The 1153433-nt window shown below is 46.0% G+C and overlaps 2 protein-coding genes across 6 annotated transcripts; one reads left to right on the top strand and one right to left on the bottom strand.

The window, feature by feature from the left end:
* The first annotated feature begins 85838 nt into the window (after positions 1 to 85838).
* Positions 85839 to 395856, top strand: PRELID3A (PRELI domain containing 3A). The gene is made up of 6 exons (XM_086965588.1): positions 85839 to 86022; positions 175927 to 176095; positions 247496 to 247585; positions 260617 to 260687; positions 260781 to 260883; positions 386589 to 395856. Exons 1-6 carry the CDS (start codon positions 85991 to 85993, stop codon positions 386703 to 386705), a joined length of 582 nt encoding a protein of 193 aa, XP_086821714.1. The 5' UTR covers positions 85839 to 85990; the 3' UTR covers positions 386706 to 395856.
* Positions 395857 to 436759: 40903 nt separating this feature from the next.
* SPIRE1 (spire type actin nucleation factor 1) lies at positions 436760 to 980332 on the bottom strand. Of its 5 annotated transcripts, none has more exons than XM_086965582.1 (18): positions 979751 to 980332; positions 946811 to 946845; positions 781269 to 781499; positions 632245 to 632370; positions 597654 to 597737; positions 573990 to 574154; positions 547998 to 548084; positions 546366 to 546495; positions 541832 to 541873; positions 532110 to 532282; positions 488188 to 488278; positions 487029 to 487171; positions 483819 to 483992; positions 474300 to 474437; positions 469433 to 469503; positions 459963 to 459990; positions 451927 to 452063; positions 436760 to 440192 (listed from the first exon to the last, which is right to left on the bottom strand). In XM_086965582.1, exons 1-18 carry the CDS (start codon positions 980043 to 980045, stop codon positions 439934 to 439936), a joined length of 2409 nt encoding a protein of 802 aa, XP_086821708.1. In that variant the 5' UTR covers positions 980046 to 980332; the 3' UTR covers positions 436760 to 439933. The 5 variants fall into 5 exon arrangements, with proteins under 5 accessions (XP_086821708.1, XP_086821711.1, XP_086821712.1 ...); XM_086965585.1 differs by lacking the exon at positions 483819 to 483992 and adding an exon at positions 475793 to 475825; XM_086965586.1 differs by lacking the exon at positions 483819 to 483992.
* Positions 980333 to 1153433: the final 173101 nt, after the last annotated feature.

The raw sequence follows: 1153433 nt of genomic DNA, 5'->3' as shown, positions 1-1153433 counted from the left end.
TTGGTGTGCCTGACAGCCTGCCTCCAAAACATGTCAGGGGTAGGTGACAGCTAAACTTTGTGAATTCCCTCTCAATAGCCACTACATAGGAAGGATGGGTAAGTCCGAGTACCCATCTACATACATCTGAATTCTGATGGCCTTGCTTGGGCAGGATGAACGGGGGAGGTATAACACTTGACTTGATTAGGCAGTGTCCTGTCCCCACAAAAAAACTGATTAGCCCCCACAGATAGCCTGGCAGACAGGACTCAATGTGTTGACATGATACTTGTGCACTTTTGGTTATAAGTACTGGGTCTTTGACTCCCTAAAAGCAGACACTACTGGGCTTGTAACTGAAGCTCTGCCAGAAACACAGTGGTGCTGCTTAAAGGAATCACTGGACTGCTGATCTGGAAGGCCTGCATTTCTGTTTGCTTCCCTGCTGCCTGCTGCTCTCTGACTCTGCGGAAGGGGAACTGGACTCTGCCTTCACTCCAGGTGATCTCCAAGGGCTTGTTGACTTTCCTCCTGTTGCTTGAGACTCAGGGGTATCAAAGTCCCCCCCCCCCTTCGCCTGTGCCTGGCTCACCAGAAGTGGTCAAGATACTTGCAACATGGATTTCAACACATCTCCTGTTTGCGTGTAGCAGAACCGGCACATCAACCTAGTTGCAGGAGTAAAATCGGCACATCACCTCGGAACAAGCAGTTTGCCTTCAGAGATCGACGCATCGGACAGCGTATCAATGTATCGCAGAAGCTTGATGAGATCAACGCCTCCCCTCCACTGCGTGGCAGAATCGGGTGCATCACTCAACGCCTTTGGGCTCCGGTACCCGTCTTCAGAACTGAGGCATCGCTGTCACCGCCTTGAGGCACATCCTGCATCTGTGAGCCTCGACATCAATGCATCTCGCCGTTTGTGATCAAGAAAGGTACTTATTTCACCGGGGCCTTCGTGGGACCTGTAGCCAGCAGGCGCTCCATTGCAGTCAGCCTGAACTTTGACTTGGCCCCTGTCCAGTGTGGCCTAAAGTAATCTTTTTAGAGATACTTTTTTCTACACGCTTTACTACAATTATTACTTTAAACTTCAATTTTTCAACTTCTATACATTCGATTTTTGTTGTTTTGGTCTTGTTGTATTCAGAATATAATATTCTATTTTTTAAACCTGTGTGGGGACTTTTTGTGGTGCATTCATTGTATTACTATGTGAGTGTGTTTCACAAATACTTTACACATGATACTCTTTAGGTAAGCCTGACTGCTCTGTGCCAACCTACCAGAGAGTGAGCACAGGGTATCTTTTAGTGTGTATCCAGCTTACCATGACTAGATTGGTGGTTCATGCCTCACCTGGGTGCATACCTCAGCCAACTAGGAATCCCATTTCTGACAGGGTTGTTATAGTGTCTGATGAGCGCCACATCACATGACCTCACATTCTTACCAAGTGAGTTACATGAAAATTGACACTAGCACAAATCGAGGAACTCCCTACACCCCCACACCCACAGGGATTCCTCATACTTTTTAATGGGGTGAATTCAGGGCCTGATACATAAACTGTACTTTTGAGTAAGTTTACAATTTTGAGTATATTAATAGAGAGGGAAATGGTATGAAAAGTCGCAATTGCATATGGATGGTTAATAGTGAACACACTGAGGGCCTGATTCCCAAAGGTAACTTAAACGTTTGAGGAAGTTTACTACTTTTCGGTGTTCACAAACTGCACCTTTGTAGTAATATACACCGTTTTAGTAACTTACACTTTTATAGTAAGTCCAGCAAAGCACATGGCCAGCTACTGGTACTGCAACACCATCCCACTGAAAATAATGGAGGTAGGGACTTAAACAGCATAGGATTTTTTTTTTACTACATTAAATGATTTAAAATAGTTTAAAATATAAATAAATATACATTTAAAACATTCATTTACATTAATAAAATATACATTAGTATGCATTTATTATTGTATTGTAAAATATTCATTAAGCTATTTTGAATTTAAAAACTAATGCAACACTGACATACAGCCACCTGATGGGCACAATGACTGCGATTAGTATTTTGTGTTTGTAGGGCATAAATGTGCAGGTGCATCAAAGAAAAGAAAGTCTGTGCCTGGACCGCACCCAGCACCGTGGACCCTGGCCCACCCGAACACCGCCACTACACAGCCTCCCACCTGCAAGCACTCAGCTCAAGACGCCACCACAATAGCTTCTTCCATGCCTCAACGCACTCCATGCCACAGTAGGTCTTACTCATGCACTCACAGCCACTTCACCTGCACCAGCACTCCTTCTTCACGCACCACACATGCTTAACCCCACCTGGCATGCTCCTCTACACCAGATCTCTCAGCAAACAAGCCATCAAGATCTAGGACACTATCAACTTGCACTCCCTGGACATCTTCTTCTTCTAAACCGAGACCTGACTCAACCCCTCATCGGCACCCACCATCTCCATGGCCACACCTCCGGGTTACAAGATCTCCTGGCAGGATAGACCAAACAAGCCAGGAAGAGTCACAGTCAGCCACAAGGGCTCCATCACCTGAACAATCTTCACCAACAAGAATATGACTTTCATAGAACATATGCATTTCCGACTACAAACCCGCAACCACACTACCATCAAAGGCACCCTAGCTTAACCAACCCCCCTTGTACCATGCACCACCTTAATCAGTCTCCTCAACAACTTCATCGCTCTCATCACCATTAGCTCAAACAAACGTATCTTACTCGCCGATCTCAACTTCCATCTCGATGACTGAAAAGATCCCAACTCCACAGGATGCATGCTCCACCCCATCTTCAAGGGCAGCAACAAGATTAAATTCAGCCACTTCACTCTGCTCACTTGGACAGACCACTCCATCATCTGCTTCTTCATCGATGCACCCCAATTCCCCACAGCAAAAACTACTAGTAACCTCAGACACACCTGGAACAAGATAACAGAAACTGACTGGACCAACACCCTCAGTGCCAACCAACCACACCTCATCGGTGATCTGCACTCCAACATTAAAACCTTCAACAACTGGATCACAAATTGTGCAGAGACTCCTTGAAGGTCATTAGACAATCAAGAAAGAACACATGAACCAGTTGGTACACCGAAGACCTTAGAAACTCCAAACACCACTTCAAACAGCTGGAGAGAAGATGGAAAACAGTAGGGACACCATTGCAAGAAACACATATAAATTCATACTCAGACAATATCACACCCAAATCAACAAGGCCTGAATAACAGTCCTTGCTACCAGACTAGAAACCAGCTCCAACAGCTGCAAAGAGCTCTTCAACATCATCATAGAATTCTCCAACCACCAAGCCATCACCAACTCCATCACTCCATCGCAAGACCTCTGCGTCACCTCTCCAAATTCTTTTACAAACAATTCTCAAGATCTACAGCCACTTTGACCCACAACATTAGACACAAGACTTCATCAACAAGCTGCCCACCGCCACCAAATCTGACCAACATATCACTGGAAACCCCTAACCCCAGAAGACACCACCAAAATCATGAGAACAATCCACTCAAGGGCCCCCACCGACTTCCACCCCCATCATATATACAACATAGAAGGAGCTCTGATCAGCTTCCCTCTCACACCATCATAAAGGCCTCCACCCAAAGTGGAACCTTCCAGGACAACTGGAAACAAGTGGATATCACAGCTCTCCTGAAAAAGCCTACGAAAGACCTTAGAGGGCTCAGCAACTACAGGCCAATCTCACTTGTGCCCTTCCCATCAACCGTCGTGAAGAAAGCTATCAACAAATAACTCTCCAATCATCTTGAACAACATAGCTTCCTAGACATCTTGCAGTCTGAATTCCACTGCAACTGTGCACTGAAAAAGCCCTTGTCGCAGCAACTGACGACATTTGGACAAGCAAGGACAAAGGGGAAACAGCAGGGCTCATGCTACTCGACCTATTCGCGGCCTTCAATATGGCAGCCCACAACACCTTCATCACAAGACTCCACAACTCTGCAGTACAAGGCCCTGCCCAGAGATGGCTGGCCTTTTTTCTCTCCAACAGGACCAGACGAGTCAGCCTTCTATCCTGCACTTCCAAACCCAAGAACCACATTTGCAGAGTCCCTCAACGTTCATCACTGAGCCCCACTCTCTTCAACATTTACAAGGCACCATACGCTCATGTCATAAGATCCCATGGAATCAACATTGTCTCCTATGCAGACGACAATCAGCTCATCCTCTCCCTCACAGACAACAGCCACACCACCAGGACCAGCTTCACTACCTGCATGTCAAATATAGCAAACTAGATAAAACAGAACTGCCTTAAACTCAATACTAATAAAAGAGATATATTTATCTTTGGGAGCAAGAGCTCTCCATCGGACTCTTCCTGGTGCCCAACTGACCTGGGTCCCACGCCCATCCCCACCACCACGCTTAAAAACCTCAGCCTCATCCTGGACAACAGACTCCCGATGGTGAAACAGGAGAACGTCATTACCACAAGGTATTCAAATGGCTTCACACTGGCACCAGATGCACAGTCACCCAGGCCCTCAGCAACAGCATACTAGTCTACTTAGCACACTCTACACGGGCATCACAAATCATCTCATACAAAGAGTCCAAATCAACCAGACCACCGACACCAAACTCATCCTCAACATCCCCAGCAGTGCACACATCACACCCTACCTCGGAGAGCTACACTGGCTACCAAATCAGATGTGCTGAAAACTCAAACTGCTCACCCATGCATGCAACACCCTCCACAACGCCGAACCTGCAACCTTTACCATTGCCATGACTTCCACCAACCCACCAGGCAACTGTTCTCAGCCACACTCTACCTTGCACAGATACCCACCATCCGCAGAAGCAAATCAGGAGGATGCTCTTTCTCCTACATTGCTGTCAAGTCCTGGAACGTCCTTCCACATCACATCTGGACCTCCGTATCCCTACTCAGGTACTGCAAGAAACTAAAGACTCGGCTGTTCAACTGGGAGCATGATTGGACCAACTCGTCAATTTCAGTGGCTGGATACCCCTCGGGTGATAAGTAAGGGTGGGCGGAGTTCATGGAGTTGCACTGCACTGAATTCCACTGAGTTGCATAAACACTCTGTGGAATTCTGCGGAGTTCCGCTCCACCCTAGCAGGAATGAGCATCAAACAAACCCCTGCATGCTACTTCTAGTTCGTGTTTGGTTGCGTCCCGACCGGCAATCCATGAGGCCGCCCTGTTCCCTTCCTTGGGTCTATCACTAACATCCGGCGTGACTGTCCAGATGAGAAGAACCTTGCGTTTTAACAGTCCAGAGACAGGTGCTTTAGAAGAGCCTGCACCTCATGCTGTCCTGTCGGTCTGTGAAGCCACTGCTGGGTTATCAAAGACCTCATAATTATGGGTTGCTAAGGAGCTGTTTATAACAAGAGGTCGAGGAACCGGGAGATTGCAAAAACGCCACCAGAGCTATGATTACCTTTGCTACACTTCCTACAGTATTGTACAATCATACATATGGTAATGCACTGAAATATATTCAGATATATCTGTTGGTATACAGGGGGCGACCACAGTGCAATTGAAACGCAGACAGTAATACATATTTCTTTTAATCAAAAAGAAATTCCTTGAGTCCCACCCCTCACATGCATGCTGTGCTCCAAACCCATCTCTACTAGTAGTCACTTCTGCCCCTCTTACCTCCAGTCTATTGGTCCTGCACCTTTCTCTGCTGCTCCTGGTGTCCCCAAGACCGTGTCTCGCTGTTCCTGCTGAATGGTGTCTAAGGCCTCACCTCCCTTCCTCTCGCTGTTGACGGCCTTGAGCAGCTCCAAACTTTATTTAACTCCCACTCAGTGATGTCACAGCGTGTGAAGGGAGTGACGGGATGGGAGTAAGGGGTAGTGGGCGTTAATGAGGAAGTGCCCCAAGGGAGCCTAGGCTGGGACTCGGAGCCTCATGGTATGTGGGCCAGCGCCGGCAACCTCCACTACGTGGGAGGCAAAGTATTGTGACCTGGAGCAGAGGGCACTAGGACTCTGCACACCAGCCATGGGAGGGGTAAGCCTCTGGACACCACTTCCGATCAGGGACTTGGGGAGGGGGCATTGTGGGATGAGAAGATGAAGCAAGAGGACGTGACTGTGAGCACGGAGAAATCGCATGAATAAAGAATACGAATCACCTACCGGTCTCTGCCTGTTCCTAGGGTATAGGGGACATCTAGGACACGGCAACTGGTGACAACAAGGTGGGATATACAATCGCCACCATATGCGCGTGCCTGTGGCATCTGTGACACTCTAACAGAGCCAGGAGCCCACCCTGGTCTGCCGGCCACAAGGAGGGGAAACACAACATCGGGAGCCCACCCCGGTCACAAGAAAGAATGGAGCCAGGAGCCCACCCCGGTCTGCATAAAGAAGACTGCAGCGACATCGGGAGCCCACCCCGGCTGCATCGATTACAAAAGGTGAGACGGAAAGTGCCTGCGACCGTCCAGCAACGAGTGGTGCACCCGACCATGACTGCAGCCGCCAGCTGAGTGAAGAAATAGCCCCAAGCCTCCCGCATGGATTTCAAGCTGAAATATAATGAGACCTTGGTGGCAATCTTCAAGTCAGGCAAGGGAGCCAATCAAGGGCTGAAGAAGGCCCAGCGACCATTTTGAAGTCAGGTAGCACAAAGAATAGGAAATCTCATCCCTGAAGAGATCTCGGCGGTCATCTTTAAGTCAGGCGATTGAGTTAATCAGTATTGAAGAAGGCATGGTGGCCATTTTGAAGTCAGGCAAACCCATAGAAAGACTAGGAAAAGGGAAAAGAGGTCGAAATAAAAAAGGAAATAAAAGCGAACAAAGTCGAAATAAAAGAAAATAAGGTACATACAAAGAGGAAACCTCACACAAATTAGGGGAAAGACATACAGAGTCAGGAGAAGCAAGCCTGCACCACAACAACAATGACAGAGGAAGGAAATGACAACAACAGCGCCTTTGCAATCTTTTACAGACCACTACCATTCAGTTTGTCAGACCCACAGACGAAAGGAGAGATGGATACGGCAATTCGAATGCTACATGCGTGTCACATGCAAGGACTACACAGACCAGCAAAGCATTGACTTGTTCCTAAACTTTGTCGGTGATGATGTTGAGGGCCTGTTGTTTCCCTCAGGTCACACCTCAACGTACAAAGGACTAATGAAGTGCCTCACTGACAAATTCGAAATGTGAACTTTGAGAGGTACATATTCAACACCACCTGCCAACTGGCAGAGGAGTCCCTTTGTGACTTCACAACCAATTACGCAAGCTGGTTACATACTGCAAATTCAACAAATTTAACAATGAGCAGGTTATTCGACTGCGCATCATCGAAGGCTGTCAGTCAGTGGAGTTCCGTACCCGAATACTAAAAGAACCGTACACATTAGAAAAAATACTATCAATGACCTGGGTGGAGGCCAGAGCAACAGCACATGCCAGGCAAATGGAAAATGGGAAGACAAGAACAGTGGAACAAGCCAACCGCGTAGATGGGAATGTCAGAAAGCGAGACAAAACAGTGCCACCCCGAAGCAGATCCAAGAAAGAACGTGCTATCACTGTGGACTTGAATTCCCACATGCTGGCGCCTGCCTAGCGATGGGTCACAAATGCCAGAAATGCAACAGGGAAAACCACTTTGCGAGTGCCTACATGAGTGGTCAATTCAAAAATGAGCGAGGAAGACCAGCAAGACCACGGATAGCGACAAGTAGATATGCATGGCACATGGACACACAGAACCGCAGTCCCTCAGCTGAATCTGATGGAGTAAACACGGTAGAGGTAGCAGAACGGTTGTATCTGATGTCAGATGTACCAACGGAAGGTCACATACCAGAATACATCCATCTAGTAGGCAAACAAGAGATAAAGAAAACAGCGACGGAGACCATTGAGGTAGGGAATCACTGCACAAGCTTTGTACTGGACAGTGGAGCCACATGCAACATCATGTGCATGTCAAAATATAAAAAGATGAGACAGAACCCGCTGCTATCACAGTCCACTGTTGATGTGTTCACCTGGGGCTCAAGAAAACCAGTGGTGAACATGGGGAAGTTCATAGAGACACTGGCATACAAAGAAAGGTCAGTAAAGGAGGAAGTACATGTGCTACGAGGAGACATTCCAGCACTGTGTCTACTAAGCAATGTCACCGCACAGGTGATGGGTCTCTTAGCAATGACGTATCACATGTCAGAACGACAGAACATTCTGAGGGAACACCTGGCCATACTACAAGGACTGGACAAACTAAGGGAAAAGCAAATAACACTGCACATCAACGAAGCAGTCAAGCCTGTGGCTCAGCATCACCGAAGAGTGCCCATAGATCTACAACCACAGGTGGAAGAAGAAATACAAAGCTTACTGGTGCAAGACATCATAGAGCCAGCTGATGGACCGACACCATGCGAATCTCCAATAGTCACTGTACCAAAGAAAAACACATCAAAGAATCGTTGACATGAGAATACCAAACACAACAATTGAGAGGGAAAAACACCCAGGGCCTCACTTAAATGACATGATAAGCTGTTTTACTGGCGCATGCAGATTTTCAAAGTTAGACCTGTGCAAAGGGTACCATCAACTGGAGCTTGAGCCACAATCACGGTACATCACAACATTCTCCACTCACATGGGTCTCTTTCGTTACAACCGACTAAGCTTTGGAATATCATCAGCAGCAGAAATATTTCAAGAGATCGTAAGACAAGTGAACAGGCCTGTAAAGAACTGTTTGAATTACAGTGATGACATCTTGGTATTCAGACGCTCAGATGAGGAGCACAACAAGGCCCTACGTGAAGTCTGCAGCCAATTGGAACAAGCTGGCCTGACCTTAAATGAAGACAAGTGTGAGCTGGGGAAGGGAGAACTAGTATTCTTTGGACACACATTTTCAAAAAAAGAAATGAGGCCAGATCCCAGCAAAGTGGAAACACTGGAAAAAGCAAGGCCTCCAACAGAAGTGTCAGAAGTGAGGTCATTTCTAGGGTTAGCAAGCTACTGTGCTCGAAACATAAAGAACTTTGTCACAGTGAGCACACCCCATCGGGACCTAACGAAGCAGGGCTAAATATTTATCTGGACACATAAACGCGACAGGCCGTTTAAGGCCATCAGACACGCAGTAACAGCAGTAGATCACCTTGCGTACTTCAACGCATCACTATGCACTGAGCTCACCGTTAACGCCAGCCCGGTGGGGTTAGGAACAATTCTAGCGCAACACAAGCCTGGAAGAGACTCACCCAGGCGAATTGTCGCATATGCGAGCAAGAGCCTATCAGACATAGAAAGGGCATACTCACAACCAGCAAGGGAAAGTCTAGCAGGAGTTTGGGCATGAATAAAGAATATGAATCACCTACCGGTCTTTGCATGTTCCTGGGCCGTAGGAGACATCTAGGACACGATATAGAGTTTTACTTTTTTCTCAAACTCTGTGTTCCAAACAAAGCGCGGAGTCTAAAAAACTTTGCAAGCTCCGCCAGCCTAGCGGAGTTCACCGCCCATACTTAGCGATAAGAGCGCTTTACAAACCCACCCCACCTCACATAACATAAATGTTGATATTTGCCATCAGCTTGTATTGTGAGGATGTTACTGTTAAGTTAGGATTATGGTTAAAATATTTAACATTTGAGTTTTTTTTATTTCTATTGTTTGCGATCGTGTTTGTTGCTGCAGGCCTTGCCTGCAGTGCTGGCCCTCCAAATGTGGGCACTGTTAGGCAGCAGAAACCCGGGCAAAGCTATTACAGAAAGCTTCTATTTGATAGCGTTAAAATAAACTCGAAGAACAGAATGGAGTGTCCCATATGGTTTAATGCACGGACCCTTCAGTGGACAAAATAAACAGTGAAAAGGACAAATAAACAACAATTTCTTGCTACCAAATCATTAGTCGGCACGAATACTAAAGTAAAATTCTTCTCACTCGCATGATTATGAAACAGGGAAAGCGGAACATGTGCCATTCAGTCTCTAGAGGGCAGTCTTGCCACAGTCAATTAAGCTGAAGGCGATTGCCAGGGTGACAGATGGCATCAGTAAGAGAGACATCGAGAGGTAAGAGGAAAGGCCAAGAAATGTCTGTTCGACGATCAAAATGTTGGGAGCAGACGGTGTCTGGGGAGGCAGATGACTTTTTCATATAATTACAGCTTCATTAGAAGATTTACAGATGCTGTACAAATAGAAATATCAGCTTTCTTTTTTAAAAAAAATGAAACATCTCAAAGAAAAAGAAATCTCGGAGGAGTTGGCTGGAGAAAAAATACTAAACAAAAAAACAGGATAGAAAGAGGCGGGGGATGGGCAGGTTATGTAAGAATCACAGAGCTAGCTATTTGCTCGATTTTTCCATCCAAATGTCACAAATAAGTTCTCTTCGTTCTGACCTTCAATCAGTCAAAGAATGCGTGCGCAGCTGTAGATTTAGACAATGAGATCAGGTTTGTGCATATATATATATTGAATACGCCTTTAACTCTGAAAAGAAGTCCTCTGGTGCTGTCTTTTCACACAAACACCCTCTCCCAGGCCTTCCTTTTAGCCTGGTAAGGGCTTTCCAGCTTCTAAGGATTCTTTAAGAGAGACCACAATGCCGCTTGGGATGAAAGGGTTCTCATGACGAGCCGCCTGTACTAATGTTCCCACAGCACCAGCAATTGGCAGGTCACATGATCCACTAAGAGGCCTTTGTTATGCGAATTCAGTCCTAATGAAAACAGCTCTAAGGAAGGGTTTGAATGCACCCTGGGCCAGGCGGTGTGTTGTAGGCCTCCTGTTTCCTTCTATACTGCTAGCATGAACTGCCACGGTTGACCGAGACTATTGCGCGTTTAACAGTGAACTAAGGGCCAGATGTAGGTGAAATAGATTTACCGATTTTTTTATTTTACCGAATCGGTAAAATAATGCCCCCTACATACCTATCACCTATTTACCGATCGGTAACGGCCGAAAATACCGATTTTCGGCCGTTACCGACCGACCTACATCTGGCCCTGTGTGACTTTACAATTCTTTTTATTTATTTACTTATTTTTAAACTTGTCTTTTATTCAAAATTGCACAACCATCACATTACATGTTGTCCCACAGGTCCAAGAAGCAATGAAGAAAAAATCAAGCGTTTCCTTACATTTCAGGCTGTAAGTGCAGGATATCACAACAGGCAGTGTTAGCCTATGTAAAAGTAAGACATGCCTTGCTCTGCTCTCCAGAGTGGCCAATGATGGCCGATAACTCTGAAATGTACTTTTACAAATTACTTATGAAAACTGAGGTGCTATTTTTAGGTCTGGCTCCAGATAGCTTTGGTTGTTTGTCAAGCCCTCATGCCTGCACAACACAACACCAGACATGCCAACCCACCCGATTCAGGCGTGAGACTACCGATTTCAAGGTTAGTCTCCCGCCTCCCGATTCCTGCAAGCAAAAACCCGATTCCTCGGGGGTTTTAGCTGACAGGGTTTGGTATTGTGTGAAGTGCTAATTCTTCCAGCAATATTCAGAGTGGCGATGCAGGGGCTCTCGAAGGGGTGAAAAAACCAACAAAGCGTCATTAACAAGGCAATGGTCTTTTAAAGACCTGTGAAGTACTGGGGCGACTGTGTGTGTGCCAGGAAGCTGTTAGAGCCCGGGCTGCCACACCGGAGGGGGAGGAGGAGTGCATGCACTGCCCGCAACCTGCCAGGCCAGTGCACAACACTTGCATCACCCTCTCTGCCATTGCGCCACATGCTTCTGAAAGGTAAAAAAACGTGCATTTGCGTTTCAAATGTCCGATCCTGCAGCAGCCACTTCCAAAGCCCATACATGCAAGTAACCCGATTCAATGCCCTATTCTCCCGATTTTATTTTTCAATTCTCCCACTTTGCTCTTCTGAAATGTTGGCATGTATGCACAACACATAGAACATAACATATTAGAAAGGGAGGTTATATTCAAATCTGTTCAGCATTGGCTTGTTTGGGAGAGCTCCCTACACACCTTCGCTCCATGGGCTGTCTGTCATGTTTTGGATCAGCACACAGCATTTAGCGGATGTGTCTATTGTTTTGCAGTTACATCTTGAAGTGGTGACTGGTTAAAAGGTAGTTTTGTTTTTGCTTTATTTTTGCTGCTGTTTGTGTAGGGTGCATGAATGTTATTAAATGCTTGTAGGTGTGATATCACACCTGTTGGAAGCTGTCTCTATATGGTATACCAAAAAGAGGTATACTGTGCAAAGAGTCCAGGTATCCCTCATAAGTGGACAGGGACTTGCAACCCCAAGCTGCTCCCTTAGGGGGTTGTGTGGTCGAGCAGCCTTAGGCTTATCAGAGATGAGTGTTAGATATCTGCAATATACACACAGTCAATAAATAATACACACAACCAAATAGGAGATCCACACCAATTTATAAAAATAACTCTTACCTTTATATACATTTTGGCACCAAGATCATCAAAATCAAAATTAAATTTGTACGTTTCAAAATAGAAATGATTTTAGGGTTCAAAAGTGGACACAAGGTAATTTTCAGAGATGGCAATGTTATCCTATGGAGGGAAAACATGCACAGCATACAGGTACTTCACAGCAAATTAGAGGACCAATCTCCTGGGCTTAAGGTAAGTGTATGGTAAGGTCCAAGGCAGCACCAACAGGTCACCTCGGGCAACACTGGGATGACCGGGAGCAGAGGTGCTTTTCAGCATTGGGTGCCCAATTTTATCCTATGGGAAGAAAACATGTACTGCATTCAAACACTTCATCGCAAATTATGGGACCAGTCTCCTGGACTCAAGGGAGTATGGGGTAAGGTCCAAGGCCACACTAACAGGTCACCTAGGGGGGCTCTGGGGCATCTTGGTGCAAAGGTGTGTTATGTTGTTGGGTGCCCAGTGTTAGTCAATTGGGATGGTCAGGTCAGAAAGAGGCTGCAGATTTGGACTGGGTAGCCAGTCAGTCTAAGCCAACAAGGGGGCTCAGGTGTCACGATGCCCGGGGATGTGGGGACACCTTTGGTCCACTTCCACTCAGGCTAAGGGTGACGGGTGCAGAGGTGTCTTGAGACTTGGGTTTTTTCATAGCCCAGTCGCTCGCGGTCAGGATAGGCTGCACAACGAGGCTGCAGGCAGCATCAAGGAGTCCCCTCCTGGCAAACCCAAGGTGGATTTCTTCTCTGGAGGGTTGGGGGAACATGATGGTACCATTGGCCCACTTCAACTCGGACTTGGAGCGAGGGGTGTAGTGGCGTCGGGCTTACATATCCAGACTGCTAACAGTTCTTTTTTTGGTACCTGCAGGGTGCAGGGAAGCAGCTCCGCTGCTCCACTGGTGTTACAGAGTCTTGTCAGAAGCTCTGGTAGTCCTTCGAGGGTGTTGGAGGCAAAGCAGCTACCATGATGAGTTGACTTTGGCGCAATCATAGGGAAAAGCCAACAGGCAGGTACGGTTGGCGCCAAATCAGTTGCTTTTTTCACAGTTCTTGTTTTTCCCGGCTCTTCAGTCCTCCTTCTTCTTTTAGATTGGCAGGATGAGATTTCCTGGTGCCAGGGGCTCCCCTAAATACTAGATGTAGGGGTGTTAGAGGAGTGTTGGGGAGTAGCCAAAGGGCTACTTACCCCTGGGGTCACTACGCCCCCTATATAACCACTTCCTGTGGGAAGTAAGCATAAACCTGTCCCAGATTTCCTACGTTTGCCGCCTCAAAGATGGCAGACTTCTGATTTTCATATTCACTTCAGGTAGCCCACCTTAGGGGTGGAACTAGCCTGAAGTTGAACATGCCTCGCTGGCTACTAATTTTCCCGCCTGTCCAGGCACCAAATGGGTACTGGACAGGGGGCAGCATCCTCTACTATATAGAAAGCCATATTTGCATACTAAAGGCGGTGGGCTCTTTGAACTTCCCTGCCTTGGAATACTAATTTGCAGGTTGTCCTGTGGGATCGGGTGTAAACACCCTCTTCCTGAGCAGGCTTTGTTCCTGACCTCCTGAGAGCAAAGGTCCTCACCCCTGGGGGTAAGAAACTCAACTGTGGTGGCAGGCTGGATAGGACCAGTTAGCCAGCACACTACTAATTGGTAGGTTTTTCAGAGAGCACCTCTAAGGCGCCCTCTGGGAACATTAATTAATACATCCATCACTGGGATCAATGTAGGTTTATGAATACAAGATGTTTGATTCCAAAGATCTCTAGTTTCAGTGAAACCATCATGTAGCGGGGGAACACTATTTTGAGCAGTGTCCAGCACATGTATTTACGATGACTTCCCTGATCACTTCCACTGGCAGTAATTGAACAGACTAGCACAGGGACATATCTGCTCGTGCAGATGTGTCCACACATGTAATATAGTGCACCTTGCCTTGGGGCTGTAAGGCCTGCTGTGGGGGTGACTTACAAATATTATATACAGTGTTATGGGACATAGCACACAAGTAGGTGTCATGTTATTTGTTAACTTTTTAGAGCACCTTGTCACGCAACCAGCGTTGGCAGTCTGTATGAGTTTGGTGCTGGATCCCTTGGAGTGGGGCAAGAAATGCTGCAGCTCTTATGGAATCTCTTTAGTACCTATGCTATAGGTACCAGTGGTACCACTTACTAGGGACTTCCAGAGGTGCTAAAGGCTTGATAACTTGGGGATCAAGTGACCCATTGTCTCATTTTGGGTAAAGAACACTGGCACTGGGGACCTGTTGAACAGGAATCAGTCAAAGTTGCATCAAATACCAGGCAAAAGTGGGGAATTACTGCAACAAAACCCTAGTCTTCTACAACACCTTGTTACTGCTGCTCTTGCCACCATCTGCCTCACTAAAGCAATAAGGCTACAAATGCAGTTTTCAGAAAGAGCAAAATTGGGCATGAATACAGTTTATATTGGTTTGCCTTTGTCATGTATTTGACGCCTCCCCTTCTGCTTCTGTGGGTTCATTGAAAATCAGATCATCTGGTAGACAATCTCTTAATAACACCACTATCTTTTGAAAATTGGAGAAAGGGTTGGGGACCCTGTTGCTACCTTGCTTTTTGTGCCTATTGCCCTTATTCCACACACAAGACACTCATTGGCACATGCCGAAAGCACACAAGGCTTTCTGTGACTGCCAAAAGCATACGAGGCTGATCGGGAAGAACACCCTTACTGTTCTGTCCTGCTTTCTCCTGGTAACCCATAGCATATCTCCACCCGCTGTCTATTCACAGGGACAAGTTGATCAGTAGCTATGACAAGAGCACATAGACAGGACACTAAGGATAACATAAGAGCCTCTGACAGTGCTGAGCAAAAAACAATGAGATTTAAAAACTGCTACTGTTTTAGATGACAGACAATCCCCAGTTGTTATTACTCATAGAAAGCAGATGCTGTCAGCCATCTTGAAACAGTTGCAGTTTTATTCTTCTTTTTTTGCCGTCTTGCTAGACAATGGTATTTGGAAGTGGTGGATACTTATTTTAGAACTGAGAGAGGGCTGACACTTATATGGATGGTGACAATAGGGATGAAGATGGTATGTCTTATGGGGGAAGTTGAGCGGTTTGTATTACTCATGCTGGGAGAATGTGGTGATACCTATATGAGAGAGCAGAGCCACAGAAAGGAGATAATTCCTTTTAGACGCATTAGTGAAGCTTGTCACATCACTGCTGGAGGGGTTGGATTGGCACTGAGAGGATCTTTCATATCGTTGACTTTTGGTGGAAACCATAGCTGTACTTCTACTCTACAAGAGGCACATCATTATGACCTTGGCCTGATCATACCTCAAAGTGGGCAATCCCTGGCACATAGTCAAATTCAGCAAAATACAGAGCTCAAAGAAGAAGAGAGAGAAGCAAATATGCAACCTGGTCGGTGTTAGGGCTGACAAACCAGACAGTTTACCAAAGACTTCTACAAGTTCATTCACCTGTCTCCTACGTGCATCAAGTATGAATGTAACAGAAATAAAAATGTTGTCCAACTTGTGAAAAAATACTGATCACATTGCATTTTTTGTTGCATGCAGGAACTAGAATCATTCTATGTGATACACACACCTCAAACATAGCAGTAGCGGTGGTCCTGCCCATTACCACTAGAACTCTGGTCTGTTTCACCCCATTACATATTCCTCGCAAAATGTTAACACAACCCCCAAAGTATCTAATTTCCCTAGTATGGAAAAGGACCACCTAGAGCTAAAGGCTGTCTTCCAGGAATAGCAGCAGTACTACGAGGCAATATGGCCTTTTCAGAAGGTATGATTTACAATGGTAAACATACACTTTTGTGTAAGTTTATGATTGTTTGCTATTCACAAAGGTATTTTACTAGCAGCATCTTTATGACTGCGGAGTTCCCGCACATAAAAAGAATATGCTACCATGGTGGATTACTCTATGCTACTACTCTATATCCTCACTAAAGACTTACATCAAAAATCTGGGGAACAGGGGCATGATTCCTGATTGATGGATCATTAGCAATCAATGTCTCGGAGATAAAACGCAGCAGTCACCTTGTGCTTTCTCTAGCCTACACTTACACTACCATTTCCCTAGAATACAATCATGATGGCGATCAAAAGGTAAAGGACACAAACCTCTTGTCATTATGGTGGACATCTAAACCAAAATGGGACACCTAGTGGTGCTCCACCACTTCCATTAGGCTATTCACTGAATAGACTTGTTATTGAACCGCATACTTCAGTGATATGGAATCTGTGAGGCCTCTTGTTACTGATAGAGGTACATAAGCAATCAGATTTTCCCCCATGTTGTCTTCCCTGTTCTACACGGACTTAGGGAATGATTTGGAGTTGAACAGATGGAATACTCCATCACAAATGAAAAGGCTATCCCATCCACCGATTTACATGTGCAGTATGTCCTATGACACTTGTAATAAAGCAAGTGGGGAATCTGTCACATTTATGATGAAGTATGCTGTCCACGGAAATCTAAATTAGGCCCTACATGATGGCCGTGGAGAAGATCCCATTGGGCCTGCAATGCAGCTTGAACTTCTTGGAAGGTTATTTCAAGATAAATATTTTTGAAGTCAACCTGAAAAACGGAGATTACCTGCTCTTTGTATAGATCTCCTCAACAAATTGGTTTCTGGATGGTGGGGACCTATGTTTACTAGGTTTAATTTCTAATATTAATCAGCGGAGGATCTTGCCATGGGTCCGATCATATTTGTGAGTGGCCATAGATGGGATGTAATCATTTCTTTCAGAAAGGCCTGTATCACCAAGGGCTTTCCAGCCATTACCTACAAGGCTGAGATTTGGTCTTCTGGTTCAAGTTCACCTTGAATATACCTAAAATACCAGTTTGTAGGCTGGTTTAAACAAAGAGTAACTAAATCCTACATACGAACTACATCCACATGGATTGGTATCTGGGTTCACTTTTCAAATTGCCACGAATAGGAAGCATCTGATACCCAGTTGCATCTTATTAGCATAGAACAACCATAACCAAACGTAGTCCATATCGAAATAAAATAAAATTGGAAGCCACAAATTTAGTGTGGAAATTATGGGTTCAGGGGAATATTTGACAGACAATACCTCTGAACAATTACTTTCGATCCTTGGTACTATCTTACATAGGGAGATGTTTTGTATATGCTGACATACCATTTGCAGCATCTGTGTACCAATGCCAATACAACCATATTTAAACATGGCTCTGCGCCCATCAAACAAGCGCACCTATATGATGGCCTGCTTGAGAATATGACCATTCCTGCAGATCTCTGGCTTGTGCTTGGATATTAGTAGGTGGCAAAGAAATTGTCACTGGTGTAGTGCAATAGAGGAGGGAGCGCATGATATTGTTAGGACATTTCTTTCTCTGATAAACCTTTGGCCTATATGAATTTTATCAATCCTGGGTGCTCACGGATTAGTAATGATTTGAATGTGGCAAAGTGCACATTTGTTTTTTATTTGTTTTATTAACTGCTTTGTGCCAATGTGATTCTTCTATTGCAGGGCATCATTTTGGGTCAAGTGCATTTTATTAAGGGTGTTAAAATGTCATCTTAGAGTGAAGATGTGATTTTTATGGTATATTTTATTATACTGGTTTTGTGACAGATGACACATTTTTTTATGTATTTTATTATTAGTGTGGTTTTACAAACCGTCAAAAAACAAAGGGATCCACCCTTATGAGAAAGTACAAAAGTGTTCCTCCAGCCTACTTGTGTCTCCTACAATGGTGGAAAGCACACAGCTTTGTTTAAATACCCCTCACCCACCAAAAGTACCCTTGGTGGCATGCTTCATCATCGGGGTCTTCCCGCCCCGCTGCGGGACTGGGTGTGCTACGACCTATGACTATGCGGGAGCACTAATTTTGAAAAAATTATACTTTGTGGTATAGGAGTGTGAGTAGAAGGGTTAAAAGTGAGTTTAAAGAGTAAAAAGTTAACAAATACAGGGCTTGGCAGAAAATATACATTTTAATGTTCAATTAAGCTAGTATTGTTAAAAGTGGGGAATAAAATGGAGATACTATGCTTCAATGAGCAGTTTGTCCTGTTTCGACAATTTTCGAAGCCCTCCCCTGGCTTCTCATCAGGACCTAAAAAAGATCCCTTCTGCACTCGAAATTACATAAATAATATAGATTCAAAATATGTATTTATATATAATAATAACTAAATGTTGCACCTGACTATTCACATGCACAGTATACTACACCCAATAGGTATATGCTGGATAGGGTTTAGATTCTGCCCTGATAAGGCCTCATGAGCCTTCAAAAATGGGAGGGAAGGGGTACCTATAGTCAAACAATTATCAAGGTTACCTTCTCACCAGGATACTACCTCGCCGCGGCTCCGTAGACAGACAAATGTTTAATAAAAACAAATAATGGTACACAAGTCATAGCACACTTCTGGTGGGAATTTTGAAAAACAATAGGGATTGGCTCCTGACTTTCATAAGGATGGCACCCTCAATCAGATGGATCGACAGAAAGAGTGAAGTCCTACATCAATGCCTATGGCTATTTGTTTTTGAAGAGCTGCTATGACTGCTCAGAGCTTCTAAGGCATGCTCTATGGAGTTTTATGTACTAATTGTTATTTTTCCAGGTGCAAGATCTATGACTTTCTTATCTTTAAAACCCCAAAGACCAATTAACAATCACAATAAAAGAGCAAAACATACCATGAAATAAAATACAACTGTGTTGTAAATATCAAAGTGAATATGGGCGACACTTTAAGCATCTCTTAGATAAAGACAATATTTTCTCGTGAAAGTGGAGTGGGCTCGATGGAAGGCCAGAAACTGATTCCATAAAATTGATGCGGAGTCTGCCATATGCCTTCTTAAGGCCCTTTTCAGCACCATTTAGAGACGCATAATTTAGGATTTGCTTCAGACTCAAACATCTCTTAAGATGACCGAACATAAAGCACCTAGCAAGTATATGTTAACCCATGCAGTGCTTTCCTTGATACAAGGCACTTGTATTTGGACACGCATACCCACAAGTGGCCAGCACAAGGCGTTCTCAAATGTGATGCATGGTCATATTTTTGTATGGAGAAACACAATCTTTCATTGACCTATTTTGATCAGCATGTAGCTTTGACTTCAGGAGATGAAATATGTTAAAAGCATGGATACCTTTTTTTTTACCTTGTGCCCAATAGAGGTAATATTTTTGCCACATTGTATAACTAAATGTTTGCCACCTTAACAACAGCCAGAACCTGAGGGGAAAATTGTAACTTTGAAAAAGAAAACATAATTTCCATGCTAGCACAACAAGCTGTGCACTAAACACCAATTCCATTGATCAATGAAATAAAGGCACTGAAGAGGGGTGAATATCCACTTTTAGAATTGCTGTTTTGCCTGTGTTCCGGCATAGATCATTTTTTGTCATCAATATTTGGGATGAGGACATGCAGGCCCAGATGTTACTAACATCTCAGAACTTTATCACTAAGGTATAAACTGAATCTAGCATAACACAGCAGACCCTGGAACGCTACAATCCTACCAGTTGTATCACCTATACGTTAAAGTAGTAATAAGGTCAACTTATAGGGTACACCTAAGGTTTCCGGGTTTCAGTTTCAACTGGAAATACTTGATAGAAACAAGCTGCTCAAAAAAATCGAGGATGATTTAACATACTGCTACAGATTTTCAAACGCTTGTATGCCTGGAGTTTTTTTTTTTTCAAAACAAATTTCATTATATTTTGCACATAAATGGACCTGGGCTGATAGGATACAGAGCACACTTTGCGGTAACAAACTCAAAACATTACAAGGACAACTATCCACTCACCCTCTCCCCAACCACAAACCGGCCTCCACATCATCCTAACTATATATTATACAGCTGATTGTCCTGGTCATATCACGGAATAGAGTAGGTTCTGACCTCGTCATTCAGGCAAGAGTGAAGGGAACGAGCAGATGTCAGCACTATACCCTCTGATTTGATTTGATTTTAAATGTATAAAGCGCAGCAGTTACCTGAGGGTGTCAAGGCACTATAGATCAACCGTCCAAGAGAAAAGTCCACTAGAGTTCTAAGGGAGGCGGCTGGCTACAAACAAAATAGCCAGGTCTTAAGTGTCTTCCTAAAGGGCAGGAGCTGAAATATGGCCTTTATGTTTTTCCTTTTTTTTTAATCTTTTTATTAACAAAATCAAAAGAAAGAGCAACAGGTGACATATAGTGCTTCCACATTTGTTGAATATACACTTCCGTATTGCAGAATAATACATACAGGATAACATTTAGGGATCACAGGGCCTCCAACGCTACTGTTACATCTTGAACGACAGGAGGGGCACCGATATCTCCTCGGTAACTATTCCACACTCCCCAGATCTTCCCCCATTTCGCAGGGCAGCCCCTAGCAACATAGACCGACCTCTCTGTGTAGCACCAATCCAGGTCCTCCATCCACTTCTCGATCCGGGGCGTTTGACTAGCGCCCCACAACTGAGCGATATTACGCTTAGCAATCATACACGCCAGGGTCATCCACTGCTTCCCACATGCACTCAGGTCCGTGGGTTCCCAAACATTCAGGACACACTTTCTGGCCTCCAGCGCCATCTCTACCCCAACACTTCTCGTAATCTTTCGTGGATTCTAGCCGAGTAAGCCTGTATTTCTGCAAAATGCCACAGAATATGCATGAAAGTTCCAGTCTCACCACACCCCCTCCTGCAATCCCCATTCTCCGTCAAGCCCATGTGCACCAGCCGAGGTCCCGTAACATATGACCGGTGTAGAATCTTCAGTTGCACCAGCCTGAGTCTCATTTGGATGGCCACCACTTTCGGGGATGAAACTGCCTCCCTCCAGTCCTCATCATCTAATTCCAAGCCATCAGTGCCCCACTGTTCCCTTATGGTGAACAGTGGATCCCCCATATGATTTATGAGTTTTTTATATATTAAGGAAATGGTCTTTTCGGGGAGATGACCATCCAAGATTTGGTCCTCCAGAGGGGAGGGCTCCGGGAGTGTAGTGCCTCTAGGGATGTGTGCAAGAAGGGCGTGCCTAACCTGGATGTATCGATAACGCTCACTCTCCTTTAGATGATACTTTTTTTGGATAGTGTCAAACTCAAGGACTGTGTCCTTACCCCAAATGTCCTTAATCTGCGAGATCCCGATAATATCCCATTTATCGAAGCCTTTAGTTTTCCGCAGGCTGGCCAACTTCTCCGAGTTCCACAGCGGGTTTGCAAGGGTGAGTTTTCCATTCCACTTAATATGCCGAGTAGCCGCATGCCACACCTGTACTGCGTGAGCCGATGGACCGGCCAGGGGAAACTGGCCTGCCCTAGCATATAGAGCCCTCGTAAAGTCCCCTCCCGGCACCTGACCACAGTCATGGCCTTTATGTTTATTGGAAGATTGTTCCAAAGTTTACTGGCAGCATTAGAGAATGCTCTATCGCCTCATCTCTTTCTAATGGTTTTCGGTACATTGAGCTGTAGTTTAGATGTAGAGAAAGGAGAGATTTGCCTGGTGAGTACCAGCCAAACATAGTTTTTAGTCTTGAAGGGAGGGGTGGGGGGAGAGCCTTGTGTACTGTACAGAGAGATTTGAAGCTGATTTGCTTGTTAATCGAGAGCCAATGAAGGGGTTCTATTCCCTTGGCAGCAGACTGTCCTCTGGGAATGTCCAGAACCAATCTTGCCAGTGTGTTCTATACCACCTGTAGTTTGTGCTGTGTACTTTTGATCGAGTCTGCGATATTTTGAAATGTTTGTGTGGGCATCCCCTCGCCTGGAACATAGGAAGTTCAAGACCCATACAGTGATCCAGATCCCACTTCCAACCCTTTATAGAGGGTGTGCTCTCTGAATTCCATGCCCGAGCTATGTCCCTCTTTGCAGTGGTGAGGCGCAGGAAAAAGAGTGCCCATTTGTATCTGTTGCTCCCTAGTCCGTCAGTGATGTGAAGGATGGATCAGTCTGGGGTCCTTTGCAATGGTCCATGAGAGTACCTCGCCAAGGCAGCCAGTAACACCCCGCCAGAAATTATCCAATGCTTGGCATCTCCACACAGTGTGTATGAATGTACCATCTGTTGTCTGACACTTAAGACATACTATGGAATTCACCCACGCCCATGCGCCATAGGCGATGTGCATGCTTGCAGTTTTAGCGCTAGAACACCTGAGGGTGCCAAAGTATGGAAGCTCTTGACAACAGCAGACAGGTGTGAACGACATGATGGATGAACAGAGAAGATTCACCCTGGAGCAGCGTTTCCCAAACTGTAGGTCACAACCCACTGGTGAGCCCTGAGTTTATTGTTGGTGGGTCACGAAAGTCCAAGCAATAAATAAAGATGCCTTTAAATTCTATATTTCTCTTATCACATTTGCTGCACTTCAAAGACAGAGGTCTAATGTCAGGTTACATCTTCCGACAAATAGCTACTTATGTTATTTAACATGGGGTTAGGTGTTTACAAACTCCTCTCACTTTGCATCAAGCGAAAGAAAAGTAAAGTGAATTATATGCAATCCTGCTGGGATACAGGGAGTGTGAAAGGAGTGTGAAAGGAAAGGCTGTAGGATGTCATTTTTTGTAATACACAGCAAAATGTAAATTAAGTGTACACATTCAGCACCTAGGTAAGTGAAAACAGAACACATTTTTTTGTAATTCTGAAGTGTGATGAAATGAATAGGATCAAAACAAATCACAACACTTTATTTGATGAAGCACAAATCATAAATATCCATTGAGATTCAATTTTCACACATTATCATTTGTGTGCAATATAATTTTATCAGTATAACTGTATATCAGTGCAAATTGTATTCCCATTTCAATGAAAATATGCTGTCTGTAAAAGACAGGGGGCTACCACATGATGCTTTAGTTACATAAAAAAATACCTGCCACATGTCCATAAAAGCTAAATGGATAGCAAACTTTTTTGTTCTAAAAATTGTGTTGTGGAGTGAAGATGTGAGACTTTGTACAAGGAGAAAGTCACACTAGCAGCGACAGCGGCAGAATCAGTGGAAGTTAGTCACAATGCGGACCACTTTATCAGCCGTATGTTTTTCTTTTTCACATTCTTTTTTGTAGCTTTCAGTTACAATATTGGACACAGTGGCGTCACTAGGGGGGTGCGGGGGGTGCGGACCGCACCGGGTGACACCCATCATGGGGTGACACCAATTTGGTTTAGGTTACGGAGCTCCTGTAGGGGCTTGTGCCTCGCGCGATGGACGTAAAGACGCATAAAGAGAAGACATTGCTTTGTTACTGTCCTATTTCCTAAGCTTCAGTCTCTTTAAGAGGGTACAAGTTATGTACGCATGCATCCGTGAAGTCAGATTGTGAGCCACTGGAACATTAAAGAGAAGAAAAGATGGTGTGGTTTTACTCTTACAAATGTCTGTTAAAGCATCTGCACCCTGTTAAAAGAGGCAGGTTTGCCATTTTTTATTTACATCGATTTCTTGCTTGGCATTATGATACAGGTAGTTTTGCGTTTTGCATTTTTTCAACAAAATTTCCTGGCGCTCCTCAAAGGAGCTTGGCAATCACAGACATTTTTAAAGCTGAGCGCCACCTGCTGGCATACAGATCTGGTAATTTCAGAAGTCGAGAACAATCGTTGTTCTGCAAGAGAGAAAGAAACCCACGGGTCGACGTCACCGAACCACGGAAACCCACATGAATTCTAAGCTGATTTAACTAGGAAAGCCATGGCCACATTCCACCTATGGCTGATCCTCGAACTGTCAGGTAGAGATGTCAGTACGGGAACCACAGAGACCCAAAACATGCCACCGGCATTGCGCTACTTTTTGTGGAGCAACTCGGCTGTGAAATACAGCCCTATCATAGACCCCCTGGCTAATTGTGCCCTGTCCACTTACTGGGGCCAGCGTCGAACTGGACCAGAAAGTAGAAGCTGGCACAAAAATGAAAGTGATCCTCATTAGCGAAAGAGATACATTTAAAAACATTGGATCCGTTCTGCAAATCGGGGTAGTTTTGTATTTATAAAGAACATGCTGTATAGGTGGAGTGCATGCATTTGTGCTTGTTTCAGGCAATCTGTGTCTTATTGTCAGAGAAATGTAAAGAAAAACTATCCCAGTAACAGTCAAAAAACGGTTCACCCACTGACCTGTCAGATCAGCACTTCTGGCTGGTCTGACCCGTACAGTTAATGCCCCCCCTTACCATAAGTAGGTGTTTCAGGAAGTCACGGGTTCTGCCACGGAAATATGATGCACTTTTGGTTCCCTTCGCAGGGAAGAGTAGAGTGACATCATACACATTACATATGCCACCTCTGTGCCATCTCCATGCGAACGGAGGGCGAAGATGGGTCACGAGTGAGAATCAATGGGCCTCGGTACCTTCCATTCGTGCCAGTTGCGCAACGGAATCTCCCAGTAGGTGTTACTGAGTTTAGGTTTGTTAAATATCACTACGCTCCATCCGTTTTCCTATGAGGACCCTAAAGTACTGATAGGCACGGAGCGATTGCCAGAAATAGTCCACTCATTGGGTTTTCCAACAAGAAGACATTTACCACTTCAAAGCCCCTATACCAATCTGGTATTGCAAAGGTATTTATTTAAAATCATGTCCCCCTGAGAGCCTCAGCCCTGTAATCTCCCAACAAAAAAAGTCACAGGCGAGCTCCAAATTCTGCGAAGGCATTCGAGTTTGAGTAAGACTTTGCCAGCTTCCAGCCACCGCCCTCCCCTCAGGTGTGTTAGCCCTTCTGGCCAGCTTTGTTCTTTCTAAACTCCCAAACTGTGGTGTGGAAGGGATGCAGCGAGGCGCTGCTGAGATCACAAGACCCCTCAATACTAATGTAGCCAGGAGCAGAGGCCCATGCGCCCTTGTCAGGGGAGACAAGAAAAGGTCATGGTCTTGCAGTTTTTCTGCGTATTAGCATTAGTTAATTGCCTATGCTTGCTGCTTTTGGGGAACAAGAAAAGAGAATAAACAGATTTTCAACACAGATAAGCAGGCTTGGGCCTGGTTCAATGCCTTTGTGTTTTAAGATTGTATTGCCAAGCTGCTTAATGCCTTGGGTGTTTATGGGGTGCAGTGTGACCCGGCGAGCATGGCATTAAGCTTCCACCTTGTCGGGTGTAATGGCCCCTGCTATGATCTGGTAGCCATCTGTGGTGGGTGAGTCTTTTGCAGTAAAACCCAGTGCCTCCATTGTCCGGGCGTTTAGACATATAGGTAGAGCTGCCACGTGGGCCTCTCTGTGCACTTGGTGAACACCAGTTGTGCACCAGCATATTTTTGTCTCCTAATAGATTGATTGGTCGTACTGGCTTTAGGTCAGAGGAAGTCAGGAGGGTGCGGAGAGTGAGTCACTGCCTCTCACTGACGGTCAGTGCGAGTCACAGGCACTGCACGACAGGCCACAGGGCACTGGGTTTGGTGGTCGTAAACAGCGACCCCTTGTGGACACTGATTCAGCCGGGAGGGGGGGGGGGTGTATACCCAGAGACCGCAAATTCGGCACTACATCTGATCTGAGCCACCGTCCACCTCCGTCACTTCTTTCCATTGACGTAAAAAAGCACTTCGGGTTAATGCTCCAACTGCAGAGATCCGATGGTCTCAGATTCAAGCTTGGGTGGGCTACCTGCGGCCTAGCGGCAGGAGCTGCTCACTTTGGAGCTGCAAACTAGGTTTGAATCCTGGCCACAGCTCATCAGCCTGTGATTCTGGGCAAATCACTTCACTTTTCCTGCGGAGGAGGTCCATGCGGTAAGTCGTGAGGGGGGTGACACCACATGAGTTCCCCGCACCGGGTGACACCAACCCTAGTGACGCCACTGATTGGACAAGAAACAAACTAGGGAAAAATAGCATTTTATGCTGTATGTTTAAAAAGTTCAGTATCTATGACAGTATATTGCCTCACAAATCCTACATATCATGAAGACAGACACGTGGTGCATACAGAAGAGCAAACACCCCTAAAAGATTGTCAGTTATTTTTGGTGCAATGTTTTTCCTTTGCAGATAGATCAGCTGGCACGGTCCTCTATAGTCAACACTGAGAACAAACTTATTTCAGCACACCAAAGAAGTTTGCTTGTTTTGCCCCCTACCAAATCAAGGCATCTACCTTTAAGGCTGTAAATGTTATCTTTTGTGCAATATAATGTTTTAGGATTAGTCAACAAGCAACCATCATGCAAAATGATATTGGCTAAAATGCCAGCACAGACCCATGGATCAGTCCCCCAAGACATGGGACCATTTGTCAGCTATCATGGGATTTCCACTTGCACATCACCCCACTGCACAATTGTGTGCACACACTGGCACACACCCCAAAGTCCATATGCACCCACAGACTTTAAAATACTGAATATTTTTTATAAGTTTAGCATTTTTTTGCTGAAAGTAGTAGCTGCAAATAATGTTATTTTCAGCAAAACCACTATAGTTTGTACCAGCACCAATCAAGTGAGGCAAAGTTACAATTTGCATAATGTATCATGTTGTTAAAATGATGGCTTCAGACCTGTCTATGCATTTTACAGTGATACCTTTAGGGAATTATTTTTTCTCTTCAACGTAAATGAAAAGAACACATATTTAACTTTTACAGGTCTGGCTTGAGGGTAGCGGTTGTCGCCAGACAATTATGTGATAATCACAAGAGCACTTTGGTTCCGCCACATGATGGGAGTCCGGAGTACAGGTATTGATTGGCCAGAAGTTGTGTATTTCCACATTAAAAGTGCTTGCCCTCCATGCAGCTGCGATAATTGTTTTTATTTGTCCAGCTGCTTGAGCTTGAACTCTGTACAGCACACACACGGGGAACAACGTTTACAACGCAACTTTTACAATGCACTACCTTTACAACAAAACTTTTACAATGCAACATCCATTACAACACATGCCATTACAACGCATGTCACTACAACGCATACCAATACAATGCATGTCATTAAAACGCAGTCATTACAACGCATACCATTACAACGTATACACATAGTACCCTTACACTATCCAACACTTACCCTACTGTTGCACCCCCTGGAGTTAGAATAGTAATTTTTACCCCTACAATATCCAACACTTACCCTACTGTTGCACCCCCTGGAGTTAGAATAGTAAATGTTACCCCTACACTATCCAATACTTACCATACATGCAATGTAATGGTATGTGTTGTAATGGTATGCGTTGTAAAGGTTGTATGCGTTGTAGTGGAATGCGTTGTAAAAGTAGTTTTAAGAGATGTGTTGTAATGGCATGCGTTGTAATGGAATGCGTTGTAATGGATGTTGCGTTGTAAAAAATGAGTTGTAAAGGTATGCGTTGTAAAAGTATGCGTTGTAACGACATACATCCACACACACACAATGTAATATTATTAAAGTGTCTTAGATTGCTAGATAATCTATTGTGTTTTCTCTGGCAGCAGCGCAGCCGGAAGGAGGGCAATCATTACCTACACAGATTTTTACATCTGGCTTGACAGTGGAACTGTCACCTGACCTTATGTGATCAACAAAAAGAGCGTTCAGAGTCCTACTGAGAGAGAGGTTTAGGCACAACTCACATGTTGGTCCCCCTGAATACAGGATGTGATTGGACCGGATTTGTGTACTTCCAGTCAAAAGCTAAAATTAAAAAAATCAAAAACGCCACATTTCATAGGTTTGGTCTGTTTATTATGAAATGTTATGACCAGGCCAGCAGACCTGATATACTTATTGTGAAAATCATGCAGTAGAGACAATAGACTTTGAAGGACGCATTGTTACTGCACTGTGCTAAAGCCTGTAAGCAGGTACTTTGTTACTCGCATTTTCACAGATCACTATAGTAGGTAAGGGTTTTGGTGTTGTTCATCTACCCGAAAAACTGTGGGGATAGAAGATATGCACTGCAATAGTCCTGGTTAGATTCCCTATTAGGAGACATAGTATTTTGTCAACTGTAATTTTAAATTCATTTGAACTTTTAGGACTATATGCCTCGTGGAAGGTTAACACTCAATCTAGTGGGTTTAAATTGGTTATGATGACAATCCAATGATAAAGGCTATATGCTTGACTGGTTTGTTACGAGGCATAATGATAAAGACCTTATGTATTGATTGTAAAAACCATAGGATGAAGTCAATAGGCATTTATGGGTACATTGTTGAATTAAAGCCCACATATAGGTTTGTTGCTACATGTAGTTTTATAGATGACCTTAATAGACACAGGTGTTGGTGTTAGCTACCCCATCTGACAAACCATGAGTATAGACAGTTTGCACTGTGAGAATCATTGTTAATCCTCTTTACTAACTTACTTACTTATGCCTACTACCCCTCCGGGGTATGGGCCATAAATCAGGACTCTCCAGCCATCTCTGTCCTAGGCTTTTCTTTCAATCTGACTCCAGGTGTAACCCACCTCCTTGGAGTCAGCCTCAAGGCCTCAACGCTAGGTGTTTCTTGGCCCTCCGCTTTTCCTTTTGCCTTGAGGATTCCAGGTGAGGGCTTGCCTGGTGGTGTTTTAAGCGGGCTTGCGGAGGGTGTGAGCTATTCAGCCACACCCTCTTTTTATGAGTTCTTAATGAGCAATGAGTTGGAAAGTCTGCTGCCGTAGGTCATGGTTGCTGATGGTGTCTGGCCAGCTGATTTGGAGGGTTTTCCTCAGACAGGTGTTGAAGAAGGCATGGTCTTTGTTGGTGGTGGTCATTGTGGTGATGGTCATTGTTATCCTCCAAGTTTTTGCTCCAGACACAAGGACAAAGTTTATGATGGTGCTAAAAAGCCTGATCTTGGTTTGCAATGGTCGGTCCTTGGAGTTCCAGATCTTCTTTAGCTGAATGAAGGCAGCCCTTGCTTTTTTGATTTCTGCCTTGATGTTGGCGTCTGTGCTGCCCTGCTTGTCTAAGACACTGTCTAGGTAGGTAAATGCCTCAACCACTTCCAGTATATTGCCTGCAAGAGTGACTGCAGTTGTGTTGGCCACGTTGGCCTTCGCACTCTTAGTTTTTCCCACTGTGGATATTGAGGCCAAGTTGTGCTGATTTGGCTGCCATTTTGTCGGCTTTCTCTTGCGTTTGCAGATGGGTATGGAAGAGTAGGGCCAGGTCGTCTGCAAAGTTCAGGTCATTTAGTTGCATCCAAGGTGTCTACTTGATCCCATTTTTTCTCCTTGCTGTGGATGTCTTCATGATCCAGTCTATAGCCAGCAAGAAGAGAAAAGGTGAGAGCAAACAACCCTTTAGAAGTCCGGGCCTCCCTTCAAAGGCTTCTTTGAGTTGTCCTCCATGGACTATCTTGCAGGTCATTCCCTTGTAAGAGATTCTAATGATTCTTATGAGTTTATCTGGCACACCGTAGTGGCAGAGGAGTTTCCAAAGGGTCTCTCTGTCCTCGCTGTTGAATGCCTCCTCATAGTCAATGAAGTTGATATAGAGGGGGAAGTTATTTTTTTCCAACTGTAATTTTGGATATATTTGCAATTTTATGACTCTATGTCTGATGGTTGTCTTGTGGCAAACACAGTAGGCTTGAGCTGGTTATGGTGAAAAGCAAATGATATCATATATACGCTTAATTGGATTACAGGGAACTGTTACGCCATAGGTCGGACTTGTTTACTATGAAAATGTATTGCAAAGGCCATAGAACTGGCTTATTTATTGCAAAAGCATATAGTACAGCCAGTAGGCAACTAGCAGTGAATTGTTTTCATATTATGTTACAAGCCATGAAAAAGTATTTGATTACATGTAATCTCACAGATTACTATTGAAGGCAAGGAATATGGTGTTGGTCCCTCACTCTGACGACCTTGGGTCTAGCATTTCACTGTGATGATTCTTGTTAGGCTTGATTCAGCGGGCTATATATTGTTTTGTCAACTGTAATTGTGCACATTTATCAGTTTACTGGTTAAAGTTATGTCAGATTTCTTTTATTTGTTCTGTGTATAATGAAAAGTTATGACACAGCAAGTAGTGGTTACTAATTGTGAAAAGTATGTGTTAAAGGCAAACAGCTTTTGTGGGTGGATTGTTATTGCACTGTGCTTAAGCCTGTAGGTAGGCACTTGTTACATGGAATCTCGCAGGTTACTATAGTAGGCAAGGGTTTTGTTGCTGGTGACTCAGTTTGAAAAACCATGGGCATAGACAGTTTGCAGTATAGTAATCCTCTGGAGGCTCTATTAGTGGAGATGTTGATATGGATTTCTTTTATATCCTCTTACCTCCTTAAAACTACTTACTGCAGGCCCTAGTCAGCCCAGGTATTCCATTATTACCTGAAACATTAGGGATGAATAATCCATCTAAGCCTAAAAAATATACTTGCTTCTAAAACATCGAGAGTACACATAGCCCTCTTATAAGAATCACATACTCTCAAGGTTGATGCATCAGATTGCAAAGGCATTGGCAACGGCAGGTCTACACTACACCTTGGCAAAATGTTAAATACGCCGGCGAAAATATGTCATTTTGGTAATCTCACTAAACAAAATTTACATGAAATTCTTGAGATTACGCTATCATGCAACAGAACTTTTAGGGCAAGATCAACCATTCGGGTAAGTTTTAAATGGGAGCAGCATTTTAGGTAGATTTTTAACCCGGACGGATCTTTCGGGGAAATTACGAGGGCAAAGCTATAAACCTGAATGTGAGTGGCAGTTTTATTAAATGTGAACTATCAACAAATATTTCTGATATTTTTTTACCCAAGTGGACTATTCGGACAATTTTTCGAGGCAAAAATCTAAAACCAAATACAACGGCAGTGTTTTGAACGTGAGCCATAGAAAATCAACTCGAAATTACATCTTTGAGTTACATTTTTACCCTAACAGACCGTTTGGGTAATGTTTTGACTGAAAGATGTATTTCAAGTAATTTCCCATAATTTTGCAGTAATTACTCTACAGCAAAGAACATATGTTTTGCACAACCCTAGTCTACACCTACCAATGACTCCTTCAATGCCAGAGATTTCCTTATATAGATTAAAGTGGGTACTATTTTCTTGTAACCACTTCTGTCACTTCTGTTTTTTCTGTTGGCGGACAAAGTGGACAGTGCCACCCTGGTAGAGTGCAGTATTTATGCTCACCACTTGCACCAAGAGGCTTTCCTTGATCGTCTCTCCCCCTTCTGGTCTCTTGTGCGCACATTCCATGGGCCCTAGAAGGAGATTTCAGTGTCTTTCAGTGTCCTTTATATCGCTCTAGATTGCACCCCCCCCCCCACTTCCAATGGCCCAATCGGTACAAAATGCTGAGGCTCTGGCAAAATGGCTACGGAGCTGGCCATTATCAGATGCCTGGTGCCTACGCAACCCTACAACGGCCTCCATTCTTTTTACTTCTCCACCCACGATCTATATGTCCATCTCGCAGGTTGGTTTGCATCACCAAACTATACCATATGGTCTCCACCTCAGATTACTTATTATTATTATTATTATTATTAAGGTTCTTCTATAGCGCATGGCCACTCGGGAGCATCCCAGCGCTTAAGACTGACCAGACAGAGATGAATTAAAAATGCGGATCTGTATTATCTAGTTTTTGGAAACAGAAGAGTTTTTAACTTTTTCCGGAAGACAAGAAGGTTAGGCTCTTGGCGAAGAGGTGGAGGGAGAGCATTCCACAACCCAGCCGCATTGTGCGAGAACAGACGACCTCCTGTGCGGGCTCTGCTGATCCTAGGAGCTATCAGCAGGTTTTGTTGGTTCGAGCGAAGATTCCTGGTGGGTTTATATGGTCTGATCATGTCGTCTAGAATGGGGGGGCCACTCCCATAGAGTGTTTTATGGACCGTGCAGAGTGTCTTAAAATGGATTCGCTCCTTTATGGGGAGCCAGTGCAAGGTGCAGAGTGCGGGCCTGGCTGATGTACGATGGCTAGTGCCCGTGAGTAGCCGTGCTGCGGAATTCTGGACAACCTGAAGTTGCCGGATAACCGACACGGGGGCTCCAAGATAGAGCGCATTTCCATAATCCAGCCTAGATAGAATAAGGGACTGGACTATGGTTTTCTTTGCTGTTTCGGGTAGCTGAGGAAGGATTTTCCGAATTGTTTTCAGCAGTCCGAAGCAGGTGGCCACTGTCTTCCTTGCCTTAGGAAGAAATATTTCAAGTCATAACCCAATACTACTCCATCTTAACTGGGGTAGGACCCCCTCTCTTATTCTCATCTTGTGTATCTCAATCACTATGTCCGATGATTGGGCTCTTTAGGAAATAGTGTTAACCCAACTTACTAAATACTTTGACCACAAAAACTGGAATGTTCTCTTCCAGGGAAGCAGAGTGAGAGACATTCAAAGTGGTAGTTCGAAAGTACTATATTCAATAAGTGGTTGGTGCCCGCAAGTCCTTAGAGCTAGACTTGGCTTGAGTTGAGCAAGCCTACATAGATACAAAACATTAGATGGCCTCCAAACCACCATTGAGAAGTATCTTAGGGAAAATGCAAAAGCAAGAGGCAGTTCTGACTGAAACATTGATACATCGACTGGATGGCATACACCACCCACTCCCATTCTGAGACGGACAAATCAGGCCGCATCCTTGTCTGGATCTTTAAAGCAGAAATTAAACACCCATCCATCATGGCACTCCCGGATGCCCGGGGGAACCATGTTCATACAGCATGCTATTGTACAAGTACTCTTTCCGTTTTATACCCACCTCTATAAGGCAGACATCTCTCAGGCTTCAGAACATGGGGAAAATGTTCTAGACTTTATAGAGCTCCCCAAGAATCCCACGGACCTTCAGAAAACGCTTTACGCTCCCATTATGGTCTAGGAGGTTAAAGTACCTTCAACAGACCTGAACATGGTAAAGGCCACAGGCCTAGAGTTACTGCTTCCTAGGTTTACTGCTTCTCTTACCGTAACATTCTCTCTTCCACACCAAGTAACCTTTGGCACATTGGAGAGTCTGGTGACCCCTGATAGACTTGTATACAGCATGAGTAATTTTAGCGACCTTTTTGTTTAGCCCAATTACTTTGCATTCGACCCAATTATACCTGTTCCTTCACTTGGTGCCGTTCACAATGTTCGATCATCAGAAATTCCAATACTTCCTTTCTTGCTTCTATATTCTAAACCAGGCGTCTCCAACGAGTAGCTTGTGAGCTCCTTGGAGCTCTCCAGCTACCTGTATATAGTTCTCCTGAGTGCAGACCAGCCTACTAAATTAAAAGTGTTTGCTTTGTTAAAGTAATATGCATAAACCAAAACTGTGAAAGTGTATTCAATGGGAAAATTGTTTATTTTCAGAACTCATAAACTGATATTTGGTAAACATTTCTTTATTTCCACAATATATAAGCTGATATTTGAGTGATAAATTATCTGGAGTTGGGGAGACGTTTCACAAATGGTTTTAGCTTGGTGCCAGAGGTATTTCAGCTATGGCTGATATGTATTACCCATGCAGAGCACTTGTATGGGAAACAGCCTTTACAACGAAGGCTAATTCAAGCAAGCGATTATACCAAAAGCTTTATCAAGCAGGCGTCTTTCAGACGCAAGATTTTACAACACAGGATTTTACAACGAAAATGCCTTTATTACGCATGCCTTTACTACGAATTTCATAGTAAGGGTATGAATGGTAAAGGCAGCCTTTACTACGAATTTCATAGTAAGGGCATGAATGGTAAAGGCAGCCTTTACTACGAATTTCATAGTAAGGGCATGAATGGTAAAGGCATATTTGTGGTAAAAGCACTCCAAATTCGAGGGCATCTTTCACAGTAAATAACGTGGTGTAACAAATAAAACCATAAATAAAAAGAAAAATGTGGCCCTGTGTATATTTATTCTTGTAAAAAGCCTGGTCGTAATAAAAAAAAAAAATACCTGTTGCATAGTATAGAAAGGGAAGTGTGCGCCCTCTACTCTATAATGGTTCTCCACAAAAAGATGATTTGAAGTCACCCATGAATTCGAAACTTCGCCAATAAAACAAAATTTGATTGCAACTCTTTTGTAAAATAAACAGATAAATTCAAAAGGCGCCATGGAATCCTAAATATTGGAATGTGAAGAAAAAGTGAACTGTACATAATACATAAAAACAAAGTCTGATTGCAGAGGACATGAGCCACTTAAAGTGGCAGTACTGAAAAAAAGACACAGTGAAACCAAACATGACGAACGGAGGAGAAAGGAGCCCCCACATTTAGAAAACCATGCATATACCTTTACCAAGCAAGCCTTTACAAAGAAATTATCGTTGTAAAGGCATGCGTGCAAGAGGTATATGCGTGGAAAATGTTTTCGGGTTAAAGTCATGCGTACTAAAGACACATGCGTTATAATGACGGAGGCATAACTGAATGCGATTTAATGGCATGCATTTTAATGGCATGCGTTATTCTGCCATACATTTATCTGTTTATTAACAGAGACTTTTTTTAGTTTACTGCTGGCAACCATGCCTGATGCTGGCAGTAATCTTGCACATGGTGGCCACTGGTCTGATCCTTTCTGATATGGTCACTATTACAACACTATTATTAGTAGCTCTGGGTGAGGTTCATTGAACATAAGTAGCTCTTATTACAGAAAAGGTTGGAGACCCCGGTTCTAAACATTCTTTCTCAAGGCCCCAACTGTTCAAAGAAAAAACGAAAATAAAAGATATATTCACTCATTCAAAATGTAGTTTGCATCCACTATTGTTTCACATATTACTCCACTTGCTCAGAGGTTCGTTATCTTACCCAAGACTCTCTAGTCTTTCTTTCAGGTTCGACCTCATCGACAATGAAGGGCCCTCTCTGGCTTATTGGAGCAAGGGAGTAAGGGCCCGATGTAGGTAAATTCATTTTACCTCTTCTTAAATACCGAATCATACCGATTCGGTATTTAAGAAGTGGTAAAATGGAGGGGGTGGGGATGTAGGTATTTCAGATTCGGTGAATACCGGATCGCTGAGATTCGGTATTTACCGATTCTGGAAATACCGATTCGGTAATGCCCATTGATTCCTATGGGCATTGAAGCCCATAGGAATCAATGGGCATTACCGAATCGGTATTTACCGATTTGGTAAATACCGAATGTTGCAAGGGTGCAGGGGGTGTCACTTTGACACCCTCTAGCACCCCGAATTCAGGCACGTGTGCCATGTGACAGACAGACATTCCCTAAGGGCATGTCTGTCTGTCACATGGCACAGGTGTGCATGCACACATGTGCATGCACACCTGGATTAGGTATTTTACCACCAAATTGGATTGGGTGGTAAAATACCGATTCTGTAAGGCCTGTAGGACTCAGAAGAGTCCCACCTACATCTGCAAGTTACCGAATCAGTAAAAATACCGATTCGGTATTTTACTGATTTGGTAAATTTACCGATTCGGTAAAATAGGGCCCCTACATCACAAATGACCATTTACCGGTCGGTAACAGCCGAAATCGGCCGTTACCGGTCGGTAAATGGCCACCTACATCGGGCCCTAAGTGTTTTCCCTTACCTCGATGCACATGTGTGCCTTACTATAGTCCAAAATAATGGTTTTCTGTTTGTTGATTTGTTGTTCCATTTCCTGTCTTGCCAGGTTGTCCTCATCAAGTTGCTGCCTCCAGGAACCCTGGATGTTGCTAAAGATGAAGTGGACTTCCGGGATGCAAGAAGACATCAAGAGATCCCAAAGAGCTGCTTCCTTCAGGTGAGTTGAACAAATGACAAGCAATGTGTCATAGGGCAGGCATGGCTCTTATGACCAGGTTTCACGAGCCGGTCTACCCTGAGGCGCTCTATCTGCGGATTTAGGGGGGACGAATGTAGACGGGCAGACAAAGACATTCACACTATTTGGGGTTATATATGTCCCGTGTCTGACATTTGTTTGAGCCAAATGGTTGCCGCCTTGATCTATATCTCATCCCCAATTGGACAGAGGGGTATCTAAATCCTCTGGCACTGTGTTTTTGAATGTATAGATCGTCAATTTTATATGGTCGAAATCTGCACTGAGTCTGGGGACATCGGGTTGCCCTACACATGCTTCCTGTATTCCTCTGATGCTTATGATCTAAGAACACGATCCAGACATACAGTGGACGCTTTTCATATCCATCATTTGATTTCCGCATGATACTGAGAAAAAGAGATTATTAAGCCCTGATGAAGTTCCAACAGGAACGAAACGCGTTGGCTGAGGCCTTTTAAAGTTTGAATAAATAAAGGATTGATTTGTCATAATATCACGAAGCTTTGGACTTTTATCTCTGGTGCACTTTCCTTGTCTTCAAAAGGTGCACCCAAAATAGCCACAATGTTTGCCAGATTTTGAAGTCTCATGGGAAGCAGTCATGAATAATGGCAATCCGACAAGCTGTGCACGCGTGTGCTGCTCACCTGCTTCCTCTCCAAATGTTCTTTGGGCTGCCACACCACGTACCATCCTACACCATGTATACTTCTGGGCGGGGTGTATAACACTACATGTTGCTCTGAGCATCCCCCGCAGTGCGAGGGCCCCCGAGCTGCAGGGGGCCCCGCCAGCACTTGTACTCACGCCAGAGAGCTCTGGATTAAATCTGGAGCTGGCCCCTCTTTGTACCTTGCAGGGGGGCCCATTCAACTTTCGTTACGTCACTGCACCCAACCCTCAGAGGGTACCCAGCCAACACTGCGAACAGCCTTCTGCAAAGTCTTTGAGTATAGTTCCCAAGTGTTAAGAAGTGGAGAGTGGCTCTTTCTATGGTGCACTCTACAACACGACCGACACTCTAAAACTGCTCTCTTTAAGTCTCTGTTTTTCTAGAAATGTTTTTAATCATATGATTAGCATAGTGCCATCCATGGCATGGTAGAAAAGTGACAAAGGGGATGTTTTATAATTTGGCGACCGGAGGTTTGGCAGTCAGGGCATCAGAGTAATTAACTCTGTTCACTTGAATGCACATCCGCCTGCCAAATTATGAAATGGCTGCCAAGCTGGCAGTCATATCTTAAAGCATTGCCAGGAACCGCCATCACAGCAGTTCTTTTCAATGCTTTTTGCAGTTGGACTCACAACTTCCTCAAGCATGACAGAGTCGTATGGTAAAATGTTTTCGCTTCTATTTTCAAGAAGAAAATCCTTAAGACAATGCTCCCCTTGCCAGGGTTTTCCTGAGGTGACCGGCAGCAACAATTGTCCTCTCATTCCGCCCATCTAAATTAGGTGGGTGGAATTAGAGGTCAAGCTCCAACGGACCTTACTCTTTTGGGCTGTCAGAGGGGTTAAATCACAGCGAAGATGGAGTAGACTCCACCATGATTAACCCAAAGGTCTGCCTACAATTGCGCGAGCGGGCCACTTTCTTGGCTGTATGGATACTCCAACAACAACATTGCAATGAAGTATCGATACAGCCAATAGGTCCAAAGTCTTTTTCCACTTTTGCAGCAAAGTCTGTACCCAGAGGATTAGATAGTGTCATCCATAGCGAGTTTAAAAATGACAAAGTGCTTTTACCATTACAGGCACAGTATTACCACTTTGGATTGGTAAAATACTATCCAAGACAACCTGGTGCATATAAGTAGCTCTCATTGGAGCTTGTTAGAGAGACATGGCTCTGTCCAGACACAAGGGAGCATCCGGTATAAGTGAAACCAATACCGTTTTATGCTTAGAGTACTGCGTAAAGTATGCAACAACTGAAGTAGGAAACCCTGGGTAGTTCCCATGTGTTAATTTGAGAGCAGCTCATTTCCATGGAGCACTCTACAAAACCACTGTTGGACTTGGCCCTCTCTGTAAGGTCACCCCCAAACTTTTGGCCTTCAACCCTTCTGTTTTCTGTACCCTTTTTTGTTGGCTATTAGGACGCTGCGCACTTTACCAAAGCTAAAGTGCTTGTACCCTCCCACTAAAACATGGTATAATCTGCTTACACCTGATTGGTACATTTAATGTACTTGTAAATCCCTCATATATGGTACCACAGGTAGCCAAGGCTTTCTGAATTAAAAGGTATTACTGGGCTGCAGCACTCATTATGCCACCCACTAAAACTAGATACAAACAACAAAGATATCCACGGGTCTAATACTAACGCTGGCTAACTAGAACACAACAGTGTGAAAAAAGGCAAACCTATTAATAGGACGGATTCCCATCACTCACCGAGGTGACATGCTTCATCATCTGGGTTTCCTCCAAGCGTCACTCTAGTGACGCCAAGGGCTACAACCCTTCCACTATTAAGGGGAGCTCATGGATGTTTTCTGAGTTAATTAGAAACTGTGCGATAGCGCACTACTAGGGGGGACCGCCTGATGTGAATAAGATGTTATTGAAGATTGATGAGCTCAGTGCATGTGGTTAAGTAGGTGATGTAAAATGCACACCAGTAGAAAACAATCTTTATTAAATATCTCCTGATGTCCAGGTTAAAAACAGTGCAACAACAGTTTTGACATAATAACTGTCAGTGTCAAAAAGCAAAAACAATGGTCTACATGTTTCAGCCTATTGGATTTGACCAAATTCACGGCTTTCTTCAGGACCAAAAACACTCAATCATTTGCTACTGCGAAAAAAATTTGCTCAACAAAATAACATAAATCATAAATGAATTCTGAGTAGTGTCATGGTTGGATCAATCACAACCATGTAACCTCTATCAGTAGGTTTTCTGACTCCTCGTGTGTACCAGGAACACTGTAAATACCTGTGAGAGACAAACACAGAGGAGAAAAAACCTGTAATGTATCTACTTACGATTCAGAAAAGGGGGTGGTGATGAACAGAGTGTCCGAATTAAGCAGACCACTCTTACCCAGTCCAAAGATCATCACCACCCCCTTTTCTGAATCATTTTGTCCACCATAAGCGTGGAAGGGTATACTCAGATGTGAGTCCCTTGCTCATTGCACCATCAGGATTCAAGCAAGCAGGGCCGACGACAGCTGAAATGCCAGAAACCGGTCCCCGGAAGCTTGTTTCCTTCCCAGTATAAGAATTGGCTTGGTAGTTTGGTTTGCCCTGTTCCCATCATGCACTGGGACAGGAACAGACTAATTTGCATGTAGCCAGGTTCTGAGCTGGGATGGTGCAGTGAGCTAAAAAACGGTGATGGATCAAGCCCTAATCTTTGGACTGGGTAAGAGTGGTCTGCTTAATTCAGACACTCTGTTCATCACCACCCCCTTTTCTGAATCATTTTGTCCACCATAAACGTGGAAGGGTATACTCAGATGTGAGTCCCTTGCTCATTGCACCATCAGGATTCAAGCAAGCAGGGCCGACGACGGCTGAAATGCCAGAAACCGGTCCCCGGAAGCTTGTTTCCTTCCCAGTATAAGAATTGGCTTGGTAGTTTGGTTTGCCCTGTTCCCATCATGCACTGGGACAGGAACAGACTAATTTGCATGTAGCCAGGTTCTGAGCTGGGATGGTGCAGTGAGCTAAAAAACGGTGATGGATCAAGCCCTGATCTTTGGACTGGGTAAGAGTGGTCTGCTAAATTCAGACACTCTGTTCATCACCACCCCCTTTTCTGAATCATTTTGTCCACCATAAGCATGGAAGGGTATACTCAGATGTGAGTCCCTTGCTCATTGCACCATCAGGATTCAAGCAAGCCGGGCCGACGATGGCTGAAATGCCAGAAACCGGTCCCCGGAAGCTTGTTTCCTTCCCAGTATAAGAATTGGCTTGGTAGTTTGGTTTGCCCTGTTCCCATCATGCACTGGGACAGGAACAGACTAATTTACATGTAGCCAGGTTCTGAGCTGGGATGGTGCAGTGAGCTAAAAAACGGTGATGGATCAATCCCTGATCTTTGGACTGGGTAAGAGTGGTCTGCCTAATTCAGACACTCTGTTCATCACCACCCCCCTTTTCTGAATCATGTATCTACTTAGCCATACAGTCAAGAATAAAACATTTACTTAAATACTAGTGAAAACACTAAAGTCATCTAGAGGCTAGATGTAGGAGCCCTAATACCGGTTGGTAACGGCCGAATTGGGCCGTTACCGACCGGTATTAGGGTTTTCTAATGTAGGGGGCCTAATTTTTACTGAATCGGTAAATTTACTGATTCGTTAAAATACCGAATCGGTATATTTACCAATTCGGTAAATCCAGATGTAGCTGGCACTTCAAAGAGTGCCACAGGCCCTTTAGGAGTCAGTATTTACCACCCAATCCTATTGGGTGGTAAAATACCGAATTCCAGTGTAAATGCACATCTGTGCATGTACACCTATGCCATGTGACACACAGACTTGCCCTTAGGGCATGTATGTGTGCCACATGGCACACAAGCCTGCAATTGGGGTGCTACAGGGTGTCAAAGTGACACCCCGTTCCCCGATTCGGTAAATACTGATTCGGTATTTCCCATTGATTCCTATGGGCTTCAAGGCCCATAGGAATCAATGGGAAATACCGATTCGGTATTTACCGAATCGGTAAATACCGAATCTTACAGAATTGGTAATTGTAAGAGAAAAATTACCTACATTTGCCTACTTCCAATTTACCTACTCTTAAATACCGAATCGGTATGATTCGGTATTTAAGAGTAGGTAAATCGGAATTACCTACATCAGGCCCCTAGTTGCTAGGATAGCAAGCATGCCTTACACGTATACCATGCTTACTCTAAACACAAATGATTGACTCAGTGCCTTATATAAAAGGTAGAGTGCTCTGTTGTACGTTCACATAATCAATAGAAATCATTTACAATGCGAAGAAGGGTACACCCATACGCCATATTTTCTAGATTCAAAACAACCCTGGTCTCCATGGTTTTACTTCGGTCTTTTTTGTAATTTAAGACCGCACACCATTGCGGTTTGTCTGCTCTTACATGCCGCGTATAGATTTAACTGCTACTTATATTTGTGACCAATCTTCACGCCTCTGCATGTAAAAACATATCTCTGCATGTGCAAAAATATATATATATCAGACACAGGCGATGTGCCGCTTATTGATAACAGACCGCGGAAAAAGCAAGGAGATGATGCACCCGCCATATTGTCTGAACCGGGTGTAAGAGCAAGAGCAAAAGGCAAGTCCTATCACCCCCCGCTTACCTCTCCGTCGGTACCTCTTGGCGGAAACACGAGCCGAAGGGAAGGTACCTACTCCAGTGTCTCGCGTTTTTTAATGATACTGATGGTGTACTTCCGCATTGACGTACATCACGTGATGTTATCGCGTCCCCACGCGGTATTGTGTTGGATGTGGGCCAACTCTTAACTAATTACATATAGTCTTACGGTATCCCACGGAGTCAATGTATAATGGGAGACTACTACCGAAACAAGCGATCTATACCCAACTTAATACAACTCTGAATATACGCAAGCCTGTCGGGTAATTTCAATAACCCAACTAGTGCTAGCTGGGAGATGTAGTCTAACCCAAGTCAGCACAATGGCACAAAATGAGCGTAATGAAAATCTTGCCTATAGAGATCTTATTTAATCCATCATGCCTATTCCCATTCTAAAATTAGAGAAATGAAAAATAAGAAAGGAGTCTCAATAGACCGGCATTTCAACACAAGAAGACCCAGGATTAATGGATACCTATTCCCAAAGACAGTTCCATGGGAATACATGAAGCCCACATGCCACAATACATAGAGACCGAATGCTGGAAAATCTGGTCTAAAAGAATCTAGAATGTCACAGTATACGGTCACTACAGGCTCAAGCTCATAAGAATGGGCAGCACTGTGTTTAAATATACCATGTTATAAATAATAAATAATACTCATTCTCACTGTACATATCATCTGTTATTAATTCCACACGGGTCAAATGTAGATAGATTGAGTCTATATGAGGTGGAAATTCTAATGTACAGTGCAGACTAGAGTGTTAACTGAGGGTCAGAAACACGACTACAGCAAGAAAAAGTAACCGTATTATAAAGAAACCCAAGGTATGTCATCATTCAGACCTTTCTTGTCACTCTGTAGCCTGTAAACCCATTGTTGCTCCCTACGAACCCGAAATTTGGAGGTGTCAGTAATGTGGGGTGGTATAATGGTATACGGGTAAGGAATGCTTGCTATCCTAGCAACTAGATGACTATAGTGTTTTCACTAGTATTTAGGTTAATGCTTTATTCTTGACTGTATGGCTAAGTAGATACATGCTGTAAAACAGTGAAGGTATTGGATCCAACGTCTGCCCAGCCTGGATCTCAACAATAGGAAAAAACAGAACACGGTGGCTGGACAGGAAGATTTGACAACACAACTAGATGCCACGTAGTCAATATATACCACGTGAACAAAGGGCAAGAATCCCAAAACAAATTTATTTTTCTTTTTTGAACTCAAGTTTTTTAAAGATTTGGGGACAGTAGCACAAACAACACAACTGTTACGACAGTGGTTTCATGTAAACAGTATCTACAAATGTACAATTTTTTACAAATTTACAGCATTAACAAACATGAATCAAGCAACACAGTTAAGCAAGACACACAAAAAAAACAATACAAAATTCAGTGACCAATGTGAATTGTGATACTATACAGTGCAAAAACTTCAAGGTTTAAAGAAAATATGTAACCAGTCCATCGGACTATGGGACCATGGGACAGGCGGAGGTGGTAGAATAGAGAGCCTGCCTGTCAACCAATCCTGTGGTTCTATATTTATAACCGGGTTGCTCAACTAGGATCCAAAATATTTGGCAAAGGTCTATCCTAGGGGCACCCCTGGTGTTTGCCACAGGGTGGAAATGTCGACGCGTTTCGAACCGGCTTGATTCCAGGTTCTCTTCAGGACGGGGACTGGGGGTCGTGATTCTGCACGTTGGCCAGCGATAGGCCGTGTAGTCGGTAACTCTCAACAGGACACAGATTCTGTGCTTCACCCGTATGTCTTTAAGGCTGCAGAAACGTCCACGCCAGAGAGCTGTTAACAGCTGTTGTTAACGCTGGAGTGATTCATTCTCCAAGTCCCAGTAGAAGCAATTAACAGCTCTCTGGCGTGGACGTTTCTGCAGCCTTAAAGACATACGCCGCATTATGTGAGCTGTCGCCCACCCTGTCCGTGCGCCGCACCGCGGGCACCACACCCCCAGCCTCATTCCTGGGTGAAGCACAGAATCTGTGTCCTGTTGAGAGTTACCGACTACACGGCCTATCGCTGGCCAACGTGCAGAATCACGACCCCCAGTCCCCGTCCTGAAGAGAACCTGGAATCAAGCCGGTTCGAAACGCGTCGACATTTCCACCCTGTGGCAAACACCAGGGGTGCCCCTAGGATAGAACTTTGCCAAATATTTTGGATCCTAGTTGAGCAACCCGGTTATAAATATAGAACCACAGGATTGGTTGACAGGCAGGCTCTCTATTCTACCACCTCCGCCTGTCCCATGGTCCCATAGTCCGATGGACTGGTTACATATTTTCTTTAAACCTTGAAGTTTTTGCACTGTATAGTATCACAATTCACATTGGTCACTGAATTTTGTATTGTTTTTTTGTGTGTCTTGCTTAACTGTGTTGCTTGATTCATGTTTGTTAATGCTGTAAATTTGTAAAAAATTGTACATTTGTAGATACTGTTTACATGAAACCACTGTCGTAACAGTTGTGTTGTTTGTGCTACTGTCCCCAAATCTTTAAAAAACTTGAGTTCAAAAAAGAAAAATAAATTTGTTTTGGGATTCTTGCCCTTTGTTCACGTGGTATATATTGACTACGTGGCATCTAGTTGTGTTGTCAAATCTTCCTGTCCAGCCACCGTGTTCTGTTTTTTCCTAAGTAGATACATGACAGGTTTTTTCTCCTTTGTGTTTGTCTCTCGCAGGTATTTACAGTATTCCTAGTACACATGAGGAGTCGGAAAACCTACTAATGCAGGTTACATGGTTGTGATTGATCCAACAATGACACTACTCAGAATTCATTTATGATTTATGTTATTTTGTTGAGCATATTATTTTCGCAGTAGCAAATGATTGAGTGTTTTTGGTCACATTGGAAACATGTAGACCATTGTTTTTCCTTTTTGACACTGACAGTTCTTATGTCAAAACTGTTGTTGCACTGTTTTTAACCTGGACATCAGGAGATATTTAATAAAGATTGTTTTCTCCTGGTGTGCATTTTACATCACCTATTTACCCACATGCGCTGCTCCTATCACTCTTCAATAACATCTTATTCACATCTAGAGGTCCCCCCTAGTAGTGCGCTATTGCACAGTTTCTAATTAACTCGGAAAACATCAGTGAGCTCCCCTATATAGTGGAAGGGTTGTAGCCCTTGGCGTCAGTAGAGTGACGCTTGGAGGAAACCCAGATGATGAAGCATGTCACCTCGGTGATGGGAATCCGTCCTATTAATAGGTATGTCTTTTTTCACACTGTTGTATTCTACTTAGCCAGCGTTAGTATTAGACCTGTGGATATCCTTTTTGTTTGTATCTATTTGAATTGGGGACTGTATCCACGCTTGGTCTCAAAATAGTTCCCTAGGACCCCCTTTTTCTCTGTGTGTATATTAACCCACTAAAACTAGTCTTTTAAAACATGCCTCAGTTCTGCCATTGAAGCCTGTAGTGCAGTTTTGAACTGTCATTTCAACCTGGGAAAAGAAACCTTCCTATTTAATACATACAAGCCACGCCTAAAGTAGGCTCTAAACAGCCCGTAGGGCACGGGTCATTATATTTAAAAAGTATAAGATGTGTTTTTAAGTTTTACATGTCCTGATAGTCAAAAACCCCTAAATTAATTTTTCACTAGTGTAAGGCCTACCTCTCTCATAGGACAACATTAGGTTACTTTATTACATTTATTACACCTAATATTTGATTGGGAGCAGGTAGGAATGTCATGCTTAGACTCAAATTCATTGTAATTTAAAATCCTCTTTAATGGTAAAGTTGGATTTTAGAGTCCCTTTTTGAAAAAATTCCAGTTTTAGAAAGCTGGTATTTTCTTGCATTGTAATTTCTGAGGCCTTCTAGGAGTTTCCAGCGCTCTAGGCCGGTTAATTGCTCCTCCATCAGGAAGGCGTATTCGGCCCAGACAGTGAATAATAGGACCTATGTGTAGCTGGAAGAGGGCCATCCAGGATGGAAGGGGGGGGTAGAGCTGTTCCCTGCCGCACTTACAATGAACTGTTCCCTGCCTCCAGCTCACTCACATGGAAACTTGACACCAGACTTTTGTCACCTTAGACCTATTGGAGCCTGGGCAGGGGAGGAAAGGGGAAGGAAGGAACTTTACAGAATCAGATATGGGAGTGGACCTAAAGTTTCACCCACTTCACAGGAGGGCAACTGTTATCAAAATTGAATCTCCTGAGCCAGTCATCAGTACACTCAGTGCTTAAATTGAGTCAGTGGTTTCCGGTGCTCAGCACTAGCACTTAATCATCAACACCTGTGCTTTTCATGAGCATCAGTAAAGGACTCATTCATTTATGGTAGGTACAGGGGGCCTCATTTGTGAAGGCCTTGCGCCACTGGTATGTCACGTTTTCACATTTTAAAAGTGACGCACCGGTGGCGCAAGACCTTCATAAAAAAGGCCCCCGGAAGACTAAGTGATTTACCCAGAATCACAGGATGTTGAGCTGACGCAAAGACTTGAACCTGGTTCTCCGGCTACGAAGTTGGCAGCTCTGGCCATTACACCACATTCTCTCCCCACTTTCATGGTTAATAGTTCTATTTTAGGCGGCGCTAACAGGAAATATGGGCTGGTGCAAGCTGCCTCCTGGCGGGAGCCCTGGCACTCTTTATTTTACAAATTAACCACTGAGTACACTCCTGCCTTGATCTGCCTGGATCTACAACTGGACCTGCCTGAGCCCTGTTAGCTTCTTGTGGAGTCAGTTCCTGATCCCCAAGATGTGACTTCCTGGGTCCTGAACCCTTGGCTGGCATCAGTTGAGCTCCACCTCTGAAATCCTGAAGTTTTGATCTCTGTGTGCCAGACTTTTAAAAAGTAACTTTTTCAGCTGGACCAACCTGCCCCTGCATCCGTCCCACACAGCATCACTGTCGGCCTGAACTTGTGACTTTGTCCCGATCTAGTAAGACCTGATACCCACAGTTAAGGCTTTCTGCTTCATGGCACTATTTTTAGCTACATCTTTAAAATTGCATATCTCTTGTTCTACTGATTGGATTTTTGTTTTTTTGGTCTTAATTTATTTATTACATTTTACTCTCTCTAAATGGGTGTAGGATATCTCTTCCATTGTGTTTTCTTAAATACTCAAAACAGTGCCTATAAATTAAGCCTCTAAGTTAGGCCTAACTGCTTTTGTGCCAAGCTATCAGAGATTAAGCACAGGTTAATTTAGTGACTTTTGTGGTTCACCCTGACAAGGATTGTGGTTGTTGCTTAACGATTCCTATGACGGCTGCTGGTAAGAGCAGGGGACTCATGCTGCCCGGGTTGAACTCCCCCACCCCTTCCTTCCTATGCCACTGCTTCAAGCATAAGATTAGCTAATGCAACCCACACCAAGCTGAAAAATGACAAAAGCCTTTTACCGCTCCAGGCACAGTATTTCCGCTTTGGCTTGGTAAAATAAAATCCAAGCTAACTTAGACTGAATAAAAGCACCCACTGACACGTGTTTTACTCTCATTAGATCTCATCAGAGAGACAGAGCTTTGTTCACACACATAGGAGCCTCCAGTGTAAGTCAAAGCAATATTTTTGAGGCTTAGAGTGCTGTATGAATTTAGCAAAAAAGGAAGCAGGGCAACCTGGGTAATTTCTGTGTTTTATGTGGAAAGTAGCTCCTTCCCATGGAGCACTCTACAACACTACCGGCACTCTAAAACTGCTCATCTCAAATGTCTATTTTTCTAGCATACTTTTTAAGCATAGGATTAGCACAGTGCCATCTCCACCGAGCTAGAAAAGTGAAAAAGTCCAAAAAGTGGGCTTCACATCAGTGTCTTCTAGATTACATTTTATTTCGCATTGTTTTATACAAAACTTATCTATCCATCCTCATTCCCTGCCTTCCCTACCCATATGCTTCTACTTCCCCAGTCACTTTGAGAGGATTAAAGGTGTTAGTGACACAGAGAAGGAAGTAGGTGCCAGCTGTCACACAAACATTCACCAATGTATCTGTAATGTTCCTGAGGGATTACAAATTCAGGCTCTTCTTGTCTTCCTTTCCTGGGCAGTTCTTCCTCAATTTTCTATTTCTCTTTCCAGTTTACCATGGAAAAGTGCCCTGTTTTGAAAGGAAATTATGGCTGGACTGGCCATCCTGCCACTCTGGCCTTTTCCTGGTGGGCTACCAAGTGGGGGACTGCTTTCGAACCCAACTAAGAATGCCCCAATTTCTCCATTATTGGAATGGCCTCCCGCACTGTGTGGCTGCTTTGAACACTTTTTCCAAGGCCAATTATCATTTACAGCAGGGGCGGATGGAAAGTCCACCAATTAGAGGGGCGAGAAAAAGGTTTAATACATTTTACAGTCGTCTTCTTCTCCTGACGTCAAGTTCAGCTGTCCATAACCAATCCCGGAGCTGCTTGAGAGCAGTGAAAGGATTGGAGGGAGTGGCCTCTCTCGCCACTCCAGAGGACGCGAGAGGCTTGTGTAGATTCTCAACCCGGCTGTCTCAGACAGCTTGGTTGAGAGTTTTACAGTGCGCATGCCAGGCTGGCCGTCGTAAGACGGCCAGCCAAAGGGACTTGCGCACTATAAACTACAGCACAGTAAGGCAGTTCACCACTGCTGACACTCAAAAGGCTCTGCCTCGCCCTGAAACTCTGTTCAGGGCGGGTTAGGTAAAATAAAATGGTAATGAATTAACTTCATTACTATTTTATTTTTTGTCTCTGGGACAATGAAGAGGGGCGACGCTCCACCGCTCAAACAGAGGAGCCGCCCCAGGGCCACCACCTGCTGAAGGAAATTGACAAGGTTGCTAAGTGCAAAGCATGAAGTATGAGGCCTTTTTTACACCTGGGAGTTCCTGTTACGAGTCACAAAGTTTCCAACTAGTTCCATTGAGATGGTGCCTGGCATGACCCATGATTCAGCGGAGTCTTACTTCAGAGAGAACACACGGGCTCATGGGCCAGTGAATATATTAAAAGGTATGGAGTCCAGGAAACATGAGAGTTGTTCGCAGTCTCCCTTAATAACAAATATATATATATATATAGAATTGTAACTATTATTGAGAAGTCATAAAAAGTTCTATTCTGTTTTGAAATCTGTATAGACAAAAGCAAAACAACCGTTTACGTGGAAAACGGGTTCCCCTGTGGGAAAAGAGCTTGCTAGGGAAATCCCTTGGCATCGCTCGGATCAGATTTGGCAGCAAAACTAAGCACGCGAGTTGATTAAATGTGAGGAGGCCAGACTTTTCTTATTTAATTGTTTTTTCATTACACACATTACATCAAAAATGCCTTGGAGACGCAGACACTCGCACCGTAAAGTACTATCTTTTAGTATAATAATTTGACAGACACTCCAAATGTGTCGTCCATTGTGCCAAGTCAACGCACTGAATCATGTCCAAACTAATATTATTAAGACATGCTTGTAAAAAGGTTTAGATCTAAAAATTAAAGCCGCCAGAATGATATCTTACCAATTTCACCGTTGAGTGATGATGGACCATCATAATGTGTATTACGATTGGCGTTACAAACTAAGTTTGATTTTTTGTATACATTAAGAATTTATTTTTATTTATTTACTTGCATGTTTTTATAGAGCAATGTTGTACACGATATAAAAATATAGAAATTGATCAATAAAGAAATGCATTTATTATAAGAACGGAAGTGGTTTAGCTATCATCTGCAAAGCGATTTGAGAAACACTGAAAAAGGACAAATACTGCATTAGCACATGAATGAAAGTAATAACAGTTAGGTGCAGGCTTTAATGTAATTATGCCACGGCAGAAACGAGTATGTAAGAATGGTGGTCTGGCTTTTCGGGAAGTCTGGCATTGCCAAATATACCAGCTTGGAAGGGCTATTCTTTGCTTTGTTTCTATTTTGCCCCATAATGGCTCCTGGAGCCCAAAAAAACAAGCAGTGGTAAAGCCAATAAGTCGTGCCTATGGGAGAGCTATTGGCTTTGGCAATCGGGTAGGAGTGGGTTATGAGGGGGGGGGGGCGCGATAATGTGATGTTTATTTTCCTCCTGTGACCTGGGAGGGTGGAGAATAAACAAATAAAAGTGTATCAAGCTAATTTGCAATCGCAAACAGTGAAATTCCCAGAATTCCACCGTGTGCGATCGCAAAATCACAGTGTGCAATGTTTGAAAGCAAAATCCAATCGCGCAAATTAAGAAATCTCAATAATAGCATAACCAACCATTGCGATTTCTAGTTTTGCAAATCTGAACTTTACGAAATCAAAAGTGTTACTCGCTATTTGTGAAATCGCAATTAAGAAATTGCAAAGAAATGTATGAAAATCGTAAATGGCGATTTCATCAAAAATCGGTATTTGCGACTCGCAATTTGGATTTTTGATACATCTGGCCCAGAGACTCTTGCAGGCAAGAGAAAAAACGAAGGGGGAGGACAGGTGGGAGGGGGAAAAGAAACAGGGGGGGGGGGTGGTAGGGGGGCGCTAAAAATAAGGATGGGAGGGCAGAAGAAACTGGTGCAGGTGGGGGAAGAAGAAACAGGGAACGGAGGGGTAGAAGTTGAAAGAAAGTGCTATGACGCAGCTAGTGTAGGCCATGTCATAGTGCTTTTATTTTCTTTTGGAAAGAATTGTACCTGACTCACAGCGCAGGCAGCGGATGGCCAGCAAAGGAGCACTAATCAAATGTAATTAATCTGTGCTTGGTCCATGCACTACAAAAAGAAAAGGAAGTGACGCATGGCAAGCACTGTCCTAATAGAAGTCCACTCCTGGAGTCTCTTGATCCAAAGATCTGCAAGCCCATGAATGAATGCCCAAGCCTGGCGTGTGCCAAATGGATGTCCGTTGTTGGCCTGAGTATGTCATCAAGGAGCTTGTCCTCAGAGGAACTGAGGACGGGAGGGAAGAAAGAAAACTAAAGTTAGAACTTGCTGGATAGGACAAGGAGCAGGACTTAGCCCATGCCAAATTAGACAAAGAGCAAGCTCTGGCTGAAAAGAGGCTAGCCATGGAAGAGAAAAATATGGTCCATGAGCTTAGCCTCAGAGAGTTGGAATTTAGAGCCCTACAACTAGGGTCCACCTGAATCAACAGTGGCAGCGCCCCTGTTGTGCCTAACAATGAGAATAGAGGTACAATCTCAAAGGATATGGTCCATGATTACCAGGTTGGCGATGGCATCGATAAGTGGTTGGCAGCTTATGAGGTGGCTGTGACAATGCATCTTGTGGTCCCGTGGAAAGCTGGGGAGGTAGCTAATGGAGGTACATGCCCCCAGTGGGAGAGACACCCTCCTAACACTGAACGTCAGATACCAAACTAGCTACCCTGCCATGAAGACGGTGTTGGTCAACAACTTTGGACTGACCTCAGAGAAATACCGCCAAAACTTTAGGGCCAGCCGCAAACTATCCACACAGAATTGGGTTGACTTCTTAGGTTGCGCAAGTAAGCCACTGAAGGGTTGGGTGTTGGGCAGCAAGGTCAAGGACTATGAAGAATTGTACAAGTTAGCCAGAGGTTCACTTTCGGCTCCAACAACCACCATGTTATTTTTTGCATTCTCAATCAGGAAAATTTATTTTTATATAGATGTTTGTGCTATCTAAAGGAACCAGTGTAGCTTTAATAAAACCTTTCTGTTGTGGGAAGGCATCCAGGGGAGCATGCAATGAGTCCCTCGGGTAGCCAAAACAAGTTCCAAAAAGGAAGGCTATCCCTTAGGGGAATTTCCTTTTGCAAATCTCTTCCCCCTGCTTTGAGGAGTCTCTAACTTTTCAATGGTTTATGCCTGCAATGGTAGTCACAAACCATTGACACATCACATTGCGAATTCAAATCAGAATGAGTTGCAAAACCACTTTTGTGATTGAGAGAGGCATTTCTAAATGTTCAAAATTAGTTTGGTAGCATAAAATAACATTTCGTAATTTCATATCCGGTGATTTTGCAAATCTCATGGTTTACAATTGCAAAGTCATTTAGTACATTTGGTTCACGGTTCCCTCCAGGACTTGCTGATCCCAGTTTTGTACACAGACCCAAAACCAAAGAAACAAAACCCCTACACATAATCTTCCACAATTTCTCCTCACAATTAGTACTGGATGCAAATTTGTGACATGGTTATATAGGTGTTAAGCCTGAAAGCCTTAAGGTGATCTTTACCCAAACCTTTTGCCTTCCTCCTCCTGTTTTTGCTGAAATTGTTTTTGTTGCCTTTATGACTCTGTTGGAGAGTAGGGTCTGCTTCCTATGGTCACCCCCACTTTTTGCTGTGATACTCTGGTTTTTCGACTTTAGTGTAGCTGTGGGCCTGCTAATCAGACCCACAGCCCAGCTGTTCTCTCTCTAAATTCATACCATGTACTTTAGGTACATACCTAATTGGGTATTGGGTCACCTTTGTGGGCCCCTGTATAGTGTACCATAGGTACCCAGGGCATAGGTGCATCCAAGGCCTACCAGGGGCTGCAGCATGTATTATGCCATCCCTGGCTGGCCATCCAAGCTGACACCACAGGCTGAACACACAGCTTGGGCAAGGTGGTGTAATCACCCCTTGCTTAGATATAGTATTCCTATATCTACCCTTATATATAGGCACATATATACCTATAAGTCACTCCTATGGCAGGCCTTGACAATCCTGAAGGCAGAGTGCTTGTTTTTATGTGAGATGGTGCTCTAGCATGAGCTGAGCCTGTCTGCAGCTTTCAGAACCATGTCCTTATTGCTGTTCTATGATATAGCCATACCATATACTCTTAAGTGCATTATAATCCTTGCAGTTAATGCTAACTTTGGTTTGGCTTTATCAAAACATGTTGTGTAAGGTGTCATATGCTTTGGAATACTACCCCCCCCCCCACCAGTCCTGGTGGCGGGGGTAGCATTCCGCCCTTCTAGAGAAAGAAGACATGTAGTTGTAGCTTTACCCAGTTTAAGTTAAACAGAGCCTCAGCATCACAAAATGGATGCAGCTGCCACAGACACGAGTCTGACCTCCTGCCGCTGGATGAAACTCCGGCAGGGGAGGCCTGGACAATAGGTTTCCTGCCTTGGGAGGTGCGAGCACCTCCCCAGTCAGGCTATAGTTTATTGGGGCAGGGTGGAATGAAAGAAATGAGACACTGCCTGGGGCACACAAGGTGCTCCATGCATAGCCCGGTTCAAACCAGTTGCTGGGGCACTCCAGCCCCAGCTCTGGCACGAAACTGGACAAAGAGAAAGGGGTGTAACCACCCCCTTCTCAGGTTGCACCCATAGGAGAGACCTAGCAGGTAATCCAGCCCCTTAGTTTGGGATAAAGTTAGGAGCTGTGTCTAGAGACATTAGATTATCCTGGAAAGAAACTCTGAAATGAACTCTTGGACCTTCGATGTTCCATGAGTTCATTTGGACCCTGTGATCACCCTGTGCAAACAGGCACCACCAGTAACTTGCCGGTTTGCTTTGTTGACGCTCCCGCCGGAACCCGAAGACTTAGCGACGCAGCCTCTGGACTTCCAGACTTCTCTGATTCCGACCCACATCCACAGCAAAGCTCAGACCCTTGGCGGACACGAGAGATGTGGGACTGGACAAACCTGCAGTACCTGCCTTTTGCTAACTGTGCAGCTTCTGAGGCATCCTCGAAGTTGTGCATTAGGGTTTGAGAAGCCCCAACCCCGAGCAGTAAGTGCACCGAAGCCCAGCCCTTCACACTCCTTGAGTGCCGCGTGGGGCCTGCGCCTGCATTTCTCCTTGATGCGTCTTTGCGGTTGCTAGCCCATTGGCTAGTGGCCCTCCTGAAGACATCGTATTGAAAAAACGCTGCTTGCCTGGTTGCTCTGGGCTTTCGCCTGCTTTCCTGTAAAGGGGAAGCTCCTCAGACTTTGCTGGTTTGATCAAGAAGCCGATCTTTCTTTCCTGTGTGGATTGCCTTTGCCAAGGCTTGTTGACTCCAATCCGGAAGCCGACACCGTCAACAGCTAGATCCTTTGTGGGACAGTCCGTATCCAGCTCCTGGTCATCATCGACGCCTCCTGGTCCACCTGGCTGCAGAGACAAGCTTCACATCTTTACCTGATTGCATCTCAACATCGCCTGGTTCCTTCCTGGTCACTGGCTAGTTACCCAGACTCTGTCCCCTCTACTTTCAGGTTCTTCACTGCTCCAATCCACCCTTGGATCCACCTGGACATCTTCCTCCTGGTCCCCTGCAGCATCTTTTTGCAGCTCTCCATAGGATTCGACGACGAAACCTGACACGAAAGAACACCTATGCACCCGGCTTCCCTGGGTGACGTAACTCGAGTACTCCGGTGCTCCCGTGGGTACCAACTATCCCAGTGTCCTAGTTTAACTGGGTTTTCCTGTAGTCCATCCGGAAGTATCCGAAATCAACTACTTTGTAACTTTTACGTTCCCATTGACAGTCTATGGTAACTCTCGTGTGTGTTTAGACACTGCACACGCATCCTGTGGGACTCCTACTTCCTAACCTTTGGTTGTTCAGTGTTGCCCCAGCGATTTCCTAGGCCCTAGGCCTACTCACCTGTTCTGAAGTGGTTCTTATACCACTTACTTAGTATATGGTTTGTGAGGCCCCTAGGGCAGAATTGTATTTGTGCAACTTATAGTATGCTTATTGAGTCACTTATGTTGTATCTCTAACTCTGACCTCATAAAGAGTGCAGAGGGGTTGTGTTAGTAATAAATACATATATATTTGATATATACCTTGTGTGGTGTCCTTTCATTTGGTATTCAAGGGATTATAATTGGTAAAACAATTGGCTTCACATGCTCTCTGAAGTATTGGACTAATTGGTCTATAAGGTTGACTTTACAACCATCACCATAAGGGTTGTTTGGACTGATACAGGGTGCCCACTAGAATAGTGGACATCACATTATCAGGCCAACTTCTCACAGACTCTGCACACTTTACCACTGCTACCCAGTGCTAACGTTTTGTGTTTTCTTCTGTAAACATGATGAAATTGGCTTACATCCTATTGGCATATTTAATTTACTTTGAAATTCCTAATTCTAGTCCTGCGTGTACCCAGGGCCTGTAAATTTAATTGACTGAAACCAGTGTGTTCTCATTTTTTGTTACATTGATATGCCTGAGTTTTAAAGTTTTATGTGATATTTCTTTTGTTTGTTTTCCGACTGCAATGCTTTTTTGATATCACTTTAATAAATCTAAATGAGTATTCCATTTAGATGTTATACGTAGATTTTATCACATCTCCATGTATGGTAGTTTTATGACAGTCCTCTTTTAAGGGGCTCCTGTTCCTGTTTTTTTAGAAATACTTAGACCTATCCATGGCATACCACCAGGTAGAATTCACTACACCTATGGCCATATTCATGTTTCGCAGGATGCCATTTGGTCTTGCGTCTGCTGCGGCTGGTTTTCCAAAGATCATGCAGCATATTCTGGAATGGGTACTTATAACTCGTTTCTTTCAAGATGATGTTCTTATATATGGTGCTGCGATTCAAGACCATAACAAGATCTTACGTACAGCTTTAAGCAAACTCACAATTGCAAGACTGACATTGAAAAAAGACAAATGCCAAATCAGGGTTAGTGCATTGAATTATGTTGGACACACAATTTCCAAAGAAGGATTTAAACCTAAAATATGCTTGCTGGAAGCAACTGAAAAGCCTCAGCCTCAGAGAATAAAGATGAACTCAAAGTCTTTTTTAGAGCTTGCAGACTACATGTTAAAATATGTCAGAAACTTTGCATCCATAATGAGTAACCTCCAGAACCTTGTAATAAAATACACTCCATATAAATGACAGGAAAAACACCAATAATCTTTTGAAAAATTCAAGGAAGACATACTCACAGCTCTATACTTATGCAATTTTTAAACAAATAGGAAAACCTTAACGACTACTAATGCTAGCAACAAGGGTCTAGGGGCCACGTTATCTCAAATCATTGCAGGTAAAGAAAGAAATTTTGCCTTCACATCACAAGCTCTCACTAAAGCAAAAATTAACTTTTCAGTTGCGGGAAAAAAACCCTTATATGCTTCTGTGGGGTGAAGCATTTCACATTTTACTTGTGGGGTTTACATTTCAGTTAACGCATTGACCATAAACGCCTCATATATTTGTTCACCCTAAGCGCTCATCCAACAGCTCTCCCCACATAGCCAGATGGGTGTTAGGTTTAGAAATGTTTTTTTCAAAGTAGAATATGTTCCAGAACACCAAAACACAGCTGACTTCCTAAATGTAGCCCATCTTGACAAAGAAGAGGAATATGAAACACATGAGTACCCCATCGTGGAAATTATCTCCCCAGTCAATACTTAACAAGAATGGGAGGAAAGCATTATGAAAGATGAAATCATAAACAAACTAAAACTTATGCTTTACAGGGATGGCCTAAGACTTGCCCAGAGGTAGACGATGAGGTAAAAGAATTTTGGGAAAGTCCGACATGAAATTAACATCAATAATAATCTAATACTAAGGAATGAAAATATCATACCCCCATAGACATGAGGAGTAAAACTATAGACCTTGCACAAAAAGGCCACTTAGGGAGAAGCTTAACTAAATATGGAATCAAAGAATGTTATTGGTTCCCTAATATGGATTCCATAGGTCAATTAAAAGTGAAAGACTGTACAATTTGTGCCAGTAGTGACAAATCTAAAATAACTTGAAACACTCCAAAATCTCCTGTGTCTATCCCTGGCAAACCATGGGAAAAGCTCATTGGCCCCATTAACTGTAAGGGTGTGATGAAATGGTTTGCATTTGTCTTAATAGATTATTAATTGTACAGGGTAGTCATCAAAATGGTTAATCAAGCCACTATACATGCACTTATTAGTTTCCTAAGAAGCTCTTTTACCGCAGAGGGTATTCTATCCACTATTATTACAGACAACGGAGTACAATTTACGTAATCGGCTATGAAGGAATTCCTGCCACAGTTAGCCATCACACATCATAAAACAGCTTTAGATTGTCAGAATGAGCTAATGGGCTAGTTGAAAGAATAAACAAAATTATAAGAATGTATTCAGCTAGCAAGTGCAAACCACCTACATGTAGAGAAATCCATTCAAGACATGTTATGGGCTTATCATACCACCCCGGCCAGCTCAACCCTAAAAGGAACGAAACCTTGCACAACACTGTTTCCTAACTGGTTATGGACGGTGGGAGAGTAGAATATGGTATGTCAGGCGTGAGAAAAAAATTACTTTACATCAAGCTAAGTACAAATAATATTATGACAATAAACATGGAACAAAGCAACAATCGAAGGTGGGATAATGGACATATTTTGAAAGACCAGTGAAGGGATATGGCCAAAGCTCCAACTTTTTTAAGCCTAATAGTATTGTTAAAACCAAACGTAATGTTGCCATAAAGGACAGTGGAAAAAAATAGAGTATGAGCAGACTAGTCAAATATGACCCATCAACCATAAACACAAGCAGTAATGATAACAACTTGAATCCTACCAAAGACAACTTGAACAAAACAACTGAAGTAACCAAAAGAAAAGAATACCATCAAGGTGGCATGAGGATTATCTCATGGAGAATTAGCACCTGTGTGAACTCTCACTCCATAAAAGTGCCAGATATGTTGGGAAAATTCTCACTTTATTTATATTTTGCTGGGAAGATGTATTGAAATGTTATAAATATAAACAATGAGTACATTTATCTTCTACTCCTGTTTGTATATTTAACCCCTTTACCTTGGCCGATAATGGTTTATTCCTATAGTTGGGGAGTCTACCGTAGAATGTTGTAAAGGGAAGGTTCTAACCGATATGGAGTGGCAATCTGATGAGAGACGAGATGTGAATAAAGGATAATGGAACTCTCCTACCGTATTCTGTCATCTTTATAACAATAAACCTGTTGCCAAGCCTAAACTTTCCTTTTAAATACATAAATGTCACTCCTAGGGTAGGCCCTAAACAGCCCATAGGGTCGGTGCATTGTAATTAAAAAGTTGGACATGTATTCTTAAGTTTTACATGTCCTGGTAGTGAAAACCTCTGAAATTAGTTTTTCACTATTGCAAGGCCTACCTCTCCAATAGGGTAACATTGGATTGCCTTATTACATTTAATAAGTGATAACTTTCAATTGGTAGCAGATAGGAAGGTCGAGTTCGGCCTCTAAATAATTGTAATATAGCCCCTCTTTAATTGTAAAGTTGGATTTTAAGTCACAATTTTGAAAATGCCACTTTTAGAAACTTGGAATTTTTTGTCCCACGCATTTGGTGCCTGCAGTCTGTATCCTGGGTCACGTGACAAGGTGTAGTTGGCAGTTGGTATTTGTGTATTAATCTCAGACTTTGAGACAAGGGGCTCTTGTGCCAATCTACCAGATAGTTTAGCAAAGGTTAATTTGGGGGTTTCTTGTGTTTCACCCTGACAAGAATTGAGGTTGCTGCTTGAGTAGAGTTTCACCCATTCAACAAGTAACTCAATTTCCTACAACGGGACTCTGGTTTCTATAACCAAGGTCAGCACAGTTAAATCTAGGACACATTGGGAGCCTAATCAGGGCAGTGAACTGGAAGACAGAGAAAGGGACAAGATCCTAGTATACACACATAAAGTATGTAGGATCACTAGATTTACATATACCCAGTTTCATTTTCTGCTCCAAACATACCTGACACTGCAGAAGCTAAATATAAATTGGGAATAGAAACTTTGGCATGCCTTCAATGTGATTTACTGCAAGCAGATTTTTTCCCATATGTCTTGAGATTGCAGATTATTGAAGAAGAATAAATGTGCACCTTGGGAGAACACTGTTGGAATTAAATATCACTGAGGTGTGTCTCCTGGATTCGTTTCAGCTGTCTGAAGCAAGGAAGGCAGGCAATAGTTCCCTTGTTCTTGCATATGTGCTAGCCAAAAGAGCAATTGCAAGGGCAGGGAGTCCGGGGGGGACATCATATATTAGGTGGACTGACATCGACAACAATTAGGCTAGGTTGGAAGATATCATGGTCTGGGAGAAGAGAGACGGGGTAGACAGTCACGCCATTGGTTGAACATTGGGATAAAGTACTAAGCTTGTTTCAGACCTTCACAGGGCACTGAAGGGTAAGCCTGCAGGCGGAAGTGGACAAGGCCAAACTTGATTTTTCATGTCAAATGTTAAGCACTAAGCAGTGGCGTAGCAAGGGGACGGGCTAAGGGTGGTCCTCCCCCGCTCTTACATGAAGCTGCGTGAGGCGGCAAACACAGGATTCTTTTGCAAGCCCCCCCTACCCCGCTCTTCTGGCTGCCGCGGGGCAGCAAAGGCTGGGACCACCAGGGGCAGCAAAAGGCCTAGCTACTCCATCTGAGAGGGCACTGCAATTGTATACCTAAAAAGATGGGGGTTTATGGTAACGTAAAAGACAGAACACCTAACCTACAAGAATTATTTTGAGCGCTGTCAAGCCGAGCCAAGATTATGAACAACAGGTTATTTTTAATATGTTGCTTATGTTTGCATTTTTTTTAAGATATCTATCACGGTATGGGGAAGTTGTTAAAACGAATCGTTTGAGACATACGTATCCATATGAGCCAAAATGTACAAGGTCATGTAATTTAAGAACATATTCATGGTTAAATTGAAAGCTGATAAAAATATATATTAAAAATCCAACCTTGAAATACTATTGGAACACGCACTGAACAGTGTTCTGCTGTCTGCAGATGACGAAATCCACTTGTCCACATCAGAACTTAGCTTGACAAATAAGTTCAGTTTCATTGATCTTTATTCAGATATGCTCTATCCATAAAAGTACAGACAGACATTTCTCATAGTTAATCATAAAACATTTACATTAGTCCATCATCTTGAAGTTTTAAAAAACAGAGCTCAACTATAAAAACAATTCAATGAAAACATGCAGAAATATCACGCATCCTCAATAGCAGCTTCAACATTAAAGTGCCAAAGTGCAAAGTGCAAATATTTTAAGAGATAGCAGCAAGGATGAGCAAATTATTGAATAACATTAAAAGCCCTCAGCTTCTATTAAAAACAGACCGCATAAAACAATTTAAATCACACGAGATTATAGCAACTTCATGTGTGAAAGTGCCAATGTGCAAAGTGCAAATGAGACTAAGAAAAATAGCAGCAAAAAAGACAGACTGATTAAATTACATACATGGTGCTCTATACGTCCAGATGTTTCTCATATCACGTATTACCCCGTTTGAGTATAAAATCAAAAAGTGCATTTAATGTGTCCTAATCCGTCATTCAAGAATTCATGAAGGATTGTGAACAGATAGCCATTTTAAAAAAGTGCAAACTTGATATGTTAAACACTCACCATTAATCTAGAGAATAATTCTATATGCAACCTTAAAATCCGTTATTTCAGTAAACCTAAAAAATGGGATCAATAACTGCATACTATACTTTTGATAAAAAGTGCAGAAAAACAAGAAATGCAACATAGACTGCTTTCCTAGGTTGCCTTGCCAAATAAAAGAAACAACCACATTTATAACATAACGTGTATTTGTGAAGCGCATGTGTAAAGGTATCTTGGCGCTGAATAACAGATGTTTATTGCTACCTAATTCAATTGCACTCATTTTACCGACTCAGAAGGCTGAGTGGACTCGCCAGTATTTGAACTGTGGCTGTGAGGTCGAACACAGGCTCATGCGATGGACGCTTTAGTCCACTAAGCTATGAGATCCAGAAATTATGGCTTTCAGAAAGAATTAAAAAGTAACGGCAGCTCCAAAAACATGCAAAAACACTGACTACAAAGCCAGATAGTGACATGCCAGAAAAAGAGAAGGGCCAAAGAGTAAGGAAAAAAAGGAAGAAATAAAGATAGAGCAAGGAAAATGATTTTTTGTATATAATTCTTTATTGATTTGAAGTAAATTGTCGTTTATCAACACCATGTACAGTCTTAAGGAGAGGAAGTCAGAAAGTGAGTGAGAGACTGCAGAAAAACAATGGGAGAGATTAAGGACAGGAGATAGAAAGAGAAGGTAAGAGAGGTGCAAGGGGCTCAAAGGGAGATCGAGAAAAAGAGCAAGTGAGGAACATGGGACAGGATCAGAGAATGAGCAAGAAGGAAAGAGAAAGCTAGAGCGTGTAGCGTTCTAGTGGTCCGAGGGTCTCGGCTGAGCCCCGGAACCACTTGCACACATTGTATCACCTTCAGGTCAGGCATGGCCTGAAGGCTATAAATAAACGGAAGGAAGTCGCTCGGGACTTCCTGTCCAACCGTCCCAGTATTTGTGTCAGTGTCTCTCATTTCCATTGCCCCTCAGTGATAACAGGCCCCTACATTTTGGACGACGAGGGCGGGATCGCACATATCCCTACCTGCAGGCGACGTCTATCGGTGGCGAGTCCGGATCCGGAGTGACGCGTGGCCCGTGAAGTTGTCCCTGAGGGCGTTGAAGCGGTTCCCCAACCGAGGCTGTGTGGCGCTCCTCAGCCCACGAAAAGAAGAAGACACCCGGAAAAGACACCCCGGTAAGCAGCGTGAGCGAGGGCTGCATCAGGCACCGGGTGGAGGAAGAAGGCGAGATCGAGGCCCAGAAACGCCTCAGGAGCCGCGCAGAGCCGGCGCATGCGCAGAAGCAGGGGTCCGACGCCCGACTAGGCCTCACACGCACTGAAACTGACAGGAACACGAGCGCAGAGCAGCGCTCTCACTAGCAAGCGAGAGAAAGCATTGGTGAAGCCGATTTTAAGTGTGACGAAGGCCCAGCTGCCCCAGGCACATAACAAGAGAAAAAAATATATATATAAAACGAACATTACCAAAACAACAAAGCATTGGCAAAAGCAAGAGAAAAAACAGAGAAGACAGTTAGTTTTGGCAGCCCCTTTTGACAGGAAAATACAACAGAGAGACATCACAGGGACACATTAATGCTAACAAGCACTGGCAAAACCAACAAACAAACCAACAAGCATTGGCAAAGCATTACAAATCACTTGAAAGACACATTAACTAAAGCTGAAAAGACCGTCAGCACCCACAATGTCTAACCAACCAGGGGAAGACGCAGGAAGAGGCAATCCAATTAATGTAAATGATGCTGCGCCTCCACCAAATGCAGCAGTGCAGCCTCCACCCCAACAACACGTGCAAGCACAGATATCAACCCAACAATCATCACACGCGCAGGTGCAAGCGTTACCACCATTCAGTGGACTGGCAGACCCGTCGACTGCAGCACCTAGGTGGGCTATTTGGCTAGGGAGACTAAATAACTATTTTATAGCCACCAGGGAAAAAGACAATGAAGTGAAGCGTTCACTACTACTTCATTTTGGGGGCGAAGAAATATATAAAGTATTTGCACACCTCCTGAACACAGGAGAATCGAACAACTACGATGCCGCAGTGCAAGCACTTAATGCACATTTTGATCCTCAACTTAACCCACATTATGAGAGATTCAAATTTAGGCAATCCAGGCAAAGGGAAGGTGAAAGCATGGATGCATTCCACGCTCGCCTACGTGAACTCGTCAGCACGTGCACAGAGGATGACTCGAACAAAGAAGTCACCGCTCAGCTCATACAAGGGTGCAAGAACAAACACCTAAGGACGCTGATCCTACGCCAACCAAACATCACCTTAGAGGAAATCCTCCTACTGGCTAGATCGTATGAGTTGTCAGATGTACGCTCATCAGCAATGGAAGCAGCCTTAAACACCAATACAAACCCCGGAGCAACAATCAAGGAAGAGAGAGTTGATGCGATTAGCAAGTCCAGCCGAGGTGGAAGAGGCAGATGGCCAACCAGAACACAGAGACAACCACAATGTGGATACTGTGGGCGAGAAGCACATGAAGCAGGGAGTTGCCCAGCACGCGGAAAAACCTGCTCAAACTGCGGGATCCCGAATCATTTCTCCAGCGTATGTCGAGGAAGAGGCCGAGGAAGGGGATCGTTCAGGAAGAAATCATTATCTGGAGCGATCCGCCAGCTAGAAATTGAAGAACAATGACCACGAAGCGTGAAGTCAACATATCAAAGACATGACAGGCTTGACGACTCCTCGGACGAAGAAGATGAAGAGTGCTATTTCGTATCGTTCACAAGTGAGCTGAAACAAAGACGGCGGCCGCAACCCAAGTGCAACATACTCATAGATGGGTCCCCGGCAACCGGGGTGATTGACACCGGCGCAACAGTGAATGTCATGGGCATCCAGCACTATAAGGCTTTAGATCCTAAACCGAAACTAGTTCCATCCAAGGTCCGAATATTCACATACAGCGGGAAAGAGCCACTCCCGTTGCGAGGCAAGATGGTAGTACAAATAAAAGCGGAAGAACACGAAGTCACTGCAACGTTCCACGTGGTGGACAGAGAAGCCGACCTTCTGGTTGGAAGCCACACGGCCGAAGACTTGCACCTAATTGCATTCGCCAATCCTGTCAGAAGCATCTAAGTTGATGAGTTACTACAGCAATTTCCATCACTGTTCAAAGGATTAGGCATGATCAAAAGACCGCCGATAAAGCTACATATTGACAAAACAATACAACCCATCACTCTCAGGCACAGACGAATACCCTTCCATCTCAGAACGGCAGTGGAAAAAGAGCTAGAAAACCTGGAAAAACAAGATGTAATAGAAAAAGTCACTGGCCCAACTCCTTGGGTTTCACCAATGGTGATCGCCGAAAAACCCCGTCAGCCCGGGAAAATACGCATCTGCATAGACATGCGCATGCCAAATAAGGCAATCAAACGTGAGAGGCATATCACACCGACGGTCGATGACATTCTAGCAGATCTAAACGGAGCACAATGGTTCTCTAAGCTCGATCTCAATGCTGGATATCATCAACTCCGGTTAGCGGAGGAAAGCCGCTATATCACAACATTTTCCACGCACCTGGGCCTGCGGCGCTACAAACGCCTGAATTTTGGCATCTCGTCAGCTGCCGAGATTTTCCAGAACACTGTCAAAGAGATTTTATCAGGATTGCAAGGCGTACTGAACGTTAGCGATGATATCCTCATCCACTCAAAGACAAGTGAGGAACACCATCAGCGGTTACGTGCCACACTCAAACGGCTGTCGGAGCATGGAGTCACACTTCATCAGGAAAAATGCAAATTCTTCCAGAAATCAGTGGAGTTCTTTGGATACATATTCAACAACAACGGCGTAAAAGTAGATCCCCGCATGTCATATGCAATAAAACATGCGCCAGCCCCGTCCACAGCGTCAGAGGTGAGGAGTTTTCTAGGTATGGCACAGTATTGTGCGCGATTCATCCCCAGACTGGCCACCATAGCAGAGCCGCTTCGCAACTTGACGAAGAAGGATGCACCGTGGAAGTGGGGTTCAGAAGAAGAGAAAGCATTCACAATGACCAAGACAGCTCTGTTAGACTCAACAACACTTGCGTATTTTGACACCACCAGAAAAACGGAGATCCTAGTCGACGCTAGCCCGGTGGGGCTCGGAGCATTACTGACGCAGGAAGCAGAGCCAGGTGTATGGACCCCACTGGCGTTTGCCAGCAAAGCACTAACAGCCACAGAGTCCCGGTACTCGCAAATTGAAAGAGAAGCACTGGCAGTAAAATGGGCCTGCAACCATTTTCATTTATATGTGGCGGGATGCCCGTTTCGATTGGTCACCGACCATCAGCCACTGATACCACTGTTCAGAGGAACCGCTCCACATCCACCCCCTAGGATAGAGAGGTGGGCAATTCAAATACAACAGTATCAAATGGACCTGATTTACAGACCTGGTGAAAAGAACCCAGCCGATTTTCTCTCCCGCCATCCGGCCGCAGATGGAATGGTACCCGAAGAACAAGAAATCCTGTTTGAAGAAGAAATCAATCTCCTGGCTCAGAGCGCATGCCCACAAGCCATGTCCATTCCAGTGATAATCGAACATTACCTTCAAGACAAAGTGTTACAAAAGGTGACAAACACCATCCGAACAGGAACATGGGGTGGATTCTTAAAGGACAATAATGACTGGTCAGAGGATGATCATTCAAGGATAGGCCAAATATGGAAAGTTCACAACGAACTAAGCATGGCAGAGAATGGACTGATCTTCAGGGGACGTCGCATAGTACTGCCCCTCAGCTTGCAAGAACAAGCCACCATGTTGGCGCATGCAGGACACCAAGGAACGCGGCGGATGAAGAGCCGAATGAGAGAGAAGGTGTGGTTCCCAGAGATGGAGAGCAGCATCGACACCCTAGTAAAGAATTGCAGACTGTGCCAACTCACCAGCACTCCTGAAAACCCAGCGCCTGTCATCACAGAAGAACATGCCCCTACACCCTGGTCTTGGGTAAGCATGGACTTTGGGAGTTTCCCAGATGGGAGAACAACGGTTGTTCTAATAGACTCATTTTCCAAATATCCCATTGTGGAGTTAGCTGAATCCACCAGTTTTAGAAATGTTCAGCCGATATTGAGCAAAATATTCGCCATGTTTGGTCGCCCTCAGATCCTCAAGACGGACAATGGTCCTCCTTTCCAGGGGAGTGATTTCCGCGATTTTATGAGTACACTAGGGATCAAACATCACCGCATCACACCACAGTGGCCGCAAGCCAACGGTGAGGCCGAAAGATTTATGCGAACCATCAACAAGGCACTAAGGATAGCAAGTATTGAGGAAGTCGATCCTGAGTCAGCATTGCAACAGTTCCTGGGAGAATATCGGAGCACGCCACACAGCACAACACAGAGAACACCGTGGTCGTTAATGTTCGCAGGAATTCGGCAAGACAGTCTCCCGATGACCGAAGGTTGGACACCAGAACCTTACATGCCCAGCGAGACCCAGCAGAGGAGAAGAATGAACAATGAACGGATCAACATAAAGAGGAGAGTACAGAGTAGAGAACTGGCGCCGGGAGATACGGTGCTACTGCGGACACGAAGACCAGGAGGCAAGTTCAAAACACCATATGAGCCTGAACCATGGATCATCAAAGACACCAAAGGCACGGCAGTCACTGCGCACAGGAATGGAGAAGAAGTGACCCGCAATATATCCTGGTTTAAACGCATCCCAGCGGGAATAACAGAAGCTGATGAAAGCCTTGAAAACCATAATATCGAACAACCAGCAGGTCACATGAAGAACAACCCAGGGAAACACCACATGAAAGGGAACCGACTCCACCGGCACCAATATCACCAGTGCAATCACCTGTGCGAACAGCAATACCAGCGAGGGGAAGGCAGATGTACCATCTCCGGCCTAACCCTAAGCCCAGTCAGAGACTAGCAGAATATATGTGCTACTCATGAACAATATATGAGCACAACAAGAAAATAAACAAAGAACTAACTTGGGAAGGGATGTAGCGTTCTAGTGGTCCGAGGGTCTCGGCTGAGCCCCGGAACCACTTGCACACATTGTATCACCTTCAGGTCAGGCATGGCCTGAAGGCTATAAATAAACGGAAGGAAGTCGCTCGGGACTTCCTGTCCAACCGTCCCAGTATTTGTGTCAGTGTCTCTCATTTCCATTGCCCCTCAGTGATAACAGGCCCCTACAGAGCGTAGAAGAAAAAGAGGGACAACAGTGCGAGAAAACTGGACAAAGAAAGAGAGTGCTGAGCAGATTAAGATAAAGGATTCGAAGGGGGCAGGGAGAAAAAGAGTGGTAAGATTGATGGAAGTTCAAGAAATTGAAGATATAGAATGATATTATGTAAGAGGCAGACTATAATAGAGAGTAAAATAGCGGATGTAAAGATACAGAGAGTGAACGAAAGAGAAAAAGAAATCAAGGAACAGACAGGGACAGTCCAAGAGATGAGAATTGTGAGATAAATAGAGAGGAAGTCCAAGAGAGAGTGAGCGAGACAAACAGCGATGGAGTGATGAGGTATATCTGTGCTGAATCAGGAGGGATTGATAATGCCTGTAGCGATGTAATTGGTATGCTTCTGCAGAATGTGAGTATGGCTGTTCTGGAACCTTCCATGGCAATATGCAAGTCTCAGTCGGAATCCGAGCAAAGACCTTGCAAGCGTTTTAGTCCTCGGGAGTTGGTATGGCGTAACGGAGAGAAGAGGTCCCTTTGGGATGCCCCTGATAGTAGTGGGTGGTCCTCTAGAGTGCGGCCCTAGAGGCTTATTTACAAGCTTGTAAATAAGCCCTTTAGTTACCCCAGGGCTGAATGTTCTGGAACTCGGCCGGGTTCTAGCCACATGCAGGCACGTTTCTATTGGACATCAAGGGCCCCCTTGGTGAGTGAAGACATGCATAGGAACCCCTCCACTGTCCAGGCGTAGGCTTACTGATATTTGACCCTCATTCAGGTCAGAAAGTGTCATGTTTTTCAGGCAGTCAGCCTAGGTGTGCTCTTTTTAGGCGGGTTGCGGCCTTGCTGTTTTGTTTCCACAGCTGATCTTCCAGTCGCTCGTGAACCTGTTCTACACCCCAGTGACCTTTGTCCCTGAGGGAAAGCAGGGCAGGGTGAGTTGATACTAGTCTACCCTCGTAAAATGCCCGGCTGACCTGACTACAGGTTTCACCGCTATATAAAAACCTGCTTTTTTGTGGGTCACACAGAGTGTCTTCCGTTTTATGGGTACTGATTGGGAAATCTTAATTGGCATATTTGGCATTTAATATAGTCCACAGTACCAATTGTGCAAAGTCGGTGCAAGTGCCATAGAACGTAGGATTGCAACCATGACAAAAGGAATGACAGGCAGCACTGCAAACTGCAGGGAAAACTAATACGTAAAACGTACCCATTCTTACATTTTTGTGACAGACGGTGCATGGCATCAGTTAATGATGGAGCCGTGCATCTTACCTGCCCCCGTTATTAATTTCGTGCACGTGGCTTTTATGTCTTCCAACTTCCAAATAGCCCCTTAAGTCCATTTAGCTACATCCGGTAAGAAAAAAATGGCAGTACTGGTTAGCTTGACCTCCTATCTAGTATCAATGTCTGTTTACCTATACATCTCTGAACATCACATAAGCACAAAAAACAGCGCATGAAACTACACTGAGTCTGTGAGGTTGCAGCAGGCAAATAAGGAGTTGTGGTGATTAAAAGCCCTTGTATAGACATTATAAAACATTCAAAGCACGTAAAATGAGGTTGTCTTCAAAGAAATGAGAGAGTAGAATTAAAAGAACGAAACAAAAACTATTGGTGGGTTAGACAAGCAAAACTCATACCTGGCTCGAGCTGAATGCCTGACTCTGGCCCGACTCTTGTCCCATGGGTACTGGCTCGCCAAAACAGGGCCGGGATGGCATGGATTCCATGCTAGAAGTGCATTTTTCCCTCTCTAGTGCAGTTTTTTGAAATACAAAAAGGGCAAGGTGCAATGCAGATAAATAGGAACATAAAATATAAAAGTGTGAGTTTTGGCAGTCAAAACTTAGAACATGTATCTAAACTTCTGACGCCAAGGTCTGCACTTCCATGCAGGTCCTGCGTTAGTGCTGGTGGCGCCCGGAGCGGCAAACTTTGTTGGCCCACCCAAATGATCTCCTTCTCCTCTGATTCCCTCACTAGCACCCTCCAACAGTGTCCTTCATCTCTCCATAGCCCCCTCTCACATGCATTTTTTTGTTTTATAGCGCTACTCATATCAGTGCAGGTGGGTCAGCGCACTTTACATCAAATACACATACAGAGGCAGTAAATATACGTGTCAGTCTGTCAAAGATCTTTATTCGGCACATTTAGCCATAAAAGAGCAATAAAAAACATTTGAATTACATAAATATACATATTAAATTTCACCTTTGACAAAATCAAAACACAGGAATCATTTTTTTACAATGTTACAAAGCCAAACAGCAGAGAAAATAAACCTACAAATCATTAAACAAATGAATTAATCGTTTAAGAGAAGTAGATGGCGTAGCGCAGGTTGGCACTTTCTTTTTTTTTTTTTTTTTTTTTTTTTATTTCTGTAATTTTTTATTGTATATAAAAAAAATATATATTTACAAGGAGCATACATGAGAAGAAAGGAAGGAAAAAAAAGAAAATATTTAAAAATATTAACGGTTTTAAAAAGGTGCTCTCGGGCCAGAATAGAGTTTACAAACAACATGAAATATAAAGTGCTCTGTGCAGAAAGTGAATCACATGGACACATTTCTAGTTTAGTAATACAGTATACATCACATGGATACGACACCAGGAGATGAGCAATACCCATCCTGAATCTAATCAAGTAAAACATTTTGGCCTGATTAAAATAGAAGGAAAGATACGGTTCAATTTTTGGGGACCTAACTTATAATGAGTGCTCTACAACCCTTTTTTTGCCTTCTCTTTACTATCTCTTACTTGCTTCCAGCAATCATACGTGTATAAATCAGTGCATTGGAAATGCTACATAAGACAATGAGGACTACAATAAATATAGAAGTCACATGCAGTGGCATAATGAAACTTGAAAGGGCCACCCTACAAGGTACTTGGAGGGGACCCCCACGGTCCGGACCCAGTCAGGAGCTCTCAAGCCAGGGGTCCACCGCCCATGCTGTACTGGAGGGGGCCCCCTGGAGCTCAGGGGACACCTCGCACTGCAAGGGCTAATGTTAAGCCGCTGGTCACGTCATCCAAGGTAGGAAGCAGTATATTTTAAGAGTGCTTGGACTGGAGAAGCATAAACACAGAATTTAAAACGAAACACAGTGGTTGGGGTTGGCTTTACTAATAAGGATGTATTTTACCCTGTACAAACCCTTTCTAGCAACCTTAGAATAATGAAAGACTGGGGAAAAACATAAGGCTAAAAACTACACCTTGCAGGTTGCATGTAGCTCTTTCACTATAGTTCATTCCTCACTGTGCTATTTTAGGATTGTAATTTAGGAACTGCAAGTAACAAAATGATGTATTTGTCAAAAGCAGTAACCCACTGAGCTATCTACATATAATACATTTATGAGATCTGCATGGTACACGTGCTTTGCAGTGCGCACATTAACCCTGTGCACTACTTTATGGTGAGTCAAAGCTGCAACTAGACAAACCTGTGATCTCTTTATAGCAGGAACATTAATCACCAGAGTTATCTTACTTATTTTAGCATTGCCTGAAATATGTAGAACACACAAGGAACTATGTAGCAGGTGTTTTTAACCCAATAAGTATGAGAAAAAACAGGGTGCCTTTTCCTGATTGTTATACCTTATTCGGTGTGCCTCTCCCCCTGGGGGTGGCCACCTCTGTGTGTACAAGAATTGTGCAGTCTTATTTAGGTTACCAAATTTACAACATGAACTAACAACCCTTCAGTGTCATAGGGGACCATATATGAAGCAAAGACTTGTTTAAAAATTGTCATACATTTATTCAAAAAAAATTTTGTTTAAAAAGTCATAGTACTACAAAACTGTTGCATTAAAAACCGTTACACGATATATGTTCAATTTATACAAACAATATTAATAACACATTTCTTAAAACCAATTTCAGTTATTTTAAAAAGATTTTTCCTTATGCAGCATTATTTCCAAAAAACATATTTGTACAAAGGTAATAAAACACAAATAATAGGAACAAACTGTCGACGCGGCGTTTCGGTGCCTCTTAAGTTCTTGCACCTTCTTCAGGACTCGTTCCCTGATTGGTCACATCTACAAAGACATATATCATAATACATTTCATTAGGTCCCATCTACTAGTATCAGTTACATATACTCAATACATCATTTGGTAAACCTAATATTTGGTAACCTATATAGTATCTTCTGCACATCACAACTCGAGATTTGTTCCAACTCTGTTGCTATCTTTTTTCATTATCTATAAATTGGTAGCCTTCTGGGCTAAGCGGTAGTATGGCAGTGTTTCCTTACACCAATATTAGACGACTGACTCAGTTCTTATTTACTCTACTGGACAATCCTTTTCCACACTCCTATCACAGATCTTTTGATTGTATCTACGTGGTTCTCACTGACGGGTCCCTTAATTACGACCCTGGGGCCTGGAATAAGATTCTTTTCCCTTTGACTGTGTGGGTCCCAACAAGTTTATTACTCAACTTACCCAGGTAGTATTCCCTGGATCTTTTTTGATCATATGAGTCTGTTTAACATCTGCTCATATTTTCCGTTCCCTTCATTTATATGGGATTTCTTCACAATCAGTATTCTTGGTCTTTCCTCAGAGACTATGGAAATTAACCACTTCAGTACTATAAAGTAAAGGGAAAACATATATGTATATTTACTTTTTACTTTTATAAGTAATTTATTTTATGACTAACTCCTATTTGGTCCAATAGTTAAGAAGTAGGTCTATCTAATCCTCACCGGTTTTTGTTTCCAATTCTACTTTGGTTGTCAGGAGGATGTCTTTAAGTTGAAGCCTTTTGACTTGGCTTGTATTTCTGAGAAAGGATAAATATTAAGGCTGAGTCAGAACAGTCTGTTTCTTTTAAAAAAACATTCTTCTCCTAGCAGCACGATCATCACCCTATCTTTACTTACCAACATCCCCAAGAGTGAAGTAAATTAAGAGTAACTCTAAATATCCAATGAGGTAAGAAATGTAAGAGGAAGGGGATAATTTTGATTAAGTAAAGGAGTAGTAGAGAAACACTAACAAAGATTATCCCATCACTAGACGGAGCAGGGGTGTGAAGTATCTAACCCAAAAGAAAGGGAGCTCCCAGAGGCATCCTCCTGACAACCAAAGTAGAATTGGAAACAAAAACCGGTGAGGATTAGATAGACCTACTTCTTAACTATTGGACCAAATAGGAGTTAGTCATAAAATAAATTACTTATAAAAGTAAAAAGTAAATATACATATATGTTTTCCCTTTACTTTATAGTACTGAAGTGGTTAATTTCCATAGTCTCTGAGGAAAGACCAAGAATACTGATTGTGAAGAAATCCCATATAAATGAAGGGAACGGAAAATATGAGCAGATGTTAAACAGACTCATATGATCAAAAAAGATCCAGGGAATACTACCTGGGTAAGTTGAGTAATAAACTTGTTGGGACCCACACAGTCAAAGGGAAAAGAATCTTATTCCAGGCCCCAGGGTCGTAATTAAGGGACCCGTCAGTGAGAACCACGTAGATACAATCAAAAGATCTGTGATAGGAGTGTGGAAAAGGATTGTCCAGTAGAGTAAATAAGAACTGAGTCAGTCGTCTAATATTGGTGTAAGGAAACACTGCCATACTACCGCTTAGCCCAGAAGGCTACCAATTTATAGATAATGAAAAAAGATAGCAACAGAGTTGGAACAAATCTCGAGTTGTGATGTGCAGAAGATACTATATAGGTTACCAAATATTAGGTTTACCAAATGATGTATTGAGTATATGTAACTGATACTAGTAGATGGGACCTAATGAAATGTATTATGATATATGTCTTTGTAGATGTGACCAATCAGGGAACGAGTCCTGAAGAAGGTGCAAGAACTTAAGAGGCACCGAAACGCCGCGTCGACAGTTTGTTCCTATTATTTGTGTTTTATTACCTTTGTACAAATATGTTTTTTGGAAATAATGCTGCATAAGGAAAAATCTTTTTAAAATAACTGAAATTGGTTTTAAGAAATGTGTTATTAATATTGTTTGTATAAATTGAACATATATCGTGTAACGGTTTTTAATGCAACAGTTTCGTAGTACTATGACTTTTTAAACAAAAATTTTTTTGAATAAATGTATGACAATTTTTAAACAAGTCTTTGCTTCATATATGGTCCCCTATGACACTGAAGGGTTGTTAGTTCATGTTGTAAATTTGGTAACCTAAATAAGACTGCACAATTCTTGTACACACAGAGGTGGCCACCCCCAGGGGGAGAGGCACACCGAATAAGGTATAACAATCAGGAAAAGGCACCCTGTTTTTTCTCATAATTGTTGACCCAGTCCTTTTCCTGACAGAAAGGGTAGCTCCCTACTCATAACTTTTTTAACCCAATAAGATCTTTCAAACACAGCTCCCTCCCCCCTGAGTCCGGTGACGACAGGTGCGGTAGCACCAGTCGCACCGCACTAGAACCGGCCCTGCTTCCGTATAACTGGAGAGACAGCTATATGAAGTTTCTGAGACTTGTTTGGCTAAGATGTATATTTGCCTTCCCTATGGTGTTCAACCCCTCCTGAAATCGTTCTGTTTATTAAGTGAAAGACAGTGATATTAATATATAAATGGTGTTCTATTTTCCTATAACTTTATCCTTTTTTAAAAAAAATTAACTACTTGCGTCAGACTGATTTGGCATACGATTGATGTATGTATGTGTCAGAATATACCTCTTGGCTCCTGTTAGACCTAACCAAAAACACCATTCTCCAGGAAGGTATCAACTCAGTTGTTAAATTGCACCATGTGCAGCGAGGATCAAGTGCTCAAACTCCATTGTTGCGCTTGATGAAACTGTGTGATCTTAGTCAAGTCTCCTTAATTCACTGTGTCTCATTATATTTGATTGACACATTTGAAAGCAACTTGATGTAGTTCAGTTCAGGCTGTGCCTTATCCAAAAAATGCCTCTTGTACATGGTTAGTAGACTATATTGATGCAAACCTATAATAACATTGTTAAAGTGACAAATGAGTCGTGTCTCTTGGTGCACTCCTGGAGAATGTAGCATGCTACAATGCATGCTTTTACTACGCGGTATGTAACACCGCGGTCGTTACAACGACTGCATTGTTGCAACGCGATGCCATTACTACGCAAGTCATTACATTGACTTGAAGTAGGTGGTGCCGTAACATTAGGAATGTATAATTTACTATTCCAACTCCAGCCTAGGTAACAGTAGGGAAGGTGTTGGAATAGTAAATCATACTATTCCTTGTGTTAGGGCGCCATCTACTGCAAGTCGATGTAATGACTTGCATAGTAATGGCATCGCGTTGTAACAACGCGGTGGTTGTAACGACCGCGTTGTAAAGGCATCAAGGTCTAATGACTGCGATGTAAAGGTTTTTCCCCCTCCTGGCATCCTCCTAAGTGAGGGGTGGTGTTAATTAGCTTTCATTTCATTACTTTATTCGACAATTAAGTCATAAAGCATCACAAAACATACATTTATCACAATATAAATCCTTTAAAAGTACATTTGCATAAATATTTAAAATATTAAGAAAAGATTAAACTCCACAAGACTAATGTCGAATATTCCTTAAAAATAGGAGATGGAAAGAAAGTTTACAATAAGTATAAACATCAGGTTAATCCTCTCAACTCAGTTAATCATTACATTGGCTTCCCACTCAATAAATGTTTTACATCTACCCTTACCACTGTCAATTTGTTTCTGATCGAATGACCCAAGCCCATTTCAAAAACTTTGCCATTGCTATGGCAATTGGGAGGCTGGGATCAGTACATAATATTCTTATCGCCTCATCATGTTTTCTGGAACCAATTAATCGACATATTGGTTTTATCCATTTGTCCAGCTGGGCTATATATAAGGGACAAAAAAACAGAAAGTGACTAATGGATTCTTTTTTGTCCCTACACTTAGGGCATTTATCATCATTCATCCCAGCCCACCTTACGGTAAACGACCTTATGGGGAGGGTACCTGCCCTGAATTGAAAACAAAGCTTGCGATCTAGGGGTTTCTCGATAGCGTCCCAATATGGTTCCAACGCTGGATACGATTTAAATTCAAGAAATCGCTCTGTGAGATGAGATGAGATCCCCTTAGTACATTTCTCTGAGATGACCATCTCCCAGTATATCATCTTCATATCTTTTTTAGATGGGAATATAGCATTTGCTAGGTCATCCCACAGTTTACTCAAACCCATTTTGACTAGCAAAGATCTAATTGATTTCAGCCAGCTAATTTTATGAAAGCGATCCTTTTCAATAATTTCCTTAAGTCCCCGGGCATAATGATATAGTTCCTCTGTTGTCCATATTCTGCGCCTATATAATACAGGTCGCAGGGTGGCCAGATCTTGCACTGTTCTTTTACCAAGATCCCAAAGCAGAGGAATTAAGGGAGTACTTTGAGGGACATAAGTAGCTTTTCTCAATAATTCGTTTTCTACTGATGTTAAGTTCTTTAAATTTGCGAACCCCCATAGTTCGGAGCCATATAGGACAGAACTTAAGACTTTCATCCCATAGATCTTAAGGAGTGGTCTTACAGGTTTAGTAAAATATGTTTTAAATCTTTTAAGGAGGATGCCTGCCTGTTGCTGGTGCCATAATACAGTCATATCTAACTGGCATTTCCAGCACATATCAGTCTGTAGGTTGACCCCTAAATACGTAAAGGCGTCAACCTGCTCTAGTGGGCAGTTATTCATATATATACTTCCCTTGAACCGTTTAGCTGCCTTGGGGCATTTAGGTTCCGTAAGGACCATAAATTTTGTTTTAGCGGTGTTTATTTCGAGCCCGCGCTGCCGGCAGAAATCTGTAAAGCGCTGGAGTGCCCATTGGAGACCATTCGGAGTTTTTGAAATTATCAGAGTGTCGTCCGCGAACATAAGGATCGGGACGCACTCTCCAGCCATCACAGGGGTGTCAGTAGGGACCAGGGAGAGGTAGTCTGCAGCCCCGTTCACGAAGAGTGAGAACAGGGTAGGCGCCATAACGCAACCCTGCCTCACTCCCGCTCAACAGTGAAGGCATCCGTAACCTCGCCCTGCTTACCCCACCTGACCCTAGCATAGGTATCCTCGTGTAAGCGGACAACCAAGGTCAGCAATTCCGGGGCCATTCCTAGTTCCTCCAAGACCTGCCAAAGCTTTCCGCGCGGGACAAGGTCAAACGCCGCCCTCCGGTCGACAAACACTGCATATCATACACCTTTTTCCAGGACAACTGTCCGCCAATATAAAATAATAAATCGAAAGACCTGGTCTATCATGCTGGTCCTGGGGCGGAATCCGGCCTGCAATGGACTCAGGATGTCCCCTTCGTCCATCCAATCCTGAATTTTTCCCAGAACCAGGCGACCCATTCTTTTTTGTATGGAATCAATCAGGCTAATAGGCCTGTAGTTACCTGCTAGGGACTTATCCCCTTTTTTGTAAACAGGCACAATTTCCGCTCCCTTCCATGAATAGGGAACAGCTATCCCCTGAGCAATGGCATTAGCTAGATGGGCGACATATATTCGCCATCTCTCCTTATCATTTAACTATAGGTCCGTGAGTATACAGTCCATCCCTGGGGCCCGGCCCTCGGTTACTAAGTTCAGGGCTCTATTCACATCCCCTAAACTAAAAACAACACCTTCAAAATATGTAAAAACAAAAGCCGCCTCGCTTTGCTTATCTTCTGTGTTCTCATAAAGGGGCTTAAAATACTCAATCCAGGTTTTTTGGGGGACGTTAATTTGCGGGCTATTTGCCCGCCCACCTCCATCCCATTTATAAGTGTCCCAGAATAACTTCGGATTTTTAGACAGACATGCGCCTTTAAGGTCCTGCCACATTTGATCTTCCCATACTCTTTTTGCCCCGCTAGTCATTTTTCTATATTTACATCGGGCCGCTTTTATCATTATTGGATTTCTGGTTTTAAATGCTAGGCCCAACCCAACACGAGCTTCCCTACATAGTTTATTGTACCACCTCTCCGGTTTTTTCCTTGCTTTTACCTTGGCAGTACAAGGTTTACAGAAATGAGCTTTAAGATTGGAAAAAAGATAATCATGGTCTTCCCCAAATGGGTTATACTTCGTCCCATCAATTACACCTAGCCCTATTTTACCAAGCACCTTGTCTACGCTGTCTTTGATAGCGTTTAGTGTTTCTGGTTGATTAATCACTTTACACCACTTAAGGTGACGCTCATCATTTGCTAGGATGGTTTCAGGGGCTAATAGGTCTTCCGACATATCTACCATTCCCTCAAGACCTAATCTAAATAGTGCTGTCAAGGGATTATGGTCACTCTCAATACGGGTCTTCACTTCCATATCCACAAGAGCGTGTCAAAGCTTCAAATGGACAAGCAAATAATCTATTTTACTTGACCTTATACCATTGTCATATGTTTTTCTCCCCAACCTATCAGACGGTGTTCGACCATTTACGGCCCTTAGCTGATTGCCTAGGCAAAACCCATTCATATGCAATGCAGCCTCAGTACATTTGGCTATAGGGCTAGTCTCCAATTGGGGTACCCCCGATCTAGAATTTTCTTCTTCTGACATGTTTAAATCTTCCAATCCCAGGGGTTCAAAAGTTGTGTTAAAATCGCCTGCAATTAATGGCATTATCCCTTCTGGCAAAGATTCTATCAATAATTCTAGTACCATTAACACCTCAGATTTTTCCCCACCGGGTATACCTCTGGCATAAACGTTAACCCCTTCGACGCTGATGACGAGCTGGGCTCGTCATGGTGTAGCCCGCTCGCACGCTGATGACGAGCCCAGCTCGTCACGTAACATGCGCTTTTGAAAATCTCAGCGTAGGAGCAAAATTCCGCTAGCGCGCATGTGGTTAATAATGTCAATTTTTATACTACCCGGGAGACTGAGCCTAACTGCAATAATATCACAATGCCTAACTGGGAGAAGTTGGATGCTACAGCTTAAGTGTTGTTTAACCCAGATCACCATTCCTCCCATTGGACGTCCCTTTAGCCCTCTTACAACAGGAACATAGAAGTTTAAGTAGCCTGGTCTAAATACTGGTTCAACAGACCAGGTCTCTTGAAAAAGACAAATATCGAATTTGTCAATAAAACTTAACCAACATGGTGACGCTAACTTGGGCCCCATACCCGCCAGGTTCCACGATATTAACGAAGTCAAGGAAGCTGTACACCAAGGCCCTCTGTCTACATCATTCCTTACTGCAGTGGAGCTAGATTGCGGCATCATGTTAGAATCAGTAGGGGTGCGGGACTTACCCTGCATGCAGTTAACTGAGAAGGAGAATTGCCACCATTCTGTAGGGTAGCAATTAAATTATTTATCTTAGGTCTTATCCCAACTACATCTGGTCTTACATTTACATTCACCTGTCCCTTACATCTAACTACATATTCATTGGGCAGTCTTATTACGCTCTTACTGTGACACCCTTCCTGTATTTGTTGTCAGTCGCAATCCTCCAGTCCCGATAAGACCGAAAACCTATTATATAATCTTAAGCTCCGTGCAATAGGGTGACCTACTGCCTCGTTCCATGAGAGGGTTTCTCTATGTGGATCCTGTACCGATACATAAAAATAAATCAGTGGAAGTGACTGCATCTGGGACCTAAGATCTACTTGAGGCCAGTTACAAATGTGCTCCACACATCTCCTGTCCCTAAAGTTAATAATAACACAATCACCCCCAATTGTCTTTGTGCTTCTGCCCACCCAATTAACTCTTCTGGCAAATAGTCTCTCTGCACGTATATGGCTTGGGAAAGGCCGATTAGCATTAGGCCAAAAAATGCACTTATTTTTTAATTCCATATACTTCTCCCTCTTTCCCTGTCCTAATGATGGAACCCCCGCTAGTACTACTACGTAAGGGGCTGACCCAGGGGGGAGTTCTATAGTTGGCAAGTTAGATTCTTCATGATCTGAGGGGCTACTGGATGATGGGCGTGATTGCACTACTGGTATACTAGTCTCCACTTTTTTATCCTTGGCTATCTGAGCAAATTGAGTAGCCCCTTCAGTGTTGGTTAGAGGAATAGCGATACAAGTGGCTTCAGGTATATTTGCTGTGGTACTAATACTACCTTTTGGCAAAACATTAGAAACTGCACCCACAGTAATTTGCCCTGCCGGTTTTGGCTGTGTACAGTGTAGGCCACTGCCTCCGTTCCCCAACCGCTTCTGGGCCGAAGCCAACGAGATTTCCCGGCATACCAGTCTATTCTCAATACAGTCCAGTCTCTCATGTATCGGGTGGATTGTTTTCTCGAAAATAAGTTCCACCTTTTTCCAAAACAAAACACCTGCCTCACCCGATAAATCACTCTCCACACTTGGCGATGGATTGGCCTCTTTATTAGCTGAAGTCAATAAATTGAGACAGTCTGCAGTGCTAGATGTGGCATTCTCCTTGGCCTCCTTTTCTTTTCCTTTTCTCCCTTTTTTTGTTAAAGCTTGTGCTTGAGTTTGAACCCTTGGGCGTTTACTCTTTGGTGCCGTACACTTTGGTTGTAGTACTAGGCCCGTTTTGGCACCACTTGCTGACCTGGGGCCATATGTATCAACAAACCCTTTTGCGATTCCTAAATAGCGATTTTGAAGGAATCGCTATTTAGGAATCGCAAAATGGTATGTATGAAGAAATTCGCTTTTTTTAGCGATTCTTTAATCTTCCTTATTTGTGAATTCGCATTTTGCGAATTCGCAATTAAGGAATAATTTCCAATGCACTCCTATGGGCCAGGAGGCCCATAGGAATGATTGCGAAATAATTCTCAAATTGTGAATTTGCAATTTGCTAATCGGAATTTGAGAATTATTTCAAGGGTGCAGGGGTGTCTCAAGGACACCCTGCTGCACCCCTGTAAATTACATGTGTGTGCATATGGCGCACATACATGCCCAATGGGCATGTATGTGCGTCATATGCCACCCTCACAAATGCACAATTGTGCCTATTTACAAGAAATCGCAAATTACCACCAACTACAAGTTGGTGGTAATTTGCGATTTCTAAACCTGAAATCGCAATTTGGAAAAGCTTCATACATAGCATTTAAGGAATCGCAAATTTGCGATTCCTTAAATGCTTAAGCAAAATAAGGAATCACAATTTTTTGCGATTCCTTACTTTGCTATTTTTTCATACATTAGAAAATCTATTATTTAATCTTAAGCTCCGTGCAATAGGGTGACCTACTGCCTCGTTCCATGAGAGGGTTTCTCTATGTGGATCCTGTACCGGTACATAAAAATAAATCAGTGGAAGTGACTGAATCTGGGACCTAAGATCTACTTGAGGCCAGTTACAAATGTGCTCCACACATCTCCTGTCCCTAAAGTTAATAATAACACAATCACCCCCAATTGTCTTTGTGCTTCTGCCTACCCAATTAACTCTTCTGGCAAATAGTATCTCTGCACGTATATGGCTTGGGAAAGGCCGATTAGCATTAGGCCAAAAAATGCACTTATTTTTTTATTCCATATACTTCTCCCTTTTTCCCTGTCCTAATGATGGAACCCCCGCTAGTACTACTACGTAAGGGGCTGACCCAGGGGGGAGTTCTATAGTTGGCAAGTTAGATACTACATGATCTGAGGGGCTACTGGATGATGGGCGTGATTGCACTACTGGTATACTAGTCTCCACTTTTTTATCCTTGGCTATCTGAGCAAATTGAGTAGCCCCTTCAGTGTTGGTTAGAGGAATAGCGATACAAGTGGCTTCAGGAATATTTGCTGTGGTACTAATACTACCTTTTGGCAAAACATTAGAAACTGCACCCACAGTAATTTGCCCTGCCGGTTTTGGCTGTGTACAGTGTAGGCCACTGCCCCCGTTCCCCAACCGCTTCTGGGCCGAAGCCAACGAGATTTCCCGGCATACCAGTCTATTCTCAATACAGTCCAGTCTCTCATGTATCGGGTGGATTGTTTTCTCGAAAATAAGTTCCACCTTTTTCCAAAACAAAACACCTGCCTCACCCGATAAATCACTCTCCACACTTGGCGATGGATTGGCCTCTTTATTAGCTGAAGTCAATAAATTGAGACAGTCTGCAGTGCTAGATGTGGCATTCTCCTTGGCCTCCTTTTCTTTTCCTTTTCTCCCTTTTTTTGTTAAAGCTTGTGCTTGAGTTTGAACCCTTGGGCGTTTACTCTTTGGTGCCGTACACTTTGGTACTAGGCCCGTTTTGGCACCACTTGCTGACCTGGGGCCATATGTATCAACAAACCCTTTTGCGATTCCTAAATAGCGATTTTGAAGGAATCGCTATTTAGGAATCGCAAAATGGTATGTATGAAGAAATTCGCTTTTTTTAGCGATTCTTTAATCTTCCTTATTTGTGAATTCGCATTTTGCGAATTCGCAATTAAGGAATAATTTCCAATGCACTCCTATTGGCCAGGAGGCCCATAGGAATGATTGCGAAATATTTCTCAAATTGTGAATTTGCAATTTGCTAATCGGAATTAGAGAATTATTTCAAGAGTGCAGAGGTGTCTCAAGGACACCCTGCTGCACCCCTGTAAATTACATGTGTGTGCATATGGCGCACATACATGCCCAATGGGCATGTATGTGCGTCATATGCCACCCTCACAAATGCACAATTGTGCCTATTTACAAGAAATCGCAAATTACCACCAACTACAAGTTGGTGGTAATTTGCGATTTCTAAACCTGAAATCGCAATTTGGAAAAGCTTCATACATAGCATTTAAGGAATCGCAAATTTGCGATTCCTTAAATGCTTAAGCAAAATAAGGAATCACAATTTTTTGCGATTCCTTACTTTGCTATTTTTTCATACATTAGAAAATCGGTAAAAGGGCCGTTTGCGATTCGCTAAAGGCTTGATACATATGGCCCCTGGTCTTGATACTAGGTGAGGTCAGCCTTTTTGAAGGGATACCTTGATTGGTCTTCGCTAATGAATCTATAGGCAGTTATTCCGGAAATGCAGTATTTCCATCTGGCAGAGAATTACAACTACTGACATCATCCTCCAAAGAGCATAGTGTGTCCTCAGGATCAACCTCACTGGGAACAGGCGACCTAACCCTAGCCAAACTTCCCATTGATGACCGCTTATCAAAGAGTGGGTCTAAAGATAATCTTTTTTCGGTCAGTTCGATATCTTTTGCCAGAGCTGACGACACTCGTATAAGAAAGTTATCTAAAGTGCCCATTAATGCCCCACCAGCATTTTCCCCACTATATTCTCCTACAGTAGAAGAGGTGACCATTGTAAATCAAGCGGAGTTGACAAACTTTGCTTTTCTTTCCAATCGCTTTAAAAGTTCCGGCCCTACAAAACAGTCTATGTCTACTCAAAAAGTCACTGACCTGATTTCAACGTGGGAGTTAGAAGGGTTGCCCGTCCCGTCCTTGTTCGTGCTTGAACTGGCTTAAACGGGCCCGCCCTTGGCCCAGGCTTGTCCCACGCACGTCCCGCGATGCGGGATGGCCAGGTTGATTTTATGCACCTGGGCAGGGCGTGGAGGGAAGATGTCTCTCTGCCCCGATGTCTGCTGGATGTTGTAGTGCCTCCTCCGCTGTTAACACAGCACTTCCCAAACTGTGAGCGTTTCCGGCCGAGCGGGAAACGCGAGAGGTGAGGCAGTAACTAGGTGAGGGGGATCGTGGTTCTCCTCCAAGTCGTGCCCCCCTTCTGCTGCACCGGAAAAAGTCTGTACCGATTACGGGTAAGTCCCGCGTTGCGGGATTGCCAGGTTGATTAGCTTTCATAAATCCCTGTTTAGAACTTTCACTTTGATTAAATGCCACGGAATGCAGTGATGATAACCTAATGTATAAAACTGAAACATTTCCATATGGTAATAAAACAAACAGTTTTGAATTTTAAAGTATCTTTATTATAGCTTTACCTTTGTTGCACAATTTACATTCCAAATGTTTTGAGGACTCAGCTCATTCTTTGGTTCTCAGGACAAAGCCAGCCTCTGACATGCCTCTAATATTTTACTGGCTTAGCCGCATCTAACAAAAACAAGAACATATTTTGTACTACCATATCCCAAACGGTGCATCATAACTTCCCCTTCCCTCTGTACAGCACCTGTCCACCTTTATTTTTTGGTCTGGTATTAGCCAAAGCCTTTTGATTTTACTAATATTATATGTATAAAACACTTACTCATAGGGACTTTTGGCTAACCTTTCTCTTCCATTAGTCTTTTACTAAGCCATTCACATTTTAAATGCATCCACTACAGCATGGGGCGGTTGATCAGCCCACTTCAGCCATTCGCTAACTTCACTGTGAGAGACAGTATTCTGCTGTTTCACAAGGAACACCTCCACACACAAAGTAGATTTCTTCAGTGTCGATGACTATTCTGGCAATGTGTGCTTTTATAAACAAAAAGAAATATTTTTGCTTTTAGCCAATATTTTTCTTATTGTCAATGACCAAGCAGCTTTTCCAACATTAGAGTTTTACATAAACCATGACAAAACAAATCAAGCATCAACAAAGCCAACACCAGACTAATTGGCTTTGAAATTGCTTGTTAGTCCATGTAACAGTTTGTAGTGAAGGACGGCCCTAAAAATATTGTGATTATGGGCTAGTGCTCTCAAGTTCTTACTCAGATCATAGATATGATGAGTCTTTGGCCGATAGGCCCCTTGATGGCATGATCTTCATTTCGGGGTCGAAAGAGCTGCAACACCCTGGCCTTCAGCTTGCTACCCCTAAGAGGTTCTTTGTGACTCAGGTGTTCATGACAGCAACCAAACTGGGGCCAGATTTATCAAAACGTCCTGCAACGCAGCAAGACAACTTGCTGTACTGCATGACAGGTAAATAAAAGGATGGCACCATATCAACTAAGATGACACATTTCTGCTTACTTCCTGCACTAGCACAATGAGTTCCGTCTAGCCAACGCAGGCACCCTTGTGCCATGGTGCAAGGGTGTCTGCATTATAGGCAGGATTGTTTTTGTGCAGGGAGGGACAACTTCTTGAACAAAAACAACCCTTAGAGGCATGTTCCTCTTTCTATGTGTGCTGCAGAATGCAACACAGGCAGAAAGAGTAAACAGCGAAGATAAATGAAGATATTTTTCCTCAATATGCCTGTTGGGAAGGTGTACTATTTTGACTCAATCCGAGGTTTACTACTGTTAGTAAATCTAGGATTGAAACAAAATCTGTGGGTACATGCATGGGAACAGACATATTCCAACCATGGAATGCCTTCCCAATGCAAAGTAACGCAAGGCAGTGGTTTATGCTACTTTGTGTTACTCTGAAATTACTAAGACACACACGGGAGTAGCCGGAAAATAAAAATACCCCCACTTTTAAACAAAGCTGTTCTGGCATGAAACAAGTATTTGAAACCCTCCCCAAAAGAGCTTCTTTGTCTCTTCTATCCAAGTATCAATCAATCCAACCTTTCATCCATCCATCCACCCGCTGATATCCATCATTTCCCCTTCACATTTTGTCATCCATTCAATCTTTCATCATCAGATAGTCTAATACCATTCCGTCTGTCTGTCCATCCATCCGCCAATCCATATCCAAACCTTTCCATCCATCTTCAAACCTATCCATTAAACTTCTACAGCCATCCATCCATCCACCATTTAACATAGGCATCTATCCTTTCACTTACCCATCAGCCTTTCATATATCCCTCCTTTCAATCATCCACTCACCCTTTCTCTTATTCATCCACCCTTTCACTCCATCCATACTCTCACTCCATCCATCCTCCCTTTCACTCATCCTCATATCCTTACACTGAGCCATCCATCCTTCCACTTTTCCACCCGCCCTTTGACTCATCCACCCATCCATTCATTCATTTACCCATCAATCCTTTCACTCATCCAACGATTTGCCCCTTTATCCAGCCGTCCGTATACTCTCCCTTTCACTCACATACTATCCAAGTATCAATCCATTCAACCTTTCATCCACCCACTGATATCCACTGTTTCAGCTTTACATTCTTTGATCCATTCAATCTTTCATCCATCAGTCTGTCACCATTCCATCTGTGAGTCCATCCAAAAATCCAATCCAATCCATATCCAAACCTATCTATTCATCTTCAAGCCTATCCATTAAACCTATCCATCCATTCACCATTTCACTCAGTCATCAGCCTTTCAGTTATCCACCTCTTCATCCATCCAGCCATTCTTCCAATCATCCATCCATTCATCCCTTATCTTATCCATACACCCTTTTATTCCATCCATCCTTTCACTCCATCCATTCAACCTTTCACTCATCCATCCATCCAATCGAATTACCCTTTCTCTCACCCATTCATCTTTTCACCCACTCATTTGTACATCCTTTCACTAATTTTTCCATCAATTCACCCTTTCCTAAGCTATCTGGCCATCTCTTCATCCATCCATCTTTTCTTCCTTTCACTCATCCATCCATCCTTTCTCTCATCCATCATTGTGCTCATGCAACCATCCCCCTTTCACTCCGTCCATCCATCAGCCTTTCACTCCATCCATTAACGCTTTCACCCTACCCTTTCACTCATCCATCCATCCTTTCATTCACTTCTCCATTCATCTTTTCTCTCATCATCCATCCATCCTTTCAATCATCCATGGATTCACCCTTTTTCCTCATCCATCCGTTCATTCATCCTCCCTCCCTTTCACTCATCCATACTTGCACCCTTCATTTCGTGTATTCATTTATGCATCGATCTCTCCATCCATTCACTCACTCACCCTCCCACCCTTTAACGCTAATCTGCCGAGCTGCGGACAGAAGAAGCCCATAAAAAAAAACGCTCCTGTTGTAGCTGCTAAAGGGAGGGGTTGACTTCGCCCCTGAAGCCACGCAAAAAGACTTTTCGTGGCTTACTAAATTTTCACTACAGTCCTTGGGTGCCGTGCAACGCCTTGCTCAACGCAACGGTGACATCAAAACTTAGTAAATATGGCCTCAGTTCCCTGCCCTCCTGCCAAGGCTGAACACTGCATTTGAACTCAGATTTCCATTTTCCTTCTTCAAAAAACACTCCAAAACATGTTTGCTGGTTTGCCAGAGACATGACAAAAGAGATCCTTTTGTATATGTATAGACAAGAGCACAGGTAGCCAAGGAGAGAGACGGCAGAACAGGAGTGGAGCAGGCAACCTGCAGCAACGATATGGAGCAAAGAAGAGCATGTGTTTCCCTCATAAACAGTCTCTTTATGGGAGCATGTCACTTCTACCACCGATTCGACGACCATGCATGCGGGTCAGGGGTATTAAAATCTGTATTGTCGCAGTGCTCCCCCTGCAAGCACGAGCGTTTCATTTCTAAGAACTCACAGCTAGTCAATGAGGCCGGGCGCCAGCCAGTGCATAGAGGCGCGCGACCGCGTGTACGTCATCCCCGCATCCTATCTCTCTTCTCTGACGTGCGCAGGGTAGCGCGCGACCTTCTTCAACCGCCTCCGTGGGATTCCAGGGGGAGGCTCGTGGCCGCGCGTGCGCTTCTGCCGGCAGAGGGATGATGCGCGCGCGGGAGAGAGACGCTTTTAACGCAGACTGGACAGCAGCCGCGGGAGCTGCAGTGCCGGCCCGGCTCAGCTGAGGCGGGCGGACATGCTGGCGCGTGCTTAAGCCCTCTTCCCCCACTGACCAGACCCTGCAGACATGAAGATCTGGAGCTCCGAGCATGTGTTCAGGTGAGTGGCAGAGACGGGTGCATCGCAGGGAATTCGCCGGTCCCCCGCCCCTTGCCACCTTTCCGCCTCAATGTTTGCCTGGTCAGAAGACTGCAAGGAGAGAGAGGTCACGGGATTATAGTGCCCGTCAGAGGTCGGACATAATGTCAGAATGTAAGGGAAGCCGTCCTCCGTTGGGGAGCCGACGTAACGCCCAGGCCGTCAGCAGCAGGTGCATGGAGGACGGCATGCCCTAGTTACTGCCAGAAGGTAACCCTTCAAGTCGTTCTGAGGCATCCGCCCCCAGCCCCACTCGCAACATCCCATTTAGGAAGCTGTCCAAACAGTTAGCGTCTGTATTAACTGTACTGTAACTATCACAGCTGTGATCCCCTTTCTGGCTACTCATCCAGATAGACAGAGGTGGCCGTGGTTCTTTTAATGTGACTTACTTTATCAATAAACTCTATTCAACTCTCTATTTTCAAGATTAATGAGGGTTCTCGGCCCTCGACGACCCTCCGCTGCCAAGGGTACTTCATCTCCCAACCAGTAGTGTGCCAAGAGACTCCTTCGCAGAGTGGTTGAGAAAGGGAGTAGGGCCTCTGACAACATCTCAGCAATCCGGCTGTGGAGGACTTACTAGTGGCAAAAATAGTGGGTTTTGGCCCCCAACGACCGTTAGCAGCCAATGGGACTTCATCTCGCAACCGGTAGCGCCCCAGGAGGTCCCTTTGCAGAATGGTTGCAAAAGTAGGTGGAGCCTCTGACGACCTTGCAGCAGTCCCGCTGTGGGGGACTTGTCGCAACAATAGGGGTTCTTGGCCCCCAACGACCCTTAGTAGCCAAGGGAATTTCAACCCTGAGCCAATATTGCACCCGGAGGCCCCTTTGCAGAATGGTTGAGAAAGGGGGTAGGGCCTCGGATGATGTGCCAGCAATCCGGCTGTGAGGGACTTGTGGCAACAATAGGGGTTCTTGGCCCCCCCATGACACTCAGCAGCCAAGAAGAGTTCATACCCCAACGAGTAGTGCACCATGAGCCCCTTTTGCAGAGTGGTTGAGAAAGGGGGTGCGCCACAGACAACGTCTCAGAAGTCTGGCTGTGGGGGACTTAACAACCTTCAGCAGCCAAGGGGACTGAGCAGTCCAGCAGATTTCGGCCCCAGGGACCGTCCATGTCTCCTGGGTTCCCTGAGGGCACCCAGTGTGCTATGGGACCGCAGTGGGACCCTGAAGGACCCCACAGCCCCAGCCAGCCCCAACTCCTGCAGGAGCCGGTATTGCTCCCTCAAGCAGGGAGCTACTTGAAATAGCATATTTGCATACAATGAAACACACGAAAATCCACTTTCTGCAAGCCAGAGCTGTTTGACAGTTCCGGCTTGCAGAACGCGGAGTTATGTTTGCTTTTGCTTGGCACAAGATGCCCAAAACCACTTAATGGATGCCAATTTACAAAAAGGTCACTTTCTGGACCAATAGCTACCTTTCTGCCAAATTTGGTGTTATTCCATTCAGCTGTTGGGGCTGTAGTCATGTCTAAGATCTCTATGGGAATTAACATGGGGAAAATGCGTTTTGCGACCCCATCTTTTTCTCGGTTCCCGTTTGATGGATCACAGTGACACTTTTAAGACAGCAGCTGGTGTGAGCATTGCATTAGTTTTGAGAATTTGACAAGGATTTGTCAAACAACACCTAAGTTATTATCAAAAAAAGAAAATGTTCTTCCTATGGAAAATAGGTCCTAACTATAACTACCTACTGGCGAGATATATATATATATATATATACTCCATCCCACTCCAACAAAGAAGAAGGCACGTACTCGAAGATGTAAGGCATGGCTTTCTTTATTGTATCAGGTCTCACACGACCCCATGGCTAGAAAGACACGTTTCGGCTTCACAGAAGCCTTTTTAAATCTAGTTGGCACCCTGCACCTGTGAGTATATATATCCCTTCCCCCCTTGAGGCACTAGTAGACACCAAGGAAATACTATTGCGGTTTAAGCGTATATAAATGCAAAACATTCTGCAAATGTACAAACATATTCCTGACATCAAATCGGAGAATGCAGCTGGTGAAATTACGAGATAACATGATATTCATAAAACTCATGGTGCAGTAAATGATTGAATACATTGCACCATAATATGTCACCAGACTTCGTTACACTTGAATATGCATAATACATGTATAAACATATTTCCTGGATAATCACATCACCAGCCTCTCGGGGAAAAAATATTGATGTCTAGAACATGTCATCAGTGATGTCATATGTAAGGTCGTAAGCAGTGAATGGCGGGGTGCAAGCTATGTGAATTTCTGTTTTTTTTTAGTTCAAAATGTTAGCTTTGTCACTGAGATATTCAACTAACTATAACGTAACTTTAACCTTTGTTTTCTTTCAGTAAATTTCTAAACTTCGTTTTAATCGAAAACACATATTTTTATTACACCTAACTATAACGTTACTTTAACCTTTGTTTTTTCAGTGAATTAGAAGGCTTAAAAAAATATATATATATTTAAAAATACTTTTAGAAACTATCTACTCCAACCATGTTTACACTGAGAATGTTCATCTTCTTAGCTTTTGTAAGTCACATATACAGAAATATTCCCAGCATAGTTTTCATAGTCTTTTTATGTATCTTTACATAAACTTCATATTTATATTCAAAAAGACACTGATCGGTTTTTCATTTACTGTTAACTATGTGAATTCACTATGTACATCCATTTTAAAGGTGTGTGATAGCTCTCGCGGGAGGTTTGAGAGATCGTAAAGTTATAAATTGCGTTCTAATCTATTGTACTCAGATCATTTTCATGGGGTCAGTTATTAAATGCTAATCTTTAATAATGAAGTCAGTACACTATGTACATTGTATTTACTATTTCATTTACAAAGTTACGGCCCTCACAAGACGATCGTGGGAGTTAAACACACAATCTCATGCATGGACTACGATGGGGCTTGACTTCTTGTCCGGCTCTCGCAATTCTCTCATGATATCTTACATTAGGAATTAAGTTCATAACAGTGTATAGTTGTTGTTTTGAAGAAAGTAAGACATGAGAAGTGTTGTTTAAAGTAGAAAAACGTTGATGTATTGTTGCATTTGAGATATTAAAAAGTTTCTGCTTTTACGATTTTGTGGGATTTTCGCATACCAAAGAAGGATTGTGGTTGGTTCATATGGATGGCTTTATTCAGCAAAGAAAGATTCTTTTCTCGTTGCTTCATTTGGCTATTGAGTTTTGCTGTGGTTAGACCTTTCTGGCTAGAGATATTCAAATTAAAAATATAGATATCTGTGAGACCAAAATCCTACTGAAACCCTACTGAAATTTGATTGGCTGCCAACACTTCAAATCAGGAAGTGCTGGCATCCATTTTGTGACTCAGTTGAACCGAGTCACAGAAAAAACGTAATTAAAAGGGGGCAGGGTAGAAACACCCTGACCCCCTAGACCTCTTGGGGGGGGGGGGGGGGAGTCCCACAAGAACCCTCCAGGGCCAAAAAGCATTTTAGTCTTCTTTTACATTTTTGGCTGGAGTCATGCTGGTTCGTCGAATCTCGCCTACATTTTTTTTAAAACGAAGGACAGGTTACTGCACTTTGTTAATTATCTTCCCCCGGGTTTGCCAGATCCCGGGGCATTATGCAAAAACATGAGGGAAGGTGCACGGGTCCCCCCTTCTGGGGCTTATTATGCCTCAGGTCACACCACCTCCCCGGGGCTTCTTTAAACATAAATGCACGGGAGGCCCGTATGGCCTCCTCCACTAGCCCGGGAGCCACCACCTACCCGGAGCTTATTTCTTGTTAAATGGGGGAGCCTCTTCATGCTAAAACAATGTGGGGGCCTGCCACCACTTCCCTGGGGCTTTTTGTTAACATTTAGGGTGGGGGCGTGCAGCCCCCAGTGGGCACAACATCCCTGGAGTAAAACCAAGAACAGTGCCATTGAAGCCACTTGGGACCACTACCTCCCAGGCCCCGATCCTGCTACCTCCCGAGGTACCCACTTTTGGGAGGTAGCTGTTTGATATGGCTTGGCGGGAGCTTTACCACTTCTGCAAAGCCATCGCAAACTCTGCTCCGCTTCTAGCAAGCAAGAGCTTTAAAAATGCTCTTGCTTACTAGAAGTGGAGAAGAATTGCTTTTTGACAGAGGGAGCTGCATGTTTAGCAGCTCCCGCTGTCCAAAAGCAATGCCTGCTCCCGCAGGACGAAGGGAGCCGGCAAGTACGGCAGGAGCCTTTGGGCTCCCCTTTGGTCCCCAACATGAGAAACTGGGTGGCCTGGGTAGGACCAGGGCACCAAGCATTGTAGCCAGGCCCCGGGGGATAGGGTCCCCCGGGCCAAAATTGGCCTGGAAGGGGGACTGTACAGCCCCCTCTCATGTTTTAACAAAATAAATAGAGGGCAGGCACTGGGGTATGGGGTGCCCGGGGCCAAAATCGGCCAAGGAAAGGGGGTCCACACAGTGAAAAACCTTAGAAATTTACTTCAAAAACCAAAGATTACAGGGTCGTTACAGTTAGCAAATAGAATTTAAAAAAGCCTTAGCAATTCACTTACAAAAAAAAAAGTTACAGTGATCCTATTGTTAGGCTCAGATTTTACCCGTACAAAACCAGTAAACTTCTGCAGTAATAGTTACCTGAGCTAACTATAACTTACACCTCCGTAATGCACTGCTTATGACCTTACATATTACATCACTCATGACATGGTCAGTGACATCACTGATGTCATCATCCACTGAACCACTCACACACCTACTCACACCCCATACAACCTCTTGTACGCCTACTCACACACCCAGACAACTACTGAAATACCCATTTACAGACCTATACTAGAATGCACACACCCACCTACTCCTCATAGAGCCTCTAATATACCCACTTGTACAGCCACTCACACAACCATTCACTCACCCAATCAACCTCTCAACACAGCCACTCACTCACCCATACAAGCCCTACACACTCACTCACACAACCACTTACATACCCATTCACACATCCGTTCAAGCACTCACACATCCCAGTACTCACCCATACAGCCATTCACACATCAACTCACTTAAAGAGACACACACTTAAATAGCCGCTTACACAGACACTTATACACCCAGTCATTCACTGATACAGCCATTCAGACACCCATACAGTCACTACACACCCACATACCCACCCATAGAGCCACTTTCACTACCATTCACCCTCCCATACTGCCACTGACATACCCACTCACTCACCAACACAGCCACTCACACAGCATCTCCCTCACCCACACAGCCAGACAGCCACTCAAACACCCATACGCACAAGGATACAAAGAGTCATACAGCCACACATGATATATATTAAAAGTATTATCACTCATTAGTTGTACACCTAGTATACTACTTTTACCTTAGTATGTATGTTTAACAATCATAAACTCTTACAAAATACTTACACTCACTGCATGGTGTCATCAGTGATGTCATCCGTGATGCCATTTGAGATGTCATCAGTGATGCCACTGACCATGCCATAAGTGATGCAATATGTGAGGTTATAAGCAGTGCATTGCCGGGGTGTAAGCTATACTTAGCTCAGATAACTATAACTGCCGAATTTCACTTGTTTTGTTTGAGTGAAATCTGAGCCTAACTATAACATCCCTGTAAGCTTTGTGTTTTTTCAATGAATTTCTAAGTTTTTTAAATAATTCTGATTGCTAACTATAAAAAGCCTGTGAGCTTTAGTTTTTTAAGTGAATATATATATATATATACATACATACGTTTGTGTGTGTGTGTATGTATATATATATATATATATATATATGTATATATATATATATATGTATATATATGTATATATACAAAAAAGGAGAGAACTCTGGGTAGTTCCCAAGTTTAGGTGGAAGGCAGCTCCTGTATACAGCACCCTCAACACCAGCGACACTCTAAATTTGCTCGCCTCAAATGTCTGCTTTTCTATCAAAGTTTTTAAGCATAGGATTAGCACAGTGCTATCCACGCAGAGATAGAAATGGACAAAGTCTTTTGCCATTTGTATAGCAAAGTCTGTAAGCATAGGATTATCACAGTGCTATCCACGCAGAGCTGTAAAATGACAAAAGCCATTTACCACTCCAGGCACAATATTACAGCTTTGGATTGGTAAAATACCATCCAAGCCAACCTGAAATGAATAAAAGCAACCCCTGACACGTGTTTTACTGTCATTACAGCTCTTCAGAGAGGTTTAGCTTTGTCCAGACACAAGGGAGCACCCAGTATAAGTCAAAACAATTTCCTTGCAGGCATAGAGTGACGCATAAATTATGCAAAAAAGAAGGAGAGAACTCTGGGTAGTGTCTGGACAAAGCTAAACCTCTCTGATCGGGTGACTGAAGAGTTTAAGAAATTAGAACATAAAATTCAATCCCAGCACAACCCACCGAAGAACAAAATGAAACAATACTTTGCCCTTATGAAGAAATTGAAGAACAACAACACTATTGTGATAAATCAATCAGACAAAGGGGGCAACGTGGTTTTATGGGACGAAAAAGCTTACATCAAAGAGGCGTATCGGCACCTTCATGATACTGAATGTTATTCCAAAACTAATATGGCATCAGTGAAAACTATTCAGGAAAATTATAAAGATGATCTTCACCAATGGAAGAGAGACAGCCTCATTTCGAAGGACAAATTACATTTTTTTAAACAAAGATTTCCCCATGATACCTAACATCTATTTTGTACCAAAAGTACACAAGAACGAAACACCAGTTACCAGGAGAGCCATTGTGGCCTCCATAAACAGTACTTTTGAAAACACCGCAAAATATATTGACTTTTTTCTTCAAGAGTTCGTCATTAATTTGCCGGCCTACATTAAAGATACTACTGATTTTTTGCACCAACTCAGTAACTGTGACTGGTCTAGTGAATACCTATTGCTTACAATGGATATATCCACTCTCTATACTAGCATTTCCCACTTAGATTGGATAAGAGCAGTTAAATACTATTTGAATAAGAGACCTATAGAGATGTACCGCCATAATGAAATGCTTACCAAGATGATTGAATGGTACCTGCACAATAATATTTTCATGTTTGAGAACACTGTGTTCAAACAAGTGAGGGGTGTGGCCATGGGGGCATGCTTCTCCCCCAGCTACGCGGGGCTCCACGTTGGCTGGTGGGAGGAGCATGTCCTCATGGTACAACATGCTAAAGCTTGGTATGAACATGTCATTAAATACTGGCGTTTCATTGATGACGTGCTCATTACATTGCAAGGCACTAAGGTCCAGGCAGAGAATTTCGTTAAGAACATCAACACGAATCAATTAAATCTGAAATCCACTGCCCACATAGACTGCCAGACTACCAACTTTTTAGATATTCAAGTGCAGATAAATGATGACAAAATTGAAACCTTCTGGTTTAGTAAGCCCACGTCTGGGAATACCATTCTAAACGCAGACAGCTTCCACCCTAGCCACACTATCGCTAGTATTCCCTATGGTGAATTTTTAAGAATCCATAGAGCATGCAGCACTGTAGAATCCAGACAACAACATCAGATAGAGGTTTTTAAAAGATTGGAAAGCAGAGGCTATGCACCTAACAAATTGGAGGCAGCCATGAGAAAAGCTAATACCCATGACCGTAACAACCTTCTAGACCCCAATAGGAAAATTAGGCAAGGAGATGACAGGGATGAATTCAAAGACACAGAGGACAAAGAAACAATCCGAATAATCACAGGGTATAGCAAACAGGCCAGCCTGATTAAAAACATCATTAAAAGACAATGGACGATCATTCTCACTGATCCTATTCTTAAAGAAGTCATTCCTGTCACCCCTACCATCACCTTCAGACGCACATATTCTATGCGCAATGCGTTGGTCAAAAACAGCCCGGAAACTACCAAAACCGCAAACTGGCTAGCACCACGCAATGGTTTTTTAAAATCCAGTTCGTGCCAGGAGTGCAAGTTCGGATTTAACACCACCGTATACACTACCCCTTTTTCGGACAAAACAATCGCCTTGAAAGTACATTATACATGCCGTACTGAAATCGCAGTTTATGTCTAAAAATGTAGCTGCAATCTTTACTATGTGGGCAGCACCAAATTACAAGCCCATGTCCGGGTGCTACAACATCTCAGAGCAATTGTAAATTCTGATCCAGCCTACCCCGTGGCCCTCCACTTTAAAGATTTCCATGACAATAATCTTAATTGTCTACAATACTTTGTCATTGATGCTGTGGCGCCCAAAAGTAGAAGGGAACATGGAAAAGACTCTACTGCAATTAGAGTCTAAGTATATAATAGAGCTGGATAGTAAGTCCCTAATTGGGCTTAATATTGGGGAAGACATGTACAATTTCCTATAAAGACATCAGGTACTCTTCAGTACCCTGACGTCCCCTGTTCTGCTCAGATTGAAATTAGACTTTATAACCATTTTTGCATGTTTTTCTATTACATTTTATGATCTTGCTTACATAAGACATATCAGGGAATTGTAATGATTATTTTTCCAGTAGCCGCACGTCTCAAGGCTATCTTATGGCTGATGCACGACTTATAAGCAGCATCGGATGATGCTTAGTTGACCCTATGCCTCTCGTTTTTGTTTTCAGTTATTGAGTTCCTTCACATGGATTGATCCAAGTATCTACATTTACCCCCCTTTTTTCCATTTATAAGTAATAATTACCCAAATGACAGCGATCTCATTATTCTGTATTACGAATATACCCTGCTGCTATATGAATATGACATATCATATTCTATATTCCTGTGTTTATGATAGTTTTTAACTTTTTTCATTTTCCTTTTATACTTATTAGTTTTACACTTGTTAAGCACTTTTTCACACAGTAGAGGAACACATTAGGGACGTACGTGCCTATATAGACATAGATACTTTAGGATGCCTGCCTACAATCCAATAGTTTGCATATAGTTTATATATAGGAACTATTTAGTCCTTATTTAAGTGTTGTTTTGTATTTGAACTATAGAAAGATTCCATGATGCTGTAACTATTCTGTGTATCTCTACTTCTCAATAGGGGTAACATCTTAAATTTAATATTCTCACTGGTACAATATTAAACATGTGTACATTGACGTAATATAGCTAGCAGTATTGAGTTCCATCACGTGACAGCAATGTCTGTAGGCCATAGTATTTTTACAATAACTAATGTAATTGAAATGTAACACTTAAGATGAATTATCGCAAAGATTTAAATATGAATGGTTCTGCATTTGAGCATTTTAAATTTAGCTTACTGAGACATGAGCATTAAGAAAGAGGGAATTTTGAAATGTTATGCATTTGCGCAAGATTATACATTTTTTTGTACACACATTTATGATCTTTGCTTTAGGTATAACATACTAATGCCAGAAAAACCAACAATGTGATTACCTTCTATGTATAGCGATACCTAATTTATAGGCTTTTCACAGGCAAAGAACTACAAAACGTTTTCACAAGTATTTATCTATATCTGCAATTTGCACAGTGACATCACTGTTTGGCACCCTTTGTGATTTTTAAATGTCTGCCTTATCGCTCGTTTGTTTGTAGTGAACAAGGACACATGACACAGCCTGGTGTCTGAAACGCGTCTGAGGCATGCACGTTTCCCTGCACAGTAAATAAAAATCTGGCAAAGCAACTATTACCGTGTCCGTGGTCCTGTTTGGTGTGGCGAAGCACCTGGGAAGTGGAATATATATATATATATATATATATATATATATATATATGTCAATCCACAAACATAAGTCACTTAGTCCCGAGACTCTTTTGTGTGGTGAGCCCACGGTGGGGTAGCGAACCCCTAAATTATCCAACAACGTGTTCAGCAAAATAAACAGCAACACTCCGTGGCTCGATTGCTTAACAGCATGATTTATTGTGGCAACAACACTCTACGCATTTCGGAGCCCCCGGCTCCTTGGTCACAAGTATCTAATCGACAGCACTACATGGAGTGCTGTTCTGTTTTTACAAGATACAGAAAGGATTTTGATGTGAAAACGTTCGGTATTTCCACGTGCCCCCCCAGTGATTTTTGGTTAACGTAATGGGGTAACCCAGTGTCCCTCAGAACCTGGGTATACGTATTTTAAAGAAAAAAATGGTTCTGTCGAGGTATCAATTACTTACGACAAGTAGAAACAGCTTACTTATAACCAATATGAATGATTTGCAAGGAAAAACAAATAGAGATATAACACACACCAACATTTTTGAATCAATAATGTTTTAAGAGAAAATCAAATAATAAAGACTGTTGCAATTTACAATTTCAATTGCAATGTGAAGTACGTGACTGTGGTGAAACAGTGACATGTGGTGAATGGTGATAAATATAGTCATTATATACAGATTTTTTTTTACAAAAAATGGGGAAGGGGAGGGAGAAAGGTTTCATAAATGTCCTTATTATTAGCACATCTGCTTAATGATCCAATGACGAATGGGACTGTGATCATAATTGTTGTGTAGACATATACAATGCACCGACGTTTCGACCCTGTGTATCGCGCAAAAGTGAAAATGCATCAAGGCGGGTCTTCCTCAGGGCAGGAGGGGGGAGAGATGGCAGCCCAAAAGCAGATTCCTAGGTAGCCCTTCGAATAATAATTCCTTGATCAGGTATGGGTTGGAGAATAAATCATAAGGATCTCCACCAGCCCTATTGGAGCCTCAAAGATATACTGTATTTGACTTCCACCCATCGGTTGGAGTTGTGTTTGTGCCAGTCCGATGTGTTTCGTGATCTGGAATTCAAGCCTCCTTCCGTCGTGGTTTATTTCAGAAAAGTGATTTGTCCACAAGCCACCGTACACGGACATTGAAGGACATATATATGTATATATACATATATATATATATGTCAAACAAAGGCCCGGAAGCATGAGGACGCACTCCCAGTCGATGAAATCTTAACGATTTATTAAAAGGACACCAGCAGCTTCAGTCCGGTATTTTGGATCCATTTCTTTTTTGCTTTTCCTCTTTCGGATCCATTTCTTTGCTCTCTTCCTGATGCGTTTCAAGGCTTCAGCCTCTTAATCATAGGAAACTTGGGAACTGTACGGCAGGGCTCCTAATGCTTTAATTATTTGCATGCTTTTAAACCCTCAGTGGGCGGTGTCATTAGTTCCTGTGTTGCATGTCGGGACTTGTAGTCCATTCCAGCCAATTTTCATCTTTTAGTAAGTTCTGTGTTCCCAAGAATTGCAGCATGTACTTTACCCTTCGGGGGCCCCCAGAGTGACTTGCTAGTAATTAAAGTCCCATCTCCTGCGCTGAAGACAGGCTTGGATGTAGTTCCAGCCACAGCTTCGCTATTCTTCTCAGCGATGGTGCCGCCCTCCACGGCACCATCGCTGCTTCTGGGCCTTTGTTTGACATACATATATATATATATATATATATATATATATATATATATATATATATATATATATATATATATATATATATATATATATATAAAATTGACCATCTTAATATAGTTTGTGGCTCTGACAAAGGGGGAAATGTAGTCATCTGGCCCCAAGAACAATATATAGCAGAGGCTATCAAGCAACTGTCGGATTCCACCTGCTACATGAAAACAAACTTGAAAGAATATGATCTAGCCAGGGAGAAACTACGAAAAATGCTCTTCAAGTATAGAAGGGAGGGCTTAATCTCCATGCAAGTGTTCAAGTTTTTGCACGTTGAGCTGCCGATAATGCCCAGATTCTATCTAATCCCCAAAGTACACAAGGGGATTATTCCAGTCCCGGGACGGCCGATTATTTCGGCAATAGATAGCATTGGTGAACATCTCGCACAATATACGGATTACTTCCTGCAACCTTTGGTCTGTAGTCTGCCCACATACATTAAGGACACAGGAAACTTTCTACAGAAAATCAAGAATACCACATGGATAGACAACTCTTTGCTAATAACATTGGACATCGAAGCTTTGTATACAAGCATAGAGCATTCCACTGGTCTCAAAGCTTTAGAATATTTTTTAAGCACAAGACCAGCCAACTGCTATAACCACAACAAGATGTTAGTAGAATTGGTTAAGTGGAGCCTACATCATAATTTCTTTATGTTTGGTAGGGATGTCTTTTTACAAAAGAGGGGGGTGGCTATGGGGGCCTGCTTCTCCCCTAGCTATGCGTGTTGCACGTAGGCTATTGGGAGAAGCAGGCCCTCATGGGGGACCACTTGAATACTTTTTCTGAACATGTGGAACAATGGGTCAGATTTATTGATGACGTGTTTTTAATCTGGAGGGGTGATGAAGCCAGTGCGGTAGATTTTATTAAGAAACTTAATACTAATGATTATAATTTGAAATTTACGCACCATATCAGCAAGAAATCAGTCAATTTTTTGGATGTCAAGGTATATCCCAAAAATGGCTTGTTGGCAACCACCCTCTACAGGAAAGAAACTGCGGGCAACTCCACATTGCACGCAAGCAGTGCCCACCCGCGACATACTATCGATAACATCCCCTATGGCAGAGGTCTTCAAACTTTTTGATGCCGAGACCCCCTTGTAAAACCTTTTTAGGCGTAAGGACCCCCTTCCGACAAAAGTTTCTAGAAACTGGTACTCCTCATCATCAACTTTTGTCAACCATAAATGCGCCTGTTAGACCTCATCACACCCATCCATCATTCATCCACCCACACCTTCAATCAATCAATCAATCAGTGACACTTATAAAGCGCGCTACATACCCGTAGGGTCTCAAGGCGCTGGGGGGGGGGGGGGGGGGGGGGGGGGGAGGGTAGCCGCTACTGCTCGAACAGCCAGGTCTTCAGCTTCTTCCTGAAGGAGAGGTGGTCTTGGGTCAGGCGCAGGTCGGTCGGGAGGGAGTTCCAGGTCTTGGCGGCCAGGTAGGAGAAGGACCTTCCTCCTGTAGTCGCTCTTCGGATGCGGGGGACGGCGGCGAGGGCGTGGTTGGCTGATCGGAGGTGGCGTTTGGGAGCGTAGAAGTTGACTCGGCTGTTGAGGTAGCTCGGGCCTTGGTCGTGTAGGGCTTTGTGTGCGTGGGTGAGGAGGCGGAAGGTGATTCTTTTGTTGACGGGGAGCCAGTGAAGGTCTCTCAGATGTCCGGAGATGTGGCTGGTTCGTGGGATGTCGAGGATGAGTCTGGCTGAGGCGTTCTGGATCCGCTGGAGTCTCTTCTGGAGCTTGGCGGTGGTACCGGCGTAGAGGGCGTTGCCGTAGTCCAGTCGGCTGGTGACGAGGGCCTGGGTGACGGTCTTCCTGGTCTCGGTGGGGATCCACCAGAAGATCTTCCGTAGCATGCGTAGGATGTTGAAGCATGCCGAGGAGACGTTGTTGACTTGCCTGGTCATGGAGAGGGAGGAGTCCAGGATGAAGCCCAGGTTGCGTGCATGGTCTGTCGGTTTGGGTGCGGTGCCCAGGGCGGGAGGCCACCAGGAGTCGTCCCAGGCGGAAGGAGAGGAGCCCAGGATGAGGACCTCCGTCTTGTCCGAGTTCAGTTTCAGGCGGCTGGTCGTCATCCACTCGGCTAACTCTTTCATCCCTTCGTGCAGGTTGGCTCTGGCGGCGGCGGGGTCGTTGGTCAGGGAGAGGATCAGCTGGGTGTCGTCGGCGTAGGAGATTATGCTGAGGTTGTGTTTGCGTACGATGGCCGCGAGGGGGCTCATGTAGACGTTGAAGAGGGTGGGGCTCAGAGATGATCCTTGGGGGACGCCGCAGATGACTTCGGTGGCCTCTGACTTGTACGGTGGTAGGCGGACTCTCTGTGTTCTTCCGTCGAGGAAGGAGATGATCCATTCCAGCGCCTTGTCGCTCACACATCCATCCATCCTTTCATCCTTCCTTTCATCCTTCCATCCATCCTTCCATCCATCCTTCCATCCCTACATCCATCCTTCAACCATCCACCCTTTCATCCTTCTATCCATACATCCATCCTTTACCCATCCACCCTTCCATCCATCCACCCATCATTCATCCACCCACCTTTTCACACATCCATCCATCATTCATCCGTGCAACCTTTTATCTTTCCATACATCCATCTACATTTCATCCATCCATCCATCCTTCATCCGTCCACCCTTTCATCCTTCCATCCATCCGCCCTTTCATCCATTCATCCATCCTTTCATCCTTACATCCATACATCTATCCTTCATCGATCCACCCTTTCATCCTTCCATCCATACATCTATCCTTTACCCATCCACCCTTCCATCAATCCACCCATCATTCTCCACCCACCTTTTCACACATCCATCCATCATTCATCCATGCAACCTGTTATCCAAACATGCATCCATCCACCCTTTCATCTTTCCATCCATACATCCATCCTTCCTCCATCCACCCTTTCATCCATCCATCCATCCACCAACCCTTTCATCCAGCCATCCACCCATCATTCACCCCCCACCTTTTCACACACCCATCCATGCATCATTCATCCATGCAACCTTTTATCCATCCATACATCCATCCACTCTTTCTGCCATCCATCCATCCTTCATCCGTCCACCTTTTGATTCTTCCATCCATCCACCTTTTCATCATTCATCCACCCTTTCATCTCTCCATCCACCCTTTCATCCATCCATCCATCTTTCATCCATCCACCCTTTCATCCTTACATCCATACATCTATCCTTCATCCATCTATCCTTCACCCATCCACCCTTTCATCCTTCCATCCATACATCCATCCTTCATCCATCCACCCTTGCATCCTTCCATCCATACATCCATCCTTTACCCATCCACCCTTCCATCTATCCACCCATCATTCATCCACCCACCATTTCACACATCCATCCATCATTCACCCATGCAACTTTTTATCCATCCATCCATCCACCCTTTCATCCATCCATCCACCCACCCTTTCATCCATCCATCATTCATCCCCCCACCTTTTCACACATCCATCCATGCATCATTCATCCATGCAACCTTTTATCCATCCATACATCCATCCATCCTTCATCCACCCTTTCATCCTTCCATCCATCCATCCTTTAGCCGTCCACCCTTTCATCCATCCACCCATCATTCATCCCCCCACCTTTCACATATCCATCTATGCATCATTCATCCATACAACCTTTTATCCATCCATACATCCATCCACCCTTTCATCCATCCATCCAACCTTCATCCGTCCACCCTTTCATCCTTCCATCCATCTACCCTTTCATCCATTCATCCATCCTTCACCCATCTACCCTTTCATTCTTACATCCATACATCTATCCTTCATCCCTCTATCCTTCATCCATTCACCCTTTCATCCTTCCATCCATACATCCATCCTTCATCCATATACCCTTTCATCCATCCATTCACCCATCATTCATCCACCCATCTTTTTACACATCCATCCATCCATCATTCATCCATGCAACCTTTTATCCATCCATACATCCTTCATTCATCTACCCTTCCATCCATCCACCCTTTCATCCATCCATCCACCCTTTCATCCTTCCATCCATCCACCCTTTCACCCATCCATCCACTCTTTCATCTATCCATCCACCCATCATTCATCCACCCACTGTTTCACATATCCATCCATCCTTCATCCTTACATCCATCCATCCACCCATCATTCATCCACCCACCTTTTCTGTGCCTCTCTCATGGGGGGGTCAGTATCTCAGCTTTGTCTTCCTTCTTTCCCTGGAAGGGCATCTCTGTGCCTCCCTGCTGAGGGCGGGAGGGGGGACGTGTCATGGGACCCACAACTCCAGGCGCGCAACTCAAAGGGCTACACTACAGCCTGCTCCCCCAGACCCCACCCCCACCCACTTTCCCCTGTCCCCCAGCTCGTGTGTGTGAGCCTGGCTGAAACCGTTTCAGGGACACACACACACAGCCACACCCGAGTACTTGACATGTCTTTAAAAGACCTTCTACTTGTTAATGACCCTTTGATGTTTTTCACACCTCGGTGTGAATTAGGCCTCCGCCATGAGCACCCTCGATCAGCCCAACGCCAGGAATTGCATGCCCCTGACAGAATCTGCGACCCCCCTCCAAGGACTCCACGACCCCCCTGGGGGTCGCGCCCCACAGATTGAAAACCTCTGCCCTATGGGGAGTTACTTCGATTAAAGAGAATTTGCAGCGATTCAGAGGAAAGGGACAAGTGCATTAAAGAATCTATCGACAGATTTAAGGCCAGGGGATATAATGACCAAACCCTCAAAAGAGCGGTCACTAAAATCCAGCAAAGAACCAGGGAGTCCCTACTGTCACAAGAGAAAGACAACATGAACAATAAGGAAAGTGGTGGAAATTCAGAAATAAGGTTCCTCACAGCCTTCAGTTGTCAGGACAGAAAAATAAGGTCCATTTTGACTAAGAGCTGGCCCATTCTACAAACAGATGGGGTTTTGGCAGGGGACCTTCCGGCCAATCCAATAATTACGTTTAGGAGGGGACCCTCCTTACGTAGCCATGTCTCCAATCCTTTTCCAGAACTCCTCACACAGAAAACCCGATTACCATCAAGAGATGGGTTTTTTAAGTGTAACAGTTGTCAGGCGTGCACATTTGGTGTGAACACTTGTTCCTATACGACCCCATTCAGCCCAATCCCATTGCAGATAAAAGGACACTACAACTGCAGGACTGAATATGCAGTATACGTCCTGACGTGTACTTGCGGCCTGAGGTATGTCGGGAGCACTCGGCCAGCAGTACACGCCAGGATACTACAGCATTTACGTGCCATTGTCAACAACGACAACACATACCCTGTCGCCAGGCACTTCAGAAGAGTCCATAATAACAATTTGGAGTGCCTGAACTACTTTGTGTTGACAGCGGTTACCCAACCACGCAGAGGGGGTGATAGGGACAAGCTATTGCGCCAAATGGAGTCGAAAATGATATTAGAGCTAGACACCAAGGCTCCGAATGGGCTTAACACCACGGAAGATCTATATCATTTTCTTTAAACTGGTTTGGGTAATTAGAAGCAGATGGGTTTATACTTTAATATTTCTGTCCGCCTGTTTGCTCGTTTGTTCAGTGAGGTTTTCTGTTCAGTTTCTCGCCTTCCCTCATTGTTGATTCCAGTCATTTTTTTCCCTTCCCTTTATTATATAATTTTTGCACTAGGGGCTATTTCAATTAAGAATGGATTATATTTCTTTCCATTTTGAGTTTAACACAATGTATTATGGTGTTATTAGCACATTTAAGTTAAAACATAGAGATCTACCAGACGGGTTGTGAATCAATGAGAATCACTGGGTTGCCATCATTAGTAGATGCCCCTCATCATTTGGTTTGGATTCACAGGGTTGCCATCATCTATAGATGTCCCTGCAGGATTGTAAATAGTATTTATTTGGTCTTAACAGTGTATGTATTTATATTGCGTAATTTGCACAGAGTGTAGAAGTTTACAATTTTGCATATTTTAACATTTGTATAGGGCAATTTTTTACAAATAACAATTAATTTTGTATTGAAAGTTTTTAAGTATTTATACTTTTATAACTGAATTGCCTATTTTGCACTAAGTGAAATGTTTACATCTTGCGTTATTTTGCACATTAACTTTGCACTAGTGATATTACACTGTTTTGAACCTATCCATGCATTCATGCAGATACAATCTTGCGACAAACCAATGAATTTATTCAGAAATTTTTATGTTTACATTTACATGTAAATGAGAAATGAGGAGTATGAAAATGTAATCCTTGTACTCAGAGACGCACATAAATATCGTAGTAGTATTTTCTCTATGCCTATTGAAGTCACATGGTGTGTACTAGCAATTTAAAAAAACAGGCATTATGGGTAATGTGTGACTGTGAACAAGGGCAACTGCCTGAAACGCGTCAGTCTCGTTTGCTGCTATTGCCAAAATAAAATAACAACTTGCCTTGACTTTGGGATTCATGTTGCCTTCTGTTTCTGGGAGACTGGAACTGCAGTTGTGCTTTTTGTGCATATATATATATTTATCATTCACTCCTCCTTATTCAGGAAATGAACACGCACTCGTCAGGATCTCAATTCCCAATTTCTTTTATTTATCCAAAGTTCTCAAGATCGATTTAATTACCAGCGCGTTTCGCCGCCAACTGACGGCTTGATCACGGTGAATGTTAGATCAATCCACTAACTTCCTTTAAGGAGTGGTTAAACAAAGCCACATGGTTGTTACGTGACTTCCTGTCATTACAACTTGGAATTATGGGCTTCGTAGTTCCGTACATATGTGCACGCATTATATTTACAAACACCTTGGTTGCTACTCATATATACATTTTTAAACACCGTTTAACACAATGCTATTAGGGTATTTTTGCAAATCCTGGATCTTTAACCTTGATACATGTCCTCAATGTTTATACATTTATTCAAACATTGCCCGAATTATGGGTTCATCATAGTAGTATATGTCGGGTGACACCCTCTAGTGGGCCTATTCTCCGCTGATCTTAAATTAACGCCCTCCAGTGGGCATGAATTACTGCCATTCTGATCACAAATGTCAACTGTGTTTACCCAATTTTGAGTAGTTCTAATTTTTACTGTTGTGTTTGTCTGTTGCCCATATATTTGTGTGTCATATTACGGAAGAAAAAAGTTTTTATATATATCCAATTTCTGAGTCCTTTTTCCCAATCTAATTGTTCCACAGTTCGGTATTTAGTCTGTTCCTCTTTGTTATTTACAGTTATTTACAGGTGTACATAGAGTTCTTCGCTCTGGTTCAGACCGTCTGGATGTAAAGTTCTGAAGTTCAATATTTGGCGTGACTCTCTGCATCTTAATTTTCGCTCTCTGTCCCCCCCTCTCTCATGAGGGACAATGGTTTCCAACGCATAGAATTTCAAAAGTTTCCAGTCCCCATTGTGTGCAGCCTCCATATGTTTTGCTATGGCGTTTCCTCTGTCTTTATTCGCCGTTGCTCTTAAGTGTTCTAAAATTCGCAATTTTAGTTTGTGCTGCCGATATATTTTAATGCACAGGGACATTCTATTACGTAAACTACATATTCTGTTTTGCAGTTTATCAGCTGTTTGATTGTCCACGATTTCTTGTTGGGCAGTGCTACTTCTGTTTTATTCACGGCTATTTGACATGCTTTACACTGTTGGCATTTTATGAAGCCTTTGCTTTTCAACCATTGAATTCCTTTTTTCTTCTTGTCCTGATCTTGATGGAAACTGTGAATCAGCTTATCTTTCAGGCTTGTTGCCCGTCTGAATGTTATTTCAGGATGTTTGCCCATGATTTTTCCGGCAACAGTATCCAGATGCAGAATTTTCCAATTCTTTCGTAAGATGTTTGAAATTTGTTTGGATTCTCTTGAATGATCCATAATCAGTCTCACCTTTTGATTTTCCGGATCTTCTTTCTTTTTTGGAGAGATTTGTAGGATTTCTTCCCTCTTTTTCTCATTTGCTCTTGTCCAGCCTTTTGTAATGACTCCTTGTTTGTACCCTCGTCGTTTGAATCTTTTGGCCATGTCGCAACTGTTGGTTAGCCATTCTTTGTCTTGAGAGGATATGCGACGTAACCTTAAGAATTCACCGTATGGTATATTGTTTTTCACTGAGGCTTGATGGAAACTATTTGCATGAAGTGTGGCATTCGTTGATGTTTCTTAACTATGGAGTGTGGTCTCCACTTTGTTGTTATGAATGTATATTTTGGAGTCCAGAAAAGTTGCTTGATCACGACTGATATTGTATGTAAATCTGAGATTTGTGTCAGTTGAGTTCAATACTTTGAAGTATGTTTCGAATTCCTCAGCTGTTTCATACCACACTATGAGGAGATCATCTATATATCTCAGCCACTTCGCTATTTTGTTTACGTGGTGATCATTATCCGGATGCCAGGCCACTTGTTGTTCCCACCACCCCATGGTGAGACATGCAAAGGCTGGACTGAAGGAGAAGCCCATTGCGCAGCCTTTGATTTGCTGGTAAATTTCTTCCCCAAAGAGGAAGATGTTCTGGGTGAGACACAGTTCAATCATATCCAGAAGCATCTGGTTATGTTTGTTGAATTTGATATTTCTTTCTTTTAAGAAGAACGCACAGGCATTTGTGCCGATGCTGTGGTCAATGTTAGTATATAAGGCAATTACATCCATCGTAATTAGCATGTAGTTAGGTTGCCATGGAAGTTCTTGTAGATTTTTTAGCAGATCGGTAGTGTCACGCAGATAAGAACTCAGATTCAACACAAAAGGCATAAGAAAATAGTCGATGCAATTGGCCACTGGTTCCATAAGTGAACCCTTTGCGGAAACAATTGGTCTCCCTGGTGGTTTTAGTGGGTTCTTATGTATTTTCGGTAAGAAATAAATGGTGGCGGTTGTTGGATGTTCCGTTGTTAGAAACTTACATTCATCATTGTCGATCAGATTTTCCTTATGCCATTCCATGATTTTTTTATCTAGGTTTGTTTTGAAAATGTTTGTTGGGGTTTGATCCAATTTCCGATAGTATTGTTTATTCTTCAGTTGTGAATGGGCTTCCGTTATATAGTCTTTTTTATCCAAAATAACAATATTTCCGCCCTTATCAGCCATTTTAATTGTTATTGTTTGATCTTCCATGAGATTTTTTAAAGCTGATCTTTCCTCTGTCTTCAAGTTATCACGATATTTGATACCTTTGATTTTGTAGATATCCTGAATTACTGCTTCTTGAAATAAATCGATTTTATTCCCTTGTGGTAGTTGAGGGTAGAACTTGGATAGAGGTTTTTTGCCACTTAAGCCGGCTCCCTTTTGAGGGCAGGCCACTTCTTCCGTGATTGAGTCGCAATCTTCCATCACGTCTAGATTTACAAGGGTCATTAGTGCTGGTAGATTGGTTGTTGTTAATCCATGTACTTCCGCATTCAATTCTATAATTTTTTTCTTTTTGTTCTTTGTATAATTTGTCATTTCTTGATTCTCCTGAAATATTTTTGCCAATTTGATCTTCCGGATATATTTATATATATCTATGCGTATTTGTGCCATGTCCATTGATTCTGTTGGACAGAAGTTGATTCCGTGTTTCAATAGTGAATTCTCATGAGGATTCAAGGGACGTGATGATAGGTTCATAATTACCAATTCATCTGTTATTTCATCTTCTTGCCAGTTTATTTTGAGTTTTTCCGACGCATGCTCCTGGTTTTTGTTCCAATTTGTTCTACGGAGCCACTTCCTCCTGCCACCTCTTCTGATTTTTTTGATGCTCCCGGGGCACCTGTTCTGGGTACCCATTTGCGACCTCTTCCTCTCGCTCTTCCTCCCTGGTTTTGATTTTGTTGCCAATTTCTTTGGCTGAGAACTAACCTCATGTCCCCTAAAAAATCCCGAGTAGTTTGATCCATGATCTCTTCTGACCCATCCTCGCTGGTTCCTGTTGATGTTAATGATGTGCCACTTAGGGAACTTTGAGAGTCGTTTTTGGTTGATTTATAATTTTGAAAAATGTCAAATTTCTTAGCATACGTGAATATACGGCCTTGCGCATAATCGTCTTTGTCTCTTTGGTATTTCATTTGTTTACGATTCCTCACAATGTCCTCATGTTTTTCTACATATTTTTCCAAGTCCGTTTTTAATTTTGTCATTTCCTGATTCATTTCAGTTGCTGCCAAATCTTTTTCCAAATACAGTAATTCCTCTTTGATTTTTGTCAATGATATCTCCAGATGTTTTACCAAGATGATCATTAATCCGAGTGAGGAGTCTAGTATATGTTGGCCCCATTCCTTTAGCAGGTCATTTGACGCATCCTGCTGGCTCGGCATGAGTGAAATTCGCAGGCCTCTTGGTACTCTTTTCACTTCCAGGTATTTTTTCAAGGTGATCAGCTCCCACCACTTATTTATTTCTTTTTTACTTAATTTTCCCCATAATTTGAGTTTACTCCTAATGTCTGATTTCTGTGTACTCTGTTTATTTGTTTCTTTATCTTGTACCACTGTGTTTTCATCAAAAAGGGAATTTAGGTGCTCACTCCGCTTTGCTTCTCTTTGTTCCATTTTATAAAGTTCAGGTTCTTAAATCATAAGGAACTTGTTTCGTTTTATGACTGGATAAATTATTATAGTCCCTCCTTATTCTTTTCCAGGACTTGTTTTGAGATCCTCCCCGAGAGGCTGGGTAACTATGTTGCTACTGTTTGCAATTGCCGCCACATTCAATCGTCTCGGATTGTTTGTCGATTATGGCCACGATCCAGTGCAACTGATCCACCCCTTTCAACTCAGAATAAACCAAATGTCAGCGTTATAGCTTGTCTCGTGGGCGCTAGTGTTCGGTAGGATAACCCGAACTGCGGCCGTGCTTACCTTCACCCTTCGATGCCGTTCCGCCGGTCCGTTCGTTTCTCCGCCCCGTTCACCTCCGCGTCTCTTCTGGCTTCGATTTGGCGTGCACCGGGTTCGCCTCGTATTTCACAACAACTTGGCTCGTATCTGGTTGACCCCTGGCGCTTCTCCTATCGGTGCGAGTTCCTCGGCGTTAATTTACGATCAGCGGTGAATAGGCCCACTAGAGGGCGTCACACGACATATACTACTATGATGAACCCGGTATCGACAAACAATCCGAGACGATTGAATGTGGCGGCAATTGCAAACAGTAGCAACATAGTTACCCAGCCTCTCGGGGAGGATCTCAAAACAAGTCTCGGAAAAGAATAAGGAGGGACTATAATAATTTATCCAGTCATAAAACTAAACAAGTCCTTATGATTTAAGAACCTGAACTTTATGAAATGGAACAAAGAAAAGCAAAGCCGAGTGAGCACCTAAATTCCCTTTTTGATGAAAACACAGTGGTACAAGATAAAGAAACTAATAAACAGAGTGCACAGAAATCAGACATTAGGAGTAAACTCAAATTATGGGAAAAATTAAGTAAAAAATAAATAAATAAGTGGTGGGAGCTGATCACCTTGAAATAATACCTGGAAGTGAAAAGAGTACCAAGAGGCCTGCGAATTTCACTCATGCCGAGCCAGCAGGATGCGTCAAATGACCTGCTAAAGGAATGGGGCCAACATATACTAGACTCCTCACTCGGATTAATGATCATCTTGGTAAAACATCTGGAGATATCATTGACAAAAATCAAAGAGGAATTACTGGAATTGGAAAAAGAATTGGCAGCAACTGAAATGAATCAGGAAATGACAAAATTAAAAACAGACTTGGAAAAATATGTAGAAAAACATGAGGACATTGTGAGGAATCGTAAACAAATGAAATACCAAAGAGACAAAGATGATTATGCGCAAGGCCGTATATTCACGTATGCTAAGAAATTTGACATTTTTCAAAATTATAAATCAACCAAAAACGACTCTCAAAGTTCCCTGAGTGGCACATCATTAACATCAACAGGAACCAGCGAGGATGGGTCAGAAGAGATCATGGATCAAACTACTCGGGATTTTTTAGGGGACATGAGGTTAGTTCTTAGCCAAAGAAATTGGGAACAAAATCAAAACCAGGGAGGAAGAGCGAGAGGAAGAGGTCGCAAATGGGTACCCAGAACAGGTGCCCAGGGAGCATCACAAAAATCAGAAGAGGTGGCAGGAGGAAGTGGCTCCGTAGAACAAATTGAAACAAAAACAGGAGCATGCGTCGGAAAAACTCAAAATAAACTGGCAAGAAGATGAAATAACAGATGAATTGGTAATTATGAACCTATCATCACGTCCCTTGAATCCTCATGAGAATTCACTATTTAAACACGGAATCAACTTCTGTCCAACAGAATTAATGGACATGGCACAAATACGCATAGATATATATAAATATATCCGGAAGATCAAATTGGCAAAAATATTTCAGGAGAATCAAGAAATGACAAATTATACAAAGAACAAAAAGAAAAAATTAATAGAATTGAATACGGAAGTACATGGATTAACAACAACCAATCTACCAGCACTAATGACCCTTGTAAATCTAGACGTGATGGAAGATTGCGACTCAATCACGGAAGAAGTGGCCTGCCCTCAAAAGGGAGCTGGCTTAAGTGGCAAAAAACCTCTATCCAAGTTCTACCCTCAACTACCACAAGGGAATAAAATCGATTTATTTCAAGAAGCAGTAATTCAGGATATCTACAAAATCAAAGGTATCAAATATCGTGATAACTTGAAGACAGAGGAAAGATCAGCTTTAAAAAATCTCATGGAAGATCAAACAATAACAATTAAAATGGCTGATAAGGGCGGAAATATTGTTATTTTGGATAAAAAAGACTATATAACGGAAGCCCATTCACAACTGAGGAATAAACAATACTATCGGAAATTGGATCAAACCCCAACAAAAATTTTCAAAACAAACCTAGATAAAAAAATCATGGAATGGCATAAGGAAAATCTGATCGACAATGATGAATGTAAGTTTCTAACAACGGAACATCCAACAACCGCCACCATTTATTTCTTACCGAAAATACATAAGAACCCACTAAAACCACCAGGGAGACCAATTGTTTCCGCAAAGGGTTCACTTATGGAACCAGTGGCCAATTACATCGACTATTTTCTTATGCCTTTTGTGTTGAATCTGGGTTCTTATCTGCGTGACACTACCGATCTGCTAAAAAATCTACAAGAACTTCCATGGCAACCTAACTACATGCTAATTACGATGGATGTAATTGCCTTATATACTAACATTGACCACAGCATCGGCACAAATGCCTGTGCGTTCTTCTTAAAAGAAAGAAATATCAAATTCAACAAACATAACCAGATGCTTCTGGATATGATTGAACTGTGTCTCACCCAGAACATCTTCCTCTTTGGGGAAGAAATTTACCAGCAAATCAAAGGCTGCGCAATGGGCTTCTCCTTCAGTCCAGCCTTTGCATGTCTCACCATGGGGTGGTGGGAACAACAAGTGGCCTGCCATCCGGATAATGATCACCACGTAAACAAAATAGCGAAGTGGCTGAGATATATAGATGATCTCCTCATAGTGTGGTATGGAACAGCTGAAGAATTCGAAACATACTTCAAAGTACTGAACTCAACTGACACAAATCTCAGATTTACATACAATATCAGTCGTGATCAAGCAACTTTTCTGGACTCCAAAATATACATTCATAACAACAAAGTGGAGACCACACTCCATAGGAAAGAAACATCAACGAATGCCACACTTCATGCAAATAGTTTCCATCAAGCCTCAGTGAAAAACAATATACCGTACGGTGAATTCTTAAGGTTACGTCGCATATGCTCTCAAGACAAAGAATGGCTAACCAACAGTTGCGACATGGCCAAAAGATTCAAACGACGAGGGTACAAACAAGGAGTCATTACAAAAGGCTGGACAAGAGCAAATGAGAAAAAGAGGGAAGAAATCCTACAAATCTCTCCAAAAAAGAAAGAAGATCCGGAAAATCAAAATGTGAGACTGATTATGGATCATTCAAGAGAATCCAAACAAATTGCAAACATCTTACGAAAGAATTGGAAAATTCTGCATCTGGATACTGTTGCCGGAAAAATCATGGGCAAACATCCTGAAATAACATTCAGACGGGCAACAAGCCTGAAAGATAAGCTGATTCACAGTTTCCATCAAGATCAGGACAAGAAGAAAAAAGGAATTCAATGGTTGAAAAGCAAAGGCTTCATAAAATGCCAACAGTGTAAAGCATGTCAAATAGCCGTGAATAAAACAGAAGTAGCACTGCCCAACAAGAAATCGTGGACAATCAAACAGCTGATAAACTGCAAAACAGAATATGTAGTTTACGTAATAGAATGTCCCTGTGCATTAAAATATATCGGCAGCACAAAAAAAGAACTAAAATTGCGAATTTTAGAACACATAAGAGCAACGGCGAATAAAGACAGAGGAAACGCCATAGCAAAACATATGGAGGCTGCACACAATGGGGACTGGAAACTTTTGAAATTCTATGCGTTGGAAACCATTGTCCCTCATGAGAGAGGGGGGGACAGAGAGCGAAAATTAAGATCCAGAGAGTCACGCCAAATATTGAACTTCAGAACTTCACATCCAGATGGTCTGAACCAGAGCGAAGAACTCTATGTACACCTGTAAATAACTGTAAATAACAAAGAGGAACAGACTAAATACCGAACTGTGGAACAATTAGATTGGGAAAAAGGACTCAGCAATTGTATATATATAAAAACTTTTTTCTTCCGTAATATGACACACAAATATATGGGCAACAGACAAACACAACAGTAAAAATTAGAACTACTCAAAATTGGGTAAACACAGTTGACATTTGTGATCAGAATGGCAGTAATTCATGCCCACTGGAGGGCGTTAATTTAAGATCAGCGGTGAATAGGCCCACTAGAGGGCGTCACCCGACATATACTACTATGATGAACCCGGTATTCGGGCAATGTTTGAATAAATGTATAAACATTGAGGACATGTATCAAGGTTAAAGAGCCAGGATTTGCAAAAATACCCTAATAGCATTGTGTTAAATGATGTTTAAAAATGTATATATGAGTAGCAACCAAGGTGTTTGTAAATATAATGCGTGCACATATGTAAGGAACTACGAAGCCCATAATTCCAAGTTGTAATGACAGGAAGTCACGTAACAACCATGTGGCTTTGTTTAACCACTCCTTAAAGGAAGTTAGTGGATTGATCTAACATTGACCGTGATCAAGCTGTCAGTTGGCGGCGAAACACGTTGGTAATTAAATCGATATATATATATATATATATGTGTTTATATACATTTGTGGGTCTGTTTGTTGGGAAAATCCATTTTTTAAGTCCTGTTAACACACTTTACCTCTACCTGCCCCAGAACCCCCACTCGAGCATCTTAAGTGGGGGCTGCCTCTAGGCTTAATGGGTTGGTGAACTGCGTCCCACTAGAATATTAATGTGTTATTTGTGGATAGCAATGTTCGGGAGACTTAATTCTCATAAATATCCCTGTTAGGGAAACCATGACGGCAGGACAGGGCCTTTTGGCTGTAGCGCTGTGAAGGAAAAAAAAAAAAAGAGAAGGGTGATAATAGAGGAAAAAATCAAGCTGGATACAAATTCAGAAAGTAAGCATGATAAAATATGCTTTAAAAAGATTGGTATATAGAAGTAAAAAACAATAGGAAGCATAAGTATGGGTGAAAGGAAGGGATGGGATGGGAACGTGAAAGAAAAGAAATAAGAAAAAGATAAAATTAAAATTGAAGGGTAAAAAGATGGAAGGTTGAAATGAAGAATAGATGGAAGGATGAAAGGATTAATGCAAGAATTAAAGGATCACTAGGTGAAAGGGTGAATGAATGGAAGGATTGTCAGAGGAGTGAAATGATGGATGAAGGGATAGCGAAAGTATGGATGAGTGAAAAGATGGATGGATTAACAAGTATTTTGATAACTGGATGGTTGAAACATAGGATATACATAGATAGATAGATAGATAGATAGATAGATAGATAGATAGATAGATAGATAGATAGATAGATAGATAGATAGATAGATGACAGAATGGGTGGATGGAAGAAAGTATGGTTGGATGGGTGGATGTAAAGGTGAAGGGAAGAACAGGTAGATGAATAAATTGATGGAAATTAGTAGATGGGGTGAAACGATGCGTGGGTGGAAGTATGAAGGGAACTGTTCTAAGGACGTTCAAGTTTGCCCACCACATGGTGAGTGAGTAGAGGTATAGTTTGTGGTTCAGGCAGGGAGTATTTTAATTTTCTGGTTACTCCCTTACCCTGAGCCCTAGTCCACCCCTTAAACGTAAAATTACCCTTACCTTCCTTCACTACTCTATACCAACCCTAAACCCTAAGTTCATCCATACCCCTTTACTTCTACCCTCCCCTTAACCCTAAAATTATGCTTACTCCCCTTTACCTGTACCAGCACCGTAACACTTTTTTTTACCTAACATTAACATAATTTTTTTTAAATACCTGCAGTGTAAAGTACCACATCGGAAAGGACGCAGGGTAAAAGTTAAAAACCATTAAAGTCACTTACCGCATAGCACTTAACTGCTTGGTAAAGACTGTGGGGTAACGGCGATGCTTGCTAGAGACAAGGAGATAAACGTTACATACTGTAAATAGGACTTGAGAGTTTAGCCAAGCGAGGTGCACCCCTTATTTATGGCGGTGCTCCCACTCTGCTAAATCCTTAAATGCCTTCCCCCGTATTTATTTTCTTTATGTGACTTCTGAAACTAGAATTTGCCTGTAGTAAGAAAACATCATAGCCTTTAATAGTTACAGTTGACTTCTCATATTACAACAGACCCTGCAGGTGGCACTGCTCTTTCCTGCCTTCTGTCACGTTTTGAAAGTTAGACGACTGAAAGGCGGTTGTTTACATTAATTTCCCAGTCAATGAAAAAGCAATTTAAGGTACACTAACTGCTCAAAACAAGCCACTAAATGCTGGCAACTTGAGCACGTTGCTCTGAAACGGCAGTGTCAATTGAGTCAACAGGCTATGCGCAGCATAAGCCATCTGTCCTGACTGTTTTTATTTGGCTCCTAAACGCATATTGTACTAACACTGCATATTAGAGTAGCTTGTGAAAAGGTGACAACAATGCCGGGCTGTCTCCTTCCAAAGCTATCAACGCAGGGTCGGGGAGCCGGTGCTCTTATAGTAATGAATAATCATGGAAAAGGAAAAGCAACACTGTAACAGAAACAGTTGCTTTTTCAACTTCCAACACAGCTCGGCGGTAGCTATTGGTTGCGACCTTAAGTAGCTTCAGTTGGATTTGTGAGCGCCGTCAGGAAATTCTTTAGATTCTTGTTTTTAAATTGTTCAGATTTAGTTGATAAGAATCTCTGATCAATATGCTGAATCAAGAGTTGGCATTTTTCAGCAATATTTGTTTGGGTTGACAATGCCTTTCTTCATGATCAATTGCTGTACGCACAGCAGCTACAAACATTCAGAAAATTATGTTTGACTTTAATAAATCTTAAAAAGTTTACATGCTTCATTTTTTTCTGTTTATCTGTGCACTGTGTATGAAAATGGATGCTGTGATATTTTTAAATGGCAAGTGCTGAGTGCACAGGCCCTTCCCTGGAGTGTAGTAGCATGTATTTATTTGGAGTGTCCCATGGGTTTTTGTAATAATAATGTTTCTACAGTTTGTAGATCATGCTATCACCAAATAGTGCTGTCCTGGTGCTAAATAGGTGACGTTAGCAAGATGTTATGACATGAAATTTGCAGAAAGGATAATATTGAGAAGCCTGCGTAGAGATGGGACTTTAAAGGTTTCAATGAAACCATGTGGTTGTCAATTAAGCGAAGATCGTTCCAGTCCTTAGCCACACGAAAGGTGAAGGTGCAACCACCTAAAAGTGCTGATGCATTTTGGGAATTGCTCAGAGCCGGTGAGAAGATTGTAGAGTACAACCCTCAGTGTGATGGCAAAACTGTCACTGGAGATATAGGACCTGTACGATTAAAGAGATGGTGAACTAAATAGAGAACTTTGACTTTCATATGAAGAGGAATGAGGCGCGAATACAGGAAAGTGATCTAGGAAGAAAGATGAGCCAGGCAAAGTATTTGGAAAATAACCCAGAGCACAGAATGTTGGATGGCGGCAAGTTGAGCCAGTAGAGTCGCAAGTAACCTGGGTGGAAAAAATTACCGTAGGCAAGGTGAGTCAAAATGCCCACCTGGACATTTGTTTGTCGAGCTGAGAGAAACAAAAACAGGGTGATTGTGCATAACAATGATTATGATAAAAATCAAGATGAGGAAGTTGATTTATCTGTAGAGTACAGGAGAGACAGAGCTATCAAAAAGGATACCTACATTTCTTACAGTGGACACTGGAGAGGGAGACGTAGCTCGATCTGAAGGCCACCATTTTGATGTCCAACTGAGTAGGAGTTACCTATGATTAGAACCTGTCTTGTCATTGTTTATTTTAGAAAACATATATTGCATCCAGTGACCTACTGCAGTGAGGCAGAGGAACAATATTGCTCACCATGTGATTACAGCCAAATTACGTGAAACCACGATTAATCTGTCATCGATATTACATAAACATGAGGTTAAATGGCTGAATATGGCTTGCCAATGGAGCCGCATAGGTGTTAAACAAAGTCAGACTTAGGACATCCTTGTGGCACTCCATAAGATGTAGGCACTGGAGTGCATTTGAGTGGAGACTATCTGTGTCCTGTCTGTTAAACTGGAAGAAATCAGGGCCTGTACCTGATCGTAGATGCCCACAGACACGAGGTGGTAAAAAATAATTGATGTGTCACTGTATCAAAATAAGCGTGATATGGATTCACCAGGAGACAGCTGGAGGGTTCAATATCATATGGGCTGAACTGGGAAGAAAAGTAGGTCATGGTGTGTACTTATTAGTATAGTTGTGACTGTCAATAGTTAATAATCCGGAGTTACTTTTTCATTGCAAAGAAAGGACAGTCAGCATTAAATGGAGACAAAGACAGTTAAAAAAGGATCTTTTGGAGGCATGACCAAGGTGGCAACCAAGTAGGATGTAACTTCTCGTCGCTCAGTCTTGCCCTCAAGGCCTTACCGCTCGTTCATTGCGAAGCCGAACCGGGGAGGCCAGCTATGAGCCGGGCTGGTCACCCAAAGAGACTGTAGAGAAACTTGGCCCGACCCCAGACCCAAAAGGGGAGAATGAAGAGCATTCTGGTGTAGCCGGCACATACCGGGGGCAGGGGCTGGGCGCCTTCCCTGAATCATGAGGCTAGGGCCGCTGCAGAGTCAGAGCTAAGTTGGACCCTCGCAGAGATACAGGGAAACCGGGAGACGGCCCCTGGACATAGCAAGAGTGGTGAACTGAGCAGGGACATTGTAAGCGATCCTGTCCCGGAGGCAAGAGGTTGGCGGCCTGCGCCATCTCAGGTGGGGCAGAGCCTGGGGCCTGCGATCAAGGCTGGGCCCGTGTGCCCGTACATTGGAGGAAGAGGAAGAACTGTGGACCAGACCCCGCGAGGGCGCTTTGCCATACGTGTTCCCCTGCGGTGTTGAAGGAAGCCCCCGGAGAGCCAAAGAAAGTGTGTCACTGAGGCGGGGAGGGAGCTTGACCGGAAGGAGACTGCAGCCCTAGAAGACCAGGTATAATCAAGGCAGACAGAGGAGCTCGGACGGACCCTGTGAATTGACACACAAGAAGCTGTGGACTGGCGGTGCTGGAGGTAGGCTGGGGAACCCTCTTCTGCAAGCCTCACAAGCAGCAGTGATCCCCTGGGACCGAGGGGGGCCCGAGTGTACCAAACCTCCACCTAACTGAGCCTGCACCGCTCGACCTATCTGGCAGGGTGAAGCTGGGCAATGGAGACACAGGGCTCTGAAGCAGGTTGATTTCACAAGGCCTTGGATTGGCTCTCTTGCGAGGCGTCTAAACGGGGATCCCTGGGCCCCGGGGTTTGTCTGGGAGGTCTCTCGACCCTCCACACCCTCTCTTTCCCTCTATACCAGACTCTGGGGCACGCAGGACAAGAGACTACATGGGAGTTTGACCTGGAAGAGAGGTTGTCCCTCTCCCAATGACTGGTGCCTCAGCCGCCTGGTCCCCACGAGGCTAGGCCGGACGGGGCCCCCCACTCGCTTTTGAAGGGGCCTCTTGGGCTGGGGACTTCCTGGAGTGGTAACAGGCTGGCGGGATACCCAGGAACCGATCCCGCCGTTTTGGAGAAAGATATATAAGGCCTGCTTAAATAGCCGCTTCCTTTGGGTGCTGTGCGGGCTCCCATTGCAACTGCGTATGAGCTTGGCCTACGGGAAGCCGAGACAACCCCTGCCTTTCCGAATTGTTTGTAGCAGACGACTGGAAGCCCAACTTCCTCCTGCCACAGAGCACTAGCATTCAACTCCACATGGCGGCCAGCAAAGTGAAGAAAGACCGCTCGGTCAAGGACCTACTTCTCAAATCTTACAGTTCTATCTCCGAGGACCAGGTGACTCCATTGGAGTCACACATATTCACGGCCCCGTTGACATGGAAGCCCTGCTCACTCACTCCTTTATAGAAACGTTGTTAGTCTCGTTAAAGTAGGACTTACAATCCACATCTAAAGAGCTGGCCTAGGAGCTCAGAGACGTGAGACAGGATATAGACTCGCTGGGAGAGAGGGTAGACACCCTGGAGGCGCGTGACACAAGCAGAGATGAGGACATTGAACAATTTCAGCAGGAGGAGATCTGGCTCAGGGACCAACACCAGGCCTGCAGGTGAACGCTGAGGACCTCGAAAATCGCTGGAGGTGCAATAACATATGCATTAGGGGGATTCCAAGCAGTGTGAGGGGCAAAATATCTCTTCCTTTGTTGAGGATCTCTTCAGGGCAATTCTGGAGGCCCCTTCAGACCTGGAGATCAAGTTGGATCGCACTCACAGCATCTGCCCCAAGAGACCTGCCCTGGCAGCACTCCCTGCTGACATCCTCACTTCTGTACATGACTTCCTGCTAAAAGAGCGTGTTCTTAAAAAGGCGAGAGAGTCTCAAGCGCTTCAGTTCCAGGGTGATCATCCTCTTCTATTTCGGGACCTTGCTGCTTCTATCCTTCAAAAAAGGAGAGCATTCAGGCCAATTACAACTTATCTACGTTCCCTCGAAATCCCCTACTCATGGGGCTATCCCTTTTGATTAGTCTTCTGCCTAGAGGGGAATCAGATCCATTCCTTAAAGGAGGCCCACCAATTGCTGAATATCTCAACCAACGCCATGAAGGACTCCTCACCAGCCCACCAAGACAGACAGAAACAAAAGATTTTAAAAAAATATATCTTTATTGGTATTTTATAACCAAGCATGACATCGTACAATAGATGTTAAATGACATATACTACAAATTAAACACGGCTTTCCACATACTATGCATTCGGTCATTTCCTATGTATTACAAATTGTTATTGCATCTTATTTATTAAGTAAATGGCACTTAACCTGTGTGGTTAAGGAATTTCCTGATAATCAATTGCACACCCCTAACTATCACATAGGAGCTCTGGTTTATTATAGCCCACCTGTTTCTTGTGACAGAGATGTGCCTGCTCGTGTCATGTTTCCTTGTTATTTCCTGGGGCCTACTGATTGGTGGGGAGTGCTTGTGGGAACATCATCATCTCCATACATCAAGTATGCAGAATAAATCACTTATTAATAAAATATTAAAAAGAAAAAAGAGAACAGCCTCAAATCGTGCATGCAGGAGGTTATAACTCTGCAAAAACAACAGTTGATGGACAGAATGCAGAACAATGTCATACATTCACCCCAGTACAGAGATCAGGGCCTAAATCCATCGTTTTTTTACACTCCACACCACCCCAGTTCAGACATGGCCATAAGCATATCAGCCTTGACCCTGTGCCTCATGGGAACAGTCCAGCCCGAACTGCCAAACCATGTCTTTCCTGGACTGGAATCAAGCATTCTAGGACCGGTTTCTGGCTATCAGCCATCTTCAGCCAGGATAGCTTGATTCCAGTGGTGTGGAGAGCATGGGACTCACGTCTGAGCATACCCATCCCACTCGGGGTGACAAGTGCAAAAACAAGAGTTGATGGACAGAATGCAGAACAATGTCATACATTCACCCCAGTACAGAGATCTGGACCTAAATCCATAGTTTTTTTGCACTCCACACCACCCCAGTTCAGACATGGCCATATGCAAATCAGCCTTGACCCTGTGCCTCATGGGAACAGTCCAGCCCGAACTGCCAAGCCATGTCTTTCCTGGAGCGGAATCAAGCATCCTAAGACCAGTTTCTGGCTATCAGCCGTCTTCTGCCAGGATAGCTTTACTCCAGTGGTGTGGAGAGCATGGGACTCACGTCTGAGCATACCCATCCCACTCGGGGTGACAAATGCAAAAACAACAGTTGATGGGCAGAATGCAGAACAATGTCATACATTCACCCCAGTACAGAGATCTGGGCCTAAAGCCATCGTTTTTTTGCACTCCACACCACCCCAGTTCAGACATGGCCATATGCAAATCAGCCTTGACCCTGTGCCTCATGGGAACAGTCCAGCCCGAACTGCCAAGCCATGTCTTTCCTGGACCGGAATCAAGCATCCTAGGACCGGTTTCGGGCTATCAGCCATCTTTAACCAGGATAGCTTGACTCCAGTGGTGTGGAGAGCATGGGACTCACGTCTGAGCATACCCATCCTACTCGGGGTGACAAATGCAAAAACAACAGTTGATGGACAGAATGCAGAACAATGTCATACATTCACCCCAGTACAGAGATCTGGGCCGAAATCCATCGTTTTTTACACTCCACACCACACCACACAGGTTATAACTCTAGCAGGGTTTTCAGCAAGGGTGGTTAAGTTATAGTCCACTCTTCGCAGTTGGACAAACCAATCCTTAATTCCTGTCGGCAGGACCACTATATCCGTATACTACTATATTTATATGGTTGTTGTTGGGGGGTAGGGTAACCGGGGCCAGCCCAGATTCAGTGCCTGTCGTGTCGTTTGCCATTCCTTGTCTGACAGAGAACAAAGATCTCGCAGATGGCAGACAGCAGGCTGCGCAAAGGCTCATCTTTGCCCTGACCCAGAGACAATTACTAAGGAACGTCAAGCGGTGCTGGCTTCCCTGGGTGATGGAAACAGCAACCCAGCGTAATGAGAACAGGGCCACTTGAGCTAACAGTCGCCTACTGGCTAAACTCAACGCCCCCTGGTTCATCCCATCCAATACTCTAAAGGGGTGGTGTGCTGGGGCGGGGCAAGACGGGGAATGCTGTCATCTTCCGCCCACTACCATGGGTTCTAACACCCAGGACACTTTGGATGTTCAATGTTGTTATGTTTTTAGTTGGTTGTTTAAAATGGGATATATCGGGCCCTCCCTCACCCCGGGTTCCTCCAGGATTAACCTTCTGCCTACCCGGCCACTGTGCCTCCACCTGTGGACATCCCGCTCTTGGATTCCTTGATCTATTCCTCCAAACAGCATATCTCCATAGCTCTTCTTTAAAACCCCCTAATGACACTGACTGTTAAACTAATCACTTTAAATGTGAAAGGGCTTAATAACCCAGTTAAGAGATGAGCTATCATTTCCTACTTAGAATATTCTGGCGCCCGGGGGCGCTAGAGGGCGCCGGGCAAGATGGCCGCACATATGTGAGGCTCTGCCGAGACCGCTTAAAATCCTGTTAATATCCTGTACATCCTGCCGCTGACGCTGACCAACTTGATGGCAATCCACTGCTGAGGCGTTCAGGCGAAAAGTGAGGCACTTTTCTTTCGCCGAGCGGAACGTCGAGACTGTTTTCCTGGCGGTGACGAGCTGCGCCGGAGCCGGCCCTGGTGGCGTGCGGCCCTGCGATTTGCGCCCGGCGGCTGCTTCGGGGTTCTGCAGCTCCTTCCCCTGGACGAGGAAGCTGTGAGGGAGTCCGGGACATGCGCTGGTGAAAGCGAGGGCACATCTCGTCAGAACGGGAGAGAACGGAGATCCTGTGGCCTGGCGCTCGGCCCTGCTGGAAGCGGTGAGTGGGGTGGGGTTCTAGGCGAGTCCGGGGCTGCGGAGGTGGCGTTGGGCCGCACTAGGTGGCACCGTGCGAGCTGTGACCGGCGGGGACGCGGGCGGGGCGCATAACCCGGCGGCGGGGCTGTGCTGGAGGAGAGCTACCGGCTGTGCGCTCACAGGGGGCCGCTGCTCTCGTTAGGGTGTGGCGGCTGGGCTCAAAAACGGGCCGTGTGTGGATCCCTGGCCTACTGCATTGGAGTTAACTGTCCCTGCACTGACGTTGTTGCTGAGCCAGCGGGGGAGCCCGGGCGCTTGCTGAGCCTGCTGGCTAGTGTTTGTTAGCTGGGGCCACATTGCGAGTAAATACCGCTGTTGGGACAGGCTGTAGTGCTTGAAAGTCGACACGGGCAGGCCTGAGAGAAATCAGCCCAAGATAAACTTCGAGGCCAAGAAGACAGCGATGCCGTCCTCACAGGTGCCCCCAGACATTGAACCCGCCGGGGCGGTTGGCGGTACCCCTAATTTGGAGGCCACACTGGTAGCAATGCAAAAAACGCTCCAATCCATAGAGGGCACCATGGAAGCGGTCAATCACAGACTAGACCACATGGCGACACAGTTCGACCGACAAAATGAACGGATGGGTGAAGTTGAGCAGTGAGTGTCTGCCACGGAGGATGGGCTGGCTACTGTAACAACTTAAGTGTTTAATATGGAGCGTGTGTTGGCGGTAATCCAGGCAAAGAACGAGGAGTTGGAAGGGAGATCCAGACGCAATAACATCCGCGTTACGGGGCTGCCGGAATCTACGAATGTGGGTAGGATGGAGGACTTCATGGAGCGCATGCTAGTAGACATTTTTGGATCTGACCAACTGTCACGAGTGTTTATTGTGGAGCGTGCACATCGTTCTTTGGCGAAACGACCAGTACCTGGGGCGCAGCCTCGACCTATCATTGCCCGCATTCTTAACTATAGGGATCATGATGTCATCTTGCGCCTTGCACGGGAGAAGGGTACTGTGGAGTATCAGGGAAATAAACTTGAATTCTATCCTGACTTCACCGTGGCGGTGCAAACGGCGCGGAAGGAATTCGCCTTGGTGAAACAGCTTCTTCGCGCCGAAAATATCCCGTACGCCGGCTTCGGATTGGGCCTCCATCGGACAACAAAATCTTTGCCTCCCCTAAGGCGGCCATGGACTATGCAAAAAAACAGAAAAAGCGTAAAAGAGACTCAAATGTGGCGCAGGATGGGGAGGAGGACCTACAAGACGAGGCGGCTTAAGTCGTTGCTCTGGTACTGGTAACTAATTGCTGCTCCCCATATACTATAAGAAAGGCTGCCGCTCAGTTTCAGGTTGTTAGACTTCCAACTGCCTTTGGATCAAGTACTGTGTATTGCGGGAACGCTGTCTCCGCCTACAAGGTTTGCGCGGCAGCCACTCTTGACTACTGCATATGGTTCATTCATTGGGGTCCACATGGTTGCAAAGTTAATGCATTGGTATATCACACATCCAAGTGTCATTGAGGGTCTGCACGGGTGGTGGCTATGTTCGGGGGGGGGGCTTGCTATACTGGCACGGCCTTATGTGAAACGGTCAAAGGGTACTGAGTACTGCACTGAGGCGATGTTTGTTCAGAACGTACTAAGAATTGCACTGAGGCGATGTTACAGATATTACTATGCCAATTGCCAAACGCTGTGAGAATCTGAATCTTTGGTCTCCTTGTAGCTGTGGAGTTGGGGTGGGAGGGGTGGGATGTTTACATGGCTTAAGCGGTCTGCTCTTTGTTAGTTTACTAGCGGGAGCCGTTCGTCACTACGCCCCCACCTATGGGAGTTCCCCACACACTTGTGGTTGCACTGTTCGGGTTTTGGGGTCTGGGAGGTAGGGGACAGCTTTGGCAGGTTTGGGGTGCTGAAGTGGGTGGAGGGGGGATTGGGGAATTTTGGAGTTTTCCGGTCAGGGTGATATGTTTCATGTTTTATGGCGGGTGGTTGGGATGGACTGGACAAAGGTTGAGTCGATATTGGTCGATCGGTTGCCTTGCATATGAGGCATTTCCTGCAGATACTCGATTGTTTGCTTGCTGTTTGCTCTGCGTTTCCTGCTGGGCATTGGGAGTGTTCTACTGTTTACAGGATATACTTAAGGTCTGGTCGTATGGATAGGGGGGGTAAACTTACTTGTATTACTTGGAATGTGAGAGGATTGAATCGTCCACAGAAAACTAGACAAATGTTAAGATTTATGAACAGGCACGGGGCACAAGTTGCTTTCATTCAGGAGACAGACCTTAGGGGAAAGGCGGCGGAAACTGTGGGTAAGCAGTGGGCTGGCACCAGGCTGGCTTCGAATTACTCGTCATATGCACGTGGAGTTATGATTCTGATAAAAAAAAAAGTACCGTTTGTAACTCTACATGAGGAGATTGACGAGGATGGTCGATACATCATATTACATGGCAAGCTATGTGGTACTCTGGTTACGCTAATTAATGTATATGACCCAAATGTTGATGACCCTGACTTTTATGTCACTCTATGGAATAAGATCTACCTGCTGCCTCCATCGGCCATAATTTGTGGTGGGGATTTGAATGTCACTCTTGATGGAGTGATGGACAGGAAAAATGATAGGCCTTGTGTGCATAGGAGAGCGGCTGATGCAGTGCGAGATGGTATGAACGGGCTTGGAATGGTGGATGCGTGGCGATTACGACATCCTGGGAGGAGAGAGGGCACCTGTTACACGTCAGCACACGACACGTGGTCGAGGCTGGACTATTGGTTAGTGACCCGGGATGTCAGCGGATGGGTGATGGATGTGGGGCACATGCCTCGAACGATCTCTGATCATGCGCCCGTTTGCATGGAGGTGTGGATGCCGTCGCATGCTCCGGCCCCCTTCTCCTGGAGACTGCCGCCAGGAACCTTGACTGACTTGGTATTGCGTGAGCGACTGAGAGCGATTATTGAGGAGTTCTTTGATAAGAATGGTTGGTCTGTTGACAGTATGTGTACGGTGTGGGAAGCCTTCAAAGTGACCATACGGGGAGCACGTATAGGCCTACAATCGGGTGTGCTTACATCGCTAAGGGATGCTATGACTAAGTTGGAAGGGGAATTGTTGTCGCTTGAACGACAAATGGAAGAACTTCCTGAGGAGGCCAGTATTCGATTGAAAGTCACTGAATATAACGATCTAGCAGATCAGGAGGTCAAATTCCTATCCAAACGGACTAGGGCACGTTATTATGGTGAGGGGGGGCGCCCGGGGCGAGGATTGGCGGATCAGATAAAAGACCCTTGGGCTAGACATTGTGCAGTGCAGGAGATAGAGAACGGGGATACCACTGTCACTAGCGCGACTGGCATCCTAGACTGTTTTGCGAGATATTATGAACAGATGTATGAGTATCAGGAAACGGCGGGGGAGGAGGAAATAGCACAATACTTTGAAGATATAGCGCTGGTCTGGCTCTCAAGGGGTCAACAGGAATTTCTTATGCATCATATAACGGAGGGGGAGTTTAGGGATGCGATAGCGGCCCTGCCAAATGGCAAGGCAGCTGGCACTGATGGTTTACCATCCGAATTTTACAAAGAATACGTGGATCTTTTACTTCCACACCTGGCGATGGTTCTGGAGGAGGCGGTGGAACAGGGTCAGTTCCCGAATACAATGAGAGAAGCACTTCTGGTTGCACTGCCGAAGCCGGGTAAACCGCAAAATAAATGCGAGTCGTATCGACCCTTGTCCCTCATGAATACCGATGTTAAAATCATAGCTAAAGTACTGGTGACCCGGCTGTGCCTGCTCCTCCCGGTTATGGTATTACCGGATCAGTCTGGATTTATTCCCCTCCGGTCTACCACTCATAATTTAAGAGCTCTATTTGCGGTGCTGCATCTCCTCAAACCAGACTTGGCTGCGGTGGCTGTCATGCTCGACGCTGCGGAAGCCTTCGACTCAGTTGCATGGCGGTATATGATAGCGATACTGCATCGTATGGGAGTGCCTTTTTTCTTTACATCACTGGTAACTCTGCTTTACACGAATCCCATAGCACGCGTACGGGTAAACGGTCATGTATCGGCTCCGTTCCCTGTGCAGCGGGGGACAAGGCAGGGCTATCCTCTTTCGCCTTTACTATTTGCTCTTGTGATGGAACCTCTGGCGTGTGTTCTAAGGCAGAGATATGCGGACACTGCCCTGCGGTTCCCTCTTCGGTCACTGGCGGTGTCCATGTATGCCGATGATATGGTCTTATATGTGCGAGAGCCTGCTCGACATCTTGAATCCATACTTCGGGAATTCATTCGGTTTGGGCATCACTCCGGTCTGTCCATCAACTGGGAGAAATCTATTATGCTGCCGCTCACTGACGTTACACTCCCCTTTCCCTTGGAATTTCCGCTGGGATGGGCGACGGAGCCGGTGCGTTACCTAGGGATTTGGATGCATAAGAGACAGCCAGGAAGTTATTCGGGCTAACTATGGAGTGGCTATTTCAAAACTGGAGGACCGGTGGCACGTTGGATTCGGCTCCCTCTCACCTTTGCTGATCGTGTATCTCTGATAAAAATGGTGGTTCTTCCGAAATTTTTATATCTTTTTGTTAATATTCGTCTCCCGCTTAAGTCGCATTTCTTTGCCAGACTGCAGTCTTTGCTGATAGCCTTGACCTGGGCCGGTAAAAAACTACGAGTGAAATGGGATGTCCTGACTAAGCCGTATGACTTGGGGGGCTTCGCCATCGCAGACATGAAACTGTATTATCTGTGCGCCCAGGCGCACTTTGCCGCCTACTGGCTGTCGGCCCCACCGTATACACCACACGTGGCGCTCGAGGCCAGTGCAGTCATACCCATTCCACTGAAGGCAATGATAGTCAACACTCACTCTGTGTTTGATAAGGGGGAGGTGGACACGGTGCGCTTAACTGCTAACGCTTGGCGAGAATTGGGTAGACGAGCAAACAGGCTGCCGTTATACGCCCCTAGCATGCCACTGCTGTATCACACAGAGATATCGGTCTCCAGTGAAATTGGGGCTTTACAGATCCTACAGGGTGCGGGGCTTAACACAGTTGGGAATCTCTTCGCGGGTGCCTCGTTCCTCTCATTACAGGCTGTGATGGAACGTTCTCCTAACGCAGTTATGTCTACGTTTATATACGTCAGGCTCCGGGCCGCCATACACACCTTATATCCTACGTATCCGAAGGAACCATTGATGCTGGGATCTTTACAATTGCTATACACAACAACAGATAGAGTAAAATTACTCTCCAGGCTATATCGAGCCTCGCAAGAGGATGAGGGTGGAGACGCGGCGACAGCCAGGGCTAGATGGGACGGGTGCCTACCAGACCCGCTAACTGATGAGTGGTCTGAGTGCTGCTCCATGACCGGGGGTTTTGTGGCCAACGGCAACTTTCGCCTCATTCATTATAAATTTCTGCACCAATGGTACTATACGCCAGTGCAGTTAGTTAGGTATGGTCTCCGAGAGACGTCTCAATGCGTCCGATGTGGGATGGAACATGCAGATTTTGTACACCTGGCCTGGGGTTGTTCACGTGTGTATGCCTTCTGGGTTGCTGTGACTGAGGCACTTGCTAAAATGACGTTGGCTGAGGTTGTGCTGGACATACGCCTGTGCCTGTTGGGATTGGCCTCTGGTGTGCCGGCAGGTGTGAGGCGCTTGATAGTACTGGCATTACAGATTGCTAAACGCAGGGTTGCTATGGCCTGGGGAGGGAGATGAGCACCAGATGTACAACTGTGGTTGAAAGACATGGCATATTGCAGGGATCAACTGGTTTGCTATTATGAGGGGCTTCCTGTAAGGTCGCGACCGTGTGATATCTGGGGCCCATATACGGCATATATGCTTTCCCTGGCTGAGGACGATAGCGCTGGAAGTGTGAGTGGGGTTTCATCGACAGGTGAGGGGGGCTCAGTGTAGCTGGGCGTGTGTGGTGACGGATCCATGGTGGTGCTGGACGCGTGCTGCGTCTTCCTCTCTTCACAGGTTGTCTCTTGAGAAATGACTGCATGGACATGTGGCTGTATCATGCGTGCACAAATGCCTTGTGCTATATGCCGGGTTGGACGATCTTGGGCTACAAGATCTAATCGCCTGTTTTACTGAACAAATGAGTACTGTATGTTGCTTGTCCTACGACCTTTTGTACTGCAGGTCACTGCTATGACCTGAATCCTGGGGTGTTTGGGTGGGGGGTTGTTGGGGTTTTCTATGGTTAGTTGCATAAAATTACAAAATGAGACCGCATTTACTGTGTATGACGCTACTACATGATACAAGTGGAGCTTGGAGCATTGATTAGCGTCTGCTTCTGCATATATCGCAAAGTAATGCCGAATACCATTGATTGCATGCTTCATTTTATTTGCTACCAAATTGATTGCAGACGGCCCTCTCTAGGGGTTGTAGGCATGCTGATGTGTAGTTGTATCAATTGCAATAAAGGTCTTCCAACAAAAAAAAAAATATAGAATATTCTGGCGCCCACATATGCCTCCTTCAAGAGACTCATCTCCTCCCCAGAGACACACACAGACACCACTCTAGGGCATTCCCTCACCAGCTATTTTCCTTCCAATGCTCCAAATCCACTGGGTGGCCATTCTAGTATCTGCCACCTTTCCCGGAAAAGTCGGCCCCAAGCAGGCAGAGATCAGACAGAGATCAGAGGTCGGCTATTAGCCCATTTGTTTACTTTAGTCTCCCACACCTTCATGGTAGGTATGATCAACGACCCTAACGAAGGACAAGAACGCTTCCTGGAGAAGACGGTGTCTGAATATACCCAATTGACTGACCAGAGGTTACTGTTGGAGGGCGACTTAAACCTAGCTTTCGACAACAGTATTGACAGGTCAGCCGAACGACAGGGCTAAACAGGTGTACTCTTGAGAGAGGGGGCACATCTGTTGGAGGAGGCAGGGTTGATTGAAATATGGAGAACCCTACATCCCTCAGGCAGGGAATATATGTTCTACTCTCATTTCACAAACCATACGCTAGAATCAATTACTTCTTAGACACCCAAACCATGATTACCCATATCCAACAAGCTGACATACTCAACCGTATGCTGTCGGATCATTCGGCGGTGACATTAGATATTACTTTTCCCTCTTTCTTTCCCCCATCAGAGCTTGGCGACTTAGAGATACCTTGCTACATCGCCCACATGGTTCAGCAGATCTCACAAGCACTGAAAGACTTTCTGGATAAGAACAGCACTCCTGAGACCCCTATAGCCACCCTTTGGGACACATTGAAAGCAGTAATAAGGGGAGAATTCATTGCAATAGCCTCGTCCGACAATAAGATACATAGGGATAGGAGAGAATCCCTCACTAGATAAGTACAAGAGCTGGAACGTATACACCAACAGACTGGTGCTCCATGGATATGGCGACAGCTAGAGGCAGCTAGAACCCAATTGTCTGCCCTGGACCTTGACAGGAAGGAGTTTGCAGTGTTCCGATCACGACATACTTTCTATACTTGGGCAATAGAAGTGGGAAACTGCTAGCTAATAGGCTAAGAATTTAGAGACTTGGCGGCAGGGGTATCATCTGTGATTAGCACGAAAGGGGTAGAACTTACAGATGACCAACAGATTACCTAACCTTTCCGCCAATATTACTCAAGATCTTCTCATAGACGCTCCGGCAGGTTACCTCCAAGAAGCCGTTATATCCATACTAACGCTAGAACAGGCAGAATCACTTGCAGACCCGATCCGAATAGAGGAAGTGATTTCAGCAATCTCCAAGCAGAAGTTACTTAAGTACCCGGGCCCTGATGGGTTCCCTTTGCTCTACTACAAGACATTCTGCAATATTCTGGCCCCCGTTCTTACTAGAGTTTACAACACAGTCAGAATCTCTGCAGCCCTCCCAGCTGCATTGGTGGTTGTACCTAAGCCAGGTAAAGATAGACGGCAATGTGCCTCATATGGGACAATCTCCCTCTTGAACGCCAACCTGAAATTGTTTACTGGGATATTGACAACAAGATTGTCTTCACTCCTTCCGGACCAGGCAGGCTTTATCCCCAACAGACAATGCGCAGACAACACTAAGCGCCTACTTTATATTATAGACAAGGCACAGCGCTTCGACACAGAGCACATGCTCCTCTCCATTGACTCAGAAAAAGCGCTCGATAGGGTCCACTGGCCATATTTGAGAGTTACCCTACGACATTTTGGCCTCCCCAACAAATAAATACAGTGGGTTTTGAGCAGCTGCACTACACCGACAGCGACTGTGCGAGTGAACAGTGTTGCTTCTACCCCCTTCCCCATTTGGAGGGGGACAAGACAGGGATGCCCAATCTCCCCCCTTCTATTTGCCCTGTACATGGAGCCTATGGCCACAAAGGGTATGAGACAATCCCTACATTTTGGGGGTACCCTTTGGAGGATACAAGCACACACTTAGTCTATACGCTGATGACGTCATAGCGTCACTAGGGGACCCTCTAACTTCTCTACCTGCCTTCATGAAAGAGTTAGAACAATTTGGTCAAGCGGCAGGTTTCAAGATCCAAATTCACAATTCCCAAGCCCTCAATCTATTTCTCAAAACCCCCGTCCGCACGGCACTACAACACACATATCCTAACCAATGGACTCCATCTGCAATATCATATCTGGGGGTACAGCTTACGGCGAGCACACAAAACACAATGACACTTAACTATAATAATTTGCTTCACCAGAAACAAGAGGACTTACGTCGTTGGAGACCGCATGCCCGGTCGTGGTTAGGCCGGGTAGCCACAGTGAAAATGACTATTCTACTTAAACTACTATATCTTTCCAAACCCTGCCATTAGAACACACTCCAGGCTCCCAGCAAACCATACAAAGAGAGATAGACCAGTTTATATGGGTGGGCAAGAGGCCCCGCTTACATAGAGATCTTGGTCACAGACCCCCGAGAGAGGGGGAAATAGAGACGCTTAACTTAAAAAAAAATACCTACGGGTGGCACAATTGAACGCAATTGTTGAGTGGTTCCCCCCTGAGTCTGGAAAGCATTGGCTGTTCATGGATGGGGTGGTGGCGGGGCAATCATTATGGAGGATTCCCTTCCTCTACAAAGCGGCAAGTCCTAAAAGCCTTTTTTATATCCCCTCTAGCGGCATGGGATAGAGTGGCTGTGAAAATAGCTCTGATCACATTCCCATCATACAACAGATACCGGGAAGGGGGAGGAGGAGGGCCCAAGGGGACGGGGGAGTTTTAGGGATATTACGTTATAATGTTTATATCTACGACGACAAGGGTGGAATTAGCTCTGTCATTAACTCTGTTACGAGCTTGTCCACATTTCATTGTTTTTCTTCTATGCAAAATAATTAAGAAATTTAAACATGAAAAATTCGCTTTTTATCACATTAGCACACAATTTGCCCAAAACTGCAACAGGCATAACTTAAGACTAAGAAACATATCTCAAGTGCCGTTGGACCGCAAGGCAGCACAGGAAGAAATAACGATGATGACATCCGAGAGATAAGAGATTGGCAGCAATGAGTAGAGCTGCTGCTCTACGAGATCATGCAGTTGCGCTGAATAAAATAAATTGTTTTGGCACTGCTGGGTGGCAAAGAGAGAGAGAGAGGCCCTAAGTTCAGTGGTGGAGTGAAGGAGAACATCCCCGTGTAAGCAGCTATTCCTATGACCATAAATGCCAGGTATCAGCATCCAGCTACTTTAAGTAAGGAGGGGTGCATGAGGCATGTAGATCTGTACACGTTCAGGGAAAAGTGTGCAGTCACCTGAGGTCAGGAACAGATGGAATTGCCGATGCTTCTGTGAGGCCTGGTGCTCGGAGTGGACTGTTTAAGTCAAATGTATACCTTTCTTGTACAGGCTATATGGGACTTTGTCACTAAGGCTGTGTTTCAGCCCAGTTTTAGTCTGAGCATCTCTGGCCTTGATGTGATTTGCACGTATTGTGGCTTTACCGTTTATTCATGTGGCACAGCAGTGTCAGTGTGCACGGTAAGTGAGCATGTATGCAGCAAATGAACCAGCTGCTCCTATCCTTGGAGTGAGGCTCTCCTATATCTGCTGTGAACTAATCTGTCAAGCTTGCTTGAGAGAGGAAAGCAGGCGTAGGTGAAGGCAATATTGTGGCGTGAGCACAATCACCTGGCACAATGCCTTCTTAGTGTGAGGTAACTCGCTGCCAATTCCTTCATAATCCAAACCATAGGCTGTTAGACATCATGATTCCATGTGTTCCTCAGGTGTCAAGTTAGGAGTGTCCTGTTAAGAAAGACTAATTTCCATAGACTGAGATGCTAATGTGCACGTGTCTGCTTGCTTCAAGCTTTAGCTTGATTCACGTGTTTGTATTAGTGTGTATCTTTGTCCGACCTAAGCTGTAAGGACCACTGTTTAGTTTTTTCAAAGAAAAGGGAAAGTGTGACTAAAAGGTTGGCTAGGGCTTATTTGGAACTATACATTCCATGCTCCAGGAGGTGTTATGCTGAAGCATGGGTGATTAAATGTTCTATAATTGCATTAATTAAGAGTGTTGTTTTGGCGACTGGTCAAATATTGTATACAGTTAAAGTGGTACTATATGTGCATGACGTGCATTCATGTTAAGATTGTAATTCACGATTCAACAAGGCAGGGAGCTATTCTTAGAATGCAGGGGACACGTGCTGCAATTTTAGAATTTGGGCGGCTGCAGGCTGCTAGAGATGGATAGAGAATATTATATCCAACTGTCCTAGGCTATACATATTATTCTGCCCCTCACATGCTCTATTCCAGAATAGATATGGCATGGGTGTCGGAAAACATAATGTTGTCATCAGATATGGAAGTATGCCCACGGGTTACTTCCAACCATAATCCTATCCTATTATCTTTCCGGGCCACAGCCGAATGCAAGACACTTAGATCTTTTTCTTTTCCTAGATATCTATTTACAGATAGTGTGTACCTGGCTAATATTAGTAAACAGGTTGACCTATTTTTCAAGAGAATATGGGGTCAGGCTCCCCACTCACAGTTTGGGATACAATGAAGGCATTTTTAAGAGGCGTAACCCAACAATATATGTGGTTGCAGTATAAAGAGCGGAAAGCTGCAAGTAAGGCTGTCATTCAAGCATTACGTAATATTGAAGAGCTACACACTGTGGCAGTTTTGCTGGGTACTAGTGATCAGGATCAGCTGCTTCTTTCTTTAATAGACGTAAGATTAGCCACGAAGACATCATTCAGGGAGAGAATTGCAGTTAGATACAACAAACATCGGCTTTCGCAATATGAATACGGGGAACAAATAGGAAGGGTTTTGTCCTATAATGTGGCAGATGATATCAAAAGCTATATACACAAACTATAATATTAGAAGAAGGAGCCATACAACAGTATCTTCAGGGAATCCATCTCCTAGCATTGAACGAAGAATAACCGGCTGTATTAGAGATTAACATCTCCAATGAGGAAATAAGCTTGGCAATATCTACTTTGCCTTTTGGGAAGGCAGCCGGGGAAGACTATATACCTGTCGAATTCTATAAGGTCTTTAAAAATATTTTGATTTTACCATTCTTCTTTGTTAAATGAATTAGTGTGTCAAAAATGTTACCCACTTGTTGACAATTAAAAAAAAAAAAAAAAAGATTGTAATACGCATTTCATGGGGTTTGAACTTCTTGCGAGTACTTTTGTTAAAATAGGTTGCTTACCAATTGGGTTAGCAATTTTATGACTTCTTTCTAAATATTGCATCTTAAATTGATGTTTGTGTTCTAGCTGTTGCTTTTTTGGACAAACATGCCTCTGTGTGCTGGCGTGATGTACATTGTAATGTACAAGTGATTGGCATATTCATTATTGTTATTGTAAACATGGCGTCACAGGAAAGTGAGTATGTTAGAGTCTGAATAGTTGTGTGGGATTTTGATTTTCTGTCAGGTGGTATGAAAGTGTCAGTCATTGAGGAAGTTCAAACAGTGTAGATCAGTCGGTGATGTTTTGTTTGGAGGCATGGGTTTGGAATCTTCGTGCGCGTGAATATGCAGTAAGGTGAGCAAGTCTTGGCAGGTCGCAGGATCTGAGAACCCGCAGCCATACAGTTTTCCTTACGTTGTTTTTATACAGCTCTGTGACAGACAGTAAGTAGTCTGAGTCTTCCTTGACGGTGGTAGAGCTGCATGGTGATCAATCCATTAGCAGCTTTCTGGAGTAGGGAGTGAGCAAAATGTGCGTTTTCAAATTCAGCTGTCATGTTGTGTTTCTATGTTCAGGTGGGTGTTAGGGATAGTGTGCATGTTGTTGTGCATAAAGGGCCTGATCACAAAGGTAAACTTACATTTTTGTGTAAGTTTACTACTTTTCGGTATTCATAGAGGTAAACTTAAACCAAAAGTCTAACTTTACTAGTAGTAACTTACCTACGTGAATACCGAAAAGTAGTAAAGTTAGACTTTTGGTCTAAGTTTACCTTTGTGAATACCGAAAAGTAGTAAACTTACAAAAAAGTGTAAGTTTACCTTTCTGAATCGAGCCCAAAGTGTTTCCCGACCCTTCTGCATTGTAGGATATGATGTGTGAGGCAACCTTAGCATGTAAGTGGTAGGTAGTGTGTGCTCTTTTGATGTACGTCGAGGTGTTGTAGCTGTATGTGATGTGCATGCAGAAAATGTAAGCGCTTTCCTTCTGAGTCGAGAATATATGATTTTAGTTTTCTTGTGGTGCAGGTTTCACCAGGTGACAGGTGTAGGGCCCAGTAAGAGAGGACTAATATAAGAGCTGTAGGTGAAGGGTTTGTATGCGTTTGTTTGGATGTCTTTGTGATTGTGTGTATGAAAACTACTAAAGAATATGCTTAAACATGTAAATAGTTATTGAATATTGAATTGCATGCATCTTGTGCAAAATGTTCTTAATTGCAAAGATTAAGGTGCCAGGTGTGTGTACAAATAGTTGTAACTTGTGTAGTGACTTTCTATGACATGTCCGTAATTTTGTGATGCACTCTATATACTAATTGTTCACACTACAAAATATCTAGCCTCCGGGGTCACAGCACCAGCTTCCTATAGATAAATAATTAGCAGGTTGCTATTGCAACTTCCTCTGATTGGCTAGAAACTCTGGGATGGTGGTTTTCAAGGAACAGCAGACCCCCATCCCTAAGTTTGCCTTCCCAAAAAGGAAAGATTTTTTAAAGAAGCACATATTCCTTAAAGGAACAAATGCTGTTTCAATTATGGAGGACATTGGGTTAAGCAGGCAGTGGTTCCCTTGATTACTGCCTTCTTCCCAAGAGACGCCCAAGACAATACCCAAAAGGGAAGCTGCGCAGCAGGGACAGTATCGTCTTAACGAATGGGTTGCCATATCCTTTGAGGCTAGATGTAGAGAGCCTTTACACTAGGCTCCCCCAACAGAAAACTTTGGAAACTTTGGAAACACTCATTTTCAACATTGATTGGAATTACAAAACTCCTAGACACTTTGTACTCGAGTGTTGTAGGCTGGCCGTTACTGAAAACTATTTCCAATATAATAACACCATGTACCAACAGTGCCATGGAACATCGATGGGGAGCACATTTGCTCCAAGCGTAGCAGGGCTCTACGTAAGCAATTTTGAGGCAGAATATATTAACAACCCCAGTAACCCCTACCAACAAGAGGTTTTATTCTGGCGGCGTTATATAGATGATATCATCCTGATATGGGAAGGTGACATGGAGAGCCTAAAAGACTTCCACGCATGGATCAACGCAAGAGATAAATGGCTCAGGTTCACATATACAGCTGACAAGCAGCAGCTTGATTTTTTGGATATAACCATCTACGCGGAGAACCAAACTTTGCAGACAAAAACCTTTTACAAACCGACAGCAAAGAACAGCTTACTCTCATTTCAGAGTTTCCATCCTCGTCCCCTTGGAGAAAATCTCCCTTGTAGTCAGTTTTTAAGACTACGCAGAAATTGCAGCAAGACAAAAGAATATAAGAAACAAGAAAATGAGCTATGTGAGAAACTTAAAGACCGTGACTACCCCCAAAGATTCATCGATAAATGCAAGAGAAGGGCAAGGAATCAAAACAGGGATAGACTTCTGGAACCAGCGAAAAGGGCGCCTGAACCAGATCTTATGACATGTGTAACTACATACAGCACTGCAACCAATAACGTAAAAAAGATCATTAATAAGAATTGGAGAATTCTTACCTCTGCCAAAATTAATTGGCCAAAACCAAGGTCCGCCAATAAAAGAACTCGTAACTTGAAGGACATATTAGTCCATACCAGACCACCCCCAAAGAAACCCATAGCAGAAGCTTGCCATCTATGGGACCTTCGTCCAGTAACAGGACATTTTCCTTGCGGATCTTGTTCAGTGTGCTCACTAACTAAGACAGTAAAAGAAATACAACTGCTACCTGACCTAAAATGGGCAATAAGGAACCATACCAACTGCAACACCAGTCATGTGATGTATATGATCACATGCCCCTGCGAGAAGCACTATATAGGTATGACATGCAGAAAAGTAAAACAGCGCATCTGCGAGCATCGCAGTAATGTCAAATGCAGAAAGAGCACTACCAAAATGTCAACTCACTACCTAGAAGTAGGACATACCATTGAAGACCTTAACTGGATAGTTCTAGAAACCTTAAACTACAAAGATCACAATGCCGAAAAAATCCTCTTTGAAAAAGAGCAAAGGTGGGTGTACAGACTCAAAACTGACTCACAAGGATTGAACGATAACATCTCCTGGTTGAGTCTCAACAAATAGAAAGTCAAAGACTTGGCTACATCACATTCTCAATGCTAATTAATTATTTCATCACTCTGCACAATTAGTCCCAATTCACATCTTTGAACATAGACTACTGTTGAAAAACAGAAAGACTACCTTCTTTTTTTGACGAACTCATGTTGAATAATAGAGGCATCTTTTACAATTGTTGGCGAAATTAATAAATCGTATGAAAACATTTATTTTTGCTTTTGATAAAGACATAGAAACGGAGAACAGACTTCCGTATTTATTCGCTAGTCTTTCTACTGTGGCTAACTCCCTTTCAAAGATATTACGGCACCCGGAACAGCTTCGCGCAATTTGTACCGTTTTCTATCTTTAGAACACAGATCACTGTTGAAAAACAGAAAGACTACCTTTATTGAATTACAGAGGCGAAATTAATAAATCTTATGTAAACAATTATCTTTGCTTCCAAAAAAGACACAGAAACGGAGAACAGACTTCCTTTCTTATCCGCTAGTCTTTCTACTGTGGCTGACTCCCTACCAAAGATATCATGGCACCCGGAACAGCCTTCGTCACCCGGGCCCTGAGTGCAGGAGTCAGCACAAGTTGTGACGAGAGGGAGACCGCAGTTAGCAGATGGACAGAACAACGCAGCCTAAAATCGTAACATATTACCCTAACCTTTGTATCTCTAAAGTTGTACTATTATTTTAGTAGGTCTCCTTGACTCACTGGGACCCCGATGAGGCACAAAATTTAAACTATCGAAGGTATGTGTCCACATATCTTAAGCTAATTTATAGGTATAACCTAATGAGTGAACGCAAAGTCTCCGCCATTCCATTGAATATCAGACCATTTACCAGCACTTAGAACCTGGGGCTGAGTGAGTGAACGCAAAGTCGCCGCCATTTCACTGAATATCAGACCATTTGCCGGCACTGAGAACCTGGGGCTTTAATTACGAAACCATATCTCCTCCGTGTTTTGTAAATATTCTGAGTATGAAAGTATATATCTGAGAGTGATTGATAACATTGAAACTTAAACGCAATGATGCATAGATTAAATCACGTTACCTATACCGCCCGAATGCAAAAATGCAAGATAACATTGATATCCATAGAATGAGTAGAGAAATTTTGCCAGTTTTCGACTCATATTGAAGGCAATATAAAATCTTTAATGTAACAGGTGAGGGAGTGGATCCTTACCATGATTGTGTGTGGTCCAATTGAAGTATTGCCATTTTCCAGTTGCTTCGCTATAAAAGCAATTTTAATAGATAATAGAACCTTCTGTACACGAGTCCATTATAAACTTCCCTCTCCCCTTGTTTGTTTATGTGTTTTTTATTGCAGGTACCTTGCGACCTAATCAGGAGAAGGATTAATAGATCCCTTCCCTCACTTCTCCATATAAGTAGACAATACCATTTATAGGAGACCACATTCACAGAGACGCCCTCGGTCTCTACACACCCTGCACCTTGGTCCTGATGAAAGCCCACTTGACCTAACCAGGCAACTAAGGGCTGAAACATGTCGACCTCTTTTAATCACTAATTAAAGTGTGTGAGAGTCCTAATTAACTCTCCTTACACACTACACACATTTTTTATTCCTATCTCGAATCCAGACCTAATGAAGAGCATTTTTCTGGCTGTACGAGATTTTAACTCCCAGTTAAAACACCTAACACATCACTGATCGCTACTGTTTTTAACCAAGAGTAAACCTCCGACTGGAGGATGCATAACCACTAACCCTATGATTGTGCAGACACGTGATAATAGCGGAGAGTCAAGATATACCGCTTTCCCACCAACTTTGCACGTGAATGAGGGTTTTGTATTTGGGACATATCGGTACATAACCTGCATACCCTGGTTATGCAGGACAAGTGATCCTTCCCTACTTGATTTTTTGAATATCCTTTGAGGAGTCGGGAACTTATTATATGTTTTTCATCTGTAGTTGCTCACGGAACTCCTTGGTGACTTGCAATATCCTGATTACAAACAATTTGTGGTAATTTATCCCATGCATATCATGGTACACATACTGCTTTCTAGTTGTTTTAGGGCTCTTTGCGGTACTGGAAAGCTATAGTGGCAGCATAACTAATTAACACATACCTATTTCCTTATAGTTTGTTAAGTGGTTCTTGTTTAGCATTTATCTCTCACATATATGGTGTTGCACCACTTTCTGTAGATTCTTATGTGTCTTCCTACTTTAACCAACCCAGAATAACATATTCATATTGTTGGGTGTATTTTGTAGCACTGGAGGGTATGGTATGTCAGTTTAATTTCAAAGTGGACTGCCTACACTTGCTTGTTGCCTGGTATTTTGGCAGTTTGTGTGTTGAAGAGTAAAACAACACCAGCTGTGTGGCATGGAACCTGTGGTTGTTACAGAACATTTTATTTTTACTGTGATAAAAATGTTTGTTGAGTTCTGAACCCATTTGATGCCATCTGTTTATTAGTAATTGTTTCAGGTAGGTGGTAAGGTTCTTCCACCTTTTAATTTTCTGTTTCTCAGGGAAAAGCTCATTATTCAGTTTTAAGACTAGCTAGAAAGTGTTAGCACCTACAGGCCCTTTATCGACAGTATGAGAAGATACTTGCTTGAAATTTACAATGCTACATGGCATTAATTCCCTAAATTCATCATTTGCCTTCCTTTTTATATGGCAGAATTGACATCATGATACTAGTCATGCTTATAAAAGTCTGGTAAAGACAAATTGACATCTGTTAGCCTGTTTAACACTTGTTCCACTGAAAACTGTATATGAAAAAACAAGGGGCACCTTACTCACACGGAACCAGGGTACATTACAGTTTAACAGATATCAACGGTTCCTGTGAACAATCAACAAATGATACTTAATATATAATAGCACAATCACAATAATCGAAGGCAAAGAGATGTATGAAAGAGAAAAGGCATATAACACGAATTTTGTATGAAAATAGGTTGTTTGATATAATGCAATCACATTATTTTAAATCCAGTACATGGTGTCCCAAGTGATTGTCCACAGGAACCGTTGTTGTCTGTTAAACTGAAAACTGTATGACATCAACATGCTGTTAGATTTTCGTTACTTAAGAATGATCAGCACACACACTTTATCATTTATAACTTTATTATGTATATCAATTAAGCCTTTGATCCCTGGCTCCCATCCTAGTCAAACGCCGTCAGACGCCGGAAACGGCTGGACCGTACTGCGTGGCATTGGAGACCATCAGCTCCCATATCTCCTGCAGGCATACCGATCAACAATATCCATTCTGACGAAAGCCTTAGCAGTACATATAGGACTATCACGTCACGCATATTGCCGTCGGCATAGAAATCAAGTGACTGATTGCAACCAGATTAAGCAATAAACTCAAAATAAGAGGTATCTACAACCCCGACCAGATTAAGAAAATTCCATATCAGGATCAAAACAATAACCTTATTCATCAAGCAGATAGGTGTTATTCTTCGAACTCTTAAGGTGTGGTAATTTCCAGATGAAGGCGTGTTATACGCCGAAACGCGCGTCGATAATTTCAATTACTGCATGAAGATTTTAAGTTATAATAAGTGTATTATTGTTTTTGATTTTTTATGATTGTTTGTATGATTTATGTATTGGATAAAGCAGACATTCTTCTTTGTCCATTTTTTATTTTTTATCTTTCTGTGATGTATTGCTCACTTGGCCACTGGATTCAAGATAGCCTGGCTGATGAGGATTATGAATCCGAAGCCGGTCCCAGGATGCTTGTATCCGGTCCAGGGAAGACATGGCTTGGCAGTTCGGGCTGGACTGTTCCCATGAGGCACAGGGTCAGACTGATTTGCATATGGCCATGTCTGAACTGGGGTGGCTGTGTGAGCTAAAGTAAGGATGATGGATTAAACCCAGATCAGTTGACTGGGGGTGAGTGTTTGATTTGCTCAAATGCTCCGTCCATCATCCCCTTTTGTAACCCTTGGAGTGGGCTGCCAAATAATATGCCTCGAAATCCGGGGCCCCTAAATGCCCGTCTGTAAGCGGGAGGTGCAGGGTCTGCAGTGACACTCTATTATGGCCACCATCCCATATGAGCTCTCTAAGAAGCCCATCCAACATCCTAAACCACGATTTCGGTATTAATACTGGAAGATTAACAAAATAATACAAGAGGCGGGGGGGAACAATTATTTTCAATAACGCCAGCCGAGCCATGAGTGGTAATTTGAGATTACGCCAGAAGGCCACCTATGGTTGCAAAGCCCTCAGGGTGCTTCCAAGGTTTCCCTCGAACAAGTCTGCCTGAGTATGGTAGATCTGTATCCTCAGGTATTTGACAGATACAGGTGCCCATGTCAGGGTAGCTGGGAGACTCATTGGCCGAGGCATGGTGTGATGCAGTGGGAACACGAATGTTTTTTTCCCGTTTACCCGGAGGCCGGATAGAATGGCAAATTCATCCAGGATGTCTAGTACTTGACATACTCCCAAAGTCCCATCCCGACAATAGATCAGCACATCATCCCCGTATAGCGAAATGATATGGGGAATTCCATCAAGCGTCACTCCAACCCCCTACATTCCCTCCACATTCTCACCGCCAGAGGCTCCATGGTAAGAGCGAAAATCAGCAGCGACAAAGGGCACCCCTGCCGGGTCCCCCTATAAATGGGATAGGATGCCGAGATTGTGGTCCCCGTTCGCGCACGTGCCATGGGGTTTCCATAGAGCAGTCAAATCCACTGCAACCATCCATCTCCCAGCTGCAAAATGCCCATAACTGAAAATAAAAAGGCCCACGGTAGGGTGTCAAAGGCCTCTTCCAGATCAATCGCCACTACCACTGCATCAGGATAATCTCGCAAGTCAGGATGAAACATAACATGATACAATCTTCTCGGATTACTGGAATTGGAACGTGAGGTGATAAAACCACTCTTGTCCGCATGCCCCAGACGGCACATGTGGGGTAGGAGTCTCAGGGCCAATGCTTTACTTAAAATTTTTAGATCAGTATTTAACATGGAGAACGACCTAAATTCAGTTAGCCTAAGATGAACCAAGTTAGATTTGGGCAGTGGGATCACTAACGCCTCCCGTAGTGAAGGCGATAGGTTCACCTCGCGTAGTGCAGCAGCATACATATGTTCCAACTGCGGGGCGAGATGTCCACGTAGGTACTATAAAATTCGGCTAGGAGGCCATCCGGCGCAGGTGTTTTCCCCCTGCTCATTTCTCTAATAGCTGCCCTCATCTCGCCCGCCTTGATAGGTGAGGCCAACGGATCCCGGGCATCTCGGTCCAATTGTACCAGTCGTTGCTTGTCTAGATAGGCTTGTAACTCTTCCCAATGGGACGGCCCTGGAGGACCATTCAGGGTCTCATATTATTCCTTAAATGCGTCATTGATTAACCTCGGGGAGGAGAGAATTTGACCCCAGAAATTCGTGACACTCACTATGGGTGAACCCCTACTCTCGGGTCTGACTAACCAAGCCAGTAGTCTCCCAGCCCTGCCCCCCTCTGTGTGCTGTGTGGCCTGATATTGTTTAAAATTGAGGGCTCTCAATCTGGCCCAGGTAGCACTGTAAAGGCTCTTTACTTCTGCTAATTTCTCCAGGTTCTGGACTGTCTCCGTGGTTCCCCTATCCAGTATCAGGATTTGGGCCTCTGAGTCTGTCAGTTCCTGGGTGACCTGTCGTCGAGTGCCAACAGTCTTGCCCAGACAGTGCCCCCGTGTAACCACTTTAAATGCCTTCCATTCCACCAGCAGAGAGCTGGTGGTGCCCTGATCGATGGAGAAATAGTCAGTTAAGGCCTCTGAAAGACCCTGCCGGAAACCCATCGTCGTCTAGCAGCGACGGGTCCAGCCGCCAACGTGGGATCGGGGCTCTCTCCAGAACCGGGACAAGCCCTACAAGCAAAGGGCTATGGTCAGAAAGGGATCTGCCAAGATACTCAGCGCCGGTCATCATGGGGGACAGAGTTGCAGAACAAAAGAACATGTCCGGGCGTGTGTGCAGGTCATAAAGGTGTGAATAATAGGAATATTTCCTGCGCCTATCAATATGTAATCGCCATACCTCATGAAGGTCCCAACCTGTGGCCCAGGCTCTTAAACCCTTAGCGGTGGCAGCCGCCGTGGTTCCCCGCAGAGGAGGGGTGGATCTATCCCGCTGAATATCAAAAACACTATTAAAGTCCCCTCCCAGCAGTAAGGTCCCATGGGAAAATCCCGCCAACACCCCAGACAGCTGATCTAAAAATGGAAGCTGCTCTCGGTTAGGGCCATACACACTGCCCAATGTGATCTTCCTGCCCTTTAGCGTGCCTGTGATCACTACATACCTCCCCTCTGGGTCCACTACTTTCCAGGTAAGCTGGAAGGGCACCCCCGGGCCTAAACCATATCAACACTCACCGGGAGAAGGCCGAATATTTTGTAGCAAAGAATTGACCCCCCCATTAACGCCTCAGGCGAGAGCCCTCCCCTTCAATGAGATGAGTCTCCTGAGGCAAAATCTCTTGCGCCCCCGCCTCTTGATAAAGTTGAGAACATTATAACGCTTAGCTGGCGACCCCATGCCTTTAATCTTCCAGGTCATAACCTTAATCCCGTCAGGGCTACCCTCAAATGCAGCCATAATTCCTGTTTGCATACCTCCCCATCCCCTCCCACACAGAAACCACCCCCCTTGTATTAAACAACAAATCCCTTCAAAACAACTCCCTATCCCATGAGCGGACTGACAACGGTCAGCTGCCCAAACACATAAGCAAACCGCATAGTGAAAACTCACACCAGATTAGAAAGATCCATGGCTAACTGCACTGGGACCTGCGAGGGGCGCAGCGTGTCAGGGAACCAACAAATCATCCAAAAAACTTCCTTCACATAGCAGCAGCCTTGATAGGCCGTACAAACCCGCACCCGGGAGCGCCCGCCCAGAGATCCCCCCTCTCCCTATGGCACCCTCAACCTCTAGCAATAACCTGAGTGTTCTCAAAATGTACTCCCGCCCAGGTAAATCATAAAGGATATAAAACGACAATACAAACAGGCAGGAAAAAGGAAGCAAGGAGAAAACTGTCCATCATTCTCCAGAACTTCCAGTCTTACATGTCATTTGAAAGCTGCCGAGTCACTATGGGCAAGGTGCCGCCGGTGGTCCGGGAGACATCTGAATCTGTGTCGTCCTAGCCATATTTGGTTTCTGAGTCTGTCCCTGCAGAGGAGGCCCCAGACCTCACCATGAGGGAGATAGCCTCCAGTGCCGTAGCCCTCTCCGTCGCTGTCTGGGATGGACTTGACTTCTTGAGTTCCGTTTTCTTTTGGCATTTCCGCAATCGTCTCACCGGACGTTCTGTCCCAGACGGATGCCGCTCCGGTCGAGGCTGTAAAGGGCCCACCGCATGTTAATCCTCAACCCAGTCCCAGGCTGCCTTCAGGTCCTCACAGAAGTGGGTTGCCCCATCGAGCATGATCTTGAGCCGGGCCGGGACATCAGCGAGTATTGCACCCCTCTTCCCGCAGGGCTTTTTTTAACTTCTAGGAAGGAGGAGCGGCGACGCCCGACCTCCAATGTGTAATCTGGGAACAGCGTGACTCTACTGTTCTCGGCGAGAAAAGGACCAGCCTCCTGAGCCCTCCTGAGCAGCAAATCTCTGTCCCGGAAATGGAGCAGCCGGGCCACCACAGCACGGGGCGGTCGGCCAGGCGCCGGTGGTCGGGCATGCACACTGTGGGCCCTCTCCAGGGTGTAGAATGGGGAAAGGCCCTGAGGTGCTACAACGTCCCTCAGCCATGTTTCCAGGTAACAGACCATGTCTTGCCAATCCACTCCTTCCGGAAGGCCCACCACTCATACGTTGTTAGGGCGATTGCGCCCTTATGCCTCCTCTGCCCGTTTCTCCAGATGACCAACCCTGTTGTTCAGCTCGGCCACCTGGGCTGACAGGGCCTGCTGGGCTGGTGCTAGCACCTCTAGGGATGATTCCATCTGTTTTACCCTACCAGAAAGTTTAGCATGTTCGGCACGCAATAAACGAAGGCCATCCGCCACTGTGCTAATTTCTTGATGTAGGGTTGCCTTGGTATCCGCTATAGCCTTGAGAATTTTGGACAGTTGTTGGTGAACTGGAGCCTCCACCTGCTCATCACCAGTGTCCTTTGCAGCAGATCCATCTTGCTGACCTCCAGATCCAGGGGGGGGGACCGATCTGCTTTCCCCGCGGCTTCCCCATTGCTCGGACACCTCTTCCCACCGTCCGAGTTTGGCGGGTCTTGGGTGAGCAGGAAACTGTTGTTTGCCCGGGTGGCACCCACCACTCCAGGGTCACACCATGTCCGGCAGGTCCCCCTGGTGCCTCTCTGTAGTTTGCGGTGTAGGCCAGAGCCCAGTATATGCCGCTCCACTCCCGGTTCAGGGTCCACAATTATGGTGGGACAGGCCACTTAGGGGATTACTCAGTTTCCACACAGTAGCAAAGCGGGGAACCGGCCTGCACCAGCCCTCAATCACCTGAGCCAGCGCCACCTTTTCATGCAGTGTGGGTGGTGCACAGGGGTCTCAGGATCGCTCCCAGGGCCTTCCGCCGACTCAATCTGTCCGCAGGGGGGCGCAGTCCGCAAGGTGCCCCACCCCAAGACCAGACCAACGCAGTGGTCGCCGCGCCCAGCCAGGGAACCAGTGCTGAACTACGAGTGCTCGCTGCCGACCCCCAATAATTTCAAAGCAACGTCCACTCTTCAACGCCTGCCTGCGTCCCTTTCTCAGGGTCTCGCCAGTGGCACCCCCCTTCGTGGAGCAGCAGTGCCTGGACCCCTGCGTCGGCCAGCGCACAGGGAGCTCCCGCACCAGTCCGGAGATCTGCCCACGGAGCCTGTTCACCCACCGCAGGTGTCTCACAGCGGGGTGTCCTCATTCGCGGGTCTGTCTTCCGCCGTCAGGGACGACCCGCCTTCGCCTGGGGCAGCGACCCCTAGCTGAGGGCTTTATCCGTGTACTCTCCTCCGAGCTACGCAGCGCCGACAAGAGTCGCCATCTTAGGGCTGACCCGGCCCGGCCGCTCCTTCGCCACAGCGGGCTTTCAGCGATGTTCCAGAGGCGTCCCGGAGAGAAATTCAGGAGCCTCACGTTTGCGCAAGGGCAAGTCTTCCTCGTGCGCCCCGGGTCCGATCGGGATCACCGTTCTAAGTCGGAGAAATGGCCTGGCTAGCGCAGAGCTTAATGCTCACGCGTCCGCCATCTTCGGCTACCAAGCCACGACCCCACAATTGGATACTTATAAAATAAATACGACCCCTCAACCCATACTCTAACTTGCAGGTGATTACATTTTAATAGCATTGACTGAAATAACAATACACACCTTGCACCTTATTGTTATTAAAAAAAAGGCCTGTGATTATAAATGAAAACAAAATATTGGGTGGAACATGACTGTTAAATAACAATTTTCAAATGAACTGAATTAAAATGAAAAACGTTAGTTACAATTGATAATTTGAATCTAAGAAATAGTTGCTGGCTAAATTGGAAAGCTCCTGTTGAAAATGCTAATATATCTTATGGTCGCATATTTACTTTAACCAGGTTTAATCAAAAATAGTTCCCATATGATTAAACTGATGCTGAAAGTCCACTAGGACAAAGCTGTTGGTATACAGCTGTTCATGATGTGGAATTATTAGCTCCCTTTAGGACTGGGGGACTTTTCTATTTATTTGTGATGAAAGTACAATTTTGAGGAATTGGTTAATATTTTGACCGTTAATTACGCTAAATGTTTCATATCTAGAACTGGGTTTAAACAGTATTTCATATATTATTTACATTTTAACCCAGTATTGATGTATGTTCAGTTAGGAATAAATGGTGCTGCAGCATTGTGGAGAAATAAATTCAATGATGGATATCCTGTTTTGCAATTTTTATCTCAAGATTGATTGATTGATTGATTATAGTGCTTCTATAGCGCATACTGTCACCCTACGGGTATCCTGGCGCTTCAAACTAGGAAGAATTGACCAGAATGGAATACATCAGAGCAGAAAGACAGGAAGACAAGATTGTAAACCCTAAGAAAGAGCCAGGTTTTTAGACTCTTACGAAACTCTGTCAAAGAATCAATTTGTCTGAGATTCAGGGGTAGCTCGTTCCATAGGCGGGCACCAGCCACATTAAATGCCCTCCCTCCCAACCTAGAGCGTTTGAACCTGGGAACCGTCAATAGGTTGGCGCTAGAGGAGCAAAGCTGCTTCATGGGCTGGTACCATGGAAATTTTTCCTGCAGCGGCACTGGACCCAGCTTGTGCACCGCTCTGAATACCAGGCCGAGAGACTTAAAGTGAACCCTTTCCCTAACAGGCAGCCAATGAAGATCTCTCAGGGCCAAGGTGGTAGATGAGCACCGCTGCCTATTAAGCACCAGTTTTGCTGCTGCCGACTGGACTCTCTGCAATCCCTGGATGATGTATTGTGGAGCCCCCAAATACAGGGAATTGCAGTAGTCCAGCCTGTTAATCACTGTGCTTCTTACCACCAATAAGCGCTACTCTTTTGGTAGTTTTTTTTTTTTGTGACAAAAATAAGTGCTGGCCATACGGAAAAATGTCTTGGTCTCCTACTTTTAGAGTGACAAAATAAAGTTTTATTTCAGAATTTTGTCTGGTATTATTTATTTTATACCTTTCTGCTTTTTTGTTTTCAAAGTTCAAAAAATTCGTTGTACAAAAAAGACACACCCAATTACATATATCATACAATCTGTTCAAACATGTGTAAAACCATTTCACATAACAAACAATACATATATCCGAAGTTCATATGTACAATAACACAAACAAAATTCTTATGCATCAACGTCATTAATTATATTTGCACTGACTTTTTCTATAAAGAGACAATTCTCTATTTTCAAAAATAAGGAGAAATCAAGAAGAGAAAAAACAATCTATGTACACAACAATACAGTGAAACTGAGAGAATAAATCTGAAGCTCAGTATAACACAAAGATAGTTGTTTAGGGCAGTTTATCAAGTGCTTCTCTCCAACTGGCCAGTTGGAGAGAAGCACTTGATAAACTGCCCTAAACTACTATCTTTGTGTTATACTGAGCTTCAGATTTATTCTCTCAGTTTCACTGTATTGTTGTGTACATAGATTGTTTTTTCTCTTCTTGATTTCTCCTTATTTTTGAAAATAGAGAATTGTCTCTTTATAGAAAAAGTCAGTGCAAATATAATTAATGACGTTGATGCATAAGAATTTTGTTTGTGTTAATGTACATATGAACTTCGGATATATGTATTGTTTGTTATGTGAAATGGTTTTACACATGTTTGAACAGATTGTATGATATATGTAATTGGGTGTGTCTTTTTTGTACAACGAATTTTTTGAACTTTGAAAACAAAAAAGCAGAAAGGTATAAAATAAATAATACCAGACAAAATTCTGAAATAAAACTTTATTTTGTCACTCTAAAAGTAGGAGACCAAGAAATTTTTCCGTATGGCCAGCACTTATTTTTGTCACAAATATTACAGAGGGTCCAGCTGCCCATACGTCCAAGGACCTACCTCCTTGTATTTCACTCTTTTGGTAGTAGCAGGAGTATTTTACGTAACAATGGCATTAAGGAGAAGAACACGCTGGCGGTCTTGTTTGCCTGTGACTCCATCTGAAGGTTATCATCAATCAGAACCCCCAGATTGCGTACCTTGCTAACCGGAATTAATGGTTCCGCCTCAGTCAAGTTTAAACTCAAATGGTAGATGTTTGGACATCCTGGCAGAGGAACAGTACACCACCTCAGTCTTCCCGCTATTACATTGTATGGAGTTTCTTCTGAGCCAGTCAGCCGTCCGACGCATACATTGCTTGAACATGTCCAGAGATACTGCATGTTCACCTTCTAGGGAAAAGGCCAATTGTGTATCGTCTGCATAATTGACTAGGCAGACTCCAAAGGACTTGATAATGGGGAGCAGGGGCTGCAGATATACATTAAAAAGAATAGGACTGATCGCAGATCTCTGTGGCACCTCATAGGCTACCAGGGATTTGCTAGAGGAAAATGGTGCTAAGGTTACTACCTGCTATCTTCCTGCTAGATATGACTGAAGCCATAGCAGTGCCCGTCCTTTCACTCCTATCTTCTTAAGTCTCTCCACTAGATGGGATGGCTCACCATGTCGAATGCGGCCGACATATCGAGAAGCACTAAAACAGTGGCAATCCCGTTGTCGGCTTGCATGCAAATTGTCCAGCATGATGGCCAGAGCAGTCTCAGTCCCATGGTCTGGGCGGAACGCGAATTGGTCTCTATCAAGCAAGTGATTATCCTCCAGAAAGCACGATAGTGTCCTACTAACTGCTTTTTCTAAGATTTTAACCGGATATGGCAGGAGAGAGATGGGTCTAAAACTTGCAGGAGTTGACGGGTCCAGGGAGGGCTTTTTAACCAGTGGAGTCACCACTGCTTGCTTCCAGCATTCCGGGACAATTCCTCCTTCTAAAGACTGATTGCAAATCTGCCTCAGCCAAGGAAAGGTTTCTCGGCCAAATGACTTCCAGATTTTGTGGGGAGGAGGTCAAGGGGAGAGCCCGAGGATACACTGTGAGCCAAACTATTAAAAGCAGAATCAGTGAGGGTCTGAACATTATCCAAGGTCGTTAGCTGTTGTGGTTCTTCATCCATCATTTGTTCCGAATTATCTTGACCATCATTATTATTAACATGGAGAGTACCGACAATTTTGGAAATCTTATCTTGGTAGTAAAAGGCAATCTCATCACATAGTTTTTGTGATACTGCCACTTTATTATTCAGACAAGTAGGGGAGGAAAGGTCCTTAATGGTTTTAAAGAGAGCTTTTGTCCCATTCGGCGCTTGTATAATCGAGGTAGCGTAGAAGTCCGCCTTAGACTTAAGAATGAGCTCTTTGTATTTCAGATGCACTAATCTCAAGTCTTTTTTATCTTCCTCAAGGTTGCTCTTTCTCCACTTCCTTTCCGCCTTCTTGCGGAACATACGTAGCTGTTTCAGATCTTCATTATACCAGGGAGCCATGGTTTTGTTCCTATCTTTTAGCTTATTTATTGGAATTGCCTGATCCAAAATATCAGTTATTTAGCTAGTGTAGATTTTATAATTTTCCTCTACTGTCACCGTGGGAATGAAATGATTGGCCTCTGGGGCAGACACATGGGTTCTGATCTTACCTAATTTTGCCCTTTCCCTGCCTCTCCTATAAATTCTTGGCTGACTAGTACTGTCCTTTGGGCATGGCAGCCTAATATTAAAATGAATTAGATGATGGTCAGTCCAATTCTGAGGAATTATATTTAGTACCTTAGTTATAGATTGGTTGGTGAACAGTAAGTCAAGAGTGTGCCTCCCTTGAAGGGTGGAGTGTTCCACCAACTGTGAAAGATTAAGATCTGCGCATGTGTGCCTCAAATCTCTCAAAAGGCTGCTAAAATTCCCATCCTCCTTAAGATTAAAGTCTCCTAGTATAATCATTCTGGAGTGTACCAGAGTTAAATTAGTGATAGTGTCCAGGAGATTTTAGTATTGCGTAGTACACCCTGGGGGCTTGTAGCATAGCAATCCTGTAAGTAGGCCACCTCTGGGTGCCTGCAGCGAAAATTCCATAAGTTCTTTTTCATTCATGTAAACACGTTTGTGTGTGCTATAGATTGTGCAAATTTGTTGGAGACTGGAACATCTAAAGTAAAACATAATTAATGCTAGTAAAAGACACAAGCTGATCATGGAAAAAGAGAAAGAAAACAATATCAGAGAAAATAAATACAAAAATATCTTTTTACCTGGTTCAAATAAATCTTAGAAGGATAATTAACGATGCTAGAACCACAGTGTTCGGATATTTATATTTACGATTTTAGACTGTGTATTTAATTGCTCAACACCTAGAAAGTACAATGTCTAAAAATTGCTACTTGCATTACATTGTGAACATGTTTTGCTCTTTTTCATATTTTGTCCTGCATGTAAAGTGACTTATTATTTCCAACGTTTATAAATTGAAATCTGCACTGGCACTGTGCTTACCATCAAAGCAGGTTGTAATTCAACAGACATTTGCATTCAGTGTATTCAGATAAGAAAATAAAAGTACTTAGAAATTGTTGTACATTAATATCTTTTAAATGTTATAGGTAAATGTATAATGCTCTCAGTACAGTCAAGAGCAGTTATATTAAAGTAAGATATAGCAGGAATTTGTGAAGTTTTGTATTAAAAACAGATGTGGTTTGGATATTTTAGGAGTGTTGTAAGGTTTTTTTTTCTTCATCATTTGATTAAATTTATTACATTATAGTGCACTTTATAATTTTATAATTTAACATTTGATTAAGTGTTTTATATTGTTATATACTTTGTTAGCAGAAAGTTACTCTATTGATAGGTAACTAAGCCAGGCTTCGAAAAATCTACTCGCCCACTCACAATTGCTAGTGACATTTTATCAGGTGGAGATATTTTTAGCACCTACTATTCCCATCTGGCTTGAGTGAACTTAAGCTGGGAAGGAAGGGGAGTTCTGTTCATTCAGAAAGTGATTGAGAGGTAAAGATGCCATTAAATCTTGTTTTTATTTTGACACATTTGCTGTTTGTTCAAGGAAAGAAGTAAAATGTCAGTTTGTCTTTTTACTTATGGCTGCTTGGAAAATTGAGTTAATTTTTCTTTCTCTTACTACAGTTAGAGGTTTTTGTCAAGTGAGCTGTCTGAAGATGGCAGTTTTTTCTCTAACACATAAGATTTAAATAAATATTACAAACATTTCAAAATATATCAGGAATACCGCACGCACATTTGCTTTGTAATTAAGAAGTAATAAAGACCACTACAAAGTGCGATGCAAAGAGTTAAATAGGAGCAAAGCAAATCAGAAAACGTTACTTGGTGATGCGTAAATGGCACATATTTGCAGAAACTCTATTCACAAACATTATTGTTTGTACACTATATCATTTTATCAGTAAAACCACATGTCAGTGGGAAATTGACAGGCCATTTCAATGTAAAATCTGCTGATTGCAAATGACAGTGTGCTACCACTTCATGCTTTAGTTATGTATTTATTAAAAGTGATATTTTTTAAACATAATTTGAGAAACATCCCTTCCCCCGCCCTGATGACAATGCTGTTAATGGTCTAAGAGGTAAGTCAGGGGTCTTGTGTTTCCTATACGCGGCTAGATTTCTATTGTATATGGAAAAACAGTTTAGTCTTATTTAATTAAACAAAAGAGGTTTTTTTGTACAGCAGACATGCTGAACTCACATATTTGAAAGTACTCTCATATGTGATTATGAAGAAAATGGCAGCTCAATGAATTAAACTATTTGCCCACAATCACATCATTTGAAATCAGTTTATGGGTCAATAGCATTACAATTAGGTTGAGTAGATTATTTAAGTCACTAGACCTGCAGGTCTAGTAACATTTTTATGATTTTTCGAGGCCTCTAAGCAATTTCTATTTAAATGTGTGGTATCGGGCTGATTACTTATTTGACACATAAAAATGAAATTGCTCCCTGAACCCACAAGATCATTTGTATAAGCAGGCCTTGCTTGATCTAGTTGCAAAGAGTGTGATTATGCAGAGGAAGAGTTTTCCAATCTTAGCACATACTGAGTAGTAGGATTTGGAGAATGAGTGACTCAACGGAAACCAAGGCTCTTCTGAAGATGATGTGATACCGTCTCTTCTGTCTGTTTAAAATTCTGCAAAATGTCTGTAGGAATTTGAGCATTTAGAGGCCCTGAAAATTAGAGGAGCTGCTATATTTTGGGCCATCTGTAGCCTTTAAAATCGCTAAGAACAATGTTTGTTTAAAAGATCTTTTAATAGTGTCCTTTTGAAATGATTAGTGAACGTCCGAAAGAGAGGTTAATTGAGAAAAAGAAAAACAGTAGGATGATAAATATTAAATAATGGCCTCTGTGCCATTGCAGTCACTTGAGAATTCGTACTCCAGTCTCAATCCAAGTACCCTAGATTTTTAGCAATGTAAGTAAAGATGAATGACAGAGCAAACAAAGATGGGTGAGTTGTTTTTGTAGGTCAGTTTGCAGGGTGACGTGGGAAGGGGAGGGTAAGAACATACCCCTAGATTCATCAAAGTCCCGTTTTGCGAGTCCTTACTAGCGATTATTAAGGAATCGCTATTAAGGACTTGCAAAACGGGATTCATGTAGGAATCGCTAAATAAATTGCGATTCCTACACATTCCTTATTTGCGATTAGCAATTTGCTAATCGCAAATAAGGATGCAATTTCAAGGGTTCTAGGGGTGTCCAAAGGACACCCTGTAGCACCCCATAAATGTAAATTGAGACTTATGTTGCGCACACACATGTCCAAAGGACATCTGTGTGTGTAACATACAACTGAGAAAAATGCACATTTTTCTCAGTTTTCGCTATTTACCACGAATTCAGACTTCGCGGTAAATAGCGGCAAAAAATAGCGAAATCGCAATTTATTAATGGTTCATGAATAGCATTTAAGGAATCTCAAATTGAGATTCCTTAAATGCGATCGCAATTTGAAAAAATCGCAATTTTTTGCAATTTTCCAAATCGCGAATTCATGACCCATTGATGAATTCCAAATGCCATTTTTGCGGGCGCAAACGGCCGAATTCTGCGATTCGCACCGTTTGCGCCCCCAAAAATGCTTCATGAATCTAGCTGATAATCTTCTCTTGAGGTCCTCAGACTTGATGTCACCCTAAATTCTTCAGCCTAGCCCAGGTTCTTCATAAACGCGCCTCTTATCCCCCCTCCCCATTCTTGATCGATAACATGCAGAACAAGCATTGGCAAAGCCACTAGGTCTCGCCTATGGGAGAGCCATTGGCTTTATGACCGTCTTTTGGCCATGTTGTACTGCAGTGTGGCTGTTGTGCAGCATGGCTGAAAATAAAAAAAAGAGGTTCTGTTATTCAGCCAGTATTGGCGGTAACATATCGCTTTTTTGTTGCTGGTGGAGCAACGGGGAGGGAGGGAGGGCAGCCGTGTGAGGGAGCAACATGGATAGTGGAAGGTGTACGGAAACAGCGCTATGATCCGGCTAGCGCTGGCTGCATCATCACACTTTGTTTATTGCGGGGAGGGGGGGAGGTAACATGGAAGGAGGGACAAGGGCAACAAAGACAACGGCAGGTGGGAGGGATGGGAGCTAACAGAAAGACAGTGGTAGACGGGTGGGGGCAACGCTGATGAACAACAGATGGTGTATGGGCCTCTACCAAGCAACAGCATGAGAGTGGGAGGGCAAGTAGGGCCAATAAATAACAGAAGGAGGGTGGGTGGGTGGCTAGGGGCATTCAAAAACACAGACAAACAGCAGAGGGAGGGAGAGCAGATTGGGCAAGCAATACCGATGACATGGGGGAGTGGGAGCAAGCAATATGTATGAGGGAAAGCAACATGGAAGACAGAGGGAAGGAAGAGAGGGAAGGTGGATGTAAGTTAAACAGATATGGGGGAGGAAGGAACACGGAGGAGAAGTACACGAGTGAGGCAGCTAAAACATCTGATTAAACACAAAGAAAAAGTAGTGCCTAAAAATGAGCAGTGGAAGGACACAAATAATGTGTCCATGTCCAAGGGGAGAGAGAGAAAATCACAAAGAGGAAGGAAGCCTATGGCAGCTGACTAATTAGAAGTAAGCAAGTGAGAGTAACAATGAAGCCAAGAACTGGTAAGAAAGGCTAGGTTTTCTCAGGATGCCCATGAGTTAACTCAACATGGGTAGGAAGATAGGTGATTATGAGGGAATGCGGAAAAGTACATGTGTGTTTATTTTGACATAGAGGGAGATGTTGATTTGTACAGCAAAGTTTGTTTTCTCAGTAATCAGATGTCTTGTCTGCTTTTATTAATTTTCTGCCCTGCTTATGCCTATATTTCAACACGATAAGACCGCTTCACTGTAATACCCCATAGTGATAAGAGTAGGGGTGCTGCAGTGACTTGAAGAGCGTAGTGCTCGACCAAGGCGAAAGTCTAGAATTAATTTCCTTCCAGGGCTCTGAAAGGCATGGATTTTGTTTTTCTCGGAGTGTCAGGGAAATATTATTTAGTTTATTCTACATGTCCATGAACATGTTTGGTCCGTTCTCGCCTCTTTCAACCTTTAGCCATTCCCAAATAGCCTTCATGTCTCTAATGCCCGTTTAAATTAAAAAAAATCTTCAGTTCCTGGAAAATCCTTCATGGCTTTGCTTACCCTTTACTGTACCTCGGAAATAACAACTCACGATGGTTCTCTTGGGGACCGTAGGATGCCGCCTCTGATTTTACTTAGTGTTCTACGATGAAAAGTTCACGCTTTACAAATTTGCAGATTTATTTTGTTGAACTGAGTCAGGCTAAAAGAATTTTAGGAAAGTGTCTCTTTCTGATGCAAAGACATCTATAAAAGACGAGAACAGTGAAGTGAAAAGCATTGATCTCAGTTGTAGATCGGAAATGCACATCTGCGTTGTAGAGAGAGAGATGCATTATATATACACATCGATTAAGGTCAAATATCACAGTAAAACGGCCTTTTGTTTAAAACGTATTTTAAAAGAACAGAAAATCGCTAGCCAGATTAATTTCTATTGAAACATTGGTTTTGTTTTGAAATGGTTACCTATTCACGCAGTATTCGTGGGAGTGGAAAACGTGTTGCGAATAACAATTGTGGTAATTTGGATTATTGTTTTGTGTGCAAGTCTTTTTTGTGCAGGATACCCATTTTGTGAATTTCATTGTGATTATTTAGTTAGCTCTGTCTACATAATACAGTGCTTTGCATGTACTATTACTGCAGGTTAGTTAGATATTGTCAAAGCACTTGAACGAAATTCGTAATTTTAATAATGACACTGAATAAGGTACAGTACTTTTAATTCATACAACTAAGAAGTAATCATTAGGAAAAAAATAGTAACTTAGATTCTTTTTACAGAAGACTATACACTTATCTGTCTTTCCTTTACACAGTGCCTCCTACCTTTGCTACCCTGCTTAAGCATTCCTAGACACTTGAAATGGGAAAAAAAAGTAACTGGACTATGGTTGTTACGACTAACATTAACATCGTCCCCTATTTCATCTTCCATGTCCTTCCTATAGCTTTTCTTTTATTTGTGTTTTTATGTATTTATGTATTTATTTATTTATCTGCCTTCTTACTATCTACTGAACTGGGTCACAACTTTGGTTGCACAGTTCACCAACTGTACCATCTACAACTCAACTTCAGTCTTTGGAAAGTGATGTACTGCAACAAGTCATCGAAAAACTAAAGAATATATATACACATGAGGGAGAAGCAAGACTGGCACAATAATTTTACCCTTTCCTATGTAAGATCTACTTAGTCTTTGGAACGCTTTGCATACTAGGAAAAATTGCCTTGTTCTGAAGCTTTACGGTTATTTTCTCCAGTACAAAGTAATTCCCTAGTTACTGCCTCATCCCTTCATATGACTACCTTAGCTTTTGGGAGAAAGCTTCCTTCAGTGGAGACAGAACAGAATTAGTCGTTGCTTTTGTTACTAATATTATAAATTTCCTTCTAGAGACTCTTGGGAAATGTTTTTCTTGTCACTTAGAGTAGACTTCAGTACTATGAATGCTTGCAGCATTAGCCTTGGCATCACCTGCCCAAACTTTTTCTGGCACTGTTGGAATCAGTCGCTAGAAGTTCCATTCCAAAAATATACTGGGAAAAATGTTGGTGTCACTCTGACTGTAAGCCTGTAGTTCCATGAGTACTAATATCCCATTGGTTCCCTGAAAGTGGAGAATCTTGACTATGACAGTCAAAAAATAAAATCTTAGGCCTGTTAAGTTCACTGGCACGCATGGTTGCAAAGGAAGAGGTACCAGTTTCACAAGGTACCAGCAGGACACGTTGAGTCCCTAATTCTGACCTGTTGGTACCGAGTAACAGATCCTTGTTTCACCCACTGGTGACCACTTTACTAATGGGGCTGATATTGGCCTATCTTCTGTGGGTCATGACAGTACAAATTCAGTACCATCATTTGCTTTAAATATATATGTTCCGGGGGCGTGGCGAGCAGCCGAAGAACATGGCTGCAGCCTAGGGAGTCTCCATGGTCCACACACCTTCCCCATCAATCCGCACACTTATCCGGCGGCTTTCTCACCTCATAAATACATCACGTAGTATCGGAGGATCCCGTGCACCCAGTGTTCTTGGTCCGGAGTCAATCGATCCATCCCTGAGGCGAAAGCGGCAAAAAGAAAAGACGTGGCCTGCCCTGGCAAGGTGAGCTTGGGACTACAGTAAGAACAGAGCTGGCCGCGGCACACACAGCGGTTCGACGACCAAGGCAAGGCGGATCGCGGTCTGAAGCCGGATGAGGGCAGACAGGAAAGGCTCCACAACAGTTACTACTTGGGACTGTGCAACTCTCATCAGACAGCAGAACGCTTACAATGGGGGCACCCACTCCTGCACGAGGACTACTAAGATGGTATAAGCAGCGCTCAGAGCCCCTACGAAGCCCGCACCAGTTCTGGACAATCATCGTGGATTCAATAGCAGCAATTGGGGCAGGCATGTGGGTGAGGAATGTACCCCCAGAGAACGTACACAGTCTAGTTGCTATGGGGTAAGCGTACGGGCACTGCACATCGGCAGGGTGCGGCGCATTAAGGTTAACGGCACCATATTGGCAGGAAGGAAGGGCATCACTGACACTGGCACTTTCTCTCTAATCAGAAGAATAAAGAATCCCCCCAGAAAGGATGCACAGCCAGTGACCCTTGCTGACATTCCTAAAGTAAGTGAGGAAACGCATAACCGGCGGGGAAGAGGTGCAAAACTCGACAGGTTGCGTGGGTCACAATAGCCCACTGGCAGGCGGCGGAGAGTACCACCCCTGACCCTAACCATCACGCGCAACCGCCCTCACTGCCAAGATGGAACAGTGATGGATTAAACCCAGATCTTTTGACTGCATGTGAGTGTTTGATTGATTCAGATGCTCCGTCCATCACCACCCCCTTTTGTACCGCTTTTGGCCGCCAAAAGTGTGGCAGGGTATGTTCAGACGTGAGTCCCTTGCTCACTTTGCCACTGGATTCAAGCAAGCCGGGCTGAAGACTGCTGGAATGCCAGAAACCGGTCCTCGGAAGCTTGTTTCCGGTCCAGGGAAGACATGGCTTGGCAGTTCGGGCTGGACAGTTCTCATGAGGCACAGGGTCAGACTGATTTACATATAGCCATGTCTGAACTGGGGTGGCAGAGTGAGCTAAAGAACGGTGATGGATTAAACCCAGATCTTTTGACTGGGTGTGAGTGTTTGATTGATTCAGATGCTCCGTCCATAACCACCCCCTTTTGTACCGCTTTTGGCCGCGATCAGTGTGGCAGGGTATGCTCAGACGTGAGTCCCTTGCTCACTTTGCCACTGGATTCAAGCAAGCCGGGCTGAAGACGGCTGGAATGCCAGAAACCAGTCCTCGGAAGCTTGTTTCCGGTCCAGGGAAGACATGGCTTGGCAGTTCGGGCTGGACTGTTCCCATGAGGCACAGGGTCAGACTGATTTGCATATAGCCATGTCTGAACTGGGGTGGCAGAGTGGGCTAAAGAACGGTGATGGATTAAACCCAGATCTTTTGACTGGGTGTGAGTGTTTCATTGATTCAGATGCTCTGTCCATCACCACCCCCTTTTGTACCACTTTTGGCCGCCATAAGTGTGGCAGGGTATGCTCAGACATGAGTCCCTTGCTCACTTTGACACTGGATTCAAGCAAGCCGGGCTGAAGATGGCTGGAATGCCAGAAACCGGTCCTCGGAAGCTTGTTTCCGGTCCAGGGAAGACATGGCTTGGCAGTTCCGGCTGGATTGTTCCCACGAGGCACAGGGTCAGACTGATTTGCATATAGCCATGTCTGAACTGGGGTGGCAGAGTGGGCTAAAGAACGGTGATGGATTAAACCCAGACCTTTTGACTGGGTGTGAGTGTTTGATTGATTCAGATGTTCCGTCCATCACCACCCCCTTTTGTACCGCTTTTGGCCGCCATATGTGCGGCAGGGTATGCTCAGACGTGAGTCCCTTGCTCACTTTGCCACTGGATTCAAGCAATCCGGGCTGAAGACGGCTGGAATGCCAGAAACCGGTCCTCGGAAGCTTGTTTCCGGTCCAGGGAAGACACGGCTTGCCAGTTCGGGCCGGACTGTTCCCATGAGGCACAGGGTCAGACTGATTTGCATATAGCCATGTCTGAACTGGGGTGGCAGAGTGGGCTAAAGAACGGTGATGGATTAAACCCAGATCTTTTGACTGGGTGTGAGTGCTTGATTGATTCAGATGCTCTGTCCATCACCACCCCCTTTTGTACCGCTTTTGGCCGCCATAAGTGTGGCAGGGTATGCTCAGACGTGTGTCCCTTGCTCACTTTGCCACTGGATTCAAGCAATCCGGGCTGAAGACGGCTGGAATGCCAGAAACCAGTCCTCGGAAGCTTGTTTTCGGTCCAGGGAAGACATGGCTTGGCAGTTCGGGCTGGACTGTTCCCATGAGGCACTGGGCCAGACTGATTTGCATATAGACATGTCTGAACTGGGGTGGCAAAGTGGGCTAAAGAACGGTGATGGATTAAACCCAGATCTTTTGACTTGGTGTGAGTGTTTGATTGATTTAGATGCTCCGTCCATCACCACCCCCTTTTGTACCACTCACTGCCAAGATGAGCACTAGAAATCTGAAGGGCCCGAACCAGCCGAAGCTCGTAAAATATGCCTACACTAAATCACAGTCCGACCCCATGGGCCAGGACACTGCGTTTGCACCAAGCGCGAAGGCCACAGAATCACATGAAATCACGTTACAGGACATTATGACCACATTAAATAACGTGCACACGTCCCTGGACTGTCGTATTGGGACCCTTTCAGTGTAACTTTCATTGATCCGAGCAGACTTCAACAAAATGTCCACCAGAGTATCGGAGGTGGAAACCACATCCACAACCCTGATGAGTGGCACCGCCACCCTCAAGAAACAAGTACACCAGCTCATGATGGATAACAAGATGTTGGCTGCTAAACTTGAAGACCAAGAAGGTCGATCGACGCAAAACAACATGCGCCTCATAGGCGTGCCGGACCAGACAGGGGGCCCAGCCCTTGACCTCTTTGTCGAAGATCTCATTACAAATCATCTCCATCCACGGGGCCTCTCCAATTAAGAGGCACATCGAGTACCCGGAGATAAACCGAGACTGGGGGACCCTCCACGACCCATTCTGGCCTGTATTTTTAACTACAGAGACGTGAAATTACAAGCTGCACGCGCCGCTCCTCCATTGCGTCTCGCCAACAGTACGATTACCATTTTCCCGGACTTCCCTGCAGCAGTCACAAAGCAACACTGTGGTTTCCTCAACTTCAAAAAAACACTATGAGAATGTGGAATCAAGTCTTGAGGCTGTTTCCCGCAAAGCTAAGGGTGGAGGCCGAAAGGTAAAGCATGTTTTTGTCTGGCACCTGAGGACACCCAGGAATGGCTAGAGGGCTGGCGCCGGGTCTCAGGATCGAACCGCTCTGCAGGAGGCAATGGACAACGTGGTGGGACTGAACTGAGAGAAGGACCGGAGTAGACGAATGTGACGGGATACATCATTGAACACAAAGGGAAGAGAGTGAACGCGATGTAGATGTAGAGGCGGCCCGACTCTGAGGGACAGATGAAATTTAATGACTTATCAAATGGATCGGTTGAAATTAGAACAATAATATCAAGCCACCAGCGCGGTGAGGAAGAGTTCATGTAAACAGCTAAAAGTATACAACCAACCCCATGAGGTGACTCAATACCCACCAAGACCACAACTTGCTTGTTAAATCATGGAGGAGGACGCAGCTGCAACTTAAGAAAATGTAGGGGAGGTCTTTAGAGACGATCACTCTCCCCCCACGTTATGGTATCAGGGAAGGGCACTAAGCACTCTGCACAGTTGGGGTGGTGGGTAGTTTTAAGTCCGTCAAGCAGGGAGGCAGGGAGGAGGGAGGGCAGGGGGGGTGCTGTTCGTTATTTTTTGTAATTTAATGGTTGTAGCTTTTACAAGGGCAGTAGCTAAACATTTTTACTTATGCATTGGTCATCTGAGATACTGTTGATGCATATCGATTATTGCACGTGTATACTATGAAAGGAACGATGGTACGGGCTCAGCAGAAACCTGAGTCACCAGCCCCCCACCTGTCCCTACTTACTCCTCTGACGCTGGTTACGTGGAATGTCCATGGGCTGGGTGATAAGATTAAAAGAGAGTTGGTTCTACAATATTTGAAACGCTGTGCACCTTCGGTGGCCCTACTCCAAGAAACACATTTGACGGGCTCATCATGTAAAGCTATGTTTCGGTGGAGTTTCAAAATGGTAGTGCACTCTGAGTTATCCTCTGGGTCACGGGGAGTAGGTATTTTAGTGAGGAAGCAATTTCCGCTGATAGTCAACCGGACATGGACAGATGACCAGGGCTGCTTTGCGGCTATCATGTGTCAATGGGAGGGACGGCCCCTTATTATAGTGTCAGTATATATCCCTCCGGCACACCACGCAGTGGCCCTTGGATCGACATCCCCCTAAAGCTTAGAGTAATGGACTCTCCCGCCTTGCGGGATTTATAGAAGCACTTGGTCTCATGGATGCTTGGAGATACTGTCACCCCTCGACACAGCAATTTACCTTTCACTCTGGGGTACACAATAGCCTCTCAAGGATAGACTACTTTCTAACGTCAGCGGATAGTTTACATAATATAGTAGACATTGAGACCCTACCCAGGGGAATTTCGGATCACTCCCCAATATTGCTAACGTACACATATCAGCACAAGGTTAGGCGTCACATTTACCCCATACACCCCAGGTATTTACATAATCCTAAAATTCTCAAAGGCATCACTAATGCAACACAACACTATTTCCAAGAAAATGTCTCATCAGTCCCGTCCCGACCACCCTCTGGGAGACCTACAAAACTGTTGTACGTGGCAAGCCATTGCCTCCATTGCCGATCATAAACGCGAAAAGCAGAAAGAGTTGGAGACCTTTGAGTCAGAATTACAAAAAGCTGAAGACCACCATCCTCAAGACCTGACAATGGGAGTGGCCCAATCCCTGCATCTCAAGCAGCAGGAGTATTGAGAATATCTGAAAGAGATGACAAGGTCCAGGTTGCGGGCCATGCAGCGTAAGGTATATGAAATTTGAGATAAGGCGGGAAAACTTCTGCCCTGGCTCGATTAAAAAAGAGCGGGCAAATAGCTGGATTACGCAAATACGAGCAGAGTATTGCAAGCCCGTAACTGATCCGCAAGGAATAGTAAATAAACTACCCGGATACTTTCAGCAGGTCTATACGTCATCATCAACCACAACGGTTGAAGAAGCACAGGCTTTTATTAAAGATATTAGTATGCCCAAACTAACGCCCGAGAGCTTGAGGCTGACCTCACGACGGACGAATTACAATTAGCTATCGGGACTATACAATCAGGGAAGGAGGTGGGGCCTAATGGCACCTTAATCGAACTCTATAAAAAGACAGCTGGTACAATCACCCCATATCTCTTAAATATGTATCTTGAGAGTCTGGAAGCGGGGGAGCTCCCACGGGATCAACGTATGGCCACCATAGTGACCATTCCTAAACCGGGAAAGCCTCCAGAGGAATGTACCTCATACCGCTCAATATCATTGATTAACGCAGAAGCCAAAATCCTTGCTCAACTCCTCACGCTAAGATTAACCCCTCACCTTACTGCCCTAATACACCCGGATCAATCCGGCGTTATGCCTGGAAGAAACAGGGCCCTTAATCTGAGACGCTTGCATGGAGTGATGACCCGTATACTATACATCCGAGAACCGGCTGTTATTCTCTCACTAGACACCCGTATGGCATTTGATATGGTGGAGTGGCCCTTCCTCTTTGCGGTTTTGAAACATTTGGGCTTCGGCCCCAAATTTTGTGCATGGGTGCACTTGCTGTACTCAAAACATTTGGCTCACGTCACAGCAAATGGTTACATATCAGAGGACTTTCTGCTAGGATGTGGAACACGTCAAAGGTGTCCCCTCTACCCATTACTGTTCGCCCTTGTTCTGGAGCCACTGGCCACATGGATTAGATGGAACCGACTATCCGAGGGCTCAAGTGGGCGGCAGGTTGGGAAGACTGCATCTCTCTGCATGCCAATGACTTATTATTGTAGTCTCTGGTTATACCATTGACTGGTCCAAATCAATCATATTTGTGCTTTACGGCCCACCACCGCAACACCCTAAAGGTTGTAATCTGCAGATCACAGAGGGAAGTTTTAAATATTTAGGTATCCACATCACACCAAAATCTCATGCCCCCCCTGGAACATCTTAGAAGTGGCACCACACATTGGCACTCCCTGCCATTGACATTGCTTGGGAAAGCGGCACTTTTTAAAATGATGGCACTTCCACGGTTCCTCTGTGCTTTAGAAAATACTCGGTTTCCCGTGCCATCCAGTTATTTTAAAGCAATAGGGGCAGAAGTCTCTAGTTTACTATGGCAGAACAAACCGGCACGCATTGCCATGGACATACTGGTCAGAGGGTGGTATGATGGAGGTATAGCTCTCTCAAACATACAATTATACTACTGGGTATTGCAGTTAAAAATAATTAATCAATGGATACATGCCCCACAAACAGTCCCCGCGTTCACAGCGAACAGATATGGGTTGGGGGATGGAGGCATTATGAAAGCATCATACACCAAAAAGCGGTAAATCCCGCTAATCGGACCAACAGCACATACAGTCAAAATTTGGTACACTGCACTTACAAAATTAGGCTGGCATGAAGTAATTACACAGCTCACTCCACTTTGGGACACACGACGACTTGGACGACTTAGAAATAGTAAAGGTTTCCATAAGTGTGATGCTATAGGCATCTCTACGGTGGGCGACTTATGGATTAAGGGTGAGATGACCACTTTTGAGCACCTACAGGAACACTACGAACTGGCACCCTCTGAAATATTCAGATACATGCAGAGCAGGCACGCACTCAGGGCAGTTATACCAACCGACACCGCACTACCGGAGGCCTCTCCCCTGGAGGATAGGTTACTGACCGACTACATGGACGAAAAGGCTACCTCTCTCACCTACCGTAAACTCGTTAACAATTTGCCTGACCCATTGCAAACGCCAAGGCAAAAGTGGTCCTCCGACTTAGGAGACCTTGGTGATACAGATTGGCAAGCAGCACTTTCGTCCCCGCGCGAAGTAGTAATACCCTCACAATTGAGACTGGTACAACTTAAGATACTACATTGCACGTACTACACCAGGGTGACCCTCCATAAAATAGGGAGTGCTATGCATCCGTGCTTGCGGGACTGCGGGCAGGAGGGTGCATTCTTCCACACCATGTGGCAATGTCCGCAGATTGTGCCATACTGGACAGCGGTAATGAGAAGTATATCTCCAGTAGGGTAAGTCTCAATGGTACCAGAACCCAAAAGATGTCTATTAAACATATGGGAGCCCACTGATCTCAACCATGCAGCACAGGATTGGCAACCCTCGGGATGATGTTTGCCAAACGCAATATAGCCAGATTGTGGGGTTCATGGTGTTCACCGGTGCTCCATGATTGGTACAAAGATATGGATGGGGCCATGGTGGCAGAGAAGGCGACGTATGTTAACCGGGGATGCCCCAAAAAATGGGGGAGAATTTGGAGAGCATGGAATAAGGATAGAGGATATATTTGTGATCCACCTATGTCAGCGACCGATGGGGGTTCAGACTGAGGGGAGTGGTGGGGGTCTCAGGGGGGTTTATATTATCATATGTCTATCATCTCCTCCGAGGACTTCTCTTCTTTTGTCGCAAACAAAATTAAAGCCCTAGATATCGAACTCAAAGCTGCTTCACTCCCCCCTCCAAACCTTGACCTTCCAACGTCTCTCCCCTTGCCGCCATGGTCCGCACCGAAGAATCAAGCATACTGGTCCAAATTCACACCCTATGATGAACACGCTGTCGCTAAAATCCTCTCAACCCTGAACCCTAACAACCATTTCAACGACCCGCTCCCCTCGAACTGTCTCACGACCATTGCCAAATCTATTATTCCCAGCTGGACTGCGATTATCAACGCCTCCCTCCGGCAGGGATCAATACCAGCCTCACTGAAAGCTGGCCAAGTCCTCCCCATTCTAAAAAAGCCGTCATTGGACCCAGTCTCCCCAGACAACTTTAGACCAATTTCCAACATTCCTCTCTTGGCCAAAGTGTTGGAAAAGTGTGTCCAGACACAGCTAAGTCTCCACATCAACAACTTCCATTTACTTGACGACTGCCAATCCGGATTCAGACCTGGTCACAGTACTGAAACCACCATGCTCCACATTGTCGATGATGCTCTTCTAGCCCATGACCAAGATAAAACCTTTCTCTTGATCCTCCTTTATCTTTCCTCCGCCTTCGACACGGTGAACCACGAGATGCTACTCGAACGCCTTAAACTGAGAATGGGATTAGATGGTACAGTCCTCGACTGGTTTAGCTCCTACCTTCAAAACCGATATCAGCGGTTCTTAATCAACGGCGAACTGTCAGCCCCCTCCATGGTCATGGTGGGAGTCCCGCAAGGTTCAACGTTGTCCCCCACCCTCTTTAACATCTACCTCGAACCCCTTGCCGAAGTCCTTCGCGCTGCAAATATCTCCTTCCATATGTACGCTGATGACACTCAGATTTACATAAAAATCTCTTCCCTTGCGGAGATCCTCACCTTGAATGAGGCCCTGAAGCTGACCGTCAGATGGCTCTCCTCAAACCAACTTAAACTAAATGCTAAGAAAACTGAGTTCCTTTTAATCTCGCCGCCCAAGAACAACCCTGAGATCCAGACATGGATTAAAGCCATCACTGCCTTAAACTGTTCTCCAACCATTGTGGATTCGGCCTAATCCCTGGGAATTACCTTGGACCACAATTTGAACATGTGAGACCATGTCAACGCAATGGCCAAATCTGCCAGATTCCACCTGAGCTACCTATGGAAATTGAAACCTTTTCTTGACGCTCCTGACCTAAAACTAGCAGTCCAATCATTAGTTATTTCCCGACTGGAATATGGTTGCTCCACCCTCTCCAACTTACCTAAGATCTCGCTGGCTCTCTTAAAAACATGCCTCAATGCAGCCGCCAGACTACTTACAGGCTCTAGAAAATTCGATCACATCACTCCTCACTTGAAAGCTTTGAACTGGCTTCCCGTCGAGGCTAGGATCCACCTCAAACTGGCATGCATCACGCACAAGGCCTTACACTCTAACTCCCCTGCGTATATTGCTCAGAAGCTTGTGTTATCTGGAGGAAGCAGAAACTCACGATCGGCTAACACCCTCCTCCTCCGGCCTGCTCGCTTTAGGAAAACAAAAACTTACAATCGAGCCTTCGCCGGATCTGCACCAAGAATATGGAACTCCCTCCCTCCTGACAGCAGAACAACCCCCTCCCTTGCACGCTTCAAAAAAGAGGCCAAATCCTTCCTCATGGGTAAATTCCTTGACTAAACCTGCTCCTCAGCAACCTAAGAGACTATTGCCTCATCCTGCGACCTTGTACAGAACTCTTGTGATTTCCTGCCTATTGTATGTCTCTTGCTCTCTGTAAAATGCCCCGTTGTACAGCCTCTCCTTCCCCAAATGTATAGTATTGTTGGAATCTCCCGCCTACCTTATGACCCCTCAATTTCTGTAACTTCTATGATGTACAGGTCCTGTGATATACTACACTCTATACTACCGTTTGACTATGTAAAGCTCTCTGACCCTCACGGGTCAAGTTTGCGCTCTATAACACCTTAAAATAAATAAATAAATAAATATGGTTTATTCATTGTATTAACTGTATTGATGACGTGCATAAGCCAATGGAATCTGTATCGATCTAACAGCAGCAAACTCTCTAATTGTATGACTTTGTTAATATGGCCTGAACTTAAAAAGAATATAAAAAATATATATAAATGTTCCATGAGATCAGGGCAGGAATTATACAGATTATCTTCTACATTATTTGGTTATAAAGATTTTAATTCCACACACCCTTTTTTGGTCCCCAAAAAAAGAAATCACTGGGAGCACCCAGAATGAACAGGCCATCTTTCTGTGGTAAATTGCCAGGAGTAATGTGAATAAAAGGCTACGCCGTGGACAACAGACCCTGTTTCTGAGATTTATTGGGCGTAGCGGGCGGTAAGGTGAAGGAATTTGGGGAGGAGGGAAAGTCACGTTGTGCGCATACTATGAACAATCGCTAACATTCTTTACAATTAGTAGCTCTAAATATATTTAACAATTCAAGCATTATGGTTATATTGCTACGAAAACAGGCGGTAACAGTTAGAAAGAGCACACAGCAAGTTAAGGTAAATGTAAGGTTGCAACTTGTAATGAGGTGCTCAGGATGAAGCGTGCCGGTTACCACAACCCCAGAAGTAAACCACATGAGTGGTTTAATGAACAATATAATTATCATCCGAGCACTCTGATTCATAAAACACAGCCTTTGTAAAGTAGTTCTGCTCAATTTAATGTCCAATTTCAAATGTTTTCCAATCCAAGATCCACCATATAATTAGACGCAGCCAAAACGTGTTTCGTCAAGTCAGTTTAGACATATGACTTGCTCAGGGCTGCAACCCAAATAGCAAAGTAAATAACAAGTTTTACAAAATACAAAAACACATATATTAATGCTCTTACTGTATTTCTAGAAGAGTTCCTCAAGAGGGATACACCCTCAAGCCATCAAAGGTTGAAAGAAAAAAGTAGAAAAGTGGGAAGGGACCCCACCAAAGTCGTGCTTAAGTCACCAAAAAAAAAAACGCGTGAATTAACTTCGATGAAATATAGGTTACCAGACATTCACATTATTCAATTACCATATTGTGTTAAGATTAGTCTAGAACAGTAGTTCCGGACTGATTAGAGTATTGGGTTGTGGTTCTTAGGCGACAACATCATGCCCAATTGAAAATAAATTCTAAATTGCAACTGTCATCTATCCATTATATAGCAGTGATGTACTGCATACATTGTAAACAAATATTGTCATAGTAACTCACCAATACAGTATCATTAAAGCGTCCACAGTATTCCACTGGCCCGCTTTAGTTCTAATCTAAGGGATAAATACCGTCCCTCAATTATTTCTCAAGTTAATAAGCAATTATTGAGTTCATTCCTGCAAGTAATTTGAAAGAAACCCTCACCTTCTAGATAGTCCCACAGTCCCACCAGGCTGTATTTCAAGAATTATCGGTCCAATACAGTAATGGGTGCAACACGGGTATACGCCCTAAAATTCAAAATTAATTATATTAGGTACCCATGTCCGGTCACTAACTCTATATCATATCACAAATAATGTCAGTTACTCAAACCAATACATAACCTAATTATTAATCATCAGTCCGATTCAATTCGATCAACTAAAATACGCGGTCCCTGTGTGAGGTTTAAAACTCACAGATTCAATAATTAGTTTGGGTCTCCAAAGTACAATGTAACAGTTGTCCCTCACCTTAATATACAAGCCGTAGCGGTAATCGGGCTATGTTCTCCGAGTCTGCATAAATCTTCAAAGTGGCTACTTCACGAGTACGTGTTCTGTAACCCAGAAGTAAAATGATAAGAAACAATGCACATAATGATCTACGATCACAAAGTAAAAGTACAAGTCAATTCCCAGTCTCAGGCTTACCGTTCGAATCAATGAAACCGCGAGCACATGAGTGGCGTTCACCACCAGCGCCATCTTAGAGTGGCTATTTATAGGAGAAAAGCGTGTGCGCCATATTGTAGTGGCTAGTCAAAATTTGTCGACCCTATTCACGATAGTTAAATCAATTTTATTAAGAGAGTTCATGGTAATAGAGGTCTTCAATCGTGACATAGAGATTATTTCTAACTATGTTTCAAATACGAATCACGATAATCATAATTCAGTCGTGGGCGCCATCCTAGATAAGTATAAACATTATCTAATTCCAGCGCCATCTTGGTTTAGTCATGGCGCTATCCAGTTCTATACGTAAGTAATGAGCCTGAATACCACTTGCTCATGGTAATGTCTATCAAATTATCCAAGTAATTTATTTGAGATAAGCCCATATCGTTTGTAAATATAAATAAGAGTCCTGCCTCTCGCATGATAATCTACAGGGCAAGTACCGCGTCAATTTGTCGATCAAATTATTTTTGTATCTATCATCAATATCCTCCTTATCTCAAATCAGTTACTTGGATAATTTGGTAGACATTACCATGAGCAAGTGGTTTTCAGGCCCATGACTTACGTATAGAATTTGACAGCGCCATGACTAAACCAAGATGGCGCTGGAATTAGACAGCGTTTATACTTATCGAAGATGGCGCCCACGACTGAATTTTGATTTTCGTGGTCCGTATTTGAAACATGGTTAGAAATAATTTCAATGTCACGATTGATGACCACTATCACTATGAACTCTTTTAATAAACTTGATTTACTACCGTGAACCGGGTCGATAATTTGATAGACATAACCATGAACAAGTGGTATTCAGGCCCATTACTTACGTATAGAACTGGATAGCACCATGACTAAACCAAGATGGCGCTGGAATTAGATAATGTTTATACTTATCTAAGATGGCGCCCACGACTGAATTATGATTATCGTGGTTCGTATTTGAAACATAGTTAGAAATAATCTCTATGTCACGATTGAAGACCTCTATTACCATGAACTCTCTTAATAAAATTAATTGATTGAGGGACAACTGTTACATTGTACTTTGGAGACCCGAACTAATTATTGAATCTGTGAGTTTTAAACCTTACACAGGGACTGCATATTTTAGTTGATCGGATTGAATCGGACTGATGATTAATAATTAGGTTATGTATTGGTTTGAGTAACTGACTTTATTTGTGATATGATATAGAGTTAGTGACCGGACATGGGTACCTAATATAATTAATTTTGAATTTTAGGACGTATACCCGTGTTGCACCCATTACTGTATTGGACCGATAATTCTTGAAATACAGTCCGGTGGGACTGTGGGACTATCTAGAAGGTGAGGGTTTCTTTCAAATTACTTGCAGGAATGAACTCAATAATTGCTTATTAACTTGAGAAATAATTGAGGGACGGTATTTATCCCTTAGATTAGAACTAAACCGGGCCAGTGGAATACTGTGGACGTTTTAATGATACTATATTGGTGAGTTACTATGACAATATTTGTTTACAATGTATGCAGTACATCACTGCTATATAATGGATAGATGACAGTTGCACTTTAGAATTTATTTTCAAATGGGTATGATGTTGTTGCCTAAGAACCACAACCCAATACTCTAATCAGTCCGGAACTACTGTTCTAGACTAATCTTAACACAATATGGTAATTGAATAATGGGAATGTCTGGTAACCTATATTTCATCGAAGTTAATTCACGCAGTTTTTTTTGGTGACTTGAGCACGACTTTGGTGGGGTCCCTTCCCACTTTTCTACTTTTTTCTTTCAACCTTTGATGGCTTGAGGGTGTATCCCTCTTGAGGAACTCTTCTAGAAATACAGTAAGAGCATTAATATATGTGTTTTTGTATTTTGTAAAACTGTTTATTTACTTTGCTATTTGGGTTGCAGCACTGAAGAAGTCATATGTCTAAAATGACTTGACGAAACACGTGTTGGCTGCGTCTACTTATATGGTGGATCCTGGATTGGAAAACATTTGAAATTGGACATTAAATTGAGCAGAGCGACTTTACAAATACTGTGTTTTATGAATCAGAGTGCTCTGAAGATAATTATATGGTTATATTGCTATCCCTGATATATGATTGCCAACATGCTATGGGCAGGCTAGTCTCCCTAAAGTGTAAAGGTATTCACTTTGTGATCCTCTATCAGAAATGTGGGGGTTATATGGACATTCCTCCCACATCTTCTCCCAGCCAGAACATAAGTGGCACAAGATGATACTGATGGCCTATTACAGTGTGTGTCGCTGCCACTCTGGTTATTCAGTAAAAACACAGCACTGTTTTCAGCACAATGCCCCCTCTATTTTTGCCTGGCACTCCCCTCCACCACCCACAAGATAAATTCAGCCACCCAGAGGGCCCGCCCCCAGTTTAAAGATCTATGCTTGACATAGATGAGTGCAGGATTATTTAGATTTTATGCAGAACACTAGCATATTGGAATTCTTTTTGTTTTCTTTTGTTATTATTATTTGTTACTTTTTAATTTGCATACTCAGTTTATTCTTAACGATTTCATGTTTTTAAGCAGTTTATTCTTTTTGGTAGTATTTTTCTATTCTCAGTTAAAAGATGAATATCCTGAGTTGAATTAACGATGGAACGTGTCTGTTCTTTCTCGGGACTGTCAGATTCGTTCTTGGGAATAACCCCTTTCCCTAGCTGTGCACTGGAGGTGTATATATTTTACTTGTTCAGATCCAGTTCTACACGAGATCTCAATTAGCATGAAGCGGTTTTGTTCTTTTGTCTTGGGAGCACAATAGAGGAGTCTGCAAACATGTGGCAACAATTATTAGTAGGAATAACTTGGGAGCTCAACGTAATTTGTGTTCCCATGGCTACCCCAGCTCTCGGGAAATAAGAAGAAACCATTTTATCTACTTCTACTTATTAGCTTCTTTTAGAGCAGCTTATTTATTTATTTATTTATTTATTTAGTTGCTTGTATAGCGCAGGACTCGACCCCCGAAGGGGTATCTCCGCGCTTGATTCGCCATATGTGCATCAAAAACAGAGCTCTAGGAAGGCATTTGAAACTATGCTGTCAGGAACAAATGTGTCTTAAGTGTTCTCCTAAATTTAAGATAGTCGGTAGTTTGTCTCAGGCCGGGGGGAAGTTTATTCCAAAGGGTAGGGCCCATATAGGATAGGGCTCGCCCACCCTGCCGTGCCTTTCTGACCGTCGGGATCTGTAGCAATAGTTGGCCGCTGGAACGAAGCAGACGTTCCGGGTTATAGATGTTAAATTTTTCAGTCAAATATTGAGGGCCTGAGCCAAACAGACTTTTGTGTATGACACAGCAGATCTTAAACTTGACCCGTTTACGAATGGGCATCCAGTGGAGTTTTTCAAGGAGGGGGCGAGAAGGCGTTCTAGGGGGGACATTTAAGACCAGTCTTGCCACGGTGTTCTGGGCCACTTGCAGTCTGCTGAGTACCTCTTCATTAGCAGACAAGAAGAGGCCATTACAATAATCTAGCCGGCTGACTACAAGGGCCTGGACAAGGGTCGTTCTAAAAACGTCCGACAAGAATGGAAATACACGCCTCAGAAGTCCTATCATCCGAAAAAAGGACCCTGTCACCTGGTTTGCGTGCTCTTTTAACAGCAATCCCTGGTCCAACCGAACACCTAGGTTCTTCACTGTCTGTTTAGGGTCGGGTACAGGTCCCAGATCGAGTAGCCACCAATCCGGAGACCAAAGGAGAGGAGCTTTCCCGAAAAGCATGACCTCTGTCTTGCCCACATTACATTGTAGGCAGTTAGAGACCATCCAGTCAGACACTGCTCTCATTCCCTCCGCAAAAGAATGTTTGATTGCGGGAGTGAGGGTCTGGAATGGAAACAGAAGCTGAGTGGCGTCAGCATATGACACTGGCGTGAATCCATATATTCTCACAATGTCAGCTAAAAAGGCCACATATAGATTGACTAATGTGGGACTTAGACATGAGCCCTGTGGAACCCCTTGGTGAGCTCCCTAGAAGTGGAACGGTAGGGCCCAAGCTGACACTTTGTGAGCGGCCTCAGAGAAAACTCTCAAACCAGGACAGGGCCAATCCTCCAATCCCCACCTTCTGCAAGCGGCCGAGAAGAATATCATGCGAGACCGTGTCGAAGGCTGCTGACAGATACAACAGCACCAGCTTGATGCTCATTTGTGTGTGCAACAGGAGACTAAAGGAGTGACATATGAGAACATATATGATCTTCCTGAGTCTCATTGAGACTTACCAGTGACTTCGAAACCAGAGAAGAGGAATGTACTGATAGTTGATAAGAACCATTGTCCAAGACACGTGAAAAGGCTGCCTCTTTAGTTGTGACATATATGACTAGCAAAACTGGAGACCCATAGAATGATACTTCTAAATCATCTTGTGTTAATAAAGGGACTTGAATATTAATAGGGTGGCCTAGAAACTGAACTCCCCTTGATAGAGCATCTTCACTTGAAAATATCAGCTGCCATAGAATTAGCCACTATATTCCTATAGCACTAAAAGAGACTCCTGGCATCTTCTGTCTACTGTCTGCAGAGAGGGCCTGTTACTATCTTCTAGGAGTTAAGAAAAGAGCGTGCTGCGGGGATTGCCGGAAAGCGTTTCTTCAGGTTTTATTTTTTCAACTGGTTAGATTGCAGCCCCAAACGTGTCTGTCACTTTAGTCTGTTTCAAAATATAGTCAATTTATTTTTATATTTATTGATCATTTTGTTGGTACGTCTGTCATTTTCTTTCTTCTGTCATCATTGGTTTAAACCTCTGCCTGCTGACTCATTCTTGATCCACATTTTTAATCAACCAGCATATCATGCAGTCACTGAAATTGTCATAAGTATTGTTACAAACCCCCTCCTCAACCTTCCTAACAGCACTTGCGCCTGGTTGGAACAGACTGTTATGCAGCTTGCTCAAAGCCCTTGGCATGCTTTTTTTTAATATGGTTCTATTCAACCATCGCCTCATCCTACTTAGTGTGTGCTGCCCATCTCACTGCCGCAGTGCATTCACAGAATTCAGTATTTGCTTAGCTCCCCTGCCTTTCACTCTGGAGAACTCAAGATTAAGATTGTTTTTCTGCTGGTGTCACATTTCTGGAACACCCTGCCACTCTTTCTAACCTGTGATCTGCCCCTTACTGGAGCACCTTGTAAGTAGCCCTCAAACCAACTCCCTGCAACCTGAGCATTTTCTTCCTAAACCCTTCCTCCTAGAATTGATGTCTCTTGCATCGAGTTCTTCCAGGCGCCTGCTGCTGTGGTCTTCTAATTCCTCGCTCACTCCCTCCTGGGCACAGTGTTCTGGTCCCCTCCTTTGCTATTTTCCGATGTAATGTGATACATACAACCTCTGAACCGCATTACTGTTTGAACGCTCTGATTGCAAATAAAATGCAAAATAAATACAAACTGTATAGTGCTAATGCTGGACTTCTAATTATGGGAACCTTTTTGTTTTGACTCCTGGTTTCTGATGCCGATGGCGCTTCTAAACACGTAGATCCTCAATTGTGCCTAAATACTGCCAGTTTGTAGTTGTTTTGCTTGTCCTATGAGCTTGGCTGTGTAATGGTGTATCTTGTGTGTGTTGTCTTTGCTGGTAGGCTTGACTTCAGGCCTTGTGGATGATTGTAGACTATTGTTCCGGTACAATGCTTATTTGTGTCTTGCTGCTGTTGCTTACTTACTTCAGTGCATTCCTTTTGAAAGCATCTGATTGTGATCTAGAAACAGTTATTCTTCGGAATGTAAAATATGTAAGCTGTTTCTTGCTGTGGTTTACTTTCGCTCTTATAAAAAAAGAGATCTGCTGGTGTGATTTACATTCCTCCCACCTTCTCGGCCCTGCTGGTTGTAAGAGGGGTGGTGGTGCAAGCTGGTGGGGCAGTGCCACTAAGTGCTGTCTCATCGCAATGCAGACTGCTGACCGTCGTGTCACTGGACACTGGCCAGGGTTATGTTGCTGAGTTGTCTAGCAGTTGTTGAAATGATATGTGGAACCCACGTCCTCTACTTTAAATGCTATTTCTACAACCGACCTTGAACTGTGTCCTTCCCAGAGATAAACTGGCGATTTGAATCTGGGCAAATGCGATTGGAAACTGTGCTTTCTCCTACCCAGGTTTCACATATATACATTATGTGTAAAACACTGGTGAATTCTCTCCCTCCTCTTTCACTACTGAAAAAATCCCCGTAAACTCCCTCTTTCGTTACTAACTCTCTTTGAAATACATTTATCACAGACACAGAATGTAGAGACCAGGGCAAAACGTAATTTGATGTTCAACTAAGTAAATTATGCAAATTTTCCTAACTAGCAGTAAGGAAAGTTTTAAAAGTAAATTAAAGACAACTAGGTGAATAATTCTGTAGAGTCAGTCAAAGATTTATGTTGGAGGTGCCCCTTCTTGCACAAAAGCAATCCTGCCTATAAGACAGGCACTCATTCACCATCGTACAAGGGTGCCTGTGTTGGCTATAGGCTGCCAAAACGGCTCAAGAAGAAAGGATAGGAATGTGCTGGGTTCTATAAATACAGCACATTCCTGCCCTTTTCCTGTGACACAGGCCAGCGCATCAAGGTGACTTGCAGAGCTGGTCAACGCCACAAATTTCATAAATATGCCCCCTTGTGTTTTACAGGTGACACTCTATTGACCAATTCTGCAAACAGACTCTGCGTCTTCCAAGGCGAAGACGCTCTTGACTCTTGTCAGTCACACTCCACCTGCCTGACATCAGGCAATCCAGTTACCACAACGCTTCCACCTGTTTGCAAACAACGGCTTGGCAGAGGGCAAAAGTGGATGGTGTAAGCTTTCTGCTCCAATATTCCAATATTTCTTATTCTGTACCTCTCCCTTTTTATTGAGAAAAGTCTGCCCTCATTGGGTGAAATGCTCACTAGTATTATACACTTTCTGCAGAGGGCTGTACTCGTATTTGAATGCCCTCTTCTTCAATTATAGTCTATGGTCGCAGGAGAGTGGTTTATAATTACGGAGTGGGCATTTAATGGTCAGTAAAGCATCATTGCACATGTACCCCCCTGCCTAGCTATGAAACCCATCAAAGAAGTGAAAACAAGATTTTAAAGGACATAACGTATGTAAATAGACATCTCTAAAACTATCCAACTATTTCTCAACCCATCTTATTCAAGAAAATGTTTGGCAAACATCCAGCTTTCAAAGCAGTACTGTAAGATGTTTCATTTAGCAAGCCACTGTTAAGCGACTCGTGTTTATACCCAAATGAGAGCAAGCCAATGAAGTACAGAGCAGACTGACGCCTAGGAAGCCAACATTTGATTATCATTGGCACAGTGCTGAGCACAGTTCTGATCCCAAAATAATTCTGTCTTCTGTCCAGTCTCTTCTTGTTAGTTTATTTGAGGACTAAATACCTCTAAGTCTGGGATTTATTCTTTCTTATGGCCTTGGTGTACATTTCCGTTTATTTCCTTGCACTGATGTTATAACTTCTATATCAAAACAAGAAAGTGCAGAAAGCTAAATATGCTTCATACCTCTTTTCTTTTTCTTTCAGCCATCCCTGGGAGACGGTAATCAAGGCTGCAATGAGGAAGTATCCCAATCCCATCAACCCCTGTGTTGTGGGCGTGGACGTTCTGGACAGATCCCTGGATAACCGTGGCAGGTTGCACAGCCACCGGCTCCTCAGCACAGAGTGGGGACTCCCAAGCCTTGTCAGAGCGGTATGTGCTGTTGTGATGGTTTACATCCTTTCCAGATTCAACTAATAGGAAGACGTCTCTCGTGCCCCGCTATATGTGGCAAAGCTTATTTGGGGTATACAAGCCGTAACAATACCTAATTTATTTTAGCATCTGTGGGAGCTAGTTACAAAGGTAAGTTGGTCATACACTTAAGCTTGTGGCTAAATGCACCCTTTCTACATCTGCCAAGAATTCACTGAGGGATTTCTGGCAGATACAAGCCCGTTTACAGGAGCACATATCGCCATCAAGAGTGTGAAGATCTCCACAGTCGTAAATTCACCAAAGGTGTGGGAAAATGGGTCTTTCAATATGTGGTTGGTCTTGAAAGTTTGAGTATGCCCACAATAATTGAAGAAGGCTAGTTTGTCAATGTCCACAAATGTGGAAGTTTCCCCAAGCACGATCAAACCACTTGTGAAGTTGCCAGGGATTTACTACAGCACAGGGCTGGGGTGCAACTCTCCATCCAGGGTGGGAAGGGGAACGGATCACCCTGACATTTGGCAGGGGTGTAGGGGAAGGGCGTTCTCTACATTGAAATCTATTTTTATCAATGAGAATTTAAAAGGGAAAATGCACATTTTTACTAGGGAATACATTTCTTATGTACGGTGTTCTCTGCTACAGAAAGAATGGAAACAAAGCGTAGCTAGAGCTTGTGGCGCCCGGGGCTATACCTCAGATTGCCGCCCCTTTGGGGGGGGTGCTGGGGAAAAAGGACGGTGAGCACTTGAAATAAATCCCACCGCACAGCCCAATAGCCCGTTGACTGTCAAAAGCAAAACCTTTTATTCACAGCTTTTTTGTAGAATCAATCAAGTGATTTGCATCAGCTTTTAGCTTGTTTACTGCAACAAGTTCGCAAATAAATCTCATAATCACCCCCCACCTGACTCAGCTGCTTAATAGCCCTTCTTCAGCCTCTGTGGTGGTATTTCAACCTCAGAATGTATTCAATTTTGCAGTTTTCCCAACGTTGCCTTTAGACAGTGGCATCATTTCTAACTGACAATCGATTAATTAGATAATTATGATGAATGGGAAAACTTAATATATGCGTGTAAGTTTATTGATATACATACACTGGCGAGTCCTAGCTTCCTTGGATCACTTGTCTAGGATTATGGAGCAGGTCAGGCCTTAAGCACTAGTATGCCACAGTTGTTGTCAGTCAATAAAACACAGTTATGAAAAAGTCAGTGAACAAGATTGTACAGCCAGAGACATTCTTTGTAAAGGGAATAGCTTTTTAAACGAGCGTCGTCTAAAATGCGCGGGCAATAAATGGATTGAAGAGCATTTCAAGCTCTGAATGTATCACCTGAAACAGGTGGAATAAAGCTGGTGACCCTGCAATACAGGAAATAATGAGAACGGTGTCATTCTCTGCTCTCCAGTGGCAGTTTCGCAGAGGGAACAGTGAATGGGGTGTTCTGATTGTTACAGTGCTGGGCAGGACAGGACCAAGGTGTGCACTGCAATATGCATTCTTAGAGGAAGCAACTTTGGTAATTGAGACTGCAACCGAGAGCTCCCTAAACCGCGCAGAGAAGACATTTAAGCATTTTAAGGTGACCCCACACAGCTGTGGGCTGCACATGGACAGCGTCGAGAACCCCCGCACACTGGTTCCAGCACCCTGCATTAACAGCATAACAACATCACCTGGGGCGAACATACAGGGGCCTCACAACCTTTGAGTGGGGTCCCTATTCAACCCCAGGCCAATGAACGAATATCTGTGAGCTACTGGAGAATATGGGCCCCTCCTGACATCCTGCATGGGGTGGTCAGCTGCGTCACACCGCCGCTCCTATTTTTATTTATATATACGTTTTTATATAGCGCTGACTTTACCCGAAGGCGTTAGAGCGCTTCACAATAGGAACAGTAATGATACATGAGGAGAAAATTACAAGTGAACAAATTACAAAAGCAGACGTTAAGTTACATGAGGTAAAAGTGACAATTGTGAGCAAACAAAAAACACGAGGTAGCAAACAGTGCATTACAGGAGGAAAAAGTGACAAGTGTGCAGGTTACAAGAGAAAACAAAGTACAATTAGAGGTATAATACTGCAATTTATGCTAGACACTCAGGCACAAGAACAAACGTTACGTAGGCAATGGTGGCACTTGTGCAAGTATCAAAAGCCAACAAAATGTGAGGGGTAGCAAAGTGTGTTACAAGAGAAAAGTGGCGTATGCATGTTACAAAAGAGTACCAAACACAGGTACAAGGATAATACTGCAATAAATGGCAAACACTCCAACCACAAGAACACAATGGGAAGGCGCTTCCATAGTCATGGAGTCCGACGAACGTTGCCACATACTTGGGCGTCGTCAAGCGGCCCCTGGCAGCGCCCACTAGGGGCTCTGGACGTACAACTCAGCCTCACCTTGTTGTACTGTATGTCCGGCGGCCGCTGCAGCCGAGAAGCTGCGGACCGGATGGGGCAGCCGGGAGGCCCTGGAACACAGTCCCACGAGCCGCGCACGCTACAACTGATAAATGATTGACCGCCCCCTGGAGGACTTTGAGCGAGGCTGGGTGTGGCCAACAACCACAACGGTCGGAGCCGAAGAACTGACGAGGACGTCACTAACACGGCGGCGGGACTTAGGCCGCACCCGCGCTGCAGCCTGCACACTCCTGACCTGCTTTTAAGTTTTAACTTCAGCAGGCAGGCACAGTGCAAACGCGGGCCGCGGCACTGGAGGCCCGTTGCGGCCGTCTTAATAATTTATTTGGGACACTGTGCCTTGTCATTCCCAAGAATCCCAAATAAATTATAAAGGCCGCCGCGGTCGCAAGGGGCCTCCAGTGCCGCGCGACCACAGCCGCCTCAAAAATGGTGCCGCCTGGGGTGGACCGCCACCCCCCCTAGCTACGCCAGTGTGTAGGATTTATGTACTTCCCAATGGAATCTCGATGGAAACCTGGTGAATGCCAAAAAGTCATACTTATCCAGTATTAGGGGTGTCTTTCATAGATTCACATGCCTGAATCATTCCCCGTCGTCGAGACGGGAGCCTCCGGTACATAAAAAAGTAATGTCCTATAGACATACATAGAGAAAAGTAGGCCTAAGGGCCTCACCTTAGTAGCCTATCTCTGTCCTTTTGTAAAAAGGACCAAGAAAAGTAGGCCTAAGGGCCTCACCTTAGTAGCCTATCTTTGTCCTTTTGTAAAAAGGACCAGACTCTTAGAGCCAGCCAATCAGCTAACACCTCCTTCTAGAACCTTCCTGTCAGGAGCCTCAGTCTCTCAGATTTTCTACCGCACGTTGTGCTAAGGGAGTCTCCTCTGAGCTCTGCTCAGTTTTTGTATTTTTCACTTCCCTAAATGACTTTGTTGTCAAGGATTCTTCTCTACTATGGATTATCTTCAAATACATTCTTTAAAGAAAGGTCTGTTAAGGAGAAAGGGTTTGATTTTAGAGCCTGTGCATCTTGACCCAGGAGGCTGCTCTGCTCTGTTCCTCACACTGACCGCATTTGCTGCCTATACCGCAGGCCAAAGACTGCAGGGTATGTCGCACTTTGTCATGTACGTTTTTTGAGAGATTGTGAAGGGCGCTTTTTAATGTGGTTAAGACCAGAAAGGAGGTTTTTATTTTCTCCAGTTACTGTGATGAGGCCTTGTCCTCAACGTCTAGGAGACCTCAAAAGAGAAGAGAATCTCCTCAGACTCATTCCTCAGGGGAACGTCCTGAGAAGGCCCTCAAAAAGACCACTCATGGGTTTTTTGGGCGCAGTCCTTCTAAATCTCTTCACTCTGTGGAAAAGGAGAGTAAAGGATTTGCTTTTGCGGAAAAATCAGGTAAAAAAGACGACTTCCGAGCCGTCAAACTCACCTCCTCTGGTCAAGGGACCCTTCAAAAATATGTTTTCATTACCTCCTGAGGTAAAGACTTAGAAGCCAATATCGTTTACGATGGCCTCATCTACGATGGCCTCGTCTACGATGGCTCGTCTACGACGGCTCGTCTACGACGGCGTCTACGATGGCCTCGTCTACGATGGCCTCGTCTACGATGGCCTCGTCTACGATGGTTCGTCTACGACAGCGTCAACGACGACAGCGTCGACGACGACGAGAGCGTCGACGACGAGAGCGTCGACGATGGCCTTGTCTATGACTGCTCATCTACGACGGCCTGTCTGCGGCGTAGACGATGGCCTCGTCTACGATGGCCTCGTCTACGATGGCCTCGTCTACGAAGGCTCGTCTATGACAGCATCGTCTACGGCGTCGACGATGGTCTCGTCTACGATGGTCTCGTCTACGATGGTCTCGTCTACGATGGCCTCGTCTACAATGGCCTCATCTATGACAGCATCGTCATTGTCTATGACTGCCTCGCCTATATCTGCTCGTCTACGACGGCCTGTCTGCGGCGTCGACAAGGGCCTAGTCTAGAATGGCCTCGTCTACGATGATCTCGCCTGTGACTGCTAGCCTACGACAGCCTTGCCTACGATGGCCTCATCTATGATGGCCTCGTCTATGACGGCCTCGTCTATGACGGCCTCGTCTATGACGCCCTCGTCTATGACGTCCTCGTCTATGACGTCCTCGTCTGTGACGGCCTCGTCTATGACGGCCTTGTCTATGACGGCCTCGTCTATGATGGCCTCGTCTACGACGGCCTCGTCTACGACGGCCTCATCTCAGACGGCCTTGTCTACGACGGCGTCAATGGCCTTGTCTACGACGGCGTCAACGGCCTTGTCTACGACGGATCGTCTATGGCTTCGTCTAGGACGGCCTGTCTGACTGCTAGTCTACGATAGCATAGCCTATGACGGTGGTCTCTTCGACGGGCTCGTCGATGAGGGAAATTCCGCCAATTCTGGAATCTCTTATAATGTGGTAGAGAGGGCTGCTCCACGTTTTAAGATCTCAATGGCCTCTCAAGAACTGGACTGCTTCTTGTTTGACTTCAAAGAACCTCTCATGAAGGCAGTAAGGTCAATACTGATTATCGATTACCTATAGTCAGAAGGGGTAAGGGTCATGCAGAACCCCTCCTCTGTATCACCGGTGAGCCCTCAGTTGGATAAGAAGTATAGGGCGCCACATACAGCACCGGCATGTTTAACAGGACATCCTAAGCCGGTCTCCGTAGTAACACAGGCGGCCCAGAAGATCTCAAGGAATCCTTCGGGCCCTTGGTCGCTTCCTCCTAATAAGGAAGGAAAAAGAGTGGGCAACATTGGGAACAGGTTTTCCTCAATGTCGACAAGGACGGTAGAGGCCGAGAACACCCTAAGGCTCTTGTGACGCAATCATAGACAAATGTGGGCACACACAGCCCCATACATGTCGGAATTGTCAAATTCAACCAAAGAGGATGTAAAAAGGATTCTGCTAGATAGTTAAGCATCGGCGTCAGAAACTATAGACTGCACGATTGATATCGCTATGACAGGGTTCCGTCAGTTGGCTGGAGTAGCAGTCTGGCGTCCTCAAGGACTGCTCTGTCCGTCCTGAGGTGCAAACAAAGATTTTGGACATGCCATATGCTAGCCAGTTACTATTTGGCACAAAAAATTAACGAAGCAGACAGTGCGAGAGCTTTACGCACTCTTCAGTATAAGAACCAATCCTTTAGTAGAAAGGGAGGAAGAGCAAAGTCTTCCTACAGAAGAAATTAGCAATGCAAGTCTTCCTGCTCTTCAGGCCAGATTAGACCGCAAGACCAACAGCGCTATTAACAGCAAAACAAGCAATCCTCCTTTGGTAAGTCGTCCTTTCAATATAAAGGACAGCGGTAATAACAAAAATATATGGCTGCTTCTTCAAGAGAACTCTATTTTGCTGTAGAAATAAGCAATGGAGAGAGAACCTCCACCTCAGAAGGGAAAAGGGTTTGAATCCCGCTTCTCTTTGATCCAGAAAAAAGACAGGTAGTGGAGACCAATCTTGGTCTTTAGTGCCCTCAACACATTTCTAAAGAAACAGTGGTTCCATATGGTAATCCAGGAAGTCTTGCAACTGCTGGAATAGCAGAATTTTTATGGCGTCCCTAGACCTACAGGACGCTTACTTCCATATCCCAATTCACAGGAATCGTAAAAGGGACTTGCAATTTGCAGTAGTGGGCAGGCACTTGCAGTTTCGTGTTCTGCCTTTAGGGCTCAAGTCTGCACCGCGCATATTCACGATATGTCGTTCCCCGGTGGCGGCATATCTCAGGCATTGCCATCACCAAGTCTTTCAGTATCCGACGACGCATCCAGGTCTTCCAACTCCTGTTTAAAGCTTTTCGATTGCTTGGGTCTCACCCTCAATCAGGAAAATTCAGACCTACAACCTTGTCAATGCATCAGTTTCCAAGGTGCAACCCTGGACACACGGTCAGCAAAAGCTTTCCCATCCAAAGAGAGGATGAACGAGCTCCTTGCACAAGCTGCTATAGTAGCCTCGAGGAAAGTCTTGACAGTCCGCCTCTTCAAATCCCTCCTGGGGATGATGTCATTGTGTATCCTCCCGTTTCCTCACTGTTAATTACGAATGTGGCCTCTACAGGAGGCGCTCTCAAAGCAGTGGGTCCGATGCACAGGGTCATCAAACGACCACATAAAAGTGAATCCTCAGATGGTCGGAGCCCTGCAATGGTGGTTGTCATCTCAATACCTGTCTCAAGGCTTGTCATTCCTGCTTGTCATTCCTCCACCTTCCTGTTGAACTCAACAGGACCGACAACACTATGACGATGCACTACTTGAACAAGCAGGGAGGAACGCGTTCGCTCATGCGATCTCGCGAATCGCAGAACATTTGGAACTGGCTTGTACTCCACAGTATAACATTAAAAGCATAGTATGTCCCAGGCAAGGACAACGTCATGGCAGATGCTCTAAGCAAACAGAGGTCTCTGTTCCACGAATGGGAACTTGACGCGGAGATGGTAGATCACATCTTTTCGAAATGGGGAACACCGCAGATCGACCTATTTGCCACCAGGGAGACCGCCAAATGCCTAAACTTCGCAAGCTGGCATCCCCAACCAAGGTCACTCGGAAATGCTTTTTCCATCGATTGGTACAACGTATTTGCGTACGCTTTTCCACCATTTCCGATGATACCCAGGGTTCTCAGGAAGATGAAGGCGGAGCCTTGCACACTGATTCTAATTGCCCCGTTCTGGCCGAGGCAACACTGGTTCTCGAACTTTCATCGCCTCTCCATCCAGACATCAATCCGTCTGACACAGCATCCGAACCTGCTCACAATGTCCAACAGGCAAGTACAACATCGGAACCTGCGATCGCTCAGGTTGTCGGCCTGGCTCCTGAGCACAGAGAGTTCTGTCACTTAGACATTCCGCAAGACTGCCGAGATGTGCTGGCAAAAGCGAGAGCGGACAGTACTAACAAGACTTACTCGTTAAAATGGAGTGGCAATAGCGAGAGCGGACAGTACTAACAAGACTTACTCGTTAAAATGGAAGTGTTTCTGCATGTGGTGCTTAGACAAAGGCTTGCGACCACTCCACGTTTCTCCTGAACAGCTATTGCCATATCTCCTATACTTGGCACAAACGGGCCTGGCACACGCCTCCATAAAAGTACACTTGGCGGCTATCTTACGGTTCACCAGGACTTTCAAATCACCGTCCCTTTGGTCCGGCAGGCTCATCAAACAGTTCCTCAAGGGACTCTATAGATCCTTCCCAAGACCAAGAAGGGTCCCACCCACGTGGCACCTCAACTTAGTCCTCAACCAACTCATGAAACACCCATTCGAGCCCATCCATCGGACGGACATCAAATACATTTCATGGAAAACTGCTCTACTACTTGCTTTGACTTCAGCAAGGAGAGTCAGCGGGCTACAGGCTCTTCCCATCCTGGAGCCGTTCATGTAATTTCAACAGGACAGAGTGGTCCGGATGACTAATCCCCAGTTTATCCCGTAAGTGCCTTCAGACTTTCACCTTAATGAACCGGTTTTGCTACATTCTTTCTTCCCAAATCCTTCCACCGCAGCAGAAAGAACACTACATTCATTAGACCTCAAAAGATGTCTAACATTCTACATCGACAAAACAAAGAGCTTCAGAAAATCTTCTCAACTATTTGTTGCCTATAGTAGACCGAGGATGGGTATGCCACTATCTAAACAAAGCATCTCAAGGTGGATATCCTCGGCAATTTCGGTCTGCCATGACAGGGCCGGACGGCTGTTGGACTCCAAGGTCAAGGCTCATTCCACCAGAGCCATGTCCACATAAGCGGCACTATTTGCTGGAGTGCCGATTCTGGGCATATGCAGGGCGGCGACATGGAAGTCACCGCACACCTTCTCCAGGCACTACTGCCTGGATGCTGAACTTATGAAGGATGCAGCAGTGGGCCAGGAGGTGCTTCGCCATCTATTCCAGTGAGGTGAGCCTTCCAACATCCCGCCATCCGTTGCTGGTATGCACATCTCTTTTCTTTGTTATATACTAATGTATACTGATGTTTCATAGTCACATGGTAATAAGTGTATTATCTAAATGACTGTTATAACATGGTTACATCAGAAATGTGCATAATGTATTGCTGACTACTCTGATTCAGGCATGTGAATCTATGAAAGACACCCCTAATACTGGATAAGAAATGCGTTACTTACCTGTAACAGCAGTTATCCAGTATTGGTGTCTTTCATAGATTCACATGCAACCCTCCCGCCTCCCCTGGAAGGACTCACTTATCTCTCTAACTGTATTACGCCTACCTAGCTTGGTGCGTACGAAAATCTGAGAGACTGAGGCTCCTGACAGGAAGGTTCGAGAAGGAGGTGTTAGCTGATTGGCTGGCTCTAAGAGTTTGGTCCTTTTTACAAAAGGACAAAGATAGGCTACTAAGGTGAGGCCCTTAGGCCTACTTTTCTTGGTCCTTTTTACAAAAGGACAGAGATAGGCTACTAAGGTGAGGCCCTTAGGCCTACTTTTCTCTATGTATGTCTATAGGACATTACTTTTTTATGTACCGGATGCTCCCGTCTCGACGACGGGGAATGATTCAGGCATGTGAATCTATGAAAGACACCAATACTGGATAACTGCTGTTACAGGTAAGTAACGCATTTCATCTGCACCTTCACATGCAAGCCTGTGGATGCAGATGTACTACTTTTGCATGGCTAGGGTCGCCAAAATTGCTTCTTGTAATGATGTAGTTGGCCACATTCTGATCAACAATATCATTTTAAAACAATACGTGGCTTGTGCCATTAAGCTCTGTTTTGAGTTATCCAATAACATGTAGATTTGCAAAATACGTATTTACTTTATTTCTTTATTGAAGGAAGGTGAGTTTGGCTGGGCCTGGGCATTTACTCAGTTGTGACATTTGAAGTTGTTTGCCACAGGTGGCCTGGGCCCACCACACCTTGGACCCTAAAATTGATTCTGAAATACTCTCCTTTAGCTCTTGACTCTCTAGAGCAGTTAAATGGCAAGAATGTTACGTGCCCCAAATCAAATATGGAAAATGGACCAACTAGTTGCAGTTATGTTTTATAATACAGTCGACCCATCACACCTCAACGCCCCAGTGCTTACTACAGTAGTGATAGTTGCACCCCTGAGTTATAATGGGTAAGGAGGTGCCGTGTTACAGAAGGAATTGACCAGCAGTTTATTGAGCATGCTGCAGGAAGAGTGGGTTTTCAGATCATGTGTGTTGCAGGCTTAATGAATCGACAGTTACTGTGTCTCATATCATGTGTTGTGTTACTAACAGTGCATGTGGGTCACCAGTGGTTTAGATTGGCTGTGCCTGTGAATTTCGGGCAGTTAAACTCTGGTGCCTACATGTCAGTAGTCCAACGGAATAGCAGTGTTTGTGTCACAGGCATGTTGATTCTGCAGTGCCTCGCAGGAGCAGTAGGTTTGTAGTGCAGGTATGCCACTGCAAATTAACAATATCCACGTGTTGGTACAGGAATGCCCCTGCTTGCTAAATAATCGTGTACCCCTTCTCTGAGTGTCCAATTCTATGTGAAAGTGGTATTTTGGCCATGGCATCGCACTAATCGGTTGTGTGCCCAGAGGCCTAGGATTGTTTCTGGTAATGCGAGGTAGGGAAACTGTTCTGTGACTTTGATGGGTACACAGCACATGCCTTCATAATCGGTGTAGAAATACTGCCTATGCTGTGGGTGAATAAAGTCAAACAGATTTGGTAGTGTATTAACTTTTTGTGACTCAGTAGTGTGACCTGGCCTTTTTCTCCGTGTACGGTAGAGCACTCTCCTGTACAGTTCTGTGATTATACAAACCCCCGAACCCTGTGCTGTCATTCTGTGTATGTTGAGTGTGTGCATGCGCAGTGAGTGTAACACCTCTAAGGTAGTTTAATGTGAGACACATTTTTTATGGCCCCTGGTGCAGTGCAGCATGTGTTGGAGCTTCCCCTAGACAGCATAAGTGTATTATTTGCATTCCTGTGGCAGAGGAGTAGAGATCCAGGCACTGAGGTGAGGGAGGGTGGAAATATGGCTATCTTAACCCGCTGGTGCTACTGACAGCGAATAAACTCCCACATGCTTCCAGCCCTATCTTCAAGAATACGAAAAGTGCCCTGCTTTAAATAGACAACAAAATGGAGAATAGGGTAAAGAACTCAAAATGGGAATTCCTCTGGGCCAACAGTAAGTTCAAATATAACGGTCAGTGTCTTAACCTCGAAGCATGGATGGAGAAAGGCATCTCGCACCCAGCTCAGCTAAAGGAGGAAGGTCAACCCTATACTTTCAAAACACTGAGAGAAAAACACAATCTTCCGACAATCGAGTTCTACAACATTCTTAAAATCAAGACAGCCCTATCAAAAGCCAAACTCTCACCAGCCACGCCCTCAATCATGCAATACATCAGGAATTTCATAAATAGGTCATCAAGTATCACACCTCTATAAGCTACTCCACCCAAACACCACCAAACTCAACGAAAAAACAGCTAACTACTGGGTAAAACAAACCGAGACCCCACTCAATGAGCAGGAGCTAGCTCTCCTTTGGGCTTCCCCTTCATGTAACAAAATTATGCCAGCACTATCACAAACAAAATTCTGGCTCCTCCACAAGACCTTCTGGACCCCGCCCGGTTAGCCTCCCTAGGACTCAGAGAGGATAACCTATGCTGGAACTGCGCCAATGAAAAAAGGGGATCTAGCGCACCTTGTCTACTACTGCCCCAAACTCAAAAAGTTCTGGGAGGAAATCTTTGACTTCATAAAAAATGCGCTGGGGTGCACACTAAGCCTGGCATTTCCTCCCTCACCACCGCTTTCATAACCGCACATCTCCCAACACAACAAGACAGATACCTCCTAGACCTCCTTCTGACCGCAGCCGTTAAACTGGTCCTGGCCAACTGGAAGGATACTGCTAAGAAATCATACAAATGCTGGTTTAACTGGGTGACATACCTCAGAGGGGCATAGAGCACTGCCGTGCGAAATTCACCCTGGAGGCCACCCACCAGGGGGATGTGGAAGTCACTAGACATTTTCCTCGAATGCTATAATCCCCTGAACTCACCGGGGTCTCCCCGGGATGACAGCACACCCACACACTGACACAAACCCAGACTAGGCTCTGAGCGAAGTATCACATCTTGTACCTTATCACTCTCTTCTTCCATCTTCTTCCTATCCTATCTCTAATTTTCCCCTGATAGACAATACAGAGAGTTCCAGCTGGACGAGTTCAAAACAGCACCATGCAATGTTAGTAGTGCCAACTACGCTTTCATGTAATTCTTGCAACATGTATGTTCACCTGGAACTCTTAATGACAAGGTGAATGTACCTGTTTTGTGAAATAATAATAAAAAGTACCTTGAAATTAAAAAGAAATTCAATGAGAACAGTGTTAGCAAAAGCCTGCTGATTAGCTCTTCATGAGCACTACCATTTGTTAGGTGGTAGGGCTTGGACTACAGTTTCTTTTGTTGAAGGTGAGGAGGTTTCTACGCAGAACCTGCTTTTTTCTCTGTTTTTGATGACTGCTTCAGGAATGCTGATCAGACTCCACTGTGCCCTTGTTGCGGACACTCTTGTTTGGATCCAACCTCATTCCTACCTGTTTTAAGAGTATTCATCACCTTGCACAAGTGCTTATCCTGAGGAAATGCCATCTAAAAGAGAACCCACCTAAACTGGTTCTAAAAACTTGACTATTGACCTGCATTCACTATATGGAAAATGTATATAAATGTGGGATCCAAACTATGCCACATTTTTCCATTTTCAAGTTCTTCTTGCCAGAGGAAGGCAGTGCTCCACAGAGTACCTGAAGACCTGCTGTGCAACCAGTAATGGTGTTTGCATGACAGCTAATTTCACAGAAGTGTGGCGGACATCACCCGAAGTCTGCACAATTTGCTAGAGAAGCTGAAGATCTGCTTAGTGCCTAGAAGCCTGCCTGTCTGCTAGGAAGAGAAGGAAAGTTGCCTTGCAGGATACAGACTATCCAGGAGAAGATCAGTTGTGTTCCCAGCATTCCGAGTACCCAGAGGTTGCTGATGCTGTTAGGAGAGAAGCCGACCAACACATGTAGTGAGGGAATCCCCTGCGGTCCCAACACAGACCCCATAGTGGACCGCATACAGAAATTAAGCCTAAGAGGTTACCCTGTGCTGTCCAGCGTCCCTGTAACACCCATATGCCTGGTACTGCTTCTGCTGCGCAACTCCAAGTGAATTGCATCTAAGAGCTGCTGAAGCAGGAATCTGATCCCGGACAGATGAGCACTTTGTTTAATCCTGGCCTAAAAGCTGCAATTGCCCGCAACGAGCTCCATTCATATCCCAGCCAGGAGGCTGCATCAGCCAGGCAGGCACCCACTGAACAGGACTGCAGTGCTGCTCACCCACTGTATCCTGAGTGAAGCTGCCACCACTGTATCACGTTACTGGATTTGCCACTGAAAGCATCAGCCAAAATAATGTTCTCCAGGGCATGACCACAGCAACATGAGCAGGTAACAGGGCGTCACATACAGACAATGTTCTGTAGCAGAACATTTAGCTGTGACTTATATATTCCAATTTTGTGTACAAACTGTTGAACTGAACTACAAAATACTTTGCATGACTAAAGATCCAGTTAACTGCACCTGTGCCTAATCTATTCCTATGCACATGCTTGGGGTGGAGTTCCATACACACTACAGTGGCTAGTAGAACAGGGAGAGGGTGCCATAAATGGCGTAAATGCTTATCTAGGAATCTTAGGTGGAATAACAACACCGTAACTGAGTCCCATTGAAGTCTGTGGTATTATTATGTTTTGCAGTATTATTAAAGTACTTTCCTTTTTCTAAAGTAACTCACTGTAGCTGTTCTTTGACTGTTGTGTTCTGATATACTTCCCCCACACTTTTTCCCTTAAAAGCCTCTGATTTCACAGAACTTGGATCGTCAAAAGTGGAAAAGGTGTGCTTGGCCTAGTTTGTAGATCCATAGTAGGACAGAGCCCAGGACACCAGTGGCAAAGTACCTCAAACACCACAGCAGGGCCAGTAGACCCTGGCTTCCTTGTGCCCCCCACCCCCACAAACCGACTGAAAACCCATGTCTTAGATGCAGTGGAAGTTTGCTCCCCAGTTTTGCTATACGTCAGCATTGCATGATCTAAAAGGTATAGTGGCAGAGAAGAACCTGTGTGTCCTGCAAGGCGTGGATCATTAGCAGGGAGAATAGGCAAGTAGTGCCTTTTGGGCTCACTTTCATGGTGAATCAACCTTGATTTTGGGTCACAGGCATGTTTGATTCACGTGTTGCAGTTACAGTGAGATGGCAGTGCCTGTGCATGTTACATACGGAGTGGGTAGCAATGCTTGTGTTTGTCAGCAGTGCTTTTATAAGTCTCATAACAGTGGCTTAGCAGTACATGATATGGGCAGGCACAGTGTGTGTAGTGCTTGTGTATTTTATAGGCACTGTAGTTTATTGGTGCCTGAGTATGTAGTAAGCACACGGAGTCAGCACTGCCTGTGTATAGTAGGCCCAGTTAGTCTGCAATACCTCTTTGTTGCCTGGTTGGCTGGTACAGAGAGCCTGAGTATGGTGCAGGTCAGTGGGTCAGTAATATCTGGATGTTGCAAAACTTTAGTTGCAATAGAGCCAGTGGCTTCCTGGATTTTCAGAGACACATTGCTTCGGTGGCTCCAATGGGCCCATGACTGGGTGGACGTCATGCCTGGTGCTAGACCTAGAGACGGCCTTTGACTCTCTGGGGTGGACGTTCATGTTTGAAACGTTACCGTGTTATGGCATTGGAAGCCATCTTTGGCAGCTGGTTTAGCTACTTTACACTGAACCATTGGCCAGAATCAGGACGGGCCTCCTGATGTAAGAGCCAATAAAGTTATGCAGGGGCACCCGCCAGGGTGCCTGCTCTCCCCACTACTCTTCTCCCTAGCGATAGAGCCACTGGCACTCACGCTTCGAGAGTGGAGTGGTGACTGGGGTATCGCCCTGCCGAATGGAATCCATTCCATTTCTCTTAAAATGGATGATCTGCTTCTCTGTCTCATGGATGTGCATTCAATTCCTGATGCAATCACCTTGATGCTTAACCACTTTGCTGATCTTCCTGGCCTGAGTGTCAACTGGGTTTAGTCCTGCCTGTTCCCCTTCGCTTCTGCACTACTAGACCCACACTTCATGCTCAACGGGACGCACATAACTTGGCAACCCACCAGATTGTGGTATCTAGGAATTCTGGTGTATGATTCGCCTATGGACCTATTTGACAGTAACCTTACACAAGCCACTTACATCTCTGAGGGGCACAGATAACTTTTTGGCGGATGCCGCTGTTATCTGTAGCAAGTTGCATAGCCCTCATTAAAATGGTTGTCCTCCCCCACCTCCTATATTACTTTGCCAACCTCACCCTTTATATTCCAGCACCCTTCATTTACTCTCTTGAGAACCGAATGAGGGAATTCATATCGACCAATTCTCGCTGCAGGGTGTCGCTCTCGAAATTATACTTACCCAGAGATCAGGGTGGGCTTACGGTACCAAATCTCGAATATCACTACCTCGCATTCCAACTCAATGTGTAGCTAAATGGTTGGCAGGCCTACAGCTTGCTGGCACAGCAACAACAATGCCTGCCTGGTGCCTGCCAAACACCTGTCATCTGTTCCACCCTTGCACATAAGCGCCAATACCGGATCTGTGACCCCCTATGCTCTGGCAATGGTCCTGCTTGGTACACCCAGGGGCCAGATCACCACTTCTTCAGCGGAACTAACTGCCTGGTACGCAGTAGGCCTAAACACTCTGGGGGACCTCTACAGAGACAGAAGTCTCCTACCATACGATTCCTTGATTGAGGAGCATAGTCTAGCACCTGGCCTTTTCCTCCTATACAACTACCTGATCGCAGCATTGGGGAACAGGTGGGTGTAAAGAAGTTCAAAGGTGGATTTTAAGTAGAATAAGTATTTATTGTAGAATAGGATCCCATCCACAGGATAAACAGTCACCAGTAGCAAGGTCCAAGCTCAACTGCCTGGATACTCTAAACATCACAACCACAGAATCTGTACAGAGCATTCTAATGCATGTGGCAACCTGGCAACAGGCTGCATAACCAAGATGCCCAAGATGCCACACATCTCCCTCCTTATAACAAATAACAATAAACAGAAAAAATTATTTTACAAAGTCATTAAAACGAGTAGGTATACGTGTAATCCTTGAAGATTTCCTCGCGATGACAGGACCAACCACAGCCCAATGAGATGAGGAAGCTGTTGAAGGTTTCTTTGAGATGAAAGAACCAATCACGGGGCGATGAGATGAGATACCTGTAGGTGAAGAACTTGACACAGGAGATTTGGAATTGTCAACAAAGTCTTTCTTGATCACCACAACCCTGTTCAAGTTCCAAATGCGATGATCAGTTGTTTTGATAGCATTACCTAAAACCTTGATGACCTGAATAGGCTTAAAAAATGAAGCAGATAACATCTTGTTCTTCTTACATGGCTTTCTTATGAGAACCCAATCACCCACATGCACCACCGTGTGCTTTACAGAATTTCTCAAATCATGAATCCTTTTCCTAGCTTGTAACAATTTCTCCTGACCTACCTTACACTCCTCACTTCCAGTTGAAACCTTCAGATGTAAATCATTTACCCAAGGCGGGGTAACCAAAGTATTGGAAAACCTACATCTGAAGAGCTCAAATGGTGTTTTGCCCGTGGTGGCATGTGGTGATAACCTGTAAAGCTTAACCTTTTCAAAAACATCTGATCTCCAATCTGAACCTGCAGATTTAGACATTCTAATTGTCTCCTTGAGCACACGGTTAAATCTCTCCACGGTGCCATTCGTCTCTGGGTGGTACAGAGAAGATTTTTTATGTTTAACACCATGTTTAGACAAGAATAATTCCATCTCCCTAGAGACAAGTTGACTTCCATTGTCCGTCAAAATGATGCTGGGAATGCCATCCCTAGCAAAAAGTTTCTCCAAGAAGAGTATTAAATGCTTGGATTCTATGCCACGAGTGATAGCAATCTCTGGCCATCTCGAAAAGAAGTCTATTAAAACTAGAACATACCATTCAGACCCCGCTGAGTGTATAGGCCCAAGGATATCCAGGCCAACTTCTTCCCAAGGGCTATTTGGAAGTGTTCTGATAATCATGGGCTGGATTTTGGGCTTCGCTACCTTCTCACTCAAAGCACACTCCATGCAGTCCCTAACTTTCCTCTCAATTTCCAAATCCATGCTGGGCCACCAGTACGATATCCTCAAATTCTCCTTTGTCTTTGAAATGCCATGTGCCCACTATGGGCTAGTGAAATGAGCTCACTCCTAATAGATATCGGAGGAACCAACCTAGTACCTCTGACAAGTAAACCGTCATGTTCAGATAATTGGCCTTTAACATGCCAAAATTTCTCCAATATGTCTCCATCTTTTGGCTTGACCTTCCATCCAACCTTGATCAATTTCAAAATCTCCATAAGAGCCAAATCTTCCTGTGAAGCCTCCAACCATTTACACTTATCAATGACACCCTCACCAACTGAACAAACCATTTCATCCTCACCTTCCAAATCCTCCTCCAGATCTAAATCTTCCTGAGAGACAAGACGAGATAAGGCATCAGCTACCTTATTTTCAACACCTGGTAGATACTTAACCTCAAAATTATAATCCTGATTTTCCTACAACCCATCTTGTAATTCTACTGGAAACAGCATCAATCCCTTTGGTTTTTAAGATCTCACATAACGGTTTGTGATCAGTTCTCACTTCAAAAGTACTTCCCCACAAGAAGTTTTTCTATTTTTTTACGGCCCAATAGACCGCTAACGCTTCACGTTCTACCACAGAATATCTTAGCTCTGGACCCCTCAAACTTCTTGACAAAAACAAAATGACTACCTCACTCCCTTCAACCTTCTGTGTTAAAACTGCCCCTAATCCTTTTAAACTTGCATCTGTTATTAGAATAGATTTCTTCTCTGAGTCAAAACTATTCAATTTGGGGGCATTGTTCAATTTTCCCTTCAGGACAATTAATTCTTTTTCACATTCGTCACTCCACACAAACTCAGATCCTTTTTTCAACAACGATCTCATGCAAACACACAAAGAAGCAAAACCACAAATAAACTTGTTATAGTACTCCGCCATACCTAGAAAGCTAATCAATTCCTCTTTGTTCTTAGGAGAGGACATCTTCATCATGGTGTTAATCAGACCAGCTTTCGGTGAAATACCATCTTCCGAGATTGTGTGACCAAGATAATCTATGGAGTTTTTCTTAAATTTGCATTTTTCTAATTTCACTGTTAGACCAGATTCACACAAACGTTGCAACACACCAACCAGTCTTAGGTCATGCTCCTCATCACAGCTCCCAAAAATCAGGATATCATCTTGGTACACTCTCCCACCTTCCAAACCTTTTAAGACACCTTCCAAGGCTCTTTGAAAAACTGAGGCAGCTGACACCAGCCCAAATGGAAGCCTCACAAAGCGAAAAGTGCCAAATGGTGTTACAAAAGCGGTCAGATCTTTGGAGTCTTCATCAAGTCTTATTTGATGATAGGTGGATCTTAAATCCACTGTGCTAAAGACCTTCGCCCCTTTTAACAACATTAACATGTCTGTAATTTTAGGTAAAGGGTAGTGATCTAGCACCACACTCTTATTCAATTCTCTAAGGTCTATGCATAGACGAAGAGAGCCATCCGATTTCTTGGCAGCTACAATCGGAGCGACCCATTGGGTTGCTTCAACCTCTTCTATGATACCCTCCTTGACCAATTTTTCTAATTCCGCTTTAACTTGATCTCTAACAGTAATGGGGACATTACTTACTTTACAGCAAACCGGTACAGCATCTTTCTTCAACTTAATGTGATGATCATAGTTCTTCAAACAACCCAATTTTTCAGTAAAGACAGTAGGAAAATTCTTTTTTAAGTTATCTGAGAAGGACTCATCACAATCCTGGTTTATATTGACAGAATTCGTGTTAACAAAGGGTAAGTCCTTTAAGATGATGGGGGGAGAGGAATTTGGATCTAACATCACTCCCAAATCTTTTTGAACAAACCAACTCAAAATATTGTCCCCTTTTTGTGAGATATAGATTTTTGAGTCATTGAGTCTCTCTTTGTAATTAATGTTTCCCCGGAAGTATCCTAAAATTTCCATAGGTTTCCTACCATATGCAAGTGGTTTTATATCTGGACGAAACATCTTAATTTTAACTTGTAAATACTTCAGATAAAATTCCTTTGCCACAATGGTGATTTTTGCACCTGAATCAAATAATACTTTGACAGGATGACCATTGACTAAAATTTCATCAATAGGACAATTCTTTGGTTGAGGACCGAAAACTACTTGAACCAAAACTTGGCCACACTCAACACTCTCATCATAATCACTTGTGTCATCAAAATCATAATAGATCTCATTAACCTTGCCTTTGTACTCCCTTCCCTTGCAAACACTAGTAAAATGTCCCTTTCTTTTGCACTTGCCACAGGTAGCTTTCCATCCAGGGCATTGTCTATCGTTTGCAAAATGTCCCATTTTGCCACATCTAAAGCATTTCACTTGTGTAAAATCGAATTTTTTATCTGATTTAGCATTGAGAGGTTTGTTATTAGCTACATCTCTCATACTACCTCTCTGGTTAGCATTTTCTTTAGTAGCATTCGGGGTCTTTACAAGATTAACAGTACTATTGTTTTTACTTTCACCATTCTTTTTATGACATCTACACATTTAATAGAATGTTCAATCCTTTTTGCTATGGTAATCACATCATCTAAATCAGGTTCATCTTTTTGCCATAATTCCTCTCTAACACGCTCAATGCTACAACCTAGCATGAACTGATCCCTTATTCTTTCATCAGTAGAGGCAGCAAACTTGCAAGATGATGCCAATTTTCTTAGCGCAGTTATATCATTCTCTATGCTTTCTTCTTCATGTTGTAATCTGCGGCCAAAATGATACCTTTCTAAAATAGTAGATACTTTCGGAAGGTAATGTTTATCTAACATAGCAATACAAATTTCATATTCATTAAGATTCCTATCTTGTATTTCTGGCAGGTGATCAAATACTTCCTGGCCCTCTGACCCTAAACAGTGAAATAATAAAGCTGTTTTCCTTTCCGCACTTAAATTGGTGCCATAAACTTTTGCATATCTTTCAAAGACTTTACACCACTTTTTCCACCTAATGGTAGGATCCCCAGGAGATTGTAAGAAGAACGGAGGAGCTGTGACATTCTGCATTGTGTGAACTGAGACAACTGAGACAACTTTACATAAAATATATACTGGTTTTCAATAAAAATGAATGGCAACAGTAATTTGTATAACATATAATATTATGAAAGCACTTTAGAAAGTAGACATTGAGTAAGGATTAAAAATATTGTGTTTTTTTTTTTAAAAAAGAGTCTCAGTATCTCTTGCCTTTCTTAAAATATTTTGAGAGAAAAAACAAACACAGTCTCAGTCCTTTCTTTTGAACATAAAATGAATTACCCAGTTTGATATCTGTATCACCTGTTGTCCTGTTGTTGCGCGATATTTCTGTGGAGAAAAGCACTTTGGATTGAAGTTCTAACTAAAATCCGAATCGTGACGAATGTGCTGCTGTAGAAAGGAAATTAAAAGGAAATTACTTGAATCGTGACGAATATGCTGCTTTAAAACGAAAATGGCTGCCACGTAATTATGTCATGACGCTCAGGCGTGATGACATTAAAGAGAAGGCTGTCCGTGAAGAAGCTGGAGCCGTGGCATCGGTGAGGAAGAACGCCGCGCTCGAGCAGCTGTGGCGTCCGTGAAGAAGAACGTGGTGCTCGAGTGGTGGGAACGGTAAGCTGTTTTTAAAAGATGCCAATGTGGAGCCACGGACAGGGAGCGCTCAAGATGCCAATGTGGAGCCACGGACAGGTAGCGCTCAAAGTGAAAGTCAAATAAACGAGCGCTGCCACTGCACCTCAGCTGGTATAATTATGTTGTTGACATGCCGTGAGTCCCAAATGGTGTTGCGCAGAGAAACACCGGATAAGCTGTCAAAAGACGCTCCTGACAAACGGTGTTGCGCAGGGAAACTATCACCAAATGTAAAATAAAGCGCATGTAAAATAAAGCGCCCCTTCCTCAAAACTCCACCGAGTAGCAATCAGCCCAAAACTTTTCTCCTTGGATGAAAAGAGCACAGTGTGGAAAAGGTCTCTTTAAATATGGTTCATGGGGAATAAAAGTTCCTTAATTTATAAAGGGCTGAATGTTTTCAAAGTAAAAGTTTGAAAGTACAGTACCTTTCATGGAGTTTCAAAATGAGATAATAGGAGAAAACCTTATCCTTGTTGAGATCCTTTCTTCTTTTGTTGAGAAATCCCGTCCCGTCGCCAATGTAAAGAAGTTCAAAGGTGGATTTTAAGTAGAATAAGTATTTATTGTAGAATAGGATCCCATCCACAGGATAAACAGTCACCAGTAGCAAGGTCCAAGCTCAACTGCCTGGATACTCTAAACATCACAACCACAGAATCTGTACAGAGCATTCTAATGCATGTGGCAACCTGGCAACAGGCTGCATAACCAAGATGCCCAAGATGCCACAGTGGGGTGTCTTGGCAAAGGAACACCAACGCACCTCACTATGCACTACCTTCATGTGATGGAACTGGGCCGGTACCTGATCCATTAGTTTGCTAACTAGAAAGACAAGAAACTAAGGATCTCATCCCGTTTCCTTGACCCAGGGTTCCAGAGAGCCAAACAGCTCATTACCCGAGGATGGAAATGATATGAATCCCTAGCTGTTGCGGCCTGGAAGCAATTTCTCATTGCATGGGCTCAGGCAGAGAGTGTTGCCTTAGATAGGGAGGGCAGGCTAGGGTTACGCAAATATCCAATAGCAACCAACTGGGACACCATTCTGATTGATCTGCAAATCGCCACTTAGCATGCCACTGATGCTCAAGCCGACTTGCTAACAGACAGGGCACAGGCAACGGATAACCAAGTGGCTGCTTAATCACAAGGTACAAACGGGAGGCTTGCCTCTCTGCACAATATGTTCTAGGATCCCAACTTGCTCTTTTGTTTAGATACATGATTTCTTCTACTGCCTAAGCGCACTTTTTGTGGCTGTTCTGTGGAAGGGGAGGGCTAGGGTTTCTTTGATAGTTGTTTTATTATATGTTTAAACGGCCTGTTTATTTCTCGATGCACATGTTACCCTCTTAGTGGGCTTCTATGTCTGCACCACATCTTCTCCCCAGGGCAGGTAAATTCATTCTGACAAACCCTGGCAGACTGTTGTATGGGCAATTTCTCTCGACATGGTACATATCTGTTGAGAATAACTTGTTGTACCTCAGAACACCGTGCTCCCAGAGAGCTGTAATGACAATTTAACTGTATTATGTTATTTTGTCTGTAAACCTTGCCAATAACCTGAAAGAACAGTAACCAGATTCAAACAAAAATAATTATTGGGTGAACGTTAACTCGTTATACGAAGATGTCATCCTGTTGTATTTGGCAGGCCCAGAGAGCTCAGTTGATAGGATTCTTGAAATTCTTGGGATCTTCATAGGCTATTCTGGGATCTGCATTAATTAGAATAAGTCCTGCTTGTACTCCCTAGCAGGATAGGGACACAGTATGGAGTGGTATTGACCTATATCCAGGGAAGCAAATAGCTTCACATAACTGGAGATATATATAACTGTAGACCGGAAATCATTTTATGATTGAAACCTAGGAAAGCTGCTGGAGGGTTACAGACAGGACCAAATCATTGGGGTTGGCTGCTGCTGTCCTTGCTAGGTAGGGGGCCCTCTACAAAATTAACTACTTGTCCAACTTCCTCTACGCACTCCAGAACTCCCTCTTTGAGGTCCCCTGTTGTTTATTGGGATGGTAGAGGCCAAAACCAGTCTATTGCTGAGGGATAGGTGATGTGAGAGTAGCACTGTCTTCATTGATGAGGAAGCCTTTCGACTGAGGTATAACAATGCTGGACTTTCACTTCTACCAATGGGCAACCCAATTAGTGGCAGTTAATAATTGGTCCTTTGTGAAGCAGACAGAGCCATCGCTAATGTCAGACTGTATAGCAGTGGACCCAGAGGTTTTTTTTAGACAATTGTACGAGAGAGGAACATTGAATACCATGCAGACTCCAATGCCAATACATGTATGGAGAAAGGTGACCCAGAGAACAGGTTGGAAGGGCAAACAGACATTAGAAACACCATTGTAGGGATGCAGAGGCTCTGCCCCCATTTATTATTTGATTTTTTTATTTTTGTGTTTTATAGAGCGCAAACTTGACCCGTTAGGGTATCAGAGCACTTTACAGAGTCACAGAGTTGTACAAAAGGCATGAAATCATAAGAGTATTCCATCAATTGGGAGGGGGCGGGTGCTGGGTACATAAGGGATGGAGGGATACAATGTACAGTTTACATTACAGTTACTCAAGATTAGGCCCCAGGTTTCTTGGTGGGGTGACTAGGTCATTAGAGGGAGGCAATAGCCGTGAATTGATCAGGGTCTCTGTGGCGGTTGAAGGTAAAAGTTTAAACAAGGAATTTACCCATAAGAGAGGATTTGGCCTCCTTTTTGAAGCGTGCAAGAGAGGGGATTCTTCTGATGGTGAGTGGAGAGAGTTCCATATTCTTGGCGCAGTCCCAGGAAAAGCCCGATTATGAGTTTTTTTTTTCCGAAAGCGTGCAGGCTGGAGTAGGAGGTCTCTGGCAGACCGTGAGTTTCTGATTCCTCCGGATACCGTACGTTTCTGTGCAAGATATGCAGGGGAGTTTGAGTAGAAAGCCTTGTGTGTGATGCATGCCAGCTTAAGCTTTATTCTGGCCTCGAGAGGAAGCCAGTTGAGCGCTTTCAGGTGTTGAGAAATTTGATCAAATTTCCTAGTGCCGGTAAGTAGTCTGGGGCCGCATTGAAGCAGGCTTTTAAAGGTGCCAGGGAGATCTTGGGTAAACCCGAGAGGGTAGAACAGCCATATTCCAGTCTAGAGATGACTAGTGCTTGGACTGCCATTTTTAGGTCAGGAGCATCAAGAAAGGGTTTCAGTCTCCATAGGTAGCTCAGGTGGAATCTGGCTGATTTGGACATCGAGTTGATGTCAGCTGACTCTCAGGGTCGGTTTTAGGAGGGGAAATTAGAAGAAATTCTGTTTTCTTTGCGTTGAGTTTCAGTTGATTGGAGGCGAGCCATTGGACAGTCAGTTTCAGGGCCTAATTCAGGGAGAGAATCTCCTTGAGAGATGAGATTTTGATGTAGATCTGAGTGTCGTCAGCGTACATATGGAAGGAGATTTTTTTAGTGCGTCGGTCTTCGTCAAGCGGTTCTAAGTAAAGGTTGAAGAGGGTGGGGGACAGCGTTGATCCTTGAGGGACTCCAACCGTGACCGGAGAGGGAGCGGACAGGTTGCCATTAATTAGGATTCTCTGAGATCGGTTTTGGAGGAAGGATCTAAACCATTCTAGGACAGCCATCTAATCCCATCCTGAGTTTGAGGAGTTCGAGTAACTTTCTATGGTTGACCGTGTTGAAGGCCGATGATGATCTAGGAGGATTAGGAGACAAGTTTTGCGTTGGTCAAGGGCTTGGAGGGCATCATCAACGATGTGGAGCATGGTGGTTTCAGTGCTGTGTCCCGGTCTGAATCCGGATTGGAAGTCATTGAGTAGGTGGAAGTTGTTGATGTGTTGACTTAGCTGCAGTTGAACACACTTCAGCAATACTTTAGCTAAGAGAGGGATGTTGGAAATAGGTCTGAAGTTGTCCGGGGAGGCTGGACCCAGCAACGGCTTTTTCAGAATGGGGAGGACTCGGCTGGCTTTCAGAAAGTCAGGACCGATCTCTGCCAGAGAGAGGCGTTAATTATTGCAGTCCAGCTAGGAATAATGGATTGGGCGGCAGCAGCTAGGTAGTTGGAGGGGAGCGGGTCATTGAAATTGAAGGACTGGGTTCTTTAAGACCCAGCGGTGCCAGGGGACAACACCTGAAACCTTCGTGGGTAACCTGCTCCGGCGTACGAATGACAGAGACACGGGACATTTCCTTCGGCGTCAAAGATTCAAGGTTTATTTACTGCAGGGAAACACAGAAGTCACAGGAAGTACAACGAGTGTAGTTCGGGGAGACTGCTTCAAATTGGTTCTGTGGATCGCTCCTTTTATACACGATTTTCCCATAGGTTTACATGGTACACAAAGGTTTACGACCCAGTTCCCACAATTATCCCCGAGAGGGGTCGCTTTGGTCACTTTGATACATACAAGGTCCGGAATATAAGTGCGGAAACATTTGGTGGTTCCCAACTGTAAAAACCCATCTTCCCACCATTAGTACATTCCAATCAGCAGTAAAACAGATCGAAGAAGGAACAAGAACAGGTGTGGAGGAAGATGGAAACAGTGGGGAGATTGGAAAGGGTGTAAAAAGGGGGGGTATCGGGAAACACGAGCTACAGGCATCAAAGGGACGTGCCTAATGAGATGCACGGCTGAGACAATACACCGGCACGGCGAGATGAGCCTCGAGCGGGGCCATCTGCCTTACAGTATCATCCCCCTCGTCATAAAGACACTTTCAAAGGACATGTGTCTTCCGCAGATATCTTGGGAGCCCCAGGGTCGCGAAGCGGACAACGTCCGTTCGCTGGCTACTTGAGGGCAAGAGACAAAATGGATGCCGTATCTAAGATGGAACCCGTGGGTACAGATGAAAAACCCACGTAACAAACGAACGGTTTAAGTTAGCACAACGAAACTGCGCACACTTACTAAACTCGTCATTTGCGGTTCGTAGATACCAGACTCGACCATATTCGTGCGAGTCGAAAACACCACTTACAATTGTCACGGAACCTCAGACGCTCCTTTTGCCCTCATGTAGGCAAGCACTAGTCGGAATCATACTCGATATTCATCAGACCATCTAGATGTTGCTGTAGCATAGCTCTGTCCAACCGAGTTCCATTGGTAACAGGCGGCTGTCTCATACACGCTGTAGCACAGAGGCCACATAAGGCAGGACCACACTGCACACAAAGGCAACACGTGAACAGGAACGCTACAACAACTCCGATAATCATCAGAATCTTCCAACCCCAAGTCGACATCAGGCCCCAAAACCACCCAAGTAGCGTCCAATCCCCTACATCCACGTGTATGGATTCAGAGATCTTATGCAACTTTGAGATGGCTTGATAGACAGTCGGAGCGTTATCAGGAATGAAAATACAGCAGCTCGAATGGATCACCTTACATACCCCACCTCGATCTGCTAAGATCACGTCTAAAACCATACGGTTTTGTAACGTCATAAGTCTATCCGCCTGAAGTTCTGTGGTGATATTACCAAGGGCACTGGCAGTAATATTAGCTGTCGATTCTACCACCCGAGTCAACTGTCTCAGGTTCCTACTATTAACCATAGGTCCCCAAAACGGGAGGAAACCCTTGAAAAAGTCTCCTGCCTCTTGACCGGCAGTATCCTCTACGCTAATTACGCCTCTCACAACTCTAGTCTTGTGATAATCTGCATCGACAGTGAACGTCGGAGGCAACAAGTTTGCGATAAAGCATGAGCCCATGAAGTCAGAGGGCAACCATGCATACGCACGATCATGACAGACAAAGTAGGTACCCTTGGCAGCCAGAAACACAGGGGACGAGATCATCGGCAGCATGTAATTTTCAGTGCAAGCACTCTCTCCAAGTCGGGCTTTCGATCTTCGGCCACGACCCATTAAACAAAAATTACCAATGTGGGGTACGACCCATATCGGAGGCGAGCTTTTAAGCTGTTTATCACTCGTGAGCGCACTGTACTCGACCTTACTCAGGACCCTATAGGCTTGTACCTCTTCCACTGGAATGAGCGATGGCTCATAGATATCTCTATCTAAGTCTTCTATCGCTATAGACAAAGGCTTATAGTACGAGCCACGGCCAAGGTAGGGAGAACGTGGCTCTCGACTGGGGTGGGAATCTAGTGCGCTTCGAAACATTGTTTGAAATGCTCGAGCGGACCCTTGGGAACTATACGGTAGCACCAAATATGGAATTCCCTTATCCGTGGTATGTGGCATCAACCCACACACCCAACAATTAGTAGTGTTAACCACTAACTGGTGCTGGTGAAGAAGCTGAATAAAGGAATTGTTGCGGAATTCTGCACGTCTAGCCTGCTCGTGTTCGGGTAAGATATGAAAAGAATGGGGAGATGCAACAGTGGTAAGTTTAGGGTCAGGGGTAGGAGTAGGTATGGCAGGAGATAAGAAACAAGACATCATGTAGTACACCCCACCCGCCACTAATGCAGAGACAGTCAAAAGCAATACGAAAATTTGAAACATAAAACATTTGGTACGACTAAGTTGTTGCAACTTGAACCTTTGCGCCTGAGCTTCTTCCAAGTCCATCAGCTTCGAAAATGCCATCCCCTACGACCGTCCGCAACGTTTCTTGACGCACTTCGTTCTGTGTAGCAGTAGTCAATCCCTAGGAGTTCCCAGGAACCGACGGTCTTTAACCTAGTGTCAAGACCTACTAACCAGAAGGAAGTACACGCGCGGCCCTACGGCCTTTATTTATGCAAAGTGTCTCTCAGCTGTGGAAGCAAAAATATGGGGAACGAAACTCAATGTATATATACAAAAATAATTACAAAAGTATGAGTGTTCAAACTGATCGTGGAAAACGGGATAATGCAATGGTCAAGGGACAGAACAGGATCTTTTATTAGTCTTAAGTGCTGGATCGCAAAAAATATCGAGTTTTCCCAGGACGTGTCTGTTCGTCAAACAAAGGATCCGTTGAAGAGACAGCGTCCTGTTGATCAGTTGAATGTTCTGGTCTTGAGTCTTTAGATGACAAATGTTCAACAGTGTCTTTCTGCTGCACTGAGGATTCTCCGACAGGTTGTGCGTCGCTGAAAGGTACAAACGCCGGCAATCCTTCGGTTTCAGTTGATGCAATGCCTCTCCTCACCCACGAGTCTGCCGGCAACGGAATAGGGACTTTTTTCGTATGGGTGGCATGCACCCAGTTTTTCCGACCCTCTAGACGAACAGCAGTTCTCGTGGCAAGGAGGACCTGGTAGGGTCCAGTGAATCTGGGCTCCAAATTCTTCTTGCGCATAAAATTGCGCGTCACCACCCAGTCTCCGGGCTGGAGCTGGTGGCCTGGACCCTCCGTCTGCGTCGGCAATGCTTCGTAAACCTGTTGGTGAATTAACCTCAGTTTAGCAGTCAAGTCATGAAGATAATCAATCAACATTGGGTACTCAAGATCACAGAACACACCCGGCCTAGGGACCCCCCAAACATTTGCAGGACGACCGAACACTATTTCATAGGGACTGAGCCCTACTCGGGAGTGTACGGTTGCCCTTGTTGACAGTAATGCTAAGGGTAAAGCGTCAGGCCACGAGAGACCAGTCGTAGCCTGAATCTTTGCTAGTTTCAGTTTAAGGGTGCCATTGTACCCTTCAACCAAACCAGCTGACTGGGGATGATTGGCGCTGTGGAATTTTTGATTAATTCCAAGGCCCTTACACACACTCTTCATCACACTCCCCACAAACTCACTTCCGTTATCCGACCATACAATCCGAGGCATTCCATACCGAGGAAAATATTCCTTCAGTAGGATTTTCGCAGTGGACAAAGCAGTGTTGTCCTTGAGGGGATAGGCTTCAATCCATCGGGAGAATGCGCAAACCACAACTAAAACGTACTTCAAGTTATTGCATCTCTCCATATGGATGAAGTCTAGTTGGATCACCTCAAAGGGACATGAAGGGGGAGCAAAACTACCAGGAGGAGTTGGGGTTCCCTTACCAGGATTGTACAACATACATACCATACAGTTCCTAACCAAGCGTTCAGCACATTTCGTGATACCATCATTCTTCCACACAGGAGACAACAACTTACAAATACCTTTCACGCTAATATGTGCTAACCCATGTGCCATTGTCACAACAGCCAGCACATACGCATCCGGTAACATCCATCTCTTATGTTCCGACAAATCAACCCAACAACCATTCGCATCCAACTTTCCCGTACTTTCTTTCCACTTCGTCTTTTCAGTCTCAGTGGCCTCATTCTGAATTGCTTTCACACTCTCTATAGTGTCCTCACACATACTCGATTCGGTAGGCCACCTAACCGAACTCGTCACATACATTCGAGTACTAAGGTTCCGGGCAGTCTCCTTAGCAGTCTCATCCGCAAACGCATTACCACGACCAACATCATCCGTCACCTTGCTTAGGCAACGTAAGTGCCTCTAAAAGATCATTCACAAGCTGACCATGCTGAATCTTCGTACCATGCGATGTCATAAAACCTCTCTCTCTCCACAACCGTCCAAAGCTATGGGCGACGCCAAAAGCATATTGGCTGTTGGTAAACACATTCACACGTTTCCCTTTTGCTAACACACACGCTCTAGTTAGAGCGATCAGCTCTGCAGCTTGGGCAGAATTCTGATTTAATCTTGCAGCCTCAACAACAGTATTCAACGTTACAACAGCATACGCAGTAGTCACATCGCCATTTGGCAGTTTAAAACATGAACCATCCACATACAGCGTTCCATCTGGATCTTCCAAAGGAGTGTTTTTAAGGTCCACTCGACCTTTTGTTTCCTCCTCTGTTCTCAAGTAACAGTCATGGGCTGCTATTTCATCTGACTCTGAGCTAATTGGTAACAAAGTCGCCGGGTTCAGGACATTACAACGTTTTATCTGAATGTGACTTGCCAACAGCGTCAATTCGTACCCAGACAATCTCGCACTCGTCAAGTGCTGCGTTTTTGTACGATTCAAAAGAGTGTCGACTGCATGCGGAACCATCACCGTAAGCATATTATCCATGACCAATCCTGCTGATTGTCGGATGGACACCGCAGCTGCCGCTGTTGCTCTCAAACAACTCGGCAATGCTCTAGCTACCGGGTCCAAGGTCGAGGAAAAATATGCACATGGACGTTGCTTACCACCAAAAGGTTGCGTTAAGACACTTAAAGCACAACCTTCCCTCTCGTGAACATATAATGTAAACGGCTTACTGTAATCAGGAGTACCTAACACCGGAGCCGAACACAATGAATCACGTAATTCAGAAAAACTTTTCTGGCATTCTTCCGTCCATGGTAAAGGAGTTGAAACATCCTTGCACGTGAGAGCTACCAATGGTTTCGCTAGCAATGAAAAATTTGGAATCCATTGCCTGCAGTACGACGTGATACCTAGGAAGGCACGCACATCTCTTTGGGTTGTTGGCACAGCCATTCGCGCAATTGCTGCAATTCTCTCTGGGGTCAACCGCCTTCCCTCCTTTGATAATAAGTGACCTAGATAGGTTACTTCTTGACAACAATATTGGAGTTTAGAAGGTGACACCTTGTGATGTAAATCGCAGAGATGTTGCAGCAACGACACCGTAGCAATTTTGCAAATGTCCTGAGTATCTGCGGCCACCAACAAGTCGTCAACGTATTGGATTAAGGCCGCACCAGCCGGCAACATGAACGCATCCAGTTGACCCTTCAAGGCTTGACTGTAAATCGATGGACTTTCACAGTAGCCCTGAGGAGCGCGTTTGAACCGGAAGCTGCGTCCACCAAGAGAGAAACCGAAAAGGTCTCTGCTCTCTTCTGCAATGGGAATGCTGAAGAACGCATTCTTCAAATCAATCACCGAAAACCAAGATGCAGAAGCTGGAATCAGAGTCAGTAGTGCCGTGATGTCAGGCACAACGGGGAACTGAGGAATCACAATTTTATTCACCTCCCGTAAATCGATAACAAAACGATAAACAGGTGGTTTCGAAGGATCAGTACGTTTTAGAATGGGCAGTACAGGGCTGTTGCACACGTTTCCCCGTGTTTCTTCAATTACGTCTTTCTCGATCAAATCGTAGATGATCGCTAACAGCGCTCGCTCACCATCAAGGGAGATACGATACTGGGGAATACGTGGCAACCGCACATTAGATTTCAACTGAACAACATAAGGGGAGATGTCAAGCAGGCCCACGTCATTGGGACCTGTTGCCCACAAAGATGCAGGAAGAGAACTCAATTCCGGTGGAAGCTTATCGAGAGACAAGTACATAGGAGAGACAACCCTCTCTCCTAAAGTAAGCTTTACACCCGCAGGAGAACAATACAGAGTTGCATACAAACGTTTTAGCAAATCCAGGCCCAAAAGATTTTCACCACAACCCGTAGTCAAAATCAACGGAGCTTCTAGCTCACAAGGCCCAATTGTAAGGGGCAAAGGGCGCGAAACTGGATTGCTAACAGGGGCGCCAGAGAATCCAACAGAAACATTTGTTAAGCCAGACAAAGGTGCGCCAGGGAGTTTCGAATGCATAATGGAACTTTTCGCTGCACCAGTGTCCAACAGAAAAGGCTCATCGACGCCCGATGTAGCAACTGCGACGTAAGGCCCTATCTGATCAACCGGAACTGATACCACTCCCTCTCCTTGTCTATGGCTGTCCTAGTAATTACTGCCGTCGGTTCCCTGATCGACGTAATAATCGTCTACATTGTACTGAGCAGATCGTCCTTGCGATGATCCACGTTGATCAAAACAATTATCGGAATTTAATGAGTTATCTGAACGGTCATTCTGAGCACCACGACCCCTACCGCGTGATGTCTGCTGTGAACCACCATGACCTCCTCTAGATGAATTACCGCTATTACGATCGTTTAGAGCAGGACAATTGAATTTTAAATGACCCTCCTGTCTACAATAGGCACATTCATTGTACCCCAACGAAGATCTTTGGGAAGAGGAGTCATTTCGGGATTGTGATCTATTCGATTGCGACTGTGATCTATTTTGTTGCGACCCATTCTGATTCGAACGTGGAGGATATGCTTGCTGCAACAACACTTTAGTTTTAAGTTCTTTCGTCTTTTTATCGGCGCGGTCGTTCTCCTCTTTTTCTCTGTTCTCATAATACTGTGCCCTAGCCAATATTTGAGCCGAGGTAGAAACGGCCCACGCACTCTCAGAATTTTTCAATTTATTGCTCAAATCGGGCAATAAGTTAGAGACAAATTTGTCCACAAACAACCGTTGACCACCCTCAGTGCTCATATCCTGACCACTATGATCAATGAATGCCTCCTCGAATCTCGTAAAGAAGTCGGAGACACTCTCGTCCTTCTTCTGTCTACAAGCTGACAATTTGTCCCAATTCACCCTCATAGCTGGCATAAGAGTTTTCATTAACGTAATTATTCTCTGAGGGAGAGCAGTAATGAGCTGTTCAGGCTTAGCCTCACCAACTTGTCGCGTATCGGCCGCAGTAAGAGCAGCCCAATCGCCACCTAATTTGTTCGCGTGATCTTCGTGCCGAATCTTAGCCCATACCGGTTGCGGTACAACATTACCAAACAGCATGTCAATATCGGCTAGATTCATTACCGTAGCGTCTACGAGCTGCGATAATTCTTTATAATACCCTGCAGGATTTTTGCGAGGGTCCGGCAAGGATTGTTTCACCTGCAACACTTCTGATCGTTTCCATGGGAGATGTATCCATACTCTCTGGAAATGCGGCAAGATCGGTGGAGCAGCAGTAGCGTCGCCTGGCATCCACACTGGTGGAACTTCACGCATGGGAAATTGACCAAACTCATCTGGCTGTCTTTCAACATCTTCAACAAACAGGGCTTGAGGTATAGGAGTGGGACGGAAAGATAGCAACCGCTCAACAGCACGTCGAACGTTGGTATCCACTATCAGTCCATTCGAGAATTGAAGCTGTAAATCAGACAAAGCGGTCAGCACCTCGTCAGGTGCATCAGCCGATATCTGATCACGAAGGACCTTACACATTTCTTCGAACACGAATCTTTGGGTTGGTATATTGAATTGACAAAACGTATCAAGTACAACGCGTGGTGGATTTCTAAGAGGATGTGTCATCCAACCCATCGCCATATTATATAGCGAAGCACGTTCCCTGTTACCAGGAAGCTGACTACGTCTCTGAGGACCATCTGAACCAGCGGACCCAAGAACAGGTCCGAGAGAATGAAAGAAGCTAGCCGCAAGAGGAGAAGTACGACTACGAGTAGAGGGAGAAGTATAACACACAGGACTAACAAGCGAAGGGGTAGAGACAGAAGCAACAGCGGGAGTTAACAGAGCAGGAGCAGTAGCGGGAGCAGGAGTATGTGGAAGCGGAGGAGCAGTAGGGATAGCAACAGGCAAAGGAGCAGGAACAGTCGGAAGAACGGGTGCAGGTTGAGGAATAGGCGGAGGAATAATAGGTGGAAGAATAGGTACAGGGGGAACCACAGGAGCTGCGGCACCCTGTACATACGGAGGTGGCGACTTCATAAGATAAGACATTAAGGGATCCTCAACTATTTCTTCCTTCTTTTCCGACTCCGTAGGCAAAGCAGGATAGCATTTATCTAAAGTCATACGCTGTAGCCTATCAAACACTTCCTTTTCCTTAACCTCCTTGTCACGCTGAAATTGCTCTGCTTTCTTCACAATGGCAGCAACGCCATCTCTCTGATTTCGTTTAGTCTGTCTGATTTCTTTCTGTCGGGCTTCTTTACGCCACAACCGAAAGGCATCAAACATGGCCGGCCTTGACTTTTTCTCGAACAATTTAGCATCTAGGTTATCTAAGATCGGGGTCTCAAAGCTACCATGAGGTGGCCAACTAAGGACACCGTCCTTCTTAGTATAGCGAATCTGTAGGAAGGGGGAGGCTCTAGTTGGCGCAGTGCAACACTAGCGACAAGCAGGGACTCTCTCTTCCTCGTCAGGGCTGAGGGTTACCTTCCAGACAACCTCTGCTTACCCTCTAGGTAGTGTGGCTTAAGCAGTCGTAGGCTAATCTTTGGGGCACATAGGGTTAAACACTTGCAATATTACACCTTGACAACCAACCCACCACACAACGAGACCAGACTGTATTCTGTAAAAATATATATCTTTATATAGATTTTAAGCAGGCTTGTGAATACAGTCAACGTACTTTATGATAACGGTTGCAAGTTTACTTAGTTCAGGTTACCACAGTTCTTATGCAGTTCTCTTGAGGCCCGTAGGCCGGTGTTAACCAAAGTTCTTGTGGAGCCAGCGGCTTCCAGGGGATCTGTCCCACGTCGCGTTGCCTTCCCGGGGTCGCTGATCGTTGCGGCTCTTCAGCCGAGCAGGTCACTGGTCATCCGGGGCAGCGGTGTTCTGTGGCGGCAGGGTCCTCTCCTCGTCGTCTGCTCCGACCCTGGAGGCGGCGGCTGTGCGGTGGCGGCAAGTGGCAGTACGGTCCCCAAGTGCAGGACGTACCCAGCCAAGTGTCGGGGCAGCTGTGGGCTCACAGCTGGGCTGTCGGGCAGGCTACCGACCTTGCGGATTCTCCCAGGGCAACTGTCCGTCTTTGCAGGTGAGTGGCTGCTCGTTATGCAGTCACCTCGAGAGCTCGGACCGGACGGGTCCTCCTTCGCTGTGCTCTCGGGCTCCCGGTGCAGCTGCGGTCACGGTGTTCGGGCCAGCGGCGGCTGGTCCTTACTTTGCTCTCGCTTGTGCTTTGGGCCCCGGTCACGGTGGTCAGGTGGATGTCGTTGCCTTGGAGGAGACTCCTCCGTCGGTGCTGCGGCGTTGGTCAGCCCCCGCAGTCGCTTTCTTCCAAGGGGGTAGCGTCCACTGGTCCTGGGACGCTGGTCAGGGGGCAAGTTCAGTTGCAAGCCCTTGGAGATCTCTTTAGCAGAGTTTGGCACAAAGTGAAGCAAAAGTCTTTTCGTAGTCTTTTCTCCTTCCTCTCCTTCAGCAGCAAGGCACCAGACACAGGCAAGAGTCAGCACCCTTCCTTGTCTCTCACGGTCCTTCTCGTAGGGCAGAGTCCTTCTGTGGCCCAAACAGGATCTAATTTTCAAGGAGCAGGGCTCCTTCTTTTATAGGCCAATTCTTTTGTTCTCGCAGGCCAGGGGGGCCTTTGCATAGCCACTCTCAGTCTTTGAGTACCCCGGTGGGTGTACTCTGGCTTCTGCTTTCAGTGTGAGGGGCAGGCGCATCAGACGCCCCACAGGAGGTGGAGCCAGCATTGTCCGGACAGGGGTGGCCAGAGTACCTTGTTGATGGGGGCTTCGCCCTTCCTGGGCCAGGCGTCGGCAGAGTCATCCGCCGCTCCCCAGGAGGGTGGAGCCAGCATTGTGGTGGTCGAGCACAGCTACAGTTCGAGTCAAGAGGCACTCCTACCTCCCACTAAGGTGTAATCTGCGCATTCACCACCTGTCGTCCCTCCAGCCCTGTCACTCACACATCCCAGACAGTCAGATACCCATACCAGCAGAGGTGGGCTGAAATGGTTAAGCAAGCAAGTGCTAACTTTCTAAAAGTAGCATTTGCAAACCCAGGATACTAAAATAAACTTGACTACAAGAAATATTTTATCATCCTGAGTTCAGGCATACTAAACATGACTCGCTACCATGCTCCTTGAGCCTGCGGGGATTATAGGGTGTAATAATCCTCGCAGCTCAGTCTGGCCTAATGGAGCAGGTAGCCTTCAGTAGTGAACTACGGTCTTGGTTGTAAGTCACTACTAGGACATGCCACGCACATCAGGGCTTGTCCTACCTTACACCTACAACGCACCCTGCCCGCAGGCCTACCATAGGGGTGACTAACATGTAGTCAAGGGAAGGGTCGGTGCTGGCAAGTGGGGACACTTGCCCAGCTAGCGTGACAGTACGAGACCGCACGCGGGTTCTGCGGTCGCAGTTCCCAGACACATCTTTACGGCTGCTTCGGTGGGTGGCGCAACCGGCGCTGCAGGCCCACCAGCAGTATTGGCATCTACAAGCCCCGGCACTCTCTCGTGCACTTTACTAGGGACTAACAGTAAATCCAAAGAACCAATCATGGATACTAATCGCATGTACAATTTACAGTAGGGAGCACTTGCACTGCGCACGGATCAGCCGTGGCGCAGTGCCCTGAGTATCGGAAAACCAGCAAAACATCGGAGGCACATCAGCAAAAAGTGGAAGGGAGACTCACGCCAAGGTGCCAGGTCTAACATGTGTCCCCTCCAGCTGAAATGTGGGGGGAACTACCCTTCCCCAGGGAGTTCCACATCACTAAGGCGGAAAAATCTGGACAGACCGTCAGCGTTGGCGTGATCGGTGCCAGGGCGGTGTTCCACCGTAAAGTCCATACTCTGTAGAGAAATGGACCACCTCAACAGTTTCGGGTTCTCACCCCTCATTTGCATCAACCATCTGAGGGGCCTGTGGTCCATCTGAACTCGGAAGTGAGACCCAAACAAGTAGGGTCTTAGCTTCTTCAGGGCCCAGACCACAGCAAATGCTTCACGCTCTATTGCACTCCACCTACTTTCCCGTGGAAGTAACCTCCGACTTATGAAGGCTACGGGTTGGTCAAAGCCCTCCTCAGTCATCTGTGAAAGAACAGCCCCTACACCATGCTCTGAAGCGTCTGTTTGCACTATGAATTCCTTGGAGAAATCAGGAGCCAGGAGCACGGGCGCCGTGCACATGGCAGTCTTCAGGGTGTCAAAAGCCTTCTGACAGGTGTCAGTCCAAATCACATTCCTGGGCTGCTTCTTCGAAGTCAGCTCTGTCAAGGGGGTCACGATCGTGGAATAGCCCTTGACAAACCTCCTGTAATACCCAGTGAGCCCCAGGAAGGCTCTCACTGCAGTCTGGGTCTTGGGGGGTTCCCAAGCCAGGATGGTTTCGATCTTGGGCTGCAAGGGGGCTACCTTGCCACTCCCAACTTGGTGTCCCAAGTACACCACTGAACCCTGCCCAATCTGGCACTTGCTTGCCTTGATTGTGAGGCCTGCTCTGCGCAGGGCCATCAACACTTCCCAGAGGTGTCGCAGGTGTTCGGGCCAGGTGCCGCTGAACACCGCGATGTCATCCAGGTAGGCGGCACTGAACTCGTCCAGTCCAGCCAACACCTGGTTGACCAATCTCTGAAAGGTGGCAGGGGCATTCTTTATTCCAAATGGCATAACCCGGAACTGGAAATGCCCATCTGGTGTAGAGAATGCCGACCTCTCCTTTGCCCCATCGGTCAAGGCGATCTGCCAGTACCCAGACGTTAAATCAAACGTGCTGAGGAACCGGGCAGCCCCTAGCCGATCAATGAGCTCGTCAGCTCTGGGGATGGGGTGCGCGTCAGTCTTCGTGACTGAATTGAGTCCTCTGTAGTCCACACAGAACCGGAGTTCGGGTGTGGCTCCCGGCGCAGCAGCCTTCGGAACCAAGACCACGGGGCTGGACCAAGGACTGCTGGAAGACTCAACCACCCCGAGGGCAAGCATCTTGGAGACCTCCTCCTTGATGCAGGCCCGGACCCTGTCAGTCACCCTGTAAGCCTTGTGCTTCACAGGTAAGCTGTCTCCAGTGTCCACATCATGGACGCACCAATCTGTGACACTCGGAACCAGGGAAAACAGGTCTGGAAACTGCCCCAGCAACTGGCGGCAGTCCTCCTGTTGTTCGGCGGTCAGGGTGGGTGAGAGGTTAACTCCATCCACTGACCCATCCTTCTCACAGGCCACCAAGAGGTCAGGGAGAGGCTCCGACTCCTCCTCCATTCCGTCATCGGTTGCCAACAACATGCCCACTTCGGACCTTCGCAAGTGGGGCTTGAGGCGGTTGACATGTAGGACCCGCAAAGGGTTCCTGGGCGTCTTCATGTCCACCAAGTATGTCACGGGGCTCTTGCACTCCAAAACCTCGAATGGGCCTGTCCACTTATCTTGAAGGGCACAGGGCTCCACTGGGGCCAGGACATACACCTCTTGTCCAGGCTGAAGCTCGACCAGAGTGGCATTCTGATCGTACCACCGCTTCATTTCCTCCTGGCTCGCTTCCAGATTTGCCTCTGCAAGTTGTCTGAAGCGTCTGGTCTGGTTTCTGAAGGCCAGCATGTAGCTATATACATTCTGGGGAGGTTTCCTGGGAGATTGCTCCCAGCCTTCCTTTACCAAACTCAGTGGTCCTCTCACGGGGTGACCGTACAGTAGTTCAAAGGGGCTGAACCCTAGGGACTTCTGTGGCACCTCGCGATATGCAAAGAGCAGGCATGGTAAGAGGACGTCCCACTTACGCCTCATCGGACCTTCCAGGCCCATGATCATGCCTTTTAGGGTTCGGTTGAATCTTTCAACCAACCCGTTACCTTGGGGATGGTAGGGCGTGGTGAACTTATACGTTACGCCACACTCCTGCCAAAGGGACTTCATATACTTCGATATGAAATTGGTCCCCCTGTCGCTCACCACCTCTAGAGGGAATCCTACTCGTGAGAAAATTCCCATCAGTGCACGCCCCACCACGGGAGCCGTCACTGTCCTCAGAGGGATGGCTTCAGGGTACCGGGTGGCATGGTCCACCAAGACCAGGATGAACCTGTTGCCCATGGCTGTCTTGGGGTCCAGAGGCCCAACGATGTCAATACCCACCCGCTGGAATGGCGTACCGACCACAGGGAAGGGTTGTAGGGGAGCCTTGTTCTTCCCTCCCGTCTTCCCACTTGCCTGGCAAGTCGGACAGGTTCTGCAATAAGCATCTGAACTCTTATGCATTTGGGGCCAGTAAAAGTGGGTGACAAGCCTGTCATAGGTCTTGTCCATCCCCAAATGTCCTGCTAAAGGCACATCATGAGCCAGAACCAGTAGGAAGGCTCTGAACTTCTGGGGTACCACCAGCACACGGGCTGACCCAGGTTCAGCAGCCTTAGGCTCCGAATACAGGAGGTCGTTCTCCCAGTACACGTAATGTGTTTTGGCCTGAACACCATTGGCCTGGTCTGCAGCCTGCTGCCGCATACCCACGAGAGAAGGGCATTCTTTCTGCTCCTTGCAGAATTCCTCACTGGAGGGTCCTCCTTCTTGCTGCCAATGGGTCAGCTCAGGCAGGTCCCCCAGTTCGGCGATCTGTTCCCCTGTAGGCTCCAGGGCATCCCCCTCAAGGTCTGCTTCCTCCTGGACCGTGGGAACTTCAGGAGCCGGTTTCCCGCGCCCCCTGCGCCTTCTCCCTAAGGCCGGTTCCTGGGCCTCTCCTTCAGGCCCCAGGACCTCTCGATCACCCCTACTGGCTGCCATCGACCGGGTGGTCACTCACGCCCAGTCAGGCAGACCCACCATCCGCAGGTGAGTCGTCTTCTCCACCTTTTCCCAAGGGGAGTGCTCCAAGTCATTTCCTAGCAAACAGTCAACAGGCATGGTTTTTCTTACACAGACCTGCAGAGTACCAGAGACCCCCCCCCACTCGAAGGGAACTTGAGCCATCGGACACTGACTCTCTGAATTATCAGCGTTGATAACCCTACAGTAGGCATGGGGTACAACCTGCTCTTGAGACACCAGGTGCTGCCTCACTGCAGTCACACTGGCTCCTGTGTCTCTAAGAGCCTCAGCTTCCTTACCATTGATGATCACCACCTGCCCATATTTCTTAGTGTTAGAGGGCAGGTAGTTCGTAGGGATCATCTCACTGTCTCCTAGCGAGACTAGGGTCATGTGAACGGGATCTCCACCCCCGGGACCATCATTTCTTCTCCCAGGTGAACGCTAGTCACTTGTCTGGGCGGAGCACCAGTGGGTGCGGGTTTTCCAAACAGGCGACACTTGGGGTCACTGGATATGTGCCCAGGCTCGCCACATTTGAAACAATTGAAGGGCCCCTTTGGAACAGGTTTACCTGTCGGGGCCCCATTCTGCTTCGGAGGTGGGGGAGGCTGAGAACCCTGCTGCGGGCTCCCTTGGGAACTACTTTGGGGGCCTTTTTGGAACCCTTTCTGTTTTCCCCCTTTGTCCCCCCCACTCTTCTGCTGGGGACCCTGCCCACTCTTGGCGGAGTCTCCCACGGGACCCTTGTGGACCCTGGTGCTGAGCCAGCGGTCCGCCTCCTCAGCAAGCTTCCTCGGGTTGGACAGCTTGCTATCGATCAGGTGTTGGCGTAACTCAGGAAAACAGTGATCAGACAAGTGCTCCCATGCAATTAAATCAAAGAGACCTTGAAAATCATTCACTTTGCTACCCTTCACCCAACCATCCAGTGCTCTGCAAAAGTAAGTCACATACTCCACATACGTATTCCCAGGCCGCTTAGTACATCCCCTAAACTTCTGTCTATACATTTCAGGGGTAAGCCCGTACCTGTTCAATAAAGCTTCTTTCATGTGGGCGTAGGATCTCTGATTTTCTACGGGCAAATCTAGCAAGGTATCTCTCCCTTCGCTAAGGAACCTTCCCCACAACCCCGCTCCCCAATCCTTGTCAGGGACCCGGTGGGAGGACATGGCTACCTCGTATGCCCTAAACCACTGCCCTATGTCATCCCCCTTAAAGAACTCCTTAACTACGTCCTTCGGGATGTGCACTCTTGACTCTACCTGCACTGGCGATGCGCTGCCACCAGAGGGAGGACGATCCAAGTCTCTCTCCTTGAGACTTATCTCCCTCATTTTTACTTCATAATCCATCTGGTGCTTTCGCTCTTCCAGCGCCATTCTTTTCGTTTCAAGCTCCAGCTGGATTTTCAATTCTGCCAGCTTTCTTTCGTGATTCCTCGTTTCCTTCCTGTCCGCCAGCTCCTCTGGCGACAGGCCTTTACCAAAGCTGTGCTCGCTGTCTTGCCTCTCGAGATCGATCAGATCCCCAAGTGCATTCTGCTCCGTCGTTGCATTCTGCTCGGCGAGGGCGTCTTGATCCTCCGGGGTCTTTCTGGACTCCACCCAGGCTTTCAGGGCCTTTTAGAGCTCCGGCTTGTTTTTGCAGCCAGCGTGCGGAACCTTGAGTTTCCTACAGAAAAACTTCAGCTCCGTCTTTGAGTATTTGTCCAGCTTTGCGGCGTCCCACTCTACCTCCAACACCTCGGAGGTCGTGGACTCCGCTCCATCCAGGCTCTTTGTGCCCGGCATGGTTTTCGCACTCGGAATCTTCTTTCGGCAAAATTCAAAAAGCAAAGTCTGTGGCTAAGTAACTGGACCGTAATCCTTGTGTAGTGGTCAGAAGCTCAGGTATAGATATCGCAAGTGTAAATTCGAAATCCTCTCGCTGCCGCCAATGTAGGAAGGGGGAGGCTCTAGTTGGCGCAGTGCAACACTAGCGACAAGCAGGGACTCTCTCTTCCTCGTCAGGGCTGAGGGTTACCTTCCAGACAACCTCTGCTTACCCTCTAGGTAGTGTGGCTTAAGCAGTCGTAGGCTAATCTTTGGGGCACATAGGGTTAAACACTTGCAATATTACACCTTGACAACCAACCCACCACACAACGAGACCAGACTGTATTCTGTAAAAATATATATCTTTATATAGATTTTAAGCAGGCTTGTGAATACAGTCAACGTACTTTATGATAACGGTTGCAAGTTTACTTAGTTCAGGTTACCACAGTTCTTATGCAGTTCTCTTGAGGCCCGTAGGCCGGTGTTAACCAAAGTTCTTGTGGAGCCAGCGGCTTCCAGGGGATCTGTCCCACGTCGCGTTGCCTTCCCGGGGGCTGATCGTTGCGGCTCTTCAGCCGAGCAGGTCACTGGTCATCCGGGGCAGCGGTGTTCTGTTCGACCCTGGAGGCGGCGGCTGTGCGGTGGCGGCAAGTGGCAGTACGGTCCCCAAGTGCAGGACGTACCCAGCCAAGTGCCGGGGCAGCTGTGGGCTCACAGCTGGGCTGTCGGGCAGGCTACCGACCTTGCGGATTCTCCCAGGGCAACTGTCCGTCTTTGCAGGTGAGTGGCTGCTCGTTATGCAGTCACCTCGAGAGCTCGGACCGGACGGGTCCTCCTTCGCTGTGCTCTCGGGCTCCCGGTGCAGCTGCGGTCACGGTGTTCGGGCCAGCGGCGGCTGGTCCTTACTTTGCTCTCGCTTGTGCTTTGGGCCCCGGTCACGGTGGTCAGGTGGATGTCGTTGCCTTGGAGGAGACTCCTCCGTCGGTGCTGCGGCGTTGGTCAGCACCCGCAGTCGCTTTCTTCCAAGGGGGTAGCGTCCACTGGTCCTGGGACGCTGGTCAGGGGGCAAGTTCAGTTGCAAGCCCTTGGAGATCTCTTTAGCAGAATTTGGCACAAAGTGAAGCAAAAGTCTTTTCGTAGTCTTTTCTCCTTCCTCTCCTTCAGCAGCAAGGCACCAGACACAGGCAAGAGTCAGCACCCTTCCTTGTCTCTCACGGTCCTTCTCGTAGGGCAGAGTCCTTCTGTGGCCCAAACAGGATCTAATTTTCAAGGAGCAGGGCTCCTTCTTTTATAGGCCAATTCTTTTGTTCTCGCAGGCCAGGGGGGCCTTTGCATAGCCACTCTCAGTCTTTGAGTACCCCGGTGGGTGTACTCCGGCTTCTGCTTTCAGTGTGAGGGGCAGGCGCATCAGACGCCCCACAGGAGGTGGAGCCAGCATTGTCCGGACAGGGGTGGCCAGAGTACCTTGTTGATGGGGGCTTCGCCCTTCCTGGGCCAGGCGTCGGCAGAGTCATCCGCCGCTCACCAGGAGGGTGGAGCCAGCATTGTGGTGGTCGAGCACAGCTACAGTTCGAGTCAAGAGGCACTCCTACCTCCCACTAAGGTGTAATCTGCGCATTCACCACCTGTCGTCCCTCCAGCCCTGTCACTCACACATCCCAGACAGTCAGATACCCATACCAGCAGAGGCGGGCTGAAATGGTTAAGCAAGCAAGTGCTAACTTTCTAAAAGTAGCATTTGCAAACCCAGGATGCTAAAATAAACTTGACTACAAGAAATATTTTATCATCCTGAGTTCAGGCATACTAAACATGACTCGCTACCATGCTCCTTGAGCCTGCGGGGATTATAGGGTGTAATAATCCTCGCAGCTCAGTCTGGCCTAATGGAGCAGGTAGCCTTCAGTAGTGAACTACGGTCTTGGTTGTAAGTCACTACTAGGACATGCCACGCACATCAGGGCTTGTCCTACCTTACACCTACAACGCACCCTGCCCGCAGGCCTACCATAGGGGTGACTAACATGTAGTCAAGGGAAGGGTCGGTGCTGGCAAGTGGGGACACTTGCCCAGCTAGTGTGACAGTACGAGACCGCACGCGGGTTCTGCGGTCGCAGTTCCCAGACACATCTTTACGGCTGCTTCGGTGGGTGGCGCAACCGGCGCTGCAGGCCCACCAGCAGTATTGGCATCTACAAGCCCCGGCACTCTCTCGTGCACTTTACTAGGGACTAACAGTAAATCCAAAGAACCAATCATGGATACCAATCGCATGTACAATTTACAGTAGGGAGCACTTGCACTGCGGCACGGATCAGCCGTGGCGCAGTGCCCTGAGTATCGGAAAACCAGCAAAACATCGGAGGCACATCAGCAAAAAGTGGAAGGGAGACTCACGCCAAGGTGCCAGGTCTAACAGAATCCAATAATCATTAAAGGTAATCGGGCCTAGCCCGTGTTTGCTGTACAGTTCATAAGTCGGAGTTCCAACCGGAGGTATCGGACACGAGTCCTCCAGTCGGGAATCCGCACCACAACGTCTGAAACAACTAAACAAAGTACTGCGACCAGGCATCTTGCACACTAGCCGAGTTTCACAAACGTCAAGGGTTACGGGATTTACCAAGTCCCTGCAAAAAGCAAAAACCCTCGGTTTTGGCGGCTGCAGTCGTCAAACAACACAACAAAGTACCAAGAACCACAAATGCAATGGAACCATGCAACCACTAAGCAACCACAACCAAGAACTCTGGGAGCAACCCACAAAAACTTAACTCAAAGATCGATGGTGTCACCAGGAAGGCCCGTCAATCGTCTCGCTCTACCAAGGTCTACGCCAGGCGCCAAAACAGGTCTACAGTCAGGGCAGCAGTCCGTCGCAGCCGCCAGGAGGCGGGAATCTTCGCGGGAAAAGTCTTCGGGCCACTTGTTTCGACAACAGGATCGATGAAGCGGAGTGCACCTTCCCTCGGAGATTTCACACGAAGTTCCTCACGATCGTCGGGCTTGGACCGGTACCACTGATGCAGCCCTACGTTGGGCGCCAACTGAAGGACTGGGTTCTTTAAGACCCAGCGGTGCCAGGGGACAACACCTGAAACCTTCGTGGGTAACCTGCTCCGGCGTACGAATGACAGAGACACGGGACACTTCCTTCGGCGTCAAAGATTCAAGGTTTATTTACTGCAGGGAAACACAGAAGTCACAGGAAGTACAACGAGTGTAGTTCGGGGAGACTGCTTCAAATTGGTCCTGTGGATCGCTCCTTTTATACACGATTTTCCCATAGGTTTACATGGTACACAAAGGTTTACGACCCAGTTCCCACAATTATCCCCGAGAGGGGTCGCTTTGGTCACTTTGATACATACAAGGTCCGGAATATAAGTGCGGAAACATTTGGTGGTTCCCAACTGTAAAAACCCATCTTCCCACCATTAATACATTCCAATCAGCAGTAAAACAGATCGAAGAAGGAACAAGAACAGGTGTGGAGGAAGATGGAAACAGTGGGGAGATTGGAAAGGGTGTAAAAAGGGGGGGTATCGGGAAACACGAGCTACAGGCATCAAAGGGACGTGCCTAATGAGATGCACGGCTGAGACAATACACCGGCACGGCGAGATGAGCCTCGAGCGGGGCCATCTGCCTTACAGTATCATCCCCCTCGTCATAAAGACACTTTCAAAGGACATGTGTCTTCCGCAGATATCTTGGGAGCCCCAGGGTCGCGAAGCGGACAACGTCCGTTCGCTGGCTACTTGAGGGCAAGAAATAAAATGGATGCCGTATCTAAGATGGAACCCGTGAGTACAGATGAAAAACCCACGTAACAAACAAACGGTTTAAGTTAGCACAACGAAACTGCGCACACTTACTAAACTCGTCATTTGCGGTTCGTAGATACCAGACTCGACCATATTCGTGCGAGTCGAAAACACCACTTACAATTGTCACGGAACCTCAGAATGGTTGTTCGGGTTTAAGGTAGATAGGATTTTGGAGACGGAGACTTCGTCGTAGGGTGTGAAGTCGGTCCAGTGTGCTTGATTCTTAGGTGAAGCCTGTTGGGGCGGCGTGGAAGCAGGAGGTAGTTCGGGGTAGAGAAGTATGAGGCGGAACGAAGTTTGTTACCTAAGGCTTTGATTATGTTCGCAAAAACGAGGAGAATTCCTCGGATGATATCAGAGGCTTGGGGTTTTCTTTCGATGTTTTGGCCAGTTTGTTGGATTGGTGTTTGACCAGTTCGAAGAGATTGCGGGGGGTCTGTTCTGGGTGTTCCCCACTTCCGATCTGAAGAATTCTTTTTTTGAGTTGAGGATGTTCCTGTTGTATGCATTTCTGGCCTGGCGGAGAAGTTTTAGGTTAGCGGCAGAGGGGTGCTGTCTCCAGATTCTATCGGATTGCCAGAAGGATCTCCTCTCATTGTTGAGGGATCCAGTGAACAAGGGGTTTCTATCTTTGATGTGGGTTCTTTTTAGTTTTGTGGGGCTAGGTCATCCAGAATGTTCGATATAGTCGCAGAGTAGTGATTGTTGAGGTCATTGACCGTTGTGATATGCGAGTGGGGGGGAGGTCATATTTGCACCGAGCCTCCAGTTCTCTGTGGTCCAGGTTCTTGGTGTCTCTAACCCAGCGTTTATGATTCACCGGCTGCGGTGCCCTTGTCTTGTGGGTGCCAGGTAGTTGAAAGGCAATGGCATGGTGGTCAGACCAGTTACAGGGGATCTATAGAGATAAGCTAGACGGTTGCTTCCTTAGAGATGATCCAGTCAACAGTGGCCCTTTAGAGGGGGTTGGGAGTGAGCAAGACTGGGTCAGGGCTTGATCGGCCAGGAGGTCTTTAATAGCATTGACATGAGGATCCTTGGGATCGTTCCAGTGTAGGTTGAAATCGCCAAGGAAAATGTCTTTAGCGTTGGAGGAACTCTTTACTGTGAGAATTTCCATGAGGTGGCCAGTGAAGTAGTCATTCATGCCTGGGGGGGCTGGTAAAAGATGTGCAGGTTGCACAGTTGGGTGGAGTTACTACAAATAGAGAGGGCGAGGTATTCGCAGGAGTCTGAAGTATCCGCCAGAAGTTCCTTGACAAGAAGTTTAGAGCGATAGATGCAGGCAATGCCACCTCCTTTCTTGCTATGTTACCTTCCCAGCCTTGCAATGTTATAGTTGGGAGGGACTAGGAGGTCTAGGCAGGAGGATGAGGAATTGTTTAGCCATGATTCTATTAGAATTGCTAAGTCGAAATTTTTGTTCAGGAAGAGAGCAGCAACATCGGCGGCGTGCTTTACTGCCGAACGGCAGTTAACTAAGAGACCAGTCAGAGAGAGGTCGGAGGGACTGTCGGGAGTCGGGCGGACTGGTGTCCAGGCGCTAGATTGCTTTTAATCCCATTTCTGTTACGGAGGGTAGCTGATCTGCAGGGGTTGATAGCGACCGTCTGTTAGGCAAGGGGTAACTGGGGCTGCGTTGTAGACCTGGAGGATGGCAAGGATTTGCTTTTCAGTGAGGTCTAGCAGATTTGGTGTGGCTAGGGTAGAGTTGTAGGAGAGGCGCTAGATTGCTTTTAATGACACTTCTGTTACGGAGTGTAGCTGATCTGCAGGGGTTGATAGCGACCGTCTGTTAGGCAAGGGGTAACTGGGGCTGCGTTGTAGACCTGGAGGATGGCAAGGATTTCCTTTTCAGTGAGGTCTAGCAGATTTGGTGTGGCGAGGGTAGAGTTGTAGGAGAGGACGAGAGCTAGGGTTTCCTCCTCCAATAGGTGGCAAGGATGCTTACGAGGGCGAAGGTGCCTCAAGGATAGCGGTGGTGGGTGTTTGGGGAGCTCTGTGATAAGACGGGGGGTGGAGTTCAGCAGGGGCTTGAGGCTAGCGAAGGAGAGTTCGGCGAGGTGGTGGAGGTTTGTTATATCCAGAATGGAGAAATGGATGCTCTGAATTATTTTGGCAGCTCTGGAGTGCAGAGTATTGATATCCATACAAGTGGGAGGCACTAAGGGACAGGAGTGCAGTGGTTTAGCGGCAGTTCTATGGTTATGCATACGGGATGGGAATGAAGGGCTAGCTCGGCCTGTGTCGAAGGACTTTGTGGGCGTCTCAGTGTCACGGTCGGAGTGGAGAGCTAGTGGGGAGGGGACCAGAGGTCTAGGGCCGATTTTGGATGGCAAGGCCGGGAGACGAGCTAGGAGGTTTAGGATGGACTGTGTTAGGAGCAATAGGAGGGGTGGTTTGTGGGCTAGCAGGGCTAGCTTGACCTGTATCATGGGTCATTGGAGGCATACCAGTCTTAGAGTCAGAGTGGAGAGCTAGTAGGGAGGAGACCAAGGGTCTCGGGCCGATTGCGTTAGCAAGGCCGGGAGTAGAGCTAGAGAAGTTAGGATGAACTGTGTTGGAAACCTCAGAGACAGTATGGGGAGATAGTGGGGAGGAGACTAAAGATCTCGGGCGGTTGTGTTAGCAGGGCCGGGAGACGAACTAGAGGGGTTAGGAGGAACCGAGTTGGAAACCCTTAGGGAGGTGGTTAGTGGGAGGTTAGTCACGCTAGGCAGGCTGGTCGGAGGATCGTCGAGGCTAGTGTTGGTCGCCCTGCTACTGTCGTGCACATGGTTTCTGGGGAGGGTATAAAGGTCTTAAAATTTATTGAGATTTTTGGTTGAGGCTTGGATCAAAACGATGCCGCTTTTGTAGAGGGTGGTGGTGAGGTCAGCTCGCAGGGTTGCGGAGGGCGCTATTGTGAACAATTTGAGGCAATAAAAAAGAGGGGGCTTATGACAGCAGTAGCACTAAGAAACCTGAAGAACATAACCGCGGGCCCGAGCTTCCTCCCTCTGACCAAGGTGATACAGGCCAAACTCATACCATCTATCACCTATGGAAGCGAAGCCATGAGAGGGAGGGATGCGGAAACATTAAATGGTACCATCGCCAGAGCGCTAAGAATTATATACGGGCTGCCTGGATATACATCTCCAGCGCAAATGAGGCTGGAATTTGGTATACAAAAACAGGAGCTGGACAGGAAAGGAGCCTTTGTTAAAACCTGGTTTAAGATCAAAAAAGGGCAACCAGAAACTTTAAATTTCTATTTGTGGAGAGAAGTAGAAACGAAAGTAACTTGCCCAGCCAGACTGTTCTTGGACACTGCACTGGACCAGTTGGGCTTACGGCAACTCTGGGCAACGCCTGGGACCATGGCAAGCTTCAAGAAAATCGTAAATAACACTGTTAAAAAAGAGTCAATCTTACAGGACAAAGCGGCCTTGACTGAACGTTCGCATGGCTGGCTAACTATACAATCTTATAGTAAAGCGACTCCTCAAGCTTACCTCCTCTCTAACTTCTCCAGAACCATCAAAGAGAAGTTTCTGAAATTTCGGTTAGGTCTGCTGCCGACAGCATACCACCTGCCCCCTTGGCTGCGCCCTCCAAAGCCAGCAGTGTGCCGCCTTTGTGGGGAAGGAGAGGAGGACATAGTCCACATTATAGCCATTTGCCGCGAGCTGATGCAGGAGCGCCGGCAACTACTCAGACCAATTTTCAACAAAAACCAAATATGGTCATGCAGACAAGCGGTGCTTGCAAGCTTCTCTGGCCAAGATACTCAACTAAGCTGCTGTCTGGTAAAGTTTTTAATTGCAGCTGACCTACATTTTAAAAAAAAGTGCACACAACCATAACAGTGTGTTAAGCATACAATGTCAAGTTTCTTTCTCCACACCCAAACCTCAAAGGAAACCATTGGAAGGCTAACTATACGACATACTTTGCACAAACCAACGGAAGCCGAGGCAGCACTATGCACTTTAAATCGGCGCATCCCGGTCTGTCATCGTTCTGAAGTCAAGATTTTAATAAGGGGGGTACTTTTATCTCACGGACTGCCACTGATATTCGCCGGCCGAAGTGAAGAAACAAGATTATGGACTACCGAGGCCGGGGGTGTGGATTTTCTTCCCAATCTTAACGCATGTTTTTGTTTAACTATGGCTATCAGCTTTTTTATAAAGAAAATTGAGGTTTTATTGTTTATAATAGTGGGTCAATCATTGTAATGGTTTTAATTAACTGCACAATAAATTTATTACTTACTTATTATTATTACTTACTATTGTGAGCTTAGTGTCGTAAGGAATGTTCCTGGTTGTGCGTCCCATGCTGAGGTGGAAGGTTTAGAAAATGGGACATGCTAGGCGTCTTCAAGTTTGGAGGCAATTTGAACAACACTGTGATGGCAACCTTTGCAGAGCTGCAGACACAACATACGATAACAAGAAGCCAATACCTGCAGTATGTATGGATTAGACACATACTGAACAATTGTATCGATACACAAAGCGACATCTTAGATGAGAGCCCAATGAAATATAGAGTGTTGGGTGCCCCCCTTCAGAGGCACGCACTCATTTCTGCAATATACGGCTCACTACTGGTAAATAGGCTGCCACCAGTTAGGGTATTAAGGGAGAAATGGAAAGCGACCTGGGTAAACAGGAGGACGAGGACAAGGGAGTGGCCTGCAGGTACCCCGGGAAGGTGAAAATCTGAGCTGTGTTCTGGCTGATTCAATTAAAGCTGTTTCATAGAGTTTACTACACCAGAACTAGGCTGAATGCAAAAGGCAGGGCTGATGTGGATGGATGCCTGAGGGGATGTGAACTGAGAGGTACACTGCTGCACACGCTGCGGAATACCCCAAATGGAGGTCCATTCTGGACAGGTATTCAATGCAGAGTCATGTCCCAGACCCTAGAAGAGTCACTGAAACGGACCCCATGACTGATCATGCTAGGACTATGGGGAGATCTTTCGCCAGACTGGTAATAGCTTCTCTTTTGTAATGCAGCACTAATCATGGTTAGACGTGACATTAGCCAAAGGTGGGGCAGCGCAGATACTCCACCGGGTGGGCAGAGATAAGCCATCATGAAATGGTGCATGCGAGCTGAGGAACAAATAAATAAAGTAAGGACATGCCCCCAGGAATTTACAAATTTTGGGGTCTATGGAGAAACATGATGGGTGAAGTGGCCTAAAAGGCTAATTTGGGGTCCGCCACCAGGTGAGCAAACAAAGAATTGGCAAATAAATAAAGAGACAATGAGGGTACAATGGGTACAACATTGGGGATGGGGTAAGGGCTCATACTCCTGGAAGATGCGATCTGCTGAGTAGTGGAAATGTACGGCAGTTCCGAGAGTTGCACATAATTGCCGTCAAAGGCAACTATGATATGATATTATGATAGCTGATTAATAGCTCGATTTTTAAAATTTGATTGTAAAATCTTGTGTGTAATGTTTTTAACTGTGACAGTTTGCACATTCCTGTGAGCGCTTCTCACCTGCTTACTTATCGCTTCAGGCCCCGTTCCGCCCCGGCATAGTGCAGTTTGTGCGGAGGGCCACCTTCTCGAGCGCCATTTCCGCTCTCACACTACCACTTCCGCCCTGCCCCTACACAGCGCAGGTTAGCGGTCTAGTGGTTGCTGACTGAGAATTCTATATCTAGCGCGCAAATGCCTCTATTCATTTGACAGACGCGGCGATTGAGGCTGCTGATTTGTGATGCTCTTGCCATTTTTACCTGATAGCTGATTAATAGCTCGATTTTTAAAATTTGATCGTAAAATCTTGTGTTTAATGTTTTTAACTGTGACAGTTTGCACATTCCTGTGAGCGCTTCTCACCTGCTTACTTATCGCTCCAGGCCCCGTTCCGCCCCGGCATAGTGCCGTTTGTGCGGAGGGCCGCCTTCTCGAGCGCCATTTCCGCTCTCACACTACCACTTCCGCCCTGCCCCTACACAGCGCAGGTTAGCGGTCTAGTGGTTCACTTAGGTTCTATATAATATGGCGACATGGCGGAAGCGTAGCGGACGAGCGCAGCGGGAGCGCCGACTTCGCGCCGAAGTCGCGCCTAAGTCCAGCCCGTCTGCGCCCGTTCGCGCCCAGCGGCCACTCACTCTGCCCAAACCCTTACCTACTCGTCTGCCGATTTACATGCTCTTAGACATGCAGTGCCCCTATCGCCTTGTGCCACCAGTGCGGCCCAGGATTGTGGCATTCTGAATACCCCGGCTTCACTGATCTCTGATCCTTCCCCTCCCTCCCCTAAACTCGTACCCCTGCTGTATACCTCCCCATTACCGGGGACGCGTCCTTTGACCGTTTTGTATCTCAACACCCGGTCTATGGTGAAACATCAGCTGGAAATTCTCCGTCTGCTAGATGACAGTGCCGTGGACATTCTACTTCTGTCAGAAACTTGGCTAACAGACGACTCCGTTCCCGACATCCTCGCTGCCATCCCCACTGGTTATTACATCATTCAATCCAATCGCCCAGGGGGACAGGCTGGTGGTGGGGTCGCAGCTATTATTCGCATAGAGCATATTTTATCCACCTTGGCCTGCACTACGATCCCCAATACTCAATCTCTTGTTATTAAACTCAGTTCCACCAGGTCCTCCCTCAACTGTGTCCTTATGTATAGACCTCCCGTCTATATGCCCTCCTTCCCACAACAGGCCGGGGCTCTCATCTCCCAATTAATCATTAACAACGCCAAAGTCATCATTATTGGCCCTCCGACCCTCGGGAAAGCCGACTTTCCGAAGAATTCTCGGATCTTCTTACAAGCATGAATTGCCGGCAATTTATCTAAACACCTACTAATTGCAAGGGTCACATACTGGACCAGGTTTGGACGGCAAACCTCGACATCTCGCCCCCCTTGGTGACTCCCTGCTCCTGGTCAGACCACTACCTTATTTCCTTTTCCGTTGACCTATCTATTCCCCGCCGTCCCCCCCCTACAACAAACATTTCAGCTCGTAATTGGAAGAAAGCTAATCTACCTGAACTACACTCTTTATTGGCAGCTTCAGTCCCCTTGCTTCCGGCTAAGCCACTCATCAAGCCTCCATCCTCGAGCAATGGCTGGTGTCGGCTTGCAACTCTGTAGCTCCACTAAAAACCAATAAAAGCTATGCGCCCTCATGACGCTCAGCGATGGTTCACTGATCAGTTGAAACTTGACAAACTGGCTCTTCGCCAGGCCGAGCGCCGATGGCGCCATAATTATGATCCCCTCCTCAAGCTTGAATTCGTGAACCATCTAAAAACTTATAAATCCTATATTCTCGAGGCCAAAACAACCTATTTCTCCCGTAAAATAATGGAGTCTGCTTCTAAGACAAAAGATATATTTTCTATCGTCAATGAGCTCTCCCTTCCGGACCGGGTCACTCTCCCCCCTGTGCCCACCCAGGCTCTATGTGATGCATTAAACACTTATTTCCCGGACAAAATCATCACCATTAAAAATAATATTCCTCCGCCCTCCTCGCCCCTCTCATTCTCGTTACCCCCCAACAATCCGCAGCATTTGGATGCTTTCCCCCCTATCTCCATCACCGAGTTCCAGAGACTCCTGCACAAAGTTAGCTCCGGGTCTCCTAATGACTGCTGCCCTCCCCATATCCTTAAAGAAATTTTGTTGGCCTGCCCTGACCCTGCTTTGGCACTTCTTAACACCTCGTTGGCCACTGGAGTAGTCCCTGACTCCTTTAAACAGGCAGTGGTGCTACCAATTCTAAAGAAAGCTAATGCAGACCCTTCGGTCCTGAGTAATTACAGGCCTATTTCCCTGCTCCCTTACCTAGGAAAGATCTTGGAGACCCATGTGACACGCTGCTTGAGCGCCTTCATTGAGAGTTCATTCTTTTTGGACCCTCAACAGGCCGGCTTCCGCCCTCTTCACTCCATTGAGGCGGTTATAGCTGCCGTCATGGACACTTTAAGAGCTGGGGCTGATAATAACATCTCTCAAGCCCTCGTCCTGCTAGACCTGTCGGCGGCTTTCGACACGGTCGATCACTATATTGATCGACGTGTCACTAACGCCGGCATTCAGGGCGTGGCCCTTGATTGGGTCCGATCTTTCCTTGACAAGCGCTCCCAAGCGGTCCATCTCTCCACCTTCTCGGCTCCGCTTTCTTCTCTTTCCTGTGGAGTCCCCCAGGGCTCAGCATTATCCCCTCTTCTTTTTAATTTGTATATGCAACCCCTTATGGTTTCCCTCCGCAAATCCTCTGCAACAATTTTCAACTATGCAGATGATTTGCAGTTGATTTTTCCTATTGATACCTCTCCCTCCTCCCACACCGACTTTCAAACCACCATGTTAGACATCTCTGACTGGATGGCTCACAGCCAGCTCAAGCTGAATCCTACTAAGACGGAACTTGTACTGGTGGGTGGGCCGGCCAATCCATGGAACGACAGCTTTTGGCCCCACTCATTTGGGGCCCCCCCCGCCCTGTCAACTCTGTGAAAAGCCTTGGAGTAGTCATCTCTGGTGATTTATCCATGAAGTCTCAGATCTCTGCGGTTACATCATCCTGCTTTTTCCATCTGCGCAGGATACGCAAGATCTGTAGATTTCTCACCAGAGATGCACTCATTTTAGTCATCCTGGCTCTTGTCATCTCCAGGGTTGACTTCGCTAACATCTTATACGTCGGGATCCCCGCTTACCAGCTTCAGAGGCTTCAACTGATACAAAATCAGGCCGCCCGCTTAGTTTTCCACCAGCCTAAGCACCAGCACGTTTCGCCACTATTACGGAGCCTTCACTGGTTTCCTGTGGCCAAACGTTGCACCTTCAAACTTGGATGCCCTATTTTCAAAGCCCTCCACAATCTTGCACCTGCTTTCATTTCTTCCAATTTAAAGCGGTACATACCAACACAAAATTTACGCTCTTCCGCTGATAATCTCCTGTGCATCCCACAAGTCCATCGCAAGAAACATGGTGGTCTCCGTTTTTCTTTTTTAGCCCCCACATTTTGGAACTCCCTCCCTTCCCCCTTCCGTCACTGCCCTTCCTATGAATGTTTTCGCAAGACATTGAAAACGTTCCTCTTCAAAGCTGCATTTGAGTAAACCTCGACCCTTGCCCGTAGCATCTGTTATGAGCGCCAAGAAACCGTTTCGGTGAACGTGCGCGGTATAAGAATTTTTAACATAACAAAAGATAACATAACAAAGGGGGATTGTTGCTTACTGATAAAGCTACCTATTTGCTGTGAACAATGCAAAATAAAACTAATTTAAAAAAAAGATGTTGCAAAACAGTGGGTGTGCAGTGCATGTATGTGTATGTTGTAGGCACAATTGATAAGAGGTGCTTGTGTGTCTCAGGCACAGGGTGAACTTTGCCTGTTTGCTAAATAGGTCTGCTCTGCCTGTATGTGTCATAGGCACTGTTATGTCCCCAGATTAGTATCGAAGCTGCTTATTTCTTACATTGTCCTCATTTCACAATACCATTTCGGCTGTGATCTTTTGCACATATCCAAGTGTGTGACAATGTTGGATTAGTTTCTTTGAAACTACTTCTGTTTACACATCTGGCTTCGCATAAAATTAGCGCAATGCCTCGAACACCAAGTACAAGGATCCTAAGCAGACCATTGGCTGTTCAGCTACCAGGCAAGTCTGAGCCCTCCTCTCACACCTGCTCAGGCCCCTTAAGGCCTTGCTGGGTGCACCCCAAATCATTCTCCTCCATCTTGTGAGTTGCAGCCTACCTGTGCCCCAGATTGCAGTGAGCAGAGTCCAGGAAGTGGAAAGGAGACAGACTAGTGCTGTCTCTTCCCAGGACAAAAAGTTGTTTTAAAAGCGATTTTCACTTTCTGGTTTTACTGTCTATGCCTGCTGTTTTTTACAGTTAAAAATTGTAGTTTTAGCCTGCCTGTAATTGCATATTTTATCACCTGTGTTGTGTTTTAAATGTGTGGTTTTCCCTGCCCATGATTGCCTCCATTTAGAGTGTTGAATTTTGGGATTTGCAGTCCAACCTCTGTTGTTTGTCCCTCTCATTCCTTGGTGACAATTCTGTTTTCCCTCCAGATTTCTCATTTGCTCTGTGCTAAGACCTGTATGTTAAAACAGTGCACTCCCAGACACCATTTTGTGTTCACTAGCCAGTGAAACCAGCCCCCCTGCCCCCGCCCCCCCACCCCCAGCGACAGGGATTTTTTTCAACATCAGAGGGTGCTTCTGTGAGCTGTTTAAACTGTGTTTTACTAGGGCCTGTGCACTTCATTTTTTGGCCAGCAGGGAGAGTAAAGTTTTATTCAAACAGTATTGTTAGATTTCAAGTTAGTGAGGCCCTTACCTACTGAAGTCCAAAGTGTGGATTGAGCCTGTCTGTCTCCTAGGAGATTCTGAACAGGAGAAGCAGCTGCCCAGCCCCCACCCCCAGGCCAGCAGACCATTGGCTGTTCAGCTACCAGGAAAGTCTGAGCCCTCCTCTCACACCTGCCCAGGCCCCTTAAGGCCTTGCTGGGTGCACTCCAAATTATTCTCCTCCATCTTGTGAGTTGCAGCCTACCTGTGCCCCAGATTGCAGTGAGCAGAGTCCATAAAGTGGTAAGGAGACAGACTAGTGCTGTCTCTTCCCAAGACAAAAAGTTGTTTAAAAAATGATGTTCACTTTCTGTGTTTACTGTCTATGCCTGTGGTTGTTACAGTTAAAAATTGTAGTTTTAGCCTGCCTGTAATTGCATATTTTATCACCTATGTTGTGTTTTAAATTTGTGGTTATCCCTGCCCATGATTGCCTCCATTTTGTGTGTTGAATTGTGGGATTTGCAGACCAACCTCTGTTGTTTGCCCCTCTCATTCCTTGGTGACATTTCTGTTTTCCCTTCAAATTTCTCCTTTGCTCTGTGCTAAGACCTGTATGTTAAAACAGTGCACTCCCAGCCACCAATTTGTGTTCACAAGCCAGTGGAACTAGTCCCCCCCCCCCAGCAACAGGGATTTTTTCTACTTCAGTGGGTGCTTCTGTGTGCTGTTTAAACTGTGTTTTACTAGGGCCTGTGCACTTCGTTTTTTGGCTAGCAGGGGGAGTGAAGTTTTATTCAAACAGTATTGTTAGATTTCAAGTTAGTGAGGCCCTTACCTGCTGAAGTCCAAAGTGTGGATTGAGCCTGTCTGTCTCCTAGGAGATTCTGAACAGGAGAAGCAGCTTCCAACTCCCTGGCCAGCAAACCTTGTCTGAGGCCACTGGGACCTTATATGGTCTACTAGTGGTTGATACATGTCTACACTGATTGGTGGTTGTATCTGGTGTTTCTATTGGATTAGGGTTAATGTCCTCATTGGTTGGATATTTGAGGGTTCTGATTGGTTTCTGGGTCTGTGATTCAATCATTGTAGGGTTGGGACTAGTGCTAGGGTTAGGATTTCTATTGGAAGTAGGGACTAGGGCTTCCTATGTTATTGGTTGTTGGGAGTAGGGTGGGACTAGGGCTAGGGTTAGACCTTTAATTGGAAGTAACGATTAGGGCTTCTGGTGTGATTGGTTGCTGGACTAGGTGTGGGACTTAGAGTAGGGTTAGGTTTTCTATTGGAAGTAGGGATTAGGGCTACCTGTGCCATTGGTTGCATGGACTTGTTTTGGGACTACTGGTAGGGCTAGGGCCTTTATTGGACGTAGAGATCAGGGTTTTTGAACTGATTGGGTGCTTGGACTAGGGCTAAGATTGGCTGTAAGATCCTGGTCTCCTATTGGTTCCTAGATTTTAGGGCTTGTGTTGTGATTGGATAGTGTTAGGGCTAGGGTTTCCATTGGCTGAAGGGGTCACCTGATTACTGAGGCTATAAAAAAGGCCATGCTTAGGGCTTCTCCGCCCGGGCGTCGAGGCTAAGGGCAGAGAGGACAAGGTCAGTTTCCTGTTTGAGCCTGTTAAGGGCGGAGAGGACAAGGACAGTTTCCTGTTTGAGCCTGTTAAGGTCAGAGAGGACAAGGCAGTTTCCTGTTTGAGCCTGTTCGAGACTGGTGGGAACTAGGGCCAGAAATGCTGCCCTTTTTCCCATTTAGCAATACCCAGCCCACGCCATCCACATCCACAAATAAAGCAACACACTCACACCAAATGTACACCACGCACAACACTATGCACAGATTAATATACCAGCATGCACTACAAACCTAACCAAACCACATCTACACACCCTACTATCCCAACTACCACACATATCCACCATCACCTACAAACAGTACACAACTCTATCCTAAACCACTAACCAATACACTCATCACTAACACAACACCAATCAACACCATACATAACTACATCCCATTCAGACACACTCTGCCTGCTGTAATTACACCTAACAGACCTTCCATCAGTTGTCCAACAAACACCCTCCTCTCCCTTCTACCATAATAACACTAACGCACAACACACACACTGCACACCACCACACTTTGTAACTCTTGCAACACATATACTTTCAATGTAATTTTGGATCTACATATTTATCACTTTCTTCGAATTTAGCATTTCCAATGCACTACCCTATTTCTCAGCCTATACTTCGCTCAATATATCTTCTAGCCCAACCTTCTGACTCATCTCAAACTTCTTATACTACTCCTTCCAATGCACTACCCTATCTCTCATCCTATACATCTATCAATATATCCTCTACATCTCACTCTCTCATTTATCCCAAACCCCATACCACTACTATGATTGCCAAAATAACCCTTTCTAGACTCTCTCCTACTCTACCCCTCCTTCTATCATCTGACACCTCTTTTACTATACCGATCCCCTAAAACAAACCTTTCTAAACTGTTTCCTCTGAGTCCTCCCCTCCAAAACTCCTTTTTACTCATCCAAAAGCCTCCTCCTATTTCTAAGACCTAAAATGTTTTTTTTTAAATCTTTCACTTTTTTATCCCTCCACTATCCTTTTCAATCGAAATTAACAGACTAACATGTTCACTTCTCAAATTCTATATTAAACTATACTAATATACTACCCAAATAACTGTATAACATAACCACTACTCAAATTACTTCATAATTTTTTACTAAACTAATTATCAACAGTAATCCTTTATGGTTTCCGGAGTAGCGTCCTACTCGCCAGAAAAGCGCTTCAACACCCATCAGGGGTAACAAGTGCTATATGAATGCAAATCTCTCTTCCCCTTTTATCCCGCCTCTATCCTTCTCACTCCAAGTAACTGACTAATATCCACCACTGAAATTACTTCATATTTCACCATATTAATTCACCACTAATCCTTTGTAGGCTTCCTGAATAGCGTGCGCTATATAAATACAAACCTTTGCCCTTCTCTATCCTTCTGCTATCATTCAAAATCTAATTAACTGACTAACCTATCCACCACTTAAAATGTACTTGCATGTTTCACTATACTAATTCAACACTAATCCTCTATGAGTCCCGGAGTAGCGTGCTACTTGCCGAAAAAGCGCTTTGACGCCTTGTTAGTAGTAAGCGCTATATAAATGCAATTACAACTACAATACAATATCCATAATATTGCTGATCGATACATACATCGAAAGGATGCTTTTTATTATAAATAAAGCAAACACAAGGAGATGATGGACGGAGAGCTGAAACTTTTCAAACACTCACCCCAGTCACAGATCTGGGTTGAATCCATCATCGTTCTTTAACTCACTTCGCCACCCCAGTTCAGATACCGCTATATGCAAATCAGCCATGACCCTGTACCTCATGGGAACACTCCAGACCAAACTGCGAAGCCATGTCTTCACTGGACTAAAAACAAGCATCCTGGGACCAGTTTCGGGCTAACAGCCCTCATGAGCCAGGCTAGCTTGAATCCAGTGGCAAAGTGAGCAAGGGACCCACGTCTGGGCATTCCCTGACAACTTAGGGCAAACAAAGCAAACACAAGGAGATGATAGATGGAACACTGAAACTTTTCAAACACTCTCCCCCAGTCACAGATCTGGGTTGCATCTATCATCGTTCTTTGGCTCACTTCGCCACCCCAGTTCAGACACAGCTATATGCAAATCAGTCTTGACCCTCTGTGGTGCAATTGTCTTATAATCTGCGATCATTCCTGTTTTTACTCCTACCTGATGTTGATTTTGCATTATTGTCCTTCCTTCCTAATGTAAAGCGCACTGATATCCTTCGGGATCTTGTTCGCGATATATAAACTTTATAAATAAAATAAATAAGTGAGTAACTGAGTGGGAGGTTCTGATCTGTTACCATGAGGTAAGCACAGTTTGTCAGGAGAGCATGGCTGTTTCATAGGCATGACAATTCAGCTGTTCCTGAGTAGGGATCAGTGTAATATAAGTGACTTTGCCCGTGTGGTTCAGATTCCGTGGATTACATATACCTCTTTGTATCCAAAGCAGTGTTGGTTGTTTGTGCAGGTGTGTCACAAGCGTAATAAGTTGGTAGTGCCTTTATAATACAGTTCCAATATGTAGCAGAAATGGTCCTTTCTCTGTGTGTTTTGTTCGCTCTGAAAGTTGGCAGATGTGGTAGGTCTTCAAGACCTGTCTTACTATTGTAGCGTGAAGGTAGTATTTGTGAGTCACAGGAACAATTACTTTGTTTGGCCCATGCACAGCAGTGCCTATATTAAAGTTGCAGGTGCATTAATTCGGCACTTTCTGTGTGGTAGATGGAGTGGTTAAAGTTGGCAGTGCCTGTGCATCGCAGCTGCAGTAGGTACGCTGTGCATGTATACTGCTGGCATGTTAGTGATTGGGGCCAATATTTGCCAAGACCTTGTGCTGTCCTTGAGTGATGCAAGTCATCCCAAGTCCTTATCTGGGATTTACTAAGCCACTCATAGCCCCTTTTTGTGCTTTGCATGGTTTTTGTAAATTCAAACTAACGCAAGGCAGCGCATGCCTCACGTTACCTAGCGTTAGGAAGGCATTTCATATGTGGAGCATGGACGTTCCCATGTATCCACCAATGGATTTAGGCGCATTCCTAGATTTACAAAGATTTGTAAACCTGGGAATGTGTCAAAACGCGACACCTTCCCCAGTGAGGTGTAACAAGGAGGAATATCTTTATTTCTCCTTGGTAGTTCCTCTTTTCTATGTATACTGAATCCTGAAAGAGGAAAACTATTAAGGATTGTTTTTGTGGGGGAAGGTCTTTTCCTGCACAAAAACAATCCTAGCTGTAACACAGGTACCCTTGCACCATGGCACAAGAGTGTCTGCATTGGCGCTAGGCAGACCACAGTGCACCAGAACTAGGAGTCAGCAGGAATGTGCCAATCTTTGTAAATGTTTAGCATTTCTGCATCTCCCCTTCACGCAACACAGCACAGCAAGTTTCCTTCCTGCGTTGCATGAAAAATTAGAACAAATGCCCCTGGATTGGTGTCGAAATGCTTTCTCCTCACAATGTGTTGGGTTGCCATGGCTTCTTTTTACTAAGGTTTGGACACCAAAGCCTTTGTTGCCTCCTAGGCATGTCTGAGACATGTTTTTCCTGAGACATAAGTTTTGAGATCTCACCAAGGAGAAAGGTTACCATGTACATGTGATTGGGTTGTTAAGTACCCAGATTGTCTTTTCACTGAGGAGTTGGGACTAAATACTATTCCTACAGCATTTCAGGAAGCCATTTCATCAATGAGAAGTGACATTATTTGGGTGTCTCCTCACTAAATGGACATGTCCAAAGCCTGTCAATGATGTGAAAAGGTTCAATGTCGTCTCCTCACTATATCCCGGTGTCCCAAGTCTGTTCACCTGATTGAAGCCCGGCATGGTGAGGGGCATGTATATGCTATAGAGCATTTCCTCAGTAAGGTGAACATCTCCACACATAAAGGGGACTTATGGCTAGCTCATCGTTGTGGTGTGAGACCTAAAAGACATTCCCTCAATGAGGTTTGGTCAAAGAGCTCATCTTGCTACAGAGTGAAAATCTGAGCCATCGCCTCACTGACATACTAGTTCACATAACGCCTCAATAAGGCAAGGGTTCCATTATCATCTCACTGAGATATGGGGTCTCAAGGGCATCCCTTCCCAGAGTGAAGTAGTCAGATGGAGGTCATTTTACTGAGACTTTGGGTCCTAAAGGTGAGTAGTCCGTGAGGTACGAGACCCTAGTGGCATTGAGGTATGGGGTCCTACTGCCTTCGCTTCAGTAATGCAGGGGTCTGTTAAAAATATCTTTTCATATACTTATCGAAGTCTGAAAAGGTTTATTACCAAAAGAAAAAATAATGGTCGACCAGAGGGTACCTTGAAAAATTGTGGTGGAGCAAGTTTGACAAGTAAAGTCAATGCACAAATTTATAGGCACAGGTTTGCAAAAGATACAGGAGGTGCATTCAAACGAGGGGAGCAAACAGGTGTCGGAATTAGAACATAAGAAAGGAAGAAAACCCTTAGAATGCAACAAGTATGTAAACATTCAGCTGACTAAACAAATGAACTTTCATGTCTCTGGAGCAACGATGTAGAAACGAGACTTAAAGCATCAGAGAGAGGCGCTTCTTTTAGGTATTTGTGAGCACGAGCAGAAAAACATGGCTGAAGCAATTTACAGTTACGCTAATGAAAATTACATTCCACAAGCCTTTCAGTTGTCTCCTCATCGAGGTTTGGTGCAAAGCACTCTCCTCACAGAAATTTTGTCTATAAATATAATGCTATATCCTGACTGCGGCACAAGTCTTCATTTCTTCTTCTCTGTAATGTGTAGGGTCCTAAGGTATAGGGGTAAGGTGTAAGGTCACTAAGGTAAAGTGTCCAGAAGCAGTTTCCTCACTAAGGCATCTGAAGAGCACTTGGCTGAGGCATGTGGACAGAGGGCCAACCCGTTGCTATAGCCCAGAGGTCCAAAGCATGTCCTTTGCTCAAATGCGGTAACCAATAGTTGTGAGTAAACTCACTCTGTCCTGGCATACTTAGGGCATCTTAATGAGGTACCAGGTTTAAGGGCTATCTCCCTGCTGATGCGAGGGCAGGAGATCGTAGCCCGCACCCTGGACCACAAACGCCCGTAAACATAAAGAGCCGGGCCCTGGCAAATTATGGCACCAGGAAAAAAATCCCGCAGAGTCTTCTGCTGCAGTGCGCCATGCATCGATGAGCAACAGGGAGACCCAGTAACCACAGAGAATATTCCAGTTATATGGCAGGGTCTGCCAACCCTAGACTCACGTGTGCGGGTGAGAGATTGCGGCCCACGCTCTGGGGCATAGAAGTCTGTCTACATACACTGGTTGCAGACCAGAAAACTAGGGAGGACCCTTCGGAGGGCGAGTGTTCAGTTAGCTCACTGATCAGTGCTGGCTAACGTAGTACAAGAAAAGACGGTCATATCAGGGCATGACAAGGCTGAAATTAATAACACCGGGAATCAAGACCTGAACACTGTGAGGCACCAAAACAAAAAGGCAGACCATAGGGATCAGGCCCAGTAACAGGAATTTATATCTGGGTGGGCCAGGGGTACTTTCGGGTGGCCTAATGTGTGTCCAATTTTTGACAATTCTGGAGGTAGTCTACAAGTGCTAGATTTTCATTATATTTTCTTCCAAACAGTCATAGAGAGCACGTGGAGAGAGTAAAAGCTGATGTCTACACCCATCACGCCCATCCATCATAATTTGCAGCAGGCCAGGTTTCAATAAAAGCATTCGGATACCAAGCAGATTATATTGGTAGTTCAAGTTTAAAGAGCCCCCTGTAATCACACCCAAGCATTTGCTTCTTTGCACTAGGAAGACTAGCTATTTACTCCTCTCAATTTGCCCAACACCTATTTCTTTGCACACTGTGATCTTAGAAACAGTTTTTTAATTCATGCCATTCTTTTGGTTTCATGGATAAAAAAAAGTTTTAAAAAATAGCAACATATTTGGAACAAAAGACATCAGTATTCTTGATACCTGTGAGCAGTTTTTATGCCTGGAAAGTGTAAAACTGATCATTGCAGTCAGAGTTAACTGCTGGGTCGTATCACACAGTGAGCCCCAGGATTGCAAAGGGCTGCTTTGTGTGCCCTGGGGCACTGTGGTATTGCAGAAGGGGGACGTTTGTGCAGCCCCTTCTATAATACTGATAGCTCTGGTGCACTTATAAAGCCAGCACAATTTTTAGAGTGCATTCCCTTAGTTTCATGGAAATATGGTCCAATGTAAAGGAGGGAATGCTTTTGCCACTGTGCCCGCCCCATCTCATGGATTTGGGCACAGGGACACCCTCAGGATGCGCACTTAAAATATGCTACAAAAAGGTGGTGCACAGTCTGTGTGCCTACTTAAGCCAGCCTTCTGGAGGGTGCCAAACGGCCCGCTAGACATTGCCCTGCAGGCAGATGCAGTCACTAACTGCACCTGCCTGCAAGGGGATCTCTCTTCCCTCTTTAAGTCGTAGACTGCATGCCACCTGCATTGTGAAACACATGATTTCTGTACCTATAAACTGCTGCTCCATATTACACTAAAAGCGCTGCCCCAGGGCTGGCGTGGGTTCCTGGCTTAACTGATGGCAGTACATTAATTCTAAAAGGGTGCACTGTCCCTGTTGAAGTGATGCAAACAGTATTGGCTCTCCCTGTCTGTAATACAGGCCTTGATGTTCTTAGAAAACTCTATTACAAATGAATCGATACATCATTTTTTGTGAGTTCCATCTCATGTGCTAAAATGGTCAAATTCTGTATCCACTCATTGTGAAACAGAAAGGTGTGAGGACAGGAGATAGTGTTTAAAAGATGCTCTCAAAGGCTGCAGTTTCAATTCCTATAACAACTGTAGATACATACATTTTATTTTGAAGTTCTGCAAAAAGCTTCAGCATAATCATGCAAATGGTGGCAACATCTGCACCAGTGTAGCTCCTTGATGGAAGGTTAAATATGTGTGTTCAGGGTGTGAAAGCCTGCGGTGGTGACACCCCTGACTTGGGCTGTCATGTCGATTTGTCAGTCGGTGACGATCCCAAGGTTCTTGGCCTTGATGATTGACGTGCAAGTAGGTCCTAGCTCTGTTGGCCACCAGTGTAGTCGCACGACGAAGAGCTCTACCCAAAGAAAACAACTTCAGTCTTTTTAGTGGTTAATTTCAGGCAGTTGGACTTCATTCAGCATTCATTGGCCATTGTGATATTTATATATTCTAGGCAGATTCAGCTAGGGGAAAGAAGCACTGAAAGCTCGTGGGGTTTGCAGAAACCCTGTTTATGAATAGTGAAAGTGTGTGCTTGTGTAGCTCTAGTATATGGGAACTACAAATGTACATGTGCAGCTTGAGTGAATATTGTATGAGTGTGCATGTCTGTAGTGTTTTTGCGCATGTGTGTGGCATAGCCATTCTGATGTAGGTGTTTCTGTGTGCAGCATTCCTTTGAACCTGGTGTGAGTGTGCTTTTGTTTTGGTTTTATGGATATAAACATGGTGTTTATCCATGTGGTTGTTACTTGTATTTCATGGGTTTTGCGTTCATTAAACACTGGATGGGTGTGCAAAATGATAATTGATACATTGATAGAATAACTTATTTGAGGCAAGCAACGAGCATGTATTTTCTGAATGTGTATATGATGCAGCCCTGGGTCCCCAAGGTTGAAGGACCACACACTCTGCAGAAACTGTGCATGAATCATCAGCTGTGCGACCTTTCACTGTAACAGCAAACTTTATCAAAACCTAGTGCTATGCAGTTAAATGTAAAAAGCAACCAAATACTATTTAGTAAATGTGACCAAACAGAACAGATTACATTTTGTCTTAAAATTGTACACATTTGGTTTTAACATAGCTGTATAAACTATATGATATGATGTATACAAAGACTGAAAATCATACTTTGTTTGTGGCATAAGTTTAGCCACAGCAATTTTAAAATATACCTGTGAAATTAATTACTCCAGTATTGGAACTTTCATAGATTCCCATTGCTTGTATCATTCCCCGTCATCGGAATGGGAGCCTCGGTAATAATATATATATATATATATATATATACCTAGGTAAATGCACCCTAATAGGTGTAAAAAAGTAAAAACTTAGGCCTAGGCCTCATTATATCATGTAGCCTATTGGCGTCATTATGTAAAAAGACCCAAAAACCACCTTAGCAACCAATCAGATTAGCCTCACCCTGTGGAACCTTCCTGAGAAAGCTCAGAGCCTCAGATTTTCTACCGCATCGTTGGTGACAGGGAGTCTCCTTAGAGCTCTGCTCTAACTTCTACTTGAGGTACTATTTAAACAGTTTTTGACAGGATTTCTTTCAGCTTTAGCATGGCTGATAGGGAAAAGAAGAGCCTTTTCAGGTCTTGTGCCACTTGTGGCAAAAAACGACTTTATAATGAAGATCAACATAATGACTGTATATACTGTTTATACCCTGACCACAAGGTAGAGGGGTGTAGTATATGCAGGAGGATGTCAGTGAAAACCCTCCGTGATAGTGAAGGAAGGCTACTTCTGTGGCTCAGGAAGTTGGAAAGGAAGGAAGGAGTGGTTTCTAGTGATGAGGAAGATGCCAGATCTTCGTCTTCTAAGACATCGTTGAAGAGGGGTGGATCATCTGTGGAGATTTCAAAAGAACCCCCCTCAAAGGCTATGCGTGGGACCTCTGATAGGTCTGGCAAGCCAGGGCCTAACGAATCTCCTCACGTGAGTGTAAAGGAGAGGGAAAGGCAAGCACCACAGGTGCAAAAGGCTAAACTGGATGAGAGCTCGGCTGGGCCTTCACATCAAGATAAAGTAGCCAAATCCTTCAAAAAACCGACTGTAGAGGCCTCTACAGTGGTCAAGAAAGGCTCTAAAGCCTCTGTGGTGAATTTGTCTCCTCAGTCGTCGACGAGCCATCCAGCGACGACGAGGACGACGACGACGAGAGCGTCGACGAAGACTTCGACGTCGATGCCGTCGACGAAGACTGGATCGACGACAGCGTCGACGACGATAACCACGTCGACGGTTACCACCTCGTCGACGAGGACCATTCTGTCGACGATGACTATTCTGTCGACGGTGGCAATCTCGACGGCGACGATCGCGTCGACGACGACGAGCCCGTCGACGATGACAGTTCCGTCGATGACGGTGCAGGGACTCTCGTCGACGGTCCCGTCGACGACGATTCAAGATAAGGAGATGGTGGATTCGTTTTCAACGCCGTCGACGGCAGGTGCTACAGACAGCATGAGGAAGAGGAGGATAACTCCAGATATGACTTCACCTAGAAAGGTGCCTTCATTACCTCCAGCCCTTTTGTTGGACGAAGAGGATTACTCGGAGGAAGAGAATGAGATGTATGGGGATGCATACAGTCCATCTCAGTTGAATCTGAAATACCATGATTCGGACCTAGATGAGGAGTATTATTATCGGCAGGAACAGCGACCACAAAAACAGGTCGCATACCAGGAAACCCAACCACAGCAGGGTATGGTAGCGATGCCTATGAGTCTGTTGACAGACTTAAGAGCAATGCTGGAGGAGTATAGGAGCAGACAAGGGTCGCGACCAGTGGAAGGTCAAGCGCAGGTTCAACCGCAGGTTGTGGCAGCTCAGTCAATACCGCCTGCACAAGAGGAACATGAGAGGGAATATCCTCGGCAGACGCAAGTCCAAGTAGATACCTCGGATGAGGATGAAACAGGGGAGAACCAGGATCAAGGCCCTGATAACGAATGGAACCAATATATAGCTCCGGATCCGGCTTCACCAGTGCCAGACCCGGTCGATTCGCCTCCGGCTGATGTGGGAGGTTTCTTCAGTTTGATGGAAAGAGCCACAGCACGCTTTAAGCTGACAATGCCTACAACATCTACGGATTGCTTCTTGTACGATTTTAAAGAGGCATACCGTAAGGCGGTGTGTTCGATTCCCATTGTAGAACACATATGGGAGGAAGGAAAGAAGGTGATGCAGTCCCCAGCGACGGTCATTCCAACTCTTCCGCGCTTGGAGAAAAAATATAAAGCTCCTGATGACAGTCCCGCCTGCCTGATTGGACAACCTAGACCAGACTCGGTCATATCGCAGGCGGCGCAGAAGAAATCACGGAATCCTTCGGCCACCCTCACAACTCCACCAGACAAGGAGGGTAGAAGGTTGGACAACGCGGGGAAGCGTTTTTCATCGATGGCTAGCTTATTGGTCAGAGCGGCGAATGCCTTGGCGATCCTAGCAAGGTACGACCGCCAGATGTGGAGTGATGTGGCACACTATGTGGACCTTCTAGCGGATGACCCTAAAGCGGAAGCACAGAAACTTCTAGAAGAAGGGCAACGTTCTTCTTCGGAAATGATTGACTGCGTGATGGACATCGCCACCATCTCTTTCCGTGCTCTGGGCAGTGCGGCGGTTCTTCGGCGACAAGGGTGGCTGCGAGCGACTTACTTCAGGCCAGAGGTCCAGAATAGGATTTTGGACTTGCCCTTTGATGGGGACATGTTATTTGGGAAACATGTTGATGAGACCCTACAGGGTATAAAGAAAGACACAGAGACAGCAAGGGCTCTGGGAAACCTGCAATATAGAAAAACACCGTTCCGTGGAGCAAGAGGAAGAGGCTTCACTTCACCAAGAGGAGGCTATCAGCAGCAACGATACTCGCAGCAGTCGCAGTCGTACAGACCTCAGTACGGCAATCAATATTATCAGCGACAGTCACAATCCCAGTCTTTCTCTCGTCAGAACGCTCGTGGACGACAGGGGCGTCAGGGCAAGGACGCTGGCAAGCGTCAATAGCGGCCTCCTGACTCTGCCAACTGTTCCTCCGCTTCTGGGATCTCCAGTGGGCGGCAGGATATCACAACATCTGAGCAGCTGGGAAGATATAACATCGGATCAGTGGGTATTGAACATCATCCGAAATGGACATACACTAGAATTCCAGGAATTTCCACCTACAAGAGCTCCCCACGCCACTACTTCAAAACATCTAAACCTTCTACAAAAGGAAGTTCAACAAATGCTTCAGAAAGGGGCGATCCAACGCGTTCCCCTATCACAAAGAGGAGAAGGTTTCTATTCGAGATTCTTTCTGATCCACAAAACGAAACAAAAGTGGCGTCCGATCCTGGACTTAAGGGAGCTTAACACCTATCTCATGAAGCTGTCGTTTCGGATGATTTCACTCCAGGACATATTGCGCCTCTTGAACCCAGGCGACTTCATGGCGACATTAGACTTAGAAGATGCCTATTTTCATATCCCGATCCATCCAGCTCACAGACGTTTCCTTCGCTTTACAGTAGGCAAGAGTCACTTCCAGTTCATGGTGCTCCCATTTGGATTAAAATCCGCTCCTCGGATATTCACAAAAGTGCTGGCCCCGGTAGCAGCATTTCTGAGAAGACAGTCGCTGGAAGTATTCCCGTACTTAGACGACTGGCTGCTGAAGGCTTCAGGCTTACAAGAGGCATCAAAAGCAGTGAACAGGTGCTTAAACCTCTTTATGCATCTGGGTTTACAACTCAACAAGGAAAAATCGGTCCTTCAGCCGGCAGGTACGGTGAAGTTCTTGGGAGCGATACTCGATACTCAGGTGTGCAAAGCCTTCCCATCGGAAGAGAGACAGATGAAACTCATGTCTTCAGCCGCTCGTTTGCAGAAGAAAAGTTGGATAACAGTCAGGATGTACAAATCTCTTCTAGGGTCGATTTCATCCTGTATTCAATTGATTCCGCACTGCAAGCTGTGAATGCGCCCCCTGCAGGAGGAACTGGACCTTCAGTGGAGACAAGTGGAAGGGTCGTTCGACGACAGGGTGACGGTTACCCAGCAGATGAAACGGTCGGTTTCATGGTGGATGAAAAGATCTCACCTCACAGTGGGACTCAGTTTCAGGGCTGCACCGGCTCCTCACGTCATTACCACGAACGCTTCACTTCAAGGTTGGGGAGCGGTCATGCAAGACCTCCAAGTCAGTGGTCACTGGACTCCGGGAGAACGTCGCTTACATATCAACGTTCTGGAGCTAAGGGCTATTCGATTGGCGATGTTGGCTTTCCTCCCAAGGATTACAAATTCGGCAATCCTGGTGCGGACGGACAACACCACCGCAATGCATTACGTCAACAAGCAGGGAGGCACAAGATCGCCACTGCTTTCACAGGAAGCCCAGATGCTCTGGGAATGGGCGATATCGCAGAACATCACGCTTGTGGCAGAACACCTTCCAGGAGTATGCAACACGAAGGCGGATACACTAAGCCGCCTGAGAGCAGTCTTGCACGAGTGGGAATTGGAGAGCACAGTGGTCAAGGACATCTTTTTCCGTTGGGGGACCCCAGCGATCGACCTGTTATCGACACCAGGGAACAAGAAATGCCGGTGTTATGCAAGCAGGGAACACCATCGAGGGTCACTGGGGAATGCCCTTTCGATGTCTTGGTCAGGCGCGTTTGTTTACGCCTTTCCGCCATTTCCCCTGATTCCTAGAGTCCTCAAGAAGCTCAAGATGGACAGGTGCATTATGATACTGATAGCGCCTGCCTGGGCTCACCAGTTTTGGTACACGGAGTTGCTTCTTCTATCGGAGAAACAGCCCACTCATCTGCAACCCAGCCAAACACTTCTGTCAATGTACAACGGCCAGGTTCTCCACCCGAACACGAGCTCTCTTCAATTAACAGCTTGGCTCCTGAATACAGAGAGTTTAAGGATTTAGACATCTCAGAAGAATGCAGGAACATCTTAGCGCAGGCACGAGCTCCTAGCACTAATAAGACATATAGAGCGAAATGGAAGAGGTTCTATTTGTGGTGCCAGAGAGAAAAAGTACATCCATTCTCTTCAGCTCCGCATCAACTCTTGCCATACATTCTATCCTTGGCTCAGGCAGGCCTGGCTCATGCTTCCATCAAGGTCCACTTGGCAGCTATTTCCAGGTATAGAAGAACGAGATCGGACCCTTCTCTATTATCAGCAAGAGTAATAAAACAATTCCTGAAAGGACTGTTTAGAGTCTTTCCACCAGTTAGGCCCCCACCTCCGGTGTGGCACTTGAATGTGGTCCTGGCTCAACTGATGAGATCGCCATTTGAGCCAATACATAAGGCGGACCTAAAGTTCCTATCATGGAAAGTGGCGCTGCTTTCGGCACTCACCTCTGCAAGGAGAGTAGGAGAGCTTCAGGCTTTAACTATCAAAGAACCTTTCTTGCAGTTCAAGAATGATACATTGATCCTACGAATGAACCCCAAGTTCATTCCGAAGGTACCGACAGACTTTCATCTTAATGAACCAGTGGTTTTGAAGTCTTTTTTTCCTCGACCTTCAACCCAGGCTGAGAGGACACTTCATTCTCTGGACGTGCAGAGATGTTTGAAATTCTATCTGCAACGCACAGCGGGATTTCGAAAAACACCCCAGCTGTTTGTGGCTTTCGGAGCCCCAAGGAAAGGATTTCCTTTGTCAAAGCAGGGGATTTCTAGATGGATAACAAGTGCGATCCGTTTCTGCCACCAGGCGGCAGGCAAGCCTTTGCAAGGACAGGTGAAGGCACATTCCACAAGATCAATCTCAGCATCAACAGCGCTGTTTGCTGGAGTATCCATAAAGGATATTTGCAGAGCGGCCACCTGGAGCAGTACTCACTCATTCACGAGGCACTACTGCCTGGAGGCGACTGCAAAGGAGGATTCGGCTGTTGGACAGGCAGTCCTGAGAAATCTCTTCCAATAAGAGGTGAGCTTTCCTCTTTTCCCTCCTCCTGTTTTTTTTCAAACATTTCGTTTATTATGCTTTGGTTACTGCTTTATGGTGGTTATAATCTGTGATATCATTGGTTTGTAATGATTCTGTAACTGTGCACGAAATGTTTGAGGTATGCTAACTGCTATCTACTCTGATACAAGCAATGGGAATCTATGAAAGTTCCAATACTGGAGTAAGAAACAAGTTACTTACCTGTAACTTTAGTTCTCCAGTATTGGTAACTTTCATAGATTCCCATGCGCCCACCCGCCTCCCCTGGGAAAGCTCATTTTAGGGCCAGGTGATTATGTGGCAAAGCAACGGCTACGAAAATCTGAGTCTCTGAGCTTTCTCAGGAAGGTTCCACAGGGTGAGGCTAATCTGATTGGTTGCTAAGGTGGTTTTTGGGTCTTTTTACATAATGACGCCAATAGGCTACATGATATAATGAGGCCTAGGCCTAAGTTTTTACTTTTTTACACCTATTAGGGTGTATTTACCTAGGTATATATATATATATATATATTATTACCGAGGCTCCCATTCCGACGACGGGGAATGATACAAGCAATGGGAATCTATGAAAGTTACCAATACTGGAGAACTAAAGTTACAGGTAAGTAACTTGTTTCTTATTTAGTACGGAAGTAAGTTGAGTTGATTATCCTTAATGCCATCTTGTGCATATCATGCCACATTGCATAACTGAATTTATGCGGCAGGGGAGGACCAAATTATGTGCAGGGTTGACTAAATCAATGTAGCAAGGAAGACAAATAATGTGGCACATTGAGGCACATTTTGTGATAGTATTACTATATTACATTACTTTGCCATTTTCTTTACACTTGTTATTACTCTTTGGGCATAGGTTGCACCTCAGTAGTACGAGTGTGTCACCCAAATCTAGCAATAAGCAACAGAAAAGTGACCAGTCAGCCTTTGTGAAGGGCCTTCAATAGTGCAGCAACATATGTTGCAGTATTTTTAGCAACTTTTGTTCCATTTGAGCTAGAAAGATTTTTTTTAATCTGCAAATTATGCATCAGATAATGGATAAAGTGGCAAAGTGGCAAATTCGGCAGATCTATAATTTGGTTTGTATTGTTGTAAAGTTTAAACTGTAACTGATCAGTATTTACTTTAATTTAAGTTTAGATCTCTATGTTCATAATAACAAATTGTGTGCGTATATTGCTTTGATAAAGTATCTGTAAGCTGTATTAAATTAGGTAAATGTTTTTGCAATTGGTCTGTTTTGCTGAATAATATTACTGCACCTTGTTTTGTCTCTTAGATTCTTGGAACACATAGAACTTTGACGTACGTAAAGGAACACTCTGTTGTGGATCCAGTTGAAAAGAAAATGGAACTCTGTTCTAGTAATGTGAGTACTACAAGCATATAGGTTAGGATGGTACTGGTAACTTGAGCAACAAACTGGAAAGTACGCCACATTTATCATCATCCATCTGTACTCCCTACATGGCAAAAAAAAATTACACTGATCATGTGGAAGGCCTAGACAGACTGAACTTCCTATTCAGAATTTAGGTAAATCGAGATATGTTCTAACTTGAATAATAAACCACACAGCAAATGGCTACATTCAAAACAAAATGAACCCCTCCCTTAACATCACAATCAAATCAGGTTCTCCGCATAAATTTCACCATCCAGTCATGTTTGTTTGTCAAGAAACTAAGGGACATATTTACCATAAAGTGGCAAAGCGTGTTGTTAAGCCAAGAAGGTTAACAACACGCTTCGTCACTTTAGAAACGCCGAGCTGCACCATATCAACTAGAATATGGTGGATCCCTGCGTTTTCCCCTGCGCTGGTGCTAATTTTAGATGCCTAGCGCCAATGCAGGCCCCCTTGCACCATATTGCAAGGGTGCCTGTGTTGAGAGGAAGGTTCACATAAACAGTCTTGAAATGCCGTTTTGTAACTTCTATGTGTGCTGCGTAATGCAGCACACAAAGAAGTTGCAAAACAGCATTTGTTTAAAAATGATGGTGCACATTAACAATTATAGGCAATTTGCACATGGCAGCACACTTGGAAACAGCAAACACAAGGAGAAATGGTTAGTGGTTGATTGCTTTATTTCGATATGCATATATCATAAAAGCGATACACAAGATTAAAACAGCATGTCGAAAAAAGTATGACTGTACAATAAGTAGAAAACATTAAAACACATTAAAACATCATAAATTAGTTAAAAGAGGATTAAATTGATGTGGACAGTCTTCTGAGTCTAATCAACCAAGCCCATTTTAAAAACTTGGCAACGGCACAAACAATCGGGGGGGCTGTATTAGTTAATAGAATCCGAAGGGCGACAGAGTGCTGACGAGTACCCAGTTCTCTGCAGATAGGACCAAGCCAACGTGATTTTGGTTGGCCGTAATCTGGGCATTCAAAAAGAAAGTGTGGCACAGTCTCTGGTTTATCGGGACAGAGAGCACAGTATCGTGAAGAGGGCTGGGATTTATTCCACCTGGAACAAAGGTCGGCCAAGGGTAACAGCCCCAGCCGGAATTTGATGTACAGGGACCGGTCCATGGCAATTGTAATTAGATCCATGTATGGCTCGTAGGCAACGACATCTTTTATCAGCAGAAAAGCTGCGGTGGTTTTGCAGTGCTGCTGATTGCTGATGCGCTTCACGCGGACCCACTCCCAGAACAGTTTTTTTAGGGTCTCCTTCGGGGGGGCGGAGTGACTATGCCAACAAGAGTCCAGGCCTAGGTCCCCTAAAAGGTGTTTGATGTTCTTCAGCCATTTGATTCTGTGCCAACCGTCGGCGTGCATCACCTCAGCAAGGCCGTCAGCATAGGGTTTTAGCTCCGGTACCCTCCACAGACGGGCCCAAAGCAAGAGGGGTCGTAGGCGAGCCTGTTCCCCTATTGCTTTGCAGCCAGCATCCATGAGCACTGGGATAGTCGGACTACTCGATGGTATGGCAAGGAGGTCTTTGATGAATTTATTTTCCGCCTTGCACAGTAGATCCACTTTGTCCAAACCCCACAATTCTGCTCCATATAGTGACCCAGGGACCGCACGAGCTTTATATATATCAAGTAGGGGGGCAACACAGTGTTTAGTTGAGTTGTTAAACTCTTTGAGGATAGCCCCCCCCACCCTTTTATGGGTCAGTACCATTTTGTTGATGTGGGCGGTCCAGTTCATCGCGTCGTTGAGACGGATTCCCAGGTAATCGAATTCTGCCACTCTTTCTAGGGGTATAGAATTTAAAATAGGGGGGCGGCCAAGTTTGCGGGGCGGGTGCAGAACTAGGTACTTGGTCTTTTCCACATTGATAACAAGGCCCCTGGAAGTGCAGAAGTCCTGGAAGCGATTTAGTAATGTCTGGAGACCTTGGGGGGTTTTAGAGATGAGGAGGGTGTCGTCGGCGAACAGCAAGGTTGGAATTTTTACGCCTCCCAAGGTGGGAGCGTCTGCTGCTTCGCCGAGTAGATGGTCTACCACCCCATTGATATAGAGGGAAAATAAGGTAGGGGCCAGAACACAGCCCTGCCTTACTCCCCTCTCGACCCTGATCTTGTCGGTCTTTTCCCCGTTCAACCCCCATCTAACCTGTGCATAGGTGTTTTTGTGCAGTTTGATGAGGAGGTTTAATAAATACGGGGGCATCCCTAGATCATGTAGCACCCTCCAGAGTTCCTCCCTGGGAACCAGGTCAAAGGCAGTCTTTAGGTCAATAAAGGCCAAGTAGAGACTGCCTTTGCCTAGCTCCACCACCTTCCAGTGTATTAGCAGGAGCCTAAATACCTGTTCAATGGTACCGGTGCCTGAACGGAACCCGGCTTGCATGTCGGACAGGATGTGGTTTTCGTCCACCCATTGCGAGATCCTCCCCAATATCACTTTCCCCACCAATTTCTGGGACGAATCTATTAGGCTTATAGGCCTATAGTTCCCAGGTAGGTCCCTACTGCCCTTCTTGTAGATGGGGACCACCTCAGCACCTCTCCAGGAGTCTGGCACTGTGCCACCCGCGGCAATTGCATTGAGGAGTGCAGAAATTATTGCCCCCCACTCTTCCGGGTATGCTCGGAGGATATCGCCTGGGAGGCCATCCGGGCCGGCTGCTTTAAGAGGGACCAGGGTTTTGATCTGATTTGTAACTTCCAAAACAGAAAAGGATTCCAGGTCTGGGGCCAGACTAGAGGGCGGGAGGTCAAAGGGATCATTAAGTGAACCTTCGATGGCAGAGTAGAGTTTTTGGAAGTGGGAGAACCAAGTTTGGGCGTTGATGGTACAGGGCCTCGAGGTATCGTCAGGACGGTTCCTGATACCCACCAAATCCCAAAAACGTTTTGCATCTTTCCCTCGACTAGCAGTCAGAAGGTCCTGCCAGTAGTTATCCTCCCACTCCATCTTGGCGTTTTTTTGGCAGAATGCGTAGTGCCTCCTGGCCACCCTAGTCCTAGATGGTACTTTGGACTTTACTGCTTCAATGAGAAGTGACTTCGCCTCCCTACACTTCTGATTGAACCAGCCCAGTCTGCCACATGGGCTGGGTTTCTTTCTATTCGAGTTGGCTGGGACTACGAAGAGATCGCTAATAGCCTGGGTTAAGATACAGAACCTCGAGGCCACCTCCGCCAGCCCTTCCACCTGGTGGTCAGGGTTGTTTAGGGCTGTAGCAAGAAGCTGCCTAATGGCAGAGGTTTTCTCCTCTGAGAGTGCTAGCTTTGCCCACTTAAGCCGCCGGCCACAGTTGGCGACTACTGACAGGTCCGGGGGGGGGTTACAGGAAGTTCTAGTCACAGGGCTGAATAACCACCTGTGGGACATGGTGAGAGAGAGGAGATTGTGATCACTCTCGACAGATGGTATAATCACCATGTCCTCCACCATGCTCCACAGGTGTATGTCAAGGAGAAAATAGTCAATCCGTGACGTGTGCCCTGGCCGATTGTAAGTGTGGGCCCCAACTTTGTCCGACCTGGTTCTGCCGTTGGCAGCCCTCAGGCCAAACTCCATGGATATCGAGTTAATCTGGAGGACCACTTCTGTCCACTTCTTAATGGGATTCAGTTCGAGGGACGGGATCCCCCACCTGGCATCGAGTACCTCTTGATCAGATAAAATTTCAAGGTCCAAGGGCTCGAAAGTGCAGTTAAGATCGCCCCCCACCAGGGTGCAGGACCTATGGGGTGTTAAGCGGAGCTGGGCTTCTAAACAAGATATTACTGTGGATTCTCTGCCCCCCTTTGTGCCTCGGGCGTAAATGTTAAAAATGTTTAAAATAACTCGGCCTTGGGAGTTTTTCAACACTATGTTCAGGAGATCCGGGCATTTAGTGTCCCGCTCCACCACCCTGCAGTTGAGTTCTGAGGCCACCCAAATTAGGAGGCCACCCGAAGGGCGGCCCCTGCCGGTTGCACTAGGGGCTGCTGGCAGAAAGTGGGTGGAGTAGCCTGCCTTGTGCAAGGGCACCCCGCTCCAGGTTTCCTGGAACAGGCATATGGAGTATTGCTCCACCAGCGAGTTCCAGTCTGGGAGTGCTAGCTTCCTCTCGAGGCCCGCCACATTCCAGCTGAAAACCCTAAACGAGGGGTCCGTCACAGCTGCAATGCTACGGTTCTCGACGGGGGGCAACGTCGCCACAGCCCCCACAACAGGAAGACCGGCTGGTATCCCGGGAGGTTCCCTGATTTCCCCTTGGTCAGAAACATACTTGGCGGTAACCTGGCTTTGGGTTGCAGTCGAGAGGCAACAGGTTTTAAGGGAGGGGATAGGCTCAACAGCAGGACTTGGGGTCTCAAGAACATCCCCGGGAACTTCAAGGAGTCAGCAGCCCCAAAAGCCCCAGTTCTGCATCGCTGGCGCTGAGTAGAGCTGCTGAGCGAAGACTCCCGGGGAGGGAAGGCCGTTAGCGATGTGTAAAGGAGGGGGCCCGACAGGGCATAGTGGAGTGGTCGGGATCGTTCTTGGATAAAAGAAGGATAGGTCGACAGCATCGACCCCCATTCCAGCCGTGCGACCTTGGGAGCATATCGCGTGGGCAGCTCTTATATCTTGAAAATTAACCACCACGCAATCGCCCTCAAAAAGTTTTTTCCCGTGGCCAATCCAACTCACCCTACGCACCCCAAGGATCAGGCCGTCTACACCCACTGGAAGAGGTCTATTAGTTTTCATCCAGTGGATGACTTTGTTTTTCAGCGCCTGGTGTGTTTCCTGTTGTGATTCTTTTAAAAGGGGGACTTTGGTGAGGACAACAACATAAGGGTGACATTCTGGTGGGAGATTTACCGGAGGGCATTTGCGTGGCGGGATGTGCTCGGGGACCACCAGGGGAGGATTTTTCGGCAAGGAGGGGGTTTTAGACTGAGGCCGATGTTTGGGAGGAGAGGTTGGTTTAGTAGCCCTAACGGTAGTTGCTGCTCCGTTGGTTTTAACGGGCGCAGCCGTTACCAAATGGGCACTTGGGTCAGTCCCTTTCTTCTGTGGGATCTTTTGGGCAGGGTTCGGCACAAGTGCCGTTACTGCTGGGGACGGAGTGCCATGTACCTGGGCTACGTGGGTGAGTTCACTGGTCGTCGGCCGCTTCGCACCAGCCACCGGGACAGGGGTAGGGGCTTTCCCTGAGGCCGGTGTTTTGGCCGGCAGAGACGTCTGGACTCTAGTTGTTTGACCTGCTGGGACCTCCTTAACCACATTCCTATCTGGGAAAAATTCTGAAGGTCTAGATTGGACTTTTAACAGGGTTTTCAAAGAAAAAAAGTTATCCCTAGTGGCCTGTTCAAAGTTGTCGAGTCTAACCCCCATGCTCCTGACTTGGTCGAGTAGCGGGTTAAACAAGGATTTCAACAAATTCTCGAGAGACTCTAGGGAAATAACCTCCTTTACTAGAGCCGGTGTACCTGGTGGCAGAGGGGAAAGTGTTGGGGGCTCTGCTACATGCTGGGAGGGGCCTGCAGTCCTAAGGGGTTCCAGCTCCCCAGTGCCATGGTGTATAGTGCCCCTATTCAGCTTTGTCCTAGAACGCTTGTGGAGCATAGAATAGTTCCCCCTCCGAGTATTAATTCCCCTTTTCCTTTTCCTATGGACCCGCAAAGATGGAGTCTGGGGAAGAGGTGATGAGTGAGGTGGGGGAACAGTGGGATCCGCAGTAGACCTGATATCGGGAGGGCTGGCTGTGTATAAGGTTGGGCCAGAAGCAATAGCCTCGATGCAGCGACTACCAGGAGAGGGGAGTGATATGAGGCTTTCTATCCTGTCTATTCCAGCCTCTAGTACTGCAATCTGGTGCTCGTCAGGATGGGGCAAGATGGCAGAGGGCATAGGCGGCGATAGAGCATGAGCCACAGTTCCCAAGGAGGAGCGCTTGGATGGAAGGAGGTCAAGTGAGAGGCGGCGTTCCGTCATTGCGATCTCCTTTTCAATGACGTTAGCCACCCGGGTGATGAATTTGTCCATTGTCCCAATCATCATGGTACCCCCTAAAGCACTTGCTCCACCACCCCTCAAGGCTTTGCCAGATCTGGTGGACATGGTAGATCCGAAGCCTGCAGATAGACTCGGGGGGGTAGAAGACGTGGAGGTCGATGGAAAGAGGGGGGGTGGCCCAGCCCAGCCTCTGACAGCCTCTGACTGCCACAGACTGCCCGCCCTTTGCTCGGGCTTCGCTCGGCGTCCCGCTCGGCGTCCCGCTGAGCGTCGAGCAGTTCTTAAAATAGGGGGCGTTGCAGGCGGGGGGCGTGTCTGATTGTGGGCGCGTCCGCCTGTGCAGCTGGGGAAGCAGGGACTCCTGGTCTTCCGAGTCCCTGCTTAGCGCCGACAAGATGGTCAGTCCAGGCGCCTCCCAGTTGCAGCACTTGGATTACGCCTCTCTCTCCTCCAAGCCGCGAAGCGGCACCCGCGGAGCGGGTGCGGCGAGAGGCAGCGGCAGCAAGGGGCAGCCCAGCAGAGTTGGACCCAAGAGCACAGGGTCGGATGGCAGCCTCCACAACTATCAGGTGAGTCCCGCTGGTAACAGAGCAGCCCGCGCCTTTTCCCTGGTCAGGCGGGGGCGTGTCTGATTGTGGGCGCGTCCGCCTGTGCAGCTGGGGAAGCAGGGACTCCTGGTCTTCCGAGTCCCTGCTTAGCGCCGACAAGATGGTCAGTCCAGGCGCCTCCCAGTTGCAGCACTTGGATTACGCCTCTCTCTCCTCCAAGCCGCGAAGCGGCACCCGCGGAGCGGGTGCGGCGAGAGGCAGCGGCAGCAGTAAGGGGCAGCCCAGCAGAGTTGGACCCAAGAGCACAGGGTCGGAAGGCAGCCTCCACAACTATCAGGTGAGTCGTGCATAAAGGGTTGCGTTGCTTTCCACCAAAATACAAAGGAGAAATATACCTCAGGCCAGCCAAGCCACTCTGGCTTCAAAGTGACACCCATGAAGAAAAAAAGGTTGACCAATCTAGCTATTGACCATACTGGAGGTCCAGCCCAGCTGATCTGGCTTCAGAGTGGCATCCGTGCAAAAAAACAAGGTTGAACAATCTGGCTATCCATCATGGCACTGATGATTCTCTTACTTGTGAGCATTTGATACAACATCTGGGAGGTCCCCAGATCCACAGAGGTCATATTTCTATCCCTCTGATGCAATGACTAAGTTCAGTGCACCAACATTGAATTAGAAAGCCGAAACACAAAACCACTGTGTAATCTTGTATAGGCTGTGTTTTCAGGGTACTGTCCATCCCTGAAGATTATTTCAGGGACACAGTGGCAGTTCAAATATTTGTTCATTTGTGAATAACACTCAAAATAGCACTGACAAATGGGGACCTGTAGTTGTTTTTCTTTACACAAAACAATCTTCAGTCTAGTACATAAATTACGTATGGGAACCATTCAGAATGCAAAAACAAAAGCAGAAGTTAGGCTTGTAGCAGTCAACAAAATAAGATAAAAGTATCTAACATTATTAGCAAGTTTCTGACATCCTAACAGTCTAAAGTTATTTCTAAGTGCTATTCCAAAAATTTGCTAAATCATTAAATCGCGAAACCTGCCTTTTGAGTTTCTTAGGATGGATGGCACAGCATACCCTTTAATGGCTGTATGCTACTATTCCTTATCAGAGTTCTGCTCCAGGAACGGAATATGTGCTTTTGGTGAAGGAAACCTTCTGCACAGTATCAGGAATCAACTCTCTGACTGAGAGTAAAGGGCTCAGTATTCAGGCATGACCTCTAGCGATAGTTCCGGAGGAAAAGACCGCTCCTATTTTATGGGCAAATAATGGGGTTTATACACCATTTGACCACCGATTTTATCTCATGTTTTCGAAACAAAACAGGGTTTGGAGACAGTAAAGCTTCTCTAAGACTACACCAACATGGCACAACCTGCATCAGCTACAACTACACGTTTGCATTAAGCCTTCATCCTTGTATACAATAAACGTACGCTGAAAGGTGGGATTGTGTGATGGCTGCGCTCATTAATAAACAGAAAACATGCCAACCTGCAGGGTTGTAAGCCATGATGATATCAGCATTTTTTGTATGTGTTCAAGGAGCTGCACGCTTTTTTATTATAGGTAAAGGAAAGACTAACCAGAGTTAAGGAATGAAAGCAGACTGCCTAAATTGGAGTTGTCGCAGTAATCATGACACATGAGGACTTGCATCCAACTAGGTGTGTCTCTGCCCTGCCAACACCCTCTAATCACTCTTTATTGCCCCTATGTCCTCTACAAAAGAACTGAGGAATATCAGATCTTTGAAGCACCAATGGACAAAACACTAGGGGCCTCATTTATGGGGATTTGGTATAGGGCAGCGCAGGAAGTCCGCTTGCTGCGCTACCCTACGTCAAAGTGAAAGGGCATTACTGTCCTTTCCCACTGCACTGCTGCCATTTCTGCAGCCTAGCACCAAAGCAGGCACCCTTGCACCATGGCATCGGCAGGATTGTTTCTGTGCAAGAAGGGGCACCTTCCTGCACAAAAACAATCCTGGGAGGCTTTTCCTCTTTCTACGTGTGCTGCAGAATGCAAGGAGGAAATAGGAAAACTATGAGAAATAAAGTTATTTCTTCTCTATGCGCCTTCCCTAGGGAGGTGTATCATTTTGGCGTATCTCCAGGTTTACATCATTTTGTAAATCTGGGGAAGCATCAAAATAATCCATGGGTGTTGCATTGGGACACCCGCTGCAATGCCCATGGAATGCTGCCATAGCGCAGAGTAAGGCAACACAGAGATTTGCACTGCCTTGCCTTACTCCATATCCATGAGGGCATTCAAAGCCATGCAAAGTTGCTTTGCGTGACCTCATAACTACCATTTTGCAGTTTGCACCACAGGAGTGTCACAAAAAGTGATGCTCTGGCAGCCCAGGAAGCTCATAAATATGCCCTTTAGTGCCAAGGCACCACTGCATGGTAAACGTGTGTGCTTTACATGTACTAAACTCCGAAATCAAATCAATAAACTGTTCACTGAGCTCCAGAACAACTCTTGCATGAAGAGTGCCTTTCGCATATCTGGTTGCATGATCACAGGCTAATGGAAACCAAATCACATTGCCGCAGTCCTAACATCTTCACTGAATGCCTCCTTCCTCGCACATCCAGTTCAAGACTCCACATGATTTTCAAGGCCATCAGCACCGAAATTAGATATCTAACAGAGAAGCCAATGTTGGCTGACTCCATATCACATGAAGCTACACCCTGGTCTTACTGGACACCAAAAATCCTGTAGTCAAAGGAAAAAGAGGCAAGATTTCTCTAGCTGCTCTTGAACCTTCCCCATTTCTCCTCCACTCCGCCTTTGGAATGACGTTCCCTTGAACCTGAGATTCACCACATTTCCTCCAGCAATTCAGCTAAAGAGCTCTTCAATTAAAAACTGCCTCAGCCCAGCCAGCATCCTTTTCTTTTAGCCTTAGCCCCCAACTTATAACACTGTAGCCCAATGTTAAACGTCATGGAACTATCTTTAGGCAGTCATCTATGCAAAGTGCTTCACTCCTCTTCTCTGCTGAAAGTCTTTACTACGTAAAAACACCTAGTAAAATAAATGTAACAAGATATAGCAGTAGCCTTAGTTATTGGTTTATAACTTTTTGTGAGACATTTGAAAATATAAAATGTAGTAATGTATTATTTTTAATGTTGAAGACCGTTACTACAAACAATAAGTATCTGTTCGGTTGTTACTCACAATGCTCAGTAATTCTGTCATATCGATAAGATTTGTTGCTTGTGTCATATATATTTGTTCGAGGCATATGAGCTGCAGATCTTACACTGTGCATTAGATCGCTACCTGGTGTTGGGCTCGGATGATTGCATGTTGTCGTCGTCTTGGAAGAAGTCTTTGTAGTCACGAGATAGGTGACTCCTCCCTTGGACGATAGTGAGCATGGGCATCGTCTCCATCCTTAGATTGTTTTTTTCCGCCACTGGGTTTGGATGCAACTAAAGCTTGCTATGCTGCAAAATGGAAGAGATTTGCCATTTACTGCACTAACAATCAAATTGATCCTCTGGATGCTTTCATCCAAAATATGATCTGTTATCTTCTCCATTTACAAAGATGTAATCTAGCATATTCATCTATACGTTTACATCTTGCAGCCATTGCAGCATATCTACAAAACAGACAACATATGTCGTTATTTAGAGTACCTGCAATCAAAGCTTTTATGGAAGGATTAAAAAGAATCATTCCTCCTAGGTTACCACCATTTCCAGTGTGGAACCTAAACATTGTGCTTACAAGGCTCATGGGCCCCCCTTTTGAACATTTACATAAGTGTGAAGTGCAATTTCTCACATGGAAAACAGCTTTCCTTATTGCTATTACCTCTCTTAGAAGAGTTAGTGAGATTCAAGCTTTCACTATACAAGAACCATTTTTACAATTACACCGTAACAAGGTGGTTCTATGGACTAATCCTAAATTCCTTCCTAAAGTAATTACTCCTTTTCATCTAAATCAATCAGTAGAGTTACCAGTGTTTTCTCAAAACCCATACTCTGTAGCAGAAAGAGCTCTACATACATTAGATGTAAAAAGAGCTCTTCTCTATTACATTGATAGGACCAAATCCTTTCATAAAACAAAGCAACTGTTTGTAGCTTTCTCTCCACCACATAAAAGCAACACCATTTCTAAATCAGGAATTGCAAGGTGGATTGTTAAATGTATACAAATATGCTATCACAAGGCAAAACACACATTAACAGTTCCTCCTAGAGCGCGCTCCACACGCAAACTAGGAGCCTCCATGGCTTTCTTAGGGAACATTCCCCTAGAAGACATCTGCAAGGCAGCAACATGGTCTACAACACACATTCACTAAACACTATTGTATTGATGTGCAAGCTAAGCAGCAAGCTGCAGTAGGCCAAGCTGTCCTCAAAACCCTCTTTGAAACTACTGCAACAGATACAGGTGACGACCGCTAGGGGAGACACTGCTGTACAATCGATTCACAGTGTAAGATCTGCAGCTCATATGCCTCAAACAGAAAATGCTACTTGCCAGTATGCATCTGTTCTTGGCATGTAGAGCTGCAGATTCTTACACGCCCTCCCGCCTCCCCGGGACCTGTATATGTTCCAGTTCTATCTTAATTAGATATACACGCATGGATATCCCTTCTTTATTTCTACAAACTCCATCATTTCCCATCATGGCGAAAAACAATCTAAGATGTAGCCTATGCCCATGCGCACTATCGTCCAAGGGAGGTGTCACCTATCTTGTGACTACAAAAACTTCTTCCAAGACGACAAAAACATGCAATCATCTGAGCACAAAATCAGGTGGCAATCTAATGCACAGTGTAAGAATCTGCAGCTCTACATGCCAAGAACAGGTGAATACTGGTAAGTAGTATTTTCCTTACCATTATTTTACTGCAAGTTTATTATTTGTTGTGACTAAACTATTTTGATCTTTATTTACAGTTTGGCGGACAGTCTCTGTACTGTCGCCATGGCAGAGAACTTTACTTCCTCCATGGTGAAAGTATTCCAGATGACAAATTTTGAGATGTCAGCTAAATCGTTGCATTTACAGGAACTGCTGTCACTGCGGGTCTTGTGAATGCATTGAAAATGTGCCTTGCAGCTCCGTCAAGATGACAACACTGCACAGCTCACTTTCATTTTCTTTTTTTATTTTCAATAACAAAATCCCAAAGCAGGATTTTGTTTTTGAAAATAAAACATGTAGTGACCACCTCACCATGGGAGTTTGCTCCCATGGCGAGGTCGTTTTTTGAAAAGTTTTTACTTTTACATACCGCTACGTTTTGGTTGATGGTTTGTAAAAGTAAAAACCGAACATGTTTCCAATCACTTTAAATCAGTCGGTGGGCACATGGTCAAATCTCCAACGGCACTTACCTGGAGCGGTATATATGTGGTGAAGATAGAATAGTCTCCACCATCTACATCCTGAATTTCTGCCTGTCTGTAAATCAGGCAGGCAATCCTTCAGTTTGGCAGAGAGGGTACGGTACGCCAGTGCCTTTAAGAGTACCCTCTCCACCAAACTCGAAATCAGGCCCTTGGTCTCTAAGAGCCTGATGTTTAAAGGTATTTTGTGGTTGCAGAGCCCTTGAATTACAAAATCACTGAGTTTGCAACTACAAAATACCTTTATGCGAGTTGGAAAAGTCTTTCTGACTCTAAAAGGGTGTTATGCAACCCTATTCAAATTGCAAATAGGAGAGGTTATAAAAGGGGGGTACTACTCCTATTTGCGTTAGAGAAGAAAGACCGGTGTCCCTGATGTCTTTTTTCTTTTGCAATCTGTTTTTTTTAAGTTTTAAATTTTCAAATGTTTAGTAAACGTACACATATACATGATAAACAGGCCATTTGTCAATAGACATATAGGGGAGATTGTAATAGTAAGTATTCCATGTCAACAGACTCTTACAGGTGTGATCTGGTCTATGTGTTATAAGCAATGGAAAATACTGATATAGAAGTCTTTGTCCCTGATGTCTTCTTAAATGAAAAACCTTTTTTATTTCAAACCAGCACTGTTCCCTTTAATGGACATTGGTGCTATAAAAAAAATTAAAGGGTTTCAATTTAAGAATACAAATTCATGGATGGCGGTCTGCTGTCCCTGCATTCATAGCCAAGCATAGGGGCTCACAAACTGTTCCCTGCCTAATTATTATTCATTAGGAAGGTCGTTTTACAGCCCTATGCAAATTTACAATTTGCTATGTGAGCCATTACTATATAGGTCACATCGCAAATTGCATTTCTAGTCACAAACCAGTCGGTTTTCAAATTGCACATCCCTAGATTGTGAATTGAAATAGTACAACATGGCCGAAAGGAGACTGGTTCAACCTGTAGTTTCCTTAACAAGTAATCTAACCAGTTTGACTCTTCCTGTTTTACCTAACAGATCACGCTCACAAACCTGGTGTCTGTTGATGAAAGACTGGTGTACACACCTCACCCTGAAAACCCTGGCGAGTAAGTTGACCGTATTTGGCTACTCATGGAATCAAGAGGGCATGGTTACTGTTTTCAGTCTCTGCTAAAATGATCATCTTTTTTATTCTATAGAACCGTGCTAACACAAGAAGCAATTATTACCGTTAAAGGAGTAAGCCTTAGCAGTTATTTGGAAGGCTTAATGGCAAACACCATCTCATCCAATGCCAGGAAGGTACGTATGCATTTTACGCTGAATGATAAGTCAATACAAGCAACCTGGGTTCAGAGGGAGCATGAAAGGACAGGTTTAGACATCCTTTTGGAAGTTCTTGATAATTCCTGGTAAAGAGTCATTTATACTTCTTAAACATTTTAAGCATAAATACAATAACCAACAATTAAAAATGGTTTTATTTTTGGTAGTTGAAAGGATAGTGAAAAAAGTATTACATGTATCTATGCTACATATGCTATATGCATAGTTATTTTGTGTTCTCTCGAACCATAGATTGTGTGGTATACATTAATACAGTATTTAGCTAGTCAAGCTGGTTAACTTGCTGGATTGTAAGCTAAAATGGCCAGCTAATTTTTCTGGTGCAATACCCCATGCAAACTACAATAATTCCTAGAATGTATGATAACAGCTTAGATTCTGCAACTTTTAATACAATTTGGTACATTGTTTTGCACTTTAAGACTGTTCCAATCTATCTGACTTGCCTCCCCTTAACATGTTTTGTAAGTTGTTGAGAAAAGTTCTAAAATGACAGAGCATTGCTGATCCCTGCCATGGTGGTTCTCCTTTAATCCCATTCATTTTAGAAGTTGTAAGAGAATGTACCCCGAACACAACTGCACCATTCTACTACATGCTTCAATTCAAGGGTATGTGGTAGGGTTACAGACATGTCATTGACTTATGTGCTGCCTCCATCCCCTCTTTTAGATTTATTTTATTGTGGCTGGAAACTGAATAGAGCAGCAATAGAGATCTCACTACATTCCCCACGAAAAAGACGATGTACAGCAGTGCTTAATTTAAAAAAATGATTTGCTAGGGCCCTTGTCTGGAGGCAACTGCATCTTGCAGTCCCTGTTGCCCCTGCCTGAGCTGCCAATGACCGCACCAACACAACTACTAACCATCAGATTCCCACAAGTGTGACAATTAAGACAAAACTTCTGCCCCAGCGATTCTTATAGCTTTGAGGCCTGAAATCAAGTAATTGTTAATGTATATTAAATTCATAAATAACTATTCTTGTGCTTATCTCTAAATTAGACAAACAGTGCCACCATTTAGCAGACTGTCATAAGTGCTGATGCTGGCAATTAAGTGTCAGTGCCGAGCATCAGACACCACTGGCTCAAATTAAGCACTGATGTACAAGGACCAGGATGGTGTTGTTCTAGAGTGGATCGCCACTAGATGTAAAGTTCTTATCCTTCTCCCCATGGTATAAGAAAATGATGTGACAATTGGCATGATACAAAATGAAAAGGGAACTATAAAATGAACCCCCCATTATAAACTCAATCTATGTTAAATTATGTTAATCATTTATGTATCAGAATCATTGATTTTTAGTTTAAAATGTTCAGTGGCAGTGTTCACAATGCCCATGCTAAATGGCCAGTCTCTGTCCAGATTTTAATATATTTGTCAGCTTAGATGTTTATTATACAAAGCTCCTTAGGTGACCTATGCAATGCCTCTTTCAGAAATAAACATAGCTTATGGTCCTATGGAGGGAGGTACTGGCCTACTTACCCCAAATTCACTTGTTGCAAAATATTTGATGGAGGGACAGATTTTGAGTATCCGCCCCAAAGCCTTAATCCTCTGCTAGCAGACCTTTTCCTCTTGTTTTCTAGCCAATCCACTGCAGGGATCTGGGTTCTAACCCATGGTTATGGTATACACCTGCTTCTATCTAACAATCCCTTAGAACTCCATCGAAAAGTAATCATGTTTCGATATTCATTCAATGTCCACCAAATTTTGTATTCAGCAAATTCAGATATCCATCCCATACAGTGGGTTTTCCTGCCATGCCTAACTATGGCCACAATTTATTACAGCTCTTTTGCAGTAGGTGTTATTATGTTTCCTACCATTCGTAACCATTAATAGCTCTGTTGCTACTGTTATCCTAGTTTCCATATAGATGCACTCTTTTCCATGGTTTGTTTTATAAAAACAATCTCGGTGTAGTGTCTTGTAAAAAAGGAATGCTGCAACTCTTTTAGTTCCCACTTTATACCTTACGCCTGTGCTTTAAGCCTTGGAGGGATGAGTTGAAGGAAGGCTTAGAATGTTGTGTTCTGACTTACACGCAGTGGAATAAAGACATGTAAAACTACTCTCCGTGTGTGGTGTACTTATTGGCAAGTGCCTAGACTGATTGGTTGCTACAACTGGCGAGGAGATAAGGTATCTGAAGCCGTACACAGAAAGTACTCTTCCAGAGAGTTTGCCATGGTCCAGCAAACTGCTCATGCATGCTACGTGTGCTGCAGTTGAAGTGTACAATCAACGCTGGCAGAGGTGGAGTCTCAGCAGAACGCCAGCCTGTGTAAAATGCTTGAAGATAAAGAAAGCAATATTGTAAGTCTGCATGTCCGTGGCCAGGAACAACCGCACATTAATGGTACTGTGCCATTACGCAAATTAATGCCATATGCTATGCAGAGTAAAGAACGATAAAGGCGGATGCAACCAGGATACAAAAGCAGCGCACAATGATACTTCATTGTACAAATCAAATTGAAATTCATGTGCTACGAAGCAGAGATTAACCAGGTGGTTCTGAGGAAACATTTAAGCATGAAGCCGATCAAAATTCATAACATTATCTGTTTTTATGAACTAGTAGAATACAAGGTTTATCTACTTACCAAAACCATTAACAAATTGTTGTGCCACAACATGCTGCAGAGTGATCCAGAAAGGGTCCGGGGTTGTTCGTGCGGCGTTGTTCCCAGAAGAAACATTCCACCACCAAAGCTACCGCACAGGGGCCCAGAACAACTCCCTAGACAGCCATCAAGTAAAGAGCTCCAATGAAGAGCAAGTGCAAGATACTAACAGCAAAAGTTGGTAAGGCTGACCCTGCAGTCAGCACGTTTCAAGGTGCTATAGAAGCTATGCCTGATTAAATTCCACACAAAGAACCAGAGAGACCACTGCTATCCACAAATGTATATACTGCTGCTGCATTCGTAAAACTGCCAACTGCATTTGATACTGCTAACAAAACACAATATTGGCACTAGATGGACTGCATGGATAGAAGATTTCATAGATGCAGTAGATGAAAAAGATGATAAGAATATTATAAAGTTTCTGAGGAACATGGCTGGTGAAGGAGTGAAAGAAGCCATCAAAAAGATACCACAAGAAGGTGAAGTGGCTTACAAACAAATCAAAACAGCCTTGAATGTCAAGTTTAATACAGTGCCAAATACAGATTATGAAAGATACATATTCAGTCAAGAACACCAGAGACCGGGTGAAACCATTGATGAATTTGTTGAAAGACTGGATGTTCTAGTGAAGCACTGTAGATTCAATGAGTTTAACAATGAGGAAGCTACTCGCCTCAGAGTAGTAGATGGATGTCTGTCAGATTCCTTTCGACAACGAATGCTGAAGGAAACTGAACTTAGAACAAGTCCTTAAGGCTGCTCTCGCTGAAGAGCGTGCTGATCGTCAAGCGACTGACATAGAGGCCAGAGGCCAAAGTGAGTCAGTCATGAGCATGAAAATTAAGCCAATGTACAAGGCTGAGGGACACAAAGTGATGTCTCCCCAGAAAAAGAGAACTTTTTACAGATATGGTTTGTCATTTCCACACAGAGGTAGATGTACTACCATTGGACAAACATGCCCCGGCTGTGGCAAAGCGAACCCTTTCATGACGACTTGCAAGGCGAAGAGAAAAGTAAGGGCATCATAACGTGAAGACAAAATGACTGACCAAACGCTACCTCAGCTGCGATAGACATGCTCCTAAAAGGCCAAGCGGTCCCACCAACTGAGGTAAATCGACACCAAACAAAAGTCGATCTTCATCTAAATCATCGACAAAGAGTTCCTCAATCTCAGTTTCCAGTGAAAGTGACAATGATAATTGTACAATGTGGATGTTTGCCTCAGAAAGGCATGTTCATGTGGATCTGGTGAAATGTGACAAAAAACTCAAAGTAAAGAAAAATCGACATGAAGAAGCTCCAAACGCATTCAAATATTTTCCAAAGCTCACTCTAAAAATAATGGGTGTTTGATACCATTCATGATTGATAGTGGTGCATCAATAAATATTATGCCTGAGGAGAAGTATAAAGAACTGACTCAGTTACCACAATTTACAAAGTCAAAGGCAAAAGTATGCCCTGGGTAGATTTGACGCCCTTAAAGAGTCAAGGATCTTTTGTAGCCATGATGAAATACAAGAAGAACAAGAACCTATTTATGAACTTCAAGGAACGACTTCAAGTTCTTGTTTGCTGAGTATTATTACTGGGGCTGATATGGGACGGATATTAATGAACTACAATAGTAATGCTCATCGTGGAATTGTAAGTCTGTTTCTTTTGTTATTTCATGGGCTAGGAAAACGCAAAACAATGAAAGTAAAGTTACACATTAATGAGGATGTTCGTCCTGTTGCTCAAAGACACAGATGAATTATATTTCACTTGCAAGACGCTATTGAAAATAAGCTTACTTTATTACTCAAACATGCCATCATTAAATGCACCCCTGGTCCGACACAATCGTTTTCTCCCATTGTAGTAGTGCCAAAAAGAGACAATGAAGGAGCTGTACGCATATACATTGACATGCTTCAGGCCAACTGGGCCACTGAGAGAGAGACATCCTGATCCGCACATTGCTGTTATGATAGCTCAACTGAATGATGCAAAGTTCTTCTCTTGACTCAACTTAAATAAAGGATGTCACCAATTGGAGCTCAAAGAAAAATCTAGATAAATTCCAACCTTTTCTACTCATATTGTTTTGTATCGCTACAAGCGATTGAGTTTGGTATATCCACTGCAGCAGAACATTTCAAAGACATCAGTTGACGTATCATACAGCTTGTAGTAAATGCATTTAGCTATAGTGATGTAGTGATGTATTAGTTAGGCTCTAATTTGTTGATCAATGCAGGCTTCACTCTGAATGCCACCAAATGTGAATTCAACAAGAAAATCTTGAAATTCTTTGGCCAGGTCTTTTCTTATGGGGTATGAAACCTGATCCAGCAAAAGTGCAAGCATTGTCTACAGCAAATTCCGCACAAGACCCTTCTATGTTGTGATCCTTTTTTGGACTGGCCAGTTACTGTTCGAGTTACATACAAGACCTTGCTACGGTCAGTGCAAGGTTACAAGAACTAACGAAAAAGAATGTATCTTTTCATAGGTCACAAAAGTGTGAGAAGAGTTTCCAACACATCAAGCAAGCCATTGAGAGCGCCACTGAAAGTACCTACTTTTGTACCAAACTACATACAGAGGTTGTAGTTGATGCTAGCCCTGTCGGGTTGGGTGCAATCTTTGCACAGCACATCGTACAGTCAAATGCCCTGAGACATATTGTGGCATAAGCAAGTAAGACCCTGTCACAAACAGAACATGCTACTCGTAAACTGAGAAAGAAAGTTTGGCAGTGGTCTGTTTTTATGAATATTTCCATATTTTCTTGTACAGAAAGCCTTTCATTGTAGTGATCATCTAGCACTGTTGATAATGTTTGGGAATCCAAAAGCTAAAATGCCTCCTCAAATTGAAAGCTGGGGTTTGAGGTCACAGAAATACAACTATACAATTATTCATCATCCAGGAAAAGATCAGAATCCGGCTTAATATTTTTCAAGAGTGCCATGTCAACTCCCCATCTAAAACAGCGGATGCCTTCACCAATTTTATTGTGAAATCGAGCACACCAGCTGCCGTGTCTTTCGAAAAAAAATTCTCTGTCACAAGCCAAGATAGTGTCATGTTAAGATAAAAAGACATTATTGCTCATCAATCGTGGAACCAGCAATCGGACCTTTCACTAGTGACAATGAGTATTTGTAAGAAATTAACTTTCAGTGACCCAAGAAGGCCTCATTCTGCGAGGTACACAAATTGTTATGGATCTACGACAACAAGTAAACAATGTAGCCCATGAGGGACATCAAGGAATAGTTTCCACCAAGAGAGTTCTTTGTGACAGAGTCTGGTTTACGTATCGCGACGAAAGGGTAAAAAAAAATTAAAGACTTGTCACATATGAAACTGTCTTTCATCTCAAGTCATTCAGCACTCTTTGAACATATCCGACTTGCCACATGGTGCTTGGGAGAGAATTGCTATTGATTTCTTTGGTCCTCTTCAGAATGGGATCATCTTATAGTCATTGTCGATGAATGTTCCTGTTTCCCATTGGTGGAAGACCTTTAAACCACTGTCCATGAAAAGGTAATCCAAAACTTGGATGGTATCTTTGAGACACGTGTGTGCCTGCAGTATCGTCTTTGGTCCCAAGCCAGTGGCCTGGCAGAACAGTTTATGAGTACTCTAAAGAAAGATATTCAGCATGCTGCATTGGAGAAGTTCGACCTCAGAGCTGTTTTAAACGCTACTCTTTAAGCTTACCATTCGACTCCTCACTCAACGACAGGGGAAGCCCCACTACTCTCGTGTTTGGAATACCCATGATGACAAAGCTGCCCCAATGGACCAACCTCAGATCTAAGAATGAGGAAGAGATTCACACTATGGACTTTGGTCACAAACAGAAGATAAAAATATATTATGACCGATAATGTCATACAAAGTACATTTCTTTTACAAGGGGAGATCGAGTGCTGGTTAGAAAGTACAGAAGAAGGAAATCTGATGCTCCTTTTAAGGTTAAACCTTTTACTATCACCAAAACCAAATGACTCATGATGGCTGCACAGCATCCTGGGAAGTCCCTAATGAAAGATTCCTCTCATTTTCGACAGGTGGCCCATCACTCACCAAACATCGATGTCAATGTAGAAATTGGGCCTAGACAGACTGTTGGTAACTCTATATCTGCTAATAATTCCACCTCACCTGTGCAGATCACTGACACTTCAACCACCAGTTCCCAGTTTCCAGTGAACCGATCAGAAAGTATGATTCAGGCACCACAGCGCTTAATTGAAGAATTGTAATTGCCTGTGTATCTATGTATTTACTCATGTATTTAAACCTATTGTTATTTGTGTATTTATTTATCTATTTGTAAAAGTTGTGACTATTTATTTAACAAAGTGGGAGATGTAGTGTCTTATAATAAAAGAACACTGGAACTCTTTTGGTTCCCACTAAGGTAGGGAGATCACACACTCCCCTGTTAGATGACGAGGTCAAGCCAATTTAGCAATTAATATCTCCCCCAGCACTCTCTAGTATCCAAATATTATTTGCACAGCATCAAGTGATCCAATTGAGTACGCTCTGAAGTTTCGAACGTACTCGCTTGGACCACTTGATGCCGTGCAACAAATATTTGGAATCCGGAAAACAAATGTAATAATGATTTGAGACAACAGTATTGGGGTTTTCTGAGCCTGGGAAATTTTATCGGACTTAAGAAATGATTGGAGCACCAGGATGGAAGTAAAAGTGGTTCAAATATAGCCACAACTTACTAAAGCAACAGCCCTGAGGAAGTCACGGTTACTTACCCTTGGCGTCGAAACATATGTTGGCTAAAAAAGAACTACAAGAATAAATCAAACAATACAAGAAAAACAAGAATTGATTACATCTGTAATTTATGTATTGTACAATAATATGATTATATGTTGATACTAGCGAGTGCTGGGGGAGAGATTAGTTCTTCACTCATGACTTCAAAAGATTGGTTTTAGCGATTCAGCTGGTAGCATCTGTAAAGGTTAGAAAAAAGTTAATTGGTATTCTGCTTTCTTTGGTTGGCATGTACAAAATGATGGTCATTTTTTGGTCCAGGTCCCTTCTATGTTATGAATACAACATGGTCTAAATTAAGTCTAACACTTAAGCCCAACTTTTATTTCTGTGTTCTTGGACACAGATCCGGAGCTCTGCTCTCTAGTTTTAGTGGATGTTTACTGATGACAACATTTCATTTCATATTTAAAACTTGTTTATTGCTTTAGTTAGTTAAGACCATAACTAAACATCAATTCATTCACAGTGCATTGGTTACACAGCTCATTTAAGCGTAACAAAAGATGACAAAATAAAATAAAAATCAGGCCAATATAGTCTGTTTTGTGAAGACAGTCTCAATTCATTGGACTTTTTAGCATAATGTAAAAAAATAAAAACTAATCAGGACTGGAAGAGACAATTGTAAAGTATGGGCCCTCCAAATTGCTATTCTGTAACTCCCCTTGGACTGTGCTTAACTAGTTTTTCATACAGGGTTAAAAATTTCACCAAGTTACAATTTAGTTGGGGATCATTTGGATCAAGGCATTTTAATATTGCTGCTCTACAGGTGCGAATGCCACTTATATTAAAATGTTTTTTCAATAACAAAAGGCAATATGGTTTTAGGTTAGGGCAGACGCAAATTAAATTAATTAGATCCTGCTTCGGTGCTCTGCAAAGACTGCATGCTTTCTGGCCTGTATATTGCCAGCTCAGTTGATCAGCATTTGATTGTATTGAGCCAAGATGTAGTGCTAAGATCTTTGTTTTTAAATGTGGGGTGTGCGTCTGACCTAAATACATTGCCGTTTGCAATTTGGTATATGATTGTAGGACCATCCATGCGTGGGATTGCTTACTCAAACTTGTTTTGTCTTCCATTAGTGAATGCTTTATGGCTGCTTTCTTTAGCGTTGGCTGAAAGGAAGAGAATGGAAGATTCAATTGCCAACGACTTGTAGTATTTGTGAGTTTTAAGGATGATTGTAAGTACTAAATGTAGGCAGACTGAGTATCATCATCTAGAGCCCTCCACAGCACATTATTGATTGAATTTTGCTGGTTGGGCCAAATTCTGTACCATGTTTTTATAGTTATGTATTGTCTTTGCACGTGCTGCTGCTGCAACCCGAACTCTAACCTCACCTGGGCCGGGGAGGAATTACGGGGTAGAGAGAATACTGTTGTTGTAAATAAGGTAGCGTAGTCCTTGTAGTTCCTTGTAAGTAGTTTATTCAGGTAAGATGGTAAAGTAAGAAGAAGATAAAAGCCCCACCAGGAGCTGCCTCCTGCCGCTCAGCCCTCCATCCAACTGACAGTCTTACACACACAACATTCTAACAAGCTCTCACACCAAACTTTCTAGGCTGAGCAGCAGGAATAAGTACAACACATCTCCCTTCTTTAATAGAAGAACAATAAATCGGAATGAAATTGCGGAGAACAAGTCAAATTACGCAACTTCAGAAATTAACATGAAATCAGGTAACATCAGCAATTTAACATTCACCCACGCAAACCAGCAAATTTCATTCACCACCATCTTCTCCCTTTCTCAAACAAAAAACAAACCTCCCACGCACATTACACCCAAGTCAAAACAACCAACACACCACCACGCCAACACACAGCATACAAAACCCAAGAAACCAAACGAACCGACTGGCCAGGTCAGCAAGAGGCAAAAGGGTCCCAACTCACGGCGTGACAGGGAAAGATGCAAAAATTAAAGACACATTATGCAAAACTTACGAATGTGACAGCAGTCACGTCACTTAGGTCACGCGCTGGCGCGCTCAGGTCACGGGCTCGCAATCTCATATTGGCAAAAATAAGAAAAACAAGACATCAGGTGACCTGTTCACACACTGCCATACCAAAGCATTCATTCAAAAAACGCAAAACAATATAGTAATGAGTGGCTTAAGCTTGACAGCCATCTCATGCGCAACATAAAATTTCCATAAACTATGCATGCAATGAGTGAAAAACAATATAGTAATGAGTGGCTTAAATTTGACAGCCGTCTCATGCGCAACACAAACTCCCATACACCATACAAGCAATGAGTGCTTTAAACAACTTCTCAGTCATCTCATGAACAGTAGAAACCATGAGTGACTTAACACTTAACAGGCATCTCATGCAAAACCAATAAAACAATGAGTGACTTAGAACCTAGCAGTCATCTCATGTACTACAATACAGGAAAGAAAAATGAATTTGTAACGAGTGACTTGAAACTTGACCACCGTTTCATATACAACAACCCCCAGACCTGGTTGTTGTAGTTCCAACATCTCAAAGTCCTAGTTGAATCTTCTCTGTCAAGGCACCGACAAGTTTCTTGAGATCGCTGTTCTGGTTGATCAGTCCAATGGGAACTCTGACAAACTGTCCATCTCAATGAAGCTAAGTATTCAGCAACTTTATTGGCAAAAGAAAACTGCGATGTTCAATAAGCTAAACCTGTGATATAAAGTGTTCACCGGGCTATTTCCAACGTTGGCTCCCGTCCACTCAGATGCAGGATCCACTCAGATCTATTCACGTCTCCGGACGCGTTGAAGAGACAAAACTTTTTTTTTTTAAACGACTTGGTTGGTAAAAGGCAAAGTGAAATGCAAGGCAGAACACCAAAAAGGAATTCTAGCTACATATGATTCAGCCATCCGCAAAATGGCGCCATGTTAATGACCCTAAGCCGGGTGGCTGTCGGCACGTCCATGAACTACAGCATGAAAGCTACAGGACAACACATGTAAAAGAATACTGGGCTTGCGCTAATTCAAAGGTCAGAACTCGCAAGCTGAATTCGAGTCGGTGAGTTTCCAACTGTCGTCAATTTAAACAGATGAAAAATAACAATGTGTGAATTGCCACAATGGTTAATTAAATCGTCCAAAACAGCTATAGTCTGATGTTTTAATTATGAGAGAAAAGGAAAGACATCGGAGCCATGATTTTTGCGCCCGAACAACACTCCTCATGGTCACCTCACATTCGGACTGATCTTTGCCTCAGGATCATCATATTTGACAGTAATTGTACTCTCGATGCCAAACACCATGCTTCGTCAGCATTTCCCACCAGAGCTCTATCTTTGCCTGGAATCACCATACTGTGAATACCGACAGTGCACAACACCCTTACGTGATCAGCACTGCACAGCGGGGTCTGTTTCTTTTGTCCACAAAAAGCAGGTAACAACAGTTCACATTTCAAGCAGCAGAGCGCTTTTAATTATTTAATTACGTTTTGCTTGTGCTGTGTGTTGCTTGCTGCTGCTCGCTCTCTGTGGGGCCAAACAAGACAGCAGGTACCGATCTCTCCACAGGTAAAACCCCCCCCAAAAAATTGCTCACTTTCCAAACAGCAGAACGCGACTTTGGTTAACGCATGTAACTGCTCACTGAGGGGTCTTTCCCTAGAAACAAAACACTCGTTCATGTAAACTCCTCTGGGGTGTCTCAGGGTGCTCAATTTCTTTGGCATTCGTAATGGGAGAATGTTTATTTAAAGTCTCTCAATACTTCAAGGGATCGCAACAGCGTAAATACTCATCTGAAGTATGGGTTTTCCTAGCACTTAAAAATAGCTCACCATTACACACTGGCCTCCTGCCGCTCAGCCCTCCATCCAACTGACAGTCTTACACACTCAACATTCTAACAAGCTCTCACACCAAACATTCTAGGCTGAGCAGCAGGAATAAGTAGAACAACTATCTTGTAAGCTTTTGTTTGTATGACATCCAGAGTAGCCGCATCTTTCCCATGCTGGATTTCACTTGCGTATTCCACTGTGGGCAGGAGCTTACCTCTAATAACTGCTAACAGCGGGGTGAACAATGGCCCTTTCAGGTTCCTTGCCATTGAGCAGAAGGCAAATAGTAGCCTGTTTCCTTTTTTCGTTTGGGTCTCATTATGATTTTGAAAAGTGATGAGCACTCCCAGATACTTGTAGGTTCTAACCACTTCCAAGTCTATATTGCTGATTTGGAATGGCAGATGTTTCCGAGCACAACGACTTATAATCATGGCTTTTGTTTTTGAAGTATTTATTTCCATCAGATTTTCTTTGGCAAATTGCGCCAGTTCATTGATTGCCCTTTGTAGGACTATTTGTTTCTGGCTTAGTAGCACTATATTGTCTGCATAAGATAGATGGTAGATGGGCAGTATGCCTAGACGTGGTGGATGTGAGTTCACCTCATCTAGATTTGGGGAGAGATTGGGCATAAAAAGATTGAATAGGTTTGGGGCCAAAACACACCCTTGTTTTAAACTGGCGTTTGTACAGATCTTCCTAGTGAGCTAGTTACCGTTGGCAAATTTGACTTTGATCCAGGTATTTGTGTATAGTAGCTGTATGTTTTTTCGTGTTTCCGGGAGTCCCCATTGCCCTAGTTTATGCCATAGTAAACCTCTGTTTACTTGGTCAAATGCCACTTTAAAGTCTATAAAGCATAGGTATAAGCTATTTTGTTGCTGCAGACTCTTATCTGCCATTAAGCCTAGGAAAGGAAGGTTTGTAGTGGTGCCCACGCAAAAACAACGGTTGATGGACAGAATGCAGAACAATGTCATACATTCACCCCAGTACAGAGATCTGGGCCTAAATCCATCGTTTTTTTGCACTCCACACCACCCCAGTTCAGACATGGCCATTTGCAAATCAGCTTTGGCCCTGTGCCTCATGGGAACAATCCAGCCCGAACTGCCAAGCCATGTCTTTCCTGGACCGGAATCAAGCATCCTAGGAACGGTTTCTGGCTATCAGCCGTCTTCAGCCAGGATAGCTTGACTCCAGTGGTGTGGAGAGCATGGGACTCACGTCTGAGCATAACCATCCCACTCGGGGTGACAGATGCAAAAACAACAGTTGATGGACAGAATGCAGAACAATGTCATACATTCACCCCAGTACAGAGATCTGGGCCTAAATCCATAGTTTGTAGTGGTGCCCACGCCTTTGTGGAATCCCGACAGGTTAAGAGGGATTTTGTTGTTGGTCTCTGACCAGTCTAGCAGATCTGATAGAATCAAAGATGCGTAGTATTTATCTTCTGTGTCAAGTAAGGCGATCATTTGGTAATTGGCTGGTTTGGTTTGTTCCCCTCCTTTATATACCGGGTTAATTATTGATCCTCTCCAACTCTCTAGCAGGCTACTTGAGTACCCACCTCTTGAAAGAGACAAGATAATGGGAAAGTCGAAAAGTTAGGGTCCTGTTTGTGGATTGCTGGTTGGATCCCATTTGGGCCTGGTGCCCCATCTCATCTGCCTGCCTGAATCACCTTAGCTGTTTGATCTACTGTGTATTGAGGTAATTGCAGGCCCATTGCCATCATGGCATTTGGAGCACTTCCAGGAACTTTAGGTTTCCTGATTGTTGTTTGTGGTGGATCTAAATGGAGTTTTTGTCTTGCTGCTTCGACTAGTGTAGCCGGTATAGTCAGGTTTATTGATAATGGGTGAATCAATGAATTACAGACTTTAGCGAAGGAGTGGTTAGATTTTTCCACGTCTTCAACCCTTTTAACTGGTGTGATGAAGAATGTTAAAGTTATGTATGTTAACCAGACTAGTTCAGTTACACAGTTGTTATTTATTGATGGTTTTGATCTATTGAGTCCATTCACTAGTTTCCAAAAGCTCTTGTGTTTGATCTTTTAACAATGAATAAGGTTTTTGACCATAAGTTATCTGTTTTGCTTTTTTTTATCTTCGCAGATTCGTTTTTTAAATTGCTTCTTCAGCTTTTTTATTTGATCCCAAGTAGCTTCAGATACTGTGGTTCTCCTTGTCTGTTTGATTCTTCTGCTTAGTTCAGTTCTTACATTTATTGCAGTTTTACTCAGATGCTTATCCTGGTCGTATCCCGGGGGGCTGAGATGGCAGATTTGCAAAAATTCCTTCAGTAGTGTTGTTAGGAATATGGTCCAAACTTCTATCAATAAACCTGCCTGTGCTCTAGGGGTTATGATCAGTTCCTTTGACCTTAAGGAGATTTTTGGAAGGGAATTGCTTGTCCATCTTAGACTTTTTAAGTTAAGCGATGTTACTGATCCTAGTTCAGGTTACATTATTGTGTGTCTAGAGAAAGAGGTTGCCAGCACGAGGCATTGGGCTGAATGATCACTTTCAGTAGTATATTTGATTGAAAATTCATTTGTTTGTCTAAGTAGTGGCAAAGTGAGGATTGTGTAATCTAGGATAGATCGGGCCTTAGAGCAGTGGTAGGTGCACGTCGGGGTTTGTCTTGCTCAGAGCTTCCATTCAGTACCCACAGCCCTAGATGTTCTAGGTCTACTACCAATTTCTGGCCATTTACATCATGGAGTCTGTCCACGGGATGATCTTGGGCTTGCACTGCCCATATTGTATTTGCCGTTATTATATCATCATCCTTGTCCGGTGTGTGCATTAGATTCAAATAAAAATCACCAGCTTCTATTATGTCCCAAGCTAGATGCTCAAACCTTATTTCTTCTATTGCCCTTATCAAATCATTGAATACGATTTTTTTAGTTTCACACATCGGATGAGCATACACATTATAGAGGATAATAATACTTGCCATATTATTGGATCCCAAGTCCATTTTTATTACTTGCATGTCTGTCGTGGTAGCAGGTATTTGGATGGAAGCAGTGTTTAATGCCGCGGAGATGTAGACGGCCAGACCACCTTTTGGTCTGCCATATCACTGCGGTCTTATGGCTTTTACAAAGTGAAGAATGTATCCTGCAACCTGTATTGGGGCCATGTTTCAGCAGTCTGGAAATGAATTATCCCACAGTTCTTGTTTTGCTCCTGCTATATTCCATGATAAAAGGCTTAGTGACGAGCACTATGCTGTTTTTTTAAATTTTATGTCTTGCACCCTTTCTGGCTCCATCAGTTTCTTGGTGTGTTTTCTCTTGTGGCATTGGCTTTAACCCAATCATGCCCTGCTTACCTTTAGCACTTTGTAAAACATAGTGAACTAGGATTGCGCCGGAATCATCTGGCTTCATCTTTTGCCGGTGACGCAATGGTGAGGAGTAACATTGTTTTTTAGGCAATGAAAGTGTTATACCCCATGCTTCGAACTGGAGTGTGGCAGTTAATATCAATTAGGCGATCTCTGCTGTCCACCAGGTTGAGAGAGTGGTTTCATTGTGGTTATGTATTCCTTGATTGATAAACTCGATGGCTAGCAGGTCCACTGAGGACAGGTGATTTAGTGCTGGTATGGTTCCCAATAGATTTAAAACGTTTCCTCTGTTCAGGTAGTCTTGCAGCTACTGTGACATGTATTGGGGTGTTAGCAGGATCTGGTTAAACTGGATACTTGGATACCCATTGACATTTATCAGTATCGTCTCGAAGTGTTCATTGTTTGGTTGGTGACACCTCTGTAACACGACCTCCTGTTCACCTCTGGATGAGTTAATATTTTTATCTGATATTGAGGGAACCATTGTCATTTGTTTGAATTTCACTTGGTCTTCCTTTCCTTGCTCACTTGTTTGACTCCATGTTTTTTTCTGTGCGAGATGTGTCTTCTGTAAGGTTTTTTGTTCTTTTTGCATTATCTCCATCTGAGATCATCCGGTAAGGCACTTCTCTTTGGTTTTGATTAGGTCGTGTGTTCCCTTTGAATCTCCTACTGAAGTATCTGATAGCTCCGGAGTCATGACAAAGTCATTGAAGTTTGTAGAGTCTTTGTTTAATTCTTAGTTTGTGACTGATATAACTGAATTTTGTTTTTTGTTTTCGAAGTCAAAAATAGAATAAAGTCTGGTCACCTTTTTCGCTGTCCTGTTGATGGACTATTGGCTCTTTCTAGCCTTCCTGGATCGCTTCCTCTGCCTTTTCAATTGAGAAAGGAGAGGTATGTTAACTTGATCATTTTGGGCATTCAATTGCTGCTGGACAAAAGGTTGATTTATTGCCACTATTGAATCAGCTAAGGAGGCTGGTAGTACTCTGTTAGCAGCTGTAATTGTCTGATCTATTTCACCACTTGTTGAATACTTGGCTTTGGCTCGATTTATATCGACTGAGGGATTAGATGGTGGAACTGAAGATTCCCCAGTACCATTCTTTGCTAAAACTTGCAATGGTTGCACTGTACAGGGGTTTGTGAGGCGACTGGGGGAGTTATATTGTTACCCTTAGGTGATGTGACTCACGCCACCATGTTATGTTGCGTTGGGATTCTGTTAGGACACTTAGGGCATGGACTTTAGGATTGTTGGAACTTCACTGAGTTTATCAATTATTGGTCCACACAAGCAGTTGGTTGCTAGAATCGTAATTGATATGTTATTATTCTTTATTAATAATTCAGTCAATGTATCAAGTTTTGAATTTATATCTGAAATATATACAACTATGATATTCATCAGGTCAATCTGGATATCAAGTTTGTCTGACTGCATGTTTAAAACTCTGATTGCAGTTTGCAAAGTATTTGTTAGAGTGAGATATAGGTTTGCCAGTTCATCCGTTCTTATGTTAGGTTTATCCTCCTAGCCCTTCAGCTGGTATATATGAGTTGGTTCCCTGGGGTTGCAGCTATTTGTTAGACTCACTACTATGCACTGAGATTAATTTGCTTAGATGTTCATCATGTACTTGAATTGTATTTACTGGCTTATTGTCGTCGCTGCTTAGGCACTCTGAGGTGCTAGATATTTCGATTACTGTTTGCTGTCGTGTTTCAATTTGGCTTGTCAGCTCTTCCTTTCTTAAATTAGGGGCATCCTCCTGACCCTTCGGCTGGAATATAAGGGCTGGTTCCCTGAGATTGTGACTATTTGTTACATTTTCACTGCTATGTGCTGAGATTAATTTAATTTGATATTCATCCTGGGTCTGAATTTTATTTGCTAGCTTGATGTCGTTGCTGCTTAGGCATTCTGAGGAGCTCGCTATTTCAATAACTGTTTGCTGCTGAGTTTCCAATTGGCTTGTCACCTGAGTAATAGCTTGAGTACAGTCAGGGAGCTTTGTGATGGTTCCCATTGCCTGGACTACATCTGTATTGTTTGTAATTGAGAGTGAATCGAGCCAGGATCCCTGTGGGTTTTCTGTGTTGTTAGTTGCCTTCTGAATGCTGTCATTCTCTTTTTGCTGTCTTGGGGTGGAGTGGACTACATTGCTGATGTGCACTAGGGCATAAGCTGTTATTTTGTTCTTTTCTGAGCAATTTGTTTTTACATCCACCTGCTCTGTGTTTGTTACAGTCAACTTTGGATTAGTAATGTACTTTGGATCCTTTACTGGTGCCATTGGGCACTGATCTGTACTGTGAATGACAACTTCTTCCATAGAGGTGATATACTTTTCTAGCGTTAATGGTTTAGGGAGACCTACTAGTTTGTCCGTCGTGGCATAGATGGCTTCCGCTTGATCGTTTAAAGTTTTTTATTTTCTGCTCTGGTTATTTGATTCAAAAACTGAAGGTATGGGTGATATCAATATTGCGCCAGGAGTTTGCGGTGGATTTGATGTACTTGCGCTATGGTTTGCTTTGCCTTTTGGCATTTTCTTAGACCTAGGATCTTTTTGCATCAATTACTTCCTAATCCTCCCCAATCTCATCCTGTAGTGTTCGCACTGTCTTGTTGGGCTGGTCAGGTCGCGGACCTTAATTGCGACACTCAGTCTGATTTCCTTTCCATTATTTGTTGGTATGGTTGCAACTTAGTGCGTACTACTTGGTATTTTGATAGATTGATCTTATTTAGACCTCAGTTGGTAAAGGTAGTCTCAGCCAGGCAGGAGTCAAAGAAATGCTTGTCAGCCCTCTCCCGGACGGTAGTGAGAAGGTTGTGAGAAGGTGGACCGGCTTTAAGAAATGCGGTGAATAGGCCAGGTACGGGTTGTAGTGAATTTGCACCACTTTTCACAGCTTGTCTGACCCTCTGCGTTCATTGTATCCAGCTAATGCCTGAGGCTGAGCTAGGTAGGCAATAGCTATGCTTCGTTTCGGTAGACAACACTGCCGCTCATCCACAACTCACCCACAGATAGACACCTCTCAATCTGGAGCCCACAGGGGTTGCTAGTGGAGTTGCTTGTTGAATGGAATTGTTTGTTGAATTGAAGATCAGAGGAGATTAGTGGTTGAGTATCTCTACTTCTGGCCCGTCAATACTTTATGTGATGTTGCCTCACGGGTATGAGCTTGTGGGCCACTCTTAACTAGGGCTAATCCATCCCCACCGTATTGACCCAGAAAATATCTGACCACGACTGGACTCACCCTTGGCATCGAGCCTCCACCCACTCACTCAAGTCACTCCTGTCGCTGTGGTCCAGTCCTATTTCTTGCACCCTCGGTGCCTGAAAACGTTTGCCTGTAGTCATTATGGGGAGGTCTCCTTTCCAGAAGAGAGCAAGAGAAGAAGGAAAACAACCGGGGACCATACGGCGCTGCTGCAGGCCACACCCGAACCTGGTCAGGCAGCCTCTGCAGGGCACTGCGTCACGCTTTCAGCAATGGTGGCTGTGCTTGTTTTATTTTTTTGTTTCTTTTATAACACCTTTATTAACATGGTTCAAGTCATACACAGCATTACGCCTACAACCTCTTGGGCCGGCGATGCGGTAAAGGTGTAATGATGCAAGTAGACAAAAAACAGTCCATTTGAAGTACACAGCCTGATGCCGTCAACCCGGGGGTACGGCGGCGCTACATCACCTGACAGTGGGCAGTCCAATCGCAAACTTCCGCCAATATTATGACGGTGCACATGATAATGTCTACACACTCACAGAAGGTAGGTTATGTAGGTCGTTAGCTGTGAAGCTGTAAATGCAGGTGCATTTTGTATTTTAAATCCCCTTCCCCCTCCCCCTACAGTGGACTTCCCTCCCTCCCCAAGTTCAAACAAGAAAGAAAACCCCCACAGAACTCCCTACCCCCCCTCCCCCTCGCTGTCCTACCCGTTCACTGACCTGTCTGTTGTTTGCAGTGCCATGTGTAGTCTCGTGTTGGTGTCCGCCTCTCTCGCCCCAGGCGTACCTCCTTCTGAGTAGGCCGAGTAAGTGTCTACCTTGCCCTGTGGAACCTCCCTTGTGTAGTATCGTCTGTCTCTCGCCACAGGACAGCTAGGTTTCAATACTCCACCCAGCCGTCGCCATGTCTCCCTACTCAAAGTAGTCCCCTCCCCGACTTAGGTCTCATGAGTGTATTGTGTGTGTGTCAGCTATGGTGTATCCTCCCCCTCTGCCCGCTGTGTGTCCACCGTGTCCTCGCTGGTGTTTCTGAAGATGGTATATAAACCCCAGAAGTTCTTCGGCCTGCTGGTGGGAGGGAGGAGCTCGCTGTAGTGTTCTGATTGTGTGCAGCAGTATACCATGTCCCTGGCCCATTGCTTTTTGGTCGGGGTCGGCCCTCTCATCCAACACTGCGCCACTGTGCGTCTCGCCAACAGCAGTCCCATGTCCGCCAACCTCCTACACGCCACCGGCAGAGGCTTTGAATAGCCCAATAGTGCCAAAGCAGGATCCATCGGTAGTTCATGGTCTAGTATCTCACTTAATTCTGAAATAACCGCCTCCCAGAACTCATATATCTTGCGGCAGCCCCATGCCATGTGCAGGAAGACCGCCACCGGAGCGTGGCAGCGCTCACATTCAGGGGATTGTCTGAGGCCATAACGATGCAAGCGTTCAGGAGTATAATATACTCTCTGTAGGAATTTAAAGTGTATCAACCTGTGTCGCCCATTCAGAGACACTTTTCTAGTGTTGGCACAGCAATACGCCCACATCGAGTCATCTATTTCTGTCTCAAGGTCAGTCTGCCAAGCCAGTCGGGCCTTGGAAGACTCCTGCGCTCTGTGGGAGACAATACTCTTGTACAAATGCGTTGTCAAATGCCGTGGGGACGCTGTTGTTATAACGTACGAGAGCTCTGGAATATCTGGCGGCTCTGCCAGGTCTGGGCCTAGGACGTCTCTCAAAGCACTTCTAAGTCTGTGGAATTGGAACCTCTGTAGCAGTGTCGAGCCCTCAACTCCCTGTGTAACCTGGTCCCACGTTTTGACCGTACCATCCTCAAATAGATCACCTGCAGTCTTAACCCCCAGCTCATTCAGTGCTCGGAGTACGTTCCTGTCCCCAATGGGGGCCAGCCACTGCAGCCACTCCACCGCCATCGCAGGGGAGTATAGCAGCGCTTCTTCCCTAGCTTGCAGTAAGGCATTCCAAGCATGCTTTGTAGCCATTATCGAGTCCAATACACCCACCCTACGATCAACCGGAGTACAAACCATGGCCGGGAGCGGAAGAGGTTCCGCAAAAAGCCGTTCGAACAGTACGTGTGGGATGTTCTTGTCACCATGGATCCACGTGTGTAGGTGCGCAGCCTGGGCCACTCTATAATATCTCTCTAGGTCAGGCGCACCCAGTCCACCCAACTCACACGGGAGGCTGTGCTTGTTTTTATTGTGTCGCAGGGAGCGATGGTTATAGCCTTCCTCCTCATAGGGTTCAACCAGGATCTGGTGACTGTTCACCTGGTCGCGGAGGAACAAACAAGACCGATGAAAATTGGAAGCTCCGCCGGACTCCGCAGGACGCTGCTTGCTTCCTCGCTCGCTCGGGCTGGCTCGGGCTCCGCCTCCTGCATCTCGCCTCTTGCAAAGAGTGTTTTACTAACTCAAAAAACATCTCATTTAATGCCGCCAGTTTACTAAGGAATTTAATGCCGCCAGTTTACTAAGGAAAATGTTTCCTAATAAAAACAACACATGCCGCTATTGTAAGAAGCAGATATCGTCATAGATCCCCACAATATCTGCTTTGGTCTAGACATGAATTATTGTTGTGCAACAAATGCTCCCTGATCCACCCAGAGGGAGCAGGAGGTGAAACTATATGTTGTACAGAAAGCGAGGGTGAGTTACAATGTACTCTAATCATCAGACCCACTCCCAGTTGTAAGTCGCTGACCCATTCCAGCCCTAGATCTTGGTCCTGTTCCACGTCACTGTCATCCGACAAGTTGAAGATAAAGTCTTAGTCCAAGCGGTTCTTAATTCTACATAGCCCCTCTGATGCTAAGGAGTTGTCACGCAGGATCTGACTCCAGCTCCATAATCTGACTACAAGGGTCTTCTAAGACTGGTTTCAGCGCGCCTTGAGTTCCCTGGACAGTTGTCAACCCTGTAACATATAGAGGATTTGCTGCAATTCTTCAGAATATTTTTGACTCACTCAGCACCAGATCCAGGTCATATTTATTAGGTTTGCCCTGATTGCATTCCAAACTGGGTTTGGTGTAAAGGATATGGCCAGTGACCATGCTCTGGTCATCCTGCATACTTGTACTTTCCATAGTATATGCAGACATGGCTTGGGTACACGCCCTGCATGTACTGTGTGCAGAGCGTGCCATGTGCACTGTAAGTAATGAGCAAGGAACACAGTGGGCATGCCCACACGTTAGACATGGCCTATATGTGAACTTCATTATTACCCACATGCTTGGGTCTTTGGACTAAAACTGTTGTTTTGCAAATCACTGTAAATCTGACACACTTTTATCCCCATGGGCATGGATATTGGTCTGCAACCGGTGTCATCAGTCTTTGATTCTTTGGAAACAATTCACAAAGCCCTGCTTTACAAAAAAAAACTATCTACTCTGACGTTTTATCACCCTTTAGGTTAAAATCTTTTTTATTGATTGATGCATGAAACAAACAGGCTAGAAACGAGCCATGCAGGTCCCACCAGGTCGGCTAGCCGGTGCATTGAAAATATGAAAACCACACAAAATGAGTACATTCCCAACCGCCACCTAGAAGAAGAAGCAAAGGAAGAAAAAGGAATGAAGGAAAACAGAGACAGAACCACCCCCTCCCTCCCCAGGTCCATCAGTTCACAGCAACACCACCCGGAACATGCTAACATATATTAAGCTATTGTTGGCTAGTTGTCGGAATCCAGGGTGGTGAGGTGTAGGAGTCATAAATATTTCGGGCAATATAACTCCCTGAATTCTGGAGCTAACAGGGCGAGAAATGGCAGCCAAAGGTCCCCAAAGGAGGAGCCCTTCCCCGCCAGAGTGACGGAAATTTTTTCTATGCCTAGTACGTGCCATAGTCGCTGATACCATACCATCCTGTGTGTGTGGGGATGCAGGAGGTCTTCCAATGTATCAATATGTTTTGGACGGCTGTGCCTAGGGCTATGGATATCTGTTTCCCACATCTGGACCTGAGCGGATTTGGTACCCCCAGTAAAACGTACTCAGGAAGCCTGGGGAGTTCTGTATCAAGATATTTATCAACCTCATCAAGAATGTGCAACCACTAAGTCCGGAGGTGTTTGCAGTCCCATAGGAGGTGAGCTAGTGTGCCCCTTCTTCCCACACCCTCTCCAGCAGTCAGGACTGTGTGTAGCATCAGCTTGGTGAAGTCGCTCCAGGGTGTAGTACCAATAGTATACTAGCTTGGTGAATGTTTCTGTTAGGCCTACGTGAGTCGATGTGTGTAGCGCTCGGACATGCACCTTCGCATTCTTTAGAGCTAAGGGTCCGTCCCAGGTCTCTCTCCCAACACCCACGTCCAGCGTGTTAGGTATGAGTGCATCGGGACAAGAGCATTTTGTATAAATCCGAGATTAACTTCTTGTCCGAGGACCTTGTAATGAGCCACCGTTCATATCGGGTGAGAAGTCTGGATGATTGCTTCCGGTTATCAGGATGCCTAGCCCAATGTCGTACTTGTAAGTGGCGCATTCATTCAGAGTCAAGGAGGCCGTAGGCGGTCCTAAGTTGCGAAAAGGGGATAATGTTGCCTTTGTCGAATAGTAGGCCTGATGCTCGGCTGCCAGCTTCTCTCCACAACGGGAAGGTCTGCAGACCCATCCATGGACTAAAGTCCGGGTTATCAAAGAGGGGGGTGAGCTGGGAAGGTCGTGAGAGCGTGTTATATGTTTGTCCGGTCCCAGACATTAAGAGTTGTGCGTGTCACATGTGAGGCTTATAAATTAGGTGGGCGATGGGATTTCGGGAGAAAGGGAATTTTCATGAGAGACGTACCCGCCACCGCCCTGTCTTGGAAGAGACAATGTTTTTCAGATTCTGCTCGGCTCCGTTCGACCAAATGTCGAAGCTGCGCGGCATAGTAATGGAGCGTGAAGTCTGGAATTCCGAGGCCCCCCTCATGAGATGGGAGAAAACTCACCAATCATTTCATTCTCGGTCTGTGCCCCTGCCAAATAAAAAGAGAAAGGTCCGACTGTACCCCCTGGAGCCACACCGTGAGAGGTGGCAGAGGAAGCGTCTGAAAAAGATACAAAATTTTGGCCAGAATCATCATTTTAGTGGTCGCTATACTGCCTAGCCACGAAATTGGATAATGTTTCCATCGCTGCAATGTCGAGCAAATGTGTGTATGGAGAAGGGAGTAATTAACCTACCTGTTGACTGGCAAGGTTGGGCCAGTTGTATGCCCTGGTAGGGGACTGCCTCATCGGACCATTGTAAGGGGTGTGGAGCCTGGAGGTCCGCCTGTACCTGCAATGGTAAAAACAGGTTCAGCGCCGTGAACTTCGTAAGGTTAACCTTAAAGCCGGAGGCTCCTGCAAAGGAGGCTTACTCCTCCAAAAAGGCTCCCAATGCCATCAAGGGGTCAGTGAAAGTGACCAGTACGTCATCCGCATACAAACTTATAGTGTGCGTGTCCCGGCCCATACGGATACCTGTGATCTTGGGGTGGTCCCTGACCCGTTGTGCCATAGGTTTCATGTAGAGGGCAAAAAGCAAGGGCGACAAAGGGCACCCCTGCCTCATACCCCTAGGGATAGGAAACAGCGTAGATGTGGGCCCGTTAACTTGTACTGTAGTGGTAGGGAAGCTGTAGCAGTTAAGAATGTGTGTTAGCATTTTGTCTCCTATGCCGACATGTATCAGTGCTTGCTCAAGATAGGGCCAGTGGACCCGATCAAAGGCCTTCTCTGTGTCTATAGTTAGGAGCACCAGAAATGTGGGAGGCCTTTTCTATAAGGTGTGTGACCTGTTTGGTGTTGTCGCTTGTTTGCCTCTGTGGAATGAAGCCCGCCTGGTCGGTGTCCACAAGTCCCTGCATATAGGGCCAAGCCGCGCGGCTAGTATTTCTGTATACAGCTTCAAGTCAATATTTAAGAGCGATGCTGCTCGGTCCTTCCCCGGTTAAGGAATAAGGACGATTGCCGCCTCTAACATGGAACGGGGAATCGTCACTATGGTCGCGAAGGAGTTAAAAAGCCGGGTGAGTAAAAGGGTAAGCGCGGAGCAGAACTACTTATAAAAGGCAGCGGAGTATCCGTCAGGGCCAGGGGACTTGCCTAATTTTAAACGGGAGATGGCAGATATGACTTCCTCTGGTCTGATCTCCCTCTCTCTGTGAGCCGCCTGTACCGGCGTGAGGACGGGCAGGCGAGCCTGAGAGAGATAGGCATCAATGTCCGCCTGCTCCAGTGGTTGTTCGTCATAAAACCGTGCATAAAACTCGCGGAACGTCTCGGCAATAACCGCATTATCAGAGCGCAGCACCTCTCTGTGATCCCTGATTACTTGGACCCCGTCCTGCTGCTGCATTTCCCGAAGCTTGTGAGCGAGTAGTCGCCCGCACTTATTCCCGCCAACATAAAAAAGTGTATCGCAGGCGCATCACGGCGTATTCCGCCTTGTCACGATCCAGGGCAGCCAATTGCGCTTGAGTGGAGGACAACTATCTCCAAATGCGTGGAACCCTGGTGTGCTGATGTACCTGTTTTAATTCTCACACGTTTTGTGTCAGTTCGTCCCTCTTCTTCTTGCGATCTACATTCTCAGCAGCAGAGATAGCTATCATTTCTCCCCTAATGACAGCCTTTAGGGCCTCCCATCGGGTGGCAAGGGATGTATCAGAGTTATCATTATGTGCTAGATAATTATCTAGAGCTCGCTGTATCTGTGCTACTGTGTCTGACCGGTGTAATAGAGTGTCCCAGAGCCGCCAGTGTCTGGTTGGGCGCTGTATTTGTGGAAGAGCCAATGTGACCACCACTGGGGCGTGATCAGACAGGGTCGCGACTAGTATGTCAGTGGAGAGTGTGACATCCTGAACGGTCTTAGAGCCTAAGAAATAATCAAGCCTGGCATATGTTTTATGGGCAGCAGAGTAGAACCAGAACTCCCGTGATTGAGGGTGTTGGTGTGGCCACAAATCAGTGAGGCCGAGTTCCTGCAGCCTTGTGAGCCCTGGGCGCGAGAGGGCGCCGACCTGGTTAGTTCACTGTGCCGATCTGTCCATGTCATTATCAAACACCAGGTTAATGTCCCCCCTATCAAAATATGCCGGTCGTGGGTGGTCGTCGCCTCTATGAGTTCCTCGTGTATGAATTGCTCTTGACTCTCGTTGGATGCCTAAATGGACCCCACCGTTAGAGTGTTTCCCCCTATGGTAAATTGGTATGTAAGCAGTCTGTCTTTAATTTTGACACCCTTCTGTACCACCCTCCCCTGGAAGCCCCTAGATACCAGGATAGCCACCCACGTCTTAGTGGTCCTAGAGGAAAAGAAATTGTGTCAGGAAGGAGCAGTACCGAAGCCTATGACAGACCTTGGGGAATAAATGTGTCTCCAGGAGAAGACAAATGTCTGCTCCAATACTATCCAGGTATGAGATGAGTGCCTTCCGTTTGACCGGATTGTTGAGACCTCTCACTTTGAGGGTGAGAATTTTGACCGGAGGCAACGGCATCTAAACCTCTGGAGGGAAGTAGCACCAGGTAATAGCCCCTGCAAAGGAAGGACCCGGATGTGGCCTATAAGGAACTCCATGTCTCACCAATGGGGGGCATAAGGATGATGGTGCTCTTTGGACCAGGGAGTCCCTGAGAGTAAGAAAGAAAGGGAAAAATAGAAGAAAGAAATGAGAAAGAGACCCCAGAAATCTGAAACCAAAGAGAGGAAGAAACAACAAGGCGCAACCAGCGCCGGAATAAGTTCGTCATACAGTCATAGTCCGTCATCAAGAGATTATCAGAGGAAAAGTCTGTTGGGTATGTGTGTGGGGCATCTCAGCCCAAACCCCCCTCCCTCCATCCCCCCAGAGCCATGAGTGAAGGATACATCATAATAGCCAGATGCAGTCACTCAGTTGATGTGTTGGCCAGGGCTTTCGGCAAGGCTGCCAGGATGGCCATCTGTTCCTGCTTAACCATTGTAGGGTCTGGGCGATGGACGTGGCACCGGTATCTCCGCTGCTGTCATTTCGGCTTGCCATCAGTGGACCCGGGGTCTGAACACCCCCCTTGTCCGTGCCTTCTGGGAGGGCACTCCCCAGTATTTTACATGCTTCAGACAGGGAGCGGAGCTGATACAATTTGCCATTGTGGCGAAAAATCAGGCGAAACAGGTGTCCCCAAGAGTAGGCGATGTTGCATTGGCGGAGGGCCTCATGATGGGTCGAAACTTCTTGCATTTCTGGAGCATAATGGCGGCAAGGTACTGATAAAGGGTGGGCTTCTGGTTGTGAAAGGAGATCTGCGGGAGCGAGTGGCCTTTACGCAATATTGCTTCCTTATTTTGAAAGTCTTGGACACAGACCAAGATGTCTGCTGGCGATGCCATTGGTGCCCTGGGCGGACCCACTCTACGTGCACAATCTAGCTTCAGGTCAGCATCCAGAGGGTTGCCCAGTGTTAGTTCTGGGGGTCTCTAGTTGGCAGAGAGAGGTACCAATGTCCAAATAGCGACCCTTGCTTCTAGTCAGGGTAAGTGGGATACACTCTTTGGATAACCCCTGCTCACCCCCTTGGTAGCTTGGCACGAGCAGACAGGCTTATCAAAGGCAATGTGTAAAGTATTTGTACCAACACTCACATTAACACAGTGAAAACACCACAAATGGACTCCACACCAGTTTAGAAAAATAAAGTATCTTAATCTAAACTACACGAGACCAAAACGACAAAAGTCCAACATACACAGTTCAAGAATATGATTTTAAAAGAGTTCTAGGGTTTGCGTCAACATAATCCACAGTTGCGTCACTTTTAGCCCAAAGTACCTGTAGATGCGACAAAAGTTCCTAGCGGCAACTGCAGCATCGAAAAACAAGCAATGCGTCACTCCTGAGACCCTGGGGAGGCGATGCGACAACCCTGCTGCACGCAGTGGGCATGTTGCAATGAATCCGATCTGTATTGGGAGCGATGCGATACCTTGTGTCGATTCCAGAGTGCAGGTTCTCCGGTAGAAGTGTCTTGCACAGGCACGATGCGACGATCTTCGCAACAGTGACGATCTTCGGTGCAGCGGCGATGTGTGGCGCTGCATTGATCCTCTTCTGCTGTGGCCCCTCCATGCATTCGCGCTGCACTCTGCAACAATGTTCGCAGCGGCGGGATGCAGTTCGCAAGCAAGCGATGCGACGGTCTCATAGCGACGACAGGCTCTGCGACGATATTCGCAGCGACAGGATTCTTCCCGCACCGGGGCGATGCACTCCGCAAGTGAACGATGCGTCAGTTCTTGCAGCGGCAACACGCGCTGCTACGATGTTCGCGACAACGGGAATTCTCTCGCACTGTCGACAATGCGCTCCGCAAGCGAGCGATGCGTGCAAATTGTAGATCTTCTTTTCTTCTTTTCCAGCTCCCCAGACAGCAGGAAACAACCTCCAGAGGCCCCACGAATGGATCAAGCACTCTAGGCAGGTCATAACGCACACAGCAGAGTTCAGGGGGAAGCTGGGGATGAAGTCCTTTTGTTCCTGGGACTTCTTAATAGGAGGCCAGCTCTTCTCAGGCCCTTGGAGATCTCTTCAAGCAGGGGGCACAGCAACAGCAAAGTCCTTCCGCTCTCCTTGGCTTAATAGCAACTGCAGGTCAGTCTACAACACACAGCAGGACAGTCCTTCCTATTCAGTCTTCCAGCTTTTCTCCTTGGTAGAGGTTCCTTCTTGATTCCAGGATGATCTAAAGTCTTGGGGTCTGGCTACCCCTTTGCCTAGTCCAAACCAGTTCTGGTCAGTCCTAGAGCACTCTGTTTACATGACTCCTTCTTTCCTTTGAGAGAGAGGGGCATGGTCATCAGCCGCCCAGCTGGGGGTGGAGCCAGCATTGTGGAAGGCAGGCACAGCCCTATTCAGGCCAAGGTGCTATCCCCTCCCACCACTCAAGATGCAGATGAAGCTATTCAGCCTAGTGCCGACTCACCCAGCATCCTGGAGCCACCCCAGCCCCTGTCACTCACAAACCAGACAGTCAATTCACAAACTGGCAAAGGTACACAGAAAGGTCAGACAAGAAAATCGCCACTTTCTAAAAGTGCTGTTTTCAAACACAGGATTTAAAAAGCATCCTTCCTAAAAGATGGGTTATTAAATTCTGAGTTCAGAGATACCAGACTTGAATTTTCTATCTTGCTCCTATGGGAAGATATGCACCTAAACATTATACACAGCATTCCCCATTCTAGCCTATGGGCAAGATAGCCTTTCAATAGTGAAAAACGAAATTGGCAGTATTTCACTATCAGAGCATGTCACCCACACTAGTACATGCTCTACCTTTCACATACACTGCACCCTGCCCAGGGGAGTACCTTGGGCCTTCCATAGGGGTGTCCAAAGTGTACAGAAAGGGAAGGGTTAGGCATGGCCAGTGGGGACACTGCTCAGATCAGTATGGCAGTTAGCAACTGCACACAGGCACTGCGGTGGCAGGCCTGAGACACCATTTTAGGGCTACTCGTATGGGTGGCACAATCAGTGCTGCAGGCACACTAGTAGCATTTCAATCACCAGCCCTGGCACACTCAGTGCACTTTACTAGGGACCTACTGATTAAACAAATCTGCCAATCATGGATAACCAATTATAATTGCAATTTATACAGAGAGCATATGCACTTTAGCACTGATCAGCAGTGGTAAAGCGCCCAGAGTCCTATTGCCAACAACCACAGGTCAGGAAAAATAAAGGAGGAAGAAGCAAAAGGTTTGGGGATAACCCTGCAAAAAGGGCCATTTCCAACACCCAGGTAATGATTGAAGAGCTCGCGCACATATGAAACTATGTCCCCCGCTTCCTCGTTGGTACCCACCCCACGGATTCTGATGTTGTGGTGACGGGAACGATTCTCAAGGTCTTCCAAATGTGACTGCAAATCGACCTGTTGCTCGTGGATTCGGATTACCTCCTGCTGCGGAGCTGTCAATTCCGTGTTGCGGGCCTCGCATCTGTCCTCTAAGGTCACCACTCTCTCTCCGAGATCATCCACGTCTTTACGGATGTCTTTGATCTCTGCTGTAACATCGCTCTTCACGGTTTGGAGATCATCTTGTAGGGCAGCGAAGATGGATTCCAGAAAGGCCCGCGTCACTGGCGCTTCTGCAGAGGCCGCCATCTGTGCCGCTGAGCTTGGCCGTTCCATGCCTCCGGACCCTCCTCCTTGTGTTTTGACGAATAAGACCTTAAGCGATTTTTCTCTAGTGGCTGACTTGTTTTCCTGACCCCTGGTAGATGTCATACTCAGCAGGCTAGTAGTTCTGGTCCCAGCAACCAGAGGTGAGGTTAGGGCAGATGTCACCAAAGCTCAGCGTCCGTCACAACCATGGGAGCCCACTGTACCCAGGGATCTAAGCCGTGAGCTCCTGCCGGAAGTCGCGTTCGGTGCAAAGGGGCATACCCTACAATGGTCGTTCGTGCACCTTGCCGATATTAGGGTGCCTGTGCTATCAGGACCAGGGGGGGGGGGTCACGTCACTCTGCAGTGAAATCCAGAGGGGGCCCGAAGACTGAGGCCCGGAGTCTCTCGCCAGGATATAAGCACCACTGGTGGAGCAGCGGAGTGGGGTGGGAGGGGAGAACCAGACTTTGGGCAGTGCCCACCTCCATCTGCACCCTACCCAGAGGCGCAAAGTGGCATCACAAGCGTCAAGGGACCAGCGTGACTTGGACCCGGTAGCAAAGAGCCTCGTCCATAATGTCTCTGATCCTCAAAGATCGCGATTAGGTGCCCACACCAGAAAATGTCCTTGTGTGGTGCAGCGGGCCCAAGCAGTCCAGGTCTCAGCGGGGGCGGCGCAGCAACAGCAAAAGCAGTCCGGAACACTCCACAGGGCCTAAGGGCAATATGCCTCCCGTAGACCTGTCTCGTGTCACACCAAGGCTAGGGTCCCCACTTGGAGTCGCAGGTGCAGAACCGCCAGCCCCCACTGCCTCCCCGCAATCAACAGTCACAGGAAGCTGGCGGGTCTGGAGCAGCAAGCGGGAGAACTGAGGGTAGCAGTCGCGAGGCAGGGTCCGCAACCAGGGGCCTAGCATCCGGAGAGGCCCATCCGCAGTGGGTAGTTGCGCAGTATTACGGGAGCCAGGCGCTTCCAGTCAGCTCCGGAGGGAAAGGGCTTGGCGTCCAACACCAGACTCACCGCTACATCTCCGCTGGGAAGTCCACTGCTGTGAAGGTCGATACGCCTCCCAAGAGCTTGTTTGTCAGTCTCGGCGCACCCATGCAGGGTCGCGGCTGGTCTTAGGCCCCACCCAGAAGGCCGCTGTGCATCCCCTCCCGGTGCTCCAGGTCTCCGCATGGTCACTGCAATCTCTGTCCGGCGGACTTGTGCAAAATGATAGCCCCCTGGTTGGTGCCAAAGTGAGGCAGACGGCACTCTTCACGACCGAGAACCCAGGGCAGCGACGTCGCCACTACAGCCGCGCCCTCCGACTCCACTCGCCTCCCTCCGGCGTCTGGATCAAGCTCATGCCATCAGCCCTGGATGCGGTTGCTGGGACTGTAGGGGCTCTTCGGTGAGTGTAAAGGAAGCCCATAATATTGTAGCAAGAAGCGCAGGCAATTTCGGTGCGTTTTAAGGCCGGAGGCTGGTGCAGGAAGTTGGAGGGTGGAGGAGAAAAGACAAAGCACGTCTTAGCTCTCCGCCATTTTGGCCACGCCCCTTTATCACCCTTTAAAGTACAGATTTTCCAACTCTTTGCATGGTGGGAATGACAAATGCTTATAATTCATTTGTTTGGTGAAACAAACAACCATGTATTGATACATTTTTGTCACTCACTTTTGGAAATGTAAAAAAAAATGCTGATGGATTTGCACTGAACCAAAAGGTGCAGGTTTTGGGACCTGCCAATTCCTTCTCACCTTTAGCTCAATAAGCGATAGATATTCTAGGATCAAATATACGTCCATATTTATTTGCAAGTCATGTTTACATTTGTAAAATGCACCCCAAAATGTTAAGACATGAAAAAACACTGTCCGTGAATCAGCATCTCTGCTACATGGCTGCATGTCATGGAACATTGTCAACTGGTATTGGTTTTTTAACCTGCAAGAGTTTTCATTCTTCGTCTTGTGGTTTCATTTCTCATTTATATTAAAAGTTTATACAGAGAAGTTCCTGAAAATATTGATGTATGAGTTCATTTAGCTGTGTAGCAATAATGTTAACTTTTGGGGTTAGTCGTCTGCTCTCAAGGAAACCATTCCATGCATTTACTCGAGTTTATTTGTGGTAAATTAAATTAATCAGGGTTAGGGTTGATCCTTAGTGTGTGTATGTGAGTCCATGCAGATGGTTGGTGGGATTAATAGGCTAGAAAATATTCAGGGGCATATGTACAAGTCCCTATCGCCATCACAACGTCACTTTCAGTGACATTGTGGTGGCGATAGGGGTATCGCCTTATTTACAAGGCAGCGTTAGGCCACTTAATGTGGCTTAACGCTGCCTTGTAAATAAGGCCCCCTTTCGAGCTATGCTTAGCTTGAAAGGGGTGGGCGTGGGTGTTGTGGTGGGCATTCCACAGCAACACCCATTGTTTTTTACGCTGCCCCCTATTTACAAGGGCAGCGTAAATAGGAGGCAGAGCAAAAATTAAGACCAGAAAAAACCTGGTCTTAAGTTGGCAAAAAGAGGAGAAATGCTTTATTTCACCTCGTTTTTTACTTTTTCCATGCAGGACACATGGAAAACGCAAAACACCCTAGATTGTTTATGTGCAGGAAGGTGACCCTTCCTGCTCATAAAGAATCCTTTTTAAAAAAATAACATTTGTAACTTCCATGTGTGCTGCATTAAGAAGCACTCATAGAAGTGACAAAATGGCATTTCAGAATTGTTTATGTGCAGGAAGGGACACCTTCCTACACATAAACAATCCTTCCCTACACACAGTCACCCATGCACTTTGGTGCAAGGGTGCCTGCATTGTCGCTACACTGCGAAGTGTAGCGCCAGCGCTGGGGGAAATGCAAGGCTGCACCATATCTTTGTAAATATTGTGCAGCCTTGCGCTTCTGAAGTGGCGGAGTGAGGTGTTAAGCCATGACGGCTAACGCCTCAATCCGCCACTTCCTTGTACATATGCCCCTAAGTATTGTTAGCTTGCAATGAGATGGTTTTACAGGGGAGGCTGTGATCTGTGAAAAGAGGTGTGGGAAACACGCAAAGATGACACTTATAGAAAATAAGGCAGACAGTCATGCAACTGTGAGTAGGCTGCAGTCAGACAAGGGAGGTATGCAGAGGAAAACGTTTGATACTTTTAAGTGAAGGTCATATTTCATTTAATCTACTGCTTGTGAGGGTAACACTATATTTGCTGCTAGTACATTTTGTTGCTTGACTGCACTACTGGCGTTTCATACCTCCAAATAATGTCTGTGATGATATAGGTTACTTGTGAGTGGAACTGTAGCATCCTTTCTTCTCTATATAGTTTCTGCATGTACATCTAGTTGCTCATAAGGGTACTGCTGTATATAATTGCTGTATATATTTTCTGAGTTGACGCCCAACTGCTAACCTTGGCGGATGTCATATAATGTCTCTGACCCTTTCTAGCAAAGTAGGGTTTCCTTGATAATTGTGTATTGGGGTTTCAAATCTGGCTTAGCATTAGCCCTTCCAGTATGTGACTCCTAGGGTTCCCACTGGTGCCAAGCCATCTAATTGCCACGTTTAGGGCTCCATTTGATCTAAGTCCTCTTTGATACACCAAACAGTAGTAGACAGCCATGAAGCGGATATGTGCATCTCCTGCACTTGTAGCCTATATTTAGGAGTAGTTCAAACTGAATTGCTTGCACCTTACTCCTTTTCCAGTTACAAGCTGCCACGCGATCTTCCATTGCCTCAGATGAGCACTTCAAATAGCCAACTAGAGTAGCTTCTGTATCAGCAAAAATGCTTTTTCCATTCTAGCTCCTTCCTTCCCCAATCTGTCAGTCATTCGGCAGCCACTGGCAGCCATCTTGCTTTAGACTCATAGGCGCCGTAGCTGCCGTTGCCTTCACTTGCTGGCATCCTGCAGATTACGCATCATGCTCCAGTGACTGCTGTGAACTTGCCTTCTATGCCACAATGCTCCAATTCAGTTTGTAATCTCTTATTGCAAGTCAATAGCATGGCTTACCACTATCCATACTGCACATGCCTGACCATCAGTCAAAGCTTTGGGGCACACCAGTAGGTGAGGGGGGGGAAGCACTGACACAGACACCAAAATAGTGTGATAAAGGCCGCTTTATTGGAATCAGGTGCACCTACAACAATGTCCCACCTGGCCTGTGCCGAACAAAACTACTGCTCACTAAATAACAACTGCCTGACAGCCCCCCACCCCCACCCCTAAAGTTAACCCCAACATTGCAACTGTAAATACAACACATCCGCTCAGCAACCTACCCCCCGACTGAATGCCACAGTGACCTCCATGACCTCACCCCCGTCTACCATACACTCCCAGGCCTCCAGCAAATCCACCCTATCTCCTTAGGAAAGCGCCACTCGAAAATCGCTTACGACTTTCGACCCCCCCCCCCTAGGACTCCTGCCTTCTGGGATACCTGAGCACCCCCAACGCCCCATCCAAAGCCTGTGGTACTGAAAATTCTGGACCCGTGTCATAAACATCGTCGCACCATGACAATTTTGGTATCAGCGAACCGGTAATGATTTAAGCATCATACACAAGCATTTCCGTCACGATCGAGTGACGGAATCACCCTGAAATTAGCATTCCCGTTCCGAACCTTCGGGTTCCATTTTGTGAACGGCATCCATTTTGTGATTGCCCTCACATAGCCAAATGACTGAAAGCCAAAACCTGGTCCGAAGGACACGTACACCCTAACTGACTCCTCTGTGACCTGGGCAAGCTGACTCCACTTCCCGAAGCCAAACCTGTTTGGCCAGGTCCTTTCCCAGTGGCCGAGCGAGATTAGTATCAAGGCACAACATATCATAAACCTTTCATCACACACAAACCATGCCTAATCTTACACACACCTGTCCCTGTTTCTTGCTTTATGACTCGCTTTACGAGGAGGAGGTGCCCGATTTTATTAGGGGTCCGTCGATATCTGATGAAAATACTGGGTCTTGCCGGGTAATCTTTTATGGGCTGGACGAACTAAAATATGTGCTTGTCATCATGACTCTGCTTTTTCTTTATAGTGAAAATATGTGTATGGTCAACTGTAAAATAAGGAATGTTTGCCTGAAGCTTATTATTTTGTATAAAAGACGAAGGCTGGCTTTGTAATTTTGGGCAGTCTCCTGAGAACATACATGCCGTTGTACTTCTAGGATGCCTGTTACTGGTTGCAGCCAATAAATACGATCTTTGACTTCACCTAGAAGACTCTGTGTTTCTGTAGTCTGAAACAGGAAGGACTCTGAGTTTTCAGGTGTATTCCCTGGCACCGCCGGGTCCATAAAAACCCGGACGATGGACGATGGACAATTCCATGCCATACCTGGACAGGTGAACCCCATCCTCCCTGAAAAAATAGACCGCGCCATAGCGCAACTCCGGGTGCTCCATCCTCCCCACCCCCTCCTGGCACAAAATTCCCTCATCTCCCGATTAATCTTCCTCTGTGCCCTGTCTATGGCTCCTGGGCGCTCCGCGCCCCTCCAAACCCGCCTGGGAATAAACTCAGACCAGATAACATGACAGCCAGCCCATTGCTTCTTAATTTCCCTCAGGTCCCTCTTCATTTGCTTGAGCAACGCCAGCCCCTTGCACTGCACCAAATCGTTTTTGCCCAGATGAATCACCACCACATCTGGGCACACCCCCCCTCTCACCACCGTGTTCAACAGGGAAACAACTTATGCCAACGCCTACCCCCTTTTCCCCTCCAATGACAACGATACAGCCCTGCATCCAATCCCAAATTGAGCGTCCGATGCCTGTCCCACTTCGCCTGTTCTGCCCTCTTGACGAATGAGTGTCCCACAATATATACATTCAAAACAGCCACCTCCGGCCCCGCCACAGCACCTGTAAAGACACACATATCAAAATCCGGAATCACTGTTACAAAACTCCATTTGCCTCCCTCAACCGCACATACGTCCGGTAACAATCCGACTTCCACCGTCCCAGCCTCTGTATCTTCTCCTTACCCCAACCCCTCCGTGCAGCCTCCGTTGCCGCCCCGATCCGGAAGGAATGCGTCCCGAAAGCCAGCAGGTCCTTACCCATGTACCGCAGGGCGCGCCGCAGAACCCACTAAGCCTGACCCGCTGTCACTCCGTCACCCCCACCTCGACCAAAAACCTCCCCCTCCTTCTCGCCGCGGCCTGCCATCAACCTCCTCCCCCACGCCGCCGGGCACACCCCCTCCCTGCCGCCTGGGCCCAGTACCACCCAAGTCCCACCCCCCGCTGATCCGTCTTCGAGCGACGCAAACGCACCGCCACCTCCTGTGCTCGCAACTCCACATCCTCCCACAACACCCCCGCCTCCCCTTTGCGCCCAGCAACTACGACACCCGAAACGCTCCAAAGAACAGCCAGGACATCGTGGTAGAAAAACACACCGCCTCGCCCTCATCCCTGCACACCGCCGGGAGCGCGCCAAGGACTCCTTCCAGCAACTCCACCGTGATGAGACGTCGCAGCCGCACCTTCGCACCCCTCTCTCTCGCCCACCCCTCCAGCAGCCGGGTCCCCAATTCGCCCGCCGACGGAGGGTAACCCCACCACAACTTTCCCATGAACGCCACCGCCGACAGCTTGCCCGCAATCGACACCCGCGACAGCCCTCTATCCATGAGTGCCAGCATGAACCTTACCACCGTTCCTCGCGCCGCTACCGGTCCCCTCGCCTCACCGCACCTGACTGCAGGAATTCCTCCCACGCTTGCTCATATGCCTTCCACGTTGACACCGCTACCGACGCCTTCACCAACTGAAAGACCCGGTCTTGCCCACCGACCACAGATCCTCCGGCACCGGCGTCCTGACTTCCTCCACTGCCATGGCTAGCCCATGGAACCTCTCCCACTGTGAACGAGACAAAGCATCCGCAATGTCGTTGTCCACTCCTGGGACGTGGTGCGCCTGAAACAGGATGTCATTCTCTAAGCAACGCAAAACAAACACCCTCATCAACTTCAGCACCTGCGGGTCCCAGGTCGACTGCCTGTTCACCACCTGCACGACGGCCATGTTGTCCACTCGAAACAGCACGCGCTTGTGCGCCAGCGCCCCCGACCACACCGTGACCGCCACCACCAACGGGAACAACTCCAAAAACGCAATGCTCCTCCCGCCTGCCTGCCAGTGCTCCGGCCACTGCTCAGCACACCATTTCCCCTCCCAATACAGACCGAAACGCTGCCGCCCGCCGCATCCGAGTACATGGTGACGTCCTACTCCCAGTCCTCCGCCGGCACCATGGGTACTCCATTGAACCGTTCCAAGAACGCCCGCCACATGCGCAGATCCTCCATCATTCCCGCCGAGGGGCGCACATGGTGATGAGGCAAGGTCAAACCGAACAACGACAAACCCAAACGCCGGCAAAACGTTCGGCCCACCTGCACCACGTGACAAGCAAAATTCAAATGTCCCAACAGCACCTGCACCTCTCTCACCATCACCTTCCTCTTTGCCAACATCCCATCCACCAGAACCAGCATCGCTGACCTCTTGTCTTCCGGTAGGCGCGCTTCCATGGCGACCGAGTCGAGCTCGATACTGAGAAAGGACAACACTGTACTGGGACCGCACGTCTTCTCTGGCTCCAGGGGAGCCCCAAATTCCCCCATCAACCCGGCCAAACCATCCAGCTGCCGCTGACAGTCCGCCGCACCGGGCCGCCCCACCAGGAAAAAATCATCCAGATAGTGCGTCACTGACTCCGAGCCTGTGCGCCTGGAAAAAACCCACTGCAGGAATGAACTGAAACGCTCAAACAGCGCGCACGAAATGGAGCACCCCGTCGGCAGCACCTTATCCACAAATATGAGTCCCTGGAACTGGATCCCCAACAACTGGTGATCCGCTGGGTGCACCGGAAGGAGTCGGAAAGCCGACTTGACATCGCATTTTGCCATCAGCGCGCCCCTTCCCGCCGCCGAGACGAGCCTCTGCGCCACGTCCACCGACGAGTAAGTCCCCAACGCCAATTCTGCCGAAATGTAGGCATTGACCGACTCCCCTTCCAGCCAAGACAAGTGCTGTATCAGTCGGAACTGCCCCTCCTTCTTCTTGGGCACCACCCCGATGGGGGAGATGATCAAGCCCGGCAACGGCGGTTCCGTGAAAGGGCCCGCCATCCGACCTTCTCTGACCTCTTTGAACAGTTTCTCTCTCACAATGCCCTTGTGGGCGTTCACTAACTTCAGATTGTCCGCCCAGCGAGCAATCCGAGGGCCCTCCTAGCCCAGCCGAAACCCCTTCCGGGACCCATGACGCAGCACCGCAGCATCCTCCGCCCGCGGATATGCCGCCAGCCAGGGCTCCATCCGCTCGATCCTAACCGGCGTACAAGCCTTTGCCCAAAGCTCCGGCTCCCCCCCCTCTCCCTCCCCCCCTCCCACTACCCTGTCCCCCTCTGGCTGGAGCACCTCCCTGCGCGGGCTGCTGCCCCGGTGGGCCCCCGAGCCCCCAACAACGCAGCACTGGGTGCCGTCGTCCGCATGTTGAACACTCGTGCCGGAAACGGCATGCCGCCCGCCCGCAGGCTCCTCTATTGAAGTCCCAGCAGGCTCCGACCGTGGCCTGGCCGCCAGAGTCTCCCTGCCCCACCCCCCCCCCACGGGTGGGGCGGACTGCAAAGGGGGGCGGCACCAGCGGCAAACCGCTTGCCGTGTAAATGGTGCGGCCAAACTTGGCCCCGCCCATCGTCTGCTGGTACAGATCCGAATCCAGCTCTCCCCATTCCGCTTCCGGGTCCGCCGCCATGCGCGCCCGGAATTCCTCGTCGTAGTGTGACCACGCGAACCCGCCGTAAGTCACCTGTGCCCTCCGCACCACATCCATGTATTTGAAAAGCGCAACGGACCGGTCCGGAACCTTATCGCAATACACGCTCACGTGTATGAGGAAACCCGCTGCCCAGTTGTCTAGCGTCAGGGGCACCTTTGGGCGCCTAGCTAACTCCTGCTCTTCCTCCTTCGACCCCTCCTTGGACGTCAACTCCCTGTGGAGAAGCTTCAAAATGTCAATGTACTCCCCTTTCCAGATCTTTTCCTTCATCTCCGCCGAAAGGTGCGCCCCCAGCGGCTTAGTCAGCCCCATGTACGGTAACTTACGCCCCGGCACCACACAACTCTCCTTCCCCCTGCCCGCCGGCTCCTTCTCTCCAACCGCCGCCAACCCGCCGCCCGCGCTTGACCCGTCTCCACCCGTCGCCGCGCCGTCCGTGCCCACTCCAGCGTCCTGCACGTACCGTCCTCGCACCAGCCGCCATCCCTCTTCCCCTTCGCCCCCAGTCCCCACCGAAACATGCACACAGCGCCGCTTGCCACTCCCCGCTCCGTCTCCCGCCTTACCTGGCGTCAAGGTCAGCGTCCTTGCCGGATCCCGCCGCCTAACCAGTGGAGCTGAGGGGGCCGTCACTCTGGGCACTTCGCGTCTTGCCGGCACCTGTAATACACTGCTAACAACATTACAAGACCCCCCGTCCTCCCGAATCTCTCCTTCCTCCTCCGACTCTCCATCAGCCGGCTCCACACCACCCCGGCCCCCCACTTGGGGTTCCAGCCGGCTCAAACCCGCTCTCTCACGACACACCCGCATCAAATCCACCAAGTCCACACTCCCAATCCCGCCTCCATTCGCTGCGGTCATGAGCCAGGTCCCTCGCTGGAGCTCGGCCTCCCGCACCAGACAGAGCCGGCCCATCCTCTCGGTGGGTTGGAGCTGCTCACCCGAGCGCCCCGCAAACAGCTCCTGCCAAGGAAAAAAGGTGGACTCCAGCATGCCAGGGTGAAAACACCCCCCTTCCCCCACCCCACGCGCAGCCCCCTCCCCCGCTCCCCCATCCCAGTGCCGCCCTCCGCCCCCATCCTGCCGAGTGACCTCAGCGCCGTGACGGGATCCCCCCGCCACCCAGGCCCCAACCCCCCTCCCGATCCCAGCCCCCCGGCCCTCCCCACCCCCCGAAACCCCAACTCGGCCCGCACCCCCCCCACGCCCCACTCCCCAGGCTCCCCCTGCCATACCCCCGCTCCCCACCCCATCGCCGTAACTCCCCCCTGGCCCGCCACTTCCCCCGACCCCCACTCCCCCTTGCCTCCCCTCCACTACCCCAACCGACCCCCCCCAGCCCCGGCCCACCCCTCCCGCCCGCCCGCCGCTCCTCCGCGCACCCTCCCCAGGCACCCCTGGCCTGCCACACCCCTCTGCCTAGCCTCCCCCCCACCCCTCCCCCGCCACCCCGGCGACGCCTGCCTGCTCGGACCTACCATGCCCCCACCCTCCTCCGATGAAGATGAACTCCAATCCAGCTCTGTGTCCGGCCCCCCTCCATATCAGTATCCTCAATCAATAGCGGGGAGACCGCCCCCCCCCCCCCAGCAACCCACCCTGCTCCTCGCGCCTCGGCCCCGCTCCCGCGCCGTGCCCCCACTCCACAAAGGCCCCCACACCACCCTCAGCCCCCCGGTCCCCCCCTCTCCCCCCACCGGCGCCACCACCTGAGCCCCCGCATCCGCCCACCCCCCCCCTGCTCTCCCAGCTCTGCCACTGCCTCGCGGGCTGCCCCTCCCCCCCCCCTCCACGAATTCGAGGCCCGCTTCTTTCCCCTCCGCCCGGCCCTCTGGCACCTCCCTTTGCCTTCGCCCGCGGCGCTGCCTCCTTGCGCTGTCCCCCGGCCCTTGCCCCTCCGCCCCGCCTCGCTGAGCCGGCCGCGGCCGTGACCGCGGCGGATCACACGCCGCCACAGCTGCAGCGGCGCCGTTGGCAGCGCGCCGCTGCGGCCTTACCTGGAGGTCGGGCCGCACGATGTCCATGCGGCCCGCCTCGCCCAACAGCCGCAAAGCCTCGGCCACCCGTGTATCCGAACACGCCGCCATCCCGCAAAAGCGACCCTACGGCTGCTTTGTCACTGCACCACAAACAGTGTGCAGTGACACAAAATGGCCGTATAAATAGGGGACAAGCCCAAAACAAACCCAAAGGAGCCCAACCAGCCCAAGCAGCCCCAGCTACGGAGAGCCCCGGGTGTCAGGCTTCCTCCCCCCCTCCCCTGGTGCCCCAAACTTCCCCGGGGGGGTGGGGGGGGACCGCTGCTCGGCCACCCCCCAAATCCCCATTGTCTCTCTCTCGCCCATTAAGAGGAAGTCCGAAAGTGACAGGCTTTACAACCATTTGGCTCACATCCTCGTTAGTTGCCTTCCCTTTCCGGTTCATGTACTCAGCAGCCATATGTAGATATACTTGACCGTTATCTCAGACTATACGATGGATTTACGCCAAACAACACAAACAGTTACGGTTGAATGAAGCTTTTTGCATGCTGGTTTAGGTTAAATAATGTCCAGCAGATTTTTGTCATTACACGGAGAGCTCAGATTGCTTTGAGACTTTGGGAAATGCTATATTTGGTCGCTCACCTTTAAATTCCCCCTTGATCAATCTGCGGTAAATGTTAAATTGTCAGTCTGTGATCCATACATACTTGTTTTGGAAAGTTTCTTTCAGGATAGTCTATTGGTGCAAAAGCTAATATTTTATCCAGAATGTGCTAATTCGTTGTAAAGTGCAAATTAACATAAAAGAGTTCCTAATGAAGCCTCTGTAATGTTCATGTGTGTGTGATTTTCCTTTTGATCCTAGGTGAGCAGGAAATGCGTTTTTGTTTCTGATGCTTTGCTTAAATATTTTTTTCTCTGGCATTTGGTTTTGTGATTCATAGATTGCCATAATTTCAGAATTGCATATGTGGGTAGACAGACGCTTTTGGAAGACTATACAGTACAATACACATCAGCATTTTCAAAAAAAATTAAAAACCACCTGCCTTAGGTAATTTATATTAGTCCCCATATCTGAGTCCATCTTTTAGTTACCTTCTCAGTCACCTCGTGTATGTGGTTATTTGTCTGCATCTTCTATTTGGAATCTTAACTTTGTATTGGACTGAGTCCAAGATACTTTGTAAACTCCAGTCCATGGTTCTCTAGCGTGAAGTTACCTAAATATACCCATTGGGACATGTAGAGTGCTTCGAAACCCCTTAAAGCAAGGTTGGCGGTACGCAAATACCCCCAACTACAATAAATAAATAGGATATTTCAAGTTAATGCTATCATTTTGGCAACTATTCTAGAGTTGTAATAATATTCTAAGCACTTTAAAGGATTTCTTCCCAGGTTCATTTATTGTTCCAATGACCTCAGATGTTCGCTAAATAAATGTACTATTTACAATTCAGTGGTACTGCTGTTGGGACTCTGCATATGATTGTAGATGTCAAAGAGGTCAGCAGTGCTGCTTTTAAGCATGAATATATATTTTCATTTTTGGCAGGCTACTGCACCAGGTAGCAGGAAGAACAGTCCTTTTACCTCTATATAACAGCACCATACCTTGTGAGAGACATGTTTACATGCAGGATCACTCAGTAGCAGTGAACCAACTGATCATCATGTATCGACTTCACTCTTCACTATAGTTCAGCTGCACCTTTTAGTGCTTGTTCCTATGAATGATATAACATACTTCCTGCTATAGTCTCCCTATAGAGAGTGCAAACATTTTTAAACCCCAATTTTCCATCTATGGATGTTTTGCCACTTTACACATGTGAATTTTATCATGCTACCTACTCTAATTAGCGCCAAGTCTCTGCTCCTTGATGTTGCATGTGTAATTTCTACTTTTAATGGGCAACAGGTGCTGTGTGGCCTTCATGAATAAGATGCATTGACAGTATGTGACATTGTTTAGTCCATTGCAGTGCTTGTCGAGAAAGCAATAGCATAACCAGAAGTGCAGCTATGAATGTTGCAGCAGATGTATTGGCACTGGGACCCAGGTGTTTGTGGGCCCACTGCCCCCTTATTTTCCCTATTGAGTTTACAACACAAAATAGGGGAATGGTCTCCAGTTTACTTGTTTGTATTAGGGCTTATAGCATCGTACACTTTGTGAATTCCCTCTATACAGCCACAAACACAGGAAGGTTAGGTGTGTCTGAGCACTGATATGCATTCTGATGGCTCTTCCTAGGAAGAAAGGGAGGGAGGAGCTGACACCTACAATTGAATAGGTCGTGTCCTCTCCCTACCCAAAGGAATGATTACCATCCACAGATAGTCTGGAGCCAGGGCTAGGAAGAAAGGATACATGTGCACTTCAAAGACCGATCTTTGAAGTCACCCCCACTTCAAATGCATAACTGGTATAGGTACTGGGTCTCTGGCTTCACCAAATCTGACACTGCTGTACCCACAACTGGACTCTGTCAGAAGAACAGCTGTGCTGCATCAAGGAGTCACACTCTGCGGGACGATTGACCTTGAATGGCTGCTTTTGTCTTGTACTGCCCTGCTGCCTGCTGCTCTCTGGGGAGACCTGGACTCTGCTGCTTTGCACTAAAATGATCTCCAAGGGCTTGCCTCTTGTTGCTTGAGGGTCACGGATATCCAAGTCTCTACCCCTGCTCCTGTGCCTGTTTCACTGGAAGGGGACCCAGATACTTGCATCACGGATATTGACGCATCTCCAGTCTGCCTATAGCAGAACCACTGCATCGACCCAGTTGTGGGAGTAGAATCGGTGCATCGCTTTCTGAACCGGTGCATTGCCTTGAGAGCCCGACGCATCATAACTGCGGTACAAAAGGGGGTGGTGATGGACGGAGCATCTGAACCAATCAAACACTCACACCCAGTCAAGAGATCTGGGTTTAATCCATCACCGTTCTTTAGCCCACTCTGCCACCCCAGTTCAGACATGGCCATATGCAAATCAGTCTGACCCTGTGCGTCATGGGAACAGTCCAGCCCGAACTGCCAAGCCAGGCCTTCCCTGGACCGGAAACAAGCTTCCGAGGACCTGTTTCTGGCATTTCAGCCGTCTTCAGCCTGGCTTGCTTGAGCAAGGGACTCACGTCTGAGCATACCCTGCCAACTTATGGCGAACAAAGCGGTACAAAAGGGGGTGGTGATGGACGGAGCATCTGAACCAATCAAACACTCACACCCAGTCAACAGATCTGGGTTTAATTCATCACCGTTCTTTAGCCCACGCTGCCACCCCAGTTCAGACATGGCCATATGCAAATCAGTCTGACCCAACTGGTGGTCGGCTTAAACCATCCTGAAGGCTCTTCAAGCACTTTGTGTGAGTGCTTAGAAGCAGTAGCCAACTGGATGGCACGTTCCCATTCGAAATTGAACTGGGAGAAAACTGAACTAATGTTCCTGGGGAAGTCCCCTTCTCCCGGATCAAGCATTGACTGGCCGACTTGTATGGGCACTATGCCAGAACCTAAAGACCATATCAAAAGCCTTGGAGTATGGCTTGATAACACCCTAGGGTTCAACCATCAAGCCACCAAACTCTCAGCAACATGCTTCGGGCTGATGAGGATGCTGAGGAAAATCTTGCCGCTCCTCCCCTTTCATGCCCGGAGGATCATAGTGCAGGCTATCATCTTGTTTACCCAAATGGGCACAATTGCGTAAAATTTTGAGCAAAGTCTTTTATTTAAGGAAGATTGTTATTAAATGATACAATCAGTTCCTCAAAATGTTTCCATTTGTGATCACTGTTAATTCTGTAGATTAAATGTTGCTTTTAATTAGACCACAGATATACATTTCATGTGCCTTCCATTACTAGTATGCATCTATATTAAGTGTTTAAATGTTGAATACTGGTGGGAAAATCTGTATGTGTATCTCAAATCTGTATGTCTCTAGGGGTGGGAAGCTATTGACTGGATAATTCAAAATTCAGACAGCGCTCTAAGCTAACACAAACTTTAACTTAACGATATTCCTTAAATCAGTAACTCATTACTTCTTGTTTAGTGAACGTATGCATGTATATGTTCTGTGTTTTAACTGTGTAACATAAAGCTATTTTAATCCAAACACGTGTTTTTCTCTTGCATAAAACATTACAATCGGATATAGAAATGAGATGGTCCCATCAAATTTAATTATTTGACACCTGTAGAATTTAATATAATTAATTGGATTTCAAAACACTTTCGGGGAATAGGGGAATGGGGGGTGGGGACAAGGGAACACAGCTTGCCATACCACCGCAAATTTGCCTAAATGCATTGTGGTTAATGGAGTGTTTAGTAACGCCTAAGTTGAAAGTATTTTGTTTTCACCTTTGTTGGTGTAGCAGATGCAGTGTATCTCTAGACATGTGTTTCAAGAAGTTTGTACTTCTTCTGTAGAGAGTAGCACTTTATGTGTGGGTGCGCGCAATGTGGCTGACAGTCTTCTCAGGTTTCTGTACCACTTCAAGAGCACAAGTGGATCCCAATGAGCTTGTCAGCCCAGTTACTCGGCAAGGAGTCAATCAAAACAAAGGTGCACACTGCCTGGCATACCAGCACACAATTTGCCTAAATCTATTGAGGGATACAAAAGGGGGTGGTGATGGACGGAGCATCTGAATCAATCAAACACTCATACCCAGTCAAAAGATCTGGGTTTAATCCATCACCGTTCTTTAGCCCACTCTGCCACCCCAGTTCAGACATGGCTATATGCAAGTCAGTCTGACTCTGTGCCTCATGGGAAATGTATTGAGGGACATGCTTGATTGGCAACGAAATTGCTCTACAGTGACAGGATGTCATAATATTCTTCTGTTGCAGACACGAGCATTGGATAGTCCATTTTTGGATAATTTATCAGACTTCTTTTATATTAGCAACTCATTCAGCATCAGGCAAAGCTAATGTGGGTCTAAACACATGCCTTTTTAATATGCTGAATGCTAAAGCTCCTGATTACAGAGCGAGTTCCCATGATGTTCAGCCTATTGAAGTTAAGTTACCTAATACAGTTTCCTTTTTTATGGTTCTAAATCATTACAATCGGTTAGGGTCTTCTAAATTGCTCTGTATTAGACCGTCTGTCTTAGGAAATGTGGCTAGCTATCATGTTCTCTTAGTGAGAGGTGATTTGATGCAAAAATTGAGAGGAGGAATTTAAAGAGTTGGATTTACTTGAGGAGGTTGCTAAGGTTTCACAAAACGGTTACTAGGGATCATACCATGGATAAATAAGGAAGCTATTTGATAGATTTAATTGCTAGTTGAGTAATCTGAAAGGGAGTTTCCCATTGATTCATACTTGTCCAACATTCTTAGCAAGAGCTGTGGACATTTTTGATTATTTTCTGGATAAGGTAAATAGTGTTACTGTTTTCTCCAATGTTGAGGTTTTAGAAAAAATAAAAGAGTGACCATACTTCAGTCATTGTTATTTTTACTGGAGAAGTATGTCTCCATTGAAAAATCCATTCTATTTTCTTTCCTCTATGGGTGCTATTTCCTGTGATTTTTGGAAATAAATATGTTATGTTATGTTATTTTGGCTCTTTTATAGCGCACGACTACTCCATGGAGTGTCCCGGTGCTTTGACAAAGACCCGAAGGAGAGACAATCCAGGGCAAATGCAGAGCAGCAGAAAAAATTACTGGGTAAAAAGCCATGTCTTCAGTTCCTTCCTGAAAACCAGTAGATTGCTGATTTTCCTAAGGGAGACGGGCAAGGAGTTCCAGCATCGTGGTGCCAAGTATCGAAAAGCGCGGCCTCCAATTCTAGCCCGTCTGATGGGAGGAACAGAAGCCATGGCCAAAGAAGCCGATCTCATAGTTCTGGAGGGCCGATAAAAGGCAAGTTGCCTTCTGATGTATCTAGACCCTGCAAGATGAAGTGCCTTAAAGGCGAGAGTCAGCGCCTTAAAAGTAATCCGTCTCGCGACAGGGAGCCAGTGAAGCCTTTTAAGCAGCTCTGATGCACTCGCTCTTCGATGAAGGCCGAAAATGGCCCTTGCAGCGGAGTTCTGCACTAGCTGAAGGCGCGCAAGAAGAAATTTTGACAATCCCTGATATAGCACATTCTCATAATCTAGGCTGGAGCCTATCAGAGCCTGTACTGTGGCATTTCTGTGCTCCAGGGACAAGATCGGAAGGAATTTCCTTAGCATTTTTAAAATGCCAAAGCATTTCCCTGTGAGCTCGCGAATCTGAGGCCCAAAGGAAAGGCCATCATCAATCTGGAAGCCAAGATTCTTCGCCTTGGAAGAGGCATCTGCCGGAGGGTACATGTCAGGAGGCCACCAGGCCTTCCATCTCGGATCAGGAGAGCAGCCAAAGAAAAGCAATTCCGATTTATCGGAATTACACTTCAGACTGTGCTGTTTAAACCAGTCAAAGACCGCTCCCAGACAGTCCCTGATCCGCATACCATCAAAGTCAGAGCCCTTAGTGCAGGTGAAAAGGAGCTGGGTGTCATCAGCGTAGGATACGATCTGGGCACCGAACGACTCCGCCACTGCCACCAGAGGGGCCATGTAGATATTAAAAAGGGTGGGGCTCAAGATAGAGCCCTGAGGCACCCCCACCTCCAATGGCGGCATGTCCGCGGAGAAAGGTGGCGCCCAGACCGTTTGCCGGCGGCCGGCCAAGAATGACTCGAACCACTTCAACACCACTCCACGCAATCCGATCTCCCAGAGTCTTAAAAGGAGACTGTCATGGGGAACGGTGTCGAAGGCCGCCGACAAATCCGGCATAACTAATATGGCCTTTCCACCTAAATCCAGAACTTCCCGGATGGCATCAGTAACTTTAAGGAGAGCGGTCTCCGTACTCATGTTGGTACGAAAACCGACTGAGTATCGTGAAGGATGTCGTTACTCTCAATGTAGTCAGAGAGGGAGATGTTAGCATGGATTAGATGGTCCAAATTGGGCTTCTTGACAAGCGGCAGGATCAAGGCATGCTTCCAGGCCTGGGGAGCCACCCCTGTGCTTAAAGACATGTTGAGCACCGGGTTAAACAAGGAGTTTAAGGCTGGTGCTACTTTTCCAAGGCATTTAGCGGGACAGGGATCCTGCGCGGAGCCAGACATGAGCTGGGTGAGAAGGTCAAGAGAGGCAGGTAGGGACAGAGGGGGAAACTCAGAAAGAGAGGGGCCTTCCACTACCAAGGATGGAAACCGAGAGAGCCTGTGCTAGGATACAGATACTGAACTCAGAGGGTAAAAAGTATCTTGAATAGCTTTAATTTTAGAGGTGAAAAAGATTGCAAGTTGATGGACCCATGCTTACGTGTGGGAGTGGGATGGCAATATCGAGGTAGGGGAGATAAAATCTTTTACAATGCGGAAAATATTTTTTACTCTTATTCGCCGCGTCCTCAATTCTTTTGTCACAATAAGCTTTTTTCCCAGCCATAATATGGGGGTGATAGAGCTTCCTGAGTTCCCTATATTTATTTTTGCCCTTTCAGCTTTTTTACACTCTCGGGGCAGCTCACCAAGAAAAGGAGTGAACCACGGTGCCGAGGCGCGGAATAGACATGGGAGCTAACTCCTCAAATCTATCCACTAGCCACCTATGTAGCAGATCCAGATCTTCCTCTAAACTACCAGACAGTTGACAAGGGTGCGTGGAGAGTGCAGATGCCAGAATTTCAGGGGAGACCCGGTGAAAAGCCCTAGCAGTCCCTCTAGGGCCTTCCAACGGTCTGGGGGAGGTAGTGATGACAGGAGAAATAGTAAAATGTATTAAAAAGTGGTCAGACCATAGGACAGGGATCGGGGGTGTAGAAAACATTTGGTCTAAAGTGTGGCCTTTGTTGTGTGTGGGGACAGAAACATACGGTAACAGCCCTAGAGGAGCAGTAATGTCCCACAACTTAACAACATCCAAATCACTACCATCATCCATGTGTAAATTAAAATCACCCAATAAAATGCAATGTTTGGATTTTAAACAAAGTACAGAGAGGACAGCCTGCAGTTCCTCGAAAAAAAGGCCTATGGGACCCGAAGGTCTATAAATTAAAAGCCCAGCACAGGCTTGGCGTGGGGATAGAGAGAGGGTAAAGCCAAGAGACTCACACCCCGAAATATTATCAGTGGGGAGAGTGGCGCAGGGGAAGCGCTTGTCAACTACCAAAGCGATCCCGCCGCCTCTTCCTAAGGCCCTGTCCTTTCTGATAATAACATAGTCAGTAGGAATGGCATTCGCTAGGTCAGGGCCAGAACTTTCTCCCAACCAGGTCTCGGTTAAAAAAAGACAGGGCGGCTTAGACTCCGTCAACAGATTGTGGCTGTCCAAAGAATGCCTGCTGAGAGATCTGGTATTAAGAAGAGAGCAAGGATTGTAAGTTGGCAGGGTCTCAGGGGATGCGACATGAGAGCCGACCAAACACCATCCGCAACCAGGGCAGCCTTTTCTCAAAGCCCGCGAACCAGGAAAAATGCAGCTGCACGTAGCCACCTCCCCCCGAAGGGAAAGGAGCTCCACAGAAGTATAGGAGCGCATAGTGGTAAGGAAAGAGGAGAGACCGCCAATAGGAAGACCCACGTCCGCACCTGTCCGCATCCGGGACCTGACGGGCTTACCTTAGGCGCTCCTTTGGCGCGGGATAGGCGCGTCCGCAAAGCGCGTCCGCTGCTCGAGCGAAGAGCCCCTGAACTTATAGTCGCTCAGGGGGAGTGAAAGGAGAGCCGCACCGCTGGTCCGCCGACCGGCGTGTAAGATCTCCTCCTAAGATGGCCGCTGCTCCAATCCCACAGTACCCAGCGGCACCTCGTATGCCGGACAGGGGTGGGGAAGAAAGAAAAAGACAGGTCCCCTCCCACAGTGCTGTAGCCACCCAACACAGGAGGGGGAAGACCGGAAACAAAGTGCACAGAGACAGCGAGGAGAAAGCACCCGGCTTTCCGCCTCAGGTGCCGAAAAAGAAAAGGTACAAGTAGGAATAAGGGTCAGAAAGGCGCAAGACACAGCCTGTCCAAATATAAAAGCACTCAGCAATAAGCAGTGCTGGCGCTTACAATCAGCGCAATGGTTCCAGGAGCAGTACTGGGGAAAGCGGTGACACGCGCTAGCACTCAGCGCGAGAAAATAATTAAAATAAAAACAGCGCGTTAGCGGTCAGCCCGCAATGCATATAATTAAAAAAACAAAGTTAGTTATTTTAAAAGTGCCACAGCACATCAAGCCCCAGAGACTCCGCCTCAAGTTCTTCGCGGAGCGAGTTAGGCAACAACTCAGCTTGAACTAACAGCTCGAACTTATAGTCGCTCAGGGGGAGTGAAAGGAGAGCCGCACCGCTGGTCCGCCGACCGGCGTGTAAGATCTCCTCCCAAGATGGCCGCTGCTCCCATCCCACAGTACCCAGTGGCACCTCGTATGCCGGACAGGGGTGGTGAAGAAATAAAAAGACAGGTCCCCTCCCACAGTGCTGTTGCCACCCAGCACAGGCGGGGGAAGACCGGAAACAAAGTGCACAGAGACAGCGAGGAGAAAGCACCCGGCTTTCCGCCTCAGGTGCCGAAAAAGAAAAGGTACAAGTGGGAATAAGGGTCAGAAAGGCGGAAGACACAGCCTGTCCCAATATAAAAGCACTCAGAAATAAGCAGTGCTGGCGCTTGCAATCAGCGCGATGGTTCCAGGAGCAGTACTGGGGAAAGCAGTGACACGCGCTAGCACTCAGCGCAAGAAAATAATTAAAATAAACATCGCGCGTTAGCGGTCAGTGCGCAATGCATATAATGTAAAAAAAACTACGTTAGTTATTTTAAAAGTGCCACAGCACATCAAGCCCCAGAGACTCCTCCTCTGGGGCTGAGTATTGAGATTGAAACACTTTATTTGCAGGTTGTACATCATGCTCTAAGTGCCACTCAGATTTGTTTAGCTAGGTTTTCACAAATCACTAAAATCCTTGTGCTTTACCATAATATTAATAGAATTATTGCTCACCGTCTAAGACCCATGAGGAAGGGTCATGTTAGGGTTAAGAGTAGCCAGTTCAATGGACAGTGCCACAAGTTCTTTGAGAATTTTAAAAAGGCACAGCCAAGGAGTCCTAGATCCCCTAATGCATGAGTATTCACAAACCTTGGCCCAGGGGCCACAAAGTACGGTCTGTAGTGTGACCAAGGGCCGCACTGATGCCAGCAGGTTGGCGGTAGGGGGTCTGTGTGGGTCAAGGATTGTGTAAGGAAGTCTAAAAACATGTTAAATAAACGGCTAAGCCATGTATTTGCAGGTTTATAAATGCATGCACATTTAGTTAACATTTTTTCTAAATGTTGGTGCTCAACAACTTAACAGCAGCTCGTGCTGCTGTTTACCATGGATTGCATGTAAATGTCAAGAGGGCCGCAAGCGGCCCTCGGGCAGCACTTTGAGTATCACTGCCCTAGGGTAATAATGCTGAGAAGGCAGTGACACAATTGATAAAATCAGAATTGATGCCAAAAATAACAGGAAGTGCTCAATGCTGTTTTCACTTTTGTGACACATTCCAGCAATGCGTCACTTTTGCGCCATACGGATACGTCAGAAATACTGACGTATCTGTAACTCCTTGCGACATGATGTGTCATACAGTAAATATGACCCATCAATCATGTCACAAGGAGGGCGCACTGAGAAGTGACGCATCGCTGCTTTAACGCAGCGATGCGTCACTTCTCATAAATGAGGCCCAGAGTGTCTGGCGTTCTGCGGAGACCTATTGTTGCAGCTGCAGAGCAACCTGTCACCAGAGTGCACCAGCCCACAGGAGAGGCAGTAAATGATTACCTTTCCAGTCAACGGACTTCGGAGGATTGAAGGAGGCGGCTCTTTCCCTTTGCCTTCACCGCCAGTAACAGGCTTGGGACTTAAAGCCAACGACTTGCCGGACCCGCTGCGCGGGTCCCGCTGCGGAGAAGGACACTCTGCGGGGAGCCCCAATCCATCAGGCATCTTGGTCACCGGCAGGGCTGCGAGCAGGCGAGCAGGGACTCCATTGCCCAGGAGTCCCTGCGTGCAACACCTGTGGCCGCTCTCCCTGCCGGCAACGCCCCCTGACAGCGGCTCAAAACCACCGCGTTTCACGTGCTGAAGTGGGAAACCTTTCCAGTCAACGGACTTCGGAGGATTGAAGGAGGCGACTCTTTCCCTTTGCCTTCACCGCCAGTAACAGGCTTGGGACTTAAAGCCAACGACTTGCCGGACCCGCTGCGCGGGTCCCGCTGCGGAGAAGGACACTCTGCGGGGAGCTTAAGGGGAGCCCCAATCCATCAGGCATCTTGGTCACCGGCAGGGCTGCGAGCAGGCGAGCAGGGACTCCATTGCCCAGGAGTCCCTGCGTGCAACACCTGTGGCCGCTCTCCCTGCCGGCAACGCCCCCTGACAGCGGCTCAAAACCACAGCGTTTCACGTGCTGAAGTGGGAAACCTTTCCAGTCAACGGACTTCGGAGGATTGAAGGAGGCGACTCTTTCCCTTTGCCTTTACCGCCAGTAACAGGCTTGGGACTTAAAGCCAACGACTTGCCGGACCCGCTGCGCGGGTCCCGCTGCGGAGAAGGACACTCTGCGGGGAGCTTAAGGGGAGCCCCAATCCATCAGGCATCTGGGTCACCGGCAGGGCTGCGAGCAGGCGAGCAGGGACTCCATTGCCCAGGAGTCCCTGCGTGCAACACCTGTGGCCGCTCTCCCTGCCGGCAACGCCCCCTGACAGCGGCTCAAAACCACAGCGTTTCACGTGCTGAAGTGGGAAACCTTTCCAGTCAACGGACTTCGGAGGATTGAAGGAGGCGACTCTTTCCCTTTGCCTTCACCGCCAGTAACAGGCTTGGGACTTAAAGCCAACGACTTGCCGGACCCGCTGCGCGGGTCCCGCTGCGGAGAAGGACACTCTGCGGGGAGCTTAAGGGGAGCCCCAATCCATCAGGCATCTTGGTCACCGGCAGGGCTGCGAGCAGGCGAGCAGGGACTCCATTGCCCAGGAGTCCCTGCGTGCAACACCTGTGGCCGCTCTCCCTGCCGGCAACGCCCACTGCCCTATCCTATTTCTTAGGGCAGTGCACCCGCTGCGCGGGAGCGCGCGGGAGCGACCGGGGCGAAGACCGGGCAAAGAGCGGGCCGTTTGAGGCCGTTCGAGTACGGCAGAGTCCGGCCTAGGCCCACCCCCCCTGGTCGATCAGAAGGCCATAAGGTAGGCGGCGGACTCGGGGCTAACATCTCCCGCTCTTTGGTGTAATTATTACTGCCTGCCATTCCACCACCATCTGTACCCCCTATAAAATGCCGTTACGGTCAGGGAAGGAACGTACTGTCCAAATCCACACCACCAAGGGTGTCGTGTCTGGCTCCCTTGATGCTTTCATAACACGGGCCACTGGAATCCTGGAAAAGGAAATTGCCATGGTAGAGAAAAGACTCTCAATAGACCTTATTAGTGGAAAGCGATCATCACTGGGGGCTCTAGCTACTTCCACCTCCCCTGCGCCCTCTGCCCCACATGCTGCCTTTAACTGCGTCCACACTACCTCTACGGACGCAATTGTCCACTTAGAAAACATAGGGGGAAGCCCAACAGTGGATACTTTGAGGGAAGAAAGGCATAGTATAGATGCTTCCCAATGTAGCCAGGGGGATGATGATAATGATTCCTTGATTAGTGGGGGGCCAGATTTTAGTCAGCTTTCTGGATGTCTCCCCCTTAATCACTCTAACATCTCTAATCCTGCCGAAATCACTAACCATCCTAGACCCAATCCTGGCCCCAACATTAAGAAAAGAAAGCTGGGGGAGGAGCCAAGATGGCGGCGGGGACGGACGTGTAGTCGCCCGGCTCCCCGATCCTTTGTTCCCTGCAGCACCATCCTGCTCCAGATCCTGACACAGAATGTACGCGGGAGGTAGCTGACGTCGCGCTGGTACCGGAGGTGTTCCCCTGGTGTCTCTAGCCGTCTGCAATCCGGAGAAGGGGCATGCTTCTCTGCGAACCGTGACTGCGCCCTGGACCTAGGACCCCGTGTCCCTGAGCAACGCCGGAGGGGGATGCGACTCGGAGGGCTGATGGAGCGGTGCACTACGGAACGCTCCCAGGCGGACTGTGGGCTGTGAGAGTGCTGGTCTCTGCCCTCGCTGGGGAGTGCGTGTCGCCTGACTGTGGATCTACTCTGCCTCACAGCTCCCATGCGACACAGAGGTGAGACGCGCTGCTCCTTTCTGCCGTCCATGCAGCGGGCGGCCATGATTAGCCGCTTCACTCGCTCCTGCCAGTATTTACGTGAAGGGGTTTCTTGTTAACTCTTGCACAGGCGGAGACGGACCCGGCTGTCCGGTGCTACCGTCCAGTCTGCTCATTGCTGGCTTGCCTCCTTGATCGGCGAAACCCCTAGCAGCACAATATGGCGGACTTTTCCTCTGTGATCGTTATGGGCTCCACCTCGGCTTTGGCATCTGCTGCATTGCAGGCATTTTGGCGGAGTGGTGAACGTGGTGCTACACTCCATACTGTGGACGCGGATGGCTCCCCGCCTGAATATACCTGCGCCTCTATTATGAGCGCTCTCACTGCCCTGACGGTGGATATGTCTGAGTGCTCCCGAGTACTGGGACAGAAACTGGATGAAGCTGCACTCGTACTTCAGGATATAATGTGTGGCTGCTTGCATCTTCCCTCCGGCCGACCCCCGCACGATGGTGTGCGGGCTACATTGTTACAGCGCGCCTGTGAACTTGTGCACACCTCTTACTCTGCTGCCTCAGAAATCATGCCGCCTGCCGGTCCCGGCGTCGCTACAAGGTTTCCTATCCTGCCTAAGAACTCTATTCGGGCTACTGTATCACCATCCTCCCGTGTGACCCGGCAGGCACGGCTCCTGGCTTTATTTAATACCTGCACGCCTCGCTACGCTACTTTAACCCCCAGTGCTCCACCACTACAGATGGACATTGGACTGTTGCCCTTCTGGTCTGTTAAAACTTTGTATGCCTGGAAGTGGCCATTTTGTCCTGGGGGATCGTCTCTTCGCCGAATGCGGCCATCTTCTCTCTTTGTTCCACCTGAGGTGGGGCTTTCATCGGAGCTCAGTTTGCGACAGCGTCTGCGATCTGGCCAGGGTTAGACGTGCCCTTGTCAAACGAACTGTGTTTATGGCTGGTTGAGACTCGTCCTGGAGTGCTTCCTCACCGTGACGATGTGTTATTTGATATTCTTCCCTTTTCAATTGTTGTTTGATTCTCCTTGCTTGCTTATGTTGATTAAAGGGAAGTGAGGGCTGCGATCGGGGTTCTCCGGGTGACTTGTGAATTGACCCTCCTCTTATAATTTTGTGGGAGTTCAAGGATAGACTCTGTTCTTACTCCCTATATCACTGGATTATACTTCTTTAACCTTCCTTTCTTCTCCTTCCTTAATTTTTCTTTCCTTCCTCTTTCTCTTCCTTTTCTTACTTCTCCTTCTTTCTAAATTTCGGGTTTATTGGGGCGACAGACACTCTGCTAGGGGGGGGGCAGGCCGTAGCCTCTGCATGTGTGTAGGGTGGGGGGTTATATTTAGTTTTAGTTAGTTTCTATGGTGCCTATGTATGATCTTCTCTTATGATTTTTTCTTTTTTCTGTTTTGGGTCTGTGTTAAGGATTAGTGGGGAGTGGGTAGCGATGTGGGTGGTATGTAAATGCGAACTGACTCTCCTGCTGCTCTACACTGTACCGCCGATTTGATGGGGAGTCCTCGTTATTGATGCTACTTCTTGATGCTGCCTGCCCATGTGGTGTAGTTAATATAAGGACTCGATTCTCCTTGGTTTATTCTTCATTGTTTTATCTTTAGACTAAAAATTTTAAAAATCTAAACCTCCAATGCTCCTCCTCCCTAGCGCCACTATTCCGTTCAGTGTAACTGCTGTTAATTATTGCTATATTGCCTGATGTCGCTGGGGGAACGTATTGCTTACTCATGTGCTAAACAGTATTGTGGCCGGCCCGATGGTTGTAGGCCCGTATTTGTACCACTCTTCATGCACAATAAAGGTTTTCAAAAAATTTAAAAAAAAAAAAAAAGAAAAGAAAGCTGGATTCTAGATTGTCAGGGGAAAGAGACTTAAAAATCCCTAAAGTAAATGAAGCCCAAGATGGTAGGAGACAGGGGTCTGAGCTTCCCCCAAACCCCTTAATTCCCTCTGTATTTAACAATATGCTATGTCCTTCCCTTTCGGCTTTGGGCTCTTCAAGTACCTGCCCCATGTGCCTTAATAGTGACGAAGTTTTGCTAGCAAAAATGGAGGCCATGTTTAAAACATTACTCTTACCAGTCCTGGAGCGGACTAGGCTCATGACCTCAAAAATTGATAGTATGGAGGCTTTGATTAACTCAAACCATACGATGCTACAAACGTTACTTGGTTCTAATAACATGGGTGCCAGTAAAACATCAACATCTACTAAGGTCACTTGTAATAACAATATGGAAAGGGGTAAAACACTTCCTAATAAAACCACAGGGTCGAATATTGCCACGCTTAAAGGGGGTGAAAAATCTAATATTACATCTTCCAAATCAGGTGCTAGCACTCATGCCCAGGCACCAAAGCCCCACTCAAAACCAGTGGCTAAACAAAATACTGGTGGGCGCCAAACCATGGGTCCTCCCCCACAATCTACTTTAAATCTTGCCCCCCCAAGCACCCAAAAAGACCAACGTACTGCCTCCACCAATCACAGGGAGGGGGGACGCAAAAGACCAACTATCCCTTGTGTTGATTTACCACCTGAAGCAGCTCAACACACCATCGTCTTGACAGGTGTAGCACCATTAAAACCGGGTGCCAGGGAGTCCTATGGCGACCTTCGCAATAAAGTCATTTTTTGGTTGAATAAAAACCGCCCGTTACCCCCCTCCACTCCTACGGAGATACTATTCGTGAGGAGAGTAGATTGGGTGGGACATGGGTCAAAAGACTTGGAGGGAGATTGTATCTTAATCTCGTTTAAAGATTCGTGGGTGGTAGATGCCATTCGACGAGAACCGAGGTTTGCAAGGCAGGGGGATGTACAAACATAAGCCTTATCATATTTTTATCCACACAGGCAAATACCCCCCCAATCCTACCCTTTATTCCGTAAGGGCCCAGCTATAAGACACCCCCTGGCATTAACTCCACTTGACTGTCAGCGTCCCTTTCTCTTTAATCACTTTGGCCCCCTCTCTGGCCTTGAGGCTATCGATTGACTCAACGATCCATCTAGTGAGCCTTTGCTTGCTAGCGCAGTAGCCCAAGAGTCCACTGAGCATAGTATGGTGCGCCCATATCAATCTAGCAATCCAGTAGATGAGGATGGAGGTCAAGCTTCTCTGCTACCTAGCCCTCTACCACACGCAGCTGTCCAGGGGATCTCGACCAAGGACAATCTCATAGCTCCAGTAGATTGTGTTAAGCACCTAGAGGTTAAGGATGATAAAGGGATGCCTCAGGGAGTTGCACAGCCCTTACAACCTTCGTCTCTGGTCTATCTGAAAGATCACTTGAAAATCTTGTCCTGGAACATAGCGGGTATTAAGGCCCGCCTTGCTTCTACTGATTGGTCGAACTTTGTGGACAATTACGACATCATCCTGCTGCAGGAAACGTGGGCAACTGAGCCTGTTCACAAGTTGGGTTATATTAACTTTTTTAAACCTGCAACTAAAGGGGGTAAAGGGCGGGCCTCAGGCGGTCTGTTGATTTGGGTGAAACAATCCTTGGGCTTCTATCCAACTGAACTTCCTGTGGAGAACCCGGATCTCCTCCACATCATACTAAACAAAGGGAACCAGCAAATCATGAACATTGTTAATATCTATGCTAGAGGTCTGCCTGGTGGTCGAAGTCCACCCTTGTTGAACTTCATTGACCATATAACCACGGAAATGGACAGAGGCAATATCACTATTCTTGCTGGTGATCTAAATTGCACTATAGAACCTTTGTTTGATATGGGAGACACTTGGAGCATGGCAGAGGACTCTGTTTGGGGTATCCCGGTCTTACAAGTGGTAAAGAGGGCAAAGGCAACAGAGGCGGCAGTATCTTGGATGGCATTTTGCCTACAAAAGGGGTTTCGTGCATGTAACGGCCGTTCTACTTCGGACATTAAAGGAAATTGTACTTTTGACAATGGGCAGAGGCAGAGCCGCATTGATTACATTTTGCTGAACATGGAACATTGGCAGTTATTAATTGACATGGCAGTATTACAGCGCCTGGAAAGTGACCACAACCCGCTGTCATTGTCATTGAAGATACCGGGTCTAAATAGACAGGAGGAGCCAACTGCCACCTATACAGGGGACGCCCAACTTACCAATGACAGGAGGAGACTGAAATGGTCCCGGGTCATGGAAGACAAGTGTTTATGGGACAACATTAATATTGTGGTAAAAAATGCGCTTAATGAAATGTCGCAAATAGATTTGTTGGGGGCGGACCCTGGACTGGCTAGCAATGTGATGGGAGTACATACTAAATGCTTTGACCATTTAAAAACCCTTCTTTCCCTACCGTGCGGAAATGCTCCTACTAAAACAAATCCTTTGCCCCAAAAATGGTACAATAGGAAATGTAGGGAGGCACATGCAGCTCTCATTTCAGCCATCAAATCTCGGGATATGGTTGGAGTGAAAGCTGCAAGGCTCAATTATAGGAAAACCCTTAGAGAAGCTAAACGGGAGTGGGAGGATAAGTTCTGGTCAGATCTTTTGGAGGCATCTTCCACTAACAACCAAAAAAGGTTTTGGGATCTAGTTAAATGGGGAAAAAACGCGGACTCTTCTACCCCGGGAAAAATGTGCCCCTTGAGGATTGGGTATCATTCTACTCGGCCCAATTTAGAGCCGATGACCACGAAACTATGAATCCCTCAGGCAATATACTCTTGCTGACCCCCCAAAGAGAAAAACTTACCTTCACAGTTGCTGAGGCCGAGCTGGCCCTTGCATTGACTCTCCGAGGGAAAGCCCCTGGTATGGATTTGATCCCGGCAGATTTATTCAAATCTAATCCCGCCTTGTGGCTCCCTTATATAACAATGATAGCCAACACCTTAGCCCTTGGAGCCACAGTCCCGAAATCATGGAGGGGAGCCGAAATTGTTCCGATTTATAAAAAGGGCAATAAGTCCATCCCAGGCAATTACCGCCCTATCAGTTTGATCGATTCGATCCAAAAGATAATAGCACGTATGGTCCTGGGACGGGTCCAGGGATGGATTGAAACAGAGAGTATTCTGTCACCCATGCAGGCGGGCTTCAGATCGGGAATGAGCACCATAGATCAGGTGTTTAGATTCTGCCTGATCTATTGGAAGGTGGTATGGCTCGGCGGCGGCACCATCTATGCTGCATTCATTGATCTGAAGTCCGCCTTCGACTTGGTGCCAAGGGATAAACTGTGGGGTGTGCTGAAAAATCTGGGGTGCCCATCAGAACTATTAGACCTCATTGTTAGACTCCATGAGGACAACTATGCGAGGGTGAGGTGGGGGTCCAGGGACAAGTGACGGAGACATTTCCCGTAACTCGAGGTGTCCGCCAGGGGTGTGTCCTGGCCCCAACTCTCTTCCTCCTCTTTATCGATCAAGTTGTCAAGTTTTTCACGGATACCCCCACTGATGCCCCAATGCTGGCTGGGATGAGATTTCCTCTACTCATCTTCGCAGATGACACTTTAATCCTCTCAAAAACACGTAGCGGACTTCAGCGGGCTCTCGACCGCTTTGAGGAGTACTGTGCCATCAATAACATGGTGGTTAATGTGGGGAAAACGAAGTTCATGGTTTTTACAAAAAACCATCCAGTCCGGAGTTCCGTGAGGTTGAATGGAGTAAACCTCGAGCAGGTTGATACCATGACCTACTTAGGGGTTACCCTCGATAGCCGTTTAAGATGGAAGGACCAGATTAACATACAACATCTTAAACTTGCTAGGCTGACTGGTTGCCTCATCAAAGAGCAAAATGAATCAATTACAAAGCGGGTCCTCCCGGCCCTCAAGATGTATGATGTTAAAATCTCTACCGCCATTTTATATGGCGCGGATCTGTGGGGCCACATGGACTTGCTTAACTTGTTTAAAACCCAATGTAGATTCCTTCGTAACTTAGTAGGCCTCCCGCAGTCGACACCCTCGATCCCCCTCTGCTTGGACCTTGGTTCCCCACCGATCAATGAGATGGCTAGATTTAGGCTAGTGGCCCTGTGGAGACGGATATGGACATCTCCAGATCTATCCCTATTTGCAAAGGAACTGGCCGAAGTTAGGTCTATTACGGGTTCAGGGAAAATTCCATGGCTTTCTGCTGTTAAATCTATCCTTAATGACATGGGTTTGGAACACCTTTGGACATCCCCTCAATCCAATGTTTTCCCTTCCAAAGACGAGTTCAAATCCTTGTATTGGGCCACGACCCGCTTAAAAAAAGTTCTGCTTTCTAACAAAAATAGCCTCACAGGCAGGTTTCTAACATTCAAACTTGATTTTTCGCGAGAGCCCTATTGGGACGTAATAACTCGACCATTAGATAAGAAGCTGTATCATCAGTTTAGAGTGGGTTCTTTGCCTTTGAACCCTTTTCTAAACAAACGGTCTACAGGGTTATCGCCCTACTGTACATGTTGCCCAGGGCATATTGAATCTGAAGGACATTTTCTTTTTGCTTGCCCTAGGTACGCTGCACCCCGAAAGAAATGGTTAAAACCCTTGTTTCAAAAATTACCATTTAAAACATCGATGGAAGCAATATGGGTGCTTAGGACCAACACCTCCGAACTCTTTGTAGTAAGTTTGGCAAAATATCTGGGATGGGCTTGGCTCCTAAGGCTAAAAAACAACATGCCTTAGCCCCAAGGACCAAGATGCTCCACAATCGGTCATAATCTGATTGACTATGTATTAGTTAACTGATTTATGACTTAGTTGTTTCATCTGTATCCCTTGTATTTTTGCCATATAAAGGGCCCATTGACAATGAACTTGAACTGCAATGTCTTTTTTAACTTAAATTTACCTTTTTATAAAATAGTCAGGTTTTTCATTAATTGAAATGTAATCCTGTTTTATCTATTTGTCTTAAATGTTCCTTATTTGCATACTTTTGTTAGTGCTTAATCTTTTTTTAGTTTTGTTCTTTCCTGTTTTTGCTTAAATTGAATTAGTTAAATTCTTTTGTATTTTAATGTGTCTTTTATGATTTGTTAAAAATCGAAATAAAGACTTTAAACCTGAAACCTGATTAATTTGATTGAAACGTGACCTGGCCAAAAGAAATCGGACATGCCTGTTGGTAACCTGCACTAAATACTGCTCCGTTGCCTGAACGGACTTTAAAAGCATATTGCCCCCTCACTAGCGGTTTCAACATTTCTATTTCTTCTCTGTTAAAAATGCCCACTCTAAGAATAATGCCTTTATACTCTGTAAATCATGTGATCTCGGAGAGTAAGGGGTGAGATATGCATCTGCTCTCCCTATGAAGATAAGCACCGCCTGAATGTAGGCAGTCCATGGGATTCTAGGCGTACCATCCAAAGCCAAACAATCAGAGAGGATAAATCAGTTTAGCTTGATGTCCTGTCTCGTCCAAAGTTTTACTCAACAAAGTAGAAGACTAAGAGCAATTAGGTCAGCAAGAAATCTTACTTCAAGCTCTGCATGTACAGACCAAGCCAGTGTGCATTGCGGTACTGTCTGAGAAATGTGTTTTCTACTATTTGGATTGAGTCGGTCTCACATAGCCCCAGACTTCCCTACCATAGCGGACTTGTGAAACACATTTCACCACATACATTTTTAGCAAAACCTGCAGGGACCATGGGGAAGATGTATCATTGTAGCAGCTTGCGAGTCCTTAATAGCGATTTTTAGCGAATCGCTATTAAGGACTTGCAAACTGCTATGTAGGTAGAAATCGCAATAATAATTGCGATTCCTACATATTCCTCAATTGCGAATCGCAACTTGCGTTTCGCAAATAAGAAATCTCTTCCCATGTATTTCTATGGGCCAAAAGGCCCGTAGTAAAGAATAGGAATTGCATGCGCAATTTGGGAGTACCCAATAGGTACTCGCAAATTGCACATGCAATTTCAAGGGTGCAAGGTTCCAAAAGGACACCCTGTTGCTCGCCTGAAATGTGCATGTGTGCCCCATGGCACTTTTAAAAAAGCAAAAAAGTGCATTTTTTTGTGGAAATCACGAATTACCACCAACTTGAAGTTAGTGGTAATTTGCGATTCCTTACGGCAATATCACAATTTGTGATGTCTACTAGAATAGCATTTAGGGAATCGCAAATTGCGATTCTCTAAATGCATGCGCAAAATATGGAATCGCAAATTGTGCGATTCCTTATTTTGCGAGTCTACATTGCACACAGCTAAATTGCGTAAGCAAACACGAATTTCAGCAATTGCGAGCGCAATTTAGCTGGATACATCTGGGCCCATGAACCCAGGCTATGAGTGAACTAAGCCAGGGCCTCTATAGATTCAAACAGCTCCGCTCTTTTCCTCCCCAGTAGGGTGTTCCAGTTGTTATTAACATCAAAAAGTTCCCCTAGGTTAGGAAAGGCTGAAACTTTACCCACGGTATGCTGGCCCACCTTGAAAGTCTTGGAACTAGTGGACCATGGTCCTACAACCATGAAGTAGTATTTCAAGACTTTACCTGCTAGATCGAGGCTATCCTTAAAGGCTGCAAATGTATCAAGGAGGATCTGCAACCCCCTAGCCATGTGGGCCATCAGGATCGCATTGACGGCGTACAACAACAGCGGGAGAAACCTTTGGCCCACCTTGGGGCAGTCGGCATGAGTCGCAAGGAGGGCCTCCTCAAGCCTCTTAACATATAGGGTGAACAAAAATGGTGCAAGTATGCATCCTTGCCGCTCCCCCACCTAGTGGAGAAAGACATGTGGTTATCGCACAGGGTGAGCGAAAAACATACTGAGGCTGAGTTGTTCATATGTAAGTCTTCCAGGAGAGTCACTATATTATGCTCCACCCCTAGCTCGATCAACAGGGCTCATAGTTTAGCTCGATTGACCCTGTCGAATGCAGACGCAAGGTCCATGAATGCTAGGTGTAAATTCTCAGGCCCGCAACAATTAAGAAATTGCACCCACTTGAACATTTCCAAACAATTTCCAAGTGTCACCCTTCCTCCCTAAAATGAATAAAAAGTGTAGATGTCAATGGCCAACTTTTTCCAAAGACCATCTGATCATCATGAGCTCATAGACTACTCCATCTGTAACTCACATTCCAGGGCAAACTGCAGCCTCGTTGACTCCGCCCTCATCAGTGATTTCATCAAAAGCCTCAAGGGGTTTATTGTTGTGGAGTAGTTTTTCTAACAAAGGTACCTCCAGTAAGTTGATTGGCTGCTTCAATTAAAAAAAATTTAACGAGGCATTATAAGTGATTCAAATTATAATCCTAGCATGATAAACATTGATTAGTGGCTGGACAAATGTCCACCTTAATTACAATTAAAGTATAGTAGGGCATTGGTTATAGCTTGCAGGGATCGACAGTTGGTGAAAATTATGGGGTCGATTATGATGGCGGACGGATTGCCCCCGCCGGGCTGGCGGTGGCAATCCGTCCACCATCCTCCCTGAAAAGACCCCCTGCCACATTAGGATGGCCTGGGGGGTCAGCGGCGGACGGGAAGACCGTCCGCCGCTTTTCCGCCGCGGTCGCCTTCCGACCGTGGCGGAAAAGGTCTAATATGGTGGCGGTGTCTATCAGACACCGCCAGCCATATTAGGATGGGCTTTGGGAAATGCATTTCCGTGGCGGTAAGGCATACGGTCTTTGCTTTGGGGGCCCATTGCGGGCCCCCAGGGTGAAGGGGGGTGCACATGAGGGGGTACCTATGGTACCACCCTGTGTTTCAAAGTACAACATAGCAGGCACCGGGCGTTGCCTGTCATGTTGTGCTTTGAAACGCACAACATGCATTTTCAGCATTGCGGCGGGCGGTGCTTACAGCACCGCCCCCCGCAATGTTAAAAATGCGGGATGTACCCGCCACTGTGGCGGGTGCATCCTAATTCGGTGCACGGGACCTCCGCCATTAGGGCGAACTGTCCCATGCTACGAGAGGATGGCGGACGTACTTTGTTCGTCCGCCATCCTAATCGACCCCATAGTTTTTAAAACAGAGGTCCCCATCAAAAGGAACCTCTAGCTATATATAACTGATGACCACCACCAGGGGGCTACCACTGAGAAAGCAGAGACCACAAAAGTTGAATGTTCAAATACCTTGACTGACTCCTACTCCTGTCAATTCTCAGAAAACATACATAGGCATACCTCTAACATACACTGGAGTCCAATGGCTAAATGCTTGTGTAATGGTAAATCATCAGTATAATATAAAGCTTTGATCTTGAGATTACAAAAGAGTGGTGGGAAAGTTTGAATAGCGGACATGGCTGTGTTAAGATCAGAAAAGTAGATGTTAAATCATGTTGATGCCAAAATGCACTTCTTTCTTTTACCGGAGGGCAAGAAATCCTTAAGGGGTAGCTATCTGGCATTGTATTAGGCAGATATGCCAAAGTGTATTTGGATTTCAGTATGCTAAAATACAATTTAGTTAAATAAGCATAAATTATTCCCAAAAAGAGATCAATCGATTTAGTCGAAGATTGTTAAAAGTTAATGAAAGCACAGTGGAGTGGTCCAGCTGCCTAGCACCTTCAATAAGAGCTTGATTAGCAAAAAGACAAAGTAACAATACACCATGCATAGTGGTACCCTGCCCATTTGAGTGGTGGGCAGGATATTAGTAGCTTCAATCTGGTGTTGGATGTCGTCTGAGATCATTTTGAAGAAAAGCTCAAAAAGAGGACAAAGCAGAGTTTACAAGTGATAATCACCAGGATTAACGGGGATCATATTTGTTGTTAAATAAAGGGGCCAAAGTCTGTATCAACATACTGGATGTTTTTTTTCAGGATATGAATGTATCACAATGCTAGGAAGAAAGGATAGTTGCTCAGCGAATTTATATAACACCAGCAACAACAAAGTCTGTTGCGTGACATGGAATGACTTTGAGGAGCAAATGTATTCTCTATTACCTTTCATCATTTTCTCTTTTTGAGATACGTGTTCAGAATCTGAATATCGCTTGAGCAGTTAAGAGTGTATCTTAACTTGAATCTACTTTCAAACTGCTTTACAAACAGATTTCAAAGAAGCTATACAATAATGTTCACATCAGTAATAGCGTCACTAGACTGGAGAGCAACCCTGGCATCAATTGTTATGCCAGACCCCAGGAACACCATCTAAAACTTTGTAAAAAGTGACCCTGATTTGTTCTACGTGGATTGGTTGGATGAGGGGAGGGTTCTCTCCCCAAGAGCCTTTGGGGAACAACGCGGCAATGATGCATTTTAGAATTGCTTCCAAATATATTGACTAAAAGTTATAGGATTTGCTTGTTGTTCTGGGAGGTGCATAAAGGAGTTTCCTGGAGCAATGTTTCTCCGTAGCAACAAAATAATTTCTACACCTATTGCAAGAAATGGTCTTGCACACAAAAATTGAATGCATAGTGGGTAAGTAATTGTACCACTGGAGCAGCAGTGTCTGCCCGATATGATATGCCCATTTGTTTGTCTGGATGCACTCTTCCCGAGGATCTGTAGCTACAACGCTGGCGTGGCTGCCACCATGGCTGCTCGAGGCCTCTAGCCTTTGATGCCGCAGATGAAGTCCCTAACACATCAAGCTCACTGGAAAATACTCGCCTGCTAAAATAGTCCGTCAAGCCATGATCAGTGGCCAAATCTAACCTTACACCTGGCTGCAACACTGAGCCAAAACTTAAAGATTAGCCTTCCTAAAATCTAATACAAATACTAACCCCCACACTCTAACCCTAATACTGAACCTAAGGGCATCCACTCACCCTGACCCCAAATCGAATATAAATCCTAACTTTTTCCCTTACCCCGATACTAAATCGACGATAATTCCTTGCTGTGTAACCCTTACGCTTTCTCTTGTGGTTGTCTCCTTTGAGTTAGTGGTGTTCTCAGCAGTAGTATTATCAGCAGGGATAATCACAATGTAATGGTGCATGATTGAGGTGTAATCTACCTAATTTGGACTGCACGCATCTGGTCTCCCTCTCGTGCGCTGTTTCACTCGTGTTTACCCCCGTTGGCTCCTCTTTTCATCCACATACAACAGTTCTTTTCTGTCATCACCTATCACATTTTTTTCAGCTACCCATTCAGAATAAAAATATTTCAAAAACGCAGGTGCAAGTATCAGGGAGTCCATTTACAAAGACAAATGCAGTTTCCTTGTGTAATGCTGGCGCTCGCTTGGCCTAAGGATATAACCGTGAAAGAGGACGAAACGTGAGCTTAGTTCACTAATTCTTCAAAAAAGTTTCATGAGTACGATCCGGATGCACCAACAGCTTCAAAACCTACTCCATAATCAGAATGAGGCTTGACCCCAGTGTTTGCAAACGTGGTATACATTAAATCAGCCGCTGAGGATATGCCCATTAATGAGTGTGTACCTTGTTACTTTACTATACGGACTGTACTGTAATGTTAATAGTTCAGTTATTTATGTAAAAGGAATATTTTAAGACGCACTTGTGGAAATGTTGTAAATGATTTGCACATATATCGCGCTTTAGGGAAATATGGAGCGGAACAGTGAATTCATCAAAGCGTAGCCACTTGTAATTGCTGTTAAAACTATAAATTATATAAATTGCATTCATTTTTACTCCAGATTAGTGCAATGTTTTTTAGACCTGTACTTAAAGTTCATAACAAATGAATGCTGGTGAGAATATCTGTTTTTTTTCCCATGTGTATCTTAAACCTGTTCTGTATGTCTCTAGGGGTGGGAAGCTATTGACTGGATAATTCAAAATTCAGACAGCGCAGTAAACTAACACAATCTACCTCTGTGATCCAAACTTGCACTTGGTAAATACGATGTTCCTTAACTCAATACCACTCCAAGGCCTGCCTAGTAAACATGTGCATGTGTATGTTCTGTGTTTTATCTGTGCAGCACGATGTCATTACAATTCATAAGAAATTCGCAGATTTCCATGCATTTGAAACATCATAGTTTGCTGTTCCTTTAATTGTAATATGTGATTACCTGCTGCATTTCTTTCAAATGAGCCGCACCTATAGTTTAAACTACTTATGTATAATGCAGGTGACCATTAGCTACTTTTGTGTAATCTGTTTTAGAATATCCATTCTACGGGAAAATAACTTTTTTAGTGCTTACATTGTCCAAAACAACAAGCAACAATTTTCATGAAATTTCACACATTTTGAGATGATAAAAACTGGTGAAGTCACTTTGGCGTCTTATTTTAGATGGAGAGATGGTATACGCATTAATCACAGAGTTCCATAAGCCGAGCAGGTCCGTGCAGTAATGGACGCCCTGCAGATAGTAAGCACGCTGCACGTGTGCATGACGGGCTGCGTGGCTAGTCTTCCGAGTATGTGCATCAGAGCTCCCCCGCTGGCTTTTGCTGTGAACAGAGTATGGCGCCCCTTGTAAAGGCTGTGAGGTGTTGTACTGTAAGACACCCTCATTGCGTTCCACTTGGGTTTTCTTTTAACTTTGCTAGAGACTGAGACTACTAGATGATCATATATTTTAGCCAGGCACTGACAAGCAGTCACACTATTGTAACTACAATTCTTTTTAAAATGTTCCATAAGTACAAGGATATGGAATTTAGCACACAGTTTCCCAGGTAAAGGGTGTTCTGATCAGATGAAATACATTTCATGGAATCAGAGCTGTTTTCTATTACTTTGTTAAGTTTTCAGTCAATCCGTTATGGGCGGCAAAGTTACGGGGGGGGGGGGGGAGATAACATGTTCATCTGCTTATAGCTAGGCCTGGGCAAAGCACTCCGCTCGCGGAGTTTGCGAAGTTTACACAACTTCGCACTACGCGAGCTGCACGTAGCACAGTGCGAACACGCGTAGTGCAGCGTAGCATAGTGCACCGCTCATTTTTTGCTTGTTCGCGGTCCTGAACGTCATGTTCGCGACCGCGAGCAAGCAAAATGACATCCCGGCGAGATTCTCAACGCGGGGAGGTAAGGTTTCTCATTGTGAGTGGTTGCGCATGCTCACGACCGCTCTCAATGAGAAACTACCAGTTTGCGTTGAGAAAGCTGCTGCTCGAGTAGTAATCTACTCGAGCAGCAGAAAACTACAGCTCACACTGTGCAAGATGCCGTTTTCAATTATTGCACAGTGCCGGATGCTTGTCCGCACTGTGCAATCATTGAAAACGCATCTTGCACAGTGCGAACATGCTACTACGCAGCTCGCGTAGTGCTACGTGAAGTTTGCGTAGTGCGAAGTGCACTCCGCGTAGCTTTGCGTAGCGCTACTTTGCGAACTACGCCCACCCTTACTTATAGCGTCGGCACTGTCTGATGAATCTGCATCAAATTTGCCAGGCAAATAACAATTACTATTAAGTGCAGATATTTCAGGTTTTCAGGCAGATCCAGTGGGGGGACCAACGTTTAAGTTGCAGTAAAACAATTTTGATTTACTATTAGCTTTGGCGCCGTTAGATGGATCTGCGCACATTTGTCAGAGATTAGCACACTTAGCCTCCTCTTCATTTTCTCTATTCATGCAGGTCCATCAAGGAGATATGTTAAAAGGGGAAGTCAGGCAGTGCTCATGTGCTAATAAAATCGGCACAGTTTGATGAACCTGTTTTCAATTTTGTAGACATTTAGCAGGTTTAGCTTTCTGTTGGTTTCTTCCAGTTGTGAGCAGATTCGTCAAGCTGAGACAAAGATAAGTGGGGCAATAAAAACATTTTTTACCTATAACTTTGGCATTGTTTGATGAATTTGCATGACATTTGGTAAACCGCAAATTACCATCAGAACTGGTGAATTGCAGTAGGTCTTTTTCAGTTTTGTGTTTGTGAACCATAACTAACGTTTTTTGAACTGGGTTTTCACAACACACACACTCAAATATATAATGACAAGTGTAGTAAACCTACATTTACCTTTAGAAACTTAACTTCAAATTATTTTCGTAGTTGATATTCTTGCAGCAATATTTTTGCAGAATGACATTTGAGACTATATGCTGGTAGTATTCTATTAGTCAAGTGGCTCTACCCAGCACTGCCACTCAAATATATAATGACAAGTGTAGTAAACCTACATTTACCTTTAGAAACTTAACTTCAAATTATTTTCGTAGTTGATATTCTTGCAGCAATATTTTTGCAGAATGACATTTGAGACTATATGCTGGTAGTATTCTATTAGTCAAGTGGCTCTACCCAGCACTGCCATCCTCAGTAGAGCTTGCCTGATTGCAAATCTCTATTTTACACTGAGAGACCTCTACTTTGGACAAGCCGTGATCCCCTCTATACTTTAACTGGAGTGCTTCTTTACCATCAAACTAAAAAATAAAGATGCCATATCCTTACCAGGTGTCAATACAGAAACAAACCTTAGGTTTGTAGCTAGAGGGACTCTCTAGCTGTTAAGATTGCTTCTCCTTAACTTCACTTTTGTAGCCCTAGATCTTTACCTAGACGGAGGCAGTGATCGCGGCACATCTGTTTCCCTCTTTCTTCCTCTCAGTTTCCGGGATTCCACAAACGCTCTTTTTTGGGTGAGATTCCTTGTTTTGAAGCAAAGTTGTCATAAATATGGGCAGTCTTGATTACAAGTCTACCTCCATCACTCTTAGGTTGCGCCCCTTCAGCGGAGATCGTGGTTCTGCAGGCTGCTCATCACTCTGTTTGTTTTCAATTTGTCTAGTCGAATGTCTCAGAGGACCTTGCTATTTTTGTCTTCCCGTGTTCATGTATTACACCCATGATTGAACGAGAATGCAGCTATTGCAGATTTAGAATCAGGACATGTGTACCCAATGGATGTTGGCTCCCATATCTCAGTCACTGAAGGAGCCCACAGAGTGTTCACCACTTTTGTTCTACTGTAGAGGAAGCCAATCATGTCCGAGCCCCTGGGTTCGAAACTTCCTGTTGGGAGACAGCACCTGAGAAAGAGATGTTGTAAAAACACAATAGAGATAATGTAGCATAACTGAAGGTAACAGTATGAAATGAAATGGGAATCAGACCCAAAAGCAATTGTTATAAAGTAACAGTGTATTTTTTTCTATAAGTGTTCATCTCCGCGATCTAACTTTTCACGTTCCTGGCCAATAGGGGTAAGTCCTGACGGTGGTGACCTGCAGTCTGTTGCTCACCTACAGCCTACTAAAGAATCCGCAGGCCTGTGTCCTATTGAGTTATCTTTAACCTCTGTGCCTCACATCTGCTAAAGAGGGGCTCTGACAGGGGTTGCTCTGTGGAAATCTGCTCCCTGGTGGTTCTGACCTGGCGCCACATTTTTTGACCATGTTTGCACAGGGCCAGCCATCTTTCAAGCACCCCTTCTGACTGTGGTTCTCTTAAAGGGAGATCTTTAGTTCTTCGGCCCTCTTCGCTGGGTAAGCATGCCAGTTGGCATTTACTAATGCCATTTCCGCTTTATTAAAATGAGAATTTGCACAACACATTCTAAAAGGGAAACTTTACCTATGCTTTTCCTTGTAAATAACAAAAATACTTACATGTGAAGCCATCAACAGGGCTGTTCATCGTTTTTATTCTAACCCATTCAGGGGTGTAGCTACCATTGGTGCAGTAGGTGCAGTGACATAGGGGCCCAGAGCCCGGAGGAGCCCATTGAGCTCTGATATTTTCTGTATTTTACTGCCCAACAGCAGTCAAAGGGGTCATTTCCCATTCATGCACCAGGGCCCGTGGTATCCTTGTTACGCTACTGGACATATTGGCCTTTAAGATTAATCTTTAAGCAGGATATGCAGGCAGACATGAGTCTCGGTAGTGGCTCATGCAGGTGCCCCTGGGGGACTTAAAAAATAATTTTGGAGACTAGCAAAGTGAGGCGAGTAGGAATTGTGTCTATGTGAGACATACATTTCAGGCTAAAGCATTTCTCGGACAATGATTTTTTTTTGCAGCCCCTTATGTGCATGATGTTCTCCAGATGAGGCATGTCCAAAGTGTCTACCATTCACAGCAGTCATCCTACTTGCTCGTTTGAGCACCACACTTTTGTGCATTAGTCGACAAGTAAATGTCCGCTGGTAGGAGCAGACACCCTGCCCACAGCACAGAGAGGCAACAGCTGAGACGATACCTCAGTGCATTTCTCAGCCACAGAGGCACACGAACAAGACCCGGGAGAGCAGGCAGGTGCTGACATCTGTGCCTGCCCGGATCGCCTGCCTGCAAAGCACTTAGCAGTGCGTGACTTTTGGCCACAACCTACTGCGCTAGAGTCTGGGAGGAAGACAGCCTACTGGGCATAGCGGGGCCTTGATTCTTGGTTGCGGCCCACTCACCCTTTGTAGCCTATGCAGAATGGGTTAATACCCACAGGACGAATGCAAAGGTGCGACTCCCACCTAAGGAGGCATTCAAAGAGGACCCGGAGAACGTGAACAAGTGTCTACGCGGGCCGAATTGCCTGCTGTGGAGGCACTTGGCAGTACAGGATTACCGGCCTTGGCAACCAGCCCTAAGGCCCAATAGCAATGACGGTGCTCTGGACCTTCTGGGACCTCATTTCCGGACAGTGGCCTTCTCCCCTCTACAGCCTGCAGAACCCACCTGTACGTCTCGCTAAATGAGGGTCCCCCGCCGACTTGTGGAGAGCGGCAGTATTGACCTTGTGGGCTACTCCCTATGTTCCCAGTCGCTAAAGTAGAGGGGAGTGCCAGTACCTTCACAATGTCGAAACCCACTTAGAGGTAAGCTATAATTAAATAGAACCGCGGATCTCGTGTTGCACTGAGGATTAGGGCCCAGTGGAGGCCGGCCTCTGTGAGAGGGCTGGAGCCCATGCCCGGAGAACACTGAAGAGCAGTGACTGACCCCGGGACACTTCGTTGGGATGTGGGGCGAGGACAGGTGAGGCCGTATCCCCTTGAGGCATTGGGGATGGCTTGCTGGAATTCTGGGGCCTATGACACTAGGAATGCGGCTGACCAGTGATGAGTGGGCGCTGAGCATGGCTTTTGACTTGGCAGACAGTGGAGGGCCTAGCGCCTGATTGACATGACCAGAGTGGATCCGCCGTGGCCCAGTGCAACATGTGCGATTTGGGGCAATGTGGTGAGCTCGCACCTCTTGGGGGCCTCGGGTGTGCTTGGTAGGTACCCGCTGTACATCTTTGAGTGACAAAGACCTGGGGTTGCCTGGACCCCGCAGAGTTTTGGAACAATGGTGAAACCACAGCAGCCCAAAAATCTCTCACCAACTGAAGGGGCTCCTGCGCCCTAGGATGGGGAAGAGGCCTGGAGGGATGGCGCACTGCGCAATCTCGAGGCCATCCTGGACAAACATTCGAGTGGAACCTGCAGGCTATCCTGGAAACCAAACCAATCCTGCAATCCAAAATAGATGCTGTCTATCATGATGTTTGATTGATCTGCACAGATCATCGACACTGAGCCTGCTCTGACCATGATGCATCCTACACTGCAGCAACTACGATTGCGGATGCAGGAAATGAGGGCCGATATCACCACCTTGCAACAGAGGACAGAGAATCCCGAAGGGTGCTAAAGGCGCAATAATGTTCGCTCCATGGGTTTCGCAGAGCGCTCTGAAGGCTCGACTATGGAACTTTTCCTCAAAAAGTCGTTGATGGGTAGAGCACTGGCTGGTAGGGTGCCGAAATTATTTTCGATTAAAAGTGCTCACCGCTTGCTGGGAGCACGGCCATGCCCAGTGATTGTACGGGTGCTCTGCTATAGGAACAGAGATTTGCTTCTTCAGCTGTTCCAGGCAAAGGGCCCCTGGCAGTTTGAGGACAGCGTCATCACTGCATACTCAGAGTATACAGCAGAGGTGCAAAGGTGCTGTAATTCATATACAGCTGTGAAGGCTCATCTGTGGAGGCTAGGGATGAAGTACGCTCTTCTGTTCCCATCCAAACTTAGGGTGATTGATAGACTCCGCTCACTTTTTCCAACCCGCAAGGATGCCTGGAACTGGTTGCATGTCAAGGGACTGGCAGAGCGGCCGGGGCTGTCTCAGGACTCCAATGGGTGGCTGACCCTGCAGCGGCATCAGCGGCGGTCCAAGAGATCATGTAAAATGCCCACATCCAAACAGGCAGCCAGGGAACATGCACAAGTGGTGGAGAAAGTGTTACAGCAAGCCTGCAACCCCTTTGAGGTCCTGCACTCTGATTGTGTCTCCGACACCAGCTCGGACACTGGTGGCACTGTTGTATCTGCCAGTGATCATCCCAATGGACCGGCGCTGGCACCACGGCTTGAGGATGACCTGCTATGATGGACCTTTACCCTTCTGGAGTGGTAAGCCCTGTGACTGTCTCTGTGGGTCAGTCAGTCTTTGATGCCATTTGCGGGGAGTGGGTTGGGATTGGGTCAGGAACTACACACACAGGGCCTGTATGCACAAAGGTATCCCCCAGTTAGTTTAAGGCCTAAGAGGAGGGGGAAAAGGTAAATAAAATAGGAGCAACCTCTTATCTGGCCTATCTAGTTTCAAAAATGGTAATTACTCAAAACATTTCCCTATGAAACAAAGTCTTAGCACAGAAGCTACTTTCTCTCTAGTTATTTTTATTTATCAAAAACATTTATATTTCTATATTTTTATGTACTTTTATATATATATATATTAAACTCATATGCTCATAACAACATTTACAAAAAAAGACAAATTCATATCAGCGTTTCAATTGAAAGGAAAACAAAAATTTGGTTCTGTCAGTTTTGATACCCGTTTTAGTAATCCCCAAATGACACCATCATCCTTCCATTCTCACCTTTCATTCTCATCACACATACCAACAATCATAGGACACAAAAATGACAATAAAAACACATCTGTGATGGTGTCCTTCTCACCCATCAGTCACAGTTATCAAAAAACAGGTTTAGGCATTAATAAGTCCATCAAACTTATTTCTGGTTGATTCTTCTTTAGTTTGGTTCTTATGTAGGACTCCCAGATGTGTGATCACACACAGGGGCAGAGGTACATTGCCTACGGTGAAGGCGGGAAGGGGCATGTATCGGGAGCCGTGATGCCAATGGGGCGTGGCCTGTACCTTCCTCTTGACCTCATTACATGTGTACACCTGATAAGAATTTTAATGCACAGTACAACCTACTGACTTGAAACATGCGGGGCTTGGGCACTCTGATGAGGCGCTACCGAATCCACACCTACCTTAAGCGACGCCACACTCACATGGCATTCTTCAGGAGATGCAACCGATGATGTACGAATTGCAGCAGTTGCCTGCAAAATGGAGGGACCAGGTGTATGGTACTGCAGTCTCAGTCTATGCCATGGGGGTTCTAGTCTGGATAGCTCCACAGTCTCGTTTTTACAGGAATCTCAAATGTTGATCCAGAGGGCAGGTATGTCATGGTGGAGGGGCATCTGGATGGTAGGCCCCTTGTGCTGTTGGCTATTTATGCCCCTAACACAAGTCATTCCGCCTTCAGGGACTGACTTACACCGGCTCTGTCTGTTGCGTGACCCTCATACCCCCAACATATCCGGCAAGGATTTCAACTGCTTGCTAAACATTAACAGGGACCGATTTATCAAGGCGCTGGAGGAGGCAACCTGTCGCAGAAGCACATAGCATTTTCAGGAATGGCTGATTAGCCATAGGGTGTTTGATGCTTGGCGCCTTTAACACCCGGAAGATAGAGAATTCTCCTTTTACTCCCCAATACACAATTCATACGTGACTAGATCTTTTCCTGTGTAGTGCAACACTAGGCACCCTAATACTCCCTACGGATTACATGGTGCGCAGTCTCTCTGACCACTGATCACTTCTGCTGTTATTGCAATGGAGGAGAGCTAACCCCTGTATCCTAACCTGGAAGCTACAGGCTGGTTCACTTCTCGATTCCCCCCCCTTTGCAAGGGCTTGGCCGCGCTCACCTGACTCAGTACTTCGAGCACAATGCTAGCTCTTTGTCCTGTAGGGCATCTGAATGAGATGCTCATGAAGCAGTGGTAAGGGGTTACTGCATTGCAACTACGTGGGGAGGCCGGTCAGACGCCATGTAGGGACATACTAGCTAAAGAGCAGGCACTGCTCCGCCTAGAGACTGACCAGCTACGACTTGTTTGCAGAGCTAGTCTCTGCTCCAGGTAAGGAAGGGACCTGGAATCGCGATTTTGGTAACTTGACTATAAGCAACACCTAACTAGACTGCATGGGAATGGCGATTGCGCCAGTGAGATGCTCACATAGCTGGTATGCAATGACCAATTGCACCCACCCATGGCGGAGGTTTGAATGGATGGGGAAACAATCCTTAATACCCAGGTGACTATTAATACTGCCTTTACCAGTGTTCGAGGCATATGGGCTGCAGATGGTACATTATGAATAGATCGCCATCTGGTGTTGGGCTCGGATGATTGCACTTGTTTTTCTCTTGGAGAAGTCTTTGTCGTCACGAGACTGGTGACTCCTCCTTTGGGTGCTATTGCGCATGGGCATCGGCTCCATCCTTAGATTGTTTTTTTCCGCCATCGGGTTCGGATGAAGATCGAAGCGCTCCAGATCGACTTCGAGAAAAAGTGGTATTTCGGCACGTATTCCCTTTCCAATTTGACGGTATTGTTATCGAACGCGATTTCATTTCCATTCCGACGCGTTTCGACTCCAACAATAAAACATTTTCTTCTACGCTGACGAGAGGCCTTTCTCGACGTAGTCCAGTCCGGAGTCCATGGAAAGGACTCCATTTAAGAAATGTCCAACGTGTGGTGCTTAGTTCCCACACAAGGACCTACACGAGGTGTGCAATCTCTGCCTATCGCCTGAACACAAATCCAGGGACTGCGAAGCCTGCGCAGCATTCTCCTCCAAGTCAACGAGTAGAAACCGTCGAGCCAGAAGACACGAGGTTTCAAGAATGCAGTCGGAGGCTATCCCGGAGCTGTTCGAAGACCAACACCTCGAAGAAGAAGAGGAACATGAAGACGAGTCGGGTCGGAAGGGGACGAGTCTGATGTCGAGGAAATCGACGTCCAACAAACTGTGAGTGACGACGTCCCCTTACCAAAAAACCGACCCCGTGTGGTACCGACCCCGCCTTCGAGCCCGGTCAGACCACTGAAGAAAGTTTCCGACGCCCCGCCTTCGGGCCCGGCAACAAAACCGAAACAGAAACCGAAACTCTCGGCCTCCCACCATGTCGGATCCGAGAAACAATCGACATCGACACCGAAGCTCCATACAAAGGAAAGCTCGGCATCAAAACATTCCATGTCGAAACCGAAACATGCTTTGACGTCGAAGACTTACTCGACACCGAAAAAATCGGAATCGAGCAAATTCTCGGTGCCAAAAACACAGAACATTGACGGTCAGAAGCAAAGGCACCTTTCGGAACCAAAAACTTCGGTACCGACACAGGAGCAGCAGACAAATCCAAAACAAAAGACTTTGTTTATCGATCCGCAAACTGGCAAAGTTGTGACAAAATCACTGAAAAAGAGGAAGAATGAACTAGATGACAAAGCTCCTCCTCCTAAAAAGAGAACAATGGGGACAAATACAACTCCCCCTCTTTCTCCTCAGCCTAGAGACTCACCCTCTTCTCCTATTCCTTCCACTAGGCCAACTATTCCGCCACCTTCTACACCAAGACCATCTACACCTCAAACAGATGTAGACAGTGATGCAGGGGAGGGAGAACCTCATGGAGATGACAACACTATCCCAGATGAGGAAGACCCATGGGAAAATTATGATGCAGGGTCAGATGATGATGATAACGACCCACAATTATACCCCTCAAAACCTTCACCACCTGATGATAATACAGGTGTTGGGCAGTTGATTAATAGGGCAGCTAGTACAGGGAAAATGGAGTGTACAGCAAAAAAGACTGCACATCAATTATCTGGAACTACTAGCAGTGTTTCTAGCATTAAAAGCTTTCCAGATGCAAATCCTCAACAAAGCAGTCCTGATCAGAACAGACAACATGACTGCGATGTATTATATTCAAAAACAGGGGGGGGGACACTCTCTCCAACTATCCAGACTAGCACAGGACATTTGGAGATGGGCCATTCCTCAAAAGATCTATCTGTTAGCCGAACACCTACCAGGAGTTCAAAATCAGATAGCAGACATCCTAAGCAGAGAGTCAGAACGAATACACGAATGGGAACTGCACAACCAAATTCTGCAGCCATTCTTCCAAAGATGGGGACAACCAGAGATAGATCTCTTTGCCACTCATCAGAACGCAAAATGCCAAAACTTCGCATCCAGGTACCCACACCACCTGTCCCAGGGAAATGCGCTATGGATAAATTGGTCCAACAAATTTGCTTACGCTTTTCCCCCTCTCCCACTAATTCCATTAGTGGTTCGAAAACTGCAACAACATTCAATGACAATGATACTAATAGCACCCACGTGGGCAAGACAGCCGTGGTTCACCACGCTACTGCAACTCTCACAGGTGCCACTTCAAAAGCTGAGATTATTACCCATGCACCTTACACAGAACCATGGAGAAATAATGCACCCAGATCCCAAACAATTGAACCTAGCGATCTGGCTCCTGAGGTCATAGAATTTGGATGCTTAGATTTACCTCCAGACTGTATGGAAATCATTAAGCAAGCAAGACGTCCTACCACCAGAGCATGCTATGCAGCAAAGTGGAAAAGGTTTGCTGTACACTGTAACAGTAACAACATCAACCCTCTGGACGCATCCACTAAACAGATTATTTGCTATTTACTACACTTGCAGCAATGTAACCTTGCATACACCTCTATTAGAGTACATCTTGCAGCTATATCGGCGTACCTACAAAACAGGCAACATCTTTCCCTGTTTAAAGTACCAGCAATAAAAGCTTTCATGGAAGGCCTCAAAAGAGTCATTCCACCAAGACTACCGCCTGCCCCAGTCTGGAATTTCAACATAGTACTTACCAGACTAATGATACACCACCTTTCGAACCTATGCATAGGTGTGAAATACAATTCCTCACATGGAAGGTGGCCTTTCTTATAGCTATTACTTCACTCAGAAGAGTAAGTGAGTTGCAAGCATTTACAATACAAGAACCATTTATGCAACTACACCAAAATAAAGTGGTTCTTAGAACAAACCCAAAATTCTTGCCTAAAGTAATTTCAGCATTCCACATCAACCAGCCAGTGGAACTACCAGTATTCTTTCCAAAACCACAGACGGTAGCAGAAAGAGTCCTACATACATTAGATGTCAGAAGGGCAATATTGTACTACATAGAAAGAACACAAACTTTCAGAAAGACAAAACAACTATTTGTAGCGTTTTCTCCTACACATAAGGGCAATCCTATCTCTAAAGCAGGCATTGCCAGGTGGATTGTAAAATGTATACAAATATGCTACTTAAAAGCAAAGAGGACATTAACTGTTCCTCCTAGAGCTCACTCTACACGTAAACTAGGAGCATCTATGGCATTCTTAGGAAACATCCCCCTAGATGACATATGCAAGGCAGCTACCTGGGTTACACCGCATACCTTCACAAAACACTACTGTGTAGATGTGCAGGCAACACAACAGGCTAAAGTGGGACAAGCTGTACTAAAGACTTTATTTCAGACTGTTGCAACAGACGCTGGTGGCCACCGCTAGGGAGATAACTGCTGTATAGTCTATTCATAATGTACCATCTGCAGCCCATATGCCTCGAACGGAATATGCTACTTACCAGTATGCATCTGTTCTTGGCATAGAGGGCTGCAGAGTGGTACATGCCCTCCCAGCCTCCCCGGAAACCTGTGTCTGTTCCAACACTATCTTAATTAGATACACTTACATGGGCATTTCTATCTGTATTCTATCATACTACTCCATCTAACCCTACTATGGCAAAACAATCTAAGGATGGAGCCGATGCCCATGCGCAATAGCACCCAAAGGAGGAGTCACCAGTCTCGTGACGACAAAGACTTCTCCAAGAGAAAAACAAGTGCAATCATCCGAGCCCAACACCAGATGGCGATCTATTCATAATGTACCACTCTGCAGTCCTCTATGCCAAGAACAGATGCATACTGGTAAGTAGCATATTCCTTATATAGATCCATCTATGCAGCGGTGACAAGCCTCTCTGGGACCGAATTGCACGGCTACCGGTGGGGATTTCCACTCCCCCATCTGAGTAAACTACAGAGGGCTGAAGTGAATGCACCTCTGCAGCTGGAGGAAATTCACATGAATATTTCCAAAGTTGCTTGTAATAAGACTCCAGGCACCGAAGATTACTATGCTGCCTAAAGCGGTACCCTAACACTAAACCTCCTGGAGATTTAAAACAAGGTGCAGGAACGTGGACACTTACAGGACATGCTGTGTGAAAGCTTGATAGTGGTACTTCTCAACCAGGGCCAGGACCTGCTGGATGCCTGCTCCTACCGGCCGCTTTCGCTGTTGAATCTCGATTTTAAGATTCTTAGGAATTGACTCATGAATTGACTTCTCCCCGTGGTTGGTACTCTGGTCCATGTAGATCAGAACAGGTTAATTCCGGCCATAGCACTTTCCTTAATATCCACCGACATCTGTGGCTGATGAGGGCTGACCAGGGGTGCGGAGGGGTGCCATTAACAGTGTTGCTTGACATCAAAAAAGCCTTTGATACCCTGGGCTGGAACTACTTGTACGTGGCACTAGAAGAAATGCACGTAGGTCCGGGTTACCGGAGTTGAATCCAAGCCCTTTATGGGTGTCCGGATGCCAGAGTCAAGAAGGGCAGCTGATATGTGAGAGATTTGATACTCATCAGGGACTAAACAGGTCTGCCCCTATGGCCATGGAGCCGCTGGCCTGTCTGCTGTACCTGCGTTCGAGAGAGTGGGGGTAGAAGTGCAAGGGGCCTGCCACATGATCTCCCTATATGCAGATGACGCTCTGATATATTTATGTGACGTCAGTGGCTCACTACTGTTGGTGGTTACACTGTTAGATATTTTTAGGCGATGTCGGGCCTGAAGGTGAACTGGGCCAAGTCCTGTCTGTTCACCTTTGTCCAACCAATGGGCCTTACAAGAGTGGACTGCCCCAGCTTTGGCTCCGGTAACAATTTGACACATTCAAATATTTGGGTATACAGCTATACCACACTGATGACAACCTCCTGGAGGGGAAGGTGTATTGAGGGCTAAGATAAGTGTGTCGCTTTGTATCGTTCTGGGTGTCTCTCCCTATGTCTCTGTTGGACCCAGTGGCAATATAAAAAATGCTGGTATTGCCACAGCTGTTATATCATTTCCAGAGTGTTTCTCCTTTGAGCTCAACTCGCTTTTAGTGGAAGGCAGAGGGTTGCTCTTGACAAATTGTATAGCTCGCTTCAGGAGGGTGGCCTTGGTGCACCCAATTATGAATTATAATATGCAGCTGCTCAGTTGCAGTGATTGCTGCGATGGTTTGGAACTGCTTTTTGCACTGATAGGGAGGATGTCCGGCACTTACTGGACGTGTTACTCATCTACACCTGGTTGATGACCCACCCAGGCTCCGCTTCCTGGGTGAATCGCACAAGATGTTCAACGCCAGATGTAGCTAGCAAAAGTATATTCATAGCAAGAATTCTTACCCCGTACTCACCCTTGATCTCGATTTAGCGTATGACGGCTCTGCTAGATGTTATCAGACATCATGATGTAGCTTGCTGGACGGAGGCAGGAGTAACACATGTCGGTGATTTTTATATAGAGGGTACACTCGGTTTTTCCAGATCAGTGACACAGCTGACATATCAGTGGGACAGTTCTTGACATATTACGCTGTACAACACGCACTCACCTTGCATGGAGCACCCCTGCTCCATACATTGCTGCCCTGTGGCAGCACACGGAAAGCTATAACAGCTCTTTATATAGCCCAACTGACCTTTAAACAGAAGCTTGCCACCAGGTACCGTAAATGCTTGACGTTGGTCCTTCAAACACAACTGTTGGACAAATAGTAGGGCCAGGTTCTGCAACAGGTTGAGGAGGTCTCCTAGAATCCCCACTTTCAATTTACCAAGTTTATCTGCCTGCACCAAACGTATCTCATGCCACAACGTATAGCATGTACGTACTCCACCTCTAATTCAGGGTGTCCTAGATGTGGGCTGCTTGGTGTGGGCTTTTTCCATATTGTGTGGGACTGTCCGGTGATTAAGCGGGTGTGGGAAGAAATTGCAAGGGCTACCTCTGCCCTGGTCAACAATGTGGTCTTGGCCTCCCCTAAATCTTGTTTGCTGAGCATCAGACCCAGGTTAACAGTGATTAATATCTCCATAGGTTCCTTGGCCTGGAATTTATCTTATATAAACACCACATCGTAATGGCATGGACATTTCTGGTAGCCCAGAGGTGAAGAACTGGCTCCACACACTATTAAAATGGGCAAAGGCATAGGCGGATGTTTTGGCGGAGGCCTGCAGGAGGGCGGCATCAGCCAGGGAATGACTACCTGGGATATATACATACGTAACCTAGAGGCAAAAGACGATACGAAACCTCTGTAGATACCTGTATCTGTACTCTTCCATGGCTTCCTACTTTGTATTCAATTGCGGGAGGTCCATATACAGGAGTGAAGACAATTAAGCTGGGTTCAAATGGGAATGACAGGGTGGGAAACTATTCTGTTACTCACTTATAAGTTATAACGTAGGTTGACTGTTGGTTTTAGGGTCTGTGTAGCGACAACAACAAAGATGCTTCTAAGCGGAGCGCTGCAGAACTCTGAAAGGGTGGCTGTCTGGAAGAGTGTGTGGCAATGTAATATGCTTAGATCGAAATGTTTATCAATCTGGGGGCATGTGAGGGGGCTGTTACTGGGTCTCAGGTGCTCAGTTCTTGCGTTGTGGTACACTTGCTGAGGTCATATCACTCCGAGGTCATCATATGGAGGTACAATGAGAAGACAAGGGAGTCCTTCCCTTTCGAGGCTACCTGAACAACGACTGGTATGCGAACAGTCTGCAACAGTTTTAGACCTCAACAACAGGTAATCACTAGCAATGCAGCAGTCAGAGAAGACTTGAATCTGCACTTGAAGAAACTGGGGTAAACAGGGGTGCCTCAAGTCCCAGAAGCTTCTAACACATAAAAATGTCACTGAAACTGTTAATAAGACAAGATTGAATTAGCTAATAGTTGAAAACGGAGATGAGGGGGCATTTTGGAGTTTGAGGCAGGCTGAAGGTTGTGCTGTTCCCACTTTTTTACAGATGAGATACAGTACAACACCGAAATCCTTGGTCTGTCCTTTGCCCAACTGTCCTTTGCACCCACCAGAAGGGAAAATACATGTTCGAGGCATATGAGCTGCAGAATACATACTTGTGCATAGATCGCCATCTGGTGTTGGGCTCGGATGTTTGCACTTTGTTGTTGTCTTGGAAGAAGTCTTTGTAGTCACGAGACAGGTGACTCCTCCTTTGGATGATAGTGCGCATGAGCATAGACTCCATCCTTAGATTGTTTTTTTCCGCCATTGGGTTCGGATGTGACTTGCTGCGCTCCAGTTCGGTACCGTGTTTCCAACTCTTTTCGATGCGCAACTCATTACCATTCAACAGTAATGTTTAGTTTGCATGCCCTTTGACGCGCTAACCTTAAAATCCTTGATTCCGGTCGTAGACGCGGGCCGCTGGGCCTATCGGCGCCATCCAGCCCTAAGGCTAATGGAAATTACTCCATTTAAAAAATGCCTTAGTGTGGAACTAAATTTCCACACAGTGATCACCACAAGGTCTGCAACCTTTGCCTCTCACCAGGACACGAGGAAAGCGATTGCCAGGCCTGTGCTCCTTTTCGCTCAAAAAAGAATATCCGTGATCGCCGAGCTCGACAACACGTTATGGCTCAACAATCTGCACCGGTGCGGGACGACATTTTCGATGAAGGCCCCGATGTTTCAGAGGCAGAGGATTCGGAAGAGCTCAAGATCGTCTCTGAAGCTGACGACACCGACTCCGATGACCACATTACTCCAGGTCAACGAGTGAGTACAAACCTCCATGCCCCTGCCCCATCGTAAAAACAAAAGGCTCCGGTCAAAAGTTTGCCTGAAGGCCTAGGTCGAGACTAAAAGAAAATTTCAGAATCCTCACCTCCGGGGCTGGCTCTGAATACAAAAGAAAAGCCTTCCGGCAGCTTGGGACCGAGCAAGCCGCATCTTGGTACCCATAAAACACTGTCTGTGCCGAAATCAGGAACACACCCTATTCCTGTGACACCCAAAAAGGCCTCTGTATCGAAATCTTCAGCACCGAAAGACCATAAGGCATCGGAACCGAAAAAAACCTTTGGATCTGAAAAAGATTTCAGACTTGACACCGACATCGAAGCCGAAGGAGCACAAGGGCCCTTCTACGGCTCCAGAGCCCAAATCAAAACCATGATCGGAACCTAAAAAATCGGCACTGAAAGCAGACAACAACCAGGAAGAACTGTTTCGGCCAGATCCTATCGATCCAAAACAAGACATTACATGTTGACCCTAAAACAGGCAGTATTGTCAATGTTCCAGCAAAGAAGAGGATATCAGATACCACACACTCTCCTGAGGTACCTGTGAAGAAAAGAGACTTTGCAACTTCACCCTTAAGACCATCTTCTCCTGCTCTTCCTACCAAACCTTTGTCTCCAGAAACTCTCCTATACACTCTTCTAGACTCTCTCCAATACTTCCATACTCACCCTTACCACCACAGGATGAGGATGATCTAGGGGACGGGGGTGGACACAATAAGGATCCTTTAGATGACCCTGATGATAACACTATTCCACCACAGGATACATGAGATGACTCCAACAATCCCACAGATCCTCCAGAAATTCCTGATCCGGATGTATACCCATCTAGGCCATCCCCTCCAGACGGCAGTATAGGTTTTATTCAGCTCTTTAATAGGGCTGCACAATATCATGGGGTTGAACTACATTCAGACCCCATGGACAAGGATTTCCTACTAGATACATTTGATCAGTCACAGAAATCAATACAGACATTACCCATGCTTAAAGGTGTCATACAAAATGCACCAGACATATTTAAAGACCCTTTCAGGACCAGGAGTCTCAATCTTCGGATTGATAAATATAAACCTGCCCCTAACGATCCTATTTACATTAAAGGACAACTCCCTTTAGATTCTTTAGTAGTCTCAAATGCAAGAAAACTTGCTAATTCCTAAGCCCCTGGTGATGCTTCACCTCCAGACAAAGAGTCTAAACTGCTAGATGCATCAGACAAAGAAGTTGCCTCCCAAGCAGCCAATCACTGGAGAATAGCTAATGCACAAGCACTTCTTGCCAGGTATGACAGGGCTCACTATGATGAGCTTGAAGATCTTATTCAACATTTACTTGACCAATACAAAGCCAAGGCCAATGATCTGGTCCAAGAGGGCAAGTTAATTACAAATGCATCCATCAAATGTGCCCTCCATGCAGCAGACACTGCATCTAGATCTGTCAACACCAGTGTCTTACTTCGCAGACATGCATGGTTGTGCTTTTCTGGTTCTAAACAAGAAGTGCAAATAACTATCTTAAATCAGCCGTATGATCAAGAACACTTCTTTGGCGCATCCAAAAACATTAGCACAGACACTAATTCCTCCTACAAGAGTCCCACACAAACATCCCCTAACAAGGGATATTTTAGAGGTGGATACAGAGGAAATATTAACAAGGGTAGAGACCGAGGTAATAACAACCAAACCTCCCCTACTACCAAAGAATGACTTCCCTCCTCTCCCTCCAGACCATTCCACTCCGGTCGGAGGAAGACTCTTACAGTTCCTACCTGTCTGGAACTCCATCACTACAGACAGGTGGGTAAGACACATTATCGAGTATGGTTACTGCCTGGAACTTACCGTAACTCCCCAAACCATACCAACCAAACATCGTCCAATGTCCACTGAACATCTAACGCTCCTGAAACAGGAAGTTCTCTCACTTCTTCAAAAGCATGCAATAGAACCAGTTCCCCTTCAGCATCTAGTAACAGGGGTTTACTCCCTCTATTTTCTCATTCCCAAAAAAGACGGAACTCTCAGACCAATACTGAACCTCAGACCTTTGAATATCTACATACAATAAGACCATTTTCACATGGTCACTCTTCAACAGTCCTCCCATTGCTCCAACAAGGCGATTTCCTTGCCACTCTAGATCTCAAGGACGCCTACTTCCATATCCTATACACCCTGCTCACAGGAAATATCTAAGGTTTGTAGTGGACGGTCAGCACTATCAATTCAAGGTCCTCCCATTCGGAGTGACCACAGTACCCAGAGTCTTCACAAAATGTCTAGCAGTAGTAGCTGCCCACTTGGAAGACAACAAATTCATGTGTTTCCATGCCTGGATGACTGGCTCATAAAAGCCAAGTCATACATCCAGTGTGTTCACCACACTCACCAAGCAATTCGGCTGCTCCACAACTTGGGGTTCACAATAAACCTCACCAAGTCAAATAATTTTCAACCATCCCACATACATCAGTATCTAGGGGCCACAATAGATACTTCCAAAGCACTTGCATACCTCAATCCAGTCACAATAGCCAGTATGCAAACCTTCATAACAAAATTTCAGCCCCAACACTCACTACCAGCTCGAGTGTTTATGCAGCTGATAGGAATGATGGCCTCTTGCATTCTCATAGTACCTCATGCAAGCCTCCCTGATGCGCCCTTTACAAGAATGTTTAGCACGTCAGTGGAACCAGGCTCAATGTCAACTTTCAAATCTGGTGTCGGTGGACAGCCGCACACATCGCTCTCTGCAGTGGTGGAACACACAAAACCTTTCCAAAAAGCGGCTGTTCCAAGATCCAATTCCACAGATAGTACTTACAGCGGATGCATCGCTCACTGGCTGGGGAGCCCATCTATTAAACCATACAATTCAGAGCAGGTGGACCCCTCAACAAAAAGTGCTCCACATCAATCACCTGGAGTTACTGGCAATCTTTCTAGCATTAAAATCATTCCAGACTCATCTCATCAACAAAACTGTCCTTGTCCACACCGACAATATGACAGCAATGTATTAAATACAAAAACAAGGAGGAACCCATTCTTTGCATCTGTCTCAACTAGTGCAAAGCATATGGAAATGGGCCATCCCACAAAAGATATACCTTCTATCAGAACATCTTCCAGGGGTACACAATCAGATTGCGGAACTGCTCAGTCATCAGACACAGCACATCCACGAATGGGAACTTCATCAACAAGGTCTTCATCCATTTTTTCAGATGTGGGACCACCCAGACATAGATCTGTTCGCCACACACGGAAACGCAAAATACCTAACCTTTGCCGCCTGTTATCCACACCCATTGTCCAAGGGCAATGCGATATGGATGAACTGGTCAGGCAGATTTGCGTACGCTTTTCCACCACTCCCACTCATTCCATTAGTAGTGCGTAAGCTCAAACAACAGTCTCTCAAGATGATCCTAGTTGCTCCAACATGGGCCAGGCAACGATGGTTCACACCACTCTGGAACTCTCAGTAGTTCTACACCAAAAACTACAACTCCCCAAATCTTCTTACACAGAACCATGGAGAGATAACGCATCCAGATCCAGCTCAACTAAACCTAGCAATCTGGCTCCTGAAGTCCTAGAGTTCTGTTATCTCAACCTCCCACTGGACTGTGTGAACATTATTAAAGAAGCTAGACGCCCTACTTCTAGAGCTTGCTATGCAGCCAAATGGCAAAGGTTCGTAATTTACTGCAATAACAACAACATTGACCCACTAGATGCTTCAAGTCAAAACATTATTTGCTATTTACTACATCTACAAAGATGTAATCTGGCATACACATCCATAAGACTACATCTTGCTGCCCTTGCCGCTTACCTACAAAACAGACAACATTTGCCATTGTTTAGGGTACCTGCCATCAAAGCGTTTATAGAAAGGCCTAAAAAGGATAATACCTCCCAGAATCCCACCCTCTCCAGTGTGGAATTTAAACACTGTCCTTACCAGGCTCATAGGTCCTCCATTTGAACCTCTGCACATATGCGAACTGCAGTTCCTTACATGGAAAGTAGCTTTCCTGGTGCAATCACCTCTCTCAGAAGAGTAAGTGAGATCCAGGCTTTAACCATACAAGAACCATTCTTACAGATACATCATAACAAAGTGATTCTTAGAAACAATCCCAAATTCCGTCCCAAAGTAATCTCTGCTTTCCATCTTAATCAGTCTGTGGAATTACCCGTTTTTGTCCCCAAACCAGATTTTGTAGCAGAGAGAACCCTTCACACACTTGATGTCAAAAGAGCTATACTTTATTACATTGACAGAACTAAACCTTTCAGAAACACAAACCAACTGTTTGTAACTTTTTCTCTACCTCATAATCTTCAAAGCTGGAATTGCCAGGTAGATAGTCAAATGTATTTAAATATGCTACCACAAAGCAAAACGCACATTAACAGTTCCCCCTAGAACGCACTCAACACGCAAATTAGGGGCTTCTATGGCATTCTTAGGGAAAAATCCCTTAGATGACATTTGTAAAGCAGCAACATGGTCTACAACACACACCTTCACCAAACCTTATTGTGTAGATGTGCAACACACACCTTCACCAAACACTATTGTGTAGATGTGCAAGCAAAACAACAAGCTTCTGTGGGCCAGGTTGTTCTTAAAACACTTTTTCAGACCTCTGCAACAGATAGAGGTGACCACCACTAGGGAGAGCACTGCTATACACAAGTATGCACAATTATGTATTCTGCAGCTCATATGCCTTGAGCGAAAAACGCTACTTACCAGTAGGCATCTGTTCTTGGCATGTAGAGCTGCAGAATCACATACGCCCACCCGCCTCCCCGGTACCTCTATCTGTTCCACAGTTATCTTACTTGGATATATTACACATGGACATCTTTTCTGTTTCTTACAAACTCCATAATTTCCCTTCATGGCGAAAAACAAGCTAAGATTGGAGTTGATGCCCTTGCGCACTGTCGTCCTAAGGAGGAGTCACCTATCTTGTGACTGCAAAGACTTCTTCCAAGACAACAACAAAGTTCAACCATCCGAGCCAAACACCAGATGGTGATCTATGCACAAGTATGTGATTCTGCAGCTCTACCAGCTAAGAACAGATGCATACTGGTAAGTAGCATTTTCCTTCAATGTCAATACTATGATTGACCGGTCTATTTATGGTAAGGACTATCATTTAGGCCCTGCTGTCCATTTACTGACTTTTGTTACTTTACTGGGTAAGATTGGGCTAGGTGATGGAGGGAGGAAGCTCACTTGAGCATGAGGTGAAGAATGGGGAAATGAAGTGTATGGCTGAAAGCAGATTCAAGAAACGCCCATAAACATCTTCAAACTACTATCCCTAATGTGAAGGTGCTAAATCACTAATCTTGATCTAGAGGTGGCCTTTTAGCCAAGAAGCCCACCTCTTCCAGCAAAACCATTTTCCGATAGGGGAAAAATTCTACTATAATCAATTTTGGGTCTCGGCTTTAACAGAAAATGCAGGTGTGCCAGTTCTCTGTAAGGCACACATGGGGAGAGTTTAAGACCAAAAGAAATAAAGCTGGCCATTGCATCAAATAATTACTCTTACACAGCACTCCCCTAGTTCTGTTTAACATATAAACTCCTAACACAGCCCAGGAACCATTCCTCAAACAAATAATTAGAGACCAGTTGAGAAATATAAAGGGGGATTCAATTGTTGGGGGCAGAGGGGGTGCTTTAACGTAGCCTGGGAACCTAGGCCTGGATAGTATTAAGAGCACCTAATCTGAAAGAAACAGGTTAGTATTAGATTCCTTACCTTAGAATATCCCCAGGTGTCAGACTGGATCCAGAAAATTTGGCGTAGCAGTACCCCTACACGTCAGTAGGCGTCGTCAGCGGCTCCGATCCGTCTTCGGCGCCGGGCTGACGTTGTCGGAACACTTAGACGCCGCCCTTGCGCGCTGACGTCAGTTCTTCTCTTCTCCGCGCCAGCAAGCGAAGGTCCGGAGAAAGTGGTACCCTTTAGTCATTTTTTGACTAAACTTAATCGATCCTTTTGATCTGTTTTTCGAGTCGAATGACTCCGACGGTGCCAGTAGGGATGCCCGGGTTCAAACCCTGCATCGACTGCAATCGACTGATGTCGGTTAAGCCGGTGTCTGCATTGCCTGGGGCCCGAACACGATGGAAAGTCGTGCCCCGACTGCCAGGCCTTGACGTCGAACGCTAGGCGCCTCGAGCTCCTGCAGTCAGCCCCGCGCCGTTCGAGGTCCCTGTCCGGAAGGAGGTCGAGGGACCGGTCGCGGGGCCAGAGTCATCATAGCTCTGGGAGTCGACACCACTCCTTGGGCTTCAAGTCCTCAGGTAAGAGGCAAAAGAAGTCGAAGAGGCGTCATCGCTCTTCTGACTCCCTGCAACGCGGCCGGGGGTTCGGGCGATGCCGGAGCCGCAGGCGTCGCGGCCTGCTCCATACCCGCCAGTCCCTGGGCAGAACGCACGGCCATGAGGTCGCTCACTCCTCCGTCGGGTTCCGCGGCGCCTTCGGGCCAAGCGGCCCCGACTGGGAGCCCAAGCGGGCCGGGTGCTTCGGCCCCCGCGCCGTCAGCGACTTCGGTCCCGACGCCGCAGGGCCCTGCTGGATCCGGGTCGTCGCCGGTCGACCTTACGACCTCGCCTGCGCCGCCCCCCAGGGTGTCGCCACCGGCGCCGTCCCAGGACGACGTCGTCCCCGGTCCTACCCTCGATCCCGGTCTGGCACCGGAGCGGCGCCGCTTTCGACGCCGATGGGAGATTTTTACTTCTATGACCCGGCCCCACCCTTTGACCCTGAGTATCAGGAGATGGGTGGCGAGGAGGATTGGGAGGGGTCTGAGGACCCTCTGGCACGTGAGTGCCAGCCTTATCAGGACTGGGCAGGTGAGCTAGGGGATGTCAGTGGTCTGGACACTTCATCAGACACTGGCTTTGTCTCCCCTCCTACCGTGGCTACGGAGGAAGAGGCTGCCTATAGTGTGGTGTTGACGCGGGCGGCCAAGGCCTTGGCTCTTGAGCTCCCCGTTGCGGCCGTGAGGACTAACCTCCTCATTGAGGCCTTGTCGGATGTTTTTCTGGGCACCTGGTCCAGGCCCGCTACAGGTCCCCCAGTAGATAGGAACGTGGCCAGACGCCACCGCCCGGCACCGGGCGACCCTTGCTTCCTGTCCACCCACCCCACCCCCGAAAGCCTGGTCATCCAGGCCTCCAACTCCCAGACTGCATTCCTGACAGCTCCCTCTGATCGGGAATCCAAAAGGTACAAACAGTATGGCAAGAAGATGTTCTCCGCACTGAGTTTGGGGCTGCAGTCAGTTAACACCACGTGCCTTTTGGGCCGTTATACCCACTCTCTGTGGGACACGGTCGCGGACGTGCTGCCACAATGTCCAGAGGAGGCCCGAACTAAACTCGCCCGAGCTCTTGCGGAGGGTCGAGATGCGGCACGGTATTCCATCCAATGTGAGCTGGATACTACGGACTCGTTAGGTAGAGCGATGGCAACGACGGTGGCGATTCGTCGCCACGCCTGGCTGAGGTCCGCCAACTTTTTGGCTAATGTCCAAAACACCCTTATGGACATGCCGTTTGATGGCCGTCGCCTTTTTGGCGACACGCAGACAGCTTGAGCGCTTTAAGGACTCCAGGGCTACAGCCAAGTCCTTGGGCCTACTGGCCCCGCGCCAGCAAACTGCTGCCTTTTGCTCCTTTCGTGGCCAAGGAAGGGACGCCCCCACACGTCCTGCCAGCCACGGGCCACAGACTAACATCCAGCGTGGTGGTGGAGGACGTGGTAACCGCTGTTGCGGTGCCCGGGGACAACCGTAGGCCAGTCCACATCCACCCCCGCAGCATCCGCCTCAAAGCCCTCCTAGTCCGTGCTTTCAGGCTCACCAAACGCTAGTGGGGGCAGGGTTCGCCATCACCTCCTTAACTGGTGCAACATCACTTCGGACTGGTGGGTGCTGCAAATCGTCCGAAGGGGCTACTCCCTCCCTTTCGTGGCAACCCCTCCAGCCATGCCACCGCAGTACCACTGCGTGTCGGGGGATCACTTGAATCTTCTGCGAGAGGAAGTTACGGCCCTCTTGACCAAGGGGGCCATCGAGCACGTTCCCGGGCCAGAAGTAGGGTGTGGTTGTTACTCCCACTACTTTCTGGTTCCCAAGAAGGGCAATGGGGGCCTACGTCCTATCTTGGACCTGCAGAACTCAACAGCTTTCTCCGGAGGGAGAAGTTCATGATGCTGGCTTTGGCTCAGGTCTTAGCTGCCCTGGACCTGGGAGACTGGATGGTAGCATTGGACATGCAGGACGCTTATTTTCACATCCCCGTCCTGCCGGCCCACCGGCGTTACCTGCGGTTCACGGTAGGCCACGAGCACTTTCAGTTTACCGTGCTCCCCTTTGGCCTTACCAGCGCCCCACAGGTGTTCACAAAAGTGATGGCGGTGGTCGCAGCTCATCTGTGCAGGTTAGGGGTTTCAGTCTTCCCCTATCTCGAAGACTGGTTGTTGAAGGCGGGCTCGCCCCAGACAATCGTCAGCCTCCTCCAGACTACGGCCGACCTCCTGCACCTGCTGGGGTTCTTCTTCAATGTGCCAAAGTCACACCTGTGTCCCTCTCAGAAGCTCCTCTTCATCAGAGCGGTTCTAGACTCGGCGCAGTTTCAGGTTTATCCTCCCGAACAGCGGGTTCGGGATATTCAGGCTCTGATTCCGATCTTTCAGACGTTCTCCCGAGTCTCGGTCAGGTTGACGCTGCGGCTTCTGGGCTCCTGCATCCTTCTGGTGCATCACGCCAGGTGGGGTATGCGGGCTCTGCAGTGGCACCTGAAGTTTCAGTGGGCCCAGCATCAGGGTAACTTGTCCGACAATGTCTTGATCTCGGAGGGCACTGCAAGACAGTTGCAGTGGTGGCTCACGGACCGCGATTGGGTCAGCGACAGATCCCTCTCCCTACCCCAACTGGAGCACGTAGTTGGACGTACGCGTCCCACCAGGGCTGGGGGGGCCACATGGGAGAGGAGGAGATCAGAGGCCTCTGGTCTCTGGCGGAGTCCTGGCTCCACATCAACCTTCTGGAGCTGCGGGCGATCCAGCTTGCACTGAAAGCATTCCTCCCCTCTGTCCGGGGGAGTGTAGTGCAGGTGTTCACGTACAACACCACCGCCATGTGGTACTGCAACAAACAGGGCAGGGTGGGGTGGGGTTGTGGACCCTAAGCCAGGGGGCTCTGCGCCTCTGGCAGTGGCTGGAACATCAGGGCGTGACCCTGGTGGTTCAACACCTGGCAGGTTCCCTGCTGAACGCCAGGGCGGACAAACTCAGCCGTCGGTGCATGATGGATCACGAATGGCATCTGAACTCGGACAAGGCCTCTTTCAGCAGTGGGGAGAGCCTTGGTTAGATCGATTTGCCACAGAAGAGAACGCGCAATGTCATCAGTTCTGCGCGTTGGAATTTTCAAGTCAGCACTCGCTCGGAAACGCTTTTCGACGCGAGTGGAGCTGCGGTCTGTTGTACGCCTTTCCGCCTATACCACTTCTGCCCAGAGTGCTGAAGAAGATCAGGCGCGACCGGGCCCAAGTCATCCTTGTGGCTCCGGACTGGGCACAAAGATACTGGTATCCCAAGCTACTCATCATGTCTGTCGGTCCCCCAATTCGTCTGCCTCTTCAGGAGGACCTTCTGTCGCAGCAGCAGGGGACGGTCCTCCACCCGAATCTTTCCAGTCTCCACTTACATGCGTGGAGATTAAGCGGCGGCAGTTGAGGCCATTTGACTTGCCTCCTGAAGTCTGTAATGTGATTCTGGCAGCCAGGATCTCCTTTCTGCCCCTCTTTCAGAGGTTCTCCTCTTTCTTCTTTCTCTTGCCCAGCATGGCTCTGCTCTGGGCACTATCAAGGGCTACCTCTCTGCTATTTCCGCCTTCTTAAGGCTCCCTGATCAGCCCTCTTTATTCAAGTCCCAAGTTGTAAATAGATTTTTGAAGGGCATCACTCATATGTTTCCTCCTGTTCCTTTCGTGATGCCTCAGTGGGACTTGAACCTTGTTCTGACATATCTTATGTACGCTCCCTTCGAGCAACTTCATAACTGTCCTCTTCGTCTCCTTACTCTTAAGACTGCATTCCTGGTTGCCAACACATCTGCCAGGCGAGTGAGTGAGCTCCAGGCTCTTTCTTCTAAACCTCCTTTCCTTTCTGTCCATCCGGACAAAGTTGTGTTGCGGACGTGACCCTCTTTCCTGCCCAAGGTAGTCACAGCCTTCCACATCGGGCAGTTCGTCATCTTGCCCACCTTCTTTCCGCCTCCGCATCCCTCGAAAGAGGAAGAGAGGCTCCACCGTCTGGACCCAAAACGTGCGCTCTCATTCTATTTAGATCGCACACGCCAGTTCCGGGTGGATGACCAACTCTTTGTTGGTTACGTGGGCGCTAAGAAGGGTCGGGCGGTGCACAAACAGACCATCTCTCGGTGGGTCGTGTTGTGCATCAAGGTATGCTACTCTTTGGCTAAAAAGGAGGCTCCTGTTGGGCCTCCTGTTGGGCTGAGGGCCCATTCCACGGCTACTACTGCCCTGGGTCAGGGAGTCCCCTTGCAGGACATCTGTCAGGCAGCTACGTGGGCAACCAAGTCTGGAGAGATGACTTCTTAGGCCGTTCCGTTCTCGAGGACTTTCTGCTGTGATCACTGGTTCGCAGACCCACAACCGGGGTTGGCATTGCTGGGGTATCTATTCTAAGGTAAGAAATCTAATACTAACCTGTTTCTTTCAGATGCACAAGTTACTTACCTTTGATAACAATATATCTGTAAGAAACAGTAGTTAGTATTAGATTTCTTACCGATCCACCCATCCTCCCCATTCTGCGAACCGATATCTAGGGTTAAGGTCATTCCCTTTCAGGGCCCTAGTTTCATGGCACCAGTGTTGGTTTTTATCATGGCTCTGCATTTCTGGTGCGGAAAAGCTATGTATAAGAACTGACATCAGCGCGCGAGGGCGGCGTCTAAGTGCTCCGACAATTTCATCCCGGCGCCAACGACGGACGCGGAGCCACAGACGACGCCTACCGATGCGCACGGGTACTGCTAAACAAAATTTTCCGGATCCAGTCTGACGCCTGGGGATATTCTAAGGTAAGGAATCTAATACTATCTACTGTTTTTTACAGATATATCGTTACCGAAGGTAAGTAACTTGTGCCCCTGGAACGGGGGTGATACTTGCAGCCCTCCAAAAGGAAATACATGGTTTAGGATTAATAGAGACCTGGAGGTTTTCCATCATGACCAGAAAGATTTATCATTCTACTCCCACATACACACCACATACTTGCTGATTAGTTGTATCTTAATTACCCAATCAGTACTGTAGGGATTGGAGGACGTAACTATGTTAGATAACTTAATATCAGACCACAATGACGTGGAGATTGTTCTGGGGAGGGAGACTCAGGCACCCGGGACATCATGATGGCAACCGAAGCAAGGTACACTGAGGGACCTTGTACATAGGTAGCAACTTGCAAAAGCAATCTGAGTTTTTTTTTTACCTTAAAACCATCCCCAAGGTACCACTCTGAATAGTTTGAAATGCCTGATGTATCACCATTAGCATAGAGGTGGAACAAGCCCAAGAAAGGAGGGTCTTAGAGAAGAGCCTAATGGGAAAAATAAAGGTACTAGAAGAGTTGCCTAAATCAAACTCAACGAGGAAATCCCAACACCAGTTAACAATGCTTAGACCATAGCTGAAGATTTATAGGCTAATTATATGAGAAGTGGCCATGTTGAAGATGGGCCAACGCTGCTTCTGTGACAATGGCAACAAAGTAGAAACTCTGTTCGGCAGGAAAATACACCTTCTAAGGCAATTGGAGGGTGAGCCACCAGGGCAACCAAGGAGAGGGACAAGCAGGATAGCTTTCAACGTGATTACTTTCAAAAACTGTACAAGAGAGAGGAGGACAATGAAGACAAACTAGAGAGCTACTTCAAGCCAGGCAACTGGGTGTTACACCTGAGCAGAGATTCTTTTGACAGCCCAAAAAAAACAGCTCGGATTTGATGAGTGCTAAAGACCATATAAACTGCTTAGAGCCCGGGACCTGATTGTTTGCCAGTAACATTATATAAAACATTTCTGTCCCAACTCAGTGAACAATTGATTGCCCTATTTAACACATTCAGTAGAACAATTGGCCTCTCCCTTGACAAAATTGAGGCAGATATCACATTCATAGGTACACCAGGTAAAGATCCAGACGTGTAGTTCCTATAGGCTGATTCTATGGTTAAATATGGAGACAAAAATATTCACCAAAATACTGGCAAGTCGTCTCAAGGCCCTTGTTCCCCAACTCAAATACCTTGAGCAAGGGGAATTTATCAGATACTAGCAGCTCGTCCCGACGTTGTCCTGCGATGAAATGTAATGTGTGCAATGTTTGTAATAGTAAATCCTAATTTATGTGGCGCCGAGTGAATTCTGCGGTTCTGAAAGCTGCGCCCCTTTTTTTAGGCCTACCCCCTCTGACAACGCTGAGGCTCACAAATGAGTAAAGGTTTGTTTTTGTTATCGCCGCAAGTACTGTTTGTGTTATCAGTAATGGAGCGTGAATGGGCGCGCACATTGAAATCCAAGACCATTCATTTTGTGTTTTTTGTTTTGGCCCAGGCCCCTCTGACAACGGTGATGGCCACAAAGGCGTGAATGTTGCGCCGAGTCAATTCCGTGGTTCTGAAAGCCGCGCCCTTTTTTTAGGCCTGCCCCCTCTGAGAACGCCGAGGCTCACAAATGAGTAAAGGTTTGTTTTTCTTAGCGCCACAAGTACTGTGAGTGTTATCAGTAATGAAGTGTGAATGTGCGCGCACAGTGAAATCCGTGCAGATTTTTTTTTTGTTTTTGTTTTTGTGCCAGGCCCTTCTGACAATGATGACGCCCACAAAGGCGTGAATGTGGTGCCGAGTGAATTCCGCGCTTGTGAAAGCCATGGCCCTTTTTTTTTTAGGCCAGCCCCCTCTGACAACGCTGAGGCTCACAAATGAGTAAAGCTTTGTTTTTGTTAGCACGGCAAGTCGGCAGTTAGCGCGGCAAGTCGGCAAGTACTGTGAGTGTTATCAGTAATGGAGCGTGGATGGGCGCGCGCAGTGAAATGGGCGCGCGCAGTGAAATCTGCGCCTATTTTTTATTTTTTTTTGTTTTGGGCCATGCCCCTCTGACAACGGTGACGCCGACAAAGGAGTAATGTGAAGTGTAGTTTGAGACGCCCATTGCTACTTTAACACCCCCATTTCTGACAGCATAACGCCAACGCCCACAAGGGATTACTTTACCCCTAAGGTTCTTTGACATTTCTAATGTATATGGTGGCCAGCTGTATAGCCTATGTCCATCTGCTGCAACTCCCCTTTACAATGCCGTATTGGGTGTTGTGATTGGTGCTGTACTTCTTGAGATTACCCGCCTCAAAAGTTTCAGCTCTCTCTTTATAATAGTAGTATAGATAGACAGGGCAGCGACAACATCAGATTCTTCTACCTCGGGATTACCCACACTGGGGAATCCAATAATTATGTGTTAGTGTGTAAAGAGATTGTTATTAAAAATAGATAAGCTAAACCCTCACACACCAACCTAGGTGGTATATTCATCATCGGGTTGTCCCAGCCGCCTGACAGTTGTCTAGGGGGGTGGATGGACTCACTGGTGCTGCAGGAAGTACTTTGTTGTGGGTGGGCGAATCCCACTTTAAGAGGAAAGGCAGGAAAATGAATATACAACCTTTAACTTGACACACTTTATGATATAAGCACAATTATTGTTTAGTGTATAGAATCATAAAAAAACAAAATGGAAACCCACCTTCGAAAAATTAATAAACCAATCCTTTAAGTAGAAAAGCAGTTTACTAGAAATAAAGTTCATCAAAGATAATGGAAAAAACAAGTATAATAAAGAAATGTATATCAATTTAATAAAAAGACTCGTCCTTAAAATTAGTGTGGATATTAGTGTTAAAACAGAACATGAGGAAAGAAGGCTTAGGTAAAAGGAGAGAGAATACGGAATGTTTAAGCGACCGTTCCACAGAATGTTGCAAACAAGAACATAGGGTTATTTGGGACTTTACGGTGTTCCCCTCAGAAAATTGGAAAGGAAAAAAATTAGTGTGAAAGAGGCCAACAGGGGGGAAAGGGGGGGTTAACCCTTCAGAACAGGTTTGTAAACAACTGTCAAACTTTTGCGCAATATGTTGCAAACAAGAAGAACATAGGGTAAGGTGGGGCTTCGCAGTGTCCCCTCAGTAAATTGGGAGGAAAAATCAGTGCGAAACAGGCCAGCAAGGGGGGGATGTAACCCTACAGAACAGGAATTTAAAAACAGTGAAACGTCACCCAGTGACAGAACACTGGAAGGACTTGAAGGGTACAGCGGGCTATGGAAACCTTGTTGAAATACTCCTTTGTGTGATTAAACAGTTTAGGTGAAATGCTGTCTAAAATTTGGTATTCAATGATTTTTTTTATGTGAATCATGCACAAACAGACTGCTGATAACTGCTCTTAACATATTATCAGGTAGATTTTTCTAATTGATTTGGAAAAAAAATCACTTTATTGTAGCAAAATAGAATAGTAATTTCTACAGTCAGTTTTTCGTTTTTTTGGGAATCTTCATTTTATATTTTCCTGGAATACGTTAAATTGCAAGTATCAGCTCTGAAAACCATCTATCTGTTTTCAATTATGGAATTTGGAAAGTCTATTCCAAAATAAAATGGCGACAAAAACTGGCTTGTTTTCTTGTACAATCAGCAAATTAGTTGGCCACGCAAAATAATTTGAAATGTAGAAATAATGATGGTTTAACATCTTAAAGAAGGTTTGTACAAAAATGCAAACGATGGTCTTCACTGGACTATACTGAAACTGAATCTTTGGGGGGAATTAATACTCTAAAAATGGTTATATCATGTCAAATCCAGAATACATTCTTCAGAATATCCTATACACAAGAAATTCCAAGGCACGTTAAATAGTTCGTAAGGCCTATTTCTTCAGTATGCCTCTGCTTTAGTAGCAACTAGGGCAGATTGTACAGCATCCAACCAGTAGTAAACTCAGTCCTGCTACTATTTGTCCTTCTAGTCATAGAATTATCGGACCATAAATAGTCCTTCCAGCTCTACCATTTATTTGTTGTGGAAAACTCAAAATGAGACTCTTAGTACTTTGCCACTCACACACAGCAATGCCTTGAGTCATGAAATCAGATGATTTTAGGAATTACGTGTGTAATCTGTTTGAGAACACACTGTACATTAAAAACACTGCCAGTGGGCAGAGGAGGAACAACAGGAGTGAGTCAGAGCGAGGAAGGGAAGGCAGGAGTGGGTCATCTGACACGACTGATGCAATTAAGGGCTTATAAGCACTGTTAAGCTTGAGGACAGCTAAAATGCTTGACCCTGTCAGTTAGGTGAAGGCAAGTTACTAGAATTATTGGCCAGCTTAGTAGTAAATAATGATGAAGTAGTGTGTAGAGTAGTGTGCTCTGGTGTTATTACTTCATATTTTGTGGCCATGACTAAATATATGTGCATAACAGAATGTCAATGCATACTTAAAACATACATTGTGTATATTTGGTTGGTTATATGCATTACCCTACATTCAATATGAATGCGGTGTGCAAATAACTGAATGTAGGCAACTGTATTGCCTATGGTAAATGTTAGACCCAGCAGTTTCCGGCTGGCTGGAAAACACCCAAGCCAGAGAGAACCCACTGTTCTAGATAGAATGAGTACGATACACTTGTCAGTTAACCTTTGCTCACCCTTTGGTAGTTTGGCATAGAGCAGTCAGGTGTATCCTCAGGCTCAAAGTGTAAAGTATTGGCACAGCACCACAGTTGCAACACACTGATTACACTACAAAAAGACTCCACATCGTATGTATAAAATACTGGTCTTTGTATTACAAACACATTGAAATCAAAACGACATACACATCTTATATATGCTTCCTTGTTATATGAAATTGTGGAAGCTTCCCATTAGCACCAGAATGGCATGACCATAAATGTTCTCATCAACAAAACCTGTCCCATCTGTCATAGGCTCTTTAAAACATCACCTGCCTTCTAATATGTGAAGGTATATCTAGTCCGCAACAAATTTGCGTTACTAAACAGGGTGTGCCTATTTCTTTGCTGAAATCCTCTTAGTGTCTGTCCCAGGCTGAGGGGGTGGGTCCGAGGATGAGTACCTCAGTCTTGTCCGAGTTCAGCTTCAGACAGCTGTTCCTCATCCAGTCGGCGACAGCCTTCATTCCCTCGTGGAAGTTGATTTTGGCGGTGTGCGGGTCCTTGGTGAGGGAGAGGATGAGCTGGGTGTTGTCGGCGTAGGAGATTATGTTGAGGTTGTGTTGGCAGGCCACTTGTGCGAGGGGGGCCATGTAGACGTTGAATAGTGTCGGCTGAGGGAGGAGCCCTGGGGGACGCAGCAGATGATGTCGGTGGCCTCCGATTGGAAGGGCGAGAGGCGGACGCTCTGGGTTCTGCCGGAGAGGAAGGACGTGGTCCAGTCAAGGGCCATCTCTTGGATTCCGGTTTCTAGGAGGCGTGTCTTTAGAGTGCGATGGCAGACCGTGTGGAAGGCGGCTGACAGGTCGAGGAGGATGAGGGCTGATGTTTCGCTGTTGTCTAGTTGGCGCCTGATGTCGTCTGTGGCGGTGATGAGGGCTGTCTCTGTGCTGTGGTTTCGTCTGAACCCGGACTGGGACGGGTCCAAGACGTTGTTGTCTTCCAGGTGGCCAGTCAGTTGTATGTTGACGATTTTCTCAATGACCTTCGCCGGGAACGGGCGCAGGGAGATGGGCCGGAAGTTCTTGAGGTCTTTGGGGTCCGCCTTTGGCTCTTGAGGAGGGCATTGATTTTGGCGTGTTTCCAGCTTTCCGGGAATGTCGGTGTTTCGAAGGAGATGTTGATGACCTTCCGTAGTTGGGGTGCGATGGCAGCGTCTGCTTTGTTGAATACATGGTGCCTGACGGAGAGCCTGAGTGGATGAAGTTCATGACCTTGCGTGTCTCGTCGTTGTTGACGTTGGACCAGGAGGTCAGGCGGTTGGCGCTGGTGGTGTTCACAGGGGAGGTGGGGTCTGGCGTAGTCGTGGCGGTTATGGTGTTGAAGCTGTCATGGATTTCTGCGATCTTGCGGTGGAAGAAGTTGGCTAGTGAGTTGCACAGTTCTTGTGAGGGCCTTATGTCGTTGGTGTTGGCACTGGGGTTGGAGAGTTCCTTTACGAAGCTGAGGAGCTCTTTGCTGTTGTGTGCTTTGTTATCCAAGCGGTCTTTGAAGGAGGATCTCTTGGCTTATCTGATGAGGTGGTAATGCCTGCGGGTGGCGTCCTTGTGGGCTGCGTGGTTGTCCGGTGTGCGTTCGTGGAGCCATATCTTCTCCAGTTTCCGGCATGCGCGTTTGGAGGTCTGCAGCTCATCGGTGAACCAGGTGGCTCTCTTGCTGGCGTGGTTGTTGGAGGCTTTCTTGAGTGGGGCGAGGGTGTTGGCGCAGTCGTCGATCCACTGTCTGAGGTTGCGAGCTGCGGTGTCTGGGTTGGTGGGGTCAGTGGGTGGGTTTTGAGTGAGGGTGGTTATCAGCTGGTCTTCGGTGACTTTGCTTCAGCAGCGGCAAGGTAGCTGTTGAGTGCCTTGGTGCATGGTTGGTTTATTGAAGGTGAAATGGATGCAGCGATGGTCGGTCCAGTGGAGTTCGGTGGTGTGGTCGAAGGCTACGTGGGTGCCTGTGGAGAAGACGGGGTCCAGCGTGTGGCCAGCGGTGTGGGTGGGTGCGGTGACGAGTTGTCTGAGGCCGAGGTTGGCGATCAGGGTGGCGGAGTTGGTGTTGTTGTTGTTCTCGAGGCGGAAATTCAGGTCCCCAAGGAGGATGTAGTCCATGGAGGCGAGTGCGTGGGTGCTGGCAAAGTCGGCGATGGAGTCGCTGAATTGAGCTCGGGGTCCGGGGGGTCTGTAGATGAGTGTTCCTCTGAGGTTGGTGTTGGGGTCGGTGTGGATCCGGAAGTGCAGGTGTTCGGCGGTGTTGAGGGTGTCGTTTTCGTGGGTGGTGGCCTTGAGGGTGGACTTGTGGAGGATGGCTAGTCCTCCTACGGTTCCGTTGGCGCGATCCCTGCGGGTGATCTTGTAGCTGTCCGGGATGGCTATGGCGATGTTGGGCGCCGAGGAGTCGTTCCTCCAGGTCTCGGTCAGGAAGGCCACGTCTAGGGCGGAGGTGTCGAGTAGATCCCAGTGCTTGACGGCGTGTTAGCGTGCGGACCGGGTGTTGAGGAGTATGCAGCGGAGGTGGTTGGGTCCAGTTCTAGGAGGTTTGGTGGTTTTGTCGCAGGTGAAGCTGCAGGTGTGGCAGGAGAAAGGTCCGTGAGTCAGTTTCGGTGCGTCTTGGAAGCAGGTGTGGTTTCGGCCGGTGTTGAGTGCGTGGAGAGTGCTGGCATCGTAGCGGAGTCTGGTGTTGTGGCGTTCGCGGGGTTCAGGGGTTCTGGCGGCCGTGTGGTGGCGAGGGGATCGACCTCAATTATACACAAGGTACTTAGGGGTCTAGAAGCTGAAACCAGAAAAGTGTTTGCTGCTATAAAACCTATGTCGAGTTAGTACTATAGGAATATAGACAGTAACAGACCGAATCGCCAATAAATGAAACACCTGGGATCGACCTGCCTGCGAGCAGGGTAAGAGGTCGCTCCTACGCCACTGCGCGGCCTGCTTAAGAGGGGGATAGGGAGGGAGGAGTAGCCGGGAGGCAGGAGCGGGGTGGCCAATGGGGAGCAGGGGGGCGGGGCAGCAAGGGCGCTGCGGCAGGAAGGAGCTGGAAAAGGCGACAAAACAGGTGGGCGGCAGGGAGCAGGCCAGAGGCAGCTGGCGGCCGTGTAGTGGCGTGGGGAGCGACCAAGCCAAAATGTACAAAGAGTTTGCGTCAGATGTGCGTAATATTTTTTGACCATTGTGATATTTAGAAAACAATGCAAATATTGATTTGCGTTGCTTTGGAGAGAAAAAAGAAAAGAGTAACACAAAGAAGTGCATTGCACTGCCTTTCGTTACTTTGCATGGGGGTGGTGTTCCATATGTGATGCATGGGCCTTCCAGTGCGTCCACCATGGATTTTGGCTCAAACCCATATTTCCAGAGAGTTGTAGATGTGGGTTTGCGCCAAAATGGTGTGCTTGCCTGAGGCTGGTGTGACATGGAAAAATATGTTTCCTTCTCCTCAGTATTTCCTCTTTGCATGTGTGCTGCACAAAAAAGATCCTGACCATAACACAGGTACCCTTGCTCTATGGGGCAAGGGTGTCTGCATTGGCGCTAGGCAGCCTAAAAGGCACCGGCTCAGGCAGAGCTCGGAACTGCGCCATTTCTTTAAAAAATATTGTACAGGTCAGACCCTTTCACACAACACAGAGCATCTTTACTTGCTGTACTGTATTGCATGAATGTATGTTAATGTGATTTGTCTGAGATGTGTCTAAAGCGCTGGGATGCCCCCGGGTAGCCAGCGCTATACAAATCTGTACTCATTCATTCATTCAATGTAATTTCATGTTTCCTTAATTATTTATTATTCAGGTAGTGACTATTATCGCTGTCATTTGTAGATGCTATCGTGTGTCACTGAAACAAGACCATATGGCTTACTATTTTCACATTCAAATCCTGAAGTTTTCGTCCAATATATTTACCTGATGTTTTTGTTATAATTAACTTATTAGAAAGGTTATAGACTTTCTTTTTACATTTTAATTTAATAAGGAACACGCATTTGTCTGTGAATGCACTTCAGATTCCTAATGTATTATGGTATATGTTTTTTTAGTTCTGCCTGCAGGCAATATCCGCACTGGTCTACCTCATGTCACCAAAACGTACAGGGAGAGAGTGGGCTTTAAGTTAGCCCACTTCATATTTTGCCATTGCATGGCTGCTTGGATGGGCTGTCCATTATAACCATAGCCTTTTCTGGCCAGTTACATTGCCCCATTTGTGTTCCCATTAGGTTTTGGTGAAGGGCTCGTATAGTTCTAGAGTGAGTTTTTGCTCTTTGGTGTATTTACTTTGCAGACAAAACAAAAAAGTTTAATTGTTGGTTTATATTTCTTGTTTAATAAGTGCTTGGTAGATGGGTGCTTTGACCTATTATAAAAACACAGTGTTGTTCATTAATCCCCATTGCACATACACCTGTTTTATTATATCATAAACAGGCCCTTTAAAAAAGTATCTACTGTGCAATATTTTGAAGTAGATGCATTTTATGTTCTCTACCTTCATCACAAAATGTATATTCGAATTCCTATTCAGAACTCACCTAACGCAACAGCTGGAGGCAGAAAACAAAACATCATCTAGAGGTTATGGAACACGTCCCCTTACAAACATTCAAGTCTATTAGCTTTACCAATTGTAGTTTGTAAACCAGTCATGGCAATTAAACGATATTTTATGTAAAAATAATGTTGCATGAAAGTACGGGTGTTGAGTTGCATGCTGCTTCCAAAGCAATGCTCTCTGGGTAATGAAGGAGGTTGCTTAGTAATATATTTTTCATATTGCTTTTCACACCTCACTTTTTACTATTTTCATAGATTGCAAATAACAGGTGTTCCTATTTCTTAATTTAATGGTACTCAATTTACAAATCTCGGTAGAATGGAAGTCAGAGTTGACCTTGTGATTTAAACGTGACCTAGTTATCTCAGCCACCGTGCCAGCTATGGAAATGCTTCTTATCTTAGAGTGCCTAACATTAACCTGAGCATATTTCTTCAGGAATCTTTTACCAATGAAGTGGTATTCATACAGGAATTCACAATACTGATAAGAAGGAAGGCTGTGTACACCTATAATGAAACATTTTTCTTGTTCAATATCAACCTGGTAAGAAAGAAAAAATGCTATATTGTGGCAAAAAGTAAGCTGTATCTTGCCTATTCCTGCAGGGACTACTTGGAGAAAAAAATCAATAGCACTAGGTAAATCATTTTTAGAAAATACGCCTTTCCCTTGTAATACTTAGAAATATTTTCTAATAAAAGTTGGAAAATCAACTTTATGAACGAAAGTTGTTTTCAAACAAACATTTAAATGTCATGAATTGTATTTTTTTAACTTACATGTCTGCGTTTTGTTTAGAAAACCTAGGGCATGTGCAAGCTACAAACATATACTTGTTAAACAATTTGTGTTGTGAAGATCCTATACATCTTAGTATTGGATTACAGCTGTGCAGATTATTTAATGGGCAAGATTCATTAGAAAAATTCGAGTTTGATACCTAAATGGAATGTGGCTAATTTGAAGATACAGGATTGACCAATTACATAGTCCCAGCAAATGTTTTATTCACCAATGGCTCGATTACAGTACCAAACAACCTCTCTTTTTTGCTAGTGCCAGATTAACTCAGGCCCTGCATTACTGCCTAAAGAAGGACCTGAAAAAGTTGAAACAATGCAAATTCTAGCCTCTCATCGGGCTTTAAAGGGAAACCAAGGCAGTATGAAGCCATACGAACTAGCATACGTAGCAAAATTGTTTTTCCCGAAAACGGCTTGGCACCTCTGTAGAAGAAAGCAAGAATGTTTTCATTGGCTAATTTTGCGTGGATAATGAAATCTAAAATGTAGGGGACAAGAACACATCAGGCCCAATATAGTCCGTAAAAATCACATCATGTAACGCTTAACATTGATTTTCAAATGTACCATACATTAGTTAGACTATATGAAGCACATGATGGTCCACCTCTCACTAGCTGAGGTGCTCAGGCATACGCAACAGTGAACATACTTTTAAGTTACTTTTTGCTATTAATGTACATATACAAAAAGATATGTATCTATGTTAGTATATTTAGGGCATAGGTGAAGACAATGTGATTGATTGTTATTGAACAGGACCGATGCACACTAGAAACATGCCAAAGACACTGCATATTGTTTCAGTAATCATGCAGAGTCAGCACAAGACATGACTGGATTTTCATTTATTCCTCTGTCATGGTGCCTGAGCCCTCCACATTTGAGAGAAAAAGTGAATAATACAAAGACTAGAAAGGGGAATTTACCAGGTAATGGAACATAATGTAAGAGCTTGACTAATGCCGAAGAAATGGGTTTTTAGCTGCTGATACCGGAGAACTCACACATGAACCAGCACAACCCGTTAGGGAGCAGTGAAAAAACAAGTTTTTAGTACTTCAGAAAAGAAGTTGACTTGGGGATAGTTCTCAGTTTCTGTGGTAGTTGGTTGCACAGTTTCACTCCTAATAATGCAAAAGAACAGCCTCCTCTCTGATTTGAATGACATTCAAGAGTTAGAAGATCTCAAAGTTCCTGGGGAAGTAAGTACTAATTAGGTCTTGAAGCCTGTATGGAGCGGTTTTGTACAATTGACAAGAGATAACATTTTACATGTTATTCTTTTACCTATTGGTAACCAGTGAAGGTCCTTGAGGTTGGACGAAACGAAGCATGATTGAAGCCGCATTTTGCACCGTCATTTCCGGATGAGACAGGAGTGAAAACCTAGGGAAAGAGAGTTGGGTTAAGTAATAAGGGTGCACAACGTGGTTTTCCTAGCAGTCTGTGGAATTAACATAGTTACTTTGCTTTGTGTTTTTATTATGCCGAAGGAAGATACCGCAGCTGAAATAACTTGCTGTTTGAAAGATAATTGATTATATATTTTAGAACCATTGTTTTTGGCTGATTAGATGGAGTAGGATGTAGGCCTAGCTCAGTTGGCCACCAGGTTTTGGTCCATACTTTCTTAACCAGAATAAGAATCTCAGTCCTATCCGAGTTAACCTTAAAGTAATTCCTGTTTATCCAGGAGGAGACTGAGATACGTCATTGTTTGAACTGACCTTGGCATGAGATCATCATGTTGGAGAGGGAAACAATAAGTTGAGTGTTGTCTGCTTGACTACCAAACTTCAAAGCCAAAACTACGAATCATGGCGGCCAAAGGGATCATATTTATGTTAAAGAGTGTAGGGCTCATGGTAGATCCCTGTGGTACTCCAAGTTTTTGATCAGGGTTGTTTTGATGAAAAAGGGGAAAACCGGATGCATTGAGTTCTATTATAAAGAAAATTGACTATCCAGGAAATAGCAGTGCCCTTTTGATCTATTTCCTCAAATCTTTGAATCAGGATGGAATGTGATACGGTGTTGAACACTGTTGACAGGTTAAATAGGACCAGGGAATCAATTCTGCGCTATCAGCAGTACAGATGCCAGATTGGAAGGCATCAAGAATATTGTTTGCTTCAAGGTAAAGGGATAGTTGACAATTATATGTTTTTCTACCATTCCAGTAAGCAACTATATAGAATAATAGTTAGTAAGGAGTTGTGCAATTTGAGCTGGTTTCCAATATTTAGGAATTGTGGTGGTGTTAATGAATGTTTTGAAGAGCGATAGGTGTGATCGTAGGGGCTCCTAGCTTGAGAATGAAAGGAAGACGGGTAACACAGGGTTCCAGATTTTGACTAATTAATGAGATCCAACATAGCATCAGGAGAGATAGGAGCGAACTTGCTAAGACTACAATTAATAGTGTGGAAAAAATGTATAAAAAAAGCTAGATTGTATAGTATTCCTACTAAATGGAGAAGTGAAGTCTTCATGTAAGAGACTGATGTCGTCCTGAAAGAAAGTGGATAAGTTATCAAAAAGTAATTGGGTATCACTCATTACTTGGCTGACTGCTGATGGGCAATTTGAAGATTTGACAATACCGAAGATCTCCTTAAGTGAATTATTTTCCAGTTCCATCTTCTTTACATAAAAATGGGATTTTCCAGGTATTTTTTTTCTGGTAATCTTTCATTGCAGCTGGTTTGTGCTTTTTTACTGATGCTCTTCAAGAGGACCTTCATTTCCTTTCCAGTTGACAGCACTGCCGTCTAGCTCCTGGGTAAACCTGGGTGCACTGTGGGAGGAGTTTTTTTTCGCTTTTAATAGAGGTAATTCATCAAGGGCTGAGGTAAATAGTCCTAGTATTAAGCAAACCCTTCCTCTATAATACTGGAGAGTGCAGGCATGTTTCCAGCTAATGAGGAATTGAAGTGGCCAATGTAGCGTTGGTAAATGTTGTTGCCCCCTTCTCTTTCTCTCGTGATGTTTGGCATGATAGCATACATTTAAACAGATATCAACACTCATCAAGGTTAGTGGAGCTGTAGTCTATCTTTGAGATAACCCGAGACTGGGTCGCAAGCTTCTGGGTGAGTGTTGGGTGCAGTGAAGCAGGTATTACGTGGGCACTGGTAGAGCTGCTACAGAATTCGTCTCCTTTATATTTTAGAGAGTTTTACGGACATTTTTTACACCCTGATTTAATAATCTCGAGGCTATGTAAGAATTTCTGGTTCAGGTCTACTTAATCATATTAGAATGATCCTGTTTGCTCTCATTGTGTGAAATATGAGAGGAAGCTATTCTTGTAATAGGAAGGGCTCACTCTTCAAAATTATTTTAAACAGAAAGAGTAACAAACACCATAGCTCAACATGGACAGCACGGAAACAAAACATACATCATTTTTTTAAACATTTTGCTGACTATTTCCATGTTCACATTGTGGACAAGGGAAAGAATGGTATGATGCATTCAGGTCACCTAGTTTGTAGGACAATGAAGAAAGTACAAACTTATCAAAACTTTTTTAGCATTATTTAAAGTTTTTCTAGTTGGATTTGAACCATTCCTGAATGTCTGCAAAGAGTTGATGGAGAAGGACAACATCTGTTGCAAATGAGCCGGCATATAATTCTGTCGTTTCTGCACAAGTTTGAATGCCAATGCCAAGATGGAGTGCAGTGCCTACAGGTCACGGTGCTAGCAGCGGCTCTGTGACGTTGGTCCGCGTTGTCTGGGAGACCAGGGTTGTGGTGCGCGATGCGGAAGGTGCCTTCTGTGGTGCTTTCTGGACACGGAGTCTATGACAGAGTTGGTTGCTTTTCCCTTCTCTGTGGCAACTGAAGCAACAGTTCCAGAAGCAGTACCCAGAGGTTTGTGAAGTCTTTGCGGTCCCTGAGACTTCAAAACAGGATGCAAGCTCTACTTCAAGCACTTGGAGAGACTGAACAAAAGTAAAGAAAGTTCAGTCCAGTCGTTTCACTGCCCAAGGCAGAATACAGTAACTTCAGGCCAACCCAACAAAGCAACAACACAGCAAAGGGGCAGTACTCCTCCAGCTTTTCTTCTTGGCAGGTTCCGCGATACCAGTGAGTTCTCTGAAGTATTTTATCTCCCTGAGACTTCCAACAGGAGGCAAGTTCTACTTCAAGCCCTTGGAGAAAGCTCTTAACAGCAGGATGATGAAAGTACAATCCAGTCCTTTCCCTGCCTAGGACAGAAGTAGCAAGCAGCAGGCCAACACGGCAGGGCACGCAGCGAAGTGGCAGTTCCTCCTGACAGCTTTTCTAGCCCTTCTTCCTGGCAAGTTCCTTAGTTCAGAAGTAATCTAAAGTTTTGGGGTCTGGCCCCAATATTTATACTCAGTTTTTCTTTGTTCTTTTAGGCAGAGAATGTGTGTGCTCAGCGCAAACCAGTTCTGTCCTCTCTGGTCCAGCTTCCCGGCAGGAGGTGGATACAGCATTGTCCAAGGCAGACAAGGCCTATTCAGGTGCAAGGGAAATCTCCTCCCACCCCTCCAAATGCAGACCAGGCCTATTCAGGTGTTAGTGAAAACTCCTCCAACTACTCTGAATGAAGTCCAGGTCTATTCAGCTCAGCCCGACCTATTAAAAAAAGGTAGGACACACATTAACACCCCCCCCCGCCCCCAGTGGCTATCTGAGAGAATGCACATCCCCAGCCCCTGTCACTCCAAAGCCAGACAGTAAACTCACAAACCACCAGAGGCACAGAGGATGGCTAAGCAAGAAAATACCCACTTTCTAAAAGTGATACTTTCAAGCACAAAACATAAAAATCTTTTTTATTATGCATTATTACATTCTGAGTCCAGGCATACTAAACTCCATTTCCCCATCTTGTCCCAATGGGAAGTTATGCTTATAAGATGTTATAATTAAACTCCCATTCTATCCTACGCGACAGATAGCCTTTCCATAGTGAAAAACGAAATACACTGTAATTCACTACCAGGACATGTAACACACACCAGTTCACGTCCTACCTTTAACATATATAGCACCCTGCCCACAGGGGTACCTTGGGCCTACCTTAGGGGTGACTTATATGTAAGAAAAGGGAAGATTAGGGCCTGGCAAATGGGTGCACTTGCCAGGTCGACATGGCAGCTACTAACTGCGTGCACACACTGCAGTGGAAGGTCGTTGACCCCTTTTCAGGGCTAATTGTGCGGGTGTAACAACCAGTGCTGAAGGCCCACCAGCAGCATTTGATTTACAGGCCCTGGGCACACATAGTGCACTATACCAGGGACTTAGAGGTAAATCAAATAAGACATTCATGGAAACAGCAATTCATAATAACAATTTACACAGAGAACATATGCACTATAGCACTGATCAGCAGTGGTAATGTGCCCAGAGTCCTAAAACCAACAAAAATAGGATCATAAACAGGAGGCCAAAAAGCAAAAAGTCTGGGGGTAAACCTGCTAAAAAAGCCAAGTGTAACACAGCAATACAAAAGTATGTCTTGAGGATTCCTCTCCTCCTCGTGTCTTTATCAGGCAAGCTTGGGCCTCCCAAAATGTAACACAGTGTCCTCCATGTAATGTGCCATTGTAGGCACACTTGAACTCAGTTTACTTTCCCAGCACACTTACTCTCCAGTTCTGTTACCTCCATGCACAGTGCCACAACAATCACACATGCATTCAGTACACACATTCAGTCACTGTGCACTGCTCAGTACTGGTGACTTTCTATATTGTACCAGGGTATGCTATTTACACACACTCACACTCTACCAGCATACATGCACTCACCACATGCCAGCTGCACAATACTTTACCCTTAATGCATTGTACTTTACGCAAGCACACATACACCCAGGATAAGCTTCCACAGCACAGCACTAAATCTTTCATGTCATATATTCACTGCAAGCATACATACATTCAGAACATGCTCTAACCCCAAATGTAGTACTCAGTACTGCCCTATCCCGTACTGTACCCTTCCCAGGCACACATACATCCAGCGCAGTCACTACTCCTGCACTGCACAGCGCTCCACATCCATCTGATGTAGGCAAGATTGAGTTAAGCACACATCATCTGAATTTTTAAAAGGGTGTATGAGCATTTAGGCCTCACTCCAGTGAATCAGGGTAAAAGGTACCTGTTAACTACTGCTGATCACTACACGGTATGATGCCACCACTGTGGTTGTGCTGCTTAGCTCTTAGTGAAGGGTGTAGCCCTTCACCAACATGAAGGTATCATGGCGCACTCATATGACCCATGTTTGTCTGTGACAACAATAATCATCACTAGGGATCCAGACAACAGGACAGTTGGGCACTCAGGACAGGGGTATATGTCTTTAGCCATGCAAAGGACTTTTCCTTCCCAACACTCCTGAAACTCAAAAGTCACTGACTAGACTCATGTTCCTACAGAGAACCTGAGACATTGCTCATCTACTTGGATTGATCATCAAGATCTCATTTGGTACCTTCCAACATGTTAGGGAAATGCTTCCATTTTCCCCTCCATTGCTCTCACCTTAGTCTTAATGTTATGGGAGGTATCTGAAGTACTTTCAGAGTAGCACTCAGGAGGCACTCACCCCATGATAATTCTAGCTCCTGCTCTTCATTAGGTTCACAGCTCCTGCCAGAAACTGGGTTAGTAATTTGGGAGGAAAGCCTCCTTACCAACTCAATAATAAAGCCTGGTTAGGTCACAACACATTTCTAAGTGAATCTCTGCTTTATCACTGGGAGCTATGACACCGGTAGCAAACAGTCTCCTGGAGAAAAGCGTGCTCTGTTCAGGCAATACTAAACAAATATTAAAGTTAAGAACACACAACAACTTAATTCCCAATCCAATTTGGAAAAAAATAAGAAACATTAATAAGCAAAAACATTGAAAAAATGTTAAAGTTGGTTAAGGGGATCAGGAGACATAGAATTTTACTTTTTAAGACAAAAATCACAACTAACACACAAAGCACTACTGAATGTTAATGTTTGCAGTAGACTTGGACCCAAGTTTCATTTCAGTCTGACTGTGGTGGAACTGGGGTTGAGTAAACCTAATGGGTTGATGGGCTTTGCCACTGGGGGATAACCTGGATGTCTTGTATTGATCCCAAGTTTTACCACTGATTCAGCGGATTCAGTCTCGCAATACTGAGCCCAACTGTTTTGTTGAGAATGTACTCCGGTGCCTGGATAATTTCCTCTGCTTTACTTACTTGCTAGCTTGGTCCTCCGATTGACCTTTCTGGGTCACACTGAGGCGAAAGAGAGTTAACATTTCGTGTCAAATCAATTTAATTAGTAGTGCAAACAGTTGTCCAAACAAGGAAGACCAGGAATCAGTGGCCAAATTTGAGGTTTAAGTGGACCACTCTTCAAATCAAACTGTATAGATGTAGTATAGCAACATGGAAACATAGCATCCTAAAGAAATGTAAGCAAACAAGAATCAAACAAAGGAGCAGCTTTGTGGCCACCATTCAAAACAACAGCATTAAGATTTGATCCTTGAAATACTATATCTAGCCTGATCTTTCCAGGCATTAGCAATTCAATTTCTCTTTAATACAAGCTAAGGCATGTTACTACTCATGACACAAATCTACAAAAGGCAATAGGGAGTATTAGCAACAGCATTGTAGAAGCTCTGTCAGGAGTCTTCAAGTTGTTGGGAAGTGTCAGTCTAAACCACGCTTGGGAAATTACCGTGACATAGGGGAACATCTCTAAGAGTCCATTTAAGGGGCCATTGGATTTGGGGGATTTTGTGGAATAGAGAAATTGGTTTTGCTTGGAGTCCAAATGAAAGCTCTGCAAGGAACTTGCAGAAAGAGTTCGGCAAAAGATTCCAGCATGCGGTTTGGAAAGAAATCCAAAGTCATCTGCCACTCCATCCAGGGCAATTGATAAATTATAATCCTTGAAGTATGTCGTCAACTCCCCTTTAAGTACGTCATCAGTAGTAATCCATTGTATTTGTTTCAAAAGTCTGTATAGTTGCACATGGTATTTAGAATGAAACATCGTAGGAAAGTTACATACCAAACATGGGAACCTTGTCTCAGTCCTACACTCATGGGAAAAGACAACAGTCTATTGTTTGTCTACAGAGTTCTCATGTGCTCCTCGTTGGAATCCATTTCCATATGTGTATCTATTACGTGTTACAAGAAATGTATAAAGTCAGACTAACAATTCGTGAGAACTCCTGCAAAGAAAGCAAGTCAGTATAATGCAGAAACGCAATGAATTCTCACGGGACCAAGAATTAGGCCATTTAGTGTAAAACGGTTAAGTTAACACATTGAATCTATAATGCACATTTAATATGCATGTAAACATTTAAACATATACGTGTATACTATTTCTTTGGTACTTTAGGCCACTAAATCATATAGCAAGCAATGAAACTGCATAATAGTAAGTATACATGAGAACTACATTCATGAGTATATATGTGTAATATTAATGCATACATTAATGATATTTTATTGTTCAACCAACATTAGCAATCTACATATATATGGATCATTTGTAGCCATGAATGACATTTCTAGCAGTTACACAGACTAAATTGCGCACAGTTATAAATCAAGTGAAAAAACGTAAGCAATGAAATGGAGGATGGTTTAAAACGATCTACACTTCTATCTTGCTTTATAGAACACTGGGAGCACTTTCCCTGCATTATCGGACGCCGTACCTGATTCAGCCCTGCAGCTGGGACATTCCTGCCTGTTTCTTTTTGCCGGTCTCCTCCCGCCGCTGCGTGCCTTCTGTCACCTGGCACTACAACCACCATCAGTCTCAGCGGCAGGAAGCCGCCCCCACCCATTGCGCGCCCGGAGGCGCTTTAAATTCGAAGGTGAACATCAGAGGAGCGGGTTGCTTTATAGAACACTGGGAGCACTTTCCCTGCATTATCGGACGCCGTACCTGATTCAGCCCTGCAGCAGAGACATTCCTGCCTGTTTCTTTTTGCCGGTCTCCTCCCGCCGCTGCGTACCTTCTGTCACCTGGCACTACAACCACCATCAGTCTCAGCGGCAGGAAGCCGCCCCCACCCATTGCGCGCCCGGAGGCGCTTTAAAATCGAAGGTGAACTTCGCGTCGCGGGACGCGAGCGGGACGCCCGGGGCTAAGCCCGAGCAAAGGGCGGGCCCTCTGTGGCCCTCAGGGGACCTAAGGTGACGGGACGGGCCACCCCTCTTACGTGTTCCAAATAAAATTAATTATTCATTCCTGATATTACCGTCAGGATCCGTGTTTACTTGCTGCCCTCATCGCAGTCGGCTCTGATCCGGGACTGTTTGGGAATTCAAGCAGGAAGGTAACAAGACTTCTTTGGTAACCTTGATTGACTATATTGACTCTAGAGGGGTAAAGATTGTAAGCTATTACCACTAGCATTAAAATGTCGAAGGCAAAAAAACCTAACGTTCCGGGGAATACCATGGATAATTATTTAGTACAAGTGGTGGAAAAAATTAATCTTGAAAGGAGGGCTTCGTTGGGTCTGAGCTCCCCACTATCGTTGCCCCAAAATGAGATCTCTGATACGGATTTAATTGCTCTGGGCACCCCGATTATTTCATCCCCAGCCTCCCATGACCTGGACATGGGGCTACCACAAAATGTATCAGCCATAGAGCACTTAGCTACCACTATTGAAGCACCAGCTGGAGATTTTGAGCTAGACATAGAACCCCCCCCTGCATGAACAAGATCTAGATTTGGAGATAGTAGATCCCCCCCCACCCCCCACCGGATGTTCCTGTTCCGGCTCCAAGAGTAACAAAAGCTATTGCCAAGATCCTGACAAAAAGAGAAGGGCTAAGGTCTAGCAGGAGAAAGCCAGCTACTCCGCCTAACAGGAAAAATGTAGATGGGAATGCGAATAGAGGAGATATGAATCAAGGATGGGATGAAGAGGGTATATTAAAAAAACTCATGGGTATGCTGGATATTAAGTTAAACCAGCTAGTAAAACCCTTAATCTCAAAAATAGATCAGCTAACTGCTAAAATAAATAAATTGGAAGACCATGTAACAGCAACTAACAATAAAATGGGGGAATTGCCAACCATGTTGGTAGAAAAGCTGGCTGAAAAAACTCAATTAGAAGTTCTACCCCAAGGTGAAATAGAGCTACTTCAGAATGAGCAAGCTCGACCCGAGCGTGGCCCACAACAAGCTAACCTTGCTACCATTCCATCAATCGAGCCTGAAGGCAATTGCTTACTGCAGGGCCCCTACATAGAAAACAGCCCTATGGAGCTAATTGTTGAAGCTTCACCCCTTATCCTGGTTCTTGCCAATGTTCCCCCCTTAAATATAGGTCAACAAGAACATCCAGAATCTCTATTAAACAAGGCATTTAACTGGTTAAGTAATAACATGCATATGTGTCCCGGGGGCGACCATAAACTGGCAGAAGATTTATTAACCGCAAGACGGGTAAAATGGATAGGGAGTAGCACTAAGAAATTTTCTGGGGACTGTGTGATCCTGAGTCTTAAAGGCCCCGAAGTCTTACCTGAAATCTTGAATAACCCTTTTCCACCTCAACGCAGAACAGCGGAGTTAATCCCACTAACCCTGGACTTTTTTTATAATAGGAAAGGCCTAGCATCAAACCCGAGCATCCTGAGAACTAAATGGTCAACAGTGACCAGTAGATGTGCGAAGGGGGGCCTAGCCAATGTCTGGGGATTAAACTTAGATAACAGATATACAGCATTGTCTAATCTAAATGAGTGTGACTGACTCGTAATGGATAAAGGACTACTAGTGAAAAATGAGGTACGACATCCTACAAGCCAACTAGACAATCCTATGGTCCAAAATAATAAAAACATGGATCCCGGCCACATGGTCCCCAAAAGTCCAAATAGCAACATATTTATATTAGGGCCAGAGGATCTTATCAACACTAGTCCAGTAGCTGGGGTTAATACAGGACCTGAGCAGGGGGGCCCATCAAGAAGGGATGTCAGTATAAATACGGAGCTGGCATGTACACTAACTTTTATATCCTGGAACATAGCAGGTATAGCTAGCAAAATAGATAACCCTGATTGGCTTGATTATATAGACATGCATGACATAGTTATGTTACAAGAAACCTGGTCAGTCGACCCAGTTTTTCGAGTGGGGTATTTAAATTTTTTTAAACCTGCACTTAAAGGTGGAAAGGGACGTCCCTCTGGAGGATTGTCGATATGGGTTCGTCAAGCATTGTCCTGTACCCTATCACAAAGGCAAATAACATCAAATGATATTCTAGCACTAAATATCAAATGGCCTAATGGACAAGAAACAGCCTTGTATAATATCTATGCCAGGGGGGTTAGTGCAGGTGTTCCTTCTGATGTCTTTTCCACTCTAGAACAAGACATTGAAACCCTCTGTTCTAATCCACACATTATAGTGGGTGGTGATTTTAACTCAACCTTTGAGCCCCTAGGTGAAGAGGATGGGAGCCTAACGGAGGAGGAGGATAGTAGATGGGGAATACCACAATTGGAGCTCCCTCCTATAAAAAGATGGAGTGCCACGGCCATTAGAATTAAGAGCCTCTGCCTTTCTAGAGGCTTGAGAGCTGTGAATGGGAGAACACAATCCGACCAAAAAGGGAACTCCACTTTTGACAATGGTCGTGCCACAAGTAGGATTGATTATCTCTTAATTGATGTAAGAGCATGGCCCCAACTACTAGACATGGAAGTTGTCCTACGATTAGAGAGTGATCACCACCCCCTCTATATGACATTCCATCCTTATCAAGAGTCTAGAGTACCCACTAATAAAAAGCTGATGGTAACACGAGATCTTGTCTGCTCAAATAATCAAAGACACCTGAAATGGGGAATGTTGTTAAGAGATGAAAGGAACCTAGAAAATATGAAAAGTCAGGTAAGAGAGGAAGTGAGTAACATCATAGTGCAATCTGGGACTCGTAATTTCCAGAAATACATGATGGAGGCTCATAAAAACCTATTCTATAAATTGCAAAGCTTTTTTATTAAAACAGTAGATCATACCCAAGCCAAAAAATCCATAGCCGTTAAAGGCTGGTACGATAAAAGCTGTAGAATGGCAAGGCAAAACTTAAGTCAAAAACTAAAAATAGGAAACCCAACAGCTGTTAAAAGGGCAAGGGGTATCTATAGGCAGACACAAAAACAAGCAAAGAGGAGATGGGATGAAGAGGGATGGAGCGAATTAAAACAGGCATGTACCAACAAAGATTCCAAGCGGTTTTGGGCCCTAATTAAATGGAATAGGGGTGGGACAGCAGATCAACCACAAAATCATGTGCCAATAGATGGCTGGAATGATTTTTTTAAACCTCAGTACGCAAGAGCCTCGACATATGCATCCATATCTCCCCCCCAAGCTATATTTTTCAGCGATCATATATTCACTGAAAAGGATGTTAACTTGGCACTAGATTGTGTATCGGGTGGAAAGGCGCCAGGCATGGATGGCATCCCAGCTGACGTCTTTCTATCTGACCGTGCCTCTTGGTGCACATATTTCACAATGCTGTCAAATGCTATCGCTATGGGTGGAGAAGTCCCAGCCTCATGGAAAGGGGCAGAAATCATCCCTATCTATAAAAAGGGGGACAAAACCCAGGCAAAAAATTATAGACCCATTAGTCTGATTGATACAGCGCAGAAAATAATGGGTCGACTAGTCCAGAATAAACTGCAACAATGGATTGAAGACCAAAATATACTGTCACCTTATCAAGCGGGTTTTCGCCCCTTGACTAGTAGTGTTGACCAAGTCTTTTATTTTCTAGCCGTGTATTGGAGAAATGTCACGTTGCGAAAGGGAACATTGTATGCAGTTTTTGTGGACCTAAAAGCGACGTTTGACCTGGTGCCGAGAGAGAAATTGTGGGAAACCCTGGATGAGGTGGGAATAAGTCCTGAGCTCCTCACTTTGCTGGTGCGCCTTCACGAAAATAATTATGCGAAAATAAGGTGGGGCAAACAGGGGGAAGTGACATCCCCCTTCCCAGTAGAACGAGGGGTGAGGCAAGGGTGCGTTCTGGCCCCAACGCTTTTTTCAATCTACATAAATGGAATTGCGGAGCATTTAAATAAATCTCCAACTGATGCTCCAACCATGGCAGGTGTACACGTCCCCGTACTTATGTTCGCGGACGATACGCTTTTATTATCACGTATGCCTAGTGGATTGCAGAAAGCGGTTGATGCCTTTGGGGTTTTTTGCGATAGTCGAGGCCTGGAATTAAATACCAGCAAAACTAAATTTATGTGCCTGAACTCCCAAACAGGTTTTAAGGGGACGATAAAATACAAGGGTGAACCACTGGAAAAAGTAGATGCCTTTGCTTATTTAGGAATCACCCTCCAAAATGACATGAAATGGAATTCACACATCATCATGGCATCTTTAAAATTTAGCCAGCTAGCAGGTGCAGTTACAGTCAAACATAATACTTCTTTGACAAGACCTATAAATTGTGCACTTGAAGTTTATAGTATGAAAGTAGTAAGTGCATGCCTGTATGGGTCTGAGCTCTGGGGTTTTTCAAATCTAGGTGACCTAGGGCGGGCGGAAAATAGATTCTTACGAGGGCTTGTTAGGGCCCCACAAAGTACACCTATTATCCCACTTAAGATGGATCTAGGTAGGAAAAATATTGAAGACATTGCCCGCCTACGTCCCTTGCTATACTGGAGGCGGTTAATGGTAACCCCAGAGTTAAGTCACTATGCATCTGCTTTTTTTGATGTTGTGAAGTTTGATTGCTTTCATTCCATTGTATGGCTAAATGAACTGCGGAGCACACTGGTGAAATTGGGTCTGGACCATTTGTGGGGTAATAAGGATGTTGCCCTATTTCCTTCAAAAAAACAACTCAAGGATATTTACTGGGAGTCAGTATATGCAACACTGTACTGCAAAGGTTTGCAATCTTCCCTGACCTTACGCTTTTTGGATACAAAACAAATTCCATCATACGAAAAATACTGGGATGTAGTTGAACGTCCATTGGATAGGAAACTATATTTCCAATTTCGGGTGGGAACTCTCCCAGTGAACGCTTTTACACAAAATTGGTCTCCACTAAAGGACGCTTATTGCAATCATTGTAAAAATGAAATAGAGGACATTACACACTTGTTTTTCATCTGCCCCCTCTATGTGACCCCGCGCCAAAAGTGGTTAAAACCAACCTGTAGGAATTTGGGTACTCGTTGTTGCTTACAGGCCCTAAGAATTTTAATGTCTGACACCTCAATACCACTGGTAATAGGCGTAGCAAAATTCCTTGCATGGGCGTGGGTAATAAGATCTCGTGCTTCACGGCCTATTGAATAATATGATTTATTAACTGCTGGTATAACCTTCCTTGTCCATTTTTAACATTTCTATATGGAATTTTATAAAACTGTATGTATACATTTTATAGTATTACTAGCTTTTCGATTTTTGCTGTTTAATATGTTTTTTAATGTAGTATTTTAAGTATTTATTGTATGATGTTTAGGAGGTGGCTTTTATGACAAAGTCGAATAAAGCTTTGAAACGAAAAACGATCTACACATTACAAATGTCTCATTATTTAGTATAATACATGTTATTTCTTATAAATCCTTTTAGTGGTAACAATCATATAAATGTATTAATATGTCAGTCACTTTATTAGCAAATTATTTTTATTTCGAGACATCTTTTATGAATGCATTTCTCTCGACATTAGTAACACATTCGATGTGAAATCCAAACTTTTACATAAAGACTGTCTGCACCAGCAGTATCAAGTGTAACATATGTTATAAACACAAAGACACACAAGATTCATGTGCAAAGTGCACGTTCATTTTATGTGTCAAGAATGGTCTTTATTCTTTTTGTGTGACCTGTATAGAGTGGGCAACTTTACTCTGCACCACCACCATTGTCACTTTTTTGACTCAGAATTTTTCAGTGGGGCAAGGCTCAACTTTGTAGCTAGGCAGATCGCCATGATGCTGCATACCTGATGGTGCAACCATGGAGCTTTTGTCCTGAGATCCAACTGAACCCCTTTTACTTTGCGGAAAACTACCACTTCAGACTTCCTGGGGCAGATTTACAAGCCACTTTTGCCACTTTTGCATCATTTTTAACATGGAAAAAGTGACGTAAGGGTGGCGCAAGGGGCTTGTAAATAAGCCCCCCTGTTCTTAAAAGCATCAGCATTGTTCTTCAGGATGGCATTCATTCATAACTAATGTGGAATGAAAATTGCAGCCACAGACGTGGAGACTCCAAGCAAACTTGTTTGAATCCAGTTTGCTATTATGCAGCACAAAATATGTTGTGTATAAGTTGCTTACCGCCTACATATATCAACATAGAGTTAAAGTTTTAAATACAAGTGAAGGGTAACTTTGAATTATTTTTCTACTGCCGTCAAAGGCAGTCACGGCCCGTGGAGGGAGTTTCGATAAAACGAATTTCGTAGAATGTCCTGCATCGCAAAATGCGGTGCAGGGTGCGCTACAAAATTCGTTTTATTTATTAAATTGTTTACTTACCTTCAATTATCCATACTCCAGTTTTTAGCACCCCCCACACTGCCCCTCCCCCGCCCCGACCCGCCCCTCCGAAACTCCCTCCACGGGCCGTGGCTGGACAAAGGAAGAGTTATGAGACTATTTCTGGTCACTGTCATGTGTATTCATGGAAAATGTAGTTTGGTCCATTCAGTGACAAACAGATTTTTACAACTGTTCACTGTGGCAAAATACATTTCTTGAATATTTCGTATATCCCACTTTTATACATTATGCACCCAGCCCTGCAGACTTTCAAGGCACATGTAGGGATGACCTAACTAAAAAAAAAAGTAGATTTCCTTAAGGGAAAATCACTTTTATCACTTCAGTGGTTTTAAACTGTATCTCAGCCGAAGCATAATGATATTTCGTGTACCAACTTACCATGGCCTTACTGGATTTGCAGGGGCATAGCACAGAGTTCGATTGCTAGCTAATCCAAACACGATAAAATGTGGGGATCATCATAGAGTGATGTCTGATTTTACCACTCCTTCTTAAAACTATCCCTCTGATTACCTGGGCTAGGGTTCAAAAAATGTTTCTTCCTCCCTGTTCCTTTGTTCTTCTTGGACGGCTTGGTAGAGGGTTGTTGAAGACCTTGTGAACTGAAAAGTCGGGGTAATCACCTGAACTACATGGTGTTCTGGTGCTCTACTACCTCAAAGTCCTCATCCTGTTTCATCCACCTGGTGAAGGCACATTATTCCTTCAATCAGCACAGAAGGGGATGACACCCTTTATAGGACAGCCAGCCTTGCTATGGGCTTATTCGGGGGCTTACTCCATTTCTTCACCAGGCATCAGGGAGTACAGTTCGGCGGCAGTCCAAATCTGCTTTCCTATTGCAGCTTAAGAACGTATCCCAAACCCTATTAACAATGCATGTGCTGCCACCACTGCTGCACTGCTGGACCTTAACTTAGCTGTGCGCTTGACAACATCTTTGGTCATTAGCACAATGAGGGGAGGCACCGTTATAACTGCTCTCTGAGGGCCAGGCAGTGGAAAGAAGAGAACTGTGAATGAAGCATAAGAGGCACTGCACTTCCTCCGTGCAGATCCTGCCTGCAACCCCCACAGCTCTTTCCCCAGTCCTACAAACTTTCAGAAAATGGAAACAAGTAGCTGCTCTTCACCTTGGCAGGATGTGCCTGTGACATACACATTTGTTTTAAGAATCAGACTGCTCAAGGTTACAGGCTTACTAATGGGGCACCGCAAACATAATGAATTACGTTCAAGGTAATTCTTCAGTTTGGTCAGTTTTTGAACTTTGGAGTAGATTTTGTACTTGAGCGGCAGCTTTCTCAGTGCGAATGGCTGCAAACTGCCACGAGCGCTGGCATTGAAAAATGTCACCAGGAAGTATTCTAGCGCCCGAATATTGCATTGAGGATGCAAATTCTTGCTTGTGCTCGCCAACTTAACATTGGTGAGCCGTGTCAGCGAAAAAACTCTACCACGCAGTGGTTGGTGGAGTTTTTTCAGAACTCTGCGTTCCAAGCAGAACGGGGAGTGGGCAAAACTCTGTGAAATCTGCCAGCATAGCGGAATTTTCACCAACCCCTAATTAAGAGATTGTATTGCTTGGTTTTTAGGTCTCGCCTACCCAGCGCGCATGCGCTGCATAGGCAAAAGACCTTTAGCAATCGCTTCGGCTTTTCAGCCAAAAACATGCACAAGTTCCATTACCTTCGATGGCAACGCGTGCACGTTTGGCGATTCACTTGCGGGAGCGAGCTGCGCCATATGGTAGCAATTATCGCTCCTGGAGCTGCTCACTCCTGCAAGTGAAACGCTTTCACTTTTGCAGACACTTTTTCTTTACTTTTAGCGCGCGCGCTTGTTTCAGATGCTACCAGTCCCTCTCTTATTTATAGTGGTACTGCGATTGTTTTTTTACTGACTAGAAAGAGCCCAAATAAATGTCACAGTATTCATCTTAATTGACATGAGAACACTGCAATCACTCCAAGGAGCATGGCCGTCATTAGCGGTATACAACTGTTACAACGAAGTTTTTACCACGCACTACCATTACAACGCAGGCATTACCACACATACCATTACAACGCATTGCGCTGGGGGGCGCTCTAGGATAGGGAATAAGTATAATTTTATATCCAACACCTTCCCTAGTGTCCACGGGGACTGGAGTTGGAATATAAAATTATACTTACCACTATCCAGCACCTCTAAGCGCTATGCGTTGTAACGGTATGCGTTGTAAATACCGCGTTGTAATGCTATGCGTGGTAAAAGTATGCGTTGTAACGTCATACATCCGTCATTAGCGCGGCAGGAGAGGTGGCGGCGAGGCACAGCTGGTGTGTGGGCCCCATTGTGCACCAATTATGGCTGTTTTTCACTACCTAGCCGAGCAAGGGGGTCATTTTCCTTCCTTACATGAGAGCTCACTGCACCCGTACAGTTCTCTGCAGATGCTTTCACATGCTCCTCCCGCCCCTGCACTCTCTGCGGCTGCAGGAAGCGTCCCAGGCTCTTCCATTCAGTGACAGTATGAAGGCCGTTCATGCCTCCCGGCGATGCCGCGCTAACCCAGCTTATCAGCCTCAGACCGGAGGGCACTGCCTTATTTCCAACATACGAGTCACTTTCCGGCCAGTTATCGCAAGGTAAATATTAAAGCTGGCCCTGGAAAAACACGGAGTCTCCTGGCATTGTTACCTCCCCGGGACAATGGGTGGCGGCTTCTGTCATCGGCAGTGCCCGTGCCACCCTGATCCCTGGGCAGCGGCTGCCGCTCTGGGCCAGCTACCTCCTCCGAGGAAAGCAAACAGACAGGGTGGGATGAAGGCTTCGGCTCACGCCCCAGAGGGCCTGTCTGTCTTCTCGTCAGTTTGGCCCTGTATTCTATATGTTTGCTTGCATAGAGGAGCATGTTTTTTCGTGTGTACCCCACTGCACGTTACTTGAACTTGTGCACGAGTCATTGCGTATGTAAACGCCTGTGCGTGTTTGCTTGTGCAATAAATGTGTACAATGATGTGTATATCACATTTTATGGTGTGTGTGTGCTGAGCAAATGTTGTGCTTGTGCCTTTGTGCATGCCTATATGTTTCTGTAGAATGTGTATGCCTTTGTACTTGGTATATAGCTCCGTAGTAGTACTACTATGTGTAAAGTATGACTGTGACTTTGAGCTGTGCGTTTGTGCATGTATACAAAAGCTTCTCGAACGCCTTTGCATGGTGTGAATTATTATTTTTATATAGGAATGACTGTTTGTATATAATGCTTGTTCAACCCCTTGGGCGCGGCCGCGATTCTGCGCCTGTGCGGTGTTTTTACATAGTGGGCGGGTTCATGACAGCCCCCAGCCGTCATCAGCACTCGCCCACCGTGATGCATGACGGCTGGGGGCCGTCATCAGCATCGAAGGGGTTAATGTATCCAGCAAAAACACATCAAAAGAGTATGTTCAGTTTATACTTTTCTAAGAAGTGTATGGAATCTCTGCTTGTTTTCCTGCACACACCAGATGTGTGTTCACACCGGCAGTATTTCAGAGTTAGCTATGCAGGTTTTGCAGAGGAGCGCGCACATTTAATTGGGCCCCTCTTCCCCCGTATCCAATTGTCTTGAGAAGTGTTTGTATTAGCTTTAGGACAAGCAATTAAAATCATGTTTCTTTTCGGATTCTCTGCACTTTCTCTGAATCATGTGTCGAAAAATCAATATTTCCGCTATAATCGTCTCCTTCTACGCTGTGCGTCCACCCTGTCGAGCTTGAGATTTTAATATATCGAATTGCAAAGTCATGTTTTATAAGGAATGTTTTTATTCGTATTTTACATATGCGTTTCTCCCCATTGGCTGTTTTAAAATATGGAACAGTAGACGGATAGATTTGAATTGTTATTGCACGGATCCACCAGTGTTGCATCTGGCTTAGTTAAAGTGGGGTGCTGGGAAGGAAATGCGTGAGAGAAGGGTTACGTAGAGGAAGGATTCGTCGAGTCCACGTGCGCAGCACTCTCCAGAGCTCCACAGGGTGCTGCTATAATTGGAATGCATGGATCTGTCATCGCCAGAGGTTTCATTCACCTGAGATAATCCTTCCACTGCATATTGTATTGTAGCTGTTAGCGCTGCTGCTGTTTGTGCGGCTCTCTAGCCTTATCCCACTTCCTGGCAATCTTCGTGAAGCTGGTGAAAAGCAGGCACTTAGGTGGCCTTATGCATTGCTAGGCGAGTAAAGGCAAGCAGTCCCCATTAATAGGACGTGTAGAGAAAACACATGCTACCATTTGGTTTGTTTTTCAAAATCGCCAGAACAGTTGATTATCACATATAAGAACACTTGCTTCCTCAGCTTTTACCTGTATTTTATTGCCTACCCGCCTCCATCCCTGTTGCTATGTGTCACCAGCGCTACACAGTTGGGGACACGGACAGTCCACCCCCAGTGACAGCGTGCACTCATGGAAGGTTCAGAGGATGCTAACTAAGGCATTGCTCACAGATACCATCCTATCTCAAGAGCATATCCGAAACAAGCATTTGCATAGTCAAGAGGGCTCGCCTTTGGGACCTTAAAAGTGTTTACTTATCCAGCACAATATCCTTGGTGCAACAACATCAACTGTTTCATGACTAAACACTTATAAGGTCCCACAGGCAAGACCTATTGGCTATGCCAATGCTTGTTATTCACTTGAATCAATGACTATGTATATTAGTGCCATCCGAGCACACCGTGATGCGATTATGTTAGAGGGCATGTGAGGAAGTAAATGCATAAGGAACACTTATGATTTCTCTTCACTTACGGACTTAAGATTACACAGACTCAGTGTGACACAGCAATGGATGATCATTAAGGAAGACAATACGATAATAGCATAATCACTTAGACCAGTTGATTATGGCTCCACTCTAGACTATGAAAAAAGTTTACAAATTTTGTGAAACGCAAAAGAGGAAACATTTTGGGTTGGTTATTTAGAACTTCCCCTGATGCTGTGGTTGGTAGAAAGATGAAACCATGCGTGCGCCAGTTACATCAAGTTTTTCCAATTCCTAAAATGGTTTCTGCAACCCATACAGACAGTACCCATACCATAGTATGTTTGTATATGTATGTATGTATATATATATATATATATATATATATATATATATATATATATATACATATATATATTTCCAAAACAAGGTTGCCCCCAAGAAGATGCCTCACAAGAAGGGTTGCAGCACAAATCATCCCAGGCAGCAAACACTCCACCAGAAAGCCAGCCTCCCAATAGCCATACGCGTTTCGAGCAGTCTCCGTGCTCTTGTTCACTGCCAAACTGACACACAGGCAGGCTGAGTTAGAACAGTTGATTTATTTCGTAATAAGTCCCGCCCACATGGCAGCAGGCATTGTGGTACTGATAGTCCAAAATACAAGCCTATGACTCCAATGTTCTTTTATCCAAGTGGATATATCAACAAAACAAGGTTACCCTCTAGGAAGAGCCTCAGGCATGTAATAAAGCACTTCTCTTTTAATGAAAGACACAGCGCAGCAACAAAAGTCAGCTTTCAAAATAAAAAGGCATCCTCTGCCAAACGCGTTTCTGGTTTCCCCTTCGTCAGTGGCTGATGGTGCTCGAATCTTGGGGCAACAGGTGCTGCTAATTTTATCAAGGTGAACCTCCCCATGTGGGCGTTGCTATCACTGCAGCATGCTGGTTCACGTAGTCTGCACAGTTTGTATTTTGTATTTTGTATTTTGTATTTCTCGAGTGAGATGTAACCAAAAGTTCGTGTTGTAATTATAGTTCATTCCCATGTGGGTAAATCATAATTCCTGCTATTGCGCTGTTTTATAATGCTTTCATTAAGGCACTTGCCACCCGCTTCATTGGTGACCTCTCACCCGAAGTCACCTCGGGTCCGTCCTGGCAGAGGGGCTTTTTCCGCGACTGGGCCAGCCGCTAAATACCAACAATATTATATATATCGGTTTGCAAAATCCGATTCCATTCGCAAAAGGTTTTTGCAAATGGAATAATATTTCCCTCGTGGAGTAATGGGTGGCCTGTTGAAATAGTTAGTGCTCATTAAACAAGAATCTGGTTTGTGGGCTTCACTGTTTACCTCTCCATGTTATTCTAGTGTGGTATCTTGGATTTGCCAGTAGTAGAGACTCGCCAGGCAATTAACTGCAAATTTCAACTATCATAATATGGGGTGTATTGGCTAGTATAAATCTTGCCGCTCGCCCTTAAGTGGTTAAGCATTTTACAAATAGAAGGAAAGTAGAGTTCATTTTATTTATTTTTTATTCGAGGAGATAATCTATTGTTTTCCATTTCCATATATTGCCAAATCATTTTACCATCACTGTTTTTATAAGCCTAATTATTAATTTTGGATTTCTGAAATAATTTGTCTATGGTATAAAATCAGAAAATAAGAAATGTCTATTCAACTTGGTTTGCAGTATATAAATTATCCAAAAATGGGGGGCTGGGCAACTACAGAATGGCCAATAATGTTTGTAGGTGACAACCTCTTATGGGGATAGTGATTCGTAATTTGAAGAGAGAAGCAATATTGATAAATTGGATGTCTGATTGATAGGGGTGGGGGGCACATTTCCACCTATCATCTCTACATTATTACATTTAGGCTTGGTTTTATTTGTTTTAATTCTGTTGTTGTTTTGCTTTTAGGGACAAGATGCCATGGAGTGGGTGATTGACAAACTGAATAATGAATACGAGGAACTATCGTCCTTAAAGCAGGAAGATGTGAAAGCCTCAGTGGCAGCTGCCTCCGCAGAAACTTAACCCAAGATTTTAACAGTGTGACTACTGGCTCTCAGTATCTTCAGCACACAGATCCGGTCTTTTGTTTCTGCTTCAGTTTTTTTGTATGCAGAGATATTCTGATCTGGAACAGCTATTTGTATTTTTGTACAACAGATATTTTTATGAGAAGAATATCAAGTATGGTGAAACTTCTAAGCTCCAGCAAACCTTTCATTTAGGCTTCCAAGTGGATGAGCTGTTGACCACAACCTATCAATGGTGGCCCTCAGAGGACTTCCCAAAGAGATCTCCAGCCTCAAACACGCTTGTTTGCTCTGAAGCATGCCTGCATGCGGCCATAGAAACTCACAAAGGTGACATCATCCTTAGACAAAAGGAGTCCTGCATAACTTAGACCTCCATCTTTGGTTCCTTTGTTTAATTGAGTTTGGAAATAACACCACTGTGAGGCTTTGCTTAGGTCGTATGGATTTTCCAAACAGTAGTTTAGATTTGCTTGGAGATGAAAAAAATGCATGTCAAGTGGGGGTGACGTCGCATGTTGGAACTTGTCTTTCTCAGTGTGTTTTGCGATTCTTGCAATGCAGTAGCAAACGGTGCTTTGACTGGGCTTTTCCAATGCAGGTACCTTTGATAAACAGATGTTAGAGGTCAGTGAAAAGGTCATGCTAAATAGAGCTTTGTTTGCTTGAGTGTGCTCAAGTAAACCCAATCTGTCGAAGTATGTTAGGCTCTTGAAATGATAGCGCTCCTCTTTCCTCAATAACTTTAAAAACAGAAATGCACTGAGTGTCTTACGGGGCTACATCCAGCCTCACACTTCTACAGAGTTGGGTCTTGAAATGTCGTGAATTTTTTTTATAATTATTTAATAACACAACTACTAGCTCCCAGGTGAGTTTTTGTACGGGTATAATATTTGTCATATTATTTAACTGGCCTAACATCATTAGGCAAAAGTAGAAACAGATTTTATTTATATGGTAAAGATTGTATGTTAGAACTGACATTTATGTTATAAATTATTAAGTTATTGTTAAACTGTGTTGGGTCCCTCAAGTTGGATTAGATTTAATACAAGTCAAACCCCCTTTATAAGCAGCCGAGAAGTTTGTGTGGGCGACCCAGGTACTCATCATGGGTCTAGCCCAACGACAACACATAGAATTGGACGACAGATGAGAGCTGCCATTTCCCTCCAGTCCTTCACATCCGTTGTACCACTAATCCATGCTTCTAAAAGCATGTACTAGGGCCGTCTTAAACATTTCTGCTGGACAGCTGGTATATTCATTAGTTAGTATTTTCCCGAATAAAATAGTCAGGGCTCTGGAGCACCCTGTTTTACCCCTACAATAAGAACAGTACTCCCAACGGAAAAACAAAACTACCGAGTAAGGACACAGCATGCTTATAATTTCAGATCCGTGTCATAGCTGCATAGGGCAGTAAGGAAGAGAGCTCCTTCCTGTCTGGTATGAAGAAACCACCTAAGGCAAAAAAAGGTCTTATTTCATTTACTTAACGTAGCCGCAATACAACAGTATGAACGCAATAAAAAAAATATCCACGTTATCAAATGAAGATAGATATTTGCTCTCCTGGTCATAATCCCAGCAGAAATTGAAATTGAAATTAGTCTTAAATAAAACATTTTACTTGATATTTTCAAAAGTAAGACGCACATTGATCTTACTTCCGAATGCTACTCCTGGGTCTTTGTCAAAACAGCTGACTAGGTGCACTATTAGTGCTTTACCTCTGGTGCTGATGAAACAGAGCCCTGCCCTTTCACCGTTTCATATTGATGCGGTAGTGTGATCACAGGAGGAGTCCCACTCTCTCAGCAATAAGGTTTGAGGCTAGATCGAAATTAATTATTTGGACATTGTAAAAAAAAAAAAAAAAAAAAAAAACAAGTCACCCGGAAGCGGCAACTTGAGTCTCTAATCAAATAAGTAAGGAATGTGCCTCCACGTCCCTAGTTCTTCTCAGTTATGTAAAATGTCATGCTCTTACTTTGCAAGGCAGGCAAAGACGCCATTGCTGGAAGTAACTTGCACAATATTATGCAATGAACACATTTTCCTTGGGATCAATTTGTTTATTGGCTTTTAAGTGAACATACAAGGGAACATATCTTTGCAATGCACTTATTCACAAACTCTTTTTCTCTTTCTATATATTTTCTAAAAAGTTTGCACTGTTTTGCTTAGGGTCTGAGATCTTGTTTTTTGTTTGTCTCTAAAAGCAGGTGCTTCTTTAGCCACACTTTGCCCACTAGGTGAAGGTGCCCAGTCAAAAGTTATTTTGAATAAGTGATTCTTCCCTGTGAGTGTGGTGGTTTTAACAGGTGAATCAGCTTCAATGCGCCTCTGCTGATTCCCACTCCCTTGTACTGCCTCCTCCATTAGTCTTAATTAGTTAAAGCAGAGCAGTCCTCTGATCTACCACAGCCAAACATGCAATGTCTGTTTTACTGCAATGTTACGCAACGGGGGAATCCTCGCAGTTTACCTGAAGTACTGTTCACCCGAGGGTCTCCCTCTCATCCACAGCGATGCTACTCAAGGAAAGCAGGTACACGGAAACACATCTATAGTCGGAGAAGCCTGGACCTCTCTCATTGGATAAGCCTGGTAGAGGCCCGGGGTCACTATAAAATGATCATTTACGGCAGGTGCAAACTACATGAAAGCTTCTCCCAGCCTTACTAGTGAAAAACATTTGCTCCTGTCCTTTGCCCTTTCTCTTCTTAACGTCTGTTGTCCACATCTATTGTCCTTTCTCTATCTCTTCAGCCGCCATTTCCAAATGACTAACCTCCTTTTTTCCGCGCCATCTTCCACTGATGTTATACCATACTTCTCAGGTCCAGCTGATACTAGAATGTTCTGCACAACAGCATTCACACAGACAACTGTTATACAGGCCCATAAAATTAATTAGGCCTATAAAATAAAACTAATTACAAGCACCCAGAAATATGCAACTTTCAGTGCGAATGCTGCTGTATGGGCTACCCAGGCTTAGTATTTTTGAGACAGTAGCACATCAGTATTAATAGCAGTTACTTTTATGTAGGCCCTAGAGTTGCTGTCCTTATAGGTAGGGCATTGTGACTGCTACTTCTAGCCATGGACTTCCTTTCTCAAAAAATTTCCAAATTGCAGGGTTTTTTTTACTACTGGTCAGGGTTCATATCATAGCACATACACATCGTTTTACCCAAAGTAAATATGCATGTGCACCTAAAATCTGTTTTCATAGAGACTGTAGTTTAAATAGTGCACCAGTTCAGAAGTCTTGCTCTTACTGCTCTTTAGCTCCAGTCATTGGCTCTTTCAGCATTTACTGTTCTGCTATCATTCATGTGGCAACAAGACAACAGAAGTGTGCCATGTGAAATGTAGGACGCCTTGTACAAGAAAGCTATATCTCTCATGCGATGATTGGGGTAGGGTGCCTCTATTCTAAAATCCATGGTATGGTGTCTTGCCCAGTGAAAGACCTTTTGGCACTTACACTGTGCACCTGCATCTCACAGGATGTGGCTATTGACTTATCAAAAAAGTGTCCATTAACAAAATAATGTTGTAGTTAAAGATTATATCGGTCTATAAGGAAGGCCTTACAATAATCTTTCACCTGTTTTTTCGTGTTGGTCTGTTTTTAGTTAATTAATCATTCGAAACAGCACGCATATGGGACACTGAAATCCATTTCTTTTTCCTGTAGTTTTTCTTTTTATTAATTTATGTAAAAGTTTGCTGGCATATATATATCAGCAGAAGTGTATAAAAACGGGAAGCTACAACATAAATTACTAGAATCTTCTACCACAAATGTTTACAGTACACAAACACAAGTTGATAAGTAAACAAGGGCAAATAAATGAGTACAGAAATGAGGAAATGAGTTGCACAATAAACATTAGAAACAGTTATTTAAAATGTTTTAACATATAGATGTCCAAGTAGGGTGATTACATGTTTTGGTACTGTGGTAACACTTTCTTTAAAGTCAAATATTTTTCTTCACTACCAATAAAACAGATCTTGGATTTATCAGTATATTTATTTTTTTAGGTTTTAGCAATGTGTTTGTTGGAAGTCCAAAGGACTATTAGTAAATAATCGGTCTCCTAAGGGACCTTGTTCTGTAAAATCACATAATGATATCAAACTTATCGCTGTAAAATTTGTGTTCCTGAACCAATATTGGTTCTGTCTGAAACTTGTCTCCGAAATATCCTTTCACAGAGGCATTCCCATTGGAGTTCTCATATTCCCTGTGAGGAGGTTGCAGCCCCACCAAGATAGAGCATTATATCTTCATGTCACATAGCCCCAGTCCAAAATAATCTAGGCATCAATATTAGGTGCATGTTTTTTAGGCACATGTCAGTTGAATATTTGGAAGTCTATGAACAGGAAAAAGTGCATTGGTTATTTAGAAGGTCAATTTCTGATTCATAATTTAGGTCCAGATAATACTTATAAATAACCTACATGCAGGTGTGCATTGAATTCATAAACAACTTACAAGAATTCAATTGCTTCAGGTAAGTCTCATTTCAAGTAAGTAATAGTATAGCACCACGAGGGACATGTAAATCCATAGGTTTTGGTGTAAACGTAAATTGCCCCACTTAAGTTCATATGTATACTTAAAAAAGTAAAGTATCAGCACTTCCTAACGTAAAACACTAGCTACAAAACCACGGTCTCCAGATTTTTACCTTGGTTGTTATTGTCTAGCAAGCACAAGATATAAATCCTCTGCCCCTCATATGTTGGTTGTTGTGTTTCACAATACTCCTAGCAAAGAAATACAGATTTACCTGATGAGAGGAGTATATGTCTGATAATTTTGTAGAGTATCTGCTTTGCAAAATGGCAACAATGCATTTAAGTAGACATGGAAAGCATCACTTGCAATGTGACTTTTCCATGACATATCGAAACATTTTCCACCTGAAAATGGTATTGTGTGACTCATTTATTTACTAATTTGTATTTGTTAGGTGGATGGCATTTGGCAAATATTTTGGCAGATCACTTTTGTTTAATCTTTGTAGCCCATATCCCTAATGACGGCAATTATGCATTTCTTCTTGTAGTGAGTAATATATTGTTGTGGATCAACATTTAAAATGTTGAGAAACCATTGTTATACCTGTCTGTTATGATTAATATGAACAGTAAATGCACACAAGCTAGATGAGCTTCATATTTTGGGGATTCACTCGCCAAATCACACTTGAATTGGATCGCCCTTGTCTGTCTTCTTCACAGCTCTTATATGCTTGACTAGATTTCATCTTTGAGCACAAAGTAACAACCGTGCCTCCATTATATTCCTTCAGATGTTTGCCTTATTAACTCCTCACTTGGTAACCTACTCACAGAGTACCACAAGCTCTACTGATTCCACTCTTCAGTTTGTGTCTGGCTACTTATAATTGCTCAGTTACCCCTACTCCATCAGCATTATGGAAGAAATTGGGGCCACCCTCACTCTTGTTCTGTGCAGGGTTGTGATGCTTGTTGTCCCTCAGGTTGCTGCACTCATACGCTCAACTTTGATCCGATCATATCGAGCAACATATCATTAATCTTAGTAACCCTCAACAACTTCAGATACATCTCCACTTTTAGCTTCACTGCTACCTTCCAAGAACATTAACTAAGCAACTTTGTTGTCACATTGTATCCAACTTCCTCCTTAATAGCTTCTAGGTTGGCTTCTGAAATTTTTTCTCATATCCTTCTTGATGGACATTTGAGCGCAAGACATGGTGATTCATCTGGATTATCCTGTTGCTGTCAACAAAGTTGCTAAGACGCTCTAATTATAGACATCTGCCACTTTCTACTTTCTGTACTTCAAGGTTCCAAACCTAAAATGTTTGCACTCTTTCTTGATGGCTGTATCAAACCACCCCCTTCTTTTCTGTAGTCCCTGTGGTACATGGAGACCTACAGGTCTTAGCATTCTGTTTAACCTATACTTCTGACTGTTGCAATCTAGTGCAACATTCTGAATGTGCATATGTCTTATAGAATTATGATTGTTGGTCTGGGCTGTTGATTCTATTGAGAGTAGATACAGTGTCAGCACAGAACAAAATACATCTTCTCTGAAGAAAACTGGTTTCTTTTTACTGCTGACGAGGATGGGATTGATGTTTGGAATTTACCACTAACGTGAGCCATTTTTACTTCATTTATTGTGCATCAACACTCTCACAAACACTGCTGTGAGCTGTTAAAACTCAATTCTCGTGCACTAATTGAAAAACACAATGCTTTTGTTCCAAAGCATGGTATGCCGAGCTGCGGAAATTTCTAAACAGGTTGCAAGAGCCTAAGACTTATGGAACGTCAACAGTGTAATTCTTCCCAGTAGAATCAGTGAACAGGGCCAACAATCATCATCCTCAATGACATCATTGTGTTCTAACCTTGTGCATCTCAGATAGTTCTACTGAATGATAACACTAATAACATCAGATTATTCTGTCTCGCATATCAGAAGTACCCCAGAGATAATCAAACCATACTAATACTAGACATAAATGTGTGCCCCATCACTCTGAGTCCTGCTAATGCCAAACAAAAGAGATCACCACATGAATCACTTTGAATCCTTTTTCGCTTGTAATCTAGGATTGATTAAAAACTTCCTCAAAATAAATTCCCCAAGGCAATTCTTTTTATCTACTGAATCACTCCTGGACCAATACCTTCTTGCCCTCTGTCAAGGGCTTTTCTTGCTTTACTGCAACCTTGGTTCAATAATACATTCTTTTCATGTTTGAACATGATCTTTCTTCTGTACCCCACAACTCAGGTAAACTCAGTTCTTCTTAGCCTTTTCCTCAACAGCAGACTGTTGTAGCCAGCTTTCTATACAGCCACCAGCTGTAACAACCTCTAAGTGGACTTTTTTGCATTCCACCTGTCTGCTAATATGGGTTTAGACTGATCTGCACAGCAGGTATCAAGACTCCACCCCCCCTGCATTTGCAGCTCTGCACCGGCTCGCTGTACAGTTTTCTGCTCATCTACCTCCTCTTATTCTATAATGAACCAAAGCTGACACGTCCTTTTCCATGCAAGGTGCATCCTATTGGAATGTCTTCATGCTTTCTCTCACATTAAACAGCATTAGAAGATCGTGGTATCCCTCACGGCTCATCTTCAAACCACTGTGTTTTCAACATTCATGTCCATGGTGTCCTGGGCCCACTGGCTGGAATTTTTCCGACATTTATAAATTTTGATTGCTTGTATTTTTACAAATCACCAGTGCTTAAAATGGAAAAATAGAAGTGCAGGTACCCTGAGTACATGCTTATTTCTGAGAAGTGCCGGTACTCTCCAATTCAAAGTATCACCTCACTCTTGAGAAGTACAGATACCCTCCCTCTCAAAATAAACAAGCATTGGCATAGCCAGTAGGTCTCGCCTTTGGGACCTTATTAGTGTTTAGTTATCCAGCACAATATCCTTGGTGCAACAACATCAAGTGTTGCATGGCTAAACACTTATAAGGTCCGAAAGGCGAGACCTATTGGCTATGCCAATGCTTGTTTCTAATGTAATAGCGTTTTGGGAATCCCAAGCACTATAAAAACGACAATATAAAGGTCTTGCTCAAAGGTATGCATGTTATTTCCCCTTTTTTTAATATAAATTATGCTGTTACGAATAACTGTTGCAGTGTGTTTGTCAAGGGGGAAAGTGGGGCGATATGCTCATGAGGCCTTTCCTCTTTAAAAAAATAAATAAATGTACAGTTTTATATAGCGAAAACTCGACCGGAATATGTCAGAGCACTTTACATGAAAACCAGTTGCATTACAGAGGGACACATTCATTTTTAGACACGGGGAGATTACGTGATTTGCCCAGAATCGCAGGATGTTCGAGTCTCCTGCCAGACTCGAACATGCTTCTTTCTCTTTCTCATACTTCATAGTCTGGGCCGCCCTAGCCGTTAAGCCACACCCTCTCTGTCCAGAGGTTGATGCAGCCCGGACTATAGGTCAAGTAGCCACTAATGACCACGTGAATGCTTGTAAATACCTGCCCTGCCTCCCCTCTTGGTAGCGTCAAATTGTCACATGTACGGAATCGGCCTAATAAGGATCGGGGTATGTGTGCCTTTAGTCAGACTTGATTGAAGGATGCTGGTGCAAGGCTACGGTCAGTGTGCGTCCAAGAATGGAGGCTCCGAAGTGGTAGGAACTCAGTGAGAGCGAGCAAACAAAAAAGTCTCATCTGGTGTCTGGCCCAAAAAAGTCTCATCTGGTGTCTGGCTGGTCGTGCTTGAGGGACAGACATGAAAGGCAATTGAGGAAGGGCTGCACTCAGGCACTGGAGGATGAAGTGGAAAAACACTAGTAAAATAGTATCTGCAGCTGTGGGCGAAGGCTGACTGCACTAGTGCACGACAGCATCCGTGAAGTTTCTTGTTCATTGCTGCTTGCACGTTTCCCAAAATGCAGTGCACCTGCAGGCAGAGGGGATAGACAGGGCTTTAGTGGCCTGGGTCATGAGTTCTAAAAACCAGGTGCTGAGATGGGTCCCGATCGGGCTCTCCATTTTGCTCTCGGTGTGGAAAAAAATCTTACCTGGCAGGCAGTAACATCACCGGCCTTCCAGAGACTTCCTTGTTGGTTGATAGTTTCTGAAGTCTGCAGGGGGCAGGAGGGGAAGAGGACAGAGTTTACGTGCAAATGTAACACCTAATCATTCATTTCCTGGTTGGGGCCACAGTCTCTGGTGAGTGGGAGAGATAGGGAGGCAGAGGGAGATTCTGATTGTGATTACACCGTACACAGACTGCTGAGTAAGTTAAAGTTAATTTAGCTTGGCTCACATTGGTGGAAATGCAGAGTTAGAGGCCGGAGAAGAAAAGTAGGCAGTTTGGCTTTGAAGACCACATGAGCCTTTCCCTTGACTTCAGGCAGTGCTGGAAACCTGTATCTGCAGCAGGTGACCACAAACACACCAGCAGTCCACCCCTGAACCTCTTGCGCCTCTTGTTACTGTCTAACAGGACATTTTAAAGGTGTTGCGTGGTTTAAAAATCAAACAAGCTAGCTCTCCACATGTATCCCTTTTCATCTACTGTTAATGTCCTGAGCAATTAGTGTATTTTTTCTGACAGATGAACAATTGTTACTTACCTGTAAACAGGTGGTTCTCCAGTATTGGTGTCTTTCATAGATTCACATGCTTGAATATTCCCCGTCGTCGAAGTGGGAGTCCCACGGTAAATAAAATAGCAATAATGCTAATAATATATATATATATATATATATAAATATATAAAGTATCATATAAGTAGCATAAACTGAAAAAATATGTACTGAAAACCTTTACAAAGGTTATTACATAGGAATGCATTAGAGAGAAAAAAACTCATTTGTAACATATCAGTGTCATTATGTTAGTCCAAACTGCAGCCAATCAGGCTCAAGCACCCTCTAGAACCTTCTCCTCAGAAGCTCAAGCCCTCAGATTTTCGTAGCACTAGTAATAATAGCGCATGAGGAGAAAAGAGCCTCTGAGGGGAGGATGGGTGGTCGCATGTGAATCTATGAAAGACACCAATACTGGAGAACCACCTGTTTACAGGTAAGTAACAATTGTTCTTCTCCAGTATTAGGGGTGTCTTTCATAGATTCACATGCTTGAATAGAATAGATAGCAGTAACCTCCTGGAGATGAGATTGCAATATTTCCAAACAATAGAAGAACAATATATATAGCATAAAAGCAAGGCAATCTCAAGAATGGAGGAGGGAAAGAGGCTCACCTTATTTGAAAAGATGACGAAGCACTGCTTGCCCCACTGCGGTGTCCGCCTCGTTGACAGCATCCAAACAATAATGTCTGGTAAAGGTGTGCCTGCTGGACCATGTCGCTGCACGACAAATCTGGTGTAGAGGCACTCCGGCAAACAATGCGATGGACGACGCCATCGCTCTCGTAGAATGTGCTCTCACTGGAGTAGGTAAAGGTCTGCCAGCCTGCTGATGGCAAAACGATATGGCTGAAGAGAGCCATCGTGTTATAGTCTGTTTAGTCACTGAGTGTCCTTTGCGCAGTAGTCCATATGCTAAGAATAGCTGATTGGATTTACGAAAAGGGGCTGTCCTAGAAATGTAGAATTTCAGACACCGTTTGATGTCTAAGGAATGCAGTCGCTGTTCCGCAGGGGATTTAGGATCCGGGAAAAAAGTCTTTAAGAAAACTGGCTCGTTCAAATGGAAGTCAGAAGGCACCTTTGGAAGAAAAGAAGGATTGGTACGAAGTGACACTCCATCAGGTTTGAACTGCAAATATGGAGGTTTGATGGTGAAAGCGTGTAAGTCACTTACACGACGAGACGAAGTTAAAGCTAAAAGCAAAGCCACTTTCCAGGTCAGAAACTTGAGGTTTGAACGATGAATTGGCTCAAATGGAGGTTTCATAAGTTGTGATAACACCACGTTGAGGTGCCAAGCTGGAGGAGGGCGCCTTAACGGAGGGAACTTCCTGAAAAGTCCTTTAAAGAACTGTCTGATGATTCTGGATGAACAGAGAGACGTAGAGCCGTCATGACGGTAGCGTGAGATGGCCGCCAAAAAGACTCTCAATGTGGCATGTGAAAGACCAGACTGAGCAAGACTTAAGAAGAACGGTAACAGTTGTTCTGGAGTGGAACTGATAGGATGTACGTTGGATGCTGCGCACCAATGACAGAAGCGCTTCCACTTTAGCCTATATGTTTTGATTGTTGATGGAGCTCTAGCTGACGCTAGAATGTCTCTACAGTCCTGAGGTATACTTAAAGAGGCAAACTCCATGAATTCAGGTTCCAAGCCCATAATTGAAGCGTTGACGGATCTGGGTGACACACTTGTCCGCCGTCCATAGTCAGAAAATCCGGACGTGGATGGAGGCGAATTGGTTTGCATTGGGACATCAGAAGGAGTTCTGAAAACCACGCCTGTCTGGGCCAACGTGGGGCGATTAAGATCAAGCGGCAGGGTTGCCTGCGCATCTTCCATAACGTCCTTGGTACCAGTGGGAGTGGTGGAAACGCATATGCAAATAGGCCGGTCCAATCCATGAGTAGGGCATTGCCGCTGGATTCCGGATGTGGATGCCAACTGGCAAAAGCCTGGCATTTTCGATTCACTGGCGTTGCAAATAGGTCGATCTTGGGATGACCCCATTGGTGGAACACGAGGTCCAGAGTCGACTGGTGTAACTCCCATTCGTGAGTGGATGACGCAGACCTGCTTAGGGAATCTGCTAGTATGTTTGACGCTCCCGGCAAATGGACTGCTGTCAAAGAAATGTGGTGACGAAGTGCCCATTCCCAAATCCTCTGGGCAAGACAAGACAGGGGCTGAGATTTCGTGCCTCCCTGCTTGTTCATGTAGTGCATGCTGGTGGTGTTGTCCGTTTGAACCAGCACCGATTCTCCGTGCACCACCGGTAAGAAGGCCTTCAGCGCTAGGAAGATCGCCAGCAATTCCAGCCTGTTGATATGCCAGGTTTTCTGAGTCGCCGTCCACTTTCCTTTGATGGAAAGATCCAGGATATGGGCTCCCCATCCGTCCATGGACGCATCCGTGGTCAATGTCAGATCTGGAGTCTGGATAAGGAAAGAGACCCCTTGGTTCAGATTGGTCCGTCGCTCCCACCAGAGTAGACTGTTCTTCATGCCAGCTGTGACTGTCACCTGGTCGTTGAACGACCCCGACACCTGTCGCCATTGTAGGTCCAATTCCTCCTGAATAGGACGGGTACGTAACCTGCAATTCAGGATCAGTGCGATACAAGATGATGCCATCCCCAGAAATGACTTTAACATTCGCACTGAAACTGACTTTCTTGATCTGATGGTGGAGACCAGATGAACTATCTTCAGTCTCCGCTCGGGGGAGATGAACGCTTTTGACACGTCCGTGTCTATAACAGCTCCGAGGAATGTCCTGCTTCGTAGAGGAGTGAAATGTGACTTCTTTACATTGATGGTCAACCCTAGGGAATTGAAGAGGGTGAGACACAAGCGTGTGTCGTGATGTAGCTGACTTGCGGATTGGGATTTCAACAGACAATCGTCCAAGTAAGGAAATATCTGGACCCCTTGAAGACGCAGGTAAGCCATGACCGGAGCCAGAACCTTCGTGAACACACGGGGAGCTGATCTGAGGCCAAACGGTAGGACCTTGAATTGATAGTGGTTGCGTCCTACTTTGAATCTCAAGTACTTTCGATGTTGAGGAATGATTGGTACATGAAAATAGGCGTCTTGCAGGTCTATTGTAGTCAAAAAATCGCCGCTGCAGAGAAACCGCAAGACTTCTGACAATGTTAGCATGCGGAAGGACTGTTGTTTCAGGAAGAGGTTGAGATACCTCAAATCCATAATGGGACGCCACTCCCCCGTCTTCTTTAGAATGAGGAAGAACCTCGAATAGAAGCCTTTCTCCCGCTGTGATAGAGGAACCACTTCGACTGCACCCTTTGTTAGTAATAGTTGAACTTGATGTTGTAGTTCTTCGAGATGGGGAGGTGGCGGACCCGAAGGCGGAGATGGAGGAGGAAACTCTGTGAATTCCAAGGCGTGACCCTTGCGCACAATGTCCAACACCCATTGGTCCGATGTTATTTGAGACCACTGGGAGTAGAACTGCGAGATTCGACCTCCAACATCCTGCTGAACTGGCAAGTCATTGTCGTTTGTTGGTGTTGTTGGCACCTCTATAATTGGACTTCCCTCTATAGGGTCTGGATTGTTGTTGGCGAGCAGATTGAGGATTCGAGTACCGTTGGTTTCCTTGATTGTACTGGCGGTACTGAGACTGTCCTCCTCTGTTAAAATTGGACGAGGTGCCCCGCCCTCGTGCAGCACGAAAGGGCTGTTTCTTAAATTGTAATGACCCAAGCGACTTCGCTGTGTCGGTATCCTTCTTTATGGTTTCCAAAGAAGCATCGATTTGGGAACCGAACAAAGATTCGCCATCATACGGCATGTCAATTATCATTGACTGGACCTCTTGCCTGAAAGAAGTAGACTTTAACCATCCCTGGCGTCGGAGCGCCGCCGCACTGGCAAGGATACGGAATGCAGTATTCGCCACATCTACAGCACAGTCTATAATCTCCTCCGAAGCCCTTTGACCATCTTGAAGGACCTGGAGCGCTTCCACTTTCGATGACTCAGGAAGTTGCGCAAGAAAGATGGACATGTCTGACCACATTTGTCGGTCGAAACGACCCAAAATTGCAAGAGCATTCGCAGCACGGGCTGAAGTTGAAGCCATGGATGAAAATTTCTTTCCGATTGCATCCAATCGGCGTCCCTCTCTATCGGGAGGGGAAGTGACAGGCGCTGTAGGATTACGTGCACGACGTTGTGCTGCTTGAGTCACAACTGAATCTGGCTTTGGGTGAGAGAGCAGACAAGCAGGTGAGCCAGTTGGAGCCTTGTACTTCTTCTCCAATCTAGGTATCTGGGCCGGCAAGGAGTTAGGAGCCTTCATAATCTTCTGCCCTTCCTTCCAAATAAATTCAATAATTGGAATTGTATGCACCTGTTAATACGGCTGATTTTTGAAATCATACAGAAAACAGTCTTCATCACGTTGGACCCTTGTCAACTTGAAGCGGTCCGCCGCCTTGTCCATAAGTTTATGAAAACTAGCAATGTCCACAGGAGGTGAATCACTTGAAGGGCCCTGTTGCGGCGAAGGTGTTTGCACTCGATAATCATCAAACTCCGCCAAATAAGGATCCTGCTCACCCTCTGAGTCCTGACACACCTCTCCTTCCTCTCTCTCTGGCTCTGAGTCAGTGTCAGTAAGTGGATTAGTAGACAGGGGAGCACTCAAATGTACTGACGGTGCCGACTGTCTTGGAGGAGTATGTAGTGGTTGATGCGAAAGTGATACATCAGTAGACTCATGAACCGGAGTACCCTGAGGGGTAGGTGGAAAACGTCTGTTATAATCGTCCAACATATGTTGGAGGTTAGAGAAAAGTAGGGGGGGCCCTGGGCTGCAGACTTCTGAGTGGAGAACCAAGTTCTAGTGTAGGCGTTGACTCGACATCCTGTGATTCTGGGTAAATCCGAACCGAGCCTACAAAAAATGTGTCATTGTGTAATATAACTAGTGCCATGTTATAGCTTCAAGTTGAATTTGTGCTATGTTAAAACTGCAAAAAGCGTTTAGGGAGGCTTATGGGAGGACAGGTAGTTGTCTAGCGACATCCACATCTCACATTTTTTTCCGGAGTTCGGGGGAAGTCTAAAGGAAACGATAAGAGGATGTAGCCAACGTGGAAATATGGACTATGAACTTACAAGCACAGGCCAACAAGAGACAGTGTTGAGACAGTGTCCGCACGACATCCCCCCCCTCCTCCGGGGGCGTTTTCTTTTTCCTATCCTCATTTTCCCATTCCCCATGTGTTTTACTCTGTACCTTGTATATATGTCTTTTTCAATAAAAACTACTGAACTAAAAAAAAAAAACTGCAAAAAGCAAAACCAACTGCAAAAAAACAAGAGGAATTAAAGGAAAGGAAAGCAGGATAGTGGACAAAAACAAAACAAGCACGCCTCGCTCTAAAAGTAAAAAACAGAAAAAAAGACATGTCTGGCGAGTGGCGAGCGATGCGCTTAATGAGCCATGACAAGAGAGGAAAGCCAGATGGCGCCTCTGCATTTAACTGTGCACGTAACTGCAAGCCTTAGGCCACAAGCAGAAGCGTGTGGTGAGCTTTCTAAAGGCCAATTACTAAAAGTCTTGCCAGACAGCGCATGCGCTGGCTCAGGCGAGACCTGAAAAGTGCTGGTACTCAGTGCCAGACACTGCCGGCTCATTTAAAGCCATGCAATTCACTATGCATGCTGGTGTGCAAAGTGGAACTGCAGGAGAGGCAGCCACCATGGGACCGATAGGGAAGGGCGAACTATCAAAATATTGTTTAAAATTTGTCGCAAGAATTAAACAGTGTATTCAGCACAACTGTGAACAATGTGCCCCCCTGGCAAAAGGTAACCTTACAAAATGTGACTATTCAATAATAGTAAGAATAAGGACTTGTTGCACTTTAATATTCCAGTGTTTTTCTTGAATAAATAAAATGACTTTCCGATCTCTTTCTTTCCGGACTTGGGTTTAGAGTGAAGGCTATTTATAGAGATTGATCGCGTGAATGTACTTGTATTTCTCACAGGATAATACACTCCAGGCACTGAAATTTCATGTTTTCTGGATTCTGATGCTTTATAAAAAAAACTGATCATTTAGAAAATATTCTAGATTTTTTTTAAAGAGTAACACAATATGTGTGTTTTGGAGATAGCTCACTAGTTATTTATCACAATGCACTGACGGAAGTCTGGGTTTGTTTATTTTGCGTATACACTGTAGGCGTCTTTCTAGAGTTAACACCCTGCAGCAAAAGACATCATTTTAATGTCTGTATTTGAGCGCATTATTAAGAGCCATTTCAAAGTTAAAGAGAGCAGGTTATAAAGGTATTATGAAATGGATTAAATACTGACTGCCCTCTTGTAAAATGATGTTCTGACAAAATTGTGACAAACGTTAATTGCCCTCAACTTTCATTAAAAACAGAACACATATGCATTTTTGCACAAATAATAAATATGAATAGTTTCTGTAAACAAAAAAGATTACATTAAAGTACTATTAAATTGGGTAATATTAAGACCTAATACTTGCGGAATTTAGGAAAACAGCATTATGGTATGACATACTATATAAAGAACAGGTTGTATCAGTTCCAGTTATGCTAATATGCTGTCAGGTTTCTGTAAAGGAGATGTTAAGAAACATAGGGGGGTCAGAACTTTCCTTGACTCCGAGGCACAGAGTTACAAAGGCTTTGCACCATTCCTATTGTGGCGCAGAGCATCAACAGTGATTTACTTTCCAGGGCAGAAGGTGTTTTTCACTGGAAAGATGCCCTTTTCAGAGTGTAAAATCCACTTAGCTCCACTTTATAACAGGAGGGCGGATCAGCCCTAGCACAAAGCTTGATCAACTAAGATACCCTGGCCAGACTTTTGGATCAAAAAATATGGCTATAAAACCGATGCATCATCACAGGTGCTGCAGCCCACAGCACACATCGCATGCTTCTGCGGTTGTCCGCTTATAGGAATTTGCACTGGAATTGCATGCTTCGAGCACAAATCCTACACAACATATTGCACTCCTTCCACTATGCAGAGGCCCAAGGATGTGCATTTCGCAAGGCGACCTGTTTGTGCCCCAGTGCTAGAGATGACACCAGCAGCAGGCCATTGTTTGTAGATCTGCCACAGCACTGCGTTTTTGCCCTCACACTGCACAGAGCAGCACTTTTGGATGCTGCAATGCTTTTTGTGAAATCTTAATAAATCTAGGCCTAAGAGCTGTCCTTCTTATGATCTATCACAACGCACCACTTTTCTAAAAAGTAAGAGAGCCTCTCTCTCGCCTGCAACAATAATTGTATTAGAAGATACAATACATGATTAGAAAAAATGATTTGTTCCTCCTAAAATTTACATTTTGTTAGTTTTTCAACACTACACAAGCTAACAGGGCATCTGAAATCACAACATGCACCAATAATTCTCATTACCGAAAATGCACTTTGTTAAAGCGCCAGTTGCAAAAGAGTACATTTGTGGGAATGATGAAAATGTTGTTTACCACGTAATAGCATGTTAATTGACCATGTCATTGCTAACATTTTGTTTTATAATATTGTGAAACAAATGCATTTTGATAACTGCTTGATTTTTAAGATGTATGGTGAAGAACTAAGAAACTGACATAATAAACCATTTTTGCAAAAAACATTTTTCCTTTATCAGATTTTTGCTTTCTTTTGAATGTCAGACTCTTCAAATTTAAAGAAAGTATACAAAGATGTAGTTCTAGTTAGTAACAGATTTTATTGACTAGCAAGTGTGTGGTTCAGTTACTTCTTGGAGTGGTGTTCCAACGAAAGAAGGGATTTGAGCACTCTCTAAAGTAAAATGGAATGTTTTTCAGGCTGTTTGTATTTTAAAGGCCCTTGTCAATAGTCCATTGTGAATAATTTTTATTCAGTTGGTTACAATTTAAAATGTATATCTCCCTATGTCGGGGTCCGGTTCGAGGGTGTCGCAGGTTTCCAGAGGGTGCCTGGCATTGAGGGCGGTGTGCCAATTACGATACCACCCCCCTCCCGTATCCCAATGTACAGATCAATTTAACCTTACAAGTGCAGTAACCTAAAGTCGGGAAGCCTCCTAAACCAGGAGTAACCAGGAAGGAGCAAGCTCCTCCCCGATACACTTTTTTTCACCTTTATATTTTAACTTTCACGTCACTAGGTCAGGGTGAGCCTTAGGGTGCTCATACCGCCAGGGTTTATTTCACTATTTTGGTCCTGACGAATGCCTGGTAAACTCACACCTTTTGTAGGCAGAAACATGTTGACTGATATTTAAATCATTTGGAAATAACCAATCAATTAATTTTGGACCAGTTTCCAACACTCAATTTTTATTCATGTCCTAGTGATCAAATAATAAAATTTAAAAAAAAAATTGATACACTTAAGACATTTTCACTATAATTCCTTCACCACCACTAAAATAGTTTCACTGCACGCCTGAACTCACAAATAACCCGCTCCGCAGTAGACCTGGCGTCGTAGCACACTGGAGAGGCACTCGGCCTCTTCAGTGGGGCCCGATGATGAAGCATGTCACCAACCAGGTTGGTGAGTGAGGGCTTTCCTAACTGACCTAAGTGAGGCCAGTTTCTATCTTCCATTTTTGCTCCTATTGTGGTTCTTTGTGTACTACGGGGCACTCTTCTTTTGTTTGAAAAAACCTAACCGGGGACTAAGAGTGGCTCTTGACTCTCCCTACCTCTCTCCTTGTTGTCTTTTATCTCCCTATGTCGTCAGCTAAGTGACACTGGAGGTGTCTCGGCCATCAAGAGAGCAAAAGAGGGATTGAAATACATTGGGGGTGCCATGTGTTCCTGGAACTAAAAGTACAATTAGTAAATGTTCCCAAAAATGCTACAATATCACACAAAACTGTTGAGTAATCATGTTCACACAAAATAATGTACCCTTTTTCCAAATTACTTACAGGTAAAAGTGATCTTTATATAAGTAGAAGCATTCTGCAGGAATACTTGAAACTACATGAGCAAATTATTAATTATTTTGAAAATAAGTTCATGGAATGGTCAAGAATTAAGCTTTTTGTGTGCATTCAGCATTTTTTTATTCAAGCTTGTATTTCAAGCAGCATCAGGTTAGCTATATATTGAGGCCTAATACGAGTAAATGAAAAAGCTTACAGTTTTATTCATTCCAAATATATTATTTTTATTCAAAGCCAGACAATTCATTCTGTACATTTATTAAAACCAGTTAAATCTGCTGTCCCAATCCCCATCTAATGATTATATTAGGCATCACATTTTCGTCTCAATGAATCCTCCGAGTTCATTCTAACTCTCAGTTGAGTCCCTCCTCTTTCTTTTCAAACACTCATATTTTTTGCCTTACTGTATTCATCACAAAGGCAATCAAATAAAACCAGTATGTAAATTCCTACAACTAATACTGGCGAACATATTGCTCTAGTAATCCCTTTTCAGCTGTTGTAAACTAATTTCAAATAACAGAAACTTCTTTACCTAAAGTTTCTAAAACAGGAGTGGGCATATTTACGAGAGAAGTGTGGAGCATGGCGTTAGCCTCCTTGGCTTAACATTACGCTCCGCCACTTCTGAAACGCAAGGCTGTGCCATATTTACAAGAATACGGTGCAGCCCTGCGTTACACCCTGCACTGGTGCTAATTTAGCTGCCTAGCGCCAAGGCAGGCACCCTTGCACCATAGTGCAGGAGTGTCTGCATTGCAGGGGAATGATTATTTATGTGCAAGAAGGTGTTCCTTCCTGCACATATACAATCAGTAATGGTGCTTTGTAACTCCTGTGTGTGCTGCTTAATGCAGCACACATAGAAGCTGTAAAACATATTTTTTTTCAAAGATTGATCACGTGCAGGAAGGAACACCTTCCTGCACCTATTCAATGGTGTTTTGCTTATTCTATGTGGGTTCGCCCAACACAGCACACATGGAAACAGCAAAAACGAGGAGAAATAAAGCATTTCTCCTCTTATTTATGTTGTTGTTTTTTTGTGGGTTAGGGGCTTCTTTGTTTCAAGTATTTCCCCCTGTCCCGTATTGGATTGAAAGGGGACCTCCCTCTTTTTTTTCACTAAGACCAGGTTTTCTCTGGTCTTAATTTTGGTTCTGCATCCTATTTACGTCACCCTTGCAAATAGGGAGCAGCTTCAAAGTCAATGGGTGTTGCGGGGGAACGCCCGCCGCAACAACCATCGACCAACTTGGCTCATACCAGTCGAGAGGACGGAACCCTCGTGGGTTTTTGAATGACTCCGGATGTGAGTCACTTTTCCTTCCCTTCGATAATTTTCACGATATGGAAAATGACACTCGGCACACGGGCTGAGGAAACGCCAAGTGTCATTTTCCCTATTGCGAAAATTATCGAAGGGAAGGAAAAGTGTCTCACATCTGGAGTCATTCAAAAACCCACGAGGGTTCCGTCCTCTCGACTGGTATGAGCCAAGTTGGTCGATTGAGGTTGTGAAGACTACGTATGTCCAAAGCAGTGGCTTAAAAATGTGTGATGCCCTGAAGAAATTGCATAAATTTGAATGGCAATGAAACATGTCGGCAAGTAGAGTATGGTTGGATAAGTAGTAGCCATACTCACTCTTTTAGAGCCCACAACCAACACGAAAGAGACAGAATAAAAGCAAAGATCCGTGTTGTTTGTGGTTTATATGTTGTTTTGACACTATTTGTGTTGTTTGTGGTTCATTTACACTGCACATTTTCACAAACATCCTTTTTGTTTGTTATTGGACACATTTCTTCTTTCGAGCTTGATGGTGCCAATGATGAGATCAGGGCAATCCTGGTGAGTACCTGCCAGGTTCCCGTCGGTGGTGCCCCATCTTGCTCACACACACTTTTTTCTGTTTGTCTGAATTTGGCACATAGGTGTGTGTTATTCGTTGTCTCACAACTGTTTTACATAAAGGGATTGGGCAATTTTTAAATATGGCACAATATGGATGTACCTCCTACCTCATTAATTAAAATAGAGGAGTTAGTTGCAAAAGTTCTGCAACGTATGGTACAACATTAAAATTAGTAATTTATAGGTGCCACTGTGGTCTAGGTCATTTGTGTGAAAGTAAGTGTCCTGCTTGCAACAATGCTGGCCCCACTTCCCGCGGAGCGTCTGACACCCCGGCCTCCCTCCTTCAAAGTACGGGGGTGCCATCTGGCCGAAAAGACCCACAACAGAAACCTGGGTGGAGGGGAACACCCTACCTGATCAAAGACTTCAAAGACCTTCTGGGATATAACTAGGGAACCCTTGCACTGCAGGCCAGATCGCTTTTTGGACACAAGGGAGCCCTGCTGACTTTGTCGCGGCTCACGGATTGTACCTCATGTACGCAAAGCATCTCGCCATCCCGGGCCCTGCTGACTTTGTCGCGGCTCGTAGCTTGAGAATCGTACCTCCTGTATGCAACGCATTTCACCATCCTGAGCCCTGCTGACTTGGTCGCGGCTCGCACCTTGAGAATCGTACCTCCTGTACGCAAAGCATTTCACCATTCCGAGCCCTGCTGACTTTGTCGCGGCTCGTACCTTGAGAAACGTACCCCCTGTACGCAAAGCATTTCACCACCACGAGCCCAGCTGACTTTGTCGCGGCTCGTACCTTGAGAAAAGTACTTCCTGTACGCAAAGCATTTCACCATCACGAGCCCTGCTGACTTGTCGCGGCTCGTACCTCGAGAATCGCACCTCTACTCTTGGACTGTGAGTACCGGAGTCGCCCTAAGTACTAGAACCTGACCCGAACTGACTTATTGTGGAATTGTACTGTCATTGGGCCTTGTGATAAATCAATATATAAAGGATAGTATATTTTCATAGAAAACCGGTGAGGTGTCCGTTTGTAGTGTGGCAAGATATTACTGTATATGATCATAAATGCTTTATACTGGCCCTTGAGGTTCAGTCTGACTGCTTGGTGATACTACTAAGGGGATATATCCCTAGCCTAACTAGAGGAGGCAGGTCCCGGCTGGGACAGAGGTACTCACCCCTGCCCACCCGAGACCGCCCAATCTAACACAGGCTCAATCAAAGGTTCATCTTATATGTCTGGTCTTGGCTTAGTGTAAAAGGTGTGACATATAGACAATCATGCTCAGTTTCTCCATTGCAGTCTTCATTCAAAGGCAGTATTGCGAGGGATTTAAAAACTGGCAGAGTTTAAAAGTTATATTGTATGCTGCTTAAATCTCCTGCTCATATTTTAGTGTGTCTACTAATGGCCATGTACTGGGTTTTTGTTCTGGTGAACAAAATGTCCAGAGTGAGGGTCCATAACAGGTCAAGAGTTTCCCATCACTATGTTCTCACTCCTCTGTATGCTAACTAACAGCTGTCACTGACTTAAGACAGGCAGGCAGCCAGCCCTGTGGTTACGGGGCCAATGCGTATCAAAAAATAACAAACAGATCTTCTTGCATCTCCATGCATCTGAGTAAACACAGAGAGCACAGCCCTCCCTCTCATTGCAAACCAATTTAAACATCTTACTGTAATCAGGCATACTGGGTGTCTGGACACAAAAGAGACTTTCTTTCTGCTCCATGAAAGGTTTTAAGCACTTGGTGTTCCATTGCAGCAGATCAGGCACATCTTTGTGCATCAGCCTCAGTAAAGACTTAGCCACTAGGGAAATGCTCAGTATCCACTATCTACAGTAGCCAACCATTCCCAAAAACATATTGACTTCTGTCTGTGTTCAGAGCAGGTTCATCTGTAACACCTTCCTTGCTCCTTTCTCAATGATATGTCCCAAATATTGGATTTATTTTTGACAATATTGTAGTTGACCTGGAGACACTTTTTGTATCTGTTCTCAGCCAAGCGATTTAAAAGTGCAATTGTATCCTGTTTAAAAGCTTCTCATGTATCTGAAGCCAGAATCAGGTCATCAATGTATTGCACAAGAACTGAACCGTGGGGCAACTGAAGGGACTCCAGATTCTTTTTCAAGATCCGTTTGAATATGGATGGGCTCTTTGTATACCCCTGTGGGACCCAGCACCATGCCAAAGCTCGCTCTCTGAACAAGAATCAGAGCAAGAACTGGCTGGCCTCATGCAATGGAACAGAGAAGAAAGTCTGAAACAAGTCTACAACAGTGAACCATTCTGCGATGCACAGAATTTGGAAAAGTAAGGTGGCTGGATTCAGTACCACAGAACAACACTGCTGTTTATCTTTCCGAGATCCTGCACAAGCAGATATTTACCATTGGGCTTCTGTAAACCCATGATCAGAGAGTTGCAAGTGCTTCCAACAATTTCTCTTACAATTCCTGTCCTCAACATGTCCTCGATTACTGGTGTTATTCCTGGGCTCAAATTTTAGAAACATTCTGCGTGAATACTTTAAAGTACATGAGCAACTTATCAATTATTATGAAAACAAGTTCATAGAGTGGTCAAGAATCCAACTTTGTATGTGCATTCAGCATTTTCTATTGAAGCATCATTGATTAAGCCATTATTGAGGCCTACTACAAGTTAATAAAACAGATTACAGTTTCATCCATTCAAAATACATCATTTTTATCGAAGAGTGCAAATTAATTCTGCACATGAATTAAAATCAACGTTATTTTCTTGTTCATTTTTTATTCTGCTTTCCCAAGTTTCTTTGGTGCCACAGTGCAAATATCAGCAAGATCCCTGAGGGCACAAAGGCCCAGTTCTAGTCTTACACGCTCCAGTGATATGGCAGTTTTCAGAGGTGCAGCAAGCGCCCTCTTCTTGGGCACTCGCAGTGTATGTGGCAGCACCTGCATTCTCTCTCTGTTGAGCAGCACTGTAGGTTCGTTCCAGTGTTTGGAGCTGCTCCGCTCATCAGACAGAAAGGTAAGTAGCTCTTTTCCCTAACGACAGAGGGAAAGTGCTGGTGTGATCCTCTGGCTCCCAACTGGAGCTCCAACAAGGGTATGATATTTTAAGCAGCGTCATGGAGATCCTGCTCATCACAGCAGTATTCCTTTAGTCCAGGCAATGACCCAAACCTTTGGAAAAAGTGGTACCGGCAGCCCCTCCTGGCATATGGGGTTGTCGCGGTACTCACAATCGGCGTGCAGACTCTTTATGTGATCGCCCTCACTGCAGCTGCCCATCCTGGCATACAGGGTAGCTTATTTCAGCAGTCACAAGTCCTGCGCTACTGACCCAAAATCAATTCCCTGTGACCCCCTCTGGCATGAGGTCACTGGGGTATGGCAATGCAGCCTAGTGCTTCCCGCACAGCACTTCTGATACAGTTCAGAACAAGTCAGCTCTCTCCTGGCATAAGTGGGCGTCGCAAAACTGATACTGCACACGGGCAAGAATCTGATCAGTGCACAGTCTCACAGCTCGCTCAGGAAATCCTCGTTGAGGGGTTCCCACTGGACCTTACTCACTCAAACGCTCTCCTCTACCTCATAGGTGAGAACGCATTGAACATTAACTCCTTCTTCCTGGCCCCTGCAATGAAAGGTTATAGGTGCCTGAAAAATAACAGGAATCCGGATCAACCACAATTTACCAATTACAGTTGAACCCATTTGGCCACACAGTACTGTTCAGAGTCGATTAATTGGATTAAGTATGGATTTATTACAAATTAAAAAACAGTATAAAAATGCAGAATCACTAAAAGAAATCCTTAACGATGTACAAAATGTATCCTCCATATTAGAACGCAAATGAAAAATTCTGTAACTGCTACACAAAGGATGAAAAACAAAGTCTGCTGAGAAGATTGAAAGTCTCCACCCTCTGCGCCAATGCTGCTCTTCCCACTGTCGCTCGGCAGTCCCCAGGCGCTGCGACAATGTCCCCGGGGCAATCCCTGTCCCTCACAAACAGGAAGGGACCCAATTCCATCGGCAATCCGCCCTTCCAATCTCAGCCATGCTCACCGTCTCACTTCAGGCCTCACTGACAGAAGCATGCTGTAGGCTCCAGTGGTGGCCGCACTCGGTCCAAATTGCCACTTGGATTAATGCAGTGGTTAGTGCATCCAAAAGGGACAGTCTTACAGGATTATGGGGATTTTCATTTCCAGAGCGGGAGCTAGTGCAGGGAAAGTCTAGTTGGCATCTTGTGAGGCCAGGACACTCTGTTTGGGTTCTACTTGTTGTAACTGGTGCTGCCTTTTGGCCTTGTGGGCATGGCAAGAATGCTTCTGGAACCTTTTTTGGGTGTCCATTTTCTCGTATCCCTTTTCAGACCATTATGAAGTGGTTTTCTTTTCCACAGCCTTTGCATGTCTGTCAAATGGCTCAACATTTACCTTCAGGGGAAAATAAAAACCCAATCGGAAGCATAACCTTTTCTTATTCGGAGACGTTGACTAGTGTGCATCTATTTTGTGCTTATGCTTGCTTTTCATAATCAGCGCTGATTCATTATGCTCTGTTCCTGCTTCCATATCAGCAGGTTGTCAATCTGCTCATTCCTCTGCCCTTGCAGCCATTAACATTTCCTCTACACTGAGTGTCTCTCTCAACATGTTTCTTCTGAAGGAATCTGAAAGACAACCATCAATGACTCGAGGCTTCTTCATCATTAAAGTCACAGAATTTAGTGTCTGATATGTGGATCAAGTCTCTCAACAAAGTCATCCATCGTTTCACCAACCTGTTGTCATGCTTGCTGGAACATGTACCTTTCATAGTCGACATTTGGCATCGGACTGTTCTTTTAGCGCATCCATGAAATCATTGAACAAGTTGATCCATGCAGTCCACCTGGCAGCGATGCTCTGTTTCTTCGCTGTGTCAAACGGTGGTGGTGGCTTCACAAATTAAGCTACTATAAATTGTGTGCTTCTTTCTACTACAACTAAGAGTATATGCTGTTCAGGCAGCATTCGTTGCACAGGATGCCATCTGCAACTGTTGCAGGCATCAGCCGCGCACCTTAGTCTGGGTCATCACATTCAATTCAAGGTAGGGTGGCGGTTTAATTGCCTGCATCGGTCAGTAAGTTTCTGTTTTCGTCTCCTGGTTGTCACTGCCTTTAGCATTTGCTTCATATGCATGATGGCTCTGTGTTACAGTGCAGCGCAGTATCTCTTCTTTCAGCCTTCCTAGAGGGTTCTGGTAGGCCGTTCAAATGTGCTACTCTGCAGGGCCTTCAACTTCTTCGAGGGCTGTGTATGGGCTTGGGCAGGGCTTCGACTCCACATAAGCCAACCACAGACGGCTTTGCATCGATTTGGGGCATGCGTGGCATGCACGAGCAGTTTGCTGTACATTTGCAAACTCTCAGGGAGAGCGCCCTTGTTTCTTCAGGGCACATACCCCACCCTTGTTGCCAGTTGTAGCTTCTTCCCCAGCCCGGGAGCATGCAAATGAAAACGTCACACACAGAGCTCACTAACAGACGTCTTTGTTCTTCAACATACGATCACGCTCTGCATGCATTGCATTATAACTTTTATAACCACGCCTTAACACCCGCCTGCGCCTTATCCAGTTTAAGTATCTCCGTAGAGCCTATTACACAAGGCACAGGCTGTGGCAGGCTGGGCTAATTGCATCCCCACATTGGCTGTGATGTGGGTCGATGAAGGGTACTCTTGTACATACTGTGAGGTCCTGCCCTACCCTGTTGAGGTTCTGGAGGGGAGTGCTTACATGCTTGTCCGAAGTATTGGGGTGTGAGCGGTCAATTCTCATATAGAATTGCGGGGCCACATACATCAACAGAAAAACCGGTCGCAAATGGGCAGATTCACAGAATCTGCCCCTTTGCAACAGGTATTTTAGCATTTGGGATGCAAAAATCGCAATTTAAGGAATCGCAAAATTTGTGATTACTTAAATTGCGATTGCATTTAAGGAAATCACAAATTGCGATTCCTTAAATGCAACGCAATAAACAAAAATAATTCACGATTTCACAAATATCGCAAATCACCGTCATTCTAAAGTTTTTTTTTTTTTTTGGGGAGTTCAACTCTGCTTTATTGTGTTATTGGAGACATGTCACACAGCTTGTCATGCCCACAACCCGGAGGCCGGCAGCAACAAAAAAACAGAAATGTACACAGCCTTGTTGCAGGCATCCCGGAGGCCCGGCGGCATTACGTAAGAGGAATGAAGTGGGGGTACTTCTCCGATGTGGCATGATAAAAGAGGATGAGCAGCAGCAGAACAGAGTTTTCTATTGGAGAAGAAAGAGAACTCTCCCCTCTCCGTTTTTAGACGTGTAATAAAACAACATAACAACAGTACCCAACAGTGTAGTAACTATGAGGCGAGTCATGTATCATGGTCAGTTAAGTAGCAGTGCATCGGTGTGGCGTGTCATGTGAGCGGAGGCGTGTTTACGAGTGTGTGCAGGTCACAATCAGTCCAGCAAGAGGGCCTCCAGTAGCCGGAGGTTAGGTCGGGTGCGGGGCCCTAGAGAGTCAACCATCAGTGGGTGTCTCAACATAGTGCCAGCAGGGCTTAGGTGAGTCTGTGTGAAAGTAAGGGAGAGTGGTGTTAAGCCAAGGGAGCATAGCCACGGTGCCGGCGGAGCATGGAGTCAGGGGGGAGGGGGCGAGGCCGACAAGTGAGCAGTGGTCAAGTCTAGGGGGGGGCCCTATTTGGATAATGCAGGGAGGAGGCATGTGCGTGGAAGCAGGGTCCTCAGCTAGGTCCAGTAATGGAACAGTGTGCTATCCTATAGTGGGTTGATCGTCCGCCTGGCTCGCATCGTCTGAGCGTGCGAGGAGATATCGCATCAGTGGGCCCCAGATGTCGCCGGGACGACTCGAAATGGGCAGCAGTTCGGCAAATGTCGTATGCTGATCTTGGCAGTATGTTAAATCGCCCAGCCAGTCCTTAAATTTGGGCGCCCTGCCCCGTCCCCATCGGCACGCCACGCGTCTCTTGGCCAGCAGGAGCGCAGTGTCAACAAATTTCCGGCAAGATCTAGGAAAACGTACAGTGTCCCCGAGTAGGGCCACCATTGGGTCGGAAGGCATTGGTTCTTCCACCATCTCCGCAAGAGCATCCAGCACCTGGTGCCAGAAGTCCGCCACCTGGGGGCATGCCCACGCCAAGTGGAGATAGTCGGCTCCAGCGACATGGCAGCGTTCACAGCGGTCATCATCTGTCAGGCCGAAGCGCCGCTTCCTCGCCGGCGTGTAGTATACTCGCTGCAAGTATTTATAATGAATGATCTTTAATCTGCTGCTTGCAGAAATGCGGGAGGTGAGTGCGCAGCAGCGATCCCACTGCTCATCTGATATGTCGAGACCGAGTTCGGCAGACCAGCGCAGCCGCGCATTGGACTCGGGCACCGGAACAACTCCCCTGAGTTGACGATAAAGGCCGGAGACCAGGTGGGCCCCATCCTGTGAGCTTAATAAAAAGTGTAGCGGTGGTAGGGTATCGGGCTCGCTGGGAAAGTCTGGCAGGATGTCTCTCATCCCCGCCCGTAGTCGCACATAGAAGAAGAGGTCAAGAGGGGTGCGGTCTTGTGCAGCAAAGAACAGGTCAGCTGACTTGAAGGTGCCATTGGAGAATAGGTCCCCCCAGCAAGAAACTCGCAGCTTTGCACAGAGTTTGCGAAAGCCCAGTTCCCCCAAAAGGGTAAGATCGGGGTGATGCGTGAGCGGTAGCTTGGGCGAGTAGAGAAATTTACAATCCAATTTCTTGGCAATGCGGCGCCACGCATCTATTGTGCATGAGACCGACGTATTCGGTGTAGTAATGACAGATTCAGGACAGTGAAGTAAACCATTAAGCGGGAGGGGATGTACTATCCAGTCCTCCACCGCTACATGCGGCATAAAGGGAGTAGGGGCCATCCAGTGGTAAGCGAAATGCGCCTGCGCACACTGATAGTAGGCCTCGAAGTCAGGGACATCGAATCCTCCCTTCTCATAGGGGAGGGTAATGGTTGACCACTTGAGTCGGGGGTTCTTGCCTCCCCAGAAGAGCCGTCGCAGCTCCGACCGCAGGGTTCGGAAGAAATGAGCGCCAGGGAAGTACGGTATATTGATAAAGAGATAAAGGAAGCGAGGGAGTATCACCATTTTTATGAGCGACGCCCTCCCGGCCATGGAGAGTGGCAGGGTGATCCAGCGGTCCACTGAAGCAACAAGTTTGGTTATCGCTACACCGTAGTTGGATCGCAGCGTCTCGTCTCTGTCTCTTGAAATGCAGACCCCAAGGTAGTCAGTCACCGCGTCAGTCAGGGGGAAAAGTTGCGACTTGGACCAGTTGATATGGACTCCGGACATTCCTCCATACAGAACAAACTCCCTAAGCAACGGATTGAGATACGTTTCAGGATGTTTGACATATAACGTGATGTCATCCGCATAGAGCGACACATCAATCTGGCGCTGTAGGCATTGCACTGCGCCGCCACGATGTAGCTGACGCAGCCTACAGGCGAGAGGTTCGACAGCGATGGCGAACAATAGGGGAGAGAGAGGGCACCCCTGTCTCGTACCCCTGGTTAGTGTGATGGGCTGTGACAGATGACCGTTGATCAGTACCCTTGCCATAGGGCGAGTGTATAGCAGGTGGACCCAGGATATAAATAGTTTAGGAAATCCCATAGCAGCCAGCACAGAAAACAGGTACGGCCATTCGACAGAATCGAACGCCTTGGTTGCGTCCAGGAAAATGGCCGCCACGGGTGTGTTAGGGTGTACCGTGCGGAGTAGGGAAAAGAGCGTGCGGAGGTTGTGGGAGGTAGACCTACCCGCCACAAATCCCGATTGGTCGGGCAGCACGAGTCTGGTCATTAACAGCGACAGCCGGGTGGCCAAGACCTTAGCAAGTACTTTGACGTCGCAATTTAGGAGGGAGAGCGGACGATAGGAATGACAGGATTTGGGGTCCTTATTGGGCTTAAGGAGGGAGGTAATCACCACCTCGCGCATGGAGCAAGGGAGTACTCCGTCTCCCAAGGATTCCGAGAAGACCTCGCTGAGTACCGGGGACATGATGTCAATATAAGCCTTGTAGAATTCGGCCGGTATGCCGTCGAGCCCAGGGGCTTTGCCATTCTTGAGGGACATAATGGCCTCGCGTATTTCGTCTTGCTCGAACGGAGCTGCAAGGAACTCTCTATCGCCGTCGCTAAGCCAACACAGCGCAACATCGCTGAGGTAGTCGGCATAGGATACGTCGGGCCCTACGGTGGAGGTGTAGAGTGAGTGATAGATGCGATCCTTGACACCTTTGTGGCACACTGAGTCCCTAACAGCAGTGCCAGTGGTGTCGGTGAGTTCTAGTATGGTGTTATGAGCTCGTGGTGGTTGTGTAATCGTAGCTAGTGCCTTCCCGGGCCTGTCCCCCTCGCAATATTTACGGGCCTGCCAGTGTTTTCCCCTAAACTTCGCTTCCCCGCAGCCTCCTCCTCATATCGTGTCAGTGTCTCCCTAAATTTGGCCTGTAAGTCGGGGCTGGGGTCGGATACCATTCGCAGTTCCAGATCCCGCAGCTCTTTCTCCAGTGTGCTGAGTGATGCAAGGATGGTGCGTAGCACGCCATGGCCTTTGGAGATGCAATATCCCCTGATCGTGACCTTGAATGCCTCCCATATGTGCTCAACTGAGTCTACTGATCCCTTATTCCTGGCGAAGAAATCTGCGATCTCTTCCCCTAGTTCAGTACGAAACAGGTTATCAAGGAGGATATCAGGGCGAAGTCTCCATTGCGGCCGGGGGCTGTCCAAGCCGGGTGTACGAAAGTGGAGCAAGACAGGGCTGTGATCAGAGTACGTCCTCGGCAGATGGCGAACCCCCACCAATTCGACAGCGACATCTCTTGTGATGAGGAAATAGTCTAGCCGTGCCCAAGTCCCGGTATATGATGTAAAGTGCGTTCCCTCCCGCCCCAGGGGGTGCAGGTGTCGCCAGGCGTCCAGCAGTCCGCCCTCCTCAACGATGCCCTCTAGTGCCTCCCGTGCTCTGGCCTTGTAGGTGCAGACCCCATCCGCTCTATCCAACAGTGGTTGCATCGCTAGATTGAAGTCCCCTCCCCAGACTATGTGTCGTGATGCAATGGAGAGGATTTTGCCCCAGAGAGCAGTGAAAAAGGCTGGTGTGTCAACATTAGGCGCGTACATGGTTACAAATGTGAAAGTGTCTCGGCCTATCCTGCCCCATAGTAGCGCATATCTGCCCTCCCTGTCGAGTAAGTCTCCATACTTTTGAAAGGGTACCCTGCGGGCAATGAGGATAGCGACTCCCCTCGAATAGGTGGAGTAGGAGGAGAAAGCTCGTTCTCCGGCCCACCTACTCGCGAAGGACGTCCCGCCCTGTGGTGATAGATGCGTTTCCTGTAACATAGCGACTTGTACGTGACTTCTATCAAGATAGGCTATGACATCACGGCACTTTCTGGCATTGTTCAACCCTCTTACATTCCAGGATAAACAAGTTAATTGCGTGTTAGCTGCTGGAGTGGCCATGGATAGCACAACAAGAACTATAACAGCACCGGCCTAAGCAGCACGGATATACCACCTCCGCACCATAGCATCGGTGCCCACACCGAGGTTTAAGCCAAGCGTACAGTCTAAGAAATGAGTGCCTCAAAGAGAAAAAAAAGAAAAGAACACCCCTCCCCACCTCCCACCCCAGCATCCCAATCATGCCAGCAGCCAAATACTCCCACCCAGCCCCCCGCCCCCCTCCCCCCTTCCCCAACTCAAACAACGTGAACAGCTGGAACTCCAGCAAGTCAAAGGGGATCTCCCAGTAGGGGTAAGACATAGAGTACGTACAGCCACCTCCTAGGCCCCAGCTCCGTATCTGTGCCACCCTCGGTGGAGACTAGGGCCAGGAATGTGGTCCTTGGGTTACGTTACCATAGGGATGAAGAGTCCATGCGGCGTCCTTGTCCATACAGTATCTATTTGTCCGTGCATCAATGTTCGGGGTGAGAACAAGTCGACATAGGCAGGGTGTGCAGCATAGCAAAGATCAACAGTCAGTTTCCGCGTGGCGCCGGGGGTAAGTCTGCGTTGCCGCGTTCCTCCTCCGCATCCCGGTCTTCTCTACGTGCTCTCTGGAGCGATTTGAGAAAGTCTTCTACCTTCTGTGGGTTGGTGAAGAACCGTTGCTTGCCCTGGTGGGTGATTCGCAGCTTTGCAGGGTATAAAAGTGCATAGTCGATCTGAGCCTCACGTAGTTTTTTCTTCACCGGAAGGAACTTGCGCCGCTCCTCCTGCACCATTGGCGTAAAATCTGGGTAGATGGAGAAGGTGACTCCATTATACTGTAGCGATCTTTGGGATCGGGCTGCCCGGAGGGCAGTGTCCCGATCACGGTAGTTTAGCAGCCGAGCAATGATGGGGCGCGGAGGAAGGCCAGGTTTGGGCACAGGCGCCAAGGAGCGGTGTGCCCTCTCGACGATAAACTGGGGCGAGAAAGCGTCCTCACCGATGGCCCCCTTGAGGAGCTTCTCTACGTACAGCTCCATTCTGCCCGTATCTGTGGATTCCGGAACATTGGTAACCCGTATGTTGTTTCGACGGCTACGGGCTTCCAAATCCTCATTTTTGGCTGCTATGATCCGGAGGAGGTTGTCCATCCTGGACAGTTGAGTGGTGTGAGTTGTGGCAACGTCTGAGGTATCAGAGATACGTTGCTCTGCAGCCGCAAGGCGTTCCTCATGACGGTCCACCTTGTGCACCAGTGCGTCCAGCCGCGCGGTGACCCCGTCGACCTTCTCTACAACAGTGGCGAATCCCTGGCGCATCTCTTGTATCAGGCCGGACAGGTCAGTGTCTTTAGCTGCGGGGATGGTGGCCCTCGGGGACGATGTGCCAGGGTCCGGGTCCAGCTGCGTCGATTTCGCGCCTTTTTTTGCAGTGTCAAAGCTGAGCTTAGTCTGGCGGTTCTCCGGTCGCACCATCATGGCGCCGGGGCGCGGAATTCCAAAAGCGCGAGGGGCAGTAGCGCCACAGGTAATCTGGCTAGGATATTATCTCCAGGATGTAGGGCCACAGCGCGGGCGAGGCAGGGCAACGCCCCAAAAGTGCAATAAGGGTCCAGGCGGTGGAAGTTCAGGGACCTGGTGAGATCGTAAAGGCCACCGAACGGCCTGGTGGCTGGGAGGGGAGGTAGCGCAGTCTCAATGGCAATGGTGGTAGGGTCCAGCACACTAGCGTCGCTGTGTAGGGTGGCAGCACGACAGTTCTAGGCGTGTGTGGGATGCAGGGCAGTCGGACCCCAGCGGGGGTGTGCCACGCAGGTGTGATGTTCTACCTGGTTTATCCACAACGAGGCCACCTCGCAATGTACAGTTGGAGGCACGTAGGAGGGACGCCAGGCAGGTGAATGGGGAGCGAGGTGGGTCCCAGCTTCCCCAACGTGGAAGGTGCAGTCTCCCGGCAGCGAGGGGACAGCGTCCCGATGGTGAGCGCTATGCTGGTGGCCAGGGCCGGCCGAGGCACAGTACAGGGGTGGCAGCAAGCTCGAGAGCCCAGGTCCAAGGGTCAGCCCCCGCGTCGGGCAGTGCACTGCTCCGCGCCCTTTCCCACCGGGCGGGTCCAGCACTCTCCGGGGGTCGAGCAGGCAGTGAGATGTCTGTGCCCCGACAGCCAAGGGGCAGTGGCAGCTCCTCCAGCGGGAGAGGCGAGCGCAGCGAGGGAGGGGAGGGGGGCGGGGGGGTCCCCGCACCACCGAGCGGTCCGCCACTCACCCCGATCGCGGGTCCGCCGGCGAAGGTCCGTCCAGGAGGTCCGCCAGTCGTCTCGGGGAGAGGCCTAGCTCCTCGTGGCAATCCCCAGCCTGTAGTAGTCCTGCGAGGCCGGACTCGCGCACCCCACCGCACCGCAGCAACGATCGGCAAGTTTTCAACTCGGCACCGCTCCGGCCCCGAGTCTCCCAGGGTCACCAGACTTGGACCGAGTGCAGGGATGGACGTCTTGCTGCAACTCGTCCGGAATTCAAGCCGTTTTAGATCCCTTAGGCAGAGGATAACAGGAGGATAGTGTCCCAAGGAGCGGGAGCTGCGAGACTAAGCAGCCATTCCGCTTGTGCGCCCTCTAGCGCCCCCACCGTCATTCTAAAGTTGATGGTAATTTGCGATTTCGTTGAAATATGCACTAATGTGCAATTTTCAAAGTCTTATGTTACACACACACGCATGCCCTTGGGGCATATGTGTGCGCAATATGTGGATAAATTGTCATTTCAGGGGTGCAACAGTGTATTCTTTTGACATCCTTGTAATTGCATGCGCAATTTCACAAATTTGCGCATGCAATTCCCATTCATTCCTATGGGCCTCTAGGCCCATAGGAATGAATGGGAATCAATTCCTTAATTGTGACTCGCAATTAAGGAATGTGTAGGAATCACATTTTTTTTGCAATTCCTACATGTATAGGCAATAGCGATTCTTTCATTGTGATTCTTTAAAAATTGCAATTAAAGAATCGCTATTGTCTTTTGATGCATGTGCACTGGTGTACTGTACATCTTAGTAGACAAACTAGACCTTGTATTTAAAGACATTTTAGAAGAGATAGGTCTTTTGGAGAGGAGTGTTTCAGTTGGGGCATTAGAGTATGTTATCTGCGTTAGTCCCCATGAGGGCGGGGAGGGAAAGAGTACTGTGGTAATCCTAGTGTCCTCTCTCATCTAACACTAAAATCCAGTTTGAGTCAGTCACTGCTGTACCCAGAACGAACCCAGAAAGAGAAGTCTGATAGGAAAAAGCAGAGTCCTTCAGCATCCAGACTGTGGATCAACAAGAATTGCCTTGGGGTCTGTTCTCTCCCCTTTCAAGTGTGCTGCAAGAGTTATATGTGAACCCAGCAGATTTATCAAGCTGACATTACAGAAGTGCCAAAAAGGATACCCACAGCTTCCCTCCTCCCAATACATAGAGCATATTAGTTTAGAGGAGTCATCTCTTCCCATTCAGGTCAGCCAGCTTACTGTTTGCTTCTGGGAGTCATTTCACACCTATTCAAGGTTTGAGCAAAGGCTGATAGCTGGCAGAGGATTAAGCTAATTACCCTTCTGACAGTCTAGACAGTTAAAAGATAGCTTTCTAAAAGTCACTTTCTCTTAATAATTATTACAAATCCAACTTCACTATTGTTTTGAATTTTTAATAACTATTAGAAATAGCGTAGTATTAGGATTTTAATCTGTTGTCTGGTCTTCAACATAGAACAGCTAGGCCTGCCACAGTGAAAAATAGCTAATAGCTTTTGGGTGCTACTCACTGTAAGGACATGTTACCATGCATTTTCTACATGACCTACTTTTAAATACCATGCGTCCAGCCTTGTGGACTACATAGGGGTGACTTAATATGTAAAAGGGAGTTTTTTTTACCTCAAACATTACTTATTTTGACAAGTTGCAGTGCATTGTTTACATGTTACGGCCAGGCTGCAGTGGTAGAGCTGAAGCTATGACTGTCCTGCCACTGCAATGAGTGGTACAATAGGAGCTGCAGTCCACGTAGTGTCATTTAACTTCCAGGTCCCGGGTACACTTTTTACCATATACTAGAGACGGAAGTTTTGATTTTTGGCAACCTACAACCGGCTTGGAGCAAACTCTGGTGGCCCGCAGATATGGGATCGACTCCTATTCCATCGGATAAGACCAGAAATCTGGGCATCCTGTTTGACAAAAGATTAACATTTTTTCAACAAACAAATGCTATTGTCTCGGCCTCTTACTTCCTGATAAAAAAAATTAAGAAGGTTCTTCCTTACATCCCTGAAGAAACCAAGAAAGTGGTAATCACCTCCCTTATACAATCGAAATTGGATTACTGCAATGGAATATCTGAATGTCCAAAAGCAGTGTCTGAGGAAACTTCAGGCAGTTCAAAACTTGGCGGCACGCCTTTTGCTGAGGCTACCACGGCATAAATCCATCTCGGGAGAAATTCGAAAGCTGCATTGGCTGCCAGTGGCTCAGCGAATTAAATTTAAGGCGCTGTGTTTGGCCTTTAAAGCCTTAACACATAAGGGTCCATTGTTTCTGCAAGAACTCTTTAAGTGGTACGAGCCAGGCAGATCACTCTGGTCCACCGGTGCTAACCTTTTAACTGTTCCGAAGATCCGGACTTCGCACTGGGGAGGTCGGAGTTTCCACTATGGTACCTCTAAGCTGTGGAACTTGTTGCCACCTGATATTAGGAAGGCTAGCTCCCTTATGAGCTTTAGGAAATCTTTGAAAACTTGGTTGTTTCAGTGAGATGAGTCGTTTGAGGTTCTACTCTTGGTTTCGCTCTAGCGCCGAGACACCATTTTTGGTATTTGTGCGCTTTATAAGGAATATGCTACTTACCAGTATGCATCTGTTCTTGGCATAGAGGGCTGCAGAGTGGTACATTATGAATAGATCGCCATCTGGTGTTGGGCTCGGATGATTGCACTTTGTTTTTCTCTTGGAGAGTCTTTTGTATCTTGGTGACTCCTCCCTTAGTTGGTAGTGCGCATGGGCATCGGCTCCATCCTTAGATTGTTTTGCCATAGTAGGGTTAGATGGAGTAGTGTAGTAGAATACAGACAAGAATGCCCATGTAAGTGTATCTAAATAAGAATAATGTTGGAACAGACACAGGTTTCCGGGGAGGCTGGGAGGGCATGTACCACTCTGCAGCCCTCTATGCCAAGAACAGATGCATACTGGTAAGTAGCATATTCCGTTCGAGGCATATGGGCTGCAGATGGTACATTATGAATAGACTATACAGCAGTTCTCTCCCTAGCGGTGGTCGCCAGTGTCTGTTGCAACTGTTTGAAATAAAGTTTTTAATACTGCTTGTCCCACTCTAGCTTGTTGTGTTGTGTGCACATCTACACAATAGTGTTTTGTGAAGGTGTGTGGTGTAACCCAGGTAGCTGCTTTGCATATGTCATCTAGTGGGATGTTTCCCAAAAATGCCATAGATGCTCCTAGTTTACGTGTAGAGTGAGCTCTAGGAAGAACAGTTAATGTTCTCTTTGCTTTTAAGTAGCATATTTGAATGCATTTTACAATCCATCTTGCAATGCCCGCCTTAGAGATGGGATTGCCTTTGTGTGTTGGAGAAAACGCAACAAATAGCTGTTTTGTCTTTCTGAAAGTTTGTGTTCTTTCTATATAGTACAGTATGGCCCTTCTAACATCTAATGTATGTAAGGCTCTTTCTGCTACGGTTTGTGGTTTTGGAAAGAAAACCGGTAATTCCACTGACTGATTGATGTGGAATGCTGAAATTACTTTTGGTTAGAATTTTGGGTTTGTTCTAAGAACCACTTTATTTTGGTGTAACTGCATAAATGGTTCTTGAATTGTAAAAGCCTGCAGCTCACTTACTCTTCTAAGTGACGTGATAGCTATGAGGAAGGCCACCTTCCATGTGAGGAATTGTATTTCACACCTATGCATAGGTTCAAAGGGTGGCCCCATTAGTCTGGTAAGTACTATGTTGAGATTCCAGACTGGGGAAGGTGGTCTTCTTGGTGGAATGACTTTTGAGTCCTTCCATGAAAGCTTTAATTGCTGGTACTTTAAACAGGGAAAGATGTTGCCTGTTTTGTAGGTACGCTGCTATAGCTGCGAGGTGAACTCTTATAGAGGTATATGCTAAGTTACATTGCTGTAAGTGTAGTAAATAGCAAATGATTTGTTTAGTGGATGCGTCCAGAGGGTTGATTTGCTTACTGTTACAGTGTATAGCAAACCTTTTCCATTTTGCTGCGTAGCATGCTCTGGTGGTAGGAAGTCTTGCTTGTTTAATGATTTCCATACATTCTGGTGGTAGATCTAAATATCCAAACTCTATGACCTCAGGAGCCAGATCGCTAGGTTCAGTTGTTTGGGATCTGGGTACATTATTTCTCCATGGTTCTGTGTAAGATGCATGGGTAATAATCTTAGCTTTTGATGTGGTACTTGTGAGAGTTGTAGCAGTGTGGTGAACCACGGCTGTCTTGCCCACGTGGGTGCCACTAGTATCATTGTCATTGAGTGTTGCTGCAGCTTCCGAACCAGTAACGGAATTAGTGGTAGAGGAGGGAACGCGTAAGCAAATTTGTTGGACCAATTTATCCATAGTGCATTGCCCTGGGACCGTTGGTGTGGGTACCTGGATGCGAAGTTTTTGCATTTTGCGTTTTGATGATTGGCAAACAGATCTATCTCTGGTTGCCCCCATTTTTGGAAGAATGGCTGCAGTATTTGGTCGTGCAGCTCCCATTCGTGTACTTGCTCTGACTGTCTGCTTAGGATGTCTGCTATCTGATTTTGAACTCCTGGCAGGTGTTCTGCTAACAGATAGATCTTTTGAGGAATGGCCCATCTCCAAATGTCCTGTGCTAGTTTGGATAGTTGGAGAGAGTGTGTCCCCCCCTGTTTTTGAATATAATACATTGCAGTCATGTTGTCTGTTCTGATCAGGACTGCCTTGCCTGTTATTTGCATTTGGAAAGCTTTTAGTGCTAGAAACACTGCTAATAGTTCCAGGTAGTTGATGTGCAGTTTCTTTTGCTGCACACTCCACTTCCCCTGCACTGTGTATTTGTCCATATGCGCTCCCCATCCTGAGAGCGATGCGTCCGCTGTTATTATTACTTGTGGAATTGGCTCTAGGAACGACCGTCCCTTGGAAATGTTTTCTGTGTTCCACCACTTCAGAGAGCGGTACGTCCGGTCGTTTACCAACACCAGATCTGTAATCTGACCTTGAGCCTGATTCCACTGTGTCGCTAGACATTCCTGTAGTGGACGCATTTGAAGTCTGGCATGTGGTATTAGCAGTATGCATGAGGACATCATGCCTAATAGTTGCATAAACACTCGTGCTGGTAGTGAGTGTTGTGGTTGAAATCTTTGTATTAACCCGACCATTGTTTGTATCCTGACTGGGTTGGGGTATGCTATTGCCTTTTCTGTGTCCACTGTAGCCCCCAGGTATTGCTGAATCTGGTTTGGTTGCAGGTGCGATTTTTTGTAGTTCACTGTGAACCCTAGGTGGTGCAGCAATTGAATTGTCTTCTGTGTGTTGTGAAGACATTCTTCTTTTGACTTGGCCTTTATTAGCCAATCGTCCAAGTATGGGAAGACATGTATTTGTTGTCTTCTTAGGTGTGCTGCCACTACAGCTAGACATTTTGTGAAAACTCTTGGTGCTGTTGTGACACCGAACGGAAGGACTTTGAACTGATAGTGTTGTCCTTCCAACACAAACCTTAGGTATTTTCTGTGGGCTTTGTGAATTGGGATATGAAAGTAAGCGTCTTTTAGATCCAGTGTAGAAAGAAAGTCCCCTTTCTTCAGTAAAGGGAGTACTTGTTGGAGCGTGACCATGTGGAAATGCTCCGAATTTATGTAAGCATTGAGAGGTCTGAGGTCTAGTATGGGTCTTAGGGACCCGTCCTTTTTGGGGATCAGGAAGTATAGAGAGTATACTCCTGTTCCTTGTTGATCTTTTGGGACCTTCTCTATTGCATGCTTTTGTAGAAGTGCTAGAACTTCTTCTCTTAACAATGTCAGATGATCTTGACTCATTGGACGCTGTTTGGGGGGGATGTTTGGTGGGGTAGCTGTGAGTTCTAGGCAATAACCATGTTGGATAATTTGTCTCACCCACTTGTCTGATGTGATGTTTTCCCAGACAGGTAGGAACTGTGATAGACGTCCCCCGACCGGTGTTATGTGGTCTGGGGGGAGTTCTATGAAGTCACTGTTTTGGTGTTGAGGCGTTGCGGTTGTTATTATTTCCGCGGCCTCTACCCTTGTTGTTGTTACCTCTGTAACTGCCTCTTGAATTACCTCTGGGTGATGTTGGTGTGAAAGAGGTGGATTGCTGATTTGTTCCTGTATTCTTTGAGCCCCCTCTATAGGTGGATCTACGAAAGGAACCTCTGTGTGTTGGCTGTTGCAATGCTCCCATTGACTTAGCCGTTTCTGTATCTTTCTTCATTTTTTCTAAGGTCTCGTCTGTGCTTGAACCAAACAGTGTCTTCTGATCAAAAGGTTTGTTCAGTAGGGCTGTTTGTACTTCTTGTTTGAATCCTGAGATTCTAAGCCATGCGTGCCTTCTTAGCATGACACTGGTGTTAATAGATCTTGCTGCAGTGTCTGCTGCGTCTAATGCGCACTTAATGGAAGTATTGGTTATTATTTTACCTTCCTGTATTAATTGATCTGCCTTTTTCTGATGTTCTTTTGGGAGATGTGTGATAAGTTTCTCTAACTCATCATAATGTGCCCTGTCATAACGTGCGAGTAGTGCTTGTGTATTGGCTATACGCCAGCTATTCGCTGCCTGTGATGCTACTCTTTTGCCTGATGCATCTATTAACTTTGACTCTTTATCTGGTGGAGGAGCCTCTCCTGTAGATAATGAGTTTGCTCTTTTACGAGCGTTTGAGACCACCAGCGAGTCTAGAGGTACATGCCCTTTAATAAATATTGGGTCCTTTGGAGCCGCTTTATATTTTTTTATCAATTCTTGGGTTTAACACCCTGGCTCTCACTGGGTTTTCGAATATTTCCTCTGTGTGACTAAGAAGACCCTTCAACATAGGAAGAGTACCTGATGTTCTCTGTGCATTAGGTAGAGTCTCTAACAAGAAATCCTCTATTTGAGGTTCTGTATGCATATCTAGTTTGTGATATTTTGCTGCCCTATTAATGAGCTGCACAAAACCTGTGTTATCATCAGGTGGTGAAGGCTTTGAGGGATATAGCTCTGGGTCGTTGTCCTCATCCGACCCTACATCATAATTTTCCCATGGGTCCTCCTCATCTGGGATAGTTTTGTCATCCCCTTGAGGTTCTCCCTCCCCTAGATCACTGTCTACATCTGACTGAAGTGTAGCTGGTCTTGGTGTGGAAGGTGTAGGAATATTTGGCCTATTGTGAGGAATAGGAGAAGAGGGTGTGACTTTATGTCGAGGAGAAGCAGGAGGAGTTATATTTGTCTCCATTGTTCTCTTTTTTGAAGGAAGAGGTTTATCTTCTGACTGTTCACTCTTTCTCTTCTTTGTGACCACTTTCCCAGTTTGTGGATCAATAAACAAGATCTTTTGTTTGGGATCTGTCTGTTGCTCCTGAATCGGTACCGAAGATCCTGGTTCCGAGAGGTGCTTTTGTTTTCGATCGTCAGATCTTGTTGTTTTCGACACCGAATGTCTGCTCGATTCCGACTTTCTGGGTATCGAGTGTATCTTGGACGATAAATCGTATTTATGTTTCGGCATGGAATGTTTCGATACCGAGCTTTCCTTTGTATGTAGCCTCGGTGCCGAAGTCGATGTCGCCCTTTTCTCGGATCCGACATGGTGGGGGTCCGAGTGTTTCGGTTTCACTTTCAGTTTCGTTGCCGGGCCCGAGGGCGGGGCGTCGGAAACTTTTTTCTGCGGTTTGACCGGGCCCGAGGGCGGGGTCGTTACCGCACGGGGTCGGTTTTTCGGTAAGGGGACGTCGTCACTCACGGTTTGTTGCTCGATGAGTTCTTCAACCTCCGACTGGTCCCCTTCCGACCCCGACTGGTCCTCTTCTTCCTCGATTTGCTCGTCTCCGAACAGCTCCGGGATCTCTTCCGCCTGCATTCTGGAAACCTCGTGTCTTCGAGCTCGACGATTTCTAATCGTTAGCTTGGAGGAGAATGCTGCACAGGCTTCGCAGTCCCTGGATTCGTGTTCAGGCGATAGACAGAGGTTGCACACCTCGTGTAGGTCCTTGTGTGGGAACTTAGCACCACACGTTGGACATTTTTTGAATGGAGTCCTTTCCATGGACTCCGGGCTTGACTGCGTCGAGAAAGGCCTCCTGTTCTTCGACGTAGATCCAAGTTTTTCTCTTCGATTTTGAATCTTCAACGCTTCGGAATGGAAATGAAACGCGTTCGATAACAATACCGTCGAATTGGAAAGGGAATACGCGCCGATAAATCACTTTTTTCTGAAGTTGATCTGGAGCATCTCGATCCTCATCCGAACCCGATGGCGGAAAAAAAACAATCTAAGGATGGAGCCGATGCCCATGCGCACTACCAACTAAGGGAGGAGTCACCAAGATACAAAAGACTCTCCAAGAGAAAAACAAAGTGCAATCATCCGAGCCCAACACCAGATGGCGATCTATTCATAATGTACCATCTGCAGTTCATATGCCTCGAACATGTCATTATCATTATCATTATCACTTAAAGGCAAGTTAAATATGGCAATTAGGTTTATGCCACTTCTACCATGTTTAAAGGGTGAGAACAAGCGTACTTTACTACTGGTTAGCATGGGTAGCCTGCACAGTGTTATAAAGCTAGCAAAAATATATAGGGTCCAGCAAAAGGAGAAAAATCTGTGATTAAGCAGTAAAACAGCAGATTTCTTACACTGTCCTTCTACCACAACTCAACAAATTGCAGGTGCTAGGTGAGCAGCAGCAGACTAGAAACATTAGCTCCATCGTGTACTGGATAGTGGGGTAGAAATGCCAAGCCACAACTCAGAAGGGGCTCAGGAAATAATTTGACTAGTGCAAGGAATAATCTATTGAAATATTTATGTAAACTAATTGACTACTAAAGTGGAGACATGGTTAAACGGATAGGAGATTGCCCTTTGTAGAAGCTGAAAATAGAGCTTACTTGGGGGGGAAAGAGTGTGTAGAACATTGCGTAATTGCAATGGTGTTCCAGATACCTGAAAAGTGGCCACATTAGGGCAATTGCAAAGTGTGCATAGTAGGGAACTGCGGAACACTGCAACATGTGCTACTTGGGGCAATGATGGGGCATTGTGAAGTATAGCAATGTACATCATGGATGTGGCACCAGTTCAACTATTAAATTATCTCAAAGTGGTCCACTAACAAACCATTTCCATTGAAATTGCTGCTAAATCCGATAAGCTCCGATGACATTCAGGTGTTTGCTTAATTATTCTTTTTAAATAATCAAATGTTGTTGATCTTTGCCCATAAAGACTGTCAAGCACTAACTGTGCACAAAACTTAAAATCAAGATAATGCTTTACATGTGAAGTAACTTTCACTTTTCTACTGCCCGCTATGGCCGATGGCTTTTGCTGATTGTTTGAGGACTAGAGAACTAATGTCATAACATAACGCTTAACCCATTCCTCATACATAGCTGCATATTCATAAAAGGTCTTTTAGAAAGCACCTTTCGTGTATTGGCTAGTGGTTTTACTGGCATTTGGCATTGGTTTATAGGGCCATCTATGAGCGTTGTAATAACCCCACAATATTTCACAGATATGCATGCATCGCAACTGATGCGCATGAATGATCTGTGACACAGGAGATCCAATGTACACACTCATTGACGAAGCCAATTTACCTACATTCACCTTTTAAAGGCAAGACCTACTGTCTTTGCGCCTATGCTTGTTTTGTAATATTGTGACTGAAGAACATCAGACAGGGTTTTACCTCACTGATCCGACCCTCAGAAGAGACCAATGCAGACTTTCCAACTTCTAGACTAGTGGTTCCTAGCCTGTGCTCTGGGGACCCCAGGCCTACACAGGGGGTCAGAAATTGCTTAGTAAAATAAATATTAACAGATTAATAAAGTGTATGTAAATAAAGAAGCACAATTGAAAATGCTAAGTAAATGTGAAGTAATTTGAAATTGGAGGCTTCAAATTAAGTGGGCGCCCTCAGATTGATTTGTGGGAACAGTGCAAATGCCTCAAACAGAATACAGTATGGATGTGTGACCTCAGTTGAATTCAAATGAAACCTTTGATGTTTTACATGTATTTGTGAATTAAATAAAATGTGTCATCATCTGTTTATTTGTTTGATAAAGGATTTTTTCTTTATTTTTGTGTTTTGTTTTGAGGTACAAATCATCATAATTACTTAAGTCAGTATCCTCAGTTGGGATCCCCGGATTCCAATAATAATTCAGTGGGGGCCCCATATTCTAGTAATGATTAGGAGGGGTTCCCAGGAGTCAAAAGGTTAACAACCATTGTTCTAGACTGCATAGCACTATGAGGTAAGCTAAGGGATACATTACAGCACTTGACATAACTCTCGAATAAACAAGAAATTAATGTGAGTGGTTTTAACTCTAGTGATTGAAACACCCTACTGTTCTTTGACAGTAAAAAAACACCTGCACCCCTTTATTACCTGGAGCAGGTTATTCTTGTTTGTTAGTTAGGGTACAGACTGCAAAACAGTTAACTTGTGTGTCTCAAGTACCTTTGTGAGGGTGGGGCGTTGAGGAGTATACAGTGAAATGGCCAAACACCCACGCAAAACATATGCCTTTCCATCACACAGCTGAAGATTTGCTACTACCAACTATATATGATAGCTCTGTGAACTAAAACATTAATTGCAGAGGCCTGTGCGTAACTTGAAGGTCACTGGTTCGACTCATTGAGGTTCCACTTAGCCTTTCATCGTTTCAATAATGAAAATGATACCATTGAGTTAGAAGAAAAATTAACGGACAAGTTACTTTTGATCCATAATGCCTTATCTGGCAGAGACATAATCTAGCCGCAGATTCCTTACCGTAGTATATCCCAGGCATCAGGCTGGATTCAGAAGACTTTTCCTCGAGCAATACTCTTGTGCACCAGTAGGTGGAATCGGTTGGCTCCGTGTTGCGTCATCCGCGCCAGAAGCGACGTACGCGACACCTATATAGTCATGTCAGTTACTATTCACAACTTTCAACACCAGGTACGCAGAGCCATGAAGTGCAATAATAGTGGGGTGTTTAGAACTAGGGCCCTGAAAGGGATCAGTCTGATCCAAAAAACCTGTCCGCAGTGTGGGGAGGATGGGTGGGTTGGTAAGGAATCTGTGGCTAGATTATGTCTCTACCTGATAAGACGTTACCGAAGATAAGTAACTTGTCCATTTGATAGAGGCATCTAGCCGCAGATTCCTTGCCTTGGAATAGATACTCAAGCAATACCTTCCCTAGAGGAGGAAGTGAGGACAAGTTTGACCAGGAAGTTTTGCAGGACTTGACTGTCAAGGTAGTAGTGCTTAGCGAACGTGTGCAGAGACGCCCAAGTTGCTGCCTGACAAAAGTCAAGGACTGGTACACCAAGTTGCAACATTGTGTTCGCAACCTTAGCTCCAATGGAATGAGCTCTTAAGCCTTCAGGAGGGTGTATCTTGGCCAGAGAAGAGCAAATTGTGATGCAGAGGACGACTAGTTGTAAGATAGACCTCTTCTGCACCGCACGACCCTTCTTTGAATCAACATACCCAACAAAGAGTTGGTCATCCACCTGGAACTTTTTAGTGCGATCACAGTAGAATGAGAATGCTCTGTTTGGGTCGAGATGGTGAAGTCGCTCCTCCTCTTTAGAGGGATGCGGATGAGCATTGAAAGCGAGCAAAGTGACTGATTGCCCCAAACGGAATGGTGTTACTACTTTTGGTAAGAAAGAGGCCCTAATGCGAAGCACCAACTTAGCAGGGAAGATGGTCAAGTAAGGACGCTTGGATGACAGTGCCTGCATTTCACTCAACCTCCTGGCGGACGTTATTGCCACTAAAAAGGCTGTTTTGATGGAAAGCAGCCAGAGGGAACAGGTGTACAGAGGTTCAGATGGAGCCGACATCTGGAAGGTGAGAACCAAATGAAGGTCCCACTGAGACATGATGAGTAGGGCAGGTGGCAACATATGTAAAAGCCCCTCACAATAGGGGATTTAAATAAAGAGGGTTGGTCTGGCAGCCTCAAGAAGGCAGACAAGGCTGAAAGCTACATTTTAGGAGTTCCCATAGCAGAGCCCTGCTGGGCAAGGGTCACAATAAAGTGAAGGACTTGAGAGAGGGAAGCAGAAAGAGGGTCAATAGACCATTCTGTGCAATATTTTACAAATTTCTGCCAACAACAGGCGTACACAGTCTCGGTAGATTGATGCCTGGCTGTCAAAATCACATCACAGACTTCGGGAGGAATGTCAAATGCTGTCAACTGTTGCTGCTCAATCTTCATGCAAGAAGACAGGGTTGACAAGTTCGGTTGGAGGACCCTCCCCTGCAGCTGCAACAAAAGATCCTTCTGCATGGGCAGCCTGATCGGAGTATCAAAGCTCAGTTGGAGAAGCTCAAACTCTCCATGCCCAGTCCGGAGCCACAAGAATGACTTGGGCCTGGTCGCTCCTGATCTTCTTGAGCACTTTGGACAGGAGTGGTATTGGCAGAAAGTCGTACAGGAGGCCTGAGCCCCACTCAAGACACAAAGCATCGCTGAGTGAGTTCCGCTTTGGAAACTCCAGCGTGCAAAATTGCTTATATTGTGCATTCTCTGCACATGCGAACAGCTCTAACCAAGGCTCCCCCCACTTCTGAAAGTGACCTTGCGCCACCTCCGAACGGAGACGCAATTCATTATCTGCTAGGCATCGATAGCTGAGTTTGTCTACCCTGGTGTTTTGAGAACCTGCCATGTGTTGAGCCACCAGGGATATGCCCTGTTCCAGCCATGGCCAGAGACGCAGGGCCTCCTGACAAAGGGTCCAAGACCCCACCCGACCTGTTTGTTGCAGTACCACATTACGGTGTTGTCTTTGAACACCTGAACAAGCTTTCCCTTGATGGAAGGGAGAAAAGCTTTCAATACCAAGTGAATCGCTCAGCGTTCCAGCACGTTGATGTGGAGTCCGGATTCCACTGAAGACCAGAGTCCTCTGATCTCCGTCTCTCCCAAATGGCTACCCCATCCCAGGAGTGAGCATCTGTCACTACTATGTGATCTGGTTTGGGAAGCGAGAGGGACCTGCCTCTGACCCAATTGCGCTTGGTCAGCGACCCACTGAGACCCAGATTACGTCAGACAGATTCAACCTGATGCTGCGCCCACTGGAACTTCAGGTCCCACTGCAGAACCTGCATATGCCATCTGACGTGTCACCAGCAGGATGCAGGAGGCCATGAGGCCCAGCAGCCTTAGAGTCATACTCATTGAAATGCAGGATAGAGGCTGACACATCGGTATCATACCCTGAATATCCAGGACTCGCCGCTCGGGAGGATAGGCCCAGAAGCACTCTGTGTCCAGACAGCTCCGATAAAAGGCAGCGCCTGAGAGGGAGTCAAGTGTGACTTTGGCATGTTGATAGGGAACACCAGCGAAAGTAGGAGATCCATCCAAGTCTGGAGGTGGAAGAGGCCAGTCTGGGGAGAGCTTGCCTCCAGCAGACAGTCGCCGAGAAGACTGGCATCCCTGATCTGCGCAGATGAGCTGCAAGCTCTGCCATCACCTTGGTGAACACCCGAGGGGCACTGGTAAGGCCACAGGGGAGCACTGTGAACTGAAAGTTCTTGTGGCCTACCGTGAAAAGCAGGTAGCACTGATGCACAGACAGGAAGGGAATGTGAAAATAGGTGTCCTGCACATCCAATGCCACCATCTAGTCTCCAAGGTCTAGGGTAGACCAGACCTGAGCCAGAGTGAGTATCTTGAACTTCTCCTTTTTGAGGAAGTAGTTGAGGGCTCGCAGATCTTGAATAGGATAATGGTCCTTGTCCTTTTACGGGACCAGAAAGTAGTGGGAATAGCAACTATTGCTGCCTTCTGGTGCCGGAGCCCTCTCTATGGCTCCCTTGGCCAAGAGAGCCCTGACTTCCTCCTGAAGCAAGTTCAGGTTGTCCTTTATCAGCCGATCATAATTCAGAGGCATAGAAGGTATAGGGAGTCTCAAAGGGGAGGGAGTAGCCCTTTTGGACTATCTGAAGAACCCACTTTTGTGTTGCCAGTGGTAGAGGGGATGGCTGATCTTGCCACCAACCAGCCACCCATGATCCTGAAGGGCCAGACTAGGAAGGTTTAGAGGCTAGAGGGTGAGGAGTTAACTTAACGGACGTCTGGCATCCTGACCCATGGGGTCAAAAGGAGCCGAGGCTGTGCAGAGGTTTCTAAACTTGCACGGTCTTGTGGGTAGGATAACCTAGGAGTGTGGCTCGATCCTAAACTCTCCTTTGAGTCTCAAACTAGAAAGGTGGCAGGGAGATGCTTTAGCACTCTGAAGACACTAAAAAAAACTAGACATTCTTCCTGTATCAGCAAGGAAAACCATAGTCCACACTCTGGTGACCTCGTAACTTGATTACGGGAATGTACTATATCTGGGTGCACCAAAAGACTGCATGAAACGCCTCCCCCGTACCCGAAATGCAGCGGCATGCCTTGTTCTTAATCTACTGAGTTGTGCTTCAATGACAAAAGTTCTCGATGCCCTCCATTGGCTGCCTAATGAGAAAAGAATTCTCTTTAATGCCATGTGTTTCTGTCATAGGAGCCTACAGGGAAAAGGCCCCAGTTATCTGCCTGACTATCACCCCGTACAAACCCAGACGCCAGCTAAGATCGACAGGAGCGCACTTACTCAAGATCCCCAGGATATGGAAAGCCAGGATGGGCGCTCGATCCTTTGGCTACATAGCGGCCAACAATTGAAATACACTTCCTTTCTGGTTACGCGCTGAGCAATCTGAACCAGTCTTTCGCAGAGGACTGAAAATCTGGCTTAAAAAACTTTAGTCCAGTTGTCTCCACCACTCTTGCTGACGTGTTTCTAGCGTGGGGACACACCTTTTGGGGTAGCTAGGCGTTCTACAAATTAACTATTATCATTATTATTATTATGACCGGTGTGGCTAAAAGCCCCTTCCAAGGCTCCAAAAGGGGTGAAAAACATATGGGGATGGGTGGACCCGGAGAGGCCCATGGATATGGCGGTAGCCCACAAGTCCTTAAAGTGCCATAGAGCCATGTCTGGCTGGTCTCTGAAGAGATGGGTGCCATCAAAGGACATGTCCATAAGGGAAGCCTGGACAGCCCCAGAGAAGCCAGAAGCTCTGAGCTAGGTGCGGCGTTGAACGGCCACCATTGATGACATTATTCTGCCCAGTGAGTCAGTGGTGTCAAGCCCACTATGAATAGGGAAGTTCTCCGCATCTCTCCCATCTGATACCGCTTGGGAGAGAATGGCCCAGGCCTCCTCCGGGACCTGTGGCAGCACCTGTGAAACCGTTTTCCACAAGGAATGAGTGTAATGCCCCAATAGGCATGCAGTGTTCATCGACCATAATGCAAGACTAGTGGTATTAAAAATATTCTTGCTCCAACTAGCCTGCCTCTTGAGTTCCCTGTCCTGGGGAGCGCAGGGAAACGCTCCCTGTGAGGTAGAGGCCTGGGCCACCAAACTCTTAAGGGTAGGGTGGTTGGTAAGGAATTTCGGGTTGCCTGGAGCAGTGTGATGACGGTGGGCAACTGTCCTTTTCACAGGGGCCCCAGTGCTGAGTTTGGACCAGGTTCCTAGAAGGACATCAGTCAAGGCTTCGTTGAAAGGCAGGAGGGGTTCAGACGCGGAGGCACCCGGCTGCAAAACTTCTGTCAAGATGTTACTCTTGACTTCCACTGAATGGAGCTGAAGGTCCAAGACTTCAACTGCCCTTCTCACCACCACAGCATATGAAGCTGCCACGGTAGGGGGGAAAGCAGGCCAGAATCTGTGGAGGTAACCAGGCCACTGGCCTCACCCAATTCCTTATACCAGTCAATTTTGTGCTCAGCCTGGTCTTGTAAAGGGTCCAGCAACCCCTCCCAATCATCCTTAATTTCTAGCCTCTCAAAAGTAGGCTGAAGAATCACCCTAGATCCCAAGGGTGCCGTTGGCACCAGAATAGGCACTTACAGGCGCCTATCCGATTCTGAGTCGTCAGGGATGAGAAAGGGGATGGTGCCGGCGGCGCTGGGAGTCTAGGCACAGGGACCAGCACCAGGCAAAGTCATAGGGGAACGACCTGTGCCGGTCCGGATCTACCACCGGATCCATTGGGGGGCATTGGTGCAGAACTCGATGGAGCCCCTCCTGAGCCTCCGGGGCCCAAAAGTGCACCAGGAGGGTCAAGTCGCTGAAATATGAAGCACATGGCATCACAGAAGTCTTAACTAGGCCGGGGTCGCTCCGGGCCCTGGAAAGGCAGGGAAGCTCAGAGCTGACCCAGGCGCAGGTTCCAAAGTAAGAGGCCTAGGGCGTCAAAGCTCCTTTGTCAAGTCAGCCGATGGATGGGGAGACGTTGAAGCATGCTTCGACTTCTTGTGCTTCTTATGCCTCTTACCTGACCGACTCGACGACTTCGAGTGGGAGGACGAGGACTTAGGACTTCCAGAGCACCGCCGGGACCTGCCCCTCAACTGGGAATGAGACCACCAGGGTGAACAGGATGAGTCGAATGCAGGGCCGCAAGCAGCTTTAGGGGCAGCTTCCTCAAAGACTTCGGAGCCATGGCCTGGCAGTTAGAGCATGACTTCGAGTCGAGGTTACTCTCCAGGCACCAGAGATAAACTAAGTGTGGTTCTGTCACCCTCATGGCGTGATGGCAGGCGCCGCACAGTTTGAATACAGAAGTCTTCTTTGACATCGAGGAAAAACCTGCACACCAAAACTTAGAAAAATGTCCAAAAAGCGTGTCAAAAAGTGACAGAGAATAGTTCTCTCCACAGAGCTGCGCTAGCTGGTGTGGAAAGAATAGATCTGATGTCAGTGCGCCTATATACATGATGTGGATGTCATGGCATAGACTACGATGCCACGCAGCGCCTACCAACGCCACCTACCAGCACGCAAGGGTATTACTTGAGAAAAAGACTCCCAGATCCAGCCTGCCACCTGGGATATTCTAAGGTAAGAAATCTGTGGCTAGATGTCTCTATCAGACAGATACTGTTATCAAGGCTACAGACGAGACGTAGGGTAGAGAGCGCTGCAGAACGGCAGTACATTTTGTTCATTTTTCTCAACATGCTCTTTGTACACCTGAGATGCAGAATTAAAAACGCAAAACCACACTTTCACATTGTTTTATGAATAAGTAAACTGAGACAAAGGATAAGACGAAAATGTAATTTATTACACCTCACCCCTCCCCCCACCCACCCCCCAGTAATGTACTTTAGTTAAAAGGAAGTACCTAAGAGTGAAAACATTTCATCACTGTTGATGCTCTCGATAATCAGAGAGGAGATGCATTGGTACGGACACAAAATGCATTGCAGATGTAGTCGATGAGAAGGCCTGCATGCATCGAGAACAGTGCAAGAACCTTCAACCAAGCTGGCCTGGAAACTACTAGCCACTGTGTGAATTAAAAATAAAAATAAATGGCACAGATGACACCGTTGACAAATGATGGCAGCAATGAGAACCAAATAGGTTTTTACATTAAAACCCAAGACATCCTACATCGAAATAAAAGTTTAGAAAAATAAACATTTTGTCTTTAAAAAAAATATGGAATTGACCTCACTGTGCTAGTCAGACAGACTCCTCCGTGTGTTTTAAAGGGTCTACATCTCAAAAATGCTCTAAGTTATATCTTAAAAGATGCTGTTATAGTTTCTACACATATAAATATAACTCGCTTTCATCGTTTCATCTAGGTGGGGAACTCAGTTCCCAGAACCAACTGCGTGACAGAGTCCAACTGTTAATAAATATAGAATTAGTATATACAAGCCACATACCCATGTTTTCGATATCCCAACCACAAGAGAACGCTAAGAACTGGTCGACATCATGGGCGTAAAAAAAGGACCCTTCATGAGGTACAGAGTTACAGAACAGCGACAGTATAGTCCTGCAGAGAGGGGTACCAGGCGCCATCAAGGCCGAATTACATAAAAACAAATCCCTTGCTTTCACGGTTTTCCTATCAAATCCAATTAGGTTATTTTCTTGGACCCCAAGCATACAGGTAAGGTTGCAGCTCTAGCCACTACCATCCAGTGAAGACTCGAGCAGCATCGGTTTGTAGGGCCAGCATGAGGATAGGGAAGAAATGCATTGGCTTGGCACAAGAAGGTAAAGCAATAAAAAAATAAAAGTGCATAATAATTGGGAATGGAAAACAGAGGTCTGGAGTTGACTTACAACAAAGGTTGTTGTCGCTCGTTTTCTATTTGCATCACTGCATTTACACATATTTACATATTCTATACATCATTTACGTTGATCTACGATTGTTCAAAAAAGATATTTCTGGATGGTCACTGCCACCTCCATCCTAGCCCCAACGCTGCACATCTGTATTAATAACAACATAAAATACCTTCAACTGGTTCAAACGCTCCAAATAACAGAGGCAGGGTGCATAAACACAGTCTCTGACACATACTACATCTTAAGGTTTTCCATAAGATTTGTTGAGGGCAAGAGTAACCTGGAGTGCAAATAACACTAAGTACTTTTGCTTGGAGAGCTGTGTGGGTTAAATGATAAATAAAAAAACAGTAAACAATGTGATCCTTATACTAAGGCAACATGGCCTTTCCCATCTGGCACTCTACCATAGAATATTTAGTGTCTTAATACACTTTTAAAAAATCACTTTGAATTTTAAAATAACTGTATATTTCTTAAGCCAGAATTACCGACAGAAAGACAAGCGTGCACTTAGAAGTATTAGATCGAACAGGAACCAGCCTTCAACCAAAACAAAACATGCCTTATTTTTTACAAAAACAGCCTTCATCATGGTGCAAAAACGTCTGATTCATTGAGACATGCAGATGGCAGCCATTGTCTTTGTGCTACTGGTTTGATAAGTACAAAACTATATTCATCAGAACACCTAGCAAATAAATTATCAGAAGTAACTCATTCATTTGCGGAGTGTTGGCAGATTTCACATAAAGCTCAGCAGTTCTCAATCTCTGTGTACTGTACTGCATGTACTGTAGTGTAATCTACTATTTTTGTTGTGCAAATGTTAGGCTTAAAAATGATAGCTGAACGCAGTTAATATGGCTTTGTTAGCGATTGGAATTCCCCGTTAGGATACTGGATGGTAAAAAAAAATGACAAAATGAAGCCAAACATGCCTCATTTTTTGCCACTGGCCTGCCCCCAATTGGAATATCTGATTGTGCAAAAGGTGCACATGCAGAATTCAGAGTGCTTATCAAAATTCTCCCCTTTCCACACCAAAACAATACTTGTCTGATATGTCTTTCTTTATTGTGACTGGCTGATGACTGATATTCGTATCAGAGAGTTTAGCTCTAGCCTGTTAGAGGACATTTTAGTGCTGAAACCAAGATCAGCAAGAGGACACTAACAAAACAAGGAATGTTGTAAACTGTAGTTGGCGTACAAGTTGGTCAAAAATAAAGAATTTGAATCTAGAAAAAGGCTGAAATGGTCATTTTAGAAAGAATGTGCAGTATTTCTCTGCATGCTATTCCCAGTTTCTTCTCTTCGCCAACGGAACTGGACGAGTAATGAGGAGATGGGAGGGGCGATCTTGGCAGCAAATCAAATTGTTGGTATATTTATCATCCAATTGAGTGAAAACAGTTGTGATGGGTCAGACCACGAGCTGCTGTAACAAATTCTTCATATTTTAATCTCTTCCTTGATCCCAACTTACTCAACCATCTCTGCAGACCCACTAGCGCCGTAGATGCACTATCATCTCCGCAGCTTTGTGAATATCTTAGGAGCTATTTGTACAAGCAACCAGATTTTTACAAGCCACGGTCTGTTGATTCCAAACTGTCCATTAGAGGAATAATGTACGAACCATATGTATTCTTTAAGGGTTAAACAGCTTCATAGCAACAGCATATTTTGTTAGATCCTCTGGAGAAAATTAAGGCAGAAACTGAACAGAGGCATGAGCTGACACTCAAGGGCTTCAAACCGCAACAGAACTTCCTCGGCCAAGGAAACAAAGACTCCTGCAACATACCTGATTCTGTCTGTTAGATATAATAACAAAAAAGGTGAGGAACATTCAACTGGACTCCTGTTGAAGATGTCCAGCCTCGTTACCCCGAAGTATGATGAATAATAACAGAAGAAAGGCAATGGTTTGAGAACCTGCATTTCCTTCCAGTGCAAACAAGCTATTGGATGACAAGTGGAGATCCGCAGGCTGATACAACGTTGGCTTACAGTCTCTGTAGGCTACGACCCTGTGCCATTAGGAGTCTGAGAAGGTGATTGGAAGAAACAAGCTCAGCCCTGCAGCGCCAAGGTGACAGACTTTAAAAGGCACTAGGGCTCAAATTTCATTGATCGTTCTTTCAGAGGGACAATACTCGGAGGTCCCTGTCGAGGACATGTAGAAGGACTGTGTTTTCCGTTTCAACCGTGCACGCTTGTTGGCCAGCAGCATGCTGCGACGGCTTGAGTTGATGATTTCCGAGATAAACTTTTTACAGTCCACACACACTTCCATGGTGCTCCAGTCCTCCATCAACTCTTTGGGAAACTGCAACTCCTCATCTGATTTATCCACTGACTTAGTCTTGGAGGAAAATCTGTAAGAATTGGGGGAAAAATAAACAGTTATTTGCACTGGCAACCCCGAGCTGTGCAACTTTGCTGATTAACAATCTTAATTCCATTACTCGTACAATTTTTGCTAACTCCTTCTCCTCGCCTGTTTCTGAGGGTGAGTTGATAGCAAGGGAAGAGGCAAATCATCTTACCGCTTCAAAGTTCGAAAAGTACTACCTCCCCCTTACCTGTGCCCAACAATGCCTTCCCCGCCGCAGCCTTCTTGTTTAGTAAATTCACAAATTACACTGAAGGGTAGGCGTGAGAGGAAAAAAAAGGACTGTCATGGGACTCGGTATAGTGAAGCTTATAGGTCAGTAAAACACCCTCGACAAATATCTTATTTCATGACTAAATAGAAAATAACCAGGTCCAACGCTACCTGAAATAACCCCTGCCCAATAAACAAGATCATCAAATTCTCCAATGGAACCCAACAGATGCACATCAAAGGGAGCCATCTGCAGACTTTAGATCCCTAGCCTATGGATGAAGAGTCCTAACGAGCAAACAAACAGTGTCCATGAAGCAAAGGGGAAGCCAGAACAAGTGTTACAAAAAAGGCCTCTTCCAAGATCACCAACTCACTGCAGGTACATCCTTATACATAAAAGCCACATTAGCAGTAAGACAAGTAATACAAACAGACAACCACACCAGAGGTTTAAAGCTGTCGAAAAGGAAACGTACTGCATTTAGAAGCACTGAAAGCTAAAAAGTGTGTCAAGTCAAGTCAAACCACTTTATTTGATTAATTAAAATCATAAAAGTATGCTATACATATACAAAACATTAAAAGTATTTTTAAAAATATGTTATACGATGTAAAACACAGTACAAAGGACATTGAAAATCGTTAACAATCAATTAAATTTTTTAAAGCCAATAATCAATATACATAGACTTATATTAAGAGGATTAACTTTCTTGTGCAGCATCCTGTCTAACCCTCCTGCTTGTAACAGTCGCAGCAAGGAAGCTGGCAACACTAAACATGGTTTCGGGGGATTCCAACAGTTGTAAAAACAGTAAAGCAGGTTTACACTGAATAAAATTCATCTTTTTCAATAATGGAAAAATAAACCTTTTCCTAGCCTCGTAGTACAAAGGACAAAAAAACATAAAATGCAAGGTGTCTTGGGGAGAAAAATCATCACATTTACACAGAGCAGCGTCCTCGAGCCTACTCCAGCCCTGCAAATCCCATAATACCATATGTATTTAGTTGAACCGAAATTTTGTCAATAGCCATCTATGAAAAGAGTTAGTCACAATAGACAAATAAGAAGGCATCGCTAATGACAAAATAACCAAGAGGTCGCCCCTGACCGATGGTTTACATAATTCTACTGCTTCCCGCTCTGCCTCACTTAGCTTAGTAAAATTAGTTTTTACTCACGCTAAATTAGCCTCACATAAAGATTCTGGATTGGAAAAAATCTCAGGGCGCCCCATATTCACAGCTGACGTTTTTATATAGGACAACCACTGGATTTCCTTCATGTTATCTAAATTAATACAGTCCTTTAGAATCTTGTGGTTTAGGGAAAGGTTCGAATTCAACCAAATTTTGATCCATAACAGGATAGGGGCTATTTTAATGATATCTGATATATATCATATACCCAACTCAAGATGGACAGAGTGGGTAGCTGTGGATTGTGGAAGGCCTAGAAGGGACCGTAAAAATGTGTTTTCTTCTGTTTGAATGGGGTCGGGTTTGGTAAACCCCCATATTGCTGCCCCATACCTTGCGATTGATATGGTCTTGGCTTTATAAATTGCCAGGATCGCCTTATAGGGTTCCCCCCCAATCTTTTAGCGAATCCTAACACTGCAGCAGAAGAACTTCTCACTGCGTTTACCTTTATTGAAAGCTGCGGGGACCATGTTCCCCTATCATCAAAAACTACTCCCAAATAGGTAAATACTTTCACTCTGGTGATTTCTTCACTGCCACAGTAAAAGGTCTTAACTTTGTTTTTTGAGGCACCTAACGACATGACATGCGATTTGCCATTATTTACCACCAGATCCAGGCTTTTCATAAAATCCCCAAAAGAGTCCAACAATCTTTGTAGGCCCAGTGGGGTCCTTGCTAATAAGACAGCATCGTCGGCATAGAGGAGCACAGGGATCGGTGTTCCTCCCATGCGGGGGATGTCAAGGGTGGCTGTTAACAAATTTGCCTCCAACGAGTTCACATACAGCGTAAACAACATGGGGGCCAGGATACATCCCTGAAGCACCTCTCTACCAGACTTAAAACTTGACGTGCATTTCCCCTCATTCATCATCCTAATTGAGGCATTTAAGTCTTTATGCAACTCAGCCAAAAAATACACAAGGGACCGATCAAGGCCCATCTCCATGAGCATTGTCCACAGCCTTGATCTATTAACTAGATCAAAGGCCGTGGACAGGTCCATAAAGCCCAGGAAAATAGAGCCCCTTGCCGCCTTCGTGTATTTAGCTATAATTAGGTGTAAGTTCAGACATTGGTCCTCCGTGCTCCTCCCAGCTCTAAAGCCATACTGGGCGTCGGACAGTATGTTGTTCTCCAAAGCCCAACCTGTTATCTTTGCTAGAATGACCTTCCCTAAGATTTTAATGGAGGAGTCTAGCAAAGATATAGGCCTATAGCATCTGGGGTCTCCCCTTTGACCCTTCTTAAACACAGGAATTATTATCGAACGAGACCATGGCTTAGGGAATCCTACACTGGCTGAGGTATTGAAGACATTGGTCAAAATATTTGCCCAGTACGTAGGGTTTGCCTTGTACATATCTGAGGGTATCCCATCCGGGCCTGGTGCCTTTCGCCCTGCTGTGCCCTCAATTGCTTTGACAACTTTAGCTATGTTAAACCTTACTGGTATAACAGGAGGTTCAGAGGCTGGGGCCACAAACGTTTCCAGCTCTAGATGACTTCCATAGATTTTTTCAAAGTGGCTCTACCAGTCCTCCTCTGCAATATTTAGTTCTAAGACAATATTTTGATTACAGGAAAACAAGGGGGTATTAATAATAGACCAAAACTTGGCACTATCTTTTAGGGTTGCTTTATCCATAAGATCAGCCCATGCATCGTGTTTAATTTCGTTTTTCCGTGCCTGAACTACTCTTGAGTACACTTTCCTAAGCTGGGCAACCAGAACTTTATTCTTATGTTGATCGTGAAGAGCCTTTTTAAGAAGGTTATGGGCTTTAGTACATTTATAGTCAAACCAGCCCATTACCGGTTTATTTTTAGCTGCTCGACAATTGGACGCAAGTTCTTTTGCCACTTGGGAGCAAATAACATCATATGAGGTTATTACATCCTCCCCTTTAGAGAGAGGATCTCCACAGATGTTTAGTTCCTGGGCAGCCTTAGCTGTAATGGTATGGAAAAAACCTCTGGCACAACCTTACTCCAGTTTACCCTCCTCCCCTGATCTTTGGCTTTAACCTCAACTATAGCCTGTGGCGGAACAGTTTTATTTAATAGAAAAAAACCATTTACTAACTCAATCACCACAGGATTGTGGTCACTAAAAGAAGAAGGTATAGCATTATAAGAAATTACGTATTTTAAAAGTCCTGACGAGAGAAATATGTAGTCAAGTATTGTTTCACAATCACTACCTATCTACGTGGCAACACGGGTACTTTTATCAAAAAACCCTGCTTCAAACAAATCATTATTAGACAAGAGTTTCTCTAGTGCTTCCCCCTTGTGATTATGCTCGAAATGCTGCGGGGATGTGAAATCTGGTCCATCTTTATCATTTAATTGACAGTTCTGACTACATAAATGCACATTAAAATCGCCCAACAAGATATATTGGCAAAAAGGGGTTTGCTTTACCTTATAGGTATTTAAAAAGTCTGTCAACCAAACTAAATGCTCATTTGGGAAATCCCCTTGCTGCGAATTATAGCAGTTCACTAGAATTAATTTGGTATTATTAGCCAGGCTTAATTCCAGAATAAGAAAATTATGGGAGGCACAATCTACCCTTTTAACTCTCCCCCTTACATTCACAGAGACCAATAGCACGAGGCCCCCTCTATCTCTCCCTGCTGACGATCTCAACGCTGGGACAAAATGCGATGTGAAGCCATCCATCCAAAAATCACAGTCCTTGTCCCATGTCTCTTGGAGAGCAACAATATCATGTTGTTTAACAAAGTTTAACCAGTTGCTATCATCTCTCTTGGAACGCAGCCCAGCAATGTTCCAACTTAACATTTTAACCTTTTCCCCCACTGCGTTGCACAAAGTTGCGGGATTACAGTATGTATTGTGAGAAATCAATGTAGTATGTTCAGGTACCAAGGGAACCAAATCTAGGGGGGTCTCATCTCCCGGACCCTCACAAACCTCCCGTCAATCGCACATCACGAAGCCAGAGAGTGCATCAAATCTGTTGTGTGTGAATATATTAGGCCCATATTTAAAATAATTCTCTCCACTGGATCCCTGCAATGAGCCTGGCGTCCGAGACATGACAGGTGTATATGGTCTCAGTCTCGCACTACGTGGGGGGGCTCTAGTTGGGTGATTATAGAAGAACCCAAGAGGGCGCACGCAAATACTATTGGCATCGTACGTCATAGAGGCTGCCCTTAACAAAACTGTAGCCACATGTTGTGGGTGTCTAAAATTTACGATTATGCAGTCCCCGCTACATGTCTTTCTAGAGGGGCCAATCCAGTTCGCCCTTCTAGTTGATATAATTTCAGAAGCAAATTTTATGGGGAAACCACACCTCATATTCAACCACGATACAGTTTTGTTTTTGAGGGAATCATGCGATTCCTCAGGTGACTGGGCCGAGTGCAAATCAGGGGGTGGGACATTGGTTAAAACAACTACGTAGGGGGTGCAATCCGGCGGAAGATTTATAAATTTACTTCTCCTAACGGGATTGTTACTAGATGTACCATCAGGCCCTAAATTCGGTCGTGTAACTATGCTCACTACTGTAGTAGGGACCGGGGTAACGGAGTCAGTTCTAATTATGTGCTGAGAGGATTGCTGCTGATTATCAGCCCTAACTTCCTGCTCTACCCCACCTGTACCCTTCCCAGTAGAAAAAGTGAGTCACAAACCAGACGTTAGCAGGGAAACCCACAAAGTTCCAGAGCAAAGACGTAGCGCTACTATAAGCAAACTGTGTGGTGGCCCAATCGCTCAGTTAAAAAGACCATTAAACTCCCTGTTCTGCGTGTATACTGATGATACGCCAGTCTTGCTTAGTTTCCGTGGGAATTTGGAGTCAAAATGTACGAGAGGTAGGATGGTTATCAGTAACTGGACAGGTAATTATTTTATGGAGATGACTGAAGTAGTGGCTGTAGGTGGCATGGATGCTGAACTGTAATCTAGATTTATGACCAGAATCCATGAAAGGAAATCACTTCTCTATAAGATTTAAGAAATCTTGGGGAGAAAATGTACACTGACCATCACCTACTACTGCTTCAAGAAAAGTAAGTGCAAAGTGTTTGCTTTTAGCTACCATACTATTAGAAAGGAAAATGCTACGTATTAACATGCAAGCACTTGTTCGTAGCGTATATATTGTTTTAGATTTCACAGGCTCTGCATGTTCCTGACATCTAGTTTTGGGCCCGACATATGGCAGTGCTTAGTCTTTGAAGAAGTCTTTTGAGTCACAGAATGCACTGGAACTCCTTCTTTAATTGGCAATGCGCATTGGCACCAACTCCATGTTAGATTATAGTACAAGAGAGTGCATTTAACATCTAGAGTATGATAGGCTCTTTGCACCACAGAGTATAGATGTGGAAAGAAGACTGGGAGCTCTACAGTCTGATTGAAGTCGAAAGAGGAGACCACTTTCAGGAGGAACATAGGATTAGTTCTTAGAACAACGCTGTACCTGTGAACCTGAATGAAAGAGTAAGTACCTGCAGCCCACTGATGTGGGAAGATATGGCAGCAAGGAAGTCCATCTTCCACAACAGGAATTGCAAATGACAAGAGTGGAGGGGTTTGAAGGGGGACCCGTGAGCAAGATAAGCAGAACATTAGGATTCAATGCAGAGGTGGGGTCTCCCTGGCAGGTATGATCCTCTTGAGGCACCAGAATGAGTAACTTGATGACAGGGACTCTAAATAAGGAAGAATGTCCCCTGTTTGGCATGTAGGAAATATTGGCAAGGTGTAGCTATAGAGGTGTAGGCCAGTCTTGAATATTGTAGGTGCAAGAGGTAATAAATGACCTCCTCAACAGCATGATTTAAAGGGGCCAAATTTTTGGGGATGCAATAGTGGACAAAACATTTCTAATTTACAGCATAACATGTGCGGGAAGTAGGTCTGGAAGCTTCACAAAAGATGGTCATGCAGTCCTGGGGAAGACTGAGAAAACCAAACTCTAAGACCTCAGTTTGCTAGGCTGAGCTGTCTGGCATCCAGGTGCCTGATTCAACCTAGGCTCAACGTCTTGTGGGGGCTGATGAACATCTCGAGGAGCGTTGATAACTAAGGTTGCCTGGTCTAAGTGGGAGCCACGTGGATCAGTGTGAGAGATGTTTACTACATCTTCCTTACCATGTGTGGAAGAAGTGGGAGCGGGGAAAAAATGTAGGCAATTATCCCTGATCAGTTTAGGCATAGATCATTGCCCATGAACGGTGGGTGTGGGAACTTGGAGGCAAAGTTTTCGAATTTTGCCTTGTCATGGATGGCCAACAGGTCTTTCCGAAGGGTTCCCAAATGGTGGCAATAGGGAGGGGGGGAATGGGGGGGGGGGGGAGTAGAAATTGTGAATGGAGGTCCCACTCATGTTGATGTGCCCTGCTGAGCAAATCAGTAAATTTGTTGTCTACCCAGAGAAGGTACTCTGCCAGGATTTGTATGCGGTGGCAGATAGCCCACTGCCAGATGGGTGGCAATTGTGCTGACAGCTGGGAAGAATGCATACCGCCTTGATTCTGGAGGTGATAGATGGCGGTCATGTTGTCTGTCTTGATGAGGACGACTTTTCCCTGAATAATCTGAAAGAAGGCTTTGAAAGTTAGGTGCATAGCTAGGAGCTCGAGGTAATGGTGACCTAAAGGGCGGGGTCTGCAAAGGGCCTGACTTACAACAGGTTGCTGCTGTTCCACCACAGTAGAGAGCGATGGGTGCTGGTCTTTAACAACACTAGTTCCTTCCAACTACCCCCTGCATGTGACCATTGCGCTTAGGGGCACTCCTGCAACCGGCCCATGTGAAGCCTGGCATGGGGTACTGTGGCGATGCATGATTCCATCATCCATAGGAGCATCAAATATTTGACTATGAGGTGATGATTGGACTGAAAAAGAGGCAGCTGCCACTGAAATGCCAACACCTTCTCTTGGTTGGCCTAGGCTTTGCTTGTAATGGTGTTTGGGCTGGATGCCAGGAAGGTCTGGACCTGCAAGGGTTGAAGGTAGGACTTGGTGGCATTTATGGTGAATCCCAGTTTGTGGTAGAGGGTGATTGGAGCTCAAGTGTGGTCTAGGCATTGCTACCTGCCAATGCTCTTGATCAGCCAATTGATGGGATAAGGAAACATGAATTTTAGATGAGCGGTACCAATAGCAAGCACTTTGCAAACACCCTTGGGGCAGTGGGGACACCAAAGCAGAGTACTTTGAATTGGTAGTAGTGTACAATTGCCACAAAGCAGAAGTAACACTGGTGGGCGGGTTTGATTGGTATGTGAAAGGAGGCATCCTTTAAGTGTAATGTCACCTTGCTGGAGGAGAGGAATGACGTCCTGAAGGGTTGTCATGTCGAAATGTTCTGCCAGGATGTATTTGTTGAGGTGACTGAGGTCCACTGCTGGCCTGAGCAATCCATCCTTCTTGGCAATGAGAAAGTAAAGAGTAAACACCCTTGCCCCACTGGTGAGGCCCACACCTCTTCCTGAAGAAGGCAAAGGTTTTCTTTGCTGAGGCTATGTGTGCAAGGTGGGCTTGTGAGCCTTTTTGCAAAAACTGTGAAAAACCAACCAAGAACCCACTGATCTGAGGTGATTTCCTGCCAGGAAGGGAGGACACCTGGCAGTCTCCCCTTGACAGGTAGCATGTGATTGGCGGCAGGGGATGCGGGAAAAGTAAGTGCTTAGAGATGGAGGCTTTTACCGAACCTCCTCTACCCCTACCCTTGTTGCTATTGCCCTTGTAGGCACATTTAGTATAACCCATGCCCACCTGCTGGGGGAGGACTGTTGTTGCCTCCGACAAGAGTGTGGCTGGTCAGGAAAAAATGCCTTTGGCCCCTTCTTTGGGCTGCTGTCTGAGAAAGGAATGCCTAGAAATTGGAGTTTGAAGGGCACCCATTGGTTTTGTGCTGTCTGTGTCCTTGATCTTCTCCAGCAATTCATCAACCTATGTCCCAAATTGGTGTTCCCCATCGAAGGAGAGGTTCAGGAGATGCTGTTGGACCTCTGGATTAATACCCTGAGATGTGGATCCAGGCATGGTGTCTGAGGAGGATGCTGGGGCTAAGCCCCTGGGAGGCTGTGTCCATGGCATCAAAGATGCAACGGATGTTAGTGTTGGAGATAGTCTTGCCCTTCCTGAACTCCTTTAGAGAGATATTTAACCAGCTTCTGCCTCTTCACCCTTTGAGATCTGGCATATTAGGAGAGATGCCTAACGGAATTGGCCTTGCACTAGTGGGTAACTCTGGCCACCCTTTTGCCTGCTGCGTTGAGCCTCTTTGTCAGGTGGTGGGGCTATGTATGGCTTGAGCAGAAGCCCGTTTGCGGATGGTATAGATGACTCTAGAGTTGGGTGGACATGACCTCAAAATTAGACCGGGACACTGAAGGAGGGATTAAACTTTTTCTCCCCCTTGGACCTTACTAGCCTTGCCATGAAGAGTTCCATGACTGTGCCATCGGTGGGCTTAAGCATGTCCTTCAGCATGGCCAAGAATTGCACCACCCTCTCTGATTTAGATATGGTCTCAACAAAGAAATCCTTTTCCTCATGAAGGACCTTTTGGAAGGCGACTGCATGTTAGATGACCTTGTGATATACAGCGGTATAATCTGGGGGAGATGCCGAAACGTATTAGTGATTGAGGTCTAGATCTCCCAGAGGGACCAACATTATAATCATACCAAAGTAGGCCCTGGCTTCAACGGTGTAGCATAAGGATCTGCAGGGACAAAAAGGATGCATGCGTCAGAAAAGGAGCATGGGGTTCCCTCAGGGTTCCCTCAGGTGGCTCTGCTTGAGGCAGTGGGGGTAAAGAGTGCAACAATGTTAGTGGAGTCTGTGGTGGAGTAGGAGGTAGAACAGGAGTGTGAAGGCTAATGCCCTTATCTCTGCGTCTTTTTGGTATGGAATCTGGGGAGCCTCTGAAGCAGGTTCCTCCTCGAAGGCAAGGCTCCTCTTTCGAGACAGTCTTTACTGGTGTTGGTAGGGGTGGTTTCGCTGAGATTCTACCCTGTGACAGGATGAATAAACAGGGAGTTCTGCCTCGCATCTAGCTCTTTTTGGAGTCTTTCTAGAATCGGCTGCTCCGAATCCTCTAAGCAGGTCATCGATGGTACTCTCTGTATCACTGCTGGCTTCAGAGTTAACAGAGGTCTGGGCACTGGTGTGGATGATGCCTTCGGCTTTCAGTAGCGTTGAGATTTATTGGAGCTTTTGAACCAAATGGGGTTTAATGTGTGAGAGGGGTAATAACCTCCGGACTAGTCCTTTCTCAAATTAGAGTCCTTCAACCAGTGCTAATTAGAGCCCCAAGGCAGCAGAGGCCCTGGACGTGGTAATGTCTTGTATACAGAGCTTGATGTCTGACTCCATTGGGATTAGTGCTATGCAGCATGAGGCCTCTTCTGAGGCTAGGAATCACAACCGACCATTCTTAAGACCCTTGGCATAGTCTTCGGTAAGGGCTGTTGTTTGTGTGAGTCTGCAGACCACCTCTTCTGCTTCTGTATCAGAGGCCTCTGAGCAGGTTGTGGCTTAGTGCAGCAGAATGCCGGTAGGGACGGCATGCTCATCTTTCTCAGTGTCGAAGAGTCTTGAATGTTGAATATGTTAGGGTATCAGCAGCAGACTTATGCTGCGTCTTGCGGTGCATCAATGCCTCCCTCTTCTGTACCATAAGGTTTTCTTCAATCAGAAGCGAAGCAAAATTCACATTCGATGTTGTCGTGCTCCGGGGAGAGACAGAAGTTACAAACCTTGTGATAGCCTGACCAATGATACTTCAGTTGGCACCTGCGGCTGCTCTGGAAGGGGGCATCCAATTCCATCACGCTTGGATGTCACAGGTCAGTAGAGAGGGCAGGGGGCCCCGGTGTTCAGGGACTCGGGCGCTGGACTGCTGTCTCCAGAGGGTGTCAGCGCAAAGGAATCAAAGTGGACAAATGGTTGTTTCAACATCTTGTCGATACATACCTGAACTCGATGGAAGAAAAAAACAATCTAACTTGGAGTTGGTGCCCACGCACATTCTCCACCAAGGGAGGAGTCACAGTGCATCCCATAATTTGAAAGATTTCTTCAAAGATGAACAACTTGCAAACATCCATACCCAACACTATGGCAGGAGTATTCAGAGCATTTTTATCTACAGTCACACATTCAACAAACAAATCTGCTTCCTTCCTCAAGATGATCACATCTCATCATTCATTGCCACTTCACCAATACACTTTGATTATGGAAAGCTCTTGATATGCGCCATGCCACAATACCTCATTCACAGAATCGAATTAACGCAGAAAGATGCTGCTAGATTCTTATTGCAATTTATTCAGGCATCAATTTTCTTTCACCCCAAGTCTGACAGCTTTGAACCAGCTTCAGCAGTACAGCAAATTGAAGACCCGGTGAGCTGCGTATCAGTCTTTCTAGGTTTTATTCTCCTGCTTGGGCTTGAAGATTCAGTAAAGTGTCATCATGTTCTCTTTATTTCTCTAATCAGGGAAAAGGTCAGGATATTTTTTTGTAGCACCTACCCTACGGAGCTCCAGGAACCGTAGGTGTCATAGGTGACTCGAGAATCAACTAGTCCTCAGAAAAGTTGAATACATTTACCTCTTGCTCTCCTAATTGGTGCTTGCAGTCTCTCAGGAGAGCTGATCTACTGTAGTGCCCAGAGGCCCCTAAAAGGGCACGCATTGAGATGTATAGGTTCAACAGAACTTAAACATTCCACAGGTGGAGGAATCTGGAACAAAGTAAGCCGGTTAATACCACTTAAGAAATAATCCTCAATACAAATAAATAAAAATAACTCCCTTGAACTAATGAGTTGATGAACTCTGGTTGATGCACTTGCACCCAGTGAGTGGCACACAGACCTGAGAAGACTTTGGGCAGCATTTCAGGCACCCCCAAAAGACTTGCTGCTCTGAACTGACAAAGGACTAAACCCAGGAACACATGTCTAGAGCTAGACAGCACTGGCTGCACCAACAAGGACGAAAAAATAAAAGACTACCACTCGAGTGAGCTTTGTCATGCACTGCATTTACCATAATGCATTGGGGCAAACTGCCTGCTGGGATGTGAGGCAGCGTGCACCCAACCCTCCTTTTGAACAAACAGAATAAGCTGATGACTGGCAAGTTCAGCCATAGGAATAAGCACAGACCATACAACTGAGTGGCCCAGAGCAGAGGTAAGTTGCGGGCATAGTCAAAGGAGCAAACAATGTATTTCAATGAGGTATTATAAAATCATACGGTAGACAAGATGTCTCACCTAGCTAAGCTTTTGTGTGGCCGATGATGACTTGTGGAGGCCTTTTCTGGCCTCATAAAGCTATCCCCTCTTTGTAAAGCTGATGGCCCCAGAGAGATGATGGGTAGAGTGGCATATGGCTTTGAGGGTAGCCGCATCTGTTATGTAAAAAAAAGACAGGAAAAAAGAAGAACAAAATTCAGCTTAGTTTTTATGCTTCCACAAGGAAAATAACTATACCCAATTAGGTGTTTATAGTGCTCAAACATGGTGATCTAAAAACACATTTCTACAATATACTGTGTAGTATTTAGGAAGAGGTGAGAGCAGTCCTAGAGAAAAGGGATAATTCAGCTTGGTCGGTTAGCTGTGAATAGGTTTTTGAAAAGACTATTTAAAGGTTTCAGGAAACTGAGCCATCAGTCTTATCATGACCAGTGCAGGAAGTCAAAGCATGTGGATGCAGTTTAAGACCAGGAAGAAAGAAGGCAGAGCAAAACAAGTAAGAAGGAGAAAGGGCACTGGGATGGAGAAAAGGAGTGAGGAAGAGAATAAAGTAGAGACAAAGGGGAGGCTGTGTTATGATTCTCCGTAACAGGATTCCCAAAGTTTGTTTTTGATGTTTTTTTGCCTCCATCACATACATCCCTCTTTGGGTGATGCCAATTAGCCAGGACAGGGATATGGCTTTCACAGGAGTTAATTGGGTGTTAATGAAGGGTGGTCAATAATGGGGGTTTAAGGAATTAGCATTCAGCGCAGTTTGCCCCATGTGTTACATGCTGTGCTGCTCTGCACAGGTTGCAGGGCAGGCTATGGGAATCCGAATAGGCCTGCTAAAGTAGTATGCCAGAGACTAGGTGGGTCCAGAACAAGCAACATTATTAATGAATGACTCAGGAAAATAAGTTACTTACCTTCGGTAACGTGCATTCTAGTGGATACTCTATCTAAGTCGCAGATTCCTCAACTTGTGAATCAGGTGTCAAATTGGATCAAGAAACTCTTTCAGGAGGAGGAGCTACGCCGCGAACCAAGATGGCCGCATAAGCTCCCGGCTCCGCCGACCTCCGCCGGCGGCCCGTCAATCCTGTCGTTTATCCTCTACCCACGCCCTGTGCCTGGATGTATGAAGGTTGCCTGATGCCAACGGTGCTTTCCCGGATTTCCTACCTTATTCAGCGACGAAGTTATGTCGTGTCCCATTGCCTACTCCCGGGCTGCCGCCGGGACCTCGGTTTTTGAAACACCCGAGAGGGACCTGATCAACATCGGCTGTGGGACCGCGATTGTGGCCGGTCTTCCAGGTTTGAATAATTCTTTCCGCTCTTGACTCTTGTCCTCGTTGATGGATGGTGCCGGAGACGAGACACTGTGACGTGCTGCGATCCTCCTGCACCGTGGCTGTGGGTTGTGTGCCTGACCCTCGTTTCCCGGTCCGGGGGTTGACGGGCTGCACCCACGGCCGGTGTCTGTGCTGAGTGTGCCAGTTCGGGGCGCCCTTGTTGCGATCGCCAAATGTGTGCCTGGAGCCCGGCGATGTGGGCTGGAGATTGTGTCCCCCTCCGTCCTCTGGACCCCGGGATGGAGGGGATGGATGGCGCACATTCATTGAGATCCGTAATGGCGGCGATTGGGGCGCTCCGCTCGCAATTCACCGGCGCATGTGTCTCCCTGGCGGCGAAACTGGATGATGTCTGCTCGCGACCGGCCACGGACGCTGCAGCGCCTGCACAGAAGTCTGCGGTCCAGACGAGCGATTTGACCCGCCATCTGCAGGGGCCCGAGCGGCAGCCCGACTTTGCTCCTTTGAGAGTCGGCCTCACTTTTCCTTCATCTGCTACAGTACATGGTCTTCCCTCTACGTCTCCTATCCGATGGTGTGTCGTCGCTGGATGTCCTGTTCTTCATTGCCGAGTCTCAGGGTCCCGTCGAAGGGGATCGCCATTTTCCTTTGTTCCGGCCCGTCTGCATAACGGATGCCGCCATTTTGTGTCCGGACTTTGCTCCACCTTCACTGCCTTGGTCCGCCATGGACGCTTTGACTGCCTCTGGTCGGATGTGGCTTGGTTGGGATGTGCTCCGGAACGGATTCGCACTGGTCAGGGCTGACTTTGACTTTGAGGTTTTCTTGCTCCTCGCCACTGCTTTGGACCATCTGAGACGCTCCCTTTGTTTGCAACTGTTATGACTTTGGCGATAGATCTCCTCGTGAGGCTTGCTGGGTTGACTTCTATTTCCCTGGGGTTGCTCCGTTTACTTTTGCTGGGACTGCACCGAATACCTCACCGGGCGGGGGGTAGGATGGGGGAGGGTTTTTTCCTGGTGACTGTCCTCCCCGTGATAATGCTGACCGTTTTGCTTTGTTTATGATGATTGTGCTATGGGGGGGTCACCGCCGGCGGGGGGTACCAGGTGTCCGGGGGCTTGTTTGTTTTTCTCCTCCTCCACTTCTTCTTATATTTTCCCTTCTGTGGGGCAGTTTCGGGGCGACAGGCACGCTGTTAGTGGGTTAGGCCGTAGCCATTACAGGGGTGCAGGGTGGCGGGTGCGGGGGGGTTTGTTATTTTAGTTTGTTTTGTTCTATGGTCCCTATCGCTCTTTTCCGGCTTTGGGAGGGTTCTTTCCTCTTTTAGTAGGGTTGGCTGTCTCTTGGTCTTGCGCCTTTTTTTCTTTTTTCGGCTTCTCAACAAGCCTCTGTTTTTCTGTTCTTGGGGGGGTAGACTCTCTGGGGTGATTTTTAGCAATGTGGATTATTGTAATGTGGTTTATTGTCCAGTATTATCGCCGTGGCTGCCCAGATTGCATAGTTGCTTTAGTCATAGCCTATCTCCGACTGTAATTGGGGTAAGACCCAATCGTCTCCTTTGTGCTCCTATCCTGTAAGGTGTGATGTCCTTGTTGTTGCAGCCCCTACTCTTTTTCTAAAATTTAAAAATGAAAACCTCATATCCTGTTTGCGAGCACCACAACCACGTCTGGTATACTTTTATATATACTGTTTACTGATTGGCTCCAGTTTCTCCTGTTTTCATTGATTGTCTTTGTGGCCGGCCATGATGGTTGTAGGCCTGCGCATGTATCTCCTTTTTTGAATAAAGGTTTAAAAAAAAAAAAAAAAGAAACTCTTTCAGTGGCTCCTGCCTGCCAACCGGTGGTACTATTATGACACGGTCCCAACTTGGGACATGACGACATGGAGCTGCACATGGTTGCCATCATTATGTGCTGATGTTACTTTCGTTTTTAGAAATTCCGGCCAAAGAATGAAGAGCATAGCCAACAGAATTGGTCTTTCACTGATGCTGTACGACAGCTTACTTGGGCCGTTATTAGTACTAGAAAGTTCACCCGACAGAATGAGCTACTAAAGGTAAGTAACCTATTCTTCTGATGGATTCCTCACCATGAGAATCGATACTAAAGCATGCCTCTTGGTCCTGGAATGGGGAGGAGACTTTACACTGGGAAGTCCTCCAGGACATAGCAGGCAAAATGACCCTCTATGCAGTCCCTTGAATTGATGCATTAGGGGTTGGTAAAAGTTTGGACAGATGTCCACATGATTGCCTGGCAGATGTTCATAACCGTAACGCTGAGCTAAAGCAGTAGTTGTGGCTTATGGTCTGGTTTAATGAGTCAAAAGACAGTCTGGAGAACCCTTCATGGGATGGGCATAACACAGTTTGAAAAAGAGGATACTCCATTGGTCTAAGATCCATATCAGGACCACCCTTCCTTTCTTCGCACCAGCAAACCGAATAAACAGCTGCCCTTTGAATGAGATAGAGAATCTTCCATGGATCCGAACCCTGATGCCCCCCCTTCTCTTTCAATGGATGCAAAAAACATGTTGGAAGCAGTGGCGACTGGTGGCAGGCATAAGTAATGAGGCAAACAAACCATTCATTTTGACCCACTAACAGGCACTGAGACATTGAGAGTGCCTTTATGGCCAAAGCCAAAGCTCTCAACCATAGCTCTTTATAAACAGTGTTTATAACGGGCCATAAATGAGAGCTCTGGCTTGAGGCTGAAGGCAGTACTAGTTTCTCACGGTGCCCTTCAGTGGGTCAGAACATTAAAAATAAAATGTATACTTCATTCGCCTCCTCTGGTCCTCCTCTCCTCGGTCTTCTTCAGTCTGTCGAGGAGCACATGGTTTCAGAGACAACACCCTTAACCACTCCAGACGCTGTTCTCATGCTGCTGATATTAAGCAGCATGAGAGAAGGGACAGGATTGGTTGGAGAGGGCTGGCTCAACCGTCTCTCAGGCACTGGGAGCCTGTGTCTGCTCCACCCAGTTGTCTATAACAGGTTGGGTTCGAGAGGTTTAAAGTGTGCATGTCAGATTGGCCGTCGCAGTTAGCCATCAAAGTGACATGTGCACTTTTAACTGAAGTTCCTATAAGTCCTCCCTGCTGCTGCCAATCCGCAGCAACGGCCCCACCCTGCCCTAACTCACGGGAGCAGTGAAAGATATAATGGTAATACATCAACTTTATTACCATTTTTTTTTTTTACTTTGCAGCATTTTAATTAGGGGGGTGACGCTCCTCTGCCTTAATGGAGGAGCCGCGGCTGATTGGAAGTGTCTGCACATGTGGTAAGATGACACCCCTTTCAGAAGAAAGGATGCATGAGTCCTAAGCATCATTGTCAGGCTGACAGATGGCTGAAATGACAAGGCCGGCAGCTTGCTCACGCAAGTAGCAGAAGTGATGGCAAAGAGAAACTTGGTCTTTAGAGTTATGAACCTCACAGTACAACTGTGAAGAGTCTCGGAAGGAGCACACATCAAGACGTTACAAAGAAATTGAGGTCCCAGTGTGGCATAATGAAGGGGCTAGGCGGAAACAGGTGGAAGCCATTTTAGAAAATTCATCACACCGAATGAATTCAATACCGACGGCTGCGAAAGCAAGCAAAGGAAGGCTGACAACCCTTAACAGTACCCACAGCAAAGAGAACACAAACAGCATTTATCAACTAGATTATCTAACCCTTAGAGGGTCAACCTGCTTCTTCCTGCACCAGGCAAAAACATGAACAGCAGCCAGAATAAACTGATTTGGTGGAAGAGAGGAGAGCAACCAAAACACATCAACCACCTATGACTGTAGATGAAAACCACTCAGTTTGATCCACTCAATCTACATGCATGAAGTTGTAGATTGTGGTGTTCTGCTGCAGCACTCTGCCTTGCTGGTGGGACAGCAGTTCCTCCTAAAGATGAAGCCAGAGTAGAGGGCAGATGCTCACGCTCAGTAGTAGCTTGGAGTACCAGACCCTCCTGGCCCTATCCAGGGCCACCAGAATCATCTGTGCTCTGTGTAATCTGACCTCCTTCAGAACCCTTGGGATCAGCAGCAGAGGTGGAAACACATGTAGGAGGCTGAAGTACCACCAAAAGCAGAACAGGTCTCCTAGAGATCCTTGAGGAGGAATACTGGAATACAATAGGCTGGCCAACAAATATTTTCAGAGGCAACGAATAGGTCAACTTGGCAAACATATTCTGTGCCAACTCCCGGTGCAGATGCCACTCGTGATTCGCAAGATGGTTCCTGCTAAGCTCATATGCTGTGATGACGAGGGATCCTGCTAGCTGACCATCAAGGAAATGCTGTGACAGCGGACTTGAGACTCTATTCTGTTCTGCTTATTGCAGTGCCATGGGGCAGTTGTGGTGTATGTCAGAACCTGGAATGACCTGCCCCTCACAGAAGGGAGGAAAGCCTTTAAGGCCATTGGAATGATTCACAGCTTTAGAAGATTTGTGGTGGTGGTGCTGCACCTGGCACCTGTGATCTCTACCTCGTCCAGATAACCTTCCCATCTGAAGATGACACATCCATCATTGGGGTGAGCTCTGAAGGGGGCAAAGAATATGGCTACCTACATGTGAGATTGACATCCATCATTTACCATTGAAGGTCCTCATCCACCTCATCAGTGATACAGACTCGATATAAAAGACACCCCCACAGTGCTGGGCCCACTGAAGCCATAGATTCAATTAAAAGGCCAGCCTATACCAATGGATATTAGACACCAGCAAGATGCCCAAGGCCAAGAGCCCAAGCAGCCTCAGTACCATCAAGGCTAGAACAGAAGCTGCTGCCTGAAACAGTGGGACCTTATCCTTAATTATGATGCAATTCCAAAGGGCAGTACAATAAATTGAAAGTGATATGACCACACTTAAAAGCGGATATACTCCCTGCAGGACTGGCACATGAAAGTACATGTCCTGCTGGTCCAGTCCCCCTAATCCAAGACCTGCAGAACCTGAGCATGTGTCATCATTTTGAATTTCTCCTCTTTGAGGCAGGAGCAAAAGAGTGTGAGGTCTACAATCAATCTTAGACCTGTGACCTTTTAGGGTTCCAGAAAATTTCAGGAGTAACACCCCGGTTTCTTTTCTGCCTCTTATACCAGTGCAATCAACCCTTTGGTGAAAAACATCATTACTTCCTTTGACATTTGTTGGTGCATGCTGCACCAATATATGAAAGCAGAAAGTTTGGACGGCTTCTGAGAATCCAGTAGAATGCATCTAAGCATGTCTTCTGATAATGATGCTGGTGCCGAAGAACATGCACCATACTTCACAGCATCTTGACCATTATGTAGCATCTACTCAAAGGTGTGGCAGATGTCCAATGGCAAAGTCGACAAGATATTCTGTGCCATGTCTCAAAAGGTAAGTGTATAACTGCCCAAGAGACAAAGTGCATTCAGGAAGAGTGATGTCAAACAGGCAGAAGAAAATCATTTTTGAGGGCCATAGCTCGATTGCTTTTGACTTTCTGACCGGCAGAGAAGCAGAAAAAGAATGCATGGTTATATTACTCCTAGAGGCCTGAAATACAAGGCTTTCCGGTGTTGCATGTTGAGTCAAACATTTTGGACCACCAGACACTGGAATTTGATGCCTCGCAATGGGGAGACCTCAGAGCCAAGGCCAAGTCAGTCAGGGCACCATTAAAAGACAACATAAGCTCAGAGGTCGATGGCCCAGACAGGGGCGTAACACAGGCCCCGCATCCCCTCAGTGCGGGGGGCCCCGGGGCTGCAGGGAGCCCCCTCAGCACTGTGCTCACGCCAGAGAGCTCTGGATTAAATCCGGAGCGGGGCCCCTCTGTGTACCTTGCAAAGGGGCCCCTACGACTTTCGTTACGCCACTGGGCCCTTGCAAAGGGGGCCCCTACGACTTTCGTTACGCCACTGGGCCCAGATTGCACAATTCTGTGAGGAGGCTAGATTGAGTCCTTTGTGAGGGGAGTGCTAATTCAAGGACCTACAACATCCTGCAAACAACTACTGCAAAGGAGGCACTTTCTTCCATAGAATGCCCTAAAGGTGAATACAGAGCGAACTCTATAAAGGTATCCAAGCAGTATGCGTCATACAAATCGTTAAAAAGGCCAATATCTGTATAAGGATCTGAAATTAAGTTAGCTACCTCCCAATCGTCATTATCATCTGAAAGATGTAGGAGGCCAAGAATGGTGTCCGAACTGGAGTCCCAAATGTCCACCATTCTCTAGCTGTACCATTGGCAAGACAGGGGGGCTTGAGGAAACCATAAGCATCCACAGCATTTTCTTTGTAAATCGTGCACCTCAACATTGGGTGGACTCTAGCTGAAGATGGCTCCAGCTCCGACGCCTGAGTTGGAGGCATATCTAAAGTGCAGAAAACCAAGAGGCAGGTCCTTTCGCATAGGAGTGAAGATACAGGCTGGGGCTTTGGGGAGAGGGAGCTGACATTGTCTGTTGTCTGAATTTGTAACACAATTAATTTTCCAACAGGGGGCTAAAGTTGGATTGAACTGAACCTGTTGAGCCAGAGAAGATTAGTTGAGATGAGAAGGTTCAACAAAAAGGTCTCAATGTGCCTCACCATTGTCTTGCCCATGAAGGGCGGGTTGGAGATTGGTTAACAGTAAAGTGGACTTCCAAACTTAATGGAGGGCTCCATAAGCAAAGAGTGCATGCCATATGTAAGACATCTGGAAAGGAGTTAGGAGTCATATGTAAGTAAACTTACCTTTTTGCAACACTGTGAACACACTGGCCTGTGAAAATAAACAAGAGCAAACGTTATCGAAAAATCAAGTCATTCGAAAGCCACTACACATTACTATTACAAGTACTGGAGGAACTGATGCCAAAATTAAAGGCACATCTGTCATAACAAATGACACTGCTGCACTATCATTCCATCACAAATCTACAACATGACAATTTTGTTAACCACAGAGCGTTATTTTTCTTTTTGGATACGTTATGGCATAACCTAACAGAACACAAGTGATTCAGTAATAGCCCTCACTCAAAACTTCACAGGCTGGCTTTCACAAATCATGAATAAGTAAACGCGGTCAATAATGTAAATAAAACTGAACTCCTAAATCTGGCTTCTTTCCATTCCTGCACTGTGATGTTCTTTCTCTCTCCTTGACATTTTTAGATCTCGCTTGACAAGTCCTATTTCTGCCAATTCTTTAAAATATCAATGGAATGGGCTTTGGCAGCACCCAGAGACGTGTTTTTCTCTCGCCTCATGCTATTGGTGGCACCTCCTCTGAAGAGCTTGCATTCCAATGCCAAAGAGCTCATTCAAGATCTCATAAGTACAGTGAATCATCATGCATTCAAATCTTTATCTCATAGATGCACTGCTTGCAGAATACAAATGTGTTTTTTCCACTGCAGACAGCTTCTTTCAATGTTACAGTGAGGACTGATAAAGAAACCAAACCTATTGGCTTTGCCAATGGTTGATAAAAAAAAAGTGTATGGACGCTTGAAAATGTATGTCTTAAAGGCACAGTAATGCAATTCATATTTTTATTATCTAGCCTAGACTGGCAAATCAGTGAAGATTAAAGTACCGAGTCCACTATTAGTACCATCGATGCAGACTGCACAAACAGATGCATAACAGATGCATATCAGGTGAGCTCCCAGTGTTGAGCTCTAAACCCCAACTGACAGACATGAGAAGACACATTATAATCATTTACCTGCCTCACTCAGATGCTAAATGTTGGCCAAACATACATTTTATCAAATCAGCCCTACACAAAACCTGGGATCATATACCAGAGATGGTCTAATAAAAGGCCAGTTAATAAGTCCATGCTGGTTTTCCTTGCACAAAAAAAAACATTGTTATTGGGATGCAAATGTCCGATGCATGGTGAAAAGCTGTGTGCAACAATAAACATGTGAGGAGGGTCAAAAGGGGATTTAAAGACCACACTCTGATACGGCCCCACCAGTACTATAAAACACAAAGTGTCAGAGGGTCTAGACTAACATAAACAAGAACGCCAGACGAACGACTACAGAGGACTCCAAAACCATGTAGTATAAAAATTATAAAATATGAAGACAGGGGTCACCCTAACATTGAACCCAACAGGTGATCATATCAGGATGCCCATCAGTCACCACACAGAACCGCCCTTCATCATTTGGGTTCCTTTTCTAAGACCACTGGTGGTGTCATCTATTATCTTTCCCATGGGGGCTATGATAGTAAAAGCCAACCCAAGATCAGATAGATTAACGTGGCCTTGTTCCTCAACTGGGACGATGTTACAAAAAGGGGAGGACTGATGTCGTAGTGCAAAAATAGTGAAAAAATAGGAAAAAAGTGTGTGAGATAAAATTGGATGAGAGGGTGCTGAAAGTAACTTTATTCTGTTGCAACCCGCTTTACCAATATTAAAAAGTAGATAAAGACAACCAAATTATTCTTGAGTCATCTGAATGAGTTTAAAGGGTCAACATGTTTCAGCAATAATAGACACAAATTGTCATTGCTTTCGTCAGGACCTTCAATAATCTGTTTGCTACTACGAAATAGTGTTTGGAAAAAGACAAACGTGCGATGCTCTCTATTATGACTCCAGTCTAATTTTTCCATGTTTTCACTATTTCCAGCAATCCCCTACTTGGAAATGTGATGTCACTGATACAGACATCTAGTGGACACAGGTGATCTGAGTATCGGTTTTCATATTTATTTATAATTTTGAGCACATTTGTCTTTTTCCAAACACTATTTCGTAGTAGATTATTGAAGGTCCTGACGAAAGCAATGACAATTTGTGTCTATTATTGCTGAAACATGTTGACCCTTTAAACTCATTCAGATGACTCAAGAATAATTTGGTTGTCTTTATCTACTTTTTAATATTGGTAAAGCGGGTTGCAACAGAATAAAGTTACTTTCAGCACCCTCTCATCCAATTTTATCTCACACACTTTTTTCCTATTTTTTCACTATTTTTGCACTACGACATCAGTCCTCCCCTTTTTGGAACATCGTCCCAGTTGAGGAACAAGGCCACGTTAATCTATCTGATCTTGGGTTGGCTTTTACTATCATAGCCCCCCATGGGAAAGATAATAGATGACACCACCAGTGGTCTTAGAAAAGGAACCCAAATGATGAAGGGCGGTTCCGTGTGGTGACTGATGGGCATCCTGATATGATCACCTATTGGGTTCAATGTTAGGGTGACCCCTGACTTCATATTTTATAATTTATATACTACATGGTTTTGGAGTCCTCTGTAGTCGTTCGTCTGGCATTCTTGTTTATGTTAGTCTAGACCCTCTGACACTTTGTGTTTTATAGAAAAGCTGTGTACCTCTGCAAAGAGTCCCCGACTGCGTGGGAAGCTGGTATCCTTAACTTTATTTTGGTCTTGGTGTCATGCAAATCCTGTGTGTGCATAGTCATGGATGTGTCCCTGGTAATGCGAGTTTCAGAACTTGTGTGTGACCTGGAGAGGCACACCAAGTGAACCTTCCTAGTGGGCATTGGATTACTCTCCATGCCCTGGGTGGATTACATGAAGCGAGTGCGGCAACTACGCCATTTACTTTAAATCTATAGCATGACCAGGCTTCGTCTCAAGCAGGTGCGACCCCACAAGCTCCTCTTATGTAAAGTTCTGCCATTATATGAAACCCAGAACCGTACACTGGCATTTTGTGTGTTTGTATGTGCAGTCAATGTGTAGTAGGACATGTATACTATTAGGACTCTGTGTGCTGCACGCATCTCCGTACCAGGGCCAGTGGGATCCATTTTGGATGCTTCTGGTTTAGTATGACACAAGGTGGAATGAGGACAGCTTCCACCAGACAGTGGAAGTGTAGTGCAGTGTTGCATTCTTTTAGTTGGAGGGTGGAGACCCAGATACCGAACAGTGTGAAGAGCCTGACAGCATCACACTGCTGATCTACCACTCCCGTTCAAAGTGAAGACACCCAACAGGACTTTCATTTGTTCCTTTAAGGCCAGAGGGCAAATATTTATTTTATGTGCTTTTTATTGGGGTACCTAAACAACAGCGTTTCAGTAAACTTACTAGGGATATATATGTATACACTGTAATATGCTTTAGACTCGCAAGCAAAATTCTTTAAAGGTTTTTCTTTTCTTTATACCACAATGGTATTTGACTCTTTAGGTGCTGCATCCATCTATCTAAACAGTTATCGCAGCTCTCAAAAGAGCTCTAAAGAAAGTAAAGCATCTTGCTTGAAATCGGTAGATTATCTCAGAAAAGTGAGCTGCACAGTTCAAATGAAAGGAGATCGCCTCATGTAAAAGCAATACGTATTCAATGCAGATTGAAATAGGAAATGCAAGGACTATATCTACCATGGACTATAGCATTTTTAAAGTAACAACCTTTGCTTGCTCTGTGTGCCTGCATCAACCTTCAGGAAGGACCTATGTAGTCCCTGGGCCCCATGTCCTCCCCTACATCTCATGTCCTCTTCCAAAGGGGCTTCCAGTGGTCCCCTGGGTAGGTTCACAGACCGTGGGCCACTTCATATAACCCTATGCCCGCATCAGCAACACGATTTGAGTTAAGGGGCAAGGGAATACTGTTAGATTTGGGGGTCTTTGGTTGGCACAGGTATGCACTTGTGACAAACAGGGACCCTCTCCTCTAGTCAGGGTAAGGGACTCACTCCTCAGAATAACCCCTACTCACCCTCGAGGTAGCGTGGTGCGAGTAGACAAGGCTAATCTTCAGGGCCTTTAATTAGTTAAGCATTTATGATCACACATAGTAAAACAATGACCCACCACAAATGGACACCAAGCGTAAGTATGTATCAAAAATACGTAGGCTTTATGTAAAAATATATATAGATAGATGCAGGCTTAACACAAGACCAATATAACGTTTGAAGGAGGCCACAGTACTTTTGTTGTAAAGAGTTCTTTAAATTTCATTAGAAATGCTTAATTCATAAAGTCCATTAATTCAAACACTGTCCCACAACACTCAAAGCAGGATTCTGATCTTTTGGCAGGGTTCGTTGCAGGTTGTGCACTTCGTAGCGCTCTGGCGTGATCTGTGCGCGTAGAACAGGAAGCCCCTGCCAAGTCCCACGTGCCTTGCGGTACGCTGCGTACGGCACGGGTGGTTTCTCAATGGGGGTATGAGTCGTAGGTTTTAATGCAGCTCGTACCTCGGGGGTAGAACAACAGGCGTAAGGGGAGACCACCCTAACGTTGCTGACCCTGGTCCGATGCGAACACTTGACTCGGTTCGAGTCGCACAGTACCCACAGTGACTGTTTGCCGGTTTGAGACGTACCTTTGGATCTCGGTGTGAGCAGCGTACTCCTTCAGTCCGCTTGGTGAGACGAGGCGTACCCGTTGTTTCTGCTGGGGGGGGGGCTGTATGAAGATGCGGGCAGGTGCGGCACAGGCCTCTCTGTATGGACAGTACCAGAGGCTCTATGAGGTGCAGAGCGGCCCTTCAGGCGCAGGAGTGCAGAGCGGGGCGGCCGGGTACGTCTCGAGCGTATGGGCCGTCCGTGGCTTCAATCCACACTTTGAGCTTATTCCGGCGGGAGGGGTGAGGTGCGCAGAGCGCGCTCCGAGGTGGCGAGGTGAACAGGTTGCGGGCGGCCCTGCGAGGCATAGGGAGAGCGGTTCGAACACAAGAGGGGCTCTCTCCAGCAGGGACGGCCAGGCACAAGGTATCACTGCCCACAGAGGGGGCGAGGGGCACAAAGAGTCACGAGCTCCTGCAGGGGGAGGACACAGCAGCCCAGCAACAGACGGGCAAAGGCAGGATGAGCCCAATGGTCCCGGGGCTCAGGTCAGGGGGCAAGCTCACTCTCAAACCCTTGGAGATCGTTTTAGGCACAATTTCTACAAAGTCCTTCCTGGTCTTTTCCTCTCCTTTCCTCAGCAGGGCACCTTCTGCAGGCCAGCCAGGTCAGAGACAGTACTCCTCCTCCAGCTTCTCCAGGTTCTTCTAGTCGGGCAGAGGTTTGTCGTGGGCAAAAGAGGATCTAATTTCTTAGGAGCAGGGCTCCACTTTTTACACACAGTTTCTTTTGTTCTGGCAGGCCAGGGGGCCTGAGCATGGTTCAGCCCAGTTTTGGAGCACTTTGTTGTGGTGACTCTGGCTTCTTCTTTCAGTGAGCAGGGCAGAGACATCAAACGCTCCGCAGGAGGTGGAGCCAGCATTGTGGTGGCAGAGCACAGCCCTATTCAGAGTCAAGGGGCACTCCTCCCACCCATCCTGGTGTAATCTCTCTATTCACCACCTGGCAGCCCAGACTGTCTACTGGAATCCCCCAGCCCTGTCACTCACAGAAACCAGACAGCAGATACACATCTTAGCAGACGCAGGCTGAAATGGTCAGGCAAGCAAAGCTTAACTTTCTAAAAGTAGCATTTGCAAACACAGGATATTAAAATAAACTTTACTAAAATAAGTATTTTATTATTCTGAGTTCAGGCATACTAAACTTGACTTTCTATCATGCTCTCGGAGTCTGTTAGGATTATATAGTGTTATAATTCCAGCAGCACATTCTGGCCTATGGAGAGCAGGTGTCCTTACAATAGTGAAAATCGAAAATGGCTGTAATTCACTGTTAGGACATGCCACACACATCAGGGCTTGTCCTACCTTATGCTTACAATGCACCCTGCCCTTGGGCCTACCATAGGGGTGACTAATACGAAGTTAAGGGAAGGTTTAGGGACTGGCAAGTAGGTGTACTTGCGCATTCAGCATGACAGTACCAGACTGCACGCATGTTCTACAATGGCAGACCTTAGACACATTTTATTAGGCCGCTTATGTGGGTGGCACAACCAGTGCTGCAAGCCCACCAGCAGCATTTGTATTTACAAGCCCTGGCACTCCTGGTGCACTTTACTGGGGACTGACAGTAAACCAAATAAGCCAATCATGGACACCAACCAATGTATACACTTTTTATAGGGAACACTTGCACTGTGGCACTGATTGGCAGTGGCACAGTGCCCTGAGCAGCTAACATAAATCAAAACACATGTGGCACATCAGCAAAAAGTGGAAGGGAGACTCACGCCAAGGTGCCCGGTCTAACAAGTACTCTAAATCGCATGGGGCCACACCCCCATGAAAATGAGGAAAGACAAGGAATTTAAGTGGGCCCGGTCCTGTGGTGCTCAGCACCGGCAGTTCAAAAAAGGGGTGCTGAGATGGGTCCCTATTGGGCTCTCCATTTTTGCCCTCATCCTCAGGGTGAAAAATACATCTCAACTCTGCAACAGTGTCACCCTTCACTGCCTTTAAGGTAACTTTAAAGAAACTCGTTATAGTTCTTTCATAGTCTCATCATGTCAGCACTAAAGCATTCTCAATGTTGTTGGACTCACCCCAGATCTTTTTGCCTTCCGTCTGTATTTTTTCTGAGCTGGTGTTTGTGGTTTTATGACCCTGGGCACTTTATCACTGCTGATCAGTGTTAAAGTGCATGTGCTCTCTCTTCTAAACTTGGTAAGATTGGTCTGCACCTGTTAGGCATATTTAATTTACCTTTTAGTCCCTTGTACAGTGATATCCCATACACCCAGGGTCTGTAATTTAAATGCTACTGGTGGGCTTGTAGCGCTTCTTGCGCCACTCACCGAATTATCCTTTCAAACCTGTCTCGGGCCTCTGCCACTGCAAGGCTTGTTCGCGGAGTTTACTGCTACCGTGATGTGGCATGTAAAGTGGTTGCCATGTCTGCAATTCCCTTTTTACTACATATACGTCACCCCTCAGGTAGGACTTAGCTGCATTTATAGTAGTGGAAGTAGATTTCTCTGCACCTGAATGCGCCTGGTCTACCCTGAACAATGATGTCTCCACCTCTTGCCAGGAAACTACACCAGTGAGGACAAAACTGGTTTGGCATGGGCTCAGAGCCCTCTGTCACCAGAGAACAAACAAAGACTTTGAGACTGTAAGTAAAGGGGCTGGTACCCCACGAAAGGAACATTTTGCGTGGACTGCCAGAGGACTGCTGTGTGCCAGGAGGAACCGCCGTCTGGGACTACCTGATGCCTGCTGGCTAAAGAGACTGCCACTTTGCTAGGGGACCCTGCTTGCTGGCCTGCCTGTGCCCTGTTCCATGCCCCAGTGATCTCCCAGGGCTTTGGGGCTTGCCCTGGCGCGTGAATAGCGCTGTGTTTTCCTACCCAATTGTTACAAAGTGCCCAGAGAATGCTAATTGCCTGTCCCAATGCTGGTGATCCCTACAGAGAAGGTGGGGTTGGCGCTTCCCTTTGTCCTGTGCTTGTGGAGGTCAGCACGTGTGGAGTGCTGCTTGTTGAGCACTTTGCTCTACCTTCACCCTGAACACCCGGCTCTACACAGGAAGTCTCCGGGCCAAGCGTGTGGCAGGGGCCCGAGAGATGCAGCACAACAGAAAGCTGAGCGCGGCCCCTGCCGATCGCCGTGGCAACGCAGGAGCCGCAACCCGAAGCGCCAGCCGAAGAGCGAAACCAGCAGGCCGTTGCAGCCGGAAGCCAGACTGGAGTGACGGGCCACGTGACCAAGCCTGGGTGTGGGCGGGACCAAGCAGGACTGCGTTCCCGGAAGTAAGACAGACAGAGTTGATGGGAGATGTCGCTCTGTGCTTTCCTGGCACGACTGGAGTTCTCCCGTAGCCTGTCAGTAACTCTGCCCTCCCAGAGGTGAGCCAAGGGGCAAGGACAGCACCACGAGTTGGCGCGACGCTTCCACTGTGAATTTCCCGTTGAGGAGGCAGGTATATGATGCCGGCTGTTCCGCATGATCGCATGCGTTGCCGGTGGTAACGCCTACCTAGTGTCACCTAATCCTGAGTGGCATTGCCAGATGAGCCTGTGATGGGGCCCCCGGTGAGGAACTTGCTGACTTGGGGAAACACACCAAGAGTACTGGTATCTAAGTAAGGTGGGTGCAGATGCTGCCGTACCTGGTCTCACTGTGAGGCGTATGGAGTATCATGTAAGGACCTACCTTATACGTGCAGTAATAATCTGCAGTAATGGTGGTATGCCTAAGGTGGGTATAATGTGCTTATGATATGTGCACCGTACAAGTGGCTGCTATAGCGTACTGCCGATTGTGTTTATGCCTACTGCTTTATGCTAAGTGCAACCTTACCGGTTGTTACTGGGTTGTGCAAAGTGTGATGTTTATGACCGTGACCATATTGGCCAAGTGATTTATGTAATCCCTGTGAAGTCATGACAAGTGCCTAGTGGTACAGTAATTTATGTGATAGTGATCTAATGTGTTTTCATGGATAATACAAAGGATAGTTTGATATAACCTTGAGTGGAGTCTCTTTTATGGTGTGCCTAGTGTGTAACTGTTGTATGAGGGTGTTGCACCAACGCTTTACTCATTGCATCTGGGATATGCTTGACTGCTCTGCCAAGCTACCAAGGGGGTGAGCAGGGGTTATCTTCAGTGAGCAATTACATTATGTCTAGAGTGGTGGGTTCTACCTGACTTAGGTGCACACCACAGCCAACCAGAAACCCAATTTCTAACAAATGCTGTATACAATGAAGCAATTGTTGTTGCTTATTTATCTTATGCAACTAACAATCATTGACAAAGCCAATAGTCCTGGCTTGTTGTAGGTGTATTGTATATCTAGATGCAATGACAGAAGCAGCAAAATACCAGTCGGGAGGCACACTTGCTAAGCCCAGATTGTGTGTGTTGTAAGCTACGCCCTTAATTATATCGGCCACGCCCCTTTAGAGGCCCCCCAGTTTTTTCATCCCACGTAAAGCCCTGGGAAAGACTCCCTGAAATAGCTGGGCATGAAACGTGCACCTGCACTTAGGTATTGCAGAAGGTGCAGTGCAGACGTCACCAATGCCCTCTATAATACAAAAGTGCTTAAAAGAGCACATAGAATGGGTGCACAAGTTTGTCGAGTCCCTCAAGGTTTCGGGGGAGAAAAGTTCATCTTTAATATGAGCGTAAATACAACGGTAGGAGCCTCCAGGTGGTTACAATCTTCAGCGTATTCTCGCTGAATTGAAATTCCTTTACAAGCTCTATGAAACGAAAAGAAATAGAACATATTGTGATACAATAACCTCAAAGATATTGTTTTCAGCCATTTTAAGGTAGTCGGACTGCTAAACAGAAAGAGAACGAGTAGAATAAGGTGGACTGTCGCAGCAAAACCACTTACCGTTTACAGAACTGACAGGTGTAAGACCAAGTGAAGAAACTGAACCTTTTGGTCCGGCAACAGAAGCAGAGCTGAGGGAACAGAACAGAAGAAAGAGTTACGTCACTGTTGGAAAGCTGGTTCAGTAGGAGATGCGCAGTTTAAATATCAGACATTCTTGTTTAACCACCTATGAGTCCACCATTTCCGATGAACTTGGATTAATTGGTTTTCTAACCCCTTTCGGTGGGTGAGGAAAGCCACTCGAAGACCAGGTCTGGTTTCCAGCTTCTAAAAGGCACACAGCACGTGGCCTTTTGCATTTGTTCTACCTGAATTGCACTATCATGCTTACCTGGTGTCTAAGTGGAGAGCCCTTAAGGAAGCTACTTCTATATCTAGTTTTTAATCACTAATTATCCTCATGCACACTTTTGGTATTTTGGGGGTTTTGAATGATTTTATTTTTTTGCATATATCGCTTACATTAATTTTATATGAAAGATTCAATCCCGTTGTCGAGCATTTAAAATCAGTCTTCAAGTGTATACAGACACTATTTTCCACATCCAATTTACTATATATGTAGACGTTTGCCTGTGATCCATTTGTTATGGCTCAGAGCATTTTAACCAATAATATAACATGAACACAGTTATAAACTTTGAGTCTTTTGTCACGTTTTTGTTTCAGGGTGGGAGTCTCTACTCTTTCCTTCTCTCCAGCATTGCCATCTCGCAATCATATTTTGTTGGTGGGGGCTAGGTATTTCTTCCCCTGCCAAGAAGGTCATGAGTAGGAGTAGCAAAGTTCTTCATTTTGAGAGTTGTTTTCTTCTCTTTACCAAGAAGTATTTTTCTGTTTTAGGTTTGTCTACTAACAAGATCACAAGATCGATTTTCAGAGAACTATTGCCTCTCTTTTCATCTGTATTGACTATGCTCTCCTGTTTTCTTATTGATTTCTCAATCTTTAAGCTATCTACTATTTCCTTCTGTTCTTATCTGGCTTTCAAACTCTATTGTTGGTATGTCCCAGGCTTGTACTGCCACCTCTTCTCTGAGGCCATTTCTACTATCGATGTATAATCCCTTGCTTCCTTGATTTGCTCATTTTACTATTTCTCCATTTTATATCAGGGTCATTACGCGACCTGCAGTTCGTGGCTTTTCTCTTTTTTGTTACTATCAATGCCAACGCTGTAAACCTGCTCGCAGGTTTCTGGACCTTAGCACAGTTCACCAAGCCTACCAGGCATCTTTCTGCGGTATTTCGGTTTTTTGTTTCTTTTACTTCAGTAAGGCTAGTATAGATTTCCCGCCAGAACCTACCAACAGGGCACGCTCACATCATATGCCAACAGCCAGCATCTTCTTAGCATCAAGGGCGTTGCGCTATGGTTAGGGAACATTTCTTGCCCAGGCATTTCAGTGCTCAATACGCCCTGCGCAATATATTAAATTGGAGAAGCTTTAGCCTGGCACTTCGGGTCATTGTTTGGGAATGTTCTACTGTTCATTTTGTGTCTTCTAGTTCTCTGCCTATATCACTCGACAATTCTAGTTTTAATTCTGCTAATTCTCCTTTGGTTAGCCCCCATCTTCGCCACAGGTAACCGTGATTTTGCTCTTTCTCCCATGTGTTATGTAAACAAAGTATTTAATATTCCATGTGTCGGAGGTTCCACCCTCTTTGTGTACCATATTTCTTTCATCAATTTGCATATATTGATGCGAGTTAAAAACAGACTCGCTGGTATCCCATTCTCACTTATGCTACCCGCTGAAAACGCTTCAACACCTCACCAGGGTTAGCAAGCCCTGTATAAATGCAAACCATTCCCTCTTCCATCCCTCCACTATCCTTTTTTAATCCAAATAACAAACTCACATGCCCACCGCTCAAACTAATTTCATATCTCCATATACTAGTTCACCGCTTAAACTAATTTCATATTTCCATATACTACTTCACCGCTCAAACTAATTTCATATTTCCACATACTAGTTCACCACTAATCCTCAGGGGTAGCAGGTGCTAAATAAATGCAATTACAATTATCAATACATGGATTTGTATCAAAAGCCCATTTTCATATAACTCTCCCACTGCTGTTACTCCCACAGTGCTAATCAATAGCCTCTGCTTTGTTCACTCTTTCTTGGGACAATGGGGGACTACTTTACTCCTGGGTCCATTCTCTTCATCCACCTTGCCTAACTATACAGTACTACTTTCAGCAAATTATGTGTCACCATCACCTCAGCTGCTTTCATTAGTTCCAGATAAACTCTAATCAGTTGTGTCTCTGCAGATGGTACGTCAGTGGGCCATCGAACTGCCCACTGGAGCTGGAATGCAACACTGAACACTGAAATCAGAGGGATACATTGGAATGATCCTGGAATGGTATGGCACAATAGGGAGAATACGGAGAGTTCCCCCTGACACTGAAGTGCATTGCCTGCATTCCTGTTGGTGGAAATCCAGACACTGAAGAAAAGGGGACAGAGACAGGGCCACCTTTAGAACTTCCATGAGACCTTTTGTTAGTAAGGGGCTGCTGATTAGTTCTTCTTGAGCTTTCTTATCTGGTTGATGGTAGGGTTAAGGGGGATTGCAGTTTTTGTTGCGCTAGTTGAGGGGTTAAGGGCATTTCCAAGCCAGGCCTGCATTTGTATCTCTCCCAGATTACTACTTCTGAGAGGCGGATTACAGCCAGGTGCTTGGGTTGTAGGTGTTCCCGTCTAGAGACAGCCCCACTGCTTCGTGCTCCGAGAAGCATTATTCTTGCAAAGGGGTTGTCTGGAGAGCAGCATGAGAAAGTCGCTTTAAAGGAGAACCCTCCCAAACCAGTTCTGAAGTTTGAAACAGTGGATCCACATCCCCCATCTAGAAAATGTGTACAAAAGTGGGACACAAACCCCTCCACTTTGATCCATTTCCAAGTCATTTATGACCAAAGAAGGGATCAGTCCACAGAATACTTCACAGACTGCTTTGTGACCTGGGCTGACAGTCGGTCTGCCATGAATGAGGGAACATCACCTAAAGTCTGCACCTTCTGTTGGAGGATCCGAGGGCCTGCTGGTGCCTAGAAGCCTGCCTGTCTCCCACAAGAGATAAGGAGTCTTCCTGGCTCTACAGGGGAAGAAATTATCCAGCAAGAGAAGTCCAGCGTGTCCCAAGGACAGAGCGCTATCCAGATAAATCAGACTACTTAAGAGCAAAGTTAGGAGTGACCTGTGCTGCACAGGGTACCCATGGCTTCTCAGAAAAGGTTCCTGGGGGGGGAACAGCTTCATGCGTACTTCTGCCTGCATCGGCCATGTAGGGGCTACAACTGCTATGGGGAAGGGGTCAGTACGACTGGGGCTACATATGCCCTGGTGACTGTATTGGCCTGATCAGGGCTACAACTGTTGTGGCACAAATTTGACTCAATAAGGGCAACAACTGCTGTGGGTCACTGCACTAGCCTGATCTGGGCTACAATTGCCACGATAACTTCCCTGGCCCAATCGTAGCTATAACGGACATGGAGATTAAGTCGGCTTGAGAGGGGCTACAAATCCTGTGGTGACTGAGACAGGCCAGAAGGTGTCTTTATAAAAAGCCCAGTCTAATCCTCTGAATAAATAAGGCCACAGGAGCAGGGCCTGCACCCATGCATCAGTATAAGAGCCGCTGCTCACCTCTGAACTGAGCCATGCGACCATATGTATGGATACGCAGCATGCGCATGGCCTCGGTGACAGCCCCTAAGACTGTCTTTGCTTGCCTTGTGCTTCCACCTGAGGGAGGAGAGCAAAGCTCCCCAATACACTCTGGAAGAGCATGAGAGACTAATGTATTACCCACAGCACCACCTAGGGTAAAAACCTTAAAAAGCATAAACAGAATGTGCATTTGACTTGGGGAGTAATTAGGGCTGCACTGGATTTATGATTCTGCCCTAACTCCCAAGGGGGCCAGCTACCAAAGGGTCGCTTTGGTTGAATTAGCACAAGGGAAGTCAGAGGGTGAGGCACCGCAAGGGAGAATTGTAACCTGGGTCACTGCACAGTATACTGAATCGAATTGTGCAGTATTTATTACTTCTGTGTGATTAAAAAGTACTTTTTCTTCTTCTTTTGGTCGATTGTTGAGTTCCGAGCTCATGCACCCCCACTTTATCTCCCTGGGACTGCTCGTCCTCGCTACAGTGAAAGTCAAGTGCAGAAAAGATTATACTTGGCCAAAGCAGAATGGGCCCTAGACCATCAGTGACACATGGTCTAACCACCATGACTGTGCCCGTGTAGCCCTTGCCGGTCCCTGTGCATTCCCCCCAAATGAAGTCTGACACTAGCTATGGTGTAGGGTTTTAGTTAGCTCTAGGGAGGTTCACCTCCTCAAGGAAGGACTTGGATTAGGAAGTGTGAGGAGGAAACCGTGATATATGGAATGTTACATAAAACTGAATAATGATCTTTTGTAGATATTGCTCCTTTAATGACCAAACTGTATCTATTTCATTTCATTCCTAAGTAAGTCGAATAAAGAGTCTGTGCCCTCACTTGTATGTCCGTATGTGACTCGGGTGCTGGTAGAAGGAAGCAGGGTGCTGTCTGCGTTGGCCCACCTCTGAGATGTGGCCAAAGTTTATGGAGTTTGGCTAGCAAAATGGATCTCGCAAAGGAGAACTGCTGCTAGCCTTAACAGCCTCTGCTTCTACCCAGGAATAATAATCAATTACTGAAGTAAAAATGCAATCATGGGAGTGGGTATGGGAATAAGATACAAGAAGGGAATACTCGCAGAAGAGAAAGATGGATGAGAGGGCAAGAAAAATAAAGAGGAAACGTTGGGCCTCATCGTGATCTTCTTGAGACTACTTCATACTTGCCTTTCCTTTCTTCATTGCATTGTAGACATCTTTGTACTGCTGGAACTTCTCGAGCTCAGCCTTCACCAGCACCTGACGGATGTGCATGACTTCCTCCACCGTCAAGCCCAGGCACTCCACCGGGTAGCAGAACTCCTCCTGAAATTCAGCGACTGCACATTAGTACGGCAAGCCCACTGTCCCATCTCACACCACCACCCTTCAAACACCAGACACTTCGGTTAGTAAGGTAGGACAGGTGGGCAGGGTTCAAAGGCACAACAAAAACAGCCTGGGCTGATAAACGAGGATTCTGGAACAACATATGGTCACACACCTTTTGTGCCAGTTCTGCAAACGCCACCCTGCCGCTCCGAGACTTGTGGCAACAATTCCTTTCTTAAAATTACAAGGAGAAAGGAATTCAACAAGCATTGGCGGGAGAGTTTTTTTATATTTCTCTATACCAAATGGGTGTTATAGTTGGAATGCTGCAGGGCTCTGACATGTGGCTCCAGTTTACTGCTTCACAAAGGGGCAGATTCCCTTGAGGTGATGGCCCAGCTGGTTTGTTGTGCCCAGAGAAGCCATAGAAGCTGGTTAGTACACACACTCCGAAGGTGATTTTTATACAGCGGTACCGGTGGGAATAACATGCTGGAATCAACGCATGTTTCTGTATAACTATTTCGCCACTGTGGCTGACATCAGTTTAAATACCTGAAACTTCCAAAGAACAGCCCAGCCAGTGTTCAGTGCTACAGGTACGGTGTCTATAAACGTTCAAGCGACTTGGAGGAGCCCATTTGCAATTACTTTGAGTTTAATGAGCTCCTGCAACTAAAGTCTTTTTCAAAGGTGGTGGCCCCCACAGGGTTTTATAGAGAACATACTTCGGTACCACAGTATAAAAAAATATTTTTCTCCATGTAATCTAACAGACCAGATTTGATGTGTTTGACCAAATTACAAAACTGAGATATGCATTGCACCTCCTGCGTTGGATGTACTGTGCGCTTGTACCAGCCCCAGAAACAGCGCTGATGAAACTACAGAATTACTGCTTGCATCAGCAAGTGGTCGACGTTAACAATTGTAGTATGCTTTGGTATTTAACAGCATTTATTTTCAAGACGGTAAACTTGCCCCCCTTTTGCAAATAGTACCATCTACATACAAGAAGTAATGGGCAATGTGGCCCAAGTCTACCATGTAAAGCAGCAGTATCACTGTGCATTAAAAGTCTCGTCTTGGTGGCTGAATCACACAAGCAGGAGGTGAGCAATCACAGCCAGTCAGCTGGAGACTGGTGGAAGGGTTTGTTTAGCCTTCCAGTGTGAAGGAAACAGAGTGCAAAGAAGAGGTGCACAGGTGTCAAACATTAGCATTCCAGAACCGCCACACAACAAAAGACCTCGTCCCTCACCTCGCTGGAGACTCAGCACACAGAAGCTGTACCCTGTTAAAGTACCCATCAAAGAAGTCTACTGCTTTAAATGTTGGACAAAACATACCCCTGTGGGTACCTCCTTGTCCTGGAGAGTTTCCTAGCAAGGGAGCAAGTTGAGATTGGTTGGAAAATGGTGAACATGTTACTGCTTCAAAATTGCTCTACACATTTAAATAGGGAAAGAGTGTCTTCAAATGACTCCTCCTGCCTATAAAACATCTGAACTGCATCTTAATTGGGATACCCAACTAATCTCATTCTACACCTTTTACGTAAAATCAGGAAAATATGATTCCCTAACAAGTGGTGATGGACACCTTATAAAATAAAAAAAGTATTACATAAAATAGTACAAGATACCCTCTGAACCAACTTCAGTACTCATGGTTAATTAGCCCATTCCTTTCATTAACACTTAGAACATGTGTCCATCTGGGAGACCATCTACGTATATTCAACATGCCTCTGTCAGTTCATTTTCTCTTCACCTGACCAGGCTGTTCACTTGAAGAAAGGGGGGATGGACGAGGAGCACAAATGTTGATACAGCAACCATGGAGTCATTCTACGGTATCCCCAATGCCCACTTTCTTAAACACACAGACAGATTCCAAAGCATCACAAAAAGACAGGATGGCAAACATCACAGCAAAAAAAGGTTTCTCTGGATGTTCAGATTAAAATTGGTTTTACAACCAATACACAAAAGTATTCCAGAACACTGTGAACTACTCAGATTAAAAGTGCCTTGGAGCTCCTTCACGGGGTTACAAACACCATAACGGACTGTGCGCCTAAAGAAAGCAATTGGGTAATCTCCAGATAAAGCTTAGGACCACCTGGATTGATAAATTTGTTAAGGATTCTGCTTGCCTGTTAAACGTTTAGCAAAGAATAGTGGAGGAATGACTTCATGCTTTATGGAAAGATCTGACAATCTTTGGAAGATATTTATGGATAATTTAAAGAGCCGCTCGGTGTTGGAAAACTGTATAGGGCTCTTTAAGACTATGATTTTAACTCTGAATCAGTGGGCAGACAAATTAGCAAACAAAAGAACTGTTTTCTGGGTGACTGGTCACGGGTATGGCATTAAGGGGTGTCATTGAACCAAGGGCTTTTAAGCTTAAGAGGTAATGGAAGATTTAAATCACCAGTTGGATGATGATCTCCAAACTGGGGGCATGTATGTGAAGGACCCCAACAAAATATGTTTTCACAACCTTATTCTGAAAGAACAAACGCATCTGGGGACACAGATTGCTACTAGACTAATGTCTGAAACACAATAAGAACAACCAGTGATATTCCAGAATCACACTTGCCACATTTAGGGATATTACTTGATAAGTCCTACCTGCCAGAACAACCACATTAAAGATGCCGATGGAGGGAAAACTCGCTTGGCACCGCCAAGACTGTATCCTCCGTCACTGGAGACAACACTTAAGCCCAGGTGTAACTAATTGGTTAGTAGAACTACCATGATTTGCGTCTTGGGAGCAGGTGATTTATAAGATAAATGAACAATCAGATGTGTTTGACCAGAACTATTTCCCTTTCCTTAGAACTGATGATGCGTCAAACACACCCCATACACCTCCATCAGCCGCTGGGTAGACTGGATGAGCTACATGCTCCAGAGCTGGTGCCCTATATAGATGCCGAGACAACTAGGGTACTGCTGACATGTAGCTGATGTACACAGGTCCTGAGTCTGAAAAATACAGATAGTGGATCCTTTAATTCTACACAGAGTACATATGGACTGATTGTTCGGAAGTGTCTCCAGAAGCCATCAGGACCAAGGTACGAGAATGTCCAACAGCCTGCCTCCTCCTTTCACCTAGTAGGGACTGAACAATCTCGCTTTTCAAACACTCCTGCAGATAATCGATATCCACTTCAGGGTCAATAACTTCATCTCTGCAAACCAGACCTAAGCTGTTCCATTCTCTCTAAAGCCCTAATGCTGAATACATACCAGCGCTTCTTCTCCTCACGGTTATCAAGCGCGATCTGGGAACAATGATGCTGCTATATATCAGTTATTCGGAACAGGCCCCTCCCCACCCTCTTCCCCTTTAGTGAGGCTTTCACTGCTATTATCTTCTGTTGTGGTTGGTTGATCTGAGAGAGGCTTAAGCCCCTGGTCACATAGATGTATTTTCCACAGTATAAAATGCAATATTAGAACAGTTAGTAAAGAAACTAAACCTATAAAAAATGTCAGTGTGTGCACATGTTCACAGCCTGTATGCTAGAACAAGCCACCTGTGTCAGTGACGGAAATGCAATGTCTAGGTAGAAAGGGATGGGTCAAATCTCGGTTTACATCTGGAGAGCACTGCTCTGCCATCTGATGTTATGCTTGCTTCTAAGAGATTGTTTCCTGGGTACCAGCTCCATTGTGATTTGAAAGACCAGGGTAACCAGAGGTCATGTCCAGCAGTAGGAAGTAGATAATGTCATCGATGAAGTTCAGAAGTGATGGGTCTGCTCAACTGGTACAGGTGCTATAAAGTTAAATACTCGCTCCGAAAGAGAGCATGGGAAGGTGTGCTGGGCTTCGAGGAAATCCTCTAAAAGCAGATGGACCAGGGGAGAGGATTAAAAGATCATTCCAACCAGTCCAGGAACACGGTGTCTCTCAGGATAGTCCAGCCCTGTAACATTTCTTGTTCTCCTCCATGACATGGAGCGCAATGGACAGCAGGTCACAGCAGAGGAAGAGCAGCTCCGCCCCGTTTTTGAGATGAGCCCTTTTATGAGGCAGATCTAAGCACCTGGTCTGCTTTTAATTCTGTGAATTGTGTCCACAATATATTGATTATAAACGCATGGTACAATCCAGTGCCCAAGAAGTACATTTCCTGTGCCAGCCTGCAAAATGGTGTAACATGGGTCTTATGCCTATATTTCCTAATGCATAATATATTACTGGTAAAAATAAATACTAGCTTTTAAGAGTAACGAGAGACAAGCAGTCAGAGGAGAAAAGACTTAGCTCATAAAGATGAGAATGGAGCTGTACTTGTACTCCCAGAAGTTGCATGTTAGGGACACCTATGAACTAAACTGTTGGAAGAGCACTCCAACCCTCAGACCGCTCCTACAAACTACTAGAAAATGCGACCATGAAGCTGGGTGGAGAATCGGGGACAGGACAAGAGTTTTTTGTTCCAGTGATGGTCCACAAGTTGCATTTCTGAAGCTTTTGTACATAGGAAGTCACAGGGAAACAAGAGTGCTCTGAGCTGGAATTGCTCTGGTACCTCTTGCAACACCAAGGCCTCTGGAGAAAGGAAGGACAGCCCAAGTGATATGTCTATCAAGTTCTCAATGAATTTCCGGTTGCCGAAAAGGCTTTCACTTATGTGAAAAAAGGACTCTTGATTCAATAATACTCAAACCAACCAGTTGTTCCAGGGTCTACTGCACAGAGCAAAACCCTCATCTGAAGAAAGGGCAAGATATGCACCAAAGTCACCATCTTCAACTCTGCTGAAAAAGGATGCTTGAATATTGTTATCTAGAATTGTAAGCTTAATCAAAGCTAATATCCCTGCATACACTACAACCAAAAGCTTGGCCATATGAAGCAAGTCAAAGGGCACAGGCGCGATCGGAGGCGAAATGGACAGGTCTGAGGTACTTATCATGCAGGAATGCCAGAGTTTCTGGAGACCTTTAGAGAATACAAGCAGCTTTACTCGACTTGAATTTGTCTGAGTGCACAGTAAATTGGGCAATCAATATTTGTCCCTGGTTACTAGGGGTGTGAATTAATTTAAGATCGGCCCTATTTGAGATACTTTTAAACTACTTGCTGAGGCCACTCACTGACCCAGGATTGTTTGCATTGACAGCCACGTAACCCCTAACAACTACCCTAAATACCAATACCAATCAGAAGAATAAAGGAGACATATCAGAGCTTTTGACGGAGGTGAGGAAGAAATTACCAACAAGTACTTCCCAGTGATCTCCACTGCCTCACACCAATTACGTCATCAGTGGTCATCAAATAAATCTATCAAAACAAATATCTTATATGTTCTACTGAGCTATATATGCATTTGGGACTTAATCAACTAATACTCTACTAGACATTTCTGTATAATCAGTTTCATAAAGTCAAGAGGGTCCCTAAAGTGACATCAGATACCCCTTCACCCGATCTTCGGCACAAGAAGCGGCATCACAACAATTTCAAGGATACGGCATATTGGCCTGTGCAGTACCATGGACTGACTGGGCTTGCTCAACATAGAACCGACCTGTCCCCGGTACATGATTCGCACCAAGAGCAAGAATTTCAATGGGCTCCTGCAGGGGAAGCATGGTAGCCAAGAACCCTTACTTATATACCTTAATCATGTTTTATCAGTTTCAAGGAGGAGCATATAAAGCCACAAAAAGCTGTACTCCATTTACGGCCGCCTTCTCTGTGTCCAAAATCTTCTCCAAATCTGTAGCTGAAAAAGAAGAGTATAAATGCATAGATTTTTCTCTGAACCCAAAGGTCCTAGTGTTACCTGCCAGGCACTTACTGAGACCTCTGGGATGCTTGTTCCTTGGCGTGAAGTTTGAAGCCAGGACATTCTCTTGAATTTCGCATGCCTTGTTGTGTGACCTTGCTAGTGGTTGTCATTAAACCAGTAGATGCCATCTACACCACAGCAGAGAAATGCTCATAAAGGCAAGAGGCCTCAGCTGCCACTTAGAACACCCTGGACGCATTGTTTATGCCACGAGATGTTGGTGGCACCTGGAATGTCCAGCTGATCTTTTAGGGAGTTGGAGCACCAATGCGGCAGAAGCAAGAGGGCGCTCTGTAGATCTGACATCAATGACTAGGGTAAATGTGCATGTTAACTGTGACACATGAGAGAACAAATATGAGGCACATGTGGAAACTTCCCATATACATAACACCTCATGGCTGCTGAGCCCACATATTTTGTCCTAAGTTATGCGCACTACAAGTGGCAAGATGAAGAGGGTATGTTCGGAGTCTTACTTGTATAAAACAAAGATGCCACTTGGTAAATTGCACAACAAGAACACTTCGGAACTTCATCCTAGTCGAGTAGACGTCCTGCTTGTATAGGAAAAACACTACAGGGACAGTGGCCTGGAAAAAACATTTTACTCACTTGACCATACAATATGGGGCTGCTCTAGATAGCCAGCTCCTAGGTGTTCAGCCACTGAGAGGGGAGGGGTGTCTCTAAAGCATTTTCTCTGGGATGTAGCTTTGAATGCTGGAAAAAGAAAAGTGTGGAGTTTCACAAGTTCTGGCAGAAGAGTTCAATAGGGTAACCCAGAGAGCTGGCCTTGAGGGTAACCCAGAGAGCTGGCCTTGAGGGTGACACGGAAAGCTGGCCTCGAGGGCGACACTGAGAGCTGGCCTTGAGGGCGACACGGAGAGCTGGCCTTGAGGGTGACCCGGAGAGCTGGCCTTGAGGGTGACACGGAGAGCTGGCCTTGAGGGAGACACAGAGATCTGGCCTTGAGGGCGACACCAAGAGCTGGCCTTGAGGGCGACACCGAGAGCTGGCCTTGAGGGCGACACCGAGAGCTGGCCTTGAGGGCGACACCGAGAGCTGGCCTTGAGGGCGACACCGAGAGCTGGCCTTGAGGGCGACACCGAGAGCTGGCCTTGAGGGCGACACCGAGAGCTGGCCTTGAGGGCGACACCGAGAGCTGGCCTTGAGGGCGACACACCGAGAGCTGGCCTTGAGGGCGACACACCGAGAGCTGGCCTAGAGGGCGACACACCGAGACCTGGCCTTGAGGGCGACACACCGAGAGCTGGCCTTGAATGCTGGAAAAAGAAAAGTGTGGAGTTTCACACGTTCTTGCAGAAGAGTTCAAGAGGGTGGCATAGAGAGCTGGCCTTGAGGGTGACACGGAGAGCTGGCCTTGAGGGTGACACGGAGAGCTGGCCTTGAGGGTGACACGGAGAGCTGGCCTTGAGGGCGACACAGAGAGCTGGCCTTGAGGGCGACACAGAGAGCTGGCCTTGAGGGCGACACAGACAGCTGGCCTTGAGGGCGACACAGACAGCTGGCCTCGAGGGTGACACGGAGAGCTGGCCTCGAGGGTGACACGGAGAGCTGGCCTTGAGGGCGACACGGAGAGCTGGCCTTGAGGGCGACACCTAGAGCTGGCCTTGAGGGCGACAGGGAGAGCTGGCCTTGAGGGCGACAGGGAGAGCTGGCCTTGAGGGCGACAGGGAGAGCTGGCCTTGAGGGCGACAGGGAGAGCTGGCCTTGAGGGCGACAGGGAGAGCTGGCCTTGAGGGCGACAGGGAGAGCTGGCCTTGAGGGTGACACAGAGAGCTGGCCTTGAGGGTGACACAGAGGGCTGGCCTTGAGGGTGGCACGGAGAGCTGGCCTTGAGGGTGACACAGAGAGCTGGCCTTGAGGGTGACACAGAGAGCTGGCCTTGAGGGTAACACAGAGAGCTGGCCTTGAGGGTAACACAGAGAGCTGGCCTTGAGGGTGACACAGAGAGCTGGCCTTGAGGGTGACACAGAGAGCTGGCCTTGAGGGTAACACAGAGAGCTGGCCTTGAGGTTGAAAAGGAGAGCTGGCCTTGAGGGTGACACGGAGACCTGGCCTTGAGGGTGACACGGAGAGCTGGCCTGGAGGGTGACACAGAGAGCTTGCCTGGAGGGTGACACAGAGAGGTGGCCTGGAGGGTGACCCAGAGAACTGGCCTTGAGGGTGACCCAGAGAACTGGCCTTGAGGGTGACCAGAGAGCTGGCCTTGAGGGTGACAGAGACTGGCCTAGAGGGTGACACGGAGAACCGGCCTTGACATGAAGCACATACTCTAGAATACAAATGGCGAGTGGTCTGCCCCACATGCACTCATCACCAGAGGAAGACAAATTGCTCTATGAACCTTCACTAGACAGAAGATGGACAGACGAGACAGAGTTGAACACTCATGCATATGGCCCTGGGACATGACCATGCAAAGACTGGACTCCCTGGTCCGACACGTGCTTCATGTGCCTCCAACAGTGGAGTAAATGTCCACCTTGCTGATTGAAGGAGTGGCTAAATTAAACAGGAGTATATTTCGTTGTGGTATCTTATACATTTTATGCAATGCCACCTGTGTTACATAAACGGATTACCTTTGGTCTGAGCAAGAGCAAAAGTACCTTAAAGAGTGCTAAATCCCAGGTGGCGCAGCTTGCAAACACTGCAAAGGCAGACACTAGACTGAGTACTAAAAAGCTTTGTGGATGGGCAGACGGGTTCACATGTTCAAATGCTAATGTTTAATTTGAAAGATTTCAAAAGGACAACAAAATGTTAAATGCAACATTGGACTTTCCTCTTCATATGTACAGAAAATACACCTGAAGGTGCCTGCATCCATTGAACGGCAACTGCAAAAGCGCCATCACCGCCAATGTACTGCCAGGCACAGAAATGGCTGATAAACACGCCCTACAAGTCACCAGAGACATTCACCTTGAGTGCTTTAGAAGTCTTAAACTAAGGCTAGCAGTAAAAACGCCACTATAGAGAGAAGGAGTGTTGTAAAAGCTCTAGGAATCTTTCAGGGCCTTAAGTATAGTTTATTTTATAGTTAATAGCCTAATGCGGGTTTGCATGTTGTGCAAACATCATGTCACTGCGTTTTGCTTCCTCAAACCCAACCGTGATTTTTACTTAGGGTAATGTCGGAAGAGCAGCGAGGGAGGATATTATGGCATTAGCAAAATGGCGGGAGCCTTGGCTTCCATCAAAGTATATAAGGAAAATAAAACGCAAAAATTACACTCGACTCCTGTCAAAAACGTTGCATGGTGAGTTTGCTGTCCTTTTAAATCTGATTTCACGTTCTGCCTCAGGCGATTGGATTCAAAAATCACTCTCACTTACCAATGCTCTCCTCACAAACCCTATCCGATTCAAAGAACATTACCAATCAAAGGTACAGACAGTGCTAACCCAAGCTGTGAGGTACCGTCCCAGTACCACAGATTGAGTACTGGGGACTGCAAGGGGTGTGCGGACAGAGAAATCTCTTCTGAAGCCAGTGTAGGCTTGAGAGAGGCAAACCTTGGGGGGCGTCCGCCTGCTGGAGTAAGCTCTTTCACACAGATAGTACATTGCCCCCGCCACCCCTAACATGGCTGCTTCAAAGGGATGGGAGCCGAGCAGGGACGCGGTCTGAATGGAGGCAAATGGCGGTGAGACAGCCATCCTGGGAAAGAGACTGGCTATCCTAGGAACCTGGACAGTGGGCAGAAAAGAGGGACAATATAGGTACCTGCGAGTCATCTTGAAATTAAATAAAACACATCTACGCCTACGGAGCAGTGGGTGAATCATTAAAGCGCTCTCCTTCAAACGTAGTTGTTATTATGTAATTCTACTACACCAATCATATTCTAAAGTGCTGCTCTCTGTTAGCAGGAAAAGTCACCTGGGAGGGCGGTGGAAATACTCTGCACTGCAGCCTTTGACACATTCAAATGTCAATCTTCATCACTGTGGGGAAACACTACACCTCTAACATACTGGGCCAAAACTCACCCTTTATTTGGCTCTGTAAACATAAAAAACAGCGGGTGGTTCATTCGGAGAGCAATTAACATAACATACTTGTACATTTTTCCTTTTTAATAGAAATGTCGACAACATGGTATGAACGTAGCGAAGGCTACAGTCTAATTTGTTAAATCAGCTTGATGGTATGTTTAACATGCTAGCACTAGAGGGCGCTCTTGCCAAAGGTAATTCACAAACGCACTAAGAGCTAGAGAGTATCCGTCTATTATTAGCAAGTGTTTATTTTGCAGGCAGGCAGAGATATGCTAGTAAATATTGGTTTATAGCTTGATTGCCTCTTAATTAATCTCTACCTAGAGAGTCATTTGATCTGCGCAATCTGGAACCTAGGCAATTTCTTCTCGTCTGGTATGTGTTTGTTTTGATGTCTCTTTTCATACAAAGGGAAGGATTTCAGCCCAGAGCTTAGATTGCACCTGCGCTCACACATTAAAGAATCTTTATGAGGGCTTTGGGAACGAAAATTGACTGAACGACCTAGTAGGAGGTAGTAACTTAGGCCCACTGCTGCTGCGGGTACAATTTCAAACAATAACAAAATTAAAAACCCTCGTGGCTGCCCCCACCTTTAATGACGCCACTAACAGATAAACATTGCTTACAGCGCCCAGACTCCATCCATCCCTATGCCATAAGCACCCAGATTCACCTTCGGGTGAAAGGAAAATTCCCAGCCGAGTCACTTGAACTTAAAAAAGAAAAGGACACGGGACAGAACAGCCTTAAAATACATGGTTCTAAAACTAAAATCCTAGTCATTGCCTCTCCCATCAGAAAGATGATTGTTTTGGGGTGAGCAAAGTACCCTGCGTAGTGTGCTATATGTGGGGGACACATAGCACACGTACACCTCACAAGACCTGCAGGTTGTACACGTGGGCTGGTAACTGCAAGAAAATCAGACACGAGGTGTGCACTTGTGTAAAAAAAACCTGGAGACACAAGGGCCAAGGGGTGCCCGTCAAGTGTGTGTAAGTCACACAGAGTGTGCGTTGCTAGCACAGGACGTGCGGCTGTGGCAAAGGTCTCGTTAAACAGTTTACACAACACATAGGTATAACAGCTATGCAAGATTAAGGTATAAAAAATATTCACACGCCCACTCAGTATGCGCTCCCCGCATCACCCCAATGCAGCAAGAGCGTAGGAGTCTCATGTGAGGAGGGCCTCGGCCTCAAAGCCAGGACAGGAGCAGCAGTAAAAATACTCCGAGCAGCAGATGCGCCCTAAAAAGGCAGTTCCTTTCCTACCCCCAGCTAGCCTCCCATGGTGGTCGGCAGGCTTGCCGCCTCATGCCTTGGCCACCGCAAAGCACTCTGTGAGGGCCTGCATCTTACCAACTGAAAGGCTGGAAAGAAACTTCAGCCTTGAAAAACAAGGCCCCCTGGGTCCCTGTGCAGGCCAGGACTGTATTTAAAACCGTGCGCCTCGCCAAATGCCTGAAAAGTGTTAGCCACAAATACCACCAGGACAAGATGCAGCATCCCTCTGGAGCTCAGTCATGGCTGCCAGGGTCACCCTAGCCTGGAATCACAGGGAATGATCACTGCAGCCGCGACCCCACCTTTGCACCCAGAGGTGTTTATACCGCTCCCCTGAGCGCCTAGAAGCAATTCCGTTTTGATGTGTGTGCAATGCCGGATCCCTTATTGCTGCTAGAAAGATATCCCATTCGGATAAGACGGGTCAACAAGGTAAGCGCTGCACAGATCTGTGGGTAACCTGCTGTCACAAATTTAAAAACTCATTGACTCCGCTCAGCTTTCCCCATCCTTCTGAGGTCGGTACAATAGTGATAAATGAAAATGTGTAACAGTAACAATCTGTCAACAGTGCCAAGAGTCTACTATACAGCGAACAATCACTTTATAAAGCAAAGCTTATGTTAGTTCGGCATTTGAATGCTGGTGGGGGCTGGACAGATCCTGCCCGGCCGAAATCAAGCTTTTATTGGCCGCTTCCTGAGCAGGGGCGCCCAGACTGCCCCTTCACTTAGGGGGCTGGGGTAGTGCCACTCTTCTCAAAGGGTGGAGCCCTTTCTACCGCAGCGCTGGAGGAACAGAAGGGCTGCTTCACCACACGGTTGGCAGGAAGGAGACTTTTCCTTTTCAACCTCTCTCCACCTGCCAGGAACGCCTGGGTGGAAATATTTACACCACGTAGGGGCTGGCTGAGGAACCAGCGAGTGAGTCACCGAACTGCCTTTTATTGAGCAGAAAAGTACAACTCACCCCCAGTGATGCATCTCCTGGCCCCAAACAGCTGCTGAACGCACAGGTGCGGTCACTTTAAACTCGGCGTCCAGGGCACTATCAAAAAGCGCCTAGTGTGCAACTTTGGTGTCAGATGCACATATATATACATACATATATATATACATATATATATATATATATATTGCAAAATATGGCGTTAAAAGAGTGTAGTGGTGAAGGCACAAGCTAGTTGGACCTATAACCAGTCCCATAAATGCACACTACCCAACCAATATGGTATGGACCCAAGGCCACCCAAATCATGCCTGGAAGTATTTTTTTAATTCCCTAGCTGAGCTGGTCATGCTTTCAGAAGCACAGCACGCATGAACCCATCCGAGGAACACCCCACTGGATGCTGCTTTCTTGGCCTACAGCCTCCTGCAGTCGGTCCCTGCTCCATCACACTGCCCAGGGTCCCAGGCAGACACCACATACTTACAAGGGACCGCGAGCTCTGCTTGCAGGGCGGCAGGAACTGTCGCACATTGGTAGGGGTCTCTTTTTCAATGGAGTGCCGTCTCTGCGGAGGCTGCCGTCTCTCCGGCTGTGGGGTGGACGATATGGGCAGGAATTTCGGAGGCACTGAAAGACAAAAACAAAAATTTGACCCAGAACTCTGAAAAGCTTCTGAGACACCTGCCGAAACTCTGTAGACTGACAGAACCAATGTAAATCTATCAGCAAGTGTAATATTTACGAGTTATCGTGATCACAATATATGCACAAAAGATGTGTAAAATACGTTAAAAAATGTCCCCATTTGTAGGTGGTCTAAATCGACCAAATCACCCTATAATTATATTTTAAAATTATACAGCTGGTGTAATTCAAACTAAGTTAAAAAGAAAAACACAACATAACATTTTCTACCTTTTCACAAAGGTCCTGGAACTCCTAAATTAGTACTTAAAATGAATCGTAACACACAATACATTAAGAAATACCTTTTCCAGGATGTAAAGCCACGTATGCACATACTATTCAGAAAATGGAAGGACAAAGATAGGTTTCTCGGAGTACTTATTTTATATGAGAAGTTGAGAAGGAAATAGCCCTCGGTTCAGAAGTGATTACAACACCAAAGTCAGGGGGAGCCAGCCAGTTCATACCACAGCGGCATGCTGTTGCTAATCTCAGGAGCAGATGTGACCTTGTGGCTAGAGCTGCCAACCTTGGAACATGGGAAGCAGGTTTGAATCTCGGCCTTGACTCAACAGCCTGTGATTCTGGGCAAATTACTTACCCACCCCCCCCCCCTTCCTCCAGGGTGTTTAAAAAACATGTGCAACTCATTCTGCTGCTCACAGGAAGCACTCTAATGTCCCCTGGGACAACTTTGCGGTATATAAAACCGCAAATAAAAATGAGTTGACCAGGACACCATTTTCGGACTCACTTAGATGTTCTACCTATGACCATCATGCATGATTCAACACTTCTTTCAGCTTCCTTGGTTCTCACACATTTCTTGCACGACCTTGATTATATTAAAGTTAATAGGAACCCAAGAGCCTAGAGGATTTACATGTAGAATTACCCTAGGAACATGTAATCTTCATCAGTGGAGACAAACCGATCGTGTAATTTTAAACACTTACTCCTTCGGAGGACAGGGCCATCCGGCAAAGTATCTTCCGCTTGCGAAGGCGACGTGCTGCTGGTGCTTGCTGATTTGTGCGTGGACTCTTCCTAAAATAGGATAAATAGGGAAAACTGAATATCTTTCTACACAAAAGAATGGCTTTTCCTCGTTCACTTTTGGTCTCTCTATAATTCACACAAAAACGAATGGCTTTTCATCTTATCTTATTTACACAGAATCCTACTTTTAGTTCCACAAAAATAGTCCATATCCAGCAAATCTACTTACAATCCCCTTCAAAAGAGTAGTTAGACCACAGCTGGGTGCAAATAAACCAGCCTGTCCACCAAACAAAGACTCACCCTCAGGATAAGAGGAGGAAAGAAAAAGGCAATGTAATACAGGATTTTCACCAAGAAAGTGTACTAAAATTGAGCCTACCTGAAATGCTAATTTATTGTTAAATCTTTACATAAACATGCCAATTTATTGTTAAATCTTGCAATAAACATGGCGCCAGAGAAACACCCTCTTCGTTGATATGACTAGTACAGTAAAATCTACAACGCGGTGCGATTGACTCCACACAACCACACAGCATCAGCTACAAACGTTTACAACCAAAACGCATGAACTATGAAGCCAAGTATTCAGAGAACAGTAGAAGTGCAAAGACAACCTGCACAGACAGAAGCCATTCCAAGATGGACAGACTGCCTCACAACAAGCATGGTCCTTGCAGGAGCTGTACATCAATGCGTCTGATGGATCACGTCTACGTACTCTTGGGATTGGACTACTATTGCCCAATCTCTGTACTGCTCCACTGTGGGGTTTACTACACAAACAGTATCCCAAATGACATGTAAGGTGAGTGCCGCTTAAGAATGCAGTTACTGCAGCTTGATCGAGAACTCAAAGTCGAAGTCATCTGATCAGGCCTGCTAATGGTTTTGGACAAGGACACCTTAAGAGAAAATAACAATACACAGTTACCCCAACAGAGCGCTCTTTAGCTACTGAAGACGTTTGGCTAAAGGTGCCAAGAAGACAAGCACAATGAACTTGTTGGTGCCTTAAATTTCTTTCCTTCTACGACAAAGGTTTTGGATACTCTGTTGCCTAATTGCAAGCGCTTAAAGAAGGTTTACAAGTGAAGCAACAGCGCAACCCATCTTTGGGAGGGAAAAGTATAGACTATTTGTTTCACTTATGGGCATTTCTCTGTATTCCTAATTTGTGAAAACACTGGTGGGGTTTAATTCGCAAACATGTCCTCTGGATTCACTGTAGAATTAGCAATCATAAGTGGAACCCCACCTATAAATGAGGGTCTGAGAAGTAAATTCACTAGACTGGAAAGATTGTAGAAGAGCAAATTGTCAAAAATGGTGGGATGGGGCCACCTTAAAATGATACATCAGATTGGGTAGAATACCGAGGTGCCTCAGCGATCATCTTTTAACTACACAAGTCTGTCTAGAGACAGCAATGGTGATATGTTTTAGTAAAACAGTATGGGTTTCCACAGGCTCGAGGACTACACTTGAGCTGCTCTTTGCGATAATGCGCACTCTCACAAAGGGTAATGGACATCTGATGTTAGTGATGGATATCTTTTACTCCCAACTTCTATACACTTGTTTGTTTCTCAGCCCTGAAGAAGGCATGACAATTAAGGGTGACGAAACACGTGTTGGCTAAGGATCTCAAGATTTAACTGAAGTGACTGCTTCAACGGAGGAACAAGAGAGTTTTTTTTATTGTCAATGATACACAATATATGCTGTCAGCGTGTGAAAGGGATTGTTGTTTTAGTTTGACCTGGATTCAACATAGTACCACGTAAGGAGGAATGCCCTCCCCCACCAAGTCCTCAAAAGGCAAGTGACCAAGCAGTAGAGGGTCAAAGAAGAGGCTAGACCCGACACCCCGGTAATTTACTTATCTTTCTGCTATGGATTCCAAGGAAGTAAATGTAGAAAGTACATGTTAAAAATAAACAAAGTTATATAACCATGCCTTAGTTACTGTACTTATGCACAACCATTGGCGTTAGTCGATTGGTGTGCAGGATTTTGGGGTTCTCATGTTCCACTACCCCAGTTAAAGGCTAATTACTTCCTTGTTTGGTCTGTTTGTTATGAGTGAGTGGGATGTGATCAAGATTCCCATGTAGAGCTGCTCAACTGAGTATATGGTTCACTTCCTTGTCAAAGTTAAGCGCTCTGTTCGCAAATGAGCTGAAAGATCAAACATTTTTTGTGGACCCACCTCCTGCTTTTTCACAGAACAGCTTCTCAAAATTAGACCGCCTTCGTACGAGTGAGAAGCAGTGGCAGAAATCCCACAGCACCGTAGAGGTCTGTCACCGAGCAGAATCTGGGAGTTCCCCTGAGTTGTAATTCATTTATTTCCCATCTTCATTTGGATCACGCATTGCACTTACTCAAAAGTGCTTCAGCCAGAGTCATGCCAGATTTGATCATTCCGGGAAAACCCAACGTTTGCTTTCGCAATCCTACTTCAGTAGTGTTTTACTCAGCTCACTGGGCCTACCATTGGAGTACTCCTTCTGAATCATCTCATCCTCTATGGCTCCACTCACTCTATATAGGAAGTGCCCCTGATGGAGCAAGGATTCGCACGTAAAGCGACTTGCTCACACTCATGAACCTCGCCTAACGTATAATCATATTAATCCAACTGTCCGTCTTATATTTAGCATTTTCCCCAACACGCGGGCGTTCCCGAGAGGCTTGCCTGTGTGTCTTTTCATCCTCACAATGCTTGCACTAAGGAAATGGCTGCTTTGCAGAAATCCAGTCTGCGCATGCGTCGGTCATACCCATGTGATGTGACGCACTCGCATTTTGGAGGGATTGTATTGCTCATGCGCATTGATGCTAAAATGGCCGCTTGTGCCTCACCATGCTCTCTGCTTGCTACTGCTGCTTTCGCCTATCTGTCTTTTCGCACTAAACTTTAATACTATTGCTGTTATAAAATAAGGGTGTGTTTAGATCTATCACGGTATACAGTGTGATCATTTTTTTGTATGATTCTAATTTGTTCTCGCTTACTTTTCATGTATCGCGTCTCTGGGGGCCGGTAAAACATGAGCAACGCCATTATGAAGCTCCTCTGAGTATTGCCATGTGACCTGGGAGAAACTCTACTGCGCAGAAGCTGAAACAAGCCAGTTGGCTCCTGAAGCCCGATGCGCCTGAGAACCCAGCACAAGACGATGAAATTCCACCTTGAACCTCAGAGACATTGTTGCTATACCCTGTACACTCGTATTTTCTACTGTATTCCTATGGATGGGAACGTGAACCCAAGGGGCGGATAAGCGAAATTTCAATATTAATGATGGGAACGTTGAATTCTAGGAGGTGACAATGACCGAATCACCTCTCCTGACCAATCCTAATGTAGGAAACTGTCACTGGCAACATTAGTGGGTGGTCTAGGGGTCCCCAAAATCGTATAATTGCCCTAGTGTAGCTTAGGAAAATTGTCCGACTTGTCCGAGTAGCAGACCTGTCACTGACCCTACGAACTCTATAGGTGCTCAATCTAGAGTGCTGCGGAGCACTCTGTCCATACCTTCCACAAACTCCTAGGGGTGGAAATAGTCCTAAGTGCTGGCGAAGCACTTTGCTGGGAAATTCGAAAACCCAATCGGGGTTACTGGCGGATTACTTTCAGAGACGGGTAACGCAGGCGTTGCATCCGAAGCTGTGGGTGTTGGTCGTACCTTGGTGAGCCCAGTCCTGTCCCAAACCTGAGGGGTATCCTGTCCTGACTGCCCGTGAGCTGTACCTGCTCGCATTCCGGCATTCCTTTTCTGAGGATCCTTGTCCCCGTCCTTCCAAACTGACCCGTGGCCAGGGTTAGTCCTCATTCCTAATTAGGTAAATATTATTCTGTGGGATTGCGTCTTTCTCTCACTTTCTCTTTTTCCTTAATAAAGCACTCTTGCCTGTGATATTGCCCTATCACCTTGAAATGCAAATGGTATGCAATTGTTTTTTTAGACTTGTTCCACTTCTCTCCCCACCTTAAGGATATTATTGAACTGTCATACATACTAGTGTGTTCCAAATTTTCCCCTTCCTTTAGTGTGGTTGCAGTGGACTTAGTGAGAATAGTATAATTAGCCTAGTTTTAAATATATGTTAGGTCCCGTTCATGTCCCATGTCCTAGTACAAACTTGCAGTGACTAGTTGGTTCTTATCATTCTTACCATTAGTGTTCACATATACTCAAATGGTCCTTGCCCTAGTCCATAGCTACATTTTGGTTGTGATCTTAATGCTTGATGTGTTATTTTGTATTTTACTTATCTTGGCATATTCTCTTTGAAATCTTTAGATAAAATTTTAAACTCATCAGGTGTCTGTGGTCATTTTACAGTACATGAAGTGGATAAATGTATTTTGGTTTATGAAGTATATTCTTTCCTAGGAAACCTGTCACCTGTCCACTGCTAGCTCCTGATCCGTTGGGAGTAATGTGCCTGTGGTAAGTCAGGTACATGAATAGTAAGTGGTGTAAAAGTCACCCCCCGAATTACTCATAGTGGCGTGCAAGAAATCACCCGGTTCAAGCAAACTCAGTCTTGGTCTCTCGCGACAGGGCCCAGTGCGCGGGGAAAATTGGTAAACTTGTGACCCGGGTGACCTGCGCGCTCTATCAGTAATTTTCTGGTAGCAGTAGTATGGTTAGGACTAGTTAAGATAGGTAGACAGGATAGTTGATAAACAAACCGTGAAAATAAAATGTGCTGCTGATCTTCTACTGTATTGGTTCAAATATTTTGAAATGTTTTAAGGATTTATATGTAAATGTATATGATTTTTGCATTGCTGCTATAAATATTACATTTCGTATTAACAAAGAACTGTTTGTAAAGCGTTCAGTGTAGTCCGAATCCCCAGGGAAGTATATAGCTAACGGTGAGTAGAATCCGGTTAGCTGGAAAAGTCACTTGTTTAGAGTCATTAGTGTAGGGTTAGGAATACCTGGAAGCACTAATTAGGATCTTTTTGCATCTGTATAACTGATAGCCACGAGTCCTGTGTATAAAACTTCCCTTGTGATATCACCTAGAAAGGGTCACATGTGGGAGGAGTAATAGGGTCTCCGAGGCTTGACTGGTAAGTAAAATAGTCCGCTGGTGAAATCCTGGCTCAGTACATATCCCAGACTGAAGTGGATGAGTCAGAAGAATAACGGGTTCTATATTACTAGTGTGAGAGGTTAGGCAAAGAAGTCTATCCAGAGTGAATGAAAAGTAGACAGAAGTGGTTTACTTGTAGTGAGAGGAAATTTTTCTACCTATTTAGAACACTCAGACGTAGTGGCAGACGTTGTGTGTTAGTAACTAAGTTTTGCACTCGCACTTTAGGAAAAGTTAAAAGTTTCCGTTACCTTGTGAAGGAGGGAGTCGGGCGGAAAGCTGCTCTGACATCACTCCGTGCCGCGCTGGTATTGGTCAGAACAGCGGGTGTGTAGTGAAGCTGAATTTGTAAGGGAGGGGTGAGTGCCGGAGCGTGAGACTTGGTCTCGCGAAAGGCCGCGCACCCATTGGACAAGGATTTTTGTATTCTTGGTGTTGATTGGTTCCTACAAAATAAGAGTCGCGCTAGCATTGGAAGTACAAAGGTAAACAAAATTAATCAGGCCGAGTTAGAAGCGAGCCTGTAAAGGCATATGTGGTATCCTGAGTTCTTACCTAATCCACAGAACTCAGGCTTCTATAAGGAACAGATTATACGAGGTAGACCGCACATGATGTATGGAATAAAGAGAAAAATGTCATTTGCCGACAAGGTAAAGAATTTCTTCAAAACAGATAAACCCATTAGAACGAGGGAGGGTGTGATCATTCCTCCACCAAATACTCCTGCTTCCTTCATGATGTTTGAAAAGGGGTATCATACCTGTGTATGGCTAGAGAATTGGGCAAAGTATACTGCAGATGACGGAGTCCTAGCATTTCCTATTGATGGTACCTTTAATGGTAGGATCCTGTTTAACTTGAGGACCCGCATGAATGAATTGCATCCCAGACCCAGATTAACCCAGTACGAAGCCTTAGAAGAGTGGGAAATTGAGGCTTTGGAGAGAGATAGACCCCGGATGGACAAGGGAGTGAGCAAATGGTATCTGAGGGTCCATAGAGAAACCAAAGACAGAAAATGAAACATTGGAGACAAAGCATGATGGTGGAAGGGTTGTTTCCAATGATGGGGGTATTAGAACAAGGGAAAGGAAAAAGTAAAGAAAAAACCCATCACTCAATGCCCGTAGGGGACTCAGAAGATGAGCACTTAGAAGATTTATTGATGAAAAAACCCCCTCCCTATGTAGCCGAGTCAGAGCCTTTGAGTTCACCAAACCCGTTTGCCAAATATCCCAGATGTCGGAGGGATAGCGAGACAGATGGAACAGGTACAGACAGTAAAACCAGTGAAGGGGATGGGTTTTGCAGACCTAAATCCACGGTCCCGAATTATCAGCCGTTTGGAGAAGGCCCACCTCGATTGGTTACTCCAACTGCCCCAAGTATTTACCCTCCCTTGGTACCCCAAGTATTGCATGACAATTCCGCAGGAAAGGTTTTACGAGAACAAGAAAAGGAAGCCCTGGCTAGGCAGCAAGATGATTTAGTCCGGACCATAGCCCAGATACATCCCCATCCAGATTCCCTGACTATCCCAGTAACCATTGGACCTGCTATTCCTCTTTATAGGGATAACCTGGCTAGTCCTCGTCCTCCTGTTATCTCCCCAATAATGCCTACTCCTAGCATCCCACCCCCAAGAAAGGAAGTATTCATAGATGACGATCAAGAAAGTGAATGTGAATCAGTGGTGCTGATGGATTTGCCCATTAGAGAACCTAGGACTAGCATGTCGGGGGCCAGAAGTCAGAATAGGCCAAAAGAGGTTTTGATTGAAGGTACATCTGGGGTTAGGAGTGCCACAGTAGTAGCCCCAGAAGAATTAGACAGATGGACCAAAGAGTTGGAGAAAGAGACCACTCCCCAATCCAGACCGTTAGAGATCTATAAACTAAGGATAGAAATAGAAGAGATGATGGCTGGAAATGTAGGATTAGACCGCTTAAACTCCTACAGTGAAGAAGAGTTACTGTTCATCAGTAAAAACCTTACCCGGAATGCTAGATTGCTCCATGAGAGGTTAATGGACACAGCCACAGAAATGGGAATCGATGTCAGTCGTTCCAAAATCCTTCAGAAACCCTACAGAGTAGATTTTTCAGACAAAGACTTAGAGAGCTTGAATGTGGTAGGAAAACAGATCCAGATAAAGGAATTATTAAAACTCTTGCAGAAATGGGGAGATGTAGGGAAATGGAGAACCCGGTGGGCAAAGAAAAAGGAAGACAGCAGGGCTAAGTCTCAGGCTTCAGAATACGTGCTAAAAGAAGTAACCCCGACAGAGAAATTGTGTCCCATGAGAGAGGTCCCGGGAGGAAAATATGTCCATGTCCCTTGGTCCCGACAGGATATTCTGTCATTTACAAATGACTTCCCGAAATTACGGGAAAAGCCAGTTGATTGGTACAGGCAGGTAGAACGCTTCATAAAAGTTCAGAAATGTCTGCTGAAAGACCTGGATGGGTTTTTCGACATTGTGGTCCCTGTAGATTTGTGGACCGACTGCAAAATTGAGATTGATTGGCCTAGTGAGGAATATGTGAGAGACGAGAAAACAGGAGCTCCCGCACCGGAAGTAATGAGGAAGTATGAGCAAGTCATACAATACCTCAAGAAAAATGTGCCCGCAAAAGAGACAGATTGGACCAGAATAGATAGAACCACCCAAGAACGCGATGAAACTGTCCATTCCTTTTATGAAAGGTTACTGCAAGTATTCAAGACTTACAGTGGTATCGATAATGTGGACATGAAAGACATGACCCATTTCAGTTACAGATTCGTGCTAGGGTTAAGGCCTGAAATATATCAATGGATTCGAGATAATAAAATAAGTTGGCAGGGAAAGCCCATAGATGATGTCCTGAAATACGCAAAATACTGCGAAGATGAAATCGAAAATAAAAAGAAAGCCCTCAAGGAGAAAGTGATGTGGGCACAGGTGAAATTGGCTGAACAGCAAGAAAAACAGTTAAGTAAATTGAATTCCAATAATAATGCTCGGAATGCCACTGCTGGGGGAGGAGGGAAGCCCCGGGCAAAAATGAGTCGGGAAGAGGCTATGAAGAAGTTCCCCTGCCACGGGTTCGGCCAGTTAGGGCATTGGAGAGACGAGTGTCCACACCTTCAGGCCGGTAATACCCCTATAAATGGTTTAAATCCACAGGTGCAGAAAGAGGGGACAAGAAAGAACCAGCAACAGGTAAAGCTACCTCCAGTACCTCGCGCTCCTAGACAGAATTATAAGAACCAGGGCCAGCAGAATGAAAGGGCGGAAATATGGGAGGGAGAGAATGGAAGCAATGCAGCAATTCCACAGTACCTGTTAAATGATTCTTTCCTCTGTGATGAACAAGATTGACGGGGCCTGAGAGGGGAAGACAAGGAGTGCGTACTTGGCGCCTCCTTACCGGTAGACCAGACTGGACCATACATTGAAGGAAAGGTTGAAGGAAAAGACGTCACCTTTCTGTTGGACACTGGTGCTACCCGGTCCACTGTGAGAACAGTGGATGTTCCTAACCTACCCCTCTCGGGAGAAGCTATCCAAGTAGTGGGTATCTCCAATAGAAAAGATAATAAGTACTCCAGTAACTGAGCCTATGGAAATCTCCATAGGAAACTTTAAAGAAATGCACAGATTTGTGGTCTGTGATTCCAGTCCTGTGAACCTGTTAGGACGCGATTTGTTGTGCAAAATGAACTGCACCATCTTTTGCTCACCAAAAGGCGTCGAAATTCAGACCCCCGATGAAGATGGTTTGTACAAACTGATGTTAGTAAGACCTGACGCTGACATTAAAACCTTAACGATTGAAGACTTGCCTGAAGAGCTTCAGTTAAGAGTGGTACCAGAAGTGTGGGATTTCACGGGAAAAGATGTAGGCTTAATGGCAAACGTGGACCCAGTTAAAATAACAATAAAAACAAATGCAGTATATCCCAAAACAAGACAGTACAAAATGAGTGCAGAAGTAAAGGCAGGAATCGCAACTGAAATTACCCGATTGCTCGAAGCAGAAATCATAGAAGAAGTAATGAGCAGTCCCTGCAATTCGCCTATCATTGGGATTAAAAAGCCTAGTGGAAAGTACCGAGTAGTGCAGGATCTGCGCAAGGTAAACCAAATTGTTGTACCTTGCTGTCCCATCGTGCCCAACCCTGCAGTAATCTTGTATCAGATTCCTTGGAATGCGGAATAGTTCACTGTCATTGACCTGTGCCATGCATTTTTTTCCATCCCATTGCATCCAGAAAGCAAGTTCCTTTTTAGTTTTGAATTTGACAGCCATATCTATGTCTGGAATCGTGTCCCTCAGGGGTACACTGAAAGTCCTTCGATTTTCAACCAGATCCTAAAGAAATGTCTTGAGTCCCTGATACTGCCCGGAGAGTCCGTTTTGGTACAGTACATAGATGACCTTTTAGTGGCATCTAAAACTCAAAATGAATGTGTCACTGACACCATCGCCTTGCTGAATCACCTAGGAAAGGGAGGACATAAAGTATCCCCTGACAAATTGCAGTTCTGTAAAAACTCAGTAAAATATCTGGGTCACCAGATAGAGAAAGGGATCAGAAAGGTCACCACAGAAAGGATCAAGATAATTAAAGCAATGGACCTACCCCGAACTCAGAAAGAGGTGAGGATGTTTCTAGGAGTTGTGGGGTACTGCAGACAGTGGATTGTGGGATTCGCAAATCTAGCCAAACCTTTGATAAAAATGACCAAGAAAGGAGTGGAAGACCCAGTCAGTTGGGACAGTGAAAGCATGTCCGCATGGGTAACATTGCAAAATTGTCTATGTACCGCTCCTGCATTAGGTATGCCAGACTATTCCAAGCGTTTTGAATTATTCTGTGACACCAGAGAAAATTGTGCGCTCTCAGTCCTGACCCAGGAGCATGGGCTGGTCAGGCGTCCCGTAGCCTATTTCTCAGCCTCTCTAGATCCGGTGGCTGCAGGATTGCCCGGATGCCTGAAAGCAGTAGCTGCTACTTGCGTCAGTCTGGAACAGAGTGAGAATATTGTCATGGGACATCCTGTCACCGTATATGTTCCACATTCTGTTGTAATTCTACTGACAAGAACGAAGACCCAGTATCTCACACCTAGTCGGCTGACTAAGTATGAGAGAATTTTGATTGGTGCTGAGAATGTAACAATTTCTCGGTGCAATGTCCTAAACCCTGCAACTCTGTTACCTGTTCCCCTGGATGTAGACGAAGAGGGTGAAATGGAACATAACTGCATTGATCTAACAGAATTCAGCACTAAGCCCCGTCCTGACATCCGAGAAGTAGCATTACTTGATGGGGAACTTACAATGTTCGTGGACGGCTCATGTTTAAGACATGAGAGTGGAGGTCTGTGTGCTGCCTATGCTGTAGTCACATTGACAAACACCATAGAAGCCTCTTACCTAAGTGAAGTGAAATCTGCACAGGTAGCAGAGCTCATAGCCATGACAAGAGCCTGTAGGAGGGGTAAAAACAAAAGAATAACTGTTTATACCGACAGTCAGTACTGTTACGGGGTGGTTCATGACTTCGGCCAATTATGGTTACAAAGAGAATTCATGACTTCCTCAGGTACCCCTATCAGAAACGGAAAGGTGGTACAAGAATTATTGGAAGCTATTCAATTGCCCAAAGAATTGGCTGTGGTCAAGTGTGCGGCTCACAGATCAGGAAATGATGATGTGACAGCCGGGAACAGATACACTGACCAAATCGCACAATTTTGTGCCCGACACCAAATGTCCCTCCAAATTGGGTTGTGGGGTGGACACAGCTGCCAACTGATGTTGTTTGATAGTGTGTCAACGTGGGATGAATTAAAAGACTTACAACAGTCAACAGGCAGGGAAGAAAAAGGTAGATGGAGTGAGAATGAATGCAGGATGAGGAATGACGGTGTGGTGGTAGACAAAAATGGAGTGCCCGTGCTGCCCGACAGTCTGATAGATCCCATGGTCCGAATGATACATGAACCAACACATATGGGAAGGGATGCCATGTGTCGGGTGTTTGACAAGGTGTTCTACAATTCAAAGTTCAGGAACCAAGCGGAAAGGTTTTGCCAGAGGTGCCTAGTGTGTCAACAATTCAATGCAGGAAAGAAGACGGTAGTGGAGCAAAGCACCATCGGAAAGGCTGTAGGTCCCTTTGTTAGGATGCAGGCAGACTTTATAACAATGCCCAAGTGCAAAGGATATAGGTACATCCTGGTTGTAGTGTGTCTGTTTTCCCGGTGGGTGGAGGCTTACCCAGCAAAGAAAAATGATGCCCTAACTACAGCCAAGCTATTGCTCAGGGAGTTGATACCTAGGTATGGCATTCCTGAGACGATTGAAACAGACCAAGGTGGGCATTTTGCCAACGACGTCCTAGAAGAGCTCTGTAAGGCCTTTAAAATGAAGCAAAGACTGCACTGTGCCTACCATCCCGAGGCGTCTGGGGTGGTTGAACAGATAAATGGCACGATAAAGTCCAGGTTGGCGAAGATGTGTGATTCCACCAAAATGAACTGGACAGACGCTTTGCCCCTTGTGCTGATGAGTCTGAGAAGTATTCCAAATCGAAAAACAGGCCTGAGCCCCCATGAGGTACTAATGGGGAGAGTGATGCGACAAGCATGGGTACCTGGACACAAACTGCTAAGCATTACTGATGATTTGGTGCTAGAATACTGCAAGCAGCTGGGTGACCAAGTGCGTTCTATCTCCCACCAGATTGGAGAGACAGCTGACGAATGGCCCAAGACTCCAGCACATAAGCTACGACCAGGCGATTGGGTGGTGTTAAAGAAACACACCCGGAAGAGTTGCCTTGGACCAAAGTGGGGAAAGCCAAGACAAGTGATCCTTGTCACCACTACTGCTGTAAAGTGTGCTGGTGTGCCGAAGTGGATCCATGCCAGCCACACAAAGCGGGTAACCGGAGAAAACGCGAATGAAGCTGAAGGCAGCGCCGCTGAGGAGACTCCCGAGGAGAGTCCGGATCTCGCTGACATCGAACTGCCGAGCACAAGTCGAGACGTTGAGTGGTACCCTGCCGACGACCAGGTTCATGATCCAATACGAACCAGGAAATATTCCTACCTAGACAGTGAGTGGGATAGTCCAGGTGAGACAGAACTAGAGGACGAAGGTCAGGTCAACGAGACTCACATCACACCTGATCAGGAAATAGGCCAAGTAGGGTCAGATCAAGACGTCGACACTCCACCTGAAACTCCGGAGTCTGGAAAGGGACAGATAGTGGTCAAAGCTGAAGTTCATGCGGAAGAAAGTGAAGAGAACGAAGTGCATGAACCAGAGCAGATAGAAATAGATGAACGTGTTCAGGAATCAGAATACAGTTCACCTGAAAGCAAAGGAAACCTACAAAGCAAACCTGAACAGGACCAGTTTGAGGACCAGGCAGAAGAAATAGATGAAAGACCTGGAACTAGTCAGACAGGGAGGGAAATAGACTCTGTCAAGCACAAGGAAAAAACTAAAAGAGTGCACGAGGAAGGCCAAGTGTCCTCGACCACTGAAAGTCACAGAAGCAAAAGTACACCCAGGTACATCAAAAGGCTAAGACTCCGAATAAAAACAGTCGAGGAGAAACTGAAAGACCGTAAGAGGGCTGAAAGTGACAGAAAAACAGCCCAAGGCAAGTCTCTGAGAAAAGGCGACAGAGTGAAGAAACAGAATAGACTGTATCGGAGCCCCGAATGGACATACCTGGTGCTGGAAGAAATTGATGAGCCTAATCGCAGTGGCAAAAGAGACGAAGAGTCTATCACTGATCGGAGTTCGGACGAAGACCCTCCTTGAGACAAAACAGAGCGAAGCCTTGGTGTAAAGAAACGAAGAGGGGTTGCAAAAGCCACCTGTAAGCTAAAATGTCTGATTCAAACGTAGCTGGAAGGTCCAGATTTGGGTGTTGTAAAACTTGCTGTAAAATATGCTTATGTAGTGTAGCTATGCTAATAGTGATGTGGATAGGATTAACAGTCTTTATACCTTTTATGATAAGTAAAGATCCTAACCTGTCCCCTACTGAACCTGAAATATTAGACACAGACGTTGCACAGACTGCAGAAACACCACGAAGCTTAGAACGACGTGACAATTCAGTTAGTCAGAGACACACACGACAAAATTTAGAAGCATCAGATGAGGGCGAACTGCATTTTCACAAGATGAGAAACCGGACACATTTAAATGTTTTTGCTAACCTTTTAGTGCATTATGTAGAAGCTGTGGAAATAGAGGATTGTTATGTCTGCATGAAGTTACCCACATCTGTAGCTGAAGGTGTGACATATCACCACTTACCCCTAACCTACGGAATTTCCTGTAGTATATTAGCTAGCTTGTTTTATAGAAGCACTTTGCAGTACTACTATTCAAATGCTGACGTAGTATTTTCTGAACTTCCTATTAGAGGACATCTGAACCTTGTCCATGTTAAAAGCGAGGTAACCCGTTATATGGGTGAATATTTTCTGACTATAGGTGACATAGACTTAGACGAAGCACGACAAGAGAATCTGACCTGTTCCTTGCAAGAGCAGGAAAAGATGTTTATAAAAATGGCAGACAGAAGGAGGGAAAAGTTTCAGAAAAAGGCAAATGATGAAAAAGATAGAGTCCCTAGGTGGGCCGAGCACATGGATAACATCTCACAAGGCGAAGCTAATCCTGCTTTGTTGCTGGATTTTGAACGGAAAGGAAAACTTTGTCTCCATAGAGAAAGGACAGAATATTATAACAATGTATTCATTGGTTCCAGCGAGTGTGAACATAATTATAAGGTAATTGGAGGTTGGGGTTTCAAAAATGGGTCAGAACCTGTGTTTCCCGGAATATATTATATATGTGGGAACAAGGCTTATTTCAAATTGCCGGATCACTGGTATGGAAGCTGCTACTTTGGCATTGTTTTCCCGAAAATATACCATGTGAATAATGCTGCTGGAAGCAATGATGAAGACACTAATGGCTTAGTGCGTAGTAAAAGTGAAAGTGTAGGAGAAATCATAGGTGATATTTTCAGTGCACTGATACCTGGAATGGGGGTAGTTCTGAACACACACAGAATTTGCAAATTATCTACAGTAGTGGATCGGTTATCTACTGACACTGCTGCTGGATTCCTGCTGGTCAATACTGAAATGGTTGCGATCAGATCAATGGTTTTGCATAATCGCCTTGCTCTTGACACCTTATTGGCAAAAGAGGGCGGAGTCTGTAGAATGCTGAAGGCGCAACATTGTTGCACCTACATACCTGATAAAAGTATCGAACTTAAAAGATATGTACGAAATATAACTAATTTGGAAAAAGAGCTCAAACCATTAGAGGTTGACAGTGCCTGGACGAGACTGACTGGAGGTCTCTCCTCAACAGGTAGTTGGTTTTCTAACTTAGGTAGAAATCTTCTGTGGAAAATACTGATGCCAATAATCGGAATAGGTGTGGTTGTTCTGATCATCTTCATCTGCTGTAAATGCCAAAAGTGTAAAAAGAAGTACCCAGCAAATAAGAGAGGGGTGAAAAGAAACATTGATGAATTAGAATTAGAAGAATTAAGGAATGAAATCTACAAGAAGGTGAAGAATCACCACTCTCATAGAGAAGCTGAGAGAAAACTAAATAATAAATTTGTCGAGATAGAAATGAATGATATGGAAGAATGAAAGTTGGCATCTGTTTCCTTTGTAGTGATGATAGTAAATATCATCAAAGAGGGGATTGATGGAGCAAGGATTCGCACGTAAAGCGACTTGCTCACACTCATGAACCTCGCCTAACGTATAATCATATTAATCCAACTGTCCGTCTTATATTTAGCATTTTCCCCAACACACGGGCGTTCCCGAGAGGCTTGCCTGTGTGTCTTTTCATCCTCACAATGCTTGCACTAAGGAAATGGCTGCTTTGCAGAAATCCAGTCTGCGCATGCGTCGGTCATACCCATGTGATATGACGCACTCGCATTTTGGAGGGATTGTATTGCTCATGCGCATTGATGCTAAAATGGCCGCTTGTGCCTCACCATGCTCTCTGCTTGCTACTGCTGCTTTCGCCTATCTGTCTTTTCGCACTAAACTTTAATACTATTGCTGTTATAAAATAAGGGTGTGTTTAGATCTATCACGGTATACAGTGTGATCATTTTTTTGTATGATTCTAATTTGTTCTCGCTTACTTTTCATGTATCGCGTCTCTGGGGGCCGGTAAAACATGAGCAACGCCATTATGAAGCTCCTCTGAGTATTGCCATGTGACCTGGGAGAAACTCTACTGCGCAGAAGCTGAAACAAGCCAGTTGGCTCCTGAAGCCCGATGCGCCTGAGAACCCAGCACAAGACGATGAAATTCCACCTTGAACCTCGGAGACATTGTTGCTATACCCTGTACACTCGTATTTTCTACTGTATTCCTATGGATGGGAACGTGAACCCAAGGGGCGGATAAGCAAAATTTCAATATTAATGATGGGTACGTTGAATTCTAGGAGGTGACAATGACCGAATCACCTCTCCTGACCAATCATAATGTAGGAAACTGTCACTGGCAACATTAGTGGGTGGTCTAAGGGTCCCCAAAATCGTATAATTGCCCAAGTGTAGCTTAGGAAAATTGTCCGACTTGTCCGAGTAGCAGACCTGTCACTGACCCTACGAACTCTATAGGTGCTCAATCTAGAGTGCTGCGGAGCACTCTGTCCATACTTTCCACAAACTCCTAGGGGTGGAAATAGTCCTAAGTGCTGGCGAAGCACTTTGCTGGGAAATTCGAAAACCCAATCGGGGTTACTGGCGGATTACTTTCAGAGAGGGGTAACGCAGGCGTTGCATCCGAAGCTGTGGGTGTTGGTCGTACCTTGGTGAGCCCAGTCCTGTCCCAAACCTGAGGGGTATCCTGTCCTGACTGCCCGTGAGCTGTACCTGCTCGCATTCCAGCATTCCTTTTCTGAGGGTCCTTGTCCCCGTCCTTCCAAACTGACCCGTGGCCAGGGTTAGTCCTCATTCCTAATTAGGTAAATATTATTCTGTGGGATTGCGTCTTTCTCTCACTTTCTCTTTTTCCTTAATAAAGCACTCTTGCCTGTGATATTGCCCTATCACCTTGAAATGCAAATGGTATGCAATTGTTTTTTTAGACTTGTTCCACTTCTCTCCCCACCTTTAGGATATTATTGAACTGTCATACATACTAGTGTGTTCCAAATTTTCCCCTTCCTTTAGTGTGGTTGCAGTGGACTTAGTGAGAATAGTATAATTAGCCTAGTTTTAAATATATGTTAGGTCCCGTTCATGTCCCATGTCCTAGTACAAACTTGCAGTGACTTGTTGGTTCTTATCATTCTTACCATTAGTGTTCACATATACTCAAATGGTCCTTGCCCTAGTCCATAGCTACATTTTGGTTGTGATCTTAATGCTTGATGTGTTATTTTGTATTTTACTTATCTTGCCATATTCTCTTTGAAATCTTTAGATAAAATTTTAAACTCATCAGGTGTCTGTGGTCATTTTACAGTACATGAAGTGGATAAATGTATTTTGGTTTATGAAGTATATTCTTTCCTAGGAAACCTGTCACCTGTCCACTGCTAGCTCCTGATCCGTTGGGAGTAATGTTCCTGTGGTAAGTCAGGTACATGAATAGTAAGTGGTGTAAAAGTCACCCCCCGAATTACTCATAGTGGCGTGCAAGAAATCACCCGGTTCACGCAAACTCAGTCTTGGTCTCTCGCGACAGGGCCCAGTGCGCGGGGAAAATTGGTAAACTTGTGACCCGGGTGACCTGCGCGCTCTATCACCCCTATTGTGTCTTTGGCACCGAGAGGCTTTGAAGAAGTCATCAGACTTTGATCCCGATATTACGGGACGATGTTCCTCTGTCACAACGGCTACAACTGCGTTCCATGGCATGTTCTACCTAAGAATGCACGCGGACCCTTCCTGCTATGTCATCCCTGGTCAATTTTACTATGCACAGTGTTGCAAACTGGTGACTGAATTGTATTGTATACACTTTCAGGGCTTTGTTGGACATATACCTCAATATAAATCAGTTTTATACTTATGAAATAACTGGCAGTTTTTATAGCAATTAAATGCCACAGAACTGAATGTATTAAATTTGCCACTTGTATCTTGTGCAAGGTCTGATATTTATGAGCCTTTTCAACTTCACAGTGAGGCACTTATGGGCTATGTGCCTTTGCCTTGGGAACTATTTGCTATGCTCAGTCCCAACCAAATTAGATCATTTCTGTGGCACTCTCTCTTCTGTTTATGCGGTTTATGTGTTTTTTTAATCATGTTCAATGCCACAAATTGGTGACCGATCTGTATAATTTTCCAAAGCTGACTTGCTCAAGCACATCAAGCCAATTCCGGCTTGCACAGATGAACTGGTTTGATGTTGAATGGGAATCTAATATGGTTCCTAATGCATTATGTTGCCGCAACATCTAGCTAATTGTACTGCATATGCATTTTAATATAAACTCATCTGTATTGATAAATTAGGTGATTGGTTTTATTGGAATTGATTGCAGTTACTAATGTTGTTTAGTTGATCACATTGTCTATTTTCATGAAACAGTTTTAATTACTAGTTTGATATATAGATATATATATATATGAAGAAGGTTTGCCATTTGCTCGGAAGCGCACACAAAGAACAACACAGGACACCATTAGTTTCAATAGGGTCCTTTACTCCCTTTAGAAAACCGGCATTCTCCTTCAAAATATTCCTTTCAGGTCCTACGCGTTTCGAGGCTCCTGCCTCTTGATCACGGACCACAGTGCTAACTGGCAGCATCGTCTTTGAAAGTCCTGCGTTTGGATATTCATTACCTGCCCCCAGTTGGGCTGGCTCCGGTGTCAGACTGCAGGCATGCTGGGAATTGTAGGATTTCATTTCGCCACCATTTTCACAAAGGCGGCTGCCAAGAAAACTGTTATTTAGCATGATTGTTTTGCCCTCCATTGGGTAATTTTGAAAGGGAATCCAGTTGGATTTCATGGCGGTGCGCACTCCACGACCGTGGCCGGCCGTAAATATGGTGTCCTGTGTTGTTCTTTGTGTGCGCTTCCGAGCAAATGGCAAACCTTCTTCATATTTACGGCCGGCCACGGTCGTGGAGTGCGTACCGCCATGAAATTATGTGGACTGCTGCGAGATACCAGAATCTCGATGTACGGGAAGACAACACAAACTATGTATGCTAATACTATACTGTTCATAGACTGACGCATGCATGAGGAACTGGGAAAGAGAAATTTAAATAATGAAATGTCATTCAAACCAAAAATACTGCTACGCTACACACGCACGTCTAATTACACCTAAATGTACTCAACACTAAAATGTACAGAAGTCTATTTTAATCTGTGCCAGTGATTCATCGAATGTTCGCGCAATTATTTTAATGTTTAACATCCTTAAAGGCAGCTTGTTCGGAGCTGTCAAGTGTTCTGTGCGGCGGTGATTTATCCACAGGAATCACTGCAAACAACCCCCTGGTAAATGCAAACCGTTCATGTACCCACCAACACCAAGAATGCGCCTGCCCGAGGCCACGCAGTGGCCATCAAGAGGGCGGGCACCTAGTCATGGAGGGCGGTCCCGCCCCCTGTTGCATGTCCGGCATATCCGCCTCACCGGTTGGAGGAGGCGGCCTGCCGAGAATCTCGTCCGGGTGGCGGGGAGGGGCTTCAGGGGTACTTATGCTTCTGTGCCCCTCTCCTGAGCCTCTTTGCCGCCCGGACGCCGTCGTGATCTTGCGGGACACTCTTTTGGATACTCTCGTCGTTCCGAGGTGAGCGTGGCCTCGGGCCTACTCTATCCTCCCCCTTTGCGTAGCCGCCTGCTCCCTCTCTGCGAGGTGTGAGCCTGGCGAGGCGGCCCGCTAGAGCGGGCTGCTGTGGGGGGGGACGTCCGGTGCCGTTCCGGTCTTTGTCTCCATGTGCAGTACGGGCCCGGCCTGTACATGTCGGGCCCCGCTGTATTGTCTAGGTCGGCTAGTCCCGTTTCACGCCGGATTGGGGCCTGTTGAAAAAATTTGTGCGGCCTATGGGGGGGGGGGGGGGGGGGGGGGGGGGGGGGGCGAGGGTACAGTCGCCGCAAGATGGGGCCTGTATTCTCCGTGTGCATAATACCTCCGTTCTTCCTTACCCCCCCCCCCCCGCCCCCGCCCCACTTAACTTCCTTCAGGGTGGCCATTTTGTGTATTTTGGTCGGCCGTAGAGTCTGTTCAGGGGAGGGCGGCATGCGGTGGTTAAGGAAAACATTTTCAGGGTGCGCGTGTGTGCGTGGAATATTGTGTTCATACTGGGGCGGGACCACGTGCGCTTGTTGCAATTTACCGCGCAGCCCATTCCTCTAGGATCCAAGCGCTCCCCTTTCCCCTCATTGTCTGCCAGTCGCTCATGGTATGTTCACCGCACAATGTTTATTTAAGCGGGATATCCAAGTATGCAGGCTTATTCATGTTGTATCGTAGATTCATCGTATGTTTGGTGCATCTGTTGATCTGTTTAAGCAAAATGACATATCCATGTTGGTATTGTATTTCTTATCGCTATGATGATGCCTCGTGTTTCTCATTTCCTGAAGGCGCGACGAATGTTTTCGAGGGGGCGCGGGGGTACCATCTAGCCTTTATGAGCGTCCTACGCATTACCTAAACATTTCAATGCACGAAGCGGTAAGGGGGGGGGGGGGTGGGGGGGGGGGCGCTGAGCTCGACGGTGTCCGGTCCATGTGGGCGCGGGATCCAGGCGAGCAAATTTGCAGGTACCCCCTCGATTGGCCAGACGCTTAGCTGATATTTTAATTTAATGCGGTTTTCATCAGTGTTTTTTCGTGCATTGGGGGGATGGCTTCTCCAAAGTGTGCTACTCTGGCTTTGTTCTTTGTCATATGTATTTATTTGGCCAAATGTTTCATTTACCGGTAGGCCCTCGTGCTCCCTCTGACTCATTCAAACCGGTATAGGCATAGGATGTAGAGCGCGGTGCTGGGGTAGCCGGTCCACGCGGGTGCCGGACCCGGTGGGCGCGCAGCGAGTCTTCATTTGCTTGCCTCCTTCCCGATGTCGCAGAGTGATCGCGATGGCGGGATGTTGCCTTCATGGAGGGGGAGGAAGGTGGGGCCTGCTCTGGTGGGGTCCCGGGCCTGTGAGGGTGCTGTCGCCTGGCGCCGGCCCTTCCCCCATGCGAAGTGTACTAATCTTGTGGTCTTCTTTCCTAGGAGGCGCCTTCGAGGCTGATTCATGGGCTTTTCTTTCTGCGTGGGCGCGCGCACCGGCTATTGCGGCCTCGGCGGCGCCCTGTTACTTACATGCCTCCTTCCTTTTTCTTCCAGATTCCGGCCTTAGCGTGCAATCGCTTCCTCACCCAGGCCTTCCGGGGTTGCCAGGTTGGCATCGGTGCATCCACCAACCGCCCCCCCCCCCCACCCCTCCCCTCTTGCGCCCTTGCTTACTCGGGGACAGTGTAAGGTATGTTTGCATGTGCGTGTGCGATTAGGTGATCTCATGAAGGAATTTTCCCGCTTTCTGCCTTTGTTGGGCCGTTTTCCCCGGGGCGTTTGCCGGCGGTTTACGAACGTGGGTGCTCATTGTGTCCCGGTAAGGGCATTTTATGTTTCAAACAAGGTGTTTTACCCCCCACTCTGTTGTTTCAGGAATTTTACCCGTGTGAGGTACAGCATTGGGGCGATACATTCAACCAAAGTCACGAGGTTATTAGCAGAGGTATGTAAGTGCGACGGGGGGGCCTACCCTAGGAGGATTTGGTTGGGGGGTCAAGTCCTTTCCCTCCTCCGGTCTAGTGACTTAGGGATTTGAGGGGGTGATAGCCTACATGGGGTGGAAGGTGCCTGCTGGCTTGACGAAAGTCGTTTGAATACGTTGCTCACGGTTATCTCTTTTGCAGGATACTTTCGAAGGCGGCATGGAGAGTCAGGGGTCCCCCGCTCTTTTCTCACAGACATCCCAGGTTGAGGATTCAGGGCTAGGACCGTCGCAGGACCCTCAGATGAAAGCCCTTTTGGACATGATAAAGACCAATGGGGTGGCGTGGGCGAGTGGACTTTTACTAGCCAACCCCCTTAAAGCACCAGGGCCGGCCCCTGCCCCACAAATAACTGAAATAGAGGTGGCAGAGGACACAGCCACAGTGAGGTCTAAGCGCACGAGGAAGCCAACAGTCAAGGACTTCCCACCGGAGCCCCCCTCAAAGACCAGGGCGGCTGACCCGGTCAGAAATGTGATAGTGCACGCCCCGGCATCCCCCCCAGTGGTGGTCCGGGTGTGCCCCCCCTCGCCCCCTCGCATGGCGGCCTCTAGTGCGGAATTCGCTACCCGGGCGGATCTGGGTAAGATTACTGACTCGCTGGCGTCTTTTATGTCTGAAATAAGAGCCAGTTTGTGCCCTGCCCAGACACGGTCACCTGTTTCTATGCAATCTGTGATTTTGCCACCGCTAGCAGTGGCCCCTTTGTCTTCTGCCGGGGAGGCAGATGTGGTGCAAGTGTGGGGTGGTACTCCTTCCCAAGGGGGGGATAATGCGGGTCCCATCAGTGTTTCTATTGTCCCTATGGTCAGCTCTCCCCCCAGCCTGGTGACTGGAGCTCTTCCTCCACAGGTTTTGCCGCCGGTGCAGAGTGTGCCTCAGGAGGCCCTCTCGCCTGCGGTGGTCGCGGTCCAGCCACTGGTGGGTGCATCTGCCGCTCCTCCACCCTTGCCAACTATCAGTGCTTTGGCTCCGCCGACAGCGGTGGTGTCCATCCCTGCGCCCACAGCCCTCATGACCATGGCTCCCCTTCTGTCAGGCAAATGTTCCCTGGCCTGGCAAGTTCCTCAGGCGGCTAAGGAAGGCATTTGGAGGAGGGAGTTCATAGACATTTTTTCGCTCCTCATGTTGGGGGCGGATGGGGTGGATGTGAGAAGGATGGGGTCAAAGGATGAGGAAAAGAAAGCACGTTTCCAAACCTGGCCCGAGAAGACAATAAAAAACTGGCGCCAGGCATTTGCCATCTTGGCGGCTGTCATAACTGAGCGTTTCCCAGAACAGGCACAGGGTCTTTTCCAATACAATAGCGTCATAATTAATGAAGCGGAAGCAACATCAGGGATGGGGTGGTACTTGTATGACTGCGAGTTCCGTAAAAAGATGTCTGTCTGCCCCGAGCTGGAATGGGACCAGGTTGAGGTCAGACTGTGGATGGTCCATATGGGCAAAGGTAAAGTAGAGAGTGGTGTCAACAGTGTGGTCCAGGCTAGGAAGACGGATAATGATAAGCAGTTCTCGCAGAAGAAGAGTAATTTTCGTCAGTCCTTTCGAGGGGGGCGAGGGGGGGGCAGTTATAACAAACAATTCGCCAAGAAGTATGCTCCTCCCTCCTGCAGGATGTTCAATGCGGGGAACTGCACCTGGGGGAAAGCCTGTAAGTTCTCCCATGTGTGCAGCAGGTGCGGTGGTTCCCACCCCGAGTCGTCCTGTGAGAAGAGATCCCCCGCCCCCAACGCTGCCAGCAAAGACAAGTAGTATCTCCAGGGACGTTCACCCCCCTTTCCCCTGTACTGAGGTGCTCCAGCAGCCAGACTTTCCCCCCCCCCCCCCTTTGCCCACCTGTGTTGCCCGTCAGGGACCCTCCCCATCTTAGGTCCAAAGGCCCATCCCCAATCATTTTGCCTAGGTTGCTTGCCCTCCTTCACAAATACCCCAATGTGAAAGATAGGGATGCCCTGTCTCATGGTTTCCTCGAGGGCTTCCAGATCCCCTATCAGGGTCCTAGAGTCAGCAGAGATGCTGAAAACCAAAAATCGGTGAGGGAGCTCCCGGAGGTTGTCGACAAAAAGATCGCCAAGGAGGTAGTTTTGGGGAGGGTGGCTGGGCCTTTCCTGTCCCCCCCCCCTCCCGGACTTTGTCGTGTCCCCTTTGGGTGTTGTCCCTAAAAAAGAACCTGGGGCTTTCAGGTTGATACACAACTTGTCCTTCCCAGAGGGGAACTCTGTCAATTCTTGGCTGCCTGAAGAGGCCTGTTCTGTCTCCTACTGTTCTCTTGACATGGCCATAGATTTAGTGAGGAGGGCAGGAGAAGGGGCCTGGCTGGCTAAGGCAGATATAGAGGCGGCTTTCCGCTTGTTACCGGTCCATCCTGACAGTCAGCATCTCTTGGGCTTCAAATGGAAAGGGGGATACTACTTCGACAAGTGTATGCCCATGGGTTGCGCTGTCTCGTGTGCCTTCTTTGAAGCGTTCAGCACCTTCCTTCAGTGGGCCCTCACAGAGGAATATAATGTAACAGCGGTGTCTCACTACTTAGATAATTTTCTTTTCATTGGGAGGGAGGGCACGCAGGAGTGCCAAGAGGGCTTGGACTGTTTTGTTGAGCTGGCTTGTCACTTGGGGGTGCCTCTGGCGCCAGGTAAGACCGAAGGCCCTGCTCAGGTGCTGACTTTCCTGGGGATTGAGCTTGACACGGTCCAGGGAGTGTCTCGTCTTCCAGCAGAAAAGGTGGTGGCCTTGAGGGGTGACATTCAAGCTTTGCTGGGCAGAGACAAAGCACCTCTGGGGGTCATTCAGAGCCTACTAGGTAAACTAAATTTTGCTGCGAGAGTGATTCCTGTGGGGCGCGTCTTTGCAAGGCGCCTGGCCAAAGCCACTGCTAAGATTAACAAACAATACCATTTTGTCAGGTTGACCGCTGGTCTCAAGAAGGATCTGCGGATGTGGGATGTTTTCTTGGCAGATTTTAATGGGACCGTGAAGTGGAGGTCCCCGTGGGTGGAGAGTCCTGAGTTAAACATGTACACGGACGCCTCGGGCCGTGAGGGCTTTGGGGCCATTTTGGGAGAGCAGTGGTGCGCGCAGGGCTGGCCCAATTCATGGCGCAAGCGGGGCATTACTTCTAACATTGCTGTCCTGGAGCTCTTCCCAATTGTCATTTCCTTACACCTGTGGCCTAAGGTCCTGTCCCACAGAAAGGTCTTGTTCTGGTCAGATAACATGGCAGTGGTGCAGGCAATCAATGGGTTGTCCGCCAGCTGCCCTTTGGTGCTGTCTCTACTCCGGGAACTGGCTAGCAGGTGCCTGTTTTGCAATGTCGAATTTAGAGCCAGACACATTGTAGGGGTCACCAATGTCGCAGCTGACGCTCTCTCTCGTTTGCAGCTGGATCGTTTCCGGGCAGCTTGCCCCCAGGCGAGAGAGGAGATGACCCCCTTTGCGTCAAGGCTTTGGCACATCTTGGAGTGGAGCAGCACATGAGGGAACTAGGAGAAAAATCCTTAGCGTTGAGTACACGTAAGCGCTACTCAAGCCACCGTGCTACGTTCACTAAAGTTATCACTGACCTGGGTTTGCAAACGTTGCCAATTGAGAAGAGAGTTCATGCCTTTATAGTATGGGCTAAGAAGCAGAAGAGATCGCATTCTTGGGTTTGCGGCCACTTAGCGGCCATTGGTCACGAGGCTAGATTGGGTGGGGGGCAGGATCCCACCTCTTCTTTTGTGATTAGGGCTGCCTTGAAGGGTTGGGCGCGGGAGGATCCTAGGGCCCCCGATGACAGGTCTCCCATTGATTTCCCTTCTCTCCAGGCCATGTTGCAGGTGTTGCAGGCAGTTGTGCACTCCGGGTACGAGGAGGCCCTTTTCTCTGCTGCTTTTGTTCTAGCTTTCTTTGGTGCGTTTAGGAGTAGTGAGCTGGTGGCTCGTTCTAAGTCAGATACCTCTAGGGATGCCCTATGTGTGGAGGATATTAATTTCGAGGGTGGGTTGTCTATTAGGCTGAGAAGATCCAAGACAGACCAGTCTGGTAAGGGGTCTTTTATTAGACTCTCCCCCCTTGGGGATGTCCGTTGCTGCCCCGTGGCAGTGCTGCGAGCCTTCCTAGCATTGCGCCCGACGGGGCCTGGTTACCTCCTAGTGCATGCCGATTTCAGCCCCTTAACGAAATACCAAATGGACAAGATCATGTTGGCTTGCCTTGACAGGGCTGGCCTGTTGGTTCAAGGGAAGAAGTTCTCTAGTCACTCCTTCCGCATAGGGGCGGCCACTTCGGCCTTTCGCGCTGGGATGTCTCCAGGGCAGGTGCAGTCGGTTGGGCGTTGGGAATCTGCTTGTTATAGGCGTTATGTTAGGCCTTGATCCCATTTCAGTTTTGGTGTTAATTTTGTTTGCTGTGCTGTGTATTTTGTATAACATGTGAATTTTGAATAAACACCCTTGAACATATCGCGTCTTTCTTTGACAGGTGCTCGCGTGTGGGTCTTGGGGCACTCCATGGTCAGCAGATTGGCACGATGAGCTGCCATCAGGCAGTGGACTGGTAGCTTTTCAGAGATAGAGTGCGTGTGGTTGGGATTCCCGGGCATGCGCTGGCAGAGCCTACTCTTTCGACTGCGGGAGGTCCTTGCCCGGGGGGGACTTCTTCCCCATCATTTAATAATCCACTTGGGTGGCAATGACATTACCTCTGTGGGGAAATCCGCTCTTCTTCTCAAAATGAAAACAGACCTGGGTATCATTGGCAGCATGTTGCGCGAATGCGAGGTCTGGTGGTCTGAAATAGTGCCTAGGAGACACTGGCGGGGCGCTAAGTCCAGCGAGGCAATCGAGAGAACTAGAAGGCGCATAAATGCGGCCATGAAAAAGTTTACGCAGCGCAGAGGGCTGGGTTTCATTAAACATGACTTGATTCAGGAGAAGGTCAAGGGGTACTTCGAGGAAGATGGTGTTCACCTCACGCCTGTTGGCTTGGACCTCTTTCTGCTGGACTTAAAGGAGGCACTCATGAGCAGAGGTTGCAGGTAGAATAGGTGTCAATGGTGGGGGGCCTGTGCGGCAGCGGTGACCACCGCACAGGCTGTGGCGGAGTTACGGGGCGATCCGGAAGAAGAGAGGTGCAAATGATGTACTTCAGCGGGCACATAGGGGTGCCAGAGCCTAACCTGTAACCTCATGGGAGGTACAGGAATCCGTGTCGGCGCCCCAGTAGTCCTTCGGGCGGTTGTGGGCCTGTGCAGCCGGGGGTTTGCCTAGTCACGCCCAGCAAATGGGTGTGTCAGTATTTAATTATATTATACAGCAGTTGGGTGGTTCGCCACTGTGCTGTTTGGCTCAAACAGGCGGGCAGGTGGCGAGAATGCGGCCTGTCCTGGATCGCCCGTAAGCTAACCCACCATCTTTACATATGTTGTATGTAAATAAATCCTGCAGCAATTTTTTACCCAAACTTCTAATTGTCTGTGTTTCCTTTGCGGGTTTGGGTATGTGGGGCGGGGGAATGTTATGTAGCCCTGAGGTGACTAGGTCCAGTGCGAGCCGGGTAACATTCCCAGACGCGCCCTTCTGTCTGTTCTAAGATAATATACAGGCCTCAATCACAGCACGGCCATGTGCGCCTGGGGAAGTAAAGCCAATCGCAATTATCACTCAAGCAGAGCCGTCGCCTGAGAGACAGCCACACTTATTAGTTTTAAAAAATGTAACACTACTTTCCGTGTATAATTTGTAAAACAATAGGTGCCGGTGCCGAACGTTTTCTTCTGGAGCCCGAGGTTGAGGCTGACGAATGTCAAGGGTGTCGAATACCAAGGCTGTGTAGTCTTGAGACAATCTCATGCCGTGGCGGCTCCTCCCCTAAGGCGGAGGATCGTCGCCCCACTGCTCACTGAGCAGTGTAAACGAAAAAATTAAAATGATAATAACTGATGTCATTATCATTTCATTTTGTAGGGTCAGGCTAGGACGGGACAGGGCTTGCCTTCCCCGACATCGGCGAGGAGTGGTTGTGCACTTCGTAAAGTGCACATGAATGTGTAACCGGCCCTCTCGGGCCGGCCAATCATTCATGCACACTTTGCATGTTCTCCATGAAGGCTGCATTACAGCCTAGAACATGCCCAGGCCCCAATTCCGTGGCTGAGCGCCGACCATGCAGCGCTGTGATTGGTTCAGGAAGCCTGGGTGCTTACCAATCACAACGCTGCATTGCAGTATTGTGACGGGCTGTGGGGATCCTGGTTGCTTCCCGGTCCCCGGAAGAGACTCACTCGTCATGGGAGAGACGCAGCAAATGGAGAGAAGGTAGCAAGATCAGGTAAGCATTTTTTTTTACTATTCAAAACCGCAACCCCAGTACAATACCGGCCGCCACTGATCTCATGCCTCTTTAATCCATCACCACATACTCCCTGCCCCTTTGGTTCACCTAGCTTTCTTTCTTTGTAACTGTTTTCTGTCGTTTGCCCCCTCCTTCTTTCCCCCTTTTTTGTTTCTCTCTCTTGCTCTGGGCCAATGTCTGATGAGGAAAAATAAGTGCTGGTTCATAAAAATGAGGGCCAGAGGACATGTCCATATGTAGCCATCAGCTGAAATTAAGCATTGAACATGGCACCATCTCATAAAAACACTACTCTTATTAATTAAAAATGTTTCTTCATTCCTTAACACCAAGGTTTTCCAGATTTTCCCTCGCTATTTGTATTGAGTTTGGAAACCAGATCTAAGTGTCAAAAAAGATCTATCCTGTGTTCAAATAAGATATTCAGTGCAAGTGTAGTTTTACTATTGCTGGAAAGAACCTACATGAAGAGTTTGTAGCTGACTATTCAAGCAGTAGATAGTGGACAGACATAGAAAGTCGTGTTGGGCAGTGCAAAATTTGCTCTTGTTCCTTTACAACAGTCTTGACTACATTTTACTAGCACCCAGAGGTATCTGACATTTTCTGCTTACCTGCCCTGGCCTCAGCTTGTCTGGCGGAACATAAGAAAAGTGTCAAACCCGTTGTTAGTGTACTTAGGCCGGGCCTTTGTGATGTGCAAGTGTGGTAGGTGATTGACACTCCCCCCTCATCAAGTCAGAGATGGTCCACCCTGCAAACAACTATTTACCCTTTGTCTCACAATCTGGGAGCAATACACAAAGGCCAATAGCCTGGTGCATCTAGTCATGTGACCCAGGATACAGGCACCAAATAGTTGGGACAAGAAAACACCTACTTTCTAAAAGTTGCTGTTTCAGGATTGGGACTTAAAATCCAACTTTACCATTAAAGAGGGTTTTAAATTACAATTCTTTAGACACCAAACTCAACACCCCTATCTGCTCCCAATTGGCAGTTGAGACTTATTAAATGTAATAAGGGTACCAAATGTTATCCTATGAGAGAGGTAGGTCTTGCAGCAATGAAAAACTAATGTAAACGTTTTTCACTATCAGGACATATAAAACCTAAAAGTACACATCTACGTTTCTAAATACTCTGCACTCTGGGCTGTGTTGGGCCTACCCTAGGAGTGACGTATATATAATAACAAGCATTTACAATGCAATGGTTTTGCCTTTGTTAAAGTTAGAGCAATTAGCATTGCTCTTGACATTATTTTTATTTATGTTTTTTTTAACATAAATAAATGGCATTGTCATTTACAATGCCACTAGCTTTATCTCTCGCAAATGACACACACAAACACACACAGAGCCACCCCACACACACCCCCACACAGAGCCCCCCACACACAGCCACACAGAGCCCCCCACACACACAGCCACACAGAGCCCCCCACACACACAGCCACACAGAGCCCCCCACACACACAGCCACACAGAGCCGCCCACACACACGACTGAAAGTGTGGGAAAGAAAATCAACTTTGAAAAGGTTGGATTTAAAATCGCATTACCAAAATACAGAGTTTGAAGACATCAAATGCATTGTGTTCATTGCGTTTATGCGTGTGAAACCCTGCGTGTGTGCCGACTTATTCATGAAAGGTACTGCGCCTTCTCCGAGACGGTGTACGTTTCCATTCACAACGCCATTCATTCGGGACTCTGCTAAAATGATCAGTTAAATCACTCTCTTCACCCGCCAAGAGCTTTGTTTACCGGTGTGAAGAGTGGCGTTATTTCAATATGTGCCACCTACAGCATGATAGTGTGTAGTTGTGCAGATCACACGTCAAATCCCTGCAGCTGTGGCGTTCTATGGAGGTGAGGATACTGGGCAGTATAGAATGAGACGCAGATTCCGACCAAGCTCACACCGTGAAAGAGCATTATTCTACTCAACCCGATTTGGGGAACTTTCATCCAAAAGTCACCGTCCTCTCGGCACCCGTCTGTTTGTATGTCGCGCGAGCCCCTCTCCTCTCATCAGAGCCTTCGGTACAAAAACACTTTTTATCAGGGGCGGTCTGTTAGACCTCTCTATCCAATACCACCCCACCACCCGGACTTAAAAGTGAAAAAAGTGGCTTTAACTCCAGCTGTCCCACTCACTCCTGAATAAAAAAAAATGCCTGGCAGGTGCGTCTGTATTCTCTCACTCGAAATAAAAAGCAAAGGTCTGAGGGTCGTCTCAGAGCAAGTAACTGGGAAACCTCCCCTTCACCCTACATCACTGCTCAGGGAGGGGCCCGTCCTGCAGTCGGCATTCAACCCCCTGCGGCCACCCCCCGCCTCCCTCTGTCACCGGTTCCGGCTGTTGTACAGGGGTCCCGTCCTGCCCTCGCGTTAAATGTCGCGAGAAGAAAGAAATAAAAGGCATCTGCCAGTGATCGCGCGGCGTTCAGGGCAGCGGGAACTCGAGGCATTCTGGCTGCGCAGGGGGAAAAGGGAGCAACCCATGCCCTCTGCCGTGCGTGGGTTTAGATGACGAAGGTGTGTATTATAGTGACAGTGTTCAATAGGAAAATGAACAAATAAATATCGCTCTAAAAAAACGCATCCAAGTTCCACGAGTGAGCAGCCTATAAATCTGCCGGTGTGCAACAAGTGAGATAAATAAGCCAGCTGTAGTGCCCTTTCCACGTACAGTCGCCCCGCAATTCCCCTACTCCCCAATACAGAAAGTGCCTGCTCTGACGTCATAATGTAAGAAGACGACAAGGGAATCCTCACCCCAAAATTCTGCGCACCCACAACGTAGCTATTCCAGCAGCGACTATCCGAGAGACTAATGCTCACCCAGCCGAAGGTGGCCGGAAGCACCCACAGCACTCGGACACGAACCTCCTGCCCCAGAACACATGAACCCAGAGACTCACAGCCGTGCCCCCCTCCTCGCCCCCGCACTACACCTAGCCACCGAGTACATACACCCAGGGATACCCTGAGGAGGCAAGAAATCTCCGGTGCCTCAGACTTGTCTGTTGTGGGACAACACACCCACACTCAGAGCACCCACCCATGCTGGCCGGTGAACACCCCGCAGACTCCCACCGTCGCGGCACAATCCGCATTCGCCTTCCGTCTCCTGATTTAACCTTCACCTGTCAGTTAAAGTCCGAGGACTCAGGCGCGTGTGGCGGTTGCTTATTTTTCTCAGAACTATAATATAGGTATAATCTGTTTAGAAAACGCTTATTTTCCACTCCACCAAGACGGAGACAGAGGCGACGGTCTTTATTGTGTTGCCTGTTTTCATGTTTCCTTAAGTATGGGTGTATCTACTTCCGTGGAGTGTGTATCTGCTCTGCCGCAACCTTGGGACGTGTCGCGGCCCTTGTCACCGGCTGGACTCTCATCCGGGCGGGCCCCCGGCGACCCGTCGAGAGCTGCCGGTCGGTGGCTCCAAGTACGGGACCCTGACACGTGCTGCGCAAGAAGCAGTAGTTCCACGGGAGCTGTCTGTGGTGCTGCAAACTGTGACACTGCGTGAGCAGAGGAGCTCGAAACGACGGGCAGACACGGGCCTGACCTGCTAACACGTGTACATTACGGGAAGTGTGTGTGTGAACGCAGATAGTACCACGGACAAGCCTAATCTGTGAAATGTCAGAACCCAACCGAGTACGCGTTTCTACAACTACACCGTGCATGCCACGCCGGACCAAGCAAATAATCCCTGTGTCCGGAATCACCAAACTGCCAAGGTTTGGAAAAAAATATTAAACAGGAACCGCTTTGTGTGTGGTATATTATTTTACAAGTCGTATCCGATGAGAAAAGGCCCCAATCCCAGCTACAACAATGTTCTATTTAAGCAGCCATTTTAAGCAAACCTGGCCTTGACCCGAGGGCGCTCCTTCCGGGTCACTGATTACCGGGCTCCCGCTTTCAAGCCAACATCTGCGCGGGCTGGTGCGCACAGTAGATGTCTTGTTAGACGGTGACGTTTTCCGTGGTGAGCACAGTGGTGAGAGACCGAGTGCCCTCCCTGGCACCAAGGCACTGCTTAATGCTGGTGACTCACTGTGAGGGGGGCCCTCAAGTAAAGGCCTCTCTCGCGCCGCTCCCCTCCAGGGTGCACCTATCTAAGATGGCTGTATCCGAGGGACTGCCCCGCGCCCCACTTCCGGGCCTGCGGTGGGGACAGAGAGCGGGCGGCCGGTGCTCTGCGTGGCTGGGCGGGGGAAGGGGCGGGAACGGGGACGGGAGCAAGCAGCGACAGGCTGGGCAGCCCAGACAGAGCGGCAGGTTGGAGAGGCACTTGCCGTCTTCCTCTCCTTCTTCCCCGGGCTGCGGGGGGCGGGCACTTCCGGCCGGCCGCGCTAGGATTGGCCGGCCGGCCAGTCACGGGGCAATGCAATCGGGGAGGAGGAGACTGGAGGCCGGCGACGGAGGAGAAGAGACGCAGTAGTGCCGGCAATGCCGGACCAGACACGGGGGCGTTCCCGGCGTCCCGTGACGTCGGCAAAAGCCAAAGAATGTCGGGAACGCCCCCGTGTCTGGTCCGGCATTGACGGACAGGCCCCTCGTCCAATGGCAAGGCTCCGTTTACGGAGCCAGCCAATCAAGGACGAGGGCCGAACAAAAGCCACACTACAGTTCTCAACAGGATTTCGCCTGCGCGGAAAAGCTGCGCAGAGCGCAGCTTCCGCTAGGCAAAACCTAAAAAGGGAGGTTCAGGCCTGACAAAAGGTTTTTCTTGCAAGGTCGAGATGGAAGTTTTAAACTGCACACACGCTGCAATGGGAGGCCTGAGACATGTTTAAAGGGATACTGAGGTGTGTGGCCAATAAGTGCTGCAGGCCCACCAGTAGCATTTAATTTACAGGTCCTGGGTACATGTAATATCCCTTTACTAGGAATTACAAGTAAATTAAATATGCAAATTGGGTGTAAGCCAATTTCTCCATGTTTCAAGGCGAGAGCACAAGCACTTTGGCACTGGTCAGCAGTGGCAAAGTTTGCTGCATCCTAAAAAACAACAAAAAAGGTTTCAGAAAACAGGGGGTGACGGCAAACAGTCTGGTGATGACCCCAGAGAGGGTCAAGTCCAATAGTTTCTGTTTAATTTAAAATCTTCCCTTTGTTGCATTTAGATTGGGCCTAGAACTGAGGTGAAGAGCCTTTAAATTTCATTTCAGTCCTCAGCACCAGGCTAGAACGGTAAAACTGTTTTTACACTTTAGGTTCTGTCTTTTAGTCACACTTTCTTCAAATGAAAAGCAGAATTCTCAAATACATATTTAAGTGTAGGTGATTTACATCTCAAGCAGATGCATATTGATATAATCAAATCTATTTTTTGTAATCATACTATATTATATCCACTCTTGCCCAAGTCCTAGAACATAGTGTGTCTCCACAAAATGCTGAATTAAGCCATTTGCTAATCTGCTGCCACTCCCACCCCAATACTGGAATGAAATTACTCAATGCACCAGATAATCTCCTTCAAGCGCTGGAAGGATGTTTGGAAGTCCCTCAGAGGATCACATCACTCATCTAAATAGTATGAACTACCGGAGTGCAATTTCATACCATCCTCATGTGATCAGAGTCCTTCCCCTCAGAATGTCCAAATGGTGACTACAAGGTAACTATTAGAAATATAACTAGGCCCCAGTGGCCTCATAATTCTTCCCCTATTTTTCAATACCTGTCTGTCACCTCTTAGTTAAATCCTTTAAGCTCACAACATTGAATATCCAAGGTAAACAGGTGACACACAGCTACAGGCCATGCTCACAGGGACTCCCACACTTAGCAGTTCTATCGCAGTTACCCTGACTTTAGATCAAGCATAGATGATTGCAAATGTCTCAGCTTTAAACAGTGCAATAGTGTCTACAAACTGGGCCAGTCTCCCCCTTTCAACCAGTCAACAATGCTATGCACTCCTCCACCCACAGCTAGATGAGCCAAAAGTCAACTAAAACATCAGCTTTTCCACTGCAGCCCAGAATGATCAAATCTCCAAACAATATTCTGAGAAAACTAAATGAATTGCAGCACTGAATCTGCCATCACAAAGACAAGATCTCTTTAGGCAATCATTGATGGAAAATGGGCTTCCGTAATTATGTCTGCTGTGGTACACTTAATGACCTGGTCAACAAACTTCAGCCAGTGCAGAACCTGGTCACCAGAATCACCTTTGGAGCAAGACTACATTACTCCTTTCATATAAAAACCCTATTGGTTGACCTACAAGAAAAGGAAGGGAATTCAAAGTACTCCATCTAAAGCATTAGACTGGGTCACTCTACAGCCGGACTTGAATCAAACACAACCACCCTGAATGCCAGGTGCGTAATTCAAAATGACAAAATTGAGTTCTCCTGCCATCAGATGCCTCAGACAGCAAGGCGGGCGTTTCAATGTCAAGTAGTAAGCTGCTGGAACACTTTCCTCCCAGACCTTCTGAACACTTACAACCTTTTACATTTCAGGAAGAACATAAAAACAACCCTGTTGAAGACAGCTTATTCTCTGCGAGTAGAGCGAGCAGTTTGATGCTGCTTTGCACTGGCATGCAGTACTTCCAGTCTCTGCCTTGCATCCCAGAAGAATTTAGACAGTGGCACCCTGCCTGTGAAGGTGAAAACATGCTTGAGGACTACTGCATAGACATCAGCATCAGTGTGGTCTGTGGCCCAGACTAGGAGTTGTAATGAGGAGTGCTAGCAACCAAACATGAACTGGGCCAATGGCATCTCGCGGACTGCTGGACACTAATCAGTGGACGAAATGGAAACAAATTGAGGAGTCACAGAGGCAGGTAGTCCACTTTTGGAGAAGATCAAGGTATGCTCGAAAGCGCACAATGGAACTAAACCAGGGACAAAGAGACAGACCGGATGAAGGTGGATGAAGAGGAATCTTCGTGGTTACCACCAGAACATTGATGAGCAGGAGAACACAAACAACTGAACTATTTTTCAAACCATCTAAAGGTAGGGATATGGGAGTTAAGAGGAATACAATTCTGTATCGTTTTATGGGTTGGCAGATACATAGAAGGAAGGTATTGCTGGATTTTTGGCCTCAGTGAAGCTGCTGCACAGTAAAATGGATTGTATTCAATCCCGAATGATTGCACTTAAGACCAAAACGAAAACCATCACATGTAGCATGCATAATCGTCACAATAGGTGAAATGTCTGGACGTGAAGGATAATGTCAGGGACCTCCAGAGTATCAAAAAGTCATAAAATAAATTTCTTGAATTTCAACAGTGTTCTACCACAGGAGAAATGCAGGTGCAGAAGATGGGAAACATACCTTGTGTGCCATAAACCTATGCAATCTTCTAGGAACTACCTGTAAAATATCCTACCCAACAAAATACTCCACATTGGCAGAGTTTCCACCATAGTTAGGGAAATTTATGATCATGAAATTCCACCAAGCTGGATCCTATAATCAGGAAATACAACTTATCTCTGCAAACTACTTAGGCATGTGAAACATTTGAGAATTTGACCCCTTGGTATAACCGTAATAGATGCAACTGTCCTTTGGTGGCACATTCTTTCCCACAATAATGTCCTTAGATTATCTCAAAAATATTTATTTGTAGGTTAAGGCACCATGGAACTCAGATTGCGAAAAACAAGACGTTGTAAATAAGTTTGAAAGGATACAGCAAGAGCTGTAATGCTTTCCTGAAATTCAGTGGGTTAGACTCCCTTGGTATGGCCAAGGAGAGAAGGTTCTACGGAGTGGCAGCTGCCCCCAGAAGGGCCACAAATTGAGGTTCTCTTCATTTTGGGAACCTGAGGAATGCAGAGATGAGATGATAACAACAGTGATGGGTGGTACCTGCTAACGGGCATTGTGAGAGGTGTATTGGACTTGGCAGACAGGGTTTTATGCACTAGGCAAATAGACAGGAAACCTCCCCCAAAAGAAATGTCTGAGACATATTGATTTGACAGAGGTGGATACACGTGAGTGTAGGAGAGTAGGGTCTGCTTCTTATGGTTACCCCCACTTTTTGCTGTGATTCTCTGGTTTTCGACTTTAGTGTGGCTGTGGACCTGCTAATCAGGCCCACAGCCCAGACATTGTCTCTCTAAATTGATACCATGTACTTTAGGTGCATACCAGATTGGTTACTGGGTCACCCTTGTGAGCCCCTGTATAGTGTACCATAGGTACCCAGGGCATAGGTGCATCCAAGGCCTACCAGGGGCTGCAGCATGTATTGTGCCACCCCTGGTTTGCCTTCCAAACTGACACCACAGGTCTGTTCACACAGCCTGGGTAAGGTATACATATAGACACATATACACCTATAAATCACTCCTATGGCAGGCCTTGGCAATCCTGGAGGCAGAGTACTTGGTTTTATGTGAGAGGGTGCCCTAGCATAAACTGAGCCCCTCTGCAGCTTTCGGAACCATCTCTTTATAGCTGTTCTATGATATAGCCATACCCTATACTCTCAAGTGCATTATAATCCTTGCGGTTAATGCGAACTTTGGTTTAGCTTTATCAAAACATGTCGTGTAAGGTGTCGAACCCTCTGGAATACTACCCCCCCCCACCCCCCCCCCGCCAGTCCTGGCGGCGGGGGTAGCATTCCACCCTTCTAGGGGGAAAAGACATGTAGTTACTGGCTTACCAGGTTAAAGTTAAACAGAGGCTCAGCATGACAAAATGGATGTTGCTGCCACAGACACGAGTCTGCCCTCCTGCTGCTGAACAAAACTCCGGCAGGGGAGGCTTGGACAAAAGGTTTCCTGTCCAGGGAGGTGCTGGCACCTCCCCAGACAGGCTTTTAGTGTATTGGGGCACGGAGTGTTGCATTCAGTGAATGCTTTTCAGACGCTGCCTGGGGCACACTAGGTGCTCCATGCATTTCCCAGTTCAACCCGGTTGCAGGGGCACTCAGCATCAGCTCTGGCACGAAACTGGACAAAGGGGAAGGAGTGTAACCACCCCCACCTTAGGTCCACCCATAGGAGGCACCTTAGAGTTAGTCCAACCCCTAAACTTACTACAAGTATAGAACCCAAGTCCCTAGGACTTTAGATTACCCTGGACGAAACTCTGAAACATATATCTTGGACCTTCAACATTCCATTTCGACTGGAAGACGAAGACATCTCCCTTGTGGTCAAGGAGTGACCACCCTGTTCAAACAGGCAACAACAGCACATTTGCCGGTCTGCATTTTCAAGGCTCCCGCTGGATCCTGAAGAATCTGCGACACAGGACACAGACTTCCAGACATCTTTGACCCAACCGTCGCTCACAGCAAAGCTGAGACCCATGGCGAACTCTAGAGATGTGGGACCGGAACTCCTGGACATCCTGCATTTTTCTTACTGCATCGACTTCCCGAGGTATCCCAAAGTTGTGCATTGGGGTGCTTGAAGCCCCAGACCCAAGCACCTTTTGCACCGAAGCTCAGAGCTCCACACTTTAGGAGTGGCCCGTGGGCTCGCTTTGTGCATTTACGCTCAACGCGTCTTCGCGGTTCCTAGTCCGTTGGCTAGTGAGCCCCCAAGAAGACAATCCTTTATTTTAACTTGCTTTCCTGGTGGCTCCAGGCTTGCTCCAACATCCCTGCAAAGTAGAAGTTCCACAGACCTTGCTGGTCTGCATCAAAGCCAATCTCGACATTCTGCGTGGGTTGCGTCTGCCAAGGCTTGTTGGGTCCAATCCGGATACCGACACAGCAGTCAACTAGATCCTTTGTGGGACAGCTCGAATCCAGCTCCTGGTCATCGTCTACGCCTCCTGGTTCTCGTGGCTGGAGAGACAAACTTCATCTTTTCACCTGAAATCACCGGACATCTGGTGGCATCTTTCTATCGCCGCCCTGGTCACTGGCAAGTAGCCCAGACTCTGTCTCATCTGCTTTCAGGTTCTTCAGATCTTCGATCCACCCTTGGATCGACCCGGATACTTTTCCCCTGGTCGCCTGCAGCACTTCTTTGCAGATCTCCATTGAAATAGACGACGAAACCCGACACCAAAAGAGGTAACACGAGTACTCTGGTAGTCTTGAGGGTATTGGCCCTCCTAGTGTCTAAGTCTAAGGGATCCATCGTAGTTCATTTAGAAGTGTGCCTAAATTGTAAAATTGTAACTTGTTTGTTTCCCATAGAAAGTCAATGGTAACCCGCGGCTGTGTTTAGACACTACGCGCGTCTCCCATGGGCCTCCTGCATCCTAACCTTTGGTTGTCTAGAGTAGCTCCAGAGATTCCACAGGCCTGCTTTCTAATTCTCACGTGGTTCTTATACCACTATTTTAGTATATGGTTTGTGAGGCTCTAGGGCAAAACGTATACTGTGCAACTTATCGTATGTTAATTAAGTAACCTCTGACCTCAAAGAGTGCAGAGGGGTTGTGTTTAGAATAAATACATATATATTTGATATATACCTTGTGTGGTGTGCTTTCATTTGGTACTCAAGGGATTGTAATTGGTAAAACAACTAGCTTAATTTGCTCTCTGAAGTCTTAGCCTTAAGACTGTTCGCCATTGCTAACCCTAGGATAGCTTTCTATAGGGTTGACTTTACAACCACCGTAAATAAGGGTCGATTAGACTGGTGCAAGATGCCCACTAGAACTAGTTGACATCATATGCCAGGCTAACTTCTCACAGTGAGCATATCAAATTAGATACAGATGATCATGCCCACCTGAGAATAATATTTTTTTAGTACATCTAATGGCATGCGGCCCCAGTAAGAAAATAAGCAATAGCCACTGTTATGCAGTAGGTCGGGCTTCTGACAGGCAAATGTACTACGCAATTCAGGTTGGAGTGACTGGGAAAGACCTCCATCATAGGGCAACCAGACCATATTTGCAATTGGGCATTCCACTATGCAAATCCAGTCCGTAACCCTTCCACACCTGCCCCTTCGTTGCGTCGTGGGAGGACACCTCATGGTCCATCTCAGCCCTGAACACAGATTTCTGCCTGGCAGTGGAGTAGCACATCAAGCACAAATGGCCAAGTCAGTGGAGAAATTTTCAGGTACACAAGGGTGACTTCTGTACCCCCCTCTTCCCCTACTGGATGAAACTAACCTGCTTCTAGGAGGGTGGCTTCCTTCTGTAATGAAGGCCAACAGGCTTTAAAGCTGTTCTCATGTCGCGCAACAGAGGATCTACCGGTCTGATGACACGTTCAGGAAGGACCTCAAGACCTAGCTCTTCGCTTGACCCGGAGCTGTCATTCCCTCACCCCCAAGCGCCTTGAGACCCTCACGGGTGAGTAGTGCGCTCTATAAACCACTGACTGATTCATTCATGGTGTAAGCGTGCCACCCTAAGTGGTTTAAGAATTTCTAGCAATGGCAGAGAGAATAGAACGAGTTACACTACGTGATCTGCATTTTCTCTAGTATAGGGGCAATATAATTAGTTGTGCAGTAGAGAATGTGTTTGTGTTTTTATGTTTAGATTTTTTTTATTGAATTCAAAACCATAGATCAACATGCAGGCTGTTGGACTTGGTCCTTCTGGCAGGTTCACCCCTTAAACTTTTTGCTTTAGTATGTGACTTGAAGGTAGTGAATTTTGGTTTCTGCGCACTTTCACTGTGTCCCAGGGGAAAAGTGCGTGTGGTGACATTGGCCTGCCCTCCCATAGGAATGCATGGGAATGTCTGTGTCCCTGGTAGTTCCTGATGCGTGAAGTGTGCAGGCTCGAGTTTGGTATGTGCGGACTCGTGTGATTGAATGCTGCGCAATGATGTATGCGGCATAATTGTGTCTAGCGTGGAAGTGCCACTTCTAGACATTGGTGTGCTTGTGCAGTAAGGGTGCAGGCGTGTGATTGGCTGGTGAGCATGGCTCCAGGAGTCTGGATGGGTCTGCCCCGGTGGTGAGTGTTGAGATTAGCATGCTGATGTGAGGGATCAAGCCCTGATCTTTGGACTGGGTAAGAGTGGTCTGCTTAATTCAGACACTCTGTTCATCACCACCCCCTTTTCTGATTCGTTTTTGTCCACCATAAGCGTGGAAGGGTATACTCAGATGTGAGTCCCTTGCTCATTGCACCATCAGGATTCAAGCAAGCCGGGCCGAAGACGGCTGAAATGCTAGAAACCGGTCCCCAGAAGCTTGTTTCCTTCCCAGTATAAGAATTGGCTTGGTAGTTTGGTTTGCCCTGTTCCCATCATGCACTGGGACAGGAACAGACTAATTTGCATGTAGCCAGGTTCTGAGCTGGGATGGTGCAGTGAGCTAAAAAACGGTGATGGATCAAGCCCGGATCTTTGGACTGGGTAAGAGTGGTCTGCTTAATTCAGACACTCTGTTCATCACCACCCCGTTTTCTGAATCAATGTGAGGGAGTGGTACACCTGGGACCTGAATAGGGCTGGGCTTTCCCCACACAATGCTGGCTCCGCCCCCTGTGGTGCGTCTAATGACCCTAGCCTCACTGATGAATAGAAAGGGTGGTTGAGCACATCAAGGGTGCTCCTAGACCAGCTGCGACTGGTTTTTCCCTCACCCTGCGACAAAGGAATTCAATGTATAAAAAGGGGCTGTGTCCCCTTGCAAAAGGTTCTCTTCTTGGATCCTGTTGCTGAGGGGGGCTGCTGCTGGGCGCCAGGAGGACCGCCACTGGGGATTGCCTCCCTGCCTAGGAGGACCCTGTGAGCTGGCTCTGGGCCCAGCCTTGCCCCCCACCTCCTGAAGGACTTTGTGCTGGACTTTGGGGCCATCAGCGCATGAGAAGCGCTTTCCTTTCACTTTCTGGAGCCCTATAGCACCTGGGAGCGCTGGATTTGCCCCTAGCGCTTGAGAGCGCCTTATTTCACCCTAGCGCCAGGGAGCGCTTTATTTTTCCCCTAAGCGCTGGGTAGCGCTTCCGTGTTACCCTCGCAGGAGCCCACCCTGCAGGGTTGGCTCCTCTTTGTGTCTTTTCCGAGGGTGCCCACCCCTCACCTGCCCCGGGGAGTATTCCCACAGCGGCCCGGAGGCCGAGTTTCCCGTGTGAGGGAAGCCGCGGACATCCACCAAAGGCCGCGCTGGGATTGGCCCAGCCAGCCGAGCCTCCTGCCGCATCATCGGGGGAGGAGTAAACAATATCCGGAAGCAGACAGGAGCCCACCCCGTGCTCCTGCGTCCAAAGAAAGAAGCCAGAGTCGCCACCGTTCCCCCCCGGGGCTCCCAAGAGCGTCGGAGAACCCCGGAGCAGAGCGAGGAGGCCGCGACATCGGAGAGTCCCGAGGAGCAGGAGCTCTCCAGCCAGCCGCCGCGAGACCCGGTGAGTGGCCGAGAAGGAGAGGGGGGCGTCTGGGCACATTGCCTGTGCCCGCCCCTCCCCTCCAGTGCGAGTGCCTTTGTGCTGAGAGGCCAGTGGGTCCTCACTTGATGCCGAGTCCCCCGAGAGGGACTCCCCCGACCAGGCCTAATTGTGGAAGAGCCCAGAGAGGCTCCGGGGGCATTCCTTAAGTTTCCGAGCCCCGAGAGGCTCCAGGCATTCCTGTGGCTCTTGAAGGCCACATTTGTTTCGAGTCCCCCGAGAGGGATCTCCACGTAGTAGGGGCATTGTTCTTTGTGCAAGTCATTTTCAGAGCCCATGAGGCTCCAACGTGTATCCTGTCAATGGTGATTCAGCTGCCCAGCACTTAGTGGGTAGCTGCTACGTTTAGGCCCCCCTGACATTGGGACACAGGGCGTCCTAGCCCCAGAGAGGCCAGTAGGCCTAGGGACAAGTCACAGGTTGTGGCTGATGTAATTTCTGCGAATTGTTCTGTGATGCACCTCTGAATGTGTTTTTATGCGTCGTGTGCTTTCTCCTACACCGCTGAATGTATGTGATGCATCATGTGTAATGTTCCTATGTCTACACCCCTAAATGTATGGTGATACTTAGGTGGTTGTTTTCTCCTAGTACAGGTTTTGCTAGTGAGGTCCTGGTTCCCTGCGTAATATTTTCCTAAGGTGGTTAGGGTTGCGTAGGTGGTACTTACCTTTTACCAGTAGTTACTGGTTGTGTGCTCTATGTTTTATTTTTATCCTACAGTGATTATTATTCTAAAATCTACAAGTGCATATTCCTGACAGTGGTCCATGTGGCCCTGTCCTGTACATATCCCCTGTAAATTCTGCCCGTGCCTGTTGGCACATTGTAAAGTGTGTGTTTTTATCTAATGTGTTTGGTACAATACAAAGGCTATTTTTATATATAACCGTGTGTGGAGTTTCCTTTGTGGTGGGTGCGCGCGCAAACACTTAACTCACATTGCCTCCGAGTTTAGCCTTACTGCTCGTGTCCCGTTACCAAGGGGGTGAGCAGAGGTTATCTTGGCGTGTAACTCCCTTGCCCTGACGTAGAGTGGTGGTCTCTGACTGACTTTGGCGCAAGCCTTGGCCAGCCAGAGATCCCATTTCTAACACAGGCCCAGCAAAAACAGTGTTCATGATAATGTAGCCCGATTGTAGGACCATCTCGGTGGGCGATAAGCCACAACAAAATACCAACCCAACCTTCCCCCCCTCCAGACTTCAAGTAGTACAAATCAAAACAGTGAGTGACCACAGTATACACTGCAAGACATCCCAAATGGTGGGGTCCTAAGGCTGTGTGTGAGTGTCCGATTCTACATGTGTGGGTAGATCAGCTAGCCTTAGAAGCCTCAGATACTTAGGACAGGTGAGCTCTGTGAATTCTGCAGTCAGCAATGAGAGAAAAGGCTTCCACAGGTCATGGAAGGCGGCACCTGGGCTCGTGAGGGAAAGTGAAATTTTTTCCATCCCAATGATTCCACAAAGCCTGTGAAGCCACCCCAGTAAGTTGGGACCTTTGGAGTACCCCAGCAGGAGAGGATATTTTGTAGTGCAGCCCCCAAGGCTAGAGCCATCTGCCGACCCCTCCGGTCGCTGAGTGGAAAAGTGAGCAGGTTAGAAAGGCCCAGGAAACATACGCTGGGAAGCGAGGGGTCTCAGTGTCAAAATGGGAGTCAATATTGTCTAGGATTTGTGTCCAGTATCCGAAAGCAAGAGACAGTCCCATAAGAGGCGAGTGAGAGTGCCCAGGGAGCCGCACACCCTCCAATAATGAGGCCTGCGAGCAGGATTCCCGTTGTGTAGCCCGGGAGGGCTCAAATACAAGTAGGTGACTATTTTCGTGGCCGTTTAGATGGATGTCACATTACGGGCAGTGCGCTTAGCCCTATAATAGATACCAGACCACTCTTTCCGGGCCAATGAGTGGCCCAGCTCCCCCTCCCAGCACAGTTGACTAAGCGACTTTCCATCACCAGGAACGTCCCTAATGAATTTTTACAAGTCTGTTTTCAAATGGGCATCAGTGTCTCTCGTAAGGAGTCACTTCTTAAAGGAGGTGAGGTGCCTAGCAGCTCCTTCCCGCCTCTCAGGGTGCATCACCCAGTGTCGTATCTGTAAGAAGCGGAACCACTCCGTTTCAGGAATGGCCCGGTACCGCAGAAAGTCAGAGAAAGTCAGGGGTCCTGTTGTGTCAAAAAAATGGCCTATAGAGCGTTGGCTTTCCATGGTCCATTGTTAGAATCCCACATTGGTTCCCTTCACCCAGGACCATACATCGATTCAGCCGTCCGGTGTCCCGCTGCTGCACCACGCCAAGAGGGCCACAGGAAGCCACTCCACCTCTCCGTCTCCCGGTCAGGGCAGGTAGGTACGCTGGCAGCCCGGCCCGGCTTGTGCTCTCTCTTCTGTCATCCCCCGGCACACGCACTCGGACCAACACCACTGGGTCCCGCCAGGTCCTTCTGCAGCACAGACAGGGGGGGGCCAGGGCCGCCCACAGTGGGGGTGGGATTCCCTCGCCTCCACGGCCGGGCTCCCCCTTTCAGGCCAGGGCCACCACAGCTGTCCCAGCACTCAAGCGGGGCAGACCCCGCCACCCACACACAGCGGGAATCAATCTCAGTCAGGCCCGGGAGGAGACCGCTCTTTCACCGAGGCGGGCTGATCACTTACTGGCAGGGCCATCCTTAGGCGACGATCCCGGGTGGGCGCACTCCATGCCTAAACCATCAGTCAGGGCCGCACTTGCCTGCCATACGCCCGGCAGGTCTCTGGTGCTGTGGGGCAGCATCAGCAAAGCCTATCACTGGCGCCCGTGCTTCGGATCAGCTCCGGTCCCGGGTCCGGACCACCACACCAGCAGTCACCGGTAAAACAGGAAGGTACGCACAACGTCTGGAGTCAGCAGTACGCGGCTGGTAGGCCAGGGCTGAGGTAAGGGACCGGAGCGGCGAGCAGGCACGTCCTACTTGCCGCCATCTTGGCCACGCCCCCTGTGTTTGTGTTTTTATGGTATGTGTAGCCTGAAAAGAAGTGTCGGAATGAAAGTGCCATGATCTTGGTGCTATTCCTCCTCCTGTTGTACGTGTTTGTGCTCTGAATAACTTGCATTATAGAATCTGAGTTTTCTGGAAGCACTTTAAAAAGATGAAAAAATTACACACTTTAACGCTCATTGTTAAGGTAAAGTTATTATAAAATAAACTTATTTATTACAAGCAAGTTATATAGAGCTGTGATTGTTGAAAAAAGGCTGCCACTGAACTTACCTCTGAGTCCGAGCTGTGAAGCTCATCCAGTTTTGGAGCCTTGAGCAGTTTCCGCTGCACAGTCACCTGGGTGCTACTGCTGCTCCGCCCGCTTGCCTTTGTAAGTGGAACCAGGCCGCCGTCCAGGAACATTGAACCTTCTAACCTCCTCTGCATCTCTGGAGTTGGAATATCTAGCCAAAGGAAAACAAATCATCAATTATAACGTGTAATGCAAAGAAGCAGCAGTGCAACCAGTCAACGTGATCAAAAAAGTATGAGCAGAATATGTTTGTGGTTCTGTTAAAGGACACACTACAGAGTTCATTCCTTATATGTGTCACAGGCAAAGGGGGAAAAAATCTCTCTTTGAGATCATTTAGCATGATTCTCGGTCAGATGTTCTGTAGTTGTGTTTCTACACATTCAGTGAGTTGAAATTGAAGGTAGTGTTAGTCCCAGCGTTCAGGCCTACAGGCTTGTGAACAGCATGCAATAACAGGTCAAAGGACCACAAGACTGTGATGAGGTGTTATCAGATCGTCTGACATGTAACAAGGGCCGGCGGCCATATTTGTGCACCAATTGAAACATCAAGAGTGAGACAGAAGGTGTGGTTCAAGCTGAGCTGCAATCTTACAAAGTCGTCTGAGTAGAAGTATGATGGATGGCCTACAGTGAACTAGTTTTCACTCACTTTGAGCACGCTTTAACAAGGAACTGTCCAGCATCCCAATGACCACAGCTTGATTTCTTTTCATTCATTTAAGTGCGGATGCCACAAATATCCAAACTTTGACAAGGGCTTCCAAAGAGTCCTAAAAATGTGGCACAGACACCAACTTGCAAGCACTGAACTAAGACGTTTATTTGAACTGATCTGGGATCATGCAGAACTGTAAATCATCATTAGCCTCATTGCCCTGGAATACAGCGACGGAGCACCAGCCCTGGAGAGATGGCCAAGGGAACCGCCATTTGCTCCACCCATTTACCTCCGCCTCGTGCCTTGGCTACTACGCACATCCGCCGGAAGGTAAGTGTCTGCCACTGACTCTTTTTGTGCACCTCACCATGGAGACACCAGAAAGAGACTTCTCACCATGGAGACACCAGAAAGAGACTTCTTTAACACTCCCCATTGGAGCGCTCATGCCAAGATTCGCTTCAAGTAATACCATTACACTCCTCACACTATTTCAAGAGGCACCACTAGTATTAAAAAAGTAAATAAATTAAAAAAAGCACTGAAGATGGGAGAACTAGGATTCCAGGGACAGCGCTGTTCATTGTGAGATTATAGCCACTCATCCAACCCTTCTTTTAAGGGACCTCACCACGATTCTACACTTGTAAATCCTTTGACAATGGCACTGTTATAGGTCCCTATGGTTCACTATCCCTTTCTGTGTCAAATATGTTTGAACACAGAAGTGTACATGTGACCTGGAACATATTTGCTGGAGAATCTCTGCTAGGAAAAAAATACAAAATGTTACTTTGGCAGCCTATTTAATTAAAGGATGCAGAAGACAGTGGGTGGGAGTATTACTTTGTTTTAAAAGCACGGATCTCTCCTTTCGTTGCCTGAACAAAAACAAAATAATATTAGAAAATGATTTAACCTCTGAACCGCTTTTTGCGCAAACCCCCACTGTTCTCGGGAATCAGCAGTGTGGTCGACTACTGCCCTAAGAAAGCTTGCATCTTCCAAGGGTAGCAGTTATAAAATACAGTCACACCACTGCACTTTTACATGGAAGAAGTGTACAGTCTAACTATGAAAAACTGTACTAATTAAACCTGGTTGTAAAAGAGTGATTTGTAAAAAAAAATCATTAGTGTACCATTAGAAGCACATGTAGCAGTCAGATATTTAAAAAATAGAGGGCGGGTATTCAGGAACTTGTAAAGCGCTGTGGATTCTGTGCAAATCTTTAAACTAAGAGAAAAAATGGAGGGCGGTTATTCAGGAACCTGTAAAGCGCTGTGGATTCTATGTAAATCTGTAAACTAAAAGGCTGATTACAATCTCGTTAGGTAAGCATTCCCACCGAATTGGGTTGGGAATGCTTTCCTTTAGAATCGCACTGGGGAGCCCCACCGACCGAGTACAATGTGACAGTATGTGTACGGACTCTGTTCGGTCAGACTCCCATTGAATTCAATGGGAGCCTGTGTACCCAACGTGAACACAGGCTCCCATTGAAAAAAGGGGTGGGTAGGGAAAAATGTGTACCCTCTGGCATGCCCCCCAATGGGGCTCCCCACACTGTGCATGCACGGAAAGGTGGGACCCATGGGCACCCCCTGAGACTGATTTGGTGGGCCCCGGGTGAAGGGGGGCTTACTACGGGCCCCCGAAGTCCGATTCCCACAGACGTTTTGTCTCATCAAACCAAGTCAGTATGGCTGTCAGAACCAGTCATTGTACTCGCTTGTTCAGAAACCGTCCCTATTGAGCTGCATGATTCGGCTCAGAATGACTTGGATTGACTGAATCACGCTCTGAACCAATTCGGTCAGCGTGGACGGCTTCCTCACATCGTACCGGGTCGTCCGGAAAGGTGGACTATTTGGTCGGAAATATAGGCTCCGAATAGGATTCGCTTAATCCGGATCCCGTTTAGAGCCTTTCCTAACGTGATCGTCATCGGCCCCTAAGTGTCCATATCTGAAAGGAAATTTATTTGCATACTTTTCTGTTCTTATTCAAGTTTCTAAGCATCAAGAATGACACATGAAATAACATATACCTCTGAAAGAACAGAAGATGCAAGGCCAAGTGTTGGTAAAAGGATAGTACAAAACAAAAGAAAAAGAATGAAGAGGCTTTCCCACAACAAGACGCCTAATAAAAGGCCATACCAAGCAAAATCTACATACGCCTTACTAGGAAAACTAGGACCCTGAGAATATTGGCTCACATATGAGATATAGCCCAGATGTAAGAATTGAGATGACCCTTTTGAACACAAATTTCAATCACCAAGAGTCTATGCTTAACGCAGTAGCAGAAAACCCAATCATTTCAAGGGAATGGTCAAGGAGATGGAGTTAGATCTACTCCATGGTCCTATGTATGGATCACATGATCATGTTGGGTGTACAAACAGAACCAAACTAATGGCGCCCGCCCCTCTAGGATCTCAGAGCGTAGTTTTGGGCATGCTTCCTGCTGTCTGACGTGAATGATTACGAGACGAGCCACCAGTGACTGCTAAAGTACTTGGAGGCGAGTGTCTGGACATTTACACATCAGAAGGAAGGTATTACGTACATTTGATCATGAGCGAGCAGGCACACACATAATTGCACATTGGATCAAGAATTCAACTCCCAGAAAAGGTTTTGTGGCTGGCAAGGCCACGTGCTTTATATTTTGATTTTCATATTGAAAATAAGATGCATCTCAGTTTTTAGCTTGTTCTTATATTCAGTTCACTCCAATACTCTTTATTTCGATAAAATACCATAAAAGATGCAGACAAGAAAGAAAAACAGTAAAAAAAAATAATGTAAGATAACAATACATTTACAATACTAAGAATGTCTAATAAAATATGCAATTCATAATCTAAAAGAGATGGAAAGCTAAAAAGAAGAAAATATCACGGAATAGCAACCACTTACATGGTGTAAATACAAAACACAAATTCCTAAAATCAAACAAATATAATCAGATAATAAAAGTTCATTGGATTTGGAAACTGGTCCTGGTTTCCTTCTGACGTGCTACATACTTAGTAGATATCTCAAAACCTCAAACACCGAATGGGCACTCGGATCAGTCTGAAAACTTCTACACACCTACACATGCCTGGTGGCACCTAGGTGTCTAAATGTTGGAATTATCCATCTGGCCCTTGCCTTGCTAGAAGATGGGCAAATAAACAACATATAGGCCACTTATCCTTTTTCCTTTTAACAGGATGGGCAGACCACGATGGCTGAATTAGCGGTCTTCATCTATCTGGAGGTATATGTGCGAAGTGGGAACGGTCCGTATCTAAAGTGCAGGTACAGTTTCCTAGCCAAATTTGGCTCAATACTGTCTAACAATGGTTCAGTGTGATAGAAATCCTTCAACATTACAAAAAAACAGTTAACAAGCCAATTGTCAATTGCTTTAAAAGGTTGTTCAACCAATAATTTTTAAATTGTAATTTCAATTCCTTTACTGAAATAGAGAGACAACTTCCCCCAGGGTCTTTCTACAGATTAGCTAGTCCCAGATCAAAAAATGTGTGGACTGAATGCAGAACAATGTCTTACGTTCACCCCAGTACAGAGATCTAGGCCTTAATCCATCGTTTTTTTGCTCACCATGCCATTCCAGTTTGGACCCCGCAATATGCGAATCAGTCCTGACCCTACGCCCAATCTGAACAGTCCAGCCGAACTGCCCGGCCAGGTCCTTCCTGGACTGGAACTAAGCATCTTAGGACCAGTTTCAGGCTTTCAGCCCTCATCAGCCAGGATAGCTTGACTCCAGTGGTATGGAGTGCACGGGACCCACGCCTGGGCATAACCGTCCCACTCGGGGTGACAAATGCAAATACAACAATTGATGGACAGAATGCAGAACAATGTCGTACATTCACTCCAGTACAGAGATCTTGGCCTTAATCCATCGTTTTTTTGCTCACCATGCAATTCCAGCTTGGAACCAGCCATATGTGAATCAGTCCTGACCCTGCGCCTAATGGGAACAGTCCAGCCCGAACTGACAGGCCAGGTCCTCCCTGGACTGGAACCAAGCCAAGCATCCTAGGACCGGTTTCGGCGCTCCGTCCATCATCTCCTTGTGTTTGCTTTGTTCGCCCATAGTTGGCAGGGTATGCCCAGACGTGGGTCCCTTGCTCACTTTGCCACTGGATTCAAGCTAGCCTGGCTGATGAATGGTGTTACCCAGAAACCGGTCCCTGGATGCTTGTTTCCAGTTCAGGGAAAACCTGGCTTGGCAGTTGGACTGGACTGTTCCCATGAGGCACAGGGTCAAGACTGATTTGCATATAGCTGGGTCTGAACTGAGGTGGGGAAATGAGCTAAAGAATGATGATTGATTCAACCCAGATCTGTGACTGGGGGTGTGTGTCTGAAATGTTTCAGCGCTCCGCCCATTATCTGCTTGTGTTTGCTTTGAGGAGTTTCTTAAGGCCACTGCAGTAAGATGTTAATTCGGGGGTGGCCCAGAGTCTCTTCCAGTAAAATAAAGGTCTACCTCTCGCTTTTTCTGAGCTTGGTCTTAAGCCAGCATCAAGCTTTATGTCCTTATATTGAAATCATCTTATGTAGCACACAAGTGGACTTTTCCTGCAGCATAAGGAGGTGAGGATGCAACATATAAACAGGAAGAAAAGGCCGGTTTTGAGCAGTTTATGGAGGATTATCGATAATCTTGTCTGAATTGCCTGAAAATCACAAACAAAAGGCCAAAGAAATAGCATTTCTCCTGGAAAAAGATGACTTTCAAGTGTTCCACAGTATCCAATTGAAAGAAGTTGCCAACAAATCTCGGTTCAATCTCTCGAACCATGGAAGGCCTACACATTTAAGTTCAGGGTATGCCCCTGGACTCAGTACACAATGCCCTATGTATGGAATGACCTCTAAGACTCTTTGACAGAGTGTGTAGGCAAAAGCCATGTATTCTGGCTGTGTTCCTCAACAGACATTGGTTTTAGGTGACAGACATGTTCAAAGCGATGCTGTCTTTCAATAATGGGATGGTTCAGAGACTGTCTTAAAATCACTAGGGCTCAACAGCGGGCGATTACAACTGAGATATTCTGTAGCAGTAATTCTGCTGGTTATTGCTAATGGGGTGTATTCCCTTGGAGAGAGGGTTGCAGGATCTCCGTACAGCTTTTTGAAAAATCGTAAAAATGTTTATTTCCAGTAATGTAAATGAACCACAGAAAATATATTAGTATACCATGGTTTAAAAGCACTAGCAAACTATAAACATCCTACCGCACCACTGGGAGGTGGACTGCTCTACACTATTGATGCTACCCAAAGGGAGCAATTTTTTTAAAACTTAGTATACAGGCTTGTATGCAAAGTAAGTTGTATTATGGGCATTAGCAGCAGTTAGAACGATGTCTGCCAAGGGATGGTATGCAATTGGATTATAAACTGGATATGTATGGGGATTGGTTGGTTTGACCGGACTACAAAATTTCCTACTCTATGAATTAAGAATTAGCAGAGGTACAACTTCCAAGGTATTCTAATGAACTTTGTGGAGGATTCAGAAGGTAAGCTTTCATAAGTACAGCAATGTTTTCAAGCAAGATATCCTTTACTTAAACACAATCTTAAGGTAGAAATAAAACGTCAATTAATCTTCAGGTTAGCTAAAATATATTAAAAAAAATACTGCGTAATTACTCTTCAGAAGAAGGATAAACATCTGTAAACATATGTAACCCTGAATAAAACTAGTACCACATTCCGAAGGCTCAATATTGTATATTCACCTGCAACTTAGCTTCCTAAACTGCAGTGAAACATCTAACAATTAGACATTCATTGTTTTTTTTAATCATCTCAAGCAAATCTCTCTTAGATTTACTTTGTAAAATACTTACCTCTATATATCCAGGTGATTATAAATGAATGCAGTTGGATTTCCCTACCTGGGATGACAGCCGGCCACTGCAAGAGAGTAGTGCTGTCAATAACAGCAGTCTACACAGGTTTGTAGCCACTTATATTTCCATAAACCAGGCAAAAGAATGATTTGCTCACACAAATCTAAGGGAGCACATTTATCTTGCTCGTAGAAGACATTCAATAGTCCCAGAGCATCCCATCCGCTTGCACTCACTAAGCTTTGTGACAAAGGGGTCTGGGAGTTCCTGCATTTATTTGTATATTCCGCAGTGGTTCGTTGACTTTTGTTTTTAAGAGATATTTTTACATACTATTTTATTAATCTTCATATTTTAAGTGGGTTTATAGAAAAAGGGGAAGGGGCTTGATAAAAAAACATACATCTGACCAATAGTTTGGTCAAGAAGTGTGTACAATGCTACAAAAAGCCCAGCTCCTTCGTGACTTATCAATGATCTCTTCCAGTGTAGGTTGTGTGTCATAATGTCCAATAGTAAGGTGTGCCTTCAGTTACCCAGCAAATGCTTGGTATCTAAATTCCATTTCCACGTTGTATTTTCCACTGCATGATATTATCAACCCTCGATGTTCTCCCAAACACAGGGAGAACATTACCAACCAAATACAAATATAACAGAAAACAAACATCAGTTCTGAAGTTGTGTTCCACGTGTATCAATGGGTGAAACAACAGTCAAAATAAAACAGAAAAAATACAAGTGAAAAGAAAGCAAATACAACAGCACGCACCGCCAATGGGAGTGTTACTGTACAATGGGAGAACACAAGCAAAGCACAGACATTCAAGGTAAAATAACAGTAATTGCACAACACTACATCAAATAAAAGAACTGACAAATGGATAAAGAAACGTGAAAAACTTCCATGGTCAACCAAATGTAGAAAGCAAAGTTAAAGCCTGCCCACAGACGTGGTTGAGATATTGGGCTGGGCAGAGAACCGTCACTTTCAACTGATGTTTTTCTGAACATAAATAAATATTGTACCCAAGATCACACCCATGCAAACTTGCAATATAAAATGGGTAAAAATGTTTTTTTATTGATTTTTTTTGCCCTCCCGCTTCACTTTGTACTTTTTTCTACTTGGTAAATCGTTGTTGTCCTAGCCATGATGCAGTTTGTCGTAATGCTTCCAATTCAGATATTATTGGTGATTAATGCACCTTTCTTTGTTCCGTTTATTAGTTTATACTTCGGAGGCAACTGATTTATAAATATAAATTAATGTGTATGTCGCCAACAATTCCACAACTATAATAAACGGAGACGAAAATAGGGTTTATTCTTCGTTTACTCTTATGGAGCTGCCATTGAAAATCGGTCTCATTTTAATTATTAAAGCTTTATCCACATTATAGGTAACCATCAATACATGCAAAGTCCCAAGTGTAAATAATAAAAAACTGAAGCTGAGCTACTTTTCTGCTCCAGAAATGTACTTTAAGGTAGTTGCTCAGATCCTGAAGTTTAAGTTCTTAACTTATCAGTACTCAATAGTTTGCAAGTACTGTACACATGTCACTCGAAGACCATTTAAGTCTCTAAATTACAGTCTTGAACTACAAAGATCCAATATGTACAGCAGCTGTGATCGCCACTAATACATATTAGAACACATGTGCAGATATCTTGAAGTGATGCAGAACACTGGTTCCCCTTAACAAAGATGACACCCAAATGACATAAGACATTCTTACCCTCATACAAATGGCCCATTGCACACTGACCATAGAGTAAAGATTTGGACAACCGTACTTATTTTGCCCACTGACCTATTTTGCTCTCAGATCTCCTAGGCACATTTTGTATTTTCATCAACTGTACTGGGGGGGAAATGTAGTGCTAAATAGCGAAAACATTAAACATAAATATGAGTGGTTAAGTTCGGGAATAAATAAAGAATGCAATACTTTATTAGTGAGATTGACTCATTATACTGCCCAGAGTAATGGTAACTGCTGACAAATTCAAATGTCAAAGACGAGGCAATTTGTATCCAATAATGATCTGTGTATTAGTCAAATGGATCAATTAGGAAATTAAGTAAGAGGGAAACATTTGGGAGCAGTGTGAAGATAGGAGGAGGCAGCAGCTACTATACACCTCACTAGGTAGGTTTAAACTGGAGAGGTTCAGTACTCCTTTTCGTTGTTTTAAGAGACTATTTAATTATTGGTTTTGACTAAATATCTAACAAAAACTAACTGAGCGATAACCATGCATGTTTTTCCATCAACACATTCCCACTTGGGAGTGTGTTTTCTCAATATATTAAAAAACGTCACCTTCACGCTCTTTCAAAAGTGTGGTATAAAAACAGCATGTAGGCTATTGGCCCTTATTCTAAAGCTGATTACAACTCCAGTGCCACTACATCTGTTACATTAAAACTGGGGAGGTTTAGTTCTATATACAAGATTATCTAATTTTTTAAGAGTCTCTTCCCTACGGCACCGGTGGGAGGTGGACTGCTCTACACTATTGATATCAAGTAAGGTTTTACCTAAAGTATCAAGACTAGAACTACTTTTTCTCATCAATTAAGTCACTTTGTATTTGGGAAGTGCTCTTTCTCCTACCAAAGGACAATCTTTATCCCAATAATATATCAGTATGGAAGAACTCTGTGGTCACCACTCTGTAAACTATTCAAGTTATGGTCCTTTTCTAGCCCAGTTGATGATCCTAGTCTATGTACGGCAAAGTGAATTTAGTGAACTGGATATTCTGAAGTTATTTTATTTATTTTTTCAATATCTAGGCACATAAGTTCTTTCACTTACAGTACTTTGGTTGTATTAATTAATATTGATTTATGTAATTCCATTGTCTACCAACAAGACGGTATAAGTTAGATGTTTGGTGAACACAGACTTGCTGTGATAGGCTTGCGGACCTCAAGCAGGAAAGACCTGCCTACTGTTTGTTGACAGTGGCCTGGTCCCGAGCGACAGTGTGAGCTGTTGGTTGTGTTGTAGCTTCAGTGATCATAGCCCAACAGAAGCCATTCAGGTTTCTCCATACCACAAGCTTTCACAAACAAATGGGAGGAAGACATTCATCACACTGTTAACAGCAGGGGGCATAAAAAATGTTTACCTGACCAGTCACAACTGTAAGACATGCTAAGAGGCCGCATTGCTGGAAAAACAAAAGTACACAAAAGAACAAACCTGTTAAAAGTATAAAGGAATTAATTAAAAAAATATATATATATATATTGTGCAATATACCCTATATAATGAGGTGGATAATTCAGAAAATTTTGTTTTACAAGGACACGTGTTCACCTGGTTATACAGCAACATAATTATTCGTACTGTAAGAAGGAAGGATGAAGGAAAAGCATCTACAGAAATAAATGATCAATTTAATACAGAACAAGCTGTAACTGCTTACTAAACAGGAAATGAGATATGGGTTTTGTCAAATTCTAAAGAGAGACGTGCATGCTGTCCAGAAGAAAAAGTTGATTGGTCTTCTGTAGGCCAAAGGCATGTGTAGTGCAGATTCAGGGGAGCAATAACAATGTCCTGGAAGACCAGTATCTCCCAAACAGATCAGGATGTAAAATGACAATCCAATGATGGGTTGAAGTGGACCACTGCCCTCGAAGTTTAAACGACTGGAGAACTGGAACGTCCGAAACTGCCCTAACAAGTAAACTTATCTTTCTACAATTCCAGAGTGACGACTTCACATGACCACTGATTCCTTCATATTTAGATAAGTATGTGTATTTCCAAGTTGTCGCTTTAACAAAATACTGATATGTTGATGTTTACAGGGGACTGACTGAACAGATTGCTAGGCTTCTAGGAGTAACTTTGGGTTAACAATGAAGCATAGTGATAAAGTACCAAGCTGCACCTCCTTGATAGAACGCTACCTTGTTTATTGTTTGTGGGAGAGGTACGGTGGATCTCTTGTGGGGAATATCTGCTGTATTCATGCCAGCACACGTATTTTCTACACACACTGTTACAGTGGAGGAATTAATAATTAATACACCGACCGGATTAAATAACATGTGAATATGACTTGTACAGTAGTGGGATAGTTAAACAAACTCATCTGATCACTTCAACATGGGCTATGACTTTCAATGACTCTTTTTTCATTAATTTTGTTGTATGGCATTTATTCGTATGTATTTGCAACGTAACACTTTTTCAGACAGAGGTGTGTAACTTGCCATTTGGCAAAAAATTAAATGAAAACCTTTTTCTTTTTTTTTTTAAGTAAAGTCATTTGACAAATTGACTAATGAAGAATTACATCAGTCAACTATTTGGAAAAAGAAATAATTTTCTAAAGATATTAAATGCATGCTCTTTTACAGTGAAAATAATATGCTTTCTACACAGTACAGAGAAATAACGTATTAAATGCCCAATTGCTGAATTGCAGATTAGAGCGAATTGAACTTAAAATGTGATTTTATATTTTCATATCTTTGTAATAACATATGTCACAGTAACCAGGATGAAAAGCCCTGTGTTTGCACTCCTTTCGGAGTGGGGTTGTGGTTGATCGCTGCACAGGTAGGGGGCAACAGATGGTGATGTTATTCTGCACAGCCTCAAACAATGCAACCAAAACGAGTCTTTGTTCTGTGTTTATGATTTTTTGTTTGTTCTTTTATGTGTCTCGCATTCTATATGGATCCTGTACACTTGTTCTGGCGCAGGTACGTTTTTTAAAATCACAACTGTTTTCTGGTTGGTATCACAAACGCTATACCTTTATAGGTTCTGAACATTGCAATCTGGGAGACATTTTCGTTAATTTAAGGTTTTGTAAGTACAAAAACAAGAAAATAAGTTTCGGGTGATGCTTCTGTAGCCAATGCATTTAAAAAAATTAAGTAGCATTCATACCAAACCGGCACAAATAGGTTTGTATACCGAACTTTTCACTTACAAATAAGATATAGAGGCTATTAATTTCTGAATTTGTGGAGCATCTAGAAAAAAAGAGAATTGGTACCCATTACAAAAAATAATACTAAATGGACGGATGATATGTAAATAAAACTGGTAAGCAGGAAGGTAACTTATTGGTACCGTACCTGCTGTATATTTGCCAAGTGACAACACAATAGGTAGAAATGAAAGTAGGGATTGCTAAATCAATAAAGGGGTCTATTTAGTTGAGAAGAAAATGCAGGATGGACAACTTGACTATGCTAATGCCTGTACAGTGGACTGCCAGGTCTTCTCAATACCAAGTGGCAGCATTTCCACAACAAGTAGCCAGCCTAGCATACAACCTTCAAATATGAGAAGTGCAAAAAACAATCTTAAAGAAAATGCGACTGCTACTGGTAGATGAGGTTCTCAGATTTAATGCTCTCTCTGCGTAGCCACCACTCAGGACCTGCCTACTTACCAAAGAGGATCATTAGATAGATACACTCCTGCATTGCATTAAAATCTTAAATGACCTCCTTACTGATAGTACGAAAATTGTTCTTGTCATTTGTTGGCAGCAGCAGTGCAAGCTATCACTCTGTAAACCATCTGCTGCTTCCTTGAGAAGAAATGTATCTACTGCAAATTCAGAAGCTCAAGACCTTCCATCTATCACTGTTCCTTGAATACTCCTGTTGGTACTTCTGCATTGCTGTGCTTCTTGCCAATTACTTTCTTCTTCACTGACTCTTCATGTGCTCCATTTCCAAATCTCTTCTGGTCCCTTCTACCGCTCTCAACCCCAACCTTTCTCAAACATTCTCTTCTCTGAAGAGGCTCCTTAGTCTGCATGTAGCATGTGACACATTTTCAAACCATCACAAAGTAAATGCAACACACATAGGCCTCTATATAACAGCAGGTCCCCACACATGCCCTTTGCAACTATGTGTATACGCAGGTTGCAGTTCTCACAGGCATAAGTAGAGTCTTGTGGAGCGGTTGGTTTTAACATAGTCATGTCCTCCCGGTGTTCCAGCATAAACAAAAAGCTAAAAATAATCTGTAGATTTCAAGATCTGGCCCCACCGCCCTCTTTTCCACTGAAATAATAAAAAGGCTATCAGATGGAGGCACACGTCTTCTCTCCGGCATGTCCATTAGGAAAGACTTTGTAGATTCTCACACAGCATAGGGAGTTTAAAGATTCTGATTGTGTGCAGGTGTAATGTGGATACACCACCATAAATGTTTTCTATCCATTACAACTTTAGTCCATTGCTGAAGTCGACCAGAGGGAAAGAACACACAGCTTCATCTGATCCTCATTTCTGCAACTGAACAGCGTCCACTTCTCCATGAATGCATACTAGGTGTAGAGCGTCTCTCGCATGGTAAATTCTATGATAGAAATGATTCCTACATTATACGTTTGTTAGGCCAATCACTAGATCTGTTTCACTGTAATGAAACCACACTCTCCATGAAAGGGTAGGAAGTGAATCTCTCAAAACAAGTTTACGAACACAATTGTTGTTCATAAACAAACAAATCTATAACCGTAAACAAATCACTCTAAAGCTCTAACACTGCTTTAGAACGATTTGCTTTTGAGAAATGGAAGTACATCTCTGTGGGTGTAGTGATCGCTCTGAACCGGATCCGGTATGACTGTGTTCATAGACATTCCTAAATAACTGCCCCAGAATATGGCCAATATATATTTCCCTCTGTTCTGGCCAACTAGTGGCAGACAATGCAGACAGGTTGTACATTCACAGTCACCAAACACAAGCCAACTCACTCGGTCTAATAACCTCTGCGCTCAAAGTACGAGGCCGCCTTCTTTGGTAAGATGTGAGAATGGAGGCACCTTAGTATATAGTGCTAGGCAATATGTGAAAGCAACATTCAGTGAAGCCAGCAATGCATGTGCGTATCCCCACACAGGGCACATGGGGTAGTGATATGAATGCTTCCGCATATAACCCATTTATATGCTTGAATCCTGAATTACTTTATCAATCAGTCGGGTTGCTTTTAACTGGGCCAGAGCTTTGGTGATGTAATTGGCAATTTCTTTTTTTTCCTTTTAAGCAGACGTCTCAATTTCAATATGTTGGAAGCAGCAAAGAAATTACTTCACGGCCAGGGATATTTCTCTAACCTTCAGGGGTTTGATTCTCTCACCGTGGGCCATAGATGTTTAGACAGTCCAATCCGGCTCACAACCAAACTGAAATGAGACGGCGTGAATAAAGCAATGGCCTGGGCCACCAGGCCACGAATGGTATTCCTTTCAATCTAGAGCACATCAATCAAAAAACAAACAAACAGAAGAAATAACAACCTGCTGGGGCTTTAGAGCTGCAGATCTTTTTCCTGATCCCTGTAGGGGCAAGCTCAGCCCTCTACCGCTCTCATTTCTACATGTCCTTCAGGGACCACCAGGCCATCCGATAGGTCAAAAGGTCAGGACCTCTTTCAAAAGGTTCGGATCAGATACAATCTAGTTAAATCTTCTTTTGTACTATTTTGGGACAGAAGGTACCCCTCCAGACTCCTTAGGGAAACAAAACAACTATTGCTTCTAATTATTTTTTTAAACCAATAACATTCCCTCAAAACCAAAAATATACTTTGTCACTTCTACTGCAATGTACTGGCCGGGTTTCTTTCCATAGCAGACAGCTTCATGCGTAGTAGAGCAGAATGCTTACCTAGTCGGCTGCGCCTGATCTCATCTGGAGAGACCGGCCGCAGTTTCCTCTCCGCCTTGATTCCCTCTAGGATTTTCTCATGCAGACTCTGTGGCCGTGCTGGGGTTGGCTTTAGTTTTCGGGATGCCACCTACAAAAGGAAGATGTTTCCTTTCAACCATTTGATTAGAGATTAAACAAGTTATTTTCTTTCACGCAAAAGAGTGTAAATACTAGTGATTCAAAAAGAACTCTGTCAGTGCACGTGTGTAAAAGGAGGTTGAACAGGTCACCTGGATGCAGAGACACAGCTCGAATCACCCTTTTGATGGTCATCTTTCCAGCAGTAATTGGGGTGATCCTTGTGAATGTGTGTACAACATTCCTCGGCCAAGGGCCTTGACAACGAACCCAGCAAGCTGACTCTAGACCTCTCTGATTTAATGCGGTGGCACAGATGCTACTGCTACTTTGTTGCCAGCTTTTACTTATTTATTTTAAGTCAGTGACCATTTCCCTGTGGCTTTTAAAGACATTCTTTCCCAACTATGCTGAAGATAATTGACACCCACATTATTTACTTCACAGATTTCTATAGAGCACAGTCACCCAAGGTATATGTCTCAACTCGCTCTTGTGGAGTGTACTGAAGGCAGTTTCGGGTGGACAGAATGATACTAGTGGAAACCATAGGTAGACGTGACATAATGACAATAGATCCTGAAGAAAAACTCGCCTATCATAAATGTGAACAAGAATATTGCCTCTGTCACCGTGACTGATTTGGAAAAACAATGAGTTTAAACACTGCTCAATTTTTAAAAGAATACATTCTAGGTCACAAATTTGCTCAGGTCCTGCAGCAGGCGTTATCAAAGCTCAGGGTGCTGAATAACAAAACTAAATAGCCTAGAGTTCTCCTCATGCCTCTTAAATCCACCACCAGACTTTCCCTGCCTCTTTATTTCACTTTTGCAAGTTCTTTCTTAACACTGCATTTTGCCTTTGTCACTGTTATTCCGTCTTTCTCTTCCCCTATCTTTTCTCCTCGTGTGTTTTTCTCTTTCTTGCTCTGGGTCAAAGTCTACTGAGCAAAAACAAGTGCTCTCCCACAAATTCAAAGATGTTGTGATTTGTCTTGGTAACTATGCATCCTCCCCAGAGTTTCAAGTTCCTTCCGCTCAGCCAGTGAGTGGGGTCATTGGATGGTTGGAATGCTGAGTGTGTTTGTGCTTGGATGAGTGGAAAGTTGGAGTGAGAAGGGATGAGCAGCAGGATGCTGCTCCTGGTAGGGGCTTTACCTGATTTACTTATAGCCTTGATCTGAACCTAATAAACCTACATCTTTTGTAATCTACAAGACTACAGCCTTGATTGTAACAAAAGGCCCTACGTTTTTGGGGAGCTGAAAGAATTGAGTTGCAAGGAACGTCATCTTTAAAAAAGAAATCTGAGGTAGGTGAATGAGCAAACAGTGAAAATAGGTGGAATTAACAGAGCTTTTGCATCAGTTTACGCCAGATAAAAAAATGAATTTGCCCGCCCCTAACTAAGAAGTTAGATATCCCTTCCTTCTTCAATAAAACATTTTCAGAATTTTAACATAAAAAACAAGTAGCTGTCTATTGTGACTTAAAGGTAATAGCTACATACAGGATTTAGCGGAGGCCGAGATCTGATGAACTCCAGGATTATTTCGTGAGCGCTCTTCTTTAATCGGGGAGGAATGTCGCCTTGGACCTGGTTAAACACAAAAAGAGTGTACGCTTTATTTCTTATGTGCAGCAAGTAGGAGGTAGCATCAAATACAGTAGGCATGCCGTCAGAAATCCAATATAAGCTCATAAAAACTTCATAAAGGAGAATACACAAAATCTTTGGGGTTTTTTGTACGAAATTATCTAAGTAGGTTCCATACATAGATACCTTTCTCATAACTGTGTATACTACCCTAGGTCTTCCTCCTACTACATACGGATTGTTATTATTTCCTTATGAAGATAATGGCAAGTGTTCAACACAACAAAAATATTTTTTTTACATTTTATACAACTAATCATTTTTAACACTCAGCATTTAATTGTTTATGACCTTCATTTGTCTGGGGCAGGCGCTGATCAGCACAGATACAACCACATGCCACTGAGCATGAAATAGGATCGAAAGAGACCTATTTAATGTGTACCCAATGTTAACAAACTGCTCAGTAGCAAAAGGGCGGCACACGTCTAGGTTTACGTCCTTTTTAGGTTTGGTGTACAGAAGGTTTTAGCCTGTTTTGCCAGCCTTATGTTTTGCAAAACAAGTTAAAATAAAAATACATACATGCAAAGAGACGGGTGTTTTAGATCAGCCTTCAACATCCACTGGACTATTTAAGTATCACTCACAGTTTCCTTCTGCCCACTACAGCATAAAGCATAGGTAAACGGACCAAAAAACTATGAACTGGCCGTCTTGCAATGCATTTTGCCTGTCACATGCACAGCCGCCTGTGCGAGCGTGTGCTTCAGTGCCACATCTGATATGCAAAGGCTGCTCGAGCCATTTTTTGCATGTTCCACACGTATTGGCCCCACAATAAAAATATTTAAAAAATAACTCAATTGCTAAGACCAGGCCTATTGTCATCCCCCAATGCATGTTTTAGGATGTGACTTGTACATCACCTTTGTCCTTTGTGAATGGCTAAAAACATGTACGGCTGACTGAGAAGTTCAATTTTCTATTTTCTACAACATTTCACTTTTCTACTGTTCCTTTTACGAGGTGCATATTTAATTACCATATAAAAGAGAAATAACTGAACTTATATTGCCCCATGAATTCTCACTAAGGGGAAATAAACCCCTAAGTGCTCACTGGAAGTGGCATTTTACATTCATATGTCAAATAAACACTTGCACGATAAAATACCGTTTTTGTCACTTCTTGAAATCTGAAAAACAACTCATTATCACACCTTGCCTTGGACATCAAGTCCAAGAACAGATGCAAAGGGCACAAAATGAGAATGAAGAAATCCCATGTGAGTTTCTAAGCAAGATGCAAAGTTGACTGCAAATGTTCCTAGAAATGACACTAACTAAAAAAAATCAACTTTGAACATAAGGGAAAAGTCTGTGGTATTATTTACTCCCAGGGGTGACATCTACCACTAAGAGATTTAAGTATTTTATGGTTTCAATCCAAGATGTAGAGTAACAGCAGCATTACAGCACCAACTGGCTTAGGCACTTATTACCGAGCACTGGTTTTTATGTAATTTTAAACAAAGAGCACACAAATGGCACCACAGATTATGGAGCGACTGCCCTGCAGTGAAATGAAGAAAAGGTTGATTTTGAAAAAAAAATCCGTTGTTTGTCTTTGCCGTGTGGCTCATCGAAGTTTTAAGTTCGACGGCTAGTCAAATTGAAGTGCACACCCACATATCCCAAAAGGAGGCTCTCACATTGACATTTTCAGGCTGAGAGTGCTCACCTTCAATCAAGAAAATGTGACCCGGGCATTTGATGAAATTGGCTTAACACCACCGTTTCTTCCAGACAAATGTGGACTTGAGTTTTTTGATGTAAATTTGGAAGTATACCACACGCACGGTACTCTAACACTATTCTAACATCTGCTCTGGCATATGTATACGAGATCACCAGCAGCAGAAGAGAGAGTGACATCCCTTTGAAACAACATTAGCTAATCTTCATGTAACTAATAAGAGGTGGATCCGGGCTAGGGCCATATTCTTCTAGTCTTTCTGCGGCATGTTGTAATTCACAGTGTCAAAGCCTGGAGGGAATTCAGTACAATCAGGTCTATCTACTCCCTAGGCAAGTATGAGCCCTAGATTTATTGAACTCATATTCTGACCACCACGCTCAGAGGTTTGAAGTTGTCCTTAGCTGTGGTGGTGGATTGCAGGAGTAAAGGGAATGGAGCGGCTTCAGAACGGCTTTAAACTGATTGTCATATCTGACATTTTTGACTGACTAAACTGCAAGACATCTTTTCAATGTTCTCAGGCTGTGCAGTGGGCGTTCTTTAGAGCTTCTTGGATGTTCTCTTCTGGTGTAAACTGAAACTTTGTTTAGTGAAATTTGGGCCTTGCTGATTAACTAGGCAAGATAATCCTTTTTGTTTGGCTGGCAGCTGTGTTGTTGCGTCCATGGGTATCTTGCACTGTAAATCATAAGTCACAGTCTATTATCTAAGATAAAAGCATTTTTGATTTTGATGTTTTTTCCGCGGCCAACTCTGTTGTGCCATTTATTAGTTACTTTAAATCCTAGCTTCAGTTGTCATAATCTGACATGGGCCAATTTGTCCAGTCCGTTGAAGATGAATTTTGGTTTGGAAGTCATCCGGAGGATCTCTGAGCTTGCCCAATTTGTTTGTGAAATGAGTCAAATTCTAACTTGCATACACTTTTTCTGTTCCTAACTGTGAGCAGGAGATACCACAGATTGCAGGGTAGGATATGATTCGTGAAAAATTCAGGCCAAACTTGTGCTCATATCATTATGAGCCCATTGTTGTGCAAGTACTGTTCGAGTGGTGGTTACAATGCTGAGTGAGCACACAAAATCACACATTAACCACAATCAATCCTAAAGGTGGATGCATCACCACTGCAAAAGGATAAGTTGTTTAAGAGAACAATACAGTGGAAAACAACAAATATTAGAGATGAAAGAACTGATCATTTTTCCCCACGCAAGTGAGTTATGCAAGAGCTCATCTGCCCACTTACAAGCTGGAGACATGGCATTTGTTTGAAAGGTTTTGTTTTAGGTTTTGTTTTTAACAAAACTTTAATTGTGATTTTTTTATCTTAAAGGAACGATTGAAAACGCGGACCATTTTGGCATGTATATATAAGTATCAATTTTGTCTCAAGCTTCAAATTACTCAGATGCTGCATCCCCTTTTCCGATCCTCTCCCTATTCACCATCATGAACGTATGGAGCATTGTGGACAAAGTATCTGAATCATCAGATAATTTATCGTCCGTTTAGACATTTTCCTTCTTATTTCCTCTGCAATTGCCCATTCCAGCAGAACATTTTTCCCAGGAAGTCATTGCCTGGCTTTTTGGTTTAAGCCACTGAAACGCAAATTCGAAGAGTCCCAAATACAAGTTCCAACAATGCAAATTTGTATTTAGATCGTGATTTATTGGGCATAGGGATAACACTGCTTAATGGACAGTTCAATAGTCAAACCCATAATATCACACGATGTATTGATTGTGGTTTTCCAGTACATATATACCTGATCGATCTAGGTATATTCTAGAACATTTTAAAGGTGTCAACTAAATGCGGTGGAAGAAACTGAAGTATGTCAACGTGAACCAAGCATTGCTGGAGATCTGCTAGACATGTGCACAAGTCTGGTTGCAGTTCCCCTCCCCATATTTTTTGAACAGGCAATATTGTCTTATGTTTATCTACTCTCAACGCTTTATAGAATCGGGACACTAAATGAGCAGAATGGCACATCTCTAATCACACAGTCAAGACCACAGAACTTGGAGGAGTCACAAATCAATCCATCCAGCCATCCCTCAGTGTCTTGGACAGAAAAGTGTACTTCAGGAACATGCCCTGATCCTCCATACTGGAGTTATACCTCCTCGAAGAACAAAAAATGATCCCCAGGTTAGAGGTCACCAAACATGGAGCATCAGCCCTCCCACCATCTAACCACAGACATGTCATGAGCTCTTTTCCTGAATGTCTGTAATCTCCAGAGACCTAGAGAATAGGGAATATCTAATTAACCTAAGCGTCCCTCATGGTGGCAGTGTGAAGAACCACAAGGGAGTAGGGGTGTATCACCCCCTGCCACGCAGCAATAAAACAGGGTGCGCTTATCCCTCGCAACGTCCTTTCAGTAACATCTTCTCCCAGTTTTCTTTCCCGCCTGGCCACTGTGCTGCACGTTGAAGCTGTGTGGCAATATAATGTAAATCTACATCAGGTCCAAGGCCGCCTTCTACTTTGTCCAGGTTGAGAGTGGATAATGTTACTCTACTTATTTTACCAGTCCAAGCTAGAGAATTCAGGATGGAGTCTAATACTTTGAAAATGAAGTGCAGAATATTGCATAACGTATCGGGCAAATGGTATAAACAGCAGGGTAAAAACACCATCTTTGTAAGTGCAACACGATAAATAATATTTAGAGGTGGAGTTTTCCAGAAAGCAGTTTACTTCCACGATCTCAGTAGAGCTCTTCCCATGTGACTTGTGTACTGGGGTGTTCATGTGTGCCACCTGTACTTCCAGGTATCTAAACTGTTCAGTTTCCCTTCACATATTCAGGAGTGCATCCAATATAACCCCAGCCATCCTACCCAGTGGAAAAGCCACTGATGTTGCCCAGTTAATACGCAGACCACTGGAACTGCCAAACGTTTCCAATTCCGCCAAAAAGACTGGAAACAACATCTGTGGATTATGTGGATATACCGGAGTTTAGTTAGCGTACATTGAAATAACATGTGTCACTTGCCCTATGATGATGCCGACTCATGCATTACGGTGTGTCGTCTGATGGTTCTAACACAAGTGTGAATAATAAAGGTGATAATGGGCACCCCTGAAATGTATAGCGTTCAATATCCCACTTATGAAATACCATATTGCCTAATCTTACCTAAGGCTGTGGGTTCCATGGAGAGGAGTTTCACCAACTGCAGAAGGATGAGGCAAAAGCCCACCTTCTCAAACATATGGTCCCATCCTGTGGTATTGAATGCCTTTTCAACATATCGTACCACAAGGAGTAACTTACTGGACATGCATTTACAAAGTGAACGTTTGCTAATCTGACCTGTTTTCAAAATAGGGATGACATTCAATTGGAAGAGGTGTCTGGAAATGATATGTGGAGCTCAAACGCATCAGGTGACTGGCAGAAGGTATATCGATAAACAGGAACTCCAAGCGGGCTGGGAGGGAGGTTGGGCTCATTCAATGATTTAATGAAGAGATTTCAAAAACACACCGTGGGATGGAATGCGGCCAACAGGAGCAAACCCCATTGCGGGCGGACTATCAGTCCAAAACCAACAAACGAACAAAAACACACACACCTCAACTTATGTGGCCTCCTGGAATGTTCCTGTAAGCAGCTGTGAAAAGGCTGCTACAGACAGAAAAGTGAGTGGTGTTCTCGTGGTTTATCTTGAACTTTATTAAACTCATAATAAATAACAAAACTATATTATCAAAATAAAACACAGTTTGCAGGAAGGGGTCCCAAAAATTGCCTTTTCTTAAAGGAAAGTTCAAGTGGCACTGTAACATGAATTGCTGACTCTACATAAAGCGAATAAGGGGTCTGTAAAGCCCCCATTTTCTTGCAGAGAGAGAAGCTAGAGTAGTTCGGTTCCTAGAAACAATCTTAAATCTTTGTCCCTACACCTGTTATTCATGCTCATGTCTGAATAAAGAGTACATTCCACAAACGTAAAGCCAAGTGGTTAACTCTACAGCTGAGAGATGGTCCTTACAAATACATGTCAAAACATGTTCATCATCACAAATGTGCTGGTGCACTCCAATGGGCTTCAGAAGAATCGCAGAAAGAAGTCTAGTTCATCACGGAATACGTTAGAAAATGAATGTCAAGTAACACAAAAAATCAAATCCTAATGTCCATCAATGTAGTAATCCTTGGAGTTAAAGAAAAGCAGAAACCTAACATCACAAAAAAATAACAGTCTTTGTGACGCGTCAAATGGAACAGGGGTGCACACATCAATAGGAGGGCAGCCAATGCCCAACATTAAAGTGTGAATGGACATATTTTTAAAGGAAAGCAGCTACTTAATAGCGGGATGCAGTGGTTGATAAAACGCCTAGGTCTTTATGATCTACGACAGGCACAAGCCTTCATGCCTTCCTGTGAAAGTTAAAAAGTTACCCAGTCACGCTGTACACAGGCAGAGGTAAGGAACAACATTTAAGAAAGCATGCGTCTGGGCACCATCCCAGATGCCACGGAGAACTGATGGGAGAACATCTCTATTAGTCCATAAGATTCCATAAGAAGTCCAGTATTTGGAAAAAATCCTTCAGTACTGCTTGACAACAAATGCTCAGAAAAATTGGTAGACCAGTTAGCACCAGACCAGCTTAATGCCTTATCCACAGGATGGACTTAATTCTAAAGTCTCCTTTTTGGGGTTCTTACCCATGAACACCTACTTATGGGGCTAATGCTAAATTTGTGCTGGTTGTTGCACTGACACTCATTCCTGAGAACTGGGACATTGTTTATCTCCAGACCTTAACTTAGATCAAGAGAAGAGGGAAAAATGGAAGAAAGAAGGACGAAGAGAAAGTGATCAGAATACAGTGACAAAGGGAGAATGCAAGGCTGGAATGAATCTGCAACAGTTATATAAAGATACAGGAAGAAGCATTCGGTGAAATCAATAGTAGGCAGCCCTGGTACTCAACAACTCTGCCTATAGACGCCTAGAAAAACCTTGCACTCCTTCACTTTGTTTAGTTTTACAACTTAAGCCATGCACGCCTTCTTTCTGGCACCAGAACAGTCCACATTTAGGAATAATCTAAAACTCTGGGACTCTGAGTCCTGAACAGCTTTCAAACTGCTGTATTCGATTTTACAAAGAAAATCATAAAAGGCAGATCAATACAATAAACAAACAATAGCAACAAATGATACAAGAATAAATAAAAAGAATAAAAGGAACAGAACATTAAGAAATCATGACTGACTTGATCTCAAAGCGTCCGAAAGATATCATGATAATAAAATAACACTGTGGGGTTAATACAAATTGTAAAAACAAGAGCACCAGACTCACGTGTTTCAAACTCAGTAGCAAAAGGGGCCTATATAGTTATACCACAAGTTGACGGAACCTAGGGCAGATCATAACAATATGCAAAGTATCAGGAACAGAAGCATTGCCATAATGTGCACACAAGTAAGTCAGAACCTTTAAACCAGCTACCGTTGGGGATTATGTACCGTGGGAACAAATTGAGCCTGAAAAGAATCAACAGCCTTCAATGCTAACTGGACATGTCCAGATTTAGGTATGATTCCATGCCACTCACAGATTTAACCAAGGTAAAGTGGCACAGAGAATACTTGGTCAAAGCGAGGGCCTGGCGCTCTGCTGCCACCTTGGCGCTAAAAGCGTTTAACCCATGTTACATCAGCTTTGACAATATAACCGAGATCAGAAAAAAGCTCGAGTCTCCCTAAGACTCTCAAGCTGGACGAGACATAATGCAGCCAGGGAATTTGTGATGTCTTGTCCAAGCTCAAGCAGTTGCGAATAAATAACCTGTTGAGCTCCAACTCATCCTTCAACCAAACTGAATACCAAAGAAGCAAGGGACGAAGCGGGATGAAATCAGACATGTTTCCCATACCCAATTCATCATAAGCAGCCTCAGCAGGTGTGCTTTGTGAGATCTTTAGAAGCATTCTGAATAACTAGTTTTCTGCAGTTTGGATGGGGGCTAGGGGGCCCATAATCCCAAATCGCACAACTGTAGCTGCCTTTAGGAGTACATTTGGCTTTGGAAATATCCAAAACAAATGTCAGCTGAGTACGTACATGGGGCGGAAAAAATCGCCAATATTGTATGTGGCCCTATTGAAGGACATAAGGTTATGCTTAATCAGCAAGTGCCAATTAAAATTAGAATCCATCAGAATACCCAAATAATGGAAATTATCAACCTTACTGATATGGTGGATCTTTGCCACAATTTTCTGAATGTTGGTGTTGTTCAGGCCAACTACCATAATGTGAGATTTCAGAAAAATGTGTGGAAAGATCGAGACTGTCCATAAAACAGATAAACAGATCTAAAAGACACTGTAGCCCCCTGGCAGTGCATGCAATTACAACTATGTCACCTGCATAAAGCAGAGCAGGAATCTGGAGACCATCTACCCTGGGAACATCCAGGGGCAGTTCTGTTAAGGCTGAATCGAAGGCAAATAATATAACGAATAAACAAGCAAGGTGCAAGAATGTAACCCTGGCAAACCCCTCACGTCACGCTAAAGTGCAGTGTACATTCTCCATTGTGACCATATCTCACTGAAGCCGAAAGGCCATTGTGCTAATCTCGCAAGAAAGTGACCAGTGCAGCTTTGACCCCATCTGTGCCATCATTGACTTCAGCTTGGCACAGGTTGGCTATCGAAAGCTGAGAGGACCATGAAGGCCAGATGGATTGCACCCTTCTTTGCTTCAGTGTATTTGCAGACAAGTATAAAACGATTTAGGCTTTGCTCAATAGTGCCCCGACCAGGCCTACACCCATATTGTAAATCAGACAAGATATTAGGCTCTTCAGCCCAGGATGAGAGACGGTCCTACAATACCCGGCCTAATATTTTCACCTCAGAATCTATCAGAGATATGGGCCTATAACATGCTGGGTTTACTCAGTTCCCTTTTTTTAATATCGGGACAATTGTCAAGTGGCACCACGATGGTGGCAAAGGTCCACTGGTGAATACATTTATGTGTATGGTCAGTAAGGTGGCCCACAAGCCGACTAGGACCATATAAAGGTCACCAGGGACCCTGTCTGGACCGGGGGCCTTTCCTTAGGTAAGACAAGAGATAGCTGTTCTCACATCCTCCCATTGAAATAAGATTCTCTGGTCCACCTGGCATCGGGAGAGGGGGTGAATCCGGGCCCTCGTGATTGTAAATGATCTCGAAGTGATCAATCCAAGCCTGCTCCGTGATGGTTAGACAGCAGCTAACAGCTAAACAGAGGGTGGTTTCACCACTCGCCGAAAGGCTGAACTGTCTTACTCTGACTTGGCAGCAAGAACATTCTCCCAAGTCTCCCTATTTAACTGATTCTTACGCTCTTTGCACGCCGAGCTGTTAGCTGCCCTGTCCCTCCAACCTATTCTTGACAACAAGGTTTTTTATGCAGAGCTGCTAATAGCTCTTTATGCGCCCGCTAACACTTTTTGTCAAACCACTTGCCTGGGGCGTAAGAGGGGCCCTCCAGCCCAACACTTGACAGATCCACAAATGCTAGAAAAGGACATCAAGACACTATGGGCAGAGGCAACATCACTTAGACATATCAAAAAGTCAGGCAGACAAGTGACGAAAGAAGAGATAAAACCTAGTGAATTGATCTAAGCCCTGTCAATCAATTTCAGTAATTCTGTTGCTTTGCTTAACCAACTTGGTTTCTCAACCATCAGCCTTAGATTTCAGGCAGCGGCTGCGAGGCTAAGAGGTAAAGCCAAAACAAACGTATCCTCACATTTTATCAAGTGGTGTGGTAAGATAGGGTCTCAGATGTGGGTGCACCAGCTTATAGTTTCCAATTACAGGAAAAGGAGACCTTTCCGATTAATTGAATCTTCATAATCAAACTAACTTGAAACACGTATAGGAGGTAAGTAGCATTAGTAATTTGCATATCACTGGTTGGCCAAATAATCTATGAACATCAATCAAAGGTCAAACAATACTCCTCTCTGAGCAAAAATAGCTGGTTTGGGTTGGAAAGACAGCTCTTTGAATGCTAGTTGACAATTCAGAGCCTTCAGTGACAATGCTGCACTGGCTGCCAGTTAAAAGGCGAATTGAATTTAAGTCCCTTTGTATCGCCTTCGAAGCTCTACATGGGCTTGGTCCCGATTATTTTACACACAGATTCAGGTGATATGTCCCAGAAAGGCAGCTTTGCTCGGCCATTTCTCTTAATCTTGTAATCCCAAGGGCAAAAACTGCCTCCTGGGGGAGGGAAGAAATTTCATAGCAGGCATGGTTAGCTTGTGGAATTCTCTACCTCTGGCACTTAAGAAAGAAAGCAATCTTCTTGCTTTTCGCAAACTTCTAAAAACCTGGCTGTTTAATAATTATCTTGAGCTTACTACCCAGCTTTTTCCACCTCAGGGTACCCTTTTTTTCAGATCCACTGTGCCTCGGGTATTAGTGCGCAATACAATTAAAAATGTCATTTCACATTGAGAAGTGCCATGCCATTGAGAGAAGTTACCAAGGAACAACCTCCAATCAGTAAAAGAACAAATGATCATGAAGAGAAAGAACATAAGTATAATACAATAGTTTAGGAGATCATTTCCAGTCGACATAGTTATGACTATATTGGAAATCTTGAATAACTTGTGCACTGAATACTTGAAGATTTGCCAACTCAGTGTCATAGTTGAGTGCAATCAAACAATGTTCCCTTGCCAGGTTCTTCATGTTTTCAACTAGTTCTCTGGACTTATTCCATGCCATGCTCCCCTAAGTTACACACAGACAGGAAAATAAAGCTAAAATAAATCATGATCAAAGCACCATGTTTTTTAGTCAGACAGACCTGCACAGCAGTTTCATGAATGCCAACAAGGAACTAGAATTAGAGACATGGGGAAGCAAATGATGTAACTTGGCAAATGCTAATGTTTGAGGAAGGCACAAATAAAGGGAACTGTCGCTGCCAAATCAAGCCTCCGGCGACAGGTAAACAGCGAAGCAGCAGTGGATAGAGAAATTAATATCTGTTGATGCAAACAAAAACAGGCTGCAGCACACCAAATTGCTTCCATATAGTTTTGTTGTGTAGCTGTTTTCTGAAAGCAGTCAGGTCAAACATAGTAAACCCACGTGTATACAGTGTAACTTAATAATGTAAAAAGGGCTATTAACAATTTGAAGCATTATACTTTAATATACTGTTGTTTGTAGCGACTGCCGACTCTCGGGTTGCGTGTATTCCCGTTTCGAGGCAACACATCCTAGAAGGAATGGTTTGACCTATCCTACTAGAACAAGAAAATGGTTGGTTTGCATAATATTGTAGAGACACAGCAAAGCAATGATAGACTGAAAGTGGCATTAAGTAATAACCAGTGGCTGAGATTAATTAGTATTGCACCCATCATTTTGTTTTTGTCCCATCGCCACCTAATCCTATATCTTCTGGTCCTTGAGGCTGTATGGCTCCTTGTGATAACGTTTACCAGTGTCTTCATTACCACATTTCCAGGTCTTGTTCCCCCTTTCTTCCTGCCCCCCTATTCTAATATCCAGAGTCTGCTTACCGAGGCCCTATGGTCCCCCATGTCAGTATAGCCTCCATCCATGTATCCGTGTATGTGTCCCCTTTACGTATGTGCGATCCTACCTCGGTGATTGTGCATTTTCTGCTCCCCATCAGTTTATTCCCTGTCCACCTGTCAGTGTATTCTTTGTTCCTGTGTCAATGTATTCCCTGCGCTGGTGCCTTTGTACCTACCCACAATGTGTGTGTTTCACTCTCTCTGTGCTGGTGCCTTCCCTGTCCCACTTTCCGTGCATTTCCTGTCCAACTCCTCTGTCCTAATAGCCATAATCCATTCCATGATTACAGGTCCGCTTCTCTCAGGTGTGTAAATACCTATGTTGACATAGCTATGCCTCTCTGTTTCAATTACTGTGTTGTTGAATCTATCTTATGGGTAGTAGTGTCTCTGTGTGGGACTCCTTTACATATAGGCCAATGCAGCCTACTCGGTCGAAGTGTCGTGAACGAATGAGTGTATCCTTGTCCAGCCTATTCGTCTATCACTCCAAACAGGTGGCGCCTTCAGTCTCAGTGTGTTGCACATATATATTTTCCATGTCCTGGTTTCAATAGCTTCACTATGCAAGGTGCAGAGGTGTTCTCTGTCTCCCTGCCCTTTCCCAGAGTACACATCTTCCTGCAACAGTGTTACTGTCTCCATTTGCTAACATCGTTTATTAGGTCTCGCCTGTCGATGCGCATGCGCATCGAGCTTGCGAGACTATGGGGGCTTATCCACTCTTGAACCAACTTGCAAGGAATCGTGGCGATTCCTTGCAGTGCACGAGAAATGTAAGCTCAATGCGCATGCGCATTGAGCTTAAAAGCGCGTGCACATGCCCCCAGCCGCCTGCCTTGCCTACTCTCTGTGTCACAGCCTCCCCCAGCTCCGCCCCCTCACTTCTTGATTGCACGGCCGCTAGGCCGTGCCTCCCCTACTCTCCTCCCCCCTCCTCCTCCTACTCTCCTCCCCTGCCTGCCGTGTCGCACCTCTCCCCGCTACGCCCCCTCCCCTGCCCGCCGTGTCGCATTTCTCCTCCCCCCTCCCCTTATCTTCCTTCCCTCCGTCTTGTGTTCATTGTCATGGGCCAATAGTCCTCCTAATACAGTTGCCGGAACAGGAAACCGGAAATTATTGTTGAAGCAATACGCAGGAAATCACAACCAGAAACCCAGAGGTACGAAGTGAGAAGAGTATTTTACTTTACTTCTTTTCTTTCCACAGTAACACAGTATCTTGGAATTTTAATACGTTCTGGACATGCCCTGATTCTGCCGTATGTCTGCCTTGTCCGTGTACTAGTGAACACATATTCAAACGATGTTTGAGCAATCTGGATATTTAAGCAATCTGCCGTGTTTGCCTGTTTGTCACAGCTCGGATGATACGCTGAATGACATGGCAGATAGCGTAAAACAAGCTTACACAGTTTTCCTAATGTTGATTGTGCTAATATAGTAACAGGTATGGATTTGTCTCTGTTCAATTAAGTGTTTTCAAGGGACTCTCTGTAGCCTTTACTCCTGCAGAGTAAAGACACGTCACGACCTCCTCGCCACATTGTTAGTATTCCCATATGCGAGGCATGCATTCTAGTAAGCATAATAGCGTTTCTTCTTTGTTTACCTTTGTTATGTAGGATCTGTTCTTTTCTCGTGCCAGTTCTCACAGTACGGGAGGTGGGGCTGCAACAATGGACAGCCCTCTAATTATTCTCAAAACCTGATAAACGCCTACTACAATGTGCTTTGCACTGGGTGCCTTGTACTTTTGACTGCACTTTCTCTACTGCAGTTGTGTTCTTTGAGTGTTTGTGAGCCGCCCAGCACCGCTGCTCCTCTCTGGTGAGGCCCCTTGCACATGGCTGCACCCAGATGCCGCATGGGGGTTGTATTGCTCGCCCCTCGCCTTCTCAGGCCTCTTTATAATTAATGAAAGCTGCAAGCGAGACTTGAAATGATTCAATTATCTCGACCCAGACGGGTGATTTGAGGACGAAGGCCGCTTTCTGGTTGCTTTGCAATAATATCGTTTTACCCGAAGGCTCCTCCTTTTAAAATAAGCACGTGCTGAATTGTGTTACTTGCTCCAAAATGCTTTTGTTAGCCCAAAGTCGTCTTGGTAAGGGAAAAGGATGCCCTCGCCTCTTTCTATTCCGTTAACTTCTCTGCTATATCTAGGGCCTTCGAAACTGTTTTTTGTAACCCGCTACAAAAAACAGCTTGTGCTGCCAGTTCAAATAAAGTCTTCACCAGCCCCGAGAAGCTAACAAATTACTCCTCTCTGGAATAGTAGGGGTGGACAATTACAAGTCTAGAAGCGAAGTGAAAGGAGTAAACTAACTTTCAGCAGCACTGGTTCTCTTAGTTGAGGTGGCATCTGCATCGTTTTGTTCTGCGGGTGCAAGTTTAGGGCTCAAATATTAATGTGAATCTTGTTCATTTATATAGTTGGTTTAATAACCACATATTGGTGCATGTGCAATAGTGAGTGCCTTAAAACCGATTCTGAACTCTACTGATAACCAACCGATGAAGACTGTGAAGGGCTATTGACACACACTATTTTTGCCCCATTATCAAGAGCTCCTGCGGGTTAAATGTACTCACCCTCACACCTCCTCACCCTCACACACACTCACCCTTACACACCCTTACCCCCTCACCCTCACACACCCTCAGTCACCCTCACACTCACTCACCATCACACACCCTCACATCCTCTCACCCTCACCCACCCTCACACCCTCACCCACCCTCACACCCTCACCCACCCTCACACCCTCACTCATCCTCACCCCCTCATCCTCACACACCCTCACTCACCCTCACACCCTCACCCCCCCTCACAACCCTATCACCCTCACTCAGCCTCACACACTCACCCTCACACACCCTCATACCCCCTCACTCACCCTCACCTTCACACACTCACACACCCACTCATCCTCACCCTCACACCTCCTCACCCTCACACCCCTCACCCCACTCAGTGCTACAACACATATTGTGTTGCAATAGGTGTCACATTTGCGAAAGATAAAACTATTGGCATTGTAAATAACAAAGCTATTAATTTGGCTATTTTCAAAACAAGCACATAAATAAAAAATGTGTCCTTTACAATACCAATAGCTCAAACTTTCCTATTGCGAGAACTATTGCATTGCTGTGCTTCTCTCCCCTGCTGCACTCTCCTGCTCTATAAAGATGTGGCCTAACGACCAGAGCTGCCATCTAAGTCACGTAAATACAAAACATGTTGCATTCCAAATGATATAGGCGTCACATTCGCGAAAGTTATAACTATTGGCATTGTAAATGACAAAGCTATCAATTTAGCTATTTTAAAAACCAACAAATAAATAAAATATTTTTCATTTACAAGACCAATAGCTCCAACTTTTCTAATGCGAGACCTATTGCATTTCCAATGCTTGTTGAACCCTGTCTCTGTGCTCGTATTCTCGGTCATAGAAAAGACACATAGGTTTGCTGTAAGTTTTCTGCAGTATTGATTGAAAGTATTTGTGGGGTTGCTACAGAGAGTATCAGTAATATTATTAGTATTTCAGTACTTTTAGAGCGCGCTAATCACCCCGAGGGGTATCCAGGCGCTGCGTGGGGTTGGGCTTTTGGAACACCCAGGTCTTGAGGCCACTCCTGAATTCAGAGTGCTAGCTGTCCGCTTCGCGTCACAGCCAGTATCTGCGGGCGACATTGTCGCCTTCGGGTCCAGTAACTACACTAGGACACCTATCTATCAGGTGAAACATCTCTCGCACCCCCTTCATGCTGGACAGTGACAGCGATGGTTTGGTCAGGTGCCTAAACAGGTCTAGAAAAATGAACTGACAGAGGATTATTGGTGTTCACAGAACTATTTCAAGCAGCGTGGCCCATCTAAATAGCACTGATGCACGGATACCCAAAGCTAAAAACGAATACCATTTTGTTACTTCATACTTCGCCTCATCTTCTCCTGTGGGATCCATTTGTCAAACTAGCGTTGGCAATGCCAATAGTTCCTTCTTGTAAATGAAAGTTTCTCTTCAGTAAAAAGTGAGATTAGACACTCTGACTCATTAGCACATAGAAAAAAAGAAAATGCTACAGCATGAATGTAGCAAACGTGATTGCAATTATAAGTGAAAACTTAAACAGAGCAGTGAGAGTCTATTGGGTTTAGAAATAGTGGCTATGCAGGATGCAGTGCACTGCAGATTAAATGAGCAGTAAACGAGTAGCCCAGAAGTATGACTAAGGAGCTGCTAGGAGCTCTAAAAAAGGTAAGGAAAGAAAAAAAGGGGGCCCTATACAAGGGGAAAACATAAAAAAATGCACAAGCCCTAGCACTGAATCATATTTAATTTGAGGCACACGTGCACACCTAATCAGGGAAAATGGCATCACACTGAGGACAATAGAGCCTATCAGTGGCGGCTCCTCCATAGGGGTGTGGGGGCGTCCCCCACTGTGCTTTCTCAGTGCGAGAAGCAGAAACATAAAATGGGGGGAGTGGCTTGCCCACTGTTGTGGGTCCTGTGCACACACTCCCCTTTTCTCTTTGTAGGCTGCATGCAGCCTACATAGAGAAAATGGCCTCCGATTAGGCTCCCTGCTGGGGCGCTCTCCACTGCGCCTCACCAACAACGCTGCCATTGCAGCATTGTGATTGGCTTAGGGTAGGGCAGGGGAGGGAGGGAGTCTGCCTGCTGGTTGCTTCCTGTTACTGCAGGAACACGTGGGACCCGGCTGCACCATTACATCCGCCAGAAGCGGAGGTAGCGCGGTACCCGGCGGTAAGGTAAGTAATGTGTTATTTATTATTTTTTCATTTTTAATTTCACACCCGCAAACACCCGCGCACATGCCGGCCAAGGCTGGAAAAAGCTAGCTACAGCAGCATGCTACGGTGGTAGTGTTAAGGGAGATCTCGCACAGCAGAGCTCGGAGGTTGGTTATCATAGCAATGGCTAATGTAGCAGGACTGGTGAGTCAGCAGCTGTGACAGGATTGTGCATACGATGGTATGGGAGGGAGTACGGCTGAGCTATCTAGCTAGGGCTGCAGCTCCCGGAGGCATGGCTGTGAGAAGGTGTGAGGAGGGGCGGGGTTCTTGAATCGGGCTGGGGACCATGGGCAGGGCTTTTGGGGTCGAGCTCTGGCATCGTGAATATGGTGGTCTGAAAATGCATTGGGCTAAGTTGGAAAGGGTCGGGAGACAGACTAGGAAGGTTGAAGCAAGGTTGGCAGTGGAACTTATCTTTATGCCTCCATCAGCTCGGCTGAAGAGTCGGGGTAGCAAGAGACTTTCTTGTACTGTACGTTTGAGTGCTTCTGTTGCCAGCCCTCCGCAGATCCAAAACCTATGTGTGGATGACGTAGTTATGTTTTTTATTTTGGTTACGTCTATGACGTCGCCTACCACCGTGGGGTCACATCAAAGCGCTTACTTACTGCATCTTTCATGTCGCTAAGGCATTATGAGCCCTCGTCTGCAGGGTCCTACTTCCGACCAGAGGCCAGGGAAGCATAGCCTTCTACTACAGGTTGGAGGATGGAGCCCACCTATAACAGGGGGTCTGGCACCTGCATCCATTACAGCGGAGACTAGATCGTAATTTAGCGGAGATGTAGGGTGTAGTTTATCCTGTCCCACAAGAGTCGAGAGGTCAGATTACCCCACCATGTTAGGGCTATATTCTTGCATAGCGATATAAGGGTGTAGCTGCCCTGAACATGGGGATTACAGACTGTGCTTGAGTTCCATGACCCCGTGTACGCATGCACTGAGGACGTAGGAGTAGTGACTGATGGCGAATTGCAGAAGCGAGGTGCCTCTGACTCCATGCACTAGTTTCCAGCTTGGACGGTCCGACTGCCCTCTGCTACAGTTGTTTCCTACACGGAGGCGGTGAGGAGACGGCAGCCCCCATTCCCCCCATGCAACAGCTCAGCTTCTGCCCAGAGGGCCGCCACTCCTGCTTGTGGTAGAGGGTTGATGCTGTTTTAGTAAAGACACGTTTCCCTTTGGTATGCCAATCCTCAGAGAGTCAGATTTCTGCATATTAATGTTCAACTTTGCCACTGAAATCCTGAAATTCTCAGATAATTGGTCACTATAAATGAATGGGACTGCTTCTTTCGAAGTTTGGTGGTCCCACATGAGAAAATTCAGAAATGACCCCAAGACTCTGGGCGAAAACTTCCAGCTGACAGTCATTTGTTTTTTTGTTTTACAAAAACAAACAGACGATGAGAGTTTGTTTTCGTAACGCAAAACCATTACTGTGCGGGTAAACTGAACAAGGCGCTGCACAGAAAGCTTCAGCGCCTTCAAAGGAGCTGCAGTGGTGGTGACTCTTCTGAAGGCACAGACGTCCATCTGGCAGGTGAAGATCTCCAAATATGACGGCCTGCACTCTGCCAGGGCAGCTGCGTGCATCCCTCTGCTGCCCTGGCGGAGTGGAACCCAGCCCACCAAACTCTAAATAACCCCCTATGTTCTTTATATCTTAACTGTATTGTTGTTTGGAGAGTTATGGCCACCTGCACTTCACTGAGAACGCCTTGCAGCAGGAGCCGGCTATGAAAGATGAGTGAGTCATTGCTCGTAGATACCACACTATTGGTGGAGGAGCACAGCCATAGCTCACGAGGCAGAAAGAGGACTCATATGCCAGATCACAGAATTCTGAATTCCAACAAGCAAGCAGTGGTGAGCACAGTAAGGTGCTTGAGGGCAGTGTGAAGCTGGCACTGGTGTGAAGAGACGAGCTGGCTCTCATGGGCAGCATGTGAAGGTTGTATTGGTGGATAGTGTGAGGTGCCAGAAACTGTGGACCCTGTAAAAGTTAGCAGATGTAGCTCTCTCTTCCACACTCTATCTTGATGTCTGTTACCATACTTTTTTTCTGCCACACTCTCAACATCTCTGTGTGGTCCTATGTATAATAACCTCCCCAAAAAAATCCAAGACCCAGCAATTTCTTAAATGATAAATAAGTCAATTGTATTGGTTTATTAACCTTCCTGAAGTTTGCTTGAAAATGCATAATTTCTTGGGCGGAGAACCCACCGCCGAACCCCCTGTAAGTTGTTCGGGCTCGCTCGCTACGATCACTCGCCGTAGTGCAGTATGACAATAATTGTAAGCCTCACCACTTTCAAATGTCATCAACCTCCACTGGAGCCAAAGGCTGAAGTGTGCTGACCGACTGTACCATGACATATTCAGTCTTGAGCGGAAACAGAATGTGAACGACACTCAAACACAATGATGGCTGAAGAATGCTAACTCAAAGTCCTTGCATGAAGGTGTATGTATGAATGTATTTTTATGAACTTTTTCGATTATAAGAGCCAAGCAGGCAGCTAAAGCTGCCAGTCCAGATCCAAACAGTACTTTAATACACACTCTATTAAATGGTATGCAAAAAATTCAAAACAAATAAGGTAGGTGAAACAGTATGAAATACCGCCAAAAAGGCCTAACAAGGTTTCTAAAATGCAAATCTTCTACCCTGAGGGCGTTAAAAAGGGCAGGGTTTACAAACACCAAAACCGTTGCCAACTACGTTACTTTTGTCTGATTAAATGTATATAAGGTCCTGTCTACAGGTTTTAACACAGCGTAATAGCACTTCATCAGTAAACACCTGTTATCCTTTATTTGTTTTTCACTGTAAATAAGGCAGGTTTGCAGCCTTTGTCATAGATTTTGAAATAAACAGAACAGACATTAGCCATTTGACGTACATTTTTTCCAATTATCCAATCAGTTCTGTATCCTTTAACGCCGGGTTGCTGCCATAACCAACGCAGGCACACTGTATTGAGCATTAGTTATACCACACGTCAACCACCAAGCATGTAGGAATAAAATTAAAACTATGTACAACATTTTTCTTGCCTCCCATGGTAGTCCGTGGGATTACATGTAACAAAATATTTTTCACAATAAATAAGCCAGGCCTTCAGCCTTTGCCATAACTTTGCATAATAAACAGATCAGACCCATCGCATATGCTTAAATGTTTTCCAATTAATTAATGAGGCATGTAGCCTTTATCACTGACATGCCACTGTAAAACTCAGGCGTCTGTGTTGAGCACAAGCTTTTCCTCAAAGGACCCATTGATGTGCAGTCATAAAATTACAAATATGTACCAAATTACAGCTAGCAAAACAATATACAAGCCTGCCTAAAAACGATCAAGAACAAATCTACCCCAGGATTTGTCACACGAAGTAACAAACACCACGGCCCGGCCTACTACAGGAATCTCAGATTCCATGCAACAAAATACATTTCTACAGCTTTTAACTCCGTGCAATAACAATCCAGGCTTAAAGGCATTAGCCTTATGTTTTTCATAATAATTCAAGCCTATGGTCTCTGTAAATGTTTATAACAAACAGTTAACATCTATGACATCTGACAGCATTTTCCAAATGAACCAATCAGGCCCACGTACTTTATAACTGCCTTGTCACTGTAACTAACTCAGGAACTCTATTGAGCATAACATTTCCCAAAAGGCAGCCAACAGGCATACAGTCATACACTTATAAATATGTAAAAAATAACATTTGGCAAAAATATACACAACCACTACGAGGCGGAACCAACAAGAAAAATCACAGCGCAATTCATTTACACCCAGTGTTGGTCAGCGAGGGTAACCAACACCAAAATCGTTGCCTACTATGGTAAAAAAGTGAGATTCCATGTCACTAAATACCTTGTTATAGGCCTTAATACATAAGATATCAAAAGTATTGCAGCTGAAAAATGGCATCACTGGCTTGTCACCAAAACCAAATCAGGACTATTCTACTGAGCACAGGCGTTCCCACAAGGCAATGAGTGAAACACAAGAACTCTTTATCAGCAGAAGCACATAACGTCTGCACAATAAAATTATGAAATTGAGAGAATCCAAATGTAGGTGCAGCCATAGCCCTCTCCCGTAGGCAGGGTCAGACTGGGACCAAAAAAAAAAGGACCAGGCACCAAAATAAAAGTGGCCCCTCCATAAGTGAACCAGATAGCAAGAGAAGTGTCCCACAATTGCAAATTAGGTCAGTTTTGAACTTGGTAAAACACACTGTATAATTTGCAAGGTGTGGGAGACCTGCTTTTGGGCATACTGCAGGCATTGCTTGTGGTAATGTTAGGGAAATCAACTGTAAAAACTGTCCCACCGGGAGAAAAAAACAGGCCAATAAACTGCTAAAAGACTGGCCGACACACTGATCTTTCACACCAGCCCATCAGGCACTGCCTGATTGCCCTTTAGGCTAGTCCGACACTGCCTGTAGATTACATAAGGTCTAATGACATCTCTGTTGTCAAGCCTGACCTAAAAAGGGTTTGGTATTTCTTCTCACGACAAGATTTGGCACATAATTCTTGCTGGAATTAGTTACGGGTTTGAAGTATGAAATAAAAGACAAACTGGTCTCTGATCTTCTGCCAGCCCCCTCACCAACCTCCCATAAAGCAGACTTGAAAGCTCAAGTTATGGGATACAAGGGAAAAGAGAAAATGCCAGATCGCTCACAGGATCCACCCTACAATGTTCTCTTGTTTACTCAAGTTGTATAAATTTGGAGGTTTTTACAAAATTTGCAAAAGGTGATGAGCCTGGTTTCAGGTTTCCCCCCTGAAACCAGGCTCATCACCTCTACCATACTTTTCAAGAAAGAAGTAAAAGCGATCCTCATGGCTAAATACACTTGAACCACTACTGGGGAAAAACTACAAAGACTCGATACTCATCTGTACTACTTGTTCGAACCCTTTGTATTTTTATTTTGACTTTGAAATTGACTTACTTGATTGTTTTATGATATCACTTCAATGTACTTTTAACATGATTGATGTATCTGCGTATACATGCTCCCCTCCTCTGTAAAGCGCTCTGATATCTGCGAAGATCTTGTTCGCGCTATATAAAACTTTCTAAATAAATAAATAAATAAGGAAGACAGCAGTCATGTAGGCCCAGGGAACACCGAGCCAAACTACAAGAACCTCTGCTTGGTACAATGCCCTTGCATATCTGTGAGATGCTGGAATCTCAGAGGGCCCCTCACTCTGCAGTAGGCCACTGAGATACTTCAGCGGATGAAGCCATTAACCAGGACGTGTACTCCAGGTCCTATTCCTGCTGAGCCTCAGCAGTAAACAATAGAGTGCCAACCAAAGAACAAGGGGGCAAACTCTATGCTAATTACTGCAAATCCTGCCTTGCCACCTATATTTTTCAGAGTGGTGTAAGAATTCCTAGATGGAGACATGCTAGCAGAACCCATCTTCCGCTACTTCCAGTTAGCTGGCCTCATATGTGGCATGTTTCTCAAGAGACTTTGCTTTGAAACCTATTCACCGCCTGGACAGATTAGTGTTCAATTTAGTAGTAATGGCTATCAGCCTGAGCCTCCCTTCGTGATGCACAGGCACTGTACACGACCAGTAAATAACCTGTTCTGTTTACCTATCATTTAAGGAAGTAAATTCAAAGCTAATCTCTGATCCATATTAAGAAGACAAATTAAATTAATCTGTCCTGACATTTGAAAAGATTTTTAAGCTATAGGGGATGAATAGTCGCCATCAGGTTAATGTCCCATATTTGACCGTTCATGAATCCACTTCCCTAGGATCTCATTAATGCTCAGATAATGATTTTTTTTAAATAAAAAAATACATTTACGAGAGCTTTTCCCAGATAAATTCAGCACCTCAATCTCCCCAACGACTGCTAATGTAGAAAAAAAAGTTGTGGCCAATGTTCTATTCACTTATACATATCCCATACGTAACGTCACTGTTTCATGCGCACTTAAGCTGCATCCACCTAATATAAATTTATAACCTTCTGACTGAGGAAACCAGGTAGTTCTTGACAAGCACATGATTCGACAGCTACATAGTTAAGTCAACGGCATCAACGCGTTAGAGGAAACATATCAGGTGAATAGCCTGAAAAATAAGCTGGAAGTAAAACTGAATTATTCAAATGTTATTTTGTGGTGTTTTCAGGAGGACTGGGAAAGACGAGGGTGCAGACATTTTGTCAGACACGGGGCAGGAAGAGCGGCCCTTGGCAGGGACAAGTCCAGGTAGGGACAGTCCTGATCCAGCTTAAAAGCTGTTTATTCTTTGTACGGCAATTAAATTGAACAGGAAAATGAAAACATTCCGTAAAATGTATGAGCACCTTGCACAAGTTATAGAACCCTCAAAGATCATTGAGGAAACATAGTACAAGCACCGCAAAAGAAGTGCTTCGTTTTTAGAAATAGAAGAAAAACATTTGTGTCTAACTTGCCTAACAGTTGAATTCGTAGATTTAAACCATGTTGAAATAAAAACCGACAAAAATGTATTTTCTGCAATTACCCAATTTATAAGAAATGAGTATATGTCAACTAATTATTGATGCATTATTGAGCTTCAACTGAAATCGTGTGGATTCTTATAATGACTACGAATGTAAAATGCTTAAGAAACTATCTTCTTCTGTTCTCATTGTAATGCGTCACTGACATAGATTTTGCACCAACTTTTCAATTTGCCCAGTTAGAAAGCTGAAATTCTCCACAAATAATCTTTATAACAAGAGACTTAGATTTCCTAAAACGAAAATTGTACATACAAATATAGGTATGGTTTGCATGTATAAACTTTGAAAATATGGTAGGTAGTAGGCCACATTCACTGATGAATGGTTTCATGAAATTATTTAATATACTTGCCTACTATGATGCGTGTATTAATTGAATCACACATGCTTACATCTGATTATGCACATGTTCATATATGTATTTCATGTACTGGCTTGAATGCCCTAACCTTGGCTTTAATCTATAGGCCTCTACTTTGTCAAGAGGATGACGAAGAATCTTACTTCAGTCCACACTCATATTACTTTCTTGTACATTCCCAGGGCATTCTGGAATGATCCGATACATATTGTTACACTCACATTGATACTACCATGTGACTGTGACATGAACTCTTGCTACGAGCACACAGAAAGCTTCAGTAATGAATGATTCTTTGTAGACTAACCTGTGTGTCCAAAACCGGCAATCGATTCCCATGCAGGGGCGTAACACAGGCACCCGTGGTGCGGGGAGACCCCGAAGCTCCAGGGGGCCCCCTCAGCACAGTACTCCGGCCCGGAAGCTCCAGATTGAGCCCAGAGGGGGCCCCTCCACATACATTGCAGGAGGGCCCCCTCAAGTTTAGTTACGCTACTGTTCCCATGAACAGTGTGGGAAAGAATGCAGATATTGCCACTCTTGCATCTTGTAAGCGGATGATGACTTCATGAGTACCTGATGTTAATGGTGTGACAGTCGATGTCCTCTCCAGACCTGTGGAACAATACTGACAAGCCTTTCATGGAGGAAGGCTGGGTCGTCAGTGGTTCGGTTGGTCAGTCGCTGCTGGGGCTGCGGGTGTTGCTATTGAGTAGAGTGTGGTCCAGTACCTTGACAATAATACTGCACCTGCATTGTTGACTGTCCCTTTTTGCCCTTGCTGTCCTGCATACTCATACTGGCAGACTTGCTAGCTTTCTGAATGTTCTCTTGCCTTGCCTCTGACCAGACTCTAGGTTTATTGAGAGGACCTTGGAAACTCTCTCCTGCTCTTGCCGTGGGCAGGAACCCCTTGCGTGGCAGACTTACCTTGGACTCTTTTCTCGAGCCATAACTTTACAAATGGCCTGTGGGATTTCCTCTTGGAGTTCTTTTCCTAGACATTATTCTCTATGGACTTTGGGAACAGCTTCCTTATTCAATATGTAGTTTTATACTACATTTGAATTTGTATTATGAGACTCATGACTGAACCTTGCAAATAATGATTATTGCCTTGATTTTTATTTCTGGCTAATTTAACAAAAATTGAAACCGTACACTTCTGAGTCTGTATAAAGAACATTAGTGAATTTAAAAAGAGACTGTGCATATGTGATCTAAATTCTAATGTATAGAAAAGTTAGCCACTGATTGTTTTCAGAACAGGTCGTATTGCTGTTGTTAGCACAGTAGTCACTGAGCTGTTAGTTTGTATGATTTTGGCCCGACTACATTTCTTTAGGAGGTTTTGACTTTCAGTTGCCATCCTATACCGTTACGTTACAGTATACTTTTGAGAGTGGTATATTTGAACTTGATCACGAATATGTAAGTTGGTTACCAATTACTGATCATCATTGGGTAGCCAACAGTTGTCACCCTTGTTTTCTTCACCCCTCAATGTGATGAGCAAGGTCCATCAGAGGTCCGAATGAAGGAAAATAAATAAGAAATTAAAAAAATTATATTGGGCCCATAAGTCTTCTGCTGCAACAGTCCCAAAGACGGTGGACTGTAACAAAAACCAGGGTGTGGTGTGAACAGGAGGCGACAGGCCAAGGGACAGTGCAATCAATGTCATCATCAATGTGCACAATGATGAAAGGAAATGTAAACAGAGAGGGACAACGTGCCAGAAAGACAAGGAGCTTCTGGGGGGTCACCTCCCATGTGCTTGGGCCCGGTTATGCCAAATAGAGGAGTGTGACTAGGTGCTTCATGCACAAATAACACAAGATCAGAGGCAATTATTAATTTAGGTCACACTTGTAATCTTTTGTTATTCTCTTTTGCACCATGTTGCCAAAATTGTACACTCTGAAATTCATTCTATCTGGAACTAGACAAAACACCTTCACTCCTAAAGCTAGAAAGCTCAACCAGGCCCTGTGATTCATCCATTCCGATCCGCCACCCAAGTAATAGATCCCTTGGAAAGCATTCCCAACTAGACCTGTGCCCATCAGTGGATGGGGAACTTAATGGGGCCATTTGGACTGCAGCAAGGAAGGAAATTACTGCTATGGGCAAATAATATACTTTCAGCAAATTGTACAGCAATTATTTTCTTTCTTGCACCTTTTATCAGTAACAGTACATGTTGTGATATATGGTAAACTGTTCTAACACGCTTCCTGGGTGTGGAAGGTGTGATGTCAACACCCTTCAGGAATGCGGAACTGACACTCCGTTGTTCATTGTAGGTCATTAGGCCTCAGATCACTTTATGTACTGGGAGGTACGGTGAAGTCTAGAGTGTATTAACTCCTCTACAAAGGGTGACGCTTCTATTACAGTCAGACTGAGGGGGAGTCACAGCATTAAGCAAAACAACCATGCAACATAGGCTACAATGAGGGAGAAGGCTTCATTAGATAAACAATTATATAGCAATGTAAATTGGAGGGATTGACACTGCATCATGAATAACTGCGGTGCTTGCAAAGTCATGGGATTGCACTATGAATAAGGATGTCCTCATAGAACCTGACAGCAAAGACTTGCGCTACTCATTACTCCTGTCTGGTGTTATGAAGCACACTTCACACAACATATAATTGAATTTTTCCTTGTATACAGGGTCATGCATTATTATTGTTATTCCTGAGAAAAACTGGCCTAGATGTTGGCCTTTCAATAAAGAGCTAGTTCGGGTGTCCAACTCACCATCACCTTCCTCAAAGTATAGCGTTTCGAGCGAATATCATCCATTAGCATCTCGTAGGGCGTCAGCTGAAACTCTATTGGCAGCATGCTGTACTGACGCTCCTGGACTTTCTTCAGTTTCACGCCATTTCGCAAATCTCGCATCACTTGCACCCAGAAACATGCCTGAGGAAGCAAGGAATTGGTATGAAATCCCAGATCACAACTGCCAACACAACATTTAAATTACAAAACAAATTTTAGTGGTACTTCTCACAAAAAGGAGTACCTCTTAATTGTTACTATATATGTCCGATTCGTAAAGTTCTTTACAGCAACGTTTGATAAGTATCTGTCAAAATTCTCCACAACTTCTTGTGGGCTTCACTATATTTGTTTAGGTGGTGCTTCTTCTGAGTCTAGATGCAGAATTTACATTATGACATGAAGAGTAATGTGAGGGTTAAGTGGAAACTATCTTAACAAGCACTGTACAAAGTTGGTCAAAGCCAGGCAGATCCAGGCCAGGTATTTAAGGCCTCCACATAAAATACACTTATGTACAATTAATCTAAATTGAACTCGTTTACAGTCAGTGGCTATTCTGAAAGTCTGGTATGATCATACTGGGCAACCCTAAACTAACCTCAACTATGCCACATGGGAAGTCTCTGCAACACCACTGATGCTGATGCATTTTAAAAACTAAACATCTCCTTACTATGGAAGTCTGTATTTTAGAAAAATAAGGCTTCGGGTCAATCCCACAAGATAAAAACAGAGGCAGGTCAAATTATAATGCTTCAGGGAATGATGATCAACTGTAAGGAACCACCACACCTTTTTAAGGAAAATGACCTCCCCTCTCGTGCTACTTGCTCAAGTAAATTGTATGTCAGCTACGGCGTTGGTTGGCAGTTGCCTACACGTAAAGCTTACTGTAGGCAAAAGGCAGGGGTACAAGTGTCACTAATTTATGAAGAAAGGGGAGCGTTGCCAGGGACCAGTTGGACAAAATTTACAATCAATATAGGACTGACAAAGTTAAAGTGGGCAGATAAAGAATGGGGTTTGGAGCAGTAAAGAGTGAGTGGAGTAGGGAAGATCAGACATGAGAAACACTCTGAGGTGTCTAACAAAACTGTGAAGAATGAAGGTAATCCAAAAAAGAAGCATAAACAATGTAAAATAAAAAGGAACCCATATTGTAATTTTAAGGGCCGCTCAAAAATGAACCACATTTCGTGCAAAAATATCAAGTGAGTGTTCTAGGTCACACAGTAAATAATAACTTGCTTTCATTTAAAACAGTTTTTTTCATGGACCAATATATAAAAGGTGCTAAGCATAGTCAGACTGGGACCTTTTCTTTGTTTATTGTACACGGAAGCAATTTCCAAGATTTAAGTAGAAAATCTGCATTTTATAAACTGTAAGTTAATTTGCAGTTTCAAAGTTAAAATGAGCAGAATCAGGGTTAACCTTCAAACAATGTACATATACGTTTTTCTAGTTAGCCTCGCAATACCAACTACCTCGAGTGTTCCTAGATAGGACTCCACTCTATACAACTTTCTGAATAGCGCGTTCTGCCAAATTGACCAAGCACATTTGATACAATAGTTCAGATAGCTACCAAATAGAGAGGCAGGTGTGAACAGTCACAAAGTAAGCAATTATTTCAGTGATGCAGCCAAATCCCAATTTCCGCAAGACAAAAATAGAATTCAACAGGATAATCTAGATTCCACTTAAATTGACAAAGAAAACAAAAATTAAATGACTGAGGTTTCTCAGAAATTGGAAGCAAAAGGAATAGAAAGTGATAGTACCAGTTCTGGGTGAGAAGGCCCTCTACCAAGAACCACTAATGGTCACTATTGAGTGGCATTCAGTCAAAGCTCAGACTCTTTACAGTATAGTAAAGTGCAACATGCAGTGGTGCAGTGGTATACACTGGTTCAATCTATTTAAACAGCATATGCCAAAATCCTGATAAAGTAAGCTCAAAGTAAATAGGAGAATAAACAAAGAAAAGCTCCATAAAGAACTGAATCTCACAGTGGGCGTGAAAGGACTTGAAACGTAATACATTTCCTGGAGAAAGGCAATCTAAATCTTGGTGGTCGAACTTGAAAGGGCTATTCATTTACAGACCCCGATCATAACAGATTGCAAAAGTCACAGCCTAGCTCAGGTGAATGTCCTGAAACTAGATGCAGAACGTTTTCTCAGTTAGCCAACTGGTAATGTAAGGTCGAGAGGGGAAAAAGGGAAGGATGCCACTGCCTAGGTATAAGGACACAAGTTCCCAGTGCCCGGGTGTTGGGTACTTCCCTCATCGTTCAAGGCGGATAACACAACTGAGCAAGCACAAACTAGCACCAGGAGCATCTCAAATACACCCCCCCCCCACACACACACACACACAAGTACAAATGGGTAGGACAATGGCTTGTGTGTGTGAAAAGACATGATTGTGCTACATCTCTATGCTGGGATTACTTTACTATCACAACTGAGCCCTTGGTCTAATTGTGCTCTTAATCATAAAGAGGTAGGTACAGGAGGTTCTCTGGCCTGGAGAAGTTCAGTTCTATCCTAGGGATGAGTATTTCGCTTTGTCACAAAGCTTTAATATGCTTTGAATTACTATGTAGAAAATGTGGGTGTTGTACTGTAATGCATTATGATGCCGCCCTGGAAGCATCAATTTTGGGCTTTTATCTTCAGTGTATATATACCTCGATGACTCATGAGCATCCTAAAAGCAGAGAATGTCCAACTTGAGTGGTTTTAGGATATGTCCTAATGCAGTTCACAATGTTTGCTGCTGCAAGCTATAACAGAATTATTAAAATCACAGAGATAGATCTGCTGTACATAAAAATGAATTGGTTCTATACATCAAACTGATCCTATGTTGAAATATTTCTGATATTTCTCTTCTGAAGCAGTTTCATGTTTGCGTCAGCGCAGTCAATAAACAGCACAGGCACACAAATCTTATACTTCCAAACAGTCTTAAACATGCTGAAAGGTTTCTTCTAAAGTCATTCAAAATTAACCTGTGAGACAAAAGGCTAAAGCAAAAGAATGTAATGCAGAAATCATTGAACGAAATATAGTTATTGGCAGTCTGATTTTCAGAGCTAGGCTCAGAAAGAACTCGTAACTTTTATATTTTACTACAAGTAGCCGTTTTGTTGATTTTTAGGCTAATTAATTGAGGCTCCTTTTACCAATAGGCCTAGGAATTAAGGCCATAATAGCCCAAAGGCAGGCGTCTTGATGGTAAAGGGTAAATAAACACCAGAGTGCTACTACCGACTTGGATCCTAAAGTTGGAGTATGGTGGGCGCGTTGTTGGCTAGGTCAGGGTCGTGGGCGGATAGGCTTGTAGGCATGTTGTATTTCCAGAAGTGTCTGATATACGTGTGCGCTAGCGTGGTGCTGCTGTGTGGCAGCCTGGGCTTGCCCAATGTGTGCACAGGTCAGGCATGCAGGAAAATCCAGAGGTCTCCAGGAAAGTGCAAAACTAGTGAAACATGGGAATGTACTTACATCATCATCTCACATTACCAGCAGTGTAGCCTGGTCATGGAAGAGCAGGAGAAAGAAAAGGAAAAAGAGATGAGAAGAAGTGGGGAAAGACTGAAGAAAGGAAAGAAGGGAAACTAATTTCTGGAGGAGGAAGAGGAATAAACAGGAGGAGGAAGAGGAATAAAGATGAAAGAAGGGAGGGTTCTTCCCTTTCCGATCATTCCCCCCCACCTTCCATTAGATTGCTCCTGCACCTTTTTACATCTCTCCTGGTGCCCGCCTCTCCTTTCTTCTCTCTTCCATATTTCACAGTCATTCAGTTTCAGCCACATTTCCCCTCTCAGTTCCGCTCCCCTCCCCTCTTCCCTTCCTTTTCCTTGCCTCTTTCACTCTCATTCCAATTCCGCTTCCCTTTTCCCGGTCCTCTTTCCTTGTACTGGTAACGGGGCAGCTCCCGCTAGACAAAAGCACTGGAATACTCCACGAGTTACTACCAACCCGCACTTGTAAAGCCGATGTGCTGTTCTAGCTAATCCGATTTGGTCAAATGTACAGTAAAATGCAGTATTCGTTTCCAAGCCACTCTGGGAGCGTCAGGCGCAGATGGCAAACCAGAGATTATGTTCAATATTTCATAAGTGTACCTCCAGAAATGCCTGCAAAATATTGGTCTTTATGTCAATGTCTTTGGAAAAATAAGCAGGCAAATACAGCATTTTCTTAATTTTTACTGATTTTACTAATTTGTGCTACAATTGCTCAGTTAGCTTTCAGCTCACTATGCACTAACTACCCGACATATCCCTGTAAATATAATGGAGTTCACTTACACTGTGCATATACTGGTTTTCAAAATCTTTAGGATTCTTTTTATTTTCTGTCACGATAATAAAATGTGTTCTTTATTTCTTGAGTGCAAGCAATTCAGTTAAACAGAGAGGGTTATATTAGAGTTGTAGGAGAGGACGCCTCCAGAGACCATATATCTATGTACTTTCCAAGCAACATCAAAATTGTTATACATTGTACCGATTATCGTTAATTGCAAAATGCCAATAAAAATGTTCATACTTTTTTTTTTTATTGTTATACATTTCTTACTCATCTGTCTTGTGGGTGGGTGCTTCAGGAAAGTTTGGCTTAAACCCCTCTTTCTGAGCCCAGGCATTAAGTATGTCAGAAAGGCGACACAGCCAGTGCTTAATTAGTAAAAAAAAATATATAAAGTCCCAGATTCCAAATTTTTTGTTCATGACTCCAACGCACAAGGAGCCATCTCAGCTCCAACCACTACTACTAAATGCTAGCGACAGCCATACCTACTTTGTAATTTTTTTAAAGTATATTGCATCACCATTGAGGAATTCTGCTAACAAACAAAATAGGCACACATCCCCACCATGTGGTGGATAAATATATGCAGTGTTTAGAAAAAGGTGCCGGAGCCGAGCACCGGCAAACACTGGCACAAATTAAGCACAGGACACAGTTCCTTTACTTCACACCAATCAATATGTACTTTTTGCCATTACACTGTTTTTCTGTAGATGTAGGCAGCAATATGAGAGGCATTTTAAAAAGCACCAGCCTGCTGCCTGTTTCTGAATGTGATTGCCAGGACACCACAAACTGCAATGATGCAGCTCTCATGCGGATTTTAGAATTTGGTGTTTTTAGCTGCATCAGATGTTAATTTTCTAGCTTGGTTTGTGTTTTGTTGAATTGTGTATTTTGCACATTCTACTTAAATGCCATAATCTTATGACATGGCAGTCAGTCCCGTACCACAATCACGTGTAAAGGTTAGTCAGGGTGGGGTCAGATTCACAGGTGATCCTGACAGGTGACTGGCCTGTTCCCTAGTCTTAGCAATCTTCAGAGACTTTCTGGTATGAGTCAAACAAGTATTAGCAGAGTAAACACCGTGATTACAATGAACACAAAAATAACAATTTGCGCTCTTCGAGGCTCGTTACTCAGCTGACTCATTCCATTCCTTTTTTTTTTTATAGAATTACAAGCGCACACAGAAGAGATGGCCTCCACCATCGTGACTGCTCTGCTCTGAAGAATTCAGGTTAGGAATCATTTGTAACGTTTAAAAGGACTCTGTAACGACAAGTTGCTTACCAAGTACAGGCGAGTGACTTGTTCATTCTGCTTGATCCTTCTAAGTAAACCATGCAGGAGCGAGGGAACTTGGACAATTTAAGAGCCCCCCCCCCCCATAAGTCATGCTGGTAAATTCATTTATTCACAGTTATTGTACCAGATTCCTGGTAGCATTTGGTAAATTGTGAGTTGACTGACCAATAAAAAGATAGTTTTTTTTAAAAAGCTTGGGGGCTCTCAGATTAGAAAACTTAAATTATGAAGGTGAAACTTGGGGTTCCTGCAGAATATCACGTTTTTTAGAGTCATGAAATATTTTTATTCTAAAATTGTATTTCCAAAATTGGAATTCTTGAAATCTCCAACTGCTGGTCTAATGAGGGAGAAAATATGAGTAGCATTAGTTTAGGTTTGCAATGGCAAGTTCAGTATTTGTAGGAAGTGATAAACACTGGAGTAGATCTCAGGAAAAAACTCTGATGTGGGTGAAAGAAGTCCTTTTCCTAATCAAAATTAACCACCAAGCATGCTATCATGCTCTCCGGCTGTAACCTCAGCCTTTACCAAAAGCATTCCTGCTACCAACATCTTAAACCATGAATTATATTTCACCTGCAAACTGTGCACTAACCAATGCGTTTTATTTCAGGATATATCTGCAGCATTTTGCTACTATATTTTCTTATTAATTAAATGCTCCTCCCATTGAAACATCATTGTGTGTTTTCCAGAATACTCTGCGTTGTGTTACAACTTTAAAATTGTGCGAATATATATTCAGGTGAATTATATCAAAATTAAAATGTATTGCTTAAGTTAAATGTGCACTCAGTATTTTATACTGCACAGAGGTTTCAAAGTAATTTTAATTGTGAGTTTTATGAATTAATAAATGTTTTATTTTAATTTAAAAGCATAGAAAGTGAAAATGATTTAGGAGGGCCATTTAGACCCTGGCGGTGATTTCTGTACTGTGAAGGGAGCTGTAACCATGGCAGCTCCCTTCACAGCACTGCAGACTTGCCAAAAGGGTGCCATGTTTTAGGCGCAACTTTGTGCATATTCTCCCTGCACATGGGGGACTCCTGCATTTTTCCTTCGCATGTCCATGGTGCATAACATGGAAGACATAGGCAGGGAAAATGAGTGACGGTTGTCCTACCCTCAAAAGGACGAGGCGTCCTTCACTGTGACCAGGCGACTACTTGGCAGATGGGGGTCTAGGTTAGAGGTCTACCCTGGCAGAGGGAGTGGTTGCTCTGCTGGGGTAAACACAGTGTTTACCCAACTCTAAAGAGAGTGTGGGAACCATACTTTTTGCAGGGTAGGAGCTCTGGTGATTTACTGTTGAGCCTCCGACCTGCGAAACTCCAAAAGAGGCCCTTACTCTGATTCAACTAAAGTTGGTGCGTGCCAACAGAAAGGATATTTGGCAGTGTTAGCAAGATGTGTTAGCATGTTTCTAATGCTTCAGTGTTGCTACTTCCAAAGGGCAGACAGTATTCTGGTGGATCTCTAGGACAGAAAGTATTTTGGTGGATCTCTAAGGCAGACAGTATTTTGGTGGATCTCTAAGGCAGACAGTATTCTGGTGGATCTCTAGGGCAGAAAGTATTCTGGTGGATCTCTAGGGCAGACAGTATTTTGGTGGATCTCTTGGGCAGACAGTATTCTGGTGGATCTCTAGGGCAGACAGTATTTTGGTGGATCTCTAAGGCAGACCGTATTCTGGTGGATCTCTAGGGCAGACGGTATTTTGGTGCATCTCTAGGGCAGACAGTATTTTGGTGGATATTCTGGTTGATCTGTAGGGCAGACAGTATTTTGGTGAGTCTCTAGGGCAGACAGTATTGTGGTGGATGTCTAGGGCAGACAGTATTCTGGTGGATGTCTAGGGCAGACAGTATTTTGGTAGATATTCTGGTGGATCTCTAGGGCAGACAGTATTCTGGTGGATCTCCAGGGCAGACAGTTTTCTGGTGGATCTCTAGGGCAGACAGTATTCTGGTGGATCTCTAGGGCAGACAGTATTCTGGTGGATCTCTAGGGCAGACAGTATTTTGGTGGATCTCTAGGGCAGACAGTATTTTGGTGAGTCTAAGGCAGACAGTATCCTGTTGGATTTCTAGGGCAGACAGTATTCTGGTGAATCTCTAGGGCAGACAGTATTTTGGTGAGTCTCTAGGGCAGACAGTATTTCGGTGGATCTGTGGAGCAGACATTATTTTGGTGGATCTGTAGGGAAGTCAGTATGTTAGTGGGTCGCAAGGGCAGACAGTATTTAGGTAGGTCTCTAGGGCAGACAGTATTCTGGTGGATCTCTAGGGCAGACAGTATTCTGGTGGATCTCTAGGGCAGACAGTATTCTGGTGGATCTCTAGGGCAGACAGTATTCTGGTGGATCTCTATGGCAGACAGCATTCTGGTGGATCTCTATGGCAGACAGTATTTTGGTTGATCTCTAGGGCAGACAGTATTTTGGTGGATCTCTAAGGCAGACCGTATTCTGGTGGATCTCTAGGGCAGACGGTATTTTGGTGCATCTCTAGGGCAGACGGTATTTTGGTGGATATTCTGGTTGATCTGTAGGGCAGACAGTATTTTGGTGAGTCTCTAGGGCAGACAGTATTCTGGTGGATCTCTAGGGCAGACAGTATTCTGGTGGATCTCTAGGGCAGACAGTATTCTGGTGGATCTCTAGGGCAGACAGTATTCTGGTGGCTCTCTAGGGCAGACAGTATTCTGGTGGCTCTCTAGGGCAGACAGTATTCTGGTGGATCTCTAGGGCAGACAGTATTCTGGTGGATCTCTAGGGCAGACAGTATTCTGGTGGATCTCTATGGCAGACAGTATTCTGGTGGATCTCTATGGCAGACAGTATTTTGGTTGATCTCTAGGGCAGACAGTATTTTGGTGGATCTCTAAGACAGACCATATTCTGGTGGATCTCTAGGGCAGACGGTATTTTGGTGCATCTCTAGGGCAGACGGTATTTTGGTGGATATTCTGGTTGATCTGTAGGGCAGACAGTATTTTGGTGAGTCTCTAGGGCAGACAGTATTCTGGTGGATCTCTAGGGTAGACAGTATTCTGGTGGATCTCTAGGGCAGACAGTATTCTGGTGGATCTCTAGGGCAGACAGTATTCTGGTGGGTCTCTAGGGCAGACAGTATTCTGGTGGATCTCTAGGGCAGACAGTATTCTGGTGGATGTCTAGGGTAGACAGTATTCTGGTGGATCTCTAGGGCAGACAGTATTCTGGTGGATGTCTAGGGTAGACAGTATTCTGGTGGATCTCTAGGGCAGACAGTATTCTGGTGGATCTCTAGGGCAGGCAGTATTCTGGTGGATCTCTAGGGCAGGCAGTATTTTGGTGGATCTCTAGGGCAGACAGTATTGTGGTGGATGTCTAGGGCAGACAGTATTCTGGTGGATGTCTAGGGCAGACAGTATTCTGGTGGATGTCTAGGGCAGACAGTATTTTGGTAGATATTCTGGTGGATCTCTAGGGCAGACAGTATTCTGGTGGATCTCTAGGGCAGACAGTTTTCTGGTGGATCTCTAGGGCAGACAGTATTCTGGTGGATCTCTAGGGCAGACAGTATTCTGGTGGATCTCTAGGGCAGACAGTATTTTGGTGGATCTCTAGGGCAGACAGTATTTTGGTGAGTCTAAGGCAGACAGTATCCTGTTGGATTTCTAGGGCAGACAGTATTCTGGTGAATCTCTAGGGCAGACAGTATTTTGGTGAGTCTCTAGGGCAGACAGTATTTCGGTGGATCTGTGGGGCAGACATTATTTTGGTGGATCTGTAGGGAAGTCAGTATGTTGGTGGGTCGCAAGGGCAGACAGTATGTTGGTTGATCTCTAGGGCAGACAGTATTCTGGTGGCTCTCTAGGGCAGACAGTATTCTGGTGGATTTCTAGGGCAGACAGTATTCTGGTGAATCTCTAGGGCAGACAGTATTCTGGTGGGTCTCTAGGGCAGACAGTATTCTGGTGGGTCTGTGGGGCAGACAGTATTCTGGTGGATCTGGAGGGCAGTCAGTATTTTGGTGGGTCGCTAGGGCAGACAGTATTTTGGTAGGTCTCTAGGGCAGACAGTATTCTGGTGGATCTCTAGGGCAGACAGTATTCTGGTGGGTCTCTAGGGCAGACAGTATTTTGGTGGATATCTAGGGCAGACAGTATTCTGGTGTATCTCTAGGACAGACAGTATTTTGGTGGATCTTCTTCACCGGTACACCACCACCAAAAGGTTAGTTAACCTGTGTGTCACTGAGACTCCTGATAGGCTTTCAAATCTAGGCGCTAAAGAGACTCACTAAGTATGTAACTACACCCACTATTGATGCTCCATAACCAAGTGAGTCTGCTAAGTGCTACGGCCCTTTCCCAGCCATGGTACTGCAATATCATAATTTGGGCCTCTACAAAAAGATTCAAAAGTGAAAATGATTTAAAAAAATTAGGCTGTTGAAATCATGTTTGCTTGCAAACTCATTGACCACATAAAAGTACCCTTGAAGGCTGTGCACCTGCTTTTAATGGCGCAAGGAGTAAAGATTAAAATGTTGTGCTTATCAGAAGTACAAAGCAAATCTCAATTTCTATAATGAATGATTCACTCCAAGGCGGCTCAAAATACAAATGTTGGTGGGAAGGTCAGTCGAGCAGAGTTGTGGGACTTGGAAGTCCTAGACTGCCTTTCATTTCTGCCTATGATCTCCATTTTTAGGTCGAGCCTGGGCAGCGCATGCGTTGCTCTGCGAGGCATGCTGTATTCAGGTATGGACTTGATGCTCCGCCCATTCTCCGCACATCTTTTTAATTGGCTCCTGTTGTTTCTAAATGGTTGCTTCTGATTCGTTAAAGGGCTTGTTAGTCCCTCATTAGTTACACCTTGTCTGCATTTGTAACCTCCCATGAGGCCTGGACTTTTTACTTGTGATGTTACACGGTCTGATATAACTACAGTCTATGAGCACTATTTTCTTTAATGTCTTTAATATAGCTGCTTTTGCAGGCACGACAGGTTCTCTCTAATCCACCCTGTTTTCAGGACAGTACGACGCCCAATCATGGACGCTGCGCTTTATCTTTAAAAAATGCTCCTTGCACAGCGCAGCACTTCTGTACGCCTTATGCTGCTTAACAAATGCTTTTTTTTTTTTTTTAAAGCACCCTCTACCGCTCTTTCACTTTAATGGCGACCGGACCTTTCTTTAGATGACCTGCGTCTTAAAGAAAAGGGCGTGGCCACCATTAAAGTGAAAGCGCGGCATGGGGCACTTTTAGAAACAAGCATTTGGAAGGCAATAGCTATTGCATTTGCGAGAGTTTAAGCTATTGGCATTGTAAATGGCAATGTCTTTATTTATGTTTTGAAAACCAAAACATAAAGAAAAGGCATTGTCATTTACAATGCCAATAGCTCAAACTCACGTAAATGCGAGACTTATTGCATTGCAAATGCTGGTTATTGTTGGAATGTATTTCAAAAAGTCTCCAAAGAAATGATTTGCTTATACATAGACTCACACTGGCAGACACACGTGATAAGCACCATTAAACCAAAACAGAACATCGAGGCGTTTTACCTCTCTTCCGCTGCTCATTTATGCACCATGCTCTTGCACATTTTTTGTGCACTTACTCAGTTTACAGCTACGTGTCACGATTGCCTTGCACCTGCAGAAGCCATAGCTATGGGTCTTGATGTCATAAGACCCTGCTCCTGCAGCCCTGCACCAGGATGCAGTTTGTATAGTTTTGTCATCACTTCCGATAGCATTCAATTACTTTTCACGCCTTCACAAAATTGAATTTAATGCCTGCACGCATATATTTGTCACAAAGACGCAAAAACCTAAAAACCTAGCAGAAAATGTCCGCTTTTGAACCACCCTCGGCCCCAACTAATGATACTGGATGTTCCCAAAACTAAAAGAAAAAAAAGATGTCTTGACCATCCAACCGCCTTCCCTCAGGAACAGCCTCACACCCTACCGAAGTTGCTAGCAATGTTGCTCCTGACATTTAAACTATGAAATCAAGAAACTACCCGCACCGTAAATAATGTAAATTATATAAATGCAAGAATCTTTGCAGTTCATGACAGCGGTAACTATGTCTAACTCAAGTGTACCTGTGACGACACCTGCTCCTCTGCTTTTCTAAATGTCTGCTTAGGCTCACATGACCTGCACACAGTGGCACATAGTAACCTGTTCTTGGTAAAGAAATGTGCGCTTCCATGGGTTAGGTCAAGGGAAACATCAATACCCCGAAAATGAAATATAAAATTCTTTAACTGCATTTTCTCAATCTTCTTTTTTCCTAACAGCATATTTTCCCTTTAAGAATTTGAACAAGCAAACGTCTGCTTTTATTCTCTATTCGGACACTCTTCTTAACGTGTTATCAAACGGTCTGGCAAGCTTTTGTTGCCCACACAAAATCACAATGAAGTAGTCTGGGTGGAAGACAAGTGAGCGAGATTCTCAGGCAGCCCCCAGTGGTGCTGCCAGGGGGAATGCATTTCTATGCCATTGCCAATCTAACATTCCGATCTCCGCGGGTCTGGTACTACCAGATCTGCAAACTACGGACCCTATAATTCAGAGCCAAGAGACACCAGGGCCGTCTTAACAGCATTATAGGCCCCTGGGCTAAGCAGTGCACTGGGACACAACCACTCAGGAATAAAAATGTTTAATGGAATATTGTGATAAATTCTGGTCTGCAAGGGCCGTCTGAGCACCTGGGGCCCCCGGGCAACTGGCCAGCGTGCCCAAGAGTTAAGGCGGCACTGACCTGACCCAGACCTTTCAGAAGAGCCGTAGGAGCTATGGGGCGCATGCATGCCCTCTAAATAAAGCCTAGAGGTGCAAAAAACACTCCCCGCTCAGCTACTCTGCCTAAACCCCACCCTCTCTCTGTCTGCACCACAGACTTCCAAAAAAGGCCTATACCGATGTATTACCTACTTCAAACAGGCGGTAAATGGGACCAAATTTGAGCTCGTTGTTTCCCAACCTTCCTCCCCAAAATGCTGTTTTGGTCCCAGTTTTTCCGGGTTCATATGTTGTTCACAATTCAGAGAGAAATAACTAGGATTTAAGAGCAGAGATACTTTACAACACTGCTAAGGCAGGACCTCACTCTGCAAGGAAATCCCAAGTATGTCTTCATCTGAGGAGCACTGTTTACAAAGCAGCCAGCACACTGGGGTTTTTACAAGGATGACGCGTCTGGCGGAGAATAAGATGTTATTTGTCGAGTCACTGGGGTGTGTCCTACTTGAGTCTGCTACATCTTTCCTCTTTTACTGGAATGGATGCTTGAGGCATGTTCCGGCTCATTCAGCGTGATTAAGCCGCTTGTTCTTTTAGGCCGAACTGTTGTGCCGCGCCCACCCTTTCCTGCGCTGTTGCACCCTGTATGTCCAACTTGAACCTTTGCCAGCTCACATTCTATTCCACTGCAGCAGTCAGGTGCCATTTCTTCAACTCAGCCACAGAGATATTTTCCTTCTATTGTTTTATGTGCTTTGAACAGTTGTAATAGGTCGTGATTACTTCTCGTAAAAAAAACCCATTGATTTGGGTGTGTTTACTGTAACTACACCATCTTGACGCAGATAGCACCGCCTGGTTTTGGCAATGGAAGAAAATGTTGTGAAAGCTAAGGAAATCATTGCGCGACAGAGGCATAAAATGTATGATTAGCAGAGGTGGTTAGAGTACTTTGTTTCCGTAATAGGTATTTACCTATTTAATAAAGCACTCTATTGCCATGCTGGAGGCAGGGCTCAAGTCCTAAAAAAAGAAGTGGGGGGACTCTCCAATTTAGGTGGTGTCACAGGAAGTGAAACCTTTCCAGTCAACGGACTTCGGAGGATTGAAGGAGGCGACTCTTTCCCTTTGCTTTCACCTCCAGTAACAGGCTTGGGACTTAGAGCCAACGACTTGCCGGACCCGCTGCGCGGGTCCCGCTGCGGAGAAGGACACTCTGCGGGGAGCTCAAGGGGAGCCCCAATCCATCAGGCATCTTGGTCACCGGCAGGGCTGCGAGCAGGCGAGCAGGGACTCCATTGCCCAGGAGTCCCTGCGTGCAACACCCGTGGCCGCTCTCCCTGCCGGCAACGCCCCCTGACAGCGGCTCAAAACCTCAGCGTTTCCCGTGCTGAAGTGGGAAACCTTTCCAGTCAACGGACTTCGGAGGATTGAAGGAGGCGACTCTTTCCCTTAGCCTTCACCGCCAGTAACAGGCTTGGGACTTAAAGCCAACGACTTGCCGGACCCGCTGCGCGGGTCCCGCTGCGGAGAAGGACACTCTGCGGGGAGCTCAAGGGGAGCCCCAATCCATCAGGCATCTTGGTCACCGGCAGGGCTGCGAGCAGGCGAGCACGGACTCCATTGCCCAGGAGTCCCTGCGTGCAACACCTGTGGCCGCTCTCCCTGCCGGCAACGCCCCCTGACAGCGGCTCAAAACCTCAGCGTTTCCCGTGCTGAAGTGGGAAACCTTTCCAGTCAACGGACTTCGGAGGATTGAAGGAGGCGACTCTTTCCCTTTGCCTTCACCGCCAGTAACAGGCTTGGGACTTAAAGCCAACGACTTGCCGGACCCGCTGCGCGGGTCCCGTTGCGGAGAAGGACACTCTGCGGGGAGCTCAAGGGGAGCCCCAATCCATCAGGCATCTTGGTCACCGGCAGGGCTGCGAGCAGGCGAGCAGGGACTCCATTGCCCAGGAGTGCCTGCGTGCAACACCTGTGGCCGCTCTCCCTGCCGGCAACGCCCACTGCCCTATCCTATTTCTTAGGGCAGCGCATCCGCTGCGCGGGAGCGCGCGGGAGCGACCGGGGCGAAGACCGGGCAAAGAGCGGGCCGTTTGTGGCCGTTCGAGTCCGGCCTAGGCCCACCCCCCCTGGTCGATCAGAAGGCCATAAGGTAGGCGGTGGACTCGGGGCTAACATCTCCCGCTCTTTGGTGTAATTATTACTGCCTGCCATTCCACCGCCATCTGTACCCCCTATAAAATGCCGTTACGGTCAGGGAAGGAACGTACTGTCCAAATTCATACCACCAAGGGTGTCGTGTCTGGCCCCCTTGGCGCTTTCATAACACGGGCCACTGGAATCCTGGAAAAGGAAATTGCCATGGTAGAGAAAAGACTCTCAATAGACCTTATTAGTGGAAAGCGATCATCACTGGGGGCCCTAGCTACTTCCACCTCCCCTGCGCCCTCTGCCCCACATGCTGCCTTTAACTGCGTCCACACTACCTCTACGGACGCAATTGTCCACTTAGAAAACATAGGGGGAAGCCCAACAGTGGACACTTTGAGGGAAGAAAGGCATAGTATAGATGCTTCCCAATGTAGCCAGGGGGATGATGATAATGATTCCTTGATTAGTGGGGGGCCGGATTTTAGTCAGCTTTCTGGATGTCTCCCCCTTAATCACTCTAACATCTCTAATCCTGCCGAAATCACTAACCATCCTATACCCAATCCTGGCCCCAACATTAAGAAAAGAAAGCTGGATTCTAGATTGTCGGGGGAAAGAGACTTAAAAATCCCTAAAGTAAATGAAGCCCAAGATGGTAGGAGACAGGGGTCTGAGCTTCCCCCAAACCCCTTAATTCCCTCTGTATTTAACAATATGCTATGTCCTTCCCTTTCGGCTTTGGGCTTTTCAAGTACCTGCCCCATGTGCCTTAATAGTGACGAAGTTTTGCTAGCAAAAATGGAGGCCATGTTTAAAACATTACTCTTACCAGTCCTGGAGCGGACTAGGCTCATGACCTCAAAAATTGATAGTATGGAGGCTTTGATTAACTCAAACCATACGATGCTACAAACGTTACTTGGTTCTAATAACATGGGTGCCAGTAAAACATCAACATCTACTAAGGTCACTTGTAATAACAATATGGAAAGGGGTAAAACACTTCCTAATAAAACCACAGGGTCGAATATTGCCACGCTTAAAGGGGGTGAAAAATCTAATATTACATCTTCCAAATCAGGTGCTAGCACTCATGCCCAGGCACCAAAGCCCCACTCAAAACCAGTGGCTAAACAAAATACTGGTGGGCGCCAAACCATGGGTCCTCCCCCACAATCTACTTTAAATCTTGCCCCCCCAAGCACCCAAAGAGACCAACGTACTGCCTCCACCAATCACAGGGAGGGGGGACGCAAAAGACCAACTATCCCTTGTGTTGATTTACCACCTGAAGCAGCTCAACACACCATCGTCTTGACAGGTGTAGCACCATTAAAACCGGGTGCAAGGGAGTCCTATGGCGACCTTCGCAATAAAGTCATTTTTTGGTTGAATAAAAACCGCCCGTTACCCCCCTCCACTCCTACGGAGATACTATTCGTGAGGAGAGTAGATTGGGTGGGACATGGGTCAAAAGACTTGGAGGGAGATTGTATCTTAATCTCGTTTAAAGATTCGTGGGTGGTAGACGCCATTCGACGAGAACCGAGGTTTGCAAGGCAGGGGTATGTACAAACATTAGCCTTATCATATTTTTATCCACACAGGCAAATACCCCCCCAATCCTACCCTTTATTCCGTAAGGGCCCAGCTATAAGACACCCCCTGGCATTAACACCACTTGACTGTCAGCGTCCCTTTCTCTTTAATCACTTTGGCCCCCTCTCTGGCCTTGAGGCTATCGATTGACTCAACGATCCATCTAGTGAGCCTTTGCTTGCTGGCGCAGTAGCCCAAGAGTCCACTGAGCATAGTATGGTGCGCCCATATCATTCTAGCAATCCAGTAGATGAGGATGGAGGTCAAGCTTCTCTGCTACTTAGCCCTCTACCACACGCAGCTGTCCAGGGGATCTCGACCAAGGACAATCTCATAGCTCCAGTAGATTGTGTTAAGCACCTAGAGGTTAAAGATGATAAAGGGATGCCTCAGGGAGTTGCACAGCCCTTACAACCTCCGTCTCTGGTCTATCTGAAAGATCACTTGAAAATCTTGTCCTGGAACATAGCGGGTATTAAGGCCCGCCTTGCTTCTACTGATTGGTCGAACTTTGTGGACAATTACGACATCATCCTGCTGCAGGAAACGTGGGCAACTGAGCCTGTTCACAAGTTGGGTTATATTAACTTTTTTAAACCTGCAACTAAAGGGGGTAAAGGGCGGGCCTCAGGCGGTCTGTTGATTTGGGTGAAACAATCCTTGGGTTTCTATCCAACTGAACTTCCTGTGGAGAACGCGGATCTCCTCCACATCATACTAAACAAAGGGAACCAGCAAATCATGAACATTGGTAATATCTATGCTAGAGGTCTGCCTGGTGGTCGAAGTCCACCCTTGTTGAACTTCATTGACCATATAACCACGGAAATGGACAGAGGCAATATCACTATTCTTGCTGGTGATCTAAATTGCACTATAGAACCTTTGTTTGATATGGGAGACACTTGGAGCATGGCAGAGGACTCTGTTTGGGGTATCCCGGATTTACAAGTGGTAAAGAGGGCAAAGGCAACTGAGGCGGCAGTATCTTGGATGGCATTTTGCCTACAAAAGGGGTTTCGTGCATGTAACGGCCGTTCTACTTCGGGCATTAAAGGAAATTGTACTTTTGACAATGGGCAGAGGCAGAGCCGCATTGATTACATTTTGCTGACCATGGAACATTGGCAGTTATTAATTGACATGGCAGTATTACAGCGCCCGGAAAGTGACCACAACCCGCTGTCATTGTCATTGAAGATACCGGGTCTAAATAGACAGGAGGAGCCAACTGCCACCTATACAGGGGACGCCCAACTTACCAATGACAGGAGGAGACTGAAATGGTCCCGGGTCATGGAAGACAAGTGTTTATGGGACAACATTAATATTGTGGTAAAAAATGCGTTTAATGAAATGTCGCAAATAGATTTGTTGGGGGCGGACCCGGGAGTGGCTAACAATGTGATGGGAGTACATACTAAATGCTTTGACCATTTAAAAACCCTTCTTTCCCTACCGTGCGGAAATGCTCCTACTAAAACAAATCCTTTGCCCCAAAAATGGTACAATAGGAAATGTAGGGAGGCACATGCAGCTCTCATTTCAGCCATCAAATCTCGGGATATGGTTTGAGTGAAAGCTGCAAGGCTCAATTATAGGAAAACCCTTAGAGAAGCTAAACGGGAGTGGGAGGATAAGTTCTGGTCAGATCTTTTGGAGGCATCTTCCACTAACAACCAAAAAAGGTTTTGGGATCTAGTTAAATGGGGAAAAAACGCGGACTCTTCTACCCCGGGAAACAATGTGCCCCTTGAGGATTGGGTATCATTCTACTCGGCCCAATTTAGAGCAGATGACCACGAAACTAGGAATCCCTCAGGTAATATACTCTTGCTGACCCCCCAAAGAGAAAAACTTACCTTCACAGTTGCTGAGGCCTAGCTGTCCCTTGCATTGACTCTCCGAGGGAAAGCCCCTGGTATGGATCTGATCCCGGCAGATTTATTCAAATCTAATCCCGCCTTGTGGCTCCCTTATATAACAATGATAGCCAACACCTTAGCCCTTGGAGCCACAGTCCCGAAATCATGGAGGGGAGCCGAAATTGTTCCGATTTATAAAAAGGGCGATAAGTCCATCCCAGGCAATTACCGCCCTATCAGTTTGATCGATTCGATCCAAAAGATAATAGCACGTATGGTCCTGGGACGGGTCCAGGGATGGATTGAAACAGAGTATCCTGTCACCCATGCAGGCGGGCTTCAGATCGGGAATGAGCACCATAGATCAGGTGTTTAGATTCTGCCTGATCTATTGGAAGGTGGTATGGCTCGGCGGCGGCACCATCTATGCTGCATTCATTGATCTGAAGTCCGCCTTCGACTTGGTGTCAAGGGATAAACTGTGGGGTGTGCTGAAAAATCTGGGGTGCCCATCAGAACTATTAGACCTCATTGTTAGACTCCATGAGGACAACTATGCGAGGGTGAGGTGGGGGGGCCAGGGACAAGTGACGGAGACATTTCCCGTAACTCGAGGTGTCCGCCAGGGGTGTGTCCTGGCCCCAACTCTCTTCCTCCTCTTTATCGATCAAGTTGTCAAGTTTTTCACGGATACCCCCACTGATGCCCCAATGCTGGCTGGGATGAGATTTCATCTACTCATCTTCGCAGATGACACTTTAATCCTCTCAAAAACACGTAGCGGACTTCAGCGGGCTCTCGACCGCTTTGAGGAGTACTGTGCCATCAATAACCTGGTGGTTAATGTGGGGAAAACGAAGTTCATGGTTTTTACAAAAAACCATCCAGTTCGGAGTTCCGTGAGGTTGAATGGAGTAAACCTCGAGCAGGTTGATACCATGACCTACTTAGGGGTTACCCTCGATAGCCGTTTAAGATGGAAGGACCAGATTAACATACAACATCTTAAACTTGCTAGGCTGACTGGTTGCCTCATCAAAGAGCAAAAGGACATCACGGCAGGAAGTGACATCACTGCAGGAAGTGACATCATGGCAGGAAGTGACATCACGGCAGGAAGTGAATAAGAGTGCCACTGCACCTGCTGCAATAATGTTAGCTAAGCCCCCGGTAGAGAGATTTATTTATTTATCTTTTGAATCAAACCTAATATTTCATGTTTTACAAGAGAGTGAAAGAGTATAGGTTACATTGTAAGCTTTCATGCACAGGGACGGAAGTAGCTCCCTTAAAAACACCCAGTAGCCCCAGTCTACTAAAATCTTATTTACCTTTGGAATATTTACCCTTAGGTGGATAAACGCCAGCATAGAAATGTAAGTGTTAATTGTGGTTTGTAGCTGGAATTTAAAAACCAGCTTCACTAAAATAATCGGTTTTAAATTATGACTCCAAGGACACCAAACTTACTTTTCCTACATTTTTCCAATTTAAAGGTACACTTGTAAAAGGTTACAGAGCATCTCCAATGTCACCCTATGGGAGAAATAGGCCTTGCAGTAGCGAAATTTGAATTGAATAGTATTTCACTACCAGGACATGTGAAACTTAAGAGTACATTTCATATCTTTTAAGAACAACTCTGCCCATGGCTGTCCAGGGCCTAGGGATGACCTATTTGTCATAAAAGGGAAGGTTTGGTCCTGGCAAGTAGGTGAAATTACCAGGTCGAAATGGCAGTTTAAAACTGCACACACATGCTTTGCAGTGGCAGGCCTGAGACATAGTTAAAAGGCTACTTAGGTGCGTGGCACACTAGTAGCATTTGATTTATAGGCCCTGGGCACAGGTAGTGCACTTTTGTAGGGACCTATGAGTAAACCAAATATGCCAATCATGGATGTCAATTGTCATCACATTTGAGATACAGAGCACATGCACTTTAGCACTGGTCAGCAGTGGTAAAGTGCTCAAGAGTCCTAAAGTCAGCAAAAACCAAGTCAAAAACTGGAGGTTAGAAAACAAAAAGTCAGGGTAAACCACACCAAACGATACCAGGTCTAACACTTACAACAATGGGATAATCCTTATGTGCTACACATCATAACACATTGACTGTATTGTGCCAAGCCCTACCAGACAGATTCAAGGGCGCCATAAACAAATGAAACTATTTTACCCTAAAATTGACCAAATGTGTACCCCATTGCCCAGGAGTATCAGAAAGTCACTTCACCTAGGGTACCAGAAAACCATGCATCTCTCATGCATAATGCATGCACACAATGTCACATAGGTGCAAAGATACTCAGAATTAATTGGAACAAACAGGTGCATATAATCTATTTTGTGGAGTTAACTGCAGCCAATTGAGCTAATTCCGAGTGGCCCAGTGGCTCCGCACCCAGGATCACTGCGTGTGTGAACATCAGACCCAGCTTTAACAGGTGCAGCTCTGCGCCTGGTAACACCTTGGGTTAAGGTGGGGCAGGAGCTAATGGTGCAAGTTCAAACTGCCCGTAACTCCCACCTCTAGACAATGCTTCACCAAGGGAGACTACAGGTTTTCTTTGTCCAGGGCACCTTACCCGACCAACAATCCAAGATCTGCACTCGCTTACCACTAATATTGACAACTTTCTCAAGTTATTCCACATCCTCAAGGTTATTTCTCTTTCCCAGGACAAAAACAGCTTGTGAAACTTTAGGAAAATTAGCCATCTAAAATTTTCATTATGAGTTGGTTAGATTTAGCTGCAGGGATACCGACCAGAAACCGATATTCTGAGAACCCGATATCTCTGCACCTACATCCCACCGCCTCATCTTCAGGATTCAGTTGGCTCACTTCTCAGGTAGCTTAAACTCTAGCACTAAGATGTATTGAAAATTTTTAAGAAGGCATGAAGTGATTCCTTAAAGCGCTAGTGCAATAGGATATAATACACTTCTAGTAAGGCGGACAGAATATTCATCAAGTGTGTACTTTGTTGGTTTCTTTCTTGATTGACATTAGTTGTATCTTTTAACACTGATTAATGAGAGCTGGAAGAGCGCTTGTAGATTGCTCGGCATTTCATTTTGATAGAAAATGACAAGGAGACTTGCAAAGTAAGAAAGTGTTTCTTTAAGCTCCTCCTGTTGTGCTTTATTTCCCATTCGCCACATCCTCTAGGCAATGGACAAAACTGGCCTCCCCAGCTCCTGGGTATTTCCTTTATTGAGCCCATATCCGAGCTGCGCTGCTCATAGTGTAGAACTGAGGGGGTGCAAGGAGGACTGGAGGGATTGTGAGCTGAAGGGAAACACTAGTCTAACAGAGGGCAGAAAGGCACAAAAACCAGGGAAAACGAGGGGGGCAGAAAGGCACAAAAACCTGGGAAAACGAGGGGTACAGAGGGCAGAAAGGCACAAAAACCAAGGAAAAAACGAGTCTAACAGAGGGCAGAAAGGCACAAAAACCAGGGAAAACGAGGGGTACAGAGGGCAGAAAGGCACAAAAACCAGGGAAAACGAGGGGTACAGAGGGCAGAAAGGCACAAAACCAAAGAAAAAAACGAGTCTAATAGAGGGCAGAAAGGCACAAAAACCAGGGAAAAACGCGTCTAACAGAGGGCAGAAAGACACAAACACCAGGGAAAACTAGGGTACAAAGGGCAGAAAGGCACAAAACCAAGGAAAAAAATGAGTCTAACAGAGGGTAGAAAGGCACAAAAACCAGGGAAAACGAGGGGTACAAAGGGCAGAAAGGCACAAAAACCAAGGAAAAAATGAGTCTAACAGAGGGCAGAAAGGCATAAAAACTAGGGGTACAGAGGGCAGAAAGGCATAAAAACATGGGGTACAGAGGGCAGAAAGGCACAAAAACAAGGGAAAACGAGGGATACAGAGGGTAGAAAGGCACAAAAACCAGGGAAAATGAGGGGTACAGAGGGCAGAAAGGGACAAAAACCAAGGGAAAAATGAGGGATACAGAGAGCAGAAAGGGCCAAAAACCAAGGGAAAAACGAGTCTAACAGAGGGCAGAAAAGCACAAAAAACAGGGAAAACGGGGGGACCAGAGGGCAGAAAGCACAAAAACCAGGGAAAATGAGGGGTACAGAGGGCAGAAAGGCACAAAAACCAGGGAAAACGAGGGATACAGAGAGCAGAAAGGGCCAAAAACCAAGGGAAAAACGAGTCTAACAGAGGGCAGAAAAGCACAAAAAACAGGGAAAACGAGGGGACCAGAGGGCAGAAAGCACAAAAACCAGGGAAAACGAGGGGTACAGAGGGCAGAAAGTCACGAAACCAAGAGAAAAACAAGTCGAACAGAGGGCAGAAAGGCACAAAAAACGAGTCGAAGAGAGGGCAGAAAGGCACAAAAAAAACAAGTGGAGCCATTAAACTTGCTTACACTTACCTTAAAACTAGTGAAACTGAAGCCGAAAATGGCATGGCGCACGAGGGTGGGACTGCTGAGGTGAAGAAACACCCATCCAGTGACGTCTGCTATGACCACTGATTGGTCGCAGACATATCTGTGCCACTGGTAGGTCCGAATCCCCCGGCAAGGTTAAGAAGGGGTGGGCGTGTTGCATGAGCTGCGATAGGCGTGGTGAGCAGTCCAAGGCTTCACCCGGAAATGTGTGCTTTGGTCGGTCGGTGCGTGCTGCATCGCATGGTGAAGGAGCAGGCCAGAGCAGGAGGGTGGACGGCGTTTTAACAAGTAAGCAGGGGGACGGTGTCCCCCCTGGAAAATAAGTGGGGGGACGCCGTCTACCCGCGTGGTACCCCGACTCGAGCCCTGGCTGGAGGACTGCACAACCAGACAGTTCAATTTCAGAGTTCGTTGGCTACCTAGTTACAGGGGAAACATGGGGGTCGATCAGCATTTGACTGGGCTATACGGCAATCAGGCAGTGCCCGACTCTCTTGTCTGACAGTTCAGTGAGTGGGACCGTTGTTTGGCTGTTTGTGGGACTGTTTTATGGTCAGCTGGGCCGGTTTTTACTATTAATTTCCCAGATATTAAAATAAACATTGCCTGCAGCAAGCTCAAATTCATGCTGTCTTCCATACTTTGCAAAACAATTACACAGAGTGTCTGTCCCAAACTTCAAACATTGGCCACTTTTTTAGCTATCTAATTCACTAATGGGGGTCACCTTTATTTTGGTGTCGGGACTATTTTCTGTCCAAGAGCGACCTTGGGGGGCATTCTATAAGAAGGTGGCCTGAACCTCAAAAGGTCGGCCTTGTGTTCAAACCCTGTAGAAACAGCAAACATTCAGAAGGTCTCCCTAGAAATGTGAAACTGAAGAGGAAGCATGTCCAAGTAGGAGCACCCTAGTGCTCTTGTAACCAAACCGACCACTGTCTGTTTTGAAAAAGCTGCAGTTCCTTGAAGTAAGCATAAAACCGTTGACAGCCTTTCTACAGTTGTGTGCATCTGTGAACTGACAATCAGTTAACATGTTTGTTTGTTTGCTCAATGTAACATCTGTCTGAGGACTTCTCCAGGGTACACCGGATAATTTGTATAGTGTTTCCAATAAACCAGAATAAAACATTCTATATAGGTCATAATCTTCCTTCCACAATGATGACATGTTTGCGTTAAGGAGGATACTTACCCAGTCGTCGTTTTCGAGCTCATCGAGGTCCGTGCTGGATTTGTCGCTAATCCCCTTATCCATCTCACGAATCTTCATCAGGCTCTGGGAAAAAATAAACATAAAATCAGACAGTCAGTAACACGTATAATTCAGTGGTTCACAAGAGGGAACATCAACATAACACGAGATACAAATGTTTCACCTCTCCTTACATCTGCTGATTCCTTGATGCTCTGCAAATGAGTGATGGCAACAGATAGTATATTGTAAATATCCTGAAAATGAATGTGCCTTTTTCCAAATCTAAGCCCTTTATGCAAAACACCTGCCTAAGTTTAGGAAAAATGTATTCAAATTATATATTAAAAATACAAAGTAATCGCACAGCACCACCAGTGCATAACAATAGCCCCACAGCACGGTAGTACGGGGCGTGTTCCATGTAGTGGCGTGGAGCCGAGCGGACGCTGGTCGTCTCGGCTCCCGGTCCACGTGCTGCTCTGACCCGGCTCTGGACTGCTGCGGCCCTTCGTTTTGACCGCTCATTTTTCAAACGTGAAGCGTGGCGAGTGGGGCATTTGCGGAGCAACGGTGATCGCTCCTGGGTTGGCGGACAGGTTCGATCTCCCGAGGTGAAGGACTAGAGGGCGGCTGCGCTCAAAATGGCGGGCGGCACCTCGCCGTGGACTCCGCTGACTGCGGCCGCCGCTGGAAGGTAGGATTGCGTCCTGCGCTACCCCGGCCTGTCGAGACTTTTGCCGATCTTCGCAGCAGCTAACATAATATCCACTAGCTTCACTTCGGCGGAGACCCCCACCGAGGGAATCCTCCCAGCGCCTGCCTGACTCCAAGATGGCGGCCGGCGGCGACTTTCGGATGGCGATCGCCGCTTCCACTGGCTTGCCCCAACTTCTCTCCGGCCTCCTGCTAATCCTGCGGCCCTCTCTCTGAGTTTCTGGCCTATCTCCCGACCTGCTGCCGGTTTGGGGCCACTGCCATTACCGGAATGCCCTGTGGTCCTGCAACACGGGCCGGATGTCCAGATCACTCACCCCTCCCCCCCCGCATGGCACCAGTGTTCTGAATGTGTCGCTGCTCCCGGAGTTCACACTGCTTGCGGCTGAATCCACACACAACGCACCGGCTGCCGTGCAGCACCTCACGGCCAACGCGTGACATGGCCTTGACCCGCTGGCGCACTCTCACCCCCACCGAGCCGGCTGACCGCAAGCTCTCCAAGATGATGACGCGCCTGCGGCTGGCCTCCAGCTTCATCTCCCACTTTCTCTCCTGGACTTCTTTACTTTTTGTTCTGTCCTGGCCGACACTTTGCTGCTGATTTTGGACAGTTTTCTCTGGACTCTGACCCTCCTTCCATTCCCTCGTCCTTTAACCCTTTTCCCCGTCGATGATCCTCAAATGTTTCTTCCCTTTTCTGCTCTGCCTTCTCTCCATACCCTTGCATCCCTCCCACCCTCCCTTTGTGCTGTGACTGCATCCACATTTATGGAACTCTGCTTTTTTGCATATTGAAATAACTCTAATCACTGGTATTTGCAGAAGACCTTGTACCATCTACCATTCCTATGTGACTCTTAGAGTATATCCAGTCATATCCCTTCCCTATGTACATAGAGATAACTCTAACCACTAGTATATGCAGTAGACCTTCGTTCTCTCTACCATTCCTATGTGACCCTAAGAGTATATCCAGTCATATCCCTTCCTTTGTATATAGAGATAACTCTAACGACTAGTCTCCTACGTGACTGTTAGAGTATATCCAGTCATATCCCCTCCCTATGTATATAGAGATAACTCTAATCACTAGTATATGTAGTAGACCTTTGTAATATCTACCATTCCTATGTGACTCTTAGAGTATATCCAGTCATATCCCCTCCCTATGTATAAAGAGATAACTCTAATCACTAGTATATGCAGTAGTCCGCTGTGCTCTCTACCATTCCTATGTGACTCTTAGAGTATATCCATGTGTATCCCCGCCCTATGTAGATAGAGTTATCACCAGTATATGCCTAGAGTATATCCATTTGTATCTCCTCTCTATGTGACTTTACTTCTTGTACATTTACATTTTTTTCTGTTTGTATCCTTTATGTAACGCATGTAATCCTAAGTCCTTATGTTTTCCACTTGTTCTTATGTAAAGCAAAAATGTGCTTTTTTTTTTACGCATGTAACGCGAAGTCCTTATATTTTCAACTGGTTCTTATGTAAAGCGCTCTGACACCTTCGGGTAAAGTTGGCGCTATATAAAATTGCACAGATAAATAAATAAATAGTGGCGGCTCCTCCACAATGACGGAGGGCCGTTGCCCCACTGCCTCGCTCAAAGCCAGCAAATGTGAAATAAAACAATATTCTTGCATCGTTTAATTTTGCATTTGCCAGGTCTTAGCCAGCGGTGTTGGGAGGGGCAGGGCCTAGGCGTGCTTGGGTGGGGAGGGGGGGGGGGGGGACGAGTGCTACGTGCACTCCACTCACTAAGTGCCCATATGTGTTTGGGCCAGCCGTCTCAGGCCGACCAAAACACACATGTGCATTTGGGTTTTCTCAGCTGGGCTGGAAAATCCCCACAGACTACCTGGTCTGAGCAGGGCGTCTTTCCTACCTGCTCAGAACAATCCAACTGGATAGGAGTCTGGGTCCCAGGGGCTGCTGGGACCCGGGAAGAAGAGAGTGAGCAAATGCAACGCAGCGCTGGTCGCGGCCGGCGGCAAAAGGTACGTTTTTTTTTAAATAATGTACTTCTAACACCACCAATTTCCACCACCACCACTTGCACGTGTGACCTCACCCGCCCCACCATCCTTTTTTTTATGGCAGCTGGCGCAGATTCCACTCTGGCACTATGCACAGGCGGGCCTGGTAGCGCCTGGCTGGGTATGGACCGTGTGGGGCCCACTGCATGCAATTTGCCCCTGGGCGGCCCCTTCAAGTTTTATTACGCCAGTGTGCACCCCAAATCAGTATTTTACACTTAGTTGGGAAGGAACTTTACAGAACCAACAAGCTAAATCAGGACTGCAAAAAGAGCCCTGTTCTAAGACATTAAAATTACCAGGTTTTTTTTATTCATTTGTGGTAGACAGTCTACTGCCAGCAACTGAAACACTACCCATCTCTGAACCCTAAAAACACAAAATGGCCCCTTAATGCTACCCTTCCCTGAACCCTAAATACCCCTTCCTATCCTTTAATGCTATCCTTCCCTGAACTTAAAAAGCCATTAGTTACCCTTACTGCTACCTTTTCCAGAACCCTAAAAACCCTTACTTCCCTTTAACACTACTGTTCCTTAAGCCCTTAAAACACCTTACTCTACCCGAACCTGAACGCTAAAATCCCTGCACCACCCCTTAATGCCACCTTTTCCTGAACCATAAAAAAATGACTACCCCTTAATGCTGCCCCTTCCCTGGACCTTAAAAACATACTGACCCTTAGGTGTTAGCCTTTCCTAAATCCTAAAAGCCCCTTTCTGACCTCCCACCCTCTTCCTCGCCTCACTGTAAATGCTCCTCTCTACTTTAGCAGGAGGATTACTCATTGCACAGGCCCCAGTACACTTAACTTTGCTGTATAAGGCAAATGTTTCGATTTGTTTGTATTCTTTTTTTCAGTAGATGACATTTTGGAAATACCTTTCAGGGATTACTTAAAGGGATGACTCCTCTTGATAACTGGTTGAATTCAGCAAGCGTTAATGAAATACATCAGAGCCACACTTTTTTGGCCAGGGGTTAACTTGTTAGCAGCCAAAACCAGAGAAACTGCAAACGCATACCTAAAGGGAAATTAAGAAGGCCTATAGCTCCCACTGCGAGATACCAGATCTCAATAGGTCATCTTAATCGATGTTGAAAGTATAAGAGCCTCCTTAGTACGGAGAAGGTCAGGTGTAGCCAGGTCAGGTGGTACCCGGTGCAGAAAATTTCTCGTCACCCCAGCTTGACAAAATGGCAAAAATATGTGTTTAAAACACATATTTTTGCGATTTTGTCACCCCTTCAGTGATGACACTCAAGGCAGTCCGCAACCACAGCCCTACGCCCTGCCGCACCCCAATTTTTAAGTTTGCTAGTATAAAGATTTGACTCTGGATATTCCAGTTGAATGTACCTCCTTTTACATGGGGTACAGAGCAATCACCCAAAAGACACTGAAAAGACTTAAGAAGAACAGGAGAATATGGAATCGAGAGTCATCTCTATCTCTACTATCCTGTTTAGAAGACAACACAGTGGCTTTATTTGATCCTTCTTGTGTATGAAGCTAAGAATGCGAAGGAAGTGCTGCAAAGACCATAGTCTGCAACTATAATCTGCAACCTATCCTTTTAAATGCCGTGCTTGATACAGGATTAGATGTATAGAGACGTGACTTGTTATACATACTTTTGATTCTCTTAACAGATGGTGTTTTTGTAAAGCTATGCGATGCACTGCCTTTCTGGCATGTTTTTTTACAACATGTTTCAAGATTTATTTATGATGTGTAATTTGAGATGAATGCTTTTACTGATCTACAGATTTTAATGATTTTTAAATTCGAAATAAACGTGTATGACTGACACACAACAGAGCTGTATTGAAAATCATACCAATAATGACAAGTGACACACCATAGTTGTATTGAAAAGTACACCAATAACACCTATAATGATCATTGTTAACATTTTCATTACCATTCTTAGAACAATTATAGCAATAAGTATTGTTCGGGCGTTCTCAGACACGTCACAGCCTGTGTGCTGCCGAGATGGTATCATCTCGGAATGCTGAAAATCTGCTGCTTGAACCCCCCACTTTCAAGAAGGAAAGATCGATGGCCCAATCCTTCTCAGGCAACGCAGTGAGAATCTGGAACTCGCTCCCGCCTCAGCTCCGGACTACCTCCTCCTCTCAGGCTTTCAAACGGGACCTTAAAGCTCTTCTCCTCCAAAGACACCTCCAAGTCTAACTCGCACCCTTGCCCTCGTTGAAGGAAGACCTCCCATTACTGGAAAGTCTATTGGCCAGGTTTATGGTACTTCCTCCCCAGTGTGTTCTGGTAGTTTAAATGTCTAGTATTATCCCAATACCTGTGTATGGTACCCTTTTGGAACTTGCACACGTCACTTTTGTTTTGTAACACACTGTTTGCTACCTCACACATTTTGTTTATCCTAGTTACTTGCACAAGTGCCTCCATTGCCTACGTAACGTTTGTTCTTGTAATGGAGTGTCTGCCTTTTATTGCAATTTTATATTTCTATTTGTATTTTGTACATTTTTTGTACCTTGCACCAATTTCACTTTCTTTCTCCTGTATTGCACCGATTGCTACCTCATGTATTTTGGTTGCTCACTAGTGTCACTTTTGATCCATGTAACCTATTGTCTGCATTTGTATTTTGTTCCTGTATGTCATTTTTAGGTTTAAAGTATTTTATTAAGGTACAAAAAACATGGGGAAGGGAATAGGAGGTCAAGCGAACATACAGTACAAGACGCGAAACGTTGCAGCGATTCAGAAGGAAAGTAGGGAGGCAGGAAGCCCCGGAGGGTAACAGGGCATAAGTCATAAGGCAAGAAGGCAGTGCGAATGACCCTCCAGTAGACCCCCATTCCCCGAGCAAGGCCGAGCTGGAGTAGCGTTCCGCAACACAGTGAAAAAACACACCATCCCTCCAACCCCCCGTCCCCGGAAAAATAGAAGAAAGAAAAGCAAGGAGAAAAAGGAAGAAAACAATACCCCAACATCCCCGTCCGAAAGTCAGCATTTAGAAGCATGAAACCCCGCCCCCCACCCCCAGCCCAAACCCCCCGATCCCGCCACATTCACTCCGTTGGAGCCGCCGACGGCGTCAGCCTAAGGAGTCGCAGGTACCGTGGACACGTGAGCTCGCGAAATTCCGTGGACAGCAGTGCTAAAAAGGGGTGCCAGAGCTCTTCAAACTGGTCTACATTCCCAGCTACTGTTAGCGACATCTTCTCCATACCCAGTACCTGCCAGAGCCGGTGTAGCCAGCCAGTGATAGAGGGGGCAGTGGGGGTACGCCAGAGTACAAGGATGTTTTGAACCGCTGAGCCTAGCGCAATCGCAATCTGTCTACCCCTGCGGGACTTCAGCGGGTACATCAGGTCATTGGGGAGGCCTAGCAAGACATACGCAGGGAAGCGCGGGAGCTCGATCTCAAAATGCCTATCCACCTCATCCAAGACCTCCTTCCAATAGGCCGACAGCACCGGGCACTCCCAGAGAATGTGCGTGAGGGTGCCTTCCTGTCCGCAGCCGCGCCAGCAACCTTTATCGCCGATTTTGCGCATCTCGTAGAGCCTCTCCGGGGTGTAATACCAATAGGTGGACACCTTAGTAAAGGTCTCCGTCAGCCCAGTATGGTACGCAGAGTGCCTCGCCCGATACGCGATCCTGTCCCATTCCTTGTGGCTCAAGGTCCTGCCCAATTCCCTGTGCCAGCGCTCCCTCCCAGGGTTATGGTAATGAAACGGCGGGGGTTGGAGAAACTTATACAAGTCGGTGATAAGCTTGGCATCCGAGGTCCGGGTTACCAGCCACCGCTCATAGGGCGTAATCGAACGGGCAGCGACATCGCGCACTGGGGGTTGAAGAGCCCAGTGGCGGACTTGCATATAACGCAGTCTGTCCCCCTCCGTTAGGCCAAACTCCTGACGGAGCTGTTGGAAGGGGAGCACACCCTCCGGCCCGTAGATCTGGAAAAGCGCCCTACAACCCGCGCTCACCCAGTGGGAAAAGGCTCCCGGTTCCAGACCCGGAGTGAAGTCTGGATTGCCAGCAATGGGAGTAAACGGTGATGGAAAAGTGGTGAGCTCACGAAGCTCACACACCGCGTCCCACACTCGCAGCGGAACCCGGGTGATAAAGGAGGCGTAGAGATTAGGCGGGCGGTGAGTGCGCCGCAGGAACGGGACTTCCTGGAGGGTACGGCCCGCAACTGCCTGGTCCTGAAAGAGCCAGTGCTTGTCCGACTCCCACCGGCTCCACTCCACCAAATATCGAAGTTGCGCCGCCTGAAAGTACTTCCGGAGGTCCGGGACACCGAGACCCCCCGCCTCCGGGGCAAGCATGGAGAGGACCCGTTTCATCCGAGGCTTACGGCCTTGCCACACAAAGCGGGAGATGTCAGCCTGCGCCTGCCGTATCCAACCTACAGGGGGCTGTAAAGGTAGAGCGCGAAAAAGATACAGGATCTGAGGCAGTATCGTCATCTTCACCGCTGCGATACGGCCCAGCCACGAGAGCAGGCCTTTGTTCCATCGGCTGAGTTCCTCCTTGATCTTTTTGCCCAGGGAGGAATAGTTGGCTGTGACCATTGCAGGTAGGGAGGGTGCAAGCAAAATCCCCAGGTAAGGCACCGTGGAGGAGGACCATTGCAGAGGAAAAAGACGCTGGAGGTCCCGCCTAGTGTCGACAGAGAGTGACACATCCAGGGCAGCCGATTTAGACATGTTCATTTTGAAGCCCGCCACGCGGGCAAAGGAGTTCAGTTCCTGGACGCAGGCAGGGAGCGACCGCTTGGGGTCATCCAGGGTCAGCAAGACATCGTCCGCATATAAGCTGACAGTATGGGTGTATTGCCCCATCTTCACCCCAATGGCATCCGGGTTATCGCGAATCCTCTGGGCAAACGGCTCCATATAGAGGGCAAACAGGAGCGGCGAGAGGGGGCAGCCCTGTCTCGTGCCGCGCTCAATGGCAAAGCTGCAGGAGCTGTGTCCGTTGACACGCACCGATGCTGACGGCCTCCTATAACAATTAAAGACCATAGTGCGGAACTTCTCGCCGATCCCCAGTTTCCCGAGAACCAGCTCGAGGTACGGCCAATGAACCCTATCAAAGGCCTTCTCCGCGTCGACCGATAGCAGCATCCGCTCCCCCGGGACGCGTGAGGCCTTTTCAAGCACGTGCGTCACCCTCTTGGTGTTGTCGACCGTTTGCCTACCGGGCACAAAACCGGCCTGGTCCGCCTCCACCAGACCTGGTAGGTGCAGACCCAATCTGGCCGCCAAGATCCCCGTGTAAAGCTTGAGGTCCACGTTTAGAAGTGAGATGGGCCGATACGAGCCGCACAGAGTCCGGTCCTTCCCCGGTTTCGGAATAACCGACACAGTCGCCGAGAGGAGGTCCGGTGGGATGGCTCCCGGTTCAGAGAAGGAATTGAATAAGCGAGCCAGGAGAGGCGCGACAGTGGAACAGAAGGTCTTGTAAAACAAGGCCGTATAGCCATCCGGGCCCGGGGCCTTGCCGTGCTTTAACCGTGCAATAGCGGAGATGACCTCCTCCACATGAATGCTCCTCTCTAGGTGGTCCGCCTGGGCGGGATCCAGGACTGGGAGGGATACTGATTCCAAATAGGCCTCAGCCTCTCCCGGTGGGGAGGGCTCTGCAGCGTACAGCGCCTCGTAGAAGGCACGGAAGGAATCCGCCACCTCCGCGTCACCTGAAATCGGGACCCCGTCCGCTCCCACTAGCTCCTTTACCACGTTGCGCTGCTGCGCAGCCCTGAGCCGGTGGGCCAGGAGCTTACCGCATCTGTCCCCGCCGGTGTAAAAGGCATGTTTCAAGCTCAACGCCGCATACTCCGCCCGGTCCAGGTCCAACGCAGAGAGGAGTTTCCGCGCCGCCTTCAGCTGCCTCCAAACTCGAGGAGCTCCCGTCCGGCGGTGAACCTGTTCAAGTTCCCTGACCTGCGCCGTTAGTTCCTCCCTCTTACGTTGCCGCTCCTTGTTCTCCGCCGAGGAAATGGAGATAAACTCCCCTCTGACGACCGCTTTCAAAGCCGCCCACTGCGTTGCTAGGGACGTGTCGGAGTTGTTATTGTGGGTCAGGTACTCCTGAATGACCTCCTCCACTCGCTTCACCACCGATTTCTTATGGAGAAGCGTGTCCCGAAGCCGCCACATCCCTCTAGAGGGGGGGGCCGCCGGCCAAGCAAATATTCCGGAAACCGGCGCATGGTCGGACAGGGACAAAACCCCGATGTCTGCCGCCGTGGCGGCCGAGCGAAGCGGTCCGCTCACCAAGAGGTAGTCCAACCGCGAATAAGTGCGGTGTGCGTGGGAGAAATATGAGTAGTCCCTATCGGCGGGGTGCATGGTGCGCCAGAGGTCATGCAGATCCATCTCTGCAATCTGGTCCTGAACCGCTCTAGAAAGCTCCCCCGTCTGCGGAAAGCGCTGGGCAGACCTATCCAAAGTGGAGTCGAAGACCATGTTCAGGTCTCCCCCCAGAATGACGTGGCGATCGGGCGAGGCAGTAACGTCTACCAACACAGATTCCAGGAAGCGATCCTGGTGGTCATTTGGGCTGTACACGGAACCAACCGTGAAGGCAACACCCCCCAGACGCATGCGATACACCAGAAGCCTCCCCTTCTGCTCGGCATGTTTATACAACACCTCACCCCTGAAGGAGCTGGCTAGAAGAATGGCTACCCCCGCAGTCTTAGTCGCAGCCGAGGAAAAGAGTTGCGTGGGGAACTTGGCAGAGCGCAACCTATGGCAATCTTTAGAGAGTAAATGGGTTTCCTGCAGGAGGCAGATATCCGCCTGCGACCCTTCTAGCAGGGAGAGGATCGCCCTACGCTTCACAGGATTATTCAGACCCTTAACGTTAAGGGTCACTACTTTCAGGGACGGCATCGCTCCCAGGGAAGCAAAGCGCTATGCAGCAAGCGAGGGATCAGTGGAGGGGGGGCGCGGGGCAGGGGCGCAGGGAAGGCCAGAGTCGGCTTCGCATGTGTTCGGACAATATCGGACGGGACCCCCCCAACACCAAACCAGCTCTTGAACCCCCCCAAAACCAACCCATGGCAACCAGCCAAAACCAAAAACAAGAAAAAACACCCCATTGTCTCAGTCTAGCCCAAGTGGGCGAGTCTGTAGAAACCAGTCAAGTGGACGTCCAGCCACACACCTCCAACCTCTCCCCCCCAACCCCCAGCCCCAACCCAGCATCGTAGAAGCTAAGAGTCTCTCCCCCCGGAGTAAAGTTAGGCCGTTTGGGCCACGCCATTAGATTCAGGCAAGTTCCTGGCCGCAGTCCTCAGGGCCTCCGCCATATCCGCCCTGATGGTAGGGGAGTCAGGGCGACTCGCCGTCGCCGACGATTGGCGCCTCCTCGATCTCCGTCGGCCCCGCCGCTCGGGGCGCCTCCATGCGGGTGTCGCCCCTTCTTCCTCTGTAGCTGTGAGTCCCAGCACCCCACAGACATCTTGTAAGGAGCGCAGCTGATGTAGCACCCCATTCCATCGGAAGATAAGACGGAAGGGGTGACCCCAGGAGTAGGCCGTCTCATGCTCTCGCAGAAAGTCCGTAGCGATGCGGAAAGACCTGCGCTTCTGCAGTGTGATGGCGGACAGGTCTTGATAGAGCGCCACAGGTCGTTCTCGGAAGGACAGCGGCTGCTTCCTGCGGGCCTCTGTCATGATGCGCTCCTTCAGGGGGAAATCCGGCAGGAATGCCAGGATATCAGGTGGGGGTGCCGATGACTGGCGCTGGCGGCCCACCCTGTGTGCTCTGTCGATGCGGATCGGGAAGTCCGCTCCTTCTCCCAAGATGTCGCGGAACAGGTCCTGCAGATAGGCCACTAGGTCCGCACCCTCATCCGCGGACGGCACGCCTCGCACCCGGATGTTATTCCGCCTGGACCTGTTCTCGAGGTCCTCAGAGTGGGCCTGGAGCTCGACACACTGCTCCCGTAGGCGGAGAACGTCTTGCTGGAGATGAACTATCTCTACATCGCGACGTTGGGCCGCCGTTTCCACAGTGTCGACCCGCTCGCCCAGGCCCTCGATTTCCCTACGCACTTCACGGCCCTCTCCGGCCACCTCGGTCTTGAGAGTCTGGAATTCCTCCTTGAGGGAGCTGAATAAGTCATCCATGAAGGACCTCGTGACCGGTGGTTCGCCTCCGGCGGTGTCTGTTGAGGCCCGGGAGGACCCCGGGGACGGCTGCGCCCTGTCTCGCAGTTGCTGGGCCCTGCCGAGCATGTCCGGCAGAGTGCGATCTCCCCGTGCCGCGCCTCGTCTCCCAGCCATCCTGGCCTCCGCGGTGGGTGAAGCCTAGAGCTGGCCGCTGCAAATGTACTCAGCCGCTCGTGGGCACCAGATGTGAAGACCTCGCCGAGGACAAGGGTAGTGCGTCACAGGCGACAAAATGGCGGCACGGGCCAGGGCGAGACGACTATCTAGCCAGTCAGGGCGATAATCAAGGTTCAGGTCGGAGGCCCTCAGCCGCATGCTTCCAGGGAGGGCGGCAGATGCATAGGCACCAAGATGAAACGAGCGCCTGTATGACAAGGGCGCGGCGAGGGTCACCAGTACCAGCTCCTCAACGACAAGATGGCGGGAGGGCGGAACCTAGGGGGGCAGCCCAGGCCAGCAAGTCTATGGGCGACCCTCAAACAGCAATGGGTCGGGAAAGTGCGAAACCAGTGTCCCTCAGTTTCACCAGCTAGTACGCCCGGCTCGGCACCGCACAAACTCCAACGTCCCTCGCTTCCAGGCTCGGGGTCCGCAAGGCGTCACACACCGACACCCATGGCAGGGGGGTAGATCGCCGACGCAGGTCTGGGGTCTGTCGTCCAGCGATGACTCTGGCCACCAGGCCGCCGGCCAGGAAGCCTCCGCACTCCACGGAGTCCGTCGAGTCCGTTCCCTCGTGATCCCCAGCTGTCAGCACTCGGCCCAGCCGAGGCGCGCGGACAGCGCCGCACTACGCTCCGCCTCCAGGCCCTTCTCCTCGGGGCGATCCAGGCTCCACTCCTCGAATCGAGCGTGGAACAAACTTTTCGGGGACTTCCCCCGGGGCAACAGAAGGCAAAGTGGTATCAAAATGTGCCCCAAGAACTCCGGCACAGTTCTCTCGCCCGCAGTGCAGCCGCGGGGGGAGAGAAGCGCAGGAATCGGGGCTCGAGCTGAGCTGGGCCGGAGGAGCTACGGGAGGAAGCGTCCGCTCACCCCGCCATCTTGGCCACGCCCCCTGTATGTCATTTTTGGTCCTTTTGTGAAGCGCTCTGACACCTTCGGGTAAGGTCCGCCTATATAAAATTGCATAAATAAATAATAAATAAATAAATAAATCAGCGAGTAGGCCTCTGTCTTGCCGAGATGGGGGCAGGCACGTGACCTGGGCTCTGAGGAGCACAGTCTGAGCTCCAGCATTGTCTCACCAGTGACAGATTCCCCTAACCGAATTCTTAAGACCTCTCATCTGTATAGACAACAAGAAGGAAGTTCAGTTCAGTCGTAGGTTTCAGAACCTGCCACTTCTAACGTGCCACCTGCGCATGCTCAGAGAACAAGTTTGTCTTTCTGTATCCCATACATCAAAATCGACTGAATGTATAGGTAAGGAGGGGGGGCATGTGCCCGCCTGTGGAGGGCTAGGTACGAATGTGAGGCGGAAGGAGCCTGCCTGTACACAGCACTGTCCTCTCTTGGTCTGAAAATGCCTGACTTAAACACTAAGTCATGAAGACACGTTCGGAAACTGTTGAAAAAGAATATATCATATTCATAACGATATTAAAAATAATTATGAAAATAAATCCGACTTTAATTATATTAATCACACCTTCTATTACATCTAAAACAGTTAACCCGGCAATGAAAATTATAATTGTATTAACGTAAATAACAATTATAAACACCCCTGAAATTGAAAGCAGGCTTCTGGATGGAAACATATCCAGCCCTATGAACTTCCCCCAATGTCCCTTCTTTCAACGGGATGTCTCCGTTCTGTCCCCCACGTCTCCTCAGCCTCCCCGTGGTGGGTGGTCCAGCATAGGTCACACGCAGAGCTCGTGTCAGCGGTTTGAGGGCATGACCTGCTGCTGGCCTCGTGCTCCTCCTTTCAAAGGCCTCTTGTATGGGTCTATTCTTCCGAAGATCTCATCTGTGGTGCAGTTTGCCGCGCGTTTACTTTTGGTGCAATCTCTTTACGAATAATACCTCGTGGTGTAACTATTGTAATGTTCTTTTTTCCATCACCAGGATGACAGGTTTATGTAAAGGCAAGGCTATGTTATGTAGCTTCATTCAATCCCCACTGTTACCTGCATTTTTCTCCACTCGACAAAATAGAGAATACATTTTTAAACAAGCATTTGCAATGCAATAGGTCTCGCATTAACGAGAGTTTAAGCTATTGTCAATGCAATAGCATAAACTCTCGCAAATGCGTGACCTATTGCATTGCAAATATTTGTTTTTTTTTACTAGCGCCGATGCCGCACTTTCACTTTTATGTCACATACTTTTCTTTAGAAGCGGTTTGTATAAAGAAAGGGGTACGGCCTCTATGAATGTGAAAGCACCACATGGGGCTAGTAAACAAAATATATAAATAAATAAGTGTGTCCGCTAAATGTAGACTGTGCTGCTAAAATAAATAAATAAATAACGCAGCTGCTATAGTTAAAGCGGAACGCCATTAGTAAAAATTAAAATAATAGCGGGCGGCGTGCTGCGAGGTAGTGGGTGGAATAGGGGGAAGAGAATTAAATAAAACTGTGCTCACAGACTCATAAAGCAGACCATGTAACAACACCAGTAAAAGGTCCAGTCATTATGGGAATTTTGAATTTGAATTTGAATTTTGAGCTATTTGTAAAGCGCACATACACTGAGCAGTTTCTTGGCGCTGTAGAGTTTCAAACTGAGGGAAAGGAAGGACTATGGATTGAAGGCTTGCTCAAACAGAAAAGTATTAGAGCTTTACGAAACTCCATATATGAGGAAGAGGATCTCAGCGGGGGGGGGGGGAAGGGAGTTCCAAAAAGTGGGTGCCAGTACCGAGAATTTCTGGCCACCAGATCGTTTTTTTCTAAACCGGGGGATAACTAGCAGAGACTTAGAAGAAGAACGTAGGTCTCTGGCGGGGAAGTAATTAGTAATGGCAGAGTTGATAAACGCAGGGGCAGTGCCTGCCCGAGCTTGGAAGGTAAGGCAACCAAGTTTAAAGAGAGCTCTTTGTTTGATAGGAAGCCAATGGAGAGCCATCAGAAGCGGGGAGGAGTGGTGGAATTTTGGGAGGCCATACACCAGTCGGGCTGCCTGGTTCTGCACCATCTGGAGGCGTTGAAGTGCGTAGGCGGGAGCACCGTTGTAGATGATGTTCCCGTAATCGATCTTAGATAAGATCATGGCCATGACAATCAGTTTAAGTGCGGAGAGGGAAAAGAACTGGGATACTTTTCGAATGATACGTAAGGAAAAAAAACAAGAAGAGACAACGGAACTTATATGGGTGTGAAGTGTCAAATGGTGATTGAGTGTGATACCAAGGGTCTTAACGGCATTAGAAGGGGAAGGGTCCAAGGGAGTTGGGCCAAAAGGTAGGCGACCAAGGATTGCTGCAGCCTCCAGTCCAGATCAACTCTGTCTTATCCGGGTTGAGTTTAAGATGGTTTGCGTTCATCCAAGCCCGGATAAACAGTAAGACCGACAGTAAGGTGGGAGGTAACAAATGCAGACAAGGTGGTACCAGGGAGGGACTAACCAGCCTAATAACGACTCGGAAGCCATGTTTACTAAGGACAATGACACAAGCCAATCAAAAATATGGGATGAAAGTGGGCGGGCTTCAAAGCCATACTACACTACTGCATGCCTCGCAGCAGAGCAGGCGCTGTCCAGGCTCGACCTAAAAACAGGTTCTAAGCAATCTGATCAAGACCCATATTCTAGCTTTCTCTGCCCATAATCCGGGCATCATCTAAAGATTAGCATCTCGAGAAAGCTGGACGGCAGAAAAAGCTAAAGAAGGAAAACCCTGACCCACAGACACACATTTCTCACACCAAAATGTTTCTCCCTCCCTGGCCTGCAGAGTATGTAGATTTGAATCACTGAGTACATTAAAATAGAACCAAAATGAGAGAACCTGTAGGCAACGAGTAGTCTTAAATTTGCAAGAGTGAGCCCGCCGCACAAACGATGATTGGAAAGAATAAACTGGACACATTCTCACTAGATTTTCATTAGGCTCAAGAACCTGATGAAAGTACTGAATCTTCTCTTTATAGTTCCTGCAACCTAGAATACTAGGTTCTCAGCTCCGCATCCACAGCAACACTGCTTGTACGAGAACAAGCCATTTCACTCCCTTCACGAGTACACCAACTCTGCTGCGTACCTAGTCTTAGTATAGCACACTGTGACAAACGACAACTCAACATTCATTTTTCATTTTCTTATTGTTATAAGTTAATAAAAAACAATACAATAGTTTACAGATAATATAAGATAATAAAACTTATGAATAAAATACATCATAATTACTTTCCTGGTTTGTCAATTTCTTAAATGTTCACATTATTATTTCAACAAAACTGAATCATAATATCATTTGGTATCTCAGTTATTGTTGTTTCGTTTCCTTCTAATAAGTGACCAATAACTTTCAACTGAGTTGTTATAAAGTGACGATGTCCGTGAAGTTGACAAGTTAAGCTATAGTTACATTTGTGCGCATTACCAGAGTCCCATAATGGAGTCATACAATTGTCTCCTGCTCACAGTCCTCCGATTGTTTATTCATTGTGCGGACCCGCTCTCTCATACTGGAGCTGTGCCCTCTGAAGCCTGTTTCAGTGATTTGTCGTAAAACTGCAAACATTTCAGTAGTTTGCAATTTAGCAGAGGGTCCCTGGGATCAAGACTCCTCATTATTGCCATTCAGCAGGTACGAATCCACCTATCGTTGAATGTCCGTCTAAAGGAGAGGCCTGCTTGCTTTAATGCGGGACATATGCAAACCAAGTGTGTAAAATCCTCTTTGAAGGCGCCACATAGTCTGCACGTTTGTGGGCCTTTGTATCTCCAGGAGGGTTTGTCCGCTAAGGATGGCAGCACTCCTAAGCAAATAGCCAGTAGCTTTTTCTTTAAATGCACAGGATAAGTTAGGAGAAAGTATGTTGCTGGTTGCAAGGTGGCCTATGTTAGAATTGTCATCCAGGCATGTGATCGACGCGAAAATATATTTTTATCTTCCACTAGTGAATGACATTTTTCTGCTTTGTTGATCACATGGCAGAAAGTGGAATATGACAAATTTAGATCCCATAAGTCAGCTGCATTTGTTTTTTCCAATAACTACAATACATACTTGTTATAACTTGAATTTGGGTTGTTCGTGCGATAGAGCGCTGACTAGAGGGCTTGACTGTGTGTTACGTATTCACAACACACAGAAAAATAAAGTGATTTGGCCACAATGACATTTTTGTCAACTGCTGAAGCTGGGTTTAGAACCAATGCCACGCTCATCACTACAGCCACATCTCCTTCCTGTTAAGGATCTTTAGGCCAATATTTTATTTTACGTTTTTATTCTATTTGAGGTTTTTGTAAAAAGCTGCATGCCACTTGTTTGTGGTAGCCTTACAGCGCTTTGTAATGAGAACGCATGCAAGGGGAAGAAAAATGATCAGACCGGAGGGCAGCTAAACCAGTCAGCCAGCAGAGGGAAGGATCCTGTGGTTATGAAACCATGCCCATACGTGCCAAAAAATTGGGACAAAGCCTTGAAGGAGACCAATGAAGTCCTAGGGAACCATCATTGACAGAGGCATAGCCAGTCGTGGGTCTCTGATCAGCAATTTGGAACATCAGTTACAATGGCCGATCACTGAGTTAGTGTATGAATTTTTACTCTCTATGTACCAAGATGAACAGGTGGGTTTTAGAGAACTTTGAATCTGATAACGTTATTTTCCTTTCTATTATGACTTCGCTATGAAAGTACATATTGCTTCTGGCCACTGACTAATGTTAATTGGTTGTCTGCAGCACGCTCAAACACTTCCAAACATTGTTCGAGCAGTAGAAAAGCAGGCACTTGCTTGTTGTTTCGATCCAGGGCCAATGTCGCCAGACAGATTTCGCAAGGAAACCGTCCAACTGTTTTAAAGGCCAGCACCATCACCCTTACCTTGACTGATGAGGGGGGAGCGCACTCATTCATGCTTACTCCAGTCCAAGGAGGACAGAAAGTCTCCTCGTTGTGCTCTATGTGTCAGTGATACAGTACTTTGGTGCCACAGGCAAGATAAATGTTTAGCGCCCTCCTTTTCTTTGCATCTGCACAGCGTGGTTACACCCTCTATTTTTGGCACATTCCAAATAGAGCATGCTAACTGCAGTAAACGATGGAATTAATCCATAACTAATGAATGCTTTAAAGGGAGCAGGAGGGTTCAGTGCCATGCTATGGGAGCTCTGTTGGTCACGAGTAATATCTCAGCCTTTCTTTAGCAGATGCGGAATCCGAGACCCCAATATTTCGGATTCTACCCTAATAATAATGGCACACCAATATTTTCAAAATATATCCATTTACCTCAGGAGGTTCCATTCCGGGTTGGTCTTGCACAAGAGAAAACCCCACCCAATATCAGTTTAGCAGATCAACATAATAAGTCAAAGACCACTCAACTGAGTTTTAGATCAGGGTCAATTTAAAGAGTTTTATTACAAAAACCTCAAAATCAAGTGGTACAAAATAAAAGCCACAAAGGCTCCAAGTTGCGGAGTTATACAGAATAGCCAAAGTCAATTAATCAACATAAATCTCAAATGAGCCACAAAATCAAGGAAAAAGTTAGACAGCATCTCCAATAGAATGTGAAGTGTGCAAGGAAAATCTGTCTCACCCCCAAAATGTATCGGGTTCTTATACACAGTTCCTGCATAGAAAATGAGCTGTAATCACAGATTCACCATGGCACCATTCATGTAACATTTGTTTAGACAAATCATAGTACACTACATAAATGGAATTATATGTTCGCACTATCTAATTTCCTAAGTAAGAAGAACACTCACCAGTGATACAGTCTGCCGGAATAGTTTGGAACAGCTAACAAATACTATCCATGAATGTGCAAAACGAACTTTGCCACAGAAACACAGAAAAAAAACACCTTTAATGTTACAACCTTCCTAGTGTACTAGAAGCTTCGTTTTAATGGACCATTGTATGGTTGTTAATCACAAACACTTCACATCAGTGGTCTTTGCTTCTGTGGAGCCTGTGGGGACAGAAGATACGCAGGGGGACCTGATGGGAGCGGTGAAGCCAGGAGTGAAGACACAGAGACAACAAGCATTAGCATAGCCAATAGGTCTCGCCTTTGGGACCTTTTAAGTGTTTAGCCATGCAACAGTTGTTGCACCAAGAATATTGTGCTGCATAACTAAATACTTAAAAGGTCCCAAAAGTGGGACCTGTTGGGTATGCCAATGCTTGTTTTTTGTGGCAGTCATCTCTTTTGCCCCTTCTGACATGACATTTAGAATCATGTTATGCCTATTATTTTTGGTACGTTGGTTGTCTTGAGTTTGGTAGCTTTCTACAGCACTGCTGGGAAGAAAAACTTGGGGGTGAATGATCGCCGAACCAAAGACACATCACACGTTGCCGTCAGGAGTCGGTGGTCACTGTAGCCTGTATTAAGGCCGGTTCCTTCCACAGCCTGAATAACTGCTGTGTGTGTGCTGCAGAAAAGGGGGTGGTGATGAACAAAGTGTCTGAATTAAGCAGACCACTCTTACCCAGTCCAAAGATCAGGGCTTGATCCATCACCGTTTTTTAGCTCACTGCACCATCCCAGCTCAGAACCTGGCCACATGCAAATTAGTCTGTTCCTGTCCCAGTGCATGATGGGAACAGGGCAAACCAAACTACCAAGCCAATTCTTATACTGGGAAGGAAACAAGCTACCGGGGACCGGTTTCTGGCATTTCAGCCGTCGTCGGCCCGGCTTGCTTGAATCCTGATGGTGCAATGAGCAAGGGACTCACATCTGAGTATACCCTTCCACGCTTATGGTGGACAAAATGATTCAGAAAAGGGGGTGGTGATGAACAGAGTGTCTGAATTAAGCAGACCACTCTTACCCAGTCCAAAGATCAGGGCTTGATCCATCACCGTTTTTTAGCTCACTGCACCATCCCAGCTCAGAACCTGGCTTTTCTGAATCGTTTTTGGCCACTATAGGTGTGGCAGGGTATACTCCGACATGAGTCCCTTTCTCACTGCACCATCAGGATTCAAGCAAGCCGGGCCGAAGACGGCTGAAATGCCAGAAACCGGTCCCTGGTAGCTTGTCTCCTTTCTGGTGAAAAATTGGCTTGGTAGTTTAGTCTGCCCTGTCCCCATGATGCACTGGGCCAGGGACAGACTGATTTGCATATAGCCAGGTTCTGAGCTGGGATGGTGCAGTGAGTTAAATAACGGTGATGGATCAAGCCCTGATCTTTGGACTGGGTAAGAGTGGTCTGCTTAATTCAGACCCTCTGTTCATCACCACCCCCTTTTCTGAATCGTGTGTGTGCTGCAGCCTGCTCTTGACTGATATTATAAAAGTGAAGGGTTGAGTTGGTTGTGCAACAAAGTGTTGCTAGCTAGATGCTGCAGCGTAACTTGTGTTATAAGACTGTTTCAATGACAGTTCTGGGGGGAAAGATGATGTCTTGATACAGCTCAGGAAGAGCACAGGGTGAAAGAGAGCAAGTGAACAAGAAAGACCAAGAGATCCAGAGAGAGAGAGACAGGAGAAATATGGAGACAGGAGAAGAGAGAGGGAGAAGGGACCGACATGAGAGGGGGGCCGGAGGGAAAGAGATGGCGATAAAAGACAAAGCGATAAAAAATGCAGGGTGGTGTGCACGCGTTAATGGAAATGGAGCTCACAAGTGGTATGTTAGAAAACCAAGAGCGATGGGTGGGTGGTGGTGGGGGCACGACACAGACAGCGGGTGGGGGTGGGGTCGACCCAGATGTACTTTGAGAACTGACACTAGCATGAAGCATGCAATTAACACAAGCGCTAAAACACAAGCGCTGTCCCGCGGCCGCAATTGTGTGTTTCCTGCCCGGGAGTGGTGCGTGCGTGTATGCGTGCACGAGCAGCCTGCTCTTTTTCAAAGCACATACTCATGCTTGTGGCGCGCCGCTGCACACTCCCGCATGGCGTATGCCGCCACAAGCACAAGTATGTGCTTTGAAAAAGAGCTGTACAACGGCTAAAGGTCTCCTATGCAGTGCATGCGCACTGCTTAGGCGAGACCTAAAAACCTCGTCCATTTTAACTATTATGGCAGCTTCACTAAATTGTGGCATAATCAAAACATGTTAATAAACCCAGCTCTGGGGAGGAGCTACGCAAGCAAACAAGATGGCCGCGTAAACTCCCGGCTCCGCCGACCTCCGACTCCTGCCAGAAGATCCTGTTAATTATCCTTTTTTTGCGCCCTGCCTCCGTGTGTATGAACCGGACTGGAGCATAACGGTGCAATCCCGAGATTTCTACCAGTTTGGTAGACAAAGATACGTCGTGTGGCAGTTTGCGGCCTAGACCAGCCTGGAAGCCGGGGTCTCGAGTACTGACCCTGCCGGGTTTCAGTTGAACAACATCGGCTGTAGTTGTGTGACAGGGTCCGGTCTACCAAGGTGGAACATTTTTCCTTGGACCGAAGTTGACGATGGCTGGCTGAATTGGTGAATATTGAAGGAGGGGTGACGACATACAATTGGAGTAGCAGACGGGGGTCCCTGGCCCGGTGGCCCGGTTGGGGCCCTGCCGGTGTTCGCTGGGTTGGGATCTCCGCCGGCGGTGGCTGAGTTCGGATTGTTATAGTGCCCAACGATAAGTCCCCCTCTGAAACCGTCCGTTCCGCATCCACCTATTCCCACCGGGGAGACCGGGCTCTCTGGGGACGCAAATTTGACCGAAGCTGAGCGAGACGTTGTGGAGCGGACTGAGAGTGACCCGTCACTACGAACGGTTTTGGCAGCCATAAGGTCACTTCATGTTTGCGTTGAAGCCTGCATCCACAAAATGATAGTGTCTTTGTCTGGAACTGGGCGGATGGGACCGGACCCTGGTCCACTACAAGAAACGAAACGACTCGAGATACCCAAGATGGCCACTTCGATTGAGGAAGCAGACCCCGTACTATGGGAGACGTTGGAGCCTTTGACCAGTGTGTTGGGTGCTGAGAGCATACTTGATGCCGCAATTGGATTGTCAGGCCTACGATTGGTGTTGACTATGGCAGGACTACCTGATGCTCCCTTTCCGGAGACTTTTGATGGGAACTGTTGTTGGTTTGGAACTGCGTCACTCCCCTATACATCGGTACCGCTAAGATGGCAGATGAAACAACTTTGGGAATCCATGACTGTGTGGGGAGTTTTTGGTCTTAGCGGAGTTCTCAACACTTTCATCTCTCTGCTTCGTCTTGGTTTGAACTTTGCTGCAGCTTTTTTGTGCATTGACTATCCTGAGGAAGCAACAGTTTGTCTGGAAGGGGCGCACATGTTTGATCGGAAGGGTCAAGGATGAGACTGTGTGATTGAGTTTGCCATCGAGTATTACTGGACACGGGGTTTGCAACCACGATGCGCTCGGGAGGTTGGGCGGTGTTTGGAGTTTCCCCTGTTGCGCTACGTATTTGCAGCTAAATAGATTTTGAGACCTTAGTCTGGGGATTCTTGGCTTTGGCGGGGGGAGCGGAGACCGGGGGCATGTATGAAGATGCCCTCCTCCATTTTCTACTTTTAGTATTTAGTTAGTTGGGGCGACAGGCACACGGCTAGTTGGGGTTAGGCAACAGCCTTATGCAGGGGTGAGGGTGGGGGGGATGGGTTTATTGTTTTGTGTTCTTTTTTGTTTTAATGGTTTCTTTTTCTTCACACTCTTTCACTTTCCTTTTATAAATATAATTGGTGGAACATCCTGACTTTGTTGGTATTCCAGTATCTGGTGCTCATGCTTCTCCTATTATCCTGATTTTATGGGTGGGCAGACTCTGTGAGCTTGCGCTTAATGTGAATCGTATATTGTACTGTGGCACATCCTGTTTCTCATACATTGGCGTAGGCGTCTCAGCCATCTCCTCACTGCTTAGTATCCATCCTGTATTTACATCTGTTCGCCGTTTTATTAGGTCTGAATGTATGGCACCCGATATGTCTATTACTTTCTTCGTTTTGAAACTAATAAAAATATTTTTTTTAAAATAATAATAAACCCAGCTCTAAACCATATATTAAACTCATTTAAACTACAAATATACAACTTCATTATTTACGTAAAGAATTCCACATAAAAATCGTTAATACTCAATGTTCTATATAATGTGAAAAATATAAACCTAGAAAGAAAACTATTACACTTTCTAGGCCAATAAATAAAGTACCCCTGTCGCCTATGCTTGAAGCAAACACTCAACCCGCCTAGCTATATGCTGTGACTGAGGCCTGTGAGCTACAAGCTACAAAGTGCCTTCCACATTTAGAAAAGGGTTCCACAGGGCTTTTATGCCATGTTGTGTCCAATGAGGACCTTGACATATTAGCTATCAAGTCTCTCGAGGGTTAGAGTCCTTACTGGTGAATTTAGAACATATACAAACAGATGGGGCACCAATAAAGAAGAGAGTACATTTTCTTTTTTTTCAAGCTATTTCGGCAGGTAGAGAAATGCTCAGGTGCCAGAAATAGAACAATCATAATAATGAGGTACTTAAAGTAAAGATTTACTCAAAATCTCAGAGAGGAAAATAAAGTTGACTTTGCAGGCCTGGTGCTCCAGTGACACCACCAGCAGATACCCCTACAGAAAACCACCTAAGTTGCCCACAAGCGTCCCTGCCGGAGACCTGTAGTGAAAAACACAACAAGGTAGGTGCTTTAAAACCATAATTAACTAGTCTGCTCTGTTATTATTGATAACGCGTTCAGCATTCTTCGTTCCGCCATTTTAAGACCAGTGATGCTTTAATGCGATCATTAACAATAGCAGGTGTGTGTGCCGTGGTCGCAAACACAAGTTAGTATGTGGACTTGAATGGGAGTACATCGTCAGGGGCAATAAGCGCTATTTAAATATAATTTGCAATTACAGATACATTTTGAATCCTGCTATCCAAGAATAAAGGTCAACTTCCCTTGCCACGGCGCTATGACGGAATCCCAGAAAAACAAACGGCACACCAAGTAATCATGTCCTCAAATGAAGAGGCAATATTTTGCAGAAAAACAGTGCTAAAACGGATTTTAAAGAGGACAACGTTTTTCTCTTTCTCCGGCTATCTGCTGTCAAATGTCATGTCACGTCTTTTGCATTTGACTTGTGTAAGAATACACAGCAAGAGTTCAGCCGGTACATGGTGTGTCAATCTGAATTTGTCCCTGTTGTGGTGTAGACAGGTTTCATGTTCGAACCGTTAAAAAACAACAATAAATTCTTACACATCATGACAACCTGTGCATAAACTGCAAAGGTGTTTATTTGTAGACTTGATCCTGTGGATTATGCACTGACAAAACAACATCTGACACGGTTTTTTCTTGTTCTTATTTATTAATTTAAACCAGCCACAATGCCTTTTAGGAAAATAGAGGATTTTTTTAAAAATAATTATAATTTTAGAAGTTGTTAAATAAAGAACTATCTGAGAGCCATGACACTATGGCGACATAGGAAAATAATTATAGCACTGTTTTCCAAGAAAATTATGTGCACGTCTACTTCTACAAGTTACTTTAGCAGGTTATTATTGGTAATACAAAGAAACAAGCATTGGCGATGCAAACTGATCTTGAGTCAGCTGACAGTGTTTTGGCTTTGTCAATGTTTGTTTTGTCATGGTTTCTATAAACCTTTATTGTTGGGCGAGCTGCTGGGCCTCAGCCATATAACAAAATACCATCTAAAGGCAAATACAGGTTTGGGTCTAAAAAAAACACACATCGTCATAGAAGCCCTGGCACGCAGGGGAACTACTTTGTGGATGTGTTCCGTGTGAATGGTCTGAATGCCATTACTCACACTACAGTTAGTCAGTGGATGAAGTGGACGTACTCACTGCCCCATACTGCAGCGAGCAGAAGCATATGTGAATGACACAACGGACCAATGGAAGAAAGAAGCTGGTTGAAAGCATTGTAAGTATATTACATATATATTTTAAGTGAAATCCAAAGGTCTTGGCTAACGCAAAACCTAAAAAGCGAAGAAGAAAAAACAAATATTGATGTAGTGGCTCAACTTAAAAGGGTAGTATTTTCAAAATTGTGTTTTAAAACGACACACCTTTAAAAGGCAACACCGTCCACTTAAACCAATCAATCAATCAGAACATTTGTAAAGCGCACTACTCACCTGTGAGGGTCTCAAGGAGCGGGGGGGGGGGGGGGGGGGGTTGCTGCTACTTCTCGAATAGCCAGGTGTTGAGGAGTCTTCTGAAGGTTAGCAGGTCCTGGGTCTGCCCTAGGGGGATGGGCAGGGTGTTCCAGGTCTTGACGGCGAGGTGGGAGAACGATCTGCAGCCGGAGGTTGCTCTTCGGATGCGGGGGACGGTGGCGAGGTCGGCAGAGCAGAGCTGGCGGTTGGGGGTGTAGAAGCCTTGTCGTCTGTTGAGGTATGCTGGTCCGGTTTTGTAGAGTGCTTTTTGTGCATGGGTGAGGAGCTTGAAGGTGATCCTCTTGTTGACAGGGAGCCAGTGCAGGTCTCTCAGGTGGGGTGTGATGTGACTGCGGCGAGGGTTGTCGAGGATCAGGCATGCAGAGGTGTTTTGAATGTGTTGAAGTGGTTTCAGGAGTTTGGCCGGGGTTCCTGCGTAGAGGGCGTTTTCGTAGTCCAACCTGCTGCTGACAAGTGCCTGGGCGACCCTTCTTGTTTCGGTGGGGATCCACCTGTAGATCTTGCGGAGCATGCGGAGGGTGTTGAAGCAGGAGGATGAGACGGCGTTGACCTGCTTTGTCATGGAGAGGGTAGAGTCAAGGATGAACCTCATGTTGCATGCGTGGTCAGTGGGTGTTGGAGCTGTGCTTAGTGCGGTCGGCCACAAGGAGTCGTCCGGGGGGGAGCCGAGGATGAGGACTTCATTCTTGTCCGGGTTTAGCTTCAGTCGGCTGTTCTTCAGCCACTCAGTGATGGCTTTCATTCCTTTGTGGAGGTTGGTTTTGGCGGTGAGGGGGTCTTTGATGAGGGAGAGGATTAGCTGGGTATTGTCGGCGTAGGAGAGGATGTTGAGGTTGTGCAATCGGGCGACGTGGGCAAGCGGTGCCATGTAGATGATGAACAATGTCAGGCTGAGGGATGAGCCCTGGGGTATGCCGCAGATGATCTTGGTGGCTTCGGAGCGGAAAGGGGGGACGCGGACTCTCTGGGTTCTGCCGGAGATGAAGGAGGTGGTCCAGTCCAGGGCTTTGTCTCGGATCCCAGCATTGTGGAGGCGTGTGCATAGGGTGTGGTGGCAGACAGGGTCGAAGGCAGCTGATAGGTCCAGGAGGATGACGGCTGCGATTTCTCCATTGTCCAGCAGGGCCCTGATGTCATCGGTGGCGGCGATGGAGGCAGTTTCGGTACGGTGGTTGTTACGGAAAGGGGACTGGGACGGGTCCAGGATGCTGTTCTCCTCGCGGTAGCGGGTCAGTTGTCTGTTGACGGCCTTCTCGATGACGTTCGCGGGGAACGGGAGCAGGAAGATGGGCCGGAAGTTCTTAAGGTCCTTAGGGTCAGCCTTGGGTTTTTTGAGTAGGGCGTTAATCTCGGCGTGCTTACAGCTCTCCGGGAAGGTTGCTGTCTCGAGGGGAGATGTTGATGGCTTTCCGGAGATAGGGTGCAATGGGGGTGCTGGCTTTGTTGAAGATGTGGTGTGGGCATGGGTCTGACGGAGATCTGGAGTGGATGGTGTTCGTGATTTGGATGGTGTCGTCTTTGTTTATGTTGGTACAGGAGAGCAGAGGTTCGGTGCGGATGGTGGCCCTGGGGATGGAGGTCTCAGTGGCTCTCGGGTCGGTCGTGACAGTGAAGCTGTCGTGGATGTCTGCGATCTTGTGATGGAAGAAGGTGGCCAGGGAGTCGCACAGGTCTTGCGAAGGTGGGATGGTGTTGGAGCTGGGGTTGGAGAGTTCCTTCACGACGTTGAAGAGCTCTTTACTGTTGTGTGCGTTATTGTCTAGGCGGTCTTTGAAGGAGGCCCTTTTGGCGGATCTGATGAGGTGATTGTGTCTGCGGGTGGCTTTCTTGTGAGCTGCGTAACTGTCTGGTGTCTATTCACGGTGCCATAGCTTCTCTAGCTTTCGGCAGGTTTGCTTGGAGGCCCTCCGTGAACCAGCAGGCTTTCTTGCTGGTGTGTCTGTTGGAGGGTTTCTTGATCGGGGGAGGGTGTTGGCGCAGTCGTCGATCCATTGTCTGAGGTTGCGGGCGGCGGTGTTGGGATCGGTGGAGTTGTTGTCGTTGTTGTTCTCGAGGTGGAAGTTCAGGTCCCCGAGAAGGATGTAATCTGTGGAGGCGAGGGCGTGTGTACTGACTAAGTCGGCGATGGAGTCGCTGAACTGTGGTTGGGGTCTTGGGGTGTCTGTAGACGACGGTTCCTCTGAGGGTGGTGTTGGGATCGATGTGGATCTGGAAGTGCAGGTGTTCGGCGGTGCAGAGGTTGTCGGTGTTGGTCAAGACTCTTAAGAGTGTTCCTGTGGACAATGGCGACTCCTCCTCCTACTCCGTTGGTGTGGTCTCTACGGGTGATCTTGTAGCCGTCTGGGATGGCTATGGCGATGTCGGGTGCCGAAGAGGGGTTCAGCCAGGTCTCCGTCAGGAAGGCGACTTCTGGGGAGGTTGAGTCGAGTAGGTCCCAGAGTTCAACGGCGTGTTTGTGGGCAGAGGGGGTGTTGAGAAGAAGGCATCTGGGGTGGTTGCGGTCTTTCCCGGTGGGTGGATTTGTGGATCGGATGCTGGTGAAGCTGGATTTCCGGCAGGAGAAGGGTCCTTGTGTGCATTTCGGGGCGGCCAGGTATCAGGTGTGTGGTCGACCGATGTTGAGTGTGTGGAGGGTGCTGGCATCGTAGCGGTGTCAGGCGTCGTGGCATTCGCGGAAGCCAGGTGGTCTGGCGCTGGGCGCGGTCCAAGCGCGGACGGGCGCAGATGGGCTTGACTTAGGCACGCCTCCGGTGCGCCAGCGGCGCGGCGGTGCAGCGGCCACCATAGAAGGGAAGGAGGGAGGGAGGAGCAGCTGGAAGGCAGGAACGGTGCAGTGAATGGGGGCGGGAGCAGGGGGGTGGGGCTGCAGGGGACGCAGAGGCAGGAAAAGCGAGCGGGCAGAGCGGGTGGGGGAAAACAGACGGCAAGGGCACAGAAGCACAACAACAGTACAGAATGAAGAAAAAGGCGGAAAACAACACTAAAGAGGAAAATAAGACAGTACAATTACGGCAGGGCTACCAGGGGAAAACAGAAGGTACAGGGCACAATAACCAAGCAATCAGTACAAAAGGGGCAGAGGGAGCGCAAGAGCAGCAGCCTTGAACTTATACCAGCTGCAGCAGCGAGTTCAGGGGCAGCGACACACAGGTGGTGCTGTGCAGCGTGGGGAGGGACCTGCTACACCTTTTAAGAGCAATGAGGACCAGGTTCCGAGCGACGCACTACTTGATGGCGAAGGCACCCGCCGACCATCATCGTACCAGCTCTATAAAAAAAGAAAACTGCTACATTTTTAAAAAATTAAATTGCTTCAAGTATTCACTTTTTAAGAGTTGCATTTCACTGTGCTGCGAAATTCGATACCTGCACAAGATTATAACCTTGCATAATTTATTTAGCATAATGGGGCCTATTCACAAATTAGTAAAAATACACTTGGATATTTAAATCTAGGCCTGAGTGTCGTTTTAGTACTGTATGTAATAACACATTCAGTTTGAATCCGCAGGGAAAAAATCCCATGATTTTCGAGGTGGATAACTCCGCATGGGGAATGGAGTCCCCTGTGCAAATATACATTTTGAAAAAATGCTTCCTCCACAGGGTTTTTCTTGTGTCAGTGAGAAATCCCACTAAATGTATGGGGGGATCCATTATCAATGCCACACTGGAAAGCGATTTACACCAATCCTTCACTGAAGTAAAACTAAGGCTCTTTCCAGGATGGAAAGGGAAATGTGACGAGCTTGTGAATGCCCACAGAGGACTAGAGTGCATTCCCACATGTGGGCATTTGTGGGACTGGTTCAACTTGTGGACTTTCACAAACTTTCACGGATAACCATGCCTTTAAATACCCACAATGCCCTTTAAACCACTCCTTAAGTGGGCTTTACTGGTGCAAATGGAAATCTGGTGGAAATCTACGCACCCATGAATGAGCTTACGCCTACCTGGTATTCCTCTGTAAATTCCTGGCATTCGTAATTGAGGTGAATTTGGTCATACATTTATGTTTACAAGCAAATTTGCTCTTGTGAGTAGTCCCTTATATGGATTAACTTAATGAAAATTAAAAAAGCGGTTTATTTTAAAGTCCCTTTAACTAACTTAAATGATCGAAAGTAATTACAGGCCTGTCTTCCATTTAACTTTCAACATGCTGTCCAGGACTGCAGGCCTATTATGTCCTGCGAGACCCATAGACACAACACGCAACTTCGCTCCCAGTGTCAAGGAAGTGGTGCAAACTCATGTCATGAACTATTCAGAAATCCCCTCCTCTCTAATTCTACTCGCAATCGTCGGATTCGCTCTCCCTCGATTGCCTAAAATACTATTTTATGTCAAACTAAAACACTCATTAGCCACACGAGCCTAAGGGCTTTAATGAAAACCCTGATAGGTAAATTGTGCGCTCTCGGGTATCGGACATGCAGACAATCGAGGTCATTTCGCAGAACTGCCACAGAATTAATCTGGCGGGGTCTCAAGAAATGCTACTGAACATCTGTGCTGCTGTGGGATTTACAAGCCATTTCGGCCTGCGGATTAGAGAGGGTGGTGACTATTCGTCCCTTAAAAAATAACAGACAGGATAAAAAAAACTTGCATCTGCCGAAATGATTGTATGCTAGGATAAAAGGAGGACAATATTTGTCTAACCTGCTGAACATAGAAACAATCTTGTAATAGGTTGTCAAAGGAGATGTATTCCATGGTGGCCTCAAGGACAACAGTAGTGTGTCTTTTACGTCACCAAAGTAGTTCGCTATATTCGTGCTTTGATTGTATTGTAATGTAATTGCATTTATATAGTGCTTACTTCCTCTGACGAGGCACCAAAGCGCTTTACGGGGAGTAGAAGGTGGCATATAAATTTCACAACTATGAGAGCGGAAAATAGATCTCATACAAAACTAGTTGTAAAGCAGTGACACCACTGGGGCAAATTTACAATACTTGTTCAGACCACAGACATCACATACAGGTTAAAAAAATAATAATTTGTGAGCGGAATAAAGATCTATGAAATTCTCAGTGAAATTCCACTAGCAACACTGTAAAATTTGCCAGGTTAGCAGATGTCTTACTTCCACAACCAAAAGAAATTTCATAGCGATAGCAGTTGGGCCGCCTCCCAAAATTGTTCCCATCTTACACATTTATTTACTATGGCATATCTCACCCTATATGTGCAAGTACAATTACTAAACAAAAAAAACAAAAAAAAAAGAACTGGAGGAAGTGTCTCTTTACAGTATAAAGTGCCTTCAAAACACCCCCAATATCTTCTGCGAGTTCAGTGGGAGGCATTTCTTTATGTGGGGAAAACATTTTATTATACAGGGGAAGAGGTCACAAATTGTATAATTTTGATAAAACCGATTAATATGCAATTTTAGACTTTTGGGGAAACAAAAATACTTGCCTTTCCTGTTACTCTCATTTGCTGGCTTCCTATTTGATGGTTTGCCTTGTCCATCCTCCTCAGATCATTGTCCCTTTAATTGAGTGCTTCCGTATATAAGTTTTAGGGACTTATTCTTTTCTTAGACTTTGGCACTCCATGAGAATGAATGCGTTTTCCAGCTATCCTGCTCATGACTTTTCATGACCACCCTCCGCATGCGGTGTCGTGCTCTCTCACTGTGTGCTTCTCCCAGCCCCCTCTGTGATGTGCTTGTCGTCACATGCTTCTTCCACACATTCCTTTCTTGCCCATGTGCTTCTCTCCTACCTGCTCCACGTTTCTCTGACTAACTATTTGCTCTCCCTGTGCTCCACTCCATGTGGCTCTCTATTGCACGTTGCTTCTCCTCCATACGCCCGCTCTTCAGGTTGCTTCTGCCCGCCCCATTGCTTGCCCCACCAACCCCGCCATCCAAGATTTTTTACCCCACCCGTGCCCCCCTTCTCTCTCACATGTTTCTTCCGAGTCTTTCTCCCATGTTGCTTTCCACCCAACCCTGGCACTCTGTTTCTCGACCCTGCTTGCATCATTTTGTAGACATGCACACCTACAAAAATTATCTGACCGATGTACCATATCACCTTTTATTGCTTTTAGCCATGCTGCACGGCTTCAGTGATGCTGTACAGCACGGCTAAAAATAATTTTAAAAAACCTATAGGTCTCAAAGGCAAGACCTATTGGCTTTGCCAATACCTATTTAATTAATCTATGAAGAGGCTCCTGAAAGCCTGTTCATGGATAGCGACCTGGCGGGTTACTCTAACCCAGGACTTGCCGAAAAAATATTCCCTATACCACAGATGGAGGTTTCTTGAAAAGTTAATAAAAACATGTATTCTGCTATTTGTTAAACGTTTGCAAGTACTCAATCACTTTCTAAAATTAAAAACAAGGCAGCCTGTTACATCGAAGACGAGGCATGAAGGTAAGGTTACAACAGATTATTATCAGGAAACAAAGCTGTGACCGCAGGAGGCCTTGAGCCTCCACAAAATGCCCTACCTTCCACATACAGACCCCCCCCCCCTTTCCAATTAACTACATTTTACTGGCAAGAGACTTCATGAGATGCTGGCCAACAAGCCACTACACATACCAAGAACACTGACTAAACAAATATACCAGAAAATACAGCGCAAGTCTCACAGCTCTACCATCCACGCCAGTTTGAGACCTCAAACCTCCACCAATACACGAACCAAATGTACTCTTCCAAACTTAGCGCGTTCCAGCAGGCGCATCTCAGTCTGCGTCTTCCCCTGCCTGGGACTGCTACAGAAGCACAGCTCAGGTTTGACTGCAGCTGCGCAGCAGGTGTAGAGAGGCGGGAACGCATTAATTAGAGTGTGATGTACAAAGGATTGTGTATGGTGGTGCTGCGACCATCAACAAGTGGTGGTGCCGGAGCATAATCTTTTGCAAAACTAGCAATTAAAAAAAAAAACAGCAACAGCAAAATAAGGCTAGAAACTTTCTATGCATGGATCACCACAGCAAGCGGGGGTTCGTGGACAGTCCAGGGAGAGGGAATGTCTTATTTCAAGGCACCTTTGTCCTTAAATAATGGTCAAATCAGATCTCCATCACTGGATATGGGTACATTATCCTTGGCCGTGTGCGAAAGGTACCGTGGGCGGTTAGAACAAGGTATAATTTAAGAAGTAATCATACCGCGTACCTAGCAATCACAGCACTCAGGCAGGCGGTGGAATTAGCAACTCTCAACCTTCAAGGGCACCCCTAAGGTTGCCCAAGCTACATTTTTAATCCAATAAAGTGCTTTACTATAGCTTTATTACTACAACTGCAACCAGGTGCGCCTTGACAAAAACTATAATTTAACAGGTGTGGCATAACCTTTCCAGTACCTTGCAAGAAAATAATTCATGTTTCCCTCAACCACCACCAGCTTATGTCAGCAACACCAATGTCTCCAAAAGCAGTGTATGGTACAGTTCCTCTAGTGCTTCCGGGTCTCTCTAATGTGTGTGAATCCCAGAGATATTCCACGTATTGCCAGAAATCATTAGCAGAAATTATGTTAGAAGGTCTTCGCATCTGATTTGCCTCAGTTTGTTTTATTCAGCACTAGAGGAAGTTACTTACAATAATAGGAGATCCCCAGTTTTCTGTTAACCAGGCCCATAGGGAGAGTAAAGCTATGCGGGATTTGAATGTGATGATACTTTTTATATTGAGATCCTGAATAAAGCAGTCTATATTAGATGCCACTGAAGCTTTAGGATATCTCCAGATTATTTTTAATGAATCCTATATAATTCCTGGAATTTTGGGATTTGCAACATTACCACCCCGCCTTCAAGTCTCACTCGCTGCACCCAGTTAGTCCCATACAGGCCAAGCCACAACCACTACCTTTCAACTATACACCCAAAGAGCTCCCCGGTGACGTGGGACCTTGTCAGCCCTAGGAAGTGCTTCATAAGGAATATAAATGGAGCCACTACTTACTCGACAATCCAGAAGGTGATTTAGGTCTTGCAACAGGTATGGAAAACGCTGCATAACTACCAATGCAACAAAACTCAAAATCTGCCTTTGATATATTTTACAGGTTTATCATGTATGTGCTTTAGAACTCAGTGAATCATGCAGGTCACTGAGTTCTAAAGCCCCGCTGTTCAATAAGGTAAATTCATGATTTTGTGGCCGAGTGGACTCTGGTAAGGGCTATTTTGTGCAGGAGGAAAAGTGCGCTTTTAGAAAGCCTCTGTGCGAGAACAAACTCATTTGTCTACTGTGAGTCTGCTTGCACTGGAGCAATCCAGATTTATTTCGGGGGAGGAGGGGAGCGGGGGGGGGGGAGTGTCTTTCTGACTGGATCTAGACTGTGAAAGCCGGATCCATAAGGGAGCCACTCTAAAATAATGGAGTAACTGGATGCAAATTACATTGCCTTAAAAGTTAAAGGGAATCTTTGAGAGGCTACTCAATGCAGCATACACTTAAGGTGATCACGATCTGATGGTCTAGAACTGGAATGAATGCTCACCCACGGTCCTGTAATTTTAAGGGTACATGGACCCAGGGATGAAGCCCATGTCTCGATTGTTCATCCCGTCCAACTGACTGGTTGTGCACCAATTGAGTGGTGATGGGCATCAAATGGATTTCAGAGGATTATGAAGTTTGTGAGTTGGTTGACCATTCAGTGTCCTTTATTTTGGTTCTCAGAGATGTGTGGGGAATTCCAATTAGGTAGCACTTTGTTGGGTGGATCTGGTATGCAACGTGATTCACCCGAGAACTATTTACGTGCTGGTCTGACGGTCTTGAAAATTGGCGAGCTTCTGATGATCGAATTATCACTTCAACAGGCTGTGGTCATGATATTGCATCTAGCCACAACTTTTAGGTGCTGTTAAGAGCTTGACCTGGATAACACATTTTTTGTGTTCCCCTATTTGCACTTCTCAAAGTTACAGCTTCAGCTTATATTTATGTGTACACAACATGAAATGCAGAAACCCGACTTTGATGTTTTAGACAATTCTGAACAGCAGTGAAACTGTGGTATCTTCTATGTACTTAAGTATTAAACACGTTTAAGTTACTATTGCCTTCGCACTATTTGTTGAAGAACAAGCCATTCTGCGCTCCCTCCCACTTTAGGAACCAAATAAAATAAGATTACCTAAATCTATTTTAAGGACATTCTCTCTGCCAACGTTTCACTTGCTGTCAGAACAGTCAGATCTACGGGTGACTGCGCTTAAACTAGCCAAATGTGAACTGACAAACGCTTTTGCAACAATCCAATATTATTATATAAAGACTATAGTCCTAAAGTTAATCGCTTAGTATAGCTAAACCTCATCAATAGTCCAAGATGGTCAAAATCCCTTGTGTTAGCTAACGTCCTGAACTGTATTATATGATCAGCCTTCGATGGTGTCACTTAACTAGAGCCATAGTTAAGCTGCACCACTTAATAGCTAAAGCCACAGAACATTAACCACATGCACAGACTATTTTGAACTTGTATACAGGTAGAAATGCAAACAAATTATACTTCAAAAGGGCAAAGACAGCCCACACATTGGCTTAAATGTCTAAAAAAAAAAGGCAAAGCTACAGTGGAAATATTAAATATGCCTACTATTCACAATACACTCAAAATGTCATTTGGTGCAACCCCAGGTACCCCAACATCATGGCGTGGAGGTACTTAGGGCTCACAGTGGGTCATGCTCAGAATGTAACGTTCTGGACTGAACACACACACAGAGGTCTGCTTCTATTGAACTCGTCTCAAATTTGTGGGCCATCTTCCCGTTTTCTTTGGACGGTGGATTTTTGGTGATTGCTATTGTTTTCTATTTTGGTGCATTACAGTTAATATAATTGTAATGTTATTGGTGATGGTGAATGATATTGATTACATTAAATGCAACAGTCCAACTGATGAAGGATTTCGTAATTGTAACTATGCCTTGAAAAAGTCCCGAGGACGAAACATGTTCACTCCTTTTATCCATTGCATTGTTGTTTCTGAATAAAGCGGAAGTCTGCTATAGGGCTGAACACATTTAGGTCATGAGTCGTGAGCATCTCTTAAGATCTTGATTTTGTAGCATACATTTTAAAAAACTGTAACGTTATGAGTGTTGTGACTCCTCCATTTTGATTAAAATATATATTTGTACATTAACCTTAACCACAGATACATCAAACCAATTTGCCAAATTTCAAAACATTCACACTAATATCTAAGAGATGCCTTATGCGCCTAAGTGGCAAAGATCCCAAGACATGCTCAGTAGCACACAGCACATCTGTAGCAATTTTCAGACAATTATTCACAAGTAGAGAAAACAAGCATTTTGTATTCCGGCTACATACCTGTTTGGCACTCCGGATCCTGGACAGAAACATGTGCAGCTCCATGGTTTCTGCAAACAGCGCGCGGCACACTGCCTGGTAGTGGTTTGGTGCCTCCGCTGGTGTTGTAAGATGGGATGCGCACAGCTGTGGAAGAAGAAAAGCATTAAAAGCCAATCTGTACACTCATCTGTAGCTTCTTTCCTGCATGCTAGATACATAACAATATTTTCCGTGGGCTGTTACACTGATCAGATTACATCAGAACAGTCATAAACTCAAAATTCTCATCCTGAACGGACAAGATTTTTGGGTTAGTGATTTGAACGCCCTAAGTGTCTGCAGGTCATGGGTTCATATCCTGGCAAGGTCAAATAAAACTGCCACTGTTTCAAAATTGGTAAATGCAGCAACATTAAATTGGGCCATAACGACACCTGATATTTAAACTGCCTAAAATAGCAACAGTGTGGCATGAAACTTTGTATAAAAACATGTTATCATCATTGATACTTGCCACCACATAAACAGTACTGTTTTGCCAATTCAGCTAGGGTTTATGTGCCCCCTGTTAATGATGAAGTAAGGCCACCGCCTCACCTCACTTTAGAACTAAAAACAATTGTTCACCAGGCTATATTGAGAATTTAAAAAAATCCATCCCTTGTGACAGGATTTTTATAATTAATAAAAAATAGCAACCATTAACGTTTGTAAGTTAAATGAAGAAGGCTTGCTAAAGAAAGATAGTTGCAAATTTAATCTTATATATATATAAGAGAAAGAAATCGCTGTGTAGAGTGAATTTTCCTTAGTGTGCTTGAAATACCCAGTCTTGTTTTTGTCATAATTTTTAAACCAAAGTAATCTTTTGAATTGAGGGCAATCATAGAGCTTTCTTGTGGTAGCACCCCCTGCCTCTTTTGAGAAGTTACAGGCCCGCCCCTAGAATATGAGTTATGGGAATATACTTACATATACAGTCAGCCATAAGATCCTGGCTGACTGTATGCAAGGCCTGGGAATTGGGGGCTCAGCGTTGAAACTCCTGAAATCATTTTTGGCAGACTGACTACATAACGTGACAATGGGCAATTTTGTCTCTAATCGGTTTTCCCTGCCCTGCAGAGCCCCCAGGGATCGGCATTAAGTCCAAAGTTGTTCAACCTCTATGTTATGCCACTTGCGTCAATTATCAAAGACTCTAGCTTTACTTTAGCATCTTACACGGACGACACCCAAATTGTGGTGTCACTAGCAAACAGTGAAAATAGCACAGGCGCGGCCTTCAGCTTATGCATGAGTAAGATTAGCAACTGGATTGAATGCAACTGCCTGACACTGAATGCATCCAAAACTGAGGTTATCATCTTCGGCAACAAACCCTCTCTTTGAACACCGGATCGGTGGCCTCCAGAGTTGGACACACTGCCTACACTAAAGTAAAGAACCTGGGGTTCCTGGTAGACAGCGAAGTGAAATTCTAGGACCAAGTTAATAAAATTACAGCTGCCTCTTTATTCTTCCTAAAGCTAATAAAAAAAAAATTCCAAAAATGTCTGCCCCCAGAACTTCTAAAAAACAGTAACCATGGCCTTGGTCCTCACAAGGATGGACTACTGCAACAGTCTCTACCTTACTCTTGCATCAGATCTTTTGAAAAGATTACAGATCTTTCAGAACTGCTGCGGCTCGCCTCATTTTTAAAACTCCCAAATTTGAATCGGCCTAAGATGCCATTAGGAAACTACATTGGTTGCCAATCAGACAACAATGTAAGTTGTAGGGGGGGGGGGGGTTCTACTGCAATACTCTAGAACAGTCTACCACAGACTCTAAAACAGCCCCCTCCCTACTTAGTTTTAGAAAAGCCCTAAAAACTTGGCTCAATACACAGGATTAGAGGCATCCTGTGCACTCGTTCAATGCGCAGCAGACACTGCCACTGCCATTATCCAGACCTCCATAGCGCCAAGACGCCCCTGGGCATGAGTTGCACTATATAAATTATATTTAATTACATTACATATATTACAGGCTTAATCATCAATGGTTTTAAGGAGACTGCTCGTCTCAGAAAGACGGTCACTAAAAATGGAACATGCAGCGCCAGGAGGACATGAGTTAGCAATGCCTTGTTTTTAAAGTGGATTTGGAAATGTTTCTTTATTAATTTCAACAAAACTCGTTTCCATTGTGTAGTGCTGTATGACATTTGCAGTGAATGACTTTCTTTTAACTGCTGCCATTTCAATTGAACCCTTAGGGGGTAAAAAGCCTTTGACAACATGTGTGGTTTCCACAAAGTCTGTTTAATGCTCTCAGCAAACATTAATCAGCTTGCTCTGGCACCAGTAAACATATCCGAACAGACACTGCCAAGGGGGTAGAAATCCTTAATGGCAGCACTACTAACTGCCTTTAACTCAAGTGATGGGAGAAATAAGAGACATCTGTCATTGTGATGCACTGTGCAGCACAGTGCAGTGCGCTGAGCAGTTATCAGCACAGGAGCAGTCCAGAAACAGCCCTTCTTTCTTAAATGGTCTGCTATATAGAAATAACAATTTGCCCAACTGTGTTCACTGCACCATATATAAACAGTAGGTGTGATGGAGAGAGGCAAACTGAAGTGTGAAACTGTGGCACTGGATAGAAATAAGGCTATCTCATGGCCAGGCTGCTCCTGTCCCAGAATGTGAGTCAGGCAACAGAAGATGTGCCTGATTCCAAAATGGCCACTGCAAATGCACACACCAACTATTATACACTTCGTTGCTGTCAAACAATCCTCCAGAGAGGAAGGAAGAGCTCGAGCAACACGAAGTACAATAGTACATCGAGAGGTGCGTTCTATAGGCATGCTCCTGCTCAGATCCACTCAACGACCTGACCTAACACCATGAAGGTGGTTTCAAGCACCATTCAGCAGTTGGAGCAGATTGATAACTTTATTTTTTTTTAACTGTATTTTATTTGTTTTCATTAACGCAACAAAAAAAAAGAATATACAGTGCAGGAAGTTCAGTTACACACATAATACCCCATGAAATACAAAGTGGAGACGGTTACAGATATGGGTCCACACACATAAGGCATTACAGTATAAGAGAGACAACAATAGTCAGTACAGGGACCAAATCATCGAACAAAACATCAGAAAAAGAATTATAACAGCAACACCCACAGTCGCCGTAAGCACTACAGTGCAAACATTAGCCAGGTTAATGACCCCTCCGAACCAGAACATTCACCAACACTCGAATCACCATCCTCATTGAATCTCCCAAGTAATGATTGAGAAATTTATTTAGTGGGTGGAGGGATAAAAGCTTCTATGTAGCACCAAAATATTTATAAAATGGTAATCCCCACGCTGGATACATTTCATGTGGAAATGACACTCAAAATTCAGTGCAGTACAACAGAACATGTTCAACCTACATGTGTTGCCTCAAGCACTGCTTCATTTGTCTGTCAAATTTTTTTTTTAAATGCATAGTTTTCATGCAAAAGAGTGTAAAAAAACACCCTTAACTCTGGATCCAGATATTAAATACAATAAGCAAGCAAAGATTTGCGGTGGAAAATGCGATAGAAAGTTGAGTAATAGGTTTTTCGATGCAAATATTTCGTATCTTCAGTCGGTCCTGAAAAGCTAAAAATGTATTCAGATGGAGGGGTCAATAACTGTGTCATATATAACAAGCATTGGATAATGCGAATAGGCCTGGCTTTAAAGGAATGTTGCATGGTGATGTGAAGAATTAAAAGTAGATAGCACTGGATTAGATATGTATTTTGGGTGGAAGCAAAGAACTATAGAATAATGTTGGTCCAGGTTAAAAGATCAGGTGACAATTGCACTGTCGAGCTAGACCTAAAAATATATGTTCGTTAATGACTGCCTCCTTCCACCAGTAACACCATAAAGTATCTAGTATCTAGTTAGTTAAGATACTTTAAAAGCATTACAGTGTCATGAGTGTGCCCCTGAAAGGTTAAGTAAGCTGAGGCAGCTGAATAAATAAACAAAACACAGCTGTATGGAGGACAAGCAATTCTTAGGTCGTGCCAAGGCAGCACTCATGCGCTGTAAGAAATACCTGTTTTCAGTAAGGGACTTAGGTCCCGCCTGCTACTTACCATTCATTCAATGCAGTGTCGCTCTTCTTTGCTGACTCGTAACTGGTTTAGGCAGCGACACTTCACTTCAGTTTTTACCAAAACAGCACCGGCCAGCTACAGTTTTGGTATGCTTAGCTAGCTTATCTGTTCTGTAGGGGAACTCTTTTTTTTAAATTGCTTCGCTTCATGCTCTGTCAGTGATTTTCGGCACCCATCTGTGTCCCTCCACCCCAAGATTGCTGCTTACTTTATGTTCATGGATGCTGTGCTTTTTACGGTGTGGCATAAGTAACGTTTTAAGGTTGTTTCCCTCGAAACGCCGGCTACACAACCGCTGAGCTTCCTCTACTTTTCCCCCTTCCTCAGCGGCGCATCTGCGAGCCTTAGGGTTAGGGAGTGTGTGTGTGTTTACAGTGGGCAGTGCAGGAGCCCTCACCGCTGAAAGGGCAGGGTGGGCAGCATCCGACACAGTCCATGCCGAGGGTCCCACTGCTCCAGTGGTAGGCAGGACAGCACTGGGTAGCTCAGGATGCTCACCCTGGCAGGCTCCATAAGTAATGCAGCTGCAGCGCAGACACAACCTTCTTCCTGCACTACCTGATGGGTTGGGGCGTCGCTCTCTCCCATTGTAGCTGCCATGGAGCCTGGTGCACCAGTCACTCAGCTCTAAGTAACAATTCAGCTTAGTACCATGTGTGCTTGTCTCTACTGCCTCCCCTCACGTTCTCCATGTTCCTTTTATTTCCCAATGGCCTTCACTGTGTTGCTTTAATATTCATCCCTCACCCAACCCTATTATTGCTGCGAAGCGCCGACGCGGGACTGGTTTCAGGTAAGTGCAAATCAATACTATTAAACACTATTTATTGTACTGGTTACCATTTTCAGGGACTGACAGCCTGGATTTATTTGGGTAAAAGGCATTGTGATTGTGATGTACAATGCCAAAACCTCCAACTATTGCAAATGCGAGACCTATACACCGGCACTTATGACAGTCTGACACATGGTGTTGGTATTTGTGCAATTGAGAGATGAGGACAATAACGTTGGTTTATTAATTCAATATACATTTCAGGACAGTCACCACCTCTGCCAAGTTGCATATAGTACAGCTATACTATTTACATGCAGCCTACCTGACCCCTGTGCGCCTCCATCGAGCAGGGTTTAACCCGACCCTCGCTTGCACTAGGTGCGGCCATGAGCCAGCTGATTTCTTCCATATGGTATGGGTCTGTCCACGCCCGACACGGTTCTGGGGGGACATTGAGGAGGAACTCACCGAAATACTGGGGTGGGAAGTCCCACATGATCCAAAACACACGGTTCTGGGCATCACTAACGGGCTGGATGGGTCTAGAAACAAGAATTTTGTTTTTACTACGGCAATGGTGGTGGCTAAAAGGGAAATAGCGGCCTCCTGGAAGTGCCCTGACCCCCCCAAGCGTTGGACGCTGGCGGACCGGGGTTGATTTGGTTGCCACGCAAGATAAAACCATGTATGAGGCACGCAGTTGTCCTAAGAAATATCGAAGGGTCTGGGGGAAGTGGTTGGTGGTTTAGTCTCACGGGGAATGTTCAAATGTTTATCGCTTTGCATCCACCCGTCTCTGTAAAATGGGTCGATCAGAACGTTGATTATACTCCTGTGTTATTATGGTGTCGGGATGAATGGCTGGTTTCTTCTGTCAAATCAATAAGATTTATCCAAAAAAAAAAATCAATATACATGTAAAATGACCAATACCTGTCGCCCAAGCCAATATTATGGCTTTGGGGGACCTGAAATAGTCTAAATTGTCACATTGATAGGAGTGTGGGAAAATTTCAGCTGTATTAGTACTGTCATTGGCAGCACTGGGAGGGGCAATTGGTGGTGCAAACAGCAGTGGCCTCCTGACAAAGGCACTGGCACTTACTTTTTAGCAAATCAAGCACTGATTCCAACATTTTTTTTATTTTTATTTTTTAAATAAATCTTTACAATTTTACTTCAGCTGTGGCTTTTTAAAGCCAAAAACAGGCACTTTCCAAAGGTGGTCCAACAATCAGGGGCACGTTTTGTCCTGACTGGGACAGAGGAGCCTGATACAGTTAAAGTAATATGAGACTACATAATACTGCCACACAAACAGGCCTAGTGCCTTCCTCAGAGGGATGCTTCAATGCTTCCACTAATCTCTGCAGATAGATTTGCTTTCGCTGATAGGATACTTTAGACTCTAAACAAGATTAAAAGGACTGTGACCGCCTGGAGAAGTCGCCGAACAAGGATATTGCGTACCAGTGATAATCTCGCCTGGCCCGCTCCCATTAGCCTGTGCAACTGAATTCCCCTCAACAAGCTGAGAATCTGGGCAGCGTGGCTAGCACTGGTTGACCAAACTCGCTAACAGTCCAATATGAAAACCATCAAACCGGCAAGTGCATAAGACCGACCAGTAAGTACTGTGTACAAACAGACAAAAGCAATCAAAAAGCAGGGAGAACCGGAGATCAAATTGTACGGAAATTCAAACTCAATGGTTCTTGTCCAAAGCACTGACATCAACTTGTGTATTCAGAAAAATCTTCATTATCTTGCAGCCCATCAAAAGAGACATCAACCACAAGAGCACAGTAACATGGTGCTACCAAACTAAACTCTTAGCCATGCCCAGCATGTAAAGTTATGCCGTGGTGGTTCTCGGATTACAATGTACGAATTAATATTGGGGGATTTCTCAGCTAGCACACTTAAGGGACAGAGTCCCACTTCACGTCCAGCGAAAGGTACGTGCCTTCTCCATCTTGTAGGTCACACAGAGGCAACCTCGTTTATTTATTTACTTATATGGATGTTTTAGAAGTGCTTCTGGCTGCCTTACGAAAGCTTCAGATCACTGTGATTGCCGAACAGGAATGCCCGGCTGAACAATTTCTGGGTAGTACTAGTCCAACCAGATGCAAGGCACTGTTATTCAAGCTTCGAAAGGTCTGTATCCAGGAGTTTCCTGAAGCGTAAGTGGCTGGATTCACCCCTCATTCTTTCGAATACCTCCCCCCAGTTAATCTCTGCAGCTCAGTAACTCTATTACTACTGACACCTCGGGAGCACTACAGCTTGCCATGACTGAAGCCACCAACAGAAACCTTCGCTGGCTTACATTAGCTCAAAAGAGCAGCCCAAAATCAGCTCAATAGACTTCAATAAGGAAAGCTGAGATGCCAAGCAACAAGAACACTTCTTAAGCACAAAAGGAGCACCAGGCTGATCACAAAGAAACAACAAATGACCAGGACAGAAAAACCATCAATGTTGAATACAGATGTCGTAGAACCAACTCAGCAAAATCCAGACTTAAAAAGCAATGCGTAGATGCTAACCTACCTTGAGAAGCATTTCTGAAAGTGTGATCAGGAGATTTCGGTGCAATGTGAGGTGAATGGCACTTTCAAGGCAAAATCTGAGTTAAATTGTCCAGTTATTGGCTCAGCTGCATGAGTACAATGGAACAATATTGCTGTATTGGAAATTTCCATTTTACTTGATGCTAAACCAATGTTGTTCTGAAGGTGACTATTAAAACTTTTCTCATACGATTAATAGAATCATTACAAACAGCCAAATAAGAGCAGTAAAGGCAGCAGCCATACTTTGTTCAACAAATAAAAAGTGATTATGTCACAAATCAATAAAATAGGTTGTCTATTTATAGTAGCTTAATAAGAGATGCCATGTATTTAAAATATTGACCAGTTCGCTGTGGGCCTGATCCATGTAGACAAGCTGTAATTGCATTTTAGCATCTTCTCCTATTCAGTTTTATAAAGATCGGCCTAAACCAGAATCCTCTTAGAGAAGTCAGGCGGTAACAAGAGCAGACTATGTGTACTAAACTTTAATTTGTTGTTCCACATATAAGGCAAGTACAAGCTTGTGGTAATGATGACCCTTTAGCCGAATTTACCCAAATCTGAATCTTATCAAATCCTTCTTTTGCTTTAAAGCAGAGGTAGATCCAGGTGGTTTTGTTTTAGTTGTTTCATACGATCTTGCGACCATCCAGATGTGTCTCCTTGCTTTGATGCTTGCTCTATCATTACAGAAATATATCAGTTGTGCCTGCTTTTTTATTAGAATTCGTGTATGGCTGATGTTTAAAGTGTGATTTTCAAATCTTATTATTGGTCGGCATCTATCAGGGCTTTAATTGGAGTGGGTCTTATTAAAAACAACTTTGTAACAGGTCCCTATCTGGCTCTATATTCATGTCCTTAAATCTACAGAAAAGAACCTTGAATTCCCAAAATGACTGTAAAAAAAAATTCAAGTAATGCATGTCACTGGGGCAATCCCTGTTTACATTTGACGTTTTACTTCATCTTGCATTCCATAACAGTATTTGCTTTTTTCAAACGTTTCTTTAGTTTTTATCATGTAATGTAAAACTCTTGAATAGTGCATATGGATTACCAAGTCATATCCAGGTGTCTGAGTGAGCTCAGGTTGTGGGTGGGTGTCTATGACAGGGCTTGATGGAGAGTGCTGAAGCCCAGTCTGAAGCAGTACGGGTTTCTCAACAGTGCCTGTCAGTGGGTTATAAACATATTTAGACTACACCCAGTGTGTTGTCAATTCATCAAAATTCAAGGGGTAGCGGAAGGGACATCACATGCCCTTTGACTTACTTACACTCTCTCTCACATAAATACACTTTGACTTACACTCACACACGCCCTTGCACATACAGGTCTATTCACACTTACAAACACTCTCTCTTTCACATAAACACACACTCACCTGCAAGCACACACTCAACATACATTTAAAAGCATTTTTTACTTATGTCAGCTGCAGAGGAACGTAAATCAATAAGTGGGTGGTCTGAGCACTCCGTGGATTTAAGCTGTTTAGATCCAAGTTCTACACTGTTGTTTGATCAGTGTGCTGTGCCTGACTGAGTGTACCTAAGCACTCTATTAAACTGATAATGGTGGCTAGCCTGCTAAACTGCCTGCTAGACTCAGGTACGCACAACTATAAATGATTTACAATCTGATAATTAGAAATGTATGCAAAGTTTAAGACACAATTAACAATCAGTTCATTTTATTCTTCAAATAAGAATTCTCATTTAGTACTCAAATTAAAAGTACATCTTTTGATTGATAAAAACCTAACAATGATAAGTGTAATACTCTGCTGAGCATAAAACTAAAATACAATTTATTTCTTTAGACAATGCAGATGTTGATGGTCCAATGCATTTCGGGACTTGTCATTGTCCCTTCGTCAGGGGCAACACTGTTAATCGAGACAATCAAAATAAGATAATTAAATCAGCACATTGGAAGATCTATAAGTGCAATTTTACAATGTCATATCTCAAAACTGACTGAGAAGTCAACATATTAATGAAAAATAGTACATATGTGCTAAAGAACCAGCTCGTTTGTGTATTTATAGGTGTGTAAAATAGTATTAGGAAAGACCAACACCTGTGCGAAAAAATCATGTGCACAACCTTCACAGATACTACTTACTCTAAATTGTAGGATCAACACCCGCCGGGTGTAAAACTAATGTTGCAATCCACCGATATTCTATTTAATGAAAAAAACTTCATATCAACCAGCCATAACCATAATGTGCGTTTCGGCATCAATTTTACCAATCCACTGAATACACTTAATGTTAAGTTAATTTCCGATGTCACACCACCCGAATATGCAAGCCAGAATACAAAGTATGAAATCAAGGTTTAGATAATCATATCCTAAATTAGCCACTGAATCAAAACGATACCCTCACGTACCGCAAAAAATACACGCAAGCTCTTTCTTTGTGGTACTCAAATAGTGAACTGATGCGTTCCGCCAGTGTTAACTCCTGGAAATTAAAAAACCAAGGGTCAATAACTTCAAGCGCTATCCCTTCATGCCAGTATCTAAACAACCTATACTAACGGTGTTCCACGCTTACCGTAATTCAAATACAACTCGAACGCCACCTTCGACTCCTCGTTCGTCCTAGTTTCCCAGTCATGTGACATCTACTCCGATTGGTTCCTTCCCGGTTAGCCTCGCCACAATGCTACGTGACACTGGAAATTAACTTAACAGTAAGTGTATTCAATGACTTGGTAAAATTGATGCCAAAACGCACATTATAGTTATGGCTGGTTCATATGATTTTTTTAGAATATCGGTGGATTGCAACATTAGTTCTACACCTGGTGGGTGTTGTTACCTAAAATTTAGAGTAAGTAGTATATGTGAAGGTTGTGCACATGATTTTTCGCACAGGTGGTGGTCTTTCCTAATACTATTTTACACACCTATAAATACACAAATGGAGCTGGTTCTTTAGCACATATGTACTATTTTTCATTAATATGTTGACTTCGGAGTCATTTTTGAGCCATGACATTGTAAAATTGCACTTATAGATCTTCCAATGTGCTGATTTAATTATCTTATTTTGATTATGTTTCGATTTACAGTGTTGCCCCTGACGAAGGGACAATGACAAGTCCCAAAATGCATTGGGCCATCGAACGTCTTTATTGTCTAAAGAAATAAATTGTATTTTTGTTTTTTGCTCAGCAGAGTATTACACTTATCATTGTTATGTTTTCATCAATGAAAAGATGTTTTTCGAATTTGAGTACTAAATGAGATCATTATTTGAAGTATAAAATGAACAGATTGTCAATTGTGTCTTAAACTTTGCATACATTTCTAATTATCAGATTGTAAATCATTTATAGTTGTGCGTACCTGAGTCTAGCAGGCAGTTTAGCAGGCTAGCCACCATTTTCAGCTGCAGAGGAATGTCACATCCCAGTTTATTACACTCCATTTTAAATACACTAATATTCATTATTAGAGTAATAAACAAATTGACAAGAAACAAGGGGAGCGGAGCCCTAACCGATGTCCATAAGGACGAGCTGCCCCAGCGCTTCTGGAACTGATTTTGCCCCCTCTGAGACCAGAGGTCGCAAAGCAGTGGCAGTGCCAGGGGTAGCAAGGGGCAAGTGGATCACAGATGCAACCCCTCGCGACCCCTAAATGGCGTCCATGACACCCACATCCAGCACTTGGCCTTTCTACATTGCGCACAGAGCATTGGTCATATATTTGTACTATACTATTATAAAAAATAGTTTTAAAACAAATTACTACAGAGCAGTGCCTAATTTATGCTGGTGTTTGCAGGTAGTGGTCAATGACACTCGTTTTTGGGGACTGGGACTTATTTTTCAATCAGACTTTAACCCAGTGCAAGAGAAAGACGACAAGTTGAGAAATATGGACGAAAGGAAAGATAGCAAGGATGAAAATTGAACCAGCAGGAATACAATATAGAGGCAGGAAGTGTAGGGTGATGACATAACAGAGGCAAGAGGTGCATTAATACTAGGCAGCCTTGGCGTCCCGGTAGTGCTGGTGGGGTGCTCCTAAGTAAAACTTTGTACATTGCTGTTTTTCAAAATAAAAAAAATGCTTAACACATTAAAATTTAAGTTCTGGATATTTTGCTGAGCTCACCAGAAGCAAACACAACACGATGATGGACAAAGTGCTGAAACTTTTCTACCACTCGCCATCCGCCAAGAGATCTGAAGCAGCACAGCTCTAACACGGCTGTTTTTAGTGGCTAAATCAGCCATGGTCATGTTGCATCTGTTAACACCACAAGGCGACCTTGTTCTGAGAAAATTACTAACAGAGAAATGCAAAAGGCATTTTCCTAGCACGCACCAGCGCCATGTTAGAGTGCACTTAACTGTGCAGGCGATCGCTTCCATCAAGGGCCTCAATGTCGTGATGCAAAGAAGCAGGACTAACCCGTGACTCGGCAGCACGGGGGACTCCATCTTGTGACAGGGCGAGATTTAACTATCAGCCTTTTATCCGCTCTTGGAGGATGAGCGTGTATAAGGGGAGCGCTTCTAATCACAGGAAGTGGTAGGAGGGAGTGTCAGAAACAGAATGTGGCTAAAAAATGTGGCGCGGGATCAGGGTAAAACAGAGGGCGTGAGACCACACAAATAAAAAGAGTAGAGGCGAAAATGAATTAAAACGAAAGGACGGGAAATGAAGAAGGAAATGAAGCAGAGGGAGCCAGGAAGTGACAGATTGAGGAATGAAGCAGCGATTGAGATATGGGTAAGGGATGGACTTCTATAGGAAAGAAAAACCTGTGAAAGGAGAAAAAATCCTCAGGAATGAATATGGGAAAAACTCGGAAATGAGAGAAGAAACTTAAACGAAGGAAACCTTGGAAATTAGCAAGGAAAACTGGAAACGAAGTACGAAAACCAGGGATATGGTGGCGAAAACCTCAAATGGGGGGGGGTTAAAGGGCGGGAATGATGGAGGAATCCAAGAAAGAACCGAAAGGGACCTATGGGAGTAAAACCAGGGAAGAGGAAAGGGTGATTTAGTATTGGAATTTTGGAACCTGGAAAAGGAAAGAATGTAAGGCATTAATTTATTTGGTTTGTGGCTTTGTACCAGTTCAGTGCCTTTCAGGAGCAAGCATGAAACCAATATGCATTTATAGTGCTAAATATAAAAAACTACAAAGCACTCGTGAAATAGAAAAACGCAGGTTAATATAGAAATGAATTGACAATTTCAGGCAAAAAAAGTCATTAAAAAAGGAGTATATAGATTATTCAAGGATATTGATTAATTGAAGTAGGAGAAGGAAGTATGTCTCCGAAGAGGTAAGGTATGTGTGTATAGGTGTTGAGGCCAGCCTTATTAGGTGTAGAAGAAGAACTGAAGGTGGAGAAGCTGTGTGACGTCTGAAGAGAACACACTGTTAATCTCCCTTGAAGGTAGAGTGGGAGGGTCAGTACAGGTAGAAAGTTCCAAATATTGGGTGCCAGGCCTGAGAAGGATTGATTCATGGTGTGTTGTTTTTTAATGAAGTGGGCTCAAGTGAAAAGAATCAATACTCAGGAGAGAACAGCGAAGAACCTGAGATTTTCAAGATCTGCAGCAGATAGTAGGTGGGAGTTAGGGAGGGGGCAGGTGTAAGATTTGGTGCCCTATGCACGCTCTTTTTACTAGTCCATCTCACTGTGGCTAGAAGTCATTGCAGCACCATGAGCACAGGTGTGGCATGGTTGAACCACCTGTTCCCCGACAACAGTCACGCGGCAGCAGGTAGAGCTGCTTTCGAAGGGGCAGGTGAACTGTGATTATTGTGTGCCGCTCATAGTGTGCTTCCTGTTTGCCCTGCTTGCCGAAGGATTACCTTCCCCGCCGCGCACAGATTGTTGTTGCCTCCCCACTGTTCCTGACTCGCTGGTGTGAGTGCGTCCTGCAATCGGCAGGACCCGGCATCGCTCCCAGCTTGAGTCACGTGGGTAGAAGGCAGAGGCGAGTTCCAGTGCGAGGTGCACCGACCCGGGGACTGCGAGGACCAGCATTCCACAGTAAGGCCAGCTGGTGCCTCTTCCCCCGGCGGCCACGCCCATCGCCTCACGGACTTAAAACCTTTCGCGACACCCGCTCCGCGGGTGCCGCTCATAGTGTGCTTCCTGTTTGCCCTGCTTGCCGAAGGATTACCTTCCCCGCCGCGCACAGATTGTTGCTGCCTCCCCACTGTTCCTGACTCGCTGGTGTGAGCGAGTCCTGCAATCGGCAGGACCCGGCATCGCTCCCAGCTTGAGTCACGTGGGTAGAATGCAGAGGCGAGTTCCAGTGCGAGGTGCACCGACCGGGGGACTGCGAGGACCAGCATTCCACAGTAAGCCCAGCTGGTGCCTCTTCCCCCGGCGGCCACGCCCATCGCCTCACGGACTTAAAACCTTTCGCGACACCCGCTCCGCGGGTTCCGCTCATAGTGTGCTTCCTGTTTGCCCTGCTTGCCGAAGGATTACCTTCCCCGCCGCGCACAGATTGTTGCTGCCTCCCCACTGTTCCTGACTCGCTGGTGTGAGCGCGTCCTGCAATCGGCAGGACCCAGCATCGCTCCCAGCTTGAGTCACGTGGCTAGAAGGCAGAGGCGAGTTCCAGTGCGAGGTGCACCGACCGGGGGACTGCGAGGACCAGCATTCCACAGTAAGTTCAGCTGGTGCCTCTTCCCCCGGCGGCCACGCCCATCGCCTCACGTATAATACTGACATCAACCCGACCGCGACGCGGGGCGGAGCTCGGGGCGAAGACCAGGCAAAGAGCGGGCCGTTTGAGGCCGTTCGAGTACGGCAGAGTCCGGTCCGGGCTACTCCCCTTAGTATCCATTGATTATGCTGTGGGAACTCTACCATCTGCCATTTTTTTCAGGTAACTACACAATATAATGTCTGCTCGAGAGTATAAGAGTAGAGCAGCAAAGGGGAAACTGAAAAATGGCACTCTTGATGATTTTCTCCATAGAACAAACACGGCTATAGACTTAGAAATCAGCAAGATGCAGAAAAGGGTTTCCATCGAACTCGATGCTGCCAGAAGGCTTTCCCAGGAACTGGCTATCGCTAAGAAATCCTCGCTTGGGCATTTCGCTCATGCTAAAACACCGGATCGCACTTCAGGACCAGCATCGATCCTAACACAGGCACTGATCCATTACCCACCAGTTTCACCCCCTATACCCCCGGTAGTAAATGTAGGATCTCTATGCCAAGCAACCCCCACTCTTAATACACCTTCAGACAGGGCGGGAGGGGAAGAGGGGCCTGTATTATCGACAATACCAACTGTTGACTGTAAAGCTATGAGTGCGAGTATCTCCCCAACCCAGACCAAGGGTTCCAACCATAAGGGGAAGTGGAAGACCACAACTGCATATTCCAGGAAAAAGGCTAAGGTAGCGAAGACACGGTTACTTTCCCAGGTTATAGCCCACCCACCTCTCCCTCCCCTATCTGCAGAAAATATTTGCCCTTTAGCACTAGAATCTAGTCCACTGAGGTCGATGGGGGAGCACGAGAATTTGGTAATTGAAAGTGAGAATGGTGGGGCACCACTCTGTATGATCCAAGGCAAGGATGTGGATTTTCTAACGATTGTGTGGAAAACACTGAAAAAACTCCTTACCCCACTGGAAGTCAGACTGTCTCGAATAGAAACTCAGCTTCTCGAGACGGAAAAAAGTATTTTAAATCTGGCCACCCTGACCCTATCTGGTAATAAACCAACCAGTGCACCAGCTGCGAGTCATACTCCAATAGCAGCTGCTGTCACTATACCATCCTCTCCGGCGATAAAACCGGTCCCTAAACCCCGGCAAAAGGCCCCTGCAACCACCATGAGTAACAATAAAGAATCTAGATGTGCAAATCAGCTCCCGGCACCTCCTGTGCCATCTCCCGAAGTGCAGGCAGCCCCGAGGCCAAAAAATCGCGACACCTACAAAGCTATCCCACAGAGAGACAGATCTATTAAAAATCACTATAGGGGTTATGTCGATCTTCCCCCTGATGTTAGACCCTATGTAACAATCCTCACGGAGGTTCCAGAAGTCCCATACCATCAGCAGGAGGACTTTGGGTCATTAAAAACAAGGTCATCCATTGGCTCAATGTGAACAGGCCATTGCCCAATCACCTCAGAAGTAAAATCCTCATGGTGCGACGGGTTCCCTGGATAGGGACCACGCACAAATCAATCTCAGGTGACTGTGTAATTGTCTCGTTTGAAGATCCTCACACTGCACATTTTATCCACTCATGGAGCGGCCATGGTGCCTACTCATCCATAGCAACCAGATCACTTACTTACTTTTATCCACCGCGTTCCCACTCCAACATGGGGGCAAATAAGAATTGGAATACGATCCCAGAACGCAATTTTGTGCAGGGTGGGCAATCCAATTACTGGCAAGATAATTATGGAGGGTGGAATGGGGCTCCCACCTATAACCGATTTGGATGCCTCGAGGACGTGGATTGACTCCACCAATGGGTTTCTGACGCCTCCCCCCTGACTGACTTAAACTATTCTCCTGTTTATTCCTCACCCTGCTCTCCCTTACTAATACTAATGCCAGACAGGGTCAATGAAACACTGGCACCAATTCCGTACATCCCAAGAGACTGTATTCAACCCTTGGGGGAAGCTAAGCATTCAGAGAAACAGGTTGCTGACTATCCCACTGTTGATATATCCACCCACTACAAAAAAGAAGCAGTTGAGCTTATTACCCCCTGCCCAGCTGACACGTCTCACGCAATCTGCCCGTTGGCTCCAGAGGGTATGTTTTCCCCCAACCACTGTCAGGGCAGGGTAAATAGGCGCCCACTGTCCTCTAATTCTATCGAAGAGAGCGGGATGCAAAGTACACATTCGATACTGTCCTGGAATGTGGCCGGGTTAGGTAATAAACTTGACTCACCTGACTGGTTGGAGTTCATTGAGGAATATGACATATGTCTATTCCAAGAAACATGGGCTAGAGAACAATATTCCCATACAGGATTTGCTATCTTTGAGGTTGCGGCAAAATGGGGTGGAAGGGGTCGACCGTCCGGTGGCCTGTCAATCTGGGTAAGTTCCCACCTTGGTTGCGAGGCAATAAACATGGTAACAAACTCACCGGACCTCCAGTGTGTTGTCCTGGAGTGGGCGTCCGGTGATAGAGTAGCATTAATTAATGTATACTCTAGACCGGTTGGCATCACAGGCACTTCAGGAACAATTGAGGAGCTGGCCGCGTTCCTTGACCATGAGACCCTTTGCCCATCACTCATAATAGGGGGGGACTTTAACATCCAGTATGAGCCCCTCCCGGATCATCTGGATGGTGTATTTAATGAAGAAGACGAACTTTGGGAGATACCCGACTTGGCGGGACCACCGGTTAAATCATGGTTGCCCCTTGCCACCCAAATAACGTCGCTAACTCTATCCCACTCTCTAAGGGCTTGCAACGGGCGGTTTAAAGGCGATGTTCCACCCCAGCATACCTTCAATAGACCAGGGCACGAATCGAGGATCGACTACCTCCTGGTTCGGATTAGGGATTGGAATAAAGTCAGGGACTTCTCCATACTGAGAAGGACTGACAGTGATCATAACGCACTGGCAATGAGGTTCGTTGCACAGGGTATCCCATCTTCAAACATAGATAATAACTTGATGCCCCCGGAGGGCCTTGTCGCATCTAGCAGCAGACGTAGGATTAGATGGGCCACACTTGTGCAGAACCCAATAAATACTCAGAGACTTTACGAGGTAGTGGTCCCTGCCTTAGAAAAAGTAAGGGATCTTTTCCTTCAATCACCAATCCCTGATAATTTCAGAGTGCTGGGGGATATCCATTCTGAGCTTTGCACCAATCTGGCAGAAGTAATGAACCCAGTGGCCAGGAGGAAAAAGGGAAAGAAAAAGAGAGCCACATGGTTCAATGCTTCTTGTAGAAGTGCAAAGGCTGCCCTCCTAGATTCCCTGAAAAATCGGGACACCTCTAGCGAGATCAGGTGCAAAAGGATGGCTTACAAGTCAACCACCCGTAACGCCAAAATAGAATGGGATCAGCACAACTTGTCGGAAATGACGGCTGCCTTGGCATCTCATGATGCCCGCAAATTTTGGCAGATCGTCAAGTATGGTTCAGCCGAACCTATAGCCGCAGTAGATGCCAATATTGCTGCCACAGTATGGGAAGATCATTTTAAATCTTTGTACAGTGTGTCCGACTCTGGCCAGTTAAGGAACCCACTTGATTCACCAGGGCCCCAATCCCAAGAAAGTGTAGCCAAGATGGATGGGTTCACCCTGGGAGAACTCATTAGGGCAATCCTTGATCTCGCGCCCGAAAAGGCGCCTGGTCTGGATAAACTCCCGGGTGACCTCTACAAGCAGGAGGTCAAGATCTGGGCCCCCTATCTGAAGGAACTGTTCAATGCAATACTGAACGGCATGGCGATCCCCCCGACTTGGCTGGGGGTAGAGATAGTCCCTATATTTAAGAAGGGTTCGCCTCTGCTCCCAGCCAATTACAGGCCAATAAGCCTGATAGATGTTTCTCAGAAACTCTTCACCAGGCTATTATTGGATCGTCTACTGGACTGGATGTCGGACCACAATATTCTGAGTCCATTCCAGGCAGGATTTAGAAAAAAGATCTCCACCATAGACCAGGTCTTCCGGCTTGCCCTCATATACTGGAAAACGGTACAGTTGGAGGGTGGCAGCCTCTACACTGTATTCGTGGACCTGAGGGCGGCCTTCGACCTGGTCCCCCGCAGAAAACTTTGGGAGGTTCTGACCAAATTGGGGGTCCCCGGGGGTCTGCTAGAGATGATTATTCGTCTCCATACCACCAACTACGCCCAGGTGAGGTGTGGAAAGGTGGGGGAGTTGTCAAACCGGTTCCCCGTTGACAGGGGGGTTAGGCAGGGTTGTGTCCAATCCATTTATGACCAATGTCATAACGCGCAGCGTCCACGCGCAGCGACCGCGCCCCAGTCGCGCCGAAGGTGCGCCAAAGGTAAGCCCGTCTACGCCCGTCCGCGCCGAGCCCGCGCCCAGCGCCAGACCCCCTGGCCCTCGCATTGCCCAGCCCTCCCGCATTACCTACGATGCCTCCACCCTCCTAGCCCTTAACCCCGGCCGTCCCCCCAACTGCGTCCAAGCCGCTCCTGGACACACCCATGGACCTTTCTCATGCTACTCCTGCAGATTCATCGGCACCGTCAACATCTCCGCTACGATCACACCTCAGATTCCCGACCCCAACCACCTACAATGCATCTTGCTCAACACCCGATCGGTCCACAGGCACGCCATTGACCTATGGAATCTACTAGACACCATCTCTCCGGACGTCGCCTTCCTTACAGAAACATGGATGAACGCCTCCTCCGCCCCAGACATCACCATTGCCATCCCAGAAGATTATAAGATCATACGCAAGGACCGTACCGGCCTCACAGGAGGAGGAATCGCTATCGTCCATAAGAAATCCATCCACATCTCAACCAGCTCTGACATCAATCTCGCCAACTCTGAACACCTTCACTTCCAGATCCACATCGACCCCAAGACCACACTCAGAGGCACCCTCCTTTACAGGCCACCAGGACCCCGCGCACAATTTAGTGAGGACATCACAGACTTCATCACCCCACACGCCCTCCCCTCCAAAGATTACATCCTTCTGGGAGACCTCAACTTTCACCTTGAAAAGAACAACGACCGCAACTCCACCACCCTTCTGGACAACCTCGCCAACCTCGGACTTAAACAACTGGTCACTTCCCCCACCCACATCGCAGGTCACACTCTCGACCCTATCTTCACCTCCAGCAATCATGTCTCCTTCAGCCACACTACGGCTCTCCTCTGGACTGACCACAGCTGCGTTCACTTTACCTACAACAAGCCCAAACCCAACAACCAACCCCAACCAACTCTGCAAAGAAACTGGAACAAAATCACCATCGACCAGATCTCCTCATCACTTCTTCTAAACCCCCCAGCCCACTCCTCAAACCCCGACCAAGCCGCCACCAACCTCACCCTTTGGCTTTCCAACAGCGCCGACATCCTAGCACCACTGAAAAAACGACAAAGCAAACTTGGCAGCAAGAAGGCATCATGGTTCAACGATGATCTTAAGAAATCCAAGAAACTCTGCCGCTCCCTTGAGAAGGCCTGGAAAAAAGACCCAACCACCAGCACCAAGGACGCCTTCAAAAACGCCACCCGCATACACCACCAACTGATCCGAAAAGCCAAGAAAACCGCCTTCAAGGAACGACTAGATAACAACGCCCAAAACAGCAAGGAACTTTTCAACATCGTCAAGGAATTTACCAATCCCTCGGCCAACTCTAACGACATCACCCCCTCTCAAGCACTCTGCGACTCCCTAGCCTCATTCTTCCACAACAAAATTGCAGACATCCACAACAGCTTCGACAACCAACCCGAAGACCAACCCACCCAACCATCTACTGAACCTCCACCCCCCTCGAACATCCTTAATGACTGGAACCCAATCTCCACTGAGGACACCATCCGCCTGATGAACTCCATCCACTCAGGATCCCCCACAGACCCATGCCCTCACCACATCTTCAACAAAGCAGACTCCATCATAGCACCGCACCTACGAGACGTCATCAACTGCTCCTTCAAATCCGCCACCTTCCCGGAAAGCTGGAAACACGCTGAACTCAGCGCCCTTCTGAAGAAACCCACAGCAGAACCCACCGAACTCAAAAATTACCGCCCCATCTCGCTCCTTCCATTCCCGGCCAAAGTCATCGAGAAAGCTGTCAACAACCAGCTCGCCGCCTTCCTCGAAGCCAACAAATCCCTCGACTCCTCACAGTCCGGCTTCCGAGCAAAACACAGCACTGAGACCGCCCTCATCGCAGCAACAGACGACATTAGAACTCTACTGGACAATGGAGACACAGTCGCCCTCATCCTCCTCGACCTCTCAGCAGCCTTCGACACAGTCTGCCATAGCACCCTTCTACAGTGCCTCAGAAACATCGGAATCCAAGGAAAAGCTCTGGAATGGATCACCTCGTTCCTCACCGGAAGAACCCAGAGAGTCTGCCTTCCACCATTCAAGTCAGTGGCCACTGAAGTCATCTGCGGCGTACCACAAGGATCCTCACTCAGCCCCACCCTTTTCAACGTATACATGAGCCCCCTCGCGGCCATCGCCCGCCAACACAACCTCAACATCATCTCCTACGCGGATGACACTCAACTGATCCTATCACTCACCAATGACCCTAGCACCGCCAAAACGAACCTACACGAAGGAATGAAAGAAGTAGCCGAATGGATGAAACACAGCCGTCTGAAACTGAACTCAGATAAAACAGAAGTCCTCATCTTAGGTACCTCCCCCTACGCATGGGACGACTCTTGGTGGCCAGAAGCCCTTGGAAAAGCACCCATCCCGACAGACCATGCACGGAACCTGGGCGTCATCCTGGATTCCTCACTTTCAATGAACAGACAAGTCAACGCTGTCTCCTCATCCTGCTTCAACATTCTTCGCATGCTCAAAAAAACATTTCGTTGGATCCCCACCGAAACTAGGAAAACGGTCACCCACGCTCTGGTCACGAGCCGACTGGACTATGGAAACACCCTCTACGCTGGGACTACCGCTAAACTCCAGAAAAAACTCCAACGAATCCAAAACGCCTCAGCCAGGCTCATATTAGACATCCCGCGTAAAGAACATATCTCTGGTCACCTGAAAAACCTCCACTGGCTTCCCGTCAATAAGAGAATCACTTTCCGGCTCCTTACCCACGCACACAAAGCACTCTACGAAATCGGACCAGAATGCCTCAACACACGACTGTCCTTCTACGCCCCCTCCCGCCAGCTTCGATCTTCCAACCAAGCCCTTGCCAATGTACCTCGCATCAACAAGACCACCATGGGAGGTAGATCCTTCTCCTACCTGGCAGCTAAAACCTGGAACTCACTTCCCACCTACCTTCGCCTTACCCAGAACCACCTAGCATTCAGAAAGCAACTTAAAACGTGGATATTTGACAAGTGATTCCCTACCCCTCCTTAAGCGCCTTGAGACCCTCTGGGTATGTAGTGCGCTATATAAATTCTCTGACTTGACTTGACTTGACTTGTGCTTGCACCAACCCTGTTCTGCCTCTATGTTAACGGGGTAATCACCCACCTTGGTGGGATTGCCAATTCGGACGCCCCAAAGTTGGCAGGTAGCAGGGTGCCGGCGATAATGTTCGCCGATGATACCCTGCTCCTCTCAAAATCCCCAATGGGGCTACAGCGTGTCCTAAATGGCTTTGTGGAATTTTGTGGGGAACACGGCTTAGAAGTTAATACTTCAAAGACCAAATTTATGGTCTTCAATGCCCCACAAGGACTACGAACTGCCCCCACCATCGGCCAGACCAGACTAGAAAGGGTGCGTACTTTTGAGTATCTTGGGCTCCTGTTAAATGAGAGTATGACCTGGTGCACACACCAACAGAAAGCACTACTGAAACTGGCCCAGTACTCGGGAGGGGTTCTGAGGCTCATGGGAAGTAATAGGTCATCTATTAAACCTGTTGGCCCACCACTCAAGATTTGCAAGGCACAGGCAAGGGGGGCCGCCATGTATGGTTGTGAGCTTTGGGGGCATGTATCTTCCTCAGAATTGTTGAAAGAGGAGAATAAGTTCATAAGGCAGGTGGTACAACTCCCGCCTAGTACGCCTCTTGTGCCATTAAGGCTAGATCTAGGGCTGCGACCCCTAAGCGATGAATTGGCACTGCGCCCCCTTGTTTACTGGCGCAGGTTGTGGACAGTTCCAGAACTGAGCAGTTATAGGCAGGGTCTGCAGGAAGTTCTAGCTATGCCTAATGCTTGGAAAATTAAGTGGCTTAAATACATCAGAACTGAGTTGGATGGATTGGGCTTACTGACACTCTGGTCTGATCCCCTATCTGCATGTCCACTAATCTCAAAAAAGAGTCTCTCAAAGGCATACCATGATAGTAAATTAGCGGCACTTTGTCAACAGGAAACTCTGGGCACACATACAGAGTTATTTTTATTTATCAAGGACAGCTACAGATTTGAGCCAGTCTTGGACAAAATATATCCTCCACTTCTAAGGAAATTATATTTACAATGGAGGCATGGGACTCTTCCTACCAGAGCTTTAACTAGCAAGTGGAGTAAATCAACATCTAGCCAATGCCCGGCCTGCGGGGTGGACAATGAAACAGAACTCCACATAGTCTTTTTTTGTCCAGCTTATCATGCCTCCCGCAAGAAATGGATTGTTCCCGTATGCAGAAGCCTGGGTTTCGCGGAGTGCCTGGCCGCGTTCCGAGTTCTTAAATCCGATCTGACTGATCACATTGTCTTTGCTGTTGCCAAATACCTGGGAGCAATGTGGTACCTGAGAAGCAAATACCTTAAGGCTGGTCACTGATCACTAATTGACTGTAGACCAAACCCACAAATTTGTACATGGCAAATTTTTATGTATCTGGATGGACTGTGATGTTTTACTATTCTATGTTTTAATATTTTTGAAATAACTATGTATATCTTTTATGGTGATATAATTACTGAAATAAAGATTTTATGATGATGATTATTGTGCAGTGCTTAATTTGTAAAAAAAAAACTGCCAAGGCTCCCATCCGGAGGCCACTGCAGCTTGCAGCACACATTGCCCTTGCCATGCTGCCAATGATAGGAACAACACAGCTACTAACCATTATAGGAGAGTAGGGTCTGCTTCCTATGGTCACCCCCACTTTTTGCTGTGATTTTCTGGTTTTTCGACTTTAGTGTGGCTGTGGGCCTGCTAATCAGACTCACAGCCCAGCTGTTCTCTCTCTAAATTGATACCATGTACTTTAGGTACATACCGGATTGGGTATTGGGTCACCTTTGTGAGCCCCTGTATAGTGTACCATAGGTACCCAGGGCATAGGTGCATCCAAGGCCTACCAGGGGCTGCAGCATGTATTATGCCACCCCTGGCTGGCCATCCAAACTGACACCACAGGCTGATCACTCAGCTTGGGTAAGGTGGTGTAATCACCCCTTACTTAGATATAGTATATCTACCTTATATATAGACACATATGCACCTATAAGTCACTCCTATGGTAGGCCTCGAAAATCCTGGACGCAGAGTGCTTGATTTTATGTTAGAGGGTGACTTAGCATGAGCTGAGCCCCTCTGCAGCTTTCAGAACCATCTCCTTATAACTGATCTATGATATAGCCATACCATATACTCTTAAGTGCATTATAATCCTCGCTGTTAATGCTAACTTTGGTTTGGCTTTATCAAAACATGTTGTGTAAGGTGTCTAACACTTTGGAATACTACCCCACCCCCCACCTGTTCTGGTTGTGGGAGTAGCATTCCACCCTTCTAGAGGGAAAAGACATATTACTGCTTTACCCGGTTAAAGTTAAACAGAGCCTCAGCATCACAAAATGGATGCTGCTGCCATAGACACAAGTCTAACCTCCTGCCGCTGGACGAAACTCCTGCAAGGGAGGCCTGGACAATAGGTTTCCTGTTGAGGGAGGTGCTAGCACCTCACCAGACAGCCTGTTGTGTATTGGGGCAGGGTGGGTTGAATGGAAAAATGCTTTTCCAGACACTGCCTGGGGCACACAAGGTGCTCCATGCATAGCCCGGTTCAAACCAGTTGCTGGGGCACTCCAGCCCCGCTCTGGCGCAAAACTGAACAAAGGGAAAGGGGTGTAACCACCCCCTTCCCAGGTCCACCTATAGGAGGGACCTAGCAGGTAATCCAGCCCATTTTCTTGGTATAAAGATAGGTGCTGTGTCCCCAGGACTTTAGATTATCTTGGAACGAAACTCTGATACGAAACTCTTAGACCTTGGACGTTCTATTTTGACTAGAAGACTGAAGACATCTCCCTTGTGGTCAATGAGTGACCACCCTGTGCAAACAGGCACCACCAGTAACTTGCCGGTCTGCTTTGTCAAAGATCCCGCCGGAACCCGAAGACTCAGCGACACAGGAACTGGACTCTCAGACTTCTGACTCCGACCCACATCCACAGCAAAGCTGAGATCCGTGGGGGACACGAGAGACATGGGACCGGACACCCTGGACATCCTGCATTTTGCTAACAGCTCGACTACCGAGGTACCCTCGCAGTTGTGCATTGGGGTACGAGAAGCCCCAGACCCGAGCGCCATTTGCATCGAAGCTCAGCCCTCCACACTCCTCGAGTGCCGCGTTGGGCCCGCTCTTGCATTTCAGCTCAACGCGTCTTCCCGGTTGCTAGCCCTCTGGCTAGTGAGCCCTCTGAAGACAAACCTTTGAAACCAAACTGCTTTCCTGGTTGCTCCAGGCTTGCTCCAGCTTCCCTGCAAAGGAGAAGCTCCTCAGACCTTGCTGGTCTGCTCCGAAGCCAATCTTCCCTTACTGCATGGATAGCGTTTGCTAAAGCTTGTTGGGTCCAATCTGGATATCGACACTGCAGTCAACTAGATCCTTCGTGGGACAGCTCGAATCCAGCTCCTGGTCGTCATCGACGCCTCCTGGTCCTCGTGGCTGCAGAGACAGGTTTCACCTCTTCACCTGAGATCATCGCGACATCGCCTGGTTCCTTCCTGGTCACTGGCTAGTGACCCAGACTCTGTCCCCTCTGCTTTCAGGTTCTTCACATCTTCAATCCACCCAGACACTTCCTCTGGTCGCCTGCAGCACTTCTTTGCAGATCTCCATAGAAAATGGTGACGAAACCAGACACGAAAAGACACCTATGCACCCGGCTTCCCTGGGTGAGGTAACTAGAGTACTCCGGTGCTCCCATGGGTATTGACTCTCCAAGTGTCCTAGTCAGTCTAAAGGGGTTTTGTCGTAGTCCATCCGGAAGTGCCCTTAAACAGCAACTTTGTAACTTCTTCGTTCTCCATTATAAGTCAATGGTAACTCGCGACTGTGTTTAGACACTGCACGCGTCTCCCGTGGGTCTCCTACTTCCTAACCATAGGTTGTTTAGTGCAGCCCCAGCTATTCCCTAGGCCCTAGGCCTATTCACTATTTCTAAAGTGGTTCTTATACCACTTACTTAGTATATGGTTTGTGAGGCCCCTAGAGCGTGACTGTATTTGTGCAACTTATCGTATGTTATTTGAGTAACTTGTGTGGTACTTTGATCTCTGACCTTATAAAGAGTGCAGAGGGGTTGTGTTAGAAGTAAATACATATATATTTGCTATATACCTTTTGTGGTGTCCTTCCATTTGGTATTCAAGGGATTATAATTGGTAAAACAGCTTGCTTCACATGCCCTCTGAAGTCTTAGCCTATGACTGCTGGTCCATGCTACCACTAGGATAGCTTGTCTATAAGGTTGACTTTACAACCACCATCAATAAGGGTCGTTTAGACTGGTGCAAGGTGCCCACTAGAATAGGTGACATCATATGCCAGGTTAACTTCTCACAACCATCACACTCCAACAAGTGTGACAATTCGGACAATTTCAGGGCCCCCAAACCTAGAAGATCTGCTTGGGCGGCAGGTGATAGTCATTTTTAATGTATACTGAATTAATAATTTACTGTACATCATCTCTAAATTAGCCCGACGGCGCCCCCCCCTGAGGCAGAGGAACGGAGCTGGAAGGAACAGGTACCAAATAAACTACAGCTGATGGATTTGTGGGGAAAAAAGAAAATAAATTAAAGTGAGAAGGGTGCGAAAGGATAGAAAATATGGGGGAGCAGTAATTGGAGAGCGAGGGAAATGAGAAGTTAAGAAGTAAGCACAGAGGCATGTAAAGGGCAGAAATCAAGGGTTGGCAAGGAAGAATGGAAGGCAAACAAAGACACCCACATAAAACAAACCCTAGAACCAGCGTGCTTCCCACGTGAAGACAGAGCACCTACGGAAAGTGATCAGCCGTGCACTGTGTACCCGCCTCCCCTATCAACCCACCTTATCCGCTTTCAGCCCAGGGAACCGACAATTCCCGCTGGCTTCTTTCCACCGCGTCTGTGGAAAATTCCATGCGAGGCATTTAAAAACGAAAGGAAACAGAACATCTCTGTGTGGGGGAGACGGCTATTCAATGTAACCTGCTTGTTGGATTTTCCGACTGCCAAGTGCGTCCCAAGCACAATACACCTGCTGATGGCGTCTGTAATTCGAATGGTAAGATTCATTTGGCGCCCTGACCTGAGGAGAAAGGATGCTGTGAGGCTATAGTCACTGATGGCTCTTCCGTTCTACGAATAAAAGAATGAGCACACCGATAGTGAGTGCACAAAGGAGTAGTCATTCCCCACCTGGTCGCTTAGTGTAAAACGAGACACAAGAGAGGTCTAAGAAATGCCCTGAATCCCAGCTTACATTTTCCGGATACCCAGATAAGATAAACGCGCATTCAGTGTAAATAAAAAGAACAGTTTTCCACAATCAGCGGCTACCCTGGAAACTTGCCATGGGTCTGGCCCTGCTGGCTCAATGCAGGACCCCCTGATGTACACTCATCCTCCTCTCAGAATGTGTTACTCCACCATTGCTCCAGCGGGTCAGTACCAGGCCCCACTGAAGCCTATTAGTCATTATCCCCTGGTCACACCTGCTGAAAATATTTTTTCTTTCATAGGACTCAGCTGTATTCCAAGAAGGAACAGGTGTATGCACAATACAAAGAAAAACATTCCTACAGGAGGAATTCTGTAAGGTTTTGCGTATCTGGGAATTTTGATCTGGATTCAAGAGATCTGTTCGAGTGGAGGTTCCCAAGCCCTAAAGGCGTGGTGATTAATGAATGTAATGGTCTACAAAGAAACTGACCAGATCACTGTATTGTTTTCCACACACAATATGTACATAGTCAAAGATCGAAATGACTTTAAATATATAATTTTGAATCGTTCTATCAGTATTTACAACATGTGGATTACGAAGTTCAAGGTGTACACTGCAAACCCATATCCAAAAACCGGAGGTTCAACAAGATGATGTGGGCCAAAAGGAGCCACTGGCATTTGTTCATTTCACATAGGATGGCACTGAAAATAATCCCATATGTCAGCTATAAATGTACTGTTTCACCCTTTTCAACTGATTTAGCATGGCCTTCCTCAAGAAAAGCTAACATTCCATGGATTGTGAGCCATCTTGTGCCCACTTCTCAGACATATCAAATCCTCTGCAGTTGTTTTATGTATCAACTCTCATGCAACCTCTTGCTAATATATGCTTATTGATATTTTCAACAATGGACTCATTATTTGGTCAAACTGCTATCTTTACAATCTTTCTCCCTCCATCAACAGCCATAATATGCATCCACTGCTTCCTGGGTCTTAACACTCTGAAAAGACTTGTAGGCGCAATATAAAGCAAAAACGATTAATAAATACAGAATGTACGGGAGGCAGCACTGCAAACGTGTAACCTTTGCGGGTCTGTAGAAGAAGTCAGCCTAAATGTAACAACAGTTACTAGACCAGTTTTTGAGGCTGCACTCGGCTGATATTCGTGGACAGAAGATCAACTTAATCGTTTAGCAATCACTGTTCCCAGGGTTATCCAGTGAGGTAGCACTGAAGGATTGGAAATGCTAAAGAAGCAGACAAAGGCCTGTATGGCATGCAGCGCCAGTCACTGAGAGACAACAAAGCAGACACAGCAATTTAAACAGACGGTAACCAAACTAAACAAGCACTGACAAAGCCAGTAGGTATGGTGTCAACTGACAGTCTTTTGACATTGCCAGTGCTTGTTTTGTTTTCACATGAGCAATGAAAACGTCATTTTTGGGAGTGCTGCAGGACATTCAGCTATATAAATAAAAAAAACGCTAAAGCACAGATATCTTTTGTCTATAAAGCTCACAGTACCATAGTAGTGACTGACTAAGGAACTACTTTGGGTGCGGATCGGGTCCTTGTGAGAAGGAGGAATTTTCACTCACTGCAAAGTTAGTAATGGCTAAATGTTGTAGAAGGCAGGAAAAAACAACAGACAAATGGATGAACAAAGCTGACTGAAAGTCTCTCGAAACCAGTAAATTATACATGTAATTTCAGTGAAAATTAAAAGGTCTTTGCTAACACCATACCAACAAATTATCATAAAAAAACACTGACAGTCTCAAACAGGTCAGCTTTAGAAATGAATATTTGCTCGAAGAGCTGCGGCGCCTCGCGGTCACGGCACGAGGAAGCATGCAGGGCCCTTTCATTCATGCAGTGATCTGTGCTGGCAGTGAGTCCGCGCGAGGCGATGGGCACGAGGACATTCACAAACTGCGCGCGATGCTGAAGAGGGGAGGAGGCTGCGGCGGCTGATTGCCCGATGACGTGGCATTTCCATTTTACAGATTGAGATTAATATCTTCCGCTCTTTTTTTCTCCTTAGTCAGACTCCTCTCGCGGCGCTGTCTTTCTTTGTATCTATCTGTCAACGCTGCTTGACGCGAACATGCTCTGACAGCAAATGAAAGCACCGCAGAGGTTTTCAACGGCAGGCAGGAGTGGATTGCTTGTCACGCGCACAAAATTGTGCGGTTTCTGTTCATTGCGTTTCGCACTAATGTGTGCACCTGCATGAAGGCCCCCAGCACCTGCGTTCATGCAGCATCTGCGATACCTCAAGTGGTCATACTGTTTTCCTAAAACCCCCAATATTGAGCATAACATAGTATGGGTAGTGTTATCTTGGGCGCATGGGGGTGGGGGCGGGCAAATGTGATTGTCAGATAGAGCCTGGAGCTTTGTATTGCCTCAACGGCAATGGCCGCAGTTCCTAAGATACTGCACTATGGCAATCAAACTGGGGCACAGGCAGGGCCGGTCCTAGGAATTGTGGGGCCCTGGGCGAGATGGAAGTTGCGAGGCCCCTCTAATTTGCATGTGACATCACAAGAAGTGACATCATAAAAAACCGACATCCAGTGGCGGAGGAAGGTCGCCCCACTGCTTTTAAGCAGTGTCACTTAAGGAAAAATAAAATTATAATAGCTAAGTTATTATTTAATTTTTTCATTATTACTGCAGCTTTGCGGGAGGGACGGTGCGTGGCTGCTCAGCTGACAAAGCAGGGGACTGGAGGAGTGCTTTGCACTCCCTAACGTGCACATGAACGTTTGGCAGGCCATTGGGGCCGGCCTAACATTAATGCGTACTTTGCAAGTTCTCCTTGCAGGCTGCATTACAGCCTGCATGGAGAACATGCCCAGCCTCCCATTATCTGTCTGAGCGACGATCCATGGTGCTCAGACCAATCACAACGCTGCATTGTAGCTTTGGGATTGGCCATCAGGAGACTGGGAGCGGGATGCATCCTGCTTCCTGCCCTGGAAGCGGGGAAGTAGACCGAGAGGAGGCGGCGGTGATGGCGAGCGGCAGACAGGTAAGTGTGGTTTTTTTTTTCCATTCCCTCTCCCCCGCTCCGTTAAGTGTGTTTGTGCTCTGTACATGCAACAAACAAGGCTAAATAAGTGCAAAGCCTGGATCCTTGTGTGTGGTCGCTAATAATTGAGTCATTGGATTGGCTAGTAAATCTGTTGACCAACAAAGCCTGGAGAGGAGGCAAGCAAAGGCCTCTGTTTCTTCACAGATGGTAGCAGAATCGTTGAGTGAGTTGCACCCTGGCTGTATAACTACAGATCAGTAGTTTGAATCTATGTGATGCACAATCATCCTTCTAGGGTCCATTATCTGAGCGTCAATATATAGTATAATAGCAACTCCTTAGAAAAAGTGGAATGAAACACTTTTATATGGTAGTGGTAATTCAAATGACAGGCAAAGGCTCAGAATAACATCGCCATTAACAAGCACTGGCAAAGCCAATAGGTCTCGCCTATGAGAGCAATTGGCTTTGTCAATGTGTATTTGGCATGTTGTACACTAGCGTGCCTGCTGTTCAGCACGGTTAAAAGTTAGTGGCACAGAGTGCCCTTGAATGGAGTGGTGTGAGTAAAGTGTCATAGACTGGATTTGTTGGAGTATAGTGTTGCAGTGTGGAGTAGGGGGGAGTACAGTGTCATACAGTTGAGTAGAGGGGAGTAGAGTTTAGTGGAAGAGTGCAGTGTCGTATAGTGTAGTACGATAGAGTGGAGTGCCGTAGAGTGGAGTGGGTTGGGTTGGAATCGGGTGGAGTGGGGAAGATAGGGGTGGATTGGACTGTAGAGTGAGTTTGATTGAGTGGAGTGAGTTTGATTGAGTGGAGTGAGGTTGATTGAAGTGGATGGACTTGATTGGATTTTAGAGATGTGGATTGAAATGGGGTGAGTTGGATTGGATTGAGGTGGATTGGAGTAGGGTGTATTAGATTGGTTTGAGGTAGGGTGGATTGGCTTGGGTGGATTGGATTAGAGTAGGGTGGTTTGGAGTGGGGTGAATTTGAGTGGACTGGAGGGAGTGGATTGGACTGTACGGGAGGAGGAGGATTGGACTGGTGTAGTGGGGTGGATTGGGGTGAATTGGAATGTGGTGGGCTGGAGTGATTGGATTTTGTGGTGTGGATTGAGCTGGGGTGGGGTCGATTAGATTGGGGTAGAGTGAGGTGGATTGGAGCAGATTGGGGTGGATTGGACTACAGTGGGGTGGACTGATTGGGGTGGATTGGAGTGGGGTGGATTAAAATGGGGTGGGGTGGAGTGGAGTGAACAGGAGTGGGATGGGGTGGGGTGGACTGGAGAGGGGTGGATTTGAATGGGGTGGGGTGGAGTGGAGTGGAGTGTTGTGCACATGAGTGGGGTGGACTGAACTGGAGTGGGGTGGAATGTAGTGAGGTGGGGCGGATTGGAGTGTGGCGAATTGGAGTGTGGCAGATTGGATAGGAGTGGATTGGAGTGGGGCAGATTGGATAGGAGTGGATTGGAGAGGGGCAGATTGGATAGGAGTGGTTTGGAGTGGGGCAGATTGTTGTGGATTGGAGTGGGGTGAATTGGAGAGGGGTAGATTGTTGTGGATTGGAGTGGGGTAAATTGGAGAGGGACAGATTGTTCTGGATTGGAGTGGGGTAAATTGGAGTGGGGCAGAGTGTTTTGGATTGGAGTGGGGTACATTGGAGTTAAGCAGATTGTGTTGTATTGGAGTGGGGTAAATTGGAGTGGGGCAGAGTGTTTTAGATTGGAGTGGGGTAAATTGGAGTGGGGCAGATTGTGTTGTATTGGAGTGGGGTAAATTGGAGTGGGACAGATTGTGTTGGATTGGAATGGGGTAAATTGGAGTGGGGCAGAGTGTTTTGGATTGGAGTGGGGTAAATTGGAGTGGAGCAGATTGTGTTGTATTGGAGTGGGGTAAATTGGAGTGGGGCAGAGTGTTTTGGATTGGAGTGGGGTAAATTGGAGTGGGGCAGATTGTGTTGTATTGGAGTGGGGTAAATTGGAGTGGGACAGATTGTGTTGGATTGGAGTGGGGTAAATTGGAGTGAGGCAGAGTGTTTTGGATCAGAGTCGGGTAAATTGGAGTGGGGCAGATTGTTTTGGATTGGAGTGGGGCAGATTTTTCGGGATTGAAGTGGGGTAAATTGGAGTGGGCAGATTGGGGTGGGAGGATTTGAATGTGGTGGAGTGGGGTGGATTGGTTTGGTGTGGATTGTATTAAGTGGAGTGGATTGGTGTGGGGTGAGGTGACGTGGGGTGGGGTGGATTGGAGTGGGACGGATTGGGGTGTACTGCACAATTACGTGTCAAAGCATAATTTCAGAAAATACACATAAGAAAGAAACAATGTTGTGCTTTGCAATAAAATAATCCTTATATTTTGAGAACAGTGTCCACAAGCAAATACAAAAGAAAGCATGAGTGCAAATCAAGAAAAGAAGACTTAGCAAAATAAAAGAAACTTGACTATAGAAAATAAATCTTTGCAATTCTTTGTCCTGCTGGGCATGTTTATGCCAGTCGCATGCCTTCTACTTGCAGGGCGCTAAAAGTTAAACAGAACAGAACAGTACCTCAATAATGTCCGGAGCAATGGACGGGCACTGATTAAGTTGACTCAATCAGTGCTTGGTCAGTCATCATATCAAGGAAAATGCTTGCTATTGCTACATTTGAAAAGGCAGGTAGCGAGGTTTCGTGGCTGCTGTCTGAAAGCGTGTCGCACTCTTCCACAACGAGAAACCTTGTCTAGCTACAGCAGATCCTTTCTGTCTACCCCAGCACCGCACCCTCACTGCCCTGTTAAACAAGACCCAGGGGTAGCACTCGCCATGGGCTGTCAAAACTGTATCATGAAATCTCCTACAAGTGATTATATGGACAAGAAATTACTAATTAACAGCCCCTGGGACTTAAGTGGGCCGGGGAACTCAAAGTGTGTCATGGAGCAGTTAATCTGCTACAATCAGGAAAAGAGGGGCCACAGAGCTCCCTGCTGGGGAATTGGGTGGTTATCAGGTTTTTTTGCACTTAGCTGCATTACCTCTTTAGCCCTCTAATTTTAGCACTGGTTGCATGCTCTGGGAAGCTAACATACTAGCCCCTCTGTGGAATAAAATGTAGTGATCTCAGAGTATAGCGCTGCGAGGCCAAGGACAGGGCCCTCCTGCCCTGGGCCTCCCAGCACGACATAATGGATACAAGGTCCTGCAAAGGGGGCCCCACACCAGGACCTTGCATCCTAATTGAATGCTGTGAGGCCTACCTGCCCTGGACTTCGCAAGTCCCAGTGAAAGGGGCCCCCACAGATGACCTTGTAGCCTGATCCAGTGCTGAGGCCCATGGGATGGAAAACACCTCCCCCGTGCCTCAAAGCATTAGCAAGACACTTGGCTAAACACTGCCCTCTGTGTGCCCTGCCAGTCTGATCTGGATGCCCCTCCTCCCCTCAGCCACCTCTCCTAACTTGCTAATGTCCAGCTATTCCGTAAAACAAAAGAGCCTTCTGTTGCCGGGTAAACGGAATACACAAAGGGCAGACAGGTTTTTAACAGAGGTGCTGCCCCGCCCTTTAGCCTGTGAGGAGGCATAATTGTTGGCCTTGCTGCTGTCACCTCCTATACCCAGTCTTTCCCACCCCCACCACTGCACCTCTATGAATGACCCCACGCCGTGAGCAGGGAAGTCGAAGTCGAGACACCTCACTTGAAAACACATTAGCAGAGTGATTGCTTTGGGAAGGGGGCCCTGAAGGAGCAGGTGGGCCGACTAGGAGAGTGTGACCTTTCACACAGAAAGTGGCCCCCATGTGCCTGAGCTGGGCGCGAGGCCCTGGGCAGCTGCCCACACTGCCCATGCCTAGCGCCGGCCCTGGGCACAGGGACACAAGGTTATTTGCCTAGGATCACACAATCTCACCAAGTTGGCATTCAAATCTAGTTATTTTGTGGCAAAATCACTAACTGTGCCACTAGATTGCATCTTTCAACCTCGGCAATGCACTCAATATTGAACCCCTTTACATTTCAGAGGTTTAGGCCTGGGGGTAATATGCATGCCGTTCCTCCGTGACAGGAGTGGCACTGTAGGCACAAAACGACGCACTGGAATGCGGCCCGAGTGACTGCCAGTGTCTGAGACTTTTGCCAGCATTACTCCCATCACTTTTAGTGATTTAGAACAAATCATGCCCAAATTAAGCATGGGCGGAAAATCCGTTTCGCTCGCGGATTTTGCGGATTTTCGGTAAATTCGCAATCCGCGAGATTCGCGAATCTCCCGCAAAATCCGCAAATCCGCGAGCAGCGGATTTTATGGCTTGCTCGCACTGTTCGCGTGAGTTCGCGGCTTCCCAGTACAACTTCGCGCCCCGCGAATAAGCTCAAAATTGCAGAAATCCGATCTTAGCAAAACTGAAACTACTTACCAGGTTCAAAAGTTCAGGCTCATCATTAGTAGCCATTTCCTGTAGTGCATCCTGAGGGGCCCCTCCAGAGTTCAGTTGCCAGTTGCAACTATTATGTGACCCTGCTCTGAACCTCAGAATAGTTACACATATGCCACAAAGGTCCTGAATTACAGCTAAGGGAGACAAGCAGGAGCCAGGCTGGAAGTTCAAATCCATTAATCAGCCCCTAATTCATTATTGTCAGTTGGGGTCAGGGCAGGTGTTGTAACTAATTTTGCAACAATGAAAGCACTTAGCAAGTGCAAAAGATCACTAATCAGGAAGCACTAAGGAAGCAGGTGCCAGCTAAAAAAATATTCTGTGACACATTAATCAGCCCCAAATTAATTCAGGTCACTTGAGGCAGGGAAGGTGTGCTTGCGTTGCCACAATAATGTACACTGACTGGACAACCAGAGGGTGCTGTGATGAAACAGAGGGTGGCATGGGTGGGCCAGAGGGTGGCATGAGTAGTCAGAGAGTGGCAGTGGTGACAGAGAGTGGCAGTGATGAAGAAGAGTGTCCCAAACAGGCTGGACACGTAGAAACAACAAGTTCGCGAAACTTGCGACCCGACAGGTAAGTTCGCGTTTTGCGAAATTGTACAAAACCCTCGCGAACTGGCAGAAACCCGCGCAAACACACAAAAAAAAAATCCGCAAATTCGCGAGAATTCGCGGATTTTGCGGATTGCGAGTTCGCAAATCCGCAAAATTCGCGAACGCGAGATTCGCAAAATTCGCCCATGCTTAGCCCAAATGAATTGCTAATTAAGCAGCTTACTATGAGTTAAAATGTAGCTATTTTGACCTTTATACACAATGGATACCAATGCTTTAGTAAACACATAGGTTTGTTATTGAAGAACGCTATATATAAACAGCGGATCCTATTCAAAATGCTACTCAACAAAAACATTATGACTTCCTCTTGCACACAAACAGCAGAATGCCTTTTTATTAGGCTTTCCTTTCTGATCTTAAAGTAAAATAGTTTGTGTAATAAACATTTTAATGTTGTACTCCGTAGAAAACGAGCCTGCATACACACACTTTCTGCAATTAAAAAAGAGTGGAGCCTTTTTTTATTACTAAACTGGAACCATACCATCAGTTGTATTATTTAGAAGCACTGCCCCTTTGACAGGCATATATTTTGGCATTCCAAGGCCAGTGGATACCACAGGTGGACTTTCTCCTTTGCAGAATGTAGGAAGCTGGCTCTTTAAGTGATATGTCAATTAGTTGATTATACTGTGTAAAGATTCCAGGGGTTCCTGTATGAGTGGACAGGGGCTTGCTATGCAATCCCAAAGTGCTCTGTTAGCGGGTAGTGCGGTCAAGCAGCCTTAGACTTAACAGAGAGGAATGCAAGACATTTGCAAATACACAATGATTAATAAATGACACACACGATTCAAGAAGAAGATCCACACCAATTTATAAAAATAGCACGTATATTTATATATGTTGGGGCATCAGAGAAAAATCGTTCAGGTAAGTACATTTTAAAATATATATTCTATTCACTTTAAAATGTGGACACTGTGCAATTTCTTAGTTCTGCAACTTTATCCTATTGAAGGAAGAACAAGTTCTGCAAACAGGTACAGTACATCGACTAACAGGACCAATCTCCCGGAGTTAAGGTGAGTGGTGGTCAAGGCCAAAGGCAGCAACAGTACTACACCACCAGCGGGACGAGGGCGGCCGGGTGCAGGGTGCAAATCAGCGTGGGGAGCCCAATAGGTTCAATAGGGATCAGTCTCTGTAGAAAGAGGCCGCAGGTTGTGGGTAGGAAGCCAGTCAGGTTGTACCAACAGGAGTGTTCAAGGCTTGCAATGCTCGGGGACGTAGGGACACCTGGGGTCCTCTTCTCCACAGCCTAGGGCGACGGATGCAGAGGTTTCTTTAGGCATTGGGTTTTTCTTGCTCTGAGCAGTCGCAGTCAAGGAGGCCTGCGTGCAGAGGCTGCCAATGACGTTGGGGGATCCACGAGGGGAGAGAACACAATAGACTCGAGCTCTGGAGGGTTGGGGAGCCTTGGGCCGGATACAATGCATGCAGTAGCAGCTTTGGGCGTCAGGTTTTGGCTTATCCGGAGGGCTCAGAGTCTTCTCCTTTGGAGTTCTTTGGAACAGGTCCACTGTTCACGGGTGGTCTTGGTCTCTGTTGAAGGCAGGCAGTCCTCCCAGGTTTTAAAGACATTCAGCTGCAGCACGAGTCATCTTTAGCACAGGGTCGACAGAGAACAGCAGACAGGTCAGCAGGGCTGAGGCCAAGTCAGATGCTTTCTTCAGTCCTCTGCTTTTGCGGCTCATCATGTCCTTTTTTTGTAGTTCATCAGGATCTGTTTCTCTGGTGCCAGGATCTCCGCTAATGACTGAATTTAGGGGGTGTAGGGTAGTAGCCAATGCGCTACTGATCCTTGGAGTCACTACGCCCCCTATATAACAACTTCCTGTGATAAGTGGGCATAACCCTGTCCCAGAATTACTAAGTATGCCATCACAACGATGGCTACTTCTGAAAAATCGTGTCCACCTCACAGTAGCTCACTTTAGGGGTGGTAGTAGCCTAGAGGTGGAATGCCTACCTCACTAGCTAATTTTCCCACTTGTCCAGGGGCGGGGGGCTCTGGATGCGGTTCCTCTCCATTGAGGGCAGCCAGATTTGCATTCCAAAGGCAACAGCTTCTTTGAAGATCTCAGACCCAAATAGACTAATAAGCAGGTAATCCTGTGGGAGGTGGTGTTACACCCTCTTCCCGGACAGGCTTTTGCCCTGGATCTCCTGAGAGCAACAGTTCTCACCTTAGGAGGTCAGAATAGCATAGCGGCTGGCAGGCACCAGTAAGCAGGTACACCAGAGGCTGGTAGGTTTTCAGGGGCACCTCTAAGGTGCCTTCTGTGTGCATGCATTGGTAAATCCAACACTGGCATCAGAGTGGGTTTACCAATACGAAATGTTTGACACCAATCATCCCTATTTCCAGTGAAGCTATCATGTAGCAGGGGGACTCATTTTCACCAGTGTCCAGCATGTTTTAAAATGGCTTCCCGGGTCACTTGTACTGGCAGTAATTAAATTGAGCAGCACAGGGGTATATATGCTCATGCAGGTATGCCCTCACATGAAGTACTAAGCACCCTGTCATAGGACTGTCAGACCAGCTGTTGGAGTGACTTACAAGTATCCAGATGCAGTGGTAGGAGACATGCCACAAAGGTATGTGTGACATGTTGTGTTTTCACTTTGATCTGCACCAAGACATGCAGCCTGCAATGGCAGTCTTGCCCGTGCTTGGTGAGGGGTCCCTTGGGGTGGCACAATTCGTGCTGCAGCCCTTAGGGACCCTCTTTAGTACCTCAGGGCCTAGGTACCAGGGAACCATTTACTAGGGACTTACAGACGCAGCTAAAGGTTTTGACGATAGGAGGAACAATTGTATAGTTTTTAGGGAAAGAACACTAGTACTGAGAATCTGGCTGACAGGGACCCAGTAGACCTCAATCAAAGGTGCATAAAATACAGGCAAAAGTGTGTGGGGGTACTGCAACAAAAACCCAGTTTCCTACCCAAGTCCCCCTCCCCCCACCCCCCAACCCCCCTCCTTCCAGGCCAGGAGACTCAGCCAAACCTGAGAGAATCGTCCTTGTCTGTCAGGCGAGGAAAAGTAAGGACACAGACTGGATTGTTGCAGCGCCTATTCTGCCTTTCATCCTCTTGTCTAGGTCATTCCCTCAGAGGAGCTGACCTAACTCAACAGTGTTAGGACCCAATTTAAGATGCCCTATGTCTACTTCTTCAGTGTCCTCGCCCTATCTTTTTGCTTTGGAATCAGAGGTGTCCTCCTCTGCTAACTATCTTAGCCAGGGCAACCCCCAGCTTACCCAAAGGGGTTACTGTAGGAGAGTAGGGTCTGCAATCCTATGATCACCCAGATTTTTTGCTTTTGTTTCACTGGTTTACGACTTTCTCTGGCAGTGGGCCTGCCAATCAGACCCACAGCCTAGCTGTTCTCTCACTAAATTACAACGTGTACCTCAGGTGCATTATCCAATTGGTACTGGGCCACCTTATCAGACCCTGTAACCCAGGGCATAGGTGTACCCAGGGCCTACCAGGGGCTGAAGCATGTATTATGCCACCCCTGGATGGCCATAAATCTGACACAACTGGCTGCACGACAGCTGGGGCAAGGTGGTGTAATCACCCTTTGCTTTAGATATAGTATACCTATATCTAACCCTAAAAATGGACACACAGATTCCTATCAGTCACTCCTATGGCAGGCCTTGACAATCCTGAAGGCAGAGTGCTTGGAATCGTGTGAAATGGTGCTCTGGCATGAGATGAGCCCGTTTGCAGCTTGCGGAACCAAGTCCTAATAGCTGTTCCATGATAACGCATACCATATACTCTTAAGTGCATTATAATCCTCGCGGTTAAATGCTATCTTTGGTATCGCTTTATCAAAACATGTCGAGTAAGGTGTTATACGAATTGGAATACTAACCCCTCGCCAATTCTGGCGACGGGGTTAGCATTCCACCCTTCTAGAGGGACACGACATGTATGTAACTGTGAACCCCGGTTAAAGTTAATTGGAGCCTCAGCTCCACAAAATGGATGCTGCCACCACAGACACGAGTCTGACCTTCTGCTCCTGGGAGTCCTTCCAGCGAGGAGAGCTTGGACAAAGGGTTTCCTGTCAGGGGCGGTGCTAGCACCATCCCAGACAGGGTTTTGTGCATCCTGGGTAGGCAGGGCTTTACAGGAAGGTGACTGCAAGTGGCGCCCCGGTGCTCACTACGCATCTGCCGGCTAGAACCAGTTCCAGGGGCACACCAGCCCCTGGCCTGGGGAAAGTCCGGCATGGGAGAGGGGTGTAACCACCCCCCTTCCTGGTCCCACCCCTAGGGCAGGACCTAGTCGCGTACCCACCCCTTTCGTTAGGATAAAGGCAGGAGCGGGGACCCTTCCAAATTAGATCATCTTTGAATCAAGAAACTACTTTCTACGAAAGGAACTCTCGGCTTCTTCTCAAGATTTCTCCCTTGTGGCTAAGGAGTAGTCACCCTGCATCCGCAGGCCCCATCTAAGAACTCTGCGGTTTGCTGCACGTCCTTCCTCAGGAATCCGACCGACCAGCACGACGAGACCCGGCTTCCCTGGCACCTCTGACCTCTACCTACCTCTACAGCTAAGCTGAGAACCGTAGGTGCGACGAGACCTCGAGGGACCGGCCATCATCAGAACTGCACGACTTCTATCCAGCACGACCGCCGATGGATCCTCTGGTGAGTGCTTTGGGGTCCGAGAAGCCCCAACCCTGAGCAGCTCCAGCACCGAAGTCCAGCCCCCCCAGCATCTCCACGATCTGCGTGGGGCCCTTCTGCTTTTTGCTGCTCACCGCGTTGTCTGGCTACTAGCCCGCTGGCTTGTGGCCTTCCCGACGACGCCCAACGACAACAACGCTGCTGGTCTGGTTGCTCCAGACTGGCCCTTGCTCCCTTCCAAAAGAGGAGCACCCCGGACCCTCCTGGTCTACTCACGACGCCATTTTAGGTCCACCGCGTGGATTGAATTTGCCAAGGCTTGTTGCCCCAATCTTGGGTCCAGCGACGTCGACAGCATCAACCATCGTGGGACAGCTCGCACCTCCATCCTGGTCGCCGACAACGCCTCCTGGTCCGTGAGACTGCAGAGCCCAGCGTCGCCCACTCACCTAGTCGAGGTGACTACCATCCGGTGCCCTCCTGGTGCCATCTGATCACTGGCTAGTGTCACGAACTTGGTCCCCTCTGCTTTCAGGTGTCATCCATCTTCGATCCAGGCTTGGATCACTTCAAACTATCTTCACTGGTCGCCTGCAAGCAACTTCTTTCTTCAGGCTCCTGGTTCGTCAACGAGGATTCCAGACATCTAAACAGACCTATGCAGCCGCAGCCCCTGGGCTAGGTAACTTCGGCATTTCGGTGCCCCAGCATAGCCTCACTATCTAAGGGTCCAGAGTCACTGCCGTTTTCGACTTACCTTATCGGGTTCGCCCGAGAACACTAACTTTGCTTTTACTAGCTCCCATAGACTTTGTCCCGCATCCCGCGTGAGAGTGCACACTCTGCACCCGAGTCTCCTAGGCCTCCTACTAGTAATCTGAAGGTTCAGTAACGTAGTCCTAGCGATTCCAAAGCCTATTAGTACAGTACTTACCTGCTAGTAATTTCGCGTTCCACTTCCATAGTATATGGTTTTTCGTGCCCCTCGGGCATTTGTGTAAATTGTGCAACTTGAAGTATTTTCATAAGAGTTTTGTTGTGTGCTTAGTACCCTGTCCTCATAAAGAGTACAGGGCTGTTGTGATCTAAATAAATACACTGTTTATTTTCATAACACTTGTGTGGTGTCCTTTCACTTGGTGTTCAAGGGGTATATGTGATGGTAAAACAGCTGGCTTAACACGCCCTCTAGAGTTTAGCCCGAAGACTGCTCGTATCCACGCTACTAGGATAGCTGGTCTATAAGGTTGAGTTACAACCAATCACCATAAGGGTTGTTTGGACTGATACATAGTGATCACTAGAATAGTGAGCACTGCATATCAGGCCAACTTCTCACTGTTACCCACAACGCGAATAACCCCACCATGACCAACAGGGTCAGGGGGCCTAACTTTCTATTTGACATGGGATCAGACCACCGTGCCAAGAACAGCATAGCCATAAAGGCTAACTGAGGCCACTGACAGTTGTCAATGCCTAGAACCACACCTTTAGATCTTCACTTACACGTGAAGGGGCTAACATGCGTTTCTTTGGTTTTGGGTTGCCTGTCTGCTGACTTAGAGTCGGGGGGGGGGGGTTACTACCTCCTGTCAAACACCCTTCTTCCACTCTCTTTTGTTAGATGAAGCCAGCATCTCAGGCTTAATGGCTGCCTGACTAATCAGCTTCAGTCCCGTGCGACGAAGGCGGGTAGCTGAAGAGGTGATTGAAGGTGACAAAAAGGATTATTATTATTAATGAACAGGTGGCAAAAAGGAGATGTGCAAGTGCACAGCGCATGTAGGAAGGAGAAGCAGCGGTGGAGGAGAAGAATTTGGGGCCTGATTGAAAGTTTGGCAGACGGGTTACTCCATCACAACTTGACGAATATCCTGTCCGCCTTCTTACATGTGCCATTGGATACTATACAATACAAAACACATCCTCTAGACTCTAATCAGGCCCTGAGACATACATAGTAGATTTGTTTTTGCACAATAAGCAAGGAGTAGCAAGACTGCTTTTGCACAGTAAGCGAGTTGATCAGAGAGCAGTGCTTACACATCGGTTGAAGAGTAGTGACATGGAAAATTAGTATTTGTGCATACCACAAGGTATTTACTCATGCCTACCTCTAAAAGCCTCTTTAATAGTTAATTTACTCTGAGATGAAGCAGAGTTTCATGCACAAAGTAAGTGGTACTTTCAAATATCTTTGTGGGAGAGATTAAGATGTGTATGATGGTGCAGAGTAAAAACAATGGGCAAGCATGGAGGGATTAGAAAGAGTGGAGGTAAAGAGGCGAGATAAGTTTGAAAATACGACAAGGACGGTGAGAATGGAATGGGTGAAGGAGGAAAGGGTTAGGGAGGCAAGCGTGAGAGAGGGGAGGGTTACTAAAGTGAGAAGTGTGCATGATAAAGGAGAATAGGGGAAAAAATTGAACTTTTGTGAGGGTGTGGAAAAGGAGAAGAGAAAAGAGAGCACAGGTGAGAGTGGTGGAGGGGCTAGAAGGATGAGAATGTTGAGGCAAACAGGTGATAGAGTTTGAAGTGAGCACAAGAGTTGGAGAGAAGGGGGAGATGCGAGGAGAAAGACAAGAGGAGGACCGGGAGGGCCAAAAGAGGGGAATGAGGGACAAGAGGGAGAGAACAGAGAGAGAAGGAAAGAGTAAACAGAAAAAACAAATTCTAGACCGGTCAAGCTGCCACAGGTCTTGTTTGGCTCTTTAAGCCATTCCTGACTGGCTTTGAAGGCATCAGCACTTTGCATGCTGCCAGTTCCACTCTCTCATGATGTAAAGTTGTGCACATTACAAAGCCAAGATTGCCTCAAGTTTTTGCTATGGATATTTATTTAGTGTTTTCCATACTACTGTTGGGCCTAGAGTCCTTCACGCAACTCTATGCCACTTGGAAATGAAAGGAACTGGAGAAAAGTAAAAGTGGAGGCAAAAAGTATAGGGTGACATCCCATGACATCTAATGCTCTAAGTCAAGTTGACAGTGAAAAACAAGGCTTCCAAAGGTGGGCCACACAGAAGATCATTACAGACGAGTATAGTTATGAGCCTTTTCGTACATTTTTATATTAGAAGAAGGAAGTTAGTTTCTGAGAGCTACAGGTGCACCTGCCTCTTTTAAGAGGTGCAAACAAGCAGCAGCATAGCCAATAGGCTAGGCATATGACAAGCTAATAAGACTTTTATGCATGTTATTGTTATAACAAGTGATAGAGCGCAATGGTGCTCTTCCATTTGATGGGGGTGCATGATAATCACAAATAGTCTGCACCCACATTTATTCTTTGGCTGTGTTAACATTTGGTTATTAGAATGTGCGTGCCAATAACATGTTAAAAAGAAATGAGAGAATTGTTTTGTGCCATGTAAAGAAACAAACGTAGTAGCTGTGTTTTGAATAATGCAACCCTTTGTATTTGTTTGCAGTTGATCAAGGAAGTTTGCTCCTTAACAATGTAATGCATAGATTTAAACATGCACCACATTTAACTTGTACATGGATGTGGTTAATTGAGTCTAATGTGTAGAATATCATACGCTGCTCACAATGATTTGCGCATTTGATCTGTTTATGTAACATGATGGTTTAGAAATGCTTATACAAAATGTTCATTTATGTGTAATTCGTAGGTCCTATGTGCTTCACTCTTATGTTGGCTGATTTCTGTAGGCCTGAAGTGTATTCTCCCTGACTGCTCTCGTAATGAGAAAAAGCTGAATTTCATGCGCATTTTGGATTTGTTCTGTTCTCACATTTCTGCTGCAGGTGGAGAAAGTCGTCTTTGTTAGTTAGAAGAACGCATTTTGTTTTAGGAGTTGGGCTTGGGGAAGAGAGGATACTTTTATGCAAATAATGCTGATAATTGGGAGATGGTGTTCTTTCTCACTGAAGGAGGCCTGAGAATCAAGGCCACCGAGACAGGAGCTGAAAGTATCGAAACTAAATGGAAAATCATCTATGATAAGTGCCCAGCAGGATGAGGTGATCCAATTTCAAGCTGTGGGTGTGTGCTATGTTTTTGTGTTTTGAATTAGGGACAGTGCCCCGGGGGTTGATTCAGGAGATCGATGGAGAGGGAAGGAGCATCTTAGAATGAGCTCTGTAGCTTTGGCTTCTTGACCCATACAACATGAATGCACTTCTTAAGAAGACTTCAGACGCGGACATCTTTTCCTGTTCTTGCCTGGGGAATGGGATATAGGGATGTCACGGTAGTAGTAGTGTATGGATTCAAGACGAAAATAATATCCCGATAACCCACTTTTCCCATTCAGTAATAGGGAATGCCCTTAATATTACTATGTTTGAACTAGATCTCGGTTTGCAAATAAGATGAAAAATCCCTTAACCCCTACTGCCCCCACTTTTAATGTAAGAGGAAGTTCAAGTACCATAGATTTCATTTTTATCTCTTGTAGAGCTGAAAAACGCATCATTAACTCAGTGACGCACAACATTGCATTAAGCGATCACTATCCAATCAGTATCCCCTTGACTCTACTTCAGAAACAATGTACTCAAAGTATAGAGAGCACCCTCGACCAAAATAGGCTGACTCTAGATAGAATTAATGGGTATGTACTTAAATGGGAGAAAGTAGACCCTCTAGTAACAACTTCCACAGTAGTAAAAACTGCTTATTCGGCAATAGAAAAGTGCCTGGATTTGACCACATCTGATGAGGAAGTTTTAAATAACTTTATGGTGATTATAAAATCAATAAAAAGAGGCACTCTTTAATAAATTGAACAAGTCAAGGTCAAATAAGAAAGGGTGGTTCAATAAAAGATGTAGAATGAGCTATTCAAATCTGAAAAATGCACTAAAAAAACAAATCATAAAGGGATGCTAAAGAAATTACAATCCTTAGAAAGGAATACAATTCGGCCATAAAAGACAGAAAAGCAGAACTCAAACAGGATCTCTGGAATCAACTTCATAAAAACAGTATCCAAAAAAATAGTGCTGCCTTTTGGGCCATTGTTAAATCTCCCTTCCTCGCTGAAGAGAAAGACTCCTCTAAAATCGACATGGCCATAGATGAGAGAGCCTGGGTTGAGTACTTCAGTAAGATATTTGCGAAGGGCGAGGTCCCAGGACATGCTCAGGCAGTAATTCCTTCTGAGCAACAGACCAGTGTATATCCCATACTTCTAGACATTACACACGACGAAGTAGACCTGGCATTAAAAGCCAGTAAAAATGGGAAGGCCCCAGGCCCAGATGGGGTCCCAATTGACTTTTTTAAATCAAATTTGGACCACTGGACTTCAATACTAACCAGGGTCCTGCAGGCCTCTTGCTCTGCAGGGCTCTTGGAATCATGGTCAAAATCTATTTTAGTGCCCATTTTTAAAAAAGGGGATCGCCAACTAACATCCTGCTATCGACCAATCTCACTGCTCGATTCCTTAGGCAAAGTTGCGGGTCGAGTTATTCCCGAACGCCTCCCACAGTGGGCGGACGACAGCAGGATTATATCCGACCTACAGTTTGGGTTTCGAGAGGGGTTAGGGATCACTGAACAGGCACTCAATTTGACCTTGCTGATGGGCAAGTATGTTAGTGCGAAAGGCGGGGCACTCCATATGGTATATGTTGACTTGTAGGCTGCTTTCGACTGTGTCAGCCACGCAAAACTCTGGTCAGTTCTAGTAGAAATGGGGGTAGAGTTGAGACTTGTAAACTTCTTGCGTGAATTATACTCAAATGCCGCAGCTAGAGTGCGCTATGGGGTGAATGGCAAGCTGACTGCATCCCTTGGCGTGGAGCAGGGGGTGAGACAGGGCTTGCTCCAGGCACCCTTTCTTTTTACACTCTATACCAATGGCTTAGAGCGGGCCATGGTCAAAGGGTGTCTGGAACTTCCATACATTAATGGCCGCCCTGTCCCGGCACTGCTGTACGCTGACGATCAATCAATCAATCACAGCATTTATATAGCGCGCTACTCACCCGGAGGGTCTCAAAGCGCTTGGGGAGGGGGGGTCCGCTACTGCTCGAACAGCCAGGTCTTTAGCTGCGTCCTGAAGGCGAGGTGGTCTTGGGTCAGGCGGAGGTGGGTCGGGAGGGAGTTCCACGTCTTGGCGGCGAGGTAGGAGAAGGACCTTCCTCCTGTGGTGGCTCTTCGGATGCGGGGGACGGCAGCGAGGGCGTGGTTGGTTGATCGAAGCTGGCGTGTGGGAGTGTAGAAGTTGAGTCGGTTGTTGAGGTATCTTGGGCCTTGGTTGTGTAGCGCTTTGTGTGCGTGGGTGAGGAGTCGGAACGTGATTCTCTTGTTGACCGGGAGCCAGTGCAGGTCTCTCAGGTGTCCGGAGATGTGGAAGTGTCGGGGGATGTCCAGGATGAGTCTTGCTGAGGCGTTCTGGATTCGCTGGAGTCTCTTCTGGAGTTTGACAGTGGTTCCGGCGTAGAGGGAGTTGCCGTAGTCCTGTCGGCTGGTGACGAGGGCCTGGGTGACCGTCTTCCTGGTCTCGGTGGGGATCCACCGGAAGATCTTACGTAGCATGCGCAGAATGTTGAAGCATGACGAGGAGACGGTGTTGACTTGTCTGGTCATGGAGAGGGAGGAGTCCAGGATGAAGCCCAGGTTGCGCGAGTGGTCTGTTGGTTTGGGTGCGCTGCCCAGGGCAGGGGGCCACCAGGAGTCGTCCCAGGCGGAGGGCGAAGATCCTAGGATGAGGACTTCCGTCTTGTCTGAGTTCAGTTTCAGGCGGCTGTTCTTCATCCATTCGGCTACGTCTTTCATCCCCTCGTGTAGGTTGGCTCTGGCGGTGGCGGGGTCGTTGGTGAGGGAGAGGATCAGCTGGGTGACGTCGGCGTAAGAGATGATGTTGAGGTTGTGTTGGCGTGCGATGGCCGCAAGGGGGCTCATGTAGACATTGAAGAGGGTGGGGCTGAGCGAGGAGCCTTGAGGAACGCCGCAGATGACTTCGGTGTCTTCTGATCTGAATGGGGGGAGGCGGACTCTCTGTGTCCTTCCGGCGAGGAAGGAGATGATCCATTCTAGTGCCTTCTCCTGGATTCCGACGTTGCTGAGGCGCTGCTCTAGGGTGCGGTGGCAGACAGTGTCGAAAGCCGCGGAGAGGTCCAGGAGGATGAGGGCCGCTGTTTCCCCGTTGTCGAGCAGGGCTCGGATGTCGTCAGTGGCTGCGATGAGGGCGGTATCGGTGCTGTAGTTGGCCCGGAAGCCGGACTGCGAGTAGTCGAGGGATCCATTTGTCTCGAGGAAGGCGGCCAGCTGCTTGTTGACTGTCTTCTCGATGACTTTGGCCGGAAACGGGAGGAGCGAGATGGGGCGGTAGTTTTTGAGTTCGGTGGGGTCCGCTGATGGTTTCTTCAGTAGAGCGCTGAGTTCGGCATGCTTCCAGCTCTCCGGGAAGGTCGCGGTGTCGAAGGAGGTGTTGATGATGTCCCGCAGGTGGGTCACGATGACGGAGTCGGCCTTGTTGAAGACGTGGGGAGGGCAGGGGTCGGTTGGAGATCCGGAGTGGATGGAGTTCATCGTGCGTAGGGTTTCCTCAGTGTTGATCGGGGTCCAGGCGCGGAGGGTGGTGGTGGTTGGGGGTGCAGGTGCTGTCGTGGGGTGCGCTGGCTGTGTGCTGAAGCTGTTGTGTATGTCCGCGATCTTGTAGTGGAAGTAGGAGGCGAGGGAGTTGCAGAGGTCTTGTGATGGGTTGATGTCGTTGTTTCCGGCGCTGGGGTTGGAGAGCTCTTTGACGATGTTGAAGAGTTCCTTGCTGTTGTGGGCGTTGTTGTCCAGTCGTTCCTTGAATGCGGTTTTCTTGGTGGTGTGGATCAGTTGGTGGTGTTTTCGAGTGGCGATCTTAAGCGCGGTCATGTTGTCTGGTGTTGGGTCTCTGCGCCAGGCTCTTTTGAGGGTTCGACAGTTCCTCTTGGAGCTCTTGAGTTAGTCGGTGAACCATGGAGCTTTCTTGCTGCCGGGTCCGCTGGGCGGGGTCCTCAGCGGGGTGAGGTCGTCTGCGCAGTTGCTGATCCACTTCGTGAGGTTGTTGGCGGCCTGGCTGGGGTTCGCTGAGCTGGCAGGGGGGTCCTGGCTCAAGTAAGCGGCGAGCTGGTCGGCTGTGATCTTGTTCCATCTTCTGCGTGCAACCTGTTGCTGGTGGTGGTGGATCGTGTTCTTTCTGTAGCTGAAGTGGACGCAGCTGTGGTCCGTCCAGTGGAGTCCGGTGGCGTGGCTGAAGGTGATGTCCTTGCTGGAGGAGAAGAAGGGGTCGAGTGTGTGTCCGGCGTAGTGGGTGCGGGTGGTCACCAGCTGCTTGAGACTGAGGGTGGCGAGGTTGTCCAGCAGGGTGCCGGTGTTGCGGCCGTTGTTGTTCTCCAAGTGGAAGTTGAGGTCCCCGAGGAGGATGTAGTCAGCGGAGGGGAGGGCGTGCGGGCTGATGAAGTCGGCGATGTCTACACTGAATTGTGTGCATGGTCCCGGGGGTCTGTAGATGAGGGTGCCTCGGAGTGTGGTCCTGGGGTCGGTGTGGATCTGGAAGTGCAGGTGTTCGGCGGTTGTGAGGGTGTCGTCGGAGTTGCTCGTGGTGCGGATGGTGTTCCTGTGGATGATGGCGATGCCTCCTCCGGTCTGGTTGCCGCGGTCCCTCCGGATGATCTTGTAACCATCTGGGATGGCGATGTCGGGCGCTGAGGAGGCGTTCATCCAGGTTTCCGTGAGGAAGGCGACGTCTGGTGATGTTGTGTCGAGGAGGTTCCAGAGCTTGACGGCGTATCTGTGGACGGAGCAGGTGTTGAGCAGGATGTACTTTAGGTGGTTGCTGCTGGTTCTTGGCTTGGTGGGTGCTGGTGCGGTGCAGGTGCTGATCCAGGAGAACTTGCAGGAGTGGCAGCTGAAGGGTCCGTGGGTGCGTCTCGGGGTGGCTCGGTAGCATCCAGGGATCCGGCCGGTGTTGAGTGCGTTGAGTTCGGTGGCGTCGTAGGTCCGGCGGGTGGGCTGGTGTGTGCGGGGGCCAGGGGTCCTGGCACTGGGCGTGGTCCAGGCACGGACGGGCGCAGACGGGCTTACCTTTGGCGCGTCTTCGGCGCTCAATCGGCGTGCCCACTGCGCTTACGCGCGGTCGCCATTTATGGCCAAGTGGGAGGGAGGAGCAGGCGGGAGCGGGGAGGGTACAGAAGGAAAAGGGGGCGTGGCCGCACGCACGGCGGCGGGAAGCGGGGAGCAGGGCGGGGGGCACAGGGGGCAGAGATGGAAGCGGCACAGAACAACAATGAGGCAAAACAATATGAAAACAGCCAACAACAGTATGGGAACAGTACAGAAAGGCCAAATAACGAAAAAATAATGCAGTCAAGAATCAAACAAATCATGCTACTACAGCAGGGGGCAGGGTCGTCGGGGCGGGCTCAGCGAGGCTGAGGGCAGCAGCGGGGAGGAACGCACATGCTACAGCTGGTGGCCGCGCGGCGCGGGGGTGTCCTGAGAACAGGTCACACTCACCTGCGCCGCGCGGTCGCCATTTATGGCCAAGTGGGAGGGAGGGAGGAGCAGCGGGGAGGCGGGAGCGGGGAGGGTACAGAAGAAAAAGGGGGCGTGGCCGCATGCACGGCGGCGGGAAGCGGGCCGGGGGGCACAGGGAGCAGAGAGGGAAGCGGCACAGAACAACAATGAGGCAAAACAATATGAAAACAGCCAACAACAGTATGGGGACAGTACAGAAAGGCCAAATAACGAAAAAATAATGCAGTCAAGAATCAAACAAATCACACTACTACAGCGGGGGGCGGGGATGAACGCACACGCTACAGCTGGTGGCCGTGCGGGGGTGTCCTGAGAACGATGCGGTGATATTGGCCCGTACTCCTGTCGAATTGCAACAAGCCCTTGACAGATATGCATCTTTTATGGCCAATTTGGATTTAAACATCAATATCAAAAAGACCTTTGTCATGTCCTCAGGAACTAGGAAGAAAAGAATAAAAGGAATCTTCCTGAATAATGAAAAGCTTGAGCAGACAGAAAAATACCCATACTTAGGGATCACTATCGACCATAAAACTAGTTGGAAACCGGCCATAGAGTCTAGAAAGCTTCTCTTTATGAGAGCTACGTCTGCCCTGGTAAACTTCGCCAGAAGGTTGGGTACAAGGCCACCAGCTGAACTAACAACAAAATACAAGGGCAAATGCTTAAGCGTGGCGACATATGGGGCTGGTGTGTGGGGCTATGAAAATACAGCTGCCCTACAAACAGTCGAGAAAAGATTTCTGAGGTATCTTCTGACCCTTCCTCGGAGCAGTGCAGCGTTCTCCTTTCATCTGGAATTAGGCCTTTCTTATCTGGATGACATTATTAAAACTCAACCACTTCTCCTGTGGTATCGCATATGGACTTCAGATAGAACCACCTTTTCCCAAGGGTTTATTATGGACTGCATCTCCCTGGAAAATGCTAATAATATAGGTTGGTTGTGCTATATTAAAGCTTTCCTGCATGACATAGGCTTGGAGAAATATTTCAACACCCCCACTCTAATCCGTGAGCTACCCAGGAAAGCATTCCAGATGCAGTGTTTAACACATCTAGAAGACCTGAGACTGCCCAGAGAAGCCACCAAATCCTCAATTGCGCATAGTCTGGCTATACAGACCACCTTGTCAATCCAACCTTACCTAACTATCAGCACCATCAGTTACGAGAGATTTTTGTTGATCCGGTTCAGATGAAAAAATTTTCACCAACTGGTCACCTTCCCAAAAAGAAACGACTGGTCAACAGTTTTACCACATTGTCCTTGCGACGCCCTTTCCTTTTAGACTACAATACATACAATTTTATTATGCAAATTTTATAGTGAACCCAGAAAGGCCTGGATCACTCCGCTACTAAAACACACGGGAATCAGGAGATGCCGACCTGCAATGCTATTCCTACAGTTTTTGGAGGAGGAATGGTTAATAAAGATCGTAATCAAATTTTTAAAATTCACTGTACGACATTGACAAAATTTGGAATAGAGCTCCACCCTCTTGTTTAGAATACCCATTAATTGCATTGAAAATATCAACTGTCTAGCACTGTAATTAATTGTATTGTAAATACCTAATCTATGCCTTTTTAAATTCATATGTTCCTATCATTTACAAAGAAGCTTTTTAACATAAGTTTTTTATCTTACAATCATTTTTTAAATATGAAAATGTTCTCTTTTTGTAATGATAAATGAAATTTCTATCAAACTGTACTTTTATGGTTCTGCAAACAACAAAAACCGAATAAAGCTAATTTGGATTTGATTTGATAGTAGTGTAGGGACAGACTAAAGCTTTTCACTTACCAACCTCAAATGAAGACTGATCTTGACGTGGGGGAAATCATTGACTACGTTCTAATTCTGAAGTTTGTCATTCTTTTCATACTCCAGCGTTTCAATCTTGCTCGTAGATTTGGATTTGGATTAGTTCCAATGTATTTCTACAACCGTGTCTTGAAGTGTGTGTATATGTCTAGTTATTTTTGGCTTTGTAATAAACCCACTAACTTGGAATTCGGAGTCTGTGTCACCTTCAAACTCCTCATCCACGCACACAAAGCACTACACAACACCGGACCTACATACCTCAACAACCGACTCAGCTTCCACACCCCCACCCGAAGCCTCCACTCAGCCAACCTCGCCCTAGTTCCTCGTCTCCGGAAAGCCACCGCCGGCGGCAGATCCTTCTCCTACTTCACCGCCAAGACCTGGAACGCTCTCCCTACCAGCCTACGACAGACTCAGGACCTGTTGGCCTTCAGAAGACTCCTCAAGACCTGGTTCTTCGATCAGTAGTGGCTCCCGCCCCCCAGCGCCTTGAGACCCTCACGGGTATGTAGCGCGCTTTCGAAATGCAGTGATTGATTCAGAGTTGTGTTCCTTTAAAGCTGGTAATTTGTCTTAATGAGTTATTTCTCCCCTCTACACTTCTCAGCAGGTAATAACGGTCCATTGACCAAGGATTGCAGAGTAAATTTGTATCCCAAGCATATGTCGTAAATGAAAAAAGGAAGCATGCTGAATATACACAACAGCCATGAGGTTACCATTAAAAATTAAATGTGAGAATAAGTTAATAGGTAAGAATTTCAAAAGAATCATGCAAGTGCTTCCTAACAGGCAGATGTACTTAGAACAGGTATATAAACCTTTTCTTAAGTTTGATGCACATCACCTGGAAAATATGATTCTTGTTAATGCAAAGAAAAAGTAATGTGTCTTTGAATTACTGTAACTTAAAGACAGAGATTAAAGTAGCAAGACTAAAAGTAAACTGTAAAGAAAAAATTATTGGCCAAATACAGTATTGGTCCTCCAGCCCTAGCACGGAAGCACAGTTTATTTTAGATGGGGCACGCACCTGTGATCAGGCAAACTGCCATCACTCAGAATATAAAAGAGCCAATGGCAGAAGTGGGCTGACCCAATGCCCTATGCTGCAGCAGTAGAAAACAAAATGTGAATGACAGTTCAACAGACAAGTAGGTGAAGAAGAATGGCCCAAAACCTTCTTTCTATGTATATACATATGAATATTTGATTTATGATGTTTTTACTGCATGAGGATGGCGACGAAACTAATTAAGCATATAGGCAAGACCTAAAAAGGATCAGACCAGAATGACGCTATGAAACCTGCGTTCATTGGTGCTACTTGAAAATGGACCTTCAGCAGAGCGTTCTGCAGCATTACTCAATTCAACACAGGCATTCCTGAGAATTTGCAGTCTGTCGGGGCACGTGCACCTCGCTTTATGTAACCCGAATGTCACATGGATCGTGTTACTGTGCCTGCTTGGCGTGATAGCACCCAGCGGCACTCTGTTATGATTTCAGAATGGAAAGTTTGGGTAGAATGTCTTGATCTACAATTGCTTGTCTCTTTAGGCGCATGTGTAACGACAGTCTGTTCTTTTCCTCATCCACACTGCCACATCCCGGCTCTATTTTTAGACCTTCATGTTAGCCGCATGTGCAGATGTTCCTAGAATTTCAATGTTAAGCTTGGGGGAGTCTGCGCGTACAGTATGTCAGCTGCAGATGTCAAAACAGCCACAAAACACAAAGTAGGGGACAAGTCAGGCGCCTGCACTAGATAAACTGGCTCTGTATTGCTGTATAAATCAGAGATATACAGGTCTTTATAAAAACATCACACAAATCCATTCGATCATAGCTATTTGGGAAATTTTCAAAAAGAGTATACAAGTTGTGTCTGCTTGGCCTTGCATTATATGTGTTTGTGAATTGTTGTGCAATTTCTCATCAACAACATCCACAATTTCCTTTAATGCAATTAATCCACCTTTCTCCTTTAAGCGTTTCATACTTTAATAATTGTTTAAGTGTTTAGTATCTAAACATTATGCATGCCCCACCAAACGAACGCAGAAAAATAAATCAACATTATTATTTATTTATTTTTAAGAGGGGGTGGGGGGTTTTAACCGCATCGCTGCGGCTTTTCTCGCTGTGTGCGGCTATTTTCAAAAAGCCTCGTTACATGACGAACTGAGCTCGTCATCCGCATCGAAGGAGTTAAGGGCATTTAAAGCAGGCATGACCAAAAGAAACCCATCCTACTGTGAAATCCGGCACTGATTTAAGCAACTACTCCTTCAAGCCAGAGAGGAATTCTGTTTGTAGACCCTCACCCTACAGGCTCATTCATTTAGCCTCAGTTGCCCAAATAGGTCTGCTCCTGGATGAACGCAAGTGTAGACCTCGCAGCTTCACTCACCCACGTTTACGTTAGAGATATCGCTCTGACAGATGCAAAAAGGGCGGTTAGTTTCCAGCTTGTTAGGAGAAGCAATGGCTTACAGAGATTTATATAAATATGATCATACAACCAGGCAGCACTCTTTCACAGCGGGCAGGAAGTGGCAGAAAATTAAGTGATGAAGACTGTCACTTCCTTCACCATGACCCAGTGCTGGACATAGTACTGCGTTACTCTGTCCCAGTGTATGAAACTAAAAAGAGGAATTTTATTGGGCCAGTGTGTCCCGAACCCCTTTTGAATTTATTTCTACTAGTCTGTTAAGACCTTTACTAAATGGTGTTTGCACACGAGATGCTGGTTTCAAAAGCTGTTGCCATGCAAATTTGTGCCATCATATTACTGTACCTATAGCCAGGGCTTTAAGTGGGAAAAAAAACTGGGGGTGCTCTAAAAGGGGCGAGGCTAATTTATGAAAGGGGTGTGGCCTATCCGAGTAGGGGTGTGGCCTAAATTAAGATAACTAGCATTGTGTGCTTAAGAAAATCATGAAGTCGCATCCAGTCACAGAATGTAAAACACCTTATTACACTACAATGGATTAGTTGGGGCAACTAATGTGTAACTAGAAATGGGGTCAGCAGAATGTACTTAGGCCTCATCAGAGAGGTATAACTTGGTTCCTATGACAATTGAGCGTGGTACTCACAACTGGGCGTAGCCGCTGCATTTAGGGAGCCAGCCACAACAACCAACAAGGTGATGGGAATAATTCTAACATGAATTGCTGTCAAGTTACAGACTCATGAATCCACTGAAAGCCCGTGCCATCCCACAATCTCTGCACTAATGCACAGGATGGAAAGTGCCAAGAGGCACAGAAATCAGGTGAGAAAGAGAATCCCTCTGTCTTTAGAGAACCATGGAATGGGAGCAGAAGAGCAATGGCGAACTGGAGCCCACCTCCTTTGCACAGCTCTGTTTCAAGAGACAGCATCCCCTGTCTTTGTGTTACAAGGGGCGGAAGCTGACTGGCTGTAGGACTGAGGGCATGTGCTGTACAGATAATACTGGTCATATAACAAGGAATAGATTCCTTATGAAACAAGCTGTACGGGTTTCAGCAGTGAGTGTTACAACAGACAGTGACCGGAGGGGTGGGGGAGGGAGGGGGGTAAGGGGGGTGCCAGGAATCTGACTGAAGGACTCGGCGCACTGCTACAAACACACTAGTAAGACCCACCAAACAAAGTAGGCAAGAAGCAGCACTACAAAAGGGGCATGACAGGAGAGGTACTAACGGTGACCCTAGAAATAGAGAGGGTGACAATGAGCAACTGCGAGGGCTGCCAACCAGATGTGAACTGAAATATAAACTGGAAAGCGAAGGCAGCTATTGGGTTAAAGTCCAGAAGTCTTGAATATGAATCTCCCCCAGTGGTGTAACAAAGGCCCCCCGCAGCCCCCACAATGCGGGGCTCCCCAAGCTCCTGAGTGTGGTCAGAGGGGGCCCCCTCCAGGTATTTTGCAGGGGAGCCTCCTCAAGTTTTGTTACACCACCGACGCGTAAGTAGCAACAGGGTGACCTGTAAATAGAAGGCAGGCTCGCCGATAGCGTGTGTGATCATAATCTCCCCCCCTGTGCAAACTCTGGTTACTGGTTACCTTAGGATGTGGAGGGGGCTCTGCGGTCCGTGCTGATCTACGGTGAAGCAGCTTTCGCCGGTGGGATGCGCCTCGGCCTCAGGTTCAGGCAGCTCCTTTCCTCGATGACTAGCGCAAGGGAACCCCAGTTGCTAGGGGACGCCTTGTGCCTCTCCAGACGCAACTTAGCTCCACCTGACGAACTTCCGCGTTGCTGGGGGAAATCCTCGTTGCTGTGACCAATCCTAGCAATGCTTGGAAATGACGATCCCGGGTCGATGGTGGTGAATACTGGCAGGGTGTTTTCAAGGCTCCTTCTCAGAGCGGCGAACCTGGCCTCGGGCACACAACACGGCGGCAGTGGAGTCAATGCCCACACAGCGCTCTGGGGCAAAGCAGGCGCTACAAAGTTCCTCAGCGGTGCGTTAATCCGCAAACACAGAGTGTGAGGGACTCGGCCCTGGGGCAGATCATGTTTGAGGCAGAGCAGGCCTCATGACCTTACGCCCCAGCTGTGTCACACAGCATTCAGTTATCCTATGGGCAAGATAGCCTTTCAATAGTGAAAAACAAAATTGGCAGTATTTCACTATAAAGACATGTTACCCATACTAGTAACACCAAACCAAAACTGGGACGTCTGCACACCCTACCTTTGACCATTGAGGCCCGAAAATAGAGCCCCCTAGAGCCCCCTTTCGAGCCCCCCCCCAAAAAAAAACTGGGGGGGCTCAGCCCCCCACAGCTCCCCTCTCCACTTAAAGCCCTGCCTATAGCTGTCAATGTCTCTGGGTTTATGAGTGAGCGAGCCATCCCAATCCAAGGGATTGGATAAATGTTAAAAAAAATAAAGACACGTAACAAATGAAAGCAGATTTTTATAAACAGTGACAAAAAGTCATATGAGGCCCAGTGTGCCATTCCCTTTCCCACCACCATGGTCGGACTGGACTGACCATGCTGCCTTTCTGGCATTTTCCAAAAGGAGGCTAGACAGATGCTTTCACAGCTGCATGGGCTGCGATGACCAAACCATGCCCTCAAGGAACTATTCTATTCACAGCATCCTGAAATGTGAGGCTGGTCTGAACATTTTTGTAAGGGCTGATTTTGGTCACGAGTCCAGCTCTGCTATCATCCTAGAAAAGCAAAGCAGGGGCTTAGCATGGGAGAAGAAAATAAGGTGCTACTAAGAAGCACTCTCGCACTAGTTGGTGCTTGATTTCATGCTGATGCTCCTGTTGCATTATTTAGCTTTTCAACTTCTTTCCTAACCAGCCTGTATATGGTTTTGGATGTCTTCTGGCTTACACCCACCCACCAGTTGTCAACTAAAGCAGGCACACAGTATAATCTTAGGCTAGTTTTACCATATCTTCCTTGTTTCTATAAACCAAATGCCTAAAACAAAGCTACATGTGTGTAATTAAAAACAAGCATTGGCATAGCTAATAGTTCTCGCTTTTTGGATTTTATAAATGTGTAGAAATGCAACACATTGTCCTGGGTGCTGTGCCACCAGGAAATGAAGAGCTATACAATTACAAACAGGGGTGGAGGGAGAGGGTAAAGAAGAAAGACAGGGTCTGGAGGGTGAAAGGGAAAAGGGAAAAGAAGCAGCCTGAATACAGAACAAAAAGGAGAGGTTAATCTAGTCCAGTACATATGGCCATCAACTAAAATGAAAGCTAAACAATTGTGATAAAAGGGGAAGGCACGGAAAGAACTAGATGGGACACATGCTGCTGGATGTCCATTAACTGGAGCAGAGTCTTGGGCAGCTTCAGTCTCCCAAGTGATTTACAGGGTTCTCCAGTTTTCCAAATTCATGCTTCAGTTGATTATAGCCCAGGATTTTTACTTTGCATTTTGGAATTTGTAGTTCTCTAAAACCATTATTAAATTAGGGCTACAAGTACTAATATTCAAAGAAAAATCCTGAACTGGATGAGCTACTTATAAATGATTGAGAGCTTTGGAATTAATGAGTTACGCATAACAGCGTAAGCAAGAGATTCCCCAGAAAATAAATTAAAAAATAGTCCGCATATGAACAGATAAACAACCCAATGAGTAAAGATACAGAATTTGGTCCCTGTTCCATTGGCAGAGACAAAAGACAAAAAAAGGAGAGATAAGGGAAAGGATTTACCACTAGCAAGCAAGATTTTTTCAAGGACACTGAATTAAACAAATGAAAAGCAGCGGGAGGGCTTTATGCCACTAAACTATATACAATAGGTCAAAAAAGCTCAACTTAAAAAAGGAACGCCACGCCAGCTGACATATCCAATTAACACAGAATGGTGAGACTTGCTCAGTAGAGGCAGACAATTAAACCAGTGACCAGAAGTGAAACAATAACCATCTGAAACAACAAATCGGGCCCAACAGAGAGAAGGGACCACCTCAGAATAAAATACACAGACATAAGACACTGTAACACCCACCTAGAAGACAGCAGCAAGTCTTGTACCAATGTGTTGTCTGTTCTTAATGACAAACTTGAAGTTTGGAACGAGGGGGAACTAATGCATCTGTTGCTTTTTAGAGGACACCAGAGTTCACAGTCTCCCTGCCTTGTCTCACCATCATTAGCTCATTGAGGAAGGAAGGAAACAAAGGGGACAAAATACAGTAATGGAGTCAAGCTAATTAGACATTACAAACTCTGTACTGGCTTTCCCCGGAGCAGTAGGTTTTGTTGTTCAGGTAACACAAGGGACCTGAGAATACAGTGTACTTCCTCAGTAATAGTACTGTCCACACCGAAATATGAGGACAGGCAAGTACCATCTAATCCAATTGCTTTTTAGCTGTACTCCCGCAAATCCCCTAGTGGTGTATGTTTGTATTCTTAATATATGAGGATCTAAATATGGGTACTAGTTCGGCGGTGAGCTCCTAATAAACACTTTAGGCCCCTGCAATTTTTTAATAAATTAAACACTGTTCATGAACTTTGGTAGCACAAATAATTAATGTGAATGTTGGCAAACGTTCACAAAAGGCTAAGATGGCATCTAGGAGAGCCATAGCACGCTTGGTGCACACAAAGGCCTATAAATGGCTTTTGACAGCACCCTACAAAGCTTGCCACTGCACTGCAGAAATGCTGATCTGACGCAGCAGGCTCGTTTGTCTTTTTTCCACTATTCCCTACCTGCTTCAAAATACCCTCATCAGCAATGTTGATTTATTGCACTTACAGCGCGGGCAGCTCTCGGCGGAGTACTGCAGTCCTGAATAAATGTGGTGGTGAATAAACAGGCATGGTATATATTAGAAAATGTACATCTAAAAAAAGTACATGCCACCAGAACAAGGGGGAAAACTGGGGAGATGCAGTGATGCAACACAGCAGTAAGGCTGCCGACAGTGGAACCAGCAATCAATTATCCCTCACCCCATACTTCAGCACACCTCAAGTTCCCAGGAAACATCCATGTGTCTCAGATCCTGTATCTTGCAAAACTGGGAGCACATAGAGGAGAGGTATGGCATGGGGAGCCCAACCAGCCCACCCCTTTAAAGGCATCCACAAGTCCCTAAAGTAGCGCAAAGCCGATAAATATCAGTAAGAAATGGGAGTATCAGGGGCCCCTCACCATATTCTGCAGGAGGGACCCTATCATTTTTCGTTATACCACTGAAGTAGAAACAACTTAATTGTAGGGGGGCATCCTTTCTGCATCAGATAAACTAGTGGGGGCACCAACAAGTGTTATATATTTCCTTAAATGTTTTTAAATCTTACTTTGTATATGTGTATATACGTGTATATTTAGATATGCAGATACGTTTACATACACACAAAGTCAGATTTAAACATTTTAAGCAAGCAACACTGCTTTGCAATGAAAGATGTATGTGGCAAGGTGCAGTGCCTTTTTTTTCTCTGTCACTTCCTCCTACATTTAATAGCTGTGGTAGTGGGGCACGGGGGTGAGGACAACTACAGCTGGGACACAGGCTCCACCTGGCATGAAAAACACCTCTAGAATATCTAAGGAAGTAAGAAACTTTGGAACTACCATGGACTCCAAGTTATCAATGAATGCCCAAGTGGACAAATTAGCAAGATCAAGCTTCATTACTATGAAAACTCTGTGACGCATCTGCCCCCCCCTCCTGTGATTTCCACAGAGGTTCCAAGCCACTATCTCTTGTATTGTCTAAACTTGATTATGCCAATGGCCTCTACCACGGATCATCTTCATCAACTATGAAAAGACTACAATAGATTTAGAACTATGCTGCCAGACTACTATGTTTAAATCCACAAGAATGAGCGCCCACTCACTGTCACAGAGCTCCTGCAAAAAAGTGGAGTGTTCTGCTACATCGAGTCACACTTTTTATTTATCCAAACCCAGTGTAGTTTCTTCCTGTTAAGCCGACCAAATTCCTAGTAATCCGAGAGGGTTACAGATCACTTGTGATAGTCATTCATTTAATTCGTACTTGTAACCGATTCCGTGTGACTGACATTAATTTTCCTCACCTCCTCCCCCAATGGCAAGCCTTAAAATTGATCTCAGCCGCACTCTAAGAATCTCTGAAACCAATGCAGCCACATGGAGATCGTGTGAGAAGTCAGCCCATTCGGAGAATGAAAAACTGCACTACAATTTAGGCCCGATGGGTCCAACACTTGTGCTCACGGGCAGAAGACATACCACATTTTCAGAAAAAACACTTTGGAAAATGTACATACAATTCATATAAATGGGAGTCATTTAAATAGACACCCCTGATCATAGTTTTTGTGCCAAATAGAATGGCGGATTTCTAATTTAGGCCGCTGCATAGTCACAAGCTGGAGTATGCAACAGTGGTTTTGGCCTGCAAAGTGTTTTTGCCCTTTGGCACGTTCACAAAGATTCACTTCTAAATTGCCCACACAAAGTTTTTTCTCCACATAGCGAGATAACTTTCAATGCACAGCATAATCATTTTAACTTTAATCCTACCGAACCGATCTGGAAAACGTGGTTAGAATTTAATCTGCAAATCCACCTTTTGCTGAGCTGTTTTACGCACAATACAATTGCACAGAAGGCGGCAGTATTTTCTGTTAAGTATATCCCATGGACATAGCTGCCGAGGTTTCAGATTGCTATGTGTGACATTTTCATAATTTCAGTGTTATTATGAGTGACATATCAATGACTATGAGTGACACTTTCTCGCAAACAAAATCAAGCAATGAAGACGATTGAAACATATAAATATTAGAAGTTAAACCCATGTGAGGAACAAGAACCTCTAAAAAAAATCTTTAAACTGCTGCTAAACACCAGAAATGGAAGAACACTAACCAATATGACACAGAGAGCCCTGCCCCCAAACAGGCCACTTGTTTCTGCTAGGATGTCTCAGCTGCCATGCTCACAACAATACCAGAGTGCACATTAGTGTTATTAAAAAATGTTAACTGAAAGTACAGAGAAACGCCAATAAGAACAGGACACTCTGCAGCCAGCCAGCACTTGACTGTAGCACCTGTAACACTACACAACATTCGGAATGACATAATATTGCAGATGTAAAACAAAATAGATAACAAAAAATCATGCTAATTTTCTTTTAACTCTTCTATGTAGTATGATAGATGTGAGGAAAACATTTCATAATGGAAAAGGCCAGAAGTTCGTAATGTAAAAAAATAATCCTACTGATTAAGTTTTACTTGCCTTTCATTTTAAAGTGTGTGCGTTATTATTTTATATGCAGTTTAAAGTGAACTGTGCACTGGGAACACCGATGCTGACCAGACATGACAGCCAGAATGGGTTGACTCAGGCAATAGCTGTAATCATTTTGAAACTGGGGCCATACTGCGGGATCACAGGGGTGAGCAAGTTCTGCTCTTAGGCTTGGACGGACGGTGTTCAGACACATGGCTTTGCCCAGGAGCACGACCACTTACAGGCCCCAAAGACCACAAAGCTTAGGGTTGCTCTGTCACTGTGTCACCTTCTCTGGGTGAGGAATTGACAGGCACGTCAGCACACAGCAGAACATGTCACAACGTTAAGGTTTCAGTTGCTTCACTTTAGTTTGCTCAGTATCAGACGTGCTAAAAATATTTGGAGAAGAATTGGAGATGAGCTTGTGACAGAGACTTACTTGTACCCTGTAGGAGGCAGCGCCATCAGCGGAAAGTGCCAGCCCGCTGCAATGACTTTCTGCAGCCCCGCCTAGGGGCTCCTGGCAGCGGCTGCGGTGGGTGCATGACTCGCTCCGGCCCGTAAATCTCATAGCTGCTAAACTGTAGTGCAGCATCCCTCCGGCCACGGTATGTGTCCAGTCGCGGCACTTTTCTCGCAAAATTAGGCCGCGCGGCCGGCCCTCAACGCGGAATGTGAGGCAGTTAACATCACTGTCTGACTGCCGTACGCCTGCGCAGAGGCACAACTAGAGCCACATTTCGGGGGGGCTAAGAAAAAATTTCGGGGGGGGGCTGAACCTTTAATCAGTAAGCAGAGTGGAGCTGCAGGGCCTCCAACAAGGGGTGAAACAACAGCAAGGCCTAATTACCATTCAAATGGTCTTTTAAAGACCTGTTAAACGATCGGGTGCGGCTCTGTGTGTGCCCGGGATCTGTCTCATCCCGGGCTGACACACACGACGGGGGGGGGGGGGCGGGGGGGGGGGGGGGCTGAAGCCCGGTGAGTTCAATGGGTGTTGCGCACCTGCGCCTGCGCTACGTGTGGCCGTGCAGCTCTTCTTTTAAACTCGTCCTATCTTCAGTGAATACCGCGGCGGGCGAGAGAGAATACTTTGGCGCCCCTGGTGAGTGCCTAGCAGTGTCAGCCAGCATCGTGCTGAGAGGGCTGCCCCGCCCGTCGTAATTAATTACTGTGTGTCAAATTTAAGCCGTGGCGCGGCAGGAACTTACCGCGCCAGCCTGGAACCAGCACCGAGGATCGTTACTTTGTGGCCGTCTAGCGCTGCCGCGCTCTCACTCAGGCCACATGGTGAGAGCTGCCATTATTACAACGTACATGATTATTTATGAACTAAGAGCAGCTGCTGGCTGCAGCACGTCTCTCGGAGTGGCGCGAGCTGGTGAGTCGGCAAAATGCGTGACATTGCATTTCAGTGCGGTGATGCGCAACACCGCACTGAAATGCGTGAGTGTCACACCTGATGAGTGACACTTGGCAGGACTGCATGGAAAACCATTTTGATTTTATTGAATAAGCAGGGTACAAGTCCTATAAAAAGAAGTGGGGGGACTGACAATATGCAAATGACCACATGACGTCACGTGCTGACGTGTCCCGGTGTCTGAAAATGACACCGGGACACCTTCAACAAATTTCTGTGGGGCCCAACTTCTTGGCAGGGGGGGCGGCGTCCACCCTTTGAAAAGAGTGGGGGGCGGGGGGCCGTGTACCCCCGACTCGAGCCCTGTAATAAGTTTATGCAACTGAAATCAAAGCAAAAAAAATAATTAAGATTAACGAAAAACTTCCCATCTTTTACAAAACGTTCCTTACACTAAGGCAAAGTTTATAGAAAAATTGCAAATTGCGCAACCCCACGCACAAGGGGTTAAAATCTGTGCTGTGGAATAGTGACTGGACAGGGAGCGCGTGGATAGGCCTGGCAGTGCGTGGAGAGATGAAAGACGAGAAAACGTGTGTGCGCCTGCTTGGGTCCGTCCCGCCCAGCTATACCACCTCTAAGTGTATGACGTGCTGCTTCTCGTCCACTGAGCAGAGACACTGTTTTGCATAATATTCCTGCTACTTGAAAACTTGCTGCACCTTGGAACTTCCCCTTCAAAAACACGTCTGTCAGGATCTTCAGAAAACCGAATCTAAGGCTCAAAATAGATTTTGCTCCATTAGCACGCTTCTTCCGAATCTTCTGTCGATTTAGGCAAGTTTCCATCACCTCACGCGCCATTAAACCTACTTTGCAAACGACCCCCTTTGGTTTTTCTGTCAATACGTTATAATTTATCTACACTGACTCACTCCTCCTCCGCGGTGCCTGCGTGTTTTCTCACTTGCAACACTTTTCCGGGATAGTGAGACAAAAATGTGGAAGAAGGCATTTTAAAATGCAAATATTTAGTCACTCCGTATATTATTTTATAAGCATACCATCCGCCGGTCACCAGCCTATAAGTAAATTGACAATTAAAAAAGGAACGTCTGGGGACGGGGTAACAACTTTGATCCCAAAATGATAGCTGCTTTTAAGGCGAAAAGAACTATTGTGTCCATATGCAGGGCTGCATTATTTAAACTCGCACTTAAGCAAGCATTGTCATAGCCTATAGGTCTGGCATTGGCTGCCAGCATTTTGTCACAGTATTTGCTAAATTTGATTGTTGGGAATATGGGCTTGAAGAGCAGCTGGCCAAGGGGAGTCATGGCCTCCGGGCATTTTGGGCAGCTTGAACAGTCCAAGCGACTGTTGGTAGGTTTGACTGCGCTGCTCGGTATGTTGGGAGGGAGAGCTAACATATAGCGCTTGTTCTTGTTTCTTGCCCTGAACTGTGCCCTCAGGGCAGCAGAGTGGGTGGCGGACACTGGAAGGTCAAAATTGCTATTCTAACTCCAGTCCTAGAATGTTTGGGGAAAGAGCAGCTTTCCCTCCAAATATTCCAGGGGGCTTAATTAGTATTCCAACTCTATGCCCTTGAATATTTTAGGGAAAGTTATAAATTCCCCAAATATTTTTAGGAATGGTTGAAAATTTTGAATGGCAGAAAGTGCTGCCCTCAAAGGCGCAGCTAAGTGCAACAAATCAGGCATACCGTATAGCCAGAGGTCTTTGGGCAACAGCCACCATTTTAGGATGAAGTGACATGGTGGCTGGTAGGTGCTAATCAGAGAGGGAGGATGTTGTCCTGCCCTCCCACCCCTTTTTAGGTCTCGCCTGTCGATGCGCATGCGCATCGAGCAAGCGAGACTATGGGGGCTTATCCACTCTTTATCCAACTTGCAAGGAATCGTGGCGATTCCTTGCAGTGCCCGTGACTTTTAAGCTCAATGCGCATGCGCATTGAGCTTAAAAGCGCGTGCACATCAGTTCCCTCAGCCGCACTCCAGGCCCCCGCTCCGCCCCCTCCCCTGCCCGCCGGGTCGCATTTCTCCTCCCCCCTCCCCTTATCTGCCTTCCCTCCGTCTGTTCCCTCTCCCCGCTCCGCCCCCCCTGCCCGCCGTGTCGCTTTTCTCCTCCGCCCTCCCCTTCTCTCTCTTCCCACCGTCTGTTCCCTCTCCCCGCTCCGCCCCCTCCCCTGCCCGCTGTGTCGCATTTCTCCTCCCCCCTCCCCTTCTCTCTCTTCCCACCGTCTTGTTTCTCTATGAGAAGTGACAACGTTATATTGTGTCCAAACATAGGCCAAAGACGGGCACTTCTGACAGTCGCGTACAGACTGTGACGCAGTCCAACAATCGCACACTCTCATACCCTGCGACAGTACTCCGCGCTGCTCCCCTTCCCCCTCTCATCTCCTCCCTCCCACTTATCAAAAATCAGCAGACGCCGGCTCGAGGCAAGCAGTCCACGCTTGGATTACGATTAATTTAGTTCTGCTGGAAATCCAAATAAACTCCAGTCTCTCAAAGATGGGCAGCACCCGCCTACTCTAAGTGGGCGGATTCGACTAAGACGTGAGAGGACTCCACAGCCAATCAGCACATCGAAATTCTGTATGCTCCATATCCATCTCTGGGTGCCTCCAAAGCTCCAATCGCAGATCACCTTGCAGATTAGCAGCACCGTCCGGTCCTAGACGACTCCCTCAATATGTTCAGCCGTTCTATTGGTTGTTAGGCGACCCGGAAGTGCTGAATTCACGGACAAATGCAGGTGTGTAATAGCAAACGCTGTGCGTACTTAATTCGTCGTGTAGCTTGGAGAACGTTAGTGTTTCCTGCCATTTCAGTGAAGAGTTTGCAGAGTGACCGTTTGGGATAATTTCACTGGAAATTGAATATAAACATAGGATGTGTGTTTCACCATTAGTGTAAATCGAATGTCAATGCTACCAGTCATGCTTATGAATTGAATACGTTTTTACCAGGAAAGCCTGACCATTGCACTTGATTAATAATGAAAATTCAGCAAAATGTATGTGAAATGCTAAACTGCCATTTAGCATGATATTTTAGCGAGAAAACAAGAGGATGCATCTTGTGCTAAAAAAGGGTTAAAAAACAAAAGTGCCGCAAACTGCAGCTACTTGCATTCTGTCCTCTGCTAAAATTTTGTAAACCTTGTCTCATTACGTGTGCCGGAAATTTCTTGCAACAAGCATTAATGCAAAATTCGTGAGATTATGTGGTAAAAAGGAAACTTTGCCTGAGCCTAGTTTTAACAGAGCACTTATTGTGCTAAGTTAAGGGGTTCATCAGTAGTGATGCATGTGAAGGCCATAAGAAGATAACTGTTATTGTATAAAGATAAGTTCAGGCCGACATACTTGTACTAGATCAAGTGATAGGTGTCACATTCGCGAAAGTTATAACTATTGGCATTGTAAATGACAAAGCTATCAATTTAGCTATTTTAAAAACCAACACATAAATAGAATATTTGTCATTTACAAGACCAATAGCTCCAACTTTTCTAATGCGAGACCTATTGCATTTCCAATGCTTGTTCTAGAGGCTTGGAGGCACCCCTTTTTCATGCGAAGCGCTTTCATGGACTAGGTGCGCGGGGAAGAATTGGAGGTATGCTTTTATTGTCACTGATAAGCAGGTGTAGTAGCATAAGTTTGCAGAGTTATCATGGTTTGAATTGGTTTTATTGTAGTTGGGAGTGGGTGAAGCAGTTTCAAGGGAAGGGTGGGAGTAAGCAGACACTTGCAGAAGGCAGGAAGTTAAGGTTTACAGTTTAGAAAGTTAAGTTAGCTCAGGATGTATATAGTGTAGGTGCAGTGACAGACAGTCGGGCTGTTGTAATTCTGAGGGGACAATTAGGGGTGGGGGTAGGCCAAGTGGTAGGTGAAGACTGATGTATGGTAGGCCAATAGTTTAGTAAGGCGATTTGCTTAGGGTTAAGAAAATGTTTGGAATGTGCACCTGCTTCAGTAAAGTGGTCTTTTCCACACTACAACTGGTCAGCTGCCTGTGCTGTGCTCGCTTGGCTAATGCTGCAGGGCCCACATTAATGTTAAAAAAAGTAAAAATATAAACTTTTAGACTAAAAGCAAACATTTTCTTTGGTTTAAAAAAGCACACATTGCCACAGTAGTCCCTGGCATTTAAGAAAACTACAGTGTAGGTGCCTGTACCCTTTATGAAAGGGCATAATGCTATCACTCACAATGAAGTGAGCATATAGCTTAAGAGGGCTAATCCAATCCCCCATGCTGTAGCGGGCAGAAGAAAATTTGAATGACAATAACAGAACAACGGATAAAGAGGGCTGGCAGAAAGCTCCTAAAAGTACATTTATTACGCACATCGTTTTAGTAAAGTCATTAGGTCTTGGCTAAAAATAGGACCGAATAAAAACCTCTAATAGTTCAAATCATGTAGGCTGCAATACCTGATCAATCTGCATCTTCAATGTATGCTCATGATGCATATCACACAGTCGCAAGTTTAGCTTTGTTTCAGCATCAGGTTCATAAGCATGACAGTCTCCTGAAAGTGGCATGTAACGGAGGAAACAAACATCCATTAGATGAAAAGCATGGATGTTACATCAATGATCACTCACCCTTAAGAATCAAAGGAGACTAGTAAAATCCCTCAGTCTCAAAAGCAGCAGGCATTTTGGAGTGTGTCAGCTTTCTACAATACACTATGGGGGATGATTAGAATTGACTATTAGAGCTCCATTTTAAGGCTTGTTCTTGATTATTAAAGCCAATACATTCCAAGTTCACTACCACCTTCATGAACAAAGAGACATCACCCACTGCCCCACTCTTCTACTGCTGTGTTCAAGAATACATCAATACCACAACCTTGTTTCTGAAGCTACAGTCAATGTTGACGAACCAAACAAACCTCATGTTTCAATTTAACGATTTGAATAATAGCCTGGTGATTGGATCTGAAGTTGTAGAATAGAATAAAATATTATGTAAAGTCTGTGAAGCCCTTGCCACATTTTGAGAGAGCAGGAATATACCATATGCCACAAATAATATTATAATTTAACAGGTCATCTTTTTAATTAAGGCACTATCAGTTATACTATACCGGGCTATATAGTCTATACGCAAAACTTGAGACTCAGGGGGCAGGGCAGCTTTGGTCCTTTTAGATCTGTCAGCAGCGTTTTACCTCATGCCTCATGCCCTGCTCTTGTCTCATATGCAGGTCACTGGCATAACAGGTTCCACATGGGAATGGTTGAAATCCTTTCTGAGGGTAGAACTCTGCAAGTCTGGATCCCTCACTTTACGGCCAACCCCCAGAATTTACTGACTGGGGTTCCGCAAGCGTCAGTCACGAGTCCTTTACTATTTAACATCTATATGTCTCCCCTTATTGGAATGGCAGAAGACTTAGGCGCCAAAGTCGTTGCTTATGCTGATGACACTCAGCTTCTTTTTACGTGGAAGAAAAATGGAAGAAAAATGAAATATCCTCTTCCCATGTCAAAACCTGTCTGACAGCAGTGTTTGACTGGCTCACTGCGGTCCAGCTAAAATGCAATAAAGAAAAAAACGAGTTCCTCGTTTTCGGCAAATTTCCTCCTCAATATTGGCATTCTTTCTGGCCAATCCCTCTGGGTTTACCTGTCACGAACTTAGGGATCTGGTTCGATAGAAAGGTGAGTTTCAGCTCTCAGATCACTAAGTTGACTGGAATGTGTTTCGAGAGTTGATAGTGGGCAACCCAGTATACCCTTGAGGAAGTATGATAGGGTGAAAATACCTTCGAGGGATTTTAATAGACACAGAAATTTTGAAATCACTTAGAGAATGAAATCATGTGGGCTTAGTGATTTGAACCCACTAATGCTGGTTATGCAACAACAAAAATGACATGTGTTCAAAACTGTCACTTATTAGTAATCAGTGGAGGAAGTGAGCAAAAAAAGGGTTGAAAAACAGGTGTATATAGACAAAGAGTATTTAATCTTTTTTTAAATCATCTTTGCTGTTCATCTTGTACCCAACTTTTTAACTTGATTTGAAAAAAGATTAAATACTCTTTGTCTATATACACCCGTTTTTCAACCCTCTAAGTGATTTCAAAATTTCTGTGTCTATTAAAATCCCTTGAAGGTATTTTCACCCTATCATGGAATGTGTTTCGGCATTCTGAAATCACTGAAAAAGTTCCTTTACTCCCTCTGTCGGCAAGGGAAACGGTCACATGTGCACCAATTACCTCACGTATGGACTATGCCACTGGTCTGACTATCACTTGGACAAACTTCAAGTAGTTCAAAATGCCGCAGCCATAACCCTGCTTAATCTCCCTAAGAGAATCAGTGTCAAGCAACACCTCCGTAACCTGCTCTAGCTACTAGTGAAAGCACGGGTGAAACTTAAGTCCTTGGTTATGGCACGCACTGCCCTCTACGGGCTAGGCCCGGTGTATCTTAGAAAACGTTTTCAGTTCTATAGGCCTACAAGGCAGCTTCGCTCTTCCTCAATGTTGATGGCCTGCACCCCCAGGTTCAGTCTTAAAAGAGCAGATAGCAGCTCCCTCGCTTATAGGGCAGCGAAGGCCTGGAACCAACTGCCTTTTGATCTACGCTATCTGCAGGAGCCAAAAAACTTTAGGAAGAGACTCAAGACTTTTCTCTTTAATTAAATAGTCCTTCCTCTTTCCGCACTTCTCACTGTGCTCGCGCTGGGACACTCTTTATGTAGCTGTGCGTGCTACAAATGCTTTAACATAACATACTATCCAACTTCAGTGAGCAGTTTGTCTGCCTAAAAATCTTCTATCAAAAATATTGTAAAGTCAAGAATTGAAATCTAAGGCATAGTCTGCCGTAGCACAAAATAGGTATCCAAATAATAAGTGAGTTATGATTCTGCAAATCCCCTGTAAATTCTTTGACCTCAGATCTTAGTTGTTAACTGCTCCAAACTGTGCATTTGGCAGCAATGCCTGGATGGAATTACTCTTTCTCCCTCTACTGCCTGTTTCATCACTTAGTGGAATAGCTCGACCTAACAGACTTTGACATACTCCGACAGGACTGCGATTTCAATCTGATTGACCTAAATGAATTCCATTAGTATCTGCCTCGCAGATTTGTGGTTAACAAGAGCAGTCTGTTAGATAGAGCTCCCCTCATCGGTCACTGACCGCGAGATCTGTCTCCTTCCAGCTAGTCTGTTAACCTTGTATCACTGTTAATAATCACTGTAGAATTCTAAGCAGATAATATTTGTTCCTACTTCATGGAGCTATCAATATTCAGCGTGATAATTATGTAATAAGCTATTATTCACAAAGAATCGTGAAAGCACAGTTCTACAATCTGGTAGGATTGGCCACAGCGACGAGTAAAGTACATACATCACAGTGCATTAGTGGTCCAAAACCAACTTGCTCTCCAAATACTTGTTGACTTTATGCTCGTCTTTGACCCTGTACAGCGCTCTGTGGCTTTTCAGCTAGGTCTACGCTATAGAAATGCCATAAATCTACATATAGATACACGTATGCCAACTCCATTTCCACAAAACCCCTCAAAATCACCTGCCAATGCACCATTCCTTACGCACACTCCCAAACTGTTCGCAGAATCTGGCAATTCCAAACTCAACCTTGGTTATGGCTGCACTTATAAAGGTAAAATGTTTCACTATGTTAAGTATTTCACAATTTACAGATAATTGACTTAGAAACAATATTTGACTTTTATTGATGTAGAGACACTCAATCTTCACCAGCCTTAAAAATAGGTCGACCGTCGACGAGAATACCCTATCTGAATGAAAAAAACACGGTATGCCAAACAGACCTCATTACCACACCCAGCCGCCTCCCCATGGCCACTCATCCAACTATTTGGGTCACAGTTGCTGAACTGTGGTCCACTCACTCATCATCTGGTTCCAGTGGCCCTCTCTAGCTTGCTCTCTTTGAGAAAGGCTTAGAAGCCTTTCTTCCCCATCCCTCATGGGCCCAGGCATTTATTTCTTAGACAGTTCCTATGCCCTCCGCTGAGAATAGTGCAGGTCTGTTTACCAGGCTGTACATTGTTAAAGTACGCGTGCCCAGGCTTTTCACTGTATAGGTTCTGTACTGTGCCTGCTTTAAATCCTATAAAAATAAACAAATATGGCCCAAAACAGTGCTTTCGCAGGTAAAACGGATGCATGATGGTTACGCCAGTGCTGACTATTCCAGTTTTCAAGGTGCAAAACCGAAAATGCTCCAAGGGGGGAGCATCGCAGCAGCCACTCTCTAGAAGAGCGCGCCAATTCAGTCAGACTCAAGTTACATCAGGCAAAGCACAATTTGCACTGATATCTTCTAAGCATAAACTATGGGGTTATAGGCTTCTCTACAAACATTTGCACACATACTCGTCTTTTCATATCGTGGTTCTGTCTGACGCATAAACTTAACGTCAGCCCGATAAATGGATAGCTTCTCCACAAATGGCGTACACCTGAGGTGTTTGTCAAGGGAGCGCAGCTATGTGTTCTGTATTTTCATTGGTCACATTCTCCCTAGCATTAACCCGATCCAAGGAACAAATCTATATTAAAGCACGCAGAGGATACATTATTGGATCCTTATGCTTATCTTTCTGAATTTTGTGCTTCCTGGATGCATGAACAAGCACTGGCAAGGCAAATCACTTTTCTGTTTGCATTGTCAAATAGTTTTCCACAGCTTCAGGGAGATAGAGGGAACAGGTTCTACCTGCATATCAGCAGTGCAAGCTTCCATCGCACACAGAGGACACTTCAACATGGGAATCAGCAGAGCAAGCTTCATTCACACACACAGAACGCTACAACAATGGATTCAGCAGTGCAAACTTCCTTCAGTCGCTGAGGACACTCCAACATGGGTATCCGAAGTGCAAGCTTCAGTCACACCCAGAGAAGACTCCAACATGGCATCAGCTGAGCCAGGGCTCGAGTCGGGATACCAGGCGGGTGGTCGGGGTACCAGGCGGGTGGACGGCGTCCCCCCACTTATTTTAACGGGTGCTCAATAACTGGAGCAAAAAGAGCCACACATTCACTCTTTGGCCTCTCAGGGGCGAGATCGGAGCTCATTCAGAACGCTGCTAACACGTTGGCTTCTCAGATGCAATTGCATCAAAGGGGTGAGCGAGGGGAGGCAATGAGTCTGATGGGGCTAGCCACCTTTCGTGACGTCACTTCCTGTCGTGACGTCAGCGTCCCCACACTTCTTTTTTTAGGACTTGTGCCCTGAGCAGAGCAAGCTTGGCTCACACAAAGAAAACAAGCATTTGCAATGCAATAGGTCTCGCATTCGCATTATGAAAGTTTGAGCTATTGGTCTTGTAAATTACATTTTTTTTTTATTTATGTGTTAGTTTTGAAAATAGCTGAATTAATAGCTTTGCCATTTACAATGCCAATAGTTATAACTTTTGCAAATGTGACACCTATAGCCTTTGTAATGCAACATGTTTTGTATTTACGTGACTTAGATGTATTGATATTACAAATAACAACGGCTTTTAATTTTTAAAAATAATTAATACTTAAATAAAAGTGATTGTAATTTATAATGGCAATAGCTTAAACTTTTGTAAATAACTTTTGTGAAGATTATGTTCAGTGTATTTTATTGTGATGAAAATCCAAGAACAGAAGTGAAATATTAACATCTTTTTGTGACATTTGTAATAAAGCTTGAAACATTGAGAGAACATAATTGAACCAGTTGTTGATGAATGGTTGCACAGATTGATGCTGTGATGGCGCAGAGTGATGCTGTGGTGGTGCGGAGTGATGCTAGTGGTTGCTCTGAGGGATGCTGTGGTGGTGCTGAGTGGTGCTGTGGTTGTGCTGAATGATGCTGTGGTGGTGCTGAATGATGCTGTGGTGGTGCCGAGTGATGCTGTGGTGGTGCCGAGTGATGCTGTGGTGGTGCTGTGTGATGCTGTGGTCGTGCCGAGTGATGCTGTGGTGGTGCCGAGTGATGCTGTGGTGGTGCTGTGGTGGTGCTGAGTGATGCTGTGTTGGTGCTGAGTGATGCTGTGGTGGTGCTGAATGATGCTGTGGTGGTGCTGAGTGGTGGTGTGGTGGTGCTGAGTGGTGGTGTGGTGGTGCTGAGTGGTGGTGTGGTGATGGTGTGGTGGTGCTGAGTGATGCTGTGGTGGTGCTGAGTGGTGGTGTGGTGGTGCTGAGTGATGCTGTGGTGGTTCTGAGTGGTGCTGTGGTGGTGCTGAGTGATGCTGTGGTGGTGCTGAGTGATGCTGTGGTGATGTTGAGTGATGCCGAGTGATGCTGTGGTGGTGCTGAATGATGGTGTGGTGGTGCTGAGTGATGATGTGGTGGTGCTGAGTGGTGGTGCTGAGTGGTGGTGCTGTGGTGGTGCTGAGTGGTGCTGTGGTGGTGCTGAGTGATAATGTGGTGTTGGTGAGTGGTGCTGTGGTGGTGCTGAGGGATGCTGTGGTGGTGCTGAGTGATAATGTGGTGTTGCTGAGTGATAATGTGGTGGTGCTGAGTGGTGCTGAGTGATGCTGTGGTGGTGCTGAGTGATGCTGTGGTGGTGCTGAGTGATGCTGTGGTGGTGCTGAGTGGTGGTGTGGTGGTGCTGAGTGATGCTGTGGTGGTGCTGAGTGATGCTGTGGTGGTGCTGTGGTGGTGCTGAGTGATAATGTGGTGTTGCTGAGTGATAATGTGGTGGTGGCGAGTGGTGCTGTGGTGGTGCTGAGTGATGCTGTGGTGGTGCTGAGTGATGCTGTGGTGGTGCTGAGTGATGCTGTGGTGGTGCGGAGTAATGCTGGGGTGGTGCTGAGTAATGCTGGGGTGGTGCTGAGTAATGCTGGAGTGGTGCTGAGTAATGCTGGGGTGGCGCTGAGTGATGATGTGGTGATGCAGAGGGCAGAAAGGCATAAAAACGAGTCTAACAGAGGGCAGAAGGGCATAAAAACGAGTCTAACAGAGGGCAGAAGGGCAGAAAAACGAGTCTAACAGAGGGCAGAAAGGCACAACAAGGTGATAGGGAAAGTTGCACAAAGGGCGCTGGTGGTGGAAGCAGTGGATAGTACACATGGACAAGTGTGAGAGAGGAATAAGTTGAATGAAGCAGGTGGGTGACAGAATAACAGAGAGTGCAGGGGGAAAGACTTACACAAGAACAAGCATTTTTTTGTGTAGTTTTGTAGCCTTTGCTGTGTGCCACGCTTTAACTATATATGTTAAAAGCTAGAGTGCGGGGTGCAGTCAATGCTATAAAAATGTATAAATTTAAAGTAAAGGCAGGCGCCCGCCATGTTGAAATTTCACTAATACCATACCTATTGCATTGCAAATACTTGTTTAATTTTGGTTACCGATCTGTGTTGAATCAGTGACTAAAAATACAAGCATTTGCAATGTAATAGGTGTCGCCTTTGTGAAAGTTAAAGCTCTTGGTTTTGAAAATGATAAAAAGCCAATGCGGTATGTGCTGTGGGTAGTCTCTGCAGCAGGATGTATGTCAGGATAGTGAAAGTAGCACGGCAAGGTGCGCTGTTGAAAAAAACATACAAATGTTTTAAAAGTAGATTCAGTTGAGCAGTCCAGCACAAAAGTAAGGCGTGCAGCTGGCATGTTAAATCTGAAGTACGTTGTGTCACATTGTAAATAAAAACACAATATTTAAAGTTAAAGTGCTACGTCCCGGTGAGTGCTTTTTGGTCAATATAAAGCAGCCACACAAGAGTTGCTGCTACCATATTTTAAGTTAAAGTGAGATGTTGCGGCATGCCCTTTTTGTAAATATAAAGCGTTTAATAATGCGCAATGTCCAAAGCAGCTGTAGCCAAGGAGCGGGAGTGTGCGGTGAGCGCTTTTTGTAAATATGAAGCGACCAATAAAGCACAACGTCCAAGCAGCTGTACCCAACGAGGAGGAGCAAGCTTAAAGCAAAACAAAAATGGAGAAAGTGAAATGCAAGCAAAGAGAAAAAAAACGAATACGAGTGAAAAAAGGAAGGGTGCAGGAAAGGGGGGCTTAAAAACAATGAGGAGAGGACAGGGAGAGAAGAGATAGGAGCGAGAGAAAATGGGCAGGAAAAGGGGAGGGAGGAAGTACCTGAAGCGACAGAGAGGAGACGAGTTTGGCAACAATCAGGGCGGTAGACACATGCTGGCAAATGGTGACCTGCAGAGCGCGTGAATGGGAAGAGCGGCCGTGTGAGGTGGGAGGGGAAGTAGGAGAGTGTGATGTGCAGGAGGGGGGGTGGGAAGCGGAGCCTTTGAAGAAGTAGGAGAGTGCGATGTGCAGGCGGGGGGGCAGGGAGCGGATCCTTTGAAGTGTGTGAGGCACTGACAGACAAATGGTGGTTTGTGACGTAGCTGGTTTGTGCACGCGCACGGAGCACATGAACTGTGGCAAATCTGCAGTTGGTTTCAGAGCTTGTTTGGCCCTCAATACTCTCGTCTATTTATCACTTACGTGATAAAATAGTCGAGACCTAACCAGTACAGTATCAACATTAGTAATATAAGTTTCGTTCACACAAAGAAAACAGGAACAGAATTGAAATCAACAGTATAAGTTACATTCATGCAAAGAAAAAATAGGTACAGAAGAGGCAACAGCAGTGCAAGCTTCCCTCTTGCAGATTAGGGAAAGCACAGAGCAGCTGAAATGCAATTTCAAGGCAGAATTTTAAAAAACGGTGGCCATTTACATTCCACTAGCTTTCTTACAAGTTAAAATCTTTTATTTACAAAGCCTAGTCTTTAAAAGGGTGACCAATCAGATCTAATCTGTTCAGGGATAGACATGGCATTTGTGCAGAGTCCTTTAAGGGATGCCGCCTGCTAGAGTCGAAATTATTTCTGTCTACACAACTGGAGCCTAGTGAAGCTGATTCACCAATGATTCACTTTTGCACATTTCAGACAGAAACAAATACATTTTGCCCACCTATGACAAAACGTTGTTGCAAATTGGCTACCTCGTGACCAAAAGGGTTATTGCCAAGCATTGCCTGCCAAATACCCCCCACTGGGGTGATGAGCGGCTCAGGGGCATGGATTACTGTGTCCTCACCAAATATATATATATATATATATATATATATATATATATATATATATATATATATATATATATATATATATATATTATATATATATATATATATATATATATATTTATATCTATATTTATATACCGGGGTTGTGCTGGTAAATGTAAAATAATGTGAGGCAAATGGCTAGATCAACTTCTAGAGGTTCTGCCCTGAGGCCCTACTTGAACAGACTGCCGTGGGTTGCCCCGATTCTTGTAATGTATGATTTTTCGATGGAGGTAACATCTGTACTATTGCTGTATCCAACGTAATAACGATGGGGCGGTGTCCCGACTAGATACTACCCGCAGTTTTGTTTGTATATAAAAGCAATAAAAAGAAGTTTTAAAAAATAACTCCACCCCCTACAGTTAACTTTGACTGCATTATGTGACACAATGTTACTGATTTTATATTAAACTGTGCAGTTCATAGTGAAGCTACGGCTTCATGAAAAGCAATTATATTAAAAGGGACCAAGAAAAAACAAACTCTCCTCGGTATTGAGACCGGACTTTACTTGATCTTGAACGAAGTTAACGTAAAATGAAAAAAAAAATACTATTCACTTATCTCACTCCCTCCTTGGCAGGCATGTGGCTAGCTTTCTGGAGGAGTACCTTATGAAACTGCTTAGTGCAGGCCTGAAAGCCAAACAAAATGTGTTCTTCTAAACAAAAAATGAGATATCAGACTTTAAATACCATTAGCATGTGAAACAGAATCAGTACCCTGAGCATTGCTTCATATGTTTGCATTATATGGACAAGTGTTCAGCATGAGAGACAGGAAATGATATCAGAGAATGGGTCAGAAACCACCCGCTAGTGGGGTTCACCACAGTGATCTGGGAAAAACAAGGATGCCATAAGCTTAGGAGTCTAATCCTTGTATGTAGCGCTCCATGCTGGGGATCAGACCGTGCTGCAGCTATTGGCAGAAAAGGGCAGAGGAAGTGGAATGTAAAGCGAGTTGTTCAGGACAGCACTCGTTGCCCGTTGGGATTTAACATTTCTTGAATGTACAAAACTTAGCACCAAGGGTAGTGTGGAGAAGCCAATGGTAGACTCAAATCTCCTGGCTCCACAATCGACAAGTCGCCTTCATGTCTTTGACATCAGTTTCCAATCAAGGCCATGCCACCAAAATCCAATCCCAGTAATAGTATTTTATAATGCACACAATAATGTGTGAATTGCCTTAACTCATCGAATAGAAGAAAATTCGGTTTGCTACTCCCACAGTGGATCTGGGACAGTAAAATGAAAGACATCAATGGTAAACAACTATGTTGTTCACATCACCAGCTAAAGCATTAGACAAAGATATTTCTACAATCTTTTGTTAGCTTAAAATACTAAAGGGGTAGGAGTGAAACCAGAGGGAGGTATCTGAAAGTATATACTGTGAGCGTTGTCAATGTGATCTCTAGAAAAAAATGAGCAGGTAAAGAAAAAAAAATTGGACAATGCCAAGATAACTCCAACGACAGAAGTGCTACTTAATATAAAGACTACATAGCTTCCAGTGAACTTTGAACTGCAGGCAGCAGAAGCAGATATTTAATTTTATTCCTGGGCATTGTACAGTGAAAAAACTCAAAAGGGGTAACATGATGCAGACGATATTATGCTGGGTAAAGCAGGTACTTGGAGATAGGTTCGCCAACAACACACACCACGTTAAACACTAAATTATTGGCTTCAAGCCCAGCATGGACAACATAACTAGTCCGAAAACACTAAACCACCTTCACTCTCCCCTGCAAGTGGCCTGTGTTCCGAGATATAGTCTTGCTCGAATTCTGTAAACCTTTGTACATGCACGTTGGACATTTCATAATGTAAGCCCAACCTACTACAAAGACAAGAGTGCTCGACAAAAATAGATAAAACAAGATAGTGGGCTTAGTACCCATGAGCTTTAAGAACATGGCCACGTAAACCATCCGATTACCTCAAGGAAAAAGTAGGATGAGAATTACTAAGCAAGCCTTGCAATTAGAACTCATTTTAATGTGTTTTGTGCACTAATATTTGATATACATAATATATATTTTTATTGAGTCACCTGAAGAATGTGGTTCACACTCATTACAGTAGGTAAGAAACTTCAAAAAAGTGAAATAGCAAACTATGTTTTTGAGTTGTCCACCTACCTTGTTAAAAATGGTTATCTTAAGGTCATTTTACTGGGTTGTCAGAACAGCAAAACAGCTGGCAGCTCTGTCATCATCATCCGTGCAGCTTTGTCAAAACAGAGATAAATCAACATGTCCAGAAATAAAACTATAATTCCATCGCATTACTATTTCACTTCCCACTGATATTGGAGACAACTTCAACAGCCTTTTGTTTCTGGAGAAAACATATGGTAACGGCCATCAAAAAATATGTTTCGACCAATTATTCTCCAATTTACCAAGCGTGGCTCTAAAAATGCACAAAATGGCTGCCCAGTATTTCCAACACAGCCGCTGCCTTCGCGTTTATCAAGAAACCGGAAATCAGCTCATTGGAAAGAACTATGACTGTTTGTCCAGAGATGATGAAGATGAACTATAGAGCGCCAGATTTTACTTCACTCGCCTCAGACACTACCTATTTAAAGACATGACTCCACTGCACATTATACACACATTAGGGGACAGATTATGTTGCATATGCAAGAAGCATGTGGACAAAGCCTTGCTTCATTGGTGCCCCGGGTGGAACCAATCCAGAATGTAGAACTGATTCTGTCTTAAAGGAACAAGGTTCTACTGCTCAAGCGTAAACTACAACTCACTTTGAAGTAAGTGTACTGCATTTACCAGAATGCAATAGGGGGAACTGCCTGGAATGGGAGCATGTGCTCCCACCCTACCCCCCTTGAGTTTAAAAGGGTTCCTTGAGCAAACGAGCTGACAAGCTCGCCTGGGATGCACCAGTGTGCCTTTGGAGTGATACTATGACCAGTAAAGCCCTGGGTAGCATTTCAGCAACCCCAGATGACTTTTCTCCGCTCTCTACTACTTCTGCTCTCCTCTGATGAATGGCCAAACCCAGAAACACATGTCTAGAGATAACAGAACCACCTGCACCAACTTTGATGAAAAACGACAGCAACTTTGAAGGGCGTGGACTGCCTTTATGAGAATGCAATGGGGTGAACTGTGCTAGGATGAGAGGCAGTTTGATCCCTTCCCCCTTGAACTCGCTGTGTATGCCTGCTCCCAGTCACAACTGATTGAACTGTCCTCTAATGAGTAAGAAAGACATGATGGACAACTTTATATTATCCTGAAGGTCCACAGAGTGGCAACAAATTGCAATTTCTAGCTTGAGATAATGTCAAGCATTTCTGCACTTGTCAAGCAAAGGTAACACAATATTCTATCCCCATTGATTTATAATCTGGTTTTCATATGAAAGTCCCCATGACTTGGGTTATCAAAAAAAGACAGCAGACTCACGGCAGAGAGCACCACACAGAGGCATACTCTTGTGATGAAATCCTTTTTCCAAAAAGCAGGCCAGTGGAATCTCCAAAGCCTAGATCCGTCAAAGATTCCAGTTAGGGCCTAAACACGTGCTCCTGTGCTCTCTTAGGTCCCTACTAAACATATGTATGTGAGGATAAAATGGCTGGAATGTTGTTCATCAGTGAAACAAACTGTTGATGTGAAGGAACCCGTTTCCCTAAAGCGGGCTCATTTAAGAAATGAGGGAAGGAAGCAGACCTGCTTGGGTAGACTTCCCAATTTAACGGGGATATCAGAGCTGCTTTTTATATATTATATCGCTTGATAGATATATTGCCATCAGTACAAGTACAACAGGTGAATACATCAGTTATTAACACTAACTAGATAGAATCATATAATTACCATGACGATGTAGCGAGAGTCATGTTCTGAATGCGATATAATCGCAGATCGATTTAGCAGACCTAGGTATAGTGTCATAGCATCATTTTAATCTATTATTTCTGATGTTGTATTTAAATGTCTGCATCACTTTGTTTTATGTATTGTATCATACATTTTTTTGGAATGCTGGCGAACCCTCATGACAATTTTTTTTTTCTTCAAGAAACCTTTATTAGCATCAAATTCAGCGTCGCTACAAAGACATTGGCAAGCATATATTGCGTGGCTACCCGGGGCTCAACAGATCCTCAATCAAAGATGTTACACAGCCATGTTAGCCGGCATCCCGGGGGCCCAGCGGCAATGTGAGAAGGACACAATTCAGCTTTATTGTTATGAGCTCCCCAACGAAGGCAGCCCTCTACGCAGCACGACAACTGATCACTCATTTATAGCAAGTCGAAGGAAAGGTCTCTTGTTGTGTTAAGTCAATAGTAGAACAAGAACGCCCAGAAACCCTCCCAACCTCAATCCCCAACTCTACCCACCCACCCTTGTGTGTTCCGTGGAATGCCTAGTCTGTCCAAACTAGAATAAACGTGATGTGTAAATACCATGTCCTGTACTACCCCATATCCCAGTCCCCCAAGTGCCTAACCCCATGGTGACTCTCCTTGGTAAATCCCCTCATGTAAGTACCTACTTGTGTGTCCTGGCACCCCCCGTTAACCTACTCATTCTCTTCCCCGTAGGGGGATCCACCGTCAGTCCAGCCCTTTACTCTGAAACTTGGTCCTGGAGATCCACCACCTCAGACGTGTCAGAACTACCTTCCTCCCCCTCCCGTAAGTATTCCTTATATAGGTCCCAGAAGTTTTTCGATCTACTCCTAGGTGGCAGCAACTCACTGTATAGCTCTGTTTTGGTACAGCAGTACCGCAGATCCCTCTTCCACCTGGCCACGGTGGGCAGCGGTCCGCGCATCCAGCAGGATGCCACTACTCTCCTGGCAATCAATAACGCCATATCGGCCAGACGGCGAAGTGATGGCGGGAGTGGCTTAGAAAAGCCTAGCAGTGCCAGCGCCGGTGTCCTGGGAAGCGTTTCGTCTAGTATCTGGTCGAGCTCCGCAAACACCTCTTTCCAGAATGCTTGCACACCGGGGCAGAGCCACGCCATGTGGAAAAAGTCGGCGACCTGAGTGCGACAGCGTTCACATTCCGACGAGGGCCTTAGGCCATAGCGGTGCAGTCGCTCGGGAGTATAGTACACCCTTTGGAGAAACTTAAAATGCACCAGCCTGTGCCTGCCATTAAGTGAGATCTTACGGGTGCTGGAGCAGCAGTATCTCCACATGCCATCATCTATGGGCGATTGCAGATCCTCCTGCCATGCCTCTCTGGCTTTAGATTGCATTAGTCTCTGGTGCGTTACTCTCAACTTGTTGACCGACGAGAGTAGTTTAGCCGGAGATTTAGTTTTAATAATATAGGACTGTTCTGGGATCTCCTCGGGTTCTTCCATAGTCAGGTCCATCTCCTCTCGGTAAGCCGAGCGCAGTCTGTGGAACTGGAACTGTTGAAGCAGTGTGGGGCTCACAGTCTGTAGATCTAGCTGACCCCAAGTTTTAAGTGTGCCCTCTGCAAATAGGTCCTCCATCCTTTCCAGACCCAAAGAGCGGAGGGACTCAACGACTCCCCTCTCTCTCAGGGGTCTCAACCACAGCGCCCATTCGATCGGCATCAGGGGTGAATATAATCTATCGCAGCCGCGGGCGCGCACCAGTGCATGCCATGCGTGGTTAGTCGCCTTAAGGGAGTCAAGACGCCCGACCGATCTATCCAATGGGAGGCTTATCGTTGCTGGAAGAGGGAGCGGGCCTGCAAACAGTCTCTCTAGGAGTAAGTGCGGTGTACGCGCGTCTCCGTGAACCCAAGAGTGCAAGTGGGTTGCCTGCGCAACACGGTAGTAACGTTCCATGTCTGGGGCCCCCAGGCCCCCCATTTCGCAGGGGAGAATCAATGTCGCCCACCGTATTCTGGGCTGTTTGCCGGCCCATGCCAGCCGAATGAGGACCTGCGTGAGCTGATTAAAGAAAGCTCTCGAGAGCACCACTGGTAAATTCGTGAATAGAAACAGAAACCGGGGTAGAACAATCATCTTCATAATGGCAATTCTGCCCAGTAGAGACAGCGGGAGCTTGCACCAAGCGTCCACATCCTCAACTAGCTTGGCAAAGGCCACGCCGTAGTTATCGCGGACGAGGATTTCCGGGTCGGTGTGCAGTTGGATGCCCAGGTATCGCACCGAGTCCGTAGTCCACCGTAGTGGGTACTCCATAGTGAAAGGCTGCGTCACAGGAGTGAGGGGGAATGCGATAGATTTGTCCCAGTTCACTCGCAGTCCCGAGAGTGAGCCAAAGCGGACCACCTCTCTGAGGACAGATGTCAGGTTAGACTCCGGGTCTCGAACGTACAGCAAGGTGTCATCAGCGTACGTAGATATGCCTATCTTGTAGCAGGGGAAGCGGATTCCCTCCAAACTGTGGTACTCCCTGATGGCGCAAGCCAGTGGCTCCGCAACCAGCGCATAAAGAAGCGGCGATAGGGGGCATCCTTGCCGCGTCCCTCTGCTGACATGTATCGGTGCCGACACTCTATCCCCCAGTTTTAGTCTGGCCGACGGTCTGTGATACAGTGCGCCAACCCTTTGCAGAAATGGTTCGCCCAGGCCCAACTTCCGAAGCACCCGGACCATAAACGGCCATTCGACGGAGTCGAACGCTTTTTCCATATCCAGGAAAATCGCCAGCGCGCTATTCTCCTGCCGCACATGTTGCATGGTGCCCAGGACCGTGCGTATATTGTACGTCAGATTTCTACATGGGACGAACCCAGACTGTTCAGGCGCCACTAGTTCCGGGACTAGAAGGGCTAGCCTATTGGCCAGTACCTTCGCGTATATTTTAGCATCTACGTTTAGTAGACTAAGGGGTCTATACGAACTGCACATATTCAGTGGCTTCCCCGGCTTCGGAATGGTGACTAGCAGTGCCTCCCGCATAGTGTGGGGCATTTCCCCATCCTCACAGATCTCGTCAAAGAGAGTGACCAAGTGTGGAAGTAGTATTCCTGAGTAGGCTTTGTAGAAGCCCACCGTGAGCCCGTCAGAACCCGGTGCACTACCCGCTCTCATGCCTGCCAAGGCTTCCAGAATTTCGTCCTCATGGAAGGGGGCCATAAGGAACTCCCTATCGGAATTCCGCAAGAATGGCATATCAATATGTCCTAGATAGTCGTCCATGGCGTCCTCCGCGCCTAGGGATTTGGATTGATAGAGGTCCGCATAATATTGCCGAAAGGTCGTGAGAATTTGCTCCTCATCAGTGACCACGTCACCCTCCGGGGTGGTCAGTTCGTCTACGATCAGAGGTTTGCGTGAACTCCGTACCATACGGGCCAGAAGGGCGCCCGGTCTGTCCCCTTCTCCATAGACACGGGCCGTAGCATATTTCCCCATATAGAGGACCTCCCTATCCGCTAGTTCCTGGTACTCAGCTAACAAAGGGGTGCGCACCGAGTCAATGTCCAGACCAGGGTCTCTGAGCTGTTTGTTCTCCAAATCTGCCAGTTTGGTCTCCATCACGGTTAACTCTCGTCTAATGGTGCGCAGTGTACTGGAATGTTTGGACATAGCCATGCCTCTAATGAAAACCTTAAACGATTCCCATACCGTGGAAAAGTGATCTACTGAACCCAGATTTGTGGCAAAGAATCCCTCAATATCCTCCGCCAGTTCGCCCCTAAACACCTCATCTAACAGGGCAAAGGGGGGGAACCTCCAAGTAAATGCTGGAATACCCCTCCTGGCCGTGGTGATATGTATTAGTACAGGAGAGTGGTCAGAGAGGGTGCGTGGTAGCACCTCGCACCTGGCAACACTTCGCAGTACCGAAGACGTCGCCAACCAGTAGTCTATACGAGTGTGGATGTTATGGAAGGCCGAGTAATGTGTGAAGCCACCGAGAGTGGGGTGCTTCTCCCTCCAGACATCTACCAAGTCGAGTTTAAGTAATTCCGCTCTCATATAGGCAGCAGAGGCCACCGGCCTCCGGGCAGGGCCTGAGGAGCGGTCTTTCTCGGGGTCAAAAACAAAGTTGAAATCACCCCCCCATAACATCCCAGATTGTGTGTGTTTCCTACATAGCGCGGAAAGGGCTGTATAGAAGTCAGGGTTGTCATAATTAGGGCCGTACACATTAACAATCAGAAGGTCTAGTCCCTTACCTACACATCTGGCTAAGACATACCGCCCCTCAGTGTCCATCGCTACCGGGATCAGTTTCAGTTGCGAGGATGGGCTAACCCAAGTCAGTACCCCTCGGGAGTGTGTTGTGAAGCCAGACGCCACTATGTGTCCCGCCAACCCTCGTGTCTGTAACATCCTACTGTGGATAGGCAAGTGAGTTTCCTGTAAAAGGGCTAGATCAACCCTATGACGGTGCAGGTAACTAAGGACTTTCCTCAACTTGCGTGATCATTTAGGCCCCGTACATTCCATGTCATCATTTTGAGATCGTGTGGGGTGCGAGTGGGATCAGTCAAGGCGGCATTCGTCATTGCAATCATGACTGTCCCATCGTTGGTCCAAGGATAATATGAGTAGCATTCCCCCGAGCAGGGGCACCCACCGAGAGCACCCGAGAAGCAGCAAAACACAGCATTACACATTGCCCCTCCTTGGGCCACAGACACCACCATTCGTGAGCATCCCCACAACTTTGAACACACAAAGACCCTCCCCTTGCACCATCCTTATTCAACACGCATAACAGTCCCAACAGGTGAACCAGAGAACAGCCTCCCACCCACCCACAGCCGACCATCCCCAACCAGGTCAGACAGGTCCCATCACCACCCAACATCCCCCCCTTGTTCGACAATGAATTCTACAAAACCCCAAAGAGCCCCCGAGGGAGCCAAGAGCCAAAAGCGTAGGGGCCGAGGAATCTAGCCGGCCAACGGCTCCGCAGGGAGACCAGAGCTTGTAACCTCTTGCGTGCTCCCATCCCGTCCCCCGCCTAGTGGCAGTTAACCCTGCCAGCTCTAGTCTTCACAGTCAGTTAATACAGATCCGTATGTGGAGGGGCCTACCCCGGGTCTGCCCTCAGCCAGGTGAGCGTCCCTCCGCCATTCCACAGCATAGGCAAACCATTCCGGAAGTAACCAGATAGATCTCACCCCAGTCTCATGCCACGTTGGGCCCACTCCAGCCGTGTCTTAGTCCCTGCGCAGCTCAGCGCCATCAGTTCAGCAACATCACCCATGCGTCCGGTTACTCCTGTTCTTCCAAGTGGGACGAAGCTTCCATGTCCTCCCGCTGACGTCCCTGACTGTTGCGGTTGTCCTTCTCCCATTCCTTTAAGGATTTCTTGAGTTCTGCAGGGTCAGTGAAAAAGTGAGAGTGGCCTTGTCTGTTGATGCGAGGCCTCGCAGGATACAGCATGGCGTAGTCGAGCCCGAGATCTTTCAGCTGCTTCTTGTAGGGAGCAAAACGCTTCCTTTCCTCCTGCACCCTCGCCGTGAAATCCGGGAAGAGGGAGATGTTCATGCCCTCGAACTGAAGCTTACCCTTTTCTCTGGCTAATCGCAGTGCCAAGTCTCTATCCCGATAATTTAATAGCTTCGCTATGATTGGGCGTGGCGGGAGGCCTGGTTGCGGTTTCGGCCCCAGAGTGCGATGGGCCCTTTCTATGATGAACATGGGGGAGAAGACATCTTCCCCTAAAAGGATCTGAAGGAGTCTCTCCACAAACAGCTCCATTTTACCGGTGCTAGTGGATTCCGCCACTCCCGTGATGCGTAGGTTGGAGCGCCGCGAGCGCGCCTCCAAGTCCTCCGTCTTGTCCTGTATGACTTGGAGCAGCCGACCAAACTGCCTGCGGTCCTTGTCCCACTCCGTTTGCGCCTCTTCCGCCTCTGTAAGTCGTCGTTCCGCCATGTCCAGCCTCTCCGCGTGTTTGTCCACCCTCTCGGACATGCGGTCCATCCGGTACGTCAGTGCATCGATTTTGGTACTGATCTCTGCCATGCTGTTCTGTAGGCCTTTCTCCATGTTCCCTAGCATGTCTCGTATCTCCGAACATAGAGAGTTCTCGGTTGTTGTAGGGCGTGGAGAGGCGGCTTGAGCTGCCCCCTCGGTTCCCTTCGCCTTCCTCTGGTCGAACGATAGCTTAGGCTGTGTCTTATCACCTTTCCCCATGGCGGTTCTAGTGGACATACGGCTGTCAGGCCCAGAGGTGTGGAGTCCACCACTCGTGGTTAGTGTTCAGGTTCAGCGGTGAGCGCAGCTGTGGGGGTCCCCCCTGTCCAGTGTGGTATGCGGCAGGACCGCTGCCCAAGATGGCGGCCGCTCTCTCCGGGATGCAGTTCTGGTCGTTTCGCAGGGAACCACCTCGGACAGTACCCCCTGTGTTCTCCACGTGTACTGGTCGGCTGGTTTGCCGCAGCGCTGGGAAGCAGGACACTCACCGCTCCTCAGATGTGCCTTCTCTGTGCGGTGCTTGGCGCCAGGATTCGGCGAGCGGTGCGTCTCGTCGTTAGGCTAGCAATTCTTCGCAGGGCCTCCCCACTGGCAGTGCGTGCTTCGCGCGCTCTCCCGCTGCCTCTTTAAGGTATTTGCACCGGGCAGGAGCCGACCCGTTACACTGTCCCTCAGAGCTGGCCGCAAGTGCGCCTACCGATCCGGTGTCTTGCAGATGACCGGGACCTCCTCGGCCTCCCACGCCGCACGCACTGTCACGCAACTCGGGCAGCCCTCTAGGACAGGCCGGGGATCGTGGCCGGGTTGTGTCCGCTCCGTTCGCTTCGGCGCCAAGTGTCGCCGCGTCAGCTCTCCGCCGGGCAAAGGGGTCGCTGACTGATCGGGGCCCCGTCTGAAGATCTGCCACCGTTTTGAATGCCGGCAGGGCGGTGTAAGGATGATTTTGGAGGAGTTTGGCGGGTTACCGGTGAGGAGCTCCGCACTCGCGCGTCTTACATGGACGCCGGCTAGCTCCGCCCCCCCCAACCCTCATGACAATTACTTCATAAATGTAATAAAATATAGAGTAACAAATATATATCTTACAGCTAGGGCACAAGTCCTAAAAAAAGAAGTGGGAGGACGCGGACATTACAACAGGAAGTGGCGTCACAAAAGGTGGCTTGCACCATCAGACTCATTGCCTCCCCTCACTCACCCCTTAATGCGATTGCATCAGAGAAGCCAGCGGGTGAGCAACACTCTGAATCAGCTCCGATCTCGCCCCAGAGAGGCCAAAGAGTGAATGTGTGGCTCCATTTGCTCCAGTAATCGAGCTCCTGGTAAATAAGTGGGGGGGCCCCGTCCACCCACGTGGTACCCAGACTCGAGCCCTGCTTACAGCAGAAGGGAAATTAGTCCAATTAAAAGAGCTGAGATCACCTTGCATGCAGATCATGAAACTGGTATTTGAAAAAAGAAGTGATATATCATGGCTACCACAATTGTAAAGTGCTGGCCAGTAGGAAAGCAGCTATTCAGAATTATCATAATGTGTAACTTAACTCATACCACTGAAGAGACTAAGATCCAAAGCCCATTATTTTCTTTATTAATTAGTCGGGCAAAGTGATCTGTGGTCATGAAGGATGGACATATTTCATTATTTACAGTGAAGCTATGGGGTGCACCAGGTCCTTCATATTAATAGCCTATCAATTATCAGTTATCCTTTAAACATGGCGGCTGAACACTGTGCTACCTAGTTGATCAAACAGGTTCATGTGACCTTGAAGGGAACAAGCAGAAATCTGAGGGCAGGGCTAGTTTCACTATGACTGTAATCACACCATTTTCTGTTGTGTAACATCAACCGAGACCAATGGAGAAATAGTGATAGACAGCAAAAAGGTAAATATTTATTTTACTCCATAGAGCTCAGTGAAAAACAGTTTTGTAATTTTTATCCAATGTGTTTGCCTAATGTCTAGCCACGCTAGAGAAAGGGTAGCAACTCTAACCGGGCAATTACACCATTTGTTATGTGAATAAACGCATGAGAGTGCACCACCCACATGGCATCTGGTTACTGGTGACACCCAAGAGAAAGAAATAGTAGTAGATGCCTGGATAATGAGCCACAAGCACAGGTTACATCTTTCCATATTCCCATCCTCGGTAACCAGGCTGAAGATGGGAGTGCCTATGAGCTCTTCTTCAGGGCTTCAATAGGCCGCTCATAGGAGGTGGATTATTCCAGGAGACAGATGTGTATATTCATGATCTATGTACACACGTGTTGAGGGTGCTTGTAAAACGCTAAATGGTGCTGTGGCTTACTTCAGAGCTTTGGGATCAGTCAAGTTAAAACAGCTGACGGAAAAGAGCAGAGTACAATAGGGAGCAAAGCTAACAAGCCAAGTCTGAAACTGGTCTTCCAGCTGGCCGGCCTGCCTGTGCTAAGCTCTCTAAAGTCTAGTGCTAACGCAATCCACAGCTTCACTCTTCCAACATCCACTCTGAATGTCATTTTATTGAGAGCAAGCTGGAACTGGTGCCAATTGGATGTAGGAGCACACCAGAGGCAGGATGCCAATCTGTTACGATGTGGCACATACACGGAAGAAATGTTTGCACTAGTTAGATATAAAAGCCTTTAAAAACTGACATTTAAAAGCCAGAAAAACAGGTAGAAGATTATGCTTTGTTCAATGTAAGTCAGTGAGTGACCTGGCCAATTCAGAAAGTTATCACACCTCCTAGTCACCTATAGTCAAATTTGAAGTTTACTCGAAATCAGAGCAAAGGTGGTCCTGCCAAATTCTTTCAGGAGCATCTCAAATACCAGGCTGTGCTATTCAATGGGCAACTTTTTTTATCTCTAAGACGGCTGCTGGAGTAAACACAGTAGTTCCTCTGCGGACATTTGCTTAAAAGTGCCTGTGGTTTGGGGCTAAGGTTTTGCACGAAATTCTCTGAATGGCTCGAACACAAATATACAGTGTGTGAGGCATGAAGAGATGTTAGCTGTGTCGGATGTTACACAGCATGTAGATAACCAACCACCATAACACCCTATATGTGTGCACACACGTACACCCCTATAATAATTATCTGAACTCTTAACAGAGGAGTGAGTCGTGTTTCTAGAACATGCATTCCTCTTCTTAAGCAGTTTTAAAAGTGAATTCCTCGGCCTGAAGCAAAGCACATTATGTACGGCTGATTAACTCCGGACGCGGTACTAGCAATGTCAACATAACGCGGGGTGTTAGGCGGAGCCTCGCTCTTTCTGTGAGGCCTCGTGTCTACCTCCCAGATCCATCATGGCGCCCTCGTGCTTCGACGTGCTGAACGTGGTTCCCCCGTCTGGCGCTCAGGTTGTCCGGTCAACCGGTTCAAAAAATGTTATACTTCACTGGAGAGCTGTGCACTACTTTGCCCGAAGCGTCTCCTCTCGTATCACATGCCCCCGCCACGGGATCCCAGGAGACGTGGGCGCATAGTGAAGCCCTGGACTGGAATGTCGTACCTCTCGACCTTGTGCAGCAGCTCGGCGGGGGAGATATAAGGGGTGTGCTCTCAGTCATGCCAACCGGCACGACAGGTGAGGAGTCCCCATCTTTTTAGCCGTAAAACTATGAAATGTGCTCAAAAAGTTAAAGTACTGTGTTTAAATTACAGTACGGTTTGCTAAAGATTTTTTTACAGACACTGTTTTTTTTTCCCTATCTTTGCTTGGTCGTGTTTTCATCAATTACACATGACTGATGCATGTATTTCTGGGCTGTTAAACGGTCTTTCAGCAGGCAGTCTCGCAAAGGGATATAACCCAGGCTGATGGGACCCCGGGGTTAGACACACGCCAATGGCGGCTGAGTTGAGAGGTATGGAAAGGTTTGGTACCTTGGTACACAAAAGAAGAAATCCCATTGGATGAGGAAGGAACTCCTTCTCAACAACACAAAAACTTGAAATTAGAGTAAAACTCACCATGAAGGGTCCTTTTTTGATTAAAATAATGTATATTCAAAAAAGTCTGCAGAATACTTCACCAGGAAGTAGCAAAAGGTAATTTTGCTTTCAATGTATGGTCTTGCATGGAGTATCTCGAGCACACCCTTGTGCTGGGCCTGAGCCAATGGGTAGGTGCCCTGCAGCGTCACTGCAGGTACAGGTGAACCATCTATGGCATAGTGTCGAGGCATGCTGCTCGACAGGAACTGTGCTGTTTGCTTATTGTGACATGGTATAACAACGACACTCCATTTCTCGATCACCGAGCAATTAACATGTTTGAGCGCACAGTAACATGTACTATCAACAACGAAAGGTGGGAAAATTATGAGGCATTTCTTTTCCTTGGCTTGTCCACATATGAGAATTGTGCGTGATGAGCCACAAAGTCATATTTTTTCAGACTTTATCGGTTACACCTGAAAAAAGAATTATTGTGTTAGCATATTGAGCCAGCCGGGTTTTCAATGATGGATAGGGCCACTGGCATTATGTTGCAACAGAGGACCAACATAAGTGGCAAGTTTGACTAAATTATGTGGCAAGAAATGGCCAATGGTGGTGCACTTTACAGCACATTCGGTGGCAGTATTATTTTGCTATTTCTTCACTTTAACACACATTAATAATGTCTGGGAAAACGTTTCACCTCGTTCGTACCAGTTTAAAATCTGTAAACAACAATATGAAATTGAAATGAGACTAGATAATCTGCAGTGTCTGCCACTGAGCAGCGCCATAAACTGTCACGGGTGACCTAAAAGCCATATGGAGCTTTGAAAGGTCTTCCACCTTATTTTAGAATTTTATAGAAAGTTTGACATGATGGGTGGTCTTTTCAGCCATTCATCAGTTTCGCAATCTAATCACAAAGACAAAACAGGTAGGTGTATATTTATTAAATTTCAAGGCGCAACACATAACCGGTCAACTTGAAAACCATTAGTAACTTAGTATCCAATACAGCCAGAAGCCAGAAGCCCTCCATCTAATGCGAGGATGGTGAACGCGTGTCTCCGTTCCAGAAAGAAATTCATGTCTCGGCACAGGAACAAAGTTACCCTCTACCTATCAACGAGGTCCCCACTCATTAAATAATCTGGACTGCAAACATAAAGCGTAAAATTAAAAAATACACAAAATCTCCAGGTTTCACCCTTGATAAAAATCTTCTACTGGAAGTGCATATAAGCACCTTAACAAAGAATGCATAAAACCAAATGGGAATTTTTCAAATAATAAAAACATTAAATCCGGATGCAGGTTTTAAAATAGTGTCATAATCTTGATTATATCAGGTTTAGACCGTGGGAACAGGTCACTTACAGATATTCTAAAAATTCACCTAGTACTAATGAAGGTGATCTTGGCATGCTGCAGCTAGGCCGACGTCTGGTGCAAAATGATTTAATCAAATCACTCCTGTTCTCGTTACCCTAAACTGGCTCCCAACAGAAGCAAAAAGCATTTATAAAAATGTCCTGCAACACACACAAAAAACCTATATTGTGGTACCTCACAGTACCTAGCACAAAAACTCACTCATGGAAGTAGCTGTTCCATCTGTAGTGTCTAGTCTCGCTTCTAAATCCACCCAGATTCAAGACCCAAAGAACCATGTCCCAATCGTTCTCTGCAAGTGTCCCAGAATCTGGAACTCTATTCCTCCAGCAATACGCACAAATCCCTCTTTCTAATCATACAAGAGGGATCTAAAACAAATACAGACACAAAGATTCCTTCTTAGACAATTTCCTCACCCTCACAACCAGCAAACACAAGTGTAAATAGAGCTCGGTGCTACAAGCACCGCCCCTTCGTATACAAACTTTTTCTGTTGCTAATGGAAGCTTGAGCTTGTCAAAGGAAGGGATTCTCTTGGCCTAACATGTGTTTCCAAATTACTCTTGTAAAGTGTTGTGATACCCATTGCGCTATAAAACTGTCTAAATAAATATATAACTAAATGCCAGATGTCGAAAGGGAGTCCAGATCCCACAAACATTACAAGACCATACAAATGATAGAGCACCACAACAAAAGTGCTGGTAACATAATTAGTGTTAAAAAAGCTTAATTTAGCAATCCATCAGCAGTCAAGTTGTGTATAACTGTTTCATACTATTCTGCATTTTTTTTAATCACAATCCATTTCTTTATGTCTCAGACCACCAAAGAGATGTTGGTATGTATCATCGTAGATGATAGGTCAAAAATAAGTAGGTGTGCATGTGAGTAGGAACCCCAGAGAATACTGTAGCAGCTCCCATCTTCTACATGGTGGTAAACTCTCACAGAAAAAGAGGGTGTGCACTGCATTTTGTAACCTGTGGGTGGCCATGTATCAACACCTAGAATTTTCCACTTTTTGTCTATGGTGATACACCTCTGGTGTTCCCTTACGGGGGTAACATGGTGATAGGTAGGCTATGTCGAGGTGCCTGACTAGTCATATGAAGGATCCACTTTCACCTACAGGCTGAAGCCAAGATGCTACCAGATGGCTGGCAGAGAAAGGCTACATAATATACAACTGCCAAGTGGCTGAGAAGACATGTTGATTAAAGGGGAAGCGTGCTCCCTCTAGTGGAGCGCCATTATACTTGGGTAAGGTTCCATATTGATTTCCAGTTGTGTAGGAGCCCAGTGAATGGTTCCTTTTCACTAGTTGTGTAGATAGAACTGACGTTGAATGCCAGTGCTGGATTCGTGCAGGAGCAAAAGTCAAGAGGATTTCACACACATTAACATTTGTGGATATTTGAATGGAATGTTGGATACGAGGGTTGTGGTTTTCCAGAGTTTCACATGTGCTGCTAAAATAGAGGTAATATCTTTTGAGACCCGAGCTACGGTAAATGCTTAACAGCGAGTCTTAAGAGTACATTCAAGTGGTTGAACCGCAAGAGATTGGAGTAAGAGAAAACACTTCCTCTAAGGAAATCGTGATAGGAGACTAGGGCAAACCCAAGAAAATTAGGAATACTGTTTTGTATAACGGGGGTCTTTCTTCGTTCCAGCTTCAAATAAGGGATGACAGACGACAGATGGTCCAAGCGGTATCTAATCAGTTCTCAATTTGAATGAGATCACCCATTAACTGACCAGTTAGGAGCAGACTTGCAACTTATTTTACACTGTCACAGGAAAACGAGCTTCAGACAGTCATCAAGGTCTACAGCATTCATGGTATGAACACGGGTAGGTGATGAGTCTTCAAGTGTATCAGATAGCAAGCACTACATTGATGCACTTAAATAAGGACCCTACAGTCGCGATTGGCGGTTGTTGTTAACATGTAAGGTAATAGTGCTCTCCCAGGGACCTCAAAAACAAACTTGGAAGAAGGTCTGGGATTAAGTCCTTGAGGAGGAAGGGATTGCTTGCTATTTCATGACAGTTCTTTGAACAAATTTGGACAAAGGAACCCGTGGTTTGGTCACAAGTGAATGTAGTGCACAGGTGGGTAGGGTGTTACTTTGGCCTCTTGTTGGGAGTCAAGAAATGAGGCATAAACAACGGTAGGGTTTGGCTGTACATTTTGTACATTTTTCAGTGCAGTGACCCAACAGTATTGCTTATGGGTTTGTGTGCAGGTGTAAACACATATTACACACTTAAAGAAACTGATTGGGTGGGGGCAGTCTTTGCAGCAGAGAAAGCTAGAAGCGTGCAATAATGAAACAGGTTTTTGGGGCTGTAAGCCTGGGTGTTATCTGAGTGATTTGTTATCCTGTTACTTTTCGAATTACATGCATGACGGGTCCAAAACAGCAATAAGTGCTCCTGGGACTTTCCACACTTTGACATGACCATAGAAACTAGAGTAACAGGGCCCGATTAATAAAGGTAAATTAGGCCTGGAGTGTAAGGGCCAAATTCACAAAGATCAACGTAAACCTTAAGTACAAGTTTACTTTTGTGAATTGGGCCCTTAGATTTCAGGTCTAAACTTAGACTTTAGGTCTAAGTTTACCTTTGTGAATCGGGCCCACAATGTTCAGGAATGGCTCCTTGTACTTCTTTTGCGCTGTCACTTATTTGCCAGTTGAACCTGTGAGTGCCTGTGGATCGAGGCACAGGTAAGGAAAGCACAGTTTGAAATGTACGTGGACTGGCAGCTCTGTTCAAATGCGTCATCAAAGGTGAACATATGGTCTGTTGTGGTGAATTTCGGTTAAAAATCACAATCGAGAAGTGCCGCGAGTAGGGGATGATACAAGTTCATCCCCTACTTCCGGCACTTCTCGATTGTGATTTTTAACCTAAATTCACCACAACAGACCATATGTTCACCTTTGATGACGTATGCGGACTGCCGGGTTAGAATAATCACTGGTTTTCCATATATGATACACTACAGAGAATCCGCGCAGACGCTTCATAGTTTGCGGTCTTGAATTTCTATTGTCCATTTCTGCGCACAGCCGAGTTGGAATTATCACTGGTTTTGGGACTTCATCATGTTCACGCAACTCTCTACAGCCCTGAAGAGTCGTGGGATTACTTTTCCCTGACAAAACACGTATCGGCTGGTTGAGTTTCTTACCAGAATAAAGAATATACAGCAACACTCAAGAACTCTGTACATATTACTGACGTCTACTCTTGTACCCATTTTAAATATGCAAATTGGAAATGTGCTGGAATGATACCTCGCTAGATTCGCAAAAGAGGGTGTAGCCTTAAGGCTAGAGCCGTTGACCTTGAAGCTGGGGAACACTGTTCGAGTATCGGCAATGACGCTCAACATCTTGTGATTCTGGGCAAATCACTTAATCTCCCCGTACCTAACAAAAATGAATGTGTCCATCTGTAACTAAACTGGTGCTCATGTAAAGAGCTCTGATACCCGATACCTTCGGGTCAAGTTTGCGCTATATAAAACTCTAAAATATATATATATATCTATACTACTATTATAAAGGTAGAACTTTCAGGCTCTGAGGCGGGTAAACTCGGGAACCACAGCGCCAATCCACACACCCGATACATCGTTAGAATCCTCAGGGTGTGCAGATGGGCATAGGCTACATAAATTAAAAAAAAAACGTTATTAAAAAATATAAGTTAAAAAAAAAGTAGTCCCTTGAAAGTAGCGCCGGCCGCGACGTGCGTGCTGATTTCAGGAGCGACGTACACGCGAGGAGCGGCGTACAGGAGCGGCGGAGTTCAGCGCGGGGAGTAGCACTGACGAGGAGCGGATATCAGCCCGTGGCAGTAACGAGGAGCCGCGGACATCAGCGTGGGGAGCAGCAGACATTACCGGCGGACAGGCGGTGAGGATCGGCGGCCAGACAGTGAGGGGCTGCGGCAGGGAGGAGCGGTCGTCAGCAAAGCAAACGTGAGGGAGGAGCGCCGGCGGGGAGGAGCGGTGAGCGAGCCACAGGTACCAGAGGAAAAACAAACTTGTGCAGGTGACAAAACGGGGCATTACAGGAGGAAAAAGTTACGTGGGCAGGTTAACAGGAGCAAAAAGAAATGTGTGCAGGTACAAAGTTGAGCGGGGAGCAAAAATGTGTGCAGGTGAGAAAACAGGGCATTACAGGAGGAAAAAGTGACGTGTGCAGGTTAACAGGAGCAAAAAGAAACGTGTGCAGGTGACAAAAGCGTACAAAGTTGAGCGGGGAGCAAAAAAACGTGTGCAGGTGACAAAACAGGGCATTACAGGAGGAAAAAGTGACGTGTGCAGGTTAACAGGAGCAAAAAGAAACGTGTGCAGGTGACAAAAGCGTACAAAGTTGAGCAGGTACCAAACGGGGCATTACAGCAGGAAAAAGTGACGTGAGCAGTGACATGGGCAGGTTACACAACGTCAGGGCAAGCGGGATATAATTGCAAAGTTAATGTGCAGATCCAGCCAAGCACTGAGTGGTCCAACAAACCCAGCTGCCCACACAGGTGATTTATTTTTCACAGACAACACACAAACCGGAAGTGCAACCATGTATTATCTGCACGCTCTGCACCCCACTTCTTTCAAACACGATATACTGTCAGTAATACAAAAGCAGAGTAGGGCAAAATTAAGCCCAGCCCCCCACCTCATACCAGAATATAGCGAGAGGCCCTTCAGACTTCTATATTTTTTAGATATTTATAGGCCTTAGGCTGAATCCCATCCCACCCTGGGGGGGCGGGAGCCCCTTGTACCGCAGGGATCTGCATCACGCTCCTGTGTCATGTTTTAGCATCAGATCCCATCATTGGACAGCCCACAAACATAAAAGACACAGATTTTAACAAATGCCACAGAGCAACTACTTAGCCCACAGAACAACTCAGGTCTTTAGAATCTGCTAATCTATTGCAACATAGCCAAAAATTAACATGGCAGCCCATCTCCAGCTAAAATTAAATAAACAAGGTTCTACTCCACTTTCTGGTCGTTCCAGAGAAGGTTGAAACATGGAACTCTGATGCCTGAGGTGCTTACTGGTGCTGAGATGGCTCATTGCAAAACACAAATGAGAGACTTTTACGAAGGTGTCAGTTGAGCCAACTACCCCCTTCAATAAGCGCAGCAACAGAGCACCCTATCCACTAATCACTCAGGCAAAATTATCACAGCAGGGTCAGGCGAACTCGCAAAAATACACAAATGATGTAAAAGTTCACATAGGTCTGAAGAATTCAACATGCAAACATTAGCAAGTATGCAGATCACATATACACCACAGGATGGAAAAAAACTTCTTTGTATGGGGAGCAGAGATCCTACAGCAGAGGTGCGAATGGGGTCCAAAGACACTTCCACTGTAATGGTCTTCCAACCAGGGACTGCTGCAAGCAACAGCTGGAAAAAAAACTTGGTAATTCTACACAACTTATGGAATATCCTTCCACTCCTCTAAAATTACTCTTGGGCATAGGTGATAAAGGCCCAGAGGCATAGCAAGGATGCGAAGGGCCCAGATGGAAGAAAAGAAAATGGCTCCAAACTCCTCTGAATCTCCAGTTTGGAAATTTTTAACATTTTTAAAAAATACTAGAGCTGGGGTTCAGTGGGCTTGTTACATCGGTTGGTCCTGTGCCATGGAGAGGTGTGGTGCAGCGGCCAGGGCACCTGACTTCGGAGCACAGGGTTCACGGTTCAATCCCTGGCTCCGGCGGCAGCTCAGAACCATGTGACTGTGCAATAGCTCACTTAATTTCCACGACGGCCCCCAGCGGCTTGAGACCCGTAAGGCTGAGTAGTTCACGCTTTACAAATACGGATTTACATTTACATGCACCTGGTGCAGTACTGATAACTACACTCCTGGAGGCCCCTTAATATGGTATGCTGGAATAACGTTATTGTAATTGAATTTGGGCTCAATTTAAATTCACTTACAGGCTACTTAAAACCAGGCGCACTGAATGTGTGTGAACTTAAAAAAAAAAACACCCATTGAAAGACAGCTCTAAAAGTGATCAATCAATCAATCAATCAATACATTGGTAGATCGCGCTACTCACCCGTGAGGGTATCAAGGCTTGGGGGGGGGGGGGTGCCTCTACTGCTTGAATAGCCAGGTCTTGAGGTGTCTCGTGAAGGTGAGATGGTCCTGGGTCAGTTGTAGGTGGGCGGGGAGGGAGTTCCATGTCTTGGCTGCCAGGTAGGGGAATGATCTTCCTCCGGTGGTGGCTCTCCGAATCCGTGGGACGGTGGCGAGGGCGAGGCTGGTGGAGCGGAGCTGGCGGGTGGTGGTGTGGAACAAGAGGCGGTTTTTAAGGTATTCGGGCCCATGTTGTGGAGTGCTTTGTGTGCGTGGGTGAGCAGCCTGAACGTGATCCTCTTGCTGACGGGGAGCCAGTGCAGGTGCCAGTGACGGGGAGCCAGTGATCAGGTGACTACCGGTTCTCATGGCGAAGAGTGGCATTGTAACGCATCAAAAAATTTCGTTTCCTTCTACAGTTTTGCATGCTCTCTCAAAGCCTCTACAATATCCCTAAATGCCCTTCATGAAAACTGAAAATTACTCAAAACTTTTGATTGTTAACTCCCCTGTCTTTAGAACAAATCCCTCCTTTTCCATCCTCTGCATGCCTCCTTTCTCTGAGCACGGCCTTTTCTAAGCCAGATGTATGTTTTTCCCCTAGCCCGTATTATTGTATTGGTGCAGACTACCCACATTTCATTTTCAAGATCACAACCTATCCTTTCGACTTCGGTTAGGTTAATATAGTTTAAGATGCTGCGCGTTGCAACGCAATGATGACTGCTTCAGAGCACTATAATACATGGGCATAGGCACATTAATATCATAACCTCTTTGGAATATCAGCACAAGATAACTAAGGCGGGCTGCTCCATTAGAAATCTAGACATTCCACACGAGGCTGATGACTTTGAAAGGCAGGTGAGCTGGGCAGAGGCACTTGTGTCCAGCTCTGTCTGACATGGGACTGATTCGAACTTCACAACTGCTCAAAATGTCTTTCAATCTGTCTATGCGAGACATTTGCTAAATGTAACGCATGTTACTTTTCAGGAAACCTAAACACAGCACGGCAGCAACATTTACACTAAATCAACGTTAAATATTCGTGACATAAAAGTAACATCATGGCAAGAAGGTACATTGTTTTCTTTGTTATTTAAGACATTTAAAGTGTTGCTCAGAATCCGTTAACCACATCGCTGCTTGAGAGATTCCTCTGCTGTGCTGGACAGCAATAAAAACGGGTGTGGTCATGACGAGCTCAGCTCGTTATGAGCACAGGAGCACTGTACTGCATGACGAGCTGAGCTCGTCATGAGCATGGAAGGGGTTAATGATTCATTATGTCTCCTACTTGCCCTCAAACTGAAGAAAACCTCACACACACCTCTGAGTGCACCAGAAAGTGTTACGAGTATAAATACATGTAACAAGGCATTGCTTAACCGTGTTATCAGCTTGTTCTGACACAATGTACAGGCGTGCATAAAACGCCCACAAGCCAACAGTTTAACTACTCCAGTCACAGCTGCTTTAATCGGTCAAATTAACATTTTAGAAAACTCCTAACTGACAGCAAGAAGTTCAGGCGGCAGTAATCAACGGCTCCGCAGTTAAAATGAAAGTCTGCCACAAAGGTTTGTTTCGAAACACTGGCAGACTGAAGACTCGAGTTGTTTCCCTGATCATCTGGGCATAGGGTCTGAAAGCAGGCCCGCCAGGAATATTTACATTAGTTCTGAGTTTTGCTGCAAGTGCCAGAAGCATGCCAATCTCTGTTAGCGTGGCGAACTGGACATAAGGGTGACTTTTTTACTGAAAAATAATGGAAAAAGACTCACCAAGGTACAGGGCCTGCACTCAAACACCAAAGGTGGTGAGAGCAGATTCGAGGAGTTTCACAGTAAGGAACTCACAGACGAACTCACCCACTTGTGAGTTCCAGGCACCAAAAAGTCCCGCTCAATGGTGTTTTTAGGTCTTGCCTGCGACAGCGCATTTCTCACTTGCGAGTGATATTGTATACTACAAGGGGCTTGCATCCCACCATTGCTTAACATTCATTGGCTTCATTGCCACTCTTATTTGCTACCTTCTAATTGGCCACTGTGTGCTGGCTTAGTTTCTTTTCTTTAGGCTGGAGCATGGACCAAGTACTTATTGCTTTAGCTTGATTACTGTCCTTCCACTGATAATGCTGTAAATGAGGTACTACTTTCATTTTTTCTTCTTACCGATTGTCCTTGTTGAACCACCAGCCATTTGTAGCTGTATTTTACTATGCCACGCACATTTGAAAGAAGCCCTTTACGCCTTTGCAATGAATGCTCATTGTGCCAACTGATGTTAACTGCTTTTTTGTGACAACAGATCTTATCTGCTTCCAAATGTACTTTCCCTAAGACATGGAAGCAATTGCTTTCTTTATGTGATAGCTTTCTTGCCAAATGTCATATTTTGTTTCTTTTTCATGCATGGGGAGATTAACGGATTTTTTCAGACTCACAGGGGTGTTGTCTCAAGAAGTAACAAGCATTGGCAAAGCTGATAAGTCTGGTCTTTGAGATTATTTGGTTCTGCCAAGGCTTTTGTCCATACTGTACAGCATGAGCATTCCAATCTTGGCAGTGATTTTCATCAAGCTGTATAGCAACGTGGGTGGTATGGGGCTTGGCTAAAAGTCATAATTTTAGACAGGGACTATGATGCATCCAGCACTAATGCACTTTAAAAAAGAAAATAGCAGATTAGTCCTCACTGCATCACTGCACTTTTTAAAATTTGTTTTAGACACACTGCAAAGCATCTGCGCTGCTGTGCAGCATGGAAACAAAACACTGCCAAAGCCAATACCTCTCATGCATGAGACATATTGGCTTTGCCAATGCTTGTTTTAATTACGAACAAATCTTGCACTCCTTTTACTTACATTTTCATTAGCTGTTTTCCCTGGAACATTTCTATTTCTTGTGGCATGAGCAGTAGGACTAGATATGTTGACTGCGTAAGAGGGGCAGGCCCATGGGCTGGGAACATAGCTGTGCTCGTCTTTGGTGGTCTGCCTCCATGCAGCAGCCTGACAACATTTTTTAATGAGTTTGTTTCTTTTATGTGGGTTGCCTTCGTACTTCGGGTGCACCCCTTACACAGTTTTGTTTTTCGTTTGCATTCAAAAGTAGGTCGAGGTGATAAACTTGCACCAAAAAAATCTGTAACAAGCATTTGCAATGCAATAGGTCTTGCATAAACTATAGCATTGTAAATGACAATGCCTTTTATTTATCTGCTTTGATAATTAACACATAAATAAATGACATTGTCATTTACAATGCCAATAGCTTAAAACCCTTGTAAATGTGAGACCTATTTCATTTAAAAGAAGCGGCGGGCATTTCCCTGGGCTGCTTAAAAACAGAAAGCGCGCATGGCGCGCTGAATGTTGCAGGAAAGCATGTTGTGCCTGCAGTAGGAGAAACTCATTAAAGAAAATAGTGCTTACAGACTAAATAAAACATACCGTGTAACAGTAGAAGCAAAAGGGCCAGTCCTCATGGGAGGTTACAAATGAAGACAAGGCGGGACTAACAAGCCTATTAAAGAATCAAAAGCCAGCATTTACAAAGGGCAATGACACAAGCCTATTAAAAAAATGGGCGGAGAGTGGGCGAGCTTCAAGCCATTCTCAAATACAGCATGCCTCGCAGAGCAGCACATGTGCTGCTTAGTCTCGACCTAAAAATGTGCTAGAGGTTCTAAGTCGACATACCACAATAACATAATATTGTATAAGCAGGTTTTATTGTATTAAATCAGGCTCTACTCACCAGTTTGAGAACAGAGATAAAAAGAGTGGCCTCTGTCCCAAACGGTGCATTTTCGTGGACTGATGGTAATGCATACGATAGAACAGTTTTGGGGTTTAAAATGTACAGAAAGCAATATTGCTCTATAGTGGCTAGTCGTTTTCCCATCATTGAATGATTTTAAAGTACGGAACCGTTTCAGGGATTGCTTATGACAACTAATGTTGTTTCTAATGGCGTGAATACCTTTTGTTATTATTACTCAATTTATGGTACTATCTTTTACGACCTCTCGAAAGGAATGAGTCAGCACTGCAAGGAATTGTACTTGTGATCACCACATTTGTCAAGATTAAGTAGCTGAGCTACCCGAACTAACACAAGCCCATATTTTTATTAATCAAATACCAGTATGAAAAAAGCCATGGCGCCACAGGAAATAAATGTACTTTTCATATTTCCTTTAAGGACACTTTTGGTTTGGTTCCAGATTAGTTAAGATATTGGGGCCGTGTATATCAAAAGTGTGTGGCAACGTCACGAGAGACAGTAAGCCTGGTGATGGGAACCAATGTCACACTGCGAACCTGGAAATGAACAGTGTGCAGCAAGTTACCACAGTAGGTATATAAAGTGAGCGCAAGAAGTCATAGCTAGCCTATTTCAAATGCTAGTTTCTATAAGATTCCCTATCTTAGACCAGAAAGGATCAGGGATAATAGACTGTTCTGCAGGACTTTTTTTTACGTTCCACAGACAAGAGCCACTCGGGATATTAAATAGAAGCTGGAGTTCTGCTGTTAAATAATTCATCAGCCATATGGTAGCAAATCAGACACACTTAATGGAGCATCTAGTGACCTTTTGAACTTGTGCAGTCAGTGAAGAGCAGACCTTAAGCAATGATCTCCTAGGCCAGTGAACTCTCGTATATCAGAAATGGGCAAAAATCATAGCAACGGTTTCTACTACAAACTCACTTTGTACGTTGCGCAGCAACAATGAATTGCACTTCCAGATCTCACGCTTAAAAGTTGGTATCACTATCTTCACAAAACGTGACACACATTAAGAATGTGTACGATGTGGTTACATTTTAGCAGGTAATGAGATTGACAGAACCTTTGTGCGTACCTGGGTCACAGAATCCATAGGGTAAACTTGTCAGCCCCAAATCGACACAGCCACGTCAGAAGCTTTTGAGGGGCCAGATAATTTGTAGGACATTTATTAGTTTCCCATCAGAGTTGCTGCTCATAATTAAGAAAACGGGTACTAAAGGGAAACTGAAAAAAAGAAGTTTTTGACGTCGAACAGTGGTGTCGCCGCATTAACTGCCTCACAAAGTATTTTATTTAATGACATTTATAAAGTGCATACAATTACCCGTGGGCGTCTCGGCGCTGTGTACATGGTCAGACCTGCTTTCTTTGTAGGTGAAGACTTAGCAGCTTCCCAACAATAAAGAATTACAAAAGCTATGACAAAACAAAAACAAGCATTGACAAAGCTAAAAGGCTGGCAGCCAATGCTAGACTGGTTGACTTTGACAATGTTTGTTTTGATCTACTCTCACACAGCACCCTCCTACCCCTCAGGCTGGGCTGGTGACGTGTACCTACCTATATATTTTTGACATCCTATGCTCCAAAATACCTACCTGTAACACAGACTCTCCTGGTAAATCCGTGCCTCTAGCATTACAGAAACCATGAAATACTGCACATAAACAGCACAGTAAATTATAGCCACTAGCTAATTACAATTATATCCTGCGTGCCTATCACACCTTCTCTCCCCATACTGCTAGGTGCTGCACCCCAAGACAAGATTAGAGCACCTCTCTTGTCACTTGTGACTCAAATCATAGAAAGCGCTTAGGCTGGGGTCGCTGGCTCCAACTGGGGATTCATTGGAGCGCCATGGAAGCGAAAGTGTTAAGAACAGCAACCCTAAGGCATTACTACCCAGGAGCAGTAGTTTCTTTTATTGGTGCAGTAGGTTGAGGCATTTTTTGTCAAGTATTGAGGGGCCTTATAAGTATGTCACAATAAATGGTAACACTTGTCCTTTTATAAAAGATGAGCAACATTTTGTATGGTACAATGTTTTAAGCAGGACCTTGTTCATTTACGGTCATGAGCACGTCTCCACAGTACGCGCACGAGGCGCACAGTTTCGAATGGGGACATGAAAAGCTGCCATTTTCATTAAAATGCATTTACTGACTCAAGTAAATAAATATTCTGAAATTATGTGAGAACAGACAAACATTATTTCCTTGTTAAATAAGTGCTCTAAATCGAAACAGTACGTTCAATTTGGCTTGAATAAATCCTTGGTGGGGTTGGAGGGGAAGGAGCCTAATAAAGGCCACTGAATGCAATTTTAAGAACCCACTCATTCAGCAATTACGCTTTAAAAACAACACAAAAGACTAACAATTCCGCTGTGACAAACCCACTCATGGGTGCCCTGGCGACTGCCAGTCAAGCCCAAGTGAAGCATTCCACTCCAGCCAAAGCACCTCTGTGACAGCAGCAATCGTGTTCTCTATAACAAAAAAAGAAGTTGTTTTCGAGATTTCGCCTCTTAGGCCTCTACCGTCGAAAACAAGTGTCATCAAAACCCAGGAGCAGAATGTTATTCCGGGACACTTCCACAACTGGGCTGCTTGATACCTGTGGAGACCTGGTTTACTTTGAAACATTCCCTTTCTGTTTGTTCTATGCCTGCAGAGACTTTGGACAGTAAGTCGCAGGTCCGCGGAAGCAATCAGTCGAATGGTTAATTAGGAAAGGATTTGGCCCCTGTTTTTGTGGTTATTTTGTGAGTTTCGCAAACCCGTTACCAAGGAAACAAAATTAACAGCTTTGTTCGCTCGAGCCCCCTTCGCCCCCACAAACTCTCACCCCTTGGCGTTTGCTGCTGCTATGGTGACTCCAGTAAACCACAAATTAACCGACAGTCACAGCAAGTCAGATGAGAGCAAAACGAGGTTACGCTACTTTGCCTCGTGTTTAGGAGATGGTGCGTGGCGTGTGACGTCTTACGTTCCTGGGCTGGCGCATTAAAACAAATCACACCACAGCCCTGAACAAGTTAAATTATAGACCACTGTGAATAATCGCACAAGTGGTGAAGTTACACAGCACTGCAGTCATGGATGAAGGTCAAATGACCAGAGACCAGACTAAACCAGATATGCCCGCTATGTATCTGAATATTACCTTATTCCCACATGCTGACGTAATTAAGGCTGGACATCACACGATTTCCTAATTAGCGTCCCCCTTGATGTCACCACCAGCTGGGTCTTTTCACACCTCGCATATAATGATATCTGTTGTTGAAAGGGTAATTAGGACCAATTCCAATTCTTAGAGAACACTTTGCACACGCCCGCTGATTATGGTTGGTCGACTTTTGTGTCAATCTCCTTGCTGGAGTATTAACCAATGGCTCTCCTTCCTCTTTTACTGATTAACAATCCTCTGGATCATAACTTCTTTAACCTATATTTGATTAGGTGACGTGTATTCCTCCACGACTGACATCAGCGAACTACTTTTTCTTCTTCTTTCAGCACACCATGGGAGAGCATGGGTTTTCTTCCTCTGTCCCCTTTGTTTGCCCCTTCGCATTCCTGCACCACACTCTCCATGCTGCTCCCTGACCAGCTCATTGCTTCCCCTGTCCCATACCTCTCAGCTTGTTTTTAATATATTTTGTTATTCACCTCCACAGCTCCTCTGTTGCTTCTCCACTCACCCCTGCTCACAGCTGCTCCACAGCTGTAGAGGTCAAGAAATCCAGAAAAAGGAATGTAATCCAGATGAGGTTTATTTATATGGTTTCCAATCACAGGAGGAGCGCCTCATCAGCCAGGAGTCCAAGAAGCAACTGACCAAGTACAACGGACACCTGGCTTCTGAGAGCGTCTCCACATTTAAAAGAATACATATACATTCTGTGCACATGCACAGGCATGTGCACACTAGGTAAGAATCATCAGCATGTGCACAGCAGGTAAGAATCATCAGCACGAGTACAACACACTACATCACCTTCCCCCTTATACAAATACAGAAAAGAGAATTAATTAATCAATTAAAAAGAAATAAACTCGTTATATCTTGCAGGGGGTCTTCTAATGCGGCCACTGCGACTGCAAGACGGAACCGCAGGGGAAACAACAGCAGGGGAAGCATTATTAGATGAAACAGGTGCAGAAGAAGGCAAAGCAATGCTAGCTTGAATTACATTTGGTTGAAGCCAATGAGACCAATCACAACCCTCCTGCGTGGATAGATTTTTCCTCCTAGAAATGAGGGTCACTTGATCTGCAGTCAACCTTGCCAATTGTCTCACGTTCCACCAACCCTTGTCCCCCAAAAAAACTGCATTTTTACTGACTTTAAGGATTTGTACAGGACTTGAGAACATAGACAAACCTTTTGCAACTTTATAGGGCTTCTTGATCATAACCCAATCCCCCACCAACATTTGAATGTCCCTTACACATTTTGACTTGTCATAATTTTCCTTCATTACTGCCTGTTTCTGCTTGACTGATAAGTCAACATTATCCCTAACAGGAGAAAATTGCAAGCCCTCCACTTTCCTTAACCAAGCAGGAAACAAAGGAGAATGGAAATCCCTTCCTCGCAACAATTGAAAAGGGGACATTTGAGTCGTACAATGGGGTGAGACATTATAATTCCAGATTTTCTTCTCCAAAAATTTGAAAACATCCACCCCAGCTGCTATGGCTGTCTGGATTCCCTCTTTCAAAACTTTATTCCCACGCTCAACTAGACCATTAGATGAGGGCGAATAAAGTGCCACCTTCAATTGTTTCACATCATGTGTTTTCAAAAATTTACACATCTTGTCAGAGACAAAATGGGTTCCATTGTCAGTTACTAAGGTTCGTGGGGCTCCTTCTAACAAGAACAATCTTTCCAGGAAAGCAATGGTATTATTCGAATCCGGAGCCTCAACAAACCTATAGTACATCCATTTCGAAAAGTAATCAATCGCTAAGATAAGGTACCTCTTCCCTTCAGGAAGAACTTTATATGGGCCGGAGAAATCCAAAGCAACTTTCTCCCAGGCCATCCCTGGAAATTGAGAAGGCTGTAAAGGGGCCTGATGAGTCTTCCAATGCTTATCAGACAACAAACATTCCTCGCAACTGTCCACAGTAGCCCTTACCTGTGCGTCAATACCCGGCCACCAATAATGGGCTTTGATTCTCATACAAGTCTTGGTCACACCAAGGTGACCTTCGTGGGCTAACTTGATAATAGTGTTCCTTAAACCACTGGGCGGAACAAACTTATCACCTCTTAACAAAACTCCATCTTTGACTGAGAGTTCCTCTGCCACCTGAGCGAAATTCTTTAGATCCCCAGAGAGATTCCTAACATCTGGCCAAGTCTTGGCTGAAAACTCCAAAGCCTGAGATAAAACACCATCCATCTCACTAGCCTCTAACCAATCCTTTTCCGCAATGACTGAATTCCACTCCTCAATAGCATCCACCATAGAGACACATTCCACATCTTCCTCAACTAAATCATCCTCATCATCTTTGTCCATTAACATTCTGGACAAGCAATCTGCTCTGAAGTTTTTACCCCCAGAGATGTGTCTTAACTCGAAATTGAATTCCTGCAGTTTAGAAACCAATCTAGTCAGCCTAGGGGAAAGACTATTGGTACCTGAAACTTTGCTAAAAATAAATGAAAGAGGTTTGTGATCAGACAAAATAACGAATTTGCGACCCCAGATGTACATTTTAAACTTTTGAGCTGCCCACACACAGGCTAACGCCTCCCTTTCAATTGTGCTGTAGTGCTTTTCAAACTCCTTCAAAGATCTAGAGGCAAAAGCTACCGTGTGCTCCTTGCCCTCCACCTGCTGGCAAAGCACAGCTCCAAGACCTTTCATGCTCGCATCTACTGCAATAATGCACATGGAATCATCCCTAAACGCCTGAAGGGAACGTGCCGAGACAATTAAATCCTTGACCTTAGTAAAAGTGTCATCCAAATCTTTTGACCAAACAAACTTTTGACCTTTCTTAAGGAGTAATCTCAGAGGTTCCACCACTTGAGCGTACCCTTCCACAAATCTGGCGTAGTACTCGGCTAGGCCCAGAAACGAACGTAGAGCATCTTTATCATTCGGAGGTTTAGCTTCTGTTAAAGCCCTAACTACAGAAAATTTCGGTCTAATGCCAGAATTCGAAATTGAATGACCCAAATACTCTAACTCAGACACTGCAAACTTGCATTTGTCTTCCCTGACCGTCATACCTCTACTGCCAAGAATGGACAAAACCTTTTTAAGTAGAACATTATGTTCATCCATTGTTTTTGCAAAAATCAAAATGTCATCCAAGTATGCTTGGACCCCCACCAGATCCCCAAACAAAGAGTCCATTAACCTTTGAAAAACGCTAGCTGCTGAAGCCAACCCGAATGGGAGCCTCAGAAACTTGAAAGCTCCAAATGGGGTCACAAAGGTTGTTAACTCCTGAGAATCCTTAGACAAGGGAATCTGATGGTAAGCGGACTTTAAGTCCAACAATGAAAACCATCTGGCACCGCCTAGATTTGCCAACAGTTCTTGAATTTTAGGGAGAGGATGACAGTCAATTTTAATGTTTTTATTGAGACCCCTGAGGTCCGCACATAGCCTAATCTCATTATTTTTCTTGCGTGCTACGACGATGGGTGCAACCCATTGAGAGGATTCAGAACGTTCTATGATCTTGTCTTTAACCAGGTCCTCAAGCATCTTTTTAAGTTCCGCCCTGACACTAAGGGGAACGGGGCGGACCTTGTGAAAAACAGGGGATGCCCCAGGGATGAGTCTAATCTTGTGTTCTGCGCCACTCACCAGGCCAATTTTATTACTAAATACATTTTTAAACTCACTTAGCAAATCAGCTCTGTTAATTTTTGCGTCCTCAATAAAGCAGATAGGAAAGTCACGTACTTTAATTGGATTTTCATCCCCTGGGACAAGGTATAAACCCATTTTAGCGAGGTCTTTCCAACCCACGATATCCTTTCCTTTAATTGCCACGTAGACTTTAGTAATAATGGACCTACCCAGGACCTCCACACTCGTTAAGAAAAAGCCTAACATGTCAATATCTTTCTCGCCGAAAGCTTTTGAATTAACATCAGATTGACTTAATTTCACATCCTTTCCCCATTTATCAAAAAATGTAGAGTCTCTGAGTATAGTAATGGGAGCTCCAGAATCAGCCATTACCTGTAATTTAATGTTGTCAATTATGGCTTCACACAAAGGTCCCTTAATAGGTTCAGAATCATCACACTCCACCATTAACATTAGATTATCAAAGGTGTCATTACATTCATCCATATCCACATAGTTGACCTTGACAGATTTCTTTTGGAATCTGCAAACCTTTTGGAAGTGTCCAACTTTTTTACACCCAACACACCGTTTGTTCATGGCGGGACACCCTTTGAAATTCCCAATGTGGAATTTGGACCCGCACCTAAAACAAAAATTTTGTTTATTTGTATTACCACTAGATTTACTCTGCCACTTTTCCTTAGTTTCCTTACTAGAAATGGCATATAGGCCATCGTCAGACATATCATCTGAAATGAAGTTAACCTTAGTGACAGAATCTAGAGCCATGGCTTTAGTAGAAGTTACGGATCTTTCAATACTAAGGCTAAGGTCGATAACTTCGGACAATGAAGGATTCTTACAACTAAGAATTCTTTCTTTCACCTTGGTAGAAGAACAATTGAACACAAATTGATCACAAATGTAATTGTCCAGCAAAGGACCAAAATCACAGGTGATAGCTAACACCCTCAATGCTGAAATATATTCGTCAATTTTTTCATCCTCCTTTTGCTTTCTTTTATAGAAATTGTGTCTCTCCAGCATGATATTAGGAGATTCCTCAAATTGCTTCTTTAATCTGGCAATGGCCTCTATATAAATATTCCATTCGTTATCACCTGAACCAGCAGCAGCTGGAGGGGGAATGGGAACAAGGCTCTTAAAAATGCGTTGTGCCGCCAACCCAAGGCTGCCAAAAAGAAGAGCAAACTTCCTAGGAGGAGAATAGTCAGAAGCATCAATTGCTAAAATGTGGTTTTCAAACAGGCCAAACCACTCCGACCACAACAACGTAGGTTTTCCAGGTTTCTCTAGAAAAGGAGGGGGTTGAGTGACCTCCCTAACAGAAGCCATGTTACAAATATAGTAAGAAAATAGATTTGTAAAACGTATAACAAGAAAAAATAATAAAACCTGAATAACACAATTAGTTGGAAGAAAACGTTTTGATTAAAGGCACCAAATATAGTTACTGATAGAATTAAGTTTGTAGGTGGTGAGGCGTGTGAATCGCCGAGCTCACACGCAGGGTTAAAGCTTGATCCGTCGGATCTGTCTGTGAGGCGTGTGAATCGCCGAGCTCACACGCAGGGTTAAAGCTTGATGTGTCACTTGACTTGACCCTGAGGCGTGTGAATCGCCGAAATCGTATTACGATCACACGTAGATAACTGAATCCGAAGCGAGGAGCTTCTACCTTTACCAAAATGGCTGCCCTGCGTAGCGTCAACCATGCGACGTGACGTCCGTGCGTAGCGTCGTAGGCGTGGATCCCAGAATTCCACGCGTCTTCAGTGTTCCAGGAGAAGGCTGCAAGCGAGTTCCAAGACGCGATGCCGGAGTTCCAGACAACCGGTAAGCGCGTAATTCGAAATGTAAACCGAGGCAAGTTTACATTTAAGCCTTACAGTAAATCCGGAGACAAATCGAAGTTTCAAACGTAGACCAAGGTCTCTGAAAAACGTTTACCGCCTCCAGTGAAAACGCCGATGACACTTAAATCCGGGAAAAGTGTCAATGGAATAAATTTAAATCCGCTCCTCCTCTGTAGTATCAACGTGGCCCAAATAATCCAAAGATTAATAATCCAAAGATCCGCTTGAATTGCCCAAATGAACCAGGCTGGAATAAAAAGGTCATCGAGGGATCGTTTGGTTGAGATCAAATTTGACGCGAATTCGTCAAAAATCCTTTTGCGTGGGTGATACGGTGATGGAAACAATCCCGATCGTCGCCAATATGTAGAGGTCAAGAAATCCAGAAAAAGGAATGTAATCCAGATGAGGTTTATTTATATGGTTTCCAATCACAGGAGGAGCGCCTCATCAGCCAGGAGTCCAAGAAGCAACTGACCAAGTACAACGGACACCTGGCTTCTGAGAGCGTCTCCACATTTAAAAGAATACATATACATTCTGTGCACATGCACAGGCATGTGCACACTAGGTAAGAATCATCAGCATGTGCACAGCAGGTAAGAATCATCAGCACGAGTACAACACACTACAACAGCGTTGAGTTGCTCTCAAACATCCCACTGCCCTCTTGCTCCCCCAACCCTCAGGGTCCTTTTTTTGCATTCAATTAATTTTTTTTCTTTTTCTGAGGGTGGGGCAGATACAATTTGGTAACGCAAGGCTCCTTTCTCTAAAAACGATTGAATGCGCTTTTTACATTTTTTAATTCACTTCTGAAAGACAGGTATCCACCAACTTCAAATACTAAATTATGAATAAAATTTATGAGGAAATAAATGGGTATTGCAAAATCATGACACGCAGCATGCACAGTGGCACATGTGTGTATACAACTTGATGTTGCAGCCAGCCATATAATAAAATAAAAAATTGGCCACAGCAACATCATGATGCATACATGCACGAGGACACAAGCACACTTACAAGTCATCATGATTAGATTTTTTTGGTTGATGCTGTGAACAACTTTTTTCTCCCTATGGAATTTAGCATCAACAACTCGCATTTGCCATGTTAAAAGGTCAGCTAATGCCTTTCAAAGGCAAGACAGATTGGTGTTGCAAATGCTTATTTATTAAAGAGGACAATTTCTAAGGTACAGATGTTTTTAAAGGAAATTTAAGCTCGTGGAAATAAGACCATTGTGGTACCTTACAGCCACTCCTTTCTGGATATGTAAGGGGTCTCTTTGTGGCTTCTTTCACTGTTTCTGACAGAAATCTAACAGATCGGTGCTGGGTAAATTAATTGAAAGGCCATTCTAAACAGCTCTGGTTAAGGCACATTCCAAGAACTTCACATATGCATCAATGAACACAGCTTAGCAGCTATGTACCTAGTCACTCTGTGCAAAGCAAAACAAGCCAAGATGTCTCTGTGGGTAGAAAGTAGCAACTGTAGACATTCGGACTACATCAAAATCTTATAAAGAGAGGCTCAGACACATTTGACACAAAAACATGTACAGGCCTCTATTTGGAGCATTGCAGCTCCAGGCACGACTGAGTCCCTTGAAAGTATTCCTATGTCTAGGTTTTCCCTGAAAATCGGAAGAAAAATAAAATGATGCCTTGACACTAGAGGGCAGGATAATTTGATATTCGAATTCCGGGCCTAAAACGTTTAACAACGTGTGCAATCAGATGCCTTGTCAACTACATGCTCAACAGAACTGGTCTTGAATGTTAACATTGGTAGCTTCAACATACAGAACATGACCATCTGCACGGATGCAGGAGCTATGAGCTGTTTAGCCATGTCGCTGTAGTTAGTTTCAGCTATCGGACACATACAGCTCTGCATACAAAACTACACACAGTGAGGTTTGGGCAAGCCCCTTTTCCATGATTGGATGGCTTTCTTGTCTAGCTCACTTCCCTGAATTCCTTTTCTTCCTTATTCCTGTATTTGCCCCAACCCTGAAACTGGCTCCCTTTACACTTGCATCTGATTCGCTGAGTTGTGCCCTTCCACCGCAGACCTCACAAAGCGACTTTTTTTGTCTTCAAGTCTTATTTAGCACTCCACGTGAGTGCATGTCCTGCTCCCTTCTCTGTTATCTGTGCAATTTAATTGTGCTTATGCTTTTTTACTTTTTCCTGATTCACGCCAACTCATCAATCCCCTCATTACTCTGGATAAGCTCAACCCCTCAAAGGCGTGCCAGAATCAGAGTTTAATTTGTAAAAAAAAAAATAAGTGCTGGTGCTCTTGTCCGGAAGCAGCGTGAACCAGCCCATTTCTCCTGTTAGCGCCACCTAAAATAAAATCAACTACTAACCATGAAAGCGGAGAGCGGATTTGGCATAATGGCCAGAGTTGCCGACTTTGGAACTGGGGAACCAGGTTGAGTCTCAGCGTGGCAAAACATCCTGTGATTCTGAGCAAATCAGTCTATCTCCCCATAAATAACGTGCCCTTGACTGGTGCTCATGATAAGCCCCGGTGTTGATGGTGAAGTGCCAGTGCTGAGCATCGGAAACCACCACCTCAAATTAAATACTGGCCACAATACAGGCTTTGTGATGCCCTGGGTGTGTCCTACAGAACTTTCCTGTGCCTCTTCTTGCCCGCTTAACCCAGTCTTCATTTCCTCCACTACCCCTCTCCCACCACTGCTTTTACAATGCATTAGCCTTGGTAATTCCAATAGCAGCAAGGCTGGAGTCGCATTTGTCTGGACTCCGACCTTATGTGACCATCACAGCGCAGATCTCCTTATGGAGTGGAGTTGAGTGGACACACCTAATAGTCAGCAAATGATTTTGGGGAGCTGCGTGCGCGCCTGCATTCTAACTTCGGCGTGTCTCATTTTTCTAATTTATGATTCTCTTATTGAGCCGCGTTGATTCCAAGAGTCAACTCAACTAAAGCTGCGTTGGTGACAGGATAGTTCACAACTAAGAACAAGGCATGAGTGACATCAGCTGCTACAGCTGCATCTGTCTTCAGGGTTCCAACTGTGAGATGAAAGTAGCTAAAATAAGTGACCAAATCTTGACTACCTTATTGAAGAGTTGTTAGCCCAATAAGTGACCAAATCTTGACTACCTTATTGAAGAGTTGTTAGCCCAATATGAACAGCTAGTTCAATTTGTCTTCTACCAAAACCTGACTGGATCGGTTAGTCATAACTGTTTAACCAGGGGCTCCAATTTAAGATAATTGGAGAACATATTAAAGCGTATTTTGTGCAATAAGACACAATACTATGCACTTTCTCTTTAGCGCCTAGAAACTTTAGAAGCCATGCACTTTATAAGAAAAACTGAAGGTAACAGCCTCCAAGCTCTGTGCCCTTTTTTTTAAGGATCGCTTTATGCACGGCCCGCCTTCTGATGGGGTTATGTAGGAAGCCAGGCCTTCGTGAAAAAGGTAAATATAGCGTGATACCCTGCTAAGCCTCTAAAACAGGAAACAACCTTTACACAACAAGGTTTTTACCCCGTTGTGCCTTTACCAAGCCTTTTTAAGCACACATGTCTTTACCACACATTTAAGGTAAGTGTGTTGGGGGGCGGGGGAGGGGGGTCTCCAGCCACAAATACATTGTTAACGGGCTGATGTCAATGTGTTCTAAAAGCATATGCATGGTAAAAAAAATGCATGGCAAAGGCATGCAATGTTTTCCCTTGCGTTGTACCATTGTACAACCTATTAAAACTAACGCTGATAACTCTGAGTCCGGCCTTAAGCAAACACAGCGCTCTACCGCTTTGGCTGAGACAGACGAGCAATCAGCTGAGAATCAGAATCTGAAACCAAGGCCGGCTTGAGAATTATTAATATGTTTACTTTCTCTTTAGACCCTAGAAACTGTAGTAGTCATGCACTTTATAAGAAAAACTGAAGGTAATAGCCTTCAAGCACTGGGCCCTTTCTTTAGGTTCGCTTGATGCACAACCCGCCTTCTGATGGGGTCATGTGCATGGCTTTACCCCTTGGCTTTGCTCCAAAAGGCACACCATTTTGTGTGCTCTCAAAATACACCTGGAGGAATTAATCCAAGACTTCATGTAAATGTAAAGAAACCACATTAGAAGGAAGTAACTCCACTGCCCTAAGTATCTTTTTAATATGCTTTTTACCTGTGGTTCTGCATGTATAGTGGGCCACAAGAAAAAACAGAGGTGTATCTGAATGTAAAATGACTCAAGTCCGGTTAATCACGCGTGTCAGGAGGTGGAGCTCCAACTGCCCCATGCAGGTTCATCATCTATGAAGAACTGAATAACAGGAACAGAGCGCAGCCTTTGTTGCAGAGGTGAGCTCCTGCGATACTTCATTACCAGAAATAATGATTATTTTTATAGTGCTTAACCTTACTATGGCCTCCTTCCTTCAAAGGCATTATATGCAGCTTTATAAGAGTATATGAGAATGTCTCTCAGGTGTGAGACATATGGAAACAGTGATGTGCGAGGCAGAGTTATTAACCTTGGTTGGCCAAAGGGGACGGGGCAGGTTTCAGGACAGAGCCCGACTGTCCCCAAGACCCGGTGAGAAGGACAGACGGATACAAAATGATCGAGTGTAATGCATGGCATGAGTATAAAAAGAATACATATTTAAATCCAGCGCAATGATATAATGATTTCCTGCGATGCCTAGCACTGTGTGCCCTTTTGTGTATTAATGTTACTTTGAGTTAGTCTCTGCTGTGCGTGGGAGGGCTCCTTTCATCCTGACAGCAGAGGGTTGTGTGTGCGCTGCAAGTGTTGTTCCAATCAGCAGAATTAATCGCGTGCACGCGTTCAAAGCTGCGTGATTTTCATTGAAGCTAATGAGATCTCCCCACCTATAGGAGGCGTGCATCCCTGGAACCAACACAAGCGTAGAAATCGAGAGTCCAGATGATGCCTCACTCAAACGAGGATCTTCCGAAAGGCAGGCTGGAACACTCAGCATTGTTATCTCAAAGTCTGTTATGAAGTTCTGTGGTTCTACTGAATAAGCAGATATCTACGTCATGATCATATGAAATCTCTTTATGGATCTCATAACTTCACTTTCACAATTGCTTTATTAACCTTCTTGCTTTCTCAAATTTGCTGGTAAATGCACCATTTACCCACTCTTTGTTCAACAATTTCTCAGGGGAGAACCCCCTGAGACTCTCTTATGATAGGCGAGTTTGTGTGCTACGCTAGCTCACCACAGGGCACTCATCCCAAACTTTTACGCCCCACAACTTTCAAATGTCCCCAGCCGCCACTATCTGGTAGTGAAAAACTCCTAAAGTTGTTTTTCACTACTGTGAGGCCTATTTCTCCCTTTCACTACCTTATTACAATTAACAAATGCTAACTTTTGATTGGGAGCAGAAAGACATATGGTCTTTACACTCAAATGATTTGTAATTCAAAATCCTCTTTAATTTTAAAGTTGGATTATAAGCCACAATTTTGAAAATGCCACTTTTAGAAATGGCTGGGTTTAAACTGGGGTGGTGTAGTGAGCAAAAGAACAATGGATTTAACCCAGCGAATGTTTGATTTGTTCAGCATTCTGTCCATCATTTGTTGCCGCAGCATTCCTTGTCCTAAGTGAAATGGGTATGCTCAGACGTGTGTCCGGTGCTCCCTTTGCCACTGGATTCAAGCTATCCTGGTTGATGAGGGTTATAAAACCCGAAATCAGTCCCAGGATGCTTTTTTCCGATCCAGGGAGGACAGTTCCCATGCAGGGTGAACAGTGATTTGCATATGGCTGGGGTAGCATCGTGAGCAAAAGAACAATGGATTTAATCGGGATCTCTTAACTGGGGTGAATATTTGATTTATTCAGCATTCAGTACATCATTTGTTTCCGCAACACTTTTAGAAAGTTGGCTTTTTCTTGTCCTAACATTTTTCGCCTCCTGCCAGTATCCTGGGTCACATGACTGTAAATGGCACAGCTGTTGGGTTTGTGAATTCCTACCAAATGGTGACACAAAAGCAGACTTATGTGGAGGATGGGCCATCCTGCCAGGACCCTGCCCCACTTACACTTAAAAGGGCTTGGCATCAGCACACATAAAGGAACCCTACACAAGTCTTTTGTCATCTCAGACTTCTTGGGGTCTTGGCAGGGGAGGGAAGAAATTTCCAGACAAGATATGGGGATAGTATAGAGCATCTCCCCTCCTACTTCAAAGGTTGGTACCAGGTATAAAATTGGACATCCCAAGCCACTCATCAGTAAACTCCAGGATCTGTGAACATGACAGAAGGAGAACTGTCTTGTTTCCCAGAGGACAGCCCTCCTGCTTGAGGCGTGCCTTGCTCTCCACAGGATTGACCTGCCCACTGCTACTTCAAGACTGCCTTGACCCCCCCAAAGGGCTGACTTGCTGCTTAAGGACTGCCTACCTCCCTGAGATGGCTGACCTCCTGTCCGAGCCGCAGGGACACAACAGAGCCTCCCTGCAACTGTCAAACAGACCTGATGCCCTAGACCTGCAACTGGTCCTGTCCGAGCCCTGATGGCCTCTTTGGAATGTGTTCCTGATCCCCAAGAGGTGCCTCCCCAGGTCCTGGACCCTTGGTTGGCATCAGTTGAGCTCCTCCTGTGAATGAAGGTAAAATTCTGAAGTTTTGCAGCTTTTACCAACCGCAAACCGGTCCGCTCACGCAGAGGCTCTGCCACCCATGACAGCAGCCAGCACAAAGCTTTGGTGAACCCAACTATTTGCGCTACAGCAACCAGTGACGACCAGCAACAAGAGGTTTGCATTACAGCAACCAGAGTCCGCAGTGACCGCCAGAGCCAAGCTCCAGCAACGACTGTCCACAATGCCCAACTGTCTCTTCACACTGCAATGAGAGCCTGCAAAGCCCAGCTTGCACTTCGTGCCACAGCAACAACCACCCGCAAAGCACTCTCTACTCCTTGCGACCTCCTCCACTGTGAACAGAACTCTTTGCGCCAGACTTTGAGAAGGTAACCTTTCAGCGGGCTAGCCTGGTCTCCATCTGCCCAGCGCTCCATCACGATCAGCCTGAACTTGTGATTTTAGGCACTCCATATGACCAATAGTCGCGTTTTGTGCTTTTAGCAGCTATATTCACATACACATTTAAAATTGCACATCTCTGGTTACACTGCTTGGATTTGTGCTGTTCTGCTATCATTTTATTTATTAAATTTGCTCCATATTTCTAAATTGGTTTGGGATTTTTCTTTTGTTGCGTTTTCACTCTGTTTGTGTGCTGCATAAATACTTTACATTTTGGCATAAACCTGTCAGCCTTAACTTAGAGGCAAACTACTAGAGGATTAAGCACAGATTAATTTAGTGACATTTATTTGTGGCTCAGCCTGTCAAGGATTGAGGTTGTTGCCTGAGCAAGGATTCCACCCCCATCGATCAATACCCCATTTTCTTACACTCACCTACTACTGGCAACAGGGAAAGTTCTATGGCCGTAACTGTACCTAAATCGAGATCTTGCAAACAGGAAACATGCCCAAGACAGTGTTATCTTTGGACAATCACAAGAGCTCGATGAGAATCTTGAAGCAGCACCGGTCATAGCAAGATTACAGCTGTAGTAAAAATGACCAAGCCCTCACGCTTTATTCTATGAAGGATTGTCCTGTTGCTACAGATGGTCCAACAGGGGTAAACCACCAGGGGTCGGGTGCTGCTTGTCTGAGCGACTATAACATAGCCACTACCAGTGATCTATATTAAGAAACACAGGAATCCCAGAGGACCCAGAGCCAGCATTTGAGGCTTTGTATGAACCGAAGTAAGACAAACACATCTCATTGGCTCTGAAAGGCGGCTACCAAATTTCAGGAGCATGAAGGATCAATCTGAAAGTTTTGGGTATTACCTACAATATCGATGGGCAAACTGTGCCTATAGAGCTGCTGAACAGGGCTCTCATTACATCTTGGATTCGAACCCAAGATCATGTAATCAAAGAGGGAAACTTGTGATACAAAATTCAAAACCATTTTTTGAGCTAGGCTTTATGGCATCACACATCCTTGGGGCCTGGTGACCGGTCCTCTATCTTCATCCCCTTCTTCAATCATACTAACTAGCAGTCTTCCTTTTGCTAATGTAGTAAAGTAACATGACGTTTCCTTCATTTTTATCTAACTGTGGCAGAAAATGAAGCCCATGCGTAACTCAATGAGCTCTCACTCATGGTAACCTGTCTGCAGGAGTTACCAATGCTTTAATTACTCTACTCCTTACTTGAACGGAATCAAATACCCACTTTTAGAACTCAGAATTAACTAAAGTCCTATTGGGGCTTCTCCGCCCAACAGACGCTGTGTGTGTAAGGCTCAAACTCTCCAGATTCGTCAGAAAATATTGAAACAGTTCTTGAAAACAGGTCATCTGGTTCTTCGGTCATTCCGTTTTCAATTGCTGTCCTCTCTAGATCGATTATTCTACCTCTACCTGTTCTAGAAGTCTTTTTCCTTCATTCGCTAAGAATGATGCTACAAGATCAATAAACATTTCCCTCGATCCTCAATCCTCTTAACCACTTGATGACTTTAGTGCCTCACCTAGGGATGGCCTGAGTTGCTTTTTCCTTCTTCCAACTGTCAAACGTAGGTTGGCCTTCAGCACAGCTATACATTTCCTAAAGTTTGCCTTGGTGAGAGGGCTTAAAACCAAAACATGTTATCTAAACAGACGTGTTGTAGTGCATGGATTTTGAAGCCCTGTTTCCAGCTCCTCGGGTCGCTGGAAGGAAAAACGCTTTGAAGTCTCCAGAATTCGTTTTCTTCCCCCACGTCAAGTATCCCGCCATGATGGATTCCAACAGGCCGCCCATTTGAAAATTATAGTTCACACTGCTATAAATGCTCTGAATAGTGTCAATGAATTTGTTTGTTTAACGGATAGAATCCTCAAAGAAGAGATACGCCAAAACACCCAGCTGTTTTGGCTTTACAATAAAATGGTGAGTGAATTTACAAGGCCTGCTGTCTTAAGTCCAACTTATTCAGAAATGTAATCCTGAAGAGTTCTGTAAAAAAAAAAAAAAGGTTGCCATAACACTGCTAGCTGCCTTAGTCCTGCCCTCTGTCCCTCATTGAGCTCCTTCTCAAAAGGCAGCTACCAATTAAGTGGTTTGAGGTCCTATTTTTTCTTTGTTCTGAATTGCCAATTTCTCATGAAAAATGCCTGCCTACTATGATGACCGTGATATTTGCTTGGCGAGAGTCCTGCTCAATCCTTTACTGCCACTGAATCTTACTGGAGTTGCATGCCCACTCCTTTCCGCCTCAGTGATCAAAGATAGCCTGTCATGGCACAACAGATTAGATCTTTTCCAACAGATAAGCTCTTGAAGTGTTATTCTTCTATGTCCCCTAACACAAATCACATGCCTACGTATCAAGTGGGTCAGGTAGGTACGTCAACAAATAAGGAAAAGCACTGTTTTCCTTATAAAGCCCTCACCCACCGACCTAGTCGGTGGCATGCTTCATCATCGGGCCCACCACAGTGGCACCGAATGTGCCCCGGGTGTGCTTCAACGCCAGGTGACTGCGGAGCTGGTATGTTGCTGAGTGTGCAGTGAATAGGATGAGAAAGGTGAAGTTTAAAAGCTATACAGAAGGTCCCAGCACCAGAGGGTTACTTATCTTTAATGAACTGGGCCTCTGTTAGCAGATAAAAAGGCAGGAAGATGTAGATTGGAGTACTAGTTATGACCTCCAACGTCTAGTGTGGTCTACATGTTTCAGCCAGTGCCTTGTAGATTTTAAGCTGGCTTTCCTCAGGACCATTTAGATATGTGAAAAGGTGCAAATTAAATAATAAAATTAAATGTAAGTGATATATTGACGACATCCTCCTCATATGGGAAGGCAACCAAGAACAACTGGACAACTTTATGCTCTGGATCAACCACCAAGACTCCTACTTACGCTTTACAAGTACCAGCAGTTCCACCGAACTAGCTTTCCTTGACCTGAATATCAAACCAGAGAATGGAAGTCTCACTACTACCACTTTCTACAAGCCCACAGCAAGGAACTCCCTGCTAAGATTTGACAGTTTTCACCCCCGACATCTGAGGGAAAATTTACCTTATGGGCAATTCTTACGCATTAGACGTAACTGCAGCAATATTCAGGACTACAAACTGCAATCTAACGACCTGATACACAAGCTCAAGGACCGTGGCTATCCCTCGAAGATAATAAACAAAACCTGTAAAAGAGCAAGGAACCAGAACAGAGAGGCACTCTTGGAAACTTTTGAGAAACCACAGGAAGAACCTACCCTGACCTGTGTGACCACTTACAACACGGCGTCTAACCAGGTAGCCAACATCATACAACGAAATTGGAAGATCATGAACTCCGGAACAAGGAAATGGGACAAACCACGTTTTGCTTACAAAAGAGCAACTAACCTTAAAGACCAACTAGTGAACACCAGACCCCGACCACCTACACGCAGTAGTGACAACACCATTCTTAACGCATGGGGCCTACCTAAAATCACCGGCCACCAACCTTGCAACAATTGCAGTGTGTGCCACCTGACATCACCTTCAAAAACACTGAACCTAGAACCAGGAAAAACCTGGACACAACAGCAGTTCACGAACTGCAACTCTGCAAACTTGGTGTATTTGATAACCTGCCGATGTGGTCTAAGATACATTGGTATGACCACCCGGAAAGTCTGGACAAGAATGACAGAGCACAGGAGTACGATAAGGTGTGGTAAAAATATTAGCAAACTTACAGACCACTTCCTAACTCACAACCACACCCCCAATGACTTCTCCTGGACTGTCATAGAACAATTTGATAAAACTATCAATGAAAAACTTCTCCTACAAAAGGAACAGCGTTGGATATACCACTTATCCACACATATCCATGGCCTCAACGACGCCATACCATGGAACTCTTTAGCTGTGTAATCTCTCCCTCTGAAGTACAAGATAATCCACACACTGCAGTGATATCTGTGCCAGGACATCACTGCATGAGCGTCCCCATCTCTGCTCCTTTCTTCCCTCCTCGGTGTACCACTTATGGGTGCCATCAACTGCATGTCCCCGGTGCTCTTCGTGCACTCATGAATAGCCATCTCTACCCCCGTGTTTGGCTAATTACATGTTGGGATCATTACCCATTTTTTATTCTCCTCTCTCATGAATAGCCATCTCTACCCCCGTGTTTGGCTCATTATATGTTGGGATCATTACCCATTTTTATTCTCCTCTGTCGTGTTGATAAATCACCATGATTGGAAATCCCAGTCAGAATTCATGACAATATGAAGCACAACGTGATCCGACAACCCCTGCCCACACCTTTGCCAATAACTATACCTCAGTCTGCATCAACACGCATGCGCTACTCAGTCTGCATCAACACGCATGCGCTACACAGCCGCGCATGCGCAGAACTCCCGCTACTCCCAGCGCATGCGCGAACAGGGCAACAATGACATGGCGAATTAGCGCGCACCCCTCCCTCTCTTTCCACCTTACACAGGTGAAAACAACCAACTAGGAAGTACAAATAAGAGACCGGACGGCCCTCTTCCCTCATAACGGGCGCCGCGGAAGGACGAATAGGTCCAAGGAGGAACCAGACTGCAATACTCGTGAGTACAATAGAACCGCTACAGCTACAAATGGGGTAAGCCACCACTCTTTCTCCCTACAGGTTGGACATATTTTGAACAATCTACTATCCCAACAGGGTCTCTTTCTCTGCCAGGCGACCCATGAAGCTTTTTACAAGATAAAACAGAGTGAGGACTTAGTACTATACTTACCTGTACCTCACCTTGTAAATACGCTCTCTAGCCCACCACCAAACACTAACGGTTTCGTTTAAAATCTTCACCAGCTTCATGCCTATGGCATGAACTCACTATAGCCGATTATAGGTCGCACACCACCCTACAAGTCGGCATGTTGTGGTATAACAATATACCAAACTAATATGACTCTACCATGTACGTCTTGTCTTTGTCCTATGTGTTATCTGTAGTCAAGCTTGAGGGAATCCCCCTCTAACAGTTATAGCGCCTTCGTGTGCGCTACACATAGCCAAAAGACAACACAATCACTTAAATTTAATTTTATTATTTAATTTGCACCTTTTCACATATCTAAATGGTCCTGAGGAAAGCCAGCTTAAAATCTACAAGGCACTGGCTGAAACATGTAGACCACACTAGACGTTGGAGGTCATAACTAGTACTCCAATCTACGTCTTCCTGACTTTTTATCTGCTAACAGCGGCCCCGTTCATTAAAGATAAGTAACCCTCAGGTGCTGGGACCTTCTGTATAGATTTAAACTTCACCTTTCTCACCCTATTCACTGCACACTCAGCAACATACCAGCTCCGCAGTCACCTGGCGTTGAAGCACACTGTGGTGGGCCCGATGATGAAGCATGCCACCGACTAGGTCGGTGGGTGAGGGCTTTATAAGGAAAACAGTGCTTTTCCTTATTTGTTGACGTACTTACCTGAGTCTCCCCATCTCCTTAAACTAGCAAGTCCTTATTGATATATATACATAATCCGGGGGATACGGTCTAGCCGATCTAGTCCTCTCTCTCTCCTTGATCTAAGCATACGTATGAAGTGGCTCAGTAAGCTTGCAAAGAAGAACCACTGAGTGCATGACTAACATCTTGCAGCTGCTATGACCACACAAGGTGCAAAACAACTGTTAGAAATGTGGTCTCTAGTTGCAAGTGGTTTGCACGCTGTCCAAGTAGGGACCCTCACTCTAGTCAGGGTAAGGGAGCCACAGTAATAAAATAACCCCTGCTCACCCCCTTGGTAGCTTGGCACCTGTAGTCAGGCTTAGCTCAGAGGCAATGTGTAAAGCATTTGTACATACACACAAATTAGCACAGTGAAAACACTACAAAAAGAGTGCAACACCAGTTTAGAAAAATAGCCAATATTTATCTGAATAAAACAAGACCAAAACGACAAAAATCCAACATACACAAGTCAAGAAATCACATTTACAAAGATTATGCAAGATTAGTTCATAGAAATCAATGGATGTGTTTCTTTTAGCCCAAAGTACCTTGGATGCATCAAAAATCAAAGACGAAGGATGCGCAGGGGAGAGGCACTAGACAAGCAAAGCAATGTGTCTGTTCCTTACTCCACAGGGGAGGTGATACGTAGGTTTCTTACTGCCAGGGGAAATGATGCGTCGGTTCCTTACTACTAGGCAGGAGAGGTGATGCGGCAAATCCGTACTGAGGAGGTGATGCATCGGTTCGTTACTGGAAGGGGAGGTGATGCATTGGTTCCTTACTGGAAGGGGAGGTGATGCGTCGATATCCAGACACACGGCCTCGGTTCCTTACTGTTGTGCAACCTCAATAAAGAGTTGGCGTCGAGTGATGATGCGTTAAAAATCCAGACGCGCTGCATCAATGGCGATGCAGGTGCTGCGTTGATTTCACAGCCGCGAAGTAGGCACTGCGTTGATTCTTCAGCGGCGAAGCAGGTGCTGCGGAGAAGTCGGAGTGGGTGACACGGACGTCAGTGAAGCAGTGCTCGGGATTCATGCTGTGGAGATTTTTCAGCCGCAAAGCAAGTGAACGATGATGGATTCAACCCAGATCTGCGACTGGGAGTGAGAGTCTGAAAAGTTTCAGCGCTTCGTCCATCATCTCCATGGGTTTGCTATGCCCAGTCATGAGTCCCTTGCTCACTGTGCCACTGGATTCAAGCTAGCCTGGCTGATGAGGGGTGTTACCCCGAAACCGGTCCCATGCTACTTGTTTCCGGTCTAAGGAAGACCTAGCTTGGCAGTTTGGGCTGGACTGTTCCCATGAGGAACAGGGTCAAGACTGATTTACACATGGCTGGGTCTGAACTGGGGTGGCGAAGTGAGCTAAATAACGATGATGGATTCAACCCAAATCTGTGACTGGGTGTGAGTGTTTGAAAAGTTTCACAACTCCGTCCATCATCTCCTTCTGTTTGCTCTGTTCGCCCTAAGTTGGGAGGATATGCCCAGCCGTGGGTCCCTTGCTCACTTTGCCACTGGATTCAAGCTAGCCTGGCTGATATGGCGTGGTACCCCGAAACCGGTCCCAGGATGCTTGTTTCCGGTTCAGGGAAGACCTGGGTCTGAACTGAGGTGGCGAAGTGAGATAAAGAATGATGATGGAGAGGGGGAGGAGCCAAGATGGCGGACGGGACGGACGCTTGAGCTCCCGGCTCCGCAAGCCGTCTGGCTTCCTTTGGACATCCTGATCATTTATCCTGACCTGCGCCGTCCTACCAAAGTGAAATACTGGCGCTGAAATGACTGGCTTTCTTCCGGTACCTTTACCAGCGGAATCGGTGGCAGACTCGGTGTTTTCTGACCTCCGGCGCTTCCCCTGGACCCTGCGCTGATGGCCGCCGCTGGATGCCGTGAGACGTGGATGGGGAGACGAGCTGGTGAAACGCTGTGGACCACGGGGGCGTAGAGCGCTGCCCGGACGACCGGAGTCGGACCCTTCCAACTGGGTCGGACTCTCCTTCGCGCAGCTTGCGGTGTAGATGACGCTGAAGCCCCCCCACGGTTAGCACTCCCCTGCCACTCCATTGAGAAACGGGCGGACTCCATCTTGGAGCGTCTTCACTGTAGTGGACGGCGGTTACCCATGGGACATGTAGAGGACTCCCATCCTGTGCTGCCTCCTAGTTGCTCACGGAGTTCCCCCGGCGGCTACGTTATTGCCTCTTCAGATGCCGCTCTCACCCCCGTATTGTCATTTGTTGTGCGCAGCAGGCACGGACATGGCGCCTGTCCTCCCTGCCGATGCGTTGGCTGATCCTGGGTCTGCAGTGACTGGGCGCCCATACGCCCTGGTGCCGGTGACCGCATTGAGTGAACCGGGGGATACTGCGGACCGGCTTCCGACGCGGAGTGACCCGACCTGTGGTGACATCCTGGCCGCTCTCATGGACTTGAAGGCTGAAATGCGGAGCACTGTCCGGGCACTGGTCCGGAGACTTGATGAAGCGCTGCCAGACACGGGGCGATCCCGGCTGGAGGTTTCCCCGCCGCCCCTGTTCCAACCCGAAGGGGCTACAATGTTGCCGACTGTAGAGAAGGCGGTGAGGCGTTCTCCTGGCTACAAGGTAATGAGTCTGTCCATTGACGATGCTACAGTTGCAGAGGCACCCTCTACTTTCTACGTGACGACTCTGCCTACAAACTATCCACCGGGGCCCGGAAACTCCTTTTCCTCGTTGCCTGTCCCCCTCGCTGCCTCTACCATTGGAGCCCCCGGGGTCTGTTTATGCACTGCTTGGGTCCCTGCGGCACATGGAATCTTCATTGTCCCCTCTCCGCGTAAGCGGCCATCTTGCTTCTTTGTCCTGGTTACAGGCGCCTCGCAGCAATGGACAGGCCTGGAGAACTTCTGCCGGTCCGGCCAGGGTTGAGGGATTATTTGCTGTTGTATTGATTGGATCGGCTGGCGAGGACCTGGACTGGCTTATGTTTTATGCTATTGGCTGAGTAATCTTTAATATCCTGTTTTTCCGCTGCACGTTATTGTCGATTTCTCCAGTTGTTTATTTTACCTGCTGGGGGGGGGGGGGACTTGTGCTGGACTGAGGTACTGGGTGTTATTACTTCTGATCGACTGGGAGCACAGTTTTTTGTCATTGTATTGTGGTTGGTGCGGGAGATATTGACGGTGAGGGAAGCCGGGAGTTCGGTTGCTGGGCGGGCTCCTCCCCACTTTTCCTTTTCCTGGGGGTAGTAGGGTAGTGTATTCTTCCCTCTCTCCCTATGAGCTACCGTGCATTTTTTTAAATTTTTTTTTAAAACCTTTATTTATAGAAAGCACAGTACACAGCGTCTGCCTACAACCCCTCGGGGCCGGCCGCTATGACATATAGGAGAAGGATATAAAGGAACCAGTAGGACAGAACGCCGTTAAAGCAGTCTCTGAGCACATAGCATCGTATGGAGCGTAGAACCATAGCATGAGGATAGAAAAAGGTTTAATTTTATGATTTTGTGGAGTACAATTTATAAAACTACAAAGAGAGTAGAAGCTAATAACTGACCAGGATAGCTATCATCATTCAAGGAGCACCCGGAAGGAGGCGTAATAGAGGAAGGCATGTGTCAGAAAGCAATTTCACCGTCCTCAAAGAGCGAGGGCCAACCGCTATGTCACATAATGTTACGATGCGATAAACCCCTTGATAACACTGAACCCCGACCCCAAAGGAAACAAAGAGGTGTAGAAGAAAAAGAAACAGAAGAAGAGAAGAAAAAGAAAGAGGGCCATAGAGACAAAGAGAAAACATAAAACACATCCCATCCCCCCACCCTGCATACCAGCGGAAGGCCACGGCCCCCCCCCCCCAATAGGCATGCCTGTCGCCCCAAGAGAACCCCCAAGTGGGAAAGAGAATAAGGAGAGTGGGAGAAGACCATCCCACTCTCCAACTCTCAGAAGAGGTGGGAGGAGCCAAATTTAACATACTCCCGGTCCCCACCGGCCCCGTAAACAGCCCCAACCACAATTATCATCAGCACAACAGTGGTGGCAATCAGAACTGCAGGTGGGGAGAGACATTTCCAAATATACGAGTAAATCAGACAAAAAGCAGTCCCATCCTAGTCCCAGCCCGTCAACGCGTCCATATCACTAAAGACGTCACCTAGCCCTGGCCCGATCTTGGGTGACCCCGTGTAGCCACCCCCCGTAAGAAGCCACAACCGTAGGAGAAGGGGGAAAGCAATAAAACAAAGAAACTGCCTAACCCTGGCCCGATCGCGGATATCTCTCAGGACACACCCCTCGTCGAATGCCAACCCCCTCCACAACAAAGAGACAAGATGGAAGCGAAGAAGAAGGGGGAGACTCACAGTTACAAAATGGACGGCGCCAAATACCCATCAATGCATTGATCCCAACTAAAAGAGTGGCAAAGTTTTTCCGATAGCACAGATACAACAGGGGAAAAAACGTAGGCTTTAACGAGTGAGTCTTCAAGGGGGCCAAAAATCGCTCAGCTAGCAGCCCCATTGCCGATGATGGTGATGGAAACAAAGAGACAGTCCCCAAATGTGCAAACAATGTATCACAGGCAGAGTCGGTAAGCCGTCGTCCGCAGGCGCCAGTCCAGTCGTCCCAGGTCTCACCAACGCTAGAAACACTTGGTAACACTGTTGCAATCCCAGGCACCAACAGGGAAGTGTACAATTGTTGCTGGGAACAGTCCCTCCGAGTCTGCTCCGAGTCGAGGGCTACGCCATCGAGTTTCTCACACAGCTTGTGGGAGTCTTGAAACAACACCGATCTCAGTTCACTGAGGGCAGACAGGATATCAACATAAGACAGGGTAGGTTGCGGTCCCCCTGTGCCCGGGTCACAAGCGGGTGTAGTCAAGTCAGTCCCCGGCCCAGCCATGATGCCGCAGGCACGGAGCGAGGGTGGGCGATCTTCTGCACTCCGAGAGTCAGCGGGTAGAACCATATCGCCCACAAGCCGGTCTCGAAAACATGGGGGGGTCAGACAGTAATCACCAGTTGCCTCGTCTCCCATTACCGCCAGCTATAGTCCCACGTCGCCAGCGAGGGGACCCCGCCGGCCAGAACAGGAAGGCAGGGCGAACGGGCAATCTACCGAGTCCGGGCAAGTCCCGTAATGCAGTCTTGGCAGCCCTCACCCAGCTCGTAGCAGAGGAGCCGGCCGTACAGTGCGGTCCACTCACCAAGCGCGAGGTGGTCGCGGTACATAACACTCCACGGCAACCAGTGCGCTGTGGTCCGCGATCGGGAAAGGGGCAGCTCCTCACAGGCTGGGGGCGTCCTGCGGGCAGGCTGGTCGTCTTTGCTCCGTCGAGGTCCGGCATCCGGCGGCGATTCACGCAGGGGACAGGGCGTCGGGACGGGCAACAGGCTATCTCCGCCTTCCGGACGAGCTGTGACTCCGGAGGAACATGGGCGATATCAGCGCGCCGTCCTCAGCCGAACAGGCGATGAATTGAGCAGGATATCAGGCAGGATAGTACTGCGGGGCTCGAGGGCCGGTGGAGCCGGGAGCTTACACGTCCGCTCCGGTCGCCATCTTGGCTCCTCCCCCCGAGCTACCGTGCATTTATGGACTTTTTCTTTTCCTTCTTCGCTTGTACTCTATATTTCGGGTTCTTTTTGGGGCGACAGACACACTGCTAAGGGGGGGGGGGTAGGCCATAGCCTCGGCATGCGTGTAGGGTGGGGGGTCTTCATCGGTTCGTTTTTTGTTTCTATGGGCCTTCTTTTACTCTTTTTCTGTTTCTCTTTCTTATATGCTTTTTCCCGGGTCAGTGGGTGGGATTGGTGTTAGGAGGGTAACGGCTGGGGGGTACATTTCACTATGGTTTGTTGCCCTAATATCCTGGATTTGTGCCGCCATTTTAGATGTTTATTGTAAGTGGAATCTCCTGATGGACGTTGCCCATTTAGTATTCGGATGTATGTACTGTACACTGATCCGCTCTAGCGTCTGTATCTCCTTATATATAAAATTATTTTAAAATTAACCTTACTACTTCCTGACACTTGGGACACGCGGATTTACTGTAATACATGTCGTAAGCTTCTACATGCTGAAGTGCTCCCGAGTGGATGTATACTTTGCTACCGAGCTACATCAGTGTCGAGGCCGGCCGGATGGTTGTAGGCCCGTATATGTCTTATGAATCGTGCTCAATAAAGGTTTTCAAAAAAAAAAAAAAAAAGAATGATGATGGATTCAACCAAGATCTGTGACTGGGTTGAGTGTCTGAAAAGTTTCAGTTCTCCGTCCATCATCTCCTTTTATTTGCTGCGGCGAGAAAACAGGCACTGAGAGTCGATGTATGCATTTTTTCCCCCAGGCTAAATTTCCAGGGGCCCAAGAACTGGATGTGGCATCACTTGGCAAGTTATGGCTCTCAGCAGAAGACCAACAGCAAACATACAGGCTGATTTTAGCCTGAAATCATTTGTATGTACAGGTGATTTCAGTATAAATTTATCCTAAATTTATGCTGTTGATCACGTTAGGGAGATAGGCAGTCCCCTAGTCCCCTAGTCCTGCACGGCATACAATAATTGGAGTACATATATTAGCTTTAAGTCAATCAATATATTTTAGACAACGGTGTGCACCACTCACTGCAATTTTTACATCTCAGCAGAAGAGCCCAGGCACTGGCAGGTGAAGTCTTTGATGGCTCTGTGACGTCTTAACAGGAGGCAAGCACGCACAAGGCCGTGGATAATCTTGGAAGTAGGGGGGAGAAAGCAAAGTAAAGTCCTTTCACTCCCAGGACAGAAGTAGCAGGCCAGCACAACAAAGCAACATGCAGAGTGGCAGTGCCTCCTACAGCATGCAGCTCTTCTTCCTGACAGAACGTTCTCAGTCCAGAAGTGTTCTAATTTTGGGGTGTCAGAGATCCATATACCCCTTTCTGCCTTTAAAGTAAGAAAACTGCAAAGGAAAGTCTTTGTAGTGCACAACCCTGCCTCTTCCTGACCTGGCTCCAGACACACTACAGGGGGGTGCAGACAGCTTTGTGTGAGGACAGGGACAACCCTATTCCTATATCAGTGACTACTCTTCCCACCATCGGGACATCCAACGCACACCTCTGATTCCTTTGTGGGACTGTCTAGAATGAATGCACAAGAGCCAAACTATCAGTCAACCCAAACGTGTATTTTACAGACAGGCAGAGGCACATAATGGTTAAGCAAGAAAATGCCCATTTTCTAAAAGTGGAATCTTCAAACGCGCAAATTAAAAATCAACTTCACCAAAAGATGTACTTTTAAATTTGTGAGTTCAGAGACCCCAAACTCCAAATCTCGATCTACTCCCAATTGGAGATAACACTTAAAAGAAATTTCAAGACAATCCCCATGTTACCATATAGGAGAGCTAGTCCTTGCCGTAGTGAAAAACGCATTTAGCAGTATTTCACTATTAGGACATGTAAAACATACCAGTACATGTCCTACCTTGTAAATGCACTACACACTGCCCATGGGGCTGTCTTGGGCCTACATTAGAGGTGATTTACATGTACTACAAAGGAAGGTTTTGGCCTGGCAAGTGGGAGCACCTGTCAGGTCGAAATGGCAGAACTCCACACAGACACTGCAGTGGCAGATTTAAGATGTGTTTGTAGGGCTAATGGTGTGGGTGGCACAATCAGTGCTGCAGCCCCACTATTAGGATTTTAATTTATAGAACCTGGGCACATCTGGTGCACTTTACTAGGGACTTACTAGTGAATCAAATATGCCAATCATGCATAAACCGATCGCCAATACCATTTAGAAAGAGAGCATATACACTTTAGCACTGGTTAGCAGTGGTAAAGCGCCCAGAGTCCTAAAGCCAACAAAAACAGGTCAGAAGAATAGGAGGACGGAGGCAAAACGTGTGGGGATAACCCTGCAAAAAGGGCCAGGTCCAACACCAACTAACACCAGACAATGGCCAGGTCACTACTTATTATAACTTTCAATTAACCTGGAGGCATTTTCCTAAGATCTTGATCTGGCCTCCAGAAAATAACTTGCAAAGAGAGAGCAATGTGATGCAAACCCTAGAGTTAGTGCAGCCTTTGCCTTCTGGATGGCTGGCAGTCTTCAGGACTACAAAAACAAGCATAGGTCTTGCCTTTGTGACCGACTGGCTTTGACAATGCTTTTTGAAGATGCTGTAGACCATCAGTAAAAAGCAATATGCTTTTTTATTGTTATTGATGCTCTGCATCTGCAAAAACAAAAAAGAAAGACAAAATAAAAAATGGCACAACACCATGAATGCACATCGTTACAGAATAACAAAGGGCACCATTTTCTTTTTCTTATTGACCGATCTAAGATGGTAAGTAAAAAGAAAAGTGTGCAAAGGTGCTTTTGTGATAGCAGTCATTTGCTGATGAGCTCTACAAAAATGATAATTTATTTTTTTTAAGTTATGTTTTTCTTAAATGTCCACAAGGAATCGAGGAACATCAGAAGAGCAGGTGTGGGAAAGCAATAAGAAGTGGAGCAAAAGGGGATAAGTAAAAATAAAGCCAGGTGGGTGGACTAGGAGGGGAGCAGCACATGATGGAGAGAGCAACTAGGAGGGCAGGGGAAGTACACAAGACAGTGAGCGGCACACGAGGTACGACGGCAATATGGTGGTAGGGAGTTGGGAGGGGGAGAAGCACACAAGAGAGAGTTAGAAAACGCATGCATGCTCATGGAGTGCTTAAGAAATCTGAACACAGTAATTCCAAAAAGTGAGCAGTGTAAGGATACAAGTCAGCCATTCAAAAGGACAGAGCAGAGGCTATGGTGCAGGGGAGGGACAAACACAAGAAGAGGAAAGAAAGCCATAAAATAAGAAGCAAACAATGAGATTGACAACAGCTCTAACCAATGGGAGCAGTGGGCAGGCTCTAAGCCCAAAGTGCATTTTTGGCATGGGGTCTTTTGCAAACAAACCGTTGTTTGTGATCTGCATGCAAGAGAAACTTTATAACCCATACACATAACGTGAACCTTTCAACTGCCCAAGTAGACGAAAGTGTCTCTTGCTCCATTACCAAACAGAAGCTCTGTGGTCTCAAAGTAGGGGACGCAAATGCCACAGTGCGCTTGAAATTCCCGGTCCCTTAGGACATCACTGCTGCAATTCCTACATTACTGGCATCTAAACTAATTAAGAGCATCTTCCCACTAATGTGCTGACTAAGCAAAAGTGTATTGAACATCATTCCTTTCAAAGCAACTTCTTGTTCCTCACAACAAGAGAAGTTTTTTTTGTTTTAACAACTTGTGCAACGCTGCAGCAATAGTTCCAATATTTTCAATAAAATTTGTGTAGGATTCACACGAGTCAAAAACTATTGCAATTGTTCACAGTTCAAACGCTTCCAACAGACCTGGCCATGGTGCAATCCCTTTACTGGAAATGACATAGCCACAATATTACACTCCTTTCAATTCTTCTACAGTGCAACCTGATGGTAGGCCAAACGCATATGCAATTTAGAGAAAAACATCTCTCCTGATAATTTGGCAATCATTTTGGCAATCCTGGATAAACTATATTAAGACTTCTGAGACTAAGGCACATCCTTTATTCGTGATTTCTCAAACATTCTATGACCGAAGAGGACAACCATAACGAGGACTCAATCGTCTCCTTCATCGCAAAGTTGTTTGAGTAATCTAATCGATTAATCTCTGATGCTCATGAGTACACACCTAATTTTATCTTTCGGTTGTGCACATCATTCTTTGATCTTAATAACATTTTCAAAACCATGAAGCGCTACTCCTGAACTTTTACCTTTGAGACTTGTAGAGCACACTCCAGTTTCAAACCTATAGCAAGACAACACTGGCGATGCCACCACTGAAAATCTGGTCCAGGTATAGAATACTGGACCTTTCCTTGCATGGAGGGTCCTCTGAATTCTACTATGGTCTACTGATATCCCTCCAAGCTGATTTTGGTCCATTGTACTCCCCACTCCCCGGGTTCATATCTGGCAGGAGTAACTTCGGCTTGAGCCCACTCTTATCAATGGTGCACCTGGAGATGATGGTTACTTTCGAGACTTTTTATGGATTGCTGTACAACAACAAAGTAAATGCACATGAGAAAAAAATTGATGAGTAAGGTTGTGTTTGGAATTCAAACACATGCTGGCAGAAGACCAAAATGTAGGCAATAAGGAACGAAAGCAAAGAAAAGTGGAACTCTCCAGGTGTGGCTTGCCACGCAGAGCAGAATCTACCAATGGGGGGGATAAGTCCAGCACGATGTTGTATAGGCTCTGGCAGGGCACATTCCAGGCGCAGACACTGCCGGCTCTTCGAAACGAGGCCGGAGATCCTTTGTTAGCTCCCGAGGAGATTGCAAACAGCTTTGCGCGTTACTATGCGGCGCAGTATGCCCCTAGGGAATTCCTCCCAGCAGACGCTATTGATAAATTTCTCGCAGACCTCCCGCCACGAGCGATATCGGAGGAGGAACGGGATCGTCTTGAGCTTCCGTTGTCAGCGGAGGAATTAGGAAAGGCTCTTGGAGAATTGAATGAGGGGAAAGCTCCCGGACCCAACGGGTTCCCATGCGAGTTCTTTAGGAAATACCACCTCCAGTTGGGGGCACGTTATAAGAGGGCACTGGACGCGGCCAGAGAGTGTGGCCACTTACCAGCGGATTGGAGGCATGCCGAAATAGTGTTTTTTTGTAAACCAGGGAGACCCCCCGAACGTCACGAATCATACAGACCCATATCGCTTCTTAATGTAGAGGTGAAGATATTGGCTAAGGCCGTCGCCAATCGCCTCCTTCCGTATATCACAAACTTGGTCCATCTGGACCAAGCAGGATTTATGCCACAAAGAGCGACGAGACACAACATTAGGCGTGCTCAGGTGACAATGGAGATGATGCGGGAAACACAGGAACCCAGGCGGCACTTCTACTGGCCGACATTGATAGAGCCTTTGACTCGTTGAGTTGGGTCTACTTACATGCACTTCTGCCTCGCCTGAATCTTGGACCCCAGTTTTTATCATACATACGACTGCTGTATACCGACTTGACGGCCTCAGTGAGAGTGGCTGGGGCTGTATCCGGCGCCTTTCCTATCGGACGGGGCACCCGACAGGGATGTCCCCTCTCGCCGTACCTGTTCGCCCTTGCCATGGAGCCCTTGGCGGCATGGGTGCGCATAGACGCACAGATGAGGGGCTTTGAATGGGAGTCCGGGCCATCGGACAGGATCGCGCTCTACGCTGATGACGTGCTTTTCTTCCTCACGGACCTCAATAGGTCAGGACCGAGGGTCCTGGAAATTATGCGGGTGTTTGGGGAGGTATCGGGGCTCAATCTAAATGTGCGGAAGTCCACACTGTGGACACTGGGGGACATTGCGAAGCTGGGAGCCTGGGCATCGGCTTTACAGAGGGCGACTGGGGGCCTTAAGTATCTTGGGGTGTTCCTGACGGACATACCTGGAGTCTCGTGGTAGCACAATGTCATTCCTGTCTGGGACCGGGTCCGGTCGGAAATGAAAACATGGTCCTGTATGCCCTTGAATCTCTATGGCCGCTCGCCCATTTTCAAGATGGTGGCCCTCCCACGCCTACTTTATCAACTACAGAACCACCCCTACCCCCATATCGACACAGTGGTTTTGCCAGGTCAATTCGGCGCTGAGCCAGTTCCTCTGGGCCGGGGGTGCGGTGAGAGTGGCGCTCTGTACCTGTTTTCTCTCCACATATTGCGGCGGCTTGGCATCTTCGGATGTCCTGTCCTATTACCAGGCGTCTCACTTGTTGGTATTGAATAAGTGGTGGTATGGAGATCGAGGAGACCCAGCCTACGCCCTGGAGAGGTATTTGATGGAACCGGACACCCTACCTACAGTATTGTACTCGGCAGGTAAGAGGAAGAGGCTCCCGGTGGTCACTCAGGTGGTCTTCCAGATCTGGCGACAGGCGCTTCACCGCATGGGATGGTGGAACAGATTGACCGCGGAGACTCCATTGTGGCAGAACGGTAGCTTCCCGGCTTTGGCGTCTTTACAGGGGTTCCGCGGCTGGGACGCAATAGGGATCTCGGCGCTGGGCCATGTAATGAAAGGCACGACCCTGAAATCATTCCAGGAGCTGAGGGACGAGTATAGTATGCCCCAGACCCAGTTCTTTAAATACTTGCAGTTCCAGCATGCCATCACTCCTGCCCTGGAGAGACTAGACTCCTTACCTGAATTCAGCCCCCTGGAAGCTAAGGTATTTATGGGTGAGTTAGAGGATAAGAAAATATCCCGTATTTACCAATATTTGGTTATACACTGCTCCTCCTCCCTAGATAAGCTGCGGACCACATGGGAGGGTGATGTGGGAGTTCTAGAAGAAGAAGATTGGAGGGAAGCCCTTGCCGCTCCTGGAGGTGTGGCCGTTGCAGTACGATTACGGTTCATCCAATTTAAATATCTACATAGAGCTTACTATACAAGAGAGAGGCTGTGGCGAGCGGGCTTGATTGCGTCCCCTGAATGTCTGAGATGTGGTCGGGAGGTAGGCACCTTCCTACATACAGTATGGTCCTGTGGAGCACTGGAGAGACTCTGGACAGGTGTTTGGGACTGTTTGGCAGACGTATTGGGTTGGGAGCTCCCCCGTACACCACAGCTGGGCCTTCTCCATGTAATAGAACAAGTGGGTGGCAACATTTATAAACAACATCTACTGCTCCTTGGCCTTACAGAGGCCAAGAGGAAGGACCCCAGGGCCCCCCCGGTGGGAGTGTGGAAAAAGGGATTAGATTACTGTATGGGGTTGGAGCGTCCAGTGTTTGAGGCCCGAGGTTGCCACAGGAAGCACTACAAAATATGGAAGAGATGGGAGTACAGGGGATTGTGGCTGGAGCCGCCAGCACAGCGTGATGTGACTGCAGAACAGATGCCTTAAGAACCTTGGTGGGGGGGGGGGGGGGGGGGGGGGGGGAGTTGGGGGGGGGGGGGGGAGTATGCATTACCTGTTTCATGACTTCCTGGACCTGTGTGGACATCGTGCTAGGGGCAAGGGTGGGATCCGGGTGGGGGTAGTTAGAATGGGGCAGGGGGATAGGAGAGTTGTTGTATTAATGCTTATTTGAACGACTGTATTGATTGCTATTCTGTGCATTTTTATTCTATGCTCACAGCCCCTCCGTTGTTCGGAGTACTGTGGTCTATTTGCAATCTCTCTCAAGAAAACAATAATAATGTTCTGAAAAAAAAAAGTTGAACCCTCCATACTGTGCGCAGCAAACACCTCATGTCATAGAAGATGAAGTTTTCACTGTTAGGGCACTTCACAGCTTCAGACAATCATACAATATATGGCGAGACTCTCTGTGGAGAGTCGTATCTTGACCATGAAAAAACAGACACACAGGAAAGCAGAACTTAATCGTGTTTATAAGTCGTGGTTGGCAAATATGCTGTTTAAGATGTCCACCATGCAGGTGTGTGTGAGGTGACGTACTACCACTATACACGCTGAAGTCCCTTCTCAGTGTCACTCACAGGAAAAATCACTGGCGGAATGGCATATCAGAATATTGAGGGGTCAGTGTTCTATGCTAGCAGCAATGACTACCAGTAGCATTGAGGCCAAGATTAGCCGCGAAGCACATCAGCTCAAATCAACTTCGAGGTCAGACTTACCTTTAATAATTACAGGAGTACGCTCACGCTTTCAGAAGATGACACCGCATGGATGTAATGGGCTGAACCTGGAGCAGGATCACGTTGGCTTCCTCACCACTGAGCACCAGTGTAACAAAGTCAAAAACAAGCACGGCGCAGGCGAGAACATGGAACAGAGCAAGGTATATTGAGAGGATCAAGTTTCAAATTGCAACCACCCTTACCTGCTGCTGTCTTACCAGCAGTCTAATAGAGTCTCCCAAGGTTTCTGCCCTGAATTCAAGAACAGTGACCATCATTTCAGAATAGTAAATGCAGCAGTTAAGGAAAACCACAAAGGTATAGCAAGATGGGTCTCTGTCCCCTGCCGCCGGCGAGAGAGGACGCCGTCCCTGTGACCTGCCCCAGCTCTTCTTCTTATCCAGATATCTATGTCCGGCCACCCCTGATCGCCAAGTGGATACTGAAAGGGTCTCGCCTCATAGCCTGGCCGCGGCGCGGGACGCCGACCCTGGCGGCTGCAGGGGACTCGCTGTTTGCCCCATCCCCTCCTTCTGGCTTTTCCATTCCTGACCTTTCCAGATTGTTCCTAAAGTGATAACCTATTGAACGTTTTTATAATCAGCGTATGTGAAGGAAACCAGAAAACGATGTGTTCGCTATCTACCATCACGTTAGTATGTATGTCCCCCTCCCTGGTCTTCAATGCCCTGATGAAGATGCAGCCTAAACTGGCCTTGCATTGAAACGCGCGTTGGCGTGATCTACATGGACGGCCTCCAGTGTAGTATTACAACTTACTGCACCTCATCTTTAACTGACTCCATGTTGTTTTTTCTACCTTAGCAGCCATTGATTGTGGTGTTGCAGGCCCCTAGGTCCTTCTATGCTTGCATGTGTATGTTTGCATTATTCCTATAGTGAGTGAGATTGAGATGTGTATGTCTGTTTAGTGAATGACTGTGGGAGTGTGTGGGACGCCAATAAACTCTTTTTCCCTGTAAGAACTTTTAATGATGATACTTATTTAGCTCTAAGAGAAAAACATTTTTTCCTGTGTTTGTATAGATGCTTTAGAAAGTTCTCATGGACCCTATTTATGAATTGTTATTTTGAAAAAATAAAAACTTTTCTACTTTTCCACAAATTGCTCTGAATGGGTTTGATATATAATTGGTTCCAAAGCATTAACCTATGTCACCCCCCCCCCTTCACCTTTTGGATCTCGTTGATGGGACCATGTAATCATACCCTGGCAGGGTAGTGCTCTCTTTCTATTACACTGTTCTTCCCCCCTTTTTTCCTGCCAGCATCCTAAAAAAAGAACCCCTCGGGAAATCCCCTTCTATTTTGTTGTTTCCTCACCACTGAGCACCAGTGTAACAAAGTCAAAAACAAGCACGGCGCAGGCGAGAATATGGAACAGAGCAAGGTATATTGAGAGGATCAGGTTTCGAATTGCAACCACCCTTACCTACTGCTGTCTTACCAGCAGTCTAATAGAGTCTCCCAAGGTTTCTGTCCTGAATTCAAGAACAGTGACCATCATTTCAGAATAGTAAATGCAGCAGTTAAGGAAAACCACAAAGGTATAGCAAGATGGGATCGAAAACCATAATTCAGGCCTCTTAATTTACTCTGTTGCCATTAACAAAGACTCAATGAATAGACATCAGCACATTTGGTTTTCTTCCAAGCCACAATGTGCTGCTGCCAAATGTTGTGCTTAAAGAGGAATGCTCTGTCATCCGATCACATGCGTGTCAATTCTCATTTAAGCTTAATAGATCATAACCAAAAAGAGTAAATATAGGAATTAAAAAAACAAGGTTTATTTTTGCAAATTTCTTTACCTCCAACGTTTTTTTAAGAGTGTTCTGCAACTCTTGTATCACAATGTATATACATTGTGTGTGGTCTCATCTTTTGTATTAACACCCTAAAAATCCTGAACACTTTGTAGAAGTCTTGGTAGTTGGGTAGTAATCCCATAGAGAACAACAATTTCTTTGTGCACTTTGTCTAATATCATGTCTAACATTTTGTCATAGGTGCAAACAAACCGAGAGCAATGGTCATCATTTAGACATCTGTGGCTAAAGAACGCAGTCCTGGTTTCTCCATGATAAAGCCAAGTAGCACCCTGCAGGCAAATAGTAATATACAACGCTGCGCCATGGGTGGATGAAACTAATAAAGAGGCTTTGACAATCTTATTTCAGAATGGTGATGCATTCTAATCTGGTAAAGTGGAGTGAACTTCAATGACAAATAGCGTAAGCAGTACTGTCGGGCAGGAGCCTCACCGAAGGCCTTCTCTCATCCATTAAATCCAGAGTCCTGCACAAGTCGGTGTGTCATTACACAGAGCACGTATAAAGCAGTGATGGCCATGCTGCATTTGGCAAAGAGCTTGTGATCCCCGATGGATCCGCAACACCAGGATCCAGTCCTTTGCCAGCCCGGTGCTCCAAAAGTCAAAAGAAGCTACAATGCAGACACAGATCTTGTCCCTTTAGGCCCACAGGAAGTAGAACAAGATCCCCAAAATTAGACACGCCTCAACCCTCTTGGAATTCTGTACCAGCGCTCGACTAATATCCTAAGATTATAGTAACACTACACCTCCACCTCCACACCTCAACCCCCCAAATCTGGTGCTACACGCACCTCTCTGCTTCTACTGCACACGCTCTCCAAAAATGTCTCCCTACACCAATTACGACTACTTTGTTTGGCGTAACCCAAATGAAACTTTCCCATGTTCTGCTATGTTCTGTAGCGGGACACCCGCTGTATTGATAGACAATTTAAAAAAAACATAATTCCAATGACTGCATAGAGCCCTTTCTTCTGAAAATACAGATCTCTCGTGGAACTCACAGTACTGCACGTCTGCTAGGATCATAAAAGGACCATAATAATTGAATGACTAACTCACAGAGGTGGAGCACCATAAGGAAGCGAGTAAATCATTAATAGGAGACAGGGCTGGAGGAAATAGGTGCTCTGTGATGACATATAATGATTAATAAAATTTAAAGTGGAAAGTCAGTAATGCGATTGATTAAAGCACCATGAGACCGTGAGAGGAACCCATTACTGTTCAGCTGAAACACTGCAATACCCCAAAGGAAAGCAGCCAGAACAATTACTGCCTGCTTTCCATTCCGTACTTCTGAATGGCCATCTACTGCAATGTTCATTCTTGATCTTCGAAACAACCACTATGCGGGGAGTAATAGCCCACATTTTATCACATTCTCTTGCATTCACAGGACAAATCATGTTTGATAGGATATTCTGTGCCCATTCTCCTAAATTAAAGCGCATACATTGGAGTTATATATCCCAATCTCCTAAAATAAGGACTTTCACAAGAGAAATCATGTTGCAAAGTGGAGTCCAACTGTGCTAATTAGTAGAGTAGACACACTAATACCCAGCGACCGACGTGGGTGGGATCTGAGGAGCATGACATGCCAGTGGCGTAACAAAAGTTTAAGGGGCCCCCGGCAATGTACACGGAGGGGCCCCAGCTCTGGATTTTATCCAGAGCGCTCAGCCCTCAGTACTGTGCTGATTGGGCCCCCTGCAGCTCGGGGGCCCTTCTGCACCACGGGGTATGAGGGGCCTGTGTTAACCCCCTGCGACATGCCCATACTTTTTTAATTTTAGAAAAACAGTTCTCCCACTGTTTGGGAAAAGACAACCGTCCTGGGACAGTTAATTCCAACAGTTGAAATGTTTCAGCAGAAGTGTAAAGCGGGGAGACTCCTGTGCTGTGAAACCGAGGGACGGGCAGACAGCTAAACAAGCCATCTGGCCAGGGTGTTTGCTTGCCTGAAAGAAATGTAAATGTGCTCAACTGATTAAACTGCAAATGTAGAGGATACCTGGAAGCCGGTATTGACTAATTGAGATAATCACTTGAAGCCTTCTGATGACACAGATTTATTCTTTGTGAATGGCATTGCAAGGCTGAGCAGTGAAGTGTGTTCTTTTAAAGGACAGTTATAAAAAATGTACAACATACAGCCTGGGTATTACTAAAATCTATATTTTGGAAGTACTTTTTTTTATCTTAAACATTTATTTGCATTTTGCAGCAGCCTATCTTATACTATGTGTAGGGCAAGTTTAAAATAATGACTTGCATGTTCACCGTTCTTTCTGTCACAGACTGAGACCTCATAGCACAAAAAATGCACAAGTCATTATTCTACACTGCATCAAGCAGGATTCAATTCTATGGCTCTCTGGTTACACACACAAACTAATTTAAGTTTCATATTATGCGATAGGTAATTTCCCACTGATTAACTTAAGTTGCATTTATTTTTCATTTAAATTGAAATGAAGTCCCTGGGAGCCTTATTTTACATGTAGTTACCTGAAGGTAAAAGACCAAAGAAAGTTCCTGAATTCTTTTTTTAGCCACACCTTTGACGCCGCCCCAACGCACACTCATCCCACCCCATTGCACGCAACATCACAGTTCCCACACTTTTTTTAATGCACTTCGACCGCTGCTCAAACCCCGCCCTGTGCAGTACAGATCTAAGGCACAGCCCCATATTACCTATTTGTTCACTAAATGCTGTAAGTCCCCTTGCATTTCATTCAGAAAACCTCTTGGTGGTACCCACATTTTTCAAATTCCTTTAGAGAAACACGTTCCCAGTTCACGCCCGCCTATAGAACAAGCTAGCACCAGCCAGGAGCAATCCCTCTCATCAGGTTGCCTTTATAAACAACTGAAGGTCTATTTGTTTTCCTATGGAGTCAGCTGTGTTACACCATTGCGTCAGAGAAGGTCAATGTACTTGGAGAATCAATCTTGGCACAAAGTTCTGCAAGACCTAAACCAACCAGACGTAAAAGATGATAAAATCCTAAAATAAAAATCAAGTAGTCCAAAAAAGCTAAAAACTATGGATACAACATGAAGCGGCCAGGCAATAGAGATAGCTCAAAATTAACATATTTCATTGTTTCTCCACTTCCATCATCATAATTGCTTCACGTCCTTTATGTTCTGTAGTGTCTTCGGTTTCAAGGCCTTATAGAAAGCAGGATTACTGCCATGTAAAGTTAGTCTGGGGAGAGAAGTGTAGATCCGCTTCATGCCGAAAGGTTAAATCACTAATCAAGAATAATGGATGGTGATGTTTCATTACTGACATACATTTCACTTGAGATGGAATAAGATGTACATCATCCTTCCATTAATTCTCGATTAGCCAGGCAGTGCTATGTGGTCCCATGCGGAACGAACATGTCGCTTTCTCCGCTTTGTCTTTTCACACAACGAAGACCCAGAAACAGATAAGAGTAGTTACTGCATTTTTATTTGTTGAGCCCTTTGAGATTATGGGACATCATTTTGTGAATCTTACTGGATTCCGCTGCAAATTTTGATCAAATGTCACTTAGTTTGTGACAAAAGAAGAAACATTTCATATCAAACATTTGGTTTCAGAACCTGAAATGGCAGATGAAAATAAGATTCTAACTATTGTTTTAGCACATAATTTTGACAAATGTCTAAAGTACTCACCTTGTATTTCTGCTACGCTTGTACTGCTTATGTTACATGCATGTGCACAATGCGTAGTATGCTATTTCATACCAAACTGGGAGGAACACTTAAGCCAAGGCTAATAAGTGTCATGTTCCTAATATTATTGATGTTAATTAAATTCCAGTTACTTGCAAACAAGAGACTTGTCTAGCAGATTTTGCATGAGACAAGTACACAGGGTATTCCAGGGACTTTACTCTCAGATATACTTCTTGTCACAAAAATGAAATCAAATGTTAAAGAGAGCAAGAATCATTTTGGACTATTTGTTCCATGCTTGTACAAAATGTGAATAGGCTCCATGGTTTAATATTTTTTTTCAGCATATCATTTTTTTTCATATCAAAGACCACTATATAATACCCCTTCACAAACAATACACTAGTATCTCGCTATATATCAAACAGAACTTATTAGGTTTTAATTTATTTTTTTAATAATTCACTAAGAACACTAACAAAAAACAGTGCAGGCACCAACTAAATTCAGGTTTTCAGGTGACAGACCCAAACTTAAATTATCAGTTTCAGAAATGTCATGATGCAATATTTCCAGAAGAGCGAGAGAGGACACCCCAACTAACCAAATTAGATAAAGCACCAACAAGGATAACTTTAATTTATTAAGGACTATTAATTTGGCCACAATTAGGGCTTTTATGAGAAATTTGTGACAATATTAAACAATATGGAGAGAGTATTTGAAAATATTTTTGTAACAGATTAAACGTACATTTCAACCCCAGAGAAGCACTTCAAGACATGGTATTCCAGAGTTAAACTGCTGTAGGTACATGTATGTAATATTATCTTGTGATGTCTTGCATCCCCAACACAATGAAACGTCTGTAAGATTATATTTTTGTATTATTTTAAGAACGTTCCAATGGATCTGCATGAGATTCTTAGTTTAATGTATATTTTTGTCAAGCTCAGACTAATCTTTGAAGAAGACAAGTATCATATATGAGCTGAATTCCAAGATCCTTTTTCCACTCAGACCTGTGTTCTTGCAAACTGGCTATATCACAAGGGATATACTTATATATTTTAAATACAGATACTTATCAGCAGATTGCCTTTATTCGCAGCTTTATTCGCAGCCTTGGTGTATGTTAAAAAATAGATCTTTGTGTGATGTTACCACTGTTAGTGGGAATATAGTTTTCTGCAATGCAATATATTTCGCTTTTGGGGAGAGAAGACAACATTTTATATTCACTAAAAATTATAATATATCCATTGTTTATCGCTTGGCCTATGGCAATAACACCTCTTTGAACCCAGACTTGCCTACCTAGTCTTCTACATGCAAATCAGTTGTTTGTGTTGTCCTAAATTGAGGATACCAAATCACTTGACGTTTACCTTCTGGTTTGCACATGGATATGAAAATGGATGATGCGTGAACTTAACCCTAACCAGAATGAATACTGTTCCTATCTGCTGTTCATAATGATTGTAAGTGATGAGGCTTACTTTTCTATGGTGGTTCAATTTGGCAGGTCTGGACCATTAGAGTTTATCCCAAATCTGGCTTTTTGCATAATGGTGCACAGCGTGAATTGGGCAGTGACATCACTCTGCAATTCTCTAAATATCATAAAATGCGCAGTCCACTTATTTCCCAGAAGGCCAAAACCAGTCTCCTCAGTCAATCCTTGGGTTATAAAAGTACTTTAAAACTAGGAGCGTCTAAAAATTATGTCCACATTTTTTGACTAATTGCGCACAACTGGAATCATCCCTTGTCAGACATCGTTCGGGGGACACAAGACAGACAGAGAGGCTACTGGGCTCCAACAGGGTGGTTGAGGTAGTTGGCCATTGGAGTCCTGAGGTCAGCCTTACTATGGCTCTGTAAACTGACTGGGCCAAGTACAAACTCTGCATTCAATTGACTCTCAGGGTAGTAAAGGTGAGCAGTCAAAGGCTTCTCGGAGAGGTAGTGTGGGGGGAAACAAGAGCTCACAAAACGTTTAACTAACAGACTCAATAACACATTAACCAGCCCTGCGCTTATCTTTTATATAAATAAACTACTTTCATCTCACAAAAGAACTAAATACTATACAATCTGATGGGAACATAATAAAAGGGTGTAATTGAAGTCCCTGGGAGCCGCAACACCTCCCTTTCCCGATGCCCTCTCTCCATGCTAGAGTCGGGATCCCATTACTATAGACCCTAACACACCGCATGTTTCGGCATCAATGGCGCACAGGTACAGATGGTATCAAATACTCTTACGGGTCAAATGTGCAAACCAGGTCAATGTTTTTAACCCTTGCAGCAAATGTCTGAGCATATGCTGCCGACTCATCAGCATACTATAGTCTCTTGTTCCAGATGCAGGCTAAGCCGTGCATTCATGTCCTGGTTACTGTTGCAGCTTTGGTAGTGCGGTAGATAGGATTTCCGTTACCACCTTTAAGGTGGCGGCTTCTCTCCTGTTGGAGCTACAGAGGAAGCCTTTCCACAGGACAGTGTTTGCAGGATAAAATGGAAGAGGCAGATCTGCACTGCAATCCTAGTCTTTTCTGATGGGTACAGACAGGGATTCAGATCCAGCAGTTAAGGCCTAGGAGTCATGTAATATGCAGAGCTGGGCATTTAATAGTATTGACCTCTGGGTCAATCGGGGCTTCCCACTTCTGTGAAGTTGCAACTTCACTCTCTCCAATGTCCGCAGTACCAGTCTTTCGAGCCAGTATGGACTGCTGGGTGACACTGTGGTAGTTGGATTTTAAGAGTCAGTGTGGGCGTCACACTGACACCATGGAGAGAGACCAAAGAGGAGCCCTACACAGGATGGATAACTCCTGGCTCCAATCTCAGGGCAGTCAGGTTTCTCTGGGTGCTCCACATGCCAGGAAAATGCTGTGCTTTTCATTGCTGACACTCTCGCTTGTTGTAGGGCTTGGAATGCTCTTTCCATTTCTCAGTAGACTGGGAAACTTCTACGCCCTCCAACAGACTTCAGGCGTTTTCCTCCTACTCCTGGAAAACTGTTGTTCAGACAGACACAAGCCCTGGTTGCGCACCAGTTTTCTGTGGAGTACCCTGTTTCTCAGTGAAGATAAAGTGGGAGTAGTTTGGATCCCACTTTGGTGTATATTTTCTAGACTGGCTATGTGGTTCCACTGTCTAAGTTTTCTGGACTGGTTCGGGTCGGTTCACTTTGAAATGGCATTTTCTGGCTGCTTCTCGGACCCAGCCTTTGTGCTCTCACTGCAGGTAGTAATAGGGCTGGATCTAAGCAGCTGTATCCAAAACATGGGCACAATCAAGTGCAAGATGTCTGCACCTGGCTGTGATCCTCAAACATACATCTGAGACAGACATAAGTGTAGGCCTTGCCTAGAAATTCCCTCACCTTTAACAAAAGAAATTGTAGTCCATCCTCACTGCAACCATCTACCAAATGGCATTGCTCAGGAAGAATTAAATCAGCAGACATTTGCTAACAGGGACCTTATTGAATTTCTCAGGATAGTCTTGTCCTCTTCTTCATACTCTCTCCCTTCAGTGCCTGGTTGCCCCCTCCAGCCACAGGAATGCAGGCAATGCACTTCCACTGTCTGGGGAAGCGGTTTTCACTGTCCATCTTGTGCCATGCTAAGCCAGGGGCATCCAATGACCCCACTGACACCGACTCACACAACAGACTCCTACTACCATTCCTGTGCTAACACACATTGCACATATGTGACTTAACCTCATGGGCGCTATTGTAATTACGGCCGTATGCTGAGATTTTAAAAAACCCATGTTACATGACGAGCTGGGCTCGTCATCAGTGTGCGAGGAGGCTACACCATGACGAGCCCAGCTCGTCATGAGCGTGGAAGGGGTTAACATACATATGGAATGTCCGCACAAGATTCTGGGATTTACTGACCAGCAGAACTTTACATGACAGGCACCTGTAAGTTTGTCTCCTCTGGACACAAAGAAAAAGGTTAGATCAGACTACTGATTTAAAAAACACTGTATGTTGTCTCTACAGCTTTATGTGATAAGCCCATGGCATGGACAGTAGTCCAAAACCCACGAGGGCAAACTTTGTGCGCCCCTCCATGTCGCATAACAATTTCTGGACCTCACATTACCATGGAAAGACGTAGGCCTCTGTGCATATACAAGCCAGTTTACTTAACCACAGACAGATACATATAAGTGCAAAACGACTGCTCATGGGCTTACGCCTTAAACAGCCTACGCAGTCTCTGTAATGCATGCAGCAGTGAGAGATTCTCAATGGGTTAGAACAGTGATGTAAGTTCACATGCTTTCGGACACTTAATTTCAAAAGGTGTAGAGCACCTCCCACCACGAGCATGCACAAATCACATACACCGTGGGGCAGTATCTGCTACACTTTCAAACCTAAGTTAATGCAAAAGTAGCTTAGTGGTCAACGTGTTGGTCACGGCAGGACTGACATCAGTGGACTCTCTGCTTACATAATAGCACAAGGTCTTGTGCATAGCCACTGCTCTAGAAAACATAGAATTATAGAAATCTTAATGTGAGCGCATTAGATAGCTGAAGCTCAACAACGATAAATGAGCAGAAATTCAGAGTATTTACAAGAATATTGATCCACATGTATTCTATGTGCTGATCAGGTCTCACAGGGATACTGGGCCTTCCACTTGCCGAAGGGGGCTAGATGACCTACCAGGACCAATCCAGCCAGCAAGTGGATGAACAGTAAATTAACCTGGCTGAGCTCCATGAAAGTCATAAGACCATCCTTCCCACAGGCTTTGAACTGGTTCGATTCTTCTCTGTTATGATTCAAAACAAGGTACCTTTCTTTTATTTAACACTGGTGCTTTTCACTTCTATTACCATGTTATGTATGTCAATGGCATTACAGTACACTGCCTGTAGTACATTTACGATGTCGCTGATGCGTCAGTGACTTGACTGACCAACACAGATTTTAAATAAACTTTTAAAATGTCTCCTACATTTACAGGTCTTGTAAAACCAGTTTGTTGCATCATTCCGAAACAGAAAACTGATTATATGTAGGGTCTTAGCTAATTTCAAGGATTATTCCTAGTACGAATCGAAGTTTATAGGTGAAAAAAGTTAATGCATATGTTTGAGTACATGGTTTTTGAGTGATCCAAAAAGGTGTCAGTGTTCATTGTGCGTTCTGAGTGTTACATGAATCAGGAGATATGCACGTGACAGGAAAAGCAACAGAGGTGCCCTGGCAGTATGTAACTGGCTGGTGTATGGGGTTTGCGTGCCACCTGCGTGGAAAGAGTTAATGTCGTCAGATTGGACGGAATTCTGAGGGGGTTTGTGAAACAGTTCCTGGTTGCAAGTGAGCAGCAGAGGAGATAGGAAACGGAGGGGTTGACAAGTGAAAATGGAAGGCTGGACCCAGCTGTAACTCTTTTTAAGGAAAGTTCCGGTCTTGGCCTTGTGATTGACATTGAGCTGGTCTTCATTTTCGTGTGAACTGCCTGAAACAGGCCAAGAGTTATACATTTGAACCACTGGTCTGAGGTGAGCTCCTGACAGCAATTTAAGTTTCAGTGATCACACTACAAATACACCAGATTGATTTAAGAGAATGCAGGCTATCGGGTAGGAGGCACAAATGAGACCAAAAATGTATTTGTAATGATGCGCCAGGGTAAAGGCAAGGGTAGGCAGTTCCTAAGGGGAAGGGAGAGGAAGAGAACGGAGGGGATTGTTTGTAGATGTCAGGTGTTCACAAGAGAAAGAGGAAGTGGAGATGGTAAAGCTCCGATTAGAAGCAAGAGCCCTCACACACCTCGAGGGGTGTCATGCGTCATCATCGGGCAGCTCCTCGTTGGTCCGGTGCTGCAATGCCCAATGAGCCCCCATGGGGGCTCTTTGCCGGAGGTCTTCTCTTTTTGCCGACGTGAAGCTAAAAAGTAGTGGGTGGGGCGCATGTGTAGTGAGTAGAGATAGGAAAGAGCGCGTGTGGGTTAAAAATGGAATCCCACAAAAAAGTTTTTATTAGCTGGGTTCCTATGCTATGAATAAAAACAAACGACTACCGAGCCCTGGCTAAAGAGGGGAAATTATTCCGGCATGAGCTCAGGGTGATATGTGTTCTGTAAAGGTGGTCAACATGTTTCATGCCCTGTATTGACCATAGGATTTTGGGATTTCCTTTAATGCTGGAGTGTACGTTGGTAGTAATGCATACAGTACAGAATATATTGCTTAGCTAAAAAGGCTATCAACAAGTTTCAAACAGCAATGAATGAATGCAATTTGGTGTGGTGCACTCTTGGTCTACCACATTTGGCACTGTAAAATACTGTGGTGGGCATGTGAAAGAGTGGGGCCCTGGCATCCAACGTGAATCGTTGTGTTTATTGTCTTGTAGACGGACTAGGTGCCACATAAGCCTAGGCATTTTGGTGGCAAGCCGTTTGGATTTTGTGCTTGATTATATCAATTCCCAACACACAAAATCAATCAGTGGACACCAGAGTGCTGTGTGGGTTTAAATAAAAACAACGCATAGTAGGCCTTGTAATCCTGATGGTGAAAATAGCAGAACCCAGGCACACAAAGGAGTCTCACATGCCTGCAGCTCCTCATAGACTGAAGCCGCAAACAGGCCCTCCCAGGATTTCAAAGGCGAGTGATTTCTATTTCCAGTGATATCTGGTAAGGCCATCACTAAAATCCTAACATGGCTGCTTATTTTGAAAGCCAGTAGATAATGATCTTTAATTATATTCTTGTCTACTTCTAATGTTTGCTGCACACATATCACAATCCTGCTATGCATTTTACTTTCCGCTCCTATGCAGTGATCTTTGAAGAATTTGCACTGATAACTCGCCATGCAGTGTGTACGTGTGGTAAAACTGTATGTGAATGAAGTAATCTGCCTTCAAGAAATAGCCATCACCTGATAATCAGATCCCACAGGACCGCTTCAAGTGGATCATGCATACATTCAGATGTACTTATATCTAATATAAGATTCCTGGTGCAGCCTTTACTTAGCATCCAGACACTGCACTGTGAAATAAGAAACAGGACTTTCTGAGGACAAACCCAGAGGAGATTCTCTGACAGCACTAATGTCGAGAAGGGAGGCTGCTGTACCAGACACAGCTCTTATTGTTTAGATTTTGTGATCTTTTAAGTTTGCTCTCATGCACAAATACCTGCAGGCACCACAGAAAAATGCCAGAATTTTCTAGTTCCTTTGTCCTGACTGGACAATTCCCAAAAAATGACAACGGTACCGCCTACAAATATTGGAATGCGTGTGTTGCCTGGACATGGCAACAATTAATACATATGATTTGAATGCGTTCGCAGGACAGATGCCTCCCTTTCGATTCCCTATGTCATTCTGGGGGGGGGCTATCAGGAAGTTGACCATCTGACTTATGTACTCACCAATATTACACCAAGCTCAATCTCATCAAATTCATGTCATTTCATACCTCATTACATCTATGCTTTTGCTGTGCTCCCCTTTACATGTTCTGATAGATCAAAAGCCATAATACCCACAATATATCAAAAGTTTAGAAAATAAGAAAATTGGAAGCATGAGGTACAGCAAGCACTACTGCATGAGATATGCTGATCTGGATTGGTGTCACTACAACGCATGCTTTTACATCGCATGCCTTTACAACGCGGTTTTTACCACGCAGTCCATTACAACGCATAATGCTTTTAGGCGCTGGATAGTGAATTATTTAATTTACTATTCCAACTCCAGTCCCCGTGGATAGCAGGGAAGGTGTTGGATAGTAAATTAAATATATTCCCTATCCTAGAGCGCCCCCCAGCGCAATGTGTTGTAATGGTATGCGTTGTAATGGTTGCGATGTAATGGTAGTGCGTTGTAAAGAATGCGTTGTAAGTGATATTCCCCGCTGATCTCCAAGCAGGCATCTCGAATTATCTCAAATAGATGACAAAGGCACTAAGCCACTCCATATATTACTTTAGCATTATACATTTAGCAAAAGATTGATGATCCATTAATTGGCGGAAAATATTTATTAATATCGCAAAGAGTAGCGCAAGTATCCACTGTACCTTCATGACATCTTTAAACGAGTGTTTAAAGGGCACTTCCCCCTTTCCACCCTCTTCTTCCTCTTCCTCATCCAGAGCATCATAGCCTTCATCGTTGCTCCCATCGGGCTGCTCAGTGTTGGTCATGTGATCAATCAGCTGCTCCAAGGGCGGACTGAGATTACGCTCCTCGTTCTCCTTCAAGCCATAGTCGAGTGCTTTGTAAATGATCATTCCAAGCGACTCAATAACCTGGAAGAGATATTAAAAACAGATATGAATTTACTTTAGGCACAGAAAGCAAAATCTGCATATTGTGTATTACCACTTGTATATTAGTTTACAATGAACCTCAAACCAAAATTAGAAGATGACAAGACAACTTAGGTCCGCGAATGAACACAAATGTAACTCTACAAACCCTAAAACAAAAAGTGGTTGAAGAACGAATTTCGCATAGAAGGAAATATGCAAACTGGGGCTTACTACAGACGGTTACATGCTGAAACGATCACAACAAGGACACATTAAGGCCTCCCCGGCAGTATGCAAGGTATTTAATAGCCACAAGGGCAGAAATCTGGTGAGATTCAAAGCTCGGGACCCATAGAAGGTGAATGGCAAGACTACTTCCCTTGACGAACTAAGTGTCGGGAGCATATGTAAGGAGGGGCTCGTTGCGGATGGCACGGTTAACCTGGGAACCATCAAAATGAGCATTACTGTATTTGTTTCGTAGTGTGTGACTACAGGAATCACCCTACCCTTAGGCCGTATGGAGTTAAACAATCTACGTTAAGTGTAGGTCACTGTGAAGGGTTTTTGGACAAGTGTGTGTGTATGAAACTACTTTTACTTCTCTTCACAACATATAACATTTTTAAGTGTTGTTAAACAGTTGTCTGACAAATTAAAGCGTGACAGTGGGGTGATCTCATGTGTGCACCATGTGTAGCATGATGTTGCACTATGAAAGGGACATGATTACATGCCCAGTGTGAAAAGATGCAATAAATGATCTATTCTCTGATTTTAGACAATACAGAGGAAAAATTCCAGAGTGATCTGTATTAACGTTCATGCTCCATGTTTGCAAATGCTATAGTGTAACACCACTATGAGACTAGAAATTTTGAAATACCAATAAAAACAGAGTAAGGATTAGATTTGTCTTGGTCCTGAAGAATGCCTGCTGATCTTTTAAGGCAATTAATAGGTGGAAATATGTTGACCCCAATTTGATGGGTCCGACAATTATATCCAGTCACATCACTCTGCTTTTTTTTTTTTTTTAATTCGTTTTATTATAAAATCAGTTCCAAAACAATACACATCAGTCAACATCAGAAAATCATTGGCGAATGTAAATAAAATGGACCATTGGCATCCCCTCTAGTACCCCGATGGGCCTACATACAAAAAACAAACTCCTAAAGACGCTTTTGAGCAACCAAAAAGACATTGCTAAAAAACCCTATCTGACGCCTCCCTCATACAATCAATTACCCCTTCTCAATCGCCCCCCCTCCCACTCATGCCAAAACGTGCCCGTCTATACACATCTTTGCCGACCAAAGAGTCCAGGTCCACCGAGTATCCCCCAGCCTTACTACAACAAATCCTACAACAAGTACATCAGTAGCATTTCTTCCATTAGTCCGATTCAGCCCCAGTCTGGGCATCTCTCCAGTCCCCCATGTAGCGCCTCCATGCCGCCCAGATTTTCCTCCATTTCTTGGGGCAGCCTCGACTTTTATATATTACCTTCTCTGCCCTCTGGCACCAGTCCAAGTCCCGCTCCCACTCTTCCACCGTTGGTAGTAGATCACTCCCCCATAACCTTGCTATGTTTCTTTTGGCCACTATACTTACCAGGGCTAGTCACGCCTTATCCCATTGTGGCCAGGTAACGTCGCCCGTCACCCCCAGAACATGCCAAAGGGCCTCCAAAGGGACCTCTGCCTCCACCAATTCCTCCATTATACCAATCAGGCTGGTCCAGTATGCCCGAATCTTGGTACAGTCCCACAGAATGTGGAAGAAAGTGCCCTCTTCTCCACATGCCCTCAGACAAAATCGCGAAGGTACATAACCGATTTTGTACTGCACCGTCCATGGAGTGTATGACCTATGAAGAATACGTAACTGGACCAGTCTAAATCTCGCGCGAATCGCCACCTCACGGGGGACACTGCAGGGCCTCACTCCAATTGTCATCCTCCAGTAGACCAACATCTGATTCCTACTTTTCTCGCAGGGGCCCCAGTGGATCTGGGAGATTATTTATGAGCTTTCTATAGGTGAGAGAGATAGCCTTGTCAATCATGGGATCTAGCAGCAACCTATCTTCGAGCGGGGCATACTCAGGTAGCTGGTCCCCCCGGCTCATGTGTGTGTGTGTATATGGCATGTTTAAGCTGCTAATAGTGTAAAAATTCTACATTCCCCATCTGAAATTCTGTCTGCAGGGTCGCAAAGTCCACCAAGTCACCCCGTTTCCACACGTCCCCCAGTACCTCAATACCAATTAGACTCCACTGATGTAAACCCCGCAATTTCGCAACTTCCGTGAGGAAATTGCCAGCCCATAGTGCGTGCGTTCCGTAAGTTTCGCCTCCCAACCCAGCAGCTTCGTCGCCCGCTTCCACATCACTCTGTTTTTAGCCTTGCCTAAGGACCTCAGATTAAAAAAAAAAATACAGACAATAGAATCCAGCAGACAATTTGAATCCATATAATCCCTCTTAGAAAAGTGATCCACTAACAAAGTGTGTCGAACCCACCCACTCAGACTAGGTGCAGCGATAGAGGATTTGATGATGAAGTATGCTACAGATGGTACTTATGGGTGAGGATCCTATAAAAACATCTAAGAGTTGCCAGGATCTCACTACCCACCGCCTGTAGCAGGTAGTGCATAGAGAACAAGGTTAACCCTCCAAGATTGTTTAGACTGTACTATATTTGGGAGGCCGAGGATACCCTTTCATTCATAGCTTTTCATTCCCCCCCAAGTATGATACAGCTACTTAGAGCTAGTCATTGCCTTGGAAATTGGCCAGTAGCTGTTGCTTCCATTCTAAAACGGCGGGCGAGTATTTTGACCAAATTACAGGTACTGTGAGAACCTTGCATAGCTGTCAACTGTGGTCCATTATAAACAGTGTTTAAAATGAGCCAGGGTTGAGAGTTCTGGAGTCGAGGCTGAAGTCAAGGCAGTGCTAGTTTACCACACTGCCTGCAAGTGTGTATAAAAGCAGGTATTATTAAAAATAGATCAGCTTATTTATTCAGCTTATTTATTCCTCTTCGGTCTTGCAGTCCAAGGCTCCAAGGCAGCTAGGAGTCTCAGCCACTTCCCTAACCAATCCGGACGCTGGTCTCATGCTGCTGATAATATTACCCAGCATGAGAGAAGGACCAGGATTAGTTGGAGCAGGCTGCCTCGACGTTCCCTCAGGCACAGGGGCCCTACTGCCTGCTGCCTGCTCTCCACTCAGCGGTCTAAAACAGCTGGGTGGAGAGGTTTAAAACGTGCATGTCAGGCAAGCCGTTGCAAGACAGCCGGCCAAAGTGACAGGCACAGTTTAAACTGGAGCAGAAACCACTACTACTCCCTGCTGCCAATCTGAAGCAATGGCCCTGCTCCCACGTTCGGCTCCGGCTGGCTGCGTGACATATAAAATGGCAATAAAATCACTTTATTACCACTTTATTTTTCATGTTTACTGCACTGGCAGCGGCAGGGGTGACGATCCTCTGCCCTAATGGAGGAACCGTCGCTGACAATGGACAGAAATCTCTGTGCCTCCCCTATATAACCTGAAAAACACACATAACTCATTCTTAAAAAATTGAATGGTGAATAATGTTTTGAAAGGACAACACAAAGAACAGAGTTGTGACTGGTGTGAGTGCCATGGATCGGCGCTAAGCCATGGAATGGGGGCCTGAGTATGTTCACCATGCAGGATGTAATGCAGGCTGCATGGAGAAGATGCGAAGTGCGCATGATGTTTGGCCAGCCCGAGAGGACCAGCCAAACAGTCATGTGCACTTAGAGTGGACCAACCACTCCTCCCCTGCTCCTCTGTCGTCAGAGCAGCCCCGCCACAAACACAAAGTTGCAGCAGAATGAAACAAAAAATGATAATAACGCACGTTATTATCATTTTATGTTTACTTTACTTCACTGCTGCCAAGCAGTGAGGCGACGCTCCTTCGCCTTAGCGGAAGATCCGCCACTGAAAGAACACATAACTTTTCAAGAAAAAGGGAAACAGTGCAAATGCATGGTCCACTAGGATTATTTCATGCGTCACCACACAAACATCGACCGCACAAGTCAAAAGTGTTACTTATCACAGACTATTTCAGGCCCTCTCAAACCATTCCATGTTTTCCACTTCCCCCAGTATAGTCAGACACCATGTATATAAATACAGGTTTGCTATATAAAAGAACTATATATGGAAATGGTGATTACTGCGTGAAGATATTTTACACTTTCTCATACAAAGGTGTGTTATTAAGTAGGTAATGCAGCTAAGAATCTTTTACTTATCTGGGATTAGCCTCTTTGACGCTACGATCAATGTAATTTTGTGTAGTTTTTTTCCTCATAATTAGTTTTGCGCTTGCCACATAATTCATCAACTGCAGCATCATTTTCTACTTTCTTCATAAATAGTGTTTGCAGCTGAAACGGACCAATAGTCATCAAACGCAGCATACGTAGGTAAAGCCCACCACCAGAGACTGCCAAAGTAAACTGCCCCCGTTCAGCTGTTGATTGCTGTATTCAGGCACTAAGAGGAGAGATTTTTGCAGAAATTTTGATAACAATACTCCTTGGAGTGGTTTGGGGAGGGGCATTTGTCTGCAAAATGACACAAACAACGTACACATTTAAATGCCATTCGAACAAGGTGGAAAAGCTGGTTCCTACTTTCGTGAAAACATTTTTTATCCGCCATTCATGCAAATTCATCGCACACTCTTCAGAAAGTATTAAGGTGTCAGAACTTAGAAGTATCCTAAACATTCTGCATCTCATATTAAGGTCTAATATTTGGAATCTTCAGATACCTCCTACTGAGACATATAATAAATATATAATGCACAAGAGTTTCTACAACTGGTTAAGTGTGACAAAACAGAAGTAAGTTTTAAAGCACAGCTGAGATATGCGAAATAAGAGGCGTGACTTTTATTATATCACAAGAAGTGAATTGAAGGAAGGTTTTCTACTGAATGTAAAGTGTATGTTGAAGTTGAAAGGGTGAATTTGACGTAACGGCATAAGAGGTTGTCTAATTTATATTTCTTTTGACTAATAATTCAGTTCATTTCGCTGCATGATTTGGCCCTTCGCAGCGCCCTTTTCCAATTACCATATAACTTCAATTTTCAAAAGTACCGCAGTCTAGCTACAAAAAAACAAGTACGTTCTATTCTGCATGTAAATCCCCTGTATACTCTTCATGTGTACCCAATCGACATTCCATTCCTGGGAAGCCCCACCTCGGTCAGCGCTCCAATGATAGGTGTTTCGGTAGGTAGTAGGTAGGTGAGAGAGAGAGAGAGAGAGAGAGAGAGAGAGAGAGAGAGAGAGAGAGAGAGAGAGAGAGAGAGAGAGAGAGAGAGAGAGAGAGAGAGAGTGAGTGAGTGAGTGAGTGAGAGTGAGAAGATAATGCACGCCCTAAATCAAAAATAATAGAAAAAGAAATCTATGATTAACTTCGAGGCTTCTAAACTCTGAGAAAAGTTATTAAGACTTTACTTTCTATTTCGATAACTAAACATATATTCTTGAAATACCAAAGCAGTCAAATGAATGCATTTTCATTTCTAGAAGCAGTAAGGTTCAGCTTTTGAACTTGATTTAACACATTTATCAACATGTTATGCAGAACATTTTCATCCGTCCTGCCTTTTCAAAGAAATCACCAGCACTTTGCATATTGGGATTTTTTTTCTTAAAAAGCTTGGCTTTCAGACCACAGACAGCAAAGTTAAAACTGACTAAGTGGAACCCTTGTGTTACTGAAAAGCACCGTCTACAGGAACTTACAGCACAAGCAATCATTTCCATTGTTGCAATTTTAACCCTTAGCTCCGCCTCAGAGGAAGGATGGCCTCTGAAAGGGTAACTCCTGTGACTGGCCAATGACGAGAGTTGCAAAGAGTCAAGCGCTCCACTCCTCACAGTTAGGACGCCATGTTGCTTTGGGGCAGCTTCAGGCACAATGGAAGTTTAGATCGAGCAAGACTTCTCATCCAAGGCCCATAACCACACTATTCATGCATACGATTGATTGAAGGCTGTGTACCCCCAAGAGCTAAATTGTGGTTGCGCAGATTTTGGAAAAGACATTCAAAATAAATAGTGAACAAAGAGGCAGCCTACAGTGAGGGATGAAAAGGCTAGTGAAGGCTTATTTTTGGACCTTATGCGGCACAAGGTAATTGTCATGCAGATGAAGTGAAATGAACAAAAATCTCGCAAAGAGCCACGTGCAAGACTCTCCCTCGACATCAGTTTCATATTTGGAATGAGACATTACTTACATAACTATAATTTAATTCCACGAAATGTTGAAGCTCAAAATGGCGTGTGCTCCGTTATCTAAAGTTGCGTTCGTACAGAGAACCACAACCTCAAGTCAGGTAGCCTAGTTTCTGAAGGAGTTCTTTCGGTCAGTTTACAACTAAAACTCAGATATACCTAACCAAAGGTTCAGCTGCTAAAATAATCTGTAAATGGGTACAGACTATACTTTTCAATGGAATTACAGTCTAACACTTCTCTCATTCCAGATAGAAGTGTTGGACGTAGAAATACACAACCTGTTGATGGCCTGGTCATCTGGGAAGAAGTGTCTTAAGTGGCGTTTCGGAAGGTCACCTACAAATCCTAAGGCCTGCGTCACAATAAATACTCATTCATTTACACCTGCTCGGACTCACAGATGTGGGTTTAGGAATTCCGGGGATTCACATACATTCCCGGTGGTCAGCTTAGAAAGCTGAACCAAGGTCAGCTTTAGAGGCTTACTGGAATGTTAAGTGACAGCAGCAGCTAGTTTTGCAACATAGGTTCCTATGTGCAGACAAACTCCACATTGAGGAAAGGTAGTCCACTGTGAAAATACATTTTGTAATTATTTTTTTTAGAAACAGATTTTATTGTGTTAAATAGCAGATACAATGCAGAGCACTGTAAACCAGGAGACATCAGCCACAACATATATTGCCGAATAGCGACATTGACATTTAGATGACGTATTTCCAATTTTGCATTTTGTCATTTTAATGATTCTCTCCACAGGAAAATCATTTTTTCCCAAGGGAAAATATGTTTGCCAGAAGAAAAAGTCCTTACCCCGACTCCTCTGCGCAATCTGGAGTTGGTGTATCCACCTTCTGAGCCTGAAGGCACAACTAAACAAATAGTTTGCTGAAGTGAATCTCCAAACATTTCCAGGGATGCAAACTGTCAGAGAGAAGTTAGTGAATCGAAATTTGCAGGCTTTAATACTGCTAAATTGTACGCAGAGGTTTAGTATAATTATGCAGTGATAAAAACATTTAAGCATGCCAGGTATTCTTTGAGGATACTTGACAGCTGCAAATGGATCCATTTTCATCCATAAACATTGACTTATAGCCACAAATGGTTGTAATCAGACTCCTAATATTCTCAATGGGTTTCCTGGCCATCACTTTCACAGCAGACAGAAAGTAATGACAATTACTATGTATACATGAGACTGGCCAAGTTGGTCACAGGGAAAAGATTTTCCAGTGTTGTGGAAATCCAATGCACCATCCAGTCCGCCAGATCTACAGCAGAGAGGACCTGGGCAAGAGTCAGCATCTTGAATTTGTACTTCTGCTGGAAGGTATTCAGGAGCCTAAGATCTCAAATCAATCTCAGCCCTTCATCTCCATTGGGCACCAAAAGGTACTGAGAGTAACACCTCTAATCAATGGGTGAAAAGTTCTAGGGGCAACCCTACCCACTTTTACAGCACATCCTATTTGCATTAGTGCAAGCTATAACAGAGTGGTCTAAGGGAAATCCAAGATGGCACAGGCCTTTTGCCTTTGAAGGGGGCGGAGCTTCTGTTCCAAGAGGTGTATTTAGGGAACAGAGTAGGCTCCTACTCCTAAGCTACCCCAAACTGGATCTGCTATTGAAGATAGTGGTTGAATCATTTTACCAGCTGGTCCAAAATCAGATAATTAATATTTTAATCTATTCTCTAGTTTTCTCACCGGACAGCCAGAGTCCTCCACAGTGGAATCAGCTTTTGCGGCTAGACACTGTAGGGACATGGTAACATTAAATTTCTACATCTTCCACTTTTATATACCTGCAGTCACAGCACGCTTTAAAGCCTGTAGCCTAAAGAGAGGGTATTTTCCTACACATACAACTGTGCTAAAGTTTTAGGAAGTCGGTTAATACCAATGCAAAGTTTGGGAACAGAGCATTGAACAGGAAAAAAAATAAACTGACAACAACACACAGTGGCGTCTCTATATGGCTCAAGATCATCTCTCCAGGGGGGTTGGGGAGAATTGTGAGACACTTGCAGAGTCCGAGAGCACAGTTTGTCAGCATGTGTGAGTTGCTGTTGGCAAAATGTCTATATACAGTCTGGTGCCCAGGGGAACTGAAAAGGTGCAGAATCTATGTTTATAAATATCAGAAAAGAGGTAAGTACTTCTGTTTACCAATTGCTTCAACATGGTTTTTTCAGGGAGATTACATTAAAACGGTCTTGAAGTTGCAATTAATTAAAGCACTTTCCCACTACAGGTGGTAATGTAAAGATAGTGGATAATGTTACAAACGTACAAAAGATTTCTTAGCAAAACTCAAAATGACAAGCTCCTTCTCAAGAAAGTAAGTAGGGAAAAAAAGACGCTCCTTCAAGGTGGCAACTGACTTCCTGAGAGACAAAGGCGTGCCCTACACCTGGGGCCAACCGTTCCGTCTCATCTTCAAGTGGGAGGGATCTCTACACCAGCTTCGTTCCCTCCAGGACACTTGTGCCGTGCTAGATATTGACCCACCGGAGGACACGGCCCAGAGCGAGACCCCCCCCCAACACGTAACTACGGATGGAGCAAGCCAAAGGTCCAGGGACAGCTGGCAGACAGTGCGGAGACGACGTTCCCCTAAAACCTTCCGGAGGCCGGACCCTCTCCTGGCCGCCCAGGAACGAGAAGCGGCAGTGCAGGAGGTGGCGGACAATACTACCGCTAAACAGTGATGTGACAAACACGGGGGCTTGCCCTCAGTAGCCTTCCTCATCGGGGGGGGGAACACGGGGGCTTGCCCTCAGTAGCCTTCCTCATCGGGGGGGTCGGGGGGCCGAAGAGTCGGCCGCCACCATGAACTCATTTTCTATGACGAACTACGGACCTGGACTCTGTCCCGATAGGCCAGAGACTTTGGGAGTTGTTTTTGGGGTAGTTCAGGGGAGGGGGAGGGGGGGGGGGGGGTGGGGGGAGGGGATGGGTGGTGGGGGGAGGGGATGGGTGGTGGGGGGAGGGGAAAGGGAGTTGGGGGGGGAATGGGCTGGGGGGGGGAGACAGTTGGGGAAGTTGGGATCAGGGGTGGGGGGGGACAGAGACATCAGGACCCTCCTGGTGTGGTACATTAAAGTCAGGACGGGCCGACATGGGGACCAGGCAGACCCCGGGCAGTCCGAAAATGCTGCGCAACTCACAACTCCCATGAATGGCTAGCCCTCAGCTGAAGATTCTTACCTTGAATGTGAAGGGGCTTCATAACCCCGTTAAACGTAGGGCTGTCCTGTCCTTCTTAGAAAACTCAGGAGCGGAAATCTGTCTGCTCCAAGAAACTCACTTGCTCTCCAGAGACTGGCACAGGATGCGCTCAAGGGCCTTCCCGATCCAACACTACTCCTCGACCTTAGAGAAGAAAGCGGGGCTGGCCTTACTAGTGGCGCGTCATTTCAAGGGGACAGTTGGGGACAAAGTGGCTGAAATTAAAGGGAGATTCCTAGCTCACACCATCCATATCGGGGGGTTGGACATGGTTGTAGGCTCCCTTTATGCACCGAACAGCAAGCAAGAACCATTCCTCAAAGGGGCACTGGCAGACGCACTGCAACCTAACACTAAGGCAATACTGGTGGGAGGGGACCCAAACCTAGTGATGGACCCCAACATTGACAGGTCCGGCCACCGACAGGGGTTTGCCGGGGCGATCACACGGGAGGGGAGCCAATGGTTGTCGGAGGAGGGGTTCGTGGACCTGTGGCGCAAACACCATCCCGTCACCCCGGGATACACGTTCTACTCCCACGTGCACCGCACTTACGCACGCATTGACCACTTTTTCGGTAACGCGGACATGACTCCCATGATAGACGATGTGGAGGTGCTCCCGGCGGCGTTATCTGATCACGATGCGCTCGTACTGCACATGCAAGCCCCTAGAGTCACACAAAGGAAGGGCAGATGGCGCCTCAATGATGCACTCCTGCAACAAGAGGGGGTAACGCAGCGGCTTCAAGACCACATCAAAGAATGCCTGCAGACCAACGACACCCCGGAGGTTTCACAGGCAGCGGTGTGGGGGGCGCTTAAGTCGGTAGTGAGGAGAGAACTGATTTCTGTAGCCGCGGCGGAAGCCATGGAACGGAGGGAAAAAAGGCAATCTTTGTCCGCACAAGCGCTTGAACTTGAGCAAGCTCACAGCCGGACCGGGGCTCCCAGGATTTGGAGGCAGCTTAAGGAGGTCAGGGCCCAACTCGCCAGCTTAGATCTAGATAGGGCGGAATACGCAGCCCTGCGACTGCGCCACACTTACTATGTGGGTGGCGATAAGACAGGGCGCCTGCTGGCGAGTTGCCTCAAAGCAAAGACCCTGCGGGCGAAAGTCTCCTCAATCCGTACCCGAGATGGGAAAGTCGTCCGAGACGATGACCAAATAGCGGAAGCCTTCCGCGAGTTTTATGCCTCGCTGTATACGGCGGAGCCACCGGACGGGCGGTTTTCCGCAGATTCTTATCTCCGGGACACGGAGATAACGCCCCTAGATGAACCCGCTAGGGCCTCTCTCGAAGCTCCCATCAGAACCGAGGAGGTCATCTCCGCGATCACGCGTCTCAGGCCTCTGAAGGTCCCAGGCCCGGATGGCTTCTCGGCAAGCTTCTAAAAGGCTTTCTGCCCCCAAGTCGCGCCGGTATTAACCAGACTTTTCAATTCCTTTCAGGGCAGAGGCTCCATCCCTCAGGACATGTTGGACGCTGATATCGTGGTCATCCCCAAGCCAGGCAAGGACCCATCCCAATGCAAGGCATATAGACCCATCTCCCTACTCAACCTCGACCTAAAGCTGTTCACAAGCGTGCTGGCAGCAAGACTGGGCCCGTGCCTACCGGGAATCATTGAACCAGACCAAGCGGGATTTATCCCCAACAGACAGTGTGCAGACAATACCAAGCGCCTGCTTCATGTCATTGATAAAACCCACTACAATGACTCTGACGCGGTCCTACTGTCAGTAGATGCAGAAAAGGCGTTCAACAGAGTAGACTGGGGATATCTGGACGCCGTCCTAACGCGCTTTGGGTTCGGAGACCGGTTCCGCACATGGGTCGCTAGCTGCTACGCCGCCCCGCAGGCCAAGATCACAGTTAATGGGGTACGCTCGAGACCTCTAGACATCCGAAGGGGAACCAGACAAGGGTGTCCTCTGTCACCCCTGCTATTCGCTCTCTATATTGAACCACTAGCCCAGCGGATCCGAGACAACAGGTCCATTACGGGCATTCGGTTCGGTGGAGAACCGCAGACGACGTCCTGGCGGCCCTAGAGAACCCCTCGACGTCGGTACCGGCTTTCCTCTCGGAGATAGAGAGCTTCGGGAACGTATCGGGGTTCAGGATGAACGTGGAGAAATCACTAATCCTGCCTCTGGGTCGGAACGCAAGAACTGCGCAGCGAGGCCATCAGAAGTACGGGGACCTTCAAATTCAGATGTCCATACCCTACCTGGGCCTCTCCCTAACCCCGAGTACGACCCAAACGGTCGAGCGGAACTATACGGCTCTACTAGCTGCCCTGAAGGGGGACCTAGCGAGATGGCGTCGTCAACCGCTTTCCTGGTTGGGACGCGTGGCGGCGATAAAAATGACCCTACTACCAAAGGTCTTGTACTAGACCATTCCGGTAACCCCCCCGGTTGGCATGCTCAAACAATTGCAGGACTCCATCACACAATTTGTGTTGGCTGGTAAGCGCCCACGTTTGCGAAGGGACCTGAACACGCGGGTCACAGCGGAAGGCGGTCTCGGGGTCCCTGACTTGCTTCGCTACTTCCACGCGTCACAACTTCGCTACCTCCTAGAATGGAGCAGGCCCGAATCGGAGAAGCGGTGGTGATTTCAGGACGAGCTATGGGCCAGATGTCCCTATGGAAAGTCCCATTCCTGAGACGAAAAGACAGGCCCTCGTACCTCAGGAAATCGCCCATCACAAGACAATAATGCAGGTATGGGACAAAGTGGCGGTTTCGAGGGGCCTTACCACATTCCCGTCCCCGATGTCGCCTCTGTTTGGAAACCCGGCGTTCCCCCCGGGACTGGCCCCTGGGTCGTTTTCGCAGTGGCGGGAGTCAGAATGCAAGGCAGCTGGCGACCTCTTCAACCCCACGGGCTTCATGCAGATACGCACTTTGCAAGACTACTACACACTCCCACAGATCCAACGCTTCCAATACTTCCAGATCAGACACTGGCTGACAGAGAAAGATGTCCTGCCCCACGTGAGCAGACCCCTGACCGACTATGAGAAGTGGCTCCAGACGAAAACGACTGACAGACACGCAATCATTGACCTCTACATGATGCTCGGTCCACCGCCCCCTGCTTCTCGATCAGCGGGACAGAATAGATGGGAACACGAATTAGGACGCACCTTCACAGATAAGGAATGGCAAGACATATACTTCAGGGCCCACCACACCGCCCGTAATGTGGCTAGTAAGGAGGCGGCGGTGAAAATAGCATACTATTGGCACCTTACACCGGCGCGGCTCCATCGGGGCAACCCGCGTAGAGACCCTAGGTGCTGGAGGGGTTGCGGCCAACAGGGGACACTCACTCACATCCTATGGGAGTGCACAGAGGTCCAGGGGTACTGGGAGGAGGTGCTCAAGAGCTTCGACACACACTTTGACACGGAAATTCCCCGGTTTCCAGCATACACGCTCCTTGGCCTTCCCAACGCCATCACATTCCCTCTCAAATAGATCAGGGGGAGACAGATGGGGCTAGCGATGGGGGTAGCCACCCAACACATCCTATCTCTTTGGGGCTCCCCTAGGAACCCTACCCACACGGGATGGCTCCACCGCCTGTGGTATATAATGGGAATGGAGAAGATACAGGCCTCCCTTATCCAAACACGGGATACATTCCTCAATACATGGCAGCCCCTTGTCTCTCTCCTCTCAGAGGAATTCAATGAAATCACCTGCCCAAAATACCTACGGGTGCTCCGGCTTCCAAACGATTTCCGAGGAGAACCTCGGTCACCCAACTGAAAGCTGCCTATCCTGCAGGCCCTGTGAGAACTGTCGTCAACGCACTTACCACACCGGGGAAGGGGAAACGTGGGTGGGATACGGAAGGGAGCGGGGAGGGGGAGGGATGGTTGGATGTTCATGGGACCGCTTCAGAGTTTTGCTTCGCCTACTGGGCCTCCCTAGCACTCAAGGACACATTTCACGCAGTACCACTGGGCTCCGCCCCTTGGGAGGGGAGGGGTGGATGTTACTTGCCTGGCGACTGCATGCACGCCCGTATTGTTGTCATGTCCTATGTCTGTCTTGTCAAAATTTCAATAAAAGATTTAAAACAAAAAAGAAAGTAAGTAGGCAAAGTTTGTGGTTTGCCTTGTTAATAATGGGTTAATTAACAGCAAACTGTGTACAGAATAGAGCTGTAACTACTTACAAATCATATATTGATATAAGCTAAAGCCCCAAAAAATAACCCGCTGACTGCATAAAAGGAAAATGTTTGGTTGTACACTACCATAAGTAACAACTATGTACGCCTTGTTTTTTAGGAACATTAACAATCATTGCATGCTCAAAGACACCGCCTGAATGTCCGATGTTGGTACATTTCGCCACTTGCCCACATCCAAAGATATGTAATATCAACATTACTGTAAGGATGAGAAAAAAAAAACTCGCAGACCCATTTCGACTTGAGCCATTAGCTTTAAGCGTGCACAAGCTTGTGTGGAAGAAGCAGGGAATTGGAAGTGGTATCTTTGCAATGGGTGCCTCTCTCTCCACACCAAACCCCCATTGTACCCAAGTCCATGAATGGTGCTCTCTTTCGAAGTTTGCTTGGACTATTAGATGAAGTGTCAGGCAAATGGTTCAAAATAGGATCATGCTGGAGTTCTTACAACTCTTTAAAAGTCAAAAACCTGTAAACCTAAGTGAAGGTGTTCTCTCTGGATACAGCTTTCATCCTTATCTGGAACAGCACCAACAAACTAGATAGTCCACCAAAAGATAACAGGCATGTCTCTGTTCACAGAGAATTGTGCTTCTGTGTACCTGTGGTGAGGTCATAAAAAAAAATCCTCACTTAACTAACCACTAGTTGTTAACCAGATTTATGGCATCTTATTAATACGCATTAGATGTGACTTCTCTACGAGGTGTCCTATATACTTCCAATCATAGATGTTCCTTTCATCGTACAATTCGGACAGTCTAGGGACTGGCTTTGAAAAGAAGGATAACAAGGTATTTGCTGCAGGAGACAATGGTGACCAGGTCTCTTTTGCACACGCACGCCTTATCTTGGGCTCAAGCGGAGTACTCATCACAGATCTTTTTCTGTTGTTGATAAAAGTACCCGTGCATACAACTTGACTTCACCTGCAGAGCAGGATCCTGGCATTCCACCTTAAGGTATTGAGTCTGGCACTTGATCCACAAGGTGAGCGGTGTCCTGAGCTCATAAGGTACATGGTTTGGAAAAAGAAGGGAAGCGACTTTGGATGAGCACTGGTCTTCCTTATTATTAGTGACAAAAGATGGCAACATATTGCTGCTTACTGAAAAGCAACAGGTAATGAGTGAAGACTACGAAGTCAAACTCCTATCAGAGCCTGAACTCTACAAAGAAAGAAAGCGAAGAGGACTCAAAGTTTACAGAATGACACCTACGATAAAATATATCCTAAGAAATCAAATAATGTATGGTAACCAAATGTGAAGACACCAAGGCACTGGGCTAGGAGAGGTTTTTGTTTTTCAAGTGGAAAAACTTTACCGCATACCCGTGAATGGCGAGACATCTTCTGCCTGCCACGATCTAGCATTGCTCATTTTTACACAGACATTACAACCTAAAAAACAGCACGGACGTTTGTAAAAGAAGTGAAATTGATGGATGAAGGTCTAACAAGAATCTGAGATACAATAGGTCTCCTTTTCTCTGTCAGAATGAATAGAAATAGCAGTTAAGGGCACCACAACAGACACTGTGTCTTTAAAAGGCATCAACAACACATAATGTCGGGAAGGAACAAGGAGCCCTTATTTCAATAGCAGGTCAGCTGATGTTTGGAGTGCATGTCATACTTATCTGACGAGGTCTAGGGTTTTGATCAAATGTTATTGTGAAACAGCTATTTTTGTAGACGCTGAAAAGTCTTGAGATGACTTTGTAGAGTTTATTCGTCCTTGACACGGGCGCATGCAAGGCCACATAGTGACCAGGTACACTGCAGAGCTTCAGATGTCCAGTTTTAGATCTAGTAATTCCTGTGAACCACATATTGTGGCATCTGAATCAGCCTGTGAAATCCTTCTCTCTCAGACATACAATAGACATCAAGCAGAGGGTTGGTTCAGCATAAGTAGCTCTATCCAACAGAAAATGCTACTTCCCACAGTAGACACAGTTCAAGTCCTCGAATTATGCGTTGCAAGCCACATGTCAGCAGGTAGTTAATAAGAAAAGTTACTAAGAAAATACTGACTAACCCACAGTCTTAGTAGGTGGATGTCAAAAGTACAACATAGGACCATGGGCCTGATTCACTAAGGGAGGCTGGATACACATTTAATGAAGCCCACAAACAATCTCAATTGTACTCTAGGAATTCTAATTGTCTATATTTTAAGGTGTTTGTGAAATGTGCCAGCTACCTTCTAAGCGAAAGGAATCAAATAGAGACCACTTGGGCACAAATCAAGACTGTGTCCCACAGGAAAACATGTGGACCCATATTTATCATTTTCTTACGCAGCGCAATGCAACAAGCCACCTTGTTGCGCTGTGTGAAAGAGAAAGCGCAGGAATGCACTGTATTTAACATTATACAACACATTCCTGTCCTTTCCTAGCGCTGGCACACTTATGGCTGCCTAGTGCCAATGCAGACACCCTTGTATCATGGTGCAAGCGTGCTTGCGTTGTAGGTAGGATTGTTTATGTGAAGGAAGGTACATCTTCCTGCACAAAAATAATACTGACAGGCATTTTCTTCTTTCCATGTGTGCTGCAGAATGCAGCTCACATAGATAGAGATAAAAACAAGGAGACATTTCTCCTCGTTATACCTCACCTGGGAGGCATAGCATTTTGATGCGTTCCAAGGTCTACCACAAATGGTAAATCTGGGGATGGGACAAAATCTATGGGTGGATACATAGGAACACCCACGGTCCATCAACGGAATGCCTCCCTGGGGCGGGAAACATCCTTTACAACGCAACTTTTACTCCGCTCTACCATTACGACGCAGCTAGTACAACGCAAGTCGTTACAACGACTTGCGCTGGAGGGCGCTGTAGGATAGGGAATAGTTTAATTTTCTATCCAACACCTTCCCTACTATCCACGGTGACTGGAGTTGGAATAGAAAATTAAACTATTCCACTATCCAGCGCCCCCAACGCAAGTCGTTGTAACGACTTGCGTTGTAAAAACTGCGTTGTAATAGCATGCAGAGTAAAAGCATGCGTTGTGATGACATACATCCCCCTGGGGCAGAGTAACACAAGTCAGTGATTTGCGCTGCACTGAGTTACTTTAGATATATCAAGCCATGCAGGGCCATGCAAGGTGGCCTTATGTGGCCCGATAAACCTCACTTAGGTTTTGTGTGGGCCTTGCACCCCCTTGTGTGGCACAGGGGCCACGCAAAACCTTGATAAATCTGGCCCTAGAATTATTAGGTCTATCACAGTGTGCAAGAAGCAAGTTCAGTTGCCATATCCTTGCTGTTCTCATTACTAAGATGGTCAATGCAGGGGCTAACCATTGACTACTTCACTGGCTTTTGTAGTCTACTAGCATTACTAATAACACCAGGGGCATTGTATTTATACAGCGCTACAAATGTCTGACTAGGCCACAATATACTCCAATGTTTACTGGCATCCTTATGGACTGAATAGCTAAAAAGGTGCAGAATATAGGCTGGCCCATACGGGAGGTGTTGGGTGAGTGTCGAATGTGTTCAACGTTCAAACATTGTGGTGCATAAGATTGACGTGTTGCAGAGTGTGAGAACAGATGCAGCCACGCATACCTGCTACTTTAAGAGGCTTCTGCATGCTATAGATTAGGCCAATACAGACATTGTGGGGATCAGTAGACTCCACCATGGTGCATGCTATAGGAAGTTCATCCAGAAGTGCAATAGGGCAAACCCTTGAAGGCACTTTAATGCAACCGTAAAAAGATATCAGGATGTTGAGAGAATCTGGGGGTCAAAACAGTTAGCGAAAAGCAGGCATCAGTTTCTCAAAAACTCTCCAGTCTTCTGCTAAACTGGCTATGAAACGTAACAAGCTATGGCCGCTGCACGAAAAGCACCCTGCAACCAACAAGAGCCTACCTCTCTCAACGGCCAACCCTAACATATATCGGTTTGATCTCGCATAACATTCTGAAATGAAAATAAGGAGGTAGTTGATGTCTACGTGTATTGACAAAATGAAAGCCAATCTTAAGAATTGGAGCCACTGCACCGTGGAGACAAAGGCAGTTCCCACTTACTTGAGCCAAACAAATTCTACGCCTTCCCCCAGAGCTTCCTAGCCCGTTACATATTCTTAGAAATACTAAGATGGGCTTAATAAATATCACAGTTAATCTTTTACAAACCTACATTTCTAAAAGATCTGCCCAGCTTCGCCAAAATATTCACCAGAAGCAAATGGAGGTGTCCCAACCTGTTGGATATGACAAGTCGAATACCGCTGTGCTCCAGCTCAGACAAGTAACACGCCGAATGGTTCATTTAATGGACACACATTAGGAACGACTTCACATCTAAATGTCTTTCTTACGCCTCACCTGGACATCGCTTGGCTGCACTTGGAGTGCAGGGCATCCCGATCATCGAGAAATGGTGCAATAAGTGTGTTGCACAACAATTTTGAATGTCCAACAACACATGAATTGCTTTAATGAAAGAACTATAAAGTCCATAATGTTCTCTTCTAGCATATTTAGAAGCAATTGCGTTCATACCCTCGAGCTTTAAATATAATAGATCAGCAAGACTAAACTGAACATCTGTATTTAATTAAGTCTTTTTAATAAAGCTAATTAATATACGTTTTCGTCAAAGCTTACACATAGAATATATAGAGGCAGACCCAAAAATGAAGGATTAGTTTAGCAATCTACTAGTGAAAACAAACGCATGTGCATTTGCATGCTCGGATTCCATTATTTGTAAACCACTTTTATTCACAGCACAGAAAGATGGACAGATATAAGATATCGGGATGCCCTATGTACCGTAAAATTGGTATCTTGACTTTTGTTTTGGCCATGGCATCATGCTAATTTAGCGTGTGTGCAGAGGGATAAGTCTGCCAGTGACAACACAAGGTCTAAAACCTGTTCTGTAACCTGGAGTCGTGCACCAAGCGTGGCCTTCTACTGCACTGCTGTCCTGAGTATCACATGATGTGGTTGGTGTTGGAAGCAAACCATGTTTATGAGTCTTCAGTGTTACGAATCTTTTTCCTGTGTTTTGTGTAAAGTTCTGCTGTGATGCGAGCGACCTCTGACCCTGCTCGCAGGCAGGTCACTCCCCACGCAGCTACATGGCTCCACCTGTCTGTGCCTGCCTCGCCACCCGTACCCGCATTTTTTTGCCTAAATTGTGTTGTTCTGTGCCTAATTGCTGTTACCCGCCTGCCTCGTTGCCCGTACCCGCAATGTTCTGCTTAAATTTGCTGTTTTCTGTGCCCAACTTATTCTCCCTGTGCCTATTTGTTTCTTCTTTTTTGCGCCAAATTGGTGCCCCTTGCCCGTTTTCCCGCCACTGCGTCTCTGCGGCCCCACTCCCGCCTCCCAGCTGCTCCTCCCTCTCACATCCCCTCAAATAGAGGCCGCACAGCAGCCGCACCCCTGGCGCGCCTAAGGCAAGCCCGTCTGCGCCGGTACGGCCTGGACCGCGCCCAGCACCAGGACCCCTGATCCCCGCAAGCGCCACGACACCTGCTACAACTCCAGCACCATCCACGCACTCAACGCCAGACGATCACGGAACTGCTGCCTGGCCGCCCCAAAGCGCACCCAAGGACCCTTCGCCTGCCGGAACTGCAGCTTCACAAGCATTCGGCCCGCCAATCCACCTACCAAAGAACCCAACTACCTCAGATGCATCTTTTCCAACACCCGCTCCGCAAGCAAACATGCTGTGGAACTCTAGGACCAACTGGACTCCCAACACCTCAGACGTCGCCTTCTTGACGGAGACCCGGCGGGACCCCTCCTCTGCACCCGACATCACCATAGCCATCCCGGAAGGCTATAAGGTCACCTGCAGCGACCGCACAATTTGGAGTAGGAGGAGGAATTGCCATAGTCCACAGGAGCACTCTCAAAGTCTCAACCAAAACCGACGACACCCTCAGCACCGCCGAACACCTGCACTTTCAGATTCACATCGATCCCAACACCACCCTCAGAGGAACCCTCGTCTACAGTCCCCCCGGGCCCCGAGCTCAGTTCAGCGACTCCATCACCGACCTCATCAGCACACACGCCCTCGCCTCCATGGACTACATCCTCCTCGGGGACCTGAACTTCCACCTCGAGAACAACAACGACACCAACTCCACCACCCTGATCGACAACCTCGGACTCAGACAACTAGTCACTACACCCACCCACTTCGCCGGCCACACACTTGACCCCATCTTCTCCGCAAGCCCCTACGTCTCCTTCAACCACACCATCGAGCTCCACTGGTCCGATCACCGCTCCATCCACTTCACCTTCCGGAAACCCACCATGCACTACCGCACCCAACAGATCCTGCGCTGCTGCTGGAGCAAAGTTATCGAAGACCAGCTCTCCACTACCCTCGCCCGGAGCACACCAGCAGACCTGACCGACCCCAACACCACTGCTCGCGACCTCAGACAGTGGATCAACGACTGCACCAACACCCTCGCCCCACTCAAGAAGCCCTCCAACACCCACACCAGCTAGAAAGCTAGCTGGTTCACCGAAGACCTCCAGGCCTCCAAGCGAACCTGCCGAAAACTTAAAAAAAAACTGGATCCGTGATCAAACACCGGAAAGCTACACAGCCCACAAGAACGCCACCCGCAGACACCACCACCTCATCAGATCCGCCAAAAGGACCTCCTTCAAAGACCGCCTAGCGAACAACGCACACAACAGCAAAGAGCTCTTCAACATTGTGAAGGAACTCTCCAACCCCAGCGCCAGCACCAACACCAACAACATCTCACCTCCAAAAACCTGTGTGACTCCCTGGCCACCTTCTTCCATCACAAGATCGCAGACATCCACGTCAGCTTCCACGCCGTCACCACCCCGGCAACAACTGAGACCCCCCGCTCCACGACAACCACCCGCCTGCTCAGCTGGACCAACATAAACGACGACGACACCATCAAGTTCATGAACATCGTCCACTCCGGATCCTCGGAAGACCCCTGCCCACACCACATCTTAAACAAAGCCAGCAGCACCATTGCACCCAATCTCCGGAAAACTATCCACATCTCCTTTGAGACAGCGACCTTCTCGGAGAGCTGGAAGCACGCAGAGATCAACGCCTTACTTAAAAAACCCAAGGCGGACCCCAAGGACCTCAAGAACTTCTGACCCATCTCGCTGCTCCTGTTCCCGGTGAAGGTCATCTAATAGGTGGTCAACAAACAACTGACCAGCTTCCTCGGAGAGAACAGCATCCTGGACCCATCCCAGTCCGGGTTCCGCAGCAACCACGGCACCGAAACTGCCCTCATCGCCGCCACCAATAATATCAGGACCCTGCTTGACAACTGAGAAACAGCGGCCCTAATCCTACTGGACCTGTCAGCCACCTTGGACACGGTCTGCCACCGCACACTACAAACACGCCTCTACGACGCCTGAATCTAAGAGAAGGCCCTGGACTGGACCTCCTCCTTCCTCTCCGGCAGAACACAGAGCGTCCGTCTCCCCCCCCCTTCCGCTCCGAAGCCACCGGGATCATCTGCGGCTTACCCCAAGGCTCATCCCTCAGCTCAATGTTGTTCAACGTCTACATGGCACCGCTCGACCATGTTGCACGATGGCATGACCTCAACATCATCTCCTACGCTGATGACACCCAGCTGATCCTCTTACCTCACCATGGACCCCCACACCACCAAAACCAACCTCCACAAAGGAATGAAGGCCGTCGCCGACTGGATGAGGAACAGTCGACTGAAGCTGAACTCGGACAAGACGGAGGTCCTCATCCTCCTATCCACCTCCTCGGCCTGGGACGACTCCTGGTGGCAGACTGCACTAGGAACACCCCCAACACCCACCGACCACGCACACAACCTAGGGGTCATCCTTGACTCTACCCTCTCCATGACAAAGCAGGTCAACGCCTCCTCCTCCTGCTTCAACACCCTAGGCATGCTTTGCAGGATCTTCAAGAGGATCCCCACCGTAACGAGAAGGACGGTCACCCAGGCCCTCTTCAGCAGTAGAATGGACTATGGAAACGCACTCTACGCAGGAGCCCCAGCCAAACTCCTGAAACGACTCCAACGCATCCAGAACGCCTCCGCACGCCTGATCCTCGACATCCCTTGCCGCAGCCACATCACACCCCACCTGAGAGACTTTTGCTGTATTCCTGTGGCTGGAGACTGAAGAACCAGATAGTATGCCGAGGAGGAATGGATAGAGAGCTCTGTTTAGAAATTCCATGATATCCTTGCAAGCAAAGGACTGCTAATTAATTCTCCGGAGCACTGCTATTTGGTAATGGAAGGGGGCGAGGGGTAGGACTGCAGTTTCTGTTCACGGTGAATAAGGTTCTAGGTGGGGCCTGTCCTTTTGTCTGTGTATGATTACTGCTTCATGAAGGCTGCCGACAGCCAGGTACAGAGAACTCGTACTTTATTGTTCCCATGTTTTGGACACCCCTGCTTGGAGCCAGCCCCTTTACCACCTGTTGTGACAGCCATCACTTTGCACAAAGACTGCATCTGGAGAGGAGAACGGACAAAACATCTGAAAAAGAAACCACTCAAACTAGTTCTGAAACTTTAAACAGTGAACCTACAACCCCTGTCTGGAAAATAAGTATAAGTATAAAAATGTGATACAAACCACCACACTTTATTCCACTGCAAGTACTTCTAGAACAAGGAATGGAGTGCTCCACATAGCTAATGTGTAACCTGGGCTGGTATCTGCCTGAAAGACACTGTCCCAGAGGTGAGGCAACATCACTTAAAGGCAACACTTTCTAATGGCTGAGCAGCAGATCTGCCAAAAAGAGCGTAGAAGCCTGCCTGTCTGCTGAGAGAGGGAAGGAGTGTGTTTGCCCTGCAGGAGAAGAGACAGTACAGGAGGGCATCCCCAGGAGGTTCCAAATGTGTGGGGAGGACCCAGAGGAAGTTGACAACAAAAGAAGTGACGAGGCCCCCCCCTCTCTTTGCACAGCTCAGGGGTGATCTGTAATGTTGCCACAGTTGCAGTGTCCAGCTCGTCTGTGGTCAGGCAGCGAGGTGGATACCATACTTCTATGTCTGTGTGAGTTGGACGTGAACATTTCTAGTTTATCTTAATACCATGAGGGTGAGCATTTACCCACTGTCTGAACGAGCTTGTTGGGCTGTGTTCTGAAAGTGGCATACCACTACCAACAATACATATGGCTTTGGTGCTGTGCTCGATGTGTGATCCTGCCAAAAGGTGTGCTAGAGAAGGGCATTCCATAATGAAGAAACCCAACAAAAATGAAAGACAACAGAAGCTGCTGATGTAAAACCCTAAAATACCCAAGAAACAGCATCTCAGCAAGAGAGCTGCACAAAGTTGGTGGTTTGTTGGGCTCATGACACCAGTCTAAATATGGGGTTTTCATAACTGACCTTAAAGCACCACTCCCACAGAAATTACGAAATTCACCAGGCCCATCTTTCAATTTGCGGCACACAACCAACATCATAGCATTTAATTAAAGTTAAATTGGGCCTTCAGACTGGCCGAAATACCTTTTTCTCTGGTCGTCCTTTTCGGTACCCTGGTGCCAATGCCATCTGCCAGATCTCCTTCTAGATGCACCCTTTAAGGATTTGCTAGCCACCACTGTGGCACAATATTCTGAAGAAAGCGCAGGCACAGCCACGTCACCATTGGTGGTGTGGGATGCCCTTAAGATGGTTGTTAGGGGTCATTGTTTGTGGACACAGGTAGCTATGCGCACACAGTTGAAAAGAACTCACCGCGATAGAGCGCAGGCTGGCCACCACAGAGCAGTTGGCTGTGGAAAATGCCCAGGGGCGGCAAGGCCCCCTTCAGGTGGAGCATGCGCTCTTGCTAAAGAGTTTGAGATGCCTTAACTAAGCCGCACACTCGACGAGGTCCCATCATATAGGTGACAAAGCGGGCAAATTGCTTTCATTGCTCATCCGTCAGAATGAGTCATCCGCGCCCCTAGCATCGGTGAGGGCGGCGGTGGTGGAAACCGCTTATACGCACCGGGACATTCACAGCGCTTTTGTGACATTACCGGGATCTGTATAAATAACGCGTACAAGCCACGCTCCTAGAGGTACAGGAATACCTGGACGGGTTAGACTTACAGCGGCCAACACGCGCACAAACCGAAGAACTAAATGCCACTCTCCATCCAGAGGAACTCAGGAACAGCATTTTTCCCTGTCTTATGGGAAGTCGCCAGGGTCGGAATTTTACAAAGCATACACACACATTTGCTAAAAGTGAATGAAACGGCACACAACGACAATCCCCTCACTGATAAGCAAAAAGAAGCTTTGTTGGTCTCCCTTCTCAAACCTGACAAGAATCCTGACTTCTTGGGCTCCTATCAACCGCTGGCGCTCCTTAACACAGATTATAACATTTTTGCCTCGCTTTTAGCTAAGCGGCTTTCCCCCCTGGTGAATACGTTGGTGCACCCCAATCAGAATGGCTTTGTCCCTGCGCGTTGCACCTCCCTAAATATACAGAGACTTTTTTTTTTTAGAGTGCAACAGTATGCCTGGCCTATTTCGGGCTGCCTGGTATTAGATTTGGAGAAGGTCTTTGACTCAGTGGAATGGATCTATCTGGGGTCTGTACTAGGCAAATACAAGCTGGGGAGATATTATTTGAATATGGTTTGTTTGTTGTACCAGCGACCCACAGTTCGGGTCCGCACAGGCAAGTTAATATCGGATTGTATTGGGGTGAGAGGAGATATCCGTGAAGGATGTCCACTATCTCTGCTGTTATTCTCCCTAGCAATGTTGCTTCTGAGAGATGGCGAGGAGTGGGGGATACAGTTAGGAGATGGGATGCATGCCATTTCCCTATACGTGGATGATCTGTTGTATTTGTGGGATGTCACTGCCATCCCGGCATCCGTCGGAGACATACCTTTGAGGAAATGTCAGGGTTCTGGGTAAATTGGGCTAAATCGGGAATCTATTCATTTAGTGCTACTGCACCGGAGGTAGCTGTCTCTCTGAATTGCGCGTCTCTCACTTGGTACTCCACCACATTCCGATATCTTGGTATTTCTATATAATCGCTCACCGGAGGACTTAATGAACGGCAATTTGATGAGTGATATCAGTCATACAAGCTCAATTGCACTTTTGGAAGACACTCATGTTGACTGTGATGAGTCGTATTGCCTTGCTGAAAAGGATAGTGCTCCCCAAACTGCTGTACTATTTTTCAAACCTCCCACTCTATATCCCACCCAAAACATTCCGAGACCTAGAGCGACTTTCATGGGACTTGATATGGAATAAAGGGAGGCCTCATATCGCGTTGTGGAAGATGTATGCCCCCATTAGCCAGGGCGGGTTGTCTGTCCCTAATATGGAAATGAATTACTTAGCTGCCCAACTCCAATGGGCAACAAAGTGGCTGAATGACAGGTGCCTGGAAGACACAGCAACTGTGCACCAACCCTGGACCCACTCCCAGATTTGTCATCTGTTCCACCCAGTCGCCAAACCCTCTAGGCCACCACAGCTACACTTGGGACTAGCCCATAAATGCTACAAAAGAAGCTTATATCTCACCCGTATAACACCTCCTTATGCCCCCATCTTACCATTGCTGGGGACACCAAGGGGAAGGATGGGTACCTTGGAAGCAGCCCGACATCCTGGTATGCAGCTGAGCTTGACACATTGGGCGACCTATATAGGGACGGCGCATTCATACCTTTCGAGATGCTAGTCGAGGACAATGAATTGCCCGCGGACCAATTTCTGCTACACACCTCCATCCTGAAGTCTTTGTCAACTGCCTGGGGGGATCTGGCAGTTGAGCCGCCGACACACTTGTTAGTATAGTACTTACATGTAATGGGAGCGGGGTTGCATGTAGTGCACTGGCTGGCAGAGGCCCTTCTCATACACACGCTGAATCCCATGCAGCGACTTGGAACTAGGTGGGAGGCAGATGGAGGTCAGCCTTGGAAAGACAAGGAATGGGAAGCCATATTATCAGGTGCTGGGAATATACCCAGGAACTCGAGATTCAAGGTCCTCCGAACATATATCATACAGAGGGCATATTTCTCACCGGACATGATAAACAGATATTTCCACATTGTCACCTCTGCATGCCCACGCTGTCAGCATCCTGATGCAGACCTGCTGCACATGTTGTGGACTGGTACATACCTCCAGAGTTATTGGCAAGAGATAGTCAGGACTCTGGCTTTATGTACCAACACAGCAATGCCGTTGTCGTGGGAGGTTTGCCTTTTAGGGCTTTACACCAGATCCTAAGGTTCCGAGATTTGGGTCTCAACACTGCTCAACGTCTTCTAACTAAAAAATGCCGCCCCACCGGAGATACTTAGTTGAAAACGCTCACTTATAATATGGGCGCAGGCGGAAAGTACGGCACTACATAAAGAGGAGACAGCAGGACTTCGCAAGTTCCCCATTGCACACAGTTGGTATGCACTACTGGCAGCCCTACAGGCTGGCATCCCACTAGCGGCTGACATCGCCTTATTAGCATCTCAGTGACAGACCCAATAGTTCACCATCTCTTAGCCAAGGAGGGTTGTCACGCCTCAAAAACTGTAGACTGGGTAATTGTTGTCTCCCCTAACCTGGTATAGATAAATACTTGACTTATACCCTTCCTTAGGCATAACGGTCTACGCTGTTGGCAAATTAGTATGCCCTGTTGTGTGCACTGTTTCAACTATTCGCTGGATTTGAAGCTTTGCGGAAATGCATTGATTACATTCTTGTACCTCAATGATGCACCAGGAGTATATTTTTCTTTGTATTTAATGGATGGCAGATATTCTTTATATGTTTTAAGTTTCAGTATATTTCAAATGTTTTTGGATAAAAAGATCTATTGGTGTTAATAGATGATCATTATTTGTGTCATCGTCACTCAAGTTCTTTCTCCCATTGCGTAGGGAATAGACGATAAGACCCCACTGTTACAATTTTGGGTGTGAATAGTACACATGTGTGAAGTTCTGTCAGGACGGTTAATAACAACTTGTTTGAACGCAAGTGGTGATCGACAACGCCACTACTCTATAACGTATGATGCAGCCACACTGTCAGCAATGGCACGCAGGGGCACTAATGCATATTCTCATATATGACACAACTGGTGAATAGCATATTGTGATGTATGTATATTGCTGTGAGATGTAATGTTATTCCGACCATGAGTCTGTATTTCTGATATCAGATTTTAAACATCTCTGTACGAATCAATGATGATAGTCCTGCTAAATATAAAATGCCAGTAAAGATATTTAAACAATAAAAAAACATTAAAACAAAATGAATGTAAATGTAAATGTACAGGAATTTATATAGCGCAAATCACTGAGCGGTTTCTAAGCGCTAGCTTAGGGAACCCGTCCTGGTATTCCCCTGTGAGATAACCCCGGCAGGGTATCCGCAAGGTGAAAGCCAGGCATCCCGCCGCGAGGGGCCGTTGTGGAGATTAAGCAAGCTATTGCCCAGAGTCGCAGAGTGTGAACCCGTGAATCGAGTAGGCACCGGAGCGAGAATTGTCGAGTCCATGGACATTTTAGGACTCAAGACCCCGCCGAGCCGGGAATTGAACCCTGGTCCCGGGCTGACCTCTGCTTCCAGGTCTGCCTCCTAACCAGTGAGCCACACTTCTCCACGCAAAAGATGTGTCGTAAAAGTAATTTTAGCAGAACAAGTTTTGGATAACATTTTTATCACAGGACACCACAGATATATCTACCTGAGAAATTAGCTGCAAACCTTATAATCGTACTTGAATTGTATTTATGTAGCGCTTACTACCAAAGATGAGGCGTCAAGCGCTTTTCGGCAAGTAACACACTACCCTGGAGCCCAAAAAGGATTAGTGGTGGATTAGTATAGATAAATATGTAGTCATTTGAGAGGTGGAAATGGGAGTCTGTAAGTTGAATTCAATAATGGATGAATAGAAGAGGAAGAGTCTAGAAAGTGGTATTTCGGAGATCATAGTAGTAAGAGGAAGTTTGGTATGAGTAAAAGGAGTTCTGGAGGAGGCAAGACTCTCTAGAAAGGGTGGTTTGGGGTGAATCATAGGAGGCTAGACTCTAGAAAGTATTATTTTGGAGATTAAAGTAGTAGAATGAGGTTTGGGATGAGTCGGAGTGTGGGGGTAGAGGATATATCGAGAGACGTATATATCGAGAGACGTATAGGTTGAGAGAAATAAAGTAATACAAATAAAATAAAATAAAAAAAAATAATATATATATATATATATATATATATATATATATATATATATATATATATATATATATATATATATATATATATATATATATGCTCGTTCCACACTTCCCGAAACCCCCTCGTGCCTGGGATTTCACACATACGACTAAATTGAAAGGGGGTATACATGTATAAGGAAGAATATATAGATTGAGATTTAAAGAAGTATTGTATAAACTAAGACTTTCAAGTGTGTTGTACTTGAAGCTAATTTATTTGTGTATCTTTAAAACTCTTTTTTTTTACTTTTTAATCTGATAGACTCTACAATGAAGGTATCAGGCAGAATTTTGTTACATCTTCTACAAGCTTGGGCCATGGGAAAATGCAATCTGTCTGGCATTTAGTATGTGTCCAGGGAAGGACTTTGCACCAATGACCAGTTTCTGAATCTCTGCCTTATAATTAATAAATAAACCAGGGTGAAGAAGGACTGTATCCATGAAGCCTTCATGGACCTGATCTCTACCACCCATTGTGCGAACCGATCAAGGCTATAGGAAAGAATATTAGCAGTAGGAGTTGAACCCCCTTTACTTTCTCAGACAGCTTGGCTACTATACCTAGTCTTCTCTAGTAACTTACCTAGTCAGAATGTCTGAGGTGGTAGTGTGGAAAAAATGCAAACGTGCACTGCTTGCACTCCTCAAGATTGATCAGTTGGGGGCGTGAACAACAATTTTTTCTCCCATGCACTCATTGAACGTCTAGCAGCAACAAGAATTGGAAAAGCAAATAGGATGCATCTTTACAGAGCAAGTGAAAAGCTGCTGTCTTTGCCAATGTTTATCTGTAAAGTATTGCTTAAAAGTTTTTATGAAAAAACATTCCAAACACTGGAGGAAAAGCAATCCCATATCTCATGGTATTGTAAAACTGCACATTGAACTCAATGTGTTCAAAGTCTATAAATGGCATGTTTTATTTTTCAAATACCTTTCACTCAGGAAACTCTTAACAAAATGTAAAAAGAATAAGGAAGTGATGGAATGTAACTGAAATGAGTGGCAAGGCCTAATTTACTTTCCTAGGGATTCAGTCATGTGGTCCTCTGTAGTAGCCCAGGCAGCACATTCATGGGCGTCCAGGAGAAGTGGCATGCTAGATACACCCTCTGCCTCAGATGAGAGTTGAGTGAGTGCTGCAGATGGCCCTTTCTCAGCACCATAAAAAGCATTTGTGCACCAAAGCTTGTGATTTAATGCAATATGTGGAATGCAGGACATAGAAAAAAAACAACACTTAAAATCTACTCTTCAGCCAAATCATAGTAAAAACATCCTTGATGTGCTTTCACAGATAAGCTGAAGATGGGGTGAGGAGCGAGATGGTTTACATGCACATGCACACTCATCCATACCCCCATGCATTTACAAGTGTAGACATATACACCTGCCATTCAAAAGTTCACATATTCATTCACAGCACGCACTCACAAATACTCATACATTCACACACACACACACACACACACACACCAAAATTTACAAGAAAAAAACAACTTACCGGCTGTAGCAGTGATCTCAGGAGGCAAGCATCCAAGGTTCCTGGAGGATTGGTATTGCTGCCTACTCTCTCTGACTAACCTTCCATCAGTCATTGCGAGGAGGCAGCAGTCCATTACTCATCAGAGTTAGATGGGGTCAGTGAGAGCTGCTGGCCCCACCACAGTCTGTGATTGGCAATCAGCCCTGGGCACTTCAAGGCTTAAAACTGAAGCACACATGTTGAGTCAATCAGTGACGCTCCCCCTCATCATGAGGGCGAAGTCCTCTAAGCGATTTGCCAGGCTGAGGAGGTCACACACACAGGGCTGTGACATCTTCAACCTGGCAAAATTCAGGTCAACCAGCCAGGTGCCTGTGCATTTAGAGCCAGACTGCCTGACCTGAACATTCAGTGTTTCACATTTAGTACCTGACCTGAACATTCAGTGACCATTGCTCAGTTTGACAAAACCTCTTCATGTCTGCCAAAAAGTGGGGGAAGCGCCTCTCCGCCCTTAAAGACAGGTCGCTGCTGAGTGTTTGATGGCCTAATCCAGCATGCGCTATTTGGTTTCAATGCCACTGAAGCAAAGAAACAGTGGCAGGATAAACAACCTATCCCACCCTGAGAATTGAACCATAGCTAAAGTTCTGAAACCCAAAAATTCACAAGATCACCTTTGCTTTATTTTTGCAAACATGGTGTAGGAGAGTAGGGTCTGCTTCCTATGGTTACCCCCACTTTTTGCTGTGTTTCACTGGTTTTTCGACTTTGGTACGGCTGTGGCCCTGCTAATCAGGCCCACAGCCTAGCTGTTCTCGCTCTAAATTGATACTATGTACTTTAGGTACATACCAGATTGGTTACTGGGTCACCCTTGTGAGCCCCTGTATATGGTACCTTAGGTACCCAATGGCATAGGGACCACAGAGTCCTACCCGGGGGTGCAGCAAGTATCGTGCCACCCCTGGTTAACCTTCCAAACTGACACCAAAGGTCTGCACTTGCAGCCTGGAAAGGTGGTGTAAGCACCCCTTACTTAGATATAGTATACCTATATCTACCTTATATATAGACACATAGTAACCTATTAGTCACTCCTATGGTAGGCCTTGACAATCCTGAAGGCAGAGTGCTTGGTGTCGTGTGAGAGAGTGCCCTTGCATGAGCTGAGCCCTTCTGCAGCTTTCGGAACCATCTCCTTATAGCTGTTCAATGATATAGCCATACCATATACTCTTAAGTGCATTAGAATCCTCGCAGTTAATCCTAACTTTTGTTTGGCTTTATCAAAACATGTTGTGTAAGGTGTCGAACACTTTGGAATACTACCTCCCCCACCAGTTCTGGCGGCGGGGGGTAGCATTCCACCGTTCTAGAGGGAGAAGACATGTAGTTACTGGTAAACCCGGTTAAAGTTAAACAGAGCCCCAGCATCACAAAATTGATGCTGCTGCCACAGACATGAGTCTGCCCTCCTGCTGCTGGATGAAACTCCGGCAGGGGAGGCCTGGACAAAAGGTTTCTTGTCAAGGGAGGTGCTAGCACCTCCCCAGACAGGCTTTAGTGTATTGGGGAAGGGTGGGTTGCATTCAGGGAATGCTTTTCAGACACTGCCTGGGGCACACAAGGTGCTCCATGCATTTCCCAGTTCAAACCGGTTGCTGGGGCACTCAGCCCCAGCTCTAGAGCGAAACTGGACAAAGTGGAAGGGGTGTAGCCTCCCCAGGTCCACCCATAGGAGGGACCTTAGAGTTAGTCCAACCCCTAAACTTACTATACGAATAGATCCCCAGTCCCTAGGACTTTAGATTACCCTGGACGAAACTCTGCAACATATATCTTGGACCTTCCACATTCCATATCTGCTGTAAGACAGAAGAAATCTCCCTTGTGGTCAAGGAGTGACCACCCTGTTCAAACAGGCACCAACTGCATCTTTCCCGGTCTGCATTTTCGAGGCTCCCGCCGGATCCCGAAGAATCTGCGACACAGGACACAGACATCTCTGAAGCTAACCCGAGCTCCCAGCAAAGCTGAGACCCGTAGCTGACACGAGAGATGTGGGACCGGAACTCCTGGACATCCTGCATTTTTGCAACTGCACCTACTTCCCGAGGTATCCCGAAGTTGTGCATTGGGGTGTTTAAAGCCCCTGCCCCAAGCTTCTTTTGCACCGAAGTACAGAGGCCAGCACTCCACGAGTGACTAGTGAGTCCCCTTTCTTCACCGCAGCACGAGGCGCCTTCACGGTTCCTAGTCCGTTGGCTAGTGAGCCCCTACAAAAGCCAATCCTTTGTTTCTTGTGCTTTCCTGGTTGCTCCAGACGTGCTCCCATCTCTCCAAAGGAGGAGTCCCTGAGACCTTGCTGGTCTGCACCAAAGCCAATCTTGTCATCTTGCGTGGGTTGCTGTTGCCAAGGCTTTTTGGGTCCTATCCGGATTCAGACACCACAGTCAGCTAGATCTATTGTGGGGCAACTCTAATCTAGCTCCTGGTCATAGTCGACGCCTCCTGGTCCTCTTGGCTGAATAGTCAAGCTTCACCTCTTTCACCTAAAATCACCTGACATTGGTTGGCATCTTCTCCTCACCATCCTGGTCACTGGCTAGTGACCCAGACTCTGTCACCTCTGCTTTCAGGTTCTTCACATCTCCGATCCAACCTTGGATCCACCCGGACACTTTTCCTCTTGTCGCCTGCTGCATTTCTTCGCAGCTCTCCATTGGAATCGACGACAAAACCAGACACCAAAAGACACTTATGCACCCGGCCTCCGTTGGGGAGGTAACTAGTACTCCGGTGCTCCCATGGGTCTTGACTCTCAAAGTGTCTAAGTCTAAAAGGGTTCCATCGTAGTTCACCTCTAGGTGCCCTTAATGTTTAAAATTGTAACTTCTTCGTGCTCCATAGAAAGTCAATGGTGATCCGCGCCTGTGTTTAGACACTGCACGCGTCCCCGTGGGCCTCCTGTATCCTAACCTTTGGGGTTTCCAGGTAGCCCCAGCGGTTCTACAGGCCCTAGGCCTGCTTTCTATCTCTCACGTGGTTCTTCTACCACTATTTTAGTATATGGTTTGTGAGGGCCCTAGAGCATAAAGTATACTGTGCAACTTATCGTATGCTAATTAAGTTCCTTGTATTGTACTTTTACCTCTGAGCTCAAAGAGACCAGAGGGGTTGTGTTTAGATTAAATACATATATATTTGATATATACCTTGTGTGGTGTGCTTTCATTTGATCATTCAAGAGATTATAATTGGTAGGGGGGCGTGGCTTGGACGCCGATCGGGATGGCGGCGTGAGCTCGCAGCTCCGCGCGGAATCCCGCTAATTCTCCTGTTTTTCGGGACCCTAGGCGACCCGGAGACGACGCTCCTGCCCTCTGAAGTGTAAGGGGACAGCCGGGCGTAATCGGGGAGTCGCTGGGGGACTGCTGGCCCCGAGGAGATCGAGAGAAGAGGCGGCCGAGGTGTAACCCAGGGTGTGAAGAAAATGGCGGCGAGGAGGTCGGACGGTCCCGAACTTCAGCCCTGAGTCCGGTTGTCGCCAAGTAGCAAGGGACCCTGCACCCGGCTGCCCGACACACTAGGATTGGCGGCGCGATGTCCTGAGACCAGGGGACGCTGACCCGACTCACCCAGAAGATCGGGGGCCCTTGCTGGCCGCCACCCTAAGACCCATCCTTCCCCCCGCAGGCCAAAGAGGGGGGACGGAACGGAGCTCGTCCGCCTGGCCATTGTTCCTGAGAACGTCGGCGGGTACATAGCACTGCCCGGTGCCCGGTGGCAGGCACGGACCCACGGGTGTACCCGCAGTACGGGTGGCCGGACTTGTGACGCAGCGCCCTGACATGGCGGCGATCGGAGGGCCGATGCCCGGGAGCCGCGAGGGGGATTCGGCGACATCGACTCGGCTGAGTGAGAGTCCCTCCCCGGAGCTTGATCAGGAACAGCGGCTGAACCGGCGTTTGGATGCCATCCTTGAGGCGATTACCTCCACTAAGGAGGCATTGCACAATGACATTGCCCAAGTGGCCACGGGCCTGGGGCTGCTACGCGCGGATCATGCGAAGCTGGCGGATCGGGTCAAGGATCATGACCAACTGTTGCTGGACCTGAAGCCATCGGTGGTGACCGCGGAGCACAGGATCACGGACATTTTGGCCCGACTGGACACACTGGAGCGGAGGGCGGAGGATGCCGAAGGCCGCAATAGGCGGAACAACGTGCGGGTCGTAGGCCTGCCGGAACGGATTGAGGGGGAGGATGCGGTGGCCTACATGGAGAACTGGTTCCGCACTGTGGTGGCGCCGGAGGGGCTTACTCCATTTTTCACTCTGGAGCGAGCTCACCGGGTGCCCGCTCGCCCGCCGGGACTTGGCCGCCCCCCCCGACCGATGGTGGTGCGGCTCCTCCACTACAAGGACCGAGATCTCCTCATCCAGCGGGCCAGGATGTCGGGCCCTTATGAGGTGGAGAACAGCAAGGTAACGATCTTTCCGGATTATACGCAGGCGGTCCAGAAGGACAGGGCATCGTTCCTTGCTGTGAAGAAGGAGCTCAGGGAGGAAGGCATCCAGTACTCCTTGCTCTACCCGGCCAGACTGCGGATTATCATGGATGGCACCACGCACTTTTTCCAGACTCCGGACGAAGTCTGGCAATGGCTTGAGTCGTATAGAGCGGGGACGGACAGATCACACCAAAGTCGGCGAGACCAACCCAAGCAGCCCCGGGTGCGGCAGTCACAACGCATCAGATCCCGCAACAGGCGCCAGCGGGAGAAACGGGAGGCTCAAATGGCGGCGGAGAAGAGGGATGCACTCGCAGCGACGGCGGCCATTACAGGGTCGCAACAGAACAGTGAACGGGCCGAAACGGACTCGGGAGGGGAAGGCAGCAGAACAGGAGAGGAACTTTCGGAGGCGGAGAGCCAGAAGGGGCCGATAGTAACCCCACAGACTTCGGATGTTATTTTCTGCGGCTGAGATAGAACTGGGACTAGATCGGGACTTCATGGTAGGGTGATATCCTGTTGACGGGGGGCGGGTTGCCGGGAGGGGGAGCTGTTTGGAGGGGATGAAGTGCGGGACGCGGGCTCCGCAAGCTGGGGTCGGCGGCGACTCACCCCCCCTAGGCCCTTAAGGTCGACTGTGGTGGAGACCACAGGGTAAGTGTGTGAGAAGTTGGCTCAAGGTTTGGATGGGGGCGGCCATTGGGTTCGTGTGCTCTGTCCTGGGGAGTGGGGTTTGGGTAATGTTTCAGTTTTGGGACTGTTTGGGGGGGGGCAACTGCATTGGGGGGGCCGTGGATCGTTGTTATTTGATTCGGATTGTACGGAGTTGGAATGGGGACATTACCTAACTTGAAATGCCTAACGTGGAATGTCCGGGGGCTGCGGACTATGGTGAAACGTCACAAAGTACATGCATACCTGGTACGCAGGGGGGTTCAGATTGCTATGCTCCAGGAGACTCATCTCACCAAAAAAGAGTGCGCTGCCTTGCAGAAAAGATGGCGGGGCCAGGTCTTTGGCACCACTTACTCGGCGTATGCCAGGGGGGTATTGATCTGGGTGAGGGCGGGGATACCCTTTCAAGTGCTGAATCAAGTAGTAGATCCGGATGGCAGGTTTGTAGCGGTGGAGGGGAGATTATATGGACGGGATGTGGTTTTCTGTTGTGTTTATGCACCGAACACTGACCAAGGCCGATACTTTGATAGCCTCTCGGGGTCCTTGGCCTCTTTCCTGGCGGGTCCGATAGTGCTAGGGGGGGACTTCAACTCGATTACGGATGTTGCTCTGGATAGGTCCCATCCCCCCCTAGTAGACTCTCCTGTGCGCAGGCTGGCCGCGCACAGGAAGGACTGGCAAGAACGATGGGGGTTGCTGGATGTCTGGAGGGAGGGGCACAGGGGAACCAGGGATTATTCCTTTTATTCCGCTCTCCATGATCTACATGTCAGGATCGATTCGGTGCTTTGCGGGGGATCCCTAGCCCCATTACCCATGCGGAGTACCTGGCTAGGACTATATCCGATCATAACCCCCTATTGGTGCATATTCAGTGGCAGAGGGAGCGCTCAGTGATACCAACATGGCGGCTTCGCCCGGAGACGCTAGAGGATTCTGTGTTTGCCGATGCGGTCCGGCAGGGCATTGATAGTTATTTCGGTGTGAATGAAGGCACGGCTGCGAGTAGATCTACTGAATGGGATGCAATGAAAGTGGTGGTGAGAGGGGTGTGTTTGGGCAGGTTCTCGAATGCTCGTACGACTGTGCTGAATGACCTAATGAAAGCGGAGGAAACTTTGAGGGACTTGGAGCGCCGCAGGCCAGCTAGGCCAGGCCTACAGGCCCAGTTGTTGGAGGCGAAGGAAGTGGTAGCCGCGGAGACGGAACGGTTGAGATGTTATGACTATAGGCAGTACATTATCAGGGCACACGCAGAGAGGGACAAGGTGGGTACCCTCTTGGCCAGACTAGCTAACCCGGAACTTAGGGGCTGCCCGATTCTCAGCATTAATAATGCGCAGGGAGAGATGGTGTACTCCCAGGCGGCTGTATTGGACCGCTTCAGGGGATACTATGAGGAACTGTACCGGAGCCAGCTGGGAGTGGGGGTTCAGGACATCGCGGAGTACTTGGGGGAGAGGCCGCTCCCGGTCCTGGACGAGGAGGACGCGAGGGAACTGGGTAGCCCGATCACGCTTACGGAAATTCGGGTGGCCATCAAACATATGGCCCGTAACAAGACGCCCGGGGTGGACGGACTGCCCATCGAGTTCTATCAACACTATGTGGACAACCTGGCGCCCAGGCTGCTGGTGGTGTATACGGAAGCCTTCGAGAAGGGGGCATTGCCTGGGTCCATGCGGGAGGCCTTGATAGTACCGCTCCCCAAGCCTGGCCGGGATGCCGCGGACGTGAGGTCTTATCGCCCGCTGTCCATGCTGACGGTGGACTATAAAATCCTGAGTCGCATCCTAGCCACCAGACTGGCCCCGCATATGACGGGCCTGGTGCACAGGGACCAGGCCGGGTTTATACCCACGAGGAGCACGGCGATGAATATCCGCCGCCTGGTGGGAATAATGGACGCCATCTTGGATGGGGAGGGAGTGCCGGCGGTTCTGTCTGTGGACATCGAGAAGGCCTTCGATAGCTTGGAATGGCCTTTCCTGGATGGTGTGCTGGAGAGGTTTGGCATGGGTGACGGGTTTCGAAGGTGGACGAGGGTCTTATATACCTCGGCGACGGCGAGAGTACGATTGGGCGGCCTGGTGTCTGAGGCGTACCCGGTGGGCAGGGGAACACGACAGGGGTGCTCCCTCTCCCCTCTGTTGTTTGCCCTGGCGATGGAACCCTTGGCGGTCCATGCGAGGTCAGGCGACCGATACGCGGGGATAGTGAGTGATGGGCAATGGCATTATATATCGCTCTATGCGGATGACTTGCTCCTGTACCTAGCTGACACCTCGGGGGCATTGGTTGGAGCGATGGATCTGCTGTCTGAGTTCGGCCGGCTGTCGGGCCTTAAGGTCAATCGGGCGAAGACTTGCGTGTTTCCGCTGAGAGCGGGATCGCCAGCCCCTAGCAGCGATTTGGGTTTGGTATGGGAACCCTCTTGCATCACCTACTTGGGCGTCCGCATTTACCACTCGGCCGCGGACCTTTTGGAGGGTAACATTGGCCGCTGTGTCCGGGCGCTGCGGGGCAGCTTGACTTTCTGGTCGACCCTCCCGCTGACAGTCCTGGGCAGGATAGCACTGTTGAAAATGGTGGCGCTCCCCCGCTTCCTATATTATTTCCGGACGCTGCCTGTCTGGATACCCCAGGGGGTATTTAAGGAACTGCGGTCAATGATAACTGGCTTTCTATGGGGGCATGGCCGCCGCAGAATAGCCCTGAGCACGCTACTTCGCCCCAAGCTGGAAGGGGGCATGGCCGTGCCCGACCTAGAGCTGTATTATCTAGCGGCGCAGTTGCAGGTCCTCACGCAGAACGTAGCCAGGGTGTTCCGGGGACCGGAGGAGGACCGGGATCGGGGTATACAGCGCCACGTGCTGTCCTACATCATCATGCAGCAGCGGCTCGAGCTACGGGCCCTCACCATGGAAGAGCGGACGCTCCGGCTGTGCTGGCAGAGGAGCCTTCGGAGAGCGAGGGCATCGCGGCCTTATGCCCCGGAGATCCCGATCGGGATGTTGACGGCATTGCCGCACGGAGGAGATTGGTCCCCGTTGTTGGATTGGGAGGAGGCGGGGTTGCAGGTGGTGGGCGACTTGTACGTAGATGGGGCTTTGGCGCCGTTCGAAGTGCTCCGGGACCAGTTCGGACTGCCTGAGGGGGGTTTCCTCCTACATGCGGCAGTTGTGGCTGCCGTACAAAAGCACTGGAAAGAGGGGCTCTTGGAACCCGCGACGACTATGGCGTGCCAATATGTAGTAATGGCGGCTGGTACATTCAAAGCTGTGACGTGCCTCCATAATAGGATGCTGAACGAAGGGCTGGAACCACTCCACGGGCTCAAAGCTAAATGGGAGGTGAGCGTTGGCCGGCCCATACCGGATACGGCATGGGGCCATATCCTGCGACGCACGTGGAAGGGCACTAGGAACGCGCGCTTTCAGCAGGTCCATTTCTATGTGCTCCATAGGGCCTATTTAACTCCTGAGAAACTACAGCGGTACTTTCGGGTGCCGGGTGCCTGTTGCCCCCGGTGTTCGTCCCTAGGGGCGGACATGGACCACTTGTTTTGGGGGTGTCCACAACTGGGGACCTATTGGGCGGAGGTAGGGGAGCTCCTGAATGAAGTGACTGACAGGGAGGTAGAATTCGACATGGCGGCGTGCCTACTGCTCTGGTTCCCGCATACTAAGCACACCAAGGTGACAAGTAAATTCATAGACCTGGGTCTGATATTGGCACAGAGGGAAATATCGTGGCACTGGAAGTCCAGGGGAGGTCCCTCACTGCGTAGATGGAAGAATGAGCTGCTGCGGTGGTCTGACTGCGAGAGTGTGCTCCGGATGAAGCAAGCAGTAAAGTTGGGGAATGAGAAGGCACTGGATGCGGCGCGTGCATGGGAGTTAGTGGTACAGGCTTTGCGTGATTCTTTGGTTGAGGATGAGGAAGGCGAGGACTAAGCCGCTGGACACCGCGGGGCGAACACAGAAGTATGGTCCTACGCACTGTAGTGGACCCATCCAATTCGATAGGGCGAAGCACACACCTTAGCAGTTGCCAGGGGAGGGGGGGCTTTGGGGGGGTTGGTTGTAGGGGGTTTGGGGAGGGCCGGAAGCCATTGGGAGGGTTGCTTGTTAGGGCCTTGGATCTACTGGGACGGTGGGCACTGAGTGGAGGGTAGACCGACTGGGTGGAACGGCCAGGTGCGAAGGTCCATATAGCCTAGGGCAGGCCCCGGTAAGGGCGATTTCATTGATTATCACGGAGATGGCTGACGGGAATGTTGTTGTGGGTGGGGGGGTAAAAGCAGATACACAAAACGACCTTCCAGCCAGGGTCCCAATGGGACGTACACTGTGATGTGTTCCTTTTTGAGCGATATGATATGCCGCCCGGCCTCCGGGATGCAGGCTGAATGGCTGTGTACGACTGTGAACTATCATTGGATGGGGGGAGCCCACAAGTGTGCTGGCTGTTTAATTGTATCCTGTGGTTTATAACTCTGCAATAAAAATATAATTTAAAAAAAAAGAGATTATAATTGGTAAAACAACTTGCTTAACTCGCCTCCAAGTCTTTGAATGAAGGCTTCTCTCCACAGCTACCACTAGGATAGCTTTCTATAAGGTTGACTTTACAACCTACCATCAATAAGGGTCGGTTGGACTGGTGCAAGGTGCGCACTAGAAGAGTGGACATCATATACCAGGCCAACTTCTCACACATGGGTCTGATCTTGTGGAGGTGTCAGAGTAGCACTTAAACACAAGTGTGTGTGGCAATCATTCACAACTTGTTACACTTACAGAAAACTATAGATGCCTAGTTGTTGCTGTAAGGTAACACTTCGCTGTCCCCTCTCCTAGCAAGGAGCTCTCTTGAGCCTCTGAATGATGGTATGAGTTATTATTCTTGTTTACTTGACATAATTCAAATACAGCTGTAGCAACCACCATAGATCTTGTAGTCACCTTCGCTCATGGAAGGACAAGTATGCTGCTAACTTACGTTGTGTGCGTAGTAACTGCACCTTCAATAGAAATGATTTAAACATATTATTGAGAACCCCGATATCTATATGCTGTAGTTCAAAGGTCAGTGTCAGCACACAGTGCTTAATTTGAGCAGGTGCTTTCAGGTGCTCAGCACCTGCACTTCTTTCACTGGGCCGTGACTACAATTTCTGAACCAGCAGGTGGTGGTCTCAATATTAATTGTTCTATTAAAACTAAAAAGAATAACATACAATCTCTCTGTATCGTGTACAAAGCAGCACACAACCTGGGCCCAGTCCCATTGCAGGAGAGGTTTATCTGATATAACCCGTAGAGCCAGCTTTGCTCTTCCTAAGTAAACCTGAAAATGACTACCAGATAAAAAAGAATCTGAAAACCTGGTTGTTCCCAAGGGCGGAAAACTAGACCCGCCCACGGATATCTTCGGTCTGCTCATGTGACGTCTACTCTTAAGTCTAAGCGCCAGGATACCCATGGGGTGACAGTCTGCGCTATATAAATCTTCAATACAATACATTGTATGGTGACTAGCTGGTAAATAAATATAGGCAGGCCGACACGTGCCTGTCCAGGCAGGCATGATTGTGTATCACCATGTTAGTGATGATGTCATCACGCTGATCACAAATCCAATAAGTCATCGACAAACTATGGCTTGCATTCTATTCCCCTAGTCTGCTGCACCCTGTCACTGCCTGAGCCTAAACCTCCAATTGGAAAATTGTAGCTGGGGGCTGGCGCATGACGGAGTTGAGGCAAGGAAGCTGGAAGAGCGCATTTGGAACTGGGGAGTGAGGGCTCTTGAGGAAGAATAAATGAAAGTAAGTGTGGACTTTCTACTTATTGCGTAGCCAAAGTATCATATCCGGCAGCCCTGCATTGCTGCTATCCTCAATGTGCTTGATGTGGCTGTGGCCCAACACAACTTTTGTGCGCCAAGGCATCACCAGTAGAATCTGTGCGCTGCACCCCAGCATGGCAATTGCTGAGCGTGAGTGAGTCCAGTAGACACCACAGCCATACTTACCGGCATTGGCAGCATTACTGCTGGGAACAATGCCTGTGCTGCAGCAGGCAGGATCACAGCAAGCTGAGCAGTGGATGCCGATGCAGTTGTCATCCCTGGACTTACTCATAACAGGCAGCACTAGCAGTGACATGACCTGCTGTGCTCAACCAGCCGCCTGTTCCGCAATAAACCCAGTCATACCACACTGATTAATATATGCAAAAAATCATTTTCATTTGGTGTACATTTTGTTTTTGCAATCGGTGTAGGGAAGAAAGTAAAACACATCATCTTCCGCTTCTTTAGTAATGACAAAAGGAAAATGCAGAGTTCAAAATAGCAGGGACATGGACAGGTTGACGACAGGGGTCACAGGCAGCAACAGTGTTAGAGATGAGAGACGCCAAGAGTAAAGAGCAGAAGAAACCACACAAGAGGAGAGAAATAAAATGGAGCAAAGTAGAAGAAAAGGAGGAGAGCAGATCAGATACAAAGAGAAAGCAGCCATGATGTGAAGAAGAGAGCATTAAGGAGAGAGAAGATAGAATGAAAGGATGTGGAGGACAGAACAGAGGAAAATATTCAGACAAATGATAAAATGGAGACACACCTAATCACTGCTAGAGGGTGATAGTAAAGAGCCAAGATCGAGGGGAGAAAGAGCAGAGCATGGATAAAAGTATAGAGCAAAAAAAGTGCAGGGCTCAAATGAATAGAGGGCAACTCATAAATACAGTGTGTGACAAAGGTGAAAGAAAACAACTAGAGGAGATGTGAGAGGATAGACTCTCAGAGGAAAGACTTAAGGGACAGACAACAGATCAAGGTTAGAAGATAGAGACTGAGGCAGTGAGAGTCTTGAAAGAGGGGCTCATGGGAGGAAGACATGAGCGGTGGCCTCCTTGGCAAAATTTTCAGCACCTGCACTTCTTTATTTTACAAATTAAGCACTGGTCAGCAGGCAAAAACATTGAGACCATCATTAGCAATTTTGAACCTTATACTTATCAAAGGTACATAATTTACGTGTTCTCCAGATATACAGGTTCTACCGCATCTAGAGTAGTATGTTCATCATATGAACGTTTTATCTGATGAATGAATCGCTGGGTCTCTCACACACTAACTCAGTCATAGTGGACTAGGTGAGAAGACTGATGGAACCAATTAACTGTTATTTTGGAGATAATCACCTCTTTAAGGGCATTTAACCTGGTTTAATTAACACAGAGTTGGCAAAGTCCCACTTTAAAAGGGTACACAGGAGCTGCCAGCTCATAATCTATGGCAGATACAATTTGTCAAGCTGAGAGAATAAGACAAGAGGTAACATTTACTGAAATGAATCCCATAAATTTGCTATATCCTTCTTACTTTGAATTTAAAACCATCTCTACTCCTATACTTTTCACATACAAATGTACATGTTATCGCAATGTTTCCTTTAAAACTTACTGAAGCTAATACAAGAAAACATTCATTTCTTGGAGGCAGAGTACAGGATTTGTTTAGTGTGTAGGAGCTGAACCAGGTTTTTTCACATACAGTTAAGACATGTATACTCCGCAGAAAAAAACACAACACGAAAATATTGAGAGCTTGTCTTTGGAAAGGGCAACCTGAAGTGGACCAAGTGTCTTTGACCGCTGTGTCATACTGTCAAATTTTTCTTGTGTCATGAAAATAAATATCAATAGATAATCAGCTGTAAGACCTAAGTTGGAAGCCTACACCTTGATTCTGCTGGATAAAGAAGGCAGTAACTGGGTCAGTGTTTTTGCTGCACGTAGGAGGACCTGCACTGTGCTGTTCAAAAGAAAAAGCTCTTTCATCATAAACAATCAATTACACAGAAATGCAGTCAAGCCAGACAACCCTCAGCCTTCACTGCGATAGTCACACCAACAGCACGTGCCATCCGAATGTACAAGGTATATATGACAGAGTAAAACCTTCCAGTAAAGAGTACAGTCATGGGGGCAAGAGGGGTTAGTGTAGCTGCTCGTCCCAAACTGGAATTTGTAGCTCTTTTCTGTTCCATTAATGTCCTTCTGACTTGCTCAAAAATCAGTCATTACACTTTGCAACTTCTCGGAAGAGCAAACAGTATGTCTTCGGAAGAGGCATATGTATATAAGTGTGCATGTATTTATTAAGTATGCACATGGTATAGCAGAGACATAGCCAAGTGATAGAGGAGCTTTGTACACGGTCAAAAACAAGCATAAAGTCAACGAGTAAGAGGAGAGGAAGGTGGATAATGGAGGTTTAATGCAATGTCATGTAGTCTTCTTTAAAGAATGGAGTCTTAAACTCTTTCCTAAATTGGAGCAGCATTGTGGCATGTCGAATGGAAATAGGAATGTTTTCCGAGATCTGGGTGCAGAGATGGAAAAGGACTTCTCTGTTTTGTTGTTGCTTTTTTACACTTTTTAGTCTGCAGTCTGATGGTGTCCTGGCCAGAGATGGTGAGCTCATCTGCATGCTAAGCGGGGTGAGGTGGTGATATCTTTGTAAATTATGAAGCCGGTTTTGTACATGGTGAGGGCTGGAAGGGGAGTCAGTGGAGTTCTATCAGGATGGGGGTATGTGCTCAGATTTGTTCAGCTCCTGAAGGAGACGTGCTGAGACTTGAAGATGTTCCTAAGGGGTGTCAGTCATCAGGGTATATAGTGTAGGTTTCTTTAGGAGTGCGGTGATCTGACTTGGAGTGAAGAGATCATTGGTAATGGTAAGCAGGCTTAAGAGAGCATCGTCAGAAAGAGCTTTGATGAAGGGCAATGGTAAGCATCATTTTCATAAGAAGTGGCTTTGAGGAAGTTCACTATGTCAGGGCGATTTGGGCGAGAAAGTGCTCTAAAGGCTGACCCTTGCAGGATTCTAAAGGAAGTTGTGAGTGTAGGAATTAAAGCAGCCTTGGAATTTTCAATATGCTGTTAGATCTTCTGTATTTCTTCAGTGAAGAAGAGGTTAATGGCATTTTGCACTTTTTGTGCAGTGAGAAATAGGTGGGCATCACAGGGGGTTGATGCAGTGCTTGATTGTCTTGAACAGTGTTCTGCTTTTGATGGTGGCTTCATTGATGGTGTTGGTCCATTAGTTTGATTTTGGGTGATATGAGGTGTTGAGTGGTGGAACTTTAACATGAGGAGGCCCTCAGGAGTTCTATTTTTCTTCCATTTACTCCTTGTCTGCTGTCAGCCTGAGTAGCAGGGTAGGCATGCTCTTGCGAGTTGTAGTTGAAGTGTGCATTTTCAACTAGCTTTCAAACAGTAATTTAGGTTGTTTCGAAGAGTGCTATCATCAGACGTGGAGCTAGTAGGATGAGAGAGGAGGTGAGCGTTAGGTTGTCGATGGGGAAATCTTTGAAGGATGAGAAGCTTTGATCTCCTCTTTTGTGTGGACCTTGGTTTGTTGGTGGGACGATAAGCATGGAAATAAGGATGGCAAAACGGTTGGTCCAGTCAAGCCTCATGGGGGACTTGCAATGTATTTTTCGTGGAATTGAGAACACGAGGTCAAAGATGTAGCACTTGGAGTGGGTTGGTAGTGTGGCATGCTGTACCACAAGTTGAGTATCAATGAGGCTCAAAAAGGTATATATATATTTATTTTTTTTAGTTCGTGTTGAAGTCACTCATCAGAGTTGTTGTGCTGGCATGTTGGGTGGACAAGGTGGTGAAAACTCTTAAGGCCTTGCGTGTACTTATAAGGAAGGAGTCAGGAAAAGAAAAGTCATTTGTGTTCTACTCTAGTGTAATCAAAGGTTTACAAAACTGCTTAAAACTCACCTCTTTCAAATCCATGAATAGCGTACTCCTTTTCCACTCGGATTCAGTTTCGTCCCCGGGCCAGGACAGTCTTGACTATCGGAGCGCGTTATAAATCCACATATAACATATAACATATAACATAAAGCAGCAATTCATTGTGTGCTCGCTCATGCATATCACTTAGGCTAGTTAGAAATATTTTTGAAAGTTTAGACACCAAACAAGTCATAAGCGATGACTAAGCCTGGGTGGAGTCCATGACAGCGAGGTGGTCATATCTCGCATGTGTGTCTGTTTCTTTAGCACCTTACCATTTGGCAAGGTTCCAATGACAACATTCTTCAAAAATGCCCAATGTGAGAAAAAACTCACTACACCCTTTAAAGTCTATGAAAGGGATTATTTGGTCAGGCAGAACAATCCACTGATGGGGTTTAACTCTTTTTTCATACTCTTGCATTAAACACTCTGCAAACTGAACTTTCCGTTGCAGGATCATGGCTACCTTTCATAACTCAAAACTAAAAAATTAAATGTTCCTGTTCACCTCAACAACCCCACACTGAGTCTTCATATTAGGCCACACGATGACACTATTACTTATTAAGTAATTCTGCAAAGTGCAACAGGTCACCTTCCAGCTGCCACAGAACATTAAAACTTCAAGTCCTTGTCTGCTCCTCAGCAAAATGTTTTTCTCACATCTTTAGGGCTTTCACAATAGGTGACCAACAGTATAAGCATAGTGGCAATCAATAACAATAGAGTGACCAAAAATAAAAATACAGTGCCCATCAAAGTGAATAGAAACCTTATGAACACACTGCTTAGCACTAGAGAGCATTGGTACAACAGTTCAACATAAACATTGATTAAGATTTAAGGCTTGTGTAAGTTGATATTTCTATATCTTTTGGTACACGGTTAAGTAGGTATTCAAGATTTTAAAACGGTTTGCCACATGCTACATTTGTATTTACGTACAGAGATCTTATGTTCGTTTATGGAACAGGTAGATCTTTACTTCTTTTTGAAAGGCCAGCATGTTTTTTTTACTTCCCAAAAACGTACTAGCTTGCATACGGTGGACATTTTAGGAAGTTTGTTAGTGTAATATGACTACAATTCTTTGTCATTAAACCAAGCTTTCCACTTTATCTGGTATTTATTTTTTGCCTAGTGTTGCCTGAATACTGTTTAGTCTGTAAATGGAACATAGTTTTTTGTATTTAAAATAAGCTCTTCATCTTTTACTTATCTGAGGCACTCTGTCTTTTTCCTTGCTTTTTTCTCCTTTACTTATCTGGTTATCTAACTTGTATTGTTTTCCTGACCTCTTATGATTTAATACTTCATCCAGGTTGTAATATTTTGGTAATATAAATTAAGAATTTGGTCTACTGAAAATAAATCACAAAAGGGGTTTTGTTGCCGGTTTGCTATAAGACCAGAACAAATCTACTATTTAAAAAAAAAAGGAATACTTGCTTAAAACTAGCCGCCAATCTTTGGCACATAAGCAAATCCAGTGCTCACACGGCCACTTTTTGGCTTCTTCAAGCCCGGCCAAGGGCGGAACAGTGTTCTTTCCCTTCCAGAGATAAAGTTAAGAAAATGCAGAGGCTTTGATCTCTAAATAAACTGCACTGTACAAGCAGCACCCATAACAATAATGAACTGCTTGTTCTCATGTGATCAATCCTGTATCATAGCCCTGAAGAAAATCCTCATGCTCCATTACAAGGCTTCTCTGCTACTGTGAGTCAATGATCTAATTCAGCCTGGAAGAATTGTAGCTGGAAAACCCGTGCACACACAAGGTCCCAAGATTAGCTAAATCCTGTCCGCATAGTAGAGAGAAATTACTAATTTAACAATTTAATAACCTTGTTATGGGATTTTTTTAATGAAATAAGCTTCTGGTAAATTTCTCAGGAAAGAAAAATCAGTGAGCCCGGGGAGACAAAGTAAATCAAAAAGTATTAAAGCATTTTTTTTTTTTGCAGAAAGCGAACTGTCAATTAGTGGGATTTTACCTACCCTTCAAATACTTCTTTGCAAACTTTGTCTGCTAAAAATCAAACCTAAATTTCAAAGAACAAAGGTCCTTAGCAGTTTAGAAAAATAAGAGAGAAATAGTATATAGACCACAATGGCTGCTATATAATTCCAATGTCCAGCCGGTCAAGGATTTTAAATTTTGTAGTTATTCACAAAATAACGTCAAAGATATAAAAACAACATCAGTTGTAGTAGGGCACAGTCCTGTACCATACTTAGAGAGGGAATAAAGGGGGGGGGGGGAATGACAACCACACTTGTGAGGTTACAGGCAAAGACTGAGCATAATGGCTACTTTTTAAATCAGTGTCTCAAGTATAGCCAAAGTGGGAATCACAACAAAATGTACACAGTGGCAAATTGTGAAGCCACTAGAAAAAGTCGACGTTTCGATCCCTTGCTCAAATTAAAGTGGGATCATCATCAGGACTAACCCATAACATTTGCCTGGTATAAACAATTAGAGCCTGTTAGGAAGGAACAGGAAGAGAAAGGAAATAGTACCCAATTAGAAATCATTAAGGGCATGTGAACAACAGAAATTAAACAGCGCAAGTGTAGTTTTAAAATTATTCGGATTCAAGCAATTAGGTGAAGGAGTGTGGATGAACAATAGTATATTTGTGACAGTAGGCGAAAATAGTGTGACTTCACCAAGCATTTTACACACATTTCTAAAAAAGAACGAAAATTTCGGAGGAAATCGGTGGAGTGTACGCTCAGGGGTGGTGTCCATTAGGCATGCTTATCTAGTGAATCCTGTGCCTATCTCGGCAGCTCAATGGAGATATGTAGTGCCTTATGATGCTCTTAGGTATTGACGTTTAAGTAGGCGTCGCAATGCTCAATACTGAGGCATAAAGTGGAGTGGCGGCGAAATATAATCAACCAGCCAGATTTATACCGTTTAAGGTGAATAAGGGACTCTGATGATACTAGGAGGCGCGAATTGGCCCAAACGCCCTGCATTGCCTCAAACCCGAGGTAAGCCTAAATGTTTCGGCGCACACATTGTGCGCACTTCTGCCAACGCACAGCCGCCAACGAATTTCTTCACTTATTCTCATCTTCCCTCACATCAGAGTCCGTTATTCACCTTAAATGGTATAAATCTCGCCGGTTGATTATATTTCGCCGCCACTCCAGCTTATGCCTCAGTATTGAGCATTGCGACGCCTACTTAAACGCCAATAACTAAGAGCATCATAAGGCAGTACATATCTCCATTGAGCTGCCGAGATAGGCACAGGATTCACTAGTTATGCATGCCTAATGGACACCACCCCTGAGCGTACACTCCGCCGATTTCCTCCGAAATGTTCGTTCTTTTTTAGAAATGTGTGTAAAATGCTTCGTGAAGTCACACTATTTTCGCCTACTGTCACAAATATACTATTGTTCATCCACACTCCTTCACATAATTGCTCGAATCCGAATAATTTTAAAACCAGACTTGCGTTGTTTCATTTCTGTTGTTCACATGCCCTTAATGATTTCTAATTGGGTACTAATTTCCTTTCTCTTCCTGTTCCTTCCTAACAGGCTCTAATTGTTTATACCAGGCCAAATGTTATGGTTTAGTCCTGATGATGACCGCACTTTAATTTGAGCAAGGGATCGAAACGTCGACTTTTTCTAGTGGTTTCACAATTTACCACTGAGTACATTTTGTTGTGATTCCCACTTTGGCTATACTTGAGACACCGATTTAAAAAGTAGCCATTATGCTCAGTCTTTGCCTCTAACCTAACAAGTGTTTGTCATTTTTTCCCCCCCCGCTTTATTCCCACTGGAAGTATGGTACAGGACTGTGCCCTACTACAACTGATGTTTTCATATCTTTGACTTTATTTTGTGAATAACTACAAAATTAAAAATCCTTGTCCGGCTGGACATTGGAATTATATAGCAGCCTATTGTGGTCTATATACTATTTCTCTCTCTTATTTTTCTAAACTGCTAAGGACCTTTGTTCTTTGAAATTTATGATTGATACTCGTGGTCCTCAGCCAATATTTCGGGTTTACTTGTTAAAAATCAAACCTAAGCATATTTGTAGACTTTCATCACATTTTTTAGAAACGAATCCTGTAACGCTACAGGCCACATTGCTGAATCCCAACTAGGGCACAGTAAATGGGTCATCATCTGAATGCCATGTTTACCAATAAAAACTCCCAAGTAATGCCTACTCCTAATACAGCAACACTTATTCAACCAAACTATCACTGGAGATGCAAATAATTCATAAGTTAAACATCATTTATAACCTCACCAGAAAAAAGTAAAGGTGTACTTACGCAAGTAAAACAAATGCAGATCTGAGCCCCCACTCAAAGACAAAACTAATAAATTGTTACTGTATTAGTAAAGAACATATCTACCATTCACTTTATTCAAGGTGCATGGTAGTGGAAGCCACACATCTACCACATCTTTTTGTTTTGTACCCCCAAAAATTATTTTGGGGGCGGGGGCCTTGGGGGGCGGGACGTTCCCTCATTTCTTAGGACGTTTTGTAGACTAGTAGGGTCTAGTCATCGTCCAACAGCATAGGTCACTTGCACCATTACCAGCAGCTGCACCTCCCGTGTTGGTTTGTAGAAGGAAGCAGAGGCAGAGGCTAGTGGTCCTCTTCAGCGTGCTTGTGCTGTGGTGAAGGACACAGTTCTACAATTCTTGTAATACCTGTGGCCTAGGATTCATTGTGTGGTGTTAAAACAACACTGAATCACCTCGGGAGTTAAGCTCTAACTCGTACCTGTAGGCTCAACATAGTGAAACATGATCGCAAACGTGAGTGTGTTGTTTCTAACCAATGAAACTAAATAAAGCTTGTAATTTCCCATAGTAAAACCTTACATCACCACTGTTTCATTCTGAGGTCATTTGCAGCAAGCAACACACAATTTCTCTCGGAAGAACAGCTGTCGAAGGACCTGGATCTTTTCCTTCACTTTTACAAAGGACCTAAATATTTCATTATTAACTACTGGAAAAACTTAGGGGTTATCATGATGCACAAAAATCTGCGAAAAGGATGATAACATCAGATGGACAAACGACTGTCACCCTTCTGTCAAACCAGATATGACATATATTGGCCATGTTTATACCTGTTTCTGCGCATGGACATATCTCAGTAGGAAAAATGCCTGTAGCTTTCCTATAAAAATTGACAAATGTGGGTGTAAAAGACTACCACTGAGATGTTTAAGTCCCCATGTCATTGCTGCCCCGCAGTTGAAAGATAGGCAGCACCTATCCGCCATGATGCACGGGGAGTTGTAAGAGCTGTAAAGCTCTATGTGGTTTGGAATACGCCTATTATGAAAGGGGCTAGAACATAACATTTAGAATCTGTCCAGTAACTATCTAACCGCAAATTCCTCACCTTCTGAATATGCCCAGAGATGAGATTCAATTTGTAATCTTTTCAGCAGTACCTCTGCAAGCCAGTAGGGGGCACAGTTTCAGAAATGACATGTGGAGGCTATATAGGTGCCCCTATTGCGCCATGACATCAGTTCCTTTCTTTCTGCACCACCAGAAATGGCTTCAGAGCTTTTCCTTGTCTCTCAGAGATGCTCACCTCAAATTCTTGTGTCTAAAATGTTCAATGTGCCAACCCTGCAGTGACTGCGAGTTGATGAACCTGAAGACCATCTAGGATCACAAGGCGTCAAGCACAAGATGACCCCATGACAAGACCATTGTAGATCACGGTCAAAGTCCTAGGTCCAGTCTTGATCCTGTTCATGTCCCTGCTCTTGCCCCAGTAATCGACGAAGCCGTTTAAGAGGCCAGTTGTCATTGAGATCTAAATCTTCAGGTAAGTTGAAGAAAAAGCATTAAAAATAATAGAATAATCGAAGTGGGACTCTGTGCCCTCTCATCACGCTCATTTGCTTGAGCATGTGGGGGTGGCCCAATGGCTCTAGATCTCGATACCGAGGTTGCCCGACTTCAGAGCCAATGCTGCAACTGGTTCCAGTACAACCTAAATTTCCTACACTCCACAACAAATCAAAGAGTTCTGTGGAGCTATTCTCTGGCTCTACAGATCCCTTAGGACTCCTGGTAGGTCTTCCGGACCCAAGAATTCGAGAGACCTTCCACAAGGAGTCAAGAGACCTTCTATTTAGAGAAGGGGTTCCCAAACTACGGCCCCCGGGCCACATCCGGCCTGTCTAATCAACTGGAGTGGTCCACTTAATGATCCTCAACAATCCTTTGCTTCTTGTCTCATGCAGAGACACGTATTCCTCACTTCCATGTAGCAGGCGGTTGGCGGTCCAGTTACAGGCGACCAGAAACCGACGGGGCGTCTCACAACGCTTCCGGGGGGAAATCACTTCACACAGAAGTTCCCGCTATCACAGAGCTTCGGATTGATGCGTGTCCTTTGCCTGCATCTACGCAAGTAAGAACCGTGTTTTCAGAAGCTGTGTGTTCGCGACCTTTACTGAGGTTCTTTGACACCGCGCTGGAGCGCTATTCTGTGTTTGTTTGGACACCGCGCTGGAGCGCTTTACTCTGGGTATGGTTGTTTGTTTGGACACTGCGCTGGGGCGCTATCCTGAGTTTGTTTTGGCACCGCCCTAGAGCGCTTTACTTGTGGTTTGTTTTGGCACCACGCTGGAGAGCTTTACTTTCAGTTCGCGACAACTCGTTGGGGCGCTTATGGGAATACCTTGGACACCGCGCTGGAGCGCTTTGATTACGAGCTGGGGCGCTTATCTTTTTTCGTTTCTACACAGGAGCGCTGTTATCTAACTAACCACTATAGACGACTTCTACTCACTGGGTGTTCCTAAGCTCAAGGTAAATGCTGTTAACCGCGTGTGCACAATAGGAAAACATAGAGAGGGCTTTATCTGTGCCCATTGTAATCAGGTCTCCCTTACTTCCCCTACCAGCCCCAGAAGAACGGAAGAAAGACAGACAACAAAATGTCGAAACTGTTGGGGAAACGGAAAATAGATTCAGAGTGCAGAGTTTTTAAACAGCAGTGGACAGATGACTTTTTTTGTCCAGTGCAAGGAAAAGGCAGTATGTTTAATCTGCAAAGAGACAGTGGCGGTGTTTAAAGAATGTAATATCCGCCGACACTATGGAACCCACCATGGAGGGCAGTATGCTAGCTTGCTGGGCCAAGTGAGCAGAGACAAGGTGGCTAAGCTACAAAATGGATTTGCCGCCCAGCAGAGTACAATGCTACGCCAAACACAGGCGAACCTGTCACCCTTTCTGGCCAGCTTCAAGGTAGCTAAACTGATTGCAAGCTGTGGAAAGTCGTTCAGTGATGGGGAAATTTTCAAGAAGTGTTTGAACGCTGTTGCGGAGGAGGTGTGTCCGGACAAGAAAGATGACCTGAACGCGGTGAGTCTGTCTGCATCTACAGTTACCAGGCGAATTGAAGAAATGAGGCATAATGTAAATGTCCAGCTGAAAGAGAAAGCTAAAGATCTTGAGTGTTTTGCATTGGCAATTTATGAGAGCAATGACGTGCAGGACACAGCACAACCGCAGATTTTTATTCAGGGAGTTAATTCAACTTTTGAAGTGTCCGAGGAGCTGGCAGCTCTACAAAGTCTGACGGATACTACGACAGGAGAGGATATTTTTTGTAAAGTACGCTAAATGATGGAAGAGTTGGATTTAGACTGGGCTAAGCTGGCTAGCATCACAAAGGACGGTGCTCTGAGTATGGTTGGTGCGTTGCGGGGGCTAGTGGGGTGCATAAAATGAGAAATGGAGGAACGAGGTCTCACCCCCCCACTACAAGTCCACTGCCTGATTCACCAGCAAGCACTGTGCTGCAAAGTTCTGAAGTGGGAATCGTTCATGAAGGGGGTGGTGTCTTGCATAAACTTTATGAGAGCAAACGGACTAAAACACAGGCAGTTGTAAGCTTTTCTATCCGAGCTGGAGTCTGCCCATGGAGACGTGCTTTACCACGCTGAAGTCAGATAGTTAAGCCAGAGTAAAGTTTTGAAGCGCTTCTACGAGCTGCTACCCGAAATCAACGCCTTTCTCCTGACAAATGGAAAAACTGTCCCAGAGCTGATCGACACAGAATGGAAATGGGACCTTGCCTTTTTAACAGATGTAAAAGAAATTTTAAACGGCCTCAATTTACAGCTCCAAGGCAAAAATTAATCAGTGACATGTATTCCCACGTCAAAGCATTTGAGGTTAAAATGGCGCTGCTTGTTGGACAAGTGAAAAAACAAGACTTCACCCATCTCCCTGCTACTCTGAGCCTCTCAGCTGAGGAGCCAGCGGTCCCGTTTCCAACGAAGAAGTGCAGGGACGCACTGGAAATACTGATAGCGGAGTTCAGTACGGGGTTCCGTGAGCTTTATGCCCACGTTAAAGAAATTCCTTATTCCAGAACCCTTTTGCTGCCGACATTAATGACACCCTGCCTTCTCTTCAATTTGAACTGGCTGAGTTGCAGACCTGTGATGTGCTGAAAGACGCATTCAAGCCCAACTGTCTCATAGAGTACTATGCTTCTCTCCCAAACGAGACCTACCCCAACATCAGAAAGTACGCCATGAAGATGTCCACAGTTTTTGGAAGCACATATCTGTGAGCAAACTTTTTCACGTATGAAGCTGAAAAAAAAATCCGTCAAGATCAAGACTCTCAGATCAACACCTGCATCAGTCTCTGAGACTGACTGTAACTGAGATGGAACCTGACATCAATCTCCTCACCAGTCAGAAGCAAGCCCACAGCTCACACTGATATGGTAAGCCTGCTGATTTCAGTAACTATGAATATGAAAAAATGTCAGTATAGTAATGCTCTTATTATAGGCAACATGTTTCTTGAACAGTGATGTTGCATACAAAATGAGACTGCAGCATGTCATCTGCTGATGGGCTGCTTGTGTTTTTTTATCTGCCATTCCTGAAGGGCCTGCATGCTTCCAGGACCACCCGAAAGTCAGCCTGTTTATTACAATTATTCTGTATTCATGTTATTTCACTGTGCAGCAAAAAATTATCATCAGCTTGTGTTTTTATTTTCGAATCTAATCTATATCTATAAAATAAAAGGAGTATCTGTGGCACTTCAAATAAACACGAGAAGACTTTCTATTACTTTTTTTGCAAACCAACAGGTGGCCCCAAGGCCCAGCGAGGGGCAGCTGCAAAAAAAAATTCATTATAATCTCCGCAATAATACTAGTTGTCAATTTGGCCCTTATCATTTCCAGTTAGAAGACTGACCCCCAGCCCCCCATCACAGAAAGGAAAGTTGATGTGGCCCTCGCCAAAAAAAGTTTGGGGACCACTGATTTAGAGTATCAACAGTGGGTTTGCTCTCAGCACCAGTTGGACCCTTCAAACCCATCACAACTCCTCGTATCCAATCCTGACCATGTCTCCCTCCAGAACCATGGTCCATGCTAGTCCCTATAATTTCGACACTAGTGCTGAATCCATTGATGCTGGATGAGAAGATAACCATAGTAATTTCCAACTCAGAGTCAACGCCAGTCCCACCTCAACCGAGGCAATGTATGACAACTGTTGAGGCACTGCTTGCCCCACTTGGTCTACCACTTCCAGAAGACAGAATGCATGTGGCTAGAAGTTCATAGTAGACAAATAGCATCATGGAACAAACAAGCATTGGAAATGCAATAGGTCTCGCATTAGAAAAGTTGGAGCTATTGGTCTTGTAAATGACAAATATTTTATTTATTTGTTGGTTTTTAAAATAGCTAAATTGATAGCTTTGTCATTTACAACGCCAATAGTTATAACTTTCGCGAATGTGACACCTATAGCATTTGGAATGCAACATGTTTTGTATTTACGTGACCTAGATGGCAGCTCTGGTCGTTAGGCCACATCTCTAGAGAACAGGAGAGTGCAGCAGGGGAGAGAAGCACAGCAATGCAATAGGTCTCGCATTAGGAAAGTTTGAGCTATTGGTATTGTAAAGGACACATTTTTCATTTATGTGCTTGTTTTGAAAATTGCGAAATTAATAGCTTTGTTATTTACAATGCCAATAGTTTTATCTTTCGCAAATGTGACACCTATTGCAACACAATATGTGTTGTAGCACTGAGTGGTGTGAGGGTGTGTGAGGGTGTGTGAGGGTGTGAGGGTGAGTGAGGGTGAGGGTGTGTGAGGGTGAGTGAGGGTGTGTGAGGTGGTGAGGGTGAGGGTGAGGGTTAGGGGGTGTGAGGGTGAGGGTGAGAGGGTGACTGAGTGTGTGTGAGGGTGAGGGGATGAGGGTAAGGGTGTGTGAAGGAGAGGGGGTGATGGTGAGAGGGTGCGAGGGTGAGGGTGTGTGAGGGTGTGTGAGGGTGAGGGGGTGTGAGGCTGAGTGAGGGTGAGAGGGTTGTGAGGGGGTGTGAGGGTGAGTGAGGGTGTGTGAGGATGAGGGGGTGAGGATGAGTGAGGGTGTGTGAGTGTGGGTGAGGGTGTGTGGGATTGAGGAGGTGTGAGGGTGAGGAGGTGTGAGGGTGTGTGGGATTGAGGAGGTGTGAGGGTGAGGAGGTGTGAGGGTGAGGAGGTGTGAGGGTGAGGAGGTGTGAGGGTGAGGAGGTGTGAGGGTGAGGAGGTGTGAGGGTGAGGAGGTGTGAGGGTGAGGAGGTGTGAGGGTGAGGAGGTGTGAGGTTGATGGGGTGAGGGTGTGAGAGGGTGTGAGGGTGAGTGAGGGTGAGATGGTGTGAGGGTGAGATGGTGTGAGGGTGAGGGTGAGGGGCTGTAGAAGCAAACATGCAATAATCAACTATGGCTAGAAAGATATAAGGCCTCCTTGCATGGCATATATTATTTTTCCCCTTTACATAAGTTGGTTTGACACAAGGTAACAAATTTGTTTAAATCTAGCTCATGTTCCATCTTCAGGAGGGTATACTGATGGGGATTTTCTCTCTCTCCCTTTTGGTAAACATATATAGTGCCCTCTAGCACTTTATGATACTAGAATAGTGTGCCCCCTTTTTGACTTGCAACTGATTTTTATTTATATAGTGTGAGAGTACCTCTAAAAGTTAAGTCTCCTGTGATCATACCGTGGAATGGTCATTAGCATATTGTGTTTAGCTGTAAGAGGCAAGGGTTAGGTACAGACAAACACTCAGGATGGCTCCCCGAACCCATGGGTCCCTTACCTGCTCTGGACACGGCGCTTTGGGTGACTGCTCTGATCATCAATGGCAGTTGCTACAGATAACAGCTCCGTCCAAGCCTTCTGCTTCTGCTTTCGGGTGACTGCTGTGCCCTTTGATGGCGAGGGCAGAGGAGAGCAGCTCGCCCGAGCCTCCCACTTCTATTGCTGCTTTCAGGTCCAAAGCATCATCACCGAAAGGAGCACATTAACAGCGTGCAGAAGCTATGGGCTACGCTGGGCCCCTGATATATGTCGCGCTGCAGCACCGGGCCTGAGTAAAACGGGTGTTGTGGTTATATCAAACAAATGTATGTTGACAAAAGCAGGGTCAAGCCTTCTGCTTATGCTGCTTCTTTCGGGTGACTGTTGTGCCCGTTGATGGTAGTGGCCGAGGAGAGCAGCTCTGCCCGAGCCTCATGCTTCCGTTGCTACATTCAGGGCCAAAGCACCATCTCAGAACGGAGCAGATGAACGGCGAGTAGCAGCTATTTGGGCTACACTGGGCCCCTGATGCATGTCACACTGCGTGACCTACCAGGCGGCAATGGGTGCCATGGCTGTAAATTCTTTTTAAATGATAAACGGAGGGGGCGCACTAAAATGGTGTCCCTGTATGTTTCACTTATGTGCATGGCGGCCGTGAAGCGGGCGCCCATGGTAAACAAGACGGAGGGGGAAGACGGAGGGGGAAGGCAGAGAAGGGGAAGGGGGAGGAGAAATGCGACACGGCGGGCAGGGGAGGGGGCGGAGCGGGGAGAGGAGTGCTACAGAGAGGGAAGTACTGGCTTTCGTACACTAGTGATCGAGACCCATTGCAGGGAGAATAGAGGTAGATTAAGCCCTTGCTGTGGGATTGTGTCATTGGAAGTCCCCCAGACTGGTCCGACGATGTGCTTTGTTGACAGCTGCCTTAGGCCAACACATTTATTCTCTACCAGATGGTCCCTCACTCCGCCAGATATGCGCAGCACTCCCGGGTTGCCTCGCTTTTGTACGTCTTGAGTGTGAAAAAGGCATTGGAGTGTCAGCACAATTAAAATTAACCGCACTACAGAAAATTGAAACATAGAGACCGTGTAGTGAGTGTGAAAGTGAAAAACTGAATTTAATAACAAGTTTAAACGAGACCCAGAGGAGGCTATCTTAAAACAAGGTTGTGCTGGGAGAGAGAGAGTGGGGAGGAGAGTAGGAGGAGGAGGGGGGAGGAGAGTAGGAGGAGGAGGGGGGAGGAGAGTAGGAGGAGGAGGGGGGAGGAGAGTAGGGGAGGCACGGCGAAGTGAAGAGACAAGACGGAGGGAAGGCAGAGAAGGGGAGGGGGGAGGAGAAATGCGACACGGCGGGCACGGGAGGGGGCGGAGCAGGGGTGTGGGAGGAGTGCGCCTGAGGGAAAATACGGCTGGGGGCATGTGCACGCGCTTTTAGGCTCAATGCGCATGCGCATTGAGCTTGAATTTCACGGGCACTGCAAGGAATCGCCACGATTCCTTGCAAGTTCGTTAAAGTCCGTTTAAGCCCCCATAGTCTCGCAAGCTCGATGCGCATGCGCATCGAATAGCGAGACCTAAAAATGGGAATGCAAGGAATAGGTACATTTTGGGAAGTAGCCCTAGTTTAATAGGACTAAATCATAGCACTTTGAGAGACAGGCACTGCAACTTCTTGGAGATACTTTCACATTACTGCAGAATACCAGTATAGTTTGAGAAGTAAGCATAGCTCCAAAATAAAAGTATTACTCTGAGATACCACAAATGGCTCACTATTCAGTATATAATGCGATGTATCCACTAGGACAATGTTCCCTCTACTTTTTCTCCTTGTGTGGCAGTAGACTGTTGTCGGACTAAAGTGGACTCACAGTGAGCAGAACTATGAACACCATGAGTGAACGAATGACAGCTATTTATGTAATCACTGCCCATGTTTACAAATAATACATGAAAGAATGTTGAAATATAAGGCAAGAGGTCTGAACTGTGAGCGTAGTGAGAGCAGGATATGGGCACCTCCATTATTTAACAGCATGTCTAGGACTGGTGACGGAGGTAGAGAAAACATGGAAGTGTGAAATATCCTGCATAATTTATAAAGCTAAAAAATCAATTGTCTGCATTCAGCCCATACTGGGTATGGAATATCAGGTGGTAGGCTTACAATTGCTTCAAGATGCAAAGTAAGTACAATATTATTAAGTTTCATTTATGGTCGAACCCTCTCTTTCACATAGCTGAAAAACTTCCCTCTCCCCAAAAAATTCTAAAATGCACTGTCAAGTCAATTTTGCCTCAATTCCTCCTTCCTCAATGTAAGAAAAAAATGTAAAATTCGCCTTCCACGGATAGGCCTTCATCTGCCACAATCAAATCACCAGGAAACATTTGCTTGTTACAAAGCACTTTGAAAATAGTCGTTCATCATCACCATCCTTTTGTAAGGCAAGTTTCTTCCTAGGCAAAGTCTTGCAAAGTACTAAATACTTCTAATATTTATAGTTACTGCGCTGAAGATTTTGCATTTTCTGCTGCTCTGCGGGTTTTACATTTTCCTATCGCTCTGCGGGTATTAAATTTTTCTACAGCACTGTAGGTTTTGCATTTTCAAGAATCATTTTTTTTTTCTAGGAAACCATGTGGCATTTTTATTATACACATAATGCAACACACATGAATGGGCACCCCCTTTCCCGGTCCTTGCTCTGCTACAAACTTTGCTATTTCAACCAGCATTTCGCTTCTTCAAATTTTTAAAGTCAATAAATGACTGACAAGTGGACCAGAAAAAACTCACTTGTAAATCCAAAATATAAAATTATTTTTGTACTTCACCTGTTTGAAATAATTCCTGTTCTATTTGATACACTAAGTTTATTCTACAGTTTTTCATTAAAAAACATTTTTTTAAAGATGGTGGGGCGCCTTCCTGTTTGTAAAGTCGGGGAGACCAACAACAAATGCTGGAAGTAAAGCTGTGACTATTAAGTTTCATCGCATGCTCCAAATGTCTTTGTGCGCAGCATTAGGGATAGCCATTGGACCAGAGGGTCCTGAGCCTAGAAGTAATATTTTCTTACAACATTTGCAGTTCAGGGATTTGTACACTAAGATAGAAGCCAGGCCTTCCTCACCCTTAGCATTTTCTAGACCAACAACTCTCACAATTTAACTGAGTTCCATTACTAATTCTTCAGGAAGCGCATGCAGGCCTTGAGGAATGGCCTAGTAACTGCAGCTAGAGTCTAGAAAGTCTGACCTCCCCAGATTTTATCTCAGAGACTATCAAACCACAGAACATATATATTACATAATATTACATTATTTAAGGCGGAGGAGTGTCACCCCACTAATCAAAATGCCTCCAGAGATGAAAAATAAAATGGTAATAAAGTGCCTTAATTACCATTTTATTGTTCAAAACCCCGAGCCGAGAGTCAGGATGGGGGCGGGGCTTTCCGCTGCTGCCAGTCAGTCAGCAGCAGAAAGCAGTGATGGGAAGGAAACTTTAAGTTTAAAACTAGCATGTCTCTTTGCCGGCCGTCTTGCAAAAGCCAGTCAGACATGCGCTTTTTAAACCATTCTAACCCAGTTGTCTTAGAAAGCATGGGGCTCCAGTATCTTTGGAGTGCCAAAAAAAGCTGTTCCCTCCAATCCTGGCACTGCTTTCGTGGTGCATGAGAGCAGCGCCAGGATTGGTTAGTGCAGTTCCTGCGTTGGAGCCTGCCTGCCGGAGAAGACCGAAGCAAAGAGGACGTCACGCCAGGAAGGTAAGTGTAGTTAATTTTTACTTTTCTTATTTACTTTTATTTAAACCCCCGCCCCACAACCCTCCTCAGTAAGACTGCAAGAAGAGCATATGAACGTCCTACAAGTCCACGGCTACTATCCAGTTGCCCAGATCCAGGGCACACAGAACCTAGGCCAGTAACAACATTTTGAATTTGTCCTTCAACAGGCTAGGATTCAAAGGGCAAAGATCTAAAATAGAATGATGCTCTCCATCCCTATTCGGCACAAGGAAATAGCGGGAGCGACAACGGTCCACATTTCTGAGGCCAGAACCCTCTTGATGGAGTCTTTGAAGATGGATAAGCGCTCTTCCAAGAAGTTTAATGCCCCTGGTGACCTGCACACAGCCTGCCTGATCCCTGTTCCCAGCTACAAAAGGGCTAAGAAGACGGCAGCTGGAGCAATAGGACCTGGAATTGCTTTTACTGCAAACCTCTAAAACTGATGAGAAAACGGTCTGGCAGAGGTTGAAAGGCCTACAGAACACACCATGGGCCGACTTTTCTTGAAGCGCTCCAGGTTGGAATCAATTTTTTTGCCAAAAAGGTGGGCTCTATTAAAAGGCATATACATAAGGGGTGCCTGCTTATCTCCAGATGGATCTGTCGAAAGCATCCACTCATGGACACTGAGCACTAGACTGTTGCCGATTTCTCGCCCCAAACAATCAGTAGTATCTAGACCATTCCGATTCACGTATTTGGCTGCATACAGATCATCCTGAATGATTTGAGCCAAGGAAGCCCTATACTCTTCCAGGACTGCGAGCAAGACCTCATTGGCCATGCCCCAGAGGGCACGTGTTTAACAGTCTTGTATGCAAACTGGGCTCACTAACCTTTGGGCTAGGTTGGTCAAAGTAAACATTTGCTTCCAAAATGCCTCATTCCTTTTTGACTTGAAGCTATATCTTCGAGAGAACCTCAAAGCGTTCATGTCCAATTACATGAAGTAGGACTAGCTTCTGTTCAGTGTTGTGACTTGTTGTGCGCAGTGAGATCTGTCCTCGAAAGAGAAATCACATTTCCTATAATCACATCAGTCTTGGTACTAAAAATAACTCCGCATGTAGAATGAAATAAAATGTACTGAATATTTCCATCCAATTGAAGTCGCGTGGAGCTCTGCTGAGAGAGTCTGGCACACTTTTCCAATCGAACATAATCCTGTAGAGAATTCTACACTCAAGTTAAAAATACTCACAAGCTCCATAACAAAATCTCCACAATTCCATGGAGAATTTAAACCTTCTACAGGCAACGGAAAATCAACAAATGTACAGATTTATTTGCAGAAAAAGAGACATATACATATTTGCAAAACCATTAAAATATGGAGCGGGCATAAGATGAAATATTTTCCATGTATAATGTACTAGAAAAATACAGCAGGGTATGTTATTCCTGCTACAGATAACTTCAACCTGAATCCCTTCTTGTTCTGGATTTTGAGATCACTTTAGCTATCTGGCAGACTACATTTTTCCCCCAAAATCATACATAACTTACATACCCAGAGGGGCTGTTGATCAGCAAGCTGCACCCACTGGTCTTTTACTTTGTCTTTCAAATTTTGCTTCCACCCACCACCGCATACAACACGGGGCAATGAGTCAGTCCACTTTTCCCACTCACTCCCTTCACTTTGAGTGGCCACATAAAGCTTGTGCGATTTGCTCACATCCAGTGGCGGCTCGCATAGGGCGTGCTGCAGGGCGGTGAGGATGGGCGGGGGAGGGACATGGTCGGGGGTTAGTAAACTCGGACATACGACGGAACCGACGAAAGTAATGATTACTATCCTCCATTCCGTTGTATGTCCGAGTTACTAGCCCCCCCCCTCCCCCCCCCCCCCCCCCCCCACCCTGGCCGCCTCACCTCCCCGCAGCACGCCCTATGCGAGCTGCCACTGTTCACAACAGGTCAAAAATAGTTCCTTTCTCTACGTGACAAAACAAGTTTAAAGCATGTATAAAAAAACTTTTGTTACAGTATCTTTAAATAATAGATATTTATTTTGCCTGCCCTTTGAGGGTACAGATAGACGGCGATTTCTTTCCTATATCCTTTTCAAGCTTGATGCTATAAAAAGTTCAAATGACATTCATGTTTAGCTGCTATTTCGGTGCATGGTGGGGTGGTGATTTCTTCTTGTTGTATTAAAAATAAAAAATGTAATGCTTGGCACAACTGAAAGACTTCCGATTTTTTTTTTATTCTACTAAAAACAGCCACATCAGTTACTGCATTTATAAATGTAACATTTTTATTACAAGCATACGATGGCATGCTTAAGAGGTGCCAGTTTTTTATTATTATTTACATGCCATGTGCTTGTAATAAAAACAAATGTGAATATATTGCCCATTGCACCAGCATGCCAAAGTCATACCTATAGGCTTTGGCAGGGCTTGTTTAAACTATATGTGAAATTTCAAACTAAGTAAAAATTTCAATACAAATATAAACGTGTTTTCTATTTAATGATTAGCTGAATGTAAGATATTCAATCACATAACGCATTTGTCTACTTGTGCACAGATTGAGAGGCAGTTCTTTTGGGAACTTGCAGTTGCAAACAAACATAGGGTTGAATGGATTTTTCTTTACACTATTTGCATAGTACGTTATTGCATTTAGATAGTCCTACACACTTCTGACAAACAGCCCTGCCAAGTACCACGCATCAAGGGTTGAGTGGAGAAGTGTGGCTCACTGGTTAGAGGAGGCAGACCTGGAAGCAGAGGCCAGCCCGGGACCAGGGTTCAATTCCCGGCTCGGCGGGGTCTTGAGTCCTAAAATGTCCACGGACTCGACAGTTCTCGCTCCGGTGCCTACTCGATTCACGGGTTCACACTCTGCGACTCTGGGCAATAGCTTGCTTAATCTCCACAGCGGCCCCTCGCGGCGGGATACCTGGCTTTCACCTTGCGGATACCCTGCTGGGGTTTTCTCACAGGGGAATACCAGGACGGGTTCCCTAAGCAAGCGCTTAGATACCGGGTCGGTGATTTGCGCTATATAAATACATGTACATTTACATGTACAGGGGTTAGACTAACGCATTTTAGTGTAGTGTCCTTATCTCCGCACTAAAAAGTATTAGTCACACATTCAGAACACCCTGACCACCCACATGAAGGGAGCTTGCCAAAGAGCTATGTTTTCAAGAGCACCCGCTTCCAGCGAGTGAGCTCTGCGCTGCTTGCCTGGAATACACTGTGGACGTCCCCTTAAATAAAATATTTATTTTATTTGTGGTGCTGCAGGCCCAATACCATGTGGTCTCATTTAGCGCATGTTGTAAACACCCGTCAGTGACTGCCTTTAAGTGACTCCCTAGGTCACGCCTTTCTAGTGGTTGTTGCCCGACAAAGTGCCATCCTGTCTAGGACCATGCTAGTGTCTGATTGCCCACTAAGGCAACAAGCGGCAACCTCGGTTGTCCTTACAGCACCCACTTCCAACAGTGGCATCTTGTGTGAATATTACGCAACCTCTGTGCTGTTTAATTATGCAGAAGAGGTTCCACTCTGACCACAGTCAAGATCATGTTTACCTCACCCGTCGGATGAGAGTGAGTGAAAATAACACCTGTTGCCCTCTATGTGTTTTGGGAGTCGGGGCTCAGATAGACGGTTTGGTACAGGCGAGTTGCCCGAGGCCCTAAAAGGTGTAGTTCCGCTGGCCAACCAGTGATTGTCGACTGGAGAACTGCAGTGATCTTAGAGGCCGCTGATTGGTGACTCAACTGCAGCAGCATTCAAACTCCGGGGAGGCTCACTGCTACCAGTGTGACACAGTCCTTGTCCGCCAGCCAGCCAAACTTCAAGTAAGCTTTTTTTGTGTAAGTGTTAGCCTGGGTGGGTGGGTGGTGATGGGTAGAGTTAGTAGGTATATCAATCCATCAGCACTGCTTTTGTTCAAGTGGCATCCTGCCTGGGGGTTAGCTGCACTTTAAAATCCTGATGCCAATGCTGTCAAATAAATTCAACTTATCACTTCACAAGTGCTTAAACTATGATTCAGAGTCAGGTTTTGGGTGGCTAAAGGCTCTCTCAAGCATATGCAGTAACCAGCTGAGCTTTCTACACATAATTCAAATCTGTAACCTGCATGTTAATTGTTGCGCTTTACAGCAGGCACATTAATCCTCCATGCTATATGATGAGCCAGACCTGTGACTAGACTGCACAGAGATTTTTCAAGCAAATGCACTTACCATTGAGTAGTTCAGTGTAAATTAATCATCCTTATCAGGCACCTTGCAGCAGTTTTAATGCCGTTTTAGAGGTTCTCATTGTTCAAAGTGGTAATTTCCGATATTTATCTCTTTACTTGGACTACTTTTCTTTTATTCACGAGAATGTGTTGCTCGAAGTGTCACATATTTGGCAGTAGAATGTTGTGAGAAAGTGCCATCTTCCTTGCATGGTATGCCCCCACTTTTTGCTGAATTTCTAATATTCTTTGACTGAGTGTGCCCTAGGCTCCTGCTTATCAGTTACCCAGGGCCTATGTTCCTTCCCTAAAACTGCACTGAAGCCTAAACCCAATTGGCATCTCTGGGCACATGTCAGCCCCTGGTAAATTGTACCATAGGTACCCAGAGCACTGTGACCAGAGAAGGCCTCTAAGGGCTGCAGCACTTATTGTGCCACCCTTAGAGGCCCTGTACCCTGACACTCACACAGGCTGCGTGTCTTGGTGCAGAACAAAGTGAAGAGTCAACATGGCACACATCCCTGTGTGCCATGCCCACAAAGCACTGACCTGGCATACATCAGTCACCCCTCTAGCTGGGTGCCCTATGCCAATGGTGAGGGTACAGGTGCATGAGCCCTGTATCCCTACAGTAGCCAGGTCCATTCCTGGGCACTGTAAGGGCAGTGCTGCCATTTAGAGTATATGGTGTTGGGAGTTTGTCATCACGAACTCCACAGCACCATAATGGCTACACTGAAGACTGGGAAGTTTGGTATCAAACTTCTCAGCACATTAAACTCACACTGATGCCAGTGTGGGATTTAATGTAAAATGCACCACAGAGCGCATCTGAGAGATGACCCCTGCAACTCGACCAACCTCCAGTGACCTGACTGAGTGGCTGCCTAGGCTGCCACCACCAGGCATTTTTCTGGACCCCTGGGTCGAGAGCTTGCTGCTCTCGGGGGCCTGAAACAATGCACATCCTGGGACGAGGTGCCAAGCCTCCTACCCCAGGATGGGCAGGGTTCACGAAGGAGAAGCTTCAAAGTCATGCCGCCTTTGTGAGCCTCTTCAGCAACTGGTCCCCCTGGTTCTACCCCCCACTTTGAGCAGGAGAACCAGCAGGAAAAACAAGTGAGGAAGAGAGGTGTGCCCACCTCTGCCAACTCCCCCCCGAAGGTGTGGAAGGTGAGGTGAAGCACAACCTCGAGTCCCCGCCATCTGGAGGATAGGGGACCCAGCCAGCTAGGGACAGGCTCCTGCCACCCTCCTACTGGAGATTGATCAATTAGAGGGTGTGCCCCACCTCAGGGAAGGGACCCATTAGTCCCTGCCTTTTACCTACCTGTAACACCCCTATATTTAGAATTTAGGGGCACCCTGAACCTTCCTTCCGCACATCCAGAAACCACAAGAAAAGAAGAGAAGAAGGATGAGAAGCTGTGCAAAGCAAACAAGAGGACGACGCCCACTGACTTGGCCACAGCCCTACAGGCCTGTCTCCACTAGAACCTGCTCCTGCAAAACGATGGCGTGTCCAGCGGCCAGCAACCTGAAAAAACCCCAGAGGACCTGCCTGCCTTCACTTTTAGGACTGTTTCTCCCGTGAACACCGGACGTGTTCAAACTGCAGCTTCTGGTGCCAGCCAGGAACCGCGAATCCAGCCCCCTCTGCACTCACCGAACCCGGGCCAAGCTTGAGTGGGAAAACACCACGAGGATGTCACCCAGGTGAACCTGGCCCAAAATCCAGCGACCCCTGACCTGCCTCAAGCCTCCAGACGACGCCTGCAGCCTCAATCCAGAGGACCCCCTCTACCGCGACCAGAGCGGGTAAGAAAATTCGACATTCCAAGGCACCCCTGCACCAGACGCTCCACGGCCTTGTGTGTCCAACCCAGCGGTGCCTAACCATCCCTCAATATCCCACCTTACCCCTCAAAGTAGGGGGTCGCTCCAGGAAGATCCTTGTCCCCGAGCCTGCAGCGTTTCTTTGTCCCGTAGAATCTCCATTGAAATCAACAGGGCACCCGACCTCAAAACAGCACCCTGCACCCAGCCGCCCTAGTGCCGCTGAAGGTGCCCCTTTGGTGCTAACATGGTCCCCAACTTGCCTTGAGCTAAACCCTAGGAAGTGGTGGTCCCACAACCCGTGGCCTGCTTGCCAGCAGCCACCAACCCGTTCCCCCCTATCCTCCATACGATAATATTGGGCCTCAACACTCTGCACCTGGCCGCCCTAGTGCCACTGAGGGTGCAACAGCAGTGCATCACTGACCCTGGGAGACCCCTGAGTATAACCCCAGAACCCTAACTCCAAAGACCGAGCACTTACTTTGAAACTGATAACCTGTTTTTCCTCATAGGAAAACATTGACACTTTTTCTCCCAAAAAGTTTGTAGACTTTTGAAAACTAAGAATATTTCTTACAAAATCGCACAAATATCCTAAACGAATTTTCTCAACTCTTTGCAGGAAAGGTACCAGTGCTGAATCTAGGTATCCAGCACCGAGTAAGAAAAGTAACTTAAAAGTAACTTGCCTGTGAATTGAATTTCCTTCCATAGGATAACATTGGTGGTTCTATTTGAAAAAGTTTCTAAGTGTCAACTTTTGAAATTCAAGAATATTCTTTAAAAATCGTGCAACTAACTAAAAAGCATTTACTCAACTGTTTTCAGGAAATGTCCCAGTACTGAATCTAGGCTCCAGCACGGTGTTAAAAAAGTAATCCGAAATGTAATTAATTGCATTTTACTTAAAAAGCCCATTCATTTGAATGTACTATACCTGCTAAGTGTTACAAACTGCTTACTTAAACTGTAACCAAAATCAGTACAAATTATACTGCAATTTTGAACTGTGTTCACGCATGTAATTTACTACTGCAAAGTACATCTATGCTTACCTGTACCAGGCTTGCTGAGTTCTAGAAATAAAACAGAATATTTTTATACAAAAACAATTGGCCTAGAGTTCAGTTCTTGAGTGTGTGAATTAATTTGCTGACTGAGTGGGTACATCAAATGCTTAACACTGTCCTCTGATACTGCCTTACTGCTCGACCAAGCTACCACTTTAGAGAGTAAGGTTCTATCTAACTTTAACCTCTGCCAAACCTCTGGAGACCCTTGGGCTCTATACACACTGTACCGCACTTTGGTACAGTATATATAGAGCCAGCTTCTTACAAATGTCACTCATACGTACACGGGAACCATGACAATTTCACACATAAGCAGTGTAAAACCTTGCCAGCTTTGGACAAGTCGCTGCTCCATAGGGTTTAGACAAAAAAAAAACCTTCACGGGATGATTATGAACTTATTTTCTCTAGTAGGATAAATAGAATGTCACCGCAGGCCCTCGTTGGCCAGGGACGTTGGACTATTTCTCTCCAAGTCTGTTATGAAAGTCTAAACAGTCCAAGTGTTTGAAACGCGGTGTGTGGGGTCACTCTAAGCCACAATTGTGTCCAAGGCGGATAGCACGTTATAGATTCCTGCACAGTATTAACTGCAGGACAGTGGGATAACTGGAACGGCTGTGAGTATTTGAACTGCATTACCACCAACCATTCACAGGAAGCCAGCCATTACAGAAAAAAACACAAATGCTCTCCTGGCTGGACGGCGGCTTCCATTCCTCGACTGTGTGCGCAGCAAATTCATCATGCGCTGATGACTCCTGTCACACAGAAATGCCACTGAACTTCCCATCAAGGCGGGCCTCGAGACACTCCCTGAGTAAACTATGACGGGTAGAACAAAGGATTAGCAGCTCACCGACTGACTATGGGTGGTAACGAAATGCAGGAATCTACCCGAGGGACAGCTTGTGAAGCACAGACCGGAAACTCAAGGAAAGAACGCGTTGAACCTTTGAGTACATATATATTTATTTTAACACAAATCATTCCAATTCGATAATCTGACTGGCAGAGGAGCGGTTCCAAATGACTGCTTGCTAATAATTGCCACTGGTGATGGAACATTTCTTTCTTTATCCGAAAGGCCAACTGTTTACACAACGATTGGACAAAAAACAAATATGAATAAGGCCTATATTACCGCACCTAGTGGCACTTTATGCCCAGGCTCAGCTAATCACTAACCATCTACTGACCATGTATGTTCCCCTAACACTGCCCAAATAGGGTGTATGTGTGTATATATATATCCCATGTAGCTTCCTGCCTTTCTCCTGACTGCTTCCACCTCACGGGTCGGTGCCGGGCAAATCAGACGCAGGAACTGTACATAAATAGCAGAAATAGTCGCGCTGTCGAGCAAGAAGAGGCCCGCACTCCTCGATGTTCTTCAACAATAATGTTTTATTCAGGCTAACAAAAAACTTTTATTGCTTAAGAACATCGAGGAATGCGGGCGTCTTCTTCCGCGACAGCTAAGTGTATATATGTATATATATATATATATATCATTAAAACATGCTTCTGCAGGCTATCTAGGCTCATTAGCAATGGCTGTTTTTGAGGTCAACAGACAGAGTCCTCAACAGATGAACACATAAAAGATGGAAGAGAAAAAAACATTCTTGCGGTTGGTAAAATGTGTACAGCACCATCACACAATAAAGTAAGTTATTGCCTCATGCACTCAAGGATACATATTGGGCCCATGTCCATGACAGGGAATTCCAGAATGTAACGAAGAGCTCTCTTACTTCACTTTTCCTAGATTTCAAACCTAACACTCAATGGAAGCTGTTTTAGAATGTTATCACCCATTACAAGCAAAGACCTTATTTCTTAAATTTTGCTATGGCACCTTACTGCAAAAACGGAACCATCGTATTGTAACAAGTAGTCTATACCCAGTTTGCCAACAAGCTTATGAATCACTAGTGCATTATATTTTTTTCTGTCTAGGTTATACACGTCCTGCCCCAGGAAAATATGGATTATACCTATATGCAGACATCTAGGCTGTCGAAAGATCAAGATTGCCATACGGCTCCTCTACAAAGATTCTTCACAGAAAGTTGTCAAAGCGGTATCAAAATTTATATACTTGAGTTGGTCTATTAGAAGCAAAACCATTGAAGGACAAACATAGTTGATCTATCTATGGTTTTTTGTATGGTTTTAATTACTGTTTATTTTATGTATTTTTATAACAGGTAAACCACAGGGGGATAACTAGATACAATCATTTGTATATCTCATAGCTCTTGCTATTAATGACTTGCAAAATGTTTTATTGATATGTTTTAGAGTGTGTTTTTAGATTGTCAAATTGTACATTAGTAGGTATTGTACCAGCTTAGGGACTTTTATTGGAGTGATAGCCCGAATAAAGTATTTTTGATAATGAGGATTGCCCCAGGCTTCTATACACCTCTTATAAGCGCTGCCTTTAGATGTCTATATGGGTTGTATGGCCACAAAGAAGGCCCTCTTGCAGCATCTCCATACCATTCGCAGAAGTTTGTGGCGTATAATGTGTGCCCACCACTGCAAAGGACTAGTGTGGGACATCGACCAACCCTTACGTACTGACATAAAAGTGTATTACAAATGCAGAAATGTGATACACAAACTAACCCCAATCATTCACCAAAAAAGAATTAATCTATCACAAAAAACTAGAGTAAATGATGTGAATGCTAAGCCTAACTAATAACATTGAACTAACTATTAACCTTGGGTTTCAGAGAAGGGTGCTGCCTGGCGTAAAGCGCTACAACGCCTCGTTAAGGGTAGTATGAGCTATCTTATAAATGCAATTACAATGCAATAAAAAACATAACACAACGGACATGATGGCTAATTCCCATTGCCAAAGCCTAGGCAGTTACAACTAATACTGCAAACCGCAACACAAAATGAAATCGAAATCTTAACCCATCTTCCATTAAGGCCCAAACTGAATATTTTTGCGGACGAAAATCAATAGTGTTTTGAGGATAAACAGAAACCTACAGATTATATAGCATTGGGCTGTCGCCTGTTGATCCCTTTTATTAATGCAATTTATTAACCACATCACGCCTCCATCAAAGGACAAATCCTGCCCAAGGAATTTCTTCCAACCACATCTGAAAGGAACCAGCTTTGTTTAGTCAGTAATTACTGGGGATTTCCAGAACAGCCTGCTTTTTAGATAAACTGACAAGTTAGAATTTGTTTAAGTGCATATTGTAGCCAGTAGTTTTTAATACTGTAAATTCGCAGAAGGGATAGACAGAGGCATTGTAAAAAATAAAAAGATAAAAAGGTATTGCGAACTAATGTTCTATAGCAAATTATGTGAAATTAATTTAAGTGCTTCAAAGTTGGATTAGTGAGCTCACACATGGTTAGGCTACACCAACTTCTAGAAATCATACTACCTCGATGAAGTACTGCTTGCACAAATATCAAAGGTTTTTTTTGTGTTTTGTTTTTACACAGGGTTTTATGCTGCACGTCTGCCTCAGAGGGACGTAAGACATAGTCCTTTTCCAACATATCACTTTAGTTAATGAAAGTAAACAATGGAACCTACCCCTAATATCCAAGTTCCATTGACTACTTCAAATAGTTTTAAAAACAAGTCTCGGATCCAGTCTACGTATAGTCTATATAACAAAGAGAATATAGAAAATGCCATGCCTGACCCAAGACCCTGACCAAAAGCACTTGTAAAGTGCGTTATATATCTGGCTAGGTGATAACAAAATACAGCAACAGGTAGATGAAACTACAGTACATTATTACGCTAATGTCAGGCCAAACTGGCCAGTACCCAGGCTTAAAATAAGCCTGCAGGAGAAAAGGCTGGGGCAAACAAGCATTGGCAAATCCAACTGGTCTGCCTTTGGCAAGCATGCAATTTATTTTTAATGTACTTTTTGGAAAACATATGAAACATGCAGAAAGATTTGACGAACATTTAAAAAATAAAAAAGGAGTAGCCTAGAAGCCCAGGCCTACCAACTATGGCAATTAAGTGCACACCTTTTCAGGTGGATGCACATGCGAATCATCAACGTTTCATCATTCACAGGGCAAGACAACCGATGAATGAAGAGGGCTGACCGATTGGCCTTTGCGGTCTACTTTTGCTAAAGCAAAATGTGAATGAGACCTTAACGAACCAATAGCTGAAGAGGGCTGGCTGAAGCTGTCTTTAGGCTAGACCAAAGAAGCATTTGCAATGCAACAGGTCTCGCATTTGCAAAATGTTAAGCCATTGGCATTGTAAATGACAATGCCTTTTATTTCTCAGTTTTCAAAACCAACACATAGATAAAAGGTTTGTAATATACAATGCCAGTAGCACAAATTCTCGCAAATGCAGGACCTATTGCATTGCAAATACTTGTTTAAATTAACCATTGCCATCAGATGTCTACATTGCCTTCCAATGTGGACATATTGTGAGAAAGATCTTTGTTGGAAAGTTTAAATGCGGGTGGCCTTGGAAAAAACTAAGATGGAGCAAATACAACTTTTGATGCATCAATTTCACTTAAAACAGGCATTATCAACAATGCAGTATTATTCTCCTAGAAATTATGTTGATGTAGATTACACTTATTAACCAAATATAATGTCCCACTGTCTCTTTGTTTTTATTTTGACTTACATTCTCTTGGTTTATTGAAAATATTAAAAATTACATTGACCAAAAAAAAAAAAAAAAAAAATCAATTGCCCATCAAACTTTTCCACAATAAAAAGATAAATACCAGCAAAACGGACAATTGACAACTCCAAACGCCCAGACAATTTATACATCAGTCCCACCACCCAAAAATACACAAAGAGCAATCTGACTCAACTTGGTTTAATGAAGGAAATAAATAATGCGCCCTACCTGCAGACATGCACACACACACAGGTTATTAAAAGTTAGAATCTAGCTCGCCTCTTTGTACAAAAACATAAAAACCTTAGACACTCGCCACAAATTATTTTCAAACGGCACCCAAAATTACACGAGACAGGAGAGAAACACTGCTTCTAATGACAGCGTGAACCCGCCAGCTCAATGCAAATAAGGCGTAAAAATAAATAAACGGAGCCCAGTGTCCCTAAAGCGGGTGCCGCATTCCGAATTAAAGTAAAACAAATAAAATAAACGGAGCGCGGCCGCCATGTTAAGTATGCAGTGGTCTGGCGCATTAAAAAATATATATATTTAAAGTTAAATCACAACGTCGCAGCACGTACAAAAAAAACACATTTGTTCCGGCATGTGGCTTAAGCATTTGCAAAGCTGAATGAAAAAATATATATAACATTTGTTCGGGCATGAGGCTTAAGCATTTGCAAACCCAAATGAAAATAAAAATAGTGCTTACCCACTAATAGAAGGAGACAGTATAAACGCCGCAAGTAAAAGATCGAGTCCGGGTGGGCGGGGCCAAAAGGAGATAGGGCGGTAACAAAAAAGCCTCATTTTCAATCGGAGACCAGCGTTTTGCATAAATGAGGACGCCAGCCAATGGGAATGATGGAAGGGGCTTCATGTCCCCTTCTGAAATCGTATCTATGACAATAGGCCTCTTAGAGCGAGAAGCACATGCGCGCTCCAGCGCTAGGTCTGCGAGACCTAAAAACGGATTGAGGAGGGACAGGCAGCTTGGAGCACCATGGTGAACCCAACTCAGCCCTTCTACTTTAATACATTGTCATAGAAAAACACACGTATTTTTTGACATTCCACCCAAACCTTTCTGTATGCCCGAATCTCACATACATCTTTGGACATTGGTTCACTTGCTTATAAGAGAGCTCAGAATTAAAAATTTAAATTTTGCAGTGCCTCATATAACAGAAGCAGTTTGCAGTTTTTCAGGGCTGCTCACTTCGTTTCCAGCTACATTTCATTGTATGCCCTTAATTGGGATTTCTATAGCACAAACTCAGTAGCTTGCGAGTAACAGAGATCTGTACAGTGCTCTGACAACGCAACAGGCCACTGAACTCCGCAAGAAGATGGAGGCCTGGCTTTTCAATTACCCAACCTGCCATATGCAGGTCTAGACACACACACACCTGTTCAGCACCAGGATATCCTCACAGGTGTTAATGCACTTTGCAAATGCACATTACTTGACAACAGTCAGACTGCTTTTGGCTGTACAGCTACACTCTCCCCCTGGGCCAGGCTGTCTTTTTATTGCATTGGGTATTTCCACAGTGGGCTCGTGCTATGGAGGCCTGAATGCCCAGGGCCACTGTTGGGTGTCTGTTACTCTCTGCAGCACTCCAAGATTAATTGACCTGGTTGGGGAGGGTCAAGATAGAGGTGAAAAGGAGTGAATGGATGGTTGGAAAGAGAAATAGAGCGACAATAGGAAGTGAGTGGGGCTGCTCTGACCAGGTCTGCACCCACGGTCATGTTTGCTTTTAGCTTCCTGCCTCTCGTGCTCCAAACAGCATGGAATGTTTCTCAAGATCTCAATGTTGCAAAACTCAGCTTTCAGCCACAACAGTTATTGCAACCTTCTGTATTGCCCGCTTGACTACACAGGAACACTTAAGCACTAGCAAAAATAACCTCTTCCCATGCTAGGGCATTTTCATTCTAAGAATGTCAGGGGTTGGAATACCTATAGCCCGACTCCCAGGACACATTGTTTGGGGTAAAGACAACACGTTTTCATGTTTATTTTGTTCTTAGGACAAGTAGGTCCAACCCCCTGCAGCAGAAACCCTCTGGCTGCCAGTTTACAGTACCACGTTATGGATCAGTGCAGGGCATTGTCTCAAGTTAAGGTACTTTTTGTGTCCATATGTTAACACTATTTGAACTTGTATTCATGGATTATTAATACAAAGCCTTTCTTATTAGGGCGAGTGCATTAAGGAAATTTTGTAAGCTCGGACTGCACTACCGACAGTGGTTCCGCTGTAAAAATGTGTACACACATTTTCAAAGTTTATCAATATGAGGCTACATCCAATGTTCCCAGAAGACTATCTAATTAGATACAAATATCTACAGAAGCTTGAAAACAAGACTAATGATCCTTTGATTTCAAAATAAAATGTTCACAAACAAAAATGCAACTAGGAAAAAAACACTTAGCTAAACTACTGTGAAATTGTAACATTTCTTTGAAGCATCAATTAATAAAAATGTGTTGAGACATGGTAGTATTTCCCAAAAATTTTCATAATGGGAAAACAGTGAAAGGAGTTTCAACCAGATAATGGGAAACATCACAATAAACAAGAATTGGTCTGATATTGGGGGTCAGCCTTTTGGGTTTGTCAATGCGTGTCTTGTTTTGATATAGTTTTTGTAAAGCTTTGTGGGAGCTGCCAGGCCCTCACCATTATAACAAACGTTGGCAAAAAGCAATAATATTTTTTGGTCTCAAAAAGCACACTTTGTCACAGTAGTCTCTGGCACTGAACAAGACTACTTTGTCTGCCAATATGCTCATTGTGAAAGAGCAGAACGATAGATAGAATCTTAATAAAAGCAAAAGGTCTTGGTAAACTCCAGACCTAATTAAGGGCCCAATTCATTAAAAAAAAGTCACAAGATTGCACCCATGGTACATGTTCTTACATTAGTGCAGATTTGCAGCTTTCAAGAATTCACAAGAATTTCCAGAGGTAGGCCAGGAAATTGTACTCCTAGAAAATATTTGTGAACTGCTTTTTAGCACAAGCAAATATGCAGTTGTAGATCTGAGATAATCTGTTGAGCATTTAAAAATTCTCTTTCCCACAAACCACTTTTTCCCCCAACCCTTGAAGAAGTTTAATTTCTACCGCTGTCAGGAGTAAATGTCCAACCTTTCTCAGTATGAGAAAGGTTTAGGTAAGTGCTGGCAAAAAACCCTAAAGCATTAAATTTAGCAGGTTTGCACAGATTCAAAAGAGGATTCCAGCACTGGAAATATTGCTTAACGCTACCTCTAGCCCTGATATGTAGATCTGCAGAAAAGTGGAACACTAAGGAAATTGCTAGAATTCAACCCCTACTATAGTGAGAGCCCTGGCATAATTAGAAAGGCTAATATCATAGCTTTTATATAATGAGATTGTTGCCATAATTTGTCGCTGCACTATGTGGCACCAAATGGACAAATTGATTTTTTTACAGGACAAGTAGATTTAAGAAGCAACCTGTTCCATGGAAAAGCAGATATTTGATAACATTATGTTAGATCGTTATTTATTACTTCTTCAATATTACCAGCATTACTGCATCTCTCCATTAAGAGTAGCTCAAAGTATCTGGATGTTAACATCTCAATTTACCGATCAATGAAAAAAAGCACCACTGACACCACTGAAAAGAGGAAACACAAGGAGAGGATGGACGGAGCCCTGAAACTTTTCAGACACTCATCCCCAGTCACATATCTGGGTTGAATCCATCATCGTTCTCTATCTCACTTCGCCACCTCAGCTCAGAACCAGCTTTGTGCAAATCAGTCTTGACCCTGTGCCTCATGGAAGCAGTCCAGCCCGAACTGACATGCCACGTCTTTCCTGAACTGGAAACAAGCATTCTAGGTCCAGTTTCAGGGTAGCTTGAATCCACTGGCAAAGTGAGCAAGGCACCCACATCTGGGTATACCCTGCCAACTTAGGGTGAGCAAAGCAAACACAAGGAGATGATGGACGGAGCGCTGATAGTTTTCAGACACTCACCCCCAGTCATAGATCTGGGTTGAATCCATCATCCTTTAGCTCACTTCGCCACTTAAGTTCAGACCCAGCTATGTGAAAATCAGTCTTGACCCTGTGCCTCATGGGAACAGTCCAGCCCGAACTGCCAAGCCAGGTTTTCCCTGAAACTGAAACAAGCATCCTGGGACCTGTTTTGGGGTAACACCCCTCATCAGCTAGTCTAGCTTAAATCCAGTAGCAACATGAGCAAGGGACCCATGTGTGGGTATACCCTGCCAACTTAGGGGGAACAAAGCAAGGAGGGGCTGCATCTTAAATTACCTGAATGAATGAAGTCTCCTCTGTGCAGTTGTCAATTTTTGGAACTATGCCTTCCTCAAACATTCCAAAGAAATGTAAATCCTACCTTGAAATCCCGACTTGAAATCCTCCAGTGCAAACACTCAAGATTATTTTGACTAAATGTTGCCTGCCTTCTCTGTTCAAATTATTTACAGAGATCACCTCAATCCAGTCAATCACATTGAATGGAATACACACACTACCTATTTCTGAACCCCGCAACCATTTCATTTCAGCTCTCATGAGCAGTCGGGTCTGGATTCAGAAGCCATTTCTTCTCACTGCCCACAGATGCTCTAAGTGCATTCTTGGTCCTAATGATTGCCAGGGACCAACAGCACAGCTTTAAACAAGTGCTGAGAACAGGAACAAATGAAGCTGCTCAGTGTAGGGAAAAGTTTCCCCAACTCACACCCAAACTTATGTCACATTGTGCCTGGCTGGATTCAAGGAATGTACCACAGACACATAAGTCAATCTAATTTACCAGCCACCAGACATTACATATGTCAAAGTCTGTGCTACCTCAGCAACAAGTCCTCCTGTTCAATCTCTCTAAGAACTGTAGCTATTTCCTCAACGCTAAATATTTCCAAACAAAAAGCAGAGCCACTTAAATATCATACGCAATCTTGATCTCACTGGAAATAGAGGACTGCAAACATAATCCTAACAAAGAATCACTGAATACAACAGTCTGTGAACAGGTTTAAGCTAAGGCTTCGTGAACTCTGATGCCACTGGTGGTTGCCCTACGCCTGGCTACTAGGCTAGGCTCTATCTGTATAGTGTTCAATTTAAGAATGCTGCTGTGAGACTTTGACCTTACCAGAATTAGCCTAATTTCTCTCAAAGCTCATAAAACAAAACAATGCATGCCACCAGACAATGATGGTTGACAGTAATTAAAGCTTTAAAACTAGGCTTTTGAACATCATAATTAACGTTTAAACAATCCGGACTCGGATCTCAGGAGCAGACCAAAGATGTCAAATATTTTTTTACATCAATCTTACAAAGCGTCACATTAATTGCATGATGCTGATCAGCTGAAGTTTATGTTTTAAATGAAAACTAAGCACCTTCTTAGGCACAAGGTGAGGATGTTGAGTGAGTAGCTTATTTGAGTATTGAAATATGATCTTCTTTAAAGGAAAATAGGTGCCAGTGGGTTAAAAAGTCTACCCTGAACTATTTACACAATCACATTTAGGGAGTGGTGTATTAATGTCAGGGAATTATTGTGCCAACAGCAGACGGCATACTGGCACATGATGTCTAATTTGTGCAAACAAAATGAACTTCAACATTGTTAGACGGGGACCCGGAGGGTCGACCGAGTACAGGGGGAGAGGCCTCCGGTGAGGGCAGTCTCCGGCGATCGTATAGACAAGTAACTTCCCCCCCACAAATGGGCACCACACAAGGATGAGATCTACACACTTTATATAAGGTTCTTGAGGCAAGGTTATCAACGATACAGTGGGGTCAGGACACGAGGATCCTCCCAATTCTAGTCTCTGTAGGGAAAGGGGTAGCGGGACAGTCTTGGTACCGGTCTGGTACAGGGGGCGGCAAGAAGGAGCTCACAATCCTCGAGCTTAGGGGTCTGCAAGGTCGGGCCGCGGCAGCGCCAGCAGGCTAGGATGATAGTTCTCGGCAAGGAGGGCCGCGGCAGCGCCAGCAGGCTAGGATGATAGTTCTCGGCAAGGAGGGCCGCGGCAGCGCCAGCAGGCTAGGATGATGGTTCACGTTGCAGAGGGGCCGCGGCAGCGCCAGCAGGCCAAGGCGATGGTTCACAAGGATGGGCCGCGACAGCGCCAGCAGGCCAAGACGAAGGTGCACGTTGCAGAGGGCCGCGGCAGCGCCAGCAGGCTTCAGAGATGGGTTCACAAGGCAGGGCTGCGGCAGCACCAGCAGTCCGTCAAGGATTAGTTCTTCTCGGTGTCTCTCGACTCCAGGATACAACTGCCTTCCTGCTCTGGAGCTGCCCCAGTTATAGGTCTGGTCTCCTTTGATGTCCGGACCCTCGCGCTTGGAGGTCGGGAGGTCCAGGATGAGGGAGTCCAGACACCCAGCAGGGGGGTGGAGCCAGCGCCCGGGGAGGCCGGGGGCGATCGACACCTGGCGGGGGAGAGCCATCGACACTCCTTCTCCCATTGACCTGCCAAGTGGTCTCTTCACCTCCTGGGTGGATGGTGGTGCCTCGATGTCGGGGCCTGGCCCAGGGTTGGGGTCGAACCGAGGCCACGCGGCCTCGTGATGAATGTCCAAAGATGGCGGCTGGGCCGGGGAAATGGTGCTGACGGGGGCCCGGGCCAGCCGATACTGGGGTGTTCGGGAGCTGGAGTCCCGTTGGGGACGGGTTGCGGGTTGCCTCGGTGGGTTGCCGGGATGGTTCTTTCTGGGGATACAGGGAGAGCCGGTGTCCGGGCCCTATCATGTGGGGAGGGAGCGGGCCTTCCACGAGGCCTGTCCAACATGCGTCCCCCCCAGCTGAAGGCAGGGAGAGTCACCCATCCTCTTGGGTACTCTCCTCGCCGAGGCAGAAAAAGCGTGACAGGCCGTCCGCGTCGGCGTGGTCCTGGCCAGGACGATGCTCCACAGTGAAGTCCATCCCCTGCAAGGAGATGGACCATCGCAACAATTTTGGGTTCTCCCCCCGCATTTGCATCTGCCATTGCAGGGGTCGGTGGTCTGTCTGTACCCGGAAATGGGTACCGAAGAGGTAGGGCCGGAGATTCTTGAGGGCCCATACCACGGCGAAGGCCTCCCGCTCGATGGTGCTCCAGCGCTGTTCTCGGGCCAGCAGGCGCCGGCTGATGAAGGCCACTGGCTGATCGACTCCCTCGGCGTTGAGTTGAGAGAGGACTGCCCCAACGCCATGATCTGAGGCGTCCGTCTGTACTATGAACTCCCGGCTGTAGTCGGGGGCCTGGAGCACAGGGGCGGTGCACATGGCGGTCTTCAACTTCTCGAAGGCCGCTTGACAGTCTGGAGTCCAGTGGATTGTTTTGGGGTTTTTCTTGGAGGTGAGTTCTGTGAGGGGCCCCCCAATGCTGCCATAGTCCTTCACAAACCGCCAGTAGTACCCAGTGAGCCCCAGGAAGGCCCGGACTTCGGTTTGGGTAGTAGGGGGTTGCCAGGCCTGGATGGCAGCGATCGTGAGCTGAAGGGGGGCCACCAGACCGCTCCCCACTTGGTGTCCGAGGTAGGTCACGGACCCCTGGCCAATCTGGCATTTGCTGGCTTCGATTGTGAGGCCGGCCTGCTGGAGGGCGTGCAGGACTTTTCGGAGGTGGTGGAGGTGGTCTGCCCAGTGGCGACTGTACACAGCAATATCGTCCAGGTAGGCGGCGCTGAATTCTTCGAGGCCCGCCAGTACCTGGTTCACGAGTCGTTGGAAGGTAGCTGGAGCGTTTTTCATGCCGAATGGCATCACCTTGCAGTGGTAGTGGCCATCTGGGTTAGAGAAGGCGGATCATTCTTGGGCCCCGGGGGTGAGGCCGATTTGCCAGTAGCCCGCTGTTAGATCGAAGATGCTCAGGTAGCGGGCGGCCCCCATGCGGTCAACTAGCTCATCCGCCCGGGGGATAGGGTGAGCGTCGGTTCTGGTAACGGCGTTCAGGCCCCGATAGTCCACACAGAACCGGAGCTCGGGGGCAACGCCCGGGGCGGCAGCCTTGGGGACCAGTACGACTGGGCTGGCCCAGGGGCTGTCAGATGGCTCGATCACTCCCAGAGCCAGCATTTTGGTGACTTCGTTCTGGATGCAGGCGCGCACCCGATCTGGCACCCGGTACGGCCTGTGTCGAATAGGTGGACTATCCCCGGTGTCCACGTCCTGAAGGCACCAGGGGGTGACCCCGGGGGTGAGGGAGAACAGGTTTGCGAATTGTAGCAGGAGAGCTCGACAGTCTTGGCGTTGCTCCGGGGACAAAGCATCGGAGACTCTGACCCCTTCCACTGAGCCATCCTGTTCACGGGTCCTCAGTAGGTCAGGAGGGGCTCGGAGTCTTCCTCCGTCCCACTATCGGTAGCCATCAGGAGGTTGAGTTCCGAGCGTACAAAATGGGGTTTGAGTCTGTTGGCGTGGAGGACCCGTAGGGGGTTCCGGGAGGACTCCATGTCGATTAGGTAGGTGACGGGACCCTTGCGCTCTATTACCTTGATGGGTCCTGTCCATTTGTCCTGTAGGGCACAGGGTTCGACCGGGGACATCACCCAGACTTGTTGTCCCGGCTCGAACTCGATGGAGGAGGCATGCTGATCATACCATTTCTTCATGTCCTCCTGGCTGGCTTCAAGGTTGGCTTTGGCGACCTCCCTGAATCGCCGGGTCTGGTTGCGAAGGGTCAGGAGATACTTATATATATCTGGAGGAGTCTTCTGGGGGGCCATCTCCCATCCTTCCTTGACCAGGCTGAGGGGCCCCCGGACGGGGTGTCCGTACAGGAACTCAAATGGGCTGAAGCCTAGGGATTTCTGGGGGACTTCTCGATAGGGGAACAGGAGGCACGGGAGCAGCACGTCCCATTGGCGTCGTAGGGGTTCTTCTAGGCCCATGATCATTCCCTTGAGAGTGCGGTTAAACCGCTCGACCAGTCCATTTCCTTGCGGGTGATAGGGGGTCGTGAATTTGTAGGTGACCCCGCACTGTTGCCAGAGAGACCTCATGTACTTTGAGATAAAGTTCGTGCCCCTGTCGCTGACGACTTCCCGGGGGAAGCCCACCCGAGAGAAGATCCCCATCAGGGCTCGGCCTACCACGGGCGCTGTCACAGTCCAAAGAGGAATGGCCTCGGGATAGCGGGTGGCGTGGTCCACCAGGACCAGGATGAACCGGTGCCCTTGTGCCGTTCGGGGGTCCAGGGGCCCCACAATGTCTATTCCCACCCGTTCGAACGGGGTGGTGACGACGGGAAAGGGTTGCAAGGGTGCTTTGGTCTTTCGGCCGCTCTTCCCGCTGGCCTGGCAGGTGGGGCAGGTCCGGCAGTGGTTGGAGACATCATTTCGCATTTTGGGCCAGTAGAAGTGGGTCACCAGGCGGCTGTACGTTTTGTCTTGCCCCAGGTGTCCGGCGAGAGGCACATCGTGTGCCAAGTTCAAGAGGAAGTCTCTGAAGCGGAGGGGTACCACCAGCACCCGACTGGCCCCCAGCTCAGCAATCCTTTGCTCACTGTAGAGCAGGTCATTGTCCCAATAAATCCAGTGGGCCCCCGAAGTATCTCCTGCGCTCTGGGCGAGGGCTTGCTGCCGGAGTCCCTCGAGGGAGGGACATGTCCTCTGCTCTTGTCGGAATTGTTCCTGGGTGGGGCCACCCTCTTGACACCACTGGGCCAGTTCGGGAAGGTCCCGGCGCCGATCGAGCCCTTCTTCGTTTTGTTCTGGAGGACTGGCTTCTAGGGTGGCTCCCTCTGGGACGATCGGGGGAGGAGGCTCTGGACATTCGGGTTCTTCGGGACTGGGGATGGCGCGGGCGGCCATGGACCGGGTCGTTACGCAGGCCCATTCAGGGAGGCCCAACATCCCCAGGTGCTCTCTTCTTTCGACGGCTGCCCAGGTGGAACTTTCGAGGTCGTTCCCCAGGAGGCAGTCCACGGGTGCATAATCGCGGACAGTCACTTTCAGCATTCCGGTCACTCCTCCCCACTCGAAGGGGACGCAGGCCATCCGACACAGGCTTTCTGAGTTGTCGGCCGACCGTACGGGGCAAAGGACGTTTGGCAAGATCTGGTCCGGGGTCACCAGATGACAGCGGACTGCGGTCACACTGGCCCCGGTGTCGCGGAGGGCTTCAGCCCGGCGCCCATTAATGTTGACCCACTGGCTGTATTTCTGCGTGTTGGCGGGTAGGGGGGCCCGCGGGATCATGTCTCTTTCCCCTAGGCAGACCAGGGACATGGCGGCTGGTTCCCACTCGGGCTGGTCGGGCTCGTATTCCTCAGGGTCTTCTGGGGTTTGCTCTTCCCCCAGGGCGGCGGCAGCGACCTGGCGGGGCATAGGGTTCTGGTTCTTCGGGCAGTTCGGATCATTGGCGTAGTGGCCGGGTCGCTGGCATCGGTGGCAAGTAACGTTGGCCCGGAAACCTGGACGCATCGGGAGGTTTCCCCTGCCGGCCGGGGGCGGGGCGTTGCTGGCGGGAGCCACCGGGACGGCGTCTCTGCCCCGACCCTGGCCTCCTCCTCCCCCTCGAGGGCGATGGGGTCCTTGGGCGGCTCTGTTCTGTTCGCTGGGCCCGTTTTGGGCAACTCGGGTGCTTTCCCATCGGTCAGCTTCGGCGGCGAGTTGCCGAGGTTCAGTCAGTTTACTGTCGAGGAGGTGCTGCCTGAGCTCGACGAAGCAGTTGTTAGAAAGGTGCTCCCACACAATAAGGTCGAAGAGTTGCTCGTAAGTGGTCACTTTGCTGCCCTTGATCCACCCCTCGAAGGCTCGGCTAAAGAAGTTCACGTACTCCACCCAGGTTGTACCCGGGATCCGCTTGCAGTCGCGGAACCGCTGGTGGTACATCTCGGGCGTGAGTCCGTATCGAGTGAGGAGGGCGGCTTTCATGTGGTCGTAGGATGTCATCTGATGGTCCGGGAGTTGCAGCAGGGCCTCTCGCCCTTCGTTGACAAACCTCCCCCATAACCCGGCTCCCCAGTCGCTCCGGGGAATCCGGTGGGAGGTCATGGCTACCTCGTAGGCTTTGAACCATTGCTGGATATCATCATTCCGGTAATACTCTCTGACGACATCCTTGGGGATGTGGACCTTGGGGTCTGTAGTGGCAGGAGTGTTCGGGCGCTCGGGGACCCCGAGATCTTTGTTGTGTTTCCGAATCTCTAGTTCTTTTAGGTTACGTTCATGTTCATAGGCTAGCTTTTTCTCTTCTAACTCTCTCTGTCTTTGTTTCTTTTCTCGCTCCTCTCGGAGCCACAAGTGTTCCAACGTTATTTTTTGTACCGCCAATTTGAGTTCTCCATCTAAACGAAGTCGAGCCAGTTCCAATTCATGGAGCCTGCTTTTTTCCCGTTCTCGGACCTCCTCTGGGGAGAGACCCGATCTTCTTTCTTCCGTCGGTGTGGTGCTTGTTTCGGGTGCCTCGAGGCTTTGGTTTTGGGGTACGGCCGTACCCGTCTCCGCCCAAGATTACAGGGCGTTTTTGAAGTCCTCTTTCGTGCTCAGTCCTGTGGTAGCAATGCCTAGTTCTATGCAGAATTGTTTTATTTCTCTGTGGTTGTATTCTTCTAGTTTTTCCATCTGGAATTTTTCCGTGGTTCCGCTCTCTTTTGTTGACATTGTGGTTGTGTCGTGGGGTGAATTACTCTCTGTACGATTATGCGTTGGTTCGGATCGCGCCGCTGGCCACCAATGTTAGACGGGGACCCGGAGGGTCGACCGAGTACAGGGGGAGAGGCCTCCGGTGAGGGCAGTCTCCGGCGATCGTATAGACAAGTAACTTCCCCCCCACAAATGGGCACCACACAAGGATGAGATCTACACACTTTATATAAGGTTCTTGAGGCAAGGTTATCAACGATACAGTGGGGTCAGGACACGAGGATCCTCCCAATTCTAGTCTCTGTAGGGAAAGGGGTAGCGGGACAGTCTTGGTACCGGTCTGGTACAGGGGGCGGCAAGAAGGAGCTCACAATCCTCAAGCTTAGGGGTCTGCAAGGTCGGGCCGCGGCAGCGCCAGCAGGCTAGGATGATAGTTCTCGGCAAGGAGGGCCGCGGCAGCGCCAGCAGGATAGGATGATAGTTCTCGGCAAGGAGGGCCGCGGCAGCGCCAGCAGGCTAGGATGATGGTTCACGTTGCAGAGGGGCCGCGGCAGCGCCAGCAGGCCAAGGCGATTGTTCACAAGGATGGGCCGCGGCAGCGCCAGCAGGCCAAGACGAAGGTGCACGTTGCAGAGGGCCGCGGCAGCGCCAGCAGGCTTCAGAGATGGGTTCACAAGGCAGGGCTGCGGCAGCGCCAGCAGTCCGTCAAGGATGAGTTCTTCTCGGTGTCTCTCGACTCCAGGATACAACTGCCTTCCTGCTCTGGAGCTGCCCCAGTTATAGGTCTGGTCTCCTTTGATGTCCGGACCCTCGCGCTTGGAGGTCGGGAGGTCCGGGATGAGGGAGTCCAGACACCCAGCAGGGGGGTGGAGCCAGCGCCCGGGGAGGCCGGGGGCGATCGACACCTGGCGGGGGAGAGCCATCGACACTCCTTCTCCCATTGACCTGCCAAGTGGTCTCTTCACCTCCTGGGTGGATGGTGGTGCCTCGATGTCGGGGCCTGTCCTGGCCCAGGGTTGGGGTCGAACCGAGGCCACGCGGCCTCGTGATGCAGTGTCCAAAGATGGCGGCTGGGCCGGGGCAATGGTGCTGACGGGGGCCCGGGCCAGCCGATACTGGGGTGTTCGGGAGCTGGAGTCCCGTTGGGGACGGGTTGCGGGTTGCCTCGGTGGGTTGCCGGGATGGTTCTTTCTGGGGATACAGGGAGAGCCGGTGTCCGGGCCCTATCATGTGGGGAGGGAGCGGGCCTTCCACGAGGCCTGTCCAACAAACATCTTTGGGAAAAAGTACAGAAAGGGTTTCTAGAGCGGCTTATCTCTAGAAACAGACTTCAGCCATACGCTATTTTATTTTCTCAGGTAATTCCTAAAAAGAAGAACACCTCCTACCCTCTAGATCAAGCAAAACTTAATAAGAGCAGTTTGTTTGGGTTATGGAAGCCCTTGATATTAATCGATCTATCAGGAAGGTGACAGCTGGTACAAATATTGGTGGAACACATGGTTACCTAACATAAGGATCACTCTGTGCTTCTTCAAGACATTTTTGTAGCCAGAATCCCTTCTTAAGTAGTGTGACTAAACCAGAAGGAACTGTTTCTAAAGGCAAAGGAGGAATCAAGCATGTGATGTGTTCTTTGGCAACTTAACAGTATGATATAGTTAATCTGTATTGCAAATAGTTAAGCATCCTTCTTCAAAGTACTTTAAAAAAGAGTTTTCTTCAGATCAAAAATCTAATTGACGTGCGCTCTGCTTTCAGGACTGGACTAGGAACCAAAGAATTCCTGGAAATTTTAGTAATTCCACGCTAGAGTGTCCCGAACATACAAGAGGATAGACTGACCCTCTGCCAAAAAGATTAAGGGCAGGGCAGATTCCACAAACTCGTTTGGAAAATCTAGGCTGAATACTGCATGTTGAAGAGTCTGTCACAGTTACCAGGAGTAAGACTGCTATGTAGCAAAAACACAGTCCCACATTGTAGAAACCACGCCAAGAAATGTCCTGCTTTCCATGTGCAGCAGTTTAACCATGACCTTTTTCAACATTGTGTGATTGCCATAACTGTGGGATTGGTCGCGAATCGCGTGGGCACATACAGATATTATCTAGAAGTGCATCCGTCAAGGTCGGACTTTAGCGTATATATTGTTTAGCGCCCACACTCGCTACACAAAATGCTTGCTTCTAAAAATCCATTTGATTCCTGTCTTAGAAAGCTTTGGCTTACAATGCTTATCCTTTGTCAGTGGTGCAATGCTAGCGGCCAGACCTAAACTGTTTATCTGAAGTAAATTTATTCTGATCTTTCATTTTGTTCTTTACAAATATATAAATAAATGTGCCCAAAAGCAACATCACAATTTAGAGGTAAGCAAAGGGTGTTAAAATAGTCATCGACCTTGCTACAGGGTTTGCAGCGTCTCTTTCTTGGTCCCCTAATATAGAAAAACCCAGGTTCATCAAGTCGTAGACTCCAGCCCTCTGGTCACAATGAAAGTGGTGCCTCCTTAGCAGGAGTCCTAGAGGTAGTCAGGATGGACACACATGATGGACAATTGCAGCTGTGAATCTTTAATCATCAAGCAAAATTTCTCAAAACCAGCAACAAAACTGTCCATAAGACTCCTAGGATTCGAGCATTTTAAGCTGCACTCCACTGCAAAGCTAGGAAAATAAAACCGAATTTAAAAGATGCACAGCTCTAAAGGGGCCTACCGTTACCCACAGTCCTTGAATCGATGCAAGGATGTCTGCCCTACAGGTTGCTGGGTCCCTTGCATATCTTGTGAAATGGAAAATAACCCAGAGGCCCAAATTCAACCACAACCCAAATCACAAAATAGCTCAAGCGATACGGATCCATGTTGAAGAGGTTGGCTCAGGTCGAAGCTGTTGACAGTTCTGGTGAAACAGAGGCCTTCCATGTACCTACAGTGACATCCCTTCAAGAGAATTGAGTGTTGCAGGCTTTAGCAAGAACTTCCACCATCCTAGACAATTTCAGGTGCGCCACCCTCACTCAACACAGAGGTTATTTCCATACTCAGTGTGCCTGCTGGTTTGCATGTGTTGTAGCCTCCTGCAATATTTATTTATTTATTAATTTAGCTGTTTTATAACGCGCTCTGTTACTACCAGAGTATCCTGGCGCGAAAGGAAAGACAAGCAGGTGGCCAAAAGGAAACAGAAGAAAGTTTAGAAGTCTAATAAGCAGATCTAAAAAGATGCGTCTTCAGTGCCTTCTTAAAAGGTACAAAATTCTGGATCGATCTCAAGAGCAAAGGCAGAGTGTTCCAGGCCGAAGCCGCAAGGACGGCAATTGACTGGCCTCCAAGGCGCACTCGCCGAAAGCGGGGTACACTCAGTAAATTACAGTCAGCTGAGCGTAAAGAACGAGTGGGGGTGTAGCGGCTGAATCTTTTCTTCAGATAAGAAGGCCCAAGATCATTGACTGCTTTAAATGCTAGTGTTAGGATTTTAAAAGTAATCCTTTGAGTCACCGGCAGCTAATGTAGTTCCTTCAAATGGATTTGCACGCTCTCTCTACTGGGCACATTGCACAGAAGTCTCGCCGTCGCATTTTGGATGATCTGTAATCTGGCGACTAGGAAGGCTGGAGTTCCACTAGGAAGAGAGTTGGCATAGTCGAGCCGTGATAGTATTAAAGCCCTCGCAACCAACTCTCTTGCTGAAGATGGAAGATATGGAAAGAACTTTCTCATAGCCTTGAGAGATCCGAAGCACACCCCTGTAAGTTTTTTTATGTGTGCCTCAAATCTCAGATCCTCCCCAAACCATACTCCTAAGTTCTTTGCAGGTTTGGTAACTGAACTTGGCTGGGGAAAATCCGGAGGCCACAAGAGTTCTCTAAAATTCGGCTGAAATTGGCCATACAACAACATTTCTGTTTTGTCTTCGTTGCATTTTAGCTGTGCCACTGCTAACCAATTAAAATCCGCAGAAAGACAAGAACAAATGACCTCAGTGTTGAGTGCTGTATCAGGCCATGTAAATAAAAGTTGCGTATCATCTGCATACGCTATAATTTTGGCCCCCATTTGTACACTCAGCTCAGTCAGCTACTTTTGCAAACTGACCACGTTTGTGAGAATCTTCTAAAAGACTCTATGTGCATGGACAGTGCTCAAGTCAAATCTTGTAAGACACGAGTGGAGAAGTGTGGCTCACTGGTTAGAGGAGGCAGACCTGGAAGCAGAGGTCAGCCCGGGACCAGGGTTCAATTCCCGGCTCAGCGGGGTCTTGAGTCCTAAAATGTCCATGGACTCGACAATTCTCGCTCCGGTGCCTACTCGATTCACGGGTTCACACTCTGCGACTCTGGGCAATAGCTTGCTTAATCTCCACAACGGCCCCTCGCGGCGGGATGCCTGGCTTTCACCTTGCGGATACCCTGCCGGGATTATCTCACAGGGGAATACCAGGACGGGTTCCCTAAGCAAGAGCTTAGAAACCGGTTGGTGATTTGCGCTATATAAATTCCTGTACATTTACATTTACATTTAAACGAAAAATCAGTGCAAAAGACTAAAGTAAATTCAGGTACGAGACCCTGCGACAGCAATGTGATGTAGGCAGAGAAAATCGTGTACGATCTTTACTTCGCCTTATTACTTCATTTAACATTTACATAACTGCAATTAATTCAATGGGGCATCTATCTGTGGAACATCATCACTTTACCCAGAACATCAGGAAAGCACGCTTTAAAGTAAGTATAATTTAGTATAAGCCTAAAAACACTGAATTATTTGGAATTCATTTAGGCTGCTGTATCTTTGTAGTGTGAGCACCCAATTGTATTAGTGCCGAAAATAATTTCACTTAACTTCTTGAATACCATCCCCCTTCTTGAATTAAGCCTCATGCAGCATTTCGAAGTAACAAAGAGAGAAACTTAAAAAAGAGAAATAAAATGCTTTTATCAGATTACGGAGTCACTGAATAATTGTGCCGAATTTTTATGAATTTCTATATTAAAAAAATCAACAGAAACGTTATATACAATTTCATAATTGGGAAAATACAAACTTTGTGTGAACTGAGCATTTGCCAATTATTCAGGATTAGATACGTTTATATCTTTTACGTTTGTGAATGTTGGAGAATACAAAAACATAGCAAGTGCTCAGCAGCTTTTATTAACCCTTTATCACCCAAACAACCTCTGTCAATGTCATTTTTTGAATGAATCCCACTAAAAGACTGCCCCGCTGGTGACCACGTTTTCTAGCACTGGTTTAAGCGTGTACTTTGGGAGCGCTTCACCAGAGCTAAACCGCTGGGCAGAGAGCAGAAAATCAACCGCACACTGCATTATCTCACAAGCCCAACTTGTTCAGCAAGCTTAGTTGCAAGCATGTGATTAGAATGTTTTCCAAAATGACTGCAAACATGCTATTTCTAGAGTCACAAAAACTACTGACATTCCTCTTACTCAAAAGTTTCACAATCAGCTTATGACAGGAGGATGAGCACAGCTGAAAAAAAAAGTCTATGCAAAGCAGAAAGGCGTAAAAGAGAGGAGATTTGAAGTCACACCCACAGTAATTATTTTGCGGTTGAGTTTGTGAACGCAATGTCAGTGATCCATGCTGTGCCTTCTAAGTCTCAGCAGTCTAGGAGTAGAAAGTTTTACGAGGGCTGCAAGGAGAGTCGCAGAACCCAAGAGTCAATGAAGCGACTAATATTGGCCACAATATATGATAACGGTCTTCTCCATATTACTTCAGGAATAACTGTGGGTCTGGAGCCTACTCAAGCAAAGGAATGATTTCTACTGCCAAGCCATTTCTCACATTTAGATTCTTATGTTAAGTGTCTAGGTTCCTTTTATTACAAATCGGTACACAATCAAAAACATGCGCTATAAACCCTGATTTAACAATTCTGTAATGACATACCAATCAAGTAATTACATGCTATTATGCAATTTATGCAAAGTGCTCTGGCATTGTGCGCGGAGAAGAGCAAATGCATCACTTCATTGACTTTTTCTGCTGCGACCATGCTTCCGACACAGCACAATAGCTTTTCTAGGAACGAGACAGAATGCAATAGTAAACGCGTTCATCAATTTTCTGAAGTGAATGAAAGAAAACAAGTGAATGTAGACACACTACACCAGGGTTTTCTCCTGCTTATTATGTGAACAGAAAATCTGTGACTAATCTTGTAATCCAAAGTAGTAAAAACTCCACATATGCCGCATTAAATAGTTGACAAATGTTTTGCTCCATTACTTTTACTAACATCCAAACTGACTAAGGCAGTCATTTGGAGCAGTAAATCAAGTGAGTAAAAGTAATGCAAAGTCAATATAGTTCGAGGTAGAGGTCAGTCAACTTAGTGGGAGCACTGACAATATCGTACGTCACATAGTCAAGTAGACTAAGGAGAAAGATAAGGTACTGGAAGCTCAAATTGAAGAGGAATTCTAAGTCTCATTGCACGAGGAAAACATTATCGGCAAAGCCACTAAGTCTGCCTCATAAGCGGAGGTGCCTCGAAGCTTCCATCCGCGCGGACACTGATCCATCTGTCAATGCACTCAATTACTCATCACCCATACACTCCATAACTCATCTTTGCGCTCACGCAGGTGTTTTGACTCATTCTTGCATTCACCCATGCATCCATTACAAATTCAACACACACACACAAATAGACACCCCAATCAAAGACGAGGCACTTTTACATATCATTAGACATATTGGTTTAGACGTTACTTTGTGAGGAGAATGAGAGCACTGTTGGTAGGGTATGACTACTACTCTGTGAGGGGTGTATTTGTTATTGTATTTGTAAATGTAAAGCCACTTTATATTGTATTGGTCAATGGGTTACACAGTGCAAAGCCCTTTCCTGCAGAATTTGACTCAGGGTCTGCATTAACAATATCTCTATCAGATATAAGCAATGGAACTACAAATACGCTAACAACTCAATCAAATGCGCTTAACCAATATCAATAGAGGGGCGATGCCAAGCCTTGGGACCACCTTAAAATTGGACCTAAATTTAGAACTAAGTACACCCATTAGCAGCACTTGACCGTCACAGTAGCAGGGCAGATCAGTCAAAGTCTAACCCAGGAAGGTGGTGTGAAAAACGCAAAGCTCTGCAAAGCACACACACTTATAAATAAATGCAGTTCGTTTTTCACTATTAAAAAAGAAAATATTTTATTTTAAACGCAAAGTACAAACACAATGAAAACACATTTCTTTAGCTCTTCCTTAAACAGATATACGTGTAAGACGGTATCTCAGAGTTAAGCAATGTAACACGACTTTCAATGGGCTGTATCATGGATTTCCTAATGTAAACTACTTCCTGCTCTATTTGTCTGAGTTCACCAAGTGAAGCCCCTTTCCTCCTGCACTTCTCAGAATTCCCAGTATAAAACCACTTAGGACTGTCTGTAACAGTAGGAGAGTTCACAGGCTCTTCCAAGGGTGTCAGAGAACTACCCCAGGCACGGGCCCTCCCATAGCATTAGACAGAGGGTCGGCCTTAATGTCTCCATCAGTTACGGGAGGGCAAACCTGGCTGCTGCCAAATCAAAAGCCAAAAAAGAAAATGAACAAACCGACAGAGCCGAAGGCCCCTCTGCAATTCATACTGTTAATACTTTTTATTGCATGAACTCTAGAATAAACCTAAACCTCCGACTAGCCACATCTAATAAGTACCAAAATTAGAAACATCGAAAATAAACTGACTGAGAGGTGTATTTGGGGGAATTGCAAGTGAGGCCTGAAGGGAGGGCGGCCGAGGTACAGCTCATGTGCACTTCTTCCGGGTTGCCCAATGTAAAATATCCCCGCGCCCAGTCCAGTTCTGTACCCTCTGACACAGATTCAGGCTACGAGCGAAAGTAAACGAGCCAGACAAAGAGCCGCCCTGGTTCTCGACTTGTTCTTTCCAAACACGACCAGAAAAGTCCTGGGGAAGGGAAATGATACACCCTCTATGTTCTCTAGAGATGTCAGTCACCGTACTCACGTGATAACATTTAGAGATTACTGGGCCACCAGCAGCACTAACATGTTTGTGGATCCGCTCAAGAGACTGCCGGCTGCAGTTCACTGCCAAGAGCCAGGAATAACAAAGGGAAAGAAAAAGTTGTGCATTTAGCCTCTTCACGCTGCCTGCTTCCGGCTGTCAACGCAATTCAAGTTTTACAAGTGATGACACGAAGCCATTCTTTCGAAGTGAGAAGTGTCCCACAACACCCAGATCTCCCGACTCAAGTTTGACATGACGTACTTTGGCAATAAACACATTAGTGTCACTGTGCCAAAGTTTTCATTTTGGGCAGTTTTGCTGCCCTCCGAAAGGAATGATGTAATCATTCTGTCTTATCTTTTGCAGACACAGAGTAGGTATAAGGGGGGCTTGGGGGGGGGGCAGCCGACCGCAGGGAGGTCCCCACCCCCGGGCGGATTGGGAGGGGCTAGTGGGGGGGGGTGTGCTCGGAGCGCCAGCCTTGGGCTGCTTTTGGGCTTGTTTTGGGCTCCCTCGGTTCCTACTGAGGGAGCCCAGTTATTTATTCCCCTGGCTCCTCCTCCCGGCCACCATTTTAGGTTGAATGACCTGGTGGCCGGGAGCTCATTAGTTATTTGAAAATTTTGTGGTGTTTTCTTCTTCGATATGTCTTGTGAGGATTACCGAGTTCTGGAGGCGATCCGCCTTCTCAGTGAGGCTGGACGCCTAGACCTGGTTTTAGGTGACGTGCCTGGTGCGGCGCGTCCTCGGCGACAGGCCTCGGCGCATGTTGCGGCGGTGGTCGCGGCGTGTGGTTCGCCGAAGAAGTCACGGAGGGAGGCGGTAAGTGAGAGGGGCCGCCCGCGCTCTAGGAGAGCGGCCCCTAGTGTAGTGGCGCATGCAGAAGGGGAGACGGTTCCGCCGCGCGAAGCGGGGTTGGGGGAGGGTGAGGCGTCGGCTCCCCTGTTGTCCGTGGGGCTGCCGGTGAGGTCGCTTTCAGTTCCTGCTATTAGGGGCAAGCGGGGCGGTAAACGCGGAGGCAGGAAGCGCTCGGCTTCTGCCTCCGTGTCGCATGACACAGAGCAATTAAGTGAGGAGACGGCGGTTGGCGCGCATGCGCGCGTTCGAATTTCCGAGCCTCGCGCTGGCAGTGAGGGTGTGTTGCCGGTTGTTGGCCCGGATAGGCAGTTTATTGATTTATCGGGTCGGGGGGTTCGGGGGGCTGAACAGGTGGTAAATCAGAAGGCATGCGAGGGGGCTGGTGGCGATCGTTTTTCGACGCCGGCCCGTGTTTCTGTGGAGGTTTTACAGGCTAGTGATGTTGCCTGTGGTACAGTACAGTCTGCTTTTGTCCCATATAGCCCCCTGTTGTTTTCCCCCCCTGCCTCATCTCGGGGGGAGGTGCTTTCTGTGCATAGTGGTTCTGTGGGGGAGGGGGAGTGGGCGCAGGTGGAAAGGAGGGCTGGGGCAGGTTTGCTGGGTATGCAGTCTGGTCATGCTTTGTTGGTTGGTCCACAAGATGTTTCTGGGTCTGGCGGGGGGTCCATTGAGCCCTCTGTGGGTGGTGCTGTTGGTTTTCCTCTGCAGGTGAGTGGTGATAGGCAGGTGGGTGCTAGATCTTGGGAGGGTTTGGATGTTTTTCCTTCCTGGGCAGAGGGGGTCCGTGATGCGGGCAGGGCTACACCCATTCAAGGGACTGATATGCCGAGTGGTTTTGGGGGCACTTTGAGTTTTCCAGGTTTGCCTGTTGGGGGCAGATCGCTTGGGAGGATGGAGCAGCCCCGTTCTGATATCCAGCAGAAAGGGCAGGGTGGACTGGCACCGGGTCCTGCGTCTAGGATTGTTCAGGAGTTGTTGAACTGGAGCAGTGGTGGTGAGGACGTGGAGCCTTCCCCTCCTCGGCGGGGGTTGTCGGTTCGATCCAAGAGGTCTGTTTCTCGGGAGGTTGGCCAAGGGCAGTTTCAGGATTCTGGTTTTTGTATGGCTAGTGGTGTTGGTAGTTTTGGCCGTTCTGGTAGTAAGGGTCCCGGCACATCAGTTCAGCCTTTTTCTTTGCAGGTCAGAGAGCGTCGTGGAGAGGCAGACTTGGTAGGGTGGAGTGCGGCCCAGTTGCACCGAGGAGAAGGGAGGGTGGAGCCTGGCGCGGCATACCCCGTACCGGAGAGGGACCCCGGCGCGGTCAACGTAAGCAGGTCAGGCGCGACCTCGTTGGCCCCAACGTCTTCCTTTCAGGATCTCGGCGCGGTCAGCAGAAGCAGGTCGGGCGCGTCCTCGCTGGCCCCAACTTCTCTTTCTACAGGTATCGGCGGGGTTGGCAGAAGCGGACCAGGCGCGTCCTCGCTGGCCCCAGAGTCAGGTTCTTTGGACATCGGCGGGGTTAGCAGAAGCAGGACCGGCGCGTCCTCGCTGGCCCCAACTGTTTCTTCTCATCAACAAAAAGATTCATCGTTGGTTAAAGTGTACAAAACTGGTCAACGTTTGGGGGAGTACAGACGGGTTCAGTCGGCTCCCCCGCCTCAGGTGTCAGTACGGGCTGGTAAGGCCCAGGTTGGTTTCAGGAGTCCGTCGAAGGTGCTGGCCCCTCCTAGGTTGGAGGAATCTTTGGTTTTAGATTACGATGAGGAGAGCCCTGAGGAGGGCGAGATACGTGCTGAGGGTGCAAGGGGGGGGGCTTTTTCACGCTTCTGATGATGTTTTACAGGCACCGGTGGTGGTGCGTCCGAGATCTACAGTCTCCAGACCAACTCGGGAGAGCGGCCCCGCGGTGAGGGTTCCTCGGTCAGGCGAAGATGTTGAACAGATGGCATGGAGAGCGAGGCCGGCCCAACTGCCTTTATTGAATCCAGGTGAGCTTGCTGGGCCGCGGGACAAGCCATTGATGGTTTCTGTTGGAACGGGGGGGGGATCCTCCTTCAGAGGGTGTGGATCTTAAGCTCCACAAAGGTCGTTATGTTAAGGATCAAGGAGTGGGTACGGGTGACGGGGGTGTAGGGTCTAAGGTGGATTCTGGGACTGTTACGGAGCCCATGGAGGTAGGTAAGGATCCCCCACATAGCAAGGAGCTTAAAATAAAGAAATTGCCTTACATGGGCGTCACAAAACCGTTGGGCGCTCATTTAATGCTGTCCACTAAGGAAAGGATTTGGAAAGGGGAGTACGTGGAATTGTTGAAGCTCTTACATAGGGAAGTTAGGTCTAAAGAGGGGTCTAAGGAGGAAGAGTACGAGTTGGCCAAGCGCCCAAAGGTTCCGTTGACCATAGAAAACTGGACAGCGGCATTTCTTATATATGCTAGCGTGTACTGTGAGAAATTCCCTGAGCGCAGTGTGGCCCTTTTTAAGTATATGGACGTGATCAGAAAGGCGCAGATTACTGGCAGTGGTTATGCCTGGTCACAGTACGATGAGGAATTCCGGGCTCGGATGGCTTGGGATCCTGAAGCGAAATGGGGGGAATTAGATAATGACCTGTGGCAACACACTATGGGAGCATCGGCGGGTGGCAAGACGATTTTCACAGCTAGTGGGTATCCATTACCTTCACGGCCCTTTCAGGGTAAGCCCACTCGGGGAGGGGTGGGTGCAGCTGCGTCAGTCCAATCTGCCAATGGGACATGTTGGGATTTTAACAGAGGATATTGCCCGAGAGAGTATTGCAAATTTAGACACGAATGTTCCCAATGTGGTAGGACGCACCCACTGTCCAGGTGTTGGGGACCTCGAGTTACAGGGGGCAGACAGTGGTCGCAGCAGACAGCCAATGCCCCTGCTCCTGCACAGCAGCCTCAGCCTAACAGGGGGGGAAAGAACACTTCTGGAACTGGGCCCAAAGGCTCATACGCCAGTTAATCCTTTTCATTTGGCTGTGGCTCTGAAGGGTTATGGGAATGTTGAAGCTGCTAAGTTATTGTTGGATGGTTTTCAGGAAGGTTTTCGTCTTGGTTACACAGGGCCGCGGTTGCGGCGGTGGTCAAAGAATCTTTTGTCAGCCAATGAACATCCAGAGGTGGTGCAAGACAAATTGGATAAGGAAGTGCGTGAGGGAAGGATGGCGGGTCCTTTTGATGATTGGCCCTTGGAAAATCTTATTGTCTCCCCAATTGGTGTGGTACCTAAAAAAGAGCCTGGGCAATTTCGTTTGATTCAACATTTGTCATGGCCGGAGGGCTCATCAGTTAACGATTTCATTGATGGTGAGGCTGCTTCCGTGTCTTATTCTTCAGTGGATGTGGCCATGGCCCTGGTTGTATCTGCCGGCACTGGTGCGGCAATGGCAAAATGTGACATCAAATCTGCATTTCGTTTATTGCCAGTACATCCTGGGGACTGGGATCTTTTGGGGATTCAATTTCAAGGAAAGTGGTATGTTGATAAGGCTCTACCAATGGGTTGTTCCATATCCTGTGCGTTATTTGAGACCTTTAGCACATTTCTCCAATGGTTTTTCACCGACACGTCAGGACACCAGCTTTTGACTCACTACCTGGATGATTTCTTTTTTGTAGGTGCTCCCAATTCCTCAGCATGCCAAAATGCTTTGCGAACATTCCAAACTCTGATGGAATTTTTAGGTGTGCCGTTGGCACCCGAAAAGACAATGGGCCCCTGCGCGACCATGTCTTTTTTGGGGATCGAAATTGATTCTACTGTTATGGAGGCACGCTTACCAGTGGATAAAAAAGCAAAAATGTTGGACCTCTTACATGTTATGTTGAACAAAGCGAAGGTGACAGTGAAGGAAGTTCAGGTGCTGCTGGGCCATCTTAATTTTGCTTGTAGGGTGGTCAGGGCAGGTAGAACTTTTTGCAGGCGTTTGGGTAGAGCTCTGTCTGGTCAGTTTTTACCTCACCATCACGTCCGCTTGTCAGCAGGTGTTAAGGAGGATCTGCGGATGTGGGTGGCCTTTTTACACTCTTTCAATGGCATTCCTCTGTACAGAGAAGAGAATTGGATTTGGAACGTCCAAATTTTTTCAGATGCTGCAGGCAGTGATGGTTTCGGTCTTTACTGGCAGGGCAGATGGTGCGCTGAACAGTGGCCTGCTGCGTGGAAGAACGGAGGCAGGAGTATTGCCTTCCTTGAGCTTTTCCCTGTGGTGGTGGCGTTGACTTTGTGGGGTCAGGAGCTTGCTCACAAAAAAGTGCTGTTTCGAATTGATAATAAGGCTGTGGTGGACATTATCAATCGGCAGTCGGCCAGGGATGCTCATATCTTGAAGCTCTTGCGAGTCTTTGTGTTGGGGTGCTTGACGTATGACATCAGTTTTAAGGCCTTACACATTCCTGGTGTGGACAATGACATTGCGGATGCTTTGTCTCGTTCACAGTGGGAGAGATTCCATGGGCTAGCCTCGGAGGCGGACAGGACGCCGGCCCGCATGCCAGAACATCTGTGGACTGTAGGCGAGACAGGGTTTTGCAGTTGGTGGTAGGTTCGCTCGCAGTTTCTACTAGGGCAGCGTATGAATTGGCCTGGAAGGAGTTTCTAGAATCTGGGGCCGGCTGGCGCGCTCCGGGCTGGAGACGATCTGAAGATGTGGTACAGTTCATTCTTCACTTGATAGACAGGGGTCTGACACGTGTGACGATTGCTGGAAAATTGGCTGGTATTGCGTTCATGGGCAAATTACTGTGGGGCTATTCTCCTTCAGCAGGGGAGGTGGGTAAGCGCATGCTGGAAGGTTGGTCTAGGGAGAGGGGTAGGGAACATATGGTTCGCCGACCTTTGTCTTGGCAGACATTAGCCCGAGTTTTGCAGGTTTTGCCCTCAGTTTGTTTGAGTGAGTTTGAGGTTTGTCTGTTTTCTACTCTTATGGTTTGGATGTTTTTTGGTGCTTTCAGAGTTTCTGAGTTACTGGGGTCGAGAGTTACGTTTGGGGTGGGGTGGGGGAATGTTCGGTTTTTGGAAACAGGGCTGCACGTCTGGTTGGCTCGGGCAAAAACTGATCAACACAGCAAAGGGAGGGGCATTTGGCTGGAAGCTTCTTCCCCTTCTGAGACGTGTCCTTTGAGGTGGGCCAGGCGTTTACGGGACTGTTCGAGGGCCGCCTTTGAGGGCCCTGTTTTTCGACATATGGATGGTTCTAGGGTGACTGAGTACCAACTGCGCATGGTTTTGCGTAAAGCGCTGCGCTTCATGGGTTTGGATGAGACACAGTATGGTACGCATTCTTTCAGGATTGGGGCAGCAACAGAAGCTCATAACAGGGGTTGGTCGCAGCAAGACATTATGTCTTTAGGGCGTTGGTCCTCCAACTGTTTTAGGCGCTATGTGCGTACTGATCCTGTTATGGCGCCTGCGGATGATAATTTTTCTTGAGTTTGATGCTGCTTTTCTTTTTCAGGTTCAGAGGCCGGCCCCCGTTCTACTGTCATGACGATCTGGATAGTGGGACATTCCTTCATTAGGCGCGCGGAAGATCAAGCTATAAGAAGCTATTTTGGTCCCACGCTTGGTTTTAATTCTCGTCTTTTTAATGTTGTATGGAAGGGGAAGGGAGGTATGATCTGGAGGGAGCTTATCCCGGCCTTGAATTCTTGGTTGGTGGGAGGTGTTTGTCCTGATGTATTGCTCTTGCACCTTGGTGAGAATGACCTTTGTGGGGTGAAAGGAGTGGTTTTATTGAGAGCGATGAAGAAGGATCTTTCCCTTATTCGTCAACAATGGGCGGGCTGCCATGTTTTATGGACTGAGTTGGTCCCTCGAAGAACCTGGAGGGGTGCGATCAAGCCTAGGGCGGTTGATAAGGCGCGAAGGAAGTTGAATTTGGAGGTTTCCCGTTTTTGTAGAGATCTGGGTTTTGGGCGGGTGTCCCATAAGGACATCCGTTATGACACTATGGAATTCTTTCGCAGCGATGGTGTGCATTTGTCTCGTATAGGGATGGATTTATATTTATTGGAATTGCGAGAGGTGCTCTCCAGGTGCTTGAAGATTCAAAATTTTTTGGGTTGAGGCGTTCTGGTTCCTGGGTTGGTCAGTTTTGTATAAATTCTGTGCAGACATAAAAACACAGTATAAAACTGCACAGAAAGAATATAACAAAGCCGTCCGCCTGGCAAAAGCTGAGCACTATCACATTCGTATTACGGAAGCTGGCAACTCCTCTAGGGAATTATTCCAAATATATAAGGAGATATCCATAGTGGAGATGTCCTCCTCTATCCAAAATGACTCAGTGGAAGCATGTAATAACATAGCTCAGTACTTTGCTGGTAAAATAAGTAAGATCTATACCAGTTTCTCTAAACAGGGAGCCCCGGCCGCAGATTTCGTTGAAAATGAGAAAAGTGTAAACACACCGGTCTGTCTCAAAACTTTTGAAGTCCCTTCCTATGAAATGCTGTCTAAGATGTGTAACAAGATCAAGTCGGGATCGCCCAGAGATCCGGCTCCTCCTAAAATATTAGCTGAAGCCTTCTCAGTTCTGGAACCGCACTTGAGGCACCTGTTACTAACTTCCTTTTCAACCGCTTGTCTCCCGGAGGAATGGAAACAGGCTATAGTGCTACCTATTAAGAAAAAGCCTAACATCAGTGTGGACGTAATGGATAATCTACGACCTATATCCCTTCTACCGTTTGTCGCCAAGTTGGCAGAAAAAATCGCTAACACCCAACTGATGGAACATCTGGAGACCCATAATGTTTTCCATAAATCCCAGTCGGGTTTTAGATCAGGGTTCTCAACGGAGACAGCCCTCCTGAGAGCCACAGAAACCCTACGTGAGGGAGCAGATGAGGGAAAGACAATGGCCCTCATCATGCTTGATCTCAGTGCCGCTTTTGACACTGTAGCACACTCCATCCTGCTACAGTGTCTAAATAAAGCTGGAGTCACAAATATGGCACTGGGATGGCTGAAGGCTTTCTTGCTTGACAGAAGCTTTCAAGTCCAAAGGGGGAGCTTTCTCTCCGATAGGGTGAGGCTGGAGCAGGGGGTGCCTCAGGGCTCTGCCCTGAGCCCTACCCTGTTTAATCTATATATGGCCCCACTGGCAGAGGTAGTGCAATCGTTCGGCGTGGAGCTTGTCTCCTACGCCGACGACACGCAGCTCCTTATTTCTCTGACCCAAGCCCCTTCCAAGGAAGCTGATAATTTCAATGTCTGCATGACTAAACTTGCCACTTGGATGAACGACCACTGTCTGAAACTGAACGGGACTAAGACAGAGGTCCTCATCATGGGAGGCAATGAGGCTAAATGGACGAATGAGTGGTGGCCCAGCTGCCTTGGTCCTTTGCCCTCCCCATCCCGAGAGGCGAAGAACTTGGGTGTGTGGGTGGACAATAAACTGTCCTTTGACAGCCACATAAGAAAAACGGTGGGCAAATGCTTTGGGGTAATGAAAACGCTGAACCGGACCCTTGACCTGTTACCTATTAATTCCAGGCGTACCATGACGCAAGCACTGATAACGTCCCGTATTGATTACGGAAACGTGCTGCTCATGGGTACATCTGAGAAAAATATTAAAAAGCTTCAGGTGTTACAAAATTCGGCAGCTCGCCTGGTCTTAAGGCTCCCTCGGCGAGCTCCATCTCGCCCCTCTCTTGTAGCCCTCCATTGGCTGCCCATCAGGAAGAGGATTGATTTTAAGGCTATGCTGTGGTGCCATAAAATAATACATCAAAGAGCACCGGCCTACATGTCGGATTTGGCTACTGTCTATGAACCGAGCAGGTCGCTTAGATCTAAAGGTATGGGTCTGCTTAGAACCACACGCCCCAAAAAGGCCAGAATGGGAGGCAAATCCTTCCGGACTTTGGCGGCCAGGAAATGGAACCTTCTTCCTGCGGATATCAGGATGGAGAATAATGAAATCCTGTTTAGGAAGAAACTAAAAACCTGCCTCTTTACTTGGTGATGGGTTTCCTCTATTCCTTCTCACACTCTCTCCACAGCGCGGGGACACGCCGGGAGGCGTCACCAGGCGCTCTACAAGCTCCTTTAAATTAAATTAAATTAAAGAAAGAGAGGAGGGTAATTCCTTTCCCCCTCTTTTCTGGGTGGCGGAAATTGGGCGTTCTTGGTCAGCAGGGACATGAAGGTTGTTGGGTTTTTGCTAAAGTTGGGCTATGGCTTGAAAAGTTTAAACAGTTGTTTCGTGGGGTGGTTACAAGGTTTTGGGTAATGTAAGTTGTTGGTGGGTAATTTCTGGAATGTGATGTTATGCGGTGGGTTGGGATGATATTTAAATGATTATCAGGTTTTGGTATTGTTTGAATTGTAATTATGTTTTGCTGGGTGGGGGCGGGGTTTGTGACGTTTTAGGGGCGGGCCTGACGTTTGGGGTTGTAAGGTAACATCTTATTTAGTGAGGACTAGTTTTGTGAGGCGGTTGCCAGGTTTGTATTGTTGTAAATATGCACCTGTTTCAATAAAAGCGGCCTTTTGCACACTCTCAATCTGGTCTGGTGTCTGCTCACCCCCCCTCACCCCTCCCTCCCAAGGGGGGCTTGGGGGGGGGCAGCCGACCGCAGGGAGGTCCCCACCCCCGGGCGGATTGGGAGGGGCTAGTGGGGGGGGTGTGCTCGGAGCGCCAGCCTTGGGCTGCTTTTGGGCTTGTTTTGGGCTCCCTCGGTTCCTACTGAGGGAGCCCAGTTATTTATTCCCCTGGCTCCTCCTCCCGGCCACCATTTTAGGTTGAATGACCTGGTGGCCGGGAGCTCATTAGTTATTTGAAAATTTTCCCCCCCTCCCTCCCTATTCTCAGTTATCTCTTTTTTCCCTTTTCCATGGGTCTTTTATTTATTTATTTAATTCCTTTATTTATTTATTTGGTTTAGGCTTCCATGTTTTTCGGGTCTTTTTGTCGGAACAGGTGGATATGGGGTAACAATCAGATTTTGTTCATTGTCGCTTGGAACAGGTGCCGTGCGGAAATTGGGCGTTCTTGGTCAGCAGGGACATGAAGGTTGTTGGGTTTTTGCTAAAGTTGGGCTATGGCTTGAAAAGTTTAAACAGTTGTTTCGTGGGGTGGTTACAAGGTTTTGGGTAATGTAAGTTGTTGGTGGGTAATTTCTGGAATGTGATGTTATGCGGTGGGTTGGGATGATATTTAAATGATTATCAGGTTTTGGTATTGTTTGAATTGTAATTATGTTTTGCTGGGTGGGGGCGGGGTTTGTGACGTTTTAGGGGCGGGCCTGACGTTTGGGGTTGTAAGGTAACATCTTATTTAGTGAGGACTAGTTTTGTGAGGCGGTTGCCAGGTTTGTATTGTTGTAAATATGCACCTGTTTCAATAAAAGCGGCCTTTTGCACACTCTCAATCTGGTCTGGTGTCTGCTCACCCCCCCTCACCCCTCCCTCCCAATAGAGAGCCACCCGGGCCCTCTATTATACTTTGTTGCATCACACACGCATTCACACACTCCTCGGGGCGGGCTCGTCCCGAGGGTATAAATAAAAGGCCCGGAGGCCACTCGGGGTCTTCCGGCTAGCAAGTGAAAGTAGCTGTGTGTGTGTCCATCATTTAGCGCTCCTGCGGCCTACACATATATAGGCCCTCCGCGCTACATTGGCGACGAGGCCTGTCGCTTCCTACGTGTGCCGGCTCACCTGAAGACCTGTGTCGGGAGCGCGCGGTGCCCACCTGCGTCTGCCCTGCTCCTAATCGTGTGCCACGGAGTCTGCGGAGCCCACCCGCATCGCCCCTGGAGGCCCGACACCTGCCATCGACATCCGCGCCACAGCTCGACCTCTGCATTGGCCGGATCTGCCTGCCGCGAGTCTGTCCCGACCTGGCCTGCACCCGCCCACGCGTATCCCTGCCAACAGGGAGCGCGTTTAGCTGTCGGCGCTGGGGCCGGCCTGCAGCGGCTGCGGTGAGTGGCGTTGCGCGAGTGCTTGGCTGGCCTCGCTGCGTATCTGGGGCAAGCTTCCTCCCCAGTTGAGCGCCCGCTGCTGATTGTGCCCCCAGGCGGTCCCCGCCTACCTGCCTGCCTCACTGCATGTCACGGAGGCCCTCCGCCTGGCTGCTACCACTGCTGCCTGTCTCCCCAGCCCTGGAGTGGTTGTGTAGATCACAGCAGCCTGCACCACGTGTGGTGTGAAAAAGGAGAAAGGGGTGCATGCAGCCTGCACTACCTGCAGCATCAAGCCACCGGCAGGAAAAGAAGAAAGAAAAAGGGGAAATATAAGCAAGCATTGGCAGCCAAAAGAAAAAGCAAGCTGCAAATTGGAGATAAGGTGCAATTGTCCGTCACTGCTCTGGAACAGTGACCAGAATCTGCAGGGACACGCTTCTGAGGCTCATTCTGTAAGGAAGGAAGAAAAGGGCCACCAGGCATCTGGATCAGGGAGGTCCCTGCCCAGCGTGCTCACACTCATCAGACCACGTGGAACAGCGTCAGGAGCTACAGCTCCCCAGCCTGTATACACCCAGACCCACTGCACAGCCGACAACGCGCACCCAAGGGCCGAAGAGCACACCCCTGAGCAGCACGTCAGCCGCGCCTACGCATCACTGCCCAGTCGCCATGAGCGACCCGCCAGCGACAGGGGCTGCCGTCCAGCGCGACAGAGGACACAACCCTGCGGTTGCTGCCAACCCTCCGCCACCGGTGCACACCCACACGGCAGTCGCACCATTACCATCATTCAACGAAGCTTCGGACCCCACCATGGCTGCGCCAAGATGGAAGGCCTGGGTCGGACGGCTCAACCACTACTTCAGAGGAACGAGGGAGACGGACGGCACTGTGAAGCGGTCACTCCTCATCTATTACGGCGGAGCGGAGATCTATGACCTGTTTGGGACACTCCCCAACACTGGAACGGATGATGACTACGAGGCGGCAGTCGCCGCGCTCGACAGGCATTTCGACCCACAGCTCAACCACGACTTTGAAAAGTTCAAAAGGGCGTGGCATGCTTCGTGGTGGAGCGCGCCCACCGCGCCTTGACGCAGAAGCCGCCGGCTGGGGAGCGGCCTCGCCCGATCATTGCCCGGATCCTCAACTACCATGATAGGGACGTCATTCTCCGGGAGGCACGGCTCAAAGATACTCTGCTTTATGATAACTGTAAAATTATGATCTTCCCGGACTATACCAAGCTGGTCCAGCAGCAGAGACACTCCTTCCTGGCGGCCAAGGCTAAGCTGAGAGGCCTGAAGATCCAATACTCGCTGCTTTACCCGGCTCGCCTCCGTGTGATCTTCAACTCAAAGACTCACTTTTTCGATTCCCCGGAGGCCGTCTTCACCTGGACTGACGAGGCGGTCAGGATACGGCCACATGTCCAGCCGGGGCTGCACTCCGGATCCTCGCGCAGCTCCTCTCAGGAACGGAGCGACCAGCCGAGCAAGGGGAAGCGACATCGCAAGTCTCGCTCGAGGCGGAGGTCCTTGTCCCGGGACCCCCTCTTGGGGGACACGCAGCCTGACACCGATCATTCTGGCAAGGGGTCTTGATTTCTGTCCGCTGCCCGTTTGCTCCTAGCTTTTCTTCTATGGCCGGTCACTGCAACGGCGGCCTGCCAGTCGGCGGTACAGACATGATTTGGTGCAGTATAACTTTGCCCCTTTGGCTTATGCTTGGGACTCTTGCGAACCGCTGTTCTTTATCATGCACTGCTCTTGATTGTACTCTATGCTTGGGGGGGGGGTCTGGGGCATGTTCCAAGGGCTGCCTCCTCCTGTTGGGATTGGGGGGTAGTGTTGGGAGTGTGTTTGGTTGGTGGTAGGGGGGCTGTTTGGGATCCTTTGGTATGCCTAGCTTTCAGCGCTATGTTTGGGGCCTGAAGTACCGTATGCCGCGACAGATACTTCATTGTTTCTTGAGGTATTGGGGTGGGGGAGGGGGGTCTTGGGTTGTTGGGTTGCTGGTCGGGGGGGTTTGTTTTTCGGGGGCTGTGGGTTTTGGGGTCCTGTTTTGCGGGGTGCACGTGGTCTTTGTGATTTTTGCAACTATGGTGTTGGAGGCCTGGGCCGGGGATTGTGGTGTTGGGTACATTGTGACAATGGTTGATGTCCCGCAGATAGCGTCTTCTAGCGCTTCCATGCATGTTCTTAGCTGGAATGTTCGGGGACTCCTGGACAAGATTAAGCGGGGGCAGTGCTTCGCTGGGCGAAGAGGGACCGGGCGGATGTACTCCTTCTCCAGGAAACGCACATGCTGGGCACTAAGGCCTTGAGCTTGCAGCGCTTTGGCTTTCATCAAGTGTTCCATGCTGGATTTACTAGGGGCTCCAGGGGAGTGGCCATTCTTATCCAAAGACGGCTGGCGTACACTCACGAGCGTCAATGGCTCGACCCTCAGGGAAGATTGGCGTGGAGCCTGTGGTGTTTGGCAGTGTGTATGCCCCCCCCCCCCCTGCAGTGGACCTTGGCGGAACACCTGTTTGCCCTATGGACTGAGCTCCCCCACTCCTTGGCTGTGATTGGTGGCGACTGGAACGATGTGGTAGATGTGGCCTTGGACAGACAGAGGAGGCCTGGGATGGCGGCCGTGACCTCCCCTACGCGGTTGGGGGCTATGATTGATGGTCTTGGATGGGTGGATGTGTGGCGGCACCTGCATGCGGAGAGGCGAGAGTACACATATGTTTCGGCTGTTCATGGCTCCTTCTCGCGCCTTGATTGTGTGTTTGTGCCAGGGGCCTTCCTTGACAGGGTGAAGGGGGCGGCGATCCGGCCTCGCGGGCTTTCTGATCACTCCCCAGTGGCGGTCCACATTGACTTGCGCAGAGCACGCCAGCCGTTCAGATGGCGGATGTCCACGTGGCATCTGCAGCGCCCTGATTACTCCCAGCACCTCCGTAGCGCGATTGCCCACTACTGGCAGGACAACCTTGCCGGGGAGATCGACGCAGTGACTGTCTGGGAGGCCATGAAGCCCACCCTGAGGGGGCTGGATATCGCTTGGTGTGCCTCTGCTCGCCGGACTCGGCAAGGAAGTATTGTCGCTGCTGCGGAGCGGGTGGAGGAACTAGAGGCTCTTCACAGGGAGGTGGCCGATGATATTTCGCTGCGGTTGCTCCTACAGGCACAGCAGTCTTACTCTTCAGTCCTATTGGATGAGGCTCGCCAGGCGTGGTTGGCCACGCATAGTAGAGTGTACCAGTGGGGCGACAAGTCTTGCTCTATGCTCCACAGGCTTTGCCAACAGACTTTGCAGCCTCTCATCCTACCGGGCCTTGTTGACGATGCCGGGGTGGCGATCATGGACCCCGCAACTCTTGCAACGAGCTTTGCGCGCTATTATGGGCTCCAGTATGCCGCCCGGGAGACTCTCTCCCCCGACGACATCGCGGGCTACCTCGCGACGGTCCCCCCGCTCGCTGTGTCCGATGAGGTACGCGATGCCTTGGATCTTCCCCTAACGGCTGAGGAGCTGGGTGACGCGTTGGGTCAACTGAATGTGGGCAAAGCACCGGGGCCGAGCGGATTCCCCAGTGAATTCTATAAGAAATTCTATCTGCAGCTCGGGCTGCATTATATGCGGGCCCTGGAACAGGCGCAGGAGCACGGCCGCCTTCCACCGGATTGGCGCCATGCGGAAATTGTGGTATTCCAGAAGCCCGGTAGGCCCCCTGATCGACATGAATCTTTTCGCCCCATATCCCTCATTAACTTTGAAGCAAAGCTCCTGGCCAAGGCGCTCGCGAACCGCCTGCTCCCGCACATTATGGCCCTCGTTCACCCGGATCAGGCGGGCTTTATGCCGCGCCGGGCAACAAGGCACAACATTCGACGGGCGCAGGCTGCGATTGACGCAATTGGGTCGTCGGAGGATCAGGCGGCGCTCTTGTTGGCTGATATCGACAGTGCCTTCGATTCGGTTAGCTGGACCTTTCTCTTTGCTCTCCTACCGCTGCTGAACCTAGGCCCGGTCTTCGTCTCCTATGTCAAGTTGCTTTATACAGATGTCACTGCCTCGATGCGTGTCGCAGGAGCCACTTCCGCTCGGTTTCCGGTGACCAGGGGCCCTCGCCAGGGGTGTCCACTCTCCCCTTACCTTTTCGCGTTGGCCATGGAGCCGTTGGCCGCCCGGGTGCGCCGTGATGTGCTTTATCGAGGCTTCGTGTGGGGGGCGGAACATTCGGACCGCATAGCTCTGTATGCCGATGATGTGCTATTCTTCATGACTGACCTGCAGCGTACGGGCCCTCGTATCCTGGAATTGATGCAAGAGTTTGGTCGGGTGTCGGGGCTCTTCCTTAACCCGCGCAAGTCGACCCTATGGGTGTTGGGGGGGTGACGCGGTGAACTGTCCTTGGGCTGCATCCCTTCGGGTGGCTGTGGATGGCGTGAAGTACCTGGGCGTTTTCCTTTCTGCCTCGCCCGCGGTGGCGTGGGATCGGAATGTCCAGCCGGTGTGGGATCGGGTCCAGATGGATATCAAGACATGGACGCGTATGCCTCTTAACATCTACGGCAGGTCGGCCATCTTTAAGATGGTGGCCCTGCCTCGTCTCCTCTACCAACTACAGAATCATCCATATAAGATTGACCCGCAGTGGTTCCGGAGTGTTGACTCTGTGCTGGGCCGATTTCTGTGGGCCGGAGTTGCATCCAGGGTGGCACTACGCACGTGCTTCCTCTCTACATACTGCGGTGGCTTGGCGACCGCAGATATCTCGTCTTACTATCAGGCCTCCCACCTCCTTGTGCTCAACGAGTGGTGGTATGGGGACCGTAGTGATCCGGCCTATGCCCTGGAGCATTCTCTAATGGGTGGCGCCTCCCTCCACACCCTGCTGTACTCGGCCAGACGGAGGCGACTGCTCCCGCAGGTTACCCAGGTGGTCTTCGCAGTCTGGCGGCGGGCTCTGCACCGTATGGGTTGGTGGGGTAAACTGACGGCCGAGACTCCACTGTGGCGCAATGGCCTACTTCCAGCGCTAGCGTCCCTGTCCGGGTTCGGTGGCTGGGACGCGATCGGTATCTCATCCCTCGGCCATGTCCTCTCTGGCACTACACTTAAGTCCTTCCAGGACCTTAGTTCTGAATTTAGCATGCCCAGGTCTCAGTTCTTCCGCTACCTCCAATTTCGCCACGCTCTTACCCCTAGCCTAGTGGGCCTGGAGCATCTCCCTGACTTTAGCCCCATCGAGGCAAAACTTTTTATGGGGGACCTGGGCGACAAGAAGGTCTCTCAGATATACCGCTCCCTGGTCACACACTGCTCCCCTTCCCTCTCGACATTGAAGGCCTCCTGGGAGAATGATGTTGGTCCCCTGGATGAGGATGACTGGCGTGAGGCCCTTGAATCTCCCCGTGGTGCTGCTATAGCTATCCGCCTCCGCTTTATCCAATTCAAATACCTTCACCGGGCTTATTACACTAGGGACCGCCTGTGGCGGGCGGGTCTTATAGCAGCTCCGGAATGTCTGAGGTGCGGTGCTGAAAGGGGGACGCTTTTCCATACTGTGTGGTCCTGTGAGAGACTGTCTAGATTTTGGGCGGGGGTTTGGGAATGCCTGTCGGAGGTGTTGGGGTGGGACCTGCCTCGTACCCCTAGGCTGGGCCTTCTTCATGTCCTTGAGAATGTTGGGGGCAACATTTACAAACGTCATCTGTTGTTGCTGGGGCTTGTGGTGGCGAAGAGGGATCTGGCACAGGCCTGGAAGAGCGAGCGTGCCCCTCCGCTCGGTGCCTGGAAGGCGGGCCTGGACTTCCTCATGGGTCTGGAACAGCCTGTTTTCGAAGCCCGGGGGTGTCCCCGTAAACATTACAAAATTTTGAAACGGTGGGCGGACTACAGGGGCCTGACCCTTGATCCCCCCATGGACATTGATGATGCACTGCCTCCGGATGTGGATCCCGTACTCTAGGCTGCTGGCCAGCACCACCTTTGTTTTCCATCTCATATTGCTGAATCGTGATCACGTGCACTGGGTTAGGGTGGGATAAGGGGTGGGTAGCTAAAGGGGGGTTGGATGGTGTTCTTGGGATTGGGTGGGTTGGGCTAGTTGGGGGTATATCATTCGAAAAGTACTGGGTTCAATGCTATGTCAATGCTGTATCTTTTCATATTGTCGTTGACAGTCTCCTCCTGAATGTGGAGGGCTGTACCAAGATTTGCTCGAACTCATAATAAAACTGGTTTTGAAAAAAAGGGCGTGGCAGACAGAGATGGAGTCAGTCGACATGTTCAATGCGCGGCTACGCTGGCTGACTATCACGTGCCCATTCACAGACCAGCGAGACGAGATCCGTGATCAGATCATTCTAGGCTGTCGCTCCAAGCTCTTGTGGAAGCTGATCCTCAGGCAACCTGGGATCTCGCTGGATGAGATCCTGATTCTAGCCCGCTCCCAAGAACCGTCCGACGCCCGGGCTGAAGAAATGGAGGCTGCCTTGCACACGCCAGTTGCCACTTCGCGTGCTCCCAAGTTCCAGCCAATCAAGGAGGAAAGGTAGATGCAATCCAGAGACGCGCCGTGACGCATCGCCAAGTGGCAAGATCACCACCTGGAGGGCTGTGTGGATACTGTGGCGAAGATCACCCTGCAACGGCTGTCTGCGGGCGAAAGGGAAAAAATGCTCTTGTTGCGGAAGACTAAACCACTATGCCAAAGTGTGCCGCGGTGGGCGGTTCTGACCGACAACGCCAAGGCCAAGAAACCTGTCTACAGAGGGTGCGACAAATATTCTTGGATGACCCACCGCCAGTATCGGATGACCAACCACAGGAACAACGCCCCATGTAGGAGGACGACGAAGAGGTATTCAAGGTGTCGTAGGTTAGCTGGACAGGGACTCGTCGAAGGCCACCTCCCATGTGTTCTGTGTCCATCGACAGCACTGACGTGCAGGCTCTCATCGGCACTGGAGCGGCTGTCAATGTGATGGACTCCCACCAGTACGACCGCCTATCACCGCGACCTCCTCTTGCACCATCCACCGCTAGGATCTACACCTACGGAGGGACGGACCCGCTTCCTCTCCATGGCGTCATCCAGACCACTGTCGCCAGCGGCAGCTACTCCGAGGCGAGGTTCCACGTTACCGAAGGCAAGAAAGGCACTCTACTGAGTTGTCACACAGCTGAGGACCTAGGACTGGTCTTCTTTTCTAACCAGGTCCACAAATCCCATGCAGAAGCAGAAGCGATGCTAAAGGAGTTTCCAGAGCTTTTCAAATGACTGGGGAAGCTAAAAGGCAAAAATGTTCAAGCTGCACATCGATCCCTCAGTACGGCCTGTGGCCCTCAGGCACCGGTGGGTGCCCTTTAACCTACGTCCACAGGTGGAGGAGGAGCTGAGGAAGCTCGAACTACTAGGGGTGATCGAGAAGGTCTCTGGCCCCAACCCGTGGGTGTCCCCACTGGTTGTGGCACCCAAACCCAAGCAACTAGGAGCCATTCGACTCTGCGTCAATATGAGATTACTAAATACCGCAGTGAAGAGGGAGCGACACATCACCCCCACAATGGATGACATTGCGGCCAACTTGAATGGAGCGAAGTGGTTTTCAAAGCTAGACCTGAACGCCGGGTACCACCAGCTGGAACTGAAACCGGTGAGTCGGTACATTACCACATTTTCAACGCACGTTGGCCTGGGCAGGTACAAGAGGCTCAGCTTCAGAGTATCATCGGCCGCTCAGGTATTCCAGAACACCATTCGGAAGCACTGTCAGGGCTACAAGGCGTGATCAACCTCAGCGATGATATCCTAGTATAATCCAACACGCTCGAGGACCACCACTTCCATCTCCAAGCCACTCTACGAAGATTGGTGGACTGTGGTCTAAATCTGCACAAAGCCAAATGCTCGTTCTATCAGTAGAGCGTGGACTTCTTTGGGTACACGTTCACCCGTTAGGGACTCCTGGTAGACCCGAAGAAGGCCGAAGCTATCCGGATGGCTAGCACACCAAGAAACCCCACGGAGGTGAGGAGCTTCCTCAGCATGGCCACGTACTGTGGACGCTTCATCTCGAATCTTGCAGCCATGTCAGAGCCACTGCGTGTCCTCAACCACAAATGGAAGTGGACGCTGGCGGACAATAAAGCGTTCCAGGACATCAAGGCAGGTCTGCTGGACAAGACTGATGGCATACTTCCACCCACGACGCTGAACAGAACTCGTCGTCGATGCCAGCCCGGTGGGCCTAGGGGCGGTCCTTCTCCAGGAGCATGGCTCAAAAGTGTGGAAGCCGGTAGCCTATGCCAGCAAAGCCCTCACCGACACAGAGACCAGGTACGTCCAAATCGAGAGGGAGGTGTTGGCGATCAAATGTGCGTGCCAACACTTCCACCTGTATCTGTGCGGCCAGGAATTCAGGGTTGTGACCGACCACAAGCCACTACTCCTGCTGTTCACTGGCTCATCCCGATTGGCGTCCCGGAGGATCGAACGATGGGCTGTGCAGTTGCAAGGCTACAACTTAAATGTAGTTTTCCGCCCAGGTGCGCACAGCCCTGCCGACTACCTATCGCGCCACCCGGAATCCCTAGCATACCTCAACCCTTCAGCGGATGCCTGCAGCACGGAGGCATTTGTACACATGGTATCGCAAGGGGCCTGTCCCAAGGCTATGACACTGGACGAGATCGGCCGAGCCACTCAAGAAGACCCCACTCTTTCCAGAGTTTGAGGAGCGTTGGAGAACAATGGTTGGCCCACTTCATGGACGGGGCTCGTGCCCTCCGGCTGGAGGTCAGCCATGCCCGTCAACAGCTGTGGCAAGTTCGTAGAGAATTGAGTGTGAGGGCGGAAGGAGTGGTCTTGCGAGGACATCTAGTAGTGATCCCAGAAACACTTCAGAAGAGAATTCTCGCACTGGCTTTGTCGGCCACCAAGGAATGGCCAAGACCAAAGCCAGCCTACGAGATAAGGTTTGGTTTCCGGCGATAGACTCCCTGGTGGAGGAGATGGCGAGGCAGTGCCATGCCTGTACGATCACGGGAGGAGACCCAGCTCCCGCACCAGTGATCACAGAAGAACCGAGCAAGACTCAATGGACACACCTCAGCATGGACTTTGGGTGTTTTCCAGATGAACGGTACATGCTGGTCGTGGTCGATTCATTCTCGAAGTATCCCATTGTTGAATTGGTGGCCTCCACAGTTTTTCCCCACTTAAAGAGAGTCCTGGACAGGACCTTCGCAATGATGGGACTGCCGGAAGAAGTCAAGTCTGACAATGGACCCCCGTTCCAGGGGCGGGAGTTTCAGGAACAACTTGAGAACCTAGCGGTGTGCCATAGGAAGATCACCCCGCTGTGGCCCCAAGCGAACAGGGAAGTGGAAAGACTAATGAGGACAATCAATCGGGCCCTGCGTATAGCTGTAGATAATTGAGAAGATCCAGAAGCAGCCCTCGACCAGTTCCTCAGGGCATACCGTCAGACTCCTCATAGCAGCACTAAGTATGCTCCAGCTCATCTCCTGTTGAAGCGTGCCCCACGTGACAGTATTCCATCAGACCCGACGTGGGTGCCCGTGGAGTGGGATAATGCGGCCGTCCAGGCGAGGAGGGAGGCCACGCACCGGAAGGCGAGTGAAGTCCGAAGAGCCCAAGAGCCCCAGATCAGAGTGGAAGACCGGGTGGTGATCAAAGACCGACACGCCGGGTGGAAGTTCCGGACGCCCTACGAGCCAGAAGTGTGGGTTGTTGTAAATGTTCAAGGGACCATGGTCACCGCTCAAAAGGGACATCACTCCTTCACGAGGAATGTGTTTAGCTTCAAGAAGACAACGGAGGTCGATGTGGACGCGAGGTCTCTGGATCTCAGGATTCGTTGCCAAACTTGTCCCCTCCTGTGTCGCCGGATGCGAGAAATGTTTTGCTGGAATTACCAAGGCGTATCAGCCCAGGAGGTGCCAAGAGTGCCAGGTCTACCAGCAAGAACACTGCTGACGAACCGGCTGGGGTTGCAACACCTCCCTGTACCCGGAGCCAGAACTATGGTCTTGGGCCGAATCTGGTGCAGAGTCAACGGCTGAAGGACTTCATGTACACGTCCCCCTGAACTGATAGAACTTGATGGTCAAGAACTAAAAGAAAGGAGGGATGTAGAGAGCCACTCTGTTGCAGCACACACCCCTCGGGGCGGGCTCGTCCCGAAGCTATAAATAAAAGGGCCGGAGACAGCTCGGGGTCTTCCGGCTAGCAAGTGAAAGTAGCTGTATATGACCATCATTTAGCGCTCCTGCGGCCTACACATATATAAGGCCCTGCAGTGCTACAGGTATGAAGATTCAAAAACAACGTAGTAGCCCTGTGCCATTCCCGCCATTTTTCCTTTGACACGATGTTGCAGTTTCTTTGGGGGGGGGGTTGGAGTATGAGGCCCCCTACTCCAAGAGACCTCTCAAACTGCAGATCACGTGCTCATCAGAGGTACGGGGTGTCCACTGAGATACGAAGATTCCCAGTTGGTCTTCCTATTGGTTATTTGAAGAGACTGACCACTTCAACTTTCATTACACAAGCCCTGACTGGTGATAACCAACGCTTGTTTTCGGGGTGCTAAGTTGCATCTAGGGGACGTGTCCGTTAGCTCCCGGTGTAAATTAAGCCCAAAGGCTGGGAGCAGTGTTTATTTTTGTGAAGGACGACCTTTTTTAATACCTTGCAAACAGTACACTGGGTTGCAGTGCAGTTTATAGTGCAGAGTGTTGCAGACTAGTGCAGATTAGAGTGCAGTGTGTTGCAGACTAATGCAGTGTTTCTTCTAGCTAGTGTCCGCCGAGGAGGGCAGGTCCACACATAGCAATACAGCATTTTAAATGCCTCACACAGGAGATCTGATATAATAGATTAATATACTTGGACTAGGACTAGTGATAGGCATTACATTTTGTCTGTCTCTTGTGTATTTGAAAGCTGGAAGCCCGCTTCAAAGACTTCATAGTCAGACCGCAATGAACATTAAGGGGAGGGGCAAGTGGTGTGTCCCCCAGCACGCACTTACTCTCCACCAAGAACTTAAAAAAAAAAAAAAGGCCTGCCTACACATTCGGATGCCTATCCTTAGAAAATACAAATCTGTTTATGAAGGTATTCAGGATCCTCAAATATGTACTGGTTACTAATCTTTTCCAGGAATTGATTAAAAACTAGTTTCTCAAACAAGTATTCATTGATATGCAACTCTCCAGACTAATGGAGGAGAGTATATATCAGAGAATAACAGCCTACTGTCATTACATAGCAATCACCAAACCACATTGCGAATCACAGGAGATAATTTACTGAATTTTAGTTGGAAAATATTTTTTTATAATCTGTTTGTGCCACTATAGGGAATTTCCCCTTACTTCATGGTCATCCCACATTTTTTACCTTTTACCTGTCCCTATATTTTTGCTAGCTTACAAAACTGTGCACTTTACCCCTGCTAACTAGTAGTAAATGGCCTGTGCTGACCTTTTACTCATGGTTAAATTGGCTTATTCCTGACAGGCACATTTAGCTTGCCTGTAAAGCCCTAGTATATGGTGTAAAAAGTGCACCCATTTGCCTGGAAGTTAAACGCACTTGTGGACTGCAGCACCTATAATTCCGTCCACTTCAACGGCAGCACAAACATGCCTACAGGTCTACCCTGTGAAACGTGATGGCTAAGGTGTCACCCTGTAGTGCACTCTGACAAAATAACCATTTCTGATAGGTAAAAAATATATTTTTCAAATATTAGCAAGTCACCCCAATTTTAACCTTGTAGCCCACCGGGTAGGGTGCATGGTATTTAAGAGTGGAGCATGAAAAAAAAATCATTACCAGGTTCCTACAGTGACAAGGTCCAAAATGCTATTTTCTCTGTGGCAGGCCTAGCTGTCCCATTTAGAAATCCAGAGCATAAAGCTTTCGATGTGCTCTCAACTTGTGTGATATGTGGGCAAGAGAAGATTCTAGGAAGGCAATACTGCTTTATTTTCCCTAATGTATTTACTTTGGGCGGTGGAAGGCCGGCTCCTGTAGTGCATGGAGGGCACGGTTTAAAGCTCTTCATTTTAAGGACTTGTGGAACATGGGTGTCTCCTGCGGTACAGTGTGCTCCAATCCTACACTATGAAGTCACACATGTAAGATCAGTACGATGGCCAGTCATGCATGAATGACACTATGAACATCCTAGGAAAACTACCTTCTGCTAGGTCTACAACGTTTATACAGAAAGGGTCGAATTTCTTCCTTGCTATAATCACTCCAAAAAGAAGTCTTCGCAGCCTGAGTTGGTTTTAACAAGCACTGGCAAAGCCAATAGGGCTGGAGTTGACTAATAGCCGTGTGCCCATGCCAATACATGTGTTTTTTGGGTAGTGGGGGGGCATAGTTTACAACACTTTATTGTTGGGGAAGCTGCCAGGCCCTCATCAATCTAAGCATAATCATCGTCTAGTTTTTGTAAGATTGAAAGGTTTTTGGCTAATGCCAGACAACAAAAAAATTGTGGGAATACAATATCACAATCGTTCTGGTAGTTTGGGTTTCGGTACAGCAGGGCAGGACTTGCCCATGTAGGCTTTTTAAAAAATATGTGGATTTACCCTCTGGAGCCCTTCCCCACAGAACCTTGAGTCAAATATACAAAATCTGCACTGAGCAGTTGGCACCTGCATGGTTCCTGAATTTCACAATTTTCTATATTTTCATATTAATGATTTACCAAGTGCATTTTTTTAAAGCTAAACACCAACTATTTCCTTTTTTTCCCTGTTCAGTAATTTTTTTGGAGCAAAAAGATACATGGTGATGTGGTACAAACGATTTGGTATTAGCTGCATCGTTAGGGTGGTAATTAAACGCAATAGTTCGCATTATATACAAAAAACAAAGATAATCATCAAAGTCAAAACAACTATACCAGTCAAATGTATGTGGTATAATATAAAGTACCGGAAATGGCTTAAAAGTTTTGAACCAACGAATAAAAGAGGAGTACGAAGAAAAGGGAACACACGTCAAGAATAGGTAGAAGCAATGAGCATAGAAGAGGAAAGAGAAAGGAAACAAAGAAGAAGAGACTGAATTGGATGACGTCAGTGAGGGTCTATATGGACGGGCGGTAAACAGCCAATAAATATAGGTGTGCACTTTTCAATAAGAGAGCGGATAGATCATGGCCGGATACATTTCTGTAGTTACAGGTCAATGGTATCCCATCATTTCCTGGGCTGGTGTCAGGAATGTTTTTTGAAAAATGGCATTATCAGCGATTCTCATGAAACACAGCCATGCCCACCATAGAGGAGATTAACTATTTTGGGAACTTTTCCACTCAGTAAGGATTCGTTTTGTACCCATGGTCAGCGTTTAAAAAATGGGTTCATAAAATACTCATAACACACCAGATATGTTGGTGGAGACAATTTGGAATACGATGAATGCAACCATTAGAGCGGAAATACTCAGCATTATGGCAAATAAAAACAAAAATATTAATATGAAATTGAATTTCTTGAAAACACAGACCAAAAATTTGGAAAGTGAAAGAACATTATCACTAGATCTAAATTTTACAACCAGGATAAAACCATTAAATACGAATGCAATAAAATTTTAAGTGAGAGAACTCACGTATGGTCCAATAAAACGAAGGCTAGAAATCTCCTAGTGAACAATAAGGGAGGTAAACTCCTAGCTTTAATGCTTAAAGAGCCAAAAACATGATTCATTTTCCAGTCATCAGAGACAAACACGGCATGCTACAGGTTGGCCATATAAACATTTTAGAAGCTTCCCAATCCTTCGTAAATTACTTATACAAACCAATCCTAAATGCTAGTATGAACAGCACAAAAGCTTGCCATAAGGACTTCGATGAAATGCCGTTAGCTAGCCTATCTGACAAAATGATCCCAGATCTTAAACAGATTGATACAAGCAAAATTATTAAAGCTATCAAATCCCTCAAAGCTAAGAAAACACCCGTTCCAGATTGCTTCCCGGCCTTCTTCCATAAATACTATCAAATATTTTATTACCTCAACTGGCTGATCGTTTTGCAAAACTAGAATAGGCAGGAAAAATTAAAGGGATATTCTCTAAAGCGCACATAGTAGTAATACCTGAAGAAGGCAGAGACCCTTTGAGATGAAACATTTTCGGCCCATAGTGCTACTTAACACAGATTATAACATCGATGCTAACGTATTAGCTTTAAGACCAGAGAAAATGTTCCCCTCTCTTATACCCTCATCCCACAATGGCTTAGTAAAGGGGAGATTAGCTAAAGACCATATTCAAACCTTTTGCCATGTAACAGACTAGGCAAAAACGGATCCCTTCTCCCTCCGTGGCTATGACTCTAAATGTGGAGAAGGCGTACAACAAAGTGTCATGGCCCTTACTCAATGCTGTGTTTCACAAATTAAATTTAGGTGACCGTTTCGGACGTATGGCAATGTCACTTTACCACAACCCCATGGCCCATATCAAATTCAATGGGCAACAGTCAAGGGAATTCCACCTTTCACAAGGGACTAGGCAAGCTTGTCCTCCATGTCCCCTACTAGTCCTTCTTTCAATTGAACCACTAGTCTACGGCATCTGAACAAATATCAAAATAAAAGGTATTCTTTTTCCCCACTGTCCTAAAAAAATGGTGGCCTATTCTGATGCTGTTTAGATTTTTTCCACCGAGGCAAAGGTAGCGGTGCAGGAAAACCTTGTTACTATCTCTAAATATGCTAAAGTATCAGGCTACTCGTTAAATAAGGGGAAAAAAGTAAACCTTCCCTCTGAATATGCTTTGGCTTCTGAGCATGGATACGCAAGCTAACCTGAAATGCCATCCTTCTAGACTAAAATGCCTATGCATTGAATTTTCGAACATGATTGAAGAAACCAGAGTGCATATGGGGCAAGGATCTCCAACCTTTTCCGTAATAAGAGTTACTTATGTTCACTGCAAATCATCTCGAGCTACTAATATTAGTGTTGTAATAGTTAGCAAGTCTGACAAGGGTGCCATTAGTGGACAGCAGTAATAACGTCAGAAAACGAGTCAGAGTTGCCAGCAGTAATGTAAAAAGACTTTGCCAATTTGGAATACCTTTATGCGGTAATACAGAACTGCGTTGATGCAATGTCCCTGGCAGCAAGGTAATAATGTTCGTAATACATCTCCCTCAATGCCACGACTTATCACTCAAATATCCACTACAAATATATTTCGGAAATAGAACTAATTTCAACATAAAAGTTCTGAAAATACACACATTTCATCTCAAATAAACACTTTTCAATTTTGGTATGCATATATTTTTTTAGCCAAGCTAAAACTTATCCTTTATTAGAATGGACTACACCCAGGAGAGCTACTTTCATGTAGATGGAAAGCTACCATTAGCTCACGAGTTACTCATAGGAGAATCATGTTATAGGGAACACTTTGCTGACTAATGTTAAAAGATTAAAATATATTTGGTCACCTAAGTATATCACATCGTGGGGACATATAGAAATGGTCAAAAAGATGCTAGTGCCAAAAAGAAACTTAATCCTGAGTATGTTCCCCTTTAAGACTATCTGATGTTTTACACAAGTCTGTCAATGTAATAATATCTTCCTTCATATGGAAAAATAGACATGGAAGAACTTAATTACGAAAACTGAAAACAAATAAATATAAGGACGGCTTGAGCCTCCTAAACTTTAGATGCTACCAAACCGCCTTTCTGGCCAGACAAGCCACATAGTGGCTGAATCTGGAAACCCCTACTCTTCCTCCCTGGGTTGATATCAAGGTTGAAATTGTCATAACTATCTTCCTACTGAGTACCTTGTTGATCAAACAATTTAAAGTTCCACACTCATTTCTGATCCTGAAGGACACATTAACAGCTATAAAAACCTTGGATAATTGCTAAAATAAGGGGATTAGAGTTAGCCTCATTGTGTAACCGTTCCATTAAACTCAACCCTACCACGACCTTCTGGAAGGATTGGGCTGCTCGTGAAATTCTTTTTATCAAGGACCTCCGGGAGGCCAAAATCTACTAGCCTTTGCTATGCTTTCTGAAAAGTTCCATCTCCAGTCTCATGACCTCTATAATTTCCTGAAGGTTAAAGTTTCCTTACGAAAGCTTGGTCAACTTCACCCCGCAGAGTGCCTTCACTTTCTTGAGAACCTACCAAATAAAACCCACACTGCTTCTCTAAAATACAAACCATAGCAAAAAAACTAAGCAAAATAATACAAATATTCAAAATACATGAGGAGTCATGTTCCCGCAAAAATATCAAGGCCTTCCCACCCACCCTCTCTACTTGGGTGAAATTTAGGACTTCCTCCAGCGACCCAAAACTTCTCCTCTATTATATCAGTGTAAATACTGGACGGACCACAGGCCCCTTTGATCCGCTACACGTTTACATAAACTTGGACTAACAGACTCAGACTCCTGTTGGCATTGTGGTTCCTCCCCTGGAACTTTAGATCACATTCTTCTTTACTATTAACATATTAGGCCTGTCTGGACAGAGCTGGTTAGAAGTGGTCCTTAATAAGACTTTCAACACTAACCTCACTGTGGCTTGTCAACCTACCCCTCTCTAGACAACTGGGATCATTTCTTCATGAATGTTCTAGCAAACTGAAAAAAACCCAAAATAACATTTCAAATCACACGTGGTCTTGGTTTTGCTTTACAAGAAGTGCAGACAACAGTGTGCATAACACCGACTACAACACCATGTCTTACTGGCTATTATGGTCAAAACCAGATCTTTACCTAGAAAGAAAATCAAGCCACCGTAAACATCAGCTCCTGCAAAATACATATGATCCATAACTCCTTAAAGTGCGTATCCTGTTACCCTTTTCCCTCCGTCCTGTTTCTTCCTATAGTTTTTTTTCTCTTTAGGGTATTAATTAAGTTTCTTCATTCCCTCTCCTTTACACAGTTTTACCGCAGGTTACTTATTAATGCTCACTAGGCGCCAATTATCTATGTTCTACTACTATGTATTGGAATGTATTAAAATGTATAGCCTAAAATATTTCCTTTGTATTGCTCTTTACTTGACTTCTTTAATAAAATTTCTTTAGAAATAAATAATAAATTCGGGTCATCTACCAATTTTTGTTGAGGGAAACCCTGTCATTTTGCGTGATGGGATTGTGCTCTGCTTACACGCAACTGCCCGAGGTAAAATCTCCGATTCGCAGTCACTGTGATGTTGATGCTTTCAAGGCCTGCAATCCAAGCAGCATAGGTGGAACCTGGCCCGTGCCAGCACGCGTTTACAATATAGACACAGAGGTACGGTAAGTGCTGCGTTAGCTGTACTGTACACCAAACGGAAGACAGTGAGAACTTAACAAGAGACACGGAGTAGTGCCAACTGAAGTCAAAGGAAATACGTCATCAACAGGGTCGGATTGGGATCACAATTCGGCCCGGGCACTGACGAAAAAAGTGGCCCACATTCAAGAGGCGTGGCCCATATTTAAGGGGCGTGGCCCACATTCAAGGGGCGTGGCCCACATTCAAGGGGCGTGCCCTTTCATCAAACACCATTTGCACAGACAAGGAATGAAAGTGGGAGGATACTGTTCTTGCACACGACACAGGGCCAAGGTGACTATGGCCTACATGCTGAGCAACTAAAAAAAATAGCAAGGCCCCTTTTTGTCACAAAATTATTCCAGCCCTCCAGCACAGGAGCACCTGAAAAGCAGCAAAGCCCCTGCTATTACTAACCTACTCAGCCCTCCCCAGACCTTCAGCTCAGGAGCACATGAACAGAGGTAAGGCCCCTGGAGTTAGTAAATTAATCAACCCTCCAGGCCTTGGGAAAATGTCCTAGCAGGGGAGCACAAAACACAGCTTTCTGGGTCATCCAAGGTAGCCAGGTAGCCAGGGGGGAGGCTGAGGTGAAGCTGGTGCATGGGAAGTGCCTTCCCAGTGTGTTCTGGCAGTTTGAGTGTTTACCATTTACTGTAGTATTACCCTTGTACCTGTGTATGGTACCCTTTTGTAACTTGCACAAGTCACTTTTCTCTTGTAACACACTGTTTGCTCCTCTCACTTTTGTTTGCTTTAGATACTTGCACAAGTGCCACCATTGCCTACTTAACGTTTGTTCTTGTGCTGGAGTGTCTGCCATTAATTGCAGTATTATACCTCTACTTGTATTTTGTACGCTTTTGTAACCTGCACACATGTCACTTTTTCCTCCTGTAATGTATCGTTTGCTCCTCTTGTATTTTGGTTGCTCACTATTGTCACTTTTGATTCATGTAACTTAACGTTTGCTTTTGTAATTTGTCCACTTATAATTTTCTCCTCATGTATTATTGCTGTTCCTAGTGTTAAGCACTCTGACACCTTCGGTAAAGTCTGCGCTATATAAAATTGCATAAATAAATAAATAAAACAAAAAAATTCCAAACATCACCAGGCCCCCACAGCAAGACCCATTTGTCCTCGCCCACTGTGCCCTGAATGTGAAGGGCTGTGGGCGAGGCGTTAAGACTAACACTGTTTCTGTTAAGACTAACACCGTTTCTGGGCTGCATGGGCGCCAGGGGGCCGAGGTGCAAATGGCTCAAAGGCCTGAGAAACACCTGGCCCCCAGGGAGGCCGATTATTGCAAACAATCACCCCTCCCCAGCCCAGCCTCAGCTTGATTGCTTGGCAGGGCAGGGGTGAAGGAGAGCTGACAATTGCTGTCCGGCTGCACAGCGAGGCGGCTTTCACTTTCTGTCTCTGTCTCCGTGCACTCTGTGGGCCGGTTTTTTTTCTCCCCTTTCCTAGTCCACTCTCTGTGGACTGGGACAGGGGAGAAAAAAAACGGCCCACAGAGGGCACTGAGGCACCGGCCCTTCGGCCCATTCCCGAATGCCCGCCTTGCCAATCCGCCCCTGGTCATCAACCAACACCTTCCACCGCTTTCGCCCGCACCAGCCCCCCCACCCCCAAAAAAAAAAAACTAGGCTGGACAGCACCTGTGTAACACTTAAAAAGTGTACTGATTCACCCATAAAAATAAGTTTACATTCAGGGGCACAGCTTTCAATAGTGGAGCAGGTGCAGTTTCCTCCAAAGCCCAGCAGTGTGAGGGGTCGACTTCACCCCAGTCAGTGGCTGTTTTTCACTACCTAACCAAGGGCTGTGGGTCTAATGTCCTTGCTTGAATTAGGGCCCATGGCACCCTTGCTATGCCACTGTTTACATGCAGATATCGCGCCACACTAAAACCATCAGTTTCTAGTATGACGCAAAATAATATCTCACATGCCATCGCATTAAGCAGCAATGTTCTCTAAGCACTAAGACAGAACTGCCTACCAGACGCGCATAAGCGATTACATAAACTGGGGCACTGTGATGTGAGGGCCACCAAGCCAGAAGACTTGGGTTTATTCTTGGAAATTGTAAAAAAAAAAACATTGAAGACATAATTAATAATACAACACAAGCCATGCTGTCAAAGATGTAGTGTGGTGTGGGGAGGGGGCACCAGCAGTTCTATAAAAGCAGGTGCTGAGACAGTTCCCCATCGGGCTCTCCATTTTTGCCCTCACATTAAGGTTGAAAAATAAATCTTACATTCTGCAGCAGTACCACCTTTCATTGCCTGTGATGTAACTTACAAGAGACTCGTTATAGCTCTTTCGCAGTCTCATCATCCCAGAACCGTAAGCATTTGCAATACTATATACAACGAAGCCATAGTTGTTACTTCTTTATCTTAAGCAACTAACAACCAGTGACAAAGCCAATAGTCCTGGCTTGTTGTAGGCATAATGTTACTTGTATCATATATCTGGATGCAATGACAAACAGCAAAATACCACTCGGGAGGCTCACTATACTAAGCACAGGTTTTTAGCTTAGATGTTTTAAGCCACGCCTTTAATTACATATGCCACGCCCCATTTAGAACCCCTCCAGTTTTTTTCATCCCACTTAAAACCTTGGGGTGGGGAGGGTGGGGGTAGTTAATTGGCGACGCTTCAGGGGGAGAGGCATATTCAGCCCAAGGCCAATATGAGATATGGGAGACTCATGGGCACCTCAACCCCTTCTACAAGAGGGCCGCGTCATTTTGCGTTACGCCACTGAGGTCTGTCAACGTCTAAGTAATGCTCTTAAGTTCTACTGCTAGGCTTATATTTCCCTCCCACTAATGTCTCTTGCGATGTGTCACCCAGCACTGACTTAAGCCCCACTTAAAATAATACACCCAGAAAACAAACAATCTGTCACCGCTGCCAGATAATAAAACGCAGAGTTTGGCTGACAAGGTCTGCTGGCTCAAGGACTAGGCTGAAAAACCATTCAGTCGATTGATCGCCTACCTGCACCGCATGAAACAAAGGCAGGACTACAAGAGCCTGTAATCAGACAGGGCACACGGTTCACACAATTCACAAGGGTTTAAACAGCGGCACTGTAGTAAAGTACATGCTCACATTCACGCAACCACAAAGCCAGGACACATGACTGCCTACCTTGATCTGTCCTCTGTGTAAAAGGTGAGACAGTGTGGCTTCAAGAAGCACCACTATAGGGACCGCAAGGCAGCTCAGCGGGTTAATTCACCTATTGAGCAGATTATTCTGAAGCCAACTGGCCACTGGTTTGAATCCAAGCGAGTGGGACTTCATCCTGTGGGGCCGATAAAAGGAGTAAAGTGGTGGTCGTGCACCTGTTTGTGACAGTGCAACAGAACAGGACTGCATCTCAGGTACTAAAAGGTACTAGAACAACGCTAGGGCTGAGCAGACGGTTGAGTCTAAGAGCATTTTTAATTGTAGTAGCTTAAGGAACACCTACGATATGCGTGGAAATAAAGAAACCTCACCCAACACCTTTATCATAATGTTATTATGTGTTGCTTTTGCTCCTTTTATTTTGAAGGGATCCCACCAGACCTCCCTCTCTGCCACTCTCTGTTGTTGCAAGGATCCTGCTCATACACAGAACTGTGCACAGAGACCTAGGACATCAGTGAATTGTGGTGTACCAGAAACTCACCTCAGTACCTAGAAAAACCCCAACCGGCTAGCATCAGTGTCACATTAGCTCTTCGTCCTATAGCAAAGTAACCAATGATTAGACAACCTAGAACATGCGACTTAGGACCATCTCAGGAACGGTGGGAATTGAGAACACCCTTTTGTTATACTCTCATACCAGTCCACAACAGGAGTAAAGAAGAGACACAGTAAGGTTAAAATATTTATTTTAAACGTGATCTCATGTGCAGTATCTTAGCCAACATAAGCAGACATATGATTAAAAATAATATGGTCAGCATGGTTACAATTCCATAAAATACAAAAGGAGAAATCATATTACAATGATGGTGAAAACAGGTCCTATAGCGCCTAGTTTTAACACGCTCCCTATATAGGAACTATGTATTATAAACTATAGAAGGTCTCTTAGGTTTGTGTGGGGGACCCCATTACCTTTCCGCTCAGTAAGAGTAAATTACATATGGATCAGCATAGGCTCTCTGCATCCCTGGAAACGGAAATCTTCAAGTGTCTGAAATCATGGCTAGTGTGTGATAATAAGGACACCAGAATCTTACTTGGCTCACAGCTGCCAAAATGTTGTGTCTAGAAAACGTTACCCGATCATGTCGAAAAACAACTAACATGTTTTGATAACCGTGACGGCTTTAGTACTCACTGTGCAGACTAGTGGCACGATGTAAGTCTAGAGATGTCGAAAACAAGCCTTTTCTCATGTGTAGACCTTTGTGAAGGTCAACTTACAAAAACAGCTATGCAGTGTCGTGTGCAAAAGCAGCAAAAGGTAAAATGGCGTTTAAACTTCTAATAAGCCATGCTAACATAACATACGCTCAAAGCAGGCCCTAGGCCATACTACACTGCATTCCCATGTACACATGACTTTCCTCTCAGCCCACCCTCTTCTTTCCCATACACACAGTGACTTCCCAGTTCCCCTCAAACATTCACCGTATTATGTTTTTTGGTAATATTTTCAGACTGTGGCCTTTCTCTTCATGGGTCAGAGATTCGAACCTCATTGAATAAACCCATACTGCCCCATTTTTAAATGGGACGTTCCATTCAAAAATTATTTTGGACCCGGGATGACCCACAATACAAAATCAAAAAGCAATACATTGTACTTGTTTCCAGTGTACATTCTGCCACTTTTTTCCATCATTACTAGCTCAAAGTTAACTCTTGGCAGCCATCGTCTTCCCCTTATCTTGCTATTTTAAGACACACTAAGTAAAGAGATGCTCAAGGTACTTTGTTACTTTCTAAACAACACTCAAAGTATCCATATAAAACAACAAAGTAGCACAGAGCAATAGCATACCTTGGGTCAAATGAACAAAGTGTTGTTGTGGTCACGAACCTCGTGATTCAGAAAGTCACAGGCGTTGCAACTGCAAAAGGGAATTTGCAAACCTTCCAAATCACAATTTAGAGGGGGCTTAAAAGGGGTATCCTTACTCTATCTGCGACTCGGAAGGGGATACATCAATGGTTTGCCATTCAAATTGTGGTTGCTAATCGTTGATCATTTATTGACCCTCGAATTGGGGTGGTAACGGATAAGCAAAAGATAAGATGTCCCCTTAGGGTCGTCTCAGTGTCCTTGGGGTGTGGGGGGGGCCTAAGCAGGCAGTGGTCCTGGTCGATCTCTCTCGTTTGGGAAAACATTGCGGGGGGGGGGAGGGGGGGGGGGAGTTTATTAAAAGAGCACCTCTACATTTAATGGACACGGCTGCTTTAAACAAAAAATGTTTCCTGTTTTGGAATGTAAATGCAGGTCTGTATTGCTTATGGAATATTGAGGCTAAACTTGGATTATTCTTACAGGGTCTACAAAAGAATGCGTTTTTAAATGAGAAAAGGTGCTTTATGAAGCAATGCCGCTTATAGGTGTGTCCAATTATTACTGTTGTGCTTATTACTGTGCAGTTAGGGAATAATACATGAAATTGAGTTGATGGTGTTCTACTTGATCATCACTTTTGAGTGCCTGATGCCACTGCTCGGCACAGGTATCACCGAGAAGGAGTAAGCTGAGAGGGCAGTGGAGCTGTGGCTAGGTGGTGTGTAATGGTCCACAGGAGTAGCAGTGAAGGCTTGAGGGTAGAGGTAGGGTTTAGGCAGTTTCCTCCATGGCAGCAAGAGAGCTGCAATAGTCAGCGTCCTGCAGTCATCATGGAAATGCTCTAGTGAGAGCCAGTGTGTGCTTCCATTCCAGTGGCATTCATGACATTGGGGCTCTTTTTCAATGGCCCTGGTCAATAGCTTGGCTTGGATAGTTATTCAGTTAAGGTTCGTTAAGAACACGAATTTAAAATCTAGTTTACAGACTGACACAGAACTACCACGATCCACATATTTCACGCCCATTAGTTAAAGTTGACTAATTGTTAAAAAAAATGTTTTTAATTGGTTGAACTAGTTCAATTAGGTCAAATGTTACAATTGCAAGAGTATTAATTCAACACAAACAGTTATTTCAGGAACACTGTATGTTTAGCACTTCCAAAACGTCAATCCTCTGCATTCCAGACAATACCAAACTACACCAGTGCCTTAGTCCATAAAGAAAGGAAACAACTTGCCTTAACATAACAATGAGGCAAATCATTTGTAGATTCCTTCTGTGTGTGAATTACACATGTAGGCATCTAGATCTGTGCAAACAGGCACAATGCACTTTGCAGAGAACCTGATGGGCTATGCAAGGACAGCCCTGGTTTTTGGGTACACGGACATGGCTCAGATCTTACTTGAGGGGAGCTGGGGATTCACTTGGTGTGAAGATAGATGCAGACAGAGCCACTGGAATTATGCGATTGTGAGGCTTTTGCGCTTTTCGCATCATTATTGATTTGTCACATTTGGCAATCCATCATCTGCCGCGTAATCTGCGAATTTGTAGGGGCCGATTATAATATCAGTCAGATTCATCATCGCTGAATCGGGACCGCCGACCGTCCCCACCAACAGCCTAATTACGATGCGACCCCACATGGTGCGGTCGCATTCTCACATTTCCCTATGGGAGCTTGTGCTATGGACGGTAACCGGGCGTAGCACAAGCTCCCATAGAGAAATGGGTGATTATGTTCATCCGTGCACCATATGGCAGGTACCTCCGGGTGCCTGCCACATGGTACAGGGATCAACAGGCCTCCAAGCGGAGGCCGCAAATAGAGGGGGTCTTCTAGAGGCCCCCAAACTTGCTTTCCGACTTGCTTTCCATGTCAGAAAGTCTGGCATGGAAAACCTGTGGGAAACCGAGCAGCGTAATCCCAACGGCAGAAACACTGTCCATTGGAATTACGGGCTGGTTTCTGACTGGCCAACAGGCTCCTTGAGCCCATCGGAATCCTGCCAGAATGACCGTCCAGTTTCAATTCCGACCGCCTAGATTGTAATTGAAATGGACAATCTCAGTCTGAAAGCCTCCGACCTCAGGTCAGAGGCTTTTAGACTTAGACTGTAATAGGCCCCTTAGAGTCTAGCTCAAACAGGTCAAAATTCACTAAAAAAGCAGCGACACCTGTTCCCTCGCAGTGGAAGACCTTTTGCAAAGCTGGACTGGTCACCTTTCTGTTGCTTATTTCTGTATGTGGGTGTTCAGCTGGTACTAATGAGGTGCAACCTATGCCCATACAGTGTTACCAAGTTTAAAATGTCAAAATAATCAAGTGACACTACTACGAAAAGTGCCACATTATGCTGTATAATTTGCCTCTTCTTGCTGCATAATTTACTCAACCCTGCTGCATAATTTGGCCCTCTCTCGCCTCATAATTCCAGTTGCCCTGATATTTATACAGTTCGCAGCGGTTCAAAGCAGGGCACGAAGATGAGGGTTGTGTTGAGATCAAGTACCTTCCATATACAAGGCAAACATGGAGACAGTTAGGAAGAAGGTTTGACTGGAGTTTACTATGGGAGTGGCCCAGAATTCCTGACTGAAAAAAATACGTTCCAAATCACCAACTGTGCTTTGCTGAGAGGTGCCAGTTAGACCTAGCAGCCAGAGGTGCAAGCAGTTTTGTAAAGTAAGAACTCTGTGCAAGCCACCAGCTTATAGGCCTCTCTTCCAAAAAACGCTGAATTTACGGCAGCACATCTAAAGTGGATTGGTCAAGTTTTGGCTGCTTTCTCGTAGTAATAATTAAGGTCTCAATACAGAGCTCCACTTTCCATTCTTCCAGAATTATGAGGAAACTATGACTTATGGAAACTGGGTACGGCTATTTAGTCCCAGGTCACACCATGAGTCAGCTTGGGTAATTCCCACGTTTGTACAAAGTCAAGAGCTTCCCACGTGGCCCTCCACGTGGTGCTCAAGAGCACAGTTATTGCCGCGCGGGTGTTTCATGATTTCGTGGTACAGTCGTTGTTTTAATGTCTCGCCTGAGCCAACGCATGCGCTGCTCTGCGAGACATTTAGAAAGCAGGTTTTAAAAGTGCTATCACAGGCATGTTGGTGGCCTCAAGCTTGCATGCATGCAAGCGTGCACGCGCACAGCCGCCATCTGTCTTTCCTCCTGTCACGGGTCATTAAGTGCATCGCGATGCACTTTCACATTTGCGGCGCGCGCACACATAACTCCTAGGCTTGTTATTTTTGGGGGGGTGGGGGATTGAAACCGGGGCCTCGTAGCTGCGAAAACCTGTGCACAGCCATGGAGCTCCCTCAAGAGTTTGACTTGCTGGGCAATTCTGGGGATGGAGCTCGGAATTCAGCTTCTAGTCAGACATTATCTTTAGGAGCGATAGTATTCTTAAGGGAGTGCTTGTCAGGCATTGCTGGCATCAAATAGCCCTTCAGAGACTGGGAATTTTTAACACCTGATGAAATAAACTTTTGCTAGCAGGCACTGTTGATTACGCTGGATTTCGATTTTTATTTTTTTCTGTTGCTAAATTGGCCTGAGGTATTGGGTAACTGCGTGTTTTTCCTTTCTGTTAGGTACAGGGAGATCAAGAGATTTTCCCTGAATCACAGGATTTCCACGGCATTGCCCTGATCTCGAAACCGGTCCCATAGCTTTGCGAACGACCGACCTAGCCGTTAGGTTGGCAAGTCCTCTCCCTAAAAGAGATTATCCCGCCACCAGGCAAGCCAAGACTCAGACCTTATTTCATTGTTTAAACATTGGCAGTTAGCGCTCGCCGTAACCCCACATACATTATAAGTACTGGTTTTGGAACTTCTTCAAAAGTATGTGCAATGATTTTTTTATTTTTTAACAGTCGTGCTACGCAAGGCCCCATTAATTTCTATTAGGCACGGGGAGCTTAACAGCAACTTTTGACCTCAGACACCTACTTTGACTACGTCTAGCTCTTGGAGAACCGTGGTAGAGAACAGACATCCATGTTAACAAAAGACACCCACATGGAGCCCTGAAGAAACTTCGGTGGGGGCGGAGGTGATCAGAGCTTGGCAGTAACACTCCTTTTGGGGAGAGTAGCACATCAATTTTAACAAAAGAAAACCACATCGGAGCCCGAAAGAAACTGGGGGACAAGGTGATCACAGTTTGGCAGGAAAACTCCTTTTGGGGAGAGTGCCACCACCCCATTAAATACGGGAATACTCGTTACCTTTTCAGACAGATCTCCAGATCTCAAGCGTTGATCCGCCACCGCCCCCTACCTTCACCCCAGGGAAACCCTCTGCTGTGCTTGCAAACTCTCAGTGCACGCGGTGCTTCCCGAACATTGCAGACCAAACAGCTTTGCATACTAGCATTCCAACAATTATCGAGGACACCTGCTTTATAGAATTGCCGGTGCTGAACACCATCAGGACCCGGCCCACTTAAAGGCCACTGCTGTGTCTCGCATCATGCATGGCGTGTGTGGAGGGCGGGAGAGGGATGGCGCTACTGGGCCTGTCCTTCTCTTCACTCTCACGCTACCCCCAGATGCTGCTGTGTCTTGCATCATGGCGTGCTGAGGCCCCAGCATTGTCCTTGGGCATCTCTCCAAGCTGGCACACCCGTCCGGCAATGGTCAGTGAATAGTTATGCAGTTGCATATCTGATTTCATCTGCCCGAATGGTGTCCTGTGTGTGGACGTAAGCAGGGTGATGGGGCTTGCCCAGGCGTCTATGTCTTGTTGCTGAACGTATGGGTAAATGGGTAAAATCCTCAGACCAGACACACACAGTTTCTGTCTCTCTCTCTCTCTCTCTCACACACACACACACACACACACACACACACACACACACACACACACACACACACACACACACACACACACACGCGCTCTCTCTCTTTCATTCTCCGACACATTCTCTTTAACTCTCACACACACCCACTCGCATTTTACTCACAGACCTACTCTTTCTCCCCCACACCCTGCTTGAGGCGCGCAGAGGCAAGCCGCTCTTACATTTCTACCCTGCCTATTTCCTTCATCCTGCCTGAACATAACCCCCAACCCTCAGTGTGACTAGTTTTGTTTATTAACCAGTACATGCGCATTCAGCTTCAGCTGGCCCGTGCATATGGCTTAACTATATTAACAGTTTCTGTGGTTCTTATGGCCGTTTTAATTCAATGCAACATTTGTCGAATAAAAAAATTAAACTGGAAGAATTATCAATCTCATTTCCTAATAAAAGAATCTTCACTCGTTCCCCTTTAGTCACCGCTGATGGCGCCCTCTTCAGGTGATGTAATCTATGGGCATTTTCTCTTAGAATCGGAAAGGTGATTTTATGTGCTCAAGGCACTTCTTTTAACACTAAAATTACCTCCTTGTCCCTCTCGCTTATTTTCATTACACAGTAAGGCCAGCTCTGTGTAATGGAAATACGCGAGAGTAGGACTCAGGGTAATCCAATTACCTGTTAGTTATAGAAGAATTACTTGGATTTTTAGCGCTCCTCTTCGTAATTTAGCGGTTATTTAATTTATCTATACTTTACGTTGAAAGTCATGTGGTCCGAGATATGTACAGCGTGCTCGACACTTATTTGAACAACATAGCATGTAATTAATTCAAATGGTTATTGGGTCTTACGCTTTCAGAAAGTCTGCATCCGGGGTAGATGGTTCCAGGGGCCAGTGTTTAACCAATGACCCATGGCCTTTGTTTCTTTGGTTGGTGTAGTTTAGAGGGTAGGCATTTTCTCGACAGTGGTGATTAGCATGTGGGTGAGAATACACTTGCTAAATCTGGGTGGGGTTATATACACCTTGTTCTTGCTGCGCCTCCCAGTGCTTCATTTATCAAATAATTCACCTTAAACCATATCAGTTGTTTGTAGCAGGACGTTTTAAATATTTGAGCGACCTGAGGTGTACGGAGGATAGGAAGGGAGAGCAGGAAATAGAAGTGGTGGAGGGCGAATAGAGTAGAAGGTAGAAAGGAGGAGGGGCTGGGTCAAAAGTGGCATGGAGGCACAGGCTTTTAGTGTTGACCACTTCGCATCTTGTATCCCTTACCAGCAAGCTGGTGTTTGTAAGTCCTGCCCAGTCACTAACCTATGCTTGGTCGTCTGCTCCTTACCCTGGCTCTAGACCCATTCTTGCCCATGTAGTAATTGGCACAAGTACACTAAAGAGCTGCCCCGTCCTGCAGCAGGTTGTGGTTGCTTGAACCATGCTGGGTCGGTTTGGACGGAACCGAGGTGGATAGATTGCCTGTCTCGGGCAGCGCCAGAGACCTGGTACAGGGCTGTATTTTGGTGCGGCGAGGAGGGTCTGGCATACAAGTTTTAAAGCCTCTTCAGTTTTTAAGATACAGTAAATATGACACTTTAGGCGCTATAGGCTTTAGTATCAGAAAGGTGACACATGGGTGGAGAGGGCTACAGGTGACTCAGTAAGCTTGTTGGTACTTCATAAGCAACTCGCATTTTTTACATCTAGTCCCTTTCAGTTTTCTTGGCATGTCTGTTATGTTGGAGGTTTGGTATTTATTCTCTGTTTTTGTAAGGTATTACATACTGCGACTAACCGAATCCACAGACTATGTAAATTGCTTTAAAAGCGGATCTGCACTGGTATCTGATTGACCATAATTCCCCCTGACTGATAGCTTTTGTAGTGTTAAAGGACTTTGTCTCCTGCTTGGGACTCCAGGAATAAGCGGTGCAGGAAAGATGCACTCTACCCAAACGGTGGCAGGGTTAATGTCCGTCCTCTTCTCTGGGTAGTAAAGCACTGCCAACGGGCCTCTTCCATCCATGGTGACACTGCACTAAGACTATTAATGCCCCTGACAACATGCTCTAAACAAGCATTGGCAAAATCGAAAGATCTCGTCTTCGGGACCCTTTTGCTTTGGCATGATGTACAGCTCAGACTCTCTGCAGCATGGCGAAGGGGACTACATTTAAAAAAAGGTGCTATGATGCACGCTTGAGCCTACAAAAGCAACAGTTGATGTTTTTGCACCAAGGATATTGTGCTGCATAACTAAATACTTATAAGGTCCCAAAAGTGAGACCTATTGGCTATACCAATGCCTGTTTATTTTCGTGGTACAGTGGGGCTCGACGCTGCGGCGAGGCTCGCGGAGTTACCTGCTTTTCTGCAGCTCTAAAAATAGATCAAACCTGCCTCGGGAGCCGCAGCCGCAGGAATTCTCTGCAGAACTTCGCTCTGACTGATAGGAATGCTACGAGGAGGGAAAAGGCGGCTACAGATCACAGCTCTGGAAAACCTACTTTTCTTAAACGTTTAATGACCTTGAAATTGGTGTTGCCATGAGCCCTCGCAGTCTCCCTTATTTACATAAAATACCTAAGTGCAAGTGTCTCTCCAAGGCCGTGGATCGCAGCTCACACTGCGGATGTGAGACCCCAAAACACTATGATCCAGACCAACACATGTTCTGTGTTTGCATGTGCAAAGAAAACACACACACACACACAGACGTGCATGCATCAGCAAGTAGACAGTAGTTTACAAGAGCCTCACATTGGAGCCAGCTGCTAGCTTCTCTGATGTTAAGAGAACAAGCACAACATGGTAACTCGCCACAGAGCACACACCAGATGGTCACCTGCACCGCAGAGGCGATGACACACCATTCCCTTGAATGCATCCGTCATCCACTCTCTACTGTGATTTAAAGCTCACATGGCAATGGATGGGCAGGGCCGAAAAACAAACATTGGCAAATCCAACAGGTTGCCTTTAATATGCCAAAATATGTAAATACAGGCATTCAGAAATGCTATTTACGTGTGTTGCACGCCTAAACACTACCACGTTAAAACCTGCCCTGTTGGCGTTGCCAAATGTAGGGAAATGTAGCAAGAGGGATACTTTCGTTACAGAATGCATGCAGAAGTCAAAGAACTGAATGCAACAAACTGTGTGATGGAGAGTCTAAACTCCTAGGAGAGTCTGCTGACTTCCTCTCCTACTGGTCAAGCATTGAGGAGCTCTGGTGTGGATGAAGGGTTCAATTCATCGAGGGAAACATTGGCAACGTGACTTAGCAAACCGTGGCGAACAGGCAGACAACTAGTGCAGTTTACAACCTCCCTTGCTCACACAATATATGGAGCTTAAGAAATCATCATGCCCCATCAGCGGCGTATAACTAGATCAGGCAGCCAGAGGGTGACTTGCAAAACTATAAAGGTCTGCTACTTAAACCCTGCCCCATGTTATTTATTTATTATTTAGTTTTTAGTTTTATATAATGAGGCCACGATTATGACCTCCTTGACGACCTGGATTAGGGAACCTGACCTGCAGCTCAAAACTATTTACAGTGAGTGAAATGAGTCAGCCCACTACTGCCACTGGATCTCTTCACGGTGAGGGATGGCATTTTACAGTTGTCCTCCGCCTAAAAAGTAATCTACTTTTGTGCCATAGTTGGTAGGCCTTTCTCTTCTCTTACTTCTGATTCCACGTTTGTTTTTATTTATTTATTTTGATAATAGGACATTTTTTACTCTTATTTTCAGACCTGTTCACCTCATCTTTAGATGGCAGCATATTTACGTTTTATTTATTTTACACTTTGAATGCCAAATGATTATGTTTGGAAAAAACAAAAAAACATTGAAGGCTGGCCAAGGCGAGACCTATTGGCTTTGTAAATTCTTGTTAATTTTGGAAAGGAGTTATGTCCAGTACTGGTCGTAAACAACAAGAAGTGCCAATACTGATCCATTATTCAAAATTGTTTCACCATAGATGCATAGACCACAGGACAATACATCTGAAAGCTCATTAGTAGCTTTTTATTTAAGTATACAATTATTTTAATCACAAAAATTCACTGCATTAAAACCAAAGAACACACAATGGGGATAAATATGGACTCATTCAATATCATGTCTGACACATTCAACCTATTGGGTGCAAACACAACAAGGGGAACTCAATAGACCACTTGAGGAGCACCTGGACGGCCAAACAATACTATTTACACCATTAATTTTTCTTATGTACACCCTACACAACATTTTAAACAGACTGTCAGCTAATGGAATAATCACAATGATTAGGTGTAACTCAACCAAATCTGATTGGCAAAAACTGTTTGGCAGAACCGATGGTCTACGCGTTCGAATCCCTTTGTTCTTGGGATTCTCCTCCGGACTAAAAGAGTCTGTAAAGAAAAGAAAATATGTCTAACAATGTCCTATTCCAATACCATGGAGCGCTAACCACTCCTCTATTGTTTCAGCTTACCTATTCAAAAGATGCCGCAATGCCTTTATTTTCAAGATGATCTTTAAAGAAACTCTATAGCACCAGAAGGAAAGAAAAAGGGGGGGTAGCCAGAAAGATAGAAGAAAACCATGAGTGTATCTATTTGGCAAGAATAATAATAGCAATCACTCTATTCTCTGTGACATGGACTTACCAATTTCAATCACCCGATGTCCCTTACAGGACTGCTTCCTTTAATTCAAATATGTACTCAAAGGACAAATGATGGTGGCAGCGTCCTGTTAACAAATAGAAAAACAAGGGCTGCCGCTTTTCTCATGTCAAATGGAAAAAAGTTGAGATGCCTCCCCTGAAGGCCCCCTTCATCCCCGTCTCCCTGATATTGAATGAGTGTGGTTGTGAGATTGAATGAATGTTTGTTAATCCAATTGGATTTATCACCAGTCCCTGTGTCCATATTTATGTGTTCTTTGGTTTTAATGCAGTGAATTTGTGTGATTAAAATAATTGAATACTTAAATAAAAAGCTACTAATGAGCTTTCAGATGTATTGTCCTGTGGTCTATGCATCTATGTTGAAACAGTTTTGAATAATGGATCAGTATTGGCACTTCTTGTTGTTTAGTTTATAGGGCTCAGCCTTACTGATTAGGAGCCATACACTTTTTTGATACTAGCAGTACTGGTCGTAGGCGCATCATATCGTACACACATGCAGGCACCAGGGTACGCACTGTTATATCTCCAGGCAATACAGGTTTTGTCTACCCGTGCTCAGCCAGACAAGGAACATGCAGAGTCAAGGTGTCCCCATCTTCTGTCCTGCTTTGCCACTTACATTGAGCACATCCTGATTCCTATGGCTCGCTGCTAATGTTCCAGAGTTACGTAGGGACAGCACACAGCTTTGCACCTTGTGTTTTCCCTTTTAGGTCTTTGTTCTGACAAAAAAAAAAATGAGCTGCCAGTTTCCCAAATGTTTTTCACGTCTTCACATATAGATATTGATTAAGTGTCCACCCAGCCTCAAATCGTAAAATAGCTTAATCAGTTTGGAATCTTTGCAGCAATATGCATTTTTCTAGCAGGCTCCTAAGAGGCGTTTAATAATTAGTATTGGTCACTCTGGTGGGACTACCTGTCCGAGGGAGCTGAGGGGCAAGGAGGAGGCTCCTGACATCACTAAAGCTGTGAGGACTTTGTGAGGCGATATAAAGCGCACTGCAGTCGTGCGTCAAGAGACCGGAGGAGGCTGAGTTGGCCCACCCCTCTTGGCCAGGGCCGGACTGGGAACCAAAACCGGCCCTGGCAAAGAGCCCGTTTTTGCGGCCCTGTAACAAGAACGGCCCCCAGGGGCCCAAAACCGGCCCCCAGCCTTGCGGCGCACCGGGGTATTGCCCGGTGCCCGCAACGGCCAGTCCGGGCCTGCTCTTGGCGCCAATTTATTTAATCTACATCGGCCAAGATTCAGTCTACAGTGTGCAACCAACTCTTCTCTCCAACAAGGGTAAGCGAAAAGCAACCACCATGGCAGCTTCTGCCAACGACCACCGGGGGGCGGGTCAATTGCTAATTATCTCACCATTGCCATGTTAATTGTCAATTCCAAAATCGAATGCGTAGGAGAGAGGTGTGGGGAAACTAGGAGATCATTGTCACTTACCAATAACTTTGAGATAAATCACACACCTGCTGATGTAGACGGAAGTACTCTATCTGTAGCGGGGTGCAAGCCCACCTGATCTAGGCACAAATAACCCCAGTGTGTATGCGGGGGATTTTAATATTGTGATTGCGATTCGGGAGCAGCCTTCCTGTACTGAAAACCCCTCTACAACTGATGCTTTACAACCTCCCCAGCCCAAAAGAAAGAAAAACCATTTGCGCTCAGCCCCTATTCCCAAGTCCAAGTGCAGCAAGGAAAAAAGTCCAACCTTGGAGACGGCTGGGTGCAGGGGGAAATTTGCCCCCAAAAAATTATTCCAACCCCCATTTAAGCCTCTGGACAACAGAAATATAGCCAACATTCTCAGGCTTCTACAAGGAGTCCTCTTTAATCTACTGAACCCTGTTCTATATGTGGTACACAGCATTGATAAGTCTCTGAAAGAACTACTTGAACAGGTACAAAATAACTCACCCCCCACCACTAAGTATACCGCACAACAGCAACAACAACATCGCCATCTGAATGCAGCCACTTGTTCTCCAACTCACCCTGTAAGCTCTAAGGTGTCCGTTGCAGACAATATTGGACTTAATCCATCAATTAAGAGACCCCCAATGCTCTATATCTCAAAATGGTAACAATAACATGGCAGGGTGCTTTAACAGAAGGAATGTCACCGCTGGCTCTGCCCTCAAGATAGGAAGGTAGAAGAAAGAAGTCACAGACATTACATTTTTCCTCAGCTTGTGCACCATAGGTTGTGGTACTAAAGAACACCCCTCCCGTACGACCTACCCAAATTGAAACAGCTGTTTAGTTAAAGAACAAAGTGATTCACTGGTTCAGTTCCACTCCGGGGTGCGTTAGTGGTGACATCCTCTCATACAATATAATAGGAGTTCGAAGGGTACAGTGTGTCGGCGAGATCCTGAAAAAAGACTCAGTACAAACATAGTACAAACCTTCACAACATGAAACTTGTGGGGTACATTCTGAATAGATTCTCTCATGCCTAAGAGATCCCACAAGGGACTGTTCCAACCTCCTTGGGCTTTTTCTACAGGATAGCACTGTTAAGTCTTACCCCCAGACCTGATGGGCACCTAGAACACAGCAGGAACTTCTACATTCCAACATCAATCCTATACAGTGTTCTTGAAGATGTAGATTGACTGCTAGCCGCCAGGGGGGGGGGGGGGGGGGGGGTACTACTTCCAATGAGGCATCTGCTGGTGGCATGGAGCTAGATGACCGCATAGCTAATGCCGCTGCGCTGGCCAATTCTGCTGAGCACCCCAAGGACGCCGATTAGCCTCTTGGATGCCATTATCACCTCTCTCAACTAGAATTGAGGGCACAAACTTTAGATATTATCGCGCAGAATTCAACTAACAGTGACAATAGGATTGATCCTGGTCCTTCACATATAGTTTGCTGCATTAGATTTGTGCCAGGTGGGGAGTGTACCCTCTATATTAACCCCTTCCATGCTCATGACGAGCTCAGCTCGTCATTAGGCACGGTTGAGCTGTGCTTATGACGAGCTGAGCTCGTCATGAATAAAGGAGCTTTCAAAAAAGTCAGCACCGGAGGGGAAAACCCTTAGCAGCCAAGGTGTTAAGATCCGAAAAGGGGTTAGACAGGGGTATGTACTGGCACTATTCCTTTTCAGCATTTATATCAATGACCATGATGACCAACTGGTGGGTGCTGCAGCTGATCCACCTAGGATAAGTAATCGCCCGATACCGGTCCTTATGTACACCATGACTGTGTTCTTATGGCCAGAACAGGCGTGGGACTCGAAAAAACTCCTAGACACTTGTGCAAATGTTATATCTAACCTGGGTCTTACAACAAATATATCTAAATCATATGCCATGGTCTGTGGACTCCCCCAGAGCAGGCTGACGTATTTCCAAGTTAGTGGGAACACACTCAAGTGTGTGACCTCCTTTTCCTATTTGGAGATTCAATACGACAATAAGATCGCCTGGGGGCACTTGAGAAGTGAGAGCAACTTATCATGAACAAGCCACAGCTTCCCGGTTTAAATTTGCAGCTAGGTTAGGGTCTATACCCCTAAAAGCCACCAGTTCAATATATAAAACCAGACCTGGACCAATTGTCACCTACGACGCGTGGTGTGGTGACACATTGATAACTCCCAATTGCAAATCAGCGAAGGTAGATTTATCCACAAACTACTGTCGCTCCCTAACTCGCTCTCATCCATATATGCACATAAAGAATTAGGTCTCCAATATTTGAGAGACACACCGAGGTAGGTGCCTACCCTGATATGGCTGTCAGTATGGTCCAGGCCAGAAGCAGCCATGACACAAGATGTAATCACTGACTGTCTCAAAATGGACAGGGTCTAAAAAATGAATTGGTTGACACACATTAGAGAAGATCTTCACCTAATAGGCAGAAGGGATTTCTTTGATAATCCGTCAGGAATCAATCGAACACACAAAGCCAAGGTAAAAGATGATCTACAAAAACGGATAGTGGAAAAGAGGTTGGAGGTCGAAATTGAGAAGTCTGGCGAGCTATATTTTCCATTAAGCACTACTCTAGCCATTGAGCTAAATCTGCTTAAAACTCCACGCAATCACAGGTTTTACCGTCTTAGATTTCGGTTGGGAATGGCTCATTTTTTAGTATCAAATCTTTCAAGCGTATACAATAGTAAAGGTCTCCTTCCATGCAACTCAATAGTACACCAGTTGCATATTGAGATCTTTATTGCGAAGTTTAAACATACAGGAATGTAAAGAGGAATTAGAGCATTTGCAGCTGCTACAGACTGATATTGTGTGTTACACTATTTATAGGTTTCTTGCCTCTGTAATTAAATGCATGAGAATTTGCGGAAAGTGAATGTATATACATGTATAAATACGCAGAGCATCTTCCCAGTTAAGTGCAAATTACTGCCACTGTTCATGTAATATCTATATAGCACAAAAAGCTATGCGTTATGTACTGTGTTGAGTAGGGGAGGAAATGGACTATACAGTTTTTTTTATATACCAAGATACTTTCTGTACCTTTCATAGCCATTATTACTTGTATGACGTGTTTTTATATGAAGGTAATTGTCTTTATCTTTGTTTTATTAGTTTAATGTTTGTATTTTACGTGTGTGCTTTTATGGATTGATCTAAACTGAATAAAGCTTTTTCTAATCGAATCGCTTATTAAGAGTTACGAATACAGTAAAATTGATACGTTTTGGACTGAGCAAGATATCCACACTCGGATCTGCAAACTACTTCCAGAGATTAGAACTAAAAAACTGAAAAGACAATCCATGGTACCCTCTGCCATATTGAAAATCAATTCCTGTTTATGTTTCCTGTGTCCTTCTTGAAAAGGGCAAGAGAAGGCTCCAAAAGCAGACACATGACTGCCCGCTCCCGGCTGAACTGCCGTCGCTGGCATTGATTTTGAAACAGCTGTTCTTGTCTAGATATTGTTCTTGGTAGCCATGCGTCCTACTTCAGGGCGCTCTCCGGGTCGCTCCAGTTCAGGGGCTGATAAAGTGAATGTTGCAAACCCTATGTCTGGTTGGGCACACCCGGGCACCGAACCTCAGCAGTCGAACTGGTCTGAGGTAACTATTTCACCCCCACCCACGAGGGTGAACTGCTCCAGGTGCTGTTAATGGGATCTGGTTAATGGACGACAGAAGTTGCCCTGCGACTCGTGAACCGGAAAAAGTCAAGGTCGTAAAAGTGTCTCCGCGCCACAGCCAGGTTCCGCCTGAACACGTGCTCACGTATGCGCGCTCCGTGTCCGCCATGCTTGTGTGGCTGTAATATTATGGTTTCCTTCATCAGTGAGAGGCGAAAGTTAATGGATCTGTACCAATAATATGCACAACCCGAAGGGCCTCAAGGACAGATAAACTGCAGCAAAATGTTACAACAATGGCAATTTGCATGAAAACAATCGCAACAACTGCCTTTGACAAACCTATCCAGGAATACACTGATCACAAGAACGTCTGTCCCAGGAACTTGTTGAAATGCCATCCTGTCCCGAAATCCAACAGCACTCTGATTTAAAGGCATACCCCGCTGCGAGTCTAGCCATAACCCTTCGTAGTTTTCGGTTAAGACAGTGCTTTAAATGGGCAGGTACTATCGGGTACTCAATACCCTGCACTTCTATAATTTGGAAGGGATCGTTCCAGCACTTCTCGCCACTGCTCCAATGCGTTTAATGAGCGAGTAGGGCCACTTAGCAGCAGCAAACAGGTACTCTGGAACAAGGAGTGCCTGCACTACTATACTTGCATTTCAAGCCCAGAGTGAAGATTTTGTGTCCCTCTCCAAAACTGTAGAAACCTTTTATCTAAAGCTTTCAGCGTTTATAGCGGATGACCGTGAAAACTTTTTGAGGCCTCTCTTTTCAGACAGGTTGCTTCTCACCTGGTCTTTTACTAAACTACCTTAGTAGGAATTCAGTGCTTAATTTGTAAAAGAATGAGTTTCGGTGACCCAAGTTCTGATCAGAAGTCCCCGGCCAGAGTCATTACATGTCAGCACGCCAAATACCAAAGCTGCACAGCGTGGAATCCACCTTGTTCCTCTTTAATCCACTACCAGACACTCTCTGACCATTTTCTCAATCTTGCAGATTCCGGATTTCTCTTTGTGACTTTTTTTTCATCCTCTCTCTTTTTCCTTCTATCTCCTTTGTGTCTTGTTCCCTCTCTTGCGCTCAGTAAATCTCCAAGAAGGAAAAATAAGTGTTGGTCCACAAAAATGAGTGCCGGTGGGCCCCACCTGCTTAAATTAAGTACTGGGTAAGATGCACTTTAGTGAAAACTGTACACATTTGTTGATCCTTCTGAAAGCCAGTCTCAATATCGTTATTCAGTGGCAAATTAGTCAATCTTAAAATTCAACATAAAGGTTCGCCTCCGATATTTCAATATGCTATGGCAGTCACAGCATCACCCACATGGGATCAGATGAAAAAGGTGGCATTTTTTTCAGCAAGAAAGAAGATAGTAATCTAATGTCAGTCTTACTTTTCAACTGACAGAATCTCCGTTTTATTTTATTTTAATAGCCTACTTGTATATTATATAAGACTCTTACTGTTGCTGAAGGAAATTGTGCTTAAAACCGGTCTCACATATACGAATGAGGTAGAAAAGGAACAGAAAATTGGTAAGTATTTGTGGGAAAATAGGAAAAATGGTGAAACTTGAATTATATCAGTAGCAGCAGTCCCAGTCGATGGACGCACAATGCAAACAGCAGAGAAAACAAGTATTAGCAATAGCGTTCCGTCTGCTTATATATCACATTCGAAAATACCAAATATCCCTCAGAAAAATAAATAATGTATCTGCATTATTGCATTCCATTTGCCTGATTTTCACTGCATTTAATATGCACGATCAAACACATTTTAAGCATCTGACAAGGCAAACACGCTCCCCACAGCATTGTTAGGTTTAATTTTTAATGTTTTTAAACATCTCACTTTGCAAGAACGTATTTTCTGTGAGACCACTTCTACCGATTGCCTATGCTCATTTTAAGATAATGCAGGTGCAAGTATGCCTGTGTGCGGCTATATTTTCCTTTAAGTGACAGTCTTGAAATGAATGCTACCATGTCCGATGTGGTGCAGCCGCTCAGTCTCATGGAACATGGCTTCTTAAACCTGTGATCTGGGAGCGCAAGAAGTCTGTGATGGAGTTTACTTGGTGATGCCAAATCAATGTAGTCGAAGTCCTAACCAACTTAGTTATGTTGATAAAGAAGAAGCGTTGACAAACTGCTAAAGTTTTGTTTCTTAAGGATAACTGTATCACATCTACAAAAAAATCCAGTTGGAGAGCTCTTGAATCCAGTATTTCTATTCTTACTTCAACTGACTAGCTTATTTTGAAAGAAACAAGAGATATGTTGAAAAAAGTTCTTAGTAATCGGTCTTAAACCACAAACACTAGATTACAAGGACAAACTTGTAGCAAGATTTCAACCACTTAAAATAGCAACCCTAGAACAGCAAGTTCAGAAAGAGTTGGCCCTTACTCATATAAAACGAGGTGTACAATGGCGCATGCCAAGCTCCTGCAGAAAACACAACAAAATGCCTACTTCTAGAAAGAAAGCAGTTAAAGTGAACTACACACACAGCTCCTCTTACTCCATTAGAACATTTGTAAATAAAAAAAAAATAATGTTTCTGCTTTCTTTGCCTAGAAATATTCCAATACAAGCCCCTCAATGTCCATAGACGAACTCTGAATTCTGACAAGAAAACAAAATGTAACCCATAACATTAATTCACCCTGCTGAGAAATGCGGTCTCTAGGGACAGACCTAAAACGAAGCCTTACAATCTACTCTGTCACTAATGCGGTTAGTTAGTAAGGTAAGGAGTGTGGCGAGAGTGGGTGTGGAAAAAAATATATAATGCAAGGGTGATGTCTTCAGGCAGAAGAGTTAATGCGGAACAAGAGGTTTTTTTGTTACACTTTAGGACTTGTACAGTGTGCAGGTACACTGCAGTCATGGCACTGATCCGGTAGGTGTGCATAAAACATGTTCACAACATGAACAGCTGGTCTCCAGGGCTTTTTGGATGAACAACTGAGAGTCAAGAGTGGAAAACAGATATTGACTATGTAAAGAGAACCGAAAATGACATAAAAGGGGAAGAAATGGCATATTTTTAGAGGGGCTAGACCAAGAAAGTAAAAAAGTGAACAAATGTAAGTAATATGCAACATCATGTTTTTGTCAAACAACAATCTTATGACAATGCCATTTCAAGACATCTCTCTAGCTGCAACATAGCCTTTGGCAGAGGTTAAAAAAATAAAACATTTGTGGACTGAAGGCAGAATATATTTTAACCCTTTGCATGCACATTAACATTTTGTAGAAAAAAGATAGCATTGCATTATTCCTTCAAGAAAGAATCAAAGAACAGCGGATTATTGCCTAATAAAGACAACTCGCAAGCCTCATTACAATTTACCGACATCAAAAGGCTTAATTAAAAGCGGGATGGGAAAGCCCAGAATTCCTTCCTGGATTTATTTTCGGTTTTGAAAGCCTTAATAGAGGTGACACATAAGCAAAATCGGCGTGACTGGCCGAGCTGTTTAAGCACTCAGGACAAATTACACGATTGGGAAAGCACATACTGCAGGTCACAGGGAGCCGACATACCGCTCTGTTCTCTGAAGTGCTCCATGCAGAGCAAACCACTCATAAGGCATTAGGGGGTGAAGGGCGAGGGGGGTATCTTACAGCATAAAACACATTTACTCAATTTGGGCCGCCTAGACAAAAACATGATAATGTAAATGTAAATGTAGTAGTATTTGTATAGCGCACCGAATCGACCCCCGAACGGGTATCTCAGGCGCTTGCGCGCATACCGCTGTGGAACCCTTCCTGGCTTTTCCCTGTGAAGTGCCCACTCCTGGGCACCCCCAAGGTGAAGCCAGGCATCCCAATGTTGTTGGGGCCGTTGTGGAGATTAAGCAAGCTATTGCCCAGAGTTGCAGAGTGGGACCCATGATTAGAGTAGGCACCGAGGCGAGAATTATCAGGTCCGTGGAAATTGAGCCCAAGACCCGCCGAGGCGGGAATTGAACCCTGGTCCAGGGCTAGACCTTTGCATCAGGGTCTGCCGCTCTAACCATTGAGCCACACTTCTCCATAATGACAACATTATAACACCTAATGCCATAAAACACCATAAGCCTGCACCTAAAATGAAATAACGTGGTAGTCATATCAATATAGTTTGTTCGCAAAACTTAATATCCAGTATTGGAGAAGGATGTGTGATCCAAGTCATTTAGGTGGATATCATTTGAAAAGGCAAGCTTTAAAAAAAGAAAAATAATCAATTTATCAAATGAGGTGTCAACTAAGAAAACCACTGGGTATGAGTTCTGCAACTCTTGCCCATTAATCGAGAAGGCCCATCCTCTCGCATATATGTTGCACTCAAGGAAACCCCAGCAGCATAGATTTGAAAACTGGGTCTCCACATGTAAATTGACTGTAGTTTAAAGCAGTGGCTGGGGCCGCAAACTTAGGGTCCGCCCCAGGTGGCAGTAGGTCTAGCTACACCACTAGTTTAGAGGCCAGCTAGCACACGTGTGACTGAAAACCCACATCTCTTTGATGGTTAGACTCCGTGACCTAAATTCCATGCCACACTCAAATGATAAACTATATACTAGCTGGGGCAGCAATACTCCCACCACCTACATGGCTGGCTTTATGATAGGTTTGGTGTAGGCCAAACATGTTCTTAGTCGACTATAGCAAAATACAGACGTGTATTCTTCTTCTGAACTAAAATCGGCGTAGGAAATGTTGGCTCTACTTCAGAAGGCCTCTGCTGCAACCAACAATCAATGGCAGAAAACGTGGATTCATAACAATGCAAACAACATGACCAAACGATCAAGATCTAAACAATGGACAATGCATGATTTAAAAAATATTGATATGATGCCATCATCTTCAGTGTTCAAATTAATGTTACTTGTGGCCAATAAAATAATATTCTTGCAAAGATGGATCTCTTGTCCGTGAGAATGCATCAGTGTGCCACAAATACCAAACATACTGGGGTCTCATTTGGTGATAAAAAGCACATTTAATGATCTTGTGGTTCAGCAACACAATATCAAACAACATTCTAGGAGCTAGGCTATAGGAAGTTTGATGCACTGTGACAACTTGTGAATATGTCCAGTAATCGATCATATGTAAGCTTTTTGACCAAATAGCATGAAGCTGGTCGACTGAAAGCTCACATCGATGTCGGGCCTGGTTTAGTTTACTGAGGTGATGTGACTAATACTAGTTTGAGGACAGAATATGGTACTGCATCAATTCAGTCTCAAACTTAAAGCATTGACACTTTATACTTAATGTCAGCACAAAAGCACAAAAAAAATTTACTCCATACCCCCTTTAAATATACCCTAATTTTTAGGTCTTGCCTGAACACTGCATATGCTTTCACTTCAGAGTAATTTTATTTAGTTACAGGGGAGTTGGAGCCCTCCCACTGTTTACCATTGGTTGGCTTCATTATCACTCTCACATGCTGGCTCCTCTTTGGTCTATAAACCAAAAGCAGTACCAGTATTGCCTAACTAATTGAAATTGGACCAAGAATGATCACTCAAATCACCCCTATTTTATGTCTTACCCAAAGTCCACAAAGACATTAATGCCCCCCCCGGAAGACCAATTGTCTCCGGGTGTGAGTCTCTGTTTGAACCGGTATCAAAATTTGTGGATTTTTTCTTGAAACCCCTCATGTCCGAGGTGAAGTCATTCCTCCGAGACACGACTGACTTTATCAATAAACTACCAACTATTCCGTTCGAACAGAATGAGGATTTCCTTGTAACAATGGACGTAAGTTCACTGTACACCCAGATCCCTCAGAGTGACGGCCGGGATGCCATCCAGTACTACCTTGACCAACGACCAAAACCGACTCGAGTACCAGAGTTTATCATGCAACTAGCTACATTGGCTCTAAAGAAAAATTATTTCAATTTCAACGGAGAGTTTTTCTACCAGATAAGCGGTGTAGCCATGGGGTGCCCGTTCGCCCCAGAATTGGCTGTATTATTTATGTCATTATATGAAGAGAAATTTGTTTACCAGTCAAATCCGTTTTCTGAAAAAATCACAAGTTGGAGTCGTTACATTGACGACGTCTTCTTAACTTGGAGAGGATCAGAAGAAGATCTAAAAGAATTTCATGAGTGGCTTAATACACGCACAGAAGAGATAAAATTCAGCATGAACTTTTCAAAAGTTAAAATGTCATTCCTCGATGTCGAGGTATACCCAACAGACGAAGGCTTGGTGATGACACTATACAAAAAATTGACAGACAGAAACAAGGCTTTACATTTTAAAAGCAATCATCCGCGAAACCTTAAAGAAAATCTTCCATTCGGACAGTACTTGCGGATAAAAAGGAACTGCCATTTTAAAGACGAATACATGTTCCACGCTTCCAACCTGACAGACAATCTAGCGTCAAGAGGCTATCCCGTTAAACTACTGAAAAGAACTATGAAGAGAGTATGGTGGATCCCCCGAGACACACTACTAGTAACAAGCATTTACAATGCAATGGTTTTGCCTTTGTTAAAGTTAGAGCTATTGCCATTGCTCTTGACATTATTTTTATTTATGTTTTTTTAACATAAATAAATGGCATTGTCATTTACAATGCCACTAGCTTTATCTATCGCAAATGACACACACAAACACACAGAGCCGCCCCACACACACCCCCACACAGAGCCCCGCACACACAGCCCCCCACACACACAGCCACACAGAGCCCCCCACACACACAGCCACACAGAGCCCTCCACACACACAGCCACACAAAGCTTCCTACACACACAGCCACACAGAGCCCTCCACACACACCAACACAGCACAAGCAGGCAACAGGGGCAGACGGAGGCACAAGCAGGCAACAGGGGCAGACGGAGGCACAAGCAGGCAACAGGGGCACACAGAGGCACAAGCAGGCAACAGGGGCCCACAGAGGCACAAGCAGGCAACAGGGGCCCACAGAGGCACAAGCAGGCAACAGGGGCACACAGAGGCACAAGCAGACAACAGGGGCACACAGAGGCACAAGCGGGCAACAGGGGCACAAGGAGGCACAAGCGGGCAACAGGGGCACAAGCAGGCAACAGGGGCACGAAAACGGAGGCACAAGCAGGCAACAGGGGCAGGTGGAGAAAACACAATTTTCAACAGCCCACTTGGCTCTGCAACAGTTGCCTTTGAAAAGCAATACGGCGTAATGGGCATGATCAAATCCCGTCCCCTGCATAAAAAAAACAACAGCCTGAGGCGACTGCTAACACAGATGTAGTACAAGGCATTACACGGCAAGGGTGCTGCTGCCGGCAATTATCCTGGAATTTAAACAAATCTCTCTCTCTCACACACAGAGCCGCCCCACACACACCCCCACACAGAGCCCCGCACACACAGCCACACAGAGCCCTCCACACACACAGCCACACAAAGCTTCCTACACACACAGCCACACAGAGCCCTCCACACACACCAACAGCACAAGCAGGCAACAGGGGCAGACGGAGGCACAAGCAGGCAACAGGGGCACACAGAGGCACAAGCAGGCAACAGGGGCACACAGAGGCACAAGCAGGCAACAGGGGCACACAGAGGCACAAGCAGGCAACAGGGGCACACAGAGGCACAAGCAGGCAACAGGGGCACACAGAGGCACAAGCAGGCAACAGGGGCACACAGAGGCACAAGCAGGCAACAGGGGCACACAGAGGCACAAGCAGGGGCACACAGAGGCACAAGCAGGGGCACACAGAGGCACAAGCAGGCAACAGGGGCACACAGAGGCACAAGCAGGCAACAGGGGCACACAGAGGCACAAGCAGGCAACAGGGGCACACAGAGGCACAAGCAGACAACAGGGGCACACAGAGGCACAAGCAGACAACAGGGGCACACAGAGGCACAAGCAGGGGCACACAGAGGCACAAGCAGGCACAAGCAGGCAACAGGGGCACACAGAGGCACAAGCAGGCAACAGGGGCACACAGAGGCACAAGCAGACAACAGGGGCACACAGAGGCACAAGCAGACAACAGGGGCACACACGTGCAAAAGACACCCACAAGCTGACAGCCCAATTATCTTGAGCCACAAAATGTATACAGACCCTTAATTCAAATGTCATTTTTAATTTCAAAATTCCCACTGGCCAGCAGATCACGTTCTGCTTCAGGATCTTAGAAATCTCGCATCTCTTGCCCATCCACAGTAAGAAAATGGTGGCCCAGCCTCCAATTAAATCCCGTTACTTTATGGAAATTCTTTGGACATGGGGGCTTTTAAAACCTCTTCAGGTTACACTTCATATCGTTAGAACATGGTTAACACATTTTATGCATCAAAAGTAGATTCATTGGGGGTGGCGTTGCCAACAGCATGGCCGGTAAAGACTCACATCTCCGCTCAGGAGAGATGATCTGAAGCAGACGTTAGGAATTGCCTGAAAAGTCCCGATTTCGGGGTAAATAGCCGGCGGAAGGTCTAGACGCCACTGGAGGACCGACACAGGAATACAGCCGCCTAGAACCTGGAAACACGGGGGCAGTAAGGCCCAAGATGGCGGCGAGGGGCGCGTAACCAGCAGAGAGGTAAGGGCCAGAACAGACACCCGAGCAGCCCCAGCCGCGAGAGCCAGACTACACCACCAAGACGCGGCAGCAGACAACAGCATAGGGAGAGAGGCACAGCGGCCGACCGCCGACACCCAGAGCTGCGCCCCGGGGGCAAAGCACGGCGCGACACAAGCTAGGCAGGAAGAGCGGACGCAGGAGCCCGACGGTGAAGCCAAGTGCCGAAGCGGGTGAGCGATATGGTCCAGACGCACAATTGAGCTGGTGTGAGGGACCCAGAGGCACTGAGGAAGTACAGCCGCCTAGAACCCGATATCACTGTGGGAGCAACGGGACGGGACAGTCAGCTGAGCAGCCCTAACCGCGAGAGCCAGATCGCCGGAGCTGCGCCTCGGGGGTACCACACGGCCCGACAAAGCTAGGCCTGAAGATCTGACCCAGGAGCCCGGCGGTGCAGCTGAGTGCAGAAGCGGGTGAAAGACATTGTCCAGGCACATGACTGAGCTGGCGTGGAGCCCCGGAGGCACTGAGGCGATGGACGACGGGGGGGGGGGCTGTATCTGGTGGAACACTCCAGGGGCACCACGCAGACGGCATCATCGGGAGTCTTCCCACTGCGGGAGAGAGGGTGGACGTTTTCCTGAGCTCCTGCCGCCGTCCATCGTCATTAGCATCGTATAGGCCCAACGAGAGTGGAGAAGCCTGATTTTGACTTCGGAGAGCTCCCCTGTGCCGTTGCTGCCCTTGACGCCCGCTTTGAGATCCGGCGGGGGCTGAAAGCAGGCAGCGGAGCCCATCGGAGACGACAGCGTCCTGCGAGAGCCAGATCGCCGGAGCTGCGCCTCGGGGGTACCACACGGCCCGACAAAGCTAGGCCTGAAGATCTGACCCAGGAGCCCGGCGGTGCAGCTGAGTGCAGAAGCGGGTGAAAGACATTGTCCAGGCGCATGACTGAGCTGGCGTGGAGCCCCGGAGGCACTGAGGCGATGGACGACGGGGGGGGGGGGGGGGGCTGTATCTGGTGGAACACTCCAGGGGCACCACGCAGACGGCATCATCGGGAGTCTTCCCACTGCGGGAGAGAGGGTGGACGTTTTCCTGAGCTCCTGCCCGCTGTCCATCGTCATTAGCATCGTATAGGCCCAACGAGAGTGGAGAAGCCTGATTTTGACTTCGGAGAGCTCCCCTGTGCCGTTGCTGCCCTTGACGCCCGCTTTGAGATCCGGCGGGGGCTGAAAGCAGGCAGCGGAGCCCATCGGAGACGACAGCGTCCTGCCTCGTGGAGATTGCAAGGCGGCAGCGACCTCGCTTAAGCGGCGGCCCGTAGCGACGAGTGAAGGTAGGAGACAGGGGGAGAGAGGTTGGGGCAGGAAGGCAGGGGAAGAGAGGAGGGAAAAAAAAAAAAAAAAACAAAATCGACTCACCTGCACCTTGCGACGGCGGCACTTCTCCGGTCTCCCTCTTCGGCATGGGAGACCGGCAACGTCGACAATCTCTCTGGCACTTCTCCGGTCTCCCTCTTCGGCATGGGAGACCGGCAACGTCCTCCGCATCTCCCGGGGTTCCCTCCAGGCCACGGGAGCCCCGCGGGCGCCGCCATACTTCTTGCCGTCTTCCTTCTTCCCCCGGGCTACGGGGGGGCGGGCACTTCCGGCCGGCCGCGCTAGGATTGGCCGGCCGGCCAGTCACGGGGCGGGAAACGGGGGAGGAGAGACGCAGAAGTGCCGGCAATGCCGGAACAGACTCGGGGGGCGTTCCCGGCGTCGCGTGACGTCGGCAAAAGCCAAAGAATGTCAGGAACGCCCCCGTGTCTGGTCCGGCATTGACGGACAGGCCCCTCATCCAATGGCTAGGCTCCATTTACGGAGCCAGCCAATGAATGACGAGGGCCGACCCAAAGCACACTACAGTTCTCATCAGGTTTTCGCCTGCGCGAAAAAGATGCGCAGAGCGCATCTTTTTGGCGAGGCAAAACCTAAAAAGGACAAAACCAACTCTCAATAGGATAGTATGTGTCTCAACATTTTGCCCCAATTCGAATCAACTCAAGAAAACCATCCTACAAAATTGGCATCTAGTGGAAAATGTAGCTGAGACACTAAAAGAGAAGCCATTATTTGCTTTTAAAAAAGACCAGAGCGTGGCCAACCACCTAGTACGAGCAGCAGTGAAGCAGAACTCACCTACAATTAACACCATGCTAGGATTACCACCCATACAGGGACACCACAAATGCGGATCTTGTATTTGTTGTGCAAGTACGGAAGAAGGATGCTTGTTTAAACATAAGCAACTGTTCTGGAAACACGAAAAGTTTACGAACTGTAAATCAAGATACGTCATCTACGGCATAAAATGTCCTTGCGACATGCTATACATTGGCAAAACAAGTCAGGAGATAAGATGCCGCATCACCCAACACAAATCACGGATAAAAAAGAAAGTCACAACTGCCCCACTTGTCAACCATTGGATCAGTCACGATCACACACTAGAGGATCTGAAATGGACAGTCATTGCAAAAATTGAAAAAGACCCCAGAGGAGGAGATATTGAGGCAAAACTATCTCGCCATGAAGCCATGCTTATAGTCAAGTTCAATACAGCTACTAATGGCCTTAACGAACTCTCTGAGATCTACCGTCTATAAATACCCTTCTAAGATACATGGAACGATTCGGGTTACCGTCTCCTGTGCAGACTGCGAGCCTGACTACACATGGTCACATGACACATACAACGTCTCCATGACGACGAATCTCAAAAAAACTACAATCCCCACAAACCCCAGGACCAGGAAGTGAGTTAAAAACCAGGACACACGAGACTAGAGACATCGACTGGATGGTGCCGGTTACTGCATTCTTTTGACAGAGACCGAAGAGCGTGGACCCCCAGATTTACTCATTACACTACAACCTAACAGGTATATCGGAACACCGTGATAGAACCGTGGGAGAACAGTAACACTGTCTATCTAGTTTTTCCGAAGGAAACTGACATTAGCCTTCAATTTCTTTCAGGAATCAATCAATCCAAAAAAGGCGTTTCACCGTGCGGATCCGGGAAACAGCCCCGTCTCCACGCTTCAACTATATGTAAGTAGCTCCCGTATCACCGATAGCAGCTACCGCCACCAGCTTAACCATTAGATCCCTGACTAGTCCTTCCATTCTTGTAGATCTCCACTTCCACCACTAATTGATGAGAACAACACCCATTGAGAGCGCACCACGCGCTACATTATGTAAGTACTCACGAGTGAATGTAACAATCAGGAAAATGCGATTGCGGTCTTTTCTGCGTTTTTTCTGAATTAGAGGTTAATACAGGTTTTGTTTTTATTACAGTCTTACTTTTCAAAGAGAACCCAGCAATCTAAAGGTAGGATTAGTTTTCCTTACCCCCACTGATGCGTTGAGAGGTAGAGCCCGGTCCCCTTGGCTGACCCAATTTTGTTTCTCCATTCACAGGCTCTTGGTCCTGACGAGATTTCCCCACAACAAGGGGTCATCGAAACGCGTAGACCTTCTCTATCCAGCATTAGGAATTTTTGATTTACTCTAAAACACATGAAAGCTCTTTAGTTGTTCATTTCCAATGCTATGCTTTTCAAAAAATCATGTTGTAAATAGAATTTTCGAATGTTTATATGTGTATATATATCAGTGTGTTGTCCCGTATGAATGTTGAATGCAAGTTGTCAAGTTGTCTTCAAAGTGTCTTTTTTACCTGTTGCATTTTGTTGTTTTGACATACTTTTGTGGAGTTATCTAAATGTTCACCTAAAAAACAAAAAATTGCTCATTGATATGGTGCATGTGATGTAAAAACAATTAAAGTCATTTGATTTATTTCGGACAAAACTGTTCTCCGAGAGTCACTGTTTCAATCAGTGATTCGAGTGATCATTCTTGGTCCAATTTCAATTAGTTCGGCAATACTGGTACTGCTTTTGGTTTATAGTTAATTGATGGTGAGGCTTGTCCTTCTTGCCAGTGAGCCCAGACCCTGTTTTGGTTTTGGCTCCTCTTTGGTCAGCGCTTGAGGGCTTCAGTTCCTCTTCATGTGTTTGTCCTTCTCCTGGAGCATGGACCAAATACTGCTTCTGTGCCCAAAGTGTATCCTTCCACTGCTAGTGCTTTCAGAGGTCATTTTTCTTTCAATTGCATATTACAGCACTCCATAAGAGTGCATGTGTTTGCTTGCCCCATCCTTGATGCCATCGTTCTTGTTGCCCCTGGATGCTTGCTTCCTCATCTTTGTTGTTTTCTGCCCGTGTTGCTTGCCTGTATGTCCTTGTTGCTTGCCACCCATGGTGCTAATAGCGTTTTTTTCCTAACTCTTATCCGTACTGCTTTACAACATCACTGAAAGACATCAACAAAGCTAATAGCTCTCGCATAGGTGAAAGCTTTTGGCTTGGCCAATGCTGGTTACCGTTTGGCACACTAGCATGAGATGGGGTCTCAGTCTCTCCCCTTGTCTAACCCTAATGCAACTGTAAATCTGCCACAATATGCAATATAGTATTCATCTTTAATTAATACACCTTTCGGTTTCTCCTTAAAATAACCATGACCTCCACTTTGTCTAATAAATATACACACTCTTTTGAAACTGCATTATTCAAAATTGACAAAGACATAATTATTAGATAAGTACTCACTGTGCATCAGTGCTTAATTTCAGCGATTGTTTTCCGATGCTGAGTACCAGCACTTAATTGTCAACACCGGCACTTATGACAGTCTGACACATGGTGGCCCTGTTTGTTTTATTTAGAGATGACAACAACAGCAGTTGTTTATTAATTAAATATACATAAAAAATAAATAATACCTGCCACCCAAGCCACTCGTAGCTTTGGGGGCTTGGAAGAGTCTGAAGTGCATCACTTAAAGGAGTGTGATGTTAGTAGGCGTGTTTGTACTCTCCCCGGCAGTGCTGACTGGGGCAATGGGTGCTGCAAGCTGCAGTGGCCTCCTGACGAGTGCCCCAGCCCTTATTTTTTACATGTTAAGCACTGCTGCACATTCAATAAGAAATACAATATTGTGCACTCCTTTTGTGTGTGTAAAACATTATTTTGTTTATTAACTTGAAGAGAAAAGCAATGGAGAAATCTTACAGGTGAAAGGTTCAGCCTCTCCCATCTTTGTCAGCATTTCTCTTTCAAACGATAGACGTAACTTTAGCCCTAACCAGGGTTATGATCCAATGTATGATACTACGACAGTTCCGATTCGTGCAGTAATTAACTCTGTTTCGGAAAAGGAAAGAATACATCTTTTATCCTGAAGGCTATGTCACAAATACCATAAAGCGAACATCTTACTCTGAATCAAATATTAGATTCCCCTGGTGAACTTTTAGAGAATTGTTTTATTGAAGTGTACTTCTCATTCTGCTAGCAGGGTTCACTGCCATTTGTATCTTCTTCCTAGGATAAGATATACATCTTGCAATGTCATACACCTTTCAAGCCCAGGCTGGTACAGCTCCCGCCTTCATTTCTGCGGAAATCAAGGCATACGCCCCCGCCAGGGAACTACGCTCATCTTCCCAACACCTGTTGGTAGTCCCACGCTTCAGGCGTAAAAAGTGGGGGGGCACGAAATTCTCCACACTTGCCCCCGCCTTTTGGAATTCTCTCCCCGCCCACCTCAGATCTTCCACTCAATACTCCCACTTACGAAAGGCCTTAAAAACCTTTCTTTTTTCACAAGCCTTCCCTTCATAACCCTCCCTTCCTCATCCTCCCCAACTTCCCTTTTCCTCTAGGGCTCAGTACCTCATAGCGCCATGAAACCGCCTGGTGTACGTGCGCTCTACAAATGTTTTAAACTCAAACTCAACTCAAACTCATACTCTTCCCTCTCCAAAATTAATACTCTTCCTTGACTCTCTGCAGCCTCACTGGACCTCTGGGCAATCAGGAAAAATGGGAAAAAAGAAGATTACCCAACTGTTGCCACAATATGGGCTCCTGGCAAATCACCATAGTGATGTTTACTTTAGAGTCCACCTCTCACCCAGCAACACACTCTCTGAGAATGGAAGCCAGGTTCACCGAGACACTATTTGTGGTCCTCAGGAACCTGAGGCCCTCTCAGGATAAGAGTAAGAAAGGACTTTGGTATGTCTCTAGATGAAGAGAGATCCAGGGGTGCCCTCTGTGAAGGCATACCCAGAATTACTGACAACTTCCAGCCTCCACCCTTCTCTCCCTCTTCGATTCCTAAATGGCAAACATTCGCTCCACCTCCACCTAAGCAGTTCCAATGTTGACATCATCGGTGTCGTCAGCTCTAGCCGGTAGTGGAAAGGTCTGCACACCAACACATATATAAAAAACAGTCATTCAGATAAATAAAATAGTTAACACCCTGAGGAAATGCAATTCCCCATCAGTATACAAACAACCTATGATACTGTGGACTCTTTCATACGTAGTGACCCTCATAACACAGTGATGAGCAACACCACCCCCAATGCTAAACAGGCACTCCTTTGCCAACAACTAAACTGCCATTCCCCTTAGCTTCGACAATAAAAACTGATTCTCCCCAAATCTTATCTTGCATGAAGATTATTTTCCACTTACATTAAGGAACTAATTGGCCACTATTTCAAACAGCCCCAAATGGATTTTCCGTTCTGCATTACATCACGAGTGGCCACTGATTTTTTGGAGAGTTAAAATAGTGAAACACCCATGCACATTATCTCACCTGTTTGCTATAACCCCGGACATGGCAGCGACTTTTTTTAATGGGCGAGTAAAACAAAAAGTTCATATTTACCTGGATTTAAAAACATTACCAAATTATCCGATACCCAACCCGCTATGACGGTTTTATCACATTTGTTGTGCACCCAGCTGCTCCTTTACCAACTACTTCTGCGTATCCACCAAAAGCATTTAAAGCAGGTTGAAAGCAGCAGGATACTAAAAAGGTATGCACCATGCTTTGTGGTTTGCAGCAATGCTACTTAGCCATGCTGCATTTCCTTTCACTGAACAAGCACTGGCAAAGACGATACGTCAAGCGCTGGCTGACAGCCTTTTTGGATTGGTTAATACTGGTTTTATTTTGACATGGTTTGGGGAGCTATGAAAACACTGGCTAAAAGAAAGAATATATTTTGGTCTCGCAAAAGGCACACATTGCCATAGCAGTCACTGAGGCAGAAAGAGCTACTTTGAATGTGAATGTGCTCCATGTGAAAGAGCAGAAAACAGACACTCACAGTGAAGTTAGCCAATGGCTGAAGTGGGCTTACTAACTGCCCCTGCAGCAAGTTGTTGTGGGCTGAGGAAAAAGCGAACTGACCAATAAAAGACCAGTGGTTGAAGAGGGCTAGCCGAAAGATCATATATGTATTTATTTATGCATTTTTATATAGCACACTCAACTCTTAGGTATCAGCACACCGAACATGAAACAAGAGAAGACACTTCAGCTATAATCGAACTGGCAGAAGGAAAAAAACAATTTAACAACTGAACAAGCACAACCCGGTACCTTCTTCTTGACAGCGTCCAACAGGAGGGGTTCATAGTGGATCATATCAGAGAGCACTAGGTAAAAAAAAGTGTGAAAAACGACTGCCTCATCACAATGCTATGCTTCACCCCTAGTGAAAAGGGGGCAGCCATTTTACTAGTGGAAATACCATGCAGCCAATTTAATTTGACCACTGCACGCGGATTACACAGTATCCATCGCCATGAATATAACGATTCGCTATAATCAATTTTCACCTACACCAAACGAGTGCTGGAAAACTATGAATCCTCAAACGGGAGTGGCAGATTTCACAGGGCACACTTTTGAGACATCAGCTACTGGCACTAAGTACCCTTTATTAGAAGTGGCAGCTTGTTAAATGGGAAAGCAATAGCTTTCCCTGACATCCAATTCACCAGCTGTCCTCAGTCACACTGCATTACCATGGCCAATGTGCTTCCAGGGTGAAGCTTCTACAGGTGGAGACACGTGAACATGAAAGTTGCATATGAAGAAATTCATAAACTTGGAAAAATAGCAAATAGCATACCCACAGTCTACTGGACAATAGTGGTGCAGCAAAAGTGGTACTCCTTTTATCATCAGTGACTATTATCTTCATGTACAGGTCATAGCACGACTAATGGTGGGTAGCACATTTTCAATATTCATGGGGTAAATGCTTTTATACCTGCTTCCAATTAGGCAGACTGGTAACGGGGTATATGGAAATCTATGGCATCTTATGATGGAGCACACAGCACCCACAGGGAGTGAAAGGTGTCTCACATCTATACTTGGGTACACATGGAGTGGGATACCCCAAAGGGCGGGGTTTCGCTCTATGTATGTAGCCATTAGAGGGTGCTTTATCAGATTTAGAAATAGTGGGAACCGTCTCCCACTCGCCTGCCAACCCCCCCTATGCCGCTCCCACATGGCTCCTCCCAGCATAAAACACTGAAAAGCCAAGTGCGTGTCTAGTCGGAAAAATCTTGTGCACACCCAAACATAGAACTGTGAGCAAGGGCATGTCCAGAGCCGCAGGCATACACAAAAGAGATGGGCTGTCTGCCAACAACTGCATCGATCCTGTGCCCAGAGCTGCACTGTAGATGCAAGAAGCCAACACCAGCCCCCGACTGCCCAGAACGCGTTCTGTCTTCAGTCCACAAAAGACCGAGGAAATTCTGGGGTGCCAGATATCCTCAAACGGACCAGAGCAGCACCTTGGGTAGCTGGTTGATACAAAATAGTACACCATCTACAGCAAGAGGCACTTTTAGACGATTGGCTCCCTTCAAATGTTTAGGGATAACTTTGAGTAGTCAGTTTTCCTGGGACCAACAGCCACAGTTTCTAAATTTAGGTTCATTAAAACCTCATCTTTTTATTTCGAAGTGCTCCTGCACTTGTGCAGAGATGAGACGAGAGAAAGCACGATCTGGCTTTTCCCCTAAAGTAGCAGCAAATATATTCCAGGTCTGAGGAAAATAACATGTTGCTACTCAACTTGAAGAAGAGAAGGAGGGAGACGGTGTGGCATGTAAAGCCTTAATGCAGCTTAGAGCAGGAGTCCAGCTGTCCAGTCGCTGCCTCGATGACCCTCATTCAACAGAGACAGCCAAGATCAGAGACTTGCAATTACTGCCCAACCTGACCAAGAGTATGGCACAGAGGGAGAAGCTGAATATGCAGAGAGTGAATACTGCATAGGGAAAACAGCTAGCAAACAGAGAGTTGTCGGAGGACTCTGCCCGTTTGATGTTCCCAATCGAAGTGGTGAAGTGATCAAAGCCTTGTCAAGCCATTAATTCTGCATCAATGACTGCCTCTCCTGCAAAACTAAAACTATTGGACCCCATGCACCTCAGACCTCTAGACTCAAGCTGAAAATACCTGCCTGTGATCAGAAAAAGAGCCAGCGACCAATGTCCTAGCATAGCATAGCCAGTGCCCATCGCCACAGTCCCTGTCAGCGACCCGTGAAACAAAATGTGTCCGCTCCTCTGCCCATACCAAATTGAGATCGACCCTCCAAAATTTATTCTCATAATCAAGCCAGATACTGTGTTTCAGTTAAACCAGTTTCTGAAGTTGTATCCATCTGCTGACATGGGTCTAGAGTTCCCTAGCATACATCAAAATTAAAGTACGCACAGGACTACACTCATTGCAGTTGCACGCAATTGAAGACCATTAACTAATAAAAAATGTACCAAAACACGTGGTGCCCCAGCACATGTCAGTCAGTAGGATGTGCACAGGAATACCCACATTGTCAGTGCTGTCATATGCTCAAGCCTGACCCAAACACCATCAGTGCCATGTACCTATGCAGCCAGCAGATGTCAGAGAATGTCATTACTCCTATATGCTGCATCAAATTTCATTCAACATCTTATACCCATCATATGTCCGTGAATGCATGATTACCCTGTGATAAAGTAACCCACACATGCTAGTCAATTAAACCACGTGACTGGGTATGCCCCATAGGCCAGACAATTCAATATTACCATATACAAGATCACCCAATGTCTCCTATATTACTCAATGCCAGCTAGTACCAGGATGTACTCCATATTTCTACAATTACACATCAAGCATTCGTACTTGTGCATACGTACCCGCTCGCGTCCTCACTCCCTCTCCACCTGTCTCTGCCTCACTCGCACACTCTGGTTTCCATCCGTAACATTCTAATGGCAGGATTCCGTCCCGGCTGTTGAGTGGGGTCGTTGGGATAAAAGAGATACATAGTACTGCCTCCGCAGAAAGAAGCTACTGCCCCACACGGCATAATGGCCCAAAATAGGAGCTGCAAGGAGCCAGTGGTTGCAAAAAAGATACTAAGGTATGGCACTAGAACCAGACAGCAGCTGAAAGAAAGCTTCTATTTTGTCCCCACCATGTCTCTGCTTCCTCCCATCACGGACTGGCCCTGGAAGGGTGCCTGTTAGGCTCATATGAAGAGGGGAAAATAATTTGCCTGTATTGTGAACAGACATTCAACATCCTCAATCCTGCACTTTCACTTGCTTTTACGAGCACACTGTCCATGTGGTTGGAGGGCAATTTTGCATGTGTGGACAGATGGTGTGCTAGCAGATAACCACCCACTAACATGTAGCGTGTGCATATTAGTGCCCATTACAAAGTTAATGGCTTGAACCTAGTACAAGCATGAGCTAACCTAATGACAGTGGCAGAAGGCAAGGTTGGTTGGGCTCCGGCAACATATTCGAATGGGCTGGCAGGCACAAACTATACCTCGCTGCTGTGTGGGTGACCGGATCATAGACCGTGTGAAGTTCCTTACATGCAAGAACGAGGAAAACAAATAGAGATCTGAATTTTGTGTTGGAGGCTTCTTGAAAAAGTCAGTGGATTTTATCTCAAATGAGACGCTTTGTGCCCCTTCCATCATCATCCGGTGGGTAGAAGCTGGGCTGCCAAATAAAAGATTTCAACTCTACCATTCATGGCTAATCCTCTTACCATATGAACGGATACGTATGATTTAATTCTTGATCAATTGTAGGATAGTATAAGTCAGCCTAGAGATCACAGCTTTTGTTTATATAAGGAACATATTAGGAACATGACGTTTTAGCAGCACTATAGTTTTAGAAAAGGCTACCTAGTAAAGGAGATGACTAAATCATTGCTTTTTTTTATTTAATTTGCAAAGTGAAAAAAGCTAATCCTTGATGTTGTCCTAACATGGTTCTTTAAATATCTATGTCTTGTCTGTGCATGTGAATGCCTGAGCTTCAGGACAGGGCATTCTGCAACTTTCTAATCCAGATGCCACTCCTTTCAAATAAACTTCCAGGGACTCTGTCAACAACAGTCTCAGGGACGCAATGGGCATGTGCGCCACTTTTTGCGACGAAAGGGCTTGCGCAGCCACTTCTGTAATACAGATCACACTGGTGCATGTGCAACGCTGGCACTATTCCAAGAGGCATTCGCTCGTTTACCTCAAGGGGAGGCGCCACGAAATAAACAAACATGTGTCTATGCACCTCTGCAGTATTAAAGATGGAGGTAAAGAGGACATCAGGCGGTGCACAGACAGAGGTGATGAACAGTCAGTGATCCCCCCGTCCCCAAGGCAGTCTCTTGGAAGAGGGGAAAGGTGATCTAAGGGGCCCTGAGATATTTCCCTACAGGCAGGGGGCAGTCACTCACTGCACCTCCATACAAAGGGGGTGGCCTATGCCCCCACTTTCAAAAGCAGTCCACGCTGCCGCCTGCAGTAGACAGGCAGACTGGCTGCTTCAAACGATCGGTCTACCTTTCACTAATGTGCTGCCCTGGGGAAAGCGTGGTGCACAGCTGTGCTGGACGCAGCGCAATCACTGTAATACGGAACACTGGTCTGCGCCCAGCACGCGCAGTTAAAGGTATGTCGTGGCAAAGACCATGGCAGTGCACCCTATCTATAATATAGGCCCAGGAATTTAATCATTTTGGAAATGCTTGGACAATGAGAGAGTGAACTCATCATTGCATGCACCCCTACATAAATGAGATGGACAGACGAGCAGGTCTCATGTGCCTTTGTCATCCATGGTACAGCTTGTCCAGGGCCACTGAGATTTAAAAATTCAGTCTCGCCTGCGTTTTTCACATTATTACGAAACAACTGTTTTTGCCACATTAAGCCACCCTTTGCTACTTAATTTAGCACATTAACAAAATGTTTCTTGCTCAAACGGATCAAAATGGATTCCTCAAAAATAAAACACAGGATGCCGCACAGTGTGCAAATTCTAACTAGTCACCTTACAGTTGCTAATTGCTGTTGTAATCAGTTGCTATATTAGAACTAATGAGGTGCAATCTTTGCGCAGACAATATTAATGTGAGCTAAAATGAAAAAAAGCTCAATAATTCTGCACACAATGTGCTGCATTATGCCTTATAATTTAGTCAACCAAGTTAATTTGGTTCTGTACTACCACATAATTCCGGTGACCCTGCCCATGTGCGAATTTTGAAAGTACAAATTCACCATCATTGTTTGTACACGTAGGATTATCACGCAAACAGTCATTGCAGTATGATATGGTCTGACAATTAATCCCATTAAAAGAGGCTCTTCTTTCTACAGTATACAGATGTAGGGCTGGGACGAGACTGTCTCACATCATATAGCAACGGTCCAAGCTATTTTCATGTATCATTCAACACAGTTATTTAGACACCAAAGACTTATTTCAATATTTCCAACCCCTCCACTTCAGAAATACAGACCCAAACACTGCGCATAGGACGCCAAATAATGAAAATCAGCCAGGCACATGCTAACCCTTTCTAAATGGATTTTATATTGGGAGGAAGGGTAACCGCCTCTCTCCAGGTCATCTTGTACACTGTTTCGTGTGCTGGATTTACGCAGGATAGACTAATGCATCCAGATTGTAGTATTGTTTTGCTTCGACTGAACTAATTAGACTAACACCAGGGCAAAAGTACTAAAAAAAAAGTGGGGGGGGGACGCTGTCACCGGAAGTGACGTCACGTCAGGAAGTGACGTCACGAAAGGTGGCTCCGATCTCGTCCCAGAGAGGCCAAAAAGGTGAAGTCCAGCTGTTTGGCAGGGGGGACGGCGTCCACCCTGTAAAATAAGTTTTCAGACGCCGTCCACCCGCGTGGTACTCCGACTCGAGCCCTGACTAACACATCTGAAATCAATGACTTGTAGCTGAAAAGTTTACAACTGGAGACAGTGTTCAAAATGACCTAGATAAAGGTGGTCACACTATCGATAGGGTTTGCCACAGTTTGATCTGCAACCTTTTAGATTTTTTTTTTTACCGTCCAAGAACTCTAAAGCTTTAGCTCGGGTCCTTGGTTCAAGATAAACTCCTTCTTTTCTCACCTGTTGGTGTTTGCGGCTCTTACCCTCTCTTTCTTTGTAGAAGATCTTAGCAGGGCACCACATCTGCCATGATGTATTAGTGAGAGCTCTCCCGAAGTAGGAGCAGGTGAGGCATTTTTAAACACATGTCAAAATGGAAGGTGGCTTGCATCTGTAAGCCCGGCCCTATCTGCTTCAAAGGCTTCCGCTTTACAGCAGCAACACGAGTGGCGTACCCCAGACACCCAACACTTGCCACACTGCAAACATGCATTTTCTACCCCTACAAAACAGACTTGGTATCCTCTCACCTGACCGGCCAGGGGGCGCTTTAGGTTCACGAAAGTGGTATAAAGAGGCAATACAAGTGCTACTTTATGAGTAGTGGTGCGGTTTCTCATGTTGTTTGAACGTCTTGCAAGCATCTAAAGCTGCTCGTGAATGGCACGGGGTCCTTAGGAACTATCAACAAATAGAGCAAAAAAAAAAAGGGGCTGCAGATGTTAAGGTAACATTTTGTCTATTAGACAAAAGACCTCTTCTGCCACTCACCAATAACAGACAAAGCTGGGCAAGTGTCTTATCATTACTTATGATTATTTTTGTGATTTAAAACACATATGATTGTGTGTTTGCATGTACCTTATGACAATGACGAGTGGTGTTAATTCATGAAAATGGTAGGCAACAGACGTGACGTCACATCAATTTACCCCCCACACCACCCCCAAATTAAATCAGAGTCGATCGAATGCTCCCCCCTCAGCCCCTCATCGGCCTCCTATTTGCTGATGAAGGGCTAGGAAAATAAAGAAAGTAACCAGCTTTCCTACAGTCATGTTTCCTTTCAGTTGCTGTAACTTCCTTTCGAAATCTTATCGCAGGATTATTAGTAATAATAGTGGCAGTGCCAAGGGTAGCAACTGGTGACCCGGCTATCCCTACTTAACGTCCATGCTGGTACACCGACAACATTCCATGATGTGGGAGCTCGCGCAGCTTTTACCTTACAGCGGAATGAGTTCCACTCCGGTCACTTTGGGTGTGTTTGCTACAAAAGCATTTGGCCTTTAAGGCAAAGGGGGGCTAGCTCAGGTAGGTGATAAATAATTATTGAATTTTTCTTTTGTTTGCATTCTCCTAAGCTCAATTAAAACGTTATCCCACTGCTTAGTAAAATCTGTTTTCCATGTCTATATAGTCCTGATGTCCAGTCTCCAAGGAAGCATCAATCATATTTTTAGTTCGGCCTCGTAATTCGTTACACAAGGATATTTCAAAAGGCCTAATTCTTGCTGAATCATGGAATGCTGGGTCGGCCAAATGACGCAGAATATGTCTTGTAAACTCATAAAGGACAGGCATGCTCAGACGTCGATTAGTCACGAGCGGTTGCTGCGCGAGGCACAGCCACGCCGACCTTGGGATGGGCTTCCTGTCAGACAAAAATGAAGACGTTCAAGTTTGTATTCTGCCGCCGCGAGTCCAACCCTTCAGAGGTTCTTCCTTCGCTTCGAGGACTGCAGATGACGCAACTGGAATATCTTAAAAACACCAAGTTGTGCCAGTGCGCCCTGTAGCAATAAAGCATCTAATGGGGACATGAAAGCGCACACCATCATCACTTCTTTGCCTGCATCTCCCGGGGCACTGCATTCTTTTCTCAACGTCTGACGCATTCCAGTGAAGAGAGCTGTGGGGAGGGCCGGGGTGGGTAGAAGCATCTCTCACAACTGCTTCCTCAGGCAGATGATGAATGTCAAAGCACTGAAGAGCAACCATGGGGAATCACAGCATGCAGGATGGCCCCAACAAAGGCAGAGAAGCCAGGCATGGAGAGGAATGGAGATGACGGCATTTACCGAGGTTGTGACCCGACTCGATGTGTGTGGTAATACAACAGCTTGCAAAAACCAACATGCGGTGGCTTGACAATTCAATACCGCCCACGCCTTGCTGAATGAGGTTCAATGGTTGTATTGTTCAGCGGTGAGGACAGCAAACTCTGGAGGGACGTTAGGAAGCAGTGCGCATGTATGGGATAGACTTTCAACCAAGAGATAGGCATCCACTAAGACAACTTCACGTGCACAATTACAGCACTAAATACTCAAGGCTTGGATAAAAGATCTTTGAACTGGAGGTTAAGTTATCAGGACAGATGATGTAGATATATACAGACACAATGTAAGGTGCATCCCCACAATATATGTTGTAGATCCCTACAGCAATATTCAGGCTTGAGAGTTGGATCACACTATATCGGAAGCAGCCTAGAGAAATAAATAAATACATAGACTAAACTTCTGATAGAGACAATGGACATCATTTCATGCCTTACCATAAAAGAATTTAATCAAATGCAGTACAGCGGAGAAAAGGTATATAGTACAGCGTAGAAAAGGCATATAGTACTGCTATCAGTAGCAACGCACAAGATTTTAAACATGCTGAACCACCAAGATTTTCTTACAAACCCTCCCATCCCCCACGTTCTTCATTTTACCCTCAAAAAAGTTGTGGCTACCAAGAGAATATCTTCACAGTAGCACTCTCGGCTTTCCAAAAAAAAAATGTAACCTTTTGTTTCAATCTGTAAAGCTTCCAAGTTTTCAATGCACCTAATCTGCGCTCATCACAAGTGTATTTAAAGTCTTAATACACTCATTGAAACCGCACAAGACGTGCGAATCAATCACCTCTACACCAGCACCAATATTCTTCATTTATCCATACCTTGGATCGTACCCCTCCATTTCGACCAAAATCCAAATTACGCTTTTATGCTAAAACCTTGGAGCAAATATTCACAGGAGAGGTGCATGCCCACCCAAAAACATACTTTTTTCTGAAATATTAAACAACCATCCTTCAATTCCCATCACGGGACAGAATCAGCAATTACGTTTACTGGCCCCCAAGTAGCATAATCATCACAATACTTTTAAGCTTATCATCAACTTCAATACAGTGATTGGTGACACAGTTTCAATGAGAGGCTTTCCTGTCACATAGCAATACCTAAAAATGGATAAGTGAATGATTATTTAAGCGAAAGCTGAGATCAGGGAATGTCTGCATTTAACAGACAAAATTATATGTAAACTGTCAGATGTCAATTCCCAAATAGAAAAGGTTTTAAGTCTGCTTCCATATTACCCTGCCTTTTTTTTAATTAATCATTTTAAAGACTGATCACTATTAATCCCTCCTCTTCCCACGGACACACACAGTAAAAAACAATTTGTATCTGCGGCACTTTATTCTGGCAGTGTCCTACATACAGGAAAGCAAAACAGAGAGGCCAGTTGTCCCAGAGCCTTGAGTTTACTGTAGGACTGAACTCGTTCAATGTTGTAAAATTTGAAAAGCTTAATGTTTGATTTCACATTACAACTACTTGTGGCAAAAATCAGCTGTGCAAAAACCTATCACAAGCAACAAAGATTATGTTAATTGTGCATTTTACTGCTCGATTATTTTAGAGTGTAATGCAAAGGAGGCCTACATTTTAACTAAAATATGTGCTTAATTCCAATCTATTGGCACAAATACATTCACAAGGAAGCTAAGGCATGTTTACTACATATACTGTACTATCTTATCTAAATAATATTACCAACTAAACTGTACCAATAATTGTTCTGCACCTAGAGGTAGATTCTTCAGTGTGTGAGGCGTAGGCAAAATAAGAGAAACATAAAAACAACCATACCATCAAGGTGATGTGCAATAAAACTTACAAGTGTAGTATTTAAGGCGGGTCAGATTAAAACCTACGGTGCCATCAGATTGAAAGGTCACTGAGGGGGTTGGAGACATACTCTGTTCATGGTGCCCTCCGGGAATGCCTTTCTTACTAGCTTTTGCATGGCACCCACTATTGCTGCCTTACAGGAGTGCCCATTCAGACCTATGGTGCAATCCTATTACAACATGAACACAAGCCTGTTGTGATATCACCCTCATCAGACATTCCCTCCCTTCTTTCAGCCATATATTTTTCTCTCCTACATGCAAGCAGTGAGGCCTCGATTTTAACAGTTTACATTAGCCTAAATTTCAACTTCTATAGTTGTGGTTTTCTTTTATAAATCATCACTTTATTTCTTTGCAGTGCTTTCTGAAACCAGATCAAAAAAGTCTTAGTTTAAGGGCCAACCGGGCCTCGCCTGTTGAAACAAACCCGCTGGTGAGCAGCTTTTAGAGGGAGGCTGTAGGCTTAAGAGTATCCACTGTCACAACAGAATACCAAAATTCTAATTTCACACTCATCATCAGATTCCACTGAAATGGTACTATGAATAGGTTCTACAATTCAAAACTGAAATTGGGCCCGTAATCCTTTGTGTCACTAAAAATTAGAATCGCCCACCAATACTTATTAATGTTCCTATGCATGATTAACAACATTATCATGATTACTACGCTTAGGTCATGTAAGGTCAAGGTTTTTGCATTAGGAAAAGTATAAAGCAAATTACAAAAAAGGAAATTATCGAGAAAATGTCTTACCTCTGTCTCTGTGCAGAGCTGATGTTCAGATTTGCCTACATGGAAAAAAAAGACTCTTTAGATCCTATATCTTCACAAAAACAAAAGAACATAAGGCAGATTTAGCAACGTTTTACTTCAGGGAGTGTGCCTGTGTGTGCAAAATACGTTCCTTACAAGAGAACATGAAATGAAGCTCTCATTTCGGAGAGAAGCAGGCCTGAGAGTCCATATTCCCAGGCCAAAATGGTCTGGGACTCTATGAAGTTAACTGCAATACTTGCACCACCCTTAGTGTGCTTTGGGTTTAAAAACAACACATACGGTCATCAAGAACTAACCGAGCGTGGTAACTCCTTCGCAGCGCCAGGTATGGTTCAAATTACACGCCTTCTCTATAAACGATACTGGTTATTTAAAAAAAAGATTGTACAGCCATTGAACCATTTCATTTTTGGTTCTCAGGTGCGCCAGTTGGTGACCGTACAGTAGCTTAAAATACACAACTATTACCTTTATAAAACAGGGCGGATTTATTCCTGCTCCGATACAGATCGTACAGTTTCTTCACTAAATGTGTCCCATTATAACCTCAGTGCATAAAACCCCGAGATGTTGGCTACTGAGACCTTATGAAAGACAGCAACCAAACTTCAACTCAGACCACACCAGTGCCCAGTTTAAACAAATATTGGTAAAGCAAGAAGGTCTGACTCGAAGGCTCTAAAATATGGAAACAGCATTTGTATATGCCCACATTTGCACATTTCATGAACTACCTCGTTAAAGCCAGACCTAATCGCATCGTTAAAGAGTTTTTGGTGTGAAAACAGACGAGGGAGAACAATGGATAAGACACGAATGGAGAACACAATGGGAACATTTATAAGGTGAAAAACAAGGGAAATAAACATACCTGGAAAGTCAATAGCACAAACTTAAGGAGAAAAAACTATGGAAAAAGCAGACAGGGAAAGCACACGTGTTCCGACTAAAAGATTTTATGAAAGCCAGTTCTAGTGAAAAAGGAAAAGAAAAAGGATTGTTTTCAGTGTTCAAACCATTATGAAATAAAGTATTTAAATGATTCACCGTGCTTGTTAGATATCGAATAATCCCTCCTCCACTGCAAATCAAGAACTTTATAAAAGGCAGAATCTGAATTAGATGTAAACAATCTGACTCTAAAACCGCTAACAATATTAATTCACTGCCTCTACTACAGTAAGCGAACCCTTTTTGTCATAAACCACCTACAGCTATTAGAAGCACATTTTAGATGTTCGCTAGAGGTTTCGTTTATCCTCCAAAGCACAATCTTCGCAGATTAAAGATTCAAAGCAATAAAAACCATTTTTTATCAGGGGTTTGTTGTGCCTCTGACCGCACAATATGTGCGGATCAAATTGGAAGATGTAAATACTCAGCATTCTGGATGTTCTATAAAGCGATTAATAAGATTTTTAACAATGGCCAGCCTTGTATTATACACAGGCCATTGCTAATTATTTTTTTTAACGTGCATTTTGTGCTTGGGGAGTCCCAGTGGATTGTGTACATGCTACAGTCTGGAGTCCACAGAAATTTCATAAAACTAGGATTTTCCTGCAAGCTTGTTCTTCCAAAATATTTTTGTTTTTACGTACTGATAGAATTGCAAAGAACCAAAAAAGAGTGTGCGCTTTTCTCAAAAATGATCATGCCCTTAGCTAATTTACCAACTTACAGTCAGCTAATTGCCAGGCATGTTGTGAGCTCAGAGGTAAAATTGATTTTAATCTGGTCTGGCAAGCGGTGAGGCCAACGTCTGTGAACCGATTTGTGGAGATATCACACTGCATTTTAACAACTCTTTTCTTCACAGGGAGCCTGGAAAGGAGGAGGAAGTGGTCCAGCCTGACGTACTTAAGCAAAGGATCCATACGCAAATCTGGGCTCTCAACATTCTCTTACAAGACTTCCGAGAAGACCCAGGCACATACGGAACAGTCTGACCATATTCGTTGGTCTCTCGCTTAATGGCTAGGGAAAGGCAGAAATTCAAGTAAACAAGTGCCGGAGCCTTGGAACATCTACATTAAGTAAAAGCCGAGCAATTACATATCTCTTCCATATGAGAACAAGACACCTTTACCCACACCCATGTTCAAAAAACTCCTCAAAGAAAAATATGTTGAGCTATTTTGTGTTAGGGGGAATAAGATGGATCATTTACTACTGACCAACACTGCCCTCTTACACTTCTTTAAATCTCTAAAACTCCCTTCCTCACTCGTCTCCACATTTGCGTAGCTGTGCAAACATATTCAAATAAAACATTATGCAGAGCTACTGTTCAATCCCCTAGGTCTGTTATTTTCAAGGGCACAGCATTCAACTTGGCGCATTTACCCCCCAAAATGTACGCTAGTCTGACTTGATTCTTTGTATCATCAATGAAACCGGAATTAGGCACCACTTTGATGCAGCTGAACGGAATGCATGATATTTTGGAAATTTCTACAGGAAGAACAATTTCACGGAAAAGCCCTCTGCTCAGACTTGGGTCCATCCATGTAATTAAATTAGGAATAACAAAGTTAAGCACACACAAGATGCGACCTAACTCTCTCACTTTGATCTCGTCTTCCTATTTTCACAGCCTCACTTCCCTTTTCAGCCAGCTGGGAGCCCCTTCACTTTTTGCTGCTGCCAATAGGACAGTTAATTATTCATTAATCCGGTCCCTAAGCCTTTTACAAACATTCCATTGCCATTCATCACCACGGCCAGGCCATTAAAGCGCTGCCAGCTCCCATGAGTCACACCAGGGTATCCTAGCCACTGTGCCTCCTCGCACGTGCTTCCCCAGCCCAGTCCGCTCCAAGTTGGCATCTCTTGCTTGAGAGTTCAAACACATCCATTGCTTTCCTACCATTTGCTGTGGAACTCACGGCATAGGCAAACTCGTGCAGTTGTTTATAAACATTGAAGCACACAAAAAAGTGACAGATGGAATGCCTGAATTATACTCAGTCAGTGGAAATTACTCAGGGCAGCATTCCAGTCTATCATTATTTTGCACGCCATGCCACCTCAGTTTGGACCCAGCCATACGCGGATCAGTTTTGTCCTTGCTCCAATGAGAACAGTCCAGACCAAACAATCACGCTAGGTCATCCTTGAACTGAAGAAACACAAGCAATCCAAGCTCGGTTTCATCCTTTTTAGGGCATATCAGTCAGGTATAGCCTGGTTCCAGAGGTACAGTGTGCACTGGACCCACGTCTGGGTATACTCAGCCCACTAAGGGCATCACACTGAAACATTGAAAAAGTGATCGATGCAATGATTGACTTAATCTCAGCCACTGATAACTACTCAGGCCACATCCCAGTTCATAATTTTGTTGCACACCATCCCACCATGCCTCTTTGCAAGAGTTTGCCCAGTCACAGTCTGCTTCAAGTTGGCCTCCCTTGTTTGAGAAGTTTAAACACACAAGTGGCTTTACTATCATTTGCTGTGGTAGTCATGACCTAGGCAAACTAGGGCAGTTATTTAAAAACATGACACTTTCAGAATGTTTATTTCCAAAACAATGTAGAAAAACTGCAAAGTAGAACACAAAGTAAATATAAAGCCTGCCATGCTTAGTTCTAGGGATATTCAAAATGTTTTCCAGGTGGAACTGCAGGGTTCCTATTCTGCTTTCAAATCACAGACTCTTCCTGCCAAGACCTATTTATGAGAAGGGTATTTCAATTATCTATAAGATATTGATTAATAAAACTCCAGAATCACTAGTGTATCTGTATCTTTTATGCCCACTCTGTTGGGCACTGCTTATGCGGGCAGTAGCGTTCCACAGTTTGTGAGAATGTTCTTGAGGGGACAGTTGATGAGGGACAGAGACAAAAGATGTGGTAACATTTATGTCATTTTCAGCAGCTTTTTCTCTTACTGACTTTTGATTACCGGCTCAATAAATCGTTACAGTGGTAATCATTCAATGGTCAGGTATTCAGTACAATTACAGGCTATATATAGTTATATCACAAAGATACTACATTCTATGTGGCCAATCTCTTTCACAAATAGAAAGTATTTGACAATTATTATAAAGGAAAAAAAACTCTATTTTTTAAATTGAAATTATTAGGTTTGTCAACAAAATGGACGTTTACATGTATCCCTAAATAAACAGACATCTTGCCGCCAAAAACATGTTGGCTGCCTCTGATAAAATTTGGCAGTTAATTTCTGATAAATTATGTCATTTAAACGGCAATGAACTGCCCTTTTAATAATTTCTGGCTATCAGGTGGATATTAATCGAAACATGATCAAAGTAACTTTATAAAAGTGTTAATATGACAAATACAATTTGATTGATTTTAAATTGTTCCATCTAAAAAAAAATCAAACAATATATTTTCATTATATTTGTCAAATACTTTGTATTTGTGTAAGAGATTCCCCATACAGATTGTAGTATCTTTGTGATATAACTATAAGAAGACTATAAAATGTTAGGTTAGTTAAGGGGTTGAGACTGAGTCTCTGAAAGGTCACTGGTTACATGTGATACTGTACCTGTATTCCAACTTACTACCTACCTTACTTTATCCGGCAGGTATTTTTATAATGTATAACATAAATAAAAAAAAGTATTTAAGGGTTAAGGGATGGCTAAGGGTTCAGGATTGTAAGGGTAAGGGAGGGTAGAGGTAAAAGGAGGCAAGGTTTTTATTTTTAGGGTTCAGGGTGGTGTCGAGGTAAAGGGAGGCAAGGGTTTTTTTGAGTTTGGGGCGGGTAGAGAAAGGCAGGTAAGGAGTTTTTAGGATTCTGGGGAGTAGAGGCAAAGGGAGGTGATTTTTTTAGGGAACAGGGGCAGATATAGATAGAGAGGCTAAGGGATTTTAGGATTATGGGATGGGTAAATGGCGGCAAGTGCTTTTTAGAGTTATGAAATGGGTAGAGGTAAAGGGAGGAAAGTGGTTTTAGGGACGAGGGCGGTAAGAGGAAAACTGAGTTTAGTGTTTAAGGCCAGGAACAGGTAAAGGAAAGTAAGGGATTTACAAGGGAAAACAAGGTGGGGAGGTTATCCACAAAACAGAAAAAAAGGGAAAAAACAATTTGAACAAAAGTGGGTTACCCTCCTCAAAAAATAAACACGCACACACACCTGGATGACAGACAGCCACAACCTTTCAGACTCTGCAACAACTTCACGCCTCCCCCCACCCACCACCCTGCTCTCTCTAAATTAAATCATTACTAAGTGCCCATCATGGCCGTAATTCCAAATCTGGCTCAATTGTAAGTCTGATATCTAAAGACGATCATGATAGTGCAAAATATCCACAATTTATAGTTTCACCTATTTTGCCAGACAAATCGTAGTGAAATTTGCGTGGAAAAACTGAGCAACATTCACCTTGTGACGAGGGTAAACATGCTCTATTATTAAATTATCAACCATAGCAAGGTGTGGTACTTGGAATGCAGAGATAATACTGCACCTAGTAAATGCCTCACCCTGCAGTATCATTTAGGCTGTACAGTGTAATCGCCCAAAAACAAGTCCACTCATAATGAGGCCCTTAGAAGTAATGTTGGTCAAGGACAAAATGCCACGTGTATTTTTGTAACTTCACTTAATAAAATCAACTGACTTTCAGCTTCACATATCCATTCATGGCTCTATGTTAAAGACAACAACTTTCGTTTTTCTATTGGCTTATGATCATTATTTTAGTCATGCATTCATAATGTACACCTAAAATGATCAAAGCAGGCCTGCTTATCAAATATGGAAATTCGTTTTGTCAATAACCTTAAACTTGTAAGGACAAAAAAACACTCCTACACATGGCCAAAACAAGTCAACTTCATTTTACTTACAGGGGAATTAATCACCATACTCCTCAGCGCGAACTAGAAATACATTGTAGTACATCATTTGCTTCTCTGAAATACGATTGTTACCCAAATGAGGGCCCTTTTATGATGTCGGTCGACCGACATCCAAGGTTTACAGTCCAACTGCCTTAGTACAATGAAGTTTACACTCTCACGGCCTTCATTGTAATAAGGCGGTAGGAGTGTAAACTGGCCATTCTGACCGACTGGCTTCCGGGGGGGCTCAAGGAGCCCGTCAGCCAGTTGGAACCACAATGTAATCCCTTAAGGACAGTGTTTCCGCCATCGGGATTACAATGTCGGTTTCAGACAGCCTTTCCTTGCCAGCCTTTCCAACATGGAAAAGCTGCCTGAAAGCAACTTTGGTGGCCCTAGCAGGGCTCTCTTGCATCCGTGGCCTACGCTTGTGGGCCTTGGGGGCACCTACGGCACCCCACTGTAAATCCCTGCACTATGTGATGTTGCAGCTTAATAATGTGGTTGGGACCAAGGTTGTAGGATCCCAATTCCGCGGCAATGTCGATCGGAGGCCACTGACTGAGCAGTGGGGTGACGCTCCTCCGCCTTAGCAGAGGAGCGCCACTGCTTCAAGGATTCCTTTGTGTAGCAAATTTCACCAAAATTCTAGCATTTTGGCAAAGGCTGCTCAACAATCCTGTTCACGAGAGCAAAGCATCCTTGTGTTTTAGGTATTACCTGCAATATGAGTAAAAAATGCAAAATCTGACGCAGAAAGACGGCAGATTGCCTTTGATTACATTGTCTCAGGTGGAGGTGAAGAGTTGGTTGATTTGTTAAACTCTCTCTTGCCCTGTACATCTAGACTAGGGTTATTGATATGTGCCTCAGAGGTACTGCAGCTTCAATTCACAGGTCCTGGAAACATCCATGATAAGGCAATGCCTTTACAACGCAGCCAATACAACGCAAGTTCCATTACAACACATGCCATTACAACGCATGCCATTACGACGCATGCCATTACGACGCATGCCATTACGACGCATGTCATTACGACGCTGACCAGCAACTTCCCTGAGGTAAGCAACCTGCGGTGTTAGAATACTAAATTACATTGTAATGGTGCATGCGTTGTACGGCTTGCGTTGTAAAAGCATGCGCTGTAATGGAGCATGAGTTATAAAAACCAAGTTGTAAAAGCATGCGTTGTAAAAGTTTGCGTTGTAACGACATACATCCCACAGGTCCATATAGAGTGTACCACTTCTGCACACAACGACACACCCCCATGTGATGGGCTCAACCTTTTCTGCCGCACTGTGGGATCCCGGATGTACTAAAGCTTTTAGCTTCATGATAAGTAGACTTAAGGGACTTTTTCCCTTTTACTGAAAATAAAAAGACAGGGCTTGTAGACTTTGGTAAAGCCAGAGAGAAATGCTGAAAAAAAGGCAGACAAAAAAGCTTCCCTGAAGTGCAGGCTTCTGTTTAGCCCAAAGACAAGGAGCATTGTCAAACTCTGCTCTTTAACACCGTGGTCCCATACCAGGGGATAACAACGCAAAACTAAGCTCTCCGGTGGGGTAACGTGACAAGATACACCGTTACCACATCAGCCTGGCTGATGCCAAACACTCTCACCCAGGGAGAAAGGCAATGCGAACGAGCAAAACAAAATTAGAGAACAAATGTATTATTGGGTTACATGTGTTGGCCTTAAGGTATTGTAACTGCAAACAGAAACAATGCAACTAAAATGGGAGGTATACAGGCAAAGAGTAAAAATCTAAGACACCCTCAAACTGGTGATTGATTTGTATGGATCACAAGAAGGAACAGACTGCAGCCATCTGTCCAGAAGGAGACAAGACCAATCAGCCTTCTGCACAGCAGTGGCTTGTGTTTCTGTGACTCTCTATGCTCTAAACCCAGCACAAAGGACAGCTTCATGCTATAATTAACAATTCAGTGTGGGCTCGGGAAGAGATGAGAGAGTAAACATCTGATGCACTGAAGTTCTAGTTCAACTAAACATCTATTGTAACTTTTAAGGTTGTGCCTGCTCAGGCCCACCCCTAACGCCCACACAGCTAAACATCTGTGTCCCGCAAACAATGCGTGTGATCAGCAGGGCTGCTCTGATAGCAAGTTTCGAATTAAGGGAGAAGGGGCATTTTTCACATCATGGAAGGAAAGCAGAATGAGTGCTGCTCCATGCACAAGTTTAGAATTCTGCATGAACAATGTTCACCCACCTTCGGTTTTTGCTACCACTTTTATAAGATTCCCTGTCGAATCTAAAGCAATTGAAAAGGTTGTGACATATTTAAAACAAGCACTGGCAAAGACAAGCGGTCTAGAATCAGGAGCAGGAAACTGAAACACACGAAAAAGCTATCCAATTATGAGCAATTGACAGACCCAAAGCTCACTGTAAATATATGTTACAGTATTGTTGGTAATGCTGTCTGCGACAGATAGCTAAAGCAGTCTGTAGCGATGCCACTCAAATGTGCTCCGTGTGTTAACACATGTAGTTTAGGTCTTTATTTTAAGCAACTACCCAGCTAAACTATTACTATCATGCTGACATGACAAAAAGCAAGAGTGCTTAGCCAAGCAGAAAAACGGTGTCATCTTGGTAAACAAATGTTGCAGATTTATTGTTTGTGTCACTAGAAAGTTTATGTTGTTGTATTATAAAGGACACTTTTACGTGATTCCGCTACTATTCGTTACAGTAGTGTCAGCATCTGTAGGTTGGAATGTGCTGGAGAAACAAAAATATTGTCTGCTCCCAGAAACAGGGAAAGCATCAAACTGTTGACAAACTGGAGACGTAATGTGGCCAAAGTTAGCATGCCCCTTATTGGTGGGACCAGAGACCAATTTCGGACTCAGTAGAACAATACTGCATTCTGTATCCATTATGTTAGACAACAACTGTAACCCCAGTTTCTTCTTTGATGGCACACTAAGTTCAAAAGGCGTTTTGGCCATACTTTATGTAAACAGTGAGTTACCTATCCAGGAAGCAAACCCAGTTCCTACAGCAGCACTTTGATGGGCCGCGATCAAGCCTTGTGTAAGGCAGTGGGGCGCTGGCGGGACACAGTCCCATTGGGTGCCTCTACCCTTTCGCTTCTGTGAATCATTGCTTGAGTGGGCGTCACCTAGGCCTGGCAAGCTTTGGGCTCCGCAGCCCCTTTAAGCATCATCTTAAAGGGTTTCTATGAATAATCTCCGGCCTCAAAAACCACCCCGACACGATCTCTTCACTTGTGCTTCAAGCCATGTGCATTAATTAACAGATAATTGGGAACTTCATACACTCCATCTAAGCTTTCTTATAATGCATAATGGCCGATCATGGAAATGTGCACATTCTCTGAGGGGAGATATACTCTCATAGTTAAATTGCCAACATTTTAATCCAGTGACCTACGTTTTAATACAGCCTTCTACTGCACATCGTCTTTAGGTGCCATAATTTGAAGACATGAGTAAAATCTGTGGTGCAATCTACAATTATACCATTTTGACTCGCCCTATAGACTATAGCGTTTTATGAACAGCACCTTATGACCAAGATGCTTCAGCTACAATAAAAATGTTTGACTCATAACCTCCTGGAAGCTAGCTTTGTGCTAAATTAAATACCTACAGGCCTCCTATCACATTCTAGCTTCTATAATGGGGTATCAACCGGATCTTATAGACAATACTGTGCTATGTACCGCATCTCATGGTTGAAACACTCTTACTGCAAGAAAATGTTCTCTGTAAACCTTTTTGCCACTCTGTGAAACCAGGTCTGTATTATATCAAACACCAAAAATCAAACATTATATCAAACACCAATAATAGATACAAATTAAAAAGGAGGGTTAATGAACTGGCATAATAGTAGATTAACATGACGATTCCAGTACCGTCTTACCAGCAGAAAGCCACTATAAAAATATTCTGTAATCCAATCATTTTTTGATCAAATGTTTCAAATGTAAAGAGCAATTAGTGATGGCAACTCGCCCGCCCCCCACTGAGCTGCACCTCAGGTTTTCACTAACCAGGGGTAGGCTTGGGAGAGGTTGATTGGTCGAGGTAATCGTTTGTCCAGCCCAGCTGCCTGTGCCGGCATGAGATTTACCTGGGTACATGAAGGCAGGGGACGCCAGACCATAGAATATTACAGGTTGAGAATAGTTGTAAATCTCTGGTTGTGTGTCTGCACACTGCTCAGGTTTACCTCGGAGTGTTTGATACACCAACATTCTGGGCAATCCTATGCACTGCTCATCTGTATATCACTCCGGGACACACCTCCTCAGATACCACCCAAAACAGAGCTCACCTGTTAGGCCCCACTACTCCTTCAAGATATTTCTATTCAGTAGGTATTGTCCATTGGATTCCAGAAGAGGCACAGCCTCTCAGGCTATATTGCTTCTAACATACTTTACCTCCAAGTATTTTAATCCATGGCTAGCAAAAGAGCTACCAGGGCTTGGCTTAGCTGCCAGATCTCAAAATGGATGCTGCCATTATGGTCAACTACAGGCCACGCCCCAACTTAACATTTTAATCTCTCTAAAGTCTAACCGAACTGAGCAGTCCATGAGCCTACATGGTGCTTCCAGTAGTTTTTGAGGATCCCTTTAAATACTGAAATTATCCCACCCCCACCTTCACCGAACACTTTAATTACAAGCAGGAACTGCTTCTTGTGCAGACTACATGTATTAGAAGATGTGCAAATACAAAGCAAGGGTCTACCATAACACTAAGAAACTCATGTACACAAAATGGCCGCTCTCTTCCCAGATCTGTGAAATCCGCATACTTTTACCTAAGGGGAGAGTGTATACACTAGAAGAATGGGGCGTTTTCTTTTAAAACATGGGAACTATTCATTGTAATCTATACGAGCAAACACTCTTTATTGTTTGCCAACTCGTGTCTTTCGCCTTCAGTTCCCTACAGTCCCTTCAGTTACAAGCAATTGGGTCCAGAGGTCATGTCAACTAGCTTCTAGAAATCAGCACCTGAAATGTGTACTTTCTTCCCTCTCACAACACATGGGAGGCGGCTGGTGCAACCAAGCTTGAGCTTCTGAATACGAGGCAGACCTGAAGAATGCAAAACAAATGACAACCCTCTCAGTGGCAAAATATGTTGATTTTACGTCCACCTACATGGAGGCCCGCCCCAGCACTTCTGCTCAGTGTGGCCTTCATGCAGGGACAGACCAAAACATACTGTACAAATCAGATTCCAAAACAATCTGTAAAAAGTCTCGACTTCAGGCATATTGTGCAGACAAATATGTCAACCTGCCTAGCCAACAACACTAAGCACTTATTTTCGAACCAAGGTCTTAGCATATTCGGGGGACAAATCCATGTCAAACTTTTGTAAGGGAGATTTCATGGAAAGTAAAGATTTTGGTAATCTATATTTTGGTGAGTATATGTCAACAAAAGAGATGCTTTCAGGAGCGATCTAGAAAACACCTGAATACATCTCTCCGGGGAGCATCTAATTGAGACCCCAATCATCCCCGTCCCAAAGATGACTAAGAGCGACCCACACCCACGTCCACGTCCACATTCTCCAATTTGTTTCAAAATACGGTGGTCCGGTGCTCTCAGCCTATACAATTAAACAATACCCCATTGGGTCATAAATACATATTGCAGTGGCGAAAATAATGACACCGATTTTTTTCTAGTACTTGTGCACTCAATACTTATGTTCTTCACCATTGATGATGGCAACACCACCTTTGTTTGATTTCATTTTCTTATTTAGTAACTAATCAACTTTCATCCCTGAATTCCCATAAAGACCATATCAAAAAATGTAAACATAAACCATTTAATGTCTATCATGCATTTAGAAGGAGCCCTTGATTGCTCCAAATGTCAATGAATAGTGTGCTACTCAGCTCACCCTTTCTTCTAGAAAGAGTCCTTTCTATATATAATGAATAATGTTCTCAATGAGGGTAGTAGAGGCATGGCATGTATCGTATTGCAGAAGTCGTCCTTTTAATTTCAATAGTGCCTCATCGGTCGAATGAATTAAACTTCTTTGTATTGAAGCACCACATCTCTGTGCCAAAGTGTTTCGACCTCCCCTAGCGGGGTTGGAGTCTTACTCAGGACTGATTAATTGAATGGGACGAAGATGGGCTCAGATGCGCATCTAAAAATATAGACAAAACTCACTGCAATTTGAATGGCACAAAAAAAAAATCGAATTGTGACCATCCGTTGAGAGAAGGGATACATATAAGTTTCTGGAGTGGAATGTACTGCTTTCTGTAAAAATGCCAAATGTGATTATTAGAATGAGGTGTGACTGGTAGAGGCCTAAACATGCATCAACTGTGCAGTTGCAGTGAATCACCTTGTGGGGAAGGAAGGAGGGGAAGGCATCTCACCTGTGGGTCCTCTTTGGAGGAGTGCCTGCTGTGTCTTAATCTGAAGAACCGAAACAGTGATCGTTTTATATAGTACCATTATATTATTTTTAATGCAGCTGGCTTGGAAAGTGATGCTTGTATGATGACCCCACTGAGCTTCCATGGTCCACATTGTCTTTTTTCGTAGAATGACTCTTGGTTTCTACTGCCAAAAAGTGGCAGGTTGGTCTACTTTGCTTCTTTTTTCATGTTACGCCAAACTCTGGTTAGATAATAACCCCTATATCACCACATGCCTGTGCTCTGCCTCCCTCACGATAAAGGAGAGTTTACTCTGTATGAAGGACAGTAAGACTGAGCCATCATAATTGGAGAAAGTGAATCAATCTAATTATCCTTCGAATTGCCGCGACTTGCGGGCCCCTTCTTCAGCTACCTCAAAAGCCAGGGACCTGTGGATATTTTTGAACTCAGATCAAATGGTCGCCCCTCCAGTCAATGAAGAGGCCAAAAGGGACCAATCCCCAGCTGCCCGATATATCATAAAATCTTCCCATTACACTATTGAGTCAATTGACAAAAGTCTATTCCTTTTGCGCCTGGACTTCTGCAACATCTACAAAGACCTCACCTAAATTATTCATTTCCAGGTTACAAGAACAACAGAACCAAGCAGCCAGAAATTCCCTTAAACATCTGCAAATAGATCTACATCAAATACACCTTCCGTGCTCTTCAATGGTGACCATTCAAACCTGGAATCAAATTCAAGGTTCTCTGCACCATACAAAGCTTTCTGGAAAAAAGACCAAAATACCTACAAAAACGAACCCCAGTTGAAAAATCCGATCATCAGCCATCTAGCTAATTTATCAACTCTAGTTTAAAAGTCTGAAACGCAGAGGAAAGACCCTGGATGTGCAATACGGAAGACTGAAGACTGAAGATAAGCCCTCAAGCATATAAGCCCATCCCATTTATCTGAATGTGTTCACTCAATACATCACTTTTTTCATTACCAAACTTTGTTGTAGGCCTCATCCTGCACTCTGAAATAATCAAAGGTCAACCACAAAGCAATAAAAAAATTCGAAACACATAAATAATTGGAGTTCCAAATTGAATAAAACAAAAATGAAACTCCACAGCGTAAATCATTTTTCCCACAAGACTTTATTCACAATAATTTTTGGGATGTGATTTAGAAAAGTGGTTACGGGACTTACTACGCACACTCTACCAAGACTATATAAGAAAGTGTATGACTGGAGAAATAACAATCAGGCGGTGCTGGAAGTTCAAGAATAAATAGAAGTCCCCACTTCATGCCTCTCTCCGTACCAGTGTCATATCACATAGTCTCTATCACGACAAAACAATAAGGAAATTGTTGCAGTGAGTCACGTCATGCGGACTAGATGCAGCCCACCTTTCAAATTGCAAATCCTTACTTCGCTGGGATAATAAGCATTTGGTGAGAATGCCACAGTGGTATCCACTTCCTCTCATGGGGTTGTGGGAAAGATCAGATGAATCAACCACAACAGCCTACAAAAGAAGTTTACATCTTTTCAACCGGCACAAAGTATCAGCTCACAGTAGTGACTACAAGTCCAGGCCTCGCAAAATCAAACAAAATGTTACTAGACCTGCAGGTCAAGTAACTTGAATAATCTACTCGGTCTAACTGTAATGTACTGGACCCGTAAACTGGTGTCAAATTGTGTGATCAATGGCAACTATCTTTTTTAGAGTCCCTTTCCCTTAATTCTCACGAGTGCACCTTCAAATATGCGATTTCAGCATTTTCTGCTGTACAAAACAAAACTATTTTCTTTGATTAAATAGACAAATGTTTGTACTATGTGTATTAAGAATCTTGCCCACATATAGGGTACACATGATCCCTGACTTGTCTCTCAGTTTACTGATAGCATTGCTGTCAGGGCAGGAGTGTTTCTCAGTTCATGTGTAAATACTCCCTTTTAATAAATATATTACTAAAGCATGATGTGGTAGCGCACTGTCATTTACAGACAGTACACTTCCAAGAAATGGCCAAAAACCTTCACACTATCTTGCAACTTTACTGATAAAACGATAGTGTATTAACAATAATCTGTGAAAATTGGGTTTAAGAATACATATTTATCATTTGCACATCACCAAGTAAAGTGTTCCGATTTGTTTCTCATCCTATTAAAATATTTTTTCATCACACAGAAGTACAAAAAATGGGCTTTCACAACTACTGAAATATATTTTGAAATGTTTTCACAGTTGACTTGTTAGCTATTTAAATGTGTGTAAGGAAAAAATGCTACACTCTGTACAGCAGGTCAGACAGTTCACAATAAAAATTCCTGAAACTCTGCAGTCAGAGAAGGAAAAGTAATTGTAAAGTGACTTCTAACCTCTGTCTCTGAACATAGAGCAAATGTGACAAGATAAAAACAAGATTTAAAAGTTACCTTTATTGCTCCTTCACTTTCAAATGAACAGAACACCTGTTCTTGGTCAGCTTGCTATAATGGGCAAGTAGGTCCTAACTATAGCTGACATGATAAAATCTGAAGTCAATGACTGGTTTGTCAAAATAGAGGGTGCCTCTGGCCCTGCCAGATTTAGCTTGCTGTCAACACAATGACCTGGCTGAAGATGATGTTTTGCCCATTATTTCAAGTTATACATAAACCCACTCTACGCAAGACATACCTTTAGAATGCGTTATTGGGTCAACTTTTCACCCAATTCTTTAAGGTGGAGAATGTGTAGTAACACTGTTTGCAACCAGTTTCTCCCCCAAAAGTATTTACCACTGTGCACTGATTTGGCAGTGCAAGTTCTTCCAAGTAATACAAGGATGAATTACCATGGACAAAAACACAGGACCAAGCACAATTTTCACAGAATCGTGAGAGGAAATCAGGAGCACCCTTAACTCCTGATTTCAAAGTTATTGCAGCGTTCAGAAAGGAGGTGGTTTGTGTTAAAGATCGGGGCAAGATTCGGGGGGAGGGGAGCAACAGCAATAGACCTGAGGTATTTTATGAATGGTCAGAATATTGTGCATGTAAAATGCCAAACTGTGTGAATTTAAGCATCTGTCAATTAATACAAAATGTGCTGATGTGTTATGCAGAAAGAAAATAAAACTAGATTTAAAACAAGCATTTACAATGCAATGGTCTCGGCAATATTATTGGTAGAGCTATTGGTATTGCTCATGATTTTTTTTAATTTTTTGTATCCCTAAATAAATAGCATTGTTATTTCTATTGGCATTAGTTTCGTTTGCATATGTGATTCCTATTGCATTAGCAGAGAGAGAGAGTGAGGTAGTGAGATAGAGAGAGAGAGTGAGGTATTGAAATAAAGAGAGAGTGAGATAGTGAGAGAGAGAGTGAGGTAGATAGAAAGTGAAGTAGTGAGATAGAGAGAGTGTGGTAGTGAGAGAGTGAGGTAGTGAGGGAGAGGGATGTTGCCCCTTCATAAGACCCCCCCTCCTCTCCTATGATGTTTTTACTGGACAACCCGTGGCCCAGCCAACAGCAGACTAAAACACTAACACACACACAAAACCACCAACTGCTAAACTTCTTGTCAGTATATTGCAAGCACCTGCATAAACACCAAGGGGGTGTGGCGCCAGTAAGAAACGTGAGCGAAATTTACAAACGAGGAACTCGAGCGGGCGGTGAAACATGAAACGGCAGACAAGAGAAGAATGATGCTGCGATTGTTTCTTAGCGGGCCATGTTAATTAGTTAGACCTGAGATGCTGGGCGCAAAGGGTCAAGCTCGCAGGACTGAGGCCACGGTTTCACTTAAAAACATGCCGTAGGGGGCGCCTGGCATCGGCTGGAGGTAAGTCTCGGCGGTCCTCGTGCAGCAGTGTTGTGGTGCAGCCCTGACCCTTTCACCCTCTCTCTGCTCCTCACCCTGCTCCTCACCCTCTTGCAGCGCCTAGCCGCTCTCCAGCTCCTCGCAGCGCCTGGCCGCCTCGTATTGTTCGTGGGGGAGGCTGGCAGCCGGCTCTGCTCCCTCATACTGCTCTCCTGGCGCTGGGTGAACATTTCCACACTTTTGTAATTTGTTCACTTGTAATTTTCTCCTCATGTAACCCTACTGTTCCTATTGTGAAGCGCTCTAACACCTTCGGGTAAAGACCGCGCTATATAAAAACGCATAAAATAAAAATAAATAAATAAACCCCGGGTCTGCCACAGCTCGAGCTATGCTGCATGCGGGGACACCCCCGCCTAAGATGCTGACAACGAGACAGTAGACCCCAGGAACTGCGAGACCATGGAAAGCTGTTTTCATCTTGTATCCAGGACAACTTGATTGGCCAGTGGGTCGTTTAACCCTGCTCCTCACCCTGCTCCTCACCCTCTTGCAGCGCCTAGCCGCTCTCCAGCTCCTCGCAGCGCCTGGCCGCCTCGCATTGTTCGTGTGGGAGGCTGGCAGCCGGCTCTGCTCTCCTGGCGCTGGGTGAACATTTCCACACTTTTGTAATTTGTTCACTTGTAATTTTCTACTCATGTAACCCTACTGTTCCTATTGTGAAGCGCTCTACCACCTTCGGGTAAAGACTGCGCTATATAAAAACGCATAAAATAAAAATAAATAAATAAACCCCGGGTCTGCCACAGCTCGAGCTATGCTGCATGCGGGGACACCCCCGCCTAAGATGCTGACAACGAGACGGTAGACCCCAGGAACTGCGAGACCATGGAAAGCTGTTTTCATCTTGTATCCAGGACAACTTGATTGGCCAGTGGGTCGTTTAATATGTGTCTGACCATTGTGCCTATACTGTGGGATTTGTGGCTTATTTGTTTTCTGCATCAATGTTCAAACAGGCTTTCCGTACTCTCCGTGATACAGTCCGTGCATTGCAGCACCCTGGACTTGCCAGTACTCTTTTTCCTTATATGTTGTTTCCCAGAAGTGGCTGGTGTAAGTGTGCCAGCGGGTGCAGGGCCAAGGGTTGCACAAGCATTGTGCACTAAGTTTCTTAATTCCCAATGTATCCCGAATATGCCTTTAGGCTGTGAAAGCAGGTATTGTTTACATGATTCGCTTTCATAGGACCTGCGATCAAATGTGGCTCCTAAGCTGCAACGTGACTAAAGTGGGTAACATGACACCCGTTGCCACTGCCTGCAGCCCACGCACAGACCCCAGCAGGGAAGCCGCACACTTGGGCTGGGACAGAGGCATGGGGCGTGCTGGAAGCTCCAGCCGGGACAGAGCTGGCAAAGAGGAGGCGGCGCGAGCGGTCCACAGGTTCCAGACTGGAGTCCACCGGAGTGAGAAGAGCGCTCTCCGAGGCGGCTCCCCGTTCTCCTCAGTGAACTCCTCCTGCGCGCTGCAGCCCTTGGGGCCAAAAGCACTGTCGGAACCGGGCGGGACACGGACAGCGGGAGGGGGCGGGAAAAAAGATGGTGGGACACGGACAGCGGGAGGGGGCGGGGAAAAAAGACGTCGGGAACCGGGTGGGACACGGACAGCGGGAGGGGCGGGAAAAAAGACGGCTGGAACGAGGAAAGCAAGCGTGAGCAGCCTACCTCAACCTTACCAGCAGCAAAATGGCGGCGTCAAGCTTCTGGATTTTTTCGGATTGGGGGCGTGTTCGGTGTTCTCAGAATGGGTGTGGCCTAACAGTGGAAAGAAGAACACACCTCCAAATCCAAAAAGGACGGAGCCTATTCGGAGGGACGGCTCTCTCCTCCAATGGCTGGCCTCCGTTTAGGAAGCCAGCCAATGGGAGAGAGGCAAAAACAAAGGCGGGACAAATAGTCCATACTAACCAACATTAAATCTCGGTACTTCCGGTTCTGCCTTTGGTAGACCGGATATTACCTCGACCTAAAACAGATGGTGGCAGGCACCACTTCCTTTCTTACATTTAATGAATGGTACGTTTTTTTAATGGAATGTATTTTATTGATTTTGCAAACAAACTGACACGCGCAATAAGCTCAGACAGACCACCAAAACACCACATCACTATCTTTCCTCCCCCCCCCCACCCTGAGGACAGCCATCAACTCCATCATGACCCCACACTTGTCCCAGCACAGGGTCCGTGACTGGGTTCTTTATTTCTTTCATAAACATATTTAGCTATGTTCCAAACCAAGTAAATAGCCACATGAGTTACAGACTAGCAGACCAAGTCAAATATTGCATGCAGAGCTCTTCTGGGGCAAATCTGGCCGCTCTCTCTAGAATAAAAATTACACTTCCTGTTTATTTTTACTGAACGAAACGCCAGTAAGACAAAAAGCTTTGAAAAAATGAAAGCACTGCAATTACACACTGCCTTAAAACCAGCAGCGGCCCGTCCGTACAGGGTGCGGGGCTATGCCCCCCACCTTTTTCCAGGCAAGAAGAGTGTCTGTCGACAGACGCTCCTCTTGTTCAGGTCAGGCAGGCAGAGCTAGACATGAGCTAAATGTGCAGGTTCCCGGCTGCCTGAGCTGAACTTTTTCCAGGCTGAGAATTTCAAAGCCCAGGGCGTGACCGCCTCAGCTTGGCAAAAGTGCCTTGAGGCCCTCCGCCTTGTGACAAGAGGAAGCATCACTGATTGCCTTTGAACTGGGTGTTTCAGCCAATGAGGGAAGGCTGCAGTCCCAACCCTTCTGGGACCTCAGGGTCTTGGGACTGCTGCCTTCTCTCATTGATGGACCTAAAGTCAGACAATGACAGAAGGCAGAAGTCGCAACCCTTCTAGGACCGCCAAGGCTTCCCTCTCAGGGAGCTGCAGTTAAGGTAAGTTTTATGTGTCTTCTTTATGTTTGGTGCATACGCGCATGTATGAATGTATGTGTATTTGATAGTGAATGGGTGTGTGAATACATGGGTGTGAGTGAGGTGTATGTGTGGCCCTGCCCTCCTCCTTGGTGAAATTAGAGGCCACCACTGCTTAAAACCCTCCTAATGGTTCAAGTGCCATCTGGGCTGCCTTCACTCTGATACAGATCTGGATTATAAGGAGGTGGGCACATACTGCCTAAAGGCAGGTCGTGGGGCTAGTTTGCCCTCCCTATGAATGGGTAACTCCTTACTTACCCTTGCTGACCTTCGCTCCATCTGCTCCAATAATTTAACTGAAATAAGATGGCGGGAGTCGGGGATGTGGTGAAGTCAGTCAGTTGCGCCAAGCATACATATTTTTGTTGGAGGAGGAGGCAGCAGAAGGGAAGTCAGCAATCCCTAGTGAATCAGGGGCAGCCTTAGGCATGTGCAAGCTGTGCACCTGCACAGGGCCACCAAACCCCAGGGGCCACCACGTCAATATATATCCTCAATCTAATAATCCTCTGAGGATGGATACACATTTGCGTGGCGGCCCCTGGCAAGGATTTGGCGGCCTCAAGCTCTGTTCCACTTCCCAACACCCTGACCCCCCCCCCCCTCTTCAATATCCTCCACGCTCCTCCCTGACCCCCTCTTCAGGGGCCCCCTACCTACGCTCCCGGCCCAGGGCCACCATGAGCCTAAAGCCGCCCCTGAGTGAATACAAGATGAATCTGACGACGAGGGAGGTAGCTATGTGGCAGAAGTGGCCGATGGAGCTCAGAGAATCTCCTGGAAACATCATTTACTACGAAGGAATTACCCCGCATAACGTTTACCACGCGTCACTCACCACGAAAAGGTCTTTTCCACGCGTATGCCTTCAACGTCCGTCTTTACCACGCGAGTGGTATTCCTTCGTGTCTTTCTGCCTGTACGATCTGCGTGGGCTTTGGGGGGTGGGGGTTTAGGGGCTGGGGGGGGGCTAGGGGGGAGTTGGGGGGGCTAGGGGGGGTTGGGGGGGGTCTCCCCCCCCCAAAAAAAACAAGCGGATAACAATAAATAAATAAGGAAATAGCCTCACCAACAAGGAGACGTGTACGTCATAATTGAAGTCCTTTCACAGTTTTGATTGACGTGTTTTGACGCTTGTTTCCGTGGTCGGTGGAAGAAAGGGCTGATGGGGAAAGACGTACAGGGGTCAGATAAGAATCGAAACTTTATTAATAAAGGTATTATTTAAGCGCATTATGAAAAAAATAAAAATAAAATGTAAGGGAATCTGTTGTTTTTAATTGTTTAAAACATCGATCTTTTCCTTCGTACTGCATGTAGCCTATCAGCATCGTTATGTAATTTTAAATGAGACGTGAGATGTTTCGTAACGTTAATTTTGCGGAGTAAAAACATGCGTTGTCAAATGCTGCGTGGTGAAGACACATGCGAACTAAAGTTCGCGTGGTAATGCCATGCGTGGAACTTGTCTTCGTGGAAAAATCATATATTCAGAATCTCCAAGCCATTAGAACAGAGTGAGATATGTCCGCCCCTGCAGGCCACCGTACAGACGTGTTAAGCTCCATAGCGCAATAACAGCTTCTAAAGACACAGGCAGCCCAGGCATGCAAGACTAGAATGTGTACTTCCGCAGGCAGACAGGGCAAACAATAGCACGATTTAAATTTTTCAAGAGAGGGCTTCCCACGAGAGCTGGGTAGTAATTAGCAATCCGGAACAGGCAGCGTGCCTGGCAACCGTGGGCAACCTTAGACTCAGAGTTGGACTCTTAAACAAATGGAGTAAATCTACGCCCCGAAGTTTACAATCTTGCTTGTTTACTGTTTAACTAATTTCTGTCATTTGCAAGGGTTTCCAAAGTGGACTGTAAACCTGTGGCAGTTGTTTCCAGGTGTACAATTTGCAAGCCCGAAAAACACAGTGCACAAATGCACTTTGGCAGATGGCATCATATTTGTGCAACAGTATTTTTTCTCCACAGGAAAATATTTTTACCCATGAATAAATCCCTTACCCTATACTTCGACAACATTTTGGAGGTGTTCCCTTCTCCTCGCCAGGCTGAGAAGGATTTACTCCTTCCCGGTCAAGAGAAAATCGCGGACATTTAATAGAGTGGGAATGGGTCAGAGGGACGTTTTTGAATTCTCTCAAACGTACTTAGTGGGTGTGAACAAATATGTACGGCATTCCAGTCTTAGAACATCAGCCAACACCCTCTGTGAACATATTTTACTCACACGAAAATCTTTGAATGAGTAAACCCTTGACAACTGGAAAAGCAATGGATATGAAATTCAAAAATGGTTTGAAAAAGTGCATGTAAACCAAACTTATATGTGCATACATCTCCGTGAATCTGGCCCTTAGAACTTATTTTGGTGGAATTCCTATGCATTCGGCTCATCTCGACAGCACAGTACGTTTTAGAAAAGCGTGTGCACTTCAGATGTATAGAAACATGGTTGCCCAAATATATGGTTAGAGTGGAAGGAAGGAGCCTCAGGTCGGACTGTCCTCTGTTCTACAAGGAGCCACAGCACAGCCAGCTGTCTATCCAGACAGGACCATTACCTGTGCATGTGCCAGAGAGGGTTAGAGAGCATCAAATGCACATTCAGTAATCAAATGAGGCCCATACAGACCTGAAATAGTAAAACCAGCACATGGGCTTTCTGTATAAAAGTGGCATCTATTTAAAAGCCATTTTTCTATAAACAGAAAGTACCAGCTAGTGGCATCTGTGCATGAAAATTATTTTTGTGCCACCTTCATACTTTGAAGAGTCTGACATTTAGTTTGCACTGATAAACCATCAAACCTCACTAGAAATAGCTTCACAGCCTATGTTCGCCCAACACACCATCATCCTTCTGAGGAGCTAATTCTCCAAATTTAGAAAATTCTGCGAGATTAATAATATATATATATATATATATATATATATATATATATATATATATTCAAACATGATTTTGAAACCCACTTTATTACGTTAGGCGAACAAAAAAAGAACCGGACAATTTAAGGATTTTTGGGACCCTGACCCAACAACTTTGTTTTCATGAGGCTTTTTTGGCTAATTCATGCCCACTGAATTGTACATTAAAATTTCAGAAACTGTAAAATGAAAGTAGACAAAGGGTAAGCAACTACTTCCATAAAATAGCACTAACTCTCCCATACCCTTTAACACCCCTCCTTTTCTCAATCGGCCCTTTAACTGCCTTAATCCACATACAGTGCACAGATTGCGTGGTAATGGGCCATAAAGCAGAGCTTTGGTATAATGCAAACAGTCAAAAGAGGGAGGATCTTACAGATTTCTAGCATTCTGTTTTGCATGATGATAACATCACAAGAAATCACTACACCGGAAGTGACCACACGACACATGACTTGGGACAGACTGCAGAAAATGTCAATGTGGCCTTTGATTCTGAGGACTATAGGATATAAGGGCTCTCCAACCTTTTCTTTACTGAGAGCTATTTATGTTGAACGAGAGCGACTAATATTATTAGTGTTGTATTATCTATATGTATATTAATTCAACCAAGAAAAAGCGTTCTAATTTAATAAGCTACTCAGAGATAGCTCCTATCTTCATGACTGAGAAGATGCAGATCTTTGCACCGCTCGTCTAAGCCCACGTTAGCCAACTAATACAAGATCATGTTGGTAGGAAATAAACAACAAAGCAAGATGACGTTTCCCAACCTGCCCCTTCAGGGCCCTGTTTACTTTTTTGCATATCTAATTTTGACAAACATCTTTTAAGTGTGTCTTCCATCTTGGAGTGCAAATATGGATGAGAGGTGCGATTCACACTTGTTTACTTACGCAGATACAAGGCCAACCGCAAGGTTAGCAACAAAATTATAAAATATTGTTTTTCAGTGTTACAACAGTATGCTACTCAGGAATCCATGCCACATAATAGACTCGAAAGGCAATTTTTGTAACGTTTGTGAATTACCAATAAGGTAGTCCTATTAGGTTGGTAAACGCAGTAGTACTGAGGTGCATGATTAAAGGTTTATGGATTAAAAGGCTTGAATTAACAGAAGAGACAAAACGAGCTATTAATAACTTCATGGTAGCCAAGTCATCGAAGCCAGTGCAGTATTAGAAAGTTAATCTTGAAGTGAAACAAATTTACAATGCAATGTTCATATAAACTAGTAGAGTCGGTGGGCAAATGGCATCTTTTCCAGTATTACGCACAGCTGTATTACAATTGTACGTTGCCACCAGCAATAACGTTGAGTAACTCAAACTCAAATTCTTACAGAAATTTACCAGGAAGGCTTCACACCACCCACCCCAGCAGTCCTCCAACTCAAAAACACTCTGAGGAATCTCGGTTTCCAGATTTAACTTCAAAGAAAGCATCACTGAGAAAACAAGATAACTCTGTACCAATTCTCTTCCTCCTCCCAAACAAGCAAAATCTATTCTCGCTGCAAGAGGTTCCGGGTCACGAGTTAATATATTTTACAGTTTTTGATACAGCACCCACAGACCCAGTAGAGTGACAGAGCGCTTTTGAAATTTAATCGGGACTGGCAGATGACTGCCGCGGACACAGGGGAGGGCTCCCTGGGAGGTCAGATGGGATATGTTTTGGTTGAAGCAATGTGGGTTGGAATTTTGGAATTGGGTTGCCATAATGTATTCAATGTTCACCTGCAGGACCATATGCATCTGACAGGAGTGGGAATGAGGCCGACTGTCATCCGAACAGTGCTGCATGACTGGTCACAAGCCACATCAGCTGCGCTGGTCCTTGAACATATCCAGTGCATCTACTGCCCGAGTCTTCCCTCCCACTTGATCCAGTACTCTCTTTTGGACCATCATGATTCAGTTACCAAGAAGAGGCAATGCAATTAATTCCCTACAGTATTCTGTACACAAAAGCCACCAACCTTATATTAAAAGCAGTTCTCCGTCGAAAATTTTTACAACAGCTTCTGTAGTCTCTCCCCTTGTTTCTAAGTTTAACGAGTTGAGATATGAATGTAATATAGCCAAGTATCATGTGTGACACGTTCCGCCAGTTCTGTCTTTTTAACTAACAGCATATCTTTGCAATAAGAAAAAGCCATCCTACAAATCTCAGACTAACCCAATCTATACGAGATAAATGTAAACTCTAATAGATGCTCTTAACAAGAAGAAAATTCAATACAGATTTACTATTCCATGAGGAGTGGCGTTGCATCTGGGCAGAAACATAGAGGATGTCACAATGGCTAAGGAGGAGCTAAATTATTTAGGACAAGAAACACAGCCAACGTCTCCCAGAAACAATGGAGGAAACATCATGTGACATGACAGAGGATAGTCTCCTTAAAAAAGCCAGCGAACGTGATTCAGCTCGTTGAAGTACGTCAACGGACACAGGAAAAATAAACAGGGAAGGACAAAGAATGCAGCACTTGATCGAAGAACCTTCTATTGGCTGGATGTAGACTCGGAGGGGTTCTGAACAAGTGGCTGCTGCTAAGCTTTGGACATATAGTATAGACGCGATTGTACAATTGATCATTGGATTGGTCCAAAAGCGGAATTAGATTAACACAGGTAGATCAGTGATGTTTGAGCCGGCAAAGGAGTGTTAAATTGCAGATAGACACTCCTAGGGTAGGAGGAGGGAGTGGTGGTGGTGTTCGCTAACATTTTCTATTTCAATACAGTTGTGGATTTTGTTGAGGAGTGGTCTGGTCAACTACAAGCAGAAACAACGTAAAAGTAAACCGACTTAAAATACACTCATATCTGATTGAACTCGTTCTACCGTATCATATTCCAAACTTTATCACTTAACGTGAAGTGGCTTAATTCTCCTTCTAAAAGAAAGAAGATTACCACTTTCGTAGCCACACAACATGGAGACAAAATGGCACACAGGAAATGTATTTTTATTTTAAAAAGGGGATGCTGCCAGATTTCAGGCTAAACTATATACAATGCAATTTCAAACTAATGAACATGACAAGCCATATTTGGTTGCGATTCTGATCTCCAACATGCAAGGTTGCGATTCTGTCCTCCAAGTCACTCCAGTTTGTGGTATTAGAAACGATCACTTACAGGGAGGACAGGTATGTTATGGTGAAGGGATGGATAAGAGAACCTTTTCACTATTATCACACTGTATGCTCCTAACCTGGAGCAGAACTCCTTAATTTACTGACAAGCAACACAGGGCAGAGTAGGACACAGCACATCAACAGGGTGGAGAGGGATCTGTTGGCCTAAAAAAAAATCGTTTATGAAACAGGGAATAAGGCCCATTGTATCTTAGCCAATGAGCTAAAAGCTATGGTAAATAGAAAATGAAATTGAGCAATGGGAAACTGACATTTCATAACAGGCTAAAGGCAGAATTGCACAGGGTATTTTAAGCCCACCTATATTCCAGTGAAGGAAAGGAAGTTAACATGTGATCGTTTTTGGCTTCAAATTTTAGAGGACAAAGCAACGGCAATAGGAGTCCAAACAGAATAATATGAAATAAAGCAAGCCATAAAAACTCAAAATTGAATAGAGTTCCAGAGCTGGTTGGCTCCAGTGGGGACTTTTAGAAGTATACATTGCTAACCTCCGACACACCTGGAAAAAGTTCTTCACTCATCCAGAGATACAGGTTGGATTACAACTAAGGAAGATGCTGCACAGTGGTGATTCCCAAAGCAGAAAGGACCACTCAGAATGCTCCGTACATGGATTATAATACTGCTCAATCTGGATTTGAAACTCTACATGAAGGTATTGGCCATGAGGATAACCCCTCCTCTTCCAGGTATAATAAAAGAGGACCAATTTGGGTTGATTTTTTAGAGGCAGATCTTTGATAATACTCAGAAAGAAAAGAAAAGGAAACTGAAGGCTATGTTGGAAACAATGGATGCTGAAAGAGCTTTTGACATGATCGACTGAACGTTAATGGAGGGGGTTTTAGCTAGATTTTGCCATGGTGAACCGTTGAATAAAATATTAGCTAGTTATCACGACCCAAAGGCAACGGTGGATGGAGTTAAATCACCGTCCTTGAGCTTACCCAGGGGACTAGCCAGGAGAGCCCTTTGTCGCCCTTGATTTATGGGAAGGTCTTTGAATGACTGGCAATGGAATAAAAAGAGCAGAGAAAGTTAAAGTTATTTCCTTCGGGGGATGGATCATAAAATATCACTATTTGTCAATGACATCCTGTTATCCCTATGGGTACTAGTCACCTCAATGAGTGTTTTAATGGAAATTCTGGGGGACTATAGTCAGACATCGAACTAAAAAAATTAATGAAAGTAAAAAACAATGTCTATCTTTAGGTTTAGGCCAGGGCGACCTGCAAACGGTAAAGCACAAAGTTACCTTGACCTTTGCAAAAACATGCAATCAGGTATCTGGGAGTGGACCGGATGCCTTCTCTCACAGGATGGTATGCCTGGAGAAAAATAAAGGACGACTTAAAGAAATGGCAAAACCAATGTAGGTCTTGACTGGGTTGCATTGCAGCAGTCAAGACGAATGTGTTCCCTAGACTCCTATGCACCTTTCAGGCGTTACCAATAAGGGTATGGAGGGAACGTCCGCCTGAGGTTTGTGTGGCAGAGGAAAAAGGCCTAAAGGGTTATATATAGTAGTTCTGAAGGCTCCAAGAGAGAAACTGAGGGGCTCGAACTTTCCGTTGTCCTACATTTACTACAGAGCTGTCCAGGTCTGTAGAACTGGTGAATGATCAATAGGGCAAAAGACAAACAATAGGTTTTTATGGACAGGGCAGTGGTGGGCAGACCCTTGTGGGATCACATTTAGCTACCCAAGAGATCCAGGCCACCAATCATCTTTTGCAGTCAGATAACATTACCCAGGTTTGACATTTGGGACAGAAATGTCAAAAGTGGAGAGAACAACTTTACTGTCCCCTTTACTTCTATTCTTGATAATCCCAAACTCACGCCAGACATGGAGCACATAAGATTCTCGCGTTGGAGGGAAGGAGACTGCTGTCTGGCACAGGACATGGTCAGAGAGGGGCAAACAGGGTCATCCATAGACTACAAAAACATGTATGAGTTCTCTGAAGCAGGGAGATTCAATATCTACAAATTTGCCACTGGCCGTTTCAACCAGGTGTGGAAAACCAGACACGCGAAGCCTTTACACTAGAGGGGAACCACTGACATTGCTCCATGGCTCCAAAGGTGAGCATATGCTCTATATACACTTCTCAACTCCCCCATAAAAGGTGAACCATTGTTGTATATTTCTAAGTAGGTTAGGGCCTTCAGGGGGGGAAGTAGCAGGAAACAATGGGAAAGTGTATGGCAAGTTATACATAAAACCAACATGTCAGTGCAACATAGAGAATTTGCATTAAATAACACAACAGAATGCTATTGGAAACCACATAGGTTTTATAAGATTCTCTCAGTAAAAACCTGCAATGCTTTCAGGTTGTGTGTATACTTGGGATTACGCCCCCAGAATTGGGTGGGAGTCCAAACAGGGAGATCAGAAACAGGTATACCAACTATTGTTGATAGCCAGACTTACTCTGGTTAGATTCTGGAATAGGTTTGAGCAGGCAGGGCTGGTGTTTAAGAATATTGCCCCCTTAAGTGAGAGCTGTAAGGTTACTTGGCTAAATGTAACTAATTAGAAAACCTAGAGATAAGAACGTGATGAACATAAACATGGGGACTACACAGACAGAAAATAATAACTCTTCGATCAACACACTGAATCGTCACAGGGGTTGGGAATGAAGGTATATGGTTTATGTTTTGATAAATATTTTTCCGGAAAAGTTGCAGCCTTCCAAGAAATGGTACATGTACACTGGCATCATATCAGGCTTGCTGAAATATGTCTCCAATGAATAAGCTATGTGTAAAAAGTATGAATGACATAATATTGATAATAATAATGTACTTAAAAAAAACACTATACAATTGCCTTGTGTGAAAAAAGTAAGCACACCCTGTGGTTGAGTGACACGTGAAACGACATTTAGCATCAATAATATGAAGTAATCATTTCCTATTAGAGTTTCAGAGTCTCATATCACCTGGGAGGAATTCTAGCCTACCCCATCTTACAAAATTGCTTAAGCTTGTGACTACTGGAGGCGTTCAGCAATGCACAGCTCTCTCTATAGGTCAGCCGCAGCTTCTCAGGGGAGGATTATGATCTGAACTTCTACTTGGCCGTCCCAAAATTCTGATCCTTGTATTTTTTTGTCATATAAGTACTGGTCTTTTTTGGATAGCTGCCCTATTGCATGATTCATTTTGGATGTGGTTCAGCAGTTTGGCACGTGGTATAACATTTTCCACTATAATCTGCTGGTAAAAAGAGACATTCATAGTGGACTCACTGAATATGAGGCATTTAGGCCCCGTAGCTGTAATTCAATGTGTTTCGTTTTTGTGAAAGATTTCTTCGAACAGGAGCGCAAAACATCTCAACGTTTGCCTCTTCTGTCTAGCGGACCATGTGCCAATAACCTTGTTCTTTCAGTTGTTGTTTTGCAGATCTAAGTTGTACCCCGATGATATCGTTTTGAAGAGAAGAATTATTCTCCTGGCTACCCTTCTATGAAAGCCAGGAGCCCTTCTATTTAGCCTTTTCCTACAAGTAGAAACATGAGCTCTAATGTTTCCCATACTGATAGAGGGTCTTCAAATCCCAAGCTGTTACTTTGGTTTCTTTATGATCTCTACAAGCATCATACTGTCTGATCTTGGGGTCAATATGTAGGTATGCCCCCTCCTAGGTAGAGTGACAACCATATTCACTTTTCTCCAATTGTTAATAATCTTTCCCTTGTAGAATATTGGACTTTATATGGTTTGGAAATGGCTTTATAACCCTTCTCAAATTGATGAGCAGCAACTTTTCTTTCTCTGAGATTGTCGCAGATAGCTTTTGCCACGCCAAAACAAAATGTCCAAGGCCTAACTGACAGCTTTAATTTTATATGCAGGGGCAGCACTTCCTGAAGAATGAGTGACTGTGTGTACGTGTTTAGTTGCACCCAACTCTAATGACATTTTAACAGGTATGGAAGATGGTTCTTTTATTTAATAAATAACAGCAAAGTGAAATTTATGTATGCCATTTGTCACATGAGGTGAAAGGCAATGACTCCTAAGACTTGGTGAGAACTAAACAAAGGGCAGGCATGGGTCCTTTATTTATGTCCAAAACACAACAACTCTAATTTATAGCTCAATGCAAGTACTATATAAAGAGAGAGAGCGCACCTATAACAACTTTCAAGAGGCCCTTAAATTTTATCACTCCTGAAATTATACCAGAAGCGCTTTGCATTCTGGGTTTTTTTCAGACCATTGCCCAGTCACTGTGTTGCAGTCAAACACTGGCATAAAAATACCACACACGCACACTGAAAGCATTTGTGTCACACATAAAAGTACATTGAAGTCTTGCCTGTTGTATTACAAAAATGCATGGTTCACTAAAAAAGAGGTACAAAAGGAGGTGGTGATGGTATGCTCACGTTGCCACTGGATTCAAGCAAGCCGGGCTGAAGACGGCTGGAATGCCAGAAACCGGTCCTATGAAGCTTGTTTCCGGTCCGGGGAAGGCATGCCTAGGCAGTTCGGACTGGATTGTTCCCATGAGGCACAGGGTCAGACTGATTTGCATGTGGCCATGTCTGAACTGGGGTGGCAGAGTGGGCTAAAGAACGGTGACGGATTAAACCCAGATCGGTTGACTGGGTGTGAGTGTTTGATTGGTTCAGATGCTCCGTCCATCACCACCCCCTTTTAAGAGGGCATGTGTTCAACCTGTGTGTGATGGTGTTTTAATGCTTACATTTCGACTGTGACTGAAACTGAGCACATCCAGGAGACACCTAGCGCATGCAATGCAAATTTCGTTCCACCCACAAAGTGGCAACTTTTGGGTCATTCATAAACATTTAAAATCCATATGCCACAACTAACTTATTCAAAAGGGATCTCTTTTTAGTTACCTTGAGTGTTCACCTTTTAGGTGGAGCAATATCAATGTGCCACCTAAGAGCTTCTTTGCCTCTGCGCCTACATTAGGGTACGGAAGCAGAGGCACAGGGATTCCTGCATTAGCATGGACACGCCCCCATGGAAATGAGGGGACACCCCCTGAAGATACCGGTGGTGCGCCAGTGCTAGTGGTATTACAGAAGGGGGCGCTCAAGCGTCTGAAGCCTCTTCTGTAATACTAAAGTATCCCTGAGGTACGTAAATAGGGCACAAACGTCCGCTCCACCCGCGGGGCGCTCTCTGTTATACACCCCAATTCGCTAGGATGCATCTGCACTGTTGTATTAAAATTATACAAGATGGGTATTTTTTATTTACATTGTTTATTGCATGCATATGCCAGCCACGTGTAGGGAGCACGAGGTTTCCTTTTATTCTTTTTATGGCACATGGTTGTGTAGTAACTGACTCCACGCAGGTTGGTGATGTTCAGATAGATTTATTGAAGATAGATGGGAGATCAGTAGTACATCAGTATATAGCCCCACCAGGAGCGCCCAGCTAGGCACTCAGCCCTACTCCAACTGACTGCTTCATAGAACAACATTCCAAATGACATCACACCAGAGTGTTCTACAGATGGAGTAGTGGAAATATGCATACACACAATATACAGGATACTACAGGTTGCAAGAAAACAACCATCGCACCAACATGCAAAGGCCAGAACTATTGATTTTACTAATGCTTGTTTCAGGATGTGAGAAGCTTGTAACTATTAAAAAAATCAAGAGGAGACAAGGATAGAAAATGTTAAAAAAAAAAAAGTTTGTTACAAGATTCCTGAAAACGATGTAAAATAGTTCTCATTGCACGTGGATAGTACACTTAATTACAAATATAAAAGCACAATATGCAAGAGTGACGGGAAACGCAGGTGAACTGCCAATAAAAAGCTACCTTTGGACTTGTCCAAGCCCAATTTCCAGTTTAGTCTCATATTTGTGAATCGCACTCAGAGTATCTGCTTTCAATATGAACAGACACCAACTCCTTCCGTAACCTCAGCGTAAGACCCCACCAAATGCATGACTGACAGGACCCTCCCAAACCCCACACAAAGCATGAGATATCCGGGAGCTATGGGGGTTAACTCATGGTGGCACTGCCCCTCCAGTGCACGCGCCACGTCCTTTGTTTACAACCGCAGCCAATGCGCACGCACGCACGGTGCGCGCCGCTAAATATGGATCCGGCGTCGCTGCGAGATCCGCGGAGCCTTCACACACCGGTGGCCAATCCAAGGAGCGCGCCATCCCATGATGAACCGCGCGCTCACGCGGCCGTGGATGAAGGGACTGCAAACCACCGCGTCTAATATAACCCACCGACCGGAAACGAAGGGGCCTGCAATAAACACCGTGCGAGAATAATGTATGCAATTCGGCCACACTGCTACTTATACCGGTCAAATCTAATTTGATGAATGTATGTTTTATGTGTAAGTAAAAACAATAAAAAACTTATTGGGAAAAAAGACACCTCTTGGAAGCAAGTCTTTTATTACAAGAAGAGCGCATGTAATCATTCACTAGTTGACAGAGTCTCGGCCAGCCGCTAGACCTAATTTATTTCACGTGCCATAATAGATGCACGAGGAAAAAAGAGCCACTATGTCCTCAGTAATGACGACCATTAATGGCTGAAGCACTTTTTAAAGCACACAGCCACCTACAAACGCATACCTAAAGGAAAACAGACACGGACTGAGAATGATACATTGGAGCAGCTCATTCCCATCACAGGCTGACAGCAGCGCCACAATGTAAACACACATGTTTGCCTGCCTTGTGCATTCTCCTGATGCCCAGGAGGTTGCCCGGTGCTGGTATGCACCTTGCCCAGCTGCACTGGGAGGGAATATACCCCACGAGGCAGCATCGGGAAGGGTACCAGATCATTCACAACAATCCCGCCCCCCTCCTGCTCTTGGGCGGGCTGGCAGCTCAGCATGTCTGTTATCCCAGGTCCCCATGGAGGTCCCTCCAGCACACAAAGCCCTCACTGTGTCGATCCCTCAAATGCCGGGAGACCCTTGCGCCCCCCCCCCCCCCTCCTCCACATCGCCAAGACAAAGCAGGACACCAGCAGCCCCGGCCCCCCTTACGGTACCCAGGAGGTGGGGGAGGGGTGCTCTAATAGACGTAAGTCTGTTATTATTTGAGTCGCTGTCATGTTATCCTCAGAGCTGGAGGAAGAAGGTGTGCTGGGCCAAGCTATGCATAAGGATGTAGCTTCTACAAGGGAAGGGCTACCCTCACCTCAGCTTGAGAAGGATGCTTTGGGACTAGGAGCACAGATGTCACGTTTGTTATTTGGACATTAACTTAATCTTAATGACTTACCTATGAATTATTATTATTATTATTATAGGTGTCTGGGCCATATCAATAGACTAGTGAAAGCAGAGGGCAGGAGACTTACTACAAGAAAGATGTTGTAGGCTAGAGAAGCAAGAAGGCCGGGCTCCTTTAAGGACACATGCTGGGGTGTCAGGGTCACTAATACAAGCACAGGTGCTCAGGAGGAGGGCGCATTATCACTGAGGAGAGATCGTTCACAGCACTGGGGGGAAATCACAGCAGCAGCTCTGGTGAACTAGAGGTGCCGGGATCAGTGGATTTCTCAACCCATCTTAACCCCGTCAGCACCACAGGGCGCTCGCGCGTGCAAGAGGTGCGTGTGCTGCTGGGCAAGGTGCGTAAGCCGGGAAGGGTGCGTGTGCTACTGGCAGCGGCAGCCGCGTCGGAGGGCGCAGCGCCCTGGGCCGTGGCCCCTCACCTGTGGCCTCAGCGCTGGCCCCTCGCTGGGGCTCCGGGAGCTCGGTGCTGACCGCGCCGTCCTTGCAGATGCAGATGTCGGCGGGGCCGGCCAGCCTGGCCCGGGGCCCCCGCTGCAGCGCGGCGCAGCTCTGGAAGCACACGGCCCACGCCTGCTCCTCGTTGATGGGCTGGTTGTAGAGCCGCAGGATGTCCCGCAGGCTCAGCGCCTCGCCGGGGCTCTCCTCCTCCCCGGGGCTCTCGGCAGCCTCCTCCCGGGGGGCGGCCCGCTCCTCGCCGCGCACACTGCCTGCCATGCCCGGGCTCGGTCACCGCGGCGGCGCTGTCTGCAGCATCCTCGGGGGGCGCGGGCCCCGTCCGGCGGCGGGAAGGTCCAGTTCACGGGGGTCCACGGGAGCAGCCTCGCAGGAACCAGGAGACCGGGGCCGGGTGCCAGGTACAGAGCGGAGCCGACAGCAGCGGCCCAGGAGGCGGATACACTAGCGCCCTCCCCCGGCAACGCCTCCCGCTCCAGGCTCAGCTCCCGCCGCCGCCGCCGCTCCCCCTCGGCTCCACAGCTCTGCCTCTGCCCAGCCAGGAGCGCCCTCTGCCGGAACCGCGCACTGACACCGGCCGCGTCTAATCTCCCACAACCAGAAGCGCTCCGAGGCTCAGCCAGAGCTGTCAAACTCTTATGTCATCACGTGACCCCCAGACGTAGAACACGCCCCCAGCTCTATGTCACATTTTCTCCATGTCAATAGACTTTAGGTTCCATTACCCAGCTACAGTTTTCTTTTATCACAGACCGACGATATTATAAAGTTTATTATTAGTACAATTACATTATTGTGTTTTGTATTGCAACAGTTTTAATTAACTATGCAAATAAAAATAAACTTGAAACTTGTGTTATCACAAGCATTACTTTATCACATGTATTCGTTTCACCAACAGACTGTAGCCCCAGACTTGATGTCTTTACCATTGGAGTTATTGACTTCATAATATTTAATAAAGAACAACACTTTTATCCAGAATTTATCCAGCTTCTTGATTTTTCAACTCAATGTCACATAGTCATAGTCTTGCGAGTGTCGAAAAAATAACGAAATCAGGGAAACAAAGTGAACCAAAAATTCAGACTGCAAAACAACATTTTAATTTTGTGTGTTTTCGAGGCAGAATCTGTCTCAAAGGTATGATGAGCATCATATAGCTTTAAATGAAGCAATACACGTCACAAGTAACAAGTGTTTAGCCATGCAGCAGTTGATGTTGCACCAAGGATATTTTGCTGGATAGCTAAACACTTATAAGGTCCCAAAGGCGAGACCTATTGGCTATGCCAATGTTTGTTTCTTCCTCCCTTCCACCCACCACATGTACCACAGCTTGTGCTGCTGTGCAACATGGCTCTAGCACGGGTAACGTTGGCCGCGTCATGGCACTTTTTTCCTTGACTTTAAGCTATGTTGCATAGCAGATTGCGCTGCTGTGCAGCATGTCGACTTTAAGCTATGTTGCATAGCAGATTGCGCTGCTGTGCAGCATGTCTTAAAAACATTGATAAAGCCAATAGGTCTCGCTTGTGCGAGATCTATTGGCTTTGACAATGTCTGTTTATATAAAGCTCGATACTGCAGCTTTGCAATTTAAAAGCACTATAAGTACTCCAGTATTATTTTAATGAAATTGAATGGCAATCATTTATTTGACTTTTAAGCCTGGAAGACTGAGTTAACCCTCCTGCGAGTCAAACTCAAGAACTCCAGGTCATAACTGAAGTCAGCAGGGAGTGCTTACCTCACTGAGCCATCTACCCACATATTACAAACCTGCACTGAGGATTACTGTATTGTCCTGCACTATGAATGACATGCTAAATACAGTCCTTTACTCCACTCCTACAAAGCTCTTGGTAAAGATCTGAAACCCATAAATTGAGATGGTAACTCCTCCGCACAGCGGACGCGAGCAACAGGTGCGCCAGTCCCGCGCCAAAGGAGCGCCTAAGGAAAGCCCGTATGTACCCGTCCGTGACAGGACAGGACCAGGGGCTAGGGGGATAGACATCAGGAGAGGAGAGGATCTGATATACGGTAGGGAACAACTGTTGGCCCTGAGGGATGTCAGGGGTCAGCTCTGCCCACTTATAACTCCATCAAGTGGGCCTCTGATTCCCTGTCCTCATTTTGGACACAGGCAGGAGGGTCCCCTCCTTTTATCTACTGGCAATTCAATGACATACTCCCTAATGCTTCTGAACTGTCGTTCGCTACCGAAACATAGCGTCGAAATCCGCCTGCTGCTAGAGGAACAGAGTCCGGATGTTCTATTTCTTACTGAGACCTGGCTCTCAGAGGTCTCAGGCCCGGATATAGTTAAGGCCTTGCCCCTAGGTTACGTGATGAGCAGGCTCGATCGTCCAAAAGGCCGGGGCGGAGGTATAGCAATCATTTGTAAGAATTCATTCAAGTGCCGTACTTTTGATAACCCGCTATCGGAATGCGAAAGTCTGGCATTTGCTATCTCCTTCTCCCCGACCTGCACACTTTCGGGTATCTTACTGTATCGTCCACCAGGATCCCACAATAGTTTCTGCAATGCTCTCCTTGATAAAATTACTCATCTCAGTAGTACTTCCTCTAATTTTTCTATTATCAGGGATTTTAATATTCATACTGATGAACCTGAAGCTCTTGTCTCTCAAAATCTTTTGGATGGATTGGGGACCTTAGAGTTTAAACAAATTGTGGAGGGACCCACTCACTCTGCAGGCCATCTGATTGACCATTTTTATACCAATCTTGTGGACATGCAGTGGAAAGAGTCACAATTCATTCCATGGTCAGATCATGCGTTACTCACGTTTGCATGGATGCCAGCTGATGTCATCCAGCCAACTATAACAACCAATAAAACGGGCCGGATCTAGTCAAAACCTCCGGTGGCAGAGTTGGCAACCTCCTTAAAGAATTCTCTCCCGTTAATTAAGGAGGATAACCCGACTGAAGCTAATGGTGCTTTCAATAAGTGGCTAGAGTCCTCCCTTGATCTCACCCTTCCTAAACTAAAAGTAGTGCACCGTTCCAATAAAATGCCCTGGTTCACGGCAGAATTCAAAAGCCTCAAACGGAACTGTTAGAGGGTAGAGAGAAAATGGAGAAAGAATTTCACCCTGGAAGATAAAATGGAATATAGAGCAACACTAAGGGTGTATAAGACTCAATTAAAATTGGCTCAAGCTTTATTCTATCAGCTGGAGATCTCAAAAGCCGCTAACCCCCGCAGGGAAATTTACAAGATCTTTAAGTCATTGGTTACCCCACCTAGTCCCCCGAATGAAGTGGTCGATCCCTTAAAACGGTGTGAAGAGCTAGCCAATTTCTTTAGCTTAAAGGTTGCTAGCATCTACTCCTCCTTCTGTGTGAAGGACGATGATAATGACTCTATGCACCCTACCGTGCTCATTCCTTGATTGGTCTCCTCACCAACTTTGGATGCTCTGCCCCTGATGGATCTCCCCACAGTAGAAAAACTCTTGGATAATCTTAAGTCAGGCTCTCCATCGGACATGGCTCCGCCCTCCGTCCTGAAACAAGTTTCAGAGGTGGTGGTCCCATTCCTGAGGGATGTGATCAACTCCTCCCTTTCCACCGGAGCGGTCCCCCCACTATGGAAATAGGCCAAAGTTAAGGCTCTTCCAAAAAAAGCTAATCTAGACCCTGAGGATTGGTCAAACTACCGCCTTATCTCCCTGTTGCCAGGGATGAGTAAAATTACGGAGAAGTACGTAAATCTAGCCGTTTTGGCCTTCATTGAAAATGAGTCAGTGCTTCACCCTACTCAAACAGGTTTCAGAATCAAACAGAGCACTGAGACTGCCCTGGTTCCTGTAGTGGAGGAAGCTAGGAAGATTGTAGATGCAGGAGGCTGCGCGGCGGTGGTCCTTTTAGACCTTAGCGCAGCCTTCGATACGGTAAATCACTCTTTGTTGATCCGCCGTCTATCTGGGGTGGCCCTTAAATGGCTACAATCCTTCCTAGCAGAAAGAACATTTTCTGTTTTCGAAGGGGATGTTACATCGAGACAGCTCCCCCTACATTACGGCGTTCCCCAGGGATCATCACTAATTCCCACCTTATTTAATATCTATATGAGGCCTTTGGCTGAGGTGGTGCTTCCCTGGGGAATTAAATTGATCACCTACGCCGATGACACTCAGTTAGTGGTCTCTTTAACTGGATCTGGGGCTGGGACCTCTGGAACAAACAATATGTCCCCCTGTCTCACAAGGGTTTGTGATTGGATGGAAGCCTCATTTCTAAAATTGAATGGAACAAAAACTGAGATCATGATCATGGGGTACAAGGCCCCCAAGAACCTCGATCCATGGTGGCCGAGCTGTCTGGGAACCCCCCCCCCTGTCCCCAAAAAACAAATCAAGAGTTTGGGAGTCTGTCTTGATCCCTCTCTCGGATTTCAGGTGCAGGCAAGGAAGGTTGCCGCAACATGTTTTGGCCTGATCAAGGTACTAAGGAAGGCTTTGAACCTCCTACCACCCGATGCCAGACGGCTCCTGGTCCAGTCCTTGATCCTTTCTCAACTGGACTACTCTAACGCACTTTATCTTGGAGCCCCGATGGGCACGATCAAAACTCTGCAGTCAGTCCAGAACTGCGCCGCCCGATTATTAGTCAAAGTACCTAGACACAGCTCGGTGAAGCCTGCTCTGCATGCCCTACACTGGCTCCTGATGCAGGAGAGGATAAGATTCAAGGCCATGTGCATGGCCCACAAGTCTATCACAAATAATGGTCCTGATATTTTGTGCCCACTCTTTTGCCCCTATCGACCCTCTAGACCTCTTAGGTCGAGTGAACTTAATCTTTGGACAGTCCCAAGGATCAAAAGATCGCAAATGGGGGGACGGTTGTTCTCCCTTCAAGCGGCCAAATTCTGGAGCAATCTACCAGAGAACATCAGACTTCAACCAAACCACCTCGTGTTTCGGAAACAACTTAAGACCTTCCTTTTCCGATGAGTGGCGGTGATTTGCCCTGGGTCAAAAGCGCTGGGATGCCTTAGGGTAGCCATGCGCTATACCAAGTGTGTAATTCATTCATTCATTAAAGATGTGTTCTATTTTCTTTGTACATACTAAATTGAGTTAGGTGGTTTGCTTCCTGGGGTACCACTGGGTGGTTGCAATGGAGCAGAAGTCTTTAGTGGCCACAATGCGTTCCCTTTTGGGTCCTGAAGGGTTGAGGTGAGGCAGGTGTAGTTGTTTGTGCAGATCTCTGCCTCCTCGTAAACCAGGATAGATATGGGCATGATGGGTTCAAGCCCTCTTCAGGGGTTTACCTTCGAAGAGCCCCCTCGTAACCAGTGTTCCTGGCAGGTAATCATGTGTTACAGCCATGATAGCTGGGCAGAGGTTCCGAACACCCTAGTCTCATCTGTAAAGGCGTCATCTAGCGGAAAATATGAGTTATTTTGTAAGTCCCCCCCCCCCCCTAAAATTATTTTAGCCTATATTTTTTGTGTAAATGATTCAGGAGGGCCAATTGTGAGTGATCAAATGGCAAAGGAGTTGCCTCTTTTGTTGCAAAAGGTAAATATCTGCACAAATCTGTCGGAAATATAATGTTTACATTTATTGAGGTAGAGTCTTCAATAGTTCGTGCTTTTAAAGAAATGCATAATGTATCCTTGTACAAGCTGTTGACTATATATTCGAATATTTGTTGCCAGACTGCCCAAGTCAAGTAATTCTGTAACTAGAAGGCAATGTGATGAGATTATTAAAGAGAGGGGGTGTGTGCTGGTGCAGCACGTGACATAAGATTGCCTCTTACTGTAGTAAGGGTCTTTCTGTACCTGTCACTTTTAAATAGTGTAAGCTTCCTTTAGAAACAAAGTAACGCATCACCAGTAGGGGAGAGGTGCAACCTTAACGGGTGATAATTAGCAATGCAAGTCATGCAAAAAAAAGGTCTTTGCTCATAAACAACACACTGAATCTGCGAGCACAATGTATGTCATAGCTTCGAGAAATCACGTGTCATGCTGTAGCATTAAAAGGGATGTGGAAAGTAAGACTGGAGACATCATCTGACCGATGCAAAAACCCCGGGCCTGCAGCGTTGCCATAGCAGCATTCCCAGCACCATAGACAAAGAAATAGGTTAATGAATGATGAAGGAACAGGCTAATGAATTAGAATACATGCAGAATGTGGTCGTCATATGGAAGCCTTGAAGATTTGAGTCATCGGGTAGAGCCTCAAAAGTGGTGGGGTTCGTCAGAGCGCAGGAGTCTATTATAAGAGTTGATTTGCCTCTGGAGCTCTAATATTGGGACCTGTCGGGGCGTGTTCATGTTTACGTACAGAGCAGTAGAGAGCGTGGCAAATGTGCAATTGCTGTTCAGCAGAACTGGCTTCTTACTGTGCAAACAGTTGCCTTACGAGATGAGCTGACTTCTAACATTTGAAACTGAATAGGGGTAGTTCAGGCTCGATCTTTCCATGGAAAATATCTCTTTAACCCCTTCCATGCTGGTGACGAACCCCAGCCGTCATGCACTACGGTGCTCGTGTGCTGATGACGGCTGGGGTTCGTCATGGCCCGCCCGTGTTCGTCCGGCGGCCGCACACGGGAAAAATCGCGGAAGGGGTTAAAAAACAAGGGAAGCCATTGCCTCCTCCTGACAGAAGACTGCTTTGGAGGTCAGAAAAAACAAACAGAAGCGTGTCTGCCGCCACATGCACGAGTATGTGCTTCGAAAAAGAGCTGAACGATGGCTAACGGTCTCCTATGCATCGCATGTGCGCTGCGTATGCGAGACTTAAAAATGATATGGAAAGGGCTGCAAATTGACAGACAAATTCCCCGTGCGCAGAGGGTTAAGGCAGGGCTGCGTTTTGGCGCCAACCCTGTTTTGCTTATTTGTGAACGGGGTGATAGAGCATCTGAATGGGATCCCTAACACCGATGCGCCACAATTGAACGGCAGCAGGGTGCCTGCGATCATGTTCGCGAATGACAACCTGCTGCTCTCAAAATCCCCAATGGGGCTGCAGAGGGTTCTGAATGGGTTTCTGGGGGTTTGTAATGTAAGGGGCTTAGAAATAAACCCTTCGAAAACTAAATTTATGATTCTCAATCCTAGACCCAAAAGCTGCCCTAATCCCCATCTAGGAACTACATCCCTTGAAAGAGTACACGAAATAGAATATCTTGGTATAACTCTTAACTGCAACCTCACTTGGCTGCCACACAAAATAAAAGCAACCACAAAACTAGCCCAGAGGGCAGATGCCATCACAAGAATTGCCAAACAATCACCACTCCGTCCATTGGCACCGGCCATTCACATCTACAAAGCCCAAGCCGGGGGGGGCATCATTTATGGAGGCGAGCTATGGGGACATATACCATTGCACACCGTACAGGTAGCAGAAAATAATTTTATAAGACAATTGGCTGCACTTCCCCCGAGTACTCCACTACTTCCTTTAAGAATGGATCTGGCATTGCGTCCAATCACGGAGGAATTGGGTCTTAAACCACTGACCTACTGGAGGCGCCTGTGGAGTAGTCAAGAACTTGTACACTACAGAAATGAACTCCAGGAATTATTGAAAACAACCTTTGCTACTAAAATCCCGTGGTTAAAGTACATTAAGGACATGTGTAGGCTTCTCGGAGTCCCAGAGTTATGGTCTAACCCAGAATCAGAGGCTGTAAGGCTTTCCAGAAAGGATCTTTCAAACCTGTTTTATAGCGTCATGCTCCAGAAAACCATGAACTCCATACTGGACGGATCCCTAACGGACAATTTTATTAAAACAAAAGACTCCTACAGTCCCGAATATGTATTAGACACTATGATGCCTGTGTCTGTTCGGAAGATTTTCATGCAATGGAGATACAGCTCACTTCCATTGAGGTCTATTACAAAATCCTGGGCTGGCAACTTGGAAACAGGAGAGTGTCCAGCATGCAAGTACAAACGCGAAAGCGATCTCCATGTGGTCCTGTTCTGCAGAGCTTACAGCAGAATCAGAAAATACTGGCTGGTCCCTTACCTGAGGAACTTAGGTTTCCGAACCTATGCCCCGGCTTATAGAGTCCTAAAGACAGACTTATCGCCACCAACTGTGTTCGCAATGGTGAAATTCTTGACGGCAATGTGGCGCTTACGTGCAATAACTCTTAGGAACTCTAAAGCCCCATGAACTTTTTCCTCTTTTTTAAATTACAATGCTCTTCCAGATAATCTGATTCTAAGTATGAGTTGGGGGTATTTCTCTTAAAATACCTTTATATAATGTTTTTATAGATGTAATTCGTTTTATCTCTTTTATGATCTTTTACGATCGAAATAAAGATTGTTTGAATTGAATTGAATTGAAATGAGGGGACTAACCAAGTCAGCAGTATGCAAGTGGCATCATGGTGCGTTGCATGCGTAGCATCACAGGAAGTGACATCACAAGAATTGACATCAGATCTTAAGACCACACATATGCTTAGCAGGGCTATCATGAGTACAATTGAGAGCATTACAAGACAAATGAAAGCTAGTTAGTACTTAAGCATGTGACATGAGTTCCCTGTCTGAAGAAATGAACTGCCCAAATGTGGATAACGTTTGATGTGTGACTATCTGCAGTGGACAAGACACTAAGTTCTACAAGTTAGGCATATAACATTTGGTACCAAGAGCAAAGCAACATTTCATGCATTAGATTAAAAATGACAGAAACTGTAATTGTGATTATGAGAACTCTCAAATGTATTAACCTACTAAACATGAGTTGATTTACTTTATATTTCATTTCATTTTTTGTAACTGTCTATCAATAACTGAATCAAGTAATCTATGTGATGGAAGAGTTATTGTATTGTTTTTCCTTTTGTTTTCTACTTCAATAAAAACGACTTGAAATTAAAAAAAAATGACAGAAACTGTAATTGTGATTATGAGAACTCTCAAATGTATTAACCTACTAAACATACTACAATTATATACACTGACAATTTTAGCACTTTGACTATTATTAAAAGAAATGCAAGTTGCACACACACTGCATTTGGTATTCTGAGCATGGAAATTATGTTCCCTAAGAATTCTACAGTTACAACGGGATAATCTGCATACTGGGGAAATGATAGATCCGGGTGGCTGGTGTGTGGCAGTGAAGGGCCGAATGGATGGCCGAGAAATAGCAATTGTAAGTATATATGGGCCCAATGTAGACCAGGGAAGGTTCCTGGTTAGGATCACAGGTACTTTGGTGGCCTATCTTTCACACTCCGTAATTATCGGAGGTGACTTTAACTGAATAGCTGAACCCCGGAAGGATCGTTCACACCCACCGTTGAGGGACGCCACAACAAATAGAGTAGCGAAGACATTCACAGATTGGCAAGACAGATGAAGCTTAATAGACTCCTGGACACACTTTAACCCTGAGGGCAATGACTACTCCTTCTGCTCCCCGGTAAATGACCTACATGTCCGATTAGAAACGTTCCTATGCTCCCCAGACATACACACCCAGATCTAATCTGTAGAATACTTATTACACACTCTGATCACAATCCGCTCCTCCTTTGCATGAGGTGGGGCAATCGCACCAAAGAATACCAACATACCGCCTCAAACCTGAGGCGCTAGAAGACCAGGTGTTCCTTGAGGAAGTTAGAGATTTAATACTAATGCAAACATGACTAACTCCAGACTGACAGAATGGGTCACATTTTTAAGGTGGTGCTCAGGGGCAAATGCATGGCGACCTTTATAGTGGTAAAGTGCTCTCTTGAAGCCAATCTTGAGTCTGCATACCAGGCACTGTATACACTGGAGGTACAAAGTCAAGGGCATCCGGAGTTGGGGCGCACCCTACTAGATGCCAAGGAGGAAGTGACCAAACAAACTCAGCGGCTACGTAGCTGTGATTATAAACGATACATGGAACACACATGCCGAGCGGAATAGAACCAGATCCCTGCAGGCTTGACTGGCCACCCCGGCCCAGAGGGGCTCTCCGATTCATGAAATTGGGGATGCAGAGGGGCATATATTATACTAGCAAGAAGAAATAAATAGGAGATTACTGGAGTTTTACGCCACCTTACATAGTTCCCGGTCAAGACAAGTAAAAAACACAATTAGAGAACACCTTACTGCTTTACCACTCCCCACCTTGGTAGTTGAGGAGGAGATATACTAGGGGCCCCCATAGAGATGCAGGAGATACAAGCTGCAATCAAGGGACTAGCTAGAGACAAGCTGCCCCGAACAGATGGGATGCCCATAGAGCTTTACACTGCCCATGTTGAAGAATTAGCCCTAAATTAGTAGAGTTATATGAGGTGGCTCCAGAGAAGGGTCATCTTCCTAGCACCACCCTGGAAGCACTGATAGTTCCTCTACTTAAGACAGGCAAAACACCCATTGATTGCAAGGCTTACAGACCATTATCAATGCTAAATTTATATTTGAAGGTACTTCGTAAAATCTTGGCCACAAGGCTCCAACCGCTAAAGACTGATCTCATACACCAAGACAAGGAGGGATTTATCCCAGGGCGTAATATGGCACTTAATATCCGATGACTCATGGCACCTATGGCAAGAGGGGATTAAATGATGGGCGAAGAGGTGGTTTTCGTGGTAGCTATCGAAAGGCTTTTGACAGCCTTTAATGATATGACGGTGGTGCAAGGCTGTGCCCTATGTCCCGTGATTTCTCAGCCATGTGGTGTGTTGTGTCTGGGGGTTTAGACCACATGCATATAACAACAGTCTGTTGGTATGGCTATGGATCTGTTAGCAACCTATGATGTGACATCAACAACAGTCTTACATTTTGCTGTGGTAAAATACAATAATTAACAACCCCACTCCACCCTCCCCCCACACAACCCCCCAATCAGGTTGTGTATGCATCCCAATTAACACCCCTAAACTGTATTACACCTAGTTTCCTAGGGTAGTTGGGAATTATCCCTGGGGGAACGTGGGGTCACTGGTGAACTTCCCTGCCTCGTACCTCAAGGTGGCCTTGCCCGCAGAAGAACAGCACAGAGCTTTTAACACTGAATAATATGGTACATATCCCAGTGTGCAAGGCCCGCCCTCCCATGTTCATAGAGTAGTCTGTAAATTACACGTTGGGGACCTATTGTCCCCCCATATAGGAATAAATGTCCGGTGGTATGTTTGGTGTTTCAGTGGTGGACTTATCTGCTTGCTCTCACAGGCTCAGTTCTTATGTCCAGGACTTAGTCGTTGTCGCTCAGGTGACCCTCCAATGTTGCAGTTCCATGAGATTTCTGTGATCGGTGCTCTTTGACTACTTGTTTTGCAAAGTTCAGTGCCGCTTTTGCGTCTGTAAAGATCGTGGGTTTGCCATTTCCGTGTACTTTCAGGTTAGCAGGGTAGATCAATGCATACTTTGTTCCCGATTGCTGTAGTAGCCTCTTTGCCGGGAGAAACTCTCTGCGTGCCACCTGGACCTGTAGTGTAAAGTCAGGGTATAGGGATGTGGCATTCTCTTGGCATAGTATGGTTCCCTGCTCCCTGGCAATCTGTAGGATCGCATCCCGATCTCAGTAATTTAGAATCCTGGCAAGAATGGGGTGCGGCTGTGCCCCCAACGGTGGTCTTGGGCAGAGAGAGCGGTGCGCTCTTTCTATGAGAAACATGGTTGAAAGTTCTTCTCCAAACAAATCTTTCCTCATGGTTTCTATGTATTTATCCATGTTTTGGATGTCTGTGGATTCAGGAATGCCGGTAACGCGCACGTTATTATGTCGCGACCTTGCCTCCAAAACCTCATTTTTGGTCTTAATGTGGTTGAGCAAGGAGTCCATTTGTAGAAGTTATTCTCGCACTTCTGTTTGCATGTTATCTGCATCCAGTACCCTGGTTTCGAGTGCATCTATTTGGTTTTTGTGTTTTTTAACGCGTTGTGAGATCCAGTTCATACAGGCTACTAAGGTTTCTATTTTTGAGTCTATGGCTTGGAGACTTGACTTCATGTTTTTAAACATTGCACGAATGTCGTCTTCTGGGATGGTACCCATAGATACATCTCCTGGACCCTCTTGGGCGGTGTGTTCTCCCTCTGACAGCTTCCTCGCCTTTTTGTCTAATGTCAGCCGGGATTATTTGGCATCTGCTTTCCCTATTAATGATGTGGTTGATCGCTGGGGTTGGGGGGAAACTCGCCCAGCCCCCCAGCACATCTGCTGCTTCCGCAGCGGGCACTAACGCGTGTGCGGCCCACTGGGTCCACGATTTCGTTTTTCTTCCTACCCTTGCAGCCCTAACCCTTGACTTCGCCTGTATGGCCCTGTTTGTGTTTGTAGCACTGTGAGGGGATGCAGTGCTAATGAGCGATTTCCCACTACACTTTTCACTGTCTGTTCTGGCTTGGCACGCTTAGTGTCTTATATCCCCTGGCTCGTGGTACAGGTGGAGCTATTTTACTCGTCACTGCTGCCCAGTGCAGGATTGCCGCCGCAAATCCAGCTCAGGAGGCTGGGAGCTTGAGGGCACCTCTGTCACTCAGTTGTCCAGCCTGCCCCTTGACTAGATACTGCAGGTGATTGATTGCGTACCGAGGTACCCCTCCGCAGCGCACACCACAGCTTGCTGATGGGCAGCTCTTCCCAGTGTAGGTTATTCGGCACGGCCCCCCAGTTAAGCGCGCCGGGTGAGGAGTGATGGCGTGTCGTCTCTTGCCATGTACCGCCTTAGAGGTAGCGTTGGGCACTATGGCTGCAAGTTCACGGTCTCCCGCAGTGCCAGATCAGTTCACCACCCACTGGAGCCAATGTGGCCGACCGACACGTCCCCGCAGGGGACACTAGTAAGAGGGTGGCCCCCTTAGTGCCACAAGATGGCACACAGGGCAGCCCAGCGCTTTGAGACCCCGCAGGGTCCCGCGCGTCACTTCCGGCCTGGTGGGGGCGGGGTAGAGTATATATTCCTCCCCCGCCCACCGAGCGGCCTCTTTGTCCGCTGTCCCCTCACCCTGACGCCGTTTGTTTGCCTTCTGATCGTCCGACCAGAGGCCTGGTCTAGCGTCAGTGTATGTTTTCCTTCGGTGGGGTTTGTGTTTTATTGTCACTCGTTAGTCTTGGCTCCTTGGGGAGGCCGCGAACGAGGGGATGTGGCGTGCGCTTGCGGTGTTATGGGGAGAGCAGGCAATTGGGGTCGTGTGCACAACGCCGCTTCACCCACTTTGAGGTCTCCACGCCAGCGGTTCCTGGGGTGAGCTGTGGTATGTGGGACCGCTGGGTTGTTAATAATTTTAGCTCTGATGCCGGGGTGTGGATCGGTTTATGTTGGTGTTCCGCAGCATTATTTGTGTTTGGGCCGGAGGGCTCGGCGATTTAAACGACTGCGCCCGAACGTACACGGGGAATACTGGGATCCTGCTGCGAAGTCCTCCTGAGGCTTGTGCCGGGATTAGACTTACATTATATTTGCTCGTATGGATGTATTGCCATTATACCCATTACTCGCTGTGTTTTTAAACTGTTTTAATTGTTGTAACTTTGCGCATTCTTCACTCGTCCACTCAGCTGACTCTGTAACTGAGCAAGAAGTCTACCGCAGGGTGTTCTCTGGACTTCCGATACTTGGGCAGGCATTCTGGTGGGAGTGAGGTCAGCGGGATTCATCTCTTGCCTGCCTGGTAATGTTGTCAATGCTACCGGACAGACTTTGATCAGTGATCAGAGCATTGTAAGTGTAAGGCGAGGTTTTATTCCTATTTTAGGGATGGTTATCTGGGAGCTCCAGGCTTCATTGAAGTGGGACTGCAGACTTTGAGGCTTCGACCACAGTATTAGCAAAACCTTTGGGTGGCCAAATGTTTTACTGTTTGCTCGTGCATGTGCAATCTCCGGGTGCGGTAAGGCGTTTTCACCACATGTTGGTAGCGCTGGCGGCCTGGCGTTAGGAGTGCGGGTGTTTTCAGGGTCCTCCTCATGTGCGTGTGTTTTCCTTGGAAAACCCCTCTCGCTTTGCTTCACTCTGTTGCGGCTTCTGCTACCCTTAGCTGTGCTTGAGAGCTAGGGTTCTCGTTTTCCTGAGCCCCCCCCAACAGGAGGAGCGTAGACGGGGTGAGTTCCTTTACTTCGTTGTTACTTCAAGCGCTGATTACACTTCTCCTTCAAGTAGTATCTTGGCAAGTTTAGCGGCAACCTTCCGAGTTTACACGCAGTCAGGCTGTGTCAGGTTTGGTAGGCACAGTTTATTTATTTTATTTATGCGTTTCATATATCGTGGAATTGACCCAAAGGTGTCAGAGCGTTTCACAACAGGAACATACTGATACATGTGAACGTTACAGGTGAACAAAATTCTAAAGCAAACGTCACATTAATTGAGGCAACATTGACATTCCTGAGCCAACAATTACAAGAGGTAACAAACGGTGCATTATCAAATGTGACAACCGTGAGCCAACAGTCTCCCAGTGTTGAACTGGTGTGCTGGACAGGAGGTAGTGGGGGCATGTTTATTGGTACAATCATGCGGTACGATAGGTTAGTCCAGCGAGGTGCCTGATTGTAAGTTATGTAGAAGTTTTCTAGGGGTTGACGACAGGCGCCTCAAACTTTGCTTCCGGTGCCGTGGAACGGGGCTGCTCTAAGCCCTGGATTTGGTTTTGGGGTTTTGTTGGCTGCGTTTACACACTTGCCGATGCCCGGCGCAAGTGGGTAATAGCGTTCGTGTGCGGCCATTTTTAGGGGCTCTAGTTGTGATGTCTGGTGCAAAGGGGTAATGGCGCCCAGGGCGGCCATTTTCTAGGGCAGTTTGTTTCCCTATGTCCGACGCACGTGGTTAATGGCGTCGGTATTCGGCCATTTTAGGGGCACTACTTGGTGATGTCCTGCGCATGCGGGTAAGGGTGCCCTGTGCGGCTATTTTTTATGGGCAGTTTCCTGCGAGATGTCCGGCTCATGTGGGATATGGGGCCCGTTGTATGGCCTTTTTGATTATTTGTTTCATTTTGCGGGGACATGCATGTCGGTTTTATTTATGATTTTCGTGTGCAAGTGTTTCTGGCTGTTGACTTGCGGAGTTGCCTCTTTAAGTCTCCTATTGAGTGGTGGGTTTGTCTGTGTTACCTTTGTTCACATGCAGGGGCATGGTACGGTCATCTCGGTATGCGCTGTCTACAGCAGGAGCGGAGAGAGCTACGTTTGCTCTCGTGAGTAGAGCCGGCCTTTTTTCACTAGGACTGCTGCTTCCGTGCCGCTTTCTGCTACTTCGCGTCACTGGTCTATATTCCCTTCGGAAACACTTTAGGTTCTTGTAGCGAAGCCAGGCCCTCGCACTCCAGGGTTCACCCCAACCTGGCCTTCTCGTGGGGCACGGGGTTTGTCGTACGGTTTGCCTTTCGACCTGGGCAGGCTCGCCTTTGGTAAGCGGCAGATCCCCTGCCTGCCCGCTTTTACAGGGACTCGTCTTTCCTCTGCTTTTTCGATCTGACTCGATTCAGGGTGGGGGAACTAGTCGGATGCAGTGGGGTGGGGGGGTGCACTGGCTTGGCAGTAAGAGCCCGTTGGCTCTTACAGCTGTAGTTCCCTCCGGAGCGCAGAGCTCCTAGCGTCTCGGGTCCTCGGTGTCCTGTATTGGGGCCTTTGATTGTTTTGGAGTGGGGCTCGGTTAGTCGTGCATGGGGGCACTGCAGGCGCATGCAGCCTCAAATGTTGGCGTTCTCTAGTGCTGTCGGCACTGCCGTTGCTGGCCAGCCAGGTTGCCTTTCCCCTCGAAGGTATGGGGGCTACATTTGCTTCACCCCGTGGTGCGTGCTTTAGTGGGCCGCTGTTGCTAGTCCAGGTTTCTGAGACCGCAGCACGGAGGGGCAATTTCTCTGGTGGAGCCACCGCCTCCAGGTTGTGTAGGGTGCAGGAGAAGGCTTTGTTTCGGACTCGCCGCCATGTCTGTTTCATGTTGTTTTCATTCATATTTATCAGATAGGGTGGCTAAGTGTCGGCGCTGAGGCCACGGTCCTTTAGGCGGCAGAGCAGTGTGTCTCGCATGCAGTTCCCCGCCGTGCTAGATTTTCGGTGGATTGCAGGGGAACAAGGATCGAAGCTATCCCGCCTCGCAGCCCTCTGCAGTGCCCATTTCTCGTAATCACACTTTTATGGCCTTCATTTTACACAGGCGTCAACAATAGGTGTCAGGCGTTCCTTTTAGGGACATATCCGTTCCTGGGAGCACTTTCAGTAAGCACCTGAATATGTCTAACAAGTCCTTGGAGTAGCGTCTTTCTTGGGTTACGATTCGGGCAGCAGCTCTTGGGGCTTTTCAGGGGGATTATATTTTCAAGGATGCAATTTTCTCATTAGTACATTGTCCACGTAGAGGTTTTGACTGCATCTCTGGGCAGCTGTCTAACACCAGAACATAAGTGACGTAGGCATTGGTGGCATTGGTACAAGTACAGGAAGCAAGCAATATGTAGGAGATAGCTATCAGTGTGTCACTAAATAAAGTGAGCTTTGTTTTTTACAAAAGAGTACCTACATTAGGTAGTAGGAATTTGTCTGCATCCAGAGGCAGAATCTCTATCGACATGTCACTGGGAAGACTCTTCCATAGTCTAGGTGAATAGAACTTTCCTTTCTTGGGGTCTCCATCTCTTCCGAGAAGGAGCATATTTTAAGGAAGTGTCTTTAAGGGAGAGTAACGTTGAGGTCTGCTATTGCCCTGGCATGAGGAGGTGTCCCTAGGTAGAATGGTAAGGGGACAAATTAGATGTTATTAATATAACACACATCAGTGCTAGGGTCATCCGCTGACCTAGCATACCAACAAGACTCGGTTTCTAGACTCGTATTCTCTGCTGCCTCTGCACTACGCTAGTGTTTGTCCCACCCTACCCCTTCCAAGAATATATCATGGACAAACCAGTTCTCTTATCTGTCATCAGGCTTGAACATGGTAGCATATGGGGCATCGTGGGCCCCTGCCTCTTTGGCGAGTGTATATTCTGGTAGGTGAGGGGGGGGGGCAGGGCTTTTATTGGATGTGTATTGTCTCACCTGCAGGAGCAGCGCTAGAGACCTGCCCTTCTCCCACTAGGGGTCACCAGAACGAACTACAGATAGATATGTTTTCGCACTCGGGGGGCAGTGGGCATCCCGCTGCAGCTGACAATCATGCACTATTATCTTTACTATCCCCACTTAGGTTGGACGTCTCTAGAAGGTGTCTGTGCACTTCACATTAGGAACAGACCTGCAGGCGGGTTTGCTGGCGCAGTGGACTTTGCATTCACTGCAAGGGGCGGTGTCTGACCCCTTGGACACAGGTTTTTTCCCCCGGTGGGCCTTCCCAGCCTTTTTTCCCATCGGTGGTCGATGATTGAGTCGTTTTGAGTTAGGTATTAGGTTCTTCTGTTTAGCGCCCAGAATGATTTTCATCTCTTTGGCAGTCTCCCTTACATTGGAACCCCTGGGAGGACACTCCCATAGTTAGAGTATTTATTTTGCGAGTTTGTAAGGTTTTTGACAGTGATTGGCGGCACTACGTTTGCTGTACCATTATGATTAGGTGGTCTACCAGTTCTCGTACTGAAAAGCAGGCTTGGACTCTGTAGATTGGAGCCATTTGGCCCCTGCCCGTTTCCTCTGATTTCTTTTTTGTAGCGCTTTATATTCTTTGTTGTGTTCCCCAAGTTGCATGCACCACGCTGGGAAACGACCCTACCCCCTGAGGGGGGGTCACCGGACGTATTACCAAGTAGAGGGCCTTACCCACTGGGGTTGTGGGACTGTGGGCACAGCTGACTGGGTATAGGGCAACTTGAAGGGGTATGTCCCTGTCCTCCACTAGTCTCTATTAAGGGGCAATTACTCTGGGTTGTACTTGACTGTCGTCAGCGCGCAAATATTCAAGCATGGTTAGATAAGGGCAGGGCTACCGCTTGAACTACTTATTACATACGCCCGCCAGCACCTCTATGATACAGGCATGCCCCTTTCCCTCTCTCTGGTGGTGGGATAGCAATCCCGGGGGCTGTCTAGCAGGCAGGACAGGGTTGGGCTCTACACTCTGTGCCATTTAGGGACAGCAGGTGGGTCTACCGGGGTTGGGGACACAGCATCTCAGCTCGCCACGTGTTATGTAGTCACCCGCTTAGGATGCAGTGTCTGCCCTGACGTTCTTTTCTGTCTCTGGGGCTTTAAGAAGGGGGCATGCGCTTTATTCCACCCCGGGGAAGATTTACTGTGGGATTTGGTGAGTATGAGTTAGCAGGCATCTCCTGCGGTATATTTGGTGTTCCCCTTTTATTTGTCCGAGTCAGGGCAGCTTGAGTATTCCGTGGAAACAGTTTCATGAACCCCCTGTGCTATATTCTGTAATGATATTTTCCGTAACATTTCGGAAGACAGGGCTTATCATGCATCACCTTATGAGGATGGAATGTGTACATTCGTACAACAGGCGCTCTTATATAGGTCTTTATCCTGTTGGGCTAGGTAGATTTTGCTTACCGTTGTTGCTGGTTTTGGGGTTTCACTGGCCCTTTTTCCCTCGTCCAAGACACTCTTGGGTTTCGTCCTATGTAGACCTTCCCACGCTATCTGGCTGGCCTGCCAGGGCGCGGAGCAGGTACAAGGAATATAACACCTGGGACCAGGGTGTGGGGTCCTGGATCTGAACGCCCTAGTTTGGAGTGCAGCCTTTTTTTTCTCGGGACAGGTTCTCAGGCCTTCACAGGCTTGGGGCGTTTATGGCCTTGTAGGTAACTGTTTTGATCTACCTTCTTGAAGGGTATGGACGTGGGCAGACAACTTTGTTTACAGTCAATTTTATACATCTGGGGTTGACACAAAGTGGAGGGGCCTGGGGTAAGCCCTCTGGTAAGCTTTCACCTAGACACATGTGTCCCACTTGGTCGGCCTTCACAGGCTCAGTGCGTTATGGCCTTGTAGGCAACCGTTTTGTATCTTCTTACTTCAAGGTTACGGTCGGAGGCTATGGCATTTATCCATATACCAGGCAAAGTTCAGCACATAACCTGACTGATGGGTAGCCCTGCAGATTAGATGGGCCTGCATGAGCCACACATTTCTCATACATCCAGGCCCACGCCGAGACACTCACACAGTTGTTCCACAGCATTGCCAGTTTTCTAGCTCGGGCAATTTGGCACCATGGTGATACATTGTCTATTTGCACAGAATGTTGGGCCTGCATTAGTCACACATACCTCCTCCAGCCTGATCCTACTACTACCGCTCAGCTCTGGCTCTGCTGTGGTTCAGGCGGATTCTTTATTGCCGCTACTTGCTTATTATCGTGGTCACATGTGGGCACTTATGCGGCCAGGTTTGCGATTGCTTTAGCTCCTTTTATGTGTAGGGTCCGCAAGGGGCAGGCAATTTTCACAGTCTAAGTTATATTTCAGGGGTTGACTCGCATTGGAGGGCCCTTGGCCAGGTGCCTGGGTAAGCTTTTCAACCATTCAGCATCTATTCGGTTGTTTTCAGGTACGAAAGTCGGGATTCCTTTCGCAGTGTTCACATTCCAGGTAGTAAGAGGAAGAAGTATTAGTTCCCCTAGTTGCACTGCATCTATATACAGTTGTATAGGCTGCTTGTTTAAGCTTCATAGGGTCCTACGAAGGCAAGGCACAAAGGGTCGACTTGTGCAAGTGTCATTTCCTTGCCAGGTCATGGGTAGCCAATCTTTAGCTAGAGCCTGTGGGTGTGATAGTGTTCGAATCACAGTCTGGGGGCTTGGGCCAGTTTTCCCTCGCCATGCGCTGCGGGCTCTAGGTGCCTCTAAAGTTCAGGCAAGGGTATTCTGGACTATGTGCGTGTAACTGTATTTACTCGTTCTTAGACGGGTTCCAGCGGATACTCCTACCCACCAATTGGGATGGGAACCTTGTGACACACTATCTTTATTCGACACCACCCCGGTGTACATATAAGGGTCTCTAGTGGTTAGCAGGGTCCAGGCTTCTGTGACCAGGCGCTTGTTCAGCAAGCAGCGTAGGTTGACACGTTGCAAGTTTTGCAGTGTATCATGATCAGGACTCTATACTCTCAATCCCCCAACACTGACTGTGACACCTTGTGGGTGCACCTAGGTCCTTTTACTATGGATTGCGCTGGTCATTGCAGTATTCTACGGCACCTGATAAGAACGACCACATTGAACTTTCGGTGGGTTTTGCCACCAGTGGGGGACAGGTAAATTTTAGTGGTCAGTCATGTCTCCACTCTGCAGGCAAGGCGCTGGTCAGGGGAGGCGCTGGAGCCAATACGCAGGAAGTCCTGCGCTGTGTGTAATTCAAGGGGCAGAGGAGACAGGGCGTCATTAGACTTGGGAGACCTTACGCCAAGCACTAGGGGTGTTGGGAGGATATTTTGACACTCCTGCCCGATTTATCTTGGACCGATTCTGGTTGGTTAGGGGTGAGGCCCTAGAAATAACACGCTAGAAATAGTAGGAAGAATGCCGGCCTTGGTGGGGGGCCCTGGCTGAGACCGTCGCCACACCCAGGGCTGTGGCGGAGTTACAGGGCGATCCAGAGGCGGAAAGGTACCCGAGAATACCCTCATCAGGAGCACAATAAGATGCTGAGGCCTAATATCCCCAGGAAGTCTGTGCGGTGGACCCTGGGGGTGCGACGGCACCCCGCTATCCTACGGGCGGTTGGAAACCTGTACAACCGGGGGTCACTTGAACGCTCCGCCCCTCGTAGAGGGGGGCTTGAGCAAGAGGGTGGACCAATGGTTCACCGGATATGGGAGTGGCTATCTCCTCACGACAACCACTAAGCAACGATTGGATAAGGCCACGTTGCAAATTGGGCCCATCAGGTGGTAGGTCGCAAGGGGCGGCTTGCCTTTGGATCGTCTGTAAGATAACCCACTTGTTGGCATGTGTATATGCTAATAAACCTGCAGCTACTTTTCTCCTACAAAAAGTTGTCTTGTCTGCTTATTTCTGCGACATGCATGTTGCTGCGAGCGGGCTGGTGAGTGGGCCGATATTGGCACTATGCGGCCGACCGACATGTCCCCGCAGGGGACACTAGTAAGAGGGCGGCCCCCTTAGTGCCACAAGATGGCACACAGGGCAGCCCAGCGCTTTGAGACCCCGCAGGGTCCCGTGCGTCACTTCCGGCCTGGTGGGGGCGGGGTAGAGTATATATTCCTCCCCCGCCCACCGAGCGGCCTCTTTGTCCGCTGTCCCCTCACCCTGACGCCGTTTCCCTCCCTTCCGCATACCCGGCGCTTTCAGGGTGGGGGGGAAATGTCTTCTAATCTTTTCTCATTTGTGTTGCAGGTAGAGTTAGAGGGCGATCCAGAGGCGGAAAGGTACCCGGGAGTACCCTCTTCAGGAGCACAATAAGATGCTGAGGCCTAATATTACCAGGAAGTCTGTGCGGCGGACCCTGGGGGTGCGACGGCGCCCCGCTATCCTACGACCGGTTGGAAACCTGTACAACCGGGGGTCGCTTGAACGCTCCGCCGCTCGTAAGGGGGGGACGTGAGCAAGAGGGTGGACCAATGGTTCACTGGATATGGGAGTGCTATCTCATCACCACAACCGCTAAGCAACGATTGGATAAGGCCACGTTGCAAATTGGCCCATCAGGTGGTAGGTCGCGAGGGGCGGCTTGCCTTTGTATCGTCTGTAAGATAACCCACCTTGTTGGCATGTGTATATGCTAATAAACCTGCAGCTACTTTTCTCCTACAAAAAGTTGTCTTGTCTGCTTATTTCTGCGACATGCATGTTGCTGCGAGCGGGCTGGTGAGTGGGCTGATATTGGCACTATGTTAGCATGCACGCTTGGGACCCACAGTCTGGCCTCTTACTCCGCCCGCCAGCTCACGTATCAGCGAGATTTGATCATGGCGGAAGCCGCCTGGCCGCAGCGTCTCTCACCTTTCACAGTCGTATAAATGCTTTGTGGTGCCGTTGTGAAGCCCCACGGCGGCCAGGCATTTATTTGTGTGCCGGCAGGGCTAGATCCATGCTTTGTTATGCTTCTTCTTCCGATGCTCTGCAGTAGTATTGCGTCTCATTGGGGCGAGGGTCTGTCCTGCGCTGGTCTTCCTCCGTATGCGAGCCTACTTCTCTCTCAACGCTGTCTCAAACTCACCATGCTCCACCTCCGATTTTTGATTTTAGTAGTTTCCCCACTCGGGAGGGCGGGGATCGCCATTCCACACCGGCTTTGTCATATGTTTTGCCGGATTATGACAGATTTATAGGACTCGGCCGGTGGAGCCGATTCCGAGTGCGACAATCTCGCTGCACAGCTTGGCCACGCCCCTCAAACTTCTTCAGCTTTAATCTCACCTAACAATGCCCTAGAAATTAAAGGTAGTAAAACAATACAGAAAGACCATTTGGGCATCCGAGAATCAAGGCTTGACATCAGTAAAGAAAACATGTAAAACTTTGGGAGGATTTTTAAACCCCTAAAAGGCTTAAATATACAAATTCAAATATTGAACAGTGATGAGCTATTCATTTAGCTGTTTGAGTTAAAAGTATACTGCCTCAGAGAATTATGTGTAGCATGTAGATATGCTTGAACCACAGCGACGTCCCCTCAAACTTTCACCATTGTGTAAAATTGATGTAATTAGAATCACAGAGTTGATTTAGGAACAGCTAAAGGTATGCGGTAAGTACCGTGACCGAAGAGAGACCTAGTAACTGCAGAAAACGGTGCTGAAACTTGTCAGACAGATTAGTGGCCAAGGCATGGGACACAAAGTGAGCATCATTCTTGCCATGTTTGGAAAACTATCCAGCATGCTTGCAGTGTTTGTGAAGGACAAGAAGTACACATACCAACACTCATGATTAGCCAGAATACTCATGCTTTAGTAATTTTATCATAAAACAATGTTGGCTTTTGTCAGTGTAAACCTTCCTTTACCTAAGGATTGAACAAAGTAACTCGCCTACTCCACCAGGAGTACTATTTTATGTGCAGTACGTTTCCATGTTGATGTTACTGCTTTAGCTGCCTGCACTCTCTATGTGAGGTATACTTATCCATCTGTACACACAACTTAATGTGTCTGTAGTGGGCACCTGCACTCATTTTAGGAAATTGGGGCTAATTTTTCACAAACAAACCTTGAACCAGAGTAAGAGAGAAAGACAGAATGGAAAGAAAGAGAGAGAGAGATAGGAAAACAACAATGAGGACACAAAAGTTGATGGAAAAATATTTGCAAGAATAAGATAAAGTCATAGCAAGCATAGATGTGGTATGTCATCTAGAACCTTCTTATGTCACTCAGTAGAGTGTTAGGTTCTTGGAATGTTTTCCCTTGACCAGTGTCTGTTACTGCCTATCTGATGTTGAGGTGATCCCTTCCTACCTGTGGTTGTTAAGCTGTCTTCCTCATGAATAAATCTACTGAACCTATTTCCTGTGCAGCGTCATCTCTACACAATTACTGGCGACGTTGGGAGCAGTGAATTTTCATGAAGACAGCGTTCACTCGCTTACTACTGTTCCTGTTTCGCGCAAAACCCGTTTTTGCCAATTTAAAAGAAGGTGCTTTTTCTCTTCTTACTCGTAAGGAACTCCTGCAATCACCTTCAACCAACAGAACTAATTTTTCATCATCATCAACTGGATTTTCCGCATTTCAGCCTAAACGTGAGTTATTTTTAAGGATTTAAGTATTTATACTCTGTGCCTTTACCTTCCGACCGCATTATCGAGCGGTGTATGGGCATTACAAACTTTAATCCGAAAATTGCTGATTTTGCGTGTTCACAAGCTTAAACCTACTTTCCTGCTTGTTTATATTTGAAAAGACCCACCTCGAGCTCTCCTCGAGCGCCTGGCAGTTTCTTCTTCTTCCGAACCTTTCACGAGGCATTGCTCGAGTCTCCTTCACTCCATTGTAATCGACTCCACGGAATTGCATTCTGGGTCACACGCGTCACTGCGCACGTCATCGCGCAGCTTCGACGCTCTCGGCGGCCATCTTACTAAAGGTTGAAGCGGAATGTTCGCTTTTTAGCAAAATTCTTGAAGATTTCAGTTCTGTGTGTTATCTTCACAGTTTACAGCGCTACCTTTACAATTTCACAGCGGTGTAAAGCGACTTTAAATGAAATAGACATTTTAACCTCTGATTTAAAAAAAAAAAGAGAGAACAGCAAAAAGAAAAAAAAAAAACGAAACTTGAAACTTTAATATTCATTGCAGCAAATCCTTTTCTACGGTGATTTGCACACCTTCTACATTAATATTTTTTCCTTTTCAGGTTCCATACTTGTTTAATTGCTTACATTGTTTTTCTCTTCATTTTCTAATGTCTAATATTGCAGCACCACCTCATTTTCTTCAAGTTGCTGGCGATCCTCCTATAGAATGGGATCTGTGGTTTCCTATGTTTATTGCTTATGTGGATGTTTTAGAAAAAGAGGATTGCTCAGCAAAAAGAAAACTTGCCCTTCTTAGACATTGTCTTGGTGGTGCAGGAATAAAAGAATTCGATAATTTACCACCCTTAGAAGACGCAGGTGATATGGATGTATTTAACAAAGCTTCTAAGCAAATGAAAATTCGTTTTGGCAGACGGATAAATACTGTTATGGAACGGTTCAAATTTTATTCTCGTGAACAGAAATCTGATGAAACCATTGAGGATTACGTTGCAGCTTTACGTTCACTTGCCTGCACTTGTTCTTTCGAAACTATATCATATGAGCAGGTTCTCAGAGACCAAATCATGATGAAAACAAAAAGCAAAAAGATCCAAGAAAGACTTTAGTTGGGTACTGAGACCACTCTTGCCGCAGTTGTGAATATAGCTAAGGGTATAGAACATTCTGAAATGTTTGTATCTGAGATCAGAGGGAAAAATCTTAAAACCAACGTTCCTGAAGTTGAAGTGGCCGTTGTTAAAACTCATTTCAGTAATTCCACTTCAAACACTTTTATTCCGTCTTCCAGCGCCTTATGAAAGAACTATTGACAGATTGCAAGGGGGCCATAGCTTTCCAAGACGACATCTTGATTTTTGGAAAAGACTATACTGAACATGATGAGAATCTAGCTTTGGTTTTGGGAAGAGTTCGGTCCAAGGGTCTTACCTTGAAATTTAACAAATGTAAATTCAGGCAAGACAAAGTGGAGTACCTGGGCCACGAAATATCTAGTTACGGAATCAAACCCAAAGTTAATCATGTTCAAAACATTGTCAATGCACCCTCTCCCAACTCAAAAGAACAGTTACTTTGTTTTTTAGGATTGACCGAATTTTATGGCAAATTTGTTAAAAATTATTCTGATATTGTGCATCCTTTGAGGGTTCTTTTAAAAAAAATGCAACATTTATTTGGGGTAAAGAACAAGAAAATTCTTTTGAAATTTTGAAACAAAAAATTGTTGAGGCCCCATTTTTGAAACCTTACTCAGTGGGCAAAGAATGTATTGTTTATGTTGATGCAAGCAACATTGGGTTAGGGGCTGTTTTAATGCAAAAGGATAAATCTGGTGAGTTTGTTGTCTCGTATGCCTCTCGAGCTCTACGTGACGCCGAGAAAAACTATTCAACCATTGAGCGAGAGTTACTTGCCTGTACGTGGGCTGCCCAGCACTTCAGACAATTTTTGTGGGGCACAAAATTCCTTTTGAAAACTGATCATAAGCCTCTGATCACTATGTTAGCTGCTGGTGGTGGAAGAGTTCTTACTGCTAGGTTAGCGAGACTAGCAGCCAAATTACAGGAATACCGTTGCGAGGTTGTGTACATTCCAGGACGTATGAACGTTCATGCGGATTGCATGTCGCGTTTTCCAGCTAGCGTAGAAGTTGGTGACAGTGTTGATTGTGATGTTGCTTATTCACTTGCAGATGTCAACATTATTTCAGATCAGGAAAGTTCTTTAATCCTTTCAGAGAAGGATTGGGCAGAAGCTATGGAGAATGACTCTGTTTTGACTCAAGTTAGGCAATTCTTGATTAGAGGTTGGCCTGAAGAAAGGAAACTTTCTGGAGAGTTGGGGTCGTTTTATAAAGTTAAGGATGATCTTATGTTATGTCGAGACATTATTGTCAGATCAGATAAAATCATACCTCCTTTTAGTTTGAGAGAAAGAATTTGCAAATTGGCACATGAGGGACACATGGGGATGTCCACCACTAAAACACTAAAAGAAGGATCAGGGAACACTACTGGTGGCCTGGTATTGACGCCATGGTAGATAGTTGGGTCAGGAATTGTTCTCCGTGCTCCTTGAGCGACACGTCTGCAAAGGGCATTTCCGTTGATACTACTCCCATTGAGTATGCTAATGGTCCTTGGCGAAGGTTAGCAATTGACATCATTGGACCGTTTAGCTATCAGTCAGGTAAGGTTATGTTTGCATTAGTTCTGATTGACTACTTCTCTAAGTGGCCTGAATTAAAGATTGTTGAGAAAGTTTCTTCTGAGCATGTAATTGAGTTTCTTGACGAGATATTTTCTAGGGAAGGCTTACCGGAGGAACTTATTTCAGACAATGGTCCACAGTTCATCAGCAATGAATTTGAGTGTTTTCTTAGGAATTGTGGTATTACCCACAAAAGGACCTTTAATTATTTTCCCCAGGCCAACGGCCAGGTTGAAAGGTTCAACAGAGTCATTAAGGAATCTTGCCAATTGGCTATCAAAAGCGGTCTGAAGTGGAAGAAAGCTCTTCAAGCAACCTTGCTAACCTACCGGTTATCTCCCAATTCAGTCACTGGTCTATCCCCTTTTGAACTATTGCGAGGGAGGAAACCAGGTTCTCGTCTTTTACCTTGGTGGTTAAAAGGCGATACTCCCTATGAAGTAGACTTTAAGGCATTAAGAGATAAAATTGGGAAATACCAGGGTAGTATGATTCAACATTCTTCTAAAAAGAAGTACAATACCTGCAATGTCAAAATTGGCGATCTTGTTCGTGTAAAAATGGGTGGGTTGTTCCATAAGAATGTGTCTAGATGGTCTGATCCTATCAAGGTCATTGAAATTTTCAGCAAAGCTGTCAGAGTCGAAGGTGGGAAAATTTGGAATCTCAGAAGGGTCTCTTTATGCAAACCTTGTGTTTCTTCGTCACTAAAGACTACTTTCCCAGAGAAATTTGTCTCAGACAAGCTGGTTTCAGACTTTGGCTCAGACCATAATCCAGATGGTTTTTCTGGTATGCATGAAGTTTATGACAATTTAGAAAGGGAGATTGTAAATAATTCTGATGTTGTTATTAATTCTGATTCTCCACCTGCTCCATGCATTTCTGTAGACAATCAATCTAATGCAGAATGTGAAGATACCTTATTAAGACGCAGTGAGCGTGTGAAATATGCTCCTTCAAAGTTTAGAGATTACGTTAGATCCTAAGTGTTTTTTTTTCTCTTTAAGGGTTATCTTGTTTTTTTTTCCTTGTTTTTTTTATTTTTTTTTTAAAGGGGGGGAGGTGTGTGGTATTCCTATGTCATCTAGAACCTTCTTATGTCACTCAGTAGAGTGTTAGGTTCTTGGAATGTTTTCCCTTGACCAGTGTCTGTTACTGCCTATCTGATGTTGAGGTGATCCCTTCCTACCTGTGGTTGTTAAGCTGTCTTCCTCATGAATAAATCTACTGAACCTATTTCCTGTGCAGCGTCATCTCTACAATAGAGTGTTGAAATGTTGAAAGAAAAAGGTAATGGCAATCCTGAAGTCAGCAATGAGACCCTAAGAATAAATTTGGGTGGTGTCTGCATCTATGTTTTACAATTTACAAAGTGCCTCCCTCAAAATGTTGTCACCTCCACATTTAGCAGCAGGCATCTCTTACGTTCTTATTGTTGCCATTACTATATCTAAACCACTCTCCCTTTCACCGGTGCAACTGAAGGACAGCTCACCCTGGAATCAGTACCACCAGAATGCCCACTCAAAGAATGGACCATACATTTCCCCGTGATGAGGTATCAGCTCCACAACAAAATAAGTGTAAGATGTCCAGTGTCCAAGGATGAGAGGAAAATGTTGATAAAGGTAACTAAAAGAAAAGGGCACTTGCAATTCCAGTCCCAACTATCACTTTAAGAAAATATTGGACGTAGCAAGGAAATATTGCTAGTTTGCAAAGACAAACTACCCACATGTGGAGATGCAGGAACAGTGAGATATGCCACAAAATAGGGCCAATAATCAGAATCTACATTAGACTACGGTTGCAAATAAGAACTTTGCACATACTAGACAATTTACACTGATAAAATGGTGCGCTGGAGAAGGCCTCTTTGTTTACAACATTGACTAGTGGGCTCACCTATTTGCTGTAACCTTATCCTGAAGGACACAACCCAATGTAACCACACATAATCTTTCATCTCATACATAGCCCAACTCTGAATTACATCACCCTGCCAGACCTAACTAACAGCATTGTAACAGCAAAGCTACCTTGTGTTATTGTGTAATGACACACTACATCACAACCGGGGCAGCATCGCAACAGTAGGTAGGGGTGAGAATAGTATAGAACATGACCACCCATACCCAATCAAGGTAACAACTTGGTAACTTTAAAACAGCCACATGCAGCGCTTAGAATTTCCAGAACTATAGAAAATTCAACTTCTCTTCCTGTCCAGGAAAATTGATCTTCAACACCTGGGGCTAGATGTAGGTAATTTGGATTTACCGATTCATAAATACCGATTCTGTATTTATGAATCGGTAAATCCAATGTAGGTAATAATTCGGTAAAAAATACAGAATCGGTATTTACCGATTCGGTATTTGCCATTGATTCCTATGGGCCTGGGGGCCCATAGGAATGAATGTCAATTACTGAATCGGTAATTACCGATTCGGTAAATACCGAAAAATACAAGGGTGGCAGGGTGTCACTTTGACACCCTGTTGCACCCCTGATTAGTGCTTGTATGTGTGCCACATGGCACAGGTGTAAATGATTTCTAAAGTTAAAATCACGCCAGGTAGTTGAAACCTATGACTACACTATGGCGCTGTGCAGAATAGTTGGTCAACATGTTTCAGCCGAATTGGACATATTGTCCGGCTTTCGTCAGGACCTTTAGATGGTAAGCTACTGCAACATAAAGGGTGATTGTGCATAAAGAAATCAAACTAAGAAAAAGTTTTTTATACTTATAGCTACCATGAACCTGGAGCCCCAATGTTCATGAGAAAGATATATATTCTATCTCTGTCCTGTAGATGGAAATATAAAAATAAAAATTATAATTTTTCACATATATAGCCACACTCTCACAAGAAATCGTATAGACAACACACCAAACATACTCATTCACAGAACATTTGCTGACCGTGAATACTCACCGCGCTTTGCGTGGAGAATAGGCTCACCTCACCCGGCATCCGCTCGGGAATGTGAGGCCCTGCTCTAAGGTGCATAAATAAAGAAAGGCAAATATTCGAGATTACATGCCTCGTGCTTTTAGCTTTGGCATCCTTAATCAAACCTACTAGCTGCAAGCTAAGTTAACAAAGATCATGGCATGAGACTCCCAGGGACCGGGCACTCTAACAGATTGTTATTAAAAATAAAGAATAGCAAACTAAAAATTAAAAATTAATTGATAATTAATCCAAGGGTCATAGAGATCAGGTTGCACGAGGCATGTAATCTCGAATATTTGCCTTTCTTTATTTATGCACCTTAGAGCAGGGCCTCACATTCCCGAGCGGATGCCGGGTGAGGTGAGGCTATTCTCCACGCAAAGCGCGGTGAGTATTCACGGTCAGCAAATGTTCTGTGAATGAGTAAAGTTTACTCTTAAGCAAACAAAGTACGATTTACTTTATGTTTGGTGTGTTGTCTGTACGATTTCTTGTGAGAGTGTGGCTATATATGTTAATAATTATTATTTTTATTTTTATATTTCCATCTACAGGACAGATATAGAATATATATCTTTCTCATGAACATTGGGGCTCCAGGTTCATGGTAGCTATAAGTATAAAAAACTTTTTCTTAGTTTGATTTCTTTATGCACAATCACCCTTTATGATGCAGTAGCTTACCATCTAAAGGTCCTGACGAAAGCCGGACAATATGTCCAATTCGGCTGAAACATGTTGACCAACTATTCTGCACAGTGCCATAGTGTAGTCATAGGTTTCAACTACCTGGCGTGATTTTAACTTTAGCACTCAGACAATTTCAATTAAATACAATTTTTGTCTGAGTCGTTAATTTCAAGTTTTCACTATAGCACTGCACCACACACCCTGAGCACCACCTTATGAGTAACAGTTTGGCTAGAGTATACATTCTGCATCTATATCCGCACCATCAGCCGATGGTTTGGGCGGTTGGATGTTCTTACAAATATCCCATATGATGAAATTCTGCCAAATGGGTGGTCTGATGGGAATATCTCAGCCAATTGATACTCTAGGAGGATTCACTACAGCCTACTCTCACAGTATTTAGTGCAGCGACACACTTCTGACCGGTCATTCTCTTTTGTGGTATGTAACGTTTGTTGGGGAAGCGAGATGACAGGTCGTTAAATATATTCCCTTGACCCCCTCCAAATTCAGTTTTTCTGGTATTTAGTGCAACTTTGTTGCGGGTCACTTTGTGGTGTGAACTAATTTAATTTCACCCTGGTTTGCTCATCTCACTTTCTGCTGTGACGTGTTGCATTGATGATGGCTGATTTCATGGGACTGGCCTTTGATGATGAGGCATTGAACTCTATTTTAGAAAATAATCCAAGCTTGTTAGACTCACTGCCAGACACCACGGTTGTCAAAAAGGATGATTGGTTGACGCTACTCAATTTAAAGACATTTTTTCCCCGAATTTCTATACATGGGATAATAACGGCAGAGTACCTTCGAGGCAAATGTTCTCCAACAGGCCTTATAGTGATAAACACCCCTCGACTCTTCCTAACGGATAAGGGCTTCCTTCGCGATTGGTCACTCATCGCATGGCGATGTACGCGAGATTGGCTGATCCTCATAATTAACACCGCCAAAAAAGCAGCAGATACCATTCTAATTGAAATTCAGTTGCTTGAGGGCCAAATTAAGACTACACTCACCAGCCCCATTTTTAAGAAACAATTGGACGAGACGAATAAAATCAACAAAGATTATAATGATAACATCCTTTTTTCTAAATTGGAGAAGTGCAAAAAGGATTTGGCACGTTTCTCAATGATCAAGGTCTTTCCGTATACCAGCGATGATTGGGTGGCCCCAGATTTTAACAACAAGGGCAGACGTTACGGCTCTAATTACTCCTCATCTGGATCAGATCCTGATTCGGATTCTGACAACTCGGGGGTTGGGGTGCCACAATTTCAGAGAGGGGCACGACAACAGCGAGGCTCAAATAGGAGAAGAGGTATACGTGGTTTTTATCAGAACCAAACACAGTGGTGGCCACCAAACCCATGTGGTTATCAGCCCCCATTCGCTCAACCAATGCAGACATTCCCTCCACATCCCCAATTCTTTCAAAACCCGTCTTTTTTAGGACAAGGTCAGGCCGCAATTACGGGAGAAGGAGAGGACAACAGAATGTCCAGTGGGAAACAGATCAAACCTTCCCCAACACCAGGAGTCGGAGAGTAGCTCAGGCATCTCAAGCAACACCTACAGCGACAGGAACATAATAGTTAACCTTAGCTCATGTGTACTATCAACAGATGAACAGTCATTATTGAGAAAAGGTTTGGGGTTTGTCCCCACGAACAAGGGAGACCCTTTTGAGACTCGCTGTGAACTCGAAAGATTTTTCAGGAAAGTCTGCCTGCATTTCTACTTTGAAAAAGATAATACTGAGTCTACTGTAAGACAGGACCAGTTGATCAACACAGGGTTACGCCCTAAGTCTACATTTACACCATTATGGCATCAGGTACCCTCCAAGGTCACTACGTTCGAACAAGCTGTGACCCATGATGTCATGGCGTTGTTCGACAATGACCAGCATGGTTTTCAAAATCTGTCCAAAAATGAGAAAATTGCCCTGGCCCGCCTATCCGCTGATCAGTCTGTCATCATAAAGCCGGCGGACAAAGGCGGGGCCATTGTTATTTTAGACATGGCCTCCTATCGCCAAGAGTGTCTTAGGCAATTGAACAACATTGATTTTTACCAACGTCTAACCAGTGACCCTACTCTTCGCCTCCTCACAGAAATTAAGACTCTGGTAGAAGAGGCCAGTTTAGAAGGGTGGATTACACCTCATGAAGCAAAATTTTTGATAACGACCAGACCCGTGATGCCCGGCTTCTACTGCCTGCCTAAGATTCACAAACTTATTTACAACAAGGGGTGGTGAGGGACAGAGTCTCTGAATTAAACAGAATACTCTCACCCAGTCAAGAGATCAGGGCTAGATCCAACACCGTTTTTTAGCTCACTGCACCATCCCAGTTTCAGAACCTGGCTGTATGCAAATTAGTCTGTTCCTGTCCCAGTGCATGATGGGAACAGGGCAAACCAAACTACAAAAGCCAATTCTTACACTGGGAAGGAAACAAGCTACCGGGGACCGGTTTCTGGCATTTCAGCCGTCTTCGGCCCGGCTTGCTTGAATCCTGATGGTGCAATGAGCAAGGGACTCACATCTGAGTATACCCTTCCACGCTTAGGGTGGACAAAAATATTTACAACAAGGGGTGGTGAGGGACAGAGTCTCTGAATTAAACAGAATACTCTCACCCAGTCAAGAGATCAGGGCTAGATCCAACACCGTTTTTTAGCTCACTGCACCATCCCAGTTTCAGAACCTGGCTGTATGCAAATTAGTCTGTTCCTGTCCCAGTGCATGATGGGAACAGGGCAAACCAAACTACAAAAGCCAATTCTTACACTGGGAAGGAAACAAGCTACCGGGGACCGGTTTCTGGCATTTCAGCCGTCTTCGGCCCGGCTTGCTTGAATCCTGATGGTGCAATGAGCAAGGGACTCACATCTGAGTATACCCTTCCACGCTTAGGGTGGACAAAAATATTTACAACAAGGGGTGGTGAGGGACAGAGTCTCTGAATTAAACAGAATACTCTCACCCAGTCAAGAGATCAGGGCTAGATCCAACACCGTTTTTTAGCTCACTGCACCATCCCAGTTTCAGAACCTGGCTGTATGCAAATTAGTCTGTTCCTGTCCCAGTGCATGATGGGAACAGGGCAAACCAAACTACAAAAGCCAATTCTTACACTGGGAAGGAAACAAGCTACCGGGGACCGGTTTCTGGCATTTCAGCCGTCTTCGGCCCGGCTTGCTTGAATCCTGATGGTGCAATGAGCAAGGGACTCACATCTGAGTATACCCTTCCACGCTTAGGGTGGACAAAAATATTTACAACAAGGGGTGGTGAGGGACAGAGTCTCTGAATTAAACAGAATACTCTCACCCAGTCAAGAGATCAGGGCTAGATCCAACACCGTTTTTTAGCTCACTGCACCATCCCAGTTTCAGAACCTGGCTGTATGCAAATTAGTCTGTTCCTGTCCCAGTGCATGATGGGAACAGGGCAAACCAAACTACAAAAGCCAATTCTTACACTGGGAAGGAAACAAGCTACCGGGGACCGGTTTCTGGCATTTCAGCCGTCTTCGGCCCGGCTTGCTTGAATTCTGATGGTGCAATGAGCAAGGGACTCACATCTGAGTATACCCTTCCACGCTTAGGGTGGACAAAAATATTTACAACAAGGGGTGGTGAGGGGCAGAGTCTCTGAATTAAACAGAATACTCTCACCCAGTCAAGAGATCAGGGCTAGATCCAACACCGTTTTTTAGCTCACTGCACCATCCCAGTTTCAGAACCTGGCTGTATGCAAATTAGTCTGTTCCTGTCCCAGGCCAAAGAAGGCTGAAATGCCAGAAACCGGTCCCCGGTAGCTTGTCTCCTTTCTGGTGAAGAATTGGCTTGGTAGTTTAGTCTGCCCTGTTCCCATGATGCACTGGGCCAGGGACAGACTGATTTGCATATAGCCAGGTTCTGAGCTGGGATGGGGCAGTGAGATAAATAACGGTGATGGATCAAGCCCTGATCTTTGGACTGGGTAAGAGTGGTCTGTTTAACTCAGACACTCTGTTCATCACCACCCCCCCTTTTTGTAAGTCATTTTTGGCCACTATAGGTGTGGCAGGGTATACTCAGACATGAGTCCCTTTCTCACTGCTCCATCAGGATTCAAGCAAGCCGGGCCGAAGAAGGCTGAAATGCCAGAAACCGGTCCCCGGTAGCTTGTCTCCTTTCTGGTGAAGAATTGGCTTGGTAGTTTAGTCTGCCCTGTTCCCATGATGCACTGGGCCAGGGACAGACTGATTTGCATATAGCCAGGTTCTGAGCTGGGATGGGGAAGTGAGATAAATAACGGTGATGGATCAAGCCCTGATCTTTGGACTGGGTAAGAGTGGTCTGTTTAACTCAGACACTCTGTTCATCACCACCCCCCTTTTTGTAAATCGTTTTTGGCCACTATAGGTGTGTCAGGGTATACTCAGACATGAGTCCCTTTCTCACTGCTCCATCAGGATTCAAGCAAGCCGGGCCGAAGAAGGCTGAAATGCCAGAAACCGGTCCCCGGTAGCTTGTCTCCTTTCTGGTGAAGAATTGGCTTGGTAGTTTAGTCTGCCCTGTTCCCATGATGCACTGGGCCAGGGACAGACTGATTTGCATATAGCCAGGTTCTGAGCTGGGATGGGGCAGTGAGATAAATAACGGTGATGGATCAAGCCCTGATCTTTGGACTGGGTAAGAGTGGTCTGTTTAACTCAGACACTCTGTTCATCACCACCCCCCTTTTTGTAAATCGTTTTTGGCCACTATAGGTGTGGCAGGGTATACTCAGACATGAGTCCCTTTCTCACTGCTCCATCAGGATTCAAGCAAGCCGGGCCAAAGAAGGCTGAAATGCCAGAAACTGGTCCCCGGTAGCTTGTCTCCTTTCTGGTGAAGAATTGGCTTGGTAGTTTAGTCTGCCCTGTTCCCATGATGCACTGGGCCAGGGACAGACTGATTTGCATATAGCCAGGTTCTGAGCTGGGATGGGGCAGTGAGATAAATAACGGTGATGGATCAAGCCCTGATCTTTGGACTGGGTAAGAGTGGTGTGTTTAACTCAGACACTCTGTTCATCACCACCCCCCTTTTTGTAAATAGATTCACAAACCTGCACGGCCCCCTCCAGGACGCCCGATTATCTCGGGAATAGGCTCCCTTTTGGAACCTTTGTCCACTTTTGTGGACTTTTTTCTGCGGCCTCTCGTAAAAGAGATGCCTACGTATCTGCAGGATACGGCTGATGTCCTGAGACTTTTGCCAGAAGTGCGTTTCGACACCGAGACTGACCTGTTGGTCAGTTTCGATGTCGAGTCCCTTTATACCTGTATCCCACAGGCAGACACTCTGGAGGCGATTAGATCTCTTCTTGCAACACGTGACTTAAAAAGTATCACCCCAGTGAATTTCATCATGGAATGTGCCAGGATGGCCATGATGGAAAATTATTTTCAGTTTGAAGACCAGATCTACCTTCAAACCTCCAGCACTTCCAGGGGAGGTATTTTTGCCCCCAGCCTCGCCAACCTCTATGTTCATTTATTTGAACAAAACTTTGTACTCAACCACAGCAACCCACATTTCCATCAGGTGTTGCTGTGGAAGAGATACATAGATGACATCCTTTTGGTTTGGCGAGGTACAACATCTGAGGTAGAATCTTTTCATGATTGGTTGAACCATCAGAACCAATATCTGAAATTCACCATTGAGTCTAGCAAGGTGGAATTGCCCTTCTTAGATATCCTTATCTTCCCCAAAGATGGTAAATTGGAATGCAAACTTTATAAGAAACCTATGTCCAGGAGCTCTCTTTTGGCTTTCACCAGCCATCATCCCCGTGCTTTACGGGAAAATCTTCCTGTAGGACAGTTTTTAAGAGTTCGCAGAAATTGTTCTTCACGGTCTTTGTTTCATAAACATGCTAGAATCTTATCCAGACAATTAGAAGACTGTCAGTACCCACGACATTTGGTACGCAAAGCCTGGAAACGTGCATCGAACAATAACAGAGAGGCATTGTTGGAGAAAAGACAGGTCAAAGAGCCCCTGAACAGGCTAATATTTGTCAGCACGTTTAGCGCCTTGTCCAATAAGATTCAGAAGACGGTGTGTAAACATTGTGGTATTTCAAATATAGCCCAAACCAACATGTTACCACCTTTATTCTCTTTCAAAAAGGCCCGAAGTATTAAGGATAGTTTGGTCCACACGAGACCAAGATTGAAAGCGACCAAAACTCCTAACACACTCTGGAATACTCAGCCAGTACATGGCCATTTTCCATGTGGCTCCTGTAGTGCCTGTCCCCAGACATATAAAGCAGACCAGATAGACATAGGTACAGGTAAACCTTGGCTACTCCGTAAACTCACTAATTGTAATACGGAGGGAGTCATATACTTGATCACCTGTCCATGTCTACTGCAGTATATTTGTCATAGGACACGGAAAAGGAAAGTTCGAATCAGTGAACATAAAAGCACCATTCGGTGCCGCAAACAATCTACCTGTCTTACTAATCATTTTTTGGAAAAGAAACATCGAGCAGAAGATCTGAAATGGGTGATCCTAGAACAGCCCTACATTCCAACCAACATCAGTGACAAATCTAAGTTCTTATTTGTCAAGGAGCAACAATGGATATTTAGGCTTCGTAGTGACATCATCGGGTTGAATTCCGTGGATTTCAATCTAAATAGAGAAATTCTAAGCCCAACCCCTTTCAAATATCATAATTGTATAGGGCACTAATGATAACACTAATTGACAGAAATTGATCAGTTTTGCGAAGGGTGGTCATCAGCCTGTCAACATACTGGATAGATTGGCCATAATGTCTATGACGTGTGGTTTTTCACTTGACTCATTATAGTCAGTATTTTATTAAATATGTAAACAACATGACTATTTAACCAACTCTTTACATATAAAATTCGTGAGTAGTGATGCTGATATACATATATTTACACACTCTTTTGAGTAGCATTCCCGATCTAACAAAGTTGCTTTTCACTATGAGCGAGTGATCGGCACCGTGTCAGTCCTAAGAGGCATGTTGTTACACGGTGGCGCTGGTGACCAGCGTCTCGGAAGAGCGGCGACACGAAACAGCGGTTGTGTTGTGCGCATGCGCTTTGGAGGAGTAGCGCGCTCAGTTCAAGGCAAACACAAACAACTACGCTCTTTCCTTACGTTGGTCACAAATCCGGAAATGATGCTATACACGGACCTTTCGATTAATTACATCTTTTTGGCGGGTAATTAACGTTGTAACGAGCTGCTTAAACCAATTGGTTGCGGTATATAAGGGAGGAGCCCTGTCCGATCCGGTAACTCCACTTCCTCTCGGATGTCAGCGTGAGGTACCGACGGACAGGTAAGGCTCCCCACGATTGAGATACTGGTATACTTGCAACCTGATCTCTATGACCCTTGGATTAATTATCAATTAATTTAAAATTTTTAGTTTGCTATTCTTTATTTTTAATATCAATCTGTTAGAGTGCCCGGTCCCTGGGAGTCTCATGCCATGGTCTTTGTTAACTTAGCTTGCAGCTAGTAGGTTTGATTAAGGATGCCAAAGCTAAAAGCACGAGGCATGTAATCTCGAATATTTGCCTTTCTTTATTTATGCACCTTAGAGCGGGGCCTCACATTCCCGAGCGGATGCCGGGTGAGGTGAGGCTATTCTCCACGCAAAGCGCGGTGAGTATTCACGGTCAGCAAGTGTTCTGTGAATGAGTAAAGTTTACTCTTAAGCAAACAAAGTACGATTTACTTTATGTTTGGTGTGTTGTCTGTACGATTTCTTGTGAGAGTGTGGCTATATATGTGAATAATTATTATTTTTATTTTTATATTTCCATCTACAGGACAGAGATAGAATATATGTCTTTCTCATGAACATTGGGGCTTCAGGTTCATGGTAGCTATAAGTATAAAAAACTTTTTCTTAGTTTGATTTCTTAATGCACAATCACCCTTTATGTTGCAGTAGCTTACCATCTAAAGGTCCTGACGAAAGCCGGACAATATGTCCAATTCGGCTGAAACATGTTGACCAACTATTCTGCACAGCGCCATAGTGTAGTCATAGGTTTCAACTAACTGGCGTGATTTTAACTTTAGCACTGAGACAATTTCAATTAAATACAATTTTTGTCTGAGTCGTTAATTTTAAGTTTTCACTACAGCACTGCACCACACACCCTGAGCACCACCCTATGAGTAACAGTTTGGCTAGAGTGTACATTCTGCATCCATATCCGCACCATCAGCCGATGGTTTGGGCGGTTGTATGTTCTTACAAATATCCCATATGATGAAATTCTGCCAAATGGGTGGTCTGATGGGAATATCTCAGCCAATTGATACTCTAGGAGGATTCACTACAGCCTACTCTCACAGTCTTTAGTGCAGCAACACACTTCTGACCGGTCATTCTCTTTTGTGGTATGTAACAGGTGTAAATGCACATATTTGCATGTACATAGGAATTTGTTATTTACCACCAACTAATAGTTGGTGGTAAATAACGAATCCTTAACACCTTCGCTGCGGCGGCTATTCCGCCGCAGCGCTAACGGTCGCGGGGTGGCGCGCGGCTCACCTGCGCGGGTGACAGAACCGTTCCGTAACGGCTCGCGGGTGAGCTGTGTTTGTGACGGAACGGTTCCGTCACGGCCCCGCCCGCTTAATGAAACGCACCACGCAGGCGCAAAATCAGCACTGCGCAGGCGCAAAATCAGCGCCGCGCAGGCGCGGCTAGCGGGCCGTGACGTAACCGTTCCATCATGAGCACATCTCACCCGAGGGGCGTGACGGAACGGTTCCGTCAATAGCGTTGAAGTGGTTAAAGCCCTGTAGCACTGTTTACAGTGGTACCTACATTACAAAATACAGATTCGGTAATTTTACCGAAACAGTAATTTTACTGAATCAGTAAATTTACCGATTCGGTAAAATTACCGCTTCGGTAAAATTACTGAATCTGTATTTTTTCATTCCCTACATCTCAGTATCCAAATACCGGTCGGTAACGGCCGAAATCGGTATTTTAGGCCGTTACCGACCGGTATTTGGATACCTACATCTGGCCCCTAGTGACTGGAACTGGTAAATAAAGCACGTCATTTCAAATGTTTGGAAATCATATTTTGTTGTGGTGTGACAGATTTAGATATTTCTGCACAAACCTGTAATATTTAAGTAATGGAGGAAAAAGCAGTATTAAGCAAGACAGCCCTTGTTTGAATGGAAAAATGCGCAGTTGCAGCATGGATGAACGATGAGAAAAGAAAGGAGCAGGCTATTTATACAAGATAGTAAATAAGTACGCATTAATCTGTGGTACTGACCAAACGTGAAACTATCAGTTCAAGTTGACAAGTGTAACATACATACATTGGTCTTTGCAGTTTCAAAAACATACAGCAATAAGTGGAAATTGAACTGGGGATTAGCTATGAATGGTAGGCAGATAACTCTTTTGAGTGTTTTAATTAACTATAATGTTGTTCCATGTATAATAAAAAATATAGGTCACATAGAGAATACACATGACAATTGACTAGCATTTTGCTTCTGTCTGTAGCACACACTCCAACCTCATGCACCAAGAATTAAGGAGAAATCATTAACCTTTTGATGTAAAACAGGAGAAATCCCTCAAGTGGCTGAATCGAAATTTGCCTAGCTTATGTAACGGTAAGTGTTGGACAGGCCACATGAAAGGCCGCTCTCCCCCGGCCCGACCAGGCCTGAGCCCGGTCACGCAGGTATTACACACCACCCTTGCACGTCCTCCGTCCCCTCAGGGACCCCTGCCCTCGAGCATGTCCACCTCGTGGGTCCGACCCACTGCCAGCCTACGCGCCCATCCTGGGGCGCCATCTTGGACACTCCCCCACGTGGCCGCCTGGCCCCCGGCCGACCTCAACCCTGGGCCTGGCCAGGCCTCAGACATCCCGGCACCACCATCCACCCAGGAGGTGAGCGGGCTACTTGGCAAGTCAATGGGAGAAGGAGGTGTCGATGGCTCTCCACCACCAAGTGCCGCTCGCCCATCGCCTCCCCGGGCGTTGGCTCCACCCCCCTGCTGGGTGTCTGGACTCCCTCATCCCGGACCTCCCGACCTCCAAGTGCGAGGGTCCGGACATCAAAGCACACCAGCCCTATAACTGGGGCAGCTCCAGAGCAGGAAGGCAGTTGTATCTTGGAGTCGAGAGACGTAAAGAGGAACTCATCCTAGGCCGACTACTGGCGCTGCCGTAGCTCTGTCTTGTGCACCATCGTCCTGCCTGTTGGCGCTGCCACAGCCTTCGCAACCTTCATCTCCTTCATCGTCGTCGGGACCTGCTGGCGTGGCCGCGGACCGTTGTAACCGTCATCTTCACCGGGACCTGCAGGCTCCGCCGCGGACCGTCGTTTTTCCTTCGTCCATCTCGGGACCGGCTGGCTCCGCCGCGGCCCGATCATCTAGAACGCCGAGCTCGAGGATTGAGAGCTATTTTCCACTCATTGGTAACAAGACTGTCCCGCTACCCCTTTTCCTAAACCAGAGACCAGAACCGAGGGGACCCCTGAGTCCAGACCTCCTTGTATCATATCATCGTAACCTAAGAATTGCATATAAAGCCTCGTTAAACTTCAACCTTGTGTGGTGTCCGTCTGTGGGGGGGAAGTTACTTGTCTGTACAGTCGTTGGAGACGGCTCTCCCCGGAGACCTCTCCCCGTAGTCTCGGCCGACCCTCCCGGTCCGTCTAACATTGGTGGCCAGCGGCGCGATCCGAATCACCGCATAACGTACAGAGAGTAGCTCACCCCACGACGAAATCACAATGACAACTAAAGAAAGCGGATCAACCGAGAAGTTCCAAATGGAGAAATTGGAGGAGTACAGCCATCGTGAACTAAAACAATTCTGCATCGAACTGGGTATCGCTACCACCGGACTAAGCACCAAAGACGATTTTAAGCATGCCCTAGAATCTTGGGCAGAGACCGGGGCTGCCGGAACCCCCGATCAAAGCACCGCAGAAAAAACCACCACGGCCCCTGAAGGGCAAAGAACGGGTCTCTCGCAAGACGAGATCCAGGAAAGAGAAAGAACCCGACTACACGAGCTAGAAATGGCCCGGCTCAAAATGGACGTTGAACTTAAGTTGGCCGAACAAAAAATCAACTTAGAGCACCTGCGTCTCCGAGAAGAAAGAGAGGAGAAACAGAGACAAAGGGAGCTCGAGGAAAAGAAACTGGCGTACGAACACGAACGGAACCTAGCCGAGATCAACCTGCGCAAGCAGAATAAAGAAGTAGGGGTGCCCGAGCGACCCCACACCTCAGAGGCCACAGAGAAAAAGGTACACATCCCCAAGGATGTTGTCCGAGAATATTTCCGAGAGGACGACATCCAGCAATGGTTTAAGGCCTATGAAATCGCTATGACTGCACACCGGATCGATAGAAGCGATTGGGGAGCCGGTCTATGGGGGAGATTCCTCAATGAGGGCCGCGATACCCTGCTACAGCTCCCGGACCACCAGATGACCTCCTATGACCATATGAAAGCGGCACTCCTCACCCGCTATGGCCTCACACCCGAGATGTACCGTCAGAGGTTCCGAGACTGCACCCGCATCCCGGGTACAACTTGGGTGGACTATGTAACCTACTTTAGCCGAGCCTTCGAGGGCTGGATCAGAGGAAGCAACGTCACGACCTACGAACAACTGTTCAATCTGATGGTATGGGAGCATCTGTCGAACAATTGCTTCATTGAACTCCGCCAGCACCTCCTCGACAGCAAGTTAACGGATCCCCGGCAGCTCGCAGCCGAAGCTGACCGGTGGGAGATCACCAGAGTGGGCCGGAATGGGTCCTACGAACAGAACCGGAACAACAATGGTCAGCACCGACCCAGAGGAGGAGGAGGGGGCCAAGGACGAGGAAGAGACAACGCTCCGGTCGCCCCCGCTACCGGCACCACCCCCCCGGCCAACCGGGGCAGCACCCCGGCGCGACCGGGGTACAGAGCCAATGTCACGTGTCACCGATGCCAACGGGTCGGCCACTATGCAAACGACCCAAATTGCCCGCAGTACCAGAGCCCAAGACCCCGCCAAGTGGCCGCTGCGGCCCTAGGGGAAGAACAGATCTCCGAGGAGCAGGAAGAATACGAACAAGAGCATCAAGAGTGGGAGCCAGCCGCCATGGCTCTAGCATGCTTAGGGGGGAAAGACATGGTCCCGCGGGTCCCCCTACCCGCTAACACCCAGAAGTACAGCCAATGGGTGAGCATCAATGGACGCCGGGCCGAAGCCCTTCGTGACACCGGGGCCAGTGTAACAGCCGTCCGCTGTCACCTGGTGACCCCAGAACAGTATTTACCGAACATTCTCTGCCCTGTACGATCAGCCGATAACTCGGAAAGTCTGTGTCGGATGGCCTGCGTCCCTTTCGAATGGGGAGGGGTCTCCGGCATGTTGAAAGTAACGGTCCGAGACGATGCCCCCGTAGACTGCCTCCTGGGGAATGACCTTGAAAGCTCTCCGTGGGCAGCCGTGGAGCGAAGAGAACACCTGGGGATGTTAGGCGTCCCGGACTGGGCGTGCGTCACCACCCGGTCCATGGCCGCCCGTGCCAACCACCGCCCAGAAGAACCCGAATGGCCGGCACCACTGCCCCCGGTCGCCCCAGCCGAAACCACCGACCGTGACGTTCCCCCCGAACCAGCTCAACCTTCCGACCTTGCTAACCTCGACCAGTGGCCTCAAGAGGGGGGGCCCAATTTCGCCAAGAACAGAAGACCTGTCCCTCCCTCGAGGGACTCCGCCAGCAAGCGCTCGCCCAAAGCGCAGGAGATACCTCCGGTACTCATTGGGTCTACTGGGACAATGATCTGCTGTACAGCGAGCAAAGAATCGCCGAGCTGGGGGCCAACCGAGTATTAGTGGTGCCCCTCCGTTTTAGAGACTTTCTGCTCAACCTGGCCCACGATGTCCCCCTGGCAGGACACCTGGGACAAGATAAAACCTACAGTCGCCTAGTGACCCACTTCTTCTGGCCCAAAATGAGGAACGATGTGCACCAGCATTGCCGATCTTGCCCCACGTGCCAAGCCAGTGGAAAGAGCGGCCGCAAACTAAAGGCTCCCCTGCAACCTTTTCCTGTGGTCACTACCCCGTTTGAGAGGGTCGGAATAGACATTGTGGGGCCCCTGGACCCGCGCACCAAACAAGGCCATCGATTCATCTTGGTGCTAGTGGACCACGCCACCCGCTACCCTGAGGCTGTCCCTCTGCGGACTGTGACAGCCCCGGTAGTCGGCCGGGCTCTGATGGGGATCTTCTCCCGTGTGGGCTCCCCCCGAGAAGTCGTCAGCGACAGAGGCACGAACTTTATTTCTAAATACATGAAATCCCTCTGGCAACAGTGCGGGGTCACCTACCGATTCACGACCCCCTATCACCCTCAAGGGAACGGACTCGTTGAGCGGTTCAACCGCACGCTAAAGGGGATGATCGGGGGGTTGGAAGAGCCCCTCCGTCGCCAGTGGGATGTGCTGCTGCCGTGCCTCCTCTTCGCTTATCGAGAGGTCCCCCAGAAATCCCTGGGCTTCAGCCCATTTGAACTGCTATATGGACACCCAGTGCGGGGGCCGCTCAGCCTAGTCAAAGAAGGCTGGGAGATGCCTCCGTTAAAGAACCCTCCAGATGTCTTCCGGTATCTCTTAACCCTCCGCAACCAGACCCGGCGGTTCCGGGAACTGGCAAAAACCAACCTAGAGGCCAGTCAAGAGGACATGAAAAAGTGGTATGACCGGAATGCCTCATCCATTGAATTTGAACCTGGCCAACAGGTATGGGTGATGTCCCCCACCGAACCATGCGCCCTACAAGACAAATGGACGGGGCCCTTCAAAGTAATCGAGCGCAAGGGCCCTGCCACCTATCTCATCGACATGGAATCCTCCCGGAACCCACTCCGGGTCCTCCACGCTAACAGACTAAAGCCCCACTTTGTGCGCACAGAACTCAGCCTCCTGATGGCCACAGACACTGGGGCTGAAGAAGACTCCGAGCCCCTCCCTGACCTCCTACGGACTCGGGAGCAAGACGGCTCCGTGGATGGGGTCCGACTCTCGGAGGCCCTCACCAGAGAGCAACGCCAGGACTGTCAAGCCCTCCTATCACAGTTCGCCAGCCTGTTCTCCCTCACCCCAGGTGTCACTTCCTGGTGTGTGCACGATGTGGACACGGGGGACAGCCCCCCTATCCGCCACCGGGCCTACCGCGTGCCAGATCGGGTACGGGCCTGCATCCAGGACGAAGTAGCCAAGATGCTCACACTTGGGGTCATCGAAGCCTCAGACAGCCCCTGGGCCAGCCCTGTAGTACTGGTCCCCAAAGCAGCTGCCCCCGGCACCACACCAGAACTCCGGTTCTGCGTCGACTACCGGGGCTTGAATGCGGTCACCCGAACAGACGCACATCCCATCCCCCGGGCAGATGAACTGATCGACCGCATGGGAGCTGCCCGCTACCTCAGTATCTTCGACCTGACGGCGGGCTACTGGCAGATCGGCCTCACACCCAGGGCGCAAGAACGTTCTGCCTTTTCCACACCCGATGGCCATTACCATTTCACCGTCATGCCCTTCGGCATGAAGAACGCCCCAGCGACCTTCCAACGGCTCGTCAATCAGGTCCTGGCGGGGCACGAAGGATTCAGCGCCGCCTACCTAGACGACATCGCTGTGTACAGCCACCATTGGTCCGAGCACCTCCTCCACCTCCGAGCAGTGCTGCAAGCCCTACAGCGGGCTGGCCTCACGATCAAGGCCAGCAAATGTCAAATTGGGCAATGGTCTGTAACCTACCTCGGGCACCAGGTGGGAAGCGGCCTGGTGGCCCCTCTGCAGCTAAAAATTGCCGCCATCCAGTCCTGGCAGTCCCCCATCACCCAGACCGAGGTACGAGCCTTCCTGGGCCTCACAGGCTACTACCGAAGGTTCGTGAAAGACTATGGGACTATAGTGGGGCCCCTCACAGAACTCACGTCGAAAAACCAGCCCAAGAAAGTCAACTGGACCCCAGAGTGTCAAGCTGCCTTTGAACAATTGAAAGCCGCCATGTGTTCCGCCCCTGTGCTCCAGGCCCCCGACTACAGCCGGGAGTTCGTCGTTCAGACGGATGCCTCCGACCATGGCATTGGGGCAGCCATGTCTCAAATGAACATCGACGGCCTTGATCAACCGGTGGCCTTCATTAGCCGGCGACTCCTACCACGGGAACAGCGCTGGAGCACCATAGAGAGGGAGGCCTTCGCTGTGGTATGGGCCCTCAAGAAGCTCCGGCCCTACCTTTTTGGCACACACTTTCGGGTACAGACCGACCACCGACCCCTGCAATGGCTGATGCAGATGCGGGGGGAAAACCCGAAGTTACTACGCTGGTCCATCTCCCTACAAGGTATGGACTTCACAGTTGAACACCGGCCTGGGCCAGATCACGCCAACGCGGATGGCCTGTCCCGGTTCTTCCGCCTCGACGAGGAGAGTCCCCAAGAGGATGGGTAACTCTCCCCGCCTTCAGCTGGGGGGGACGCATGTTGGACAGGCCACATGAAAGGCCGCTCTCCCCCGGCCCGACCAGGCCTGAGCCCGGTCACGCAGGTATTACACACCACCCTTGCACGTCCTCCGTCCCCTCAGGGACCCCTGCCCTCGAGCATGTCCACCTCGTGGGTCCGACCCACTGCCAGCCTACGCGCCCATCCTGGGGCGCCATCTTGGACACTCCCCCACGTGGCCGCCTGGCCCCCGGCCGACCTCAACCCTGGGCCTGGCCAGGCCTCAGACATCCCGGCACCACCATCCACCCAGGAGGTGAGCGGGCTACTTGGCAAGTCAATGGGAGAAGGAGGTGTCGATGGCTCTCCACCACCAAGTGCCGCTCGCCCATCGCCTCCCCGGGCGTTGGCTCCACCCCCCTGCTGGGTGTCTGGACTCCCTCATCCCGGACCTCCCGACCTCCAAGTGCGAGGGTCCGGACATCAAAGCACACCAGCCCTATAACTGGGGCAGCTCCAGAGCAGGAAGGCAGTTGTATCTTGGAGTCGAGAGACGTAAAGAGGAACTCATCCTAGGCCGACTACTGGCGCTGCCGTAGCTCTGTCTTGTGCACCATCGTCCTGCCTGTTGGCGCTGCCACAGCCTTCGCAACCTTCATCTCCTTCATCGTCGTCGGGACCTGCTGGCGTGGCCGCGGACCGTTGTAACCGTCATCTTCACCGGGACCTGCAGGCTCCGCCGCGGACCGTCGTTTTTCCTTCGTCCATCTCGGGACCGGCTGGCTCCGCCGCGGCCCGATCATCTAGAATGCCGAGCTCGAGGATTGAGAGCTATTTTCCACTCATTGGTAACAAGACTGTCCCGCTACCCCTTTTCCTAAACCAGAGACCAGAACCGAGGGGACCCCTGAGTCCAGACCTCCTTGTATCATATCATCGTAACCTAAGAATTGCATATAAAGCCTCGTTAAACTTCAACCTTGTGTGGTGTCCGTCTGTGGGGGGGAAGTTACTTGTCTGTACAGTCGTTGGAGACGGCTCTCCCCGGAGACCTCTCCCCGTAGTCTCGGCCGACCCTCCCGGTCCGTCTAACAGTAAGTTTCAATTCTATTAAGGACACGGAGGCGAGGATTATGCTATATCTTCCTTCGCTTTATTAACATAAAGACTCCACAGCAGCTTAGGAAAATATATATAAACAGTGAACAGAAATGCTTTAAGGCCTAAAGCATTTGAAGGAACGTTTAACAGATCAAAAAACCACAACTCCCAAGAGTCTCTTGTATATTGCCAGTCCATAGTCCTTCCATTATGTCCATCACAGCTAGAAAACCAGCCCTCTCTTCCTCTTCCTCCTCTTTCTTCGCGCAGATCACGCATACACCTCATTGATCCTGCTTAGCACCCTCGTTGCCTGTCGAAAAAAAGGGGACAGCGTAAGCGAGGTGGCCTAGGAATGCAACAATAAGGCGAGGAGCATTCAGCGACTATTACAGTACAGACATTGTATAAGGAAAACGCTTTACTTACTGCCATACGGGTGGGTAGAGAAACCACTGTGTAGCCTGGGTGGGATAATCCTCGCCTCCGTGTCCTTAATAGAATTGAAACTTACCGTTACATAAGCTAGGCAAATTTCGATTCTATGTCAGGACCGGAGGCTTCAGATTATGCTAGTTCAAAGCTTACTTACCACCAACTGGGCCAAATCCACCACGGGCTTAAAATAAAACCTCTTAAAGGTGGAATCCGAGGACCAATCCGCCGCCCGCATTAGATCCTCCAAGCGAGCACCCACCGAGAACGCCTTAGAGGCCATGGCCCCTCTGGCAGAATGTGCTCCAAAAAGAGTCGTATTGATGCCTGCTTCTTGCATGACCCAACGCACCCACCAAGCAATAGTGGGGGATGAGACAGCTTTGTGTGGCTTTCGCACGGCAATCAACAATTGACGCTCGCCCGGGGGGCGCAATTCCAAGGTCAGATCTTCATATGCTTTGAGGCATTGCACAACACACAACTTAGGAGTGTCTACAAAAGCTGGATAGGAAATGGATCGCGACGACGTTTTTGTGCGTCGACCCACGGTAAAAGTAACCCCATCCGGGGAAAATATGCGTGCAGAGATATCCAGCGCGAGCACGTCAGAGACGCGTCTACAAGAAACCAAACATAACAACATAGCCAACTTTGCCGAGAGTTCCTTAAGAGACAGGTAGGAATTGGCCGGCCAAGACAGGAACAAGTTCAGAACCAAATTGACGTCCCAAAGGACGGAGTACCTGGGTTCAGGAGGCAATGCGAGTCGAATAGCCCACAGAAGCCGACAAACAAAAGGAAGTTCCCCTACCGGATGGCCATCGATGTTATCATGGCCTGCCGAAATAGCTGATCGAATCGCATTGATCGTTCTGTAGGCCAGGCCTTTGTCGGCTAGGTGAGCCAGGAAATTCAGCACGGGAACGAGACCCGTGACCAAGGGATCCAAATCCCTTCGTAGACACCAACGCATCCACTTAAGCCAAGCGGATCTGTAGCCCTTCGTCGTACTATCGGCCCATGCTTTGGAGAGCAGGTGCTCAGCAGACCCCGAAAGGCCTGGGAGCGACCAGCGTCTCCTGAGAGCCTCCATGCCATGAGGCGGAGCGAGCTCTGTGTGATGAGAGGATGCGGTTCCCAATCCGGATTTGTCAGGAGCAGAGGAAACAGGGGGAGTAGGATTGGAAAATCCCAAGAAAGTTCCAGAAGAACCGGAAACCACACTTGAGACCTCCAGAGCGGCGTAACCAACACCAACTCCGCTCCCTGGCGGCGTATTTGGGCCGCCGTCCGCACTATCATGGAGAACGGGGGAAACGCAAACGGTCTTTCCCGACTCCAGTCCTGTAGAAAGGCGTCCGTGGCTTCTGCCAGAAGGTCCGGCCTCCAGCTGAAAAAACGCGGCAGCTGGTGGTCGAGACGGGACGCAAACAGGTCCACCGAAAAGGGACCCCAGAGAGTTTCTAACCACCGGAAGACTTCCGGATCCAGTTTCCACTGACTGGCATCCCTGAGGTGCCTGGAGTGCCAATCTGCTACTTGATTGGCCTGACCCGGTAGGTACTCCGCTGTCACCGCAATGTGGCGCGACAGGCAGTAGTCCCAGAAGTCCTTCGCCAAATCCGCCAGAGCGCGGGAACGAGGACCCCCTAGATGGTTCACATAACGAACCGCCGAAATATTGTCCATTCTCAGTAGGACACAGGCCTTGACCGAATCCTTGGTCCAACAACGGACTGCGAAGGAGCCCGCCAGGAGCTCCAAACAGTTGATATGCAACCGTTGTTCTTCTGAAGACCAGGCGCCGCCGGTGGAGAAATCCCCGCACCGGGCGCCCCAGCCCGACCTGCTGGCATCGGACTCTATGACTAGATCCGGGGCTGACCCGAAGATCGCCCGACCATTCCATGCCTCCATGTGAGACAGCCACCAAGACATTTCTTCCTTCACTTCTTCCGTGAGAGGAACCCACTGATCGTAGCTCATCCCTCTCCGTAGGTGCTGAGCCTTGAGGCGTTGGAGCGCCCTGTAATGTAGGGGCCCCGGAAAAATCGCTTGGATGGAGGACGACAGAAGTCCTACCACCTTGGCGATATGGCGCAAAGAAGTGCGATCTTTGGTGATCGTCTGCCGAAGCAGGTGTCGGATTTTCGCTACTTTCCGACCCGGCAGGCTTAGGATCGCCTGCACCGAGTCCACCACGAAACCCAGGAAGGTAATCTTCTGAGTGGGAACTAAAACCGATTTGGAGCCGTTGATCACGAACCCCAGCTTCTGAAGAAGGTGCACGGCCTGCCGAAGCTGTCCTGCCAAGACCACTGGACACTGTCCCATGAGGAGGATGTCGTCCAAGTACACCAACATCCGAACCACTTGACCCCTGAGGAACTCCACCACCGGATGGAGCACCTTTGTAAAGCACCAGGGGGCCGTTGGCAGACCGAACGGCAGTGCGGTGAACTCGAGCACCCTGTCGTTCCATAGAAACTGTAGGAAACGACGATGTGGCGGGTGGATGGGGACGACCAGATAGGCGTCCTTGAGATCCAATCTCACCATCCAATCTCGAGGGAGAAGTACGTCTCGAAGGAGGTGGATACCCTCCATCTTGAAATGTCGATAGATCAACCACCCGTTGAATTCCTTGAGATTGATCACAGGTCTCTTGCCCCCATCTGTCTTGTCCACTAAGAAGACATTGCTGAGGAAACCGTTGGGGTGGCGCGTTGATAGACAGATGGCCCCTTTGCGGAGCAATTCCGAGACCTCTCCGTCTATCAACCGCGCGTCGGACTCTGAAAACACCATTGGACGTGGGGGCACCGCTTGCGTGGGTCGGTCGTAGAACTCTGTGTGGAACCCACGTATGGTTTGCAAGACCCAAGCGTCGGCAGTGAGCAACTCCCACTCCCCGTAAAAGGCTGCCAACCTCCCTCCAATCGGAACTTGATCTAAACAAAGTACACTCACCGGAGGCATTTCCTTGTCCAGAGTTCTTCCTGAACCCTCTGCCGCCGAAGCGTTGCCCTCTGGTGGGGTAGAAGTTATTAAAGTTTGCGGATGTCTGGTACTGGCCTCTGCCGGAGCCTTGTCCCTTATTGCTGGCTTGCTGGCCATGGCCGGTCGCGCGGCCCCTACCGCGACCGGCCCCTCCGGAGAAACGCTGGTGAAAAACACGTTTAATGCTGGACTGTGCCTTGTCCAGCGACGTGAACGTGTTCACGAACTTGCCCAACTCCCTGATAAAGGGCTCGCCGAAGAGGCCTCCCTGGGCCACTGCACCCGCCTCCGACGAGGCCAGATCCCCCAACGTAGGGTCCAATTTAATCAATAGGGAACGCCGTCGTTCAGTAGATAGGGCGCAATTGGCATTGCCCAGGAACACAATAACCCTTTGGGCCCAATTGGAAAGCACCTCCGGGGAAATGACGGTGCCATTAGCCTTCGCCTTCTCCGCCATGTCGAGGATCTTCGTGGCAGGCCCCACTGCATCTAGCAGTTTATCCTGGCAGGATCGCCAGGACCGATCGATACCTTTCCTGGGATCCTTCATAAATTTTGCCAAGAAGGTGGCCATCTTCGCGTCCAACTCGGGAGTCATGGCCACCTTACCCTCCAAAGTTGGTCGAGGGCACTCTCCACGCAGACAACCTCTGGCCTCCTTCTCCAACGGCTTGCGTAGCCGACCCGCTACGAACTTCGCCACCGTCTCACCCGGTGTCCAAGCCGCGGAGCGTGGGTGGACGATCTCGTCCGGGTCCAACATGCCCGACTCATCCCGTGGCAGTTCCTTGGCTGAGGTCGACGGTCGCCAAGAGCGTACCGACTCCCCGTCGTCATCAGTGTCCGGTGAGTCGTACACAGGGGAAGCGGGGGCTGTCGACACGTCCCCTGAAGCCCCAGGGTCTGCCAAGGGGGCAGGGGGCACAGCCGTTGCCTTCGCCAAAAAGGCGTCACGGAGACGCTCAAACGCGCCCCTGTCCACCCCTTGGGCCTCCGAGGACGGGCCTTCTCTGCAGGGCTTCTTCGATGCGGGCGGCAACTCGCCCGATGTCCCCGGGAGGTCGGGAGCCGGACCCATATGCGCGGACGCTAGCTTCGCGCATTCCTCCACAATGCGGGCGGAGAGGCGGTCCTCCATAGGCCCCACCACCTCTGTCACGCAGCGGTAAATGGAGCTATCCACCGCCTGGTAGAATTCATCGTCCTGTAGGTAGGAATAGGGTTCCTCCTCGTACTCTCCTTCCATCTTGAACACACAGAAGCAACTCTACAGGCACCCAGGAGGGTGTTAATCGAGAGATTCCTCGAGTATGGGCAGACAAAACTGACTGCGATCACTTTGTGGGCCAACGGACGTGGCAGGTAGGGCTGCACCGACCCCCCAGCGCGCAGACTCTCCTCACCGGGACCGAGTCTCGTAACCCCTCAAGCGCGCCAAGCCACACACAACCAGTGAGGTGCACAAAATGCGCCCGAAGGCGTTTCACGCGGTCAGCGCCGCAATACAGACCCCAGCGGGGCGTCAGAAATAGGGATTTACAGACCCGGTGAACCAGGTGTCTGAGGGGTACGCGAGGGCAGGCTCCTGCGCAGGCAGACTCCTCAGCGCGGCTCCTGTAGCTGCGGAGGCGAGCCGAAGAGCCGGCGAGACGCGTGGGCGCCCCCTGGCGGCTTTCTTAGTCACCGCACACAAATGGGAAAGAAAAATCGCGTAGGAACGGGTAGAACGTTCCCGCGACCGGGGACTCTGCAATGGAAACAAACCATGGAACGAGCCTCCAACAATCGTACGTACAATACAACCAGTAAATATCATATAAAGGAAACATGAAAAGCACTTATCTGGCTGCGGGAGCAGCGAAGAAAGAGAGGAAGAGGAAGAGAGGGCTGGTTTTCTAGCTGTGATGGACATAATGGAAGGACTATGGACTGGCAATATACAAGAGACTCTTGGGAGTTGTGGTTTTTTGATCTGTTAAACGTTCCTTCAAATGCTTTAGGCCTTAAAGCATTTCTGTTCACTGTTTATATATATTTTCCTAAGCTGCTGTGGAGTCTTTATGTTAATAAAGCGAAGGAAGATATAGCATAATCTGAAGCCTCCGGTCCTGACATAGAATTGAAAATGTGAAAGCAGAAAACCTGGTATGAATCCCAACTTCCATGCTTGGTCATATTGGGTGATCTTAGGCAACTCTCTCTCTTCTGTTTAATTAAGTTGCCTATGATGTTGCTTAGTGTATAATAATATCTAAGCCACATATACGGTGCACATAGCAAATGATTTGCATGTGGCTTCTGCCTGACACCCACACTCTAACCTCACACAACATGAATTAAAGACACGGCATTAACCTTTGAAGTAAAACAGGATAAATAAATCGATGCCCATCTAGTGGCAGAATTCCACACAATGAAAGCAGAAAACCTGGAATCAATCCTGGCTTCCCAACTTGACCGAATTCTGTGATCCTAGTCAATCTTTCCTTGTGTTTGATCTAATAGACTATAATGTTGTTCCATGTACAATAAGAATGTAGGTTTTAGAGACTAGGGCGCTCCTGAGAATTGACTCGCCTCTTAATTAATTAATAACATTATTGTCAAGGTAGAGTTGGGCATGAATGTTTCTAAGTTCACACTAAATTCAAGCTATCAATTTTAATAAATGCCTGTCAATGCAGTGATATAATCTGAAATACTGTGGTGAAACGTTTCTGAATTTGAACTAAATACACTTTTTTGAATTGTGAAGTGACTTTGCATATTTTGTTGCATGAACTACTTGCCAGTTCTGTGACTCAACTAATAGGGGCTCTCCTGGTTAATTTTTTTAGCTCACCCATTTCTAAAGAAACTATCATTTGGAAGCAAGACTGGGACAGGGGTTATTGTAATGGTGCCCTTGGGGCTGGCCTTTGGAGTTGGAAACATTTCCATGAAACTGGACCATATGCCAAGCAGATGCTGCATTAAAGGGGCAACAGTTTGTCCAAAGATAAGACCCAGTATTTATTTTGCAGTGGGATGTGGTGATTTCTGGCTGTGGTATTAGTACTTACCAAGAGCTGGAATGAAGGCCGGATAAGGCCGACTACTCTCCAGTAGCAATCTCCACCTGGCTTCTTTCTTTCTCTTTCTGACCTTGTGCAGTTTGTTCTCTAGCTCCAATACAAGGCAAGGGTCATTTGGTTAAAACAGGTGTAGAGGCACAGCAAAAAAAGACCAACATTTTGTCTGCTCACCATTTTTTCAAATGGTGTGCCACTAGAGGTGGGCGAGCCACTGAAAGCTAAAGCCTGTCCAGAAGCAGGTGGCTGGCTCTGGCTCACTTAAGGCCTTCTCGGGCCCTCAAGTCTAACATGAGCCAAGCTTTCATGAGCCTTCTGCCTGCCACTATGCTATCCTGGCTGAAGACGGTGATAGCCAGAAACCGCTCCTAGGATGCTTGATTCCGGTCCAGGAAAGACATGACTTGGCAGTTCGGTCTGGACTGTTCCCATGAGGCATAGGGTCAAGGCTGATTTGCATATGGTCATGTCTGAACTGGGGTGCTATGGAGTGCAAAAAAACGATGGATTTAGGCCCAGATCTCTGTACTGGGGTGAATGTATGACATTGTTCTGCATTCTGTCCATCAATTGCTGTTTTTGCATTTGTCACCCCGAGTGGGATGGGTATGCTCAGACGTGAGTCCCATGCTCTCCACACCACTGGAGTCAAGCTATCCTGGCTGAAGACGGCTGATAGCCAGAAACCGGTTCTAGGATACTTGATTCCGGTCCAGGAAAGACATGGCTTGGCAGTTCGGGCTGGACTGTTCCCATGAGGCACAGGGTCAAGGCTGATTTGCATATGGCCATGTCTGAACTGGGGTGCTGTGGAGTGCAAATAAACGATGGATTTAGGCCCAGATCTCTGTAGTGGGGGGAATGTATGACATTGTTCTGCATTCTGTTCATCAATTGTTGTTTTTTGCATTTGCCACCATGCTCTAACCTCGTGCACTGAGAATTGAAGACAAAGCATTAACCGTTAACAGAAAAAGATGCCCATATATGGGCTGAACTGCACAATGTGCAAAAACAAAACCAATGACCAATCAAAGCTGCTACGCTCACCTATTATGTGATCCTAGGCAAGTATTTTATTTCACTGAGCCTCTTTTTTCTTGATCACCACATATGACAGAGGTGAGTTCAGGATATTCGCTGTTCAAAAGCCACTTGTGTTTGATATAAAGACTACAATGTTGCACCATTTATAATAGGAATCTGGCCATTTAAAGGGTATGCATGACAACGGATTTGCTTCTTAGTTTACAGATGCCATTTAAGCTGGGACAGGGTGGGGTGGACAGGAATATTTACAGATTCATGTTTAAAAAACATGCACAACTAATCAATACAGTGATATAATCTGATATACTAAGGTGAAATGTTTCTCCATGATGAATGCACGTCATTGAATTTTGAAGACACCTTTAGAACACAGCACCATATTCTAACATGATGTTTGTCGCATGATTTATTTGACAAACCTTTCCAGGGCTTGGCTGGTGCACAGGGTCACAGAGCCAAGCCAGACTCTTTGGTCAGCTCTGGCATCCCTGTTAATTTGTTGGCTCGCCCATTTATTGGTGCAATAAATGTTAATTTTCCAGCTTCCTGTTATACTGCATTCTGGGAGAATTTCAGGGAGGAGATTAATCTGCATTTTTCCCGCTGATATCTTACGAGTTTTGTCGCAGGCATGGTGGGAAAAATTATAGTCCTATTGGACATCAAAGCTAGGTTAAATCAATTTACATATCCTGATTCAATCCAAAACAACTGCCCGAAGGTTGGGCATTACTTAATGAACACAGGTAAGAAAACACAAAAACTTACACCACACAAAACGAAATACACTTAATTGCATGAAATCCAAATTATATTGATACTCAACAATATTCATACACTATTTGCACATAGTGGTCGCTCCAATAGACATAACAATGTGCTCCGAAAGGATGATTGTGCGTGAATTTTATACAAAAGGAGAGAAAGAGAAAAGACCCATAGCATCATATTACATAGTAAAAGTATTCTGCAACCTAACAGAGGTCATTGCTTAAATCAACATTCCCTCTCTGTGGGCAGGCTGTCCAATCCAGGCAGTACAAAATGTTGATGTTTCGGCCTGACAAGGGGGTGGCGGGAGGGCCACGTGGAACCTCATGAGTGGGTCTTCATCATGACAGCCCAACGTCTTGGCGGAGGGGATGACGTCCACCATGTGAAAATAGTGGGTGGATGCCGTCCACACGCATGTACCCTGACTTGTACCCTGGTAATACACCACAAAGTTATGCACCAAAAATATGAAACACACAAAACATCAATGCGTTTGAACCATTTCCGTTTCCAAAAATGTTTGAGCAACAAAATCCACGAATGAAAATAACAGGTGTATACAGAAACTAAATTCGCACCAACCCTATGTGAGGAAAATTAACATTTGTATTTCCAGTGCAGCAGATCTCAGTTTGTGCAAGTGATGGAACAAGCTTTCATGCGTAAAGAGACTTGCTCGGTTTCAATCCTTTCGAAATAACAGATAATGTATTAATCAATATGTTTTGTCTTACTAATAATTGCACCACACAATATTTCTGGTATCTAGGGAAAGCTTGTCTATGTGCTTTTACTAACAGTAACTTGAATGCATTAAAAAGTCAGATGAAAACGCGGGAAGGTTACTGCGCCTGCGTCTGCCACACTCACCTGGTATGACGTATCTCTGCTTGGTGGGAAATCTTTGCAGCTGCACATTAGTATTAAAGATGGCTGCTTCATGTTTCATATACTATAGCACCTGCTCCTGCGCCAACTAAACATTGTTCATTCTGCATAACTTTTTTTTTGTCAAAGGTGTATTTTATTGAAAAGGAAAAGAAAAAAACCAAATAAAGAATCTTGCGACAATCTCGCACAACATCCCATGCAGGGGGTTAGTCAAGGCAGGCGGGAGGACATTGAAGGTATGGGCAAATCTAACCATCGGGCACACCGGGGTACGTAAGCTAAATAGTCACAGGAGGTACAGTCCAAGCACGATGTGCCATCAGTGATTAGCAGCGTGGATCCATTGGATCACTTGAGTCATGAAGAACTACATTCGAAATAAGTACCCTTGGGCGAAACGCTGAATGCCTCCCGCCGCGATTGCGTTAATAGTGTCACAAATAAACCAAAACAAAAAAGAAGGAAAAAACTCCCCCCCTCCCACTCCCTCCCTCCCGGTGGTGGCAGCCCTCCGCATTCATACTAGTCCATACGCACAACACTCATACCTGGAAGAGATGTAGGCTCCTCAACGTGGGTGGGTAGACTGCTGATGGCAATCCCCTAAAGAGGAAGCGGACCAGAGGTCCCCAACAAAAGGTAAAGTTTTTAAATTCGCCCAGAAAGACCTCGGCCATACGTTCCATGCTCAACAATCTCCACAGTCTAGCATACCACAAAGAGATCGCTGGGGCCTCCCTCTTTTTCCAAGCCGCTGCCAGGGTGATCTTGGCTGCCCCAATACACAACCAGAGGATTTTCTTATCAGCCCGGGTCTGGTGTTCCAGCAGTGGATCACGGAGGCCAAATATCATGTGTGCCATTGAGTCCGCTACGGGGTATCCCAGGATATCTTTAATGTGGGAAAGGATTTCCTCCCAGTAGGGGCGGATAGCGGGGCAGTCCCACCAGATGTGGCGAAAGTCGCCTAATAGGCCACAGCCGCGCCAACACCTGTCGGAAGTGCGAGGGTATATGCGATGTAACTTAGCGGGAGAGAGGTACCAGTCCATCATTGTTTTGAGATGTGCCTCGCGAAGTTCAATGGAATGATTGTGTTTTGCCAAATCTCTCCACAGTTGTGATCATTCCACATCCGATATATCACGGTCCAACATTTCTTCCCAGAGGCCCATGTAACGCGGTCTGGGGGAAATAGCCGTGGACAAGAGGTGACGGTAGAAAAAGGAGATAACTCCCCGCATGGCAGTGGCCCGGGAGATGAAGGCCTCAAAGGGGGTCAGGGCTCGAGGGGCCGCGTCCTGAACAGCAGGGGAGAGCGCCCAGAAAAGCAACTGGGCGTGATTGTACCACTCCGCTGGGAGGACCTCATAGTCCCCTCTACAGTTATCAAATGTGAGCGGGGCATCCCCATGGAACAGGTGGGTAAGGGCAAAACAGCCCCCACTCCTCCAGGCATCAAAGGGCCCCTCACATAAAGCAGGCGGGAAGGCAGGGTTGAAATGAATGGGTGTAAAGGGGAAGGGGAATGTTGTCCATCTCTCATCCCTGGAGACTGAAACCCATACCTTCAGGGTGGTGCCAGTGGGAGTGCTAATATATGCATTCTTAGGTCTATCTCTCTTGGGCTTCCAGACTAGATCCCAAATTGATCTCCCCGCCACACTCCTGTCCATATGTAGCCAATGTTTTTCTGACATAGGTTGAGACCACTCCACCAACACCCTGAGCTGCGCTGCTTTGTAATAGAGAAGCATGTCAGGAAGGCCAACCCCTCCCCCCTCTCGCGGACGCCTAAGAGAGGTAAAGGAAAAGCTAGCCCGCCCTTCCTGCCAAATAAAGCAGAGCATAAGGGTTTTAACACGACGAAAGAAGTCAGTGTCTACAACTATGGGGAGCGCCTGGAATAAATACAGAAGTATGGGGCGGAGTGTCATTTTAATCGCGTGTATCCTCCCTAGCCACGAGATATACAAAGGCAGCCACTGTCTCAGATCTGTTCGGATACGTGCCAACAGGGGGGGGAAATTAGCGGCATACAGTTTCCCCACTGTGGGGGTAAGGTGGACCCCCAGGTACAGCAGAGAAGAAAGGGTCCACTGCAAAGGTGACAGCGGGCGAAGGCGGTGAGAGAGCGTGAGGTTTAGAATAATGGACTTGTCGTAGTTGACTCTAAAGCCCGCTACCGTCTCGAAACGCACCAGTTCTGTCTGAACGTGGGGGAGGGAGTTCGCGGGGTCGGAGAGGGATAGTAGGACGTCATCCGCAAACAGGGAGATCTTATGTTGCTCCCCAGTGAAAGGTAGACCCCGGATATCCGGGTGCTCCCGTACCGCCATCGCCAGCGGCTCTATACTTAGGGCAAATAGCAGGGGAGAAAGTGGGAACCCCTGCCTCGTGCCACGTGAGTGTGAAAAAAAGGTTGATAAGTGGCCGTTGACCAAGACTCTGGAACGGGGAAGCTATAATTCGCCCCCACCATGGACAAGAATCTGGGCGAGAAGCCAAAAGCTGTAAGGGTCTGGAATAAAAATCCCCAGTCTACCCGGTCAAATGCCTTCTCCGCATCCAGACCCACCAGGACTGCCGGGATACGGAAGCGATTAGCCTTTTCAATAAGGTGGACCACTCGTCGGGTGTTATCGTGGGTCTGGCGTCCCTTAATGAAACCCGATTGATCTGGGTGGATTAGAGCGGGCATGAGATCTTGTAATCTGGATGCTATTATAGACGAATATAACTTAGCGTCAATGTTCAGCAGAGCTATAGGCATATATGAGGTACACTTGGTGGGGTCTTTCCCCGGCTTGGGGATAACCGATATAACAGCCTCCGCCATGGAGCCCGAGGTCATGCCCGTCTCAACCATGGCGTTAAAAAGAAGCACCAGATAGGCACTTACTTCCGCTGCAAAGGTCCGATAAAAAAGTGCTGTGTAACCATAGGCCCCGGTGCCTTATTGAGTTTCAGAGTCTTAATTGCCGTCAGAACCTCCTCCTTAGTGAAGGGGGCAGCGAGCAACTCATTCCACTGAGCAGAGACGCGAGGGAGCAGAAGGGCATTCAGATAGTCTCGCTGAGCCTCCGGGTCCAGAGTGTCCCCCGAGTACAATGCTGCATAGAACTCCCCAAAGAGTTCCGCCTTGGCCTCGTCGCGATGCCTCAGCTCCCCTCCTTGGTCTTGAATACCACTGATATACTCCTTCTCCCTCTTATCTCTCAGCTGACGCGTGAGGTGCTTCCCTATCTTATTTCCCTGTGAGTAAGAGAGACGGCGCAACTTCAGGAGAGTGAACTCCGCTCGGTTATTATAATGGGCCCTAAGCTTACCCCGGACCGCCATCAATGAGCGGAATGTCTGCCTGGTGGGGTTCTGCTTGTGGGTCTGTTCCAACCTGGATAGTTCCTCCTCCAACCCCTCTCGTTCCTCCCGCCACAGCTTATTGAGAGTCTCGTTGAGGGCTAAGCAACTACCCCTGTTTGACGCCTTAAAGGCATCCCAAGTAACAAAAATCAAGGTATCTTGGACAGGGTTGAGGTAAAAAAAGTCGCGGATTGCTGTCCGCAGTGCCTTACAGGAGGAATCGTTTCTAACCAGGGAGGCCGGGAAATACCACTTGCGGGTTCCAGCACTGTCCGGGGCCCAGTGAAAACAGACGGCCAATAGGCTATGATCGGAGACTGAAAGGGGGAAGATCGTCGCCCCACACAGGGAACCCCGGAGGGGCTGGCTCAGGAAACCATAGTCTAGACGAGAATAAGAATGGTGGACGTGGGAAAAGTAGGTGTAGTCCCGCACAAGGGGATGAAGGGAACGCCACCTGTCGATTAACCCCAGGTCTGTGAAGCGCCGACGTGTCTCAGCCGAACAGACCCCAGCGTCAGCCCTCTGAGGGCGGGAGCAGCCCAATTCTCTATTCCACGCCAGGTTAAAGTCGCCCAGCACAAAAAGGGCCCCTTCAGCAAAGTCCTCCACAGTATTCAGTAGATCCTGGAGGAACTTATTCTGTCCCGTATTGGGGGCGTACAGTACTAGAAAGGTACATAATTTGCAGCGGAGCATACCCCTTGTGAGAAGTTGGCCTGATATGCAGTGCTCACTATTCTAGTGATCACCATGTATCAGTCCAAACGACCCTTATTGATGATTGGTTGTAAGTCAACCGTAGACCAGCTATCCTAGTAGCATGGACAAGAGCAGTCTTTAGGCTAGACTCTAGAGGGCGTGTTAAGCCAGCTGTTATACCATCACATATACCCCTTGAACACCAAGTGAAAGGACACCACACAAGTTGTTATGAACATAAAGTATATTTATTTAGAACACAACAGCCCTGGACTCTTTATGAGGACAGGGCGCTAAGCACAATACAAAGCTCTTAGGAAAATACGCAAAGTTGCACAATTTACACAAATGCCCGAGGGGCACGAAAAACCATATACTCTAAAAGTGGAATGTGAAATTACTAGCAGGTAAGTACTACACTAATAGGCTTTGGGATCGCTAGGACTTGACTACTGAACCTTCAGATTACTAGCAGGAGGCCTAGGGAGATCGGGTGCAGAGTGGGCACTCTCACGCGGGATGCGGGACAAAGTCTATGGATGCTAGATTTCGTAAAGTTAGTGTTATCGGACGAATCCGACTAGGTAGAGCTGAAACGAAAAAGGATCTGGACCCTTGGATAGCAAGACTATGCTGGAGCACCGAAATGCTGAGTTTACCTAGCCCAGGGGCTGCGGATGCATAGGTCTGGAAAGACGTCGGGAATCCTCGTTGCAGTCTATGGAGCCTGAAAGAAGAAGTTGCTGGCAGGCGACCAGTGAAGAGATTCGGATGGATCCAAGCCTGAATCGGAGATGGAAGACACCTGTAAGCAGAGGGGACCAAGTTCTGAATCACTAGCCAGTGATTAGATGGGCACCAGGATGGCACCGGATGGAGTCACCTCGACCAGGTGAGTGGGCGACGCTGGGCTCTGCAGTCTCACGGACCAGGAGGCGTTGTCGGCAACCAGGATGGAGGTGCGAGCTGCCCCACGATGGTATCTGCTGTCGACGTCGTTGGACCCAGGATTGGGGCAGCAAGTCTTGGCAAATGCAAGCCCACGCGGTGGACTCAAAATGGCGTCTGGAGTGGACCAGGAGGGTCCGGGGTGCTCCTCTTTTGGAGGGGAGCCAGGGCCAGTCTGGAGCAACCAGACCAGCGGTGTTGATGTCGTCGTTCATCGTCGGGAAGGCCACAAGCCAGTGGGCTAGTAGCCAGACAACGCGGTGAGCAGCAAAGAGCAGAAGGGCCCCACGCAGATCTCGGGGAGGCTGAACTTCGGTGTTGGAGCTGCTCAGGGTTGGGGCTTCCCAAACCCCAAAGCACTCACTCGAGGATCCCTCGGCGGTCGTGCTGGGCAAGCGTCATGCAGTCTTGAAGATGGCGGGTCCCTCGAGGTCTCGTCGCACCCACGGATCTCAGCTGAGCTGACGATGTGGGTAGAGGTCAGAGGTGCCAGGGTCTCATCGTGCTGTTCAGTCGGATTCCGGAGGAAGGACGTGCAGCAAACCGCAGTGTTCTTGGGTGGTGCCTGCGGGTGCAGGGTGACTACTCCTTAGCCACAAGGGAGAAATCTTGAGAAGAAGTCGAGAGTTCCTTTCGTAGAAAGTAGTTTCAGGATTCAAAGATGATCTAATTTGGAAGGGGGCCCGCTCCTATCTTTATACTAGGAAAAGGGGCTGGCACGCGACTAGGTCCTGCCCATGGGTGGGACCAGGAAGGGGGGTGGTTACACCCCTCTCCCATGCCGGACTTTCCCCAGCTCAGGGGCTGGTGTGCCCCTAGAACTGGTTCTAGCCGGCAGATGCATAGTGAGCACCGGGGTGCCACTTGCAGTCACCTTCCTCTAAAGCCCTGCCAACCCAGGATACACAAAACCCTGTCTGGGATGGTGCTAGCACCGCCCCTGACAGGAAACCCTTTGTCAAAGCCTCTCTCGCTGGAAGGACTCCCAGCAGCAGGAGGTCAGACTTGTGTCTGTGGTGGCAGCATCCATTTTGTGATGCTGAGGCTTGAGTTAACTTTAACCGGGGTTCACAGTTACATACATGTCGTGTCCCTCTAGAAGGGTGGAATGCTAACCCCGTTGCCAGAATTGGCGAGGGGTTAGTATTCCAATTCGTATGACACCTTACTCGACATGTTTTGATAAAGCGATACCAAAGATAGCATATAACCGCGAGGATTATAATGCACTTAAGAGTATATGGTATGCGTTATCATGGAACAGCTATTAGGACTTGGTTCCGCAAGCTGCAAACGGGCTCAGCTCATGCCAGAGCACCATCTCACACGATTCCAAGCACTCTGCCTTCAGGATTGTCAAGGCCTGCCATAGGAGTGACTGATAGGAATCTGTGTGTCCATTTTAGGGTTAGATATAGGTATACTATATCTAAAGCAAAGGGTGATTACACCACCTTGCCCCAGCTGTCGTGCAGCCAGTTGTGTCAGATTTAGATCTCCAGCCAGGGGTGGCATAATACATGCTGCAGCCCCTGGTAGGCCCTGGGTACACCTATGCCCTGAGTTACAGGGTCTGATAAGGTGGCCCAGTACCAATTGGTAAATGCACCTAAGGCACACGTGTCAATTTAGTGAGAGAACAGCAAGGCTGTGGGTCTGATTAGCAGGCCCACAGCCAGAGAAGTCGTAAACCAGTGAAGCAAAAGGCAAAAATCTGGGGTGATCATAGGATTGCAGACCCTACTCTCCTACATGACCCCCCCAAAAAAAATTTGGGACAATAAACTAACCTTGACCAGGTGAGTCTTCTTGCTCTAAGTGGAAATACCTGGAAAGCCCATCTGCATTGCCATGATCAGTGCCAGGTCTATGCTCCACTGTAAAATCCATCCCCTGTGGGGAAATGGACCACCTAAGCAGTTTGGGGTTTTCACCCTTCATCTGATTTAGCCACAAGAGGGGCTTATGGTCGGTCTGAATTTTGAAATGAGTGCCAAACAAGTATGGCCTCAGTTTCTTCAGGGCCCAAACCACAGCAAAGGCCTCCCTCTCAATAGCTGACCAATTTTTCTCTCTGGGGGTCAGCCTTCTGCGTATAAAAGCAATGGGCTGGTCATGACCATCAAAATTCAGTTGAGATAGAACAGCTCCCACACCCAACTCAGAAGCATCTGTTTGGACAATCAATGGTTTGGAGTAGTCTGGACTCTTTAGGATAGGTGCTGTGCACATGGCCTGCTTTAGGTCATCGAATGCTTTTTGACAGCTTGCTGTCCACTGAACTTTCTTTAGCATCTTTTTACTTGTCAGTTCATTAAGTGGAGTCACAATAGATCCATAATTCCTGACAAATTTCCTGTAATAACCAGTCAGGCCCAAGAAAGCTCGAACCTGAGTCTGGGTGGTTGGAGGAGCCCAATCCCTGATGGATTGTATCTTGCTCTCCAGTGGCTGAACCTGGCCTCCACCTACAAGGTGGCCCAGGTATACAACCTGTGTCTGCCCTATCTGGCACTTTGTGGCCTTGATAGTGAGACCTGCTGCTTGCAGTGCCTCTAACACTTTCCTCAGGTGGACCAGGTGATCCTCCCAGGTGGAGCTAAAGACAGCTATATCATCAAGATATGCTGCACAGAAGTCATCCAGCCCAGTGAGAACTTGATTCACCAGCCTTTGGAAGGTGGCAGGTTCATTTTTCAAACCAAAGGGCATTACCACAAACTGATAATGCCCACCAGGGTTAAAAAATGCTGTCTTGGGCTTGGCATCCTCAGCTAACCTGATTTGCCAATACCCAGCTGTCAGGTCAAATGTGCTTAAGTAGTTGGCAGAAGCCAATCTATCTATAAGCTCATCTGCCCTTGGTATTGGGTGGGCATCAGTCTTAGTGACTGCATTGAGGCCTCTGTAGTCTACGCAAAACCTCATCTCTTTCCTACCACCCTGGGTGTGAGGCTTTGGCACTAGAACTACTGGACTAGCCCAAGGGCTATCTGAGGGCTCAATGACTCCCAGCTCCAACATTTTCTGCACTTCTGTCTCGATGCAGTCTCTAACATGATCAGGCTGCCTGTAGATTTTACTCTTGACTGGCAGGCTGTCACCAGTGTCAACCTCATGGGTACACCAATTGGTTTGACTGGGTGTCAGAGAGAACATATGTCTGAAGGATTGAAGAACCTTCTGTTGATGGTCAGAGAGGCTGCCACAAAAGACAACACCATCTACTGATCCATCATCAGGATTCTGAGTGAGCAGGTCTGGGAGAGGGTCACTCTCCTCCTCCTGTCCCTCATCTGTGGCCATGAGCAAGCTCATGCCCTTCCTGTCAACATATGCTTTGAGCCTGTTCACATGGAGCACCCTGTGGGGGCTACTGGGAGTTCCAAGGTCCACCAGGTAGGTGACCTCTCCCTTTTGCTCAAGGATTGTGTGGGGCCCAGACCATTTGTCTTTGAGTGCTGCTGGGGCCACTGGCTCCAACACCCACACCTTCTGTCCAGGATGTACACAGTCAGGACAGCCTTTTGGTCATGCCAAGCTTTTTGGAGTTCTTGGCTTGCCTCAAGGTTTTTAGAAGCCTTTTCCATATACTCAGCCATCCTGGAGCAGAGACCAAGTACATAGTCCACTATGTTGGTTGCAGGCTTTTTGAGAGGTCTCTCCCATCCTTCCTTCACCAAACATAGGGGTCCTCTCACAGGATGCCCATACAGAAGTTCAAAAGGGCTGAAGCCAACCCCCTTCTGTGGGACCTCTCTGTAAGCAAACAAAAGGCAGGGTATCAGGACATCCCATCTATGCCTGAGCTTTTCAGGTAGTCCATGAATCATCCCTTTTAGGGTCCTGTTGAACCTTTCAACAAGCCCATTGCATTGTGGATGATAGGGTGTAGTGAACTTGTAGTTGACACCACATTCCTTACACATAGCAGTCAAATATCCTGACATGAAGTTTGCACCTCTGTCAGAGACAACCTCCTTAGGGAAGCCCACTCTGGAGAACACTCCAACTAGGGCCCTTGCCACAACAGGTGCTGTAGTGGTCCTAAGGGGAATAGCTTCAGGATACCTGGTGGCATGGTCCACCACCACCAGTATAAACTTGTGCCCTGATGCTGTCTGGGGTTCCATTGGACCAACAATGTCAATCCCCACTCTTTCAAAGGGCACCCCCACCACAGGCATTGGTATAAGGGGGGCCTTTGTTGTGCCACCTGACTTACCACTGGCTTGGCAAGTGACACAGGAGCGACAAAACTCCTTGGTATCTTCATTCATGTGAGGCCAGTGAAAGTGTGAGACAATTCTGTCCCAAGTCTTATTCTGGCCTAAGTGACCTGCAAGGGGAATCTCATGGGCCAAGGTGAGAAGGAAACCTCTCAGAGACAAGGGGATGACCAGCCTCCTGGTTGCACCAGGCTTGGGGTCTCTTGACTCAGAGTACAGGAGTCCATCTTCCCAGTGTACCTTGTGGGCACCTGTGCGTTCCCTGCAGCCTCAGCAGCAGCCTGCTGTCTGAGGGGTTCAAGAGAAGGGCAGGCTAACTGTTCCTTCCCCAGGTCTTCTCTGGAGGGTCCCCCTGAACCCAGAAACTCAACCTGATCAGGTTCAAGTTCTTTAAGCTCAGTTTCCCTCAGCTCCTTGAGGTCAGCCTCCTCTGAGACTTGATCCACAACCTGGGGCAAGGGGGAAGGCAATGCCTTAACCCTCCTGCTCTTCTTCTTGGAAGGTGTCTGGTCCATTGTTCCAGGATCCAGCACCTGTTCAGTGGGGCATCTTCTGGCCTGTGACCTAGTCACAGCAAGCACATGTGCTGGCAAGCCTAACATTTCCATGTGAGTCCTCTGCTCCACTTCTGACCATAGGGATGACTCCAAATCATTGCCCAACAAGCATTCAACTGGGAGGTCTGAACTAACAACAACCTTCTTTTGGCCACTTACCCCTCCGAAGGAGAAATCAACAATTGCCATACTATGGTGGGTAGTGACATTGCTGGCATTGGTCACTAGGTACTCTGGACCTAGCATGATCTGTCCAGGGTCCACAAAGTTAGGTGTCACCATTGTGACACTGGCACAAGTGTCCCTGTAGGCCTGAGCCATCTTGCCATTGATAAAAGGTGCCTGTCTGTATTTGCCCAAAGTATTGGGACTGGCGTCAGGGGATATATCCACATCCCCTGTACAGACAAGGACAGCCTGAGTGAGTGTGCCAACTAAGTTGTCATACCCCTCAGAACCCAAGGTTAACCCAACTAATCCCTTGGGAGGTGCACTACCACTGCTGACTGTACTAGGGGTTTCAGTGGCAGGAGTTTGCCCTCCTTTCTTGGTGCACTCACTAAACCAGTGAGTTTTACTTTTGCAGTATTGGCACCACCTTTTAGACTGGCCTTCTTGAGTCTTCTTCTTCTGGGAAGCCTGACCCCCACCCTCTTTGGTTTGTTGGGGACCTGTTGAAGACTTCTGGTCATTTTGTTCACCTTTGGTATTATTACCCTTCTGGTCTGCTTTCTTCTGACCACCCTGGTTCTGGCCCTGGTTCTGCTTAACCCTTGTTCTGACTAAGCATGGGCGAATTTTGCGGATCTAGCGTTCGCGAATTTTGCGGATTTGCGAACTCGCAATCCGCAAAATCCGCGAATTCCCGCGAATTTGCGGATTTTTTTTTTTGTGTGTTCGCAATTGTTTCTGCCAGTTCGCGAGGATTTGGTACTAGTTCGCAATTGCGAACTTACTTGTCGGCTCGCAACGGTCGCGACTATGTTGTTTCTACGTCTGGTTCATCATCACAGCCTCCCAGCACCCTCTGTTTTACCACTGGCACCCTCTCTTTGACCCATGCCACCCTCTGTTACATCAATGCCACCCTCTGGTTCATCATCACTGTAGAAGATGGGGGGGAAAAGCAAGCCCACCTGCCCTGCTTGAACTGACATGAATTAATTTGGGGTTAGTTTATTAACAACACCTGCCCTGCCCCAACTGACAATAATGAATTAGGGGCTAATTAATGTGCCACTGAAAGAATTTAAAGTTCCAGCCTGGCACCTGCTTGTCTGCTCCTTTAGCTGTAAATCAGTACCTTTGTGGCATACAGTTAAGGTCAGAGCAGGGTCACACAATAGTTGCAAGCAGGCAACCGAATTCTGGAGGGCCCCCTCAGGAAGCACTACAAAGAATCGTTACAAATCATGAGGTTGACCTTTTGCACCTGCTCATTGCTTTTGCTTTTGCTGAAATCGTTTTTCGGTTTTTTTCGCGCTATTCGCGGGGCGCGGCATCGTGCGAAACCGACCGCGGAAGCCGCCAATTCGTGCGAATGAGCATTTTATTTTTTTGCGGCTTGTTGTTTCGCGAGTTTTTTTGCAGTATTCGCGAGCCGCTTGCAGCGCAACACGCGAATTTACCCCAAGGTCGAGTACGGGCGCGGCCATTTTGTTTGCGTGACGTATTTCCGTTTCCGCCCGCTATGTATAATCTCGCGCAGTAAGCGCATTGCGAGTAGAGGTTCGCACGAGATCGCGCGGGAAATCTAGAGGTTCGCACGAGATCGCGAGGAAAATCTCGCGCGAACTTACTTTCGCGCTCGTGAACGGGCGCCGGCCATCTTGTTTTTCATTCATTTCCTGTGTCTGGGCATGGTGTTTAATCCTCTTGGTATCTTTGCCATCCTTTGCTTGTTTTCAGTTTTTTTTTTACGATTTTGCTTCTTATCTATCCCTCTCTTTTCCTAGCTGTATATTTTTGTCTTTTCTGCTATTTTTCTTTACTTTTAAACTACTTTTTTATACTCTTTTCTTTTCTTCTTCCCTATCCTATTCTTTCTTAATTTTCTACTTCTTCCTACCTTACCTGCCCAGACCATGGTCAAGCCAGGCGCCGTGAAGCTGCCCAGGCACTTGAGGGCCGCAGCGGCGGCGGGGAGTAGTGCTGGACCCAGTGGCAGGACAGCATGCGGGAGATTGAGGGGGGAGCAGGTGACGCGACGGGAGATATTCAGCCCGGAGGAAGTGGGCGCGCTGGTCTACTTCGTCCAGCGCCGCCTGCCCAGGACCATCGCGGGAGGCGGCAGGATCGCGGCCGGCGGCTACAACATGCGGGAGCGCCGGAAGCGGTGGGAGAAGGTGTGCTGGGCCATATCCCACCTCTACGGGGTCCAGCGCACCTACAGCCAGGTCACCCATCGCTGGACGGACCTCCTGGACCGCGAGCGCGACCTGCTGGACCAGCTCGGCTTGGAGATCCCCGGGCTTGGTGAGTAGTAGTAGCCATTTAATCACTCACTACTATGATGTTTTCTCCTGCTCTGTGTTGTTGTATTGCAAATATTTGTTTTTTACATGGAGCAAGCCAATAATGCCGCTGATGACGATTACATTGTAGTTAAATTATATTTCAAAATCTTCTGTGCATTTCAGGTGCACTGCTCTCCTTCTCAGTGGCGTTGCTACTATGCTTATTTGTTTTCTATTTCGTGGTCTCATTGGCCTGAGTAACTATTATGTATGAGTGTACTTTACAGAACTGCGTAATGCTAGACACTAGGGGGCAGATTACATTTACAAGCCCCTTGCGCCACGTTTACGTTGCCTTGCGTGACGCAACAGCGGCGTAAACGTGCCGCATCCCTGCGAGTCATTTACAGCATGACGCATCTAGGGAGATGCGTCACGTTATAAAGCCATGGGCCTGCACCACAATGGGTGCGTTCCTAGTACGCAGGGTGGGCGGTCCAGTGGCTGTGCGCCTCGCAAAATTGCCTGCGTGAAATCTACAAGATTTAACGCAGGCACTTCTGCGACGCTGCTACGTCAATTCAATTCCTTATGTCTGCTCGAAGCAGGCGAAAGGACTGACACAGCATGTTAAGTATTGGGTGGCCCTGAGCATTACTGGAGTTGCATTGCGTTGGCGACGTGACTCCAGCGATGCATCGCTCTTACGTGACGAGATGCGTCACGCAAGTGCCTACCCTTGCGCCAGGGCGCGCCGCATTGTAAATGAGGCACATCTGCCGTGTCGCAAGGGTAGTTTTGCGTGACGCATTTGATCTGGCGCATCTCTGGAGATGCGCCAGAACGCGTAAGTAAGTATGCCCCTAAGGGGCAGAATTGCAATTACCGTCGCATCCCTGCAAAGTAGCAGGGATGCGCCATTAATTGTGCGGCCCGCTACCACCACCAAACATGGTGCGGCGTATTGGCAATGCGGCGCACCATGGGCCCAAAACGTCACAGAAGCTTTACTGCTGGAGTTGCGTCGCAACGATGGCGCAGCTCCATCAATGCTCTGGGGTACCCTATCTCCCCAATGCTGGGTCAAGCCGTACGTCTGCTTCAAGCAGGTGCAGGGTTTGTGTGACGCATCATTGTCCTAAAGGTGACTGATTGATATTTTGTAGATTTCCCTCAGCCACTATTAGGATGTGTTCCAGCGCAGGAATGCCCTCCCTTGCGCCGGAACGCCCCCTGATGGCGCAGGGCTTTATAACGGGATGCATCTCCCAAATGCGTCACGTTGTTATAATATTATACGCCGCACCATGGCGCCCTTTTTTGTTTAGCTGCTGCGTCACAAAAGTCACGCAAGAACGGCGCAAAAGAGCCGCAAGGGCTTAAATCTGCCCCTTCCTTTGTACCCCTGACAATAAGAAAAATAGTGGCGGTGGATTGATAGTTTGACTATTTAAATGACTGGTAATGTAGCAGGCAACTGTTAGTGTTGTCACTGATCTGACTGAAATCACAATGGAGTTTGTCTGTCACTTTGCGTCTTGCCTGCGGACTGCTGCCTGCCAGTCCTAGGTGAACGTTTCAGTACTTTGTTTAGTGAGTTACGTGACTTTCGAAGTCACAGGTCCGCAAATAAATGAAAAGTAACCATAATCAATATAATTTCGCGGAAATATTTTGTTATTGTTCTTTTGAAATGTTTGATTTGGTTGACATTGACAAGCAACAATCATCCATGTTTTCTGTTCTTTCTTTCATGTTGTACGTCAGCTCCCCCCAGGGGCGAGAGGAGGACACAGGAGCAGCAGGCGGCGGATGCTGTTCAACAGGGCCAGGATCGGGCAGGCGAGGGCTCCTCTGCTGGCCCCAGTAAGTTTTCATTTTAGACTAGTACCTATTTTTCCTAGCGTTCCTCATTTGACTTTTTTCAAAATTGTCTTTGCTCTTCTTGTAGACTGTATCTAAATTCTTATCCTGCCTCTACTATGACTCCCTGTGGTATTACTAGATTATTCTTATTAGTCTGTCTGTGTAGCTAACTAAGATTGCACGGTTGGCGAAACTCCCATGATTCTAGTCAGCAATAGCTCTATCAACTTAGTGCAGTCCTCTGGGATTGTCCATAATGTCTTTTGAAGTGTTCTATCTGGACTCATGCTTGCAAAAATTGCAAAACCTTTCGCTCAGTCACTCTAGTCTGGACCAAAAAACACAGATTGTATTTAAGTTTAAAAGCTTTATTAAAAGTAAACACATTTATTAAAATGAAGTCATAATAAAACTAAACGTTTAACTGATAATGGAAAAGTGGTTAGTGCTGACGATTAATTGAAGACATTTCTTGTGGTCGAGCCGAGCTCTCACCTGGTTTCAACTTGATCTTGTTGTTAGAAGTCCATCTTCTGTCTGTGTGGAGAAAAATGGTGCGTGTTAAAAAAACAGCCTTCATCAGTTGTGCCAAAAAGTGCAGCAAGACAACCTTCCCTGGAAAAAGGGACATTTTTTTTAACTTTAACGTAGACAGTCACAAATTACATTGTTTTCACATGTCTTCATTCCTAGACCAAAGACTAGTGAGTGCTTTATTCTAACATTCTTAAATGTACTTTGTAGGTGGAACATCTGGTGGCGGGGCCAGTGTGGAGGTGGTGGTGCTCGACACGGAGGCGGAGGGCGATTCTTCAGGGGAGGAGGCGACGGCTGTGAGAGTTGAGACGGTGGTGGTGGCGGCCAGAGGTAAGCTCTTATATATTCCTTACTTATTGAGATTGAAGACTAGCTGGGAAGGCAAGAATATGAGATGCATGGCTGGGTGAATGATGAAGCAATGATGGGTGGAAGGACAACAGCCTGGGTGGGTGACACAGAAACTGTATGTGTCCATATACCTGGATCATGCTACTATCTGACTCTTAGATAGCATATGTGTATCTAGAGCAGGGGTACTCATAGTACGGCCCGCGGGCCGGTGGTGGCCCGGCAAGCCTTCCTTGGCGGTGCGCAGACCTTGCAGACAATCACTGCTCCCCCGGCCCCCACAGAGCAGAGGCTTTTTTGTATTTCACCTGTTAGCGCCCCTGCATCTCCACTCTGACAATCACTGCTACCCCGGCCCCCACAGAGCAGAGTGGAGATGCAAGGCCACAAAGAGGTGAAATAGAACAAAGCCTCTGCTCTGTGGGGCCGGGCAAGGGTGTCAGGGTGGAGAAGCAGGGGCGCTACAACAAACAAAGCCTCAATAATATGTTAATGGTCTTTTAAAGACCTGTTAAGTACTTTGGTGTTGTTGTCTGTGTGTGCGCGTTGAGGAAGCGGTCTCAACCCGGGCTGAAGGCTGACACAGATAGACACACACACAGTGAGATGACAGAGGGGGAGGGAGAGGGAGGGCAGGAGGGAGAGAGAGATGGAGGGAGGGCAGGAGGGAGAGCAGGAGGGAGAGAGATGTATGTAAATGCTGGGTCTGGTGGCTCAGTGGATGAGGGCATCTGCTGCAGGGACCTGTGTGCAACCTCATGGTCACAAGTTATCGTTTTGCTTTAGCCCCGCCCCCTCTGACTCCGCCCCCACCAGTGCGGCCCTCAGCCCCAAACTACACTGTAAATGTAGCCCCTGAGAGAAAGTTTGTGAGTACCCATGATCTAGAGAGAGTAGACGGTCAGTGGATGAACTAAGTGTAACTTTGAAGAGCATGTAACACTGCACCCGCACGTCCGTTCCAGTGTAGGAAAGGCAAGGAAAAGAACTTTTAATTTTGTCCAAATACTACCATAAATAGTAGCAGTAGTTTGTATTGCAAGCACTGCATAGATCCGGTTATTACGGTGGCCACTCCCTACCTCTCTTAATAAGTTTAGTAGTACTCAGTCATTCATGTGTGGATGTATCACTGGTCACTCAATAAAAAGCAAAGCACCTAAAGTCATCCCATATATAAGCAAAAACATCCCATGTGAAGTGATAGATAATCAGATTATTTATCTTCTTCAATTTTCCATTTCTAGTACTCATTTCCACTGTAGGGTGAAAGTTAAATTAATTAAGCAGTAGCCCTTGAGTTGTAACAGAGTATTCTCACCGGTGAGTCGGAGTGCGAAAACCCCCCCCTCAACACTGATTGGCTCCCCTGAGCTAGAGCTGACGAGCTCGGAATTCGCACCCGCGCCAGAGAGGTACAGACCTGAGAACACTTGGCAGCCTGCACAGCTAATCCCGAAAAACCTACACTCTGCTGACGAGGAACAAGAATTCCGAAACACCGGTGTCCAGAGTTGGTGCTGCAACCTTGCTACGACACACTTCAACGCAATAGCGCACACGCTATTGAGAGACTGCATCGTCCATGATGCTCCTGGGGCACACCTGCTGGTGGGTGAGTCGGAGTGCGAAAACCCCCCCCTCAACACTGATTGGCTCCCCTGAGCTAGAGCTGACGAGCTCGGAATTCGCACCCGCGCCAGAGAGGTACAGACCTGAGAACACTTGGCAGCCTGCACAGCTAATCCCGAAAAACCTACACTCTGCTGACGAGGAACAAGAATTCCGAAACACCGGTGTCCAGAGTTGGTGCTGCAACCTTGCTACGACACACTTCAACGCAATAGCGCACACGCTATTGAGAGACTGCATCGTCCATGATGCTCCTGGGGCACACCTGCTGGTGGGTGAGTCGGTGTGCGAAACCCCCCCCCTCAACACTGATTGGCTCCCCTAAGCTAGAGCTGACGAGCTCGGAATTCGCACCCGCGCCAGAGAGGTACAGACCTGAGAACACTTGGCAGCCTGCACAGCTAATCCCGAAAAACCTACACTCTGCTGACGAGGAACAAGAATTCCGAAACACCGGTGTCCAGAGTTGGTGCTGCAACCTTGCTACGACACACTTCAACGCAATAGCGCACACGCTATTGAGAGACTGCATCGTCCATGATGCTCCTGGGGCACACCTGCTGGTGGGTGAGTCGGAGTGCGAAACCCCCCCCCTCAACACTGATTGGCTCCCCTGAGCTAGAGCTGACGAGCTCGGAATTCGCACCCGCGCCAGAGAGGTACAGACCTGAGAACACTTGGCAGCCGGCACAGCTAATCCCGAAAAACCTACACTCTGCTGACGAGGAACAAGAATTCCGAAACACCGGTGTCCAGAGTTGGTGCTGCAACCTTGCTACGACACACTTCAACGCAATAGCGCACACGCTATTGAGAGACTGCATCGTCCATGATGCTCCTGGGGCACACCTGCTGGTGGGTGAGTCGGAGTGCGAAAACCCCCCCCTCAACACTGATTGGCTCCCCTGAGCTAGAGCTGACGAGCTCGGAATTCGCACCCGCGCCAGAGAGGTACAGACCTGAGAACACTTGGCAGCCTGCACAGCTAATCCCGAAAAACCTACACTCTGCTGACGAGGAACAAGAATTCCGAAACACCGGTGTCCAGAGTTGGTGCTGCATCCTTGCTACGACACACTTCAACGCAATAGCGCACACGCTATTGAGAGACTGCATCGTCCATGATGCTCCTGGGGCACACCTGCTGGTGGGTGAGTCGGAGTGCGAAAACCCCCCCCTCAACACTGATTGGCTCCCCTGAGCTAGAGCTGACGAGCTCGGAATTCGCACCCGCGCCAGAGAGGTACAGACCTGAGAACACTTGGCAGCCTGCACAGCTAATCCCGAAAAACCTACACTCTGCTGACGAGGAACAAGAATTCCGAAACACCGGTGTCCAGAGTTGGTGCTGCAACCTTGCTACGACACACTTCAACGCAATAGCGCACACGCTATTGAGAGACTGCATCGTCCATGATGCTCCTGGGGCACACCTGCTGGTGGGTGAGTCGGAGTGCGAAAACCCCCCCCTCAACACTGATTGGCTCCCCTGAGCTAGAGCTGACGAGCTCGGAATTCGCACCCGCGCCAGAGAGGTACAGACCTGAGAACACTTGGCAGCCTGCACAGCTAATCCCGAAAAACCTACACTCTGCTGACGAGGAACAAGAATTCCGAAACACCGGTGTCCAGAGTTGGTGCTGCAACCTTGCTACGACACACTTCAACGCAATAGCGCACACGCTATTGAGAGACTGCATCGTCCATGATGCTCCTGGGGCACACCTGCTGGTGGGTGAGTCGGAGTGCGAAAACCCCCCCCTCAACACTGATTGGCTCCCCTGAGCTAGAGCTGACGAGCTCGGAATTCGCACCCGCGCCAGAGAGGTACAGACCTGAGAACACTTGGCAGCCTGCACAGCTAATCCCGAAAAACCTACACTCTGCTGACGAGGAACAAGAATTCCGAAACACCGGTGTCCAGAGTTGGTGCTGCAACCTTGCTACGACACACTTCAACGCAATAGCGCACACGCTATTGAGAGACTGCATCGTCCATGATGCTCCTGGGGCACACCTGCTGGTGGGTGAGTCGGAGTGCGAAACCCCCCCCTCAACACTGATTGGCTCCCCTGAGCTAGAGCTGACGAGCTCGGAATTCGCACCCGCGCCAGAGAGGTACAGACCTGAGAACACTTGGCAGCCTGCACAGCTAATCCCGAAAAACCTACACTCTGCTGACGAGGAACAAGAATTCCGAAACACCGGTGTCCAGAGTTGGTGCTGCAACCTTGCTACGACACACTTCAACGCAATAGCGCACACGCTATTGAGAGACTGCATCGTCCATGATGCTCCTGGGGCACACCTGCTGGTGGGTGAGTCGGAGTGCGAAAACCCCCCCCTCAACACTGATTGGCTCCCCTGAGCTAGAGCTGACGAGCTCGGAATTCGCACCCGCGCCAGAGAGGTACAGACCTGAGAACACTTGGCAGCCTGCACAGCTAATCCCGAAAAACCTACACTCTGCTGACGAGGAACAAGAATTCCGAAACACCGGTGTCCAGAGTTGGTGCTGCAACCTTGCTACGACACACTTCAACGCAATAGCGCACACGCTATTGAGAGACTGCATCGTCCATGATGCTCCTGGGGCACACCTGCTGGTGGGTGAGTCGGAGTGCGAAACCCCCCCCCTCAACACTGATTGGCTCCCCTGAGCTAGAGCTGACGAGCTCGGAATTCGCACCCGCGCCAGAGAGGTACAGACCTGAGAACACTTGGCAGCCTGCACAGCTAATCCCGAAAAACCTACACTCTGCTGACGAGGAACAAGAATTCCGAAACACCGGTGTCCAGAGTTGGTGCTGCAACCTTGCTACGACACACTTCAACGCAATAGCGCACACGCTATTGAGAGACTGCATCGTCCATGATGCTCCTGGGAAACACCTGCTGGTGGGTGAGTCGGAGTGCGAAACCCCCCCCCTCAACACTGATTGGCTCCCCTGAGCTAGAGCTGACGAGCTCGGAATTCGCACCCGCGCCAGAGAGGTACAGACCTGAGAACACTTGGCAGCCTGCACAGCTAATCCCGAAAAACCTACACTCTGCTGACGAGGAACAAGAATTCCGAAACACCGGTGTCCAGAGTTGGTGCTGCAACCTTGCTACGACACACTTCAACGCAATAGCGCACACGCTATTGAGAGACTGCATCGTCCATGATGCTCCTGGGGCACACCTGCTGGTGGGTGAGTCGGAGTGCGAAAACCCCCCCCTCAACACTGATGGGCTCCCCTGAGCTAGAGCTGACGAGCTCGGAATTCGCACCCGCGCCAGAGAGGTACAGACCTGAGAACACTTGGCAGCCTGCACAGCTAATCCCGAAAAACCTACACTCTGCTGACGAGGAACAAGAATTCCGAAACACCGGTGTCCAGAGTTGGTGCTGCAACCTTGCTACGACACACTTCAACGCAATAGCGCACACGCTATTGAGAGACTGCATCGTCCATGATGCTCCTGGGGCACACCTGCTGGTGGGTGAGTCGGAGTGCGAAAACCCCCCCCTCAACACTGATTGGCTCCCCTGAGCTAGAGCTGATGAGCTCGGAATTCGCACCCGCGCCAGAGAGGTACAGACCTGAGAACACTTGGCTGCCTGCACAGCTAATCCCGAAAAACCTACACTCTGCTGACGAGGAACAAGAATTCCGAAACACCGGTGTCCAGAGTTGGTGCTGCAACCTTGCTACGACACACTTCAACGCAATAGCGCACACGCTATTGAGAGACTGCATCGTCCATGATGCTCCTGGGGCACACCTGCTGGTGGGTGAGTCGGAGTGCGAAAACCCCCCCCTCAACACTGATTGGCTCCCCTGAGCTAGAGCTGACGAGCTCGGAATTCGCACCCGCGCCAGAGAGGTACAGACCTGAGAACACTTGGCAGCCTGCACAGCTAATCCCGAAAAACCTACACTCTGCTGACGAGGAACAAGAATTCTGAAACACCGGTGTCCAGAGTTGGTGCTGCAACCTTGCTACGACACACTTCAACGCAATAGCGCACACGCTATTGAGAGACTGCATCGTCCATGATGCTCCTGGGGCACACCTGCTGGTGGGTGAGTCGGAGTGCGAAACCCCCCCCCTCAACACTGATTGGCTCCCCTGAGCTAGAGCTGACGAGCTCGGAATTCGCACCCGCGCCAGAGAGGTACAGACCTGAGAACACTTGGCAGCCTGCACAGCTAATCCCGAAAAACCTACACTCTGCTGACGAGGAACAAGAATTCCGAAACACCGGTGTCCAGAGTTGGTGCTGCAACCTTGCTACGACACACTTCAACGCAATAGCGCACACGCTATTGAGAGACTGCATCGTCCATGATGCTCCTGGGGCACACCTGCTGGTGGGTGAGTCGGAGTGCGAAAACCCCCCCCTCAAGAAAGTTTGTGAGTACCCATGATCTAGAGAGAGTAGACGGTCAGTGGATGAACTAAGTGTAGCTTTGAAGAGCATGTAACACTGCACCCGCACGTCCGTTCCAGTGTAGGAAAGGCAAGGAAAAGAACTTTTAATTTTGTCCAAATACTACCATAAATAGTAGCAGTAGTTTGTATTGCAAGCACTGCATAGATCCGGTTATTACGGTGGCCACTCCCTACCTCTCTCAATAAGTTTAGTAGTACTCAGTCATTCATGTGTGGATGTATCACTGGTCACTCAATAAAAAGCAAAGCACCTAAAGTCATCCCATATATAAGCTAAACATCCCATGTGAAGTGATAGATAATCAGATTATTTATCTTCTTCAATTTTCCATTTCTAGTACTCATTTCCACTGTAGGGTGAAAGTTAAATTAATTAAGCAGTAGCCCTTGAGTTGTAACAGAGTATTCTCAGTGCCACCCGTAATAGAAAAGTAAGAGCTTCACCACCTGCATGTACTGGACGGGTACAGTAACGCAACGGCAACGCAAGTCTAGGTCACTCCTCATGGCGTGCGTCTCTTTTTCTCGGGTGCAAGTTTACTGCGCTGGCATTATGCCGGCTTGCAGAAAATAACGTACCAATTTTCCAAAACAAGAGATAAGAAGAAGAATAAGACTGGTGTACTTTCATAGTCGACTCCAATGGAAGTCCACAGTGCTCGTAGAATTTGTTCCTTAAACTCCCACTAATGTTAGAGCAAGGATGAAGAAGTGTGAGGTTAGATAGATACTGGCCTCAATAGTTATGTAATGCGCTTGCAAGTTGCTAGTTGTACTGCAACACAAATTTCTGCTGAATGATTGAGTTAATCTTAAAGAGCATTGGTTACAGACTATGTCTTTCTTTCTTCATATAGGTTCTCCTTCCAAACGAACAAGGAGGAAGGAGCTGGCTAGAGCGGCCCGGCAACGGAGGATCGAGGCCACTGTTGCGGAATATCGGCGGCTGGTGGCCCTGGAGGACGAGGAAAGTGTGCAGTCGACAACAACAACAACGTCGTCTGCATCGGCCTCCGTGGCCCCACGGGCTGCCACCCAGCACAGTGGTCCACCCAGACTGAGCCGGGCTGCCAAAGGCAAACGCCACCGCCGAGCAGCAGGGCCAACAGCTGCCTCTCACAGGCATTGCACCTGCAAGGCAGTGAAGGCACGCCTGCGCCGCACTACCCTGATGGTGTCCCGCCTTCAGCAGGAGCTCGCCTTGCTCCGCGAGGAGCATGATGCCCTGGCCCAAAAAGTTAACAGCATCCACCCATAGTGTCCCTTGCCCCTTTTTTAGAGACTTTTGGGGGGTGGGAATTGGGAGTTGGGTTTTTGGGGACTTTTGAAGGACAATCGTTGGGGTTAGGGAGGGTCTTGCGGGAGATTATTTTGTTAGGGATATAAATATACTTTTTCAAACTTTATCTGAGCATACCTGTTTTTTACTGCTTGCCTGGTGGGTGGGGGTTTAACGTTGACTGTTTTCCTTACAGTTTAGTTCCATTTTCTTCCTTTAAGTGTAAATGCCCAAATGTTTTCAACACTAAGTGCCTCTCACAGACTAAGTGAAGTGAATCCAAGAGTCCTAGGACTTTAGTAGGACTACCTTCAGTCTCTCGTCTCTCGTACTAATACTCCATTATACCCCCAAACCACCAAACGCTTATCTTACCTGTAATTTGTGTTTGAAAGTAGGGCTAGACCCAGGGCTGGCTCCACGGGAAACACCGAATAAGGTTGGCAATCTTGGTCGGATAAAATTTCCTCATAGCGGTGGTACTAGTGGTGTGACACAGTGGCAGTTGCATGCCTATGAAAAAAAAGAAAATGAAATCTGGTTTGTCCTCCTGAGCAATTCAACGGTACAACTGAGAATATAGCAGGTGACAGAAGTACAGTAGAGCAGTGCCACATTGTAGCCTAACAAATGGTAAAGTATAACTACTAATTCGGTTGAAGTTCTTTCACATTAGCAATGGTTCTTTGTCAAGCAGAGTAAGAATATATCCTCGGATTTCTTCACCAGCCTGTTGCTATCACCTTATCCTCCCCAGCAAGTGTGTGGATTTATTGCTGTAATAATAATTTAGTCACACATCAATCAAAACCACACAGCCCGGGGGAAGAGGGTTAGGGTTTGAAAAATGGATGGGTACGGGGGTTTTTGGGAAAGGTTTTGGGAGACAAGAAAAAATAGCACAGCATAGACAAACTATTGTGAACATAAACAAATCTTTGGGTACAAACCTATCCATCAATCTTTGAAAGTGCATGCACTACTGCATGCATGTCAGTGAAAAGTAAGTAGTACATTCGACAACTGTGGAAAGAAAGAATGCGACAGTACAGGGCCTGTGTGGAATTATTGATAACGATATTCAACATAAGGTCTCTGTAGCCAGATACCCGAGAGCCTTGCTGGTCACTATAAATCCATTGACAACAACACTCAATGGGGTTGGTCTGGAAGGTGTCAGGTTTACTCCCCGTGATCCAGTCGATGCAAATATGGTTCCACCTCCAAATGTCACCAACACCCAGAAGTGTAAACACAGGGTGTTCGAGCCATTAGGCGGGGGAGAAAAATAACAAACTAAAATAAAAAATGTGGGATGGGTAAAGGTAGGGTCAGCAGGGAAAGGATACCTGTAACAGAAGACAAGACAGGCATCAGTGAAGTGCTGTCCTAACATACAAGGCTACTCTCATATAGTCTCACTAAATAACCAAGGAAGTAGACAAGTACCTGAGCACCAAGAAAACATGACCTTGGATAGGAAATACTATAGCCCTTCTGCCACAATCTGTGAGGAAGGCCTAAGAAACACATAAACATATAGTTAACGAACACACTCCTGTCGCACCAAACACACTCGCGTTATACTAAGACATCAAACCCACTACTCACAACATACCACAAACATGGTAGAGGACTCAATGTACAAAGGGGGTTCCAAATAGTCAAAGCAAAGATGTATGGTCCAACAAAAAGGAAGAGGGAAACGGTAGTGTGTAGGAAGCAAGAACTACAACACTGCGCTCTCTAAGTAATGACCCAGTAGAGAATCTTTGGTGAAGGTCAAACAGAAAAACGTAGTTGCGACCACCACTGAATTCTGCCAACAACACACCCCACGGTGCACTACACAAAGAGAACTGGGGTAGCCTGTAGTTACCTCACTACATGCCCAGTTATGGAGGTCCTTTGAAATACACAGTTATACAACGGAGACGCGTAGTTGTCCTTACTACCGCGCTCCGTTTTAATAGTACAAAAACGATCCCCGATGTGAACGCTAACACGTGGTATAGACCGCCACTGTGCTCCGCCACACACAATTCAACCAAACAGGAATTCATCAAAGGTAGAATTCTGTTAGAAAACAGTCACAGAACCTCCCTTAACAATCCGTTCAGGCAGTAATCAGCTGACCGCACGGGCGGCCGAAGAGTTTAGAGCGGCTTTACCTGAAGACGCGTGAAGTCCGTCTACCGCCAAGGACAGAACACGGAAGCGCTCCCCACTGAGCCTCAGGGGGGGGGGGGAAGGTGATAGTCCACAGGAGACACGATAGAAAAGCATGCAGAGCGTCCGCTCTCATGCCGGTGCAGAACAGAAACCAGAATAACGCGCAACAGGAAGCGCGTCTGTTCCCCAGATAAACTTCCTGCAAGTCTCCCGCCTACTCATGGGAAATGTAGTTTCATAGTACGGTAGGCGCTTAGGGGCTGCGTAACCTGACAGAAGGTATAGTAGATAGAAAAGGAGAAATTGCTTTTTTTCTAGGTGTCCCCTCACTCACCAGGGTTGCCCCTTGGTGACATGCTTCATCATTGGGGCCATCCCAGTCCTCTACGGCCTGGGGCGTGCTGCGACTTGCGAATTACGTAGGAGCACTTACAAATGACTATGTGTGGTGCAGATGTGATAGTGGAGTGGACTAAGTGATGTGTTAAGGGATCAATTTAGAAGCCTAGAGAGAGCCAAGAAATGCAGTCACAGTCAGAGAAAAAGGCAAGGGATACTGTATCTATGTGGTTGTAGTGGTCCTGTTGGAAGTGGTAAGTAAGTTGCCTGCAGAAAAAAAATCCTCCTATTAGCGGCACTCCTCCATTGCAGCCGACGCTTCGTCCATCGATGTTGGTCACCAGAAGACACCCTGTAAAAAAAAGCACAGCATAGACAAACAATTGAACATAAACAATTCTTTGGGTACAAACCTATCCATCAATCTTTGAAAGTGCATGCACTACTGCATGCATGTCAGTGAAAAGTAAGTAGTACATTCGACAACTGTGGAAGAAAGAATGCAACAGTAAAGGGCCTATGTGTAAATTATTGATAACGATATTCAACATAAGGTCTCTGTAGCCAGATACCCGAGAGCCTTGCTGGTCACTATAAATCCATTCACAACAACACTCAGTGGGGTTGGTCTGGAAGGTATAGTAGATAGAAAAGGAGAAATTGCTTTTTTTCTAGGTGTCCCCTCACTCACCAGGGTTGCCCCTTGGTGACATGCTTCATCATTGGGGCCATCCCAGTCCTCTACGGCCTGGGGCGTGCTGCGACTTGCGAATTACGTAGGAGCACTTACAAATGACTATGTGTGGTGCAGATGTGATAGTGGAGTGGACTAAGTGATGTGTTAAGGGATCAATGTAGAAGCCGAGAGAGAGCCAAGAAATGCAGTCACAGCCAGAGAAAAAGGCAAGGGATACTGTATCTATGTGGTTGTAGTGGTCCTGTTGGAAGTGGTAAGTAAGTTGCCTGCAGAAAAAAAATCCTCCTATTAGCGGCACTCCTCCATTGCAGCCGACGCTTCGTCCATCGATGTTGGTCACCAGAAGACACCCTGTCCACTGCCTGCCTGATGCTGAATTGTGGCTCGCTACTGTGAAGCCTGACTCCATCCTTTTTTCCCCATTGCAGAGACTGAAACCCGGCCTGTAATTATTCAACGAAAAACAGGAAGTGATATAATATTACAACACCACTGATAAATAAATATAAGGTATGTAGGCTGTGGAGTGCAAAAAGTCACAATTTGATTTTCCTAGTAGACAGTACAATATTTTTGAAAGTGCGTACTCTGAGTCACCTTTTGAAGGATAAATAAGTATGGGCAAATTAATGTAGCGGATCTTGCCCCTCAAGCTAGGTGTACTGTAAACTGTGTTTTAGAACAAAATTAGATCTTCCTAGCAGTGCTCCCACCCAGACCCTTACTAAAGCCAGTCGCAAAAATGTAGAAGACCCCCAATCAAATCTCAAAAAACGAGGCCTAGCAGAAAACTGGTGACAAAACTTACTTTGAAAGTAAAAGTAGGCCGAAGTACCCCCTTCCTAATTACCCATTACCCACCGTGGATTGCATTCAAACTACTTGCAAGCAACCAAGCAAAAGTAGCCATAGCCAGCATCGCTCCAAGACTCGAAATCCCCCCCACTCAAACACATGCAATAGAAATACTGCTAACCCTAAGTTAAGAATAGTGGCAAAGGCTTTCTTTAACTATGCCAAATCCCCCCTTTCCCACCATGGATTTTCTTCAAATGACTTGCAACCAAAATTACACATTCTCACGAGTGCTCTAAGACCCCAGAACTCAGTTGGAAAAATCTAGAACACCCCGAAACACATGCAATCCTGCTGCTAGGGCTAACCCTAACGAACCCTAAGTTACAAAAAGTGCCAAAACGAAAGGTTTTTCCGCGCGGATTTTGTCCCAACCACTTCTACCCGGTATTAGACCTTCCCAGGAATGCCCCAAGACCGGCAACCCACCCGCCAAGAAGCATAACACCCCCAAACAGGCCAAAAGCAAAATCTCATACTTGCAATATTTCTGGGCCTTCGGTCCGAACGCGCTGCGTAGCTAGGCCATAAGTCGGGGTTGGCACGACGGATTTCCTGAAAAGCAAATGCAATCAAGATTAGAGTGTCCCAGCAATGCTCCCAGACCACGAAACTCACCCACAAACAGACGGAACCCCCCCTAAGAGCACCTCAAAGGCAAGCAAGTCATCAAAAACACAAAAAAAATTCCGCCTGGGATTTGGTCCAAAACACTTTTATCCGGTATTAGAGCTTCCCAGCAATGGCCCCAGAGCCGTCAACCCAGGAGAAAACGAGTAGAAGACCCCCAAACAGCCAAAGAGCAAAAGTACAAAAATGGGGACTTAGTCAATTTTTCACAAATTTCCCAAATCACTCCGCGCGCGCTCTGCAGCTAGGCCCTAAGTCCCCTCTGCCACCATGGATTTGCTTCAAACCTCTTGCAAAGTAAAGTATATATAGCCAGCAGTGCTCCCAGACCACGAAACTCACCCACAAACACCAGGAAGCCCCCCAAACAGGCCCCCGAAAACGCTACATAGAGCAAAATGTCAGAAATAGCCCAAAAAAAAAATCGGCCTGGATTTTGTCCCAACCACTTCTACCCGGTATTAGACCTTCCCAGGAATGCCCCAAGACCCGGCAACCCACCCGCCAAGAAGCATAACACCCCCAAACAGGCCAAAAGCAAAATCTCATACTTGCAATATTTCTGGGCCTTCGGTCCAAACGCACTGCGTAGCTAGGCCATAAGTCGGGGTTGGCACGACGGATTTCCTGAAAAGCAAATGCAATCAAGATTAGAGTGTCCCAGCAATGCTCCCAGACCACGAAACTCACCCACAAACAGACGGAACCCCCCCTAAGAGCACCTCAAAGGCAAGCAAGTCATCAAAAACACAAAAAAAATTCCGCCTGGGATTTGGTCCAAAACACTTTTATCCGGTATTAGAGCTTCCCAGCAATGGCCCCAGAGCCGTCAACCCAGGAGAAAACGAGTAGAAGACCCCCAAACAGCCAAAGAGCAAAAGTACAAAAATGGGGACTTAGTCAAATTTTCACAAATTTCCCAAATCACTCCGCGCGCGCTCTGCAGCTAGGCCCTAAGTCCCCTCTGCCACCATGGATTTGCTTCAAACCTCTTGCAAAGTAAAGTATATATAGCCAGCAGTGCTCCCAGACCACGAAACTCACCCACAAACACCAGGAAGCCCCCCAAACAGGCCCCCGAAAACGCTACATAGAGCAAAATGTCAGAAATAGCCAAAAAAATAATCGGCCTGGATTTTGTCCCAACCACTTCTACCCGGTATTAGACCTTCCCAGGAATGCCCCAAGACCCGTCAACCCACCCGCCAAGAAGCATAACACCCCCAAACAGGCCAAAAGCAAAATCTCATACTTGCAATATTTCTGGGCCTTCGGTCCAAACGCACTGCGTAGCTAGGCCATAAGTCGGGGTTGCCACGACGGATTTCCTGAAAAGCAAATGAAATCAAGATTAGAGTGTCCCAGCAGTGTTTCCAGACCACGAAACTCACCCACAAACACCAGGAAGCCCCCCAAACAGGACCCCCGAAAACGCTACATAGAGCAAAATGTCAGAAATAGCCAAAAAAAAAATCGCCCTGGATTTTGTCCCAACCACTTCTACCCGGTATTAGACCTTCCCAGGAATGCCCCAAGACCCGGCAACCCACCCGCCAAGAAGCATAACACCCCCAAACAGGCCAAAAGCAAAATCTCATACTTGCAATATTTCTGGGCCTTCGGTCCAAACGCACTGCGTAGCTAGGCCATAAGTCGGGGTTGGCACGACGGATTTCCTGAAAAGCAAATGCAATCAAGATTAGAGTGTCCCAGCAGTGCTCCCAGACCACGAAACTCACCCACAAACACCAGGAAGCCCCCCAAACAGGCCCCCGAAAACGCTACATAGAGCAAAATGTCAGAAATAGCCAAAAAAAAAATCGGCCTGGATTTTGTCCCAACCACTTCTACCCGGTATTAGACCTTCCCAGGAATGCCCCAAGACCCGTCAACCCACCCGCCAAGAAGCATAACACCCCCAAACAGGCCAAAAGCAAAATCTCATACTTGCAATATTTCTGGGCCTTCGGTCCAAACGCACTGCGTAGCTAGGCCATAAGTCGGGGTTGGCACGACGGATTTCCTGAAAAGCAAATGCAATCAAGATTAGTGTCCCAGCAGTGCTCCCAGACCACGAAACTCACCCACAAACACCAGGAAGCCCCCCAAACAGGACCCCCGAAAACGCTACATAGAGCAAAATGTCAGAAATAGCCAAAAAAAAAAATCGGCCTGGATTTTGTCCCAACCACTTCTACCCGGTATTAGACCTTCCCAGGAATGCCCCAAGACCCAGCAACCCACCCGCCAAGAAGCATAACACCCCCAAACAGGCTAAAAGCAAAATCTCATACTTGCAATATTTCTGGGCCTTCGGTCCAAACGCGCTGCGTAGCTAGGCCATAAGTCGGGGTTGGCACGACGGATTTCCTGAAAAGCAAATGCAATCAAGATTAGAGTGTCCCAGCAGTGCTCCCAGACCACGAAACTCACCCACAAACACCAGGAAGCCCCCCAAACAGGACCCCCGAAAACGCTACATAGAGCAAAATGTCAGAAATAGCCAAAAAAAAAATCGGCCTGGATTTTGTCCCAACCACTTCTACCCGGTATTAGACCTTCCCAGGAATGCCCCAAGACCCGGCAACCCACCCGCCAAGAAGCATAACACCCCCAAACAGGCCAAAAGCAAAATCTCATACTTGCAATATTTCTGGGCCTTCGGTCCAAACGCGCTGCGTAGCTAGGCCATAAGTCGGGGTTGGCACGACGGATTTCCTGAAAAGCAAATGCAATCAAGATTAGAGTGTCCCAGCAATGCTCCCAGACCACGAAACTCACCCACAAACAGACGGAACCCCCCCTAAGAGCACCTCAAAGGCAAGCAAGTCATCAAAAACACAAAAAAATTTCCGCCTCGGATTTGGTCCAAACCACTTTTAGTGCTTCCCAGCAATGGCCCCAGACCCGTCAACTCACCTGCAAAGAGGTAGAACAACACCCCCACAAGTGCTGAGTCTTTCTTCATTGGGCGTAAACCAGCCCTCTGCTTTGATGGAAATAGGAGTCTGGAGGAGGAGGATAGAGGAGCATGTTCTTCTGAACTTGTGAACCTGAGGAATGCAGACTGCGGCACCTTCAAATAAATTAGCAAACAAGTGAAGACAGTTCTGCTGATGGGCTTGTTTTTGTGATTATCTGATTAAAGTTTGAATTATATTAACTGTGCACAACAAAGAAAGACAGACACACAGGAATAAAAGTGAATAAGGATGAAAAAGAAAGTTATTGATTCGTTGTCTCATTTTCAGGGCTCGAAGTCGGAATCACGGTCCAGGAATAAGAATAAGGCTTCGTCATCATACTCTGCGAATTCAGGCAGGGTGAGCTCAGTGTCACCTGACAGAGTAGAAATTCCCTCATCTGTGTTGCTGGCCACCTCCTCTTCATCCGGCACGCTCTCTCGTACTCTGAAATCTGGTGGTATGAGGTGCTGATTCATCTTGATCATTGTTAACCTCTCCACATTTTTGGGCGAGAGGCGGCTCCGTTTGGGAGTTACAATCCCACCAGCCGCACTGAAAACCCGTTCAGAAGACACGCTTGCGAGTGGGCAAGACAAGTAGTTTAAAGCCAGGTTGGTGAGCTGTGGCCACAATTCTTTTTTCCCATGCCAATACGCCAATGGGTCAGAATTAACATAGACCTCTGTTGAGTCATTCAGATAGTCCTTCACCATCGACTCAAGGTCCTCATCCAAGGTTCCTCCACTTTGCTTAGCTCTTGCTGTGCCTCTGACCTTTTGAGAACCAAACCCACGCAGAGCTAGCCAATCCTCTTCAGCCTCCAATGTTTCTGTTGTCTTTCGTGCAGATGATCCGGTTGCCGGTGTCTTTAACGGCTGAGAGGTCACTTGTGCCACAGCCACAGGTGCAGAAGTGGATTGTTTTGACTGGGGATGGCCTGCTGATGTACTGCCATTTCCTTCAATTTCCAGCCGTTCTGTTTCAAACTTCTTGGCTGACAAGGCTAGCCAACGTTTGTACTTTGGAACATGTTCATCATCAAAAGGAAAGAATGCTTGGCCTGCCAGCGCCTTTTTGTAGCGTGGATCCAGAATAGTAGCACAAATGTAATGCTGTTCTGAGTGGATCTTTTTAAGACGTTCATCACCTTGTAGGAGCTCTAATAATTGCTCAGCCAGAAGCAAAGAGTCTTGGTTTTTGTCATCTTTTCCAAACACAGAACACACCTCCTTCAGTTGGTCCTCCAGCATGTACAACAATGGGATAGCTTTTCCCAAATTAGAGTCCTCCTTGCTGACTGCACGCGTGAAGAACTCAAAAGGACGAAGCATGCGTGTCAGGCTTTCAACTATGTTCCATTGCGGCCCACCCATCCTCAGCTCCTCTATACCCTCTTTCAAGAAATATTGATCGAGTTCCGTATACTGCTCATACAGACGCTCAAGCATGTAGAAGGTTGAGTTCCAACGTGTTACCACCTCCTGGATGAGTGCTTTCACTGGCATTTGACGTTGATATAGCAGGCTCCTCAGCTGCTTCCGGGCCTTAAAAGAATGCCTGAAATGCTTGCACATTTTTCGGCAGGTCTCCAATACACTGTACGCTGCACTGCCTTTATTACCCAAGAATTTTTGGACAACCAGGTTTATACAGTGCGCCAAACACGGCACTCTGAAATAGTAACCGTCCCTCATGGCCTTAACTATATTGGCGCCATTGTCCGTGGAAACATAACCAACCTTGCGTTTTAGTGGGGACAGACAGTTAAGGACCTTTGTGTTAAAGACATCCAAAATGTTTTCTGCTGTGTGACGTTTCTCCAAACCAAACATGGCTAGTGTTGCATGTTTCCGAGCACCTTTAAAAACAATGTTAGTGTCAACACCTGAGTTTAGCTTTGCTTTAGCCCCTGAAAAAGAGACCCAGTGTGCAGTGATGCACATGTAATCAGCGCCTGCGCCACTGGTCCACATGTCTGTTGTCAGATGTATAGTGTGAACAGCACTCTTCTGCAAAGCTGCCCCAATCACCTTCAGAACATCTTCATGTAGTGCTGGAACCGCAACTCGGGCAAAATAGAACCGGCTAGGAACCTTCCATTTAGGGCAGAGCGCTGTCACTAATTCTAGAAAACCAACCCCTTCTACAAAAGAAAAAGGGAGAAGGTCCAGAGCTAGCATTTTAGCCAGCTTAGTGTTATACAGACGGGTCATTGGGTGGTTGCGTTCATATTGCGCTTCTGTAAACAACATCTTTTTAATGTTGCCCTGGACCAAGGATTTACGGGATGATGATGATCTCTTCGACCCAGTTACGCTCGCTGATGAACTTTTCCGCATTGATGTCTCACTCTCTCCCACACTCTTAGTGTGGCTCCCATGGGGTGAGCTGCTGACAGGGGAACTGGGTGTAAGTGAAGTGTTTGAATCGTCTTCTACCTCCTCGTCATCACCAGATGAAAAAACAACGTTTTCATTGCGTGCAATTGCGGCTTCCTTGATCGTGTGTAGGTGCGCAAACCATTGGACATCGTGCGTTCTCCTAAGATGACCTCTCTGGCCTCCGGTACCATAGTTGGAACCCAACTTACCACGACTAACTCGAAGCTTACAAATGCTACAAATGGCTACGTTTTCATTTTTTGGGCAAACACTAAAGAAGTCCCAAACTGGAGACTTGAAATGTCTTCGGGGGCCGGAGGAGGCGGCGATACTGGTGGTGGTGGTCCTGCTGCTAATGCCAGATGAAGTGGAGGATGTGGATTGCCGAACTTCAGTACGTTTTGCACTTTCACCACCACGAATTGAGGTCGAGGACGAGGTGGGTACCTTCTTGCGAGGAAGAAATATGGAAGCAGTAGGTTTTGGTGTACTACTTAACTCCAAATCTAATGATTCCATTTCCATTGCCTCCTCGCCGACATCATCATCACGCTCAGCAGCTTCTCGGGATAGGGTCAAAATGTCTCTTTGCTGCATGCCCGGTGGGGCTGCAGTGACCTTTGTGATGACTGGCTCGTCGTCATCGTGAGAGGCTTCATCACCAGCAGTATCTGTCACTTCTTGTTGAGCCTCATCACACTCCATAGGTTTGAGTTTTTGGACGACCTTCCTTTTACGCTTAGGTACCGGTGTCAGATCATGGTGTGCCTCACTGTCAGACCGCAGTTGTGGTTCCCAAGACAGATCACTTGCATCAGAACGAGGTGGGCTTGAAGAAGATGTAGACACCCCCCTTGATCTTTTCCTTGCTAGGGATGTGGAAGACAATGAATGATCATCAGGAGGAGTGGCTTCCAATGATACCTCGGCTTCATTGTCGATTTCCAAATGTGCCCCTACTTCGGGAGGAACAACTATTGTGGGCACTTGTGAACCTACATGCACCTTTGCTTGCGCATCTCCTTTTGCTGCCTCTCCTTCCACATGTACTTGGGCGTGTACTTGCACATGGTGTTGTTGTTGCGGCTGTGGTTGTTCAACACTTGTCAGATGAGTTACAACAACCTGTGTTGATTCAGGGACATTGCTGCTACTTTCTTGCGATGAGCCAACATCACTGGTCGATGGTGATTGGAGAAGTACACTGACTGCCTCTGAAGCACTCAAGGGCTTTGACTTAAGTTGGCGTGGTGGTGGAGGCACTGAACCCAATGGAGCAGGGGTGCTGCTCCCAGCTTGGTCCCCAGCAGATCCTGCTGCTGCAGGCGTACTTTTTTTTTTGCTCCCAAAAAAAGTGGCGGGTGGCACACCAGCCTCCTTGGTAACTTGCTTCTTCTGCTCCTTACTAGCAACTTTCTTGCTAGAGGAGCTACGGAGAACTTTCTTTGGGGGCGGGGCCATCTTCTTCAGAGCAGGTCAGACAGCAGGCCGCAGTTGCACGAATTGTAGAGTTGTCTGAGGCCAGACGTGACGTCGCGTGACGTTATGCTGCACACACACACCGCTGCAGGACTTCTTCCTGGCACTGGTGGTTCTCTTGAGTCTTGTGCACCTAAAAAAAATGGAAGACAGAGGAACATCAGTTCAGTTATAGAGCACAAAAAAATCGAAAAACACTGCAAAATCAGCACAATCCCAATCCATCCATGCCCTCCATAATGTTTAAATTCAAGACAACCCACAGAAAGACTAGGCCCATGCAAGACTCACTACCCCTGGGCATAAATAAAGGTTGAAAAGTAGGCAAAATGGTTGGAGGCCTAACAACAAAGCCTGCATTCAAAATGGCCACTTGCCTGCCAGCACATGGCCAGTGCCTGTAGCTGCACTCAAAATGGCCACCAGCCACATGGCATGTCCCTCCCCATGAACACCCCCAAAAATCGAAAAACACTGCAAAATCAGCACAATCCCATTCCATCCATGGCCTCCATGATGTTTAAATTCAAGACAACCCACAGAAAGACTAGGCCCATGCTAGACTCAAATACCCCTGGTGAAAAGGCCACAAGTACAGGCCCAAAAAACGAAAATCACTGCAAAATCAGCACAATCCCATTCCATCCATGGCCTCCATGATGTTTAAATTCAAGACAACCCACAGAAAGACTAGGCCCATGCAGGACTCACTACCCCTGGGCATAAATAAAGGTTGAAAAGTAGGCAAAATGGTTGGAGGCCTAACAACAAAGCCTGCATTCAAAATGGCCACTTGCCTGCCAGCACATGGCCAGTGCCTGTAGCTGCACTCAAAATGGCCACCAGCCACATGGCATGTCCCTCCCCATGAACACCCCCAAAAATCGAAAAACACTGCAAAATCAGCACAATCCCATTCCATCCATGGCCTCCATGATGTTTAAATTCAAGACAGCCCACAGAAAGACTAGGCCCATGCTAGACTCAAATACCCCTGGTGAAAAGGCCACAAGTACAGGCCCAAAAAACGAAAATCACTGAAAATCTGCACAATCCCATTCCATCCATGGCCTCCATGATGTTTAAATTCAAGACAACCCACAGAAAGACTAGGCCCATGCAAGACTCACTACCCCTGGGCATAAATAAAGGTTGAAAAGTAGGCAAAATGGTTGGAGGCCTAACAACAAAGCCTGCATTCAAAATGGCCACTTGCCTGCCAGCACATGGCCAGTGCCTGTAGCTGCACTCAAAATGGCCACCAGCCACATGGCATGTCCCTCCCCATGAACACCCCCAAAAATCGAAAAACACTGCAAAATCAGCACAATCCCATTCCATCCATGGCCTCCATGATGTTTAAATTCAAGACAACCCACAGAAAGACTAGGCCCATGCAAGACTCACTACCCCTGGGCATAAATAAAGGGTGAAAAGTAGGCAAAATGGTTGGAGGCCTAACAACAAAGCCTGCATTCAAAATGGCCACTTGCCTGCCAGCACATGGCCAGTGCCTGTAGCTTCACTCAAAATGGCCACCAGCCACATGGCATGTCCCTCCCCATGAACACCCCCAAAAATCGAAAAACACTGCAAAATCAGCACAATCCCATTCCATCCATGGCCTCCATGATGTTTAAATTCAAGACAGCCCACAGAAAGACTAGGCCCATGCTAGACTCAAATACCCCTGGTGAAAAGGCCACAAGTACAGGCCCAAAAAACGAAAATCACTGAAAAATCTGCACAATCCCATTCCATCCATGGCCTCCATGATGTTTAAATTCAAGACAACCCACAGAAAGACTAGGCCCATGCAAGACTCACTACCCCTGGGCATAAATAAAGGTTGAAAAGTAGGCAAAATGGTTGGAGGCCTAACAACAAAGCCTGCATTCAAAATGGCCACTTGCCTGCCAGCACATGGCCAGTGCCTGTAGCTGCACTCAAAATGGCCACCAGCCACATGGCATGTCCCTCCCCATGAACACCCCCAAAAATCGAAAAACACTGCAAAATCAGCACAATCCCATTCCATCCATGCCCTCCATGATGTTTAAATTCAAGACACCCCACAGAAAGACTAGGCCCATGCACCACTCACTACCCCTGGTCAAGGCCCCAACAACAGGTCAAAAATCGAAAAACACAGAAAAATCAGCACAATCCCATTCCATCTATGCCCTCCATGATGTTTAAGTTCAAGACAGCCCACAGAAAGACTAGGCCCATGCACCACTCACTACCCCTGGTGAAGGCCCCAACAACAGGTCAAAAATCGAAAAACACAGAAAAATCAGCACAATCCCAATTCATCTATGGCCTCCATGATGTTTAAGTTCAAGACAACCCACAGAAAGACTCAGTCCACCCACCACTGAGTACCCCTGGGCAAAAGGCCCCAAAACAGCCCAAAAATCGAAAATTCCAAAATTCTAGTTGCAGCAACTGTAATGCCCCAAACAAACTTACTTGTAAAATTTCTAATCCAACAGTGATCCAAAGAAAGTCAAAAAGGCCTCAAATCCAAAGATCCAGCAGCATCCACAAAAAGTAATCCTTCCAGCTCCAGATCCTAATGAAAAGTGACCAGGAGATGGACAAAGCACTGGGAGGAGCCTGCTGAACAGGAACAGGAAGTTGAAGACTGTGGAGCACTTCCTTCCTCCCACCCCCCTGCCCCCCTCCCCAAAATGGACTCCTCGCTAAAAAAGTGCAGGCAAATGTCAAACTAAGGAGTTATTCACATAAAAATCATCATTTCTAGAAGGTTTATGCTGCTTGCTGGTGGATTTCTTGTGCAGAATTGCAAATTTATATTTTCGCTCGCCGCATCTCAAATCTCGCAATTGCGAAGTACCGCGAGACGTGATCTCGCCGTACTCGCGTTGACAAACTATCGCTGGCAAGCCGCGATGACGTAATCGCGCTCGCCAATTCCCGCGGGATCACACAGCAAGATCCAAAATGGCGCAGCACTTGCAAACTATCGAAAAAAACAACTCGGCAAACGATGATAAACGCCGCGAGCCGCAAAAATTGTATCACCAACGCCGCGCGCCGCCAAAAAAATCAGCTGCGTGCGAATTTGCGGATTTTGCGGGAAATTCGCAAATCTCGCGGATTGCGAATTTCCCAAAAATCCGCAAAATCCGCGAGCGTAACGGATTTTCCGCCCACACCTAGTTCTGACCCATCTGTCTGCCTTCTTTCCCAATTCTTGGGGAGAGGTCAGATCTGAGCCAACATGGTGCTGATGCAACAACTGGTTCTGACAATTGTTTAAAATCTGTTCCCTCATGATCAGATTGTACAATCCTGTATAATCAGTAACCTTACTGCCCAGCAACCAGCCCTCCAAAGCCTTAGTGGCACAATCTACAAAATCAGACCAATCCTGAGACTGAGTTTTCTGGGTATCCCTGAACAGCAACCTGTACTGCTCAGTGGTTAGGCCAAACCCATCTATCAGTGTACTTTTCAGGACTTGGTAATTGTTAGCATCCTCAGCTCTAGTAGTGAGGAGTTTATCTCTACCTTTGCCTTCAAAGGAGAGCCACAAGACAGCTGCCCACTGACTCTGGGGGACGCACTGGACAGTGCAGGCCCTTTCCAAAGCAGTTATCCATTTGTGGATATCATCCCCTTGTTTAAAGGGGGGCACTACCTTACTCAGGTGTCTAGTGTCTAAACTCCTGTCTTTTTCTCTTGGGAGAATGCTGCCACCAGTGAGATCTAACCCACTTAACTTTTGCTCTCTAGCAAAGGCAAGCCATTCTTTGGCCAGGGCAAGTTCTTCCCTTTCAATCCTCAGATTGGCTTCCTTCATTTTAGCTTCATGCTCCCTTCTCTTAGGGGAAAACATCCCTCTATGAGAAGAGGTCTGAGAGCCATTGGTTCGAATGGATCTGTTAGAGCCTCTGGATAGAGACCTAACTCGTCCATTCCCAATGTTAAGTCTGCCTGAGAGTGGCCCTGGGGGTCCCCCAAATCCATTCTCATGCCTACTTAAGTTGGTCCTAGTGAGTCTACTGACTTCTACCTGACCTTTGTCTGCCTCATCCTCTGATAACTCCTCTTCCTCCTCCTCCTCTGCATCATCTGTTGCCTGGAGGTGGCGGTCAGGGTCACCAGTGGTTCCCTCTAAGGGGGGCATATTCCCATCTGGATTAGAAGAATCTGGGTTAGCAGTTCTCCTGGCATCATAAGTCTCTAAAAGACCAATCAGAAAGGGAATGGTAGGGTTAGAACCCTGTTTTAGCTTCCTGGAGGTACACAATTGTCTCATCTCCTGGAAGCTAAGAGCTGCATATCTGGACATGACCTGTGGAGGGTCAACTGACACAAGGGGAGACTCAGAGTTTCCTCCTTTGTCTGACATGCTTTTCTAGTGTGGTGTAAGTGATGCACCTACCTACACTATTTGTTTGCCTACTGATCCCTTGCTAAGAGTTGTAGTCAGGGTGTGCTAGGCCCTGTTGAACTACAACAGCTGGTTCAGTAGAACTCAGAGTATTCTAAGCTAAGTTATATGTACCTAAATACTTATGTGATCTTTCACAATGATATTCTTAGGATACGTGTGGTAAAACAACAGCAAGCTCAAATCCCAACCGCTGCTCACCAATGTGAGAAGTTGGCCTGATATGCAGTGCTCACTATTCTAGTGATCACCATGTATCAGTCCAAACGACCCTTATTGATGATTGGTTGTAAGTCAACCGTAGACCAGCTATCCTAGTAGCATGGACAAGAGCAGTCTTTAGGCTAGACTCTAGAGGGCGTGTTAAGCCAGCTGTTATACCATCACATATACCCCTTGAACACCAAGGGAAAGGACACCACACAAGTTGTTATGAAAATAAAGTATATTTATTTAGAACACAACAGCCCTGGACTCTTTATGAGGACAGGGCGCTAAGCACAATACAAAGCTCTTAGGAAAATACGCAAAGTTGCACAATTTACACAAATGCCCGAGGGGCACGAAAAACCATATACTCTAAAAGTGGAATGCGAAATTACTAGCAGGTAAGTACTACACTAATAGGCTTTGGGATCGCTAGGACTTGACTACTGAACCTTCAGATTACTAGCAGGAGGCCTAGGGAGATCGGGTGCAGAGTGGGCACTCTCACGCGGGATGTGGGACAAAGTCTATGGATGCTAGATTTTGTAAAGTTAGTATTATCGGACGAATCCGACTAGGGAGAGCTGAAACGAAAAAGGATCTGGACCCTTGGACAGCAAGACTATGCTGGAGCACCGAAATGCTGAGTTTACCTAGCCCAGGGGCTGCGGATGCATAGGTCTGGAAAGACGTCGGGAATCCTCGTTGCAGTCTATGGAGCCTGAAAGAAGAAGTTGCTGGCAGGCGACCAGTGAAGAGATTCGGATGGATCCAAGCCTGGATCGGAGATGGAAGACACCTGTAAGCAGAGGGGACCAAGTTCTGAATCACTAGCCAGTGATTAGATGGGCACCAGGATGGCACCGGATGGAGTCACCTCGACCAGGTGAGTGGGCGACGCTGGGCTCTGCAGTCTCACGGACCAGGAGGCATTGTCAGCGACCAGGATGGAGGTGCGAGCTGTCCCATGATGGTATCTGCTGTCGACGTCGCTGGACCCAGGATTGGGGCAACAAGTCTTGGCAAATGCAAGCCCACACGGTGGACTCAAAATGGCGTCTGGAGTGGACCAGGAGGGTCCGGGGTGCTCCTCTTTTGGAGGGGAGCAAGGGAAGTCTGGAGCAACCAGACCAGCAGTGTTGATGTTGTCGTTCGTTGTCTGGAAGGCCACAAGCCAGCGGGCTAGTAGCCAGACAACGCAGTGAGCAGCAAAGAGCAGAAGGGCCCCACGCAGATCTCGGGGAGGCTGGGAGGCAGAACTTCGGTGCTGGAGCTGCTCAGGGTGGGGACTTCTCAAACCCCAAAGCACTCACTCGAGGATCCCTCGGCGGTCGTGCTGGGCAAGCGTTGTGCAGTCTTGAAGATGGCCGGCCCCTCGAGGTCTCGTCGCACCCACGGATCTCAGCTGTGCTGACGATGTGGGTAGAGGTCAGAGGTGCCAGGGAAGCCGGGTCTCGTCGTGCTGGTCAGTCGGATTCCGGAGGAAGGACGTGCAGCAAACTGCAGTGTTCTTGGGTGGTGCCTGCGGGTGCCGGGTGACTACTCCTTAGCCACAAGGGAGAAATCTTGAGAAGAAGTCGAGAGTTCCTTTCGTAGAAAGTAGTTTCAGGATTCAAAGATGATCTAATTTGGAAGGGGGCCCGCTCCTATCTTTATACTAGGAAAAAGGGCTGGCACGCGACTAGGTCCTGCCCATGGGTGGGACCAGGAAGGGGGGTGGTTACACCCCTCTCCCATGCCGGACTTTCCCCAGCTCAGGGGCTGGTGTGCCCCTGGAACTGGTTCTAGCCGGCAGATGTATAGTGAGCACTGGGGTGCCACTTGCAGTCACCTTCCTCTAAAGCCCTGCCTACCCAGGATACACAAAACCCTGACTGGGATGGTGCTAGCACCCCCCCTGACAGGAAACCCTTTGTCCAAGCCTCCCTCGCTGGAAGGACTCCCAGCAGCTGGAGGTCAGACGTGTCTGTGGTGGCAGCATCCATTTTGTGATGCTGAGGCTTGAGTTAACTTTAACCGGGGTTCATGGTTACATACATGTTGTGTCCCTCTAGAAGGGTGGAATGCTAACCCCGTCGCCAGAATTGGCGAGGGGTTAGTATTCCAATTCGTATGACACCTTACTCGACATGTTTTGATAAAGCGATACCAAAGATAGCATATTACCGCGAGGATTATAATGCACTTAAGAGTATATGGTATGCGTTATCATGGAACAGCTATTAGGACTTGGTTCCGCAAGCTGCAAACGGGCTCAGCTCATGCCAGAGCACCATCTCACACGATTCCAAGCCCTCTGCCTTCAGGATTGTCAAGGCCTGCCATAGGAGTGACTGATAGGAATCTGTGTGTCAATTTTAGGGTTAGATATAGGTATACTATATCTAAAGCAAAGGGTGATTGCACCACCTTGCCCCAGCTGTCGTGCAGCCAGTTGTGTCAGATTTAGATGGCCAGCCAGGGGTGGCATAATACATGCTGCAGCCCCTGGTAGGCCCTGGGTACACCTATGCCCTGAGTTACAGGGTCTGATAAGGTGGCCCAGTACCAATTGGTAAATGCACCTAAGGTACACATGTCAATTTAGTGAGAGAACAGCAAGGCTGTGGGTCTGATTAGCAGGCCCACAGCCAGAGAAGTCGTAAACCAGTGAAGCAAAAAGCAAAAATCTGGGGTGATCATAGGATTACAGACCCTACTCTCCTACACCCCTGACCGAGATCCATCTGCCCTCTTTGTCGCTCCGAACCCCCAGCGGTTGGAATCGCACTGCTGAATGGAACATAAGGGCCACTCCCCTGGGCTTAGTAAGAGCAGAGGACCTACATATAAGCGGGTATTGTCGATGCTTAAGGCGGGTCTCGTCCTTCCGAGCTAAATGCGTCTCCTGGAGACCCAACACATCTAAGCTATGGTCCAGAATGTATTTCCATACCTTTTGGTGTTTTTGAGGAGAGTTCAGCCCCTTCACATTTCATGTTCCCACAGTGACCGGCATCACAAACAGATTCTCACACTCATCTTAGCGTCCCACCTCCACATGCTCGATGCATACCTCTTCAACCCGCACTCCTGGCCTCCCAACACATCCACCCCACCCGTGGCCCCCATCATCAGACCCCCCACTCCCTGGGGCCTTCGCTCGTCCTCCACAGTGCACCACCCCTGCCCGTCCTCACGGCTCCAACACCCCAGCAAGGCCCTGGAGTAGTACGCCCACTCTCCCAGAGGATAGATAACTCTCCCAGTACAGACTTCAAGGATAGTATCACACATCTACACACACTCATGCTACCACCAACCCCCTTCCCCTCCCCAACCCCCCATCCCAACTCTTCCCCCACTCCCTCACCCCAGGACTGGGGAGCCTCAACGGGAGTGCCTCCCCCGCCTTTAACTGAAAAGGCCCCGAAGGGGCAAAAGAAAGGAAAAAACATAGAGAACAGAGAACCACCATAAAGGTGGTCATTCAGATCCCTAGAGAGCGGTGGTTGAGGCACCAGTCAATGTCCCACTCGCTCTCCGGACCGGGGCGTCTTCTCCAAAAGTACATAGTTACCCACGGTACCTGAGCGGAGGGGGGGTCCCTCCGGTGCCTATCAGCTTTCCCTCCTAATCATGCTGCCCCCGAAGTGTCCTGCGATTGTGCCTCCGTCACGCTCACCACGGAGGCCACTGCTCCATCTCTTTCCTGCTGACTGGCCGTAGGATCTGGCCTGTTCCGTGACATGGGGTGCCCCACTCTTTGCCAGGAGGAAGAGCGCCGTCATCACTGATTCGGTTATTGCCCAGTCCTCTGGGAGGGGGCAGCGTCGTCCAGGCCCAGAAGCTCTCTGGCCGCCTGCAGTGATCGAATCTGGACCAGCCTGTTCTGCCACCGGAAGATGAGGCGAAAGGGATGGCCCCAGGAGTACGCCACATTATGTTCCTTCAGGAAGGTTGTCACCGGCTTAAAGTTACGTCTCTTTTGTAGCGTCAACGCCGCCAAGTCCTGGAATAGCTGGGGGTGATGATCCCTAAACTGCAAATCAGTGATTCCCCTTGCCTTCCTAAGGATACGCTCCTTAAGCTGAAAATCGTGTACACAGACCAGAATGTCAGGAGGTGGGGCCCCCGAACCTCTTGGTAGCCCTACTCTATGTACTCTGTCCATTCTGACCTCATGAAGGTCCTCCTCATCCAGAATCTTTAGAAAGAGCGCCTCCACATAGCCACGCAGGTCTCCTGCCTTTCCGTCCCAGGGCACCGCGCGTATGCGAATGTTATTCCGGCGCGAACGGTTCTCCAGGTCTTCTGCATGGGCCTGGAGATCCAGGTTTTGCTCCGTCAGCCTGAGCACATCCTGTTGGAGCTAGTGCACATCGCCCGCCAGCCCCAGGTCGTGTTCCTCAAGCGTCGCCACCCTCTCGCCGATGCCATCCACATCCCTCCTCACCTCCCTGAGATCGCAAGCGAGTTGGGAGCGGAGCTCCGAGATATCCTCCTTGATGGCCGAAAAGAGCTCCAGCATAAAGGCCTTGGTGGCAGGTGCCTCATCGTCCCACGGCCGGGGAGAAGTGCTGGTGCCAGGGGACGTCGACGGCTGTGCACCCTTTAGAGGCCCCTCTTTGCCCGGTTTGTCCTTGCGGTTTCTTTGAGTCATCGTGTCTCACTCGGAGGCGCAGTCCGACCAGGGCGGCAGGCGTCGAGCACTCCGGGCCATCGCCCCCAATCCAAGCAATCTCTCCTCTGTTGCGCCAAAAGCGCTGCCGTGAGCCAGGACTCCGGCCCCGTGGCCCAGATCGTACAGCGCTAACTCTCCTTCTCCACCGAACGGTCTATTCAGGTCCCCGTCCGCACCCACACTGCGCCTCTGCTGCCTCCACTGGCTCTCAGGCCGCTCCAGTAGGCCGCACCGTTCCGTCTCGGGTGTGGACGTGATCTGCAGGTTCTACCCCCAGGCACGATCCCCAGGCGTTACCAGCCAGTGATCTTTATGTCGATCCCCTTCCTCTGGTGATCTCTGGAGTGCGACCCCTGTGTCTCCAGGCTAATTCGGCCGCTCCGGCCCACACGTGTGCGCAATGGCAGGTAGGGAGTCCAGGGCCCAACCGCTAGCAGGCCGCTACCAAGGGCTGGAACCGTCGTAGGTCATTGGCGGCCCTATGCTCCTGGCCTGGGGGGGTCACCAACTGTGTTCCGCCGTCCCCGGTGCTGGGACAGAGGCAAGCGCTCCTCCGAACTCCCGCCGCGGTCCGGGCCGACAGCGCCCCAGGAGGCCGGACCTAGGCCTCCAATCCTCGGCCTTGTGTGCGACAGGAGTTCCGCTAGTCCGTCGGGCACGCCTCGCTCCTACTCCCACAACTCAGCGAGCCTCTCAGGGCCCTCTCTTCCGGCGGGCTGCCGGAACGTGCTTCGATGGGGTCTCACCTGGTTCCTCAGTAAGCAGGCTCCGCCACAACCGCGCGGCTGGATGTCACCACCCTGGCTGTGCTTACGCGAGTCTCCCGGCTCATGCTGCTCAGCCACGCCACAGGCCTCGGAGCCGTCGGGGTCACCACTCCACTACCAGAGCCGCGTAGGACACCAGATCTTCACAGTTGACTCCTGAGGTGCCGCGCCAAAGCGGGGTCAGTCGGCAGGGTCCAGGGAAGGCGCTGGACAAGGCTATAACAATCGTGGCGGCGGAGGGACTGAAAGCACGTCCTACTCCGTCGCCATCTTGGACACGCCCCCCTGCATAACTTTTAATGCCATAGTTAAAATAAAGTAATGGGAATAGAGTACAGATAAGTGGTGTACAGTGCATTCATTTATTTCTGCATTCTAATGTGTCTCTCTTTGACTTCATCATTAGCTCGAGTTTGGGCCTGGGATGTACATTGTAACGCCATTTTGAAAACCCACACTGCGCATGTGCCAGAATTCAAGAGTCCTCAAGCCATGACATTGAATCCATGCCAATGACAGTCTTGCCTGCGATGCGCCTGGGAACCTCACCTCGTGAACTCTTCAAAGGAAGCAAATATGAACTGATCGAATACATTGTATAAAGTATGGAAACATTTATTGCTGGGTGGAATAAAATCATGGGAAAGTAAATTTTGGGAGGGAACAGTAATTTGAATATTTGGATGAAAATTATCTCATACTGGTATGGTGTGATGACCTCTACTCGTCTTTTGAATAATCAAATCAAGGGCATACACAAACTTGCAACACTGGGAGGTGGTACATTACCCTGGAAAATAGTATAACTAAGGTAGGCTTAGTTAGATAGATTATCCGACTTGTCCAAATAACTGACCTGTCACTGACCCAACGCATGCTATAGGAGATCGAAAGCAGAGGTGCTTACGGAGCACTCTGTCACAAGAATCGATATTTGCTGTAGGAGAAGAATCGATAACCCAATTGGGGTCTGACTGTTAGCTGCAGAGAGGGGTGTGACGCTGGTGTTGCACTTAGCTGAGGGTACTGGTCCTGACCTGCATCTGTCCTGTCCTGATCCTCATCTGTCCTGATCTGCACTTGCTCTGTCTTGTTGGAAGCTGATTTATTGGGAATCCTATAATTTGTCTCAGCCCATGGCCAGGGTTGGTCTTCACACCATTCTAGGTAGATATAATCTGTGGGGTATGTCCTAGTGTTGTATCCCTTTTCCCACCCTTCTGTAGTGTAGTTTCTATGGGCCCGATTCACAGAATGAACTTAAGACTCAATCCTAAATTTACTACTATTTTGGTATTCACAGAATGCACTTACTACTTTTGGCATTCACAGAATGCACTTACTACTTTTGGCATTCACAGAATGAACTTACTACTTTTGGTATTCACAGAAGTTAGGATTTTGTCTTAAGTTTGTCTTAAGACAAACTTAAGACAGACTTAAGACAGACTTAAGACAAAATCCTAACTTCTGTGAATACCAAAAGTAGTAAGTTCATTCTGTGAATACCAAAAGTAGTAAGTGCATTCTGTGAATGCCAAAAGTAGTAAGTGCATTCTGTGAATACCAAAATAGTAGTAAGTTTAGGATTAAGTCTTAAGTTCATTCTGTGAATCGGGCCCAGTATTCCCAATAGGCTCTGCGCATTAGAATAATATATCCTATAGATGTGACATAGGACTTATGTCTACTAGGTCGCTATCGAATATATTAGACTTCATTGTCAGTGCCAGCTAGCTCAGAGGTCACTAGAAACTTTCTCGAGTTCACAAGAAGGGATTTAGTTTCTGACAACCTCATAAACATGACAACTTTGTTTCCCCAAGAAAAAACTGATCTTCAGAGTCGTGGAAACAATAGATAGATATTTCACTCAGTCAATCGTGCATGCTTCGTTTCACCAGAGGTGCAGAGAAATAAAGAGACAGGCATTTTCAATAAAAGGATTTATTGAACAGTCTTCTTTGTCAAGCATAAGAAATGAACTGCTACAATCGTAAAACTGGTTGCAAAATATAATGCATACAGTAAAAAGAGTAGAATAAAATTATACTGTAAGAGCATTGTATGGTTCCTAAACCATAGATAAATACATACATAAATAACAAAGGCTAAAAAGTACTCAACTGGTGCTTTTAAAATACGCCTACCCCGATGTACCTAACCTAAGCTTAGTACAAGGGAAGAAGTAAGTGAGGTGTAGCATAAATTTAGTATTCTTTGCCAAGAATCTGTCCAAGATTTCTCTTAGGGTCTAATCAGCTCCGTACCTTGATTTGAAATGAAGAAGGTCAGGGTCAGGACTCGATTTCCCAAAAACCCGCAAGGGTAGCTTGGAAACACTGGAGCTGGATTTCTCGGCAGGAGAAAATACAGCGTCTCTCTCAGTGTGTCTGCTGGAGGGTCGGCTTCCTTCGGCACTTGCAGTAGCAGGGCGCGTCGGGCAAGTAAATAGTCGAACTGCTCCAAACCACCGCGTGTTTGCTATGGCTAGTGTGGGCATATATATACCTTGAAGGTACCGAGTTTGACGTAAAGGTGGACATAATAAAGTCATCAAAGAGTCTCAGTTCTTTGAAAACTCCATGAGTTCTTGGACAAGTCAGTTTTCGAGCAAGTGGAAGTCCCTAGCTCCTGAAGCCGAGTTTTCCAAGAGATCGTTGTAGATTTTTGGAACTAGTGGAAGTAACTCTGCCTTATTTGGACTGCATGAGCTATGTCTAAATATGGTTATGATTTCTATGCCTACATAAGGATATGGTGATTTATCCCTATATAAGGTCATGAATCGGGAAAATTACAATAGGGTCCTAAAATGTTATACAACACGCACTCCACGCTATCATGTTCAACTAAGTTCAAGCACTAAAACACATAATCTAGAGCATGTGTTTACAATCCCACCCAAAAATACATAAAATGCATTTGAAAATGGTTGTACACATAAAATGAGCATTTGTACAGTACGCATTTTAAAAGCATTGATTTCATTGTAAGCATATGATATCATATTAACAATGCTAACCAAATGAATCACGAAAATTACATTTATGAAATGGCTCTTAGTTACAGAAGAAAAAGTCGAGACCATCCCATAGCAGAATATACAAACTGTTTCGGTTTTGGTATGCGTATTAGGTCAATATTGTTCTTAGGAAGTATTCAAATAATTCTTGTTCTCTAAGAATAGTTCTACTTTAAGCAGATTGCTTATGTGCCAAAGTTCATTGTGTTTTGGGAAAAAAGTCATATCAAATCGTAGAAAAAAAATAATAGACTTCCGAAGTTAGAGGTTTTTATGTTTTGAAAAAAGTGAAGGTAAATGTAAATGTAGTGTATTTTGTAAAGCGCACAGCTGCCCCAACGGGCGTCCCGGCGCTTTATAACGCTGTGGAACCCTTCCTGGCTCTCCCTGTGAGATGCCCCTCCTGGGCACCTCCAAGGTGAAGCCAGGCATCCCAGTGTTGTAGGAGCCATTGTGGAGATTAAGCAAGCTGTTGCCTAGAGTTTAAGTGTGGGACCCATGATTAGAGTAGGCGCCGAGGCGAGAAGTATCGAGTCCGTGGACATTGAGCCCAAGACCCTGCCGCGTCGGGACTTGAACCCTGTCCCGGGCCTGATCTCTGCTTCAGAGTCTGCCGCTCTAACCAGTGAGCCACACTTCTCCACAAGGTCGAACTTCAGATTTCAAAGAACGCTGTGCGCCAACTTCCAAAGTTATTCACGGTGTCAGGAGAAAACATTAAGTCGTCTAGGCTGGCAAAGAAATCGTCTACCACAGTAGATGAGAGTTGAACCACTTCATTAAGAAGGTCAATTGTACACAGATGTGAAACATCGCCGTCAGCATCAGTCGCATTAGCAATATTCGCAGCAGATGGTACCTGTGTGCCTGTTGGTCCGCGTATCTCACCTTCAGCTGGAATTGTCGGTGGGATCTCAATGAATGCCGTCATCAGGGTTGGTAGCCGTTGACGGCAACACAATACATGAGCCGTTACCGGACCCAGTAAAGTGTCAACATCCGTTGGCATTGCCGATGGAAGTGTTAGACAGATATCCAACACGCATTCCTCTCCATAAAGCAGGCATCGTAGAACAGGTAAGATGCAATCTTGCCAGATTGGTCTGACTGACAGGAACCATGTGGTATTCAGATCTCTCAAACGAGCCAAGCCAAGGATCTGTGTTATGCGTTCACGATACTGCATGGCCAGAAGAGCATTCTCCATGGTAATTGGGGTATCGCTGGTGGCTGGACTTGCCATAACGGAGCAGGAGGAATAAAAATAGGATCCCTGCTACGAGTCCCAAGATGAGAGGCAGGCCGCCGAACACAGAGTGCACAAAGTTAGGAAAAATACCCAGGACTGCTTCAAAGGGTGCTAACAGTCCCGAAAAAATCGTCTTAAATACATGTGCAATACCGCTGGTATCAGACATGTTTAAGATACGACCTAACATTTCTGCGAAATGTATGGGGCAGTTTGTTGATAATAATGTAGGTATCTCCGCAGAGGACCTTGCAACTTGCAGATCATACGTCTCTCTGGACAATGTCAGTGGCACAGTTTTTTTTTATAAAAGAATGGCTTTCATTCTGCTTAAAGTATCAATTTGTATAGAAGAGATGTTTAGTGAAGGCCATAGTGGCGACTCCCCGTCTGTCTTAGTTTTTGGAAACAATTCTTGCATACAACAAGTGACCCTGGCTGACACACTAACCAGATAGGCTGTCCCTGGCATCATTCCACAACAACTGTGATCATTCAGCATTATGTAGCTTCCATTGGGAAGCTGCCTAAATATTGGATCTATCACTGCTGCCGGGGAACCCTGCAGGTGGCATGATAAGTTGTTTGAAGAACCCTCACAGGCTCCATGTAAATGAATGCCTAGACACAGAAGTGTACTGCTTTAATGCGGTTTTATAGTTTCTACCACTAAGAAATACCTCTTTTTCCCCACTCCAACATTTGTGTGTGTATAGTAAATCCCAGGTCGACTTTATGTATTCCTTACCCAACCTTTCATACAGGCCTGCTGGTATGTGTTTTAAGCAATATTGAAACTGGAAAATCGTCACTGGTATCATGATGGTGCCATGTATTATCCATTCAACTGATGGTTTCTCAGAAACAGTCAATGGTAATCTCTCCAGTTTTTCTATGCTCAGCACCGTATAGTCTGCTCCCCTCTGTGCCAAAGAGATTTGTTTATCTGTAAGGTTGAATACAGAAAATAATGATGTAGTGTTGATTAGATGCCAAGGCATATAGCCAGAATGAATGTTTTGTAACGTTCAGCCTAACAGCATTATAGAACGTAATTGAGGCTGGCCATGTTGTAACATTAGCAAGTCCTGTTCCATTATGTCAATGGCAGAGGATACAATGCTGTCCAAGGAATAAATTATGGAGGACAGAGTTGTTAACCCATTTTCAACCACAGAGAGAGCTTTCTCTAAATTAATACGATCAATTTCTCGTATTCGTTCAGCTGTTTCCATTTGCGTGACTTTCCAAGCTTCATTGTAAGCAGCGTATATACCGGCGTATATGAAACGTTTATGACATGCTTTGCGAGGTCCAAGTAAGAATTCTTGTAAGTCAACGCCATCTTTAAGTAAAGTTAAGTGTTTTTTTTATATCTGGGAGTGTGCATTTTTGCAGCCATTCAAGGCACAGTTTTCCTACACTGTAAGTTGTTATTATCCCTGGATGTTGTCTCTGGACATATCTTGGATCTGGCCGAGTTACTGTAAACCCTTGTGTCTTGATCAGGAATCTATCTTGACAGTTATTCTTGTCTGTTGGCCAGATTAACCAATTTTTCCAATCAGGATTAGTTCTGTTTTGTTGTAAAATATAGTTTACGTCTACCTCCTCATCTGTAGTTCTATCACTATCAAGTGTGGGCTTAGGTATGGACGGTTTGTTTAAATCTTTTATCTTAGCCAGGCCAAGACAAGATGTCTGTTGAACAGTTTCATTTAAGAACAGTATTTGTTCTGGGATGATGCAGGCTCTGAACAATGCTTCTAAACCTTGTACCTGCCAGTCTTTTGTGCCCCAAACTGTTTCTGTCTTTGTTATCTTTCCGAAAGTCAAAGCCTAATGTGGACAATTGAGCATAAAAGGCCGCAGAATAAATCTGTTTAGTATTTGTCAACATACTTTTCATGCCTGTCTTATGAACATTTTTAACGTAAAAGCTTTCTGGGTTTGTGACATTTAAACCTGTAAAATATGGAAAATTTCTATAGAATGTTTTAGAACTACCTTTTGGAGGTGTTGAACAATGTTCCCATTGATTATAAGTTAAAACATTTTGCTGACATTTCTAAGTCTGCCATCATGTTCTTACCAGTCTCAAAGTCCAAATAATCAGAAAATGTACTGGGTGAAACAAAATCACTCAAGGAAACCTTAAATTGATGTCGAATCTTCAGCAGCTCAACAGGGCAATAAATGTCATAATCAGTTCTATCCCAAGCTATACCACCAGGTAGAGGAACGGCTGTGATGTTCACTGATGACAGGTCTCTTTGTTCACAATGAAATGATTTTGTGCGGCTTCAGGAGAAAGTTGATGTTCGTACTTGCTGTGTCCATTTTAATATGTTTTCCATCTATCAGCTTTCCTAAATTTAAAACAAGAATGAGCCATAGTACAAGATAAAATACACCTAACCCAATCCAAAATTCAACCCATGGTGAAACCAGATATGTATTTGAAAGCTGGTGACCAAGTTCCGTTAATTGTTCCTTGAAAGTTTTGTTTGTTGGCGTTGTTTCAGGCTCACTGTGATCCTCAGAAAAGGTATCTAAGTTGATGAAATAGCCAGAGGCAGTTCTTTCAATAGTTGGTATTGCATCCAGATTATTTGAAATCGCTGGAGCTGCTTGTTCCCTTGACATGTTTATATAGTCAGATGCTACATCATTTTAGACGGGAGTTTCTTGACGAACTGTTATTTGGGTTTCAAGAGGCACAAGTTCCATGGCTTTATTGCATAGTCCTTCTTTTCTCACTGCAGAATCTTCAAACGTGATGAGTCTTTCAGTTTGAACCTCTTTGATAGTAGCAAGATCTGGTCGTCTGCTACATCTTGGGAGTCCACTGGGCCTACTACTTATTATCGGCCACATGATGTGGTTTTACCAGGTCAATTGATACGGACCGGTTCTCCTTTCTTCCAGCAAGGGGCGGCAGTAACACTGTTCTTGATCTGTGGACTGCTAGTACAGGTACTGGTTTTCTGTAAGAAGGCCCAAATTCCTTCTTATCCGCTATTTTCTCTCTGACCAGATCCACAATATTAGGAATCGAGACAGGTCTTGTTGGGACAGGTGTTTTTTCTTCAGTGGTCGCTGGCTTTTGTATGGTGTTGCTTAGACTTCTTGTTTCATTTAAGTCCTGTAAAACAGCCAAACGATCTTTGATATCAAAGGGTTTTTGTTCTACCACTGAAGTATGACGATTGAGGTTTTCAACCATCATTCTAGTACCAAAAAGGATTTCATATGGAGTGATTCCACCCAGAGAATTTCTTGGTAGGTTATTAAGACTACGTTGGACACTTATTAGATGTTTGACCCACTCGTCACCCAAACTTAATACCCTAGTTGTTATAGATTGCTTTATGTCACGTTTTTTTCTCTCCACAACCGAATTTCCCTCAGGATGGAATGGACTTGAAAACCGCAATGCAACGCCCAAACTGTCCATAGCCTCCTTAGAAGCCCGAGAGCTAAAAGCAGAACCCTGGTCAGAATGTAGCGTGCCTATTGCGTACATGCCGATAAAGACTCGCAAATCTTTTATAACAGTTCGGGCATCAGCCGAGCGCTGAGGCCACATCCAAATCAATCTTGTCCTAGTATTTGTGGGGCCGCTTTTGTCCATAGGGACGTTTGAGCGTGGATAGTCTAATGCTATCTAACAATGGTGTCTGTACTGGGCTGGCTACACTGTAGTCAGGAATCTGGTGGCGCTCCAAGCTGTGATCTCTGTAACAGTCATCGCAATTAATTCCGAATTCGTAAATGTGGGCTTTCATCCCTGGCCACCAGTACATCTCTTGTAATTCTAATAGAGATTTTGAGATCCTTTGATGTATCAGACCCTCTCTCGTATGTGCCTCGTGAATCAGAGAACCTCTCTTATCCCTGTTTGGGATTACCCTATCCCCCACTCCAGGGATTCGAGCAAAAGGAATGGAGTTTGCGTCAATTATGTATGTATACTCGAGTGGGTAGTTTAGAGGTAACGCAGCTCCACTGCCTTTGCTTGTGGCATTGACAGCGAGCATGATTTCACCGTCTATTTCTGTTTTTGAACGAGTGATTGCAGCTACGGAAGCCATTTGCACAGCTGCCTTTGTGGCTTCATCAGCCAATGAATTCCCCTCAACGTGAACGCCATCACGCTGATGTATGGATCACGTGAGTCTTTTGAAGTTCTTTCTGCAAAAGAACTACTTGTTCCCAAAGCATTTTATGGTTGATTGTGCCACCTTTTGCGTCTTTAAATCCATTTTGAACCCAGTTCTGCAGATATTCATTGTAAAACAGGACGCAGTAATACGAATCGCACACTATTAGTGTGGGGAATTCGCGATCAGTATTTTCAAGCGCCATCTTGAAAGCCTGTAGTTCAGCTCGCTGAGCTGTACATTCTTCTAGGGATTGAGTTTTTGTAACCATAGGTCGGAATTTACCATCGCGCCAGCGACCTTTAACAATCGCGCACGCAGCACTGTAAGCTTGTTTACCCCCAATTGCGGGCTGTGCTGATTCGTCTGTATATGTTATTCAGCCGTAATATTCTAGAGGCAGAATCTCAGTGGGCAGAGGACATTCTTGTTCGTATTGGAGAAAATCTTGAGTCTTCAAGTAGGGGTCAAAAACGTATTCAATGTCTGTTGCAGCAAGAGAATCAACCCATTGTATCCATCTCGGATGTAGAGTTTTGCATGTGGAATGCTTGCTTTCGTCACTGCCTCTAAGGCAGGTACAGGAGTAACGACTGTTATGCATTTTCCCTGCGCAAGGGCTCTCTCTTTTGCTACCGCAGTTTGAACCGCTGTCAGAATTGTTTTCTGTTGAAGTGAATTTCATTTCAGCTTGTGTGTACAAGTGTGATTTGTAAGTTATTGGTACCTTTTCACCTTTATTAAAGGTTAGGTATATGAATCCGCATCTGCCTGGGATGATTCGGATTACAAGGTTGCGTTCATTTACGCGTGTCTGTAAATGTGTTGTTGCCAACATGTCTGTTTGCACTGAACGCAAAATTTCTGTGTGTTTTTGAGTCCAATTAGTAGGTTTGAAATCAGGTTTGATTAATTCGTAGAGAGGTTTAACCCTTTCTGCATAATTTAGAATGTAAATTCTTCCGAAATTCAGGAATCCTAGAACTGACTGCAAGTTTTCAGTGTTTTTGGAGGTTGGAGCAGCACACATTTTTCTAAAAAGTTTGCTGCCAGGCTTTTGCCTTCACTTGAAAGTTCATATCCTAAGAATAGGACGTTGAGGTGGGCAATTCTTGATTTTTTAAAGTTGAATTTGTACCCTTCAGAGGCGAATCCAAGTATTATGGTGTTCACCCTGGTCAAGTGCTTGTCCAAGTCATCATCTGTAAGATAGATGTCTTCGACATAAGATAATGCCTCATCATCGCACGTTTGTAGTAACTCTATTACTCTGGTTGAAAATAACCCAGGACTGTTCTTGAATCCCTGGGGGAGACGACAAAAGTGTTGTTGTGTCCCCAATATTGAGAAAGCAGTTAAATACCTGCTTTCAGGTTCAATGTTTTGACAGAAGAAACCCTTTGAAATATCTAATGTTGTTATATATTTTTTGCTCACAATGTTATTCATCAGTGCTGCATTGTGTGCATTTTGTACTGCAAATGTTTTACAACAGGAATTTAAATGTCTGTAGTCCAAAACTAGATGATATGTATTGGCTGGTTTGGAGACTGGAAACAAAGGATTGTTCATGGATGAGGTGCATGTTTCAATCACCCCTTGGTATTCAAGTTGATATAGGATCTCCCTGACTTATTTATTTGATTCTTGTTTAACTGGATACTGCTTCTGAGCAGTTGGTTGATTTTTTAACTGGATTTTGGGGTGCGGGGGATCCTCATCCCATCCCACATGATTTTTATATAATGCTGGAGCCTGGGCCACAGCCCATTTTCTAGCATAGGTGTATTTTTTATGAATAGGAATATGATTTGAGAAGGCTAGCATAATGATTTCTTCGCCATGTGGGCCCTCCCTGACAAATTCAGGTGGCCAGTCTTTTTCAGCCAGAAGGATGTCATAACCCTTAGATAGTTTTTCCCAAAAGAGTGCTTTTATTTTCCTAGTTATGTCCCCCTCTATTTGGAGTGTGACTTCATATAACTTATGTGGTACACTAACCCTGGTATCTGCAGTTTCAACCTGAATGCATTCATTTAGGTCCACTGTCGGTTGGTTTGTGTTGTATCTTATATCTTCCTGCTGCTCAGCTAGAATGCATGTGATGTGGAATGTTGGATGAATGGAAAGTTAGTGGTTTGTGAATGTCAGTTGGGTGAGGGCTGAGCAGCAGGACAGCTGCTCCTGATGGGGGTATCTTTATATCTTAACAGCTTATCTTAATAAAGTAACTTGAATAATCTAACTTGAAGTATCCATCACCCTTTTGATCAGTTTGCATTTACTGCAGCTCCACCAGTCTCTTCGTCGGTATCCGACATTTTGTTGAAAAGTATTGCAGAGCAAGTTTCAAGGAAACAAAGATGAGGTGCACAATATTTTGGAACACTGTATCCTTCAACGTTGAATTAACCAAAAACGAATAAATAGGATTTTTCGTCCTACTCAGTTATGGCGGATTTTTTATCCTTTAACCCACTCCAGACGTTTATTGGAGTATTTTACCGGATAAAGGGGTTTCTGTGAAAAGCACGACTGAGTTACTCTAGTATCTAGCGTTAAATTAGTGCCTTACCAAATGTTGGGCACCATGTAGTGTAGTTCCTATATTCCCAATAGGCTCTGCGCATTGGAATAATATTTCCTATAGATGTGACGTAGGACTCATGTCTACTAGGTCGCTATCGAATATATTAGACTGAATTGTGAGTGCCAGCTAGCTCAGAGGTCACTAGAAACTTTCTCGAGTTCACAAGAAGGGACTTAGTTTCTGACCACCGCATAAACATGACAACTTTGTTTCCCCCAAGATAAAACTGATCTTCAGAGTTGTGGAAACAATAGATAGATATTTCACTCAGTCAATCGTACATGCTTCGTTTCACCAGAGGTGCAGAGAAATAGAGTGACGGGCGTTTTCAATAAAAGGATTTATTAAACAGTTTTCTTTCTCAAGGATACGAAATGAACTGCTTCAATCGTAGAACTGGTTGCAAAATATAATGCATAGTAAAAAGAGTAGAATAAAATAATACTGTAAGAGCATTGTATGGTTCCTAAACCATAGATAAATACATACATAAATACCAAAGGCTGAAAAAGTACTCAACTGGTGCTTCTAAAATACGCCTACCCCGATGTACCTAACCTAAGCTTAGTACGAGGGAAGAAGTAAGTAAGGTGTAGCATAAATTTAGAATCTGTCCAAGATTTCTCTTAGGGTCTAATCAGCTCTCTAACTCGATTTCCCAACAACCCACAAGGGTAGCTTGGAAACACTGGAGCTGGATTTCTGGGCAGGAGAAAAGACAGCGTCTCTATCAGTGTGTCTGCTGGAGGGTCAACTTCCTTTGGCACTTGCAGTAGCCCGGCGCGTCGGGCAAGTAGATAGTCGAACTGCTCCAAACCACCGTGTGTTTGCTATGGCAAGTGCAGGCATATTTATACATTGAAGGTACCGAGTTTGACGTAAAGGTGGACATAATAACGTCATCAAAGAGTCTCAGTTCTTTGAAAACTCCATGAGTTCTTGGACAAGTCAGTTTTCGAGCAAGGGGAAGACCCTAGCTGCTGAAGCCGAGTTTTCCAAGAAATCGTTGTAGATTTTTGGAACTAGTGGCAGTAGACCTGCCGTATTTGGACTGCATGAGCTATGTCTAAATATGGTTATGATTTATATGCCTATATAATGATATGGTGATTTATACCTATATAAGGGCATGAATCGGGAAAATTACAATAGGGTCCTAAAATGTTATACAACACTTCCCAGGTATCAATGTCTAATAGAATTCTAGCAATATTTCTACAGATTATCACCGTAATTATTATTTTCTTGCTTCAAAAGTCTTTAACTGCGCTATTGTGGACTCTTGCAAATAAGAACTTACATAGATAAAGTGTTTAAACTTTCCCGAGTCTGTGGTTATTATAAAGGAACTGTTATTTCTACCTATCATTCTAACTCCTTTACGATCCTTTAGGACCCTTTTCTTACAGGTAACAAGGATTGGTAAGTAAAGGTATAGGTCCTGACGTGAATAAATTCCTGATTGGCAAAGGAGTAAAACGCAAGGTTACCTGTTCAAAGTGCATATGTTTATGGGCCCAGGTGAGTATGGTAATTGAGCAGGTAGCTCTGTGCGCCATCAGTATTACTTTGGTAGCAGAGGAGTGGGTAGGGTGTAGTTAAGATAGGTAGTTAGTCGCGTATTGATTATTTATTTTGCATTGATTTCATGTATTAACCAAAACCCGTTTGTGTTGTTAAGTGTTGTCTAGAAGCCCCGGGATATGGAATAGCAGGTGGTAAATGGAAGCCACACTGCAGCGAGGTCACTTGTTTGAACAATAAGTGGATTCTGTATAAATGTGTGAGTAAGTGATAGCAAAGGAGTTTGCTGGTGTAATTATGGCCTTATATCACCTAGAAAGGGTAAGCCTGAAGGAGTAACAGGTTCTTTAATGCTTGTGTGAAGAGTAAGCGGAAGAGATATACTCGTAGTGAGTGAAGGGTAAAACGGAAGGGATTTACTGGCAGCAAAATAAAATTGTCTTTCCTTTGAATTTAGTCAATCAAGCACAGTGGCAAATGTTTCTATGTTGTTAATTCATGAAACTGCATTCAAAAGTGAAAAGAATTAAGTTTTCGAATTACATTGCAAAGGAGAGAGAGTCAGTCACAGTGCTGCGCTTACGTCACAGAGAGGCGCGCTGGTATTGGTTGAGACAGCGGGTGTGTAGCTGAGGTAATATTGTAAAGGAAGGGTGAGTGCAGGAGCGAGATCGCATCTCACGGGAAAAGCCGCGCAGCTATTGGTTAAATTTATTTAAAAAATAATTGATGATTGGTCATTGAAAATAAGAGATTATATTGGTATTGGAAAAGCATTTAAGCAAACAATTAAGAATAACTGCAAAGTCAATTTATCGGTTCAGATTATATGTGGCATCTAGATCCAGCATTTATAGGAAATCGTCCTGATAGAAAATCTTTAGGATTTGCTAAAGAACAACAGATTAGAGGAAGACCTCACATCATGAATGGAGAAAAAAAGAAAAATTTCGTTTTTCAACAAAATAAAGAATTATTTTAAAAAAGATAAAGTCATTAAAACCAGAGAAGAATTACCATTCCACCACCAAATACGCCCGCATCATACATGATGGTAGAAAGGGGCTACCACATGTGTGTGGTTAGAAAATTGGATGGTGTACACTAAGGAAGATGGTATATTGGCATTTCCAGAAAATGGTACCTTTAATGGTAGGATTTTGTACAATTTAAGAACTTGCATGAATGAGTTTGATCCCAGACCTAGATTAACGCAGTATGAGGCATTAGAAGAATGGGAAACGGAGGATTTTGAGCGAGATAGACCCAGGAGTGACAGAAATTGGAGTAAATTGTATCCCAGATTTCCTAAAGAAACAAGAGATAAGCAAATGAAAAGATGGAGACATTCCATGTTAGTGGAGGGATTGTATCCTGTATTAACCTTAGAAGAACCATCAGGAAGTAAAAGTACAGAAAAAAAGAAAAATTTAATAACTAGTGGTGATTTAGACAATGATTACCATGAGGATTTAGTAATGAAAAATCTGCTACCTTATCATGAAGAGGCAAATAGAGTTAACCTTAGTGCCCCGTTCTTGAAACCACCTTTGGTTCCGCAAGTGGTACATGGGACCACATTAGAAAAGGTATTACAGGAAAAAGAAAGAGAAGCAATAAATAAACAGAGAAGCGAGTTAATTCAGAAAATTACCCAACTGAATACAAGTCCCGAAGCCCTAACAATACCGGTAACTATAGGTCCTGTTGTTCCTTTTTATGGAGATAAACAGCCCTGTTCTAAACCCCTGTTCTGACTACACCTGCAGTGCAACCTAGAAAGGAAATCTTAATAATTGATGACCAGGCAAGTGAATATGAGTCAGTAAATTCCCTGATGGATTTGCCTATAAGGCAACCCGTGGGTGGTACGGTCAGAAAAAGTACTACTGGAGGCTCTAGAGAAGTGCAGATGGAAACATCATCAGGAACGAGAAGTGCCACTGTAGTAACCCCAGAAGAAATAGGGAGATGGTTCAGAGAAGTAGAAAAGCCAAAATCACAGTCAAAAGTATTGGGCATTTTTAAATTAAGTGAAGAAGAGTTGTTATTCATATGCCGAAGCATCACCCGAAATACAAAAATGTTACATGAAAAACTAATGAATTCGGCTTCTGACATAGGAATTGACATAGGTAAATCTAAAGTGTTACAGAAACCTTACAGAGCAGAATTTTCTGACAAAGATTTAGAAAACATGAATGTGTCAGGATGAAAATTGCAAGTAAAAGAATTATTGTCATTGTTAAAAAAATATGGTGATGTAGATAGATGGAAAGTAGATGGACAAAGAAAAATGAGGAAGTTCAGGCAAATCGCACTACATCTAAATATTTACCGAAAGAACCAGAAAAGGTAGAAAGGTTGTGTCCCATGAGAGTAGTTCCGGGAGGAGGGTATGTACATGTACCATGGTCTCGACAGGATATTTTGTCATTCACAAATGATTTCCCAAAACTCAGAGAGAAACCTGTAGAATGGTATAGGCAGGTTGAAAGGTTTGTAAAAGTCTTGAAAGTATTCTTAAAAGATTTGGATGGTTTATTCAATATTATTGATCCTGCAGATTTGTGGACAGAATGTAAAATTACAGTAGATTGGCCCATCAATGAGTACCCTAGAGAACCAAAGACAGGAGCCCCGTCAGATGACGTTATGAAAAAGTGCTACCAAGTAATATCTTATTTGAAAGGAAAGGTACCCCCAAAAGAGACAGATTGAACAAGAATAGACAGAACTACCCAGAACAAAGATGGAACAGTGCATGCATATTATGAACGCCTTTTACAGGTATTTAAGCAGTACAGTGGGTTGGAAAACATTGATACCAAAGACATGACACATTTTATTTATCGTTTTGTATCAGGATTAAGGCCAAAAATTTCACAAGCGATAAAAGATCATAAGAAATGCTGGCAGGTAAAGCCTGCCGATGAAATTCTCAAGTAGGCAACATAATGTGGGGAGGAAATTGACAATAGATGAAAGAATTTAGAAGAAAAGGTCATGTGGCCACACGTACAATTAGCAGAGCAACAGGAACTTCAATTGAGCCAGCTGAAAAATAAGGGGAAGGAAATGGGGGCAAACCAAGGGGAAGAAGGAACAGAGAAGAGGCAAAGAAAAAGTTCTCCTGTCACGGGTGCGGAAAATTGGGGCATTGGACGAACGAGTGTAAGGCTGTACAAAATAATAATATCCAAAATGAAAATTTAAACCCACAGACGCAGAATGGGTTGTCAAGGAAACCAGTTACCACTTACACCTATGCCAGATTCTGGGAGTCAAGCTAAATACAGTGTGGATACCACAAATTGGGAGGGAAGTAGCAAGAGAGACACAGTGACACAACAATTTGTTTTGCATGACACGGTTTTCAAAGAAGATAGTTTCTGACGGTGCCTGAGAGGGGAGGAAGAGGAATGCGTACTTGGTGCAACCTTACCGGTAGATCAGTCAGTTTCATACATTGAGGGAAAAGTTTGGGGAAATGATGTTACCTTTTTATTTGACACTGGTGCTACCCATTATACTGTGAGAACAGCAGATGTTCCAAACCTACTCCTCTCAGGAGAAGCAATTCAAGCAGTGGGCGTTTCTAATAAACAAATTAGGACCCCTGTTACAGAACCCATGTAAGTAAGATTAGACAATTTTAAAGAAATGCACACGTTTGTTGTATGCGACTCTAGTCTAGTAAACCTGTTAGGAAGGGACTTGCTGTGCAAAATGAATTGCACAATCTTTTGCACCCCAAGTGGAGTTGAAATTCAGACCCCAGATGAAGATTGGATCTATAAATGAATGTTAGCCAAGCAGGAAGCTGAAATTAAAAAGATGACCCTAGAAGATTTACCAAAAGGGCTGCAGAATACTGTAAATCCTGATGTGTGGGATTTTACTGGAAGAAGCAGGATTAATGGCAAATGTAGACCGGATAGCAGTAACAGTGAAAGAAGATGCAGTCTATCCAAATACTCGACAGTGCAAAATGAGTCCAGAAATAAAAGCAGGTGTTGCCGCAGAAATAGAGCGTTTGGTGGAACAGGGCATTTTAAAAGAAAAATGAGCAGTCCATGTAATTCACCTATAATTGCCATAAAGAAGCCAATCAGGAAGTATAGGGTTGTGCCAGACCTAAGCTAAATTAATAAAATAGTTGTCCCATGTTGTCCTGTAGTGCCAAATCCTGCAGTGATTCTGTATCAGATACCCTGGGGAGCCTGATGGTTCACTGTAATTGATTTATGCCATGCCTTTTTCTCCATTCCATTGCATCCAGACAGTAAGTTTTTATTCTTGTTTAAATTTGACGAGCATGTCTATATCTGGAATAGTGTTCCTCAAGGGTATACTGAAAGTCCATAGATTTTTATCAGATCCTGAAAAAATGTCTTGAATCTCTAGTACTGCCCGGACAGTCTGTCCTGGTGCAGTATATAGACGACCTGTTGATGGCGTCTAAGACTCGAAAGGACTGTGTTGTTGGCACAATTGCATTACTGAATCATTTGGCCAAAGGTGGAAATAAAGTGTCACCTAAAAAGCTACAATTTTGCACCACATCAGTGAAATATCTGGGGTACCAGATAGAAAGAGGTGTAAGAAGAGTAACATCAGAAAGGATCAAAATAATTAGAAACATGAATCTACCTAAAACACAGAAAGAAATCAGAATGTTTCTTGGAGTTGTAGGTTACTGCAGACAGTGGATTGTGGGATGTGCAGTCCTAGCTAAGCCATTGATACAAATGACAAAGAAAAGAGCGAGAGACCCAGTAGAATGGGATGAAGAGAGCCTGACTGCTTTCTTAAAATTACAATACTGTTTGTGTTCAGCCCCAGCATTAGGGATACATGATTATTCAAAAGAATTTGCACTGTTCTGTGATGGACGAGACAATTGTGCACTTTCAGTTCTGACCCAAACCCATGGCCTAATGAGACGTCCTGTGGGATATTTTTCTGCTACACTGGATCCAGTGGCATCTGCTTTGACGGGATGTCTGGAAGCGGTAGCTGCAACTTGCATGAGTCCTGAGCAAAGTGAGTCCATCATTATGGGACATCCTGTAAGGGTGTATGTTCCACATGCAGTTGTGATTTTATTAACAAGACACGCACTCAGAATCTGACTCCTAGTCGGCTGACTAAGTATGAGTGAGTCATTCTAGGTGCAGAAAATGTGACCATTGCCAGATGTACTGTCCTAAACACACCAACACTCTTACCAGATTCACATTTTGAAGAGGTAAAGTAAGAAGTCAAACATAATTGTGTCGACCTCACAGAACACTGTACTAAACCACGCCCATACATATAGGAAGAACCACTAAAAGTTTTCAGAGTATGAGCTATTTGTAGATGGCTCATGCATGCAACATGAGGAAGGAGGATTGCGTGCTGTTTATGCTGCGTGCACATTGGGTGGTATAGTCCAAGCATCCTATTTACTTGGAGTTAAGTCTTCACAAGTAGCTGAATTAATCGCTTTAATCAAAGCTTGCAAAATTGGAAAAAACTGGAAAGTAACCATATACACTGATAGCAAGTATGGTTACGGGATTGTGCATGACTTTGGCCAACTCTGGATGCAAAGGGAGTTCATGACTGCTTTAGGTACTCCTATTAAAAATAGACATTTTGTAAAGGAATAAATTAAAGCAATTCAATTGCCAAAATCAGTGGCTGTGGTCAAGTGTGCTGCTCACCAATCTGGAAACAACAGAGTGACAGCAGGTAACCGTTATGCTGACCAAGTAGCCCAACATTTTGCCAAATACAAAATGGCTATAAACAAGAAAATTGATGCATGTGGAAACAGCTGCTAACTTATGTTGCTTGAAGGTGTGAGAACGTGGGAAGAAGTGAGAGACTTATAAAATGAAGCAAAAATAAGCCCTGGACAAGGTCAGATAGGAAGGAATTCAGAAGGCAACAATGAACAAATTGTGCAACAACTGAATGAAAATAAAAGAGCATCTGAAGAAAATCAAAGCACAGTGCCTGCTAAAAGACTCAGAAAGGGAGATAAGTGGCCTGGATTTATCGAAAGACTGAAATTTTGCCTTAAAATAATAAATGAATAAATAGGACAAGTAAATGAAATATCGAGTCAAGCTGGACCGTCCCCTGGGAAACAAAGAAGGAAGAGTCCACGATTGAAAAGACGGAATAATAAGTTCAAAGGCCATGAATGGACCTACATCATCCTTGAAGACTTTAAAAACTTGGAGATAAGTGATGAAAGTGATGATGACTAGTTGTTGAACAGATTGACGAAGAAGTGAGACCAACCTGAAGAGAAAGTTCACAGGTTAAAAGTCTGTGTAAATGTTACAAAGAGGGGTAAAGTCTCCTTATTTGAAAATGGCTGATTATAATTTTATCGGATAACCGAAAAGAAATTGTATAAAAACATGCTGTAGAATATGCACATGTAGTATCTTGATCATACTCATAGCATGGTCAGGACTGAAATTAGCTATACCTTATCTAATGAGAGAAAATAAGCAGAATGACACTAGTACACATGAAAGAGTAGATATACCTGAAAGGATAGATACACATGGAAAGGTAGATAGCCTTTAGCAAGACAGAGTAGACTTAGAAGCACCAGATGAGGTAGATTTACACTATAATAGAGCTAAAAACAAAGCAGATCTAAATGTATCTGCTAACCTATTAGTACAGTATGTAGAAGCTATGGAAAGCAGTGATTGTTATGTGTGTATGAAGTTGCCCACATCAGTAGCAGAAGGGGTTACATATCATCATTTACCCCTGACATATGGTATCTCATGTAGTATTTCAGCTAGTTTATTTTATAGAACTGGAAAGTTACAGTATTATTATTGTAATTTTGAAGTAGTTTTTTCTGAAGTTCCTTTACGTAGGAATATGAACCCTGTCCTTAGTTCTAGAGACTCTACACATTTTATGGGTGAATATTTTCTAACAGTAGGGACAATAGATATAGCTGAAGCGCACAAAGATAACTTGACATGTAAGCTACATGAAAAAGAGAAAGTAGTTTTAAATTTAGTTGAGAAAAGGAGACAGGATTTCCATAGAAAAGCTGCTGGACCAAAACGTAAAATTCCTAAGTGGGCTGAAAGTAATGAGTTTACCACAAATGGCAAGACTCAAGCTGTTATGTTGCTGGATTTCGAAAAGAAAGGGAAACTCTGTCTCCATAGAGAGAAAACAGACTATTATAATAACATATTCATTGATTCCAGTGAATGTGAACACAATTTCAAAGTAATTTGGGGTTGGGGTTTCAAAGATGGAAACGAACCAGTATTTCCTGGAATTTATTACATTTGCGGAAACAAGGCGTATTTTAAACTGCCTTATCATTGGTACTGGAGTTGCTATTTCGGAATAGTAATGTAAAAAGAATCACTGGAAGCAATGAAGAAAATAATCTACTAACACGAAATATAAGAGCAACTTTTGCTGAAATTGTAGGTGATATATTTAGTGCAATATTACCTTCAGTGGGAGTGGTTCTAAATACTCAGAGAATCTGCAAATTATCAACAGTGGTGGATCGCTTATCGACAGACACTGCTGGAGGATTTCTGATGATCAATACCAAATTAGTTGCGGTAGGATCAATGGTTTTACAAAATCGACTTGCTCTTGATGTATTATTAGCAAAAGAGGGTGGAGTCTGTAGAATGCTGAAAACACAACATTGTTGCACGTACATTCCAGACAAAAGTATTGAAATTGGGAAATATGCTAGAAATATTATACATCTGAGAGAAGAATTGAAACCACTGGAGGTTGACAGTGCATGGAAGAGACTAATTAAAGGCATTCCTCTGTAGGTGGTTGGTTTTCTAACGTAGTAAAGAGCATTGTAGGTGGAATACTGATGTTAATAACGGGAATAGCCCTACTGATTTTAGGGATAATGATTTGGTGTAAGTGCTGCAGAAGCAAAAAGTCATATACAGTAAATAAGAAATGAAAGAAGAGGAATTTTGAAGAAATCGAGCTAAAAGAGATGAATGGGAATCTTTATTAGAAACTGAAAAATTTCCAAATGAATAACGAGAAAAGACCTAATAGAATCTTTAAGAAATAGATTTGAGAAAATGTTAAAAGTTGGCATCTGGTTCTGTAATTAGTGATGGTATAGAATACCATCAAAGAGGGGATTGATGGAGCAAGGTTTCATATGTAAAGAGACTTACTCGGATTCAATCCTCTCAAAATAACAGATAATGTATTATTCAATATGATTCGTTTTACTAATAGTTGCACCACACAACATTTCTAGTATCTAGGGGAAGCTTGTCTATGTGCTTTTACTAACAGTAACTTGAATGCATTAAATTGGTCGCTAAAAACGCGGGAACTTTACTGCGCATGCGTCTGCCACACTCACGTGGTGTGACATATCTGCTTGGTGGGAAATCTTTGCAGCTGCTCATTGGTATTAAAGATGGCTGCTTCATGTTTCACATACTAAAGCACCTGCTCCTGTGCCAAATAAACATTGTTTGTTCTGCATAACTATTAATGCCATAGTTAAAATAAAGTAATGGGAATAGAGTAGAGATACGTGGTATACAGTGCATTCATTTATTTCTGCATTCTAATGTGTCTCTCTTTGACTTTATCATTAGCTCGTGTTTGGGCCTGGGATGTACATTGTAACGCCATTTTGAAAACCCACACTGCGCATGTGCCAGAATTCGATAGTACTCAAGCCATGGCATTGAATCCATGCCAATGACAGTCTTGCCTGCGATGCGCCTGGGAACCTCACCTCGTAAACTCTTCAGAGGAAGCAAATATGAACTGATCGAATACATTGTATAAAGTATGGAAACATTTATTGCTGGGTGGAATAAAATCATGGAAAGTAAATTTTGGGCGGGAACATTAATCTGAATATTTGGATGAAAATGATCTCATACTGGTATGGTGTGAAGACCTCTCCTCGTCTTTTGACTAATCAAATCAAGGGAATACACAAACTTGCAACATTGGGGGGTGGTACATTACCCTGGAAAATAGTATAACTAAGGTAGGCTTAGTTAGATAGATTGTCCGACTTGTCCGAATAGCTGACCTGACACTGACCCAACGCATGCTATAGGAGATCGAGAGCAGAGGTGCTGGCGAAGCACTCTGTCAGAAGAATCAATATTTGCTGTAGGAGAAGAATCGATAACCCAATCGGGGTCTGACTGTTAGCCGCAGAGAGGGGTGTGACGCTGGCGTTGCACTTAGCTGAGGGTACCGGTCCTGACCTGCATCTGTCCTGTCCTGATTCTCATCTGTCCTGATCTGCACCTGTTCTGTCTTGTTGGAAGCTTATTTATCGGAATCCTATATCTTGTCTCAGTTCATGGCCAGAGTTGGTCTTCACACCAATCTAGGTAAATATAATCTGGGGGGTATGTCCTAGTGTTGTATCCCTTTACTCACCTTTCCCAGGTATCAATGTCTAATAGAATTCTAGCAATATTTCTACAGATTATCACCTTAATTATTATTTTCTTGCTTGAAAAGTCTTTAACTGTTGTGGACTCTTGCGAATAAGAATTTACATAGATAAAGTGTTTAAAACTTTTCCAAGTCTGTGGTTATTATAAAGGAATTGTTATTTCTACCTATCATTCAAACTCCTATTTGATCCTTTAGGACCCTTCTATTACAGGTAACAAGGATTGGTAAATCAAGGTATGGGTCCTGACGTGAGTAAAATCCTGATAGGTAATAGAGTGAAATACAGGGTTACCTGTTCAAAGTGTGTATGCTTATGGGCCCAGGTGAGTATGGTAATTTAGCAGGTAGCTCCGCACGCCATCACAAATGGTTGCAGGCGGTGGTCACTGACACTCATTTTTAGATCTGCTTGACCTATTGGTACATATTGTTTCTAAATATACATAAAATGCAATTTGATGGATTTTGGCTTTGGCCAAGAGCAGTATTTTTCTGGAATGGGATTGTCTTTTGCATGGTAACCGTCTGTGTACCCCTATCCTGACAGCTCGACTGCTTGCAAAACTAGTATCTTACATTTTTGGCCCTGCTATCACACTGCTCAGAGACGTAGGTCTGTCCCTCGTAATTTGAGGTCCAAAACCTATTCTGTGCCCTGGAGTGGTGTACAATGCTTGCCCTCATAGTGAGCACAGGACTACGGTGCTCTGGGTAAATCACATAAAGCAGTTATGGCAGTGTACCAAATTGATGTCAAGTGTAGGTAGACCTTTTTCTCCGTGTCAGGTAGAGGCAGAGGCACTGGTGTTATGTGATTCTGCAGATGCATCTTTTTTTTTCCATAGAATTATGGATTTGCCTTATTTGACATATAATCCATAATCTGCTGCATAATCTGCAAATTTTAACACAAAAAGAAATTGTTTCTAGCTCAAACGGATCAAAAGTTACTAAAAAGTAGTGACTGTTGCATGCAGTGGATGGTTCTTTGCAAAGGTTAACGTGTCATCTTTCAGGTGCTTTATTTTGTATTTGGTAGTTAAACTGGTATTAACTGGTACTAATGAGGGGAAATATTTGTCCAGATAGTATGACCCTGTGTAAAAATTAGAAAATGATTAAATAGTATCAAAAAAGTTGCCGCATTATGCGGCGTAATTTGGCTTTTATTGCTGCATAAAGAAGCCAACCCTGCCGCATAATTTGGTGCTCCTCTACCCCCAGGACACAAGTCCTAAAAAAAAGTGGGGGGACGCTGATGTCACAACAGGAAGTGACGTCACGAAAGGTGGCTTGCACCATCAGACTCATTGCCTCCCCTCGCTCACCCTTTAGATGCGATTGCATCAGAGAAGCCAGCGCGTGCAGCGTTCTGAATGGGCTCCGATCTCGCCCAGAGAGGCCAAAGAGTGAATGTGTGGTTCCATTTGCTCCAGTTATAGAGCTCCCGGTAAAATAAGTGGGGGTACGCCGTCCACCCGTGTGGTACCCTGACTCCAGTGACCCTGGGTAGAGGGTTTCAATTTACCACTCTCATATAAACTTCCACTGTTATGTGAATAACAGACCAGTATGCTGACATTGTAAGTCCGATTCACAAAGGGCCTACGTACTGGTAGCAGAGGCCGCAGTCGAAGGGGAATCTCTGCACTCAGGGTGGAATATCCACAATGAGAATTATCGTTGCGGAGATTGCTCTCCGAGTGTGGAGACTGCCCCAAAACTGCGGGGCCTACGCCTCTAGTGGGGAGGCCCTTTGTGAATCAGGCCCTCTATGAGCATTTATGTGTAGGTGTAGGTCGTGTGTGGTGAGAGTCTGAGTGACCAGAGGGTTCCATTTTGCAAAGCCCCTGGTTTAGCATGTCTAAAAATCCACAAGACCAACCCATAAACCAATGAGAACCTGGGCATCAAACAATTATTGTACAACGATAGTTCTTACAGGTGTTATTGAAGCTAAATTATGTATATAGGGGATAAATAACCTCATACAACCAGTGATCATATAATAATAAGTACACAGAAAACCACCATCAAATACATTATTTTTTTCTAGGGGTGAGTCGATTGATTGCTCTACGCCTATGGGATGAATTCCCTTTTTTAATTTCTCTAGAGGCCTTTGTAACCGTCTTATGTACTTTTGCCCACACAGTGCTCCTTTCTGAGTCAGTACTTTTTTTAGCAATCTCACATACCTACTGTGATGTTTCTGGCCTTTACAAGGTTATAGTTCCTTATTCAGTAGGACACTTCTGTTAAATCACCTCACATTTCCCAGGTCTCTGGTGCAGCATAGATTACCACCTCCCAATTGTTCTTTATCCATTTTCCCTGATGCCCCCATGTCATAACAGTTCTGATTAAACCCTTGTATCCTTTAACCCCTTCGCTGCTGGCCCGTTTCCGCCGCTGTGCTGTAAACAAACGAACAGGGGCGGGCCATGACGAACCCCAGCCGTCAACAGCACACGAGCACCGTAGTGCATGACGGCTGGGGTTCGTCATCAGCATACAAGGGGAAAAGGGTTGAAACGTCATCTGCATAGAACAATCAAACCGGCACATGATGTATTGTTTATTGTACAATAATCTTTAGGTGGTTATTGATTAGTTATAAATCACCCCTGCTGTAATTGTGTTTCTGTTGCTTATAGCATTTTGTGATGAGCGTCACACTGTGGTCACATATTTATTGATGCATTTTTTGTTTGTCGTTGGGTTTGATTGATGATTTAAGGATTACTTATTTTATTTTATGGTGGTTTTCTGTTTACTTATTCATTGATTGCATGAGCTTATTTATCGTCTATATACAAAATTTAGTTCGAATAACACATGTAGACAGGGGTCCCCTTAAAAATTCAATGAGGTCCTTGTTAGTAAAATGCTCCTGACCAGAATTATTTGAGCACTATGAACTGGAACTGGTAGGTTTGCAAGAGGGGTCCTGCTTCTCAGCAGAGCCTGTTCTTTAGTTTACTTCTGATTGCTGCTTTAGGAAGGAGGATGCGATCAGAGGTAGAGTTCCCACACTTCCTTCTGTACTTGTTTTGGATACTCCTTCTTGGAACCAACATCAGTGCTACCTAGCTAGTGTAAGAGCCAATATTGCATAGCATTCCAAACATTTCATGTTGGTGACACACCTTTTAGTCAATCTTCATCTTGGACAGTAAGGCGAGCAAGCGTAGCTCACGAGCCCAAACCACTTAAAGGGCGTTTGGGGGGGGGGAGTGGGGGGGGGGTTGAGGCGGTAAAGACTCCGGAGACCAGGAGGGGATGTGGATGAGATATTAGCACAAGCGGAGGGTGATTAGAGATAGATGTATATAGCTGACGTTTCCTGGCCCGAGAACATGTGAGTGGCCTACCAGTAGTTTATTATGTTATTATTGGAATGCACTGTCCTGTGCCTCTGACAGATTGACGATGGGTAAATAATATTGTACTCTTTTGACCACCTGTATACTAGCTGTCAATGCAATGTCCCTGCTGCTGCTTTTGTTTCTAATGAAAATTGTTTAAAAAAGAAAAAGCCAAACTTTAAACTCCAGCAAACAGAGCACATTAGGAAACACAGTGGGTCAAGCCAGGGAAGGAAAATGGGACAAAACCAATTCTATTCCTTTATATCGCATATTTATTTGCCATTTGCACACAGTTGTTGCAGGTTTTATTGACCAAAGAAAGTTTACTCCTACTAAAAATGTGTGCATTTGCACTAAGACACAGAATAGGGGTAAATGCACACAGAAGGCACACAAACATCGGGCGATACCCACAGAAAACCTTGCACACACAAATCAACACAGACAACTATGCAAACAGGCCAGCATATGTAGATGTCTATGCATTCGCTGAAAACAAAACACAAATAGACACAGACAACACGTATGTCAGTACACATTGAGTCACTATCAACAGAAGTAGGATCGTACAGGATGGATGCACGGGTGAGGCTGAATAGATTTAGTGATGGTGGATACATGGAATACTTGGGTGAAAGGGGTAAGTCTGCCTCGATGGATGTCTTAAGTAAGAGAGCATATAAAAAGCATGGTGATGATGCGGAAAAGATATCGGTGTGTGTTTGGGAGGATGGGTGTGCTGAGGGAAGGGGGCAGACGTACGTAAAAGGGTGTGTTCATAGTTGAAGAAATAAATGCTCTGCTCTAATAAATTAATGAAATGGGTAACCTAAATCAATCTATTTTCTAGTAAAATGTTTGCCCATCACCAAATTAAATGGACACGCAATGGCAATCTGTGAAGATCTGACCCCGCTAAATGTCCTTTGCTTGCTGCACAGATCACAGGCATGTAAAACCCTTCAGAGGTAATAATGCCTCTGTTGACCCCCAAGGCCTTTAAGGCAATGGCAGCATTGTCCCACCCTGTCAAGGGTGAAATGTTCTGACCGGGTTTTTGTTCCCCTTTTTGAGTGAAGGTGTCTTTAGCCTACTATCATTCTAATAGAGGGATTAGAGCCTCAGACCTGGCCTATTTACAAGGTGTTTGATATAATTCCCTATTCCTTTCTCTATTCTAGGGCCTATAAGCTTATGTTAGGGGATAGATTCCTTAGTATTAGTACTATTCCGTCCTTTTGTAAGGTTACTAGTATATTTCTGATAGAGTTATTCATCTTTATGCTTATTTCGGGCCTTGTAGGCCTCGAACGAGAGAGACTCCATCTTTCTTTCTGCCTCGGCTGCTTGAGATGCTTTTAGGTCAAATGTAATGTTTTAGTTATAAGGTGTTGTTCGCTTGGAGAGAACTGGCTCAGGCTGGCCCTTATCGAAAGACTGTATTTTTCTTCGTGTCGAAGACATAACATCAGGCCGGCCGGCTTAGAACGTGTCCTTGGCACGGGGTGGTACAAGAATTTGGTGGGCGGCAGGTTACTGGCTGGAAATTTCCATGCATGAAGAAGGTTCTATATTAGCGAAAGTACAGAGAGGAGGACAGTTCATTCAGTCAGTTAGTAGACGGCAGCTAGTCGTTAGCATTATTGCAGTTAATCAACTTAAAGCAGACAGTCGCCATTTTGAAGTCCGAAAAAGACCGAAGGCTGATAATCTCTCAGAAAGATTGAAGTTACTTTAGTTGGAGCAGCTGGTGAACTTTGATACTAAGATCAGAGCATGCAGAGTGAAGAAGTTAGCGGAGCGAACGAATACTAGAGCGGCAGAAACTGATTTATAAGATCGAAGTTGGAAGGTGAAGATAGTCCGTGATCAAGAGGAGAGAGGAGTAGTGCAGAACAGCGAGAGTGAGACAGACGAAACAGAGAACAAGAGGGAGGTTCCAGTGACTTGGAGGGGAGCAGAGGAGACAGAGCATAGCGGTGCAGACATGTATCCGTGACTGCATGGGTGATCCTAAGATGAGCCAAGGCACAGACGAGAAGGGAACCCAGATGACAACTGAGTCCAGACTTCGTACTCATAAGGTGACGTCGACCCTTTCTTATTAGCGTGCACACACATTCTAATTCTTTCCTTTGCTTTTCAGGCTATATGTTATATTGCAGTATTATATTGTTGTTACAATTTGTTATTGTGTAATAAAGGGACCCCAGTTCTTAGTGAACCATTGTGTAATTGTTATTTGCATGACACAGTTAACCTTTCTTCTAGTCGGATGCTGTTATGTGGACGGATGCGTTTCCCGTCCGGGTAAGTGGTAACTGAGTAAGGGAGCAGGGAGAACTTGAATCAGAGAATAACCTTTGCATATCGTAATTTGGCCATTCTTGTGTTAAAGGATATGAGATACTCCCAGTAGTATATAATGAAACTTCCCAACAGAGAGAGAGAGAGCTAAAGGTATCAATAGGACAGTGATCGTCGTTGTGTAACGGCGTTAGTGAGAGCACTGGGAGAACCCAGTGTGTATACCCACAGGATTGTGGATTGTGGCTTGTGTGAAAGAGTGAGTGCATCGGAGGATACGGTGCCTATACCCACAGGAATGTGGCTTGTGTGAGAGAGTGAGAGCATCAGGAGGATACGGTGCCTATACCCACAGGATTGTGGATTGTGGCTTGTGTGAGAGAGTGAGAGCATCGGGAGGATACAGTGCCTATACCAACAGGATTGTGGCTTGTGTGAGCACTGATTGTGGTCAGTGTGTAATGGTAAGTAATCAGAACTGCCCCCCCCCCCTTCACTATGAATAGGAGGGTAGCATAGTCTGGGCCTACGTTGCCGTGAGACTATAAGATATGAGTGTGGTGTAGAATATGGAATTCCATAGCGATTAGTTATTGTTTTTAGTAATCCCTATGGATTTGGTGGTGTTTTAGAGGATCTAAGCTTGTATATTGCTAATTCCCCATCCCCAAGTAGGTACCCAGGTACCGTGGTAAGTAGGTCCTGAGGAGGGAGGCGGTTACGTTTCGGCCGGGTTGGTGGTGTCTTGGTGAGCTGATTCTATCTGGTCCGAAAATCCAGTCGTTACATCTGGCGTCACGAACCGTTTACGTAAGCCTGCTAGCGCGGTGTTGTTTCTATCTTGTTAGTTTGCGCTTGGCGCGTTCGGAGTACATTTTGTATATTATTTGTTTATAGTTGTATATATCTTTTTCTTTTGGCACAATGTTTTTGAGACGGTCAAAATCTACTTTTAGTTTGCCTGTTGAAATTCCCGGCTGGGAATCAACGCCTTACGAGGCATTGGCCAGTGAGTGGGCCGATTCTACTGGTTTGAGTGAAAATTGGAGTTCTTGTTTGGAACTGGTGGATCCGACTACTGTGATTGCTTGTTTGCAGAGAGCGCCAGTTGTGAAGGGTGATGAGCTTCCTGTTTTGGGACGCAGAGGTTGGATTGTTTTATCTGCGTACAGACTTGTACATGAGAAATTTCTGAAGTTACAGAAACAATATGCAGATATTGAAGAGAAGTTTGTTGAAGTGCAGAATGCTCACACTCTTTTGCGATATCAGAATAAATTGCTTGCCGACAAACTCGAGACTTATCAGACACTTGCTGAACGAGCTGCTGTTCGTATTGCTAAATATAAATATAAGAATCGTTGTGGTCGGGTTTGTAAACGGAAAGTGCGTCTAGTCGTGGCGAAAGCCGGACTGAACTGGAATCCTGATGAATGGGACGGTAATATCTGGGACTCGAATGATTCTGGCTCCTCGGCTGAGGAGTCTGACAGACGTGAGTATTCTCGCACCGGACGTGACTGTAAATCTAATACTTTTGACAAACTTGATGGTTCCGGCGACCATGGTCGGTGTTCTAAATCTGATGACATTTCTCGATCTGAATGTCCCTCCAAATCTCTTGATCGAGCTCCTTCTGCTACTCGTACTGAGATTTCTGCGCATCCGGTTTTTCGACGAAAATTACAGCAGGCTCCTGGTAATCCAAATGGTATTCCTTTGGATAGTTTAGAAGACTTTACACAACAGGAAGTTAGTGATATTTTGCAAGGATTTTGACAGCGGCCCGGTGAGGCCTTGCTTACATGGATGGTGCGTCTCTATGAACTGGGTGCTGCTGGCATCATGTTGGATGCGGGAGATGCTTTGAAATTTTGTTCTTTGAGTTCTGATTCTACTGTACAAGATCATTTCCGAAACTATAATGGTGTTGGTCAAATTAGTCTGCTTCAATTAGCGACTGATGGTTGTAATCACAAATACCCTACTGAATCCGATTGGCTTCTGAATGACAAGCCGTGGTATACTTTACGTGATGCGGCACAAAGACTGAAGGAGGAGGTAATGAAAACTGCGATTTCTCTGAGTACTTCTGACAGGTTGTTGGATGATTTGTTGACATCTTCTGTGCGGAATCGCATTATCTGTTCTTCCCCTGTTGCATATAAACAAGTTATGATGACATTGTTGATCAATCAGACTGGTAACGCGTTGTCCTTAGTGCTTGAATCTGTACGTCAGCTTGGTGAATTGGGCGAATGGCTTAAACCTGAAAGGCAATCCAGACCTGAGGGTCGTACTGCTGGAAATTATCAGTTTTCTAGACGTGATATGTTTCTTGCCTTGCTGGCTGACGGTGTGAAGAGAGAAGAGATTGATGGTGAACCTGTTTCGCAAGCGTGGTTTGGACCGGAAGGAGGGTGCTCGACGTGTACAGAAGAATGAATGTGATCGTGAATATTCTGATGACAGTGGGGATGATAGACGTCGTGATGATTCGGATCGGCGTGATAGACGACGGAATGAGCGAGATGTGTCCCCTCTGCGAGAGAGAGAGAGAGAGGGGGATAGAGGGGGAGAGAGAGAGGGAAAGAGACGACCGTGTTGAAAGCAGATACAGAGATGAAAGGGATCAGTCCCCTGAGATGAGGAGAAAAAAAGAACGACACAGATTTTCTGAACGAGATTCACAATACCATGTAGATGACAAAAATCCGTTTCGTAATGGGGATGGATATGAACAGGAAATTACATCGTCCCAAAAATTTGAGAGTATTTATCCTGATTTGTCTTGGCTGTCAGAACGTAATAAAAATGACTAGGAAATAGGTCAAGCTCCAGTACGCAGTTGGGCTCAAAAAGATAATAGACCCTATGTAGATATTGAAATTTTTTGGAGACATTGTAACATACAAAGGGCACGAGCATTGGTAGATACAGGAGGGGAGGCCACTTTAATTCATGGAAAATCAAAGAAATTCAAAGGACAATTTTTTACAATTACTGGTTTAGGTGGAAAGGAGACCCCCACAGTACAAACAAATGTTGAGATGAAAATAGGTAGAATTCCCCGAAAAGACTATTCTGTTTTAGTTGTGCCACTTTTGGAATACATAATTGGAATCGATATCCTAAAAGGTATGACTTTGCATTTAGATGATGGTTGTTCAATTTGGAAGTAGAGGCTATATATCATCCAGACCTGTACTAGTTGGCCGTTTGAGAATGCCTCCTATAAAAATTCCCCAGGCTACAAAAGTCATTTCCCAAAAACAGTACCGTATTCCAGGTGGTCACGAAGAAATTAGTGCTACTATTTAGGATTTGGTGACTGCAGGAGTTATAACTCCAGTTACTTCTGCTTGGAATAATCCCGTTTGGCCTGTGCGTAAAAGTGATCATTCTTGGTGTATGACTGTTGATTACCGCGAATTGAATAAACATAAACCCCCTTTGACTGTTGCAGTACCAGACATGATTACTTTAATTGAAAGAATTCAGAAACATCCAGGAATGTGGTATGCGTCTATTGACATTGCTAATGCTTTCTTTTCGATCCCAATTGCCCCTGAGTGTCAGGAACAGTTCAGTTTTACATGGAATGCACGCCAAATGACGTTTAGAAGTCTTCCCCAAGGCTATGTACACAGTCCTACGATCTGTCACCGGCTGGTGGCGGAACATTTATCTGAAATACCCACAGACCCACAGATACAGATTTGTCATTATATTAACGACATTTTGATTCAAGGTGAGACACAGGATCAAGTTCAGATCAGTTAGATCAGGTTATCAATCATTTACGAGAAAAAGGTTGGGAAATCAATCCCGACAAGTTACAAGGTCCATCACAAAGTGTAAAATTTTTAGGCATCAATTGGCATAAAGTTAATAGAGAAGTGATTCCACAGGTGAAACAGAAAATTCTTGATTTTGCAGTTCCTCGGAACCGAAAAGAAGCCCAAAGATTTATTGGTTTATTTGGTTTTTGGCGTCAACACATCCCACATTTGAGTCAGATATTAGCTCCTTTGTACAGAGTCACTCGTAAAAAGAATGCGTTTGAATGGAGTAAACCGCAGCAAGATGCGTTTGATTTGGCGAAAGAAGCGATCCAGTATGCTTTGGATCTGTGGCCTGTACGTGATGGTGATGTGGATCTGAATGTGTCTGTGCAAGGTCCTTATGCAAATTGGAGTTTGTGGCAAAAACAAGGCAGAAATAAAGTACTGCTAGGTTTTTGGACTAAAAAGTTACCCGATGCTGGTGAGCGTTATACACCTTTTGAGAAACAGTTACTTGCATGTTATTGGGCTCTGGTGGATACCGAGCAATTGACTTTGGGACATGATGTAATGTTGAGACCTGAAATTCCTATTATGCAATGGGTTTTGAGTTCGCCGAAAACTCATCGAATTGGACATGCTCAAGAGGCGAGTGTGATTAAATGGAAATGGTACATACAAGACAGGGCACGCGTGGGACTGAAAGGTGTTGCGACGTTACATGAGCAAGTGGCGCTGGCGCCATCGAATGAGACTGGGAGTGATTGCTCCGTACCTATAGTACAGGAATCCCCTGTTAAGTGGGGTAAGCCATTTGATGATCTGTCTGCGGAGGACAGAAACCATGTGTGGTTTACGGATAGTTCAGCGAGTTACATAGGAGAGAAGAGGCATTGGAAGGCAGTGTCCTATAATCCTATCACACAAAAATTGCTGAGTACAACTGGTGAAGGAAAAAGTAGTCAATTTGCTGATTACCAAGTTTTAAAGCAGGAACTACCTGGTACGTGTCACATTTTTACCGACTCCTGGTCCACTGCTAATGGACTGGCGGTCTGGTTACCAACATGGCACGCTCGCAATTGGGAATTGCATTCTAAAGAACTTTGGGGTAAAGAATTATGGCAAGAAATTTGGGAATTGCTTCCGCAAAGTACTGTTACAATCTTTCATGAGGATGCTCATACACCAATAGACTCCCTTGACAAATTCTTTCACAACATTGCAGATGAGAAATCTGACATTGCTGAGGCAGTGGTGGACATGCAGGATTCTGATTCGAGGGGATTGGCGAAATGGGCCCACCAGAAAGCAGGACATATTCCTCTAAATTTGATCAAAGATACTATAATGCATTGTCCTATCTGTCAACATTCTAGACAACGAAAAGTAAGCCAAATTGTTAGAGGACAGTTACACCGAGGTAAATTACCTGCTCAAAGTCAAAATTTCTTTATTCGGCTATTAAAGAAACTTAATAACCATGAAAGTACAGATAAAATCACAATCCAGAATAAACAATTTAGCAAATTCTCAAAAGTACAATAATAATGATAATAATTCATACACTTGTTATCATAAGTCCATATACAAATCATTATTTTCTTATTCCGCTCTCCAGTAAATAGTTCATCAAAATTCATAACACCATTAATTTGCGTATTTTAAGAGCACTTTTCAAAAATGAGGAAATAAATACGACAGTTAAAATATTATCCAATTGCTGTACAGCTAAAAAGGCAGGGCGACAACGATTAACACACATGATCTTCAGTAGGGGGACAACTAATCTGCGTCTAGAATCCATATAAAATTTACAAAAGAAAAGAATATGCATATCTGATTGCTCTGATACATCATCGCAAGGGCATTTTGCCAGCTGTTTCGACCAATCATTCATTTTGGGGTAGCTAAATATGCGAAACAGTAGGTTAAATCTAAGACGGGTTAATAAAAACCTCTCATGTTCACTCAGTGTCAGCTTTAGATATGGCTGCATTTTCCTTGAAATAACCGTTTGTTGGTGAGCAGCCACAGTTATCTTTTTTAACTCTTTGAATGCTCTCTTATCCTGAAGGAATACCATACACATTTTCTGCAAGGATTTCCTTGAAATGTTAGCTAAAGACAATGGGTCATTAAAATAATGTACCATATCTAAATCCACAAAAAATTGCTTCACATACGACAGCCAGAAAATGTTGTCTTTCTTTTCCAGGCATAACACATCATTCAAGATTAGGCGGTTTAACTGGCATTCATCCGTTGTCCAAACTCTATGCCATAACAGTATTGGGGCTGTCTTAATGATATCTTCTAAATATGGCTCCCCCAGTTCTGTATGGCAAGCATACGTAGAGGCACTTTTAGGGAGAGCCAAGAGTTGTTTCATAAAAAGATTCTCCACCACCTGCAGCGATGTCACATTGGCAAACCCCCAAAGACCTGCTCCATAGGTCACTATAGCTACGCAAGTAGCCCTATACACGTTTAACATTTCCCCCGTAGGTTTTTTACCCAGTTTATGACTGAAATTTTTAAGAGCCGCTATAGATTTACAAAATAACAGCTTTCTAGTCTTAATAGTAGTATTCCACTTTCCAGTGTAGTCAAATAAAACTCCTAGGTAGGAGAAAGTTGGGGTAAACTCAACTGAAGTCTGGCCAATAAGAACAGCTTTCTTCTTCTTAGTTGCGCCTGTACCGCAAGTCATGGTGAAAGTTTTTGCGCAATTTATCTTTAAATTTAAGCCGTTCATAAAATCTGCAAAAGAGGAGACCAAGGCTTGTAGGGCCCGTGGGGTTCGAGCCATTAAAACCGCATCGTCGGCATATAACAATGCAGGCACTGGTCTTTCCCTCACCATCGGCAAATCCCTACATTCCTTTATCAGAGTTTCCTCAAGATTATTTATATAAAGCGTGAAAAGGAATGGGTCCATCACACAGCCTTGTCGTACACCTCGAGAAATAGCAAAGGGTGCAGTACATTCCCCCCCTATTCCAAATCTAACTCTTGCAGATGCGCCCTGATATAGTTCCCTTAAAAAGTTAATAATTGCTGTGTCTACCCCCATCTTTTTCATAACCATCCAGAGCTTACTATGTGATACGCAATCAAATGCGGAGGTTAAATCTACAAATGTTAAAAACAGACAACCCCCCTTAACCTTTGTGTATTTCTCTTTTAAAATATATAAGTTCAGACACTGTTCAGTTGTCCCAAGCCCCTTCCTGAATCCATATTGCAAATTGCTGATTATCCTGTTTTCTTCAGCCCATAGTTGTAGCCTATTTAAAATGACTCTACCAAAAACTTTAATGGTAGAGTCCAAGAGCGAAATCGGACGATAACAATGACAGCTAAGTCTGTCACCTTTTTTAAAAATAGGGACTATTAAAGATTCCTGCCAAGATGAAAAAGAAGCATACTGGAACGTGAAGTTAAAAACCCTTGCGAGAATCGGGGCCCATAACTCAATGTTATTCTTATAGAGGTCCACCGGTACCCCGTCAGGGCCGGGTGCTTTGCAACCCAAGCCTTGCATTTATACTGGCACTAACTTCTTCTACCGTGAATTCATGTACCAGGGTATTCTTATGGAGGGGTGCTTCTCCATTAGGCAAATCATAAAATGTAGAGTCCGCTAATGCACCTTCCTCAGAATATAATTCACTGAAGTGTTTCACCCATTCATCTTCTGTTATTGCCACCTCTATTGTACCAGTGGTTTTATCATTCAAAAAGGGGGAATTTACAACTTTCCAAAAAGCTGCTATGTCTCCACTCAACGAGGCCTCACACAGGGAATTCCAAAGCTCTTGTTTTAGGGCCTCTTTCCTCTTTCTTAGTGCCTGCTTGTAAATATATCTACACTCCTTAACCAACACCCTATCTTTCACTGGAGCGTGTAGTGCATGCTTCAGGTTTGAATATGCCTTTGTACAGGCTGCGTCAAACCAACTAACTTTGGTCTTTTTGGGTCCTTTTGTTTCAACCCAGAGCAATTTTTTAATTTGCTCAATGATCAAGCAAAAGTTGTCTACAACCTTGCCATCGTCCATGTTTGGATCTGTACAAGCCTGAAACTGTGGTTTAGTATTCTTCACTAATTTTTTAAGAAAATCTGCAGGTACTACATTTGACCATTTTAAGGAATAGCCATTTTTCCTGGTCATAATGATATTTTCCACTCGTACATTAGGCGCTCTTATTCTACCTGAAGTGGTGTGATGCCTACGCAATATTAATCTCAGGGGATAGTGGTCACTCAGTGAGTTATCAAGGGTAGTAAATGACTGAAGCAATCCCCCATGTCTCACGGTTATAGTTATGTAATCAATAGTAGATGTAGCACCTCTACCACAAAAAGTGGGAACGAAGGGGCATTCCGGATTCACCAACCTATTTACAAAGCCCATATCGTTCTCAAAAAGGATCTCATTTAAAATATCTCCACATCTAGTATGTTCAAAATGTGGCAGAGCAGTTTCACTATCAAGCATAACACCACAGGTACCCTTTTCAGCCCTAGAGCATGTTAAACAATTGAAATCTCCTGCCCAAATAACACAGACGTCCCGATAACTTCGTGTTAGCAGGCTTTTATATCCCTTCCTAAATTTTTAAAAATATTGTCCAATTCCTCTGGCGGAACATTATTATACAAATTGACTATGCATAAAGGACACTCTGTGTTAAAAGAAATCCTCAGGATATGATAATACCTGTTGTTTATAACAAATTCAATCTTAACATGAGCAAGCATATTAGACACGTAGGTACATAAACCACCCTTTGCCCTCCCATGAGACGAACTTATAGCTGGGGAAAAATATGTCCTGAACCCATTAACATGGTCTGGGGCTATAGTCCATGTTTCTTGTAGACATATAACCTCCTGACTGTTCACAAGATTAATCCAATTCTCGTTTCCCAATTTTGACCTCAGACCAGCAATATTCCAGCTCACCAAAGCCAGTAAATTCTCCTTCCCTGAACTAGCCCCAGTCCCCAGGTCACACTCCGCATCCAATATATCCCCTCCATTTTCACCTACATGTTTTATAGCACTTAAGCTCTGCTTACTTGACCAAGGGTCTATACAACCTCCACAGTCACCACCCTCTATCTGGTTTAAAACTTTCTTAACTAGAACAGGGCTAGTAGTACATTTGCTCAGCAATGTTCCAGGGGAAGAGAGGTGTAAATCTGTTACAAGTCAGTCAATACCCTCCATCCCTTGTAGGGTCGAAAAACGGTTATATGTTGGGATGTTAAACCTGTCATACTGATTTTCCCAATTTTCTCCATGCCAGTAAGGGTATGTACTTGTTTTTAGAGACATAGAGGGATAAAATCTAGACAGATCCCAGGTTTGAATCCCTGTAGTCCCTTCAAATGAGTTCCACCCACAAATATGTTTAACAGCACGCCTGTCTCTAAAGTTGACGATTATACAATCTCCTGATAAATCTTTTTGTGTGTGCCCAACCCATCCCACTCTACGCACAAAGGTGATTTCTGCTTGTATGTGCCCTGGGAGTGGTCTCTGAGAATTCAACCAAAACACTACCTTATTTCGTAGTTCTGGGTAAATTTCACCTCTTTCGCTTGAAATCTCTGGGACCCCCACCAATACTACTGTGTAAGGCATGGACTCCGGTGGTAAATCTATGCGTGGCTGTTTAAACTTTTGAGTAACAGGGCCCGTTTTTGCTGCATCTATTGGGGGATTTGCCTTAATTTGTAGTCCCCCTGATTTATTCGACCTAATCTCTTTATCCACCCCTTCATTAACAGTGTTTTTTGGATTCTGTCCAGTATTTGCTGCGGCTATAGGTAGCCGTTTGGCTTGCTTACTACCCTCTTTTTCCTGAGTGTGTGTGTTATTTCGAGATTTTGGTAGGCCCTTAGCTATAACTGCTACATTAAGGGTTTTATCCACACCTGTGGTCTCCCCGGCTAAACCGTTAATCAGAAGTTTTTCCAGTATTTCAGAATTACCTAGGGCCAGCTTTTCTAAATCCCCTATTTTATTAGTGAGGTTTTTTATTCGCTCCAACAGTGGTAAAGTTAAGGATCTCAACAACTGCTCCATATAGAGCATAAAACCTACAGGATTTGGTGGTAACGTATCAGCACTGGTTACATCACTTTCTCCAGGGTTATTAATTTCGGGCGCATTTGAATTGTCCACTGCTGCCTCCCCCTGCTGTTTTTGTACAGTTAGGGCTGACGTGTGTTTTTTACGTCTGCCATTCCTTTTTCCCATCTTTGTATTAGTACATTTTTCATTACGAAAAGCACTTTTTCCCTGTTTACATTTTCCCCCATTGTTTTTTTGGGGGAGGGTCTCATTATCCCTGCTAACAGAAATGTCACAATTAGTGATCGATGAGGCATCCGAGCCCTCAAGATTAATTACATCAGTAGTAGGATTAGATGTCACCTCTGACAGTCCTGATGTCTGAAGTATGGGTGTTGTTGACAGTCTGTATCCCAAAGGTGGTGGTACAAGAGGCATAGTCTGTGATAACGGAGAGGCAGGTTTTCCCACTGGTCTTGGAAACTCAGCATAAGAGTCTGCGAGTAAAGAATCTGAAATGTTCGCAAGCATATCCATTTCATTAGTAACCAATGATGGTAGACACATATTAGGGGGCAACGAGAGCCGTCTCTCCGTGCTTTCAATAGCGTTAACAACGACTCCGATAGTTTTCTGTAACATACGGTCTATGGCAGTCAAAGTAGGCAAAGGTGTGTTAAGGCATTTTTTATCCCTAGTACTTGAACGAGTAGCCATAGGTGTGTTCTTACCCATTTTTCTACGTTATCAATCAATAGCTATCTTTGATACCTGCAGGGGAGCAGCAGTACCTGGAAAGTCATTGGATCATCCGAATCCTTATGCCAATAGTAAGGGGGGTGGGCCAGCCCAGCCACGGCCTGCCCCGGACGGCCACAGACGGCCCGCCCTCTGCCCGGGCTCAGCCCGGCTAGTCCCGCGCGCGTCCCGCGATGCGGGTGTTGCCACGCACTTTTAAAGCGCCTCCGGGCGCGTTTCGAGGCGTGGAATCTGTGAGGGCACCTGGGGATTGTGGTTCAGTGCCTCTCCCTCTCGGCTGCTACGCCCGATGTCCAGCGGCGCCAGCAGCGGGGAGAAGCGTCAACAAGGCACTGACGGTGAGCACAAACTTCCGTGGGTCTCCAGCAAAGTATTCCAGGGATTAGTTAAGCAGCCCACTCTGTCGATATTGCCACGCACTTTTAAAGCGCCTCCGGGCGCGTTTCGAGGCGTGGAATCTGTGAGGGCACCTGGGGATTGTGGTTCAGTGCCTCTCCCTCTCGGCTGCTACGCCCGATGTCCAGCGGCGCCAGCAGCGGGGAGAAGCGTCAACAAGGCACTGACGGTGAGCACAAACTTCCGTGGGTCTCCAGCAAAGTATTCCAGGGATTAGTTAAGCAGCCCCTTTACCTGCTCAGATTTGGCAGATTGATTATATTGGTCCACTCCCTATGAGTAAAAATTGTCAATATATATGCACCATTGTCGACACGTACAGTGGTCTTTTAGTGGCCTTTCCTTGTAAACGAGCTACCCAAGTAAATACCATTAAAACATTGGAATTGATTATGCTGTATTATGGTGTCCCATTTCAAATTCAATCTGATAATGTATCCCACTTCAAAGGAAGATTGGTACAGGAATTTTGTGTGGAGAACAACATTGAATGGGTGTTTCACATACCGTACTACCCACAGGCAGCATGCCTTGTGGAGAGAATGAATGGTTTGCTAAAAGATCAATTGCGTAAATTAACTGATAATAAAAATAAAAATTGGAGAGAGTATTTATTTCAGGCACTGTTAATCTTGAATAGTCGTCCCTTTTTAAATGCTGATTCCCCATTAATGCGTTTATTTCCTCCAGCTGTTGATGCTAAACCCAACACAGTTAAAAATGCTGTAATGTATTGGTAAATTTCCCCTGGAGCCCTGGCTCCATGCAGAGCAACCCCAGGTTCCGTGGGCTTAGACCTGCATGCCGTAAATGATATTACTGTAAAAGGAAGAGATCGAATTATCATTGAAACTGGCATTGGTGTCTGTATACCAACTGGAAATTTTGGGCTTATTGCCCCAAGATCGGGTCTGGCCTTACAAGGCATTCAAGTGCTTGGAGGTGTAATTGACAGTGATTATCAGGGAGAGATTAAGGTACTCCTGCTGAATAGAAGTGAGGTTGATTTACCGATTCATAAAACTGACCGAGTTGCTCAATTGTTAATAATGCCTGTTTTCAGTGGTGAGATTTAAAAAGGCACCGCCCCGACCTTGTTAACTGTTCCAGGACAAAAAGGTTTTGGCTCCACTGATAATCCAGGAGCGAGAGTGTGGGTGCAATCGCCTAAAAATCCCCCTGAACAAGCTGAAATTATTGCAACCGGTCATGATAATACAGTACTTGTCATAAGACCAGGGAAAGATAGCTGGGAAGCTGTCCCAGCTGACAAATGTTACTTACGAGAATGAATAATGCTTGTATTTGATTCTCTTTCAGATCATTTTCTGGACTGCTGTTGCAGGATGTGCCGGCGTTGGACTCCTTTTGGCTTGTTACGTCGGGAGAGGAAGGAACCCCCAGACTCTGGTTGACTGGAGAATCAGAGTGCCACGTTCCTTCGCTGCGTGGGATTCATCATCTAACTTTTGGACAACCCTAGCACGGAGAGTAACAAACTTCCCACATTTCTGTTTGACACTGATGCGTTCGGTGACTGACATATTAGCAACCTGTTTGGTTGCCGTTCCAGATTCTTTGGAGACCCTTGCCCATATTTTCAATATATCAAATGCCCGTCCTAATATTGTTCTTGGTGATTTTGCGACCCACGAATATTGTCCTTTATGTACTGTGCTATTAGATCCAGTACCGCCGATTCATTCTCAAATAACTACATATAATATCACGCAGGGTGATTTATGTTTCTTCCTCACATGTGATCCAAGCGCCATAACTGAATGTGTTCGTTTGAAGTTAAAAGGTGCTACTTCATTTACAGATCATGAAAAAACTTTATGTTCCCGGAGATCATCGAAGTTGTGTGTTTCAGTTAAAAATAATGTGACCTGCAAAAGTCTCGTAGTTACCCCTAGTCACTATCGTACAATGCTATTACCTTCTGGATGGCTTTTCTCCTGTGGCAATACATCTTGGCCTTACATCCCTGCAAATATTACCGGAGGACCCTGTGCTATTACTAGATTAAGCTTGCTAATGTTTTCTTCACATCCTAATGTGAATTCCCGTATTGTCCGTGATGCAGTAATTTTGAAGGACAATTGTGACTCTACACTACATTTATTTTCTGAATCTGAATATCTTAGTTTGGCTTTCTCTATTTTGGGTGTCCCTGCCCTGGCAGTATACAATGCTAAATCTATTGGAAAAATGGCCTGTTGGATGGTTAAATCCATCAATCACACTTCCACGATTCTATCTGACATGCTATTGGACGCCCAGGGTGAACGCAGGGCAATTCTACAGAATAGAGCTGCTATAGATTACCTTCTACTTAAACATGGACATGACTGTTCTGACTTTGAGGGTCTTTGTTGTTTCAATTTATCAGACCACACTAGGTCCATTCAGGCTCACATTGACAAACTACACGACTTGACCAAAGAAGTTAGAAAACACATAGACCAGGGCTGGTTTGACTGGCTCTTTAATTGGTTACCAGATTTACATTCCTTACGTCAGATATTAGGGGGTATCCTGCTTACTATTTGCATTTTAGTTGCTATTTGCTGTTTTATTCAGTGTATTCCTTCTTTACTTCAAACTTGCAGATGCAGTACTAGAAATAGATCTGTCAGTTTTGTTTCATATTATTCTTCGACAGATGTTAGTTCCATTTAGCGAACGATTAGTAGCCTAAAGTCAAGGGTGAAATGTTCTGACCGGGTTTTTGTTCCCCTTTTTGAGTGAAGGTGACTTTAGCCTACTATCATTCTAATAGAGGGATTAGAGCCTCAGACCTGGCCTATTTACAAGGTGTTTGATATAATTCCCTATTCTTTTCTCTATTCTAGGGCCTATAAGCTTATGTTAGGGGATAGATTCCTTAGTATTAGTACTATTCCGTTCTTTTGTAAGGTTACTAGTATATTTCTGATAGAGTTATTCATCTTTATGCTTATTTCGGGCCTTGTAGGCCTCGAACGAGAGAGACTCCATCTTTCTTTCTGCCTCGGCTGCTTGAGATGCTTTTAGGTCAAATGTAATGTTTTAGTTATAAGGTGTTGTTCGCTTGGAGAGAACTGGCTCAGGCTGGCCCTTATCGAAAGACTGTATTTTTCTTCGTGTCGAAGACATAACGTCAGGCCGGCAGGCTGAGAACGTGTCCTTGGCACGGGGTGGTACAAGAATTTGGTGGGCGGCAGGTTACTGGCTGGAAATTTCCATGCATGAACAAGGTTCTATATTAGCGAAAGTACAGAGAGGAGGACAGTTCATTCAGTCAGTTAGTAGACGGCAGCTAGTCGTTAGCATTATTGCAGTTAATCAACTTAAAGCAGACAGTCGCCATTTTGAAGTCCGAAAAAGAACGAAAGGTGATAATCTCTCAGAAAGATTGAAGTTACTTTAGTTGGAGCAGCTGGTGAACTTTGATACTAAGATCAGAGCATGCAGAGTGAAGAAGTTAGCGGAGCGAACGAATACTAGAGCGGCAGAAACTGATTTATAAGATCGAAGTTGGAAGGTGAAGATAGTCCGTGATCGAGAGGAGAGAGGAGTAGTGCAGAACAGCGAGAGTGAGACAGACGAAACAGAGAACAAGAGGGAGGTTCCAGTGACTTGGAGGGGAGCAGAAGAGACAGAGCATAGCGGTGCAGACGTGTATCCATGACTGCAGGGGTGATCCTAAGATGAGCCAAGGCACAGACAAGAAGGGAACCCAGATGACAACTGAGTCCAGACTTCGTACTCATAAGGTGACGTCGACCCTTTCTTATTAGCGTGCACACACATTCTAATTCTTTCCTTTGCTTTTCAGGCTATATGTTATATTGCAGTATTATATTGTTGTTATAATTTGTTATTGTGTAATAAAGGGACCCCAGTTCTTAGTGAACCATTGTGTAATTGTTATTTGCATGACACAGTTAACCTTTCTTCTAGTCAGATGCTGTTATGTGGACGGATGCGTTTGCCGTCCGGGTAAGTGGTAACTGAGTAAGGAAGCAGGGAGCACTTGAATCAGAGAATAACCTTTGCATATCGTAATTTGGCCATTCTTGTGTGAAAGGATATGAGATACTCCCAGTAGTATATAATGAAACTTCCCAACAGAGAGAGAGAGAGCTAAAGGTATCAATAGGACAGTGATCGTCGTTGTGTAACAGCGTTAGTGAGAGCACTGGGAGAACCCAGTGTGTATACCCACAGGATTGTGGATTGTGGCTTGTGTGAGAGAGTGAGAGCATCGGAGGATACGGTGCCTATACCCACAGGATTGTGGCTTGTGTGAGAGAGTGAGAGCATCGGGAGGATACGGTGCCTATTCCCACAGGATTGTGGCTTGTGTGAGCACTGATTGTGGTCAGTGTGTAATGGTAAGTAATCAGAACTGCCCACCCTTCACTATGAATAGGAGGGTAGCATAGTCTGGGCCTACGTTGCCGTGAGACTATAAGATATGAGTGTGGTGTAGAATATGGAATTCCGTAGCGATTAGTGATTGTTTTTAGTAATCCCTATGGATTTGGTGGTGTTTTAGAGGATCTAAGCTTGTATATTGCTAATTCCCCATCCCCAGGTAGGTACCCAGGTACCGTGGTAAGTAGGTCCTGAGGAGGGAGGTGGTAACGTTTCGGCCGGGTTGGTGGTGTCTTGGTGAGCTGATTCTATCTGGACCAAAAATCCGGTCGTTACACACCCCCACATAATGGCAGCCATACTATGCCCCTTGACCTCTTACCTGGTGCTGCCGAGCAAGCACTTCTGCTGCAACAGTTTTGTGACTGCCACATAAGGCATCATGCACTCACGCCATTCTCTCTTACATCATGGTATCCACTCAGACACACACACACAAACAAGCACCCCTCACCTGAGGGATGGTAGACAAAAGGCACAAAGGAGCGTATGTACAGACAATTACATCCCGTCATCAAAACCTCTTATGCGTCAAATAAACCCTATGTTCGTACAATACCTGTGAGTCTGATAGAGCCAAGAGAAAAAAAGAAGGCAAAGAGCCTGTAAGCTTAAGTAGCCTTTTAAACACGTCTCAGGCTTGCCATTGCAGAGCCTGTGTGTGCAGCGTTAAACTACCATGTCTACCTGGAAAGTTAACCCTCTTGCCAGGCCCAGACCTTCCTTTTTAGGTCTCGCTGAAGCCACCCCGTTAGGGATGCTTTGGCGAGATTAAAGTAAGGGCTTTCAAAAGAACAGGTCTTTAAAAGACCATTTAGTTGTAAATGAGGCTTTTGTTGTGTGTTCACCCCTTCTTACAGCCACTCTGTCTAAGTTCGGAAGAATTAGCCCCCCCCCCAAAATTTGGCTCTAGTTGCCCGCCTGCTCCCTCATAATGATTTTTATAAGTCGCAACATATATCTTGCACTTCCAGTGATCTACAATATTAAAAGCGTAACTACCTCCCTCCCCCGTAGTTAACAATCGGTTCAGCATTAATAACAATGGATCACAAGAAAGTCAAACTGTGTTTACTAATAAAATGAAATACTGGAATGCCCCCACTTGTCTTTCCTTCGCCTGAACTGACGGTTTGCTTTTATCCTATTTAAATGCCTCTATAATTTCTCTTTTTCACTGATGACAGCATTAATTCTTGTCATCACCTTATCTTACCGGTTTGATAAACATATAGTAAATCTTCTTTATCCCCTTGGATGTCATCACTCGGATGATACCAGCCGCTTTTCATGTTAGGTTACAGATCATTTATTTTTTAAAGAGAAGGTTTTGCATGGTAAATATTGAATTGATATCTGTTTGTTTTAAAAAGTGGTTAACAACATTAAAACTGTGACTTCTCTCTAAATTAAAAAAAAAACGTAAGCGTCCAGTGTGTCCCACAGCTGTAATATGGTTAGCTTGTTTCTAAGCACTCAATATTTTTGCAAACAAGGGGGCCTGCAGAGAGTTACGGCATTTGGCAGAGGATCACACTGTTTGGTTGATTCGTGCGCGCCGGGATTCAATGTTAAATCGCCGCGTTCTTCAGTTCAAGCATTTTTAAGCATAGTCTGAGCACGGAAACTTCACACTAATACCCAGCAGCGAGAAACCATGAGCTAAACAGAAGCAGAATGTATACCCCATCTCTACTCTCAAACTGCCAGGGGCCTGGCGAATGTGTTAGTAATATGCACAAGCAACTACTGCTGCAGCTTCCTGCCTGGCTTCCCTCAGTTTATTGTCCCAGACAAGGTCAACAGCCAAGGGAGCAGGCAGAGAACGAAGTGACTCCCCACTTTGATCTATACCTGCTATGCCACCCACACCGGAAGAATTCCGTTCACTGTGGCATCCTTCCGGTGATCTATCCGTCCATTCTTTGTGGTGCTTCTACCTATTCATCCTTTCACTATTTTATGCAGCTATCGGTGCGCTGTTCTATGTATCCATCACTCACTCACTAATTTATTCATCCAGTCATCCTTTCAGGCATTCATCTATTCATCCACTCGTCCTTTATCATTTCATTAATTTATCCATCGCGCCTTTCTGCCTTCTCCCACCCATCCACCCTTCCATTCATCTACCCGTTCACGCATTCACACATTTATCCATCCATACACACTCCAGGCCATTTATTTTCCTTTTACCTATCTATCCATCCATCCATTCACCCATTGATTAACTCACCCTTTAATCCATCTCTTCTTTCATGCATCCCTCTGGGCTTTCACCGTTCTAATATTCCATTCATTCATCCATCCTTTCACGTTTCCATCAATCATTGCATCTGTCCTTTCACTCTTCCATTGAACCACACTTTAGCCTTTCCTTCTTTTCACCTTTCCTTCTTTTTCCCATTCTTGACATTTTTTTTCCTTCACAGATTCTCTCTCTTTTTTTTCTCCCCTTTTTATAATTTTTCCAAGAAGCCTGCTGCTGGCAAAGCCAAGTGTCGGACTGATAGAATTCCAAGGCTGCCTAGCCTTGATTACACCTCATGTTTTTTTTCTTCACCCACCATATATTACCCTGCCTATTTATCAAACTCCTGCCGTTCTTCTTCACTCCTCATTTCTCTATTTCTCTTTATTTTTCTATCATTGTTTTCCTCGTTCTTTGTCCTCTTTCTGTCTTTCTCTCTCTTGCTGAAAGTCTGATGATGATAACAAAAATGTCGGTGCCCCCCAAAATGAGTGCTGCTGCCCACCATGAGCGACAACCATCACAAATTAAGTACTGCCTAAATAAAAAAAATGTAAGCGTCCAGTGTGTCCCACAGCTGCAATATGGTTAGCTCGTTTCTAAGCACTCCATATTTTGGCAAACAAGGGGGCCTACAGAGAGTTACGATTCAGAAAAGGGGGTGGTGATGAACAGAGTGTCTGAATTAAGCAGACCACTCTTACCCAGTCCAAAGATCAGGGCTTGATCCATCACCGTTTTTTAGCTCACTGCACCATCCCAGCTCAGAACCTGCCTACATGCAAATTAGTCTGTTCCTGTCCCAGTGCATGATGGGAACAGGGCAAACCAAACTACCAAGCCAATTCTTTTACTGGGAAGGAAACAAGCTTCCGGGAACCGGTTTCTGGCATTTCAGCCGTCGTCGGCCCGGCTTGCTTGAATCCTGATGGTGCAGTGAGCAAGAGACTCATGTCTGAGTATACCCTGCCACACCTATAGTGGCCAAAAACGATTCAGAAAAGGGGGTGGTGATGAACAGAGTGTCTGAATTGAGCAGACCACTCTTACCCAGTCAACAGATCAGGGCTTGATCCATCACCGTTATTTAGCTCACTGCACCATCCCAGCTCAGAACCTGGCTACATGCAAATTAGTCTGTTCCTGTCCCAGTGCATGATGGGAACAGGGCAAACCAAACTACCAAGCCAATTCTTTTACTGGGAAGGAAACAAGCTTCCGGGGACCGGTTTCTGGCATTTCAGCCGTCGTCGGCCCGGCTTGCTTGAATCCTGATGGTGCAGTGAGCAAGGGACTCATGTCTGAGTATACCCTGGCACACCTATAGTGGCCAAAAACGATTCAGAAAAGGGGGTGGTGATGAACAGAGTGTCTGAATTAAGCAGCCCACTCTTACCCAGTCCAAAGATCAGGGCTTGATCCATCACCGTTTTTTAGCTCACTGCACCATCCGAGCTCAGAACCTGGCTACATGCAAATTAGTCTGTTCCTGTCCCAGTGCATGATGGGAACAGGGCAAACCAAACTACCAGATGTGAGTCCCTTGCTCATTGCACCATCAGGATTCAAGCAAGCCGGGCCGAAGACGGCTGAAATGCCAGAAACCGGTCCCCGGAAGCTTGTTTCCTTCCCAGTATAAGAATTGGCTTGGTAGTTTGGTCTGCCCTGTTTCCATGATGCACTGGACCAGGGTCAGACTAATTTGAATATAGCCAAGTTCTGAGCTGGGATGGTGCAGTGAGCTAAAAAACGGTGATGGATCAAGCCCTGATCTTTGGACAGGGTTTGAGTGGTCTGCTTAATTCAGACACTCTGTTCATCACCACCCCCTTTTCTGAATCATTACAAAGAGTTACGGCATTTTGCAGAGGATCACACCGTTTGGTTGATTTGTGCGCGCCGGGATTCAATGTTAATTTCTTCAGTTCAAGCATTTTTCAGCATAGTCTGAGCACGGAAACCTCACACTAATACCCAGCAGCGAGAAACCCAAGAGCTAAACAGAAGCAAAATGTATCCCCATCTCTCATCTCATTCTTAATCCTAAATCTTTATTCCTCTCTGTAGGTTACAGGTACATTTATTTTAACAAGCTACTGTCACAATCGCACATAACTAAAACCATGGAGTGTGTAATTATCCTCACTCTAGGGGAGTTTTAAAATATCGAAAATGTACCTTACCTGTGCGTCTGGGGAGCAGAGGTGGCTTGGTGGTCACTGCGTCGCAAAGGGAACAAGGCCGTGCGCGCAGTGCAGCTCTCCTTCCTCCGCGTACACCGTACTGCGTCACTGAAGGCAGAAGGATAAGAGAGCATTCAGCCTAATCAGCCCGCATTGTCGTGCGACACACCCACGCATTGGAGGGGACACAATGCTGTATCGCGGCACACACTTTGGAAAGCACTGCAATACTGTGTACAAAAGCTGTATCTGATGAGTATCCAGAAAAACGCTTAGGGCCCCATTACGATAGCGGGCGGAAAACCACCCCGACCGCCATGGAGGCGGGAAACAACCGCCCGCCGGTACCGCGGATAAACCGGTGATCAAATTATGATAAACTGCCAAAAAAGACACACCGCTGCGGTAGCGGGCAAACCAAAACCGCCCGACACGGGTGGTGACTACCAAAAACCGACCGCGGCGGTCGGAAACGCTGCAGAAAAGCTACAACCCGCCGCAAGCAAAGCGGAGAGACCGCACTGGAAATTAGGATATCCCCGATGGTCCCGCGGTATGATCCGCTGTTACCGACCGCCGCGGTCGCACACAGGAGAGAATGGGAGAGACAGCGGAAGATCTGCAGCATAGCCATCACAGCGGACGGTGAATGAAAAATATGGCAGAAGACGCCAAAACATCGCAACAATGCCAAAGATTGCACAAATCAAAGTAGCCATGCCCTCCAACTACCCAAAACACATTCCAATGAAAAAACAAATGCCCAAAAAATATACCATTCCATGGACAACACCCACAACACAACTAGCATCAAAATCCCATTTGGATACACCCACACAGCTGAAAATAAAACCAGCCCCTTTACTGACCACAATCCTTTGTAACACTCCAGAAGAGAAGGCCATACACCACATCTGACAGGAGAGGCAAAAGAACACAGCACACACGCCGCCACCACCACCACCACTACCACCGTCACACCAGCACCAACTATCCCCCAGCACACCACACACCTCACACATCAACACCACACCCACCACACACACCCCTGCAACCACAAACACTCAAAACACCAAGCACCATGGCAGCACAGAAAATGCCCAAATTCACATAGAGTGAGTTGACAATCATGGTAAATGAGATAGTGAAAGTTGAACCACACTGTTTGGTAGCCTGGTCCAACAGACACCATTAGCCAAAAGGACACAAATGTGGGAAAGGATAGTACAAAAGGTTAATGCAGTAGGGGCCACCCCAAGATCCAAGAAGGAGATCCAGAAGCGGTGGCATGATCTCAAGAGGGTTGTCAAAGAGAGGAGGAGCAAGAACTGGGAGCTGGCGAACGTGACTGGCAGTGGCCCTCCCATCCCACAGAAAACATTCACACCATGGGAGGAGAAGGTGCTTGCCATAATGCATCCTGAGAGTCTCACAGGAATATGGGCGGGGGGGGGGGGGTGGAGGCTGGTAAGTACAAACAAATGTTTGTCTTTGTATTTGTATTTGTTTGTATAGCGCTAGAATCGACCCCCGGAGGGGTATCTCAGCACTTTTGTGGAACTGTGAGGGGATGACTATATATTCAGGGAGAGAGAGGGAGACAGATCAGTCATGGCAAAATAGGAATGTCTTGAGCCTTTTTCTGAACTGCAGATGTTCGTTGCATTGTCTCAGGTGCAGCGGGAGTTCATTCCACAAAGGAGGGCCACAGTAGGAGAGAGCTTTTCCACCTTGTCTGGCCTTTCTGATTCGTGGTACCACCAGAAGGTGTTTGGCACCTGAGCGTAGGGATCTGCGGGGAGTGTAAGGCACAAATTTCTCAGCGAGATATGAGGGACCCAGCTTGACCAATGCCTTATGGGTGATACAGCATGTTTTGAACTGAATATGTTGGCGGATAGGGAGCCAGTGCAGTTCCGTAAGAAGGGGAAGAGAGGGGGTTCGAGGTGGGGCGTTAAGAACCAGCCGAACTGCCGTATTCTGCACAACCTGCAGTCTATTAAGGAGGGTCTCATTAGCTGACAACAGCAGGCCATTACAATAGTCCAGGCGACTTAGAACCATCTATAAACAGAGGGAGAAGGAGGTACTAAAGAGCAGGTCGTCCTCCTGAATAGACAAATGTAGAAAAAAGAACCCAGTTCTGGGTTCGGAGACCTGTCTTGTGCAGTGGCTAACTACATAGTTAATAAAGTCTGAGTGTAGCCAGAAAAAGAAAGAAAAAATGTATTTCTTTTAGTCCCCTCACTCACCGGAGTTTCCTCACGGTGACATGCTTCATCATCGGGGCCATCCCAGTTCTCTACGAAAAGGGGCGTGCTGCGACTTGCGGAACTACGTAGGAGCACTATAATTGTGAAGGACTATGTGTGGTGCAAAAGTGGAGTGGGTGCGAGTGTGGGTTAAAAATACCGTGCTAGTGGGCCTCAATGTTTTATTCTGCTCCTAGATTGGTATGTTAAAAATGGGGTTTATACTGTACACCTTCCAATAATGTGGGTAGGTTCAGTATATGGTCTTTTTGCTCCTAGATTGGTATGTTAAAAATGGGGTTTATACTGTACACCTTCCAATAATGTGGGTAGGTTCAGTATATGGTCTTTCTGCTCCTAGATTGGTATGTTAAAAATGGGGTTTATACTGTACACCTTCCAATAATGTGGGTAGGTTCAGTATATGGTCATGTTAAAAATTGGGTTTATACTGTACACCTTCCAATAATGTGGGTAGGTTCAGTATATGGTATATACTGAACCTACCCACATTATTGGAAGGTGTACAGTATAAACCCCATTTTTAACATACCAATCTAGGAGCAGAATAAAACATTGAGGCCCACTAGAACGGTATTTTTAACCCACACTCGCACCCACTCTTCTTTTTCTTTTGCACCACACATAGTCCTTCACAATTATAGTGCTCCTACGTAGTTCCGCAAGTCGCAGCACGCCCCTTTTCGTAGAGAACTGGGATGGCCCCGATGATGAAGCATGTCACGGTGAGGAAACTCCGGTGAGTGAGGGGACTAAAAGAAAGACATTTTTTCTTTCTTTTTCTGGCTACACTCAGACTTTATTAACTATGTAGTTAGCCACTGCACAAGACAGGTCTCCGAACCCAGACTTAGAACCATCGCCTGAACTATGGTTTTTCTCACGGAATCCAGGAGTAGAGGGAAGACTCGGCGTAACATGCCAATAACGTGAAAGCAGGAGCCAGCAGTTAGGTTGACGTGATCTTTCATATTGAGATCGCGATCAAGGCGAATCCCCAGATTTTTAACCGAGAGTTTGGGCGGAGGGGGGGGGGGGGGGGGGGGGGGGTCCCAGGTCTGTTGGTCACCAGACTGGCGTCCATAGGAGGGTGGCTTCTCCCATAAGCATGACCTCTGTTTTATCTACGTTGCACTGGAGAAAGTTGCTCCGCATCCAGTGCGAGATAGCCCTCATTCCATTGGAGAAAGCCAGTTGTACCTGGGATGTGAATTTATCAAAAAGGAAAGAGGAGCTGAGTATCATCTGCATAGGAGATGCGGATGAACCCAAACAACCTCATGAGGTTGACCAAGGGAGCATCGTAGATGTTGAAAAGAGTAGGGCTCAAACATGAGCCCTGAGGTACTCCCTTGGTCATACCCAGTGGCTCAGACTGATATGAGCCTAGTTTGAGAGTTTGAAAACGATCCGCCAGAAAGCTCTTCATCCACGCCAGAGCTGAATCTCTTAATCCAGCTTCCTCCAGTCTTCTCAGCAAAACATTGTGGGAGATTGTGTCGAACGCCGCAGAGAGGTCCAACAGCACCAGAATCGCCCAATGACCCTTGTCTAGGGTTATTCTGATGTTATCAGTTACTGTAAGTAACGCTGATTCGGTGCTGTATTTGGGCCTAAACCCGGACTGGGAATGATCTAGACATCCAGATAGTTCGACGTGGTTGGACAGATGGGTGTTCATATGTTTCTCCATTTTTTTGCTCCAGAAAGGGAGAAGTGAGATGGGACGGAGGTTGGGGAGATCAGTCCATAGGATGTTAGATTTCTTGCGAATGGGTCTGACCTGGGCAAGTTTCCATTCGCGTGGGACATGTCCCTCTGAGAGAGAGAGAGGTTGATAACGGACTGTGCCACAGGAGACAACTGGTTCTCCAAGGATTTTTTTTTTTGTGGTATTTGTAGAGCGCGACACTCATCCCCAGGGATATCACGGCGCTATGTACCAGCTTAGCTGGGATGAGATCCATTGGGGATCCAGATTTTATTCTATGAATCAAGGTTTTAGTTTCTGCTAAAGTAATAGGAGGAAAACAGTTTAATTTGTTCTGATTAATCACATCCGAGTGGTTCAGAGTCATAGGAATCTGTGGTGATTGGTTGTCATCTGCGATTATTTTCTTGTATATACTTTCTATCTTTTGAGCAAAGAATGTGGAAATATTATCAAACAATTCCTGGGATGAGGCCTCCAGGCTTTCACAAGCTTCTGGATTAGTGAACGAGTGGAGAATTTGGTATAGTGTTTTTGAGGAATTGCCTGCCTGTGCCAGTTGAGACAGGAGGTGCATTTGACGTGCTATTCTTATGTTTTTGTGGTAGCTAGTCATAGTGTCACAGTACTTTCCCCTATCCGTCTCATTATGTGAGGTGCGCCATGCTCTTTCAAGCTTCCTGCAGAGTTGTTTCTGATTCCGTAGGAGAGGAGTGAACCAGGCAGCTTGCAGGCGATTGGGGCGGCTCAGGAGGGTTTAAGCGGTGCGAGATGGTCAATGGTTGTGGTCACTGCTGTGTTAAATTTAGATAGTGTGTCTTCAATGTGGTCTGTTGTAAGAAATTGTGGCTTCTTAAAACTGTTTTGAAAATTATCTGCATTTACCTTCTGTCATTGCCTCCGCAGATGCGGTGTGGTTATGGTGTGAGTTTTTTTTTTTAAGTACTGAATGTCAAATTCGATGACAGAGTGGTCTGACCAAGTGAGTTGTTGGGGGGGTTTACACTTGATCTTTGAGGAGTTAGAGAAAAGGATATCCAAAGTGTGGCCTGCTATGTGGGTCGGCCCTTCATTGAGCTGGCATAGACCTAAAAGAGATAGGTCCGTCAGAAAAGCCTGGACGTCAGGGTTGGAATGACATTAACTGTGGACATTAAAGTCTCCTAGTAGTAAAAAGTTGCTGCCCTCTTTCACGTGGGGGGCAAGATATTCCACCAGTTTAAGGGAGAAGTCTAGTAGGGGTCCTGGGGGACGATAGACTAGTGCCCCTTTCCTACTATCCTGTTGGGGCAGGTCAATTCTAAAAGTCAGTATCTCTACTGTCGCGTCACAGCATTGATCTACTACAGCGACGTTTATACTTTCTTTATGTACAATAGCTAGGCCACCACCAGTTTTAATGGGCCTGTCTGATATGATCATTTTGTATGTTAACCAACACACTGATAAGTACTTCCTTGCACAACTCAAACACCATTGCTTTTTCCCACCCTCACCTAACAGGTAGGTAGCCATCTTGCCTGGGAGGCCTGTTTGGGCGTGGGAGGCCTGTACCACGACTCCCACCATGCCCCCTGTCCCACAGCTGAGCAGCATGGAGCCCTCCCTCACCCAGGAGCATGTGTCAGCCATTGCACTGTTCCCCATCACCTAACAGGTAGGTAGCCATCTTGCTTGGGAGGCCTGTTTGGGGGTGGGAGGTCTGTCCCATGACTCCCATCATGCCCCCTGTCCAACAGCTGAGCAGGATAGAGCCCTCCCCCAACACCAGCCAGAAGCATGTGTCAGCCATTGCATTGTTCACCCTCACCTAACAGGTAGGTAGCCATCTTGCCTTGGAGTCCTGTTTGGGGGTGGGAGGCCTGTACCACAACTCCTACCATGCCCCCTGTCCCACAGCTCAGCAGGATAGAGTCCTCCCTCACCCAGAAGCATGTGTCAGCCATTGCACTGTTCACCCTCACCTAACAGGTAGGTAGCCATCTTGCTTGGGAGGCCTGTTTGGGGGTAGGAGGCCTGTACCACGATTCCCACCATGCCCCCTGTCCCACAGCCTACCAAGATGGACCCCTCCCCCAACACCAGCCAGAAGCATGTGTCAGCCATTGCATCGTTGACCCTCACCTAAAAGGTAGGTAGCCATCTTGCTTTGGAGTCCTGTTTGGGGGTGGGAGGCCTGTACCACGAACCCCACCATGTCCCCTGTCCCACACCCCAGCAGCATGGAGCCCTCCCTCACCCAGGAGCATGTGTCAGCCATTGCACTGTTCACCATCATCTAACAGGTAGGTAGCCATCATGCTTAGGAGTCCTGTTTGGGGGTGGGAGGCCTGTACCACAACTCCCACCAGGCCCCCTGTCCCACAACTGAGCAGCATGGAGCCCTCCCTCACCCAGTAGCGTGTGTCAGCCATTGTACTGTTCACCATCACCTAACAGGTAGGTAGCCATCTTGCTTGGGAGGCCTGTTTGGGGGTGGGAGGCCTGTACCACGACTCCCATCATGCCCCCTGTCCAACAGCTGAGCAGGATAGAGCCCTCCCCCAACACCTGCCAGAAGCATGTGTCAGCCATTGCATTGTTCACCCTCACCTAACAGGTAGGTAGCCATCTTGCCTTGGAGTCCTGTTTGGGGGTGGGAGGCCTGTACCACAACTCCCACCATGCCCCCTGTCCCACAGCTCAGCAGGATAGAGTCCTCCCTCACCCAGAAGCATGTATCAGCCATTGCACTGTTCACCCTCACCTAACAGGTAGGTAGCCATCTTGCTTGGGAGGCCTGTTTGGGGGTGGGAGGCCTGTACCACGACTCCCACCATGCTCCCTGTCCCACAGCCTACTAAGATGGACCCCTCACCCAACACCAGCCAGAAGCATGTGTCAGCCATTGCATTGTTGACCCTCACCTAAAAGGTAGGTAGCCATCTTGCTTTTGAGTCCTGTTTGGGGGCGGGAGGCATGTACCACGACTCCCACCATGTCCCCTGTCCCACACCCCAGCAGCATGGAGCCCTCCCTCACCCAGGAGCATGTGTCAGCCATTGCACTGTTCACCATCATCTAACAGGTAGGTAGCCATCTTGCTTAGGAGTCCTGTTTGGGGGTGGGAGGCCTGTACCACAACTCCCACCAGGCCCCCTGTCCCACAGCTGAGCAGGATAGAGCCCTCCCTCACCCAGAAGTATGTGTCAGCCATTGCACTGTTCACCCTCCTCTAGAAGGCCCTTTTACTTGCCCTAACTGTTCTATACATTTCAGCTCTGAGTTAGTGGCCAATAGCTCCTTGCGAGTGTCACCCGCAAGACCTTGCCTAACATCTAATACCGGCCCAGTAAAGATTATCAAGGATCCCAATCCTATAGGAAGCAAACATTTGTTATGTAATGTGCGTTCACTATCAAAGCACGCTTCACATGTGTGGGACCTGATATCTACAGAGAAGCCTGATCTCTGTTTTTTAACGGAGACCTGGCTCAAGCCTCATTCTGCCCCAGCTATTACTTTAGGCATCCCGATGGGCTATAAGATCTCTAGACTGGACCGCCCACATAAAATAGGTGGAGGAATAGCAATTGTATATAGGGAGGAGCTAATTGTTACTACTCTGGAGGAAATTAGTACTCCCCTGATGGAATTAATGATTTTTAAACTTAGCTCTACCTCCGGGGAGAACAGAAGGGGTGCGGTTCTATATCGACCCCCTGGCTCGAGTGTGGATTATTCGATCGCACTTATGGAGGTCCTGGCTCCATTCATCTTAAACAATCAGATTTTCCTATTAGTTGGGGATTTCAACTTCCACAGTGAACTGGAGACCTGCATGGAGGCCAGAACACTTCTTACTGATATGGAACATTTAGGTCTGAAAAAAATGAATCAGGGACCCACACATGAGGCAGGCCATACGTTGGATTTGGTGTTCTCCAACTCATTTTTAAATATGTGCCCATCCCCCATTCAAGCAGAATGGACTGATCATTTTATTTTAAAATTTTACACTAAGCCCATGTGTAAATCAAGTGTACCGACTGCTTTGGCGACCAAAAGAAGACCATGGCACAAACTGACACAGGACACCTTTCGAGAAGCCTATCAAGCCCCTATAATCAACGAGCATGAGGGAATAATGCCAATTGAGCTCAATCGCTTTGCAAATGCTGTAAATGAAGCAATTGATAGTACTATACCACTTAAAACGTATAAACCCCGCCAAGCAGCCAGACAAGAAGTCTGGTATTCCGAAGACCTGAGACACATGAAACAAAAGACCAGGAAGCTTGAAAAGGTGTGGAGACATTCTCGGAAGCCGGAGGATAAACAATGCTACCTAACATCCCTTAGATCCTATCATAAGGCAATAAGGATGGCTCGGAAAAGCCATATTGCGATGCAACTTGCAGAGGCTGGGAAAGACTCTAAAGTTCTCTTTCAAATCCTGCAAACTTTTACCAAGCCTGTAGCATGCGAGACGGCGGAGATTGCTTCTCAAGAATTATGCGATAGGATCTCATCCTTTTTTATGAATAAAATTGACACGATCTATGCCAAGATATTGGCCACTAAATCAATGGAAGTGGCCGATCCTAACAACCTCCCTCACAATAGTATTCAGCAGAACACACTGGCCAATCGTTTTAAAAACTTTCCCCCTATTTCTTTGGAAGAAGTCATCTCCCTTATAAAAGTAATTAAGAGCGGTAGTCCGCAGGATACTGTTCCCGCCCGGATCATGCCTATGCTGGCTGATATTCTTGGTCCAGACATACAGAAACTGATTAATCTGTCATTAAGCACAGGAGAAGTCCCGAGAGATTGGAAACGGGCATTGGTAATACCGCTAAGGAAAAATACCACCATTCCTTGGACGGATCTTGCCAACCTGCGACCCATCTCTCTCCTCCCCTTTATGGGCAAGATGATGGAGAAGTTTGTTAATGGACATCTGTCCAGATTTGTTGAGGAGACACATGGACTGGATTCCTCTCAGTCGGGCTTCAGGCCGAGACATAGCACCGAGACCACCTTGCTGTCAGTCGCAGACGATCTACGTATGTACCAGGATGGGGGTTATTCCGTCATCCTGGTTCTGCTGGATCTGTCTGCGGCGTTCGACACCGTGTCTCATGACATCATGACCACCAGACTTGTTAACATCGGTCTGGAAGGTGGAGCTCTGGCATGGTTGAGGAGTTTCCTGACCGACCGCACCCAGACTGTCACCTTGGGTGCCTACCGGTCAGAGGAGTTGGGGATCTCAAAGGGGGTGCCACAGGGGTCTTGCTTAAGCCCGACCCTGTTTAATATCTATGTGGCCCCCCTGGCAAACATCATGAGATCCTATGGGTTCATCCCTATGTCATACGCGGATGACACCCAACTCCTCTTCCCGTTTAAACATCTTACGGATACGGTCAGGAACTCTTTCTCCTCGGAGATGAAGGCAGTAGCTCACTGGATGGCATCAAACTTCCTGCAATGCAATGTGGCAAAAACGGAGGTGATGCTGTTCGGTGAGGCAAAGCTCCTATGGTCCCCAGACTGGTGGCCGCAAGACCTTGGCCCAGTCCCAGAGCCAAAGCAGGTGGTAAAAAATCTCGGTGTGCATCTGGACCAGGAGCTCTCTTTAAAACAAAACAGCAATCAAGTAGTGGGCTCATGTTTCCATGTGATCGCTATGCTGAGGAAAGTCTTCCCCTTGCTCCCTGATACAACTAGGAGAACGTTAGTGTAGGCCCTTATACTGAGTCGACTGGACTACTGCACCGGGATGCTCCTGTCAGTAAACGAGGGAGTTATCGCGAGATTGCAGGTAGTCCAGAATACGGCATCCCGTCTTGTCCTAAATCAGCCTCCCGCACACCATCGAAGCCTCTTCTGAACACCCTACACTGGCTACCTATCAAACAAAGGGTGAAATACAAGATAGGGTGCACTATACATAGAAGTCTCCAGAACAAAGGCCCAGAGTATCTAAACAATAGATTCTCTCTCTATAGGCCCGCTCGATCCTTGCGATCCAGTGAACAAGGTCTCTTACAAGTTACAAGAGCCAGAAAGACCAGACAAGGTGGAAGAGCTCTGTCCGTTGCCGGACCAAGATTGTGGAACAGCCTTCCTCTTTCTTTGAGACTCTGTCAGGAGTATCTCTTATTTAGGAAACAGTTAAAAACCTTCTTATTTCCTAAGTAATTACTGCCATCTGCCTGCCTATTGTTACAAGCTGAAAAGGTTCTCAAAGGCGCGGAGATACTCCTCCGGGAGATGATCCTAGCGCGATATAAACCCGCAAATTGAAATTGAAATTGAAATAACAAGTAGGTAGCGATCTTGCTTGGAAGGCCTGTTTGGGGGTGGGAGGCCTGTACCATGACTCCCACCATGCCCCCTGTCCCGCAGCCCACAAAGATGGACCCCTCCCCAACACCAGCCAGAAGCATGTGTCAGCCATTGCATTGTTCAATCCCACCTAACAGGTAGGTAGCCATCTTGCTTGGGAGTCCTGTTTGGGGTTGGGAGGCCTGTACCATGGCTCCCACCATGCTCCCTGTCCCACACCCCAGTGGCCACATCAGATGACAGTGACCATGGTTCACATGCCTCACAGACACGATACAGCACAAGGAGCACACAGCAGACACAACCCAAGCGGTCACGGCCACAGACACCATCCCCACAGAAGAGCAGAGCCACCCCAGAATGCAAAGACAAGAGTCAGTCAGTGAAGATCAAGGGCGAAAAAGCAATGAGGCTGGCATCAGGCTCACATGCCTCAGAGGCATCACCAGCAAAGGATTTCAAAAAGACAGAAGAGACAGTGGAAACTTCCTAATTGTAGCACCTAACCCAAATCACCCCCAAATTTTAAATCGCCCCTGGTAGTTTGTATGGGCGAAGTGTGTGCACACTGGTTAACACTCACTGTCACAGTGATAGTTCATCCAGGAACTCAAGAAATCAATTCATAAATGCAAAGGTGCACCACACAATTGCAGAACTACAATGCCAATAATCACAGACATAGGTTTTCTTAGTTGTGATTTTCTTTATTCCAAAATAGGTGTACAATCAAAACACGGGTGTTCGCAGCCGACGCGTTTCGTCCTCAAGGGACTTCTTCAGGGCAGCCATAAAAACATATAAACATACAATTAAAATCTGAGTTTAAAAACTTGATCATCTAGATAGCCAGACTTTGTTACAGTTAATGACCTAGAAGTTATATTGTTACAATCGACCACTATGGTCAAACTCATTAGGAGCCTATGCAACCATTTTTTTAATTTTTATCACAAGCTGATTTTCATTTGAGATGGGAAAACAACAACATATAATATATTTGTCATCATATATGCTTTTCATATGATGGATAATCTAATCCAATGTTCATGAAGGTTATATTAGTAAGAGACAAAACTTTAAAAGAGAGTAGATGAATCTAGAGAGAGAGTGAATAGGGTGAAGAGAAATGGAAGGAACAGATCCCAGGGACAGAGGAATGTGCTGTGGGGTTGAGACACTCTTTTGCATCTCATCTTGCAAATGTTAAGAAAGGGGTCCCACATACCGAATGCTTTTGAGTATAGATAGTCGTCGTAATGGGTAGGTAGTTTCTTTGTAGATGAGCGTTTCAAAAGATCTCTTAATTAGTAGTATTGGGAAGCCTAAAAAAAGGACGGAACAGAATCACACTAGAGGTTTGCCAAGAGGGAACACAAGGGCCTAAGTACCCGTAGTAGCATTGGAATTTCCCAGGAGGAGAGCAGGATAACTCTTTGCCTTAATGATATTTCTATGAAACATCAACAACTATATTTAAGTGATCTTAAGAATCAACAAGCCTAAAAGGTGTCTATATACCTCAATAATGATGTCTTTATGCTGAGAACACTGTGTCTATATGTTGAAAAATCCCTAAGGAAGAGTACATTTTCATGCAATATCCACATTTATGTTTAAGAAATCTTCGTAATCCACAAGCCTAAGACATATCTATATAACTCAATCATGGTACCTTTGTGACGAAGCACCGTGTTTTCATAGTGAGACATCTATACAACTCAATCATGGTACCTTTGTGACGAAGCACCGTGTTTTCATAGTGAGACATCCCTAAAGAAAATTACATACTTCTTGTTGAAAGAAAGCCCTGTCTAAATTAATGTCACATATGTACTCCAATTAATATATTTAAATTGAAGTTGTGACTCACCACAAAATTATTTATACGCGCAAACAAGTAGTCAGAATGTAAGTCGTCTTCAAAAATTTGGCAAGACGTCTATGAACAGTCCTGGGAGAATGATAAATAAGTTTAGTGGTAATGGGCAAGTCTGAATTATGTGTGATAACATATCGACAACTAGAGGTGGATGCATAACCTTACCTCTTTAGTTACTATATAGACTAATGTTCAGAGGGAGATGGACAGAAAAACGATTGTTCCATTAGGGATGACTCTGAAAGATAGGAAGACCACACAATATGTCTATTAGTCTAATGTTGGTGATCCATATCCAATTACTAGAATATATGTACAATGCGGTCATACATTTCATATTGTAAATTAAAGTCCAATTTCAGATAAGGGAAAGTGTGTCTATCAAATTGGTATTTTAAACTATGAGACTTTCAGATCTAAACAGCCCATATATTCTACCTTAAGTATATTTCCAAGATAAATAAAGGCGGTTGAGTATTTAAAGGGGGCCTCAAACTGCAACTGGACATAACCTCCTCAGTATTTTATAATGGCCAGTAGTGTAAGCTGCCAAGAATAATCTAGGGAGGGGAGTCTAGACCCGTGCATGAGAGATAAATATGTAAGTGTTAAGTTCTAAAACCTCTAATGGGACCAATGGCAATTAACTCATGGTCGAGTGTGAATAGGCAAAGGCTGTCCCCCTGAGGAGTAAAAGCTATTCCTAATCAAACCCAAACGCGCTAGTAAACCCAGAAGTTTTCTACTTAAAAGGGCACTCCTACAGCGCTTACCTTGATAAAGTCCTAAGGTTCCTGCATCCTCCTTCCTCATACCGCACCACGCGAAAAACAGCTTCCTTCCCGGAATAGAGTGCAAAAGTGTTACATCGCCTCGTGATATTTATAGTGCAACCTAAATCTAAATTGGAATCACCTGTGTTCCAATCTCCCTCCTTCATCACGTCATGTCTGCCATCTTGGGAAAGTCCTGAAGTCTATCTCCATGGGTGGCGGCCATGTTTATAATGTATTAGCGGTAGGTAAGAAAAAAACATTATTTACGGATATGAGTCCAACCGGCCACTTGGTGAGAATTTTAGTTTCAAATACGTTTGCGTCAATTCTTAATCATCCATGCTTTAACAGAAAGCTAACCACTATGTTGCAATTTATGCCACTCACGCTACGTGTCGGTCATCTTATGTAAGACACGAAGCTGGTCTCAAAGGAATAACAGCCATGTTGCAAAAACATAAAGGTTTGGATGGAGTGTACCTCTCCAAAAAGAAAGACATCGCATCCGCAGGGAATAAGATCATTTTCCCTAACTCGCTACAGTCAAAGAACGAAATGTTCATATTGTTTCTTTATTAAGGGAATTGTTTAATGTAAACGCAGAAATGCCGTATTAGCCTGACCCTAACATCTCATAATCCGGATTCTATTTAGGTATATTTCATGTGCGTTATTTATAAACCTACTAGTAATGAATAGTTGTGACCAATATGCTCGAGAATAAAATTTTGTTCGAGCATATAGCGAGATCACAACCAAGGACAACGGAAGGAAAACACGGCAGCCATGTTGGAGAGTCCAAGGTTGCACTTACATATCCACGGTAACGCCGATATCTATTTGGAAGCTCCACAGAATTCCGAGGGCAATCCACAGATTGTTAGTGAATTGGATAGAGATCAGTAGCAATTTGAGAAGCAACCCCAAAATATTAGGTAATCCATCACCCAAAGATATGAAAGTGAGAAAGAATTTTTAAAACATCTAGAATAAAAAGAAAGAGAAAATAAATAAATAAAAGAGAAGGGTAAAAGGTTTTTCCTGTTGGGATTAGAAAGCACATGTACAGTGAGTGTGGAGAAAGGATAGAAGGGGAGTTCTCCGATGGGCTGTCAATACGGTCCAACTCACAATAACAATAGCAAATTTATAATTTGTTATGGTAATGGTTTCATCATTAGATATGGGAACATACTATATCTCCAATAACATTGGCATTCATAATAATAACAAATTGTGATAAGTTCAGTGAGTTACATGCCAACAGTTCTGATAGATGATCTACATATGTTCAAAATGTTGTTACAAATGAATATGTCGACCGGAGACGGATCAGGTTTGTCGACAAACTCCCTAAAGACAACTTTCTAAATAGTAGCTGACAACACCTCGGTTTTTAAAATCGCCATAGTCAAGATCCGTTTTCCCGTTTTCAGCGGCTGGCACTTCCTATCCACATGAGAAAGCTGCCTTTTTGATTTTTCAGGGGTTTCTCTACCAGCAAATGTATTATTTGGTCCTGAAGATGGTCTACAAGATGATAGCACCATAGACCGAAACCTCGACACCTCCATCATCTCCACCAATGTTTCTTTGGAACAAGCCTACAACCACCTTTTATTTAATTTAAATTGGTTGTTTGTCGTAACTATCAGGAGTTGATGTTCAGTTTTGAACTGATGTGTTTTTGTTGCCTATTCCTCTGTTCAAAACTTTTTTGCTTTAATTAATTTTTTCATATGTCCCCATATGTCTATTTGTGAATTGCATTTCTAAAATTTATAAAACTTTTTATGAATACATTTTTTACTCTTTCCGTGTATCTTTCTCCTTCCATTGATTCATTCTTCTGTTCTGATTTGTTCTCACATGTGATATTTGTTGATACACTGGAGTGCGATAACTTGAATACGACTCCCAACTGAGTACATTCTGTTTTGAGAATAAAGTCCCTTGTAGCACCCCCTGACCTTAATTATCTAGTGCCCAAGCCTACAAGGGTACATTGGGTTTCCCCTGCTTTAATTACAATCTATGTAGTAGCATACTCGACTTGTCTCCCCACTGGTATATCCCACTCAGTGTTGCCAACCAAGCCTGGCGGGCTTCGTCTAGCAAGAGAGATGTGTAGCCCTGTTGCGCAAGCAGTAGTTGGTGGCGGACCAGCAGCCCCCCTCCTACGTGCTACCCCCCTCAAGATCCAAAATTGTGGCTGCAGCCCGAATGACTCCCTTTGGACCCTGCGGGCCGCAGCGCAGAAGGAGATGTCCACCCCGCAAAGAGAGGGCTTCATTGCCTCCCTGAGAGATTCCGCCACAGTTAACGACCCTACATTATATGATAAATACTGATCAATGGCCTCTTCCATGTGTTCCCTGTAGTCTTCAGTCTGGAGGTTCCATGTCGAGAGGCGCCACCGAAAGGGCCCACGTGCCAATGCGGCGCGCAGAGTAATGGCCACCGGTTAATGGTCCGAGAGCCCACGGGGGAGAATATCCGCCTCAACCACCCTGCTGGCAACCCCCTGAGAGACGAAAATGCAGTTAATGTGGACTGTGGACTGCTGAGAGATAAGTGTATCCCTGAGTGATACCATGCAACCTGCAACATGGGTCAACCCAGTCCTGGCCCACCACCAGGGAATGGAGCTTGGTGGGGAGCAAAACCGAAATGCCCAGCCAGGCCTCCACCGGTCCTGGACTACATCTACTACATCATTCCAGTCCCCACTCACCACAGCCAGGCCCTTTGGAATGTCTGCCCATACGGTCACAAGTTTCTCTACCAGCCCCCAGGATAATGGCGGTGGGGTATAGACACTTCCCAGTATCACAGTCTCACCTCCCACCATGCCCTGATGAAGTTTTTAAAATGAATGAAAACATTGTTTTGAAAGGATGAGCCAATACCGATGAGAGAGGGAGTTCTAGTGGCTCCAGAGAATACCCCTGCTTCATTTATGTCATTAGAAAGGGGCTATCATACGTGTGCATGGTTAGAGAATTGGATGAAGTATACGGAGCAAGATGGTATTTTAGCATTTCCAGAACATGGGGCATTTAACATTAGAATTTTTGAAAATTTGAAATATCAGATGAATTGTTTGAGGCCTAACCCTAGACCTATGCAGTATGAAGCTCTTGAAAAATGGGAATATGGGGTAGATAAGAGAGACTGGGTAAAGTATCAAGCCAGATACAGGAATACTGTGAGTAGATATGCTGAAGCGAAATGGGATGCACAAAAGAAAAGGTGGAGAAAAGAATTAGCAGAAGGAGAGTGTATGTTTCCAGTCATTCTGAGGTATAACTGCCCTGTGGGAAAAGGACATGCTGTAACTATTCTTCTGCAAATCTTTGGACCTGAGATGCTGTCGGTTTGAACTCTGATTTGTCCTGCTGAACTGAACTCTTCTGACTCCACCTGCCATTTACTGGCTGGTAAAATGCGTAGGCTATAACTTTTCAGCTGTGAGGTTTGTGACTTTGAGTCCGTCTTGGGATAATTGTTTTGTAGATTCTATCTAATCCTTTGGTTCGTATGAAATCCGAATTGCACATTGTCTTATTGGCAATATATGTTTGTTTCGCTCTCCCATATTTTCAGGTGTTTATTGAAGAAGTCATACTCTCAATTGTGTCTCTTTGTGAATTTACCTGTGATGCTAAGGAATAATCGTTATTAAATACGTTCAATGTATTCTTGTGCTCTGACCATTCATATTGAAGTTTAGATAAAAGTGTTTGATAATTTATTTGTGTTTGTCCTTTTTCAATGAAAATCTTTATTGCAGCCGTTTATGTTTTGTCTAGCTTGAATCTTCATTATTACAGGTCCTCATGAAGGAGTGCCAAATCGTCTCTTATAAACTTAGTTCCTGTTAGCTCTTCTTAAAAGATCTATTGGAGGACCTATGGTTTGTGATTTGTATGTAGAGTTTCAATGGGCCAAACTTTGTGTTGTAGTGAATCATTTGGTGGTTTTGAGTTTGCGGTGATTATGAGTGTTTAGGTTTGAGTTTATGAAATTACACTGCTTCTGCTGGATCATCATCGTTCGTCGAAATCCCCCCCACAGCTCTTACCTGCACGGGCCGCGGCTGCCTGGTTCTGACTCAGTACGAGCTGCCAGAATGGGAATACAGCTGGTTGTCCCACAATGCCAGCACATTTCCTGTCAAAATAGCAATGAAGACAAGAAACTGCAATATGTTCAAAAACTTGGGACACTGTCGGTTAAAGTGGGTGGGCCAGGCCCTTCCATGAAAGCCCTTTGGACAAGCCTAAGACCATTAACTCTGAACAAACTTCTATTGCAATGGTGGCTTGTTACCTTTTAAAGCAGTCTCACATCAATATGTCCAGTTATAAACTTAGAAGCGTGGCTAGGTTACACTTAGTGCAAAACTAATATTTGAGTAGCAATATAATCAAATATCTTCAAAGTTGCTACAGGGAACAAAATAGAAACAGCTTGTTTTTTCACTGACTTTTGACCCGACTATGATGGCAGGAGTACTCTACGCTTTTTGAACTATTTCTATTTACATTTATCCGGACCAGATTATAAGTCCGCCCAAGATACTTATTAGCAAAATACGCCAGGTTGCTGAAGGATACGTACCGTATATGAACTATATTTTTTAGACCCATGTTTTATGGGAACACACACAGGCCTTACCTGGAATGTGGTAAACTTGCTTACAGAGATTTGGGCTTGTCCTGAGGAAGTCGTCTAGTGATTTTCCCAGAGACGAAACACGTGTCGGCTTTGGCTACATTTGGTGCGTAATTTAAGACAACGCATGAGCATTTATGTCTTAAACAGCCCCCTTTGTATGACCTTTATTTGTCTATTTCTGCCCCCTTCCCCTAACACCTCTTCCCACTTCCATCACCCCCCTCCCCCCCAACATGCCTTCCAGCCACTTGAGTTCGGTTGGGTGTTATTGGGTCTCTGTTTCTTCTGTCACCTGTATGTGCAATAAAAGTTGGCCCAGCAGCCCACGTGGGTGTCTGTCTTACCAGACACCAGCTCAGTTTTCAATCACTCAGCACATACTAGCTACCACACCAATGTCTTTCTTTCTTCCTTTTTAGGTCTCGCCTGTCGATGCGCATGCGCATCGAGCAAGGCGAGACTATAGCGAGTTATCCACACTTTATCTGCACTGCAAGGAATCGTGGCGATTCCTTGCAGTGCCCGTGACTTTTAAGGTCAATGCGCATGCGCATTAAGCTTATGCGCATGCGCATTGACCTTAAAAGTCACGGGCGCGTGCACGTCCGTGTTTGTTTACCCTTGCCTACTCTCTCTCTCCCCTCTCCGCCCCCGTTCCGCCCCCTCCCCTTCCCGCCGTGTCGCATTTCTCCTCCCCCCTCCTCTCCTCCCCTGCCTGCCTGCCGCATTTCTCCTCCCCCTCCCCTCTCTCCCCTCCGTCTCGTTTCACACACACCCTCTCCCCCGCTCCGCCCCCTCCCCGCCAACACCGCCTCGCGAGCTCGTCATTCCAAACCCACCCTCCCCCGCCTGACCCCAGCGCATTTCTCCTCCCCCTCATTGCTCCTACTACAAGCCTTTTCTAATGGATCATCAGAATCACGTTTGCGACTACTTCTTTCTACGGTGTCGTGCATATTTTCACAGCAGGAGTCTAGCTTCGTTCTGTACAGCGTTATATTTCCCCTGTCCCAGGCTCACTCCTCTGCGGGACGTGGGCGTGTTTCCAGCTGAAAGCGGGCTGGGCTGCCAAGGTACGGGGAACAAGCGCTCCCTGGCACCACATATTGCGATCAGCTGGTATCCCTTTTCCTCCAGAACATGCAGTGACTCTACGCATTGGCTGCAGTTAGATTACCTTTAAGGGCACGATTACCGATGTCGAACATAGACGGCCAGCCATCTTGAGAAGCTATTCTAAACGTAATTGAAAGATTGAGAAAACATCAAAACACGGCTTGGCTAATTCAATTCCTTTCTTAATTAGTGTTGTGTGTATAGGCTACTTTTTATTTATTTTCGGGAGTATCGTTTTTTTGTTGACAAGATTATGTATCTCGGATTACATCATAAAATGTTATTCCGGTCTAGCCACAATAGAGAACCGCATTACACATCTTCCGAGACTTTCTTTTACTTTTAGGTGGTTTTGAATCGGCCCCATTAAAACGGTTAGGCTTTTCACGTAGGCATAGACAGTCGCCATATTTGAGTAGATACGTTTGCCAATAGTTGTCTATCAAGTACTGTATGCAGTTTCTAGTGCTAAGGACGCTGCGCAGCACAAAGTGCATGTTTTCATTATACTCTGAAATGAAGCTTTTATAGAAAGGACGCGCAAGCGATTAAAGTCTGTTTCAAAGCACACTCAACAAAAACGGTCGCCTTGAATACTGTCGTTGGACGGGACCTCTGATTGTGTTCTGTAGTTGCTCTCATGTCCTAGACGCCTAAAGGCATGCTTGACGTTTTTAACCTCCAGCACTTTGCATGATGGGATGTTGAGTCCAGGCTTGCAAGTGTAAAAGCGAAACTGCAAGCCCCAAAATGCAGTTTGCGATCGTCTTGGAATCGGGACAGGCTGACGGCGCAGCAGATGGCGTGGGGCCACTAGACAGTTGGTCATGCTGAATCTAGTGTGCCCGCCTCCCATGGAGGCTGCCATTATGCCTTTTCTCTGGTGCTCTCGAGTCGTCTGCTCCGACCTGCCCCTTCCTCTGGGCCCTGGCACTCGGCGCAACCACGTTCTCCGCCTTTTACTCTTCCAGGCAGTTGCAGCCGTTGTCCCAGAGCACTCCTGTTTTGAGTGGGTGGTCGGTAACTTGATGCCCAGTTGTATAGAAGGGATGTGTTAGTAGGCACTGACTCATTTCCTGGAGTTTCATTAACAGAAGCCGAGAGGAGCTCCGCCCTGCTGTCGCCTCCCAGCTCCTTCTCTCTCTCTCCTCCAAAGGGGGTTATTAGAGCCAGTCTCTCGCTTTCCTGCCTCACTGTGAGTTGGCCTGGCAACAGGGCAGGGAGGAATGCTAGGGCTTTTGTCGGAGTTGACACTTTGGCAGGCTGCAGCAGGGTAAGCGTTTCATTACTTACACCTTATTCTTACTCATTCATGAACAGGGTGGAATTGCGGGCTCAATATGAGCAGGGTCGGTTTACCTGGGCTGTGGGGGATGAGTGTGAATTATTTGCCAAGGTAGCCCGGCGGTTTTAAATGAGGAACCACATCTTTATCAATAACACACCTTTTTCTTTCTGCACAAACAAATTATTTGTCGCGCCGCCAAGCTATAAGGTGCGTATACTTTGAAGGGTCTCCGATTTTAAAGCTATGGATTTTTATATTGGAATACTCTGGTGCGAGTTTACTTTTCCCTTCAAGATAGGAAAGTCTGTACTCTGATAGAGCGCCTTGATGCGAGAGTCTGGAGAGGGACGTCATGTCCTGCTGCCACTACATTGTCTACACCGCTGAATGAACCCTCACTCACCCTCACTCACCCTCACTCACCCTCACTCACCCACACTCACCCTCACTCACCCTCAACCCCCCACCCTCACCCACCCTCACCCTCACTCACCCTCACTCACCCTCAACCCCTCACCCTCAACCCCTCACCCTCACTCACCCTCTCACCCTCAACCCCTCACCCTCACTCACCCTCAACCCCTCACCCTCAACCCCTCACCCTCACTCACCCTCAACCCCTCACCCTCAACCCCTCACCCTCACTCACCCTCAACCCCTCACCCTCAACCCCTCACCCTCACTCACCCTCAACCCCTCACCCTCACTCACTCACCCTCACTTACCCTCAACCCTTCACCCTCAACCCTTCACCCTCAACCCTTCACCCTCAACCCTTCACCCTCAACCCTTCACCCTCAACCCCTCACTCACCCTCACTCACCCTCACTCACCCTCACTCACCCTCACTCACCCTCACTCACCCTCACTCACCCTCACCCTCACTCACCCTCACTCACCCTCACTCACCCTCACTCACCCTCAACCCCTCACCCTCAACCCCTCACCCTCAACCCCTCACCCTCAACCCCTCACCCTCAACCCCTCACCCTCACCCTCACTCACCCTCAACCCCTCACCCTCACCCACCCTCACCCACCCTCAACCCCTCACCCTAACTCACTCTCACTCACCCTCACTCACCCTCAACCCCTCACCCTCACCCACCCTCACCCACCCTCACTCACCCTCACTCACCCTCACTCACCCTCACTCACCCTCACTCACCCTCACTCACCCTCACTCACCCTCACTCACCCTCACTCACCCTCACTCACCCTCACCCACCCTCACTCACCCTCACTCACCCTCACCCACCCTCACTCACCCTCCCTCACCCACCCTCACTCACCCTCCCTCCCTCACTCACCCTCCCTCACTCACCCTCCCTCCCTCACTCACCCTCACTCACCCTCACTCACCCTCACTCACCCTCACTCACCCTCACTCACCCTCACTCACCCTCACTCACCCTCACTCACCCTCACTCACCCTCAACCCCTCACTCACCCTCACTCACCCTCAACCCCTCACTCACCCTCAACCCCTCACCCTCACTCACCCTCAACCCCTCACCCTCACTCACCCTCAACCCCTCACCCTCACTCACCCTCAACCCCTCAGCCTCACCCTCACCCTCACTCACCCTCAACCCCTCACCCTCACTCACCCTCAACCTCATGCTAAAGATTTACAAAAAAAACCATTAACAATTCTAAAAGCACTAACTCTAATGCTGCGAGACCTATTGCATTTCTAATGCTTGTTTCTTCCTTCCTCTCTTTCTCTCTCTCTTTCTCTTTGTTTCTTTCTCTCTTTTTTCGTTCTCTCTCTTGCTTTCTCTTTCTTTCTTTCTCTTTCCTTTTCTCTTTTTCTTTCTCTCTCTTTCTTTCTCTCTCTTTCTTTCTTTCACTTTCTTTCTTTCTCTCGCTTCCCCCTGCGATCTCTTGCTTTCTCTTTCTTTCTTTCTCTCTTTCAACACCACAGACCAGGCTCGAGTAGTACCACATACACATGTGATGTGGTTTTAGGAGTACTTAAAAGCAAGTTTGTTCAACTTTAAAAGAAAATTATTTTTAGTACAATATGCCCAATCTACGTTTAATGGGACATTACCAGCACTTCTCAGCGTGCCTGCTGAATGTTCATCCACAAAATACCAACACTTTGCGCTAGACTGCCTTACTTTAGTGGAGAGTACTTGTAATATTAATACATCTAAGTCATGTAAATACAACACATATTGCATTACAAATGCTACAGGTGTCACGTTTGCAAAAGTTAACAATATTGGCATTGTAAATGACAAAGTTATTAATTTCGCTATTTTCAAAACAAAAACAAATTAAAAAATGTGTTATTTACAATACTAATACCTCTAACTTTACTAATGCGAGCCCTATTGCATTGCAAATGCTTGTTTAACATATTACCTGAACTACCCTCAATTTCCGCTCTCAAGACCTCCTTAAATACTTGCCTACTAACCTAGAGGAAAGTAGCCTGATATGGGCCTCATTCACCCACCCTGCATTCCTGTACATTGCTACCTGTCCTTTAAGCATGTTGATCTGTGCATATCCATTAGGGTCCCTATTTATGTATATATCCATTTGGTCATGCTTTTGATATGTGAATATATTTATTAGGGTCACTGTATATATCCATTTGGAACACCAACCTGCCTTGTACTTTGAATGTACATATTTGTCTAGTCCTTTCGTTGTCCAAATCTACCACTCAATCAATCAATCAATCAATGCATTTATATAGCGCACTACTCACCCAGAGGGTCTCAAGGCGCTAGGGGAGGGGGGTCCGCTACTGCTCGAACAGCCAGGTCTTGAGTTGCTTTGTAAATGTAAATGTGTAAATGTAGGTGTACTTATATAGCGCAACCTGTCACCCAAAGGGCATCCTGGCGCTTGCTTAGGGAACCCGTCCTGGTATTCCCCTGTGAGAGGCCCCGGCAGGGTGTCCACAGGGTGAAAGCCAGGCATCCCGCCGCGAGGGGCCGTAGTGGAGATTAAGCAAGCTATTGCCCAGAGTTGCAGAGTGAGACCCCGTGAGTCGAGTAGGCACCGGAGCGAGAATTGTCGAGGCCGTGGAACTTTTTTTTTTGAGCCCGAGACCCGCAGAGGCGGGGAATCGAACCCTGGTCCACGGTCGATCCCAGCTTCCGGGTCTGCCGCCTCTAACCACTGAGCCACACTTCTCCACTGCTTTATGAAGGCGAGGTGGTCCTGGGTCAGGTGGAGGTGGGTCGGGAGGGAGTTCCATGTCTTGGCGGCGAGGTAGGAGAAGGACCGTCCCCCTGTGGTGGCTCTTCGGATGCGGGGGACGGCGGCGAGGGCGTGGCCGGTCGATCGAAGCCGGTGTTTGGGAGCGTAGAAGTTGAGGCGGCTGTTGAGGTATCCTGGGCCTTGGTTGTGTAGGGCTTTGTGTGCGTGGGTGAGGAGTCGGAAGGTGATTCTCTTGTTGACCGGGAGCCAGTGCAGGTCTTTCAGGTGTCCGGAGATGTGGCTGCGACGGGGGATGTCCAGGATGAGTCGTGCTGAGGCGTTCTGGATCCGCTGGAGTCTCTTCTGGAGTTTGGCGGTGGTTCCGGTGTAGAGGGAGTTGCCGTAGTCCAGACGGCTGGTGACGAGGGCCTGGGTGACCGTCTTCCTGGTCTTGGTGGGGATCCACCGGAAGATCTTACGTAGCATGCGCAAGATGTTGAAGCACGACGAGGAGACGGCGTTGACTTGTCTGGTCATGGAGAGGGAGGAGTCCAGGATGAAGCCCAGGTTGCGTGCGTGGTCTGTTGGTTTGGGTGCGCTGCCTAGGGCGGGGGGCCACCAGGAGTCGTCCCAGGCGGAGGGTGAGAATCCCAGGATGAGGACTTCTGTCTTGTCCGAGTTCAGCTTCAGGCGGCTGTTCTTCATCTATTCGGCTACCTCTTTCATCCCTTCGTGAAGGTTGGCTCTGGCGGTGGCGGGGTCATTGGTGAGGGAGAGAATCAGCTGGGTGTCGTTGGCGTAGGAGATGATGTTGAGGTTGTGCTGGCGTGCGATGTCTGCGAGGGGGCTCATGTAGACGTTGAAGAGGGTTGGACTGAGCGAGGAGCCTTGAGGGACGCCGCAGATGACTTCGGTGGCTTCAGATCTGAACGGGGGCAGGCGGACTCTCTGTGTCCTTCCGGCGAGGAAGGAGATGATCCACTCCAGTGCCTTCTCCTGAATTCCGACGTTGCTGACTCGCTGCACTAGTGTTCGGTGGCAGACAGTGTCGAAGGCCGCGGAGAGGTCTAGGAGGATGAGGGCTGCTGTTTCTCCATTGTCAAGCAGTGCTCGGATGTCATCGGTGGCAGCGATCAGGGTGGTCTCGGTGCTGTGGTTGGCCCGGAAGCCAGACTGCGAGAGGTCGAGGGATCCGTTAGTCTCGAGGAAGGCGGCCAGCTGCTTGTTGACGGTCTTCTCGATGACTTTTGCAGGAAACGGGAGCAGCGAGATGGGGCGGTAGTTCTTGAGGTCGGTGGGGTCGGCTGATGGCTTCTTTAGTAGAGCGCTGAGTTCGGCGTGCTTCCAGCTCTCCGGGAAGGTAGCGGTGTCGAAGGAGGTGTTGATGATGTCCCGCAGGTGGGGTGCGATGACAGCGTCGGCCTTGTTGAAAACGTGGTGAGGGCAGGGGTCAGTAGGAGATCCGGAGTGGATGGAGTTCATCGTGCGGACGATGTCTTCGGTGCTGATCGGGGTCCAGGCGCGGAGGGTGGTAGTGGGGGGCGGTGGTTCGGTCGTGGCGAGCGTCGGTTGAGTGCTGAAGCTGTTGTGTATGTCCACGATCTTGTTGTGGAAGTAGGAGGCGAGGGAGTTGCAGAGGTCTTGCGAAGGGGTGATGTCGTTGTTTCCGGCGTTGGGGTTGGAGAGCTCCTTAACGATGTTGAAGAGTTCCTTGCTGTTGTGTGCGTTGTTGTCCAGTCGTTCCTTGAATGCGGTGTTCTTGGTGGCGTGGATGAGTTGGTGGTGTTTTCGGGTGGCGAGCTTGAGGGCAGTCATGTTGTCCGGTGTTGGGTCTCTGCGCCAGGTTCTCTCGAGGGCTCGTCAGTTCTTCTTGGAGCTCTTGAGTTCGTCGTTGAACCATGGGGCTTTCTTGCTACCGGGTCTGCTAGGCGGGATCTTCAGAGGGGCGAGGTCGTCTGCGCAGTTGCTGATCCTCTTCGCGAGGTTGGTGGCCGCCTGGCTTGGGTTCGTTGCCCTGGTGGGAGCGTTCATGCTCAGGGAGGTCGCGAGCTGGTCAGCTGTGATCTTGTTCCAGCTTCTGCGTGCAACCTGTTGCTGGTGGTGGTGGATCGTGGTCCTTCTGAAGCTGAAGTGGAAGCAGCTGTGGTCCGTCCAGTGGAGTGCGGTGGTGTGGCTAAAGGCGATGTCCTTGCTGGATGAGAACACGGGGTCGAGTGTGTGTCCGGCGTAGTGGGTGGGGGTGGTCACCAGCTGCTTGAGACCGAGGTTGGGGAGGTTGTCCAGCAGAGTGGTGGTGTTGCGGTCGTTGTTGTTCTCCAGGTGGAAGTTGAGGTCCCCGAGGAGGATGTAGTCAGCGGAGAGGAGGGCGTGCGGGCTGATGAAGTCGGCGATGTCTTCGCTGAATTGTGTGCGTGGTCCCGGGGGTCTGTAGATGAGGGTGCCTCTGAGGGTGGTCTTGGGGTTGATGTGGACCTGGAAGTGCAGGTGCTCGGCGGGTGCGAGGGTGTCGTCGGTGTTGGTCGTGATGCGGATGGTGTTCCTGTGGATGATGGCGATGCCTCCTCCGGTCTGGTTGATGTGGTCCCTTCGGATGATCTTGTAGCCGTCTGGGATGGCGATGGCGATGTCGGGCGCTGAAGAGGCGTTCATCCAGGTTTCCGTGAGGAAGGCGACGTCTGGTGAAGTTGTGTCGAGCAGGTTCCAGAGCTCGACGGCGTGTCTGTGGACGGAGCGGGTGTTGAGCAGGATGCATTTCAGGTGGCTGTTGCTGTTGCTCGGCTTGGTCTTGGTCGGTGCTGGAGTAGTGCAGGTCCGGATGCAGGTGAACTTGCAGGAGTTGTAGCAAAAGGGTCCGTGGGTGCGTCTCGGGGTGGCTCGGTAGCATCCCGGGATTCGGCCGGCGTTGAGTGCGTTGGGTTCGGTGGCGTGGTAGGTCCGGCGGGTGGGCTGGTGACTGCGGGGACCAG

The sequence above is a fragment of the Lissotriton vulgaris genome, chromosome 4_1 (assembly GCF_964263255.1).
Source record: "Lissotriton vulgaris chromosome 4_1, aLisVul1.2, whole genome shotgun sequence".
NCBI lineage: Eukaryota > Metazoa > Chordata > Amphibia > Caudata > Salamandridae > Lissotriton > Lissotriton vulgaris.
Note: the sequence above shows the minus strand (reverse complement) of the source record. Positions and strands in the feature narration are given on the sequence as shown.

What these genes read in the sequence shown, in the direction of transcription:
- PRELID3A (XM_086965588.1), top strand. Translation starts at nt 85,991, where the DNA reads ATGAAGATCTGGAGCTCCGAGCATGTGTTCAG. An exon ending in AGCTCCGAGCATGTGTTCAG is followed by an intron (nt 86,023 to 175,926) that starts GTGAGTGGCAGA and finishes TTTTTCTTTCAG; the next exon opens with CCATCCCTGGGAGACGGTAA. An exon ending in TCCCAAGCCTTGTCAGAGCG is followed by an intron (nt 176,096 to 247,495) that starts GTATGTGCTGTT and finishes TTTGTCTCTTAG; the next exon opens with ATTCTTGGAACACATAGAAC.
- SPIRE1 (XM_086965582.1), bottom strand. Translation starts at nt 980,045, where the DNA reads ATGGCAGGCAGTGTGCGCGGCGAGGAGCGGGCCGCCCCCCGGGAGGAG. An exon ending in AGCTCTGCACAGAGACAGAG is followed by an intron (nt 781,500 to 946,810) that starts GTAAGACATTTT and finishes TATCTCTTCCAG; the next exon opens with GTTATTGAGTCGCTTGGAAT. An exon ending in ATGCAATGAAGAAAGGAAAG is followed by an intron (nt 469,504 to 474,299) that starts GCAAGTATGAAG and finishes CTGTTCCCTCAG; the next exon opens with CTCTGCTTCTGTTGCCGGAC.